General features: G+C 40.9%; 40 protein-coding genes, 6 long non-coding RNA genes, 1 other non-coding gene and 1 pseudogene across 95 annotated transcripts; 22 read left to right on the forward strand and 26 right to left on the reverse strand.

The window, feature by feature from the left end:
• Window positions 1–632: 632 nt before the first annotated feature.
• LOC110976727 (uncharacterized) lies at window positions 633–71,029 on the reverse strand. Its single transcript, XM_022230264.2, has 19 exons — window positions 70,973–71,029; window positions 70,742–70,826; window positions 67,264–69,114; window positions 66,519–66,581; window positions 65,907–65,967; window positions 64,250–64,412; window positions 61,769–61,882; window positions 60,945–61,026; window positions 60,109–60,263; window positions 59,810–59,866; window positions 59,302–59,370; window positions 55,795–55,935; window positions 51,087–51,174; window positions 39,405–39,553; window positions 18,298–18,463; window positions 11,138–11,212; window positions 10,421–10,593; window positions 9,474–9,602; window positions 633–2,305 (listed from the first exon to the last, which is right to left on the reverse strand). Exons 1-19 carry the CDS (start codon window positions 71,015–71,017, stop codon window positions 2,171–2,173), a joined length of 3,801 nt encoding a protein of 1,266 aa, XP_022085956.2. The 5' UTR covers window positions 71,018–71,029; the 3' UTR covers window positions 633–2,170.
• A 4,607-nt stretch (window positions 71,030–75,636) lies between these two features.
• On the reverse strand, window positions 75,637–106,301 carry ugp2 (UDP-glucose pyrophosphorylase 2). 4 transcript variants are annotated; one of them, XM_022230269.2, is made up of 16 exons: window positions 106,057–106,246; window positions 104,580–104,734; window positions 98,643–98,759; window positions 97,878–97,985; window positions 97,195–97,377; window positions 94,844–94,977; window positions 93,927–94,001; window positions 91,383–91,516; window positions 88,919–88,998; window positions 84,805–84,873; window positions 84,415–84,446; window positions 83,821–83,917; window positions 83,370–83,448; window positions 82,446–82,609; window positions 81,656–81,760; window positions 75,637–79,460 (listed from the first exon to the last, which is right to left on the reverse strand). In XM_022230269.2, the coding sequence occupies exons 3-16, from the start codon at window positions 98,751–98,753 to the stop codon at window positions 79,353–79,355; spliced, it is 1,479 nt and encodes a 492-aa protein (XP_022085961.1). In that variant the 5' UTR covers window positions 98,754–98,759; window positions 104,580–104,734; window positions 106,057–106,246; the 3' UTR covers window positions 75,637–79,352. The 4 variants fall into 4 exon arrangements, with proteins under 4 accessions (XP_022085961.1, XP_022085959.1, XP_022085960.1 ...); XM_022230267.2 differs by lacking the exon at window positions 104,580–104,734 and having other exon boundaries at window positions 106,057–106,301; XM_022230268.2 differs by lacking the exons at window positions 104,580–104,734; window positions 106,057–106,246 and adding an exon at window positions 100,689–101,534.
• A 1,980-nt stretch (window positions 106,302–108,281) lies between these two features.
• Window positions 108,282–121,639, reverse strand: mdh1 (malate dehydrogenase 1). Its single transcript, XM_022230290.2, has 8 exons — window positions 121,493–121,639; window positions 118,033–118,131; window positions 117,270–117,366; window positions 115,404–115,579; window positions 113,669–113,791; window positions 112,269–112,448; window positions 111,794–111,907; window positions 108,282–111,368 (listed from the first exon to the last, which is right to left on the reverse strand). Exons 1-8 carry the CDS (start codon window positions 121,493–121,495, stop codon window positions 111,159–111,161), a joined length of 1,002 nt encoding a protein of 333 aa, XP_022085982.1. The 5' UTR covers window positions 121,496–121,639; the 3' UTR covers window positions 108,282–111,158.
• Window positions 121,640–121,701: 62 nt separating this feature from the next.
• On the forward strand, window positions 121,702–125,269 carry LOC110976739 (cytochrome c oxidase assembly protein COX20, mitochondrial-like). The gene is made up of 4 exons (XM_022230291.2): window positions 121,702–121,926; window positions 123,048–123,162; window positions 123,465–123,528; window positions 124,482–125,269. The coding sequence occupies exons 1-4, from the start codon at window positions 121,900–121,902 to the stop codon at window positions 124,594–124,596; spliced, it is 321 nt and encodes a 106-aa protein (XP_022085983.2). The 5' UTR covers window positions 121,702–121,899; the 3' UTR covers window positions 124,597–125,269.
• A 328-nt stretch (window positions 125,270–125,597) lies between these two features.
• ap4m1 (adaptor related protein complex 4 subunit mu 1) lies at window positions 125,598–136,589 on the reverse strand. The gene is made up of 13 exons (XM_022230288.2): window positions 136,456–136,589; window positions 133,736–133,821; window positions 133,169–133,275; window positions 132,244–132,340; window positions 131,834–131,956; window positions 130,894–130,965; window positions 130,700–130,765; window positions 130,468–130,534; window positions 128,953–129,113; window positions 127,992–128,083; window positions 127,794–127,892; window positions 127,450–127,567; window positions 125,598–127,089 (listed from the first exon to the last, which is right to left on the reverse strand). The coding sequence occupies exons 1-13, from the start codon at window positions 136,511–136,513 to the stop codon at window positions 126,892–126,894; spliced, it is 1,344 nt and encodes a 447-aa protein (XP_022085980.2). The 5' UTR covers window positions 136,514–136,589; the 3' UTR covers window positions 125,598–126,891.
• Window positions 136,590–137,282: 693 nt separating this feature from the next.
• LOC110976746 (uncharacterized) lies at window positions 137,283–139,700 on the forward strand. The gene is made up of 3 exons (XM_022230309.2): window positions 137,283–137,613; window positions 138,320–138,562; window positions 139,189–139,700. The coding sequence occupies exons 1-3, from the start codon at window positions 137,574–137,576 to the stop codon at window positions 139,671–139,673; spliced, it is 768 nt and encodes a 255-aa protein (XP_022086001.2). The 5' UTR covers window positions 137,283–137,573; the 3' UTR covers window positions 139,674–139,700.
• Window positions 139,701–139,923: 223 nt separating this feature from the next.
• Window positions 139,924–158,717, reverse strand: selenon (selenoprotein N). The gene is made up of 10 exons (XM_022230307.2): window positions 158,257–158,717; window positions 156,916–157,313; window positions 155,145–155,267; window positions 154,424–154,758; window positions 147,170–147,321; window positions 145,989–146,239; window positions 144,649–144,754; window positions 143,968–144,154; window positions 142,716–142,820; window positions 139,924–142,049 (listed from the first exon to the last, which is right to left on the reverse strand). The coding sequence occupies exons 2-10, from the start codon at window positions 157,282–157,284 to the stop codon at window positions 141,971–141,973; spliced, it is 1,707 nt and encodes a 568-aa protein (XP_022085999.2). The 5' UTR covers window positions 157,285–157,313; window positions 158,257–158,717; the 3' UTR covers window positions 139,924–141,970.
• A 98-nt stretch (window positions 158,718–158,815) lies between these two features.
• ap5m1 (adaptor related protein complex 5 subunit mu 1) lies at window positions 158,816–169,247 on the forward strand. Its single transcript, XM_022230398.2, has 12 exons — window positions 158,816–159,144; window positions 160,185–160,314; window positions 160,466–160,567; window positions 161,197–161,267; window positions 161,757–161,835; window positions 162,297–162,437; window positions 162,693–162,830; window positions 163,704–163,830; window positions 164,204–164,462; window positions 164,910–165,126; window positions 167,068–167,164; window positions 167,559–169,247. The coding sequence occupies exons 1-12, from the start codon at window positions 159,077–159,079 to the stop codon at window positions 167,648–167,650; spliced, it is 1,521 nt and encodes a 506-aa protein (XP_022086090.2). The 5' UTR covers window positions 158,816–159,076; the 3' UTR covers window positions 167,651–169,247.
• Window positions 169,248–173,195: 3,948 nt separating this feature from the next.
• On the forward strand, window positions 173,196–181,214 carry LOC110976764 (monocarboxylate transporter 13-like). Its single transcript, XM_022230329.2, has 4 exons — window positions 173,196–173,505; window positions 177,051–177,194; window positions 178,422–179,252; window positions 179,767–181,214. Exons 1-4 carry the CDS (start codon window positions 173,301–173,303, stop codon window positions 179,886–179,888), a joined length of 1,302 nt encoding a protein of 433 aa, XP_022086021.1. The 5' UTR covers window positions 173,196–173,300; the 3' UTR covers window positions 179,889–181,214.
• Window positions 181,215–185,729: 4,515 nt separating this feature from the next.
• LOC110976718 (uncharacterized) lies at window positions 185,730–212,270 on the forward strand. 8 transcript variants are annotated; one of them, XM_087135318.1, is made up of 3 exons: window positions 185,730–185,912; window positions 207,151–207,249; window positions 208,178–212,270. In XM_087135318.1, the coding sequence occupies exon 3, from the start codon at window positions 208,197–208,199 to the stop codon at window positions 208,521–208,523; it is 327 nt and encodes a 108-aa protein (XP_086991444.1). In that variant the 5' UTR covers window positions 185,730–185,912; window positions 207,151–207,249; window positions 208,178–208,196; the 3' UTR covers window positions 208,524–212,270. The 8 variants fall into 8 exon arrangements, with proteins under 8 accessions (XP_086991444.1, XP_086991435.1, XP_086991446.1 ...); XM_087135320.1 differs by lacking the exons at window positions 185,730–185,912; window positions 207,151–207,249 and adding exons at window positions 197,962–198,134; window positions 198,379–198,467; XM_087135315.1 differs by lacking the exons at window positions 185,730–185,912; window positions 207,151–207,249 and adding exons at window positions 198,132–198,272; window positions 198,379–198,467.
• A 250-nt stretch (window positions 212,271–212,520) lies between these two features.
• On the reverse strand, window positions 212,521–220,338 carry LOC110976717 (nucleolar and spindle-associated protein 1-A-like). Of its 2 annotated transcripts, none has more exons than XM_087135300.1 (9): window positions 220,113–220,338; window positions 218,457–218,606; window positions 217,825–217,962; window positions 216,913–217,327; window positions 215,972–216,162; window positions 215,422–215,496; window positions 214,775–215,105; window positions 214,178–214,297; window positions 212,521–213,803 (listed from the first exon to the last, which is right to left on the reverse strand). In XM_087135300.1, exons 1-9 carry the CDS (start codon window positions 220,197–220,199, stop codon window positions 213,616–213,618), a joined length of 1,695 nt encoding a protein of 564 aa, XP_086991426.1. In that variant the 5' UTR covers window positions 220,200–220,338; the 3' UTR covers window positions 212,521–213,615. The 2 variants fall into 2 exon arrangements, with proteins under 2 accessions (XP_086991426.1, XP_022085918.2); XM_022230226.2 differs by having other exon boundaries at window positions 214,178–214,300; window positions 220,113–220,337.
• Window positions 220,339–221,911: 1,573 nt separating this feature from the next.
• LOC110976747 (uncharacterized) lies at window positions 221,912–224,017 on the forward strand. Its single transcript, XR_002597846.2, has 2 exons — window positions 221,912–222,155; window positions 223,238–224,017. It is a non-coding gene; the product is annotated as an uncharacterized LOC110976747 (long non-coding RNA).
• Window positions 223,474–225,545, reverse strand: LOC110976706 (uncharacterized). The gene is made up of 2 exons (XR_002597843.2): window positions 225,300–225,545; window positions 223,474–224,838 (listed from the first exon to the last, which is right to left on the reverse strand). It is a non-coding gene; the product is annotated as an uncharacterized LOC110976706 (long non-coding RNA).
• Window positions 225,546–226,848: 1,303 nt separating this feature from the next.
• Window positions 226,849–232,557, reverse strand: LOC110976813 (uncharacterized). Its single transcript, XR_002597859.2, has 2 exons — window positions 230,556–232,557; window positions 226,849–228,411 (listed from the first exon to the last, which is right to left on the reverse strand). It is a non-coding gene; the product is annotated as an uncharacterized LOC110976813 (long non-coding RNA).
• A 3,407-nt stretch (window positions 232,558–235,964) lies between these two features.
• LOC110976772 (aquaporin-8-like) lies at window positions 235,965–241,124 on the forward strand. Its single transcript, XM_022230337.2, has 5 exons — window positions 235,965–236,311; window positions 236,946–237,072; window positions 238,049–238,308; window positions 238,762–238,896; window positions 239,210–241,124. Exons 1-5 carry the CDS (start codon window positions 236,097–236,099, stop codon window positions 239,256–239,258), a joined length of 786 nt encoding a protein of 261 aa, XP_022086029.2. The 5' UTR covers window positions 235,965–236,096; the 3' UTR covers window positions 239,259–241,124.
• Window positions 241,048–256,964, reverse strand: pus10 (pseudouridine synthase 10). The gene is made up of 18 exons (XM_022230336.2): window positions 256,854–256,964; window positions 253,884–254,021; window positions 253,441–253,641; window positions 250,557–250,643; window positions 249,815–249,849; window positions 249,414–249,525; window positions 249,231–249,292; window positions 248,430–248,475; window positions 248,028–248,110; window positions 247,756–247,838; window positions 246,734–246,859; window positions 246,402–246,458; window positions 245,519–245,595; window positions 244,535–244,590; window positions 243,945–244,062; window positions 243,212–243,354; window positions 242,908–243,007; window positions 241,048–242,009 (listed from the first exon to the last, which is right to left on the reverse strand). The coding sequence occupies exons 1-18, from the start codon at window positions 256,902–256,904 to the stop codon at window positions 241,914–241,916; spliced, it is 1,671 nt and encodes a 556-aa protein (XP_022086028.2). The 5' UTR covers window positions 256,905–256,964; the 3' UTR covers window positions 241,048–241,913.
• Window positions 256,965–257,025: 61 nt separating this feature from the next.
• Window positions 257,026–267,816, forward strand: LOC110976752 (uncharacterized). Its single transcript, XM_022230313.2, has 4 exons — window positions 257,026–257,658; window positions 259,172–259,222; window positions 261,359–262,105; window positions 262,618–267,816. The coding sequence occupies exons 1-4, from the start codon at window positions 257,281–257,283 to the stop codon at window positions 262,675–262,677; spliced, it is 1,236 nt and encodes a 411-aa protein (XP_022086005.2). The 5' UTR covers window positions 257,026–257,280; the 3' UTR covers window positions 262,678–267,816.
• A 2,521-nt stretch (window positions 267,817–270,337) lies between these two features.
• Window positions 270,338–282,005, reverse strand: LOC110976758 (uncharacterized). Of its 2 annotated transcripts, none has more exons than XM_022230321.2 (3): window positions 281,833–282,005; window positions 278,007–278,892; window positions 270,338–274,361 (listed from the first exon to the last, which is right to left on the reverse strand). In XM_022230321.2, the coding sequence occupies exons 2-3, from the start codon at window positions 278,646–278,648 to the stop codon at window positions 274,248–274,250; spliced, it is 756 nt and encodes a 251-aa protein (XP_022086013.1). In that variant the 5' UTR covers window positions 278,649–278,892; window positions 281,833–282,005; the 3' UTR covers window positions 270,338–274,247. The 2 variants fall into 2 exon arrangements, with proteins under 2 accessions (XP_022086013.1, XP_022086014.1); XM_022230322.2 differs by having other exon boundaries at window positions 281,829–282,005.
• Window positions 282,006–285,479: 3,474 nt separating this feature from the next.
• zfyve1 (zinc finger FYVE-type containing 1) lies at window positions 285,480–300,602 on the reverse strand. Of its 2 annotated transcripts, XM_087141678.1 has the most exons (11): window positions 299,133–300,602; window positions 297,427–297,931; window positions 294,829–295,061; window positions 294,299–294,505; window positions 294,012–294,109; window positions 293,418–293,535; window positions 290,882–291,052; window positions 290,184–290,358; window positions 289,668–289,790; window positions 288,917–289,158; window positions 285,480–288,619 (listed from the first exon to the last, which is right to left on the reverse strand). In XM_087141678.1, exons 1-10 carry the CDS (start codon window positions 300,438–300,440, stop codon window positions 288,926–288,928), a joined length of 3,171 nt encoding a protein of 1,056 aa, XP_086997804.1. In that variant the 5' UTR covers window positions 300,441–300,602; the 3' UTR covers window positions 285,480–288,619; window positions 288,917–288,925. The 2 variants fall into 2 exon arrangements, with proteins under 2 accessions (XP_086997804.1, XP_022086002.2); XM_022230310.2 differs by having other exon boundaries at window positions 285,480–289,158.
• Window positions 291,986–293,411, reverse strand: LOC147800662 (uncharacterized). Its single transcript, XR_015426554.1, has 2 exons — window positions 292,831–293,411; window positions 291,986–292,681 (listed from the first exon to the last, which is right to left on the reverse strand). It is a non-coding gene; the product is annotated as an uncharacterized LOC147800662 (long non-coding RNA).
• A 1,791-nt stretch (window positions 300,603–302,393) lies between the features above and the next one.
• LOC110976819 (xanthine dehydrogenase/oxidase-like) lies at window positions 302,394–340,955 on the forward strand. The gene is made up of 32 exons (XM_022230429.2): window positions 302,394–302,729; window positions 303,337–303,394; window positions 303,915–304,011; window positions 304,490–304,598; window positions 304,990–305,178; window positions 306,461–306,538; window positions 309,287–309,367; window positions 309,581–309,725; window positions 310,473–310,640; window positions 312,360–312,436; window positions 312,828–312,924; window positions 313,320–313,426; window positions 313,779–313,963; window positions 317,424–317,589; window positions 317,978–318,070; window positions 319,635–319,752; window positions 319,940–319,991; window positions 320,350–320,479; window positions 321,568–321,687; window positions 322,709–322,927; window positions 323,761–323,894; window positions 325,139–325,313; window positions 327,754–327,945; window positions 329,371–329,516; window positions 329,842–329,923; window positions 330,505–330,729; window positions 333,393–333,467; window positions 335,024–335,076; window positions 335,443–335,623; window positions 336,076–336,264; window positions 336,514–336,681; window positions 338,298–340,955. Exons 1-32 carry the CDS (start codon window positions 302,655–302,657, stop codon window positions 338,346–338,348), a joined length of 4,035 nt encoding a protein of 1,344 aa, XP_022086121.2. The 5' UTR covers window positions 302,394–302,654; the 3' UTR covers window positions 338,349–340,955.
• Window positions 340,956–341,515: 560 nt separating this feature from the next.
• Window positions 341,516–363,888, forward strand: sympk (symplekin). Its single transcript, XM_087135852.1, has 27 exons — window positions 341,516–341,764; window positions 341,996–342,118; window positions 343,434–343,507; window positions 344,023–344,155; window positions 345,088–345,194; window positions 345,602–345,713; window positions 346,242–346,345; window positions 346,616–346,713; window positions 347,095–347,153; window positions 347,265–347,360; window positions 347,692–347,799; window positions 348,062–348,259; window positions 349,323–349,469; window positions 349,792–349,873; window positions 350,678–350,860; window positions 351,179–351,265; window positions 351,914–352,106; window positions 352,991–353,072; window positions 353,339–353,521; window positions 354,496–354,668; window positions 355,330–355,399; window positions 355,855–355,963; window positions 357,280–357,380; window positions 358,035–358,227; window positions 359,469–359,704; window positions 360,852–360,980; window positions 361,633–363,888. Exons 1-27 carry the CDS (start codon window positions 341,663–341,665, stop codon window positions 362,857–362,859), a joined length of 4,509 nt encoding a protein of 1,502 aa, XP_086991978.1. The 5' UTR covers window positions 341,516–341,662; the 3' UTR covers window positions 362,860–363,888.
• A 6,730-nt stretch (window positions 363,889–370,618) lies between these two features.
• Window positions 370,619–373,058, forward strand: LOC147800663 (uncharacterized). Its single transcript, XM_087135586.1, has 3 exons — window positions 370,619–370,855; window positions 370,994–371,605; window positions 372,471–373,058. The coding sequence occupies exons 1-3, from the start codon at window positions 370,619–370,621 to the stop codon at window positions 373,056–373,058; spliced, it is 1,437 nt and encodes a 478-aa protein (XP_086991712.1).
• A 7,399-nt stretch (window positions 373,059–380,457) lies between these two features.
• On the reverse strand, window positions 380,458–381,580 carry LOC147800664 (uncharacterized; annotated as a pseudogene).
• Window positions 381,581–406,631: 25,051 nt separating this feature from the next.
• Window positions 406,632–442,185, forward strand: LOC110976709 (xanthine dehydrogenase/oxidase-like). 2 transcript variants are annotated; one of them, XM_087139325.1, is made up of 28 exons: window positions 406,635–406,808; window positions 407,155–407,672; window positions 409,466–409,546; window positions 409,944–410,088; window positions 411,195–411,362; window positions 413,888–413,964; window positions 414,347–414,443; window positions 414,847–414,953; window positions 420,958–421,142; window positions 421,995–422,160; window positions 422,562–422,654; window positions 425,489–425,606; window positions 425,785–425,836; window positions 426,180–426,309; window positions 426,967–427,086; window positions 427,509–427,727; window positions 428,509–428,642; window positions 431,419–431,593; window positions 432,540–432,731; window positions 433,437–433,582; window positions 433,770–433,851; window positions 434,423–434,647; window positions 437,597–437,671; window positions 438,096–438,148; window positions 438,453–438,633; window positions 439,108–439,296; window positions 439,613–439,780; window positions 440,394–442,185. In XM_087139325.1, exons 2-28 carry the CDS (start codon window positions 407,613–407,615, stop codon window positions 440,442–440,444), a joined length of 3,489 nt encoding a protein of 1,162 aa, XP_086995451.1. In that variant the 5' UTR covers window positions 406,635–406,808; window positions 407,155–407,612; the 3' UTR covers window positions 440,445–442,185. The 2 variants fall into 2 exon arrangements, with proteins under 2 accessions (XP_086995457.1, XP_086995451.1); XM_087139331.1 differs by having other exon boundaries at window positions 406,632–407,672.
• A 4,189-nt stretch (window positions 442,186–446,374) lies between these two features.
• dpy30 (dpy-30 histone methyltransferase complex regulatory subunit) lies at window positions 446,375–451,625 on the reverse strand. The gene is made up of 4 exons (XM_022230367.2): window positions 451,478–451,625; window positions 448,091–448,146; window positions 447,533–447,720; window positions 446,375–447,127 (listed from the first exon to the last, which is right to left on the reverse strand). Exons 1-4 carry the CDS (start codon window positions 451,485–451,487, stop codon window positions 447,055–447,057), a joined length of 327 nt encoding a protein of 108 aa, XP_022086059.1. The 5' UTR covers window positions 451,488–451,625; the 3' UTR covers window positions 446,375–447,054.
• A 3,986-nt stretch (window positions 451,626–455,611) lies between these two features.
• LOC110976780 (uncharacterized) lies at window positions 455,612–503,415 on the reverse strand. Of its 5 annotated transcripts, XM_087145860.1 has the most exons (20): window positions 502,900–503,415; window positions 498,439–498,631; window positions 497,631–497,659; window positions 495,648–495,755; window positions 495,020–495,384; window positions 472,602–472,756; window positions 470,641–470,785; window positions 469,811–470,056; window positions 469,229–469,444; window positions 468,608–468,817; window positions 466,199–466,438; window positions 462,176–462,351; window positions 461,613–461,790; window positions 461,068–461,277; window positions 460,132–460,338; window positions 459,413–459,626; window positions 458,820–458,962; window positions 457,865–458,179; window positions 457,261–457,484; window positions 455,612–456,707 (listed from the first exon to the last, which is right to left on the reverse strand). In XM_087145860.1, exons 4-20 carry the CDS (start codon window positions 495,731–495,733, stop codon window positions 456,639–456,641), a joined length of 3,399 nt encoding a protein of 1,132 aa, XP_087001986.1. In that variant the 5' UTR covers window positions 495,734–495,755; window positions 497,631–497,659; window positions 498,439–498,631; window positions 502,900–503,415; the 3' UTR covers window positions 455,612–456,638. The 5 variants fall into 5 exon arrangements, with proteins under 5 accessions (XP_087001986.1, XP_087002020.1, XP_087001946.1 ...); XM_087145894.1 differs by lacking the exons at window positions 497,631–497,659; window positions 498,439–498,631; XM_087145820.1 differs by lacking the exons at window positions 497,631–497,659; window positions 498,439–498,631; window positions 502,900–503,415 and having other exon boundaries at window positions 495,648–495,910.
• On the reverse strand, window positions 474,420–475,169 carry LOC147800665 (uncharacterized). The gene is made up of 2 exons (XR_015426993.1): window positions 474,845–475,169; window positions 474,420–474,786 (listed from the first exon to the last, which is right to left on the reverse strand). It is a non-coding gene; the product is annotated as an uncharacterized LOC147800665 (long non-coding RNA).
• LOC110976782 (uncharacterized) lies at window positions 495,329–497,677 on the forward strand. 2 transcript variants are annotated; one of them, XR_002597853.2, is made up of 3 exons: window positions 495,329–495,470; window positions 495,859–496,008; window positions 497,542–497,677. It is a non-coding gene; the product is annotated as an uncharacterized LOC110976782 (long non-coding RNA). The 2 variants fall into 2 exon arrangements; XR_002597854.2 differs by having other exon boundaries at window positions 495,859–496,014; window positions 497,542–497,658.
• Window positions 503,416–503,815: 400 nt separating the features above from the next.
• Window positions 503,816–517,052, reverse strand: LOC110976775 (D-glutamate cyclase, mitochondrial-like). 5 transcript variants are annotated; one of them, XM_022230342.2, is made up of 11 exons: window positions 516,968–517,052; window positions 515,821–515,976; window positions 515,060–515,216; window positions 513,679–513,877; window positions 513,030–513,180; window positions 511,931–512,053; window positions 510,041–510,232; window positions 509,567–509,827; window positions 507,811–508,068; window positions 507,165–507,439; window positions 503,816–505,902 (listed from the first exon to the last, which is right to left on the reverse strand). In XM_022230342.2, the coding sequence occupies exons 2-11, from the start codon at window positions 515,927–515,929 to the stop codon at window positions 505,759–505,761; spliced, it is 1,869 nt and encodes a 622-aa protein (XP_022086034.2). In that variant the 5' UTR covers window positions 515,930–515,976; window positions 516,968–517,052; the 3' UTR covers window positions 503,816–505,758. The 5 variants fall into 5 exon arrangements, with proteins under 5 accessions (XP_022086034.2, XP_022086033.2, XP_087002279.1 ...); XM_022230341.2 differs by having other exon boundaries at window positions 516,881–517,038; XM_087146153.1 differs by having other exon boundaries at window positions 515,821–515,948; window positions 516,881–517,026.
• An 83-nt stretch (window positions 517,053–517,135) lies between these two features.
• On the forward strand, window positions 517,136–533,183 carry LOC110976777 (lysocardiolipin acyltransferase 1-like). Its single transcript, XM_022230348.2, has 7 exons — window positions 517,136–517,288; window positions 520,372–520,623; window positions 524,931–524,940; window positions 526,498–526,686; window positions 526,881–527,012; window positions 528,353–528,484; window positions 529,567–533,183. Exons 2-7 carry the CDS (start codon window positions 520,414–520,416, stop codon window positions 530,064–530,066), a joined length of 1,173 nt encoding a protein of 390 aa, XP_022086040.1. The 5' UTR covers window positions 517,136–517,288; window positions 520,372–520,413; the 3' UTR covers window positions 530,067–533,183.
• Window positions 533,184–539,488: 6,305 nt separating this feature from the next.
• Window positions 539,489–542,833, forward strand: LOC110976741 (uncharacterized). Its single transcript, XM_022230297.2, has 4 exons — window positions 539,489–540,339; window positions 541,329–541,497; window positions 542,031–542,100; window positions 542,382–542,833. Exons 1-4 carry the CDS (start codon window positions 539,929–539,931, stop codon window positions 542,434–542,436), a joined length of 705 nt encoding a protein of 234 aa, XP_022085989.2. The 5' UTR covers window positions 539,489–539,928; the 3' UTR covers window positions 542,437–542,833.
• Window positions 541,654–541,734, reverse strand: Trnas-uga (transfer RNA serine (anticodon UGA)). Its single transcript has one exon. It is a non-coding gene; the product is annotated as a tRNA-Ser (tRNA).
• Window positions 542,734–564,593, reverse strand: LOC110976740 (cubilin-like). 2 transcript variants are annotated; one of them, XM_022230296.2, is made up of 5 exons: window positions 563,455–564,593; window positions 561,821–561,881; window positions 559,492–559,607; window positions 556,165–556,336; window positions 542,734–546,065 (listed from the first exon to the last, which is right to left on the reverse strand). In XM_022230296.2, the coding sequence occupies exons 1-5, from the start codon at window positions 563,602–563,604 to the stop codon at window positions 545,770–545,772; spliced, it is 795 nt and encodes a 264-aa protein (XP_022085988.2). In that variant the 5' UTR covers window positions 563,605–564,593; the 3' UTR covers window positions 542,734–545,769. The 2 variants fall into 2 exon arrangements, with proteins under 2 accessions (XP_022085988.2, XP_086989688.1); XM_087133562.1 differs by having other exon boundaries at window positions 546,310–556,336.
• Window positions 564,594–564,735: 142 nt separating this feature from the next.
• LOC110976800 (tubulin epsilon and delta complex protein 1-like) lies at window positions 564,736–579,838 on the reverse strand. 2 transcript variants are annotated; one of them, XM_087133578.1, is made up of 7 exons: window positions 579,699–579,838; window positions 572,379–572,530; window positions 570,162–570,644; window positions 569,737–569,835; window positions 568,956–569,042; window positions 566,240–566,416; window positions 564,736–565,558 (listed from the first exon to the last, which is right to left on the reverse strand). In XM_087133578.1, exons 1-7 carry the CDS (start codon window positions 579,700–579,702, stop codon window positions 565,220–565,222), a joined length of 1,341 nt encoding a protein of 446 aa, XP_086989704.1. In that variant the 5' UTR covers window positions 579,703–579,838; the 3' UTR covers window positions 564,736–565,219. The 2 variants fall into 2 exon arrangements, with proteins under 2 accessions (XP_086989704.1, XP_022086091.2); XM_022230399.2 differs by lacking the exon at window positions 579,699–579,838 and adding an exon at window positions 577,907–578,051.
• kcnk1 (potassium two pore domain channel subfamily K member 1) lies at window positions 579,768–598,909 on the forward strand. 2 transcript variants are annotated; one of them, XM_022230303.2, is made up of 5 exons: window positions 579,768–580,535; window positions 585,182–585,340; window positions 586,208–586,246; window positions 586,883–587,134; window positions 594,328–598,909. In XM_022230303.2, exons 1-5 carry the CDS (start codon window positions 580,214–580,216, stop codon window positions 594,546–594,548), a joined length of 993 nt encoding a protein of 330 aa, XP_022085995.1. In that variant the 5' UTR covers window positions 579,768–580,213; the 3' UTR covers window positions 594,549–598,909. The 2 variants fall into 2 exon arrangements, with proteins under 2 accessions (XP_022085995.1, XP_022085996.1); XM_022230304.2 differs by lacking the exon at window positions 586,208–586,246.
• Window positions 598,910–604,666: 5,757 nt separating this feature from the next.
• Window positions 604,667–631,748, reverse strand: LOC110976753 (two pore channel protein 2-like). 3 transcript variants are annotated; one of them, XM_087139967.1, is made up of 21 exons: window positions 631,548–631,748; window positions 628,069–628,304; window positions 626,557–626,639; window positions 625,366–625,486; window positions 624,333–624,461; window positions 623,516–623,638; window positions 622,618–622,736; window positions 621,204–621,308; window positions 620,425–620,551; window positions 619,788–619,989; window positions 619,185–619,329; window positions 618,431–618,595; window positions 617,356–617,426; window positions 617,065–617,146; window positions 616,141–616,210; window positions 612,963–613,200; window positions 611,998–612,088; window positions 611,085–611,198; window positions 608,926–609,047; window positions 608,408–608,566; window positions 604,667–607,924 (listed from the first exon to the last, which is right to left on the reverse strand). In XM_087139967.1, exons 2-20 carry the CDS (start codon window positions 628,270–628,272, stop codon window positions 608,418–608,420), a joined length of 2,460 nt encoding a protein of 819 aa, XP_086996093.1. In that variant the 5' UTR covers window positions 628,273–628,304; window positions 631,548–631,748; the 3' UTR covers window positions 604,667–607,924; window positions 608,408–608,417. The 3 variants fall into 3 exon arrangements, with proteins under 3 accessions (XP_086996093.1, XP_086996089.1, XP_022086007.2); XM_087139963.1 differs by adding an exon at window positions 630,659–630,705 and having other exon boundaries at window positions 604,667–608,566; XM_022230315.2 differs by having other exon boundaries at window positions 604,667–608,566.
• Window positions 631,749–632,479: 731 nt separating this feature from the next.
• On the reverse strand, window positions 632,480–641,140 carry tcte1 (t-complex-associated-testis-expressed 1). Its single transcript, XM_022230257.2, has 5 exons — window positions 641,069–641,140; window positions 636,832–637,195; window positions 635,491–636,348; window positions 634,768–634,931; window positions 632,480–634,173 (listed from the first exon to the last, which is right to left on the reverse strand). Exons 2-5 carry the CDS (start codon window positions 637,121–637,123, stop codon window positions 633,991–633,993), a joined length of 1,497 nt encoding a protein of 498 aa, XP_022085949.2. The 5' UTR covers window positions 637,124–637,195; window positions 641,069–641,140; the 3' UTR covers window positions 632,480–633,990.
• Window positions 641,141–641,182: 42 nt separating this feature from the next.
• rpap1 (RNA polymerase II associated protein 1) lies at window positions 641,183–731,016 on the forward strand. 12 transcript variants are annotated; one of them, XR_015427925.1, is made up of 30 exons: window positions 641,184–641,604; window positions 644,066–644,299; window positions 644,531–644,616; window positions 645,154–645,223; window positions 645,479–645,519; window positions 646,505–646,600; window positions 646,966–647,275; window positions 648,593–648,859; window positions 649,641–649,849; window positions 652,160–652,261; window positions 652,633–652,800; window positions 653,252–653,413; window positions 654,322–654,529; window positions 654,754–654,851; window positions 656,171–656,328; window positions 656,547–656,747; window positions 657,396–657,615; window positions 658,154–658,263; window positions 658,496–658,691; window positions 659,330–659,479; window positions 659,931–660,073; window positions 660,307–660,513; window positions 660,809–660,934; window positions 661,459–661,622; window positions 662,292–662,424; window positions 662,846–663,011; window positions 663,639–663,875; window positions 664,581–664,740; window positions 667,077–668,793; window positions 729,723–731,016. XR_015427925.1 is itself a non-coding variant. In XM_087144820.1 (29 exons), exons 2-28 carry the CDS (start codon window positions 644,110–644,112, stop codon window positions 664,701–664,703), a joined length of 4,341 nt encoding a protein of 1,446 aa, XP_087000946.1. In that variant the 5' UTR covers window positions 641,184–641,604; window positions 644,066–644,109; the 3' UTR covers window positions 664,704–664,740; window positions 729,723–731,016. The 12 variants fall into 12 exon arrangements, 9 of the variants coding, with proteins under 9 accessions (XP_087004391.1, XP_087000946.1, XP_087003528.1 ...); XR_015427982.1 differs by having other exon boundaries at window positions 667,077–668,666; XR_015428179.1 differs by having other exon boundaries at window positions 667,077–668,666; window positions 729,789–731,016.
• A 3,764-nt stretch (window positions 731,017–734,780) lies between these two features.
• rhou (ras homolog family member U) lies at window positions 734,781–746,456 on the reverse strand. The gene is made up of 3 exons (XM_087129876.1): window positions 745,277–746,456; window positions 742,646–742,704; window positions 734,781–737,607 (listed from the first exon to the last, which is right to left on the reverse strand). The coding sequence occupies exons 1-3, from the start codon at window positions 745,632–745,634 to the stop codon at window positions 737,119–737,121; spliced, it is 906 nt and encodes a 301-aa protein (XP_086986002.1). The 5' UTR covers window positions 745,635–746,456; the 3' UTR covers window positions 734,781–737,118.
• Window positions 746,457–753,496: 7,040 nt separating this feature from the next.
• On the forward strand, window positions 753,497–766,809 carry LOC110976785 (metabotropic glutamate receptor-like). The gene is made up of 5 exons (XM_022230356.2): window positions 753,497–754,278; window positions 754,823–755,812; window positions 756,434–756,799; window positions 757,198–757,308; window positions 764,228–766,809. The coding sequence occupies exons 1-5, from the start codon at window positions 753,733–753,735 to the stop codon at window positions 764,726–764,728; spliced, it is 2,514 nt and encodes an 837-aa protein (XP_022086048.2). The 5' UTR covers window positions 753,497–753,732; the 3' UTR covers window positions 764,729–766,809.
• Window positions 766,810–766,815: 6 nt separating this feature from the next.
• On the reverse strand, window positions 766,816–780,951 carry LOC110976786 (uncharacterized). Its single transcript, XM_022230358.2, has 5 exons — window positions 780,594–780,951; window positions 777,749–778,031; window positions 775,814–776,026; window positions 774,973–775,193; window positions 766,816–770,067 (listed from the first exon to the last, which is right to left on the reverse strand). Exons 1-5 carry the CDS (start codon window positions 780,780–780,782, stop codon window positions 769,816–769,818), a joined length of 1,158 nt encoding a protein of 385 aa, XP_022086050.1. The 5' UTR covers window positions 780,783–780,951; the 3' UTR covers window positions 766,816–769,815.
• A 263-nt stretch (window positions 780,952–781,214) lies between these two features.
• On the forward strand, window positions 781,215–789,164 carry LOC110976787 (3-oxo-5-alpha-steroid 4-dehydrogenase 1-like). 2 transcript variants are annotated; one of them, XM_022230359.2, is made up of 7 exons: window positions 781,215–781,683; window positions 782,041–782,301; window positions 783,892–784,068; window positions 784,544–784,710; window positions 785,000–785,101; window positions 786,060–786,213; window positions 787,618–789,164. In XM_022230359.2, exons 2-7 carry the CDS (start codon window positions 782,147–782,149, stop codon window positions 787,682–787,684), a joined length of 822 nt encoding a protein of 273 aa, XP_022086051.1. In that variant the 5' UTR covers window positions 781,215–781,683; window positions 782,041–782,146; the 3' UTR covers window positions 787,685–789,164. The 2 variants fall into 2 exon arrangements, with proteins under 2 accessions (XP_022086051.1, XP_022086052.1); XM_022230360.2 differs by lacking the exon at window positions 781,215–781,683 and having other exon boundaries at window positions 781,825–782,301.
• A 6,262-nt stretch (window positions 789,165–795,426) lies between these two features.
• LOC110976760 (uncharacterized) lies at window positions 795,427–806,372 on the reverse strand. 5 transcript variants are annotated; one of them, XM_087141112.1, is made up of 4 exons: window positions 806,234–806,372; window positions 804,625–804,728; window positions 798,903–799,223; window positions 795,427–797,458 (listed from the first exon to the last, which is right to left on the reverse strand). In XM_087141112.1, the coding sequence occupies exons 3-4, from the start codon at window positions 799,209–799,211 to the stop codon at window positions 797,285–797,287; spliced, it is 483 nt and encodes a 160-aa protein (XP_086997238.1). In that variant the 5' UTR covers window positions 799,212–799,223; window positions 804,625–804,728; window positions 806,234–806,372; the 3' UTR covers window positions 795,427–797,284. The 5 variants fall into 5 exon arrangements, with proteins under 5 accessions (XP_086997238.1, XP_086997241.1, XP_086997237.1 ...); XM_087141115.1 differs by having other exon boundaries at window positions 804,625–804,733; XM_087141111.1 differs by lacking the exon at window positions 806,234–806,372 and adding an exon at window positions 804,908–805,959.
• LOC110976759 (uncharacterized) lies at window positions 806,241–809,355 on the forward strand. Its single transcript, XM_022230323.2, has 2 exons — window positions 806,241–807,492; window positions 808,029–809,355. The coding sequence occupies exons 1-2, from the start codon at window positions 806,887–806,889 to the stop codon at window positions 808,203–808,205; spliced, it is 783 nt and encodes a 260-aa protein (XP_022086015.2). The 5' UTR covers window positions 806,241–806,886; the 3' UTR covers window positions 808,206–809,355.
• Window positions 809,356–810,391: 1,036 nt separating this feature from the next.
• LOC110976766 (uncharacterized) lies at window positions 810,392–813,464 on the forward strand. The gene is made up of 3 exons (XM_022230331.2): window positions 810,392–811,012; window positions 812,039–812,141; window positions 812,814–813,464. The coding sequence occupies exons 1-3, from the start codon at window positions 810,836–810,838 to the stop codon at window positions 812,903–812,905; spliced, it is 372 nt and encodes a 123-aa protein (XP_022086023.1). The 5' UTR covers window positions 810,392–810,835; the 3' UTR covers window positions 812,906–813,464.
• Window positions 813,224–823,325, reverse strand: zfpl1 (zinc finger protein like 1). Its single transcript, XM_022230330.2, has 6 exons — window positions 822,815–823,325; window positions 821,157–821,268; window positions 820,536–820,729; window positions 819,332–819,563; window positions 818,545–818,677; window positions 813,224–816,000 (listed from the first exon to the last, which is right to left on the reverse strand). The coding sequence occupies exons 1-6, from the start codon at window positions 822,914–822,916 to the stop codon at window positions 815,778–815,780; spliced, it is 996 nt and encodes a 331-aa protein (XP_022086022.2). The 5' UTR covers window positions 822,917–823,325; the 3' UTR covers window positions 813,224–815,777.
• Window positions 823,326–824,892: 1,567 nt separating this feature from the next.
• heatr5b (HEAT repeat containing 5B) lies at window positions 824,893–882,741 on the forward strand. 5 transcript variants are annotated; one of them, XM_087137028.1, is made up of 37 exons: window positions 824,893–825,082; window positions 827,713–827,785; window positions 835,931–836,129; window positions 841,605–841,810; window positions 842,405–842,616; window positions 843,295–843,403; window positions 843,855–844,004; window positions 844,436–844,604; window positions 845,284–845,438; window positions 845,831–846,080; window positions 846,592–846,732; window positions 847,209–847,459; window positions 847,974–848,085; window positions 848,506–848,658; window positions 849,290–849,389; window positions 851,037–851,146; window positions 851,722–851,960; window positions 854,455–854,661; window positions 854,870–854,938; window positions 855,427–855,583; window positions 856,155–856,279; window positions 856,902–857,091; window positions 858,445–858,614; window positions 859,239–859,401; window positions 859,993–860,157; window positions 860,430–860,564; window positions 861,024–861,152; window positions 861,371–861,552; window positions 862,653–862,721; window positions 866,848–867,027; window positions 872,612–873,074; window positions 873,444–873,716; window positions 874,486–874,764; window positions 876,488–876,712; window positions 877,428–877,579; window positions 878,131–878,344; window positions 878,556–882,741. In XM_087137028.1, the coding sequence occupies exons 4-37, from the start codon at window positions 841,685–841,687 to the stop codon at window positions 878,879–878,881; spliced, it is 6,150 nt and encodes a 2,049-aa protein (XP_086993154.1). In that variant the 5' UTR covers window positions 824,893–825,082; window positions 827,713–827,785; window positions 835,931–836,129; window positions 841,605–841,684; the 3' UTR covers window positions 878,882–882,741. The 5 variants fall into 5 exon arrangements, with proteins under 5 accessions (XP_086993154.1, XP_086993147.1, XP_022085919.2 ...); XM_087137021.1 differs by lacking the exon at window positions 835,931–836,129; XM_022230227.2 differs by lacking the exon at window positions 835,931–836,129 and having other exon boundaries at window positions 845,287–845,438.
• Window positions 882,742–885,145: the final 2,404 nt, after the last annotated feature.

Consider the following 885,145-nt stretch of genomic DNA (forward strand, 5'->3'; position numbering starts at 1 on the left):
ACAGAAAGAGGTCCCCTTCTGACTGAAAACTGAATGATTTCTTGATGGATCCACCTTCATTTCTATGGAGAATGTCTGAAAGGAATCCATGGCAGTAACCACTGAAGGGAAGGGGATGAACAGAAGCAGCAGTGAACACACTGGACAAAGGTGCTTCTAGCCAGGGCTGTTCTTCAGGTTTTGTGTAAAGCTGTCTGTGCTCAACGTTTGCCTGTAAGGTTCGCGTGAAGGCCGCCGGTTCACATTACAGGCGAATGCGAAAGCGAAGCACATTTGACGTCCCGACAAATTTGCAGCAAAATTTCGCTCGAGTTGAAATGTGTTCAACTTTTACGAATTCGCAGCGCGAATTTGATCTGACCTCGCAAATTCGCGTCTGCGTTCGCTTTTCGCGTGAGGTATGAAACGGCCTTAACACCCCGACACTACGTGCACAACTACCCTTCCGCTGACTGGAGGTTCTCCACTCGAATACAATTAGAAGCAAACTTTCATTTCGTTCGCCTCATTCGACACCCAGTACCAGCTACAAGATAAAATAAAAATAATGATAACAAAAACCCAACGGACTAGACCCAGAATTACTTATTGGTGAGGTGTGTGAAAAACAGAAATCCTGACCATTGCAAACGTTTAATTTTCACACCTGTGAACTTTAATCAAACATACCCGTCAATTTCATGCTTGTTCGACAGGCAAAACTTTCCTTGAACAAAGCAAACATGATCTGAAAATTAATGCATTCAATTTAGTGAACAGGATGAAGCGACTCCCAGTATACCAAGCAAATTGGACGCCCAGGCAATTTGATTACACCTGTTTCTCTAAAGCTGTTTACACCTTTAAAAATGTACATGTTATATCTTATCAAAATTCTGTAAATAAATTAAATTCCACTGCTAAACGAATTAATAAAGTGATCAAAGCACTGGAAAATCCAATGGGGGAGTAAATGACACAGAATGTCACCTTAGTTTTAGGAAGTTAAGGTTTTCAGCAAACCCCCCCCACCACCCAATATTAAATTTCACCACTATGCCGATAAAAGGAAAAGTTTACGCAACAATGCCATTTGAATGTTGTCATTGAATCTCACCGTGCCAAACTGATCAAAATAAGGCATCTTCGAGCCAATTATAAATTAAACGGTTAACTGATAATGTTAACTACAATGTACTACAATGTGGCGCATAGAATAAAACGAAGTTTGCTTTCAAATAGTAAGACATCAATGGTTTAATTATCAATTTACGACGCTATGAAAAACAAAATTAACACAAGTACTAGGCCTATGTCCGCATTCACGCATGATGCCTTCTGTGATCTGTCAATCTTTGTATGTGATCAACTAACTCAATCAAGTCTAAGTTCCGTGGGCGACTGAAGCTTGTAGTAAGTATAATATGACAGCCGCTTTTGAACAAAGAAACAGATTCAGTCCATGTTGGAACAAATAGCTGTAGTTGTCTGTAATCAGGCAATTATGATAACATAAACTGATATTTACAACAGAAAAACAGAAGAAAGGATCCGGTTTTATTTTCGCACAATATGGCTTCAGGCTGAAAACTAAAACAAACAAGAGAAGAATGGTCTAGGCCTAAGTATTGGTGATTTGCACACGTGTAGTTTGATCTGACTGTACGGGTGATATTTTCTGATCACAACGGTATACTAGCCAAACATAATGTGGTGATATTGTCTGCAATGCCTTATGAAGTGAGACGAACATGCCCAGATGTGCAAGACTTAATTTCAATTTCAAAAGACGACAATAATAAAAACAGTGGCAAACACACTGTTCTTGAGAATAAAAGAGCTTGGAGCAAATGTCCTAAAGCTGGCAAACCTGCAAATATGCTTAACACAGGAATGCTCTGCTAAGCAAGTTAGATAACCTGCCAGTGTTAATTTATAACTCTTCTATCTGCTGTTATTTTTGGACTCAAAAAGCAAATAAATGGGGCAATCCTCCACTTTGCAGTGACCATAAAACTGGTTCCAAAACTCGTCAAAGAATAAAACCCATTTAAAAAAATAATAAAACAAAAACACCAGGTTAAGAATAAAATTCACTGAGAACAAAACACTAAACAGACAACACCACATAATTATCATCAGAATCCAGTGATGAGAAAAGAAACTGAGGGGCTGCTCTCTTTGGAAGGGTCTAGAGATAATTGCGTCTGGCGAGGACATAGAGACCCAGGATGACATTGAAGCCCAAGAGAATGGTAACCAGGTACATGTCCCAGTGAGGTCCAAACCTGGCCTCCATGTCCAGCTGACTCCACTGCTCCGCATACTGTGGAAGACACCAGGATGAAAGTCAGGTCAAGAAATGGATTTGGACATGGCCTTGGGTGCGTTCCAATGTCGCACGTGCTAAGAACGTTGGAAAGCTTTGTGCATATCCAATGGGAAATCATTTACAAGTGTTTAAAACATTTGCATGAGTTTAACACACAGCTGACTTTCAGTCCTGTTAAGAAAGCAAGCCGAGTAACAATCCAAGTTATTGAGACTTGAGCCTTGGGAACAAAATGGCTTCATAATGCCCCAAAACACACATGAAATATGATGTAGAAATAAAAGCTAATACAGGCCATTTTGTACCCAGACATGGATGCTAATGTTTACTACTCTCTCCTGCAGCTCTATATTGGGTAAAAGCCTCAAATCTCAAAACCGACATCTGGATTTTTCTTTAAATAAAGAGAACTGCAACCCTCCGAAACTGTTTCATTTTCCTTTCCTCCTCCAAAATACAACAAGACTCACACATAGAAGTGGAAAGATCACAGAATCCGATCCTCAATTCCCCATCCCAACAATTTTGTCCTCACCACCGACACTATTTACATTCTTGGCTCTTGCATTGGGGCATGAACCACCACTCCTTACAGTCACATTAGCACACATAAAATGAGTTGCTGATTGAACAAATGTTAAAAAGTACACTTTTTCACACATCTTTTCAAAAGAATACATTACTACAGTTATATCAGCTTTAATCTAAAATACACGGCCGTAAATAGTTTTTACTCTAAACTGGGTTTTATGCACTTTTGTTTACTCAATTGAAAACATTATTTCCATGAGGCATTAGTCATTTTCAAACAATTTGAACATTTAAATGAAATTCCACCATGCAAATGAAATTCCTCCCTTGCTTCTAGACACTATGACTTGATGGCATAACTCTGAATCAATCAAGGGCTCAGTGAAATTGATCATAGCTTGACAAATGACATCCTTGGGATCTAAATGAAAGAGCTCAACACTCTGAAAAGGATGAGGAAACCGTGAGGCGCAACAGGGAGGAATTCCTTAATGAGAGCCAGATTGATGGGAGCAAGGTCAGCCCCAGAAGACAAGGCTCACATGGTCGCATCACCACACTCTCATCAAAAGGACACTGGACCTTACTAGTCCAACTATAAGCAATACCGACAATAAAAGTGGCCATGTCCAGTTAGATTATCAATCAGATGTTTGAGAGTCTGGAGAATTAGTGTGTAAAGCAAATGTAGGTATTTAATTTGGCAGCAATGATGCTCCACTGTGAGTTGATGTTGTCAGTGGATGAGGCCACATTCATTGGTGAAGACACTTACATGACTGAGTGACCCACTGCCATACATCAATGTCGAGATACACTCCAGAGAGAAACGATATGAGGATCCAATTCGGTAGACCGGCATCAAGTATCCAAAACATGCCAGTACTTATAAACAAAACAAATACATTACAAACCTGCCCAAAATAGAACGCGGGCCCCAAGCACGGAAAACTTGACGCGTACATCTAACAGCCTCCAATCAGAAATAGGAGAATCCAGAAACAAAATTCAACCAGAGATATTCTCACATCACGACGTATTCAAAAGGAACAGTAACTGTAACAATTCCTAAGGATAGGTCTGCAGTGATCTGGTCACTACAAAAATTCTGGCAGTACACTGCTTCACTACTCGTGGATGGTATTGTTTTTGGCCAAATGCTGGACCTCAAGGAAAAGTAAGTTATAGCAGGTATTTCAATTGGTATTTCAAGCTCCTTTTATGGAAATTGGCTTATGCGCGGCACATACTACGTGAGGTGGCACAGAATGCAATAAGCTAGCCAGTGCTTCATCACTCATTTGAGACCGGCAACATGATGGGCTCAAGGCCAACAGAAATACTTAAACTGTCTAAGGCACTCATGAATGATGGTTTGTAATTTTGGGCTCTGATACATGTATGTGCAATGATAGGTCTCTGAATCAAATTAAAATGGGGGGTGCATGCATTATTTAAATCCATGCTCCATAACGCATCCTTCATCACATAGGCATTTATATAAGAATTTACCCTGTCACTCTGTACCAAGGAACCTCAAAGGCAACCCCTGGGGAAGGAGGGGGAGGGGGGTAGCTGCATTCATTCCTGACTGATGGCTTGATTACATCACAAGGCGGTGTTTCCTCTTACCTATCACCTCAGCTTATACGTGTCTCACCGGCAAGACGTGTCTGGTAGAATGTACAAACCTGATGGCTTTTATTGTTTGCTTTATATCCTATTAACTCCCTTTACTCCTACATACACATGCTGGCACTGGGCCTTGTGTCTGTCCCTGGTAGCTAACATATTATAACCCAGCTAGGGGACCCTCTGCATCACCGCCGCATTCCCTGCCCTGTTCGCATATCTATGGTTGGTTAATTACACTACAACGGCATTTTAATCATTCTATCTATCTGACTGCTGAACGAGTAATGGAAAATTAATATTTTGAATTAAATTTCAACCCACTCATTGTACTAAATATTGCAATTCTTTGGGTTTTTACAATCATGAAATACAATGGTAGAGAGTTGCAGATGTTTGCAACGAAATTCACAGCTGTTGTGAAACGTGCTACGTTTTGTAAACCAATGACCACATCAAATTGTTTGTGCGTCAAAAAAAAAATTGAAAAAGCACCCCATGGCAGGAGCTACACAGAATGGAATTGACTATCAAGTTACCAGACAGTAGGCATTGGGCTTGAGGATGAAACGGCCCATTACACATGATCTCGTAACCATGGCAATGGAGTGGGCTGAAGAAGGACCACACTGATTATATTCTGCTTCTAATTTCAGAACTGGTAGGGGAACTTCTTTCAAACAAGATTTCATTTGAAACCTTCCTTCAGTAACCTAACCTTTTATTGACCCAACCTCTTAGTATGAACACCAGTACAAACTACTGTCGTTGAGTAAAACTTTAATGATTACCAAGAGTAGTTGAATAAAGAAGAAAGAGAGACTACTAAACCTTCAAGGACTGCCTGCAAGCCAAAAAGAGCTGGTGAAGACAAAGCACGACTGAACCTGAACTTTAAAAATGATATGGAAATCACCAAAGTCACTTGGGAGGTATTTAAGAGCCCTCAAGGTAATCTTGAACAATTTAAGTCCAAATGAACTCTCAAGATTTTTTGCCTGCATTATGTCCCTTTTTTTCCAGGATGAGAGATGCAGGTACATCAAAACAAAGAGCTCTTTCAAATGGTATCAAAACCAAGATATGATCTGGAGACTCATTTGTGGGATTCCTCTTCGTGCATTTCTGCATGAATTTCCTCTGACAGACTTGAAAAAGAAAGCAGGGGTGAAGATTTAAACATTTTCATTTCCAAACAAGAAACCACTGTATGAAACTGAACACATTAATTATAAAATAGTTTTCTGGAAGGAAATTTTAAACTCTAGTGGTCATTTTCTTTACTCAACCTTAAATTGTTCAATTTAGATTTCCAGAAAATGTCTTTTTCCTACAAACTCCTCTGCAGTTAGGACCTTTTCCGTCTATCTCAGCAGCAATATTCTTTGGATGCAGTTCCACAGTGTCATTCTCATCTATCTCTCAAGCATCCATTACCATCATATTCTGAATTCAAGACTGCTACATTCACCTGCTTGGGCCATCCTGACTGTACAAGAGAACCCTTTTTTTAAAGAACTGCAAATCAGGAGAGGGCATTGACGCAGCAAACAGAAGTGCATACGGTAACGTCCAAATAAGCCTTATCAAGTCAAGTGTGAGCTTGTGAGGGTCATGTTTCTCAGTGTAAGGATACATTTCTGAGCATGGAAACCCAACACTGCTACACACTCAGGTTCAACATCCCCTCCACCAAAAAATTTAAAACATTCAAACTCGGTCACTTCACTAGAAATCTGAGATTGGAAAATGTCAATCAAGATCCAAACACGACGCAATGTTAAGCAAAATAAGAACAGATATTGGAGAGAGTGAAACACTAATCAGCTGGCAAGACACATGCCTTGCAACCATGGCTCCATGTTGCAACTAACAAAACCTGAGAGCAGAGATTTTAATCTGTTTTCGGATCTACATGGTTGAGCCCGAGAGGCAGGCACGTCCAGGGCCTATCAGTGACAACTGATAAGCCAATAATTTGTGAGGGTGATTTGTGGGATTCAATCAAACGATACACATCAAGCCCTTGCATGTTAATCACGTGGAAGTTCACACCAGGACTGGCATCTTCAAAGTGCCCGGAAAAATTAGTGAACTTGAGCGTGCTTTATGACGAAGTGCGTGGCTATGGTAAAGTATTGGCCAGGTTGATGGGAGGAGGTGGAAATTACAGAAGCATCTGATGGGAATGATAAAGGCATAGGAAGATGAAAACAAGGACATGTGTTGGTTGTTGTTTTAGAGGAAAAACAAGAAATGAGAAATTGGCAAGCATGTCGTTCCTTGATTGTGTTGGAGTTATCAGATTCTTGACCAGAAGGATGATACCAGAAAACAAATTGGATGGGGAAAGAATCTCAGCAGGTACTCGTATGAGATACAGTCCTTGTGTAGAGTTTAACAAAAGGTGGCAATGTAAATGTCTTAATTTGTTCAAGTCCAGTTGCAAATCATTTTTTTATTATTATCTCCAGTTAAAGATAAGGATTCAAGTCAAACTTGAGCCTGAGTCAGCAACTTGATTCAACAAGACTGGAATTAACCACTTGCTGCTGGGATTTCCGGAACTAGACTACTTGGGTTTATATGCATAGCTGGGCTGCCCGAAATGGGACAAAAGAGCTGGGCCTTGGGTACAAAAGACCGTACTCAGAACAAAAGACTGAGATGCTGGGAATTGCCAACATTTTTTCAGTTGTCAATAGCGGAGGAAATCTGTCATTGTTTTGAATGATTATAACACTGTTTGTAACATTCAGTGTCAGCAGATTACCACTCCAGTGCACTAGGGATGAGAGATACACAATACCACTGCATGCTAATCTGTTCCACATTTGAAAAGACGCCAGAAGTGCACTGGGCCAGTTTCAGGAACAGAAGAAAATTACGTAACACCACACAATCTGGGCTCTTTTTACAAGGCAGCAGGCCTGGCCAAAATACTTGGGCATCAATAGATGTTGTCTGTCAGATAGGAGTAGCCACCAGAGAGTCATTCATGTGGGTGTAAATGTCAGGTAAATGAAGTTATGAAGTTTTAAAGAATTTTGAAACCGAAAAAGCTTGAAAATCCCCTGGGTATACATCACGCAACTTCAAATTAAACCCGGCAGCATATGGTAAAAGCAAAAATGGAAACAAGTGGATGATAAACATTCAGCATGACGAGCGGTCAAACACACCTCCAAAAATCTACTCCAGTTCTCCATTCTAGGAGATGCCTGATGTCTGAGCACAATACAGCCACACGCAATATCAATGTTTTCTCACTAAGTAATCAGCCATTCATCAAATATGCTGTTCTTGCACAAACATCATGTCCATCGGGCACAATTCCAGACATATTTCATTTTTGTCACTGACAGCTACACACCAGAAGCTGATAGAGTCAATAAACACAGGGTGGGTAATGTTAACTCAGTCGGTTTTTCGGGCTCTCCCTTCCAAAAATGCGGGCAATAGCAACATTTTCTGGGTGCCAGATTCCCTGTGGGATGAAATCCATCACATCATCGCTGAGGCATGTTTTGCAGACCTACATAACACAACTGCCAGAAGCAACGTTGTTCTCGGAAACCAAGTGAGTTCAGGGTTCAGGCACGGACCTAGTTTCATGGAGGTGCTTGACAGCATACGTCACCACGCACAGTTATAAGCTGGGCTGAACTTAGTCCAGAACGAGTTACAAGCATCATGTACACATGCATGGTATCATGGGAGCATGTGGCCTAGTGGTTAGGGTTTCAGACTTCTGCTCAATGGGTCAAGGGTTTAAATCCAACTGATAACATGCTGTGACCTTGAGCAAGCCACTTCACCACAACTAGCCTTTCCTGGCTCAAGAGTATATATGAATACGAGAAGGCAGAGCTAACACTACTCTTGACTGCCTATTTTTTGCATAATTACCTTATTGCAAAGGGCTGTAAGGTCATCATTAAGACTGAAATCATCAGTTAAGCACCACAGTTGGTTACCGATGAGCTGTTTTTTTATGCTAAAAGAATGTCCCTTTATGCTAAGTTGCGCACTCAGATAGCTTTGTGCGATTTTGCCTAGCTGAAACAAGTCTTGAATGTCCACAGGTTATGTGCATATCCTGCCCTTTTAATGGCAAAAATGTGAGCACTAAATCTGACAAAGTGAGGGTCTTTGACAATCCAAGAATAACCCCGATATCCATTGCAAATAATGTGTCTGAGAATGACTAGCGCGCAATTGGGTTGAAGACCTGCCCTCATGGCGTACACACATGTGAACGAATTACCTGGCTATGGTTAGGAGTAATACAGATGTCTATGGAAAGTGGCTGTCCCAGCTAGCTGAAGGTTTCCATGGTTACATAGCCTCTGTGGCAGCATTAAGTGCCCTCACTTGGCATGCCTTCCTATGTCTTTGTGGGGCTCCTCCAGTGGTACCCACAAACTCTACAATTCTAGGCCAAACCCCTATCTTTGATGTACAACTTTGTAAAAAAAAAACACTTCCATGCCTGAATGCTACACCCCTTGGGAAATGGCACACCCACGATAAATTGACCAGGTATAACGAGTTATTCATGAATTGTATGACAAACCAACAAAAATCAATACTGGCATTTGTACAGCAGTGTTTATTGAGTACTTTCCAATTGCTGTAACATGAAAAATTCACAATCTGTTCCCTTAAGGATCCAATCCAACAACTTCCTGCTTTTACATGTAATTTTACAAGCAACTTCTTTTTTTTTGTGCTTGTATAAGGCAGAAGGATACAACGCCTCCAATTCTCACTAAACCCCACCCCCTCCTTCAGTAAAACATGCTCAGTGCACAAGATACGTCACGAATTTTGTTCCAAAAAAAAAGTAAGGTAACGTCAAAGTTTGTTGCAATACCTAGAAAAAGCAAATTGGCCAGACATCATCATGATTTTTTTTTTAATTTGTCATTCAACAGCAACACAATCTTGTTTGCCCAGAAAATAGTGAGGGATTGTGCCTCGATACGTAACACTTTACCTCAAAGTCCTGCAAGTACTGCCAAGCATACAGGATGCCCAACTTGGCCAGAGCAATCATGACGGGAATGTAGGCGTCAGCACTGGTCTCAGCAGCCATGTCGTAGAAACGTTTGGCAAGGTGAATATCCTGAATGTCAACCAATGGCAACAGAAACTCTGGGTCAACAAAGAAGTTCAGCTACCTTTAGTCAGTCCCTGCCACGTGCTCCATTTTTCCCCTTACCGAAGTCAGTCGTTCACTTGCTTCTACCCAAGCAAGCCAACTCTACTTGTCAAAAGCAAACTCTAATTTGACAAGTCAAGTATTTGTTCAAATACTGTTACAATGCAAGACTGCTGAGGGGGAAAAGTAGAATTTTATATAAACCACTAAAACGGCACTGCATAATAAAAGATGTTCAGAGTGATCTGGAGTAATCCATTTTTTGGATAGCATTAACCTTGGCTCATCCCCAAAAAGATCTTGAAATATCCTCTGTTTTATCAAGGGGGGGTCAACATTTAGCAATAAAGTTCAGGAAAGGCAGAAGAGACTTATTCAATCTTGGAATTCCCTTTGCCTGATAACATCTGATTCTGACATTTTTATTTGGCCAACTGCAGGTCTTGCTGTAAGTGTTTTTCTGCGAAGAGAGAAGGTCCAAAAAGTTTACACCTTTCTACATTCCTAGCACCTTTTCATGCATGAAGCTCAGACTAAACACAATCTGGGTGCTGTGCTGCGGTCGAAAGGCTGACTTCAATATGGCTCTGTACCTTCGTCATTCGTAGCCTATATATGCTCATACTAGGCACAGCTGGGATGTTGTGTAGCTGTTGAAAAGCTAAGAACAATTCAAGCTTTGTCCTCCCTTTCATTCTATGTCCCTGTTCAAGCTCTGACAAAACACAGTCTGGGCACTGTGTTTGATCTCTTAAAGCTAGCTTCACTGTGGAGTTTCTTACCCTTTTCATGCCTAGTCCCTGCTCATGCATGTAGCCCAGATTGAACATGGCCTGGGCATTGCGTTGCTGTTCAAAGGCTAGCCTGTAGTGAAGGGCTGCCGTTTCGTAGTCTACGTCGGTGCCGTATCCGTAGTAGTGATAGTCCCCAAGCTTCACTCTGGCATTGGTGTAGCCTGAAAACAAAGAAAGATGAACTTGGCTCAGAGATGGGCCTGTATAAAAAAACATTGTTTTCTTGGTGGTAATACTATATAAATGAAGCTAACCAATTACCAGTCAAGGTATAAATTTCAGACATTTTTGAAATATTTTGAATTCTCCAAATTTGAGAAATTTAATACTTCTCAAAAGGTTACATTGAACTCCATAACAACGTATTCAATGGCAATGCAATTTATGTTCAATACAAACACTGCAGATACCCACGCCCACAGCAAAAGAAATGTACTAAAAGATTTCATTCAACACCACCCATCTTCCAATTTGTACTATACCGGGACATACTAGCCCAGGGACCCGAATAAACATCTCTCTTCTTCACCATTCCCTTATTTGTAACAGCAACATCCCTATAACAGCTAAGAAGACTATTACCACTCTTGAATTTGAGAAACCGTCAAATTTTCTTAAAGGTGCATCACGACACGTACATCGCTTGTTTTTGTCTGCTTGTTCTGTTTGTTGTTGCTTCGCTTTTTGTTTGTTTTTTGAAATTACCTTGTGCTGCTGCCCTCTGCCAGTGAAGCAGAGCTCGTTGGTACGTCTCATTGACACCAAATAGTGAGGTATCACCTGTAACAGAAAAGAGGGGACAACATTCCAGATCCTGATCATCCTTCCGGCTTTATACTGGAGCACATTAATCCTTCTGCCACTATCCCTCCTCCCTCCACTGTGATTCAAACATCTTCCAGCTTATTAAGAGTGAAACATCCCTACCATGACTTCTTAGCCCTGAAGTTGTCCAACTTTCTGAGCTATTCCACTCTTTGAACTCTTTGAGAGCCCCCAACTCACTGAAGCTATGCTACTATTTCTGATGACGTGGCAATTACTTCTTTTGTATAGATCTCAATGGAACATAGAGTCTCACACTGTACAGGTATGTCTCCAGTATTTCCTCTAAATTATGTGCCTCTCTCCACCCAGGAGGAAACTGGTACCTGCGATGGCAGACACAGTGAAGTTTTGATGTTTGCACTGAAATGGCAGCGTTGGGCTGGTATACTCCCCAGGGAGCTGAGATGGTTTCAGGAATGTTCAGATGTTGTGAGCTCAATGTGCGGGGATAATAATAATACAGAGAATCGGAATAGTTTATTAGACAGATGGTGCTTAACAAGTGTTTATTATTATTTATTATTAATTACTTTTTTAATTGGAAATGAATTGTTAAGCTGATTCAAAATTAAGCCATTGCATGCTTAATCCTTAGAGGATTATGAACTACCAGTGTGGAGGAGGAATATATAAGGACATAGAGTCTGAGATGCAACTTTTAAAAAAGAAAAGCCACACTGGATGCTATCAGCCAAAAAATAGAGAAAATAATCGCAGGTGTTCCTTTAAACTCTAACTTCAAAACTGCTCGCTGGAATACCGTAAGTGATCAAGAAATGAAGTCAAATGCCTTGGGCAAAGTTTGCACACGAGCACACATGTCCATCTTTAAATCTTCCTGTTGGTGGTTTTGTGCAAGTGGCGAGATGGAATACAGAGAGATTGCCACTGGACATCGCAGGTGAACCTGACACAAGAGGCACGTTTCTGAGGTTTCATGAACTGCAATGAACATGCTTTCTAATTTCCACTCCAAATGTCAATTGATGGGCTTTAAATTTTGGGCACATGCATCCCCCAGAACTGACAAAAATGTATCCAAGCACTGTCAGGCTGCCAGATTCTGATTCTGTTGTTATTTCCGTTGGTAATCTAGCAGAAGATAGCTGTCATTCAGTGCACTTTTACCCAGTATATATGTTAAAGGTTACGACTGATTCCTCCTTCCAAGAACCATTGATCTGTATTGTACATGCTGTACCGGCGCTTCAGCACACAGCACGATGACCTTTGTGGTTGGATCACCAGCGCTGCGGTGTGGCTTATAACACCGACTCCAAATCTCAATTTGCCAATTTTTGCATGCTGTGGTTAAAACACCTCGAGGCTTATACTCTGAAAATTACAGTATGTAGATGGGATAAAAAGATGTGTAACTCTATAAAACTAAATTCAGCATAGAATCATTTAACACCAATATGCTTCATCTGAAATTTCAACTGGTATCCTGCTGTTACCAAGGTAATTGGGGTGTGCTTTTAGAAATGTGACAAGGCACCACACGTTCAAACAGTCTACACAAGTTCAGACAACAAGGCAATTCCAAGTAGAAATGGGTCACGTTGTTACTCATTTACTCACCTCATTTTCATTTGTTGTTAGTTGACAAAAAATTGAAAGTTGCAATAATAGCTACATGTAGTACCATCACCGTTTCTGTGTACACGTACCGGTACTGTACATGTATTTTCAGTCATTTTTGGAAAAGCTCACTTTTGAATGGAATTGCCCAGAGGCACTACCTGTAACTGCATGCAAATTTATCTGCCCGCTCGATCTTGACCACAAACAAAACCGCACTAGCCAAGTTCCCTCAGGCGGACATGAAGGTTCATCAAACTGAAACAATCGAACCTCATTTCTGGGCGGCGCTGGGCTAAAAAGCCGACCGCAGACCAAAGAAGAATAAACAGAGGGGCACATTTGCCCGGAAGGAGGTAACGTTCCGCAAGGGACCTCTGCTCAGCACCTGCTGGTAGAAACGAGCCGACCATTCAAGGAAAAAAAAAAAAAGCCCTTCGAAGAAAGGCCCACTTCTTGCTCATACTCGCAGGCAGCTAAGACTGGGACAGGAAATAATGAAAAGCGAGGACCGGGAAGCCACATACACCTGCTAGTCTCAGTGAATGTCGGTCGATGGGCGACATCATAAATAGGAGTAGAATTGCTTGAGGAGTGATATAAAATGGGCCATCCTCCTCAAAGAAGATGAAATTAGCTGGGGGTTACTTGATTTTACACCACAGCTTAGTGGTGGTCTGATGACAAGTTGGTGGCTTTTACAGGCATGTCACAAAGAATAAATTGGACCCAATATCGTGTATGTTACACTTTTGGCCCACTGCATACTGTTGGCATGCAACATGTATTTGCACCAAGACCACAATCACTGAGGTGCAAACCTTTAATCAGGTGATCACTTTAGGGGCACCAATTAAGAAGGCTTTGAAGAAAAAAGCTGAAAGATTAAATTGGCTGTGCTGTGTCGCTGATAGTGAGCAATTACTTGGACAAGTTAAGATCCTCAACAGACCTGTCTTCTGTGAACTCTCTTTATTCTGACATCTGAAATATGAGTAAAAACACAGGACCCTTCCCAATCTTCAGACTCCCCGTCCCTAGGAAAATCGTAAATACTACATACCAAAAAAATATACGAACAGCAGTGAAATATGCCCACTCCACTCACATGAACACATGTCACTCATTGCAGGTCAATGCTCATTCAAATTTCTATCTGACAGACGCTAAGTCAGTCAATGTGACCAATATTTTTCTCTTTAGCTTGTAGTATAATGTGATACATAAATCAAATCCATGTATGTCCTGACCACGCTGGGGAAACAGACTGCATGCAAGCCATTTGACAACTCAATCTTGTGAGTGCTGGATGGCAGATTGGCCACACCCAGTGACTGTGGATGGCGCAGCATTAACTGATTGCTTGACAAGACGACTGCCAAATGCAATCCATCTTCATATCTCAAACTCAGCTCAGAAAGCAAGAACAGATCGTCAGAAAGGCTCTCTTGCTAAAAAAAAAAAAACCCAAGACTCAGATCTCCAGTGGGAAACATGAAATAAAGCTGGTGGACGCCAGCTTGCACTTCTCATAGTTGGTGACAACTGTGTGTTAGAGATACAAGGTTGTGTTTGTGTACGAGTGTGTGGGGTGTTGATATAAGACTCCTGAAGGAATGACTTGGACAGTGCAGAGCAAGGGCCAGAGTGCAGTCTGCTGGGCAAGGAAAATATAAACATATCCTGTCTAAAGAACAGATTTCTTCCCTTAGCTAAAAATAACAAAAGTGAAAAGAGAAAAGGGAAGAAAAATCTTTAGGTATTTAACTGACATGGCTGAGAATTCACCATTTTCTGACAATGATTTTCAGCCATTATTTTGATATTATAGTTAGTTTCAAATCCTGGTACAATCTTCCTTTCGATCGACATGTATCGTAATGTTTCGCACAGCTCCATAGTAGAAACATTCATCCGCAGTACTTTTTGGCTTCAAATCTTGATCTCTCTCATCAAGGACATTCAAATTTTGATTTCCATCAAGATGTTTGTCCGGCACATGTACATACATATATTTTACTTTCTGCAAGTTGAAATTTTCACACACAAAAAAGCGTGCCACAATGCAGTTGGAGTTCCTCAAGGTTCTTTTCAGAACCATACAGACTCACAAAGAGATCGTACCCTTGCATGGTGCTACTGCAAGCTTTCCACCTTAATGCAGTTGGAGGTCAGGAGAAAGACTTCTTGCCGATCCCTCGGTAGATTATTCATACAAATGTAATATTGTGGTTCAAGTTTCAAATTTCAAATATATGTGGGTTTTTAGTTCAGTTGCTTTCCCTTAAAGCATCGTAACACAGTTTGTTTGATAAAACCTCTTATTTTCTGCAGTTAATAAATGTTGTTAGCCTAGCCATTTCTGAAAATATTGTGATCTACTTCGAGGGTAGTTTTCTCATAATAATATACATGTGCGTATGAGGTAAAATAAAGCAAACATATAGCTACGACAGCAGTCAGACAATGGGGAGTGTTTGAGTGTTAGCTCTTTGATTTTAACAAGTGTTTAATATGACTCAAGACTTGCAATTTGATGTGACTGATGGATTAAAATTTGTGAAGAACCCAACAACCACTAGCCTTCAGAAAGTAAATGTTAATGTGTGTGAAAAGAAAATAGCAAATTGAGTTCGGCCTGGCCAAGACCTCGTGCCTTTAACCAGATCGAAATTAAATCAAAACATTGAAAACGTTTGTCAACACAAAACGTCTGAGAAGCTTTCCTGTTGTGTTTTTTTCACAGCGGCAGCCTGTTTTCTCCCCTCTGCTCCAGAATAAATACCGGACAAACAGGTTATGCTACCAGGGTTTGCGCACTGAGGATCCCTTGATACCACAAACCCACATCAAAATCGCAGCTTGGCCAGTCTGCAGTAAACACATGCCTGCAGGTGTGTTAATATGAACAAGCTAAGTTATCATGAGTCGAGGAGGGAAGATTTCAGAGCAAGCCCAAATCGAGTTAGTCTTACAGAAAACAAAAGGGACAAATAAACCCCCCCCCACAAAAAAACAGACACAGCCAAACAGTAACAGAATGACTGTTTGCTCTCGGCTTGGTTGGGGCTCCACACACATCTTGTGTAACTTCTGGATGAGGCTTAAGTTATGAGGCTACAGCAAGCTCCTTCTTATCAGCTTTGACTTCACACTTACATTACCTGTGGTGTTTAGCTCTGGGTATCCTAATTCTTTCTACATGTACACAGCCTAAGACAAGCACAATGTAGAACCAGAACCTGATGCCAGTGAATAAAAAGTTTGCAAAAAACAATGTAGGCTTGGAACCTGAAGCATTTTAGAACAGGCAATAAGCCCACAGTGCATATCTTGCCCGAATAAGCCTTTTGTGAGTTAAATTTGAATATGGCAAAATGAGTTCCTTAAATTCATGTGAACGTAACAATTTGATTTCTCCATACTAAAGACAATGTTGCTATACCTCGTGATTCAGGGCAAGCTTTTTTGCTTAATTACATAAGAGACGCCTTGCACCAATACACTGTTTTCAATGGATAAGAAGGGCACACAGGAACACAGGAAGGTATGGCAACAGTGTCTTTAGTCTGGGGAATTCCAATTGTTATGTTTATGTGCAATCAGATAACTCAGTGTATCAGAATTTATTCCAATTTAACTTGTAAAAGGCTTATTCTTAGTCAACATCTGACTCGGGTATTAACTCAGCAAAGGACCAGTGGGTGGCTGTCGTTTTGACCTCTGACATGCAGGTCAAATTGAATTAAAAACTCAGTTTAAATAATCCGTTCAGGCACAAACACATGCACATGTTTACGTTACCTATTTAGTGTGGACATTCCTTTCTTCCGGTATACTTTGCCAAAACTGCTTCCTCTTCTTGTACCTTGAACGCTATTTTAAACTGGACTTTGAATGACCATTTCCCTAACTGTTCCCTTTCCTTTTGCTGCAGATAAACCCTACCTGGGAATTGCCTCTAAATCTGTTTTCCAGAATGGGAGTAAACTTGTGTGGACCTGGCTTAGTCCACACAGGGTTCGCACAACCTGCATTATATGGACCTCTTCTGTGACATGTATGTCAGGTTGGCAGAAATGTTCATGTTTTAAACAGATCCACATGTTAATGAGGCTAATTAGCCTGCTGGGCACCCAGATCCGCATGTTAATGAGGCTAATTAGCCTGCTGGCCACCCAGATCTGCATGTTAATGAGGCTCATTAGCCTGCTGGGCACCCAGATCCGCATGTTAATGAGGCTAATTAGCCTGCTGGGCACCCAGATCCGCATGTTAATGAGGCTAATTAGCTTGCTGGGCACCCAGATCCGCATGTTTATGAGGCTAATTAGCCTGCTGGGCACCCAGATCTGCATGTTTATGAGGCTAATTAGCCTGATGGGCACCCAGATCTGCATGTTAATGAGGCTCATTAGCCTGCTGGCCACCCAGATCTGCATGTTAATGAGGCTAATTAGCCTGCTGGGCACCCAGATCTGCATGTTTATGAGGCTAATTAGCCTGCTGGGCACCCAGATCCACATTCTCAATCACTGGAAACTCAGAGGCATGGAACGTGTTGTACGACATCACGCATATCAATACATGCATCCGACCAGGACTACAGTCAAGGAATCCTGAAAGACACTGAGGGTATTCTCTGTTCCATGTCTTTATGACTTAGTGGGGGGATGGAACATCAGGTGTCTCAATCAGGCTCAGTCTGATGGTGTCACAACTTGATATAGAGTTGCTAAGTAGGAACACTTCTCAAATGACAATCGTACTTAGCAGAATTCCAGTCAAGGACCAGCTAGAAGTACAGGTGCAAATAGGAGGATTACATCCTCACACCAATTCTAGCCAATTTTGCTTGACAGTAGCTCTTTTCTAGAAATGAAATAACACCCCTGGAGGCTGACAGACTTCTCACTTGTACAAGTTCTACTTTATCACAGAGGAAAGACGCATGAAGGATTTCTCCTGTCCTCAGTGGCCAGCCCTTTGTTTAATTCAGTTCTCTGGGGTTATGTGACTGTGCTTAGTCTATAGGAGAGTGTTATATTATCAGCCCCAAAAACTTGCCCCCATGACAGGCAAGGAGGAAACAGGTTGGTGGGAAGCATTTCATATAGGTGGCCCAGCACACAGGAGGAGGCCATATATGCCAGTGCAAATTAATTGCAAATGCTCAGTGCTCCCACACCAAATGTACATAAACCTGTGCATACACCACGCGAAGCAAGCCATCTCTTGCTCAAGCACAGGGCAGATTGAACAGTAGGAAACACAATGCCTTGTCCTGTGTTACACAGTGGAACAATACTGGGTGTTCATGCATACATGCCTGGGAAAATACATTAATAGTGGTCATCCAATATCCAATACAGCTTGCTTTATTGTGAAGTCCCAATTTCCTCAAGTCAGACCTGAAGTAAAAACCAAAACAAGACTCTGTGCCATTTTGTACTCACCTTGGTCCAGGATGAATGCCACGTTGCTCTGAGCGACCTCGTACCCTAGCTCGGCTGCAAACGAGTACTGCATGAGTGCTGAGTGGACGTCGTGATTCTTGTATGAGTCGTGGGCCTCCATCAACATCTCAGACCATTTGCCCCTCTCTGCCACATTCTTGAACAACTGCAAGATACAAATATGACACGTGGTTAACAGGAAACACCATGAGAGACACTGTGCATTGGCAAGTTTCTATGCATTGGTAAGTTGCTGGACGGATCTAAAAACAGTTTTGCTGTTCCTGCAAAAATTCAACTGCATTTGCCACAGTGCGATACTGAATGGCATCTGTAACTCTATAAGTAATGTGAACAATGCAAATATTCATTCTAAGTAGATGTAAAGAAATAACAGCATACATGTAATGACATATAGACATCAATTGAGAAAGAATTGGAACTTACTGGTCTGAGACCCCAACCCCCCGGACAAACATGTCATGCTTCCCAAGTAAAACAGACTCAACAAAGAATCAGCTTATCTTAACAATATAACAAGTGTTCTGTATGTTAACGTTCAGTTTGGTGTCTTGCACAACTTCAACCGACTAAATACACTGACTTTCATCTATTCGCCCAGAAGTATTTTTTCTCTAACAAAAAACCTGTACTTCTTTATCACTAACAGACAGTACAATTTTTGGCCCAAATCAATCCTTCACGGGAAAGCACAGATGTATCGGCCAACTTTTAAAATGCAGCCAAATGCATCTGCCACAAAGACAGGCTCTTGAGAGTCAGTTCGTACAAAATTTCAAGGCAAATTACAACCATAATATTGCAACTCTCTCAGGCTCTGCTGTGAAAGTAATAAGTGCTATGACAATGCGTACAGCTGGCCAAGTAATGTACATGTATTAAACACAGTCTGCATCTACGGACTTGCTGGATGCGGTGTGTGTATGTGCTAAATAAGTGGGAACTCTGGAAGCACAACATTTGTAGAAATAATAATAGATATTTAAGAACCTTTTCCATGTCACAGACATCTCAAAGCATTGTACAATTACAACAACAACAACATTTTATAAATGAATTAAAAGTATCAAAGTAAAAGAAAACAAGAGATCAAAAGGCTGCAACAAAATTAGAACCACTAATTAAGAGAAGTATTGTTTGAAAAGATGAGTTTTAAACAGTACTTATCGACAAGTCCACCGTTAGAGACACGGTGTAAGCTCAACAGTTTGAACCGGTCAGTCAACCCTCAAAACACTTTCACATTGTCAGACGTTGTTAACACATACTCCAGGGATCAAATGGCTAATAACATCACTTTTCTCAATAATTATCACTGTTTCAAATTAACACTGGCTCATGGGAAGAGTTGCATGTATATTACTTGCGGGAATTAAGACGGGTAAAAACACTCTCCAACACTCAAAATGCAATCATTAGACTTGATGCCGATAAAATTTCATCTGAATTTCAATATCTCTGTCAAAGACGTACTTGGAACTACAGAGTCATAAAAACTTAATAAGAATAATAAACTAATCACCAACAGCACCATACATATACTTATATTCCATTAGTGCATGCAAGCTATCGGCGGCTCAACAAGAATACGGAAAAGAAAAATCACAACAAGGCATGTGAAACTTGAGCTCACCACTTATTACCATTCTTTGCTTATGGATTCCGAGTGCAAGCGCCCCCTCACTAGTGGCAAACGGACAAGGAGGGGCGACCCTTGACCCCCTTCCCACTGTCACCCCGTGCCGCACCCACGCAAAGAGCCCGGAGGGTTTGCGCATCTTCAGGTGTGCACTAGACGTGTACACTTCTTGCTCGAATTACTCAAAACAAGTGCCTGTCTGAGAAGAGACTGCCCCGAGGGACGTCGCTGCTAAATGTAGGCAACAAAGTGCCCTCTGCAGTTAACAAAGCCCATATTGCAGACCATAGAATATTTCATTCATGCTTGAAACTTATGCACACATGCACATGTAAGCTAAGAAATGTTGAGTTATTGTTCATTCTTCATGATTCAAATGCTCAAGGAACGTGCTTGAATAAGTCTCCTTTTTGATGGCAGAATGGTAAAATTGATCAGTCTGACACAAGAATTATTTATGGGGCCAAACTTGAATGTCGTTTAACAACATAAGAAAGTAATATTATCAGAATAATGCACTCTTCATGTACATTCATGTATTCAAAATGCCACTTTCTAATAAAAGCAATGTTCCCCTAGCACTTTTTTTGGTTAACTTACTGCGACTTTCCTGTAGAATTACAAAATTAAATCCAATGGGAACACACAGTATACCAACGTCCCTGTTGACTTACAAGTACTGCGATTGTGATGTGAAACACTAACTGGCCAAAAAGGGTCCTGGAAGATTTCCACGCAGCCATGGTACATGTATATGTAAGTTAACAGGGGCGCAAAAAAAGTCCGACGGGAACAGTTCCTGTACAATGTAGATCGACCGCGACCATGCTAAACCTACAAACCAGACTGCTGCTACACAGAGATTGATAGTGGGCACACGAAAATGATTGTTCCCAGTCTCCGTGCAAACAGTACAGCAGCATACTACGCACACACAGTACGGCGTGCCAGGCTAAAGCTCAACACACTTTGTGTACAGGTACATCTTATTTGTGGCAGATTTGGCCAAATTCGTCTGATTTTGTCCTTTTTTTTGTCAGATTTTGCCGATTTCATCATGATTTGTACAGTGCAGGCAATGTAATCAACTGGTGTTAATAACACGATCCACGTGGGAATGTGCGGTAGATTGACGTGAAGGAATGTCGCGGAAAGTTTTCATGTGCCTGCAGAAGAGAAAATCCAATGCAAACATGGCTTTAAGGAAAATAGAAAATAGAAATAGTTTTTATAAATTTTACTAAAAACCCTTGAAATTGCATATTTGGGTTTCACTTAACCTTATTTTAAATTTTTGGTTTGCAATTTTAACCAACATTTTGATGCTTTTTTGGTTTTATGCTAATGCATATGTGCATATTCATGAGCAGAACTATGATGTCAACCAAGGCACTGAATCTCAATGTTGCACTGATTTGAGCACAGAAAGTTCTAGATTTCTTTAACCACTGCTATGGCAGATTTTATTTTCTTTGGCAATTTATTGCTGTTTAAGTATATGGCAATAATCCAGCAAAAGTCCCTTTTCACAGAAATGTTCCCAGATAGTACATTTGGGGTTCACAATTTGAACATGAAAACATGCAACCTAAACCATGTCTTCCTGAATTTACATCAAAGCAAAAGCACCCTCTCTTGTCCAGAAATGCTTGGTCAATTTTTAATGTTTCAAAAAGTGCACTGTTCAGTTCACGTAACTCAAAAAAGATGTCCAACAGTCTTCATACATGGAAGAAGAGTACAGAGATACACAAAAAGTGATTCTAAGAAAAATTCATTTCCTGGATCCTTTAAGATCATCACTACCGCAAAGCACGCATTCTCTCTCTCCACAGGAAGAAGCTAAATTCCAAGTGGAAAAGGAAAAAAAACACAAATAACTTCACTTTCTTTTCCTTTAAGGAAGGGAGAGCACTTCAGGTAAGGTTAATGCCCGCCACAGGGTACTGGCAGCCCTGGGCTCTGACTTCCGAATGGACAATTTGACTGCTGGCAGCCGAAGCTCTTCACACCGTGAAGATGTCCAGCACTGCACTCTAGGAAAAAAAATCTGGGGACCCAAAAAAAAGTTAAGGGCTGATTGACATAGGATTAACTTACATATAGTCATGGAAAATAACACTGGATTAGGACCCACAAACGGTTGTGAGCATGGATAGAGGGGATGGACGGTTGAAGATTGTAAAAAGCAGAAAATTCCTGTGGGCACGGAGTTAGAATCTAACATTACAGCGAGCACTCCCTACAATCTCAACTGAATCATCATTACTGCTCTGCACTTCTCAAACGTGCTTTCAAAGGAACCTTCAGATCGTACCCAAACAATTAATTTTATGACCTAATGTGCACTATAGGAATAATAAATGGGTACTCTGATCATAGTGAGCATATGGTACTTGTCAAGATGCAGGTTGTTTAGGCATCCGTAGAAATTATGAGGAAAAAAGCATGCAGAGAACAAAACAAAGCCAACAGCCATTGACACCTACAAAAATGCCATTTCATTACACATATGTGGAAACACGTATAAGAAATCAAATATGGCACATCGTGCTGGTTTTAGAATTAAAATCTATGCTTCACTGTACATGTATGTGAAGTCACCTGACATCACATACATGAACCTGCATGTAATCCCGGATCAGTGATTAAATTACAATTTAAAAAATTTAATTATTCTTGAGTTCTCATGTAAGAAGGTTGATGACCATAGACAGGTTTCTGTTTTGAACAAAAAAGAAAAAAATTTAGAGCGCCTTGTCACCTGTGAAAGTTTTAAATTGCCTTAGGAGAGCTGAAACTACCCGCCATACAGTGGATGAATTACACAAAATAAACCTTTGCGATGTTTTCCCAATCAGAAGCTACTTGTTCACTGAAATGGAAGCCTCTAACAGTTTATCACCTTGGCTAAAACCGTTGTGTCTAAAATCGCAGTTGTGCCTTTTCAACAAATTATGATCAAATCGACTTCACAGGAAACTGATGCAATTCATTTCGCCTTCTCAACATAAGGTTCAAATCTCTTATCAATTTCAGAGAAAGCCTTTAAAAACTGACAAGATTTATCACGCAACCTGCTTTTTCAACACAACACACATACACATTTTTTATTTCCAGGAATGATTCAGAACCTGTTCAAGTGACTCGGGCATGGGTGATGTCCAGCTTCCAGTGACATCAAGTACGGTGTTGAAAGACAGCATTGTACAGAAACTTCAAGTGTCATCATCCATCTCTAAATAATTGAAGAACCTAAAAACAGTTCTGCGTATATGGGAATCGTCAAGAAATTTTTTCCTGATAAAGTCAAGCCTGTGAAAGCTTTTTCCATAGAAAGTGTGCAAATTCATAACCCGATCTGTTGACAAAAACCAATGTTCACAGCATGTTTTTCTGGACACTGTCAAATTCTTTTATAGAAAGAGAGAGAGACATCCAGTCAGTGAGAGGAATTAGAGTAAAATTGGTTGAATTCAACTGACGGTCTTCTCATGAAATTCAATTTGATGCCATTGATGTGACATGCAAACATCTTCCGAGTAAACATGTACATGCAAATACGTTGTGCTAATAACACAGGGCTGAAAATAAAACAGACTTTCCATGGAAAACAGGCTGTTTGTCAGTAAAAGGAGAGGGCAGAAAAGATGGATACACAGCCAGCTCAAGGTTTCATTTCCTTCTATTTCCTCAATTCCTTCACATGATCAAATCATGATCAGATGAAGGAATCACCTGTGAACCAAACGCAAACTGCGAATGGCAGTATAAGTACTCTTTTCTCTTCAGTGACACTTTCACTCAGATTGATGGGTTTAAGGAATAAAAAAAACCTTTTTCATGGCTCTTTTCTGTATCTTTCTGCATCATACCAGTAATGATCAGAATGATTTTGAAGGAGTGGACTTTCTCAGCATTAATGATAGTGCTGTGACAGGCTGCTCAAGGGATTAATGCCTTGTGACAAGGAGGCCTTCCTGAATCAGAGTGCCTTCTCCACTCAAACATTCTAAATAATGTACATCTGTGTAACTCGCTGCACACGTTTAGAATGACATGAAGGGCTTGATTGCTTGTCAATTCTCAGTTTGATTGGGGAGGGGGAGCTTCTTGATGTTTTCAAGGAGATCTTCCTCTTAGTCTGGGTCCATTCCAGACAACAGGAGGTACCTGTCTGCTGCCAGAGTCAATAAATTTCAACTTCTGGCACCACTCCACAGCTTGTCATTGTATCTTTTCAAGGAGCTTCATGTCTGCTGAAGTTAAGGCCATCACAAGTTCTGTCGCAAAAGTCCTTCGAGAAGACTAGTCATGAGTATCAGGAGAGGATGTGTATTGACAAAGGAACAGGTTCCTTCAGCTCATTTGAGAAGCTTGTGAACAGACAAGTGCCTGGGACTTCCATGAGAAGGAAGGACTGACAGGATCAGAAGATCGCATCGCACAAGAAATAAAGCATGCTTTTCGTCAGAATGTGCACAAAAGTTGGGCCATGGAATCATGACAGAGGGAATGTACTTGCGTATTGATCAAGGCAAGAATGCCACTCAGGGTTGCATTCAAGCATGTTACTTGATTTAACTTGAATATATGCCCTCCTGGAGGCATCCTCTCACCAGCAAAGAAGAGACAGATTGGTGGAAATTGTTTCACCTGGGCACCTGGTGCACACATGCAAACTGTACATTCCAACAAGAATTGGTCATGTGAGCTCAGCACATCCCAGGCCAAATGCACCTCAACCTTTGCACTTTCACCTGAAGGTTCTCACCAAAGAACCATCACTGGTAAGTGAAAGCACACCATCTCGATGCTCCCACAAGGAGCAGATGATCCACTCTTAACAGCACAGACAGCTTGATGGCGAGAATACTACCGATGAGTAAACAAAAGAATACATTGTATTCTAATCATATGGGGAATACAATACATACTCTTGCATCACGGAATTATTTCAGCATGGAGAGAAGGTTAACATTTCCAGATTTTTTTTCACAGTGTTTATTCTGTGGCTTTTGACCTCTGGAGCACATTTTGCAAAATTACACTTTTTCATACTTAAAGATTGAAAATCTTTCATGTTTTAGCCCTTGCAGTACTCAAATCCTACCAATATCATTATGATCTTACATACATGTACATGTACACCCTTTGGGCTCAGGGGAAATGTTTTCACATATTAACGTATACATGTATGTATAAGCCTATACAACAAAGACGGATGAAACTAAAAAGTATTGTATGCTTCACTACATGTAACATTTTACAGAACACACAGACCACAGCTTGAATATGAAACAAAACTGGAGTGCTAAGTTTAATCAAAGAAAAACCTAAGGATCAGAAATGTTTTTATTTGAATATGACTTTTGGTTTAATTTTGTCAAAAATTGGAAGCAAGTTGGCAGAATAAATCAAATTTAGCTGCTTGTAACATGTTACGTTCCTTTTCTTTGGTTTTGTTACAAAATCAAACAGACATTGTGATTTAAAGATAAGAGATTTTATTCTTGAAAGTGTTTGATTAAAATCGCATATTGGCATTTAAAAAAACCACATTCAAACAGTGTCTAAAACCCCAGCGAAATGCATGCAGTATAGTAGGCCTTCCTACACATAAATGTACCTGTAGAGTAGACGGTTCCCACCTTCCTTTACAGGTTCCAAGGGTAACAGACTATTTTCATGTATTCAAGTGGCCTTCTTATCCAAACAAGGTTTCACTGGATTTTGTTAAACCAGGAACTTAAGAATCAGTGAAAATGTCATCAATCTGACATGTACATGTTAGAAACATAAACAGCTGGTATGCACTAATGCTAACCTTGTAAAAAAGCATTCTCCTTACAATATCCAAGATGACTTTTTAAAATGTGATTAACTCTGTTAAGTCTGTTTGTGATCCAGCTCCTTTGTAATTACTCAAGCCTTATTAAAACTCACTTTATTTAATATGCTGGAAAGAAGGTCAACTAGCACCCAAACCAACTGTGACTCATGCCAACTCAGATCCAACGGTGACCCAAAATATGTGAATCCTTGCATTTTTTCCCCAGAATATCAATGCCTGAATTACCAGAACTTTTAAATTGTTTAACATAATTTCTTTTTTCTTATGATTTCAGAAAATAAGGAAAAGACCTTATTTTGCATTATCATTACAGGCCGTTTTCAATGTATGTTGTGTATGTCTCTATGTGATTTTCATTTAGTTTTATCTATTTAATTTTTTGGGGGCTGATTTAAAGCCAGGTGATTCAAATCAGCGTATCCTGCCATCAATGTTTTGGATGGTTTGCTCAATAACCCTTAGATGTTCTTTCCTCAATTTTTTTCCCAGTACACCCCTGAGGCAAATTCTGTGTTACAACACCCTTGAGATCCTTTTTCTTGGCCTGTTGCAAGGAACATTTTATCACCACCGCCGCCATCGTCAAGGGCCTCCTGCTGCTTAACTTTCAGGATTTCATGTCATGTCAGTTCGTCATTCAATTAGTGAAAATTCAAGGCATTTTTTCACACACTGTGAAATATGAACATGAACACCCCAGGTTAAAATGTGTGCCAGTCTGTCATTCCCCATGGAATAAAATACAGTTTTACAACACTGGGAACCAGTGTAGATTGATTGATTAATTAATTTATTACATTTCTTGCGCACCCTCTCCATCGGGGATGTTCAAAGACACAATTACAAAGTTACATAAAATTACAATAAGAATTCATTAAAATTACAGTTAAATACAAAATCATAAGAAGTAAGTTCACACAATACACATGAAAGCTTAAAATCACACAGCAAACCAAATTATGAACAAAAGCTAATTCCAACAAAGAGAACCCTTCAATCGGACACCGGAGAAACTAAACAAGCTCAGAATAGACACCAGCAAAATAAAAAATTAACTGAGTATCTCAACTCAATGAACCGCCTCAAATCAAAATCCCTTCACCTAAAAAGATTTACAACAAACTACCCCAATTTGATTCCTTTTACTTGGATTGTAACACAAATCCAACAAACGCAATTAAACAGAAAAGTTCCATGATTATGATGGATGACCACACTAATGAACTTTTTCCTTTTTTGTATGATTTCTTGGCTATTTCATCTGTATCCGCGAGACAGTACACAGTACACTCTCAATGGTCCACTCTCAATATTCTCAATGGTCACTTCCAGACCAGTGAAAAGGGGTGCTTTTATTTTTTGAAACAGGCCTCATTCTTGCAGCCTGAAAGTCGGATTTCTAAGACCCACCTGGGGATAACCAACATCCCTGCCTTCCCTGTGACAACTCTGTCCACTTTCTTTATGTACTGTGTGGATACCACAGACCCCTCTCTGGCCACTGATGCCAACATCCACACAACGGCCCAAGGCAAGCAAAAAAAACCCGCATTGCCCCCAGCACTGTGAACTCGCCCCCAAGTGTGAGAGGGAAAAGAAAGATCGACTGAAGGCTGTCAAGCGCCACTCAGTATTCTTGTGAAACTGCCACTTGACAGTCGGCCACACTTCCTCCAGAAACTCGTTCAGCCTGTAACACTAGCGGCCAAGTGGTTTGCCGTTATTCACTTTCTAGATCTCTTCTCTTGAGATCTGCACCACACTTACATGTGCATGCACAACCACATACAAGTGTATGTGTACGGAGACACGGGCAGCTTGTTCAGTCTGCAGTGGTTAGTCCTGGAAAAAGATTCATCCATTTTAAAATGGCTCAGATGCACAGGTACATATCCTAATCAAAAGTTGTCTTAAAATGTGCACTGCCCATGTAACTTCAGTCACGCTGATGCAGTAATACCTGTGGTCATGTTGCACTCACTGCAACAACAATAATAGGTCAAGCTAAATCATCCTACGACTGAACAACTTTCCCCAAGACGAGACTACTGTCTGGCACAGTCTTGGAGTTTTCCTCTCACAATAACTCTTGTCTTCCACAGGACGTGCTCACCATGAGAGCGTCCTGCTGAAACTCATGAGTTCAGAGCCCTTTGGACGTTGCCAGAATAGACAGATGAACGAATGAAAGTCCATCTTTTTTTTCTCTCGTTCCACAAATTCATGACGTAAATAAAGTAAAAGACATGTTGACTTGAATACGGTATCACTTTTGTTTGCCTTCTTACATGTGCAAATTCATTTTTTACAAAGTCGTTTTTTTTTACATGTACTCACAGCTTTTATCCAGGCAATGTTTCTGTTAAACCAGAAAATTATAAAACAAGCAAAGTTTTTTCAATTAATGAGGTGAGAACTCCAATCATGATCTGGGCCATTTGTGCTACACAGACACACACAATGATTGCTAGCATTGCATCGTTCCCTTGGGGGGAGGGGTAGATTCAGGCCTCAAAGTGAGGGAGGAGGATCAAATTCAATTTTCTGAAAGCTGTCGGCTGTGGAAACTTTGACAATAAGGCGGCACTGTGAATTAACCAGAATGCATATGTACAGTCAAAATGCATTACAAACTGCATTTAACCCAACATTCTGCTCACAAGGAGGCAATTTTAAATCCCAATCCTTTGTTCTTTATTGTTTTCATTAATGGTAACACAAGGTTCCTCTAATAGAAAGGTAACTCCAAAGTCTGAAGGAGCTCTTATTAATGAGGTTCGACGGTACTTATGTTCATCTGTGTATACTTGCAGATGGCTGCATTTTTAGACAATTCTGCAAGGAAGTTTACATATATATTCATTTCCAGCCTCTTCTGCTCTAATTCTTTTCTTTGCTTTTTTGTTGGTACACAAAAATGGGAAGGCAGTAGGAAGGAAACGATCCTACGGCCCTGTGCAATGACTGAGCCATTGGGCAAGTACCACACCTGCAAACATGCTCACAGTAAGTCTTCCAATGTGTATTTCATATGTACACGTATATCCCTCGTCTTCTGCACATACATGTACATCTGCCCCTAGTCATGATCCCCTCCCCCTTCCAACTGATGGGCGTATGACCTTCCGTGTGATAGGACTAACAATGAAGCGGTGGGGCTGTCAGCACTGAAATTGCGCTGACTGAATTTCAGGATACTGCCAGAATTGCCAAGGAAGCTTTCACACTTACAGCCCACGCCCAAGGAAGTGGACGGAAGAGAGGCTGGATATATAAGCTGGATTTGCAGGGATTGATCATACAAATTATTCTCAATAACTTAATGTGCTCTCATATTTCCCCAAACCAAATAGCATGGGATTCTTGAGGTTTCCTGCCACGCAAACTAACCCTCTCAATTAATGACTGGGCCATTGTTTGTGATCCGTGTGTGAAAAGAATACCATTCTCCTAATGTCGAGCAAATCTTGTACCGGTGCCACACTTCACTGTTGCCATGTAAAATTTGCCTTTTGGGAAGTGCAAATATGCAGAAGTGACCAAAGTAAAGGGTCAGCGAAGCAACGTCAGCTGGTGCAAGAGTGATTATCTAAATAAAATGGTGTCTCTCCGGAGCATGGTTTCACACCTTCAACATACTGTGTTTATCCGTGCCTTTTTGACTCAGCGGGCTTCGTTTCAAACATGAAATCAATTAAATCTCATCATGCAGATATAAAGTGAACCAGGCAAAATGACCAGTTCCTGCCCACTAAACTGGGGGGGTGTTAGATTAATTTGTGAGTGGCAAGTCTATGTAGAGTGCCTGATCCCATGAAATGAGTCTTGACAATTTTTACTAATTGGTTTCTAATATGTCCTAGGATGGATTTGCACCAGGGAGTTTCAAACAGGTTTAATAAACCCACCAAAAAAAGAAATTATAGGAGTGACGTTGATGTCTTTATGCAAACACAATTTGAGCAAAATGATGACAATTTTTCTTGATGTCTGTAGTGCAAGGTTAATGAGGTACTGTTGGGTTGTGTCACATTAACTTCTACTAATGAAACAAAAAGTCATGTTTGTACATTTTGCTCTATACACCCAAGTCAAAGAAGAAGATTATTTCACAAGATCCTTTTGTCAACATGTGGCTTTACATACATGTACTTACAACAAGCTTTCCTCTTTCAAGAAACCTAGGAGTGGGGACCTTTTAATCATTCACTTCTCAAAGACAAGCAGATGGTCACTAATATTTGTGAAATGAATGTTATGATTCATTCGGTCAGGGATGAAAGGAATGAAATGAAAATGGAAGGGGGAGGACAGTAAGTCTGACGTCATGTCATTTCTTCACTAATGTGCATGCACCAATCAAAGGGCAATTTTCTGGAGGCAATGTCAGTTTTCAGAGAAAGGTGTTGCGTGACAGGTATACATGTATTTATCGACATTTTATGTTCAACATACTGACAGAATTGGGTTATTATCTAACCTTTCTTGAAAACTCTTTTAAAATACGGCCAGATGTAAAAAGTATGCGGTGTGTCTGCGGTCATCCAATTTGGTAGAATTGGCAAGCCAGCAGCCCGCAAGTGTTCAGAAAACAGGAACAATTTTTAATCAAACTTGCGGCTGATTTAAAGACGAATGCCTGACCCAACCGAAGCACAGATGTTCCTGGAATGCTTTGTGGTTCAGTGATGTCCAACTTGGCAGGCTGCGAGACGTTCAGCTCACAAAAGAAACAAATATTGGCAAACCTGAGATATCGGGAAGATGAAAGCCGGGGGAACTGCAAAGATGCACTCTGCAACATAAAAAGTGACCTCAGGAGAGTACTGAGAAAGGAGGCAGTAGGGAACTAGGTAGAAAACCGGTTTGGGTCAGTGTGCACTAATTCATCATGTGAAGAATGAGACCTACAAAACCTGTTGCCAAGAAAGGGTATTTTGAAACCTCCATCAGTTGAAGAACATAATTTTGAGTCGGGGAAAGATGAAAGCAGAGGGAAGTTCAAACATGCACTCTGAACATAAAAGGTGACCTCAGAGGAGTGCTGTGCACATTTCAATGGCCACAAGGACATTGTAGAATTAACCAGAAGACAGCCATTAGAGCTGCAATATGGGTTAGGGTCAACTGCCAAGCTTCATGCCAGGAGTTTATTAAAAACTGCACCTTTTCAGAGCTTTGTCACTCTCTCTTTCACACAGTGCATGTTAACACCAAACAGACTGGCTCTCCTATATCTACTTTCCAATTTTGATATTTTCAACATGTTTGTCAGCAGCTACTGTGCAGATTCCTAAGTTCCATTTGACAACGCACAAAAAAACCACCAGATTTGGCCAAGTACACATGTATGTGTATCTTTAACAAAGTATTGTCAAATTAGCACTAAATTCTAATTACATCAATTTGATTGTATGATGTGACTTCACATCTCCAAGATGAAAGAAGGAAGTGTAACATTCCACTGTCTTTACCGGTAGCTCAGTTGCAGGAGAACCAGGATATTACTGCTGCATGTTTGATTGTGTAAGTTAATAGTAATCTAGTCCTGTAAATGTACATAATTTACTATTTTGACTCTAAATTTTTTACTTAAAAGATGAGAAAGTGTCCATTTAGATATGCCTCATTTCAGATTTTGTTTCTTACATGTAAAATAGGTCTATACCCATTATCATGCCTAAGTGCAAAAGTGCAAATGAGTTAGCCCCAGTGAGACAATATTTTATGCATACTGACCGGCAGTGTGATCACTCCACACCTCTGATGGACTCAGGCCAAAAAGGTCAAGGGAAAAACGGGAACACTCTTGTGGTCACTCACAGGCCCCTGGGGCATTGGTGGATGGGAGGGGGGGACAACAGGAGCCAACAGAGGCCATTCCCCCTCCCCCACAAAAATGGTTTTTGTTTTTGAAATATGCTGGATACATGTATGTACTGACAAAAAGGTGAGTTTTCAGGACTATTTCTTTCCTTCCATGCAAAGGTCCCTAAAATTTGGCTTCATCCCCCAGAAAAGCCTTAGCAGGCTACCACCAACATTCAAATTTTTTGATCCCATTCTCCAAAAGGAAATTTGCCATGGATCCGCCTGTGCTTGGGGGTACTAATACACACACCAGTGAGTTCACAAATCCCACATGTCAGCCTCTATTACCAAATCCCACTCATATGATTGTATCTGAGGCGCGGTAATCAGGACACAAACTCAGCAAGAGGCATTTGACGTCTTGAGGAAACAATTTTTTTAATATTTGTGTACGCCACCATTAAGTGTTTGGAGCTGCAAAGGGGCAATTCCACACAAAAGTGGACATTCTGTGATCAACCTCATCTTCATAGGTAATTCCTAAAACAAAAGTTGTTTTGATAAAGAGTGGAAATACTGAGCACTACCATTACCTTTAATTTCACTTTCAGATTTTGGTCAAACATCTTTATGTTTGTGACTTACTGGTACCGGTACGATTATTAATTATGGTAGAGCCGTCTCAGCATGACAGAACTCATAAACAGAAAGTCATCAGTTGGAATACCCCTTCAACATGTAAATGTATTTTGCATGGAAGGGGAATTCCTCACTTTTCAACTGAGTACCGTAGTTCTCAAATTCCAAATCTACCATGACACCATCAACACAGAGACAAGATAAACATACTTGTCCTCACAGAACAAGAAAATATGCATGTATCTAATGTAACAATGAACTGTATCACGCTGTAACTTGACCTGTGAGCTCTTTCCTTGATAAATCTTTTGAGACGCTTCACCCTAATCCCTCGTCAAAATATGGCACTTCCTGTCATTGCAGGTGATGGTGCATGAAATTGCAAACTCCCCCAAACCCTGGGGCCTGTTGTCTTTATGTTACACACAAAGTGCTCATGCCTGTAACTGACCATGCGAGATGCATGAAGATGGCTAATTTTTCAAACAGCGACATCCCCTCCAACCCAGTGGTCCAGATCTGTATTTATGTAAGTGGTTCTGGAGTGTTTTGTTGCAGGATGGAGTTGTTCCCTTGCCTTCCTAAGTATTGACCAGCAAAGGGGACAGACTGCGCCAATACCACGCTATGCCCTTGCAGAGTTTATTTTCAATCTGAACCATCAGACTGATACAAAGGAAGTAGCCCTCACCACGGGGAAAAAGTAACCAGGGGCACATTCGGTTGAACAATACTTTGGATAGGGATGCCTACCATTAACAATAATAGGGTATGCTACTACCGCCACACAGTCCATATCATACTGTGTCTCTCACAGCACTGCAAACGGGGACAAATTTAGAAAGAAATCCGTGCAAGCACTACCACTGGAAACTTCAATTAGTAAAATCACTTCAAAGATGTCTAAAACATAATCCCCCTCCCCACGCACACCACCACCAACCTCCACCACCATGGCATGGCAGAGCCGACCCTACTCCCAAGGTTGGTAACATTTACTGATCAATGTACAAATAGAATTTTAAAAAGAAGTAGTAATTTCAGTCCAGTTTCATGTACGCATGGGTTCAAGGTTTCCTCCTTTACCTGAGTAGCATAAAATTGAATAATTACATGAACATTAAAAACGGGACTCAAAAGATAAGAACACTTCAAAATTAATCTCTACTTCAGCTCTTTTTCCTCATCAGCTGGCCACACAAGTGTAAGTGTGTGCATAAACGGGCTGTTTACACATCAACAGCGCATTATTGATTTTGACACAAAAGTGCCATATGTGAATGACACTATTCATATTTGATCGGCACCTGTACTAAGTTCTGCTACATTACTTGAACCAATAGCTGCATTTCTTCCCAAGGGGAGAGGGGAGGGAGGGACCAGCCCAAAGGTAGGCATTCCCATGTGCACGTGCATTCTCTTGGTCATATTCTTGGGGCTTTTTTTGGCGGGGGGAATTACTTGAAATTTACAAGGGCATGCATCATGTCAGCATTATTTCTCAGAAACATATGCAGCATGTGAAGGGCCAATCTATGAAGATCATGGTGGGGTATTGAGTGGCACGAACACAACCCATTTTCTCAGATGTCCAAACTGAAATAAAAACCTCTTTACAGCAAAATTCCATTTGCCTTAATCCTTTGTAAGAATCTTACCTTACAAACCAATGTTATTATAACCCAAAGCAGCAATCCTTCTCCTTTCAAATAAACCAACTGGTTTGAGAAGCAATTCCTGCGTGGATCTGCTCAGCGCAGGATATGAAACAAACAAGAGCTTTCCTCTCAAAAGTCAACGTACTCATCATCTATCATCTGAAGGCAATATGTATCTAGGAAATGGTGCGAATGACAAACAGGTATTAGCTTCAGTTTGAATGACATCAGTTGCCGCTGATCTTTGCACATTAAGATTCATTTCAATACTTTTGTGCCAGAATGGTGACAGACAAAACTATGTGTAAGTAGGTCTTGTTCATTTTGAAGCAACTGGTGTAAAATAACGGAGAAAACAATGTTTTTTGCGTTTTCTATCAGGAGAATACCTATGAATGGGCACACACTGGTTGTCTGACTTTCCTGGTCTACAATGCCACACAGGATGATAAGATGTAATCGGATTATGAATTCACACCAATAGGCCTACATGTACATACACGGATGGATGCAGAGGCCACTTGATTACCACAGGAATGCATACGTGTAAACCAAAGTGTATTTCTTATCTTACGTTTCATCAGGTGTCATCCATAAAGAAGAAGTTATTCCTGGTGAATGTTCCAAAATCTAGATTTCAGAACCAGCTGCAAGAAAGCTTTGCATTCATACAAGGTTACCTACTAACATACATGTATGTGAAAACCAAATTGCAATGTCTGATGGCGATATCTCCATGGCAGAGTACTTTGAATCCCTTATACAAATAATGTCATGTACGTGTACGTGTGTGTTCACATCCATGCTTCTTGCCAAATTTCAAAGGCGACTAAGTCTAAATAGACATCCTTCGATCGCCTCTGTACTTTTCCTCTTCTTGTGTGATACTCTGAACTCGCCACAGAGAAAGTCAAGAGTCTATACATGCGCACCTAGGGCAAGGAAGGTGACAGATAGAAGGGGGAAAGGAGTAAGGGAAGAGGGGACGGGGAAGAGGTGTCAGGGCAGAGGGTGAGGGGCTTGTCAATGAAGGTAAAGAAGGATGCAGATGGTGAAAGGGGGAGGAGTAAGGGAAAAGGGGACAGGGGAGAGGTGTCAGGGCAGAGGGTGAGGGGCTTGTCAATGAAGGTAAAGAAGGATGCAGATGGTGAATGGGGGGAGTAGTAAGGGAAGAGGGGACGGGGAAGAGGTGTCAGGGCAGAGGGTGAGGGGCTTGTCAATGAAGGTAAAGAAGGATGCAGATGGTGAAAGGGGGAGGAGTAAGGGAAAAGGGGACAGGGGAGAGGTGTCAGGGCAGAGGGTGAGGGGCTTGTCAATGAAGGTAAAGAAGGATGCAGATGGTGAAGGGGGGAGGAGTAAGGGAAAAGGGGACAGGGGAGAGGTGACAGGGCAGAGGGTGAGGGGCTTGTCAATGAAGGTAAAGAAGGATGCAAATGGTGAATGGGGGAGGAGTAAGGGAAAAGGGGACAGGGGAGAGGTGTCAGGGCAGAGGGTGAGGGGCTTGTCAATGAAGGTAAAGAAGGATGCAGATGGTGAAAGGGGGCAGGAGTAAGGGAAAAGGGGACAGGGGAGAGGTGTCAGGGCAGAGGGTGAGGGGCTTGTCAATGAAGGTAAAGAAGGATGCAAATGGTGAAAGGGGGGAGTAGTAAGGGAAAAGGGGACAGGGGAGAGGTGTCAGGGCAGAGGGTGAGGGGCTTGTCAATGAAGGTAAAGAAGGATGCAGATGGTGAAAGGGGGAGGAGTAAGGGAAAAGGGGACAGGGAAGAGGTGTCAGGGCAGAGGGTGAGGGGCTTGTCAATGAAGGTAAAGAAGGATGCAGATGGTGAAAGGGGGGAGGAGTAAGGGAAAAGGGGACAGGGAAGAGGTGTCAGGGCAGAGGGTGAGGGGCTTGTCAATGAAGGTAAAGAAGGATGCAAATGGTGAAAGGGGGGAGGAGTAAGGGAAAAGGGGACAGGGGAGAGGTGTCAGGGCAGAGGGTGAGGGGCTTGTCAATGAAGGTAAAGAAGGATGCAAATGGTGAAAGGGGGAGGAGTAAGGGAAAAGGGGACAGGGAAGAGGTGTCAGGGCAGAGGGTGAGGGGCTTGTCAATGAAGGTAAAGAAGGATGCAAATGGTGAAAGGGGGGAGGAGTAAGGGAAAAGGGGACAGGGGAGAGGTGTCAGGGCAGAGGGTGAGGGGCTTGTCAATGAAGGTAAAGAAGGATGCAAATGGTGAAAGGGGGAGGAGTAAGGGAAAAGGGGACAGGGAAGAGGTGTCAGGGCAGAGGGTGAGGGGCTTGTCAATGAAGGTAAAGAAGGATGCAAATGGTGAAAGGGGGGAGGAGTAAGGGAAAAGGGGACAGGGGAGAGGTGTCAGGGCAGAGGGTGAGGGGCTTGTCAATGAAGGTAATGAAGGATGCAGATGGTGAAAGGGGGGAGGAGTAAGGGAAAAGGGGACAGGGAAGAGGTGTCAGGGCAGAGGGTGAGGGGCTTGTCAATGAAGGTAAAGAAGGATGGAGATGGTGAAAGGGGGAGGAGAAAGAGAAAAGGGGACAGGGGAGAGGTGTCAGGGCAGAGGGTGAGGAGCTTGTCAATGAAGGTAAAGAAGGATGCAAATGGTGAATGGGGGAGGAGTAAGGGAAAAGGGGACAGGGAAGAGGTGTCAGGGCAGAGGGTGAGGGGCTTGTCAATGAAGGTAAAGAAGGATGCAGATGGTGAAAGGGGGGAGGAGTAAGGGAAAAGGGGACAGGGAAGAGGTGTCAGGGCAGAGGGTGAGGGGCTTGTCAATGAAGGTAAAGAAGGATGCAGATGGTGAAAGGGGGGAGGAGTAAGGGAAAAGGGGACAGGGGAGAGGTGTCAGGGCAGAGGGTGAGGGGCTTGTCAATGAAGGTAAAGAAGGATGCAGATGGTGAAAGGGGGAGGAGTAAGGGAAAAGGGGACAGGGGAGAGGTGTCAGGGCAGAGGGTGAGGGGCTTGTCAATGAAGGTAAAGAAGGATGCAGATGGTGAAAGGGCTAGGGATATTTTAAGCATGGCGACATTCCAAACCTCCTTGATATGAAGACAGACAACTATCACAGCTTGATGGACAACCTACCCTACCCACAACCCTGCTACTCATCCAACCAAATTGCCAAGGATTTGCTCATTTCGGAGACTAATGACAACCCTGTATCAACATTTGAAGTTTACAGAGCTGCTTGGTACAAAATCATTGAGTAGAAAGGCAGTTGCTGCACTGGCACATTACAGCTGAATTTTCGCGAAAAATACTTTCTGCTTTAATAGCAAATCCATGAAACCTGTCACAGACAAACATGTATTTATACAGAACACCCCTACCAATCCCTTCCTCCCTCCCACACCTTCTCACTCCCCACATATCGTTTCTTCCTGACACCAGGTGACAGACTGCATGCTCCCGTCATAGGTTTGAATCAATAGGAGGGGTACCTTGTAGCTATGCATCTTTAACATCCCCTGACATATCTGGGACAGCGTCCTGGGATTTCAGAGAGAGGGCTAGCGGGCACGGGCAGGAGAGAAACCCCCATCGGACCAAAACTGGTGATAGTCGGTGGGATGGTGTGCGCCAGTCAAGTGGGTGACTCCAATTTAGATAAAGTATTATTCTTCACCTACAGCTACATACACGTGCCGAGTATGAGGTATGCCTATTCTGTTGTGAAAGTAAACAGACAAGTTTTTTTTTTTATTTCAGACTGTGGCAATGAGCCGGGCACATCAGGGAATATAAGCTGGTGATGAATTCATAATTTATTGCAGCGGAAGTTTTTACATTGAGGCTTAGTTGAAAAAAAAAAGACCAGGAGAACACATAACGGAACAAGATAGCTTCAATGGCGTGGGCTTAAATATTTTGGAAATTTTCATCAGGTGATGAAGTTACCGTGTCTTGGTTTGCAGATTCTGAACATACGTGGAGTTTTCTTTTGGGCATGACATCTCTGGCTGTCTAAAATGCATGAAGAGTTTATGTATGGTGCGTTTGTGAAAGCACTGATGTTAAATTCAGTGATGGTCAGTTATTGTATGGATCACATTCTGTTTCCTGTCTAATGTGCCTTTAAGAAAAGCAGGCAATATTAAACATGACAAGGAATGATCAACCATGAAATGCGTAAACACTGTTGGTATCTGGCTATTTACCACTATGAATTTTAATTCTTTTGAATAACATGTAAATGTATGCGTTCATCTGTCCATTTATTTGCCAATTTATATATAAATTATATACAACTTTTTCAGGTGAAGTTATAGAGAAAGTTTGGACAATCACTTCTAAGAATGCACTCTGTGGGGTGTGAGTAAAATCTGGTGGAAAATCATCCCTTCTTCCTGCACTCGTTCCCAAATCAAACCGGACACAAATATCACATTAACACTACATTCCCACGTTACGTATTTACACTGACCTGCAAAGACAGCCCACATAAAGACGACACACACCATTTCATAATATTAAATCATTCAACATTTGTTGTATTTGTGATATACTCCATGGTCAGTTTATTTTGTGCTTGTTGTCATTCGTAATTTGCCAGTTTTAGCCTGCCAACTCAAACCATATCCCTTTCCGGGCTAAGGCATCAGACTTGCTAGGCTACTTGGACACACTTGTACCCCCGGGGCCATTACCAAGTTGAGGGGACAACATCTTTTGTCAGGATAGTCAAGACTAAGTTTGGGGGATAAACATTTGTCTCAATAGTAAGGACTCAGTAGTAACATAAGGGCACAAACTCAGCATTAAGGGCACAAACTCTGCAATAAGGGCAAAAACTCGGCATTAAGGGCACAACTCAGCATTAAGGGCGCAAACTCAGCTTTAAGGATGCAAACTCGGCATTAAGGGTGCAAACTCGGCATTAAGGATGCAAACTCGGCATTAAGGGTGCAAACTCAGCATTAAGGGCGCAAACTTGGCATTAAGGGTGCAAACTCACTATTAAGGATGCTAACTCAGTATTAAGGGCGCAAACTCAGCATTAAGGATGCAAACTCGGCATTAAGGATGCAAACTCAGCATTAAGGGTACTGTTGCCCTTCCTAAATCAAATATCAGGTCTCCAGTGTCTGAGGCTCAATTTAACACAGAAAATATGGACAAGGTCATTTGTATCCCAAGGAAAAATCGGCTGTGAATAACCTACTGGCACTACACAGGGTGTCCAGAACTTGCAACCCAAAGGAAATGAGTTGTGTTACATAACTGAAAATACATGTATCTTCACCAACATGAGCTTCAAATAAAATTTTCATTGTAAGTAAACATTAAGTAAGTAAGCAAGTAAGCTTTAATTCAATAGCAAATCAATGATTTCTCACTATCCCATTGGGAAAAAATAAATGTTACATTTGGGGTGCATTTTGGGGGGGACATACTGAACATTCCATCACTTTTTGGCGGGTAAACCTGTTTCTGCACTTCACAGCCCTGAGAAAGCACATGGCTCCAGGATGCGTAAAAAAAACTCTGGAATCTTACCTCCACTGCTGTGTGGCAAGACCGCATGACGCCAGTACCAGTCGCATGCATTTGAGCCAAGTTGTAGAAGCCCAGGATGTGTCCAGATTGAGAGGCAAGGTTGAAGTATTTGACAGCCATCTTGTAGTCTCGTCGCACACCAAGACCACCTTTGATTGAAACAAAAATTCAAGTGGTAAAAACTGTCAAAATGTCTTGGCTTTTTGAGACACCAAAAATGTAAATTTAATGACTGTACAAATGCATATTGAAATCACTATTGCGAGTTCTTTAAAATCTTTTCCAAACTGATATGCTGCCGTTTCTGAGACAACTGAGATGCACTGGTATCCAAACAGCAGCAACATATCGAGCACAAAGTCACCTAACAATTTACCATTTGAGCAGTGCCTTAAGCATGATCCAGCAACAAAAAATGATGAACATGTAAGCTAACACTTGAAAGAAAACATTCAACTATTCCAAATCAATATCTTGATTTTGACCAGCACAAGCATGCATTTTGGTCACAAATAAAGCTGACATTAAATGATAGATTCCTTGAAATGCAAAAAAACAGCAGTAGAGTACTCTCATTGATTTTTGCGTCAACAATGCATGTACCCATCCTGAAAAATGACACTGCCCAAGGCACAAATTGTAGTCAGTTCAAATTCAAACATAATTCTCCACTGCCAGTACTCAAGCTGTTCTGCTACAACATAAAAGAGATAAAAACACCCCCCATCCCTCCAATAGTACTGACCGAATAAACCCACAGTTCCATGATGCCTACTGAGGCATGTGCTTGTAAATACACATGTATCACACAATTTGTTCCCTCACAAAAAAACACATACTCCCCCAGGGGAGTTGGGTTGCTGGCCAGTAAATAGGTCCAAAATTGCCTGTGTGGACCATATCACGATTTGTAAGCTGTCAAATTCTCTGCTATGAGATCGTTTTCGTGGCACATGGACTGGGTGGTTTGTTAAAAAGGTGGATGAAATGCAGGGGCAGGACTGCCAGCTTGTATTTCTGAAAGTATCGGCCCTCCAAACTGCTCTATTTTGCGGTGGAGTGTAGGCATCCATTTTCAAAATGGCAATGGGCATCAAGACTGTTTGGAGGGGTGGTTTTCTCTGGAGAGAAATATCTTCAAAAGTCATTGGTTAAGACTTTATAAATTCAAAGGAAAATGAAAAATAAGGAAGTGAGCTTTGTTTTGACATGTGTCTTCAACACCTGGGAAACTTGTATTTCTCCTGATTTTTGAAGAAGGGATATTTATCGTTGTCGTCTATGGTAGCTTATTTACTGGTCTGTACCCAAAAGGGCCAGTTCACTACACCACAACCATCCAGGAGTTAGGTTCTTCTAAAAAACAAAGGCAAGCAATGCATGTATCTGGAGGGTGTTATCTTGGAAATCACTTTGCTTTGTTCTACAGTGCACTTTTTGAGGAGTCCCACAGTGAGATGCGACTTTCCAACTTAAGTGATTTTTCAGTAACTTTATATTTATCATTGTGATCACAGACCAATTTCAGCAATATCAAATTCTGCAAAGAAAGTTTTCAATTCTCACCATTTTAGTACAATATGGCTCTTCCCCAACAGGAGCTGAGCACATGATCAGTTGGTGAGAACTTCAATTTCTCCTATATGCCTAGATCTTTTGATTTTCTTGGAAGTAAATTTGTACTTAATTACACAAAGTTTTGTGTGGTCCTCCCTGGAGGTTCTTCTGTTTCCTAGTGCCCCTGTGAGGTCCAATCTGGAACTTTGATCAGTCAGGATTGTTTCCAGTACACTCCCATATGACAACAAGTAACATGTGTTCCAATATACACAATGAGCCCTGAGCTTGACCAAGCTTGAGCTGAACAGTTGCTCCGTTGGTCGAAACTGCACTTGGCTGGTTCATCAACAACTATGAAAGGCATGCATTACGGTTGCATTCGCTACCAGCAAAATAAACACTACCAACATGGCTCTCTTCAACTGATGAGGGGGTGCTTCTGCTTAAAACGGATTATAGTAACCTTCATAAACAGAAGTTACTAACTTAGGGAAATAGGATCCCTTGTAATCTCAAAACTGACATGTAATACAATTAGATCATATAGTTTATGGATAAATAAATCATCACAAGGCTATAGACAACTGGACAGTTCTGAATATTCCAGCGAGATTCCATAACTACATCAATTGGCAATAAACTTGCGTACGGGACAAGTTCATTCGTTAGGGTAATTTGAACCGAGTTTTAGAGACATTTCGGAGTCCCCACAGTGTTTTCAATCCCCACAAAATAGGTAAATATCCAGTGTATGTCCCCACAACTATGGTGCGGGAGTATGTCTTCTTGTGCTTGAGGCACACATGTATTCAGAAAATCACAGCACCCTTCTGATCAAAGAACCATGTACATATGCAATGCACATGTACCACCTGTACACTAGCGTTGTTCCACTGCAGTAAGGCTACTGATTCTTGGCGCCAAATCACACCCTAATTGGTTGCAACTGGTAAAAAGACTATCTTGGAGTACTCAAAAATTGATTCCTGACTCAAGCGCTTGCAGTAGAAGTCCCGGCTTCTTTTTACCTGAGCTTATCAGACACTCCTATCACTGCTACTATATGTATAGAGTTACATGTTGCCTATTTTTCATCACGGCATCTGATGCTACCACTGACAGAGATACTAATGTCAAATTAGGAATTCTACCCAAACATGTCTGGAAAAAAGTTACCTCCATTTACTCTGTGGTGGATGAACGACCCTCCCTCATGTCCAACAGTAGACACGGTAATGAAGTAAAAAACATTTAGGGGCACTCTCTGAGCGATTCAGTGTTCCGCTCGTAACATTCAAATAAGCTTTGCATGAATATAGCGTGCATCCTGCTGGCTACAACTCCTGACTTGTTCCTGCATTAAATTTGTCTAGGTTTCCTGGTAGTGGTACTGCTCACTTCGACTTTACAATAACAGAACAGTCAGAAGATTCGCCTGGATAGCCCTCTCTACGGGGCCCAGGAAGACAATTGTCTAGTGTCTTGTGTTCACAGAGTACATCCAAATGTAAGTTCAAAATCACAGGCAATACTGGCCAACTGAATGATGTTACAATGTCACATTCACAGTCGACTTCATTTTTACCCTATCATTTGAGAGAAAGGGGTATGACATACTTTTACATGTATGCTTGTTACATACATGTACTTACAGCAAGGGTTCCTCTCCTCTTTTTAGACGGCATCATTTTTAAACAGGAACCACACTTTGATTTCCCAACTTGAATAAAATGCTTGCAAATGTAAATGTACGAAAAAGTAGATTTTCTGTTGTCAAGCATCTTTATTAGAGAACAGAAAACATACATGTAAGAAAACACTGTTTGAATTTCTAAAGTTTACTGTGCTGTTACAACACTTCAGCAAACAGGACAGGAAATCACTCCTTACATCAAGTCAAAGCAATGGTATAACCACAGTCCAGCCCATCTTGGGCATTGTATGTACGACTCGTCAAGAAACTGAAGACTAAAATCACTAGCCCCATGCCATGTTAATCCTTGCACGCTGGGCCCATGGACATGTCTACGGCCATTCTAGCTTCTTGGGAAGCATTCCTGTACAGCTTGAATGCAGCCAAGTTAAGTGCAGACAGTGAAGTCGACACAATGGCCATCTCTGGCCCAAGAGGGGTCCGTGTGTACCCGCTGGGTGAAGAGGGGCAAGTAGAGACAAAGGGACTTGCTGGATTCGAACCCCCGACCTTATGAGTTACAAACCCAAACAATTAGATTACATGGCACACTAGGGCATACCGAAGTGGGGGGCTCCTTTCCTAATCTTCTGGAATCTCCAATTATTTCACCATCAAACAACCAAAAAACGTAGTTAGAGATCTTTTGGGGTATTTTAAATGTACCAAATTTCAGGATTTAATGTCATTTTTAAACAGACTTTCAAGGGAGAACACGCCCTGTACCCCTCTGTTCTAGACGATTACATTTTGAACCCTCCCCCATAGTCCTAGATACACTCCTGAGGCACATAGCAGGTAATCAGGAACTAACCAACATGTAAATGATTGTTTGTCCATATAAGCTTCTTTTAAATGGAGTACCCCGTCCATCTTGAACTGCACATCTCAACATCAAAATCAAACTCCATTTAAATTTCATTCAACCTACATGCAAAACAATCTACAAGATTACGGCCCCTGGTACATGTCAGAAAAATCCTGCACTATCCTCTGTTAGTGAAATCCTGCTTATGATCCTGTTCGCAGATATGAGGGGCATCCTTGCTAGGATATGGACACATATAATTTAAAAGACCAGAAAGGTGACCCAAACCCATGTGTCTAGGGGATGAGCATGCTTAATTTCTTCACAAAGAGTGGGAAGGTTATAAAGAGTACTTTAAAGCCTGGTTTCCATATCGATGTAAGAAATGCACAGAGCGACACAAATCGGGTCGCTGAGTAGGCCTATGCAAACACATACGCTGGCATGACGGGCAAACGACGATGTTTCTCTCGGTTAGTACCACTCATTTTGTCCATTTTCTCTTTATTACTAACAAATGCAGCCCCAATTGTCAACAAAATAGCTGACCATTGACAAATTAAATCAAGCTGGAGTATCAGTGTGACTGCAGGAGGCAACACTGCCACCTAAAAAAAGGCAATTTTTTGGTAAACATTTTCTGGGTTCTGGATGCCATTTTGTTTATTTTTTTGGTGGAATGACGTCCTACAGCGTCTCTTCCGCGACTGTCTGCATCTAGACGTCTCGCGGACCTTCTGCATTACAAACAACATATGGAAACCAGGCTTAACAAGTCATCCACAGATTCTGTGTCTTAAGTGGCCAAGAGCTCATCACATGGCATTCGCTATTCTTGCTGTCCTACTGTGCATTGCTAAAAGATCCGTACCACTCACAGTACTTGCACCATACCCGTAGCAACCAAAGAACAATCCGGTTCATTAGTATAACGTTACTTCAGTTTAAAGAACACCCATAGCATACAGAGATTCATCGAACTATGGAAGCAGAAGTTAACGCACAACTTAAGCATTCGTGCAATGGGGCTTGCAATCGGTGTAAAAATGCAGGTTAATTTTCAACAAATTTGTTATTCCAACAGATGTACATGTACATGTACCTTTTCCAAATATTTAGATCAAAGTAATAAGTGATAACTTAAATCAAGCAGAATTTGTGGGACAAGTATTATAACACAACTATTGACGGCTTTATCTCGTGGAGTAGTAAGACTAGTGGGGAGAGGTATTATAGAACAACTATTGACTGCTTTATCTCGAGGGGCAGTAGGACTAGTGGGGAGAGGTATTATAAAACAACTATTGATGCTTTATCTCGTGGGGCAGTAGGACTATTGGGAGAGGTATTATAAAACAACTATTGATGTTTTATCTCGTGGAGCAGTATGATTATTGGGAGAGGTATTATAAAACTACTATTGATGTTTTATCTCGTGGAGCAGTAGGATCATTGGGAGAGGTATTATAGAACAACTATTGATGCTTTATCTCGTTGAGCAGTAGGACTAGTGGGGAGAGGTATTATAAAACAGCTATTGATGCTTTATCTCGTGGGGCAGTAGGACTATTGGGAGAGGTATTATAAAACAACTATTGATGCTTTATCTCGTGGAGCAGTAGGACTATTGGGAGAGGTATTATAAAACAACTATTGACTGCTTTATCTCGTGGAGCAGTAGGACTAGTGGGAAGAGGTATTATAGAACAACTATTGACTGCTTTATCTCGTGGAGCAGTAGGACTAGTGGGGAGAGGTATTATAAAACAACTATTGATGCTTTATCTCGTGGGGCAGTAGGACTAGTGGGGAGAGGTATTATAGAACAATTATTGATGCTTTATATCGTGGAGCAGTAGGACTAGTGGGGAGAGGTATTATAAAACAACTATTGATGTTTTATCTCGTGGAGCAGTAGGATTATAAGGAGAGGTATTATAAAACAACTATTGATGCTTTATCTCGAGGGGCAGTAGGACTAGTGGGGAGAGGTATTATAGAACAACTATTGATGCTTTATCTTGTGGGGCAGTAGGACTATTGGGAGAGGTATTATAAAACAACTATTGATGCTTTATCCCGTGGGGCAGCAGGACTATTGGGGAGAGGTATTATAGAACAACTATTGATGCTTTATCTCGTGGAGCAGTAGGACTAGTGGGGAGAGGTATTATAAAACAACTATTGATGCTTTATCTCGTGGGGCAGTAGGACTATTGGGAGAGGTATTATAAAACAACTATTGATGTTTTATCTCGTGGAGCAGTATGATTATTGGGAGAGGTATTATAAAACAACTATTGATGTTTTATCTCGTGGAGCAGTAGGATTATTGGGAGAGGTATTATAAAACAACTATTGATGCTTTATCTCGAGGGGCAGTAGGACTAGTGGGGAGAGGTATTATAGAACAACTATTGATGCTTTATCTCGTGGGGCAGTAGGACTATTGGGAGAGGTATTATAAAACAACTATTGATGCTTTATCTCGTGGGGCAGTAGGACTATTGGGAGAGGTATTATAAAACAACTATTGATGTTTTATCTCGTGGAGCAGTAGGATTATTGGGAGAGGTATTATAAAACAACTATTGATGCTTTATCTCGTGGGGCAGTAGGACTAGTGGGGAGAGGTATTATAAAACAACTATTGATGCTTTATCTCGTGGGGCAGTAGGACTATTGGGAGAGGTATTATAAAACAACTATTGATGCTTTATCTCGTGGGGCAGTAGGACTATTGGGAGAGGTATTATAAAACAACTATTGATGTTTTATCTCGTGGAGCAGTAGGACTAGCCTCCCGCGGTGATCCATGGAGCTTGTTCAGTGCTTCATGGATCCCCCTCAGGAGGCTAGTTTTACTACACCACTTGAAGCAGTCAATATTTGACTGGCACAATGGTGCAGACTGTTCCACATCAGAAGTCTCCTCGTTGTCTTCGAGTCTACTGATCCCCGTGGATCTGAGACCAGGTGGTGTCAATGACAGTGATGGCTCTGGTTACCTGGCACCGCACAATGAGCAGACTGTGCATCTGAATGCCGCGTTTTGTGTGCAAGAGACATCTTGATAATGTCACATTTTAACTATTCATGCTGTGATGAATCATGTAGGATATTGCGTGCATTGTGGAGCGCTGAAGACCCACTGAACTTTTTCACAAACCATTTATTTCTAAAGTTTAAGGCTCTTCAGTGACAGGTATATACAGTCAACTTTTGTGGAATGTGAAATATGGGCTATGCTTCTCAAAATTTTACAAATTTCAGAAGAAGCCAACTACATACATGTCTGACTCCCTCTCCATCCTGATACCCAATTTTCATGATTTCCTGATCTTACACTTCTCCTCAAATCATGACTACTCCATTCGAAGGGGTTACCATTTAAGTGAACAATGTAAAAGTTGTTGAGAATGCACACAGATGTTTCTCAACAGTCAACTGGCTAAACTATTTGCCTTCTAAACAAAAGCAGATGAGCTCCACCAAATGTGCACATGAAAGTACACAGTTTATTAACACTGGCCTAAATTAAAAGAGGTAGATAGACATTGGTGCAATCGTGTCCTAATTGGACTCATAAATGTGAACAAATAGAATAATGTCTATGTAGTTGTACTTTTTATGTTTTGTGTCTGATGTCATATTCTGTTAGTCCCTACACACATTGCTAAATATCAGTTCCCAAAGAGGAATAAACAATCCTAACTATATCATCACAACTAACTTGGTACCACATCACAGCTGAGATGCTGGTTGGCTGGATTTTTCTTCTTGAAGCAATCCAGCACAGGTGGTCCCACCACAGGTACGTAATAGTCTAAAGGTTCATTCCCACCCCCTCAGCGGGGGGGCACCAAAAACCAACATACCACCTGCTGATGGATGGGGGGATCTAGTGACATCCTGGCCGGGGGTTGGAGACAAAAACCCAACCACCTGCCGCCAGGGCTCCCTAATCTCTCATCTTTTCATGACACATCCTGTATGAAATTGTTTAATTCTATCGGCTTTGATGAAAAGATGCTGATGAAAACTGTTTATGATGCCAGGCTGTTCCACAAAAGACCTGAACATCCATGATGCGTAACCATGGTATGTTCATTATCGGCATTGACAGAAGGCACAGCTTTACACCATGAAAGGTACCTTACCCTACTGGCTGACCCTAAATATCAAACAGAATCTGAAGTATGTCAGAAAACTCAAATAACATGTTATTCAGCGCACAACTACCGGTACATGTACATGTATGGTTTGGCAAACCAATCAAGTTACAACACCTTTGAAATTAAGAGTATTTTCAATTTCTGGAGCTGACATAAATGTGAATGTTGGTTTACCTACAGGGCATTCTTTCTCTAGAGAACTGGGACTCCTCACCGTTCACAATTTATAGAGGCAGACACTTGCAATATTTGTACACACAAATGATTCTTTTTACTGCCAAGGCTTCTCAATAAATGTATGTGAGTGACGCCAAAAGAATGAAATAAAGTTTGGGAAGTTGACAGCAACACTGTCTCAGATTTCCAAAGCGAAGTGCGTACGAAGAAAGAATGATGTGGTTTAGAAAAGCCGCACAAAATGACCACCCAGGCTCACCATTGTAAAGTCTAATACGGTAAACGACTGCGGTTGTAGTACCTTGTCATTTTAAAAAGTCAGCTTTTCAGTTGAAAATAAATCTATGCCTGAGACAAGTCTGTGGTGAAACAACAACCATCAGTGGGTAATTAAAATGTTTACATTTAACGAGACAGTGCATCACAGTGAAATTAACAGAAATGACTTTGCCTGAATGTGTACGGGGGAATGCCCACAGGCAGAATGTTACACGTCAAATGATTAGAATGACTCCAATGACATCTAAATATATCAATCTGACGGCTTAATTCCATTGAGCACCATCTTGTTACTGAGCAGCCAGCATGTTGTGGTCATCAGCAAAAAGGCATTTGTAGACAGTGGCCTTTCCTTACCCAGCCCATAATTTATAAGTATGATTATTTGTTGTCATGCCAAAATCAGCCAACTTAGCAGTTGTTTGGTGGCATGGATACATTCTGTCATACCTTGTCATCTGGCAATGTTCCATCATTTGCCAGTTTTGCATTAACGGCATGTACCCGTATTGAAGTCTGAATCGCCCGTATAGCTACCAAATCTTTCGCCCACGGGCACTAATGACTCCACGCACCATTCGTTGATGTGAGCTACGTGCACAAATTACCAAACCTTCAGCATGAACTACATGCACAAATTGCCAACCCAGATCATATGTCCACTTTGAACTCGTGCCACATCATCTTGAGAGAACAAGCCGCCAACCTCCCCCATCCCCTTCCCGCCAAAAAAAACAAAAAAAAAATGAGAGGTTGAGGAAAGCAAACAATCGCCAGTCTCCAGGGGAGAAAAAAAAGAAGACAAACCCACAAGCCTTCGGTCAGGGAGATCCTGGGCTCATAGTATAACATTCAGGGATCTCAATGATTTCACCAACACCATCTCACCATCTGACATCTCCCCCCCAGGCCAGTTCCCGATCACATTCTACCTTCTCTGCGGGCAGGTGGTTTTCCACAACATATCTCCTGATGAGCGACACTTGCCCCGGTTTTTCTCTCCTCTTTTTTTTTCCCACCTTGCATTAACACAAATTACAACACAGGCAAGAGCCCTCTTGATAGTAGTTTCTGAGGCTATTTTCATACTCCAATATTCTACGACGAAAGAGATCCGTGGACCATTCTGACACCTGGTGCAGAATTGAAACATTTGGTTTAAGTTCTAGATATATAGTGTATTGCAGGATAACTCTCTTACTCTTTTGGGTTTCATGAGCTCTATTACTGCCTCATTTTGAAGCAAGAATCCTGAAGCTTATAAAAAAAGGTAAATTTCCAATCTTCTCTGTACAAAAATTAATGTTTGCCACTGCTATTGTCAAATCTTGCCACTGCCACTTGGCATCATTTAACATAAAGGAATGAAACATCCTGTTTGTACTCCACTGTGATCGGATGGTTTTGTAAATGGCAGCCTCAGAAGGTATCATCATCATCATAAAACTTGAAAAAGCCTATTTTCATTTGCAGTTTGTTTACTTTGGATATATGCAGGCTGACAAATTGACGGCCTACGCCACATGTATCCGAACACTAATCCCTAGAGTTCAGTACGTGTGTGAATGATGATGACTTCTGAAGGAGCTATGAAGACAAACTAAACACAATCCTTCTTCAATCTTAACTGCATTTGCAGAGAGGTACATGTTGCAAGTCCTCTGTGGTTTCAAACTTACAAAAAAAAAAAAAACCAAAACCAAAACAAATCGCCATTCTTTTCACGGCACATCAACTGTCCATGATTACTTTGTCCACACTGTTCCAAGACCGTGGTAACCCTCAAAACTGATCCCACAAACTGGCGGCAGACATCACAGTGAAGCAGGGAACAAACCAAACACTAAACGCAAATTTATACAAACTCACAGCTGTCAAACTGGTTCCACATTAAACTGGATGTGACAAGAGCCACGCACACTCAGGGCGCCAGTTTGAGATGAGCAAAGTACACGTAACACGCTAAAAAAAAAAATTGCACACTGGCAAAAAAGTGGAATGTGAATTGGCGGTTAATGTTACAGGAGGAACGCACTATAAAAACCTATTGCACACCCCAATGTCACATTATGTCCTGAAATTTCACGCTGCACGTAACTCTGTGACAGTCTAAATAAACTGTCTGGTCATATCTTCCCAAAATTGGAATCCGGTGACTGTCTTGTACTCTTCAGGTTCACCCTACAACTACGTCTTTGAAAATAACAAACAGAAAATAAAAACCTAGGAAATGTTACAGGCCTTCAAGGAAAATGATCTACAATCTTATTTTTGAAACTAACTTTTTTGGGTTTAAATGCCAAAATGCACTCATGAATTTCTTTACAAAAATTTGACATGACTTCTTGAATCCTGGAGTGCAACACGACAGCAGTTTCAAAACGGCATACATTTTAAACACATGCATATCAGCTAAAGCCCAATTCTAGTAGATCTGCAGGAACTGTACCCGTACGTGGTATTGCATGGCCAATTCATCAAAGTTGTGGAAACACTCCCTCCATGGGCATAATTTGCACACATGAATTGCACAAGAGTTCACAAGACCATATTTTCCCACAGAATCATACATTTTGAACTTATCATTCCACAGTACATATACACATACATCTGTACAAATTTCAAGCTTTGTTATTTTCAACATGCCTCTCACTGAAGGTCAACCAGATGCATGAAACATGACTTAACAAGGACATAAAAAGGCCCCTCGGGGTATGATTCATTGCCTGGCAATTTGACAAATAGTGATCACTCTCTTTACAACCCCTTTTGCAAAGCAACCTGTCCACAATTCGATAAACAACATCCCCCCCTCATTTCGAAATTCAGTAGAGGCAAGAAACAGCTGTAGATCTCCCAAACACTGAATTATGCAAGCTCACGTGGAGGACTGATCCGTCATCTGGGGCATACTGATGGGTAGGGAGGAAATTATTCTATGATAGTGTGTAGGAGACAGGAGAAGACCTCCGAAAAAAGAAAGTTCTTACTGTAGTACATCGTGCCGAGTTGCAGCTGTCCATCCACCCAGCCCTGGTCGGCGGCTGCTTGGAAGTACTGGAAGGCCTTGTTATAGTCCTGGATAAAAGAAAGGCAGTTTGTGCATGGATTGATTGGTATCCTGCAGGAAATTGGCAAGTTTTCAAGCTCAGGCTAGCTCAGCCCTCATCCACATTTGGGTCTTTGAGTCTGGACACTATCAGTGTCAGAGGTTGAAACCAGAGATAAGATACAACCGTCAATAGCCTTTCATAGATTGACATTGATTGTGGTGTACTGAATTATACAGCTTGCATTAATTATGCATACATTTATATTAAGTATGCAAATACTTAATGGATGTAATTGCTACGGGTAAGTATTAAAATGGCAGTCAAGTACGCTCTTTTAAGACCATGGTCACTACAAATTTCACAGCACACTGTGCAGACATGGACATGACAAGAAAATGCTTATACCAAATTTTTTGTGAGCATTTTTTTTAAAAACCGCTTGTGCACAATAATTTCTAAGTAAAAAGTAAGCCTTTTATTTCTGAGCCGCTGAAAAAAATATTTTTAAAATACCAGTAGGAACATCCTGCAACTCTGTGTGCATACATATTCCTGGAAAAGTGCTCCATATTGGGAACAAGCAGAAGTCTGTGCAAATGATATTTGCACATCATACACAATTTCTTATAATTCAAACTTAAAACATCAAAGAATGTTACTTAAAGTAAGAGTACCAGGTTATGCTGAAAATACTTTCCAACAAGCGAATGTATTAAAATATAATTCATGGGCATCATTTAAATCCACTGAGGAATTCTGTTTAATTGAACTATTTGAAGATTAAGTAAGAACCAAAAAATGGACAATACCAAGAGCAAACGAGACAAAAATAGAGGGGACTTAGGTTGCTGGAAATTGGCACAGGCCACTTTCCTGTTTCTGCGCTTGACTCTATCAAAAGCCAGATGTGATAAAGTGGCGATTCGGCAAGAGTGCAGCGGCATGTTGCTGCCGGTGGCCCTGGGCACAAAGGCCACTCAGGAAGTGCCTACAGGTGACGGGCAGAAATTCAATTTCCAGAGTCACTAAGGTGTTAAGCAGGGCCTGCCGACGGGACCATACCTTCAAGGCATAAACAGGTTCACAGGGCTGGAAAGTTCCAGGGAGGAAGTCTGACCATCACTAATGCACTCGATCTGTTGTCTGTTTTCCTTTTTAACCTTCAGTTTATCCCGCATCAAAGGGCAATGCCAATATGGATCGTGTTCATCAATGCAACAACAACGTTTGCATTTAGTAGTTGTTTACGAAGCAGCAAAGTGCAGTTCCCGTCAAAGGAGTCTCCATTCCAAGGAAAATTGCACCCTCTCTTGGTCATGCTCATGGCCGATACTGCAGGGGCTACTCTCAGTGAGCTCTCACATTATGCATACATGCAGTTTTAATGACACTGTGGGTAGGCCAATTTCAGCTGTCTTAAAAAGTTGTGATGCAATCTTGGCAAGAATGACCACCTGCTGTGGGAAGGATTTCTGTCAGCTGACCATATGACTGCATTAAGCAAATGGCAGCCTCAGTGAAGCGTTTGCATTTTGAAAGTTCTGACAAGAAAGGGTCTTCTCCATCCTTTCTCAAAAGTGCCCACTTTTTTAAATGATATCAGGAATTTTTTCTGGGACATCAGAGATCTTTGTGCAAAATTGAGAATTTTATTTTGTGATTTCGTGTAAGAAATGTCCATTGTGAAATAAGTTTTCAGTATCACATTACTGTGCAATAAGAACAGGTGATGCCACTGAACAATGTCACTTTACGGTGAAAAGCATCATGACGTGGAAGTTATCTGTAATTTAAACAAGATGGAAAATTGAAAGACCAAATATTCTGAATGACTGTTGTGGCTTGCTGTAAAGCATTTGATGGTTGGTTGCATATTTTACCAGAGGGAACAGCTTGGGAAATGCATTAATATAGCCATTGTGTATTCAGAGAAAACTCTGATAGATCTCAAACATGGCATTCATTTGCGTTTAGACATATTTGTGGAGCACAAGCCAATCAGAATGCAAATGGACTGAGGCTCCTTAAAACCAAAAAACAAAAAACAATCATCCTCTTAGGATTCAAAGGAGAGACCCCCAGTACCTTAATTTCCCGAAAAGTGCACCCACTATTTCTACAGAACACACAAGGGAAACCTCTACCTGGTTGATAAACACAAACAAAAGTGGGGCAGCCATTATGACCTGGTCAATTTGCACATTTAGTGGTCTGGCATGGGGGGGGTGGTGTCAGAGAAAAATTCAGAATGCAAAGGTAATTGCCGATAAATAATACATCAGAGACTTTGTGATTCCTTGACTCAGAGCTGTTGGTTTTGAAGTGAATCTATAGGATGGCAGGGCACATATGATTTGCACACAACCTATCAATAAAATGACCGATGAAAAAAAGATCTCATGGTGATATTTTCTAGAAACATTGTTTTTCGTAATTCAATTTCAAACATCTGTAAATGAAGCAGCATAGGTTCAGACCACCGCCATCGGACAATAAACACGAATTAAATGTCAGACTGCAAATGGATAACCATGTACTTGCCTACTAGCACAATGAGTACGGACCAAATAGATTTGGTTTAAATGGCAGCGTGGTGGGTTTGAATGACAACGTGTTCTGTTCACAATGACAATAATTTTTTATTTAAATGATGCAAGAGTACATCTAATAAGTAAGGTGTGTGCAGATTGGCAAGGTAGTTCTTTCCTCGCCTTCCACTTCTGTGGTCCCGGGTTTGATTCCCGGCCCGGTCCACATGTGGATTCAGGGGTCGAAATTAACTTGGTTTCTATGGTAGCCCACAGGACTAGTAATGTCATTGTTTTACTAGTCCTTTGAGTTTTTCAGTAGTCCTACAAAAATACTAATACGTCTAAGAACAGTAAAACAACACAGGATTCTTTTCATTTACATGTATATAAGTATGGTTTAATATGCCTTATATTTGCCATTCCACATTTTATGTTACTCTCCGGCAGGCATGCAGGTCCCAGGAGGCAAACACTGCTACTTTCCACAATTCTAGTCCCCAGACTAGCAACGTTCACTTTAGATTTTGCAAGCCAATATAGGATTTTCACATTAAAACTTTAAGTTAAAGTAACCCAAAACAGCATACATTCACAATTTTTTGTCATACTTGCGTTAGCAGAGGAAGGATTAATGATCGATGTCATTGTCTGCATTTATATTGCTTGCACAATTTTTTAAATCAAACTAAAATAATTAAGTTTTGGATTTTTGGCACTCATATCGTTTCCTAAATTGCGCAATCCGAAAAGACGGTATCGATCCATGTGCGCTCGGAAAATTGTATTGTTTCTAACGCACAATGCGATTGGCCGAATCGTTTCATTCTTTTCAGTAACAGCCAGTAGAAATCAATCTTATGTGCTGGAAAGACTATCATTATCGCTTCAAACACGCAGGCTGATTGGACAAAACGCTGGATTATTTTCGCGATAGCCCAATAAAAAACGTTTTTTCTCGCTGCACAATATATCGTTAAAGTGTATGGGTTACCGTGAAATCCACACGTACACTTGTATGATGCGTACAATGTCGTGTGGCTGGCCTACGTGTGTAGAGTATAAGCTCAACGTCAATACATGTACGCATGGGCCGTGTTGTGTATGGAAAGAACCCGTCGTGTCTACAGTGTAACGGTAGGCTGTACAAATGTACATGTACATGCATCTGCAATCGAAATACCACTGCACGGCATGGTGTTACATTTACGGTGTGTATTTCTTTTCAAGCCCTGCTAAAAAAGGCACTAGCCCGTCGGACTACCGACAAGTAGGAACTACTAGTCCTCCCACTAAAACCACTAGCCTCGGGCTAGCGGACTACCGCTAATTTTGACCCCTGGGATTGGGTTTTCAGTCCCTACCTGACTCCGTGGGTTTTACCAAGAACATTTCTCTGGGGTTTTCCTCCCACCTCTAAAACTGTAACTGCTTCTTACTGTCTCCCCTTTACTGATGTTGGTGAATATGGGTCGTTTGGCGGCTGCCCGAACTATGTTTAAATGTATTCATTGTTCCATGCTTAATGTCTTCATTGTACAGCGCATTTGAACATATCTATATGAAATTTGTGCTTTATAAATGAATAAATTATTGCTTTATTTGAAAGTGTGGAAGATTGAGCACATGCTCGTGTAGAAAACCACTCAAATTACTTTGCATATATCCATCTAGGATATGTGCAGAAATGCAGATGTGATACACTTCGCAAGTAGTTCTTGGGTACACGGTCTGCAGTTGTGCATCAATGCATCTTTGTAAAAGTAACTATTTCAGCATTGAGAGTGGAGAAAGAAACAGTTTTTCTATAGTTTCATGTTTCCCATCTCTGTAATTTCTTCCTTAGATTCCTTTACCGGATGTTATGAATACCTAGTGATTTGAAATGGTTTAATTAAATGATTGGACATGTACTGAAGCATTGCGGAGACATTCTCGCTGTATATTCAGCAAAGCTCATTGGCAACTGTTCAGTAAGACAGTTGTCCAGTAAGACAGTCGTTTTTGGTTAGGAAAGAATACTTCCACATGTTTTTTTAGGTTTGAATTGGTGGGCTCATTTTTTTTTCGGGGGGGGGGGGAACTGCTGAAGATGTAACAGGCCTGTGTATTCATACCTGGGTAGTGCCACGTCCATACATGTACATCAAACCAAGACCGCTCTGTCCAATAGGGTTGTTCTGGTCTGCTGCCTTCTTGAAGTACTGGAAGGCAGTCAAGTTGTTCTGTTTAACCACCGGGCTTCCCTCGGAGTACATCTATAAAATGAACAGAAGCCATCAGGGAGTTAGCAGGTTGGTGCTTTCTTATCCTTTAGTCAAGACCGTTGGTAAAACTGTTGAGAGACCATGACACTTAGGGGAGAGACGGAATCTTTCACCCAATAAACCCTTTGAAACTGGTACTCAGTGACAGTTAATTTGACATGGCAAGGAACCATTGAAAACCATGAAGGGCAATCACTCAATTGCCAACAACCACCAACTTCCTTTTAATACCCAGTATGAAATTACATGTCCATATATTGAGACGAAAGCGGATTATCACTGCAGACAAAGCACGCTGTGCAGGCTCATTATGCAGGTGTGCCCATGAATGACCCAGTCTGGGCACTGCTGGTCCTTGCCACGTTGACTGACAGGGCTTGGCCCGACGCTGCTTGAGAACAAAATTGCCATGCAGTGGCTATTTGTGTGCATAGCGGGTCTCAAGTTTGCAGTGTAAGCACTGCATCAGAGTGCAGACAACATGGCTGAATTTATATCCGGAGAGTCCTGTTCCTCCAGTGATGAAAGCGAGTTTTATCTCAGTTCAGACGAGGGTTCCTCATCTTCTTTATCACCACCTTCACCTGCCCGAGTACAGTCAAGTACAGAGATAGACAGTGACGTACCCTTGGCGGTATACGCCAAGCGCAAGAGACGGTCCCCTACGCAGTCCGCCACGATGACCAGCAGCAGTGCCGCACCGTTCCGGTGGACAGATGAAGACAGTACACCACTGAAGTACGGCTTCACCGGTAATGGTGGTGCCGTCAATCCCTGCCTGCATCGCAGCTCAACATGCAGTGGGGCCTTTGAGCTGTTTTTCGACAATGTCCTGTACAACAAGATAGTGCAAGAGACCAACCGGTATGTCATGCAGAGACCCGCTGTGACATCGTCGCACGTGTGATCATGGACTGATCTGAACGTCAGAGAACTGAAGGCCTTTCTGGGCCTTTGCATAATGACGGGCATTGCGAAGCACCCCACCCTTCATAGCTTCTGGTCCACCGACCCACTACTGAGGTTGAGCCTGTTCCCGTCCATCAAGCCCGAGACCGCTTCCTTGCCATCCTGCAGTCCCTGCACTTCAACGACAACAGTGCCATGCCGGAGCACTGCCCTGACCGCCTCTTCAAAGTGCGCCGACTCATCCACCATCTTGTTGAGAAGTTTGCCACTGTCTACATTCCTCAACAGGACATTTGGTCAATGATTCCCTACTGAAATTCTACGGACATCTCGGCTTCGCCACCTACAACCCAAGAAAGAGGGCCCACTTCGGCATCAAGATGTATAAGTTGTGTCAGAGCACTGCTACAACTTCAAGATTTACACCGGCCAAAGCAAGGGAAACCTCCCTGCAACTACACAGGTGGGGATGGACCTGGTGAGCAACCTGAATGGCAAGGGCTACAACCTTGCCCTTGACTGGGCCTTCAGCAGTCCCGATTTGTATCGACGACTTCACAACCAGAAGTTCAACCTCGTCGTCATGGCTGACAGAAAAGGCATACCAAAAGCCCTGCAGTCCGTCAAGCTGAAGTAGGGCGAAACAGCATTCCAGTCAGCTGACCTGGGCGTCAGCGGTTCTCTCCTGGCCATAGTGTGGCGAGGCAAGCACAACATCCGTATGCTCTCCACCATGCATACGAAAGACATCAGTGGCTCCAGCAAGCAAGACAGGAGGGGGGAGGAAAAGCAGAAACTGACCTGCATCATCGAGTACAACGCCCTGATGGGGGGCGTTGACAAGAGCGACCAACTAGCGGCAAATCATCGAGCTACCCGTAAGTCCCTCAAATGGTACAAGAAGCTCTTCTACCTGCTCGACTTGACCCTGGTGAACAGCTACTCCGTGTACCTGGCCGTTGGTCACTGCCTCTCCTTCCTCGACTACCGCTTGAGTCTTGTCCGTGAGCTTCTGTTCGAGGAGCCCTTGGCCGAGTACTGCCCCCAGCACGTTACTCCACCAGCCACCAACTCCCGCTTCATCGACAGCCACTTCCTCGTCGCCTTGGAGAGGACCAGCTATGGCGACTTCCGATACCGGTGGTATGTCCTCTGTGCTTCCCAAGGTCAGCAAAAGAAGACACACATCAAGTGCGACTCATGCCACCAGCCCCTCTGCATCGCCCCCTGCTTCAAGGAGTACCACACCGTCCACTGAGGGGCAGTTGAACATTTGGTTTCCATTTTCACGGACATTCTTTTGTGTTTTTAACGACTTGTTGCCCTATTTTATCTGGTGTAAAAGAATACTTCATTTACCTGTGAGTAAAAACAATGGTACTAGTTTTAGGAGTTGTCATAGTTTCATCCCTTGAAACAATAACCAAAATAACAAACTTTATTGAATGTACAAGTTTCAGGACACGTTATATATTTTCATCCCTTGAAAAAGCAGCAAAATTCCTTGTACAGGTGTAAGGAGATTGGTCATATTCAGGAAATATGTTACCATTTCTTATTTTGAAAAGTAACAGTGACGCAAAGTTCTTGCCTTTTTTATGAGTTTTGCCTTTTATTTGATCGCAAAGAGTGGAAATTTATTTTACTCATTTTATGCGTTGAACTGTTTCAATGAAAAAAAGAGAAATGAAAAGAAACCACAAGAAGAGAAATGACAAGAAAAATAAGAGGAAAAGAAGTTCTCTGCAAATATTTGTCGGTGTATTTCTTTGTGTACTCGTTTTGTTTGTAAGGTTTTACTTGAAATACTTGGCGCAATAAAGTTTTGGGGTGGAAAATATCCATTTTGAACTCAAACTTAGACTTTTGGGAGAAAATGGACAACTTGCTACCAAGTCGAAAGGTTTAAAGAAGCTGCAAAGTTAGAGCGGCAAAAGTTCTCAGGAAAATGTGAGAAACATAAAAACTGAGAGTCTGACTTAACGATTTTGTCTGACTTAGCGATTCTGTCATTGCTAAAACCATTGCCAACTTTCTCCACTTTTGAATGTGGCCGTCTAGCTCCATACATCTGTTACCAATCCACTGCTCACTTTCATTGAAGCTTCTAAAGTTCAACAATCTCATGGTGTTTCAGGATTTAATGGCTTCTGGCTAGCACTCCCCCCCACAAAGATATTGACAAATGGGAAGAGCCACCAAAATAGGGCTGGATAGCTCAGCTGGTAGAGCATAGGTACGGTGTTCTGGAGGTGGCAGGTTCAAATCCTGCTCCAGTCAATTTTTTTTGTTCATCTTTACAGTGTTCCAAAAATCTCTGATAGTTGGATGGGATCACGGGAGGTTTTTAAGCAGTCTCTATACTTTCTGTACTAAACTATGGACCAGAAGACTGCACGCTGTGCTGGCTATCTGAAGACTCTTTTTTCAGATCAGTTTTTTTCCTACCTTTCCTAGGAAAGCTTGTGCTGTTGGATCCCCAGCCTCTGCCGCTTGTGTGAAGTACTCAAATGCCCTCTGTAGGAGGAAAACAGTGAACGTTACAATCAGCATTAAAATAAGAAACCGAACTAGGCCAGGACTCTCTGGGTAAGGCAATTTCATTGATGGCTGTGAGTACAGTGGCTGATGGTCAAATCCTCAAAAGTGAGCAGTTAACAATGTTCACTTGGCCTACAGCTAAGAAAGAAGCTAGTTAGTGATTCTAGTACGTATTGCCTTTGGGCTAGAGAAGACAGAACGTGTAATTGAAGTATTTCACAATGAATATGGACAATTCGATGCAATATAAACAAATGACCAATATCATTAAAACATTCCAAAATCTAAAATATAAACAAACTATATCTTACTTATGGAAATGTTTTCCCGAGGTCAAAAGGAAAATGTAAGCAACATTTAAGATAAATGTCAGAAAGTTGTTAGGTTTTACATGACTAAAACACAAGAAACCTACCATGTGGTTCTGATGAACACCACGCCCACCTTGATAGTGCAACTGGCCAAGCCCGACCTGAGTGATGGTGAAAAACCAAGCAAAAGTAGGATCAGAGTAAGTAAGTAAGTACCAATCTGTCTAATGTAAAGCCAAAAGTTGAATGTATCTTCAGTTGGTTCAATTAATAATTTTTCAAAAGTTACTCTGGAACTCCAGATGTCAAAGCTTCAGACAATGAGCCGATTTGACAAAAATGGCCCTAACCCAGTATTTTGACAATTCTTCTGGGAGAAGCCCTCCTTCAAGAGGTGCGTTACCTGGGCCTGGGTGTCCCCCTTGTCAGCAAGGAATTGGTAATACTGAATCAGGTCCTCATCTAAGACACCTCCATGGGATCCTGTATTCTCATCTTCATCATACAGTCGGATCCGCTGCACCACTGATCCGCCGCTGTGTGAGACTTGATCGGCAACTGCATGTTCAAAACAATTTTTCAAAAGCAATTTTTAAGAGTTGAGGCTCAAACAGAAGATGTTTTAAAAGGCAACACAGTCAGGTAAAACATATCTGATCGAGGAAGTTAATTATTCAACTTGAACAAGATTAATCATCAGCTTAAAGTTATAAATGGGAAGGGTTGAAACAGAGCCAAGTGCGTTGACTTATTTATCGGCTACTTCTAATCAACATAAATATAAACATCCCACTCAAGTTCAACCATGAAAATTCTTCCAGCATTCATGGTAGCTATGCACAAAATGATTCTCAAGCAGTCAAAATCTTAATTTCCTTGTTGAGTGGCTGGACTTCAAAGTCATATTCCAATATGCTCATGGTGTATCCGCCACAAATGCTGACCAGTGCTACAAGACAATCACCAAGGCTGCAGACTATTTTGGTTGCCATTTCAGCTTGTTTGTAACATGTGCATTAATCTACCAGCAGCTTCTATTGAATCCCAGACGGTACCTTCAACTAATCTTGCATGCAGTCAACCGTGATCACAGTAGACATTATTCCAACACAGAACCCTTGGACAGACAATATCATATGCTTTAGTTTTGCTGAGTGTTTTTGCTCGTAAGTTGTAGTAGACAAATGCATTGTCAATGAATAAGAAAGACAAGGCATCTTGCAAGGCCTCTCCACCCACCTGTATTAGCCACTTTCCTGTAGTATGTCAGTGCAGTCTCGCAGTGTTGAGTCACCCCGATACCAGACCAGTAGTGATACCCCTATCAATGGAATGGGCTTGTTTCAATTATGTAGGAAGAATTTTCAAACTAGTTGAAAACCGGCAAGGGTTGGATTATAAATGATGAATCAAGCAAAGCTGAGATCCGTTCCAACCCTCCATCTTCAGGATTTTCATTCTTTTACAACTATTTGTAAGATAAAGGCCTCATTTGAGGTACAGTGTACACAAAAGGAGGGCACTATTATAGTTTTTGTTGACTCCAAATTTACCCACTTCAAATAACCGCCTCCTTTTGTGTCTGGCATGCTTCAAACAGGCTAAGTTACCTGCTAGAGTTTCTCCGTTCCTTAACTCTTGCTGGATTTGGAACGTTTTGGACAAAAAACCTCTTCAAACAGCCCTTGATACTTGCCATCTTGTTTACCAGAGGTTTTTATCTTGCAGTCACTGAGAATTCAAAAGCACAGAGCTGACACTGCCAGCACTTTTGTTTGACCAGTGCAACACAGAATTCTGTCTCATTTAGGTTAACTTATAAAACTAAGCTATTATTGTCACACAATATTCAATGTTTACATCACCAATTTTCACCGTCCTTGTTTTACGCTAACGTGTATGATTTCTGGTTTCATTGTCCCAAGTGTGCATTTATAATCTGTTAGCTGTCCCATTTCCGCTGCAATCAGCGTCCCAATTTCGCTGGTGATACTCCTAGCCAGTTGCACTCTGACACTGTGCATCCCCTTTGCTACGCTACTGGTACACACAGCTCAACTTACCAGAATCATTTGGGCATGGGGATCACCTCCTAAAGCGGCAAATGTGAAGAACACCAGTGCTTTAGCTTGGCTGGAGTTGAAGCTTATGCCGTTGGCATACAAAAAGCCCAAACCCTGTCAAGAAAAATAAAGAAATGCAAAATTCAAGTTTTGTTTCTTGTGCTCCATGCTGTAAAGGCCACTTGGAGCAGAGTCACCAAAAGCCACCGACTCTGGGATCACCAACAGAGGCCAGGCATACACCGTCGCATAATCCAATCTTAGCAGATCCTGGCAAGACCAAGTCTCAGGTACTGTCTTCATTGAGCTCACTGGAGTCAAAGACATCAATGTTATTTACACTGCTGTCAGCTTGTCGTTCACGGTGTAATGATGTCTGCAGACAGGATAAGGAGACCAAACGACAACCTTCACAGAGAATATGCTTATGCTTCAAGCCCAGTAGTCTTGGGCATTACGGAGGAAGGGGGAGGAGAACAGATGCTTGCCACTCCCCCCCTTCCCCTAAAAAGGATGAAAAATAGAAAAAGAGAAAAAAGCTAGAATCTATGTCCAGTCAAGACCAGAACAGGGCTTTTCTGAGGAAAACAAGAATTTGGTCCGCAAATATGTTTAATTGTCAAAAAAAAAGATATGTGTTTGCTGACAAATACAAGGTGCTTCGATAGTGGTGATCATCACATGATGTCAATTTTCATCTCCAACACTTCCTTTCGTTGCTACAGACAAAGTTAACCCAATCGGACATGTACTTTGTGAGATATAGCGATTTAAACGGTACACCTTTAACATGACGTCATCATCACATGATATCAATTTACATGTACCTGTATATGTTAAACACTGCCCTTTCAAGTTATCTGCAAAGTTACAATACAATGTAGCATTTACTTCAGGAGATACAGGTCTCTAAAAGAGGCACTTTTATGTCACATGACGTGTCACCTGATGACATCATCATCACATGATGTTAATTTTGTCAGCAACACTTCTCATTCTAGCTATCTGCAAGGTTTCATCCCAATCAGATGTGCAGATACTCTTCTTTCAAGGGTGCACTTTTAATGTAGTGTGACTTGTCACCTGATGACGTCATCACCAAATCGGGTCAATTTTTCATCTATAATAATTCCTTTTTAGCTGTCTGCATGATTTCAATCAAATAGGACGTGTACTTCAGGAGATGTAGGGCTTTGTGAAGTTTGCGCCTTAAATGCCATGTCACGTAACATCTGGTGACCTCATGACGAAGATTTTGTTCTTGGACCCTCTACTAGCTGATTCACTAAGAGCGTGTAGTCAGTCAGATTGGTAAAAGTGTTGAAGTCTTGCTGTTGAAAAATGTGTACAAATATAACAGATAAATTAAATAAATTAAAAATTCTATAACAAATCAGGTGATGACATCATCATGATGACGTCATGCTTCACAAAACACCTTTGCTATAGGTTCTTTATATATGTTCAGTTTCAATGCCATAGGATTTTGCTTTATACCCAAAGTGTTGACGAGAAAATATGCGCACAAAAGTCCATAGGACCAAGGACAAAAAAAAAAGTAGAAAAACAAAGGCTTTTCCCCACTATGCGGAAACACCAAAAAGCACGACAAACAAAAAGGGAACAGAAAGCACAAAAATCACATTTGCTTTAAAAAGCTAAGAATTGATCCCTTCCACCATTTATGGTTTATCAGTTTGCTGTTGATGAGTGCTTCCCCGCCAAGAACCCCTCGAACAAAATTCTGGCCACACCATGCTAGTGGTCATCCAAGGACATCCTCAGTTGGGAGCTGCCGGCCCACCGAGTCCCATCCAAAGAAAACGTTTTTCTCACAATGACAGCTTTAAGCCAAATCAGATCTGTTCAGCGTGTCACTTCATCAAGCGAAGCTCACTTTGTTGATCCAACAGTGGCTCATTCTACCTCCACAAAGGCCAACACTCCTCCAGAAGAACTCACAGGAGAAAGGAAAAGAGTTTGGGGAGAATAAAACCTTGTAAGCATGAAGCAAACTGAAATAGACCGTATTCGCGGCGTCCCCTATTTCAGTCGTATTTCAGTCGTATTCCTGAATGTACAGTATAAATTTGAAACCCGTAATGGGATGGTACCAGGTGATTTGGGGGGGTTGGAATAAAATCGTAGAATATAGTCGGGTTCTTGGAATTTAACGTTTTCAAATAAATACACTCCGTTGGGGAATACCACTGAAATTGGGGACGCCGCGAATACGGTCTATTGTTAAAATGCAGTATTTAGTTTGCTACTCACTATGCAAGAAACAATGAGCATCCATTGTTAGTGCACTAACAATGAGCATCCATTGTTAGTGCACTGTACTTCTTTTGTTAGATGTTCATAGTGTAGGGTCTTCACGGAACAGAGTGTCATTAAAAATACTCTGCACATCCAGGAATGAAAAAAGCCTGGCATCAACACTGATGTTTGCAGGCAGAAGAGGGAGCTCCTTTGTCTTACCGTTTGGCCTTTTGGTATCCCTTTCTCAGCAAGTCGCAGGAACATCTCTTCTGCACCGCTGTGGTTCATGGGTAGATGGTTACCGACCATGTAGGAATAGCCAACCAACTCCTGGGCTTTGGCATTGTTCAGGTACGCTGCATCCCTTAGTAATCCATACCCACTGTTAAAATGAAAGTAGATGGGCCTTGAAAAACTCTGTAACACTTTTCAAAATGACTGTTGGATGAACCCTAGCCCTCCATGGTATTTTGACTACACCTTGCCCGACACATATTATTTGTCACAGTGGCTGCCAGCCAGTCCGCAACGGTGGAATTGTTCAACCACACCAGCTTTTTGGGCTGATGTTAATTGTGGCAGCCAGTGTGCAATGGTGGAATTGTTCAACCACACCAGCTTTTTGGGCTGATGTTGATTGTGTCAGCCAGTCTGCAATGATGGAATTGTTCAACCAAACCAGCTTTTTGGGCTGATGTTAATTGTGTCAGTCAGTCTGCAATGGTGGAATTGTTCAACCACACCAGCTTTTTGGGCTGATGTTAATTGTGCCAGCCAGTGTGCAATGGTGGAATTGTTCAACCACACCAGCTTTTTGGGCTGATGTTAATTGTGCCAGCCAGTGTGCAATGGTGGAATTGTTCAACCACACCAGCTTTTTGGGCTGATGTTAATTGTGCTAGCCAGTGTACAATGGTGGAATTGTTCAACCAAACCAGCTTTTTGGGCTGATGTTAATTGTGTCAGTCAGTGTGCAACGGTGGAATTGTTCAACCAAACCAGCTTTTTGGGCTGATGTTAATTGTGTCAGTCAGTCTGCAATGGTGGAATTGTTCAACCACACCAGCTTTTTGGGCTGATGTTAATTGTTCAGTGCATCAAGCTGCAGCAGACTTACACCTGCTGCACAAGGCTGCGTCTGGCTGGGTTAGGGTTAAAACAAGCAGAAAATCAGCTTTTTGTTTAGTTTGGACCTCAACTAGACTTTTTAGGATGATAAGATTGTTGATTTTTAGAATCTGACTCAAAGTACAGGAAATATAAGCAATCTCACTTCGGACAAATTGCAAGTTTTCAAGAGGTGAATTGTGACACTTTTGTCAATCAACTTGAGAGTGTTTCTGAAATTTACACGATTTCACATTTGGATGGGCATTCTTATTTCCAAGCATTTTGGAAATCCTCAAACTTTGGAAAGTTTGCAGCGAACTAGCCTGAAGTGGATTTTATTAGCACATCATTATTAAAGAACCCACTAAACCCACTGTCACAGGAAGCAGGGTAGGGAGCACTTTTTCAACTTGAGGGTAATGCCCCCCCCCAACTTGTGGCAGGTCCTTTAATGGCTGATAAATGATGGTCTCACAAATGCCCCCTTCCCCTCACTTTGAAAACATTCTGTCACCGTAGCATCAACCACTCTGCCAGGACGTTTGGAGAAATGTTTAGAGATTTTAGAAACGTAGAACCTGGTCATCAATAATGGCAAACTGCCCAAAGAAACTTTTCAGTACAGAGATGTGAGAGCGGTCCCCTTCAGAGAGGAGGACTTGGAAGATACATGTACCAAAAGGCTCTGAGCAACAGACCTGGAGGCAAAGGATTAATTGATCATCTTCCTGAATGAAGAAGCCAACAGACTACCATGACTGCTTACCGTTTAATCATCTCTTTGCTCCCATTGATCAACGGCAAAGCGTCCTTGTACATCTGATTAGCTGCAACCATCAAAAAGAAAAAACAAAATTACTTCCTTCTCCAGAATTTTCTTTTGAACACTGTAATGCACAGTAATAGAAATGTACACTTCTGTGGCTTCAATTTTATAATGAATTGGAGTGTGTGTTCCATATGCATATGGCACACTGAATGGGGTATTCAAAGAGCCAATAAAAAATTCTGCAGGTTGGCTGGTCTCCTGCTGTTTACATAATTTCAGTTTGGTAATTATATTTGTTCAGTTTGTTTATTGCAGTGTTAATTAAAAATGCAGCTACTCTGCTACTCTCTGATTGTTTTGATGATGATATGATCTTGGAAGTAAAGGCAAATGACATGACCTTTCACCCCAGAAAAAATTGTATGCCATATTTTTCGATATCCTTCAAAGCAAAAAATGTTACGTCCGCATGAGAATGACACAAGGGCCATACCGCTGCTGACATTGTTATTACAATAGAAAGTGGTAGCATTTGTATTAACCCTAACACTCCTCAGTCCTCCAACAGGTGAAGGATTGAGGAGGGTTAGGGTTAAATGTTCACATCACCTTTTTCCCAAATTTCAGCTTCCTTGGGATCTTCTGGTCTTTTTCCAAACAATGTTTCATCATCTGGGGGAAAAATAGTGACAGTAGAAGTGTTAAAAAACTTCAGAACCATGCACCAATAATATCACCAATGCCATGTTTGTTGTGTGGGCAATAAGGGTACTATACTCAGACTAAAAGCAACATTAAGGTCTGGCCATCTCATACAACTGTACACTCCTGCTTGTTATTTGAAGTGATAACGTGAATTGTTTTGTACATTCTCTGTTGGCATATCGAAGTGGGGGTTTTTGTTGACTGCAATGAAATACACAGCATTTTTAATACATGCCCTGAGGTAAAACCTTCATCTTGATGCAACTAGGCCATTTGGGAATCATAAAATTAAAATATGAAAAAAACAGTATATCATGTAAAAACTGTGAAGACAACATATTTTTCATAGTTTACAAAACCAGAGGTTGCATGGCAACATCAAAACAAGCTGAAAATAGTCGGGGAAAAAAAGCTGAAATTTAAAAAGTTAACCTTTTTTGTACACAGTGGGTGTACAAAAAAGCTGAAATTCAGAAACAAGCTAAAGTCTGAACAAAAAATACTGAAATCAGCAAAGAAGATGAATTCTGACATCCTTGCAAAAGTCTTAGAATAACATGAATAATGGTAAAGGATTGTTTATATCAGCTAAATGTACATGTGTCCATTGCACATGGCATTAAAGAACACCCATGCATATTATGCATACCTTCAATCTTTGGCTGCTGTAGTGGTGGTGCTGCTAGGGGCATTGGGGTAAACTCATCTTTACTGCCATCCTCCACTGTGCCGGCTATCTTGGATGCTGACGACTTTGGACTTGAGCCTGTTGCTGCATTACCTTGTTGTTGAGAGGCTGGTTGTTGCTGCTGCTGCTGCTGCTGCACTGGAGGCTGTTGTTGATGGTGTGTAGGTGGTGAGACTGGCTGCTGCGCTTGCTGTGCCTGTGTGGATTTAGGAGGTTCCTGTACCTTGGGTGGTTCCTTCTGCTGTTGTTGTTGTTGCTGTTGAGAAGGAAGCTGTTGTACTTGCTGTGGAGGCTGCTGCACATGCTGACTGGGAGGTTGCTGGTTGACTGAAGGTTGTTGCTGTTGCTGTGACTGTGGCGTCTGTTGCTGTTGCGATGAGGACTGCGGCTGATTCACAGCATGTTGCTGAGGAGGTTGCTGTTGCCGTTGTTGCTGATGCTGGGCAGGGTTGGGCTGTTGCTGCTGTTGCTGTACAGGTTGACCCTGTTGCAGTGGTGGTTGCTGTGGGGGATGCTGTTGTTGAACATGCTGTCGTTGATTAACAGCCTGTTGCTGCACATTTGCCTGTTGCTGCTGTGGGGATACATGTTGAGGCGGTGTAGACTGGTGCTGAGGAGACTGTTGAGGAGTATGTTGCTGCTGTTTCTGCTGTGCTTGTTGCTGCACATTTGCCTGTTGCTGCTGTGGAGATACATGCTGAGGCGGAGTAGACTGGTGCTGAGGAGACTGTTGAGGAGTGTGTTGCTGCTGTTGCTGCTGTGCTTGTAGCTGCACATTTGCCTGTTGCTGCTGTGGAGATACATGCTGAGGCGGTGTAGACTGGTGCTGAGGAGACTGTTGAGGAGTATGTTGCTGCTGTTTCTGCTGTGCTTGTTGCTGCACATTTGCCTGTTGCTGCTGTGGAGATACATGCTGAGGCGGTGTAGACTGGTGCTGAGGAGACTGTTGAGGAGTATGTTGCTGCTGTTGCTGCTGTGCTTGTTGCTGCTGCAGTTTTTGCCTATTTAATATTTCCTGTTGCTGCTTATGCTTCTGTTGCAGCATCTGCAACCTCCGTTCCGTTTCTTCGTGTAACTGCTCTAATTTTTCAGGGTTGAGCATTTGTTCCTTGGATGGGATACCTCCACTTGTCTCGGTTTTGGAAGGCACACTTTGTGGGCCAGCTGCTTGCTGTTGGGCATTGGTATTGCTTTGTTGATTTGGGGTGTTAGATCTCTGATCTGTCTGAACCTTCTGATTTGTGTTTACTGATTGGCCAGTGCCTTGATCACTGGATGAGCTTGGCGGTAAGTTTCCATTAACCTGGGTGGGCTGAGAAGTCTGCTGTGGTGCAGTCCTTGTGTCCACATTAGGTTGTTGGTTAACAGCCTGCGTCTGTGACTGCCACTGCTGCTGTTGGTTCTGTGGTGTTCGCTGTTGAATAACCGGCTGCTGTTGTGGAATGTTTGAACCAGTGGGTTGGGATTGGTGTTCTGCTTGAGATTTTCGGTTTGCTTTTTCTGACTGCACAATAGGTTGGTGCTGCTGTTGATGATGTTGTTGTTGCTGTTGTTGTTGCTGCTGCTGTTGGCTCTGACCACCAGGAGCACCAGTCCTCTCATTTGAGGTTTCCTGATTTATTATTTCTTGGTTCAGCTGTCCATCTTGTGCGGGACTAGCTGCCCTGACATCTCCATGTTTATTCTGGCTAGACTTTGGGCTGCTCTCCCCAGTTCTGTAAATTTGTTGTTGCTGTCGCTGCTGTTGTTGCTGCTGATCTTGCTGTTGTGTAGTCTGCTGGACTTGGTCTGCACCAGCAAAATGATCAACTCCTGTGCGTGCAATGTTCCAAACAAAGTTTATTTTTAACAGTTTTACATGCAAAAACCGGACAATTTTCCCACCCTATTATTGGAGCTGATCATTTTTTTTCTAATTGGACTAAATTGTTTGAAATTATTTTCCACAAGGAAGCTCAAACAAAATACAAATTATGCACTATGGGCATTTTCTGCCATAACTAAAGTCCCGGCTGAAAATAAATCGTTTGAAAAATCAACAATATTTGAGAGGGAGGAAATACCATCTCTCTGGAATGAAAAGAAACCCACAGAATGAAATCCACGTTGTTACGCATATGATACCTTTATCTTTCCATTTTGCTACTCATTTAGACACAGCAGCTACAGTACAGTATTTATACCCTACAGATTAGATTAGACGAGATTAGATGTTTTTACATTACATTACACATCATCATGACCATAATGACACTTGCAACCATGACAATTATTTTTTTATTATGCAGTGGCTACAGTTATGGAAGTTTAGACAGGTTGCAGTCTACTTTTGTTGTGCCAGTCTGGTGCACTGCAAACGGGTACCAGACCAGTCTACAACAAATTAATCTCGGACTTTATTTCCCTTAAAAAATCCTCCAGGGAGACGGAATCTACCAAAGAAAAGGCAAACCTGTAGGAAAAGTAAAGATAGGATCTAATTGAGACAATAAAGAAACTAAAGGAAGACACCAAATGGAAGAAAGTCATACAGAGCATAACCTTATTGGACAGCATGCAGATTGATTGAGCTGCACACTACGGCAGTTTATGACAGGGAAGACTGGTTCCTGTCCCTTCCCAGTCCACTGAACGTATATAATAGGGACGGCGACCAGTCCAATGACTTGCGATGCATGCATCGTATCATTGGTAACCTCGACTCCATAAGCTTTATTGCTGATACCGCATGGGTGATTTGGCACAATGGTAGAAAGGCATTGTGGGAAGGAAAAGGGGACAATGTCACTCATGTGGTATCAACAATAAGGCTTATGGGCTGCATGCCACAGATGGTACGTATATAATCTTATTATAAACGTCCATGCTGCGTGCGAGTTCCTTCACTGGGGAACCAACATGGTACATCAAGATTGTAACCATGGGAATGAAGTTGTGTCATTGGATTGGTCGCTGTCTCTACTAATGGAAGTATATACCGTACATGGGGGAGATTTGATTGAGAAAGTGCAATTTCAAGAGTCATAAATGGGCTGTAATCAAAATCCCATTATGAACCCATTGAAAGTGAGGAAATGTGAGGCACTCTGAGTTCTAGGACTCGGCCAATCACTCTTTGAATTTCAAAAATGATTTCCAACTCTAGCCAGGTGCTTATGAAATTCACAAGGTAGGCTATGGGGCAGCAGGAACATCTGGGAGTTTCACACAATTCCGGGTAGCAACCACACCACACCGGTGAAAACAACTGCAACGAGCGCGCGCAATGATCAAAGAAAAGATTGTGTAACCTGATCCATGGACTGGCTGGTGCTCCATAGGCCTAGCCTAATCATGAAATGTTAACCATCAGGAACAGGAAAACAAAATTCATACTATAGAATGGTAAATGTCCCCAGGTCCTAGCATTAATAATTCAATTGTTCAAATTTTTACTTACCGATACAGAGAAGGCAGCACAGGCAGGCAACGGTTACTCTTTGGATTAAATCTTCAGTTTTCATTGTGTCAATGAATGAGGGCACCTAGTAACAGACACGACAGACATGACAGAGCTGACAATAACCATCAATACGGGACCACATTGGTTAATGAGCTTAACCTGTTTAATTTAGAGTGAAAAATCATTTACAATGCAACAATCACCCCTAACTAATCGAAGTAAACATACAGGTACAGAGGTACATGCCATCCCGGTATACGTGTGTACATACATAACATAGGGCTCATGCAACATTGTACATGATAAAATACACGGTACGTACGTGACTTCGTAATGCCAGAGTACTGCACGATTTTGTACTGGCAAAATGATACGTAACAATATGAATGAAAGATTTACGCCCATTGGTTCAAAGTGCCCTACCTGCACAGTAGGCGCTAATATTTTATCCAATAAAACACTGCCACATAGAACGAAATGAAGTCTAGGTCAATTGAAACAGGGTATCTGACTAAAATGCTTTGACATGTTCGAGCTTCAGAGGGCAGTATTTAACACAAGAGAATTCCAAAGACAATGAAACCGGCTTTCGCTCTATTTTTTAACTGAAAGAGAAAAAAGGTCTACTTTCTTCGAATTGAATTATTCCTAAACCTGAGCGCTCAATAATAACAAATTCAATCCGATGAGAACATAATACACGGACTTTTTAAAAGCTGCAATAGACCCGCAGGCATAATTTCATAAATGACCTCGGCCCGGGCTTCTTGTCATGGTCGTCAGTACTTGTGATCACGCTGCAAGCCAAGAAAGGATAGTGGGAGTAATACGGATTGTGCAGTTATCCAGACCGCCACAACAGGGATATATCATGTTGTCAGCCTGATTGAGTGCTAGTTCGTATTTGAATCAATTCGCAGAAATGTTGCGACTATTTACTGACGGATTAAAAGAGGGCAAAAAGGGCCAGCCATGTTCCTCCCCCGAGGGCAATTTGACAAATATTTCAGCTCCATTCCTTTCCCAACATGTGAAAAAAGGCCATAAAAGGTTACAAAAAGAAACTCCTAAGTTTAGCCCCAACTGATCTCCTCCCCAAAAATCTTGTACTGAACCTGCCCTTCTAAATTAAGGTAATTCGACCAGGCGTCCATTGGCGTAACCAGGGTGGATAGGCACACACCCCCGTAAGAAATTCCCCCCCCCAAACTAGGAACTTGAAAAACCCAAGAAAATAGTGGAATTAAGATAAAAAGACATTTGACCCGCCCCTTGCCATCATCTTTTAGACTCGCCTCCATGGTGGAGTAAGAATGGCTTCGAATTCTGGGTATGCTGCCTATCAAGACGGGAGATGAGGGAAGGAATCGCCAGGGTTGGTTTATAGAGTATACCACTTTACAGCAAAGTCTTTGCTAGACTACCTATTCATGTACAACTTTTCTCGTTTAGATTTGTGCATAGTCGGAGGGGGCTGCTCGAGGCGGATACTCACAAAATTATTCCATTTTACTGATTTCAAACGAACATGGAAATCAGTCCCTAGAACAGGGCATAGTAATTGTAGTCATAATGGTGATTTCTAATTTTTTTGTTTAAATATTTTTTTCATTTATTCTTTTGTTTTAATTACGAGGGCTACCTCAAACCATGGAAAATTAACCCGCCTGGCAATATAATACAAGCTATAGGGCAGACAGGTGCTCCATGGCTAATGAAGGCTGTAGCACAAAAGTATTTACATTGCTAGAACCAATATACTTCGTGCAATCATATTCAGGCGCGGATCCAGGGGGTGGGGGTCGGAACACACCCCTCCGCTCTGAGACAAAACAAAAAGTTAAAGAAATGAAGAATATAATAAAAAATTACGAATGAGTTCAAAGGTGCACCAACACCAACAAATCTCCGGCTTGATCCCCTCCCCAAAAAAATTCCTGGATCCGCCCGTGTGCTTATGTGCCAAACCTTGAAGTTTGACTTCGTGACGCCTCTGTAACTTTTTACACATGGTGTAAATTTAGATGCATAAATTCTCACAGTTAATTTCGTTACAGACTGCAGAGCTCCCCCGAAAACCTCAAGGCCGAGATTTTTAGTTTGGACGCAGCCGAAGACTCGCGAATTGCAATTCAAAAGTTGAAGTATACGGGTTCAGGTTTATGATAATTGACGTTTTAATTTGATTTAATGGCGAACTTATACTAGAAGCCAATTGACTAGTTGACAATTTCGTAAACACAGAAGAGACTTGTTGCATGCAGAATGTAATCCCGTAAGAGATGCATCATCTTTTCTTTATTGCAGGCACTGCCATAGAAGAGGTCTTCCTCCAATCTGATGATGGTGTCGGTGATGAAGAACTTGCAGCAGACATCTCCGAGAAGTACACGCTGAATCCTGGCTCCGCTCGGGGCAGTTCCGGCAGGCGCAACGGTTGACATCGGCAGGAGCAACAACCCCGGGCGCTGATGTGCTGCTCTGAGCCGTGTCGACGGACTGACGGCTGGCAAGCACAGTTGGGCGATGTAATGCCCGTTTCTCGAGGCCTCGCGTTCCTAATGAAGACGTGACGGTATGGGTACCGGAGATGTCTGTTGGCCTGGGCAACGGGGGCACCGTACAAGAAGAAAGTCACCCTTGAGTGCTCCTGTGGATCGGGCTCTTGGGGGAACAGAGTCCCCGTGGTTTGTCGGATGGAGCGAAGCGCACTGCGGAGTGACTCCTGTCGGTTCTCGGTACGTAGTGTCATGAGTCTCCGCTGAGTTTCCAAGTGATGTAATCGCTCACGGAGCAAAACAGATTCAGCTTCGTTAATTCGCAAGGCTTTCTGTACACGACGGGAGTACACATTCGGTTTCTCGATCATATCTTCGATTTATTTTTCTCCCACGATCTCAGATCCGAATTCTTTCCCCAAAAGTGACCTTATTTATTCGCTGCAGCGGCTTAGGTTCTAGGGAAAAGTTCGCTTCCCAGACTGTCTCATGAAAACATCAGGACTGTCAGTGGTGGATTTTACTAACTCTGTCAAAAGGCTTGACATTATCTGGTCTTGGATATCAAGGACACTTGGCGAAGAGAACGGGCGAAGCGTTGATGTGTCCATCGTGGAAAATCGGAGTAGGGCCTGTTGGTTCAGACCCCCAGTCAAACTTGAGGTCTTTCGCAATGTATAACGCTACGGAACAGTAATCCTGAACAAAAGTTACCTTATCCTAGAGCCTTTACATGGACCGAGTTCTTGAGTTGATACGTCTATTCCATCATCATGTACCCAGACTGGCTCTAATGATGGTATCAGAGTAAAGAACTGTGTGGTCTTACAATTTGTAACATTTATTTTCAAGGAATGGCTTGTGAGAGTAACTTAGTCTCTGGAATATTTGTGCCGATTCGCTGAGTTGAAGCACAAGTGACTTTCACGGTTGACCTAAGTTGGCAATACAACGGTATCACAGAACCAGTTGATAGGCATCAAAGAACTACCTGAAACGGAACACTACGAAACAATACCGCTGCCTTGTTTAATAGATTTTAAGGCATGTTGCTGACACCAACTTGTCGAAAGCCAGAGCGACCCTATGATTTTTACCTCCCCGATTGTGCACGCATGGAAACTCAATCGAGAGAATCTACGAAAATGCTCGGAAGGCCAGACTGCAGAAGCCGATAGAATTTTCTGTATAAAAACTCCACAGAATGATGCAGAGACTGAAAACCTGATCCAAAAGTGGAATGAGCCGGGAATTGAACCTGGGCCGCAGAGGTGAAAAGCGGAGAAAGACGTACTAGTTTCACCGCGCTAACCTTACTCAACCTTTCTGAGACGATAGCCACTTTAAGATCAGTCGAATCCCACCAGAAGGCAATTCGGCGGAAAAAGTTGGGAGACCGTCCTTATTATCTTTTAATCAATCCGACCCTAGATCTAGCATATCAGTTGAACATTGCCGATCCAGTTGTGTTGTGATACAACTCAAACATTTTTTTGGAAACGACTTCCCTTACGTGACCAGAGATCGTGTGCCATTTTGTGACACTGGAAGGGGCTTGCTCTTTTAATTAAATAGGCCTACATTTAACACCAGGAGTCGGATTCCGGAGCCCTCGGCTGTTAAGGGTTTTTTGCATGCTATATCGGCTCCATTTACCCTGGAGGCTTGCCCTGAACTTTTCTGATCCCGGAACTAAAGGTCTGGAATTTGTCTGAGAAATCCTAGTCTATTTTGGGATATATATTACTCAGCAGAACGGAAAACAAAACGAAAATGGCAAACAATGGAATGAAGGGTATATTCTTTACAATAGCGGCGTTTGCGTGTTCGGTTTACAGTACTTATACCTTACATTCTTCATTACGAGCCTGTTCATTCTTTTCGCCATTCCAGTGTTTGTTCTGTTTAAGCTGCTGACAACATGTCTACTCTTAAATAGCAAACAATGCATTTCAAATCTCAAGCACAAGTACCCCACCTGCTGTTCAGAATGTTCATTTGACCACAAACAAGGACACACTGGAAACAAATAAAAATGCAGAGTATATTTCTCAGAAAATTTGCTTTGCTGTTGCCTACTGGACACTCCGACCTGGATTCACATACTTATTATATCAGAGGAGTTACATAATTGACGATCACATTGATTTCATCCTTGATAAAGGAGGTTAGGCAGTTATCGCTTCTTTAAGTGAAGTATGCTTATTTGATATGCGAATTAGGTTTCGGTGAAACCTGTCGGACATCTTCCCCTGCCTCGTCTCTTTCAATTACGGCATGGGGTTGTATTCACCTTATATTATAAATCAGACTTGACTCCAACCCAGTGGGCCAAACACAAACTGCATAGTGTTCAGACACAAAACGAACCACAGTCACAACACAAGTAACAAATTTTTAGATTTTAGGACTACATCGTTTTATTCAGAAGGGAAGATACGACATGCATTTAATACCCAAAACACTGACATATTATGCATTTTCTTTGGATATGTAAATTTATAGTTTCCAATATGCCGCTCAACACTTACAGTTAAATCTTGAACCGAACTAATTCTACGCTATACAAAAATAACTCTCCATGTGGGATGAATAAAAACGTATGGAGTGTTTAGAATCACATCTGAGGAAACCCTTTTAACATCTGCAATGGACACAATACCTGTTCCAATAAGCCTTTTGTGGGTTAAATTTGCAGTTCCTTAAATTCACATGGACATAAAAATTTGGTTCTCCATTCTAAAGACGCTGTTGCTATACCTTGAGATTCGGGCAAGCTTTTGCTTGGTTACATAACAGACGCCTTCCACCAAAACACTGTTTTCAATGGTAAGGACACAAAGGACCCCGTCCATTCCAGACATGGTGGTCACTATGCAAAAGCTTGCCCAAATCACGAGGTATCCAACATTGAACCCAAATTGTTATATCTACAATGTATGTGCAACCAGAGAACTATGTGTGCCAGATTTATTCAAAGTTAACTCACAAAAGGCTAACAAATGGGAAATCTGGTCACTTTCCTGCAGGCATACAAGCACACAATCTAGCTGTATTAAAGGGGCACACTCCCGGCACGTGCTCGTTAGGAAAATAAAACTTGCCAAATAGTATTCCAGGCAAAAAAAGGAACTTCCAATGCTTTCAGACACTCCCTAAAGTGGAAAGCAAGAAAAGCTGTCTTTGAAATGAACAATTAACTTTAGGGAATCAGCTTTATTCATCTCTCAAGGCAGGGTAGGGGACGAGCACAACCTCGTAACTCTCTACAAGGGCAAAAATGACCACTACACATGCACTCAGCAATGCTAATGCATCACACCCCCAGTGATGATTTTTTTGGTACATGCATGCCCTCCTGTCTCTTGACATAAGATGTATCTTCATTTAGCAATATCCTCAGCCCCAAAATGAAAGGCTAGGGAGAACAAAGAAATAAATAATGATGTAAAATGCAAACTGAAAATGTAGATGCCTCTCCAAATAATACTAAACCCCAGTGCACTGCACATCAAAAAAAAGTAAAACACGGGAGAAATATAACTATTCATAAATACCTCAAACAGTCTCCCTATTCAACTAGGTGCAACTTGACTGTGTCTTAACATTTGATAATGCCTGCTGTGAATTTCACGTGCTGTTAACTGGATACGAGACAGCATAATCGATTCTGATTGGTTGAGAGTCAAGTCCATAAAAGGAGATTCTTTTGGACAACTTAAACAAGGAAAATGAAAGTAAAATTTTAAAACAAAATCGTGGAAATCCACCATACACATTGTATTGCCTTCTTTTGACTCTCTGACTAAAAACGGTATGAATGAATGGGAATAAATGTGAGCTTGGCTGGTCTGGCGAGGGCATTATCAGCGTTTGGTCTCCTGAGCTAGTCTTAAACACATGTTTAAGACCGGTCAAGCACATATATTCCCTAATTTTATGACACTTCATGTCATGAATGGACAAGCCTTAAGGAGGATCCAACTTCACTTTTACTAATTCAGAGTATTTCAGGAAGGAACCCATCGGCAGTGAATTGGATTTTAAGGTTTACTGATTTGTCCACACACACTGTCCTGCACACACTTTCCTGGAAGTTTAAAAATATTACCTCTGCAGCATAATCCCAGCACCTTGGTCTTTTAGAGTCAGTACAAAATTCAGTGTTCCATTAGGAGGAAAAACCTTCTTTTAAAAAAAGACAATGAACGCTGCATTTTCATAACATGTTGTTGAGTCCTTTTTGTGATAAGCCTAATCATGTTACAGACACAGAGCAGACTGAAACACGGATGTGGAAAGACAGCTCAATGGGTATTTTCACAGGTATTCATTCAGTTCCTTGTTTACAGAAGGAAACAGGTACATCTGCACAAAGGAAGGATTTAAACAAATGCTATTTCGTTTGAAGAGCAAGCCCAACGGTGGAAAAAATAAGAAATCTGGCCGTAGTATGTTTACTTGGATCCCATTATAGACATTTATACCACATAAACCTGGATTCAGCAATATTTTTTGGTTTAAAAAAAATCACTTTTGAGACCCGTTTCTGCCAAGCGCCATGGCTAGCTTTCGTGAAAGGAGCATGTCGCCATCACTTCATTTACATCTCATGAATACGGCTTTTCCAGGATTTTATCGACTTAGCACCGTGAAAACAGTTCTCCAGCTGGTGCATGTACACACTGAGCAGGCACGGTCAGGTCAATGCACATAATTACATGTAGTATAGTAACATGTGTGTAGTTACAGTTCTACACTCTCCCAAGTACGAGGCGCAGAGCCTTACCCCTTCGAACCCATCGTGCCCCCGGAGCACTGACGGGATCCCGATCGGGCTGATGATGGGGCCACTGCTAGTGAACGAGGCGGTGAAGGAGACCAAGATCAATTGATAAATATGGCCTGGTAAGTTCAGAGTGAAGGACAGATGTTTTCAATGTTTTTTATTTTGTTATTTTATTCCCAAAAAAAGTGTCAGGCGAGGCTGGCAGCTCAGGCGTGCTGGCCTTTGTACGAAAACATATCCAAGAAACCAGGTCCTGCAAGGTCATGATGTTTTTCATTTCCACGGTAGTAGGTCACTGAAAAAAGTATTTCTCCACAGCGCCACCAACAGTATAAATGTGGAAATTTTTGAAAAACCAGCAGAATTGATCCATTTTTTTATCGCATTGTTTATATATTCAGAAGTCACAGTGCCCCTTTACAAATATAACTTATTCCTTAGATGCCACGTGATTATTCAACTGTGTTCCCCATTTTTTTCACGACCGTTGGAGTTGGGCTTTAAAGGTGTCAAAATTTAATGAACTATGTTAGTGGTTATTTATGCTTTGCACAGAAAATACTGAATTTGTGAATAGGATAAACAGATGTCATGCATGTGCAAGATGTACTTCAAACACAATTATTCCAAACAGGTGTTTTTATTTTTCATGAAAACCTTTTGACTTCTCTTTTAGTTGTAAATACCATATCACTGAGGCCAACATTTTAAAAGCCACCTGCTGATTATAAAGACGGATCAAAGGTTAAGTCTAAAATGTTCGTAGCAGACATAATCCTGTATGGTACCACTGAAGCTGGATTCCAGCGACAATCACTTTCGTTTAGAGAGCAGTACTCCCTTCCATCTTCATAACGCTGGAGATTTCATTCACTTTAATCAGCTGCAATCAAGCAATTTAGGCTATAGGTGCCAATTTTATGCTAAGAAAAAAAAAGACTAGCAGTTAATGCTACACATATACATTACTGCTTGAGTTAGTGTCCGGCTAAGTGAAGGCCAGTCCTCCTTTCTGCAGTGAAGATCAGTGAAACCAACTTGCTACAGGATGGTTCATACTTCAGGCAAATGTGAAACTGCAGCAAATTGAATGTGTTCAACTTCTGTGAATACACAGCAAAAGTATTTAATCATGCCTCGATTTCATGTTGGTATTCGTTTTGACACCAGATATGAGCCTGCCTTACTCCATATTATTCAGTGGCACAGCTGTTTCACTTTCATGTACTGAAAAAGAGAAACCCAAAGAATACCAAACTCTGAACAAGAAGTCTGGTACCCTCCTCTTGGGGTGTAAAGTAGGATACACAGGCACGAGGGGTTAATGGTCCAGGATCCTGAGGTTACCAGAGACAATCTTGTTTTCCAGGATGGCTCCAGGTGGGATGTCTATTCTGTCGCCATGGTTAGCAATAATGATGACTGTTCCCTGTTAAATAATTGAAGAGGACATCGAAAAACAATGAAGATCTATTGCAGCAAAAAGAAAACTATACACTTTTCTAGAGATGCTCTTTAACCGACAGACTTTTCTTGTACTACCATACTTAGGGCAATTCTACCAACTGCTGGTTGGTAAATCTACAGTCAGCAGAGGGTATAAAACCAATAAAATCATTCACAGTGTTAAACATCTCATGCAGTAAGCCTGTTCGATATTCAGTTCTTTTCATATTGCGATATCATGAAAAAATATCGTGATATCTGATATTATCCTGATGATGTCATTTTCCATTCATAAAATAAACACGACCGAAATCACCATGTCTCCAGTACCACGTTAAAAAAAAGAAAAAAAAAACCGACGTACAGGCCAGTGCATTATTTCTACATTTAGAACTCTTATATGCTGGTGGAAAGCAAATTTCAACATGGAAATTGTGGACATTAAATTATCATATATCATATCATGGCACCGTACGGAAAAAGCCATTTACCCGCACACATTAGTGGTAAAGTTCGCTCAATGAGGCAATCCCCAAAATGGACAGAGCACATGCGTGTTACTAGAGGAGCTACTGGTACAGTGGTATTGATGCCCTCACCTCATTTCTAAGTCATCATTTATTTCTCATTAGTCGGCATGTTTCACTCGGTCCCTTTTCTACAAGACCACAAAAAAAGTCGGCAATAAAAATATCACGCTTCAGTATCGGTTTCCTTCGCCATGGGTGCCTAGAAGCGTCAAGCGAAAAGCCCCACACTGCTTGACTGTGGCATGCACGTGGTTGAGTACATCAATACCAGGGACCCCTCTCGGGCTACATGCATGCGCTCTGTCTATTTTGGGGGTTGCCTTATTGAACGAACTTAACATGTAAGGCCGTTTTCCAATACTCGACTTCATCTCCGTTGAGGCTTCAACTGTTTTTTACTACCTAACTTTGAAGTTGTAAGCGCAATAGCAAGTTTGATAGTGGCACAAAACATCAAGTAAGATGCAAAAGAGCCAAACATTACAGTTCTTCAATTTAATTGAAACGCTTCAGGCCTACAATCGGGAATTTGTTTTGGAGACGGAGCCTGAGACGGAGACAAAGTTGAGTTTTGGTGGTGTACGTGTGCGGCACGCGGCGTGGTATGACCATCTCGAGTCCCAAGTGAGAGAGCCGACTTACATGTAGCTGGAGTTTACTGTGCAACATATTGCACACGCGTACAGCCTGTTGGTTTGATTCTGCCCCCTAATACTTGTAAAACCCTTGCAGCTGCTGGGGCCAACAGTGACTTTGTGGTTTATGGTTTTCAATTGAGTATTTGTGTGGCCTAAATGCAATAATGCAGGGCTCAACAGGGGTGCATTGACTTCCCTGTGTGCATGTACAGTACGTACATTGTTTGGGGCCTATCGCCATAATTTTCGGCATATCAATTTGCACGATATCCCGATATGTGTTTTTACAAATGATACAATATCCGATATCTACATCATATCGAAATATCGTGAAATATTGTCATATCGAACAGGCTTATCATGCAGGCATTTAAATTCTCCAAACAAATGAAGTCGACAAAATACTGCATGACAATGCTGCCCATTTTCACACTAATGAAGTACTACGTCCATTTTGAGGCAAGAGTTGTTGCTAACCAAGGTGAACATTCTGCATAGTCTGGCCACAAAATGGCAGCCACTGTCTGTAAGAAAAGTCTATATGTCACACCTCTCTCATAATCTATTGTCTGCCATCTTAGATGTAAGGACAATGTCTGAATTGGGTACGATGTTTCTAGGTTTTTACCTTCTAGTTGTCAGCTCACCGTGGTGGAAAGGCACAATACAGGCAACCAAGGCTGACTAGCATTCCATGGGCCCATTGTTCCATAAGTCCTATATATTCCACCCTTGCCATCATCAGTCTTGATTTAATAATAGTGGTTGGCACTGGGGCCTTGCATTTCGCATTGGTACTTTGCTGTACTAAGCTATGTTTTTAAGCCTCTCCAAAATCAAAAACTGAGAGGCTAAGTCTTAAAACAATATGTTTGTGTTCGCATGGGTCTGGATAATCCAGCCCTGCAGACAACAATTTCCCATTTCAACAACTCCCCAATTTTATTTACACGTATTCAAGCTTCAAGCATCAAACAAGCCATGCCCTGTGGGTCAAGGATGCTACCAACCTTGAGGGAGATTCCTTTGCCAAAGGTGACGTCTCCAGACACTGTCAGGTGGTCTAACTCCAGCATGTCAGGGATGCCATCAAATCGCTTCAGGAAATCTCGAACCTGCATTCAACATGTTCAAGAATGATTGTTCCATCAAATCTACGTGCTCTTGTTCTCTCATCCATCTACTGCACACCAGGGCGGGACAGTACATGCACATGACCAAGAAGGTTACAATTAGTCATCTGACTTTTAAGAGGCGGAATTGTCCAAAGGGAGGGGCAGAGCCAATCCTTTTGTTCACTTAAGACACTGGCCTTCACATCCTCCCTCCCATCTAAGACTGCCCTACCCCCAAGCTATCATCCTCCCTAAAATGATAAAGCATTTAAATCCGTCCTCACTGTTCCCAGACTTATATTTGAATTAGCTAAAGAAATGACAACTTCTTCTGGAACACGAGTAAAACTCGGCCGATTCACAATTCATATTGTCTGATGAGACCTCCACGAACCCCATGACTTCAAGATTCCAAAATTTATCCTAAAACATGACCGGCAGGATTTATAGAAAAATACCAAGCCAGGATCCAATGCACTGTTCATTTCTTTAGTATTAATTTTAACGGGCTACACATACAAAAAAAAAACTTATCAGTTATAAACTGTTCTCTGCCAGGCGGGTGATCTTGGGAAGACGACAATTAAGAAATAGGTTCAGTTTTGGAGGTATGACTCAATCTGCACATTGTGGATTCAAACCACAACACAGTGCCATGGAATGGGCCATGAACACTCCAACATACCTTGTCGAAGTGGGTTCCCAGCTTGACGATGGGCGTGGTCCGGAACTGTCGCAGGGGACTCATAATTAGACTACCCGCCTTCAGGGAGTAGAGGTTGGACATGGCCAGCAGGAGATCGGATGACCTCTTGACTGGTAGGAAACGACTTCGGGGCACATTGACACCTGCAGATCGGAGCAAGGAACGTGAACAATTTCACCTTGGCGATTCATTAGCCTTCATACAAATGCTACAGATTAACAAAGCATAGTCACTTCTCAGAATTGCTGTGATAAGCTGATAGACATTAGATTTCTTACACTGATACATGTACCTACACCTCAGGTTAAAGGCAAGGATATCATCCTCTGCGCTTCCAGAATGCTATCAGAATCACCTATCGTGTGTATCTGCTTTGTAAACTTGAGTAGAATCTTACTGCTATGGCTAGACACTGTCCAGATCATGCTTTTTTTGTTTGAAAATTCACACGGTATTGGTTGCTTCACATCCAACAGACAGGGTTTTCCTTTTCATTTAACAGTATTCTGTTTAACTTTATTATATGTGACAATTTGAGAAGAAAAACGTTTCGTTTTTGTCATTATAGTAAATTTAGTCAATCAGCAAAAAAAAAACTTCTGTCCAAAGTACCACAAAGGTTGTAGCTTTACCGAGGACAAAGATTGGTGAGGTGACATCCTACAGGTGGTAAAACAGAACTAGAACTATTACTGGCATCAAACTCGTGTACAGGTGACAAGCGCACACTGAATACTTGTTATGACCAGCCCAAATGCATGCGCACAGGCCTCAAGTTTAAGAATGCATGTGTGAGTGTGGTGCCATCACTGTAATGACGTCTCCTAAGATAAGTAAAGAGGGAGTAGCATCCTTCTGGGGTGAAAAAATGAAATAAAAGTACAATGACGCATTAGAACTTACCAAGGGCCCCATCAAAGCACTTCATGGCTGCCCCCACAGCTGTCTCAAGCTGGATAACATTAGTTCCATTTTCCAGAGACTGAAACAAAGTAAAATGACAACGTACAAGTCTGAACTTGGTTTTTCACTGACAAAAAATGTAGCATTTTCTGTGATGAAAAGATCCAACAGGTGGAATTTACTGCACGAGCCAAATTTGTCATTCTCCTGACAATAGTCTTGGAAAATGTTCAATTCAGAGAGAGGGCTTGTATCAGCTGGTAAATAATACACCTGGCACTAACCACATTGAATGACAGTGCCATGATATCATTATTCATACACACTTTACTGTGTGGTCAGTGGGTAAAAAATTTGATGAGTAGCATTTTCTCTGGTCACTACGTACAAAATGTGCGTCTGCATAGAAACCCCTTTGCACATCTCATTACGTACGTAACCATAAACATACCTTATTGTTGACGATGACTTCCATGTCCAACATTTTCTCCTCAATCAGTCTCTTTATGGAGGACAGCTTGACCCATAGATTGTTGGTGTTGAAAATCCTGTCAAGCAGAAGTTTACAGACATTATAAATTAGTATGATAAACTGTACATCATATTTTCATGGATGTGTGAAAAATCGCATATCATGTGCCATCACATAAAACTGAATGATGCAGATATGGAACCCACAAATGAAGGAATAGCTCCATCAGGAGCTAGATGTGCATGGTGTTAGTAGAGTTTGTGAAAGAAGAACGTAAGAAGTCCGCTTCAGAAATCTCAGTTAACCAAAGCAACAAGAGCAAGAGGGTCATACGGAGTCCAAAATGCTTAGCAAACAGGCCGTGAACTTGGATTGGGTGATACTTGAGGCTACTAAAAGAACAAATGCCAAAACATATTGTGACTTCTAATCTGTGAAAAGCTCATATCTTGACACTACCTTGATTGGCAAGTGGTTTGCTTGAAGTAATTGCAAATTTGTGAATCTTAGAAAAGTTCTCAAACTATCTGATATCTTACAAATTTCAGATCTCACTTTTCTGTAAATACTTACTTGAACTTGGAAACGGACTTGAACTCGTCCACCTATATGTGAAGGGGAAAATGTACATGTATTTAATTTCTGTTCCTACATGTGTGATTCTGAGTTTATGATGCTTCAGATAAAACAGGAAAAAGGAGCCTGGACTAGACATACACAAATATCTGTATCAACTTCTATTTAAAAAAAATTAAAGAACCCCATCTGCAGAAACTATGTGATTAAGTTTATGAATATGGACCACCTTAAAGGAAAAAGAAAAGAAAGAAAAACAAGGGTGAACAAAGGAAAAAGAAAAGAAAGAAAAACAAGGGTGAACAAAGGAAATGAATAAAACCAAACCCCTGCACTTCTTCAATATTGTCCAGTATTTCAAATTCAGTTTTGAAAGGAAAAACTTACATGTTCTTTTGGCACTTGGGCAATTTCCAGTAGCCTCAATTTGTTTTCATACTGGATCAGCGTCCCACCCTGACAAAGCAAAAGACAGACCAACAGGTGAAAGAGCCCCCAATTAAGAATAGCAGGGCCGTTTTCCAATACTCAACTTGGGCTCCGTCTCAGGCTTCAACTGTTTTTTTTTTACTTCCTGACTTTGAGGTTGTAAGCGCAATAGTAAGTCTGATAGTGCCACAAAACATCAAGTAAGATGCAAAGGAGCCAAACATTAGAGTACTTCAATTTAAGTTAAATGCTTCAGGCCCACAATTGGGGATTGGTTTCCTGCACGAAGCCGGAGACGAAGTTGAGTATTGGAAAACGGCCAAGGTACGATCTGCTACGCCTAGACCGACCTTGAACATTGTGGACTGAAAGAAAATCCATGCAGAATCAGGACAGAGTTGCAATACTTAAACTGACTGTCCTCAAACCAATGAACTTGGGGGAACTTATTTTTCCTTTCTCCCCAGATCGATTCAGGTTTTTGACAATATGGCTTTGTGAGTCTGATCTTGTTCAAATATGAAACTGAAAGTAATCCTTTCCACCTGGAATGAGGCCAGACTTCATCCTGACATGCTCATTTTCAGCCGGCAACCCTAATATATACCAAGAGCAAATACCTCATTTGAATGTATTTGAATTTACTGACCCCAACATGTACCCACCCTCGACATTTTCTCTGACTTTTTTCATGAAATGCCTATTTTTTCTGTGACAGATCAGCTCCAAAAATTTGCTTTTCACACAGGTTTAATGCTAAACACACGTCAGACCATAAATTACATTTATGACCATAATATCAAAACCTATGTTGGTTTGAATTTAAACTTCACAGTCTAAGCCACAATGTACTCATAATGTACGTCAGATGCATGACAAACTTCAAAAAGATTGGGCATGAGATAGCTAATGGTTCAAAACAACTGCACACAATGTGGTCACCTTTAACTTTTAAGGCTTGATCCCTAAACTGTGTACAAGAGCAACTAATAACATCTTTGTTCCATGAAGCTCACACACTGGGAGCAAACTTTTCAAGTCTAAAAAAATTAATGTCATAAATTGTGCCTTGAAAGTACAGGTACATCTGCATTTTCAGATTTCACAGTGTCAAAATGACTCATAGTACATATAGTTTATGGCATGTTGCCATGTAAGTTGAGCTCAGCCCTAAGGATGTTCTCTGGAATCATTTACTGCCACTTTATCAACCCTAGCATCATACGAATAATTGTGAGAAATTGCATTCCACAGAACCTAAGACAGCTATGCACACTTCCCACAGAATTCAGGTCAAACAAGCAGCAAACCTATCAATTTAGGCAAAAAAAATTCACCTGAAAAGCATTTTTGATTTCTGATCCTCTGAAAAAATTAATAATCAAATAACAGATGTTCAAACGTTGCTATTATTCTTACGGTTAGAATCTTTGATGCCACCTACATGTATCAGACAGTTGGATTAAAGTTAACATGTATTTTAACAAAGTTATAAACAAGTACATCTCCCCAAAGTTTAAAGTTCACCGATAATATGGAAAGATATTTTAAGTGGACAAAGCAAAATGGTGTTTGAGTATCAAAGGTCAATATTAACAGATGAGAGATAGCAATGATATAGAGGTCATTACATGAAAATACCACCATGATCTTATCTGTGCTACATCAGTAAAACCTTTTTTTAGGACAGAAGGGCACTTGAAAGAAACAAGCATATGAAAATATTCATATCTACAAGTAATAAACAGCTAAACCCAAAGTGCACACAGTACACAGTGGAGCAGATCAGGGGAAACAAATTTTGGAAAAAGATCTTTCTAAAGTTGCCAGTTTAATATCTCTAGTTTTATTACTCAAAAGTTTTCAAGCAAAAATTTTGAGCAGGGCTGAATATGTTTTGTTACAGTACATGACAATAACTCTGAAGAGGCAAAAAGGTCAGAACTCCCCGCTGACCACATTCACACCAAATTAATTTTCACGGAGCTGACATGAGCTGACAGCTAACCTGAAGTAACATAAATGTAATTTACAGTATTCTGATAGCTAACCTTTTATTGTTGGTCAAATATATTCTCCAGTCAGCAGTTCACTGGTGGTTTGATATTTTCATTTTATTTATTGTAGTGTGGAATGTTCGTGTGAGTTTTCAGATCAAATTGCTTTTCAATGTTACTGCACGCTAGACATTACAAAGCAGTACAAATTCAGGGACTAAGAAAATTACTGTCATCCATAGACTTTTATTTACAAGGAAACCAATTTGATCTAAATCCCCGATTCATTTCGATAAATTTTCAGCTGTTGGTTAGGATGGCTGGCAACAGACTATTTTATGACAGGTGTGTGTTCCAAGCATTTCAATTTTTTCTTCAAATCGAGTTGAAACCATTAACGTATGTTTAATAAATTTGTAATTATTCACAAGAAAAGGTACATGTACTCATTTGTCAGGAAATTTAATTGTACTGCTTTCAATTCTTCCCTCACCTTTAAAAGGGTAGAGTTCACCTCACTTGCAATTTCCATATGGCCAGCACATGAATAAACTCATTTGTGCTTTGACAGGACAATCTCATGTTTCACAGTGCCTGATGAACCATCGTTATTTCTGACAAATTGCCAGGCATATTGCATTCAGTCCATTGCAAATTTCTTGGAACCATTTTGCAGCCACTTTATAGCTAGTTTATCAACCCCAATACTTGAGGTATGGGGCCCCCGAAAAATTACGGTCTTCAATTTTGCTGTGCAAGAATGCTTTCATATTTTACAGTTTCCCAATGAAAAAAAAATACAACAGTTCAGGCCACTGGAATCTTTTGCAAGCATGCTCTGAGTATTACGTCAAATCATCCACACAACTCTTCCTGCCATCTATCATCTTTGCTGTCAAGCATTATCCAAATCAGGACATTTGTAAGACTGAATTAAGTGTTCCACAGGTCTTAGACACTACTCTGCCCAAGGTACAGGAAAGAAATATTGTGGTGTTTGTTAAACAGCCCGATCAAATGTTTGGTTAATGCAGAGCTGGAGTAACCTGTTAACTCTCTCTGACTCAGAGAGGCACAACAAGTTATCTTGTACATGTACGCACCAAAATGTTAGTGTTTTGTGTTTTAGAGCACACCATCTAGAAACATTAAAACGAACGACAGCATCACCATTTTGCATATCACATAACACTAATTATCTTGACTATTTGCGTACCAACACCCCAAAAAGTTTATAGCATGGAACCTTGTTCTTCAACAGAACCATACCTCCTGCAACAGGTGTATTGCATCCTCAGCAACCACCACTGAATGGTACCCAGATGTGTGTTTTGGGGCACAGCATACAATGTAAACCTTGGTCTGTCACTCTTGTATCTCTTGATTTAGCCTACTTACCACAAATTGAATGGGATAAATGCAAACAGTTCCTTTCTCAATAGTCAAGTGTCCTTTTTTAAATTCAACACATGTTAATGAGACATTTTTATATATGGTTAACAAAATGGAGGGAACAGCTCATCACTTTACTCTCCCCAATTGTAAACTGGGCAGACTCTGTGGGTGACTTGTTATAGAACCAAAACTGCTGTTTCATACTGTGGAATGGTAAACCAATCCTCAGTCTGAGATCCATGGAGCATTACAGATGGGCTATCCAGTCGACCATCTAACCAGGTGGTGGGGGCATGGTTACATCATTGGATTTCAGCGACCTGTCTTGTGGAACCACTGGCATGGGACAATTGTGCAAAATGGCGGAGGCCTTGATGTAACCAAGTGCAAAAAGTGAGCGATGAGAGGATTTTGCTAAACAACTGGGGTCTTTCAAGTTCGACTGTATCCCATGCATGTATTTAGTAAAAGATAACTGGCCAGTGGTTGAACTGCGGTTCACGGCCGAAGTCCCTTGGATTACATAAAAAGAGGCGGCCCTGCTTACAGAGACCCTTTCAAACACTACAAACAAGACAACCCAGCTGGCACACTAAACAGGACAGCAATTTGACTCTAGACTACGCACACCGTCATCCTGTAGCCTGCTGTTTACTTATGGACGAGTGTGTGAGACAAACCTTTATGTCTGCCCTCGTCTTGTCTGTCACTTCCATTACAAATTCTCGCTGCTTCTGCTTCACCAGCAAATTCAGAATTTCTGTGAAAGCGGCATTAAGGAAATAACATCGGAAGCGTGTTGCCTTCCTGTCATAAGATCAGAGTATTCCATTTTTATCCCCATAAACATTTGCATAGTGTAGAACCTGAAATACACTGTTGTTTTCACAACCGCCCCCCCAAAAAAACCGCATGTACATATCCATGTTGAAATGAGTAATACAAACACTCGGCAAAACTGATGGTTTTTAAACCTTTCCTTACCACTGTAGTCCGACCCTGTCAGAACATATATAATATCAAGCACTCAAACTAATTAATAACTTTTCTAAACAAAATGGCATGCACAGCTGTGGCTACTATTTGCCATTGTGCAAAACAATACTGGGCGTACTTGATCCAAATTGACAGCTGGCACCGTCATCCCTTATGCGGCTACAAATTAAACACGCTTCCACATGAAAGGAGTTGTGCAGCTGTTGTTATATGCAACCACAGAAAATCCCATTATGCCAGCAAATATTGCTATTGACTTGGTGCTAGAACATGTTCAGGATGCCTACTTTCACAACCCATTTCTAACCCATTTATTTATCCAGAAAGGAAAAAGGTGCAATTTTCATGGCAACAATTAATTGAAAAAGTCAATGTGAACCGGAGCAATCAATCATATAGCAGAAACTGATAAAACAATGCCAGCTGACACTATAAATTCCTGAAGAGGTTTGGGGGTGGATAGGCATAATCCAGTTCAGTAAGGAGCGATGATGATGAATCATGACTTGTGTAGGGATGACGGGGGGGTTGGAAAATTCAACACTACAGTCATTTGCAAAAGTTTAAGACCACCTTGAATTTTATTGGTATTTCTGTCACTGGGCCTGCATTACACCAAAGATTATATAGCGTCGCATAGCCGCGCAAGATGGGTAATTCGGCCATAAAGGTGTTCTCACCATGGGCGCCATTCGAGTGTGATCGTTAATATGTGTGCATGTGCCTGTCACGGCGCCTACGCCTGTGCAGTGCCGTTTAATGCACAGGCAACCAGAATGGCGCCCATGTGACGACGTTTTACGAGTATTCATGGTGAAGTTCCTCATCTTGCGCCGCTACGCGGCGCTATACGATCTTTGATTACACTGTCTCCCTTAATGATTACTTAACATGATTTTACAGTGGTGCATAACATCAGTGTAGTGCTATATACCCGTTTGAATGAAATTTTTTGCAAAGGCAGGTCTTGTATGACATTTTGTCTGCTAGGCAGCATGGGTAAAAAAAGCCAATCTAAGCAATCAGAAATAAGGGAGGGCACACTGAATATTAGACTGTTAACATGTCAAATCATCGAAAGGTAGTCAAAAAGGTTTAACCAAGGTACCAAGGTTACACATTGAAAATAAACATAATTTGCCATGATTGATCGGTTTAAGTTTGGTTTTCCTTCAGGTTAATGCATTTTCTATGGGTGGTCCTAAACTTTTGCAAATGACTGTATATCCAGCAGAGGGGCTGTGACAATGACAACCATGACAACTGACAAAAATACTGTGACATTTCAGGGTTTCGCATGGCTAAGAAGGCAATGTATTCTCCCAAAGGGCTGTCATTATGTAACTCTTCCACTCAAGTTTTTGTCTTAAAGTGCAAAAAAATAGCAAATTCGTCTGTGGGTATATCTCTTAATATGCCGCTTTGGGATCAAAAATCTTAAAATCCAGATACATATAACTTTAGAAGTCAAATCCCTGCTTGAGACAAACGTTCTGTAAACGAAGCAACACACACAGTAGGATATTGTGGAAAAGGGATGGAAGGTCTGTAGCTCAGTAGGCAGAGGGCAGTTGGATATTTTTTGAGTGGCATTTTCAAACCCCACTCAGGTCAATTTCTGTGATTATGAACACTGAATATAAATCAACCCAGTCAGTTTTCAATTGTGATTTGTGAGGTGGGACCTAGGTGCCAGGATCCTCTAACAACTACATGTAAGCCTCAGCACTATACGCTCCCAAACTTCCTCTGATTTGGCAGTGAAAAAACATTGGTTCTACTGTGAATTTAACGTTTGCCTCCAAGTTAGTGTTTCATGTTTTCTATCGTTACAGAACTGTGCGATGTTCCTGACACCTACAATACCATAATTTGTCAAGTGTCAAGCCAGTTGTTTTGCAACCCTAGCTCGCAATGCACTGTGCAAATACGCAATGACAGGGTCATAATGATATCGATCCACGATCTCCCGGAATTCACCCCACGCCTCGTACGCTTTGAGTTGGCACACATGTGGCAAGTAATTAATGCTTTCTTCATCAACTAATTAATGCAGCTTCCCAAACTTTGAAGGACATGTGCAATAACATCAAGTCACAGAAAGATAGAAAGTGGTCTGTGCTAGTTTGTGTCAAACAAAAAGGATACTGAGGTCGACTGTAGCACCAAGATTGTCAATGTTGGAGATGAACATGTACTCTTTGCCTTGCCTGAGGAAGGATTCTAGCAGCTCCGAGTCATAGAATGACTGGTAAATGTCACCATGGCCTGGGGGATACCAGCTGAGGAGAATCAATTGAGGAACAATGTTAAGAACAGTGCTGTGGGAGCCATTACCAACAGACGAATGGAATCGCTTGATGGCATTGACTGCACTATCAATGCACTTCAAGGCTGTATTCTAAGGCAACTCTCAATTGGTCCACATGGGTTACTTTAATCTCGGATGATTAATTTCCCATCACACTTCACTGAGTACAATTAGTAGCAAGGGGAGAATGGTTGCAAACTATTCTTCCCATTTCCGCACCAAAATCACCATGTTGACTTTTTAAAGCTTCCTGGGGTTTTTTTGGCATGAATAATACTGACATCATTTTGGAGTTTAAATCCTTCAACAGCTTGTTTTTCTCATGTGTCAAAATTGTCCACTTGAAACAGATAACATCATTTCACAACCTTCATTTTGAGAAAACTGATATAGATCTACACATGATGGTTCCAGATTGAGCACACTGATTCAAATCAAAGACTTTTTTCACCATGGGAGAGGAATCTCAGATTTTACAGTTGATGCTTCTACTCGTCAAACACATCACACTTAAGGGCCCCACACAAAATCTTACCCTATACGGCTAACATTCAGTATGAATGAACAGATTTTTTATGAGGCAGTGTTGTACGAGAGTCCATTTCGAAGAATAAGTGTATAAGTACCAATAAAAAGTACCCAAGTGCAAGTAGTACACTGCCTATATTAAAAGGTTTAACAAATTTTTAACCAACACTTGACCATTTTGATAAGTGCGTGATGAATAAACGGAAAAAGTATTTGAGACGGTTTCAAAACTAACTGACCCATCAGCTACAGCAGTCACATTCAAAATTTAGGTTTATTCATAAGTCCCCCCCTCAAGCCATATAATTTTTATTCATGTGGATAATCCACATCATCCATTTATACATGCCATCCATATTCATCACAGCTCCATTCCAGCAAGGCTGCAGGTGGATTGTGGAATTTTCAAAGTATAATTTTCTAATTACCATACACTGAAATGGATTACCTTTCAGTTTGAATCATATAAAGAGCAACGTCTGAAATGGAAGTGTTCCACAGTTATTCTGACCAACTGCAACAAGTGATCTTTTGATATCTTACATAATTTGCTTCAGTTTGAATCATATAAAGAGCAACGTCTGAAATGAAAGTGTTCCACAGTTATTCTGACCAACTGCAACAAGTGATCTTTTGATATCTTACATAATTTGCTTCAGTTTGAATCATATAAAGAGCAACGTATGAAATGGAAGTGTTCCACAGTTATTCTGACCAACTGCAACAAGTGATCTTTTGATATCTTACATAATTTGCTTCAGTTTGAATCATATAAAGAGCAACGTCTGAAATGGAAGTGTTCCACAGTTATTCTGACCAACTGCAACAAGTGATCTTTTGATATCTTACATAATTTGCTCCTAAACCATTTCATTCATCAAACTTCTTAGGGACCCAACTCAACTTAACAGAATGATGCAGTTTGCAGCCATTCCAAAAAAAGGAATATTCTTTGGTAGTGAGCTATATTCAGTGAACTCCAACACAATAAATGTATACAAGAAACTGATAACTCTTATTGTTCCAGTCCTGTGTGGTATAAATTATTCCAAAATGGTCAAATAAGAGATTATGCACTCAAGTCAAATTCAACAGCCTCTATTGCTTGTTCATCAACTTCGTCATTACCGGTTTGGAAATTAGCATGAAATGTTTTCCTTTGATTTACTCAGCTTCTTTGAATGAAAGGCTCAAATTTATTACATTAAAAACAAAAGTGAAAACAGTACATTCAAAATAGGCTCAGCTCTGAAAATTGTACTCCTTGATCTTTTAGGATGTAAAAAACAATAAAACCAAGGTAACATAATTCAAAGCTGGATGTTCAAAGGAGCAGCAGACCATTCTCAGTCAACAACAGGTGTATGACTGCCAAGGCCAGCTCCCACATCAATAGCACAATTTCTATAGGGAGGAAATGTGGGCCTGCGTTGTGTGGACAAAAAATTGTCCTTGCAAAATATCTCCCCATAATAACTATCATTCATTGTGAGCGTTATAGCCAACAGCAACCGTGTCAGTAGGTGTATGTGCTTGCTTGAATATACAGGAACTAGGTTTAGTATCCGGAAATTTAATGAAGCAAACGAAAATATTGGACACACGCTACGATCACATTTCATCCCCTTTAATAGATGTACAAGTTAAATGAATTATCTGGTGATGAAACTCAATTACCAACTTCAACACACTGTCATATAATGATGACCCATGCATGTGTAACACATGCCATCCCTGCACTTTCAGGTGGCAGAAAATAATAAGCTGCCGCTGCTGCTTGGCGTTGCCATGGCTACCTTAGGCAATCTAATTATATGCAGACTGGACTTTGGACCTGCCCCCAGTCCACTTACTGTTCAATGTTGGCTGCATCCATGGAGCATGTCTTGGCGGTCGGCAGCAGCGTTTCCTTATTTATCCTCGGATACCTGTGTGGAGCACACGACAAGGAATTGTGAACGGGGTAGAAAGCACTCAGGCAGAACTGAGTAAATTAAAGCGATAATTGCATCTGGCTATCAATTGCAACAGGTCCATTACAAGCACTACAAAATGTACATGAAAGTGCAGCCTATGCAGAATCTTGTGTATGGACAAACTACATTGGTCATGGCTCTGAAGTTATTCAAAGCAAATGAAACCCCCAAAATTCAGACTGAAACCACGAGTGATGTTTGAATCTGTAGAAATAATGTGCGACCTTATGTTGTCTTATTTCACGAGATGCAGACTCGATGATTCTAATGAGGATTCCTACCGGTATGGTTCCCACAAATCATAGTCTGGTACTGCAGAATTCCATGTAAGATTTTGAGAGGTTAAGCCAGTTCACTCAGGCTCTTTGTTAATCAGTTGGATGTACTGCTAGCATACTCTCCATGTACTGCTAGCATACTCTCCATAACAAGGAGCACTTTCTTGTGCCATCCTTTAATACAACTGTGAATCTTCAGATGCTGGAGCCTCTTCCAACTTTATTTTATCTTGCATAATTCACTGGATGCTATCAGTTAAAAACTGAATGGGTTTGCTTTAACACTCTGTTGGTTGAGCATACAGTACTGCATTCCCCAGGCTCATAGGTTTTATTTTCCACTTATATCAATTTCTAGTTGAAATTAACTCTTCATAATTTCCAATAACCTTTTTTTTTTGGTAGGCACTATTGTTCTTATCTGATTTTAACCATGGGTTGCATTCCTTTGATTGCAAACCAAAATGAAAGACAACACATGGCATGCTTTGCCCCATTTCAGGATGAGCAACTCACCTCCTCTGCATGAAGGTGAAGATGTCCACCTTACAGGAGCTGTAGCAGTTCAGCACGGCTTTGGTGTCTTCGTGAGTGTTGAAGGAATTCATCAACACCAAGGGAACACTGCTGCCATAGGTCTTGTTCAGATACTTGTTCAGATGAGAAGCAAAATCGAGTTCAATGGAGGAGTACAACGAAGGAAGAAATATGCCGCTCAAATATCTTGAGCGGTAAATTAACAGAACAGATACGTGTACATATAATCCCAGGATTTTTCTTTGAACAGAGAAAAGTCTCACAACTTTAACTTCACTTTTTTTGTGACAATCTTGGACAGAATCACTCACTACTCTGGCTATGATCTAAAACACAGAGTCGCAACTTGAAATCAGAAGTTGAGGCACTCAACATTTTGTTGCATGTAACTAGCTTAAATTCACAACATTTTGTTGCATATTTATAACTGGTTTAAATTCTTAACTGTTTTGCCTAAGAATATTTATTACTAGTTCAATTAAACTCTTGATCTTACACTAAGTGGATTCCGATGCATCTTATTTTCACAAAACCTATTTATGGTATTTTACCAGTTACGCCTGCCCACTGAACAAAACATTTAAAAAAATAAACAAAATACTGAAGTTACATTTCCTAGACAAACTATTTTCATTCCAGGTCCTTGGATCCTCGCAAATGGACTACCGTTACTGTCTACAAGTGTATTTGTTTAATAGTGTACTTGAACAGAAATTCTAGTGATAATTAGAAAAGAAATTCTAGTGATAATGCAGGGTTTGCCCTTAACTTTTTTCTCACTTGCCAGCCGGACCAGCAGTGATGGCTTTTTACGAATCCGCCAGCATTTTCACTAGTCCGCGTCTTCCCCTAAATTTCAACATTCTTTTTTGGCATTAGTGTTTTCTGCTCCAACATCATGCATAAGTGTGCACTCGGTGCTGACTGTTATTTGATAATTGATGAGTAATCATAAATGGTCATGGGAATCAGAGTTTCAAGAATATTCATGAGTATAACTCTACTCCAGCAAATTAAACACACAAAATGGTTACCTGCTGAAAATGGTTTGTTTTATTCACAATCCAAGAGACAGAAAAAAAATGTCATTATGAACAGTTTACATGTATGTACATGTACGTTTTATGCAGTATGCACATGTACACGCACATACATGTATGTACATGTACACCCGGCGAAATGTACAAACAGTACATGTTCATTCTCGACTGTGTCCAGTACCCGTGGGATGCATTCCACCAAATGGTTGTATTTCTGCATGTGAGCTCATTAATATTTGGTGATCCCACGGGGATTTTACAATATGACAAGCCATAATTAGGAAGGTTCATAGAAATATTTCTATAAATTCCAAATTTGGGACTGATAATTTCCAATTCGGGGTATTTCTTTCAAAAGTGGCGGGTGGCTAAATTCAGAGCTGAGCGCATACATGTAGTTTTATTACTATTTTTTGGAGGTATCTTTGGGGAAAGGCGAATACAAATAATTTTCATGGCTACCTCCCCCTTAAAATTGAAACAAAAAGTGATCTTCTGGCCACAATCCTGAATTTCCAGTGAAAAAACGGAGGTCAACCTCTTTCCAAGAGTCAACAGGCAGCACTATTTTGGTCTGATTTTGCAATGTTTTCGACGGGTGCGTATTTGGTGTAGTGCAACCCGTAGCATGCGAACCAAACACGAAATCACAACCGTGACATTGCTGGTGTCACAACTACCAATGACCAATCAGAAAAATCAGTACTGCATATTCATAGTAACGTAATGCGTATACACACACCAACACACTCGGCACGTCATACGCGTGGGATGCATATTCAGGACTTACATGTACCTCTACGATGCAATGCATGAAAGCATGCGCTGATTTAGATCTTGTACGCAGAACCAATGTCAAGTCATGGGGTTGTCCAGATGTATTGGCCACACGCAGCACGTCATACGTGCGATCGCGGCGCAAAGGCGTTGCAGAACAGAAGTTTCAGACGATTTACTGCCGCTGCATTCATAGACTTCAGCATTACTTCTGCTGGACTGGTGCCAGGACCAAACTATTCCTGGTTGCAAAAGGTTCTATTTTATTTGGTTCAAAAACCAGCAGTAGCAAGAGGGCACGCATCACAATCAACTATATACTCAGAATATTGTTTACTAGACCGCCGGACTACCCAGACAAGGGCTTTCGCTAGATGACTGCAGTTTTTACTCGGATTTGGCGAGCGAACCAGCGTTAAGGTCGAACCCTGCATATGTAAAAATAACCAAGTACTTTGGACAGCCAAACTGTCTACACAAATCTTCAGCTCACTCCGAGAAAGTGAACCTCACCTCAATTTGCTGGACGGCGAGGTCTAGGAAAGTGAGGTCATTGCGGACACTGATGACGCTCTTGGGACCCTTGCAACCCATGCTGGTGCCAAGCCCCCCGTTTAGCTTGATTACCACCAGTTTGTCCAACAGTTGGCGGACCTCCTCCGGATCGTAATCCTGCAGCTTGTCATAGGACGTAACCTACAGGTAGTGGGGAAAAATAGAGTTGGGGAGCCCAGTGCACCAGGGAACTACAACCATTGATCACTGCACCAACAATCGTTTCATGAAAGCAAGTACTGTAAATAAACAACTCAGCAAAGAAGTTGAAATTTCTTAACTGGTAAAATCTAAGGCAAGACAAAAACAGAATGCCACAACAAATACATTACTAAAGAAATTGTAAGGATATCAATGATAATAAGAAACTAAATGTAACTTCAGATCAATGAAAGTTTAGTTGTGGTCAATGCTAGCAAACATGACCCAATGTACATTGTGACTGAGACAGTGCAGGTGAAGAACTTTTGAAAGAGGATTCTGGTTTATGTGCATTGTTTAACACGATATCTTTACTTGGGGAGAAAGCAATAAAAAGATTTATTCAGAAAAGTATTTTGTTTTCACACATAAATACATGTACACTTGGCACTAAGCTACCGGTAATTTTGGACACAAATGGGCTGCAGCCAAAATCTTACAGCATCATCAGACAGTGGCTGGATATCTTCCCAGTGAACTGACGGTCCAGTTTCTGCCAAGAAACGACTGAACAGTTCCTTGAAGCCTTCAAACTCCTTTTCAACAATCTGGAAATCATACAAAAGACATTAGGCTTTTCACAGAACAAGCTTTTTTCGTATTCGTGGGCATTTTTGGGAGGTTGGGAATTGTGAGGAATACTCCATAATTTACCCCGTTCAGGCAACATTGGATATCAAGCACCACCACTGGGACCAACCTCCCTCAAACATGCAAGCCAAACCCTCTTGCCTTTCTGAAGGATCTGTGCGAACACAGTTTAACACAAACACACATTTGCTCATATAAAACGCCCAAAGTTATGAATTCTATACGTGTACCATTAGAGGTCTAATAAGTAACAATAGACCCTTAGATAAAATGATCTGATACAAAGTCCAAAAAACAGGCACGAATGTACATGTACATTGTACACGTACAATGTACATGTGGCATGTTCTTCATAAAATGGACCAAACTGCGACTCCGCATGTCACTTTTCAAAACTTCTAACAGACTGACTTTGATGATGTAAAATACAAATTAGCACCTTCAGATTTATAAACATGGTTATTTGGGGATAATTTGGCATACTGTACATGTACTGTGTACATTTGGTGGACATTTGGTTGGCTACATTGGTTTTTTAAAGCACCTAAGAAATACCTTTGAAAAAATATTTTCAGCAGTGTATCACCTGACAGGGAGTAAAAAAACCCACTGACCTCCTTCTGGGTGGAAATTTCCTTGAGTCGGTCCAGTTCCTTCCAGAGAGCTCGCTGGGCATCCTTCCGCCCCTGGGTGTGGAACTCCATCTGGCTATTGCTCCGCCTCATGCCACCCTGGGCAAAGCGAGAGGGGAAAAAGGAGAATTCACTTATCTACAATGTCGGGTTCGAGAACTGAATTTATCACACTTTTCCCCCCAAACACTATAAACACCATCAGGAATAATATAACGTCAATGTCTAACATTGCATTAGTTGGAGCCGGTGGGTTTGTAATCCAACTAATAAAAAACGTAGGCTGAACCACAGAGTGTTCCAACATGTACAGTAGCTCTATGACCTAACTTTTTGTATTCGACTTCATGTACAACTGTAGTGTACATGTATTTTACAGCGTCCCTGCTTTTGTACAGAAAGTATTGGTACATGTACATACACTACATGTAACCTGTACTATGCATGCCCTTGTACTGTGTTTTTCACAAAGGTACATAGACAATGTTTTCCTAAACTGACTGATTACCGCTTTTTCTTGGAACATGTACATGTTGTAGCAAACATCTTTTACATTATTAACGTAACCCTCTGGAAATGGAGTTATGGAAAAGGCCTTCCACTGTTGAGACTTGATTTGAAGATCAGTGACTACCATCAATTCTCCTCCTTAGGAGAAGTCTTTATCACTTTTGTAGAAACTATTTTCAGGAAAGGTAAGGTACACAGAGCAGGGACGTACATGGACATGGACATGTATGTGTACTAATTTCCTTGCTCTTTCAACATGTTCAAACAGAACAATGTTAGAGCACTGTAATAATGTGCAAAAAGACTTATCTGACAAAAACAAGCCCTACAAATGGAGATATCCGTAAAAATAATTACATGGTTCATATGAGTGCAGGTGTGCAAACAACGGGGAACTTAATTCATGAATACTTAATACATGCATTCGTACTGTACATGCATACATGTGCATGTATGTACATGTACTGTACATGCATGGTGTACATCCAACCTGCAACTGGGATGTACAGTCTGGAATGCAAGTAAACAAATCAGCAATAATGGTGGATGGAAAGTTCAGGGAGCATATGGATTGTATGGGGTATATCTTAAAATAAAAAGCCAAAGATGTACTGTGTACAATGTACATGTGCTGGTACAGTAGACTAAACAAGATTGATTAACTACATGTATGTGCCCTCACTGTACATACAGGAATGTCTATCATTCAGTACCTTAGACAGTTTCCCTATTCAACAACGTGCAATGTCGACGAGTATTAACACTTGATAATGCCCGCTACGATTTGATAATGCCCAATACACTGCTAATACAGTGTTTATTAATATATATACGTTGGGTAAGGGCAAAACCCGTTATATAAATTAACATCTCCCCAATGCAAAAATACATCTTGAAAAGTGATAATGCCCACTGCGTAAAGACGCGCTGGCAGCTGGATACACAACAGTTTAATCCATTCCTATTGGTCAAGAGTCTGTGTGCATTGGGAATGCAAAACTTCCTACGCGTGCCCCAAGTCCATATATCAGGAGATTCTACTTTTTTATACATGTATACCATAAGAAGGATGGGGCCAATCGGGAAAATAAAAGTAACATCTTGAACAAAATCCTTGGAAATTTATCCGACATTGACTTCTTTTTACTCTCCAACTAAAACGGTATTCATGAATGGTAATAAATACTGTACATGCTAGGCCGGAGACTGGCTCATAATGCCCTCACCTGCAGCTGGGACATCAGTCGCATCCATCCTCCTGAGCCAGTCTTAAACACACGTATGAGACCGGCCAAGCACATACAGTGTATTTATTCACTTATAACACAATTGGGACAATTACTGTTAGTCGATCATTATCAATTTCTATGGGGGACTATTTTACTTTACAGTTCATCTTCAATGAAATTTTCATTTTGAGAGAAGCAGAGAAGTAGCCCTTAGAATGGATCACATTATGTACATCCTCCCCCAAAAACCAAAAACATGAAACAAAAAAATGCATTCAGGCTCGCTTACCAAGTATATTCCTGACATTCCATTCATCACTGGCATAATGTAATATTTGTTCACCAAGTTGACGAAACACCCAATGACGAACTGTGTATGTACACCTCACTCCAACACAGTGTGTATCCCAAAGTTCAACTGCAGACAATCTGTTCCACCCTTTCAGGAGGCATCCACTTGACCCCTGATCACAGATGTACATGTACACTGGCCGACTATCATCACCTGCATCTCCGACCAGTGATTTTTTTTTCCCTTCCCACTCAGCCAGCAGTACCCATCAAGGTGGAGCCATCCTTTACTGTTCTCAATCATACCAGCAAGAGAAACAACGCAGGAAGTGCTGATTTTGCAGGGTAGAGAATCTTTCCATCAGTAAAACCAGAGTTGATGGTACCGGTACAGCACGGAGAACAATGCACAGCAAACCTTGGTATCAAAATGGCGAACCCCCCCAAAAACTGAAATAAAAAAAACACCACCTGATCTCTCTTAAAATTCAGCCACCTGTAAAGACGGAATGAGCACTGTCCATATACATGTCGTAGACTACCTGCCAGTCGTTATCAGCTTGCAAACAACAAAGAAACCGCTTCAGAAATGTTGACTCACATGTAAATGTAAATCAAAAAAGAAACATCCTGGTCCGGGATCCAGAGATAAAACAAATTACCAGATGACACGTGTGAACCATGGGGGAGTGTCCAGATGCACGCACAGTACACAGACACAGGTCCCCACACCCACGTGTGTGTGCGCATAATAAAAAAGCCACAGAATGCTTACAACAATCCTACAGAGCTCTGATCACCATGTTCACAAGAGCACGCTATTTCCTGCTAGTACATGTATCATGGAATGAACTGTGAACAATTAACAGGCTTCTTGTTGCTGGGTATAAGAAATGGCCATTTGTTAAAGGTGCTAACTGTACATGTACATATGTGCTTCACGTACAACTGAATCCATCCACATGTACATGTAAGGCTATGCAACACTGCCATCTAGAGGAGGAAACCACAATACAGCAAACAATCTCAGGCACTGTAAAATCCAAACAATTTTCATGCCTTGCATGGTTCATGATTTTCTTTCCCTTATAACCTTTGGATGAAAATAAAATGTTGCAGTCACAATGGCTGGAGTTTCCTGGAAATTGTTGATTTCAACAAAGTGTATTGAGCTGTAAAAATGACGTATAATAATGCCATAAAAATGGCACAGACATCAATATGGGTTCTGTGTGTGTACACTGTTGTGAAGATGAAGCCAAGTGTTCTAGACATCTTGTCTGATCTAGGACTAGGAGGCAATACAACAGTAAACTCATGAATATTTTGCGAAACGGAGCTTTATTCTCACTAACATGCGTGGAATGGACTCTGAAAGACAATTGTGCACTAGCTGAAAACTTCAGAAGTGTCAAACCTTGCACTGATTGTTATATTTATGAGAAAAAAATGTACAATGTATTACCATAGCAAATTCACACTTTTGGGGGTGTGGCAGCCATTTAAACAATTGAAATGCTGCATTTAAAAAAAAATTCCCACTGTCGGGGGGGTTTAATGTTTCAGTGAAAAAAAAATGGTCACAATATACATGTAGTATGGTAGGTGTGCAAGAGGGCCCAATAGCAACAAAATTTCAGTTTTTGTTTTTATTTTCAATTGTTGTTTCTTCTTTTAAGGTTTGCGTCACATTTTCATTGATCGTTGTATGAAGCAATTTAAAGTTATTTAATCAAAAGGATATTTCACCAGTCATCTCTAAGGGCGCCCTCTGTTGATACACAAACTTTTAGGTCAAGGGTGAAGATTCCTCCTGATTCTGATGATTCACAAGTAATTCTCATGTACCATAATTTGCCCTTTAAACAATGTAAAAATTAACAAGGTTTTAAGGGCCTAATTTTTGTTACATGTGGTTCAGCACGATTGGTAAGTTTTATTTAAGGTAGAAACTTATAAATTTAAGGGATTTTGGGTGAATTCAACAGTTTTTTTTGGGTGAAGGGTTTCATGCATTTTCTGATTGCATAACTCAAGACAAGTTGCATATGAAAACATTTATATGCAAGGTGCATGCCTGTATTTATTTTCCATTAGTTAATGATTTATTGGATTTCTTATAATTGTTACTACATGTATGTGAAATGTACACGTATTAATGTTTGTTGTTGCAGTGAACCACCAATTATATCATCACCAATCATCGTCAACAAATGTAACACCAACACCTAATCTTCACGAGGGCCTGCCTGCCTACCACCAACATTATCAGCTGTATACGTGTATATAACTAAACAGTAACTCCTGTCCCATGCCATATCACGTGACACTTAATTAAATGTATCAAACCATGTGGGTCGTTCATAATGGGACCAATTAAGCTTTTGCGGCAATGGTTTCTGAGGCTACAGTCCTTACTTTTAATATGCCTGCCACGCCCCTAAAAGAGCAAGTTTATGTTGGCTTCACATCCAAAACTCATAAAATAACATCGTAAACAATACTGCCAAATTTCATGCTGTCATAAAAATAGCGCACAATTCCTCACGATAACAGCCCACATATCTGCTGAATTGATCCTTGAATTCTAGACAACACAGATGCCCAATCAATAAGTGCCCTAACAGAAGAATTTCATTGCGGTGTGGACCCCAAAATGAACAATGCACGTGTTTTGAATAAAACAGTCTTGTCTATTTGTGCCAATAAAACAACACAATATTAAACACTGGTAGCGTGTGCCTTCTTATTCACATTGATGAACCACTTCCCACCGGGGTGCCCAGTTTCGGATAAAAGAGCTGGTCTGTGTAACAAAAGACTGTCCTCGGCACAAAGGACCTGCTGAGGGGAATTTGCCACCATTTTTCGACTTGCATTTTTAAAGGTAATCCGTTGCTTTTTTTGAAACAATACACCACTGTTTCGGGCATAGTGCACCTGCAGATTAGCACCACGGACAAAAGTGCTCCAGGGCCCTATTGGTGAGCAAAACAGCACCACTCCTCACTAATCCAGCTGAGTATGAAAAGATGCTACTGGTATTCACCGGAAGAAAGGAAATTATGTAACACCTCACAATTCTGGGCTCTCTTTAACAGGGCTGCAGGCCTGGGCTGAATACTCAGGCGTCAATGAAGATGCCTGTCAGATTAGAGTAGCCACCAGACAGTCGTTCATGTGGGTGTAAATGCCCAGTAAATGAAGATATGAAGTTTTGAAGAATCTTGAAAAGGTCCCGTCATCTCATACCGCTTTAAAAAAATCCATGCAGCAGGAAGTGGTCAATTACAAATAGGGTGCAACCTGTTGTAACAATGACAATGTGTCAATATTTTCAACAAATCTGATTATTTCAAAATATCTTTTGTGCATTACATGTATGATCTGGATATTGTTATCTTCATACCCATACATGCACATGCATTTAAGCCATCTCTCAGGCTTTCAATAATAACTTCCCTTTTTCTTAAATACCGCAGCATTTCGCATGATCAAAATGTCTAAACTACTGCACTGGTGTGAAAACTTTAGAGGATATGAACTGTGGTAAGGCTGTGGTATGGCTTCTGCTACAGACTTCGGCCCCACCTACATCAACAGTACGTACAAGAGAACATATACAATGTATCATGTCCATGTACTGTACATACAATATCTGGTTTGTGTGAGCTCGTACCTGTAGTACATGTACATGTAGCTGAGTGTTTGTTTGCCAGTATTAACCTAAAGAGGGCAGCATTCATTCTAAATACATGCACATACAGTACAACACAATTGGAGAGAGATGTATTCGGAGCATTCAAGTTCTTTTCATACTTGGAGCTCCCCATTTTTATTAAAGCTGAATTACATGTAATAATGCTGGAGGAAACAAACTTATGGTCACCTATGGTGGATATTGTGGCGTGGGTGTGGCTAGCTTAACCTTTAAGAGCTCCACACAAGCTCAGCCTCCACTAGTTTGAGCCTCTGTGTGTGTACAAACTCACTGGGAATCACTCAAGCATGGGGATGAGTATAGACGTCATCTGGCACGTTCCCCTGAATGTGTTCAAACACAAGACAGTCGTTACTTGCTTCGTGCCCTCTTGTGTCCACTTGTTACTATGAGTTCAGTTCAGAAATCCTGACTTGACAAATCTGCCAACCGTTTGTACACAGCGATTGGGCTCCTCTACCAAAGGGTAGCAGCCAATCACATTGCCGGATTTTTTTTATGTCGTTCATACCTGCATAATAATGCACGTTGATCGGTGGGAATTCTGTATACATTACGCAAGATCATGTCGGTCATGTACAATTATGAATAACTTCATATCACCGACGGGGGATTGGCTTATCTGTCAAGTTGGACTTACCGATGTTGACGAGTGCATACCAACCGAGGGGATGGCTGACTAGGGAAGAGCAATGTAAGTCCAACTTGATTAAAATCTACAGCCAACAGCTGATCAGGAAATTTTCGTGCAATACAGGGGAAAAAGTTCCGGTTTTCTGTGTTAGATGCACTGTAATATGACTCAAAGGGTTCACCGGTACATGTACCTACATCATGATGTAGGTCTACTTAATTCTGCCTAATTTTTCACCAGTTTACTAAAACAAATTTGGAAATGACAGATTGTGACAAGCATTTATCATGTTTATATAATTCTGAACACAACAGGATAGGCCTTGGCCTAGTTGTTTTGCCGTTCCCCACCCATTCTGGTGGGGCTTTTAAGATCTTTCCACCAGCCCGTCATGCTCCTGCTCACTGGCATCATATGTTCTTCCTCATACTCTACTATAGTACACGTGGTCTTCCTCATGCTCGCATTTAGCCCCACAAATAAGGCTGTAGACTGTAGTGGCTCTCTTTTACAATCTGTCTCTTTTCTGTCACGAAGAGACGTAAAAGAGAGCCAAGCACTACAGCCCTATTTGTGGGGCTAGCTCGCATTAGGCTTAGTTCTACTTCGAGAACTCGAAGTCACAAACTCTGTGGTACTCCGCACACACGTAGTTAGCTTAGCTCAGGGCCATCCCGTCCACACCGCCGTCATGGCCGTGCCCATCAGTACAAGCAGGTTCAACTGCACTAGCCAACGTTAACGTGGACGTCACTCATCGACATTGTTGTTTCAATTTCAAACTTTCATGTTCAAATCGCTCTGACCATGGAGGTAGAATCACATGACAATGATTCTACCTCCATGCTCTGACAGTGTCTGAAGTCTCAAATGTCAGATGTGCGGATATCGGATGCTGTGAGCCCAGGCCCAGCCAGGTTGTCATGACTGTGGCCCAAAGACAATTTTAAAGCGTTTGCCAATCAAGTATTTTTAAGACTGTGAAAATAAAAAAGATCCAACAGTTCTTACCTTTTTATTTGCCACAAGTGTTGGTGAATTTTCCGTAGACATTGTTTGTCTGGCTAGACCATATCCATGAACGAGACACAGGCGCGGGCATCAGGACTGCAGCTTGCTAGCAAGCGCATGTCAACAGTCTAGTCATCATCAATATGCGAAGGTAGGGTACCCAAATGTTTTTAGCTTGTTTTGCGCTGCTGCCCGTAGCTACAGAGATAGGATACTCAACATCGATGGCGTTCGTTTGTACCAGTATGCGCCATTCTGGGTGCAGACCACTAATTCAAGTGAGAATTTTTGACCAGCTCATTAGAATTAAAAGTGCCCCCCCCACAGTATCTTTTGAAAAAGCAGATTGTTTGGCCCCCAAAATGGTGAGATTGTGTAAATCGTTGCCAGGATCAACCCACTGGGTCTTTGAGCTTTCATATGAGAGCAAAAGGGCTAAAAACTACGGTTGAAAAATGGTCCTAAGTGCCTGAGAAAGTTGAGGGTTGCCACTTGAAAAATGGCTGGCAGTGCAATCAGACTTCGGAAAAATCACTTTTTTTTCAAAAAAAATGAAAAGAAATTGAAAGATAAGCGACCAGACAAGAATTTCATTTGTATTTCAGAAATCTCAGGGATGTTGGAGTGCATGCTATTGGGCCCTGAACGGTGCTGATTTTACACTGTTTTCAATGGGGCTTGAATTAGTGGACTGGACTCAAGTTCATTGCTCCATTATCATGGAGATCATGGTGTATGGGCGCAAGCTCGAGCTCAGCCGGGTACGGTCACGAATAATATAGCACATGACGTAACATGATTAAAACAACATACGACGTTGCATGAGCCGATACTGCATTATTTTGTCGTGCACGGCGTTACTAGAGCATGCTTTTTCTCAGATTTAGATGTTCATGTACAGGTACATATAAAAATAGTAAGTATGAAATTGTGGGCTCATGGGGAGTACAAAACGGGCTCAAGTCAGTACAGTCATGGAGCTATAAAAAAGATAGTAGCCCACCTGTACTGTATTTACATGTACATGTATGCAATGTACATGTACACGTACATGACATAATGAGAAAAAGCACGCACGACGGTAGTCGCTCATGCACCGCCATATGTTGTTTAATTCATGTTACGTCATATGTTGTATTATTCATAACCATTCCCGGCTTCGCCTGCGCCCAGATGCAGCACGTGTGCAGTGGGCGTGGTTTCAACTGACGGACGTCACACTTACGAACCGGATTTTTGCCTTCAGGTTCTGCAGCGATTGATTTATCACTATTGGGACTACACGTTCGTTCCTCCATGACGTGACTGAGCTGCACGGAGGGAGATCTGGCAGTCTGATCATAGTCTTGGCCCAAGACGTCAGTGATCGATAGTGGTTTATTTTTGTTGAAGAGCACCCCTTGCACAACTAGTTTTTACTGGCGCACAGTCTAATTATGAGTCGTTAGCACTATGCACGGTGTCCGCTCTCAAGCCTAACGCCTTGAAACCAAGACTAACAGTCTGACTGTCGTCATGATGGGTTGACGATCATGTTGAAACTTAAGATCAAGTAATCCTCTCCACTCTGTGTAAAATACCCGAATTAAGATTTTACTGGATCATAAAAATTCCCTTTTTTCCATTTAAATTCACCTCTTTGATATTTCCATTACGCTTTTGGGCTGAATAGTCCCTTGCAAACGAAAGATGTCTGTCCTGTAAAATCAGATCTGAGATTCTAATGATGATCTGGAGGTCGATGATTTTCCTTGACGATGGACCTCATCACTAATAATATTATGCATGCATACACACAAAATGGCTTCGGCGGCAAGGACGTGGGCGGGGCTAAATATTTAATCTGGGTGGTGTAATGGTCTGACCAGCAGTCTATGCGATCTGGTGATACTTTACTAACAAGTGGGCCAAAATAAAAGATGCTTTGAATTTAACTAGTCTCACCAGACACCCCCATCCCCATGGGAACCTTTCTATTGTCTACTTATTGGTTATCTACGTTGGTTGGGCTATCCCAACTGTCTATAGAGCAAGGGTTTGGGGCTGTTTTTTCGATAATCATATCACTTTCCCCCATAAAAATTCCAACACTGGAGGTGAGGTTTCAGACAATGAGGGCTGAACAAATTCTTATGAATTAGAGATTCCCAAATATTAGGGAACTAAGCCACACAAGACATACAGACATTTATTTACAGGTAGTGAAAACTGAGAGAGGGCACTGCTTCAGTTACTTGAAGAATACTTCCCATTTCATTCAGCAGTAGGAAGGTCAAATCCGCCAATTGTAATTTTATTACCTTTCCTTCAGTGTATGTAGTCTTCACTGCACACAAATTCCATGATTACTTAAAAAGAAAACTTCGCCCAAAAAAATTTCAAACACTCAGTTACAACTACATTATGGACGAGTTGTTGTGGAGTGACATTTGTTAACGTTAAAACTTTAGCATTTCCTTTTCAAAGTGATAAGAATCAGTACATTTTATTATTAACTTTGGAGATCGTTATTCCAAAACTAGAAAAAGAATATAACTTTTTAGACATGTCTTCATACAATGTGTTTGTTCCTAAGGAGTTAGTAACTCATTCACACATGTTTATTTATCCTCCAAACACAGGGGGCCCAATTAAAGATCAATGTAACTGCAATATACACAGTATTGTATTTTTCATTAGCCAAACCTACACTGCAAGACTTTAATAAGGCTTTAGACACAAAAGCTGTACTTTCAAATCAGACAGTAGTAAATTTCTACATTCATTCACCCCCCTCATTTGATAACAGCATTCAAACAAAAAAATTTAGTAAATATGGGTAATTCTCAATGATTTATATCCCCGACTTCGGTCATAAATCCTTTTTGAAACCTGACTGGCAAATCATTGATGGAATTGATGAGAAGATTCTTGTTTTTGAAGAAAATGCGAAGTCCGAGAAACCACTTCCTCTCCTTCAGTTTTTTTTTAAACATTCAAGTGGGTATCGCTCCTGGCGGAAGCATCCTTCCAAGGTTTAGATATCCACTGTCATTGAGTTTCCAAAGGAAAAGAAGGTGTTTTTCTACAATAAGAGAAGAAAAAATTGAGAAACTGCAAGAAAACCCTCCTACCAAACACAGACTTGCTAGAAGAAGGAATTGGCAATATTTCAGCCATCTGTGGTTTCTGTTGTACCTTTCATTATGCAAACCTTGATGTGCTTTTTTGTGAAACTCCCGCACTGCATTGATTTCAAACACCATCTACATGTAGTAACCAAGTGACAAACATTTTTCACCATGGATTTTGTGAAGCATTGAAGGCTGTGTTATCATTACCAGCAACTGCTATCACCAGCACAAAACTCACACTTCCTACTTGTTAATTTCTTTGCTCGAATACACTTTTAAGGTGCTTTTCTACGGATCTGTTATCAACGTCCCTTGTGTTCATATGCGTAAGTTGTGGAGATTAACTTTTGGAATTGCACAGGAGAGAAACGCAGCAAATGGCTGCGGATACAGAACGGACACAAAACATATACATCAGGAAAGGTGGCCTCTATGTGACATGGCAAAAATACAGTACCGACAGTTACCATCAGTAATCTACAGAGGACAGAGTAGTCATGTTTCTATGAATTAAAGTTAATGGAGAAACTATCATTGTTAAGGGTTGATCAAAGGGAAGAAAGTCACCAAACTCTTTCAACTTGCTGAGATAGAGACCTTTTCTGAAATCTCCAAATAAAATTCAGGGGAAGACCAAAACAAACGTGAAACAATGTTACCAATATCATTGATGAATTCCTCGAGTGGCAATGGTAGAACAATAAAATGTGCTTAGTACGGGAGAGACATACCGTTACACATTCACTGCCAATGGTGGTCAACATGCAAATAATGTTTCATTCCATGGAAAACAATTTGTGAAGGTTAGGCATACCAATATTTCTCCAAAACAAATCCAGCATCAATCTTTCCTTTCTGCTGGAACCCAGTCTTTATTCAAGCACATTCTACTCTCATTGGTGGATTTTGTTCTTCCCTTTTCTTGATTCAGACCTGCAGAATTTTTTCCAATCAACTAAAGTTAAATTGATTCTATTTAAATACACCGATGGTGATGAAAAGAAACAACTACACAGAAATGGCAAATCGAAGTTTGAACAATAAAGGGTAAAATTTTGTATTTTTTTTTAGTGGAAAAAAAGGATGTCAGACCTGTGGCCAAATTCACAGATACAATTAATAAATGAATTGCTTGACACATCTTTCACCAGACTACTCTCTGTTGTGATGACAAGAAAAGTATATGGAAGTGATAATGAGTTTGAAAAAAAAAACAATTTTTTGAATATATGCAGATGTACAAGTAAAAAAAAGCACTTGGGCAACAACACAAAAACGTCCCCATTAATGGCTACAATTAAAATACACCATGTACGAGCTCACTTTTCTTGATTGTTTATTTAAATATCCAAGGGCCAATTTCATAGAGCTGCTTAAGCACAAAATTTACTTAAGTGCAAAAAACCTTGCTTAAAAAAACAAAGGTTACCAGCTCAAAATCTAAGTGATTGTCATGTTAACCAAACGACAGGTGAATACCATTCCAAAACAATATACATCAAATGGAGTTTGGGCCGTAACCTGATTTGTCAAGCCAAGTTTTTTCATGCTTATACAAATTTTGTGCTTAAGCCCTTCATATCAGGAGCCATCCACAAGGGTGGCTTTGTGTGAGGATTAGTGCATACCACACATACAGTCTATTCACCATGCAGCTGCTAGTTTCAATGTGGGCCTGCTGCTGGACTTAGCTTTGCATACTGGGCATACCACAGCCCAGCAGTCACAGTCAAAAAAATCAGCACGTGAGGGGATTGAGCAGCCCTATGAAATTGGCCCCTGATATTACATTCGATCAACCAGCGGAAGTAGTTTGGGGGATTCACACGTTGAGCAGCCTACAGAAAGTCACACACACAAAAATACAACCAAATTAAAAGAGCATATAAGGAGGGTTGAGTGATGCTAGTGGGTGGGTTTATGGATAGTGGCTGTGTTTTGGGGTCATGGCTGTGTTTGGTTTCTTTCTCACAGTTTGGGCTGGGCCAGTCACTGTTCCAAGAAGGACAGAGCGGTCTCTTTCTCCCCCTGCAGCTCCTTGGCAGTTAGGTCCATTTTCTCCCGGGCAAAGTTGCTGATCTCCAAACCCTGGACGATGGACCATTCCTTGCCACTGATCTTGACCGGGAAGCTGTAGACAAGACCCTCAGGCACACCGTAGGAACCATCACTGACCACACCCATGGACACCCACTCATCCTGTATTAATGAAACAATAAAAACAAACAAACAAACAAACCTCCAATAAAGCAAAAGTTTGAAAGAAATTTTAATTGGGCACTCTTAAGAACCAGGAAGACAGCGAGGATAAAGTAATGGATGCATTGGGGAGGGGCTAAAATCCCTCTTCATTTTCTTCAGAGACATAGTGACAGAGTTCTGAAATCAATTGGCCTTTAATTAAAGACACCAAAAACCAAGATTGAAGTTGATATGTCCAGTCTTTCTCAGCTGTAGTGTAAAACCAATTTTTTGCTGTTTTAACCATAAGTACCTCAAGACAAGGCAGACATGGTATGCCCCTTGGCTTTGCCAGTGTGGCACAAAAAAGTCACACAGGTTTGTTTTTTGGGGAGTTGTCAACCTAGAGCCCCATTCAGTAAGTGTGAAATGTGTTGACTTACCGGGTTGGTGCCAAACCACCAGTCACGCATGTGGTCCCCAATAGCCTTAGCTGCAGACATGGCACTGGACAGCTTCCTAGCTGCAATAACGGCAGCGCCACGTTTCTGGATGGTCTGTGACAGTGATGAAAAGCTTCAGTAAGGCTCAGAGTCAATCTCACAAAACAACAGCTGTCCACCAAAACAATTTTGAGAGCTACTGAAGTCTTTAACCCTAACCCTCCTCAATCCTTCACCTGTTGGAGGATTGAGGAGGGTTAGGGTTAATGACCTCTATGTCAACCATGTTGAGCCGACTGCTCTTTCTGCATGTATTTTTCCTATAGAATTTGTTTCTTTAACGCTCCTAGATGTAGATCCTTCAAAATCTTCCAGACAAATCCAACAAAAACTCATTTATTTCTCACAAATCTGCATACTGAAATCACATCTCGAGACATTAAAACAACAAAACAGATACAAAGGAAGAGCTTACAGTAATGAAGTCTCCTTGAAGCCAAGCATCGTCCTTGACAGCCCCATAGACTGGTCCTGCCTGACCGCTATTGTCGAGGACTGTCGCGTGCTTAACGTCTGGAAACTGCGTTGCAGAGTGGTTGCCCCAGATGATGACGTTGCGTACCTTGTCGCAGGCAACGCCTAACCTGTTGGCAACCTGCAGGGACACACGTGACAAAATCTCTGAGATTAGCGGAGACAGCAGAAAGTCATTAAGGGGATAACAAACTGAAAGTTGCTCCCTTAGCTGGAAAAGTATAAGTCTATCCCTGGTCTAGATTAACTTAACCGAGACGTCTACCCGATTAAGTGGTTTTCAATAGAAAATTTCCAGAAGTTTACCCAGCTTCCCTTTCAAAGTACTCCTTCAGGTAAAGAAACTCAAACTTAAAATCCCTTTGAAAAAATCTTTATCCTCAAATTGTCACTACACACTATCTCAAACTGTCAGGGCAGCTCTAGTGTTATGTTAGAAACTACCTGTAGAAAGCAGCAATATAGGGATCATTAGGAGAAAATATCGTCATCGTGTTCAGAAAGGGACGAGCTTGTGGATTTTGAAGAGCAAACATCTTATGTATGATGGCAAGAAAAGTTTCTCCCATTTTAAAACTGGAAAAACTACCACTTTATGTTTTTCCAAAGTGAAAGGGCGCACGTTTACACAAGCTCAGCAGTGCATTTAACAAAGTTTCGTGTCTCTTCGTGAAAACACAAAATTGTACTTTTGGAGGTGCCTGTCTCTGCCAACATTGGCCCTCCTTTGGTTTTACAGCACAAATATGCACAAGTGCCCACAGTCACTCTCTTGCATGTATTTTCTACATGGAACACAAACATGCACAGGTTCAGTGTGTACACAGTAGGTTGCCAGCACAAACTGACACAGGGTCTTTTGTGCAGTCCTCTTCACAGCATTTGGTTTACTGCACAATTATGCACATCAAACAGTGAGGCACAGTTGTTGGGCAGCAGAAAAGTGCAATCTGATATTCCTGTGAGGGACTGTTGGTGCAGTGCACAACACAACACAGCTGTGCTTCTTTGAGGTGTTTACCAAGTGACCCAAAGAGTGACTTCAGCCTAGGAGGGTTAATGTAATTGAGACACTGACGATGTTTTAAGGAAGCATATCAAAATGGTCGAGGTAAAGTACGATGTTACAGAGCAAAAGAGTGAAAGAAATGGAACCCTTCATGAAAATGCTGACAGAAAATGACTAGCTCTGTTGGTGCAGCGACCGAAAATTATACAGCAGATCACAGGTTTGACTTTACCAAGGCCAAAATCTGCACAGTTTCCCTAGTGGGTTACAGCAGACTAAAAATATGTACAACAGGATCCCATCTTAAACCGCTAAAGGAGAGAGGTCCAGACCTGGAACTGGGCCCTGTTTTGGTCCAGACGGGTCAAGCAGGAGAAATTGGCAGGAGGGATGGACGGCGCACAGGTCTTGGTGATCAGGCAGTTGGTGTTAGCTGGGTTGCCAACCACGAGGATCTGAAAGGAAAACCCCCGCACAGAGTGATTTGCCAATATGCATGGAGGGAATTTTCTTAATGTTACATAACTGAATTGCCTCGATTTAAGTGTAAGCAAGGTATATAGCAACTATAATAATGACTATAAATTATAATTATATATAACGGGTTTGCCCTTACCCAACGTATATTTATAAGCACTGTATGCTCAGTGCTTGTCCGAGAACTTGCGAAAAAACCTCACAAGCTTACTCGGGTGGGACTCGAACCCACGACCTCCTGCTTACTAGTGCAGATGTCTTAACCACTCGACCACCGAGCTTGCCGGGGTCGGCTGGCCGGTCCGAGTCAAATGAAGCAGCGGGTACCGCGAACTATTATCAAGATGTATTTTTTTTTTTTGCGTTGGGGAGATGTTAATTATATATAACGGGTTTGCCCTTACCCAACGTATATTTATAAGCACTGTATGCTCAGTGCTTGTCCGAGAACTTGCGAAAAAACCTCACAAGCTTACTCGGGTGGGACTCGAACCCACGACCTCCTGCTTACTAGTGCAGATGTCTTAACCACTCGACCACCGAGCTTGCCGGGGTCGGCTGGCCGGTCCGAGTCAAATGAAGCAGCGGGTACCGCGAACTATTATCAAGATGTATTTTTTGCGTTGGGGAGATGTTAATTATATATAACGGGTTTGCCCTTACCCAACGTAAATTTATTTATAAATTATAAAAGCAGTTTTGCATCTAGCCACCTGTCCTGCAGATAGGTAAAATTATCCAGCACAGGTAGTTTTTGCTTTAACAGAAACCATAAACTCCATTTACTTCACAAATCTTTAATCACTAGTGAACACATGTAAATATAACATTTCCATCCAAAGCCCTCCCTACAATGGAAATCTGGGCTCAGATAGCACCAAGGGATATCAGGTTCAAAACTTTTGCTTGGAGTGGACGGGCAGTTTTTAACACTGCATAGGACAGGCAGGTCTTTAACCCTGGATGAAACCCTGTACACAAGGAGCACAGGATGTGCATGACACCAGTCAAATTCTTACGTCAAGAAATTTCAACTCTTTAGTTAGTCTGGTAGATTTCAACCCTGCCTGGTTTCAACTAGCAAAAACCCAAACAGAATGTATAGAGCTACATATTTGCCGAAATAAAGAAGGCTTTTCCATGATGTACATATGTGCAAATCAGAATTTGACATATAATGATGTCATTGGCAGTTTTCAAGATGTGAGAAGTGACACACCATAATAAAGGTGACACCACAGGTTCCTTGATTTTACAGGAAATTCTGTAGACATGCACAACATGTGTCGAGCATGCAACACTGTAATAACAGCTTGAAAGTTTGCGGCCACTGTTACTGCAGCATGTCCAAGGTTAAAAGTATTTATTTGGAGCACTGTACACAAAGGAAATCTGTAACTGTAAGAAGGCAATACCAATTCATGTTGAATGCTCTACCAGTGAGGATGGATCAAGGTTCATCACATTACACGAGTACGATGGCATATGCAGGGCTAGGGTCCCCTCTGGTCTTTTGTATTGCTATGTTTTCATGAACCCAAATCCACCGCTGTACCGTCAAGCGGTCAAGGATCATCAACTGGTGCGCACCTTCACAGTCTTCTTGGCGACCTGGTCAATGACCTTGCCCTGGCCCTCAAAGATCCTGGCGTTAGCCTTGAGGAGGTCTTTGCGCTCCATTCCTTCCTTGCGCGGCATGGCTCCAACCAAGATGGCCGCATCCACATCCTTGAAAGCCACGGAATAATCGTCAGTGGCCACAACATCTGTGATGGAAGAAGGAACACATGGATATAAAAACAAGATGAAAATGCCGGAGGTGTCTCATGAAATCATCTCAGGATCTGGTGGATAAAAATTTTATTTGATTCCGTTTTATTCCAACCAGAAATGCATTTGTCCATAAAAGTTATGCATTAACGTGTCCTCAGAGAGGACACGAGGGCAGGCTTGAGTAAACCTTTTGAGCATTCGTTGTAACTACATTAACCCTCCTATGGTTTTACAGCACAAATGTGCACAAATGCCCACAGTCACTGGTGAGCATGTAGTTTCTATATGGAACTCAACTCAGTCCTCTTCACTGCATTTGGTTTACTGCACAGTTATGCACATGAAACAGTGAAGCACAGTTGTTGGGCAGCACAAAAGTGCAATCTGATATTCCTGTGAGGGTCTGTTGGTGCAGTGCACAACACAACACAGCTGTGCTTCTTTGAGGTGTTTACCAAGTGACCCAAAGAGTGACTTCAGCATAGGAGGATTAAAATAACAAAAACAGCCTCTGAGACACCATGGAGATGCCAGCAACGCATAACCTCTGTTACCACCAATTTTAGGTATCTCCTTCACTCCTTCAAGTTAAAGTCAACAGATGGAGCCTCTCCAGGCATGTACAAATCACAGGCTAATAACAAAAGGTACTTAAATTGTTTTGTTTTTGCACGGTAGACTGCGCAATACTTCCTCATTGAGAAAAAGTGAGAGCCACGGGCCGACAGCCACCACACATCGACTTTGAATACAGGTTTGATCAGCTTCCAGTGAACATGAGTTGCAGATATTCAGACGTCATATGCACACAAATTTGTGAACACACGCAGTGTATCGATGCATGTTAGTAGAACCTATATTCAAGCAAATCAATGCCATCCCAAGTCAAGTGGTTGTGCTGCTGTTACATGACAGATATCACTGCATTTTAGCCCAGGTGGAACAATTATTGCTCTCAATCTGCCAACAAACAGATTAACTGATCACTAGTGATTAAAATGCTGAGAGTTTTCACTGGGCATCCTAAGAAAAGCACATTAACCATGTGCTCATATTTCTGTAAGCACTCTTCTCTTTGTCACGAGACTAAACAAATATACTTGTCACTTTCCAGTAATATCTTAAATCTTAACACCTCAACCAGAGATTCTATGTTTTGATTGGCAGAGGGTAAATCACATGACAATTGCTTTTTACTACCTTACTGTGCGAGCTGAAAGTACAAAACCCATAGCAACTAAAGTCAAATATGCATAACAACCAGCACAGTGTACAAATGCACAAGAGCGTGTAAGCTGCTCACATTCTGAAGTACTTGCATCACAGAGCCGAATTAAAACATTTCATGAAGAGGTAGTTTGGGAAAGTGCTAAAACTTGGAAAAGAACTTGCAACAAATTTTCAATCAAAACAGAATTTTTAATTGTATTTAGATTAAATTAATCAATTATTGCTAAAATCAACCTGAACCTCTTAGACAGCTATTACAAAATGAATACTGACTCTATTATCAGACCCGTGGTGTAGTGAAACTGGCCTTCCTTGGGGCATTACGGATTGCCTTGAGAAGCCAGATTTAATACTCAAGAGTCAATATTTGTATACTATTCCAATGAAAGAATTTAAAGGCAGTTGTCCCACTTCCAACATGGAAGGAATGGAGCGTCAACTTGAAGTACGTACTCTTGAGGAGTGGCAGAGAGCAGTCGCTGAGTTCCATGACCACACCTTCCACGATGCCCATCATCGGTGGGATGTCCAATAGCAACAGTTCCAGAGACTGCCAAACCAAACAATCGCTCAACATTAAGTGAGCACAGCAATCAAAACAAACGCAATAAGATGTTACATTAAATAGCCCACTAACATGGTGTAATTTAATCACTCCCTTTCTAAGAGAGTTGGACCCAAGGTGCTTCCACAAGTATGTCTAATGACGTCAAGTGCAATAAATGTATGTACATGTCTACGTATGAATGTCCAGGTATGAAATAAATTTAAGTTCCAATCCTCAAACCACATTACATTGTACTGAATTGGTACACTGTATTGTTAAAAACTATAGCCTCATGTAAATCACTTTGAAAATTGAAGTGTGATATTTCGTCAGATTTCTTTTTCTCCTGAACAGAATTCTCCTCAAGTGCAGAAAGTATTCATAATTGGATAGGATTTTTAGCTGCTCATGTGAAGGACACCAGGGCCATTGTCACAGAACAGATCACATGAAAATACACATTTATCCAAGAACCACTCCTCCTACTTAGAAACTACTGGCGAATAGGGTCCTACCTCAGCATGAATGTGCAAAACAGACCAAGGAATGTTCCAACTTAAGAGGCAGTTTTTAAGCCGCACTTGCTTGTCTTCAACCCATCATCTGAGGTCTCTTCAAAAACAATGCTTGGACATTTCTTATCAGGTTGAACTGACGACAAATATCTACCTGGTCGGGTCCGAACACATCTCCCTTGGCAATGGAGTACAGGAGAGAGTAGGCAATTTGTCCTGCAGCACCAGTGACACAAACACGAAGAGGTTGAGCCTAAGGATGATAGAGAGGAAAGGTGGCCATTCTGTAAATTTGAAGTCTGAAGTATGGTGATTTATAAGCAATTTATTTTTCAACTTTTAAATAAGGGGGGTGGAATAAATCCCCCTATTTTTTTTTACCAATGTCTCGCAGTTATTTCAAAACTGATTTATAAAAAACACACACACAGTTTTTGAGACATCCCTTTTTGACAGGTAGGCAAAAGGTTAACTTTTCCCACTGGCATGTCAAATGCAGTACCAACTCCCCTCCCTCCTTCGTTTGTACGTTATGGACGGCCCCTCGGATGCCACTTGACACTCTGTGTACAAACCTAGTCCAAGTAACTAACACCCTAAGAACTTCCTCTTTTGACAATTGGACATGGTTGGGCAAAGCAAAAAATATTGATTTGAAGTAGGGATATTTTGAGATGTTTTGAGATTTTTTTGTACATGAGTAATGCAGAGCAAACTGTGATTTTTTTTTACACAAAAATAACTTCAAGAACAAGAGCTAAGTACAAACTTGCATAAACACCTGATTGTGCCAACTCACTCTGCCATCACAGCTATTTGTGAAACAAATTTCATAAAAGCCATGCTATCACTGATCATTGGAATAGAAGTCAATTGGGCCAATCACACCGTGACTTTTACCTGTGGGTGACAGGAAAGCAAAGAGGAAAAGACAGGAGCTGTGTTTCGATTGGTCAAAAGCTGTCATACAGCTGACAGTGATTGAGAGTACATGCACATGTACCTGATTTTCTGTATTGTGGATGGGCAAAATGCTCAAAAATCTCACCATTTTAATGAGGATATAATTTGAATAAATCTCCCCATCAGACATCTAACTTCACCAAGAAGGCATATATGAAATTTTATTCCACAAATAGCTGTGATGACAGGGTAAGTTGGCACTATCTGTAAGATTTGTGTAAACCTTACAGTTTAGGAAGTAAACAAAAATGATTTTGATTGTAAAGGAGTTCCATATGAACGCCAGTAAATATTCCCTACAGTGACCTATCAGCCATCAGAAAGCAATTTAGGAGGGAAAATACCAAGTTGTTAACACCAGTGACGTACACACGAAAAATTTACACAGTACAGATACAGCTACATGTACATGTAGCTCTGTGGAGATATCACGTACGTGCTGCAAGCACAATACTGGTTCCCCACCGTGCCGCTGACAAATTAATAACAAGACTAGACGGGTTAGGAGCCAGACTACACCTCCGGATTGTGCACAGCCGCGATAGCATGGCTGGCAGCACGGTACATGTAGTTGCCCGAACCTTTCAAATAGTGTCGCCTCGAAAACTACAAGTTACAACTAACTTGAAACAAAACTTGGTCTTCCTCTCTCTGTAGTTTCTTCTCAAATGCATTTATATCGATGGTTATTTGATATGCTTTGTCATGGTTTACGAGGACGATTTTTGGTAAGACCGTGGCGGTGGTACGTGCATGGTACTGTACCACATAGCTGCCCATCCGCGCACAATCTTGTCGTGTTTTCGTATCCGTACTAGGTTCTTTCTCATTGTAGTGTGGAACAGGGCATTTTTCTTTAAATTTTCAGTATTGTTGATCGTTATCATTTTTTTTTGGTAGTGTACGTTCGTTATTTTAAGACCAAACTTTTCGTTATTTTTGGCACAAATATCTAACCAACCTTGCGATATCGATACCGAGAATAAGTTTGGAATGATGGTAACTTATATTCTTTTCGACAAAGGTTTTAAGACTCAGCATGAAAGTACAAACGATAGTAGGGGCCTACATGTACATGTACACGTAGGTGCATTAATTGAATTTTTAAGTAGGCATGGCTGTTTTTGTATACGTAGAATAATCACACATGTTGAGTTAAAACCCCAAGAAACTATTCAGATTGAAGTTTTTCAAAATGAAATGAAAACTGATGTGTACCTTGTAGGCCTGTAAAGCTTGTTTTGCAGTTATTTTTCATTGATGCATATTAAAAGAATTTTGTACCATGTAGCTTTTCAAACAAGAAGAAGCACATGTAAAATACAATTGTGCAGTAATGAAATGTGGATCAGATATCCCATAGTTTATTAGACATTTGCCCCTCTTCTTAGCAACAGCACAACAAAAACACAAAGCGAAGCCCCCTCCCCAAAAAGTAGAGAAAAAGGGTAGAAGTCAGTCTCAAACCGATAATTGCTTTTTACAATGACTGAATGGGAGTAACGGGAACTTAAAACAAAGCTGTAATATTTAATGTCATAAATGTTAAACAGGGCCCTCGGGTGTCAAATAATATCCAGTCTCCCCCCCTCCTGCATCCGGCAATTCTGGCAGATGCCCCTATCCTTTTATTTCATCCTGGCTAGAACGCTGGTTAACACTTAGAAAACATAATTTCTCAGACCTGTCTCATAGGGTTTGTGCACAGGGTGTCAAGTGGCTTCCGTGTATGGAAGTCTTTCCTTCGACTGAAAAGTTTAAAATTTACATTTCCATAGAATGTTTGTTCTTGTTTGTGCCTTATTTCAAAGAATTAAATGCTGGCTTTGCTTGAAATTTCAAAAATTTCGGAAATTAATTACAAGAGCGAGAGCCTGCGGAAAAAGACAAATTTTAATCATCCGGTATTCTTGCAAAATGGCAGGTACAGCGCTGGTGAAAACAGCAACCATGCATGGCAACATACGCACACATCAGCCAGTCCGAAGATCGGGTTACACAATCTTTTTTTTTATCAGTACGTACACACGCACTCTTTCTTTGCAGTTGCTTTCATCAGCGCGTTGTGGTTGCTACCAGCAACTTTGTGACACTCCCGGATGTCCACGCTGCCCCATTTAAGAAAATGAACTCCCAAATAAACAGCGCCATCGCTCATGCACGTCCCTTCCTGTAGCATTTGATCATGTGTATTTTCAAGAGGCGGGGTAGGCCTATTCATAATCATTCATATTCTGTGATTAGGTAGGCCTACTCCAAACTAGCCAGGTAGCACACAGCACCCCCCAAAAAGGGGGAAAAAGACAACACCACAAATATAACACAACGATAAAACGCACAACCACTGAACTTGAGGTTTTGACTGATTATCCAAAAATTGGAAGCCCACGACGCATGCACTACATCATGTACATGTACATGTACAGTACACTGTACATGTACGTGCACACCACTAGCATGTCGCTTGCCTAAGTCGGCCAAGGGTTAACCTGTTTTCATGCCTGCACTAGGGTGCTTGTGCTACTGCCAGCAGCAGCAGTGTAGGGCAACTGGCCTTATTGGTGCACTACAGTAACAAATTCGTCTGAATTGTTTCTCCAAAATACCTGAGTTTCCCATCTACAAAACAGAATTACATGCACAACACATACCATTTTTAATTAATTTCTTCAGCCGTCAGATTTGACCAAATCGCACAGGACCAGTCCACTTCACCAGAAGACTTATCGCGCGTGATGATGACCTTTTGCATTCATGAGTCGATACCTCGACGTCTAGATAAGACATACCGTTATATTCATATTGTGGTACCCGATCACACATTAATCCAGACCATTCGTGCACCACGTGCACAACGTATGGGGTCACATAAAGTCAGCCGGCTGGTGGGTGGAACAAAGTACAGTTTGTACAAAGGTTGTGAACTCAATTCAAACTTAACTTTTGTTATTTTGCATGCCAAACGCGCTGAGTGATAACTTTATTGCCCTGAAGTCTCGTATGCCAGAAGCTAGCTTTGTCTTTAGCTTTCCTGTAAGGAGAAAGGCCAAGTCGGAAAATGGCAGTGAATAATGAGGATGAAAAGGTAATGTGAGCCTAGATCAGCATGAATCAATTATAAGGCTTGTTTACAAAAAAGCATTTGTACTGTTGTTTTGTTGACCAGCTACACCAGGGCACTGAGTCATGAATGGGATGTTATTTCACAACCCTCACGCACCCCCAGAACTGTGGGGTCCGACATCCACCCCTCTCGCGTGGGAGCAGGACAGATGTCAGACCCCACATTTCTAGGGGTACGTGAGTCCGTGACCAAGTACTACCAGGTCCCTTATTTCGCCACTTACTGTGAAAACCAATGAGACCTGTGAGTGGGTGGTGAAAGGGATCTGGCAACAATACGGTCACAGATAGTCCGAGTAACTTGGACATATGGGGCCCTACAGGTCACCTTATTTAAATATTTGGACATGGTCGGTCGATAGTAGGGTCCAAGTACCTTCCATAGGCTTCTGCTTCCATTAACCCTAACCCCCAAGGGTGTATGTAAAATCGTATTGAAATTGGAGGATTTGACTGACCCGACCATTTCCAAATATTAAAAAAAGGTGATTTGTAGGGTCCAAGTTACTCGGACTAGGTCACAGAGCTCAGAGACATTTAGACTAATTGCCCCAATTTCATGGCACTGCAAGGGCTAAGCACACAATTTTACATTCACGGAGGCTCCTAGTATTTCATGAAGACTGTAAGCAGTAACCATAGCAATTCTAGTGGTATTGGAAAATTCATTACATGCACTTTTCCCAGGCTGACTGAATGCTAAGCTAAGCTGCTTCAATTTTAAAGTTCAAGATCAACATTCGATAATCATGTTAGGCTATTTGTGACATGAAATGTATGTCTCAAAATACCCATTGGCTATTTTACAGGAAGTCTTGCGTCCCCTGTGAACATGATTTGTGTTACAGTCGTGCTGGTTTTTAATTTTACAATGAAAAAAGATATGTTTATATAGTATGAATAGGTGAGGTTGCAATTTGACAAATGAAGTAACAGTATAAGTTACAACACCCAAGTTTACCAAGATGTTGAATCTTTGCCCTGCCAAAAATGTAACAAAAACCAATATGATCCCCTTTGTAAGATTTCACATTTGTGTTTGTACTACATGTAAATTCTGGTTATTCCTTCTTCTGTCCCTAGACATTCTTTTCAAGAATCTCCCATCCATTTCAGACAGTGCCCTGTGCAAGGACAGCCTTCATGTATGGAATACTAGGCGGATTTGGAGTTGGTCTTGTAAACTTTCTAATGACTAGTAAGGACCATCATGATAGACTTGTAAGATTGAAGTTGAATTTTTTAAAGTTTGGAGAGATCTGATCCACAATTTAGTCTGTGTCAGTGATTCAGTATCAGTTCCTCTTGAGGTGGGTACTTTAAGGTACATGTATTTTATTGGTGGAGCTGGATTCTTTTGGAACTAAGAAATATGTTGATTCCAACGTGCTTTCTAGAGACTCACAGAACAAGTTTTACCTTGTCAGTTCACTCATACAGTGTTATACACAAAAGAGTAAAAGCAGTCCTTGAAAATGTCTGCTTGTTTTCATTCAACAGGTCGTGTGAAAAGATCTACAGATATTGGAGTGGTGGTATTCACCACGACAACGCTGCTGACTTTGTAAGTCACTTGAGTTAAAGCATTTGCACATTGTCCTGAGAACCATCAAACTGTACATGTAGCTTAGCATGCGGCTGGAGGGTGTGGGGAAAATAGGAAGCTCAAAGCTGCACAAAACTTGCACTCTTTTTTCAATTTGTGATTCCATGCATGGGAATTGGGAAGTTACAGGAAAACAAGAGGCAGTCAGCTGATCTGAGGAAATGTTGCTTGCCTCCAGTTGTATATGTCTCCAATACACTCCTTGCAATCTGCCTCGTCTTGAAGCACGTTCTGTCCAGTAAAGGAGAGACAGACTGGTGGGGAAACCCATGAGCTCACTGAGTGATTTCCTACCAAAGGACCATTGTTGCAGTGTTCTAGCTAGGACCATTTTAGTGCCGGGTCAATTTTTGGATTGCGAAACGCAGTGAGCGCAGTTCTCAACGCTTTCTGATGCTTGAAATACGAACAAATTGGTACATTTAAATTGTTTTCGGTAATATTTCAGTTCATTTTTTTGGAAAATCCGTGCTGGGCGGCACAGCCAATTTTGACCCTGAGTGCCGGGCAGAACTTTGCAGTACCGGGTGGTGCCGCCCGGCACCGCCCACCGTGGGTAGAACCCCGCGTTGTTGCTATGTAAAAACATGCCATCTGTTCCAGCTTCGTGCAGACATCGCGTGGTTACAAGAGCCAATTTAATTGGCACCCTTCATTGAAAATTAATCGTGTGATGACCTTACACATTTGTCTCCTTCTATTTGCTGATAATACACAAAAAATAAAGATTCAAATTAAACAAACAAGTTCAGTCTATTTTGCCAAAGTTACCCAAGTTATCTAAAAAATAAATAAAATTGATAGCACTTTGCATACAACCACCAAATACAAGAGGGTACAGTTTCTTGTTTTTGCAAGTTGTCCCTTACAGGCAACAATGTGAAGAAGGAATTTTTATTTACATTTTTCAGCGGATACTGTCGATACAGCAGAGCCAAACTACGCATGTTGCAGAGACGATATGAAGAACTCCAAGGCATAGAACCCACGGAAGTGTCCTGTGGACAACCAGGTGGCCTGAAGTGACTAGCACGTCAATCTTGTGGTAACGTGTGCTAAGCTGGGTTTGACCATTCACCCCGATGAACTTGTTGGAAGACTCACTGTACAGGCAGCTGAGGAAATTTTCAAGAAATGCTACTTGTGACAGAGACATCTTCTTAAGGTGGTGTGGATGACCCTAAGCAAATGTGATGAAGTTGTGGTTGCCGTGACATCTGTGTTGAAGGCCTTCTTCTGTGGCTAGCTCCACAAATTTTCTGAGAAGTGCTTTAATTGTGAATAGAGCAAATAGTGAACTAGTCATGTATAAATTGTGTGACATTTTGCCCGGTATGCCGTTACCTTCTGGTGACGAGTCGGTGTCTGGCTGGTGTGTCAATGCAGTTTCTTATGAGATGGCCTTGAGACGAGTGACAAGTCAAAATGACAATAATTCTATGGTATAGAATTTTGTGACAGCACCCGAAAAGGTAAAATCTTCATGTGGGAGCTTAAGAAGGTAATAATAAAAAATAAGACAAACTTATGGATGTTTTTTGAAAGATGACATGTTCATGTATTTTGTAAGTTGGCTTGGCACTGAGAAAAAGGATATTACTGAATCTCTGATGCGGAGATGTCATAAGCATCTGACTTTGAATTCCTAATGTACCTGTATGTCATTTTTTGCTCATAAAAAAACAGTATTTTTGGAAAATCTGCAAGCAGAGTGTAATCATGTTCTGCTCCTCTCCATATAGAAATTCCTCTCACCCCACAGTTCATTAGAAAATCCACTAAATACATGTAGTTTTTTGTCAGCAGAGCATAGATGTACGAGGGCTTTGATGCATTTTGCAGTAGACAACCTCATCATCAGTAACACCTCCAACTGCAGTTGTTTGTCCACATTGAGTTTGGGAATCCAGCAACTTGCACTTTAAGGCAACAAATGCTTTTTAACATAACTTCTAGAACAGGTATTGATTCGCTACATTGCCAAAGGAAAATGAACGATGCGCAAATCACACAGCAACAGCATGGCATATTGGTAAACTCATCAACGTTTATTTATGATGTGCATTTTTTGCTAGCTAACACCTGTTGTTCAGCGTGGCATGCATATACGTGTACACTCTCTGTATTTCCATAGCTATTCGGTTATTTGTTTTGTCTCCAACAGCTGCTAGGTAAATTTGATGTTTATCAAGTGCCCAAATACTACATTATGGCCATCATACAAAGGGACTCGGCATGTGTGCATCACAGGTGGATTTCGAATGCCATTATATTTGCCACAGCGGTTAGAACAATACTGTGCCACTACCATTCAGAACGGTAATACCTGTCTATGTAGTGTGGCAAACCCCATGGGGCCAAAGGGTACTGCTGTGACAAGTTAACGGTCAAGACGTTGCTGCTAATGCCTTGCTCAATTTTGTGTTTAATTCAAATTATTTAGGTTTGGCACGGCAGTTCACTGCATCTGGACCACACCTTAGCATCCACATGCGGAAATTGCTCACTGTGAACGGACTACTCAGCAAACTCAGAAATTGTCCGTGCCCTCAGGCAATATTCTGTTCCACCTGAATTATACTGCACCAACGCGCAGTGTTGTCAATGGCAATGTTAAATCCAAAGCTCAACTATGTTGACATCTAAGCATGATTACATCAATAATAAGCCCAGAAAATGCAAGCACTGTACATAATTTATCAATAACAGTTTCTGGAGGCTGTTATACAATGGCAAAAACCAGGTCTTGGGCTGGGGGGGGGATTTTGTCCAACTGTGACTGTCCAGCTTTTTCATCCGTAATAGATCACTCACCACCCTTCAGAGTCCCCCATGGAAGGTAGTATTGTTTCTAAAAATTACAGCGCTTTCAGTTCCGATGAAACAAACCTGCCAGAGCTTGCCACCTTCTCTCAGCTGGGTACACCACTACTGGGAGGGCACATCCCCCATCAAAAATTCACTCAGTCCCCACCCCCAAAAGAACCCAAATAACCAAGGAAAGATGTGGTCTCCAGCTAAATGGTAAAAAAATGCCTCATGCGTCCTCATGAGATCGCTGTGCCCAACGTGTAAAATTTCAATCCACATGTGGCCATCATCACAGTGTTCCTTGGCATTTGCTCATAACTGCACTAACTTGATCCATCTTTGCTATCTTGAAACTTTCTGTGAGCTCTGGACGACTACATTTGATTTGAGGAATGGAATCCTGAAGACAATATTGGCTCAGTATCACAACGATCGGTAGCTATACATATATGTACTATTGCATACAGTATACATCCTGGCAATGTTGTTTTTCTCAATTATTGTCCACTGTCACCTCAGCCGTACTGTGTAGGAATCACTGAGCGTGACGTAGCGGACCCACCGGAAAGGAACGTAGGAATGCTGACGGTCAAACAGCTTCATGTATTTGACCTCCAGATGGGAACTGACAAAGTTCTTGATTTCAAACTGAAGACTGACCGGACCAAGCTCCATAACTGTGGCTCGGTGGAGTTGGGAGAGTTGAATCTAAAGGTGGAACAGAACACAATTATCCACACATTTATTATGACCAATGAATCGTTTGACAGGGAGAAATGTACCACTGTATACAGAACCCCAGTAGGGCACAACAAAAGGCTATGGGCTCTACTGTTACTTGAATAAATTCAGATTGTCTTTCCAAATCAAGAGCAAGTTCAAAGACACTAGCATATGATTTAAGTTTAACTAAAGCTCTTAAACTGGTGTTAAACCATGGTGACTGTCTGCTTAATATCCTCAAATGTTGCAGACATTTGGAAACATCAAAGACTTTCATGAGAGAACTATATCTTCCAATGATTTGCAACTCAATATTTTTTTTTTGGGGGGGGGGAATTCACTCACTCGGATTCGTGATTTGAGTTTGGATGCTCCATAAAACTTCTTAATGGTCCATGTGAAGATCTTCTCTTGAGGTTTGTACTCGGCTGCTTGGCCAGCTGCAGAGACACTCGCAGTCACACTGAATGAAGACATCAGAGCGACAGGTAAATAACACAACATTGGCAAAATGGACATACAAGCAAAAACCAGCTCACGGCATTCTTGACATGCCACAGTTTATGGACGGTAATACCTTCAAGCTCCGTGATCACAGCATAGATGTGTGGAGGGCTAGACAAACTCTAAAAGGGTCGGCAAACCGCCTTTTTCAAGGACAAGCCCCCCCCAATTTTGCTTTGACTTACTCTGTGGTTGCCTTGGGAACAGGGAGATGCACGTCCACATCAACAGCATGGCTAGATGATGGGAGGTCACAGTTAACCTCAAGCTGGACTTCAAGACATCTGGGCAAAAAAAGCAAGCAAATATTTCTCCTTAATTTTTTCTGAGATTGTGCATAATATATCAGTGGTTTCTTAGACTAAAGTACAGCGCATGCTTACTGTTTATCTTCCACCTCTATTGTGACAGCTGATACATGAAATGGAAGCTGGCTAGGCAGTTCCCCTGTTATGCTGTATCTCATGATGGTACACTAGAATATTCAAAAGAAATCGAAAATCAGACTCATTTTAAGCATTTATATATCATTAGATGTACACTGAACATCCTCTGAGAATTGATAAGTCAATGACTTTTCTACAATTCTGTTGAGATTCTCTGAATCAGAATTAGAGTGTCATAAGCAATTTTGCTCCAAAAAAGACTTATGTAATAAGAATTAAGCAGAGTAGAAAAAAAAACACTATCAGGTTTTGAAACAAATTTTTAAAAAACACATTTTGGGAAAAATCCTAAGCTGAACAGGTCTGATAGTGAAAAAAAATATCCTCAGACAAGGGACCCTGAGATGACTACCTGCTACTATACATGACTGGTACAGACTTATCCAGTGACCAGAAATCAAAGCCATTTCTTGAGTGGTCCAACGTTTGCAAGCAGGTGGTACCTGTTCAGCAATACCAGCCTCTTCTACTGATAAGAGTTCTTTGTAATACATGTATACTTTTCAATATACAAGGGTACTTTTCAATACACAACTCCGGACACAAGTTGACTGTGCTCTCACTTTTGGTCCTCACAGAGGTGGAAGTTTTATGGTCACTCTAAGTAAAAGGTAGCACAATATATGCTTCTGTCCTTACTAGAGACCACTGAGGGTGTATGGTCCAACCCTGCCACGTTTGATCTGCAGACTAATGATTTTTTTTCGGGAGGGGGGGCACAAAGTTGAAACCATCACTGAAGGGGAGCTACAATCAGGAACAGGTGGTATGGCTCTTGGCAAGATGCTACTTAGCCAGACGAGTGAAAATAGGGTTTTATGACTTGCTAAAATTCATGCACACACGAGTATGTTGCCGATTCGGTAATAGATCTCCTTGGATTAGTACAGACCCTCACCTCCCCTTCTGATGGGTGAATGGTTAGTGCCCTCTTATGTTCAAAGTCTGCCAAGTCAACGCTGGGATGGAACTGGGCTTGGTCGAGTCGTACTGCTGTTCCATATCCTATCTCGCTCGTCTTGCCCAGTACCAGGTCTTCGCTGAGGCCAAGCTTTAGCTCTGAAATAAAAAAGTCATGTTTTTATTCACCAACCAATAAGCAAGCATTCCCACAAGGGCCTGTTACAACCCTTTATTGCTTATGTCAATTATCATCTAAAATCTTGTCCAGTTTGATTCTTGTTTTCTAACTTCTGAATTACGCTAACTTATTGTGAGTCTATATTTGGGCCGTTTGGAAAGTTAGAAATAATACTGATTGCTAAGATTGAATCTGTGCTAATATTTTGAAGTGCCGGTAAATCAGAATTGTCCAGATCCATAGGCCTACTTGCAACTCGGTACATAAAAATCAGCAGCTACACTGACCCCAAGCCCAAAAACTGTGGGCTTAGTAAACAAACTTCATTGAGCAAGACACCATCCACTGTCAAACAACTATCCACAAGACCCTCTGCTCCTTGGACTTGCATGAGAAAGGAAAGCAATAAGGCGAGTATGATGAGAAGAGATGGATCTCATTAACCATATGCTGTCCGGTTTAATTTGAAGTTGCATGACCTATTCCCAGTGGATTTTCAAGATTTTCCGTTTTCAAAATTCTTCAAAAATTCTTAACTTTCTTTACTGGATGTTAACGCCCGCATGAATGACTGTCTGGTGGCTGCTCTTATCTGACAGACAACATCTATTGACGACCGAATATTTCAGCCAAGCGTGCCACCTTGTAAAGAGAGCCCAGATTGGATGATGTTATGTAATTTTCATTTGTTCCTGAAACTGGCCCAGTGCGCTGCTGGCGTCTTTTCAAATGCGGACCAGATTAGTGTGCAGCGATATTGTATGGCTCATTGCTGGAGCGATGAAGCACTTTTGTCCCTAGTGGTAATCCCCTTGCGCTGAATGCCACAAACAGTGGTATAATCATTCAAAACAATGACGGATTTCCTCCGTTATTGACTACTGAAAAATGTTGGCAATTCCCAGCAGCCCTATCTTTTGTTCCGAGTACAGTCTTTTGCTACAAGGCCAAACTCCTTTGTCTGATTTCGGGCACCTCGGCTTTGCATATATGGCCAATGTCTCCGGGCACCCCGGCATGAACTGGTTAAGACCAGCACTGTAGGTTTCCATGACACAGGTTACCCATACAGTACCTTCGCGGCTCTGCTGGCCCACTGAACTCAGCAAGGACCTTGAATAAAACTACAGCCTCTGTTTATGGGAGTAAGAAAAAAAAGGAGGGGCAGCAGGTGGAATTCCTGTGTCATTCTACACGTGCCTACACTTGTTTTTATTTCCATTTAACAGCAGCTGAATTATGCAGGAGAATGCCATTTAAAAAATCAGTGAAATTTGCCCTCGTAAATACATGTACTTTGTAATGAATGACTGAAGATCTGCTACAACATGCCTGGGTTTCCGACGATGAAAGTCTTCATTTGGAGGCTTCCATTCACTTCACTCCTGATCACCGACCCCTGGTTAGAGGAAATAAAAACCTCCATAGTAGCCATCAACACTGCTTATACAAGCAAACTTCTATAAATGCAGTGGTTAGGTGTGTTACTAGGCTTACGTGAACCAAAGCACCCTGTGAAACAACCTAGACATATCCAGAACAAGGAAAACTCCTATCGACTTACATTTGCAGTCATGAGAACTGTCATTCTTTCAATTACATCCACATACACTTCGTTCCTGGAGCTACCCTGAAAAAAAGACAGAAAGTCATTCAATAGTTAACTGAGTTATGTTACCGAACAGAACCAACTCATACACTAAAAGGAATTCCACAGCTAAGTCACTGTCTTTCCAATGTAACTTTGAACCAACTCACTTGAGATGATGGTGATACAGGTATGGGCTTCTCCGCTGCATGGCTTGGCGCAAACCGGAATTCTGCCCCAAACTGTAGGAAGTAAAAAATAAAATGGATAAAACATAATAAACAAACTTAGATTTTCCACCTGATGGCAAAGTCAGACTCACTGCTTCACAATCCTAAGGCTTTGAATGGAAAGAACCAAGATATTGAAAATGATGCCTTCAGAATGAGTGGTACCCTGACAAGGCTGTTTGCCAATGCTGAACACCATCCTACAGCATTGCCTTGGTGTCCTACTCCTTCCTGGTTGTGGAAAGTGGTTCTACAGTATCTTGGAAGGATTTTTTGCCCAAACTTATACACCAATGGTGCCAGAACATGAGCACAAGCTCACTTTCACCACCAAAAAGTACTGTACACGTATCAGTACACGTATCAGTGAAGTAGTGGAAACTTTTCCACATTACACCTTCACCACTTCAGTTTGTGATTGGAGTACCCAGCTTAACATGATGTGAGTACTTTCACAGAATAGTTTGGCTGACAATGCACACGGCGGTAAAAGAATTTAGACTCCAAGTCTGAGCAGTGGTTTTTCACATGTAGATTTCTCACACATTTATTTAGGCTGTTTTTACCATATTTCTAAAAACTCATTCAAAGTACTCAATCAATGTAGCCTCAGCACTTGCCCTTGATTCCTACCAAGAACCAAGCATACTAAGTGTTTCATTATGAGGCCATATTTGAAAATTGTGGCTACAGCTAGAAATCTGAAATATGCCCATGGGAGCCAATGGTTAGTGGTTGGATCCACTTCCAATATAGTTGTGCATTACTGCCAGCCGCAGCAAGCTGATTTGGCCAAGGCTTTTCTTGTTGGTCCTAGAAAAGGTCTCAGCTCTAGCACTGGTACATATTCACATAAGACACATAGGAAAGTTGGTTTTACCAGGCCAGGACCCAATGTGAGGAACCCTACGTCAGCTAGTGAATCGGCTTTCACCACCTCAGCATCACTCCGAATGTAGGGCTTGAGGGACTTGGTGGATGTCGTTTGGACATAACCATAATCCTGTCAGTGAGAAAGGAAATAAAGTTGGATTTTTTAGTCACAAAACCGTTCTTTGTTGTAACAGTGTACAATTCAGTTCACGTCTTGGATCACTGCTCTGCATGTGACAAGAAATCCATTATCACCTTTATAAAGGCCGCGTCAGAATCACTTGGCTGTGGCTAGAAATCACACCATTCTATAAGAACTGGCAGCAGCCACTACCATAGACCTGTACATAATTTCTAGCTGGAGCCAAAACAGTTGGACACTGCGCAGACTCAGAGCAAATAGTCTAGAACACTTACTATGACTTCCTCAAGCAGCTCATAGACCAGGGCAAAGTTACGCCTGATGCCTTCATCAGTTAGCACTCCACAGTAGTCCTTTACCAGGCTACTCACCCTATGAACAAGGACAAAATTCAAAATGGAAGGGCTTTCTTTCCCTCATTTTAAGGCCTTTCCTTGTACAGTAGTATTGCATCTTTTTCCACTGTGGTTGATAGGGTACAATATGTGACCCACTCTAAGAAAATGAGTCATGACGTACCAGAGCAACTTATGAGTCAAAGGCCTTTAACAGATTTTTGCACAGTGTAAATCAATGTGAAACCTCATTAACCCTAACCCCCAAGGGTTGCTGGCCCTAACCTTCCCCATTCACACAAAGTTAAACACCCATATGGGACTTTGTGCACAGAGGCTGTTGGACTTTGTTTCTCTGAGGTATGCCAAACTCAATGCAAAAGCCAGCTGTTATGGGCCTACCAGACCTATCCCCACAGAATTGAACACTTTACTACTGTTTAATTCTGTGTGGTTGGGGAAGGTTAGGGTTAAGTTTCTAAAGTTTTTACTTTTTGAAAGCAACTACCACCATTTCTTTTCTAGGCAGTAAATGTATTTCAGTGGAAGGCCACTTCAAAGAAAGATGCATGTGAAAAATTTTCAGCTGCAAGTTGGCCTTGCAGTGATTTAACAATACGGCCGTTTCACAATAGTGTGCCACCAAGAGTTTGCAATGCGTTGGCCAATCACAATGCGCAAAATATGTCGACCCAATGTGCGTTTGAAAAGGGTCGACAAATTTCTTGCGTTATGATTGGCTAACGTGTTGCAAACTCTTGGTGGCGCACTATTGTGAATCGCACATATTATCACTCCACAAGGATTCAAGGCTTGTGATGTTTCAAAAGTGACTTATAAGACAGCCCGTGGATGCCAAGTTTACCTTGAAAGCAACTCGATTGTTGCAAATGGTGCAAGGTCACTCCTGCTTGTGCAGACAAAGTAGAGACCATTGCGTTTCACGTGCACAAAACACCTCCCTTCCAATTCCTAAGTAAAATGAATGAGAAATAGAAAATGTAGCCAAACAGCTGATCAACTTAAGAAAATGGCCTCGAGTTTTACTCATTTGGGAGACACAAAGATCACAGTGGAGGAATTGGAAGTAACTCCCTTGACAATTCCAAAACTGATTACCTATATGTAGTATATATAGTTTTCTTCACTTGAGCATTGATCCATTAAGTAAACAGACTCCCCAATTCCACAAGTGAGTGTAGGAATCATTTCATTGAGAAATTTGTTTCAGACAAGAAACCCTTCATTTTTGTCACATCTTATATGGCAGTATATATTTAATACAGGTTTTATAATAAGTTTTTTGGTGTGTTTGAAGTAAACTCTAGTACATGTTCCTATTGAGAATGTAGACAGTTCTCTGATTTCTGTTATCAACTGCTTTTACTTATTGCAAAAAAGAGGTCAGTCTACAGCCTTTTAGTGCACGGACCTCAGCTGGGGCTAGATCTGCCCCTTTACACTGCTTCAATCGCTCCAGGAATACCTCCGCTGCATTGGGAAGTCCATCTCCTCGGTCTGATAGGAGAACTGTAAGGAGCATTTTCTATACATGAACAGGGTATATGACATTTGGTGAACTGTGCCCTCTTTGAACCTGGCACTTAATGTACATACAATTATAATGTAACTGCAACTATAACTGTGATGCTGCCCCAAACCTCCCCACTGGACAGTGGATATGAAGTGATTATTTTGGCATCATTTTTCGAGTTTATGATTACAAAACTTTTTTTCTTTATTCCTTCAGATAACAATTTCAGTTTTTGTCCAGGATGTGATATTTTGAGTTGAAAGTGTTAGAGCCAAAGTTAAATGCACACAGTCAATAGGAAAACAGCTGGGGATGTAAAAATGGAGCTTTTGTATCTTGAAGCACATTATATCAGGGAACGCTGTGACAGGATTTTATGTGTATGGTCACAGCACGGCATTCAACATGGCCCCCACCATGCATAGTGTAATACCCAGTGAAAAAAAAATCAGTTTTCTTAATCGAAAATGAGGGTGGGTAGGCGGGTCACAACAATTTGGAAACAAATCATAATTGAAACACATTGAAAATTTTGAATGGCCCTTAACACGGGGCAGTTGAACAAATCTCAAAAAATCCCTCCAAGCTTGGAAGCTTGGAGGTAACGCCAAGTGGCACATTCCTCGAGGAAGGAGCTGTATAGTCCCCTTCGGGGGGGGCATGTGCCCTCCGGTAAGAGGACTCCCACAAATAATTGAAAGACGAAACAGCCCTTTTGATCCTGTTTTATTTATTGTTGATCATGTGCCCTATTAAAATATTCCTCAAAACAATTCATGACATTGACATTAAATAAATATACAGAATCTACAAAGTATAAAATCATACGTGTGATTAATGTGTGTTGGAGTACATTAGCATGTACACAACATTTACATGCTTATTAGTTCAACTCACCCAACACTTGTGGGATTGCAGTTACAAATAAAAATACTCTAAATGTGGCGTGACCCGCTGCACTGGGCTGAAATGGTACCCTGAACTGTTTTGGCCAACCTGCATTCACTCCCGGTGGACAGGAGAAGAGGCATGTTTGAAAGAGTGCCCTCTCAGGCTCAACACTGAGAATAATTAATACACAAAATGAGGATCCCTACATTAACATATAAGAATTTCTTTAAAGTTAATAAATTCCGATAAATCATTACTACACGTACCATGCACATAGGACGGGTTACTCTATTATCGCGGTAGTTATCACATTTCCAGATCGAAATAAAGATTGCTCACTCACCTCCCTAAATTATCCTGTCCTTGCTGTAGTTTAACTCTTTTTTTTACCTTGATTTAGAACATTTGTTTGTGGTTCAATTTATTTTCCTCTACAATAGCTCAGAAAATCTGCGTGCGCGCTGTACACAAGCGAAGGTGGATTCTCTATAATCGCAGTATCAAGAAATGGTTTCTTTAAAGGCCTGAATAAATAAAGATAGAAAGAATGGCTACTGCTTTCAAAGGTAACAAACTAGCCTCATTTTATGATACTGCTCCATTTTACCTGTAACTGACTCCGTTTTTCCAGTCTCCTTAACCCTAACCCTCCTCAATCCTCCAACAGGTGAAGGATTGAGGAGGGTAAGGGTTAAAGATGCCAAATGCCGAGAGAATGAGATGGGACCAATTGCACTGCGTCACCTTACACTTTTTAATCCAGAAAGGACTTCATTTATTTCACCAGAACTTGCTTACACCAATCTTAAATGTAGCAACAACTATGACATTCATCTTATTACTTAAATTGGTGTTTTGCTGAAGGAATAATAAATATGGGGGTATTGCAAGTTTCATTTCTTGGGTGGACTCGTTCTTTTATCAATGTCTGAAACAATTGTTAAAAATGTCTTCTTTCTGAGTTTTAATTCTCAGAGACATAAACTATTTCATTCAAAATTCACATGTATGTTACAAATTCCAAATATCCATTGCAAATTCTTCAAATTGTTTTAGAAAAGCAAAAAAATCTGACAATAATGCCAACGTAATTATTCGCTACTTGCCCCGATGGCAGAGGGTAAAAATACTGGTACGATTGATACAAGTCTACTGGCACGCTTTATGCACGCAAAAAGTTTTTCAGGGCAATTTGACTCCGAAAAAATGGGCACTTTTGCAATTAAAATGCACCTTTGGCCATTTCGAAATAGACATATGGGAACCCAGCAATGGATATCCAAGGGCAAGGTAGCATTAGAAATAGACTTAGAACTCACTGGGAATGCAAAATTCAAAGTTTCCGATACCACGATAACAGAGTTTTACCGCGATAATACTAAAAGTTAGTAGAACCGATTAGGCCTATATGTGATTCACCGGTACATGTAGGCTTACTCAGGAAACACTTTTTCAGACAGGTTTTTCAGACAAGTCTCACAGGCAGATAGGTTTGTGCACTGAGGCATGAAGTCTACGGTAAAGGTACCGGGTATATAGTTAGCCCAGGTTGGATTGGACGACGTCTACATTACATTAGTCGCGATGTACATGTAATGTAGACGTCGTCCAACCTGGGCTTAAGTAAAGTGTAATGTGATTTGGGATTTTAAAGCAGAAAGTATATTGCCATGGTTTTTTCAACAGCTCCTGAAAAGAAACTCGACTATTTTCTTATTCAAGGATACAGTCTTTATTGATAAGCACATCTCCTCGTGACGAAATAATGAAGAACTGGGACAGCATCTCATCAACAGTCGCACACTACGTACAGCTGTGACCTTAGGCTGTGACTCGACTCTGTACTCGTCGCGCGCGTACTATCTTTGCTCAGCGCCCTCAGGTCTCGTGCGCGACTTGTTTGAGCTACCGCCCTCTACTGTTAGTTATCGACTTTTGTTTTCCATTTAAGAAATGGTACACTTTCCTTTTGGGGAGAGAGTTCTTTTTACAGTTTAAAATCAGTTCAGAAAAAAACTGTCATAACCCCACCCAGACGCAAAAACTGAATGCGTTTCGATTATGACCATCAAAATAACTCATTACTGCCATCGTTACCATGGGAACACCACTTTCTATCATATTTACAGAGGAATCTTTCAAAAAAGGCTAAATTAATCCAACTTCACTCGACATGATTTGACAGACTTAGGAATACCATTAGTACACTCTCAAGTTTTTGCCCCGCGCGCTTGTTTAATTTAATTTGTTAGATCATGTGTGCACCTTCCGCAGAGGCTCACGGCCCGGGTACCGGGTACGTACTGGGTTCTCACTCCCGGCTCCCCGCAGTACCCAGTGTCCTGCGGGTTTTGAACTGTGGTTTGGTTGTCCGGTTAAATTTAACATTTTTTTGGAGGGGGGGGCTTTCCCAGTGACACTTTCCTTCAGTTTTTGAGAGCCTTCTGAAGTTGGGACGGTAAAATTTTATTCTATCGTCCTGTTTTTTTGTTTTGTTTTCCAGATAATTTCAAAAGGCACGGGGGTAGGATATCCTTGATATCTTCATGATACTGCGTTCCGTTATGTATAATTCATCATTTAAAATGGAGGGAAAATCCTCTCTTTGCATCACAATGGTGCTGGTAAGGATCGCTTGTTGCCAGCTTTGACCGGCGACATAAAGGTTATTAATATTCAACAACTACGCAGACGATGGCGTGTGTCCAGTCAGGCGGGCCTTGCTGAGAGCGCGGAAAAGATAACACATGTACATGTATATACCGCCAAGGTAACGGCGGTGAATGTCATTCGTAAAAGCGACGTACATACGCGGCACTGAACTAAACGAGACAATAATCAAGGCATGGGAGAACCTAAGCATCCATTGTCTCTCATCTTGCTCGGTAAGTGGACTAATTAAGGTTGGACACTATTTTTTTAACACATGATAGCAAAAAGGGTTGTATCTAGGTTTTGAGTTTGGCGGCAAAATGGGAATATATTTCCTAGTCTAAATTTCCATGATCCATAAAAGACCCTCCCAGTAGAAAGGCGGTGAACGTACTGCCGTTTCTGTCAGCACTTTCAAATCCTAAAATAAACAAAAATAAAATGGCAAAATATCTTTATGGGGCAACTTAACTTAGAAAAATGTAATCTCAAAAACACTGTATGAATATCAACTTTTGAAAATTCAAAAACTGAGCAAGTTTGAGGCATACTGATTAGAGAAATCATTTTGCGCACTGTCGCTCGAATAACAGAACTCAACCACACGTGACCAAGACTTTACCAATTTAATACTGTTTTATAAAAGTTTGTATTTTCTTCGATTAATTTCTATATAACCCCCCATAACGAATTTGTGCGTGCATTCTTAATTCTGTGGAAGCAGTGAACGCAATTTGGTATTTACGGGAAAATCAGAGAATAAAGTTGGCCGAACAGGTTGACAAACCGATGATCAAACATATAGACGGAGCAAACATAATAACTATTAAGTTTGTTACAAAAAGTGAACCATCTGACAAAAGCACATTTTGTGCTCAATACTACTATGCAACTGCTTCATAAGAAAATATCAAACTAAGAGATTCGTGACTCTGACAGGTATCCTGGCTACAATATCGTCGGTTGACGGGAAAGTATGCTACTTGGGACAGGAGCCGGATTTCAGCAGCGCCTTGAAATGGGTGTTGCCATACCGGGACCCGTGCAAGTGCCAAGACGTGCGACTTGGCAGCATCAACACCGACGCACTGGACCGACCCTTCGAGCCTGCTTACTTCAACTTGTCGACGGTGGTATTCGAAGACTTGAAGGCGGTTGTTCAACTGCTGGACTGCAAACCAGGTAAATTAATGATGTGCCGTTGCTTTACATACTTGAAAAAAATTAATGGCTTGATACCCTTCCAGAAAATAGCTCTTTAGTTTTATAAACCAGTTGTCCTTCATGGAACTCGTTGAGCGACAGACGTGAGGTTTACAAATTGGTCATGTAAGACAGAAAAAAACTGAGTGAGTAGGTATAACACAAGCACATCAGTCGCCTACATTAATTTCTGAAATACAAGTAAATGAGCAAAACATTCAACTCAAATCCTGCATTTAATGTATTAAAAAAATGAAAACAAAAAGGGGTTGCAGAATCGGCCATCATGACGTTTTCTCTGGAAATGCCGCCAAAAATAATGACACAACTTTTTGAAGAGGTGCAGATAATAAGACACGTTTAGCTGACTTTCACCCGAGACAATGCATATATTTTAAAGTCAAGAGCTGCATTACTTTAGGTGCTGCATGGGTTTGGTTCACAAATACCGGTATTTGGTTTCTCAACCGTCCACATTTGATGAGGTTTCTGTTCGTGGGGTATATTTTCTCAAAGTTCGTGATGAAGAGGTACCGAGGGAAGATTTGTGGTACTAATTGCCTTGGTTTCAATTTTCCTTCGAATTTGTTTCATTTTGTATTCAGGATGTAGCACATTCGAGGCAAGTGGCTATGGTTACAAGTTTATGTTCGCGGCACTTCCTCGGTCGTCGGATGAAACCATTAGCGTTGAGTTTGCAGTGCGTGCCAACGACCAGGTCCACATAGCACTGTCGAGCCACAACGATGATTCATCACAAATGTACGAAGTGGTGATCGGTGGATGGTTTGACACGAAGTCGGTGATCCGTCGTCGGAGACAAGGACAAAATGTGGTAGCAAAGGCGGATCCCAGTGGATGGCTTGACGGGGATACCTACAAACCCTTCTGGATCAGAGCTACCCCCGGTGTCGGCGGTGACGGCCGAGCTACCTTGACCATCAGGGTAGGCCGAGGCTCAGATACAGAGCCTTTCATGGGCTACCTCGATACCTCTCCACTATCTGTGAGCTACTTGGGGTTTAGCATGTGGGGCGACTCAGTTGGTGAATATCGATTTTGTGGTCTTGAGTTAGCTGCCGATAATTAACGTTCCAAAGGGGAAACGTCGTCCAAGGGGACCTCACAAGGGTCACAGTTCATAGCCTGATAAACAAAAAGTCCCACTTATCAGCGTATTTAAGTGCCAAAAAACAGGGTATGAAAATGTGTTCAAATCCATCACTCAATAACATTCCAAACATACACTAAGTGGTTTTCGGACTGTGAAAATTGAAATTTTGTCCGCCGTCAATATTATTACCAACAAGCACCTTAGAGCATCAGCATAAAATGTTCACTTTGTTAACGTTCAGTTGACTGTGTCCTTTATTAACATTAGCTACAAAACGAAGTAAGGAAATATGACAGATGTAACTACATTTGCAAAAAACCCATAATTTATACAAAATGCGATTTGTAATACCGCATTAGTTTAATATTAAGGTTGCCTGTTGTTTTATTCTCTTTTCCTAGTCATGTTGAAATAGCAGATAAACTATAGTCCTAGTATTGATCATTAGGGGATATTGTGCAATGCAGGAATACTTCATCTACTTCATGATAATGACTCAACTGTGGTGCTATGTGAAACCATCTGACTTGGTCAGCCAACAGTGTGAGTGGTTTATGACCAAGTCTTCATAAATACACAGACGCCACGACCAGGGCCAATTTGATAGAGCTCATTTAACACACATCTGCTAACCCAAGAAAAAACGTGGAAAGCAAAAGTATGATCTTTCCAAATGCCACGTGCCATAATGGCAAGACAGGCTGAATTCTGTGGTCATTTCATCCTGCCCTGAAGCTCTATAAAATTGAACCCAACAATGAAATATTCTTACACTAAATTGTATTCAGATATTGTCACTGATGGGGTAGTTGTAAGGTGTAATTCTGGAACTAAATATGGATGGACGTTTAAATTAAATCTTCAAAGCCTAAGTTTTTCTAAGGAACTGTTTTTTAAAAACTGTGTACACAAAACTGAAAAAAAATGCTCTCAATAAAAAAGATTTGCTGAGTCTTGTGAACCTTAAAAAGACAGTAATACACATACATGTAGCTTTTAGTTCTTGAGATGATGTCAGATATCAACTTGGTGTACTGAAATTTCTTAATTTATGACCTAAATGTGACAGAAAAGTTGTATGAATGTAGTTACTGTACAGAATTTAAACATGAACAATTTTTTGGGCCAGAACTACTTAATTTTGTTTCACAAGAATTTTGATAATTTACATGTAGGTTAGTTTCATCCCTTAACTTCACAGAGACAACATACACTCCACACATCTCTGCATTGTAAAAAAAAAGGCCCTTAGTTTGGAGGAAAAGCACTTATTAAGTCACTCTGTATAAATGTCTTAAAACTGTTGTGCAATATACATGTACATAATCAATGTAAGACTTAACTTTTAAGACTGAGTGCTTGTTAACAACTGCTACTATCGTTCTGATAAACTGTACTAAACGTGTTTATGTTCTGTGACAAAATATAAATAAACTATGTTGTGGGCGGTAATAAAGCAATTATAAATAGTAATAAAAAGTTTGAAAATAAAATGTACTGCACTTATACGCATTTCAAAAGTATGTGATTGAATTGGGGGAAAAGGCAGCATTCACTACATTTGTTATTCCATTTTAAGTCCATTTTACCATAAGATTTACGTTACCACAAATTTATCAGTTGAGACTCAACTCGTTCCTAACTTTCAAAAACTTATTCAAACTTCATCAGGACATGGCATTTGATGTGATTGATGTCCAATGTGCGACACAGAGACGAGTCAAGCATTAGTCAAATCTATGCATGCATTTTTTAATACCTGCAGTTAGTTACAACCAGGAAGTATGCTACAGAAGGTACCGTCAGAGTGTTCAGACTTCTTGCCAGAGTTTGCATTCTTACATGTCAAATATCTTCAAATCCAACAATTCTTTTCCTTCTGTGGTATGAATTGCCTGACTCTGATTGGCTAAGTGAAACCTGTGGGAAGTACAGCTTTTCCACATCTTTCATTATTAGTTTTTCTCTCTCTTTGAATTCAGGATCAAGTTTCAAAATTAAAAGAAATTAGCTTCTTGAAGTTTCGATCTTCTGATTCGATGCATTCATAGGAGCGTCAAATAAAAGGGTTAATGTCCAGCAAGAGTTTGTATTTGTAGTAATTCCCCTCAGTTTCTACAGGGAATGTCTGAAACGAACAGTGGAGCCTGTGATGCAGACACAGCAGAAATGAAGCCAAAGTTTGGACAAAGGCCCTAGCATAAATCATGAGAGTAAATCACTTTTGTCTTTGCCAATGATTTGAACTGCACCTTTTTTACAGGAGTTGCCGCTTACTGGAATTCTTTTGCTTTATTTAGCCCTGTCTCTAGGAAACTGACGTAGGCCACTACCAGAGGATCTGAAAAAACCCTGCAGATGTAAACAAATAAAGCAAAACAAAACAAAATAAAAGTAAACTGGAAGCTCATGTTTCATTGGATACAAATTCTTGGCACGAATGCAGAAAAATAGCTTCCAGATGAGTATGGTTAGTTGCAAGCATCCCAACGAGCCAAGACCACAACCAAACACTGTACAAATGATACTTCTCCCAAAAGAAAATGAGAATGTATAATTTTACATGAAAAATATCTCAACATTACATAAGGAAAATGAAGAAGACTTTGATAAACAGAATAAATTAATTCTGAGCAGGAAAGACCTTGTGTCCATGTACATCACAGAATTCACTGAAAGCTGTCCAGAAGGAGTTTCCAACATTTGCTCAGTTAAGTGAAGTAAGACAAGTCCGAAAACAATCTCTACACGGCTGATTTCTTTGTTTCCAGGCTCATTTCAATGCCTTTGCATGCTTCCAATGAACACTTAATTCACTAAAAGGGCATCTTGAAAGCACATTAAACACGAAACAGAAGCTTTAAAACTGAAGCGCAGTGAAGGTCACAAACTCATGTGGATAACCTCAAGTCGCACTGCCCATGAACCCTGAGATGAGTTAAAATATAAAATGGGTATTAGAAAGGATGACGTCTAGGCAGGGAGAAAATACCCATGGAATTGACAGCAGTGACTTACTGTGAGATGCTGGGGGGTTCTTGGCCCATGTCCAGAAGATCATTAGCGTTGATGCTGTGCACTACTGTGCCATTAGGAAGTAAGACTAGTATTTGTACAGGGAAACTGTAAACAGACGAAACCATAACTGGGCTCGTTAATTATTAGAGTCCCATTAAGATGAAAGTCCTCTATGAGTTACTTTGTCAATTTTTTATCAAGGACTTTTGGAAGATAATGTGCGAGGCTGGAAATATTGGATAAGGCAATACAGACAACCAACGGACCAAGGAGTAAACTTTGCAAATCCTAAAAAACGATAAGAATGTGTCACATGAAAGGTTATGGTACACAGGTTTGTGCCAATATTTAATTTGACTGAATATATGTAAAGTTTCCATCAGATATAACATTACATGCAGGCAGTGTTAAAAATACAAAAAAAATACCTTCATAAGACCCTTAGGTTTGTTACATCATCTTACCAAATGCAAATAAGGATTCAAAAAGCAATTCATATTTAAGGGTCATTTAAACAGTAAGTAACATTTCAGAGGTGCGTGTTTTTGTACATTTTCCCGAAAGAAAGTTGCTTGTATAGCTGCCCTGTCTGTAACAACTTATAGGTGATGTTTGTACAAAGAAACCAACCATTGACCTGGTGATTTTAAAAAAGTATAATTCATACTTTCATAGTTTTCATGCATGAGACTGCCAGTGTAATGCCAGCAAATTTGATGGAGACAAAAAATTCAAAATTGGTCAAACAGTGGAATGTAATTCTTTCTTTTTCAATTTACCCACGAAAGTGTCCCCGATAATAAAAAGGATGGGAAATTTTACTGTGTAATCCATTCAAAATGTGTAACGAATCACTTCACACTACAACAATTGATAGGAAATCTAAAAACTGCTGCATGCAGGTCAGTGTAGAATATTTTCCCCAACCCACTACAGGTGACTACAAGTAGTGCAAATAGCAGATACACAGTGAAAACCGTCCTGCAATGGAAAGGCTGTTATTGCATGGATTGTAACTTCTATTAGCATCACTTATTTTTATATTAATTGACCAACAAAGGCTGTTCCTCCTTCCTGTGATAAATAAATACATTCATGAGCCATCAGAACAAAAGGTCTTACAATGCCTTCAGCCAAATCATCACCTCCTCCTTGAAAATTTCCCCCTGTTCCTCTTGCTGAATTCGGGATCTGTAATCCTGTCTGCTAGCCTAATGTTTATCATTGAGTATCTACAAACGAGTGGACTCACGAGTAGGAATTCAGACAATGTGAAGCCAGCCGGGCCACTTCAGTCATCCCCGTCTGGTCCCCTGTCTTCTCCTCCTTCATCTTCTCCAGATCAGCGACCAGTGACCAGGTGCTGATGAAGTGCTCCTCCAAGAGAGCGAGGACGGGCGAACTCTCGAGAGCTGTCTCTCGAAGAGTCCGCCCCGAACCTGGTGAGCAAATGATGGTAGACGAAAAGATTTCCATACTTGTGAGGCAGCACGACTGTTAAATTAACCAACTTACAGTGAATGAAATCATTAAAAATAATCTAACACAAAACAAAGCAACAACGTGAACTGAAACTTGCTTACTATAAACTAAGACTATAATTTTTTCAACAGGTCAGCTAAAAGACCATGATATCACAATAATGAATATAACTAGTGCTTATTTACAGGGAAGGGTATGCTTAGAGAAAGGGGAAATGTAGACATTATGAGGTTAAATTTTTGTGGAAAACATGCCAACTCTTGAGATTAACATAAATACACAACGCCATGGCACCCTTTGATAGTGTTACAACAAATCCACGCCTTCCTTTTTCTATAAAAAAAAAAAATGAAGGAATACTGTAGTGAAAAAACTAAAGACCAGATTTATTTCAGTTGGAGGAAAAAACCTGTCAAGAGCTACAATCCTTTCTTTCCCATCACAATCTCACCTCAGCAGGACTGGTCATCGAGGGACCCCCAAAGAAGAATGGTGTGAACCAGTTTACTCTCTACAGCTGCACGCTTGAAAGCTTCAGAAAATGGCAAATAAGGCACCTGGCATTTTATTGATAGGGAAAGAACAAAGAAAGTTTTGAAAAATTTCACCTGCAGAACCCATTTATATTACACAGCCCAAAATGTAATATTTAAAACTAAAGCAAGAAATACTAAGTATCTTAATTTTTCTCAGTTCATGCACAAGGAGTCAGGTGGGTGTCTGTAGCATCCATGTTAGAGAGGTCAACAAACTATCCGTTTCTAGGTTTCTCTTGCTTTAAAGGAGTTAAACACAACCGCATCAACACATTAGCAAAAAAGTCTTATTTTCCGCGTAAGCACTGTGATATCCTTGAGGAAAACTTGTAATAGAAGTCCGTAATGATAAATACTGCTATACGCTAGAAATCAAGCAAGAAGATCTGGTGAAATTGAAGTATGTTGGGCCAAGTTGTACCCATAAAACGGTCAGTCAGAGTATTAAGGCCAAGGGAGTAAACGCCAAAAGTAATGTGACTGTCTTCAAGACCTTTTAGTACTGACTCAGCAAATTATAAATAGTGCAGACTGGACGACCACTTTGCTCTGTAATATGCAAACAATACCTGCTTAACAGTGTAAAGGTAAGAATAAGTTCATGAGGAGTTAATTAGCCGGAACAGTATATTCTGTCAATCACCTCATAAAATTATTACTGAAAACTATTACAGACATGACAGAGCGTGGAGATCAGGTGTGATTTATAAACAAAACCACACTGTTTATTTCCACTCAAGCGACAGCCACCATAGTGAGAGCAGCAATTCTGAAAATGCAGATATAGATTTCAGAGAATTTGAGGCCTTGTAATTCCTCATATATTAACCCTAACTCCCCAGGGTGTATGCAAAATTATACTGAAATTGAAGGATTTGGGACTGTTAGGGTTAATGCTGTTTTATTTTGAACACGCATCTCAAGTATCCCTGGTATAAGAGCAGTTCCTGAAAATTTATTGTAATACCATTTTCATGAAACGTGATAGGCCCTTGGGCATTATCAGCCTCCATTGTCCTGAACTGGTTTTAACCGGCCAAGCACAAACAGTACTTATTCCCTTGAGAAACAACTGAATTAAAATGTACATGGGCAGTTGTAAGTACTGTTTGTTACTTTAATTTTAAAAAAACACATTTTAGGTAATAATTCTGAACTGCCCTTTTGTGTTTCGGAGATTTGAATTATAAATTACAATGCAGTCCAGTCAACAACATCCTCTTTTCAGTAGAAAATAAGGCAATAAATGACTCACTTTTTTAAATGGATAGAAATGGCGTTCTAGTATTAAGAATGCACTTTCCATGGAGATTTCGGTATTCCAGATTATGTTGCCGTTCAGCAGGTCATTTGCTGGTGGCTTGGCCTCCTGTAGAACCTCCCCGTCCTCCCCAAGAACTGAGATTTGGCTGGAGGGACTGGAGATAGTCAGCTCCAATTGTGGCATGAAGCCGATGTCTACCTCCATATTCTCATTTTCCATGGGGCCGTTCATCCACTCCATGTCTGCGGCACAAAAGGAAGGAAATACACATCTGTGACCTTTGAACTTAAAGTTGGCCCTTCATCAACACGCGGTGTGACAGGAGGTGCTTCTGTGTGGTGAAATTATCTTGACCATTTTACCACTCATCTTGTAAGGGTCAACTCTGCGGATCAAATCCAGTCAATTTAAACTTACAGTGCCAAATAAAAGTTACATGTCTGTGGCCAGCTCAAACAAAGTGTGACTACAGTGTTGAGAACCTCTGATAACTGAATGCTTGATCAAAGGTTACCTCCCTGAACTAAACTTAAAAACATTTTCTCAAATTTTGGCAGCACTCACAGGTGCGACACCATGAAACTACACCGATAGTGTGACTCTGTTGGATAACATTAGAATTTACATTTTTTCAAAAAGAAACTCACTATTGAAGCAAGTACGCACAGGCACACCAAACGTCAGCACTATAAAGGTGTTTTTAATGCAAATGACAAAAATTATCTGCTTCAGCAGTACCTACTAATCTGTTTCAAAACCAAAAGGTGACCTGTCACCACAAAAATTAGCTGAAAGTCAGAATTTTCAAAAATTGCCCAGCCCGCCCATTGTTTGTCATTCCTGGCAGGGCTGAGGGCGAACAAAGAAGCTGTTATGTAACACCATAATAAACAAAACAATGGCATATTTTTTAAAGCGCCCCACCACGCTTCATTGCCTTCTGACTCTCATTACATGACACGCATTTCTTGGATGATTTTTTTCCTATAAAAGTATGGTGAATATGAATGTCAAAATCAAAATTATTTTTAAAAAACGCCTGGCAATGTGTAATTCAAGGGAATTTTTCACCCAGCGTTAAGTGGTTAACCTGGATTCCAAACACATCCCTAGGTTTGAGGATTCTTTTACCCCTTCTGTCTCAAAGATACTTGTTGGTCCCTGCTTCTTACCAACATTGAGGCTCTTGTTGCTGGGAACATAGAGGTGGAAATGCTCAATGTGAGAAGAGTCTCGTCTGATGATGAGGTTACCGGTGAATTGAGCTGGGGTGAACCAGAAAGGATTCAAGGGAGGCTCATTCAGCTGAAACTCTGCATGGATCCTGACAAAAAAAAGAAGAGAAAACCAAATTAGGGCCGAGTCTATCAGATAGTGGATTATTTGAATATTCAATCTTCCATTTAATTGAGTATTTTGAAAATATTCAAATGCGTGATAATTGATCAAATAGCAGGATAGAGGAGTATACACTACAGCCCAGAACCTTAATCTTCCTTGACAAAGAACGCACATGTTTCACTGCTCTCCTGCATGGTGGATTCAGAAACTTTGCCAGGCAAATGGCAAAACAATTTGGTTGACCAAAATGTTGCAATTGATGAAGTAAATGTTTTTCTCCATGCCTCTAGATATCCAAACTGTATTCCCTTTCAATGAAAGCCTGTTAGAGTAGTCATCCTGTCCTGACAGAAATGTACTCCGAATGCCATCTTGTTCAGGTCATTACATCACTTACTGCATATGAATACAGATGGTACATGAAAATATGTGACATACATGTACATGTATGAACTTACATCCAATTGAAAATTTGGTTCTTCTCTCCACGCCACTAGTGCACTGCATAACCCCTTAAATGTTCTCTGAGACCTACACGTACAGTCAGACTAACTGTAAAAAGTTGACTGTTTAGCTGTTTTGCCATGAGCAATAAGTCTGGAAGCCAGGACTGATAATCACAAAACTTTACAAAGTGGTATAAGTCCACTCATGCCATATTGTATAGCCAACATGTAAATGTAAGTTGCCCATGAAATTGACACATTTCATGAAAGTTAAACACTTGGGGACAGTGTTATTTTAGGCCATATCATTTGACTTTCAAAAAAGACAAGCTCCGTGGGCCAAATTTTGATGCACAGCTAAACACCACAAATTCTAATTCTAATTCACCACAGTGATTTGAACAGTATGTACAAGAATTTTTAACATCTGGGGCGTACATGTACATGTACCTACATGTACATGTACATGTACCTACATGTACATGTACATGTACCTACATGTACATGTACATGTACCTACATGTACATGTACCTACATGTACATGTACATGTACCTACATGTACATGTACATGTACCTACATGTACATGTACATGTACCTACATGTACATGTACATGTACCTACATGTATGGAACAACCAAGTTCAAGCCCAGTACAGGTCTGCCACTCTGCCTCACTCTTTAGACTTTGTGCAGACGTGGAAACAAATGGGAGATTAATGCAAGTAGGAGGTGAGTCCAGGCACACTTGGCATTTTAACCTCTCAGTTGTATCTCAATCACAGATACACAGCCAGATATTAAGTACACATCCTATGGTGCTGAGTGGTTAAGTCTGTGACTTACACAACAAATTATGGTGTAACTTCTGCTGTCATTTTAGGTGGAATAAGTCGCGCCAAACAGATCAGAAATGAAATATTTTATGGGCCTGTGTATTATGATGATGAACTTGTTAATGCTTGTATGAGATGCTCGGAACTTCTTACGAGAGTGAGAAAATTGTGAAATTTATTGCCCGGCTCCAATAAAGAAAGACAAAGCAAATCTTTCCAATTCAATGGCTGTTCAATTACCACTGCAAAATGGCAAAAGAACAACCCTCGCATGATCATCCTTGTCCAAGACGTTGAAAATAATTAAAACACGCAGCTACAAATTTTTAAAAAACAATCATAAGTGCATACATGTGCACTGCACAGCTCCACTACAAATTTGTGGCAGGTGGCTTTCGCATGATGCAAAATAACACTCAGGTTTTGTGAAATCAGCTGCAGGTAACTTTCCGTTAAAAATTAAGCTTCTCATTAATTAAGCAGCAGCACTACCACTCAGAAGAGCTGCTTTGTGCTTAAATGGAGCAGGGTGTTTTCTCATATCAATTAATGATCTCCAACAATGAAAGCTGCAGAGTGTGGAATATTTCATGGTTGTCCCTGTTATCTTGCAACAAGTCCAATTAATCACAAGGATCTTTCAATTCTTTCTAGGACTGTCCAAATTGCTGGGTTCAAGCAGAAGTACATGTACATGTATTCAGTTACATGTATGGAGAAGCAAAATTTACTATGAAGATCTCACCCTCACTGCACAAACATTTTCCTTGGTCCCGTTTTGAATAATAAATGGTGGCTGAGAAAGTTGGCCTAATTACGAGGGCTGAGATGAAGGTAGGGTAATTTGTGCCCAAGGTGCATGCACAGAAGATAGATCTATCAGGTCAAGGAAACCAATAATAACTATGCACTTTCACAAGGACCATCATTACCACAAGAAGTGTTGTAACATAATTGGTTGTTCATCCCAATGAGCTATCTGATCAAGTGGTTGAGATGTCTGTGCTGGTGAGTAGGTTAGTTTTGGATTAAGAATGCCAAAAGTTCGATGTCTAAAACAATCAGGAGTCAGCAGGTGCGCTAGCAGGCAAAAGATCGACACTTGAAGGTACTTGAAACGACACCAACATGACTTGGTTTTTCGATATTGCTCTTTTCATGGGCGGAACCAGATGCAAATTAATGTATTCAGTTCATGTGTCTGTAAGCAATATTTAATTGGGTTGACCCAAGTTGCTCTTAATTCTATTTGGCTCAATGTGACTCTAGAACACCTGTCTGATACGGGAGTTGATGTTTATACCCCTGCCTATGAACTAAAAGCTGTCAATGGGACTGAGATTTTAGTTTTGCAAGACAGGTCTGACATATCGTACTTCATGTTTTCCATCAAAAGATGCTGATATTTCTAATGATAAAACATTGGTGCCGGTATGATAAGGAAAGTAGAAATCTGGGATTTTGTAAACTGACAGCACATTTGAGGAAGATATTTCCCTTGCTATTTCTATTTTAACAAAATAATGTTGGTGTCATCCTCAAAGACTAATTCATTTAAGTCATGAGTCATTTTTCCAAGTCAAATCCATTCACAGGTCATTTTGCTCAACCATAAAAGTGACTCAACTCTAACTCAAGTCCTTGCAACTTTATACTCTTCTTTAACCACATGCTGCCCGGTGCTTTTAAAAATACAGTGCACACATACGGGCGATTGTCAGTTTTCAAAATTCTTCCAAAATTCATCACTTCATTTAATTGACGTTCACACCAAAGATCATATAGCGCTGCAAAGCAGCGCAAGATGGCAAACTTCACCGTGAGCACACGTTAAACGTTGTAATCGCATGGGCGCCATTTGAGCAAGCGATACACCTGCGCAATGCACATTAATGCGCAGGCGCCGCGACAGGCATGTGCACCGGGTGAGCCTATGCCCGAGCATTACCGTAAACTGCGCAGGCGTATCGCTTGCTCAAATGGCGCCCATGGTAATTACACCTTTTGGACAGAGTAATCCATCTTGAGCCTTCGGCGCTATACGATCTTTGGTTTACACCCACACGAATGACTGTTTGGTGGCTGATCTAAGCAGGTAACTTTCATTGACTCCTGTATATTTCAGCCAGGCCTGACGCCCTATAAAGAGAGCCCAGAATTGTGAGTTGTTGCATAACTTCCTTTGTCCCCAGTGAATGCGAGTGGCATCTTTTCGAATGCGGCTGGATTAGCATGCAGCGGTGCTGTGTCGCTCATCAGTGGGGCCCTGGAGCATTTTGTCAGCAGTGCTAATCCGCAGGCGCGCTATGCCCAAAATGGTGGTATACTGTTAAAAAACAGTGACGGATTACCTTTAAAAAATGCAAGCCAAAAAATGATGGCAATTCCCAGCAGCAGGTCTTTTGTTCCGAGTATAGTCTTTTGTTACATGGACCAGCTCTTTTATCCCACCTTGGGCACCCTGGCTCTGCGTATAAACCCTCAGTGCTCGAAACGGGGCTCCCCGGCAGCAAGTGATTAATGTACATGTATGAAACTTATTTTACCTGTACATGTACATTCCTATTGGTTTAAATGCTTTGGCAATGTGTACTTTTTATCAAATATTCAAAGTTGTCCACACTTTCCTGGACAACTGAGGGCGCTGTTGCTATTATGCCATCAAGGGAAGACATGGGATCAGTGCATAGGTTTTTCTGTTCAAATTGTGAACCCAGAATTAATGCACTGAAAACATTTCTGAGTAAGGTTACTTGCTTACTTAATGCTACAAACTTACATGCACATAGCAATGAATCACCAAATGAGAGAAAATTTAGTATAAATAGCAAAAAGCAGGAAATACTCAATAAAATAGTGAAACAAAAATTGAAAATGAGACTTTCTGGTACAGAAAGGTCCATATTGGAGGTTTTCATCGAAAAAATTCCACTGTAGAAACCTTCAAATTGCAAATGTGTGACATGATAGTGCTAAAAAGCCAGAGAGATATTCAGATTTCATCCATGCATCACAACAGTCTGACGGTTTCCAAGTCTTTATTTCTAAAACCAACAATTGGCTTTTGATCGCCAAGGCTTAAAAAATTCCTTCATGAGATGACAAAGCCTAATCCTATAACAGATTCAGGAGGATTAATTACACTGTAGTTCCCCCGCGCCACAACAATGATCAACATCGCCATTGCCGTCATCATCGTTATCAGTTTTAACACAAGGACATTTGAAAAATTTAGATGAATTAACTTAAAAGCTATTATCAAAAGCCACTGAAGCAGACATCCAGCCAGCATCAAAACCTTCCACTGGGTTGTCTTTATGGACTTCAATATTTTACTAAAACTCAAAAATATTTTGGAGCAACCTGTCAATGCAGATCTGTGGAGTGAAACAATGTTTTCATTCCTATCATGTTTGGTAAATTACGATCCAAATTTCCAACTAGAGGAATGTGCTTGTAACATATACAAGCACCATGTGTACATGTATGTGTACTTATGTATGTAGGTACTTGGGCTGGGGTAATATATCCCACTGAGGCAAGAATGTAAATGTCATTGAAAGAAGGTTTAACAGCACTTACTGAGAAGAGGAAAATAACTCAGTGGATGTCTGAATGGCATGAGTTTACTTGTTACATGTACCAGTAGAAAATGACACAACTTTAGCTTTGATAAAATCTGGTTAAATACCACCGTTTGCACAGTTACATGTCCATCTCTCCTGTTTACATGTACATGTATTTACCTGTAGTGAAGAGGTTTGTGAATGTGGAAAACAGATTTTCCGAAAATAAAGTTTTCTTAATATAAGTATTCCTGGTCAACATTAGTGAAAGTATCATCCTAAATTCCAAGTTTGAAAAAACAAAGTTTGCTTTGCATCTCTAGAGGGAGCCCTTTTTACAAGTCGATGTCATCTTTTGTTTTGTGTACCACTTCTAGTATTTGAGTAGTCTGATTGGTTGTAGGCAAATGCTTTCTTTTTTATATTCATAAGGGCTGCACTTCTGGCAATCTCAGATGTGTAGGTCACATGACTTACATATATATGGAAACCAGAATATTGCCTGAAGTTACACATAACGGTACATCTGCCAGATCGCAAAAGCAAAATGTGAACAGGTGATTTTGTTTTCTTCCAAAGGTACTGGTATTGTTTAGTACCATTGACTTGAGCTCAATCACTTAATAGAGAGCATCCCATAGGGTTATAAAAGATCTACTCACAGTCTCAATGGGATAATTGGTTTGCCCTTGGTCAAAGACATTGATCACACACCTACACATAATGATAATCATTCCTGGGAGTGAAAAGCAAGGTAGTGTACGGTACATGCGGGCTGATCAAGCCCATAATCAGCGACCTTGGAGAGACTGCAGAAGCTTCAACCTGGATTCTTTTCAAATGTTCACGTTGCATGAACTGAGGATATGTCATAAATAATAAACCCTTTCAACAGTATTGCCTGGCATTATTGGATTGGATGACAAACCAGCAATGCATATTGCGTACAATCTATGGAATACAAGAAGCAGTAACATTTCTGGAAAATAGTTTCTGCCTTTTTAAATATCCCAAGTCAAGTTATCATGTTTCCGATAATACTGCACTGATGATTTGGAATAAAGTTATTGCAAAAGATCAAATTTTAATGCTTATTAGAAAAAAATCATGACATTTCCAAGATCTAGAGCTAAAACTGCTGTTGCTTCTGAAGCACCTTATGCATCAGCATGCAAAAGTGGTTGCGTGTTCAGGACAGAAAAGTTAAACAAATAAGTGCTAAAAGACTTGCCATAAAGTTGCTTTAAAGTAAATATGCTTTGTCATATATTTGCACATCATGCGTGTACTGTACATGTACAGTGTTCTGTACAAAACACGAGCCCTTCAAATAAAAGAGGACCATTTATCCAGACTGGGATATATGATTGTATGGGAATACTGCATACAATGCACATGTACATGTACTTAGTATGTACACTTCCAAAAGTACAGTGAATGCCCACTGCCCAGCACAATGCAGCGGTGTTCCTTGGGTAAAAATTCAGGAGAAGGAGGGACATCTGATGAGCGCACAATTTTTTACAAGGGGGTACCGAATCCAAATGAACAGGCAGCTTGCAAGTACATGCATGTTGTATTCATGTTGAGATTTCAAATATAGTTGACGACAGGGGCACAGCCACCATTCTGCTGGGGGGGGCGGAGGAGGCACGTGCTCACTGCTCTAGTAGTTATGCCTTTTTCTTAGACAACTTCTCATTTGCAGATGAGGATTTGCTTCAATGTACGTGTACATGTACTTGCTGGCCTGCTCCAACATCAGTCCCAACTATTATTTTTTCATTTACATGTAGTCATGAAGTTCACATGGCAATTACTTGTTCTGGGAATGAAAGGACAAGCACGTTCTCTTTCAAAATTCCAGAAAAACATTTGACCTGGCCACTCGAACGCTGATAAATCTGAATGGGGCCAGTGGGTTTTGTTTGGCCAGATTATTTGCCTAAGTTACACAGACGCATGCTTTTTAGGGGAGCTGAGAATATGCGAGTAATGTTTCCTTACGGACTACAGGTTAGGGTCAAGGCAAGTGTTGGAACTTTCTAGAAAACAGAGGAAAACTTGGGGGGAGAATACTTGAAAATGCACGGGTAGGAAAATTGAGGACAAATAATGAATAATATTGTTCAAAAGTTGTACAGTTTTTGTGGGAAACCTCAAAAGATATTCAGATATACACATGTAAAACCTCTAGGATCCAAAGTACCACATCTTCCAGTCAAGGCTTTCACATACCTGAAGACTACATCCACATATATCTCATTCTCAGCGCGGACGACAGCCGCGGCCCCTTGCGGACCGAAGCGCGTATGGAGGAACGGACGGGGGTGCAACATACTCAGCAGCTTGTGCATGAGCAACTCTCGGTCCACTGCACGAGGGGGGTAGTAGCGGTTGCTGGACAGAGTGTTGCTGAACACATTCAAATTAGACTTGACCAGCTCGTAGACCTGGCCCACAGGCAGGGCGCCCTCGGGCAGGAATGCAGCAAACTCCGGCACGCCGAAGCCCGCCATGGAACGGAAGGGGCTGTTCCATGCATCAAGTCCTGCGAGGCTACCGCCTCCGCCCTAAAAAACCATGAACCAAATAATAGGAGGACTACATTCATTCACTGACAGAAAATGTATCAAGAAAAGTAAATGTCTTTGTGCACATACAAATAACAAGCGGACAAGATACTTTTTCAAAATGTGAAGAGATCATAATCATTGCAAACAAAAACTACTACAACAAGACAATGGACAACACCTGGATCCAATAAATCTTTCTTACTTCTTGATGCATTAAACACAAATATTGACACATACATGTAATTCATGTGTTAATTTGACTGAGTTAGTGAAATCCAATCAAGTACTCTGTAAATCTGTCATTTTAATAACACTGATAGGTAAAAATTGGAAACCAAATGGCCCAATAAACACACCGAAGACTGATGGAAAAAACAACTTACACTAAATAAACCCTCCCTTTCCTTGCTCATTGATTCTCGCAGGAGTGGCTGGAAATGAGACTCAATAGAGAGGACCTCCTGCGAGGGGTCAACATCCTGCATGAAGCTATCAAAGTCAACAGGCTGAGGAACACAAATGCAAAGATATCAATCACCAGGAAATATCTGTACTCTGTTGAAGCTCAGAATGTGATGAGACAAAGAAATACAGGGTAAAAATAACAGAAATCTTATCAGGAAGAGAACGCCAGTGATACTAAGTGAGAAATTGAAAAGAACAGATCTTCAGTTTTACTTTTGGATTTGAAAATGCATAACTTACTTCTTTCTGCATATTCTTGGGATCATTTGCTAAATTTTTACCCATATTTGGATTCCCAGGACTGAATAATTTAAATGGTACATGTACATGCTTATACATTCAACAATAGCCCACTGGAATGTAATTTGGGTGGGACAGCAAGCATTCACGTGCAGACACATGTTTACTTTAAGGAGGGGTGATTTTGCATATCCACCTACATGTACATTCTAGACTTCAATTAAATTGACACCAAAATACAAAAGACCTGGGTCCAGACTAAGTTGTTTTGGTACAAGGATCTCGAGATTGTGCACATAATACAATTACATGTAACAGAATATATGTGAAGAAATTGTTCTACATGTGTAGGTTTCTGGTGAGATAAAATGCGCTTGTGCTTTGTGATTTTAACTACAGTAGCAGTACACCAGTCTGAAGAAAAGGAGGAAGAGGGGATAACTATACATTTCTCATGAAGTTCAGGTCATGTCTGAATTGAGCATGATGGGGTTATGGTTCCAGTTTTTGCCACTTGTCATGGAGAAGAGCATGTATACCCAAAGACACCGATGCTTAAATCAATGCTTTAGACAGAGGCTCCATTACAAACTTTCGAGTATGGATTCACAGCTACTAAGGGTGGAACGCAATTAAGCATTTAAAAGAAAAATTCCAACTCTGTTAACAGATTTTTCTGTTGTTTTTCTGTCAAAGAGGTTTGATGTTTTGATTGATGTAATCTGGCATTCAATGTTATTATAAACGGTGCCTGTTAAATGTAATCTGATATTGGAACATTTTACTTTCGGGATCTATGCACTTTTTGAAGGAAAAAGTGAATTCTAAAACAATAAACATTGCTTTCATTAAATGCCCAAACTGACATCAATCTACATTTTTAAATTAGTTGGACCATGTGCATTGATGAACTACATAATTATGCTCAACACTATGATCTTGACTAAATCTCACCACATTGTCAGGGATGCTCAACTTGTTCAGCACTATGATCTTGACTAAATCTCACCACATTGTCAGGGGTGCTCAACTTGTTCAGTACTATGATCTTGACTGAATCTCACCACATTGTCAGGGGTGCTCAACTTGTTCAGCACTATGATCTTGACTAAATCTCACCACATTGTCAGGGATGCTCAACTTGTTCAGCACTATGATCTTGACTAAATCTTACCACATTGTCAGGGGTGCTCAACTTGTTCAGCACTATGATCTTGACTAAATCTTACCACATTGTCAGGGGTGCTCAACTTGTTCAGTACTATGATCTTGACTAAATCTCACCACATTGTCAGGGGTGCTCAACTTGTTCAGCACTATGATCTTGACTAAATCTCACCACATTGTCAGGGGTGCTCAACTTGTTCAGTACTATGATCTTGACTAAATCTCACCACATTGTCAGGGATGCTCAACTTGCTCAGCACTATGATCTTGACTGAATCTTACCACATTGTCAGGGGCGCTCAACTTGTTCAGCAGGGGTTCAAATTCGGCCAGGCTCAGGTAACCGTCCGCATCCCGGTCGTAGCTCTGGAACATAGCATAGCCCTCCTCACCAATCTTGTCACGCAGCATCATCTCCCCAATTCTCCTCATCTCATAGCCCTTGAGGATGACAGCCGTTACCACGGCCAGCACCGCAATCACCACCGAAAGTAGGAACACTCGTAGGCAACTGCATCGCCGGGTGTGACTGCCACTGGTGGGGCCATGCTCAGGAGATGTTTGTACAGCAGCATCAGTGAAGTCTTTCGGCTTTCTCGCGCTGTCACTGGCTGTAGAGGCTGGCGGTGACTTTTTCTTGTCTCCGCCCATCGTGCCAAGGTGTTCGTTTCTGACAACTTCTGTAAGAAGGGAAACAAAATTTCATTACTGGCTCTGTTATGCCCCAACAGTAACTATAACATCAGTCCAAACTAAAAAGCTGGGACGGTTTCAAATACATGTAGGGTGCTACCGTACATGTACATGTACAACTGGGATAGCCCAAGTATGGCGCTACAATCAGGCCATCCAAGCTATGGCATAGTGAATCTATGTGTGCCAAAGCATGTGTTAGCCAGATTACGAATAATTCAACAGTCAGAATATTACAACTTTTTAAGTCATACTACATCATTGACATTAGCAACCTTAACCCTAACACTCCTCAGTCCTCCAACAGGTGAAGGATTGAGGAGGGTTAGGGTTAAACATGTTTAAAAAGGTTGTCTGCTAACTTTAGGGAAATAATTCCACACACACTGTTCGGATGCCACTGAATTTTTCCCTACACTTTGCTTATTTGCCACCTGAAAGCAACAACATGAAATTAGCAGGGAAACATGAAGATATTCACTTAGCAAACATTTTTTTCAGACCAGATGAGTGATATTGCACAATGGTAGAAAGGCATTGTGGGAAGGAAAAAGGAGCAAAAAGTGCCCCTTTTCCTTCCCACAATGCCTTTCTACCATTGTGAAAAATCACCCATGGCCATGCAGTGAGTAGGCCCCTATTGTGATCTGACGATAAGGCTTACATCACATGACATGGCTAAAGTAACAGAACGGGCTGACAGTACAAACTGTTTGTACTTGCTTGGGTTGTGGGGATTCGACTAAATGAGAGATACCTGTAGCCTAACTAGGACTAGGCACTGGCATGACTAACGTTCGTATATGCTCAAAGTTTGACTTGACTCAAATTAACTATGATGTAGGCCTATGCCTACATGATTGTGTGTAATTTAAAAATCTTCAAGTTGGAACTCAGTTTCTCCAAATTTGTAGGACAGATGAGAATTACCTTTCTATAGCATTGTTAAGTTCGTCAATATCATGGTCCAAGGAAATCATCGGCGTTCAGCTGTTAGCTTGCAACAAAACACAAAGCTGGACAGCTTACAACACTTGTCTGTGAACACATGCAACCAAATTAATCTCCCAACTTCCTGTTTGGAATGCACGTTGCACGCACGTAGTCCACTATGAGCGGCCAACAGTGCAAAAAAGGACAATCAATGCCAAAATAAAATACAAAAGTTTGTGTAAGTACATGTACCTCGACAAATCTGAAAAGTCTATGGGGAGTCAAGAAATGTTATAATTTCCTGACAAAACTGAAAATTTCTCTCAATCCATATTCTGTCATCCATTGATCTTTTGAGCTAAAAAAGTGCAACATTCTTTCCGAAAGTATTTCTTTGAAACAAAATTTTTAATTTTGTGCTACATTGACACCATCCCAAAAATCTGAAAATGTACGTCCTCGCAGGGCCGCCCATAGCCGGAGCGCCCTCAATTGTCCACTTGAAGCAGAAATTTAGTCTCCTGCATTCAGAAAACATTAATTTCGCGTGCAAGTCATGCTGCGCTAAACAAAATAGGAACCTGGTAAACAGGAACGGCGTTGGAACGGAAAACCAGGGGGTACGGGATTAGGCCTACATCAGTACATGGGAATCGTAATGCTTGACATTTTTCATTGTCATAATCAATACAGAACACGCGTTGGCGCAATTTCTCCATATTCAGGCGCAGGCCACAACTACAGCGGATTTCCATGGTTTAGTGTTCAGGTGATGATGTGAGTTGGCAGTCAGGCCTGTAGAGAACTTCCACTCACGATGACTTTCCGAGCTGTGTGGTTGCTGCCGTTGCCAGGAAGCGGCCCCGAAGAGATCGTCTTCCTCAAGTAAGTTGAGATGGAGCTGAAAGGTGATGGCACTTCTGACAAACCTTGAAAGCTATTACAGGGCATTTTTTAAACTTAAAGTACAACCATTGTACCTATGCTATGGAGTATGGTTACAGGGTCTGCAATTTTCAATTAGCAAATTTTAGTCTCACAATGTTAATAGAAAACCCATAAAACAAAGTGTTTTCAGTCAAAAAATACTTCTAGACTAACAGCAGTAGCTGAAAGACCATAATTTCAGGGGAGGCACCCTTTTTAAACACCGTGGGCAAACACTGCCTCATGCCCAGGGGTTACTGTATTTTTGGAGGTCTGTTTTGGTACCATAGAAATGAGGTTGTGACAAATCATTGCAAAGTTATCTGTCAAACATTGTTTTACACAGTTCATTGCACTTTTTCTGTCAAAAGTAACATTGCACATTTAAATTTTTTCCCTTCTAGTACTGATAGAGTCTCGCAGAAGGTGAAAATTCCAAACATTCCTGTTGTTTGAAAACCATTTTAGAAGCTACAAAAATTTGATCGAATACATTTTCTCGAGTTTCCACAAGTGTCCCTTGTGAAGGACTGATCATATCAGAAAACTGTTTGATCCAAATTATGGTGGGTGCACAAGTCTTTTATTGAAATGGGAGAGCACTCCTTAGAAATTATGCCTTGGAAATTATTACTTGAGAGATACAGTTTAAATCTGTAAGTGGATTGAAGGGATTGTATGTTGCATTTGTCAGTACCTCTTTTTTTGTGTGTGTATGTATGTCTGAAAGCAATCATCTTTTAACTACCAATAGAGGTTTTGCGCAGTAGCCATCTTGGGGTTCAGTGCTGTTGCACAGAGATGTGCATGAGTAGACCTTTTGTATGTGCTCTTGTGGATTAAAAGCACGTAAATGCGAAGTGGCTGCCATGCAGAACCTCTGTTGTGTGCAGACTGTGAACTGCTTGTCAATTCTGGGAGAAGAAAGTGTAATATACATGTTGTTTCTACCACACTTCAGAAGGAAACAATTTCCGCATGTGGTGTTTTACTTTCAGGACTTATCCAACCGTTGAAAAGAGAGCCCTCGTCTTCAGTGGATCAGAGAACCATGTCCCTCTTCCATCAGAGAGCGCCTTGTATGATGCAACTTTGGAGGAACTCGGATTGAAACAGCCTGGTACAAAGGTAAACATTGCGTTACCTCATGCCGACAGCACACATCACTTAAAGTACATGGACTGCATGCACTTTAGTGGCACCCACTCAGAGTTTAAAGAGCTTATGTGGAAAATCCAACCTGTCAAACTAACCTCCTGTCTCTTGTTTTTGTGTCAAGTTTGTAGAGTCCAGAGATACGTGTGACAAGGAGTTCCAGAAGCCAATCTTTGAGATCAGAGTACCTGGAGGCAAGCTATGGCCAGTGGTCATCATCCAGAAGGTGAAAGAAAGAAAATGTGATATCTATACCCAGTAGCCCAACTAGGCTGAAATTTCTTCAAGAGAACCTGGGTGAACACACATTTCTTTTCAAGAGGGCTTTGGGGAGGCGGTGTACCTGAGAGGTACAGGCTTCTGCAAGGGAGGTTCACGGTCACCATGCCCCCCCCCCCGATAGTTAAGCTTGCACCTCTATTCATACTATAAAAATGTTTTGTCAGACAAATAAAGAGGGAATACACAAGCAGTTACATAACCTGGAACTTGGCCAACATTTACTTCAGATGGCCTCTTCACTAAAAGTACATTGACAGGAAGTGCTGCGCATCAGAAATGCTGGGGGACTGTTTGTTTTTATAGCACTGGCACAGAACTTCTCTTCAAGTGCCCATTAGGGACCAGTTTTAAGGCGTGAATTGTGTACATAAATTTACATTTAAAGTGTAGTATTTGAGAACTGAAATGAGAAACATTTAACACAGTTTGTTTTCAAATCTTAGCTGTGAATACACCTTGGGGCTTGCCCACAAGAACCAGGTGAATAAATTTTGGTTTGAAACTGCTGTAGCTGTAACTACAAAATTTGAAAAACTAGCATTTATTGATGATTCTTCTTTTAATTTGTTATAGTTTGGTCTTCTGTTGTGCTGTCTACCTCTGGTAGAGCAAGGGTGTGAACCTAGGCCACCGCTGACAGAGATGTAAGTCCACCTCACTTATCCTTGTTTATGTTCCTGCATTCCCCATTCTCTTCTTTTTGTATTTCCTTTATCTGCCCTCCTCTTCTGTCAAAACATCCTCCATTCTCCTGTCTACGCTCCTGTCTCACTCACGGCACCTTCTGTGGGATAAATTGCTTTATGCATGTCAAGTTATGTAGTCAAGTACTTTTCAAGAACCAGGTTTACTGCCACATCATTCATCCCAGTTAATTAAAAGCACTCAGTTGAGTCCTTTTTTTCCATCTCAAATCTATTTTTGAGCTTACCATGCAATGTCCATGTTCTTCAGCTTTGCTCACACATTACCGGTTCAGTATTTGGTGGTAAGCTTGACACTCAGAAAGCACTTGACTGAGACACTGATGCATGCTGAAGTCCAGAAGCCTTTTTTCATTTCAATTTGATGAGGGTTGAATGAAATCTGTGCTTACGTATTTGAAACTCTCTCTTTTTTGTCATGCTGTCCAGTCTTGGCGTGTCATTAGGGCTGTCTCTACTTTCTGCTATAGCTGACTTTATGGGACATTTACCAAAAGACTTCAATGCAGTAAGTATTGTTCATAACTTAGTCCTCCTTCAGTACTCCACCTAATAATCCCATTTAGACAGAAACGGTATTTACATTTAATAATTTTACCATAATGTAAGTTATTTGAGTCGCAAAAGAAATTTAAGTCTAACTCTATTTTTAATCACTTTTTTATCCAGTCCATTAAATCTCTCCCTTTTCCTTCAATGTAGTGTGAACTCTCTCATCATGTGTCCAACAATTTGCATACAAATTCAGGTTATTTTAATGTCATGTAACTTTTGTTTGAGCTGCTCGGAAGATAAGCAGTCCGGGTTTTTCTAATAAATAAATTTAGAATTGCTTTGTTTTGGTGTAAAACAAGAACCCTTATGGATCCTGACTTCATTACCATCAGAAGGATTTGCAGGAGTGGATCAAAAGCGATGAATGTTTTATAATGCCAATATTTCAACATAAGGTTTATGTTTTCCTGGTAGTCTCATCCCAAGGTATTGGAGCTGTACTCTTACATGTGCCAGGCAGCACCATTTGGTACACTGGTCGACAGCAACCCGACTACCATCAGAGAAGCAATACAAAACAAACATTCCACGCAGCTAATAGCAACCAATGCTAAGGTAAAAGTCATGGGCAGCCTGGTTCAAAGCTATGCTGAGTAGAATCTGCATAATAGTCTCAAAGATAAACGGCATTATCGAGTTAAAGCTGTCTAATAGTTGATAAAATGTTGCTCCCCTCAAAAAAATGAGGCTCTCCAGAGTTTGCATGCAGTGGAAAGACACAAACAAAAAATTTAAATTGTCAACTATAGTCCAAAGTTGGTTGTAACTCAAAGTGGACATGGTTTGTAAGAAATGTTTGTTGGTTACCAGCAACCAGCATGGAGGCCGATCATGACCAAGGGTAAAGGTCAGGTGCACTTCGCCATCACGGAACAAGTGAGAGCGGTTTTGTATAACAGCAGCAACATGGAGGACGCTTGCAGTGTGTATGGCACAATCACATGCAAGGTGAGCATTGGGTGCTGGCTGGATTATTCAATTACACACAGTCCAGATAACGGTAGGTTTACAGAGTAAGGAAGTGTGAAGTCAGTCAGAACCACGAAGTGTCGTACAAACGAATGGAGTTCGCTTAGGTTGGTTTACGTGCTGGTTCTTGCACTAATGCCTGTTACACACATAATTGTGCGTGTGATGTATTCAATTTGGTACTCTATATCAAACTTCGGGAACTATTCACTGTTCACATGAAAGAAATGTTACCAGAAAGGAAAACAGAACACTTTTTTGGTGTGCAAGGAAAGGTGATAATTTATCACTGTCGTGCAGTCCTAAAATAATGATACTTTCAATGAGGAAAAAGCCATGCAAAATCATGGTGGTAAAAGGGTCATTCTATATTTTGGGGTCCAATTTTCTTCATATCCCTGCCACATCTGACAAATGATTTTGCAAGTTTAGAACATGGTTTTTAATTTCTAAGAGTGGTTAAGAATTGCAAAACACCTGCCAAACAAATAAATGTAGGTTGAAGTCAAATTCAGTGATATTTCCATGGCAACTTCCATGAGTCAGGGGTAGTGGGGATACCAAAAACGTTACACTTTTGGACCCCAGATTTATAGAATAAGCCAAAAGTGTGTACTCTGTTCAAAGCCGACTGTAGTAATTTATGAGCAATTTTTTATGTATATTTAGTGGTTCATTCTCCAAGTGGCTCTGTTGAAACTATTTTGAAGCAAGCAAAATTCCAGAGTGTCAGTTCCCATGGCCATTATCCAAATTTTTTTTTTAAGTTATATTTGCCATTAATTTGGAACTCTTGATATGAAGCATAGTTTCAACATCTCCTCCCCTTGTTTCTTTGGGGTGGTCAAACAGGCTGACTTGGAAGGGGTTACGCCAGAGGTCAGCATGGCTCTGATTGTACCACAAGACTCCCCACCCCTGGATAATCTCATTGTACACCCTTGTGTTCAGGGTGGTGACACACAAATCATCAGCTCAGGTGACATTCCAATAGTCCTCCTGGATCAGTATAAATATAGAAGTACATAGACCAATTGTGTTTTGCTGCAGTAAAATATTTACTTCTGAGGACAGTGTTGTGCCTGCGGTAGTAAACGACGAACTGTGTTCAAGTTTGCATCATAAACAGCCAGTACAAAAAAGTGCCTCTCAAATCTCTCTCTGCTTTTCAAATTTTCCTGTGCCTAAGAAATCCAAGAGTGTTTGGTAAACTCCTTTGCCAAAGAAACATTTCTTTTTTATGCTAACCAACTCCGAGTCTGAGAGACAATGCATTTCATAATGGGGAGACAGGGGTTGCGCAAAAGGTGTCCCACTAAATTACTGTGCCTAAATTTGGCCCCTTCCTGCAGGCATGCCAGGGATGACCAGCCGCTCCACACCGGCCAAACTGACCAGGAGGAGGCTTCGTTTCATCCCCCCTCGAGAGACATTCACCCTGGGTTATTACACCTCCTCCCCTTCCGCCACTGTCACCAGTCCCCCCCTCACCGCCTCCTACCAGATGAAAGGGACAGAGAGGGAGGTCACGCTCACAGTCACCATCAAGCTTAATACCAGGGTCAAGAATGCCTTGGAGTACTGTGAGGTCCAACTTCCATTCTACAACAGGTGATGACACAAGAGCTGGGCTGGGAATTGGTGCTGGAGTGTGATACCTGACCTTTGTTGAGGAAACCAAAACATCATGCAGTTATTGGACTAAACTGTTAAACAAGGTGTCAGCAAGTGATTTGCCAAAACTGTCATGCTTTTACAAATTTGTGTAATGCTTATCTAATGGGGCCCATCCTGGTGCCAAGCCTCCTCACACCTTACCCTCTGGTTCACAGAGTTGTCAGGACCTGACTTGATGAGGCAGTCAAGACTGTATGAAAACCAACCGCAACACTTCACTCACCATTTCACTTACCATTTAGTTGGATAGCCTCTTAAAACCAAACCAACATTTTGTTGTGGAATGCAGCTCCTAATAATTTCCCCTTGGTGTTTGCATCAAGTTCCTGTAGTTTCTCAACACTTCTCACGATCACCTCCATTTCCGCATTTCCCCTGCAGAGGAATCATTACTGAGATTGACCCCGCCCCCAGCATAGGCAGCGTGGTGTTACCCAATGACAGGCGGCGTCTAGGTTGGAACGTTGGCACCCGGCTCCCGTCTCGGACCCTGGAGGCAACGCTCCAGGCCAAAGTGCAGTTTGCAGAGTTTGACAAGAAGAGATTGTCGGACTCCTACGAAGATCCGTTTTGCGTCGGGCTGAATGCTTATGCAATGGTAAATAATGGTGATGGCATCTGTTCACTTCTTCTCCAACAGAGTGGCACGAGAATTTGTCATCAAATCTCAATGAACTTTTACAGTGGTTTGCAGTTGGAGGTCTCATTCAAGCCACCAGCCAGCCTTTTGTTTGCATATATTTAATTAATGTATGTTCATTTAGCAGACTAGTCAAGTCCTCACACATCACAAATCACTCAGTCCCAAGTCAAGTTCCAGGCTATTCAAGTAAAATGTGGTAAAAGATTTCCCTTATCGTCTTCCCAGTGGTTTGTAACTATAACTGTGATTGGTTCTTTTTAATTTACTTGTGATGGACTCATGATTTATCCATCCAGAACAATTATGACTGCTTGCCAGAAGTCATTACCAGACCTACCAACTAGTACGATTTAGACGTATTTCCTACGGGAAATTCTTGAAAATACGATCGTACGTTTTCTTCCCCATGAAATAAGGGTTTTGATGATATTGATACACCTGAAAAAAAAATCGCAGTTCAACGGTTGCGAGTGCACGTTATTAGAAATATACAGCCTCAAACGTTTCTACATGTACGTGTACAAACCTCTTGTGTAAACAGCATCCAGCAACCCCCCGACATTGTGTTGTGATTGGTTGCCCATTAAATATCAATATTCATGTTGCTTTAGTGGGACTCTTTAAAGCCGCTTGTACGTCAGTGGAAGTAGTGACAAACAGTCTCCAGAAGTTTATGTACATGTAACGCATGTTTCACGGCCACCGTAAATACGTGTATGTGGCTTGAAATAAGGTTATTAATTTTTTCGCTTTCACCGCGATAGAGGGCCTCGTGGCAACTGGTGCAGGGCAAAGGAAATTGTGTCGTACATTATGGCATGGCTATTACAGGTTCTGTGTGCGTCGCTTTTTACGAGATTTCAAACAATTATCAGACATAGACACATCAAAATGCCACCTGTAACAGGGTTCAATTTGGGTGCAGCCTTTGACAAGACCGATCCTCAAGTAAAAATCTGCAGAAATAAAAAAGGGTGGAGACATTTTATGGCTGGCCAGCGAGCAGGTGAAAAAATCTGTGCCAGGAAATTCCAAAAGCCTGGACTTGCGATGTGCATTTCAAGATTTCGAATTTTGGAAACACGATCAATTCAGGTGGGAATAGGGCCATTTCACTCTTCAACCTCGATGATGCATTTCTCGTGTGATTATTTTTATGCATGAAGAAGTGTTTATGCAATTTAGTCCGAATTACTCGGACTAAACCCACTCCAGACAAGTGGTCAAAACGATCGCATAGAGGAATAGGCTTATGCTCATTTTTTTCAAAATATGATTTTTTAATGAAAAATACGACTCCTAAATTTTCAGAATACAGTTTGCGATTCAAAGGGTTGGCAGGTCTGCATTACCCATCAACCACCTCACACCAAAGGCCATCTTAACATGCAGTGATTTCCTGTGTCAAAATGCGGAAGATATTGAAACACGTTCCGGCGAGTTCTCTTAGTAGTGTCTTGTGACATCTGTACTCATGTACATGCTCAAGTGATTCCCCTGAGTTTGTGCACAAACAGAAGCTCAAATTGTATCTTGTTGTTTGAAAAAGTTGCTAATTTTGGCTGAAATGTTACCACACCTGTGGCGAGCGCAACTTGATATAACACTGTCGGCAAACAGTTAAGCATTGGCAGGGATTACACCCGATGGTGGTATAAATTATCAGTTGACTTCACCGATACTAACAAGAATTACAGCTAACACTCTCAATTTTAAAAGGGGGTAGAGCTTATATTCCCTTTCTATTCACCTCGTTTAAAGTCAAACAACAGTCAGCATTGACCAGTCAACGGCAAGAATATAAAGGTAACTCCGGGATGAGACAAAAAGGGCAGATTTGAGAACTCAAAGCAAATGAAGGAAAATGGTAATTTTGTTTGTGTTTTTTATCCATAGATTTACTTCAAAGTGCCAGAATATACTTATACAGGCTGCCAGATTGACCCCAGATCTCTTCAGATACACCCAAGTGCCAAACCAAAGTTGAATACAGGTGAGTTTCTAATTCTGGTATTACTGGCAGCCGAAGCTTAAAAGGGGGGCATTCCCCACACACACACTTTTTGCAGGTCCTGAAATGGGGTCAAAGCTGTGATTGATTATCCTGTTCTGGCCTGAATTCCCATCAGGTCCCTTCTGATAGTTTGTCTGCTCGCTCCTAGCTTGTTAGTGGTCAGTGCCAGGCTACACTATCTCATTGAGTTGCTCACCTGATTCACATCGGCTCATTGTCACTGAATTTACTTCAGTTCACAGACAAGCAAACAAGGTTTCAGCCAACATGTGGTATTCCGTACATTCGAGATATTGTTAGATTCATTGCATATTCCGCTGGGCTAAAGTTGCAACCAATCTTATTTGATGAATGAAATTAATTCTTTCTACAGTGCGGGAGTTTTCATCTGCCGAATACAAAGTGTGGAATTCCCATGGCGATGCCCAAGCTGTGTTTCCGGTCCCCAAGTACCTTCTGCACTAACTGCCAACACATTTGCCTTGACTGAGCGAAAGACGATTGCTTTGCCACAAGAATTGTCTCAAAGAATTGCTGATGGTTGGTTGAAAAGGCATCTTGCAAAACTTGATAGTTCAAAGGTGAACACACTTCACTGCAATTATTGGTCATGCCTACAGGTATGGATGGACTCTCACTTGTGAGAGAATTCATGAGATAGTCATCATCTTTGCCGCACTCTGAGGCAGTGCCACAGAGAAACATTTGTCAAGACAACTGGCCTTATCACTCTTGCGTGGACCAATTGAGTGTGTGTGCGTGTATAAAAACCAGTGGAAACTGCTGGAGAATAAGAGCATGTGTCTGAGTCAATATCTTAGGCGAATTGAAATAGACAGAATAAACGGTGTGAATAAGTTCTCCTTGACACCGTCCGAGAAAATTATTGCAGGTTTTTCACTGGTGTGATGAGTTAACAGTGCATTGAACAGCATTTTCTCCTTGCTCTCAATGGTTTACTTTTAAGAGGAATAAATTTAGGACTGTTAACTTCCTTTGTAAAGCGAAAACAAAATCAAAATGCTGACTGTCATGAAGTGGAATGTTATTAAAGGTATGATGAACTACCATTACAACTTCTTGTTTCATCAGTGCATAAAGATAATGATTATTAAGTATTTGTACTTTAGAATTTATTTGCAAAGCGTATGAAATGTAAATATAAGATGGAATTTCAGGTTATTCATGGTGAAAGACAGCAATAGGTGGAAAGGCTTGCGGGAGCACCATGCGGAGGAATATATCTCTCTTATGAGTATGTGTGGTTCTGAATCCACCACTAGCATCCTCGTCACACTCCACTGCATCCAGTCACCTTATATAAACAGCTCTCTTCAGCATCTCTTCAGTCTCCCGACGATGGACTGAGCACGCAGTCTGAAATGTTGAATGTGCTCCCGGTTCTTTCCAGAACCACACATATTCATAAGAAATATATTCCTTCGCATGGTGCTACTGCAAGCGTTTCCACCTAATGATGTAAATATAAGTTGCAATAAAATTTTAGTAAAATAATCGCCTATATAATTAATGTCACTCGGGGTCAAAATCCAGTGTTGAGAATTGTCGATGGGTTGGCTGGTAACTGTTTTACCCAAACTGTGGTACCCAAAAGTCCTTCTATTGGTTTGGGTGATACGAAGGATTCATTCCCTACAGACGCTCTGGACATATCTGGGATATTACTCCCACAGCAGATACAAGACATTTTGTACATGCAAAGCTTAACCTTATACCTACTGAATGCTAGCTGGTCTGCAAGAACTCTTAATGACCATACCACACACAGGCTATGTGGAAAAACTCGGCATTTCCCAGCAGGAGCTTCGCTCCGCTGCACCAGTACGTGTCCAGAATTTGCTCAACCTCTAGTCAATCTTTGCAGTATAGCTCCAATCGTTTGAGCTTTGTTGGGTTCCTGAGAGGGCAGCCGCAATAACAAGGGTTTTTTTGACCTGGGTTTGAGAACCCGAAACAGCATGGGTCAGGAATGAGAAAGCGAAAAGGATAACCATTATTGACTTGAGTCATTGCTCCCAAATAAAACAGATGTTTTACTGAATAGCCTGTGAAGTGATGGGCATTTTTTTTTATACCTGTAAAATAACGGGGAGACTTCCCTTATTCCTCGTGAAAGTTAAAGAAGTACAGAACCACAGAAGTGCCAGGACCAAGATGCTTTTCAAAGTGGTCTTGCTTCTGTGAGATAATATCCGTTGAGTATAACACGCCGCCGTGAAATACAACTTTGAAAAAACAATCGGTCGTGGCCCGTCTATGCTTCCGTAAAGAAATAAAGTCTTTCCCCTTGAATGGAAGTGCATGGACGAGTTCCGCTAATTTTTTTCCCCGTAAAAACACGGACACTTCAGAATGTTTACCATCTGATATTTTGGTGCATGGATGTTGTCTGAGGAGGGTGAAAAAGCATGCCTGGACGTGGAGCGATGTTCCTCATATAAATGTTAAAGGGAAAAGTCCTAACGTTAATGTTATCAATAGTAGCTCAAAAAAGATCAGGCCAAGAAGAAAATCTTAAATTAGCTTCTTTTTTCCCCTGGCCTATAATTATTTCTTACAAAATATGTACAATGAATACATGCCCCAAGGGGTGTGCTAGGAGTGATGGGGTATTTTCCCATTACTCAGAGCCATGGTCCTTGAAACATATCAGCAACAGAGTCAATGATCCATCTTAGAAATAAAAGCAAAAAATAAATAAATAAAATACAAAATACAGGACAAGGAAACAGTTTTTGTTTTACATGCACCACCGTCAAGATAATGCTCCAATAGCTCTCAGAAATGACGTCACTGAGAAGAAGCGAAAAACAGGAACTAACATTCATGTTTTGGACGTGCAGTGAGTGCGCACCTAAGGCTTTGAAACAAGATTTCCGAAAAAATGCAATGCAGTTGAAAATTACAGAGCAATTTTACTTTGACCGACGCACAGTCTTTCATCAGAGCAATTCACAAAGTCAGATCTACCAGGAGCAGGCAGCTAAAGAGAATGAGACGCCGGCTGTGTGTAACTCCTTGCCTATTAAATCTACACAGTCCGTCAATAATCATTTCCTTAAAATTTGGCATAATGAAAAACAAATAAAGCCCCTTACAACCTCCACAAACTGGGTTTCCACTGTATAAATTATGGCCATTCGTAAACGCACACGGAACGCATGACGTCATACCACCCAAAGTTGAAACAAAATGGCGCCCAAAACTCCCCGATTTCTTGCCGAAAACAACCTTTAGATTGATTGTGCAGCCAGGTGTCATGATGCTAAACCTGTTTCAGTGAAACATCCAGTTTCATATTGAAACAATTTCCTGGGAACTGGCAACTCAGTCCCATCATTTACTTTCATGTTCCCTGCAACCACCTCATTAGTGCCAAGTCCACCCGGTACCCCTCTCTTCCCCATGACCCGCTGGCGGGAACAAGCCCCATCCTGCCACTAATAGTATTATGTTCTTGGCCGCTCTCGAACGTGTTTAAAGGCGCCTTCCCATAATATTTATGTGCATTTTCTGTGCGTTGCCCACACGATGCGTTTCACGTTCATGCGTTTCTCACAAAAGTTGACTTCATTATCATAACACACGTGTGCGTCAGGCCTTCAAGCGACTTGGATCGTTATACGCAACACTTGGCGCCACTGTTGACGCGCAAATGGAAAGCGCCTTGGGTGACAGCAATCTATTTGTTTTAATACCTACCTTCAAAATTTACCTTTGTTTCACTACATTTCAAAGGGTAATTTGATACCTTTTGGGGTTCCATGCTAATGAATATTTCCATATATTGGTATTTACACAAAGTCATGCGTTTTTATAGATTTTGCTGGACTATTTTTTTCTTCTTTGCTGATTCATTGTTTTTTATATGTACAGCAATAAATGAGCACCAGTGCCTTTCTCAGAAATGTTTTCAGTAAGTAAATTGTGGGTTCACAATGTTAATAGAAACACCTATGCAATGAACTATGTCTTCCTGCCTGTGGTCTTCCCTTAGATTACATCACAGCAACAGCGCCCTCGGTTGCCCAGGAAAGCATGGATATTTTTTACGTTTAAAAAAAGTGCCCTTTCCTTGCATTTAACCCAATGGGAAAATGAAAGAATTTTCGTACTTTGGGGAAGAGTACCAAGTTGCAGGAAAAATTGTCTTTAATAGGAGGATTCACTGCAGCTACTCTATTTAAGAAATTGAACATCTCTGTGTGTGTGTGATTGTGTTTACCAAAGAGCTACCGTATTTACAATCTCCAGCTAGAGTATTATCCTTTCCACACCCTTCTTTGTTCCAGCTTTCTATGCTTGTCTACATTCCCTTTGTTTGGTGACCTATTCAAGGCCGGCTGACCTCGATTTTGGTTTTACTTCAAAGCAACTCTAAGAAAACATGTTTTCTCTGATTTTATCTGTTCAAATTCGTCTTCAGAGGTCAACAGTTCTAACAAGCTTGAAAAAGGGCCTTTTCTGCCCATGCCAAGATGTGAATTCTGAATGTAGATTGCATCATTCGGAGAAAACAGAGAAAACGAATTTGAACAGATAAAGTCAGAGAAAACATGTTTCCTTGAGAGATGCTCTTTCATTTTTGTCTGGGAGAGGAATGCAGACCTTCGACATGCGTTGTGGACTCAGTCTTAGACATTGACCTTCCTGGGTGGATGTATAGTTGGACCTTCCAGGCATTGTCTGTTTTCAAGTTCCCTTTATTTTGGGGCCTATTCAAGGCCCCCTAACCTCGATTTTGTTTTTGCTTCCTTTATGTCTACAGGGGGAGGGGTGTGGACCTTCGATATTTGTGGTCTCGGTCATCGATACTGACTTCCCACGGTGGGTGTATCGTTGGACCTTCCATGCATTGTTTATTTTCCCTTTCTTTGTTGGCCTATTCAAGGCCTACTGACCTCCGTTTTGTTTTGCTTCCTTTTTTGTCTGGGGTGGGAAGTGGAACTTGATTCTTGTGGTCTCATTCACCGTCATTGAAATTCCATGGTACATGTCATCACACGGGTGTATGTTTGGACTGTGCATGGTGATGGTGGTTTAGGAGATTTGGACAAATTAAGCCAAGTTACCCCTAATAAAAACTTAACTAAATATCTCTTACCTCTGAACTCAGAGGAAAATTTCCATCTCGGCAGAATTGAAGCGGGAAAATAAATAATAAGGTGAAAGGTGCTGTCTTTCCACCGGGATAGTTACCGTATAGGAGTATACACTGCCAATTCAGCTCCTATCCCGGTGGAAAGACAACAGCCAAAAAATTTTAAAAAGGGATAAGGAAGACGAAGAAGACTATTTTGTCGAGCTAAACTTCTTGTCGAGGCTTTGCAGTCAGTCTTGACAACCGAACTCGTTGAATGGGCGATGGCGACTGCATTTTGCTCCGCACACAGATCAAACCAGGGAAAGCATGCTCTTCTCCCAAAAGGGACACTGCCGCTGATGGGCAGTTTTCTTTTGTTACTGGCCTAATCCAGGCAAGAACTATTTACAGGAGAAAAGCCAACCAATATCTGCTTGTGGCCTTTCTTACTTTCACTACAATGCAATGGTATCTAACATCACATTACCAAGTTGGCTGAACGGTTAGACATTAACGAAGAGAGTGGTGTATTCTGCAGACTGTAATAATTAATTGTTGCATTCCCTCTCATTTCACGATTTTGTTCCAGAAGAAGCTTCACGTCCAACTATTGTTGGTTTCCTAAAATCTTGACAAATGAAAAAATTGTATCATGAACAAAATCAGCGACGAAGGAGAACACCGCCAATCGCAAAGTTGATCCCCGGTGCGGTGGTGAAAGACCATCACCAATGAAAAATGTGATCACTGAGTCATGAATATGCATCAATGATCGACTCTGAATACACCAGCGCAAGGTTGGTCACCTATCTGGTCGTGATGCCACCGGTTGCGAAAAGTCTATCACCGATCACTGACTGTTCTGAAATGCACCAACAATTAGGTGACCATAATAGTACGCCTGACTGTGCACATGCAGGGCATACACAACGCTAGAGCTAGCCACTGGCCTTCGGGTTAGAAGTTGCACGGCTCAAAGGCGAATGCCTGTAGCTGTAAAAAGGTGGGGAAATGGCTCCCACTGACAACCAGCTTTACTCAGAAGGAGGATGGGGTTGGATAATTGTACTTGCTACTTTCTTCTCCAAGTTCATCGTTTTTGGCAGTTTGAAAGCTTTCGGAGTACTTCTAAAGACCGTGGCGGAGGACCTCGAAACGCAGTTATGGGTTGTTGGTTCTATATGCGCTCTACATTTTGGTGTGCAGTTTACTTTATGTACGTACGGTATAAGTCAGAGGCGAGTTGGCCGTTTTTGCTTTAGAATATAACAATAACCCTTTTGATATCAGTAGACAGAATGTTTCTGTGGATTTTCGAAAGATATTTTGAAGCCATTTTATTACAAGTCTTGCTTCAACCACCGCCTTGCTGGTTCAATGGATTCAACAGTCCGAGTAACAAGGACTCTACAAATTGCCTCTTTTAACAATTGGACAGGGTTACTCTTTTATACTCGTATTTTTCTTCACACCATGTTAGCCTTTACTTCTTCCTTTTAACTATTCTTTAGCGTTATATTTTAATGAAACTTGTGATTTACATTTATTCCATAATTCAGGATACATGTATTTCCTATGACTTTTTCAACGAGGACGTTAAAACAGCTGGGAGGGATAGTTTTACGTTCCTGCAACTGTTCCCCTATGCATTATTTCTTCTAAGCACCACGAAATGTGTTCGAAATGTGTTCTACGTGTAAATCCCTGAAGAGATTTCTTGCGTAAAGACATTCTGCATGAGTTAGTTATTCATAACCCCAATCCAGTGCTGTCATAAAGCGCGACCCTGAACGTTTATTATAAAGGGAGCAGCTAAGCTGTAAACATGATCATTCCTAAGCAGACAACTCCGACGTGAAGTAGGCCTACTCCCATGATGGCCATTCCTGAGGAAACAGCTGAGATTTGGGAATTTGTTTTATTTTAAAAATTGCATATTCATTAGCAAAACTGTTATGTTATCCTAGGCATTGAACCTTGTTGCATTGATTTGTGCACAGAAAACTACTGGAGTTTTTTTACACTTTGCGGTAGTAAATCCCTATTTCTTTGGCAATTTATTGTTGTATACATAAATGGCAATAAGCCATTGAGCAATCTTTCCTTAAAAATGATTTCAAAAATTAAATGTAGGGGTCAAAAATTGAACATGAAGACATGTAAATTAAGCAGTGTCTTCCCTGATATACATCACAGCAACGTCGCCTGACATGTCTGGCTGAAGTTTTTCTTATAATTTTTATAAAGGTTAAAAGGTGCACTAATTCTAAAAGTGTTTCAAACAGTTTTCACGCATTGTAGAAGAATATTAAGATCCACAGAAGGTGACTTTAAGAAAAATTCAGTGCACGCTCCTTTAAATTAATTAAAATGAGTGCTCAAAGGGTTTACTGCCCTCCAAATCTGCCTTATGTCATAGATAGATAGATACATTATTGAAGGTATTCAGAAGCAACCGAGAAGAAATGGATCTGGGCAGTTCGCACATTCAACGAGAGGATAATACTGAATCCTGACTTGAACTATACGGTGTGAAATCTTATACATATGACAACCGATGAGCCGTGTTACTCTCTCACCCGTTTCATCCTGTGCGTAAAGCCAACGGCGAGGAGTATCCAAGTGAAACGCTCTACGAGATGGTGATATGTATCCAGCTTTATAATGGCAATACATGGCAAGGAATATCAGTTTATTCAAGATGAGGAATTTTCTTCTTTGAGAAATATGTTTGACAACAAGATGAAGGTACTCTCTCTGCTGCAGGACACAGAGTGAAACGCCGGAAAAGGCAGAAATAATCCACCCGATCCGACTGCCCACCGCTACTTATGAGTAGGGCTCGTCGGCATGGAAGATGAGAATGTCATGTAGGAGAAGAAGATTCTTGGGAGTTATAAACTACAACAACTGTGGATACCATTTTGTACCTATTCCAAATCCACTTTGCTTTGAGGGCTGGTGAAGAACATCGAAACCTGCGCTAACTCACAGATTAGGCTAGCCTTCAGACAACTTCCCAAACGAGGCGGCAGGCTCAGACACACTGAAGATGTGACAAAGCGCTACCAAGGTGGACTGAAACATCGGAGCATAGTCATTCCCAAGACAGTGGACGAAAACCCCATGAATCCGGACAGAATGTATAGTAGGCCTACGTCTCTACGAGAAGTACATAAGCCACATACCAAAATCAAGGAAATGCAGTCCGGCTCTCTATCTTCGTCCTCTTGCAAAGCCAAACCGTGATACATGTATATGGTAGGCCTATAGCTGTCAGCCACATGGAATTCACCAGCTTAACCTAACCAACTGCGACGTCTATGTGAGCAAGCAGGGTTGGTTGGTTATTTTCTAACAACTCCCTTCGTGCTACGGCTGCTTCGCGTTTGTACTTCCTGAACTTCGACAAGCAGCTACTACTGGTCACCGCGCTCTCTGCCGTCCAGTTTTACGAACAAATCAGCAATGCTCTCTGGTCTCGGAGAAGCGTCCCACAGAGAGTTCTGCTAAAGGCACCGATGTTCCTGCTAATGCATCGGGCAGCATTGGCTTTTGGAGGCCTGTGACCAATCATGCAGACGGCAGTGGAGAAAAACTTAATGTCAATAATGCCTAAATAGATTGCATTTGCACAGTCTCTTTCAAGGTTTCAAAGAGAAATCTTAAATATACCTTGCACACACTGTTTTGGATATTCTGGAATTGTAATGTGACAGTTTTGTAATTTTCAGAGTTTTTGTAAATGTACTGGTAAAAAACTCGCTGAAGTTTATAATTGCAATGTTTTCCTAAAATTAGTTTAAAGAACATTTTCTGAACTCTGCTGACAAAAGTGGCGTTTATCTAGCTGAAAATTCTTGTGAAACGCTTCCTGGATCGGAAGAGGTGTAGTTTTGCATTTTGTATAGCTATTGTAAAACTAAGAAATAATCTACAGTAAACTGTACATTCGCAAAAAATAATCTACAGTTTCTACAACAGACTGACGTCACAAAAATAGTTTTAAGGGTGAAGAAACCGATTAGCCTATTGTCCAGTTTACAAGGGAACAAACAGTTACGTTTTTCAATACTATATTCTGTTATTGTTCAGTGGCCAGCTATGCATGATAGAGTAAACAGAAATTACTATCAAATACATGTACACCATACCATTTAACTAATAAATTCACAATAGTGCACCGCCAAGAGTTGGCTCCGCGTTGGCCAATCACAACACGCAAAATCTATATAGACCCTTTCCAGCCGCGCACTGGGTGTGTACATTTGTATAAGTAGCAAGTGGAGGCAATTATTCTGCTTGATGAAACTGAAAATACACAGGAGCACAAATTTCAGGGGAAGCTGCAATGCATTTGTCTTTAACACAGTTTTTCTGCAACTACATGATGTACTCTCTTTATGCTCAACGCCTACGAAGTCGAAAGGGCATTGTTCTTCCCTTGAATAGCGGCATGTGTATGATTCGTAGGGCTGGCGGAATATCCCCTCTTCTTGCTTAGGGGGATGGGCCAAATTTTGATCATCCCCCAACGTGTTGATCGTGAAACATAATAGATCAACGTGTATTTTTCAGCTATTGCGAATTTTCCGACTGATAAATGGGCAATAGAACAAAAACTGTAAACCGCCATGAAAGGTTTGAAGATAAGTTAGCGCGTATAAGCCGCGGCAATATGAGATACACGGTACATCATGAGAGACCCGTATCCGGTGAGCGCGTCTAAACTTACTTTGCACCTTTTTCTTTTCATCTCAGCACCCGTGACTGCGATGATAGCCTATAAAGTTGGTAGTCGGTGCGTAGTTGTCTGTGGAGGCGTAGTCTATGGACTTGGTTTGGTTCTGGCTTCCCTATCTTCGCACGTAACTGTCTTTGCTGCATCTGTAGTCCTACTTGCAGGTAAGATTTGGATAACGCTAGGAATGGATGCATTGAGCAACCGTCACATTTGACTGAAGCATTTTAGACTTAGCCAACTGGGTTTGTAGTCAGTAAGGTATATGAAGCCCTGAATGATTTTACGGCCATGCTTAAATCATTTCCACGATTCATCAATTCATTATTGTGCCCAAGATTGACACAAATTCGTGCATGGCCACGGCAAAAATTAGTGTCGTGTCCACTATTCTATAAACCGTAGACTCAGCTTATAAATTTGCACATCCTGCCTTCGGGCTTTACAAGGAGGTCCTTAAAGGGACTTCTTTTTCTTAATCTGGACCTGTGAGGTGGATCTGCCTATCTCATTCGTAAATTGATTACAAGACAATGTGTGGAAAAGCATAAGACTCCAATTTATACTCTCTTGCTTCCTACTTAAATCAGACAATCATTGTAAGGAATGTATGCACGGCCAATTACAACCAATTGCAGTAACGAACACTCCCAGTTATCGTATGCTTCGAGTTCCCTTATAAACGTAAATTTTGGAGGTTTACTTTGTCAGCATCTTGGAAGTGATGAACAAAACAATTTCTGCTTAAAAAGCCGTGTAAATATGAAACATAGTTATCCCGTCTGGATTTTGAAGAAAATTGGCGAAAGAGGTTCTGTCTTCCTTTCTTTTTCCCGTCTCTTTTCACGTATTTAATGGATGTGTCTTTCGCTTTTTATGGCCCATTGAATTTGGGATATCCAAATTAAGAAAGAAGACAGTTTTTTATATTATTATATTTTTTCGCTGCGTCTCAGGAACCCCGCCTACAAACAGCATCAATGATCCTTTTAATTAAACCTCTGGCCTTTTGCCACGAAGGGAAGGTGTTCATGGAAAATACATGCATCATATTGAAAGATGAGAGGACACCAAAGTGTTAGCACGGTGCGATTTGAGTAAGTTATTATTGCGCTGCAAAAGAAATTTTTTGGTCAGTAAAACCAAATAATGACAACTCAACATTTTCTCATTAACTTAATTATATTCAACAAAGCAATCGACTGCTAAAGAAGGATATAGACACATGGAACTATATTATTCAGGCACACATGTTCGTAGTCCTAGACTAACGGATAACACACGGTGTTACACCGCAATGTTGCAGCGGAGTTGAGACCGGCACGTTTGACTTGAGATTGTTCAAAACAAAAGGGCCTTTGAAAGTAAATTTTCTTTCATTGATCCATTAGGCACAGGAGCTGCATGTGTTATCAATCCTGTGCACGCAGAAGTCAACTTTTTCTTCAGTGAGAAGTACGCACTAGTGAGCATCATCGCTTTGGGCGGAAATCCACTGGGAATGATGTTATACGGCCCGGTGGCACAACTTCTTCTGGACACATACGGTTGGAGAGGAGCAATGCTCCTCCTAGGAGGTGCTGGGTTTTTCCTCATAACCTGTGGTATGGTAATAAGGAGGCCTTCCTCGTCCTACTCAAGAATCGTGAACGAAGATGAAGACGACCGGATGGACGACGTCGCTGGCAGCGTCAACAATTCAACAATCCCATTCAAGATGGGAGCCAAAACTTGTTCTTCCTTTTTGTTGATAACTGGATTTGATATATTCTTCAATCTTGACTTTCTTCTGCTGAGCCTCTCGAGAATGCTCTATGCTGCGGGTTATGGAGGACTCATCGTGTACATGGTTTCTAACGGGCTTTCGCTGGGTCTGAGCCCCAACGAGGCCTCATACCTGACTGTGGCCTGGGGGATAGGGAACCTAGCTGGTCTTACGACAGCTGCGATCGTGCTCCATACAAAGCTACTGCCGTATTACTCCACTGCTGTAATAGGTGGAGCGATAGCTGCCTTGTGTATGACTGTTGATTCTGTCATTCCCACATTCAGCGGTCAGATGATAATCATGCTCTTGACGGGGTTTGGATTTGATGTCATCGTCGAGGTTAATTCTGTAAGAACGAGATGTCTACCTTTTGGTGATGACAGATTCATCAGTGTACTTGGCTGGCAAAACTTCATGGCAGGTTTCTCTTCTACGGTAGGCGGAGTATTTGCAGGTGAGTATTTGGAAAGATTCACAGAACATCATTAAATCCAATGTTTTATTCCAATTTATTCTCTCAAAGCGACAAGATCTCGTTCGAGACTGTAATTCCTGGAAGCAGAACAGGGTTCTGTGTTAATGAGGCCATCTGAGTTTCCTCATTTGCTTAATGAATTATCATGGGAAAAATTGATTTTTCTTCTTCGAATTCCTGAGGTCTCATCTTTGAAGGATGGATGATGCATTTCGCCAAAAAGTTTTTTAATGATGTCGTTAATCCAAAGAAAGTTATCGTTTCTTGATGACGTGTCTCGGGCAGATGCTTTTATTTGTAAAGAGGGAGTGAACTTTACTGTGCCACAGTTTACCAGATAACTTATCAGCGAAATGCTGAAACATTGATGGTACAAACTGGATAGCCTGCAGCATTTTGCCAGATATTTCTTAACCACTATATAAATCTATACGATTTCCCTGGACGTTGCTCCGGTTTATTCTGTCACTGATGTTTTACTCCTTTACTTCAGGTTGGCTTTACGATGCGACGGCTAGCTTCCAGTTAACATTCACCATGTTGAGTGCAACAGTAATGTCATCAGCACTGTGTTTCCTTGTGGAGGTTGTTCTGAAGAGGCAAACGCAAAATTAATTTACATTCCAATGGGCTCTGTTGTGCTGTCGCGAAGGAAGGGAACGACAGACTAAGGACTGACCTTCGTCCGTACCCGGTCGCGTGTTTGTGGAAAGGTGTTAAAATTGAAATCGATATTGAAATTGATATCAACGCAAAATTACGATACTCTTTCAACTTATAACGTATCAAATATTAGGCGATTGTGGATTGTCAACTGATTATTGTATCACCTGTAGACGGATTATGCAATGAAAGTTTAAAAAAAATGAAAACGGCTCTATACTTATTACTTTACGGATTAACCGAAAAATTATTTATTTGTAAATATATAGGTGTTTTTATGACACTGTGCACAAGAAAACAAATCATGTTTTTAACGTCACGTTTGTAATGAATTGAATTCAAGAGCAGTAAATTTCAGTGGTCTCTCGCCTCGTGGAGTCAAAATTTATATCCCAGGGCGATATAATGATCAATTAAGAACAATGCAAATGCCCTTACAATTCAGTCCCGCCCTGCGGTTCTTTGGTACAGTTGAAGAATGTAGATGAAAGAAACGGTCGCCTAGCATGTCCTCTGGACTTCGGATACAGAGGGTGTGTTTTCAGATGAGCGTGGCTCTAGGAATTTTAAACAGTGGGTAAAATGTTGTTGACTTATGGAATTTCGAGAGTCGCTCATTTTAGGATAGGCTAGACTTATTTAAGAAGGCTGGACCAATGAAAAGTGTCATGATTAATTTTTAGAGGTACACATTTGTATACTCTCGCTGACATAAACACGACAAAAACGAACTGGAATTAAAGACAGTACACTTCCCCATTCGGCAGAATTATTTATTAAGTCACGATGAGCACGGTGCATATAGACAAGTCTGGTACACTGTTTATTACCAAGATATCAGTCTATATCAGAAACTATACAGATATAACATTTAAATCTGTAGCAAATACTTTATATAACAGTAAACAGACAAAAACCACGGCAACCCAAGGGGGAAAAAGGAAACGTGTGCCTGACCTGAGCGAACCAAATGAAGTCAGGCTAGCAAACAACGACCCCGGCAAGCTCGGTGGTCGAGTGGTTAAGACATCTGCACTAGTAAGCAGGAGGTCTTGGGTTCGAGTCCCACCCGAGTAGGCTTGTGAGGTTTTTTCGCAAGCTCTCGGACAAGCACTGAGCGTACAGTGCTTATTAATAATACACAAAGAAAGGACTCTGGCATTGTTCTTATGTCTGTTGAGTAATGAATACAGAGTAAATCTTGTACCTCACCAAGCCACGTGCTTTAGTATGATTCCCATTGCAAGAAGTATCAGAGCGCACTTTACAAGTAACCCTATGCAGCCTTCAATCTCTTTGTCACGTGCCTGTCAATCAGCGTAAATATTGTTATCCTTCCGTAAAACAGAATCAAATTTGCACAATTTTGTTGCTAAAACAACTCTTTGGGCTAAATAAACCTAGATGTCTAGTGTTTTAATTGGTCATACACCATTATAACGTTTCTTTTGATTGAATGAATGGTGAATGAATGGACGCATCCTTGGAATTTGGGGAGGCTCCTGCACTGCAGTCAGATGTCTACGGACCTTTTTCACCCGCGTGACTGGATTGCGCTAAATGTAAATAATACCACCACGTGTATCCTTGACTCCATGGGCTGCGTACGCGTTCGTTCACATGGCCGGGAACCAACATTGCGCGGCAAGATTGTTCCCCTGGGAACGAAGTTGCACAACGTGTGGACCGCCGTGGCCACGGTGATTACGGGCAGCTTCAAAAACGTGCGAACGCTGCATGCTTGACTAGTTTCTCTGCAGTAAGTATTAGGCCTACCATCACAACACAATGCATATTACCATCACATTGCAACACATACAGGTCCAGCACGATTCTGACATCACAGGAAAAAGGTCTATTGCCTTCCCCATAAGGCGCTTAATTTAAGTGGTTTACAGCAAGCAAGTTGGTGTTGCCACGTTGTAAACCCCCACCCCATGCTGTACAATCATACCCTTGTCTTCTGTGTTGTCCATTCAGCGTTCATGCGATACGAGTAAAGCGAAGGAGCATGAAATTGCGGCCAGGCTTATTTCAGCAATTCCCACATCAGAGGAAAGCAACCTGAATAGACAATCCTGCCAGAAATGGTTGATGATGGTTTTTAGTGATTTTTATTAGACGCATTATGCACCAAATGCATATATGTAAATTAGTGAGATAGGAACGAGAAACAAACAAAACTTTACAGCTCATTCAAACTGCTCTTACCGAAATTGCATCAAATTGATTCGAGTATTTAACAAATGCAAGCTATTGACGACTTCTTTCAGCTTTGCATCAACTGCTGATATCTTCCACTTATCTTGCAAATCTTGTGTATTAAAAGTTACGTACATTATAACAGTAACATATTTTGGCTGTTGAAATAATCTCAGAGTCGACGTTTTGGTTTCACCACCCAAAGCTGGACACGATCAAGTGGTCCATCCTAGTGAAAATGTGGATGGGTGGGGGTAGGAGGATGAAGGGTGTATCCTATTCACCCGAATTGGAAATTTACGCTCCTGTGTCAGAAGATTATCATGATAATTCTACCAAGACCAACTAAGGAACAGATTTTTATTTTCATAAGTCTAGTTTCGTGCACATTTTTATATAATGTCTATATATGTCAAATAAAAACTGATGAAACTTGATGTCTTACCAAAACAAAAGTTGCGAATAACTATTAAATATCTATTGAATCACCCCCCCACGCACATACACGCACACCAGTGAAATGTGAGGAATTATTCGGACTTGCCAATGACTAAAATGCATTCAATGTCACTCAAAAAGGGAAAATGATTTTTAAAAGCCCAAAATATGCCATTCTGCGGATGTTAGATTCTGCTTGAATGTACATCAATATCACGAACATCGACTTCCACACAGACTCAAAATGGTGTCATCCCCTATGCTTTTCAAATTTTCAAGGCTGGGCAAGTCATCAACTCCCCCCCCCCATGACTCGGCACCAATGTACGAGTGACTAAACAACCTGAGAACACCTTGGTGCGAGTTATTACATGGAGGAATCGGCGCTGCACATGCTCTTACTTCCCTTGGTTTGTTATAACACAATGACTTCTGCAAAACCTTCTGTGAATGATCACCATGGGCACAAAAAAACCCTCGCAAAGAGCATGCAAAGAATTTCCTTTCATAAGGGGTATACTGTGGTGTACTATTTACGACAAACATCTCTCTCTCTCTCTCTCTCTCTCTCTCTCTCTCTCTCTCTCTCTCTCTCTCTCTCTCTCTCTCTCTCTCTCTCTCTCTCTCTCTCTCTCTCTCTCTCTCTCTCTCTCTCTCTCTCTCTCTTGCTTCCCTCCAGGCGACGCAACCAGACGACGCGACGGCACGACAGCTCCCTTCAGTCCCTTGGTCGTGCCGTCAGGTCGAACCGTCGCCTTCTTGCCATTTCGTTTGTACACACACGACGCGTCTCGTCGTGCGTCGCGTTGTGCTGTCTTAGGTCCTTTCCTTGTTGCTTTTTTTTCTGCCTAAACGTCGCCCGTTCCATCGCCCGTCGCGTCGTGCTGTCGTGCGTCGCGTCGTGCATTGCGTCGTCTGAAGCACGACGCGATGCACGACACGACGCCACGCGTCGTGTGCTGTCGCCCTTTACTTCATGGTGTTAATAGAGGGCACCTTTACTGTTTTCTTTCATTTCCTTCCCCCCGGCCCGTGCTTACACAGTACATGCCACAGGTACCAGGCCTTCATTCTGTTGTTCTTTTTCGTGGATTCTCTCTAACTTTGTGTTTTCATTAAGAGTGATTTTTTTTTTAATCAAATGTAATCAGAAAGAGCTTTGCGACTAAACAGCATTGTCTTCAGGAAATATATAACATTAACGTCAGCCACAACATTGTTTTAACTTTTCCTGATCTAATTCTAGTTTTTCTAATAATTATTGTAAACCCATTCTAAGATACAATACATCAAACATTATTACGTGCTTGCAAAAATGTAACATCCGGATCTGATGAGAAATTAAGCGCAAGGCCAAACAGAGAGGAAGAAAAGACACCGTCACAATGGTAGCAGGATCAACAGTGTTTAATCAAGAAACAAGGACTAATATCATTGAAAGTGTGGTGCTGATGAAGTTAACGAGGAAGACTAAACTGAAGGAAGACTGAATATTCTGAGGGTAATAATATAGTGCAAGCTGGATGGTAACTACCTGAACCCGTGGTCAAACTTGCAGTCGTACAATTGTAGACAAATTGTCTGGAGGAGTGGGAAAACTACTTGGAAACTGCTGGCATTGACCACAGAGAAATATTTATACGGTTACAAATCTACCACAAATGGGAACTTCATCAACGGTCTTAAAAAGAAATTGGATGGACATTCGAACAAGGATCAGCCGGGTAAATAAAAAAAAAGTGACGAATTCTGGGCTTACACTTATTATGCGAGAGCACCTACACACGCGGATTTTCTTTTTGCTCGTGTTCATTTTTCTTGGATAAAATATGACAAAAATTAATTCAATTTGACGAATGAATGAAACAACCCCCCCCCCAAAAAAAGAATCAACGCCTGCGGCTCAGGGCATGTATTTTGCAAGCGCAATGGACGGAAATGAGAGAAAACAAAAGAAATCATTGGCTGGGAAATTAAGGAGTGACGAATTCTGAGCTTGCGGTTCAAGTTCCACTTATTTTGAGAGAGCAGTTCCGACATATTCGGATTTTTTTTTGCTCTTTTATCATTTTTTAAATAAAATATGACAGAAATCAATCCCAATTAATGAATCGATGAGATAAAAACAATGAAAAATCAACACCAAAGAGCGAATAGCATGTATTTTGCAAAAAACAGTAAAGGCGCCCTCTATAAACACCATGAAGTACAGGGCGACAGCACACGACGCGTCGCGTCGTGCTTCAGGCGACGTAATAGATGACGCGATGCACGACACGACGTATGACGCGACGCACGACAGTACGACGCGACGGGCGACGGAAGGGGCGATGTTTAGGCGGGAAAAATTAAACTTGGAAAATACCTGAGACAGCACGACGCGACGGGCGACGGCACGACGCGACCCGTCGGTCGAGTTTGGGCGGCCTGTTCTTGATACGGGTTTCTTGTTCTCGCGCTCGAACGGCGGGAACACGTCTCAAGAACACTGTTCTCGGAACAGGGTCACACACCACCTCCTCGTCAGGGTTTTACAGGAACACACGGAAAAACTCTTGAGATTTTGATTTTTGAACACCTGCAAAAAATAGAGAGATGGTTTACAAAGTTGGAGACAAGATGAAGTTTTGCAAAATTAACATTAATTATTTTTCACGAAAGCGAAGTGAATGTTCCTGTTTAAAAAGAACAGAATTTAGCCCAGTTGTCCAAGCATTAACTCTCGAATAGTTTACTACGATATGGACGCCGCCATGTTGCTTGTCACTAACAACTGTACGTTCCCGGCGTTCGAGCGGCCGACCCAAGAACGACAAATCAAGCTGTTCGTGAACGTGTTGTGTTTTTACAAACGTAACGGGCAAGAAGGCGACGGTGCGACCCGACGGCACGACGCAAGGGAGCCGTCGTGCCGTGGCGTCGTGTAGTTGCGTCGCCTGGAGGGAAGCTGAAGAGAGAAATTTTTGTCGTAAAAAGTACACCATACCATAAAAAACTTTTCCTTTTTTTAAAAAAATTCTGACGATTTGCCGAATATCGCGATCGTCAACACTTTTGCCCGAATGCTCGCTCGAATCCTAACCGGTCATATCCCTCGTTTCTTCTATCGGTGGAATAGCGCCCTCTTAGCTAGCTTCTACTGGATCCTCCAAGTCAAACTTCTGTTTAGTGTGGGCTTGACCGGCCGTTCTCGTCATTCATGACTGTTGTACAGTGATAAGATGTGCTTTTGAGATTACCCAGAGGACAAGTCCAACCATCGTGACCGTAGCCCTGGCCTGGGACTCTGTGCGAGCTACAGGTAGAAAGCATCTTTGACGTTTATCCATCAGCCAGGTGAGACCAATGAAAATCATTGACATTGTTTCAAAAAGCCTGCCAATAAATGCCTGTCATTAGTCGTTGAGGTAAATTGTTTCTTACATGGGAGGTTACTGGGACCACAGTCAGTGCTTACTTGACTTTGACATGTTTGACAACACCTGGACAACATGATGCATGGCCAACATGATATTGGATTCTGAAATTCATAACTTCAACCATGGAACTATTGCTATAGCTATTCACTTGTCTTTCGTCACGCCGCATTGCCCAACTTCTTTCCTGAAAAAAACTTGAAACACATGTACATTTTGCATGTTTGGTGGTGATAACTGGTACTAGGCTACAATATGTATGATATGCATTATAACTTGGCTAAAATGTAGCATCCTGACTCCACTTTTCTCATCATACATGTATATCATCTCAATAAAAGTCAGTCATTACAGAAATGCTGGAAAGACACAAATTCTGGACGGAGAAATTTACTGATGTTGGGAAATACATGTACTTTCACAATTCTCTTCACTCCCCATAGACTTTGTACACAACTGCTGAAGTGGAGTCAGGATGCAACATTTTTTCCTATAACTTTTGTGATACATGATGTTGAACCTTTGTGAACATTTTGAGTGTTTTGAAATTTCGTTTGAAATCCAAACCTGTCAACATCCGGAAATTGGGCCCGAATTCAGCTGAGTGTTCCCTAACGTGGCACACTTAAAAAAAATCTTAGAAAATCCCACATTAATCATTCATAAAATCATTTGAAGTCGTTAAATTTTTGTAAAGCATCATTACTGCCACTCAAATACCTATCCACAAATTTGTCAGAAAATTCTTTTTCTATTTTTTGGCACATTAAAAAGTTCATTTTACAAGTTGGAAAAGAATGGGAAAATCAGGCAAAAATAAAATTTCATCTAAACTTTGTAGCAGGTACATGTACATAAAAATCGAGATTTATGAATCAGAATATTAGAAGTTTGATGAAGTTTCACTGAAATTTGAGCGTAAAATATTGCTCCATTCAGACGCAAGCAAAATATGAAAGTGGGGCACGTTAGGGGCCACGGCACATAAAAGATATGTACATCAACACTATTGAGGATAATGCTTGAAGGTTTGCATGGTGAATTATTATCTCTCGAAACGTAGAGGACTGGATCATTTCAGAACCCCACATACTCGCAAAAATCCACATGGTGTCTCCGCAAACCTCCTACCTAACAATATTGAAATTGGAGGATGCAGGACTGTTTGCTCTGAAAGTGCACCCTCACTGGCAAAGAGGAGAGACAGGCTGGTGGGAAGTTTGAGGTCGTGCCGCACCCATACATGTACACTCGAAGATCATACATTCCAACACAAATTGGTTGTGCGTGCTCAGTGTGCTCTGCAACAAACGTGCGTATTCCTTCGGCAGCATCCTCATCCAAGGACCATCGTTTCCGTGTAAAAGCACATGTCACCTCTTGCTCCCAGTCAGAGCTCTGAATGGTGGTCAAAGGTACTGCTAGAACTACGGAATTTGTCGTCATGTCATGCTCCTAAAGGGTAACATGGCATGACAACAAACTTTGTCATGTTAGTTCTAGGTGTACATGTAGGTTAGAGGTATGTACATGTACCATCCAAGACTTGTTATTTGTGCTGTACATATTCATTTAGGGCAAGAAAAGTGCTCAAAAGCTTAAGAAAGGTACATTACAATTAACCTTATGAAGTTGGAGCTCGTCAGTGATGATCTTAAATGAGTGAATGTACTGTACCTAAGGTTTACTTGAGCCTATTGTATCATACAAACCCTTTCCCTCCAACTCCGCCTTAATGCATCGACCTGCATATACATATAATCTATAGGATCTTCACTTCAAATCAAAAGATGCAGTCGTTTTTTGACATGTTTTGATTTGCGCCCAAAGTCAGCATCAGGGACACAATTTCATTTAGCCGATAGTAGCTACACAATACCTGTGCACCGAAATGATGAGCTATAGCAACTATTTGCATTGTGTCAACACTTTTGTGCACTTCAGTTCATGAACTACAGATGACAAGTTCCACAAATGCATCTTTAGACACCTTGTTAGAAATGGCCCTCTTTCATTGCTTTCTTCAAAATTACAGCTTGCCTGAAAGAATTACAATAATTTGTCTGTTACTTTCTGGACAGCTACATATTGGGTGCAATCAGTCAAACTCTACAATCGCTTGATCTCTGTACAGTCACTCAATCTTATTGCAGGATATGTTGATAATTCTACCATCAGCCAATTGCCTTTCCTTTCCATTTCACAATGGAAGATTATTCCAAAAAAGTGAAGCACAGTGTGTAAGCGATTTCATGCAGGATTCACCAATTGTGCAAAGCCATCAGGTGATTGTGCAGGTAGCGGTAGGCTTATGGTGCCCAACTAGTCTCTGAGAATTGGGAGTGAATACCCAATGACCATTCAGAAGTAAATTTTAACAACCAAGAAATCCATGATGAGATGAATTTTAGCGAGATGGAGTGAAAGATGTTAACTTGTGGCCAGATAGGTACATATAGTTATTGCAGGGTTGTTGAATGGGTACAGATATGAAGTGGTGTGGGGTCAGAGGTCTTAAAAATACAAAAGAGTTACTATACTTCAGCTGAAAATTTGGTGTGACTGGAAGACGTACTGTACTAATACTAAATCCCTCAGTAGGCTTCACACCAGGTTTAGTTTATGCAAGACCAACATGAGCACATTGGGTTACTTGTACATGTATGTATATACATGCAGAATACAAATACATGTATGTGGAATATCTGTGCAGTCCACGTCACACTTGCTAAGATGCCCACTTGCGTTGAACAAGGCTGCCTGGAAGATCTGATGGTGGCAAGATCTACATGTACTTCTACGATCTTCAGAAGTGAACAAAGAATAAATCCCAGCACAGAGCAAGAAGACACGGTCCAGGATACCAAGCAATGTAAATGCACTGGTACCTTCTGCCCAAATCACTTTCCTCGTTTCAAAAGTCAATTTCCCCCCGTCCTCAATACAAAATGCATTTTATAGAGCATGCCTTGATCTGTGGAACTACTGCATTCCCTCTACCGGCTATTTTTCAATGAATGAGAACTTTGAACTTCCCCCTATTTTTCCCAACGGTAACGGCGGTTTGTTAAAAACATCCAGGCAGGATGTAAGTTACAACACAGGAAATGTCAAAGCTTTACCTTACAGCGTACCCATGTAGCCTGTTTGCAGGACTCACGTCGTGATACTCATTTAAGCTGACAAAGACATCGAAGTTTGTCAGTGCCAAACGGACAGATTCTGAAGAAACAACTCCCATGAAGTCGCACAGAAACTTACGTGTGTCAGAAGCTTCTTTGTTGGTAAGTAACCTTTAAAATATCTCAGATTTTTCCGTGCTACTAGCTTGTAGGCCCTTACATGTAGCTGTATTTCTTGTACATGTATGTAGCTGTATTTCTTGTTTCATGTAGCTGTAGTTCTTGTCTTAGTCTAGCTAAGTGTATGTTATTAATCATTGCTCTCATAGAAATGTTTAAAGTAAATGGCCATTTTAGGTGTACATGTAAATAATATGTATGCATGTAAAACTATCCATCTGTTTCTAAGATACTGAAATGTAAAGTGACTCAAAGCTACTGTACTGGTATAATACGTGTGCTAGTTAAAATGCATAATTGTAAGTTATTGTGGAAAACCAATGTTGTAAAATGTTTTCAGTGATTGTGCTCAACTGTTGGGTATTCCTTTGAAGGCACATACATGTACAGTGTAACTACATGTAAGATTAATCTCCAAGATGCTGATTTTGCTGACAGACTGAACAAAGTACAGTCATTAGTATGTTTTGATTGGAAATCTTTTTGGTTTGAATTCGTGCATTATTTACATGTACCCCATAGGATGTACATGTATGTATGTCACAAGACTTGCAGTGTACTCAGCTATAGTTCAAGAGCTTTACATGTATTTAATGAAAATCTTGGTAATCTTTGAGTGTCAACGGCGAAGTCCGTACATGTACACATATGTACACTGTATGTACATGTACCACAAAAATTATCAACAGTTTGTTTTCACTAAATTTGCATAAGTTATGGTTAGATTGGAATGCACACCCCTGTAGTTCATCTGGGGTTCATGTACATGTACCGGTGCATCTAACTGTTGTAAATTTATAAGGCTGCATTCAAGCCACCAAACCAAACAAGAGCACCATTTTAAGTTCTTTTCGTTGTATAACTTTTGCTCGGTCAACTAACAAACCTTGTGATATCAAATTGTACAGCTAATTGTATGGAAAAATTAGAGAACATGTACCACAAAAATTATCAACAGTTTGTTTTCCCTAAATTTGCATAAATTATGGTTAGATTGGAATGAACACCCCTGTACATGTGCAGTAGAGGGTTGATGTGTACACACCATGCATGGAGGTAGAATTCTACCTCCATGCACCATGTAAGGGAATTGGACATGAGAGCCTGATTTGTTTCTTTCAATGTTTTTTGTGACTAATTCATCAAGTTTAAAGAGATTGGCAGAAATTTATTCATGGTTAATTCTTAAAGGACTTTTTGTCCTTTCTTTTTTATAGAATAAAACCCCCTGTTAGGTGTGTACATGTGTAAATTGGAAGACGAGATGTTTGTGTAGTGACTGTAGTTTTAAAGGGAACTTCCTAACATTGCTTTAAAGGAAGACTGTCTTTATTGGGCCCAAGCTGCAAAATGTACTTTGATTGTCACTACAGGATTAGTTAAGCATGAATAATGATCAAAAAGGAAAACACAAAGCACAGTATTTTTTACTGGACAGTTTTTATGAGGCGGAACTGATTTTGTGGATGCGGCCATTAATAGTGGTCACGTGATCAGAATCTCGATAGTGACATCACAAGTGCTTTTGGGCTGGCTTAAAGACTGGGTACCAGCAAGTGCAGAATAAGGCTCACAAGCATGGGGAGGGGAATCCTCAGCATCATTCCGGAACACACTCAGCAGCGTATCAGGCTTCGACTTTAGCCTTTTTGCTAGTCCCATTTCGTATTGCTGGATATGCTCATCTTGAGTAAAATGTTCACTGCACACCCTTGCTTGACAGTCTTTTCCCGGAGGACGGCAGCACTTTGCCCACCATTGCCGCCATAAATGCGGTTTTTCTGGCAATGCACATGTATGCCAATGTACGTGCGGGGGACTGTTGTCCGACACAAAACAATACTTTGCTATACAATACGGCATTGCAGATGAGAAGGCAAAAGTGATAGAAATCATGGATAATCATCGCAGAAATCTGTCAGCTGGCGCGGTGCGAGCACGCTTGGAGCACTTGTGACATCACCTGATTCTGATCATATGACCACTCATTAATGCTTGCGTCCACAAAATCAGGTTTTTTTTCTTCTTTGTTCTTTCTTCATGCTTAACTAATCCTGTAGCGACGATCAAAGTACATTTTGCAATTTGGGCCCGATAAAGACAGTTAAATTAGTATTTTTATTTCTCTCCACTGCTTCCAAATGTTACTAAACCCTGAACCATGTCTGAACTACATACAGTGTTTGCTGAGGGTACAATGCCAATTAAGGTCAAGCCCAAAAGTCATTTTGTTTCAATGAAACAACATATTGGTTTTTGCCAAACAGCTTAGCTAATCATGAGACAGGGGAAAGCTCCTTTAGTTTAAAGGAAACTGTTATTCCAGAGTCCAGACAAAGTGTGACATTGCAGATATAATCATTGATATTACACGTACATGTACCAGTATGTTATTATGGATGGCAGATCACATTACTTCATCTTGTGGATTGTGTGGTGTGGTTTCTGTTGCCGTAACCTTGGATGTAACATGTTTCATTGTGATACACCCAGCACAGCCTGGTTATAAAATGGAAAACCGCAGGTCTAGATCTATTGTTTCAAGTCTTTGACCATGCATGATTTGCATTTATAAGCACAAGAAAGGTTCCTCCATTCCTAACAATAATAACATGTTGTCTGCTATTGTGCATTATATAGCAATTGTACATGTACATGGTACATACATGTACAGTGTACATGTAAATGTACATGTATGTGCACACAGATTTACATGTACATGTAAATGTATGTGCACACTGATCTACATGTACATGTATCCATAATGGAAAAGCCACTATTCAGTGTCTGCACAATGTGTACTACAAACGTGAGCTACATGTACATGCATGTGTAAAAGATAATCGCTACATTAAGTTAAAAAATGGCAACAGTGCGCACACATTCTTGGTGAACTGTCATGATGTGCACCATACCAGTTGATCTTGTGGAACCAGAAATGTGCTGGCACCATTGAACTGCAACATTGGAGCAGCTAAAGCCACATTTGTAAGGTGAATTACTGGTACATAGGACTGAATTCAATTCAAATAATTCACTATCCGAAGAGTCGACTTTCAATTCAGTTGAATATCCGAATATTTGGTTGTACCAACCAGCAGAATGTTGATGAACAAAATCATTTGCAATAACGTTCACAATTGTAAATTAGAATCACTATAATACCAGTAGCTTCTCATGTCTAGGAGTATCCCCAGCCACAATTTACAAGATTTATAGACAAACAACATTTCTTGTCCTTTGAAACTTTTTAATGAATAATTTACTATTTGAATCGTTGTAAGAGTTCTGTTGCTTTTTATTTGAATCTGCTTGAAACAAGCGTCCACAGTGCAATCTTTCTCACTTAAAACAAAAACAATTCTCCCTTCGTTTTCATGAATTTTGCATTCAGTTTGGAAAATAATGTTTGAATATTTGAGATTCGGTACTGCCCTAGAATTACAGAGTAATGTAGGAGGTGAATCTGCAGTTTGTGGTTAACTTTCCCTTGTCAAAGGCCATCATCACATGGCTGGCACAGGAAACCAGGAACAGCTAGGCCAATATGGGAAGTTAAAACCAAAAATACAAAGTCAGCAAACAAGTCTCAGTTTTAGTGTTAAATCCATTTTGAAGGTACACACGGTAATTGTACTCATGGGCGTTGTGAAGGGGAGATGAGGAACAAGGATTCTTGTCCCTCTCCTAACCTCCCTGGTAAAAATTTGCAAATGAAAAGGGGAGGGGGGGAATTACATGTAAAGAGAGACAAAAGAGGATAAAAATTGCCATTGAATTACAAAAAAACCTCAATAATAGACATCCCCCCCTCCAGCTGTTAATGTTTTATCACTTTTTAGAGCCTCCCCCTCAAAAAAAGTGGTTTTCACCCCATTCCCCCCTTTCCCAACAATGCCCATGTGCATGTATGATAGGTATTGTTTGGGGATGATTTTTACCGCCATTAAGTTCCCCAAAATTTTGCAAATGACATTTGTTGCAACCCATCCATCACTGTTATTTTTGTAAATTGTCCTTGCCCAGAAAGACAAACAGGTTTTCGTGTCCAGTTTATGTCATCTTTCAAACTGTTAATGATATTATCTATTCCAAAGACATCAATATCAACAAATTTGGCCCATGTGTTAAGGAGATACATGTACATGTATGATCAATAATAAAATTTGATGGCCACACCCATTTTTTCCAAAAATACAAGAAACTGGCGATCCATAATGCAAAAAACTGATGATGATGTCGGCTGTTTGGGTCTCGCAAATTTTGCCCACATACCAAATATGAACAAAATTGGATGGGATGGGGTTTAAACTTCCAACATTGTGGGTGATTGGACCATTTGACACAGAGTGGCTCTGAAATTATGATTTATGCTGAAAGAATTTGTTTTTACCCAATTCATGTTCACAAACATATATGTACATGTATGGTTAGCAAATTCACTGTGACTTGATGGGAATTTTCCCTGGCCTTCTTGCAAGCCCTCATTCTGACTAATGTGAGTCAGCCCTATGACATCTTGATGATTGATACTCAGATACCTGATACCAGCACAGCTTGGCTGTTGTATTTCCAGCAGGAAAGTTTGAACAGTGAGGAAAAAAATATTGCATATTCATCCCACTACAGCCTACATGTAGGTGATGACTGCAAACAGCAGCTTGTCTTGTACACCGTGGAAAACTGATTGGTTGTCGTGATGATAAAAAAAATATTTTACAACAAACACAAGGACCAAGCTGAAGAAAAGTGAAAGCTTCAATTCTTTGCTTTCATGGATTCATCTTAGTCAAGAGAGACCCTGGTTTATATACATGTACATGTACTACCTCCAAGCAATTGTACAGAAGCAGCCCTCGTCAGAAAAGAAGAAAACCCTTGTCTTACATTAGCAACCCGTGAATATGTACATGTACCGTTTGACCTGTGGATACTAGTATCACATATTAACTGTCAGTGCATGTGACCGGTACATGTACATGTAAATATCGCTTATTTGGCCCCACCTAACTTCTGTCCAAAGAAAATGTGCTAGTTATACATGTACATGTACCATCCTTTTCCTTTTTCATTGTAGCTTTTTGCTTATACAACAGCAAATTGGGTAGCACGTTCACATGCATTTGAGGCACTACCAATGAACAGTCCATTTATGCCATCACTGACACCTAGGCTGCGTCACTTAAAGGCCTGGGTCAGGTTTGGAGCCAGAAAGTACATGTAAATGTACATATGTACAGACAAAACAGAAGTGCTGGCTTTATAGCTCTTTGTTAGTACACAAACTTGATGAACTTACATGTAGCTTCCTACCCTTGTGGGAAAATGATCGGCCACACCTGTCTATGGCTAGAGTTGATTTTAGTCTGTTTTGTTGGCACAAACCTAATACGGACTTAAACGTAAGACTCCTGTAGAAATTGTAATTGGAGATTTCACTTGTCTACAGTTTGTTATGTTTTTAATTTAAAAAACCCATCCCAATTCCGTTTCAGTTACGGTGCTTTTGATTTCAATTAAATACTATAAAATACCCGGTATGTAGATGTGTCCTTATTAGAACAGGCATCTAGGGTTATTTTGTTCGAGCGCAAAACCAAAAATTATTATCTGCATGTGTGATACACCAGAAGTTCCCAAGAATATTTAAAATGATGAATTCTTGTTTTTCTTCCTAGTCTGGCCAAAACGCTTGCCAGTACCACTCCTTTCTAACCCTAGCCTGCAGTGCATTTTACCGAGATGTACGTGTCATTTTCTGGGCTGGGCACAAAGGACTGGTGTCCAGTCTAAACATCGGCTGACTTTCTTTGCAGACAGCCAATTAGGTCATGGGTGGCCTTGTCGGTTGAATGGGGATGATTCAGTAGGCCCAGTGTGTCGTGCTGCTGCTGGGTTGTATGCTGGCATGGGATCATCAGTAATGGTCAATGATGAACTTGGATGTGCATCCATGGCATTGGTATTTGCACAACTCATGCTTAACTCGAGCTCATCTCATGCATTATTTCATAAACAGTTTGATTTTAAAACCTCGAAGCAACATGTATGTTTGTTGTAGAATTTGCAATTCACTGCATAATTTGGAAAATGAGTTCGTGTGAAAAAATGGTGCAATTTGCACTTCATCACTTGCATGCAAGGTACAAATTTTAGTGAGTGAATTGAGTCGAAGCTAATGTGAAAAGGATGATTATGAACTTGTCCCTCCTGTGGTGAAATAAAAAACAAAAACAAATGCAACTTAAACACATATCTGCCTGTAAGTACATGTACATGTATGTAATTTACACTGGGAACCAGTCTTGTTCCTAGCACCGTCTTCATGCCGGTATGCTCTTAACGAGTGTCAAACCAAAGGTCGGACTTTCGAGGTGTCAGATTTTTTGAGGCATTGGATCTATGCCATGGGCCGAAAAACCGTTGGAACTTTTAAACACATTTGTCGGACTTATGAGGCGTCAGACCTATGAGGTATCGGACTTAGAGACTTTTGTAAACGTTTTTTTTTTTTTCGACTTATGCGGCCTCGGAAATTTGAGGCGTCAGACTTACGAGCTGACCCCGCAGCCCCTACCTGTTAATTTGTACAACATTGTAATTTTTGTGCATGTATGACTGTGTTCTGTTCACTTGTGTTCACTTGACAATGTCTGCTTGAATGATTCAAAAGAGAGGAAGGGAAAGGCTAGAAATGAGATCCTTAAGATTTGAATAGTTGTAAAAATGTACTGGTAATATTTGTACATATTGGGATGGACTGTGCATGTAGGTTTAACAAGAAAAATTGATGTCAAACTAGAAGAGAAGCCAACAGAATTCAAGGTCACAGTAAGAGTGAATGTTTTCCCAGTTGTATTCTGCAGTGTCATATACATGTATCTCTACAGTCTGGTTTTCATTACTAGAGTTCTCATCATTAATAGCAAGGTTGATTTCAGCCAAATGTGGAGACTTTCGTCTTGACAACTTTCCCATTAACAAAATAACAGTAATTTGTATTTTTTTTTACATGTTTATGTAAGGTGACTCTGTCTTTGAACAGTTGTCATCAAGTAACAGAGTTGATATATCAGCGTTTTCCCAGAAACATGCACACGCCGTATTTGTGTCTACTTGAGGCAAGAACTTTGTACAGGTATACATGTATATGTCCCCCCTACACTATGAGAACCTCACTGCTACTGGTACAACTTGGACAAACACTGGCCCCTCCCTTCTAGACAGGTTTTAATAATAAAAGGACCTTCACTGCACCAGACTGTCTGAAACATTGTGAACAATGACAGACCAGCCCTAGCTTCCTGCCACATTTCTCCCCAGTAGGTCAAAGATAAAGGTTCAGCCATGTACTTGGGATTGAGTGTGCTTCTTGATCTTGTTGAACATGGCTTTCTGTACAGTTCATGTGTCTGTCTTCTTCCTGATGTGATTTGCACACACACACACTCACATGTTCACCATCATTTATCATTGTAGATTTACATGTACAGTACATGCACTTGGTAGTTCCCAGGTACCAGTACAGAGTGTGTATTGTTCATTTCCTAGCTTTCCTTGGGGTAGAGACAATTTGCTCGAACAAATTGGGTAAAACCCATCTGTTAAAAGAAGATTTGTCTTCTAATTAGAGCAGGAGTTATGCTAATTTGAGAGGATGTGTAGAGATCACTGACTCAGCTCATTGGACTGTGATAAACCTTAGTGCAAAGGAACAGGATGATGTACATGTACTGTACTACAGATAAGAGACTAATGAGGAGAAAATGATAAGAGAAGGATGAGCCCCGAGAAGACAAGTCCATGAATCCAGATGTGGATCATGAAGCATGACAGAGTGATAACACATTGGAATTTATATTAAACTACTCATTCTCTCAAGGTTTTACCCTTTCTCTCTAATAAATGACCTTTTTTGAGTTCTTTTGTGTTCTTATACATGTAAGTTTGCATCCACCAGCGTGTGAGCAGACATTTGTACGTGCACACTACACTGGGTTCTGTACAACAGTGCCAAGAAAAATGTCTGTGTTTTAGTGTTTGAGCTTGGTTTTGCACTCCTCTTACATGTACATGTATGTAATTCTGTCACACATGTAAAAGAATTGGATGCAGATGTCCAGATGTGCACTTGCATATACCGGTATGATGACCACATCGGAACCAAATTTTGATAAACCAATCCATAGTATACAGGTACATGACCATTATTGTGTGTGGAACAGACCTTCCCAGCTCTTATGACCACATTGAGAACTCATACTGCTGCATGTACCGTATAATCCACACTATCAGTTGCGCTGATGACAGTAATATTCACGCTTATTTTGCTGCTTTAAATTTGACTTTTCACTTTTATAACTTTGGCCAGGTTTGACTGACTTAAATCAGATACAATGCAATACAGGGCTAGCAGAACTGCATTATGTTCTGTACTCCGAAGATTTTATTAGCACAGCTTGTTGCTGCTTTGTTCTGCATTTGTGCAAATAAAGGTGCAGTTTGTGGGGAAGCAGTTCGGGCCCCATGGTCCCAAGCTCTTTTCCCAATCAGCCATATACATATGTACATGTGCATCAGTCATTTGCATAGCAAATATTTCCCTGGATCTCTCATCATCACTGTGGTGTCAAGAGATAAAGGCCTGTGTGCAGCATCTATGCATATTGTGGTTTCTATGGCTTAGTATAAGTACCAACGCTTAGTACATTAATTTGAGCGGGACTGGAGTTGTTTGCCGTTGGTTTTCTCTGCATGTAGCTCTGGGTATCCTTTGATGCTGAATGTGATCATTGGCCACACAACTGTTTTCTTCGCTGTTCGTCACTTGTTTATACATTGTAAGCCACACCCTTCCGCTGATATACAGGCACATGTACCCATCATAGATTAGAGGTGTACTGTATGCTCACTGATACGTTCAGCACCTGTACATACACGTACATATATTACATGTACACGCGACACTGCTGTAGTTGGTACGTAAGTGCCCATTTGAAAATTTTTATCAATGTTTTGTGTACTGTAGATTTGCTAATTTTTTTGTGTGGAAACCTAGGATGCTTGATTTTCTGTTCAATGCAGAAAGGAGATACATCCGCTACTCAGCAAGTAAATCAAAGAGGACCTAATGTTGAAATCGTTGCACTTTAACAATAACAAGGAGCGTCCAGGTAAGGCTGAGAAATTTAGCTAGTTTACTGTAGGTGCTGGCTGTGAATGTGATTACAGGCCCTTTGTATATTAGGCGTTATGTACTCCAGCCATCTGTTTTACCATACATCATGTCCCCCAAAGCCTGCTGCCTGTTAGGAAGAGACAACCATACAGCTCATGCACTAAGGGACAGTAGATGGCACATGTTAAATGACCACTCTGAGAGAGCGTCCATGACAGCAACACACTTTGTATATGCACTGGAAGTGTGGCATTTCAGGTCGCACAAACCTAAGTGATTCCTCCCTTTTTTTACTTCATCATGGGTGCACAGTCTGGCTTACGATTTTATAAGTACCGTAGCACATGATAGTGTAGGCTGTCACATCAGTAGTTTGTTCAAATACCGTACCTGTACAAGTCTTAAATTATCCAGCGGTGCTGTACCCGGTAGTCGGGTCCTTGCAGTCCGAATCCTTACAATTTGAGTCCGAGTCCTTGCTTTCCAAATCAGAGTCCAAGTCCGAGTCTTTGTGTCCAAGTCCTTTATGATTCTCAAGCAGTACTCTCATTGACACCAATATTTCACAAATGTGACACATCATTAAGATTGAAAAGGGCATTTTATAAAAATTACAATGAATGCTTTTTATTGAACCTTTAACTTCGATTGGCATACTGACACCCTTACTGTATTTATCAGAAAATAACTTTAACATGTTGATGAGTGTAGAGGAGATGAGATATTTTGAAGAAAGGGATAAATTTAACAGCAGTGGACCTTAGACCCCTTTTGGTAACAGAAAAAAACACAAAAATAGCTGTGTAGTGTGCACTTTGACTGAATTAGTAAACATGGTAAAAGGGTTTACTCGCGGTTATTTTTAAGAGGATTTGAGGCTTCCTAAGTGTAAAAATGTTAAAATCTCAAATTCAAATTCTTTGTGAAAAAAAGTTGTTTGATGAAAAGGTGATCAGAGGGTGGTCAGACTGCATCCAAATTGTCTGCCTCTAGCTAGGTCTGGGCCTTTAAAGGAAGTGCACAAATACACACTCACAATAGCCATAGCCATAAATCTGAAAGCCCATTTCGGACAAGGCCTCAGCATACTGTACTGTACTTGCCAAAGTGGTAGATTCTTCAGTAGATTTGAAGGGAAAGATGCTAGGGACAGGGTGCAGAACGACCAGCGGGGGGGGGTAGGCATTGGAAGGCTTCCAGACCAGGAAATACTTGTAAGTTTCAGACAAAATTTAGCTCATTTTGTGGAGCGCAATGTAAGAATAGTTTCAGGTTAGGTAATAATATGAAAATGTTTTCTATAATGTGAAACTTGAGAGACACAGGTGTGAATTGAATACAGAAATTATCAAAAGTGGCAACTTTTAGCAAAAGTCGGTAAATGGCTGAAATCAATGAAAAGCATTTGTCTACTGCCCAAAGCGGTATAGTTGGCAAGCACTGTACACATGTATGTACTTGCAAGTACATGTACATGTACATTCTTGTGAATGCATTCCAGCTTCGTCATGTAGCTCCATGCATCATTTTGCAAGAGATTTTCATTTAAGTTCTAGAACCCCGATATTAGAAAATATTATAGACTTATGACAATGTTTCCAGGGTCTTTCAAAATTTAAATTTAAGTTTTGTAAAGTTTTGAAATTTCAGATTCATGCGTCATGCTTATAACCATGCCAGTTTGGTATGGTACAAGTAGTTTTGTCTGTTTCCATTGTTTTGACTCTTCTACTTTATAATCAAGCTTTATTTGTGAGTTTTCATCAGGAAACTGTTCCACAGCGTCCACGCACTCGTGCAAAATCTACCCTGCACAATACTCACGGACATAGGTTTACACAGAGACAGTACATGTAGAGTGTACACGTCCCTACTGTGCACTAAGTTTCCGTCTAAAACTGGTCTGAACCCAGAGCCCTCAAATTGGGCTACACAAGAAGTGCTAGCATTGCTGTGCAACCGAAGTGACTCTCAAGAAAGCATGATGAGAACTGTGTCTTCCTTCATGAAATTGCAGTAAAATGAAAGTTTCGTCTGTCCGAGTCCATGTCCGATTCCTTGAAAATAGGGAATTGAGTCCTCCAGCATTGTACTCAAGTTGTTTATTTGATAGGAACCTCATCTCTGACAGGATCATGCGCAGACTGCATGTACACATGTACATGTATGTAGGGTTACATGTATATTCATGTGCACTTGTTCATGAAAAGTTTGGAGATGAAGAGTTCAGCTGTAGAATGAAGGTATGCCGAACTTGCCTTAAGCTTTAACACTTCATTCTTTACTCGCTAATCATGGATAGCACCCAATTAATTAACCCATTCTCAGCAGTCCTGACTGAACTGATTGGGATTTAATTACTGCTCAGTGTGATTAATCACTAGTCCAATTGACCTTGGGAATTATTTATTCAGGCGAGATTGTTGATACTTCATCAACTGACAAGAGAATCGCCCTTGGCCATCAAATCAGTTGTCAGTCACTTTGTTTGCATGGAGTTGCTCAGATGACTAGGGCTAAGAGAGACATTCCGAATATAACAGATTGCATTGCACATTGAGATGCATCTGAGCATTCCATTGTCTGTGCAGACATCATAAACAAAGTCAAAGAAACCTCTTTCCTTTTGAATTGAATGTAGTACACTGTACATGATATACCGGTGTGTATAGAATTGGAGTGGGCTATCAGACCGACTATCTGCAATTGACATCTGTAATGAAATGAACGTAAAACCTAGGAGAGCAACCCGAAAGCATATGTCAAGCCGCAGCAGTATTCTTATAAATGACTTGTGTTATTTTAACAACTTTATCAGCTCCCAGTCAGCCGATTTAGGTGCATCAGAAAAGTTGGCTGGACCTCTGGCAGGCTCTTTACAGCAAATTCCCCCAAGGCGTTTCAAATTACGGTGTACACATGTAAGTTTCTCAGCAAGCATTAACCATGCAGTTACATGTACTTATTGGTAGAACAAAAGAAATAAGAAAATCTATTAACTGCATAGTATTATCTGTGTCTTTTTTAGTTGAAGATTAAATTCTAAAGTTGGATTGTTAAGTTTCTATCGTGACTGTAGAGTTTCTGACCAGACTTCCAACAAACAAAATCTTCCAGTGAGTAGCTTTTTTTAGCATCATTTGCTTATGGTTTAGAGGCGCTCCTCCGACATGTTGTTCCTGATTACTTGAGGTGTGTCATAATGTACATGTATACAATGTACATGTAGTTTTTTTCATTACAGTATACATGTAAGTACATGTACATGTACGTGCACCGTATGCACCCTAAAGCAGACTTCAAGCTGTCTACACTTGAACACTGGCAAGCTACATGTTAACGTCAAATAGAAATTTGCATAAACTTTGTTTTTCTGTTTGACCATTTCCTGGCCAGTGAGTAGGTATTAAATGGCAATACGTGTGCATGTACATTGTAAATGAAGCTGTTTTGGAACACCAGAATGTAGTTTAGGCGTTTTCATGCAAAACTGTAACATTTGTACAGACTTTGCTTTATATACAGGTATTTCTAGTGATTCCTGAATATGTATTAATGCTGCGAGCTATGCGCATGCATACCGGTATGTGCATGTACATTGTGCATGCTGCAATAGCAATAGTGCCATTAACATTGACCTGTTTATTTATACATGTACATGTAATTCAAAGCTTCGACCGTTGATTGATTGGTTCATCATGTACATGTACATGTAGCCTTGATTGGGTCACGCAGCACAAACACTCTAACACCCATTTATCCTTATCCTTCAAAAGTAGTCTATTCATAAAATCGGGCAGACTTTACATGTAACTCAGTCAGTTGTGAAGGCTTGCCTGCAGACCTACGTGTACATTGTACAACTATATGTACATGTATATGTATACCTGCACAGGTGGAGCATCAGCATCAAGGTTAACTCAACAATGGCCCCCTTTGGTGTATGGTCATGATGATTGTGTGGGAGTGTTGATGGTAACCATAGGGATGCATTTCACCAGGTCTGTCTGGGATAACCAGGGTCAACTGTGAGTTGCCTGTGGCAACCTGTCAGCAAGCAAATCCAAACCAGTGCTCAGATCTTACCACTTGCACCTTTCATCAGGATACATGTTGCTGTGTTTTTTAAATTAAAAAAATCTCACTTTCACTGCCGTTGCACAAAGTAATGGGAACGTGTAGCTGCCTCATCTCCACAACTGTAACTGCCGGTAATGCATGAACTCTACCACACTGTATGTACATGTACAGTGTATGTATTTCAAGATGTACAGTACCTGGTACGTACATGTAGTTCTTTGTATCTTTCAGTACCTTAACTTACCGTACACCTACATATCACATTTATACATACTGCTGAGGTGTGAAGATTCAGCTTTTTAGCTGATTTCAGCTTTTTTTATTTAGATGTTGACCCTGAATTTCAGCTTTTTTGTGCACCTGCTGTGTAGAAATGTAGGGGGACTTCTTACATGTACATTTTAGCTATTTGCTAGCTGTTTTCAGCTTTGATTTTTAACTGACTACTTACATCCCTGGTACTGGTTCATGTACATGTATGCATGTGCTGTGTACCCGGGGACTCTGGGATACATTACTGTGCAACAATAACATACATACATGTACACGTACTTGACTTATTTATGTGTTGATGTACCGGTATATATGTACATGTACCTGTCTTGCCTAGATATTGCTCCAAGTACATGTAGTAGTATTATGGTCACAAGCCTTTCGTTTATTGCATTCTTGACACCTGCCAGACTATAGTCTATTAGTACCAGTACATGTATGTATTAGTATGTACATGTATACAATGTACAGTACAGTAGCTTTATTTAGTATGGATTTTGAGCTTTTTATGTACATGTAGGTTTGTATGGAAAATTGTAATTCTTGTTTGATACTTGAGCACATTTTGATATACATTACTTGTGTCTCTCCATAAGTTATTCATTTGTCCCTGCAGGCTCTTTCCAGTCCCTTTCCTCCCCCTGCCCCAAATTACCGGGTAGCTGTAATTTTTTACCCATCTCAATCTTCTTTAGAAACTTTCTGAATAGCATAAAAAGTGTTATTAATCTGCTGTTCGCAATATGATAACTGAATTCTGTGGTTTTTCTTCCCAGATCTTAGCTGGATTCCCTTTACCTTGTCAGTGTGAGTTCGCTCATCCATTGTCTATCCACCAAGCGTAATCCGATCTGCCCCTTCAGTGTACCTTTTTTTGGCGTCACCACCCAATAACAAGCAAGAGCTGTTCAGGACAACCACAAGATGGCAGGCGGTGGTGCAGGTCTTCTCTGGGCCATCATCTGGGTCATCGTCCTCATCTTTCTGGGCTGGCCCATTGCCTTCCTCCTGGCCTGGGTCTGGGTGTGTCTCATGCCCTTCTCCGTCTGCATGAGCTTCCTCAAAGACATCATGGAGGCCCTGCAGAAGATTGTACTCCTGCCTCAGACCTGTGGGGAGAATATCGTCGGGATGAAGCCCCTCTGTGACTGAAAGGAGAATCAAGAAGAGAAAGAAAAATGAAGTAGAGGAGGAGAGATGAGAATACATTGAGCTGTGACTTTTGATAGGGTGTGCTTTTGATGTTGCCGTGGAGTACAGTGTCATTGTTAGGCTATAATTTTGAAACCAAGATGCATAGTTACATAAATTTAATCCCATGGTAAAAACCATGCTTATTCTTAAGTCAGCAAAAAGGAATTCTGATGTCTCCAGAAAACTGTGAAAACTCTGTCAGTATGTCAGAATGTCAGATGTTTCTCTTAACTTTCTAGATGATTGATTTTTTTTAATCAAATTAAACCAAATCTCAAACTTTAAAATCGGTGGTTGAAGTAAAAAGCCTACATTTTGAAAGCTGGGATGTGAAGTGTCTGGTGTGGGAGCTAACATGGGATATCCTATTTTTAAAAACCTATCAAGACATTTACATGTAGGTAGCAGATATACCGTACTCACTGTTGTCTCTCATCAGGACTGAATAATTTCAAATTCAAGTAACACTCATCTTTAACAATAAATTTCTCTATTTGCAGATGGTGACAAGCAAGTTGAACATAGCTTACGGTATATTGGCCACGTGTTAGTAGTGTATACTACATTAATATAAACTTGCATGCCAAAAATATTTTCACAGGAAGTTCACACTAGATTTGGACTTTGTATTCAGTAAACACTAATTGCAGAAAAGTTTATTTTCAGAAATAGGTAAATAGTATTTTTGTGTCAGAAATCACAATACATGTATCGTGCAGGAAGATTTTTCTTTTGGGGGACAAACATGTACATGTACGTCTTTGTGCTCGCGCATCTGCAGGTGTGCATATAAGCGTTTGAGGTACCGGTATATCAGTTTATGAATGCTGGGTTGGAAAAAGTGATTAAAAGAGAGGAAGGGTAGGCTTTGCAGATTCCTGTAGATCTGAATTTTGGAAACGAAAGGAGCCATGGAAATGGAAAGCAAGTGAAGCATGTCAGAAGGTCCAATAAGTGCCTTAGTAAATGTATATTTTGTAGTAGTAATGTCACAGTTACCAAAGGAGCGTTAACAAGGGGATAGTTCATTATTGTTGAGAGTTTGATGTTATTGGATGGGTAAAGGCAGGTCAGGGATGGGACTTCAGTCTCTGCTTCCCTGTGTTCTGCGTTTGTAACCGAGTCATGGGGACGACACACGTGGTGAAATACAGGCATTGTGTGGACAGAAACCTCACAGGGACAAAAGTTTTGTCCGGTTAACTTGGCCCTTACTTTCCTAGCAAACAGGAATGTCTCCTTAACATGAATAAGGCCTACCACACATCCTTGGCCTTTTTTTTTATCAAGGAATCCGAAAAGGATTAGTGATACCTCATTACAAGTTTGGGTCTGTATTTTGCTTCTGCGTCAAGAGACTTTACTTTGTGAGAGTCAAGGATCTCTCTTCTCCCATGCAGCTTATGGTACATGCACGAGTTGATCTTGTGCTGAAATAATCCCTGAATGTGCATTGTAATGGACACAAATACATGCACATGTATGCCAGTTTAGCCCTCCACAGTGAACATGCAGTCAAGTAAACAAAATCATAGTGACACATGCACTGGAATACCAAATCACAGAGCGGTTTGAGTTCTGTGTGATTTAAAGTTGCATGGTATCAATTTTGTAATGTATAAAGTGATTTGTAAAATGCATAAATTTTGAATGGTTTTCTGTTCGTTGATTTTGTGATGTATTTACAAACAAATCAGGTAAAATATATAGAGGCAGTATACCAGAACATCAGAAACCTCAAATCAGAAATGATATCCCTTTTTTACCCCAAGTATTGTCCAGTTAGCTCAGGTGTCCATCTATAGTTGGACAGATCTATTATTGTGAATCTGGTCATCAAGACTTACGTGAAATTCAGAGAGAGAAAACAGTATCACACTCGTCTGAGTCTCACCTTCAGCTCTGATGAGTGACGGTGGCAATCACCATTGTTTGGTTGAGACTTGAGAGACAGTGTCAGTGCCTCTCTATTGTTGTTCAGGGATCAAGGAATTTCTGAATTTTATGTCAGTTCTTTGACCAGATTCATACTATAATCAGTCTAACTGGATGAATCAAATCTACACCAGTTGGTCTCATGAGGCTAATTTCATGAAGATACAGACAGGGCACAGACATTTTCCAAGCAATTTATACAAAACAGGTACTTCCAGGCCAAATAGCCAGGTAGTGCTTGTATGGCTTGTGGCTGGTTATAGAAATCTGTACGAATTTTGACGAAATTTGCTTGGAATGGAGCAACCATTGTCCTTGATTGATAGCTCAGTGAAATTAAGAGTTGTAAGACCCCCCCCAGTTGAAAATGAACCTTAGAAATTTGCAAGCATTAAAGATGTGATTAAATTACAGTGATTGACAGGAAGCAAATCTGATCTGATCAAAGAAGACCAAATAAACATTTAGTTAGTACCAACAGAGGAAATGTCGAGGTGTCCTTGTTTTGTTGGAATATGTTTTAAGCTTTCAAAATTTAGAGTTTTCAAGGAAACTGAAATCAAATGTGAGTGTTCCTGAGTCGCCTTCTTGTGCACCTTGTTTGGGGGAGGGCTTAGTCATGGTTTTTCATCAATTAATTTTCTTGTATAGTGACAGGTACTGCAGTCTGCGTACCTTTTCTAGCTAGGTAAATTTATGTGAACGGAGTGTTGCAAATAAAATAAAGGTTCCTTTAATTGTTTTCCTTTGGCTGTCTGTATGCATTCCAAGCTACATGTACGGAGTGGCAAATGGATGTAGAATTTACTCGTTTCCAGTAAGACAGTGAATGTAGGTATAGATAGATTTACAGTCAATCCAGGCTTGGTGAAGAGAACATTCTTCTACGTGTATGTAACTCATCTCAAGTTCTTGACTTTCCTAATGCAGTGTGTTTTTCCTGGATACTCAAAGCCCTGGTTGTGCTCCACACCTGTGGCTCTTGGCAGCCTCTCAGTCACGCTCGTTTCCTGTAAACTTCATCAGCGATTGATCAGCTTATACTGTAGAGGAAGTTTAGATGCATTACAGAAAGTTATCGGTGATTACCAGATTTCCTGACTCGTCAACTTTTTAAGAACATCCGAAGACTAGCATTGTTGCCATCCAATAAAGTGCAGTCTTTCATAAACACTAGACTCTAATTACTCATACAGACCACAGAGACACATTCACATTGCATAAAAGGGAGGGGAACAACTGAAGCAAATCAGTTCACAGGCCAGGGCAGACACTGCAGGGAAAATCTGCTCTTCGTAAGTCGTTTTTTTTTCTGTCTCTTCCATGCACGTACTGGTAGCTCAGTCTGTCCTACCTTTACATGTACGTTTCAATTTGACGATACGGGTTTCAGTTTTTAGTCTATTAGTGCTTCAAACAGCATGTCTAGAAATGTAAAATGAGTTTCTTTGGTCATTCCATTAGTCCTATTAGTGCATCAGTTTGTGATCAGGCATGGATGATTCTGTCAGTCTGTATTTGGATGGCTTTGCCACCCAGAACAGGTTTTCATTACCAACCTACAGAATACCGACAACACTTGTACATGTATGTATTCATACAGTGTGTGAAATTTGATCAGGAATTTGTTACCTGTAGCGGAAGCATGAAGCTCCATGGCTGGAGTAGCCTTTCTCAAATCATAAAGCTAGGAAAGAGATCACGGAGCCATAGAATTTAGGCCAGTTGATGTTGTTGAAGTGTAGTTGACTGCGTGAACTGCTGCATGTAAATACATGTAGTCCCGAGGAGGGACTAACCTACTGGTGCCATGTTTGGTTGCATTCCGGACTATTCAATAACCTCTCGGTGTGCTCCCTTCAGTCCCCATATTACACAGGAACATACATGCACATGTACATGTACTCATACTTGTAGTTAAGACTTGGTCTTCTAACTTTAATACCAGCTGCATGCATGCAACCTATCATCATGTTGTATCAGCCGTTCACAGAGTCACTTGATGTAAACTTAACTGAAGGAAATTCAAAAAGCGACGATGTTGGTTGGACAGTTTGTCAAGTTTGAAGTCATTCTAATCTGCCAGCTTTTGAAAACCTGTTACCATTACAGCTAGCGTAGCCTGCCTGCCTGCCAGCATTCCAGTCTGTCTACACACCTTTTCCACTATACATGAGAGCTCTGGGCATTTATTTTTTTTCCTTTTCCTTGGTCGTTATGCAGATATTAGTCAGTAGACTGCATGAGTTCAACAACGTACAAGCAGACTACGCGTGTCGAGACCCGCACTACCTCTCAACCTCAAGTCCGAAGTCGAACGACCGTTGTCCGCAGCTCTCACTCCTCCTCAATGGCTAACTGCGGCTGGCTGTGGAGCATCGTCTGGGCCCTGATCCTGCTGGTCTTGGGCTGGCCCATCGGGATCCTCTGCGGCATCCTCTATGCCATCTTCTGCGCCTTTGTGCCCTGCTGCAGTGGCTGCAGTGACCTCGCCAACTTCCTGCACCGGGGCCTAGAGCTGCCCAAGACGTGCGCTACCAACATGGTGACACAGCGATCGGGCTGTTAGAGTAGAGGTTGTGCCCCCGGAGGAGCATCATGGCAGCATGCAGATTCATCAGAGGCCTGACATCAGGAGGTAGTTCTCAAATGCTCCAAATTTGCCAGCATTTCTAGGAGAAGCTTTGAGTAAACTGAGCCTTTGCTTTGCATAATCATTGGTCAAAGTTTCTGAAAGAATAATACCGTCTCCTTCAGTATTCACACAGTTTTTATTTAACCCCAACTATTCTTTTATGCTCTTTGCAGGAATTAGGTGGAATTCTTATTGGTATCAAAGTTGCCAAGAAAATTGCCATATGGCACAGACAGAGATCCGTGTGTAATGTGACCCATTTTCTCCAGAAGTTCAAAGTAGGAAGATTTTCAAAGAACTGTGCACAGAAATGATTCTGTAGGGTATTTGTAAACTTTGGTTGTACATCGGTGGCTGTAAACTGTGTGCATGATTTCCACACTGCCCAGCTGCCAAGTTTTACAAATCTACATGTAAGCCTTCCTGGTATTGGAGCCTCTCACTGGAATCGGCCTCTGGTATTCCTAATTACACAGTACGTACACGTAGCTCTTTCTAAAACTAGCTTTGATATCTGTTCATGTTTTGGAACAAAATTGTAAGTAGAAAAGTGTTGTACCTTTATAAGAATTTTCCTTTTCCAGAGCAAAGCATGAAGTAGTGATTGTGTATTTAGAAAGGTTTTTTTTACATCTTCAAATAGAATTTGTCATTTCTTTAAACTCTACACTTGAGTTGTCCTTTTGCTTACTTTTGGGCCATGTGTGACTTTTTTGTGTATGGAGCAGGTTGTTTCGAATTTGTTTACCTCTCTGAAGTGTTTTTCGAAGGCCATTGAAGTACATGTAACTTGTAACTGGCCTAGCTACCCCTGTACCCCTCATGTACGGTAGCTTTCAAATATTGATGACCGTGTGATATTTTTTCTTTGACTCGCCACTTTTCTTGTGTAAAGGGGTTTATCAATTCACCTCACACACAGGTTGAAACACAAATGCGCTTTCAGGCGCAGCTTTCAATGGAAAACCAAACACAGGCACGGAAAACCACCAAGAAAGAGATTAGACTGATGCCAAAATTTGTAGAATTTTACAGATGTTGTAAGAGGTTTCTTTAGAAGGCAGATTTCAATCCTGTTGTCTGTTTCTATCTGATAATGTTCAAATAACCACAAACGACAATTTGGCTACATTGAATGGTCGTATTTCAGTAGCTTGTAACTTTCACGGAAAGTCTAATGTTCTTACAGAGTACAGTTTGCAGAAGAATTGAAGGGAAACTTAAAATAACCACAATGTTTATTCCATGGCAAAGCAGTTTTTAAGTTTTGAGAATTGTTCTCAAACAACTCACAGGGCCATTCAAATTCGCAGATATTGCCAGAAAGCTTTTGAGAAAAAATTACCTTGCCAAAATAACACCTTGTCCTTTTCGTGCCATCTTTAATGTTCTTTCTGCTGCTGTATTGTGATGCATGATTTTTTCTTTAGGTTTATATTTCACTGTTGTGGTGAACATGTTGTGAACATTGTGGTTTTTGCATGAGAAGTGTAGACAGCCTACATGGAGGTGTAAAACTGTGGATGAAAAATACATGTACACGTATGTGCTTGCAATTTTTGTATGAGCTTGAAGGAATTTGCTTTAGCCTGGTTAAGATAAATTTGTTTAGTGAGTGATATTTCAGTTTTCGTTGAAATGCACTTTACTTCCTTTACGTTTACTTTAACACCAACCTGGCAATTTAATGACAGAGATTTGTATCATGTAACTAAAGCTTGGGGAAAATCAGTCTTTATATCTAAGGACCCAAAAGTAAATTGCAAACCCTCAGTTTCGAGTGCTTCTATAGTTTTTGCATTTTATTTTTCATACATTGTAGTACGTTTTTAATGGTTGATCATGATCATGAAAGCCTGTCAGAGGTCTAATTTATTAGTTGAACAAACTTGTTTTAAAGTCAGTCATTTGAAATAGGCCTGATGACTGAGAGCAGTTGAAATACTGACTTGTACTTGCCTTGCTTTCTATCACATTCTTGTCTTCCAGTTTGATTTTCTACATACATGTACCAAAAAGTGACTGGTAGCATGAATATTTTGGTGGTAAAGTTTGAAGTGAAAAATACCGAAAACTTAGTTTTTCTACAGAAAGTCATTGAAAATGCCTTTGACATATCCAGAATCTGACATTCCAATGGACAGTTCAGTTCTTGGAATGTATTGTACTGTAACAATTAGTTATTGCACGCAGGCCAGACTAGAAATTAAAGTTGCCCAAGATGTGCAATTGCTTCAGGCTTGCTTAATTAAAAATAACCATTTTTCCCGTTGTATTACATCTCAAATATTGGACAGCACATTTGCCAAGGACAAGCCTTAATTTCAGTAGGTATTCAGAATGTTTTTACTTTTAATGAGAACAAGTACATGTATGTGTCAAAATGCCATTAATTAGTTATTTTGGTTATTTTTACTTTTTTAATATTCATTTCAAGAGATCATGTTGTAGATTCAAAGCTAAAATCCTGTCATACCTCTGTTGGTTTATGTAAGAAACTTACATTGTAAATGCACTTTGCAAAGGCTTTGGGGCTTGCATTGTAATGATACAAGGTTGCACGTTTCTCAGACTAAACACACTGTTGTGGAATCACATGATTTTGAACAAGTTCTTAAACAGGTGCATTATACCCAGCATTATACCACTACTGGTGGGAAACACCAGAGATCATGCAATCTAGAATTGGTAAGTTCCTGGGGTAGGGCTTATGAATCTAATCAAATTAGGCATGGACAAACAAGTCTAGGCAAAGTGGATAGCTGCACTGTGCAGCTAACACACAAGAGCTGATGTGTACTAGGGAACAATGCATGTGCCCACTGGTTCACATGCATATGGCATGGAGAGTGCATGATCAGTTTTCATCAAAATATGCACAAACCTGTGGCATCTTCATCAGGTGCACATCCACAGTGATGAACCAAGATTCTGCCTTATTTCCCTTTGTGTTGCTGTTTTGGGGTACTTGTTCTAGCAACAGACAGTGTGTTCTTTCATTGTTCACACAGTACTGGTAAATAAGGTCAAATATTGCCCGAATTTATAGCAGCCTTTAATAGTATTTAGCAATTATCAAGCAAACAGTAAGTTACTATAAATGACCGTGTCCAAATCATTTGGCTGTGGCTAGCAATTACACACGAGTCTATGGTAGTGGCTGTTGCCGGTTCCCTTTGAGTCGTGTGTAATTTCAAGCCGCAGCCAAGGGATTCAGACGCAGCCTTAGCCCATGTGATTTACTAACCAGTTGATGCAATTTGTGTCAAATACCAGAGTCTCACCATCCTGCAGTGGTCACAGTTTTGGTAAACGTGGCAATGCATTTGCCAGTGCTCAGTTACAAAACAAGGCCAGTAGTCAGGCGTGACGAGTATTGCATTGGAGCCAGCAGACAACTGTACAGAAAGATTCTGGTTAAGCATTTTTATAACCCAAATGGTCAACAGCATCGACCATGCACATTTTACCACTTGCAAGTACTTACATGTATTTTCTTTGGGTTTTTGTTGGGTTCTTTTAATAAGGTGCATTTTTAATAATATCCTGAGCAGCTTTCTTGTTTTGACTTGTCTTTTTTAGTTTCAATTTAAACAAGTTGTAGAGATGTACTGTAGATTTCTGTGTATGTAGTGTACAGGCTAATGTGCATGCAATAAAAAAGAAAGAAAAGCTACTTGATTTCAGACTGTTTCCCTTTCTTTCCTTGCTGGCATCAAAATCTTTGTTGAGACTGACCAAACCTCATCAATAAGAGTCCATACTTTGCAAATTACCTGGTTATGATAGGAACCTTGTTTTACCAGGAATGAAAGCAATGAAGAACAAAATATTGAGACCTAAAACTTTTCTTCTTGTATGGAGAATCTTGTATCTGCTTTTGTTGAAAGGTCACTTCTCATTCAACTCCACAGGAAAGAAACGTTGGCAATTTTTTCTTCCGTCACAAATGTTTTACTTTCTCGGTTAGTTTGAATATCAAATATTTGTAGCTGGATACTGTCACTCTACTAACAGCCTGCAGGCAACTCACTTCCAATGTCTGTATGCAAGTTTTGTTGTTTGTCAAAAAGCAAAGGCTAACGAAGAAGCTACTTTACGAAAAATAATACTTTCTAGCGTCTGATACAAGAGGGGGCTGGTGGAGTTTCATGTCATAAAGCCAACAGAGCAAACATCAATTGTTTCAAAGCAGCATCATCTCTATTGTTGCTTTTTACTATTGTGCACATTTTCACCTACCATTCTTGGCATGTCAGTTATATTTTATACACTGCTACATGCAACTAATGTAAACTTAATTTTCAAAAAAAGTTGTCTAAAATGCTACAAATGAACCAAAACAAAAACATCTACAACCTGTACAACTGTAAAAAAACACAAAGCAGTCAGCCACTGTGGTCTCAATGGGCAGTGTGTCCCATGTAATAGTGATAATGTAAAGCCCTGAAAGTGAGACCACCTGTTCACGGTCAGCAACTCTTTTGGGTCCCTTAGGTGGTGGCTATTTGTAGTTGATTTTGTGGTATTAAAATGATCCTAATAAAATATTTGGAGTTCAGAAAGCTGAAATGATGTAAAAAACACTACCTATCTGTTGTATTTTGAAATGTACACATTATATACAAAATGAAAAAAAAGGAACATTTTTCTTTGTATATACAAAAATTTACAAAGATGAAGGTTTCCATCCATAAAAAGGGCTTAGGCTATCTCGACCCAATAAAAAAAACTGGAACATGACTAAAACCTGCTCTTCCCAACCCCCCCCAAAAAAAATTCAATAAAAATGGAACTGCCGCATTTGAAATTTTATAATTGCAGCAGAAGAATTCTACTCCATGCAACAATGTGTTATGTGACATCCAAAAGCTTTAACAAACAGCTTTAACAATATCCATCTCCACACTCTGAGAAGGTATATCCATGATGTTAAATGTCTTGAACATTTGCAGCAATCTTAGAAGACAATGCTCAAATAATGAAGAATGCTTTAACCCTAAATATAGGCGAGAATGTAAGCACTTCAGAATGCACTGATGCCGCGGCGAGCCATGAGATTGTTGGCTCTTTTGTTTGCTCGGTTGTGCTTGGCCTCTGCTCGTCTGTTTTCACGAGTCTTAAGCGTTGGCTTCTTGGTGATGTTGGCCTTGGCCTTCTGGATGTTGGAGGTGGCCTGAACGCGGGTCGACACCTCCAGAGGCTTCAGTTTCCCTGTGGGAAGGCAGAGTAACAGAACACAGTGGGATAGAGCGTGGTAGTCTGCAAGGGTAACTTTTAGCATGGATGACAGTTTAGCCATTCTTCAAGCCCTTAGGTGGCCAGACTAAAATACCTGCAGTCGTCACAGGGGCCACAATTTGAAAGCTTCCATTTCAAAAAAAATGACAAGATGAAGGTTTTATGACTGGATCAAACTGTTCAGGTACAAAGCTTTCAAGAAAAAGACAATTTAGAAATATTGATGTGCACATTATTCTGCCACTTATAATTCTTAGAATTTACCTCAATAAGGAAAAGGGGCTCTGGATCCTGAACATACAGCTTGAGTCACAGAAGGATTCAAAATGACTGGAGAGTTCTCTTACCAGTATATGGCTTGTATGTCAGTGGCTTGCTAAGTGAGGCTTTGAGATCAAAGGCTGGCTTGCTGATGGTATCCACTGCAGGGGTTAGAGCAGATTGGCCAAACTTGAAGGGGGTGATGACTGCTGTCAGCAAAACACAAACACCAACCAGTCAAAGTTAACCAGTGAGCAGTAGGAAAATATCACCTTGCTCTACCAAATAACAAATTGTACCATTCCATATTTAGGCAGCAAGCTTCCTTGACTTCAACACTGTCAATAAAAAGATTCAGAGTATGGCACTGTATTTCAAGAAAATACACTCTTAAGGAGTGCAGAGACTGCTTAAAGAACCAGAAATTTGGTACTCGTCAGATTACCATGGTAGCATACACATGTGCATTATTCTTTTGAAGATAACAGTGGATGCATCACTGAGTTTAACCTCATGAAATCAGCTGTTTCATTGAAGAGAATTAGTTTTACAGTGGCACAAACCACACTTACCAATTTTACTTTTGCGTGTTTTGTAATTCTTAACACTTTTCACATGTGTCACCCAGAAAAAGGAGGAATCTATTTTTTGAGACCTGCTAGACAAGGTTGCTTTGAACTTACCACCGACAGACTTGCGGTTGTCCCTGCCAGATTCTCCAATAGACTTGCGTGAGGACAGGTCAAATTGCGGCTTCTTGGCTGACGTGTCAATGACCGAGATGGACTTGCGTGGTCCAGGGGTGGACTTCCGTTTCTGTCGGGGCTCTCCTCCCCCAACCAGGAGCACTGAGGCCCTGGTCGGGGTCTTCAAGCGGGACACCTTGAAGGTCACGCTCTTGGTGGGAGGGGCTTTGCTGACAGGAGCCTTGGTCCCTCGGTTCTTGACACCCGTTGGCCTAGGGGAGCCGAAGGGCAGATTGGTGATGTGCACCCTGGAGACTGGCTTACCAACCTTATTAGAATTTAAAAAACAGTGTTGAAACTTTTGTGGATGAAATTCTGCTGCAGCATACAACCAGCTAGTACCCGAGAACTTAAAATATGATACGATATGACACCTACAAACCACAGTTTGACGTATTGCATTTGCTCACACTAGGATTTTGCAGGATAATTTCCACTAGATTTACCTTGCATAACTGAATCTGTAATACTTTGGAAAGAGAGAGTGAACCACCCAAGCTTTGGACTGCATGTTCCTCCGCGGGCAGATGGCACACGCTGTGGACAAAGAAAGCAAGCACATGCTGACATGCATTCCTGCTTACCTTGGCTGAGCTGCCCTGTGGAGTCCGATGGGATGTCAGATTCTGAACCGCTGCCCTGGCCTCATCGGCAATCAGCTACAAAAGATGTCAACGGCAAGCAAATGTTATTTTCGAAGTGGAGCAACTCCAGCCCCTTTTCCTTTTTAAAAATGAGGATGCTGTTTTACTTGCATACAGAAAAATATGAAGTTTCAATGCAGAGGCTGAAAAAGCACTGGGCTTCGTACATCCATCATACAACAGCTACATGTACATGTACACTGACTGACGTAAATACGCACTGCTCACTGCTTTATCTCCATTATCATGCGGTAGCATGAGGTATATAACCAGTCTAACAGAAAACACATCCAGGCATCAGTTTCAAACGCTGTGGCCACATTGCATCCACTGTCACACATTTGCACTTCATATTCACAGGTGACAATAAGCTCAGTCTCCTAGCATACTGTATGTTACCTGGTCATGAATTCCTAACAACATAGGATTGTGCATTTAAGTTCAACCACTACAAGATTATGAATGACCAGTCAGGATTGGCTCCACTCACCTTGGCCCTTTTGACCGACGCAGATAGCGCCTCCGTTCTCTTGCGCTTGCGGGCCACGTAGTCATCGATGGACTCCATCTTGTCAAACTGGGCCTGGTGAATGCGGCTCCAGTCCTTGTTGCCTGGGGTGATGGGCTTGTTGGGCTTGGCAACCACGGCCTTCCGCTTGGGAATTTTGCTCTGCAGGGACACTGTGTTTTGACATTTAAACAAGCAAAATATAAAGGTCAAAAACAGGGACAAAAATTTTCGAGGCAGGACTGTCCGGGGATGCTTTTTAGGCAAGTTTGATGTAAGCTACGACGACAAATCCTTTTCTACTTCATCCTCAGATTCTCAGGTATCAATATGGGGTTTGGCTACATGTCTAGGACTTGTGATAAACAGCACGTATCCTATCAACAGGGGTTACAATGCTGACATAATGTAGGCCAACAGCTAAATAGCTGAAACGCACCTGATGGGGATCCGTCAACCGTCCATTTACACATTAGTTTTTATCAGCAACTATGTGTGACTGATACCATAAAGCAACATTAATAAACATGGCTCAAGTTTGAAATAGATACAAGCTGGATAACACTGTTATTTTTTTTTTACTGTTTGGGTCCATGTATAAGTCAGTCAGTGCTCTTGTATTTGGAAGATACTACTTAAAACATCATTGCAGTCAATATTCTTTGTGATTGGTGTTAAAATCAGTTCAACTACTCGCAAGGATTGCCCAAGCAGGACAACTAGCCAAATACTTTCAGATCAAGTCTTTCTAATACATGTATATGTATGTACTTGCAAGTGTTTACAAATTCTCCATGTCCGTGTTAATTAAAGGCAGTATTCTTAGAGATTCATTTGGACATTAGCGTATCAACAATTTATTTTAAAACTCAGCTTTCCAATTTCTTTCAAAAAGCAGATATCTTTTCTTTTTTAACTCTCACATTTTTCTGCTGCTTTCTGCTCAAGTTCTGCCAGGATTTCTCTCTTCATATCCGGATCACTCTGGGCTGTAGTTTCCTTCTTGGCAACCTCTTGAGGAGCTGCCTGCTCCTGCTCAATCTCATACGTCCTCCGGCGTACGGGGACGTCCGTAGGTGCTGATGCAGTGGGCAGGTCCTTGTCCATTTTTGGGGTGACACTCCGGGTCTTCCTCCGCACTGAGGTTTCAACAGGTGCCAGGGTGATCTTGGTTGCAGGAGCAGTGCTTCCCGTCTTTGGGGTGACGCTTCGTGTCTGCCGACGGAGGGGTACCCCACCTGCAGCAAGTGTGGTGGAAGAGGCAGTGGAGCACCGGGTCCTGGGGGTGTTGCTCCTCACAGTCAAGTTCGGCAGCTTGACAGCAGAGGTTGATGATTTCTGTTACAACCAAACCAAGAAGGCAGTGTGTTACTGTCCAACTGGCACAAAGCAATGCTTTACATGTACGTTGTATGTCTGTAAATGATAGGCACAGGACATAGCAGGAATATGTGCGTTTTGCACCAACAGCTTTGGCAAACTACTTGTACAAAACTAGCATTGTATACAGATTTAAAAAAAGCTAAATCAACAACCACAAAACAAACAGCCTTGCTTTATAAGAATTTCAATACTCATCTTCATGTAAAATGAGTGCACAACCAGAAAAGCCCCAGCAGCCAGCTTGTCAACTGACAACCCACTGGCCCAAAATGCAAGACCTGTAGCAGAGTGCTCCATACCTAGATTGACATCAACCATTTCCACAAAGGCTCAAGCAGCAATTGTGAGGCTATGGTCATCATTGACACCAATGGACAAATATCACGTCATCCAATTATCCTCAAGAACAGATTTACAACTGGACGGAGCTCTGCATGAGATGCATCACGTACTTGCTCTGGTGTCTTGTCCGTTGTCATAGCTGCGGTGTTTTTGGTTGGTGCCACGGTGCGTTTCCGCCCCTTCCTTCCCTTACGTGCCACCCTCTTTGGGGGAGTACCCTTACAAGTTTTGTCCTGTTCCACTTGCCCCTGTCAAAACAAGTCAATGTTTTTCAGAATTCAGCCACAAGATAGTCATGAATGCAATCTGCATGCTTTAGAGATGGAGTGTAATTTGACCCAGGGGAAAAGATGTATATTCTTCAGCATAGCTTTGTCCAGCAGGATAATACACCCCCACTTACATGAACGCATTTGGACTACGTATCTTCCAACCTTGATTAAAAGTTCCAAGGAACAGGCACCTCCCCCCCACCAACAAAAAGAACAAAAAAGATTTATCTTGACTGATTTCTAGAGGAAACGTAGGGAAATACATGCAGAGGCTTACTGGATATCGGATGTTTTCATACGCACACTTCTGCAATTTAAGAAGTGACACTTCATTTTTAACACTGTACATTTCAATTTTTTGCTTGTTTTCTTGTATTGGTCTTGCTTTTAAATACTGAAGTTTAGGAACCCCATATCACTGAAAACGAACTGGCAGTATCAAGCAAACTATAAAAAACACAATCATTTACTTCATTGACGGAGGAGCCAGCAGACTCGGAGGATGTTGAAACGGCCGACTCATTACCAGTTGTATCATCTTCACTGGAAGATGTCCCTCCTGTCTTGGGCATGGACTCCACCTGGTAGTGTTTTCGTAGGGCTTCAATGATGGCATCAGTCTGAAAAGGGGAAAAAGTACTGTACATGTATTTTAACCACAAAACCCAAAGGCTGGAGGATTCAGGCCTTTTGAGGATGAGTCAATCCATTTGAAGTAAGATATGGGATGGAGAGATGTAAGGACTCGCTGCGCTCAATTCCATTAAGCCAAGCATGGGAGCTGTGCACACAGTAGTACAACCTGGTCTAGAAAAAAATTGATCACCAAGGTTGAACATGGGCAATGGTGGAGGTACTGAAAAACTCATCTAAGGATCCACCGAACAACTCAATTCCAAAAAAATCAACATGTCATTAAAATAACTTGACTGCCAGATAACTCAATAGTTAGTTCCATACACTGGCCCAGCACCAAATGTGGACAGATTTGGTCAAACATCATCAATTTACCTCCAAGAAATGTTTGCAAGTACCACTGACATCCCATAAGCCCCCCCCCAAAAAAGTCTCTAGTTTCTGGTCAGTGTGTGCGTTGCCATAGATCTATTCTGTATAATAAGATGCCCAAAAGCTGCCACATGCTTGATTGAATGGAATCCTGCCACTGCGTAATTTTAACGTGTTTTATAAGGGGTACAACTGAGTAATATGTACAGTGAAGGAGTCCCTCTAGGCCCCATACATGTACATTTGGTCAGGCACTTGTTTTCAGATGACTTCATTTCTGTATGATACATTTACATCTGGGAACCAGACAAATGAGATGATCTTATGTCAATGCTACAAGCTGAAAAAGAAAATTAAACAGTAAACACTAACAGTGACTTCCTGTACCAGTCCTTATTAGTTTGGGGGATGAAGTTCAAACAAAGTGTACTGGGGTACTGGCATGACTAGCCCCACTAGTGTGGCACGGATTCTCACTCCCAGTCCATCCTTAGCCGCACATCCGTATAAGCAACAACCTTATTTTAAAGATGGCGACTGTGAGAGCGAGCCCATCCGATTGAATGGGAGAAGGCAAAAAGACTGGAATAGCGCCATTCAATAAATGGCTCTAAGAAAGTGGAGAGGCTAAGCCTGCTAAGGATCATCTTTGTGTGCAAAAGAAATTGCGCCCACAATGATAAGTGGGTGCGCCGAAAATTTTCAGTACGCCGAAATTGCATACACGGATGTATGGCTAAGGATGGAGTGGGAGTGAGAGTCTGTGCCACACTAGCCAGCTGGTGGGGCTGAGGCATGACAGGCAATCTCCCAAAAACTCCATCAGCCCATATCATATGCATCATGACGAAAATAAACCCAACAAAAACAGACAAAAGTAGAGCCAGAAACTAGTAAAGGGCAGCTGTCGTTGACATGGACGTCTAGTCTGCACTGCTGTGCTGGACGTCGAGGGACATGCACGCCATTATGCAGAGGGACTAACGTTAGCCCGAGCAGGCTTACGTGCATGGAAAAGGATCATAGGCCTCGGCCTATGTTTAGGCCTGCTGCTAGTGCTAGGCCTACTGCTAATTAACATGATTTAAATAAAGACAAGACTATTTGACAAGGTTTACCTTCATGTTTGCTTTAATGCCAGCTTTTTTGGCAAGACGCTGGAGTTCAGCACGCTTCATTCCCTCAAGTGCGCTGGAATTTTCCATTTTGTTATACGACAAACAGGCCAAAATGGACAGATAACTGTTAATGAACTAGAAAATCGCACAACACCGCAGCAGTGTTCTTTTCCAACGTACCGGTACTTGTCGCCTTTCTTGATTGCTCAGCTCCAACGCATTGGATGGAGGTGAATTAGCCGTTGTGCATGTTCAAAATCCCCGCTAACGCATCAGCGATTGGTTCACTTCATTAATGATGAAATGTGATTGGAGGATTTTGTGAAATTTCTTTACCGACGACTGATGTCTGACGGAAAGACGCCCGCAAGCGTCAGCAAAGAAAAAAGGGACCAAATTATGAGGGCGTCCCATACTTCACGTACGGGTATTCGCGCCATACGAATAGGGGTACGCGTTCAATGTCCGTGAGGCGACGGTCGTAACAAAAAGTACGTTCGGTTTTTAAGTTTTTAGGCAATTTCACAGTGGCCAAGGATTATTCTTTATGACATAACACAAAAATGACCGCCGTGCAAGTACAGCCTGGGTTTGGGTATACAGGCATGCTGGTCCCCTCCAAAAAAGGTCAAAAAGTGGGGGATGGAAAAGAACAAAAACAAAAGAGGAAAAAGTAATGGAAATGTTCGTTTCCATTAAAATGCCTCGGAATGGCCCTGTCTTGATGGTTTGACTGTGAAGTCTGGTTCTGTCGATCCAGTGCTTTCTCACGCCCTCCAGCCAAAGGTACGTGCCCCTTTCTGGCAACGCCCAAGTTCCAGTGGAAATGATAAACGCGTTTAGTGTCCGAGTACTGGTGGTGGTGGTTGCATAAATTTAATCTCGGTTCATTCCAATGGAGACACATAGATTGTCACACATAATTTAGGGTAAGGGAAACCTAGCCCAAGTCTGGGGCTAGGAAGAACCCAGCATTTGCAAACAAAATGATGAATATGATGAGTCGAAGGGTCCACACTTCATCTCATGTCTTGCAAAATGTTTCCTCCGATATCTGCTAGTATGGTTGGGGTATGCGCAAATACGAATTCCTATTTTATAGACTATACATGACACCTTTTGAATATGGTAAGAAGACGTGTGCATTATAGAAATGTGATTCGTGAGCCCCGTCGACAGCTTTGGGCACCGAGATACATTGCCGTAGGCCTACTAATTAAGGTGCACAAAATCTTGTAGATAATTTTGATGCTTGTGGTTTTTGCCGGGGAGGGGCTGCTTGCCGGGGGGAGGGCGTCCCTTCCATCCACCCCCAACCACGGCTAAGAAATGGATTTCATCCAAGTGGCATGGAAATACCTTCGGTCACTCAGCGTTTCAGCCAAGGAAATCGGGCACAAACACTGGTCTGATGAATCACATTCACTCGGGAAACACTTCATATGGCAATAGTTCAAAAACAGCTATAGCACTGAGTGCAGTGACGAAGAGTGCCATCGAGCATGAGTCCACAAGTATGATAAATCTGTATGCAAGTACTGGGACTCTGACGTTTGTGAACGAGGGGACTGGACTACACGAATTATTTGTACTACATGCATCAGTCTGATACTGGAAGAATGGAGGAGGTTCCCTGGTTCTCGGTCATAGCAATTTAGTGGCAGCATATGAGACTTATTAAAAGTGATGCAAATGGATGTTTCGGTGTCCCCCACCCTCATAGTAGCCACCACAAAGGCCAACGTCAAGCACGGCGCTCATGCGCCCCAAAGGCGCGCGTTATGGGCGCGTTTTGTGGAATTATCATAATATACATCTCGCGAATGTGGTCAGACACTGACTTTATAAGTCAAGCTTAGTTTCAACTTACATCAAAATTCCTTCACGAGCAGTTTTTCTGCCTTCAATTAAACCATGTCTGGCATTCGGATTTTGTGTCGAGCTATGGTCCGGCCACCGTCCTCTCTGAAGATAGCCACCAAACCCTCTCAACTGATAACTACATCAGTGCCCAGACGCACAAACACGCTCATGCAGTATCAAGTATGTACAACGTCATGTCAATTTTTAGTTTGCGGATTATGGATTCTTTTCAAGGGGGCATAGTATGAGAGGATGGAATTTAAAATAACAATAATAGAATTAACTTTTGATTCGAAATTGGCCATTGCTATCCGGCTGGATCGGTAAACAAGGGAAAACGGATTCAAACCAGAGAAAATGTAGAAAAACTGACAGGTGTGTGGTGAACTATGAACGATAAATTTCATGTTTTTCCCCCTACAACGTACTGTAATGACCACGAATTCGGGGGGGGGGGATAAAATGAAAAAGAGCTAACATGGAAGCTTGTTTGCTGATATTGTTTTGTTTTTATTTGGACAAAACGTCGGCACTCTTATATCCAGGTGAGATTGGAGATAATAAAACTATCCATGACCGCAAGGTTTTAAGCGTATAACCCTAAAGGAGCTGCGGGTTATTTTGGAGAATCTCTCGGCCGGAGGTGCATACCCCAAGAACTCGGCTGTGCCACCCCGATTTTTTTTAAACTTCGGATGCCTGTCAAAAACCCCGTATCACAAAGTTTGTAGGCCCTACTTAATCAAACGTATGGTTTAGTTGTTACAGTCATTTGAAGTTCAAGGCTACATCCCGGTACGCGTGCATTGAGCACCGCAGTGGAAATGTATACATTGATATTTTTGCAGATCTGTCTCGGGGAAAATGCGCGCTGTGCGAGAACAGTATGTTCGATGTTTGCAAAAAAATGGTGTCAAATTGACCGCAAAAGTTCAACTCCTGAAAACAAATGCACTACAGCAATATCGTAAAAATGTCGGGAGGTGGGGTGGATTCTGCTCCCAGCTTTTTTATAAGGGCCCCACGGTAGTGTAGGGCCAATGGTACACGGACATGTTTGCCTAAAGGTACTCCCTAAAACACCTGTATACACACTTTATAGCAACTTTATGGTTAACCCGTGATTTATCAGATTAAAAAAAACTTGTTCAACAAGATGGCTAAAACCTTGGAATTGGGAAAATTCCTGACCTTACCCCTCCAATGAAAGGCAATGCAGACTTTATCGTAAATTAACGTGTTCAACATTTATTACGTTGTAGGCCCCCAAGAATGTTCTGAAGCCATGGGAGATGGCCACAGCGCAGCTGTGTTTGGCGACGGCCCTGCTCGGACCGACCTGGTGGTTTTTCCTTCATATCAATGACTACAGGAAGAAAGATGACGATCAAACAGACGACTAACACCATGGCATCCTCAACCCAACAAAGTCCTGAATATCAGACTACCCGCAGACATCACTTGAGCTTGATAAAAAACAGGAATAATTAAATCGCTGTAGTGATCATGGCACTGACATAAATTTTATTAGCAAGCAGTTACTAACATGTAATACAAATTTATAAAGGCAAATTGTTAAGACTTTGAAAACACTGCCGGGTTGAATTTTAATTTTTGAGTTCTTTAAATTTGTCGTTGTACTTTGGAAACCTTAAACCCTAAAGAAAACAAAGACGGTTCAAGTAAAGTTCGTAACTTCACGCAGTGTTAAATCGAATTCCTAGACTCACTCAAGGTCAACTTATTACATATTAGGGTCATTTAGAGACGAAATGTGTCCTAATTATCATGAGAATTAATTTGTTTTCAACTGGAATTCAATAAATCATCACTTCTTACTTGGGAAGAACATTTGACAAATTAAGATGTGCACACATATTTTATTCCAGAGAAGACGAAAACAGGGAATCGCCAGAAACAGTGGAGAAAATTCCAACTTGACCAGTCATTTTAGACACGAGTTACATTTCATAAGAGGGATACTCTACAATAATGTATGGAGAAATTGAATTCAATAAAGTCCACACTATGTATAAATTCAACATTGGAAATTAATGTAAATTTCTGCTCCTTTTATCTACTGCATTTGCAAAATACCTGTGCAGTACGCCAGATATGAATTTGGGTTAGCTGGAAGCCTGGAACACTCAGAACAAACAGTATTCACACAATTTGTGTTGCAGTTTTTGGCCAATAAAACAAGCCATTTTATCCCAACTGACAGTGTAGTAGCTTGGGTGGGGCAAGTGGGGCCAACTAGGAACGCTTCCTGGCCACTGTCCTCTCTAGAAAATTGGGATTTTTTTGGGGGGGGGCTTTTGCCAAGCCATCTGTATACTATAGTGTTGATATGTTACTTTAATGTGGACATAGACCGATTTTAGGCCCTGAATCAAAATGAAATGTTCCCCTTAAAAGCAGCCATGCTGTCATTTGTCTTCCCTTCCCTGAGCAGAGCCTCACAACACCACTGCCTACGGAAAAATAAAATTGCCAATAACTTGAGATTATTTGGCTCCATCAAAATTTGCACAGAAAACCAATAAGAGGCCACGAGGATACAGGAATATCTGTGATATTTGCATTGGACCAGTGAATATTACCGAATAACGAGATTCAAATGACAAAGTTCGGGTTCAAAGAACAGAAGAACAGAAAATCAGCTGCTCTGTCTCAGCATCCTCTTGTCGGCTTCTTCTACACGAGGTCTCTCTCTCCTGCCGTTTCATGACCCTCATCAGTGGGTGAAGTGGAGGAACGATGTTGTCTACTTAGATTCTCCATGGCCCATCCAAGTGACAGAGATCCAGCTGGGAACTGCCAGGATACCAACACTGAACATCAGTGCAGCCAAGGTAAGTTCCTACAACGAAACCAAAGAGTTGTAAGTTATAGTTAAAATGGAAAGCAATTCTACTTGGGTCACTTATGCCTTGAGGTGTTGACAACTTGGATGACTCGCAACGCATCGTTCATAAGGTCACTGGATGGAATGTACGTGTATATGGGCCAAAATTTACCCAATGACAATTTCTTGTCATATTTATTGGTGCTGATGGGGCCTAAATACTGTAGGCTTAGGCCTTCTAATACTAATATCACTTTCTCCGACTTCGCATGATGTGTTTGTATGCACCATATCCAGAACATATTCAAGGCCCCGATTACGCGGCTGTGGCTGGTCCAGGCTGAGGCAGTCCCGGTAAGACCCGTAGGCTAAACAGCAGAACATGGCGGAAGCAAACATATCACCACCATTAATGCAATGTTTACTGACAAGCCACTTAATTCAGGCAGGGGAGGTAGCGTGTGTAGGCTACTTACCTTTTTCGAACTGGGTGCCTTTGCTGCACTTCTCCGACTCTGTCGAAAATTCCTTCGTGGCACTTTCATCAGTCGCCGAAGAACCTGGTGGCGACCAGCGACGACACAAGAAGCAGACATCACTTTGAAGAACATTGTCCGAGCAAAACAACCTTGAAAATATTGAAACCTAATCACACAAAGCATGCAGCAGATGAACAATGGCTACCGCGCCGGTATAGCTACGGCGTACGTACGTTTGCATGCACATCACGCGCCCAATTGTGCGTGTACACGTACGGCCGGCTGGAACTTTTGACCAATCAGAGCCTCAGCCATTCATCCTCGCACGCCCGTTTCGTACAATTCAGGGAATTCGAACACTGTAGTAATTCAGTTTTCATGGAAACTGTTTACTCCAAAAGCTTTGACTTCACGAATATATTCAAAAGGGGGTTAGATTGGAGGAAAATGAAACGTCCACGGAATAATAGCTAGAGGTTTTGCTGGCACTATAGCAGACACAGTTAAGCCCCAAAATATTGATACTCTTTGAAAAATATGGCAGATTGCCATTTGTTAAAACATCTGAACTGGACTGATGGTTAACCCTGGGACACAAAAACTAACATTTCCTTTGCAAAAGCTCATCTAGGCAAAGATCTAAGCTTCTGATACCCGAAGTTGGAATGGGTATGAATAATTTAGGGCTTCACTGTATATATTTTGTCTGTATGAATGTACTCCTTAAAATATCCATTTCTTGTGTTCTGTATCAACTTTTATTCGAGTACAAACACCTTTGTGGTAAATACAGGATTCACCAGAATTTAAGAGAGATTGTTTGAAAAGTCCTGCGATCTGAAAAATCTTGATGAAAAAAAATCCTGAAATCAGGAAAAATCCTAACAAATCTCACCACTCATTCCAACGGACTTGCGAGCCTATGCATGTATAAGAATGAAATAAATACTTCGGTAGAAAATTAAAATGTAATACAAGGGGCAGATCCGATTTTGTTGCTTGGGAAAGGGGGTTCGGAAATTTGTGTGGGGGGAGGCTGCATGTAGTTGTCGCCGTTGGTGAAGCCATTAATCTCCTTGTAACCTTAACCGCATACACAAAGTAAGATCCCCACACGGTTTACGCTTTGTAGGTGTCTATCCAACCTGTAGAGTTTAGACCTGGGCCGTTGAAAAGGGCAAAAAGCACAGGGTGGGGTTCGACTCTCTGCCCCTCGTCCCCGGAATAAGAGGAACTTGGAGGTGACCTCCAAAGTCCAGCACAAATCGTCCAGTCGCAGGTCACTCAACAAGGCATGCACGGTAATTTTTGCAAAGGGGTAATTGTAACAAAGTCATCCTTGGCCTTTTTTTGTTTACCTTCTTTCGTTGTTGACAGACATGTGTTTTGTCATATGTCTTATGATGGGAAATGTGATGTAGTCGACTACATGTACATCAGCTTTCTTCACTATTTCCTTTGCTCCTTGGCCAAGAAGCAGTGTTGAAATTTTTCAATAAAATTTTTCATACATACAAAAAGAAAGAATTTACCACACCATCGCATACCAATTTTACACACACATTCTTTAATACTTTAATAATTCAGGCATTCTATCAAATATGTCTACTTTGCATGGCAAGTCTCAAGTTCCATGAGACCTACATGAGGAATAAAAATTCTAACTGTACCATTAACAAACCAGCAAAATATTGAAAAATACATATTTTAAAGACAGTTTTCTTTGCTATTTGAAATTTCCCTCCAAAAAGCCTTAAACATTTTATTTTTGTCAAATTTGTGAGCCATGATTTTTTTTTCATTTTATAGTCAATCAGTGCCAGGAGTGATTTTGCATTTTCCTTACATCTATGTATATTCACAGGCTACGCAATCTGAAAACATTCGTGATGATGAAAGTGAATGGGTTCGGTTATATCTATTACATGTCAGTTACAGCTACACAATAAAATAATGTTGAGCACAATTAAAAAAACCACAATGATTCCGTCTCTTCTGAACCCCCATCCAGATGGTGTGCCTATTGGCCATGACCATGAACACTTTTCTATGACACTTCCTGAATCTTTCAATATCTGACAGACCTGTTAAGGATAGCAATGATGTGTTCTTTGTACTTGACCAAAACCAGGACTCGGAGACTGAAGCCCGGTATTTGCAGATTTACAGTCCTGAGTTAATCTACACGCTACAAAAATGAGACCGCTGAGACAGTATCTCAGACTTCTGAATGTACCTATTTCTTTCCTTTGACTAAGATTTCACCATACGATAACACCTAAACATCCTGACCATGTTATTTGGTTATTCACTCTGAGTGGTGACAAGAGAGGGCCACTGCTCTAAATGGAACAGTGCATGTAGATATTTCTGACAATGAGATATCTTCTAACCAGTTTCCACTGTGGACATACTGAGTTTTTACAAAAATAATCAATGAAAACCACTGAAATATTTCTGACACGGTGGTCTACAGGATTTTGATGAAATAATACACATGACTTCCCTAAGTCTTAAGACAGAGTTTTGACATTACTGTTAGACTCGAAAAAGTTTGTTTCCAGGAGTTCCTTGATTCTTCATGTTGAGAGGATAGATGACAGAAAAGCTGTGACAAGATTCTCAGCTACATGTAACTTTCGGCAATTTGCAATGAACTTTTTTGGATTTGACACAATGTTGAAGGCACCCTGAAACTAAGACTTATCAGTAGTGAGTGCTGTAATGCCCTTTTAGATCTTTCAGTCCAGTAATGTGATGGTGTCGACCTCAATCTGAAGTGTGATAGCAATACTCATTTCCTCCAAGGTACAAGCCAACAAATGAGGTTCACCCCGGCACATAACCACTTGCAGACTCGATCTCGGCATGTTCACGCTCAAGGCCAATTTGGAGTTCTTGAAGAGGGTGAGGGTTATCCTTTGTCACGATTCTCGCTAGGTTCTGTACATTCCTTGGTTGATTCAATGGTGAAGACTAGAGACTTGCCGAGATTTAAGTAAATCCATCCTTACTCATCACGGGCCTTGTAGTCTTCCAGATGTGTCAGTATCCAGCAGGGAATGGCCAAACAGCCCACTGAAAGGACCCCCAGTCCCACCGCACTCTCCTGGACAAAATGAAGCAGGCAAAAGGGAAACGCTTACAAGAGGGAATGGGATACTCTTGGACAATGATGCACCACAAACATTTTTCAGGTGTCAAAGTAATAAACATGGACCAGTAAATGCTGAATTCACCCGGTGACAGCCCAACAGAAAATCGAGCTCTAATGGACTGCTGAAAATCCTTCACTAAAACCTTCAAAATACTGTACATAAAAATGGAAAACACTTATGCACAGAGGGGAATCTGGTTTTGTGAACTAGCTCATTTGCTAAAGTGTTTCAGAAGTTTTGATTGCTTCATGTTTTCGGAGTGTCGAAGTTTGGAATGTACTTTGAGCTGTCGCGGGCGTCACTGGCTCCCAGCCATTCCATGGTATCCTTACTACTTTTTGCAATAGGAACCTGTGTGCCATACATGCTTTATTGTGTGCTTCCACCACACTGTGCTCGCAATGCAACTTGTCTCATGCTTGGGCCATGGGAAAGTAGAAATTATCAATTTTGGTTCCACATATAGGCCTCGTACCCTCATATTATATACATGTACACATATTTTTAGCAGGAAAAATCTGTATAATTTTACAATGCCATGTACATGTGATATCCTCTAAAAGTGCATGTGCTGGCAGAGAAACATCCCGGATCAGACTTGAGCAATTTGCCAAGTTGTACGATGTCGACTTAGCAGGATGTTACTGTAACTAATACCCAAAATCAAAATCCTCCAAATTCACCTGTATTATTGTGAGTATTAACCTGTCTAATGCGTCTGGCTTAGGATTAATTGAGATTTGGAGATTCCAATATTGACTGACGGTTAGATTTACTCACATTTGACAGTTTGGAAGGCAAAGTAGAGAAATTTTCCCTTCAAATGGGAAATGTTCATCGTCGAGCTCGAATTTGCCATCTTGTTCAAATAGTGATTTAACCTATGTTAATGCCCTGGAGACGACGTCACAGCACATCCAAAATGTGAGTAAAACTTAAATAATAATTATTGGACATGTTGGAATCTCCGATTCTCACTTAATCATTATTCCTAGACCTGTAAACAGGGCCTGACGAATACTCCTCTGTCGTATACCGGGCCCTGTCCCGATTCATAGGGATTTCTTGAAAAAGTTATCCGAGATATCCAGGGAATAACTGAACATCCCTTGATTTTATGAGCTGAAATTGTACCGGTATGTTCACTACTTACAGTGTAAACATCTGCTAGGTTGTTAATTATAAAAAACTCGCCTTTTCCTAATCTTAGGAAAAAAATGCTGCCTTTTTTTGCCATTTTCCCACTCCAGAAGAAGTTTGCCCCACTTGCATAAAAGCAACGGCTGTTTCGTCACTTTCGTGTCACGTTACAGACAGCGAGCCGCGCTACCATTTACCAATGATTTGCCGCAAACAGTGTGTGACTGGACCGGAAACTAGCCAAGGGCATTGCGTATCAGCTGAGACACAAAACAGCCGTAATTTTCTACGAGTAGGCCTACTTAGATTGACAGATCCTCAAGCAGATCTGAACGAGATCCGTAGGTGCTGAAGTCTGGGTGCAAACTAGACAGGCTCTCGTACAGGGTACCATTACTTAACCATACAAAGGAGTCTGTGTAATGTACAAGTCAGGTGAAAATTCGTACGGGGTGGGAAAACAGCAAAAAAGGCAAGATTTTTATCTTCAAATGAGGAAAAGGCGGATTTTCTACAATTGGCAACCTAGTGTATTTTTTACAGCGTAGGCCTAAGTAGTGAACATACTGGTGCAATTTCAGCTGATAAAATGAAGCGGATGTTTAGTTATGTCCTGGATAAAGTTTTCGAAAGAAATTCCTATTAATCGGGACAGGGCCCAGTATACGACAGAGGAGTATACTATTTGTTGGGCCCTGTTTACGGGTCTAACTTAATCATGTTAATCCTACTTCCTAGCTGGATCCGGATGCACATACACTGATATAGAATACAGTTTAACTGGGACACTTTGGACATGTTGGAGGTGAATTCGGAGGATTTTGATTCGGGATAGGAGATATTTTGAGTGAAATTAATTAATGGGGTGGAAAGCCCATCATGGAATGTACTTGGACTCTAGTACTAAGTACTAGTAAATGTATCGCCCGACCATGTCCAAATGAGATTCGCCTACCCATGGTTGAAGAGGGTTTGCAGGTTTTGCACATCTAACTCCTCTTTTCTGGAAGATCATAGACCTCATTGTTGGCGTCCATCGGACAATTGCTCCTCGTAGTATTCCCGACATTTTCAGGGACAAAGTTGTCGCTCTAGCCTTTGTAGAAAGAGTGAAATTGTTTCGGCAAAAATTGATCTTTCTGCCGCTGATATTGGTAAGGTATGGCCAGCGTCCAGAATTAGTAAGTCAAGCAACAGTCTCGGAATATGACATTTGCATACAGTCATCAGTAACGTACCCCAGACTACTGAAGTCTGGTTCCCTACCGTAGGATTCCAACAAAACGAAAGTCATGGCTGCGGCTAGCATGGCACGTGAACCCATAGGGGTGCACTGAACTAATTGAAGCCCCATTGAAGACAATGTAAAATCGACCACGTTTGCAGCCCCGGTGCGGGCGACCGAAGTCCCTCAGGCCTCTCAAACAAAAAACAAAGTGTTCTGGGGTCATTCAGCTCTCAATTGATTTTCAATTTTTAGTAGGTTAACCAATGAAATTTTTAATTATCCACCCAAAACAAACTCACCTTCCAAAAAGTGAACGTTCCCAAGTCTGTCAGCGGCCATTTTTCAAATGACATCCCTCCACCTTTTCAGGCTAGTGGGACAATTTTTCAGTGGCATTTTTCTATGCTTCGCCCTGGGATGGGAGCCCTTGAATCTAGGGAGTTCATTCTGGGCCATTCTTTTACAATCCCACAAATTCTTGAGCCACACAATCTCCTCTTTTCCAAATAAACTGTAGGGGTACTTTTTGAGCGCCTCGGCCTGCCCAAGAATTTCCCTTGAATTGGGCAGTGCACCCATAGAAGCCACGACTAATGACGCTTTTTAACAATGCGCGCGCGCTATTAAGTTAAGCTCGAACAACCCCAGTCGGCCTTTTTTAAATCTTATTGTTACTCAAAGTTCAGCTTAGGCTGCGATTCTTGTCGCTTCCAAGGTTACTGAAATCTTGTGGGTCCAGTCCACTAATTCAAGCCCCATTGAAATCAGTGTAAAATCAGCACCGTTCAGGGCCCAATAGCATGCACGCCAACATCCCTGAGATTTCTGAAACACAAATGAAATTCTTGTCTGGTCACTTATCTTTCAATTTCTTTTCAATTTTTTGTGGGTTAACCAATTACATTTTTAATTATTCCCACAAAACAAAATCATCCCCCCAAAAGAGATTTTTCCGAAGTCTGATTGCAGCCATTTTTCAAGTGGCAACCCTCAACTTTCTCGGGCACTTACTAGGACCATTTTTCAACCGTAGTTTTTAGCCCTTCTGCCCTCAAATGAAAGCTCAAAGACCCAGTGAGTTGATCCTGGCAACGATTTACACAATCTCACCATTTTGGGGGCCAAACAATCTCCTTTTTCAAAAGATACTGTGGGGGGCACTTTTAATGCTTATGAGCTGGTCAAAAATTCTCACTTGAATTAGTGGTCTGCACCCTTGTGCAATTATTTTCATGTGAATGGTTCCCTCAGTAATGATAAATGGAGTATGTTATTGGTAACCAGCGGTGTGACCATACCCGAGCCTGGTCCCCGGCCAAATGGTCGATTAAACATGTCTTACCATTCAAAATCAGTGCTCTGGAATATGAAATTGCCAACTTCAAGTTGAAGCTTTCGGTAACTGTTTACCTTCAGTTCTTCTAGGGCAAGCAGATTCAGTTCACATACCTTCTTCAGGGCAGGCAGATTACACTGAATTGAATCTGCTTGCACACTAAGAACTAAATCTGCTTACCCCGAAGAAGGTATTCAGTTACCGAAAGCTCGACAATCACATCCAGAGCACTGATTTTATACTCTTGTCAATATTCTGATCACTATGCTACGCAGCCCTTCCATATGTCTTACCATACACCGTACGCGTTCGAGCGCTGTTGGTCAGTCTAAAGTCAACTCGACCTTGCCATTATAATGGCTGCACTGGGAACTGGCTCGTTCACTGGCTCATTCTCAAATGAAGCCGGATAAGGGAACCAGACTAGTGGATAAGTTGGGGGCGCCCTTCACATAAACTGTAATTATTTTTGTTTCAACGACCATTAGCGATTGGACCGCTTGCGTAGTGCTAGTGGTGATGACGACATGTGATTAATTTTAAACTTGCAGAGAACTCACAAGTCCCTTAATATTTCGCACGTGATGAAAAAACCGTAGATGGCATCAGAGCTTTTTAGAAATTTCATTCTAGTTTTAATCTGTTGATTGGCCAAACTTTCCCTACCCACCCCAACGCTGCTTGTCAGAATCTGGCAGAGCCATGTTCTTAAAAGAAACAAACCAATTGTCCCATAGGTACAGCCCCTTAGGGGGAGCCGTTGAATGTTGGCGTTTGTCTCTCTCCGGAAGAGAAAATAAAAAGGTCGGAAGGGAATCGCCGAAGAAAAGGGGCGGCAATACCATAATGTAAACATATTTTTTTCCAAAACAGTTGAAAATATATAAAGAACAGGTTAAAGGCCCTTGATATTCTACAGTCCAGTCCTAAACTTTGTTGCAGTTAATGGACGCCCCTTGCTGACGTTCACATGAGTTTAAAGTCGAGTCTTCTCCAATTCAGAATTTAAAGAATGATCAATCGAGATATGACACAAGCACTCCAATCAACAGCGACCCCGGCCTATGCCCATGGTGTTTAACGCAAAAAAGTTTGACCATGACTCAGTGTTCTCGATCATGAGTACGGCCCGTCTGTATTAAAAGTCATGAGACTGCGGTTGATTGTAAAGGCTGATGGATTTTATAGAACACGTAACAGCGTGAAGCGGAAAGAGGATCAAAACTCGCCAGGTAGCCTACATACATTTGCAAACAGTGTTTGAGACGTAACACGGGCGATTCACAATAGTGCGCTTCCAAGAGTTTGCAACGTGTTGGCCAATTACAATGTGCGAAATCTGTCGACCCTTTCCAAACGCACATGGGTCGACAGATTCGCGCATTGTGACGAATACTACTTCTTGACAACAGTCCTTTTTATGTCCATGTAGACGAATATGGTGATGCATGGTAACGCCTCCACTAGTTTTTTTTGCAGAGTTGTAGACTCGATCGACTCATTTGCAACTGACTTGGACTCGAGTCGGACTCGGGTCACTATTTTTGTGACTCGTGATTTGCAACTTTCAGTTTTTGACTTGTGACTCGACTTGTGACTTTTAACTTGGACTTGCACATTGTTACATGTACTTGTTATCAACACAAGTGAGAAAACTATCCAATCGAACCCACTAAAGTTATAAATTAGGCCTGTCAACTTACGCCTTGCGTTCATAAAATTAATCACAGTAGGACTTCGTCCGTAGCCGCAACGTCTACATCAGTCTTGTCTGCTCAAGGCTACGTCTGAATCACCTGGCTGTGGCTTGAAATATAAATCACACATTGCGCAGGTACAAATTGATTTGTGATTTGACTTGACCTGTGATCAAATGGCTCGACTTTACATATATTGATATGCTAGCGAAACTTTTACAAAAGGCCTTTTTTACAAGTTGGGTTTTAAGAAGTAACTGAACAAAAAATATCGCAAATTTTAAAACTTTTGAACGTTATTTTTCCATCCAAGGGTTCCGGAAGCGCGCCGTTTGAGGTCAACTTTCAGACTCTTTGCTATAAGTTACAGCGATGAGAAGAATATGCCCCCTTATTCTAAGCAGTACGACGAAAAATTTACTTTTAAAACTAGAAACATTTCTAACTGTATCACACAATCGTCTCCATGATTTTTCGTTATTTTCGGATTACCTAAAAACTGAAGAAATCCACAGGAAATACACTTTTGGCTATCATCGGAATTGTAAGAGGTATGTTCCAAGTAAAGGATTTCATAAGATGAGTTTTAGACGCACTTTATACTTTTCTTCAATGAATGAAAATAATTTGACAAGCGGGTTGAAGCGTATTGAAAGGTGCATTCTCACCATTTGAACTTATCCAGCTGTTGATTTCATTCTGGGAAGACACTGTTTAAAAGGTTTTCTGTTCAAATTACCCAAAATTAATTTGCTCATTCAAAACACTTCAGAGAAAGGGTCGCTCGCTGGACTACTGCCACAAATTCTTACATAACAAAAAGAAATTCAGGACAGAAATATGTCTTTTGTTCACAGCTAAATGCAACATTGTGATGTTGACATTCAAAGTTTGCTAATGAATATGGAAATTTGCATATAGCACAAAAGCGAATTCAAATTAAAAAATAAGGTAATATTCTAAGGTTTTGGTAAACGATGTTTTGCTAAATTTCTCTTTTACATTTGTTACTTCAGTTAAACGTGATTTGGACCACTGATTTTGTCATACATTTATTGGTAACTTTTTGCATTGCTTATCAATAGACCTCTCGTGTCTTCATTTACATTTAAGCATATTAGACCATTTCTATTTTACTGACCTATTTTCATTACACATGTAACGTTATATGGAACACATATATCTTCATTAGTACTATGTATATGATGCCACGGTTTATATCTTTTTGTTGTAAGAATGTTACATGAACAAAAAGTTTCATAATTATCGTCGAGTGAAAATGCATTTTCACCAGAGAAATAAATTGTAAGAAGTATCTTCGGTTTATTGAATACATCTAATATTTTTCCAACCATTGCACTGCCCACGTCATTATCTTTGGGTTAAATCACCGTTTCCAGTCCTACCGAGTGGAGATTATTCCCACTCATTTTGGCGCGTCAGCTTTTCTGCCATTATTATTTTCACAAGCCTTTGGGGGCACACACTGAGTATACAGTGTTAAAATCTACGTTGGCCAGGGCCAAAAAAAACCCAAAATTGATTAGCAGTATTTTCCTTCTGCCCTTTCGAGGGACACAGCTCGGAATCACAAACTTCATCCTATGAGTTAGGACGCCATATCAATGAATGCAAGAGATTGTCACTTAAATCTTGCCCGACGCTGGGTAAACATAAAAAATTTTTAAACACAAAAATGCATCCTCGCCTGTCTTTATAATTATTCTTATAGTGCTAAGCATTCGAGGCGCGCGAAGGCAAGCACGCATGTGTTGCAAAGCATCGCAACTCATTAATCATTAACTTTTATCAATGACTAACCAGTACCTACCGGAGCAAGGTACACACTACTAACGCTTACCAGACGTCCAAGGAACCAAATCTATTGGTCCTACTTTTATTTACCCAATATTTTTGATATGACGCTTAAGCGTTGAATCAACACAATCCGACCTTATCTTGGTTAACTTAGTCGTCGAATGCAGTCGCACCGCATAGTCAACTCAAGCCCAGAAACGGTCTGTTTATCCATCCACTCTAAAGTAACGGCTGGCAGCAACGTCTACAATTTTATGTCATCCTTTATGATTCTATTCACTCCACCTAAAATACTTCTCTCTGCACTGTAACATCAGAGCACACAACGGCGACGCCATTTTTACAAAATTAGGACACAAAATTTGGTCAGGTCTTCCCGCGCTGTTGAAGAACATCGACACATAGCATTTGAAAAAAATGAAATCAAACAGGACATTACCGAGACGGGATGATGACGACGATGATCTCAACGTATGGGAGCGCTACGTGCAGCCCATCTTTGCCGAGTTCACAGGGAGTGTTTTGTACACCTTCATCGCTTGTTTGTCCGTCACTGTGAACAATGTGTTTGGTATCGGGATTGTCCACGGTTTTGCCATTGCAGTGCTCTGCAATGCCTTCGTCAAAATAAGGTAGGCTATAGACGTACGGAGTTATTGACTGGCCCCCTTTTTCGTGCTAAAATAAAAATAACCACCTTTTAATCAACGAAATATTCCAATGAACAAGGAAAATATGGAAACTAATGTTCGCGCGGCCTCAGCCGATGAAAACCTCATGAGCATTATATGGGTGAAGCTACTTTATAGGTATAAAGCAGTGAGACCTAGCCCGCTCTTTATTTTAAGAACTGAAAATGTCACTGTTCTTTATACGGCTGAAAAAAAAGACATTTGTTAAAAAAAATCCATCCCACCGACCTAGATACGCAACTGATTATCCAAATACAATAAGGCATTCCATAAAAATATCAAAAACAAAAATCAACAAAAAAAGCTGTACGAATTAATTTCAAAGAATATTCAAAAGAATTCTCAAAATTTGACGTTCCTTTCAAAGCCTGATGCCTGAATTGTAAGCTTTAATTCTCTATATCCATCCATCATTTAGTTTAATGAAGATAATTATATAATTCATCGCTGAGATTCAATGAATATTTCCTATCCAAGGTGAAATGTCATCAAGCACTCCGTTTTTATTCTACTTATGATTCCAAGTATATTTTTATCTTTCACTACTCAAATATCAACTCGGTTTTTGACGCAGTGGTGGCCAATTCAATCCAGCTGTAACCTTGGCCTCTGTGCTGTCCGGCGGTACGAAATTGGTTGTTGGACTCGTCTATCTCCCCTTCCAGTTCATTGGGGCCTTACTGGGTGCAGCTTTTGTCAAGGTGACGATTTCTCATTCTTGTCATTCATGATGCAGCTGAAGTGTCTTGGTTCAAATCGAACATCTGACGTAAATGCTATATACATGTACAATTATTGTCACCGGACGCGCCGAATCCCAACATCAAACAATTCAGCGACCTCTCAAAGATGCTACAAAACCCCGCTATAGTGCCCTCTTGTACACATGTACACATTTTGAAAAAGAAAAGAATATTTTTTTCAAGCTCGAAATCTCTTATTGCAAAATATTCTTTCTACTTTTATGATTATTTTGTTATGTTTGCCTAGTAAATTGAACCTTAAATTTCTCTTAAGAGACGACTCTTCCCAAAACGTTTCCAAAATGGATCTCGTCAAGAACTAAATTAGACAAACAGATCTCGTAATAGACCTACTTGGCTTTTTGGCACAAGTGGGCTTTCATAAGATAGTCCCTACTAACAATTTATTGACTAAATGGAAGAGCCCGTGTACAATGTGTTGAATGTTTCAAGGTTTTGGGAAAAGTCACTGCGGTGCCGTGCAGAAAAGCACGGCTATGTTCGTCAAACAGTTCCCGCATTAATGTAGCTTTAAGTTAATAATTTTAATTAGTGTGGGATTGTATTTAGGACAAGACTAACAATATTTTTTGTCGTACTATTTCGTCGGGGCGGATGACTATTCCACCCGGGTGGATTATACCTATGTTTTTCACAATTTCGCTATGAATCCGTCTGGGTGAAATAGTAATCCGCCCGTGCGAAATAGTCGCCTGGGCGAAATTGTGGGTCAAACTTTTTTCAGTCATGTCCTAAATACGCCTCCGTAGATTAGCTACCTTTTGATATTTCCTTTGAATCAGCCAGAGTGTAAAAGGTTTCTTTTTAAAAACAGATACAGCAAATTATATAAAGTAGGGCATAAAAGAAAACATCGCTAGGTTACAAACTCGGTGACTGTACTTTTACGCAGCTTTAAAACAAACTTTTTCAGGCCGTGATTTACCAGTACGACTCCTTCGATGAAATCCACGGGGGAGCCAATATGATGCGTGGAAACCGCCGTATTGATCCCTTCAATCAGTATCAGCGTACTTCCACCTGGGATTTTGGTATTCATTCCATTATCATCATTGAGATTATAGCATCCTGTGCCGTCTACCTGTGCTACTTGCTCGATAATGTCGATGACCGCCAGCCGCATAGGGCGCCCCTCTATTACGGAATGGGAGTCTCTGCTGTCGTAATCGCCACGTGAGTTTCATCCACAACCGGAACTTTCTTTCTGTCCGCAAGCAAAATTTTTATTTTATAACAAAATGCAAGGATGCCATCTAATACGGAGGACGTCAACAGTTTTATCTGCGTGTAACATTTTATTTTGAGCCTCACTCCAAACACTTCCACCAAAAGCCTAGAGACAGTAGAGGGTACAATACGCCACCGCGACATTTCAAAGGTTTTTTCGCGTTTTCTGTGACAAAATCCTTGAAATCATCGATGACTAATCTCTTTCAGCTGTCAAAGAGACATATTTCGAACTCTTTCCTTAAAGCCTAATATGTAGTCGGCCAAAAGTGAACAGGCAACATGGCAAATTGAAACTTAAAGCTATTTGTTAAAAAATCCCAAGGAATCCTTCCTCGAGGTGAGAGAAAATTTCCATCCCCAACTCATATTTTTTTCTGTGAAATTCTTGCTTTTCAGCTACTTCACAGCTGGTGGGGGCTTCAATCCAGCCGTGTCCTTTGCGGCGGCTATCTCCTCTGGTTATTGGAATGAGCACTATGTGTACTGGGCGGGCCCTATCGTGGGTGCTCTGATTGCGGCCCTGCTATATCGGTAAATTGCATCAACTTGAATATTGGTGGAAAAACAGAACCAAAACAACAAGAACAAAACGAAAAAACAACAAAACGAAAAAACCAAACCAAACAAAAAACCTCGAAACATCGTAACAAACACAAAACGAAAACACGAAACAAAACAAGCCAACCTTAGTTGTTGCATAGTTTTTGGTTTGATGTCACTTTCGGTGCATTTAACTGTCCAGTTGTAAGTTTCTGTTGCATGAGGATCTGTGATCCAGGTCTGCCAGTACTGCAGTTAAATCACTCAAAGAAGTTCACATTTTTTGTTTCCATTCATCTCACAGGGTAATTTTGGGCGACCGCAGAAAGCGACTCCTTGGCAAGGTGCGATAAACACGGACAGCAATGACCGCCGAGACTTCGATAACATCTAATCGTTCTCTCAGAACCAAACGAAATTTTTGTAGATTCAAGCCTTTCAAGGGAACAAGTAACCGACCCACAGCAATTTGTAACAAACCCATGTTTTAAAATTTTAAGGCCTGGTGCCCATGGCCCGATTTCATGAAGCTACAAAGACTGCAGATGGGCAAAACAGAGCATTTTTTGCACGGTCAAAATACAGGGCATAATTGTAATCGTTTGGAGACTAGTTCACAGTTACACTTACAGCATGTTTACATGCGGAGTTGTGAACACAAAAATAAATAAGGAACCAGACAATAACACTATAATAAACCGTGTGATATTAGACTGGGAACCCATTCCAGCGAAGAAAACCCTTTCTGTAGGAAGTGAACTATTTGTGTTGAGCAATTTGATGACATCACTAGCAGCGGAAACGGGGGGGGGGGAAGTGACCCCCCACTTTTTCAATTGGGGGGCCTGCCCCACACACTTTTTGCAGGTGCTATAATTGGGTGGGGTTCAATGGATCGAGCTATTTATGGCTGATGCCTGATGGTCTAACAACAAACCCTCCACTTCGAAAATCGTTCCACCGCCGGGGGATGACATTAGCTCTGGACGATTAATCCAAAAGATTTTCAGTGCATATTTGCTCCTTAAATCTCGAATCAGGAAACAAAATATCTGCTAATTTACCCATAAACAGTTATATGTATTTTGTAGTGACAAATTGCAAGCATGTAAACAAGGAATAGTACCTGGTATTTTGAATGTTTAAAATGTTTCGAAGAGTAGACAGAGTGGAAGAGCGTGTTGTAAACTAAATGCCTTTTCATCTGCCAGACATAAGTTTTTTTAGTGTAATTTGTAGATGCCTTATCTTCAAATATTCCAGGACAGAAATATTCCATCTTTTTCTTAGTTACATGTATAGAAGCTTTATAAAAAAACCAAAAGACATCCTATGGAGAAATGAAAAACAAATGACTTCAATATCATATGTACATTTTTTGAAAATTCATCAAAATTAAATCAAAATAAATTTGTACTTTCAAGTTAGTTTTTACAATTTTGTTTGGCAGTTCCATGTTCCACTTCCAACATTAAAATATTTTCGTTTATATAGTTTGTACTTACGCAATACATACATACTTTCCATAGGAAAAAAAAACCACCTGTGCAGTGTTTATTTTACCCAAAATAATTTGTCCATTGAGCATACATTAAACTGGAGATCATCTGCCCACATTGGCCACATTGTGACAACCCATATGTATGAAAAAAAGACAAAAACATGTCCTTTTGTGACCTGTTTTCCTAATTATCCAGCTTGAGGTCTTTATAAACAGACAGACAGTCTTACGTACGTTTGCTGGGTTCTCCTGGTCAAACGTGCTTTTCATATAGCTTCATGTATTCCCATCATTTTCATTTGATTTTATCCTTCTACTGAAGCATCCATTAGAAACCAGATTTTAATGTTTTAGGGGAGAACTAATGCTTTGTGTTAATGCTTTGAACATGAAGGTGCCTTGTTGTAAGATATGTAGTCTTGTGGTATCTAAATACTTTGTTTCAACAAGTACTCACACTCAAGGGAAAGTACTCTTTCAACAGTAAAAAAAAATTTTGGGGGGTGGGGGTTATGTTTGTTTTGCTGTGAAAATCAACATGTACACTGGCAAAATATAAATTTGAACATGAATAAAATATAAATTAAACTTGCTTCATAGACCAATGAAAGTAATATGTGCTCTCCTTTGAAATGAGTTAATACATATTAAAAAAATGTTAAATAACAAATTTATTGTTCACAAGTGCTGTGTAAATAAAGCTGTGTTTACATTGAAATTTGTTTTACATCGATTTGTTATTCAGTGGTTCAGCAGGAATCCTTAAGACTGAATTAATGTTTCCAAACAAAACAAATTGTCACTGGCTTCCAAGATTTGCCACAACTTAAGAGGAACAGATTTCGTAAGAAGCTAAAGCCCACATTTTTAAGTTTGGAAGTAAAAACTTAAATAAATGGTATTCTGGTGCTGGAAAAAATGGTCTTTGCAAGGTAACTCCTAAACAATTTTGTAGGCATTAGGTTTTGAACATTTTTAGGTTTTAAGGAGAAAGAGTGATTTCACGAACGATGCTTAGAAGATAAGAGCATTCTTATACACCTGATCTCCCAAGTTGTGAATATTCAAACTAGTTCTTCTGAAGGAATCAGAGGAAAAAACTTGCAAAATTAGAAAGGAAATAAAACCATCTTGCCCCAAACCAGAGGGATTCCGACCAATCCTAACCTCAGAAAAGTCGAACATGTATATGCATAAAACGGTTGCAATATCAGAGTGTGTCAGTACAAGAACCATTTCCAACATATGGAAGGTAATGCACATATGAGTGACAGTGACTGTACTGGTAGATTGAAGGGTGGAGGACTGGGGTCATGTCTCCCACCCCTGGAACATTTTATCAAAATGCAATTAGCCTTACCCCCCAGGAAAGGCCATAAAAAGATCCCCCTCCCAAAAAAAAATTCCTGTCCCCCCAAAATTCTCCTCCCCCAAGAAAAAATATGGTTGTGGATTTGTCCTTGACAGCCAAACATTCACAATCACCTTCACCTGTCTGTGTGACTCTTCAGGTTTTTCTGTCCACTTCTTTGGCCTGCTCACTGTTGTCCTCATCACTATCCTCAGGCTCGGAGAGGGATGGAGGCCAGTCCAAGTCAACTGACTATATAAATGTACAAGGATGAACAGTCATTTGCAAAAGTTTAAGACCACCTGGAATTTTATTGGTATTTCTGCCACTGGGCCTGCATTACATTGTCTCATTGAATGATCACATAACATGTTTTGCAGTGGTCCATAACATCCAAACAGTACTATGAGCTCATTTGAATGAATTTTTCTGCAAAGGCAGGTCTTGTACGACATGTTGTCTGTAATGGAAGGTGGGTAAAACAGCCAGTTTAAGTCATCAGAAACTGTGGAGGGCACATTATTAGACTGTTAACATTCCAAATCATGGAAATGACGTCAAATAGCTGTTCAACCAAGACATTAAGGTTACACATTGAAAGTAAACATCAGTTGCTATAATGCAATGGTTTATGTTTGGTTTTTCTTAAGGTAAATGCATTTTGCACATGACTGTAATACAGGCACAAAGTGACAGTGGGTGCATTATAATGGAGGATGGTTAGCATGTTGTCTTGATCTGGGTTTCAGAAACCCTGGTTTAAAATTATTTTACACCATTCCATTTATAAAATTTAGGAACTATACAAAAAGTGGAAACCATTGAAATAGCTAACAAGCTGTTTTCCTGGGTTTTAAGTTTTGGGAGGAGGCAGCTCCAAAACTAGGAGATGGGAAACATGTTTTTGATCAGATGACAAGAAATTTTTTAAACCATGGGGGGGTGTAACATTTTGAAAATTAAAAAAAAAAAAGCTAAAATGGGAACGGAGAAAAAACAAAACACACACACCCAAACCCAAACCAATCTGGCCATAGACCCTCACTACTCTCCATCATGTCTGATTCTGCTGATCATTTAATGACTTTCCCTTGTTTTCTTGGCACCAAAGCAAATTGTTGGGTTGTAAAAATGAATGCTGTGCACTGACCTCAACATCCAATTCTAAGATGTCCACTTCGCATTTCAGCAGACTACCAAGGGAAGGTTTGGTCCGACCAAAGTCACCGTGAATGAACTCCTTGATGTAGCTGAGTTAGGACACCAGTCAAGGAATTTGCACACTCATGCAGTAAGCTGTGAAGTCAGTCCAGACTGTCAGGTAACATACATGAGAATGACACTGTCAATCTTAGATTAAAGGGTCTACACAATGAATTCTTCTTAGACACAGTTTGGGGGTAAAATTTATCCTCTTGGACCTATCATCCGCTTCATGGTTTCTCGAAGGATACGTGCCGGCTTGCGTTTTGAGGAATAATCTGAAATGGTGTGCATCCTTGACTGTAGCTGACATGCTGTGCACAATACGTTCCCGTGTTGCTAGAGCACGCCTATGCAAGACGCGTATCGGAGTCTTCTGATGAAGGACCAGATCCTGAAGCCAACGAGAACAGTGTCAAGAAACTCAGCAATAAATCAGTCATCTCTTTTGGGGGGGAAGTTTCTGGGAGTTTCATAGAAACGGAAGAAAATTCTTTAACGCCCATCTGAATTACGTTTGGATCATTTCTGATAACAGATGAAGGGTCCAAAAACAAATTCACTGTGCTGATATATTTAACAAGGAAGAAATTGATGCTGTTTGGATGCACACATGGCATATATGCAAATGATTGTCAACTCTGCCTACATGAGTCTATGGTATGTTAACATGAGAGAAACATAACTAAACAAAACAATGGCAATGGCATTCATACTTCCTAATCTAAACTTCTCACTTTCAGCTCTTTCTGTACAGTTGGCACAGAGTGGTAACGTACCTTGGCAGCAGACCACAAAATCAGAGATAACATTGCCAACTATGAGGTCTGGGACCTGTGGAAAAGTTGGCAATCTGCTGTAAAAATAAACATGTTACTGGCATAATTTTTAAGCTTGATTTGGCCGACCAAATATCAAGCTTGGTGAGTTGAAGTGAATAGAAATGACAATGTATTGAAATTTTCTCAAACTGCACCTTTTTACCTTTTGGTCAGATAGGAAGGCTAAACTCTCTGCTGTTTGCTCAGGTGATGACCACACGAGGGCGCTGTAAGACTTGGTCTTGATTTCTTCCCCATCTTTCAATTTATTTGTGTCCTCCCTCAAAACACAAGGAAAAACAGTACCTATAAATCATATAAGATATTCCGGCATGTTGCAGATGTTAATATTTGACCTATTTTCAAATGGAATGAATAGAATTAAAAAGAAAAATAATTAATCATATTAACACTGCCCCTTACATTATGTTGTTAGCATCAGATATTCAAATATAATATGGGCTCCCCCCCAAAAAAGATGGTGAATATAAGAGCTGGGTTGAATGGGTAAAACTGCAGCGAGCAGTAAGCACTAAATGGCAGTTTTAGGGGGGTGGGGACAGTGATGGGCCAGAGTAGGGTGGCGACTTTGGGGTAGAGGAGTTATTCTCTTACCAGTAAACACAATTTAGGTTCTTTGTATGACCATCTGGCGTACTCTGCTGGGGCTACAGAGAGGGGTGGAGGGATTAAGGGCTGGGGGGGGGTGTTCAGCTGCAGTTGTGTGGTGAGTTGGGGTGGGCCATTACCTACCTGCCAATACACTGTAGGTCCCTAATGCGAACGTCTGGCGTACTCTTGTTGATTCTCTGACAACAAACGATTCAGGGAAAATTCAGAGTGGACAGGACTCAAAACGATAAATCACAAATACACGTGGGTCAGAAAATAACATAGCAAAACAACAATTGTGTCAGAAGAAGGACAGAATGCAAATTGCCTCCGCTCCATCTTCTACACATCTGAAGTCTTAATCTGGCTACTGGGGAATTCTACTCAATGTCTGTCTTTCAGACATCTCATGCATCCTTGTCTCTATCCCTACTGAGAGGTATTAGGTCGCGTTTTCTCCAGCTAGCTCTTTACAAGTGACATACTGTACTGCAAGGCAGTTGTGAATGATATGGGTGTATGGACTTGGTGACATGTGTAACATTTTCCAGCATTCTCGGGTCTGCCATCTGGAAACTGCAGAGCACTTCTGAAAGGGTGTAGTGGTGTCATGCCGACCGAAAGCTTGCCACTGGCCAAGTGGCCATGCTATACACGGGAGATGCAAAGCCCCAATACACTGCTCACAATGGATGAGAATGGAGTGAAACTGCTCGTCCAGACCGGGGCTGCATATCTGATTAGAGGGCTTGTCCTAAAACACTTGATGCAGAAACTATGCACTGGTGACCAAGCAAAGTATGAAGCCCAAAGTTGCCAGAAACACTTTTGGGTTAAACGCCTTTGAAAGAATCTTGCACGTTGTGATCAATGTGAATGAATAGCAAGCCTCAACTTGCTTTCATCCACATTATCACATATTCCGACCTGATTGATAGATAGAAACAGAGAGCTTAATTTGCTCATTCCAAAGTGATCCGAAGCAAATTTATTGGGGGGGGGGAGAATGGCCTCGTGACGCTTTTGTAAGATCTGATTGATCGAATGCAAATTTGAGTGTAAAAATAAATTGAAGTTATTATGCAAAGTTGCCTCCCACCTGAATTGTCATTATTAAAGACTAACCTTCTGCAATGCAGTGAGTTCAGCTTGGGAAGGTATTGGACGCCTTGAGTTCAGTATCTCTACTACAAATGGCCTTCCTAGAAATAATTAGAGCAAACAATGCAAGTGATCAATTTTCAAAAGATTTCACATCAATTGCATGTTTGCGATCAATGTTACTCAAAAAGCACTTAACCACTTCGCGCCGGTGGCAGTTATCAATATTGACGATGCTGGGATGGGATATTGACCATTTTTTATCTGTTTTCAAAATTCTTTAAAAATTCCTATCTTCATTAACTGGACACTTACACCCACATGAAGGACTGTCTGGTTCTACTCTTATATGACAGACAAAATCTGTTGACACTGGAGTATTTCAGCCAGGCCTGCCACCTTGTAAAAAGAGCCCAGATTTTGCGGTATTATGTAATTTTCTTGTTGTTTACGAAACTGGCACAGTACGCTGCTGACATCTTTTCACTAGGGGCCAGATTAGCATGCAGCAGTACTGTGTTGCTCATCGTTGCGGTGGTTGAGCGCTTTTGTTCCCGGTGGTAATCTGCTTGTGCTAAATCCCCAAAACCGTGGTCGACTGTTTCTAAACAAGGCTGGATTATCTCCACTATTGAGAGTGAAAAAATGTTGGCAATGCCCAGCAGCCTGGTCTTTTGTTATGAGTACAGTCTTTTGTTACCGGTACAAGGCCCAGTTCCCTTTGTCTGATTTCGGAGACCCCGGCCACGCGTATAAAGAATATGTGTCTGGTGCTGGAAACCCTGGCGGCAAGTGATTAAATCTGTAGCACATAATGCCTAAAGTTACAGATAAAATCAGAAGAGGTCTGCCCGTGACCTGTATTTGTGAAAAAAATCTTTTTAAAAAAGGGGAGTTTGATGCTTACCATTCCCAAGTGTTCTTACATCAACATCTTCTCTACCCGAGGCTGAGAATCTAAACTCTGGGTGGAACAGAAGCAAATGAAATTCAGGGATTATGATGCATGTATTTAATCTTTGAGGAAGACATTATTGAATAAACAACTTCTAGAACAACTTCTAGAACTTACATTTTGCAACTTGCTTTAACAATGCATTTGACACAATCAGACAGCATCTTGCTTGATAAAGTCTGATGAATTTAGAGGCAACATCTCATGCTGCTGATGTAAGTTTCGGTAAATGAATTAATCTTTGACTGCAAATTCACGGATTGTGCCCTTAAGACGGTTCTCACCTGATGCCTTGAAGAGTTCTTTGAGAGGATCACACACTATCTCTTGTATGGAGGACTCTGTCTTGCGCTCCCCGTCAATCAGCCAGGGTGTCTGACTCAACTTGCGGGAGTACTTGTTGTATCGTCCTAGATATGGAAGCAAGTACCACTCAAAGACTCGACAAAGTGTTCACTTTGGATCTAAATATCTGGCCAATTTCAACCCCTGGAGAGCATTTGAGGAGAGATTATACATGTATTTGCCAGGATGATGTGAAACTTAGTGTAGCAGCTTATTAAAAGGCAAGCTGGTCGGATCTATAATCAATGACACTGTTTGGAAAGTTTGTCTCCAGTCTGCAGACAGTGTGATCAGCTACATCTGATTTCAAGCAGCTGTTAGGCCTGAAATTTGCTTAGCACATTTGCTTAGGAGAAACAAGAAACTGGCCAAAAATTCAATGCTATGCATGTTGTTTCTGACTGGTCTTCTGCTGGTTTTGCTTAGCATCTAAATTTGCTGAGCAATCATTTCTGCTTGAATAGTTCCAAGAAATTGGGCCTGAGTAAGCACCATTTCTAGTTCTGGTAGCTCCTATATTTATCCACACCAATGTGCTCTTTGGATCACGATGGTCAGTCCCTGACTCAAATTCCTCTTTTGATTCAACTTTGCACAGATTTTATCAGCCACACTGGAGTATCATGAAATTTATTGTTAAGGTCTCTTGGCTCTTCTCCCCAGTGTTAGTCCATCACAAGTCCTTGCAAGTCCCATCAAAAGTCCAGCCCGAGTCATTTCAGTCTGAAACCAAGTCATATGTGGCTGGTCTTGTTTAAGGTCTGTGACGGGATCAGCTTTGCAACACCACTCTCCACCACAAAGAAATGGCTCAAGCTGAAGTTGGTGTACCTAAAGAGAGATTCTCAACCATGTTGTCATTAAAAACCATGGATGAAAAAATTCTGAGCTCTGCAAACCAATCACGTCTTGAGGAAAACCTTAACCAAGAGACGATACAAATGCAAAACACATACCATACCTGCAACAAACACAGCAGAGTACCAGCAGGCCACCTCAGTTGTGCATGGGGACCGGGGAATCGATGGAGGGCAAGAAAATAATCTGAAACATTGCAAACAAGCAACTGACAAGGTTTCATTCCGATTCTGCCTAATTTTGCTATTCTGTTAATGTAATAAACAAAATTTGAATATTTACATTAATTTTGTTAAAACCTGCAAGAAGCAAATTTTGCAAGAGATAGGAATCATTAGTTTGAGCTTATTTCAATAGCAGTGGCAGCAAACTTACTCCTTGAAAAGGCTGTTGGGTAAATCCTTGATGGTTGAAATTACAACAGGTCTGCCTGGGGCATTGGCAGCAGCGTTGTAAAACTGGAATTGAACGCAAAGATCACTTCTTAAACACAATTACAACACAAGAATTACAGTAAAGACACCAACAAGAAAATGTCTGCTTTTTATATTGAGAAAACTGAATACCAGCTGGAGTAGAAATACAGATGTTTTGATGTTTTGAGGCTTAATCCAGCTAATTCTGACTAATGGTGAGACGAGAAACAAACTACTTGCAATGTATCTGACGGGCCAACAACAGCTGTTACATTTTCTAATCAGACCTGCAAGAATTTAGCAATGGAGAGAAAGAAATTGGCAGGATATAACTTCACTCAAGGCAGGTGAAATGCCTCACCTTTGCTCTCTTCCTTTGAGGCTGATTGTCTTTACTCCGCCGTAATCTGCAAGATACAAACCATTAACAATGAGCCTTTCAGAAAGCACATCTTAAGAGGCAGGTATTATTCATACCTGCCTAGGCCTTTTTAACTGGGAACGCACCCTCAATCCTTCAAAGTCTTCCATTTCCCTCTTGATAAAATTGGATGTTTTTTCAGTCCTCTGAAGTTTCTAAGCTAGAGTGAGAGGCAGGGCTATATTTCATGCATGGAGAAATGTAAATATTGCCAGACATGTCTTACGACGTCTTCACAATAAGGACCTCAGACATGCACAGTAGAAAGTGGAAGTACACAGGTGACTGGTTCCACTGCACGTCTCTGTCCTTGTGTTCATGGGGAAGATCAGTGCTGATGTCAATCTTCTAAAATCACTTCCGATCTGTTCAGATTTGTGCATCAATTTCCTGAAAATCCTCCTTTTTTCTTACCACCTTTCTACCTCTGTTCAAAAAATAGCAGGACAGAAACATTGTGTGCCCTCAATCCTACATAATCCTAGAAATTATCATACTTTGATACACTCCAACACTGCCTGGGTGATTTTGGAAGAGTAAGGAGGTTTAGGGTAAATTTCTTATGGATCTGGATTGGCTACTCTGTTAAAGCAGGTATCCACACCTCAACAGCAAATGATCTTTAGAAGCAATGACGATGGTGTGTGGTGGAGCAAAAATGTGGTCTTCACTGAATGAGCAATCCTCTCACAAAGGAAATAGACCAAATATCATGGTATACTCAGATCGGGCCCAACTCACAGTTTGTTGAGTTCTTCTTCTGTTTCTTGATGTGTGAAGGTCACCATAATTTCCATTGGACTCTGCAACATAAAAAAGATCGAACCAAACCTCACTTAGACCTTGATGGAATCAGTCACAACAGGGCCTGCCCACACACCTCCTGCCAACCGCTAATCTTATCTGAGGGTATTGCACCATTACCTTAAAGTAGAAGCTAACATCCAGTGCATCTCCCATGACTGGTCCACATACCCACTTGTACACTTCCTTGATGGTGGCAATCATACCATGGGAAGATTTCTGGTACAGTTCACTGTGTGAGAATATCCACATAGGGTCATTCTGTGCAAAATCATACACAATCGGGGCACCTCCCATCTCCCATCATCGTCAAGTCATATGGGATGGTATTTGAACTGACAAGCAATGACCCTTCAGACACTACGTCGAACTTAAAGAAATTGGATTAACAATGACATTTCATACAAGCCACAGCTTGGGCAATAATGCAATTTTTGAAAATACGTTTTTAATAAACTGTGGGAGCCTGTGACAATATGAACAAAGTGAGCTCTGACTTCAATTTGCAAATCATTCCTTACCTGAACATTGACTTTAAGTGAAGAAAGATACAATGCTGAAGAAACAAAGAGAACAAAACCATCGTGTGGATTTCTTTGACAGAAAAGGTGTTAAATTTTGTCAGTTGTTTATGCTTGTTATGAACACATGTGGTCATTACAAATAGAGTTTTAGTGAAAAATACTAACATTCCGGATGAATCTGGGGAACTCAAGAAGAACCATATGGCACATCCAACACAAGATCAACCTATGTTTTGAGGGGACTTGTGGAAGCACCTTGTGTCCTCTGATACCTATTCTGAACAACAGCACGCACAGTGTCTCCAACTACTGGATAACCCCGATTACTGGACAGAGGCACCAGCAGTGAAGGAATGGCATGAGGAAGACAGGCTAGTGGGCAATGCATTCATGCAGAGCTAAAAAAAAAAAACCAGTGGGAGTCCTGGTCCTTAAACTGCATTGTGCACGGTCCTTGAACCTTGCAGGGCACCTGTGAAACTGTACGTCTGTACGAATGCTTCTCCTACTCCGGCCTCCATGCATTTACTGACTAATCACTGCTAGTTAGACCCAACCAATCAGATAATAGTAATGTTATTGGCACAAACGGCACTTTCAAACTGTCATTCAATGCCACTGTTCCACTTCAACAACAACAGCAGTTAACGGGGTTGTTTTTGAGATTCTTTCAAAAGAGAAGTAACGTCTTTTCCAGGAATTTTAGCTGGATGGGAGCTTGATATATTCTTTCACTCACCTCTCTAATTAAAAGCTGCAGAGGTAGCACCATTGACATTGTGAAGTTTTCAAAGCCAAAGTCAGCTTCCCGCACCTGCTCTGCCAACTGTGGGAAAACAGAGATCAGCAACTCTTACCCTGCCACTACCGGACTAAAGAAAAATAATGTAAATGAAATATAAACATTGCATGTAGTCCCAATGGGTACATGAGTTGTGTGATGCTACCAAATGCTCCTCCAAGTTTTGCTCAGCATTTTTGCAACTCGGAGTCTTTAGGTAAAAAATTTTACCGGAGGATGTGCAAAGTAAGCACAATCTGGGCTGTCCATAAATGAGCATTGGCGCGGCTGATGAATTAAAGCATCAAGCTTGCCTCGACACACCTCCCGATGATGTGTAAACATGCTACATGTAATCCACACAAAGTCCAGGAAGTCCCGCAGGCAGTTACATGTACATGTATGTTCAGTTTGAATTTGCATGCTGTGTATGAGATGTTGTGACAGCGTAGGGTTGTCTGATTTAAATCACTGATTTGAATCGCGATTCAAATCAAATGTTTTTTTGAAAAAAAAAATCACTGTTTTTAAATCAACATATTTAATTTTTTGGTTGAAAGGCAAAAATGTTTCAATTTTTGATTTTTTTTTTTTACTAATTGGAAACATTTGCAGGTTTTGCACAGTTTAAACAGCAAATCTCCCTTCTGTGAACCTTCCAGTTCCTAGTATTACTGAAGTATGAATGCACATGTGTTACACACAATCTGGGTTGGTAAGATTTTTATGTTCAATTCTGTCCACTTGTTTTGATTTAAATCAGCTTTTTGGATTCAGTAAGTGCATTTGATGTGAAGGATTTATAATCATAATTTAATTTTACTTCATTTAAATTGCCCACTGCAGAGTTTAACCATAGAGGAAGGACACAAAATGAGTTGGATGAAAAGTGCTCGATGATCATCGCCGGCCGGTCAGACACACAATAGTAAACATTCCAAAAATGCCTGATTACTGCCTGCAGCTTTAGCCGGACAGGTGGGCCCAGTAATATCCTAGCAATATTTTATGTGTTTTGTTTGCAATTAAGTGACCAGGAAGTAGAGAGTGAAAAGTCTCTAACATTAGATCTACTTTTGCCATCGTGAATAAACTTTTAATATGCTGTTCCATTATCCATGCAATGTTTGTAATTTTATTTTGTCTTTCCAAAACATCAACTTTCAAAGTCTTTGTATGAATTTGGCAAAGACTGGCCAACAACATGTTGACCAACACTGGACAACTAAGTTCATAACAAACAAAATTCGCCACACGTATTTCATCACAAGGAGTGCTCAAGAGGTCTCATGAAATACCTTTTTGTATCAATGCTATAATAAAAATGATTCAAATAAAACACAATATCTTACAAACAACTTGGCTATTCATTCCTAAAAGAACTCCAGAAGAAAGCGTTCGATAAGGGCAATGACTGCGCATGAACACTAAGGGCACAAAGCCTAATACAAGCAACTGCGTAAGCATTAAATTTGATGTTGTTTTCAGGTCATACCAAGCAAAGAATATTCAACTTCCTATACTGCAGTACACAATGTTTTGAGGATGCAGATTACCAGCGAAAATTGTGGTGATGATCATTGGGTACAAAGGGGGCTTATGGTTGTGAAACAGGTGGTATGGAGTAAGTATTCACGGCACTCTGGCTATGGTTATACCAGGCATGCCAGAAAGTGGTAATTGGCCAGATGTTATAGCCCGGGCAGTTCAAACTCCTTCTGTGTCCATCCTCTATGGTTCAACATGGCAAAATATCAGTGTACATCAACCTTTTACATCTCTACAAGTATACATGCATTTTATTGAGATTAGAAACGTTAGTTATTATAGTGTAACTAAAAAACCACTAAATTCTTGCCTTTAATAAAGTGATTTTTAGTCAAGTCTAAGTCATGGCTCTGTGAAGCTGGATAACAAACAAAATGAGACTGCTTTTTGCGCACAGAGCAGGGTAAAATACCAGCATTTTGTACAGGTACACATGTACATGTAGCATGCAAAATTAATGCATGTACCTGTTGGTCACTGCATGTTTCTCACACATTAGTCATTTGATGCATGTACAGGTAAGTACCCTATTAAATTCTTGTGAACTCTACTCTTGTCAAAACCTAAGAGTTTGGTTAAAAACCTGGAATGCACTGTACCCTTAGTATATGTGCATGTACTTGTCTCTGAAGGAAGTGTTTTTTCTGCAGGTACATGTACTAGTAGGTGTTATACTGCATGCATTTCACCAAGGTTAAGACATAGTGGTTCGTGAATTTTATCAAATTAGATGATTTAAATTTCTTAATTTGAATCCAAATTTGTTTTATTTGGTCACAAAACAAATAAATAAAAGAAAACTATTACGCATACAGCTAATTTGCTTGCTATTGAATAGACATTTGAGCCAACTTGTTTCAAATTTTTATATAAATAAAAAAAATGTGATTTAAATTTAAAAAATCAAATTTTTTCAATTGAAAAACAAAAATAAAAAAATCATCAACCCTGTGACAGTGTAAATCATTCTGGTGACAAAAACATATAATACGACTCAAATGACTCTTGCAAATCAGTTTGTGGTTTGGCTCTGTATCAAAAGTCGGCAGCTGCATCATACCTTTTAGAAAATCAAAAATAGTACTGTCTGCAAGACTTGCAAGTTGTTAAAATGAAAAAGAAAAACAAACAACACCAAAAAACAAAATCTAAAAACAAAAAACTGTGTACCATTTCAGAATTGATACAACGCACACAGTTGAACAAGGGTACACGGCACATGTACATGTAAGTCTGTTAGTCCCTGACATACTCAGAAGTGCACAACCTAGTCTAAAAATTTCTCAACACTCACATCTAGCACATGGCTTTTCTCACATGGACCTTGCAGGATACCAAGACAAACACTGCAAACTCCTGATGTTACACTGAGCAAACCTCCAGCTGGCTGATGGGATGAAGCGTTTGGCTCCCCGTCAGGCTCTGCAGACCCGTCCTCAGCCTCCTGGCTTGGGGAAGAGCCATTCTCCTTGCTCTTAAGCAGTTGGGATAAAACCTTGGGGAGGGGAAGGGTAAGACAAGCACTAATTTCACTCTGAAAGTTGAACAAAATAAACAACTTAACCAACAACCTAACCGACAGATAAACAAATGTGAACACACAAGCAGCCTAAAAGGGAATCAAAGGCACTTGTGGGGTCACTGTTAAAGAATACTGAATGTTAAAATGTAATGCCTTTCCAGCCCATTTAAGACAAAGCTAACCTGAAATACATTTGTCAACAACAATGCATTTACCTCCAGTGGGTCAATGAATGAAGACTGTCTCTTGACACCTATGAGCCTTAAAATGCACCTACTGCAGCATCCGCAACACTTGAGTTCCCTTATTACTGCTTGACGCTCTTCCAGCTCAAAAAACGTCTCCACATTTGGCTGCAGGAAGGCAAAATATAACATAAAGGTATGTAAATGTATGCTGTAAGCTAACTACCTTTCAGGGTTGTTGTTTTTTTATTAAATAATAATAATAAAAAATTGGATTTTTGAATTAAAATCAGATTTTTTTTTAATTAGAGAAAAGTTGGCTCAAAGGTCCATCCAAAAGCAAACAAATTAGCTGCACAAGTAATAGTTTTTCTTTTATTTAAATGTTTTATTACAAAATTAAACAAATTTGGATTTAACTTAAGAAATTTGAATCAAATAATTTGATTCAATTCACAAACCACCATGTCTTTGCCTTGGTGAAATGCATGCAGTATAACACCTACTAGTACATGTACCTGCAGAGAAAACATTTCCTTCAGAGACAAGTACATGTACACGGATAAAGTGGAAACCGGGTTTTAAACTGAACTCTAAGTTTTGACAAAACTAGAGTTCACAAGAATTTGTTAACAGGGTACTTACCTGTACATGTATACATGTGTTAACTGACTGATTAGTTAGAAACATGCCATAAAAAACATGTACATGTATTTATTTTACATGCTACATGTAAGTACAAAATGCTGGTATTTTACCCTGCTCTGTGTGCAAAAAGCAGTCTCATTTTGTTTGTGATCCAGCTCCACAGACTTAGACTTGATTAAAAATCACTTTATTAAAACCCTAACCAACTAGGGCCTTTTTACTCTGCCACATTCCCATTCCTCCCAAATCCTCCAGCTGTTAAATCAGCATTCATCCTCAATCCTCTGAAATCCTCCATGCTTTAATCAACATTCATCCCCAATCCTCCAAAATCCTATAATGTTCAAATCCTCATTCATCTTTAATCTTCCAAAACCATCCAGAGGATTTTGGAGGATTGAGGTGGGTTGGGTTGATAAATCCTTTGCATCAAATTCACTTACTGAATCCAAAAAGCTGATTTAAATCAAAACAAGTGGATTGAATTGAACAAAAAATCTTGCCAACCCAGATTGTGTAACACATGTGCATTCATACTTCTTCAATACAAGTAGGAACTGGAAAGTTCACGGAGGGGTGATTTGTTGCAGGGGTGTGAAAACAGCTAGCAAACAGCCAAAATGTACAAGGTTCCCATACTTTTATACAGGTCAAGTGTGCAAAATAGCTGAAATTCAGGATCAACATCTAAACAAAAAGTTGAAATTAGCTAAAAAGCTGAATTCTCACACCTCTGTTGCAAAACCTGTAAACATTTCCAATCAGCAAAAAAATTGAAATAGTTTTGCCTTTTTTCCCCTTAATATGTTGATTTAAATCAATGATTTTTTCAAAAAAGAAATCATTTCATTTAAATCGCGATTTAAAAAAGCCAACCCTGCTACCTTTTCTGCCAAATTTGTGACTCTGTGTAGCGAGGGTCCAAAAACTTGAAAAACCAAGTGGAAAGTATTACTGTGGGCCAGTTTGGCATCCCAACATGCACGCTCAAAAAAGAGGCATGTCCAAGGTCCTTTAGGAACGACAGTACAAGTGTGCAATGTCTGCCCTATCAATGTCATCATATGCTAATATGCTAAATAGGGTCAGTACAAAAAGGAGAGTGTTTTCTTTTGGGAGGGGGGCTGACCAGTTTTACAATCTTGATGAAACTGGCTAGAACAGGGGGGTCCCCAAATATACAATCCCATTATGGTGACATAAGTTTTACTACATGTACAATCAATCCGAATTTGACTCAACTGCAGACAACGGCATCCCTGGTGACGTCAAATGCTCTTCAAAAATATCATTCCATGTAGCCTTGTACTTTGTAGGATTTTAGTCAAATTTTCAACTTGTAAAGCAAAGCCATAGACATGATAGAAAGTTTAGATCATTAAGGAAAACAATTTGATAAAGTGTGAAGTGCATCAATATACATGTAACTTGTTGACTCCATGGCTGCACTGGTGTCTAACTTGGACTACCGCATGGGAAAAAGTTCCATACCATGCATACAGGAATGCTACTTGACTTCCTGCATGAGACTGGTCTGAAAAATTCTTAGTGTTTTCCATGTGAATATATGCTTAGGCCTACCTAAATATTTGCCCTGGCCCTGCTGCTAAATTTGACATTTAAATTTAACATGTGAAAGGTATGTTATTGCTTTTACATGTACATGTATATGGCTACGCTAGCCTAACTGTCGGGAAACTTAGTGGCATCTACATATGGAATTCTTTCCACCTTATAGTCCTACTAATTTATGCATGCTATGGGGCAAGTATCTGGCAGGCCTGCCAAGTGCTAGGCCTGGCTGTTAATAAAACGCAACTTTGAAAGTCATTTTGATTAAACAGACATTAGATGCAAGAGTTTATATGACTGTTGGGTATGAAAAACAAGGATTTGGGATCACTCATAGTGAGTGATATATATCTAATTCTAAACATGAAATTCCATCCTTCAACATGAAATTCTATCCTTAAGGCATAGGCCTACTATACTGACAACTAGGCTGAGAGGCCAGTGTCCTGCAACGAACGACTTGTCTCAACAGTCGTCTTGTCTCTCCCTTTTACGTACGGACGGTCGAGTAGTCTCAACGGTCGAGTTGTCCAAAGTCGAGTTGGCAAACGGTCCAGTTGTCCGGACCCCCCAGGCCTACCGTCATGGCTGCGGCCTGTGTGCTGCAATGCTAACGTTAGTACATGTATATGTGCGGCACGTAGGCCAACACGTAGGCTAGGTGTAGAGCATTTGGCAAGATATTTCTCATCTTTTGTTGTAATATTATATCAGATAAAAATGTCTCAACCTCAGTACATAATTATTTTGGGTGACTGCATACAATGCGTAAGAAATTACCTGATTTGTTTCCATATTTGCATTATCCCCATCGCCTCCTACAGTCGCCATTTTCAATCCCAGTAATGCAAAGCGGCGTAGGCTCGATCAAATATTACCAGAGACGACTGTGCTCTCCGAAATTACAGTTAATTTGAGGGAATCTGTAATCGTCTCTTATTGATCACTGTTGTATTAATAAATCATTCAGACCATTTTTATGTTAAAATATTAAAAGTCCGTTCAATGATATTTTTCACGAATGAGGTATTTACTTCACTGAAGAGAGAATAGTGCACTGTGTGCAGCATGAGATGCAGCACGGCCGGGATGACAGCTACAGTATGAGTCATCCGTGGTCGAGTCATACGCATCGTCCTGCAGTGCAGGTCTTTCTCTGCCCTACCGAACCAACTCCCATGAACCGAGAACACTGCAAGGTGAAACCATGTCGTTTGCTGTAATAGACACTCAACCCAAGCGAAATACCGCTCCACTGGACCATGGTGGGAGACCCATGGAAGAAATCGCCGACGAATATTTCTCGGCCATCAACCCTATCGGAAGAAAAATCATCACCGAGAAACGGAAATGTATGGACTCGCATCGAAGGGATTGGGAGCGCTTGACTCAAAAAGAAAAAGACTCAATCTTAGATGAATGGTTCATCGACCCCAAAATTCAGCTAAGATACGAGTTGAAATTAGGGAAAAAGTCAAGAGAAGGTGTTCCAGAATGTTTTCCTCGTCTTAAAGTGGATGGTGGGGGAAAGATCGTTCATTATTCAGAACAAGAAGATGGTTCTCAAAGTACACAAAGCAAGGAGGTAATGCCATTGGGTATGTTGGGATTGATTGACCAGAGATGGTACTTATGGTGCTGTAGTACCATACGAATTCCCCATTGTCACACAAGTTTTGATGGCACGGTCTCGGCTTCAATTGGTTAGAATATTTTTAATTTTTAGGGCATAATAATGGATCGGGATGGTACAAGCTCATTGCAATGTGATTAAGTGTAATAATGTGCTCATTGCAGTGTGTCCATTGTGTACTGTACTATTGGTAGTACCTGTCATGGTGTCATCGCATGCCTCACCTCTTGGTGAACCCCATAGTTCCGGGGTATTCCGAGTAGTGACTCGGAGTTCTCAGAGTAGTTCTGTCTAGGGCCGCTCATTATGGAGATTCACTGTTACATGATAGTACCTGCAGTGTATTAACAAGATGAAGTTATACACGTACATGTACCTACATGTGTTTGATGCGTCAGTGATACAAATTTTGTGCAAATATGCTTTTTGAATTTTGGGTACGTATACATGTAAGAAGGAATGCAACATTTTCTGTTATGCTATATGGACTTGGTTTAAAACCTACATGTGATGTAGAGAGATATTCAAAATTATTTTCTGACAAAACGTGAGCTATCTCTCAATAGCCAATAATATAGGTTTTAACAAATTTTCATTGGCTGACCTTGTATACAAGGTACTTCTAAGAATCTTGAATGAACAGTAGCATCATCAAGCTGCTGCATTCTTCCCTTCGTTAACTCCCCATTTAACTTTCATTTCGGAACAAAGCAGGAATAGTAGAGTGGTTTTGCTCCAACTCTGAAAGAATGCCATGTAGTGGCACTGCTTGACACCCTGTGCACTAAGCCGATGATGAGACTGGTCTAAAAATTTGAAGTGTTTTCTAAGTGAACAAAAGCATCGATCCGATTCAAACTTGAGAAGATCCCAACTTCACTTGTCTGATCCTAAAAGTTTTGATCCTCAGTGTTGGGTGTATAGTTTGGACAGTAGTTCCCAAGTAGGCTATGTCAAAACGCACAGTCAAGAAGGAAGTGGAAAGCCCTTTGATGCTGGTTCAAACAGCAATCATACTCGGATCATAAAACAGTTATTTCAACAATGTAGAACATTTCATTGCTAGTCAACACTAGAAAGATAGAGAATTTTAGAAATACTACAAGCCAACGTTAGCAAGTTTGAGATTATTTTCATTTTGTATTTAAGTTTTTCTACTCATTAACAAGCTTCTTTGCTGTTGGCTATAGTGCATTGTCCAAACTAAAATGTAGGGATTAGGTAGTTTTATATTTCGACTAACACTTTTGCAAGAGTACGTACATGTGTACATGTACATGTACACACAACAGCACTACAGACATGCCAGCTTTGGGCTGAAATCGTTCATGAGCAAAAATACATACACCGGACCAACCAAGAAGGGTACAATAGTCTTAATATAAACAGTGTTTGATACAGGATTTCAGAGAAAGACAAAATGTGCATATTTAAGAACTTCTCACATTTATATTTTTCCATCCAGACGGTTACATGGAAGGATGAGTTTTCTGGGCCTTTTTGCTGGGAGACAAAGGTAAGATTTAACGATGTGGCTGGGAATGTACACTGGCTTTAGACTAAGTTTCCTCCCACACCAGCACTTGTTCATTGCTAGGCATATAGAGGAGGTGATATTCCTATCCTATTGGGGCATGTGGCGAAAACATTAACTGCGGCATTGGCCAGGTGCTAAATGTTGATGTCAAATTCGAGCTGTATGTATAACAACTTTTTTGGGGCAGATGGTTTTATCACCCTTTTTAAATGGGAGAGTGGATGGGTGGAGTCACGATTTGGGGGCGTCTTGCTTGTGCCTGTGCAATCCCTGCAGGGTTTTGCTGAAGGTCAAGGTCAGAATACCTGAAATTATTACTGAACCTTGTAGCATAATGCATTATAGTGTGATCTTTATTTTGATATTGGTCACTGAGGAATATTCTGGCCTGCTTATTTGGCCCTTGGCATCCGTTCCAAGGAAGGAATTTTTCATTGAAACCATACTTAGTGTAAAGATGCATGTCACTGAATGCTATGACAAAAAGGGAACACATTGACCTCTGCAAAGGTGTGTTTAGTCACTTTAAACCTCGTTCATGATGCCTGAAACCAGTTTTGTTTTGTGATGTTATTTTCAGCAGTGTGCGGTTGAGTGATTCTCTGTAATAATTGTTAACCTAAACTTACCGTATGACGCACTGTAGCAATTTGTGGCTGTTTGATTTGATTGAGTTCATACCCTAACTTTTTCAAACCCTCAAACAAGTTAATCGTGATGGCTTCAACATGGCAACTTGTTTTCAAGCACCCAGTCGCAATGAGCCTTATGTTCAGTGGCATTCTTCAATTGCGTTTGTTGAAGGATGATACGTGACTGTACATAGCCCCTGCAAAATGCATATATAGTCAGGATATTAATCAAGTGATGTACATGTAAGCTCTACTCTGTGCCAATCAGGCTAAGCACGTACATCACCTCAGTGACCTTATCAAATGGAGATTCCTGAAAAGACCGTGAAATATGTGAACTGGCTTTGCAACCTCCACCTCCTTAGCTGTTGTACTAGAAGCAGTACTTACTACTGAACCTAAAAAAATTCACGGATACAAGGGGGCTATTTACTGAAACTAAAAAACTTCACAGATACATGTACAAGCGGGCCACTTACTGAACCTAAAAAACTTCACTGATACAAGCGGGCCACTTTAATAACTGTGTAACTTGAACAGGTCAACATTGCTGAAGTTTGAGTCATTTGGTATGGATGATCCGTGTGCATGTGTGACTTGGGCAATACAGGTAGTACCAAACCTGACAAACTCAAGCACAGTCCAACACATGGTGCCACTAGCCAGACACTCTAGGGAGTGACTGCCATGTGTCCCCACTCAGACAAAATGCATCACCGTCATCCTAGGTCAGCCTTCACTAATTCCTCACTCCAGCAAAATTCAATAGCAAGTTCTTCATGTAGGGTTCTGAAGCACCTTAAACTCAACAAAACCCTCTGTTGGACTTTGACAGTTTTGAGGTTCATGTAGTTAGGGTCAACGTAAAAAAGTGATAATAAATTTGTCACAAACCCTATTGTAAGATAAAAAAAAGTCCATACTGACTCTCTCAGGGGTTGAATCTAGGATTGCAGGTCAGTTTGAAAGTAGTGTGTGGAGGAAGGAAAAAGTAGAGGAAACTTGTTCTGGTTTGTGAAAGGGAAGTCACCCCATTCAGCAGTTCAACATGTGATCAAAGGTGCCATCATCCCAGGTCAACATTGGAACTTGTGTTCCAGAAAGCTTAAGTTGGAAAATGCTTGAAGTGCAAGTGCAGCCTTCTGATCTTTTTTTAATCTAGTGTTGGCCCAAGATTAGAAGAAGCACAAAATAAGTTTACCATACAGTGCATGAACAATGGGAATATGAAATCCTCTTGGAGATGGTATGAGTTATGTGAACTTGATTTGATATTCCTTTTGGTAAACAGAGCAACCCCCAGGTGTTGAATGCTGAAGATACCCAGTGATTTTCAGAATTTCCTTGTCACTTAATAAAAAGTTGCAAGGTACTTGAGACTTTAACCAAGTTATAATGAAAGGCCAAGCATATGGCAAGATGAAGAAAGGGCTGACCTTTTAGATGGCCTTCAACTTGCAGTTGATGTTTTTTTCCTATTTAGTGCCAACAAGAACTGACCATCTTGACTCCAGAGACCATCTCCGCCGCCTCGGTACCTTCACCGTCCATCTCCCATGACCTCATCAAAGTCAGTGATCCGGAGGTTGAGACTGATGCTGAGTGGTTCGCCAAGAGCAACAAGGACAAAAGCAAGCTGTCCGTCATGCTGATGCGTGACGTCAGCAACCGCAGCAGCCTGGGCAACAACCTGCTGGCATCCAGTTCAGAAAGACTCGCTTTCGATCAGGCTGTCAATGCGGCCTTGGCGAGTAAGCCCAAGCCCAAGGAGAAGCCTGCCACCAATGGCCACAGCAATGGTGAGAGGAAATCCAGCCAGGGGTCTCTGGATGGCAGGAAAAGGAATGCCACGCCGGAGCCCTCTGAGAAGAACAAAGCTGCACCGCCGATATCCTTGAGGCAAAAGAGCGGTTCCAAGAGCTCATTGAACAAGGAGCTCGACAGAAAGATGGGAAGCGGAGGCAAGGGGAAGGACAAGACTAGCTACCCTTCATCTCCGAGGAGGGACAGTGGCTCAAAGGGCAGTGAGCCAACCTCTCCAAGGAGAGACTCAGGATCCAAGGGCATTGGGATGGGCTCTCCCAGGAGGGACAGCGGCTCCAAGAAGACTGAGAAGAAGCAACTGCTTCCTCCCGGCTTCCTGACGGAGTTGGAGCAGGAACTGAAGGTGCAGGATAATGTGAACTTTAACCTTGGTGTACAGCAGGAGAAGGGACAGGGCGATGCAGTGGTAAGGAGACTTTGTATTTTTGAGAAGTTCGGCTCGAATTATAGACGCGTTAAATTGTTGAAATTTCACAACCTTGATTTGATTGACTGTGCTGGTAAAAATTCGTTGAATTTCATTTGAACAGCCTTTACCCTATGCCCCGAGCAGGCTTCATACCACCTTGTCAGGTAATTTCTGCCAGTTGAAGTGGTAGAGAACTCACTCCAGCTGCAATGGAGTCTGCAGTCCAAAGCCCCATTTTCCAATTCCACAGTTTAAATCTTTGAAACTGGCAGAAAATTGCCAACTACACTGTAATGCACATTTTCAAAGTAGGCTCTTTTTCTCATGGGCATTACCTGAACCAATTTTTCTGGCTAAGTACAAAAATCACAGCCAAGTGCACCGCTCAAGAACACAAACATAAACCCATGGCAGATTAGACACCCACATTTCTAAATCACTGAAGCCAAAGGTATCAATCCATAGGAGGATGTAATGATGTAAATTCTTTTTTTCCCTTTCTTTTACAGGCTGGAGAATCTCCAAAAATCAAGGAGGGCTCTAGCTACGAGTTTCTCTTTGATTGGTAAAATACCTACATACACGTAGGTAGCACTCTGTGTATGTAACTAGGCATGCCCCTTGTTTGCCAGGTGTATACATGTATGTTGAAAATCAAGTTCTGTGAATGCATGTTAAGGTTCAAAGGAGGACAGAATTGGTGCATTTTGATCCATAAAAGGTGGGACATCTTTGTTTTTCAAACTCAGCAGACAGTCATATTTGGCAGTCCTTCCATTGCACACATCCAGAATATTTTCACATTTGCATGCAAATGGTGTGCTGAAATGAGAAAGGTATACTACTTGAATTATGTGCCATATCCAAATTTCCATTTTCCAACCTTTCATGTTTTCCTATTTATATTTTTGTCAGTTTTGTTTTTCAGTTGTCTGATGGTTTTACCTAGGTTTTAAGGCTGTCAAAAATAACTGCCCCCTGTGCAAACTTATTTGTAGTATACCAAACGTTTAGAATATCACCTAAAGAGGGCGCTGCATCCCAAACAAGCATCACAGAAAGATTTTAAATTTGATTTTAATGTTTCATTGACAAAGTTAGAATTCTTATGGAAGGGAAAGAAAATAATATTTTATGGTTTTAAATTCTGCCACCTCTCAATGTTGCAGTTTTAACAATCCCAGAACTGGAGAGATTTTTATGTGGGGGTTCTCCCTATGGATGCTGACCGTCAAAACTTGCTTTAGCATGTTTTGGGGGGGGATGGCTGTACTTGGCTGTGGCTTAGAATTACATGTGAGTCTGTGATAGTGGGTGCAGTTACTTCCAGTTGAGTTATTATTTTTTATATTGTTCGTTGGTTTATTATTTATTTGAAAAAAAAAGACACATGGTAGCCTGAAGGCTGAATTATGGCCATTTCAAAATTGAAACATAAACAAAACTAAATGCAAATACCTAAAGTAATTCTAAAACCTAAAATAGATAGTCCTATTTGAAAATGAAATCAGTCAAAGTGAACAAGCACAGAGTTGAGGGGTAAGTATAAACGTACAGGGGAAAAAGGAATCCCTAAGGAAGAATGTTTGCCCGTGAGGGCACTGTAGATTTGTTAGATCTTTCAGTTCTACACTTGGGGATGACCAAAGGGGACACATTACTAGACCGCAAATTTCTTCCATTGGTTTTTCGGGGGGGAGATGTCGGAATCTATTTGACAACATAAGGTTTTCCTAAATTTGTACAAAAGGTTCTGGCATATAGATTCAAGTGACTTAAGCTCAATTTATCAGTGGCGTCATGATAATTTACATATTCAATCCCAGAGTAATACGACAAGCTCTCTTCTGTACCTGTTCTATTTCATTACTTTGCTGAGTAGTTCTTGAAGAATGCCACACTTGGCGTGCATATTCTAAAATGGGTCGTATGTAACATTTAAGAACAGCCACCATATTGGATGGAGAGATCTGTGTCCTTTAAAGAATACAAGGAGTATATAACCTGCAGGATACTCTAGAAATTATATCGTTAACATGCACAGACCATTTCAGATCACTCTGTACTGTACCTCCGAGTATTTCATGTGGGAAACAAAGTCTAGACCTATAGATTCCAGCAAAAATAATGGCATGCGAACTTCTCTTTTTAAAAAACTAATTGTCATTTTTTGGCATTTAGAGGTTTGGGTAACACATACATGTACATGTAGTTCTGCCGACACCAAACCGAAAGATTATCAAGATGTACTTGAAAGGTACATGTAGATGTTTTTCCAAATTTGAGTTGTGTGTAATGTCAAGCCACAGTCAGTCATTTGAACATACATACCCCACACAAACATGTACTGACAAATCCAAGCATGTACGTGAACATAGTGGGGGGGGAGGGAATTGTCTCATAATGTACAGCACCATTGTGCCAACTGTTATATAAACTGATTGGACCATGACAGGTTTCTTTTTATACAGAAACTGCAAAAGTTCCCCTACAGTGATCAAGCGTCTAGACCAACCTAAATTTGGCAACCAGACTTGAATGTTAAACGCAGGTGGGGTCATGGCCCAGAAAATTCACTTCATGTAGATGTGGTTTAATGTCCATACAGGTACCCTAATTATTGCTTAAAAACACTGATAAACCAAATTCCACTTGTGACCAGCTGGACTGTACAGTATTTCCAAAATTGGACACTACTACAATGAGACAAAATGCAGACCTTTAGCAGTGGTATAAATCAGAAACATACATGTAATGTACATGTGCTATTGGATATGAATGGAAGGAAGTTTCAGTAGCACTACATTCAGTTTAGTCAGGACGGTGATATTTTAAGTCTCGTGAGTTTGTGTAATATCATTTCTTCAAACTCCATTGCAAGTTTTTAGTTGTAGTTCTTCTTTAGGCATTCAGAATTTCAAACCTGCAGCCTATTTTTTCCTTTTTTAAAAGGATATCATGATACTCACTCAAAATATAAAACTAATATGTAATGCTGCACCAAAATATTAAACTCACCTGCACCTGAAATATCAACACGAGGTGGGATTTGATTACAGAAAGATTAAATGTGTAAAAATTGCACTGTGTAAGATCTTCACATGATAAGCTGCTGAGTTAGTTTCAAATTGTTTGGAATTTTGAGCTGGGCATTAAAATGTTTGATTGCCACATGGTTTTCATATGCTGATGTCGGTTTATGTATGAAGGTCTTAAACTTTTGTTTAGGTCTCTAAAGTTAGGAGAATTCATTAAACAAGGACTTTTTAAATTCAGATTTCTGTCTAACATTTTCTAACAATGCTTTATTTTACAGTTTATCCATGAATTTACATTTTGTTGATGCATACATCCGTCTCGACTTGAGAAAGTTAATTTTACCTGTAAAGCTCTGTTAAACTGTATACATCTTGGAAGACCTATATATTTATTTTAGACTTGGCAGTATTCTCCGTGATAGTTACACATGTTAATAATTAAGGATTCTTGATCGTAGTACACCGATAATTTTGTTGTATTTTCACTGAAAGTCCATTAATATTTTTTATCACTTTCAATTAAAAATATTTTCATTTGATGAAACAGCTGCCATGTTTTGTACTCTCAACATTTCAATCTAAGATTAAATTTTTATCTCTCTGTTATATTTGGTTTGGTATCAAAATACATGTACATGTAGTTGTATGGACAAGTTTTCAGTTGTAATGTTTTATAAGTTGAAACTGGAAATGATCCTTAAGCATATCATTAAACTTCAATTTTGGCATTAATATGTAATCGGAGTGAAATTGGCAAAATGGTACAAAAAATATTGCACCATTGCCTGTGGTAATGTGGAGAGTTATGTATCCTGAATATTAGTGAGATGTGAATGCATTAATGGAACCCCTTTCAAGTGTTTTGTGCTAGCATCTTCCGGAGAATAGGAGGACAAAGGCCTTTTATGTTAACTGCAAGCTCAGTTTAATGCCATAACCTTGTGGAAAACTGTTATGCAGATCTATACATGGGGCTGTGAGTTTGCTTTTCTATGGAGTGATTGAGTGAGAGCAAAATATTGAGTTTTCATGAATGGACTCAGATAGTGTTTTGGGCAAAGTCTGAGCTACAGTGGTGTCTTTTATTTAGAAGTATTAGACCCAGCTTATTTTTGAAATGGGGCACTATGCTGTCAAGCTGTTCAACAGTGAAATATAAGGTTTGGGTTCATCAGGTGCATGTTTTGTGCATAGACAATTATGTGTACTCACACAGTCTAAACATGTCTACACTAGACCCTAGCCTGCACTCCATTAGTTTACTGACTAAGCAAACACTGTCTACTGGTCTGGGTGTGTTGGTGTACTCATTGCAGTCAACACTAGTCGCCTGATACAATAAAGTTGAACCAACCCTTGAAATCCCGGTGGCCTTTGTGACCCTTAGGAATAGTATGAACACTGTGAAATACCTGGTTTGTTGGTTGGTTCTTGCAAAGGTTGGTTCAAAAGGAAATAAACAGTAAGGGCGGATGAATGTTGCATTCAATGTTGAACTAATGATTTGCAACAGAAAGAGGATTACACCTTTAGGGCTGATTTGGGGAGAAAGGCATGCCGTTTTGGCAAGCACTGTCAAAATTGCCCCATATAGCATGACATTGGCAGATGGTAGCACTGATCTGATGGCTCCCTGGGCTTCAGTCATCCTTCTGTGAACATTTTTAAAATGTTTCCCCTGGGGCTGTCCTGGGTCTGAGTGACGTAGGCCAAGTGTGACACAGGCATGTGTAACACATTTTATTTTTAAGTTGAGGTTTATGGCATTACTGTGTTCACATCTGGATTTCCATTTTTTATCTCTTTTTCTATTTTTTATGTGCTAACCGAGCATGTCATGGGATTTCTTTCACTAATCTTCATTCGAGTGCCCTAGATTTTCCCACTTACAATTTTTTTCTTTCTTACTTTGCGTGAAGAGTAGATAAAAATTCAGGAAATAAGAACATTTTTTGAAAAAAAAAAAAAGGATTCGGAAATTTAAGTGGGGGGGAGGGTTGTTGGAAATGTGTTTATTGCTTATCTCTTAGTCACCTCTGAAAATTCACTGGATTAGAGATAATTTCTTAGGATCATTCATGCATTGGACAGGTAGTGGCACTGAGCTGGAAGCAGTAGGTATGTTGTGTATGGATGTTGTAAGCAATTTGTACAGTGCGTGGCTCCAAGCCAGTGAATGGTAGAGGTTTTAATAAGAAAGTGCATGGTGCATTTTCTAGCACATACAAATAGTTAATGTAAAAAGTCTGCGTAAACTTGTTGAATGAGCCACTCACTATACGGTCTGTCTTTTATGCCTGCATGTGGTTGGTAAACCTGTGGCTGGCAATCAGTTCAAATCAAAATATGGGGAAAGGTACATTTTGAGGTAAGATCTGGCACCAACCAAAGGGTGATATTTCTGCAAACTTTGGGCACCCGTAGGAAGAGTGGGCAAAAATGAAAATTTCAGAAAATGACCCAATCACCAACTTGTCTTACAATCTCTGTGGTGTTTTGTTCAGCTTACCAGTGGAAAAGTAGATCTCAAAGTAATTATTGCAAAGCAGTGTGACGTCCGTAAGGTTTGTTACTTCTGTTGCACAGGAACCTGAAATTTAATTGCATGTACATGTATCATAAACACAGACGGCAGTGTAATAAAATTGGAAGAATGAATATGGAAAATGAGCCGGACCCTGTTGCATATGCTTCTAATATTTCTTTCACATGTATAACTGAATTTTCATGATTTGTTTTGGGGGTTTTGTGGCAAAATGCAGTCCTGCAACTTACATAGAAGTGGTTTAGAAAGTGAAGGAGTAATGTGACCCATTATGTCCAAATATCTTCTACAATTTGGAATATTTGAGTATGTCCAAATATCTTCTACAATTTGGAATATTTGAGTATGTCCAAATATCTTCTACAATATTGAATATTTGAGTATGTCCAAATATCTTCTACAATATTGAATATTTGAGTATGTCCAAATATCTTCTACAATTTGGAATATTTGAGTATGTCCAAATATCTTCTACAATTTGGAATATTTGAGTATGTCCAAATATCTTCTACAATTTGGAATATTTGAGTATGTCCAAATATCTTCTACAATTTGGAATATTTGAGTATGTCCAAATATCTTCTACAATTTGGAATATTTGAGTATGTCCAAATATCTTCTACAATTTGGAATATTTGAGTATGTCCAAATATCTTCTACAATTTGGAATATTTGAGTATGTCCAAATATCTTCTACAATTTGGAATATTTGAGTATGTCCAAATATCTTCTACAATTTGGAATATTTGAGTATTCCCTTTTTTGGAATTAGTGACTAGGCCTTGACAGACCATACTGTCAAGGCAGCTCAACAGATTTCCTATTCAGTACCCAATCCTGTATGTGCCATAGTAAATATTTGAATCCCAGCCGGTGCGTGTAGCTTTTGGGGCAATGAGAACAAAAGGATCCATGGGATACGTGTAGCAAAAGAGGAAGGGATTACAAAGGAAAGACGCCTTCAAAATGCTTAACAATGAAAACAGACTACCAAAAGGAAGATTCTTAAGTTAGCGCAAAGTGACAAAAGTGCAGTGACTTTTGGGATCCCCCTTTATGAGGTACAGCCATTCCAAATGAGTAGTATAGTCACTTTTACAGAGTCATGGAAAATAAAAAAGTATTCAAGCTTCTAGACAGTGTGCCAGCAGACCTTCACATTTTGTGCTATAAATAATTCACCATTGCTGATGAGTGAACGGATGTCACTTTGGTTTGGATTGAACAGTCCTGCATTGATTGCAGATACAGGTCCTTCCCCTCTTTCATATAGCCATGAATTCACCTGTGGATCAAATCAAAGATTGACCTTTATGGGGTGCACACTAACAAGTATGGTACCCCTTCCCACTCAAATAATTTGAAATTGACCTGTTTGAATTTGTGTTGTTGCCTGTCACTCTCTCAAGGAAGGATGGGCCTACTTCATCGATGAGCAAGCATGTGCAAACTTTGCAGACTCGGATTAACCTGCTCATTGGATAGGTCCTATTGTTTGGAATTTCAGGCTGTCTTAGCAGTGAGCATCAGGTGTGCAATGAGTACATATACATGTATAGAGTTTTCATTATTGGATGTGGAATGTGGTAGTACACCACTGATCATTCTCATGTAACATGCCACCTGGCCTTGTTTGGTCACCATGGTTCCTGTCAATTGCATGCAACAGCATATAGCTGGTTCCAATCTCAAGATGCAAGTCATAACATATACATAGCTGGTTCACATCTAAATATGCAACATGAAACTTTGTTCTATCAGAACAACTGCATCACAATCCATTTACATTCCAAAACTATGTACAACACCGTATTTCTAGCCTAGGCTCACCAGATGCATTACTTGTGCAGACAATATAGTCATCTTGATAAAGAACTTATTTCTGGTTGGCTGCTCTATCTTTTGGTAAAAATCTGCCCCCCCCCTCTTTTTTGTACAAAGGGAGTGCTCTTCGGTCAGCATTGATAAATTTTTTTCAGACGCCTTGCAATACCTGCAGTTGAACTTCAAAGGTCATCAAGATATGCTTCTATTCTATTGTCCTGTTGCTTCAAGCTGTGTTTAGTTTGCTTTAAAACTCAATCTATGCGTTGTTTGAGCAAGATTGCTGAATGGCCAAAGTCACAATTTATAAAACCCGGGTTCAGAATTTTCAGAGCAAAACTGATAAAAATATGTGTGGCCCCCAAACAGAAGTTACTCTTTTATTTCTCACCAAATTTAGATACCAATGTTGGACAAACGGGCAATTTTAGAAGTATCAGTTTTCAGAATATGATTACTTGTGGAAGTTTTTATTGTGAGAAAATAAACTTCTTCTCAAGTGAAACAGTAGGGACATTTTTTTCATCAGTTAAGATGTGATCCTGAGGCTCATTAAATGCTAAGCACAAATTCACCAAGATTATTAGGTTTTTTACACTCTTTTGGACATGCTTTTAAAAACGATAACATTCAGCAATTTTGTGGGTGTGCTTAGTTACAATTATGAGAACTTCCTTTGTCACGCGACACATTCTTCAAAATTATGATCACTAAATGGGGCTTCTTGTAAAACTGGATTTTTTCACGAAAAATCATATCAACTCCGAACACCTGCCCTGGTGAGAAACAGCCTAAAACATTAAATGGCAATTAAAATGACAGTTTATGATAGGTGTAATCTTGTTTAATTTATTGAACAAAATAAGGCAGTGACATGTGACAAACATATTCATTCCAATTTTTTCTCAACCATGTCTACATTGGAACAACATCAAAACAGTTCCATACAGACAAAAAATAAATTGTGCTCCTCTCTTGTGGGCATATTGTTTGATGAACAGCATTAAAAATCCCCCCACCCCGAGAATGATAATGATAAACACTGTCCCTTCTTGCCCTGCCTCCATATTCCTGACCCAGTTGACTACTAGACCAATCCAATAAGCCCCGAACCCTGCTAGTGGGCACTTTAGACACACGCTTCTCTCCAATTCCACAATGCAAACTTGAGGCAGTTTTATAGGTGGAACCTCCTCTCCAAATTTCCCCAAGTACCAAATTTCTCCCAGCTAGGAAAGGATCAGGATCAAAAAGAAATGGACTGTGAGTGTTGGGGAGAGTTTTACACTGCAAAAACTGTGTTTCTGATTATTGTTTTAAACAACTTCTGCTCAGGGTTAACGGAAAGTGTTGCACCTCCCTTTATTTGAAACATAAAATTACATCTACTTTCACCAGTTTGGAGGCTTTGAAAGGGATAAATATAAATGCACCATGGTTGTTTTTATAACTGTCAGGCTTCCCAAAATCACAATTACAAACTTTTACTGATACTCTGAATTATCAATTCGCAAGAATATTTATCAATCCGAAATGTTGGTAACTTTTCTTTTCATAATTCCAGACATCAAAGAATTTACAATACAGACTAAAGACGTGGATTTTTAGGTAGAACTTGATGCGATAAAATTTGGCTGATTATTGACAAAGCATTTTGTCACATCAGTTCAAACATGTCATATCTCGCTTTTGGAGTACATGTAGTTTTGAAAAAATGCATAAAGAGGTCTGTGGCCTCACAGTAAAATTTTTGTGCCAAATTAAATTACAAGAAAATGCAACTTTAGGCAGATAATGTATTTAAAAACGTATTTTGTTTGCTCTTGACTTTGGTATTGTGATCAATATAACATAAATGAAAATTGAATGACATGGGATCAACATGCGATTTAGCTTCATTGATGCGCTATGCATATTCCGGTCAAAATGTTGTAACTCCCCGAGATATGGTTTAACATAACCATACTGTGATATTCCATTACTAATGCATGTACAAGATGTAATCTCATAAAGCCACAAGTTCATCTCAGATTTAAAGAGAATTTTCCTCTTCCAAATAAATCCTGTTGTAAAAAAAAAATAGATAAAAAATTTCATTTTTGCTTGAATTAATTACGTAACTTGCACTATTTTTCCAAGGAAATTTGCCAAAAATAATCTTGAAGTCTTCTAAAAAAACAGAAAAATGCCAATTTTCACACAATTTGGAGTTACAACATTTTTGCACTGACATGAGGATTTCATCTCTCAATGGATTGATTAACAATGTCCACCATTTGTATGGGTGTCTTAATACATCTGCCAAATTGCAATTAACGATTATTAGACGTATATAACATAACCATAACACTTGATGAAACAGCATTTCAACCAATCATTATTTATACAAACATAAATATTTACAAATGGCTGAAGAAGCAACAAAATGATGGAAAGACATTTTACTTACATCTACAGATTCTAAAATAGGCATTTATGTTCAATTGGAATTTTATTGCAAAGAGAAGTGTTTGAAGAAGTATCGGTATTGAAATTCAGGTAATGTACAGTAATAAATCTCATCAGTTACAACAAAGCAAGGTAATGCGATGATATTTACATTGCCTTGTAAGTAAGAAATAAATTCTGTTGGCTGTATACATGTGTGTACACCGAACCCAACAATTACGTAACATTGACCATTGTTATGACCCACAGACATGGAACAAGTACAGTGTGAGAAACAAGAAACTGCTGATAGTAAATTAATTAAAATAACACCAACTACATGCGCCTATTTCAGATGATGCTCATACATGTATGAAAGACCAGTATATGGATACGTAAAAAATGATTCTGCTATAAAAATTGGAGAAGCGATATCTTAATGACAAACAGTACGTACATGCACAGTAGGCCTCTAAAAGTGATTGTGTTTTTCTACAAAACAGTTCAAGACTGCGAGACAGATTGGTGGACACTTAGCGCATAAGTGACCTCTGCATATTCAGCTCTCATGGTGAAATACAGAAATCAATGATAAATGAAAGCCAATCAAAGCTATTTTGTCACCTATAAATGCAATGATACAATACAGGTACATGTTCCTCTCATGCCCTGTGCAGAAAGAACCTGGGCCTCAGCAACCACAAACAATGACTGGCTCTTGCTAGTCAGCCAACTATTTTGGTCAGCGTTGTTTATCCAAAGCTTATAAAATTTTCTATATCATGGGAACGTATGAGTGGGTTTAAAAAATTATCAGACACTTAAATGAGCAAAGTAACAATAGCTTTTCACATGCAAATGTAAATGAGCAAAGTAACAATAGCTTTTCACATGCAAATAAAATCCAATTTGGTGCGATGTACAGAAGAAAAAGCAAAGCTCAAAAACTTGATGACATGGGCTCTTTGGAAATTAAAATTGGAAATTAAAAAGAAACTAAAAAGAGTCAGAAATGGTTCTATTTCTATTCTCATTTTTTTTTTTACTTACATTTCTTCTTTTATGTTACAAATCAGGAATAATTCAATGATTAAATTTGGGAGTGATGGAAAGACGAATGTCCCCTTTAGAGTGGACACAGTGTTAGACTCATAGGTCACTGTGTAGGTTTAGCCAAAATCACCTCAAGGGTAATTTTCAAGTTGGATATCCATTAATGGATATCTGTAAATAAACAACTGAAACTGTTTGGTAGAAAGAAGAAATTACTGCTTGACCTGTGATTCAACAGCCCAATATGACATACTGTATGTAACCAAAAAGGCAAAGTTTTAAATATGTACAATTAGACCAACATTACTATTGGGAACTAAAGCAGTAACACTCATTAAATTTTTTTAATGTACATTGAACGTTTGAATGTTTAATTTTTGGAGGACTTGCAGCTTTGAAAAACGATTCACATCAACAAATATTGCATAAAACTTGTGTCTACAAAATATTCTTACAAAAATACTGAACTCTGATCTCAAATTAAAGTTATGGTAAAGTTAAAATTACAATTTCCAAAATTACACTTCTTTCTCAAGGGATTAAATTCCCTGAATTGCATTATATAACTTGAGAATATTTATTTCTCATCAGCTGCTCCACAAATTTGGAAAATAAGTTTCTTAAGATCTAGTGCAATCCAAATAAGGTTCACACATGGAACTTGCCCATGGAGGAAAGACCACACCCCCTTTGATCATGTTGATTAAACTTCAGTGAAGCATACAAACTTTGATTGTAACAAGTAGCATCCTGTTCAGGCCGGTCTAGGGCATTAGTTGGAGGAAGAGCTAGGGTGACTCACATGAACCATCCAACAAACGAACCAGTTACTTACTATCCAAGCCGTATGCAACCATGCATCGTTGAATTACATGTTTATGTGTATGTATGTGTTCAGTCACTATCTGCTTTAGGGTATGCTGTGTGTTCCAAAATGGTTAACATTAAGATTTTTCAATGGAAGACTGAACAGATGTACATGTAGATCTGATAAATGACTCATAGAGTGACGAAAATTGGCTTAGGTATTGTCTTTTGTGGGTTAAGAATTAGGATGAAATCAATTTAAAAACACTTGAGTAAATATAGATCAAATAGTGTACATGTATCAATTCTCTCAATTACGTCCAACCTTGTTAAGTGGTGTCATACAGGTCAAACACTGCAGTGCATCACCTGCACATAAATCTACATACATCTACACCTCCATGGATATACCTCACATGGAAAATCATACAGGCAGGGTTAGTCTCTACATCATCATGCCACCACCAAATGCTGCAGAACTAGAACCCATTATGCCTGAGCCTGATGTTGGTTTGCGAGAGGACAGGTAGTCGGCCATGTTCACTTTCTTCAACTGATTCTGCAAAGTGAGAAGAAGACATCCCCTAATGTAAAAGAAATTCAAACACACAATTCAACAGAAACCCATCCATGTTGAGAAGCATCTGCCTGACAGCAGTGGTGGAACGATGTTTAAAGTGGGAAGGTGGAAGGACAGCTGAGAGACTATCAGGCATCAGCCAATAATAGACTGAGGCATTTGAGCCCCATTCCATTACAGGATCTGCCAAACGTAGGGGGTGGGAAGCCTCCCAGTCAAAAACTGGGGCTCCCCCTGCCAACCCCCCTCCCCTTCTGCCACCAGTGCTGCCTGCAATGACATCACAGCAACAGTCACCTCATTACAGAAAAGCGTGGAATTCACTTTTCAATAAGAATAATAGAAAAGGAGTATCAGAAACTGGTACATAACAGGCAGAAAGTATGTACATTGTACATACCACCGGTACGTTCCGAAGTAAAACTTTATGCTATCTGTAAGTAGCCTGTTACCAAGTTTCCCCGTACAGAGTTCAGCCAGGCATTGAACATGTACATGTACGTCCAGTTAATGAGACTCAAAGAAGCACATGCATGAGCGTAGTGTTGCTTTTCGCGTTGTGATGTGTGATATACAATTTTGAACCATTGTCGTCAGCTGTTGCAGAACGTTTGACCCATGCGCCCTGACTTCCTATACCCTGAGTTCACGATGCCTGCAAAATATTATTTGCCTCATGTGTATGCAGGTAGAGTGTGTACAGTACATGAAGGACCCAACCTGTGCACAAGTTTCTGAGAGGGTCTCAGCTGCCAAGCTCATATGAGTGATGACCAGTCTGAACACAAACTAGTACATCATGAGCACATTGTTCAACCTGCAAGCCTATTGGACCAGTTTGTAAGGTCCTGCACAAAAGTTAGTTTTAACCAAAACCTGACAAAAGCCAGAAGTTCTGTACATGAGGATTAACGGTGTTTTGTTGGTGGTTTACCTGAAGTGCTAGGCTACAGATCTGTAGCCAAGCACTTCAGGTAAGCCACCAACCATGCATGCAGGTACCCCAGAATGCGTAGAAGCTACCTCCAAACTGAACATGCAAGAATGCTTTTGCTGGCTATAAACTATCAGATGACTGTTCTACCAGTACATTTTCACGTGAACCACAATAAATGTGAAGCAAGCAGCTGATGACGGGCCTAGGGTGACTATTTCAGAATGTTGATGGTATTATCCATGTACATGTACACTGCACACGTACATGTATATCCTGTCTGTGCCATACAGAGGTGCTGTTAGGAAGTAACATTTGTCCCTATTAACTATATATTAAAATTGAATGAGTAAGATTTGAAACTTTAATTTGCATGATCCATGGAGGCTAGACTAAGAGAAAGTTTGCAGACCTGTACACTGTGTGGAATTGATCTCTTCTAGCTCTACATGAAGCTTGACTTTTGACCAGGATGCTCTGGTCAAACTCATCTATCCTGAGGACAACCACAGCATCCTGGTCGAAACGTCACACTGACACTCACCAGTCCTTCTTAGAACCACCACTCTTATAAAAAAGATTGAGTCCACATGGTGTACCCGCAAACTTTCTTTTAGTAAAGTTTAATGACACTTCTGTGTACAGGGAAAATTGCATCCACTTGCAAGGAGAAAGCATACATCCAAATGTATGTAGATACCAGTACCCGCGGACTTATCTGATTATGTTTGAGAATTCTTCACTGAAGTTCACTGACTAATGTAGGGAGGTGGCCTCATGTGTGCGGCACTTGAGTACTTTTGTTTTACATTCAAGGCAAGTGGAATTATACATGTACATGTAACTTTGGGGTTCTTCAAAATTGTCAGTGAACAACCTGGAGACAAGTAAATCATAAATTATGAAGACTGAGGTTGTGTTGACTTCCAGTTTCTGACCTGGTGGCCATTATCTTTTCCTGTGGTTAATCATTAGTACTCATAAGATTGATAAGTCTTATTTTTCTTAACAGATAAGTTCAATTCGGCCACTTTGCATCACTTTTTTGTCCAATTTACCGGTACATGCGCATATTGCCAATGAATGTCATCGTCTAGGAAGTACAAAAGTATGACATTTTTGGGGTCTAAATTTAACCAAAACAAAAGATCTCTGGACGAGGCATTGGAACAGATGTGATTGCTGGGGTGAGTGAACAGTCACAGGTCTGCAACTCTTTACCCAATATTATCCTGCCCCTTCCTCCCATGAGGTCACTTTCAATGAGCTTGGGGCCAGTGTTAGGGATTCACTTGAATCACAGGTTCACATCCACAGGAAATCCACAAAGCACACACATTTGTACCAATTGCCTGTCTATTACAGCTGAAATACATGTATACTGTAGTGTTTTAAAGTTCCAGCTTTGAAACTGTTGTGATAGTTTGAAGGCATCATCAAACTATCACAATCAGCCCAACAACAAATCACCACCTAGCATTATTGGTAAGAAATTTCATGAATGCTCCACAGTGCAGGACACCAATGGTACAATGTGCATTGTGCAAATCCTTTGTACATAAACTTGAAGTACACTTGAAGTACTTGCAGAATAGTGGCTGGGTTTTAACTTCTTTATTTTTGGTAAAGTCTCCAGAAACTCACAGTTTCTTTTCGATGTACATATTTGAGGGGAATATGGTTGATGATCCTTCCTTTGTGACAAGGCACCGCAAAAATTTATTTCATAAATATTGGAGGCCTAAATTTCTAGAATAAGCTGGAAGGAGTTGACAATCACGGTTATACCACCTTGCAAAAATTGGGTTGTAAATTACAGAAGTAAGAATCACAACTTCACATTTTCCTGAATAAACCTGTTTTGAGGTTCACAATGCATTATGGGGCTTGGAGGACAAACAAGCCATGAATTTTATGCATAAACATGATAAACCTGTTGTGGGGGAAGTGAAAAGTCAGAAATGACTTACATGTAAGACTTTTCTTCAGAAAATTTTTTAAGTACATGTATCTGCTCATAACCTCACAGATACACGTAAATGTACATATACCGGTACATACATGTACATAGTACATGTACACAAGGAACATTTTCAAAATAACAAACTGATTTTCAAATGTCTGTAAGAAGAAAAAAATCACAATTAACCGGTCACTCTAGGCTAAAAATGAATGTGATTGGTCAATGCAGAATGACTGGGTTGCAAGTCGTGATTCTGATTGGCCAATACCAGCTCATTAATATTCACAATCACAGTTCAGGTGTGGTCATGATTAAAAGTGGTGCTTATGGAAGGGCTTAACATTTTGCAGGTATACTTCTCCCATAGGGTCGTGCACAAAATGCACTGCATGAAACAAAACAGGATGCCTCTAAAACCTCATATAAATCTAAATACCAAAATCTCAAAACCTAAAAAAAAAAAACCCAAACTGAAACCAAGAACAAACCCATGAAACCAAAACAAGACACGATCATAAAAAACCCTACCCAAAAGCAAGGAAAGAGAAAACTATAACAACCTCCCCCCCCAAAACCAAAAATAAATCCAGCAAACCAATAATTGGAAAACCCAAATGAAAACTACAATACCAAAACCATTTCCTTTAAGGAACTCTCTGTGAACAGAAATAGCACATAAATTCCTGTTTCCACCCCCCACCCCTTCCGAAAAGAGGATCATGCTTACCATCTTTTGTTTGTGCTTCTCATGCTTCACATTGACTGGTGGTGGCTTGGATCTAGCCTCAATCCAGGCGCGGTATTTTTGGGTACGAGGAGGTGGGTCAACTGTTTCTGGCGAGAAGCTGACAGTGCGTGGCCGTGATGCGGTCACGATGATTTCTCCTGCATAGCCAAACGTGGCTGACCTTGTGCGTAAACAGGATTTGGTGGGGGAGAGGGGTAGTGGGCTCAGCTGATCATCTTGCTCTTCCTCTTCCTCAATTTTTTCCTCCCTGTTATCTTCTTCGTCTTTGCCTTTTATCTTGATGAGGGTGTCCTGGACGTCCGCACAGGCAGACAGTGACCGCCTTCGTCCAGGCCTGAAGGCTGGGGGAGGGGCAGAAACTGGTATCGTCTCTTCACTGGTGTCAGAGTCGGTCTCCTCTGTAGCGACAACTTCTACATCCTTGACCTCCTTTGCAGGTGTCTCCACCTGTTTGTCTTCTAGATGAGGTTTGTAGGATCCATCAGGGCTGTGCAACTCCTCTCTAATCTTCTTCAGGCTGTCCTTCTTCTTGCTGTTGCTGCTGAAGATCTTGATGCTCAGCCGCGGTTTGGATTTCTTCTTCTTATCATTCTGCACATTCTCCTTGTTGTTTGAAGACATTTTGGTACCGGTACTTGTGTGGAATCTCCAACAGTCTGTACTTCAAAATGAGTTCCAGCCTCACATCAGTGCCTCAGTGAGACAGTCTGCACTGCATGATCGCTCCGATTCTATGACAAGGACCCTGCAGTCGTCATTTGAACTGTAAAATACTGGCAATGACGCTTTATGTGTTTAGACGTTCTCTCATCACGCTGTTACAGGCTCAGCAATGCTTCTGCAGCAACCTGGTATCAGAATATAGCTGGCATGCAAAATACAAAAATGGAACAACTTATCAGTTTGCGCAGTCTAGCAGATTTTGTAGGTTTCTGTGTGCAACGTCCAGGGTACAAGTATTTAAACAATACGTTCACCATAACAAGTTGTTTGACCTCCCACCTTTTATCATTTAATTTTATGGTGTTTCTGTGACACAATGAGAAAATGACTAGGGGTGAAGAAGACTCCTCATTGAAATGGAAATGGGGAAAAAATCAATACCCAACCTTGGTATTGTTACAAAGCAGTAAAAGCACATCAATAGTTGTTAATCTTCACAGAAGAAGTCTTCTTGTGAAATCATACTGTACATGTACATGTAAGAAGTAACTAATGTATGATATACAACTGAGGAAATGCTCCTGTTCCAAAAACTTTAAAAAGAACTACATTTTCTAGAACAGGTACGAGTATTTCTATAACTGGTACATGTACACATGTATGTATGTCTATGTTTCGGCAAACTGTACATGTACATGTTGAAGCCCTCTCCCCCTAAAGCAGAACACTGGGTTTTTTGTGCAGCTACACCACAGGCTCCCCTGCCTATTCAAGAGAGAGGTGGCCCATCTCACAGATTTTAGTGGCCACCTCGGGCTTTTCTGTTGAATTTCACCACCTCAAACTTACAACAGATAAAGATGAATGGAAAAGGCAACATTTGTGTAGCTTAGATCTTTTGAAATAGATCAGATTAAATTACATGTACTCAGAATGGTAAGGAGGAACACAGAATATAAGATTATTTATTTTACTGGGGAACTTCACAGTAAAAGTACTGTTAGACTATATGGAATTATTCTGGACCTTTTTTGAAAACACTCACTTTTGTTTAGGCACTAGAATTTTGGTAAAATTTGTCTAACCACCTCACACATATCACTACTTCAGGGGAAACCCTGCAGTACACTAGCCAGCACTCCAAATCATTGACCAGCTCTTGAGGTGAAGATGAAGCTTGCCAACCACCACAAAATTTAATGTACCCTATGTAAATCTCAATATTGAAGTTGGACAGAAGGCTTAGAAAAGAACTAAAATGTACATGTAGTATTAAGTATCTCACCTTCCTCTTTTTATAATATTACATGTATTCACTCAACTGGACCACACTGATAATACATCTGCCCAGCCATACATGTAGGAAAAAACCCAGCTGGCACTAAAATGTTTCTACCAATAACCCTAAGATTGTAAATGACTGTGTGGTTTAGCACTGCCCCTGCAGAAATGTGTACACATAATGTGTACTGGTTTGTAAATCATCAAATTGTTAACTGCACATGAGTACTGTACGTGTATTAGTTCTAGTGCACACACAGTTGGAATACCAAAGATTTCGCATTCAAATTCACATTTCTTTTTAGAAAACCCAACAAATAAATTCAAAACAGAAAACAATAGACCTTCATACCCTAAGATCACAACAAAACACATTGTGACCACAACTGAACTGTTGGTAAAAAGAACTGCATATGTCTACCGGGTAGAGGTAATGTACAGTAGCCTCATGAGTTTGTGTCACAGTTGCAAATCACTTTTGACTGTTCTCAATCACTTAAAAATAAATACATTTATAGCATTACCAAATTTTGCTTTCAAGATTTACATGTACACTTACATGTATTTCAGTGTGCCATTTTCCAAAATTTGTCTCACAGGAAATCATGAAAAACTCTGGATTTGCTAAAGGAAATGTTCAGAGTGTGATGATACTTTAATTCAGTTTACGGTACGAGGGCATGTATGGAACTCTTTCCCCCTTCCAATTTTGGCATTTCACAATATCATTATTCACAAGAACAAAACAATACAAAATTGAACAAAATGTACAATAAACAAACCACCCCCCCCAAAAAAGTAAGCAGTAGCGGGGACCAGGGACGAAAATTTGAATACCGGTACATGACAAGACCAATGACATTTATGTGGGTCAGGAACCACAAAAGTAACTACTGTAACCCATGGGTATGCAGCCCCCAAGAGTGCAAAATCTGTCGACCCAATGCGCATTTGGAAATGGTCAACAGATTTTGCACATTGTAATTGGCCAATGTGCTGTAAACTGTTGAAGGCACACTACTGTGGATCACTTGTATTTCCACATTATTCCAAGATGAAAACATGGGTGTCACTAGATTGTTTCGAATGGGGGGGGATGCCACATGAAATTTGCCGACAGACCGTCAAGTGAAACGAGAGTACTGTAGTCTGATTCCCTAGCCCAACACCTACATGTACCTGATTTTTTACTTATTTTGCCAACAGACCATGATTTTGCCAACAAAACTAACTGTGATGGGGCATGATGGGGAGTGTGACACCCCCTGACACCCATCCTCTAGCTACGCCCATTGCAGATTGCTGAAAATGTCATTTTACCATGACGATGTGTTCTTATTTCATAGGCCTATGTATGTATGATGTACATGTACCTACTACCTATATGTACATGTACATGTAGATAGGCCTTACCTTGCTCAGATTGGAAGCCAGTCTTCACTTCATTAAGACTGAGTCTGGGAGTCGACCTGGGCCAGGCCTTACATACCTTATCCCCAGAACTGTGGAGTCCGACAGTTCTGGGGGGTATGATGTAGATCCCAGCACTGTGGCTGTTTTGATTATTTTGATGTACAATTTCAAATTTGATGGGTTTTTTTTGGCGAGAGGACATATCACCAGATCATGTCTGAATGTTAAAAAGGTGGTAGCCTGACACTGACAAGGTACATGTACCAGATACTCGGAACACAAACCACTAACCCTGAAGTTCTAGCAGAACCCCCCTGCCACAACGACAGTGCCAGCACATTTGCTATGAGTGCTAAGCCTGAGTGCTTCATGTTGGGGAGACTTGTGTTTGAGTTGTGCGCCAAAAGCTCTCTTAAAAGTCAACCAAAAATATCCATTCAGTACCTACTCTGTTCATACAGAAACTGTAGCAATCCAGTCAGCTCTGTCTACACATGCATCTTCGAAGTTTTATGTGTGGGGTGCCGATGGTAGGTCTACTGTACTGCACCACGGATGGAGGGTCCGGGACTCCACGTACTACGCGTTTGTTTACACTGAGTGATTCCGGATATAATTCAAGGAGCTCGGAGGCGTGTTTTCATTTGTAGACAGACCTATATCGATACTGTGCGGAAAAAATCGATTCCAGTGGTCGATAATTGTTGGATCGTCAACTGAGAGACGTTTATTCCTTTGTGCTTGTGTCCGTGCTGTGCGCGCGACGGAGCCGGCTTTTATTTGTTTTGTTTTTTGCCGAAACGATTTTTCTGATTTTGTGCAGAAATGTACAATTACAGAAAAGGGCTTTATGTATAATTAATAATGTTAACTTTGTGAGTATAGTAATGCTCTAAAAATCACTGAAATATATTCTTTCCAGTGGGTATTTTCATGTATCAACTCACTGAGTAACTCTCAGCTATACCGCAATTTGCTCAATGTTTTCAAGAAATGAAGAAAAAGTTGTCATCACACGTTCGCACGCCCGCACGGCTCGCTACATCTACTGTGAAACATGTAGGCCCCACGTTATGGAGTCCTGTGGATTTTTCCTTGAAATGTGCATCTAGTTTCTGATTAATGTCTTTCTCACGGGGTTGCAGCAGTCAAAGGCTACACGGTCATGTACATGTACATGTGCTATATTTAATATTTGTGTTGTTTGTAAAGTGTTAGCTTTGTGTTCTTGTTTTTGTGGAACTTAGTTTATTTGTAATTGGGAACCCCCACTCGAGGCACTGCTTTTCGGGGGCCCCATCCACCTAACTTTGTGAAAGTGTTTCTGTAAATTAATATTATGTGGAAAATAAAGTGCACTGAACTGAACATTTAGTTTTTCAGTATGTATAAAAGCCTAATGCGAGATTGCAGATCTTGTCCGTTTAATATATCAACGTCACAACTTGGTATTATATTTTAGGCTAATTGGAAAAAAAAACTTGTAAAAGTGAAAAAAGTTAATTAAAAAAAACATGTCTAGCATGTTTAACATATCTGCCTGCGGGAGTGGTTCCTTTTTGGAGACGGCCTGGATTAACATTTTAAAAAGGAAGAATGAGGTTCAAAAGTAAACAAAATATTGAGCAATCCCTCCGAACATAAAAACGAAACACTAGCGAGCCCGTAGACCCTGTCAGTCACTTTCAGTCCACATCAAGTAGTCGATATATAGCCCCTGGCTAGTCTACTGGACTCCTTCCGGAGTGTCCTCAAGGATCGTCAAGAATATGGAGGCAGTCCAGTATATCTGGCCTTTAGTATGGGCTTATACAGTTGATCGTACTATCTCCAATTTTGTTTGGTCCTGTGGCCTCGTCCCAGTGCTTCAAATCATTGGACTCAAGCCTATGAAAAGTTTTTTTTTTTAATTCTGAACGATAAACTTACTTTCAAAGCCACTTTAAATATCTATTATTCTCTCTTCAACTTAGTCCGGCATGTCTCTATTCATTTTTGTGTCTCTGAACAGTGGAAACACCGAATTGGTCTTGTTCACAATTTTTAAAATCAATGGCGGTCATCTTTAAAATAATAAGGGAACAACATGTCTGAAAAAACCTAGACGCTTGACTTGTTTATGTTTTACTTCGCCTCATATCGATTTGTACACTTCCGAATACCATTTGGTTTGTGCGTTTATGTGCCTTGTTCGATTACAAGAATGTATTATACCTCATAATTGTATTCATAATATATAGAATTCCATATTGGACCGAAAAACTTGGGAGTGTAAAACAGAAGGAAAGGTTCCTGTTAATTCCACGGTAGGACTTTAGCAAGCAATTCCTCACTACTTGGGGGTTTTACAGCGAACTTGAAGTGCAAAATGTAGTAGGCCTACATTAAGTGTCCATGTACAGCACACGCGATGTCCAACAACAGTTCGGAACAGAATGTGCGATACTGAAACTATCGGTCCGGAAGTCGTAACTGAGAATCGATACTGCCCATCCACTGTGTGCGTGCCCGGGGTGAGGTGTGACGTACATATATTGTCCTTCTAACGCAGAGCCTGAAGGTTGGCTGTCACTGTTAAGGGTTCAGTCTTGGGTCAAGAAATTTTGTAAGAGTTTATAAGCTCTGCGTTTCAGGCTCCGAGTCTATGGCCTGAGCCTAAGAGAGTTCATAAACAATGAGGGTTTGATAGCACATGCTTTTGCCAAAGGAAGCAACCTCCAACTGCGAGGACTAAAAAAATGACGGCGTCAAATTAACAAGCGATCAATTGCAGTCATCTGGTCATAAGAGAATACAAAGTGAAAAGTAGAAATACCACGGAAATACAGCCCATATACCACAAAGATTTCGAATAAAATACATGTGTACATGCAGTTCAAACGTTGCAGCAGCTATCGTGACTGCACTGAGATTAAGGATAATAGCTGCGAACTTCTGAAGAATTTTGAGTACGCGAAGTTCCGGGACCGTGAGGTTGCGACCTTGAATCAATTCACTCTTCGTTAACACTACTATTTGCATACCAGCAGGGTCTGATATAGAATTCCCAAACACAGAAATACTGGCAGAATAAACATTTTAGCAAAATGGCACACACCTAACGGTTCTTCGCCGATCTCAATTAACCTTGTACTGACTCATTTTGGGAAATGTTTCGACAACTATATAAACTCAAGTTCTGCAAACATTAACCCTAACAGCCCTGAATCCTCCAATTTTAATATGATTTTATGCACACCCTAGGGAGTTAGGGTTAATTAATATCAGAGGGGCTTTTTAAAGTAATCTTCGACTTGTGGCAGACGTGTCTTCTGGCTGCAGCTAACTGTGGATTCGAACACATCGCCAAACTGCACGATCATCAGGTACTGAAACCAAATCCTCGGCAAAAAAAATAATTGGCCTGCCGTGCTGAATGCAACCGATGGTCAGCTCATCACCAAACTCACATACAGCCGTGCTTCGTAGCTACTGTGATGTAGAGTCATGTGAAGCAAACGTTTGCACCAGATTGCCCTTTTCAAGCCGACAATCTTTAATGCGGGGTAGCGGGGCCGGGGGGGTTCAAGGTTTCACTTTAAGCTGACTTGCATGACGACAGATCGGCAATTGCCAGCAATACAGGGACCAGGGACAGGCCAAGGACCGTGGATTGGGTGTGGGGCAACGCCGGGGGCATGCCCCCCCAAAAAAATGAAGAGAATTTCTTTTCGATCAATAAGAGTTAAGATATAAAGTGTCTTACTATGGAGGTTGTTTTGCATGGAAGAGCCATTTTGTTCAGGAAATTGCATCTGAGCAACTGCTTACTTGTGACTGGTGACAAAAAATTATGTCTCCATCCACCCTTAAGACGGGCATTAAATTCTTTCCTGTAAAAAAAAAATGTGAGTAGTTTTCTGCTTATCAATTCAACCACTCAGGAAAAAAGTAAAAAAGTTAAGTCCCAAGCCTTTCTGTTGAACAGTGTTGAATTATATCAGTGGGAAGACACAAGGGCGAAATCACTGAAGAAAATTGAATTCCCGACAAAATGAATATTGTTTAAGGGTGACAGGCCACTTTGCTTAGGGAAAAGCACAAATGCTGTTGAAGTGTAGGTCAATTCATCTTTATTTAGTTACAGCAACATATTATCTTGCATTTCCTTATACAATATTTTTAAACACCTCCTTTATGATAATTTTAGATCTAACCATCACATGCAAACGAGGTAAGCATTAAAAATCATAAAACTTACAGAAAAAGCAAAATCTAAAATCAGGACAGGCTTAGGCAAGAAATTCGATGGTTAATTTGGGCCCTCCATCAATGATGACCTCCATCTACTAGAACAATCTATGTCCGTTGCCACTACTGACTTTTACAAAGACACTGGGACGGTGTAAATTTAATGTCCCAAAATGGATCCGATTGAAGGTTCTTTTGATATTTTTAAACCTCAAAATCCAGCTCTGACAACTTGCAATACATTCTGTTGGTTCATGCAGAACAGTAAAAAATAAACACCGTTTGTAAAACACAATGTACTGGATACATGTATATGGCACTTTCAGCACACCGTCAGTGGGAATAAGCAACATAGGAGCAGTTTCAAGTTCATCACACATCAAAGCGCCAGTAAAAGTACACCTACATGTACAAGTCTTTCTCACGAGACAGCCTTCTGACTTGGGACCAGATGACTTGTGTTGGATTTACTTTGATTACAGCGCTGTGTAAAAGTGACAAAGTTTAGGTAAAAGAGACGGATTTCATGAAAATTTTCAACTTCATTTAAGACTGGTCTAAAAATACATTACGGAAAGTCATTTTCCCCTTTTAACATTTACAATGAGTGTTTTTTTTTTTTGCGAATGACTCAAACCAACAAGAAAGCTGTCCACGTATCCCTTGAAATATACACTTTTTAGAAGAAAAAATAAATTCCTAAAAACAAGAGAAGGAAAGAATGTCTAAATTTGAAAGTATCTGTACTTCCTAAAGGCCAGATATTACATGATTCAGGATTAAAAGTAATGTATACCAGACGTGACGCAATGCACAATAGAGGGCGCTAGTTGCCAGTATGGAAACTTCAAGACTTAAGTTTTATATCATAAATCAGCAACCAGGCTACAACTATAGTAAAACCATCCAGTTGTATCAAATCAAACTTTTTACCCGGGTTTTAACTGGAGATGGGAAATTAAATTCACCCCAGAATAATTTCCCATGCTAATTCACACGCAGATCAGTCTTGGCAGAGTTGAGTATCTGAAACAAAATTATAACCTTTGGGAAACACTGCAGACATGGAAGAAACTTTCAGGCTCCTACTGTGTTAGAGTCAAGTCCAATGTATACGAAAATGCAACATTGACTACAAACACTTAAAAAGAATAAAATGTACAGGAAGTCCTCCTTTGATCCATTTTTTCACATTAATACTGGTATCTGTAGGGAACTGCTCAAATGAATTAATCACATACACAATAGATTCAACATTGAAATATTTCAGGCACATTTTTCAGTATGATTTATGAATGTGACAAACGACATTTGCAAAGTTGATTTGGAGATTGGATTCCAACTTATACACAGATGAAAGATAAGCAGTATACACAGTAACTCTATGTTTATTTACATTAATCCGAGATATAGTCTTACACCCTCATTCAACATTACATTAACAAAGTCTCATCACTTCTTACAAATCAAACCTTTAGGCAGAATACAGCAAAGTTTAATGGCAGCCAAGTGCAGGCTGATGCTGTAGACAAGAACTGAATCTTAAAGATCAATCACATGGGTAGTTCACAGTTTCGCTCTTCATAAAATTTAGCTATATCTCAAACAATCTATTATGTAAAAACTAAATAAATATTGCTACTGACGTCAAAAGCATGAGTAAAAGTCCTCCTTCATATCAGACAAACTGAAAACAAAAGTCATCAGGAGCATCCACTAGAAGCCTGGTTTGATGATGTCACACTATGGCTCTGCAATTATATGACTGTTTTATTATTTCAGGGTGAACGTGCCACCCACGTGCGTGAGTGCTGTGCTTGCTTGCACTTAACTGTGAATTAAAAGCGGTCAGACAGTGAGAGTGACTTAAAATTATTTTTTATTGACAATGTTGATAGTGAGAGTGACTTAAAATTATTTTTTATTGACAATGTTGATAGTGAGAGTGACTTAAAATTATTTGTTATTGACAATGTTGATCAACACTACGTCTTATGATAAAGTTGAACCGTCCCTATTTGAACCAGAGCAAGGTCCTTATGAATTTTAAGCAGACTGCCGTGGTCATTTGCCATGAATAACATCTAACTTACTACCTGTTTTTTCTCTGTTCTTGTGCTATGAAGCCCCCTATAATGGCCGCAAAGTCAAGAAACTCTAGGGGACGAGAGCCATATTATGACATCATCAAATCGCTAGATTTGATTGCTGTCCTCATCAACGTATTATTTTTATTACTCTGAGCATTCTAGCGGTGGAACTGAACACCCAAAATGATGATTTTTTATAAATGTGAAGAGAAACTGCTCTGTTAGTCATAATATGGGTTGCAATGACCAATTCCCTGTTAAATAACCATTTTACGTCAAAGCAAACAAAGCAATCATCTTACAGAAGGCTAGCAAATTTGGACTGTCACTTATCAAGAAGACGAAAATTAAACTACAGCAATATGCATGCATAGCTTCAAACTGTTTTTCAAATTCATCAAATTATATTATGAAGTTAATTTACATAAACACCCTTCAGCTTTAAAATTGTGAGACAAGTGGCATCACAGAATAAAAGCAGTGGCATTCTAAACTAAGCACACTAACTGCACCGAGTCTTTCTGAGGGTGAAAATGTAAATTAGTGATTTAGATACAGAGAGGAACTTTCAGCTCATACGAGTGAGGGATTCCCTACTCAGGAAAGAAAAGGAGGGTGCAGGATTCAACAAGCTCCTGAGAAATTACAAAAATTGAAGGAATCCCCTGGCTGACAAAGACTTCAATGGTGTTTTCCAAAAGTTGAGACAGCAATGTGACTAGATGAGATCTGTGGATGACAGCCGACAGGACCATACCTCCCCCGCCCAAAAAAGGGAAGCTGCTGAACAAAAGATTATCTAGAAGCTGACTGGATAGAGACAGTGGCTTTCTACTCATTGCATCTGATGAAGCAGTTGTTGCTACGAAAGCTCGTGCAGTTTTATATTTTCCGGTTAGTCTATGGTGTTACTTCCTATTTGCCATTGTAAAAAAAAGAGCAAAAACAACAATTTTTGTTTTGAACGATGAAAGGCCTTTCTGTTGACTTCATTGTTCTTCCTTCTGAAGTGAGTAAAGAAGCCCCAAAATGGGGCCTCACCCAACAGCAAAACCATAAAAAGCTAAAGAAAATTCCCCCCCCCCAAAAAAAGTTTGGCACCCCCTCCAAAAATAGAAGTTCTGGATCTACCCTTGTACCTGCCCTTGACAGATGGACACAAATTGATGAGTTGGAACTACATTTCTGATTGTATTCTCGGGTTCCACAAACCTGTTGTGGTTACAGCGGACCTTGTTTCTTGTCACACTTGTTGCACACCCTAACGGCCTCGTCCCAACCCCGTGAGGGCACCGGGCGACGTTTCTCCGAGCAATCTCCGCAGACCCCCTTCCCACAGGCACGGCAGTGGTGCTTGCGCATCTTGCTTGTAAACTCCAGCTGGCAGCAGGAGCACACAATGATCTCACTATCTGGTACCCAGTAGGCAGGGCGTGCTGCATCTACCATGAAACCTGCGGGCAGTAGGGAGGAGGCATGAGAAAACTAAGAGAGCAGATACTGTCAATTTTTTGAGCCACGGTGTCAGCCATTATTTAGACATACTATCAAGAGCCAGTTATTAGGTATATCAACTGGCATACGATGTTTCAATCATTACATGAGGCTCCCTGATAGACAGTAATCTTGGGTTCAGATTCGTACAGTCTAATCGAAAGAACATGGGTGTCACCAGGATTCTTCCAAAGGGGAACAAACAACTTTTTTGGGGGGCGGGATCTATTTTAAGTTTTTTTTTTACAAATTGGTGCACGACACCCAAACTGAAGAGACGAATGGTGGTCACAGTCATACGTGCACGGTTAAATTGGATGTGTGCACGCAGTAGGCCAGTCATAACACTGCATTTAGGACTTCCAATTAGTACAATCAGGCTATACAGGTGTTTTATCAGGTCTTTTTTTCAGAAAGATGGGTGTTTCCCATTTACTCATGAAGTTGATGAGGTTTACACATCCCTTACCGAGCGGGTACTGCATGGCATTCCCCAGCACACTGAACGTGGATTGTACCACCTCACCAACCCTCCGGACCGTTACTGGCTGCTCGGCTGCATCCTCTGGGGTTACCTCAGCTAGGCCAGGATCTGAAGAGCAATGATCACATCAGAATGACCAATCATGCAGTCAAAAAAAACAGGCAGACTATTGCAAAGTCATGGGACATTATTCAAGTGAAATCAATGCAAAGGGTGACACTCTGCCATAGGAAAAGCTACAGACTTTCCATATTAAGTGCAGCATAAGTAGCGAACCTAAAAATAAAAGACAGAGGTGGTAGCAAGTCAATTTTGGCAAGTCTAAGTCAAGTCACAAGTCAATTTTGGCAAGTCCAGTCACAAGTGATTTGTGATAACTGGCATCACCTACAGCAAATCCAATTAATGAAGTCCAATTTATAGAAGTGGAACACATTTCAAATTGACTGTGTCATGCCCTTCGGACGTAAGGTGATGGCAAGTTGCAAGGCATGTGCTTACCTTGGCATTTCTTCATATAACACTGCTCACACACCCTGACTGGCTTATCCCCCCAGCCTCGCTCCGGGACGGGCATCTGATGGCAGGAGCAGTCATCACAGAAACCCTCTCCGCAGGAACGGCAGTGATGGATCTTCTCCCCTTCACCGAAGGGATGCTCACACATGTGGCAGACCTATATGCATCAGGTGAGAAGGAAGTGATGCTTTAAGAGCATGTGAAACATTTACAAGCTGAAGGTGGGAGGTAATCTCGTAAGATAAATTTCCAAGTGCTTGAAAACTACCACCCCTCTTCATCAGGCCAGGATATCAGTTTAATGCAGCAGCTCACAAAATCTGTGAGGTTTGCTCACCAACTACTTGGGTACCAGTTAAGACCAGAAAGCGGTGAACACAAGCACCACACTGTAAGCCATGATCTATTCCAGAAATTCCATAAACATACTGCACTAACATCCAAAAGATTACACAGCATTAAAGTTGGGTTTATACTTGCAAGGAAGTGAACAATAAGACAGAATTGTGATATTGGATCAAAACTTCATGTCGCAAATTTACAGAAGTTGAACACATTTCAACTTGACTCAAGCAAATTTCAATTCATCTCACTTTTGTGTTTGCCTGAAGTAGGAAACGGCCTCAGCATGGGTGTACCCAACATGCAATGCATATGTCCTCTTTTGTCTGTTTACGTACTGTGATCTCGGCATTAGGTCGCCAGTAGGCTGGTGCTATTTGATCTGTCATCCACTGTGTTACCATCTGGGTGGGGCGAGCACTGACTGAGCTCACTGTCTCAATGACTGAGGACAGTCCATCCACCACACGCCTCGCTGCATTGTGGGTACCTTGAAGCACAGTGCAACCCTTAAAAGAAAAAGACAACAAAGCTAATTCAGGCCTGTTCCCTTGGAATTCTAACAAATATTGCAGTTACACTGAGCACTTGGCCTTTTAAACAGCCGTTTAAAATTTTCACATAATGTTTGGACCATTCATTGAGTACATGTAGTTGCAAGAATGTAATGGGCCTAACTTTGAACACAGGTCCACAGACTTGCCTTACTGTACAGTACTGGCTTTGTGTACATGTTTACCATTGAGGACTGACACACCCAGGCAGCCACAGATTTTTTATTCAGTCCTTTGTACAATCCTGTCCTCTGTGGTAAGTGCCTTTGTTTCATGGCAGTGTGTAAAGCGTAGCTGAAATGAATCTTTCTGAGACACAATTTTTCTGCAATTCTGTACTCTTCGTCAATGTATGAAAACTCTTCATATTCCCATTTGATTAAATGTACTGAAAGTGCACTTTTTTAAACACTTAAATTATCAATGCTTTCTGGACAACTGAGGGCACTGTTGCTGTGATGTCATCCAGGGTAGCCATGGCTTATTTCATACCTTTTTCTTTTAATATTGTGAACCCAGAATTTACTTACTGAAAACATTTTTGAGAAAAGCATTGGTGTTCACCTATTACTAAGCACATAAACAACAATGAATCAGCAAAAAAACCAAAATTGGTCCAGCAAAATCAGCTAACATGTACGACTTTTTTGTGTAAAAACCAATGTAACACATCATAGTTTTGCTCATGAATATGGACATACTCCTTAGCATGAAACCAAAAGCGTGACAAAATAAGCTTTAAAAAGTTGAAAATAAAGTTAACCAAGACACAATGGTGCATTTTGAAGATTTGTATTAAAAACAAAATTGATTGCATCTACCCTTTAATGTATTCTAGTGTCACCAGTTTTCCTGGACTCTTACAAAAACAACACGGTATCACACCGATTGGAAATATGTACAAAATATACACCTAATTTTATTCAAAGTAACTATACACACTTTGGATCTGCAGGGAAATCTCTACTTTGGGAATATTCCGAGTCATCTAAAAATGCCTCAAATAGTTAAATGCACGGTACCTGACCTATGAGTATTTAAATATTAGTGAATCACTTCCGGTAATTACAAATCTGAAAAGTTAAAACGGACCAGTTTCTATTTTATACTGTTCAACTCCTCCAATCAATGGAAGACGCTCAATTCAATCAATATCAGCAATTCAAATCCATTAATTCACATCATATATAGTTGTCAGCAATATGTTCAACTTTTCCTTAATTCAAAAATCACTCTACAATTCTGATCAACGGCTTAATCCTCTAATTCAGCATTCTATCAATTAAACTTAATACTTAAACTTAATACAATAATAAATGAAGGGTTTATGGGAGATTAGGATGCTTTGTCATAGCTGTGGCAGATTCCACCAACATCCGTCGTCTAAGTCACAGAAGCAAAGACTGTCACAGGACAGGATGACGCTGCAGAGAACCATCAGGCTCCAGGAAGGACTGCAGGCTGTGGAACAGGCTACACTCAGAATGTGGAACAGTAAATGCGGAACTACTCTCAGGCCTCACAAGCAGGGTCCCAAGGACATCAGTGCTTAGCAGACCATATACATCAACATACAAAGACCATCTAGAATGGAAAATAATCAAACTACTCCATAACAGAAAACAGATACAGCTTCCAAAATCAAAATCTTCTAGTGTTGGAAAAAATTAATCAAGTTCCACGTAATTTCAACCAAGCAATTTAATGTAAAGAAATCACAGAGTGTAACTTACGACTCCTGTTGTCACGCTGACTTATGCTTGTCCGAGCCATGCCCAAGACTTCACAGAGCCGAAATCATCCGTGCTGATAGCCAAGGGATGGCTCAAGCTAACCAAAATGGCTTCGTCACCAGGAACTCAAAACACCGTGTTCCTTCTACCGCAACATGTGGCAAATCTCATCCCCGCCCACTTCCATCCAACCTTACACACATCTACATTCAATAAATACTAAGGATGCATTCATGCATGCCCATGCCATCCTCTACTAGACCAGAGAGCTAAACAAAAGACAAAACTTGGGTTAAACTAGGATTACTGTGACCAACAGCAACCATCGCCCTAAAAGAGAAGAAACTCAACAAAAAGAAAAATATTTAGTCCATCTAATTCAGCTGTGACATCTAGGAACAACATGTGACGGAATCACAATGCTTTGTCCTATGTCATACACTGAAACACAGCGCCGTATGTCTGTCTTTGTCATCAGGGGTTACCACAAATGTTTGCACTCCATTAACTGCCAAAAGGCAAGGTTCAAAAACAATACAAGTCAGCGAACATTCAGTTGGAATAGCGGCACAGGGACTTCTACTTACTCCTGGCCACACATGTCTGATCTCTGTTCTCACTGCAGTCTGCTCGGGATCAAGGTTCCCATACCAGTGCTGTCGACTGCGGTAAATGATCCCACAGTTGGGACACTCCAAAACGTATCTAAAACGAAAGAAAGGAAGACAATATACAATATGTTCCTCCATATGTTCACCGATTTCTAAAACTGACAAACACAAATTCAGCTGCAGCATGTATAACTAAAAGAAAAATCCCACGGCACTTAGGTGTTTTCCGATTCAAATATCCTTAATGAAATAACATTCAAATAACCTGTTTCAACCAAGTTTACTTGATATCACCGTCAGAATCACTTGAAGTTGGAAACATTTGCCCAATGGAAGAATTTATATGCCAAGCAAAAGAGAAGAGGAGAAATGGCCTCTAGAAGTATACCTCTCACACAATACAGGAAGTAGTCTATGCTTGCTGCTAAAAAATAAAAGAGTTTCTATGATCAGTTTATATGAGCTTAGGTGCTTTATCAGATTAACTTACGATCTGGCATTGATGGTTTACAAAAATTCATATTTCTGTCCTTAAATGAATAGTTCCTTTACCCTATGTCCAAGACTCACCCAGACCAGGCATATTTGACCAGACCTAACCATGATGTATCTCCTGAGGAGGAGGTCTTGGGGACCACTAACACTTCCTCGCCACGCTCATAGCAATTCTGTCATCAAAATGAGGGAAAAGAATGAGACATAAGATATAACGCTACCCAACGTTGCCATGGAAAAGCTCATCGCATCTCACTCCCACATGGAGTGGATTCAGTGAGTTTTTCTGATGTCACCAAATTTCAAATAGTGTGACATTCAGCAACATCAAGATACTGAGCCCAGTCCTTAAGTTGACCCACCTTACAAATGAACACCTGGTTGTCAAATTGGTGTTGGTATCGACAGCGTGACTCTGACTGATGTGGCAGGTTGTCCTTGCTGTGGTTCATGGTGCGACCGCAGCGCGCATCGCAGGAAAGACAGCGATCTGAACAGGTGAAATACTCATCAGGGAAGGTGGAAGGCACAGTGGCGTCGATTTCACCGCTGAATTTATCATTCAAGACCTACATGTATGCCAGAATGAAAAACGTGCATATAGTTGTATCGTAGAAAAAGTAGTTTTTGAACCACATGTATCTTGAAGCAAGTATTAGTTTTCAACAGTATGTCATTTCAACAGTGAAAGTAATGATACAGAGAGCAAGAGATGTTGTTAAAATTGTGCAATCACTTGAGACTAGGTAAAACCTGGCTGCATGTAAGCCCATCACAAGTGTTCACAGGTCCCCATTGAGTGCCCTTACTTATGAACAGACATACTACATGCATTTACCAATAGAACACAAATCCAAAAACTTTAACAGGTGGACCCCCAGACTGATTATACCTTGAGTGCATTGTAGATCACTGTTGGAGGTCTGGGGGACCTGACACTATCATTTCGCACATGAGCCAGTATGGCCCTACGCAGACTTCTGAAATCGGTTGGGGGTGTGATGGTCTGAGTTCCGATGTACTGAACGCAGCTGAAGGCATCGATGCTGTGGCCATATTCCTTGAAGCGTTCTCTCAGGATGGCGTCAGCTGAGACACCAAGGCTGTCGCCTGGTGCAGGTTGGTCTTGAAGAACAGGAGAAAAGTAGTTGTTATTGTAAATATTTTGATGTAGACCAATGACGTGGTCTGCCAAATCAATCAACAAGACAATTTAATTTCATCTAAACCAGATTCAGAGAAAAACTCTCTTGGGTTTCTAGATCTAAGCCAACTCAGTAAGCTATGCACCTCTGCAATGAAAAAAAAGGAACAACCACAAAGGTGTTCACACATGTCCTCAAGCAAGGTACACGTACTTAGCCCTTACTAAACTTACCCACAATAACTTGTGAGCAAATAAAACGCTTCTCTTTTTCAATCATAAAACTACATGTAGAACGGCAAAGCCGCCATGGCTCGCCGCTTGTTATGAATTTGAATTTCTTCACTGTAATAACAGGAAAGAAAGAGCCATCCAAGTTATACAAATATGGTTACTAAATTAAACAAGAAAATACTAACCAAGCTTCATCAAAAATTGTTATAAGATTGGTTGACATATGACTGCAGTACAGCTGTAAAAGATATTTTATAGACCTCGGTATAAAATCCATTGTACTCTAGGAGAAAAAACCTAGCAGTTAGTGCTGTATGCAGACTGGGTGTTGAAGGGCGCCTGTCGCTTAAAAGTAAATCAACAAAGACCACAAACAAGGGAGATGCAGGTAAAAAGGCTTCACAGTTCTTTACAGGAGAGAGGAATGTTTATAGAATGTGGGTCCAGTACAGTTAGACCAGACCTGGATGATTATACAAGCAGTGCATTTGTGAGTTTGATGATGGTGCATAATTAAAATTCCTCAAAAGTACAGTTCTGCACTTTGTATCCAACCCCATCATGCTATCCTCTACAATTCTACCATCATCCATATCCCATCATCACATATCTACCCTGTCTACTTTGATTCTACCCCTAATCCCATCTATCTCCAATCCCACATCCACCTTATCTTTCCATCCATTTCCTACTCCACCCCCTCGCCATCATCCTCTCCATCTCCTACTCCGCCCCCTCCCCATCATCCTATCCATATCCTACTCCACCCCCTCCCCATCATCCTCTCCATCTCCTACTCCACCCCCTCCCCATCATCCTATCCATCTCCTACTCCGCCCCCTCCCCATCATCCTATCCATCTCCTACTCCACCCCCTCCCCATCATCCTATCCATCTCCTACTCCGCCCCCTCCCCATCATCCTTTCCATCTCCTACTCCGCCCCCTCCCCATCATCCTATCCATCTCCTACTCTGCCCCCTCCCCATCATCCTTTCCATCTCCTACTCCGCCCCCTCCCCATCATCCTATCCATCTCCTACTCTGCCCCCTCCCCATCATCCTTTCCATCTCCTACTCCTCCCCCTCCCCATCATCCTCTCCACCTCCTACTCTGCCCCCTCCCCATCATCCTACCCTTTTCCTACGGTACTCCACCCCCTCGCCATCATCCCATCCATTTCCAACTCTACCCCTCCATCATCCTATCCATCTCTTACTCTGCCCCCTATTATTTTGTTTAGTCTTATCAGGAATGAAAATAACGAAGAACAAAGGATTGGGACCTCAACATGTCCTAATTACAAGCAGTATATTGTATTGTTCTTATGAACTAGGTTTGACGTTATGATTTACTTCTACATCTAAACTCTATTTTGGCAGGACCTTTCGTTAATGCCTTCCAGTATGTGTTGACTACTCATGAGTTTGGCTACCTCTGACTGCTTATTCTGCCAATGGGCTGCAAACGTCAGATTTAATGTGATCCAACCTAACAGAATAAATCACAAATTGCAAGAGCCAGTTTTGAATTTAAGGCCTGCGACTGAACACGGCACAATTAAAATCAACGAGAACCCTCAATGTTGTTCACCTGTGTTTTGAATGACGTCCATTTTTATGTGGATGTTAAAGTGTGTGACAAATTGAAACAAACAGCAACATGTACATGTACTGAAAGGCCTGGGCTACATGCCATGCTATTGCCATGCCGAACTTAATTAAAATGAGTCCGGCAATAGCACAGCAATTGTCCTACATGTAATCGCTGAACTTAATAGAGCAGTGTCATGCCACTGGCATTTGGAACAACAATAGCAAATTGAGATATAAAAGGCCATACCGTGCCAAATTGCAATTTGCCAAGCCGAATTAGTGCTTAACACCATGTTGTTGCTGTAATGAACTTGTAAAAACTGTTTAAGTTTGGCATGGCGGTACATGTAGCACGGCATACACGAGTAGCCTAGGCACAAGTTTGCTATTCAAAAATAGAACTCGATAGCTGATAGCGAGGGAGCACGCTGACTTTTGACTCATACATTGGCATATATCAAGGGACCAAGTTTTGAAAAGCCAAGCAGTTCCTCATGTACAATACAGCCCATCTTACCAGATCCTAATGGTAGAGTATGAGTTGTCTCCTGGAAGACAATAACAGCTGGCCCAAGACTGGTGAGTGATCCGCTCAGGTGACCCCTCTCTGACGCAGCCTTCAACTCCCGGTTGAAGTGACGACTGTACGCTTTGGAGGCATCCCCGAGAAACTGGAACAGATCCCTGTGGAGGCGGTCGGCCCGCGTGCGATACACAACCACGTCCGAGATGGCCAGCACTTTCAGGAGCAGCCGGGTGCGCTGGTTCTCGTTGGTGGAGACACCCTGCAGACCCTCCGTGTCAATGACAATGACACTGGTTGCCTCGTCGTAGGCCACCCAGATGCCAATGGTGCAGGAGTTCTGGGCGGGGGACGTGCGAAAGACGTCTTGGCCACAGAAGAAGGTGTGATTGAGGGAGTGGGACTTGCCATCCCCAGTATTGCCGAAGATGGATACAACCTTGACTGGCGTGTCAGGGGGACAACTCAGATGCTCAGCAAACCTGGTTGCTGTTTCAACCTGGAACAATGAAATAATACTCAGAATTTTTCAATGCTCAATGTGAATTACACTACAATTTGCGAAGGCCCAGCACACTCATCACGTCCTTGATAAACCTTTCCAACATTTGCAATGCATTATGGGTTTGGATGACAAATAAGCCATGCATTTTATGCACAACCCTAGGGGAGAAGTGTGTCTGCAAAATGTTAATCTGTTTGCATTTTGTTATATATACTGTATGTACTCTAATTCAAGCCACCGACTTCCCAGACAGTGTTGCAATGTAACTTTAGGACAAAGATTTTCACAAACTCTGAATTTTAAAGCTTGCCAGAAAAAGAAAATTTAGGGAATCCCTTCCAAGAACATTACTTTTTGTCTTGTGCTAAGATCATGAATATTAATGGCTAGTACTGACCAATCAGAATCACAACTTGTAGGTCATTCATCCCACACTGACCAAATTGTAAATTGAGTATGGACTGGTTGCTTCCTCGCACCTTAGGTTTTATGCATAAAATGCACTGCTTGTCATCCAAACCCCACAATGTACTGTGAATGTCTAAAAGATTTATTACATGGACATACATGTACATGAGGGCACAGAACACGATTCTGCTCTCAAATATTTGTTCACTGGACCCTTAACTTTCATTACAGCATGAACACCTTCCAAAAATGTAAGTTTTTTCATGATGATGCAATTTCTCCATTCCATGGTTAAATGATGGCTAAAACAGCTTTCCTCAGTGACATAAACTCATTAAATTTTCATTTGAGAACATATGTATCTGTTTTGAAAATGGCATTTGTTATGTTATCACTTATGAATGCACTGTTCTAAGAAATGAAAATGCATATTCAAAACATAACCACACATTTGCAACAACCTTAGTGACTGGTGTCTGATGTGAGCCTGCAGAAAATCCATCTAAAAATCTATACCAACGGATCCCAAATATCATCCGATACCAGTGGGAGAAATATGTGTTATTAAGAGTATAAATATGTGCTTGGCAGGTCTTAACCATGCGTTTAAGACCGGCTCAGGAGAATGGACGTGACTAATTCCCGAGCCTGTGGCTCGGGTATTATTGGCCATAAAAAAAAAGACATAAAATCTTTAAAAATGTTATCCCATGATTACAATGTGTCAATAAAAATGGCATGCATCAGATATCCCTGAGAGACAGCCAAACACGTATGATATAAGCACCTGAAGATTTTCATTTTCATCAACCAGTAGGAACCCTGGCTTATATCTGAAGACGGGCTCCTTGGTCTTTAGCTGTATTGAAGAGAATGCATCGTCCTTCCCTGTTCCTTGAGTGCCGATCTGCCTCCGACTCACACTGCCTCTGGGAGACTCTGTCTCTCCGTCTCCCTCACTGGAGCTGATGGAGTTCTGCGAAGTACCCATCACTGATGCAACTGGCCTAACCAAGTTTGGCTCGCGACTTGGATTGGACAAGATGGGAGCCTTCTGTTGGGTACTTGGCTTGGAACGGGACATGCTGGAGTCACTCTTCCTTTGGTCACACTCGTCACCTACAGAGTGAAGTGGCTGTTGAGTAGTGGAGCTTGAGTATGACTTAGATTCTTGCTTTGCATTGACAGTATCTTTTCCAGGCTGGGAAGCTATTGCATGCTGTTTAGTTGATCTAGACTTGGGGGCTGGTTTAATCGATTCATGAGAATGCAGAACACTTGTTTCAGCACTGGGGGTGAAATGTCCTGAATTAAAAGAAAGAGCACTTGGTTCTTCAGACATCCCAAAGCGGGCAACGTCTAGCTCAACTGCTTTGGGTTTCTCTTTCATTACTCTCTCTAGACCTTCCTCCAGACTACGGAACTCATTGCTAGACAACTCATCCATGGCAAGAGTTTTGAATTCCTTGGACTGTCCTTCTGCCAGTCTAATATTCAACTCTGGGGGGCTTTCTAGTTTCTGCAACACTGGAAAAATGTCATCCAAGCAAACTTCAATTGCACTTTGAAACTCCTCAGTAAATGAGTTTACCGGTGTTTCATGCTCTGGCAAAGTTCCAGAGAATATCCGACTTTGTTCTGAATGGCTGTCACTCAGGGAAAATATGTTTGAGGTGGCTGTATCTCTCACTCTTTCAACCTCAACAGAAACATCCGAGTTTGTTTTGATCGCGACGACAATGGGACGGCGGTGATGTTTAGAGTGTTTACCCCTGTGGAAATCCCGATTGCACTCCCCGCATAAAACTCCTTTGCATTCAATACACGAGTACTCGGCAGGATTGATGGGGTTACACCACATTCCACATTTCTGAACAGATGCTGGCAATACCGGCTGCTGAATCCTAGCGCGAGAATGGTCAACAAACCGAGGATTGCTTGCGTGCAGCCGTTTCTCGCATTCGGAGCACTGCCTTGTTCCGCAGTCAGAACAATCAAACTCCGCTTTAGACCCGTTGCAAGAAAACCGCTCTTGACAGATTCGTTTGGAACCGGGATTTTTGTGCTGATCGGTCGTTCTGAAGTGAGCTGCCATACTACATAAGACCTGGATCAATACTGATTAACCTCAGTCATGTCACTTATGTTCATCGTTTCAGGATATCCACCTGAAAACGACATTTCGGTATCTGAACAAACAGCCCAAGCATCTATTTTAAGAAATGATGACACACCATCTTACGCTTAAGCAACCGGCTGATCGATTGCTGCCCGTTTGTTTTGGCGTTAAAAACCTATCCGTTTGCTTACACGTAGTCTAGGTACTAGGCCGTTTTTCAAACGCAACTTCTCATCCACTGCGGATTAGTCTCCCAAACAAACCCCAATCGTTGGTCTGAAATGTTCAAATTAACTTAAAAGTACTGTAATATTTTGCCATTCCACGTCTCATTTGATATTATGTGGCACTACTGGATTAGTTTTACATGTAAAACTTCAAAGTCAGCTGGTTAAAAAAGATGAAGCCTCTGTGAAGCGAATTGAGATTAAAATCGACCCCCAGACTGGAAAAGAGAAACAACTGCATAATGTTTACATAAACACTAGACTCGACTCAAGTCGGGATTCTCTGTGAGGTTCAATTGTAGTTTTGATGGCGCTTTCAGCTACTCGGGCTATTTGCGACAATAAATAACACTCATCGGTTCTTCTAAGAACTACACATCTTCCAAAAGAGATTGATTCCACGGTGTACCCGCAAGTCTATATCTCACGCCAATAACTAGAACTATATGTTTATTCATAAACTAGCATCACATTACAGAGTTAGGAAGAAAGTCGGGATTTAATGGTTATGTTTTGTCCCTTGTAAGTTATGCTATATTTACATTTAGATGTTTGTAAAAGTGTGTATATATGTGTGTGCTTGTAGTGTTATTTAATTTAATTTCTGGGGGCTACTACTACTAGCCAGGTTCTGCTTTTTAGAGGCCCTATCCACATTTATTGCTGTAAATCTGTGATAGTTATGATGTGGAAAAATAAACAAGATTGATTGATTGAACAGGATGGATGATAATTATTATCACTATGGAGGCTGCTGCACGGTGTTACTTCTCTCGTCGCCCAGCGTCCGAACGGGGGGGGGGTGCTGATGGCCTTGCACAGATTTTAGTGAATAGAAAATACAAGAAAATAAGTAGCACAGGGTCACAGCTGACGACGCGCAGAGCCGTTGAGTAAATTCCCTGCGGGCGAGCTCGCGAGCACGCTCAATGCATTCCACAAGCAGCTGTTTTCAAATTGATATTTTCTCTAGGCTTTTTCTTCCTCATTGCTGAAATATTCTCACTACATTTTATTTTTTTCCAAAATTGATCAAGATATGATTTTAAATATATCGCCAAAAGACACTGAAAGAAGATAAATTACCGCACTGTGATTGTACAAAGGCCATGTTTGTGTCAAACAGATGACACTTTCGCGGGTCTAAGCATCCAGGCATGAAATGGGACAGAAGGGTACCCTCCCAACAAGTCCTATCCCTATGCGCACCTCAGCCTATTGTTACTTAACACATCCACCCAGATGTCTGAAAAGAATTCCTGAAATACCAGTATGCAGTATGACAATGACCAACACAAAGCCCCCCCCCCCGTGGTTTCTCTCTGCCCCATAGTTTGCTTCCATAGAAAGTAAACTCCTCGGAGTGGAGGGCTGGATTCACAAGCAAAAATGCACCAATTAGATGAGGTGCGGGGCTGGTTCTTGATTCAAAGCACCTGACGGTGGTCAAGGTATCCTCTTTTGGCAGTGCGTGTCATCATGTAAACAGCTGGGGTACTGAAAAACACTGGTAGAAGAAATTTGTAAATATTTACTATCCTCTTGTGTCGCACAGGAGACATCAACATGAACAATAAAATGCGAAACCTTGCAGGCTAAGGCATAAACTAAGCATTTATACTGAGCAAAAGGTAGGGATTTATTTTGTACACGTACAAATTTACATCAGCCACCCCATTCACACTCAGGCGATCCCCAGATGACCTTGTGCGTGTGTACAGTCCAATTGTCCAATAGAGCCTGGGCTACAATCGAAGATTGGGTAGCGGCGCTATACAATCTTAGCTGACCATGCGCCACGGAACAACACTACGTGCCGTCGCGTTCGGCCAAGCCATTATATGATAGGCCAGACAATCATATATCATATAGTATATGTGGCTTGACAGAACTGTATACGAACTACATGTACATGTTGATTCTTCACGAAATTGAATAGAGCTGTCGGAATAAAATCTCCATAATGTTGTCAACAGTGAATCATGCTCCTGCCGACAAAAACTGCGATCCATTGGTGTTTTTCTGCAATGGTAAAAAGGTAGGTTCGCCGTCTATCTTGTTAGTTGTTGTGATAGGTCTAATTCTCTACCTTGGGTTGCAGCTTTTCCTACCTCCATTTCCATGGTTGAAGTGGGCCAATTGACCGTTCTGTGCTGACGCATGATGTAGGCGCCTATGCCGTGAATGTAATAAACTAGTATCAAGACTTTGCCCACTATTAGTTAAGTACCTTTGCATCAGGGACTGCAACTTTTTAAGTTTTTACCCCCTTCAATGAATTCCTCTGAGACTCAAGTTTTCTGCATCTATCACGTCTATATTCATTCTACATTGTTTACTACTTCCGTGCTTTCCTGAACAAAACGAGTGCAGTGTTGCTGTTGATACAAGGGAAGATAACACAAAGACCTAGATCTTTCTGTTTAAATTGTGTTAAGCCCAAATTTACTCACTCAAAACATTTCAGAGGAAACGTATTTAGGAGGTTTGCGTTGTAAATTTCCTTCCATGCCGCTTCCCTTTGAGCTGGTAATGTTGTCTTTTTGAAATAACAATCCTTTTTTTGTTAAAATCAATTTTGATAAATTCTGTTGACATTTTGAAATAAAATTTTCATTTGTTGCTCTCCATTACGGTGTCACCAGGTTGTGGATCGCCATGTGGGGCCAGAACTTACTTTACTCACCTACTTGCGCACCAAGTGTATCCTTTAAAAATGATGTAAATGTACACTGTACATGTAACATGTTAAGGCGCCTTTCCATATGTACCTTTTTTGGATGCGTTGCATACACGATGCGTTCATGCGCTTCGTTTTCATGGACACAAAAATCAACTCCATTAACATAACACACTTGTGCAATGCGTTTGGCTGTTAAAATCGCCCCGAGAGCTATTTTAATAGATATGCATGCTTGGCGCAAGTGTTGAGGCGCATATATGCAAAGGCGCCTTTAGGATTGTCATTTTGGGACTTTCGTACATGTACATGGTAATAACAGGATGTTTGTCATTAGCTCCAGTATATGCTTAGTATCTGATGAAATCCATGGCAAAACTTTCCATGAGAAAAAAATAAACTGGAAAAGGTAGTCCAGCAATAACAGTGTATGGTGGGTTTAGAAGCCCTGCCACTTTTTTTACTATGCACTACGTGTATATACGTGTCGGTAATTACATGTACATGTGCAAGAAGAAAATCCTTAACCTTTTAAACCCACAGTAAGGCTCACTGGTAGTAAACTTGGCTGTGGGGAAGGAGGTTGTGGGGCCTGTACTATCATGGTGTCGAAGTATTCCCCCAAGGACAAAACCATCAGGTACATCATTTCTGTATTTTGGTACTTGCTGGACTACAGGAACCGTCCTGACTCTTGAACTAGCTCCTGCTCCCTCTGTACAGCACATTCACTATGCTTGAGTTTGAAAAACATCAAGCCCCATGTAAAAATTGCTTGGCTCTATATTCCTCAATTCTGCAAAACTTCCCCAAACCTGATGGATTTTGAAGGATTTAGGAGGGTATCAGGGTTTATTATTTATTGGAAAAGGAAAATATTTTTTTAGCAGGAAACAAAGATTAGTGTAAGATGACTTTTGGTGGGTGGAGTAAGATATTAAGAAGTATAGATATTAAGCTCATTTTCTTCAAAAGATGCTGCTTTCCTATTTTGTGACTTCACAAATTTTGTCAGAGTCGGACTAAAGTGCACCAAAGTGCCTTAGCCATTGCTTGGCTGCATTTGCCTGACAAGCTGATTGATTTTCTGTAACTAACTGATGTGATTATTTTTTTAGTCATCTCGCTGTGAATGCCTGCCTGACACCCATCTGTTCTGTGCATGGCATGGCAGTGACAACTGTTGAAGGGATTGGCAGCACCAAGACTAGACTCCATCCAGTACAGGTATTTAAAGATCTACTTCAATTCTGAGCGATATTTTAATGAAATATCTTTCTAATGCTTTTCATTATACCGAATACAGTTTAGTCATTCCTATTTTTCAAGAGCCTGTCACGTGGCTGGTCTTAAAGGTTCATAGATCACTGGCTGCCCATGTCAGATTTCCTTTGGATCTGTTACTGAGGTTCTTTTTAATTTCCCTTGCTCTTTGAGGGTTGCGGTTAACAAAAAAGCTGGTCGTGAAAGAAGCCACATCACATGTTCATGCATGTTTGAGAGTCAGAGCTAGTGAGCCTTCAGCATCAATGCTCCCATATTGGAATCCTGCACTTGGCAGTGCAGAGTTTGGGTTTTTGGATTAATTTAAACTGTTGTAAACTTTTTGTGTTGGTAGGAACGTTTGGCCAAGGCTCATGGCTCTCAGTGTGGTTTCTGCACTCCCGGCATTGTTATGTCAATGTATACCCTGCTGAGGAACAATCCCCACCCGACTATGGAGGAAATAGAGAGTGCATTTGAGGGCAACCTGTGTCGCTGCACAGGATACCGGCCGATCCTTCAAGGCTACAAGACATTCACCAAGGTTAGCTACAATTTGTTTAAAATTATCGTCATGGTTGTTAATTCAATCGTGGTATGGAGACCCTTCCCCCACTTTCTCCCCCTTGCAGTCTTATGCACACGCCATTGAGCCTTTTGGTACCATCAAATCTAGTATCAGGCACAATTTGAGAACAGAAAATAGTGCCAGAATTATTGATTTGTAGCCGTCTCATATTGGGCCGAATTGCATTGTGCAATATAACTACATGTATACCATCAAAAGGTTTGATAAAGGAAAACCAATTGTTTTTGCATCAAAGTTTCAATGTAATGTCATAATTTGCACCTCATTTCTTACCCGCTCTGCAAAAAGGTGTATTAAGTCACGTAATGCAAAAATGCGTAATGGCCCATTCCATGTGCTGAGGGTGAAAAAATTCGGAAACTTTTGTGGCCAATTGCTTGACCAGAAAGCCTCTGTTGCTAAGGAAAACCAGAGGAGTGTCTAATTTAAGTTTAGTGTTTCTGTTCGTTATGTTTAAAGGGCATTTTCTCAAAAACCATGTTTGATAAAATGAAATTATATGTAATATGCGAATGGCAAATAACTCCAAAATTCAAAATGCCACTTGGGTGAATTATATATCAAATGAAAGCTTAGGATGTGAGCAATTTGATTATATTCAATCAAAAAAATGTGACTTAATACACCTTTTTGCAGAGCTGGTCACATATATGTGGAGTCCCCTCATGAATTATGCAGATGAGTAAATCTCAAAAGCTCCAGAAACACAGATGTGAAAATGGCCTACCTTTTCAGAGTATTGGTTGATTTTCCTGCGGGGCTAAAGTCACACACCTGTTATTTTATACACTTGGCTTGTTATGGATCAGTACTGAAATTAAACTACCGTTGTGGGATTACAGGTTGCTGATGAACTCATTCTTCCTTGTACATTACCCCGATACATGTATATGCCACTGCTGGCAAAACAGCTTGCAAAACTACATGTATGTTCTGATATAATGATTTGCATGTAATATAAACTTGAAATGAAAAAAAACAGAAAAAACAAGGAAGTATGGCTCATGGTGTCTGAACTGGCAACATTCTTGAAATTTGAATTCTGTGGAATCATGGTGTCTGAGTGGACTCTGACTGCCTGCTGGCAACATTCTTGAAATTTGAATTCTGTGGAATCATATCTCTTTATTTTCTCATTGTTCTGGTTTTAGAGATATACATGTTGAAAACTTGCATTCGTCCAGAATTAGTTTACATAAATGCATTTCATTCCAGCATTTGTCTTATCAAATTTCAGGAAGGATGCTGTGGTGGTAATAATACAAACTGCTGTATGAACAATGAACAGAATGACGCTAGCCAACGGGAAGAAGGGGTATGTGCATGTCGATGTAGAGATCTCAAGAGAATTACCACCAAAAAAGTCATTAAATCTGTTGAATGTAGTTAATATCAAGGGTGTGAAATGTAGCCATTATAATGCGGCATTAGTACTTTAGAACTTGGATAATCAGACAGCAGGGCTGCTGAGTTGGTTAAGATTGCTGTATTCCTGATTTATTTCCAAAATCCAAGTAAGAAACCTGTAACAAAAAGCATAATTCATTCTGATCTATATTATCCCAAATAAAAGGTGATCAGTTGCTTTGCAGACATGTAGTCAATTATTATACATTTACTTGTCCATGAACAATACATGCTGTTCAAAAAGCTTGTAATCGTTCCTCTAAAATGGATCAATCATATCCAGACGTTGCAGACCTGACAAGGTGGTCTTTTAACTCGAGCCATACATGATGTGCACATGAACATGCATGCATAGCCGTGCATAAGTTGAATCTGTGAGCATAGCTTGGTTCGCTTTAGTACCATATGGGAATTACTTGTAGTATGCTGTGACGGTACGCAGTGTCTCGTTTACCGTGGTTTGCATGCATGGGGCAAAATTCTTTCCGCTAGCCAAAAAACCACTGAGACTGCCTATGGCAAACTTGGAAGAGAGCTCAGAAATGTACATGTAGGCCAGACCATCATGCAACCCAGGCACTCTTTAACCACTTCATGCCGGGGCATTTTTCAATGTTGATGATGCTGGGCCGGCATGACTGTCATTTTTTCTGTTTTCAAAATCCTTCAAAAATTCATCATTTCATTTAACGGTCGTTTATAGCCGCACCAAGTAATCTTTAGGCACAACTCTAAGTTGACAGGTGACCTTCATTGACGCCCGTGTATCTCAGCCAGGCCAGCAGCCTTGTAAACAGAGCCCAGATTGTGCGGTGTAGTATAACTGTCTTTTGTTCACGAACCTGGCTCAGTGCACTGCTGACCTCTTTTCAATAGGGGCCAAATTAGCATGCAGTGGTGCTGTGTGGCTCATAGCTGCAGTGGTGGAGTGCTTTTGTCCCCGGTGGTAATTCACTCGCTCTCAATGCCCCAAACCCTGGTATACGGTTTCAAAACAAGGCTGGATTATTACCACTTTTGAGAATGAAAAATGTCGCCAATGCCCAGTGGCCTGGTCTTTTGTTCGGAGTACGGTCTTTTGTTACAGGGCCCTGTTTCCTTTGTCCAAGTTCGGAGACCCCGGCCATGCATATAACCCATATGTCTCCGATTCCGGAGTCCCTGGCAGGAAGTGGTTAATTCACCTTTCACCAAAATTGAATGATTTCACCCAAAACTAAGGCTTGTCATGAAAAACTGATTAATTAAGGCACTGCAATTAACCACTACCAGCCGGGGACTCCGACATCGGAGCCGTATGGTTTATATGTGTGGCCGGGGTCTCCGAACTCGGACAAAGGAAACAGGGCCCTGTAACAAAAGACCGTACTCCGAACAAAAGACCAGGCTGCTGGGCATTACCGGCATTTTTCACTCTCAAAAGTGGTGATAATCCAGCGTTATTTTGAAACCGTATACCAGGGCTTGGGGTATTTAGAGCAAGCGGATTACCACCGGGGACAAAAGCTCTCCACAACCGCAGTGATGAGCCACACAGCACCGCTGCATGCTAATCTGGCCCCTATTGAAAAGAGGTCAGCAGTGCACTGAGCCAGGTTCGTGAATAAAAGACAGTTGTATAACACCGCATTATCTGGGCTCTGTTTACAAGGCTGCAGGTCTGGCTGAAATATTTGGGCGTCAATGAAGGTCACCTGTCAACTTAGAGTAGTGCCTGAAGATTACTCTGTGTAGCTATAAACGACTTTTAAATGGAATGATGAATTGTTGAAGGATTTTGAAAACGGAAAAAATGATAGTCATGCCGGCCCAGCATCATCAACATTGCAAAATGCCCCGGCACAAAGTGGTTAATGATTCCTTGATACGCCATCATGGGCTATGAAATAGAAGATGAACTATTCGACAAATAATGTGAAAAATTTATATCCCATCACAACCTAAAGTTTAACCCTAACACAGCGGGGGGGGGGATCTGCCATCCCTATTTTTCAGATATCACTGTAATGCATTTTTTCTCAGGAGCTAAGCCTTGAGGAGTTTTAGAGTAACTCTTTATGGTCACTTTGAATCCAATTTTGTGAAAATTGAACCTACCGTTCTTGCATAGCACTAGGTTTTCCGAGACAGGTCTGCCAAAAATGTATACTTTTCCACAGTGGTGCTCAATACATGTTGGCTGGCATGCATGTAACTTTGAACTTCAAATGACTGTAACAACAAATCCATTTGTTTGATTGACTTCAAACTTCACATTTGTATTGATAAGGAGTGTCTTCATGTGTCTGCCAAGTTTCAAAAAATTGAGTGTATTACAGCCGAGAAATTGGAAAGGGGGGGGGAGAAATCCACCTGCACCCGACTGTGAGAGGGGCCAAATAACTGGGCTCTTGTAGGGTCAAACGTGCAAATGTGCCATCGTTACAGTGTAAGGAGGACCTCTGTTGCTCAGCAGAATCATTCAAACAACATGCCATTAAATAAATGAGGTTAAAACTAAATTCACCACAATGACATCAGAATCAGACATCAGATTTGTGTCATCCTGGAAAGAAATGAAATTTGTGAAATGAACATAATCCGTGCATTGGATAAGTATCAAATTTTCCAATTTTTCCAATACAATTTAGCTTTATTCTTATTTCATGTGCTACAGATTTCAACAAAGCTGTTTGACCCAAGTGAGTTTACTCCGTATGACCCCACTCAAGAACCAATATTCCCTCCGGAGCTGATGGTAAGTTACACTGCACCAACTGCTCACTTGCACCCCAGAATTAACTGTTGCCATGATTCAGTGTCAATCTTCTTTGTATCATGCAAACATTCATTCTACAAATTATGACCCTTCAGATTATAGGCGGAACTGGCGTACAACTGTGCTTGTTACCTTTGCATGATGCACCTAATGGAAGTTATTCCTTTTGTTTTTCTCTTTGTATGTCTACAGCTTATGCTAGATGAGGAAAATCCGGCAATTCAGACATTTTCAAGTGACAATTTGACCTGGTTACGACCAACCACTCTCCAGCAACTGCTGGATCTAAAGGTCGAGCATCCTGAAGCCAAGATGGTTGTTGGAAACACAGAAGTTGGTGAGTCTCTTACTCATTTTCAGGTGAGAAGTACTCGCCCTTTGTTCCTAATGTGCCGAAAGAAGAAAGCGTGTGTAGTGTGTTGTCTAGTGCTGCAGCTGAACCGCCGAACCTAACAAAAAGTCAATGAACATGGCACTTTTGAACCGAACCAAATTGGTCGGTTCAGATGTTCGGCTTCAATGTAACATGGCGTTGATACTGCACAGAATCCATGCAAGAAAACTAGATAGAAAAGCAAACACAATGAAAAATGGATAACCAGTTACACCGCACCGATGCTCGGCACATGTACGTGTACACACGCACTGTGTACATGTGCAGTAAGCTCTTGATGGTCCTGTATCACACGATGGCTGTAAAAGCATGTGGTGAGTATTCACTGATAATCAACCGAGAATATGCAACGTATGGCATTTCCGCTGCACAACAGTTCTAAATTCTCACTACATCCAATTGTGCTTACATGTATGTATACAGTCGAACCTCGTTAAGAAGAACACTGTGAATACAAGATTCTGCTTATAACAAGAACATTTTTAGGTCCCAACCGTTTGTTTTCTTCTTATATTAATTCCTGATATTACAAGGTTCCTGTTATAACAAGGTAGTTTGCCAAGTCCAAAGGACATCTTATTAATGAGATTCAACTGTATTCAGATTAAGCATTATGTTTGCCATTGAAGACACTTCAACAACTATTTAAAGTATTGGTTTCTTTTTTAAAATTTTGTCCACTCGTGCCAGGCGTTGAAGTCAAGTTCAAGGATCAGGTCTATCCCCTCATTATTGACGTCAACCACATCCCAGAATTGATCCGCATTGACACCACGCCCGCCGGGGTGAGAGTAGGGGCCTCTGTGTCACTGACCTCTCTGGATCTTTACCTGAAGCAGATTATACAAACTCAGCCAGGTAAGTGCACTGGGTTGATGTAAGTGAACTGTTCTTTTTATGTAAATGACCCAATCCACCAGTATAACATGACAAATAGTGCTAGGGAGCAGTCAAATCTCGTGAAGAAAAGTACAGCCTTAGTGAAGTATGAACACGAGCCTCCCTATAGCGTCACAAGGGTTAAATGTCTGATGTGGGAACCAGGTGTACACATTTTTTCAAGGGGCAGTGTAAGGCAACAGTCCTTGCGATTTTGAAATTGCAGCCGTGTGAAGAAAAATGCACTCCTGAACATTTCTAGGTGTGCAGTTTTTCTTAGAGTATGATTTTGAACAATGAATCAAAACCTTGGATCAATCAAGACATAGTAAAATACAAAGATAAAATTGGGTCAACATTTCAAATAAACCATCAACAAAAACCAACAAGAAATAATGCAACAGTTTCAGATCACGCCCGCTTACGTCAAGCAAACTGGAAGGGATACCGGTATGTCCAATACATGTCAAAAGAATCAAAGTTTTATGATGGTCATAAAATCATGCCCTTTCCATAATAGCAGCCTCGACGGACCATGCAGAGCTCCTCTGACTGAGCCACAAGATCGCTCTAATATTTTCCATTAACTTTTTCCAATAAATCTCCCCATTTTCTTGAGGTTTCTTTTTGCCAAATCTCTTTTAATGGGAAACATCTGGACGTTTACGTGTCTGCACACAACTTGTCAACTTCTGGAGATCGTTTTGTGTAGATGCGAGTAAAAGCCAAGATTTTTTTTGGAAAAATGCTAATGTTGTGATTGGAACAACTTACAGGACAGACATCTCAATGAAATACTTGGGATAATCAGGGAATTCATTGGAAAAATTTGAGTTGAGAAGTGCTGTGATGTCGTGGCACTGCATGTGGCGCGTACAAGCTCGTAAAGCCATGTACAGTCTGGTGTATGTAGCATTACACATGCAGCAACGATTGCTGCAGCGTTGTGCGACATGGGTGTGCTGAATGATTGTACACTGACAGAGCTGTCACGCAAAACTGATTCGCAGGGAGAATCAAAATTGATTCTGTCATCACTAACTGTTAGGTAGGCCTAATGTTTGATATTTTTCGTTTCAGTTTTCTCAAAAATTGTGAATTATAATTACAAAGTAAATTCATGCCAAGGAGTGCGGTACGAATGGTTTCAGGCGTGCAATTATTTGCACTTCTCGGGAAGCTTTTAGGCATGTGATGGCGTGGGAATGCAATCGCACGCCTTACAACGTAAGGACTGAGGCAAGTGATTTGTGGCTTGTACATACATGTAGGTTGTAGACATTTCAAAATTTCAAGGGGTGGGGGAAAAATCAGAAAGAGGGGTACATTCCCCTCCCCCATAATTAAATCACTGGACCCTACTCATAGGACAGGCAATTCTGCAGAAGTATCTTGTGTCCTTTTGTTCAGTCACATTAATTATTTTAAGTCCTATCCAAAGTGTCAATAACTGAAAGGTTTTTTCAAATCTCAGTATCGCTCATTTCAATCTCGTATGAGCCCTAAAGCTAATTAGATCCTAATTTCTGATGGTTTATTTTAATTTACGTTTAGTTTTTTGTTTACGTAAATTAAATTATGAAGCAGTAAGCGGAAACCTCAACCCACATTGCCCTGGGGATATTTCACCATAAGGCTTGTAACTAGTGTGGAATTGCTTCCCTTGAGTACATCCTCCTTACTTCCCTGTTTGAACAGAGCATAAGACGCGGGTGTTTGCCGCCATTGTAGAGATGCTTCGCTGGTTTGCTGGACATCAGATCAGGAACGTTGCTGTGAGTTAGTTTCATACATGCATCCAACTCTTGAAGTTAGCAGAGTCATGCCTAGAAAGTAAAGTTTGTACTTAATAGAGCACTTGAACAGTACACAAGTGGTTCAGAGTTCGCATTCTTATCATGAAGTCTAGTCGTCTTGGCTGAGTCCATTTCAGCTCTCAGTTCAGTTATCTGAACTGTTAATCTTTTGAAATGAGGCCAATGCTGTATCCATTTCGCATGATTTCCAAGTTGCGCTTAAATCACTGTTTTCGATCCAAATAATCCATTCAGCTGGTGTTACTGAAAGATGGCCTTATAATAATAAGTTGTAAAATGAAGTGAGACATTCCATTCTTAATTATATTCGACTTTTTATTTTGTGACTTTGCTTTTCAATGTCTATCAGTGTTTGGGTGGTAACATAGCAACTGGCAGCCCCATATCGGACCTGAATCCTCTGTTGATGGCTGCAAGGTGTAAACTAGAGCTTACTTCAAAACAAGGTACATGTAGGAAATGAAAATTTGAGCAGCCAGCCATCTTTAGAATTCAACCTGAGATTCATGGGTCTTTCCTTATTAAAAATGGCTGGTCCAAAATTCACAAACTAATTTTCAGTATCCAGTGTGTGAACTGGAAAAGGATTTTTGTAGAAAAGTCAACTTCCTTAGGTACAGTTAAGACGGAATCTAAGAATCACTTCTGTTGTCACTGAATTCCGAAATCAACCCTGTAAAAGGAACATGTAAACATGCACAGTTATAGAGTATGTGTCATAGATTTAAGTCTGGACACATTGAATGAAAGAGCAAGTACAAAATGGAGTGCCTTGGGACTCCATTTAAAATCTGTGAAAAGATAGCAAGTTTTCCTAATGCCTTTTGGTTATCTTTATTAGGTTCTCGCACAGTAACCATGGATGGAAACTTCTTCACCGGTTACAGGAGAAATATCATTGCTCCAAGTGAAGTTATCTTAGCTGTGAATATTCCATTCACATCAGAGGTGAGTGTTACCCTAGCCAAAATACAACTTGCTTGACAACCGTAAACTTTTAACCTGATGGAGTGAACCTCAGGTGGTTATTTTGTAGCTTAAAGACATTTCAATTTTGTAAATATTGGTTAACTGGTCTTACATCATAAGCATGTGACAAAGAATTGGACATAGTCATTCTGTTCACCTCACACAAATCAGATAATTTTGCCATGGACAAAAATCACAAATTGTATTTGACCTGTCATTGTAAAATCCTAGGAAAGGATATCTTGTGAGATCCTTTCTGATTAATAAATAATGAACAATTTTGCAACAAACACTGATTATGTTAATGCTTTTATTTGTATTTCCTACACAGGACGAATATTTCTATGGCTACAAGCAGGCTCCACGTCGTGAGGATGATATAGCCATAGTTAACGCTGGTATGAGGGTCCTCATGAAGCCAGGTACCAATGTAGTACAGGATTGTACACTGGCATTTGGTGGCATGGCTCCTACATCAGTACTGGCTGCCAAGGCTATGACTGGCCTCAAAGGAAGGTAATTTTCACGTTTCAAGAAAACAGAACATTAACATCTTGACTGTGAAGTTAGAATCTTTGCAATCGAAGGATCACTTCTGTTGTCACTGAATTTCAAAATCAACCCTGTAATAGGAATGATATAAACATGCACAATTATAGATACATGACATTTTTACCACTCCTGCTGTACTATGTGGCAAAACTGCACCATTCCTTGCTATTTCCAACAGGCCTGTGCCTCTTATAAGGCCAACGGTGAGAGTTAGTTTTGGCCTACCTCTCACCTGTACACGGTGGTTTAAGACCCAGACATTTGGTCTGATTTCAACAAAAACCTCTTCATTGGAGTCTGAAAATCAAGTTTTAAGTGTTAAAAAAATTTATTTTAAAATTTCGTATTCTGTTTCTGAGATATAACAGTTTTTATGTGTAAGCTAACATAAGTAGCAAATAAAAAAGATCCACATTTTGTTTCAGTGTAAAATATCTGCCAAGGCAAATAAAACTTCATTTAAATTGTTTTTTTTATGTTGCCTAGGCGTACCCCTAAGAGTATGATATGGGTCGATCCTTGGATGATACGGTAACATAACACTGAAAAACTCCACTAAAATAGCACAAAATACATCTGTTTAAAAATATTTATAAGACATTTTGAGCAGTACCTTCTAGTACCCATGGTAGAATGCCATAAATTCGTAACATACCAAGAGAGTAAATATCCCATGTCAAGGTAAAATCACGGTAAATTCATGGACATGCCCCTTACACCCGTAAAAGACGAAATTTCGATCAATGTTTTCACTAGAAATATTGCTGATTGCGAGCAAACGAGCGCCCTCTGTTGACGCGAATAGTCCGCGAAATTCAGCAACAAGTGCCCGTACATTTTTCTCTCCGATCCCACTCGATTTGTACGATGTCATCGCATTGAATATCAAAGTGCTGAAGCCAGTTACATTTTCCACCAGTGAAATCTCTTTAGTTGTGCTTTATTGGCCCATCTATGATGAAATAATGTCATCTTGCTACTGGTTGCATGGAATGTGAGATGCATGTGTTGATGCATTGAAAAGTCTTGCCCAGAAAATTACAAACGAATAAAGTTTTATTTTTTTGTAAACTTGACCGGGATAGAGCACAGTATGCGAGCAGAGAGAAAAGGGTAAACACTGTTTTAGCCAACCAGACGTGTTTTTTCAGAGGAAGCCAGATACACAGGTACTTTCTTGGACTGAATTTTGTCCAGTCAGAAAAAACCCTAAAAACAAACGGACAAAAGATAATTGAGCTGTCATTGTGATGTAGAGCAGACATTAATGGCTTTATCTCAACTCAGTAGAGCTTTATTTCCCGGAACTTTTCAAACCTGACACAAATCCAAAAGTAGCCATCAGACTCCTTATACGAACCTCTCAATTTGCAAAGCTACACATTTCACATTTGTCTGTCTTCAATGGCCAGGAAGATGGAACTCTCTAACGATGAGATTTTGAATAAATACACAAAGACAGGGTGGAATCGGGCACTACAAGAGGCCAGACTTTAAACGTAGCTGGAGAAATTATAGCAGACTACAGCCTGAAGGGAAAGTTTACGGAACTGTACATTTCCAAGCAACTAGAAGCACACAGAGGGAGAAATGTATGAAATTGAACGAATCACTGCCCCCTTTTATTCAAGATATTTTCTTTGATGAATCCTTTTTTATTTTTGAGAAAGAGCCATCTCCAAAAAAAATGACACATCATCAATTACTTTTACGGAAGCTTGTCCAAAAAGGCTGGAGCTGATGTTCGCACTCAACCATGAGTTAATCCCTTAAATGAAGTGGGACCTCGCAAATGGACGCGATAAGCTGTGGAAAATGGAGTATCCTGAACTCAGTTACTTTGTTTTATATGACAAAAAGAGAAAAAACTGTTGATGTTGGCATGAGGCTATTTACAGATGATTTCCCAAATGAAAATAAGTTAATTTAACTTTTTTTTGCATTATCCCTACTATTTCCACTTTTGGGAATCTTTGAGTTAGCTTTACTTTAATTTAGTTTTTGTAATAATATTTTGTGGAATAGAGAATAAATCAAATCAAATCAAGCCGTTTAATTACTTCCCTCGATAAGGCAAAATGAACTCCAGCAGGTATTCCATTTATTTCATGAAGACATAATTGGCAAACTGTAAACTCAACAATTTATTTTAGAATTTGACTGGCTTTTAAGTTGGGAATTGAAATCAACATACATAAAATAGTAAAGCACCCATAAAAAATACTTTACAAGAGTTGTACAAACTTTAAACTCAACAATTTATTTCAGAATTTGACTGGCTTTTAAATTGGGGTATGAAATCAACATACATAAAATATAAAAGCACCCATAAAAATACTTGTACAAATCACTTAACCCTTCGTTTGTTCTTTTTTTAACCCAAATCAATAACAAAGATTGTTTTGATACCACACCAGTACAGCAGAGCAAACATTGCAAACCTTTATGCAAACACAGCTGAAGAGGGCGCTATGCATAAGTAGCGCCCTCTTTCAGATTTTGCTCCTGTTTTTGACCATTTCAGTGAATTCTCCGGTTTAAATCTTTTCAACCTAGTTTTCTGTATTTAGAGATGATGCTCAAACATGTTTGATATAGTTTTTAGGAATTTGGACCCTTCATTGTCGCGATATCTACTGATGTCTGGGTCAAATATGGTTTTAAACCACTGTGCTGTACCTGTACTGTCTAATTCAAGAATGTATGGTCAAATTATTTTTTAAGTTAAGACGTCATAGATGTCAGGTTTCTGTTTGTTCATTGTCTCGTGGTTACACAGTTAATGATGAAGCCTCCAATGAATGAGTGTAGAACTAGCAGCCAAGTTGCGAAACTTTATGCAATGGTGTAAATCCACTTGCGGCACATTTTATTGTGTAAGTTGCACCACAAATTATAAATGACTTCACAAAACTTGCACTGCGAAAGTTGCAGCAAATTATGGCATAACTTACGCAGTCATATTAGGTGGTGTAACTTCTGCCAAACAAAGCAATAATGAACGATTTGACTACTTCAGCATGTTTGCATAAGCCTCATTGCAGAACTTAAGAAGGCATATGAGAAACGTGCAACTTTGTTGTTGGAGATAATGAAAAACCTGTTTGCCTGTGAGAGAACTGCGAGATTTTCTGTCTGGTTCCAATGAAGTAAAGACGAAAACTTTTTCAACAACTGTTTGATGACTGTTTTCATTTTGGAAAGGAACGGCTGTCGTAAAAGTAGTTTTTATCCTTGTCCAAAAAATTCAAGATTTTAAAATGTGATGCAAAATGAAACTTTTTGTGAATCGAACTTAAGTATATTGCGCAGCTATGGCAAAAATTTGTGGCACAAAGCTTACACATGGTTCAAAGTTACGCCACATTTTGTGAAATCGGCTGCAAGCCTTTCCATTTCAGACCTTTGATATGTTCTTCACCAGGACCTGGAGTGATGGACTAGTGGAGGCGGTGTGCCCGTTACTGGCTGAGGATCTCCCTTTGCCTCCTGGGGCACCAGGTGGCATGGAACCCTACCGTCAGTCTCTCACCCTCAGCTTCTTCTTTAAGTTCTACCTGGCCGTCTTGGAACAGTTGAAGCTGAAACTGGTCAGTGTCTTCGGGCGTTTCTTTTTTTTGGGGGGGGGGAGAATTACATCTCCCCTGTGAGTCTATCACTGCAGCGGCCTGACATGGGGGTTTGATACCTTTCTGGAATAAGCTCAAAGTTGTAAATTGGTGATGTGTAACAAAGAATTCATTGAGAAAGCTGCCATCAACTTCATTGGTTTTCTTGTAACCTTTAAGCTAATGCTCATGCTGTGAAGAAAGCAATGAAGAATTGTAGTAATGTTCTTTTGGCCTTGTGGTTCTGTGAAAGCTTGTGTGGCTTTCATGCATGTTCACCACTTGCTGTGTTATAAATCTTTAAGGGGGATAGGTATGAATTTTTTGTGATGACATAATTTGTTTTATGGATTGATTTCTCCATATCAAGCCTGGACTGAGTGATACCTTCATCCCTAATTCCTACAAAACAGCCAATCAGCAGTACCATAAGAACTCAGCTAGGGGTGTGCAGATGTATCAGGTAATGCTATTGGGCAGCTCTGCAGTACGATCATACTCATCAAAATGTGGAACTACAAATATGTAGAGATGTTGCATTGAACGTTGCCACATAAATAAATACTTGTTTAGATACAAGTTCCTTCCAATGCAACTCACTGGTACAGTATACTTGCTTTAAGTTCCTTCCAGTGCAACTCACTGGTACAGTTTGCTTGTTTTAAGTTCCTTCCAGTGCAATTCACTGGGACAGTATACTTGTTTAGATACAAATTCCTTCCAATGCAACTCACTGGTACAGTATACTTGTTTAGATACAAGTTCCTTCCAATGCAACTCACTGGTACAGTATGCTTGTTTAGATACAAGTTCCTTCCAATGCAACTCACTGGTACAGTATACTTGTTTAGATACAAGTTCCTTCCAATGCAACTCTCTGGTACAGTATGGTTGCTTAGATACAAGTTCCTTCCAATGCAACTCTCTGGTACAGTATACTTGTTTTAAGTTCCTTCCAATGCAACTCTCTGGTACAGTATGGTTGCTTAGATACAAGTTCCTTCCAATGCAACTCTCTGGTACAGTATACTTGTTTTAAGTTCCTTCCAATGCAACTCACTGGTACAGTATGGTTGCTTAGATACAAGTTCCTTCCAATGCAACTCTCTGGTACAGTATACTTGTTTAGATACAAGTTCCTTCCAATGCAACTCTCTGGTACAGTATGGTTGCTTAGATACAAGTTCCTTCCAATGCAACTCTCTGGTACAGTATACTTGTTTAGATACAAGTTCCTTCCAATGCAACTCTCTGGTACAGTATGGTTGCTTAGATACAAGTTCCTTCCAATGCAACTCACTGGTACAGTATACTTGTTTAGATACAAGTTCCTTCCAATGCAACTCTCTGGTACAGTATGGTTGCTTAGATACAAGTTCCTTCCAATGCAACTCTCTGGTACAGTATACTTGTTTTAAGTTCCTTCCAATGCAACTCTCTGGTACAGTATGGTTGCTTAGATACAAGTTCCTTCCAATGCAACTCTCTGGTACAGTATACTTGTTTTAAGTTCCTTCCAATGCAACTCACTGGTACAGTATGGTTGCTTAGATACAAGTTCCTTCCAATGCAACTCTCTGGTACAGTATACTTGTTTTAAGTTCCTTCCAATGCAACTCACTGGTACAGTATGCTTGTTTAGAAATAAGTTCCTTCATGTGGATTTGGTCCAGCATCTCAAAAACCTGCCACTGTCTTTGTGTGATGAATGTAAAGAAATGGATGGGAAAAGATGGTGGAAATCACATGTCCACAAAAGTGTGAGACTCTTTTCCACATGTACGGTCACATTCTTCTTCTGCCGAAGACCAGGATGCTGCCTTTTGTTTCCCACTCTGTACAATTTCAGTCTGTGAGTAGAAAACACTCTGTTGTAAAGTCAAACGTGAAAAAGCCCTTTCATACTTTGATAAGATGTATCACTGATATTAGATCACTTTGATCACGACAGTAATCTCCTAGTTTTCCTTATGTGCTCTGAGATTTGTTTTCTGTGACCCCTGATCTTTGACCTGTGTGCGTATCAGGAGGTTCCAGCAAGTCAGCCAGATTCCGATGCGGTAGGGCGACCTTTGACCCATATGGCTGCTCTCAAACAGGTCACAGGAGAGGCTTTGTATGTTGATGACATCACACCCGCAAAAGGTGATGAATTTTGTGATCTGTCCTCTCATCTGGTTTTTGAAGTTTTTCTAACCTGATTCTCTGCAAAGTCTACTTTCAAAGTCAAATTGAACAGTTTTAATGATCAAGTGGCCATTTTCAGACCGTGCAGGTTTCACATTAGTGGTCAAATGTTGTTTGTGACCTTTTTTCCCCTTTCTATGAACAGATGAGCTTTACTTGGGTTTGGTGTGCAGCAAGAAAGCTCATGCAAAGCTACTGTAAGTACAAAGAACAGCAACTACATATGCATGGTCATTGAGATTGTTAAGTTGCTGTAATTTGGTAGAATTAGGGTGAACACTGTATCTGGTAACCAATGTTATAAACCTGTTTTTTCTGTTTTTGACTGGTCATCTTTATTTTCTCAAGCAAAGTCACATACTTACAGTGCAGACAAGGCTGTTTGCTCATTGAATCATTACAATTTCCACAAGTCATGCGCTCTTAGCTCACCATTCCAGCAAATGACATCATTGCGTTAAAGACTGAAGTATGTGCCAAGGAAATTGTAACAATAGAACTCCCTAATGCAAGCTGAACGTACAACTGGTATTATTTCATGTTGGTCATTGGCAGGTCTGTTGATGCGTCAGCAGCCTTAGCAGTTGAAGGCGTCCATGCCTTTGTGGATGTTAACGATGTGCCAGGAAGTAATATGGTTGGCGTGGGCCTGGAACAAGATGACCCACTGTTTGCTGATGGAGAGGTTAGCATTTCTACTTGTAGGCCGTGTCTGAAAAAAACTGGCTGAATAAACTGAATATTTCTTCATTGTTTTATTCGTTATCATTTATTATCACCATTAAATTGGCATTTCCACTGTTGGCAATTTTGGTAATGTTGTTGGTGCCAACTAAGGGAATGAAAATGCATTACATGCTATGTCGCATCTCAGATTTTGCGAGGGGATGCACTGCAGTGGTGAAGTTGAGTCCACAGAAGTCCGTTTCAAGTCATCCAGTAGCTAGTCACAAGCCAACCGTAATAAAAGCATGCTTATGTCTTGCCCATCCCCTGTGACAGTATGCCTAGTTTGATTTAAGATGGATTTCAGCTAGACTCGACATCAACTTTTGTGGCATGGGTTACCAGTGTATTAAATCACTTGCCTCTCGGCACATTGTTCCCAGGCTTGATACCCAGTCCAGGACGCATATTAATAAAGTTGTTCCTTGGTTCCTCTCCTGTGACACAGGGGTTTCACACTGGTTATTTAGGTTTGCTTCCCTCTGTGGAAATCAACACTTTCGATTTCTGGCTGTGCTTAAGGGGTAGGTGTGAGTCATTTGGGTGGCTGCTTGAGGCACCGTTGCATACCTTCAGCTCAACCAGGTCAAAGTTTAGTGTCTTATTTTACAAGGCATTTGAACATAATTGTATGGAATTAACTTTTTACAGCTGAATCAATTATTTTGAATTTGGTTCCGTTGACATGAACTTTAAATATCACTATGAATATTAACAAAAATGTATTCCTCTATTTAAAGCAATTTCCTTACAGTATGCATTTTAATTTCAAATGCCCTGTACAAGTAAGACACTGCATGGCTATTGAGCTGCAGGCATGTGAAGTCACCTCAGGCAATGACCAAATGACCCACATCAGCCCACAGAGCACAGGCAGATTGAGTGTTGAGTTTTCGTGAAGTAGGAAACCTACAGGAAAAATCCTACCATTGGAGAGAACCAACGAAAAGCTCTACTCACATACAGTACTAATACATATATGGTTATCCCTTCAGTTGTAGTAATTTTTGAACTCTATTTAACAGCAAAGTACCTTGTCTCTTTCAGGTGCTGCATGTGGGTCAGTTGATAGGTTTTGTTGTTGCTGACAACCAGAGCATTGCTCAGAGGGCTGCCAAGTTGGTCAATGTCAAATACCAGGATCTACCAGCCATTATTACCATAGAGGTTAGTACTTGGAAATCTGACCTACACAAGTTTGAATTTTGTTATGCCTCTTTTATCCTTCCATAGGGATTAAAGAAATAAATTAAAATGGACCAATTTGTATTTTGTTTGTGCTATTTTTTGAACTGTTGGAATCTTTCTAAACATTTCTGGCTTTAAACAAATTTTGATACAAAAGTTGTAAAGTTTCATTCTAAGACATCTTTTCAGGAGATGGAGATTTCAGTTCAAAGACAGCTTTAGTTTCCTTGATTGTAGCCATGCCTGTCACAGGCTGGTTATGGTCATGCATACTTTTTTCAGGACTTTTCTGTTAGACTGTGGATTTTCTGAAATATTTGCCGGTCTCCGTTTTCACATATTGAGTTTGTTTGTAGCCAAGAAGGCTTACGCTATGAATTTTCGCTCAGTTAAAATGCAGTTTCTCAGTTAAAACAGGTGTATGCCGTCTGATCACTCAATTTAACCGTGGTCATTTTGGGTTAAACTAGGGTTACCAACAACACAGGGTTAAAACGGGGTTGCTTTTGGAAACAGGTAAGGAGCTCTGATCATTAACTCTGCAGTCAGTTTTGTGGTTTTTAAGCTTGGATGGCAAGGCGGCTATTCGGAGTGATCTTTCTGCGGTCAGTTTGTGGAGTATAAGCCCCAAGGCCAGATGAGTTCCTTTGTACGTGGCGATCACACCGCACGGCAATCCCTTACAGTATACTAAATAACTTTTCATCACCACTGGTTGATACATGCAAGTTCTTTGCGCTGGTACTCAGCACTTCGTCGGCCTATCCTGTACCTGAATGTATTGGTCTTCAGGTGTCATCCCATGTGTTTCAGGATGCAGGTCTCCATCGGACCCTAATGCCAAATTGTCAAGTACATGTAGCTTGTCCTATTGTCCCCTCCAAGTCAGAGGCATGTTTTGGATTTTCTCTAAACCAGTCTTGTTACAATATGTGCCTTTTATGAGAAAAATGCAAACTGTCTGTTCTCATTTGAACCATCCTTTGTCCACTGCCAACAGGAAGCCATCCAGCATGGCTCTTATCTGCTTTCCAACCTGAGTCTCAAGAGGGGTAATGTCCAGGAGGGCTTTGAGAGCTCCGATCACATCTTTGAGGGAGAGATGAGGTTGGGTGCCCAGGAACACTTCTACTTGGAGACTTTTACCACACTGGTCATCCCTGGAGAAGGAGGAGAAGTGGAAGTGATATCATCAACACAGGCGCTCACGACAACACAGGTAGGTGTGTCAGGGCTGACACAGTGCTCAAAAGAAATTTGGAAAAGATTCTGCTCCTGTTGTGAAGGAGTTTCTTGTGCTGTAGTGTTAGACCCTTAGAGCCACTGTTTAAGGCTGAGTCGGTTTGAATAATCGATTCTTGAGATATTCAACCTTCCATTCAATCCAGTATTCCAATATGCAATCATACCAAATTCCCACAAAAGCAGAAACAAAAGATGCATGTTTGCATGTTGGTCTGCCACATCGAGATTCAAGACAGGAGTGTGTCTACCAGTTAGAGGAGGAGGCTGTGATGCCCAAGTGATGTTTGGCCCTAATCAGTGGTTCATTTCCTTAGTTCTGGTTAGATTGCACACCAGGTAGAATAAAAAACGAACAGTTGGAGGACAAGTAATTATTTGGCCTTAGTGTTGGGCACCTGAACCCATTGCATTTCACTTTACTCATTACACCTTACAGTACACTTTGAGAATGCAATTTTGTAACCAAATAATTAAAATTTTTCCCCTTTTTCATTAATTTTCATCTCTGAATGTTCAATTTCAGAAACAAAGATTCATATATTTAGCAATTAATCAAATATTTGAATGTTTAAATTTTGACGCATTCCTAATGCCGTGAGACAACGTTGTCTCAGCTGGGCTTTTAAACACCTGCTTTATTGTGTGGTCCCATTTGAACTACTGGTACATACAAAGTGTATGGAGGACAGGTTTTTAGTCTTTCTAAATTATTTGTTACTTTTTGTTGTTTTTTTTCCATTTTCTACTTAGAAAAATGGCCCTTCTGTGCAAACAAAACAAACACTCTTGTTTTTTTGATAATGACAGCTTATGGTAGCCAAAGCCTTAGGAGTTCCCAATAACAAAGTCGTAACCAGAGTCAAGAGGCTTGGTGGTGGATTTGGTGGGAAGGAAACCAGATGCTGTGTGCAGGCTGCTGCCTGCGCAGTGGCTGCTAATAAGTAAGTCTGTCAGAGAGATTCAGCAATAGCTGGCACACGTCAGTTTTAAATCAAGTTTTGTTTTTCAAGGGTCTGTACGGTCCAGGGGAAAAATGTTCTGAATACTTGTTTGATCCCGAGAGTTTAAATAATCGGGGGAATTTCGCCGTTGGAAAAAGGGGGCATGTTTAGAAACAAGCTCCCCACATACCCAGATTTCCACCCCTTTCTTGGCTTTCCAATATACATTGGACTTCTCCTGTCTGAAATTGTGATTTCCCACTCATTATTTTTACCTGCCTTCTGTAGTGAGTGGATTTCTTTGGTATTGACCAATGCCAATTGAGCACACAGACATGTCACTTAGGGCCGGCGACCATTTAGACCCGGTTTGAAAAGGGCCCCCCGGTAGCCCACCCTGTATAATGCCTGCCTGGTATTCAGGCAACTCCAGGCCGGTATCAGGCCTGTCTGCACATCGGCATTTCAAAGTCCCTGATGAAGGGCTTCCCCACCATGCTTCCACAGATGAATAGGAGTCTAAGCAGATTAGGGTAAACATTGTATAGAGCTGAAGGATTAAAAACCACAAGCAGGTTCCTTCTGGGATAGATTACATGTACCAGTACTTGCAAACAGTGGACCCCAGGATGGAGAAGTTCGAGATCAACAACCAGTCCAGCATCCCAGGCCGGTAGCCAGGCCGGTACGAAAGGGGTTTTTGCAACAGGGCGGGGCTGACCTGGGGGCCCTTTTCAAACCGGGTCTAAATGGTCGCCGGCCCTTAAGTAATAGGCAAGTTAATGAAGATGTGGTACATTATTCATAGGCTGTAAGTTTAATTCTATAGAGTCAAGTTATTTGCCTTAACCACTTCCTGCCAGGGGCAGTTATCAATGTTGATGATGCTGGGCCGGGATATGTTTTCTGTTTTCAAAATTCTTTAAAATCTTCATTTACCGGACACTTACAAACACGTGAAGGACTATCTGGTGTCCACTCTAGCCTGACGGACAAAATCTATTGACGTCTGAGTATTTCAGCCAGGCCTGCAGGTAAGTCAACTTTCGTACAGTGACCAACAGCAGCTGATTCTGGGAAAACGTGAGTCCTGTGAACTGTGCCACCGTAGGGTGTTGTGGTGGCCAGCAAGCTGGGATACTAAGACTGTCTGGCCTTGGGGATATACATGTAGTTGGATAGCCAACAATGGCCTTGGAAATTAGGGTTAACCAATCATGTTTTGTCTTTGATCCCAAATCAAGAGTAAGTCGTCCAGTGCGCTTGATGCTGGACCGTGACAAAGACATGAGCATGTCGGGGACACGCCATCCATTCTTGGGTCGCTACAAGGTGGGACTTGCCAGTGACGGTCAAGTGAGGGCACTGCAGATCGACCTGTACTCCAACTGCGGATACTCTTATGACCTGTCCATTGCAGTGAGTTTCTTTTTAACATCAACCAGTTTATAGTTTCAAGAATACACAAAACAAGGCTTTTTCACTTGTTTTCACGATGGTGATTATATACGTAATCATTGTGATGAAGTCAGTTCTTTAAAAAATGCTGGCAGACTCGACACACTTGGCCTGGCAGGCTCTGAGTACCCCAGGCTTTCTTTTGAAAAGTTATTTTTCTTTTCATTATTGCATGACAGGTGTTAGCGCTCTTATAGAGTGCGAAGGTTACTATTACATAACATATGCCTCTATAGCTTATTTAGGTGAAGCGTTATCCGTTTGTAATTCATTCTCAGTTGAATAGCTTAACCTCACAACACCACATTGGTAGGCAGAGCATGAAATTACTGTCAATATCGGACATTTTCGGAGCACTTATTGTGTTTGTTTGAACAAATCAAAGATGCTCGGACAAATTGTCTGACCAACATATCAATAACAGTCCTTAAAATATCAACACAATATTTGGGATTATGGCGTCCGATTTATTATTAGTTTTGTGTTAGAATTACGTTAATTACGCCCACGGCATTCACAGGGCTGATCCCTCATCACCGGCCCATGTCACTTACTTGCACAGACATGAAATCGCCCCATAATTCTTTGCGCATCGTCAACATTCACATTTTGCTGTCACAGTGGTGTAAACATGTGCGCAAAGCTCTATGCATTAAACGAAACTGCTCTGGTTCCCGCTGCACCACACCCATGCAAAAGAATGCGTGATGTAAATGTAGAAACCAGTACCAGTCTGTACTGTACGTGTACTGAATGTACTGTAAATACATGTAAACACTCTTCATTGGCCGTACACGTTGTGAATGCAAAAGACTGCAGGCCAGAAAGACATCGATGTTGTGTTGCATGAGGGTTTCTGTAAGTTAATTCACAGAACTTGGTCTCTTATTTATGAATGTATTCTCTGTGTTCATGAGCGTAGTTTGAGATTGTTCTGCTCATGGCATAAGGTTTAGCGCCCGCTGGTCTGGACGCATCACGCACGCTTACCATGTGTGCATGGACATTGTTGACCAGTTGTTGTCGTGATTGCCGCCGTTTTGTATTTGTGGCGTTTTGTATACTTTGTGAACAAATGTGAGACAATCTTTATGGATTTGTTCCCCAAGGTAAATGTTCTTGTAGTGGCATGTGTGCAGTCATGCCAGATCAACACAGCTACTTAACGGGCACTTAGCCAGAGTTTGCTTGTTTGTTTCAGTGTAGAATATTGTCCCATTTATTGACACATTCTTGTGACAGTGTAATGCCTCATAGGCACTGATCTCATGGAGGGCTGACGTGTTCGTGTGACAGATCCCCCCCACCACCTTTCAGCAGTCGGGGATAAGATAAAGCAATTACCACATTGTGGAACTTGGAAAGTAGCAGAGTTTCACGTTAACAGTGCAGCGTCGCTGGATGGCACTCTGAAAAATTTCAAAAGGCACCTCAGTTGAACCCAAGATAGCATCTTTGACCCACTTTCGTTATCACTGATACTGCTTCATCAGGGTCTCAATGTTCCACCGTCATCGTCCCAATTTTGCTTGCTGCATTTTTAAATTGTCCCCATTACAATTGGCAATGCTGCATCCCTTGGGCTACGCTACACGTGTCATTTTAATGTGTAATCAAGTCCTATCCAGACACTAGAATTACAATAATAAGTGAAACCATAATGACAAATTGTCCCAAAGTTCAAGATAAAGACAAGGAGAAATTGTCCCAAAGTTCAAGATAAAGACAAGGAGAAATTGTCCCAAAGTTCAAGATAAAGACAAGGAGAAATTGTCCCAAAGTTCAAGATAAAGACAAGGAGAAATTGTCCCAAAGTTCAAGATAAAGACAAGGAGAAATTGTCCCAAAGTTCAAGATAAAGACAAGGAGAAATTGTCCCAAAGTTCAAGATAAAGACAAGGAGAAATTGTCCCAAAGTTCAAGATAAAAACAAGGAGAACAGGTACGAAGGAATGTAATAACAATAATATCAACTAATAAATGTGCAGTTATCCAGGAACCTGGTCAAAGCACCATACATTATTATTCCTGCCCATCAGATTCATGAACATGTAAAAAAGAGACCATCTCTGCTCCCTGGGGAGTAGACAGCTCAATGCTGCCATTTCTGGCTCAATCAATCACAAAAATCGTCATCATTTATGTCACTTGACTGGTGATTGGAATTTTCCAAATGTTGTTTGATATAAGTCGTTATGAATATTTACAACTTGATTAGGTTGGTTGGTGGGTGGAAAAAACCCTTTTCTGCCTGTCACCAGGGGTGGTTAGTGTCCTTTTCTGCATTTACCCTGCCCCCATCAAAATGGCCTTGCTATGCCGGTGGTGTAGGCAGAAAGTTAGATAATTCTATCGTAAGGAAATGTGATTACTCTAGGATTTTGGTTTTTCATTTCTGAAGGTTATGGAGAGGGCAGTTTATCATGCTGACAATTGCTACAACTTTCCCAATTTCCAAGTGGAGGGTCACCTATGCAAGACCAACCTGCCATCCAATACAGCCTTCCGTGGCTTTGGTGGCCCACAGGGCCTGCTGATCATGGAATGTATCATGTCTGAGATTGCCGGCAGATACGGACTGTCAGAGATAAATGTAAGTATAATATTTGGGAGGACTTTCAATCCTGCTCCACACCCATCCCATTTCTGATCTGAGCCAATCATTCTGTCTATATCCAGTTTTGCTTTGCACAGGTGCTTAGCAATAGCTGTGGCTTATATTGTGGCTTTATTGCAACACGACCCTTACATTGGACATGAGACTTCATTTCATTCTTTTAGAGTTTGCAGTTTATTTTAAAGGGTCCATAAAAATGGTTTTTATTAGTTGTAATTAAAAAGTATACATTTTTAAACGATATCCTTACTGTAAAAGATCTTGTTTTGTTCAATGAATGGGAGAAAATAAATTCAAAAGTTTTGAAGGAAATCGCCCCACACCTAAGAGGGATATCTCATTAACATAGAAAATTTGCATATCTGCGACATACGTTGGAGAAAACATCGTTGTGCTACTAGCACGTGTTTCTTGGGTCGGGTTCAGAAAATTCAATCCAATTTGAGGATTGTTGAGAGATCATGCTGACCAGAAGTGTTGCCACAGACTGCAGCAACACCTAACTTTCTAGATTGAGATGAATTTGGACATCGAAAGTCAGGTTGACTAGAGCCAATTGATCGGCATTGAAAGCTAGCTCCAAACTATGTAGTGTGCATTTCTAACAACAGTGTTTTCTTTAGAACAGGTACATGTACATCTCATTTGAGGTTAAATTTAAATGATTGCTGAAATCAGATGTTGAGTCGAGTGCTCAAATGTACGTCACAAATAATGCCATCATTTATCAGGATGAAAACATTCATTTGAGGAGTCAGTAAAATTAACCACAATTAAGGAATTTTACGTCATTTTTGCATCCCCCATCGTGTTACTGGCATAGTAGTGAATATTTTGAATAATTAACAGTTTTTTCACAGAGGTCTTCATGGACCCTTTAAAGTATATGTAAAAATTATTGGGGTACAGGTATTCTGTCCATTATAAAATACACAATAACATTTTTGTACTTGGGGTCTGTGTTATTAGGAAAACGTTTCCTTTGCGTCAAAGAGAAATCTTGAATTTGTTGCAGCATTCGTTAGTAGTATTAATTTATTTTCATGATTGAATTTGTTTTAATGTAGTTTTGCATTCTATTCAGTGTTGTCATTGAGTCTATTACAATTTCCTTGTCAAGCCCAGTCACAAATCTTTTCACCAAATCAGTCATAAGTAACAGGGTAAACAATGCAAAGGACTGTTTTTTTTTCCCACAGTTCATTTGAATAGCTCTTGACTTGGCTGAATACCGAATAACTTGTGACTGACTTGTAGTTGAGGGACTCGTAGGGAGCTGTGTTGAACTCAGTAATTATGCTGCTATTTGTGTTATTCCTTCTTTGCGGGAGTAAAAATACTTCAACTATGCCTGAGTGTTTTTATTGTGTTATGTCCTTGTCTGCTTGTTATATGTTGTAGTTCCGCGAACGTTACTTTTACTCGGAAGGCGACAATACCCACTTTGGCCAGGAGCTTAAGAATTGGAATCTGGGGAAGTGTTGGAAGGAATGTCTCACCAAGAGTGATTATGTCAACCGCCGACGAGTTGTGGACCAGTTTAACAGGTAATGGAGATGTAACAAATCATTGTGCCTAATTGGCGGTATGCCAGCTTAGCTTGAGTATGTTAGCTTGATTCCAAGAATTTGAAATTTCAGCTTTGTACTAACCCAATATTTTTAGCTCAGCTGTAAGCATTGGGTACCGTGGAAAGTGAAGAACTCAAATCTAACTTCCATCCATTTCCCTATTTAAGCCCATTACAAAGACATTGTAATAATTGAAGAAAGAAAGAAATTGAACCAAATCATTTGCCAAGGTGGGGTGTTTATGAGATGTTTTGTTGCCTTTCAGAGTTCTATTCATTGATTTACCTGTTCATTTTACCAGTGAGAACCGCTGGCGGAAGCGAGGTATAGCCGCCACTCCAACAAAGTTTGGCATCGCATTCACCTACCTGCCACTAAATCAGGTGGGCTGTGTTTAACTGCAGTATTATTTTCATGATTCAGCCTGATGTCTCCCTCCCTTACGCACAACCAAGAAGTGCAAGAGTTATTCTGTAATCAATAATCCAGCCATAAACGGTTGTACACTGTGAACTTTTGACTGTGTCTTCCCTGTTGCTCATGGATGCTGAAAAATGTTAGTCAGATCAAACCTGGTTATGCATATGACATTAGCGTCCAGGCAGTAATGGAAGATAGCATTGACGTTCTCTCACTGAACTGTCATTGCATTTTTCAATAGTTGTGGGGGTAGATATTCATAAGCGCCAGTGTTGTAGTCAAAACTATCACAAGACCATTTCACAGAGCTGAAATAGGAACTTTATAAATGGTTTTCATCCTCTTTGGTGCCAGTAGAGGTGGTAATTTTGAGTGTTGGATGAGTTAGGCCATGTTACAAGAGTAATGAATCATGAGAAACATGAGCAGTTGGAGAATTGAATCTTTGAACATTTGAACTAGAGAATGCTATTGGGCACTTTACTGTCATCTTTTGGAGAAAGTTCAAAGTTTGAATAATTAATGCTTTTTAAAATCTTGTTAGGCTGGTGCTTTGGTACACATCTACACTGACGGCACAGTTCTGATCAGCCACAGTGGAGTTGAGATGGGCCAAGGTTTGCACACCAAGATGATCCAGGTGGCAAGTCGGGCCCTGAGGATCCCCCAGGAGAAAATCCACATCCTGGAGACCGACTCGTCCAAGGTGCCAAACACCTCACCCACGGCAGCCAGCGCTAGCTCCGACCTCAATGGCATGGCCATCAAGGTGAAGAAGATGCTACAACCAGTTCTACAGTCTGGTTCCTGATTTCATGAAATTCATTAACCACTTCCTGCCGGGGATTCCGGCTCCGGACATGTATGCTTTATATGCATGGCCGGGGTCTCTGAACTCAGACAAAGGGAACAGGACCTTGTAACAAAAGACCGTACTCAGAACAAAGACCAGGCTGCTGGGCATTACTGACATTTTTTCACTCTCAAAAGTGGAGATAATCCAGCCTTGTTTTGAAACAGTATACCACGGTTTGGGGCATTTAGAGAGAGTGGATTACCAATGGTGAAAAAAGTGCTCCACCACTGCAGTGATGAGCCACACAACACCGCTGCATTCTAATCTGGCCCCTATTGAAAAGAGGTCAGTAGCGCACTGAGCCAGGTTTGTGAACAAAAGAAACTTATATAACACCGCACAATCTGGGCTCTTTTTACAAGGCTGCAGGTCTGGCTGAAATACTCAGGCGTCAATAGATTTTGTCTGTCAGGCTAGAGTGGACACCAGACAGTCCTTCACGTGTTTGTAAATGTCCAGCAAATGAAAAGGGAATTTTTAAAGAATTTTGAAAACAGAAAAAAATGATAATTATCCCGGACCAGCATCACCAACATTGATAACTGCCCCTGGCCGCAAGTGGTTAATGCATTTGAAGTGGAGTTCTGGCGTGTAATGTGTAATCCTTACAACGTCTCATATGAATTGTGCCTCTTGATAATAATAATGCTGTGCTCTTGGTAATGCTTGATTTGTCTGCTGCATTTGACACTCTAGATCATGGCATTATGCTGCATCACCTCCAAAACCGGTTTGGTATAATGAATGTTGCATTCACGTGGTTTGCCTCCTACTTTCAAAATAGAAGGAGTTATGTTACCATTGCAGGGGCCAACTCAGACGAAAGCCATATCCAATTTGGTGTCCCTCAAGGATCCGTTCTTGGCTAGCTCGCATTTACCATGAACTGAGTCCTCCTGGTGATATCCTTCACCGACACAATGTGAAATACCACATGTACGCAGATGACATCTAGATTTATCTGGATTTCAATCCATCTAGGCCCAACAACGCAGCTTGTGCCCTTTTCAGACGGTCAGACTGCATCGAAGATGTTCAGAACTGGATAATCATAAACTCAGGCTGAACGAAGATAAAACTGAATTTTTCATTGCTGCATCTCCTCATCATCAGAAACACTTAACCGATATCACTTTGCAGATAGGTAACATAACAATCAAAGCATCTCAGACAGTCTGAAATCTAGGTGTTGTCTTCGACAGCTCCATGACAATGAGCAGTCAGGTAGCAAACATTTGCAAATCTGTCAGTTACCACAACAGGAACATATCCAAGATTCGTAAATACTTTGACAACAACACTTGCCACGCCGCTGTCCGAGCACTCGTGCTATCCAGACTCGACTATTGCAACTCACTCCTCAATGGAATTAAACTGTGTAATGTTGATGGACTCCAACGGCTTCTAAACAATGCTCGCTTGTATTACATTGGCCCAACCAAAATACACAAATGCCTCTCCACTCCTTCAACAATTACACTGGTTACCAGTCAGACAACGCATCAACTTCAAAACAGCAGGATTCATGCACAAAGCACTTCATAGTACTATGCCTCAGTAGATAATGAGATCACTCAACCTCAATGCACCTAGCCGTAGTGGCCTTCACTCCTGTAACAATCTGAGAGTTTCACCCACATTCATAAAGGCATGGGACAGGGCCTTTTCAGTGTCTGGTCCCCGATGCTGGAACTCCTTACCATGTAACATCTGCAACATCAGTTCCTTTGACAAATTTAGGGGTAGACTGAAAACTCAAATCTGTTCTCCTCACGTTAGCTTATGGTAACTTGTTTTCTGGAGTTGTCCTTGCTGTGCATTGTAACTTGCGAAATTGCGCGCTATAAGTCTTATTATTATTATCAGATGAGGAATTCTATTGAAACTAGATGGTACGATAACCGGAAGCCAAACCACATGTGCCAGTTCTGCTTGGTACTTGGTAGTTATCCTCCTGAAACATCCTCTTGGGAGTTTAACTAGGAGCTTGTGAAGAGCTATGGTCATCTAAGTAATTAATAGAATGGACACTAATTTCATTGTCTTCCAATATCCATCTTCTTTTGACCCTGCTTGTGCATTATTTCCATTAAGCTGCTAGCTGTGTAAGAAATTTGGCTTGGACAAAAAGATTAATGTGTCTCACTTGCAGTGTGTTTGGTGAAATTAGTGACACCTGTTGTTGTGATGCGTAGTAAATTACAACCGGCCATGTGAAATCCACTTGGGATTCATTTCATTAAAAGCTCTCATTATAGGCATACACATTTGCCTAGGGAGAATTAACCCATCTGAGCGGTGCTGTAATTCTGCTAAGTAGCTCCACGAACTTTGACCTTTTTGCATAAACATAAACTTTTCACTCCCCCACCCCAACATCGACATTAAGTGCTTTGATGGCACTGTTAGCATGCTCTTTTCAGACATATATTTTGAGTCTGAAGCAATCTTTGCAGCCCCAAGTAATTGATGTAGCGTGTATGACCACATAGTGATGCAGTGGAAAACTATTGCATCGACGTTAGCAATCAACAATCCAGCATTCAGTTAATTATGCTCTGTTTTCAACTTTCCAGACTGCTTGTGAAACGCTGTTGCATAACTTGGAGCCATTCATGCGTGACAACCCCAAAGGAACATGGGAAGAGTGGGTGAGCATTCCTGACCCAAATTGCTTTTAAATGATGCAAGTGATGGGCTCTGCAGCTTACATAGTTTTCTACCCAGTTTTCACAGGCTTTTTGTAATGCTCTCAATTCTACATTCTTTGTTTTGTGTGACAGCAGTGTATCATGTTGAGTCTCTCTATGCATAGCCCTTCCACTGTTGGAAATGTTAAATCTTGTATCGTTTCACTGCCCTGTAGTGGACATACATCTAATATCATTGTCGTGCATGCCTTCCTTTGCTGCTTGTACTCTGTCCTGCGTAAAACCCCCCACAATTGAAATGTTTAGATATCCCCCAGCACTGGCATGCAACCACAAACAGTGAAAGGGATTACCTGTTTCAGTACCATCTCCTTAACCCTAACCGCCAAGCATATTGTTTGGCTTACAGTACTCAGTACTACAAAATACTAAGTAGTAGTCTGAGCCTGAAGGACCTAGCGTTACAAATGACTACTTCTGGCTAGGTTACTTCCATTGTTACTTGTACAGAGAACAATAAAACCATGCATTCATAGTGCACTGTATGGTACATTGTCTTTCTATTTTATTTCATGGCTTCAGAGAAAATAAGGTCACGTCCTCTTACAAGGGACAGCACTGAATACTGCATTTTACTACAACTAGTAATTTGTAGTACTATGCAGGGTTAGGGTAAATAACACAGTACTGATCTTGAGAACTCACGCAATTCAAGTATACCACCGCACTTGTGATGGAAGGTACAAGACCTGAAGTTGTAACCTGGGGTAAATATTTTAAATGAAGACAAGAATGAGGACAACATTAGTTGTGGGTCTCACCATGAAGTGACATAATATTTTGTGATAATATTGGAAGTTACGCATGGTGCATAGACTTTGTGCACAAGATACCTCAGTTCATAGAGCAGCAACTATCCATGAGATGTCAGTTCTGGGTGTGGACCTCTTAAGACCATCACAAGAACAACACAAGACCATCACAACACCATCACAACACCATCACAAGACCATCGCAAGATCATCACAAGATCATCACAACACCATCACAACACCATCACAACACCATCACAACACCATCACAACACCATCACAACACCATCACAAGGCCATCGCAAGATCATCACAAGATCATCACAAAGCCTCCAAAGTGAAATCAAGTTGCAAACTATTCATATGAACATAAGTATTCCTGTGCCATTGTTCACGCGGTTACTGGTCTTGTGCATGACCTTTTGTCTGGTGTTGCAAACAGTCTTTTGATAGTCTTGACTACATTACTGTAGTGCAGCTGACAAGTTTTAAACAAGTATTTGGTTGAAGAAAGCAGTTTGTAGGAAAGCAATTTGAACGTGATTGAATGCCGTCCCAGTACAGAGGGTTCCTAAGTCATAAGATCAAAACCTGCTCCGGTGACGTCAAGTATATATGTGGCACCGATATACATTTATTTTATTTCTCATGGATTCTGTTATGGCAAACTGCCTGGTTTTAACCACTCTAACTTTTGTCTCTAAGTGTTGTTAAGAATCTTGGGTGATCTGTGACCTGTTTCAGGTGAAAGCAGCTTACTTAAGTCGGGTTAGTCTCTCTACCACCGGATTCCATGCGTAAGTCAAGAGCTAGTTTTTACACTTTGACAAACCTACTGTGTTTTGGCAAACTGCGTGACAATTCAAGCAAATAGTCATACTTTTTTCTCTGTAATGAAAGAAGATCTCTAGGACAAAGAAGAAAAACATTTTATGAAATAACAGTGTCATGTACATGTAGAAAAGAAACAAGAAACATTATCATTTCCATAGCAGCATTTGTTTGTTAACCCCTTCTCACCTTGAAGCGGTAAGAGCCGCCGTAAAAATTGAGATACCTCAGTGCACTCATGGCCTTTTTCTCATGCACATCTCTCTATATTTGTTTCTTCAAGTTCTTGCATTCCATTGTCAAGGAAGACAACTTTCAATTTTCTGTGGCAGGAGTCCAGATTTGTACTTTGATTGGCAAACGGGCCGTGGGAAGCCATTCCGCTATTTCTCCTACGGCGTGGCTGTGTCGGAGGTAGAGATTGACTGTCTGACCGGGGACCATCAGGTGCTGAGGACAGACATTGTCATGGATGTGGGAGACAGCATCAACCCTGCCATCGATATTGGACAGGTAATCACAACATTGACGTGTTGACCATTGTCAGTAAAGTAAATTCCAGTCATGACAACAGATGCAAACAAAGTAGTCAATTCACTTGGACTCGATTTGTTCATAGCATTACCCTAAGTGAAGAAAATGTTAATCAACATCGAACGCATACCAGTGCATCAGTGTGATCCTTTCACAGTAGTCGGTATCCTCTTTGGTTCTTGTGAATGGGCCACATGACAAAGAATAGTTGCTTCAATCTATTGTATTGTCCTTTGTACCTCTTGTAGTGAAAAGGGAGTGAAAGAGATCAAGGAAGAGAACCAAGCCTCTGTTACTACATCATCAATCTCCAAGTTGTCAAACAGATCTGTACTCTTCACCAAAAAAAGAGGAAGAATGAGTGGTTAATAAATACAAAAACCACACTAGCAGACCTACTTAATCTTTCCCTGCTTGTTTTTCGTTGGTAGATTGAGGGAGCGTTCATTCAGGGTTATGGGCTGTTTGTCCTGGAGGATTACCGAGTGACCCCGACAGGTCACTTGCTGACCAAAGGACCTGGTTTCTATAAGATCCCAGCATTTGGTGACATCCCGGCAGAATTCAATGTTAGTCTGCTCACCAGGGCACCAAATCCTTTCGCTGTCTGTTCCTCCAAGGTTAGCTCCCCAAGTGATTCTGTTTTTTTCTGGGTTTGGTGTGTCAGTATGGTTCCAAATGAAATTCCTTTCATGACGGAATTGTAAACAAAGAATGAATATTTAGGAGTGTAATAATATGAATATTTAGTGAGGTGACATGCCCTCTCTTGCCCAGTAGAATTGTTCTTTCCATTGCACAAATGATTTACCAAAGTTATCATGCAGGATTAGGATTTAGATTGTAAGGTTTCTTCCATCATTGTGCAGGCCATTGGAGAACCACCTTTGTTCCTGGCAGCATCAGTTTTCTTTGCCATCAAGGATGCGATTCAGTCCGCCAGGAATGATGCAGGCATTCCTGAGCCATTCAAACTTGACAGTCCCGCCACCGCGGAGAGAATCCGCATGGCATGCCAAGACCAATTCACTAAACAGGTAAGGAGCAGCCTCTAGAATCATCATTCTGTCATAAGCTAGTGTCAGTTAAGCCATGGCTTTTGGAGATGCGAGGAACATCCGGAGAATATAAACAAATAGTTTTGAAGAAAGAGGGTTATCTTGCCTTTCTGCTCTCTCCAGTTCAGGTTTATTAACCACTTGCTGGCAGGTGGATTTTGCTTAAGCAAGACAAGATGCCGGCTCATTTTCAAGATTTTCCATATTCAAAATTCTTCAAAAATTCATCATTTCATTTAATGGCCGTTTATGCCAAAATGAAGGACTCTTTGGGCACTACTCTGAAGTAAAATTCATTGACTCCTGAATATTTCTATACCAGGCAAGATATGGGACGGAGGGGTACCCCCCTTACCTGTCCAATCCCTATACACACTCTAGACTATTGTTACCTAACACATCCCCCCTAGAAGTCTGTAAAGAATTCCTGAGATTCCGATCAAACAATGACCAACACAAAGGCGGGGGGGGTTCTCTCCATCCCATATCTTGCTTCAAATGAATATATCAGCCAGGCCTGCAGCCTTGGAAAAAGAGCCCAGATTGTGCGGTGTTACGTAAGATTCTTTTGTTCCCGAAACCGGCTCAGTGCGCTGCTGACCTCTTTTCAATAGGGGCCAGATTAGCGTGCAGCGGTGCTGTGTGACTCATCTGCTAATCAGCTCACTCTAAATGCCTCAGACCGTGGTCTACTGTTTCAAAACAAGGCTGGATTATCTCCACTATTGAGAGCAAAAAAATGTCAGTAATGCCCAGCAGCTCAGTCTTGTGCTGAGCACGATCTTTTGTTATAAGGCCCAACTCTTTTGTCCCAGTTCTGGGCTTCCCGGCTCTGCATATAAAGCCTATGTTCTCGAAAACGGGTCGCCTGGCAGGGAGTGGTCAATGAAGCGGTTCTTGTAAATATTTAAATACTTCAGGTTTCTCAGACTCTCTCAAAACTTATTATACAGTTGTATATGGGGAAATTCTGACGAGTTGTGGAAAAACCAAACCAACAATTTTAAATCTAGATCAAATAAATTAAATGTTGAAATAAATATTGTAAGTTTAATGTAAGTTTAAATGACCAACAAATTTAAAATACAAGTTTTAAAATGGTGAAAACTGAAGGTGAATTAGGAAGGAATATAACTTAGAATGTCTTTTCATATGGTTTGGCATTTAGAGATCTCAGATATGGCTCAGTCAATGAGGTTGGGGCACAATTTGTGATGGTGTCCTCGTTACATCCAAAACTTTCATCACCTGTCATGACCTGTAGAGTAAGTCATTTACTCTGTAAAAGTAATGCCCACCTCTGTGTCCAGTCTTGCAAGATGTATAACAATGTCAATTTGGAATCCACATGCAGGGAAATAACTGTTCATTTTTAGGGAACCCATGTAACAATTCACGCCATCACAAATTGTGCCCCAACCTCACGGAATGACCTGTATACCAAAGAAAAATTTGATTGCATACGTTTTAAAGAATTTATCAGGTAAAAAAGTTGTTCTTCTGTGTGTACTGTTCTAATGGCTGTTAACGTATCTTAAGTATGATTTTATTTTTTGATAAAAGAATGATTGTACTTTCTGTTTCACTCCTTATAGTTCCCCGCACCTGAGCCTGGGACATACACGCCGTTCTTTGTTCGTCCGTAGTCTTGAAGTTTCTGCAAATTCAAGAAAGTTCCAGAAATTTTCCTCATATCAGCTACAAGCATAACACATCAGGATTTCAATCCTGTAATGCACAACGCATCATGGTTTCTTTTTTCGACACCATAGATGTAATTGCAAACAATCAAACAGTATGTTCTCTGTCTTAATTCCTTCTCTTGTCATGAAGTGACTTGACCGAGTGCCTTAAGCAGTTAAGCAGTCATTTAGCACAACCAAACCATCATTGTGTAGGTTTGCGTGTAATGTTCTTGACTTCCAACCAGGTCGGCATTTGTATATTTCCATACAATGTTTGCTTGAAGTTGTTGGAAATTCATTTTGCTGCTGACAGTGTTAACCACTTCATGCCGGGGCATTTTTCAATGTTGATAATGCTGGGCCGGCATGACTATCATTTTTTCCATTTTCAAAATCCTTTAAAAATTCATCATTCCATTTAACGGTCGTTTATAGCCGCACCAAATAATTTTCAGGCACAAGTCTAAGTTGACAGGTGACCTTCATTGACGCTGGAGTATTTCAGCCAGGCCAGCAGCCTTGTAAACAGAGCCCAGATTTTGTGGTGTTGTACAAGTGTCTTTTGTTCACGAACCTGGCTTAGTGCACTGCTGATCTCTTTTCAATAGGGGCCAAATTAGCATGCAGCGGTGCTGTGTGGCTCATTGCTGCAGTGGTGGAGCACTTTTGTCCGCGGTGGTAATCTGCTTGCTCTCAATGCCCCAAACCCTGGTATACCGTTTCAAAACAAGGCTGGATTATCACCACTCTTGAGACTGAAAAATGTGGGTAATGCCCAGCAGCCTGGTCTTTTGTTCGGAGTACAGTCTTTTGTTACAGGGCCCTGTTTCCTTTGTCCGAGTTCGGAGACCCAGGCCACCCATTTAAACCATACGTCTCCGATCCTGGAGTCCCCAGCAGGAAGTGGTTAATTATTGTAAATGCACAGAAACAAATGGCCATCTCTTGGTGGAATGTAAATGAAATTTGTAATTGTCCATTCAACAAAATTCCTGTAGGTTAACTCGTTCCTAGCTTTTGCGGTCAATCTGTGGACTCACCCTTTTGACTACTTGACTAAATTTCAAGGAGTAGAATTTTTCCACAATATGCAAAGCAAGTTCTATATAAGTATTAGTAAGAGATTAAGTTGAAAGGGTTCATCCAGATAGAAATTTTGCAACCTTAGGAAGGTTTGATGAAATTCAGGGAAATAGTGGAAAATACATATAATCCTTGGTATTTACTTCGATCGTTATGTTGAAAAGTATTACAATCTTATTAAGGTTGCCATCCATATTTGCAGGTAGATCCTTCATAGTTTTTAAATTCTAAAAAATGCGACATATTAATAAAAAAATGTAAATTTATATTTGTAAATTTCTTACAAATGACCTCTGTGGTCATAATATTTGTAGTGAAATCTCAATTTTCTTTTTTTAATTTCAAAGGCATTTAACTGTTTTAGTGCCTTTTAGTATTAATTTTGAAAGAAAAGTGGAATACGATAATTATTTAATGGACAGTTTCACGCCAGTGTTGCTTTGGTAAATTTTTGATATATTTTAATGAACAGAAAAATTCAGATAATACAATCATTATGAAATAATTGTAAAACTGGTTGAATCAGTAAAGCGTGACAAAGAAAAAATAGCTTTGAAAATTTTTGTCATTGCAGGAAACCAAAGTTCTCTCACATATGTAAGCACTCCGTTTAGACTGAGATGTTTCTGTTACCACATTGGTTTTTTAAATGAAATTATTTTTAACACCATTATATTAAAGATTTGACATTCCAGTGTGCTTCTTTTTGTGAAAATGAATTGTCCACATTTTTCATAATTATCAACTGGATATATAAACAAATATAAATGATACATTCATTGAAAGAGTTTCCTTTGTTTTGAATTTAAAGAAACAAAACATCTGTATTTCGTTATAACTTTCAGTTACAACCGTGAAAAAAAGGGCTTTTGTCATTTTCCAAATTTTTCAAGAGATTGTGCACAAGGATAAATTCTGTGATTGGATTTTTCCCCTGTTTGCTCTTTTTCATCTAGAAGTGAGAGAGGAAAGCCGGCAAATCTATTTTCAAATGTGTGGGGGTCGGAGCAAATAGCCAGGGGATGTGTCCTTCCACCCCCAGTACATGTATATAATTCCAGTTGGCAAATAGGGCTTTGGTCGGGAAATGAATCTCTATTGGTCCGTAAGTGTTTTTATGTTGGCCGTTGGCATTTCCCTTCAAGCATTACATGTAGTGTACCCCAGATTTCCATTTTACATGACACAAGGTTGGAGAACAAGTTCCAAGCAAACTGACTCTGATACACCCCTCCCTCCAAAGAAAATACCTTCGCTATACACCTGCAAATAGCATGTATGTTCTTAGTGTGTTATCACATAGTTTTTGTTGTGTTTCTTAATTGTTTTGCTGTGTGTGTGTACACTTTTGTTCCTTGTTTTGGTCTCTTCCTCATTTTGGGTTTAGTTTGCAACCTTCTGCCCACTTTGTTGACATGTAGTGTCATTTCTGTCCTTCAAAGGAGACGTACATTAATAAAGTAGGTTTGTGTGAGATTAACATGAGACACACTTGGAACTTGCTTTATTTCGTGCAAGGAATAATTCAATGAAAATGCATCACAGAATATCAGTGGGTATGTTAAAATTAACTTCAGTAATCTCTCGTGCTGTTTTGGTATAGAGGCCTAATAAGTATTGACCATTTAAAAAGAGTGCATATCCATCCCTTGGATGGTTCTGAACACTCCCACAAACTTAGAATGCACACATCATGTGTACAAGCTTCAGTTCATTTCATTTGAGTGCCCCTTGAAAAAAATTCCACCTCAAGTGACGCCCAGAAAGTTACCCCAGCATTAAAAACAAATGGCATTTATCTTTTAAACAATGCACAAAGTGGATTGTTTTCCAAAAGTAGCACCATAATTTGTGGATTCCTTTTTATTTTCAAATCTGTAGGACTGCTGGTGTTTGTACCTGTAAAGACAGAGATGATGTTTGCAGAATATTTGTTCGAGTTCAGATTTCTGATTGGTTTGGTTCGCGTGTGCATTCTGAGCCACCGTAAACACAACAACCATGATGTTCTTATTTGGGCATAGTTGTTAACTGGTTTCATGCATTATCCCCGACGCAAGGCAAGGTCGAGTCAGTCGTTGCTGGTCCATGCATTACAAGTAGCGCGACAACGGATCCATCCAACGGGGAATTGTATTGTCGATGTCAAGACCCTTTGCTTTTGCGAAGCTGGAATTTTCAGGTGATCAGCCATGGATTCGGAGAGGAGTCGACGGTCGATTGCCTCGCAGTATTTTATGGACGAGGATTCCACGACGGCTGATATGGCAGAAGGAATCAACACCTCAGACAGGGTAGGTGTTGGTTTGCCAACAACAGAGGCTCCATTTCTACCTCCATGGTATTAGCTTAGTAGGCCCTAGGTCATGTTCCCATTCCTCCATCATGGTTGGATTAATGGTTGCTTTTACATATATTTCTATTCCTGATCGTTTGTTAGTTTTGGAGATGGGGTACAAACAGCTTTCTTTCAAAGTCTAGTTTCAGTTTAATGTCAAGATTGCACTTATCTGTCACTTTTTTAGGTGATTGACTTAATCAACCAAACACACCTGTTGACGAAGGATTCCCAGAAAATTGCTAATCTCAAACATGTACAAGAACTGATTGTGCACAAGGATCCAACACTACTGGACAATTTCCTTGATGTGAGTATGACTCTGACTAATGTCAAGTTATCAGTTTACTTTTCAACTTCCAAATCTTGATGGTTGTCTTGAATCACACTTGGAAGACTTGTTTTAGACAGTTGGTACCCTTGGTGTGTGCTCCATTCTCACCTGGTGCAAGAGTTAATCTGATGTGATGACCTTGTGGGGTCAAGTTGGGTTGCTCAGATATTCTTGCGTTGTTTGTTTGTCAGGTTCACGGTGTCACACTGAATGGAAAGACCAAATCATCCCGCAAAAGCTGCATACTGTACCTACTGTCTTAATAGTCATGAGGCCTCGTCACCAGTCATTGTCATACTTTTACTGAAGGGGTCATGACATTGAATTTCACTTGCGAGCACGTTTTTTTCAACTTTCTGTCCCCATGAATGTTTAAGAACTTCTTAATTGTAAATTTCTATTAAATGTGCCATTGTTTAAACATCTGAATATTTCCACACCTTCCTTGGCAGTGATGTAGGGTACTTTCCATTTTAGGAGTGACTGCTCACAAGTTCTGTCGAACCCCACATTTGTTCATTGAAGGTATCTGTGAATTGCGAGCAAATGTGGCTCACTGCCCCGGCTTCAAGTACTGAAGCAGCAATGAATCATCAAAGGAAAGTGTAACCAGGTCGAGTTTTTGCCCTACTCTCACCTGACGCTGGTTCCTTTTCTTTAAGTCACATTGATTCCATTCCTTTTATTCCGTTTCGACTGCATCATGCACTGTGCTTCCGCGGAACATGTGCTCTGTATGCAGTCATGCATAGATAATTTTGACTAGCGCCCTCATGCGGCCAAACACTCTTTTTGGTTCTCACAGTCTCACTCCGGGTGTTACATGCAGAATTAGAATACGGTAGCATCCTTGTTTTTGTTTTCAATGAATACTAGACATTCTTTTGCGCATTTTCTGAGTTTTTTCTTTTTAAGTAAAAATGCGCGGGTTGCTGATTTTAATCCAACTTTCGCCAGAGAGAACGTCTCCCTTTTGTCTCTGCGATAATAATTACATTTCTGAGCCTGCAGTTTATGGCATGTAAGGAAGGCATGAGCAGTCATCGTCCCTGTTGACTGTCATTTTTTTTTCATACCCTTGACATACCATAATAAAAATTTGTACATGAGAACCAGCTTCATCCCCCAATCCTTATTTTTGAGTGGATCTGCTCGGTAACAAAAGGAAGCTTTAAAATTTAAAAACAGAAAATGTCCTACATTTTGGCAAATGTCGGTGCTGAAATGCTACTATATCATTACATGTATATCCCTAACATTGAATTGCTTTAATTGTTGTGAATTGGGACAGGAAGTTCTTCAGTTTCAGCATGACAAGTCAGCAGACGTCAGAAAGTTTGTGGTTGGATTTATTGAAGAGGCGTGGTAAGATACTTGTATCCGTAGGCAAGGGATTTGTGTGGTTGGAATGTGATGCAATGGCGGTGGGGCACACACATACAGTTCATTTGACTTGAGGGCTCAAGAAATTGAACCATTATGAGCCTGAGGTACATGTATTTAAGTGTGTACAAGAACATTTTCTTTTTATAGGAAAGTTGTTACTAACACTAGCATTGTAGCCTATTAAGGGGCAAAATTACAGAAGAAAGGCAGAAAAGCATAAGTAACCAAAAAATTAACAAAAATTGTAGATAGGGGTATCATCACACCTGATCATGGTGAAAAGACATTTAACGAAGAGCACAAACATTTCAATTAATCTCAAGAATAGGAAGGTATGTATGTCCTAAAACGTTTATGTTCCTGTGTAAAGTCAAAGGGAATGAGGCAGCAGGATTTCAGTTACTGGAACTGTGAAATGATTGTGCAGTTTTAGAGTGTGAGGAGATTTAAAAGGAAGTGAAAATGTGAAATTCCACATTTTCTGTCTTCTACAGCAAGAAGGACAATGACATGTTATGCAGTGTGATTCCACATCTTAACATGATGCTGAGTGATTCGGCCCAACACGTTGCAGTCATCAAGAAGGTTATCCTGTGCAGCATGCAGCTCTACAAAATTGCCCTGAAGGTCTGTCAAATTGGCAAATAGTACTTTTTGAAATCTTGTGTATTCGTAGTGCTTTCTACGATCAGGCATGCAACTTTTCCTGGGATCAGCTGATTTCCTCATTTTTCACTTCACACTCATGCCGCTGAAATGTGAAAAACACTCCAAATCTTGTAAAGATTGGAATTTCCTCTTTTTTGTCACAGTCCAAGTTGCATGCCTGTACAATGAAACTTTATTTTTGGAAATAGGGAACTTCTGATGACCTAGAAAACGAGAAAGGCAAGATCAGTTGGATGTCACATTATGTCCATCCCCTAGTGCTCATGTCAGTGAGGGATTACATTTCTTGACCTTACGTTATTGATACAGGTTTGGTAGTGATTCTTAGTGAGGTTTTTCTCATGTTTTATTTTCTGGGGTCACATTAACCCTAACCCTCCTGAATCCTTCACCTGTTGGAGGATTGAGGAGGGTTAGGGTTAAAGGCCTTTTTATAATCGGACTAGAATTCAAACATGAGTTCCTGAAGCCTGTTAATAGGCAGTTGATGCACCAAATCTCCCAGAAACTTGCGTATACATGCAGTAATACAGTATTTTAGTAACTTCTGAATGGTATAAATAGAGCTTAATACCATGAATGTGCTGTGGGCTTTCTGCATACTCATGACTCAGGAAGGTCCTTTGTGAAATTTTCAGCATCAAAGTTAAGAATGGCATCTGTTTTTAATGTTTATTTCATCAGTCAGTTATGCCGACCATGTTTTTTCAACACTAAAGGTAGTCACATAGTTTTATAAAGCGGGGTCATTACTTGTTCCCTTCACTTAAAGGTCTTGCATGAGTTTGTTTTCAGTAAAATCATGCAATCATGTGTATCTTACATTCAAAGCATTTCAAGAAATGTATCTGACACCTCTTCTTGTTTGTTTGCCACTCTGTTTGATAAAGTGGTTGGTCAATGCCAGGACGTTTGGCGAAGAGATGGAAGCAGTGTGGGACCAGATACAGGAAATCAAACGCAAGGTGTTCATCATGCTGGACTCTGAAAATGACGGGTAAGTTTCGGGCTTTACTGCGATGCTACCCATTCTTGTAACTTGCATTCAAATTGTTCTAAAGACAGGATGGGGAAGAAGATTGCATAGCCGTCCAACACCATTCTAGGGTAATGCAAAATTTGGAGGATACTGATTTGTTAATCTATAAACTAGTGTTACTATTGAGTGTGCTTGGTTGTCATTTTAGCATTTTGGTGAACACATTGTTGCGAACAAATTGCTATATTTGCTGATGTGTTTTAATCCAAATTGACATCTTCTGTAGAATGGAAACTTGGACAAAGGTACTCTGAAGCTTTGTTCTGATGTCTTCAAATTTCCATAGTATACGAGTGTACATGTAGCTTCAGCATTTTCCGTATGTGATAGAGGTAATAAATGAACTTGTTGGTTTTACCTTTCAGCATTCGTACTCACTCCACAAAGTACATGGAGTCTCTCATTCTTGTGGAGTCGGCCAGAGTCGCGGGATCTGAGATCCCCAAGAAACCAGAAGCAGACATCTCCCTGGATCAGGTACTTGTAGTTTTTTTTTCTTTGAATGTCAAGTGTCTCCTTATGTTGTAAATGTACCTCAGTCCAAATTACTTGACTTCAGCAAGTGGCTGCCATACATGTAGGTGTACATGTGAGTCCCAGCCATAGCCACATTCTATTGACACTTCTGCGGTTACATTTTGGACAGTTATGGCCCATTAGTCTCAATAAATGGAATGAGTCTAATCTTGAATTCTGAGTGGTAATTGTAAAAAAACGTCTGATTTGTTCACCCAAATGTCACCTGCATTATTCTAAAAACTGAACATCTTTATCAAAGGGAAACAACTCTACAGTGATTTTATTTTTTAAAAATGGTATTACAACATTTACATATCATTTCTGAGTTAATACAAAACCAAAAACTTGAGAGATACATGTAGAATAAATCAGACAAAAATCATGGAGTATCTTCACCCATCATACCTTTGTCTGTAGCTCTTCCGGGGGGGGGATCTTTATTCCCTGTACCCAATATTCAGTGAATGTTGCCGTTCCTGTGTACAGATTCCAGAGGAGCATGGACTTTTGAAACGTGAGGAGTTGGAGAAAGATGGCCTTCATGCATTTGAGCTATTACTGGACCTTCTAGCCTCCCCAAGCATTACAAGGTAAATCGAATTCAACATGTCCGACTCAGCTTCTTTGCTGGTTTCATGTTTTGTTGAATGTTTGTTGTGTGTTATGGACATTTGCTCTTTCATTCAACCAATGCATGCGATATTGATTTCAACAGGATTATTGTACTGGTAAAGTAATGTTTTGTTTTTTGTTTTACTTTGGAAGTCCGCAGATCCATGAAAAATTCGAGAATTAGACCATAAACAAGAAGCAATGATATAGAGATTTGTATCGCTGACTTTTCTCTGTGTCAATTGCAGCGTCAACTTAATGGCATGTATGGGCTCCCTTACTACTATTGCCAAGCAGCGACCACAGTTCATGGCCAGGGTCATCCAAGCTTTTGAAACTCTTCATGGTGAGTAGCACTTTATTGATTTTTTTCGTAGAGGTGGTTTGATGTTAGCATGTTTAAAATGAATGTCCAAAGGGACGCTTCAAGTGTTTTAAAGCAATGTCCGAATTGGTCCTGGCAAAAAGTTAGTAACCAGAGAATGGTATACTAGTTGGAGATGTACTGGGGACCTGTCGTCAAATAGCAGTAAATGAGTTTGCAAAAGATAGGTCGCTGGTGAGTAAGGCCCTTGGTAGTATGTGGAGATCACTTGACAACTAGCAAATAAGAAGAAGGTAAAAAAATATGGCAGGCGACTTGTGCGTATAACAGTAGTTTCAGGGATTGAGCCAGGTGAAAGAAGGTTGGATAACAGTTTAAAAATTTCAATTTCTTTCCTTTTAGTAAATCTACCGCCAACATTGGCCAAGTCACAAGTGAGCAGTGTACGGAAGCACCTGAAGGTAAATCTTGCTCCCTTCTTTCACCCTGGCTGTGGGTTTGCTTGCAAACCTGTCATCTTCAGAGTTGACACACTACATTGTTAAAGTCAGTTGAATTCTTTTTATCCACAGATGCAGTTGTTGAACTTGTTGAAACATCCCTCGTCTGTCAGTCTTCATTCCAACATCACTACACTGCTGACAGACTTGGGAGCATCTGAAGCAGAGGTTGGTTTCTGAAATCACGTCGGACTATTAAAATTTTAATTTGCCTGAATTGTACGACACCTGTGAACATTATTGCAGCATTTGTGCCCAAGAGCCACCCACTGTTCCTCAAAATTCACTTTGAGTTTTTTGGAATTTATCCGAAATTGAGGAAGCCTCTGTTAGTTTACATGGGACTTGGTGCAAGTCTAATGACAGAGTACGTCACATTGTCCTAACCAGCAAAGAGTATTCAGGAAGTCAGGAGGTTTTGCAAGCAAAAGTGGAGTATGGTTAAATTCTGTCCTTGACATAAAGATCAAGATGTCATCGTGGACATATTTGTGTTCAGATATCCAAGCATATGCCCAAGGTGCGTGAGAGCTTCAAGCGACCTCGACCAGCGGATGATGAAGGATCATCAAACAGCAAGAAGCCGAAGACAGCCACAGTGAAGACGGTATGTAGTGACAGAAACGTCACATCAGGAATCCGTGTATGACTAAACTCGTAAGATTGCCCAACCATGCCAATTGGAAAGTTGTCTGGGAAGAGGGGAGTTGAGGAGCAGATGAACATTGTGTGTATCATATTGTACACCCATTCCATCACCAGTTAACAACCAATCCGTGTAAAGAAGTCGGCCTCTGCAGAACGCATTAGATTTGAAGCTGGATTTAAGCCACTTCCCTAATTTTGTTTTTTTTTTCTCCTGCCTGCAGATCCAGCAGGTGATGGATGAGGATGAGATGGGACGGGAAACTCCCCTCCATCCCACCCTCCTCCCCTCCATGCCGAGCACCAGCAAAGCCACCATCCAGGCCCCAGCTAAGATCTCAGTGGTGGATCTCTTGGCTGAGGAGCTCACGCCGCTGCTTCAGAACGTGGAGAATGTGGCCAACCTTGTACTCATCAGCATGGTTAGTAGCCAGCCATCATGTAGTTTGCTGGTTAAGTTGTGGCACGAAACAAATTTAGATGCCTTCTTGATAATAATATTGATAAAACGTTATACAAAAACCTGTTTTTAACTTACATATCAGGGTGATTTCCTATTATTACTACCCCTGCTTATTGGCCCAGGGAACATCTGAAATGCTGTCTCAGTTCCCTAGGGAGTATACAGCTCGATGCAGCCATTTCAGTGAAAAGCAGCTAAATCAACCACAGTAACCATCTCTGCCCTCACACATGCCAAATTACTCCTGGGTGGGGAGAAGCATTGAGTGACAAAGAGCCTTGCCCAAGGGCACATGCACCATGAACGCAGGCAGGATTCGAACCTGTAACCTGCTGCTTTACTTGTAGACTACAAATCTAATGGTCGTTACTGTGAGGCCACTGCACTCCTTTACAATCAGTTTTATTGTAAATGTGACTTGCCACTTTTCTGGAGTAGACGTCATCCAGACCAGTACAAGTTTTTATTCTCATTGACATGTAATGTGTGCACATTTTGAATATTAGCAATGTCGTAATTGACAGGAATCTTTCTGTGATTAGTGAATGTCATCAGAAGGTTTTTTAATTAACCTTTTTTAAAGTTTTTAAGTGCATATAGAGGATGTGCCTCCTCTGGACTGTCTGGCTGTTATGATTAACCCCTTCACTTCGGAGGACTGTTACTACGGCACCATTGTGTGAGGATTAGTGCATACCACACATACAGTCTATTCACTATGCAGCTGCTGGTTCAACGGGGCCTGCTGCTGGACAAAGCCTTCCATTCAGGGCATACCACAGCCCATCAGTCGCGGTCAGAATAATCCTGCCTTGAAGGGGTTAATGGGCTGATTTACGCATGCATTTTTTCCCCAAACCATTGTTAGAGACTGAGTGATATCACAAGCATGTCTTTTGTACATTTATTCGTAGACTAGCGATATCTGAACCTTTTTCGGTTCAAATAGGCCGAGGTCCCACTAGAATGGTCTACATCCTGGCTAGATAACTTTTACTTTGAAATGATGATATCTGTGACAGGTGACATTACCGGAGACTATGCCCCCACAGTTCCAGGCCAGCTACACCCCCATTGCCGCGGCAGGGACAGACAGCCAGATCAGTCACTTGGCTCGTATGATGAGTAGTCAGTTTGCTACAGCAGGCATCAAACCACAGAACATGGAGGTTAGAAATTGTGGCCTTTTTCTCTTCAACTGTTAGATGGTAATAAAGCATTTTGCATGATATCATGTTACCTAACTGCAATGGTTATGAGCCCCATTTGATACATTTATTGAGGTTGGGCAACACCCTTGAAGCTTCTGATACTGTTGAGTGCTGTGTGTTGAACAACTCACCTCTCCTGTAGGCCAGGTTCTCAAATACACATGCACGAAGAATGCTGTGCCCCAGTTGGGTGTGGGTATGTGCATGTAAATATTCAAATGAAGTTGACCCTGTATCGGATGTCACAAGAACAATCTTGTTCCGTCCAATCTCTGATTAGATGCTTGAGCAAGAGGAAGAAGCTGCTGACAAGGAGAACAAGTCTGCCGTGACTCAGAAACCAACCGGCATTCCTGTCCTAGGTAAGAACGCTTGTTGATTACTTCTTTATCCACTCAGAAACCAACCGGCATTCCTGTCCTAGGTAAGAACGCTTGTTGATTACTTCTTTATCCACTCAGAAACCAACCGGCATTCCTGTCCTAGGTAAGAACGCTTGTTGATTACTTCTTTATCCACGTGGAAGCAACGACATAGCACACTTGTGGTATTTTGTCTGGAGGATTGTCCGTTACTTGAACCTTTGCCTTGCCACCTTTGCCCAGTCTATACGGACTAGGTGCACAAGGTTTTACGTCATCAGATGAAAATACTTCTACACATTTAAAAGTGCCCTGTATGCTCTAGCAAGTGCATGTAGATGATATACCAGTCCAAAGGCATGTTATTGCAGATAACAGATTGTTCTCGTTAGTTCAAATACTGAACCCACAAAGTAAATGGAGTCTGTCGTAAGCCAATGTGACTGCTGAGGCTTTTATTTAACTCTGGTTTCTGTAGAATAAAATGACTAAGAATAGTTTTGTTCCCTCCCCTAGATGGGATGTCAGTCCATTGCAGGCTTCTCTCAAGCTGATGCCACTGCTCAATTTTATTTTCAGAGAGAAGCAAATCGAGGTGAAGTGGCTTGCCCAAGGATGCAATATTCTGCAGCGGGTGGATTCAAACCCAGGACCCGCTGATGACAAGTCATAAACCTTACCCACTCAGGCCAAATCCCCCCTCCTTTACTGAGGCCAGAAATCCTGCAATAACCAAAATGTCCACCACAGTTGCATGGAGTTCAGATGCAAACATTGACCAAGTTTTTTTGTTTTCAATTTCAGGAGAAGCAGAGGAGGACACCGGCCGAAAGAAATCAGGGCTGTCGTTCCAAGCCCCAGTAGGTGTCCCCAAGCCCCGGGCTAGAATGAAGCAGTTCAAACTGAGTGATGTAACCGTGCCATTGGAGCAGATGGTGGCTAACAAGCTCGTCAGTGGGGCTGTCTCCAGAATTATCACCTCCGAAAGTGAGTTGTCGTGTTAAAAAAATGTTTCACTGTCGTGTTTGGACTTGCGGCTTCTCAACTGAATGATACCTCCTTCTGGTTCGTTGGCGACAAAATGACTTTGGTAGCAACAAGTTAAAAAATTTATGTACTGTGCCAGATAGTGCTTATGAAAAGTGAAAAAAAGTGCTTGAGATTGCTAAACAATCATTTACATGGAGGAATGAAGAGTGATGTTCTTTCTGTATTGTTTATTGAGATCCCTGGTTGTATAAGGCAGTAGATTTCCAGGCCAACTAGAGATCTTCATGATTGTTGCTTTTAATTTTTTCTTCTCAGAAATGTCTCAGCAGGGAGGGGCATCCCAGGCACGAATCAAGATTCTTGTGGGCCTTGTCAGCCAGTTCAGCGGTGATCTTTTTCCAAGTGAGTCTTGGTTTTTGATGTTTTGTTTTCTCAAACCTGGGGTAACAAAGGGGTGTTTTTTTACTTAAAGGCTGAGGAATGTCTGATTGATTGCCTCCCATGAATTTGATGAATTTGCATCTCTTCATGAAAGGTTAACTTTTGGAAGTGAGACTCTTTATCAGTTAGTTTTTCTTACTTGTAGGTTTGGACACTCTAAAACAGTGGTTAAGGGGTAATGATGTAAACTTAAATTTTGTCCAGTATTTTGGAAATTTAATGTTTTTGTTACATCGAAGGTATATTCTTATAAATAAAATTACTATATTTATTTTGTCATATGTTATCAAAGGAAACATTACCGTTCAAGTTCAAGATGATTGAGAGGCATTATTGGGAGACAAGGGATACTGTTTTTTTAATTGACGCTGCTGGTAGCTTCCGCCCAGATCACAGTTCATCTCCCTGCTGAGGCTAGCCCAGTTTCATTTTTGACACCAACTATACGGCCAGCACAGGAATTCCATATTTGGGCAGTGAAGGGTAAAAATGATCCTTGATGGCTGACCTCTTTGTACCAATTTAGCTTGTATTGTTGATGTCAGGTAAAGTTTGGGGTAAATCTAGTAATTCATTGCTAGGATTTTGCCATTTTCTTAACTGATCCAGTGCTGAAGGACCACGTCCTTGAAGATTTGCGCTCACGCTCGGAGCTGGCCTTTGCTTGGCTGTACCAGGAATACAGCAGTTACCAGGGTTACATGCCTCGATATTTGGACCAGGAAGTCAGCATGAATCGTTATGATAAACTGCTGTGCGCTATGCTGATGGCACTGTTGGACAGACCAGACCAGAGAGATGGGTAAGAGTTCCCTTGTCTTCAACAAGTTCCTCCCTTCTCCATGTAAGCATATAAAATTACATTGTATTGATAAACCACTGATGACTGCCAAGATCAAAGCCTTGATTAAGCAGAGACAAACTCTTCTTCCAGAAGGGAATTTAAGATGAAAGTCTAATAAAGGTGGATAGCCAAACCTTTTGTATGACGATGCTTGTTAAGGTGACTCTCATCTGTACTTTGAATTCCTTGCTAGGCAACATTATTGGGAAATCCAGGCAGCTTATAGGGTAGGATTTATGCCTCGAGGAGAGTGGCACAAAAATGTAAGAGGACAAAAGTGTAAATGTTGTTGACAAATGCGGATGAGAGGGTCAAAAGGAATGCTAATGGTAAGAGAGCATTAACCCCTTGACGACGGGAATTTCTTCCCGAAAGCTGGCTCCAAGAATTCCAGCCACGCTTGGCCACGAAGGCCGCCTGCCAAACCGCAGATTCTCAGTTTGTGGCCCTGCGTGCTCTGCACGCTTTGAATTACACGGTGAAAAGGCTGATTGTTCGGTGGCATGCGCCTCTACTCAAGCTTCCACATTCCCGTTGCCTCTTTTCAAAGTGGGGACCATTGTGAAGCTGGTGATTATGATGCAAATTCGGTCTTTTCCTTTCTGGGCTACGCACAAAGACCAATTACCATACATACAAGAGCCAGGGTCTACCTTCTTTCACCGTGTTCGCTCGAGCGTGGGCCGAGAATAATAGCTGAAAAGTGGGCTGAGGATCTCAATTTTTATGGCGGCTCTATCCGCGTCCCGGCTCGAAGGGGTTAAGAAAATGAGAATAATTGTTATGAAATGGCTTCATCAGATCTTGGATTTTATTAAAATATGTGTCTTTTGCTGTTGCAGACTGTTCACACGCCTTGTAATGGAAGCACCTGTAATCACCGAGAGAGCGGTCAAAGTCATCCGAAAGTTCTGTGAAGATGAGGTACAAGATTTTTTTTTCTTGGAAAATATCGATCAGAAGTAGTTATTGATCATCATGTATATTTTCTGACAATGATTGGAGATCTCAAATCTTGACATCTTGAAATTGAAAGCAGCAAGAGCAAAAATACAGTCTCCAAAGTTAACTTGAATATCAAGCCAAAACAGTAAAATGCAAAGTTACAATTGCATTAAAACTATGGGTTAGAAAAATTTGATGTAGCCTTTGTCGGTTTGGAGTAGTTGGTATCCTTTCTTGTTTTTCAGACCCATTTCTTCACTGGCATGCATGCCTTGCGTGAGCTAATCCTCAAGCGGCCAGCAGACATCCAACGCTACCTGCAGGAGCTTCTGGAGTTGACATTCCATGAAAGGACAGAAGTCAGATCACAGGCCACTCAGTATGTCAAACGGCTGTACGAGAGACAAGACTTGAAGGAAACAATTGAGGTAAAATGACTAATGATTTGGGTTTTTTCTTAAACCCTTTGCGATGGATGACGGTAAAAGCCGCCGCAAAATTTGAGATCCTCAGCCGGCTTTTCAGCTATTATTCTCGGCCCACACTCTAGCGAACACAGTGAAAGAAGGCAGACCCTGGCTCTTGTATATATGGTGATTGGCTTTTGTGTTTAGCCCAGAAATGAAAAGACCAAATTTGCATCATAATCACCAGCTTCACAATAGTCCCCACTTTGAAAAGAGGCAATGGGAATGTGGAAGCATGAGTAGAGCCGCATGCCACCGAAAAATGAGCCTTTTCACTGTGGAATTCAAAGCGTGCAGAGCACGCAGGTCCACAAACCGAGAATTCGTGGTTTGGCAGGTGGCCTTCGTGGCCAACTGAGGCTGGAATTCTTGGAGTCGGCGTCCGGAAAAAAATTCCCATCGTCAAGGGGTTAAAATAGATAAATTTGTACCTTTTGCAAAGAAAAGTAGTACTTACTTTTAGTGTGATATCTTACTTGCAGTGTCGGTGCAATCTTTCATTGTATTGCTTATTTATTTCACCCATTCCTTTCTTCTCCAAAGCTCTTGTTATAATAACTTGATGTCCATTGTGTGAGAACGTAAGCTGAAGTTCAAATCACTAAAAAGAAAACTTTGCTGATGTTGTCATTGCTAAATCTAAAGCCTAAATGTAAAACCCAAAACCTAAAGCCAAAAACTTCAGAACCGAAGTCCCAAACCAAACAACAATAGCCAAACAAACAGAAACCCTAATATGAATGTATTAATAATATGAATATTGCCATTGGTTTTATAGACATTAGATCATGGAGGATTTTTGATTATCTCAAAAGATTTATAGCAGTGATACCATCTGGTGCATTGCTTAAAGTAGGAAAATTCTCAGGCCGTCCAGCTACAGCATTAGTTTTGCAATTGTATTCCAAGACTTTTGTTGGGTTTTAACCTCTCAGGAGTTTGCGAGCAAGTGTCTCCATTACTTATTGAGTGACGTGCCAAACCCCTCCCTCGTCAGTCGGACCTCAGAGGGCGGTGAAGGTGGCAGTGATTGGACGGAAGCCTCCATTAAACTGTGCCTGCATCTTTACCTGGCCTTGCTGCCTAGCAACCACAAACTCATTCATGAGTAAGCTTTATTATATTGGTCTTTTTTTGCTGTAAATTTACAAGAAGTAGATATTCCTGATACAAACTTGATATTTTTTGACTGAGCCCAATGGTGGATCCTTTCTTGTGTCACTTGTATGCACAATATGTTAATTACTAACTTTATTAATGTGGACTTGTTGTTAGGCTTAAATCATTTGAGGACAGTACACGGAATCTTAGTGGGCAACATAGTTTTGTAAAACTTAGGCGTGTACTACAAGTGTGTGTATTTTCCTTCCCAATTAAATTACACTTAACCAGAGGTTAGGTCAGTTTGTAAGTCAAACATTTTAATTGAAGAATTTAATTTATTTGTGCAAAGATAGTCAGAGTTTTGATCAAATATTCTATAAAGAATTTTAATGTTTCAGTCATGAAATTATTGTCTAAACATTCTAGGATATTTGTCTGTACATAGTAGGCTATCTTGCTTTTACTCCAAAACTGCCGTATTGTGAAATACCAAAATGTGACAATAGTGTGGTATGTCATGGTTCCTTGTCTTACATTGATAATTACTTCAAAGCATTAATTTTCTGTTGATTTCCCCTATTTTGTGATTTTATATATTTCTTCATCCTCCCCATGACTTCCAGATTGTTTTGTAATGAATATCTATTTGTTGGTTGTCTTTGCAGACTTGCAACGGTTTACGTTGCCACCTCTGCTCTCATCAAAAGAACTGTCCTACGAGTCCTTGAAGCACCGGTATGGAGAAACTGGTTGTATTTGTCGTAGCAACAATTTGTTGTGTGCCTTGCGGAAGGGCACTAGGGTGTTATGTTTTTCCTCACAAATTACACTGTAGAGAGATTGCTTAATTACGCTTATTTGCAAGGCAGAAGACGGATTCGTTTTTGAAGGTTTCAAAAATGGGCACTTCCTTCTTAGGGAATCGATGTCACAGATATAAATCCCCTTTTGGGTCTGTACACAAGTACCCACCCAGTGGTGACAAATAAGAAGGCTATCACAGGACCTGCCTGGAGACCTGATTATGCGTTTCCTAACAATCAAGGATGGTTTCTCAAGGAGTGTGGTTTGAAATGCTTCGTCTTTGAGCAGCGCAACATGAAAAAAGAAGGTAGTGTTTCATTCATAAGAGAGTCTGAGTACTTCTGTCGGTGTGACTGGAATTTTCTGTCTGGATTTTTTGATTGAAGGTGCGAGGGATGGGCATGTCTTCCCCCGAACTACTGTTGCTGGTCGAGAACTGTCCTAAAGGAGCAGAGACACTGGTCACTAGAATGCTCCACATACTCACTGACAAAGGTACTTTAGTGGCAAAGTCCAAATAACCTTCCGTGTACCTACGGATGAAATGGATAGCTGATAAAAATGAACTAAGCAGGTTGGAAGGGAGATTGTGTTACCTTAACAAGTTTGTGGCAGAGTCTAGAATTTCTTCACTTCTTGGCATGTTATCTGTCACTCTTATCAGAACATTCAAGCACCCCGAAAGTTTTTGCTTTTCGTGGACAAGTCTTTGAACATGTGTTATATGGTTACTGTTCAAGCTTTGGTCAACACTTTTCCATTTTGATGATTGTTATAAGAACTTTTTTATAAATGATGACTCAAAGTGTCACTGAATATTAGAAAATTGAAGTTTCAGATTTTCCATAAAGTAGTCCGACTTTGTTTACCTGAGCTTCACTGCCCAACTTCTCAGTCATGGAAAAATCCTTCGAAGTAGTTGTGCCGGAAAGCCGTGGAAAATTGGATTGACTTCTATTGTCTGAGGGAAAAGCAAGGGGCATTTTTAACGGCTGCTTTTGATGTGAAAACAGAATCATTATGAATTTACAGGTTATATCCTTGTCAGTCTATAAGTAGTTGCTATGGCAGTCTTAACCATTTCCTGCTTTTAAAAATGCAGTGCCTACATATGGGCAATTTTTTTTCCTGAATGCCTACCCCATGGAGTGACTCTAATCTTACAGACATCTATTGATGCCAGAGTAATTCAGCCAGGCCTGCCGCTTTGTGAACAAAGCCCAGATTGTGTGGTGTTACATAAGTTTCTTTTGTTCCTGAAATTGGCACAGTGTGCTGCTGGCGTCTTCTCAATACGGGCCAGATTAGCGTGCAGCGGTATTGTATTGCTCATCGCTGGAGTGCTTTTGTCCCATGTGGTTATCCACTCGCACTGAACAATGATGGATTTCCTCTGCTATTGACAACTGAAAAAATGGTGTCAATTCCCAGCAGCTCTGTCTTTTGTTCCGAGTACTGTCTTTTGTTACATACAAGGCCCACAGCTCTTTTGTCTGATTTCGGGCACCCTGGCTATGTGTACAAACCCAAGGTACGCGAAACCAGGCTCCTCGGCTGGATATGGTTAAAGTTCATATTACCAAACAACATTTCCTTTGCAAAATGGTGTAAATTCCATGGAAATCATTGTATTTTAGTCCTTTAAAGTCCTGGAAAAGTCATGTTATTTGGTTGTCAGATTTTATTAGAACCTGCTTTTACCCATCATCATTTCTTCACTAATTTGAATTTTCTCTTCACATGATGCATAGATTTATGTCATGATGTAAATTGTAAACTAAAATTTTCAACCTTTGTGTCAACAAATGTAGCCCCACCATCTCAGGATCTTGTGAAGCGAGTGCGTGACCTGTACTTGAAGCGTGTCTCCGATGTACGCTTCTTGATTCCAGTACTGATTGGATTAGAAAAGGTAAGAAACCTGGAAAATGGTCAACCCCAGTCGAGTTAAAATGAGTCTTCAATCATTGCATGTCATCAGATTTGGTTTGTCATCAGATTGTATGTTGTACCTGAAATCTTGTTGTCGGAGTCATACGTCCTCCTTCATGAGGCTGAAAACCGCAGTTCCCCAATATTGTAAGGGATCAAGTCCCAAACCTTCTCGTGCCAGGTTTGCAGTCTCATTCTTTTGGGGGGCAACTGTAAATATTTTGGATCGTAGTCTTTATTTTATTTAGTAAACTCCCATGTTATGTGGTGTGAAGCCCAACGGTTGAAGGGCAGAGATGTAAGTTCTTGTGTTGTACTGTCTCATGCCCCTAGAACTTGTATCGTGAAGACCCCATACTCGCTCTACCATATCTCAAGCTTGATAGTAGAATTCACAGAGCCAGTAGATAGGGCCGTTTAGGGGATTAAATAGAAGTTGGATGTCACATGCTGGGTAATTTTTGTTGATGCTTAATCTGCTAATTGTCAGATTGTTCCTACTTCAATCAGCTCATTGTCAAAAGAGCACTTGACAAACAAACATGCAAATAACAAATGGAGAGCAAGTTAAGGAACATGCCTAATTACAAATGAGGTCGCTCACCACAGGTTTGCATCTGTTCCAAAACTCCAGAAAGAGGTGATAGCAGCGCTACCCAAACTGATCAAGTTGAACCCCATTGTCGTGAAGGAGGTGTTCCATCGTCTACTCATGAGTCACCAGGGGGATAATAGTGCTGGTCAGAGCCCACTGACACCAGCCGAGCTGCTGATTGCGCTGCACAACATTGATACTTCCAAGTGCGATATCAAATCCATCATAAAGGGTGAGCAGGGTTACCATTGGTTTGTCTTGCAGCTGTCTGCAGCATAAGGTTACATTTGCCATCCTCTGGCAGCCTCAATTTGTCTACACTCCTGTCCATTAGTGTGATTTTGCTCAAGTGGATTTTGTGCATAACTATGCTCTCAGCAGTAAGAATACATCCTTGTTTTCTGTGAGGAAAGGCTTGATGTATTGGGTGAGTTGATGTGAAAATGAATTGCAAGAAAATGAGGTGTCCAGGAATAAACCTCATAATGCTTAGGCCAAAAAAATAGTTCTGCTTCCAATTACATGCCTCTCAAAAATAGGGTCGGTAGGTCTGAAAAATTTTTGGGGGTAAATTTTTTTGTACTGATGTAATAGCATGAATTGGGCCGAAAGCTACAAAAACATGTTTTAATCTATGTAAAAATTTCAACAGTTGACAATCCACAAGAATTATGGAGAATTTACACATTGCTAGTCGGGTAATCACGACAGCAAACTGGCCAACAATGTCCTTGTATCGCGTGGTAAGCGCCCATGATGTATCCTACATCAATCCTACATATCCTACCTAAATCTAATAATTTCAACAGTTGACAATCCACAAGAATTATGGAGAATTCACACAATGCTAGTTAGGGTTGCGCCGAAAAATTAGGGTCGGTTGGGAAACGGGAAGCAGCAGTATTTTTTTGGACCTTATAATAGCACATTCCATCTCAAAGCCTTTTTACGTCATTCATCATGTAAGACAAGTATGCAACATGTGTATGCTCACATGTTGTCTGAGCATGTGTATGCTCACATGTTGTCTGAGCATGTGTATGCTCACATGTTGTCTGAACATGTGTATGCTCACATGTTGTCTGAGCATGTGTATGCTCACATGTTGTCTGAGCATGTGTATGCTCACATGTTGTCTGAGCCCTTACAGTATGCAGCATGTGTATGCTCAAATGTTGTCTGAGCCCTTACAGTATGCAGCATGTGTATGCTCACATGTTGTCTGAGCCCTTACAGGTACCCATTTATGAAACATCTGGGTGGAGAGGGGCAAGTAGGGGTAGAGTGACTTGTCTAAGGTCACAACATGAAACTCATATGCTGGATTCGATCACCTAACCCTCTGATGGAGAGTAACTCTAACCAACAGGCAATACTTCACCCTGAAGTGCTGAACTCTCCCCCGCCCATACTTACAGTTATAGAATCAGTCACCAACAGTCATATCATCATTTGTTCATGCTATCTGTTCAGCCACCAGTCTATGCTTCAATGAGAAGGCCATTTACACCCAGGAAGTCCTTGCTGTGGTCATGCAGCAGCTGATGGAGCAAGGCACTGTACCCACGCTGCTCATGCGTACCGTCATCCAGTCCCTGGGCATGTATCCCAGACTCAGTGGCTTTGTCATGAACATCCTGCAGCGGCTGATTGTCAAACAGGTCTGGAATCTGCCCAAGGTCTGGGAGGGGTTCGTCAAGTGCTGTGAGGTGAGCGACTGAGACTGTGATTGTGCAGCATCAGGAATTTTAGTCCTAAATTTTGGAATATTTGTACGTGTATTGTGTCTGTACGTGTCTTGCGAAGTATGTTTGCCGAAAGTACATTCAGTGTCACAGCCATCAGAAATGCATTACCAGGTGTTAGGAGAAATAAGATTTCATCAGGGGTTGGGCATCATATTGTGCATGGAGAGAAGAGAACTTTTTCTGTTTTCAGCTTTAAGTGTTTATGGCATACATGTAGTTGGATTACTCACAAGAGGTCCAGTGTTTGAGACATGCCATGGGTACCTATGCAAACCTTAAATACCTAGTGTGGACCCATGACCAAGAGAGGTCCGCACAATGCAGATTGTGTGAACCTTTTGTGGACTAAGCCAGGTCCACACAAGGCTACTCCCTTTCTGGAAAACAGATTTAGAGGCAAGTTGGGATTGGGGTTATTGATGGTGAAGTCAAGAAAAACCATCAGTGAAACTCCAACTTAAGAAAGTGTTCACTGCACAAGAAAAGGAGTATTTTAACTGAGTTTTCGTAAGTACATGAAAACACAGGATTGTCTGTATATACGGAACTTGGTATGTAATCAGGTATGTGTGAACAGTACAGAGCAAACATTACTTAATTCCATTTGAATAAGTACAACTGTGTGTCATCTTGGCATAGATGCTGATTGCATGACATTCAAATGTTATGATATTAGTAGCCATTTCCGGTAATGAAACCAAAGGATTCCTCACAAGTGCCCCAGGTACCATAGCTGACAAACATCAAGAAACCTGTAAATAAGACAGAGTGAGAAGCAGTTATATTTTTAGAAGTGGGAGGGAAACCTCAGAATATTCTGGGTAAAACCCACAGAGTGTGGTGGGGACTGAAAACCTCAACCCACATGTGGACCGGGCCAGGAGTTGATCCCAGGCTGCAGAGGTAGAAAGTCAGGAAAGAACTGCCTGACTAATAGTCTTACCTTTCTCTTGCCGTTGTTGAAGGGTGCACACACACAGAGTTTGTGGGGTACCATCTTTGTGCAAGTGTTCGACACTAACCATTTCAGTCTTCAAAATATGTTACTTCCAATTTTGCAACCTTTTCTTCTGATCAAATTACACACTTTTGTAATTTGTCCTAACAGCGCACCAAGCCACAGTCTTTCCAAGTTCTTCTTCAGCTCCCAGCTGAACAGCTTAAGAACGTCTTTGAGATGAGCCCTGACATGCGAGCTCCAATGCTGGCACATGTCCAGACCTTTACACCACATCAGGTGAGATATCTTCTGTGGGTTCATAAACACCAGTCGTCCCATATCTAAGAGATATCCATCTTGTTCTTGCAGTCACTCAAACCTTCAAACGGTGTCTTTTATGTCTTATTGCAAACATTCAAGGGCAGTGAAGAGCACAATGTCACATAGCTCTGTGAACTTGACAAAAGTATCCTTTCTTGGTGGATGGTTAGAGAGAGTATTTCTAATAAAATCTTACCCAACGTACCCTAATCGAAACAACCTCCATGCCGACTTTTAACCTAGCTAAGGAAACCTTAATTCAACTCACCCCAATCACATAGACTAAAACTCTCCAACAGAGAGAGAATGATCAAAATTTGAACCAGATACATGTGATTTTACTTCAAATCACCTTAAATTATTCCAACCATAATCTGAACTCTGCAGAACCCAGCCCAACCTTACACTCCATTCCAATATGTTAAACATCATTTATACATGTTAATGTAAAAATTAACTCACTTGCTCAGATGGATAACACTCTTTTCAACCCCACCTAACTTTGAACCTTACTCAACCAAACACAACCTGAATGCGGAGGTAAAACTAACGGTAACAGTCATCCTTTTCTGTGCATTTACATACACTTCGCTCTAATTTGAAGAATCCTGATATTTTCAAATCACAGCAAGCACACATCCCTCCGCCAATCATGACAGTCCTGGAAACAGATCCTCTGGCTGAGAAAAAGAAGATGGAAGAAGAGGAACGCAAAAAACGAGAGGAGGAGCTTAGGATCAAAATGGAGGCAGAAGAAAAGCAAAAGGAAGAAGAGCGGCTTCTTCAGGAAAAGCTGGCCGAGGAACGGAGGAAGCAAGAGCAACTGAAAAAGGAGGCTGCTGAAAAGGCAGCCAAGGAGAAAGCTGAGAAGTTGAAAGCGCAAAGGGAGGCAGAGGAAAAGAAGAGGAAGGAAGCGGAAGAAAAATTGGCAAGGGAGAGGCAAGAGAAGATGAGGGCTGAGCAAGAGGCCAGCCTGAAGGCAGCGAGGGAGGCAGGAGAGCGAGTGGCCAGGGAGGCCCGGGAGAGGAGGGAGAAGAGGGAAGCTGCCAGGGAAGCTGGGATCAAAGCCGCTATGGAGGCCAAGGAGAAGAAAGAAAAGATGGAGGCTGAGGAAAGAGCCAGAAGGCAGGAGGAGCAACAAAAGGCAGCACTTGCCCGGCAGGAGGAAATGGAAAAGAAGAAACAAGAAGAGGAGCAGAAGAAGCAGGAAGAAATCAAGAGGAAGGAAGAAGAGGCTCTTAAGAGGGAGGAAGAAGAGAGGAGACAGCAGGAAGAGCAGAAGAGTCGGCAAGAAGAGGAGAACAAGAAACGTGAGGAGGAGACACTAAAACAGGAAGAGGAGAAAATTAGACAAGAAGTGGAAGCAGAGAAGAAACGACAAGAAGAATTGGAAGCGGAGAGGAGGATAAAAGAACAAATTCAAGAAGATCAGGAAATGCAGGAGATGGTGACTGTTAAGCAAGAGCCTGATGAGCTAAAGGAATTTGAGGCAGCTGCACATCAAGAGATGCCCCTGAAAATTAAGCAAGAGAAACCAGACCAGGAAGCACAGGAAGCCACAGTTGACACAGAGTTCAAAATTAAGAAAGAGGTCGAGGACTACCCAGAGCAAGAAGCAGTTGAGAATCCATTTCAGGAAACGGTGGAAGATGAAAGCCAGTCCTCTAACCCAGTCGCTTCTGCTGAATTGGAGAGTGAAGACACTGGAGATGGATCTGTACAGTCAGAGATGCCGTCACCAGCAGGAAGGGGGAGAGGCCGGGGAAGAGGAGGGCGGGGTCGTGGCAGGGGAGCCAAAAAGACAGCAACACCTTCCCCCTCGGGTACACGGAAGAGCACAAGGAAAAAGAACTAGTTGTACCCCAATGAGAAGTTTTTTGTGATTTTTTTATTCAGTGAACTTTGCAGTTTTTGTAATTTGACAGGATTCACTGTCATGTCTTCAAAGCATATTGATGAATTGTCTCAGAGGTGTCCCTTGGGTGTTGCAAGAGGCGATGGGCAGATGTTATCCCCAACCCCTGTCGTAGTCTACCCCAAAAGATCAAGACAATACCTGACAATATCTGAGGACATGTCACAAGCTGTTCAAATTGCACCAAAAGCATTTCTCAGTTACTCTTCACCCTGTTGTATGTGAGTGGTCGTGTCTGGCCTTGTGTCCAGTCTTGAGGTGGTTGTGACTCCAAGGCCACACCTGCTTTTTTTGTGGGCAGGTAGTTGTTCTTTATGGTAAAATCACGAAACCCCCCCTCTCCACTATTATTTATATGGTCTAGTGATGCCCATTTGTTCTCATGTCACCAACTGGACAGAATTTAATTGAAACCAGGGCTGATTTGATCAAGGTCATTCAAAAATTGGCAGCAAATGTGGTCGTTTGAATAAACTTACTCAAGGTGTAAGCTAAATGTCTTGTTTAGCGAGTTGTTTTGTCTAACACTTTTATACTCTTTTGGGCTCCATAGAGAAAAGAATTTTCATCTAGCCTTTTTTCCTAAGGCACAGTTTTGCAACTTAAGGTTGCACCCAATGAGGAAGTTATTTGTTTTCAAACAAGTATTTGAAATCACACTTTGTTTCTGTTAATCGAGGTGTAAGCAGTAAGCTGCCATATTAACATTATGGTACTTGAAGGCATCGATGTCTGATGTTTGTATTCAAATATCCTTTCCCTTTTTTAATTCATGTAGTCTACCTTCCTTCTCAATGTACAGGACACAAAGTTTTGTTAAATCAAGGAGTGAACCAAAACTCAGTCGTAGAGTTTACAAAAAGAACATTGACATGCTTTGGCAGTGTGGAAGTTGCTAAAGCATTTGAATAAAGATATTTCTAAAAATGTACGCTTGGAAATTAAAAACAGGTTTATACACATATAGAATCTCGTTAATGTGGAGTTGCCCCCTGTATATTTTCCAAGTATGGCCCAGTTTATTTAGTACAGAAATCACCCCACCACATAAGGGGCTGTTCATTTCACACAAGGAAAGTCCAACTTATCATTGGAACTGATTCTTGATTGATGCAAAAGATGAAAAAAGTCTTATTTCAAGAGATGTTATTGATAGCGGTGGAGTGCTGAAAGCTGTGGCTACATCCACAATAAAAAATGTTCAATTTACAATATTTCATGGGTACATTCCTGATGTATGTACCCGTGTCGAAAATGAGTTAACTTCCCAAAACTGCCATTAACCTCATGAAAGTTTGCATATTAAAAAAAAATCTAGAAGCTTTAGTTAGCGACTGCTCTCAAAGTGGTCTTTATTCTAGAGGATAACCCGCAAGCGTCTCGATGGGGTTGGATGGCCTGTTAAAAAGAAGGGGTAAAATTGCGTAAGAGCTCCAACTTTGTAGTACGTGTATCTGGAGCGAATGGATTTTTATTCGAAACCATGCTGACGGATTTTTCAGATACAAGGCAAGATTGTATGCTTTAAAATGCTCCAAGATGTCAAAATGAAAGCCTTCAAACCACGCAGGTAATCGGTTCCAGTCTTGAAAGGTTTCAAGAGCATAGTCTTGCGGAACATAAAACGTTCAGGTTATATAATGCCATGTCCAACTTACTTGGCTTGAAGTTTTTCATGACTATATTTATTGGTACTGGCCGAGGCCACCACCATAGACTTGTGGGGAAATTCAAGCCACAGCCAAATAGTTTCGAAATGGCCCTGATGAATTTCCTGTGCATAGCTGAACAAAGATCTACTTCGGACCAGTCAATGCCCGTGTAAATTACTTTGCACTTGGTTGATGACTCCCGTTACTGGCTTATAAAGTATGCGTGGCAAAATTCTGTGTTTCGTATAGGTCAACGAAAATACACTTATTGTCTGGGGAAACATTTACTTAACCCCCCCCCCCATGTTGAAGGTGGTTCCGAAAGATAATAGTCAAATATACCTTTTCAAATTATGACGGCAATATTCGCGACCAGAGAGCGGGTCGTAAATTAGGTTGCAAATACTGACGTCAATATTGACAATTGGCGATGTCTCTCCATGGCCACCATACATACCGGTCGGAGGTGACAGATCTGTCAGGATTAGTACTCCTTAACTCTGCGTTCCATTACTCACTTTTTTGAAACAGCTTTGAAACATACTTGTATAAATCTTGCTTAAAGAGTCAGCCTGTAAATTTTCTTGCGCTGTTAATTTTGTAGCGCTATACTGGCAATTTTTTGTGGATATGTGCGCTTTATTTACACAAATTATTTATTGCTATTGAACTCCAAAATCTGCATCGTAATTAGAATCCAAGGTTGCTCATTCTCCAAAACGAAATAGCAATGTGTAGTAAGTGGGCATTTCAGAATTATTTATACATAAGAATATGTAAAGATCAGTGAACCTCATTTTGAGTGGTTTGTGAAGGGGTTCGAAAAGTGCTAACCATAATTTCTTGACGTTGATATAGCATTCCTCATTTTCATATAGTCCCGTGATATGGTTTAGTCCAGGTTTCGCTGCAGTGGCACACATAAGAATGAACCCAAGGCGCAAGAGGAAGAGAAAAGAATACTTGTATATACAGCACTCAGTATTGACTGCACAAACACTCTCATGAAGTTTATCTGGCATTCCTAAATTTCATAGAGTCCTGTTAAGTCCGATTGGTTTTACTGCATGACGCACATATAATAATGTAGCGTGTCCCGCTGCCGGGTTCGACACTGTAAGAACGACACGCTGGTGCAACTCACTGTTCTGGTCCCAAAAATCTCTGCTTTATTCTGTCGCAATCTGACAGCACCACAATGTCCTCTTCCGACAATCCTTTTTACAATATGGCGCCTGACGGCAGGGACTGCGCAGGCGCGAGGCGGGAAAACCGCGGGCCGTTCGCAACCAGCGCGGGCAGCCAGCCAACTCCATGCGGGTCCGAGCTGGCGCCCCCACCGGCCGGACCCGCCGGCGCTATACAGTAATGACTCCAAGGCGCAAGAGGAAGAAGAGAGACTATGTATCCAGTACTGACGGTGTTGACTCTAGTGTTTCGCGTAGCCAAATCCGGTGCACAAATGAAACGGGTATGCACTCAGGCGAAGGGTTAACAGAGAGAGCGTCACAGTCTGGAGACTTCATGTTCGTGCAACAAAGGGAAATAGTTTAAGTCAGAGAATAGAGCTCGGAACTGTAGATTCGTGCAAAGAATGGGCGAGGCGAATTCGCACGAATCTACAGTCCTAGTCCATCCTTCATGACAGATCGGAAAGCGGGCCCATAACCTGTCACCTTTTTTGGTCTTCCGCGCCAAAAAAGAAGTAGCCATCACCTGCTGCATCACCTTGCCAGCAAGTATGGTTTCACTGTAGTGCAGCAGTATCGATGTGATAGCGAGCTACCTCCTCAACTCCCCATGAGTGCAGTTCTCTCGGGTCAATTATCCCAGTCCAACAATGTTCAGACGCTCCACGTTCCTAGAATGACGCGGGAACTTGAGGACAGCTGGCGGACAGGATTGGGTGCACAAAAAGAACCTGTGGGGGAGAGCTTTAGAAAGGGAGAGATCACTGAACAGACGCAGTCCTTTTCTCTCGGCATTGGGGTCCACGATCCAACGGTACGAGATCGTTACAGCTGGATACTTCGTATGCAGCATGCAGTCCCTTATGCAACTTAGACCTGTCGGGAGACTCAGGAGGCAATCCCTCCACCCGTCTAGTCTGCGGGGGGCTAACAACCCCTCCAGATGAACCCTTCCTGTTACGGCACTATACTCCATTACCTCTGTTTCTACCCCTGCGTTCTTGTCTGCCCCAGGACCCAATGACGTGGCCTCCCTAAAGGGCCCATTGACACCGGTGCAATCGGACCACTAACATCTTCTGCCACTGTCATCGATTTGCTTCCTGGAACATTCTGACCTTGAATGGTAATGGACGCCTCTCCCTTCTGAGCAGTGAGCTTCAGCACCTGAACATCGTGGCAGCTGGCCTGCAGGAGGCCTGACGCGGGGGAGTACAGGCTGCTCTGGAGCGGTCACAGTTTACTGCATTTTCAGGGTGTCGCAATCGCACTCCACCGCCAGGTGGCTCCTCTCTGGTCACGTAGAAATCATTGGACCCTCGGCTCATCTGCGCCAGACTGCATCACACTTGCGGCTTTGTTTCCATCTTCTGCTGTTATGCCCCAATGGAGATGGCTGATGACACTGACAAGGATGTTTTGTACGACTGTTTACAACATAAGCTGTAGCAATCTCCAAGCATGATGTTACCATTGTGCTGGGCGATTTCAACGCGACTGTTGGCGCAGACCGCATTGGCTCCAGGGGTATCCTAGGACTGCACTCTGCTGGAGTGGCGAATGAAAACGGCTTTAGACTCCTGGGTTATCTGCAGCCGCAAACCTCCGTATTGCTTTGTCCTGGTTCCCACATAAACTCACCTATCAGCTCACCTTGTACTCCAATGACGGTAGCATCAGACCATTGACCGTATCCTGACGATGGACGATGGAATGTTCTCACGGATTGCTGGGTTTATCGCAGTGCCGAGTTTGGCCGTACTGACCATCGCCCTGTGGTGGCCACTGTCCGGGTGAAGCTTCTTCGTCACATTCCAGCTGCACCAAAGCGCTATTACAAAGATGGTTTAAGTAGAAATGCAATCCTGTTTGGTGAGATTGTCACGCAAAAACTGGCTGGGGGTCTCCCACACACTGACATAGAGGCCTCCTGGAATTTTTTTCAGTCTGCCCATACGTCTAGCGCCACTGAGGTTGCTGGACAGCCTGCTCGCCGCAAGTCATGGATCTCAGGCAGGTCTCTTACCTAGTGGAAGAATGTCGTAAAGCAAGGCTTGACGGACAGCTGGATGCCTACCGATGCCTGGTGGATGCCTTGTGTTGGGACAGACGACGCAGCATACCACTGGATAAAGAAGCTTGGCAGGATAATCTGGCTCAAAGCGCAGGGGATTCTTTTACGCACCAGTACAACAGAGCTGCCTTTAGATGCATCTGCTCCCTGTGCAGCGATGACAAACAGTTCTGTTTCCCTCTGCTTGCAACAGATGGTTCGCTCCTGACCCACACCCAGTCCAGACTGCAACGCTGGAATGAACACTGCAGCTACTGACAAATCCTCACACCCTGCCGATGCCCGTCCGCAGGCCTTCGCAGAACGTGGTATGCCTGATCCTACAATCCACACTGATCCAACAACCGCGGAGGAGATTGCATCTGTGATCTAGAAGCTTCCCAAAGGAAAGACTGCCGGACCCGACGATATCACATATGAAATGCTCAAGGCTGCCATCACTCCGACCTCAGGGTACCTCGCTGGCCTGTGCGAGCAGATCTGGGAGTCTGAGGCTGTTCCTGAGTCATGGCGCGATGGAATCATGGTTTCCCTGTACAAAAACAAAGGTGACCGCCGTGAGCTCTCAAGCTGCATACCAATTACACTGCTGTCAGACTCAGGAAAAGTTGTCCCGAGGGTCATCCTCCTCTGGATTCTTCCTCTCTTTTTGGAGAAGCGCCGGCCTCAACATGCTGGTTTTACCCCACGCCAAGAGATCCACTGTCCTCTTACAGCAGCTTATGTGGACTTAAAAAGCGCTTTTGACTCTCTGGACCGACTTGCATAATGGTTACTTTTCCAGGAAACTGGCATTCCTCCAAAACTGCTAAGCCTCTGTACACAAACACCAGATGTTGCGCTAGGGAAGGTTCATCTATATCTGAGCGCTCCACGAGAGCTAGGGGTGCGTCAGGAATGTGTGGCAGCACGGAACCTCTTCAACGTGGCAATTGACTATTGGTTGAATGGGACATTTGAAGTTTCGGTGCGAGTGGGTGTGGACTACCATGGCACTATCACGGACCTCTGTTATGCCTATGATGATGTGCTACTTGCTGAACTGGCTCAGACCGCAGTCCAAGTTCTTAAGACCATGGCCGTCGAGGTTTCCCCCCTTGGCCTTACAATAAACTCCAACACCAGCAGTGAACCCTTGCATTAATCCGTTTGTTAACTATAAGGATGATGGCGGAAGAGAACGAGAGCAACATTGCGTCTTGGTTAGTTTTGCCACCACTCCAAAGTGGTGAAGACAAACAAGGTTGTTGGTGAGGTTGATTCGCCTGGAGAGGGACCTTGGTCACTCAAAAAGGAGTCACGGTCAGTCGGTGGTGAGTTTCCTCGTAAACCTCAGAGTAAGCCTCACAGAATAACAATTAACTCCGACCGATACCACGGTAAAGTTCTGTGGAACGATTATTACCGACATTTTGAGGCATGCAGGAAGGTGAATCTGTGGAGTGAGGAACGGGCAGCAGAATTTCTGGCTGCTAGTCTCCAGGGTGATGCCCTGCGAAGTCTTGGCGATGGCTCGAAAAAGTTCACTTACAGTGAACTTGTCAAGGTGTTGGAGCGAAGATTTGGGCCTGGTCAACAAACTATTTGGTGGAGTTAAGACATAGGCGACAGGGGCCTAAAGAAACTCTACAGGAGCGGGGCCAAGCAGTCCGTGATCTCATGGTGAAGGCTTACCCTGAAATCCCTGAAGAGGTATGAGAACGCCTTGGGAAGAATCACTTCGTTGACGCAGTTAGTAGTCAGGTCGTGAAGGAAGGCATTCATCGTGTTCGTCCAAAAACATTGGATGAAGCGATACGGGCCGCCCTTGAGACCGAGAACTTTGAAAAGATTGAGGTCGAAGGAGAGCAGAGGGAAAGCCAGCAAAATTAGCGAGGGCTATCGACTCTGACACTGAGCAGCGTCTTAAGAAACTTAAGGAAAATGCTGGCCTTCAAAGTCGAAGAGATTAGACCAGATGGTTGAGTTACTGACGGGACTTACCAAACAAGGTCTGAATCCGGGTGAACAGGCTAAGTCTCCTCAGAGGCTGTCTTCACAGCCTGAGAGAAAGAAGCCTAGTGAGTAAAAGTGTTTCAAATGTGGTGAGAATGCTCATTTCTCTCAGGAGTGCCCTAAACGTGGCAAGCAGAGAAAAAAGCTGGGAAACGCCAACCAGCCGACCGAAGGGCCCGCAGGAAGGCTGAATGTTCCAGAGGGCCCAAACAAGAAACAAACGACGACAGGAAGAGGCGGAAATCAGAAGGCAGAGAGCCTACAGGCACTCAGCTTAATTTCGGTGTTCGGCCTAGGTATGGGTTGTTTATTAATGGTGTTGTGCGAGGGGCAGACTGGAGGTTTTTGGTGGACTCAGGGTCTACAGACACATTGGTCAGTAGTCGGGTCTACTATAAAATGGCCAAAGAACAGAGGCCTGTGTTGGAAACTCCCGAGTCACCTGCATGATTTATTTGACCGTAGTAAGGTCAACCTCAGTGAGGATTATCATGCTGAGGTGACGTCTTGCCTGGTTGAATTTCAAGATGTCTTTTCTTTGGGCGAACATGATATAGGGCGAACTGAGGTGGTGAGACACCAGATTAATACTGGTGATGCGCAGCCAATCAAAGAGAGGCCAAGGCGCCACCCACTGTGCAATCAGCAGGAGATTATGAAACAAGTTGAAGACTTGCAGAAAAGGGGCATTATTGAGCCGTCCTACAGTCCCTGGGCTGCAAATGTGGTTTTTAGTCCGAAAAAAAAGAACGGGTCACGACGACCTTGTATTGATTATCGAGGCCTAAATGATGGACAAGGTATTGGCAGGCCTTCAGTGGGACATCCTGTTGATACGCCTGGATAATGTCATCGTATTTGGCAAAACGGTCAAGGAGGAGATTGAGCGACTGAGAGTCGTTGTCTCCAGGATGAGAGAAGCTGGATTGAAATTGAAGCTAAGTAAGTGCCTCTTGTTCCAGAAGCAGGCTAATTACCTGGGACACATTGTGTCGTCAAAGGGTGTAACTACGGACCCCAAAAAGGTGCGAGCCGTGGCTGAGTGACTGACACCTAAGAGTGTGAAGGAAGTGCGAAGCTTTGTCGGCCTCTCTTCGTAGTATAGGCGGTTAATCAGTGGGTTTGCTGAGGCGGCCTCACTGTTGCATGCCTTGACTGAAAAGGCAAGAGAATTTGTCTGGACGGAGGCTTGCCAAGAAGCATTTGAGGAGCTTCAAGAGAAGTTGCAGACAGCACCTGTTTTGGCTTATCCTGTACCAAACAGTGACTACATCCTAGATACAGACGTTAGTGGGGTTGGAATAGGGGCAGCTTTGTCCCAGGTCCACGGAGGGGAAGAGAAAGTTATCGCCTATGCCAGCCGCAAGCTGGATAGGGCTGAAAAGAACTACTGTGTTACGCGGTGGGAGCTGTTGGCGGTGGTGGTCTACTTGAAACAGTTCAGGCAGTACCTGTATGGTAGGAAGGTTGTCCTTCGCACTGATCATGCTGCCCTCCGGTGGTTGCTTAATTTCAAGAGCCCCGAGGGCCAGCTTGCTAGATGGCTTGAAGTCACCGGTGAGTATGATTTGACTATTCAACACCGACCTGGACGAAAGCGTGGGAATGCCGATGGGTTGTCCAGGAAGGTCTGTAAGCAGTGTGGTCGGAATGATGGTGATGAAGAGGCAGTGGAGGCACCTCAGGTACCTGAGGGTGTTGGGAGCGCTAAGCCTCCTGGTGTTGCTGTGGGTCAGGGAGAGGTTGTTGCTGATCCTGGGATCCCAAAGGTTGAGGTAAGGGGTATTTTTACCCAATCTTGTATGCCTAGGGATTCTGTCAGGCAAGCACAGCTGGAGGATCCCAGCATGAGTTGGATTGTATCTAAGGAGGAGCTGTGCAGTAGACCTCTTTGGGAAACTGTTTCAAGCACCTCGGCTGCCCACAAGACGCCATGGTCCCTCTGGGACCAGTTGCAAATGCGCGATGGGGTGCTTTACTGAAGCTGGGAGACCGACGATAGGAAGTCAGTCAGGTGGCGCTTTGTACTTCCGAGGAAGCTTCGAGAAGAGGTCCATCGTGAGCTTCATGTGGTTGTTACAAAGACACTGGCCAAAGTAAAACTGCAGTATTACTGGCCGGGAATGACCGCTGGCGTGAGGTCTTTCATAAGACAGTGTGAACTGTGTGGGAGGAGGAAGTCTCCTGTGAAGAGGAGAGATTCCCCCTTACAACAGTACATGGTTGGCGAGTGTATGGAAAGAGTGGCTGCGAACTTGCTGGGGCCACTGCCACAGAGTGACAGTGGCAATTCTTAGATATTGGTTGTTGGGAATTACTACTCCAAATGGACGATGCCAGGGCTGAGACCGGCGCAAATAAGTATGTCGCTGAGTTTGTCTGTAGGTTTGGGATTCCTTTGGAATTGCACTCAGACCAAGGGACAAACTTTGAGTCAGCTGTGTTTGCTGAGATGTGTCGGGTTTTGGGCATATCCAAAACTCGAACTACAGCGTACAACCCTAAGTCCGATGGACTGGTTGAACGGTTCAATAAGACTTTGATCAACATGGTCGCGGTGATGATTGAACCGAAGAGGAGACAGCATGACCGGGACGAGTGTTTGCCGTATGCATACTTTGCATATCGGTGCACTCCCAGGAGTCAACTGGTGAGTCCCCGAATATGATGATGCTGGGGAGGGAGACAAGGTTGCCAGTGGACTTGGTAATTGAAGGTCCTACAGTGGAGGACCCAGTTAAAACAGATTTTGCCCAAGGGTTGAGGCAGAATCTGCAGGAGGCTCATGACAGAGCTAGAGAGTGTCTCATGCAGAGTGCCAGGGGCCAAAAGCGGAACTATGACCGCAATGTGCATGAAGGAGGACTGACTGAAGGTCAGTTCGTCTGGCTTTTCAATGAGTCCAAGAAGAAGGGGAGGTCCCCGAAGTTAGAACGTCGCTGGGATGGACTATTTCTAGTGGTCAAGAAACTCTCTGATGTAACTTACAGGATTCAACGGAAGTCTAGAAGTAAGGCTTTTGTGGTCCATGGAGATAGGCTCAAGCCGTACACTGGGGAGACCCTAAAACCGTGGAGATATGAGCCAAAGGTGGTTGAGGAACCCTTGATGCAGGAAATAGTAGAGGGTCCCAAATCTACTGACGTAGAATTTGTGGATGATGGAGTGATTAAGGTTCAGGGAAGAAGTGAGGAGCCCCCTGAGGTTGTAACAGTTGGTCCTGCATGAAATAAGGACAAGGGGAAAGGTGAAAATGGTCCAAAAGAGGCTCCTAGAAGGTACCCTCAGAGGGAACACCAGCTCCCTGCACGATATAGATAGGATTTGGGGAAATTGTAAATAGCATTAAAAGTTCTCCAGAGAAGAGTTCTGACCAAGAGACGAGCCAAGAGCCGACGACGACAGATGCCTTCGGAGAGAAGAGGAAGTCCCACGAGAGAAGCTGTTATTTCACTATCCTATAACTATAATGAGGTTTATTAGGTAAACCTCAACTTTGTTTTGTATAAAGTGAGTGATTTTCACATTCTGTAAGTAATGTTTATCTGTATTTATAACTGGTGTGAGGTTTTGTAGACCTCATCGCAAGGATTATTATTGTATAAGGTTTATTGATATTGGGATTTAGGTAGACCCTTTGGTCAAAACTGCACTTCGCTGGTTCACGAACGACAACAAAATGACCTTTTGTCACAATTTTTTTTCAACTGAAGAGGGGGTCCTTCTGCTCAATGTGGACTTGGATGGCCTGCACTGTGTATTTTTGTGTCATGAATAGATACTGTACATGTACATGTAGGTGGTTGATTTCCATCAGGAGTCATTACTCCCAAACATTGACCAGAAATTGGAGAATGGTTTTCGTCTGAGTATCATCTTTCCTCTTTCATGTACACTACAGTGTACATGTACATCTGCAACTGAGCATTTATTTCGTTGACCACAAAGGGTAGGACTTTGCCAGATCAAAATTTCCTCCAAATATACTGCCAAATATCCTTCATCATATGTTTCTTTCAGATTTTTGCATCCTCCTCTGAAAAAAAAATAACTCTTCAATATTCCAGAGTTGTTTTTACTAATGATCAACTTCAATGATACATGTACCCTTTAAACAGGTTGCTGCTCTAGAAATAGACAACATGTAGCTTAGAGCTCAGAGCTCTGCAAAATCTGCAGGATTTAAGATAATCATGTTTTGCCTCTGAGAAGGGAAACTTCCTAAATTTGTTCACTTGTACATTTACAGTATGTATGTTTGAGACAACATAAGTCATGTTACATATATTTTAACTGCACATGGCCACAAAGCCAGGAAGATTATTCTTAACTTGCATACAATTTTATACAGCATGTCCTCCAATATGCAACCTGAATGTAGCATTCATCGTCTCCCAAAGTATTAATCAGAATTGGTATCAAATTAAAGCTGACAGCGTTTTCTATTTATAATGACAATTTAGTTTGAAGCTCATGCTGTGATGCTGAGATTCTTTTAACAACACATTCTCATTCTGAAGGCCATTTTCAATGATCTTAGTGTTAAATGGAGTAAACACAACTGTGTGACTGCTGCTTGTTTTATAAAAGTACATATAGTTTCATATAATCATCGCATAACCTTACATTAAGATATAATTTCTAAACATGGACAACCTGTTCTTTTAAATACAGGGTGGCATAACCAAACGTGTTACAAGTACACCCACTTTTCTCATTCTGGTGAGGTCCTTTAGAATTGAGAGGTATGAAGTTTCTCTCTCCTTTTTTTCATCAAAAGAGTATCCCGGTGCCAGGCGTTTGAGCCATGGTGAATCTCCTGAAATTCTGCAAATTGTGAATCAGAGAAATGGGAAACACTGCTTGTCAACATCAATTTTCAAACAAAAATAAAAATTGGCATCAAGTTATATATACATGTACTATCAGTTTATCTCTGCTCAAGCAAAATTACTGGAATACTACCATTTACAATACATACATAAATACGAATATAAAATGCTACAAATGGAGGTGAATTCATAATATTCTACAGCTGAATTAAATGTTCACTTTCAGAATTTTCAGACCTTATTGCGCCACTAGACTATTTCTAGTCCTACTTCAGGATAATAAAGCCCCCTAGTCATTACAACACTTAAGTACAAACATTCTCTGGCATTTTAGGAAGTGGGTGAAGAATCACTGTAAACTGAGGTAGCATGATTGGCCTGCGCTCGTGCCACATGCTTGCTGGCTGCCCTGAGATAATTTCAAAAATGCCGAATAAAATTACTCAAAATTAATTGACAGCTCACAAATCTAGTCCATCGTACTTTCAGTTTGGTCTTACCAGTTGGAATACATAAAAAAATACTGCAAACTACCTTTACCTGTAGTTGTTCTTCTTTGACAATTTTACCGGACGGTCTCGTTCAGTACACAAATCATGATAGTCTGTGGCAGTCAAGATTGCCCATGGTTTTTGAAAATGGCGCCGTCCGTGAAATTACACTCTGGCGCCCGCTGTCGGTCTATCCGGTTCGTAAGTGATTTCGTCACAAAGGCGGACGCGCCACGATCTGCAGGCTCTCATTGGACAATTGCTGAAGATGCTCATTAACTTCCGGTTCCATGGTTCCATATAAACGGCGGTTGATGCATGTAACCCTGTGCAGTGGGCGTGGTTTAAACTGAAGTGACATCACACTTACGAACCGGATAGGTTATTTTTGTCTATGCCTGCAACCTTGGACGTAAGGCTTGTGGGTCAAAGTCTTTGCCTTGAGAATCAAAACCTTTGCTCCAACACTGACTTGTACTCAGACTGACATGATTTGAAATGGCATGAACGATGACGAGATCATGCGATTTAAAAAATTACAGTTAAAATGCTGACACTGAAGCTTCAATGAGTGTAGGTGTGCAGAGTTGTGTTTAGTCTCGGTCATTAATAATTTATGTTGGTGTAAATCATGCATGAAGCAACCAATCAGAAGCGCGCATTACTTTACGTGGCGCTGACTGCGTAGGTTTCCAGGACTTCTTAAGATGGCAGCGTGCTAACAAGAGCTCTGTGGAGTCGTGGCGTCTATATACTGAGTTTTAAGTGTTAAATTTGACGTACGACCGCTGGGGGTTGGGGATCTACCTCAAGTGTGCCTGGTGCGATCGGTTAGTGTGGTGCTTGTTCTCAGTTGCGGGAGCTGCCGATTATATAAGATCTCATTGAAGATTGGAGGATTGTTAGACAGTCCCGTTTGTTGGATTGCAGGGTTAGGGAACCCGTGTGAATCAGTTAGTTGGGGAATTAGCGAAGCTTAGACTGGAGGGATCGCGTGCCGTTGTTCCATGCTTGTTGGCATAGCGACGGTTGATTGCACTCCTGGTCTGAGAGCTTGCTTTCCTCGTTGAGTTTTACTGGGTGCAAGTTTCCGTTTAAGTCTGTGAGGACTATTATAATCGCCTTCTTAATCAACTTACCCGTGAGGGTTATTTAAGTCAAGTCACCTTGAACCTTGTTGCAGTTTGGCAACTGTGTTGCTTCGTAAGGAAATAGAGGTTATTGTTGTATAAGTTTACCCTGTTGTGCTGTATAATAACGAAGATTGTCTTTGCTTGTGTGGTCAAGACTTACCAGTTATAAGCCATCAGTAGATTTTTTAGACTTAAGGGTTACCTGTTGACTTGAGGGTTACTGGTCATCAAGGGTTACTTGGTTATTGTGAGGGTTACCTGGTCATTAAAGGTTACCTAGTTATTGAGGGTTATCTGGTTATTGTGAGGGTTACCCTGATCACCGTGAGGGTTACCCTAGTGTAGGTTGAGGATAAATTTCTTAACTAGGACTACCTACCCGTGAGGATCATTTTGTACATAATTAATTGCTTTTGTGTATACGAAGGATAACTGAAGCACCGGCAATGAATAAACATCATATAAGTGCCTTTGGAATCACTGGTCACCGTGAGATTTAGTCCACTGTATCACGTGTATTGACATTCATTGTAACCTTTATTGACATTGGACTCAATTACTTAATCACAGATTGGTGGTAGATTCCACCAAACGAACAGCACCGTTCGTTAACTGATATCCCCCTTGCGTTTGGATAGCCGCTCTTTCTTGCGTAAGGTTAAATAAATATGTAGCGACGGCGGGAGAGCGCCTGTTGGAGGGTGCTGGGCGTAAGCCCTGGGGGGGGGGGAAGGTTGCCCTCCCGGTAAGGGATTGGAAAGCCAGACGGCGTATGGTAGTCTAAGTTTCACACCAGCTTTATTGCGAACTGTGGCACATTGATGTAGTTCAAAATAAACACCCCGCTCACCAGGAGTGGGAAGAGATTATCGGTAGTTCCCGCCCGTATCTGAAGGGAGTTTTCCTGGCTGTTTTTGTCAGTTGCTGGCCCTCAGTCCAGAACGTAGAGAGAGAGCGCGCGAGAACTTTCCCGAACAGGGACCGAATCACACATGTAGTAAACCATGCGCATGGTTAATAATCCCGTCCATGCAATATGGGAGGTAATTTCTTCAATAAAATATTGTTGATGACCAACACCTATGACCAATTAATACGAAAAAAGTTCAAAGCTATATCATATAGTTATAATAAACTATTTAACAATTGGGCACCATTTGGAGCTAGTGGAGAGAGACACGGCTGGATCCAGATGACCAGGTTTCCCTACCGCCCGCTGATGATTAATAATGACAGCCCAATCACCAAAAGCTATTTCTCAAGTTAGATCGACCCGCACTCGACCAAAGTCTCTACTTTATTTTCTCCTTTCACCAGCCTCGGCGCAGGATTTTTGCGACCACACCACAGCCTTATCATCCACCATCGACTTCATTACCTTATCTCATTTGACAACTATCTCAATCATCCTTGCCCCTCTCCACAGTAGGCCTACCCACAATTTTATCATCCTAATTCCTTCGTCTTATTTAGTTTTGTCAAATCAGAACAGCGTGAGTTGAGAGCCCTCAGATAGCCCTACAGACTTATCCAGGTTCCTGCAATGGCACTAGTGAGGCTCTCTATACTCCGGACGAAGTCTGTGGTCACACGGTCATCCAGCCGACAGCGCCCTCTACTTGTGTATTGATTGTATTGAAGGCAGGTACTAGGTTCAGGAGCGTTGAATAAACCAGCTCTGCAACATCCTTTGAAGTACAATACACGCGGGTGTGGGTACAAGTACACGTGGCTAAATCATAGGCTGCACCTGCCTGCACGAAACCGACTGCTTTCGAAGTGTATAGTCTCAGTGGGTTATTATTATGACACAGTGTCGCTAACAATGGACCATGCTCCTGCTGACAAACCAACCGACCCACTGGTGTTTTTCTGCAATGGTAAAAAAGTAAGTTAGCTTTCTATTTGTCCAAGGCTTGGGTTGTAGGTCAAGTTTAGTTGAAGGCCTAGTGGTGCAGTCCTGTTTTTGCTGACGTTCGTTTAGTACAGCACAAGACGCACTTATGCTAGTGTTACACCCATTATATTTGGTAACAAAATAAAGCAGGCCTAGTAGAGCAAAGTATAACAGTGATTCATGAGCGCAAATTTGACAAGCTGTGGCATTTAACCTTGCGCGAAAATTACACTGGCCAAATTATTAGCGCGTGCTAGTCGCGATTTGCGCAAAGTTATACGAGTTTACACTGACAACCTTGCCAAAGTTTTGACTTTTGGAACGTCCACATATATACGCTACCTGCCACATTTGAGCACTGTGCAAGTTTAAATTTGCATGTGCCATTTTTTTCTCCCTCGAAAAGTGAGCACGTGCAAGTCTACAACCTGGGCAAGTTTGTTCTTAAGTACTATGTCGTTGCAACCTCTGTGCAGCAACTGAGTACAACATTCGTCCAGAAACCCCATCGTTCCAAGAGAACCGAATCAGGCGTTTTTGCCAGAAAAAAAAATTACAACAGGTCGACTCAAAGAATAAAACCTTGATATCACTTTAACTCAAACACGTAGTTTGGGAACAGTTATCTTGTTTTATAGCTAATCGGTGAAGAGAAGGGCAGACAGGTATTTTTTGGTTTCCTTCTTCCTCCATACGCAGCCTATTTGGGACCAAAGATATTGTCGTTTTAAAATCAATATCAATAATTACATTTGTTTTCATTTATGGTTTAACCAGGTTGTGGTTCATCATGTGAAGCCAGAACTTACTTTACTCGCTTACCTGCGCACAAAGTGTATCCTTTGAATCGCCATATTCTTAGGCTTGTCGTTTTTGTACTTTCATACGTATAAAGGGGAACCATTAAAACAAGAACTGGTTATATAGTTGTGGCACTGACCTCAAATAGATAATTTCTCAGTGTAATTTCTTGATCTATTAAAATAATGACTTCATAGTTTCCAAAACTATCCAGATACTGATGTGACGCCATTTATAACATCAATCACTACGGATGAATGTTAACTTTGAAGTGCATGTGGTTATTGTTACATACATGTAAATGGAAAAACGTCCTGTTTGAAAAATTTCTTGTCCTGAATTTTTTTTTGGGGGGGGTTGAAGTTTAAAGTATCACTGAAATACATGTCATGGAACTAGTCCGGCATGGCCTTAGTTTCTTTACGGTTTCAATTAAAAGCACAATACTCTTGTTTACTTCAGTATAGACGTAAATTTAGATGTTGAAAGCTTCATCAAAACATCGAATACTAACTACATGAACCGCTAACTAATATTTATAAAGCTGGAATTATAATCATTCACGGCGGGTTCACAACGTAATTTCAAAATTGGGATTGGGTTGAAATCTGGTTGCCATGTTGTTTCGACGTCGATACATGTAACTAGTATAATACCTCGTTATGTCAATGTCGCTTTTGTGAAACTGTCTTAAGTCTCAATAGAATTCTTTCGTTTTGTACTGCTCGATCCACGCGTAGATATGTATACGACGAGTACTATCCAATCGAAAGCAAACGAAAACAATAGGACCAGCTTGTCGTATACCAGTTCAATCGAATGTTAGTGCTTGACTCGATTAGACAGTATATACATAATTCAGTTTACGTGAGACTCAAATCCTTCAATAATGCATTATAATGTAAGCAAGCTGCATGTTATGCATGTTGGTCAATCTATTCTTTCTTCTTCATCGACTGAATGCCACATATAAAGCAAGATATAAGACGGAGAGAACCTTCCTGTTTTGTGTTGGTCATAGTTTCACTGGAATCTGAGGAATTCTTTTGAGACATCTAGGGGGATGTGTTTAGTAACAATAGTCCAGAATGTGTATAGCGATGAACGAGTGTGTACCCTTCAGTCTCATTTCTTGCTAAATGTAGAATGCCAGGCCTTGAGCACGTGTTCACGATACCGAAAAGGGTCATTCTTTGAAGCAGGGCAAAATGTATGACCGAAAATCTGTGCTGCATCTGTAAGTGCCACAAGCTTGCAGCTAAGACATAGTGGTACTTTTTGGAAGAATTAGCACCTTGGATGTTTTCATACATTTTCTTCAATAAATCTCAATGTGCATTATTCTTCCGTGTTCTACTAAAAGGAAGAATGCCTTTTCGAGTCCAGATAGTATGATGATTCAGTTTGTAAAGCTGACAATTTGGAAATAAAGACTCCAAAACAAATTGATTTTTTGTTTAGTAGCTTATTTCATCATCTTGCCAAAAGCGAAAAACGATATCGAGAAATTTTTAAACATAGAAAGGATGTGCGGAACCCTAGTGATTCCATGCCCTGTAAGATCATGTCAGACAGAGAATGGTTAGGAAGGTTGAAGTGGTGGCCCACAGGGGATCTAGTCTTTTGGTGTTGACCCTGGATCTGTGGCCATAGAAACGCTTCGTGAGAGTGTTCTTAGTCTCTCCAACATACACCCTGCAAGAAATAAGATATATGACATTAGAAGAGCTACCAGTGATAGTGCCTTTAGTTCTGTGGGTGGTACCGGAAGAGTGTCCAGAGAATGTATCTGATTCCAGGACGTGGTTCTGGCAAACAACACATCTGCTGAAATCACACTTGAACGTGCCTTGCTGGGAGGGGGAAAGGTATCCAAAGGGAGCACCTCTGCCCGAACGATAAGGTCCCGTAGGTTGCAGGGACGCCTGTAGACTACAAGCGGGGTGTCTAGGATGGCACTTTCTAGGCGGTCGGAATGTGGAGGATGATTGTCTTTGATTATTTTGCGGAGGGGAGGAAGACGAGGATAGAAAGTGGTGACCAAGGGAGCCCTGGGGATTGTTTCTTTCCTTGAAAGCAAGATTTCTAGGGACGGAGCGGGCCCTATTGAAAGAGCGTTGAACCTGGTGACAGGTGTGCCCCCTTGCAATCAAATGCCTCTTCAGTTCCTGTGTACGACGGGAGAAATCTGAATCATTAGAACAAATGCGTCTCAGTCTGAGTGTTTGGATGTATGCAATACCAGTCTTGCAGTGTCTAGGGTGACAGCTGGATGAGTGAAGATACTGATGGGTATGGTATGTGTCGGCTTGGAATACAGGTCAGTAGTCACGAAGTTGTTCTCCTTCCGGACGCTGACATCGAGAAAGTTGGCCTGATGGAGGGAATTTTCCGAAGTGAGCTTAATTGTCCTGTGGAAAGAATTGATATGGTTAATGAAGATGTCTAGACTGCCACTGTGACTGGTCCAGATGAAAAATACATCATCAATGTATCTCCGCCAAATCCAAGGGCGGCACGGTGCTGAAGTGAGCATGCGCTCTTCAAGGTTACCCATGAAGATGCAAGCAAAGGAGGGAACCATGCAGGTGCCCATAGTTGTGCCATGTACCTGTAGATAGTGTTTGCCCATGAAAGAGAAATTGTTCTCGGTTAGTACATGTCTCATAAGCGTCGCGACATCACTGATGGGGGGAGTTGTGTGTCCGCTCTTCATGAGAGCAGAGCAGCAGGCACGAATACCTTCTTCATGGGGAATGTTAGTATAGAGAGAAGAAACATCAAAGGTCCCAATGATGGCTGTGCTGGGAATCTGGTTTTTGACTTTTTCAGCTTACGTAGGAAGTCTGGCGTGTCGTGGATATATGACGGGATCTGTGGAACGAGGGGTTTGAGAAAAGTGTCAATGAGCAATGGTATGTTTTCAGTGGGCGATCCATTTCCGGAAACGATGCCCCCCTAGATTACCTGCTTTGTAGATCTTGGGGAGTAGGTAAATCCTAGCAGTTTTAGAGTTCCTGGCATTGTTTAACAAGATGAATATCAGCCTGATCGTTCACACGTTTATAACTCGACACACACAAATCTTTGTCATTTCTTGCTGGATATAGAATACCAGGCCTTGAGCACTTGTTCACGATACCGAATAGGGTCATTCTTGGAAGCAGGGCAAAATGTATGACCGAAAATCTGTGTTCCATATTTAAGTGCCACAAGCTCGCAGCTAAGGCATAGTGGTACTTTTTAGAAGAATTAAAACCTCGGATGTTTTCATACATTTTGTTAATGTTATTATTCTTCCGTGTTATACTAAAAGGAAGAATGCCTTTTCGGATCTGGATAGTATGATGATTCAGTTTGTAAAGTTGACAATTTGTAAATCTTGCCGAAAAGCGAAAAACGTCATTGAGAAATTTTTAAACACTGAAAGTATGGTTAAAATCGGTCGCAATATTCCTGAACTCAATTCAATATATTTTTCCTAACTCAATGTCGACGTGCAGACTTCGACATTCACCTATATAACTGAATTATTGTTTAAATTGTGTCGCAATAATAACGACCTAAATTTGATGTTCATAGCCAACGTCGTGTTGTAAACGTTGTTACAATGTCTATATTTCCACAACTGCCTAATGTTAATTATTTTCGAAATAACGTCGCGAGTTTAACAGCCTAAATTTAATGCTTATAATCAACGTTAATTAACGTTTTGTATCGCAGCAAAATTCAATTTTACCGTTGGCGGCACTGATGAGTCTACTCGCATGTCTAAATCCTCTTGAATATTAGTATTAATATTAACTTTGTATCGCAGCAAAATTCAATTTTACCGTTGGCTGCACTGATGAGTCTACTCGCATGTCTAAATCCTCTTGAATATTAGCAGCGTGCCGTGTCCGATTTATTTGGTAACAGCTTGAAATTACACTCTATGTTATGAAGAGCGGTTGCAGCCAATGTACTAATCTCTACGGTAATAAACCACAGCAAGAAATTCGGACACGGTCTGCATAACATACCATCATATATCACAGCCAGATGTGACATTTTATTCGTGACGCACAGCGTGTGCTTGGCGCATTCGCTCATCTATAGAAGTTATTGAAGTCCCAAACACATGGGGGCTTCGCACTGCCCTCCAGTGGTGGCTGAGTCTTCCAACTCTGGTACTGAAGTTGCCCATGATCAGTAACATGTTGATGAAAGGTGCACGTTGGTGGGCTGTCAAGGTCCTCGTAGAAACGCTCTTTGCTTTGAAAGAGCTTATCAGAGTATTGTGACATGTCGTTTCTTATTCAGTGGAATGCACAGCTTCGTGAGCCACTTATTTCGCTTGATAAATCCGTCTTTGGTCCTTTGTATTGACTGCCTTTCCATATTGACATAAAAACTATTAAATCTTGATGACAATCAAAACTAATTCCATTATTCACACGGTAATCTAGCCTTGGTCAAAGCGCTCGTCATGCAACGCAGCGCGCACCAGCTGCTCGCTGACCCAACGTACCTGCGTACCGTACCTCCATACGTTGCAAAATCAAAGCGAAGAGTGACCTCACGCGGCCTAAGAAATATGCAAATCAGCTGAACCAGCAGGAGCCAGTTCGTGAACTGCGCTGAATGAATAACACCTTGACCAAGGCTAACAGTAATCCAGGTTACATGGATCCTCTTTGTTTTCCGCTTCCCCTACAACAATTGCCGTAGAACGGGTACAGCAGTATGACCAAACATCGACTATATAATTCTACAGCCACACTTAGAAGCCATTACTGCGGTGGCACTTTGCTCATACGCGGGCGTTTTATGCCTTTTGTCCATTTGGGTGTCGCGATTTGCCCGGATGCATACACGCCAAAAGCTGAGTGATATGTCGTGTGAGTATTACTTTCTTGGGGAGGGAAGTTGCCCCCCCCCGATACGCTACTGTATAGTATATAAATGTACATAGATTTATCGAAAAGCTAGTCTTTGTCATACAAGTTTAATGTCAAACACACGTAAACTGCTTTTCAATCTGCCGGAATTATAAATGAAGAGAGCCATTTAATCGCCAAGCTAAAACAATGATTAATACCCACTCACTTGTCTGAGCGTAACGACCTTTATCCTGGACCTGTCGACTTCGATATTTGACTGATCTCGAGCACAACCCCGCCCCTGTCTTAAAATTATTCATTTCAGAGTTAATTAAGTAGGGTTTAAGACAAATGAAGAAATCGATGGATTGATGAAAAAAGTTCCAGCATAGTTGGTGAGATAGCAATAACGGACCCAAGGACTTTGTATACAGTTTCATAATGGCGACTTTCGTTTTCGTGATCCCACTTTTTCTGTCGGACTTCTGACATAAATATATTCATAATTTAAATTTCATTGTTTAACAAAATAAATATCAGCCCGATCGCTCATACGTTTGTAACTCGACACACGCCAGTCTCTGTCACTTAAAATAATAATGTATGTACTCGATATATTCAATTATCCGTGGGTGTAGGCCCTACGTGTAGCAGCCCGATTTCAAGGTCTGTCCTGGATTTTCAGATCAGTGCATTAGCACTATTTACTCTGTTGTCATGAAACTTTGTACGACCTGAAATAAGCAACATTCCTGATAATCTTTTCACTTGCACATGTCAGAGGGTCAAGTGACCCTATGCCTACAAATGACAAGTGGTCCTTAAGGTAAAATGCATTTAATCACAAGATATTTCGTTTGTTAGTCACTTATAAGATTACTTTACAAATTGTCAACCATTATATTACATGTACCAATATTTTGACAGTGTCGTCTTTGTGAAAGGGACGTCGATTTGGATTGAATGTGTCCATCATCAGATCCAACTTAGGTTTGTTGTTGGAGAAAATCCACGGCAAAAAATGGTGTGAGAGAAAAAAAAGTCTGGAAAAGTCGTCCGGCGGTAACAATGTCTGATAGGTTCAGGATATTACTTATGCACTGCAAAGAAAACGATGTTGTCAGGGGACTCTTCCAACACGTTTCACCGTTGTTACAATTTTTCGTTACATGTATTACACCCTCCTGTGCATTGTTAAAGTAACGTATTTTAGTGTGGTCATCTGATAATACCAAAAAATGTTTACACCAGAGTTCTTGCAGTGCGTACATTGCAGTTTACAGGTGCATGTATGTGTTGGAGGGAAGAAATCCCTTAACATTTTTAAAACTACAGTGAGGCTCACTGGTACTAAACTTGGCTGTGGGGAAGGAGGTTGTGGGGCCTGCACTGTCATGATATCAAAGTATTCTCCGAAGGACAAAACCATCAGGTAGGTGGCTGGTCATGACTTTTTTGTTACAAACGCCAGTTACACATGTGCGTGGTAGCCTGCCGGGTGCCTCGGTACTTGGTGGCCCCCTCATGGTAAAATGGTATAGGCTCATTTGTTTAACTTTTTAGATAGGCCTAGACAATTCGTGGGAAATAAAGGACGCTTGTTTCACTCGGAAAAAATGTGAGCTTATACAAGTGTATCGTTCTGAACATATTAAGTAATGTCTTCAACGCTGTTTGATTTTCTTCGTGGATTTTTTGGAAGAAAATGTTCTACACAGATACACAGCACAAATTAGTATGGGACGGTTTATCATATCATACATTGTGTGCCATAAAATGTATTACTTTCTAAAAGTAGTTATGCATATTTATAACTTTCTAACTTTCTATCCCCTATAAAAGGGAAACTTAAGACACTGTTTCACCAATAGTACTACTATTTTCTTTGATTTTCCGAATCACCCCCATTAATTAATATTAATTTCACTCCCACTACGTCATTATCTCAGGTGTTGTGACGTTATCAGTCGCTTTTGTACATGTTTTGAAAACGCAACAAAATAAAATTTTGACTTATGCGGTGTTTGTGACCGGAGTGTAGTTGTTTATTTTCCCAGTCCTAAAGAAACTGGTACCCGGTTGCAAACAGCCCGTAAACGCATATGCTTACTTACTGGACCATGGAGTATCCGAACTTTCCTAAATTCTCTAACAAACCGCCTCCCTGAGTTCTGCTGTACAGAAATCAATGGCACATTATTTACTCTTGAAGTAATGGAAACATCAAGCCCCGTGTAAAAGTCCATGGGCTCTACGTTTTTGAATCCTGCAAAAATCGTTTACACTCCTGGTAGAGTTTTAAAAAATCTGCAAAGCTTAAGGTTTATATTATTCATTAGAACCAGAATATTCTTATGAAAAAAAGACTAGCGAGAATACAACTTCTAGGTGGTAGTGGTGGCGGGACGGGAACGGACAATATTTAGCTCATTTTTTTATTTAAAGGGGGGAAGTTGCATCTTTAAAAGGGAACTTCACTTATTTTGGCCCAGTTGGACTGAAGTTTACTACAAAGTGGTTTGCCTAATGCTTGTCTCCATAAGTGCATGTATGTGACAAGCTGATTGACTTTCTGATCTAAATGATGTAATGTTTTCTCTAGTCACCTCGCTGTAAATGCCTGCTTGACACCCATCTGTTCTGTGCATGGCATGGCAGTGACAACTGTTGAAGGGATTGGCAGCACCAAGACTAGACTCCATCCAGTACAGGTATTTATTTAGGCAGGAACAAATGAACAGGTCAACGGGATCCAGTGCCTCTAGATAAGCTTTGTTGAAAAGAAATCAAATTATCATTGAGTTTCTTTCAGTTTTTTCTACATAAGTATATTGCATTTAAATCCAATATTCTAATGTTTTGACGATAGGCATTCAATTAAAGAATTCAACTATACCGAATGATTCAAATGCCCAGTATGCAAGGTGCATGTACTGGGGTAATGGAGATTTGGTGACATGGTATTGTTAGTAATACGTCTCGACAAATTGAAGCTTGCTCAGTTGAGTAAGTACATGTACATCAATTCTAGCTAGCAAGGGCTGGCACTCAACTGGTGTTACTGTGGAAATTGGCAAAATGGGTAGCCCGCAATCACTGGACCAATGGAGGCAAGGCATCAGCTGACTAATGGGCTATCAGTGATCATTCAGTTCCAACCGTCGGTACAACCCGCTGTAGAATTTTTCAAAAGGTTGTTCGGACTCATCACATCGGGTTGGGATACAAACCAACGTGTTTGACCGCGTACAGCAATGTCGTATGTTCAGAGTAGATAGTTGGCATTGATCTTAATACTGGGGACACTCCACGAAATAGGGGCACAAACTGTAACTGAATTAAAAAATCAACATTTGATCGGAGTTTCTCTCATCCATGAAAATCGGAAATCGCGAAGCGACAAAATCGGCCAAGAATTTCAGAACTTCTTATTATAGATACTACACTAGCCATCTGAATGCGGGTAAGTGTAGGTAATATGGGACCATGAAGCTCATCTACATAATTTGCATAAAGACTGATAGAACAATTAGAAAGAAACATTGGTTGTTGGGAAGAGTAACAATTACTCTTCCTTTGAATTCTACAACTTACACCATGTTGTATCCATAACAACAGTTAAGATGCAAAGTATGGCGTCATCACCAAAGGCAGTATGGGACAGCGTGTGCAGGTAATTTGGAACGGTGAGAGCAGGTAATATGGGACACTGATTCTAAGACAATGTAATGTCATTATAATTATTTTGCACAACCGGAAAATATTTACACATGCAATTTCACTTATTTAACACGTTTATGTAAATAAAAGCATCCTTTGACGTCTCCATACATAAAACTCAAACAAGACGTGTAATTATCTCACTTTAAAAATGCAATTTCACAAATTAATTCAAATTGCCTCGTCAAACTTGGAATTAAGATAAAAGTGTATTAACACATGCATCATATCGTGACATGTATGCCAAAACCTTTATTTCACACCTGAAATATTGTTAAATGCTGTTTTTGTTACATTATAATTGCCTATGCAAGCCTATAATTTGTTGTCAGGACCATGTCTTCGGCCCTGCATGCATTGATGGCCATCTGCATGTCTTCAGGCAACCACAAAGCCCGGCGTGATTTCCAAACATATTTGACTGACATCTGAACAAAAAGGATAGCAAAATAAAAGTTACCCACAAAACCTCTTAAACTGCTTTACCTAAACGTCACTGAACATTGCCAATATAACAGTCAATTAGATCCAGGTAAAATAATGTCGCAGTTTACTCCTTTCTCTCAGTCGGAGGTTGAAAAACTTATAAGGCAACTTCCAAGCGAAATCTGCTCACATGACACAGTTCCATCATGGCTTATCAAAGAAAATCTGCCTAGCCTGTTGCCTATCATTTCGAAAATTGTCAATGCTTCGTCGGTATCTGGGATTTTCCCCGACACCCTCAAAGAGTCTGTAATCACCCCTGTACGTAAAAACCTACTCTTGATCCCAATATCTTCAGAGTTATCGCCCCGTCTCTAATATTAAATGTATCGCGAAGATAGTTGAGAAGTCTGTAGCAGGTCAGGTGATAACACACGTCAAAAATATCGTTCTTGGGGAGAAATTCCAATCTGCTTACAAAACACATCACAGTACAGAGACGGCCTTGCTCAAGAAAAAAAGTGACATTCTTCAGTCTCTTGACCGTAACAACGCTGTCCTTTTGGTCTTACTCGACATGTCTGCAGCCTTTGATACAGTTGACCATCAAATCCTTGTTGACAGGCTTGAAAGATTGTGTGGAATTTCAGGAACAGTCAAGGCATGGTTTACATCATACTTCGATAATCAGCGTACGAGAGTGTTTGTTAGGCATGCTCAGTCAGTTGAACATGTCTTAACATTTTCAGTGCCACGAGGCTCTATCATCGGACCACAATGTTTCATTATGTACACTTACCCAGTTGGTGATATAGCTGTGTTCTTAGTAGAGCACTCACTAAATGCTTATTATTATATTATTATTATTAAACATAATTCTAATTCTGAATTAATATCACTAATCATATGCTTAAACAAAGAGAAAGTTAACATCAAACTTTAAGTATTTACCCAAATCACCACGACGCTTATTTGACAGGCAAACAAATCCTGTCCGCCATATTGGATTTCCCATATTACCTGCACCTCGTTGTGATAGCGGAGCTCGCATTCAATGTTTTATTATTCCTTGAAGATTTATACACAGCACCCCACACGTTGACCTAGCTCAAAAGATTTTATAAAATCGCTAAATATGACAGGAATTCAGAATATCCCCGGACAGTTTTACAGTTTCAGCATTGGTAAAATACGCATTTTTGGATCAGCAACAAAAATACCACTGACGTCACATACCTTGTCAAGTTTTAATCAACTTTTTCCGTGAGATTCACTAAAAACTACAACTCCTCCATGTTGGAAGTGATGGCTAGTGTCTATAACAACTGTGACGCCACGCCCCTCGAGGGCGCCCTCCTCCTCGAGGCGCGGTGCGTCGGACGGCACGCCGGAGAGTCCCTGAGCGGCTAGGGACGAGTCCGTTGGGACCGAAGTATACCGTCCCCCAAGGTAGTTGGTCTTCGTCGAGATGATGGCTAATCTGATTGGTCGAAACTTAGTGACGTAACCCTGACAGACCTGACTTGAAATAAACTTCGCCTGGACACCTGACTTATATACAACAATTAACAAGCGGCTGGTTTATTCATCAACACACTCAACCAATACACCAGTAGAGGGCGCTATTGACGGGGAGACTGTGTGTTTATACGTGACCGGACTTCGAATTAGGACTTCGAATCAGTGCCGAATCAGGGACTTTAGCAAGTCTACGGGGCTTATTGTCAGGGCTGCGCTACTCGCAACTCACGTCACGAGATAGCAATCCGCCCTTGCATCGACCGCAAGCTCCTATTAGGAACTATACCGCACCACCAATCAGCCCCTCAACCTACCAAGCCCCTCAACAACACACGCACCACTCGGACTTAGGCACAGTCACACTAGGCTAGGTGACTTTAATCCTTGCACAGGATTCTCGACCCTCACCTCAGGATCAGCCCTTGATCAGGACGACTAAGTCTTGCTTGCGCGCGCCTTTTATAGCTTTCGCGCTGCTCTGACCACGCCCGCGCAAGCGCTCACGTGACCAAGCAGTGACTTCCGTTGCCCTATCGCACAACGCACAAGGCGGAGCCTATGCGCTGCACTTGCTTAACACACAGCTAGCCTCTGTACGTTACTGGGCAGAGCGCCATCTATATCTTTGCACCACGCCTAGTGACTTGCGCCCTCTGTCACGTCACACAACTATTGAGGGCGTTGTTTCGTGCCAGTGAATTTTTACAGAGAAGGAAGCGCCGATTTTAATTCATGCGTCCCAAATTACCTGCAGTCCCATATTACCTGCACGTACGCTAAGTAGACGCCATTGTTTGCACCTAATGTTTTTTATTCGTTGTTACCTAACCTCTACACGCCGATGTCTGCAGATGACTTGCGACCTTATCAACTACTTCACACATTTTACTCTAGGGATGCGGTAGTGAAACATGGCTGCATTTATCTGGATGCTTTTGTTTACTATGAATTCCATGGGTAATTTCTCCCTGCAAGAACATAGAATTGTATAAGACAATTTTTATCGTCACGTATTACATGTATTATTAGAATTCTTTTGATGACTTCCGAATATAATAACTACGTACACTTTATCAAAGTGCTGGTGTTTGATGCTGCAAAGCGGCATCTCACGGACCCAACGCGTAGCGTCCTTAGGTCTACATGCATTTTTTTGCAGTACAGGATCACGAAGCTACCTACGACAAACTGCAAAAATTTAGAGATATGGGATGGACTTCACTAGTGTCACATTTTTCAATAAAAATGGTAATGGATACAAAAGATTATTTTAATTGTTTTTTCCCTCTTGGAAACTTCAGGACTTATATTTCTGTTTCATTTTAAGCTTCCACGTCGTTCATTGAAGCCAATTATTAATCGTACGGTCCTTTTTAAGAACTAAATGACAACTCTGATTGTCTGACTGACCTTCGGTGATCTTTTGTTTAACATCTGACAAATCAGTCGGTATTAATTTTGGAAGATGAGTCACGCGCATTCTTATCTTTTGGGTCAAAGTATAATGCATCAAGTGGGCCCTAGATATGCCACTATTAGCTGCTGGTGCCAACGGGGCCACCAGCTGTCGTGAGCACCACCGCTTGTTTTTGCTTCTTTGGGTCAGAAAGTTATTTGCACACGTAGGATTTTGCACATTTTATGTATACAGTGCATTTATATTTATGTAAAATTGTTGGGATCGTCAAAAAAGCCAAAAGTGAAGTTCAGGATTAGGGTAACTGGGTGGGGTTAATCTCATACGTAATCTTGTTTTCACTGCTACTTCCGGCCAATAACAGTGGATTTTATTACATTGTGCTGAATCAATAATAAAAAACTAATACTTCTACTTGAACATGTAATAGTCCCGACCATTATTTTTGAAAACCTACTATGAAACGTTTTTGTGACAAATGCAGCTGGGAATACATGTCTTATAAAATTAAAACGCACGAGAACAAAGAGAACAAAGTAATAATTATGATAATAATGACAGAAATATTGAAAAATGCCAATGTGTTCTCCAAATGAAATATACAATTACGATATCTCATATGACAGCTTGTGACGTAATGGCAGAAGAAAAGCAGATGATATCAATATAATTGCTTTATTTTCACATTGTGCATCAATCAGTCAACGGTGTTCTCATTAAGTGACCAAACCCCTATAACTTGCAACACAGACTCCCCATTTCACGTCACATTTCGACCACTTTGTTGTAACGGATTCAGGAATGTTATGCACAGTCATGGAATGTACCGGTTCTTTTCAGAACCGCACATAACCAGAAAGAGATAATTCACACGGTGTATCCGCAAATCTCTTACCTTTCATGAAAAGTATATAGTTTTGAAATGTTAATCCTCACCTTGTTGCAGTATTGTTTAAAGTAATCGGTAATTCATAAATAAAATTGTCTCACTTCGTGAAAACAGCAAAACCTGGAAGTCTTGATTGCACACACTTTTTGCCACTCTGTGCACATGAATGAAAAAGTACCTTTTGTTACATTTCAGCATGCACGCACACAACATACAGAACATAGTATTTTCACTATTTTTTTACCTGCAAGCGAGCAAAAGGTGACTGTTTCACTTCGTAAAAACAGAGGAACAAAAAGTAGTGACCGTTTTGTTAAACATTTACTCTTAATTCGGTTGAATTAAGAAGTAAAGAAGAAGTAAGAAGAAGTGTACTAAAGAAGCCAGGCCAGTTCTTTTATGTTGTAACCTCAGTGATTAGTATAGGTCTGTACATTAACCGTTTGGTTTTCAGATTTTTTTTAACACTTATACCAACTTCGGTGTTTTTGATAGGAACGTTTGGCCAAGGCCCATGGCTCTCAGTGTGGTTTCTGCACTCCCGGCATTGTTATGTCAATGTATACCCTGCTGAGGAACAATCCCCACCCGACTATGGAGGAAATAGAGAGCGCATTAGAGGGCAACCTGTGCCGCTGCACAGGATATCGGTCGATCCTTCAAGGCTACAAGACATTCACCAAGGTTAGTAGATATAAATTGAAAAATTCAACATGATGTGCGGTCCTCCCACTTTCGCTTGTTACGCATCATCATGCACACACCATTTGGCCTTTGGTACTATGAAATCTATTTCCAGACAGATTGTGAGAACAGAGAAAATTATGGTGTCCAGTATTATTGAATGGAATCATCTCATATGGTCACCCTCGGGGCTGAACTGCATTGTACATTACGATAAATAACATAAAAAGTTCCATAAAGGAAAACAATTGTTTTTGTGTTAACGTCAAAAGTAATGTAGTCCCATTTCCCATTGATTTCTCTCCATTTATGTGGAATTGAAGAAAGAACCCTAATGCTGAACAGCTTTAGAAATGCATTAGGTGTGTGCTACAATATGCTCAATATCGGTTGGTTTTGCTGACAAAAATCACACACCCTGTTATTTAATATTTCGCTGGTTCTTTTGGTTATTCTGCACTTCTGGATCTGGATTAAAACTGTTATCAACTCCCACTGTGGAATGTACATGATACGCAATGTGAGAAAAAAGTTGATTGCACATCTCCCCGGTATATGTCACTGATGGCACATTTATTTACAGAATTATTTGCATGTAACAAAAAAATGAAAAAAAAGGCAAGTGTGCATCTAATTTTCTAATAGGGCTCGTTAATCATTCGTCAAGTTTTAATTCTGTGGAAATCTGTGTATGTAGTCATTTTTCTGGTTTTTAGAAATGACATAACTCAGCACTCTTAACTTTCAGAATAAAATTACATAAATGCATTTCATTCCAGCATTTGACTTATCAAATTTTCAGGAAGGATGCTGTGGTGGTGATACAAACTGCTGTATGAACAATGAACAGAATTATGCTAATGAACAGGAGGAAGGGGTACGTATTCGTAGAGATGTCAGCAAAATCATCACAAAACTTATTTAGTCTGTTGAATGCAGTAAATCAAGGTTGTAAACTTCAGTCATTGTAGTGTAGTGTTAGTAGCTTTGGAGTCTGACGATCCAGACAGTAGGCCTAATGCCAGGGTTAAGTTGCTCAATTTCTACCTGATTTATGTACCAATTAAGTAAGGAACTTTTTAAGGCACCTTCCCATATGTTCCTTTTTTTCGGTAGACCCTATGTTGCGTACACGATGCGTTCATGCATTACACTTTTACAGATATACCGAAAAAATCGACTTATTTAACATCGCACTCGTGTGCGTTGCATTTGGCCGTCAAAATCGCATCGGGAGCGATTTTATACAATAAGGGGTCGATTAGATCAACCGAGCTTCGAATAATTATCGATTCTGGCGCTACCGACACGTTGATTAACATGACAGTATATTACCAGCTACCGAAAGAACAGAGGCCGACTCTGCAAAAGTGTGATACCAGGGTCCGGCAGGTCTATGGTAGCCCGTTGAAAATATATGGGAGTGCATGGTTAGATTTGCGAATCGGGAAGACTGTACACCGGGTACGTTAAAGCCGCATTTGTAGATATCGGAATACCACCTATGTTGGGAATGGACTGGTTGTTGTCTATATGGCAGAGCTAGAGATTTGTTATACTTTTAGTAAGCGTCTTTTCAAAGGAGTAGTTGCCCTTATTAAATCAGTTTCCTGCGACTTTTCCCTCAAAGATCATTGGTGTATGTGGAGTTTTTGTTGCTTTGCAAGTTCCCCGAAGTGTGCCATTTTCCCTCGTTACTTGGTTTTCTATTTTTGTTGGAAGATCCGGTTGGGGAATATTTTCTTTTTAGTAAAACTTAGCTTAAAATTTTATTAATAAGGACAACATACGTTAGGTCAAGGTTTTTGGTCTTTCATATTCTTGGTCTAAGATTAGGTCACAACCAACAGAGTGACGTTTAGTGGATCTGTGAGTGTACAGTGGCTGACGTCCTGACTCCACTCCAGCTTTTGGTCTGACCCCATACCAGACGACTCCAGTCTTGTCACAGATGATGTCATGACAGCCGAGCCACAGATGATGTCATGACAGTCGAGCCGAGTTCAAGTGTGTTGGAGGTGTTAAGGCATTAGGCCTGCATGCAAGGCATCATTCTACAGCAGTTTCAGCAGATCCAGATGTTGAAGAAAGCTTTAACCCAAGTAATGGAGAGCAACAGAGGCAGCGGCACTACATCCTGAGCTTAGAGCGCACCTTACATGTACATCAGTCACAAACTGGAAGAAGCGTATCGAAGATACGCTACCACCCATTTCCGCACCAGAAAGCCAGCAGTCCCACATCCTGCAGAAACACCCTACACGCCTTTGTCTAGTCCCGATGATGAAGTCCCTACCATTGCCCCGCCGAGTAGCAAGTCGAGCGAAGACGACGGAGGCACAATATGTAGCCAAAGTTTACGAGAAGCCCAGAGGAGTGATCCAGCCATAAAAAGAGTGGTGGAGCTCAAGTTGGCCAAAGCCAAGAGTATAAGTTGAAGGAAAATGGCACATCAACCAAAATTTGTACGGAAGCTACTTCATGCGTGGGAATACCTGGAAGTGAGTGGAGGTGTACTTCCATACAAGACAGGCGGAGCCAAGGCAAGGTACTTGCCTGTACTACCCCGTGGAACGAGGGAGGAGGTTTTCAAGGGGCTTGACCACAGCATGGGGAATGACCTATGGACAGGTATGGAAGCTTGTGCGGCAGAAATTCTTCTGGCCAAGTCTTCACAATGAGACGATGAGCTATATGAGGCGACATCAGCAACAATTCCAGTTACACCTGGGTCACAGAATAGCCACCGTCTCATTCCACCACCAGATAAATTCCAAGATTAAGTTTAATAAACAGAGTTCCCACTTTTCCATGTTTCTTTAATTGTACTCTGCTGCTGAACGCATTTATTTATAATTGTATAAACATTCTTTATTTGTATCATTGCTAGGGACAGCAATTATTTCAGATGGGGCGAGTGTGGCAGAGTTAGAAATTTGTTATACTTTTAGTAAGCGTCTTTTCATAGGAGTAGTTCCCCTTATTAATCCAGTTTCCTGCGACTTTTCCCTCAAAGATCCTTGGTTTAAATAGAGTTTTTGTTGTTTTGCAAGTTCCCCATAGTGTGCCATTTTCCCCGTTATATCTACAGGGGGAAGTCTGCATTTCACAAGACTTGAGTTATATGTCAATGGTGAATGAGTTAAGTGTACATGTACAAGTGCTGCCGCTGCGCCATTTGTCGGCAGAGTGGTAGTGACAAGGACTACGGAGATACCGACTAGGCATGAGACCATTGTGTCCGGAAGGGTTGCTTGTCAGTATGAGGAGTTGACAGGAAGAATGATCATGGAACCAGTTGATTCAGGTGGCTGAATTGCGGAAAAGGGCCTGGTAATGGCCAAGTCTGTGGTTGATGTACCAGCTGAAGTGGTGCCCATTCGAGTATTGAACCTAAATAAGGAGAAACGTGTCGTGCGTGCAGGGACTAAAGCTGCAACGATAACACCCGTGGAGGTGGAGGTGAAAACTCCGCCAGCGGCAGACACGATTATGGGACACGAGGGGGCGCTACCCAATCATTTGACCGAGTTATACGGCCGAAGTCAGAGGAATTTGGCCCCACATGATCATGCAAAATTGAGAGGGTGTTTGATGGAGTTTCAGGATGTGTTTTCAAAGGGTGACGACGATATAGGCAGAACTGATATAGTTAAGCACAGCATCGACACTGGTGGCGCCAGACCAGAGAACAAAGAAGCCGAGGAGGCACCCTGTGGTTGACCAACAAGAGATCAGTCTCAAAGTGGAAGACTTGAAGAGGCGTGGCTAACGTTGTGTTAGTACAGAAGAAAGACGGGACGAAACGGTTGTGTATCAACTATAGAGGACCGAATGCGGTAACAATAAAGGATGCCTATCCTCTGCCAAGAATTGATGACACGTTGGATGTGCTAGGGGTACTTGCAGGCAGCCTTGGACGAGGATGCACAGCAGAAGTCAAGTTTTTGGTACGGAATGGCTGATGGAGACAGTGTTGTCAGGACTGCAGTGGGAGATCTTATTGGTGTATCTTGATAATGTCATTGTCATTTGCAAAACGGTAGAAGAGGAGTTGGGACGACTCTTAACAGTCTTTCAACGGTTGAGAAGTGCTGGGCTTAAATTCAAGCCGAGCAAGTGTATAAACCTGTTTCAGAGGTCAGTGACCTACCTTGGCCACATTTTGTCGGCTGAGGGTGTAGCAACGGACCTCGCTAAGGTTAAGGCAGTCGCTGATTGGCCGGTCCCAAATAACGTGAAGGGGGTGAGGAGTTTTCTGGGCCTTGTCTCGTACTACTGCAGGTTCATCAAAGACTTTGCTAGCATCGCCAGCTTACTGCATACCTTGACGTCAAAGTCAAAAGAATTCATTTGGGACTTGGCCTACCCGTTACCAAGTAGCGAGTACATTCTGGATACAGATGCGTGTTTAGAGGGCATTGGAGCTGTACTGTCTCAGGTGCATGACGGTGTCGAGAAAGTTGTGGCTTTTGCAAGCCGGAAGTTGAGCAAAGCTGAGAGAAACTACTGCGTCACATCGAAGAGAGCTGCTCGCTGCGGTTACATATTTGAAGTACTTCCACCAGTACCTTTACGGTCAAAAGGTCAAATTGCAGCCGGATCATTCTTCTCTGGTAATACTCAAAGAACCCGGAAGGACAACTTACACGATGGTTGGAGGTTGTTTTAGGGTATGACGTCACAACCCAGCACCGTCCGGGTGCCAAGCATCAGAATGCTGATACTCTCTCTAGACGACCTTGTAAACAGTGCGATCTTTGTAATGCACAAAATAATTGTGATGGTGACATACCACCGAAGAAGGTATGTCACCACAGCACCTGCACTTTTAAGTGCAGGAAGAGGAGCGCCCTCCTTGGGATGAAGTAGCCCACAGGTCCTCGGCAGGGAAGACCTATTGGTCTTACAGGGCCCAGTTGTCAGTAGAGACAGTGTGTTATACCAACGATGGGAGTCGAATGATGGTAGTTCAGTTCAATGGAGGTTGCTGGTTCCTGAGATGTTCAGACGCGAATTTGTTGTAGAATTGCATGGTGGGAAGTTGGGAGGCCATCTTGTCCTGAAGAAAACACTGGCCCATGTGAAGCAGCGGTACTTCTGGTCAGGTATGAGTGCTGATGTAAGAGCATACATCCGGAAATGTGATCAATGTGCAAGGAAGAAGCCGCCCCAAAGAAACGGAGGGCGCCCTTGCATGAGTATAATGTTCAAGGAACTATGGATAGAGTGGCATTATAATTGGTCGCTCCTCTCCCAAAGGCCGAAGAGAGGAACCATTGGATCCTGGTAGTTGGAGACTACACCACAAGATGGACGGGGGCATATGCGCTCCCAGATGCGTAGGCTAAAACAGTAGCCTCGAAGTTTGTCAGAGAATTGGTTTGTCGATTTGGGGTGCCGAGGGAGGTCCATTCGGATCAAGGGACCAACTTCAAATCGGACGTATTCCAGGAAATGTGTCGGCTGCTGGGAATAAGTAAGTCAAGAACAACAGCATACAATCCTAAGTCAAACGGGCTCATAGAAAGCTTCAATAAGACTCTCGTCACCATGGTTTCTATGATGATTGATCCGCACAAAGGTTAACGCGATAGGGACCAGTACCTCCCATTCCCAACCAGCGCATGCAAATGTACTACACAGAGAAACCCCAAACATGATGATGTTAGGTCGAGAAGTCACTCTCCCGGTTGACACAACAATCTAGCAGCCGGCCCCAAGTGATGAAAAGGCAAAAAGTGACTATGCGAAGAGTTGCAGGGTCCAGATTAGGAGTGCTCACGAGAGGGCACAGAAATGCCTGGGGAAAGCTATGAGGCGCCAGAAGAAGAACTATGATCGCCGGGCGTGCGATCCTGGTATCCAAGAGAAGGACTTTGTTTGGATGTGCAACCCCGCGAAGAAGAAAGGGGTTAGCCCCAAGCTCCAGTTAAAGTGGGACGGGCCGTATTTAGTACTGAAGAAGCTCTCGGATGTTGTGTTCCGCATCTAGAGGACAAAGGGCGCAAAGCCCCGAGTTGCACATGCCGATAGGCTGAAACCTTGCCACAATAGTCCAATGGATCCATGGAGCAACCCTAGTAGAGCTCCCTCTAGTGAGGCCATCGACAGAACAGGCGCTGAGAGTGCGCAAGAACATCCTGAGGAGGTTGAACCTTGGGGTGGTAGGGATGAAGGAAACAGTCATCCTGAGATCTTGGTTACCTCAGAAAGAGGAAACAATTGTCTTGAAGTTTCAGGCAAAGATAACACAGCGCTTGAACCGAGTACTATCAGTAGAGTTGGGTCATGATAAGACGGGTGACAACGTTGAAAAGAAAAGGCGATACCCAAAGCGAGAACATAAGCTACCAATAAGATACCGATAACATCTACACCATTATGAAACATGAATATTTAAAATTTGATTAAGGAATAAATAACTTATTAATTGTTTCCTTTGGTATATTACAGACGTTGAATCAAGGACCAATAAGTTAGCATAGCCAAGGTAAAAAATGGAGGTCGGCGCAAAGATCCAATTCTCATGCACCAAGTGCCCAAAGAAGTTTACCCACCTAAAGGGGTTACTCCGGCACAAGGAAATCCATCCCCCCTCCTATCGGTATATGCAATTACAAGGACTTGCGGCGGGACAACTTTCGACGCCACCACAAGACCGCCCACAAAGACCGTCTTCCCCATCTACATGACGTAAATCCAGGGCAGAGCCAGGAAGAAAGTCAAGAGGCCGACTGGGCTGAGCCGGCAAAAGAAGTAAGGAGGCTGGAAACAGAGAAGGCTGCCAGTCCCACAGGAAGAAGCAGCCCTGAGCCGAAGATCAACATACCTCGGGAGAAGTCCAGGAAGATTTCAAACCGTTGTCACCACTGAAGGCATCCCCATCCCGGGAGGAACAGCAGACAGAAGAAGTCCATCCGAGCACGCCCCCTCTGGAAATTTATACCCCTCCAGAGGGCGCCTCGAGCAACAAAGAGGCAGCAACAACTCCACCCCCCCCCTTGCCGAAGAAGATGCCACCCCAGCAAAGGAGCCGAGCAACCAAGGACGCTAAGAGGTTTGAACTACGGAGGCCAAGCATCCCCTGGACGGCGACCACCGTGAAGAAATCAACACCAGGACAATTGGGGACACCATTGAGATTCATCGTGAAGTCAGACAGCGAAAATATTACTAGGATATCTTGATGGATTGTTCTCTCTTCTCCAAAAACCTTCCAAAACAGACGTTCAGACTAAGTAGTCCTTGCGAACCTTTTAAATATATAAGGAGTTAGAAGAACCCAGACAAATATCTTTAAAATGATTGTCCGCGGACTACCCCAGGAGGGATACTTTATTTCCAATCAGAACATTTATTTTTGTACAATAAATCGAAATTGTGTTAAAAGAGTTATACTACCGAATTTGATGATAACCCTCGTTATCTAAATGAAGGATCAAAGGTTGTTGACCCTGCACTTTTGGTAAGCATCTCATTAAAAGTATTACACACTGTTGTTTATGTAAACAATTGTTTCTTGTTTAACAGGATCATCCTGTCACGTCTAATGGAAATTTTGTTCGGCTTAATCTAAATGAGGGCATTTAGGCCTGTCAGGAGGTTGTGTGACGTGACAGATGGTGCTAGTCAGTAGGCGCGGTGCAAAGTTATAGATGGCGCTCTACCCAGTAACAGGGTCAGATGTTAGGCGCGCATAGCTGCCGTGCGGTACTACCGTAGTTTTTTTTTCTGATAGCGCTGTGGAACCCGCCGCGTAAAAATGCAGTCTGTGTCATGTAATCTTTACAGAACCAGTCTGGAGTTGTATCCTAATAATTGTTACAGTAAAGACCCAAAACGTATGTCAGCACCAGACTATTGAAGCCCCGTTTCTATGCACATCTGCACTCCACTATCATTACATGGAAATTCAGCAGCTGAGAAACAACAATGGCGTCTCTGAGTACAAGTAACGTGAGATTTCTGTTTGAATATTTACAACTATTATTAAAAAAAACGAGTGATGGGTTCCATTCAAATTTTGTCCATTGCTTTTGGGTACGCGTATAGTCAAAAATTTCTTCACGTTTGATCAAAATTTACAGCGCGTGGAGATGCAGCACGCACAACCGACCGTCGCACACAAACACGTATGCGGGCAACGCGTTGGCAAGTTGGCACGGCACGGTCAAAAAACGAATTGCAGGTAAACAAAATATCTCCCCCTGAGACAATTTTCATCTCAAAAATTAACTTTTCTGATACAAGTGAAAGTCTCATATAAAAAATATATATCATACGGATTTAAACACTCCGAGTCACAGTTAAAATTTATAAATTATCAATAAAAACTATTGCCGAGTGTTCTTTGATCGTGGTCCATGTTCACGCAGCTTCACAAAGGATGTGCACGCCATCGCTGCACAATACCGAAGAGTTTGAACGTAGAGGGCGCTTGTCGCACAACACCCTTCCGTCGCCCCCCCTCCGTCTTGTACATACAAGTATACTGTACACGTCACGCCGTTACATTGTGATGATTCCCTGTGCACTCTCTCACCTAAATGCACCAAAAATTAAACTACATTAACTAAAACCCTACCTGTAGAATATTTAGGGAACAGTATTCAAACTGCTGTTTATTGTTGTGCAAACTTTTACTTCCACTGACCCCTTAATTGCAAACATACATCGTTTGGGATGGTGGACAAACCGGGGCTAATGGTGTGAGCAGGCAAAAATATTAGGTACGTTTCCTGTGTTTCTGGTCTAAAGTTACAAGAAAAAGGAACAAAGGTACAGAGTTACATAACTAAACCCATTTGTATTTTTAATGGACGCAAATATCGTCACACACGAAAAAAAAAAGGAACTGCATCAATTTCTAACGGCCCGGCAATCTGGTCCCATTTGAATTGGAAATATGTGTCGAGTCATGGTCATCATTAAATTGTCAATATAAAAAAGGAATGATGATTATGTTCCTCTTATATGGTAATATTAAATATTTATGAAACAAACCATTAACTTATGATCCGATCCGGGCCTGCCCGACGTGTGGAAAGCGTAGCTTGTGCGCCGTACACAGCTGTCGCACGAAGGCATTGTATACCAAAGTGGTTTGAGAAAAAGCTGCCCTTAAACTGTGGGCAACAGTTGTCTTTCAGCCGTCAAAATGTAACGTTTACAAACGTTTGTATTTCAAGAACAATAACGTCACCAACAGTATAGTAACAGTTAGCTATAACGTTAAAAGTACACATAAGGGAAACTCGCAGATGTAAACTCAATTACCAGTCTCTACATTCACAGCGCATACTTATACCCGTATCTCCAGCTGGTGCTTCAATAACGCGGGCTAAAGAATAAGAAGCACGGATTTGCTGTGGATCAGTCATAAAGACAAGATACCCCAATGCCAGATCCTCCGCTTGCCTTCGTCGTTTCTGGCGGACTGGCATTAAAGGAAGATTATGTGTTGACAAACTCTTTCCTAAACTACTGCATTAATGGCTGGCATTGACACCAACAGCAACGATTGTGGACATACTGCTCGGTGTAAACTATCTTTGGTGGAGCGCAGTTCAGCCACCCTAGAGCAATGTGGAAGGCGTAATCGGATCAGTATCGGATATATCCGATGACACTTATCCTAAAGGTTTCGAGTTTGAGAAGAGCTTCCATCTCAAACTGGTGCACAGGATGGCATACCAAGGATGGCATACAGGGCACAAACGCCTGAAAAACCTTCAATGGTTATAACGTCCGCCTCTTGGTGTCACACGATGGTCAAAAACAGATTCCCGCAGCAATAATTGATGAGTGTGCAATCCAGTGCATTTCAACTAAATGTACCAATATGTGTGGTGTATGTAGCCTACATATTAGTTCTAGAACAAACATCATGCCCGTCAATATGAATGGCATCAGATATCCAAGTGGATCCCCGGCCCACCGCATGATGTACAATGTCCTTCGTGCAAAGATGGACTTTTCTGAGAGCAAAAGATGGTTTGTCAGGATATTCTCCTCAAAATTCCGGCGAGGACCTAAGACACCTTCCTCTGGAGAAACATTGCTCAAATTGGCGCAGTGTTTCTTTTCTTACCTTCCACCTCCGGGAGTCTGGGCTCGAATCTGGCTCGGTCCACATGTAGACTGGGTTTTCAGACCCTACCTGAATTTCCCCGAAACATTTATCCGGGGTTTTCCCCCTCCTCCAAAACTGAACATTTCTTCATTGTCTTCTTTTATCATCCTGTACTTGCGCTAAATGCGTTGTTGGGTGATCAGATATAAATACATGGGGTGGTTGATCGGCGACCACTGTGAGTTTGTTACTTGCACATTTCACGTTTGGGAATCTTCAGGTACCAAAGGCCGTATGCAATTTTCCCACAAGCTGCTCTGTCTTGCCAACCCGTTGGGCTTACCATTCAGGCAACTGCCTACGTACAAAGACTACAGGACACTATGAAGGATGTCTTTTATGCTGTCTTTAACTTACTCATGAAGAGCAAATGAAGCACAATGTGGATGTGATGTTGTCCAAAAAGGACATTCCATTCAAGTTCTTTGGGTTCCTTATCGTAGTTAGGTTCCTTTCACAGAAATATTGACATGAATTGGCCGCTCTTGAAGGTTAAAACACAAGCAGGGCCTCAAGGTCCCCACAAATGACCACTTGGTACCTCCGAAGTCGAAGAAAAACACCAATCACTACCGTAGTGAAAGGCACAATGACGGAACTTTCCATTCGAACTCATGTAACAGTTAGACTCTGGTTCTTCGTCCCCCCCCTTGACGGGCAACGGTAAAGACAAGGCCTGCCTCTTTGAGTTCCCTTATTTTCCTTCAGAGGATCTTTGCCAAATCAGGGTCTTTCAAAAGATCCTGTTCCTTTCTCTTTAATGAAGGAGGCACTGTCTGGACGAGAGAAAGTGGGTTTATCGAGCATCATAGCAGCATAGTTGCCACTCAGTAAACACCATTTACATTGAAATAGGCGTAGTTAGCTTAAAGTAGGTCATACTTTGATTTGATAAGTTTCTTCTCAGTATACATCTTGAAATCCATTGTCCACTGTCCACAAACACTGTCGTGAAGTACAGCGTCCTGATTGGTGGACAGGCAGTTAAACCTTACTCAAGCCCGTCATCCTTGAAGGATGGTGGGCCCTTGTATAGCCATTCCAGTTTTGCTCTGACCGCAACAGGGAAGCTCTGTGAACCAACGAGACTCTCTGTGGAGCACAAGGGCTGGGTGGTCACTTCAAAGAGAATAGGAGAGGAAAAAAATTGTTCACCGCAATTTGCTGGTCTGGATCATCAAGAGGAGCAATACCAACATTTAAAACCTGTCCTATACAGGGAAAGCAGATATCTTGAGCTGTCAAGATCGCAATCTCGTTCGCAGTCCCTTTAATAGGTGAAGACCTTTGGCAATATCAATTGGCATCACAGACAAATTTGACCCATCCTCCAACAGTAGGTAAGTCCTCAGTTATGTACCAACACCGTACAAATGATTGGTGCAATTTTCAGGCTCCATCCTTCTGGGTTTGAAGGACTGCTATCGCCATAGGAAAAAATTGGCGCTAAAACAGGAGTGGTATGACACCTATCCTGGCTGTTTGAAAAGATATGGAGGACCGTCCGGTGGATCTCGTTGCATTTACGACATGACTTGTGGGTTGCATTTCTGACCATCTGGGTGCTGATGACGGGCACACCTCCAACCTCCAATCTGTGGCTTTCTGTTGTCCACTCAAATCCCTGACTGACAGAAGCTGGTCAACCTTTCACAACGTGTCAGCCATTGTTCCCTTTCATAATACGGACAGTGCTTTAATACGAAATGGTTTCTTCTCTTTTAAAGGTTTCCAAACCTGTTACATTTATTATTTGTTGCCAACACTGGTCGCCCGAATTCCTTCTTTTTATAGGAGGCAGCGGCGCCACCTTTTATTGAGGTAACTTGGTGTGAGGTATTAGACTGTAGACTTTCATTGAACCTTTGACCACCCACTGATGTCAGCTATAGAAGTTATGCACCTTTGGTACTAATGGCCTTCAAAGAGGCAGTCCGATGAATGTGAGGGAGCCTGCCACAGGTGACGAAGGCTGTGGAGTATGCTTTAAACTCGGCCTTCCTTTCTAGAGCACTCTTTTTTGAACGACCAATGCCGATTCCACAAGTCCCTTTGGAATCATAGGTGGTTAATTTAGTTTAGGGAGGGATCTCTTCGATCTTCATATCATGATGTCACCATACAACTTATATGGAAGGTGGACGAGGTATCGGCAAGCGGGTGAACATCGTGCTCAAAACTGAGGTCATCTTTGTTCGGTTGTCTCCGCAACTTATACTTTAAAATAAAATACGTTTGTAAATCACTAATATGAACAATTGTTTTTGGCACAGCCATCAACCATGGTGTCAAAGCAGTGGAACTCAGAGTGATCTTCATCGCTATTGACTGAAACTTCCCTGCTGATTCCACCTGCAGTAGCTGCCACCGTTGAGCTCAAAATAAATTTGGTTCATAATTCCTGGATTAGCACTTGGTTTGGGGCTGACTGAGTGAGGTGTCTATTGGGGTAGTTGGTAAAAGCAGCCCATAGGTTTAAGTTCACGTGATGCGAGAATGGTAAGAGACACCCGCGCTGAAGAATGGGTACCGGTATCACAAAAAAGGGGACACCAAATAGTGGCGTTGGGAATAGAATAGGAAATGCATAGGAGCTACGCAAGGTAGTCCCAAAAGGAAATGGTGAAATGCTGTAGCAGGTTAGCAGTACTTCAGTTTCTGCAATTTTCGTGCCGTACACGGGCACCAGTATTTGGGATCATCACTACGTTGCAACTGGACACGGCACGGCAGCATTACCACTGTGAGCAACCGACATGGGCAAAGTAAAAGCCCTTGGCAAATCGGAACGCATGGTGGCAAGTACAGCCTTAACCGAAGGGCAAGCAGTGGCTATTATACAGAATTGGTGTAGCCTGTGCGGGCGGACACTGTTGGCAGACTGGTAGAGGATCAAGACCTATAAACTGATAATTGCTGCATGTTTTCAAAGCTGGTTTAAATGCGAGATTCCATTTAAGTTCTGACTGTTTCTCTGTCCAAAGTGTCTTAGCTGCCATTATTTAACTTTCAGGATACGTTTCTCCTAGTTTTCGGCTTGATGCCGTTTCCTCGCCGGATGGAGCTCCTTATCTTCGTCTCACCTCTGTTGGAGTCGAGTCCACGACCAGCGAGGCTAAAGCCTAGTCCAAGTCCTGGGTCTCCAAGGCCACAGTGGCCAAGGCTAAGACCAAGAACACTGCCAGTTATTACAAATGTATACACGTATAACTTAATACAGGATCAAAGGTGATTTTAGCACCGTTGCCTTGAAGCAAAATTTATCTAGATTTACAAAAATATTGTGGTGTATGACGACAATGTCCTACTTATTTTGTTTAAGAAAACCAACCAAATGCTGTATTTCATTAATTAGTTACTTTCTTTGCAATATTGTAAAAAATGTGGTGAACAAATTCGATTGGAAATAATTATATCATTTGGCAGGTATTGCAAAGCTCAATTTTTATATTTCTTGCAACTTAGTACATTTTAGTAAAGAGGATAGCCCTCTTCCACCGTCCACAAAAAAAGAGACAAACATAAAAGCTTTAATTACACATACCGGTACAATAAAAGCTATCCTTTTTGAAATATCCTTTGGAAATAAATATGTTCCCTGGGCATAAAAATCTATTTAGCTGCATCGCATCACTAGGGAATCAAGGTACAGTACCATGCTTTTGTTCACAAAAGTGATCCATGCCCACAGCACATGCGCAGAATACGTCGCAAGTACGGTGTCGCAAAAAATGTTTGGGAAACACTAAAAGCTGGGAAAACTGAATCCAAGCGGGCGGCCTCGAATCAGCCTTGTCTGATTCTTCGATTCCAAAGAGTGGTAAGGCCAAGACCATTACATAGCAAGGCCTCGAGACCTCCAACACTGCTCAGGGCTTTCTCTCCTCATACACGATGTGTGGAGAGTAAAACTTCTTCCAGATACTCAAGCAGATAAAGTGTTTCCATTATGGTTGACAAGGAACCATAGCAAGCTTCCTGTTGCGGACAAAACATCTCTAAACAAGTCCTTTCATGGGCACAGTAGTTGTGTGTTATCAATAGAGGTCGCTCTGCCCGCACCGGGCAGTGCCGAACAATCCATTTTACTTTATACATGGTTCACGAGCATTTTGACAAGTTATACGTCACCAAATTCCCATTTTGCTTCCATTCCGTCAGCTCAGCAAAGTGAGTCGTTTTCTTTATTTATCCTTTAGTTATTGCCTTAGGATAAAGGCAATAAGATAAGCTATTATTAAGCCATTATTAAGTTATTTTTCCAGGGCAAACAAATTGCAAGATTTTTCCGAATACATGTATGATGTCCGAGTTTTGGGGCAACCACGTTTCACATGTATGTAAGACATGTTATGTTACACATGTATATGTATAATACAATGTCGCACATGTGTTACGTTTAGACAATGGATGTAAGGGTGTATTTAACTAGAGGTCTAAAGTTTGCGACCAGGATTTATGACGGTGGCATATAGGTTTATCTATATAATTTATTCCTTTTGTGTATTATTTTCAGTCGAACCATCATAACCGTCATCATCATCGACACCATTGTCATTGTCAGCGTCGTTATACATTATCTATCGACAACTGTATGTTAGACATCAGCCATATCAACTGTCATCAGATATTGTCATCACTGGGATCCATCACACCTTTGATAACTGTCACATGAGCCGAATTGCATCATCCCAGTATTTTTTGCCATCATTTGGAGACACCCTTGTCCACTAGCCAAACAGTTGAGACACATGAGACATTGTTCATGATACAGCAACACCATTGGTTTATTTCTTGCCAGTCAAGACATTAAAGGAGAGTTGAGGACAAGTAGACACTATAATTGAATTTTAGATGTGTGTTGATTGCTGAGTTTACAGCGACAGATTAACGTCAAGTAGCGTGGGCGCTACACTTCCTGTCTTTCTCGTTGGAGAGGACGAAGCTGTTAGTGACACTGACATGGGAACTTGAATGGGTACTGGCATGGCTAGTAGTGTTGCTGCCAATGTGGTTACTGAATCGGTTGTTGAGGTGGGTTGTAGCTTCCAGCTTGGCTTCATGGCCACTGGAAATTAAGTGTGGCCTAGGCACTTATGTGGCCATCGATTTTGTCATTAGCATGGAGATTCGGTTATGCAGGTTCCTCGGTCTTGACACAAGAGAGAGAGGAAAGGAGAGAGAGAGAGAGAGAGAGAGAGAGAGAGAGAGAGCGCTCATGTATATGATTCAAACAAGGCTGTAGGTCTTGTCCCTGCAGTCTCCACTGATGAATTGGTGCTTGCCGTTTTTATCTCAGAGCTTGTCTGGTGGCCTTGTGTTTAGCCACAAATCGCACAATCTAAGAAAATTGTCGCTAGTATACTTTGCACAACGGGAGATTACGTCTTGCTATCGCCATAAACACTGTTGAAGAAATGATATTCTGGTTGCTGTTTTGTGTTGTGAAACGTTATTTCCTCAGACTCCACACCTGTACAAATATAAATAAATGGGTTGGCGGAAAGACCAAGGCTCAATAATGTGAATAGGCAGATATAATTCAGGTACTCGTTCCCGTGTATATGGTCTGAAATTACCAGAGAAGGGAAACACAAAGCACTAAGTTACATAATATCTAGACCCATTGGTAAATTAAAGGGACACGAAAAACTTTCCTGAAGAGCACGGGAAATTGCATCTATTTCTGACAGTCTGGCAATTGCAACCTATTTAAGTGAAAAACAATGGTTATATTCTTAATCATCGATAAATTTTGAATAAGGACACAAATTTTTGTTATATTTTAATGTATTAGAATGACAATGATAAACAAGCAATTAATTTACCAACCGATTCAATCCTACGACATGCAAAAAACTTCGCGTGTTCAACGCACGCAGCTATTGCAGGAGGGCGCACTTTACTAAAGTGCTTTTCAACATTAATAATCAATTGATCAATCCAGTACTCATTAAATCATTGATTGGATGGCCTACAGAAAGCCCCCATATTATGTTGGCCCTGGAGGAACATCGCCAATTGTCAATACTGACGTCAATATTCGCGACCGAAATTTACGAATCACTCTCAGGTCGTGAGTATTCACTGCAATATTCGCGACCATAGAGTGAGTTGTGAATTTGGTCGTAAATATTGGCATCAATATTTGCGACTGAGGAGTGGGTCGTAAGTTTGGTCACAAATAATTATTGACGTCAATATTGATGATTGACTATGTCCATCCAGGTCCACCATATCCAAAGCTTCTTTTCTTCAGCAAAACATCTTACTTTGACGGCAAACCAAGACCAAAAGAGCCTAAAATTTTGGTGCCACCGTGCAACAAGTCTCTCTTAATAGGCCTACATCTTTCAACAAAATTGTACGATCTCAGACATACATGAAGCACTACCATATAAGAAACACACTCTTCATTGTGATGATTACCTATGCACCCTCTTACCCACATTTAGCAAACATTCAAATTAAATATAAAGCTCACTTTCTAGTCGATCCTTCAAGTAACCTATTAAATGTAGCCTTCAAACAATGTCCCCTCCAACTTACAGGGATACGCTGTCATTTTTCCTTTTATAAACGCATCTTTCTTTTGCAGCAAACCTATAAAAGAGCCCAAAAATGTAGATCCGACCATGCAACTCAATTTCTTAATGCACCCCTTGGTGATTAATGATTAAAAATCTCTCCCTTCTTTAAATTTACAAGACTAAAACTCTGTTTACAACAATAATATCAGAATATCGTCGACTTTTGGTGGAATGAGAAAACTCCGAGTCCACGTAGGCCTATTATATATGGTATTCCGATGTTTCCATGTGGTGTAGGTCTCAACAGAGCTGTTTGACCCAAGTGAGTTTACTCCGTATGACCCCACACAAGAACCAATATTCCCTCCGGAGCTGATGGTAAGTTACACAGTGCATTCTACAATTCAACACCTTCTCTAGTAAGATTTGTTAGGTGCTAGTTCTTTCGAAGCTGTCTAAATAGAAGGGTGTATGAAGACAATTGAAAATAACAAAAATTGTGCATACACTGCACATCATTGACTCTGAAATGTTTTAGATAAAGCACTCCTTTTTTAGGTTTGTCGACTTTCTCTATGCCCATGCCATATTTATAGGGAACCGTTACTGTTCAAAGTCTACTTTTTTCTGTGAAGTGGAAACATTCTCTCAGCAAATTCAATGACCTTTCAGATCACAAAAATAATTGGCAGGTACGTACATGTTTGTTGGTTTACTTTTTTGTTATGTGTCTAATGCAATTCGTATTCTCTGTTTTCTCTTTGTTCATCGACAGCTTATGTTGGATGAGGGACACCCAGCAATTCAAACATTTTCAAGTGACAATTTGACCTGGTTACGACCAGCCACACTTCGGCAACTGCTCAATCTAAAGGTTAAGCATCCTGAAGCCAAGATGGTTGTTGGAAACACAGAAATTGGTGAGTAAAGGGTTTGAATGTTCTGTACATTTATAGTAACCTCATCACTAAAGGCTTAAAACCTCAGCACCTGCACAAACATACCTCGAGTGTGGAGGTTGTAATACAGAGAGGCATATCTTGGGATGATGATCTGGACAGGCAGTCATCATAAGTAAGCTTGGAAATATTAAGATCAGAATGAAATGTGAATAATACAAATATAATGAATGCACCCATATGCCAATACCAGTTGTAACAACCTGAGACCTTTAGGAGGTCTGGGCTACATTATCGAATACCGGATTTTGATGAGTGCAGTGGAATGTTTGATTTTGATGAGAAATGAATTAAGGGATCATTGCAATGAATTTTTCTGAGAATCACTTTTTTGTATGTTTAAACTCTTCTTGAATGTGTGAACACTGTTTAAAATCTTTCCTGAGTTAAGTGAATTGTAAAGTGCGCAGTTTAAGTATTACAGATTTACCTAGCTTTTCAAGACAAGTGAGGGTATTGTTCGTGTGATGTTAAACCAGAAAGACACTGTTCAATTTGCATATTCCCAAATTTGCTTTTTGAAAACATTTCTGGGAAAAGGTTGCTCGCTGGGTTATTACCATATACTTCAACAACCATAAATTGCGAAAGGAAATGGAAAGCTTCGACAGCAAAATATTAAAAAATTGGCATTCATTGGGCACGATCACTGCAACATTGAGGTTCAGCGCCTTGGATTACACCACAGTTTTGCTCATGGTTATGCAAATTCACATTAGCATAACACCAAAAACGCCCCTAAAACAGATTTTAAAAAGAGCGAAACAAAATCTTAAACTAATATTAATTAAAACATAAAGGTGCTGTTTCAAGGATTTTAGGTAAACATTGCTATTAATACTTTCTTTAGAATAGATGAAAACTTTCGAGTGCAACCATAGACTGTATCTCTTCTTTGAGAAAAGCATTAGTAAGAGATTGCTTTCAACTCGTTTCATGAGATCTGGTCAGATTGCTGAAGAAAAATGCAATTATGGCTACAGTGGTTGATCAGAAGTAATAAATCCATCTTCCTAACGATGAATACTTCATCCATTAAATTGTCTCCTTTTGTTTACTTATGGCAGGTGTTGAAGTCAAATTCAAGAATTGGGTCTATCCCCTCATTATTGACGTCAACCACATCCCAGAATTGATCCGCATTGACACCACGCCCGCCGGGGTGAGAGTAGGGGCCTCTGTGTCACTGACCTCTCTAGATCTTTACCTGAAGCAGATTATACATGCTCAGCCAGGTAAAGTGTACCGGGTTGAAGTGATTTAAGGGGATGGGTATGTAAGATTTTAACTGTTCTTTTTACTTATGTATAAGTTGTCTCCAGCGCGAGAAGGGCACAATAATAACAAACCTTTGACGTAGGCCAGAACTTTCTTGAGGCCGCCGTGACAGAATTTGAACAGCGTCCTCTGTAGGTGTAGAGAAGCAAGGTTCGGGCAGGTGTATTACACACGCTGCTCCAAGTTCTCCCTTTTCGGTAATGTGGAAAATGTGCAAGTACATGAATTTTGTGTTTTCAAATATCGCATTTAGAACATTTAGTTTCAAAAATCCATTAACGTTGAGCTTAAAATCGAAGAGTCATGCCCGTGCTGGTTGTACATTATCAGTTACTCAACAAAATTTTCTGAGAAGGCTTTCAACATGCAGACTTCCATGTACGAATTCTTACTTCAAACTTTTAGATGTGTTAATGAGTGATGCGATTAGGCAACAACAGCTGATGAAAATTTACAATTAACGTGAGAACAGCTGAAAATACCAAATAAATTGTTCACTCCCTTTGCCAAAACTAACTTAATTCACTCACCCTTTTTTGTTCCAGACAGATCAGATTAAAACGATTCTTTTGATTGAAATGATTCCTTTGTTTTACAAGTGAATACAATCGAAGATATTATTAGAATGTAAGTACTTTAGGTCTACAGCGACTGGATCGTCGCAGTTTGGGCCGTTTGGTGGAAATGGTTTACCGGATCCTGGTTATCGTGCATTGTTGTTTTTTTGTAGTTAAAACAGGCGGTATCCGGCTGAACCAAGTTTGGGTGGCACTGGAGTCACGCCTAGATGGCTGAGTCAGTGAAAACGTGCAGTGTGTTTTGAGTACTTGCATATGTTTTCCCACAGATGTTTATTTTTTAATTTTTGCCACCTTGTATCAGTCATGGCAGGTCTTTTGTGGGCCGGTTTATAGCACTTTGCCTGTCTATCTGGTAAAGCTCCAGCTATTTCATAGTTGGTGTCGTAATTTTGGCATCAGTGCCTTTTTTTATATTCGCCTAAGAAACCGTTAAACAGACCTGAAATCAGCCTTGAGTTGGTGTGTTCCAAATGCTCAACAGGGCAAAGTCTTGGTCTTTACTAGTTGCAAAAAATTTCTTCGGCATTTTTTGCGGATCGACTGTGATCAAGTTGAAAAGTCATCACAGGATGTCATCCGTTTGATGTCATGTAATCGCTCCTCATCATGTAGCATCAGGAATTGTAGTGCATTAACCGTTCGGAACTTCTGTTTGCCAGACTCGCAGGGTAGGAATATCTGAGAGAATCAGCCATTGGCATTAGCTTCATAGGCCAATGCTCGCAGGATTCTTCCCTGTACATGTAGGCGATAAGCGAACACCACTGAAAGCATTTCCTTCTCAACCTGGTTTCGATATCGCTCAGGAGCTTTTCAATATGTTGAAATAAAGCACACCCAATGTATCTATCACAAGCATTACTGTGAATGACGAGATTATTCTCAGAGTTGAAGTAGACCAGGACTTACGCTTCGGTCGGCAACTTTTGCAGCTTTATACCAAAGGCCACGTCATGGCAAGCATTCCACCATTCGACACTTTGCAAGTGAGTGTGTTAACAGGCTCGATAACTTGTGAAATAGTGGAGAATAATTTTCTATAGTACTGGACAAGTAATTTGGACAGATAATTCACCATTCATGTTGAGTAGAACTTCCATCTTAGAAGGACCATCTGTTAGGCCATTTTGTAAGATTATATGGCTCAGGAAGTGTACCTCACGCACACTGAAGAGGAAGTTATCTCTGTTGAGGATAAATCCAATCTCCTTGCATCTTTAGATCAGTTTTTCACTACAATTGACCATCCAGGGCCTGATGCAGTATCTTGTGAAAGATCTCCCTGTTTCAAACGGTATGTGCCCCAGGGTGTGGCGAAAGTAGTCAGTTTACTGGACTCTTCATCAGGCTCGCAGTGTAGAAAGCCATCTTTGAGGCCAGAGTATGCCTCATTCAGCTCCAGCAGGCTGACATTCAGTACCAGAAGAGTGTAGTACTCCCTCACGAGACACTCATTCAAGGGATTTGGATCAGTGTAGATTCTGAACGGCGAATAGAAATATTGCTTTACTAACATCAATGAAACTGCACTATGGCGTTCCAATTAAACCTTATTTTGAACCATTGTTTTACCATATTTCTGTCTTTTGGGGCTTTTGCGGTTCTTATGTTAATAGGAGCTTTCTTATTCATGTAAAAACAGTGATGTAATCAGAGACACTGAACTGCAATGTTCCATTGCTTTATGTACAAAAATGCCGGATTATTTAGACTCTGCTATCAGAGATGTCCATTTCCTTTGGTAGTTTATTTTTGTGTAAATATATATGCCAATAAGCCATGTAAATTCCCGTGGGGTGTTGCTCCACAAGGAAATACAACCAGCTTGAAGTATGCTCTCTCTATGTTGTTTTGGTTCGTGCATCACAAGTAACCTCTTCCTTTTTTCCTTGTTTGATCAGAGTGTAAAACGCGGGTCTTTGCCGCCATTGTAGAGATGCTTCGCTGGTTTGCTGGACATCAAATCAGGAACGTTGCTGTGAGTTTATTTCATACACTCAATTTCAGAGTGACTCCAGCCCGATGATGCCCAGAAATAGAATTTGGATCATGCGATTGGCACTTTGTGGAGTACTAAAGAACACACAAGAGGTCAACTGTTCACATGCTCAGTTATACTAGTCAAAGATCAATCCTTGGGGCTATTTATTTAAGATACAGTAAAAGCTATATCCATTTTGCATGATTTTAGGATTTATTTAATTCTATATACATCGTTTTAATCCAAATATGTTACTTAGTCGGGATTGAAGTTAAAAACGGACTAATCTAATAAGAAGTTGGGATAGTAAAACGCAGAAACTCCATGCTAGTTGTATTCAACTTTTTATTTTGTGACTTTGCTTTTCAATGTCTGTCAGTGTTTGGGTGGTAACATAGCAACTGGCAGCCCCATATCCGACCTGAATCCTTTGTTGATGGCTGCGAGGTGTAAACTAGAGCTTACTTCAAAACAAGGTAGGAAATTAAAATCGATCAGCGGCCGCCAACTTGTTCATTCATTAACATTCACTGTTCCAGATTTCCCAAATATATCCAGTCTGTCAACAGAAGAAACATTTTTATTGAAAAATTGAACTTCATAAGACAACTCAAACGTGTCAGGATCATTTTTGTCACTGTTGAATGTTAGTTTTGAAATGGAACATTTGGAAACTATTTTATTTTGAGACGAGTGGTTGAAAATCAATCCCGAAACAGGAACTATATAAAAATGCACAATTTTACAATGTGTGCCGCGGATTTACCTATGGATTACTGAATGAGCGAGAAAGTTCACCATGAAGTACCCTTGGACTCTACTTCAAAGCTGTGAGCAGATAGCAAGTCCTAATTGGGTTTTTGTCCTGTTTTTAATTAGGTTCCCACACAGTAACCATGGATGGAAACTTCTTCACCGGTTACAGGAGAAATGTCATTGCTACAAGTGAAGTCATCGTAGCTGTAAACATTCCATTCACGTCAGAGGTGAGTTAACTCCGGGAAAACTAAACAGCTTTTTGGGTAATTGTGAAAAGCACTTACTGCTTTATCAAGATGTACTTATGCGTCAAGGAGATGTTAATTTTTAATCACGGGTTTTGCCCTTACCCGACGTATATATCGATAAATACTGTATACTCAGTGCTTGTCCGAGAGTTTGCAAAAAATTCACGGACAAAAGCCGTAATTAAAAATTAACATATCTCCGATGCAAAAGTACATCTTGAAATACTTTGCGGTACCCACCGCTACATCTGACTCGGACCTGCAAGCTCGGTGGCCGAGTAGTTAATCTATCTGCACTAGCAAGCTAGAGGTTGTGGGTTCGAGTCCCACCCGATTAAGCTTGTGAGTTTTTTGGCAAGCTATCGGAGAAGCACTGAGTGTTAATATGTACGTCGGGTAAGGGCAAAACCCATGATTAAAAACTTACTGCTAATTTGATAGATCTTGAGGTAAATTGTTACTTGGGGAAGGCAAAGACAGCATAAAAAAGCCCCTCATCAATTGTGATAGGCGTTAAAACTTTCGAAAGCTTTCCTGGTGGTCTGTAGGTACATGAACATGGTCTTTTTTAAACTTTCCTGCAGAATCGTAGACTCGAACCACTTGACTTGGACTCGAGTCGGACTCTATTCGCTGTTTTTGTGACTCATGACTTGACTTGAAACTATCAGTTTTTGACTTGTGACTTGACATGGACTAGCATGAACTGACTTGTGACTTGACTTGGACTTGCACATTATGTCTTGTTACCAACATAAGTCAGAAAAATATTCAATTGAATCCGTTACAATTTTAAACTAGGCCTATCAGCTTACGCCTTGCATCCTTAATAATCATCGTAAGACTTTGTCCGCCTCGCTACGTCTTGTCTACCCTGACTTACTGTTGTCTATAGTCTTGCACATTTGTTCGGCAGTAATCACGAATTTCATTGTTTTTCCCCACTTTCTGGGGAGCCAATCAACAGTTTTGTTTGAGACTTATATTGAATCATTTATACCAGTTCATGACATCACACAACCTAGAACTGAAAACAAAAATGGCATCTCAATCTCGAAGGCCGAAAACCTCCGGCGTTAAATGCAACGTTTAGGTGGTTGTAACATGCCTTCAAGATACGCTAATAAATTATATTTTTTAGAAAAACGGTTCCATATACTGAAACACAGTAATTTTTCCTTAAAATGATGTAACAGAAAGTGATACCATGTCCTAAAAGTGAACTTTAGCTAAGAAATCTAGCTCCCAAACATTTTACTTAGAAAACACCTTTTTCAGACAAGTCTCACTGGTTTGTGCATAGGGGCATCAAGTGTTGTCCGTATGGAACTCTTTCCATAACAACTACCCATATTCAGATATTTGTCGAGCCTTCAGCCTGTAAATTTCTAGTTTGGGGGAGAAATGGGCCAAACTGACAGTACTAAAGCGAGCGGAGACATCATTCATCGTGACCGTTTACCGTGTGCCAGCGACAATGCCAGACACGACAAAAATGAACTGGCTAGGCTCAAGTAGTTCGATTTTCTGCGCTCATCGCATCGCTCATCATCATCTCTTAGCTATTGCCACAGACTATAGAAGGGTTGTAAGTGCGCAGAGGATCTTAAAAATTGGCTGATATTTCAGTTTGAAAACGTCGTTCGTGAATGTGAAGCATATTGACAGGTTGAAGGTTATTTGCATAACTTCCGCCGATATCACTCCAGTGATATGAATAATGCATATCGTACCATAATTACCATAGCGGAATGCTGGACGGACCATCGTCTGCTGGTATCGAAGTTGAACCTCCGAATCACACCATCCAGGAGGCCTCAAAACACCAAAGTTCCCAAGCGACTGAATGTGTTCAAGCTCAAGAGTGACACTGTCAAGCAAGAACTGATAGAGGAACTTGAGCGCAAACTACCGCCTGTCGATATAGACCAAGACAATGACGTGGAAGTAGAGTGGGCTCGTCTCCGTGATGCTGTCTATGCTGTTGTCTCAGACGTGCTGGGGCCCACGACCCGGAAACATCAGGACTGGTTTGACTACAATAACACTCACATCCAGGCTCTACTGGAGGAGAAACACCGACTCCATAGAGCTCACCTCAATGATCCAGCCGATATATATGCCTCTGGTGGATCAAAACTCTTGGAGAGCCTCACCAGCCTGTTCTGCTCCGTATGAGATTCAGTGTAGATTTCGTGCGGGTCGTGGAACCGTGGACATGATTTTCACAGCTCGCCAACTACAGGAAAAGTGTCGTTGATCTCTATACTACCTTCGTGGACCTGACAAAAGCCTTCGACACCGTCTGCCGTGAGGGTGGAAGATCAAGGCCAGGTTCGGCTGCCCCGCCAAATTCATGTCAATGGTCCAGCAGTTTCACGATGGCATGAGCACAAGAGTTCAGAAAGACGGAGTGCATTCCCAGCCGTTACCAGTCACCAATGGGGTGAAGCAGGGCTGCGTGCTGCCCACCCTGTTCAGCATAATGTTCACTGCCGTGCTGACTGACGCCTTCCACAGCAGCGACATTGGTGTCGATTTTCGATACAGCACCGACGGGAAGCTGTTCAACCCCGGAAGACTTCAAGCTAAGACTAAAGTGCACACTGACACTGCCCGTGATTTCCTGTTTGCGGACGATTGTGCACTGAATGCCAGTTCGCAATCAGAGATGCAAGGCAGCATTGATCTGTTCTTCAAAGCTTGCGAGGAATTTGGTTTTTACCATCTCTACTAAGGAAACAGAAGTCCTGCATCAGCCAGCCCCCTCAGCCCCTTACACTGAGCCTTATATCACCGTTAACGGCAAGAAATTGCCTGCAGTAGACAAGTTTGTCTACCTTGGAAGCACCTTGTCCTGCTCAGTTAACATCGACGAAGAGGTGTCCTACCGATTCGCGAGAGCCAGTGCTGCCTTTGGCAGACTTAAAGACAAGGTTTGGGAGCGGAGAGGGCTGAGCCAGGACACCAAGTTCAAAGTCTACAGAGCAGTCATCTTACTAACACTGCTCTATGCCTGTGAAACGTGGACCGTCTACAGCCGGCATCCTAAGAAGATCAATGCCTTCCACATGAGATGCCTCAGAACTCTGATACGAGTCAAATGGCAGGATAAAGTTCCTGACACTGAAGTGCTCCAGCGTGCTGAGAGGGAGAGCGTTCGCGCCATCTTGAAGCGGTCTCAGCTCCCGTGGGCCAGCCATTTACACCGCACGGATGACAGTCGCCTGCCCAAGTGACTACTCTACGGGAACTGATTTCTGGCAAGCGCGCACTTGGCAGACCAAAGCTGCACTTCAAAGACACTGTAAAGGCCTTTCTCAAAGCATGCAACATTTCCCAAGCCACCTTGGCAGTATCTGCTGAGGACCGTCCTGCTTTTCGATCCCTTGTGAAAGCTGGTGTTGATGAGTTTAAGGATAACCGCATCAGAGTCAAGGAACACTGACGTCAGATAAGGAAGGAGCGCATCAGTTCCACCCTCCATCCTGGTTCGATTCCAAACATTCCCTGCCCCCACTGTAGTAAGCAGTTCCGTGCAATCGGCCTAATCGGCCACCTCCGTACTCATCCAACCTCCGAGGGATGACATTCCTGAGGTCAGTGGTCATCTTCGCCTCTGAAGGACGAACATCGTTGTACCATAATTACCATAGTCTGTTGCCGCCCCGGTCAAACAGAAATATCCAAACCCTTCCTGCGTGGTTAGTGTCGCTGATCGCGGAATAAGTATTGTGGCGCCGCACCCCTCCGACGAAGGCGAGGGCGCCCTCCTCCTCGAGGCGCGGTGCGTCGGACGGCACGCCGGAGAGTCCCTGAGCGGCTAGGGACGAGTCTGTTGGGACCGAAGTATACTGTCCCCCAAGAAAGTTGGTCTTCGTCGAGATGATGGCTAATCTGATTGGTCGAGACTTAATGACGTAACCTGGACAGACCTGACTTGATATAAACTTCGCCTGGACTCCTGACTTATATAGAACAATTAACAAGCGGCTGGTTTATTCATCAACACACTCAACCAATACACCAGTAGAGGGCGCTATTGACGGGGAAACTGCGTGATTATACGTGACTGGACTTCGCCCAGAGCAGCGAACACCACAATTAATTGTGGGCATCCAGTGCCGAATCAGGGACTTTAGCAAGTCTACGGGGCTTATTGTCAGGGCTGCGCTACACGCAACTCACGTCACGAGATAGCAATCCACCCTTGCATCGACCGCAAGCTCCTATCAGGAACTATACCGCACCACCAATCAGCCCCTCAACCTACCGAGCCCCTCAACAGCACACGCACCACTCGGACCTAGGCACAGTCACACTAGGCTAGGTGACTTTAACCCTTGCACAGGATTCTCGACCCTTACCTCAGGATCAGCCCTTTATCAGGACGAGTAGTCCTAGCCTACGCGCGCCTTTTATAGCTTTCGCGCTGCTCTGATCACGCCCGCGCTCACGTGACTAAGCAGTGACTTCCGCTGCCCTATCGCACAATGCACAAGGCGGAGCCTATGCGCTGCGCTTGCTTAACACACAGCTATGCGCGCCTAACATCTGCCTCTGTTACTGGGCAGAGCGCCATCTATATCTCTGCACCGCGCCTAGTGACTAGCGCCCTCTGTCACGTCACAGTATGGAAGGTCTCGGAACCAAGACTAGGCTTTGGCTTGAAATCACACATAGCGCAACTTGACTTGTGCTCGGACAAAAAGACTTGTGACTTGCTTATGCTTCGACTAAACTGACTTGGGACTAGACTTGACTTGACCTGTGATCAAATGACTTGTGACTGGACCAAATGACTGGGTACTTGGCTCAGATTTGCATACTTACTTGTGACATGACTTGGACTTGCAAAAGTTGACTTAATAACACTCTGCATTTTTGTGATGTCACTGGTTTGAGAATTAATTGAAGTATCACCCAATTTTGTTTGGTGCTCGCATAGAACTTGAAATATAGATGTTAATGGAATTTTTTCGGACACAACACTCTTGAGTAATCATTTGGGTTGAACAGGTCATACTTAATCAAATGGTGGTGTAGGAGAATTGGATGTTATCCTGCTCAACGCATAATTTTCACTTCGGTATGAGACATTTCTTCGACAACCACCAATGTGGCGCCCAGGACATGCTTTGGTCACACATATTTTGCAGTAAAAGGGGACTCGTAAATTACATTCTCCCAATTTTTTCTGAATGAATCCGATGGAAACCCTCTCAGGCAGGCTGTAGTTGCATTTGGGGGGTCCTTTTTGGGGGGGGGTGGCTCGTATTGAGGTGAGGAGGGGCACTTTGCACCTTTTTTGGACCCATAAATGACATTTTCACGCTTCTCTCTGAAGGCAACGCAAGCCAACCGTAACGGATGGCAAAAGGCACCACAGGATGTGTGTTTCATTCTCATTTTTTTCCCGCCCAACCGCTCTCACATGTCTCAACAGGTGAAAAGGTGGTCTCAGCTTAGCGCTGCCAGGCCCGGCCGGCCTAATAATAACAAGGTCAGACAGAGGGCAATAAAGTACCTGTTGTGGCATCAGCAATACAGTTCCAGACACGCTGCTGATCCCAAACAGTATCTCGTTGGTCTAAATTCACTGGCCTGATTCACTAGTACAATAGGGGAGAGGGTATTTCTTTACAACCATGTGCAGTGGTGATTGTGTATGCAAACAAATGCTAAGATATTGGACAGGGGATGCTTCAGGCTGGCTTCAGTGACTGCCTGGGTGCTCGGTTGGGTCATGTGCAGCATTTGAAAAAGCAATCAGATCACGTGATTTGTGACCAAAGGCTAGTCCCACCTCTCACAGGGAAGTGCATAAGATGGAAAAAAATTGCCATGTGCTTGAATCCAGAATAGTTTTGACCCTTCACTGTGAAATTATGTTAAAGTGTATCGGACACAAAGATTTCATTTTTGAAGGATAAATAGCTTCCTATTATTGATAGTGTTAATGCCTGTTACGTCTCCTACACAGGATGAATATTTCTACGGCTACAAGCAGGCTTCACGTCGTGAGGATGATATAGCCATAGTTAACGCTGGTATGAGGGTCCTCATGAAGCCAGGTACCAATGTAGTACAGGATTGTACACTGGCATTTGGTGGCATGGCTCCTACATCAGTACTGGCTTCCAAGGCTATGACTGGCATCAGTGGCAGGTAATTTTCATGTTTTCAACAAAATATAAAATTGAAAGCCTTGTCCACATTAATCACAGAAGTTAGGCCCCACAAAAGCTTCAAAACAATAAAGTTGCCCTGTTGCTTCACGAGAGGGGAGTCAGGTTGGCGTAGTGATTCTTCCCTCGTCTTCCACTTCTGCCGTCTGGGTTTGATTCCCAGCTCGATCCACATATGAATTGGGTTTTTAGCCCCTTCCTGGCTCTGTGGGTTTTACCCAGAATATTCCTCAAGGGTTTTCCTCCCAACTCTAAAACTGTAACTGCTTCACAATGTTTCCTTACGATGGGTTTCTTCAGGCTCGTGCCTAGAGTACTTTTGAGGAACCATTGGTGTCATTACCAGAAATACTTCATAACACAAAATTAAAATTATCTCCATTAGACAATATACAACCATTCAAATTAGTAATAGTTGTCTTTACACGGTTGCTCTTTTGTTTCATTTTTGCTGTATAGTTTCCAAAATATCAAAATTACCGAAAAAACAATACCTTTTAAAGCTTTCCAAAGGGTCTGTCTCCCTGAAAAGCAAAACATTTTCAAATACGAGTGAAAAAGTAATATAAATATTCAGTTAGTCTATGCCTGTTTTGCTTGTGCACTGTAACCATAGTGTGTCAAACAGTTCCACGATAGACGAATTCAGCAACGTTTCAACGTTTTGTTCAGAGCAGATGGCCAGTGATAGCATTACCACAGTCACCAGGTTTGTCTATGAGGTTTTCATCTGCTCGTAACCTCTTGTTTGCATGCTTTATTCTGGATCTCTTCATTCCCTGTACAACCTGAGGCCTTTGCAATCTAGACCCTTTGATATTTTCTTGATCAGGACCTGGAGTAATGGACTGGTGGAGGCGATGTGCCCTTTACTGGCTGAGGATCTCCCTTTGCCTCCTGGGGCACCAGGTGGCATGGAACCCTACCGTCAGTCTCTCGCCCTCAGCTTCTTCTTTAAGTTCTACCTGGCCGTCTTGGAACAGTTGAAGCTGAAATTGGTCAGTGTCATATTGGGGTTTGGGGATGGGGTTCCCCTTCTATCTCTCTTGTGGGCCACATTTTGCAACGACCTGATATAGGTCGTGTACTGTTCTGGAATAAGCTTAAAGCTGTAAATTGAGGGTATTGTGTGACAAAGTTTTGGTTGATAAGCTTGTACAAATCTCATGGGTTGTCTTGTAACCAGCAAGCAAACTCAGCAAGTTTTATCCGAATATGCTCGTTATGAATGCTACGAAGAAAGCAATGAAGAATCATTCTTTTGGCCTTGTGGGTCTGTGAAAGTGTAAGTGGCTTTCATGCATGTTCATCACTTGCTGTTTCAATTTTTTGAGGGGGATACGTATGAAATTTTTGTGATGACATAATTTGTTTTATGGATTGATTTCTCCATATCAAGCCTGGACTGAGTGGTACCTTCATCCCTGATTCCTACAAAACAGCCAATCAGCAGTACCGTAAGAACTCAGCTAGGGGTGTGCAGATGTATCAGGTAATAGTATTACCGTAATACTTTGGGTAGTTGCGCACAATTGGCATACTTGTCTAGATGTGCAACCAATATTTGGAGATGTTGCAGTCATCACTGGTGCAAAGAGGGAGGGCAACTTCAAAACAGATGGCTCAAGTCCAAAAGCTTCTAATAGTATGCCACTGTATTCTGGAATTTATTTGCCAGCATAAGTAAACATGAACACACACAAAATCTGAAAACACAGAAACAGAAGAATATCCAATTAGAAATCAAAATAAGAACTTATTCGTTCAATCAGCAAGACTTTTGGCATTTCTTTTGTCTCTGAAATGATTGAGGATAAATATCCCCCAAAGAAATGCTTCAGGCACGTTTCACAAAAAATATCAAAATGTTACCCAAACTGATACTGACTGGTTCAAATTTTTTGGGTAAATAGAATGAGGGCATATTTCGAAGTGTTGGGTCGGCAAACTGAAACAAACGGGAGCTCAAGAGAAAATTTAAAGGTACGAAGGAGAGGAAACAATAGGCCTAGGTTACATGGAATTATACATGTGCAATCTGAAAACACATATACATTCCTTTGATAAGTAGAACAAGGCATTATCTATACAAGATTTCTAGACAAGATTTATGAGAGGAATCATAATACAGATGTATGCACTGAGCTTAAACCGAATTACTGATCTATTTTGTTTGAAGTTTCTAAAGGGTTTTCTTTTCCCACCCTTGATAATAAATGAACGCTTTACTCGAAGAGGATAAAGAAATGATTTCAAAGTATTGTGACGGAAAGTGTATAGGACTAGAGCTAGTCTAATTTTATTAATGAGTTGCAGTGCACGTACCTGATTGGCTAGTGACTTGGTAACGTGTGCTGGCTAGGCATAGCGTAGCGCGCTGTGTGTCGTGCTACCGCAGCGAGCGCTGCGATTGCATTATAGTTGGTTGCGTGTTGGACTTCGCAGAGTGAAGTTGGTGAGTTGGTACGGAGCTAAGGCATTGTCAGCGCTGTGCGAAGCGTTGCGTGGTGCTGATACGTTGCAAGTACGTGATTGTATAGACTGTACGTGGCTGACTAGTGTGTGTAGCTGACGCGTTGCAAGTACAAAGCTGTGAGAGCTGTACGTTGCTGACACTGGCTCGCATGCCGCGGCACGTTAGGTGAAGCTCGTACCAAGTTGTACGTTGCTGACGCGGTGTGCATTGTTGATGCAGTGCATGTAGTGTGCATGGTTTACACAGCGGTGTGCATTGTTTACACAGAGGTGCGTTGCTTATGCAGTAGTGCATTGCTGACGCAGTGTGACTTTGTCGATGCGCTGTGTGTGGTTGATACACATTGAATGGCTGATGCGCATGGTGCATAGTTGATGCATTGGCGTATTGCTGCTGCGGCCCTACGCTAAATTAGTGCTCAATCCAATTAAGTAAATACACAGGCAACCAAACCAATCTCCCAATCACTTCGCTGTACATTTCATTTGTTGATTTGTGTTGATTATTGTTGAATAAATTGAACGTCCTGTACCGACAGTTCTTCTGTCAAGGATTACTTTCTTTACAGGTTCATTGTGTAATTTAACAGAGACTAATTAACACTCGGTCACAATCGGCGGTATATTTCCTCCAAAACGGTCCCGCACCCTTTGCCTTGAGGTCGCTCTGTGTGGTCTCTCGTCTGGGGAAAAGCCTTAGGTTGGGAAGATCGACTCTGCCACTAATAGTGCTTGGTTTGATCCCATCAACTCAGGGTAGGCCCGTGGATCCCCACCACAGTATTAACAAAGAAATTGAAATTGTTTACTTTGTAGTACTCACGCCAGCTATATTCCGGCGTGAATTTGGCTTCGGTTAAGTAACCCCAAACGTATCCATATTGCTCGCTCTCCCGGTCCAAACCAAAAGACACCAAGGCAATTCAAAAGCAAACTGGGAAGTGTGGGAAACGTCTATAGCAATGGTCCCAGTGGTGCAGAAAGTAACAAGTCGCACCAAAAATCAATAGCCTCTTCTGGCCAAATACAAGCATAGGCCTGCGCCAATCAGAGTTCAAACTTTAATTATTGTGACGAAACAGGGGTAGGCATGAATGCCAGTCTAAGTCATGAATTATTAAGCATTGTGTTGACCAATCAGCGTTGCGTATAGCACTAGGTCTAGGCGCTTGCGGCGTGCTTAGAGCGCGCACAATCAGTTAGTGAGTTTCGCTGCTGGGTCGCAGAGTTGCAGGATCATGGAGGACGCTGTCTACCGTTCTGTGCGGTGACTGTTCGAGGTATAGCGTGGACGCTGCACCAGGGGCGCTGCGTATAGTGACTATAAGTGGTAGGCTGCGTCAAGGCCATCTCGAACGAATTTTGCGCCATGTATTGACTTACCCCCTCACTCGTTCCCAAGTCACCAGCTTGCATTTGTTCCTCAGCTTCCCCCCTTTAAGAGCCCCTTTAATAAAAACCTTTTATCAATGCAGCTTGTTGCAAGCATGATCCATTTCTGCTGTAATTGGTGTAGATTTCTTGCATTCGCCGCCGCGGTCTCTTTGCTTTGTCTGCCATTTAAAAACTTTTCATGAAGCCAGATTTTGCTGGAACAGACGGTTTTTAAATATTTTTCCTGCTTAGCTTAGCAAACGCTTGAGAAATATGTTTATGTTTCAGTTCAATTTCTGTTCAAGCAAAACATTTCGCACGGTTAAGCGACGCTATGAAATCATTGTCTTATGTTTCCGACTGAGTGCAGTTTGAATTCCTGGCAATTTACCATACTAATAGGACTACGATGTCGCTTACTCTTTGTCTTTCATCTTTTCCCTGTAATTTGTGATCTTTGACCTGCTTGCATATCAGGAGGTTCCCTCCGGTCAACCAGATTCTGATGCCGTAGGGCGACCTTTAACCCATATGGCTGCCCTCAAGCAAGTCACAGGAGAGGCTTTGTATGCCGATGACATCACACCTGCAAAAGGTGATGTGCAATGTGGCCTCTCCACCTGTCATTAATATTTTGGTAACAAGATCCTCTGTAAAATCTGCTTTCTTAATTAAATTCCTATTTTAATCAACAAATGGCTATTGTCAGACCTTACAGATTTCACACTGATGGTCAGAGGTTAACTGGATAATTTTTCCCTTTATATGAACAGATGAGCTTTACTTGGGTTTGGTGTGCAGCAAGGTAGCTCATGCAAAGCTACTGTAAGTACTAAGAACCGCAAGTGTAAGTTTTCAAACACAATATTATTGGCTTTTTGGCATGAATAAAAAATGAAAGTGTCTGAAAACCTTTTCTTAAATTTTTTTTGACCGGTTATCTGTATTTTCTCAAGCAAAGTTACATACAGAAACTGCAAACAAGGCTTTGCGCCCACTGATTCATCACAATCTCAACAGTATGTTTTCAGTTTGCTGCTTCGTGAACTTGCTGTGTGTAAAAATGGAGTGCCTACTAAGGAGACATTTGATAATAAACGTCCTCAATGAAAGCTGTGAAGCACGACATTAATAAGATATTTTGCGGCAATCTGTTGGTTTTTGGCAGATCTGTTGATGCGTCAGCAGCCCTAGCAGTAAAAGGCGTCCATGCCTTTGTGGATATTAACGATGTGCCAGGAAGTAATATTGTTGGCGTAAGGCTGGAACAAGATGACCCACTGTTTGCTGATGGAGAGGTCAGCATTTAGACATGGTTGCCGTGTCCTAATGAAAAATGGCTGTAATCAGGAGTAACACACAAGTCTATGGTGTGGTCTGGCTTTAGAGACGAAAAGAGGAGTAAATTAGCTTCTGGTATTTGGAGAGCGCATAATGTCCAAAATATCGAGTCCACTGGTTCTCTTCAGTGCCTCACTCGCTTACAAAAGAGATTTACATAGTAGTAACACAAACCTTAATTTTCATCTCACTGTATGTAAGGACAAACTCAAATGATGGGAAGAATTGGTTGCAGTTACACTGCGTGTTAAACTTTTAATTTTTCCAATATTTCAACCCTATTGTACAGACTCAAAAGTAAATTTCAACTCTTTATTATTGATTTTTGAGGGGACATTATGTAGAATGAGGGTATGTTCTGATGAGTTCACCCAGTCTACAATCAAGTCCCAAGCCATCCAACTGGACTGTAGGAATAGCATTCCTTGTTCATTGTCCATCTTGTGCAACATTTTGACCAGATATGCGAATTAATTGAGAGGTGTCAGGTTGGCATACTACGGTCCCAAGCGGCATTTATAGTTATAAAATGCATGTGTTGTTAAAATGTCTGCATTAATTTTATCGTAATTGTTTTAATCCTATTGAAGAGCTTTGTAATTTATCTGTTGCAGGTGCTGCATGTGGGTCAGTTGATAGGTTTTGTCGTGGCTGACAACCAGACCATTGCAAAGAAGGCTGCTCAGCTTGTCAAAGTCGAATACCAGGAACTACTGACCATTCTTACCATAGAGGTTAGTTCTTAGAACCCTTACCTGTAGACACAGGTTTGCGTTGTGTTATGCCATTTTCGTTTTATGGGAAGCAAAAAAGCAACAAATTAAGATGGACCAATTTTTATTCTTTTTATGTATATTTTTTAATTGAAAAAAATCCCTGTAAAAAGCTTGGCTTGTTTTTTATAAATAAAGATTGACGATATAAGATTTCATATAAGATTTTATTAAAATAAATCTTTGAGAAGGTGCTAGAGATTTCCCTTTAGAAAGAGACAATTTTAGGTTTTAAAACCTGGAATGGAAGCATGTCTGTAACAAGCAGGCTACGATCGTACCTCTTTTTGTCTTAGGTTTTTTTCTATTATATTCTGCATTCTGTGATACGGTGCCACAAGGGCAAACTGCTCATTATTTTTTAACTTTCCCACTACCAACAGGAAGCCATCCAGCACGGCTCTTATCTACCCTTCAACCTAAGCTTTAAGAAGGGTAATGTCCAGGAGGGCTTTGAGAGCTCTGATCACATGTTTGAGGGAGAGATGAGGTTGGGTGCTCAGGAACACTTCTACTTGGAGACTTTTACCACACTGGTCATCCCTGGAGAAGGAGGAGAAGTGGAAGTGATATCATCAACACAGGCGCTCACGACAACACAGGTAGGTGTGTCAGGGCCTTCATAATACACAACAGACATCTTGAAAAGATTCTATTCAAAGAGACATATGGTGACGTCATGCTTTGCTTACAAGTGCATTTTTTATAGCAGTGAAGTGGGACACTGTCGATCGAGCCGAGCCACCAATGAAAACACATATGTAAACGAGAGCGAGGCGTCATAATGATTCAGGTGCATTGCCAAGAGGTTTGTTGGAGCATAGTGTTTTACAGTTTGATTACTGTTTTGCTGTTTAAGGCTGAGTCAATTCAAATACTGGAATATTTGCATATTTGACCTTCAGTTCTATCCAAATATTCCAAATTCCCACAAAAGCAGAAACAAACGATTTATGCTTGCATGTTGAGTTGCAGAACAGAGGCTTCTCCCCTAGTTAATGGAGGAGACCGCAACTCCAACTGACGTTCAGCCCTAATTGATGACTTAATCTGTTACTCCCAGTGAGATCACACCACAGAAGTACACAAAATCGCTTTGAGTCATTTACTCATAACTCCTTGTAACACGTTTCGAATGCAATGGTGTAATCAAAGAATTAAATTTACCCCCTTTTCCTGTGATTGATTTTCATCTCTAAATATTTGATTAAAAAATATAGATACAAATATATAATCTGATCAAATCCAAATATCAATATTCCACACATTGTTTATACTGCGACTCAAGGTTGTCCCACCTGGGATATAAGTTGCTTGCCCAAAGTCTGGTTCAATTTAAACCACATAGGCCTACAAATCTTTTTTTTTTTTTTTGATCCTCAGATGATGGTAGCCAAAGCCTTAGGAGTTCCCAATAACAAAGTCGTAACCAGAGTGAAGAGGCTTGGTGGTGGATTTGGTGGTAAGGAAAGTAGATGCTGTGTGCAGGCTGCTGCCTGCGCAGTGGCTGCGAATAAGTAAGTCTGACAGAGTGGTTAGCACGCTTCAGTAATCAGTTTAAATCAAGTTTCTTGTTGTCATGGTTACGTGGGGGTGTTGCCACCTTGACGTAGTGGGTCCGCCCAACTTTTAAATTGAGGACAGGAAACTGCTAAGTGACCACAGATTAATCAAAGAATAATATATGTATTCAGTACAACATGATGTTCCGTGATTGCATTTCAGATTAGATTTAATTATTCAATCCAACAATTATGAGACAGCATAGGCTACACTATAATATAAACATAGAGGAAGATCTAAAGTATGAGTATGACAATAACCAGAAGTGTATTTGTTTATGAAGATGAGACTCCTCAAGAGTTGAGAATATAAAGTTAGGTTTCTAGGTGATTGTAAATTAAAATTTACTAAATTCCCAAGGGCATTATACGTTAATTTTTAATAAATTCCCAAGGGCATTATATGGTAACTTTTAATAACTTCCCAAGGGCATTATACGCTAACTTTTAATAAATTCCCAAGGGCATTGTGCGGACCCGCCTCTCTCCTCTGAGTAAATCTATTGCACAAAATACACACAACAGTCGTCAGGTCGCTGACGTGCAACAGTCGTCGGTCACACGACACATGCACAAAACTTTCTCTACAATGTGCGAAACTGAAAGGAAGCCAAATGTCCTATTTTGGATCTCATCAACCAACGACGAAAAGCTAGCGTAGTCACAAGGTTGATGAAAACAAGGCTGCAATGTCAACACGACCCAAATGCAAAATTAAAGTGAACAAAATTTGAAAGCTTGATGAAGAACGACAACTCACGTTATGTGCCAACACAATTCGATCAGAGAGAGGGAGAATCGCACGTACGCCAGGGCAAAGTACGTTGCGCAAGAATAATGCGTCAAAGTTTTGTAGAAATATAACCATTGAGCTAATCCAGCCTCATACATGTATAACTCAAGCAATATGACTAGTTACAAACAACTGACCATTTCATATCCCATCGAGCTCTTTAAATACTGGTTACAAGCACGATGGGGTGGGAACTATTATGACTATTCGGATGCCTACCAAACTCATAACATATTCCAAGATAAGACTTGATTCAAGTCGGTCCGTCACATTGTGAAGAGGCTGGGTTACTCCATCTGTTTGGTCCCGAGGGAAAGAGTTCTGGAAACTGGTTTGATCATGAGAATTCTTGTGGTTTAGCGACCAATTGGGAAAATTTCACTTTTTGAAAAAATGTCCATGTCTGAAACAAGCCCCCAACGTGAAAAGACATTGAAGATCCTTTGTTGTGAGTTGCAAATTGTAATTTGCTACAAATTGTCACTTACACACCTTTAGTGTTTGGATTTGTTTGTAAGTTTGTTTTAATCTTTTAGCTTTATTTGTTTTGGAGGGGGCAGGCGGTGGCGTATCCCGCGGGGGGGGAACTTGCTCCTGACAGATTATTATTATTATTATTATTTTACAAAGAATACTTCATAGGAAAGAAAGGGGGCATAATCAGTGTATTTATTTATCAAATATTAGCACCAGAACCCTGGGAAAATAACACCATGAAACAAAAGCCAAGATGTTGGGACCACGGGTAAGGCTTTTGATATTTGTTCTCCCCCAACATCATGTTTAAAGAGCCAAAATCCGCATTCGCTTTTGAATCTGCACCCCTCCGACACCAAACGCTAGATACACCGCTGGGGATAGGCCCCCATCGACCCCTCAGGAGCCAGCTTTGCGTTTCAGCCACAGAACAACACACCGATATTGTTAATTAAAATAAAATTACCACTTTGTTCTGTAATGTTTGTGTCGCAACAGTCCTTTTAATGTAATGAGCCGAAATGGTTAACTCCGATTTTACTGTGAGTGTGGAACGCAACTAACGTGCATAACGTGCACAATTAGATGGAAGTACACGTGGTGATGTTTGCAGAGTGTACTTATTCCTGTCTAGAAAAATGGCGCGAACGACAAGAAGGTGTTGGGAGCTAGTGACCCCCGTGATGACATGATAAAGTACGTGAAGTACTTCAACCACCTGATCCCCTTGAAACGACCTAAACTATTGTAAATATTTTTCTTTCCCTATATCTCTGTGAGTTAATCCACAGAACTAGATTTCCTCTATGTGTGCTAATACATGTTGACTTTTTTCTGCTCTCGTGTAATTATTTCGATATCTCACTACTTGCATTTTCAAGTTAGTGGCTACGTTAAGTCTGATTTTTCCAATGAACTGTTGCTAAGCTTACACAGCATTAGTCCATTCGTGTCGATGCTCCGCTGCGCTTTACAGAAATCCCACCGCGAACATCGGGGTTTTTTAAGAGTTGCTGGAACTAAATGTTTGAGCGTTGTATCCCAAATGCGCTGTAAAAATTTAAGTAAAGGGTCACTTGATAAACCTTTTGTGTACATTAGGATAACTGAATATGAATATCGTTTCCAAGTGTCTTGTGGTAGTGAAACTACAATTTGATGTACATGGTTATAACATAATTATTTTTTTGTAACGCTGTCAAATTTGGTGTTCTTGTAGCTCTTTATAGTTGAACCATCCCCTTGGGGAAGTGGGGCTCATCTATAGTTTACTCCGCCAACATGTCGTGGATCGCTTTGTAAAAGTTCTCCTTTTTCCCTGGAACCAAATAACATAACTGATAGCCCTGTACTTGTGAACAGAAGTCTACTTGTTAAAAAAAGTTGTCATTGTCATTGTCACATTTCTTTCCAACTTTTTTATCATTGGAGCAAATCATTATTTTTTTATTCCAAATTAAGAGTAAGTCGTCCAGTGCGCTTGATGCTGGACCGTGACGAAGACATGAACATGACGGGGACCCGCCATCCATTCTTGGGTCGCTACAAGGTGGGACTTGCCAGTGACGGTCAAGTGAGGGCACTGCAGATCGATCTGTACTCCAATTGTGGATTCTCGTATGATTTGTCCTCTGCAGTAAGATTTTTTTTCAACGTCAACTACTTTGCATTTCCAAAAAAATACACGAAACGTGTTTTTCACGTTTTTATAATAAGATGATAAATGTATCACTTTACTAAATTCTTTTCTTTATTGTGTGAACTGTGGCACAAATAGTATTTTGTACACTGAGAGAGCAAGTTATGATAATAGTAAACTGTTCTTGTATTAGGTGCATTGCATATTGAAGTCTCTATGTGCTGAAAATCATAATCCCTGCATAGTGGGCGCACAACATCTACACATTCCTGAAACCATCACCTCCCATCACATCTCAACTATCTCATAATATTATCGTAATACGATACAACATTAATGGCTTGTACAAGGACAGGAACAGTTTTGCATGGCCTTGTCATCAAAGTGAAGGCATTTTAGATGGTGGCATGCATCCCCTGTCAAATCAGACCAAGCCCGGGGATATTTGCTTGTTGCAGTGAGGAATATTGTCCTATTAACCCATTTTCGTCATCACTCATCACTGATTTTGCTTGATCAGAGTCCCAATCTTCCACCAATGTTGTCCGAATTTTCCCATTAAACTCTTTATCCCATCACAATCAGTCACTCCACATTCACCATGCCATTGAGCCATATCAACCACAACTTACAGTCACAACCGAAATCATTATTGCAAAATGTCACAAAGTTCAAGATGAAACATTGTAAGAAACCTGTGACAAGGGAACATCATAGTTCATTTTTAACTACATGACTCGAGACTGGCCTTCTCCAAATGTCTTATGAATAAGATAATGATTACTTTTAAGGACTTGCTGAAGTTGATGTGCGACCCGGCTTTTTCCTAATCCCCCCCCAGTTTGAATGACCTTGCTTACTGGTGTAGGCTTATGAAGAAAAATGTACACACGTTTCTGCATTCGGGAAGTGTGATGACTTCATTTTTTTGTTCATTGTGAAGGTTATGGAGAATGCAGCTTATCATGCTGACAACTGCTACAACATTCCCAATTTCCAAGTGGAGGGTCACCTATGCAAGACCAACCTGCCATCCAATACAGCCTTCCGTGGCTTTGGTTGCCCACAGGTCATGTTGATCATGGAATCCATCATGTCCGAGATCGCCGGAAGATACGGACTGTCAGAATTAAAAGTGAGAGTGTTATATTGGTGGACATCACCCCTGCTCCCCATCTGTCCCTTTTTTTCCCCCAGCTTCATTTCTGATCTGAGCAAATTATTACAGTCGGTTATCTATTGTTTCTAGCACTGGACACATGAAAAACAATGGTTGTGGCTTTTGTGTACACAGTTATTAGATTGGGCAGTTTACATTGAAATAATTGCATGCAATGTGTAGTGCAAAAATAATTGTCTCCACTAAATGCAGTACTACGCTGTCTTTTCAAACTCATAATCTGTTATTTGGGGAAAAAATTGTCATTGTTTCAAAAGAGAAATCAAAAGAGAAAGAGAAATGTCCCCTTAAATTATTGTATGTGTATTTATTTTCACGATAGGATTGCCTTGCTGAGTTAATTTGCATTCTATTCAGTGTTGTGGCTGAGTCCATTACAGTTAAGTTACTTTACAACTCCACTCACAATCCTATAAACAAGACCAATCATTAGTAACAGTGTAAAGGAATGCCTACGTCACAGTCCATGTGAATAACTTGTGACTTGGTTGAAGACAGGGTGGCTTAAAATTGACTTGTAGGTGATTGCCTACCCGGGACTTTAATTTGGCTTGACCACAACTCTAGTCAAGTTTCTTTTCATTCTGTGCAGCAGCACAACCAGATCAACATTGTGTAAGTGTTTTTATGCCGTAATGCCCTTGTCTGCTTACGTTCTAGTTGCGTGAACGTCACTTCTACACTGAAGGGGACGAAAACTTCTTGGGCCAGGAGCTTAAGAATTGGAACCTGGGGAGATGTTGGAAGAAATGTCTCACTAAGAGTGATTATGAAAAACGTCGACGAGATGTGGACCAGTTTAATAAGTAAAAGAAGAAGTAACACATGTTTGTGAGGAATTGGTTGCATGCTAGCTTAGCTTTAGTATTTTGGCTTAATATTACGAATTTCAAATTTCAGCTGTGTATTAAATAAAACATCTTTTGCATTTAATGAGTTGTACGCACTGCAATCATTGGAAGTGAAAGACTCAAATCAAATTCATCTTTTCAGTGAGAATCGCTGGCGCAAGCGAGGTATTGCTGCCACTCCAACAAAGTTTGGAATCTCATTTGCCTTCACCACACTAAACCAGGTGGGCCAAATTAAATTGCCTTATTATTTTCCTGATATTAGCCTGGTTTCTTCTTTTAACTCAGACAAGAAGTGTAAGGGCTACCCTCTAAATAGTGATTCACTTTAAACGCTTGATATGGGGAGTTTTTAGCTCACCTGTCATCCTACCTGGATGAATAGAAATGTTGCTCATGTAGTTCTTGCACGTAGTTCTTGTTCTTAATCCTTCGCGAGATGAAGGATGGATCTTGGCCAAAAGTAGAATGTGACACTGAAGTTCTCTCATTGCACCGCCGATTTTTATGCATCATTTTTTGGGGTATACATTCATTAACACAAGACCTTCCACAAGACGCCAGCCTAAAATTGCTAACAATTAACAGACTTCGCAATTGAACACAAGAGCTAATGCATCGTCTGTGTTGCGGATGGAGTGGGTTATTTCACATATTGGAAGAATTGGGCCATTTGTACAGACACATGAGTTATGAAGAGTTCGGGAATTGAATCTCTTAATATTATGACTTCGAAATAATATAGGGGACTATATACTCACCTTTGAGACGGCATTTTTTTTTAAATTGTCATAGGCTGGTGCCTTGGTACACATCTACACTGACGGCACAGTTCTGATCAGCCACAGTGGTGTTGAGATGGGCCAAGGTTTGCACACCAAGATGATCCAGGTGGCAAGTCGGGCCCTGAGGATCCCCCAGGAGAAGATCCACATCATGGACACCGACTCGTCCAAGGTGCCAAACACCTCACCCACTGCTGCCAGTGTTGGTTCTGACCTCAACGGAATGGCCATTAAGGTAAAGATGAGGCTATACCCATTAGCACCTGATTTCATGACATGCTTCACTGCATCATGACTTGAGTTGGGACATACAGTGTATATGGTACGCTCCGCCAACCAGGATTCTTGAATTGTGCCCAAGATAGGGAATGTTCTGGGTTTGTTTAAAAACAACACATTAACCCGAAGCCATAACGAATTTCAATTCCTCTGAGTACTTAAATAGAATGACAATAATTTTGTTCTCATTGATATCCATATTATTTCGATTCTCCTATGGGTCCTAGCTGTATAACTTTGGTTTGTAACAAAAATTAATTGATCTCCCTTGCAACATGTTTGAAATTAAGGACATGTTGTAATGCCAGAATGCATCTTACCCCGATAAGTCACAATGAGTTTTATGAAATTGGGTGCATGGTGCATGGTCAGAGAAAAAAATGACCAGCCAAAATGTTATACATAATTCATTTGACGTGTACTCTGCTATAAAGCAATGTTTGATTCTGTTCATATGATCAGTGGCTCCAAAACTGTAACTTTAAACCTGGAAAATTTTCAGTCACTTGAAATAATATCCCATGGCGAAACGTAGATGATTGTCGAGTCGTTTATTCATCCATGTTTCTGATCTGTCTGAGCTAGTGTTCAATAATACTCGAGCTGTATTAATTCGCTAACATAGTGCCCTAAATTACACATTGTAACATCTGCCCCTTTGAGAGCACAATTTTGGAAAAGAAATGCTGAGTAGATATCTGTGTGATAATGACATTGTTGAATAAAGGAGATTCAAATATCAACATGCTTGCATCTTATTCAGTGTTTAATAAATGACATTTTGCAAAACCTTTTAGCGTTGACGATTGCACTCTTATAAATACATGTATGTAATTTAGATTCCACAACTTGCTCTACTCTTTAGATTCTAAATCTGAGGTTTGACTCAAACTGAAACGATTACGTTTGGATTAGAAATCATGTGACTGTTAACAATCAAGCCTTTAAAATCTTTTTAGAGCGGATTCTACTTAGGTTAAAGATTGTAAACACTACTCAAGAACAACTCAAACATTAAACTTCTAGGTAGTTTCAGATTGCTGAGTGTACCTCGCCAGTTTGGCATTTCTCTCGTTCTTGCTCCTTGTTGCTGCAAATCTGCCTGGTTTAGTTGATTGAAAAGGTTCGTCTTTTCTCTGAGGAGGGTCCTATTTCGCCTTATTATGAAGCTGTTGGGTGTGTAAAGTTTGTACGACCTCGGCTCTTTGTATGCTCATGAGTCTTGATCGGGACTTTGTTTGTTGTTGTTTTTTTTTTTGGAGAACATAGAGAGATGGAATCTCCATGGCAGAATATTTCTGGTCATATTAGACTGTCTTTGTTCCGTAGCGTCTCTCTTCGTGTCTATCCTGAACATCCTCAACTCGGCCTTGCACGTGTTTACGGCTTGCGGCTAAGTTGGCTTGTGTGAACTGGTTGGCCAAATAGGATCTCAGGTTGAGATGGCAGTTTGGAGTCGATGGGGTTGCATGTAGGTATACATGTAGCAGCTAATGCCTTCTCTGCGTTTTGTTTTGACTTTAGGGGGCACTTCTCAAATGAGTGACATACATGTATAACTATCCGCATGGCGCGTTCCATGAAACCGTGAAATTTTGGGTGTTGTGGGGAAGATTTGACTTGGTTTACACCCCATGAATCACACATCTCCTTATCTCCTGGTATGGTGTTCCAGCAAATTGTGGGCCATTATCTCAGTGAGGTGATTATTCTTGTTGAACCAAATGGGCTTATAGTATGGGATGTCACTCTAGCGACTGTTTCACTCGTGGTATCTCTCAACCTGTGGATAACTGGGAATTATTAATCTACAGTAGTTACCAATAATCCCAGGTCACTGCCTTTTTACACCAGGGGGTGGTTGGAATCTCACGACGCTGGAGGGGTTCTCCCCTCTATTTAGTTGGGCCTCCTGTACTGCGTCACGGGTTATGTTGAGCCGTAGAAAAGTTTCCTGGCGTCTCATTTTTTCTCCTATAGCCAGAGTGGATTTGGCGGAGGATATCTTTTTGCAGCAGTTCTTTCATCATGACCCTCTTGCCTTTCAGATTACTATCCACGAGAATCTCAGGTAATGCCTATATGGGCACAAGTCCATTGATATTTTGATATCGTTTTGCCACCGGGCGTAGATCAACTGATTTAATGCATGGAGTTGGGTCGCGGGCAGCCTGCACCTGTAGCGTCTGGCCGAAGCGAGCAAGATCAATTCTTTGGATTTTCTAATCCTTCAACAATATTAGGACCAAAGATCAGTGGTTAGTTTGGCCATCACTCATGATCACTTTGCTCATTGTGGTCGACTAGTCTAGCTAATTTCCTTGGCAGCGAATTATATTGACGCAATGTTTCGGGGTAATCGAGTTGGAAACCTGGACATTTTTTTCGTTTTTGTATGTGTGTGTTGGGTTTTATCGTTGTTAACGGGAACATCCGTGGTTACGGCATGGGGGCGGGGTTACGGTGGGCCGATTTGTTGTTTTATATCCTGGTTTGGGTCTCTATAGGGGTCCTGTTGAAGCTGCACAGGAAGTACAAACCTGTTTGTCTACTACACAGTCCAGGTTTGCATTTTGCAGTCCTGATCGGTCTAAGCTAAGCTGTATGCTTACTCAAGCCATGTTCAAGTGCTTACACAGTGGCCTAATTTACACATTAAAACATCCCTCACCCCCAGGTTCAGTATCAAATACTTTGGTGGCATTGTTATCATTTTATCATTTTTTGCCGTCAAGAACAAGTTTTGTATCTTTGGAAAATTTGTGTTTCCAATTGCAGCCCCAGAATGTATACGATCGCATACGTGAGCGCTTCTTCAAGTGAAAACTTGCTACTGAACGAGCCTTGATGCTGAATCATGCAGTGAAACATTAAATCATGTTATGCTGTGTTTTCAATTTTTCAGACTGCATGTGAAACACTGTTGCATATCTTGGAGCCATTCATGCGTGACAACCCCAAAGGAACATGGGAAGACTGGGTGAGCATTCCTGAACAGTACTGGGTTGAAATTATTCTCATAAACTTTAGCTATATAACTTGCACCATTGTGTGCCCAGTCTTCATGGGGTTTTAACGTGTTTTTAATTTTGCAACATTCTTTACTTTTGTGATTTTGTATCACAGTAGAGTTCTGTAGGCGTATAAATAGCCCTCCTTTTGTATGCGATTGACATATTTTATATTCGTGTTTGGTTAAAGAAAGCATTTGTCAGGATAACAGGAGAGAACAATTTGTCAGGAGAGGTCACATCACCGGATCAAGTCCCGCTCCAGTGGTATCAAGTGTACTGGTTCATTTCATTATTCATGCTTTCTGTCAGGGCAAAATGCTCGGTTTCAACCTCTACAATTGTTTTCTTCAATTGTTGTTAAACATTTTCTCAATCTTTGATGTGTTTCAGGTGAAAGCAGCTTATTTAAATCGGGTTAGTCTGTCTACCACCGGATTCTACTCGTGAGTCAAACTTTTGGTTTGGTAACTTCTGAACAATTGAAGCAAACAATCACCTTTTTCTGTTTATTGGTATAAGATCTCCTACTGGGTGGACCGAAAAGCTTGCAAAAGTTCGTTTAAAATTAAAGTACCTTACCAAAATTGATTATAGGAAAGTATGAGACACATCATTTCCATGACTGAATTTGCTCGTAATATATTCTCATGGCGCCTTCTTTCAAGCATTTATTTTCGTATTTGTTCCTAAAAGTTCCTACATATACATCATCAAGAGGGAAATCAACTTGTGATTTGTCTGTTTTAGGGGCCCAGATTTGAAGTTTGATCGGCAAACTGGCCGGGGGAAGCGGTTCAGTTATTTCTGTTGTGGCACGGCTGTGTCGGAGGTGGAGATTGACTGTCTGACTGGCGACCATCAGGTGCTGAGGACAGACATTGTCATGGATGTGGGAGACAGCATCAACCCTGCCATCGATATTGGACAGGTATATAATTACAGTGTTTAACTTACTGTCAGCAATCATTGTCAGTAAAGTAGATTCCAGTCATTGCAATATCTGACCAATGGAGTTGGACTAAGTTTGTGCAATTAGCAAAACTCGGTGATTAGGCCTAATTATGCAAATAAACATCGAACACTTACCAGTGCATATTGTGCTTCTGACACAGCTTGCTTTGTACTCGTGAATTTATTGCCATTTTCCTCTTTGTTACATGTGAATGACCACATTCCTTCTGTTGTTTACACGCCCTTTTTCTTGAAAAGTGGATTATATTAATCAATTAGAACAAAGCCTCTGTTATTTCATTATCACTTGTCCCAGTTGTCGAACTGATCTACATTACCATGGAGCAAATGCACTATACAGTTACAGTAAATAAATACCAAATACAGAATAAAAAAAAACATTGCCAGACTCCTGTAATTTTGTTCCTGTTTGCTTCTCACATTTTGGTAGATTGAGGGAGCTTTCGTTCAAGGTTACGGGATGTTTGTCCTGGAGGATTACCGAGTGACCCCAACAGGTCACTTGCTGACCAAAGGACCTGGTTTTTATAAGATCCCAGCATGTGGTGATATCCCAGCAGAATTCAATGTTAGTCTGCTCACCAGGGCACCCAATCCATTCAATGTGTGTTCCTCCAAGGTTGGTTTTTAAGATATTTTGTCTGTGTCATGGTTTGGTATATCGGTCTGTTTTAAGTGATATTCTTTGGAGGATGGAATGTTGAACAGATTAATAAACAAATGTTTATGACTGAAGTGGTAATTGAATTAATTCAGAGGTGACAGACAGGATGTTCTCTGATGTTAAATGACTTTATTCTTTGCATTGCGGAATTTTTTTACCCAAATTGTGACGGAAGTTGGGGTTAAGATTGTAATATTTAACTTAGTTTGTCAAATAGATAATGGAATTTTATTTCTCCTTTCAGTTCAGTTGTTCTTATATCATTATGCAGGCCATTGGCGAACCGCCTTTTTTCCTAGCAGCATCGGTTTTCTTTGCCATCAAGGATGCGATTCAGTCGGCCAGGAATGATGCAGGCATTCGTGGGCCATTCAAACTTGACAGTCCCGCCACCGCTGAAAGAATCCGAATGGCTTGCCAAGACCAATTCACTAAACAGGTAAGGATGAGCAGCTTCTAGACTCACTTATTTGTCACAACTTATCTTCGCCATGCCAGTTCAGTCATGTCAGCTATGGAGGGGGTTCTTGGAGACGGCAAAATATGTAGCAATAAAATATTTTTGTAATAGTTTGGAAGAAAGATCCAGATTGTCTTTTCTTATCTCTTCATGATATATTTATTCCCTACTTAGGTTTCTATACTTTCTGACAATTTCTAAAGTTAATTTTTGATAAGGGAGTGGAAAAGACCACTACCGCTAAAAAGACACACGTAAAACAGTATGAATAACTTAAAATAAGTAATCTTAGTGTGAATGAAAAACAACATGAAAATGAGTGGCAGCGCAGAAGCAGAAGCAGAACCAGACAGATTTTGGTGAAAAAGGAAAGGTGAATTACGTGAAAATAAAACGTAGAAAGTTGTTACAAATTGGTATAGGCCTAGCATTGAGAGGTCTAATACCTACCTAAGAAATGTTTATTGCATACATTTCAAACAATGTAGACAGGTTGTTCTGATGTCTGGTGTCCTTCTTCAGCTGGTGCATATTTAATTATAATTGTGTTCTAGGATACAAGAGTATTATTTCTTTTGTTTCACTCCTATAGTTTCCCACACCTGAGCCTGGGACATACATACCGTTCTTTGTTCGTCCGTAGTGTTGAAGGTTCTACTGATCCACGGAAGTTAGAGATAATTCGTCATATCAGCTACAAACATAACCCATCATGATTTCCACCCTGTATAAGGAAGACGTTGCAGTCACACAGCGATTTACATTTTAATCGTTACAGTTCCTGTGCCTTCAAGTTCACACCTCATGATGATAATTCACCAAGTGCGTTAAGCACTTATTTAAGATTTAGCACAACTAAGCCGTCAATACGTTAGGTTTGCTAGTAATGTTCTTGATTTTATGACCAGTTATACATTTCGGTGGAATACCGTGATTTCAATTGTTTGAAAGTTGTTTGCTTATGAAAACAGTTTCAATTTTTTAGGTAGAAATTTGAAATGGCTACCACTTGGTGGAGTATAAATGAAGGCATCAGTGATTCGTTCAACAATTTGAAAATACTTGCACCTAGATAAGAAAGCATCTGATCGGTAGAAACCACCTTTTGACCTCTGGAAAAAAATCATTTTCCACGTGAGTTGCAAAGCATGTTTTATTAAAGTAGTAGAACAGATATTCAACTGAATGAGTTTGACGTTTACTAGCAAAGTAATTTGGTAACCGTATAGCGTTTCCTTGGAATTTAAGGGGAAAGTGGAATAATAGGACACTTCTTGATTTCTTTCTTTGATCCGTAATATTGAGTATTATAATCTTGTGAACTATGTTTACGTTAAACATTTACTTGAACGTAGATCAGAATTACATGTAATTCAAACTCTGCCAATGGTATAGAAAATTAGAATTAACTAGAATCTGCGTCTGCTTTGCAGAAAATGGAAGGCTTTTCCACATTTTAAAAGCTTTCAAAGCCTTCTTGTGGTAAGGAAAAAGATGTAAAATGTCAGTAAACAGTCAGATGCAATAATATATTAAACTACAAAGCGACTTGGAATAGTGTCGAAAATTCCTATTGAAAGGAAGTAAGATGGAGAAAAACATTTCTGGAAAAAAACCTCAATGACGTCATTATGACGTCATTTCATATTTGTAATGCAGACCTACATCTTCCTACCAAGTTCCGAGACGATTTGATATTCTGTTACCTGAGAAATAAAAATTCCTTCAAGCTGATGAAAAAAATCATGACATCACAAGTAATCTATCGCAAATACCCTATTTTGTTCAAGAAGAATAAAATAATTTATAAACATCAAAGTGATGATGGCAACCTGACCTTTTCAATTTTTGCGTACAACACATCGAACCTGGCATGAATACAAAAACACAATTTAATAGGACTCGTAGCTTCAGTATTCATCATAAAATGTAAAGTCAAAATACAATAAATTTGTTGGCATATAACAGGGACTAGAAAAATGAAAGGTATTTGCTTTCTGAAACAACTTTCAGGCCAAAAATTCAAACACACGAGGTCAAATTTTGTATGTATGATTGAGATTGACAATTTGCAAAGTGCCACAGAGAATGGTCATTTTCAAAGTCCATATAAGTTTTGAGAGAAAAGTTATAAAAAGCAAGAAAAAGCAAACTCGACAAAAGTCACAGCTTGCAGTAAAGCCAATTTCTAACATGTAGAGTGTTAACGTACACGTCTTACAAGTTTATATGCAGCTGTGGTCGTATAAGTTGTTAAGTGAAAACGGAATCTTCCTTTATTAATTGGAGGAATGATTTATTTCAATATGTCACTACATAATGCAGTGGAATGCAACAGTTAAGTACAAATGGTGACAGATGGGGTCACACCAAGTTTTGCAAGTGGACTTAAGACAACGATGAGAAAGAAAAATTATAGTTAAATTGAAATCATTTTGAATCACTGAAATAACTAAAGTTAAATAAAACCTAAAAACTTTAGGAAAAAGTGAGTAATGAAATACGATTGGGAATACAAGACTTGATAAAAGGATAATTTTTTATCATGTGTTGCATTAATACCGACTTATTTAATATATAATATATTATACCAGAAATAGTACTTTTTAATTTGTCTGTTGAATCTGTGCACCGTTAGAAGGGCAAAGAGGTAATTAAGCTGATTTTCGGAGAAGAGGACTTGATGTCTGTTTTAATGAAAGTCTTTCCCAAGCGTTAATTGGCAGTGTGAAGTTTATTTCTAATCTTGTGTCGTGTAAATGGACGGCTAGATCCCTGATAAACAAGGGTCTTAAATTATTAGGTAGCAGGTTCCTTTCAAATTTAAATAATTTAAACAATTCTTAAAAGGGGTGCAGTGTGTTTCTCTGAAACAAGAAGTTGTCATGACTCATCCATTTATCTTACTGTTAATCTAGTCATGTAAAATGATAGAATGATAGAATTCATGTTTTATAAATCGGGAAAAGCACGTTTCTAGGCAGCAAATTTCGAATACGCAGAACACACCAAACCTGGATGTGTGAACCTGTTAACAGTGAGACTTCCACGTTGGGTTACAGTCAATTGTAACAATTAAACATTTGATAAATTTTACTCTACTTGTCTTAGAATTAATAATGTTAATCAAAATCCGACTTTTTTGTCTTCATATGAAAATAAAACCTCAATGTTTTCTCTTCATATATCGACAGTTTGTTACTTTAAACCACATGAAGGTATCCGTAAGATCTTCGTTTGGAATTAAAACTAGCTGATTTTAATGACAGTGACTAAAAAATAGGTACAACTCGCAAACAAAAGTTTAAAAAGGATAATCTCGAAGTTACGAATATCGTTTGCATGTACAATGAACCTAACATTTAGCTTTATGGTATTCATTTGGTAATCACTTCCAGGTTTGATTTGTTATTTTTCTATTCAACAAATTGTTTCCTGTCGCAAAGATAGTTAATGACTCAGTCGTAGCCAAGTTCAATGAGGGAGGTTCTATTGGACAACTTAAGAAAGGAATATACCATAAAATAGACAGGGGTGTTCGGGGAAATAAAAATAAAGGTTAGAACAAAATTGTTGGAAATCCATAATAACGTTGACTTCTTTTGACTCTCTGAACAAAAAGGTATAATTATGAATGGGAATGAGACATTGCTCAGGAGAACGAACGTTGCGGCTCGCGTCGTGTTCATTCTCCTGAGCCGGTCTTTAAACGCACGTTTAAGACCGGCCAAGCACATTATTTATTCCCTTATTAATAAAATAGTGTAGCGAGCGCAGATGGACCATGCCTTCAGTGTGTAATCAGCTATTTTAATCAGTAGTTGCTAAGAATTGGCGCGCATGTTTGAAATGGAAGTGCATCGTGGTCACACTGTCTAGGCGTAGCAAAAAACAAAAAAAGACGGAAGACTGTGCTTTGAGGTACACCATCACCGCAGTCCTAAATTAATGCAAGGAACTCAACGGATCAAAATAAAGGAGTGAAGCAAATCAAGGACAGAAGGATCTCAGAAGTGTGTCCTTGGTGTGATTATTTCTTGCTCGTATTTTTCTCTGTCAGTGTCTAAGTTGTGTCACCAAGACCAGTGCCGCTACATAAGTCTTTAGGCCGTGATTAGGAGCTTTACAATACTTTTTTTAAAAGCCTAGCAATAAGAATGCTATTTTTCTAATTTTTTTCTTATTCGGACTTTTCTGGGAGTGGAACCCGTCAATACATTTCAAAAGTTTGTCTTTTATCACTGAATATAAAGAATGAGGGAAATCAAATCTGTATAGGGTTGCATTGGGGTTCGATAATCAAGGTTAATAATCTTCCAGGTGTTAGTTTGGTACTTTTTTATTTTTCGAATCAAGAAGTGACTTCTTTTGGCTTTTACGCAACTTTGCTCAAAAGTCATTGTTTTTATCAAGATTTTTGGCTTTTTTGTCAAGACTTCGTTTTCTTCCTCTAAAATTCCATTTCTTTTGAACAGTTATATTCTTACTCGGGACTTTAGTCCTTTTGGAAGTTTGCACATTCATCAAATTTTCCTCAACCAAGTAAAGATGCCGATCGAGGTATGATGTCACGATGACGTCACCACATAAGGTATTATTACATTTGGAATATTTTATTCAACCCATCGACTTTGTTTTTACCAAAGGCCGTTTTGGCCGCTTATCAACCTTGCATATTCTTCATCAAAGTTCAACCAAAACAGAGACCTTAGTGCATAGATGGTCCAAGTAGAATAGAATCATGATAACGTCATAAGGTGTCAAATTATCAGTAGTTAAAGTTTGAAAATCTAAAATCTTTATGTGAAATCAATCGTGAGTTCCCGCAACTTGCAGTTTTCAGCAAGTGGTAGAGTAACGTTAGATCTACATTTTTGTCGTGCACGAAATTTCCAAGCGATTTTGGCAGAATTCGTTTGCCCCAAAAAACCGGGAGTGCCTTATCGTCATCAACACCACGAACTGACACTCAGTAGTGCGCAAGGTGATCTCATTTGTGCGAATTTTAAAAAAACGAGTTCTTATTTTAACTGGCACCCGGTACAGTTAGGCAGTGTAAGTGCGCAATCCGTGCTTTTTCGTTTTCACGAACTGATGCCGATATTTTATTTCACCAAAAACGACTTTTCAATGAATTTTTGTGTGCAGTGCAGTTGCGTATATAAAGATTCATTATATCAAAGATTTGGAATCTAAAAAAAAGAACTGAGATCCTTAAGATTTTGTTGGGTTTCTGAAAAATATACACTAAACTTCTAAAATACGAGCTTTTTTAAAATGGCACTCGCTTAAAACACACTGAATTTAAAACTAACATGCAATAAATTTAACAAAAACATGTTCCAATTTTTTTACCCTAAATCTATTTTGTAGTGGATTGCGTACTTCGACCAGTATACCACGGACAGTTCACACAATTCTTGGTACAGACGAGGCCAGAAATGCCCAAATATGAACGATACCACCCGAATGGTCTTTTCCCATTCCCTTCCATTTGGCTACCAATTTTAATCTTTGTAGCAATTTTTACAGTTTTGAGGAGCATTAAAGAAAAAGTGTTGACGTAAAACTTAATTTAATATGGACAGGATAACTTCGGAATTGTTCTTCTATTCCCGGAAATCTGGGGGAACGGTGGTCACGTGAACGTTGGGTGATATAGGACGAGATAGTAAGTCGCTTCGGCGAGACAGTAAGTCGCCACGGCGAGATAGTAACTCGCCGCGACGAGATAGTATCTCAATTTTTTTTTGCTAGTGGCCCTTATACGCCTCCGTACCATTGCAAGTTCGAATCTTGAAACCTCTTAAGACCACATGCGCAAACAAGAGCATCACAAGACCAACGCAACACAATGTACCTCCTGTCTGAATTCAAGTTGTCGGCTATTCAAATGAACTTCAACCAAAACAGTCCATTGTTACTGTTTACCCTTTTATTTGTGATTGGCCGAGTGACCTTTCATGTGAATGGTCATGTGGTCGCGACGACAAGGCTACCCCTGTTCATTTTTCGTGGGCAAGTGGTTGTTTTCAATTGGCAAAGTCATGGTTAGCACCTGTATTTATACTGTCTAGTGATGCCCTTTTGTTCTCAGGTTACCAACTGGACGAGAGTTAATTACAAAACATGGCTGGTTTGAACAAGGTCATTGAAAAATTGGCAACAGTTTTGACACGAGCTCACCCAAAGTATTCATGAAGCTACAAAAATGTCCAGTACAGCAAGCCTCTCTGTCTGCAAGACACTTTTACGCACTTTTGGTTCCATACAAGAGAATTTTTATCTAGTATTTTTGCAAGGCAGTTTTTCAACTTAACATTGCATCAGGCCAGGGGGGCTCTTGCTTTTAAACCCGTGTTTGATTACTTAAATTACACGCACTGTGACTCACTTTCTGATGAAAACAAGTTGTAAACAATTGACTTCTATATTACAATTATGGTACTTGGGGGTGTTGATGTCTGAATGACTTTTTCGTTTTTTCGTGTCCTTTCCCTTCCTTTTGAATTTATTCTACTTTCCTCCTCAGTGTAAACGATTAAATATCAAACAATGTACCAAATTCAGTCATGGAGTTATTTACAAAAGACCATTTATTGACATCACAAAAGTTGCCAATGGCATTTAAATAAAAACAACTACCCAAAATTTAGCCTTGAAAATGAGGAAAAAGGGTTCATACACATCTAGAAGTTCACTTATGAGGAGTTTTCCCATATTTTTGTAAGTATGAACTACAGTCCAACCTCGTTGATAAGAGCACTGTTAGTACAAGATTCTGGTTATAACAAGGAATTTTTGGGGTCTCAATCTTTTGTTTTTCATTGTTTTCATCCCTAATAATACAAAGTTCCTGTAAGGTAATTGTACCAAGTCTGAACACCCTCTTATTAGTGAGGTTCGACTGTATTTCATTCAGTACACAAATTACCCCCACCACATAATGTGCCATTCATTTTACACAACAACAAAAGTCCATCTTATCACAGGAACAGGACCTTATGCAGAAGACAAAAACAAAAAAGGTATTTCAAGAGGTGCTAAATAATTAGACCAAAGCAAACAGTTGTGTTTGACTCAAAACTATGAAATAGTACAAACTCATCATGGCCCATAATTTACAATATTTTCATGAAATACATTAAGAATGCATGTACGCATATCAATGTCAAGGGATGATCAACTGCCTCAAAAATGTTATTAATCTAATGAACGTTTGCACATTAAAAAAAATTCTTGAACAGATTTATTTAGCTGGTGCTCTCAAACTGGTCTTTATTCTTCAAAAGATAGCCAGCAAGATACTCGATGGGGTTGGGTGGCCTGTTGAAAAGAAATGGTAAAATCGCACAAGCGTTCATACGCAAATGTATTTGCATTCCAAGCCATGCGGACGGAGTGTCTTTATGAAAAATTGATCTGGCATTCTGTTACCTTCCACTGTATATCACATCAGTTCTTAGTAAGCATTTTCAAGGATTATAAGATACAATATAGGAAAGTAGATCTGATCCTCAAAACGTCCATATTAAAGACTTGCAACCACAAGGGTGAGCTACAGTCCTGAAAGGTTTCAAGGGCACAGTGTTACAGGGCATAAAACATTCAGGTAGTAAGGCCATGCCCGAATTACTTGGCTTTGGCTTAAATAACACATGACAGTACGGGTATTGGATGAAACCATTATCATGGACTTGTGAGGAATTTCAAGTGATAGCCAAGACCCACCTCTCCTTAGCTAATGCAGACATCCCTTGCAGTAGTATGGGCACCACTGTATGGTCCAGGTATGCCCGTGTTGTCAGAGATTCCAAGTCCACTTTGGTCTTTTCCACTTCCACTTTCTCATGACTGATGATCTTCTGCATGTTGTCTGTCAGCCCGTGCTCTGCATGAGGCGACTCTGGTTTGGGGGGCTGCTTGAGAATGGATGGAGGTTTGACAAACTGAGCAATGCATTATACCATACAGCAAGAAAACTGCCGTTTGGAAGACATGCACTGTGCCTTAGGGTGTTTTTAGTTCAGGTGTATGCCACCAGTGTTGTACATATTCAAATCGTACTTAAAAAAGGGGTGATTGGTCAGGATACCCCATGATACAATCATACCATGGGGATCCATGCTCTATCAAATTATACAATCAATGTGCATTTGAAAAAAATGAATTTTTTCACAAGCCTAGTGGCTCCCTAGATTCAGTTTCTAGATCAGTTCAGTACACAGCTTGCAAATTTTCCCATTTTTTCTGATACAAAAGCGGCATTACGTGACAATGTGTACTTACAGCAGTCTCTACATTTCCACCCACACTGCTTTCCACCACCTGTGGTGTCTGCTCAACTGCGATTCAAAAGGACATTCACAGTCATCATTAAACCAGTTTGCATGCATGACTATCAACAATTTAGTCCACAAGAACTGAAATTAGCTGCATTCGCTACGGTAGTATACATGAACTTCCACTGAGCATGCACAGTTATTGTGTAGGTACATGTACCTTTCTGAGGAATTGGAAAAATTCTAAACTCAATTTTATACCTTACACATTTTACAAGTGTAAACGTTTAAGAGAACATGAAAAAACAAACACTGGCTCAGTGAAGTAATGTTTTGATAAGATGGAGAGTTGCAAAACTTAGGTTCAGTGATGTACACGTAATGTTTTGACAAGATGGAGAGTTGCAAAACTTAGGCTCAGTGCGTGAAGTAATGTTTTGACAAGATGGAGGGTTGCAAAACTTAGGTTCAGTGAAGTAATGTTTTGACAAGATGGAGAGTTGCAAAACTTAGGCTCAGTGCGTGAAGTAATGTTTTGACAAGATGGAGAGTTGCAAAACTTAGGTTCAGTGACATAATGTTTTGACAAGATGGAGAGTTGCAAAACTTAGGTTCAGTGACGTAATGTTTTGACAAGATGGAGAGTTGCAAAACTTAGGCTCAGTGCGTGAAGTAATGTTTTGACATGGTGGAGAGTTGCAAAACTTAGGTTCAGTGACGTAATGTTTTGACAAGGTGGAGAGTTGCAAAACTTAGGCTCAGTGAAGTAATGTTTTGACAAGATGGAGAGTTGCAAAACTTACGCTCAGTGAAGTAATGTTTTGACAAGATGGAGAGTTGCAAAACTTAGGTTCAGTGATGTAATGTTTTGACAAGATGGAGTTGCAAAACTTAGGTTCAGTGACGTAATGTTTTGACAAGGTGGAGAGTTGCAAAACTTAGGCTCAGTGAAGTAATGTTTTGACAAGGTGGAGAGTTGCAAAACTTAGGCTCAGTGAAGTAATGTTTTGACAAGATGGAGAGTTGCAAAACTTAGGCTCAGTGAAGTAATGTTTTGACAAGATGGAGAGTTGCAAAACTTAGGCTCAGTGAAGTAATGTTTTGACAAGATGGAGAGTTGCAAAACTTAGGCTCAGTGAAGTAATGTTTTAACAAGATGGAGAGTTGCAAAACTTAGGTGTGACATACGTGAGAGTGCGGAAATGGTGTAAGGACCGAGAGTTGTGCATGTACATGTCCAGACAGTAACAGAGTTTTGCAATCATAGTGATGCTGACCTTTCCAACAATGCAGTAACTGCTTGAATTATTATGATCCCTCCTTGGAAGATTTACCAGTATTTTGAATTGGGAAACATGTTAGCGATCCATGCTCGTAGAACACCACTATATTTTCTGTTCAATTTTTCAAAACTTCCTTCAAGGAGTTGCATTGGTCTGAAATTACCTATGGAATCATGATACTACTAGACCTAGGCTAGCCCCAGACGTAGATACCAACTGCTGTTTCATCAGTAACTTCGCATCAGGCAACTGGACATTGGACACCCGTGACAATGCCTCATGTGCGGGTAAAGAATATATTGAAAACGCAGCAGTTGGGTGTTTGTATGAGTCATGTGTCGTTGGTTGTGCATGCAGCGTGGGGATTGGATGAGTGAATGTGTGCGCCTGGGAACCTGACTGTGTTTATCGCCCATTCAATGATCAGTAATGAATTGGTTTATTAAATGAATGGCTGTGTTGAGACAACTGAATAGAGACCAAACTTTCATAATAATAATAGAATTTTAAGAAATGCTTTCCATGTCATACACATCTCAAAGCGTTATAATTACAGTTACAACATTTTACAATTTAAAAGTATAAAAGAGAAAAGACAGATTAAAAAGCTACAAAAATTAAAACCACCCATGAAGTATGTGTTGAGAGAACACTGTTTAAGAAAAGGAGTTTTCAAGTGAGTTTTAAGGACAGGAACAGGTTGAAAATCACAGGAAATGACCAACCGTGTGAAGCTTTATAAGAAAAGTATAGGAAGCGCATTCACAAAGTCCTCAAGTTTGGGGGGATTTGGTCGTAGGGCAAAGGATACATAGGAAGTAGACTGGCCCTAGTCTGGGGGTACACTGGTAGTCAGAAAAGATCACTTAGCATGACGTGCATCATATGCATATCGAAGTGTTTAAGAGTTCAGAATGTTTACAGGCCTACGCCCTACGTAAAACTTTTCTCACCAATATCAATTTATTCAACTCGTGTATTGTGGGTTCATTACTCAAGTTTAAACAACTTCCAAAATGTATAAATGTTTATGATATGCATATGACGCATGTCGTTCCATGTGACCTCCTTTTCCAACTACCTAGGCCTAGTCAGCTAGGTGGTATAATGTAGCCTAAGCAGTAGTGCTTATAAGCCTCTTTCACGTTTCACGTGCATATGCTCAGAAGATTCAACAGAACGCAACTAATTCATGACAACAATGTTACATAACATTTGAAAAATGGATGCTTGTGGATATTATTGTTGTAGACAATTTGTTCCCCTGTAGCTTTGTTTACTAACTTTAGCGGGGGCGCTAAAATCAACATGGTGACAGAATGGGAAATTGGCTTATAGCTGTCACTGCTGACACTTTGCCAACCTGCAGCCTCGAGGCTGTAGTCACATACGAGTGTAAAAGCAAATTGAAAATGTGTAACCTTGGGTTAGTGTCTATAAAATAGATGGGCTATATACATTGGGTGCATTCAACCAAATTGTTGGATTTCTCTGCGCGAGCTCATTAATATTTTGTGATCCAACTGGGTTTTACAATAACATATGCCATAATCAGGATGGATTCATAGAGATATTTCTATAAATCAGAAATTTGACACTGGTAGTTTCCAGGGAGTAATTGTAGAATACCCCGCCACTCTAGAAATGAACTTGGCTACAAGGTGAAAATTCCTTGAGAAGAGTGTGACACTTTGACCTGTACCTGGTTATGAGGTTGATCATGTGGGATGGTGGGGCATTCTGCAATTGAGCTGTTTCCAGTTCAGGGTATTTCTTTCACAAAAAGCCCCAACCTGCCGGCCTATTTTGGATAGAGGCGGGCAGCTATATTCAGAGTTGAGCGCATAGTTTTACTACTACTTTGGGGGTATCTTTAGGGAAAGGCGAATAAAAAAATCGCGTGGCTAACCCCTATAAAATTGAAACAAAAATGAACTTCTGGTCATAATCTTGAATTTAATTAAATTCCAGTGAAAAAAAAGACATGACGGAGGTCAACTGCGCACTGATATGACTGCCAACCTTTTCCCGAGAACAGGCGGCGCTATTTCGGTCTGATTTTGCACTGTTTTCTACGGGCGCGTATTTGGTGTAGTGCAATCCTAACTTACCTTCAGCCATGTCTCAATTTCAAATTCTCCTGGAAAGAATGGACAATTTACGCTTAGAATTTGTGGCGTTTATTGTTACCAACCGGGAGCCAAGGCTACATCAACATGGATTCTGATACAATAAGTCGGGTACTCTCTAATCTAGTTTCAGTATCGCAGGACTGGACGTCTGGGTACTATTACAACATGCCGCATGGTAAATATACCCAATTAAGTAAAGTAACCGAACTAAGGAACAGTTACTATGGTGGCCGCTAAGTACCCATAACTTTGAAACTATGTTTCCAACTGAGTTTTCTTCTTTGCGTTTTGTTAAAAGATGGTAAGTCTACAAAAACGGAACATATGATTGCCAACATTTACCGTCTTTTGTATTGTATTAAAAAACAGTCATTCACTAATGAATTTATGTCCTTCGACTCCCCGAATATTATCAGCACATAGTGGTTAGCCTTTCCCTTGAAATTGTAGAACATCGCCCTTAAGTTACTTTGGAGTCGTAATTTCACATCTGGAGGGGAAACATCACACATCTAAAGACCACCTTTAAGGTAGCAGGTATGTTGGGACGTTTGCGAAGATGTCTGTGTGATTTCAGCGAATAGGTGAAAGAAACAGCACCAGAGACATAAGTTCGACCCCTTCTTGTAATGTGCTGATATTTTGGATCCCAAGTGTGCAAAACCGACCCCAAAACATCAGGTCGGGTCCGGTTTTTCCAACATTTCAGGTTTGCGTTTGTGATTTTCGGGTCGGGTCGGGCTGGTTACGCTATATTGTGAAAAAAAATAAATAAACCGAAAATAACCACAAACCCGAAACCGGATATAAACGTGCTAAAATTTAATTTTTAGAGCTTCATATGTGACGCAGCACATCATCATAAAAAACGCGAATACGGAACAGTATTACTATTCTGCAAAAACGCAGCCGCTCACAGCCGCTCACAATTTTATTTCATTTTTTTTTTAAATGTGACGACGCTACATGGGCCCTACAGGGTTAGGGAATCGTGGCTTGACCGATCGATACGGTAATCTAAAGCAGCAAAAAAAGGGTTTCGTCTTTCTCTACCAATCACTCAGGCTTGTGGGACAGTCTGAACTCCGAGTAGCGTTACTAGTTCTGTGGTGCGTATCATAGATATAATTTGTACAAAAGACATTCGGATTTTTTCAGGTTCGGTTACTGACGTTTTTGTCGGTTCCGGTCGGTTTTTCCCAGAATTCTTGTCGGGTCGAGTCGGTTTCGAGAGTTCAGATCGGTTTCGGTCGGGATTCGGTTTATGTGTTTAGTATTTTGGGTCGGTTTGGCCTAGTACAACCCAATCCGATGCACATTATTAATCTAAGGCCTACTACACACTCACGAAATCCGACAAAACTGCACTGAGTCTTGTAAAAATCCAAAGTAATGCAGCTCGTTTCGTATTAACTGGAAGGGCACCATGCATGTCATGTCGACAGACACGTCATTAAAAAATGAACTTTTTGATACTAGAGGAGTGCCGGGCAGTTGCTAGGTTACCTTAAACATCCAACAGTTCCAAAAGGGGCTCGATATAGGGCCTACCTCTACGTTCATTCCATTTTTACATGGACTTCTGCAGATCATACTTTCCTCATATCACGTGTGGAACTAGGCCTATATTCCAAGCTTCATGCAGGAAGTTACGGACTGTTAGCTCGTTAACCCTGGATATGAAGGACCTCTTAACTCTAAAGGACCTGGGGGCGGAATCCGCACCCGCCCCGACATTTTTTCTGACATTGCCACAGTAATTTTTAGCAGGAACTGAGCCCTAACTAGTTTTTAAAGTAATTCTTTGCAATCATTTGACACCACGAAAAATCTAAAATATTGTTCTTGCGCAGCGCCCATTTTCCAAACAGGTCAGCCAAAGATGTATAGGCCTACAATGTACTTTTCCACTGAGGTGTTCAATGCACGCAGGCTGACACGTGTGTAGCCCCAAACTTCAACTGACCGTAAACAAAACTCTATGTCTGATTGAACTCCAAACTTTACCTTTGTAATGATAATAAGTATCTTAACATGTAGGCCTATACAAGTTTCAAAAATTAAGCGTGGCACAGTCGAGTTCTAGGGTGGAAAATTGCTCTGAGATGCGCCAAAATAACCCGGCTCTTTAAAGGTAAAACCGCGCTTACCCTCACAACTCGATTTTCCTGCTGCCAGCACTGTCTCCTGATAACAGAAAACATTATGAAGCAGCCAGGTTGAAGCAGGTCAAGACTAGCGGCTGAAAAAAGAACGTTTCCGCACACGTAATAGCAGATCCAGAACCAAAGTTTTGAGAGGTGGTAAAAATGTTTTCAAGTAGAGAACCACAAGATTTAGAAAGTTTCCATGTAGACTTTTATGGCCTGTTTGATTGTCGAGGTTATTATGGGTTTTTTTACAGGCTTTTTGGAAAAAATAAAACAGACCAAAACATCACCTTTCTCTCATTATTAAAAAATTGCCCGGAAGGGTCCCTATTGCCCTCCCCCCACTGCGGATCCACCCCTGTGCACGCAGTGAAGTTTTCGTGTATTTTTGTACCTGAATGATAACCCCCAGCAACCGGCTGACAAAATACGTGGTACTTTAAGTGATGGATGTGGAAAGCCGACTTGACTTTTTTTCAGGCCTGTTGTTCACTTTTCACCTGTTTTTCGTTCAAACAAAAGCTTTTCACGTCTTCGGCAGTTTTTGCTACTTTTAGCAGTCTGTGATAATTTCTGGGTTGGGAAGGTTACTGATGGAGCCGTGTATATTTTCAGAATCAACTACGCTTGCAGCATATTATGTAATAAAGAGGACTAAAGCTTTTAATATTTCCAATGAAACTGTGGCTTATATTTCCGTGGCTCTTTTCTTTTACATACGGAACATATCCCTCGAACTAGCAACGTAATATCCAAACATGCTGTTTCTGTGATAAATTTAAAAACTGTGTGCTAATTTAAAAACTCGCAGTTCATGATCTGACATGATTCGTCAATCTGTCAGTTCGTTTATGCAAAGGCCATTTACACGTATAAGCTTCATAAAACCCGAGTTGGCCCCCTTTTCGAGGGTCTATAACCAGCAGCTGCGTGTATGCTTACGTGACGAAAGAAAATTGTCATATTCTTCCAGACGTCTGTTAGATTTAATAAAACCCCCCAGCGGGGGGGGGGGGCAGGGGGCAACTTCCCCCACGGATTTTTTTACTTTTGTTTTCATTTTAATAGTGTTTATCAAATTTTTATTTTAATATGTATGTCCCAAATATAAGCACCAAACCCCTTAGAAAACAACACCATGACATAAAAGCTAGGATTTCAGGACCGTAAGGCTTTTTGATGTTTGTTCTCCTGCAACATATGTCAAATAAGCCCAAAACCGCATTCGCTTTTGAACCCCCCCCCCACACCAAAAGCTGGATACGCTACTGCGTGACACACTATATTATCAACAAACTGGGGGCATAAATCCAAGCGGATGGGGAGGATATGTATCCACCCAAAGAAAAATGTCGATTCTTCTTTTTTTTTCAAATTTCCTGTTTTACTCCAAATAAAATGTTAAAATAGCAATGGAAAGCGGACCACACAGCAGCACTAAAATGCACCACTTACGCCAGGTTACTTGGTGCACAAGTATATGATATGGGGGGCATTATGTAAACCATTCTGAATCATGAACAGCGCCCATTAGTGTAATGGGGCGTTCTCGCCTCGTTTTCGAATTTCTACGGTGGCCGGGGATTTTGCCATTCGCTGGATCTGAGCGGCCCTGTAGCCCTGACACATACACGCCTACGCGCGCAATGATTGCAAGGGTGGATTGCTTCCGTCTCATTCACGTTTTGGATTTCCTTGTTTGGACCGCTCCCTTTTAGAAACCAAACCAGAGGTTTTGTGCAGTAGTCGTGGTTCCTTTATCGCTTCTAGTGGAGTCATGGATGGGTAAAATGGATATACACGCATGTATTAACAGGGAAAAAGCACTTTCCCGAGATATTCCATAAAGTGACGTCATAAACAAACATTAACAACACCCAAAGCACGAGCGAAAAAAATACATGCACAATACATCTAGTCAGAGACATACTGATGTATAAACAACAGGTGCGACGCATAGTACTCACTTACAAATAAATTTAATCGTCCATCTTCTAAATGATAAAGGCCAACAAGAGATTACGTAAACAAATGTAAACAGCACTTGACGTCCCACTGGCAAAGCCTCCTTCAAGTACCCGTTAATTATCCTTAAAGGGTTGGCGTCATTGTACAGACAAATCTAGTGACGTTTTCCTGGACACTCCCAATGACATGATGACCCCCGTTGATGGGGCAAGCATGATTGTGCTTGGTACTGTACGTAGCGGCTGTTAAGAAAGAGTACCGGCAAGGCGGGGTCTCTGCTAATAACCAGTGATATAATTGCTGTGGCACTGCCACGTAATTCGTCGAAACATCTTGACAGAGCTGATAAGTGTTTAGCCGGCTTGAGCGGGACAGTTGGGCACGAGGTCATCCAACTCCTGCAGACAACTGAGGTAAGAATCTAACTACATAGGTCCTGGGAATAAGGCTGCTTTTTGGGATGCCACATCTAACATTCATAATGTTAGATGTCATAAGATAATTTAAGGCAGTATCCGAATAACTTGGCTTCGGCTTGAAATTCCATGCATGCCAAGTCTAGGGTAATGGCCGCAGCCAGCTCCCATTGAGTGGCGTGTAATTTGAAGAGGCAGCCAATTAATTTCAACAAGCCCTAAAACCTCCATGAACAGAGGACATTGTCATTTTAAAACAGTTCATCCTTTCATGCGACTTTTGAAAGGGACGATGGGGAGTCCGGACACAGTTTTTAAAGAAATTAAAACACACTGAACAGAACACATTTTTCTATAAACCTTAATTTAAACGTTTCACATTTTAACTTTTTTTTAATCCTTTTAAGATCGTTTATGCAACTTTTCACTTTAACAAAGCTCGATCTTCGAAACACTGAATTACACAAAGAGCTTATTAAGTACTGTGCTTTCACAACTAGAACAACCCGGTCTATAAAACTAATATATATCCAACTCATACATTTAAGAAATAATTTTTCATCTTGGTGTTCCACACTAAGCGCGTTGTAGCAGTTTCCTCTCCAACTAGTCTGCCGCATCCAATAGTCCAGCTTCGCTATCTCTGCGGATAGTCAGCCCATTTCCTCTTACTTCCTGTTAGAAAGAATTGAAAGAGAATTGTATCAATTTGTCAAAACTTCAGTCCTTTTGACCAAAGAGACGCGGAAAACTATCAGCATGATAAGCTAACGCAAGATCTTTACTTCCTTCATGCTGTTTACATCTTAAGAAGCCTTTTGAAATTGTGTCACTTGTTGAGATTTTGCGTTCCTATATAGAGGTTATGCATGGCAGCCATCTTTCCGGTCAGTGCTTTTGTTATGGGGGATATGCACAAAAGGTTTACTCATGTGTATTCCTATGGAACAAAAAAACACTGACCGGGAAGATGCGTGTCATTCATAATCTCTGTACGCCAACATTACAACGTTCTAAATCTGTTTGTGCAAGGCCAATATTAAATAGCTCGTTCACAAACTGCTGTTAATCTATCTTTCGAAATAAGTGATACGTTCTGAAAAATGGTACATGACTATATTAGAAGTTCATTGTTTTATGTTAGACTTTGATCAGAGAGACGGTTTTTAAAACCACACTCGAGCGGTTTTTAGCTTAGCCCTTCGAGCACAATGGCTTTCCTACGAACCTCATCTAACCCCGATGCGGTACTGGAGTAGACTTGTTCGTAGCCTGCGCCTGTATCGTAGTTGACGGTGGTGTTGTGCATGTACACGTCATACCTCTTGGAATATCTGGACTTGCGCACCCGTACGTACACAACAATTACAACCAAGGCTACCAGTATGAAGAGGGCTACGATAGCGCCCCCTATAGCACGACCCGATGAGAAAGATGCAGGTTTGCTTGCATCTGAAAGTGAAGACAGCAGCAGGTTAATCGGTTATTCAGGTTGATCCTCCTTAGACATAAACCCATGTTCTCTTTTTCAGCCGCTCTATGGTTTTAAGAGAGTCTTACAGCTCAAACCCACGGGCCAATTTCGACCAACAAAATAACCACAAACCGGAAAAAGGCTACGGCACGGTAGCGCATTGCGTGGTTTAGTCACTGATGGATTATGTCAGTTTTGACAGAGAAATATAATATCCCACTGCTGAAGCATCAGTTTCTGACTGCATTACAGGCAATTTAATCTCAAATGCTGTAAGGACCAACCCTTGCTTAAAACTTCTATGTCAGGATCCAATGTCGTCATGTCAATATACGCAAATCAATGCAAAGAAACCAACCTTTTTCTTGACTTGTTTTAACAACCAAGGTCTGGGACCTGACCTCTCGGGTGAGTGTCCCATTATCCCAAAGCCCCAGCAGCTGTATGTGATATATGGTCCCCTGCGTCAGGTTGCCGACGACGGCAGACAGAGCCGTGGGCTCCACGATGTTGGATGAGATTACACGGCTTTCTTGGGAGTCAGTGACCAATAGGCGCCAGCCTATGATATGCTCGGCTATTTCTACGGGTAGCATGGTCCAGCGCACCGTGATTGATTCTGAGCTGATGTCTATGGCTTTGATCTCAAACGGCCGGCCTGGGTACGGCTTAGCTGATGTTAAGCAAAAAAAAGCAAAGTCGTCTTCAATAGAAATTATGAATATTTCGTTTTTCCTTTCGATTACCACTGACCTGATATTCTAAACTTACTATGCTCAGTTCTGCTTAACAGTGCATGAATACAAAAGCTTACCATCCGAAGCTTCGCCAGTTGATTGCAGGAGGGTAAAATAAAATAAGAGTAACTTGCAACAAGCACTAAAATGATACTATTCGTAAAACACAGATGTGCAGACTTAAGAAAATTGGTCCCATATTTAAATTATTAAAAATACAATTCATCTACCATACCGACTTTTCATGCATAAGATCATTTTATTCACCATGCTGTGATTACCAAGGATAAGATCGCTTTCTTTTGCGAAAGTTTTTACGAAATGTTGACGTACAAGTCATTTTAGTTCCAAAGTTGTAACCACGAGTCCTTGGCTCAACTCGAGTCTCACTTGAATCACAACTTTTGGCGACTCAAGTCCCGACGGGTAAATGACGCGTCTTGAGTCACTTCATTAAAGTGACTCGACTTGACTCAAGTCACAACAATCAGTGACTCGTCACAACTCTGTGTATTTCCTCTGTAAGATTTATTAATGATGTTTTGAGACCATTACGGAAAGAGCACGTGAACGCACATGGCAACCACAGTGTGTCGATCTCCACTTTGTTTGTGGGTAGATGAATGGCAACAGTCGGATCCCCGACCAGCACCACCAGTTGCACGACATAGCTCCGGGCTGGTCTCAGATCCAGAATTGTGTAGCTGACCATTGACGCTCTACGAATGAAAAGTTATCAAAACATGGTAGATAAATTAAGGAAAATTACTGGAAACCTCTTTCAAAACCCATCTTATTCTATAATAATGACAAGCAGTTTTTAAATCGCAAAGAATGTAATCACTTGTCAACATACAAGGCAATATTAAGTAACTGCCCCCTCCACTGGTACGCAACTACGTTGTTAATCAATAACAATCATCATGATGGATTGCCGGTATACTCTTGTTTTTTTTTCTTTGGATCGTTCCTAAAATGTCACAAGAACTTCCACAAGTTCACGCGCAAGACAGTAAGACTAATGTTACTGAAGCAAACAGAGCGTGATAGTTCACTCGCATACCTATCGTATCCTCTCATATGTCAAGCGCCACTCCTCCTTTACTCTGCAGACCCTTTTCCTCCGTGAGGGGGACAGGCTAAAAAGAGTAAAGCCAGGGGCACATTACCTGAATTCCACCGTAGTCGTCCAATTCTTCACACCATATGACAGCTCCTTGTACTTCAGACGGAACCGGGCTATGTACCGGCGCTGGACGTCCGTCAGAGGGGGCCAGTAGATCGTAACCTGGTGGGCTGAGATGTCTTTGGCGGTGATGTTTATTTGGAAGGAGGACAGGGGGACGGCGAGAGAGGGGAGTGGTTCATGAGCTGGCTGCCGGGCTGTATGAACGAGAAATAAAACATATCTTATCTTCAAATTGATTTTACAATAAAAGTGCATACAACCAATTCTTCTGTTGGTACTTTCCTCCGATTTAAATTTACGCAAGTATACCACGGACGTGTATAATAAAATCTGGACTCGTAATGCCCTTAATCAGCTTACAGAGTCATTGAATCCACTCGCGGCCATTTTACCGAGCTGAATACAAAGCTTTCCTGGCAATGCCCGCCTTTCTTCTTCCTGACGTCAAGAGAAGGGAGCGAACCCACGTTTTTGTATTCGGCTCGGTAAAATGGCCACTAGTTGGCTTCTTTTTCATACAAAGGCGTTGCAATTCCAGGTTTTTTGTATACGTCTGTGAAGTATACTTTGTTTCAATGCAATAGTGTGCTGATTGATTTATTTCTTATTAAATATGACCCGGAACACTAAAAAAAACGATGAATATTCATATGGATCTCTTGCATCGACCGTACAAAGATTAACAATTCGCTGACTTACCATCATAACACAGCCATTCTTTGCAACAGGTATCTGGTACGCTTACTTGTACCGGGTATGGACAGTCAGATGTAGGTACTGGTGGCGTGGTGCTACACAGATTATGACACATGACCTCCCCAGAGTCACATGAGCATCGCAGATCGCATCCCTGACGCCACTCCATACCGTCTAGGTAAATACTGCCGCCATACGAACAGTCACCCTCTGACGGAAAAGGGACAACAAAGCTGAACTTTCTGCTTTAAGCTGATTCTGTGCGAACTCAACTTTCACAATGGGTAAATGATACGGTTCAATGGATGAATGAATGTGTTGTCATGTTTTCTCCCTGTGGCTTTTGTCAATTCGTGTTGGTGTCTCCATAAAACTTTTACAATAAGAAAGCAATTACATGTCCAATTCTCCTCAACGCCTTTGTAGGCCTTATCTAGTTTATACTCTCTAGCGACGTTTATAAATACAATGTCATGTACAACACACAAAGCGAACGTATAGCGTCGTAAACACGTGAGTCTTATGACAAATCTCCAGCGTTAAATTGGAGAAGCAAACCATAAACAATATAGCTAGTGATGCTCAGCGTCTTAACTCACGAGGCTCTTGGGTTAAACATGTAATGACGAAGTAATATCAGTGGTTTACAGTCTGTCCTTAAGTAAGTCCCGTGTAATTCTTACCAAGATAAATTAATCTTCTATTTGCACAGGTTGATACACGCGTTTAACCTTGCCCGCATTTGAGAAGAAAGAGTCATTTTAGCTGTACTTATTCAAAACCTTGCATTTGTACCGTAATCAATTTATATATATTAAAATATATGCACTAGCCCCCTCCTCTCTTGGATAACCGTTCGGAGCACTAGCGCTAGAGATCCTTCGAACACTTTGCGAGTTCAAGGCACTTTGAGGTGTCATGAGGTCTTAAATACTTTACCCTTTGGTAGGCATCTCCACTCTGGGCAGCACTGGCCCTCCACGACCACCCGTTGTGGGTTTGGGCAGAAGTGGGACGGCAGTAGCTCGGTCAGTGGACACCGCTCGCGGCAGATAGTCCGGCCGGCCTTACACTCGCACGAGGACTCGCACCCGTCGTAGAAGCGCTCGTTGTGTTGGTAGACTTGGCTCTTGTATGTGCAAGGCTGTGCTATGTGAAAGATTGGGACGCCGCCAAAATGATGTTTTGAATCGTATGAATCTTCCCAATAGGTGACTGTCGTAGTATCCACATTATGCTCAACCAACAAATTCCAATTTCAAGCAAGTTAACTGACTAGATTTAAATTTTCCCGAAAATCGAAAAACGGACAATTCCGAATACGGTACATAGTTTTATACATTTCTGTAATTTAAAAAAAATAAATAAATCATTGGTGCTTTCCGTTGTGCACATGTGAGGTCGAAAACTGAAATTTTGAAATAATGTTACAAGTGAATAAAAGCGAACCAATGGAGTTTAATAGGGTTTTAATCATAGCTTACGAGCGTTTTCCACAGTGGTTATGACGATAGTTTCTGTAGATGGCAGTGTATTTGGCCACCTGGGCTCCGTAAGGTCGGGTACGCTAACTTTGATCTGTAGATAGTAGGTGGTTCTCCGGGACAGCCCTGTTATCTCAATGATAATATGACCATGAACTCGAATACCCGCTGGAAAATCCTGCAAATATAGTGTAAAATATCTTTAAAACAATTGTACGGGTAGGTATTATTTCAGTGCCAAACACTTTTCATGCAAAAGCATCAAATCAAATTAAATGAACATAAGGTTTACTTTTCACTGTCAAAAATGTTTCAGTACATCAGTCACATTCGCTTCCTACCTCAGGTAGTTCATGGTTTTTATGCTCTGCTTTTATGCTTGAGCAGGTTTCTGGGATTTTTTCCTCACACGTGTAAAGACTGACGTATCTTCCAGTGTCGCGAGTGTCTTCAAAGAGGTGTGAGGGCTTCACCCCTACACAATGATTATACATATCTTCAAGACTTTCGACTCATCGTGAGAAATTAACTGAACGAAAAAAAAATTCAAGACTTCAGCTTACTTTTCGGAATGTGTTCCATGTTTCCGGGTTGACGTTCTGATCGCTGTCCGTGTACCGGATGATGTACCCGTCTAGACGTGACAGAAGTTCATCATTTGCTGGCGGGACAAACGCGACGGTGATGGACGTATCGTTGAAAGAATACACAGAAACGTCTCGAACAACGTTAGGGCTCTCTGAAATGATAATGGAAATAAATTTCAACCTGCACGGTTACCGCATGCCCACAAGTTTAAACAACCTGTTTTAGTCTTGTGCCTTAGTATTAGGAGAGGTACTAGACACCTGCTCCATGTTGCCACTCAATTGCTTACTCCTTTCATACTAATTGGGACTGGTTTTTGTGTCTTATCTTGTATGTTGTAATCTGAAGTGTTTTTATAATTTTTTACGCCGTTTAATTTATGCTCTATCTCTATCGGTCGGTGGAAAGTGTCGCTATAAAAAAAGAAAACAAAATTAACTTTAGCATGCACAGGATGCGTAAATCGAAAACGATATACCAATACGCTGACAGGTGAAACAATTTAAACGGAACTACATGTTGGAATGTCCTTGATGATGTTGTAATAACTGATTTTTTCAGCTTTCTCTACAAAAAGAAAAGTAACGTTTAGTTACGATATGCAATGAGCTGAGGCCTGTGTCTTTCACGTTCATTTTCAAAATTTGTGAGCAAGGTATTTTTGGACAGGGCAAACAATTACTATCATCACGTTGAGCATATTCTGCTAGTACTCCTGCTCAAAAGTTGTCCTTTCTCTAAGAAATTGAGACTTAGAATTACCCCCGCCGGCCTGCGATGAGCAACGATGCTCAAACCACCACGTGCCTGGAATAAAAGCGGCACTGTCCACATCGCTGTAGCTGTACATAGTGCCTAAATTCTACTGGACACTTCACTTTAGGGCTGGAGTAAAAGGTGTATAAACAGACCTTTCTCAAAAGACAGCTAAGCTTTCTCATCAGACGAAAAAGCAATCAGCAACGCGATCCCGGGTTTCTTACCCAAACGGAAATCCAAGGTCCACCGCAAACTATGAATTACCAGTCCCTGCGTTGGACGCGCGGATACGGGATCAGACGGGTTTAACCACGACTGTTACAAGACACCAATGTCACAGGATTTTTTTTTAATAAAATGGGAAACGTGACCAGGAACGTGGTGCCGCTGTCTTCTCAAAGAACGGAGCCCACATCAATAAGTGAGATTTGAAGCTTTGCGTGGTGGCAGAGAGATGGTTTGCGGTTACACCATGTCAGTTATGGAACGCCAAATTTACCAAAATATGATGTTACTCTGTGAACATATAATAGGATTGAGGACACAACCAAACTACTTTTACAGAGTAACATCATATTTTGGTACATTTGGCGTTCCATATTCAGTCAGTCCGCAGCACCCGCTATGAGGTCAAATTGAAAAATTTCTTAGCAGACCCACCCACACGTGTGGTTCGAACGGCGACACTTGGACGGGAAAAAAGGTTCGACCAAAGTTGTTGATGAACTACACGTTTAAAAAGTATTCAGCTGTCTGTTAAAATGACTTGCAATGGTGAGTAGATAAAGCATGATTTCTAAATCGAATGATATGAATTTTGTTCATACGTGTATTATGAGAGGTACTGGCAAATAGATTGTGTTTTGTTTGGCAAAGCTAAAAAACAATTACCGAAACCTGTACTACAGATCGAGGAAGTGTGAAACGATCTGTCATAATTATGATTGGCCTATAAGGGATGACATTGTGGTGACGAAGCGTATGATTTTTATGCCGCGCTTTTTGTTCGCGAGATTTCTTTTTAGTTGGGCCAAAGAGATTGATTAGTGATTTAAAGAAAATATCACTAGATAAGACATATAAACAAACAACACTTACGAAAAAACATTAACAATAATTGTCGAGTCGACTGTTCAGCACCCCAAATTTAGTGAGAAATCTTGATCGACTAAAACCAGTCCTTTACGACTAAAATTCGTAAGAACAGAGCCCCTAGAGTAAAATAAAAATTATCTCAGCAATTAAATACAATTGGAAACCTGAATCTACGGACTCATTACATGCAAGCAGCATCGTGTGCTCCGTTTGTTTACAAGCGCAAGCACATCCGGGTTCTGTATGCCGATTTGTGACGAAATTCATCAACACTGAAATCTGCGGCCTGTTGTGGCGGCAGAACGTTCTGATAAAATGTGTGAATACTTCAAAAAGGTTGCGCCTTGAGTCAGCTAGAGAAATGTGTAGATAAAAAATACATTTTTTAGTAGTTCGTAAACTGAACCTTCTGTAGAGTGTAGATTGAAACTTTGCCACATTGAAAATAGGAAGACTTGATGCGTTTTCAGATCCAAATTTGTTTTTGGACAATTATCGTGTCATTTTACCACATTTCCGACAATGTATGTGCTTAAAACCAGCATTTAATGGAAGATACACTCTTCAGCTTTAACAGAAGTCAACGATTTTGACAGGACTGTTCTTAGCTGCAGCGAAATCCGTCGAAATCCTAACGCCCTCTTTCCTCATTAAATATGCAAGACTTGGTCAAGCACGCCTGCGTACATAGTAAAGAAACCAAGCGGCTTTTGTGAGTGCTGAGGACTGACAGATATGGAATCAATGTCTACTACAAGAATGGTGGTTCTGAGAATGGTTCTGAGAAGGACGGGTGAGTGTGAACTCGACGTGTCGACCAGGATGCTGTGGTCGTCCTCATGCTCAGGAGAGATGCCGGACTGGGCTGAAGCGCCATCTTATAAGGTGGTGTGGAATCGGTGGCGCGTGGAAGAAGAGCACCCATTGTAAAAATAAATGAGTACATAAAATAAAAGAAATAGTTTCCTTATCGTATAGATTTGGATCCTGATTGCATCAAGTAATGAAAACATGTCAATTTTCTCCAAATGAGGAGACTTTTTAAAATGAATTTTGTCTTAGCAAAAAAAATTTTGGCAAATACTACATTTAAAAGATTGTTGTTTAAAAGACTAATGACACCTTTTCTTCTCAGAGGTCTTGTTTTACTTTTCATTAGGCACAGTAAGGTCAAGAGGGGCTACGAAAATACATATTAAATAAAGGTTTCAAAATACTATACCCACTTAAGAACAGTAACCTCTTTAATGTTCATGGTCTATATCTGAAGTTTTGTTTCGGGGAAAGCTTCAAAAAGTAATTAAATGCGACGCCTCAGCCTTAATACCAGGTCTATGATATTGGTGATGATACCTAGTTCAGAGTAGGCCCTATGGAACACTAATCTGGCACTGGGGAGGATTGGGTTTTTCGCGTTTAAAAAAAGAGAAAATAATTTCATTATTGCCCTCTGGACCCAACATCTGCACACCAACAGCGAAAATGCATTACTGATGTTCGATTAATAAGCTTCGAGATTCTGTTTGAAACAGCGCACGACCGTCGTGCCCCGATATATGGGGAAAACACCTTTCATTTTCTGGAAGCTTTGGTACGACTGGAATGCAACCACATTGAAATAAATATACATGCACCTGCAAGCACTGTTGCGCCATTGGTGTGAAGCTTGTCGAGAAATTGACGCAGTGTCTTTCAGAGTTTTATCAGAGTAAAACGTGAAATCCTGGGGGCGTCCATATTTGGATCCAGGGCCCTCATCATCTTCAATCACCTGTTTCAAGTTGCCTATCAATTTCAAGACGTATTTAGGTCATTTTCTAGCCCTCTTAGGATTTCAGTTGACGGCCTAAGGTGTGACAGTGATTTTTAAGGAGCAAATAGTTCGCAGACTTGCAAAAATTGACTTCAAGGAAGACACTATATTTAATACACATATCAAACAGTAAGATGATTGTAAGCTTAGAAACACCAATGCTGACATACTTTATGTGTCTGAAAATTCTTTTCAGTTGTTTTTCTGTCTATTACGCAAGTGGGCCCCATGCAAGATTAGGTCTCTCCAGGTAGAGCCTTTAACTTGCCCACTTTTTCGATCATTCACAGCATCTCAGGTGTGACTTGTCTCATAAATCCGACCAACTCACGCTGCTTGGGGTCGTGGCAGGCTATCACCTTGCAGCAGTCCTCACTCCGCAGCTTGGTGATGACCGGCGTTGGGCAGAGCAGCGTGGGGGACGGGCGAGAGGGTGCGACACAGACGGGCATACACACCAGGCTGCCGTGATCGCAAAGACACCGCTGGTCACAACCCTCATCGATCCACTCGCCATTGGCCATGGTGATGTTTCCCAGCGAGCCGAAATACACACAGTCCGTCGTTGCGGCTGTTGGTGCAATATTTATCAACTTCTTTTAACAGCATCATATAATGTCATATTAAAAATCAATCCTTTTTTAAAGTGCTTTAATGGTTAGTTCAAGTCGACAGAAATAAAACAAAATTTACGACTCTTATGACAAAAACCATAACGCCAAAAGTAAAACTCGAGATATTAAAATTACACCTATGCATCTGATTCACTAATAAAACACTGAAAAGCAATCATCGCCCAAATGTCATTTTGAAAGTTGTTTTGGGTAATCAAAACAACGCATTTCTTGAATAAAAGTCGTTGGAAACCCAACATAACATCAATCAATCCTTATATAAAGCAACGTAGGGCCTTTGAATGCCTTTTATTCTGCATAAATAAACTACGAAGGACCACTTGTCAGATTCGCAAGCCCTAGGGGACTCTAAAATTTCCTGTTCCAGTTTTGCAACATTAAACAGCGTCCCGGTACGTTTTTTCATCCGATACTTGGTCAAAAGAAACCCGGGCGTGGAATAGAAAGGAAACCACGGAGCGGATAAAATATCGTGGGTTGTTCCCGGGAGAGATGGCAAGATTAATCGGCGGATGTGGGCTCTGCCTTGAACCGCTAGATCGGTATGTCCCGTGGAGACCAACGCCAAGAATGTTTTCCCGATCTGTCAAAATCGGTTTCTGTATTTTCCTGTCTTTGATATTATTTTCTAAATAAGTCGGGACAGGTGAGTTGCCCTTTCAAGTTTACAGCTGGGCATCTGCGGTTAAGGGCCACAGTGAATAAGAAAGACGAAAGCTATAATAATTTTTTCTTCGTCGAATAATAAAAACACGATGACAACACATGGGCGTTACATCCTGAAGTTTTCCTCACAACTGTTTCGATTTGACATACAAGAATACTTCATAAAAATTTAAATAAGACAAATATTACAAAAAGAGAACAGGCATTTGATAATTCGAAATATGCAAAACATTCTGGATAGGAAAAATGAAATATTTACCGACCAGTAACCCCCCCTCCAAAAAAAGCACAATCCTGTACGCGATCCAGACGGAGTGACAATCCCTCGCGGGAACCAAATGGGATTGGAACCGCCGTAACCTAGGGTGAAGGACGGGGAAATTCCAACCTGACCACACAGTCTTCATAGACCCCGAAAGTAAAAGGTCACGCGCAGCAAGCTTCCGGAACCATCGCGCTGTCTGCCTGGAATTTCACATGGGACTTCGTATCAAGTTGGATAATTTTGGGAAGAATGATTTCTAACTGAAACTACCCCCAGAAAGACTCAAGTTGGAACTTTCCCTTTGCCCTCCTCAAGTAATATTTACGAAAATCACCTGGAGATGGATAAAAACTAATATCATTAACGACCTCTCACTTCCGGCAGTATCGTTCCTAGGTCTCCTTGTTTATGCACGTTTGTTTTCATTTCCGGTGCTTACGTGGAAAACAGACTATACAACGTTGCAAAGTTTTACCTACCTGCAGTCGATGGACTCTAGATTTAGTCGAGTTGACCTGACGCAGTTCTTGTCATCAAAGGTTGATTACACATTAGAATATTTCGTAAAAGCACGTTATTGCTTTAAGTATATTTTCTTATAAATTGCACAATTTAAGATATTTTGGTATGTGTTTTTTTTGCTTTTACCGAAAGACTACCATAAAGTATAATTCTGTAACCGTTCATCTACCAACGAGACCACCGAATTACAACTGCTCTACAGGCATTTTAGAGTTTCAGAAACGATAAGTCAACTTTTGGCAGGGTATTCCTCTCTTAGGTACTGCAATTTTTCAGTTTCCATAAATTGATATGCTGGCAAACATTTTACAAAAGGCCATTTTATGAGTAGAGTTTTTAAGAAGTAACTGAACGAAAAAATATTACAAATTCTAACATTTTTGCACGTTATATTTCCTATCCAAGGGTTCTGGAAGTGCGCCATCAGGGGGTCAACTTTCAGGCTCTATTGCAGACGAAAGGGCGACAGGACAGGGCTCGTCGACTCCTATTAAAAGTGCAATCACAATTTTGGAATGCTTTCAGGTGAGCAATTTTTAGCCCAAAGGCCCACATTACCACTTATTTGAATGGTCTTTGACGAAGGTTACGTACACATTAATCACTAATCTCTTGCTTGTTTTATTCCCTGAAAAGTTATTTTTTTACTCACACGTGGTTGGGCACTCCCACTGCATGCAACACTCGCCAGGTATTTGGACCCGTTTGGGCTCCAGACAGTCTTCCGTGGGTGCTCGGAAGTTGTATGGACATCTTGGCAGACAGGTCACGTAGTTGGCCTTACACTGGCAACGCATGCTGCAGCCGATGTCGAAATATTCACCCTCTTCGTACGTGTTGCCGTTCATCTCACAAGAACCAGCTACGATATAAAGAGAAAAGACGAGTCAGGGTTTTAAAGGACAAAAAATTATGTATTACAAAGTTGAACTTTGCGTCTTCTTGGTGTTACACTGGGAAGGACGAAAAAACGAAATCAGCACACAACAGTTGAAGTAATTTTACTTTTGTACCATAATTTTTTCAAACGAAGTGCTGGACAACAAACTAGGCATGTCTTCTATCTTAACGAATCAATACTGCGTGGAGCAACCAAAACTTCCAAGAACTTCTTGTATGTTACACAGACAATATATAGTCCTGACGAAGTTTCAGAAGCGTTCCGCACGGGCGTTTTTACTTTTTAGCCTCCATATAGGAGGAATAAGGATACGAAATTCAAACTAGTCAGCTTTCTCCAAAACCCATCCATTCCACTGATATGTTTACTCACGAGGTGGGGGACATGTCCAGTAGGGGCAACATTCTCCGTCTGGTGGGGTGTTCAGCTGCGGCTGCGGGCAAGACGAACTGTCGGGCAGCATGGAGCCCGAATCCGGACAGCGCTGCGCGCAGGACTCGATTCCGTTATCACAGTGACATACCTCCTCACAGCCGTAATAATACGTCTCACCATGGCGATGAACCTCTTCATCGTGAATACAGTCAGCTGGGTGATTTAATTTGAGTGTTTAGAATTTCAAAACGACACTACCACTCTTTTTAGAAAAAAAATCCAACATGCCCTCCCTTAAAAAACCAAACCCGGATTCACCTCTGCTGGACTCCTCTTCACCCACAGCTTGATGCGTGAATGATACCCATAGACTGAATATCGTATATACGCACTGCGTATTGGTTTACGTACACTCGTACGGGACCGAACACTAGTTTGGCGTTGGCGCTATGCACACAAGGACAATGGCGTTCGAGCGTCAGTCCAGGTGGTGTTTGTGCACAGACTCTATTTACGACCAGTCTGTGAGTGAACATAACCCGCATGCAAACATGCATGACTCTCGTGGACTTAGGGTACCTGGATTTAAGGGTTCAGTTGGTCCCTCGTCGCACTCGATCATCTGACAACAGTGAGGATCGTCGGGGTGCGAGACCTCTCGACAATTGACCGGGTTGTAGAGTACCATGTCAGGCGAGGGCGGGCAACTTCTGGGCCTGCATATCCAACGGCCCAGCAGGCAGTCGCAAACGGTGTCGCAGCTTTGTTGGACAGTTTGACCCTCGTCATAATGTGTTGCCTCGTGCTCACAACCCCCAGTTGGTGCTAGAAACCAAACACGTGAAATAATGTTTCATACAGAGATACCCTCGTTAGACAAGCCCTCAAATAGTACACGTGTCCGAATGAAATTCGACAGCGACCTACAGTCACGCATTTGGCATAAGTAAAGCATCAGCTGATTGTGGGTCCGCCCACTGAGTGGCGTAACTAAGGGGGCACAACTACCCCCCCCACGGATGCCCGTACCCCGTGCCTCCCCCCATTAGATATCTGTGAATAATCCCTTCAAAATGCTGCTGCAGCTTATTTTTCTTGTGGTGCCCCCTTAAAAGATGTACTCTGGCTACAGCCGGATATTTAGCCCTAGTAACGCCACTGTGTCTGATCGAATTTCTCAGTGGTGGACATTTTGCCTTATTATTCAAACTGACAGTGTGCCTGTACGTGTATTGGATTTCAGTTCAAAACCAATGCGCCATTAATTGCTAACATTGCGAGAACCCTCTTACAGACGCACCGAGTTCAAATCTTTGAATGTTTATTTACTGATAACGTTAAACTTTTTTCAAACTCTAATGATGTGTAACTTTCACGACGGTTGTTTGAAATAAAATGTGTATGTCTACCTGGGTTTCCAGTCTGGTGTAATGCTACTTCCGACAAAGGTCCCTCCATAAATATGCCCCGTCTAGGGAGCCTGTAGCTGACCCGGAAGTAATAGGCCACCCCTTTTTGCAGGTCACGTATGGAGGCAAACGTAGAATTGCCTACCTGGAAGATTGAGACACGAACAGGTGGTGAAGATGGATATTTTCCAATGAGGTTAACAATATTTTGAAAGGGTTTTAGCGTGATCCTTCCACAGAATTGTGATATGTTCTGGTATTGAACCTAATACTCTGCTAATGTCGACCTTTATTGAATTTTATCCTTAAAACAAGCAATTCTTAGTACACCAGTTGATAAAACATAATGTTTTGGGAACTGCACTTGTGAAAATGTTTCATTCATGGATGCAAATGGGCGAGCGTTTTAAAAGTGTAAACGAATCATTAAAAAACAAGCAAAAAACCAAACTGCAAAACCAAAGAAAAGAAAACAATAGCAAACCAACGAAAACACATATAACATTAAGGGAAAAGAAATTGCAGAGAAGATCCTTCAGAACTAGACACCGGCACACAATATGGAATGTCTTTCACCTGTTCAGGTGCATCTGTGATATCGCTTAGGCAATTTATCAACTCCCCGGAATCACTTGAGAAGCATGCACTCAAATATGCCAAATATTAATCCTTGAACATTAGACAACAAAACAAATGGTCTCCCCGGTGATTGAAACTCAATATGCCCTGCTTTAATATTTTTGATGGTATGATTATTCCGGAGTACAACGCAGAGGGAAATCAGCATTCCAGATGGGTGAATGACGGATGAGTGAAGCCCGAATCCAGCCAAAATTTTAAATTATTGAAGGCCCTGACTCACCACAGTGTGCATGTGCCCAGGTTGTTTGGTACAAAATCTTCGGTTGAAGTCTGTTTCAAAGTTAGACGCTGAAGCGATTTTTTGCATATAGTGTTCGGATGTTTAAAGATGTTGTCCTTATGTTAATGCACGAGGTACTGTGGTCATGCAGAAGGGGTGCCAGACTATTTTACACATGCTTAGTTTAAGATCCAGATGGAGACCGACACCTATTATTGCCAGCCTGGTTTGAATGAATGACAAGATTAGGTACGGTTAATTGGCGTGTAGAGGTGGATACTTGTATTGTCAAGAGATCACAGGAGTTATCAGGGTAATTCCAGAAATTAGGGGTGCAAAACTGTGATATTTTTGTGTCCCTATTACATCTGAGCTTTGGTATTTGACATGGAAATATCGAACGAAAAAAAATGGACCCCTCATTTGTGGAATTATCCATTAGCAAAAACTTCATCTCCTATGAAGGTCCCACAATATTCCTCGAAGTGGATCTGCAATGAAGTTTTCTAGAACACAAATTTTTCTCCATCTTTGTACTCTCTTTCAGTGTATGAAAACGCTTTTACAATCATATTACGTTAAATGCATTGATAAATGCATTTTTAATGCTTAAATTATCCATGCTTTCCAGGTCGACTGAGGGCGCTGTTGCTGTGATGTCATCCAGGGAAGACATCGTTCAATGCATAGGTTTTCTGCTCAACTTGTGAACCCAGAATCTACTTACTGAAAACATTTCTGAGAAAGAGTTTGAGCTTTCTTATTGCTATGCACATAAACAACATTGAATCAGCAAAGAAGAGAAAAATTAGTCCAGGAAAATCTTTTAAAAAATGCAGGACTTTTTCGTGTACAAACCAATGTAACATTGAGGCTTTCTTCCTGGGGTGACGTCACAGTTTTGCCCAATAATATGAAAATACTTATTCGCATAAAACCAAAAGGGTAGTATTTTACCCTTTGAAACAGTGAAACAAAACAGGAAAATAACGTTAACTGAGATTCAAAGGTGCCTTTCGACGGTTTGTATTAAAACAAATTGAAGCTACTATTCAAAAAATAAGTTATCATATTACATCATAGTCTGAAGCATTCTGACCTCTAAAAGACCAGGCCATCCCGATATGGTCTCGGTATACTGGCTTGTATAGAACACCACGTAATGTCCCAACTCACTGCCGGGTGGAAGGAAAGGATCCCAGCTTAGGTTGATGGAGGTCATGGAGGCACTTCGTATCTGCACATTCCTTGGACCTAAGATGTAAACAAAAGATGAATATTCATCAAACTGCTGAAACGATTATTCATCAAAATCTGGTACAACAGTACCATGGATCTCATGTTCACTATACATGTACCTAGGGTGCAGACAAAGCATAATTGTGAGTACACAAGAAAATGGCTGTGACTGCTACAAAACTAATGCTTAATGTCAAATTATGCTGAATAGCAAAATTCATAGTCTCCACATACAAATGCAGCTGCAGTATAATTAGGGGCATAAATACGCCCACCCCCACCCCGTGCACCGAACGAGGCCTGGGGCCCCTTTTGAGAGTTTTACGTCCCACCATTTGGAGAAGGCCTAGAGACTGCTTTGTTTGTTTGAAACCTGACCAAACCAATTAAAATCCCATCAGAAAACAAAAGGTCCCCCCGGCGTCCCTTGTAAGTTGGACCTTGGTTTACGTCAATGATTCCAGCGTGAGACCTACCAAATGATGGGTCTATCGAATTAATTGAAAGAACTGCGCTTTTAAATGTAAATCAAGACGAATGTATTAAGAACTACATTTTTCTTTTTACGTGGGTTAGGTGGGCAAATTTATAAAAACCATGAGACACAAATACACCCAGAAAACAGCAAAGCTCACACTCGAATTGCCAGGCTTCCCGAAGTATGCGATGAAATAACCATTACATCATGGGACCTACACTAACCCTTGATTACATGAATGATTATGTGTACTTATGTAAGGCACCATGATGTATGACTTCAAATGCACGCTCTTTTGACAGATGTGGAGAGTTAAGGCGAACATCATGCCACCACTCTGCAGGGCCATGATAGATTAATCCAATTAGACGCCTTAACTGCTATGGCACTAAACCCACATGCACATTTTTCGGCTTGAAGTGCGCATTCATTCAGCAAATCACGACACCCTATTGGTGGAAGAAGCATGTAACGCGCGCGTACCACCCGTCCACGATCGTTGCACCACCCTAGTAATGGCTTCATAATTCTGGTTGTCGAATTGAGCGAGTTGCGACATGAGTTTCACCAACGTTCGAAACAAAATGACAGTTGTATGCATCAGTGCATACGGACAGTTGTTATACAATAGCTGCTGGCTCGAATAAACATCCATTTTGTTTCCAAAATCTGAAGTGGACTGGTTCTCGTCCCGCACGCAGTGTACATATTTCTTACAGACGTCCTACGAACGTAGGAACCGGGTAGTGGGTATTGATTCCCGGAGGAATCTTGTCAGGTTTATGTTAATGAGGAAATTAGCATATATCAATCCCACACTGCAAGTTATGCAACACTTTCCTGTGACAAACATTGAAGACTTTCAAGATTGGATTAGCACTCTCTCTTCTGAGTCATTGCCATAACAACACTTTCAGACGTTTTTACCTGCTTTTCAGGGATAACCGCTTCCATAGTTACAGGGGAAAACTTTTTCCGAAGTTTTCCCGAGAGCCATGTGTTCTGCTGTCTAACGAACGTAAGGATGAATGTAAATGTAGCCTGGAAAAATGACACACCTAAGAAAACTTTAGACACTGGGGGAAACTCGCTTGCAAAATACAAAAAAAATCTTTCGCTGGGGATTAGCACAAAAAGACAATCCAGGATCGGGTAAAGACAGGCGCGAGATCTTTGTAAAAAAAAATAACACAGAGAAAATTTCTTCAATTCCAGAACAACCAATCAAAAGAAGATTTATTCAAAAAAAAGGCAAGAGATTAACAAGAAATAAAAAATAACTCCAAAGAGAAAGCGTCAGATACAGTGATTAATCTTCCTAAAAAGAATCCTCGACGGTTAGACCAACGGACCAAAATAATGACCAACCTTCACATGACCATAAACCAACTCAAAAGACCTATAGACCCAGACCAAAAATCAAAAGAAAAGGACCAAACCAAGGAAAATTTAAACCATGACCAGAAACCAAAACCAACGGAACTAACCAAAAGCAAACCAACTTTCAAACTATAACTCAAAGCCAAGTCAAACCACAACTATAAGCCAACAATATTCAAACTGTAACCTTAAAGCCAACAATATTCAAACTGTAACCTTAAAGCCAACAATATTCAAACTGTAACCTTAAAGCCAACACAGTATCAAGAAAAGTACAAATCGATTACACAAACAGCTTTAACAACCTGCAAAGAAAGAAAAAAATGGATACTTATAAATGAAATGTTACGCAACAACAAAAAACATCTTCATATAATAACCTAGCAATGCACAGCCATGCTACATGTACTTAAGGTAAAACTTAATCCGTCATAAACTTCTAGCATGGGAGGAAGGAGGGTAGGTAATGCTACTGACACTCAGCTCATGAATAATTAAGAAGTAATAAACAAAAGACTCTGGCCTCTTCTTGGAAGGCAGGACACTCTAATCCTATGTGTAATCCCTACTTCCCTAATCATAAACTAAGAGCTGCTGCCTCAACCATGTGGCAAGGAATAGAGAACAAAGAAACTGGCCTTACACAAGATAAAAATCACATGGTTGAAATATGAACAAGTGTATTCCATGCCTAAAATTTCAAACTAAAATACAAAAAAATAGGAAAAGATAAAGAAAAAATGTGTCCAAGCATCTCAAGTATTAAACAGCACAAAGTTTCCAACTTCTCGATCCTACATACTCCAATCATCTGACTTCCGAAGCTAAAAAAAACTTAGTCTACTAAACAAAACAACCTTATATAAAGAACAACTTCATGGCACTTCCAGCAAAAAGATAAAAAGAAAAAAAAAAGGAAAAGCCACAAGCAATACATGTAATAGGAACACTTCCAATAACCATGAACTCCAAAAGTTACAAGTGCCTGGGATAATCAACAACTGAAAAAGGAGTGGAAACTTTTCACGATACTAAAAAAACAATACACTCTGTTTCAAAAGATAAGCTTCAGCAAAAACATGAAAAGTTACATGACGCCCTCAGATTAAAGTAAAAAAAAAACACTTGCAAAACTACAGATTATTTCGGCATCTCTAGGGAAAAATCAGCAAGTATCTTCAGACCTCCAAAAATGGATCAAAAGGAGAGCCTAAAAAAAATATATCTCTGTCAAGGGAAAACTGCTGACTTGACTATAGAGCTAAACCTTAATATGTCAAAACAAAGTAAAGCGGCACATGATCATGTTCACAAAAAAAGGAAAAGGGGAGAAACTTACCAAGTCCACTGCAGGTCGATTCTTAAATACAGCAAGGGCAGATTTGGATGCCAGGTTACATGAGTGTTTACTCTCTGCCAGCTGACCTGCTACTGAAGCTTTAGCTATGCTACATGGACTTAAGTATGAAATAAACACCAGGGGGGCACACACTACAACTCCAACTGGGTAAACTAAGGGGTGCCACCCCTATCTTAATACAGGCTGCAAGTACTAATAAAAAAAATCACCCAAGTTAAAGTTGTCTCCACTACACTCTCCCCCTATTAAATACATTGCTGTCCTCAGCAATGGTGTAAAGAAAAAAAATCATATCATGCAAACCGGCAAGACTGTTTATCGTGTTGGAGACATCTGTTCCACTACTAGGGGAAGTTATTAGTCCCTATATCTTGCTGGTAGCCTGATGGTTCGTCTCGGCCGTTGGGGCTGTTCTTGTGTCTTGACCCTCTCGTCTGCACTGCTGTCGTCACCGTCACTAGAGGAAAGGGAAGAATTAGGCTCGGTGTTGACTGCCGACTGGTCATTTACCCTTGGTCGCCGCACGCCTGGTGGGGAAGGGACAAGATATCTTGCTGGCATCCTGATGATTCGACGCGGCCATGGAGGCAGCTCTTGCATCTCGTCTCTCCCATCTGCACTGCAGTCGTCATCCTCACTAGTGGAAGAGGGAGAGTTAGGCACAGTGTCTACTGCGGACTGGTCACTGCTACTCGATTGCCGCACACCTGGCGGAGAAGGGATGAGGCCCTGCACCTCGTCATCAGAAGGGTCGACGCTGTCCTCAGTTTCCGACAGATCAAATGGGCAGACTGACAACATGTTTCTGTGGGCTGTCCTGGTTCGCGTACCGACCAAGTCTCGCACCATGTACACTGGCAGGTTAGGCAGTTTCCTGACGACTATGTGTGGTTCAGCTTCCCATTTGTCCTTCAGCTTAGACTTTCCTCTCGGGGTTCTGTTAGCGACGAGTACTCTATCACCAGCCTTCAATGGCTGCTCACGCACCTTTTGGTCATAAGTGGCCTTCTGCTTTGCGCGAGCTCTCTCTGTCATCTGATTCACAGTGTTGTACGCCTCACGCAGGTTTTCTTCCAGCTGCTTGACGTAAGAGTGGTGGTCGGCACCATTTGGAGTGGACTCATCTGGGGGAGGTATTAAGACATCTATGGGTAGCTTGGGGTGACGTAGAAACATGAGGTAGTACGGCGAAAAGCCCGTGGACTCGTGCCGGGTGTTGTTGTAGGCATGTGTGAGGGTTTGTACATGCATTGCCCAGTCCAACTTCTGTGACGACTCCAGGGTTCCAAGCATGGACAACAAGGTACGGTTAAAACGCTCGGTCATCCCATTCCCCTGGGGGTGGTATGGAGTGGTCCTGCTCTTGGATGTCCCCAAGAGGCGACAGAGCTCCCGCACCACTGCCGACTCAACGCACCGTCCTTGGTCTGAATGAAGTCGTTCGGGTATGCCGTAGTGGACGATGTATTTCTGCCACAGGACTTTGGCCACAGTCGTTGCACGCTGGTCCCTGGTGGGAAAGGCTTGGGCATAGCGAGTGAAATGATCGGTGATGACGAGGATATTCTCTATCCCTCCCTTCGATGGCTCAAGACTCAAGAAGTCGATACAAACTAGCTGCATGGGACGGGTTGTCTGGATCGGATGAAGTTCGGCCCGTCTTGTCTCCGGCATCTTCCGTAATGCGCATCTTTTGCATTTCTTGATGTACCACTTCACCTTCGAATACAACCCTGGCCAGTAGTATCGATCGCTTACAAGGGGTAGAACCTTTTCCAGCCCGAGGTGACCCATATCGTCGTGCAGATGACGCAGTACCACCCGTCGCATTTTACTGGGGAGAACCTGCCGGTGGCACACCTGACCATCCTCACGAACCTTCCGGCACCACAGCATGCCGTCTGCAACAGTCAACCTGTCCCAGGCCCTCACTAATTGCCGAACTTCCTTGGACTCCTTGGACAGTTGTCGCTTGCTGGGCTTCGCCACACTTCGTTGCTTGAGGACAACAACCCGACTGATAACCTCATCATCTTGTTGAGCCTCGAGAAGACTGACGCCTTGTAGACAACTGGTTCCACATCCACAATCCACGCTCTGGTCCTTTCCTTTACAGGACTCTGTCTGGGAGGCTGTCGACACAGTCATCACTGGGGTTTGGACGGAGACCACATTACTACTGACCTTGATAGCGCCTGTCCCTTTGGTGCTCCCCTCATCTTTCTTCCGGTCGGTACCATCCAGTATCTGTGTAACTTCAGCGCTGGGAATGCGAGACAAGGAATCTGCATTGGCATTCTTTTTGCCTGGGCGATAGATGATGTCCAAATCAAATACCGCCAAGTCACTCACCCACCTCTGGCTAGATGCGTCCAACTTCGCCTTGTCAAGAACATATGTCAAAGGGTTGTTGTCCGTAACTGCGGTCACACGGTTCCCGTACAGGTAGTCTCTGAACTTGGAAGTTACGGCCCAGTGCAAAGCTTTAAATTCGAGCTTGTGAATTGGGTATTTCTGCTCGGCTGGGGAGAGCGTTCTACTGGCATACCCGATTACCCGCTCGTGGTCTCCCTGCTTCTGCGCCAGCACTGCACCTAGTCCTTCTCGGGAGGCGTCCGTTTGTATTACGAAGGGCTGCTTGTAGTCAGCGTAGGCCAGTATCGGTGCTGATGTTAGCTTCTCGACGAGGGCCTCAAAAGACGCTTGGCATTCTGGTGACCATTCAAAAGGGGGGTCCTTACTTCCTCGCTTTCCTCCAGTTAGTGCAAACAAGGGAGCGGCTACCTTAGAGTAATTTCGGACGAACCTCCGGTAGTAACCGGTGAGCCCCAGAAAACCCCGAACATCACGCTTGGACTTGGGTACCGGCCAATTCTTCACCGCTGAAATCTTCTCGGGATCAGTAGAGATGCCGTCTGCTGACACAACATGGCCGAGATATTTCACGCTGCTACGGAGCAGGTGGCACTTAGACGGCTTCAATTTTAGACCGTGTTCTCTCAACCGTGAAAATACCTTGGAGAGTCGGGCTACGTGTTCCTCTACGGTGGCACTAAAGACAATGATGTCATCCAGGTAAAGGAGAACACTGTCAAAATTCATGTCGCCGAAAACAGTAGCCATCAACCTCTGGAAAGTAGCAGGGGCGTTGGTCAGGCCAAATGGCATTCGGTTGAACTCGTACAGTCCCATCGGTGAAATGAACGCTGTCTTCGGTTGGTCCTTACTGGCGACTTTGACTTGGTGGTACCCTGAAGTGAGGTCTAGACAGGAGAAATATTTTGCATGGCACAGGGCGTCTAGCGCTTCATCGATCCTGGGAAGTGGGTAGGCATCCCTCACTGTTCTGGCATTAAGTGCCCGGTAGTCTACGCACAGTCGAATGCTCCCGTCCTTCTTCCTGACGATTACAATGGGGGATGCAAATGGGCTGGTGCTTGGTTGTATCACTCCGGCTGTCTTGAGGTCTTCGATGTGGTTTCGTACTTCTTGGAACTGGGAGGGTGGGATACGCCGGTAGGGAAGTCTGAAAGGAGTTGGATCAATTAAGGGAATTTCATGTTCGATGGTCTGTGTGAACCCGAGGTCTTGGGAGTTCTTTGAGAAGATGTCAGCATTTTCTTCGAGTAGCCGAGTCATCCTGTGCCTATCCTCAGCTGAAAGAGAGCTCAGGTCAACATCAACACCGGAGGCTTCTGGGGAGTTTTCACTGGTTGACGACTCAAAACAGCTAGCCATCGGTCCACTCTGTGTACCTGGATTTGGCGACTCTGTGTCGGACCCATATTCTGCCGACATGATTTGGCCCATCACCAAGTCAGCTAACCTGGTATTTCGTCTAACTACAACATCCTTGGCGGTCAGATTACACACCCGTACCGGAACTCTTCCATTGCGGACTTCAACGTAGGTTTTGCCGACTGCCAAGGATTGTCTGAATGGTGCATTATCAGTGTCCTCTACAAGCGCCTCAAATGACCTTAATCGTGTGTGCCTTGGTGCCTCGGTGGGGATGTCGACTTCTGTTCCAGCCTTCACCACAAACGGTTTCCGACCCCTGTACTTGAGACTGCCGAACTTGCCATTCTTCTTCGCCAGGTCAACCCCGTCTGAGTTAACACACTGTATGGCTGAATACCACGTTTCTGACATCTGTTGCACCTTAGCAAGAAAACCTCTCCCATACCTTGTGTGGAGAGCGTCACGGCTTGCCCTTATAACATTGGTTCCTATCAGCCCAGGAATCTTCTCGCGAAACTCTGTAACTGGGACGATGAACATTGGTACACGTGGTACAGCGCGTCCCAAGACTTCAACATTCACCAAGATGACTCCACTATGGGGCACGGGCTGCCCTCCTGCTCCCTGGATAGTGACGCTAGTTTGCTGGGGCACTTGTGTTCGTAGTTGTGGATGGTTGGCCACGTAGGCATTGGTTATGGTGCTCACCTGAGACCCAGTGTCCAGCAGAACGGAACACTTCTTCCCCGACATTAGGATCTCCACGTCACTCACTGGCCCAATTAGGTCACCATTCTCTTGGTCATCTCTTGGTGGTGTTGGTTCCTTTGAGGGTATCTCTGGGATAGAAAGAGGCGGGCTTGTAGACAATGTAGAAAAACCCACTGATCGCCCTACATCAGGGGGTTTCCCTAGTTTAACGGTGCTGAGGTAGGCATCTGTCGCTTTGGCTGTGGGCATCTACGGGCAAAGTGGCCTAGGTTACCGCAGTTGAAACAGACCCTTGGTTTGTCATCATATCTCTGGGCAGGATGGACGGTCACGCCTGACTGATCGGGTCTCCCTGGCGACATCACATGGGCGTTTCTTTCCAACCGCTCGACACGTTGGCCTAAGTGCATCTGATTTTCCAGGACCTGGTTCAGTGTGATGGCCTGCTTCTCCATGAGCTTGGTGATATCGGCAAGTTGTACGCTGGCATCTCGGTTCTCCTGTGTGTTGTCTGGCCTTTCAGCCATGGACGGTGTGGAGCTCCTTGGGGTGTCTGGCTTAGTAGGTACGTGTGCCATCAGCTGATAGTGCTGTCTCATCCGTTCTTCCTGTTGGTGTTTCTCCTCGGCCACCACTCTCAACTCAGCACGGAGTTCTTTAAAGCTCATGTCACGAGGACGCATTGGTGCAAGTCGCTGTCTGCATCGGTCATCCAGTAAACCCGTCATGAACTGTGTAGTTAGGATGCTGTCCCGGTTGTCGCCAAATAGATTGTGGTACCCTTGCTGTTTTCCCCTCTCCTCAATACGCCTCAACAGTGCCTCCAGTGCGATAGCGTACTCGCTTGCCGATTCGCCTGATTTCTGGACTCTGGCATAGAATCTCGTCATCGGTGAAGAAGCTGGGTTGTCCTCACCGAACTCCTCCAACAGTTCGGTAAATGCTGCCTCTGCTGTCACTCCTGAGGGGTTGCGACTCTCGAGATTCAACACCACATCTCGCGCCCTCCCTCCTGTGTTTCGCACCACTTCATGGAATTGGACCCGTTCTGAAGTACTGCCCTTCGCCTCTAGTAGGTAGCGCATGTCTCGTATCCAGTCTTCTACCCGCATGCTTTTCTCCCGGCCGGTGAATGTCGGTACTCCTTTCATTTGGTGGGTTGTGATCGTCCTTGGGGAGTTACTCTTCACTGGGTTGGTGTCTCTGGAGATGGGATCGAACCCGATGAGTTGTTGTGGCGTAAGCTGGTGATGTGGGGGTTGCACTGCTGGGCATGGTGTAGATGACACCGCTGAGTAAGGTGTCTCCATGGGTGGTGTGGGTGGCATCATGAAAGTTAGATTCGGTGGACTCGGCGTCTCTGCCATTGTGCAATTTCAAAGTACCCTCTAAATACTGTGTTGGCTTGACCAGACTTAACCATGGACCAAAAAAAAAAAAAAACAAGACAAGATCTAGCTAAGTTCCTAAAGAAACAGTGTCCCTACCCGGATTCTCCACCAAAAGAGAGAAAAAAATGTAGCCTGGAAAAATGACACACCTAAGGAAACTTTAGACACTGGGGGAAACTCGCTTGCAAAATACAAAAAAAATCTTTCGCTGGGGATTAGCACAAAAAGACAATCCAGGATCGGGTAAAGACAGGCGCGAGATCTTTGTAAAAAAAAATAACACAGAGAAAATTTCTTCAATTCCAGAACAACCAATCAAAAGAAGATTTATTCAAAAAAAAGGCAAGAGATTAACAAGAAATAAAAAATAACTCCAAAGAGAAAGCGTCAGATACAGTGATTAATCTTCCTAAAAAGAATCCTCGACGGTTAGACCAACGGACCAAAATAATGACCAACCTTCACATGACCATAAACCAACTCAAAAGACCTATAGACCCAGACCAAAAATCAAAAGAAAAGGACCAAACCAAGGAAAATTTAAACCATGACCAGAAACCAAAACCAACGGAACTAACCAAAAGCAAACCAACTTTCAAACTATAACTCAAAGCCAAGTCAAACCACAACTATAAGCCAACAATATTCAAACTGTAACCTTAAAGCCAACAATATTCAAACTGTAACCTTAAAGCCAACAATATTCAAACTGTAACCTTAAAGCCAACACAGTATCAAGAAAAGTACAAATCGATTACACAAACAGCTTTAACAACCTGCAAAGAAAGAAAAAAATGGATACTTATAAATGAAATGTTACGCAACAACAAAAAACATCTTCATATAATAACCTAGCAATGCACAGCCATGCTACATGTACTTAAGGTAAAACTTAATCCGTCATAAACTTCTAGCATGGGAGGAAGGAGGGTAGGTAATGCTACTGACACTCAGCTCATGAATAATTAAGAAGTAATAAACAAAAGACTCTGGCCTCTTCTTGGAAGGCAGGACACTCTAATCCTATGTGTAATCCCTACTTCCCTAATCATAAACTAAGAGCTGCTGCCTCAACCATGTGGCAAGGAATAGAGAACAAAGAAACTGGCCTTACACAAGATAAAAATCACATGGTTGAAATATGAACAAGTGTATTCCATGCCTAAAATTTCAAACTAAAATACAAAAAAATAGGAAAAGATAAAGAAAAAATGTGTCCAAGCATCTCAAGTATTAAACAGCACAAAGTTTCCAACTTCTCGATCCTACATACTCCAATCATCTGACTTCCGAAGCTAAAAAAAACTTAGTCTACTAAACAAAACAACCTTATATAAAGAACAACTTCATGGCACTTCCAGCAAAAAGATAAAAAGAAAAAAAAAAGGAAAAGCCACAAGCAATACATGTAATAGGAACACTTCCAATAACCATGAACTCCAAAAGTTACAAGTGCCTGGGATAATCAACAACTGAAAAAGGAGTGGAAACTTTTCACGATACTAAAAAAACAATACACTCTGTTTCAAAAGATAAGCTTCAGCAAAAACATGAAAAGTTACATGACGCCCTCAGATTAAAGTAAAAAAAAAACACTTGCAAAACTACAGATTATTTCGGCATCTCTAGGGAAAAATCAGCAAGTATCTTCAGACCTCCAAAAATGGATCAAAAGGAGAGCCTAAAAAAAATATATCTCTGTCAAGGGAAAACTGCTGACTTGACTATAGAGCTAAACCTTAATATGTCAAAACAAAGTAAAGCGGCACATGATCATGTTCACAAAAAAAGGAAAAGGGGAGAAACTTACCAAGTCCACTGCAGGTCGATTCTTAAATACAGCGAGGGCAGATTTGGATGCCAGGTTACATGAGTGTTTACTCTCTGCCAGCTGACCTGCTACTGAAGCTTTAGCTATGCTACATGGACTTAAGTATGAAATAAACACCAGGGGGGCACACACTACAACTCCAACTGGGTAAACTAAGGGGTGCCACCCCTATCTTAATACAGGCTGCAAGTACTAATAAAAAAAATCACCCAAGTTAAAGTTGTCTCCACTACATAAACATCACATCTATAAACAGAAAACGAAAAAGCGCATGTGCATATAAAAACTAACCACGGATCCCGGAAGCAAGCTTTGCTCATCGCCCAGCGCCCGAACAGGGCGCTGGGAAGGGTTGGTGGCCTTGCACAGATTATAGTGAAGGAAATACGTTACACGGGGTCACACCTAAAAACGCGCAGAGCATTGTGGGTGAATTTCAGCAAGACGCGGGAGCTCGCTCAATGCGTTACTAAAGCGGCGGTTAACAATTCGATATTTTTTCTTTTTCTTCCTCATTGCTGAAAATATTCTCACTACATACACTTTATTCGTTCATCCAAAATTGATCAAGATAACTGATTTGATTTGAAATATATCACCAACTTCCGTGATCAGTGACGCTTAGTGAGAAGATAAATTACCACACTGTGACTGTACCAAAGCCATGCTTTTATCATATAGCTGACACTTTGCCCGTGTCAAAGCATTACCATTTGCGAACCCCCCAAAAAATTAAATAACGCCTTGCTAACAGGAAGTGGTAACCTCGCGGTCACAGGTCTAGCTTTGACCCGGCGTAGGGCGAATCTAGCCTACATGTACTGCGTACGTGATGGTGGTTGCACCCGTTCACGAAGGTCCAGCCTGCGAGCTGGTATGTTATGTGCATGCACGCCAATATTCACTACGCATACGTACTCACGTTTACATGCCCTGAGACACTCGACAGGTTTGCATGACACGTACGCGCACACGCATACGTAAAATGCAGTGCGCTACGTAAATGTACATCTGTACACTGTTTGTCTGTCCGGCGTCCGCATAGCGTGATCTGTTGGTTAGCCGTGGTGCTTGTACATAGTACGGGGGTGGTGGGCCGTGATAGTACACGGTGGCTCGTTTGCCGTGGGTCCCATGCGTGAGCCCCGATAATCTCCCCTCAAGAAAAAAGCGCTGGGACCGCCTTGAACAATGCTTTCTGGTTTTGATAGCCGTCACATTCGGTACCCTGTAGGTAGCTCTGTCTACCCCCCTCTTGGAGAGGAGTCGAGGAACTGCTTTCTCTCTCGCCACTTTATCATGTATGATTTGTTTACTTGAGGATCATGACAGATCAAGTGCGAGCTCAATTATCGAAGACGGGAACCTATCGCGAAGCGTTGTCAAAAAAGTACCACACACATCAAATTAACATCATACAAAAGAGACTAAAAAATTAAGATAAATTATTATATATTTAACTAATATTATATGCAAGCGGTTTCAGGAATTCACAATTTAAAAGAACGAAAATTTCATATTTGAATTTGTGTTTTCCTGTTCAAAATTTTATTTGACCATTTGTGTATTAAATAAATAACTTCTTTGTCACACCCTATACCATTCTTGACCTTGGGTGTCTGAAAAAAAACCATTTTCTTCTGACCCAAGGCGCCTAAAGTTGTTCAAGGTGGCTTTGACTAATTCGCCATGCCATAAGTCACAGGGCTATCGCAATACATCTATCATAATATTCAGTTTCCCGGCGATTTACCGGGAGCAACTGCTCTGAGCGATCCGGTTGCATATCCAGGGGTTGATTTGCGATCACAACCGACCGACTTCTCGGAGATTGCGAAATGAAAGGAACGAAAATCGCTTTTCCATGTTTTGCAGCCTTCTGCTCTCTTTTTCTCCAAAGATCAAGCACGAAGCATTTGAAATGCTTCCATTCAAACTTGCAATGGATTGCATGTCGTTAAGAGTGCGTAGTGTGAAGAGGGGAGGACTGAGGGAAGGTAGTACATAGCTACTGTAAAAGAGTGATTAATAAGGGAAATACTTGAGGCTGTCTGCAAAGCCTTTGATTAAAATTTTCTGACGCGACCTCCGACTGAGGCTCATAAACTCGGAGACGTTCTCAGTGATGAGACGACACGAAGGCGTATTACATCGTTAATAATGTCTACAGGTGGAGGCGGGTCTAGGGCTTGCGTGTGGCATGCATTGGGGGAGGGGAGTCACAATTCCAGACATACATGTATTTGCTTGTAGGTAATGTTTTGTCACCGTTTCACGAAAAGACTAATTGGCCCAAAATCATGATATTTTCAAATGTGTATTTGGCAAAATCACGAGCTTTTAGCTTTTTCACGAACAGACAAAGTAAATAAAAAATTATTTTCATTGACTTCTATAAATACCATTTTGTAGTTTTGTGCCATTTAAGATCCCCTTTTCATGAAGTAGAATTGGTTAAGTCAAAGGAGTGCTAAATACTAGGAAAGTGGGCGTTTTAAGAAGAGACCAACTTCAAATGTCGAAGCTCCTTCGAAACGTTCGTCTCTTCGTGGAGGCGAAGAAAGAGGTGGTGCTATACCTTCGTTCGTTAAAAGCGCACATTTTAAACCGCCCCCCTCACACTTTTGGATCCCCATATCCCCCACAACAGAGAAAACAAAATGCTCCATCCCCACTTTTAGGGACAAAAGATCCATCACCGCTGGGTTTTTGTCAAAGTGAAAAAAAACTTATGTCGACCAAACATATCGTGCCCTTGATCCCCCACGTAGGGTTGCCCTGTTGTCGGATTCAATGGCGTATCCTGGAGAGGGAACTGCCCTTCCTGTGCCCCTCTTCTTTCCCCGAGGCTGTGAGAAGAGCCTGGTAACGCCACTGGTCAAAAGTCTACGCTATTCAGAGGATTTATAGCCCGTAGACTGGAGAGTTTGTAAAAAAGGTTAGAAGCCCTTGTAAGCTGCCAGTAAGTAATTCTGAGATGTCTGGACGAATCGGAGCCCTTAATGATCCTATTTTGCAATGGAGTGCAGGCATCAGTTTTTAAAATGGTGATGGGCTTCACTGTTATTTTTAAGGATAATTATCGATATTGGATAGATGGACATAATATCTTCAGAAATCATTCGTTAACCCACCACGAACTGAAAAGAAAATAAAAGATGAGAAAATAAGTTTTCATTTGTTGTCTAGGCTAAATTACTGCTCAGCAGTCCTAAAGATTTTAAACCGAGCTACCACGTACATGGCATACAACATATCCTTCAGTGACAGCCGCCGGTATGGATCAAACTTGGATGGAGCATTGCTTTTGTTACGTTTGCCACGCGCGTTGAGGTGGAGGGTCAGCGACTCATTCTTGCGGCAGGAGAGCGCCACAAACAATAACTGCACACCTGACCAATGGATGCCGGCCTGTAAAAGATGGAGGAGTCTGGGACCTCGACCACGGCGCGTGGCAAGGGAATTCCGTCAGCACTCCCCGACTGGCTGCGGAGCGAAGCGACGTCTGACCTTTGCTGAGGTCAAGTTGGTCAGACTGCATAACAAAAACACCCCGGTAACACATGCTAGTAGTTTATTCCGAACACGGCAGCTTAAAGAAGCCACCACTATGTGATTTTTCACTAATCTTGTCATTCATTCGTGTAATCGTCCTATTAATATGTATTTCCTCTTACATCAAAGTGCGGTTTGGCAGCGCGCACAGAAATTGTTACGGTGTGTTTTTGAAATCTCCCTTTACTTTGAGTTTCGTAAATTTGATCAGAATTAAGCGGAGTCATCTTGTTTGCGTTTTGCAAGTTCAAGAGGCCCAGGAAGTCAATTGCCCTCAAAAATACTGTACTGTTCTAGAGTGACAATGCAAAGTATCGAATATTTAAGGCACTGCGGGAGTGCATCTCATATTTTACCCTTAAACCTTTAACCCTCTTCACTTCCCAAAAAAGGAAAAGAAATCCCTTGAAATCCCTATCGTACCCACCGCCCTCTCTAGTATAAGAGCATATTCGGCTCCGTCTTCGCCTATTTTTGTCTTTGTCCTTTGTCTCTAACACAGAAACCGTCTAGATATTGGCCATCAAGTCGGAACTATGGCAGAGAAAATCTTAAAGGCAAGCGGGTTACAACCACAGGAGACGAAGCCTATAGATTGGAAAAAGTCTTTCCACACAATAACAATTTTTCACCACTGTCTTTGGTTCGAGTGGAAAACCCATTTTGCTTTTGTTTTTTGTAGCTTGTCGTCTCGAACTGCCCCCCGCATACTGAATTCGTGTTTCTGCGTATTCAACCCTATCTGCCGTAAGGTGAAACCGCGGTAGTGTAGAAGGGTGTTGCAGGGTCACCTACTGTCATTTGTGGAATTTAGCACTGTTGTTACATCTGCTTCCAAATAAAGGCACAGTTCCACACCTTGGAGCTCAAATAAATTCTGGATGTGTTTCCAAACCCCAAACACGGCGGGTGAATTAAAGGCGCAGACTTCCAGCTCCTCAGACTATAACTATAATAACTATAATAAACTATACTAAACTATAACTATAATAAACGTTTCTGGCAGCGTATGGTGTTGGATCGAAGTGCTTCTGAATGGAATGTATAAATGGTATTCAAACATTTTGCAAGCTTAAAAAGCACTCGACCAATTTCGGGTAATGCATTTTGTAAAATATAACAGAAAAAGGTCGATGATACCGCGACGTCGGGATTCTAAGATCAACACAAGTGTAATTAGTACCGCTGATTGGCATATATCCCAGTGCAACACTGCCCGGATGCAGGTTCTATACTATTGGGATACTACCGTATTCATTTCACCATCTGTAAAAATAAAACCGAAATGTATTTCTGGATTGCAGCTCTCCGTCTAATCAAACGTGTCCTATTTCGATTTCCGCCTCGCCAAGCAACACGAACCCCTGGCCCGCCGTGGCATTTTTTCTGGCTCCCTTCGACGTTTGAGTAAAGAGAGCTGTTCCTTCTCGAGTTAGCAAACGTGACAGCATGTTGGGAATGCAAGCGTGGACTAGTCTAGGGAAGGCAGGATTTTTAGAGGCCGAGGCTAAGATCAGTTGCTGGTAGGCCGAGAACCGGTGTTGGATTCGATGGCACCCCATTCATATCAATGCCTTAATTCAACTCCCAACTTCCCCCTGCTCGAGCATTATTCATACCCTTTAAAAATGTGGCAGTATGCTATTTTGTTAAAACATCTGAACTAAACTGAACTGTTGGCCAACCCAGGCACATAAAAACTAGTAGGCCTATTTCCTTTGCAAAAAGCTCATGTGGGCAAAGATCTAAGCTTTTCGTTGTCGATTCTATGGTCTTTTGGTTGTAAGTTTGTAACCCGAATTTGGAATACGTGAATAATCTGGGCTTAACCGCATATGCACTCCACAGCTAGTTCCGAATTCCGCATTACAAGGGTAGGGGCCTACTACATAGTGTGGTAGAATTTGAATACTGAAATACTGACCTGGAATTGTTACAATTAAAGTTGAGACAACTGAAACAAAAGGAAAGCTCAAATGTTTAGAATGAAAGACAAACGCAAATGAACCTATTTCAACCATAGGCGAAGAAAATTCTGCTCAGCACCACCACCCCCGGCAGCACCAGCAGTGACATCGCCACCACCGATAGCATGCAGAACGATCACCTCCACCACCACCAGCAGTGACATCGCCACCACGAAACACATGCAGGACCATCACCACCACCACCACCACCAACACCACCACCACCAGCTGTGACACTGCCGACACCACCAGCAATGACACTGCCGACACCAACAGCATGCAGCAGCAGCGCCACCACCAACAGCAGCACAAGCAGTGACATCGCCACCACCAACAGCATGCAGCACCATCACCACCAACACCACCACCACCAGTGACATTGCCGACACCACAAGCAATGAGACTGCCGACACCAACAGCATGCAGCAGCAGCACCACCACCAACAGCAGCACCAGCAGTGACATCGCCACCACGAACAGCATGCAGCACCATCACCACCATCACCACCACCACCACCAGCAGTGACACTGCCGACACCACAAGCAATGACACTGCCGACACCAACAGCATGCAGCAGCAGCACCGCCACCACCAACAGCAGCAGCACCAGCAGTGACATCGCCACCACCAACAGCATTGCCAGCAGTAACACCGCCGACACCAACAGCATGCAGCAGCACCCACCAGCAGCAGAGCGCAGCAACATCACCATGAGCGAAATGATTCTGCACGAACCTCTGTCACTTTTAATAACGGAGAATCTACCCCGAGAAACAACGTCCCCGCGGGGCAAAACGTTTCCAAGAAATTATTCAAAAGTAGTTTAAATAACTTTCATACATTTCCAACTATGCACCTTCATCCAAAACCGTGTGTGGCACATACGGGCAACCGGCCCCCAAAGGGCCCAAAGCAAGTGGGGTGAGTTGGGAGATGATATGGATATTTTGTTTAATAATTTAGATGCGTACATTTACGATTAACATTTTATCACTGATGGTTTCCTGTATTCTGCTCATAAGCCCGCTGTGATGCAATTTACTAGAGTGAGGAATTTAATGGCACATTACCAGTGTCAATCACCTTAATGACTCTTGTGCCATCCCTAAATATAGATGCAATGCGCGGTCCCTAACAGTATCCAATCACTCCAGTCAAATATCCAGATCATTAAGAGTGAATACGAGCAGGTAATCAGGAATGCTCGTGAAAAAAAACACGATTGCGGTTTTCTGCACGGAACGCAGAAGAATTAAGAAACCAAGGCTATATACATACATGATTTATACGTTGACGTCAGACACTGCTCGTTCTTGGAGTATGTTGACACTGACATGACACAGAACATTGTCGAAAAGTTTCAGCGTGATCATTCATAAACACTAGGATATTTACGCCGTGTTTAATTTGAAAGATTTGAATTAGACCCTGTTTGAATTAGTATATTCTCGATGCATTCCAGGGGTTACTACAATAGATGAGCGCTGTTCAACCTACTGACACATTTCCCCTCTAAATATCTAATGAGGAAACTGGAACATTTGCTAGGAAGGAGAAGATTAAACGCTGGTATTTGATATACATATACAATTTCAGTGGAAATGTTTGGGTCTTCGTACATCATCCAGTGCCTTTATTTTTGTACAAAACCAATTCCACCCTATTAGTATCATTTTTTATGAATACGTTTTATGAGATTCTGATTCAGTACCGGGTAGAAAGATTCTGTGAAAACGGCCAAAGCTGTTCCATAAATCTTTTAAAGAAGTGTCTAGGAACAAAACATGACACAAGAACTATCCTTGGGAGCCTAAGGCGAACGCAGCCGTGCGTACACATGTTCTTGACCGAAAGATTGGCATTTGGCAGGATGTGATCTCTGTTGCCGCATGATGAACTGTTGATCGCTGGCAAATAGCGCAGCAACGGGTTACCGAATTCCAAAGTCAAGTGCGATGGGCTTGAAGACTGACTGATGCCCAGGCACCTGACGTCAACTCAAAAGTTCGCTTATAGATTTATACAGGTCGCACTGACAGTATAGTGTTATGGTCCCTTAGGGACAGCGGTAAAGGTAGAATCACTCGCTAATACTTCGAAAGAAAGTTTGGACGTTTGAAAAGGTGGCCAGGATGTTTGAAAAGGTAGCCAGGAGAACAGGTCGAGCTAAGGTGGTAGGCGCGGTACACCTGATACAAACACCTGTTGCGACCTTTCACAGGCGACATCTGTGCAAATGTACATGTACATTTTCAGGCAAAGTCTGTTACCAACCACGGGGTGAATTTTAGCCACCCACATTACAAAATGTGTACCACTGTGTCTATCCTTCATGAGACAAAGGTTGGTAAACCTTGAGCAAAGTGTTTACAAATTCGTGTCTCTGTCACCTGATACCAGTTTGCCATGTACAATAGCAGCCCAGCTGTTTCTGGAAAGTGGAGGCATCGACACAATACAATATAAAAAATTTAAGTCATAATATTTGGTACAACGTCATATGGGACAGACGCATAGAGCTAACTGAATAGCTAACCAGTAAGCGCGCGTAGCCGAGCAAAAATTTTAACGGCACGTGGTCTATTTCCAGCTGCAGTTGTAGTTTTTTTTTGGGGGGGGGAAGAGGGAAAGGACTTGGAGTATGAGTCACTGAAGTCTCATGAAGATTCTGTCTTGAACAAAAACATGCACAGTATATCGCCCCAGGAGGGAAACTCCCTCGCACTCGGCAAATGTCATTAAAAGTTCAGTTGCCCAAGGCCCATTGGAATAATTTTTGAACAGCTTCCTTAAGTTTCAGTCGTTTGTGACAAACACCTACTCAATCACGAGGCTACATCCACTTGGAAGAAATTCCAGTCTGACTTTAACGACTGAAATTCTGCAGTCGACATGGAGTTCACACTTGAATCTGCCACAATTTATTTTGAAATGCCGGTAAGGTGCTTGTGCAAGTCTCCTCGGAATTCTGTAAATGGCTGGAGGCTTACGTGTATGTAAAAGTCCAGTGCCTTCAGTCAACCCTTTGAAATTTCTTTTTTTTTTCAATCTGATTGCAAGCATATATTTACCTCTGTTATGACAAGGTATCGACACCCTTGACTTTGTTATCTTAATTTCCTGCTGTTTTCAGAAAACGCGGTAACTTGCAACTCGCGAGGGAGAAAGAAACTGTACCTCGGCGGCGTCTGGGCACGGGGCGTTCAAGGCTAAAAACGGGCCTTGTATCGTGCACCTGGCCTCCGCAGAAGTCCCAGAGAGAAGTGCTTTAAAGGCATGGTATGTAAGATTGATGAATAAAATATAATAAATTAACTTTTTTCACGATGTTTGAAGAATATTACATGCAAATTTAAAAACAAATATATAATACGAGGACGGTAAATGACAGAATTGAGCCGCTTACCAGTCGCTGCGAGTGTTGATTTATCTGCTTAGTATTGCTTTTTTTTGCTATTTCCTTGTTTTACGTATTCTGTTTCTAACATACACTTTCTTTGTTTTCTTTTTGGTCTGTATTGTTAGATTTCCGTTTTCAGGACTTGAGCATTGATGAACAAAAAAATACATCGACGGTTGTGAAAACGATGGAAAATGATGGTAAAATGTCTGCGCACACCATACAGTAGACCATTCAGGATATGATACCAGTCTATGTTATGATCTTCAGCCTTGAGTAGAACTCAAGGCTCAAGGCGGTATGTTACCTTGATTTCATGACAGTAATAATAAATACATGCTGCTGACCGCAGTTGGTATGGTTCTTTCGACGTTTAGGTCCATGCAATCTGGCGATTGATGAACCATTTTACAAAGCTGTTGATCAACAGCTGCAGTAAATCAATTTAGAATTCTATTTTATGACACCATCTCAAAATCTCTTGTCAATCTTTAAAATTTTTATTTCCTCAAAGGTTTAAAGTTACAGAGCCTGACGTGTTAATCCCAATGCAGTCTTTGTTTTAAAGTTAAATTCCTTAAATTTTCACATGTCAATGTAGGTTTTATTTCCGACGCAGTGTCTGAGTATAGCAAATACTGCCCCGGGAATTATGAGGGTATGCAGATCACCTGAGACATTCCCTGGCATCAATATACCCAAAACAGTGCTCAAACTTTTGAGCCCTTTTTGGGCCATTATTCTGTTTTTGCTGAGAAACATAATGCTCGGCAAAATTAAATGCACACTTTTAGTAGTTCAAAGGAATCAGCCCCAATCCCACACAATTCTTTTTTTTTATGGATGTTTGTATCTCATGTACATAATGACAAAGCAATTTCCTTTAATTAGAAACAGCTAGAGTAAGAAAACTGTCCTCCACAGGACCAAGCAGACATCTTGTTTAGCTTTCATGGCGTGTGGTACAACACGAGCTTCCAAAAGGGGTCAGCGACGTGACCCCTGCACGTGCGGGCACAGCAACCTCGTAAGAAAAAGCCCGTGATTGTCTCCTCATAAATTCACGGTTATTTTCAATTCATACCGCATTGGGTATTGTGCTGGAGGAAACAAAAGTTACCCACAAAAGAAGAAATACATCAGTGGTCCTTGGACATAACGAGGGATGACGTGGTAGGGAGTTTACGCATTAACGTCAATTGTATAGTGGCTTGTTCATAATTTCATGGGTGTAACCATTATTCATACATTTTATTCGGAAGCGGATTCTCTCCGGACAGGTTTCAAATGTCTAGGTCTCAAATTGCTAATTGTAGCAACATAATACTCCACCCATAAACAGTGAATCAAATGAATTATTTCAATCTATTAGAAAAACTCCTAATTCAATGAAATGGAATAAGAAAACGACCATCTTAGAAAACTTGCATATCCCCCCATTGGCGGAAGGCCGGTCCCCGGATGCCCCTCCTCCATTCATTTGAAAATGTACACGACCTATGAACAAGTCATGTCATGCTTGTAGTCAGTGCCCCCTGCAAAGATGTATGCATCCCAGGGTGCCCTCCTCATTTCACCCTCATTACTCCGACTGCGTCGTGCATGGTGCCTAAAGACTGTCCTCAACTATTTTGCGAGTCGGGTTCAAATAAATGCAGATTTCACGAGACAAGCAGTTACTAGCCTGATTCATATACCCAATAAACCGACACAATATCAACAATACAATCTGGAACTCGTGCTTAAGTGCTTCCGCACGGGGAGGAAATAAATATAAGGCCCTTCTCATGATAAAAAGTCTAATCACTGGCCAGTCTTCTGGGACATTATAAATTGGACCTTTTCGTATCAAAAGAGTTGAAACACAGGAACGTAATTATTGCTGTTTTCTGTTCAGCCGATCTGCACGGTCTTCATACGCGACTTTTCTATACTCTCTGTTGATTATTTCACCTTCACGTGATTGCATTTCCAACCTAATTTATGGTTGTGGAAATTTGTTTCGAAAATGGGAAGACCGCGCGATCGCGATCGTGCTCATCGACCGATCGCGTTCATTTCCTGTGCTTAATTGAGCCCAGGATATCGAGACAAGGCCCTATCGCCGCTCTCCGTGCGGAACATCAGAAAGGCCTACTCTCTTTATAAATTAAGTCGTTGACAGAACCCCACATTGGAAATTTCGAATTTTTGTTCACCACCGGTTTTCCCTCGGGCGTAACGCATTGTAAAATACTAGAATACAGTTCGTAAAATTGTATAAAAGTTATTTTTGTTCAACAAGAGATCCCTATTCCAGAAGGTACGTTTTGGAGGGATCTTCCACATATTCTTTTTGATATGAATTTGAAAGCGTTCTACCACTGACGTTTTATTACTAACCACATTCTCCTTGTCATGGCAAAAGACGCGGGGGAAATCCAATCCTCTTACAACAGAAAGGAGGTCAAAGTTAAATCTTACCTTTGCATCTGCCATTCACGCAGGTGAGCTGAAAAGCAGCATCGCATGCCTCGCGTGGCAAGGAGCACCTCTCTCCTGTCTGTCTCATGCACAATGTGCAGCACCGGCACGGGTCCGGCAGCAGCCTGTCTCCAGTACACTTCTCCGGGAGACTTGGGCAGTACCAGTTGCAGCTGCGAAACTCCCACGGGCAGGACGCATCCGGCGTCCCGGTCCCTTCCCGAGAGGCCAAGGGGCCGGGGCCGGGACCTATTGGTGTCGAGGCCCGCACGGGCTGGTTGTGTTGGTGCAGAATCAGTAATGCAACGGTACATCCAAGTCCAATTAGGGCGTTGACGGGCCTGCCAGATTCACTGTCCCTCCAACTGTCGAGAAACATCTTGTTTCAACTGTCTTCACTCCGATAGAAACTCCAGGGAAATGAAAATGATAAAATGAAGCCCAGCAATCCGTAAGTGCAAATGGTTTTTTTTTTCGTTTTATTTTACTTACAGGCAAAGAAAACATTGACAGTGGAATAACAGTAAAATACTACTGAATATCGACTGGCGCGTGTGAAGTCGGCGAAATTAACTGTTGAATGGATGAATGAATGTAACATGTGTTGGGATGATATAACGTGCGTCACCTCTGCTTGGCGTACTTCAGCAAGTCCAGACAGCCGGCCGACTTATGTGAGGTCTTCCGCGGCAGGTCCTGCAGACACGTACGCATGCCGTGCGCCTGCCATCTGGAACTAAACATAGATCGACCATCATCACTGAACCTCTCTGTCCCGTTGTGCCCACTCGTGCTCTGCATGGTATGACGGCGATGTCTTTTATCATATTTCTCATTAGGCTTAGGAATGTGATCCGCAACGGAGCCGCGGGCAACACGTGACCCCAAGAACTTGACCAATGGAAGACCAGCATTGTTGGGCTTACTTTTCGTGCATCAACGCGTCGTTGTGAGGGTGGCTACGAATAGGTCTACTGCACACCACGCAGGTACAGGTAGGCACATAATTTTAATAGGAGGGATTTTGACGGCCAAAAGTTATCTAATGGATGAAATCAACAAAGCTGACATTTGTAGCAACATGCATAGCACAACTTCTATGCTTTGAAGATAGTGTAATCGAAAATTTCGACGTAGGCCTAATGGCAATACGGAAAAAACATAGCTGCCACAATATCTTATACCTCTTGGTTGTTTTTCCTTCAAACGCAGCAAGCGATTGAAACAATGTTTTTTGGAAAAATCCTTCCCCGAATTTCCGTAAAGTTTTAGCAATAAAAAATGGAATCAATTTGTAAAGTCACGCACCACTTGTGGCAAATTGAAACCTTCTTGAGCCTAGAGGTAGAAGGGTATTGACACGAACACTCTTCCGAGTTAAAAATACTTGACAGTGTATGGTAAGTCTACGCCTTCAATTTGTGGGGGCGGGAAAACGTGCCGTTTCAAGGACGCAGAGGTAAACAAGACTCCTAGCGTGCATTTGTGGCTTTTATTTGAGACATTTACAAGTGCTTTACGTTTTGGCTCGCTTTGCTTTCAGAACTAGCCGTGTCAGTGTTACGCACAATTTCTTGAGCAAAACTGGTACAGGATTATACTGTAGGACATGACGAGCACTGTATTGATGAAAGCGCTTTAGATAAAAGGTCTGTCGGCACCAGTGTTTGTTCCCGCCAAAATGCACAGTTGGAAGTGCAGTTTCCGTGCTGTACACAATATTATAGATGAAAATTCAAATACGTTAAAAACGCAATGAAAATGAACTTTTTCTGTCAGTGTGTGACTTTCAATACTAATTTCGGCTAACACAAAAAATGATACTGATAACTGTAACCAGCTAGCTTCTCGAAATAATTGCATAGACTGGGCCTTTGTAATTATTTGAATACCGGTAGTGAATATAAACTTTCAGCTTGGTTTTCTAACTTCTCTTCAGAAATAATACTCTTATTGGGGGGTTTGTAATGACGCACTGATACTGCAGCATTCATGAAGTTGAAATCGCAGCTTAAGCTTTCCTGTGAAATAATAATTATAAAAAGTTGAGCAAGGTTTTTCGCGTCAACTCCACGGGGTTCTCCAATCGACCAGGTTATTGTGCTCCGACTCTCCCAGCAGGCTAACCGGCAAACAAACCCGCTGATTTAATTATTACCTGGTGTTCGACAGGGCCCTTCACTAAATTATTTCTTTCCCAATGAATGTTTCTCATAAATACTTGTTTTCGATGACTTCATTTTCCAGGCCCCGATTTATTCATATTGGCACAGTTCACTTTTCTGTCCTTTTTTTCTTCAAGCAAAGACGAATTTGAAAAGGACATGTACTCATCTGTCACGTTTGTTCAAGACGTTGATGGCAGCGGTGATATGTCTGGTCATGTGTTATTGGTATGCTCCCGCAAAAAAATGGCTAAAAATCTGTGCGGTGCACGTTTCTTAGAATACTAATCCAGATTACAAGCTCGTCCTCTCTTTTTGCAGAAAAGGCTAATATGAAGGGTTTTTTTTATTTCATAGGTGAACCCTTCATGAACATGCGGCAAGCAACCTAATGGTACAAGCAATTTAACCGTCGATTTCTGTGTGCATAGAAGGAAGGTTCCTACCTTTCGCATCCAGTCCTGGACGTATAATTCTGAAAATCAATTTTAAAAAAAAAACCTTTATCGATAACATTAAAAAATTAAACAGTTTGGAGAAAAATCTTTTTAATTTTTCATTCATTGGTTTCTTTTTCTGTCCGACGTACTTTAACTTAATATTGTGATACTGTGATATACTATACTGTCATGAAAAGATACATCCCGATTTGTATTTTCCTGCAGATATCAAAATCTGACTTGTAATGCCTAGAAGTTGCCTTGGAAATTAAATGCCTTCATGTCACCATGACGTTAGAGGCCTCGCTAACCTCAAGTCCAATAGGCCATGGGCCGCATCGACGTACCATTGGACCAGGGTGACTTTTATAGGATGGCAATGCGGCAGAGTCGTCGCAAATATCTGATAAGAAGCTCATTATAAACGGCACTAGTCCCTGACTGTCTAAAACAAACGCACAAGTGCATGGTCATGAACTATGAACCATATCACGAAGACAAGTTGCCAGGGTGTTTTGCAATCCCAACGCAGTACTTCCGTTTACGCGGGAAACGGTCTTTGAGGTTTACTGACCCTCAAATACACATAACGTGCATCTTAAAATTTCTGACGGATTTTTCTATAATAAAAAAGTCTTCAAATTCTAGCTAATAAACATTCCAACACTTTCTATAAAACGTCCCTTGCCATGGTTTCCACCATGGGCGTCTTGGGGGAGGGGCGCTTGAGCCCTCTCCCCCCGGGGAAAACATTGAAAAATAAAAACAAAACCGACCTGAAAGGGGGATGAAATTAGCTAATTCGCTTGAATACCTCTGAAATGACCCCATTCCTCCGTTGGTAGTTTGTCAGTTTGCTTCGGATGAGTGCTTCGCTCCCCTCAAGAAAAGTCTAGCTACGCCCATGGTTTCCATTGAATTTAAAGCGCATAAATTCCTTTTTTTCAAATGGAGAATGATCACCTACAATCATGTAGTAGCCATGGGGTCTCGGGAGGCAAGGGGCGCTTAAAAAATTAAAACAAACAACAGGAAGAAAACGAAAAGGAAATATGAAAGAAACATTTGCGTTTGTGGGGCGGGGAATAAAACTTTTACAGGTTTTGTGCTTTTTAGGGGTCTTTCAATCTTCGGAATTGGACGTAGGCCACTAGAAATGCTCCCCCGAAAGTGGCCATTTATCTTAGTATCCTAAGTGTGTGTTTTTTAGTGCATGTTGCATACAACAGGTTGAAACCCTGGCCATGTTCATAGTGAGCTTCCAGAGCTACGCAAAAAAAGAAAAGAATTAAAACAAGAACAAGAGACGACCATTTTTGTAGAAGTTGTCGATTCTATGCATGAAGACTTTTATTCTTATCCCCCTTATAAAATAAATTAAGCTGGTAAATGACAAAATTCGGTATTAAATTTATCATCTCCCTACGCTAAATTCTACCAACATGTCATTAAAATTGGGCATACAATTCTCCTCCCGTGAACTTCCGCCAGTTACGCCACTACTTTTAACCTTCAAAACCAATTCACCTAGGGTTTCATACGTTTTTGCCTGCTTTTGATTTAAATTCTAAGCACCGTAACAACAACGGCTACATCAGCGAAGTTACAAATCTGTTGAGGTATTCTCAAGTGAAAAACTGTTTCATCGAATTTCTCCCTCGTCGACCTCCCCCTCTGGATTTTTCTAGAGGGAGCCAAACACTGACTCATCGTACAAAAATTGAGAAGTCGAAGAACGTCATTTGACGCTTCAGACGCGGGTTATTGGGATGAACGAATTGAAAGAATTTTTTCAGAACATGAACATTTAGTTTGTTTTTGAGCCTGTTTAAGACTTCTACCACAATTAACCGAAAATAATCTAACTCGGGTTGATTGAAAATATGTTTTGATGCAGGCCTTACTTGGTTTACTCTTGCATGAAAAAGTGCAAGAATTGTTCGTTTATTTCCACAGTTTTACTAACATACAACTTCAATTTTCAAACGCCATATAAATACGAAGGAAAAGCCGTGGAGTACCCACTAAAAAGCAAAGCTTATGATTGTGGGCCCTTAAAGTAATTTATAGTTACTATTACTTAAGACTTACTTAAGACTATTACTTACAAAAGACAAACACTTACTCTGTAAGTTAACAATTACCAAAGTTTGAAATAAAAAACCAAGAATAGGAAAAATGAAAGAGAATAAGAACTCTGGAAGAGTATCGATATGAGACATTAATTACATGAGCAATGGGCCTACTAATTGAAGTGAGAGTTTTTTTAATAATAGAGGAATTAATTAAATCACGGCCAGTGCTATACTTTTAGTGTTTAGATTCTTGGTGATATCAATCACCTCTTTCCCATCTTTTGGCTTCAAAAATCTTGGGTTAGGATTATTCAAAAGTTGGTAAATGACTCGGGCAAACAAGGAATGCGTTTCGCAAGATTAGGACCTAGGTTGACAAAGTAGTCATTGAAACAATTGGCGATATCTTCAGGATCACCAATTGGTTTGCCAAGGATAGTGTTGTTGATAGACTCGGAGGGCAATTTATTATTTAAAATCGAGTTGATGGTTTTTCAGGTATTATGAATACTGTTTTTTTTTTCCTGTTTGAACTGATTAGCATAAAATGTTTTGAGAATTCCGTAAAAGACTGGTTAAGATGTTTTTGTAATCAGTACATTTAAGTTTTCGTTCCATTGTCGGATTAGCAATTTAATGATGATCGAGTTTATTCTTCTTTTTAATGGATTTAAGAAGAAGTTTAGTTATCCTGGGAACAGTAGAATTACACTTAGTCCTAGATGTAGGTTTATCTAATTTCAGAGGAATACTATTGACTAACTTCTCGTTGAATTTGTCAATAAAATATTGAACGCTTGGTCGGGATCGTCACATTTTTTTATAGGAGACCAATCAGTGGTATGGAGATCTTCTTTGAAGTTTTGTATATTAGAAGTAAAATGACGAGTGGCAAAATGATTATTTATGTTAGAAGAGTGGAAGGTTTTTTGAGTGGCATTCAGTTATTCTAGTAGGCTTATTAATAAGAGGTAAAAAAGAATAAGCAGGAGAGAAAAACCACAGGCCTCTGTGTATTGTTCAGTTGAGTAATAATTTAAATTGCTGTCAAAATGCAATAGGTTGTTCGAACCAGCATCATACTCTAGACTATAGCTAGTGGATGATGATATAATCTTACCCTCAAAACATGAACAACAACCTGAAAATCATGGTTATCGTACCTTTTGTCCCAAGTTCAATAAAAGCTATATTGAAATTATTAAACACGCCCGCAGAAGACTTTTTTGGAGGAAATTTAGCGCAACTCCACCCTTACCGTCGCGATTCGTGAACGATCTACGTTTGTCCAGTATTACGCATTTGCGCATGCGCGAAATGGCCTCCAAGCTCGGCCCCCATTCTAAAAAAAATATAGAAGGGCTGCGTAGCACCTTGATCAGAATAACGACGAGAATATAAGATTAAATCAGTGCTCTGAAATATGTGATTGCCGAGCTTTCGGTAACTGAGTACCTTCTTCAGGGCAAGTAGATTCAGTTCTGAATTAACGCGGAAAAATCCACGTTCGGGTTCCAAGTTCGAAAACGACGCGCTGCTCCAGTTCCTTACGCTGTACATCAGATGACGCTTTCCGCAGGATGCAGACGCTTACGTCACTGAGGGTATGTGTCGGCGCGCAAAAGTGCTGCGCCACAGTGAGACCAGGTGTTTGTTGGCGCACACTGCGCAAGTGTTCCGCGAAGCGGTCACCAAGGCGACGCTTGGTCTCTCCGATGTACAGTTTACCACAGCGACGACACGTAATGCAATAAACCTCATCACTAGTACATGTAATGCATGTATGATCCCCATGTATACTGTAGCTACCGCGGGGGCCGACGACCGACGGGCTGTTAACTATGTAGGGACAGGTGTTACATTTGGGGTGCTGACAACTTGAAGGGGAATTGCTGCCTGCTTTTGACGGCGGGACGGAATCCAACCGGCAACGTACAACCATGTCCCCGACAGAACGATCGCGCCTAAACGAGCAAATCGGGGGTTCGGCGAAATGGAAGCTGTGGCCGCATCATTTCCGAGTGTACGAAAATGTTTAAGAAGAATATTACGTACTGGGATGTTTCGAGGCTGGTATGTGAGACGATTGGTACTGCAGGTAGCGTGGGAATCTGTGGGCTTGTAATGCACGGTTGTGCCAAGTTTCCGCGCACAGATCTGGACTCGCACGTCGAGGAAGGTAACAGAGTGCTGTGACACATCAGATGTGCAGCGCAGTGCTAGGTGAAAAGCATCCGCAAACGCTAAGAAATTCTCAACGTCATCACACGTACCGGTGATAGCACCAACTATATCATCGATGTATCGCCGGCTGCACGCCCTGATACTTGGTCAGCATCCGTCTGCTCATCGATGTGGCCAACAAACAGACAGGCATAACTTGGTCCCACCCGTGTGCCCATAGCCACACTACTGGTCTGAATGTAGTGCTCACCGTTGAAGCCAGACGGAGCAGAGTGCTGGTAGGAGGATCCTGAGTCTGGCGGAGATCTAGGTAATGGTTTGTAGCTCTATGGTTTGAGCGCAGCAAAACCACCCGCGTGGGCAATGGATGTGTAAAGCGATTTCACATCCATGGTGAAAAGAAAGTTTGATGAACCTGGGAACTCGAATTCATCGAACAGACGTAGAGCGTGATTAGTACCCTTGACATAGCTTGGGAGCGTTTTGACAATGGGTGTTAGAATGGTGTCAAGGAAGTTGGATATCAATTCAGTGGGACAACTGCAAGCAGACACGATGGGGCGGCCTGGATTTCCGGATTTGTGAATTTTGGGTAGCAAGTAGAAGACTGCCGAGCGTGGGTTGGGAACGACTAGTTTGGTTGCGTTAGGGGGGAGGTCACCAGAGTCAATGAAACTTCGGACAGTGCTAGCAACAAGCGTAGGACGCAACGTCAGACAGTTGACGTTCCGCCTCAGCGACATACAAGTCCTTACACCAGACCACCGTAGCGCCACACTTGTCCGCCCTCTTAATGATGATGGAGTCATCGTTCTTAATTAAGAGACCTGAGTGCTTCACGTTCAGCCAATGAGATGTTGATGCGCTTGAGGCTGGGTTTGAATTTAAGGCGTTTGATTTCCGCGCGGCAGTTTTCAACGACGCGGTCGAGGGTTTTTGTTAAGACCGGATGCTGGACACCACGTGGACTTGGTGGGTGCAAGCTTTAGACAAATCTTCACTCTGAGTAGACGTACCCGAATCGGAACGAACTGACCTAGAATCCTTGTCGTGGAAGAATGCTCGCAAACGCATACGGCAAACGCATGCGAAGAACTTCTCGACGTCCTGACAGGTGGTGAACTCGTCCAATCGGGTCGTCAGCGGGATGAAATTCGGTCCACGCTCCAGGACAGTACGTTGGCCATCAGTTAGGGGAAGATGTGGTTGGATGGTTACTACCTTTCTGTTTCGTGCTCGGCCTAGTTTGCAACATAAATGATGAATTGTTGGAATTCCTTTAGAGAATGCACTTTTAAACTTCTTGTAAAATACAAATATCCTTGCCAGATTAGGAGGTAAGAACTTATGAGCGATCTCGTCTCCAAGGCGTCTGCCAAGTTTGGTTATACTCGAGCAAGACTTTGAATATTGCGCCCTGCAGCGAGACTTGGTGCGTCCCGCGTCAAGAACTCTGGCAATCTATTGAACGCAAAGTGGTCACATGGGACCACGTCACAAACCACGCACACGCTCATTGCATATGGACAGGCCTGGCATGAGACTCCCCGGCCAATGAGCGTGAGCCACCGCCTCGGGTTGCTTGCATAATTAGGGATCGTCGCAAGTTTTGTCTATCATCAAGCGTTGCCATGTAAAACACTGCTGTAAGGGACGATAGCCTAACACTTCGGGGACCGCGTTCCATAAAGCAGATTAAACTGCGCTTAATCTTTAAGTAAATAAAATGGACTATTACACAAATAACCCACGAGTACGTTATGATTAATGAAATAATTATTTCCACGGTAAGCACTACAACGTGTTGTTCGTTTCAATTTTAGAAATAAATGAAAGTGTGCTCAGTTTAAAACATTGGCCAATTTATTAATGTCACGTTTAATGAAAAAAAACCATAGGACAGTTGGGGAAAAAACACAGGGAAACTTGGAGTTGAAAGCAAAGAAACACCTGCAATGGATTTATCTTTATTTCTAATTTGAAATTTAAACTCATTTCAATATTTTGTGAGGTAAAAAAGAGATTGATTTTGGAAAAGACGACTTCTGACAATAAAGGATAATATAAAGTCGCACAACACGCCGCACGGCAGCAAACATTTTTTCATGCATGGCTTCACTTGGGCACCGTACCCCCCGTACAACCCTCGAAAATAGGGCACAGTCAGCGACGGGTGCCGCGGTGGCGCGTTCGCGACAGAGATCACTCCGTTGGGCTGAACTTGAGCTGCTGCGGTCATCCAGTTTTGATTGTTGTTTTCAAATTTCGTGTAACTTAAGGAAGGTGATTCGGACATTAGTTGATATCTTGCATTTATTTGTTTGTTTGTTTGTTTCAAATTAAAGAAAAAGCCTTATTCCCACGAAAACTGGCCTCGGGTGGATATAATAACCGATTCTACTGCCAAAATACAGAGAGAACTGATCGGTCGTCATTAATATATGTATGTATGTAATTAATAACAAATGGATGCTCTTTACATAAAAGAATCAATCATATAGTATTTATATCATGGAAGACTGGAATACTTTGGAATGGTAAAAATATTACCTTTAAAAAGTTATTCAACCATTAGTTTACACTCTTTGGTGGGGCTGCAATCGTTTAAGCCGGAGACATTGCAGATGTACACATTATATGAAAATGTAGATACCAAAATTAGTTCATATTTATCTCTCTGTACGCAAAACATGAATCAAATACACCATTATTTGTTTAAAAACTCTCAATAACCACCCATGCAAGATTACACAACTCTTTCTCAAGAATATTTCAGATGACTTTTAGTGTGACTAAAAAAGCATCAGTGAAATGAAAAAACTTCAGTGTAAGCAGTAAGCTAAACCTCTCTCACTCCATTTGTCAGGTACAAAGAAAGTGAGAGAAAAGAAATCATGGAATGGTTTCTTGAAGGTACAGTCCATCATTTGTGATTTATTTCTTTTGAAACAACAAAAGTACTTAAAATCTAAAGGGTGCCTAGGAACAAACCTGATGATGTTTCAGCTCAGTGAATGTGTGTACATGTACATATATTACGAGAAAATTATTCTAGGATTTCCGTTTCAGATAAAACCTTGCTGAGTCTTGTTTTGAATTGTGCCTGAATTCAACATCAGAGATATGCTCTCTTGTTCAGTCAAATGCAGCTATGCAATGTCATGCAGTAGACTGACAAATTAGAGGAACCTAATTTAGGGTATTCTAGTCTATTTTTTATTGTATTTTCTATATTTTTAATTCAGTGGTCTAACCATGACTTCTGGCTATGGATTTTTGATATTCTGTGTTTCTTATTGACTGGGATAACAGTTTTCTTTTTTAATGCGAATTTTAATAAATGAAATGAAACCACACTCGCATTGTGTCAACGCTTGTGAATGCTCCTAATGGCAATTTCCAAAAATGTATCTTTAGACACATCATTGGAAATGGCCTTCTTTCATGGCTTTCTTCAAACTGCCACGATCGGCCTGCCCGGGAAAAAATAATTCAACAGGCAGTTTCATCCAATAATTACCTTTCACCAAGGTTGCTTTTCAACAATAATTTCATTGGTTAGATTTAGATACATGTAATGGCAAATGATGGACTGTACCTTTAATATCCAAACAGTTAAATCAGTTTTTCCATTTCATGCTCAACATTGTTGCCGTTCGCATATTGGTGACTGATACAGAACATTACCTTGGCAAAGTCTTCAACTTGATAATTGAGGTGTAGTTATAATTTCAAGCATCAGTTCCAGGGTTGTTGATTTTTTTTTCACCGAGTTTCCAAAGTCACCTTTTGAAATCCATTTGTGCACTACAAGTGAACCTCAACTGCCTTGGCACTCATGCATGCCTACATGTACGCGATTCATAGCATTTCTTCTACTCTTCCCCAATGACGTTGAGGAGTTGCTCTATCTTCTTGGCATGGACATCTTCAAAGGACAGGCCATCAACGTGCAACACGTCCGTTCCAGTCATGTCAAAGAACTCGTGGCTGATCAGGATGCCAAGCATCTCTCTCTCCTACAGTGTGTAAAAAGTCACACAAGAGATATGGAGATAAGATGTAAAGCACGCAATGCGAGGACCCCTCCTTGATGATGTTTCCAACATTCTGTAGGTTGGTGCAATGGTAACATTCCTTGCCCTTCCAGGACCCAGTTCCAATCCCACCCATGTCAACATGTATACTGTGCTTATCAGTCCCTCTGAGGGTTCCCAACCAATTTCAGAAACTTTAACGTCGGCGGTCCATCCGATCCTGAGTGAACCTAGGGTGGAGATACTAATCACACCATTCTCTACAAACTGAGCCTCTGTTTATTTCACGGAGACCATAAGCAGAGATCACAGCAAATTTAAGGGAACACAAACTCCAGAAGCAGCTAGAGGATGCTCAAAATATGAATGCCCCCAATAGAGATCGTTATGTGTTTGTAAGCATTAATTACGATGCCTACATTGTCAAATGTAATCATTTCATACCTTCCAACATTGAAAAGTTAGAAAATGGAGTACCCATTTTACAAGCCCATGGCAGAACAAGCAGTAATGCAAGAGAAGCTGTGTACATGTACACATGTACAGGCGACGCATACATAGTGTGGACCTCTGCAAAAAAGAAGTCCACATAATGAAGGGTATGATGGCACTGTGTGGACTCGCACACGTCCACACAATGTTTTCCCCTCTCTGAACAGTTTCAGAGGCATTTTGGGGTCAAGATTATCTGTGGAAAATGAAGAGGAACAGGCCAGGAAATCATCATCAAAAATCCAGCTCGAAGGAGTTATCCTAGTTGGAGAAAGAGGAGCATTTTCCTCAAGTTTCCTTAACCACAGGAGAGCAAAGGAATGTCCACACTTTGTATGTAAAATAGATATTCTTGTGTATGTATGTGTAACTAACGACTGCAATTTTGACAAAGCTAAAAGTGTCCTCTTTTTTCTCCAAATAGCACCCTTTTTTGCTGGGACTTTTAAATATATTTTTATTTTTAGAAATTGGAAGTTTCCATTATTGCGGTCTGAAAAGTTAAAAATCAGGACACTTCTGATCACATCAGAACAGTTGGCAGGATTGCCATTTTGGATTGTTTAAAGTGTGTTTAAAGTTAACAATTTTCTGGAATATAGTAACTTCAACCATGAAGTATTACTAACATATTTGTCTGAAGTTCCTCAAGTTTGCACCCAAATGGTGATGTGGGGCTTTTGAGGAATCCTTGGTTTCATGATTTCATTGCACACATAAATGCTAACATTTTTTGATGATCAGACACTTACCCTTTCAACATTAGGTAGTGCACTTCTGAACCGTTGACGATCTTCATCACTTGGTGGGAACCCAACTGCCCTTCTCTTGTACCTCTCATGGATGGGGCAGACGCTGACCAGGTACAAGCCCACTGCGACTGCATAGCCTCCCCAGTTAGATACCCCAGCAGTTAGCAGGAAGTCAGAGGCAACAGAGCACGCAATGGTTGGACCTCGAGGGATGTCACGGTGGACGATATCTCTAACTTTGCCCATTCCGAGCTCATTGCCGCCGTCTCCAATACCTGAGGATGAGAGATGAAGGTTTTATCAGGTAAATGTTTGAGGAAGTAACTTTGCATGCTCAGGGGTGAAAATAGGTTACTTAGCCTTCATGTGGATTGGGTCTACACAGCCTTCACACACCAAATCAAAGTTTAAATCCCTAACATTTGAGCACCAATTTTGCAGTGACAGCAATTACGTCCGCACTATTAAAATGGAAGAATTTCTGCAGACAGGTAAACAGGTGAGAATATCCTTCAAAATTTATTTTTATTAAGAGGATGTGTCACTAATGTTTGCAAGAATTGAATTCACAGAATTAGCTAACTAGTTACATTCTCCAAAGATTACTACCTGCAGAAGGTCAAAATTCATCCAGTGAAGTACATACCTGATGTGTGAACCGTTGGTAGATCAGCAGCTGCCAGGAAGAGCCAATCAATGCCACCAACGAGGCGACCTACATCAATGGCCTTCATGGTATAGTACCCTCCATCCTCAGCCCTCCCTGCCCTCTCAATGGCAAGCAGGTGGTCATAGCGTGGGGTGTTGCTACCATCATTCAGCAGGAACTTCTTGGCTGTCTCTAGGCTGTCTTCCTCCCCTTCTGGTGGGAACTGAACCACGGATATGGACCTCACCAAAACCTCTGCGAAAATCAAAATCCAGACAGATAAGCACTCCACAAGAATCAGTTGTCAGAGAGATATGAAGTATCCAATTTGGAAACAAATCATTGGTTAATACTGTAACATTTAGCAATCTCTCTACCTAATACCTTCCGCTACCACTGCTTCTGGTACATGTGCTATCGGTCGTCCATCTTCACTTCTTTCATGCATAAACTATCACATAATATCTGTGCCCCCCCAGTAAACCTGGTCTGTTCAGTCTATGCTCCCAGTACCCACCTTGAGCAGATAGAAGCACCCCTTCATAGGTTGGAATGAGCCGTGTTGGTGGGGAGTGTAGCCACACGATGTTGAGAGTGATTGACTTTAATCCTTAATCAATTACTAGTCTCTTTACCCTTCTGCAGCAAGTCCACTCGTACACACACTCACACAAATCAGGTGAAACCTTTTTCTATGTGGATATTTTCGCACCAATGCTTCAAGTAAGGTGTATTTACCAATCTTTCTGATATAACCAATCTTTCAAATTTCACTGTTATTCTACACAATCTTCACCAAGCCCGATATGTGCACCTCGCTTGCTCCACACCATGCCTAACATTTTGCACCCATTTTGCTCACCACCATGGTCAACATTGTGTACTTACACGGATCCACACCATGCCCAACTGTGCACCTACTTTGTTCCACACCATGCCATATAATGTGCACTTTGCTCCACATCATTATGCCCAATGTTGTGCACCTACTTTGTTCCACAGCATGTCACACATTGTGCACCTACAGTACATGAACTCCAGAGTACCATGCCCTACACTGTGCACCTACATGAACTCCAGAGTACCATGCCCTACATTGTGCACCTACATGAACTCCAGCGTACCATGCCGTACACTGTGCACCTACATGAACTCCAGAGTACCATGCCCTACATTGTGCACCTACATGAACTCCACTGTACCATGCCCTACACTGTGCACCTACATGAACTCCAGAGTACCATGCCCTACACTGTGCACCTACATGAACTCCAGAGTACCATGCCCTACACTGTGCACCTACATGAACTCCAGAGTACCATGCCCTACATTGTGCACCTACATGAACTCCACAGTACCATGCCCTACATTGTGCACCTATCGTAATTTATCTGAAAATAGGCCATGGCTTATACTTTGACCCCTCATGCTGAAAAATGCCCCTGTGGTTTATATGCTGGGGAGCTTATACGGCAACATTTGAAGAATGAAATCAGTCAAACAAGCCATGCCTCAGCCCGGACTGCCTGCCTAGCGGCCACGCATGCAAGTCAAGTGAACTTTGAAGTCTGAACGTACTAACACTTCAGCATGCAGCATGTGCAATGATTTACTTGGTTGGACACTGCCAGCACCGCAGTGTGGCTTATACACCGGTGTGGATCATACACCAACTTTAAATACACTCCACAAGGCCTTTATTCCAAAAATCACAGTACTTTGTTTCACACCATGCCCTACATTGTGCTCTTACTTTGCTCCACCAGTGCTTCCAAGACCGTAGTCAGGGGATCATATAGCACCTTGTCCACCACCAAGTCGACCTTCTTGCCCAATGCCTGCAGCATCATTGCTATGGCAATGGCACCCGGAGGTCCATCATCCTCATAGGGGTTCTTGTTATTCAGGAAGCAAGGGAAGCCTGTTGTCACGGCAACAGATGAGGCGTGGGAAAGTGCCAGGACTGACTTCAAGAGATCATCAGGGACAACAAGGTTGCCAATCTGCCTATTGCCTACAGAGGAATGCCAAGATTATGAAGTGCTAGTTGTTGTTTTTCATGACATACTTTGGTTGAGTTGAGTTAGGTTGGCTTGGATTACAGTGGGTTGGTTGAGTTTGACTTTTTTTTTATTTTAAAAAAAGTCTTATTTAAGACAAAAGAGAGAAAGATCTCACATTTGAAAATGGCAAGATGTCAAGGTAAGTTACATTTTAATTCACTCACCCAAGTCCTCGGCAATGAAACCCTCGAGCTGCTTGATTTTGTCCACCACAGCCTGAGATGTAACACTGGCCCAGTAGGGCTTCTCACTGAGTGTGACCACTTTGATGTCAGCTGGGGAGTCATCTTGGCTCTGAATTGGTGTGTCTGAGATGTACATGCTCCCCGGGTAATGGCTGAATGCAAGAGAAGGTTCTGCATGAAAGAAAATGAAAGGCAAATGTGGAATGCTTGACAGATTCCCATGGAAAAAAGACTCATTCAAACTGATCAAGACATGCTATTTTCAAAGTTAACAGGCCTAGAAAGTCAGATGCTGCTATGGGCTCCGAGCTGTTCCAAGAAAGGGCGCAATTTGCCTAGCAATTAAAGGGGGCTACTTTGGTGGTAACTGTGCATCGCTGGTTCGTAAATGACTATGAAATGCAATCATTGCAGTCCCATGGCTACCAACCAAATGAACACTTCCGACCATCATGGTTCTTTTCAACCGATGACGGGGTGCTTCTGCTCAGGACGGAAACTCAACCAGTGTTCAATTTCCCCTGGATCGCATTGCATTTTGCAACGCAATACCAACCAAATGCTACGCACTTTCGAAAATAAATCGCACATTCTGCGATGCAAAATCACAGGGCTTGATGCTGTAATATGCTTGAAACAAGGATTTGATTTACACATACAGTGGCAGCGGGGCACATTAATCTTTGAAACACATTTGGAAATTGAGTCCGTAAGGAGCTCACTTCATTGGTTACCACACAGCTCGTGTTCACTTGGGATAGACTGGCTACAATAAAGTGAATAAGTGATGGAGGTTTTTGTTTTGGACTAACGTTACGTACGCTTCAGGCTATAGGGGAGATCGATGTTCAAGCACAGCGTACCATGTGCCTCAATCTCACATTTTGGGATATGTTATCACTTTCTGAAAGCTGTTACAACATTTTAAGGGAAAACTAGTGTTGTCCGATATGGAACTCTTTGCAAAGATTTTCATCAGAACTTGATAGTGGGTCAAGACTTTTGTAAATCCAAATTTTTGAATCAGAATGTTAGCAGTTTCCAATTTCTTTGAAATACAAGGTAATAAATGGGTCTGGCAAGGCACTAGATGCAAAAAATCAGAGTGTGCCACATTAACATATCTTTTGCTAGTAAGCCATCGCCAGCAACACAAGAAAGCCAATACAAGTCTTTACACTTTTGCAAGCAAAATAAAGGCCAAATAATTTAATAAATAACAGCTCAAGTTAGTTCAAGAGAAAAAAGTGGCAGGAAACTCAGGTGTATTCAGCTGTTGATATTCATCACGTGCAGCCATTTTTGGCAGACCTCATGCGCAGGTATCTTACCCGTCTTTTAAGGTACTTTACGCCTACTTCACCCACTTTAAAAATGTCCGGCTCAACACTGAGACCCTACCGCTATCCTAGATTATTATCGGACGTATGTTTTTCCTCTGAAAATGACTTGAAAGACCACTGTTGAAGACTTTATTTATTTATTGTTTTGTTTTCCTTTATATAGATATATTCAGTGATTTCATGCAATTTTTTGGGAAAAAAAGTGCCCCACAAAATTGGGCAATTGCTGTGCAAACAAAATATTGCATAGCAGTTTGCAGTACTCATCTACAACTATGAGCCCAAGCAGGACCAACAAAAAGGGTAATGTTTCCTTTCAATGGATGCTCCTTTGGTGTTAACTGCTTTTCACTGGTTCACAAACGACTATGAAATGCAAATGTTGTGGCTGCATCGCTACCAACAAGATGAACACTCACCAACATGACTCCCATCGACGAGGGCTGCTTCTGCTCAAGAATGAATTGTTCCCATGTTGAACCACACACCGTCACAATCATTCAAATGAGACAAAAACAGCACTTACTGGCAGATTTGACAGATTCCACTACAGTTACGCCACACGCCCAAAAGACAGGGATGTCTCCCTCCTGAAATTTCATAGGATCAAGGTAGTCTGGCTTGTTGATGTCCGCTATCCCGATCAATGCTGAAGTGAGTGAAAAAAGGCCATGGTAGAGACAGGAAAGAAAAGGAAAAAAGTATTTTTGTAATAATGACAAGGCAGCTGAAAGGTTAGATTATGATTAAGCAGTGTTGGGTGATCGTCAGGCCAAACCAATCACGATGAAGTTATTTGCCATTTTCAAGTGAAAGATCCTCACCTGACTCCAATATCCAATCTAGTTTAATTCTTATCATAGCTACAAGGGGTACAATCTAGAACTGTACTTAATGCAATAACTTAACAGTCAATAACCCTAACACTCCTCAATCCTTCACCTGTTGGAGGACTGAGGACTGTTAGGGTTAAACTGAAAAGTCTGTTCAGTGTAATAAGACCCAGTAGTAACTTATCCGCATGCCAAACAGCCTGAGAGTCTGAGAAGACAACACTGATGATGTTCAAAGGTACTAGTTGCTGACTATGGTGGTAGTTTCAATGGTATTTCTATTTACTGCTCCGTTTAGCAAGATTTCATTGATCAATACATCTGCTGTGTAGCCTTGAGGCTGAAACATGAGTCCCCTATTGAAGTTCACAGGTTTCACTGATTTTATTCCACTGTTGGGCATCTGCATGGAGAACACCCACAAGACTTTTTACACACTTTTTCTCTCATGGTGTCATAAAAGAAAATATAAGTTGATCCTGGGATAAAAAAGGGGACGTTTCTGTGGACTTTACCCTTCAAAGGATATCTTTTAAGGATAAATAGAAACTGCAATTCAATAAACCTCAGAGTTAAAGTAAACACGAAAAATGTCCAAAGGTCTGTTGTGATGTGGGTTGATCACAGTCTTTTCATTGTATATTGAGAGCTAATGTAGTTATTGGCCCTTTATTTTGTACCTTTGACAAGCAGAACGTTTGTTTTTTTCAACAAAGTACCTTGACTAGTTGGTCATATCTTGGATTAACGATGTCCCCAAGAGAAAACTTAAACAACATTTATCCTACCAACCTGGATCCCCTATGTGGACAGGAGCGCCATGGTAATTGGTCAAAGGGTGGGTCACTTTAACTGCAGTCTCCACTAGATCACGTGGGATGGGTCTCAAAGACACCACCATGTGGCATTTGAACGGCCCAACAGGGTGGCACTTCACACTGGTCTGACACACATAAGAAAAAATAATGCCCATTCTACCTCACCAAAATAGTTTGGGTGTGTGAAAACAAGGCCACTATTATCATCGATTCTGCACTGTTACTGTACATTACAACAAAAATCAACAATTCATTTGGAGGCCTTAGAAATAAGCACTGGATAAGGTGGAAATTAAGTACGCACATAAAATGTACAAACTGTCTAGTCTATGTCGCAAAGTTACCACTAGGCACCATATACAAACAATTTTTACTTTTGTCTACACTACCCAGCGTACAATGTCGGTAAAGCAAGATTTGCACCACCAGTGGTACATGCAGCTTGTTTTACAATAACACTCTTTACAAACACTCTCATATTATGTGGCGATCCTTTTGTCAAAAAAGCGATAAAATTCTGTTTATTGCAATTGGCCTCTGAGCTTTTGAGTAGGCTACCCAGCATCTCCCCGAATGTCATTAGTCCTACATACTCAACATCAACCCCTTACTCAACCCCTTACCCTAAATACACTGATGCGGGAATTCTGTTCCAGGTATCGCAGGGGCACACTTGCAGCCAGCAGAGCTTGGTCGAAGGAGAAGCTGCACCCTTGGTAGAAGAAGACATAGTCTTTGAGGAAATCCTTGAATCCCATGATGTTTTTGACGCTGTGCGTTACCTCCCCATTTTCAATGATGTTGTAGGTTGCCAGATCTGTCCTGCATTGGGTCGGAAGAAAGGTTTCAGCACAGAACTGCAATGGGAAACAAGACTCACCAATCTAAATTCAACCTTTACGTATAAAACACAAGGATACATAAATTAATGAATTTGTTGCAGAGGACAAATGTAGGAGTATCGTGGCAAAGATATACCACATTTGGAATAAGATTTACTACCTCACTGGAATATCTACTACCTCACTGGAAGATCTACTGTCTCCCTGGAATATCTACTACCTCACTGGAAGATCTACTGTCTCCCTGGAATATCTACTACCTCACTGGAAGATCTACTATCTCACTGGAAGATCTACTACCTCACTGGAAGATCTACTACCTCACTGGAAGATCTACTGTCTCACTTGAAGATCTACTATCTCACTGGAAGATCTACTGTCTCACTGGAAGATCTACTGTCTCACTGGAAGATCTACTACCTCACTGGAAGATCTACTGTCTCACTTGAAGATCTACTATCTCACTAAAAGGTCTACTACCTCACTGGAAGATCTACTACCTCACTGGAAGATCTACTACCTCACTGGAAGATCTACTACCTCACTGAAAGATCTAGTACCTCACTGGAAGATATACTACCCACTGTAAAAACTACAACTGTAAAATCTGTGTGCTCAGTTAAACTGGAAATTAGTTTCTGTTAGTTTTAAGGAGAGTAATTTGGTCCAGCAAATTATGTCCCATGCATAGCACGGACATTTCAGACTTTTAAATATTGCGTGAACACTTGTTCAAGTGCGTAGGGTGATCAGATAAACCTGTGAAAGCTACAAAATGTATACTTAATATCCTGATCCGGTGCTGGTCCACATTTTAAATAGAAGTCACGAAAAGATGCGAGAAGTCAACTAAAAACTTAGGTAAGGTCTTCTTTGATGAAAATACGCAAGACAAATTCATGAACTGGCTTGGCATTGCAGTGATCCTTATCAACAAACCTACAAAATCTGACATGGGTGCAGATGATCACAAGACATTCAAAATCACCATGGGAAACAAACCCTAGCATACCCTGCCTAACCTGGTAGGGCCCTTAATCGGTCCCATTTCCAAGCTCAGTGTGAAAAATCACTTGAGGTAAGTCACCTTGAAAAGCTTGCTATCCCTTGAATCCTTGGGAAAGCACAGTTTCAAGAAACTTGGAGGTTGTTTGTTAATCACCTGATATCAGAATCAGTTTGACTGAGGCCTGGAGCAGTGAACTGGCCAACCTCGGACTGAAAGAGAACAGGAAGAGGCCCTGCGTTGGCAGCACAGAACTTGCCATAGTCCTCAGCCAGTGACTTTTCCAGTGCCAACATATTGGTTTGTATTCGACCTGTAAACAACAGGGTCACAGCGGAGTCAGTGTCCACACAGTACGACTGCAAAAGGCTAGCTTCACTCACTCAACTCTCAGACTTACTGTGCTTCTTCTGGCTTAGGTTATGTCTTCTATTTTACAGTGACTCCATATCCAGGACCAGTCCCTGATGGGTCAGTATCCACCAGCAATGACACACGTCAATCTTGATGTCATTGGATAAATCAGTGAAGATTTTCACTGGCTCCAACAATGAGCCAGTTTGGTATTCCAAAAGTGCACGAAATGAAGCATGTCATAGGTCATTTGAGAACACTTAAAGCCACACGCTTTGTTTTCAAATGATTTGGCATTTTGAAATGCTGAACTAGATCAATGAAGCGCCTCCATGGTATGCTGGCTGTGGGCTGCAGGAATGCGGGTTTGATTGTACATGGGCAGTACGTACATTGTAAAAAGTACACTTTAATAACCTACGGAAAGGCTTATAGAAAACCACCTTATTTGGCTCCTCCTATTTTAGGTCCTCTTCTTATAAACTCTGGACACAAGGATGAGTTCCATATGGCATTATACAGCTAATAGCTTGGCCACTGGGGAAAAAAAAGCCAGGTCTGACCTTGGCACATTCCGGAGGTACTTTCCTTGAAGTATGCTCCTGATCGGAAAGCCCTCCTAGCCATTTCAGGCTCAGCTTGGGCTAGATCCTCTCTGCTAGGGACCGGCATGTTGAACCATTCAATGTATCTAGAAGGAAATTTGTGTTGTTCGAAAGCTGAAACAAACAAAAAACTCAAATCTAGTGGGCTGCTAAATGCTGGATTTGCACAATCCCATCACCAGGTCAGAATGGAATATCACCTTATTTTGTGAGCCACATTTTTTAAAGGTAGTTTTATGGGGGCTTCACTTCATGTCCAGCTAAAGCACAAGAATGGAAATAAGATTAGGCCTAGGACTAACAGAATACAAACTGTCAACTTTATACTTTTACAGATACGGTCTTTAAGTAACTGCAAATTATAGTCCAATATCATAACCACCTAGCTAGGATTCAGTAAAATGTTTTTGGTCAAAACTTGAATGCACTCTTTGGCCCTACTGCTTGCCTTCATGGCCTTGGTGAAGGTAATCCAGATAACTGGAAATGAGAACTGTATGGAGATATTCAAACTTCTCAATACATAAAGGGACTGACCGGTTAGCACAAGTTTGGGAAAGAGTTGCATATAATACAGACACTACTTGACACCCTGTGCACAAACCCTGAGATTGGTCTGAAAAATTTGACTTATTTTCTACGTGAATACGTCAATATTTTCCCTGCTAAATTTGACTTTTAAAATCGGTGGCATCCACATAATATAGAATTCTTTCCAGCACTTGTCCTATGGTACAGTAGGCCCACTTACTATTGTAACTGGCATGAAAGAAGCACTTCAAGTTTCTTATTTAATTAATACATGTACATCCCCCAAATTACAAGTTTTAATTCTATTTCTAAGGCAGAGAAAACTGTCAGTTAGAAACGATGCCACAATGACGTCGTATGAGGGCTCGTCTCCAGTGAACTCAGTGATCACGCCCCCATTTATGTTTTAGTTCACGCAGCCATGCCTATTCATAATTATTGCTAATAATTTGAATAATCATACGTGCGAGATAATGTGTACACGTACTCTAGACGAGAGCTTCCTTATTATAATCTTGTCTTTGGTTTGTAACCCCCCCAAAAGACAAAAGACTTTTTAAAAGGGCAATGCTACCGCTAGCGCCACAGAGTTTGGGTATCCATCCCGCGATGAGCTGTCATCGATCAGTACAGTCCAGCTATACGCGGCTGGATGTTAATTTCTACAGCGCCCTCAACTGCATATTTAGCACCCATAGCGCGCTACAATATAGAGGGCGCCGTCACAAAAAAATAGTCAGCACCGTACCGAGTCACTCACGCGCAAAGCTCACGCGTGCACGAGTCTCAGTGTTTTGCACAAGTTTACATGAAAATAGAGAGTTCCATTGCTGCGCTCATGTACCGGTATTTTCTCTCGTCGTAACAACACTGTTTACTCAGAACTCCTAATAAGGTGAGTGGCATTCCTACCATCCTTCAAGCATGCCGATTTACAGTGTAGGCGGGGTGAAGTTCAACTTGAGCTTAGGGCCGTCACAGACATGACAGAGTAAGGCCTCCATCTGTCCGTGCATGGTTACTTATTCCGTAGCTTATTTATCGTTTAACGTTCGACATTCAATGTTGAACAGTGGAACTTGAAGTAGTAAAGTAGCCTGGGGGCCTAGGCCTTACTCACTTCTGGATCCGATGCACACCCGTAAAAGCGATGGAGTGCAAAAGGGACAAAAAACTGCCGCCTACATTTCAGAGCTTGTTTAGGCACAATTGCACTTTTGCAGAATACCCCGCCACTCACTTTGCCAACCTCGTAGCCGCGGATAAGAAGTCACGCTTGGGGAAATTCTTCCGCCTTCCCCATTAATTCACTTTGGCCCACTTCGTATCCGCGTAACCGCTCCGCAGGACCCACATTGGACTTACATATTTCTTCCGCCATCCCCATTTACGTTGCAGGATGCACAAGGCCCACTTCATATCCCTGTATCCGCGTAGCCACTCCCCGGGATCCACATGGGACTTAGGAAAATTCTTCCGCCTTCCCCATTCACTTTGCAACGAAGGCGGAAGAATTCGTTCTTCATTCTCAAGAATGACTTCAATGCTGTAAACAACGCATACCATGACGCTGCAAGGATAACCCAAAGTTGAACAACCTCCACATAACTACGTAGCCATGGATTTTTAGGGGGTGTTTTTGTGTGGCGGGGTATGGGGCAGCGCCGACATCCAGGATTCTCACAAAATGACAGGCACTGCTCCTGTGAAAACAGCGATCTTGGCAACGCACGCACCAGCCAGTCCGAGAATCGGGTTATACAATCTTCTCTTTGATCTATACATGTACGTATGCCGCAGTTTGGTTGCTGCCCGTATTTTTGTGAAACTCCCGGATGTCCGCACTGCCCCATTTTGCAATTATTCCACCGTTTAACCCCGAAGAACCCCATGCAGCGCCCCGGAATCCCAGGGTTGCCAGTAGTCGTCACTGATTGAGGAGAACAATGACATGAGATTCAATGTAATCTGCAGGCGGGGCATGGGGTTTGACTATTTTATTTCTGTTTGAGGAACACGTGGTGTGATAGTGGGAAAGTGAAACCTGTTTCAACCGTGGAAAACTGTGCCCTGGTTGAAATGGAGGCAACAGGTTCACTAGAGTGTACAGAAGCAATTTGAAAAAAAAAAGTTTAGAGCCGGCCTTGGGATTGATGTACATGTACCGGTATATTATAAATAGTTTCGATGAAACAGCAAGTATTTACAACTAGCCTTTATTTTTTCTCTACTAATTACACTGCCGTAAAAAACTACCGGCAACATTTCAGGGCTTGTTTGACCCTGAAAAACCTGTTGCCCTTGGTTCCCTCCCTGGGAGAGAGTTGCTTATGTATAAATGTGCATCATTGTGAAATGGCACATACAATGTATATTGGGTACATGTGAATGGATGTGCATGGCGGTGTTTTTTTTTTTGTCCCTTTTGCCTTCCATTGCTTCCTTCGAATATCAAATGGTTACTTGTTCAATGTCGAATGTCAAACAAGGAACTCACTTCACCTCGGTTACAAGGTATGGGTAGTCAGAGTAACTTTGACCCTACAAATCGCCTTCTTTAGCATTTGGACATGGTCAAGCGATCGTAGAGTCCAAGTCCTTTCCATAGGGTTTCTATCCCATCAATTCATTTCACTCAAAATAGCTCCTACCTCAAATCAAAATCCTCCAAATTTACCTCCAAACAGTCCTTAAACTGTCTTATGCTCCCAGCTTAGGAGTACTTGTACATGTAAGTGAGAATCAGACATTCCATTAATTAATGATGGTACCGGTAAGGTTTACTCACATTTGGGAAGAAAAGAGAAATTTCCCCTTGAAATGGGAAACGCTCTTGTTGTCGAGCTCGAAGTTGCCATCTTGTTCAGTTAGCAATTTGAACTGTATGTTAATGTCCTGGAGATGATGTCATGGTGTGCTGGCCTAGTGCACCATTCACAAAAAAGTATGCCGTGTCGGTACATGCACTCCAACAGTTTCAATGTGATCAAAGCTACTATCTCACCCATGGTCAAAGCTTTGGGGGAGGGGGGTCCAGACAACAGGACACCCCCCCCGTGGCTACGCCCCTTTACACCTTGCCAGACCAGCAATAGAAAATGTTAGGTCCCTTAGACTATACATACAACTTCATTTCAGGTCGCTCATTTTTTATACAAATGGTAGGGAAATCACTAGGTCATGTAAATACATAGCCTCGGCCTACCTGTCATGCTTATGGTAAATGCAATTCTTGCGGTTCGCAACCCCCAGAATGTGGGCTACACTCCCTCATGGGAGCAGGATGGATGACAAACCCCACAGTTTTTATTATTTTTATTGTCATTGCATGACTGTACATTGATATCGGTCGGGTGCTACATGTACATGGCATACTGTACATGTTCATGCTGCCCTGTGTAGCTGTGAATGTGTGCAAAGTTGGTGCATTGCATCACTTTTTACTGCCTGCTTCCTCTGCTCTTTGAGAGCTGACAGCGATTGGGAGTACATGCTGCTGATTTTCTGTAGTCTGGATGGGCAAAATGCTCAAGAATTTCACCATGTTAATGAGGACATCAGGTGAATAAACCTCCCCATCAGACATCTAACTTCACCAAGAAGCATGTAAGAAATTTTTATAGCTGTGATGGCAGGGTAAGTTGGCACAATCAAAACAGCCAAAATGTGTTTATAAATGCGAGTTTGTATCTGTAAGGTTTGAACAAACCTTACAGATCTGGAAGTACAGTCTTGTTCCGTTTTATTGAATATTCATGCATACTAGATATTCAGTTTTTCCCCCAATGTCTTGGAGATGATTAATCTGCTTACCAGGAAATGTTCACATACATACATTTAGCTTATTGTGTGAGTCCGGAACATACACCTATAATTTCTGAACTCAATGTCCAGGATATCAATCACTGCAGAATCGCACTGTACATGTAAATGAGAGTTGTGACCATTATCGATCCATGTGCAATTTCTGACCGGCAGTTCTTGTTTACCAAGTGCCCCCAGTGAGAGGTAACCCCGACCATGACAGCTCCAAGCCACCTGCCCCTGTTTCCCCCACTCAGCCTCTTGGGTGTCTTCAAGGGTACGGTCTGCACACTAGCCATGGGCCTGACGGCAACCCTAGGCTCAGTCTTCATGCTGGGACCTATAATGCCTCTCATGGTCATCCAGCCTCGTCTTTTCCGCTGGATCAATGACTGGATGATGAACCTATGGTTGCTGCTACCAGTGGTAAGGCTAACAACCAACAATTAAGGTGTTTGTTCATAGTCGCCATTCCTGTAAACAATAATTTGGAGCAAGAGCACTGTACAGATGCCACTTGGGGTAAAGATACCGTACATGTACAAATGCAAGGTTAATGACTTACATGAATATGTACACGTATACGGTACGTTGTCCATAAGGGGTATGTACTCAGACGTTTTTGTTGCTGTATGCTGTTATTTCAGTAAATTCAGGTATTCTTATTTTTGCAGTCTGTAATTTTCCAGATAATCTTTACAGTAGCCAAAGTAGCAAAATCTTAACAGATTATCACCGTGTACCATACCCCCAACATGGCATTGCTTCATTCCCTCACTACCGGCGTGTTTGTTTCACATGGATCCAGATCCCGATCATTTATCAACACTGGTTCTCTGCATCCGTTGGGCGGGGTCTAGTTTAAGTGACCCCACCACTGATTACTAATCGAGATACGGTTCTGTGAGAAACAAACAGGCCCTACATGTACATTTAGCTCAAAATTAAACCACAGTGTAGGTATAACGTAATGGCTTACTGACAACACACAGAACTGTCCTTAGTTTCTTTTGTGAGTTAAAGTGTTATCGCCAAAATATCATCGTTAGTTAACACAACAAATGATTAATGGTTTATCTGCCTATCCGTTCCTCACATGCTCATGTGAAAACATTGTAAAGGAGCTACAAATCACACAAAATTTGTTCTTTAGGCATAGAATATGAACCTGGCTAAATGCATACAAATATGAAACCAACATGTAGAGTAACACTCGTGTTGCAAGATGCTAAAGTGACCAAGATGCAGACCCTAGTATAAATGTATACTTGTACACTGCACTCTTAACTTCTGTCAGTCTCATGGGTACACCACATCCATCAAAGGTCTTCTTGTGTCTGTTAATAAGGTTGTGTGTTTTTTTTTCTGGTGATGTGTGTAGTTTTGAAGATATGATAAATTTCTATTGTTCAGCTTTATCCACAGTCCTTGTTCATGTGCAGATAGTTTCTTTCACGCAAACATTAAAATGTCAATTCAAGCAAATTCTACTATCAAATATGCAATGCTTGACTCAATTTCATTTTCAGAATGATCCTATGAATGCATTACCCGTCAACAGCAGTTGCCATTTCGTTGTGCAATAAATGGTGTTGTCAAGACAACCTGATCTTCCACTTAAATATTTGAGGCACGTACTTGTACATTTATGCACTATGTACAGTGCACATGTATCCTGCAGTTTTTGCTACATCTTATCATCCTAGAATTAGTTGGATATTATGTTCAAAACACTTTTTGTCCAATGGGGTTTTGATTATGTATTCCACATACACAAATGTTCTATCTAATAAACCCATTTTTTGTGTGGCCACTTTGAGACTTCAAGATTAAACATACATGTATACATGTAGGTACACTTGCACTCATGCAGGTTGGAAAGGGTGTACTACACGTCACATGTACATGTACCTTGGCTTATTCATGCATTGAATCATTTTGACTTTATGAGCACGCAGGATATGTGCCAGGTTCTATTTTTCATGACTGAATCTACATACGTGCTTCAACTGCATCACTGGCCTTACAATCATGTATCTCCACTTGTTCTGTACACATACTGGTACAGTAGATTTTGCAGTTTGGGGAAAATTTGTAGACCCTCAAATTTTGAGTAGGCACATACAGTTGGGGCAACAAGTTTACATCTACACCTTGTAGAACAAAAACATTTTCCTTGAATTTCATAACTGTACTCATTCCCACCAACTTTTCTTTTCATGAGTGCAAACAAAATGGGTCTCTACTTAATGTACTGGGTGTGTGCGTCAAATAAAAGCACCCAGATTTATATTTACAAAACAAATCAAAATTTTACATGCATGTCCTCCAACCCTAATATTTAGTGCCACTTTGTGTATTTTCTGTCTCATCTCATAGTCACAGTGGACCACTTTATGAAGTATTTTTAAACAATGTAGATGAACATTTTCACAAAATGATTTTCAGAAATATTAATATTTAGAACCCTAATAAATGTCTCTTGAGTATTTTCAATTGAAGAAAACATTATGAACATTAAGTTGGGATACAGTTTGTCTGACCTGATAAAGAAAAATATTTCAAACAGCGAAAAATTGAGGAAAACTGTTTTTTACTCCAACTGTACATGTACATTTGCATGTAGCGGTATATACACAGTACATGTAGCAGTTACTAGTACAATGTGCATGCCCACTTGCATCACTTAGCAAGTGTACATGGTACTCATAGTACTGCAGTATATCCGAATGTGGTTTTGAGGTCAGGTTCTTCATGAATTCAGCTGATGACATGACTTTGTAGTAATGTACATGGGTACTTCCAGAAATTAGGGGGCCAAACGTGTGCCATTTCCGTGTCCCTGATGCATCTGAGCTTTGTTATTTGACCTAGAAATATCAGCGGAATTGATATAAAACTATTACTATTTGTTTGGCAGGTACATGTAATTTGCATTAATTCATCACTCTTGGAAAGTAGAAAATGTGTTCTGAACTTACAAAATCATATGTCAGATGTAACAGGGACGCAAACAAAAATGGACCCCTAACTTCTGGAAATACCCACATGCATTTCATTTTACCTTGACCTTTCTGTTTCTTGGAGCAATGAACTAATGATAACAATAAGAGGAAGTGCTTCTCACAGTCAATCAGATACATGTATGTTTATATACATGTACATGTATGTAAGTTGGCGTAGCTGAGACCCCTGCAGTCATTGGTTCCCCTTGTGGCTGGCTGGAAAAAATTCCCTGAAAGCATGGGTTTTTAAAAGTGTGTACATGTACTGCCCATACTACATGTAAAATCTAAAACTGTACCCTGGTCATACTCTGCTGAGATTTGGCACACATTTTCACACAAAAAAGCGCCTGGCATGGCTTCTGTTTGCATATGGTGCTTTAAACAGTCAAATTTTAGTCTTTTTTGGACAAGTGATGAGATGCATTCTGGTACATCGCACCGAACAATTGCACTTATGCACTACCATAGCCACATGTGTACATGTACTCATTTGGCTGCCCATATAAAAACTGACACATCTTGCCAGTCTATGCTCCATGGAGTCCTTGTGGATTTTAACATGGGTACTTTATGTGTACTGTATGTGGAAGACGATATGTTTGAGTTTTGTGTATTGATCTCTGCACTCTGAGATGCATGAAAGCAGGAATGAGTCACAAAGGTTCGGATCCTTGTTGCTGTAAACCTCTTTTAGTTCACATTCTGTACCAGTGTATTGCTAAAGTTACAAGTTGAACCCATTTGTGAAATTCAAATTAATGCAGAACGCATTGCACATTTACATGTAGTTGGAAATTTTCATTATTTTTATGCGTGCAAACAGGGAACACATTTCTACCGATATACATGTATTAAGAAAGCAACCAAGTGTCTTACATGTACATGTACGGTACCTTGTGATACCCCTGCACAATCAACAAACAAACATACAAGTACGTACTGTACATTGTAGGGAACATGTATGCAACATGCTGGTACTAGTCACTACTATATACATGTACTTGTACAGTAGTTGTGCCAGGGGCACCTGTTTATGTGTGGTGCAAATTATGTATGAGACAGATACTGTACTTGTGGAGGGACAGTTAAGACCTTTTCATTATTGCATAGTTAAATGCTGATGATGTAAGTTTTGCTTTATTACAAAGAAGTAGGTCCTAAATGTGTACAGTGTAGATTGTAAATTATTCCTGAGCTTACCAACACTTATCTTCAAACAAAACGTCTCAAGCAACGTTTATATTCTTCAGAAGTAAACTCTCAGTTTTGTAAGCAGTTTCAGTCAAGTTACAGTTAATTTGATTTTCAGGAAAAAGTGGACTGTCTCACTAATTCATGTGGTAACACGTGTCTTTGTTATTCAGTGAGTACACCAAATGTTGAAACATCTCCATGTTGGTGGACACGTACAATTTGTACTCAGAACTGGACACATCTTGGGTCAGGAAAGTTTAGAGAAACCTTGGTATATATATAAAGCATACATCATGTACATCTACAGTACCTTACACTGAACGTCAAACTTACATGTACTGTACATGTACATGCATATTTTTTCCATGACCAAAGCAATATTGGCCTTAGACATTAAAACGATTCATGCATAATACAGTGTACATGTACATGTAAGTACACAAAGCAGTAAAAATGTTAATCAATCCAGCATAATGTTGATATTCATGTTTCTTTGTCTTTTTTTATGCCTCATCACCGAATGCTGTCCAGGCACTTATGGGTAAGTTTCCTGTCATCTTTTGTTGACATTCCTGATGTGAGATGTGTATAGTACCCGTACTTGTACAGTACCTGTATGGGCACTGATAGCTGATAGTTTCCTTGTTTCAGTTTACAAGCACCAAGCTTCCTCATTCCTAAACACATTTAATGTACATGTACCACCTTTGTATACAAGAAAGTAATGAGCAATCTATTTTCCTTTCGAGGCTTAAAGATTCAGCTTTGCTACCGACCAACCAAAGTGCATGCGGGTGTACGTACTTGTGCATACGTATATGTGTAATTGAATTCAGTGAAGGTTTTAAATTCATATAGCCTAGCTCATAGCAGTACTGGACATGGTAGAGAGCACACTTGCTCGGTGGATAACAGCAACTTTAATTAAGGTGAAATCATTGATTGAGCATAGCCACTAAATTGAAATCCAAATTGTTACATACAGGTAATTGCATAGTGGCATCGTAACTGGTAGAGGATTACTTTTATGGTGCCATTTTGCTTCAAGTTCCCTCGTAGCTGTGTGTACATGTAATGTTCCTGAGTTTACCGGTACATGCATGTATATGCACACAATCCATGATCAGTGAGTTTATTAAAAGCTTAATTTGCTAAAAGGGAAAGAAATTCATACAACTGATGATGGAAGATATCCAGCCTTTAGCAACAACCTGGATCACATATGCAAGATAGATTCATTTTGTAATTGATACTGCTGGCCGAAACTCAGCAAAGAAGAACCATTCTCGACCAAAGTCCCTTCCATTAACTCCACCAATATACCGTACATTAATGCACAACTTGCTGTAACAAATTGATTGTCAATTATCATAATAAAGCTGTTCTCAGTCAATATGCCAGCCAGCTGTGATCAGATCACTGTATAATGTAGCATTGCTTTAATAAAGGCTTCTTTTGCTTTACCAGCTATATTGTACACTGTATGTGTAAATGAAATAGTAAAATGGCATGTAACAGTCTGTTTTGTCAGATCAGAAGAGGGAATGATACTGGAGACACTCTTAAGAAATTGGTCATTAGACTCAAATTGACTTTTCAATTCCATGAGAATCTTACTCGTAGGCAGCATAACATAGGAACAGTAACAAACAAGCATGACAGGTGTATTTTACATACATGCACATGTACATGTCTGATATTAGACTCAAAACATTGGCGTGTATATGTACACTTACAGTTTTTGTGAGAAAAATTTTATTCAGTAATTTATTTCCAAAGCCACAAAATGGAAGGTTAGGGTTATATTTGCTATTAATTTTTGCAGACCACTTGGGCACTTTGATAGTACAAAATGCATTGCTGGCGTCTCCATGGTGTCTTAGAGGCTGTTTTCGTTACCATTGTTACTTTGATTTAGTTACAAGGAATGCACACAAGATTTACTCAAGCCTATCCCAGTGATACAAAGCTCTGAGGATGTGCTAATTCATAACCTTTATATTTTGGGGTTTGTGTGAGCCTAAATGTAGGTCAAATGGTCACATTTACAGTGCTGAAGATGTAAGTCGCTAATGCTTGGTTTTCTTTGTAACTGAAGAAATAGTCATGGGGGTCACGATCATGACCTCTGGTGACACGCTACAGTCAGACGAGGGCAGCATCATCCTGATGAACCACCGCACCCGGCTGGACTGGATGTTCTTCTGGGTGGTGCTCCATCGGCAGAGCACTCTGCGCACAGAGAAAATCATTCTGAAGAATGACCCCAAGATGGCCCCTGGCTTTGGTAAGTCAGAAGTTGTTGTTCCAAAAAGATTGAATCTGCTATAAATGGACAGGCTGTAATACAGTTTGTCTTTTATGACAAGCCAATTTTTAATTAGTCACAAATCACAATGTTGATAACAGAATTGATTTTGTCAGGAAAACTCTAGGTGTTTGTCAAACTTCTTTAAGTTTCCTCCAAGTCTTTGCTTACAGGCTGGGCAATGCAAGTGGCGTGTTATATCTTCCTAAGACGGCAATGGGAAGTGGACAAGCCGTGGTTGCTGTCCATGCTCGAATACTTTGGACTGCTACAATATAAGGGGCAATTCTTGATTTTTCCTGAAGGTATGTACACAAGGTCCACATGCTTTTCCTTTGGCTGTTTTGTCTTGGTATACATTTAATGCAAGGTATAACTTGCTGTTTACTGCAATGACTGAACTGTTTATTTTAACCTCGTCGATGTCAGGATGATCACTTCACGTAATTCAGAAAATGTAAAAAGTAGACTTTGAGGATGTTTTCAGTGTTTTGGATGTAATCATCTCATCGTGTAATAGTGTATTCCGAAAAATGGACAGTGCCATCCAGCAATGATTTCAAAGTTTGCTCCTTGTAGCCCCAACTTGTTTGAGTTGTTACATTTTACCAAGTAACATTTCAGAAAGGTTGATTTATCCTCCAGTCAAGCTTTAAGATGAAACCATGGGAGAAGTTAAGCAAAGAATGCACAGGGGCTGACCTGTGTAGTGGATACATCATCGAAAGTGAAAAACACACGATGAGATTTCAACTTTGAATCAAAAGCAATGCCACACAGTGGGACCGGACTTCATTACTTTGAATCGTAAGACCTGGGGTTTTCCTGAAAGACAATGGTTGAGAATCCTGTGTTGGATATGATTCAGCTGCTGAGACAAAGTGAAAGCTTCTACAAGTAAAATAAACTAGTTGAGAAAACTGACTACTGATTACTGAGGAAACTGATTATGTGAAAGGTTCTGTGTTTTGAGTCCAATCAATTAAGCCAGTGATGGTGTCAGTATGACTGCTTATGAAACCGGTAGCTAGCTTACACTGTGCTGTACATGTTACATGTATCATCCTCAATGGACAGTCTGTGGTCTTTTTGGAGGGAGGGGGTATTTTTTTTTTATTTAACTGAGTTTAATACACTTTTACACTGAATCAGGGCAGTTTTATATTCTGTAGCTTTAGGTACTTCTATGTAGTTGAGTAAGGTTTCTTGGATTTGCCCAGTGGGTGTGATAAAGTCACACTATTCGTAGGCATGACAAATCAGACTTCTTGGTAGAGCATTGAAATAGGACACCGTCTCCCAACAAGGAAGGGGGATTAAAGAGGAGCAATGGGACATCTGGTATGATGCTGTTCCTTGAATTAATGCATCGACTCATAAAGTACGTCTTTACCGGTCAAAAGCAAACGTTTCCCAGGTTCAGCTCTCCTGTGCAAAGATACAAACTTGACACAGTTGTCAGTCAAAATCAGTCAAATTTCCCATATGTGTCTGTGTACTTTGGGGAAATCAGGTGGAAGGATTTTTTGACTGTTTCTGACGATAACAGCAGAAGGAGGGTTAATCAGATATTGAACGAAGTGGTGCAATAAAATTGTCTTGATTTTCATTGTGACAACCTCAGTTTTATGACTTTGATTTGAAGGTACCAACTTGGATGCCAAGACCAAACTCAGAAGTGACAGATTCGCCCAGAAAAACAATCTGCCCCTGTACCAGTACTGCCTGCATCCCCGCACCACGGGGCTCATATTTCTTACACAGGAGCTGAGACAGAGTAAGTCTGACCTTTGAACTTTGTGTCGAAGAAGTGGGCTGTGGTTGTGTAGCCGGTCCACAGTAACTCCTGGGTCTTGGACGCACTGCATGCAGGCACTGGTTTGCGAACGTGCGGTGTGAAGCGCAGCTGACAAGTTTTCATCTGAATGAGCACACAAACATCTAGTTTCTTCCTGTGGGTACCTGGAGTGGCATTCAAGTGCCAATTATATGTCTCTCTTGATCACTGTCAAGGGATTACTTGTGCGCAGAGCCCGTGAAGCTGACTGGGTTCACAATAATGGCCATTGCCAAGTCTAGGTGCGTTTTTTTTCTTTGCTTTTTTTAAACCAGCATAATAAGACTTGTGTTTTGCCTGAAAAATCCTGGTTTTACCAAGGAAAACACTCTTATGCCATTAATAGTCGCTAAGTTGTTATGTCCCTTTGCTGCTGTAAGTGCACAAACATGATGAATTGTGAAAACATTTCAGCACTGTGATGTATCATCTTAGTACTCTGTTTCTTGGAAGCCAGGTTCAGTCCAAGATGCCTTAGTTCTTCTAGATGTTATTTCTGGAACAGGAGAGGATAGTGGTTGTAATTATGTACATGTACAGACTATAAATATTACATTTGAACTTGGGGCATTTCCTTACCATATTGTTCAGAAGTAAAGCAGCTGTGCACATGAGCGTCAGTCGGTGGGTGAGGGGGGGTGACATGTCCCCTCCCCTCACTCGGAAAAGTAGGGGGGATACTATATATACACTCTAGATTTATACTCCAAAATTTTCCTCGCATTTGTTCGCATTTGTTCTGATTAGGGCTATGTCCCCCTCCCTTTTCAAAACGGACCGACGACCTTGGCTGTGCGTAGTCACTCTGCACATGACAGCTCATCATGTGACCCTGGTAGTATGCAGATTCAGAAGCTGATAATACTTAACACTGTTGTGTCTAATTTCATTTCTGAAGTCCAACATGTTCTTTAAATGGCTTTTGCAACAGTTCCGTGTAGGCATCCATGTTTTTGGATATTATATGCATTCTTTAGGCTTTACTCTCCAATACGCAATGCAATGGCCATCTCACTGTGCAGAAAACCTCCTGGATACCATGTATGACGTGACCGTCACCTACCCAGACCTCATCCCTGAGCACGGTGAGCTGAACATGGTCGTGGGCAACCTACCCACCAGGGTCAACTTCCATATCCGGCGGCACCCGCAGTCCAGTCTTCCCGCCAGCAAGGAGGGTCTGGAGTCCTGGTGCCTAGAACGGTGGCGGGCCAAAGAGGCCGCCCTGGGGGCTTTCTACTCGGGCGGCAAGGACTGCCTCGTATTTCCAGGCGGAGAGGGGGACGGTGGCGAGACCCACACCCTGGAGTCTGACCGGAGGACGCTGTACCTAGCTGTACTGTACTGGCTGGTGTTTCTACTCGCTGTGTTTATCCTGCTGTGGTACTCCGTACTAGCGAGGTGGTACTTGTTGGTGGGCACCATCTACTTCATTTATCAGTTGGTGGTTCGGGGAGGGGTTGAGACAAGTATCATGGAATCGTGTCGATGGTTTTACAAACAGAAGGAGAGAAGATCATAGTGACTTTGAAAGGTGTTGGCAAAATTGTATATGTTTGGGTTATTTACTGCTAGCTAAGACAATCATTATATGGAGCAACAGGTTGTCACTCTACATGTCTAAAGGTGAAAATCATCCATTTGGATAGACTTTAAGGATAGTGCACATACTTAGACGAAAGTTTGGACTAGGTTAGAAGTCAAGCTATTGATGATGAAAACAAACATGAATTCCCTGGTTCGTTCCACTTGCACATTGATTTCACTCATTGATAATGTAAATTCCCTGACGTTTCAAGGTTTGTTCTCCAAGAAAAGTCTAAGGCAAGGCAACATTTTGGTGTCCAAATTAAATCCTGCACTGTTACAGCTTTTTGATCCTGGCTTCCAGTAGGATTTGAAATTTGGGAGTCCAGTCTTGTTCCAGTCTTGTTCCAAGACTTAGTGTCTACATTCTTTCCAAATCAGTATTAATTTATTAAATGATCAGAAATTTCCTGTAGTTTTTGCAAATTTTTTTTTTATATATGTGTTGCAATTTTGGAAACCTGTTTGCATGATGTGAGAAACTTTATGAATTCTTCATACCAATTTACAGCTGAGGCCAAGGTCCCTTCTAGAAGTATTTATATGATCTCTTTGTTCACCGTGATCAAATGGACATTCTAGGTTTGAGCCAGATCACCTGAAAAGAAAAGCTGTTTGATCAAAACTAGTTTGGGGACAAGATTTTCCCTTTCTAGAATGTACATGTAATCTGTTCATCTTTATGCACTATGGTCGAGTTTGAGTGGCCAATTCTTGACACGGGTATCTTGTTTTTGTGCTCGAACAGCGGGAACATCATGACCCAAGAACACTGTTCTCGGAACAGCATCACACACCAACTCCTCGTCAGGGTTTTATAGGAACTCACAGAAAAACTCATGAGATCTTGATTTTTAAACAGCTGCAAAAAATAGCAAGATGGCTTACAAAGCCGGAGAATTTTTCACAAATTAACAGAAGTGAATGTTCCTGTTTAAATAGAAAAGAATTCAGCCCAGTTATCCAAACATTGACCCTCGAAGAACGTACATGGATGTTGCCACGTTGCATATTGCTTGCCACCAACTACCAGTTGATTTTACGTTCCCGGCATTTGAGTGGCCCCAACCCACAAGCAACAAATCAAGCTGTTCATGAACATACAAGCACAGACTGCCTGAACTCAAACACAGATTTTCCCTGATTACCTTACTTGTGTATTGCGAACTGTACATTACATGCATGTGTCTATTTAATTTTCACACTTAACAGCATACATATACATGTACCTATGTATGCTGGCCACTGCTAGATTTGAGTTGCTTTATGCCGTCCAAGCTCCAGATGTAACTCAATTTATCTTGCCTTTTGTATTGCGTAAAGAAAAAATTGCAAGAAAATTTACACCCACTGATGATCATAAAAGGAAAGAGTACATGTAAACTCTCCAGTGATTCACATTTTTTTTATTAATGTGTTGTGTAACATGCATGCATTTCTCAAATTCTCCGAAGTGATAATGGAAGACATGTTGGCCATCTCTGTAGTTCTTGTATATGCCAGAAACCATCAGCCAGTAGTAGTCTTCTTTTGCTATGACAAGAAAACTGAGTAAAGTGTTTAGTTGTTTACACCGAATTAATGCAATACTTAGAATACATGTAGGATGGCCTGCATGTAGAGCAACAAAGTTAGTTTATAAGCAGGACAAGCTGATCATTTACCCTGTGGCATTGTGTTTAGACATTCCAGGAAAAATATTCACATGTACTTAAAAGTAATGTTTCCCCATGGTGTAAGTAGTACATGCAGTGCAAGTAGTGGTAATAGGATTGAACGCCCAGTGATGTTTAGAGGGGATGTTTATGGATATTGCTCTTGAAAGTGGGAAGAAAACATTAGTTTGGGAATTACAGGGGCATGTAAGTTTGGTTTAACGAAAAATGGAAACTTAACCTATTTTGCTCAATTTACATTTCCAATTTGAAGTAACCAATTTGTAAAGGCGCAAGAGCAAACAGGAGTGTGAACTCTGATGTCAGATTAAATGATTGTGCCATGAATTTGCAAAAGTTGAACACATTTTAGCCCTAAATTTAGTCTTCTAAATTTTGCTGTAAATGTTTTGTGACATCCAGTTTGCTTAGTTTTTGCATTCACTTGAAGTATGAAGCAGCCTTTAAATGGTTGTTTTTTCTCCTTCTAATGTAAATCAGCTCTTCATATAGACAGAGCTGTTTCAGTTTGGACTAGTCCATGCCTTCACCTTATTTGTTGAACTGACGCAGAATGTATTGTATATCAGTGATGCATTTTTGGAGATGTTTTTCCTTTTTATAATGCTGCCAAGATCCCTCGTGGAATAGGTCTGCATGTACTGATGATGTCACACGTTGTTTACATCTGCACTTAGGTATAGAGCCAGTGGGAGCTTATGGTCCACTGAGCACCATACAGTGTATAAAGGAAAGTGTACACGTAAACATGTGGCGTCATCAGTACAGAGGTCTGTAGATTTAGTGTGTAATATGGTGGCCTGTTTTTCCCACTCGTAAGTCATCTGGTCCTCGTGCAACATTAAAGTGACCTCTGTTGTGTGTTTTTGAATGCAAACTTAAAAGACTTGTTAAACTTTATGAAGACATTAAAAATTTAGCAGCTAATCAAAACAGTGGAGGAATTTGTCGTGATGTCTGTGGAAATAATTCAAGCATAGCAAGAGTGCAAGTATTTGGACAGTATTCGTTGTGAGTTGGTATCTGAGAAGTTTTTAAAAAACATAGGATTTCTTTTTGTTTCACTTTTATGATGAATTGGCTATCAGTGCATGTGCTCCACACTGTGACATTAGCCGTATATATGTACATGAATATATACCTTTGAAGCTCTTTATCTTAAGGGCCATTGTTTTTGAACATTGTAATATTTCTTAACAGTTTCCAGAAGTCAACAACCACCGAAAGCAAAACACACTGACTGGTTTCTCTTGCTGGTAACGTACTTTAACTTGCCAAAATGTTTTCACAGTCAAAGAATTTTTCTCATAATATAATCTCAAGAAGCATTGCTCAATAAAATTAAAGGCAATAAACTATTTGGACAAGTCATGAAACTGTATGGTCTGGCATCTTGCTTGCTCAGTGGGATGTACCTCGCTCAGTATTTTACTAAATAAAAATGGAAATTCTTCCCCCGTGTCGGCTTCTGTTCTTGAGTTACGAACATAGCATGAAATTTGCAAGGTCAGAGGGCCGAAAGAAAGTCTTTTTTCACTGAAACTCTTAAAGTTCCATTGTCCCCCAGGATTTAAATTATCAGGGTCAGAGGAGAAAAACATATTTATTTGACCCGTTATTTTTGTTTTCAAACCATTACGAAAATCTACTGTCGGGAAAAGTCATTTTTACCATTTAATTTTGTTCTAAAATTGCATTTTTTGGAATGGGCGGGTCCGTAATCCGACTAATAAAAATGTTGGCCTTACTACGGTCTAAGACGTACAAAACAGCAAAGAGTATGATAATTCTGTCCATGAGGATTTGTGCCACTAAATGAAATTGTAAATTTGTAGATACATATCGGATGTAACTGCTGTATTTCTGAGTGAATTTGAGAGTTGCTAAGCTCAGTGATATGGTGTGCCTAGGAGGTTTAAATTGTCCATGCGATGGAAAATATTATTCTGATTAACAAAAATTTGAAAAAGTTAATCTACAACAAAGCACTAATAATTTTGATGTAATTCTGATTTTTATTGAATGCTATTGGAGTTCGTTTTGTGGTTGTTTGTTACTGTTTAATTAAAAGTCAAGTATTAAGTATTTGGGGGATTTTTATTAAGAAGACTGCACTCTAGTCAGCTGCCGTGGCTCAAGTTACCTGCATACACGGGCATTGCACGTCAAAAGGAAAAGGAAAAGTCTCTAATTCTGCCACAGGCAAGTGGGAATTTCATCGACACCACGAACTATAACTAACACTCAGTTGCAAGTGGGTTTCAATTGTGGAAAACTGCGATGTCAGAACAATTTCGGAAAGGGAAAATGCACGGAGTGCGCGCAAGAAGTGCCACGTTGTACCGGGTTCCAGTTCGTGTGAACGAGAATGCCTCGGTTCTCTAAAATGCGCACAAATGAGATTACCTCAGTGTCAGTTCATGGTGAAGGAGACGTTATATCAGCCAGTGGTAACTTACGGAAATGAGCTGGATGCTGATGTGTACGACTAAAGTAGTGTGTACTATTTGTGCATAACACATAGCTCGTTTGTACTTAGTTTATCCGTGTAGAAAGAAGATTATTAGTTAACATTTTAGTAAAACATTCTGAACGTTTGTTTCAACTTCATTCCTCAACTCAGTATGACTCGTTTTGTCAAAGTCGATGTTTGTAGTGCATCAGGGGTCCAGAACCAAATTATACGAGGGTAGGGAGACGAAAATTTATATTTCTTTATGTACTCTGCACTAGTTAAAAAGCCTAGGGGAAGGTCAGGCCCCCGTTTGTACCGCCCTCTCCCGTCCGAAAAATGCTGTTATAGTATCAAAAGATCATGATTCTGAACTGTAAATAAAACAGGCAGTTTTAAGTTTTTTGACCCACGAAATCGTCAGCTTTACTACAATCACTTTTTCTTACCCCTTTCTTTTTTTGTACTTTTGTCTTTTTCATTTTTTGTATTTGCGTTGTTTGTATCGTTTGTAATTTAACATTATCAAGGATACAATTTCCGTGATTTCCCTAAATTTCTCACAAAATCAGTCTCTCCAGATTTCCAAGAGAATATTTGATCCTCAAACTTACAACGGTATTATTGACCGGCTTGTCGAAGGGGTTAAAACCGAACCGTTTGAACGCCCTCCGCCTTAATTAAGGCAGATTTCTACATGTACGTTTTTTGGGTGTGTTGCGTACACGATGCGTGAATGCTTTTTGCTTTCAGTATACGGACACAAAAACGACCCATACGTGTGCGTTGCGTTCGGCCGTCAAAATCGCTCCGGGAGCGATTTTGACGGATACGCAACGCCTGGCGCAAGCATTATGGAAAGGCGCCTTTATGCCCTGGGCTGGTTTCTCACTCACCTACTCATTTTGTGGGAGAAAGGGTGAACTATTGCCAGTCTTATCTTTACTCCACTTACGCGCGCAAAAGACACTGAACTAATACTCTTATTGGTGAGAGCCAAGCGCTAGGCGATCCACAGTCGCCCGGGCTTTATCAAAGAGCACCTCAAAGGAAAACACGTTTTCTTAGATTTTATCTGTTCAAATAAATATGGAAGCATTCAACTCGTATGCAGTGTCATTTGTCTTCATAGCTCAACTATAACAAGCTCAAAAGGGGTTTTTTTCTGTTCATGCCAAACAATGGCTACATGCATTATTTGGCATGCACAGGGTTTATTCACAACGAACACAGGGCGAGGGTTCCCCTCGTTTTCTCCATATGAAGCAGACTATGGAACAGAGAACACCCCCGCTTTTGTATTGGTCATTATACTGGTATCTCAGGAATTCTTTTCAGACATCTAGGGGGATGTGTTAAGTAACACTAGGCTGAGGTGCGCATAGGGATTGGACTGGGGGGGGGTACCCCTCCGTCCCATATCTTGCCTGGTATAGTTTTCTCAGCTCAGAATGATGCAATCTTCATTCAGAATTCGCATCTTGGCATGAACAGAGGAAAAAGCCCTTTTAAGCTTGTTATAGTTGAGTTCTGAAGAAAAACGACACTGCACTCGATTTGGATGCTTCCATATTTATTTGAACAGATAAAATCAGAGAAAACGTATTTTCCTTAGAAGTGTTCTTTAAATATTTACAGGCACGATCAGTGAATAAACCATTTGAGGATAGGTTAAATGTACATTCATTGTGTAGAAAATTAAACAGTATGAAGTAAATGTCGACTGCTACCTCTCCTTTAACACCGTTTGTTACGGGATATCCACGGCATTAAAGCTTCTCAATCTTAAATTAAGCTGTAAGAAGTGTTAGCCACCTCTCCTCCCTTAATCCCTGTAACTTCTGGTTAACCATTTTATGCACTAACACAACCAATTCTCTTACAGCTACGTAGTAGCTAAAATTGGGGCAAGCTGATTATATAACCTTCCCAAATCCATTTCCAATATGATTTGACGCACATACCAGAAAATTAGGGTCAATTAAGGGAATGTCTATGTGTACATTTATTTCCCGCTGTACTGCGAAACGCGGGAAACGAATGTTATTGAGGCCTCCGTTGTCCGGTCCAGAAACTGAGAACTGCAAAGTACATGTACACACTGCAAAGAAGCAGAGTGAGGTGCCGTGGCAGACCGAAAATTTGTCGGGGGGGGAGGCGGACTTACCGCCATCCACACACACACCCACACACACAAGTAGCTCGTGATGCTCGACCCCCTCCCCCACCTGGTTGCGATTTGCTTTTTCTTCTCTTTTTTATACAACACACTGGGGAAATCAAACTTGAATAAAGGGTATAATCGTGGCTCTGGGGATATTTTGTTTTAAACGAAGCCCCACATTACAACAGGTTAAGCATGGAGACTAGTCTCCTCTCAAAAACCATTTCCCATGCAAAAGAAAAGACATGGCGCAGCCCTTTCCTGGACAGTTGTATAATAAAAAATAAAACACCGTCTCCTGTTGTGTCGTGCACAGGAGCCGGTATATCAGACAAGATATGGGACGGAGGGGTACCCCCTTACCTGTCCAATCCCTATACACACTCTAGACTGTTGTTACCTAACACACCCCGCCTAGAAGTCTGTAAAGAATTCCTGAGATTCCGATCAAACAATGACCAACACAAAGGCGGGGGGGGGGTTCTCTCCGTCCCATATCTTGCTTCAAATGGGAGCCGAGATGTATGGCCATCACAGCTGGCAGTTTAAGATGTAGATGTATAATACGAGCGATGCACAATAGTGCGCCTCGAAGAGTTTGCAACGCGGTGGCCAATCACAACATGCGAAACCTGTCGACCCTTTGTAAACGGGCACTGGATCGACAGGTTTCTCTCATTGTGATTGGCCAATGCGTTGCAAACTCTTGAGGTCGCACTGTTGTGAAACGCCTGTTTTGTATCCACAGACGTATGAACGCATGTCTTTGATTTTATCTTCATTTTAATAACACTAAACACAGTTGGGTGTATGTAAAACCATAAAGCGTTTTCGAAACGAGTGGATTCGGCTTAGACTTTGGTTTCGCTGGTTCCGGCAATTTTTAAGCAGCGTTCGAAACCACATGTCCAAGCTCTGACTGGAACCAGCGAAACCGAAGTCGATTCCACTCTCGCTTCGAAAATGCTCAGATTGTGAAATTTAAAGAAAGTTTTGAACAATAAAAACGTTCGGGGTGGAGCTCAAGTGGTCGAGGATGCTGCTGCTAACGGTTGCTCCATACCTCTGGAACAGTAAACCACATCCACAGAGGATACGTGATGATTCAGCACAATCATCTGCAACCATATAGACTTATCCGATCAGACGCCATAACAGCGGTGGCAGCGTATACCACGGACGTGTATAATAAAATCTGGACTCGCAATGCCCTTAATCAGCTTATAGAGTCATTGAATCCACTCGCAGCCATTTTACCGAGCCGAATACAAAGCTTTCCTGGTAATGCCCGCCTTTGTTCTTCCTGACGTCAATAGTAGGGAGCCAACCCACGCCTTTGTATTCGGCTCGGTAAAATGGCCGCTGGTTGGCTTCTTTTTCATACAAAGGCGTTGCAAGTCCAGGTTTTTTTTATATACGTCCGTGGCGTATACGTACATTCTTCAGCTTGACAAGCACGTGTATTTGGCGAATCCCGACACCCTTTTGGTCGAAGAAGTATGTAACGCGAGCGTATCACCTGTCCACGAGGGTTGTACCACTGCAGTATTGGCTTCTAATCCTGGTTGTCCCAATTAGACTATCTGGTGCGTAAGTGACTTCGTCACAAAGGTGGACGTGCCACTATTTGCAGGCTCTCGTGTTTCGAGGCTGGTATGTGAGTACGAGGGGGACGTAATCACGTTGCTTGGCCCGGTGGGTTTCAGAGCCGTTTCGCGCGGGATTGAAGATACGGCGTTGAAGGCAGCGTCTGTGATAACCGCAGGGTAACCGCGGTAACCGCGCTGATGAAAGAAACCTAGCAGTTCCTTCCCACGCGCAGAGAACTCCGCATCGCTACTACAAATCCTACGCAGTCGAAGAAACTGAGAGTAAGGGATGGAGTTCTTACACTTGAGGAGGTGAGACGATTGGTACTGCAGGTAGCTGTGGGAATCTGTAGGTTTGTAATGCACGGTTGTGCCAAGTTTCCGCGCACAGATCTAGACGCGCACGTCGAGGAAGGTAACAGGGTACTGTGGCACATCAGATGTATAGCGCAGTAGTGTGTGAAAAGCATGCGCAAACGCTAGGAAATTCTCAACGTCATCACACCTACCGGTGATAGCACCAACAATATCATCGATGTATCGCCGGTACATTAACGCCTGCACGCCCTGATACTGGGTCAGCATCTGCTCCTCGATGTGGCCAACAAACAGACAAGCATAACTTGGTCCCACCCGTGTGCCCATAGCCACACCACTGGTCTGAATGTAGTGCTCACCGTTGAACGCGAAGGACGCAACGTCAGACAGTTGACGTTCCGCTTCAGCGACATACAAGTCCTTACGCCAGACCAGATGCTGACCCAATATCAGGGAGTGCAGGCGTTAATGTACCGGCGATACATCGATGATATAGTTGGTGCTATCACCGGTAGGTGTGATGACGTTGAGAATTTCCTAGCGTTTGTGCATGCTTTTCACCCAGCACTGCGCTATACATCTGATGTATCACAGTACCCTGTTACCTTCCTCGACGTGCGCGTCCAGATCTGTGCGCGGAAACTTGGCACAACCGTGCATTACAAAGTCACCGATTCCCACAGCTACCTGCAGTACCAATCGTCTCACCCCCCTCAAGTGTAAGAACTCCATCCCTTACTCTCCGTTTCTTCGACTGCGTAGGATTTGTAGTAGCGATGCGGAGTTCCTTGCGCGTGGGAAGTAAACTGTACATCGGAGAGAAATATGGAAGGGCTGCGTAGCACCGTGATCAGATGTACATCGCAGAGACCAAGCGTCGCCTTAGTGACTGCTTCGCGGAACACTTGCGCAGTGTGCGCCAACAAACCCCTGGTCTCACTGTTGCGCAGCACTTCTGCGCGCCGACACATACCCTCGGTGATTTAAGCGTCTGCATCCTGCGGAAAGCGTCATCTGATGTACAGCGTAAGGAATTGGAGCAGCGCGTCATTTTTGAACTTGGAACGCTGCATCCAGGGGGAATGAACGTATATTTTTCCTTGTTCATTCAGAACGGAATCTGGTTGCCCTGAAGAAGGTACTCAGTTACCGAAAGCTCGGCAATTGCATACTTCAGAGCATTGATTTTATGTTGTATTCTTGTCAATATTCTGATCACGGTGCTGCGCAGCCCTTCCATATTTCTCTAGACAACCATGAACAACTTCAGGGCGCGTCGTGACACGAGCGCGGCGCGCCCTGATATTATTTGGCACAGCTCATACGTGAATGTGCACACAGTACGGGGACGGACGCGCGTGTGACTTCTGCCGAACCTCTCTAATAATAACTGCGTGTACATCTTTAAGCCGCATAGAACGCGCAAAAAGCTCTAAAGTTCAAATTTCCGCGTTCCATCTTTCACAAGTCCGATAATCGATGGTTTAGTTCTCCGCCAAAAAAAATTTTGTTTCAAGTACTACCCACATTTCTTAAGCATTACTGAAAGAAGGATTTTCTGCCGATAATATTCCGGTTATACATGTAAATTGCTAAAAATGGGTATCGGCTCCAGTTCCTGCATGGGCCGCCAGAGGAAAGCAAGAAGGTACCGCTTGAACGACCCTCGTCTTGCAAGGAGGGATGAGTTTCTCGCAACCATGTCCGACTTCGGAATGACGAACGGAGAGCTGTGCTTCCGATACGGGAATATTGACCAGCGTCAGCCTCCCAACCCAGCAAGGGAGGTCTCCGAAGATGACTCAGCAGCGGTGGATGATGTTGATGCCGTATCCAAGGAGGAAAATGAGAAGAATGAGGCAGCTGAGAAAGCGATGACTTGTCACAACCACTGCCCTCTGCCTGCAGGCGAGGATATCTCAGGCACACCTCATCCTGACCTTCCTAAGGGAGTGACTTGCATCACGTGCGCCGCTACCATCATGGAAAAGGGACAAGAAGGAGGAATGGTTAGTAGAAAGCAAAATGAGGCCTGTTTATAAATGAGAAAAGTTCTAATGATTGCAGTAACACACAGCTAATGTTTTCAATTTTGGCATATGTACGCAGGTGCGTAACTCGGGAATTCTTTGCCACTGGTGTGTGTACATGAGTTTGTTTCTGCATTCAATTGGGGAGCCTGAACAATAGAGGACAATAAGGTCCCCGATTGACAGAGGGTCCCCGATTGACAACTGTGTACAAAACATATGGATGGTCTTCTCAAAAGGTTAAAGTACAAACAAAAGAGGAACAATAGGGGGTCCCCAGTTGCAGGCAAATACACACTTGTGTGTGTGGGTCCGTGTTTCTTGGGGTTCTGTTTGCCTGTGTTTTTGTGCCCGTCTTCCTTATGTTGGGTGTGCGGCCATTTGCAGACTGGGAAAGGGAACGATGGAAGGAAAAGGGGACATTTGTAATTGTAATTTAAAGATGCATTTGCCAATTTTTAAACACAATAAGACTTGGGACAATTTGTTTGAGTAGGTCTAAGTCATTTTTCCCTCCTACCCACAGCCTCATCCCAAGACAGACCATAACTTTTTATTTAAAATCTTCAATTTTTGTCCCCCCCCAACACTTTTTCCTCCCTGCGAAAAATGTTTTTTGAATCCACCCTTGCGCATGACTAGCTTTCCATCGTTTTATTAAAACCATTGTAGAGTAGTTCATGTGCGGAAATCTCTCCTCGATCGTGGGGGGGGGGCATCAATTTACACTTTTTGGTGCACGCCGTGTTTATTATCTTAGGCCTATTCCATTTATAAAACTCAAAAGGGGAAATCCTCGACCCATCAAGTCCTTTAGTATTTTGCTTTCCTTAAAACATGGGGGGACATTCGACATTATGTTCCTCCCCCCATACCAAATTCATGAGGGGAGTGGAGTATTTGAAACCAAACGCCGGTCTCCCAGTCGGCGTAGCAACAAAAACGATCCACCAAATGCTTTGTTACAGGGCGAGAGTATGAAATTAGACACAAACATCAGCAAAACGTCCCAGGACACCAGAACAGCCGAAGAGAAGAAAGATGTCGCCGAAGAGCTTGGATCAGTCTCAGCAGGTGCCATCTCAGCAGGTGCCGAGGAAAACGAAAACTTGACCAAACAGGAAAAAGGTGTTCAAGGTATATAGCAACCTACATGTACTAGAGGAGGCGATCGATTTATTGATGTGGACAACTGCCTCATTTCGCACCTCTTTCAAACGGTCACGTCGGTTAACTTTGTCTTGCCGTTTCCTCGTCAATTAGAAAGTCCACTAAGACGGCAAATAAAAAAGCCGTCGTGGACAGGACTCGAACCTGCGCGGGTAACCCCATTGGATTTCAAGTCCAACGCCTTAACCACTCGGCCACCACGACACACGTTACAAAATGTTTCACATTTATAAAGATTCGTAATTCCGTTTACTTGCCATCTTTTTCAAAATATCTTTCTCAATGGATTTCGCAGGTTACCCATTTTTACTCGTCTCTCGAATTTGCAGTCACCCTGGTTTGACTATAATCACACATTACAGTTTCGGCCGTCTTTACCTTGGATGATTTTGGCTGGATTTTGAGTTTTTAAATGTGTCCCCCATAAGTCAAAAAAGGCCTATTCTATGCTGCTCTTTAAATCGCCTTAATCTTTTCGTTTTATATTTCGCTTTTATAAGGGCAAGCTGTAAATACAGAAAACAAAGCTGACCCCTTTTCTGGTGACAAGATGTCCCGAGGTTCTCGATGGTAAGTCTACCGGTGGTCATTCTGATGCATTGTGGGAGGATACACAGAAGTTGGTACCCCATCTCCTTGCAAGTGTTATTTTGGAGCATGGGGCGCCGGCAAAAATTATATCGGGAAAGTCCAGGGAATCCAGAAACACTTTGCTCCTTTTATCATGTAAAATTATTCTTGTGTCAACCGAGATGCTTTATCTCCTGCGCTTTTTTCATGCAGAGAAAAATGACATGGCAGCGGTAAAAGAAATCATGAGGCAATTAATCTTCAATTTTGTTCTTTGGCAGGAGGCGTCGCTACAACGCACATGACAAGGCCCCATCGACTCTGAAAGTTGAATAAATCCTGACACACTCGACCCGATAGCCTCGTCTTATCTCAACACGAGCCAGCTAACGATAGTTGTCATTAAATTTTCAAATGAACTGGCAAAAGATTAACTTATATATGTGAATCTAAATTTTCATTTGCACAACTCGGTAAATACCCAAGGTCTGAAACTGTTTCCTTAAACATTTTCACATTGATAAATGTTATTGAATAAAAGGTTTTCCCAGTACATAAGTCGTCCTTTGTCCAAATTCATATTAAAAACTGTTAAAATGTACAAAGAAAACAAAACACACTGAGATTCATAAGTCACAGAACAGTATCAATTTAATCAATATCGCAGGATGTCATACATGTACCCAAGTAGAAGTACGAGATTGCAAATAAACAAGTAGATTCGACGATGAAACGTTGATTTCTACATCGTTCATTCGTATTTAAATGCAGTTTTCCACCCCCTTACCACTTTTAATGAACTTGCTGATAATTCTTGAAACAAATCAATCTTGATACACCAAACTATCACAACTCAAAAATTGAAAGCTGTTTTCATGCGACACCTACGAAGCCCCTTGTTCCCTGCCCAAACCTGGTCAAAATGTAATGTGAACATTTTATCCCCTAAAAAGCTTTCATTTCTGAACAGAAACGGACGTCACCTTTCAGCTTTCTTTTGGCTTGGTGCATCTGTCTCAGTAAATTTTTACGATGGGTGAAAGATAGCTAGCAACTGTTTCTGTCAGTACATCTATACTTACCGTCACAGGTGTACCAAGACAGCAAACAAACAAAAACTAAAAAAAAAAGTAACCAGCCTCATAAAAAGGAGGACAGACCGAGATCAAATCAACTCCACCTCTTGTGTGTCTAATTCAAAATATCTAAACCGTCTTTTCTATGAATTGTCTAATTTGTTAACTGCAATTGGGGCTGAGATTTAAACAATATTTAGTACAGCCGATTCAAAGCACACTTCACTGATTAAAATTAGAGCAAAGCGAAGTGGTCGGCCACCTTTCTTCCGATGAACTTCCAAAACGTACTTTAATACAAGCACCAAATTTTTCAGAGATCGGCTTGGCAGCCATGTTTTCATGGTATGGGATGGCAATTCAGGAAATGGCACATTCTAATTGGTCTCAAATCTTACAATTTCCAGCTGGCATAAAGTTTTAAACAGAAAAAAAGACAAAAACCAAAAAGATTGACTTACTTTATTAAAGATGATTGCAACTGTAACTAAAACGAACATTACATACTTAATTTGTCATCATAAAACAAAATAGCAGAGGTTTTAAGTGTACTACGCACACATATTTATGAAAATTTGGACATCTATTACATGCATTCATTTGGTTTAGAGCACACAAATTTTAAGTTCTAGGTAATTCTATATCATCGTTAATAACAGAAAGGCATAAAAATTTAACCAGACAGTAGTTTACAACTGTTTTTCTTTTAATGTCCTTTTATCACAAAATGCATAAGAAACTAAACTCTGTGTGATTAATTCTTCATTTTTGACAATTATTAAACTAAAGGAGTCAAAGCTAATTTAGGTGGAGTGAGGCTTTTGCTAGGAAGTATGATGCATCAAAATACCTACAAGTTCATCCAAACGAAAAGAAGACATTTTACAAAAGGGTATCACTTACCCCAATGAACCTATACCATACCCAACTAAGCTATTTTTTGTTTAACCGTCTACAGTCTTTTTTTTTTTCGAACTTATTTAACCTCATTTACTTTCTCAGTTTGATTGACACTAATATTAATCGTTTCGGGAAAGGCTTCCTATATGAATAAGGACGCTTTAAATCCACAGTCTCCCTCTTCTACATCAAACAAAATACAGTACAGGCATTCTAAATATTTTCATGGGATGTCCCTTAAAGCAAGTCAGATTCGCTGAAGAAAAAAAAACCATATTTCTTCCCATGGAGAAGCTGGCACTAGCAGATATCAGATTTAAATATCGCTATCAGATTCCTCCATTTATTTATAAACATTACAATTTCTTGCAAATAAACACATGAACAAAAGTACCGCATCCTCATCAAAATTATTCCAGATTTTTTCTGCCAAAGAAAAGTAGACAGTAAACTAATCATATAGATTATGAGTCATTGCAATCAATCTGAAAAGTTCCAACATTTCCGAGGACTATTTCCCATCACTGACAGGCAGTTCTTTTAACTCACAGCTTAATAATACCAATCATTTTCATTTCTTCCATCTTCCTTTGAAAACTTCCTAAATTCAGGAAAATTTCAATCTAATTACGAGGAAATTCTCTCAAAAATATTTATTTATTAACAACTACTTTGGTAGTTTTCATTAAGAAATTATCAGTCTTAAACATCTTATAAATATAAATTGTAAACAATGTTTAATAAATACTTCCCAAAATAATCTGTGTGTACAAGACTTGTACCTGATTCAGGTTCGTGACAGAAGTAAAGTACATTCAGTTCTCATAACTAATATAAGTTATTTAAACAGCCAAACTTCTGAATACATAGCTAATAAGACACAGAAAGTGGTTAGTTTTTAATGCAGAATCTTGCCATATCAAAACTGAATAGTGGTGGTAGAGACAATTTTTATCCATTATTTCTTAAGTTGAGACAGAGGGAATCCAGATAATGCACGTTTTGTATTCTTATTACACACTAAAATGAACTCGCTGGCTGTAGGGGTACAGAATCGATGCATTATACATGTAATAATACCTTGAATATGTTCAAGACTGTCAAAACTCAATAATACACTGAAAGGGTTTTATCAGGATTTATATGGGAATCTAGGGGAATCACTTGGTTTCCTTGTGCAAGGTGGAGGCTTTTTCTAAACAGTGACAGGGCCTCTGAAGTAGCTTGCAAACTTCAAATTAAATTCAAGTCTGGCATGTGAATGGCACTATTTTGAGGCTATGCAAGCGCATTCCTGGACATCATACTCACTTGGCTAAATGACAATGCTAAAAGAGACATCTACTATAATAGACAAGTCATACACATCACTAATGACAATGCTGAAATAAAGACTGCACACATGCAGCGGCATAACTAGGAGGGGGCCTAAGGGCGGACATGTGCAACCCCACCCCCCCATTTGAAATGTACACCATCCATGCATAAACTAGAGTCCATGTGCTTCCACACCCACCCTTTAAAAACTGTGAAAACACTACAGGTGCCTCCCAGAAAGTTCACCCTAGTTACACTACTGCAAACATATACAGGCCATATGGTAACATTTAATGCCATATGAACCATTAGACAGTAACCTCTGATCTTAACAAAGGCTTCACCCAGTCACAGAATGAAATCATACAGGAGCTCCTCAAACCAGACGCTCTTGCTTCAGCATGTCCTCAGCCTCCTCACCTTCTTCATCAATGTCCCCTGCGGTCGCTGCCCTGGATGACCTTCCAGGCCCTCCTGAATAATCTGCAGCCCAGGACTTGTAGTTCTGCCAGTAGCTCTTCTCCGTGTGTCCCAAGACAATAGACTTGGAGGCGTGGCGCTGCTTCCTCTTATAGATGCAGATGCTGGTGAGGATGACGAGGATGATAAAGAGGACAACAGCTACACCAACACAGACGTAGGTGGTGACGCGAAGTTGATGATTTGTGATGTCTATGAGACAAGCAGAATGAAAATCCATCCATGAGAATGCTAGTTTGTTATGCTCTTGTGCAATGTTTGAAAATAGCCACAAATACATACTTTTAACAAATACAGTGATGAACATATTACGCACAGATACCGTTATATTATGCAACATAATAATGACTCTCATGTCACAGGTATGGTGTGCAAGGTGAAACTGTTAAATTGATGAAGCTTGAAAGCAATGAATTAACTGCAAAGTGAAATTTACCGGCTGCTCCTGGATCAGTGCTTCCCATGCCTGTCACTTTTGGTTGGTCTGTGTGTCTTGGCAACAAGACACTCATTTCTTCACTGACTGTCTGGTCCAATCCTGTCGTTGCCACTGCACCAAATTCAAAATCTTGCTGGGGAGTTGGTGATGCCGGTATAGTGGCAGGCTCCGGTGGAGGCGAAACTGGTACATTGACACGTTCCCTGCCAGGCCTTGTGAAGTTATCTTTTCCAACATCATCAGGTGTGTCAGTAATAGCATCATTCCCCAAGAATCGCACCTCAACATCACTATGGTCACTTTCAGGGGCTGACACATTAAGGGAAGTAATTGAAAGAGGTGTTACTCCATTGCTTCTTGATTTAGTTTCACCTTCTGTAGCTTGAGTAGGTGATGAAGCAGTTGGTAAATTTGTAGGCACTGAAGCTCTCCTCCCTGGAATACTTAATGTGGTGGCAGCATCTGTGCCTCCTCGAGGCTGGTCACTGGCAGTCGATCTAAGACTGGCATCTACATAATGCATTCTAAAGCCGGCACCTTTACCAGATTTTGACTTGAAAACAATGCCGACAGTATTACCTGAGGAGGTCATGGGAGAAGGGACAGTATTGCCACAGAACTTGTATAAATTGCCATCCATAACTACGCTGACCGATGCCGAGTCTTGTCTACAAGTGGCTGAATCAAGCTCACTCTGGTCATCCAAAGCAAAGTCAAGAAACTCCAGCTGGATGCCCTGATTTCCGGGAAGGAGTATGGTCCAAGAACACTCAGTGTCTTGGGGCATGCTCAGAGGGAAGTTCGGGGAACCAATGATTCCTTCAGTATTGCTAAGTAGCTCATCACAAGAGCTTTCTCCAGGGTGGGTTCCTACAGTTGTGATAGTGCTTTTTATTGCAGAAGACCATTCCACAGTCTTGATGTCAACTCTTCCATCTGTAACACCTAGACCTGGCACTGTTGTTAGTTTTGATTCTACGTCCTCTCCTTCGTCACCATTAAGCATTCCAGATGCGTACCTTGCTTTAAATCCCCGACCTACACCAAAGAAGCTACGGAACTCCAACTTTAGCCCACCATATGAAATTACCCCTTCAGACAGAACATTTTGACAAATAATTATATCTGATCTTTCATCTTCTAAACTGTAGATGGTAAGCACCACATGAGTGTCTAGTGTACTGCAATAGCTGTCATCTGTTTGGACATCAAAGTCAACATCTTCAAATGCTAGAGTAACATATGTTCCCTCACTAGGTCTAATGATCCAGGTTTTGTAAAAGCCCTGAGGAAACTGTTCTGGATAATTAGGAGAAGTGACAATTCCTCTGGGAGCTGACATTTCTGAGTATCCCCCATCAATTGCAGTAGATGACAGAGACAGGACAGGTGTTGTCACACCATCACGTGGCCCTTCGATGAAACGTGACCAATCTAGCTGTAAGCCATCTTCAGATTGATTGTACATTTGATAGGCAGCTTGAAACCCATGACCTATTCCCAAATTGCTGTAAAACTCCACTATGAGCTGATGAGCTCTTGGTGTAATGATTTCGGGCTGGTGGCTGCCACAGAAAAGGTGGGATTCTTCTCTGCCACTCAAGTTTTGGTGATGGACTACAACATACGAGTAGTGGGTAGAGCAATCCTGTTCCAGCATAGGATTGTCAACGTCAAAGTCCAGAAACTTCAGAGCAATAAAGCGAGAGTTGTCAGCTGTTGTGATGATCCATGAACAAAAAGTGTCAGCAGGGTACATATTTGGATAATCTGGGGACGAAAACACCCCACTAGCTTCTTTGAGAATACTATTACAAGAAGTTTGAGATGCATCCGTTTGTGTCATTGGTGTCAACAACTGACGATTAAGTGATGGTGAAATAGGAACAGTTGCAGTCACAGAGCTGTACTGAGCACGAAAACCTTCACTATAGCCTTGCAAATCATTAAAAATAATGACAAGGGTATTCATAGAAGAGACAAAACTTGGTGGTAGATCTTGGCCGCAGAACACTTTGAATGAAGACCTGGCATCTTCACCATCGATGACCTTGACATTGGCATACATCTCATCACACAGGTTATTAACCGGCACAGAATCAAGATTAAAGAAGGTAAAATCCAGAGCAATCACCTTGCCACTTTGTACTCTTATTGTCCAATGACAGTTTATCGCCTGACCCTGGAATCCAGCAAAAATGTTCGGAAATTGAATTACACCATGCGGGGAATTGAGAGTTCCACCACAAAGTTTGGTTGGTTTCTCAGTTACCATCAACTGACTAGGTTCTTGGGTGCTGAATGGATGGGAGGATACTGGTAACAATCTGGGATCCAACAACTGACTGCCTGCTTTGGAAGACATGTAACTTAAGTAGAACTCTCCACCATGCCCATAATTACTTACAAATTCCACTGTCATTGTATTGGAGGACGAAAAGAAGATTCCGGGTAGGTCTTGGCCACAGTATACATGTTTTGCATGGACAGCTTCCCTCTTACCATCAAATATGTTCATATGGGCATACCTCAGGTCACACTGATTATTAATGGGAACAGAATCTAGCATGAATGTCACAAAACTTAGTTCGATGATTGAACCAAGCTGGACAGTGATGTTCCATGTGCATGTTACACTGGACACATATTCCTCAGGAATATTCGGTGATTGGATTGCTCCATTCGGTCCAATGAGATTTCCACCACATTCATATGGAGGTACGGGCTGCAGGGATGTTGACGGCACATCTGCTGATGCACTGACTACTCTTGGAGGATGCACTGTAGCAATGATTGGACTCTCTGGCCTCACACGGCTGTAAGAAGCACTGAACCCTCTGCCATAGCCAAAATAGGTCAGGAATGTAATAATCAGTTTGTTGGTGGAGGACACAAAGACACCTGGGTTATTTTGGCCACAGAACAGTTGAGTAGAAGCCCTGCCTTCACCTTCACCATCAGCAATGCTGACATGGTCGTACCTTTCATCACACATGTTGTCAATCATGGGCACCGAATCTAGATCAAAGTAAGTGAAATTAAGGACAATGATCCACTGTTCAGACACTGTGATGTTCCACTGGCAACTGACCCTCTTTTCTAAAGGTTGCTCTTTAAATCTTGGTGAGTATATTTCTCCTGAAGGTCTACTCAGGAAACCACCACAAGGAAAGAACTGTCTGTGTGTTACTGACTCTTTTGGCAAGCCTTCACTGACTGATGGTGCTGTTGATTTCAAAGGAGCTGCCGATATAAACCTGGGAGAAAGCATTTCATCATCTGATTTCACAGCAGCATAAGTTGCAAAGAAACGGTTGATTTCCAAGTTGCTGAAGAACTCGATGATCAAGGTTCTTCCAATTGAAATTACTGTACGGGGCTTATTCTGACCACAAAAGATGGACACGGATGTATCCCCATCCACTACTTTGATGTGAGCATACCTTTCATCACACTGACCATCCACTGGGGTGGAGTCAAGATTAAAGGTCGTGAAGTTTAAGACAATGATCCAACCAGGATTCACAGTTACATTCCACCTACAGTGTACCTCAAGCCAGTATCCTTCATGATATTCAGGAGCCCCAATGATACCACTAGGTCCACCTAAATTTCCTCCACAAGAGTAGGAACGTTCAGCTGCTACTGGAGGCACCTGGGGTTGATGAGGCATGCTTGTTGATCTTGTTTCATATATTCCTCTGCTGTCGACTGTCTGGACAGACTCATAATATGCACGAAACCCCCTGCTGTACCCGTAACCACTCTTGAAGTACACTAAAACTGTATTTGAGGAGGAGACTAAAATGGGTGGAGCTTCTCGACCACAATAAATGGAACTACCACTCTGGTCAACTATTTTAACATAAGCATAGCTCTCATCACACCAGTTGTCGACTGGAACAGAATCCAGATTGAAATCTGTGAAGTTAAGTACAATGACTTTACCGGTGGCTACTGTGATGTTCCAGAGACAGCTAATACTGGTCTCCAAGTTATCGGGCAACCGAGGAGAAAAAACAACACCCTCTGGTTGATTTAAAACTCCTCCACATTGATCTGGCTGTCCTGATCCTGTAGGAGGAGGTATGAAGACTTTTGGAGGAGCAGATGCTGTATACAGTGCAAGGAAATTTCCCCCGTAGCCAAAATCACTTATGTACGTGATGCTTATTGTATTACTGGAGGAAATAAAAACTGGTGGAAGCTCCTGACCGCAATAAGTTGAACTAGTTCCACCAATCCCATCCACTATTTTCATATGAGCATATCTCTCACTGCACCAATCATCTACGGACACAGAATCCAGGTCAAAAACAGTAAAGTTTAAAACAATGACTTGTCCAACTTGCACTGTTATATTCCAATGGCAATTAATTTCAGTCTGAAAATCAAGAAAATTGGGTGATTGAATCCTTCCGCTGGATCGGTAAAAGCTACCTCCACACATTTGTCCAGATGTTGAAGTATCAGGAATTACAACACGGTCTTCTACTTCTTGCATAAAGTACTCAGCGCGGAATCCAATTCCATATCCATATCCGTAGCCGCTGCTAAATGTGACAGTAAGTATATTTGAAGAGGAAACTACTGCTGGAGGCCTTTTCTGATCGCAAAATACTCCTTCCATACCTGTACCATCAGTTTGCCCCTCAGAAACTTGGACGTGAGAATATCTTTCATCACATTGACCATCTTCAATAGGAGCCGAGTCCATGACGAAATTGGTAAAATTCAGCACAACGATTTGCCCAACTGGGGCTGTGATAATCCACTGGCAGTTGATACCCAACTCAAGTTCTTCAGGCAGTTGAGGTGACTGAATGACACCTCTTGATGCAGTTAAGGTTCCCCCACAATCATACAGGGATCTTCTTGTTGGTGCAGGTGGTTTTGGGACCTTAGGGGAAGCAGATGTTGAAACTCTGTCCTTCTCAGAGGCCCTGTATACAGCGCTGAAACCTCCACTGTAGCCAAACTCACTTATATATGTGATGCTTACTGTATTGCTGGAAGAAACAAAAACTGGTGGAAGCTCCTGTCCGCAGTAGGTTGAACTATTCTCTCCAATCTTATCAACAATTTTCACATGAGCATATCTCTCGCTGCACCAATCATCTACTGGCACAGAATCCAAGTCAAAAGCAGTAAAATTTATGACGATGACTTGTCCAACATCTACTGTTATATTCCAGCGGCAACTAATACTAGCATGAAAGTCATCAGGAAAGTAGGGTGATTGAATTCTTCCGCTGGGTTGGTAAAGGCTACCTCCACACATCTGTTCAGATGTTGAAATATCAGGAATTACAACACGGTCTTCTACTTCTTGCATAAAGTACTCAGCGCGGAATCCAATTCCATATCCATATCCGTAGCCGCTGCTAAATGTGACAGTAAGTATATTTGAAGAGGAAACTACTGCTGGAGGCCTTTTCTGATCGCAAAATACTCCTTCCATACCTGTACCATCAGTTTGCCCCTCAGAAACTTTGACGTGAGAATATCTTTCATCACATTGACCATCTTCCATAGGAGCCGAGTCCATGACAAAATTGGTAAAATTCAGCACAACGATTTGCCCAACGGGGGCTGTGATAATCCACTTGCAGTTGATACCCAACTCAAGTTCTTCAGGCAGTTGAGGTGACTGAAGGACACCTCTTGATGCAGTTAAGGTTCCCCCACAATCATACAGGGATCTTCTTGTTGGTGCAGGTGGTTTTGGGACCTTAGGGGAAGCAGATGTTGAAACTCTGTCCTTCTCAGAGGCCCTGTATACAGCACTGAAACCTCCACTGTAGCCAAACTCACTTATATATGTGATGCTTACTGTATTGCTGGAAGAAACAAAAACTGGTGGAAGCTCCTGTCCGCAGTAGGTTGAACTATTCTCTCCAATCTTATCAACAATTTTCACATGAGCATATCTCTCACTGCACCAATCATCTACTGGCACAGAATCCAAGTCAAAAGCAGTAAAATTTATGACGATGACTTGTCCAACATCTACTGTTACATTCCAATGGCAACTAATACTAGCCTGAAAGTCATCAGGAAAGTAGGGTGATTGAATTCTTCCGCTGGGTTGGTAAAAGCTACCTCCACACATCTGTTCAGATGTTGAAATATCAGGAATTACAACACGGTCTTCTACTTCTTGCATAAAGTACTCAGCGCGGAATCCAATTCCATATCCATATCCGTAGCCGCTGCTAAATGTGACAGTAAGTATATTTGAAGAGGAAACTACTGATGGAGGCCTTTTCTGATCGCAAAATACTCCTCCCATACCTGTACCATCAGTTTGCCCCTCAGAAACTTTGACATGAGAATATCTTTCATCACATTGACCATCTTCCATAGGAGCCGAGTCCATGACAAAATTGGTAAAATTCAGCACAATGATTTGCCCAAAGGGGGCTGTGATAATCCACTTGCAGTTGATACCCAACTCAAATTCTTCAGGCAGTTGAGGTGATTGAAGGACACCTCTTGATGCAGTTAAGGTTCTCCCACAATCATACAGGGATCTTCTTGTTGGTGCAGGTGGTTTTGGGACCTTAGGGGAAGCAGATGTTGAAACTCTGTCCTTCTCAGAGGCCCTGTATACAGCGCTGAAACCTCCACTGTAGCCAAACTCACTTATATATGTGATGCTTACAGTATTGCTGGAAGAAACAAAAACTGGTGGAAGCTCCTGTCCGCAGTAGGTTGAACTATTCTCCCCAATCTTATCAACAATTTTCACATGAGCATATCTCTCACTGCACCAATCATCTACTGGCACAGAATCCAAGTCAAAAGCAGTAAAATTTATGACGATGACTTGTCCAACATCTACTGTTACATTCCAATGGCAACTAATACTAGCCTGAAAGTCATCAGGAAAGTAGGGGGATTGAATTCTTCCGCTGGGTTGGTAAAAGCTACCTCCACACATCTGTTCAGATGTTGAAATATCAGGAATTACAACACGGTCTTCTACTTCTTGCATAAAGTACTCAGCGCGGAATCTAATTCCATATCCATATCCGTAGCCGCTGCTAAATGTGACAGTAAGTATATTTGAAGAGGAAACTACTGATGGAGGCCTTTTTTGATCGCAAAATACTCCTTTCATACCTGTACCATCAGTTTGCCCCTCAGAAACTTTGACATGAGAATATCTTTCATCACATTGACCATCTTCCATAGGAGCCGAGTCCATGACAAAATTGGTAAAATTCAGCACAATGATTTGCCCAAAGGGGGCTGTGATAATCCACTGGCAGTTGACACCCAACTCAAGTTCTTCAGGGAGGTTAGGTGACTGAATGACACCTCTTGATGCAGTCCTATATCCTCCACAATCATACAATGGTCTGGTTGTTAGCAAGGGTGGTATTTGGGCTTTGGGGGGAGTAGATGCTGATGCTCTGTCCATCTCAGAGACATTGTATACAGCGCTGAAACCTCCACTGTAGCCAAACTCACTCTCATAGGTGATGCTTATTGTATTACTCGAAGAAACAAAGACGGGTGGAAGTTCCTGACCGCAGTAAGTCCAACTATTCCCTCCAATTCCATCTACTATTTTCACATGTGCATATCTCTCACTGCACCACTTGTCCACTGGTACAGAATCCAAGTCAAAAGCAGTAAAATTTATAATAATGACTTGTCCGACATCAACTGTTATATTCCAGTGGCACCTAATACCAGTTTGAAAGTCATCAGGAAAGTTGGGTGATTGAATCCTACCACTGGGTTGATGAAAGCCACCTCCACAGACATGCTCTGATGTTGAGACATCAGGAGGGGCAACACGGTCCTTCGTTTTTTGCATTAAGTAAAGTGCATGGAACCCTTTGCCATATCCATAACTACTAACAAATGTAATAATCAGCTTATTTAAAGTTGATACTACCAATGGAGGAATTTTGTGACCACAAAAAACATGTTCAATGCCACCTTCATCCTCAACTTTAATATAAGCGTATCTTTCGTCACATGAGCTATCGTTATTTGGAGCCGAGTCAAGGTCAAAATCAGTAAAATTGAGAACAATGACACCACGTGGGCTGACAGTAATGTTCCAGCGGTAGTGCACACCCATTGGGTAAGCATCTGGATAATTTGGTGATTGTAATTCGCCAGAGGGCCTATCTAACTTGGTGTCAAAGTCCCAGGGCTTAATGGTTTGTGCTTCTCCCCCACCTCTAGTATGTGTCATGGTGTTTGAGGCTCTCAAAGGAAGCTGGGTAAGAAGTGTTTTGTGTTCTCTAAGAGTGACAGACTGGTATTCAGGTTCAGTACCAACTTGCTGGTGAGTGCTCATGCTCTGTTCTGTTGGTCGGGGGGTTTGTGTTAAAAGCTGAGGTTTGAAATCAGCTTCAGTTTGCTGATGAGTAAGTTGTCTCATTGGCTTTTGTGTTCGAGTAAAAAGCTGTAGTTTGGTCAAAAGAACGCCTTCCTGGTCAGCACTAGCGATTTGAGTAGATGGCTGCAGTTCTTGCTGAAGAATAGCTCCCTGATTAGTAATTATTTTTGGAGTTTGACCAAAAGGGAAGAGTTCAAGGGGACTTGAGACTTGCTGAGTAGTGTGGTCTTCAGTAGAAGGCTGGGTATCGCGTTGGGTAACAGATTCTGAGGTGCTCTCTTGCTCAATGTGACTTTGTCCCTGAGTAATGGACCGGGGCTGGGTGAGCACAGGTGTCACACCAGTATTCTGCTGACCAGTAGTATGTTTACCAAAAGTTTGCAGTGGCTGCTGGTAGTGGGTTGGAGAAACTGACGGTTGGCTGTTCGTCGATTTCAGTTGCTCTGTTGCAGTGAAGGCTTCAATGGGCTTTGCCGTGAAAATGGGAGACAAAGTTGTAAAATGTGTTTGGAATTCCCCTGCACTGAGTTGATCCGTCAGGGGCTTTGCTCTGATTTGTGTTTGGTCCTGCCGTTTTGTAAATGGAAGAGTTTCAGCTCCAGTCAGGGTGTGATGATCTATCTTATTCCAGTAGCTGGTAGTCGGTGAACCTTTAATCAAGGTAAACTGTTGTCCAGTGGTTGGTACAGACCTTGCATCACCATAAAAGCTCAATGCTAATTGTTCTTTAGTTGTGACAAGAAGCTGCTTGGTGGTCATTCTCGAAGTCTGCTCAGAGGCAGTCACTGGTACCTCAGTGCTAACATATGATTCCTTTAGAGTAACACGGGGCAATTCAGTACTCAGTTCTGCTGTGTGAGGTTCCATCATGAAAGATCTTGTCAGCTGACTTGCTGTAACTGAAGGTGACAGGTCAGGAGATTTGGTTTGCTCCCCGGTTTTAGGTTGCGAAGCATCACCAGTAGGTGTCTGTAGTGGTTGCTCTGTAATGGACTTCATTTGGGTGTCAGAGAATGGTTGGGACTGTGACTGCTCCTTGTGTGGTTCAAGAATGGGCTTTGAGGGAAATGATGGACTAAAGCCATTTCTTTGCTGAGTCGTGAAGAGGCTCACTCGAGAAGTATCTGCAACAGTCTGCTGTCTCAATTCAGTGACAACTGGAGGAGAAAAAGTTTTAGTGACCACTGTTGAGCCATCTTGGGTGACATACTGCACAAGGCCCCTGTTGGGATTTCCAAATGCAATGGATTCAAATGGCAGATCTATTGTTGTTAAATCTACATTTCTTTGCATGGGTACAAACTCTGTGGACAGTGACTTTTCTGGCTTGTTTACAGTGGGAGTTGGCTCAGTGGATCCGGAACGTGGTTCAAATGTCAGCTGGTTGGCAACATAATCCAAGTGACTTAACGACTCAACCGAAATGAAGCTAATCAGAAAGCCCTTTCCTGACTGTTTCTCATTGCTGTGGAAGATGATCCAAACCTTACTGGTGATTGACACGATAGGTGAAGGTTGTCCGGAGTTTGGGGATGGACTGCAGAAAATTCCAAGATGTCGCCCAGATTTGGTACCATCTCGGATCATCAGGTAGTCCTCTTGTTCAGTGCATTTCCCACTGGCACCGCCTCTAACATCCAAGAGAATAAAGCGTATCAGAATCTGGAAAAAGAAAATACGGTCAAGAATTTTAAGTGGTGGATATGTTAAATTAAATCTGAACCTTTTCATAAAGCAAGTGAATAAACTGACATCATGTCAACAACCAGGAATGTGGTAACTGGAAAGTTTAGTTCAACTTCAATGACACTGGCAAGCACAGGTCATTGCACAGAAACAAGAGGCAGATATTTGGATTTCTAGGGCCACTTGCAGTCCATTTTGTAATGTAAATTAAAAAGCAAAAAGTTACATCACGAAAAACTCTTCGTGGGGATTAAGTTTGCTCCGATAGGAACTGAACCTATACGTACGACCTCCAACCTACTTGTCCAGCACAGATACTTCAGAGAATGGCTGGCCAATTGAAATCGTAAACAGTAACAGTCAGAGCTGTTGGACAGCAAGGAGTACACAATGGTAAATAGCGAAATCAAACAGCAAACTTTACCTCTCTACTAGAAGACCCAGTTGGGTGTAACCTGAGCCCCCCCTTTTTTCAAATTTTAAAGAGAAGAACCTTTTTAATCCCCTTTCTTTTGTTCTGGAGTGCTGCTTAATAACTTCTAAGACAGACATTATCACGAAAAATATGTCTGTCTCATATCTCCGGCTGTTCTCCACGTAGGGTGCCCCGTTCTGTAAATGCCCAGCACCTCTTCATTCAAAACACGGAGGCCACTACTGCTGTCTGCTATATATACAAGAGTAGGATAGACTATTGTCGTCCCACTTTGCAGGACAGATGCCAACAAGAGGTGGTACAGAAATGTACAGGCTTCCCAGCTCTGCAAGATAGAGGCCTGCAGGGGGGCATTTACATTCTAAGCTACATCAAAAACATGCTTCCTAGAAGCACCGCGGACTCTCAAGTACATACATGTAGCAATAAGCTGATTTCAGCAAAGGCTCCAGTGAGGAAAATAAATAGGGTTATTTACACAGCAGCTTTTAGGCCTTCCGCTGTCTTTCCTTCCTTTTATTGCATCCACCTCCACCACCAATGTCCCGCTCGTCTCTCCCAACCAGCCAAAAAAGTATAACAATGTTTTACAATGTACACTTCACAAGTCACTTCATGCAATGACCTTGTGACCCCATGGCAGCCTGCCCAAATACATGTACACAGTTATTTTTAGAGCTTGGCAGGACATGTGAGTGCCACCATAATGCACATACATACACAAAAAGCAATCCCCCTACATACATACTGCTAATGTTCTCATCCCACAGCACGTTAACTCCACAACGTTTACAATTCAAACCCCATGAAGTCTTGACCAAACCCTCTCCACATTGTTTGATATCCAGTTTTTGTTTTAGATCAAGTCATCAGGCGAAACTTACTGCAATATTTGATCTTATTGTGATGACTTCTTTTTAAGTTTATCACTGTTGCATCACAAGGTCTGCCTGCACATACATGTATAGTCCAATCACAGTCTGAAAACGGAGCTGATCCCCGGCCAAGAGTACTGTTGGCCTTAATGTTATTTCACTAGTTGTGTGAACCCCACTTGACTTCCATTTCTAATCTGCACTCCTGCCCCTGTAACCCGGTAGGAAACAAAGCGGCATACTCTAAATTTGTAAAATGTTAATTCAGAAGGGTTAATCATAATGTGAACTCTGAAAACAAACTTCCTTCTGGAGGTAAAAACACAGTAGCGTGTGTGCAATGCAACTGGTTGCCATCTACAGCACAGCTTCAATGTCAAGCCAGCGTGGAATGGAACCAACGATGTGGAGTTTAGATACCAAGTAAACTACCAGCACTTATGTGCACACCCCACCACAGTGCTGCACATGTGCATGAGAAGAGCTCAAATATAATTGGATACCTGAGATGTTTGAATATGACAAGCTTTAAGAGAGGAGTGGCAACAGGCGGCAGCAATAATGCAGCAACTTTTTTGTTACAAAAGGCTGTTTATAAGATGATCCAAAAGACATGAAAATTATCCCGAACTCCCTGGTGTCTGTCAAGACCAGCATTCTTGACCAACTGTCCAATAGTAATGTGTGGGCCTACGTACATAAACACTTTATTTGGTTAATTCATACCAAGTTAGGACTAGGAGAGCTGGGTTGCAAACAATTCACAGATATCTTTTTCTGCCAATCCTATTAATTTCTCAGTATGCTATATGGGCAGGAGTGGAATGTAATTTTTTTCACAAATTACTCTCTGACAGGCTGGCCATGGAGAGGATACAATGAAATTAAACTATTGTTATTCTTATCGATTTCAGGGAATTAAGGGAATTCAGTAATTCTCTGTGCATCCTTGGGACTTTGTGTCACCACTCACAATACAATGGGTGCTGGAGTTACATGAACAGGCCAATATGAGCCTTCCATGACACATGCTGTAGCACTGGACTGAAGGGCCAACTGTTTTACCAGATATACTCGTGGCCATAGCCACTATATTTGGTTCTGACCATTTGTTCCAAAATGTCACTTTTTTCCCAAAATTCCTTGAATTGATTAATACTTTACACTTTTTCCTAGCACAACCGAACCCTGTCTTGCGTATATAAAGTTGTGAGTAAACCCAAATTTGATACCACTTCCTGACTGCCTGCCTGGCATTTGATCCAATAGCTCCTGGTCAATGATGGAAATTGTGGTCACAGCCCGAGAAGCTATGTTCATTTGGCAGCTAATGTTGGGCATAAAGGAGAACTGCACATGTACTGTGACTGCCCAGTTGTGCCTAACAGAGGCAGGTAAAATTGGTTTAACATGGCTGAATGGTGAAAGAATATTATGACATAATATTCGTAATGCATTTATGATTTTGAAAACAGCCAAATTCAGTTTAATATGAAAAAAATTACAGCACCAATAAACACTGTCCTATCAACTGATCATACCAACAAGAGAAACCCATTAAATGCTTTATTTACAGAAAGTAATTTCTGGAGCACATGCTACTTTTACTAAAGGTAGCTGAACAAGATACATACTGTCTGTTACCCAAGTACATGTAATTTGAGTTTCAATCTCGATTCTTTGAGATTTGAGTCAGAGTTTCTAAATTTCAAGTCAAAGCATTAGAATACAAGTAAAGAACAGTAAACAAATTACTCCATGTAGGTGATGAAACACTCCGTCCATGCACTGAATTAAATTTTCCAGTGCAACATACGTACCTGTTTACGAGCTGGTACTTGTATTGTCCATTCACACAGGAGATTGGGCCTGTAAGAGGAGGGGAATCCTGGTGAGCGGATGTAACCTGAGTCAGCTTGAATAGTTTGTCTGCAACCTGAAGGGACACAAAAGCATAATTTTCAGCATGTTAGGAATCACTGAACAACACTTAGTCACCATTTCCACAAGGAGGCGAATTTCTCACCAGAGAGTAAAACCTACATTGAAGGTTCTGAGAAAATTGCATTTGAAGTTGGTCGCTTTTTCAAATGCTTCTTTCCCCAGTATTTAGCATGCCTTTGATTTAACCACAGCTACTGCATGAAAGAGGGTGTGACACAAAACTGTGAAATGATATTCATGGAAGTTAATTAACATTGTTTTTCTTGTGAACAAACAAATCCGCCTCTTCGTGAAAATGCTAAAATTGATGGGACTTTTGTTTACTCGTGAAAACAAGTGCTATTTGCTATAGCGTGTTACATTTGTATACATTTCCGGCATTAAATCTGCCTCTTCGTAAAAATGACAAAACGAGTATACCCATGGTTTTACCTTTCATTGCTAACGCTATGTCCATGGAAGACAAATTCGCCTCTTTGTGAAAGCGGAAAGTGCGGAATGAAATTTGCCCCAGGTAGATCGTGATTTGGCTGTTTTCCATAGATTTGGTAAAAAAATTATTACACCAAGTTTATCCTGCACTGAAAAGATGACACCATGACCAATTGAGTGTGGCATTGGTTGAGTCTGTTATACTTCGTCAACTTCTTGGATTCATGCATGATTGTAGAGCAATCTAATCTATTTTTGTTTTGCCATTATGGTTTGGTAGGCTGTCACCTGTATCCAGTGCAAGACAAAGAACTTCTCATGCCAGAAAGAGAGCCAAAACGATAATAAAAACATAATTTTCTCAACGTTCTATGTTCTTTCTTCGTGAAGCCATTGAATAAAAACTTATCCTGGTCTGTCCATTCAATTTTGGTAACCGAATCACTCAATTGGCAGTTATGGCAGCAGCAATGTGCATGCAGAACATAATAGCCATGTCAGAAATAGGCTTTGAGTGCTTAAGCTACATGTACATGTATGCCTGTTCTTAAGGTTACTCTTACCAAGGAGGAAAGACACAGGAGTTTGAACTGCCCGGGCTATAACATCAGCTCTTCTGGCCAATTACCGCTTTCTGGCATGCCTGGTACATGTATATCCATGGCCAGAGCGCAGCGCATGCCTGCTACTCACCACTTGTTTTGCAACCATAAGCCCCCTTTGTTGCCCGTGATCATCGCTGCAATTTTTCGTTGGTAATCTGCATTCCTAAAACGTTGTGAAGTGCGGTATATTAAGTTGAATATTCATGCCATCGATGGTGCTTGATATGATCCGACAACAAAATCAAATTTAGCACTTGCGTAGTTACTTTTACTAGGCTGTGTACCCAAAGTGTTCATGTGCAGTCATAGCCCTTATCGAATGCTTCCTTCTAGATTTCTTTTGGGAATAAAGAGCCACGCTGTCTGTAAGAGTTTGAGTTTTATTTTTATTACGGAATTTACACAAAAAGGTATTCTATGAGATCTCATGATCACTCCCTGTGATGAAACGGCGCATTTTGTTTTTCGTGAACTTAACTGCCCTGTGGTGTTTAACATGTTGTTGGCCAGTCTTAGCCAAACTCATACAAAGACTTTGAAAACTGATGTTTTGGAGTGACAAAATAAACTTACAAACATATGCATGGATAATGGAAAAGGGCATCAAAATCTTTGAAAAATTATTCAAAACGGCAAAAGTAAATCTCTAGTAATGTTAGATATTTTTTCTTTCTGTTTCCTGGTGACTGCAATAAATTGTACTTATTTCCAAAGAAAACACCTCAAATATTGTTACAATATTACTGGCCCCACTTGTCCGGCTAAGCTGCAGGCAGTAATCAGGTATTTTTGGAATGTTTACTATTGTTTGTCTGACCGGGCAGCGATGATCGAGCACTTTGATGTGCCAGAGTTGAAACTCCTTCTGTGTCCTTCCTCCATGCTCTTAATAATGGTAACTACACGTAGCTCAAGCAGGGTTGACAATACAGGGCATACCCACTGTCAGCATATGATGTATACACATGTTGATTAACATCAAGTCCACCAGCTAATCAGTACACTTACTTAAACCTTACAACACAGTAACAGAGGAAACCTCATATCACTGATCACAGAACCAGAGATGAAAATCAATTTTGTAGGGTAATCTATAGATTCAAAACATGACAATGACAGTTCAAACTTAACAATGTATGGTGGATCATTACCAGCATGCTGAGCTTACCTTTGGAAGTACCTCTACGCAATCGACCATGACCAGCAGATGATTGGAACTGGTGTTCAGCCTGTAAGAGGTGGCCCGGGGGCACAAATTTGATATAAATTTTGACTAAATTGCACAATGTCATGCAACATACATTTTTAGAAACAGATATCCATAAACGCATACTGTAGTAACTGCTTTTAAGTGCACATAGTTGAATACATGAACCAATTAGTTGGAATATGTAAACTTGACACCACATCCTCTAAACATGAGCATTTTAAGTCTCCTAGTGAGATGACCCTGCCTAGTCTGAAGTCACCATTCCTCCACTGGTCCTTTCCAAAAGCTTAGTGCATCTTGACAAGATTCTAGAACTTCAATAGCTAAATACATGTAGCTTCAATAGCTAGATTCACGGACCCTAGACATTGGTAACGCTATTCCTGATATGTTATTTTGGAATCTTTGTGTGACCGTCGCTTTTGACCTTGATTAATACCAAAGGGGTGCTTGTACGAAGAATGAAAATGCGATTGGCGGTCTCTACAGACCTCAATTGACTTTAAAAACTTTGCATCCGCCGTAAAAATTTTTTCCAAAATATTTAGTCAACCCACAAAATGACACAGCGACGTTCACGGAAATCCCAATTACATGTACAGTACTTGATTCTATTTTTTTTTAACTTACCCGAGGTACATGTCAGACTCGAGTTGCATTCAAGAAGAAAACTGAAACATGGTTATTATTGATTTTCTTGGCCATTATTACCGATTCGAATCCCCCGTTACGAGGAGGGGAGGGGCACTGAGAACCCCCGATGGTTGGGAGAAATTCTGGTTCACTCCCCTTCACAAAAAATTCCAGTTCCGCACTGTATACCAGGTACAGATATTTGAAATTGTAATATCTCAATATCTTCTAAAGGTCACAAGTATTTAACCTGTTACGCATATCAAAATGTATATATATTTCGGTGCACAACTACTTCATCATGACATCTGTTCTAATAGCCTTAAGGAGGCGGGAGACCTATCATTTGAATGCAAATTTAAAGCCTTCTAAGAAGGCATTACCATAAAAATAATTGGAACATTGTGAAAATTCGACGAATGTACATGTAGCTAACTTCAACTAAGTTGCTTCGCTCGGTGTTCACATTTGAACCAGAAATGAACCTGGGACCGAGACAACAGCAACGGAACGGTTTTAAAAGTGTGTGTGTGGGGGGGGTTGAATCCCCAGCCAGCAGACTGAAAAGAATACCTCCCCAATAGCCTATAGGCCTAAAGGTAGGCCTATAAAGTGTTGAGGGGGCTAAAATAACTTACTTTTCTAGGGGGGGGGCCGCCCGCACCCCCCCCCCCCCCCCCCCCGCACCGGAGGACTGATACAAACTTCTAAATTTGTATACTTTTAAAAGGGTGACTGCCGACAAATCTTTGCGTCTCTTTTACTTAATACAGCAGTTATCATGTAAGCTGGTAAGTACAGAGTCGGTTTAGTTACCGACAGGCCTACGTGTACATGTTCATGTACTTAGAGAAAATATCGACTGCATCAGCTGATAAACAAGGAAACTGGTAGGCCTCTTTCGGCAAGTTGAGCATTGCGTGCTTAGGCCTACTTGGCGAACGTCAACTTGAACCTACCTGCGAGCCGAAGATTGCCCGAAGAAACCACCCTACACCACCATCGCCTGTTCCCCCGTCTAGGTTTTCACAACGACATGGCAACACGTGCCCCACTACGGCCACAATCAGCAGAATCAACCAAAATCCTGTCCTTGTCCTTTTGAACATGGCTGACTTAAACGACGAGGAATTTCCAAGTCCAAAATCCGCAGCAATACATCCACGACACGGAACCTTCGTCTAGTCACAACGCATTAACAGAGGGAAACTTCCCAGCGCCAGAAAAGCAGTCTCTACCACAGACCTGGAGGAGAATGTCTATGGTCTCCACATCTATGGCCAGGTTTTCAAGCCCGCATGGCTCTCGTCTATGTAAACGTAGTAATCAGCCCAAGAATGACCACATCAGTAAAAAACGTAACAGCCACAGGTCTAAATTCCGCAGGAACAATAGCCAGAATCCTTCACAAAGTCAAAAATTTTCAACTGTAGTCTTTCAATGGTGGCCATTGTATTCATGACCATTAACACGTGTCGATCCCCCTGCGTGGCATCCGGGATTTCTTCTTTCCCGCGCGGGCGCTGAATGAAATGATTTTTTGACCGTAAAAACTGGTCGCGTGAGGGCACTGTTTGTCGTCACTCAATCACAAATACACATCCATTTTTCCAGTTTAGAGGCTGATAATGCTTTGTCAAGGAAAAACAATTGAGCGAAATGTGATAGGAGAGGAGGGAAACCAAAGCAGTGGTAGAAAGTTGTACAATAGTCCTCTAGACCGATCTTTTTGGCCATGAACCGCTTTGGAAAATTCTGAATGAAAAGGGGCACATGCCGCCGTCTTCAAGTTCAACCCCATTTTTACAAATAAAATGCATGTAATGTATTGTATACAGCGGCGGATCTGGGGGTGGAATCCCCCTGCTCTGAAGCCCCCCAAAAGGGTAAAAAATGAAGAAATTAATAAGAAACATAAGTCAAGTAAGTGCAACAGCGCTACTGTAAACAATATAGACTTTTTGGCAAAAATGAGACATAAAAATAAAAATCTAAACCTAACCTCCCCATTGGAAAAATTCCTGGATCTGCCAGTGGTATATTTTGTACTAAATTACTTTCTAAGTGAGGCAAAGAAGCATTTTTAAATTGTAGTGCAACAAAGGCACCGAATCCATTTTGTTGCAAAAAGCCAACGAAACATTTTTCAAGTATCGGCTTATAATCTAAAAAAAAACATAAATTTTTCAAAATTCATGGGACATGTCCACCTCAATAAGTGCTGCATTTCAAAGGACAAATTTACACACTAGGCCATGTTTTAATCTTTGTTCTCCACATTCAACAGGCAAGCATGAAACCTTGTTTACAAGAAGAATTAAACCATTACCATTGCCAGTATTACTCACTAAGCACTGTATGCTCCATGCTTTATGAGAGTTTGAGGAAAAATAAATCACGCACTTGATCGGGCAGGACTGGAACGCACCACCTCAATAACCTAGTTTGAATACAGTACAGCAGTGGGCACTGCAGGAATTGTACTGTCTGGGTCATGTAAATTCGAGTGTCAAAAATGATAAATTTGTCTTGCTGTGTGTGGCTGCAGGCATGCACTACAAAGAAAGACTTTGTAAATTTCCCTGAATTGATTATGTGACTGGTGGGAGAGCAGTTAATGCTCCGTGGGTAGATAAACAGAGGTAGTTAGGAACTACACATGGGCACAAAAGGTTAATCATAACATGAAACTTCTTCTCCAAGTCTGTCTATCCTCCATTTGCATCATTGCCTTGCAGGGCCCATTGGGGGTATGCAGATAGAATCCGGGAGCACTGATGCTAACTCATCTAATCTGGCATGGTGGCTGCTCCTTAGTGATGCCAACTCCTCTTTGAGTCCGTCAACAACCTCTGACAGTCTCGCAATCTCATCCTGAATGTGAACTGCACTGGAGGGTTTAACGCGGGCAGTCTGTGCTCCCGACGTCTTGGACTGTTTTTTGATGAGATGAAACCTTGGCATCTGGTAATCGAGTATCGATAGATGACAAGTAGGAGATGCGGAGATGGGAACAAGTTTGGCCCTGATTTCCTCAACTGCTCTCAGCCACATTTCATCTTCCTGGATATTGAAAGAAACAGATAAAATAATTGACTGTGATGATGTGACAAAACGTTTACATCACCCTCAACAACCGTGATCAGCATCTGAATGTTGGGTCCACTGGAAAGCACTTTTGGTTAAAAGTGTTGACTTTGCATTTTTTAGGATTGAAACCACTTTAACAAAAAGTGACAATTTCAAAAGCAAATTCTTTGATAAAAAAAACAAAACAGAACAAAAGAATTTGTACCAGATTAAAATAAGCCTGATCTAAAATTAAGTATGTGAATGTCCTAAAGTGGATTTATGTAAATCTGCATATCCAATGCTACACTTTGCTCATTTAGCCCAATGAATATTATGCAAATCACCAGGCTAAAATTTGACTATTGTTACAGGTTGTCGAATTAAATTGGCCACATATGGACCAACTTCAGTCATCTAAGAAAATGTCCCCATTAAATTTAACCAATTTTTCTTTGCCAATGCTACTTTCAATTCAAACCCTTTTCAATGATCAGGGACGCCAGGTAAGCTCTTGTACAGAGCCTGAAAAGAAGGCTGGAGAAGCCTCAATATTCCTTATTAAAACCTGGAAATTAGCCCAACATTTTAAATGGAAGCCTGAAATGAGGCTTTTGCCAGGAGACTGGCATTCCTGAAGGATGTCAACATCCCGAATACCTTACAAAATTTCACCTCTTCATTGTAGTCAGAGTCTCCTGCAAGCCGTTCAAGATGCTGGGTGTATCCATCTAACTTCATGACAAGATCTGCTAGATCACTGACACTGTGTGCTGAACAAGGAGTGTGGCATTCACTAGGCATTTCTGCCTCATCCAGGGAATCTTGCATCCTTGCATCTAAGACGCTCTCCTGTGTCAAAACATGTAAATCGTGTATTTGGGGATTGTGTAGCTATATAAAAAATATTCCTTTTCAAATCTCCCTGCTGCCATTCACAATAAAGTTGTGCACAAATTCTCCACACTTTGAAAACTGAAATATAAAAATTTATTTCGGGTCTTCAAGGACTGTAGATTTGAAGTTACTACACACTGTATTTCCAAAGGCGATTTGCCTGTAAGAAAGTTTGGTCTCGGCAGTTGTTTCAAATAAAACACAGTACAAAGTCACTACAATGAAGATGACGGAGTCCACACAATTCTTCACTACAGAGTACCAAAGTGTGATATTTTGAACTAGGAAGGGTGGTGCAAATGACTGGAGTATGCACGCGTATCGGTCCCATGCTAATGCCTTTTACATACATATTTATGCAAATGACATATTCACTTTGGTGCTCTACAGCGGTTGTTAGGTATGGCCACAGGTGGTGAGGGAGGGGGCAGCCACTTTCTCGACTGGGGGGCCTGACCCCTCACTCTTTGCAGGTCCTATCATGGGGTGTGGCTTAATGGATCGATGTATTAGCCCTCCAGTGGTTTAACAGCATAAATATGCACGAGTGCCCGCAGTCACTCTTTTGTATGTGTTTTCTATATGGAACCCAAACATGCACAGGTTTAGTGTGTACACAGTAGGTTGCCAGCACAAACTGACACAGGGTCTGCGTTTTGTTTACTGCACAATTATGCACATGAAACAGTGAGGCACAGTTGTTGGACAGCACAAAAGTGCAATTTGATTTTCCTGTGAGGGACAGTTGGTGCACTGCATGACATGACACAGCTGTGCTTCTTTGTGCTGTTTACCAACTGACCCAAAGAGTGACTTCAGCATAGGAGGGTTTTAATGGCTGATACCTGATGGTCTCTCAACTGCCCCTCACCCCTTTGAAAATCGTTCCGCCGCCATTGGGTACAACAATTTCCAATTCCTACTGGCCCAATCAAATGAGTGGCAGTCTGCCTCATGAATGTGTCTGCTTCAAACGGAACACTTCAAATGGAAAAAAATCAAGTTAACAATAAATAACACCAAGATTCATGCATTTTCTTCAGCGTATACATTCATTTCCCTCTATGTTTCACCTTTTGAGGTAATTCTCAATGGAAGCCGAATAAAATGAAGTTTACCCTGAGTCCTCTCTTGAAAATTGCATGTGACATGTACTTCAATTACACTGGTTCTCACTGCTAAATTTGAATTGTGATAGTTAGGATGACAACAGTTCTATAGCACTGGAGCCACAATGGTACATGATTGCAGTTAGCATTAGACATCAGCAAACATAACGTTGTTGAAAATGACTGCAACTAGCAAAATAGTTAACAAAGCTTTTACAAAAGTCCCAAAAGCTAATCTGTTTATCTGCGTATGCATTTTCTATTTTGGGTAATTTTCTATGGTAAAAATCCTTGTCTCTGTTATTAGCAGAATCTGCCCATCAGAGTTGCCCGTGATGCAAGTGCATACTCAGTGGCCAGTCTTCATGGCTGCCCATGCAAGCAAGCATGAACATGCATGCATGACTGATACATGTACGTACCACACCGCTGACCGTTGTTTCTTCGAGATTCAGCTTTTTCTTAATTTCAAAGTAATTATCATCAATCCTGATTACATATACTTTTCTTTTATTTAAAGTAAATATTCAACATGTTCAATGCTTGGTGCACAGAAAAATTCAGGAGCTGGGACATATTTGGCATAACTAATATGGGCAATTCACAATAGTGCGCCTCCAAGAGTTTGCAACACATTGGCCAATCACAAAGCGCGAAATCTGTCGACCCTTTCCCAACACCCGTGAATTGGGCCGACAGATTTCCCGCACTGAGATTGGCGAATGCGTTGCAAACTCTTGGAGGCGCACTACAGTGAAACGCCCTTATTGCTCGGTACAGCAGAGCATGGTATAGGGGTGCTTTACAATAATTACCTGAACACCCACCTAACAGCCAATGGCAACAGGTATACATTTTAAAAACAAAATATTTGCTTTTTGAGTCAAGAACATCTCACTACATTTACTTTTGTCACAACTAAATGAGACACACTCTGTTACAGCTTTGACATCTCACTACGAGTAAATTTTGACTTCAAATTTTATTCTTTCAGATCAACTCAAGTCACTCCTAGTCCTAAGCCACTGCAGAAGGGTCTTGGTTACAGTACTTGTACATGTATGTACCTTTATGACTAGAAACTTTCATGTTGCGGAATTAGATCCATATTCACAGTGCAGCATGAATGCAGTAAACTTATATTGTGCAATCTGATCTGCATACTGGGGAATCTCTCCCAAATAATCTTGGATGTATTTTAAGTTAAATTTCACAAAAACAGTTGCTCAGTAGAGCATCATTTTCAAAGACCATACACAGAGAGAAACAGAAAAAGATTTAACTGGATTTCAGGTCTTAAGAAAATTAACAGACTCAATATGAAATTACCAAATCTTATGAAACCAATTTACAGACTCGCTAATTGGAGGAAATGAACAACTCACCATCCACTGCCAGAATGTAGCTTCCTGTTCTTGCCACTTCAAGCTGATGCGAAGTCTGGCCTGCTGGGTTTCTAGGATCTCTTGGTACTGTAAAAGAACAGCACAAAACTACAAGATCAACATACTTTACTGAATTATGACATGGAAAGGAATTTGGACATGAGCTCACTTTACATTCAAGAAGACCATTACTAAAGGGCAGAGATGCTATACCCGATCTTGTACAAAAAACAATCAAGGGCCAGTTACTTCATACATGAGCTTGTGTAATGCCTTTCCCATTACTGGGGCCATTCTTGATGTGGGATGATTATGAAATTAGACTCGTGTGTGCACCATTCAGGATGTCAAATTAGAAGCCATTACTGCTGTCATATCTCCCTCACTCACAGATGGGACACACAAGCTAAATGCCACTTCGGCCAATATGGTATTATGACTATAAATGCACATGCATCAGTCACGTTCAAGAATATATGCACGAGTGGTGTGCGAACATTAAAGAGGCTTCTGCTTAGAGATTTGAAAAGGGTAAATGTAGGTCAACCACATCCAATGATTCGTCGACATCAGAGCAACTAAATGCTTCATAACAGTAGCCTACAATTCTTCAATTCATTACAGACAGGTATACGTATTATTTTGAAGTTCAACTTATCAAAACTGACCAATGCTCCACCAAGTTGTGAAAAAGTAATGCATTGAGAAATTGCTTTCTTTTCTGCTCTGCATCCTTTGCCAGACACATGACGAGCTGCCCAGAGATGCTATCAGAACTGACCTTCTTGGAATACTCAGCATGCCTGAGAATGAAGACTTCTAATGGAGACAGATGTGGGGTGTCTGTGGTTGCGCTTATTCCTTGTGTTGCAGCATGAATCTATGAAGCAAATGTATTCATTTAACAACAAAGGTCTTTGGATCATGAGGAGTCTTCTTTTAGAGCCAACAACTGATGACGATTGGGGTTGAAGTACTTCTGAAACCTTCTTTTTTGCGCAGCATTAAATACATGTTAAGTGGCTACCACTTCTTTTGCTGGAAAGCCACACAGTATTCTCAACCAGGTGTTTATAACTGCAGCACGACTTTTACAAAGCGAGCTTTCCAAATGCTGCAAATAAGGAATTCTGATCTACAGTCTCAGAGTGAAAGCAAAAAAAGTTTTTTTTGGGGGGGGGGGATTTAAGAGATAGAACCTCCAACCTGGTGAGTTAGATTGCAAAGCTCCTGTTGCTGCAGATAGAGTCTCCGGATTTTCATTCTGTACTGGCCAACTAACCAGGCCAAGTAGTTCCCACTGCAACTTGTGCCTCTTGCATCATCTACAGAACCCCTGATTTTCTTCATTTCCTCCTCCCTCTGTTTCCTCAACTGCAAGACCTCTTCTGTGTGCAAATGCCCGGTGTCCACCATTTGCGTGCTGTCTTCTTTCGCCAGGTCCCTCAGTACATCTGTCTTGGCCAAGAGCCAGCCCAAGGCCAGGAGCAGTTCCCGGCTGCCGTGGCTCATGTCATTGGGGAGGCGGTGAAATCGGTGGCAGCGATAGCCCTCAGACCACATGGCATGCTTTGTTGAGGAGACGACATCGCTCGAAGTGGCCTGATGCGATGTGCATGCACCGGACCCTATGCATTTGCAGTTTGAATAACTTATCAAGGAGGAAAGAAGGGACCACAAGGGAGCCACCTGAGATTGAGAACAATATCAATGTCAAATATTGGTAAATCCTTACACAGTTCTGATCAGATTTTCTTGTGTGGTTTCACATACTGAAACCAAATTTCCAAATTTTATGCTGACCTTGTTTTTAATTTTAAGGTTTTTATGAAATGGAGAAAATAAATGAAAACATTTTCCAAAATGGTTCAAACACGTCAGTCAGTTGCAATTGTTTACAAATGGTAAATACATGTAGTTGTAAATTTAGCAACTCGCAACTTGTGAAAACAAATTACCACATCCGCATGAAAGTGTTTAGCTAAAAATGAGGCAGCTACGTGTATTCAAATTTTGCAAGCTGGAACCCAATACAGGATTATGAAGACCTGGGTATGATTTCTGTGAACAGAAAGTATAACCAGGCAAGTTAGCAGTCCCAGATTGATTTATGAAGATGTTTTCTTCAACACTTTGCATGTGAAATTGAATCCAAGTGATTTCATATAGAATAGAGTGGTACACATCAAACGTTTTGTAAAGAGTGACCATGCAGTGTTCTGGTGGCATGACTATTAGCCTCCTTGAAGTATCGCAGATATAATAAGAGGATGCTGTAAGAAGTGGGTAAATTTAGGAGTCAACATCTCCCCACAAAAAAAGTTCCCTCGTTGTCCCTGCCATATTCGAATAGGCTGATGCCTTTTGACACAGTTGACTGATACAGCACTGAACAGATCCTGGGCTGGTTGTCTTGTACAGTCCCGTACGTTTCCACAATCTTAAGCTCCGAGACTGACAGTAGCAATGAAGGAACTCAACTTTCAAACAATCTAGCTCCCAAGAAGACAGCTTACAGAGACACACGGGCTACTTGAGACATCACAAGGGGGGAAAAAAGAACAAGTTTCTGGACACACACGTTACCCACTTCAAGCTGGACAACGTCCAGAACATACATGGATTCCGCGAGCTGAAATGCACAGGATGTTTTAACACCTTTCCATGAATTCTGTACGTAGTTCTACATGATGTCTACATTCGTTACACACCCTGTCAGAACATGTTTCCATGTCTGAACTTCACTGCATGCACAAAGATCAGAGTCTGCTAGGCCCCAGCTTTTCACATTTGCTGCGAAGCAGCCAACCCCTGATCACAACCAGTTCAGCTGCACCCGAGGCTTTCTAGGAAGGTTGCTTCCTGTAGGGTGAGAGGACCAAGCTTGGAAGTAGGGTTTTAGCTTTTGTGGTACTACTGGGGCAGCAGTATCCTCTGCTTGAAGGTTCTCTATGTACAGACTTCTACATCTGTCCTCATGCTTGAGTGACTGAGTGAGTTTTCAGATACAGGAGCCAGTATACGAAGATGGACATGTGTGTGACCCTCAAGCCGCTGTGGGTCATGGCTGGGTGTTGTAGCAAATATTGCTCCACCAGTCTCAAAAGTTTTGAAAAAAAAAGACGATGCAGTAACTGTAAGAAACTTCAAACAAATCTTGAACAAATGACAACCAATGGTCAGCCTCTGTTAGGCCCAACTTGGCAAAGGCATTTAGTTGCATCTTGTTTTAAAAGTTCATTATATTCAGCTGCCATACCAGGGATAAGGGCAAAGTGGAATAATACTGTTAGCAAGTGGTTAATTAGCAATGTAGACTTTACTGCTGACCCCAGTGAATCAAAATTGCTCTCAAAGTGGTGCAGAGTAAGGGCTGGGTACAGCAGTCAAGAATATCATTATACATACTACAGAAGCTCTTACCGCCTCAGGCTTATTGAACTTAGCTTGCCTGAAGATTTCTGGGTTGAGCCCAGTGATGCCACTGAGGTTCATGAGTTGGCATAGTGACCCGATGGCATCCTTTGGCCGGCCAAATACAGACCTCGATGACGATGTCATGGCTTGCACCCAATCTACAGGAGAATGAAAAGTTGAAAATTGTTTCCTAACAGAAAAACCCTCCAGTTTATGTTATTTTGAAATTTTGAAAATCAGCCTTTTCTGAGTGTTAAACATGATAAATACCCAAAGATGTGCACACTTGTGGCAGCCAACCTGTAATGACCATTGCCTGACCTTGACACATTGATCAAAGACTACGTAAAGTGTATGGTTACAGCACTGCAACTGTGGAAGGGTATTGACTTGTTCAATATACAAATGCACTGCAAGCTGACAAAACACTCATTCACAGGGCAACCACATGTTCTACAAGTGGTCATGCATGAGGTGAACTGTGCATTTACATAAAACCAACCACGTTTTAATAAAAAAAAGCAAGAAGCAATATATACATGTGGAAAGTTCAATGTGGAAAGTTCAGCAGGACTACAGAATTGGAATCTCCAATTCTGACTGAATCCTACAGTAGGCATATTAGACAGTTTCAGGACTGAGGGTAAAATCTGAGGATTTCGATTTCAGGTATGAGCTCTTTCGAGTGAAATCAATGAATGGTGCACAAGGATTATGGACGGTTCTAGGACCCTATTACCGCCGACCATATCCACATGTTAAAAGAGGCAATCCATGATGTCCTAGTTACATGTACTTACATGTACATGTAGAATAACGTTAGATAGACTAGCCCTAACTAAGAATCAGAAGGTGGCTACTATGCATGGTGGCCTGTTCCCATGATAAGGAAATAAAGCCCACTTTTACAAATTCCTGACATGTTGACCTTGAGCGTTCATTCCTCCTTAATCCTAACAGCTCTAGTTTTGGTAAATTTCAACAATATTTTTAAATGTTGTAGAAATTCACTTGTTCTTAAACTAGAGATATTAAAAAACTACAATTTCTTACCCACATTTGGAGAACAACAACCATTTAGTCGAGTCATACTATTTTGTTTCAAATCACCTGAAGATGGAGGCACTTCACCGCCAGTCTGATTACCAGACCCGAACATTGTGAATATTGCTGATGGACCTTATCAAGGCATAGCCCTCAACATGGCACATTCTGCTTATTTGCCTCTAGTGCGTTGCTGCAGCAATATTTTTGCCGCAAATTTTATCTGAAGTTAAATTTCATTGAACTCCTTATATTCTGATCCAAGAATCTTGATATTACCCACCTGCTATAACAAAGATAAGGTTTTCAGATCTTCTTCTTCTTCAGAAATAGTTATTTGGGATATTCTGAGATTATTTAAGCGTACCACAGTAAAAAACACTGCCGTTTTGGAATTTCGGATGAAATTTCATCATGTTCATGACACTGACTTGTTCAACAGCATGTGTTATGAAGGTTATAGTACTGTAGTTGTACCAAAATTCAAACAAAAGAATTTGAAGTATTTCAACAACAGGTACCGTATGTTTAAACACTGTACATATGTATGAGGAAAGCCAAGTGAAAGCCAAAATGTACCAGGTTTACTTGGGGACTTTACAGCTACAAGTACTATACAATTCATGAAGATTCGTCAAAAATCTTCATCCAGGTTAAGGAACCAGATTACATTCGCAAATTCGTCTCTGTCCATGTTGCCGTTTTACCCTTTAGTTCCCCTCAAAACTCAAATCCCTGCCTTCTTTTCACAGTGAACAAAACTTGCTGAATTTTTGACAAGTGGTGTCAGGTCAACTTGCCCCCGGCCGATTTGCCCTTAACAACTTCCCCACCAACTCGCCCCCTTGTCAACTTGCCGACTCACCCCTTACAAACTTGCCTCCTAGCCTAAATCTCTCCCTGGCAGACTCACCCCCAGCCAACTCATCCCCTAACCCACCTGCCCATGGCTAATTGTTTAATATCAAACCTAGCAAAATTCATCAGTCCTTTAATATCATGTTTGTGTTTAGTTTGAGTTATGTGTGTTTTTAAAATCCATAATTTAATCTCAAACTGCAGCCTGTTTTTCTTATTTCTCCATCAAAACGTACATGAAGTGTTGTAAATTTTTGTTTGAGACATCAAACAAGACAACTTCCAGAATTCAGCCCATAATATACATGTACACTATTCAAAGTTATGAGTAATAATTTCATGATGTCATTTCAATACCACCTTTTCACAGAGTTAAAATTTTCCAGAATTGGGTTTTGACTTAAAGATATTGTATGACACTGTCCAAGTGTGTTTGATTTATTGTCAATTGAAAATTGCTCACTGTCCAGAATTGCCCATTACACATGTACATGTAAGTTGACAGGCAAAACTGACTTGTCCACAGTTTGACTTCGCACACACAGCAGTTCACCGCGGTGCGAACACATATTATAGTGTACCAAACAATAACGTCTGATGCCATCCGCAGTTAATATGTTGGTGTTACTAATACTATAAATCTGGTTTTGACAACACGATATCTCAGACATTGATCAAAATTTCCCCTTTTCGCCTTTTACCCGATCTTTACAAATGTGACAAGGTGTGCACAGCCTGTTATCACAACTTTGTGGGTACATTTTGTATAAACCCAGAGGCCTCCCCTTTTTTTATTAACTTTAAATTAGAGTTTCATCTCGAATCAGGAAGCTTAAAAACAGCTTTTATTTACACTTTATGTCGGCTTGTTGTTTTACCCAACCCCCTGGGGTGTATGTAAAAATCACGCTGAAATCGGAGGATTGGGGAATTTTAGGGTTAACTCATTCTCTTAATTGCATTGTTTACTTTGAAGTATTTTGGTACATCACAAATAAAAATCAGTCAATGATTGAAATAAATCTTGCAAAAGCACTAGCCTAAACCCTCCAGCACACTTTGGCTAGACACCCTGCCAGACACATCAGTCTGCATCATTTGTCAAAGTGGCTTGCCTGCCCAGTGTAACAAGATCCAACTGGTCAATTCTCCATAAGGTGGGAATCTGTGGTTGCCAGTCACCACAAGATCTAACAGTGGCATTGTTAAATGGGGCTTCCATTGTCTCAACATGGCCAGTTTGTTTGGCCAAGTGCATCAGACTTTTTCCCCTGACGCACTGTACTGCATCTGATGTCAGTTGCTCCACCCACTTACCACTTCGCCCACAACCACTTTGCCATTAGCCACTTCACCAGTTGTCACTTTGCCCACATGTCACTTCACCCACGCACCACTTTGCCAACACAGTATTTTTTATAATAATAATGCATTCCAAATTAAAACAGGCCACTGATCAGGGCTGAGTAAATTTGAATAATTCACTGTTTGAATATTCGACCTTCAATTCGATTGAATATCTGAATATTTGGTGGTACTGATGGGCAGATTATTGATGAACAATCCATATACAAAATCAGATGCAATAATGCAGACAATTGTACATTATAATCACTACAACAGCTTCTCACATCTGGGAGTATCTCCTGCCACAATTTAGCAAGATTTAACAGATGAACAATGGTTCTTGCCCACTTGAAGATCTCTATTCTTTTTCAAATTTGTAATGAATAATTTACTTTTTGAATCGTTGTTAGATTTCTGTCACTTTTCGTTTGAATCTGCTAGAAACAAGCCTCCATAGTGCAATTTTTCTCATTTAAATCAAAAGAAAAGTCTCCCTTCGTTTTCATGAAGTCTGCATTTGAATATTCAAATTTGGGAAATAATATTCAAATATTCAAGAATTGATCAAATATACGAATATTTGGCACAGCGCTGCCACTAATTGACTGAGACACAACTCCGCATCTATTTAACAAGTTAACTGTGTGCAATTTTTCCAATACAATCATAAAAAGATCAAGACTCAACACACAACAAAACCATTTATCAAAAGAATAGTTTCTGTGACAATGGTCCAAAGATTCGCAACTGAGTGTACTGAGACCTCATGGAAAGGGAAAACACCTGTATGTAGGTGCATGAAGATGACTCTTATTCTGTCAACTAAGAGGTCATTCATTTTCACAAGCGTACACTTTTTCTTCCCTCCTCCCCTCTAAGAGAGTACAAAATGAAAGAACAAAAAATGATGATTTCTCTGTGGTGCCTAAGGATCCATTCTAATTCACAATGTACAGCTGTTAAAGTGCAGTAAATGACCAGAGAATAATGGCAGGAGGGAAAACATTGTCCATGACAGGCCTCAACATTCGCTGTTTTCTGATTGTCCGAGACAAATTTCCTCTTTCAGTTCGGGCAAGTTAAAATTGTAAGGACAAATTGCCCAATGGATAGGTAATTTTTTCTTAAAATTTTTTGTGTCCAAGAATAGCAGATGGTGCGCCGTGCCACAGTGTATGCTGTGTGTGCACGTCTTTGAGTCCCTGCGCATGTTAAGCCTGGCAGGTTGAGTTGCGATGTAACGCGTCTCACACAAATCTGCAAAAAGACATCGATTTAGGATTTGTGTTACATGTAACTGCCATGCACACTATCATGTTCTTGCCTTGCACAGTCGAGTTGCCTTAACAAACTACCTTGTTAACAGCTGAGTTATGCCAACAGTTACTCTCAGGACTGTGGGGTCGGACATCTGCCCGCTCCCCAAAAAAGCATGTTGGGTACCTGTAATCACATTGAAACTGTACACCGGAAATTGCTGCCCTCAGGAATCAGTTGTCAGCATGTGTGTGCCAACACAATATGCTTGTGAATAGTCCGCTAAATTAAAGGCTGGAACACCGTGATGTTATCTTAAGGACATTCACATACCGTTCAAATCGCTATTTGAACAAGATGGTGACATCACGCTCAACCACAAGACCGTTTCCCATTTGAAGGGGAAATTTCTCTTTTCTTCCCAAATGTGAGTAAACCTCAGCATTATTGGAATCTCCAGTTCTCACTTGATCCTAAGCCGGGTGCATTGGACAGTTTAAGGACCAGTTTGGATATGAATTTGGAGGATTAGATTTGGGGTAGGAGCTATTTTGAGTAAAATGAATTAATGGAAGCAAAAGCCTATGGAAGGTACTTGGACCCTATACTCACTGATACTACTAAGTACCATCACCCAACAATGTTAAAAAAAAATGTTTAAAAAGGCAAATTGTGGGGTCCAAGTTACTCGGAGTTGGACTACCTGCCAACTATGTCCATAACTTCATAAGCCTTATTGCAAATACTGCATGGGTGATTTTGCACAGTAGTAGGCCTAGAAAGGCAATTGTGGGCAGGGAAAAAGGACCACAGTAAGGCTTATGCCAACTTAAGTCTCACTCTTACTATGGAGGAATGCTCTTACTAAGTTACTCTTTAGCCCTGGTGATTGTTTTATAAAAGTAGGCCTAAATTTTGTTCCCCTATTTATAAGAACTGAGTGCTAAAGACATGAAAGATGAGGAACACTGATTATCCCGGTTTTAAACCGAAACCGAGAATGCAGATCTTAAACGTGCCAAACTTACCAAGTTTTCGACACCTGTTATCGCATCTAGGCCTACATCGCATCTCTGTACTGTGTATGTAGGCCTACAGCTGTCCATGCGATTCATGTACGGGTACTCTTGAATCGTAACTACATGCACGTAACGCCCTCTGTTGTTTGATCTTGAAGCTACCTCGCCTAAGTACACCACCACCTACAACCAGGTGTTGTACATGTACTTACGCGCAGTGTCCCGTTACTGCAGTGGCACTGACCTGCTGGCTCTCAGCCAAAGCTCCCTCCCCCAGCACAGCGTTTAACAATTATGCGAACTCGAGAAGTTTGTTTAAAATAATCTCAAAGGGTGTCAAATATGTGACCTGTATGCTAAATTTGTTTCAAAACCGAGAATAATCCTGTTGTGATAACATTCTTTCAAGGTATTTTGCATGAGCGGCAGCCTGAGCTGGCTAGGGGAGTTGAGAATTGCATCGATAGGCTACATGAAATTCATTCACTTGATGAGAATCACTGAGTAAGTGTATATCTCTATCATAAATGTGCGCCAGGCCCCTCCCCTCATTTCAAGTGAAGGCGATGTTCTCAATGGACGTCTGTGTGGGTACCGGGCCCCGGCAAACAGAGGAATGAGGAAGATATTGGTCATTCTCAACACTGACAATCCTTTTTGCAGTCTCTGTTACATCTGGCGTATGATTTTTTTTATAAGTTTAGAACACATTCTTTTATTTCCACGAGTGATTGAGAGATGCAACTTACCTGCCAAACGAATGAAAATACTTTGAAGTCAGTTTCAATGATATATCCCATGCATGGGCGTAAATCCATGGGAGATGGGGGTTATCCCCCCAACACACACCCACACCCACATTCTGAGGTGAGGGGTGGGTCTATCGAACCCCCCCCCCTTTTTGTGGTGAGCAAAAATTAGAGTGGATTGTGAAGAATTTTTCAGACTTCCAAAGACTAAAAATGCGTTCATTATCACTCCAAAAAAAAGTAAAGCAATTTTTAAAAGGCCATAAATGTGCCATTATGAATACATATTACAGATGTACATCAATATCATGAGCATCAGCCCCTTACAATTAAGTCGTATGGTGTCATTCTGTATGTTTATTCTTATACCAGTCAGCTGTGCGACATTGTCAAACTTCACCACCCACAGATCCACTGTTACGCTGACAATACTTCGTATTTATCATCATTTATCCTGATGAGGCTGGTAGTTCTAAATTATTGATATTGGTTCGTGTTTTGTCATATTCATTTTAGGTAGTTGTGCAATACTTCTTTGCTTATTTTACTACAATTTCTAGGAGATTTTCATATTTTTCTTAATCATGTAACATTCATTGTAATGCGCGCGTGAACATTGTATTGAATGAGGGCAATATAAAACACATTTAATGATAAATCCCCCCCGACTTTTCAACTTTTCATGGCTGGGCAAGCCCCCCCCCACCGTTCCCCATCCCCCAATTTCAGGCACAAATTTATGCCAATCGGATCCCATGACACAGGTCAGGGTAACAGGGACAGAAAAAACTCACACGTCGGACCCAAAATTTATGGAATTACCCAAATGGATAACACTATATTTTCGTCGCAAAAAGTCCGAATAGGCTACTGATCTCTTCCACTGTTCCTGTCAGTCTGCTACGCCGCTAAATACTCCCTCGGGCCTGAGTGTGCACCACTGAAATCACTGCACTCACCTGCTACAACCAGAAACGGCTACTTTTTATAGGCTACTGGTACCACTAATCAGACCAGTTCCACTGAAACAAAGAATGGGAGGAGCCACTCACGCATGAGTTGATCGCATGAAGGTTGTCAGACTACGTTTTTATTACCATATTGAAGCGTTCATTTGTGACGGTGCCGTTGTAACATGGAGGATAAGGTTTTATTGAGTACGAGAGGCCGCTACATGTTTGCAAGAACGCATTCACACCTAAACTAGCCAGAAGTTTCACTGTCGTCAGATCATGTGAAGTTGTACATTCTATCGATCAACAAAAAAAACGGTTGTATTCAGGGGCTATATTACCTGATAGTCATTAACGGGTAGGTTAGGGCCTAGGGCCACATGTAGTCCTCAATGCAGCGACCTGACCGATAACAATAACTACTCCACGGATGCCAGGAAACTACGTGCAGGAGCGGCAATCGTGATATGCGGGCGTTCACGACACACAACGTTAGTGCGAGCTTTGCAGTATGGTCACTGCATTTGAAGCTGACAACTTATATGTACATGATTGATTGACTGTCCGTGGATATCTCCAGCTTCGTGAGAATTTCCCCAGCTTTGACAAAAATAATGTCAGCGCTGACAGAGAACAGTTACTTCAGGTTTCTTGTGCTGACCATTGCATACATATTGTACCTGTGCCTTGGCGCCGGGGTATTTTTAGCCTTCGAGCAGTCGGTGGAGAGTAACTATGTAGCCAAACTACAGGGTTTGTCTGATGCCTTCGTGAGGGAGAACCCCTGCGTGAACTTCTCCGACCTGTATGCTTTCATGGAGGAGGTTCTGGCTGTGGGTAGTAAGGGGATTCGCTTGGAGGAGGATGGCTCATCCTACAGAGTCTGGGACTTTGCATCAGCAGTCTTCTACAGTGTTACTTTAATAACAACTATCGGTTAGTAGTAAATGTAGTTGTGCTCTAACAGTACACTATGCATTTTGGCAACAAGCAGTGGCATGCCGGCTGCACGATGGGAGCAGCATGTGCGTTTTGTGCCCCTTCCCAGAGACATGCTGCGCATTTTTATAGGAATTGAAAGTGCCTGCTTACTGGGACTTGAACCCACGACAAAATAGAGCATTATTAATTTTTCGTACAAGGCTCAATGTAACGTGTTTCCTCTCTGGTAGTGATCATGGTTCTCCGACTAATCTTACCCTCTAAATGTAACGAGTGAAAAACTCACTCTCACAAGGGATGACTCATCATAACACCATTCCAATTCTAATAAATACTCTCAACAGAGTGAAAACCACTTTAAGACTAAACGAGGGAAGATGACTCTAAAAGGACAACTCTTTTCGTTGTCCTTTGTACAGCTCCTTGGAGAAGCGGAAAGTTCTCTCTTTTGGAGTAGACCTAGTTTTCACTCTTTTTTGGAGTGGTTTTTCACTCTGTTGGATTGATTTTATAAGGGACACACTCTTTTTGAGAGTGAGTTTTTCACTCTTTTTCATTTAGAGAGTAACCCTACAAGAGCAGGGGTTTGAGGGCTGATGTGAGGTTCCAGGGGAGGATTGAGCCTCCTGGGAAAAACTCCACTGTTACGTGCCTGATTGTTTTGAAACTTTGCATGCTTGTAAAGGCACTCACACTGTTCAGTAAAAACGTGAAGTTTAAATTCAATATGGCATTATAGTTTTGATGTTACCTTCATTTGAAGTTAAATTTCGCGCATGTTGGCCTGTGTGCATTGAGCATGTCAATGGAGATTGGATTTTTGGCTGACCCGTCTCGGAAAATGCGCTTTGTGTGACTGTGAGATCAGCAAGCCCGATTTTCACAAAATTGGTTTCAAAACGATTAGAAGATGTTTACTCCTAATTAGGCATACTATATTTCTTTACTCCAATTGTTTTCGGGTTTTTTTTGGGGGGGGGCAATTCTTTTCTTTTGACAAATTGAATGGCTTCAAAAAACACTTTATCCGTGAAAGCAATGACGCCATCACATAAACGTAAAACACTAGAAAAATGTTGAAACCAGCTTCACAGAAGCTAGTTTTGTGCACTTGGGTCGATATGTAAATTAATGTTAATTCATGTACTTACAAAACTTGATTGCGGTTTCCGTTGTAATACACAACGCAACACCATGGAGTCACAAGCTTTTCTGTCGAGGGCGGATCCAGGGGGCGGGGCCATGCTCCCCACAAAGCAATTAAGAAAGGAACTGTTTGTTAATAACTTTTGAAATAATATGGTGGAGGCGAATTTTTTTAATTATCTTATTTCTTTTCGTTCAAAACGTGTGAAGAAATCCCCAAAATGTAGCTGGTGCCTTCAGAAAGGCTATAACCGGTTAGGCCTACATAAAAAAAAGAAAAAATTCCCAAAATGTTTGCTCCCCCCCAAAAAAACACATCTGGCTCCCCTGAAAATTTGGTTCTTGATCTATCATTGATATTTATTGCACAGATTTGCTGTTATCCAATGATACATTTTACAGAAACGCTCGTGTAGGACACTGTAATTTTTCAACAATGTACCAGTCATGCTGGTACCAGTACAAACCTGCAACATCAGCTCTTTTTAAAAGATATCATTGAACTTGAAAATGTTCTGAAACTTTGAGAAGAACCAGTGGAATGCCAGTCAACGTTACAAATAAATAATAAAAATTAAAGTATAAATAAATAAATAGTTTGAGTGACCCCTCACACCCCACAAATCTGCACCACACGAAATATTATAAAACGTAATCCAACCTCGTGAAAAACTTTGTATATAGGTCTATGTACATGGCGGCACCGACGTGTATCCATAAAATTTTTATTCCTTTTTTCCCCCATTTCGTTATGCATATTACTAGAGGGGTTGTACATAACGTTTTATTAATGGTTCCGTGCCATGTTAAAGGAACTCTCACCGAGTACCAGCTGCATACATGCCATCTCCTATTATACTTGTGTAACATGTAGGCCTACATCTGTAATGTTTGTCTGAAACTTGTTATTTTAAGTATTGGCCTACTACATAGCCTAAAGTGCATCAACATTGAATATTTCTCCATTTGTATCGACAATTTCTGAATAACCTGATTTCGTAAGCATATGAGAAAGAAGTCTTCAGACTGTACAATTGTTTGTCAGCTGTTACGTTTAAGTCTCACTTTTTTCCACAAAGCGCTACTCGACGAGCCAGCGTGATACAATTAACACAGTGTCAGATCGAAATCGATGCAAGGTTTTGTAAATCCAGGAAGACCAAATCACCAATATCCAAGCACAACACCGTAAATATTATTATTATATCGTGGTGTACGCGTGCAGGCCAGTAGGTTTTTACCGCCGTAGACAGACGTGGGCATTTGGATAGACAAAAGAAATCAATTTTCATAGGCCAGGTAATAGTATAATAAGTTGATCGTCCTTAACGGCCTCCTGATTGATGCTGGATCTTTTTTCCTTTTTTTCTTAAGATACCTATTAACTTTTGTCAACTGCAGTTGACCACAACATTCACATGACGGATTTTATGCGCAAAAGAACCTGTGTACGTCATGGGAGAATGTTATTTGTAGTCATTCTGAACCGGAAAGGCGTCGGCCATTTTGAATGTTATGAATGTGAAAGCTCCAGCAACTATTTTTGATCAGTCATGAAAAGGGCCACCTCTTTTTGGAATACTTCGGATCCCGCGGACGATCCACTCACCAGTGCTCACATATAAAGCAAGATATGAGACAGAGAGAACCCTCCCCCTGCTTTGTGTTGGTCATTGTTTCACTGGAATCTGAGGAATTCTTTTTAGACATCTCGGGGATGTGTTATATAACAATAGTCTGTAGAGTGTGTATAGCGATTTGACATGTTGGGGGGGTTACCTTTCGGTCTTATTTCTTGCTGGATACATGTACTGAAGTCGGGTCCATTCTTCAGCTGAGTTACCGTAAGGAATAGACTTTTGGGGGATGACATTGGTATGTAGGAATATGCACATGGACATTATGGGGGGGGGCTAGGGGCTCTTGCCTCTGGAAAATGGGGAAAACGGAAAAGAGAAAAGAAAATTTGCTTGAAAGTATGTCAGAACTGACCCTCTTCCATTGTTGATGGATGAGTGCCAAGCCGCTCCCCCGAAAATGTTTTGCTTTCTAGCAACGTCAGTCGTGAATGTGCATTTTTGTGTAAAAACTGTAAGATCTGGCGTTTTCATAATAAAAACCTCAAGTATCCTCACAACACAACTTAAAGTTTTTCAAGTTTGAATCCATACGTTGTATATTTGATATCCTTGCTGAACTCGAGAAAGGGGCCCATCTGGAACACTGGAACTGCTACAATTTCAAGCGGCCTTACCGTCGAATTTGATATCAACAGATGCATTTATTATTCTTATGTCAGGAATTACCGTGAAAATTTATCGTGGGTTCATGCACCCGTTCGATAATTACTTTGGGGTCATAGAGGCATAGTCGGTATCTTTCTAAGACTACAAACGCATGACTTTTAAATTCAAATGTCTTTGTGAAGGTCGAATGAAGGCCTTAATTAAACAGTTTAGACAATTTTAATTATACTTTCCTAATATGAATGTCTGTGCGGTGTTTTGTTTTCTTGATGATGTACAAAGCTTGTTTATTTCCTAACTTGACGCATAGCTTTGCACAGACAGTCCAATAAAGCTGGCAATTTGGCATGACCGCTGCTAAATATCCTGAAATGAAAATTGATAAATTATAAAGTAATAATGGCAGAAGTTTCAAGTTTTTCAATTTCCTTTCGTGGAAAATGTAATATTGCTGATTTTGAGGCTAATGTATCGTTTCTCCTAGATTCTGGACTCCCAAAATACTAATTTCGATCAAGAGTTAAGACTGTCTGGTTTAGTTTAAATATTTCATTAGTATACGTGTATAATCATCGGTTACAGATTCACAAACCAGTCAAGTCCCAGTTGTGCTTTAAGTTTATCAGTTCGTGCTTGATGTCGTAAATGTGTTACGCAAGGCAACCCTATCAAACTCTGCCAGTGCGAAATACCATGCATGCTCAAGTTTTAATCAAATGTAGATAGATAAGAAAGGCAATTTAATATGTGAGGGACGTGCCTGCACTTTGCATCGACTCTTTCGGTGCCTCGTTAAAATGGTGTCAGCATTTTCTTCGTAATAATTATGCTTTGTATTTAAACTTTACAGCCTATAAAATCATCTTCCTAATATGTTTCTAAAACTTATTTTATTGTATTGAATTGGCATCTCAAATCTCGATTATTCTTTGCCAGAAAAAAATTATGGTGTAGCTATAAGGAATTATGTTCTTAAAAACATAAAGACCTGCACGTTAAATATCATGTCGTTTCGCTTATCACATACATAAAGCAACGATAACTTTTCACGTTGACATTGATTTCCAGATAGCCAAGAATAAAGAGGGGAAGGAGATATCTGAGTCAAAAAGGCTCAATTCCTAAAACCCCTTATCTCAAAATCCTGTAATAAGCGTGAAATTTAATCAACACTTGCATTCATGCCCCCTCTTGTTTACAGCTCCTTGGTACCGTTTATTTTTCTACTCTCTCTATTCGTTGTCCCAGGTTATGGTCACATGACTCCCCTCTCAGAAGGCGCCAAAGCTTTCAGTATTGTGTACTCACTGGTGGGCATACCCTTCACGTTTCTATTTCTGGGCATGATGGTGTCTCTATGCAACAGACCCTCACAGCGGCTTCTGGAATGCTTAATCAGAAAACAACGTGAGTAAATGGACTGTCTAGTTTGACACAGCGATTTTATACAGGCTTTTCTGTCCGGGATAAGTTTCTTTGTTACAAACCCATTTCATTCCTCTCTTTGCGAGTTAAAACGATAAGCTGTGCGAGTGGCTGGAAGCTGCCTCTTAGCATCCGAGTATTCTTTCCCCATCGAAGTATACTATAGGCCTACAGTTACAGTACGACAGAATAAGAGGCAATGTTTACGCACTTGGAGCTATAAATCTTAAACAGTTTCATTGCATACTTCATGAGCATGACGTTGGTGGTCTCCTTTATAGTAACTGTGTGAAAAGTGCGACAAAGAAACAATACCTTATACAGCCTGATGAATCTAAAGCTCAAATCTCGTAAGTGCATATGGCTTATCAGATATTGCTCAAGCTCTACACAGGCAAGGAGGTGTTAAACGGATGAATGACATTCAGGCATTTTGCATTATGTTTTCTGTGGAAGTGAAAACTGAAACGGTTCTGAAAAGAGAAACGGAAAGGTTTTGCAGATTATTAAAAGAAGCACTCCCAAAGTCTGTTACATGATACCAGGAAACCTCTCAGAATGACTTTTCAACAAAGATACAGTGCATGAAGCTGTAGAAGACAATGCAAGAAGACAAGCTTGAGTGAACTCAACGAAAACCAGATTGTGGTTTCACCAACTCACAGTTCTATGAAAACATTTGCCTAAAATACTTTGGATCTGCATCAAAACTGCGCAAAAATACGCACGCCCCTTTCATGCTACATCTTGACATTTCCGGTGTGTCCACATACACCAATGGTTCTCACTGACAAGATGACGAGATTTAAAATGGTTGAAATGCTTTTATTTGTCCTACAATTGGTCCAGGAAAGAAAGAAAGCAAACGTAGTGTTTCATCGCCAACAGGTAAGGTCACGTGGCCGGCCGCGCCCGCAAAGTACATGCTACGGCATTTCTGTTCTGATGGCTTAAACTTGGCTAGTCTCTCGGTGTTTAGACCCTTTGTACGGTTGGGCTGAAAGAAAGGCTTTACAGGCAAGCGTGTTTTAACTTGAGTGAGCTATTGTGTACATGTAACAACTGAACAACCCACATTGTATCAACACAAAAGTCGTTGTTTTGCCAGTTCAGCCTCACTTTTGTTCCAAGATGGCCACTCCTTGTAAAGAGCGAATAGCTCTTTCACCTCGCTTCATGGTCTGCACTTGTTCGCTCATATTTCTTAAACGGTTCATATAATAGTTTTAGATATCTGCCACGTCAGGAATTGCGCTATGTGTTTGTGTGTTATAGTTCGGTCTAATCCATGCTGTGTGTTGGGGCCAGCTTTGGTAGAGGTATCATACCTGTCGTTGTCTAGCTTGTGAGGTGGAAGCCAGAGTATCATTAATCAGTCAGTCCTAACTTCCTTCCAAGCATGTCAGTCACCTACATGTACGTTGCTGATCCCTAAATAATACCCTACAAAAAGTACAAGCCATACAAGCCCGTGTCTGTCTTCCTCTAAAGTTAAGTTTCTCCCCTGCCATATATGTCTCACAGAGGACAAATTCAGCAACCTTGGCATCCACATACTCCATCTGACGATAATTGCGGCCATCGTCTTCACTTTTTTCTTCCTGATCCCGGCTGCCATATTTGATGCTCTGGAGAACACCTGGAACTATCTGGAGAGCCTGTATTTCGTCTTCATCTCCATCTCCACAATTGGTCTGGGAGACTACGTGCCTGGAAGCGACCCGCACAACAGCGTGTATGAAGACCACCGGAGCCTGTACCATCTCTGCGTGACAGGTTAGTCCATTGTGAAAGAGTTGAACAGGAACACCTTTGATACGCTTGTAATTAAACCCGATCCCTTGATTATGAAAGAGTAATACTACTCGCCTGCGAGAACTACAGCTGCATAAATATGCACTCGTACTCAGAGTCATAAAAATATGTTAATTAATATTTCTCTTCTGCAACAGTGTTTGGAGGGATCAGTTTCTATTACGTAATTACGACAAAATCAAATCAAGATTAGCCTTTCACACAAAACGATGGCACCATTTGACAGTAAACGCAATTTAAAGAGGGATATGTTTTGGGGTGTAATGCATGCGCAATGTTTAAGAGTTGAACGGCTCTTTTTAAAGCCATTTTCATACCTGAGATTCATCTTAGAATGGAAAATGTGTGGAAATGACAACTACTTCACAACAAGTTCTGTTTTCCCCTCAACAAAAGTTAATTGCCTGACAATATCTTTCCCCACCATGGCCCTTTAAAACTACGTTCAACAACGTAGACGCGTACAATAGTGAAAGTCGATCTGACTTTTTGGTTCAGGACTACATCAATGCTATCACCCTAGGCCGCTCCAGACCATAAGCTACTGATGACGCCACACTGTGCTATACAGCTATCACATCCTTCACGTCATCAACACGATCCACTATGTTCACACCTCAGTGACGTCACGAAAAGTTGCTCTTCGTCGATACGTTACGTTTATTTTAGCCCTTCGATGACACGCTGCAGTGTCACAATTAACGTCCAATGAAATTGACCTGTTACGAATTAGGTCTTGCAAGATACAGCGTTGCAACCCCGTCGTATTGCCCAACCTAATCAAACCATACTTTTATGTGCTTGAAAATCGTTGTTTGATTCACGGAAGACATGCAACTTATTTCCCTTGCAATTCACGTATTAAAAAATAACGACTCCCATTAAATCCAACTCGTTCGGATGCGTCTTCATCATTTAGCATTTACTTTTTATTTTTGCCAACTAATGAGTTTTTTAACTGAATAACAATTTGCACAAAATTTACTATTACAAGGGGCGTCTTAAGTATACTTGACTGCGTTGGCCATTCGTGTGTTGTACCTGTGGCATAATGCAATTTTGAGCAAATGTAGGCGCAGACTTAGCCTGCGTCCTATCTTGTAATGAAAATTTATAATGCTTTTTATTGTTGCGGGTAAGTTCAGGCTAATAATAAGCTTGGAGTTCTGACAAATCCCTCATCCTTATAATTACCCCATCGACTAAATCAACGGGACTCCAAACAAGGCGTTAACAGACAAGCAGAAAACGCAAGCTGCATTGAAGTGTGTGCAGAGGGGTCATGGTTTTGGTTAAACCGAATCACAGTGCACCCGTTTCACTTTTTTTTCACAAAGTTGTTCACATCACACCTTGTAACTTCAAATCGAAATATTAATCGGAAATGGTAATGTTGAGTTGATTGCTATAAATGTTTGAAATGTTTGTCGGTAATTACGAGAGGGGTTTTGAAAGAGATATGAGACTGATACCCAAAGGTTGTAAAATTTCAGTTGTAATGGGGGAAAATGGTGAAAGATCACCATTTACAATGATTATTAGAGGAATACCTGTCCAAAAAGGTCATAGGCCATTGCTCATATGTTATCATTTAAAGGAAGAGCGCATTCTTTCTTATTAGAATCGCTCCTTGTACATGTTAAGGTCTTTTTTAATGTATAAAACTGTCAGAAATCTTTTTGGAGTTAAGTCAAATGTAAGTGGATTTTTTTAACATTCAAAATTGACCAAGGTTTTCCAGAGGGCACTGTTATTGTGATATAAATCCAGCAAGACAGTGTCCAGTCTTCATCTTTTCATGTTGAAATTTTGAACCGAAAATTGGTTCTTTGGAAACATTTCTGAGAAAAGGTTGCGCGCGGGCTTATTGCCATTCAATTATAAAGCAAAATATAACCAAAGGAAATGAACATCTTCGATAGTGAAGTATGAGATATCGAGCAATTTTTGTTCGCAGATCAATGCAACATTGATTCAGTGCCTCGGGTTATCACAGTTTTTCTCACGAATTTTCAAATTCATATTAGCATGAAACCCAAAAGATACAGATAAAAAAACCAAATCAAAAATTGATAACAAAGTTAACTGAAACACAACGGTGCAGTTTCACGGACTTTAGTAATATATTTCTGTTATGTGATCCCTTTAAGGATGTGTTCAAACACCAGTTCTTCGTAAATGGCACCAGCAGCTTCCTTGCCTTTAGAAAAACCTGTTTAAACGAATAACAAAAAGTAGAAAAGTAGTAGAACGCCGGAACTGACATGCCGTCGTCACAAAGAACAAGGAGTGGTGATATCCAGACAAGTTTGTTCATCGAAATGCTGCATTTCGGTGAACGTAGTTGTGCTATAGCAAAAGTTGCATTTTCAACGATTATGAATTCCGCCGTCACATTGCAAGGCAGCACCAAAAAACAGCAGCAAACCTTAATTTGTTGTTGTGATGGCTTAAATCATATATTTAAAGGGGGAATATGAAAATATTTCAATAATAGAGACGTAAAAGGTAAATATTTTAAAATGTGAACTCTTTCCCAATTTTGATCTCATATATGCTTTTGTTCCAGAAAATGAAATTAAAGGAGAAATTATTGCACGTAGCATTTTTGCGGCAGGCCGTATTCCCTTCTTTATTTATAAGCTGACATCTTACGATTTTATGATTAAAACGCCGAAAATGATTTCCGTTGGAATATCTGCTGGTAGGTTATTATGATAATTATGCCCTGTCGGTAACATCAAAATCGAAAAATTTACTTTCATATTGAGTGCAACGCGATGCAGATAATCGTAAAACCATTGCATACATAATTTGCCGAGAATAAAAACACACACAGTTTAAGATTTTGACGTTACTTATCCTTCCGTAATTCGTTTTCTTCTAAGATAAAAAAATACTGAAGAGATCTTTTTGTAATAAAATCTATTAGTGGGAATGTTAATCCGTCTTCTTATAAAAAATAATCATAAACAGCTACTGAATTCATTGAATTCACCTTTCTAAAGTAAATAGTGAGCCAAAATGTGATATGAAAGAATGTCAATTTTCTGTCGGTAAATAAATAAGTATTCACGCAGTGACAGAGTAAGTTTCGAATTTCATTTTTCGAGGCAAAGCAAGAGCATGTGTTATTTTATTATCGCCAAGAGTCTAACCATTATTTTCCAACAACCGTGAACCGTGTCGAGACGGTAGAGCACACACATCATGACACGCACACGACTCAACATCTGCGACAGCCATTAGGCCTACTTCAGAAGATGTATGCAGTAATTAGTCCTGTGCAGATATTGCAGTCAGTATTTGTTACATCTTACACCAACGGCTATTTCAACGTACGACCACACATTTCTGACCCACTGTTGTTTATAAACATGTAGGCCCTACACAAATATTGCATCTGTTTCTTATATGCGCTATGTCAACTTTGGGTGATTTTCCCCATTCTTTTCCCTGTCAGTGCTCCATACCAAGACTGACAGCCAAGTCCGTTACAAACTGAGTTTCAAGGCAGACAACACCGAGACAATGGGATGGATGGTACAGAGTCGGACCGACCCGGCAACCATCAGCATTAGCCATTATTTGTGGCATCACGTTTGCTCGCACGATACGCGCGTTTCAATTTCCTCTTCGGCCAATGGGATGTGACGACTCGCCAATATTTACGCGCCTCCTGCAGTAAAGAACGTACCAGTGAGTGTGGTACAATCACTGTAATGGAGATCAGTAGATATGTACAACCCATTGATCTCCATAACGGACGTCAATGGTACAGCCCAACCTCGTTCCCATAATTGCCGCGCCATGTTGGTTCACACCGCTTCTTGTGCGATTAACTCTTGGTATTGTGAGATTAATATACAAAATTACAAATACAGCATGGTTTGAGGGGACGTAGTGAAAATTACTTGTCCCGAGTTGCAGGTTAGCTTAAGTACCTTCCGAGGCGAAGCGGTTGAATAAATCGTGCTGTATCGTTTTACTACACCTCATAAATATTCAACCCATAAAATGATGGAAATCTAGTGTCGGGCTCGTCGTAGACGCAATTGTTGTTTCACAGCTGCATGTAGAGCAACTAGTTCCGTGTGTCATGTATGGCAACTGGACTTGTCTCCGTCCCTATTATACGGACTGGTAGCTAGTTGCAGTTTAACGTAGGCCACTAGGATTAGCCGTGTCAATTTAGATGCTCAATATTTACATTTTGTCAGGCCAACAGCAATGCGGTAACATGAATCTTCATTTCAGCAGTAAAGTGATTAATACAAAACTACTATCCTTGTTAATCCTCAAAAAGGCTCCTGCTTGATTTGTACATTGGGCGAGCTTCGTTTCCTCATTAACATTAAACCGACAGGATTCCTTCGGTTTCATTACCCGCTACCGGTCCCTACGTTCGGAAGACGTCTGTGAGACGTCTGGAGACTACGAAGGGGATGGGAACCAGTCTAGCGTGGGAACAAGGGGCCAGTTCGAGGGACGATTATAGTTTACAATTAATGTAATGGAAACGTAAGAAAAGACAGTGCTCACCAGCCGGTTTGCTCAGTTAAACAAAAACAGTGCTCACCGGTTTGCTCAGTTAAACAAAAACAATGCCCAGCGGTTTGCTCAGTTAAACAAAAACAGTGCTCACCGGTTTGCTCAATAAGAAAAAAACATTGCTCGCCGGTAATGCTCACCGGTTGGTTTGAGCAAACCGGTGAGTACTGTTTTTTCTTACTTTGCCTTGCATTACCGATCATCAGTGCTCCGCAGTTTTCCTATACAGAGTTTGCTATTGTTGGACTAAAACCAATTATTTCCTTACCCAGCGCACGAACAGGGCGCTAGGAAGGAAGGATCGGTTTTGCACTGTGATTTGCTACATTGTGCACGACCTGGGACTGGAGGTTATCAAATTCCGGTTAGCGAAGCGTTGTTATTTAAATGTTTGGTTCAACAAGGGTAATACTTTGTTAAGTGTCGGCTATATGATAAAAACATGGCCATGGTACAGTCACAGTGTGCTAATTTATCTTCTCACTAAGTGATCACGTGTCTTTGGGCTATAGGCCTATGTATCAAATCATTGGTTGTCTTGATCAATTTGGATGAACCAATTCAGTGAGAAAATGTGCAGCAGTGAGGAAGAAAAAGAAAAATCGAATTGATAACCGCCGCTGGTATAACGTATTGAGCGTTAAGTCTACCCACAATGCTCTTTGCGTCTTTAGAGGTGACTCCGTGTGACGTATTTCCTTCGATAAAAATCTGTTCAAGGCAATCAGCCCTTCCCAGCGCTCTGTTCGGGCGCTGGGCGACTAGCGAGTAACACCGACCGAACGATGGATGGTTTGAACTATCGAATCGACCATCTGGGATCAGGCCCAGGGGTTTGCACCGCTGGTTATCAATAGCCGATTTACTTTATCATTACAGAGGGAACCATTCATATGGAAATAACCGTGCGAGATATCAGTTACCATGCGCGCTGCGAGAATCGCAGTTAGCCTTTATTCATTGGTTTACGAACACCAAAACTTGCCTTATGGATAGTGCGGACCAGCGTTAGGGTCACTGACCGAGATCCAGATCCGCGTGAACAAACAAGTTCGTGCCCGAACTTGCCCATGGTTGCGTCACCCTTTAATGTGTCGTTACTCTTTGGCTGCAAGGGCTTCAACAATAGACTGGTTCCGTAAAGACTGCTTGCCGCACTGTACGTGTCTACGAGGTGGGTTCCAAAGGGAATGTTTTTTACTACCAGAAAAAAATTACCGTAACTTATACGTATTAATGACGGATCGCCGATCTCTTATTGGTGCATTCAAGGTCACGCGCCAGCCGCTATTTTTGCTGTTTGCCGAGCAAAGTAAATAAGCATGCGTTTTTAACTGTTTGTTTTTAACTACATTATTCTTTGCGAGCGTACCCAAGCACTGAATAGTCAAAGGGTTAAGGAGTGATTTTCAATATGTAGATTCGATATTTGCCCCGTCCCTATGTTGAAGTTCAACCAAACCTTTAAAAATGCCAAATGGGAGTTAGCCATTAGTGTTTGAGGGAAAACGTATTTATTTGGGGAAAATTGGCGTAAAAATCAGAGTACGACGAAGTTCAAGGCTTTTAATTTTTCATGTCCGGTTCAGGCACATAATTATAATGTTGCTTTTCTGTCAAAACCCTATAAAATATAGTTGTGTTTTGTATTTTAGAATTCTTATTAACGATTGATATGGTGGAAATGTGAAATTGTTTTTGCACCTGGAATTTCGAAAGGGCCTGAAAAAAGTGTCTGCAACTTAACAGTGTGTGCATGCGCGAGCTGGAGTGGTTAAACGGCTATTCGACGTACTGGACATAAACGCTGTGTATTTCAAAGAAAACAAGCAATGTGCAGTATAAGTATTCCTTTTTCTAATTTTATTCGCCCTTTTTTTCTAAAACTTTCAGACATTGACGAGGTGACACCTTATGGAATGATGAAGGTGGTGGAGGTTTTTAACCGGCAATAAACTTTACCAACCCTTCGTGGTTTTGAAATTTTCATTAATGCTGGCACATTCTCCAAGTAGATTTAGGGGGTTCACCCGGCTCGCAAACCCTATTTTCTTTTAGATTTTTCTTCATGAGTTTTATTTATTTGTAAAATGGGCACGTTTTCTTTTTTGTCCAGTTCTTCGTTTGCCCTCGACTGTTTATTAAATCATTCTAGAAGCAAAAATTTGAAGAAAAAAAACAATGCCCCACTTATCTTGGCGCTCACCTCAAGTGTTGGTTTCCCGTTTCGCTAAGTCCAGTTGACACCCCCCCCCGTGGATCTGCAACCGATAGCCTATGCCTTATCAAGTAAGAAAAGGCTTGATTACGAGGCTGACGGTTTTATTGTCTTCGTGTGTCATCGTCTGAAGAAGGCACGTGGCAGCGACGCATGTTTTTATAATTTAGACTTCGATTTTGTTGGGCAGCGAATCCATGGTTCCATCCCACCATTAGGGATTTTCCTGTTGTGTGATCACATGCTCAGTGTCGTCTATTACGGAGATGTGGTGCGAAACGTACATTTTCAACCTGAGAAATTCCATGGGCTATAGATGGGAACATTTCGCAGTTGGAAGTCCCCACTGTAACTGTTGACTCTCCCTTTGTTTCTCACCTCACAGGCTACCTTTTGGTCGGAGTGGGTTCCTTGTTACTACTGTGCGAGACAGTGGTCAAGATCCCGCAGATCATGGGCGGAATCTTCGCCAGTTTGGTCCCCCAGTCTTCGCCAGAGGAAACGGATGTCGAGATGGATGACGCTGGCTCAGAGAAGACGGACATAACGAACGTTCCCAATACGTACTCAACGTTCAACAGTGTCAACAGTGACCATCCAAATTGATGCTGTTCATTGTGGATATAATGTTGTGTATACAATTGAAATGCATATTTTAATGCAATAATTTTATCAGAAACGCAGTCGTTGCATAAAATGCCTTCCATATTTTCGTCACAAAAAAGGGGAATTCCGGATATGTTATTTAAATATGCATTTTTAATATATGTTTCCATTAAAAGGAATTTGGGCCAGAGGCTATGCATTCGTTATCAGAATAAGTGGGGTGTAGTAACCCCTTCGATTACCCCCTCCCACCGGGAAGCTCCGTTGGATTATTCCGAGTTTCCGTGGGGGAGATGTTTGACATGTCCGATAGAAAAACAGTGGGAGCATTTTCAAACTTAAAACAGGTGACATTGTGAGAGCGCTCCTGGATTGAAACATTCTGGGGCACTAGATGTGATAGCTTTGATTGCGTTTGCGTAAGGGAAAGATGATTTGATATAAAGTACTCTCGACTAAAAGTAAGTGGGACAGTAGGAGGGGATATGTACTGTATTAGGCCAAGCACATTTTTGCAGGATGCAGTTGAACGCTTCAACTGCACACTTGTTAGTCCTTCCCCTAATCAGACTGAAATCTTCGTAAAATCTCATCTTATGCAACATTTATTAACTTGAAGATGTATTGGAAACATAAAATGTGTTAGCTTATATCAAGTGCTACCTCTGAAGTCACGTTCGAATACCTTCGTTCTGTCCACCTTCATACAAGCGCCTGTGGGTGCCGCAACGATTCGGCATAGAATGGAAAAGCTCGATATTGACGGCCGCTGGTAGCCAAGTGAAGTGGTGGAACACAATTACTCGGACTTCAGAGACTCTATCGCCGCGGTTCTCCACTGTCTGGGGTTTGCAGACCAGCGATCTGCCTGCATGCTTGACCGAGTGACGAGTCGAGCAATGTGATTGACAAACCATGACGATTGACCGTCAAAAATTAATGAAGAGTTGCCAATTAAGACGACGCTTGGCTTCATTAAATGTAGTTGATCATGCGAACCATTTACAGCGGATAGTTCCTTTTGAATAATTGCATGATCCCTGAGGGGCGGATCCAGAGATTTTTTTCCAGGAGGGGTCAGGCCCGTCAGATGTTGTTTATATCCGATTGTTGGGGACAGACGGATACATAATAGGTATGGCATAGCATTGTTACCGATGTACAAATAATAATCCTTAAAGAATGTCGTCTTTATAGTCAGGTGGGGTGGGGGGAGTTGACACCCACCCCTTGGATTCGCAACTGCCCTCTGTAGTTACTATCTTACAATAAACGCGTCATTTTGATTTATTACGAAAACCCTAGGTATCCGATTTCATCCGCAACGTTGACGGAGCAGTGAAAATTTTGTAACTCTGAGGTTTGAGACTGAAGTGCCTTCTTTTTTATAAGAAGGGAAAGGAAACGAGGCTTGCTGACAGTTAGTGTCATCCACTTTGTATAATGCACTCTGCAACTGCGTTTTTTTGTTCATCTCGTTCCGTCTGCAACCATACTCATGAAAGTGGTAATTCAATTGAAGAGGGGAGTCGCGTATCAGAGCTTGCATGCGAGGCTTGTAATTAGTTTGTCTTTTGAAAAAAAATTGGAACGATATTTTACGTTGCGTGGGGAGCATTTCTTAGAGAGTGGACCGAAATCGACGCAGGTGTTTCTGCTTTCACGGTAATTGTTGAAAGGGCTGGGATTTTTTTTATCTGGAAAGATTTTGGCGGTATTGTGTATGCCAGGTTTATAAAGGATTTCGAACGGAGACTGTTATCAGCAACAGTGCTTCCAACTCAAGCTTCCAATGTCTCTACAATGTTTTTTAAAGCTCTGCAGCTGCCAAAGCAATATATTGACGCCAGTGCTCACTTTAGAATTGCGTTAGTAATAACATTAGTCGTTTTGAATCGTTATATTATTTTGTTACACAGCTATAGTGTGTAATTTGTACAATTCAAATAAAATATTCAATAGATTTTTTCCGTTTTAATTTTAATTCTAATTGAATTATAGTGGGTATGTAATACTCTCTGTTTTATATGCCAGGGCGCCACTTTGTCTTTCAGCCACAACCCATTAGACTAAGTTTTGAGTCTGATTAATGAAGATGCCAGAAATTTGATAAAATGACTTAACAATAGTACAACACATCATTTATCATTAATTGTAGATGTAGCACTTTTTCTGTTCTTAGAATAATACAATTTAATAGTTTATGATGCACGAGGAATATCAAAGAAGGGTTAGAATGAAAAAGATGACAAAGAAGGATGGAGCACTTTATTCCCAGAATGTATGTAAAATGCCCTCAAAAGTGCATACTTCTGTGGCCTATTAATGTTGGGCGCGATCAGCTGATCTGCACTACCGCTCTCTGCGATAGGTCGATCAGGTATGAAATCTCAAATTTACGTCCCTTTTGTACACAGTCTTGTTTTGTCACGAATTAGAATGGAGGGCTACCGGTATTGGCTGATGGCGATACTGTCGACAAACCGTGCAATAATACCGACTGATAGTGTAAAATCGAGTGATCGTGTCGATTGACATATCGCGCCCAATATTATACCTTTGTGTACTCATGTTCGTCCATCGACCTTGGAAATATTAATCTGATTTTGTAAATGCACTTGAATGCGGTGGAAGTATTACTATGCAAACTGCATTACTTTCCGAAATACATTAGCACTGAAGAGGCAAAAACAACCAAAAACTGATTTACTTAAAAGATGGTCATAATTGACTTTGCAACATTATTGAGCCTGAAAAAACTTCGCAGTCCCCGATGTACATGCCTTGATCGAAGCAACGTTGCCGTGGTTACAATCAGGTGATGATCTGCGAGGCTCCTGTGGGCGCCGAAATTATGACAAGATTTTGTTTGCATGGCATAGTTTACCATGTGCATATTTTGCCCACACAATGGATATTTGGAGTAATTAATTCAAGTATGATCAAATTGCGCACGAAGTGTATTGGGGAACATTAGACAATCAGCGGAAGTCAACTCCACCAGACGTGTTTCAAGTTACCAGTCCGGGGTCACGGGAAAAGCAAGCTTAAATTTCAATACATCATGGGGTAAACACACAGCCAAAATGTCAATTTCAAATTTGAAGGGAATCCATACAGCAAACGATTTCCATTGACCCTTGACTTCAAAGAAATTTTCACACGCATCCGTGTCCATAGGCATATAGTGCACTACTTATTAGTATACATTCTTTGGACCTAGGGGGAAATATATTTAAGTTTGACTTGAACACGTGACTGAGATGACTCTATATACCCATCGAATGAAAAGCACAATATACACCAAACCTTTGTCATCACACAGCTTGGAATGATATTTGTTGTGAAACTTTAGCAGGTTCAGAACATATATTGTTGATGAGTTAATCAAAACCCAAACTTACAATTGAAATCTGCTGAAAAAATCTCGTCGTAAAACCTTTAAACCCTTCTATTGTAATGCTTTTGGCATTTTCAAACGGATATAGAGCTTTTGCATTATTGTTAGCAATGATAGTCTCAAGTGTGCTGAAATTATTTTTTAGAAATAGGCTGAAATACTCTAGTCTTATTTATTCGTTTCATGCTGTGAATATTTCATGGTAGGTTACTAAAGTAATATATGTTTCAGTATCTAAATAATTTTATAGCCTAAAAGGTGACACAATTCAATTTGCCTGGGCCGCTCATTAAATATTTTTGTAAGTCCTCGATGAAAACAGGAAACTCTTTTTCAATTTTGTTATAGAGAATGATTTGCAAAACATATCACATCTGCCACGGTGCATCGTAATTTGGCACCCCATTGTAAAGTTGTCTTCTGGGACTAAACAACAATTGTCTATTTCTAACTTCTTATTTCTTGGGGTAGGCCCTAATCACCAATTGCCAAATAGCACGAATAGGCAAAAATCTCCAGGTCCCCGGAACCACTATTCAGTTTCATGCGTATTAGTCGTAAGTGACTTAGAGATAAACAATACGGTACGTTTTCTCAGCCTTTTTTATTAAATATTGTTCACAGAATGCGAGGCCCACTCGAAATAAGCTGTTAGTTGAATGCTCTATTCGCATTCGAATATCAAGACAAAGTGCGTCTGTCTTTCAAGTAGTTATTCTTTTCGTGCATTAAATTCGCCGAAAGCCTTCGGAAGAGGTTGATCAAGAACTCAATTTAATTAGCCAGTAATTTCAACATGCTCCCATTTAAATTCAGCTCTTTGGAATAGCATGAATCCTGAGTCGTATTTGCATTTATTAAAGTTGATTTTCCAGGAAAGAGAATCGTTACAGGCGTACAAGGAAACGAGCAAACTTTTCCATGTCGAAGCGATTAAAGCTGTTGGTTAGCTTTGGCGTAATGCTTCCTGGTTTGCATTGCATATGTGTCAAAAGTGGATTTTCTTGGTAATCTTGGTAATGAATATGTGAACTTAAAAAGTAAAAAGAAACCTCGGTATGAACAGAATGAGGAAGTGCTCGAAGTTCAACTCCTGTTGATGACAATGAACACTTTCCTGCTGAACTTGGTCAGGAAAACGTGTACTGGCCAAGGATTTTCAGCAATGAGCCTAGATCTGGTTTGAATGCTCCTGAAATGTCCAACAAGGCGGTTAGTTATACAAGTAGGAGGTGGCTTGAGAACTCTCCTGAAGTGTATTTCCGTAGTTCGAATCCAGCTACCGGACGTAATGCCGCTGCTCCAGAACCCAGACCTCAGTCCCCTTATCTGCAGTGCGCGTGGTACTTGAATTAATTTGCGCAACATAATGGCATGACTGCAGTGGCATTACACTCACGCGTGCGTTTTTACCAGAGACGTAGACATGTGCATTTTGACGAGTGGCAACCATAGATATTATATCTATGGTGGCAACACGGATCAGTGAGGAACGTGAAGCGCGGGTATATACTCTCTAAATCGGAAAGAGTGAAATTAGGGACAAGACGTTTAAGAGTGAAAATCACTCTGAATTTAGACTGAAAAAGGCTGAAAATAGCCCCTTCCAGTGGAAGCTCGAGTAAAATTTCTGTCTTTTAGAGTGAAAAAATTTCACTCCAATTCGTCTGGTCCTTAATTTCAATCTGAGGGGTTGAATTTTCAGTCAAATGGAGTGAATTTTCGTTCTTTGGAATTTGACCTGCTTACGAACGTGGTGTCGCCGCAGATTAAGATGGCTTAAACTTCAGGCTGTTTAAGTGATGGGACGTGCATAGCATTGGCGTTAGTTTCATGCTGAGGAAATCGACACTGATACGATGCGCCGCAGGTCAAAGATTAACTGTCACACTTTGCTGAGCATTATTACCTCTACTTTGCCAACAACCAACCTCGGTTGACTGAACCCTGCAAAGTGCAACTTTCTACTAATGTTTTATTTCGGATTATGCAGAAAGTGCAGCGTCTTTGGCACTGATCGAATCTCGGTGTATTAATCATACTTCGCCCGCCGGTTTTGGCACAGGTGAGAGAAAAAACCCCAATTCATGACTAAAATCTCTAGGCATTATACAAAATGCTTCACGCCCAATGAAACCCGGAAATAGCGTATATGAAATAACCTCCAATAAAGCGACAAATGTAAGCGGTATTGTGTGTAGAACACACATAGTCTCAGTGCCTGGGCTGTTGGTTTTAAATGACTGCACCATACCAGCTTCGTCAATCAAGCAACACAACTTTTATTGCTTTCACGAAGGCCATCTTTTCTACATTTATTAAACATATGTGATCAGTACAATTAAAAGCAACCTTCGCTGAGAGAGAATTGGAACATCTTACGTATGAATCATTCATTTTCGTATACTATCTAGCTATATATTTTTCTTTATATACAAATGCGTAAACTATAGGGGCTGGTGTTTACATGTAGATGTAATAAATATGTGAACGTCTGGACGGCTCTGCTCAGGTTGCGGTTAATCAGCGAACCATTAACAGTGCGCAAAATGCCATGTTTTTGTTTGGGATGGAACGAGCCAACATTCAAATGAAAGGAAGCAGCTGAACTCATGATGCCCAATCTTACTTCAACTCAAATAATATTCCCAGCAATAATTATCTAGATTGAATCAAACTTTAGTCTTTTTTCGTTACAATGAACACATTTATTTATTCCTTTTTTTATCCAGGGTAGCCCAAACATCCTGCGCTGGTTTTCATTGGGGCCCTGCATTTTAAACATACAAAAGCTTATTCAAAAATTAAAATAGAATACAGCTTAAAATAGAGCTTAAAACAAAAAATAAATTAAAAACCAATTAGGAGCTGGGTTAAAAACAGGAGCAAAGTCATGCTATTTCAAAATAAATTAACGATCAATAGATAAACCACAGTGCAGAGGTAGCTTAGAGAAACACAATTTAGAAACTTAAAATGGACAAGATCGAAACGTAAGAACATATAATAAGGACTATAGCAAACGACAAAAATAGAAACAATACAGTGTAAGAACTTACAGACAATAAAAGTCAGGTGCTAACATCTTAACATATTACCGAAAGATTAAGCACGTTCATAAAAATATATTAAAAGATCTTGTATCTTGTAAGAATGTACATGTATCACTCTCAATAGGGCAGGAAGAGAATTCAAAATCTTTGAACCAGTAACTGCAAACCTGTGAATGTAGTAATCTGTTTTGGCACATTGAGGGAAACGAATAACATGAGATAAAAAAAAGAGGGGCAGCTTTTCCCAAATAGTTATAAACTTCTACTGTACCAGTTTTTCTCCACCAAAAACGTTTTACATATGTGATGATGAACGAGCATGTAGGCTGTAGTTTGAACAAGTGGAGCATTTCTTGTTTCCAGAAAAAAATGTTATTCCATTTTATAGTCATGATTGGACGGGGCAAATGTATCTGTCAGTTTTGACTCCTAATATTATTTAAAAATAGAAAGCACTCTTTGATTTTATTCCGTCTGTAGTCTGCCTAGTGATTCACACTGTAGAATAGGCTGCCAAATACCCAAGTCATGGAAAAAAAGGTAAAACAATCAGGGAAAGAATGTAAACATGACACTAACCTGCTGTTACCCTGTTTGGGTTTGGTTTCATACACCATGAGGCCATGAGGCATTACTGCTTAAAAAAACTGAAAAATGTCCCGGGCCTACGGGGCACAATACTTTGCAGATGTTTAACTTGATCGACTTGAGTGCAACAATGGACGTTCATTGTTAATGCACTTTGTATATTTTGTTTGGTGTTCGTGGGCCTGCGCGTTTGTTTTTATAACGACTGGCTCTGCTGAACTTTTACATACCACAGTTTCTTTTTCTTGAGGACTGGTTCTACTACGAAAATACTTCAAAATTTCATTTTGAGAAAGTGTGCTCTATCTTTGAACTATATGTAAAAAAATAATCCTGACGGCTTCACATAGTTCAGTGCTGGTGGATCTTAACTTTACAATGGGAACACGACAAGCACACGGGATGGGGGGAGGGCGGAAGCCCTGTTCCCCCCCGAAAAAAAGAGAGGCGATATTTTAGTTTGTTTCATGTCCTGTTCCTTCCAAAGGTGTCGTAACAGGTTACGTAAAAAAATATTATCATTTTAATTTATTAACTTTTTACCCCCCCTCCCCCGAAACAAACCCCCCAAGGCTCTCGAGCCGCACTTGAATAAACGAAATACTATCTGCCAAATCGCACAGCCGGGGCAATACCAAACCGGAAATCAACCAGCAGTGAAATTGTTACAAGTTTTGGCAATCGAACAAGGCCAGTGATAACAACTGCTACAGTCGAGTTCATTTGAAGAGCGGAACCCACGTGCCCACGCAGATAACAGTCTTCCCACCCAAGGCCGTACAGATGACGCCACGTATTTATATTTCTCACTCGATACCCGCAGGATATTGTACACATGAATTTCATCGACTATTGTTGACGGCCTCATACTTCGGTTTGCACTTGTTTTCGGGACACGCTGGTGTTAAATGCGACACTGGCCAATGTCCTTTGAACAATATCAGTGGCATGAGTGTCGGAGAGGTTGCCTCACCTTTGCGTCATTGTTCTCTGTCACACATGTGACACTTCGATAAGCAAAAAATAGTGTGGGAATAATTGTAATAGCAGAACAAGTGCATATTGATTGATTTAGTGCTTGAAAATGAGAGGCCTGAACATGGGCTTAAATCCGGGGGGGTTATATGCCCCTCACACTTTTTGAAGTGGGGGAGATGAGCTATTGAACAATCCTACAAACTTTATGTGGCGAGCAAAATATGAAGCGGACTGTAAAGAATTTTTATGACTTCCCAACGACTAAAATGCATTCAATACAGCTCGAAAAAGGGAAAACGAAAACCCATAAATATGCCATTCTGATGTAAGATTCTGTATGAATGTAATACATATTACAGGTCTACGTCAATATCATGAACACCGACCTCTTATAGAGTCATATGGTGTCCGCCCGCTTTTCAAATTTTCATAGCCGGGCAAGTCATCACACACCCCCACCTTTCCCCACCCCACTAATTTCCTGCACAAATTTACGCCACTGGGCCTGAAGACAGACGCGGAGATGAAAGAATCAGTTTGATCATGGAGCTATAAAAAAGGATTGTTGGCAACCAATGCAAAATGTAGCACTCCGGCGGGGGGGGTGATTATTCCTTTCTGATCAATTTCCATCATTATTAAATAAAATTTTCCTTCTTCTTTTTAAACAGTGAAGCAGTTGACACTAGAAGGAAAAGTAGGGCAAGTTTTATTTTACATGAATTAATTATCTTGGCGAGACATCGACACAGCTGAACGCCGATTCTCGGTACAACGCCCATCAGCACATGTCGGCACCCACTCGGATCGGCCCGCGCCTTTAAGTTGCCGATCCAATAACTGTTGGGTTCGCACGACATCTGGGATAAATTGCAAACAAAACAGACCTTGAACTGATGCCACTCAGCGTCCGTTCACTGTCCGTTTTCTTAGTAGAGGCATTTCACATTAGCGCCGTGTGCGCATATCTACATCGAAATCGAGGCTCTCTGTGTTGAACTTCCCCGCGCGCGCCACGGACGTATATAAAAAAAACCTGGACTTGCAACGCCTTTGTATGAAAAAGAAGCCAACCAGCGGCCATTTTACCGAGCCGAATACAAAAGCGTGGGCGGTTCCCTTCTATTGACGCCAGGAAGAACAACGGTGGGCATTGCCGGAAAAGCTTTGTATTCGGCTCGGAAAAATGGCTGCGAGTTGATTCAATGACTCTATAAGCTGATTAAGGGCATTGCGAGTCCAGATTTTATTATACACGTCCGTGGCGCGCGCCCGCAGAGTCCACACAGTACATGCAGTATCCGGTTGCAAGTGTGACGCTACTTCAGTTTAAACCACGCCCACTGCACAAGATACACGACCATCGCAGGTACGTTAGTTTGCGGTCAATTGTCGTTATTTGTTTCTTTTGATTTCACGTGTCGAGTCATCCTGAAAGACCTTTCCACAAAAATTTGCAGCCTGAAAAGTCTGAATTTAACATACCTTTATGTATTTTGTGTCTTGACTCCTTACTTTCAATCGTCTGATCTTATTGAGAATTGAAGCTGACACATACAGCCTCGTTTTCAAACGCGGAAGTGCGCAGATCGACGCTAAAAGCGTCGTATTGGGATCCCTCTATTGCTCATGGAGACTCCTGTTTCTGACGCAGTGGTGCACCTTATGGGGTTGGAGCATAGAGCTAGGACACTGACGCTCTATTTTAGGGGGTTGCCTTTTTTCTTCACTTTCTGAAAAACGAAGATACCGTATCACACCTCCCAGCTAGCTGCGGGGGAGGGGCTTGAGAATCCGATGAGCTCCGGGGGCGCAAATGTCGGTCTGAGCCCCTCTCCTAGGGACGAATCCTGGGTGCGCAACTGTTGTGACGCAGTGCGTCCAACCGTTCAAAAGCAGTGGCGTAGCTAATACTCCGGCAGCCTAAGGCCAAATTTCGAACCCCAAAATATCTCGTTTCACGACTGGGCAATTTTTATCAGTCACCCCCCCCCCCATCCACTAGCACAGATTTACGCGACTGGCATTTTCCCACCTTAAACGTTTCCAACTGTTAAAAACACACATCTCACACAACAGAACTTTCCAAGTGATGCTGCTTCACGTAAATCTTGTCAAGATAAATCATTCAGTTTACTCGTCTTCATTGTACATTTTAATATGATAACAAGGTGTAGATCTAAATTAGGAATTGCCACCTTATGCATACATACTGAGTAACTATAGTACCATGCAAAACCTGTTTTTTTCTTTACAAATGTCTGAATCAGTAAGAATGTAAGCTTTCACAACAACGACTGTATTGCTTTCCTAATAGCAACTTTTTTTTTAGAACAAAAAAATTCTGAAGAACCCCCTGGCCCTCAGCTCTTTGAATTAGGAGAGAACATTTTTTCAGTCTAAATTATGAAGTTGTTACAATCTGACCACCAGACAAAAGTCAATCTCCCCTGCTTTTTTCTTTAAATGCACACCCTCCAAAGTTTTGGCAAAACGTCCAACGTATTACTCCTTGCACGTTTAAACCTCCACAATCCCCACTTGCCTCTCACAGTATTTTGCCAATTATATAGGCTCAGACAAAAGCCTATTTTACTATGACATGAGTATAATCACTGAACGTTCAAAAACTTTGTTCACGCCTAGCATAAAACACACGATGAATATTGATATTCTTCAAATGGATAAACTTACATGAGGAATCAAAAGCACAGGTACAGAAAATTGCAAATGCCACTAACTCAAAGCAATATCAAATATATATTCGAAATGTACCCAGGGTCATTCCAACTAAGCGGATAGCGGTTCTATCTATTCATCTCTTGCACCAAAAGTATTACAGGTTTTTCATATTTCATTTATTCATTCTCATGCAGGCTCAGGCCTGTTGTGCTTCGAAACTCGCACTGAATACACATCTCGTCATCGATAAGACAGTACGTACTGACCAGTTCTACTTGACAATTTGGAAACATACTCCCTGTCTGCTTTAACCCTAACCCTCCTCAATCCTTCACCTGTTGGAGGACTGAGGAGTGTTAGGGTTAAAGATTCAATAATTTCTTTCTTACACAGGAAAAAATAAACAGCACTTTTCTTACATTTATAATAATGTATCAAAATTAGCCATTTCTCCTTTACATTGTATAATAAATACTTTAATAGTGAAAAAGACCACAAATTTGGTGGATTCTTCGAATGTAATGAAGTCCTGCAAGGGTGTGGCCAACCACGAGATGAACAAAAAATCCACCTTGATCTAACCTCATGACTGCACATTACTAATTGTGTATGAGCCCTGAAGAATGTTCCTCTAACACCCTTTATACCGTCTAACTACATCAACTTTCATTTCTAATACGAGACCAATTTTCACATAGAAGCGGAAATTAAAGTTTGAATTTTTATATATGTAATGCATCAAATCGGTTCAATATTTTCTGCAATCAAGGACTTTTTGCTTTAAAATTATCATCAGTGTTCCTGGTGCTGGTGGTACCAACAGATGTAACCACAAAATTGATCACATTGATGGCTTATAATTGCAATACGACTTTAGAGCAATGAACGGCAATTTACCGTGCCACTGGTTGTTCTTCCTCCATCTAATGAATTTACATCTCGCAGGAAAACAAAGAACAGCCAGTCACACTGTGTAAATGTTCGTAAACTCAACATATGTTTGCATAATTATATTTGCATTCTGTATTATTTATTGTGTCAGAGGCAATACCTTCCAGGCAGTTGCAAAGGGCCATGTATTTAGGTATCTTTGTGTACAGATAGATCTGCTGGCAACAATGGAGGTATGAATTGTAACAGGTTTCCAAGCGAGTAATTCAAACAATATATGTATAATCTTATTCATCGTGCACACTGATGGAAATGCTATATAGGAACTGGGTTTTTTTTAAGTTGAATATAAATGCAGAACTGAATTAATGCTCATTTAAGAACAGGGCAGATAAAAATGGTTAATGTATGGGGGAAAAATACATCAAAATTGTTAACTGTAAGGTAATGAAAATCTTTACTACAACAGGTGAATTATGGCACAAATAATGAATTTTTTGAGTGCAGTGGTCAGAATAATTTCACGAGGTGACATACTGAATGTTCTCTTTCATGAGGCAAAGCCAATTGGAGAATAAAATTCAATCTGCTACCAAATGAAATGATTATTTCCAATGCATGAATGTGAAACATTCGTTATTTATTTTGTACAGTTCCTGAATACATCGTTTGGTAAACTTTGTGTACAAGTCGCCCTTGTACCTTGTCAGTCCAAAGTGAAAATGCACAGATGAATTATTCATGTTCTGCCTTAGTTCATACTCAAAAAGTCTGTTCAAGGTGTCTTACACTTTGATCTAACCATTTGAGAACCTATTCAGTTTCTTTCTATTATAGAAGCAAAACTGTTACTTATGAGTTCAGAAATGTCCTCATCTGACTGAAGACACAATGTGACCAGTGTTTTGCATTTATCGGTATGGCCCTAAACTTTGTGTGTTTGTGTGAAAAGCCATCAATGCACCTTCCAAGTGCACATTCATGTATACACTATGCACTGTATGCAATGCTCTCTCTGTGAAGAGCCGCAACCACGCGTACTGCACGTAAGTATCACCCATATAAATAAATTGCAGACAAAAACTATACGTTTAAGGCACTGGCCATTAGGGAATACTGGTTGTTATGGATATGAGTGCTATAAAGTCAGGGTCCCAAAGCGTGACATTTTTTGTCCCCCAAATACATCGGACCAGTGTAATTTGAAATGGAAATGTAACTGAAATTAATTTAAAACTGTTTCTATTTGTCTGGCAGGTAATTTGCATTAATTCATTAAACTTGGAAATTGCAGAATGTGTTCTGAACACACAAAATCATGTCAGATGTGACAGGGTCACGAAAACAATTGGACCCCCAATTTATAGAATGATCCATTATGCCACTGAATACTAAGTGCTCAAATTCAAACCAATACAGCTGTGATTTGAAAAAATATTGCTTTCATTACACTATTGGAAAAACAAGAATAAACAATGCATATTTACACAGATGCAATATATAGGACAAAGCCTCTTGTCTAATAATAATATCTATTATTTACTTTAGAGTGTACTGAATACTGAATTGATCATTCATTGCAACCGATTTCATGAAACAAAGTGAAAATGAAACTTAAGTAATTTATTAACCATAACTAATCTGCAAGGCAAATGAAACACCTGTTAGTTTAAAATAGCAATCCACATGTAAATTGAGTGCACATTGAACAGTAGAATCTGCACTGAAAAGACTCTTTTTGAAGACTTTTTCCCCATCTCCTCTCCTCTTTCCATGCATCATTCCTGTACATTTTGAACAGTAGTTCAAAATTAATATGTTTAAAAGATGAGTACCATCATGACACACCATTAATTACAAGTAAGATTATACGCAATGTAACTCTTGTTGAAATGACGGAAAGATTTTCTGGTACAAACACCAAGGTGTTACAAAAGAGGCATTTCTCCTTTCCGAAACGGTAAATCAAAGCCTGGCAGCAGCGGTAAAAGTGAAACCCGCTTTATCTCCTACACACAAGGCACAGACAGAATTGCTTACCTCTAAGAGCACTTACTAGCAAGAGTGCCCTCTCAGTGACTTCTAATGAAACAATCTGACGACAGTGGTAATGAGTGGAATTGAACCTGCTTCACGAAAACGGAAGCTGCAGCAGCACCAGTCTGTTACCCACCTGGTGAGTTCTTAAGACATGCTGCCCAACAACTCAATTCCTCTGGCAGGTCTCACCATTCCCCACTGCCACCATTCAAAGAAGTCAGACATACCCCCTTATTATTAGATGGCATTGTTGAGGGTGTAGGCTACCGCCTCATTCTCGTCGGGATTGAGTTCATCCATGTCGTCCAGTGTCTCGGGCCCCATGTTCTCTTCGTCCAGTTCCCCTTCAAACATGGCCTGCAGTGACACCTGTACATTTCTCGACTCTGCGGTGTACCAAAACACAATGAAAGGGATAAAATGTTGATGGACCATGGATTCAGTGGTGCTATTCTGAGAAAAAGAGATAACCGAGGCACTTATTGAGAATATATTCCCGCTAACGTTTTAGGTGGGCATATTAGGTCTCGCAGGAATTTTCCCAAACATTCTTTGAGCTTTTTTTTGTGATCAGACAGGCATATAAGATATAACATTAACAACAGGCATTTTCCTTTTGACATTTGTGACATTTGAATCTTGATAACCTCATTTTTCAACATTCCAAGTCAGAGACACTATCTCCATTATTTCAAAAATAAAGAACTGAGAAGAAAGTACAACAGCAAACTCTTTTCCTGCTTACTTTTCCCAATGCGGAAGCGTATTCCAGGATCAGCGTTGGAGTTCTGTCCTTCCATGTCACTTGTGAGGTTGAGCTTGTCTATCTTGACCGGCTTGCTTGCCCTATTTTGGTTTTCCTCCGTCCTTCATGCACACAGTAAGCATATAACATTTCATCCAAACCCAACGATATGCAAAGTGAGGGGCTGTTTTCAAAGTACACACGTATGCATGCATAAAATGATTGCATCAGACCTCCACCTCTGTAGGCATGGCATACACACAGTGCCCCTACCCACATTCCATATTGCCCTTTAAGTTATCAGACCAATGACATTGGTCGTGGTATGATCCACATGAAAAGTGTGGAAGGTGCTGTACCAATTCTGATTGAATAAAAGCTTGCTCTGGTAGGTACAAATAGGAGAATGTGCAATCGATTTCATGCCAATTTACTGTGAGCAGTTTTACTGCCCTGAGTATGTCCACACTGCCCTGGAACCCCAACCCCCCTTGCAAGGCATGCAATGTAATTGTGCCAACATACTGTACATGTACTTTATGCAGGGCTCCTGAGGAGTTTGCAACATGGATGATATGAACCACTGGTAGCAAAACAAGCAATGTGCAATTTTTCTACGCTTGAAAGCAACTGCAAAAGCCACTTCACCTAATCCCTTAGATGAATACATGCACTCTAATAATAGATACGCCAACAAGAACAAGATTACACTGCCCGTGGCCTAGTACATCAGAAAAGTCACACATACATTCTTGAGTGTGACAAGATACTAACCTGGGACTTATCTTTCAAGAATTTCAAGCGACATTTCGGTTGAATTGTTTTAGCTGATTTACCTCAAGCTGTTTCTTTTTTGGGTGTCAACTTTCTGATTGCTGATTAGCGAAATCCAAGCAAAGAGGCTGATTTCCCCCAAAATGAGAGATAGTGAAAATTTAGGTTTCCGTCTTCAACCCATTATTACTGACCTAGAAAGCAAGCGAGCGAAACAACCATGCCAAGCGTGGATGGGCATAATTGGTCCAGCTATGATTACTAACAATCATGATTGAGTGGCTAGTTCCCATAATGACTGCGAGAGTTGCCCGGGGAATAATGTGCATTTACTGCAAACTACCTACTGATACGACCTCACTGATGAGGAAAACCTTACATGAAAATAAAGACACGATGCCCTCAGGACTCATGCCACATTGGTCAATGCAGATAATTACATCATACCTTTTTTTAAAAACATACTCAACCTGACATCAAAACCATCACTTTTTTACATGTAGGCGTTAAGCCATAAAATTGTAATGTGAATCAATGCTTCGGTACACAGTGCCCAATCCATGGCAAAGTCTGCTTGCTTTCAAAAATTTCATTTGTTTAATTTCTGTTTTTGCTATCTCTTCTTTATTTCTTTATTTACAAGAAAAAGGGATGCTTAAGTGTTCACTCTTTCCTCCAAAAGTGGATTATTGGGCCAAAAATGTGGGGAGATTAGCTTTTGACATTCTGAGTAGATCTCCAACAACTAACTCATCTCAAGGCATTGCTTTGTGAACAACCATAGGAATTTGTTTGCACTATTTCCGTCAACCTATGTCAACATGTCATAAATCCTGCTGACAGTAAAGCCTCAGTGACCCAAACATCAGGTTATGATCCTCTTCTTCCTCAGAAATAATTCCTCACATCGAGTCTCTTTACATGGTGTATGAACACCACTTTAACCCAAGCTTTACTCACTCTAGTGTCAAAAGTAGCATGTTTTAATTGGTAGGCCCATTAACCCAAACCATTCTGAATCCAACAAGCATAGGCATGATTTCAATGGTCCCTTGGGGGTTAGGGTTGATCTAAAACTGAAAGGAGGCAATCCATGAAGTGTACACAAATCCTGAAGAAACCGTCATCCGTGTCAATGATGGGCTTCCAAAGCTACAGCTGCATCCATTTGTCCACACATTTGTGGCTTTGGGGCAAAGCCAACACTTTACAGCATTGAGTCTACAGGGTCCATTCATCTTTCACGCAAAACAAAAGCAAACTGTGTCAGGTCAATACCTGCTTCATTGTCATATCTGTGAATCCCTGCAAATGAACAAAGCTTCCCTCATTTAATGTGGAGTGCAACCTAGCTTGAGGTCAGAATATGACTATGGTCTACTCACAGGTCAACTCCAAGTCCCAACTCATCGATCTTCTTTTCAATGGCGCCCTCAGTTTTATTCTTGGACAGGGAGTACTCTACCATGAAGACTTCCAAAATGAAAGCTATGAAGATGCTGATGGAATAAAACAAAAAGTCAGAGTGAAAAAAAAGCAAACTCAAAACAGCCAAGTCTCTCTTTGTTAACTGGCCTGGGGGATGCGACAGCAGCACGGCACCTACAGACTCACAAAGCAACCAGAATGAGCTAACGTGGTATTTCAGAAAGCAAGGTCCATTCGGGAAGAAAGCATGTCTGCAAGTCTGCATAGGGTCACATTGATGAGGTAAATGTCATATGCGCGTCGGAAGGACCTCAGATGCGCTTCATTTAGGGCATTCCCTGTTGGACCACCGAATTGACTCATTAGAAACCACCGTGGTGGTGATACCACCATATAATGTGAGCATTCTTAAACTCGAAACACCCATTTATCAATCCTCCGACCAGGATTGGAAGCCATTATGTGGTAATACCACATTTGTTGGTTCCACACATTAAATTTCCCTCAACCAACATGGTATTCTGACGAGTCAAAGTGCACATGCCCCTCATTGCTGAAGGTGTGAGCTGTGGGCATGATGAAGTCATTTTAATAATGGCATCTCCTTGGATCAAAGTAGAATGGACACAGCATTTAGAATGGTGTGTTGCCTTCAGTCTCCTTGTAAAGGTAAGCTGGCAAAAGTATTGCATGCTGAGCAGGTCCGTGTAATTAGGCCTGAACAAGGACTGCATTATGCATTTGCAAATGTTGGTAACACTGGAAATCTTTTCATAAATATCAAAGGGAAATCATTTATAAATGTTTGCAAAGTTTTGATCAAAGGACCACACTCCATGTATTGGTTTATAAATGACTAGGCAAACATACTTGACAACGATGACCACCATGAGAATATGGAAAAAGATGAAGAACACTCTGGCACCCTTGTTTGTGACGAGGACGAAACCACTGGCTATCAGTGTGACCAGTTAAGGATCGAGGCAGGCAACAAGACACCAAATCAATTAGGATCACATCTTGCAAATACCCTAATCAAAATCACAGAAGTGTTTGTTTAGACCTTGTAGTTTCAATGATCACATAAAAAGTTTGACACATAATGGTGTTCATGTCCAATCAACTGTATTCTGTTACCATAGTTACCAATTTGTAATAGTTGAGTCATTTTGGTGGTTCTTCAGAAGTCAACATTATACAGAAGGAATTCAACTTAGGAACCAAGGTGGTGAGTACTTTTAAGGAGTAGAAATATGACACCTTAGCATAAATATGCAAGAAATATTCAGTTATTTGCAAAGGATGTTAGGCCCTGACTTCTCTTGAATTCAGTTTTTCAGCTTGAGTTCAAGTTTTTTTCCAGATCCTGAACTAAGCACTTGGTCATTTTCGGCAAATAGTGCAATAAAAATGGAAGCTAAGCTTGGAATGCAAGGTTCTTTTAATGCTTTTTCTCTTGCCAGGGAATTTGTTTTCATTTCACAAATGTGAAAACAATTTTCCACTGTGGGAAAACAATTCCGCACCTTTTCACTCGAGTGGAGAAAAGTCAGTGCCTTTTCACATGAGTGGAAAACATTTTCCATTCTTTTCACACAATGGGAAATATTTTCACACCTTGTAAATTGCAAATGTGAAAGTGGTAAGTTTCCAATTGCAATGTTTTTCGCCTTTCTTCCCATAACTGAAAGCCCATGCACCACATACACTTTCTCAGTCTTAATTTCAACTGTACCATCTCATATTTTACTATGCTTCTAAAACTCTGAAAAAAAGCTGTTACTCCAACGCTAGTAGTCAGGAATTCAAACATGGCCCCTGCTACAAAAGGATATCATGCCACTGGTTGACAATCATCAACTCAAACAGGACAATAAATGCCTTGATGATGTTGTTGAAGTTGTTGTTACAGTAGTGGTGGTTGTAGAACTCTGATTTTGTGAAGTTTGTCAGGTTGGTTCCACAGTACAGGCGATTTGCATCAATATTGCTGCCCTCGTTTGGGTAGCCATGGTATTGAATCAAGTCATGAAATGCACCCATCCCAACGATGGCAAACACATAGAATATAACCTTCAAGGAAAGATATGTAGATTTCTGATTAGGGTAGTTGGCTTTGGTAGAAGTACAAAGTATTATACAAATACAGCATGGTTTGAGGGGAAGAAGTGGGAATTACCGGTCCCAAGGTGTAGGTTTTGGTACTTCCACAAAAAACTACTGCCCAGAGCAAGCTGGATACTCATCAGGATGACGTCATTTAGGTATCGGTTTTACTTATTGGATGCACAATGAAATTGGCCAATGTCGTGTTCCAATTTGCTCATGAATATTAATGAGGTGGTGTAATATTTACCATTTACCAGTATGACTTTCATTGTCAAATGAGTATGATCAGTTGATCAAACATTGACATGCGTACATGCATGAATTTTTCAGTAACATAAGTAAGCTGTCATTTTACATAAATCTGAAGTTTAATGGTAGATTAAAATGAATTACACTTCAATGATTAATAGATGTAGGTGTATATGGCATGCAAAGCAATAAGCAATACTAAATTACATCTTATATTTTATTATCACATGCTAAATCATCACATGCTAATCTTCACTTGAACATCCCCAAATTTATAACTCCCACTTCAACAGATTTGCCTGACAAAAAGGGGAGTCTCACTCTTAGCCAAAGAAATCACTGCACGTTTTGTCCCACTGTCAAAGATGATTAAACATACACACACTGTGCCAATGCATATTATCAGCGAGTGCAGGATATGTAAAAAAAAAGCAAGGAAAGTGCAAAAAATCTGTGCTCATCAAGATTTCCATTATGTTCCTGACGTGTCCTTGCCCGGCATCAAATACCAACACAGCACTGTCATTTTGACCCAGTGCTTTTTTGTTATCTCAACTTAACGGCATCCAGACCCGAGTACAGAGACAGTTCACAAGTCCCGGATGGTTGAAATAAATCTGTATGCAGTGTGTTAAAAGAGCACCATGAACAGGCCCTGTGCCATTATGTAATTAGAAACGCAGAGTGCTTGTTTCAACAGAACCACACCAGAGGGTGGTGTTCAATGATTATATATTCATGTACAAGTTGCTTCATCAAAAACTTGCACGATATGAAAACTAACAGGCACAAATCTTCCCTCTGCATGTGATAGGTGCAATCACAATTTAGTTTTTGAACCTGTAGAGAGAGAATGTAACCCTTCTTGGGAACTCGATGGAGTTGGTTTCTCCACATCTGACAGTCTTTCAAGGGTCATCATCATTCACTAACTGCAATTCTCACTTCAAAAATGAATCACATCTGATTCTTTGCATCCAGGTACTACAGTGTATATCAAAGTTCAAATCTAGCTGTTACTGGGCAATATCAAATCAAAACATACTTTGACATGTCAAAGGTCAGGTCAGCAGTGTTAAAATAATATAAAATGTTCAATCATGAAAGAGTAGTCCTCCACCACACATCGCACATCATGCATCAGCAGTTTATAACTTGGCATGCGACTGACGACGTGTGTTCACGTGACTACCATGTTGGTGTGAAGTGAAATGGTGGCTCGATCATGATGAATGCGGTTGGCTGTAAAAAAATCTGGTTGTCCCAGGTGAGCACATTACACTACATGACAACTCTGATTGAGTACTTGAAAAAAAAAAACGAGGTCAATAAATGGCCAAGAACCTTGATTCTTGAAAAGTATTTTGAGTACAAGGCAGCGCTTTCTTTAATACAGTGAGCTGAGTGAGGCTGACATTCCGATGGGCTTTATTTATGAGCATCATATCCTCTGCTACACTCAAAGGACTAATTGCTACCAAAACAGTGCTGTGTCTACACTACAGGCATAAATGCACACAGAGAAATGCAAAATATCCTCCAAAAATTCTTCATGTATGCGTTCCAAAACTCAATGAAGCCTGTGCAAACGTTTACATGATGGCAGAGGGCCTACTTAGAGGTTTGCAGTGAACCTTGGAGATGGTGAGTGCAGGATGGGATGCTAGCTTTGTTTGTCCACTGCATGTGTGATTATCCTACTCCAAATGGAAGAATGGTCATGATCATGTCGATCCTGCGGACACAACTACAAAAAATAAATGAAATGTTATTCCACATTAACAGACATCAATGTCCTGTCCACAAGATATTGCTGCATATGACTGCGGCATTTCTCTCTAGCATGACAACGGCAAATATAGAAGCCAGAGCAAAAGGTACTTGATTCGAATGTAGTCAACTGTAAATACTGAAGGCACACTCATCTCTTCATCATGGATATCCCTTGGTAATTTTTTCTTCTAAAGGTAATGTTTGGAGAAATTTGGAAATTTATAAGGAAATTCTCAAGAAGAGTAACCATTTTGGAAAAAACATACACTTGTTAGTGGACTATGTGCAGGTGTACCAGCAGAACTGGTGGTTAAACAGAATGAGTTCTTTGAAGCCATTTATTAATAAGTGTCTTTACAAAAGCTTACTTTCCAATACATGCGGTGGAAATGCAAATTACTCATTACATTTTTTAAGGGAATATGGCATTCAAAGGTTTGTAATAAATAAGCTACAATATTATAGATGGATCATTTATTAATCGAGGTGAAAAGATGGCGTTATTGCATTTATATTTCTTAAACATTACAGTGGTATGAACATCAATTGTTTCCAACTGGGCACAGAACAAACCAGTCCAAAGTGTGTACATGCAATTTATCCATTAAGTGGTTCTCCAGAGTTGGAACTAAATCTACAGGTTTTGTGTCACCCACAGAATTCTTATTCTAAAATGAAAGAAGACCACTAGGCAGACAGTTCAATGAATAAAACATTTTGGTTTCTGCTCTTGGCATTTTAGCCTGGTGTCCTCTGAGCAAGATGTCTTGCTTTCTATTTACATCTTTGTAACAACATAAATGTGAATGAAATGTACGGTTAATGACTATTTTAAATGAAAATAAATTCTAGAAAAAGAGTGAGGAGATCTATTATACTCACGAACAACACTCCACCAAATGTCAGAATTGATGGGCCAATGTTTGTGATGGTAGATATGATAACCTGGTACCTGCAGAGAGTAAAAACGAAAACAGCAAAGTTCAGAAGCAAATTTAAACTTGCTTAGCAAAATATATGGCCTTTGCCAGAAATTTAAGTGCAATGACTCCAAATATAAAAAAAAAACCAAATAAGCAACCCAACCCAACCCAACCCAACCCAACCAAACCAAACCAAACCAAACCAAACCAAACCAAACCAAACAAAACAAAACAAAACAAAACAAAAATAGTGACTGCTCAGAGTGTCTGTTATCAACTATAGTACTGTTGTTCAACATGGAAATGCATTTTAATGGAACAGAATATACCACTCAAAAAGAACCTGGTGTGAGATATGACTTCACTAAATGAATGGAAATGCATGAAACAAGCCTTCACTACTTGGTGTACCATGGGCTTTTCAAGGATATTTTATGGTACCATTACACATTTCATTCCGTGCTTTTTTTGCTGATTAAGAAAAATTTCAGCGGAGAGAACAAGTTCTAAAAAAGTACTACAATACAAGCAAAGAAAAGCACAATGAATTTTATTTTTGCTCTAGACTTTTTCAAGCAACAATGCGATTAAGTATTAAGTACACTGAAACTATCAACTGAAATATTGGACAAAATCAACAATTCAACAAGACCAAATTCAGAGATTCCCATCACATCTGTTGGTAAAGTTTGACAAATATAATACTTCAAACGTTTACCTGAACATGCGTTTGTCAAAAAAGACTCACATTGGTAGTCTCTTCTTCAAGGGTACATGTTTCATTAGGCTGTCCGTATATCCTGTATTTTCCTTTGGGGACTGTCCCAGCATCATTTACTGACACAATGCTCTTAATTGTCTCCTGTGAGTGATGACTGTTTACCTTTCAATACTTTGTATAACTCTGAGCATTCGCATTACTCGTAGGGAGAGGATGAAGTCCAGGGCTTTTCCTGAGTAATCGACTGCAATACAACGGTACAAATTGAATGAAAAAAGGCAATAAAAACTAAGGAAACTTAGCTGCATTCTGGCTGGGCTTTCAAGCAGTGGCATTTAAACTTATCTAGAACATGGTTTAAAAAACAGCGATCACAAAACAAGACACAGGTATCAGAACAAGAGCTTGTTTGGCGTAAGGTTAATACCGCAGAAAGTATGATGTTCCACTTACTGGGCGTTACTTTTGAAATTTCTTCAATGATGGTTATAATCAGCGCTGATGAAACAATTACAAAATCGAATCTGTGTACAAGGAATAACAAAATAAGAGATATTTAACAACGAGGGCAGTACAGTGAAGTCTGTGCATGAGTGATGACAGGCTACTCCGTCACCAAGCAACAGTAATCTGTGAGGACACTCATGCACTGTTAATTGTTTCATTTGAGCTAGATGTACATGTAACCAAGGCTGTCTATGGTAGATTTGTTTCACCTGTTGGGATTCTACTTGTGCACAACATCCACTGAGTTCATCACAAATGCCAACAACTCGGTGAATGAGCAGTACAGACAAGAAATGTGACCCCCACAAGATAAAAACCATTATAAAAATGCCTGTGGAATCAATCTGTGGGAAAACCGGTTCGTTTCATTCTTTACTACTGCAAGCAAGAGAAATCCTTTGTCGGTGATGAAACAGGAGGCTTGGTCAAAACATGAATGTTGTTGCTGCGATGTGTTCAACATCCATGCTTGGACCTTTTGAGTTAATGCATTTCCTGCTGACAAGTATTCTTGCTTTTATACTGTGCTTTACCAAACATGAACAGTTCTACTGTAAAGCGGTGGAGGAAACTATTCAACATTGTTCCAACAACTTCTGCTGCTTAACTAGCTTAACTAGAACATGTAGAACAGACTCAGAACTGATAGGAAGAAGGTTGATTGTATATCCTGGAGGAAAACAAAACCAACATGACAGTTCTTAACTGGTTAATGTTCAATTCAATGCTGAAGTTATGATTAATTGAATAGCTTCATGTGGTAGTTAAGTTTCCCTTGGGCCATGTTAAACACAAGTCAAAACATTGTCATGACTTTTATGTGGACAAAGACATCAAGAACTGCACATGGTGAAGAACTCCTTTAATGTGTCTTGGTTTGCAACAATGTTTCAAGGATAATTTAGACTTTTTCTGAAGAATTGAATGATCTTGCCTGGGAGCAATCTTATGATTTTCCACTGAATTTCCACAGTGTTTCCCCAATTTTGACCTCTTTTCCGATGGGGCAGGCTGTACTCACATGTTCCAGAAATTGTGGAAGTACTTGTAAAAGCCGAAGACGTACATCTTGAGAAGGATCTCGACGATGAAGAGTGCCAGGAAGAACCACTCAGCTTGGTCTAGCTCGGCGATGATTAGCATGGCATTTGCCACTATGACCACATCAAAAAAATACCGGAAAGATCTGGTACAGGAAAATAGGAGTGGCAGAACATTTGATGAGCATATGAAATAGGAAGAGAAATAAGGTTGCCTGTGAAGTGCCATGTTTTGGCGGACACGTTTCCTTATTTTTAGTCCATATTTCATTTGTTTAACCACTTGCCTCCGGGGTTTCCAGAACCGGGCACCTGGGATTTGTATGCATAGCCGGGGTAACCGAAATGAGACAAAAGAGCTGGGCCTTGCAACAAAAGACCATACTCGGAACAAAAGACCAAGCTGCTGGAATTTGCCATCATTTTCAGTTGGCATTAGCGGAGGTAATCCATCATTGTTTTGAAACAATATACCACTGTTTGAGGCATTCAGTGCCAGTGGATTATCAGCAGGGCAAAAGCGCTCCAGCGATGAGCGATATTCCACCCAACAGGAAATGGTTAAACTCAAATTTCTACATTTACTTATAATTCAATCCACATGCTGATGAGGAACTGTTTTCAAAATGTTAAAAAGTAGGCAACATTTTGGTGGACCAAATTTCCCCATGCTAAAAATTTCTGTTGCAGAACGACTGTTTTCCCTTTAAAAATGGGCTTTACGGGCACACTTACTTATGTTTGACGCATTTGCAGATGAATTCACTGACTTTTGAACTGTAACACGAAGGAACATACTTCTGGAAGAACGGTGTACTCGCATTGACCGTGGACAGTTTGACGTTAAGCAAGTCAACAATACGTAGAAACTCTCGCTTTTCTGTGAAGACAAGCGGACAAGACTAAAATATCATGTCACCCATTTACAAATGGACCAAGTACAAATGCAAATATGGAAAGTCCAGGAATTAGGGGTCCAAAAGTGTCACATTTACGTGTCCCTGTTACATCTGACCTTTGTCATTTGACATGAAAATGTCACTGGAATTGTTTTGTTTGGCAGGTACATGTAATTTGCATTAATTCACCACTCTTGGAAAATTAGAAAACGTGCTCTGAACTTGAGAAATCACTTGTCAGATGTAATAGGGACACGAACAAAATGGACCCCTAATTTCTGGAATTATCCAAATCATGACTGCAAACCTAAACAAACTGCAACTTTGACATAAAACTATTACTTCTTTTACTCAAGTTGAACTATGTTAAACTTCTGTGGAATGGCAAATGTTTGTTGTTCATGAACCCGCCCTCTAGTATCTGTAGGGCACAACTCACCAATGTAGCCATCGTCGTCTTCATCCAGTACTTTCCACAGCAGTTTGACCTTCATCGGGCTGTATTTGGGAATGACGTAACTCATGACAGCCTGCCATCGTTCCCATGTCAGCACAAACTTGCCATCATGGGTAACGCGGAGGATGTCCCAAGCCTTGGCCAGCTTCCGTCGCTTCAAGAAGACAGAGGTCTGCACCTCATTCTGAATATGGGATGATGGGAGCAATTCTAAAATGAAACTTCTCAAAGAATTCTCAATGTACTTGTTATTTGTTACTTAATGCCAACGTTATTTGACATGTTTTACACAAGAATACATGAGGGTGGCTACAACTTGGAAAATGATACAGTTTCATTGGTGGGGGGGGCAAATTGAGAATGTTTCATAGGTAGGCACAAAAGGTTGTCAACGCTTGCTTCCCCGTACATGGAGGTACCCATTACTACTCCTAGGACAGAGGGGAGGGGTGAAGTGGATTGCCTATAAACAAAACAGCTGGCCAGCAGCTGGATTTGAATGGTTTACCATCTGATCACCAGACCTGAACTCACTAACTCGTTCACTCTTACATCACAAACCCTAAACACCAGGCATCCCCCCCCGATTAAACTGCTCTTCAAATGGCAAGTCTGATACCTTTAAATGCTTGCGATAGTTCTTGTAGATGACTGCAAGAAAGATGCTCATGAAGATGTAGTTACACAGCAAGACAAACACAACAAAGAAGATCATGTAGAAGCCACTGGCATCATAAGCAGGCATCCTGAGAGAAACAAAAAGGGAGAGGTTTAAATGTGGAGGTACATACATATTTAGCATTTCACCAAAGAGTAATTACAAATTGTGATATTACTGGATGTTTCTCACAACCTCTTGCCACATTATACACTGACAAATTACAAAGTGATTTCACATTTAAAGGCAAAAATAAATGTGCGTCATGAATAAATGCATGCATTACAGTGGTTACTTACTTTAAACCAACCAGTAAATTCAACTCATTGCATATTGTGAACCCAACTGTAGATATCACAGCTGATCACCTCAATGTGCACCCATAGACCAGCTACATGTTGCTTTGCCCTTTCTGCATGGCAGATTTCAAAGTCTTTACTCCAAGATTAGTGCACCTACTGGCGAGAATTCTTCATTAGGGATTCTTTTGTTCCCCTCTACATTTTGACTTGCCTCCCAGCTGCTCTGCACCTGTTGTTATTCTCTTTAACTGGTTTCATTTTTAAATATAACTATCTATTTCAGGTTGTATGATTACTGTATAAATTTGTATTCAATATTGCTTATATTTCAGTTTTTATCAAATAAATAAACCAATGAATAAATAATAAGATTAATTTGAACCTAAATCTTGAAGGCCACAACCAAAGAGCGATCTGTGACTTGGATTGTTCACTCACATGACATCAGGGCTGTTGGCAGTGGTGACAAGAATGTAGAGCTCCCAGATGTTTTCAAAATAATTTACAAAGTACTTCTCTGATGATAAGACTTTCTCCAGTTGACTACAAAAAAGCAGAAAAACCCCAAAAGAAAGGAAGAAACATATAACAGAAAAGATGCAGAGGATTAGTTTTCTGAATGTTATCCATTTGCTGGAGGACATGCATCCAGAATGGCTTTCGTTTCTGTGTTTGTATTTCTGTGCTAGCCAGCCAATCAGAACCAACAATAAAACAATATCTCACATAAAAATCAAGTCTGTCAATTCAATGGCTCAGAAATAAAATGTCATCGTAACAAAACTGTAATGTTTGAAAATACTCTTAGGGCCTTACTCTGAGCATGAAAGAAATGTTTTATTGAAACAGACAACTTTTTTCAATCTTCTATTTATAAAACCTAGTTTTTGGAGCCAATGTATATAAATTTCAACCAGTTTTATTGCCCAAATTCATGTTTAAACAATGTTTTCTATACGGTCCTTTTAGCGCAATTTATCAATAAGGACCTTGTAGCATTGACACAACGAATTGGTCCAAGACCGTCAGTTGACCTCACTGCATTAAAACCATGGCAGTGTCCAAAAGTAATTTCTTTGGAGGGTGTAAAATGTATTTTCCTTCAGTTCTTAGCTCCCAAAACACATTATTTCCACACTGCATATCATACATATACACATTCATGTAATTTTTTCAAGACAAGTGGAAAGATCCACAGTTACAAAAACATGCTTCTTGCCTACTTCCTGGCACTACGTTTTTACAATGATTTGATTATACTATCAACAACCCACTGAGGGCAACGATAGTAAATGTTAACTGATTCTTTGCAAGCAGCGTTCTCCTGGATCTCTGTAACAAAGTATGTTCACATTTGCTTCAAAACTGAGTTCCGTATTTAAGAAACCCTCAGTGTTGGCAGTGAATTACCTGTGGCTGGCTAGAATCTCACATGGATGAATTGTTGAATATGACTGAATCCAACGAAATGAAACTTAATGCCATTTTGATTCCATTTTAGTTTGCATCAGAAATAGTAAACCAAGCCTTTTGTTTTGATGAAACAATATTATGGGTACCTTCTTATTCCAGAGTGCAGGATTCTTTTAAAGGTTTAAAACTCAAATGTGCCACGGTTGTGGTAATTTGGGACTCATCACATTAGGTTGGGTCACAATTAATTATGTCAAAACCTCTATAATTGTGAAAGTAATAAGCCCATTCCAAATGGTCCAGCAGAGTGACCAACATGACCAAAGAGTTCTCCTTAAATTCCTTGCAAAAAGGAACATTTGAAAACAAACTCTCTTAAGCCTCCTCAGTCCCGTAATCGTTTGCTATCCCCCAACTTGCTTTAGAGGTGATCACTTACTCGTCAGCAAAGAGTTCACGGCCCAGCAGAGCAAACAAGAAAAGAAATAGAAACAAGAGGACAAGCACAGCCAAGATCTCTGGCAATGAACGACGGATGTTACGGAATGAGCGCCTGATCTGCCAGACAAACAAGTAACACATAAAAATGTATGAGTTTTTGGAGACCAAAAGTGGAAGAAAGGGTTCTAGTTTCTTTGTGATTTAAATATCTATACATGTGCAAGTCTGTGAGATGATTTTTGTCACTTTTACAGAAATCGCTGTCAAAATCAAGGAGTCCACTTTATATTCAAAGATGAGAACAAAGCTACTGTGTTGACAGAAAATTGTTCCTTCGATGTGGCATGTAAACATGACTTAGAGAATTAATTGCAGCTCAGAAATAGTCTTATAAACTGGGATCAAAATTTATCTTCAGTTAGTAACTGTGACAAAGCACATGGATCTCACTGAGCACTCTAACCTATGCTGGAATGGTTTAAGCTAGTCCTGTGCTCTCTAAGTGGAAAAAAAGTGAGCAATTCCATCTACTGTGAATTATGGACAAACCAGTCCCATGTGAAGTACATGTAGGTGAATATAGTTCTTGAATATAAGATGTGTCACTTCCAAAGAGGATGATGCCACACAGTGTAAACGGACAACCCACAAACATTCACAAGTTCTTTAACTACATACACCATAACACATCTTCAAATCTCAGGACATTCCCATCTCATCTGAAATGTTTGTAGCTACTGGTAAGATTTTTAAAGAATGTGACATACTTCTGCTTCTCCTTGAGCACACATTGCAATTGCCTGTAGTTGCTAAACTGCCCAACAAGAAAAACACCAGTCACTGATTAACTGCAAGATAATTATTCCCCCCCCCAAAAAAAAATAGGACAAACTCACCTCTCTCATTTCAGGAAAGTTGACAAGGAAGAGAGGTCGTAACAATCTGGACCAGCGGAAAACCTTCTCTGTTACCCTTGCCTCCACCAGGATGGTGGCGATTATCATATCCACGCACATAATCTAAAAAACAAGAATGTTAACTTTGAGCAAAATAAGCAATTCCACAGTTAGAAGCGACCTGCCCTAAAAAATCTGCAAAAGCGATCCTTTGTCACTATCTGCTCTGTGTACAAGCAACCTCTCACAAAGCAGAGAGATGCTGGTGGGGGACTTTTTTTTAACTGGGTGCCAGACAGACAGGCAAAGACTGTACTTTTCAACAAAAATTGGTCATGTGTGCACAGCCCCGCCTGTGCTAGCAGGCAAGAGCTTGTGCACCCACAATACATGCACATCCCAACTGAGGGGTTGTCACAGCTACGTAAAAATATGCCATCTCTTGTTCTCCCATGGAGTGGACAGCACTCCAGAGGCGTGACACAAAGCAGATAACACTGTGCTCTTTATACATAAATCTACCTCTATAATAAGTTGGCCATATTGAATAAGATGCGAAGTTTAAGTTTTCTCTTTGGGAACCAAAATAAATATATTCAATGATTTAAGCAACATTTAAAGAAAAATGAACGTGAAGCACCGAACCCAAACTAGTCTAGAACCATCCCACTTGACAGATTCCATTCAATAAAACAAATTCAGAGAACATGAACAAAAATGGCTTTGTTGTGAATACGGCCAACGGGACAATCGTTATCAATTTTGAAAACCTGACCCTTGAATGATTTCAGCCGGTACATGCCTGCCTTCAACTTACCGTAATGGCAATGACCAGGATGATATTCTTGGCATCTGTCCACCATATTTTACGTGGAGTGAAAGATCGATGGTGCACCATGCGAAAGATGAAGTAAGCAATACAGGCCAACTCAAGCAGCTGGGTACTCTGCATACAGAGTATATCAAGGGCAAAAATATAATTACAGGTCAGGAAAACAGGGGCATGATTCTGCAACCTCTAACCAAAAACATAGTACAATGAACTTGTTTGTGACATCAAAGCAATAACCAAGAACATGTTTAACCAGAAATAGTCATCTGAGACTGATAAATTATGAAGTAACAGATAACTTGCCATTTTCATTTAATAGCAAGTTTCTTATCACTTCAGTACTCGCTTTTCATATTCTAATAGAAAGTGCCTAGATTATCTGCTTATTTTCTGCCATTTTGAGAACCTGCACTGAACCAACCCTAACCTTCTGTGATAAGGAACATGGACATCACACAAGCACAACCAATGTCACAAGAACATCCAACCAGCATCAAAAGTGAAACATGTTTCTGGGCACAGTTGCCAAAATACGCCACTGTGAAGAGGGTCTATTCAGTCTTTTGATCGTTTCAGGAAAACCTGACTAATCCAGATGTTGGAATAAGACGATGACAGTCCAGCTGTTAACCTCCATCCTGCTGAACTTACACCACACTAAAAAGCCTTTCTGTTGAACCATTTTGAACTCTGTTATTAATAAAAATGTGTGGCAAGTTCATGGCTCACGTCTCAAGTGAGGTGCAAGGCTCAACAAGAAACTTGACATCTGCAAACAAGCACTGTACACACTGCAAAGTCTAGTGGGATAACAATGGCTGGACATGTACATGTATGTATTTTGATCTAGTAACAATCATCTTGAAAAACTCAAAGAATGCCAAACAGCCACAAAGAACATAGCACAAAATATGCGTACTGTGGAATGCTCTGGTGAGACGGACAAGTGCAACAGTTTTCAATGCCTCTCTTGATTGTACTTGACCAAGAATGAGTAAAATGGAAGACAAATGCTCACCCAGTATGGCATGCCTAAAGTCTCCACCGCTGGCTCCTCAAACAAAGCCAGCGCGAGGTCCAAGAAAATAAACAGGTAGAGAACGAGCTGCATGAAAGTGTTGTTGTACAGGTGATAGTTCCTTAAAAGTAAAACACCAAAATGGAAACTTGTGAGTAGTCAAATAAGAAGGCAAAGAAATCGTATGTACGACACATTGTAACTGCACTCTTGATATCTTTTAATGTCAAATAAGTCCTTGGTCCCACATGTAAAAGCCATTCTCCTCTCTAGTGTGGAGTCAATTTTAATAATTCGCTATTCAAATAATTGACCTTCAAGTTGATCAAATATCCGAATATTCGGTCATACTGACGAGCAGATTGTTGATGAACAAACCATATACAAAATCAGTTGGAATAATGCACACAATTGTGCATTATAATCACTATAATAGCTTCTCACATCTAGGAGTATCTCCAGCCACGATTTAGCAAGATTTAAGAGATGAACAATACATGTACTTCTGGCCCTGTTGAAACTTTCTGTTCCTTTTAAATTGTTTAATAAAATAATTTACTTTTGAATTGTAAGATATCTGTTGCTTTTCATTTGAATCTGCTTGAAACAAGCCTCCATGGTAAAATTTTTTTCATTTAAAACAAAAGAAAATTTTTCCTTCCTTTTCCATGAATTTTGCATTCGAATATTCAAATTTGGAAAGTAATATGCAAATGTCTGATAATGGATCGAATATTCGGCTCATCGGCACAGCCCTACTCCTCTCATGTTTTTATAAAACTTGACAAGTGTTCTCAGTTCAACTATTTTTTGCCTTTCCTTCTTTTCCTGTCTGTTGTCTGTTATCTCATCAAGATGAGATTGCACTGGTATAGTTACTATAAAACTTTTGCCTAGTGTCCACCAAGATGTCCTTAATGTTGAGTAATAAAGCCTTCAAGCTGTTCTCAGCTTCATCAGGGAATAGCTTAAATTTCGTTTCTCCAGTGATCTACATCCCTATGGAAATGGCCATTTTGTAAATTTTATTCTATACCTTTTTATTACTTTTTTATCTTTCAAGCAGACTTCTGTTGCTTGTGTTCTCTTTGCAGACATCCCACGTCAAATTCAGCAAGAAATTCAACAAGATTTCATGAATTGCATTGATGAAGCTTTTAAATGAAACTCTGTAGGATTAACAAACCTTACTTTAAACTTTTGGGATCTGTCATGAACTTGTAGTTACGGGAATGCTTGGCATCAATGATGTAGGTTGCGGCAAGATATAAGTCCTGATGATAATGCAAATAAATAGCACTTAAAGAAATTTTTAAAATTTAAAAAAGTTGTGATTAAGTTTCCTGTTAAATAATAATAAAAAAAACAGACTTGAACTGCTTTTCTCTTCTGACATTCCTAACATGATAATATGGCAGGGTTCCAGCAGGCAAATCTTGAAGAGTAGACAAAAGTTAGCTATTAAATGCAATGTCTTTGCTGTCACTTACACATTCTTCTTTACGCAATTTCATAATTTCTTGGCAATTGATCTGAACTACAGGCAAAGGTGGTAAATAATTATGATTTGGAGACACAAATGACTGGAAATATGATGCCATGTACATACATGTACAAGTATGGAACCTTACACACAATTCGCTTTGCACGTTACTGCCATAGGCATGCAGAGCCCTGACCTGGCAACTTGTACAATCACGTCAGAATCCCGTCAATGCAGCTTTTTGAAATATTGTCCAATCGCATGGTATAAGAACTAACGCAGCATGCACAAAATTATTAAGCAACATACATGTACATGCAAATCACTAAACCAGCCATATTTATTGTGTAAAGCTGCCAGATAGAGGCTCTGCCTGCCTACGGCGGCAGCGTGCAAAGAGTGAATATACTGTACTTTTGTGATCAAGTACAGAATGTAATTGCTAAAAATCACTCTTTGAAAATACTCCAAAGTAAATTGTACAGGTCATTACAACAATGTGGGTACAAATCCAAACACTGTATTCCAAAGGGGACTTGTCAGTTACCTTAAACATCAATGTGTGACCTTTGAACGTTTGATGAGTACAGTGCACACATGTACCAGCTTCTGAATCACCCTGCCACTTCATAAATCTTATCTGCTATTCATAGAGTGCTAAACTTATTTAACCTGGTGTTAAACCTGGTCCTACACTAATGCCTCATTCAACTACATGAACACCTCCTTCTTTTTATCAAGATCCACATGCACACTCAGTGGAAATATCACTGCCATTTAACAACGATTAAGACTCAACAGAGAATCCAATAAAAAATGCAAATTTTGTCTGGTGACCTGTTAATTTTATTTAAAGAATGGAAAACTTCACCAATGTTTGAATTTACCATCCTAATGGATGGCGGGGGGCGGATTGATATTGGAGAGCAGGCTTCATTCACTTCAAATCCAATGCAGATAACCTGTCAAACTTCTTTCATAGTTTTAAACAGGGAATAAGCTTTAAACAGGGAATAAGCTAATAAATGGACAAGCTCAACTTCAGTGTCTAGATAAAATAACCCACACAAGCAGTTGTGGAAACACAAAACCAAAGAAATCTTTTCTGAAAGGGGATGGAATTTCTGAGCATATTTATCATAACCCCTTCCCAGATTATGATATGGATTTACATGTACATGCAAGCTCTCCCTCATTAAAAACCAACAAAAAGCACTCACACTTTCATTCACAAGTGTTTCTTCTGTCCTCTCTTCTGCAGTGGGTTGATTGAAGAGGTCAATTGTTACCATTTCACCCTCTTCAGTCTTTATGAAACTGACTGAGCGAGGGCGCACTATGGATTCTGTCCGTTCTCTCATGAGCTCTGCATCCTTCGCCTTTATCTTGAGGGATGGCTTGTAGGAATGCACGTGGTTGTCCATTTTTTTTCCCTTTGTTATCTTCTTGAGATCCGCTATGAAAATATGAAATTATTAGTTTCAGTTTCGATCCAGAGGGGTCATTCCATGAGGTTGGGGCACAATTTGTGAGGGAGTCAATTGTTACATGGGTTCTGTAAAAATGAACAGCTCTTTCCCTGCATGTGGATTCCAAATTGACATTGTTATACATCTTGCAAGACTGAACACAGAGGTGTGTGTTACTTTTACAGAGTAAATGACCTACTCTACAGGTCATGACAGGTGGTAAAAGTTACCAATGTAACAAGGGCACCGTCACATATTTTGCCCCAACCTGGTGGAATGACCCAGAGATGAAGAAATTGATCATTTTTGCCCTCTCAGTATGTCAATTCTGCTAAACAAGTGTCATCATATTTGTGAGAAAAGTGCCCTGATTATGAGCACGAATTAGTGGTTGGCATTTTCATATTCTGTCCTGCTCAAAATATAATAATGATTTCAGTTAATGAATGTAAAGACTCAAATGACTTAAAACTTGTAAAATATGAGTACACTTGCCTAAACGTTTACTTACAATAAACTTCCCGAGTATTTTGTGCATGTACATGTATCATCTCACTACAAGCATACATGTACATGCAAGTGACAGAATGCAGGCTCAAGTGGTAAAAAAGAAAAATTCCTACAGGGATATAAACCTATCCCCCCCTCAGAGAAAAAATATGGAAAATAAACAAAGATTTCATGTTTGAAAAAATAAAGAAATGAGAGAACAACAAAAATTGTGTTTGTTATGCAGTGCACGGATTGAATGAACTGAAATGGCATGTTGTGGGTTATTGTACATACAGGTACAAAAATACAGAATTTGGAACTTGCATTATGGCTTCACTAAATATACCCACTACATAAAAAATTGCATTCTGATGCCAAATTCGTCATAATATCATCACAATGTCAGTCAGTCATTGCACATACCAGTAGCCTACTTACAGAACTGCAAGTCACTTTGCAAGTGACTTCCAGTTCTGTATACCGGTAGCCTATGTTTACATGGTCCTCATGAGCCATGCTAGGCATTTGTACAGAAACATAGATGCAGAAACAGAATTCCAGTTTTGTAAGGAGGGTACTTTCCAATAGAATTGTCTTACCGGTATCTCTCACGTTTCTTTCCATGCTTATAAACTTAGTTATGCCGATTAAAATTAATTCCTTGTTTATCATCACTCAAAATTATATTTTTGGGCTAGGAGGACTTTTGATATTTCAAGTTAGTATTTTTAAAACTTTTCAGATTCCTTGATAAACAAGGAATAGATTTTCATTGGCTAAAACAAAGTAGCATTAACATTGATTTTAAAAAAGCATTCCTTAGCTTAGGCCTACTTTGTCAATGTTGATTGTTCACCCAGTTACATTTATATATCATCAGACTCCCTAAATATACAGTCCTTTTTTCTGCACACTCACCTTTTAGTGATCGTTATGCAGACGTGCCTGCTATTGAACAACCAGTGGCCACTTGTATTGTTTGTCCATGTTCAAAAGTTTTGTAAAAGACCCCAAAATGCTTGAAATTAATCCTGTAATCTAAGTTTTTGTGTAAAAGGAATAAACAACCCTTTTTTTGGCCTAGATACAAATACTAGAGTTTGTGTCGTGAGTCCCCTAAAAAATTCAGGAGTCTTCATGTCATCTAAACGTTCGCCCTCTATTCTCTAGTATGTACTTTTAACGTGTCACATGATGTCATTAAAAATTTGTTGATTCAGTGAAGCACTTCGGGGTGGAAATACATGTACATGTAGGACCCTTCGCTTAATTGAAGTTCCAAAATGTAATTTTTTTGTTAATTTTGTCAAGTGAGTGAAATTGAATAAAAATTAGTGGTGGATCCATTGTAGTGTTTTTCTTTTTTCCGCAGAAGAGAGCTAGATTAATGGTTGACACTGGGTCACCCATGTTCGTGTATGAAGGTAATCAATGGTAGGATGGGATATGCACCAACATGGAAAGGGCACATACATAAACCCAAGGGTGTGGAAGGGGTGTGGATGGGGATGGGGGATGTTCACCAATGTGTGATGGTGCTTGAGGGTGTGCGAATAACAAAGAACATGGCAGTAAATGTTGGGATGGAATTAGGAAGGTGTTCTCCGAGTACATTAAGACTATTTGCCTTCTCCTTAAAACTATTTGTTCATCAGGATCACAGATTTAGTTTTGGAGGGGGATTTAGGGACAAGGTGGATGTGGATGGTTAATATGGAGTCGTGGGATGTACATGTACAGATGAGGAGACAGACCACTGGAGGGTATGGGGTGCCATATTTAGTGTTGGCTAGTGAAGAAGATCAAAAGTGACAACAAAATAAGCAAAGGACACATTAAGGGACTTTACCTGTAATTTATTGTGCAAGGATGTTAAATAGTGACAGACTAAGGAACCTCAAGTTATAAAAAGTAAAAATACAGTTAATTATTAAAACTCATTTCCCCATTACTGATTTAAGAAAGTTATTCAAATGAACTGGAAATGACTACTGGAAGATTTGAAGTTTGAAACTCTTGAAATTGCTGTAAAAACGCCAAGAATAAGTACTATTTACAATGCCAAACACCAGGACTTGCCCTTTCAATAAATATATCTTGTGCAGCATGTCTTGGCCACCATAGATTTCAAATGCGCCAGCTGCATAGATTTAGGCAGGAATTTTTACACACATGTGGTCGAACCTGCTATAAGCTGCATACTCCTGGGCACGAAAAGAAGTAACTTTTTTTGCTTGAATTGCTTCAATGACAGGCTGTGAGTTGTACAAATAAAATCATGTCTAAAATGTTTCAACTGAAAATCTTGTTTCAAAGCCTTAGGTGCGCAGAAACAGGAGGATCGAGGATACTTATAAGATGGCTGGTCAGGAAAATTTTACTTTAATACTCCCCAAGTAAAAATGTTATAAAGTCTACAATAGACCTACAGTAGCCTAGGCTAGTATTGGTTCTTAAATAGCAGAAACACCTCCTGTCTCCTGACAACGCCCGCCCCACCACCGGCATGTACCCAATTCTTAATCCACTTGATGCAGGAAAAAGGCCAAAATTTGGGGGGTATTAAAGTGATATCTTTCCAGCTGGTCTTCTAAAAGGAGTAGGCTAGTAAAGAGAGTTTGTTACCCATGTTAACCAACAGACCAAGTTTGGAAAACGATATCATCGTGATTATTGGTCTCCACTTGCCATGCTCGCCCTGGTCTAGATGGACAGACTGTACTGTTCGAGCTACTAACCTCAAAGTCACCTGCGTTTGTAAGCTTATCATCCAGTCATCGCGTACTCAGTGATAGTCTTTCTTACTTTTATGGCATGCAAATGGAACTCTATCAAGATCAAAGTCGAGAACATACATGTACATGTACGTAGGATTGTGTCATTAAATGGCAGGAGGCCAAGGAGGAGTTGCCCGAGTCCGCACACAGATGATTGGTGGTACACCTGGCCCTCGGCGGACTTTGTTAAAAGTAAACACTTTGAGACGTCAGGACTTCAGATTTAAAAAAGTTTTTCCTCCTGTTCAGAATGCTCAATAGAGGGCGTACTTCTCGCACAGAAAGGCTTTTCTGGTGACGGCCTGAATTAGCGCGCAGGCTGGGCCACTTTTTCAAGTTGCAGCCCTGTAAAATATCCATGGTGACATTGTTGGGTACGGTGACATTGTTGGGTACATTGTTGGGTACCTGCGCCTTCAAAATACTTGAAAATCTCCAAGGTCTTCGAAACAAACGTCAAATTAATTTCAGCATCTTTCAGCTTCTGCTCAGTTGGTCGGCAAACTAATCAAATGACTTGTAGGTAAAATGTTTTATCAGAGGGTGATCACCCAAAAAGTATTTTATAAATAACAATGTAACATTTGGGTCACTATCTGCGATATTGACCTTCTTTTTGTAAACTCCTGGTTTCTTGAAATGTAGTAAACTGAGCCGCAAAACCTGGCAGTGAAGTATATGAAGGCGTGCCATTGCAAATCGTGACCGGTGCAGCTTCTGACAAGGAACCGTTAAACTCGTTCATCAACTTGAAAATGTTTCCAACTGGAAACGTGATACATACCATTTACGTCCGGCTTACAAGACAATGAAGAGATTATAAGAAGTGTTTTCAACCAAATTACTTTTTCAAATAAAGCCCTAATAATAAACAACTATAAATGATAACGATGTGCTTTTCTGTTTATGAACGTCACAGGTTCTTTTATTATTTCTCAAAACAAGGAATGCAAACAATTTAATGGAAAATATGCATACATACTATACATTATTTTTATGGACGGACCAGAGATTATCAACCTGAACAGATACTGAACTGAAAACTGAACCATTATTAAGGTCATTTTATATTTATTTACACGTAAGATAAATATTATTACTTGTTTATAATTCATGCTTCCTTCTATCATGTCTATAATTTTCTGATGGAAGTGCCCAATAGACTCACCATAGTCTGGAAGGAAAATAACGTTTGTTACATCAAGTTAAATTAATTGGAGAGAGGCACTATCGGCCAGAATGACCATTGATAAAGTTTGGTCGGAATTTTCCTTTCATTCAGCAATGTGAAAAATTGCAAGGTGTGCTTCAACCTTGCTCTAAACAATTTTGTTCAAACCAAATTTCTTCACTTAGGATTTCATTCCATCCTTAACCCATCAGTATCATCTGTAAAAATATCAATCACTAAATAAAAATAAAATGAAAATTTTCTTAACTTTTACTATTTTGGAAGAAAAAAACAGAGACCATCAGCTTCTCAAAACAGAAATGGCCCTTACGGAGATGGAAGAACAAGTTATTGAAACGTTCAAACGATATTAGTGGCCATAGTAAAGAAATATATGCAGGTGTAATTTCTGAATAATTATCTTTCAACTGGTTTTCAATTTATGCTGTGCTGTGGCGTTCTCAACTATATTTCACTTAGTATTAACATCTTAGTTAATTACATATTTGTAAATGACATATTCTTGAAAAACTGTTTACTTATAAAGGCATTATTCATTAATTATGTCACACATCCTTGGCTTCATTTGACTATCACATGTTTTGGGTGCCCCCATCCACTTAAAAAAAATTGTATTACTTTGTATAATTTTTGTCTATTTAACTCTGAGTGGAACAAAAGAAGGTGTGTTTTTTGGTACTCACTGCATAGGCACGCCATGAGGTGCGCAAGTATATGCTCGTTTGATGCGGAGCACGCTGAGTACGCGTAACTAATTTACTCCAGCATGTATGGTCTTGCACGCAGACTGCGTGCATGAACCCACTAGTAACCACTTGTCTTTCTTTTGCCGATTGATGGTGCACTTCAGTTCGGGGCGGATAGTACTCAAGTCACATTGTTTAAATTATAATTTTATTGAAGACTGCAGAGAAAACCAAAATTATGGACTAAACTTATATCAAGGGTGATGTTTTGGGCCAGTTTTACTCAAAATAGACCTGATAATATTCTACTCCTCAAATAGAGTTCGGTGACAAGTACACAAGTACATTCCACACAATGTAGGCCATAACAGGAATGCTCTAACACAGCAGAGTTTGCGTACATGTACACAAGAGATGGCCATATACCAATGTATTTTGTTTCTGTATAATATTACACAATAAAATTCAAACCAATCACTTGAACTCCAGCACAGACCTAATCCCACGTTCTATCCACCTGTCCCATCTATCTGTCCAGCGAGTTCTTTTCCTTCTCCATCAGCTGGAGTTCCCGCTCCCGTTCCTGGTTCTTCTTCAAGATCTGATTGATGCAGTACTCTGACTCCTGCCCAACCTCTGTCAGTCTCAAGTCCAGCTCCAAGATGGTCTTGTTCTCTTCCATGCCCTCCTGGAGTTGCTTGCCTCCATCCTAATGAACAAAAAAAAAAGAAAAGTAATCAGGTTTTTTTGAGGATTTTTGCCTTCAGTGAATAAAATTTAATCTTCAAATCCTGTTTTCTTCAGAAATTAGGCAAAATCACAATGCAGAATAAACAGCCTTTACGATTCAACAAAACACTTTCTTTTTGCAGATATATTTCTAGCAATATGAAATTATGACATTATTAATGTTTAAGTCCCACCCGACCCTGCCTTTCAAACAAATTTTTGCAGGAACACTGCACTGACTGTACATTAATCTGAGGAGATGTCAATTTTGCGCTGGCACTACTTTCAAATGCGTGTTTTTTTATTTGAGGCAACCACGTACAATGTATTTTTGTAAATCACAACACCCTTTAGGTTGAAGAGATATTTCATGTTTGCAATGTGCAACCTGCATTGAATCGTGGCATCACTACAGAAATGGCTTCTATATATGGTCCATGGGTTGATCTATACAAGGATATCATTGATTACACAAAGCAGCAGGCCGCCCATGTTTCTGCCTAAAACACTGATGATTGTGACAGCAGAAACACACATTACACAGATGCAGGTTGACATTGCTCAAGCCACTTACTGGGCCCAGTCTGTTACAGGACAAGTTGACCCTCCTGAGCGTGATGTTGTTAATGACGACCTGAGCCATGATGGCTGCTGTGGGTTCTGTTAGGTCGTTGCTTCCAACATTCAGTTCTTCTAGGGTGCTGTTCTTGATGAGGGCGCGACATAGTGCCTGGCCACCTATCACAGTTCAAAAAATAAAAAAGCCAAAAAGACAGGATTTCTGAAACTGATAAGCAGAAAGAAAGATTGGTTCATAAGAATGAAGAAAGTTATATACACTATTTAGTTTTGGATTGAACAGTGAACCGGTTGATATCATTTGACCATTCTTGTCACCACAATCACGATTTCGTGACGACATTCTTCTTGAAGACAAAATGTACATCTTCATGTAATCCTATCCCATCAAGTCTTAAATCCCAGACAAATTGTACTGGCCACATTTCCAGGAAGTCTTGGACAAGTTTAAAAGTAAGGACTTAAAAAAAAATTACCAACTTTCCAAATTCATTTTAAGTAGAACTGGAAATACCAAAAAAAGAAGGAGTATTTTTATATACAGGGAAACATTTTATTCTGCTGTCTTTGATAATTTTACTACTTTGAATCTGTATCCAGTGAGAAATTTATCAAATGGCCATTAACATTCAACAGTGTTTACATTCCGAGTTCCTATTTTGTTTTCAAAGTTTAAGAAATAAAACAAATTTAAGACAAAGAGGAACACTATACCCACCTTCATCACCCATTCTGTTCAGTCTGATGTTGAGGTATTTGAGCGATGTGTTTTTTGCTAGTGCATGACCAATTGCACCAGCTCCATTGGCCCTGATACGATTGTTGGACAAGTCAATCTTCTTCAGTACACAGTGTCCGTTGAGCAATTTGCCCACGGCACGAGCTCCACTGTCCCCTATCACGTTGTGAGACAGGTCCAGCTCCTGCAAGGACGGATGGTCCAGGATGTGGGCGATCAACACTCGGACCTTATCGTCGTCCACTTTGCTGCGGTGGAGCTGGAAGATCTTGAGTGAGCGGCAGGCCTTCAGGCACTTGGAGAGGAGCTGGCAGTCGCGGGAAGTGAACTGAAACAGGTTCCACTCAAAGTTCATGCCACAGTCCTGGACTGCATAGGTGATGCGCAGCTCCTGGAGGTGGGGCAGCTTCTGGGTGACAAGGCTGAACTCAAAGTGGTCCATGCTGGGCCCATCCAGTCCCGCGTCGCTGCCCGCGTCTGACACATCCTCCACCTGTTTGGCGAGCTCCTCCTTAACTGGTGGGAGGAGCTGCTTGATGTTCAGCCGTTTGATGTAGGGGCTCGCAAGTGGCAGGGTGGCATTCAGCTCCGTCAGGTCTGTGGTTTCGGGGACGAAGTGCTCGACGATGTGTTCTAGGTGACGCTCAAAGAACATTCTCTTCCAGCTGCCGTCAAACTTGGAGACATCACAGACCTGCCAGCGGGATTTGCAGCGACGTTCCCAGTAGCCTTCATCTGACACAAGGTGAGCGACCACATTCAGAGGAAGGTCCGTGGAAATCTTCTCCAAGACCTTGGCTTTATATTTAGGCAGTAACTCATCTAGTTTGGGATGCTCTGTAGGAAAAAAAGCGTCATCGATCAAAAAGTGAAGAAAGGTACCCAGCCATAGCACTAGAAGTGTTGAATCTCAAATGAAGTAGCTACAGTATAAGGGTTATATGTCTTGTGGAAAGTAAACACTTTTATAAATTTACCTGAATTTTGACTCTTAATTTTACTGCAGTTTAAAGCAAATTAGGATGCCCTGTTTCCAACATGATATGCTGAATGGAATGGTCATATTTTTTTTTGGGGGGGGAGGAAATTTCTAAAGTTAATTCTGCTCTGCCCCAATGTCCACACACTTCAGCACCTATGCAATGTTTGAGTTACAAGACAAAATCATTTCTTACTGAATAGACAACTGTTCAACGTTTTGACTAAAATTCCTAGAAACTAATGTTTGTGATGCTAGTCACGATTGCAACACAGATTTTATACCCTCTCAGAGGCGATGTTAATGCACCATAACATAACAAAGACATCAATCAACAGTACCTGCAAACTTGTTGACAACATGGCTCACACACAGCTCAGTCAGCAAGGGCACAGTAGCCAGTGACCAGTCAGGATCTTCAGCAATGATGCGTCTCATATTGCGATTATCAGCGGCGGGGTTACTCCGGGCACTTGTTATCGGTGACGGCAGAGACTTGCGACCTCCGCTTCGCACTCCTGCCCTTCCGGGCTGTTTGTCCCCTCCCGGCTTGGCATTGTTGTTCATGTTGATGTCCTCCTTGCCTCCGCTGTGGACACTCCCCTGGTCAGTGATTGGAGGCTCCGTTGTCATGATTGCTGTTGTAGCGGATGGTGTAGTTCACAATGAAAGTAGAATTCTCCTAACTCAAGCACTGAATAGAACCTGTCAGTTAAAGATAGCATTTTGACATTAAAAACAAAAACTGTGGCTTCACGTCCAAAGCAAAATCCACAAACATTATTTTTAAGTGATACCTGTCTTTGAAAGGATTTCATAATTACATAAGAATACTCTGAAATGAATATAGCCTAAATATGCATGTTATACAGCCAACCCTATCAACCCTATCAATGGTAGCCATTGACTCCTAATGAGGAAAAATCTAGGGGCCAGCACTTTCATGAAAGTTGAGTAATCAACTGGCCCCTACGGGGAAAAATACTGGCACCAACAAATTTTAAAAAGGCAGCAATAACTTTTGATCTTAGCGTACAGTAAAACTTATGTACGATTAGTATGTGTGATAATGAACATGGTGAGTTCCAGTTGGTAGCTACTGTGCTTAATTGTGCACAGCGGAACAGGTCAACTTGTACCTTGGACAACTCGTACCTTGAACAACTCGTACCTTGGACAACTCGTACCATGGACAACTTGTACCTTGGACAACTCGTACCATGGATACCTCGTACCATGGACAACTCGTACCATGAACAACTCGTACCTTGGACAACTCGTACCATGGACAACTCGTACCATGGACAACTCGTACCATGGACAACTCGTACCATGAACAACTCGTACCTTGGACAACTCGTACCATGGACAACTCGTACCTTGGACAACTCGTACCATGGACAACTCGTACCATGGACAACTCGTACCTTGGACAACTCGTACCATGGACAACTCATACCTTGGATAACTTGTACCATGGACAACTCGTACCATGGACAACTCGTACCTTGGACAACTCGTACCATGGACAACTCATACCTTGGATAACTTGTACCATGGACAACTCGTAACCGTCAACTCAACATAACTGTACCAGCTTGTACCTTTGCCAAATCGCACCTTGGACAACTCATACCTATAGTAAAGACAACTCGTACCTTCGCGTACGAGACAACTCCTACCTTTGCAGAAATCAGAGCTTTCTCAGAGCTTATTATTATTGTAATTAACTTGAACAATAATTTGATTTCTTAGTCATGTGTTCATCACCCAATTTGCCATTTTGGCTACACTGCCTTCTCTACACACCGGTGGGGTGACATTAATGTGAGACGCATCGACATCGTGCATGTGCACGCGCAGTCAGGCAACTGACGTTGGTCAACGTGGCCAGCCGTCATTGCGTTCTTGGAATCTTCACCGTGCAGTCCACCGTGATGATGGAGTGATGTCTTGCTTTCATTTATTTCAGTTGTAGCTTGTCAAAAAAAAAAGAACTTTAGGAAGGAAGGCAACCACCCCCCCAAGAAAATTAAACAATGAGACCAGAAAGATGTCCAAAAGAAATCAAGACATAATAAGTTTTAATAAGCACATCCCAAAAAAGTTATTAAACAAAGCCATCATTCCCCCACAAAATGAAAAAGTCCAATAACGTTTTCCCACAGCCATAAGAATAAATTGAAGTCCCAAAAAAACTGAATTTAAAGTTTTGTAAAGCCCCCCCCAAAATGTTAATGAATTAGTCAAGTTGGTAAACGGTCGGGTTGTTCGACAAAGCCCCGTCACGTAAACTGACGGCACAAATGCCCGCGGCAGGCACCACGCAGAAAATCATTATGGTGCTGGAGATCTCCGGGAGATTTATGAAGATTTTTCCATGATATGTTTGTCAGATCTGATCTTAAACATACTGAAAAGGAAGAGCAAGAAAGTTACAACCAAATTGATAACATGAAGGTACGAGTGGTCTTAACTCAAGGTATGAGTTATACGAGCCGTCCAAGGTGCAAGTCATTCAAGGTACGATTCACCCAAGGTACGAGTTGATTCGAAAGCACAGATTTGACAGAACTGTGCCAGTATGCACTGAATATTCATGAATGTACGTACACACGTGTAGTATTAATGTATGTACCTGTCTTTATATCGTCCATCCATAACCGTAGAATCATGACCAGGTCCGACACACATACGTGCATTATATGTACGTACATGAGCGCCAATAAAGTCTACAAAATCAGGGTTCTTGTCAAGGGGGTTCAGCCACGGATGTCATGTCATCCATAGTGTCAGCGTGTCGCAGGACACCCTGCTGCATGAATCACGCTATTTCTGACATTCTAAATCACAGTGACACCCTTTAATTTCGGTATGAGTTCGTTTCAAGCTTCATTTATATTGCAGCAAAAAAGCAGCAAAAAATAAAGCCCAAGTCATGGTTTATAAAATGGCCCTGGCATGCCTGGTGTCCGTATACAGTACATCAACAACGTATGTTTAGACTGAAACCAACACTGACTTGTACCGCTACCCCATGCAGATTGTGCGTGTGACCGCAATATACGTAGACAGTACATGTTGAGCGCACACAGTAAGCTTTAAATTCATGATGCGATTTGCACTGCCATTTATACCTTTCCGGAACTAATTTTGAGTAAATAATCATTGCTTTTTTGATGTTTAAGCACACTCAAAATTGTTAAAGTACACTTTTTATGTAGTTTTTGAGCTATCTTAAGTCGCAAATGGTGACTGTATGGTGAAAATATGATTGCACTGGCAAAAATTTGGTCGCATCTGCGACAGATTTAGGCACTATTTTATGGCATTGTATACAGCAATATACACCAACTTGAAAATTGAAATGCAAGATTTCAGCTAAAAATGCATTGATAAACCATTTAAAAAGGTGCAGCACTGCCACTGCCAAAGAAACAGTGTTTGACTGTGCATGTGCAAGGTGCAGAAAGATGACATCATTTGACACCCTGTGCACAAACCCTATTATAACTCAACCTGTTTTGAAACAATCTTCCACAACCCCAAATTAGAAAGAGAAAGCAATTGGATGAACGGCAAAATATTGGCATATTGTGCATAACTTAAGATTGACATGTCCTGCAAAGATCGAGTGATTGTACAGTATGGATTGACTTCTTGCACCCAACCACTCAGATTATAGGAAGAAATCTACATATGCATATGCCTGACTCTGCTTGACACCTTGTGCACAAATCTGCAAACCCTATGGAGACTGGTCCGAAATGTTCTGAATGTTTTCTAAGTGACCAACTCAGTACCTTTGTGCAATAACTCAAACTCATTGTGCAAAATGTGGTAGCGATGTTACATCCCAACTATAGCATAAGTCCCAACTGTAGTTGGGACAGTCCCAACTGTAGTGCTGCAGTTGGGCTGGCCCAACTATTGTTGGCCAAAGTCTGTGGGAAATGTCTCAACATTATCCAAGTCAATGTGTCATCGTCTCGATGGCTGTTTCATGTCAAGACATCTAAACTGCTGCCAAAGTTTTGGAAGAGCCCATTGGTACATGTACATGTAGTATCTTATTGCTCAGTCCGTGTATTACATATGGCTTGACATGGAGCAGCCGTCAAGACGATGAGGGGTCAAGTGACGTAATGTTCAACGACCTTATTCTAAAGATGGCGACTGAGAGAGCGAGCCTGTTAGATTGAATAGATAAAGGCAAAAAGACTGGAAAATATCTGAATAACGTGAGTGAAATCATTAAATAAATGGTTTTAAGAAAGCAGAAAGGTCAAGGGTCATGTCCGTGTGCAAAAGAAATTGCGCCCAAGATGATAAGTGAGTGCGCCGAAAATGTTCAGTACGCCGACCCGAAATTGCGTATACTGATGTGCGGCTAAGGATGGATTGGGAGTGAGAGTCCGTGCCACACTAGGGCTAGGAGTTGGACAGTCTGAGTGAATTCAGTCATTTGCACAGTTCCAGAGGAGCCTTGCATTTCCTTTTTCTGTGCCCAACAATTTAAATAATAAGTCTGACTTCAGAGTGAATACGTAAACCATGTAAAACTGAAAGAAAATCTACCTCAAACTCCCAACTCGAACTCGACGTACTTGTTTGGGTTGCCAGACAACAAGAGTAAATAGCGCCCTCTAAAGTTAACTGATCAGAATCGACAGCGCCCTCACCTGGTTTATTTTTGGCAATGTGCATGATGTGCGTGCGCGTGCTAGACTGATGACACAAGTGACTTTGACAAGCCATGCAAGTGACAACGACAGGGATCGGTGTCATCAGCTATACTCTCTAGAACAGGTTGCACTGTCGCCCATGCAAATTACTGTGAATGCCTTCTCTTCGAGAATATGCTGACTGAATCCCTGGTGTTTCGATAAAGTTCTGACTGACTCATACTCGCCAGGTAGGCTTATAAAGTTATGTTCGACTGATCGGGATCAGGTCAACTCGGACCCATGCCAACTCGAACCCCGGACCAACTCGGACCCACGCCAACTCGGACCCACCTCGAGTCAGCTCGGACCCACTCAGTCTTATGGTTGCACTACACCAAATACGCGCCCGTAGACTGAATAGTGCCAATTCTTGAATCTTGCGAAAAGGTTGGCCTTCATTTTTTTTGCTGGAAATTCAAGATTATTTTTTTTTTCACCGGAAATTACAGATTATGGCCAGATCGATCACTTTTCATTTCAATTTTATGAACTTTTTTATTCGCCTTTTCCCGAAGATACCCCTAAAAATAGTAGTGAAACTATGCGCTCAGCTCTGAATTTAGCCGCCTGAATGTAGGTGTGTAAAGACACATTTTAACCGTGAAAGTGTCCATTTTTGGGGGAATCAAAATAAGGGCTTCTGTGCTGAAAAACTTTCTGCTTGTGTAATCCGCGCCCAAAATGTCCATCACAGTAGACTTGTAATCAATCGTACTTTCACCCGCCGGGGCAATTAATAGCTAACAATTACATCTGCATTAATGTCTCATTTTTTGTGCTTTTTTTTATACAACATAAAGAATTTTGCAAGGGATATTTAGAATTTGTAACATTAATTTTGGATGACATAGTTCAGGTCTAATGAGATGGTTATAACTTTACGGAATTAAAACTCAGAAAGGGGACATTTTACCGATTGTTCCAGACATCTGTAGAAGAATAAGTCAACCAAGAAAATGAAACTTGCAATACCCGCATATTTATCATTCCTTACTGCAAACACCAATTTAAATATACGTGTACCAATAAGTAAAAAGATGAATGTCAAAGTTGTTGCTGCATTTAAAATTGGGGTAGAAAAAGTTCTGGCGAAACAAAAGAAGTCATTCCCTGTGTCTTGTGGGATCATAATGAATGTAAGGTTCCCATCTCCATCTTCTTCCTCTTTGCAATTGGCTTTTTCCAAGGATGGATTTGCCCCGGGGAGATGTTAATTAATTTAGGATTTTTCTGCCCAGCCCGACGTGTATTTTTACACTGTACACTCAGTTATGCCCCCCAAAGGCTTGTGAAAAAACCCACAAGCGTACTCGGGTGGGACTCGAACCCCCGACTTTCTGCTTACTACTACTAGTGCAAGCTCAGTGGTCGAGTTGTTAAGACATCTGAACTAGCAAGCAGGAAGTCGTGGGTTCAAGTCCCATCCGAGTACACTTGTGGAATTTTTTCACAAGCCTTTTGGGGCAAATACTGAGTATACACTGTTATAATACACGTCCGGCTAGGCAAAAAATCCAAAATAAGTTGCCTATTTCTTTGTATATAACAAGTATAGATTGGGCATAGTAACACCTCAAATGTTACTTAAAATGTAGGTTTGGATATGATTTGCAACAGATGTTGCCTATATTAAAAGCACACCATGTGACAAAATTCCATTAAAAATTGCTTCATGATGCGTGGTATGCAATTTGTGTTGTGCAATGGTGGCTTTTTCACTTTTCAGCTGAGCAGTTAAAAGCAGTTTGAAATCGATTTCAGTGATACATGTACATGTACATGTATTTCCCTTGTCAAAGTATACATTTTAGGTGTAACAGGGACAGGAAAATGTTACACGTCGGACCAAAAATTTATAGAATGACCTAGTTGGGACAGATGCTGCAGTTGGGGCTTAACAAAATCATTGCTAGAAACGTTAGCATTTTGACAAAATGGAACAAATCACCCCAAGACAGCATTTTCGCGGTTGGGATGATGTCACTGAGTGAGTCTTGATTCTTGTCTCTGATTGGTTGCTATTCCATATTTCACACTCAAAACTCAAAGGGGCAAAGATACATGTAGTGTTGCGGTCTCTGGGGAAGATTTGAATTATTGACTAAACTTTTAACCTTTACATCAAATGTGCCTGAAATTTCACTACATATGCACTATGAATATCTCCCACTCTGTGCTGAAAAGGTGTCATTCTTTTATCGTGTTGTAGCAAAAAGGAAGGAAAACATGCAAATCCCTGTACAAAGTGAAGGGAGAGTTACCTCTTTGCCCAGACGTGAGTGCAATAAATGGAACAACCTCTGACTGTGAGAATTAAGCTACCTCTCACCTTCCTTGATCCTCCCAAAAACCTCAGAGTGGTTTTGGAGGACAAAGTCTGAATGTCAAAACTAGTGCTTCATTGTGGAGGATGCATTGTGTCAGGGATTTGCATTAGACCATGTGTTGTGTTTTGGCCCTAACATGCCTGAAGCAAGGCGTAGATTGTAGGTGAAAACATCCACACTGCTCCATGATGCTACATATATTTCTACTGCCTCAATATACTGACAGGAATTTCTTTACGGAATTTCGTCGAGCTGTGTCCAATTTTTCCTCAGAAGCTGTTTGAAAAGTTTGGGTTAGGGTGAATGCCCCTTATGATATCTGGTTTTCCCCTCCAGTAATAAAAGGCTATTAAACTTTTAAAAAGTGGGTCTGGTGTCAACTTGTCAACTGAATCAAATCCATCCATCTATCCATCAAAGTTTAGTACGTTGCTTGAATTGTGATGAACCATAGTTGTCACATAAACTTAAACTGCCCTGAAAAGTGCTGGCAAAGGGGACATTTTCTGATGTATCCACAGTGATGTTAATGTCGCTAACACCCAGCTACTGAGCCGCGCTAGCCATGATCAGACGTCCCAAGCCAGGCGAGACGGAGGAAGACTTGCTGAGGCAGCAAGAGGAATTCCTGGCTCAACAGCAGTCATCTGCTGCCAGGGTGGTGAAACGGCCTGACAAACGGAAACCATCAGCTGAAGGGAGAGCCCCAGAAGATAAGACGATTGAGGTCAAGAAAGATGTCGTGCAACTTGCAGGTGAGACTGCTCCTAGTCTTTTTCTGTGTTCTGTATTCGCAAGGTCAACAACATCAATTAGGAAACCTTTAAAAGTGTTCATCTATTAAGAAATGACAGATAATGGTGTGCAGTTGGAGCCCGTAGGAAAAGGGAAAAGGCTGCTGATTTTTCAAGCTGACAATTTGTTTGCTTCAAGTTTGTTTGAGAAATTTTGATTGTCATGCTGACGACTATTATTCTATTTTCCAGGGTTACCTATGGCATCCACAACATTTGAATCTGCAGGTTTTCCTCAGAAGAAAAAATCCAGATTCAAAGAGCAACAGACAACAGCGGTAAGATAGATGTAGTTACAGGCAGTTTGCACTGTTGAGAAAACTGTTTATAATCTCTTTGGCATCTATATAAAAAGCTTTTCCAAACTAATGTGTAAGTATTTTACCAGGAATGGTTCATAACAATGCACCACGATTTTTGTGTCTTTGTAGAAAGAGATGACTTTGCAAAGTCATGGTAGGCATCCGGCCTGCTGGTAATGATCCCACTGTTTATTTGTTTTTCATTTTTGTGTTTCTGTGGCTACATTTTCAAATCGTCTTTCACTTTCAGGAATTCTCAAAAACTCCCGAGAAATATACATGTATCTTGGGAGTTTGCCATCACTGTCCAAGCCAAAAATGCCTCATTGTTCAAATCACTTTTGCAGCAAACTTGTGATCAGTGAATCAATGATCCAAAAGTGAAAGTGATTACACAAAAGCTTAGATCTCATCCTTTAATGTTGTGCCATAATGGAATTTACACTGTAACTATGGAAACTTTAGTAGATTCTAACAGTTTCGGAGAAGTAAACGACAGTGATTTTATTTCAGACTGGCAGTGAACAGAGAGTGACCTTTGACCTAGACGAGGATGAAGATGACCCAGAAGAGGCCATGGAAAGTATGTGAAGATTTTGGAGCATAACAGACAAATAAAAAAGAGAATTTGGCAACGTGGAGTGGCATTGTCATGGAAGAATCAATGGGCTTGAATCATCATAATCTCAGAGGGGCCTTTGGAAGGAAATGGCACCACAACATCAGCTGCCTAAGACAAGACAATACACTATACAACAGATGTTTTTCAGGGATGAAAAACTTTAAGACAAAAACCAGCTGGTATGCATTACCCTGACTGTGTTGTCTTTTGTTACAGAACGAGACACGCACATAACATCTGTCCTAGCTAAAATTATGGTAAGTAGCCCACGATATGTCCAATTTTTGACCTGCATGTATGTAAGCTTTTTGTCATTAACTCTACTCCAACTTTGCTGCAACTGATACAGGTGTGCCAGTATTCTTGGCAGATATGGGCCTTTCAAATTCTCTTTCTACTACGAAACACAGAATTTAAGTGTACAAGGAATGTGCAGTTGGGTTACCGCAAGCAAGAAAAGCAAATCTGTTCGGAGCCATGTGGCCTCCAGGCCGGTGTTTATCTCTGGTCTCTGAGAATATTTGTATTTGTCCCCCCCCACCCCGGATGGGATGTCAACCCGTCACAGGTTGCTTCCCCATTAATGCTGGTACCCATTTACACTCCTGATTGACAAAGGCCACAACATAAAGCCACCAGCTGGATTCAAACCACTGCCTCTCTGTCTGAAGTCACAAAAACATCAACCGCTTAGCCACCAGTATTTACATGTTGGTGGGTCAATGCACAATGTATGATGTGAGTAAATTCAGAAAAGTTTCCACCACTGAGCTTGGAGGCATTGTCATAATGTATGATATACAGATGTCGACTGATGCAATCAATAGCTGGTACAGTACTTTTGCTAAATACAGTCAAACCTTGTAAATGAACCTCTGTTAATGCAGAATTCTGCTTATAACAAGGACATTGTTAGGTCTCAATCCTTTGTTCTTCATTATGTTCATTGCTGATAATACCAAGTTCCTTTTATAACAACGTAATTTTCCAGGTCCAGAGGACCTTATTAATGAGGTTTGGCTGTCCAGGGGTTTTCTTGAGTATACTGTATACAAGCAAAACTCCTGTGCAACATTATACATTAACCCTAACAGTCCTCAGTCCTCCAACAGGTGAAGGATTGAGGACTGTTGGGGTCAAGATTGAATGCTCCAGTTTGGCATTGGGTATTGAATGCTAGACTTTTCGTTTTCTCCTTCTGTTTATTAATAACAAATTTGGTCGGCTTTTTTCTATTATTAGGAACGTGATGCAGCTCCAACTACTAGATTTCTGCCCAAGACATCAAATCAGGGGTTTCCCTCGGTGCTGCACAGGGGCATTGGCCTTGACCAGCAGGTTGGTTTTGTAATATCACAACTTTCCCACTGTGTCAGATAATGCAATTTAATTGAGAGGGATTTTTTATGAACCAAGAATTACTATTTAATATTCATTTTAATTTACATATATCCCTTACTTTTAGGCCTACCTTGAGCTCTTTCGAAAATCATCTGTTCAATTATTGGGTCATAGCTGAATCATAAATTTGAAATTTTGTGAGGTGCATGAGGCTTACAGGACCTTGTAAAATTATCTATTGCCAAGTGGCCACTAAGAAGCCTCTGACTGGGGACAAGTTCACAGTGACCTTGTCCGATGTTACATTTTACGTGTTTTATGTTGCATCGCTCATAACTTTGGTCATTGTCTTCCACTTGTAGCCAGCATCAATTCCCTCCAAGACCAAAAAGAAGCAGAGTTTGTTTGCCCGGCAGTTTGATAGGTCCTCCCCCTCCAGTTTTGGTGTGACCGCCCACCATCCAACCACCCGATCACCAGCCACAAGGACAGCAAACAGCCCCAAAGATATGCAGGAAGCCAAGGGGAGCGACATGATCAATGCATCGGCGGAGATAAGCGGATCTTTAGGTCAGGACCGGGAGGAGATCAATCGTGACAATCTGGATCTGTTATCAAAGATGTCAGAGGAAGAAATACTGGCGGAACAGAGAAAGCTAAAAGCAATACTTGGTAAGCAGATGATAAAGCAATACTTGGTAAGCAGATGATAAAGCAATACTTGGTAAGCAGATGATGCAACTTGTGTATATAATTCCACACTTGTTCTGAGAAACAATAAAAATTAGACAAAAACACACTTCTACAGTAAACCCTAAGATGTCAAGGTATGAAAGCTTTATGAATCCAAGACAAGTAGATGGGTCATTCCATGAGGTTGGGGCACAATTTGTGACGATGTCCTTGTTACATCGGTAAACGTTACCATCTTTCATGACCTTCAGAGTTGGTCATTTACTCTGTAAAACTAACACACACCTCTGTGTTCAGCCTTGCAAGGTGTATAACAATGTCACTTTGGAATCCACATGCAGGGAAAGAGCTGTTCATTTGTACGGAACCCATGTAACAGTTGACATCTTCACAAGTTGCGCCCCAACCTCGTGCAATGACCCAGATAAGATTTGACACCAACAGCATTCAAGTGGTACTACATCAAACCCCCAAGTGAAAAAAGATGATTATCCCGGTAGTTCTTCTATTAACCACTACCAGCCGGGGACTCCGAAATCGGAGCCGTATGGTTTATATGTGTGGCCGGGGTCTCTGAACTCGGACAAAGGAAACAGGGCCCTGTAACAAAAGACCGTACTCCGAACAAAAAACCAGGATGCTGGGCATTACCGGCATTTTTCACTCTCAAAAGTGGTGATAATCCAGTGTTATTTTGAAACCGTATACCAGGGTTTGGGGTATTTAGAGCAAGCGGATTACCACCGGGGACAAAAGCTCTCCACCACCGCAGCGATGAGCCACACAGCACCGCTGCATGCTAAGCTGGCCCCTATTGAAAAGAGGTCAGCAGCGCACTGAGCCAGGTTCGTGAACAAAAGACAGTTGTATAACACCGCACAATCTGGGCTCTGTTTACAAGGCTGCAGGCCTGGCTGAAATATTCGGGTGTCAATGAAGGTCACCTGTCAACTTAGAGCAGTGCCTGAAGATTACTCCGTGTGACTATAAACGACTGTTAAATGGAATGATGAATTGTTGAAGGATTTTAAAAACGGAAAAAATGATAGTCATGCCGGCCCAGCATCCTCAACGTTGAAAAATGCCCCGGCACGAAGTGGTTAAACATGGAATGAAATGGATAATGGAATCAGTTCATTTTATTGTTTATTTCCCATCAGTATCCAGTCACTGTTTGCCTCTGTGCAAAGATTTTCTTTCTGTTTGCTTGGTTTTTTTCCATGCGCAATAGTTACTATGTATTGTTTTTACTAAGTATTGAAATGAACTGTTATGTGTTATTTCTGTCTGCCCCAGATCCCAGTCTCGTATCATTCATCCAGTCGAGGCACAAACAAAAATCAGCCACAACGGTCACTGCATCTGACTCACTGACAACCGTTGGCAACTCTGCTGAAACAAGTGAACCTATGGAGACAGACCGGTCAGCCTATGATGAGTCACAACCTGAACGTCATAAGGATCACAAACCTACTGCTGACGCTGTAGGTTTGTCCAGTAATGATGCAGTCACTGATGCAGTCAAGGAGCCAGAAAGGATGGATGATGGATCTGTCGAGAATGGTAACACTTAAAAATCTACCAATAATTTCTATTGAAAATTTTGAATGTGCATCAAATGAGTAATCGCTCAGTTGATGTTTGTGATCAAATTCTGTCTTCTGTACAAATTACTGAATGAAGTGTACTAATGTTGTTAAACTAATGCGATTATTTTAAAATCACTAGTTAGTGATGAGATTCTGAAATAGCAAGTCAGATGGATTTCAGCTTTTTGATCTGACTTTGTGCTGGGAATCAGTCAGGCTTAATCTGATCTTGTCCACATGTACATGTAGTTATTAAAAACTTAATTAAGTTTGTTTATTGCAAGCTCGGTGGTCGAGTGGTTAAGACATCTGCACTAGTAAGCAGGAGGTCGTGGGTTTGAGTCCCACCCGAGTAAGCTTGTGAGGTTTTTTCGCAAGCTCTCGGACAAGCACTGAGCATACAGTGCTTATTAATATACGTTGGGTAAGGGCAAAACCGTTATAAATAATTAAGTATGATGCAGTAATGAAAGGTTTCACTTCATGAAATATGGATTGATGAGAATTAAGTTGACCAGCTAAAGGTGTATATAAAAATATACTGCTAAAAATGTAGACATTTTGGCAATAAAACTTGAAATTCAAAGAACTCAACTTGACAAAGTGACAATACAAAGTCAGCAACAACATATTCTTCCGTAATTTGATTCAGAAACCACTTTTATTACAATATTTTGAAAATTCTGATAAGTCTAAGCAGGGCTGATACTGTCATGGAACTGCCCCGTGGCCTTTTTTGGTATTTCTGTCTTCAGTTGAACCTCTTATGCAAGTCCAAGACGCCTGGGTCCACATGGACCAGGTGGAGTCGGAGAAGCTGGAGTGGATGAAGGACCTGCCCAAGCCCTCAGCCAAGTCCAAGGAAGGCGCCCAAGCCAGGTTTGACTTCAACGGTCAGCTGGTGGCCAGGGATGCCAAGATACCGGTCAGGGAGGGATTACACCACCATGGAGAAGAGCAGGAGGTATGATAGTGTCCTCAGGCTGGCAGATCACAGTAAAGATCGGGCCAGATTAGATGTTACAAGATTGCCAAGGATGGATTTGTGCCGGGGAGATGTTAATTAATTTTGGATTTTTGCCTGCTTGTGGTGTGTTATAACACTTTATGCTCAGTGTTTGCCCCAAGTGTACTGTGGAACGCCGCTATAACGAACACGACGGTGTCCACGCTAAATTTCAGTACAGCGGTCCTTTGTTATAGCAAAATTAAATTCCGAACGTTTTGAATAGCGCCCTCTCTTGTCTAACTGAAGTGCACCCTCTTGTGATACTATGATTTGCTGTTTTCATGATGTTTTGCCTTGCATTCACATTTGAGGTTTCTAGAAATGTATCTGTTAATTATTGTTGTTTTTTTTGTTAAATCTTAAGTTACAAAATTGATATTTAGTTTATCCTAAAACTCATGAAGCTACCGCTCAGGATCGATTTCTGATGTATGCTGTGGCGAATCTCGGTTGATTTGCAACTGCATAATGTTCGGTAGGTTTTGTGCACAGCATATTGGGAGCCAAGGACGGTGTTTGGTACAGCTGAATGTTCGGTATAGCGGTGTTCGGTACAGCAACGTTTCACTGTACTTGGGTGGGACGGGAACCCATGACCTCCCACCCGAGTACGCTTGTAGTTTTATCTCAAGCCTTGGTGGGCAAACACTGAGTATACAGTGTTATGATACACATTGGGCAGGGCAAAAATCCAAAATTAATGTTACAAGATCTTGTTGATAGAACAAACTGAACTCAGTGTTTTGGACGTGACGAACTTAACAACCAATAATGCTATACTGCTTGAACTTTGCCCATCCAAACTGTCCAGTAAGGATGCTCTTAAATTAGACAAGGGATCAACTGATAATTGGATGGGACATTGGATCGGGGTGATGTTCAGCAACATTGGCAAAACACTGGATCAGCAAAATTTCACTGTCCTTACCGATGTGATCGTCGATGTTAAATTGAAGAAAGGAACAAACCCTGCACTCAAGCACAAATCTCATATTTTTATATGAGCGTGAATAAAAACTGCGGTTTACTCATTTAGTTCAACAAATGAACAGTTACACGGATACCCACGTAAAGTATCCACGAAAATTACATCTGCCTGCAATCCATACCGCAACTACTCAATTCACAGACTGTGGCCCACAGCCTGTCGTTGTACATGTGTACCGTTTCTGTTGTACGTTATGAACGGAGCCAGGGCACTAGACTGTGGCACCAGGCATAGTCACTGCTTATCTAATACTCTGTATACTGTACATGTACATGAGCAAGTTATGTGTGCACTGCGTGTGTTGGGTGTGAATACAACGGAGTGCTACCGATATCGTGTGATTTGATGCATACAACTTATTCTCTCAACTCAATGACAATAAAGGCAAACGAAACTTCGAGGAATTTATTATTATTAAAACTGACACTTTACGGGAGTGCATTATTTTTGAGTTATTTGAAGTAGACCTACATGTACATCATGCTACAGTTTGTCGGTAAAACATCGGGTCGGATCAGACATCAGCTGGTGTTTGCTTGAAACCTTGAACATTGAATCAGCAGTTAAAAACCAACCTCTGTTGATAACAGTGGTCTGGTTGGCAAATGTTGAGTCTGGGCAAGTGAATGAAAGTACTGGTAGATGGCATGAAATATGATCTGACAGTGTGGCCCTGGTTTGCCACAAATTCTGATTCAAATCCTGTGATTCAGATTCATGCCAACAGAAACATTACAAACAACTACAGATCTCACTGTTGATTGAACATATTGTCATACAAAATAAATGTCTTCTGCTTTGGATTTTGTTGATAGAAGGGCCATTTTTTATGAGGTACAATGTATAATTTCCTGGAAAAGCTAATTAATTGGTTTTTTTTAATCATGAAAATACATTCTTAAAGAATTGTGAGGAATACTGCTCCAAAGGTCAATTGTTCTTCAAATCTACTAAACAAACATCGCCGTCTTTCATCTGGCGTGCCCAGAGTAGCATTTGATCTGTTGGATCACTGATAGCGATCCGAATCTATGCAAAAACAGGTCCAGCTTGCATTCATCTTTAATCCATACAAAATTCCAGTTGACTTTTTGCGTGGGATGTTCAACCTTCTCTCTCACTTATCTCTCTGCACTGCACTGAGCAGTGCAGTCATGTCTTTCCAAATAAAAAATGTGGCCGCCAAAGAATTAGGAAGTTGAGTTTCACCTGTAGAGCTTAGCCTTTAGGCTTACTCACTGAGATTGTTTGTGCCCTGTGTGTGTGTTTTGTCACAGGTTCCAGGATACTCACTTGAGGAGTTGTTCACCTTGTCTCGTAGTGCTGTCACTCAGCAGCGAGTATTGGCACTGCAGACACTCGCAAGGGTCATCTATAATGTAAGCTGACAACTTTTGTCTAAGCCTGTGTACCTGTATAGGGGAAATCTATGGTTGAAATTGTCAGCTATAGCAGCTTGTCATCTGCTTTTCAGGAGTGCACATTGTGTCAGTCACAGTTTTGAGGACGAAATTCCTGCTTCTGCTCAAGGCAAATGGGACAATTAATGTCATGACAGAAATACCAGTCCCAGTGAATGAGATCGAGTTGATCAACCAAACGGTCAGTGAAATCTACAAGGTGATCTTGAGTCTAATGGACTGGACTGCACTACTTAAATAAATCTACTGACTATTTTCAAAGGAACTTGAGTGAGAACAGAAAAATGAAAAAGGCACAAGGGTAACATATGTTGCGTCTTGTTTAACAGTGTCGACTGAATCAGCTTGGGGGGGAGCTCCTAGAGCCCCTGATACCCAAACTCCTTGAGGCAGGGGTGCTGTTTCTGCTGAGATGGTCTCTAGATAACAGCAACGAAGGGGTGATTGCAGCAACTATGGAAGGATTAGCAGCTCTGCTTGTACAACCAGGGGATGAGGTGGGGAGGTTTTATGGTTTAGTTCAAAGGCAGTCATTTAGCCTTGAGAATTAGTTTTGTGTAATGATTTCGTCCATGATGTGAAATCATACTTTGATCTCAGGTCTCCTGTACCCAAGTCATCCTGCACTGCATTCCGAGTCATGGCTATGAGTACAAATAGTGCTTTACTTTATTGTTTAATATAACTCTGTTATTGTACCATATGACTTCAGATTCTGTACCTAATGCTGTTCTGTGTTCATGAGCTCTGGATCCAAATCTGGAGTGCTGAAAGATCCCCAACCATTCCTGTTATCTTGAATGTAATTTGATGCTTAGCAGGACACCTGTATAAAATTGGGCCAGACGGGTTAATCTGTGTATTATTTGTACTGAGCTTCTTTTGCTTATCTTGAAAATTTTTGTACAGTGATAATGGATGTGAGATGTGTTACTTGTTACTTTGTAGATCGTTCTGGACAGGGTTTTTAATTGGCATCGGGGTATGGAGGCCACACCCCTGCATCCTGGCTCCTCCCTGAATGATGCGGAGGATGTGACAGAAGAAGGGGAGGAGATACAGGAGAAGGATAAGTCCGATCCTCAGGTTGCTAAGCAGGATGCCATCAAGGTAACCATAGCAACCAAGTACTTATCCCGCCAGTACAGAATGGGGACTCATGGTGGCCCTCTTTGATCCACCAGAGAAAACTAATCCCTTGTTAAACTATTTAAAAGAGGTTTGTGTGTATGGTGGCCAGTCTGGTCAGTGTAAATTTTCTTCAAAAGTTGCCATTGACTAACTTACTGTGGACAGGTAGCTGTTTACCTTTCTGTCATGTTTCCACCAGGACATGGCAGAACTATTGCCCATATGGTTATCATTACATTTGACAATGAAGCTGTTTCTAAATAGACAAATTCGACGTGTCTATTAATTAGTCTGATTTTAAGAGGGATCAAAGTGCAGCTCCTGCAAATGCAACCTGTCAAGTAAATGAAGAGGGAGCTTTCAGAACGTCTGGTTCAGATACTGAGTGAGGATTGCCTTAAACACCAGTCCCATTGACTACTCGATGCGTTATCATTATTGAGCTAGTACTCACAGTCTCCCCCAAAGATGCCACTGAACATTTCAACTTGTTGCTTCCACTCAGCTGACATATCTGTTATTTGTGACCCACCATCCCAAAATCAGGCTGAAGTAGGTAACTTCATAAACCTAAAATAGTGGAACTTCTGCTGTTCAGATTTTCATGGGAGTTTCACAGCCATCACTACCCGCAAGAAGCTTACTGCAGACAGTTTGATTTAACATTGATCACTTTAAATTGTAAAAAAAAAGCTGAAAGAGAGGAATTGTCCTACATCACAAGTACTGACTTCCGCCTGGGATGGGATGGTGGGTCGCATATATATAAACCTAGGAAACCAATTCAATTAGAAATCTTTCAGTCCCATTAACGGGAACATCTAATTATTGAAATAAATGCGCTTGCCCAATTCACGTCTCTTGTATTTGCGATTCTATCCTCAAAGGGTCTTCTGCGTATGAAGATCCTACAGAGGCTCCGCTACATCCTGGAGGTAGTCCGGCCTCCGGCCCCCGTCGTCCTCAATGCCTTGGCCATCCTGGTGAGAATCTCTCACCACTCCAAGAAAGCTGCTTACGAGGTCATGAAAAGCCCCCGTCTCATGCCGACCATTCTGAGAGAGTTTCTGCCGACAGCAGCTTGGAAACATCAGGGTGAGTGGTCTTCGGCATCCTCTATAGCTAAAGATTTACTTGTCTTAGAATGCATCCAGTTATTATTTCCAGTTGGTTTATTCAATCATTTTGCACAGTTGCATGTGCATTACTTCCCAAGAAATGTGAAAAAAAAAGTTTCCACTTGAAGAGGGACTTCAAGACACTTGGTGGCGGCAAATATACTGATCTTTTTATCAACCATTGAACCTTGTCTTTTTCAGAGGGTGTCGTGAGTGATGTGTACGGGTACCCTGTGGTCTTGGCAATGAAGCTGGTCAAAGTTCTTTGCGTGGCAGGCAGAAACATTGCTGCGTCTCTTGTAAGTTTGGCATTGCCTACCCTCGGCACTTGTCAAGACACAACGTAATCAGACAAACCAGTGTATGAACTAGTTACCCTAGACCTACAACACATACATCACCGTTACTCCACAAACCAGTGTATGAACTCGTTGTCCTAGACCTATAACACGTACATCACCGTTACTCCACAAACCAGTGTATGAACTCGTTATCCTAGACCTATGACACATACATCACCGTTACTCCACAAACCAGTGTATGAACTCGTTATCCTAGACCTATGACACATACATCACCGTTACCTCAGCATCGGAAGAGTGAAGGATCACACGTCTGGTGGGATATCATTGGTCCTTAGATTTGATATGTCATAGGTCAAGTTTTTTCCCAAAAAATCAGGAAAAAGTTATGAACACTGAGCCATCCCTCCAGTCACTGACACCTGCAGTTGATCAAAGTGACCCTATGTCCAGCCCACACTCACTGGCATTCTCATACTTTACTACATTATTAGAGCTGCTGAGACTTTTTGTGAATGTGGTGAGCAAAGATCCTATAGCGCCGAAGGCGCAAGATGGATAACTCTGCCTCAAAGGGTGTAATTACCATGGGCGCCATTTGAGCAAGCGATACGCCTGTGCAGTTTACGGTAGAGCTCAGGCGCAGGCTCACCAGGTGAACGTGCCACTGAGTAAATTAGAGATCAGTGGAACGTGCCTGCCGTGGCGCCTGCGCCTATGCAGTAATGTGCATTGCGCAGGCGTATCGCTTTCTCAAATGGCGCCTATGCGATTACAACGTTTTATGTGTATTTGCAGTGAAGTTCTCCATCTTGCACCACTATGAGGCGCTATACGATCTTTGGTGGTGAGATGAGCATTATGAGCCACATGTGTTCCCTGAGCCTTTCAGGGAAAAAGCCACAGATGTATGCAGCTTACAGCTTCAACCTGGCTTCTGTGTACTGAGACACATATCTTAGACATGCAATGACTGAACTTACCAAGATGATGTTACACTAGATAGAGGATTCCATAGCCTTGTTTTTACAAAGGCATTTAGGTAATACACTTACAAGCTTAATGTTAACAGATGTTTCATTGTCTAACCCAATAGAATTCTTGTGTGTTCACTCATAGTTGTTACATAGTTGTGAGGACAATACCCATGTTGGAACATAGATGTTGTTTGGATCACAAAGGTTAGGGGGAAACATTTTGTTCCCACAACTTTGTCTTAACCCTCCTAACAGAAGAGATTGTCCCCTTAACACAGTAACGACCTGGCAAGGTGCTCTTAGTCTTAGACCAGCAGGTGGAATTTGTTTCCCATGCAGCTGTCTGGTAATAGGCTGATGGCAGCTGTTGTGCGATACATCTCCGTCCAGCCGCCAGATATGCAGCTGAACATTGCTGAGGCATATGAGCTGAGCACAGCTAGCCTGCAGGTGTGGCAGGTGTGTGTGGGTTATGGACTGGCCTGTGATGACTACAGGTTGGTGACAAAGCTTGTTAGACTTTGTAGTGTCAGCATTGTTGAAGCTTTTGCACGAATTGGCGTTGTTTTAGTTTTATTTTGTACCTAATGGTTGGACGTCGACTTCAAAGTTAAAGGTATGATTTCAAGGTGTTGTTGATCACATTTTTTTTTTTGCTTGAAATGATTTAAAACAGAGATCTCTTTTACAAATCATTTTGTTTGTTTACTTACAGAGAGCTCTATCCTCTGCTCATGCAGCAACTTATGCTGTTCCAGAGATTGTCAGTCCACCCTCTGCCATCTTCAGAGGAAGAGTCCGATATTGCAGTGCATAGGTTACAGATAAACCGAGCTGCAGCATTCCTTGGTTTACTAGAGGGGGTAGTGAATGTTGCTGGAACGGCTGCTGAGCTGCAGGCCAAGTTGTCAATGAGGTATGTGCTCGTGTGATGTAACGAGGCTCATGTTTCTACATGTTACTGTCTTGAAGTGTGATATTCAAATCCAGCCTTGACAGTCCTAATTTGGTGTGAATTTTCTTCACTGATCAGATACATTTAAATGTATTTAAATTCCCAAATGTGTTTTAGTTATGTTCTACTTAAACCGATGTTATGCAATACCTTCCACTGGTGTTTCAACATGAAAAAAATACTTTTGTACGTTTTTCTGGCGAGTGCGTTGTGTAAAATTTAGCCAGTGTCTTTCATCAACCTCAAAGCAAAGCAATGCTGTCTCCATATTTGCATCTATTCCTTAGTGGGTTCCAGTGCCTCACACATAGCACCTGCACTGATACTTCATCTGTTACCTAAGAAGCATAATTATTATCAACAAATTATCTAGCTACAAGTACCCTTACTGTGAGCTGACTGTAGCCTGCGACACGTATCTCTTAAGCTTGGTTTTTCTTTGAGTTACATAAATATACCTCATTGGAAATATCCCCTGCTTGTTATGTACTGGTGAACCACATGACCTCTAAAGCACCTAACGTCAAAAATTCAACTGATTGATCAAAATGTTACCACCTACATAAGCACCTGTCATTGCGCACCTGTACATTCTTCCCTTCAAAAAAGTAATGACAAGACACAGACTACCTCCTCAGAGCCCCAACCAGCACCCCCCAGCATCAACTGGAGCCACGTCTGTGGCCTGCAAGCACCTCTGGAATTCTGCGGTCAGAGGTGGCTGGGTGAGATGACAGGCACCACGCAGACCCTCGACGCGGAGGTGATGGACCTGGTCTCCTGCCTCCTCAACCTGCTGGCATCATTCTATGCCAAGTACACGCAGCAGGTGAGTTGTTAGACATTGGTCATCAGGCCAGGGTCTTTTATTTGCTTTGGGCCCAATCACTGCCAAGTGTTTAGAAGATCTGTGCAAGAAGTGTAATGAACTACATGCACTCCTTATATGCTGAACAAAAGTTGCTGCCGAACTAATCCAAGATAATAACAAAAACACTGTAAAGGGTGTAGGATAGTTTCAAAATGTTCCATTGATGGTTTTGATCATGTAAAAAAAATTCACTGGGTTGGGGTGGGATGAACTAGCTGTCATTGTGTGCTTTGTTGCACATTTCACAGAATTGTATATTTACTGATTTATTTACATTTTGAAATTTCAGCTGTAAATTTTGTGTGAAATTATACCGTGTTGGCTTTGACCTTCTTCTTTTCTTTGTCCTTGAGTTTTGTCTTACCGCTTCTTTGCAAAATTCATCGTTTCCCACACGTTCTTGTCAAGTTGTTCTCTTGTTCAGAGTGTTATTTTAAGGAAGGCAAGCCACTGATGTTATATCATTCCCATGCCCGACTTTCTGTCTCCTTGTCAGACTTGTTACCGGCCAGTAGAATGCTTGCAGAATGTTGAGAAGTTGGTTTACTATTCACTGGTACCCTTCATGACCTCAGCTACCTTCTACAATGTCATGGTCAATCTCAAGTAAGTTTGGCTGATGCCATGTAGGAGTTGATGTTCCACCAAGTTTCTCCACCCCTCCGTTTTGTGTGCTCCAGTGCCTTACCGTTTCTTGGCATTTTGAAATCCTTAAACATTTCAACAATTTCACATAACCCACAATCTCTCAAAGGGGTTATTGCATGGTCTAGCCCTTTTGTTGGTTGATATCCCTTAATTTTGAAAATTTAGTACATCTGTTATGAAATTTCTGCAGACTTCAATCCACGCTACGGTTCAGAGAAGAGGAGGTATCAACATGTGCACCATCATTACCTGATCTTGGTTGTGACCCTCATAACCATGAGAGAAACTACCCATCGGTGAGGAAAGACTCGTCGTGCGGTCTAGCCATTGGCCTGCTCAGATTGGTACACACGTTACTTCAGATCCACAAGGGAATTGCTGCTAAGGTAACGAAGATAACAAGAACTAGAGTCTGGTTCCGTTTGTTTTAACCGTTGAAGCCAACAGGTTAACATAAAATTTTCATATCATGTTTTCCCCTCTCCGATATGAGTTGACCTTTCCCATGAAATATGCACATAAGGCCGGCGCATGCACATTAAATACCACTGGTTGGCAAAATTGCTTAAATTTATGACGTAACAATACAAATCTCCATGCGTGCGGAACTATGAGCACATACGCGCTGTTTCTGTACTAGTGCCAAACTTAAAAACAAGGAATTGTTACTTTCCAAAACTCAGGACACTACAAGCTTCTCTCAGCTTCAAGAAAAGCGTACTGAAGTATTGGACAAAGGCTGTAATACGGTTTTGATTGACCTCCAACGGGCCAGGTTATGGTTACAGCAGCTTTCCTACACTGCCGACAGCGTTGACTGCCACACTTGCCAACCAGTGGTAGTAGCCTGCATGCATCTGTCAAATTTGCATATTTCATGGGAAAGGTCCATTACTAAGCACCGTATAATGAGTACATTTCAGAGTGTGTTCGTATCTTGATGGTCATGACTTATCCACTTTTAGGTTATTTTATGGTGAAGTTACCGTTCACCATCCTATTTTGCAATGGACTCTATCTGCAGTTCTGTCCAATTGTTGAGAACACCTATGTGACAGCCTATTTAAAGAGGATTTGTAAGAATACCCAGAAGCCTTCCTCACACCTCGGGTGCTGCTTTGCTAGATTTGAACACCAAGCTCTGTACTACCTCCTAAGGCTCTATCATTGTGTGGTAAGAAAAACAGTCAGGGGGGGGTTGGTTGGGTTGCCGATAAGGTGCAGAGAATAAGTTGTTCAAGATGAATAAATTATGCTTGAGTTGGAGTAGGGTTTATACAATTAATGATTGATTGGTATGATTACATACTCCAGAACCCAAAATATGCAAACTACGTAAAAGTTTGTTGAGTAAGACAATTGCCGAACTGATCTGAATTTCAACCAAAGTTTGTTTACACTTGATGTCAACTCCACCATTACTAGATATGCAATTTTTCACTGTAGTTTATTTGCTCTTGTATATTCTACAGTCTTTTGGATCAGGTGCCTTTATTTCCAGGAAAGTGATTCCTCTTATCAAGTATATCTTACCGCATTCTACTGACTGATTTTTGACTTGAACTAAAATTCCAAGCTTCTCAAGTCTTATCCTTTTTTTTGTCATATACTGTTCATCCCTGAAGGCTCAACAAGCAGAGAGTTGTCATCAGTACAGCAACCTGTACCACAGCGCTGCTCTGTCCCTCTTTGTCCGCCTACAACCTGGAGATGAGTATTATGTCCATGATCTCATGTCTAGTGTCCTCTTCAACACCGATTTCATAGCGTAAGTCCAATTGGTCTTAAATGTCGGAATGAATTGAAAGACCAATTCACACTCAAAAGTGATCACTAATTTGACATCACTGAGCCTTCACAACCGAAGTTGATATGTGTTCAATTTTGTTTTCGAATTTGGATGCTAGCCCTGACGCCACGATTTGCATTTTCATTGGTGTCAAGTATGAGTCGCCCTCTACTTTTGAATTGCACAAACAAAAATGGACTTCTGTCTTGCAGTGAGGGTAGAATCGGTGATCCCATTGCAGCTGACTTGGCTGATCTTCTCAGTATGACAGCCCCTCAAACATCAGTAGCTCCTAGCCTAAGCAAAACTGAACCAAGTCGAGGCGAACTACTGCAAAGAGCCTATGAGCACCTAGTCAGTATACGCAATATTTACATGGTGTTTTTTGGAACGGACCTGGAGTCATTGGCAAGGTCAAGGTGAGTTTCTGATTTCTCAGTGCCCCGTGTGGTACAAGTTTAGCTAAGTTAAACTGTTTTGAAGTGGATAGTGGATTGGGTTTGTGCACTTCTGAATGGTACAACATGTACAAGTTTTATTGGAAGGAAAACTCAAGTTGCAATTTTACGCTTGACTTTTGATTCGTGTTCCCTGACAGTGGTGACAACCACAAAGAATAAAGTGTCAAGAGGTTCTTGAGAAGAACACCTCTAGTGGGGTACTACCTTTAATGAGTGAGCTGCATTACCTTTATTTTTTTCTGCTGGTTCTCAGATGCAAGTCATTGCATCAACCGCATGCGATAGATTCATTTATGTTGCCAGCCTTCACTGGTGCCCTGCTGCCTGTCGATTGGATGTTTCTCCCACTCCTTCACTTGTACACAGAAGCGCAGAAGGCGTGAGTATAAAACTTAGATATCCAATTCCATACGTCAAACTGACATCATCACTTCAAAAGTTACGCATTGCTGGCATCTCCATGGTTTGTCAAAGGTTGTTTTTGTTATTTTAATTTAGCGACAGCAGTGCAAAAAAGGTTCACTCAAGCCTATCCCAGTGATACAAAGCTCTTGGTCTCTGAGGACGTGTTAACGCATAACCTCTATGGGGAACTCTCTTTTCACTCTTAACATAAGACTTGCTGAAGTGTACTTGTAACATTTCCTAGCTGTAATGTTGGACGAATTTCATTCTCTGACTATTTAACAAATGACATTTGCAAAAATGGTCAAATTTATAACATTGCAAAGAACAGACCAAGCGGATTGCATTAAGTACCAATGAAAAAAATATTTAGCAACAAAAAGTTAAATTTAAGGTGGTAGAAAATTCTAAATTGGCCATCTTGGGGGCACAAAAACGTATATTCAGCCTCTTCAGGCTGTTGACTACAAAGTCTGCCCTTCACTCTTTCCCACCCAGTGAGATGCATGGGAAGTCACTCAAGGCCCTGCCTCCTCACATCCTGAGCGCGTTAGTGGACACGTTACGCTGGATCTACATGCTGGAGACATGGAGGCCCCAGAGTCTGAAGATGGTGCCCCAGACAGCCAAGATAGCTCGCCTCTTTTGTGTCTTCCTCATAGGTATGCTGTTGTTCACAATCTTGTCCAATGATGTCAAGTTTTATTTTCTCTTTCCCCATCCTCCTTGTAGTGAGATGTCCTAGCTTATATCCAGACTTGCCCAGTTCAAACTGCTGTCCTCCCTGCATTGGCTCGCGTGCGAGGTTTGGGGGAGTTTGCATCCACATGCAGTCATGCATGTTGAACATTAGAGGACTGTGGGGTCCATGGTTGGCTGAGGGTCCACGGTTTGGTGAGGGTCCATGGTTGAAGATCGTGTACGAATTCTTATGGGAGCCCTTAAAAAGCTTGAAGAACAGCAGGAGGTCCCCGATCATAGGGGTTTACTAACACTCAGCAGATAACTTCCCCCACTCAATCTCACGTTGGCAGGATGACTCATTTTAGTCGAAGGTCACACTGTGATGAGTTATTCGTCCAGAGGAAAATTGCAAACTGTATCTCTTGCGTGTATTGTCGCAAAGCTCTTGTAACAAGGCAGCTGATGACTAGTCTAATGCTAGGCACATTTTCTCTACCCTGTGGGTATGCAGGGAACCTTTGGCATGGGTTTAAAATATTGCCGTATTCCACTTTCTCAGCAGTCATCAACTTGACAACATGCTTAATGACTTGCGCACCTCTTGGCATCAAGCTTACTCAAGGGACAGGGAATCTTTCTTATTACAGGGAGTGACCTGTTCTTAGAAGACTCAGTCCGTCATTACCTCAGCCCACTACTGAGGCTGTACACCCAACCAGACTATCTGAAGCTCCTAGACTTTGATGTAGCAGTGCCTGGGGTCTCTTCTTTCTACGACCTGTAAGTCTTAGATCCAGTCGATGACCGATCCCACAAATGTTGCACCTACCAAATCAATTTAGCCTGGTTTTCAAGCCCATCTTTTGTTCTCAAAATGATGTTGCAGAAGAATTTAACCTTAAGAGGAAATAGGGGGATCTTCCACTTTTCGATTTTTTTCCGTTTTTGTTGCAGGGCATTTTTTTATCATGCTGGGCCTTCAAGAGATTTCCGTGTATGTCTAGTCATCTTGTCTCTAATTTTATGAAAATTGTTCACTGTTACTTAAAAACCAGGTTTCACATTTTAATTCAGGACAAGAAGTTATCAATGTTGAATCAATACACAGCTTGTTAGTGTCCCCACTATGCTACAGATTTGCATCAATAACCAATCATTGGGACCCAGATACTATCTCTCATTCATCCTTTTTGACATCTAGTTTCATGGAGCTGTTGACGCAGTATGAGGCTGTCTCCTTCGGTGATCCTCTCTTTGCTCACTTTGTGTTGCTGCCAATGCAGCAGAGATTCAGTGTCGGGATACGCAAAGCTCTGTGGTGTGAACACGCAGATGCGCTCAGAGCTCTCAATCTTCCTGTCGCTCAGGTAATTCACTGGATGCATTGGATGTGCATAAGGTCATTTGGTACTGATGAGTAACATTGAGTTGTCTTAATAAATGAGACGATTTCATAGTTGTGTAATAGAATGTAACTTAAATCTCTTGATGTGATCAGTCAAGGCAAAAGAGGATTGTACATTTGGAACCCCCTCCAAGTAATGGAGGGAGCCGTGTTAGGAAAACCACCAAGCATCAGATATCTCATAGTATAGCTGGCCCAAAGCTTCTTCCATTACTGGGGGCCTCCTTGAGTGTCCAGTCATCTGAAGTTTGAGTTGGTCTTTACCATAATTTGGCTTGAAGTTCTGGATGTTGCAAAGAGTAGGTTCATAGATGTTTATTTTAAGTACAGGATATAAAACACGATTTTGGGTGAATCGGTTTTTTTGGTCATATCTTTACTTCCATTTATTTCTTTTCTCGACTTTTGGAGGGGTTCTTGAGTAGAGGAGCTGAGTTTGATCTTCACATTATTGCATGTAGAGGTTTACCTTGAAGGTGTACCGGCAGTTTTAACACACCTTGTGAATACACCAAATTAGAATTTGTTTTAAAAATCTGTATATTTGTGAAAGATTTCTTAATCATTCTTACATCAAACTTTATTGCAGCTGATCTTGCCGATTGAGAACTTCCTGCATCCCCAGGAAACCAACCTAGAGCTCTTAAAAATCTACTTGAGCTCAATTATCAAAGGTGCTGTCAAGTCCACGTGGTCTCCAATCATGTATGTCGTGGCCCTCCATCACCTGAACGGATTTCTCTTCGGCCAAACCGGTTCAGACCAGCTGGATGTGGTACAAGCCAGACTCAGGCTACTCAGGCAGGTGCTGGCCATCAAGGACGAGGTATTAAACTGGAAGTGGGACTTTCTGATCATGTTAACCTCTCAAGCATTGCTTGTCCTGTAGCTGTGAGGAAAGTAATCGCAGGGTTCACTTTGTGTTCTGATCAGCACATCAAAAAGGGAAACATGGTAGATTTTTCTTGTACCAAAGTACTACTGCTTTTGTCCCTGAATGAGACACTTTGCAACAGTTTTTCTCCATAATGACGTAGTTGGCATATTGGGGAGGGAGGTGACAGCAAAAAAGGGTTTTTGAAAAATAATGAGAAAAACGTTATTTTTTTGAACTAATTCAATTCCTTTCCTTCCAAAAGCTTGTAAAAAGCCCCACACTTCAATCTCATCCCTCACAAAGGCCATAAAAGCTTACTTACTGAAATTTCAAATGTTTGAGGGCCCTACAGAAAACAATTTTGTATCTCCCCCATTGTGCGTGGGCTGACTGAGTGATTGTTTTCTTCACTGGGCCATTTGGTGCCAGGCTAAGTTTTTTGAACAAGCTGGAAATTTGTAACCGTTTAAAAGCTTGATCAAAATTTACATTGGAGGTCAACGAGGAGATTTGAAAATCTGTTGTCCTACAAGCCGTAACAATGAAAACAAAATAAAATTGGTAATAACAATAATCTAAAGTTGAAAAGTGTTCTACTGTCTGGCTACATTCCAGATATTTGTGTTTAATTATCATAACTTGTTCCTGTTTCAGATGATACAGCATCATCTGACCTGCTACCAAGGCCTTGACCTCTCCTCACCACTTGGATTCAATCTGTATCCTTCAATCCCTCCGGAGAGAGCCATCATCTTACAAGCTGCGCAGAAGAGGTAGCGCACAGCTAGCTCCACGGGGTGCCAATCTTTTGAGGGTAAGTTCTGTTATCTTTGACAGAACTTTCACAGATTCCATATGGACTCTGTGCTCTAACTGGCTCTCTCTTGTTGCATATTTGAGGAGGCTAATGATTTCCATTTTACTGTCAGAATTTGCAAAACAATTTGAACAAATAACAGTTAAGTGATACTTCCAGTTTTCATTTGAATGTGCATAAAGGAGGATTCGCCTTGTTCTCGAGTGGTTGTGTAAGAGAAGCGTGTTCCATTTTTGATGCGTGATATGTGACACTGATGTGTTGTCAATGACAAGTATTTTTGACTGGAGAGAGTTGTGTGCACCCCATGGTTTTGCTGTAGTTGTGGAAACTACACACATTTTTACACAGATGTTGGGGGGGCCAAAAATGTTATGGAGACAAATTTTGTGACCTCAATTCAGTCGCGAATTTCCTGTTAGATGTCACTACAATCATTCCAGAATATAATGCCTCATGTCAGTGTTTGCCATATGCCTTCATAGGAAGTCCCGCAAAATTATTGTTTCTTGTTAACTTTCAAACTATTCTGCTTTCCTGAAGAAAAGAAATTCATAACATGGAATCTTAATAAATCATCGCAGTACTAAGTGAGTCTTTTGTCTGTAGCTGGCTGTTAATAGATTATCTTCTGAATAGATCTTTGGTCTGAGACTCACAGTAGTGGTTCATACTCATTCGTATTTCATAAGACAATATAACCTGCAATTTCCTCTGCCTTTAGAAGGATTTGAAAGATGCATTCTGAACTACATGCACATGTACAATGTAGCTGTGAGGTGTTTCATTTGTATGCTGACAAGTTGGTCAACGTTGCACATGTATTCACCCAAGGTGTGGGATGAATTATACATCGTGTTCACCTCAGTGTTATATAGTGGAAACATGTTGGTCGGAAGAAGCCGTCTGACGCCGACTTAGATGAGCCTGTTCTGTCGAGTGACGTCAGCGACTTCATTATGAGTTTCAATCATTAACTTGCCATGCATTAAGTCTCAGCTGAAAAGAATTCCTCTCTTAAACTTGTGCTTGTGGGCAACAGAATTGCTACTGATTTGATTAACGAATGCTTTCCATTAAAAATCTTGTGCAGGTTTTTTTGGTGTTACATCAAATTAAGTTGATTTTCATTGCTTAATTATTTTAGAGACTGGTACGCTGTTACCTCAATACTTCCATGTACAAACCACAAGAATTCTTAGTGGTGGACTTGTTAAACTCTTGCAATTTTAACATTTGTTTTCCTGACAGAATCGCGAAAGTTGAAGTGTTGTTGAGGATGTAGTGAAGCGAATCATTGATCGTTTGGGAAAAATGAAATTAAAACTGCAGGCAGCAAAGAAACTGATTTCAGTATTCATTAAATTGTCCTGCCACTCTAGACAACAAATCAGTCCCTGTGTGGATAATGTAAAAGATGTCACGCCCAGTCTTAATCTAGTTTGCTATCTCATTGTCACAGAGGCAAAGATTGTATCACACATGCAGTAAATTGCTCAGAATTGTTTGGAAAGATCTGTACATCATCTACATTTATTGAATTATAGATAAGTTCCGCAGGCATCATGTACGTGTTTCCATCAGCAAGTTGTCCCCACAGCCCTCAAGCTTGTTTAAAAAAACAGAACAGCGGTCCACTTCACCACAGAAACTAGATCATCAATATAACCGGGGCAGTCTGGCTCATGGACCTGCTGGCATGTTTGTCTGTCTGTCGGTCCGGGCGGCTTCAACCGTTCTGCCCTGTCTTGCCCTCAAGCTCAGCATGAGTCATGTTTGCACCTACGCATACTTCACACTTCAATCAATCGAGGGGGGGGGGGAACGGGGAGCAGATTTCATCAATAAATTCTGTCAGGCCTTCCGGGCTCTCATTAGAAGAAATATTGAAATGGTGGAGGTAATGAGTTATCTGGGGGGGGGGCTGAATGTTCATCAGGAATTAGACCAAACTAGCACGCGTGAAGGATTTGGTGTTGCAGCCTGAAACATGTACGTGCATTTGATATATCAAGCCAAATGCAAATGACATCAAGTTACACTTGGGTATTAAAAGTCGACATGCTGAGGAGTTGGATCTTATTGCATTTACATATTGCTTTCTGTATATAGTATTTTATGTAATCAATTATTATTGATTGATTTGGACATGTAATTCCAATATTAAACCTTGTTTTAAAACTTTGTTTTACTTTTGGACTGAGACCAGTTGATACATTTTGTTTGAATAAGGCATTTTTGTGTTAATTTTTTGTGTCTTTTTGAATGAAAATTGTCAGGCCCTGAGGGATGTGTCTTTCCCTTTAACAGTAATGTTTTGTCTGTCTGGAAAGGTCAAAACAAGAATGGTTAGATCCAACATAGCAGTTGTGCACCTGTCCCATCTTCAGCCTGGATGCCATGCTGAAACTGCAGCATACAGTACCTGAAGGGATATTGATCTTATGCAATGTTTGGTCTTGTTTTTTAATCTTCTTCATTCTGAAAGAATGAAGGTTTAAGGACTTCATGCTTGGAACATTTCGTGTAAATGTACGTCACTTGTGGCATTGAAAGAGTATTCACAGAAGCAGTCATGGGCAAACAGTAATCAGATGGGAATCTAATAAGAACATCTAATTAAAACCCAGTGACTGGTTGCAGCCATGAGTTGAACATCTGTTCAAATCACTGCAGCATGTGCTGCTCTTATCTTGTTGGGTTGTTGTACTTTTTGAAGAAACAAGGGTACATCATTATAAAATGAGACACCAAGCATATGCCAAGTGACGTAGTCACAGCTCCGAGTGATACAACTAGCAGAAATGAGGAATACTATGAGAAAATGTTTAACAGTGACTGAACTGTACGAGATGTGGTGGAGCCCTGGTTGATTTTTCCTGTAAAAGGATGTAGGCTCTGAGGGACAGAATTTACGTTTATTTTTAGACCGAAGTTGCCCATATGCATTTAGTCACAAAGCAAATGATATCATTACCTCAAATTGGAATCAAATCACAACAAAACCTGGGACTTTTTAACCAAGAGGCAGTGTTGACCAAAGTTCTGTGGCTTTTTCCCAAACAATTTACGAATGCAAGGTTTGAATTTTGAAGTACATGTAGAAATTCTTGTGGTGACTTTTTTTTCTGGTGACATTGCTCTTTGGCACCTTGATTTTGCTGTAGTTGGTTGAATCATGGTATCTTGGAGTGTGGTTAGCCACATGGAAGTAAATTTACAACTTTAAAGAAATTCAGGAAGTACTAAAAGCTAAATAAAAAGATCCTTAGAAATGTGTGAGAGTGTTTCAAACTATCTGGAACGTGTACATGTATAAGTTGTTTCAATGTTAATAGGTCGTCTGCCATGTTTTTCTAAGTGAAAAAGTTCTTCATAGTTTCTAGTTAAGTCTTATGAATGGACTTTCATGTGTTTAATTACTGAAAACTGACTGATAACGAATTCTGAACCAGCTCTTGAATGTAAGGCAAGAAAAAAATAGTTTTTCTCTGTTCAGACTGATGTTCCGGAATTGATGTGATGACACATTTTTTTTTTCTCCAGGGTTGGATTGTACAGAAAATTGTAGATACATGCTTTAGAGTTATGGAACTAAACCAACTTTATTATGATTATAAGCTAACAACAACTTCATGTCCATAGTCTGCTATCATTGTACAAACATCCAGCCTCTCGTGATTTATCGCCCTGAGTAAAAGATCGAGCTGCCCACAAAAATGTTGAGGCAGTGCGGCAATAGAGGGTGCTGTTGCAGCTCTTTAAAAAAAAAAAAAAAAAAAAAAGATTGACGCACATGTTTGAAATCAATGCACAAGCTGACCAGAGACGAAAGACTTTTTTTTTGCCGAAACAAGAACTGACTGTTGAAACTTGTCTGCACCAGCAGTGAAGCATGGGCCAGCGGCTGTACTTCGGAAAAGGTCAGGGTATTTTCAGGCCCTATCTAATGAGAAAGAGAGTGTGAAATTATTCCTTCACAAGAACATCCTCTGTTCCTGCATTCACCCAAGCATGAAGCATGACTGATCAAGCAAAGAACAAACCCAGGTCAATTATGTTTTTTTTCTGATGACTTCTTGAACACACGACCATCGATGATTTTGCCACAACTCAATGTTCTGGTTGTTAGTATACACTGAAGAAATTTGGATATGAAACGTTTGTGGACTTTTAAAAAAAAATTTCTCATATGTTTGGTGATATGAAGGGGATTTGTTTTTAATTTAAAAAAGAAACATGTTTATGAAACATGTTTATTTCCTTTTACAGTGGAATTTCACTGCATTTTTTAGCCTGTAGTAATTGTATGTAATAAAAAGGTAACACTTTTATGTGAAAGGTTTCACTTTCTTTCTGTGCTGTAAGAAAGTAAATTGCTCGGCCAGCAACTTCATATGTGTAGAATAAATTGATGTTATTCCATGTTTTCCAGTAGAGGGAGTAATGCCCAAAATGTGGATCTGTCGTTTGCCAATCAGAGTGGGAATATTGCTCTGGATTCTTGAGTTGACATACAGACTGGGCTCAGCAGCTTGTATTTCAATATCTCCAGATGTTGGCCCTGCCATGGTAGTCTCATTACTGCCACTGCTGTGGCATTTACATCCGCTGGTTTTTACCTTCTTGCATTGCCCGATGCTGAATTTCTGCTCAGTGCATCAAAGAGAGGGGTAGTAGGATGAAGGGAAATTGTTGCGATGCCTCCGTCATTTTTACTGTCACCACTTTGACATTGTTTTCATACCTTCACATATGTGTACATTGTAATGTAGTTGGCTATTTTGGAGATATGCAGGCATTAATGTATATGTGTACATTGTAATGTAGTTGGCTATTTTGGAGATATGCAGGCATTAATGTATATGTGTACATTGTAATGTAGTTGGCTATTTTGGAGATATGCAGGCATTAATGTATATGTGTACATTGTAATGTAGTTGGCTATTTTGGAGATATGCAGGCATTAATGTATATGTGTACATTGTAATGTAGTTGGCTATTTTGGAGATATGCAGGCATTAATGTATATGTGTACATTGTAATGTAGTTGGCTATTTTGGAGATATGCAGGCATTAATCTATTAATTCAGTTGGTGAATCGCTTGAACGGTTGTCCAGTGGTCCGAGGTTCTTGGCCTGGTTCAGTATGCATGTAGTTGTCTGTAATCTTCGCATGTCCTCTTTTAAGGAACCTTTTAAAAAATGTAAATAACTTTGGGAAATTATCACCATCTGCCTTTCTACTCTTATCTTTGTGATAAGTCTGTAAGTTTCATTATGGGATGCCAGTATGTCTCCATACAGCCCGTCTATTTTTGTCTCTTCTCTCTGATCAAACAAGATTAACAACCATGCGACCTCATTCTTCTCCTCCTATATTTCTGTCTGTTCCATCTTTATCCCTCATCTCGATCTTTGCTATCAACCACCACATCTCCCATGCCACGATGTTGCATCCAAAACCAAAATTGCATAAAGCAAGATTGAGTTACTGCAGACGACTGATAAATAAAAACTGGCGGGAGCCCTTCGCAATGATGTTTAATCAGGCTTCAAACTTGAGCTACCTGGCCAGAAAGCGGTTGAGAGAATTTGGCTCGTCGCGGCATCAGGAGCGGCAGGGCAGTTAAGCAGAGCTGATAGGATTGAGATGCAGAAGACACATTGGTGAATGTTAATGAGAGAAAGGCCTGTAGAGTTAGTGGGCATTGGGGGAGGGAGGGGGGATGAAAAGATGATAGCGAAGTACCTGGCCAGCTCTACTCGCGGAGGGATTAACTTGAAGACTTGATGATAGATTGTAGTTTGGGAAAGCTCTGCCCAGACATGTTTGATGCTGATATGGTAGGATTGGGAGGCTATCCAAATATTTTAGAATCATAGCCTTGTACTCATACAAGCAGGTTCTTGTCATAGCATGCCTGTGAGCACACAGTATTATATGTTACCAAAGGGCCAGATATAACTTGTGTAATTTTCTGCCAGATCCAATTAATTTGGCTCAAATGATGTGATTATAAATTCTGCCAATTAAAAGGATCGTTAACATGATTTCCTGGATTACTTTTTGATGCAATTAGATTTTCATCTTTAATAATATCAGAGCGTTGATTCATCTTAATTTTCAGCCTGAACATAAACTTGGTTGCACTAAATCAATGTTCGGAATTTTAAACTGTTGAAAACATATGAAGGGTTTCTTTCCAAAATGGGATATACACCAGTGAAATATTGAACCATGTTTCCACAATCATTCAATATTTAAGAACAAAAAGAGTGTACCAGGTTTGTTATTTTTCACTGTTCTGACTCATTGAGCTGTTTTTTACTAAGTAAAACCCTAGAAACTGGCAGGAGGCAACCATGAGAAGGGGAAATATTCAGAGGACCAAAATGGCACTTACCTCATTTTGAAAATAAATTCTTCAAATGCATTTAAAGTCGAAACTAGTTTTTAGGCTGTCTTTGCTGTTGTGTGTGATAAGTTTCAAATTGGGGAAGGATTTCATAGATCAAAAAATGGAATGTTAAATATTACCCGTGTAAACGGAAGACACATTCTGTGCTGCCATCCTGACCTGAAGTGGCATAACTTAAATGTGGAAATGGGACATATTTACTTCCCACATGCTCTCAGAATAAGGGAAAAATAGGTGCTGTGTGCTGTTGAATACTAAGTAACAAACCCACAGGGTGCCTCTCAGTCTCTGGTTCCCTTATTCATAAAACGATCAGTCCGAGGAGCCAGCGAGAAGAAATTGTGGGGAGGCAAAACAAGGAGGTAGCTCCTGCCTCGCAGACCACTCCACGAGGGAGTATGTGGTTGCTTCAAGCGATTGTTCTTTATACATATACAACTGCTTGGTTTGAACATGTTACTTTATGTGTTACATGTTACTTTATTAGCCATTATGATATTTTCTTGGGCTCATTTGAATTTGCATTTCTCTATCGATCAGTTTCCAATTTTCCCTAGAGATTTTAACAGGTACATCTCTTTTCAAGAATTAATTTCTGGCTTATTGTGGCTTATCTGTGGAACCCTTCTTTTGACCTCTGTTTTCTCATAGATGTAGAATAAGGTCAAAATCTAAATAGCACTGGTGGTGATCAGTATTAGTGGGAAGCCCAGAGATTTACTTGGTAATGTAACCTCCTACACATGAAACCAGGGTCTGTGTATTGCCTATGAAGAAAATGGCACATGGCCTTATTGAAACACTCACTTTTATACTTTCAGTTGCTTACTTTGTTGAGGTTGCAACTTTGATATGTTGTGCTATTAGTGTTCCTTTATGAAAGCATGGGCAGAGATTTCTGGTCACATGTGGGGGGGGTGATTTAAGCATGGTGCATAGTCAATGACTTAAAAAGTGAGGGATTGACTATAGTGGTAATCCCTCCAGGTCAGAAAGTTGGGGGGGGGTATATTCCCCCTTCCCCGGGAACTCCACCCATGCATGAAAGACACAAATCACACTGTCACTCAGAGTCACTGACCACAATTTATTAAATCAAACTTACACGGCCTGTTGAAATTGTAAAGTGGAACAGAATTTCAGTGAAGGTCGTAATTTGAAAACAGTGAACCAGATTTTCATAGTAAACATGATTTGTCTTGCCGAATGCATGCTTCACTTTCATCATGGGTTTTCAGCTGAAAATGTGTTGTTCAAGAATGTACCTTCCCTTTCCCTCCATTGGCCATATCACATTGCTGTAACCAATCCTTACCAATACATGGACATGTATGTAATTAATGCTAGGTGTTGCCCCTTCAAGCACAAGTCCAGATGCAATTACATGTATGTGGGCCAACCCCCCTACAGTTGTATGTGACAAATACAAGGCTTGCTATTCCATAAACAATGCTTGCGACATGAATAGGGGCCGACTTGTAAGAACTGCCTGCCCCCATGTTTTCCCAACTAGAAAAGAGCTGCCAGCTTCCATCAACGAAAACTCCAGGATTTTGAGTTTTCTAGGAGGCGGGGTGGCAGTGTAACGCAAGGTTTTACACCCCTTAGCGGTTTTCAGATCTGTGGAGTTTTAAGGTATGGATTTCTGTTCGAGATATTTGTTGGAAAAACACGGTCTGGGATTTCACCCACTGGAGGAGAGTGTAGGCTGAGGGTCATTTTCAGAGGTCTTGTTTGATGTAATCTGGATTTGTGCCTGGGGGACTGGTAGACATGATTCGTTGGTCCCCTGCATCCCCAGGGAAAGGGTGCATGTTAGGTTGATGTTGAACTGTGGCAGGTGGAAGCTGCCAGAAAATGTTAGAAATCAAATGCGATCAGATCGCTGTCAGCTCTAATGTTCCAATTTTTTTCTGTTGGGGAATGGTGTTGCTGGTAAGATGTTGCCTGTAATGTCAGAAATAATTTAATTCTACATTTCACTTTGACTCTAGAACAGTATTTTATTTGTGATGAGCCTTAAATAGTGATCATAATTGCTGTATATGCTTACATAGTGGTAGGTCATTTTCACTGTCTATGCTCTTTTTTTAAATACTTTTAGAGGGTTTTTTCTTTGTCGATTTTTATGGTTATCCCAGTATGAAGAGGGCATGAAATGTGAATTGGTGCCAATAAATAGCACTTTAGGCAAATGATCCTGCCAAAACCACTCTCATTAAATTAAAGGCACAATCAGTATGTAACATACATCTATAGTTAACCTGCATTGTCTGGACTCAACAACAGAAAAAAACAGAACCACTTCTGGTGAAAATTGACCGGGCAAATGCATGGGTGAATCCATTCACTTGCAGCTAATGAATTGCAACAAGCATTTCCCCGTTTACAATACCTCTGCACTTTTGGGAGGGTCTGCTGATTACCCCTTGGGGGGATGCCGGAACAAAATGGATGCCTCCTTGACTCTGGGCAAAGAAACGCAGTGGGACAATTGAACTGTCGAACAGGTTTGTAACATGTGGACAGATATTCAAGACTACGGACAGCCTTGTGCGACTTGAGTATAATATTTTGAGTCAATTTCCTTGCCAACGCAAGAAATACTGATGCCATGTGAAGGGTTGTTAACTCAGTTTTCAGTGATACAAATTTTAAAATTAAGTTGACTGTTTCATTTTTCAAAGCTTGGAAATCAAAGACCTGAGGTGAATGAAGTCATTGACGTTACTGAGGTTAATCTCAATGTTCTTCTCATAGAGTTAACCTCCAGCAGCCTGCGTTTGCCTTCCAAGAAAATGTCCTGTAGTTCCTTCTTTGGTGGTTTTTTGTTTTTGTCCTGTTGCTTGGTTCTACTTGAAGTGCAGTGACATGAGGGCTGTTACTGGAATTATTGCCAGTCTCTACTCCGTCACACCTGTTGACAGAATTTTGATGCGTGGATGTGGGACTTGTTTTATGGATCCGGCTTGGGCAAGAACACCGTGAACAATCTGGTCTTTATGGGTAGTGAACTTTTCAATATTTTTCCCAGTGCATGCAGATTTGGGTGTTCTCCCCTTTCCCTGCTTTGGTGTTTTGACCACTTTGGTGTTCTGACCACGGGTTCACAGCCATGCTTGTGCAGTCAAATGTCCTGCAACAGTCTGACAAGAATTTGCCCATGGTGAACTCACTTCACTTACTAGGCCTAAGTATATTTTTTTACTTGGAGAGGTGTTGCTATATGTGCTCAGTGCCCGACAGGAGACATTTGCATGAAACACATGAATGAATGCTTTTCACAGCTTCACCTGCATGACATAATTTTCCCAAAATAAATATGTTACAGCAGTCGTCATATTTGGGGATGATGTCATATTAGATGTGGATACTCATTGTCCTGTATGCCGCCATGCACGTCAGAGTGATGAGTGTCACAGTTGACTAGCATCATCAGGATTGAAATTGCAAAGTTTGGATTGCTAAAGAAATTGTGTTTTGTGTGGTTTGCTCTTGCCTTGCCAGCATTGCGGGAAGTTAGTTAAATCATCCCTTCTCTACCTGGAAAAACCCATGAGAGGTTTAAAAATGGTAGACTTATTCAAAAGCAGTTCAATTAAGAGACTTCTTTACCCATGTTCCAACGAAATGCGTCATAAATTAAAGAGAAAGAAACTGTGATTTTTTTAAATAAAATGTTTTGAATTGAAAAGATGGTATCATGATCTTGTAATTCAAATTGAGTTGCTGGATAGAAGATGTTGTACTTAATCTTGATCAAACAATTTTGTGTTTGTAGAGGAAATTTCAGGGAACATTTAGAGAAATATTCTAATAAGTCTGAATTTATTTAGCAAATCAAATTTGGATTTATGAGATTCATAAATTGTTTTCATTTGACATGGGATTATGAGGAGAAGGCCTTTGTTTTCACTTAAAAGGGATGGATTTTAAAATTCTGAAATTTTTTTAATATTCAAGAAAAACAAACTTTCTTTAAAAAGTGTGCAATGAAATGATGCTGAAATAATGAATGAGAGCAGAATTTCAAAAAAGGTTTTCATTTCAAGTAGTGACGAAATTTGACTGGGACTCTGAAAAACTGGTTCAAAGGAAACGAAATTGATAAGCCAGAGTGACTTTAAACTTGAGAAAGCTTAGTACTGCAAAGTTACTTTACAAACAGAGCACCATGTGTGAAAAAGCTGTGCCCTGTACAATTATGACAGTTACCAGATGTAAAGTCACTTTTTGAACATTTTGCAACTTAACCATGCTTTCTTTGTGGTCTTTTTTCCTCTCAGTGAAAAACCATTTAAACATTATATTTATGAACCTTCAACAACTTATACCAATAGAGAGAAAGGATCTGTAGAGAATTTCACGGGAAGAGGGTTTGGAGAAAAAGCAAAAACTGATCCTGTGCCATGATACGGCAGATCATTAAGATGGAACAGTTTGCTTTCCCACGATTGGGTCTGATTGGGCCTAGACTCTTGGAAAAAGCTGTGCTTTGGATGGGAGATAAAGAAGAGCTTATGACTGGATGACCCTCATAGAGGTCGTTGAAATGTCACATTGGCCTGTGGTTAGCTTTGTGTAAAACGAAAACCCTGCCTACCATGGCTGAGTTGTGTCATCAAACACGTTGCGTCAGAAGTTAGACAAAAATTGTGTGAAATATACACTTAACATTACTCTTTGACCAAATTTTTGAAGACTCCACTCACTTATGCTGAATGCTTAAGAAAGATGATTGTCCTGTTCCAACTTTCACCTTAAGAGTATTCCATTTCTCTTATCCCCCCTTTTAAAACTCTCTTTAAACCTTAACTCACCTCAAATAATTTCCATAAACCTGTTCAAACAACTCAGTGCCTTGAATTTGGTCATAAGAACTTTAGACTTACTTTGGTATTGTTGTGTTTGAGGGAATTGAAGCCGTCAATTTTGATAGGTGCTCACACATTAGATTTGAAGTAGCCAGCCAGCTCTGAGAAGTTCAGTTGTTGAGTTGTCCTGTCAGAGGAGGCTAAGCAAGCAAGCTTGGGAATTTTCTCCCCCCAGACGAGATGGAGTGTATAGAAAGCTTACGAAATTCTGTTTGTCTGGGGCAAAAAGCAAATGTTAAACTTCATTTTTGGTCATAGTCTTGCTTCAAGGAACTGATACACTTGCTAATGCCAGTCCATGGCAACTCATAATCTGTGTTTTCAAAGGTGGTCACCAAACTCCTTGAACAATAAAGGTTTTGAGTTCATACATATCCAGAGAGGTTCAAGGTACCACTGTTCAATCATTCACAGTCATGGCTGTCTGTGTCTCATTTGAAGGATTTACCATTGGTCCCTGGAAAATTTACGGGTTGGTTGGGGACCTATGAAATGAAATTCTTGCACCCAAGGCAAATCTGCAGCCTGAAAGGTTTGACGGTTGGACCAACAGCACAGCACAAGAAGTCCTTATTTAAGAAATTTCTGACTGGGCTGGCTTTTTTCCCAAGGCTTTTTTCCTTTTGAGAACTTTTAAGTACCCCAGCAGTTACAGTAAGCTCTTGAAACCTTTGAGCTGCCCAACTTAAAATTGGTGGTGGTTACAGAAATGCCTAGCAGTAGGTCAGTCATTGAGATGGTATTAATGATTTGATTGGTTATTGGGCAGCCAGCTAGTCCCTCTTTTTGTCATGTGACAACTTGTCACATTAGTGGTCCGCCTTTGGCACAGTGACAGTCCAGTCATTGGTCACCTCAGAGTAAACCACTTGAATAAAAAAGTTGTATACATCTCCCTCCCACTTCGATCTCTGTCAAACTATCAAGCCAACCATAAGCAGGAAAATCTGGCCCACAAACCGCCAAGTTAAACTCAGCACAGGACTGGCACCAGGATTCTGTTGGTGTTGTGTGCTGCCTAGCCCTTTGATTGCATTACACAAACACTGTTTGTTTTCCTGGTCCCCCCAAGGCCCTCACGGTAGGCTTAGCTTGTCGAAGGCGGCTTCTTTTCATGTCCTGCGCTCACAATTGCAAGCGATTCGCATCGCTGGCCACAAACTTGTTCAGTGCTCGCAATATCCTTGACTGGCTTCACAACTATAGCTGTCTAGCTGATGTCTTTCTGGTGGTGTGAGTTTTTTTTTGTTCAGACTATGGTCCTGGCAAGTATAGCCCGCTCAGCTGGGTGAATTGCTCAGAACTGATCCAGTTGTCCTGGATCAAGGCCGAAGAGTTCTTTCTTTGAATAAGAAATAGTCTTTCACTTGCATATCACTCATGATGGAGAACCTGTCAGCAGTACATTCATCAATCACTTTTGGATTACCTTGTGGATTCTGTCTGATTTTAAAAAGCCTTTACCAAAGGTACAAACTTCCCCCTAAAAGAGTCAGCTCCCTTCACTGTTAAACTGTCTCTTTGGTTTCTATCAGATTTTTTCATAACTGTATCATGAAGGCTTGTAAATTTGAGAATTCAGAGATTGCATCCCCTTTTCCAAATTTAAGGCTGAGAATTGCTGTTAAGATATATTTCATTGTGAACAAGTGTTCTGGTTACATCTTGATGGTTCTTTTTTATGTGACCTACATGACATTTTGAAGCCAGTTGTGTAGTTAGTTGCTGCATAAAGCTGATAGAAGATTTCAGTACAGCTAAAGAGAGCATTTCTAGTCTTCATTGATGAATTGCCAGTTCAGTTAGCCCTCCCTGCCCTAAGCAAGGAAATGTGCCAATATTGCTTTTTGTGAAGCTGCCTTGACAAAACTGCTAAAATTTAGAGAGAGCTTGCTGTGCAAATACTGGTTCCCAATCAAGATGTCATTTGCTGTGCATGAACTTTATGGCTGGTGCTCAGCAGAATACATGACTTCACTGGTCACTATTTCCGTCACACCTAACACAGCAAAGTAAAATTTTCATTTTTTTTCTGGACATCAGTGATCATTCTACAATATATCTACATGTAGTACTGCAAGACCAGTTTCTGAAGTGCTTTGTGCACTAAAATTTCACTTTCAGTAGTATCACTGGACACATGAAGACATCCTATTCTTGTGCCATTTGAAAGGAACACTGTCGACCCAATCAGCCCTTCTGCATTTTTTCCATCAGTGGGTAAACTATCTAAGAATAGTCGCATTTGCACTGTACAAATGTTTCCCCCAAAACAGAACCACAGAGCGTGGAATTAGTACTCCCATTATGGCTTGTGAAAAGTGCGTGTACTGTGGTCCCCTCTCTCGCTTTCCCAATTGTGTTCAACAAACTAATTCCCCCCCCCAACCTTTTGTGAACTGAGTTTTATTGTCATTCCATTACAATAATCCTGTACAAGTTGCCAAAGAATCCCGGAAAGTTGCCGGCTTTTTCCCCCCTTGCTTTGGAAAGAACAACAGACCTTAGGGTTTATTCAAAGGACAACTGGAGTCTACCGAGTTACTGTTCCCCTCCCTTATATATGACACTTAAGCAGAGTATGAAGTGCGCATTGTCTATTGGCATTTTGCCCACATCACTTTTTCACAGTTCTTATCTTAGCCTGAAAACCTGTTTCATTCATAAACTGTGAAGGTTTGAAAACCCCTTTCTTGTTTATACGGTTTTGGAAGTGCACTGTAAGACTGTAAACTCTGAACTAACAAAAACTCTCAGGCTTTGTTGGCCTCAGCTTTTTTAACTTAACTTCCCCTGTAGGCGTTTCTGTAATCAAAGTCACCTCTTCTGGCCACATTTTTCCCATCATCAGGAGGGTCACATTCTAGGAATGTGAAAAAAATCTTCTTGTGAGAAAAAAACGAGCACATGACATTAGGGAGATAGATACACTGTTCTTATGTTTAATTTTGCCTTTGACTGCACAAGACAATGGATTACATTTGATTTCTAAAAAGCAAAGAAACAAAAGGGTGTGCGTTGTGTGTTTTGGGGGCATCGATGTGTGTCCGTATTAAAATTGTGAAGAATTCAGGAAGAGGCAAAAAACAAAGTTGGCCAACTTCAAATCCCCTGTTATTCTCACAACTGACATGATGACTGGTGCTCATCACTCTGCCATTGCAGCTTAGTTATTAAATTGAAAAAGCATCCATGTTATTGGGAACTTACTTCTCTCCTGCCACTTTTCCCTGTATTAAAGGAGGGAACTCTCTACATTGCTAACGTGTAGACTAATCTGGCAATCACAGTCAGGACACATTACTAAGGTGACATCACACATGTTTGCAAACATTCTTTCCACCAGATTTGGGTAGAGCAACACCTGAACATCGCAAGGTATTTCATCTGGCATGTTTCAAGGGCAGGAGAATACTTTGCATAATTTTCTGTTGCCATAAAACTCTCTCCTCAGAAGAGGGAGGATGTAGCTGTGATTGAGCGTAGGTGTGTGAACGCACGCAAGCCCAGCAGTGGCAGGTGACGGCTGACAGGTGCACTGATTTACCAGGGAGCGGGGGCCCAAATTCCTCCTCAAGTGCACCCCAAACTTGCCTTGTTTGCTTTGAATTTGTCAAGCTGTTTGGGTTTAATTTGCCCGTTGCTGGAAAACAGTCGGGATTTGTCTGTGAATCTCCCGGAAACTGGCAGATACTCACACTGATGACAGTTGACATCCACCTTGTAGTCCTTGTTGCTCAAGTTGTTGTCATTGTTAAGTGTGTGGCTGTTGTCACATTGCAGGGTGGTTGATCAAGCACTTTGGTTGGAAAGGTTGGCTGTGTACTCCTGCATCTGCCAGTGCTTCCTTTTTACCACCTGGATCATTGGCAGATCTAAGGGGAGGCCAACAGGGGTCTTGCCCCCCCCCCAAAAAAAACCTTGGTGCCAAAACCTTTTGGTTTTGGAATTATGATGAGAGAAAGGCAGTGTTGGGGGAATTTTTATTTCCCTTCCCAAAAAAATTAAAAGCCCCAGACTTCAGCCTCAACTTACAGACATGTCGTAAAAGTTTACATACAGAAACTAACTAACCAATGTAGCAATCCCCTCCCCTATTGGATCTGCCCTTGCAGAATACATGTGATAGCAAAAAAATGAGTATTTGGCTTTTTCTGAATGCTCATTGATTATGCTAAAACTGGGAACAAATATTCAAGTTTATGAATATTTTTAAACATTAAAAGAATGTCCTCCATATTAAAGAATGTACATGTATCTTTGAGGCAGAAATGATGATCTAGCCTCATTAACATTGGTTATTACATGTACGTGTAGCCTTGTGTATTCATACAATTAACAGTTTGGCTGCTGGATCATGGCTGCATTCGAAGATTTAACACTAGAAATCTAATGCAAGTTTCTGTCTTGAGATGCTCAGTTGAGCAGAAAATATAATATCATTAATAATCATCACAGTCTTTTTCTGTGTTTTTCAGTTTAAAAATTTAACAACTGGTTTTCAAATTTTGAAAGGAAAATAGACCTTCACCTGAGGCATTTTGAATTCAAGCTACCTTGAAAATTGTTGAGAAGTAATTTTATTTCACGTTGTGATATTAAGCCACGTTGTATATAAATGTAAACAAAAAATGATTGGCTTAGATAGGATGCGTCATTGCACCACCATCAGTCTCACTGTGGCTGATTCTATTTGCCTCATGACACAGTCACTGTAGTTGTATGCTAAATATGGATACTTTGATTTGTAGGGAATTTTCAGGTGTTTAACAATTGAACAAACCCGGACACATATTCCCAGCTGGAGACTGAGCAATTCTATCAGGCATCTCGTCAATCTCAAGGTTATCACAAATTCAGCCACATGGGAAAGTTCTATGTCAGGGCCTTTGGCTGAAAAGGTGGAATTGAACCCCAATTTCTTTCCCTCCCCTCTCCTGAAGCTGAAAACAAGAATTAAGTATTTAACCCATTAACCCCTCTTGGTACAAAATGGCGTCATTGCACAGCAAGTAACTCGGTCCCTGGACAGCTGGAGTGGGTATGTGTTGCTTTGACAACAGGACAAAGGAACATCAAGTTGTTTCTTCTATTTTTGTGGGGAAAAGGGTTAAATCAAAAGTGGGTTCTGTGCGTATGTTACTTCCTCAGAACGGGGCCAGTGGGAACTGGGTCCTTCCCCCCCTCCCAAGCTGATATTGTGGACCACGATTGAAGTAACTTTCTCAGTTTGGAGAAAAATTGAAACTGTAGTGCTATGTAGATTCATCTGTTCCTTGCCAAGAGTGCATTTGTATCTCAAGGATGAACATGTACATGTATAAGCACTGTCATGCAGTAGGCTTACACCTATACAGTCAGCTTGTTTTGGGACCCTAAGTACACTGTTTCAAACTAAAATCCTTTTTTTTTCTAAGAAGAGGACTTTGGGACAAACATGTATTCTTTTCTTTTAATTTTCTGAATTCTTTGTACCTTCTCCTACTTGGCATGATTAGAAGAGATGCACTTTCCGTATTAGGCCTGCAGATGAAATTTCATGGAATATGTCTGTAGCCTGTCTTACTGAGACAAAAATCACCTCACCGTGGTGTGGTTTCCATTGGAAAATTAGTACAGTAGACCTAGAATTTTGAACACATATATTATGACAAAATTTATTGGTGACGTTCAAGGTACCCTCAGTATGATCGCTTTCATGGCACAAGAACATATCCTGTTTTAAAATAAAGAAAACTCAGGAAATTAGAATGTCATAAAGTGCCTCTCATGCTCGTCAGCTGGCCAAATGCCAAGATCCTGCACCAGTGACATCAGTGCATAGTGAACCAACCAAGAAATCCACAGGTGTTATTAAACAATGGCGTAATGTTCAGTTGGCAAACACATTTACCAGTTACAAGTTTCCTGGCTTTGTGCTGTGTTCACAGGTGCAAGCAGTTCAAAGTCTAGTTCCTGGTTGTCCGTGTTATTCTGAATAACGTTTTGATCGCCTGAAGCGAGCAAACTGTAATGGCTCTTTCAATGTTTGATGTGTAGGTTACCGGTACACACAGGGCTCTCAAGTTGATACCTCTTCTTTGTCATCGGTATTTTTATTCGGTTGTTGAGTTTTTTTAATTTCAGGAAGTGTGAACTGTAATTTTTCTTTTCTTTTTCATTCACTGCCTGCATGTTTGTTTTGTCCGGGTGCAACTGTGAGCGATTTGCAATGTTGCATAGAGCACTCTTCTCCTTCTGCTCTCAGCTTTGAACATGAGAAGAATTGAGGGCAGTTTTATTAGGGGCTGTAAAACTATCTCCCCTCCTCCCCCCCCCCAGAAAAAGGGCCAGAGTTACCCACAGAAATACATGTATGCCATGGGTCCATGCTGCATGATTAGGCATGCTGGGAGCGGCTCAAAGAAACACCTGTAAATTCACACAAGATGCGGACATTATCAATGCTGGTTTGCCCATGGTTTTTGAGACCCAATCTGAAGCATATTTTTGGGTTTTACAGCCATCTTGCTTTTTTGTGGAATCCTGCTATAGTGAGTATAAAAAAGTGCATGGCGTTTTCAAAGACTAACTTGCCCATAAGTGTTATATTTAATGAAGAGTGAACAATACTTCTCAACTTGTCTGCATTAATAACAGCAAAATATACTATCCGGTTTCACTTTGGCACACTCCAGTTGGTGTAAAATATTAATTAAAAAATTCCTTTCAAGAGGTGAAGAAACAGATACCTGTAATTTGTCTGATATCCAGTTTGCAAATCATGTTTCATAGACTGTTTACACTCAGAACCACAGACAATGGAATCTTTGGTCCAAACCATTGACAGAGGTGTGTGAAGGGGATGGTAGGGAACATATATGCATGGCCAATTATCATCAGTGTGCAGAACTGTGATTACTCCAGGGCTGTAGGTTGCAGTTCAGTGGCTCCACAGATATTATGATTTCAACTTCCTTCTACATGTACATGGGGGAAAAAATCCACATATATGCACAAAGGAAGGCACTTCTATCACAAAGTCAATGATGCTCCACATTGGCACCCACTCATACATATGTAGCAGCTAACACAAGGAGGCTCATCCAAAACCAGGTACTATTTGACAATGCATTTGAGCTTGATATTTTGGGATGCAAGTGGTAATTACTACATATACATAACTTGGGCTCATGGCATCTAATCTTGTACTGCTTACATGGAAACATTTGACTTTATTGTGCTATAAAAGGTTAGTTTTAGCCTTCAAAACAAGTAGGTCTATCCAAACAGGGAGTGGCCATAATTCATCAGGAGTGGGCAGTATATCAAGTTCGATAACACCTTTCAGGAAAGATTTATTGCCCAGAGTGCCACCTCTGACCCTCTTGTCCTGTCAGCCCTCACAGTGGTCACCCTTCTGTCCAGATAAGGCCCCTGGGTTTGTAGGGCTCCAACTCCAATAGGTGTGAACTTTTTGGAGAGGTTCAACCCAATCCATCACTTTGCTGAACTCCAGTGGCTGTGGTTTCTCTTTTGTTGTGGCATAACTGTGACCTTGAAGCTTTGAGTTTTTTGTTTCTGTCAAACCCCTGAAGACAGATGAACAATAAAACCCCAGGAAATTCCCCTCCCCCAAAAAAGAGAGGTAGATCCTATGGCCTAATCTGGAGACAGGCATGAAGAAATCTGAAGACCCAAAAACCCTGCTGGCATGATGACACTGAACAGTACAGCACTGTTCAGCAGACTACCTGAATATCTTAATCTACATTTACGTTTTGTTTAGTCATAAAGCAGTTACCTGTACAGCTTTCCACCAAAGATAAGAATTCTTGAAGGATAAATTTCACTGGCTCAAATTTCCCATACAGTTTTTTCAAGTTGATGAAGTCATGTTAACTGACAGACAGTGATGCCTGTTGCCAAAACAGAAATGGTTCTTGTAGTTGTCAATTTTCTCTGCTCAAAAAACAAAACAAAATACTAAAAAAACAATACACAATACAAAAGAGCCTCAGGCATCTGCATTTTGTATCTAAAGACAAGTTTTTTGGACCCCTTTAATTCTACATACATGCATGTACATGTCCAAGACTAGTTTGTGACTTTCCTTGCTGGAAAAATTCTTGCGATGCATTATGATACTTTTGTAAATTCTCCTCAAAGGGCTCTGTGTGATGTTCTTAAAATATTGAGTCATGGATTTAATTCCCTCCTCGGGTTGCCTCTTCCATTTTTCCAGAGTTTCTAAGCAGCTAAACAGTTTGAAGAATACTCGCCAACAATTCCCAGAAGCTGTCCCTTCCTGTCATGCATAGGTCAAATCATGAAATGATGCCACGATGATAACATCTGTGTTTTAAAGCAAGGGTCATTGTGTCACGATCTCACCCGGCCAAAAAAGGCCCACAAATCATGAAAATAACAGCCCATTAAAATCAGATCTGCGGGCCACCTGTCTTTCCCTCCGCCCTCATCTGGTTGTATTGGAATTTCATCATTTGCGTTGAAATATGGTCACTGGAGGTGCTCTTCCCAACTTGACTTTGGCCCTTGTTATTGTGAGGTTCTACCCCCAGCTTGGCTCAACAACTGATAAGTAATCGTGATTCAGCAGTGAAGCAGCTTCCTTGATTGTGCTGTTTCTTGTTCACTCTATTTAAAAATCAGGCAATTCATACCACCTTGGCCTGTTTGCGGAACTCTCGATAAAAGATCAATCATGCCGCAGAGATAGGAGCCAGATGATTGAGCAATATTTAATATTTTGCCCACAGAATTGGATCCTAGTTGTTGGAGTCCTTGTTGCACCACAGAGCCACTCCAGGGCAATAGTATCTGTCATTCAGACTTCTCTATTTTGGGTTTTGCATTACTCAGTTCAAGTTGCTGAGTGGGTTTCTTTAGGCTTTATTCGAAATCTCTTCTTGATGAAATTGTCAAAGGTTGATTCATCTGTCTTTGAATGGTGAAATTTTCCATTAGTGTGAAGAGCCGGACTAGTTTTACAAGATAGAAGAAAATTCTGTAATGAAGATGAACCAAATTGCTAGAGATGCTTGTAAATGATGTTTTCCATTACTAAACAGCCCTTTGGTTTCATTGTCCATGATAAATCTGTGGCTTAATATAATAGAACAACTTAGCAGACAATGTTTTAGCTTACGCAAGGGCAAAGGCACATTTCATGGAGTCACTAACAATAACAAAAACAATCCTTTTTTGGCCAAAATAGTGTACAGCTAAACCAGTCTGAAAAGTAACAAACCTGTGACCAGCCCTCAGCAAATTCTTGCTGTTTTGGTGCCTTGAAATGCATGCACATGTAAAAAGTGAAAAAAACATTAATTTAGAAGCTAATGTTTTTGGATGTTGGGATTGTAAAATTGGGATTGTACCTTTAGTGATCTAATTTTCATAAGTTCTGAAACAGTATCCAAAATGGGGTGAAACCTGTTACGTTTATGGACAGAGATGGACATTCTTTTGGCAGTCCATGCCCTCTGTAATATAACCTTTACCCTTGACTAGATTTTGATCAAATCAAAGCCCGAAATGGACACACCTCATCACATTGCCAGTAATCCCTGCCCAACAAACCCATGCCTATTATCCAGAGTGCACCTGTAGCCCTCCTGTGTAGATCCACCTCCACAACCCGACAATCCAAATTCCGGATTCTCTGTGCCCCTGTCCAAACCAGGGTGTGCCCTTGGGCCATGTGGTTTTTAAGCCCACACTTGACACTCTGGGGACAACTCCTGAATCCCCCGAAATCACAAAAAACCTTACCTAATCCCCTCCCCTTCTATTCACCCCCACCATCTTTTTTCCTGGGATACTGATGTTACAGATGACAGCATAAATGTGGTACAACCGCCCATTGCAGAAATAAAAAGGCATAAATTTACTTCATTTTGTTGGCACTTTCCCCTTTTTGTCCCACCTATCAATGGATTCTGTACACTGCCGAAGTGATTGATGAGGGATTAGTTACCTCCAAAGAGCTGTATATAACTCGAATTCTCCATTTTACAAAGTCATAGGGTTAAATGTTAAAAATACAAAAAAGCTCTGGACCATTTATCTAATTTAAAAGCTTGTGGTGTGCAGGATCTCTAGAATAGTACAAAACTTTCAATTTTCATTTAACTTCTAAGTTCCATGAAAACCAGTTTATTTTCCTAGGGAGTGAAATGTAACAGCAACAAAGAAGATTTTTAAGTCAGCTTGTTAAGAAATGGAAGGAGGGGGCTGGTTGCCCATAATGCCATGGACAAAAAGAAATTAAAACTGTACTGCACAGTTTGATTATGCACATACCGGTTCGTGTATATTTATGCCACCTGTTCCAAAGAGTAGACTGCACTACAAAACTTATATTATGGCTCTCTGTCTCATGATTCACAAGTGAGCCATCTATTTTGGTAGTCAGGCTCCTTCATTGTTATTACCCCTGCTCACCAGGCCTATAAGTTGTTCTAGGACTCATTGTAATACAGTTGGAAGTATACCCCTAAATAACTGAGGTAATGCACACAAGCAGTGCTGCCATAATGTGTAGCTATTCACCTCTGGTTTATCGGGAAAAGTGATCAGCGACATAGCATTTATCTTTTGGAATCAACTCCACGATTCCACTGTCCCCGTCAGGAACCCCAGATCCCACAGATACATGTATGATGCTAAAATTACTTTTTAAAATGTCGTGTTTGATGCATCAAAGCTCTGTTTAACAAAAAAAAGCTACTGACGCCAACAATCTGTTCCATGCCTTGGCATCAGTTTCACTGCATGGCAGTTTACTAAGAGCAGGTGATATTTTGCCAATAAAAACAGGCCAACAGACAAAATGCCACACAGCTCTCAGCTGTGTGCTAAATTTGAAGTGCTTCCATAAAAATATTGTTAAAGCAAAGTACTATTTCTCCTTACATGATGAGTGTTTCACCACTTAAATTTCAACAGTCCAAAGCATTACTAAAATGCAGGGCATGGTAACTTTTCTAATATGCTGTAATTTCATAACAATGATAACAGGCGTACTGGATATTTTATGTACTATAGACCCAAGGTATGACCATCTCTATCTAGAGCATACTCAAGGACTGCATAGGTGCTTCATCCAATGACATTGCGCTCTGACTCATGATGGCATTCATTCAGGCCTTTATCAAAAAAATGGCAACTGTCTGCTTGAACTAGGCCAGCCATGTGCAACAGGTATTTCAATTGGGGCTTTTTTTGTGAGAGTGGCCGGCTTCCTTTGAAGTTCCATCACAGCAATCTAGATTGGGACTTTGTTATTTTTACCACACAGTATATTTCACTTACTGGCACGTTGTTTGATGTGCTGGCAAATTATTAAGTTGAAAAAGGGACTAATTTGAAATGAAGCCAAGGGAAATATTGCAATGCCCTGGGATCTGTCACTGTATATTCCATATGAAAGAGACCACTGAACGATTAAAAACTTGCTTTGTCACTGTCAACATACAGAGTAGTTGGGTAAATTCAGAAGTAGTTGTCATTCATTTTTAGACTTTGGATGGGTATGGCCATTGCTGCATCAATTTTAAGCAGTGACTAGCAGAAGTATTGCGAGAAAAACCTGCTTGTACTGCTACAAAGTGAAAACATGGTTCCAGATTCTTTTGAGATCAACATGGTATTGTGCATTTGTGTAATCTAAGCCCTAAACCTGATGCTGCATAGTTAGCATGTTGTCATTTATTATCAGTTCTGCTCAACAAGCCTGTCAGTTTTTTCCTGTAGACTAACCCACCAATTTGTAATTACAGAAAACCAAAGAACGAGTAAATGACAGTATCTGTTGTATCCAGGTTGTCTCGTTCTCTGCATTTAAATTTTGTTTTGTTGATTTCTGGCCCAATAAACTTAGCAACTCAACCAAAAGCAAGACCCTTTTTCTCCTGAACCGGATAGCCAAGCCTTGCCTGCAGTCTCTCTAGGAAGCAGCCACTGACCCTATTCTCTATTACCAGACACATCATTTCATTCTTTCCAGGATACCACCTGGAATGCAGTGTTGTATTTGAGTCCATCAAAAGTCCCTGTGAGTCCATCATATATCATTTAGTCTTATAGCCAATTCTCAAGCTATTCAAATGAGCTGTGAGAAGAGCATTCTTTTGTCATTGTTCACCCTGTTACTTATGGCTGGCCTCTTGAAGGGACATGCGATTGGACTTGTGACTTGGACTTATGAAAGGACTTGTGATGGACTTGAATACATCACTGCTTTCCAGGTGTTGCCTTGTATAGTGGCACTGATTCCATTACGGGGCAAACCTGCACTACCACCTATAAGTGGAGATTGCGAAGATTGCTCTTCTAATTTCTTTGATAAACACTGCTTGAGTGAGCTGTGGTAACACTTGGTTTCCCAACTTCAATGGATTTGCTGGGCCTGTGTTAGCTTAAAGGTTCAGCTTCTTGATTGATCAATTAGCACATTAAACAGCTTCCAACAATTATATATCTATTTGCTTTTACAATGTATCCACTAAGAATTATCACGCCAGTTATATGCTAAGTCATGTAGGCTGTGCACTGAGTGGGTTTAGGAGGTTTGGGGGAGGTATGATGGTTGACTGTGGGATAACCTCAACCTAACCCCCAGTTTTGTCAGATCGGTGCTACTTTTCGCAGTTACCAGAGGGAAATCCTGAATATTACCCACACACAGTATCTCCAATCTTTGTTCTATCTGTACAAGTATGTGTGGAGTCAAACATAGCAGTCACCTGTTGTGATCTACCAGTCTCATCGTATGTGCACAGCGTATTCCTTGGCATTCCTTTCTGAGATTCGTTCTGATGTTCGAGGTTAAATCTCCCAAGTTAACAATGAGTTCATAAACATCTAACTCAACATTTGACAAGACCTGACATAGACAGTGTAACAATCTCATCGGACTTCTAAATTGTGCAGCACAGTCTCACACAGTCTGTACTGTCTGTCTTTACCAAGCTATGTATTCAATAGCCACTAGTGCCAAGCACACTAGTTGTCAATGACGCGATTAAAAAACAAAACCAAACAAACCAAAAAACAAAATCACAAGCTACACCCGAAATTCCTCGTGCAACCACTGACAACACACGTTCGTGGCATAATACTTAATACAATCTAGATCCAAATGCTAACGAATGTGAATGATGTGGCTATGAATGATCAAAATTGGCAAGAAAGTATTAGGAAACTACAACTAAAGCACGTGTGTACACGCATTAGAAAATGCACGTGACAGAGGGACAGCTCAGCAGTCCGGCCAGGCAACTGCATGACATAGTCCACACAATTGCGTCACGGGGTCATGTGCAGATTTTGGCATACCTAATGCGTTTTTGCGAAGTGTGGCAAAATGCTCATGCGATACAGCGTTTCGGGTAGATTTTTTTTCAGCATTAAAAACAGTTATCGCAATTTAGTGCCTTTTATTTGGTTAAAAGCCTAAAAAATCTAGCAGAAAAACTTTAAAAATGGAAAACTGCAGCCTCATTGGAGTCCCTCTTTAATTGCACTGTCTTTCTGTATGCGCATCCTTTGGCATTGTACATGTACTCCATCATACCGGTACTGTATTTCACCACAATGATATCCCATTGCACTGCTGGTAGACATAATATGCTTGAACTACAGGTATACCTTGAAATACATGTACGGTACTTCAGACTGGAGCATAAGATAGAGGCCTTACACAGGGAACTAAACTCTAGCAGAACTAAGTTAATATCTTCAAATATAGAATGCACTAATTGATCCTGTACATGTAGTTGCATGACATGTACTTTGGCCCATGTGCAAACTATTTGGAGTACGTGTAATTAGATTCACGCTTTAACTTCCTCCTTGTGTTGCTGTCTGTTAGATTTTTTTCTCAATACCAATGAGTTAATTCTTATTTGAGGGTGGTGATAGACATGATAGTTAATTCAGAGAAGCTGACAAATATAAGAAATATTTGAGATGTTATTGACAAGAAGTTACCTTTATAAAAAATTGAAGCCATATTTGAGTGTGCATTTGGCTGTTTCATACAAGCAATTTTTCATTTGCTTTCCCATTTTCTGCATTATGACAATTGCTGATTCATTTGGAAAATCACTTGAAACTTTTTGTTTGTTTTGAAGTTGTTTGAATTATTTAAAACAGTAATTTTATGACATTACTTTTCAAAATACATAGCAGATATCTGCTAACTTCATTTTTGTACAAATAAATGGAAGTAACGGTCTTTGGTGTATGAAGACAAATTCTATTCCATGCAGGATCTTTGGATCTCTAAAGGAACCATGAAATGAATTTTTTTAGAATCACTTTTTGTGTATCTCTGTACTCTTTTTCCGTGTATGAAGACTGTTTGACATCTTTTTAGAGTTATGTGAACTGAATTGTGCACTTTTTCAAACATTAAGAATTGACCAAGCATTTCTGGACGAGTGAGGGCGCTTTTGCGTTGATGTAAATCCAGGAAGACATGGTTCAGGTTGCATGCTTTCAAGTTCAAATTGTGAATCCCAAATTTGCTATCTGGGAACATTTCTGTGAAAAGGATTTTTGCTGGATTATTGCCAAATACTTACACAGCAATAAATTGCCAAAGAAAATAAAATCTGCCATAGCAGTGGTTAACAAAATCTAGAAATTTTCTGTGCATAAATCAGTGCAACATTGAGATTCTGTGTCTTGAATGACATCATAGTTCTGCTCATGAACATGCAAATTTCATTAGCATAAAAACCAAAAAAGCATCAAAATATGGGTTAAAATTGCCAAACAAAAATTTAAGATCAGGTTAATTGAAACCCAAAAATGCAATTTCAAGGGTTTTAGTAAAATTGATAAAACCATTTCCTGGTCCCTACTCTGTGAAATTCTGCTAGAATTGAAGCCTCAGTGTGGGGATTTGGAACATTGTTGCAATTGTACAAAATACAAATGATATCTGTGACAAACAGCTAAACACCTGTTGGTCACTGCCCTGCTTAAATTTTATTCAGCTTGGGAAACACAATGCATAATGAACGATTGAGAAACAGCAAACTAGGTCAACCAACACCACTGCCAATCAAATGAAGTCCCCCTTCAGGAGCTAGATCGTTGAACCCAGGGTAGCAGGTTGTAATTCATACATGCCATTTTAAGCAATAAATCATGCATGATGATGTACATCAACTGCCTGTGGGTACATCACATGGATCAGGGTCAGAGGTCGACGGCATGGCTCCAGCTAGAAATTTCCCGTCAAATAAACAAACATTGGACCATTCATGTTCAGGGACAGGGGACTAGTCTGGATCAGGACCTTGTTCACACTGAAAGGAAACAATTCCAGTCATGTGCCCCTCCCCCTTCCGGGGGGGGAGGGGAGTCTGCATTGATGGCCATAAATGTCAGTAAGAAAAGAAAAATGTTTTTAAAATATTGTGTTTTTTCGTTAGTTTTAGTCTAAAAATCCACTTATTTCTTGTTTTCTTGATTGCTTGATATAATTGATTCATATGAGTCACTTATGTTTACTCCATCTTCAAAATAAGTGGTAGCTCTTCCAGTTTGTAAAACTTCATCATGTGTTCAGCAGGTGCAGCATGAAGTGATGCCAAGCGGTACAGGAAATAAATACAGGGTACAATATTCCCTCATCCCATGCACCTCTTCTCCTACAGAATTGATCCTTGTGCAGGAGCACAAACCTTCTGTTGAATCGCATGACAGACAGCTGCACCTTGCAACAAGACCACTTCAGAATGGGCACCTAGGCTACAAGAGTACCCATACTAATTCATTACCTGATCAACCCCTGAATATCTCGTGATGAACATGGGCTCCTCAAAATCATCCCAGTTCACTCTATGGTGTTTCATACTCTCATAAAGTGTGAAAAACATTTAATGCATTCTAATTGGTCTTTTGTCAACTTTGTATAAGCTTGTACATGCATTGTTGAAGTTTCTTTCTTTGTACAGGAACTGTATATGGGTGATTGCTACCCATGTCCCCGCTTTGTCAATCAGTTTTGGATGCAGAAATATGTGGCCATGAATTGAAAGCCTTTTGAATTAAACTCACATAGTTTTAAAGTTATGTGTGCATGTCTAGAAATGTTGTGTATATTATTTTAGCTTTTCATCTTTTTTGGCCAACCCCAAATTCCTCAGGATTGGTGGAGTCAGGGACTTGAGATATGTTACAGCTTGTATGGTAAAAAGACCTGTTCATCAAGGACCACACGTTGGGGGGGTGCTACTGTACTAGTAATATTTACATTTCACTCCTGCTCTCAATGGCTTGTGTTGAGTATCCCTTAGGTAGGCTAAACCTCTTTCCAGTGATTGGTTGAAACTTTACCCGCCAAGGCTGCTACCTGAATTCCTAGAAAAGCCATTGTTCAGTGGATACCAGTTACAGACTTATCGCTGCCATAGCCGACTCTTGTCTAGCATGGCTAAAGCCAAATGAGGAATCTTTGTACAGTGTTCTGTTCCAAACACTCTATGCTTTTCCCATTGGATTTCCCGAACTGTTGAACCAACACCAGGCTGAAACTTGAGTGAATTTATCTTCATAAAAGTTTCCCTACTTTGAAATGACTGCAGTTCGTGTTAAAGTCAGCATGCACTTGAAAATACAAATCTTGTAGAAAAAGGCAAAGGTCGCAAATGGCCTCTCCATGAAGCATTTAATCCAACTTACATGTACACTTGAAACATGACCTCATTAGCATTCAGTCATACCATTTGGCATTCAGTAATATGTGCAATTGGTTCAGATGAATCCATTTGCTACACTTTTACAGGTGTCTACATCCATGGGTACACCGGGTTTTAGTTTTCTGAATTGTGCCTTTGTAGAAGCATGAACTGAACATAAAAGGGGCCACACCTCATTGACTTTGTAGAGTGAGGAACAGACCACATGAAGTGCTCTTCAAGGACTGGACCAAATCATTTTGTGATTCATTAGCTGCGGCATCACCCTTTTCGTCTTGGTTGGGTGGTCGCATCTACTTGGTTTAACCAACCAAACAATGAGCCACACGCCCCACTGAAAGAGACCGCATAAAAGTGGGCATTCAGTTACTCTAGTTTCTCTCGCCAGTCCCTATCTTTTCCCTCTCAGAAATTAGGACCATTGTTGAGCATGTGTCATCGATGCTGGCCGGAGGTTATGATTCATCTTAGCTCGGCCTGGTACCAACCACAAAGCCTCCCTCTAGCACAATGCACTGTGGTTGGCTAATCTTGCAGCATTTGACAGGTTTCGAGCCTTGATCTATGTCATCTTTAAAGAAAGAACTGACCGTTAACAATCAGTTTCCTATAACAGTTCATATTTTAAGTCTGTCTTGTAATATCAGAGGTTCGGGCAACAGCAATATTTCCTAATCTGAACCGACATACTTTCCACCGTTTCTTTATAGTTACGTATTTCTATACCAATTAGTGTTTTGCCTTGGTGTATTGAAACAGGTGACACAAAAGTGTCCTTTCTACATGTGTGATATTGTGCAGTTCTTGTGAACTTGCCAATAGCTGACAAAAAACTTCTTCCGTTCTGTATAATAGTTGTGAGTTCACTTAGTGTGCATGAATGGAGGCTATACCAAACAAAAGTAGATGCTGTTTATTTTTGTTTTCATTCAGTGGTCTTACCTGTACAAGAAAGTATGATCATAAACATTTAATCCAGTGTAAGAGGAAGGAGCCCCATGGTCATCCGTTTGATAAAACTGTTTGAACAATAATATTGTAATAAATCCTGGCAGCAGGCTGATATGCCCGATATGAACTCATGAATGATGGCCCGGGCTCAGCTTTGCTTGATGGGCCTGCCCGGCTCCGTCGTTCTGTCTGCCAGTATTCAAGCCACGTTTTCCACGTCGCTGCGTCCAGTGTTGCAGTCTGCTGCTCACTGCAGGGGAACACACAAATTACGTGCAGTGTCTGAGCGGCACATGTATACCTTTTCCGAGTGACTTCTCCCACAAAAGAAAGCCTGTCATGTCAACATCTGTGGAGTAAAGTTCAGGGTTTTGGGTTGCTTAACGGAAGTGTTCATATCCTTCTCCCACTTTTATTTACCAAACCTCTGTTTCTTTCACATCATGGTGATTTTTTTCAGGATCAAGCTAGTCTATCTATCAACTGCTCAAAATGGGCCTTCTAATTTGAATTTGTAATTTTCTGTTTTGTGCAAATCCACTCAAAAAACTTTAAATGAAGTTGCTAAAGTAATCTATCCCAAAGTTTTTTAAATAAGCATTTTTAAGAGGAAGCCACTGTGCCAATTTAAAGCGTTTATAAATTAATCTTGCTTGGAATTTCTGAAAAGCAAACCTTTCCTTGTAAAATAAAATTCCGTGGTGATCCTACTCAGTACAAGTTCATGTTAAAGGAAAGCTCGCCACCATCCATCATCAAACAAGTTTCAACTTAAACCAAGTTATTTTGAAAGATCCACGAAAATTCATCAGGGACATATCTGACAACGTAAATCTTTACCTTAACGTCTCCACAAGAGATTGCAAATCATTAGAAATAATGCCTTGTTCATTCCATATCGTTTTGCATAGAGACAGTTATGTAAGGCCCACTTTACAGGCTCTAGTCCCAAAGAACGCACAAGATTATTGGCTTTTTTCTGTAGGTCACTCACAACAAGAAATCATATGAATGCAGTTCCTATAAATTAAACTTGTTGATCTGACATTTGTCATGTTTGTTATCAGTAATACATTTTTCAAACACTTCCAATGACTTCGGCACTCATCCTGGCATAGCATGTTAAAGAAATTGGTCCTCGCTGATATCTGTCCCCAGCCAATCACTGCTTGTAACCCTGACCTATTGACCTCAGGATGACATGTGACAGCCTTAATGGTCTGGAGCATTCCAATCTACCCCACTCGCTCCCCTCCAAATTGTGGCAGAGGTACATGTAATTGGTTTCAAATTGCCACCAGTCATAAAAATCATATTCTCAAAATTTTTGCCCAGCTTTCATTGTACATGTTGGATTCTGCCTTGCGTTCATCAGGGGCATTCATCCATGGTTGTGGGGTTAACAAGTTGCATGCTGTGACTCATTGTACCGCTCCTAGTTCTGTGGAATTTCTGACCAAATGACTGTGCAATACAGCCAGTTTTATGCATGCCATTCTTTCAACAGTTTTATCCTGTTGGTTACCTGAACTCCCCCAGTGCCAAAAAGTCTGTTCCTGGGAGTATGTCTACTCTCTCTTTGAGCAGTGGGTACTAAGATTATTAAACATTTATTCTGTAAAACATTTGCAGTTTGTGATATTTTTGTCCACTTTGGTTTCCTCACTCTGTCATTATTTATTTTTGACTATAGTTGAAAAAAGTTTAAAATTGCTCAAAAATTATTATTATTATTATGAATGGTTTATTTAACTGTATTCCTCGCCGCCAGGGGCAGAATTGTGAATACAATTTACATGTACATTAAAACAAATAAATTTACAAAAGAAAAGGGTATTAAAAAGCTAAAAGCCTTAAATTTCTACAAAGCCTTGGAGTAAACAGGGACATTGTGATCAATAATACATTCTAAAGGGGTTAAAATTAAAATGACTAAAAATTGAATCAACGGAAATCAAAATTTGTTTACAAACATTAACAATGTACTTGGACAAAAGGGCGAAAATACAGAAAGGGAAGAGGAAACAAAACATATAGGGCTAAGGAGGGTCAAAAAGGGGGAGGGGGTAAGGGGTGGGGGTCAGGAAGAGGATCAAAACACAAAATATTACAAAGGGAACATTAGATAGGGAGGACAACGACGCAGGAACCACATTATCATTTGTATTAAAAGCATTAAAAAATGAACCAGAGCAAGTAAACGATAAGGTCTGATTCTATTATTGGCAGGGCAAATAAACTCAACATGGAGCTAATAGGTTTAGTCAGACACACTGTTAAGCAGCTTTATCAATCCTACAAGAGGGCTGTTCTGATACCTCCTTGTACGACAGAAAGGCACTGTTATAGTTGTAGAATTTCTTAACTGACGACCATGTGACTGATGACGAGTCAGAGGAATCCAAGTACTAAAATGCTTTTAGGTGAGCAGAGACTGACCAAACTTAATACACAATTGGTTTCGCCTTTGACTGAGAGTGAGCGTGCCACAAGAAACAAGTGCATCATCATAACCATTGTATTCAATGTCAAGGATAATTTTGCAAACCCTCTTCTGGCAATTTTCCAGAGCTGTAACATGTTTCAACGTGAGGCTAAAATTCCATACTGGAGTGGCATATTCTAACAATGGCCTAATATAGCCAAGATAAATGGAGACCAAATCATTTACAGGTAGGCGAAAACGCTTCAGTGTCTTTAACATATACAGTCTTTTGTTGGCACGAGATATTATATTCTGGATGTGGGCATCCCATTTAAGGTCTGCCTGCACTATAACACCCAGGATATTTTCTGCAGACTTAATGGAACAGAATAAATGAGCAGGTTTTCCTGTCTTTTTTTTTAATGAAATGGATTGGATTGCATTCAAGTCTATAATATTTGCAAACTATGATCACGGCATCTCAGCTTTCCCTGGGAAGAGGCAAATTACTGATTTCAACGTTGGATATGGGTCAGTGTAAACAGCAGTTTGCATCTTCTGCAGGAAAATCACAACATGTACACGTAGGTATAGTATATGTACCCATTGCAGGAAACGAAGTACGGCCACAATATGTAGTACAGTACATGTATACAGTACATGTATGCCCGATAGTTTGGCAGGGTGAGTTTTTATGGCCAGTATCTTTGTGTGTGTAGAATTTGGGTGGTAGGAATGATGGATTTATGATTAGTTTACAAGTCTAAAAATAACCCAATCAGATGGTAAATCAAGTTTGATTTTTGTGTTTTAGTCCCAGTCAGTGTGTTTTGGCATTGTTTGGCATAAATGTCTCAGCATTAGCACTTTCTTTTTATGGGCGACTTCTACGGGGACTGGATACATGTATGTTTGTATGCTTCTGTCAGAATGTAATGGCATAAGGACATTAAGCACAAGGTAATTTCCATCCTCATAAAGGCAAATGGAGTAGTGATATGGCAAATTTCTGACAAGTTTAATTTTGCATTTTGTAAAAATTAGTTAAACCTCTTGGAATGATTGCGCATTTGAGGCTAAAAAGGCTTGGTATGGGGTAAGGGGTAGGGTTTAATATTCTCTGTAATTCACATAATGCCTAGAAATCTTTCAGTTGGAATGCCATTAAACTACTGAGCGGAAATGAAAATGTCAGGTTTCTGCCTCCAGGGGATTTGAAGGCAACTTTACTCTCCATTCAGGTTATCAAAAAAAAAAAAAGAAATTTGTTAATCCTGTAATTCACTGTATACATGTACACACCCTCACTGTTTGGTAGTGGTCACATTCTTGATGCTGGTTAAGGGAGGTATTAAAGTTTACCTTTATTCGTTTGTTGGAAAAGCCCTGTGGCTTGATTTTTGCCCACAAAAGAGTGTGCATTTTGCAACAGTAAACTGCAGTGTGAAAATTGAATGGAACTGAAAGGAGACATGGAATACAATTTTTATGACTTCAGTACATGCCAGAAAGCAGTCTTGTAAAATTTAGTATTGTTTGTCACTTCCTCTGAAGCAGTAGGAGAAACTTTTAACAACATTTTGGTTTTATGCTAATGAAAATTTCCATATTCATGAGCCAAAGAATTGTGTCATTCAAGGCAGAACGGTTATGCCTGCATTGCTCTGTGTACAAAATTATTTGATCACACTCCTTTACCTTTGGTGGGAGTAAGTTCCTCCTTATTCTTGTTTATTGTGTTAAGCAGCTTGTTTGGACAACAGAAAGGGCTACTGCTTCTTCAGTCTTTGTTGGTAGTTAAATTTGAAGGACAGTTTTTGTGTTTTTCTCATGGGTTTTTGGCAAGGAGTGCCTTGTTTGACAGAAGTAAAATAGTGCCCTCTAAAAAGTAGTGATGAAAGAATTTTCTAAGAATGGAAATACTACCATCGTTTTTGGTCACTTTCAATGAAAAGAAGTGTTTTTATCCTGTTTGTATTGTAACACAAAGTACTGTGTTATGAAAACAAGTTGGGTTGAATTTAATCTCTCTGCATGTTTCCATAAACGGTGTTTGGAATCCACGTGTACACATGCTGTTAGCATGATACATTAATGTAATGTCTCATTAAAACAAACTCTGGCCACATGATTCCATGCAGAAAAAAAACCATGATTAAAAGCGTGCTTGTTTCAATTAGCAGTTTACGCTGCATACCTGCCGCTGGATAGAGTGATGAAAAATGTGTGTTACAATGTACATGTACATACATGTACAATGTATATTACTGCATCAATCAACTGGTTTGGACCTGGCTAGGGTGTTGTCATAAACAAGTCCAGGTTATTAAAACTCACTAACATAATATCCCCTGGTTTTCCGCCCTTGTGTAAATGCTTAGTGTTGTAGAGTATTTTGGGTACTGTTACTGAGCCCCTGTGTGATTTGACTTTCTGCAGAAAATGTGGATCTTCAAGGAAGTTGAGGGAGACCAAAGGAAATATGCTCAGAATCTGGATAGTGACAGTTGTTGCTTTCGAAATTGATAATTGTTCATTTTATTCCAACCCATGGCCTTCCCCTTCCCATTTGCCAGATTTGTCGTTACAATTGCAGTTCTTGTCAAGTAAAAAACCATGCATCAGTGAAAGAGGACATGATGGTACAGTAGCCCCAACCCCAGGGTTTGCAGAGGTGTGAAAATTGAACTTTTTTAGCAGATTTCAGCTTTTTCTGTTTAGATGTTGTATGCTTTTTTGTGCACCTGCTGTGTACAAATGTATGGGGACTTCTTACATTTCAGCTTCTTGCTAGCTGTTTTCCCGCTCTAATTTTAAGTGTCCACTCACACCCCTGGTTTGGTATCCAATGCCCCTCTTCATTTCCATTCTTTGGCAGTCAGCAAATGTCAGTAAAGGTTCTTCTGGGAATAGGTTTCCTTGAGTTGTCTGTCAGCAATGTTGCACTTTCCTCCACCTCCCATCCTAGTTGACATAGATCTATTGACACCCTACCTCCTCTTTGTACATTACATGATCGAAAGCCTGTAGAAAGTAATTTATTATCTAACTTCTAACAAGCAAAAATCTAACACTTCAGGCAACAGACTTCCAAAAGTCTTTGTACCTCTTTGTTAAAAAAAAAGATGTAAATGTTGTTCGGAATCTAACTGTGTAATTTGTTTGACTTTTTGGCTTGAGGAGTGTCAGTGATCAGCTCCTTATTCCATTAATGGCATCTCTGACATCTTCACATCTCTTCACACCTCTAATCTCTTCCCTGCATCCAGGCAATAAATGATGCCCTCATCCCCAAAGAATGCCCCCAATTAGGCAATTTTGTCGCCTCTGTCCAGCCCCTCCATGTGTGGCCCTGGAGCCATTGTGACCCAGATGCTTGGTTTTGTATATATTGGGATAATAATGTCTGTTTTTCAAAACAAATAGAGGTTTTTTTTCCCCCTAAAAGTGGGGGGGGGTTTCCTAAAGTGTTGTGTTGTCCGTGGGCTACCAACCAGTTTTTTTTTTAATGATAACCCATTCTGTTTGTAGCCTGTTTATTTTATATCCAGAAGAATGCATCTTCTCATTTGTTTTTTTTTCACTCATAATGCAAAACTGCATTGCCATATTTAGGTTCAAAACTTCACAAAAAATGTCAGATCTTTTCTTGTTCACTGTCCACGAGGTTATGTACATGTAGTTGGTTGTAGTACCCAGTCCATAATTTGGAACCAGTTACATGAAAAGCCAGGTACTTGAGTACCCGGGTCCAATGCTCACGCCTGTAATAAACCCATTACCATGCTGATTTCCTTGGAGAGAAAGCTTGCACAATCCTTCAGTGACAATAACATTTGATTTGTAACTTTGGACATGTTTGAATATGTGAAAGTGTATATCTTCCAGATGCTAATTTGCATAAAAGAATGGCCTCAAGTGGGATGTGCTGGACCGAATGGACTGTTTGCAATTGGGGGTCAAAATTGTCCAACATTTGGTTTGGAGGAAGTCGCATGATGAAACTTACAATTTTGTGGGACTTTTTCAGCATAAATAGTTGTGATTGATGTTGTTTTATGCCTGCATGTTTTTCCGGTTGTGTTATTTCCATTTTATCCAGTTTGTTTATCCATTGTCCTACCTCCTCTCCATCCATCAAAGATAATCTGTTTGGCATTTGTTTCCGAACCCTTTTTTTCAGTCTTTTGATTTCACATCTATGCCATATTCCTTCTAGGTTGTAATCATGGAGACCTTCTACATATTATAACCGTAGCATTTCTTTCCTCTTTGCGTCTCCTTTTTTGGTCAGTGGACTCATCACATTGTTCAGCTTTTTACAACCTATGGGAAGATGAAAAAGTGCTGATGGCCAACACCTGAAAAAGTCCAGTAAACTGGACCACACATGTGAACATGGAGTGGTTATGCTCTCTTCTAACCTGCAGTAATGTAATGACAGACGGTTTAATAGGTTTGGCCTCTATAATGGTAGCTCTCCAGACACTTTTGTTTACTGCACCTTTAGTGATTGGCTCATTTTTTTCCCAGCTGTTTTTGGACTGTGTCCTTAACTGTTGTAAATAAGATACACTGTAGCACTGATTAATCAAAACGATAATAAAACTCTCTGGTAGCTGAAAGCTTGATCCCAAGAAATAGAACTTCCCTCCCCCATCTTCCTCCCACACTCAAATGTAAAATCCTTGTAAAATTTAGACAACCCTAAATGTGATCCATAGATGGTGAGATGCAGACAATCTGTGTTTGGGTAGTCCTTAATATCCATGAAGAAACACACCCCCTCCCCTCAAAAAAAATCACAGTATGACGGAAGTAATCCACAGTAGTCGCCGAGTGTTTATCCAATTCTGTCAAGATATTTATTTATTGGACAAACTTTTGCGCACTAATTGGCCAGAAGCATTTTTGTTTCAAAATTTGACAGGCTTGTGTGAATTGTAACTATTTGTCATCCTTTGTTTGTTTCATATTGTCAAGTGCTTCAACATTTGACTCGTGAAAACTTGTCAAATGCATCATGTACTTACATGTACTTAGTTCTCCTTCTGTTTTACCCTTTCCGACGCCTCCCAAATTTATTCTTGATTTTTGCTGGTTTGTTTTTTGCCTGTGTACATGTACTTACTGGCTTTCTTCATTCTCCAGCCATAAGATTCTATTCCATCTGTGGAGAGGATCATGACGAATCAGTTGGTTTCATATTGAAAGAAAAGGCCCCTTCCATGGACTTGCAGTGAGCTTGAAGAACTCATGGTATTAGGCAGACACCAATAGATCCAAGTTTTTTCATTAGATACCAACATCGAATTCTTTACCTGACCAGAGTTGCACAAGCATTTTCAGATATTGCTGTGAACGAAAAAATGTAATGCTCATTTCTTTTGGGGTATATCCCTTGGGTATTGGGAGTATAGTAACTTGAACTTGCCTGCAGACATGGAGTCCTGGTAGTCTGCAGTTGTCCATAGAGTCAAGCTAAACACACCCCAGGGACCTAGGTGGCAAGGAGCCCTGTCTAGACTCAGTCAGGATGACAGTGGAACACATCTGGAACCTCTCACAGTATACACAACTGATGTGCGGGCATGAATGGCCCCAAAAGAAGAATGGGGTAGTAAAAACTTGGGAACATTGAAGGAAAACGAAAATAATGAAATGGAGCCTGGGAATGAGAGACCAATGGGTGAACTTGAAGGATTTATACCCTGGGGACTGGGCCTGAGAATGATGGAAATAGCTCAGTTGAGTTTTAGGCGGAGAATGGATCACCACAGGAGATGAAGTTCAGAAAATTTTAAGTCTGGTGGTCGTCTAGTTTGATAGTTCCCAGACTCTGTATAGTTTTGGTTTCTGTACTAGACTTTATTGTTATGACTCATAGTGAGTGCATGGGTAGGACAGACATGATGCAGGTATTTTCCTTTTATCTTTTTTTCTGATCTGTTTGGGTGTGGATTATCAAAAAACAAGGTTGTGCTGCAGATTTTGTGGTAAGAATATTTGTGGGATTGCGTGTTTCCCATTCCTAGAGTGTGTCTCATTTACTTGAGATGCTTTTGTTTATTTATTTAGCTTTAAATTAAATCTAAATGTTCTGAAAATCATTCACTTACATTTCCTTTGAATTTTCTTGAAATTGAAATTTGGAATTTCATAGTGTCATTTGTTATTTTCAGCTGTCCTTGGCTGGTAGCCTTATGCACTATTGTATTTCTGTCTTTATTTCTGGTCCATCTTGTAATTTTTCGTATTTAAATCTGGAGACTAGGACAGTCATGGAAGGATCCAAAACTATAAGGAGTGATAGGTTACATTTAATAATGTATTTCTTAAAGTTCACCCTCAACTTGCTTACTTCTCATTTATTTCTTTGACATGTCAGGGTATTTTTTAATTTTCCATATAGAAATATGTAGAGCATGAAAATAATGACAATGGAAATTGATTTGGGATCTTTGAACTGAACCCTTCAACTTGTTTGACCTTTAATTCATTGACCTTTGAAAACATGACCTCATCGTGAGCAGAGATCTCTGAAAACAATTTGGTTCCTTGCTTATTGGACGCACTTGAAGTGGGTAATGACTTGTATCTAAGCAATTAGGGACAATTGGTGAATGACAAATTGATAATTTTGCTAAAACTTGAACTCCTCAGTGGTCCAGTTCCATTATTTCATTTCTTTCCCCTGAACCCACATCATTTCCAGAACATCTGACCCACCTGATATCATTTCTGAAACAGGTGCTTTGTATTTACAGTGCCAATTTCCAAGAATACATGGCTCAGTTAGTTTAATACTTTGTCAGACGTGTATCAGAGCCATATGGCATGTCTACCCAGAGGCCCTTCAGAAGTTTACATTTCCTTCATTGCTGGCAGACAATAATGATAAAATATTTCTCCGGGTACATAAGAGTAAGATTCCTATTGTGTGTTTTATTAAGAAGACGAACAGCTGTTACTGTAGAAACAAACCAGGCAGGCGACCTTTCTCCCTGTGTTGGATTAAGTTCTTGTATTGATGTGAAGGCATTGTGTAATATTGTGCATGTTTTTCTTTTTGTTCAGTTTTATTTGTTTGGCTGGTTCTTTGTTGTTAGTAATTATTTGCCCCCTACGCTAGAAAATGTTTGTGAGTGCTGCAAGCAACATCTCAAATTTAAAACTTTTTTTATTTATTTTGATAGCTGCTTCCACTTCCATCCTTTTTTTCTTCTTCATAGTTTGGGAAAGAAAAACATGGTGAGGGGATGGCTCCTAATGCCCCTCCCCTTCTTTCTGCACTCTCCTCCGTCCAGTCTCGGGTGCCACATGGTATCTTTACCCCAGCACACAACTTTCACCCTCCTGTGTGCCAGTGTTAGCATCATCAGTTTGGAGAATTCATTCTTGTAGAATAATGTCCATGAGCAGTTTCAATTCCTCGGGGAAAAAATGTCCAAGACACATGTTTCCAAAAGCCAGTCAACTACATGTACATTTTGCTGTGTGATTGATGTGAGAGCGTGAATACAGAGAACACACCATATGGTATTTGTCTCTGAACTGTGTAATCATAGTGCAGAAAAAACACACACAAGGGGAAGGGGTCAGTGACCTCAAACTGAGGTCAGCAGATACATGTACATGCTGCCTGTACTGTGTCTCTATCCGCATATCTGTTTAATTTACATATGTCAATGTTCGTTTCCTGGAATTAAGCTTAATTAAATATTACTTGTCCTCTTTTCGCAACTCCCATAATGCCACGTTGTCCTGTGTAAAATATTGAGTTTTGAGATCTGAAAAATTCCAATGAAACTTCCTTGTCGATGAATTAATTAAGTTGGTTCATCAGCTGCCATAATTATTTTACTTTGATAGTGACAATCGTGTTAAAGTGCTTTTGCACTCATCCCATCAGAAGTGAGGGGTTTCATTACATAAATGCAGTTGGTTCATGTCATTTGAAATTGTTCTACATCCCCATCAAGTTTGTGCTGTTTTGTACCATCGGTTTTCCAACCATTTTTTTTTTTTAAACATAGCAAGCCTTCCCAGTGTAGGAATTAATTGCGAGGCAATCATTAAAATCATTAAAAGAGTATAAACTTGATGTTTATTGGTTAATCTTAATTGACATCTCTGTTACATTAATTTTACTATTTTAACTTCCATTTCCATTTTTTTTCAATTATAAATTTTCAGATATCTATTTCCATCTTTATTATAGAGGTCTTTTTTGGTTTCCATCATCATCACCACTCTATTGCTGCCGTCATCAATACCAATTTCCCCATCATCAGTGTCATCGTCATACCACTACACCCATCAATCAGCACCTTACCAGTCTCACCAACACTCCACACTCTGTGCCCTCTGCTTTCATATTTTTCCTTCCAATCCCATTTCTCTTCAGCCATGCCGCCACCATCATCAGGATCATCTCCGTTTTCGTTTTTCATATCCTGCGGGTTTCTCTACAGTATCATCTTCTGACATCTGTTGTCTGTTGTTCTGCCATCACAATCCCTCTAATCTTTCTTCCATTCTTACCCCTCTATGTTCTCTTTCCTTTACATGTAGGCCCCCTACAGGCTCGTCTTCATCCCTAACGTTGCTCTCTGTTTGTGGAAGGGTCTACATGTACCTCTTACTTATTCTTGTTTGGTGTCTTTAATTTCAAGGTCAATCTAATCCTTTCTCCAGACTGAAACAAGTGCTTGTTCTGCAACAGTTCTGAATTTAGTGAAATCATAGTTGACTTCAGTGACTTCCGAATCATTTGTAAATTTGGGTCACAGTTTGCTTTTCAAATTGATTTGACTCATGAATCTGAGTCTAACTACAAGTATACAACACTCCGCTCATAGTAGAAACTAAAGAATGAAGGTTTTCATTGCTCAATAGCAAAACCAATTCACAGCAATGTATCTGACCTAAAAGTGCTTCATCACTTCGCCACATGTTGTCAAATCCGTTCTTTTTTACGTTCCACAGATTGCCAAAATTTTTGCCATAAGGGGAAAAAAATTATAAAAGTGCTTCCTCAACTCATGACGTCAGAGGGTATTGTACCCAAAAGGAAAGAAAAGAAAAAACCCCGTACCCCTGCTGGGCTCAGTCTGGGTGCTCCCTCAATCACAAAAGAGGTACAAATTGCCGCTAGTTGTTTCTTTTCTGATCCCGTACATGGACACTCTCGTGTAGTTCATGTCGTTCTAAAATCTGGGTTCAACGACCGGTAGGATTCTAGTGGTTCCTCTAATACCTAGCCCTTCAGACTGGCTCATTTAGCGACTGTATTATCTGTAAAATCCCAGACAATTTCCGCAAAAGATTTCCATCAGCAAGGTTTGACAATTGTACAATACCTTCTTTTTTCTTTCTTTCTTTCCATTTCTTTTCTTTTTTTTTTAATTTCACGTTGATCCAGGGACTAACGATCTGATGAGAGTCCTCATTGTAAATTGCTAAAGGTTATGACGTTGGCATCAAGAAAAAGTGATGAATGTTGCGACGCGGCCTTGGGCCGCAGCTGTTGTTCCTGCACAAATGAAAATCATCTCAATTACCGGGTTCAGATTTAAGAAACCCCTATTGATACCAAGGTAAAACTAGTGATTAGAAACACTGGACTGAGGTGTTGGAATGAAGACTGTTACCCATTGGCATTGGATCACTAACAAGGGTAACGATAATCATTTGTAAAGCTTGTTATTGCCACTCACAATAACTGATTCTCTTGTGATTGTGACAACTGGCCTTCTGGTTGTCAGCTAGAAAATAATACATTCAGGTTAGGTACAAGCTATACTTGTTATAACCAGTTAAAGTAAGTTTTTTCCATTCCTGGTTAAATGGTCCTTGAGTCTTAATATTTTAGTCCTTTAAGCAAAATCTGTAGTTTGATTTTATTGCTTCTTTTTACTAACCTGCTTTTTTTCCACAAAATGTGTTGTTTATGGTCAGGGTCATTTTCATCAAATTATATTAGTCCCCTTTTATTTTCCCTATATTAGTTCATCATTTGCAGTTATCCAAAAATATGACTGACAAAATTACTGTTGAGGACTTTGACTTTGTTTAAAAGATGGTCATGGGATTGAACTCCGTCTGAAATTATTCTTTAGGGCAAGCAATGATTTTGAAGAAACCAATGAAAGAAGGCTATTTCCGACAGTGGCTCAAAAGGCACATTTGGGAAATTGCGGCCATGAGTTTGTTTTTAATTCGGCAAAGCACACTCAAGCATTGACACGACATACATGCATGCACGGTTACTATAATTCATTGGTTCAGTGCACAATATCGCATAACTGCATTCAACTGAATGGGAATGTGTCCCAAATGTTGAATTTGGATGCAGTTCCAAACATGACTTGGCAATTTTTGATTTGAAATCAAAATCCTATATGTAGGCCTACTGTTTTTCTCAGAATTTCACCAAGCACATTTGTTGCCTCAAAGGAAAATAATGCACAGATGACCAACGATAGCCTATAACGGTGATTACCGTAAGTTTGTGAAATGCATGGTCATTCTATCTCATCAGGACTTATTGGTTTAATTATCCAAATTGAAAAAAGATTATATCACCGATGTGTCTCAAAGTTTCTTCTCTTTTTTTTTCTGTTTGGAATGCCAGCTCCAAGTAAACCGTGTTTTTATATACATGTACTATAGGGCTTCGTTACAAGGCCAATGGCAAGACACCATGCTGTGTCAATGATACCAGCCTCCTGCGCACAATGGGGTAGGATATAGGGACGAAGGACTTTTCGTGGCCGCTCATGGGAAAAGATCTTGTCTCCTCCTGGTGGAATTTTACAAAGTTGCACCGTGATGCGTTTTGTGAGGTTCTGCCTGGTTAGTACTCTAGAGCCAGGGACTGAAGTAGAAATATCACCAATTGTAAACTCTGTGAACACGGGGAGATGCTTCAGGAATTAGTCACCAGAATTGGCCTTTGAATTTTAATTGGTACACCTAACTTAACTGTCAGACTTCAGAAAGTGAGTCATGTTGGCCATCCAACCCCGCTTGCACCCTCCAGTGGACCCTTTGATATGAGTTACAATAACGGCATTATTAATGAGGCAATACAAGGCAATCCTCATGTAACCATTGTGCTTCTTGATGTAATAAGGTAGCATATATTGCATATAACCTTGGTATCTGGGATATTTAATAAGACACCTTTCATCACATATGCATGTTCTCCTCCTTCAATGGATGATATACACTGTCTTGTACAGGCACTTCAAAATTTGTTGATTGCTGGCTTAGGCCTACATATGTAGAGGTATACTCTGGGGCCTTAATGAAACGTGACCCCAGATGTCTCTGAGTAGGACATTTAAGCAGTCACTGCTGTCATGAGAGCTTCTGGGTTGATTCACCGTTTTTTGTGATCACTAATTAAAATTCATTCATACAAGACCTTGTCCGATATGTTGAAGGCCAGCAGTGCTCATCCTGAGCTGAACAGCAACTGTAGCCCATGCTGGGTTTGCATTAGGTCATCTGTCCGGATTCATTTTGCATGGGGGTCTGTCTTTGGTTTTCAAGACCTTTGGTACTTGAACCCTTTTGGCTTGAGTGAGGCCACAAAAGCAAGGCTTTTGATATTGCATAGGAGGTTTTCTGCTGAGACATTTTGTGCAAGAAAGCTGTTTGACATGGCTTACCAAATATTGTAAATATTTCAAAGATGGCACACTACAGTGGCAGTTACATACCAACTGGTAGTTTGTGAAGGTACACATTTTTGATGAAATAAAAGTTCGTAACTTTTTTGTACTGCAAGACGAATTATATTTTAAGCATTTTAAATGCAACATCTGTCAAACAATCAAACAATCATCACTTTATGGGTGACAACCTAAGGCCGGCAGCCAGTTTACATACAAGTGATAAAAGATACAACAATTTCATTGAAATTGAGATCCAGACAATTCAGAGATATTACTGCAAAAATTTGAAGTTGGCAATTTACCAGTCAAGGTGTTTTCCCTTTAAGACCTCTCAGAGCGAGGCTTCCAAGAAGTACCTGCAGTATGTAAATGACCTACCAGCCATATTATTAATTTTGATGAGGGTGATCTGTGCCCACACAAAATGCATTAAGGCTTTCAGAGATAAAGGTCAAACACTCTACATGTACACGTACATGATCCTGTGTTCGAATGGAGCAGGATCTTGGAACTGTTCAGATTTCCAAGGAGAGAATCAACGTCTTTTGTACCATTTTTTGGAATGAGGAGAGCTTTGAGAAATGTCAGCCAGACTGCTAGGTTTTTAAATGTATTTCAGTGCATGTCTAAAACTAATCTGGGCCCAATTTCGTGGTGCTGCTTACCGCAGAATTATGTGCTTATGATCTCCATTCGGCACTAACCGCGCAAGCAGAAAATTTTGCGCTAACCCTTTAAGCACAGAATCCTTAGTTCTTGGATGTGCGCATGTGCACAAGCCAAAATTCCTCGCTAACCCGTGAAATATGTATATGAAATATGCGCCGTAAGCGTAGAATTTTCTGCTATGGTAAGCACCGATTTTTCGCTTGCAGTAAGCAGCGCCGTGAAATTGGGCCCTGTTCTGCAGTTGAAATCATTTGATGTTTATGGACACTGCTATACATTGCTAAGGTGTTTACATCAGGAGCCGTGAGCCAACTAATGCCACTCCTGTTTTCATTAACTGTCCGCCTATCTCTGTAAAGATGTTACACACTGTTGAAACTCTTCTTGTTGGACTGTGGCAAACAGCTTCAAACAAAAGTATACCTGTTTAAATTGACCAGAAATACATCCAACTCACGTACATGTAGAAACCAATGATAGTGTGAACAGCATACTCTTGCCAACCAGTATTTAATGTGACTTGGGTCTGTTTGAAATTGACCCATGTTGCCTTCAACCCAGGTAGTCCTGCCTATGCTTACATACTGAAGCTGTAACTTTCCAAAAATTAAACAAAGGATATTAATTGGATGTCACAATTGTTAACATGTGGCTCTTCTTTGAATGATCTTGGTATCAATTCGGAGATTTGTCAAGCCCAAAAATTCTTTTCATGGAAATTGTGGTTAAATATTCCATGGAGCAGTGCTTTGCAGTATGTGGTCATTTGTAGGGGGTGTGGTTGAATTTCAACCTGCCAAAAGGTCATGGTAAAGCATGTAGCTGGAAGTTAGGTTTGTTCTCTTTTCTTTGAAACAACAAGTATGAAATAGGATTAATTTTTTGTTATTTCTGATTATTTCATACACCCTTGGTGATCACAGCATTTGCTGCTACCAGGTTGCCAACTTGCCCTGAGGTTTTTTTTTTCCATTTGTAGCTTTGTCTTCTGGTTAATCCAGTTTTATTTATCACTCCCCTGAACCTGAGAAACTCTAAATATTTTTTTCATGTATCCAGTGGAGATTAATAGTATAGGAAACACATCCACTCATTCGTCTCAAGTCAAATGATGGCATCTTGTGTGACAAGAATCATCATTAGTCTTTCCTTCTCCATGGTGATTTGAAAACATTTGTGGAAATGGCTGTGCCAATTCTTCAACATTGGTCAGGCTTAGCAATGGGGCCAATTTCATAGAGCTGCTTAAGCACAAAATTTGCTTAAGCAAAAGAAAAACTTGCTTAAAAAACAAAGGTTATCAGCTCAAATTCTAAGTGATTGTCATGCTAACCAAAAGACAGGTGAATGCCATTCCAAAACAATATACATCACATGGAGTTTTGGCTGGTAACCTGATTTATCAAGCAAGGTTTTTTCATGGTTAAGCAAATTGTATGCTTAGGCAGCTTTATGAAATTGGCCCCACATGAGAGGCTGGTTGCTGTGGTTGGAGCAGAATTTGATAGTTAAGGATGTTCATCAAAAACTTGTATGTTAGCCTCTGTTACCTAGATGTAGCTACCCGTAATGTACATTTTAGAGAGCCAATTTGGCAAAACTGGGGGAGGGGCTTTTTCCTCCCTCCTCCAGTCTTCAGTCTTCAGGTTACTCTTCCAGTTTCATAAACATGGCAGTGTTGTTAGCATGAAAACTTACGCTCAAGCTCCTTACTATAGATGTATGACTCCAAGTGATGTGTACGTGTTGTGCCTGAAAAAAAGTCACTCTTGCTGTCAAATTCTTTTTAGTCGGTTGACTTTGGCATTTTAGGACTAACTGCATTTTTTGCTAATGTGGCATGATTGTGAGCAGTTTTGAGGACAAATGTTTCGCTTCCTCTCATAAAGATTTTCCTCAGGTTATGAAACTGAGATAGAGTTTCTATTCTTCTTATCCCCACTCCCTATGATTGGGCCATCTGTCAACTCCCCAATAAAAAATGAGTCAGACAGCACTAGCTCACAGCTAATCATTCCCCTTTTCCAGCTCAATTTCGCATTGTTCATTCTAATTGTCTTGCTACATGCCCATCATCATCAGTGGGCTTTCATTACATCATTGTATGCTTAACAATATTCCCTGTTGCCTCTATGCCTTTATTCGGTGAACTTCACAGTGCTTTTGTGTCTCCTCACGCTCTGAAAAGCCTCAGCACCCCTCTGAAAATGTCCTTCTTTTTGAAAGGGAGTTTTTATGACTCATAACCTTCATGCTGGAAAATGATTTTCAGCCTATAAACTTAACCATACGCATTCAAAAGAGCAGATATGTGGGGTAATATCATCTTTCAACAAACAGATTGCATGCTGTAAGACTTGAGGTCATTGTACAATGTACAAGGTGGAATTTTTTTGCAATAAGCCTTGACGCGTGAACTCCTGGTGATTCAAGGAATCAACTTGTGCACTTTTCGTCAAATGTCTTTCTAATGTTCTTAATGTGCTTTCAAACACAGCTTTCAAAACATGAAAAAAAGCAACTTGTTGAAAGGCAACCATTTTAGGGTGGCAAGGATATTGAGGAATTGGGTGGGGCTGGACAAATTGTTTTGGGTTATGGCCCACCTGCCTGTTTCATCCCTCAACATAAGAAAACAATGCTAGCGTAGCCCTCATAATTCCATGTCTTTTTCCCACTGCCTGGCTTGTTCTTTTTGCAAATTAAAAGGCATTGTAATTACTCCATTGAGTTGGAGTAAAAGGTTTTTGGTATGCATTTACAATACAATATGTCTGCAACACAGCCTCAAACTGCCAGTGAGCTCTCATTGAAACAAGGCTGTGAAATTGAAGGACACATGTACACTGTTCTCTCAGTAACCTCCCTGCCAGTGAAATGAAACAGCCTGGCATTATCCTCCTGGTCTTTCCAGGTGTTACCCATAATCCTTTGTGCCATCCAATTCATCAGGTTCAACAAGTGTGAACAGACCACAAATACATCTGTGCTTTTGTCTTCATTTGTCATGGGGTGGCGAGATGGGATTGAAAAGCAAACGCCTGGCAATGTGTTAAAATCCAATTATCGATTACCATGACTAATAGAGAGGGAATGTTCTTAACACCACTGGCACAATCGTCCATTTTTACATTGTTCATGTTACGTCTGGAACGAAACGTCTCTGATATTTTCAAACATGCAGTGCGCATCACTGTGGTTCATCAGGTGTGGTCATGACTAAGTTTCAGCGCAGTTATTGTGTATTTTTGAGTGTGTCTTATGTCCGGATCATTTCCCTGGAACAGGCTGATTCATTTAATTAGTCAGTACCACAGCTGTGATACATGGACTGTTCTGATACATTTGGCGAAGTTGTTTGCTTTTGTTCCTTTGGTGTGGGTGTGTAGAATTAGCTAGAAACAGCAAAAGGTTTACATGCACATAATACCCGCACATCATGTACCCACTTTTCTCACATCAGTTGGATCCTATTTCAGTATATATGCATATTTTATTGTTATTAATTTTTTGGGGGTATTCTTTCAAGTAGCTAGGTGTTAATGCAGCAGTATTTTACATTGGTAGTCATCTTATCTGTCTTCCATAAGAAGTGATGTAGGGTACTTAAAGGCTCTCCCAACAAAGTCTGTGAAATGGAAAAACAAATTATTAGTTGAAAAAAAAACACGAGACCTAATTATTGTGTATGGCAATATTGATCAAAATTGGATTTTTTGTTTGTGCAGAGTGGTGTGGAGTGGTCTGCACTGTGCTGCAATAATACCTCTTTTGTCCCGCACTGTGCAATGCCGAACAAAGCAAACTTAAATTTGCAATTTTGGAGAACAGCTGAAATATTTTTGCTGTAAATGGCTCTGAAAACTTACCCCTTTGTTTGTGCTGACAATTTTCTGATAGTGGTTATCGAAATTTACAGCTGCTTTAGAAGAATTTGAAAAATGCCATTTTTGGGGTCTTGAAAATTTGTTTTCGATAAATAGATATTTAAATGGTATCACTGACCTGTTCTATGTCTGGACCCTGCTTGAAAAGTTGGAATCTGAACCTGTCAGTTTTTGTCAGATTAATTTTGCAAAGGGTAAAGGGCCCTGGGGAAGTTGGTGAACGCTGATCAATGGTCACATTCCACACACTTAATGGCACAATGAAGGAGGTGGAGGGTGTCAATTTGGTTCTTAATGGTTGTGAATTAAAATGCTTTTATGAATCGTTTAAGGGGATATATATTTCAACAAAGGGTTATTGTTCATGCAAATAGGCATTGGGCATAAGTTGAGGCTGTCTCCCATCTCAAAAGGTTTGCAATTCCTTCAGAAAAAAATATATTTTTGTGAACTTCCACTGCAGGGACTCATTCTCTGTTCCTCTGTATCCGGTTTCCAAATTGGCCTTGGCTTGAACATTTACTTTTAGTTGTGCACCAAAACAAAGATAAACACAGCAAGCTATGTGAAAATTGAAATGTTGCAGTACCCAAGTTGTTCTACTGGCTCTGTTGATGTTCTCATCAGGTGCCCTTTGCCATCAAATTTGTAAAGGAAATGAGTTTGAAAAGCCACATTTCACTCAGAAAACAAGCAGTGGAACAGTCTTGACACCTTGCCCAGGCTGGGTGTGTAGAGGGGCAGACCCCAGGGGAGACTGAGGGACGCAAACTTCAGCCTGTCCCCCTCGGGAGCATACTGCCTAGGGGGATTGTTCCCAGGGCCAATATTTAGATTGTTCTGTTGCCTAAACTGTAACAGTAATGGGTTATTGGCTGGGACTACAATGTCCCCAGTCCATGGGGAAGCAAGCCCAAGGTGTGAGGTGTGCATCAACAAAAGTGGTGTTGATGGATGCTGTTTTCATAGGAAGCAAACTATAAATTCAAGGTTTCACTAGCAAGTGTTTTTTTTCCAACAGATCTGTGCAATAAGAAGTGATTTGGAGCATTAAATGCAATTAGCACACTGTCCCTTCAAATGTAACTTACCTTTGAAAATGTGTCTCTTGGCTGAATAAAATGTTGATACCACTTTCTGTTATGTCCTGTACTTGGGGGGGGGATCTTTCGGGATATTTGATTCATGTTTATTTTTATCTTCAGCTTTTGTTCAGAAGGGCTGTAATTGGCTTTGGACTGCAGACTGGCAAAGCGAAAAGCTTGAAATTATATCTCACAACTTTTAAACCAATATTATCATTCTCTGCCCCCCCTCACCTCCACAAAAGAGTTCTGTTCCAAGACCTAAGAAAAATTTGCATTTTGCATTACAAACAATAAGGTCCACTGAAACCCTACATTAACTTCCTATTAATGGTAATTGTTAGATTTCATTACGAAGTAGTCAACAGAATATTGTTTCAGCATAGGGAAGAAAATATTTAATTTCTGAGTGCCAACACACCCCAACCATTCCTAGTCAGGAATAGATCCTCATGGTGTTGCAGTCCACCAATTCAAGCCCCATTGAAGACAGTGTAAAATCAGCATTGTTCAGGGCTCAATAACATGCATGCCAACATCCCTGGGGATTCTGAAACAAACGTTAAATTGTCGTTTTGTTCTTAATCTTTAAATTCTTTCAATTTTTGGTGGGTTCAACAAATTACATGTTTAAATATTCACATAAAACAAACCCCCCCCCAAAAAAAATGGCGTCCCTCTACGTTTGTGGGCACTTGAGACCATTTTCTATCATATTTTTTTATCCATTATGCACTGAGATGGAACCCCAAAGAGCCAGGGAGTTGATCCCAGCAAAGATGTACACAATCACTCCATTTTGGAGGGCAAACAATCTCCTGTTTCAAAAGAAACCGTGGAGAACTTTTCTGCTAATGAGCTGGGCTGAAATAGTCTCTTGAATGAGTGGACTGCCGCCCTAGGTGTTCATACACGTAGTGATGCATACATACATTGTCCAAGGAATCTATAACACTTCAGTATATTTTCTTTGACACATTGTTGACCCACCACCACACCTTAAAAAACCGCACCCACTCAAACTATGGATCAAGCACTGTTCAGATATGTCTATTAGCAAAGTTTCCCCCTAAATGTTGCAGTGTAAGTCCTAATAAAAGATAGAAACCATTATCTCAGATTGACATCAAAGGCTTCTGCCAAAGACTGTCAAGTTTGCTGTTCAAGTTTGCCCAAGGACTTAAGCTATTATATGAAATTTTCACCAGTTGTTATCAGTTGACATTTGAGTAAGGATTAAAGTTTTGCATTGCTGGCAAAGATGGGTGTTGCTCTGCTCACTGTATTAAGTGTTAGTTCTTGAGATTTCTTTCCCTTTATTGTGGGTATCTGGGCTTTTATCTCTTCCGCTTGTGGTTGAAGAGGCATTCTTAGGTGGGTGTGCCATGTCAACATCTTGGGCATTTGAGGACCCTCTGGATCTATTTTTGTATCAATTTTACATATTTCACAGAAATTGCCATGGCAAGAAGCCATACCGTTGAATGCGCCATATTGCCCATCTTTTCATATTTTTTCTAACCAACCAGTTTGTACAGTTAGCGTGACCTGTCTGAGTATTGAATTTGGGTTGGAAAGAAACAATCGCAATAAAATGTCCTCATCAGAGACACAAATGCAATATACTCCTAGCTGGCATCCAGTTCTCAAGGTACTAAGTCTGCCTGATATGCAGAGTCCTCACTGCTGATTTGATAATCCAAAGCTTTATTGTACCAGCTTTGAGATGAACCGCTGGCTTCTGCTGTTATATAGGAGATGTCATTGCCTTTCGGATTTGGGACCCTAGATCTTGTTAAGAATTCATGCCCACCCATGAGCAAAGTTTAATCTCCTGTGGAAAAACACTTTTGTGAAATGAGCAGAAATCAATCCAAGGACAGAACTGAACAGAAGTCTTTGATCTTGTGAAATGCTTCGTGGCTTGAGGCTAGGGTTAGTACAGTACTGTAATTATTCTTGTGCTATACCTTGTTGTCATGGTGTAGGAATTATATAGCATTGTATTGATGAATCACTAATGAATTTAGTGATGGTCCTTTACAAGTGTGTTCAAAATTTTGTTGTCAAGTATCAGTTGATCATTCGTATATATGTATCTGCTCTTTTTTTACTTGTGCAACCTATTCCAAATTTCATGTCCCCTGAAGGCTGGGCCCATCTGTACTTTCCTGACAACCTGTGAAATCCATTACTTTTTTCAGAGAGGCCAGTCCAGAAATGGCAAGTATGTCAACCTATTTGTTAGGGCTCACCATAAAACTAATTGAAACTGTGTCTCTGGGTCTGGAACCTTAAGGCTAGATTTGGAACTGTGTGTCAGTGTAGGACTCTTGGGAAATCTCTCATGGTTTGCCATGTCAGCATGAATGCATTTCACATGTAATTTTATTTGTGATCCAACAAGGGTGACTTACTTCTTTCTAGCTTGGGGAATTTTCTTGGACCATTGGAACAGAGTGAATAGTGTAACCTTTGGGATAAAAAATTCATGTTATTTGTAATGTAGGCTAATCATTTGAATTTCAGTTCACGGTCAGTAGCTGGCTGTGATTGTTCTGACACTTTTTCAAAAATGTGTGTACTTATCAAAGAAAACATGCTATCTGTGTTTGAAATTCACTATAGTGGAAAGCAAAAATGAACCTGCTTCAAACTGCTTGCTGATTACAGTGAACTATACAAATCTAGGACCTGATGGTTTGATACAGTAGAACCTTCAAAAATGATTTCATGAGTAGAATCCAAACATCAGGCCCTCAAAATTTTCGGGTTAATTTGAGAAACACTCTGCCTATTGATGTCTGGACTCCAACCAATCTATACTTTACCATTATAGCCTGTGTAGGTTCTAAGTGTGTACGTTGTGTATCCAGTGAAAATTGGAGAGTTAGGAAACCCAACTTGATGATGACCCCATTACCTGACCCCTAGTGACCCGATCAGGATGCAGAGTTTGACATCATTCCTCTCTTTATGACTGTCTCTATTCCCCCCAGCCTCTCACCCTCCATCTGGGCTGAGGCCTTTTCATTGTTGTGCACGGTTTGTCATCCTTCTTAGGGTCCATTCAGAGACCAGGAGATCACTCCCGAGTTCTCTTTCTTTTTTCCTTTCTAATTCCTGGCTATGGTCCATCCACTCCTTCACAGGTCCCTGTGGGGCCTTTGCTTTGTACCATCTTCTGTTCTCCTTGGCTGGCGGATTAACCCAATAGGGGTAATCGTCCGCTGTCAACTGATCAGAGTTGTTTCATCAGGGCACGATCTGCTTCCATCACCATGCTGTTTGTTCTCAGCGCATTCAAGAGACAAGAAGGAAGCAGCCCCATACAGCTTGATACAGCTCCATGGGTGGTTTTTAAAGTGGGGTGGGAGGCATTTATGTTTGTGGGGAGCCGAGGTGGACATAGTGTGGAGCATGTTGACATTAAGGATGATAGCACAAGGCCCTCCACACCACCAATGGATTCTGGACACAATGGGCAGGCAGTATACCTAGCGGATCATCGTTCATATTCATGGGGCGTCTTTGGGTGGAAACCATTTCTGCCCAGATCTAAACTAGATCATGCTCCTACACATTTGCTGGGATGAGTTCCACGGTAATTTGTCAAGAAGACAGGCCGTATTGATTAAGAGAATGATTGACAGTTCATAGGTTTGAACGTACACATTGCCCTGCCAAAAATGGGAATCTGCCTTGGAGACGTTGATGACAATGACACCTTATTTGACTTCCCATTCATTGTCAGCAAAAGTTAACTATTTAAATTATTTAATGAAGTAACAGTGGGCTAAATAACTACTGAAGATTTTACCCTTCTCACTCCCGACGTGTCTTACACACCTCCCCTTTCAGTGCAACAAAAGGTAGTTGGAATACTTCATTGGGGTCGGAGCAAGGAATCAACCCTATAGCCACATCCTGTAGAAATTTCTCTGAAAATTCCCACAGGAAAAGTAACCATTCCCATACATGTTGGGAACACTGGTTCAGATAGTCCCTCTTGTGTTTAAACAAAAGGTGAATAGATGTGACTTTGACCAGTTGTGGCCCCGTCCCTCTGTGTATTTGATATGAATGACCCATAAACCACACATGGGACTCAAATCCTATCTCCGTTCAGATCTCCATTCAGAAACCACAAATACTTGGAGTGGTTGGTGTGCACCCATTGCCTTGTGTATTTTAATAAAACATATGCAATATTAATAGTCCAGAGCTGGTTGCAAAGTTGACTCTTCAATAGGCCTATTTGGATTTTACCAAAAAAGGGGGAGGGGGACAAATCGGGCACCCCTCCCCTTCCCCCCCCGAAGCATTTTTTTTTTCTTTTTTAAGAACAAGAATCAGGTGACTTGTCAATACTCTTTTATTTCCTCTCCTATAGGGTTTGTAAAATCCCTCTTATTAAACCTTACACCTTAGGATGATAGTAATGATCTTGAGAGGAAATCATCTAATTTGGTCCCTCCCCCCTAAAAAATGGTTCTTGATCTGCTCAACTGCCTATCATGCCATGATTTGTCCATTGGCTGCTTCTGTATTAGACTTTTTAGTGTTTTTAAATATTAATTCACAGTTCCCTTATGCTGTGAATGTAAATTACTTTACAATTGTCCACCAGTCCTGTGCAATGTCAGATGAAATTCCAGTTTGGACTGGTCTATTCCATTAATAGTCATCGGAACAACTTCAAGTGTTATTACAATGGACATGTATATATCGCACCTTCCGTCAAAGGATCCTTATAAAAAGTAAATATAACTCATTAAAATTCCAACCTTTGAGCTCGGGTAATCATCAGTTTTCTCAAGCGGAGAGTAGTCAATGCGTTTGATGCACCTTTTAATTTCTCGGCTACGTTAGTGTTAGAGAGCATGGTTCAAGTGGGTGTTACAAGCAATTATAGCTGGTGCCACAGGGAAGATGGACACCAACGGCATAACCATAACCGGCACGCAGCATCCACGTCACTGTGCTTTGCTATCTTGATTTCACACAGATAACAGAATGGTTTGAATGCATCAGTTGAAGATTTGATTTGGGTCAGGGTTACAAAAGCAACTTACCTGTTTCTGTGTGATTTATCACTGAGTGGAATTGTGTTTAACAGGGCGCCTTGACAGAAGTTTGGATAGTAGGAGTTCTAATTCTTGGAAGGGTGTTTGAGATTTGTAAGAATTTATCTACTGTATCATAGATGCATTGATATTTTTAATCCCTTGTTCATCTGCATGACTTCATCAAAGTCCAGTCGACCAGAGTGTAAAGCCAAAGGCAATGTCACAGAAAATTTGAGTCGAGATTTTTGATTCTGGTGAATCAGCATGCAAACTTTCCTTTGATGATCGTTTACATGCCATGTAACTTGTAAGTCTTGTTTAGCTTGGAATTTTTGAACTTTTGACATACCCATGCGTTGCCTGGGTGGGTGAAATGCATTTCATCATCATCTGATCAGTGACTACCAGAACAAGAGCTGCACACTAGCCAGATGAATTGCTGCAACCTTTTTCTCACCGAGTAGCAGACTTCACACAGGACTTATTCTTGCACAATGACCAGGGTCTTGCAGAAGTGCAGCTCTGTTTGTAACTCGGTGTCAACTAGGAGACAAATTGTCTTTGACCCAGACCCCTTTGTCTGTTTATTTGTCTCTGCACTGCCTTTGGAAAGCGACGGTTGTTTGTTCCAAGTCTGAGTTTTTTCTCATTCTTTCTTTTTAAACATGTACTCTTGTACATTTTTGATCTTTTCCCACACCGCCCATCCCCCTGATTTTCATCTGTTCTGTCAAAATGACTGCCCCCCCCTCGATAATATTATTCCACAGTCTTAACAAAAGGGGTATTAACGAAACCATTAATCTTGTACTAGCACAAGGCTAACTTTATCTTGTCCTACACCCAGACCATAAGCTCTTGGATCCTGGTTCAACAATATTTTTTTCCACCCACAGTTGCTGGACTTCTTAAAAATTCCTGTCTCTATCAGTTCTTATCTCATAGTATCTCCACATTAATTCTAAAAAGGGCTTGTAATATGTTTCCATATAGTCTGTTTGCCCAAGCATATAGAACTTAAATATAGGTTAGGTAAATGAAGGAATGAGTACTTCTGATATTCAACCAACAGAACAAACCTGCTGGCAGAAACCACCAAAACCACAAGTACACAGAACCATTCAAACCTTTTATTTGTCATTAACCTGGAAGCTTGGATTCTTATCTGGGAAGGGGACTCTCTGTGCTATGTTCGTATCACTTGGACCAGTTCTGAAATTTTCATTAGAGTTGTTGAAACTTTAGAGTTCTTTAGAAGTTCCTTTTAAAAAAACTTGAAGGTGTGCACTACTTCCCCAGACTGATATTGACCTGTTTTGAACTTAGACTAAGTAACGAGTGATTTTCTTTTTTAATTTTACTTTTATTTTCTCCGTTTGCTCACAGAAATCCCTTTCATTGTCTATAGACTGGAGGGAAAAATTCCAAAGGTCACATTAGACTCATAATGGACTCTGTGAGGATAGGGCAGAACCGGATTTAATTTAATCCTTTCAACTAGACTCAATTGGTTGGCCTTCAGAGGACCTTGAACTCTGCTTTTCAACTTTTGTGTCATCCAGCCAGAACAACTTTTCCATGAAATCTGTTGACTGCTACATGTAGTTCCATAAGAAAAAACTGATACAATCAAAATTATTCTTTACCAAGTAAACTTTAATTCTGGCTGATTTGTGACTGAGGTTTAGTTCTAGTAATTTTTTTCAGTGAACAATCAAAGCTCATCTGAGACCGTACGTAGGAAAAATGCCGAGCTTGGCTTTTGCATGTGATTTCACCCATAATGGCTCCTGCTCCTGACGGGCCAGTGGGAAGGATTTGGTCGAAATTGATCCGGAAAGAAATGAATGATAAACCCCAGTTCAGGCTCACTTTGTTAGAAGTAGAACCCACCTGCTAAACCCCCAACAACAAACAGCTCAACAACCCCACTGACCCCTTGGCCTTTTCACCTCATCAAGAAACTCTGCCTAGAAAAATGCCCCCAAATCAACTCTGAAAAGTTCCCCAAACAGGCGGTCATGCGCTGCAATCTTCCACAAAGGGACGGCAGGAAGAGGAGGGTACTTTTGGTTTGTTGGGTTGGAACCTTTGCTTTCCTCCTGCCTTTGATGTACCGCAATTCCACCTCCGATTGACAGCTGAATACTTAAATACGCGGTTATTCTGAGTGGCCACCCTTTACTTTGACCCACTGTGTCCGGCCACTGGCCAGGGCTTGAGCGTGCTTCCTAATCTCCACAAAGTCCTAACTGTGTCCAAGTGGAACTGCCTGTGTGCATTCCTGCATGAAACTGATAGGAAAAAGACCTATTGTTGGAGAAATTACCAAAAGGTTTTGAGTCCAAAGACATTTCAAGTTTGAACTAAGACTTTACGAGGTCAATATTTTGAGGCCGTGGAGGCCGAACTTATTCATTCACCTCTCATCTTCACTCCTGTGAATACAGCCCCTAGCCTTTCTGTACAGAGCGTGCGCTTGCATATTTGTAGGTCATTTGATTGGGCGCCGGCTGCATTTTGTGTGGGTTCCGTTTATTGAGTTTGGACAGAAAAGTCCATATGGATAATAGATTTGGGAATTCAATTTACTCTTCTTCGCCAGAAAGGGTGTTGGTAAAAGAGAAACCCTACCGAAAAGTGTGGTCAACACTTCTGGAAATTTGGCGTGTGAGGCCTCTAGAGATGTTTTTCATAGTCTGGAAATATGGATTCCCAACCTTGTATTGAAACGTCCATAATTGGCTTCAATTCCTAATTTGTATTGCTGGACTGCCAGTACTTTTCTTTCTGAAAAAGAAAAAGTTATACATACTTTCTTGAAGGATTCCTAGTCTAGTCATTGTCTACAGCCTGCACATTGTGGCATTCGGTGTTCAGCTAGTTTTGACTGGAAAAAGGGTTTTCTCTGATTTGGGGAAGTATTGAGGTTTTTGGACATGGAAAAGACTCAGGAATGTTCTCAGATTTAAGGAATTTAAGTCTCCAGCAAGGTTTTGACTCAAAATTAATTTGTACATGAGTTTATGTACGTGTAAGTGCATGCGTTTCATGTCTTTTTCCAAGTGGCTTTGCAACAGGATCAAATGAACTAAATCCCTCTCTATGTCGGGAAAAATGAAAACAAATTGCTGTGTTGGGAAAATGAGAGTTTCCCCCTGCAGGAATGATTCAAACCCATCCATTGTGTGTTCAGTGTAGTCCCAGGCAAGTTCCAATTACATGAGCCGCATTCAGACAGTTCCATTATTATCCTACACAGTAACACTTTCAGCATTGCTGTATAGCGCAGATGCTGGGAATGCTAGTGTGGCATTAGGGTGCTTATTGTGGACAGGAATTTATTATTAGAAATTGGGATTTATATATAGCCGCCATAACTTCAAGTAAAGACCCTGGATCACGTCATACAGTGAGAAGATTATCAATAGAGCCTTCTCTCAGTGTGCCGCTACAAAAATTCTTTACAACCCCGAAATATTTGGCATTGTTATTTCATTAGCCTTTATGGTGATTGTGTCACCTTGTGGCATTTTGGTTGCCTGGCTGTGATCACTTATTGACACGATAAACTGTTGTCGGCTTTGATCTCTTATTAGCTCTCAGCCTAACAATTGAAGTATTCCATATTTGACAGTCTTGGATTATCAGACCCCACAACGATAGTGTTCCCAGACTCATTCTGTTGATCTTCTGAACAAATATGTGGGTGGGTCATCTGGACAGCCAGTAATCTGCAAGTTTTATGGTCGGACTGACATTTCAAATTTTATTCCAGTCTGCCATTCGAACTCCTGGCCTGGTTCTCATGATAAAGTTAGTCAGTTGTTTCAAACAATTGTTTGAAGCAACCTTTTTTATATTTCAGTCAAGTTAATATTGTCAAAGTTGTCTTTGCTAAAATCATCATATTTTTTGTAATGAGGATCCAGTTATTAAACGTTAAATATTGGGTGCTTTTATTGAAAATTATATGAAATACTATTTGAGAGCATTAAATAAGGGAATAAATATATGCTTGGCTAGTCTTAAATGTGCATGCCGGATCAGAAAAATGGAAACGACTAATGCCCAAGCCACAGTGTTCAGTCTTCTGAGCCGGTCTCAAATGTTAGTTTAAGACAGCCAAGCACATATTTGTTCCCATTCATAAGTAACTTTTTTAGTCAGAGAGTCAAAAGAAGTCAACATATGATGGATTTCCAACAATTTGGTTCTGGAATTTTACTTTCATTTTCCTGAACACCTCCATCCATTTTATGGTATATTCCATGTGCAAGTTGTCCAATAGAATCTTCTGAAATGCTCTTGGCACAAGCATGGCGAGTCACATGCACACGACTCTTGACCAATCAGAATTGAATAAACTGTCTCATATCCAGGTGCCAGCGCATGATTTACACAGCAGGCATTATCACTTCTCAGTAAGCATTATCAAATATTAATACACGGTCAAGTTGCATGTTGTTGAATAGGGAGACTGTCTGGGGTATTTATGAATTATATATTAATTTTCAGTGATGAGGTGACCTCGCGCAGAATCTAGCAAAATGCCAGAATCTTTGTTTCCTTAACCAGTCAGTGCAATCACCCGTGCTGATGTGGCTCCCATACCGCAGACGCTTCCATCCCTCCAGGCAGCAAGACTTTCCCCCCTAATGTTTTTCTTGGCCCTAGGTGTTAGGAATTTGTTTAAGGATGCCTTTTTTTCTCCCATTTTCCCGTGCTCCATTGTGCTCAGTGACCCAACAGGGGATTAAGGCTCAGGTTGGCTTTTTGTTGGCAGTTTCCGCCGTTTCATTATGAAGAACCAATTAATATTTACTCATGTAGCCAGGGTGTGTCCCCCACAGGAACTTAATTAAAGGCAAATAGAGGGGCTACTGCAGTTTTGTCAGGACATGGCATATAGTTCAAGGAATCAGAACTGTAGTTGAAGATAAACTTTACTAGATGTGAAAGTCAGTAAAGGGCAAAACTCCCATTATAAAATGGAAAAGTTTGGTTTCTTAAAAGTGAGATTACCTATAAAGTACCGAAGTGAATACGTCACGCGCACAATTAGTGTGTAAAAGGCATTAGCACAAGAACTAGCCCGTGAACAACACGCGCACGTACTCCATTCGTTTGCACTGCACTTTCTGGTTCACAGTGACGTCACACTTCGGTACTCTAATAGCATCTTTGGGTGTCAGCAATAATGCGGATAACTTGCAGAGGTGGTTATTGTAATAGTTATTTGCAGTGTCGCATTTTGTCTGTTTCATCTTTTGTTCTAACATTGTACTCATGGTACATGTACATGCCGCAGTTTTTTGTCAAGACTCAAGTATAAAAACAAATCATCTTGGTCAAATGAAATTGAAGTCATTTACTGAAGGTTTTTATGGCCTTTTCATTCTTTCAGCCATTGTGTTGAGCTGGTTTTGAAATTCTAAATGATGTAATACTAGCTTTTGTTTGGCACTAGAGGATATTGTTTGGATGCAACCGTAGAAACAATCTCTATATCTGTTATCTTTATGAGTCTGTCCTCTGTCAAAGGGACAACAGGACTCATTTTTATCTCTGTGTCGAGCAGAATTTGGTAGATAAAAATCAGACAGACGGTAATACTAATACTCACAGACCCTGTTTGAGATATTTTGTTGAGAGCAGTATTTGAAAATTGCAGTTTTTCACTGTTCTTGGAAAACATTGATGCCGAAAGAAGATGACAGAAGAATACATGCTGTCATATTGTTGGTTTCCCATTCCAAGTAGCTGCACAGTAAATGAATTCCAGAATTCTAGTTTCACTTTCCTTGAAGGCTTATGCTGTCCAGTTCCCTTGAGACGGTTTGTGTGGTTGGCTGGGTTTTTTATTTGCCATGCAGATGTATATCATATCAAGGCACTGTTGATTTGACTGGCAAAGTAGATTTCATGTTTAAGTAATAGGTAGTATAAATTGAAATTCGTTGCTGGCATAGCTGTCTGTGAAGAGGCCACTGTGAACAATTGTGTTTGTAATTGTGACTTTGAAATTCTAGGAGATGAGAAGCCCACATCATGTAATCAGCAATCTGTCTTTTCTTCTTTAATTTAGAATAACCAATATTTATATAACCAAACATCATATCAGTCATGAGTAAAGCACACTTTCACAGCATACGATTCAGCATATTTCAGTGAAATGAAATTGTGAAACACATATAGAAACTAAGACAATATAATATATGCAGCTCAGAGAAGTTCTGTTTGGAGGTAGACTGTCTTCAGATCTTTCAAAGAAACTAACTTCCCAATTGGAATCCTCTGCCCATTTCTTTAGTTGCAGTTACCAAACTGTCAACAACTGCAGCCCTTTGGCCAGGATTGTTAACACATCCAGCTCTTTAAATATTCAGGATGTTATTGACTTACAGCTAGTAGTACAGGTACCAGATCTAAAGCTTGTTGCAAGAAGTTGGACCTTGGGCTCCAGGCTGAACCCATTATTATCTCTAGCCAAGCCACAGACATATTGATTTCAATGTTGCCCCGTCTTTCATCAATTCATTCTCTGTTCAGGTTCTTTTTTCAACTGTCAGACACACACGAAGAATAAAACTGAACCTCTATTATATCACAGAGTACGAAGTGGGAGAGAGAATTTTAAAAAGAGCTTTTGTAGTCTTGCACTTACATGTGGCCAGGGCAAATCTCTGATGAATGGCCCAGCTGATAAAGTACAAGACCTCTTTCATTTTATCTGAGTCCTGGGAACATATTCCATCATATTTAGTGGGAGAAATGAAGCTGCACTTATTTGGCACAAGTTAAGCAACTCTTTTTTCAAGTTTGTACCCCATATATTTACACCATAGTGCATTATTATCGTCTGTGTACCGGTATTTTTGTATTGAGAAAACGAGTGGTGAAGAAAAGGTCGAACAATGAAGGGAGATTTTGAACTGGCTGACACATAGATGTATTGCAATCAGCCAGTCTATTTTGTGCAGTCATGAACACCTTCTGCCCACAGTCTCCAAATGCGGCACACTCAGCACTCAGGTACTCATATCATGTTTTTCTTAGTGGAAGGGGGGAAAAAGGGTCACAATTTTTCCGTCTTCAACATCATCTTGCGATTTCAGTGATGGTTCTACCCCATCCCCAAACTGTCAAATAACACTGACCCTGACTGTGACCTCGGAAACCGTTTGTTTATATTGTGGTTGTCCAGAGTTCATTTGATATCAACAAGTCTCAACTTCCTCACTGGGAGCCATAACGATACAGGCTGCCTGCTGGCATTAAATGTGAACCCAGTGCATTTCGCTGGTTTTATGGTTTGATCATAGACTGTAGCCGTTCTGTACATGTAGACCACCAAAAGTGCAGATAGAGGACCTTGATTTTAAATTTTGGTATCTTTGGGGTTGGGTAATGATGTTTCAGTAGATTTTTACACACGTACAGTTGTAACACACAGAGTTGAGCAATTTAGACATTTCTGTACATCAATGACTATACACGTATATAGGTATTTTGGGGATAAGCATATGGGTAAAATCTCCATCTGTTCTATTGGGCATCAATGTAACACTGTAAATCCAATTCAGTTTTTATATTCCAAGGGCTCATTGTTTGAGATATTGAATTGAGACGAGACTAGCAGAGAAAGGGAGCATTGCAAAGTCGAGACAATCTATGCATTTTGTTGCCTTTTCTGTCTGCCACAGGGATTTTTGCAAACTTTTGAACCACTAGGCTGTGCCAATTGCCAGTCTGTAATAGAATCACTGAGGAGAATTCAGATCTTTCCATTTTGTACAGCAGTCTTCCCAGAGTTGATGAATGCCTTCACACTGAAGACCACACATTAGTCCTTGGCAAGTATTGTATTCCTATCTCACATCGACATATACAGCACTCGTCACAGCTTAATTACAACTCAAAATGCCTCAAATGGGCACAAGTCTCACTGTAATGAGCCAGGTTATTTTTCCTTTGAGTCGAGAGGAGGGTCTCCCCTCAATACAGACAATGGGCGCCCATTTGGGAACCAGGGAGCTCATTCAGTACCCCACAATTAACTCCCAATAGCCTCCCTTCAGTGGAAACCAACCATCAAGCGTTGTTGCTTTTTTTCCTTTCCTGTTCACCTCCCCTATCAATGCCAGAAAGTCAAAATGTGTGTTGGCTGGCAGAGAATTTGCTCTGGACTGAAACAGTCTAAGCTGTTTGACTGGACAGTGTTGGAATGACCTCACACCCTGGCACTCTTCCCGACAGATGGTGACAGTATTTTCCCAGAACTGTAATAAACGTCATTTGGGACAGCTGGTTTGATGTGAAGGAGAGGTTGAGGAAGATCAAAGAAATGGAGAAAGATGCCGGTGCTCCGCTTTTGAAATTGAGATTTTCATTTGTGAGAGGGTGTCAGAATGCACACATTGTGACGCCGCATCTGAATTGCATTGTCCATAAATAATAACCTGTTTCAAACTTAAAGGCAAAGTTCCAGAGGACAATTTTTCAACTGAAAAATTGATCTGTTGAGATCTTTCTAAGGGATTGGGGGTGTGGGAAAACGTTCAGTCCTTGCCTGTTTGGGATGGAAGATGGATTGAGTTAGACCAATAGTGTGGTAGAACCTTGATCTCCCTCCCCCCCAAAAAGTGAGTGTCTGCTCGCAACCCTTTACTTCAAGATAAAAATAAAAAGCAGCAGGGCAGTATCAATCACAAAATGTCAAGGCTTTGAAGCCTTGAAATTATGAGGTAGTAATCAGTCTTCTTATTATGATGGAAACATGTACATATAGTGGAAGAAAGGCTATACTGTATAATTTAGTTGAATGGGGAGGTTCCAGTTTTCATGCATCCCTCAGCAGCTGGTTGACATAATAGGTTAAATATACCTGAATATTGATTAGAATATATCCATGTCTTTCCAGCAATGAACTCCTTTTTTTCTCCCAGTCATTGCTGCATTGGCCTGTCTGAACTGTCCTGAGCTATTTATCCAACCACAAGGGTATATAAAGTAGACCATGTCACAGCATGCCATATCTTCTGCTGTTTGAGCTAACCACAGGAGGGCATGATTGTGGGCTGCAGAGAAGTTTTTCTACAAATTGGCCGCCCTGTCTTTGGTTACAGCACATGTGCTTTGACCTTTTTTAAATGTGCTGGTAGCTTTTATTTCCAGTTGAAAAGAATAACTTAACAACTGAGCATCGCCACCAAAACTGACCTGGTTTTTTTTTTCAATTAGCCAGTGAAGCCTTAGGGATGGGGATTTAAGAACTGATACAAAACCCCCACTAGCTAAGAACTCCTGATTTATTGTGGTTTATTGGTGTAAGACTTTTAAACCGTGTTCGTCCCAACCATGAAAAGTTTCAGAAAATACGGAAACTTTCTCATTAGGTTAATTTTATATTGCTGACTTCCTAGGAAAGGGGCATAAGGCCACTGTTCACATATTCTTACTTTTTCAGAAAAGCAGGTGTTACAGTTTCCTATTTTCTCACTCGATTTATGTATCATCAGACCTTGACACTTGGTACAAATATCAAATTAATATGCAGATCAGATGAAATCTCTCACAAATTACAAACAGCAAAGCCTGTTTGGCCCAATATCCTTTGGTCAGGCTCTGGGTGAAAATTAATTAATCCCCATTGAACACTGATAAAAGATTTGTGAGTGTCACCTAATTTGCTTCGTGTACTTTTATCTGGAAGGAAATTAATTTCTCAGTGATGCTACGTCAGTGATGGAACTTGCCAGGGAATCGCACAATGATGATGTCATCAGATTGATGACATCATCATCCCTTACCTCCTCCTCTGTCCCTATTACCCCAACCACTACCCCCTTGCAGTGCAATCAACAGCCTACAACATATCTATTTTTGAACCAGTTCACGTAATAAGCACATCACTTTCCAAATGTCAAATGGAAAATATCAAACCTACCATACTCCTAACTTGTGCACTGGGTATCCTGTAGTAATCGAAGCTGACATCTGACGAGCTGTATATAGAGACACCCAGGCATTGGCCGTTTGTTATGACAAACGGCAACAACTGTCTGGCATACCAAACTGCCTAATTCAGGATTGGATCTGGGAGAGACATTCATACACAGGGTCAGAGCATGCACATGCACTAAACCGTGACACACAAAAATGTTGCTCTGATGGAAAACCAGGGCAGGTACTAGGTAGACACACAAGAACCATGCCACCCATGACCTGTATCAAGATGAGGGCAGGATTGATTCCTGCTTTGGATATAAGCTTTTTTGTAGTGACAGGAACAGGTACAAAGTGTTCAACCTGGGCAAATCCAGCCATTGAGCATGTAACACTTGTGTCCCTGAGCTGGACAATTGCAGCAAATAAAGGCTATAAAGCAACAAAAGATGGACAGAAGTTTAGGACCAATTTTAGTGACTCGATTGCGAACAACAGGCTCAACTGCGTGTACCATACCATATATTATTTTGATTTGGAGTTCAGAATGCTTTTGAACCTTTACATTGTGGGTAATTAAAGAGTTGAATCTGGACACTCGGCCAATTGTAATTCCGTGTCTAAATCCGAAATGACTTCATGAAGTAATACCATCCTGCCTTTTGCCCCTACCGTTTCTCCTATCCTCTTTTTTTTCAGTTGACACAATGCGTACAAAAAGGAAATCAAATATATAAACATACACCTGGAAATCATTTGTCCTGAGGGGATTAATACGAGGGGGTGAATTTTTGTTAAAGGAGAAATTTCCTGATATCGGATCTAATGTCATCGTTAGTCCATGGGGAGTGGTGCCATGGTTTGTTATAGGATGTCAGAACGTGCTTTGCTTTGGGGTAGGCCGCACGGGTGCAAACTCTGCAAGCCCAATTATCGCCAGTCTAGGCGTGTGTGTTTTGATGCTTAATATCGCCTGCCACGTTGTAATTGTTATAGTATAGTGCCCTCCAGTTTGCTTTTGCAAAAGGCGGGCTGAGAGCATGGACAGCAGTACGGCCAGAGAACTGGCCTTTGTGTGCTCTTTGGAAAAATGCCGTGCACTTAGTTTAAAAAAATTCCTGACAAATTGCTAACAGTTGCACTTGGGTGGACATGTTGAAACTAAGATGATTTGAGCTAAAGGGTGATGGCACTAAGGTACCCTTGCAAGTGGATCTTAATGATGTTTTTATTTTGTGTACTCTTAGGCAGGTTTCGGTATTTTCAATGAAAAATTGACTCCAAGATGACCACTGGCTGTTGTCTCACGGCAGGGAGGGGGCCGGCCACACCAGTGAAGGTTGGAACTCACCCCCAGGAAGGTCACCGGCGGGAGTAGTTCACAGACTTTGGGAGGACCAGGAGATGAGGTGCTCCCCAGGTAGTCTGCGGCTGGACACTAAGGTGTTGGACCGGATGCTGAGCTGGCAAGGTTCTCCCTGAAACCAAGTTTCCTAAAGCTTTATGCAGGACATTGAGCAAGTTTGATGTTAAGTAGAGAGGCTTTCACAGCATGAGGACAGGACCCCCAAGTCTCAAGGAGACTATAGTAGAACCCAGAGTAGCAGGTCTATCCAGGAATGGTCAGTGCACTCCCAGTCAAAGATGGGGTTGACTTGGAGATGCCCATCAGATGTCATCAACCCCTTCAATTACACCATTATTCGAGATGCTACACTGCATCATTTGTGTGATTACCCAACTTTTGGATGTCTGCAGGTGTAGAAAATGTCAGGTTTAATAGCAAGTACATGTACGTGTATCAGCAACCATGAAATTGAATCATCACTTTTTCCTGAACTCAAAACTGAAATATATCATTTTTGTATTTGAAATCAGGAGAGATCAAATTGAATTCCATTCTTGTGCTCTTTATCAAGTGATGATTTATCATTAAATATGTTTTGTGGCACCAACTAAACCACCACCAAATTTCTCCAGTTTTGATCACTGTCCAATCAAGTATACAGTTCATATTACGCATTTGTCTTTTACAAAAAAGAGTACACCTAACCAATCATAAACATCTCTGGGTATGACAACTGATGTTTTTCTGGTGGCAAGAGTTATTGCATCTGGAAGGTCAAATAACTGGACTGGAGCGACTCCTCCTGGTGTCCTTCATCAATCTGATCTTGTTTCTCAGATGGCAGGAGGAAGACTGTGGCATCCCCCAGATGTCAGTCACTGCATGGACATGTTGTTGGCAGTAGTCAGGGTTTATGTGTAAGAGGTGATATGGGGTGTAGGGAATTTAAGATATATTCACATCTCTGTCAAAAAAAAATGAAAGGGAGCTTTAATTACTGGCTTTCCAAGGAATTACATTGGATTGACAGTAGCCATATTATATGAACTATCCAGGATGTGAACTGAGGACATGCTAAGCAATCTTTTTGATCAAATCTCACTTGTTTCATGGGAAGTAATTGGATCGGTCACTGTTTTGCTGTGATGTTGGAAACTGTTGTGTTTCGAATAAAAGATTGTTTCAGCATTGTATATCCTTTGTTAAAGTGTCATTTTTTATGTGTGAATTTTGTTCTTCTTCTGTTTTGGTGGAGATTTATATTTGGTCATGTTTAAGCTTGATGACTAGGGTTAATTACTCTGAATGTGGTGATGACTTTCATGCATTGTCGGTACTTTATATCATCTGTTGTTTGGTAAGAGGACACAGGTCTGACGTGTTGCACACCTGAAGTCAGTTAGTTCATGTAAGCAAAAGTTGCTACTATTAACAGGACAAAGTCTACAACTTCCAAAGTTAACCTAACCGCGTTTTTTTAGAGTATCATACAATGTTGTTTTGTTTTCTTTTGTGTGTGGCTTTTTTGAGGTTTAAATGCAGAAATACTTTCAAAGATTCAAAGGAAAGGGGACCTACCTGCATACCCTGCGCCAACTCATTGTAATCCCAGAGGACTTCCTGGTTGGAAGAAAAAAACAATTCTCTTGTTTAACAAGAAATAAATCCTTCACCCTACTATTCATAACCCCAACTACACACATCCAAAGCCCTACATATCTCTTTGAGTTCACCCAGTACCAAGCACCTTTCGGCTACTCATGTGCGACAACGACGGGCCCATTTCCACCCGCTAAATGCTCCATATTCTTCTCTCTTTTCCTGGGAGCTGCTTATCGCTTTCCCCTTTCTATAGGGGTATTTCTTGTCACAGGAGAGTAGTCATGTGTGGTGAGTGCTCTCTTATTGAGGTCAGTTTTCTCGGCCTGAGAATTTCAGGTCAGGGCCCTGAAAACTACACAGCAGTAAGAATCAGGTTAGGATGTCAAAGATAGACTCTTACACTGATTTCAATTCATGTCTGGAACTACTGTCAATACAATGAGTGAAATAGTCCACCATTCACACCCTTTGACAGTCATGACGTGCTTAAAGGGTAATTAAATAAATATTTTTCAAGTACCATCATCTCAAGGTGGAATACCATAAGACACTAGTAAGCTGTGCAAAATTGTGAGAATCTTGGATTTAGTGGTACATTGAATCAAGCAATGTCAAGTGCACAGCACAGGATATATGTACATGTATTTGTTCTTATCAACTCCTTGATATGGTTTGCGAGCAGTAAACGATTTTTTTCTGTTTATTTTCAACTGAAGCACGAGTCATCGCTTGGACAGATAAAAACCTGTTTTGTTCTATTTATCACTATTTGGTTTCATGTAGTGCTCCGTTGAGCATGACATTTCACTTGTAAGTCAATTTCCTCAAACTTATTTCAAACTTTATTATCAGTGTTAATAAACCCTAAAAAATCACTTCAGTTGGTATTTTCAGTTATTTGTTTTCACCAGTGATGATTTGTAAAATCTGTACAGGCGCCACGATGTCTGAGTCGATGCACTGTGCTACCCTCGCAAGTAAATACTAAACTTGGTGATAGCGGTGCACCACACAAGCTTGTGTCTTGTTCCCTAGCTATTCACACCTCTCTGCTATTTGCCATGCAAGTCTGCAAGCATCATTAAGATACCAGCACCAGACCTCTGTTGCTAAGGGCTCCATTTCCTGGTGTTGACCCTTCAATTAAAATGTGTTGTATGATAAACCACTTCTATTTGTGCAGTTAACACCATGTGTGAGTGCCCAGTGTGTGGTTTTGGCAAAAGGGTGCACACTTGAGTGTCTTTATTGTGGGTGGTGCCCCTCCAGCATTCTTGAAGGGTGCCCGTCTTACCTACAGACAAATGTTTGCCAATATCACCCAGTGCTATGGCAAACACTACACCCTACAGGAAGAGTGTCACCTGTGAATATAGCGGCCCTGTTTTACAAGCGGTTTGCTTTATGTCTTTTATGTTACATCCGGAGTTGATAGAGCTCTGCTTAATCCAGGTAATGTGGAACATATTGAAATGTTGATGGTGTAAGAGTTACACTGAAGGAAGATAAAAAAACCTCAAAAATCCCCATCCTAACGATTATTCTGTTGAACAGTGTTATTCTTTCAAGATGGTCATTTTTCATACACCAACAAGATTAAATATAAATCCCCCATGATGTAATTATTAAAACTGGTAAATTGAAAAACATGTTTCGTGGCTGAAAAGCCAAATTACACATGGTTAACAATAGCATAAAACGGGAAACAGTGAAAATGTCTGTTACAATTACCTTAAAACAATATAAACTTCAACACATGTATATACACAAAAAGAACTTCGACATTCAATATCAAAGAAGAGTCATGTAATCATAGAAATACACCGATAGATCCAGTGCAACAACACCAGTTGTGAACGTTTGGCCTATTGATTCTTCACAAATGACATGGACCAGGTAAGTTGAGTGCTTCCTAGTTCGGCCCTAATTTGTTCATCTAGTTGCATTTAAGGGTTTTGTTTCACCTCAGTCCTAATGTACAAAGTTTAGAAAAAAATGTTCATTGGAAATGCCTGAGAAACATTTACATACTCTGAATGCAGCAAGTAATGGAAAGGTTGTACAGAATTGAATGTTTCTAAGCACTGTTTCAAACATTTCATTGGGCAGCCTGCAAGTTATTCAACTTCAAGTAAATTCTACACACTTGTAAAAATCTTCCCCCTCCCCAGGAAAGTATTAATTAGATTTGCTGGATGCGATACGGATACCAATAGGCAGTATCTGTGTAGGACGCTGCTGAAATTTTACTTCGAAATTTACAATTATCCAAGACTAGCATAATGGTTCCCAGATATCATTTTTGCTTAGATCATGGTTTGACCAAAACAGCGGAAAACACATGCCACTAAGATGTTATATTATCTCTCTCTTTCTGATATCCAACCCAAATGACCGTGTTATATCTGTGGCACAGTTCATGATTCTTGCCCCACAGTTCAGTAGGAGAAGGGATCTACCACCACCAGCCAGGCTGTCAATTGTTCCAGTCAGTAATCCTCGAAGTAAAAGAAAAAACAACAATAGCCAGTAGTTGCTGCAAAAATCCTGCCAAAAAACCTCTGAATGCATTGAATTAGAAGATTATCCCTTTTGTCGATCCTGTCTTTTTTTTTATCGGGGGATCACACCTTTACTTGAGAAGTAGGGACTTCCTGCACAATCCTTTGCCCCTCATTGTCACACCCAAGTAATATTCACTAATCCCCCACCATGAAGAGGCTTAGAAGACCAGTCCACAAAAGGGAGATTGGGGATTTTCGGAGGGTCCTTTCCTGTTGCATTTATCGCACGTTTTAAGCTGCTCCTAAAATACACTAGTGTATTTATGACACCTTCAACCTGTACTGTGGACGAACTCCATCGACAAGGCCTGTGTTCAGACCTTTTGTTCACATTGCACTGGGTTACATGTAGGTTATGTCAGACAAGGTGGTCCACATCTTTGGATTTCTAGAATCTTCCATCCATGGAAGCAATTGAAATGTTTCACAAACCTTTGAGCACTTAACCATAATAAGCTCACAAGTCGAGATCAACAGAAGACATTTTAGACAGGTCTTTAAGAAAACGATCCAATTTATATTTTTCCTTGCATAATGATGAAATCCTGTGTAACCTAAATGAATGTTCAGTTTCCTAACAAGGGCCAAGGATAGCACTATCCTATAAAATCCCATTGTTGAAATTTTTGTAAGCAGGAGAGGGTGCATTAGTTCATCAGATCTTACGGTCAAAAACTGTGGGCATGACTCCAGGTATATAGGTAATGCCACTCAATGCATAAAAATGTGCAGATTGGTGGCAATATCAACACTATATATTAATCAACAGGTGCAAAGAAGACTTCTCAAAATGTGGTCTTACTCAATAGTGGCTCTCTTTATTTCACAATATTACAAAATGTATTTACACAGAAAAGCAAAAACCAATTATCATATATTCATTACATCTTCAACAATGGCAAAAGATAAAACAACACCAAAAGCAGCTGTCCCATTATACACAAAAACATTCTGCATCTTAAATTTCAAGTTTTATTTTTTTTTTTCAATTCCAGCCAAGAATATCTTTAATGGAATTCAACTGCGAACTCGCTATCATGATTGTAATCGTATAACCCAAATCAAAGAACAAGTTGCAACAGAAGGTAGGCCAGGCTTGAAAAACCAAGCGCAAAGAGCAGATCTTGGTTGCTGTCAAGTGTGTGCACGCATGTTTGTGTTTCTTTATTGACAGATTTTTTTCCTACACTTAAAGTTGATCAGATTTGAGATTTGCCACAGAGCAAACACTCCTTGGCCAAATGTTCCATGAGAATCTTTGCCACTCGCTTTTCAAAGTATTAAAGGTTCATTTGTTGCTTCTCTACTATTTGTCAAGAGACTGACATTGAAATATTTGGTGCAGACATTACGTGTACTGGCATGCACTGTGCATACTGCAACATTCCATCTTTTGAACTCAAGAACTGACCCTTAAAATTATCCAAAGATGAACAGATTTTTTTTTCCTCAATTCATGCGGCTTGTAAAAATAACTCCCGTCAGCAAAAGGGCCTCAGGCAATTACGTTATACATGTAACTTCAACATACATGTACATAAAAAATGGGGTGTGCTGTTTCATGTAGAAACCAGAACTAAGCTGCTTACCAAAGTGATTTTGAATTCCTCTGTAAGGTGAAGATAGCCAAGGATTCCTCACAGAGAATGCGCATGCATCTGCCGCTCCAGCTATTTTTAGCTGGTCAAAGTTAATTTTGCTGAGCAAAGTGTTTCCATTAGCAAATCTGCCATCTCAATATATTCAAGGAATGAACACTGACAAGATTTTTGTGTGTGTCACATGCATAACACAGGCAGGATTACCATACGTACATTGGTGGGTAGTTTTCAGGCACAAAGATAAAAAAAAAATTTGTCCGAAGCAAATGCCCCAAAACCTTTGAAGTTTAACACTCAGTCATATTCTTATGTATGCTGGAAGAAACTTCATGAATGAAATCGTAACATAGCTTGTGTAGTAAGTAATAAGTGCACAACCTCTCAACACAGTATGCAGATGCTCAAACTCTATACTACTTGTATTATGTCCTGGTAACTCTCAACTTGGCCCGACCTCTTCTAAAATATATTTTAAAATCCTTCTGACTTCAAATTCACAATTATTCTGGAGGGATATACTTGCGAGACACTGGAAAATTAACATGCTAGAGTGTCCCATCTTGGCTCGATTAATTCATTACATCCTTTTCAAGGGCAAATAATGCTCGAATGAACACTGTCAATGGCACGGACAGCACTGCAGTAGCTCATGGAAGCATGAATTGGGAACGCTAGTAAAATGTTTGCAAAATCATTTTAAAATGGCATGAACTATAACAAAGATTAACCGGGGTTTTGCATCGCTGGCACTCAAAATGCCTACAACATATAAATACATGAATGGAAGTAAAAATTTTGAAAACAAATACATGTACTTATTAAAATCTTACATTCAAGAACAACACACAGTTGTCAAAGTGAAGTACACCACTGATAAAGTTTCAACTTTTCTTTCTAGGACTTTTGGATCCACATGGCCCTAAGATTTGAAGTAAAAATTCTAATGAGGATTCCAAACTGGAAGAACTCCGGTATGTCATGAGCTTTACATGGATAAGCTGCTTCTTTGAATAACCTTTTTGCATGAAAAAGTACTTTATATGCTTGTTACAATAAATTAATTTTGGAATACAATATACAGTCTTGGTTTTTTAATATGATACACACTCAGTGAACTACGTTATTTAGGCAATGTGGCACATATATGGAAAACGCAACCTGTTGGTGCCATTGCTTAGTGACTGTTCAGGGCTCATCGCAGTTGTCCTGTTTATTCCAATCCCTACTTGCTTTCTCATGAAGTGTGCTAGCCATTTGCATCAATTCAGTGCAGAGTTACATGAAACAATGCGGCATACCAACTGCATTTTATAAGACGTGGATGTTACAAAATATTGCATTAATATTGACTTCTTTCAGAGTCCTGATGTATGTATTACGTGAACTGCACAGTCTGACTGCAGTTCATATTCAGCAGGCTTTTTATCTCGACTGGAACTTCACTATTTAGACACGGCACAAGTCCAACATCATGGGGGGAAAGACATGAGGCCGAGGGGAGTGGGGGTAGGTTTCTCGAGTCACAACCTCAAACAATGCAGCACAGCTTCTTCCAAATAGAGGACTTGGGCTGGGATGGCACTGGCTTCTCCTTCTTGGCTTTACTGGACTTTGCCTTCGAGCCCTTGGACTTGGAGCTACCTTTACCCTTGGGGGGTCCAGTGAACTGCAGGGCAGTTAAGATAACAGTGTCAAAGACATCCTTCAGATTGTGCTGCGTCAGTGCCGAGCATTCCACATACGAGACAGCGTTGATACGCTGGGCCCTGTATATAGCTTCCTCCTCAGTGATGGGCCTCTCCTGGTATTTGGCCAGATCGATTAGGACATTGACGTCAGTCCGCAAGTCACACTGCGTGCCCACCAGGATGATGGGGGTCTTTGGGTTGTGCCTCCGTACTTCCGGCAGCCACTTCTCTAAAATGTTGTGGAAGGACGTGGGCGACACCACGCTGAAACACAGGAGAAATACGTCTGTCTGCGGGTAGCACAGTGGGCGTAGTGAATCAAAATCATCCTAAATACAGTAAACAAAAGGGAAAAGGAAAACCTCTTTTTAGAACGAAATACTGGTAAATCACGTGTAAGGATGGTACAAAGAAACTGAATGCTGACGTGGGAGTAATCAGACTTGTGGAGCATAACACAGACCCTCCAAATGCTGTTTACAACTTGTCCAGGGCTGGCAGGGTTCAAAAGAATGTATTACAGCTGACAGCCCTGCAGCGATGAAAGTGATATTGAGCTGGTCTGAATCCAGACTTGGCATAACTCCAATGAATGGAAGCATGCCTCTCTACCCATGCTCCTCTTTTGACAGGGAAAAAAATGTTGGGGGAGTTCTTGGGACAGCCCACAGAACTAGTGGGGCATCTGATGATTGTCATTTCTCAATGTTGTTCATATTTCAGGGGATTTGTCCTTTCTGAGTGTGTCCTTCAGTTAAAGTGTACAAATATCACACCCATTTTGCAACTTTGCAACTTGAGGAGCTGAATTTATGGCAGGTCATGCAGGCCCATCAAGAAGAAAACAACTCTTGAAATTGTTCTGACAAAAAAAAAATTCTACTCAGAAATGCACTAATTATTTCTTCAATAAGTTTTCATGCAGCTGAAACTTTCCCAGAAACAAACTCATGTAATGAGATGAGAAACCCTCACACAGAAAACTGCAAAAGTTGTAAAAAAATTAAGTGTACTACAGAACCAAGAAACTCTCTGAAAGACTTTAGTTCAGAGGACCGGGGTTCGACCTTGCTGAGGTCAACCTGTCTGGTTAACTCATTATACAGCTAACCTCAACTGTGTACACACCACAGGACCCACCACTTTTTTTTCTGGTGATCAGATTTGCAGTTGAACCCCCCTGGGAGATCCAGCTGAGGTGAGAATATGGGGTGGGGTATTCAGAGAACTGGAGTAAGAGATTCTGAGTAGTGGTAGAACTATCTGATTGGCAATGAAACAGTGGATTTGGGGGGAAATCTTCAAATTATTCAAAATTATGAATAGACTACAGACTTTAACACAATACCAGTGCATTAAAAAAAGTTATATTGGGTCATTACATAAATTAGGGGTCCAATTTTTTCTGTGTCCCTGCCACATCAGACATGTGATTTTGTAAGTTCAGAACACATTGTTTAATTTCCAAGACAGATGAACTTTTGGACCCCGAATTTATAGAATAACCCAACAACGCACGTCCTCAAATTTGCTACTGTAATTTGCTGGTATTTATTTTTGATCATCTGAAAAGCTGAAATATGTTGAATGCTTTTCACACTATAATGTGTTTTGGCGCAGCATAAAATGGAACTGGCTTAACCCTAACCCCTTGGGGTGTATGTAAAATAATATTGACATCTGAGGAGTTGGGACTGTTAGGGCTATGGCTGTACCACTGAAGGATCTACACTGACTGCAGTGGGCTATGGCTGTACCACTGAAGGATCTACACTGACTGCAGTGGGCTATGGCTGTACCACTGAAGGATCTACACTGACTGCAGTGGGCTATGGCTGTACCACTGAAGGATCTACATTGACTGCAGTGGGCTATGGCTGTACCACTGAAGGATCTACATTGACTGCAGTGGGCTATGGCTGTACCACTGAAGGATCTACATTGACTGCAGTGGGCTATGGCTGTACCACTGAAGGATCTACACTGACTGCAGTGGGCTATGGCTGTACCACTGAAGGATCTACACTGACTGCAGTGGGCTATGGCTGTACCACTGAAGGATCTACACTGACTGCAGTGGGCTATGGCTGTACCACTGAAGGATCTACACTGACTGCAGTGGGCTATGGCTGTACCACTGAAGGATCTACACTGACTGCCCCGTGCTGGGAGAGAATTTGGCTGCATCAGCTAATATTTTGAGACTGATCAATCACATTAAGGCAATACCACAAGGTCCTGAGAGAGATGTTGCACATCTATCAACATAACTGCACATGTACATATGTACATGTACACGCTTGTCTGTGGGTGGACAGTGTGTGTACTTATCTCTTCCTGCAGCATTCTCCAATATGCCATTTTCCAAATTTGGAAATTTCTTGTTCATGGCTAGTTTAGACAGGGTGCTAAGTTTTGAAACATGTAAGCCCTGAACATATATGTACGTATTCACATGTACATGTACATTGCACACAGTGTAAAGGGTACATGTACATGTAGGCCCTATAGCACAACATGTCAAAAAAACCACACACACACACAAACTGATGACTGCCAGTTACACTAACCATACATGTGAACATATGCTTGCTTTCCAAGTCTTTGTTGGGGTATTATTCTGCTACAAATGAGTACTAATGCTACAGGTCAACGTCAACATCAAGACATGGTACGTGTACATCGATTAGCTTTTCATTAGTCTGCAATTAATGTATTCACCATGTGTAACTTTTTCCCCCAGCTGGTAAACTTTTATGCTCCCCACAGTAAAAAGGCATTCCCTGCAGTATGGGCCCAATTGCATGGAGCTGCCTAACAGCAGGAAAGTCTGGCTTACCATACCGTTGCAGAAAAATTTTTTTAACCTAAAGCACTATTTCAAGGCAGTGCTCGGTGTAGTTGTGATTTTGGTTGCCTGCGCATAGAGATTTCTGTTGTTACATCACTAAGTTAACCCTAACAGTCCCAAATCCACAAATTTCAATACGATTTTACATACACCCTAGGGGGTTTGGGTTAAGCAAATCTTTCCTCCAAGGTACCGGTACATGTACATGTAAGTATGCCTTTTGCTGGGCTTACTACTTATGGTCTCCACGAAATACACTGAGCCTTCGTTAGTGTGAAATCATGTGCTTAGCAGCACCATGAAATAGGGCTCTGCTAAGAATAAGAGAGGCCCATAAAAGCTTCCTGAATCCAGGTAAAGTAAGCAAGTAAGCATTAATCTGGCAGTGACAATACAGCAGGAAAGGGCCTATCAACCTCACACAAGAGTGGTTACATCAGCCTGAGTATTCCCTGAAGGATTACCGGAACATGCAAGCCTTAATTCTACATTTTCCTTCTGGAGCTGAAAGGGTCAGAAGTAAACAAAAAGAGAGAAACTCAAGGTGATCTGCCTGGAAGCAATAAGGCAAAGAGTTCTGTGCATGTCTTCACGAGAGATGGCACACTGCTATTGACAAGGTGTCGGTACATCAAAACGCCTATTCTTGTCAAATAAACTCTACCAAATCTGTTTAGCTGTGACAAATTTTTGAAACTGTTTTATGCTGTCGCCAAAATACTATCTGTGTGACTGTGTGACATAGTATCTTTCAGTAGTAGCTGACTCAACACTTCGATGATAAAACACCTTGTCCAAGTAAATTAATTTCGACACTGATTGAAACAATATGTTGCAGACTTTGTCGTCGATCCTGAGGTTATTGTTTGTAGGCCTGATTCTCATTTTTGCTGTCATTTTTGGAAACCTCAAGATCGATCTCTGCTCCAGGTCCCTGCCCTCTGTCCTCTTGTTAAGACTCTTGATTAGATCCGGGCAAAGCTTAGCACCGTACTTATCGATTTACAATGGGATACAACAATGTTTGGATCCTGGGGACCCAAGCAACTTCCTACAAAGGAGTCGGTGAGAATCCCCCACAGACTGGCAATGAATGAAAAGCTTCCCTTTTCACCACTGTGCTTCTTGCAAGCATTATGTCTGACCATTTTGCCCTGGGCTACACTTTCACTGTCTTCTCTCTGGCTTTCATTTCAAGCGCCATTCAGTAAAAAACAAAAACGAAAAGTGGGATGCACAGTTAGGCAGATAGCCAAAGCATGTATAAGGCAAGCACTGGAAATCATGATTGTCTATCAATGGACCTTAAGTACAAAATTAGCTTCATGGAGACTACTGATCTTAGTTTTTCTTTTCCTAAGGTGAACAGGAGACAAGAATACCCAGATTATACACTTCTACATGTACTGTATGAGTAACTACCCTGGCCAAGCATACATGTGCATGTACATATGCATGTGCATGCATGTACACTACAGGAGTGACCACCAGCCAAACAGTATACAATGCTCTCTTCATAAGGTCAGCAGTCAGGCACGTCTACCAAAACCTGGAACATTTCACCATGGGTTCCGCTGAGCAAGACAGACAAGTCAACTGCCTAAGTAGATGATTTATGGCCAGTGGGTTATTCCATTCCAGAAGTCTATTATGATCAATAACTTCTGAAGCCTGTTAGGGACAGATGTTGCCTCAAAGGCCAACATCATACATTACAATATGCCACATGTACATGTACATTTTGGGTTTGAAATTTTCCCTGTTATGCCGGTACACGTACATATATGTGTACAGTGTATACAGTGTTCACTGAGTACACGATTCTTTGGATCGGCCAAAGTTCATCCCACACCCAATTTATACCGATTACTATCCAATCACCCCATAAGTGGAATTTAGCATGCGATAATCTATTGAATTTATCTATGATTTCTATGGTGCCAACTGCATCCATATACATCATGTAAAATGCTTGTGAACAAATTACCATGATCATAACCAGCAGAGGCCAACATTAGGCCTGACTACACACTGATTTGCAATTTCAGTTAATTAAGACAGATTGCTGCATTTTAAATATACGTTTGATCAGTCAAAATGCCATTACATTTGGGTAACCTCATACATGTTCATGTACAATAGCTAAACGCTGTATTTCATAAGATATCTTTCATGTTTGTACTCTGTGCAAAGATTGTCGGGGACAGCTTCCAAATTTTGGAACTTATCGCTGTAATCACTGGATTAAGGATTGTGGAACAGATCACAGGCGTTATTGATTGGTAATATCCATGTTTTATCAATCTAGGGGAAAGGGTTAACACCAGCAAAGCAAATTTGAGATATTTATTGGATATCTATTAACGTGATTACAGACCCTTTGAAACTAAACCACATTCGCAAGATTACAGACGTTTGCAGACAGGGAGAAAGCTTACCTACTTAAAAAAAATACGGCCTTGACTTTTAGGCAACATACCCCTACACTAAGACTGCACAGAGATACATGTACTCACTTGACCAGCTGTGTCACAAATCTGTATCTTGATAGGCTTTCGATCCACTCTGACCACAACTGTAAAAGTGCACAGAAAAGAAAGTAACAAAATGTTTATTTTTTTTTACTGTTAACAAACTCGATTGCATATATAACTTTCAACACTGCACATTCCATGTAGTGGACGCTGTGGCCAATTATTATTAACCTGGAGTGCTAACTTGCAAAGCCTTTCTGATTTCTTGATATCAAACACAGTCAGCAAAACATGTATAAGGATATTTTTGTCAGACTTCTTTCTTCTCTTCAGCTAGCACATTAGTAATCAGAAGGCAAACCCACAATAACGACCCATGGGCCCAGACTCTATAGAATTTCAAATGTCAACAACACACATGGAGGGGCCCACAACTGGGCTGGGCTGAATAACAAACATTGGCCTTGCAGCTAGTGCAGATACGTGAACTGGTAATGTGAACCATGAACCAAACCACTACAGCATGTACATGTATAGTTTACTTTGCCCATTCTCTTCCTACCTCCACGATACAACTTAGTTTAGAAACCCAGCTGTTACACAATTCCACTAGGCAGGACAACTTGTCAAATAAAATAGCCACCCAAAAAAAAAGCCGCAGGTACAATGCTAAATGGTTGAATTTTCCCTTTGATTTCAAAATAAACTTCATACTACATGTATGTTTTATTCTGCAGTCAGAATGACAAGTGCATTTTGTACTTGTATGGGGACATGTATCCACAAGTTTTACAAATCTAGAAAAGGCTTTAAGAGCAACACGTGTACATGTGCACAAGAATCATGGGGAGGTTAATGCATAATGCATGCTGTAACTATTTAAGTGTAAATCTAAGCAGGACTTTAAAATTAAGAGTGAGACATGGTAGCAATCTATCAACCAACCCTTGTTGACCGTTCTTTAGAAATTGTTCTGTTAGCGAATAGTAGACAATTCAATGTAAACACCTTTCAAAACAAAAACCCACATTCTACAGGGATTACAAGTATGATTCACTGCCACCTACATGGAAGAGAATTCAAGGGAAACCTACTTGAAGGGCAAACAATGTGAGTCATCCACATGGTTCAAAATTCCTTTAAGCCACCAAAACCACATCAAATGGTTACCCTCTTTTTTCTACTCTCTTTCTTACTTACAAGGAACATGGTGGTAATGAGCCCCCATGATGTAAAGGGAAAAACCAATTGTGGGTTGGGAGACAGGACATCCTTGAATAGTTGGTGTAACAATGACGCTGAGGCAGTGAGAGGTCATTCACTCCAAAATGAGTTCAAATTATGCCATGGGTCCTTGCTCTATGATTACACTGTACTAGTCTTGACTGTAACTCTGGATCTTCAGGTACTGATAGGTCTGACATAAATGTATCCATAAAGCTTGTAGTTTACAATTAAATATTGGGGAATAGATGTTTAGCCGTTGCCCGTAAATTTAACAGAACAATATTTTACCAGGCACAAAGCACAGTAACTGTTTTTCGGGGCTTAAAAATTCTTACCACGACAAATTTTAGTCTGGTTCTGCCCCAACAAAGACGTTGTGACTTCGTATTTACAAGGTGGGAATCAGACCATTTTACAATTTTGGCCATTTAAAAAAATCCTCCGGAGCAATGAATCAAAAAAAGAAAATGCAGTACTCTGTGATAAAATGGAGTCAATTTAGAAATAACAAAAGAGAGAGATGCTTCACTTTTTAGACAAAAAAAAAGATGATAGCTGGGAATCAAACCCAGCTGGGAGCGTATTGTGTAATTCCAAGATGTGTGCGCTATCCACTACTACACCACAGACCCCACAGTACTTGATTTTAGAATTTAATAACCTTTAATTACAGCCTTACTCATGTTTCCCCTCAAGGAGGGTGCTGTCTACTTGTACCTGGCTGAATACTGTTAAATTTGCCGGCAATGGTCATATCCACTGTCTAAATATAACTAAGGCCATTTCTTTGTATAACATTATTTGGCAAGATTTAAGCAGCTGTTGCTGTGAATGAGTAGGCCTATGCCTTTCATGCACATGAAACCCTAAATTTCTTCATGGGGTAGAAACAGTTTCCACCTCCATGGTTTCTTATACCATGGAGGATACCAAATTGTATCTGAAGATATTTCCCATTCACTTTTGCCAAGTGTGGCCAGGGAATTGTGTAGTTGTTGACGCCTCCATTTTTGTCATTCTTAAAAAAAAATGGGAAAAAAAGTTCCATACACAGACATCACCTGACACCATTGTGTTTTCTACTAAAAACACTCCAATATTTTCCCTGCTAAATTTGACATGTTAGGACGTACGTATTATCACTTAAAAGATGGCCAGTACATCACTTTAGGGAAAAATTAGTGGTGTCTGTAAATGGGACTCTTACCAACAAAAGTGTTGATTTGGAATCATTTTGAATGAAGTGCCTACATTTGATAATGTGAGAAAATTCTTTCTGTTCAAAATGAAAAATGTCACTTCAAAACTACAACCTACTCAATGCCATGGCACACAAACCTAACCCCTTCATTTATTTAGGGCAACAGACATTTTCAGAAATGGCTGTGTCCAAAAAAATTTCAACGAGTGGGAACCACACACACCAGAACAAAACAATCGCCTTACCTGAATAATTATCAAATGCTGTAGGAACATATTGCAACGGATAGCCATTGGTTGTGTAGCTGACCACCAAACTAGTTTTGCCTACCGCTCCGTCACCTATTAAAACACACTTCACTTTGGTATCAATGTCTTCCTCGTTCGCCGAATCTGTTCTGAAAATGTTGGAAGTTGTCGTCGGGCCACGAGCCTTTGGGGACCCCATGCCAACCGGCACAGTGGTCGAATGATGGTCCCGGTGATGGTGGTGGGCGGTAGAGGACTGGGCCTGAGGGGGCATGATTGCACTGGAAGCGGTCGGATTGTACGGTTGGAAGGTCTCCAGATCGCGGTACTCCTTGGTGAAACCGGTGAGTACCATTGGCGAGTCTCGAGTATTCACCTCAAGAGATTTCCAAGACAAAGACGGCGTTTGTTCGCGTTCTGAAGAGAGGATTGTCCAAGAACTTTCCCGTTTAACTGGAAACTTTCTGGTGGTGACACTGACGCGAAAATGTCGCTAGCTCCGCTCCTTCTGTGTGATGAAACTTAGCCGTAAAACATAGTTTAAGAGCTTCACGTACATCACATATCCTTCCAATCTTCAGACTATGTCACTGAAATATTTCCACAGCAGTAACAACATACATGTACATCAGGTAAAATAACGATGGAACAAGCACAATTAAGCTATCTGTACAGTTCAACTCGACTTAACCGTTACGTACAGTCAGATATGATATACCTGCGTCGCGTGTGCGTGACCGGCCGGCTGAGACGCGTGCTTTTAATGGTACGTAAGCACTGTACTGCAGCGTTTTCAAATGGCAATTTACGGGCGGGCTACATGCATTGTGTACATAGCAAATCGGTGACACACAAACTACGTCATCGATCAGCCGTCGTATATCCGCATGCGCAATATAATATACCCAGCCAGCCTAGCCATATGCGCTGCTAGTACTAGCGCTGACGTGCGAATCATTTTGCAGGCTCTGAGATCGGTGCAAAAATAATACGGAAACATTACACGATTCACGATACTGTACATGGTTACATTAACTGTGACAGACGAAGCACATAATGTTCAGACGCGGTTGAACCCAAGTTTTGGACAGGGAGGTGCATAAAAATTGCGTGTTGACCTCTACCTCCCCCGACCCCTTTTCAGGCGCTGGGCCATGGGCCGGGAGCGGAGCACAGGCCTGGAGCTCGTTCTCTTCTTATACCCAGCAAGAAATGAGACCGAGGGGTACCCCCCCAACATGTCCAATCCCTATACACATTCCAGACTATTGTTACTTAACACATCCCCCCAAGATGTCTGAAAGGAATTCCCCAGATTCCAGCGAGACAATGACCAACACACAGCAGGGGGGTTCTCTCCGTCTCATACCTTGCTGCATATGTCTCTTCTTGTGCTTCGAATCTAAAGGGCGCCATCTATTGACTACTGACAGCAAAAGAAGTTTAGGTTATAACTCAACCTGTTGGAAATTACATGTATTGTTCAAGATAGGCTTGAACTGAGTGCCTTCAGGAGGTTAGTAACATCGAAACCCACTTATTTTGAAGTAACCGGATGAAGAGATTTCACAGTTATGAATAAGAAAATATGTATAAATATCAATAAAAAGGAACTCGATCCTATCCGCATCTCAGCAAATGCGAGGGTTTGTGTTAATTTGAATTTAGTGGTATCCACTGTGCATGCTATTCATTGATTATTCTAAAGTGGGATTAAGATTAACCAGTGACGTATTTCTGACGACCAAGTGGAAAACAGCTTTTCTTGTTGAATTTAAAATCAATAACGGTGCACTACAACCCAGAGTTCATTGGTGTGCCTCCCCAAATAGTTATCAACATGTGTGATTCTTACTTTGGTATGACCCTCCATTTAAGTTCTTTCGCACAGAGACTGTTTACTGAGAAGCACGCCTGAAAAAGCAGGTGGAATGGGGGTACACGTTCAGGAATGCCAAATAGCATGACTTACTCAGTATACCAGCGACCACAACTGGGTTGTGCTTCCAGTTTTTAGCATTATCTGAAGTATTGTCAACTTATTGACGGGATTGCGTTGTCATGTCCCGCTGGGCAAACAGAGACTTGAATGAGGTCTGACCTAAGCATATTAGCGTGTGAATGAGACAATTATAAAGGCAGCTTATTAGAGATCCGAATAGGAAACTTTCCATAAGATTACCACCAGATTAGACCCACAAGTCGATAAAGGCTTAATCGGCACATACAAACGAAATGCAAAAACCAGGATGGCTCGTCACAAAGCCCGATTACGCAGCCTTTGTTCAAATCACTTTAAGTCCGTTTGTCTCGCAGACGTTCTCTGGTAGGTGTCTCTGGGGTTACTCCGTGATGAACCCAGGGTGGTCTCTTCGAAAATCTAACGAGCGTGTCTTCGTGCTCGGGCCAGCAACATATCCAGCTTTTGGTGTCGACGGGGGCAAATTGAAAAGCTTCAGGCTCTTTCGACATGATATTGGAGGAGAAAAAATAAAACGGTGTTGTTTTCTTAGGTTTTTGGTGCTAATATTTGATAAATAAATGATTACTTTCTTTCCTATTCACCTGTGAAGTATTATTTGTAAAAAAAAAAAAAAACTAAAAAAATCAAAAAATCCGTCAGGGGGTTAAGTTGTCCCCCTCCCCCCCCGAAACGCCACTGGCTCTGGCCCAGTTTATACGTTACAAGGTACCCCGTAATAATGTGATCCACTGAATTGTAAAGCGAGCTTTCGCTGGTCCTTTCAGTACTTTGCATTCAGCTCAGTGGCGTAGCTACTTGCTCTGCTTTCCCAAGGTACCCCTGCTGTGCTCCCTTGAAAAAAGGATTTTTATTCCCGTATCTATGACATCGCTCTTAACACTACAATTTACACTTGCAAAATAAAAGAAGAGAAAAACAGATGTTTGAGAAGAGATCTTTGACGGTCTGGTTGGAGTGGCAAGCATAAGTTAAACACTTCCCTGGAGTCCACTACTGGCTATTCTGCTCCGGTTATGGCCCATTGACCAAGTGAACATTACTGTTCCTTGCCATGCGAGGTCCAACCAACTTTATCTTTCGTTTGTTAAATTCTCTGTACATTTTGTTCTGTAATAATTACATTATAATGGGCTCGGCTGTAGGCCTTCGACGCCTGTGTCTTCATCGTGACGCTGGGTCACAACGGCCGATTAGATTTATATTGAATTTGATTCTGAAATTCTACTTCAATCGGCTTGATTTCGGTTGTCGATCCCGTCTTGCTCGGCGTGGCGGTTGGTTCTCCTTATGCCACCATGATGCAGTCAACAACATTTTTTTAATTTCGCATTCTGTGGACAGGGGCGTATATCCCGGTGCTGTGATTTTACCTTTGATGCGAAATGAAATTCTCTCTGGATTAACTAATCTTATTTACTGTTGATGCCCAGGGAGGGGGAATATCTAAACGGTGCTTAACCAGAAATACGCATGATTATTATAAATACACTAAATTAAGCCGTTGTCGCTGATATGATCTGAGCCTATTAGTCTAAGGAACCTGTCCACTCATGGCAATTCCCACCAAAGAAAAAACAGTCTTGTGACCTCGTGTACATTTTGGTCTACAGAGGGCAGCAGCAATCTTTATAGTACACACGTTACAACATACCGTGAAGCTCGACGGGGTGGTCTCATGCCGTGTTACTTATGTGTGTCATACACCAGTAATGGTCAACTTTTCAAGAGTTTCGAAGAATGCATGGTCATCACAAACCCGTTTCCATGGACCCAGCAAAGTCAGTGACAATTCTTATGTTTTGTGTGATCATATCCATGATTAAAATCATGTCCCTTTAATATTTTGCCGAATTTTACAATCATCAATCCCTTTAATTAAGTTAATATTGCAGCTGTTCAATGACGAATTTCTCAATGAAATTCATATGCAAAGTTTTAATTCAAACGACTAAGCAGTTCCTTTACAAAAACATACAGTTTGGTCAATGAATGAACAAAGATTCCTTGTGCATCGTCGAAGTGATGTTTTTGCTACTCTGTGCTCAAAATTTGCTGATGGAAATTTGTGTCAAAAATAATGTCTGCGCGCTAAGCGCGAGTGGAAAAGTTTATGAAGGCCGAGTCCCTCGCGATTTGAAGACTGACTGAAGTGCAAAAGTGGATGTCCTCGACCAAAGACACCTCTCATCGCTAGTGTTTGGATTTGTATGGTCATTACTCACTGAATGAGGAATATCCTTCGTTAATACTACAACTGTAGTTACAATTCGGTCAGTTCAAAGCTTCTTCATGAAGCAATAGAGGAAACGAGTGTGAACGATATTATAGTCACAGAATGCTTATTTGTCTCTTGAGAAAGATTGTTATGCATTATATTACAACTTCCCGTAACGTTGGTACCCGAAGTCCTGCATGACTTTCATTGTACGATTATCGAAACTTGAAGTTTTTATGCCGGTGTGGCAACTTTTATTTTGACTGCACTATTTCTGTGTTGATCATTCTCTTTCAACATTCATCCGTTTATCAAATCATTACGGACGCTGAAGGGTTTGGTGTACTTGGTAGTTGGTACGTTTTTCCTTTCCCTTACAATGTACCATGCATGGCGGAAGTCCCACTCATTCTAGACGCTAGTATTGCAGAATTGGGATTCCACCTTTTTAGTAGCGCGCCCTCAAACGGGCATGCATGGTGAAGCAGCTCGCTTTTATATTTTGCTTTGATCTATCAGAGCGATGGGCGCTGGTAAAGCTGGTCTAAATTGGTGAGTGTGACAGAACGGTATTCGCTGCTGGTCCCCGTCACCACTACCTTTCAGACAGTACAATAATTTCATAATGATTAATTAAATTAGCACTTTGCGCATGTACGCACGGACCTATGGTGTACTATTTACGACAAACATTTCTCTCCCTCTTTAGCTTCCCTCCAGGCGACGCAACTACACGACGCGACGGCACGACGGCTCCCTTGCGTCGTGCCGCCGGGTCGCACCGTCGTCTTCTTGCCATTACTTTTGTACACACACGACGCGTCGCGTCGTGCGTCGCGTCGTGCCGTCGCCCGTGGCGTCGTGCTGTCTGAACAGTGCCGATTTTGCACTGTTTTCAATGGAGCTTGAATTAGAGGACTGTACCGTGCTATGCTAGTACGGGGGCGGAAATAAAAGAAAACAAAAAAGGCGCCCTCTATAAACACCGTGAAGCAAAGGGCGACAGCACACGACGCGTCGCGTCGTGCGTCGTGTCGTGCGTCCGGGCGTCGCGCTTCAGGCGACGTAAAAGGCGACGCGATGCACGACACGACGTACGACGCGACGCACGACGGTACCACGCGACGGACGACGGAAGGGGCGACGTTTAGGCGGCAATAAATGCAACATGGAAAGGACCTAAGACAGCACGACGCCACGGGCGACGGCACGACGCGACGCACGACGCGACGCGTCGTGTGTGTACAAAAGTAATGGCAAGAAGACGACGGTGCGACCCGACGGCACGACGTAAGGGAGTCGTCGTGCCGTCGCGTCGTGTAGTTGCGTCGCCTGGAGGGAAGCTAAAGAGGGAGAGAAATGTTTGTCGTAAATAGTACACCATACGGACCTCCCTACAAAAGGCGTACGCAATGTCAACACCCTCCGTCCGTGCGGAAGTTATTCGTAGGGGCGGCCCCTCACTTGTGAGAAACAAATGGGCCATGTTCAATATACCAGTAGTTGCTGCTGGACATCAGATACGAACCTACTGAACAGAAGCAGCTTGCCCAAGGATTCGTGATGGATGAGGGTAACCTTCACTTGGGCTGTTTACAATTTTCCTGAGCCTATGAGCTACCAGCCATCGTGCGTATACAATGTTACCAACAACCAACCAGCGGAAGTCCTGTTGTGTACACACGTGGGCTTCGTTCGAGCGCGGAACTATCTCCTCGGGAAACCCCTTCATCAGTATCTGGATCTGAATAAATCTAAAAAGCCCAACTTGAACTGACCATCACTCAGAACGCAGCTGGCGGTGGGGAGGGGTTGCTCATTCCAACTGCAGATGACTATGCAGCGCGGTTTTGAAAGCTTTAATGCTGCCTATCAAATTTATCTGCTCTGGCAGGTCGTTCCACTCTCTTGCGCTCTTGGGAAAACAAAACAGTGCCTCGTGCACTGCATAGGGATACCTCGTTTAGCTCTAGCTGCGTGCCTGCTCGATCTCACCCTATAAGTACGTTCCACAACAGGGCTGGAGGGGGGTGGTCAGGCCAGAGATTTTATTTCAATGTCTCATTTTTGCAGACAAGCGGAAACAATGATGAAACATGACATGACATACATTGTTTGCAGTGGTATTGGTGCACTTACCTTGATTTGTACACTTCAGTTCATTTTAAAACATTATTCTCCCATTAATTTTTTAACTTTTTGTCTCAGAGTGGGGGGGGTGTCGACATGGTGTCGTACATACGGTGGTCGGACATGGTCGTAGCAGGTGAGCTTCACGCAGTAAGTGTACCGGTAATTCTGTCCCCCATGGTAAACGTGCCCCAGGACATTTACTGGGTCGCAACGCGCTACATGACTGCCCGGGAGCACACATTTACCAGTAAACTTGACCTTCTCTAAAGTAAATCTGTCCTCCTGCTTAACGGAGTAGCACAGTGATTGGGTTGAGGAGGGCTAGCTGTTGTGAACACTATCCGTAGTGACTGAGTCGTGCGCGCTTGAAAATTCTTGTCTGAAAAACATTGTTTTAGGGCGCTCTACAATTCACTACAGATCACCTGCGGCTCTCGTGCCAAGAGATTTGTACCTGTAATTGAATTAGACTCAAGTGTGTGTTGCAGCCTTGCAGAAAGGTGATGGCCGACGGTCATCAGCCCGTCTCTTTTTCATACCGCGCTATAATCCTTGTTATTCCCGACGCGTGCGCAGAGCAACTTGGGGCGTTCCATTTGTATGTACGAGGACGTAGGAAATGGCAAGGGGAGTAGAACGGACAGCATACCACCCGAATAGAGCCTGAAAGTTGATTCCTGATGGTACGCTTCCGAAACCCTTGGATTGGAAGAATAATTTGTACGATTTTTTCGTTCAGTTTCTTCTTAAAAAATCCAACTTGGAAAAGGAGCTTTGGAAAATATTTGCTAGTATACCAATTTATAGAAACTGAAAACTTAATTGACCTAAAAGAGAAATATCCAGCCAAAATTTGACCGATCATTGCCTAAAATCTAAAATACATGAAGAACAGTCCAATCTCGTACTTAGATGAACATTTACGGTTTGAAATTTATGGCAGTCGGTCGGTAAAGGCCAAAATAAAAACAGGTCCCAATATTTCACAAATTGTTTTGATTTATAAGTTAATAAACTGAAAGCAATAATCTACTTAATTTAAACTTTGCCGACAACAACTGCGTTATGTCAAATCAACGGCACGTGGAACCCATCGACTACAGGTAGGTAAATTGTTGCAACGTTTTACAATTTCGTTTTCACGTATGCACAGGGAGTGAAAACAAGCGCGCATGAACAAGGAGACCTACGTACGATATCGCCGGACGTGAAAGGTCGTTGATGAAATTCGTTTTTTACCCATCTCCAGGTGACTTTTCCTAAAATTCCAACATGAGTGTCTCATGGGATGGTTTCGGTTAGGAATTATTCTTCCAAAATTATCGAAAACGATAGGACGGCCCAATGTAAAATCCCCATAGGAGGACCGCGCGAGGGTTCCAGAAGCTCGCTGCGTGACCTTTTACTGTCAAGCTCTTTTGACAATGGAAACAGCATTAAACAATTATGCAAGGATGTACGATGTAACCTCATATAGGCAAATATATCGAACACCTCGAGCTCAGGATAAGGACTGAGTTGAATGTCAGACTTAATTCATCCGATTGATTTTCTCTTTTCTTCATTGAGATTTCCCAAATAGTTTTCATTGTTTAATTTAAACATCCACTGGCAAAATTCAACTTCAATGGATAATAATCTTCGCAAATTTCAGAAGCTGCTGAATAACTATTGGTCTTGGCAACACTTGATGTTTCCCTTTCCCGTTCTACCGTTCTTTGGTCGCCCTGTACCTTAATAAATGGTATTGTTTTCCCCTTTTCCGATTCTTCGTTGTTTGATCCCCCCCATGCCTTAATGGAAATTTCTGTTGGATGTCGGTGACAGTTAATTCAAATTATCTTGACAGTTTCTCAAACAAAATGCATTTCGTTTGACAGAAGGACCTAAAACAACCAGAAAAACGTATCTGTGCCCCCATTAAGGACACTTGCTGATAGGAAACATATTCAACGAATGGAAAAATAGAAATCACATCGCGGATCGCTCTCATGTTGCATTGACCACTGATGTAAATTCGTGTGAAGTTTGCTTCAAGAGAATTCACTCCGTTATTTGGATGCTTTGCATTCAGTGAGATCTATCAGGAGTATTGACGGTTTTGTTTAAACTTTCTAGAAGATGAACTTGATACAAGCAGGCTTTGTTTTCACTTTATTGCTTCCAAGCTGCCATGGCTTGGCCAGAAGATGTGTATCTTACTCTAAACCTGGAGATGTCATCATAGGAGGGTTGTTTCCCATCCATTATGTTGCGGGGCCCGGACTGTGTACGGACCGCCAATCGCGATGGGGGACTATGCTATCAGAGGCTATGATCTATGCTGTGGAGTGCATCAATGAAAGGGACGACGTCCTCCCGAATGTCACGCTAGGCTATGACATCCGCGACGACTGTCGCTCTGACGACGTGGCCCTGTGGCACGCCCTGGCACTGGTGAACGCCTTAAATCCCAACGAGTCGTCGGGGCTGTGTCCACTGGAGGAGCACGCTGTCAAAGTGCTGGGTATTGTGGGCACGTCAGAGGCTGCGACCAGCATCGTGGCAACCAAGGCGGCCGCCATGTACAAGGTGCCCATGGTCTCCTTCAGCGCTGCCGGTGGCGAGTTAGGAGACAAATTTCGATTTCCATATTTTTTTCGCACTGCGCCTGAAAACACCTTAGAGGTAGGTTCATACTCAGTTTTTGCTGATCTTACAGCTGCTTTCATATGGTCGGTGAATTAGCATATTAAACATGCTGTTTCAATGTTCTAAGATTCAATGTCCTAACCAAATCGTGGAGAAGATCTCAGCCTGCCATAACAGCGATACAAAACCGTAACATCTGGTTGAAAGCCCTAACGACGAAAGGAATAAAGGTGCACTTCTCCAGATAGTATCAACACAATTAACCCAAGCTCGTTGGGGGAAAACAAACACTAAAAATTATGCAACTGTCTGGCTTTGCCTGATGGGTTCTGTCCTTTTTGTTATGTGTTGGTTTATTTTATTACGGTATTCCATTTTGTACACTTTATAAAATGCTACCACTTTTTTATGCATTTATGTACTCATTTATGGGAGAGCTCTTTTTCAGTTAAATAAATTTGCAGTTCGACAAAATCTATATTGGCAAGAAGTCTAACATAGGCCTATATTGTCTTAGAATGATAAATTAATAAACTGACAGAAATCCTTAATTTTACAAACAAATTTCCTGTTCTGGCAGGTTCGGGCAATAGCGGATATCATTCACACCTTTGGCTGGGTGTACGTGTCGCTGCTACACTCAACCGATTCAGATTACCTCCACAGTGCGCTTCGATTCCAAGAGATAGTGACCGATTATGGAATTTGCGTGGCCTACTCTGCAGCTATCAGGACAACGGCGGATGACGAGGAGGTGGCCCAGGTGGTGGGAGAGTTGGACCGGTACCCTAAGGCCAAGGTGGTGGTCGTCATTGGTGACAAATTCACAGGCCAGAAGGTCATGCGAGCTGGTCAGGCGGCTGGGATGGTGGGCCGCTACCAGTGGATCGGAGGGCCCCGATGGGGATACTTGATGAAGGAGGAAGGCTTAGCTGACATCTCAGACGGAACCATTTTTGTGAGAAGCTACTCGGTGCCCGTAGAAGGCTTTGTGGAATTCGCCCAAGCAAAAGCACCAACGGAGCCCCACGTCTCTCCCTGGTACAAAGACCTGGCCCTGAGTTGGATGCAGGGTGAGAATTGTGCAAATATATCAGACTGTCCCCTGCAGGTTGGTGATTCAGGAGGAGCAGTGGTTGATAGCGTCCACGCCATTGCATTTGCCTTCAATGACTTCATGAGAGAAAAGTGCGCCAATGTCAGTGATTGCCCGATCGGCGAGATTGCAAAGGAGGGTGAACTTTTTCGACAGAAGCTCTCAGCTGTCTCTTTCACGGGCGTGGACGGAGAGGCGATTCGCTTTGATAGCTCAGGAAACTCCGGCGGCAAGTTCACCATCACGAACCTGAGGGAAGACACTGGGGAGCATGAAGTGGGGCTGTGGGTGTCGGCCTACGATACGGTCGATCAGCGGCTCAGGATCAGGCCGGAAGAGATTCGGTACGTCGACAAGAGCTGGATTCAGCCTACGTCGATCTGCACAGAGGAGTGTGAGGCAGGATTCATTGTTGTGCCGCTGGAAGAGAAATGCTGCTGGGGATGTAAGAAGTGTTCGTCAAACGAAATTGTGGTAAGTTTCAACAAAATTTTTGATTACCACAACATGGCGCGAAGTTGTAGGCAACGAAAAAGATCCGTAGAGATTATGCAGCAATCTCGGTTTCATAGATTTGATGGAAACAACGTCAACATATTTTAATATTTTCTGCGAGAGGATCTATTTGTACTGATAAACTGGTGATCGCTTTGCCTATGTGTCTTACTGTAGTGTTGTAAAATTCGCCTTTTGCATTATATGGCTGGGTGGTTGGCCAGATTTACATAAGGAATCAACATACTGGAAAACCGAGCTGCATTTGTAAAACAACGACTCGTTTACCTTAATACTGCGACATTATACTATTCAGGTCGTTGTAAGCTTTCACACAAGAATCAGTTTGAGTGGTTCATAACTGCAATAATCTTGGTGCAAGATGTTTTTAGCGCTGTTGTCACACTGCACGACCAACCGGTACACCTGCAACTGTCACATCACTCACCGCACGTTAAATGCACCACCGCGCTAAGGATGTCTTGCACCGAGACTATACGCTCGCGAGGAGCACTTCTTTCAACCTGAAGATTCCATGGGCCCCTGTAACTAACCGCCTGGCCCATGAAAACTCATTTTTATTTATTCTCTGTCAAACAGATAAATAAGACGTTGTGTTACCAATGCCCCCGTAAAGAATGGCCGGACAAAAGCAGGACCAATTGCCTTCTCATCATCCCGTCCACATTTGGCTGGACCGAGACGCCAGTCGTGGTCATCCTGGTCTTGTCGAGCCTGGGTATTATGCTCTGTGCACTGACCATCACCGGCTTATTCGTGTACGGCAAGCACCCTCTGATAAAAGCCAGCAGCAAAGAACTGTCCAGCTTCAACGTGGTGGGGTTGACGTTGACTTTCGTGACGTGTGTTGTGTTGCTCATGAAGCCTACCTATGCCTCCTGCATCACCGCTGAACTTGGACTTGCCTTGAACAGCACACTGATCTATGCTCCCACGTTGTTGAAGGTGGGTCTCTGGTGTTTTGGAGTTGCAAAATTGAAAACAAACGTGTGGGTATCCCCCTCCCCCCAATTTACCTCAGGCACGCCATGCATTCTTCCTTTGCGCAGGATGCAAAGGGTTTGAGACGCAGGCATTTTTAGGAGAAAAATCATGACATTGGGAATAAGATTTGAATAAGCTTGTAGGAAGCATAGTCAAAACCTGCCAAAGCAGCAAAGTTTCCCTGTCCTACGATTAGTTCACCCTTTTGGTGTCCAATGTACACGACGTCTGCGTCTACACAGCGGGAACATGTCAATGCTTTCTGCGTGATTGTACGGTGAGGAAATTAGGAAAAGGCGGTAAAAGTGAGAAAGGTGCTTCACTGTGTTTTACTGTTATTGTTTTTGCCATAACTGCAGGTGAATCGCATCTTCCGTATCTTTCGAAAAGCCCGGAAGTCGACCCAGAGACCAAAGTTCATCAGCCCAAAGCATCAGGTCGTTGCCTGTCTGATTTTCCTTACCATTCAGGTAGGCTCCGTTTCCTTTTCATCTGTCTGAAGGAAAAGTAATTTGATACCAAGTAGTTTATGGATATGTGAAGGATGCATTTGGTTTCAAATTAAATGTATTCAAGGGGAATAAAGAGTTTCTTGTTACGTGTTTATTCAGTGTATAATGTGATTACTTTTTATGTAGTACACCAATAATCCTATGTGACTGCCTGAACAGCATTATTTCAGTCGGTTGCATCCCTTCTTTGATTCTAAATTATAATTTAACATTTTGGTGTGGTGTGTGCATGATCTTTGCGTGCTCCAATAGGTGAATTTGGATCAAATGAGACACCACTTTCAGTTTTATGTGAATGCTGGTAAAGCGTGTGAAATTGTCCTCACACAAAGAAATACACTCCAACATTCTGTTTACAATTATACGACGTTAGGGATTCGGTTTAAAAAATAAAATTCTCTCCTCCTTGAGCTAACTCGTACATACGATCATATCTTATCTCGTACATACGAGGTGTATCTCGTACGTGCAACTTACTAATCACAACTTGTACGCATAAGTCGTACAAGATATCGTACGACTTATCGTCACTATGAATTACCTCAAGAAGAAGAGGAGTTTTCTCACCATGTCCTTTATACAGCTTCGTACAATTACACCACTAATTATCCACTCTGTAAATATTCCAAGTCCATGAGACAAAGCCGAAGTTACCGGATATGGCACTACATCAATGTAGGACTTGATGCCGCCTTATGTCATATTTGCACATTACTGGGCGTTTGTTTGCCACTATGCCTGTTATAATTATAGGTCAACAGTCACATCCACACACAGCACACTGAGCAAATAAAGGGGGCTTTCACTTCAGTCTAGCTATAGACGACGTGTGCAGAGTGGAACAAACTGCAGAACCATGGTTGTCTAAATAATGTTGTGAAGTGCAACTTGTGCAGACGTTTTTCCAGGGAAGGTTGAAGGGTTTTACATGTAGCTGTCATCGTGAAAAGATGCATCACCTGGCTGGTCTTAAGAGCCACGATTCGCCATGCCTGATACGGAAACCATTTGGAGTATTACATACATTTCCGCTGACGTACAGCACGCGTTGTATTGAGCAGATGACATTTTGACAGCAACTGTCTAATCTCTGTCATAAAGACATTTTAAACACTTTTCAACGAGGCCTTTACATGAAACATATTTCAAAAAGGGATCTAAATTAAATTATGTCACAACATTTTGCAACTGCCAAAAGCTTTAAATACTACTTACTCTTAAAGGGGATCAAACAGTTACGAATGCAGTCTTATGGATGTTTATGAATGATCATTTAAATTAACAAATGTAGCGAGTGAAAAGCCGTTGTGCAAACCTACATAACGAGCCTCAGTTGATGTGACTTCTAACAACTTTTCAGTCATCAGTATATACGCAGGACACAATGTATCCCTTTCACAGACCTTGGGAGGAGAAATATAACGATGTATAGTAGCGTTGGTTACCTTGTCTTCACTGGCACCGTCAGAGATCCGTTGACTATACCATGTCCCAAGTCATCCATGTGCATATCCGCATCTCTAATATTTTTTTCCGGACGTTTGACGTGGGCTCCTGCCAGTGAAATCTATGAACAGCTGCTCAAGAAGTCGCCTCGAGGTATGAGAAAAGTACATAAAATCAAATTAGTCCCGGTAGTTCATTTTAGTTAGTTTGTTTCTTGGCAAAACATCGCCTAATGTGCATTAGCGATCCCGTCAGCCAGCCCGTGGCTGAAGACAGTTTGTGAAAAATACATATAGAAAAACGTGCGGATGACAAACATTTAGATAAATTAAAAAAGAAAAAACTATATTGGATCGTTTCCCCTCAATCTTATTGTTAGGATAAGAATGATTGTCGCCCTGCATGATGTGAACAGAATGAGTGTTTGTCACGGGAAGAGCGAATACAAGTGATAGGCCTCTATTATTAAAGACAAGACAAAAGAAAAAAGAACAGGCTGTAATCAAAACAAATCAATCTTCAACATGTAATAGTTTAGATGTTCAGAGATTATAGTGACAAGTGAACAAGTGAAAATAAGCATAGATTATGGCCAGAGATAGGCTGGTCTCGTAAGAGGATGTTGTAAGAGGATTTTAAAATAATCATTCAAATATGGTAAGGAGAAACCAAAAGTGAAGGTTCTTTTTATATCAAAGAATCTCCACCTTTTGAGTAGTTTCTCCGACCTAAACCACGTCCCTCCCTCTATGATATCCATATTGTTCAAGAGAACAAAAAGTCTGTGCTATGCTTAGAGCCATGAGATGAATTCCATCATTGTCCAGCGTTGGCCAGCTATCTGCATGCACATAAAAGTTTTACTCCTGGCCAGAGCCGTTAATTGGGTAACTTTTTGGCTGGGAGCCCAACTACTTTTCATCACAGGCACGATGCATGCTCATGAAGACGCACGAAAAGACATGCAGTCGGCAGCAACAGTAGGGCGCACACTCTCTCTTCGTTTCCTAACAAGTCCAAATGGATTTATATGTACAAGTAAGCTGCGGAAATGTGCTAAATTCACATGCTATCGATATGACTTGTTACAAACAAGTCCAAATGGATTTATATGTACAAGTTAGCTGCGGAAATGTGCTAAATTCACATGCTGTCGATATGACTATTCGGAGTTTGGGACTTTTCACTACCAACAAGCAAGTTTGACGAGTGGCTAATTTGGAAACCACAGTTCACTGTCTCTTCAGATGACGACCTCTTTTACAGCTTTGAAATTACATGCTTGCTCATCAAACTCCCTCGGTCACTGTGGGAGGCTTTCCCGTTTGGAAAATATATGTATTTAGAATATCATCTGGGAAGTATCATACGTAAGTTTCTACAAGACTAATCTGTTCTGTAAAATTATACAATAACTATCTTCAAAGTTCTTTCAAAAAAATTTTAATAACAGAGGAAGAGTTAAAATTGCGGTTTAACCGAAAGTAAATGCGAATTTAAAAGGAAAAACAACAGCACCAATAACAAATACTATATGTGGCAATTAACATGTAAATATAAATAAGTAACATGATGGAAAATTATACGTTACAAATAACACAAACATTCACATCAGTAAAATAATGAAAAAGGATGAATTAAAATTAAAATGGGAGTATTTAAAAAAAAAATGACCGAGATACAGTAAACATATAAGTGCAATGAAAAGAGTGCTTCAAATGAAATGAAAATCTGTTGACACAACAGAAAATCCAAAAAAATCAAAGAGACCATCATTCTTTAGAGCGTAACTATTACGAGCGTTTCTCGATGTGTTGGACGTTGTAATAATTCAATGTCACAACTGCTTTTTCTGCGTCTTTCAAGTCAAGTTTAATCTGTCAGTTTTTTAAAGAATATGTGGTTAACTGTGCATTATTTAAAGAATGTACAGTTAACTTTACAATCTAAAGAATAGCAGATACTTTTCCGAATAAGCCGACGTCACAAGAATTGTTTAGTTTAAATGTAACTAGAGGTGAAATAACAGATCTCTAAAAGATTTGTGTGAAAGATAAATTTCAAGGTTTTCTCAGCCCTCGTTGAGTTCAAGTCTTCAGACTTTTCTTTCGATGCATCAAGCATACACCCAAATGCCCAAACCGATTTTTTATGTGTACCACCACAACGGAAATTGCAAAGAAAAAAGTGATTGATGGGTTTGGCGGAAAAAAGTTACATAATAAAGAACAGTCATGATTAAGCGACCATATGGAAAAATGTATTACACCAATTGCCCATGAATGCAAGTCATACATACAAATTCGGCTGAATACTCTAAATTGCAAACCCAAAGCATGTATTAGTGTAAGTGGAGAGTTTGAATACAAAATAGATGTCGAGGATGGGTAGAACAAACATTGTAAGTCACTCGGCGCCAAACAGCTATTATCTTGCAAACCTGCTTGAAACAATCTGCTAGAAAGGGAAGACGGTTGAAAAAAAATGCCGAGCACAGTAGGCCGGGGGGGGGTTAGCGTGCGTTTACGGGATAAAAAGAGGTAATGTACCTTGCCTTCAGAAGGTCAAATAATCACAGAATCCCTGCCCTCCGAATACTGTGGCTGAATGGTAAATGAGTCTAGGAAGACGATCAATTTTGACGCAAGGGGGAGTGGAAGTCTCTCATTAATTTTCAGAGGAGATCTTCAGACCGATCTAGGAGGGTGTGGCTAAATGGAACAATCATTGGGAAGAATTTTATTTAGATTAATTAAGTTGGTCTCATTAGCTTAGGGGTAATGTTTTAAAAATGCAACGTGTACTCTGAAGGATTTTAGTTTGCGATTTGTTAATGAGTAACATCGAGTATCGCATTTTCATTACATCTTACAGCTAATCAAAATTTCGGGTGCAGGGCATCACTTGCGAAGGTAGTACTGGCAACATCGGGCGACTGTACTATCGACGTATTTATATACACATAGATACGATCCAAAAGATAAAAAGTACAAGCGAGCAAAGTGGTAGTTGCTGGAAAAGGAATCGCATCAATCTATGATGTATGAAAAGGGGTTTCAAGGAAAATCGGGAAGGGCATCCCACCTATAGCAAACATAAGGGACAGACTGCTTCATGCCTTATTGAGGACATCAGTAGTCTTGGGGTATTGGTAAGTTTAAAGATCAAGCTCTTTTTGAGTGTAAGCCGGATTATACCAGGCAAGATGTGGGACGGAGGGGTACCCCCTTACTTGTCCAATCTCTAAACACACTCTAGACTATTGTTACCTAACACCCCCCCTAGAAGTCTGTAAAGAATTCGTGAGATTTCGATCAAACAGTGACCAACACAAAGGCGCGGGGGGAGGTTCTCTCCATCCCATATCTTGCTTCAAATGAGCTGGATCTTGACCACCATTCTGTAGGGGAAGCGGGTTAGCAAAGTGGTTCTTTCCTCGCTTTGCACCAATGAGGCCCAGGTTCGAATCCCGGCTGGTCCATACTCGCTCTCGCAGGTTTTCTCCGGGTATTCTGGTTTCCTCCTGCCTCTAAAACTGGACCTTCTTCCTAACTCCGTAATGTGATGCTGATTAATAAATGTTATGAATAAACGTACAGTTATTGGCGCAAATAGCCTGAGATGCTGAAAGCGCCATTGAAACAAAACAACAACACCATTCTGTAGTTCTGATGGGGGGGGGGTCTTTTGAACTTTGAATAGATGCCTTTTCTACGTGGATAGTGAGCGACAGAGACGTCACCTGCGGCAAGGGATCGGGCTTTGATTCAGACCCAAACACTTTTGGGTTCCACTTCTATTTTGTCGACGTATTTGGACTTATTGGCACATTGCACAACTAGTGCCAATCGATGTGGGGGGATGCAACAGTATTTCGGTCAGATTATCCCATGGTCCACCCGAGATACTATATCAATATAATATAGCACATGGAGACGCTCTACCTAGCTTGCATTATTTTTACAGTGATGCAAAGCTGCATGTACCAAGCTGAATTTAATATTAGCTAATTTAAAGCTTTTCCAAAATCTAATATTCAGATAGAGATATCAAAACTGTGAAAGCGTTGGCGTGTTACACAGTAATTTGATAGTTTATCTCAAGGTTAGTCTAATAATGCGCTGGTAGAAACAGGTCCACATCACAGCACTGATAGTGATCTCGTGGGTATGTTATATTTCTTGAGTAAATGAGATAAGATGGTTGGTTCGAGCCCCCTTTAGAGAAGGTTATTTTGATTGCCTCGTCCGTGGATGAATAGGGAATCACCTTATTTTTTTACTGAATAAATTCTCGTAACAGCAAACTGAGGATGAGATCAAACGGCCGTCGTGATAAGGAAATTCACCGTGCTTCACAATGCATGATAGGAAAAGTAGATCCTGCAGCTTGACAATGAAGGCTGTTGACAACAATAGCGGACATCACGGGATTTCTTCAACTGTTGAGTTTTTATTGTAAATTGGACAGCTGCTTCATTTGACCATCGTTGAATATTATCATTGCCGGCCTCTTGACGTGGTTAATCCCAGAGGATCCTTTTGCTCTCTCTCACCTGATCGTTATTTTTTGGGTTCTTGTCAAACGTAGGGAGAGCGTAGGCGTTATACGTATTTTTGCCGAACCACGAAAAACAGTTCTGACAAAATTTCTTTATGAACACCCAAATAAGATCACTGTGTCTTTCGCCTTCTGAAAATTGAAAGCCTTGGCCCGAAATCGTAAAAATTGAAGGGCAAAGCAATTACCATTCCTCTCAAAAGATGCTCTTTTAAACGTTTAAGAAAAATAAATCCCGAATGAAATTCCTTATTAAATCACTTGTAAAAGGTTTGCTGTAAAAACTGTTCCAGAAAGGTTATTTTTCTGTGATCATAGGCCTATGCGGGTACAGTTCCTTTCACAAAGTTCGATTTAAGTGGAGCCCTCAAACCCTGTCAAAACACACAATGACATTTGGCTGGGGCTCTACAATTAAATCAAATGAAAGACAAATTTCCCCCACGGAAGGAGCTGTTTCCTCATCACTGCCATGGTAACCACTGAACAAATCAAGGTTTACGTCAACCTGGCACTAAAGCGTAATGCAAATTACTGATGTAATTTTGATGAAACATCCGATGAGCTGACGTAGAATTCATCCCGAGGCAGAGCAACTACTTCACGATCATTTGACGTTGAAAACGCCAAACTGCTATCCTGTCACTCAACATAGTGTTTTGAAGATCCAAAAAATATCAAGTTACTGATTTATTTCAAATCAAATACCATACACAATACAAAATATTGATGTCATTTCGTTGAGGATGGTGCATATTAATAGAATAGTTTGTTACCTAAGTCTCTGAAATGACTATCATGACGAACTTTTGATATTTAACCAAAGAGAAAATTTTTGATCTGAAATTCTATCACTTTTAAATGCACGCAGGTGACGTTGTCCATTCTGTCGGCTATTTTGGCGCCCTCTGCACCAGCCGAGTTGATCAGCCACGTTGGGGAGCCGTATATCGAGCTCTTCTGCTCCTTCGGCCCCGGTTTTCTCGTCTCGTGTGCCTACAACCTCCTACTGATCCTCGCCTGTTGCTTTTACGCCTTCAAGGCCCGCAAAGTGCCCAGCAACTATAACGAGTCCAAGTTCATCGCGGTCAGTGTCTACTCCACTCTGGTCTTGTGCTTGGCCGTGGTTCCGGTCTATATTACGGCTGTGAAGGCGCTACAGAAGGTGGCTACTGTCTGCTACGCAGTAATCTTGAATGCCTACCTGACAATCGTCTGTCTGTATCTGCCCAAGTTCTACGCCTTGAAGTTCGTTGGTGGCGACGACATGAGTACCAGCGACTGCAAGGGAATAGGCACTTCGGCAAGGTCGGCCATGTCAACGAATAAGGTTGCGCCGTCCACATCGGGAACCATCGAATCAAAGGCATAATGAGAAAAAAAATGAGAAGATCAGGTGCAGGCTGTGAAAGAAAGCACTGATGAATTATTTTAATTGAAATCACGACATAAGTGCTTTCAACGTCCCCTGCCATATGGTGCACCCATAGATACTTATTTTTTACGTAACTTTTTGACTTTCAGTGGTTGTACGTGTTCGTCCACATCGTTTGCTCTGTTCCCATGTGATTGCAAATTTTATTTCCATCGCATACAAAATATTGTAGAACTGTTTTGTGATATTTGTCTATTTCAAAGCATTTACAAGCTACAGCCGCTTCCCTAATTTAAGACATGCATTTTTCTCAATGTAGGCCTATCTACTCCTCATGCTCCTGTTCTGGTAGGTGAAACAGCTCCCTTTATACAGAACCACCACACAGTCTTGGGTACAACTAAAAGCCCGTTTTCAAATCTAGATAACTCGACGTTTTGTGTTTAAAAATCTATCATCCTGAAGGGTTTTGAATCCGTGTCTCAGTACTTGTACTCCCGTTGTTGTTTACATTAGGAAACTTTACACAACCCTCTGTCTCAGTGAAACTTTGTGCGTTACGTTAATTTAAAATGACCTTTCCGTTGGCCCAATGTGCGGGACCAGAAACATAATAGAGATATCTCTGTTAAAGTAGGATGTAGGATAAAGATATCTCTAGGCCCTATTATTAGTAGAGATATCTCTATAAGGAATAGAGATATCTATATTAGGAATATAGAATATATTACGCGGATTAAATACGCGGATTAAATGTTAACTTTGCACGCCATATTGAACCGTATATATACACGGATATTCTTATTGCATTGGTACCGGTAGCTTTTCGATGCACAACAGCTTAACTTGGCATTATATTAAAGCGCTCTTTTTTCATTTCTTTTGGTAGTATGAAGAAAGTATTTAGTTTTAATTGTGCTCTGCTTTGAAAGCATTAGGAGTACATGTAATGGCAGAAGATTGTATTTTTGAGATGGGTCTAATCAATCAACGAATTTGGAGAAAAATAAACATTGAGTTCTTTTCGAGCTGCTTGAACTTTTCTCGGGATTTGCCGTCTGAGAATTGCGCGGAAAGAGTAAAGCGAATGAAAGAGTGGTCTGTAAATTCTGTTTGTATAATTCCACAGTAGTCTAGTAGGTCCTATAATCTTAGTCTAAAGTTACAGTATCATGCATGATAACAGAAATATTTGTATTATCTGTACTTTCTGTAATGTAATGAAAAGCACTGAAAGATGAAAAATGTGACAATTTTACACGAGCAAATAGAGAAATGCAAGATCGGAGAGCTATTTTTCTTCCCATGTCATGTCAAAATCGAGCACCAACATGCTTTTAATAAGATACTGCTTGCATGGATACATAAAAAATGGTTCAGTATTTGTACATCAAAGGATAAATGCTTGTGTACGACCTTTTTAAAACTTTATTCTATCGTGTGCGTGAACGTTTAGTCGGCATTGCTTTTGTCCACGTACACCGTAGTTGGGATGTTGCTGTCGTATACCTAGACGCCTTTTGCTTTGATGTAGGTAAATACCTTTTGAGGATTCTACTTTCGTTTAAGTACACGCCTTATCGACATTGTAAAAACACACCGCAGCTTTGATTTATGTACCAAAGGCGTGAATGCATCTTTAGAGGGGAAAAAAGACGTTTTCTGGTGGACGTCGGGTAATACGATCCTCTGCTCAGTTTATTCAGTGACAAAGTTCAAAGATATCGTCTACTAATACTATCCTGGACAAGATTGTTAAATAATATCAAGGAACTAAAGTCTTTGTAAAGTTTGCGTTTATCACAGATCATGCGGACATCGAAAGCCAACACTGCGGCAAAAACCCGTCATCTCCGATTCGTCTGCACGCGCCAAGTTTACGGTGCACTAGATCTAGTGACAGATAAAACCACAAGAGTTGTGTACTCAGTTGGAGTGAACAAGCTGTGATGTGACATACACGTGAAGCTAAAGCAGCGTTCTTAATGTGTAACGTATACTTTTCATAAATGATCCGAATAAAGCTGGAAATCGAAGATTTTGCACGTAGTCAATAAATGGACAAGTGTTTGTGACGTGACATGTTTCCATCTGAGGCGCTGTTTATTTTTGAAGAAATATCCAGTAAATACACAACATTTATAAGAGTTTTAACCATTCAGAGAAGACTTCAGAAAGGGAAAATAAAAAAGGCTCGACAATGTACCTTGCGTTTATTAAAAGTTTATACTACAATAGCAAAACAAAATGTACAAGAATGTTAGAAACAAACGTGTCAATGGTATACATACACAACGAAAAATGAAGAACAAAATTTTTGACCGGACAATGCTGAAAGGTTAACAAAAAAAATGGAATCCAAAAAATTATACAAAAATTATCAAAGGATGAGGGAACTATAACATTTGAAAGCTGAAAAAGAAATAAAGAAAAAAAAGAGCAAAGTCCATTACAATGTACTTGCAGAAAGCTGGACCTCATTTACTTCCAGGCAATCTTAAAAGACCTCGCAGAGTCTGAAAGTTGATTTACTGATGCATGCTTCCGGAACCTTAGACGGTAAAAAACATGAACTAATTTTTGAATTTGCAGTTTTGTTTCGTAGTTTACCTCTTCAAAAGTCACCTCCGAAAAAGGCTTTTGTAAAACATTTACCAGCAGGTTAATAGATACTAAAAAATTGTCCAACCTGAAAGAGAAATACATGTATCGAGTTTCCAGAGCTACGGTTACGTCTACATACTGTCAGCGTGTTCCCACGTAATTCCGATTGGCAAGGATGGATCTAGACCTATGGATAACATATTCCATGCTTCAAATGCATGACGACTTGTGAAACTCGCTGTTCTTGTACGCAGATTAAAATTTACACTTCAATCTATAGGTAGAAGCTGAAATTAAAACAGAACAAATTACATTTTCAAGGAAATAAACTTTAATGGATAAATAATCTGCATTTTGGAAAAATTTTAAAGTCTAATACTACCTTTGCTGACTGGAACTGCGTCAGGTCAAGTTCTTCATCCTCGTTCTCACATAAGCATATAAAGTGAAAGCAAGTGTGCATAAACAAGAACTAAAAGAACGATAATGCCAGAAGTGACTTTTCCACAATATTATTTGAGGAAAACAAAGGCGCAGTTCTGACATGACTGGTTCTTGGGGTGGTTTCAGTTAGCAATCATTCTTTCCAAATATTATAAAACGTAATAGAAGGTGGCTGCATGTAAAGGTTCCAAAAACTCACAGTGTGACCTTTCACTTTCAGGTTCTTTTACCTACGACCGCGATATGACATGACCACGATATTTTGCTGTCATAGGCAATTAACTCACTGGAGGAACAACCTTCTAGGTGACACCATTGGTGAATGATAACTTGTCCTTTATATACAGAGGAATCATCATTATGCTGCACTCGAAAACACTTAAATTTGGTCCATTCGAGGGAAATTCGAAACCCTCCGATTGAGACTAAGGTCCAAACGAATTCGAGTGAAATTTGTTCTCTCCATGAGATCAAGATTTCACTCGAGTTTCCATTGGAAGAGGTACTTTTTAAAATTGTTTTGATCAAGATTTAAAGCGATATTCACTCTAAAACGATTCGTCATTCTTGGGTACTCTTTTATTCTTGAAGCATATCCTCAAATTGTTTCGTATTCTCCATGGTTCTGTGATTAACTTAAATCTCTGCAATGGCGAATTAAAAAATAAAAAGGTGAAACGGCAAATGAAAACATGTTCTATATGACAAATTGAAATAGAAGTTTCTAGCAGCACGTCTTTGTCCAAATAAATCGTGGTAGATGTACCAACTTGAACCTAAATAACTAATATTTTTCCCAGTATCTTTGGAAATGTTTTGTACATGTATATTAAGTTTTAAATTTGGAAAGGCTTAAAAGATTCACCTTAATTTATGTGACAAAAAATTAAATATGAAACTTAAGTCCTCCTTGGTCTGCACATGGTCTGCAATTACAGATACGCAATAGTTTGAAATGTACCATATGTACGCTTCATGATTCCAAAGAGTACAAAATTCACTCCATTCGAGTGAAAACTCACTCCCTCTGATTGAAGCAAGGGACCAGATGAATGGAGTGAAATTTATTTTTTCCTCCATTTGGTCAGGATTTCATTTGAATTTCCACTCAAAGGGGTTCTTTTTCCCAGATTGTAGTGATTGTCACTCAAACTTAATTTCACGCTTTCGGATTTAAACAGTACGTCCCACAATCCTTTGCGTAATTTTTTATATCAACTGTGACCATTTTGAAACTGAGCCCTTCAGTGGATCAAAGAGGCTACTGTACAGTCTTACGCAAACAAAGATCCACACAACGAAAAAAAATCTATACAAGTGGTGTCCCCAGAATTCAATATACTGTACATTGAATAACTCGATTTGGTGCACGTATTATTTGCACGTGCCTGAGGCGCCTTTCCATAATGTACGTTTTTTTGATACGTTGCGTGCACGAGGCATCGTAGTGTCACTTTCGTGGACACAGAAGTCGACCCCATTAACATATCAGACCTGTGCGTTGAGTTCGGCCCTCCAACTCGCCCCAGCAGCGATTTTGACGGATACGCAATGCCATTGGCGCAGTTGTTGACACGCATGTGGAAAGGTGCCTTTACTTTGCTGCATTTTTTTACCTACACTCTTGCTAGCTGTACCTCTTTTTTCTGCTATTCTTCACCAGTAGCTGGTAAACTATGGGTAGCCGTCAGTACAGCAGCGCGGGACTAATCCATAAAACGAAAAAGAAAAAATCCCACGCAGCAATTAAAACACTAAATAATAAAACGCCACTATGCCAAATTTTAAACGCAAAGGAGCAAATGCAATTTTGAAGCAAAATTTGTTACTAACCATGATTGTGAGCTTTCTTCAAATTTGGCATCCTAAACCGTTTAATGCATATTTGAAAATGAAACTATGGTCTATAGAATGAAAAACTGCCCAGTCACGATCACCTTTTAAAAGATTAAGTGAATGAACCATTAAATTAGCAAAGATTGTTGACATCTATGACAAAATGTGCCACCATCTCTTGTCAAATCAGTCTGTCACAGTCAAGTATGATAGCCCGACTCCTGCGGCTTTTGTGCAGTCGTTCTCATTCCCGGTGAGTACCGCTGAAGCTCCACCATATATCCTCGCATCAACGACAGGGGTACATCAGAGGGCACGTGCACCTCAATGAGGCTGCGATTTCCCCACGGTGGCATGACCACACCCATGGATAACATCCGGGTATTGGTGCCGAAGGTCAACTGGTCACGCGGGTACCAGTATTTGGAACACATGTCATCTTCGTAACACACCTAGAATAAACAATGCAATAGGAAACGAGCTGACTTTAGGTTAATTTCATATCAGATGGAATGACATAAACATCTTATGTGCTCTTTTAACTCGATGATTTTTTTTAACAAGAGAGACACTTGACAATGGTAAAAATGAAAATGAACCTAGGTTCTCTTGTTCACATAGAATTTCATTTGCAATCTGTTCAGAATAAGTTAACATTACAAAACCGTGATGTAAATTAAGTTCTTGTTAATTTAAGCCCAGACCGGTCCCAGATCGTGTTGCTTAATATACAGATTCCAAGTGTGTGCGTTTAACACGGCAGGTTTTTCTTGCCGGTCGACTGACTCAGAAGTGTCACAAAAGATTTTCTTTAAAGAAAATTTCTTTATAGAATGTCTTTTTTGTCACACTTTATAGTTACATACACATAACTAAGTAGCGTGGGTTTACAGTTATCTTGGATTGTTTAACTACAGTATCCAACGAAATTTGGGCATGCTGATTCTATACATTTCAAAAATGTGGTACTGTTGTGACACAAAGGTACCCCTGGTGAAAGAGACATGAAAAATGCAACAAGCCAGATTTTCGAAGGTATATTTTAATCAAACGTGATCACATTTTTGATTGTACATCGAAGTAGTGAATCCAGGGATCAAGTCTGAGTATACTGGTTTAAATTTCGTATTAAAAGAAATGTTTGACTTTTGTGCGGTAACAATTTCCGAAGTTGCTTAATGAGGGAGCCTCCGAGTCAGTTTTTGTGTAGTACGTTATATTGGAACCAATCTTTTTATTAAAATTGCCAGTATTTCAAACGCTTAGATTCAACCTCGAAGCGTGTGCATGATGTGAAATAAAATCTGCGGATTTGCCGAGATTGGCAGCTCTTCGTCACTATGAACATGCAGAAAAATCACAGTACGGGAGAAAAAGGCAAAGGAAAGGTTGTAACAAATCCAGTGCTTCTCACTGATGTTGCTTTCTACCGCTCCTTGGCGTGCATGGTCACACACTTCGGATGAAATTTGATCCAATTTTAATCAAACTTGACTCATTTCACACTTGGCATTTGATTGCACCTTCCTTTCAACGTAATTTGGAAGCGGTGTTTGCCAGTATAGTATCCACCTTTCCACTAAGGTGGTTGGCCAGTCACAATACAAGTTGCGCCCACCCAAACTTAAAGTTTCTTGTCTCCCAAAAAGTGTGAAATTGTTGTTTCGTATAATCAAACTGCAGCTTAGAATGTAATCTTTTCACAACTGAAGACTTAATTTAAATCACGATTACAACGTTTGGCCCTGTTCAATCAAATTGCTATGTTTATGCCACTGGATGCAGTTTAATAGATCATGATAATTAATTATAATTAGTTATAATTAATAATTGTGGAAAGGCCAACAGAATGAGGATACTAAACCGAACGTGGTTTTGTTCTGTTATTGTAAAACCTATTCTTATTTTCCAACAACAAACAGCATCCTGAGATGGTTCAAAGAAGTAAATAAGATTAGCACCTTGTTACAAACTGACGGAGGTAAATTGAAAAAGTTACCAAAGTACTGGTACTTTCCCTAAACCAAACGCATTAAACTATGAAACGGCATAATTAATTAAACAACCACCGACGTCTGGAACAGTTTCAAGTTTGCGAAGAACCAAAAGCCTAAAAAGCAAAGAACCAATACAGTCGTGTAACAATTAGGGATGGAGTTCAGTGGTTAATACACTTGCGAAATAAATTGTTTAAACTTCATTTGGCAAGAACAAAACAATGAGTTGCCTTACATAATAGAAAATATCAGTCAAAACATCGAAAATAAGCTTCAATTTGGTACCACATCAATGGTTTTTTGCAATTACTTTGAGAGACAGTGTATGTGACGTTTGGGTGGTGTTTTATTTGGGGGAGAGGGACACGCTACATTGGAAGTTTGAAATTTTGCTTTCCCTTCATAACGTGACCCCTGAATTTTTCTGACGAACGGCACCGCCGACTTACAATAACCATACTATCACCGTATCTCTATCAACCAATGTTGTACTTAGTGATATCCCCAAGTCCCGAACTCAACGATTATTTGAGGAAATTAATAGATATAATGTACTTTAGGAACAGAAGGCCTAAAAGAGACGTTTTCTACGAACTGTGGCTCCAATGGTCTGCAGAGAAATGCCGGTGCTGAGTTCGATTTTTGCAATCACGCCCAAATGAATTAAAATTCCAGAAAATTGTTCGCTCTATCCTAAGTTTCAAGCATCGTGTGGCCTGTAGTGTTAACGATTTGTTCCTCCTAGTCATATGGTCAGTGGTTCGAATCTAACAGGTAGCACGTTAAATAAATATCTGTGAAGGCAAGAGCTGGTTATGTTGACATAGCCATTTGTGGGTTAAATGGCAGTCTCTAGCTGCAAACTCGAAGGCAGGTGAGATATGGGTTTAGAGATGTTTATTGGCCTGGTGGGTAGGGATAGTAATGATGAACACAAAACAGTAGCGTGGATATGGGCGCTTGGTAAATACACAAATAGAGGATTTTCAGTTACGTGATTTTTGACGGTCAACGTTCAATTTACACAGATGTGCTCGCACCTTCAAGTCTCTCACCATTCATGGAATTACCAATAGAAAAATCCAGATTCGAAAATGCATTCGTCTCAGCGGACATGGTACGTCTCCTGAAATGTCATGTTACTTCGCGTGATATATGACATCCTAAGAAAAATTATGTAGAGAGCAGACACTGGACAAAAATAACTCGATAGGTTGCAGTTATTAAATGTCGAAGGCGGAATGGCACGACCGAAACTCAATATCACAGGGTCAGTATAGCAAGGTATACTCCAAAAAATGCACGTGCCAGACAATAATTTTATCCACGTTTCATATTCAGTTGGACAGTGTGCAAAGCAATTCAGTTTCATTGACAAAACTACACTACATAAACATTTCAAAGATTGTGGTACGTTTTCGACATAAAGTCCAATCTCTCTGACTTAAGGCCAGATATCAAGAAATACAATATTTTTGAAATTTATGGTGTGTTTGGGTATAGAGGTTGGTCTGATGTGGTGGGGGAACTTCTTGATAGAAATTTTCACCAAGCTTTATAAAACCTTTCTTATGAAAGTGCGTCAACTCTGTCTGATGCACATAGTAATTACTTATACTTTTTTGGGATTTTATAATTTTTCTAAATGTAGACTTTAATTTTATTTAATTTTTGGTTTACGGGTTTAAATGCAATTAAGTTTTTCTGCATTTAAAGGATCCAGGAAATGAATTTTTCTTAGAATCACTTTTTGTGTATCTCTGTACTCTTTTTCCATGTATGAAGACTGTTTGACATCTTTGTTGAGTTACGTGAACTGAACGGTGTACTTTTTCAAACATTAAAAATTTACCAAGAATTTTTGGACAAGTGAGGGCGCTTTTGCTTTGATGTAAATCAAGGAAGAAATGGTTCAGGTTGCATGCTTTCAAGTTCAAATTGTGAACCCCAAATTTTCTATCTGGGAAACATTTCTTTGAAAAGGATTTTTGTTGGATTATTGCCATATACTTCAACAGCAATAAATTTCCAAAGAAAATGAAATCTGCCATAGCAGTGTATAAAAAAATTTCTGGGCACAAATCAGTGCAACATTTAGATTCAGTGCCTTGGATGACATCGTAATTCTGCTCCTGAATATGGAAATTGCATTAGCATAAAACCAAAAAAGCATAAAAATATGGGTTAAAATTGCAAAACTACAATTTCAAATAAGGTTAATTGAAACCCAAATGCGATTTCAAGGATTTTTAAAAAAAATTATAAAAATATTTTTATTTCTTGGTTCCTTTAATATTTTGATATGATATATTCCTTTTAATGGAATTTTTTGCAGAGAGAAAAGTTACACAATTAAGAAAATTAGTATCCCCATCGAATTAATTTTGATTTTTTCCCATTTTAAAAGCATTTGAAAAAGTGCCATTTTCACATTAGTATGTCACTTGTATTTGACAGCATTTTCAATGGGAAAGCCATGCCCAATTTATCTACATTTAAAGCAAGATGCAGGACGAAAAGCGCCCCAGGCCTTTGTTTGATCGGAATCTCAGGAATTCTTTTCGGATGTCTTGGGGGATTTGCATATAGTGTAGCGTGTGTAAAGGGATTAGACACGCAGGTGGGTAGCTTTGTCCTAGGCCTATTCCTTGCTGGCTGTATAAATGTAGACAAGCTTGCGATCAAGGATGTTTGCAACTTATTAATTGATCTCCTTCACATTCTAATAAAATTGGGCACTCCTTCGTCGGTACTATCAAGGTTGCTTGTTAAAGTGAGTAATGTCTGACTTCCCTCGAAGGATTCTTCATTTGACAAAATTCCAGAATAGTTAATATGTCTGTGTGATACGAAACATTTCAGCAGTATTCGTAGACTGCAAAACTGCATTAAAATTTCAATCCATTGGTAGCTACACGGCCCGAAATGAGACGTGTAGATTTAAAGCATACAAAAGGAGTTCACTAGGCATGATGTTGCTGTGCATATTTTATCGATGAAAATAAAAAAACCTTCAGTTAACAACCATCTTCGGTGAGTTTCGATGCGTTTCATCAGACGGTATAATCGAACAAGCGCATTTAACTTGATTTGCATGTTTTTTCGTTCCGTGAACCTTACGCAGTTTGGGAATGATTGATTTTCCTTTTCACTTCATTAACCTCTTTTTATTTTGTTCTTCACGTTTCTTTTCCTGGGTGACTTTTCAACTATGTATGAAGAAACAAATTCAAGTACCACATGGAATTTATGCAGTGTTTAATGGGTGTTTTTTTAATGGAAGTCGGACTTACATGCCTTGTTGTAATTGCAATAGGGACCTAACCCTAAATTAGATAAAAAGTCCTTCCATGTTCTTACCGTGCAGCATGTCAACGGCACGCAGCAGAAAAGCCTCCGACCCACGATGTTGGTGACGGAGCTCGTTCCCATGGCAACCAGGAGCTCCACGTTCCTGAAATGCGTCAGTGGTACGCTTTGGAAGTGCACTGTCTCCTGGTTTGTCGTTGTCAGCTGGTACCCATCGGGCTTCGACGAACCGGAGCCTGTTGACCGGGGTGTTAGCTTTCTAAAAGATGTTGCTAGAAATATTCAATATGGAAAGAAAAAATGAAATATTCTTGACCCAACATTTGCTCAGAACAGTCGTTAATGGTGATAACTAAGTAATATTTGATGCATATTTACCTTATGTACAAAACAAAGGGTGCTTAGTAACAAAAATTAATGTGTGTTTTGGTCAATTTTCAAGTACGCAAAGCATGTTAACCCGAACTGTATATATTACGCCCATATATCCTCCTCATATTAAAAATGACTTGAGGATTAATTTACAGAGATTCGAGACGCTCGTTCAAATTCCCGCAAAAAATGTTACAAAAAACTCAAAGATAAGTTGGCACTGTAAAGACGTGTTTAAGTTTTTATTTTTAACTGGCAGTAGACGTTTTTCATGCTATAGACAAATTAGAATCATGTTCTCGAGAACGATCGCTTTTACAAATCCAAAGAAAGCAAAAAATTATGGTGAAACTACTTAAAGCCAAATAAATAAACCATTCAAGATGAAAACGAAAAATGGAAAAACAGAGAACCAGTTCACCCTCAGCACAATAAAGGGCCCTGCTCCATTTCAACCATTGTTGAACTTAAAAAGTACATGTATGTGTGGCCCATTTGCTTTTCAAGGCTACGTACACACCCTTTTGCTTTTCAGCCGAAAAGAGAATCAGCCTGTGATTGGTCAAAAACGCTCGGCCGGTAAGCATCGGTCCCTTCACTGGGGGTCTAAGGGCTTTATGGGTGCCCCAGCGGTGCGGCTCCGGCACCCACTCCTCGCAAACGTGGAAGTTAACATTGGTGAAGGGTAAGGACTGGCCGTGCAGGAGGAAACATTCGTCGGGGTACAGCATATCTGCATATGGGGAACAAGATGGCTCTATCAAAGTAGTGAAAGAAACGGCAGTAACAATAGTCATGGATATTTAAATTCGTTGTAGTAAGTATTGGAGTGTTTTTACAAAATAAAGTTGTTTACAATTTCACCCAATCATATGACATTGGAAAGTTTAACCTGCACATAAAACAAGGTCATTTGGGAACAAAGAACGCGCGCGAGTCCGTGTAGGGCGGCGCTGATAATGGAGATCAATGGCACTGATGCGGCAGACATTTTGGGCATGCGCTGTTGGAATACCGATGTGGATCATCATGACTGAACTTCTTTTTATTGTTTTAACTTGTGCCCTGGTTTGGTTTGCATGACCTTGCACATTCTTGTTTCAACTGCTCCCCGAAAATGGCGTAGGCATTAGCTTTTCTCTAAAGGCAAAAGAGTGAAAACTCACTCTCAAAGGGATGAGTCCCTCATGAAATCAGTCCAAAGGAGTGAAAAACCACTCCAAACGAGTGAAAGAGTGAACCACTCGCAAAGAGTGAAACACACTTTACAAGAGGAACCATATAAAGGAAAATCTTTTTCGAGTTGTCCTTTTTATGGCTTTTTGGCAAAGTGGAAATCTCACTCTTTTGGAGTGGTTTTCACCCGTTAAGAGTGCTTTTCACTATTTTGGAGTGGTTTTATAAAGGAATCACTATTTTTTAGGGCGAGATTTTCACCTTTTGCATTTAAAGAGATATACATCCGGATTCAATGAGCAAGTAGTCTCGTTCCTGAACCTAATAATCATTGGCAAATTTAATCAAAGACCACAGTTAACCATACCATAGTTCGACTAATTCTGACCTAATGCACTCTTGTCGACGATAATTGGACTAGTCTCGTCGACTATTCGCAACCAATAGCACAACGCAGATAGGACCAGTTGTTAGAAAAAAACAATGTAATTATGTCATTATTTGTAATCATTTCACTTATCTGTTGTTATTTTTGCCCTCCTACGGCTACTGTTCTCCTCACAGGCCAAAATGACCTGACAAAGGCTGATCAGAGTCGTTCGCACTTGAACGTCACACCACATGCGCTTGGTTGTCAATAACCAATCACAAGTTAACTACTGGTCCTGGATCGAACTAGCTCCACCCTGACATATGTAACTTGTAGATCCAGTATCCATCACAAACCAACAGAACATGACGTAAGGCAAGTTGTGTGACGTAATGCCTGGGATGTATCCACGGACGTGTATAATAAAATCTGGACTCGCAGTGCCCTTAATCAGCTTGTAGAGACTGTTGGATCCACTCGCGGCCATTTTACCGAGCCGAATACAAAGCTTTCCTGGCAATGCCCGCCTTTCTTCTTCCTGACGTCAATAGAAGGGAGCGAACCCACGCATTTGTATTCGGCTCGGTAAAATGGCTGCTGCTTGGCTTCTTTTTCATACAAAGGCGTTGCAAGTTCAGGATTTTTATTTACGTCCGTGGATGTATCTTGCACGTGTCGAACGGTTTTTAAAAACCACCGTTATGCAAGAGTAAAAGGCCTGAATCGTATACCATGTGGAAAAATTTGAGGCAACACAGAGTAGACTTAAATACAGTAAGGATTTTCGGAAACGTTTTGGTCACGTGACCATGTCTAACGGAGCGCATTGCTCTCTCAATAAATCCGATCTTTTGGTGTGTGGACTACATAACCTAACTGGGAGGGGTTAATTGTACACCCATTTTATACCTGCAAGGAACTCTCCGTAAGACACTGTCTCCGGCAACCAGCTCCGGCCTTCTCCTAATTCCTTGGAGCCCCTCTCGATCTCACTGCTGACAGCGAACTTGAGTTTTCCGCTGCTCGTGTGCGTCCTGACGACCTCCGCGAACTCGTCCCTGGAGACGGGGTCCAGCTGATGCGGTATCCAGGAGGGTGGGACCGGCTGGCTGTTGATCACCGTCCCTGGCGTCGTGGATACGTGCCATCGGTCAACTTTGGGGGTGCGAGTCATTTGTTGGGCGATTATGACCTTGGATTCAAGTTGGGGAAAGCGAATGGGGTATGGATAGATTACTGCATGGGACCATGTTTTTTTCAACCTCGGCTTCGTGTGTCGATCACTACACTACTACATGCATAGCTACCCTCTCGCCGTGTCATTTTAGTGACGTATTCAGCGCACAATGCCCTTTTTTGAAGGAAATGAAAACGGCAGCACTACAGAAAGGGTACATGCACATCCCTGATTATAATGGTAAACCAAACGGTATCACGCGAACATAAAAACGTAGACAGCGTTGGGTATTTCACTCGATGATTTCTGTGGTTCTAGACACTTTCAACTCGGAAAGCGCATGTCTAAAGCTTACTCCTACTTCTAATGCTCTTTTTGTCAAACCGGACAGCAGTTCCGGAAGAAAAATATAGCGGTCCTTAAACATGAGGTTAAATGAAACTTCCGCTGCAATGGATGAAAAATATCAGACACCAGAAAATCCTGTTTCCTACAAGGAACCTTGGCTGGTGGATATTTCTCCAAGCACTTGTCTACGTACGGTTATCACCCATTCCATTTTGATTCGCGAAAATGAAAGTTCGGATCTTTGGCCTGCTGCGCTAGTCTTCCTATAGAAGCGAGGGTGGACCTTTCAAAATGTAAAATGTGTCCGTGCAGTTATTCTGATCAAGCGGCCATCCCATTATTGCTTGAATTAAGGTTTTTCAAGGGAAGCTCATGCTTTCCTATATTGTAATCCAAATGCTTTCCGATATTGTAATCCAATAAAACGTCAACACCAAGCGTCAGGGTTACATGCGCAGAGTTGTCGCATAACCTCATAACTTCATCAAGGCAGGCCATTACTTTAAATAGATCTTTCTTTTTCACAAATACGCACTTGTATGGGTACATTTTTGGAAGACCTTGTCAGCGCCAAAGCAAGCCGTGTTTACCTCACGCTTTGCTACAGAAGGTAGAGAAGTATGGATATTTTTAAGTTGTTGAAATTGGAGATTGCTGTCGACGATAATCTGGATGGGAGGTGTTTCGGTTATCCTCTACCGATTCTTTTTTAGAAACCAGAATGATAATGGACGGAGAGACTGGAAAACTGTCTCTTAATGAATGCTTCTCGTATGGATCATGCCTTGAAGAACAAACCAAATTCAATAGGGTTGTGGTACAATCAAAATAAAAAAATCTGATATCTGTACGGAGATCTAGAAAAGCCATATCAAGCTTGATGATATAACATCATTGCAGGCAAGATGTCGAAAACTAATATGCTGAGATAATTTACAATAGAATGACGACATCCTCGGAGTTGGATGCCGACATAATTTGATAGTTTATCGCTTACTTTTAAGATAACATTATTTTGTGTAGTGTGGATGATGGGATGAAGTATTTAAAAATGACTTGCTTGCAAAATGTCACCCTGATATGAAATATATCAGAACCTCAACACAATCGATGGAACTTGCAGAGCTCCTTACATCAGTCAGTACCACGAACCAGGGTTTGAAAAAATTGTACCACGGAGGGTTTATAAGAATGCCAATTGTGCACTATAAGAGCGCATTGTTGTGGGAACAATATGGATTTTCAAACTGAATGGTTTCAGGCTACGTAAAGTTCGTATAGGATGTAAGCGACCCAAAATAATTAAGAAGCACGTTGCATGTGTGGAAGCTACCTTTTGCAAACTTCTCTTTGTCGTATACAAAGGACTGCGAAGAAAGAAATGACAATGAAACAGCACAGGACTAAAAAATCTCATTCCCTGTCCATTGTTAGGCTTTACGTCGAGAAGCTGACAAGATCCAACGGGATGCGGTGAGTCCATATTCATTTTCCTTCTTTTTGGTTTTCCCTACAAGGTTGCAACCCAGAATTTTACTTTGAAGAATCAAAGTAGTATCAATGGTATACAACGCCAACATGTATTTTCAACAACTACCCGGACAAAGATCTTACAAGCCGAGGTGCTGGCATACACGAATTCAAACGGTACCATTTATGCGTGTAATTGGTAGGTTTAAAGTTGACTTGGAGTAGATAAAGCGAAAAACGTCTCACATGTTGCGGTTTATAGTCTATTTGCTATACTTCGTTTTCTGTTTTCTAATTGATTAAACTAAATAATTAGTTACTCTCATTACAAACCATTATTAGCTTTGAGCGTATTTTCCCTTTAATGTAATACACAACAAGGCAGTCTAGCTAAATCTTGGAGATGTCTAATGGGGTAATTTGTGAGGTTATTGCATTTTGGAAATAAGGCAAAAAAAAAAGCAAAACCCTTTTATACTGTAACCTGTGAATTCCATTTGAAAATGTTACATTGGAAATCTCCACCTGCCCAGTTACCTTTCAGTATGCTGGGAAGTAAATTTGATTTGCTAAATCGTATGAAAGCGATGTGTTTTTCACAGCGAATCTGTTTACACTTTGACCTCAAACTCAAGACTATTAATTAAAGTAGTTAACTTTTCTCTATAACCTTCCAACCAAGGACCAGCTTCAGGAGAAGAACTGGGTTTCACAAATCTTTCAGATGTTGACAGGAAGAAGAGGGGGTTTTCTACTCACTTCGTTGGGGTCAGGGCGAAAGCCTTCCTGCCTCCTTCCTCCGTCTGTAGCCATGGACACAGAGTCTCCTGAGTAGTTGTTACCTTCAGCGAGCCTTGCCAGAGGAACCGGCCGGTCACTAGCTGAGGATCCCCGGCTCTCTGCGATGGACGCGTGGCGGTTGGATCGGGATCCTGACACCACAGACATTGCGTCCGTCGGACAGAAATCTGGAGCTGCTTCGACGACTAGAGAGTCAAAAAGAGTGGTGTAAATGGAACAATCAATTACAAAAAAAATGTTGCATGTTCAGTTCTTAGTATTGCGTTGTTTTATGTCCACGTAAAACTGTCGACGATGTGTTACCAATACGAGTGATTTCTTTTATAAAGACCCATATTTCATGGTATACTAACTATGGAACATCTGTCATTATCGCGGAGGTCACTCAACGAGTACATGTATATTAAACAATACATATTTTCTAAACACAAACGAAGCAATCCCACAATTATTGATTTTTCCCCTTATTGATTATTGTTTATTCAGTTATGTCTGGCTAAGTCTATCAGCCCAACATGTGCATGGCGTAATTTATTTGAGGCATAATTTCTGCATAGGCCTCCACCTCTTCACACCTCATAACCAACTAATGCCAATGACGTCATTGTCGACATGTTCTGTTAAAACTAATGACAATTATGATAATAACTTCGGTTAAAGATCGCAGGGCTATTTCTTCACGTCATTGCAAGAAAAACAAGTTACGCATCATACTAATAAAAATGTGATAAAGAAACGTGCACGAGTGTTAATAAGACTGTTGCACACAGAGTTGAGACCACATTAAAGAAGGATTTTTTTGTGGACAAGCAGAAACGACGATGAATCATGATATACATTCTTTTGTTATGGGCCTCGAGCTGGACCAAGAGGGAGCGTTCTTTCCTTAGCAATGGATGATCCTTCGGTACAACTGTGCATCGCTGTTTCACGAACGGCTATAGGAAACGCAAGCGTTGCAGTCATATCGCTACCAACAAAATGACTACTCCCAACCAGTGCGGCTCTGTTCAACTGCTGAGAGGGTGTTGCTTCTCGAAGCGGATCGGTGCACTTATTTTAGCGTTTTCCTTCATTTTTCAACCTTTTTTTTGTCTCAGAGGCGGGGGTCGACCCCCCGGATCCGCGCCTGATCCTGCCAGTATACAAAAATATAACTTGCCTCAACTATCCAACAGGACCATAATGGTGTGGGCTATTTTTAAAAGAAGGCCTGTGTTGGGTAAAAATTTCACGTTCAGTGTTAAAAATAGCACTGGTAAAGTGTTTGTTTTATGTCCTGGGTCAGTCAACTTTAATTGTCAGCTCAAAGTTTGAAGAGATAACTGAGTGTGGAAGGAATGCAGGGTAAAGATCGAACACACGACAAACCCACCGTTCTCCTTCTAACCTTTCGTATACTCAGGTGAATACGGCGCGAAATCGACACATTCGACGATACGGTGAACGCCAGTGATTGTGAAGGTAATATCCGTGACTCATTTTGCTATAGTCGACAAGCACTTGCCACCATGATGGAGGTACTGTCGCACCTAGGAGCTGCTGTTGGCGATATGCTAGGCTGGATTGGAGAATACGAGAGAGGAATCCTGGGATCGATTGCCGTTCTGATGGTGCTCCTCGGGACATACACCACTCTTGAAAATAAAACACCCGAGTCCCCTAGGTAAAGAAAATGTGGTTGTCCACTGAAGTACACAGTTGGGGCACTCTATAAAAGTCTGACACTTTTCTGTCCTTGTTACACCTGACCTATGTAATTTGACAAGGAAATGTATCAATAAAATTGACTTCAAATTATCATTTGTTTGGCAGATAATTTGCAATATTTTATTCACTCTTGGAAAACAAGGAATGTGTTTTAAACTTAAATCATGCGCTAAATGTAACAAGGACGGGAAACATGGACACCCAATGTGTAGATGACCCGGTCAGATATCTAGCATGCAATAGTTAGGCTGAGATTTTGAACGTGTCAGGCCAGTATGCATAGGCCTACATGTATGTGGAAAGATACAATATGTGTAAAGTAATGCAAGCAGTTCATGTAAGTACTGGTCAGACAACGCGCTGTTAATTAACAGTATTATAGACGTGTGTGGGCATCAACCATCTGCCATTAGCTTCTCTAGGCGCACACGTGTCGCGTACTTAGATCTTTGTGCACAAAGAAGAGTTTTTTACGCAACAACAATTCTTTGGGGAGCTGCACCTGTACACGTGCGTGTAGAAGTTTGTGGAAGTTATCACGAGCCGAAGGGGTTGTGCATCAGGCACTTACAACGGCTTGTGTAGCCTATCCGTAGTTTTTCCATTCGAAAGGGAGGGGTGTAACATGATGATAAAAGAAACGGCTTGAATGTATCCTCAAAGGCCCAATCTTTATACAAACGATTTCAAGAAACGTATTCTACAGATAAAACAGCATTCAGTCTACTGCTGCACTGCAGGCGTCCTTAGAAGTACGGAAAAAAGTGACATTAATATTTTGTCAATGATGGATTATATCGTCAAAATACAATTTGCAAAAGGATGAATCTTTAGCCGATCAAATTATTTTTGGTGTACTATCACAAAGATTATAGGTTATCATCGCCCCAATGAAAGTGGAAACTGTTGCTGTAGCTTGAACAATTCAACGTACATTTAGCTGTATTATGTATGGGTGCAGACCGAGATTTAAGCAAGCACAAACAGAGAACATGGAGTGTCTAATTTTAATCAAGAAACTGTTTTCAGAAAGAGTCGTTAGTTTAATTGCTCTTCTGTGAAATGAAACTCCGCATATTTTTTTGTTTGCCTAAGTTTCCACGAAATGCTTACCGATTTTTCCTGATATAGGCTAGGACCTACTTGTAGCTAAACAGAAAACAAAACAGGCAATAAAACACAAAATGACAAAACAAAACAAAACAATCAAACAAACAAACATCCCCCACCCCAAAAAGAGATAAATCATGATAAGACAGTTCACGCAGAATGGCATTGTATGTTTTATTGTCATGTCTTGCCATTGTATCTTTCAGGGTGACGATATAAGTCCCGCCCTTTGAGACATCTAATAAATCGTGTTATCAGCATATTTGAAGATTTTGCTGTCTATGTATGGAATTGGTCTCCTGGTCTTCCTAATGGAAATGAAATGATTTTTCCAGAAAGGTGAAAGAAGGAATGCAGTAAATGCTTAATGACGTGTCAGGACCTGAGGTGAATCCTGTAATTTTTTGCTGGCCCAATTTTTATTTTATTTAAACAGGTACCTATCCTCCGGAGTTCGGTCCACAAATTCACCTCTGATGAGCAACAAGCTAGCCTCCCTGCTCACCTATCCCAGTGCGTTTATCATTCCATGTTTCTGCATGTATGTTAGCAGGAACGCCACACACATAAACATGATCCTTGCGACACTCATGGTTATCCATTATTTACAGAGGTAAGCAGTAACGGGTATTTAGAAGGGTAGGGGCAGCTTTAGACTCTTCAAATTAAATTTAAAGCTAACAGACCAAACTGTCGCTTAGAGTGACAAGTTGGGGGAAAAAGTGTCTTGCCACATTCGTAAACGTCCTGCAATGTCGCAGCGGGAGTCCGACGAACAGTGATGCTCAGTTTTGGAAATAAAAATACATTTTATAACCTTTTGTACGAATTCAGTCGAAGCATGGGTGTTGATTTCACGTTACATATTGAAGCCACTCTCCGTAGAAATTAGCACAAAGTAACGTTCATGGTGCTTGAATGTTTAATTTGTGATATCGTGACCAACAGCACAATCTTAAACCCTTTTTGAAAATCACTCGATCTATAAAAATGTACATCAGTATAACTACTCCCTTGGTAAAACTATACCATTCATAAAAAAATGGAAAGGTCACCTTTTTAAGCCGCAGGTTTTTTCTGTGTTTTAGGACGTTTATCTTTGGATTACTGTTAAATGGGACCAGCAAAATCCCGGTGCATGTATTTCGAATGTCGGCTACCTTTTGTGCACTGAATGGCTATATGATTGGCCGTTACCAGACCGAGTACGCAGTGTATGACGCTGACTGGTTAACAGACCCACGATTTGTTATCGGTAAGAAACAGTTTATGAATTACCTGTTATGTGACGGAGGGCGTAGGGGGATTGTACCGTTCATTGCACGTCACTTGAAGAGGTTTTACATGGTGTTTATAATGGCCTGACCTAAACGGAACGGACTCTAGAAATTTGCTTGAATTTGCCTCTTTTGTTGGCTGCCTGTAGCTGTGCCCATAAATCTTAGACAAATCCTGGAAATATTCCCAAATTTTTAAGTTTAACAACGTGCTGTTTAAGATTACGAGGGGGGTAGTTATAATAATTAATAAACTAACTTTAATAGGTGTGGCTCTCTTCTTCATTGGAATGGCCATCAACATCCACTCCGATCATATCTTGAGGAATCTTAGGAAACCTGGAGAGACCGGCTACAAAATACCCAGAGGTATGAGTTTTAATTAAACCAAAATGCAGTATTCTCAATACATCATGGGCCTGGACAACAGAAAAGTGCAATGCATTTTATGCACAGACATAACATGGAAGTGAACTTGTCGAACATTTATCAGTTACCACTTCAATAAACACCGAAATCAAGTTATAATCTTTGCACAAAGTGTCGCATTGGAAACTTTGATTGCATTTTTTTTTAAATCAAACTGTCGAGCTTATTGGGAAAGGAATGTTTGGGGAATCCCTTTTATGAACGTCAGTTTTATAACCGTCGTCAGAATCGGATATGAGGCTCAATCGTTCAAGATTGACCAATCACCTAAATTTTTCAGCCGCGTGACTGCATGCCCTTTGAAATGATATTTGAACGAGTCTTTCTTATTTGCTTTAAAACGTGTCTTTGTTCTTATAGACTGCGTAGGCGTATCCGTCTGTGAGTTGATCGGCACTAATCTCTGACAAAGACTTGATATGGTTGCACATAAAACACATAACTTGTTTTTCATCAAATCTAACAAAGTAATGAGAATGTCATTGAAATCTGGTGGGTTGGCTTTTTCATTTTCTTATTCATACACACCGTCAGCGTGTAGCAGCAAAAGAAACTTGTTGCTAATATGAATCGAAGCATCTAATTTCTCTTATGCCTAATTGCTTTCGCTATCTAAGTATACTTCATGGAATCTTCTGGATATTCTGACCTGGTCTGTTGTTTATGTCTTTCCAAAAAAATCCCTGTAATTGGAGGTTCGCCGGTGTTGGGTATTTTTTATAAATACATGTGTATATGGGTTTAAATGCTGATTCTGGGAAGGGAAATACTATCAAGTGAAACACACTGTTCTATAGCGTGGAGCACTATTATCAGACAAAATATTATACCTAAGTGCTCAATGAACATGATATAGTTCGATAACGAAAAGAACTATTACGTATTGTGCTCACTGCAGGGGGGCTGTTTGAATATGTGTCTGGAGCGAATTACTTTGGTGAGATCGTAGAGTGGACGGGCTTCGCCCTTGCATGCTGGACTCTGCATACCGCGGCATTTGCCTTTTTTACTGCCGGTTACATTGGTGTGATCAAGGCGTTTGCACATCATCGGTAAGGGTGGTATTGTTTATATTTCCCCTTTAGTGTTAAAGGAAGACACACGGTCCTTTGGGGCTAAATGTAGTTGGATACCTTAGAAAACCCCAAATTGGAATGGACCGGAGTGGAACAGAACAGAAGGCGGCGAGGTGGAGACACTCCATGGAAACGACTTTCAACGAGTACAGATAAAACGGCTGATGGTAGCCCATATCGGCCAGCTCAGCTGGACATAGTCAGGAGTCATGTAGAACATGTACATATGTACCCCTATTAAATTCACATGAACACAAATTGCATTGATGATGTTCTGTTTCGGTTCAAAGCCACATGTTGTTAATACACCAAACTGTGCAAATAAATAACGTCCATTTTAAACATCAAATATCTGGCTTTCAGGTGCTGTGTATTTAATCTTTTTTTTTTACTCCCGGAAATCCATAGGCTAGATAGGCCTATTCCTAAACAGTATAGGTATTCGAGTGGTTTTTGTCACTTTTTACCCGATAGAAAATAACATAATAACATAACATAACGTGAATTTCACCAGAACAATTTGATTTCAAAATGAATATAGATAGGTTTGGATATTTGTTGTTTGATTGGTACTTACTTCTATTGCTGTCGAATTCTCATTAATGGAAATGTAATCTTTGAGTCATTTTAACAAAACTGCACAGCCCTTTGTACATGTTAAACAAATGTGCAATATTTTATGCAGATTACATTTAAAATCTTGCAAAAGACGAAAACCAATTTTTGAATCATTCTATGAAATTTGAAAAATAATATTTTCATGAGAATATTTCTGTCCTCTTCCTGTTGACAGGACTGTCTTGTCTATGTTAGCCTTTACCTCGAATGTAGTTAATCATTGTGTATAACTGCTGACAGTGTTGTGCACCAAGACAAACTGCGTGCGACGCATACACTATAAAAACGCTGGGCACTTTTTTGCCCAAAGTCATGGGTACCAGGTGAATTGCCTAACTAATGGACAAAGAGATAACCCAACTGCATTGATTTTCTCCTAATTATCGGCAAATCATTTATCCAACGGTTGTAAAAAAAACTGTTTTTGTACTACAGTTTGTTAAACCTAGTGTTCTGCTCTTTTAAGTGATTCACCTGGTACCAAATGTATGGCAAAAACATTGCCCAGCGTTATTGAAAAGTGCCACGAACTCAATTTTCAGTACTTGTGTTAACTGGGGATTTTGGTCAAGAACCATGCTTTGGGTACACGCTGTACATAGAGCTACTTAACATCAAAATCTAATAAACCGTCTGAACGTCACGGACACAAAACCACGATATCTTGGACCTAAGCACGTTTCGCTTTCTCGGTTTAATGGACGAGATAAGTTCACTGAAATATAAAAGTAATTTGAAATGCTTTTTTCTCTCTTATTTCAGATGGTACCTGGCAAAATTCGAGGATTACCCTAAAAGCAGAAAGGCAGTAATTCCTTTTCTCATTTGATGGTAGTGGCATGACTTTTTTTACTGTGTGCTGAAGGACAAAGGAGCAGACAACTTGGAACATCATCACCTTTAAACACACATCAATCATTGTGTTAATTCCGTCTAATGTTCTATGCAGTGTCTTAAAAAGAATCCCATGAATTTCGTTTAAAGAGATAGTTTTGGGGGAAAAATTCCTCTGTGTTTTAAAATAAATTTTAGGTGTTCGCCTTAATTAAAAGAACCAAAAATAAAGATGTGCGGCTTTCCAAGCCCTTCTGATTTTATTTAAAGATCACTCATGCAAATTAGTAAGTTGAAAATATCTTTATGTAAATACATTGGTGACTGTAATAAAAAAACCCAGGTTTTAAGAGTAGACTGTGGCCCCACACATTTTTTTATTTCCCTTTGATATAACTATAATTTTTAATTGTATCCATATGAATCGCAGAGTTTTATCACACACCGTAAGGTAGGATTAAAAACCTGATTCAAGATTTTTGGGGTTATCTAAAGATAGTAAATCAGCATCCTGAAGCCATAGTTTGGCAGGGGCACTGCAGGAGGCTTCCAGAGAAAGTCAGCAAGGCTGAGCTTACTGAGTTCACTCAAGATCCCACCACCGGATCACTGTCTAACGTTGGTAATGCTGTTCGTCTACAGTTACGTCTACATATTTAACTTGTACTCAACATTATTAATGTTCACCACAAAACAATGCTTTCATTACAAATCAAGTAATACTTCAATTAATTACAAATCAGCATAACACCATCATTTAACCCGATTAAATTATTCTCAGGATTGTCAGTATTAAGATTTGTGTTATTTACAACTGTAACATCCAGCATCATCACTGGATCAACATCTCCGCCATAATGTAACGACCATGAATAAATAAATAATAAATCAAGGTTTTGTTTTAATCAGCAGAGACTAGTGATCAGAAAGCCTTTTCTATTTGAGGCCGTAAGATACAAAGACGTAAATGAAACTTCGTCCTTCAACTTTGAGGACGAGTCGATCAAATTTCATGATGATCAATGCTATGGTGCGATTTCTCTCCAACTTGTTCAGTACGATACACAATTATGAATGTGACAAACAATATGTTAGTGACAAGTTTTAATTTCTCCTGCGACATGAAAGCTGTGCGGTCGTTTGGTTAAGATCAAGCCTGTCTGAGATTCCTCAAAACAGACGCAAGGTTTTGAATTCGACAGCTGTGCCAATACATGTGCCCTTGTTGAAACGGCAATCACTCTGGAACGCTCTCACCCGCCACTTAGCTAGAAGAATGTGTCGCAGTCAACCCGTAGTACTACCATTACATTGTACGTGTACTTCCAAGGGATACATGCAAACTGACTCTTTGATGGATAGTGAAGACACGATTTTGAGTAATGTTGAGGATTTTTGTGCTCGTCTTATGACTTCGTACCGTTTGTTTTCTCATAATTAGGCTCAAAGTCCTAATAAAGGCTCGTTTAAACAAACATTTTTTCTTGTGTAAGCCCGATACATCAATTTAAAGTATACATTTCGCCAAAGATCCCCTGGAAAATAGGAGACCCCGGCAATACGTGTCTCAAGGCAAGTCAGAGCCAACGTCACCCTTACCACTGGCTTATTTTTTAGAAGTTACCAAGCATTCAACCACACGAAGAAGATAGGGTTTGTATTGCGCATTTATAATGTCATATCAATTTTCAACCTGCATTACCTGTTGTGAATGTCATATTGAAAACACCCCATGCTCCTCAGAAACGATTTTCTCTTTCCAGTTAAATAATGATTAGGTTAATCGGGTTATGGTGACGGATGTGACGGTAATATTGCAAATGGAAAAGGGAACATGTTGTGTTAAGACGTTCGGCGGTTTTAATATCCGCCTCGAGCAGATGCATCCCCTCATCGATTGAAAAGAGCCGTGCAGGTTGGGAGTGTTTATTTTGTTGGTAGCGATACGACCGCATTTCCTGGTATCTCGCTCGTGAACCAGCGAAGTTCAGTTCTGATCAGAGGGTGAACCACAAAAAATAAACCCCATAGACAGCAGTGATAAATCCCCATACTTCGAAAATATTTTTTAAATACTCACAACTCTCACAGGTGTTCAGGCTGCACAGAAAAATGATGTTCCACATGTCCTCTTTCTTTTTCCTTTCAATTTTCGGGGGGTTGACCATTGAATTTTTGAGAAATTTTCACCAGTCCTTGTCCAGAACAATAGCCATTTTGAAAAATCATCCCTTGGCAAAATGGCTCAAATAGTGCCACTTTCAAACCCGATTGCCTCCAAATTGCTCAGAATTGGAAGCCTTGAGTCCGGCCCGAGGTTCAGTCTCATATTTCTTCAATTCCTCAGTTCCATGGCTCTCAAGACCCTCTAATATAGAATATTTTAGTCTATAACTTTTGTTATGAGCCCGGCGGAAATATTTCTGGCCTAAATACGAGGGTGCACCCCAAAGGAGCTTCCCTTGATAAGAAAATTGCGCCCTCTCTTAGTCCAGCTCGAGGCCCATACATGCACCAAACTATTCCGCACGATGTAGTATTCAAGATATTTTAATGCGACATTCAAAATGCACCAGCACCATGGCGAGAAAACAACAATTTTGCTGCTCCAGAACAATAAATGATGTGATTGGTCTCCCGTTCAAACTGAAATTAAATGGCTAAAATATGAATCACTGTTCAAGGTCAGTCCTTTGAGATCAGATATTTAAAAAGTGCCAGGCTGCGTGCGTAAATTTAATGTTTCTTTTCAGATTCTGTTCAGATTCAGATTAGGCCTATTCAGTTAATTCAGATGCATGGCTTTATTTTCATCTTGTAACCAGAATAAAAACAAAATGAAAATGTCAACCAGTCTGAATGATTCTCTGGGTTTCAATCAAAATAGCCCTCGATTGTTTACGGCAAGTACGCTCGATAATTGCTAAATGTAGTGTAAAAAACGGTGAAACAGGCTGTAATGACAGATGTAGGGGCACTAAGCCATTCCTCTCTTCGCGTCGAAAAGAAATGGCTAAAGCCATTTTGAAATTAAATTTGTTTTGAGAGTTCCGATAAAACCAGGTATTGTTGCCCCAAGTTGGATTTAAAATAACAAATTGCTGGGACAAATCGTTCGCTTTTTTGCCACAGGCAATTTGCGTTGCGTATTTACGCTCCGGTCCGAGGCCAAGTCAACTTGTTTTTGAGTCACGTATTTAACACAACCGAGTCACGAGGACACGGTGTTCCCAAGAAACGTTTCAGGATACCTTTATTTTTCCACGGTAACCTTACCAGCAGGTTAGGTTTTCATTAGGGTCCTACATTAAAAATAAACTAATTAATTAATATTAATTAAAAGGAATTGCAAACATACTTCATATAACAGAAAAGCTTAAGAAAGAACATGTAAAACAAAATGCATAAAATCTCAACAAACATGAACTTAAACACACAAAATGCGAACAGTGCTAGTTGAAAACGAACAAAAAACTGACAGATGTAATACAATTAATTTTAAAATGATAATATTAAAATTAAATGAAGTAATTATGAAGTTCATTCTGAAAAGCAGGAAGCAAGAGCTTTAAACCAACAAGCTTGGCGCTGCGAACTGCCTTTGGGATTGCAAGGCATTAAGTTACAACAATTTCTTCGCGTCAGATGTTAATTTCTGACCAGGATAGGCTATTCAATCAAAAGAGCGTTATAACCCTCCCCATCGCGGCTTGACAAATTCTCAAGAATCATGGATACTCGTCACTACGGCCATATTGCTGAGGATGCATTCACAGGATGCAATCTGAAGCGTTTTCTCCTGCCCAACCATATTCTCAATCAGGCAAATGTAATAAAGCACACCTTATCCAAACAAGGTGAAGGTCGACCAGGAGAATTCCTGTTTATTCCTGCTTTGTTTACTGACGAGCACCGTTGATGCATTCATAATAAAATAAAAAAAAGAAAAAACTTTAAATTCAAAATATGCATCCGTAAATTGGGTTATAATCTACAGTAAAACCTTTTGGGGAGAGTCCATCGTTACTCAGGGTTACAGAAAAGAATATCTTTACACATATCAAAATGACCCTCAAAGTTGGTGTTAGGGTATTTCATACATTACTTAACTAACAAAATATACTGGAATATATTTATCGAAATGTCTTGTGTTATAAATTAAGGCAGCGAACGAGCTGCCAAGTGAAGCCTGTAGTAGGAAGAGACAAAATCACTAGACACATTTCCATGTGCATCCCATCCGAAACAGGTTTTGGAGCAATCTTGAAAAATAGGCACAATGGGTTCAGCAGCCAATGAAATCTCCTTTCCCTTGTGGGGAGTTGTTTTGAAATATAGCCCCGAGTAAGTTGAAGTTAGCTTGCCATTACGATTTCCTTCATTTGTTTTACCATGGCAACAGCTAGCGCACTCTGGAATTCAAATAAGCCGAGACACAATCTTATACACTCTTTTCGCACGCCCCGGTGAACTTACTAGCAAGTATTTTTTATTCAGTATTCAACCACAATACGTACAAAACAATAAAGATGCGACCTAGGACCGCGGTCCCCAGTGGACATTAAATAAATTCAAAAAAATTACTCATGGCAGGGCAAAGAGAAATGAAGCATGTTTTAAAAACTAGAGGAGCACAAACAGTTAAAACATTCAAAAATACATTCATTAGTTACAGCAGCATGATTTATAAACATTTTCTGGAATGGGTGGTGCCCAAATTAAACTGAAGTGAAGGGAAGAGCAAAATATATTTATATAGACATGTTCTCACATTCACCTGTTTTCCAAATCGGTTCATTCCGACTCTTAAAAACCATTGGGATCCAAACAGAGCTTTTCTAACAATCTGATTGCGAAAACCTTTATATCTGATATCCAAATGGCAAAATTGATTTCATAATTTCTTTGATTCTCTTTCTGTTGTCTGGAGTAATCAGTCCTGGAGAGCCAATTTTCATGCAGATTGATTTAACATTCCTTTGCGAGCTGTGTAAGTCGCGAAGAGTAAGCGCAAACCGAAGAGCTGGAAGCGCGTAAACGGTCGTCATGTACATGTACAACTTAATATTCACCACGAATATTAGTCCCTTCAATATTTTTGAGCATTAGCTCCAGCTTATCGTGGATGAAATCATGACTTTCACTAGTTTGGGGTGAAAAGGTGAGATGCGAACCAAGAAACGTCATGTTTTCAATCCAGAGAAGTTTCCAATCACCTATCCTAAATTCAAGATTCACGGGCTTTCCCCTCGAGAGGGATAGGGATCGGCACTTTTGTGCCTTTATTTTCAAACCAATTTCCTGAAGTCGGAGGTCAATTTCATTTATCGACTTCTGGTGTTGCCTTTCGCTATTTGTAATAAGGTTGAAATCATCAGCATAATGGGCTGAAACCACTCTGACACCATTAAAAATCATAACACCGTTAATTCTCAAGTTTCCTTGATTGAATTAATTCCAAAATTGGGTTAACACTGATCAAAAAGATAGTGGGCGACAATGAATCCCCCTAAAACACCCCTCGTCTAAAATTAGAAGATTGAGATTTCCATCCAGGGCCGCATGTTTCACCATTCAGCCGCGAATAAAGGGCAAGGACGTTGTGAGGAATGGACACCGCTCCTGTGCTTTTGCGACAAGGTGACTCAGGCTCCCGAACGCATCAGCAAGATCAAAGAAAGTTAACTGAATTGTTTTCTTATTTGCCTCTGCGCGCTGTATTATTTCATGTAGGACCGTATTGTGTTTGATGTACCCATTAATCCCTTTGATAAATGCTTTTTGGCTTGTCAAGTCGATGAATCTGTTTTCTACGAAGCACTGCGTCAACCTCTCAGCTATGATTTGATGCCAAACTTTGCCGATATTTGAAGTGAGCAAGATCATCCGAAAATTTCTAGCTTGTCCGTATCACCCGCTTTATAGAATGAGGGAGACCCCTGACTCCGACCAGCAATCCGGGGGTCACTGGGTGCAGCATCATCTTATTGTACAAGGTAGCAAGGAAATGATGCGTACATTGTAGATGTTTCAGCATTCCATATACATCAGTCCATCATTGCCTAGGGACGATTTCCCCTTCTTGACGATCAGAACCTGTTTCACATCCGTGGGTTTGATGGCAGTTAAGTTGCAGAAGATGTAAGAATCATTGGCCTTGGTATTAATGTACGGAACTAGTTGAAGGCAGACGGCATTTTCAAAGTGTCCATGGTCGAGTTCGGGCGGCTTGTTCTTGACACGGGTTTCTTGTTCTCGCGCTCGAACGGCAGGAACACTACTCAAGAACACTCTTCCAGGAAAAGGCTCACACATCACCTCCTCGTCTGTTTTTTTAGGAACACACAGAAAACCTCATGAGATTTTGATTTTTAAACAGCCACAAACTTAGCGAGATGGCTTACAAAGCCAGACACAATGGCAAGTTTTGCCAAATTAACGTTAATAATTTTCCAAAACACAGAAATGAACATTTCTATTTAAATACAAAAGAATTCAGCCCAGTTATCTAAAAATTAACTCTCGCAACGTACATGGACGCCCCACGTAGCTTTTCACTTGCCACTAACTACCAGCGATAACCACTGAGTTGTACGTTCCTGGCGTTCGAGCGGCCGACCTAAGAACAACAAATCAAGCTGCTCGTGAACATCAGACAGCAAATGTTAATTATATATATAACGGTTTTGCCCGTACCCAACGATTGTTAATAAGCACTGTATGCTCAGTGCTGTCCGAGAGCTTGCGAAAAAAAACCTCACAAGCTTACTCGGGTGAGACTCGAACCCACGACCTCCTGCTTACTAGTGCAGATGTCTTAACCACTCGACCACCGAGCTTGCCGGGGTCAGCTGGCCGGTCCGAGTCTAATGAAGCAGCGGGTACCGCGAACTATTTTCAAGATGTATTTTTTTTGCGTTGGGGAGATGTTAATTATATATATAACGGTTTTGTCCGTACCCAACGTATGTTAATAAGCACTGTATGCTCAGTGCTGTCCGAGAGCTTGCGAAAAAAAACCTCACAAGCTTACACAGCACTGAGCATACAGTGCTTATTAACATACGTTGGGTACGGGCAAAACCGTTATATATATAATTAACATCTCCCCAACGCAAAAATACGTCTTGAAAATGAGACAGCAAGCCACCCAAACTCGGCCAATGTTTTCCTGGATAACTGTTACTATGACGTCATACACTGGCGATTCAGAGAACAAGTTTATGTTCAAACTGTTAACCAGAATTTAAATATTTCCGAGATAGGGTTGCTTTCTTGCTCATTCTCGTGTACTTATACAATACACCATCAAATAAAAAAATCTCAGGCCGGCACAATCTTTAAAAATTCAGCATTTCTGTGCAAAACTACTGTAAAATTAAGGTTTTCTTTCCGAGATGATATCAGGTGCAGTTTTACTCTCGAACATGGAAACTCTCCTTAGCATGAAAACCAAAAAGGCAGCAACATGCCCCCTTCAAAATTGAAACAGAAATTGCAAAAATAATTAGGTTAACTGAGAAAACAACATGCTTTTGGGAGTTTTGTATTTCTAAAAATGCATGGCAGATACCCTTTAAATGGCAACAGCGGAGCAAGTCTGCCACTGCAGATTTAGCAATAGAGCAAAGACAGCCTTGGGACTTCGTAATTTGTCTGACAAGCGATCAAGAAGAATAAAAGCAAGAGAAACCATTACCATTATGAATACGGGTCATACAAGAAGATGCGTGAAAATCTCTATTGGAACATCCGTTCTGAAGCTTACTGGAGTGTTTATTTCAGATGATCATTCAATTTACCAAAAATAGCATTCAATTTAGTTTATTGACATGTGATTGGGGAATACAGCGATTATAATTAAACGAATTCTATTAAAAATACCTTTGTACAGTAAAATTTGGCCGCCGCTGAAGTGTAGAAGCCCAACTTAGTGTCATGTTTCCCCCTTCATTTAATGCGCAAAGTGTTACAGTGATTGCAAATCATCGGCAAAAAATAAGAATTGAAGGCAGAAACCCTTGAATATAACAATTTTTTGTTTTTGTTTTGTAAAGCATTAAACCAGACGGAACATTCCAAACTCTAGCCACAAATCAGGGCAATCTGCGTCAGAAAATGGAGCTGCATTGAGTGGATGGGGGTATTAACTCGGAGTAAATTCGTCAAATGCGGATAGGAAGTTTTAGGGATTCTAATGGGCTAATTGCGCAAACAAGTTGCCGTCTATGCCATCAGTACAGTGTATGATACGAAAAACTGTTTCTCACACTACTTTGGAATAGCGCCCTCACAACTGCATGACTTGTCACGTAGGAAGGGGTCAGTGAGAAATTCATTGTATAGTTTCATGCAAGTCTGTAAACAATCAATTTAAAAAGGTAAGGTCCTTAAGGTTTGGCTACACCTGACAACTTCAGTAGATTTATGTTAATGATACATGCTACCAGAAACGAATTCGGCAGCAAATTTCGGGGAATTTTGGAGGGACAGGGAGGGCACATGTGTGACAATTAAATTTCTTCAATTCATTGAAACTTGTTTGCGCTTCAGAAGTGCGAGGCTTATACGAAATCCTTAAGGCGTTTTACATATTTTTAAAGGGGAGGGGGGAAATACCCCTCCCCTGGGAACTCTTCCCCCTTGCCCCCATTTGGGAAGAGCCTGGCTACGCCACTAAAAAGGAATGATCCCAAAGTCGCCTTTTTCTGTTAGTGTTCATTTCGGAGTGGATGTCCCTTTCCGCCAGTACATTCTCCAACATTAATCGAACAAGGATATTCAACTAGCAGAGATGAACATCCCGCAACTAATGTCAATTATTATTGCTTAACATTAAACGAGCCATAATGGTATAGCATTCTGCTCAAAGGAGACAAACTTGTGACAGCATCACCGGGCAGGTTCAAGTGACAACTTCAGTAATCATAGTTCAACCAACGACGGATGGTTTGGAACCGGGCCCTTGGTCATATTTTCATCAGTAGTTCCCAGTAGCTGATTTGGTTTGTTATAATACGGAGGGAACCAATCACATAAAAATAGTGTACGAGATGCAATTGATTATGAACGCCGGGAGAGTTGCAACCAGCGGCATAAATTAATATGAGTGTTGAAGATAAGTCATTGTTAAGAAAGCAACAGATTCATAACCTGATGACGTTACGCTTTGTTTACATGTACACCTTTCCGAACAGTTTCAAAGGATCGCGTCCTGTCCTCAGTTTATGTGAGTAAACTATTCTAGCCCATTAATGTAGCATTGACATGAACGCAAGAGGGCTCCAGGCTTGCCCAACTTACAGTGGTCTCGATGAGATATTGAAATCTTGAATTACTTTAACAACACTTTTTTTAACAACCTCCGATATTTCTTTTCTATCGAATTAATTGTATTATGCAAAGCGGTAATGCAGTGTTGACGTTTTGGACATGCCTAATCTCGAATCATCCCGAGATGAAGACTTATTTGTGAAGTGACTACTTGCATTTGTATCTTGAGTTAGGGAAAATAGTTGAAATCTGACGAGTATCGCCAACTCTGGTAGCATTTTGGCTTACGAATTCCCCGTGAAAAAGGTGCAAAAGTCAGTCTTTACAGAAACACTCCATAGGAAGGTACGTAGACATCTTGCATCTCAACATATTTGTGATTCAAGCTGATTCGCTGCTGAATGTCACGTGCTAATAACGTAGAACCAAACGGTGAGCCGCACAACATGGCACCGTTGCCATAATGCTGCACGCTCTTTCGTAACGTCTTCTTCATCTATGACAAAGGAAAAGTAAATGCATGAGTAATTATATTGATGTACTTGAATTATAGGATCGAACTATGCCGCTCACAAAGCCTAATCAAGGTTCTTTACGACATGTATACTTCCAGGACTTTAAGGTTTACAGATGTACAAACCTTCCGTATAGCAATGTACAAACTCCCATTTTGGCTGTTTTGATAGCGCCAACTTACTCTTCCATCACAGCTATTTGTGCAACCAAATTTCATACATGCTTCTTGTTGAAGTTGGATGTCAGATGCAGAGGTTTATTCACCTTATATCCTTATTGGAATTGTGCTTCCTTGATCATTTTGCCCATCCACACTACTCAGCAGAATGTACTCTCAACTGTCAGCTATGTGATAGCTTGACCAATCGCAAGACAGCTCCTATCTTTTCCTTTTGTTTTCTTGTCACCCACAGATGAAAGCTGCACTGTGATTGGTCCAATTTGCTCCCATTCCAATGACCAATCATAGCTCAGCTTTCATTTGGATAGGGTCAGAAAAACAAAAGGAAGAGACAGGAGTTCTGTTAAGATTGGTCAAGCTATCACGCAGCTGACAGTAATTGAGAGTATATGTACATGCTGCTGATTTTCTGTAGCGTAGATGGGCAAAATGCTCATGAATTTCGCCCTTTTAATGAGGACATCAGGTGAAAAAACCTCCCCATCAGACATCAAACTTCACCAAGAAGGCATGTATGAAATTTAGTAGCACTAATAGCTGTGATCAAAACAGCCAAAATGTGTTCATGGGAGTTTGTACATTGCTATCTATGAGGTCTGTATAAATATTACAATTCTGGAAGTACGATGCATGGATATATCAAGAGGAAGTGCAGTAAAACATGCAAACGTGGGGTTGCGCAGTGGAGGGGAATGCATATGACTTTTTGGATTAATTATTTATAACGGTTTGCCCTTACCCAACGTATATTAATAAGCACTGTATGCTCAGTGCTTGTCCGAGAGCTTGGGAAAAAACCTCACAAGCTTACTCGGGTGGGACTCGAACCCACGACCTCCTGCTTACTAGTGCACGTTACAGTTATCTTGGAAATAGTTCGCGGTACCCGCTGCTTCATTTGACTCGGACCGGCCAACCGACCCCGGCAAGCTCGGTGGTCGAGTGGTTAAGACATCTGCACTAGTAAACAGGAGGTCGAGGGTTCGAGTCCCACCCGAGTAAGCTTGTGAGTTTTTTTTTCCCCAAGCTCTCGAACAAGCACTGAGCAAACAGTGCTTATTAATATATGTTGGGTAAGGGCAAACCCGTTATAAATAATTAACATCTCCCCAACGCAAAATACATCTTGAAAATTTTTGGATTAAGTTACATTGTTTTCGCCCAAGGTTTGCATGCTCAGTGCTCAGCCCTTTAGCCCGGATATGGAATTACGTTGGGGGGGGGGGGTAAGGAGAATTGTTACCCGCTTAGACACCCTTCGCTTCTGTCTGTCATCGGTTGCAACCGTGGAGTCTGCGGTACAGTTGTTGTTCTGTTCGTCTGCCTCGACTGTGGATATCAAAGTTTCATCATCTGGAAGGTCCTCTGCGGCCGAACTCTCGCTGACCTCGCTGTATGGTGGATGTCGGCACGACCGCCGGCAGTGCGTGAGCGTTCGAATGGGGTGACGAAGTGCTCGCAGTACCACGAGGAACGTCTGCCGTAATACGTGGATTGCTTCACGACCACACCCACAAGACGATTGGTCGGAAGGCATTTTCCCGTAATCCATGTCCTCAATGATCTAAAAGAAACAAGAGGGGCCTTTTCATTTCACACAGATCTTGATCACGATCAGTGATCCCAGAGCTGGTTCTCGCTAACTAATGTCCGATCACTGATCGCGACCCGAATCTGCGCAAAATAAACAGGTTAACACGCTTGACTGCCTGACTCTACAATCTTACACAAAGGCACTGGAAAGGATGAATAACGGGGAAAGTCACAAGCTCGTCTGACAGAAGGACAAAGGCAGGTGAACCGAAGATGCAGCTGGACTGACAATGCAAGCGGTGAACAAAAAAGAAGGGAATGATGGCTGACGGTGGAGGAGAGTGGAGAGAAAGAACAGTGGATTGTGGAAGTATGAGCTTTCCACACTCTTACAATCATCAACAGGTAACAATGGAAAGAAAAGCTTGGTCATTTCTTCGTGGATACTGATTGCATACCGTTGAACTCTGGCTACCACGTGAAGCGAGATATGAGAGAACCCCTCCCCCCGCTTTGTGTTGGTCATTGTTTCACTGGAATCTGAGGAATATTTTCAGACATCTAGGGGTGTGTGTTAGATAACAATAGTCTAGCGTGTGTATAGCGATTGGACATGTTGGGGGGGAGGTACCCCTCGGTCTCATTCCTTGCTGGATATACTGGCTACAGTAGAGGGACTGATCCATTGTGGGGGGGGGGGCATTTGGTAATACATGTAATGTATTTTATAAATTTTAACTGCTTTTGCATGGTGGGATGTTTAACATTTGGTGTTTATTTTCACTGGCTGATAATCCGTTTAAAGTCTCAGTGATATTTCCCCACAAGATATACTAGATAAATCAAGGAAATGGAAAATCAAATTGGACAGACTTGAAAAATGTAACTTTAATTAGTCTGCATTTTATGTATAAATGTAAATCATAACCAGTGGTATTAAAAACACATGTCGTTTTCCCTTGCGCCATAATGCATCGACATTACAGGATTATTTGGTTGGATGATTTGAAGAGACTATTAATCGCGTTACACGAGTCACATTTTCAGTTTATCCATAGCATGACATGACGTTCACGTTATTCTGGACATGTGTGGTGCAGTTTTTTAGCTCATTTATATTTTCATCTCATTAATTAAGTCCGTCGTGAATTGTTTGGCGGTTTCATTGAAATTTCTAACTGCGTGCGACTTTTTTTAATTTTCAAAAGTTCGAGATACTGGTGGTATACATGGTTGTACACATGGGATAGTCTCTAGGCCCATGAACAGGGATATAATGATTCGCCCCGAGAGTCCAAACCTAAATGCATTATGTAAATACGCAATATTAATACGATTACCATGAAGAAATAAAATGTTTACTAGATTCCCAAGGCAGGAATTCACAAAAAAACATGGTGGTGAATTTTCAGAGCATCAGAAACAAAACCTCTGAAGTAAAGGCACTTTTGGAACAGTATAATCCTGATATTGTACAAGGGACAGCAACCTGGCTTTCGCAGAATATTAAAAGTACTTAAGTTTTTTCTGGATACTTAACGATGTGTGTTGTAGAGACAGACGGGATGGAGTCCATGGTGGTGTATTGATCGCACGTAAAAAGGATATTTTATAACATGTAAAGAAGTTTGAAGGGGTGGTGAACTAATGTGGAACCAAATTGAACTGACAGGATGGCACTCACTCTTAGTAGGTGCCAGTACTGCCTACAAGCCCAGATATGATCATAAACAGTCTGTATTAGAGCTTGAGAGTTCATTTGAGAAAATATGCAGTAAAGGCAAGGGATATAACATCATTCTTTGTGGTGATTTCAACCAGCCTAACAATGTAAAACGAGGCTTTTTGCAGACGATTGTCTAACCTGTGTATACATACTGGTTTCCAATGCAGAGGATATGATCTCTTTACAAGAAGATCGTAAATCCCCGAATCATGGCAAGACATATGGCAAATGAGCTTCAACCCAACTAAATGTTCTATTTTCGTTGTCATCTCAAATAAAAAGAAACCACTCATGAGGACTATGTTTTGTGTGGACAACCACTTTGTCATAATAGTTCACAATCATACCCTGGAGTCCAACTTGATAGTAAACTTTCGTAGGGGAACTTGTGGATAACAGCGCCACCAAGGCCAACAGGACAGTAGGATTTCTGAGAAGAAACCTTTGGTTCTACTCCAAGGAAGTGAAGACCATTGCATATACAACGTTAGTCAGACCTATTTTGGAATACGCCACATTTGCCTGGGACCCGTATAAAACCTGTCACATCAGCACACTTGCATGAAAGGATACCGAGAAAAGCAGAACGTTTTTGCATCAGGAATTACAACAGAGGCAGCAGCGCTCCTCAGATGTTGTCTGAGCTGGGATGGGAATCGTTGGAAACAAGAAGAGCGAGGGATAGATTAATTATGTTGTACATGTATAAGGTTCAGCAGGGAATGGTGGGAATAAGTGCAGATGAATGTATTACATACATGTACTTACCGGAGAGGAAAGGAGAGCAGGGAGGCATTGGCAATATGCAAATTGAAATCCCGTTTGCCAAGACTGAGACTTATAGAAATTCATTTTTTGTCAGATCTTCGAGGGAATGGAATAAACTTGATAATGACATTGTCAAGTCAACATCATTAGAGAGTCTCAAAGGGGCACTTACAGCACAATAGTACGCACAACTCGCCCAAGTGAGCGATTTGCAGAGTACTGCTCTTCTGACTACAACTTCAGAAGGTTCAGAAGGTTGGCTTTCATGAACACTTATCTTTGCGTGTGGAATCTGCAGGTTTCCTCTTCGTCTAACTAACGCATATTTTCATTTAGTGCAGAGACACGACGACGTCAACATGTATAATTCAGACATTGATCTCTTTTGCCTCAAACTAGTTTGTAGTGGTACTGCAGAATCGGAAACTGAAGACATTTTTTGATACAACTGTATACTTTTCTGAAGGAAAATTTATCCGTATAGGCAATCCCAGTAATTCTCCCTATGGAGTGAAGTTCTTTGATGTTTCAGATCCAGATGAATTCTCATCCTGTCAGGCAGCAGAAAGTCAGTACTCAAAAGAGCGATTTGGTATGCCAGTGCCCGAATGAGATGTTGCGTTACAATCACGAAAGAGGTATTCTTTTTTGTAAATTGTTTCTATGTTCCGTTCTTGATAATTTTAATCTGAGAAGCTGTGAGCCTACAGCTCAGTATCAGCAAAGATCATTGAAAATACAGAAATGAGCTTACAGGTTTTCTTCAAGACCACTATTCCTACTTCTATCTGGTTCCTGTTTAAGAGTGACTGGGTGTTAAACAGTTTTCCAAATTCCCCTTGTCATTACAGCTTCTCCAAGTCAACTGAAAAGAAATGTAACTGGGCAGTGAAAATCATCAATGACTAGAGCGCTTGTCGCAACGAGAGTGCGGTCAGGGGTTCAACCTCCGAAATGGATCAGCCCTATTCGGTGGAATTGCTGGAGATGACAAGGACGAGCTTTGCTTTTCGCTCATAAGATTTTTCCTGAAGGTGAAGCAGAATGGGGAGCCATATCACTTTGCGAAGCACTTCACGAAATCGTAATATCTATTCCAATGTATCTTTCAATGCTCGGACGGGACATGAAATTTCTGAACGATGGGGAATTTACTGTTCTCAAATACACCCTGGATCTGGACACTCGAACGAAAGAACTGACTTCATAAGGACACCGCGTCCGTCTAAGACAAGCTAAAGTAATAACAGGAAACGAGGAAGAAACGTTGTGGGAGACTGGGTTACAAGGTGATTTTGTATCTATTCGGGATCCACTTTGCTCTTCGGGCAAGCAACGAACATCACCAGCTGAGATTTGAAAACTTGCAGGTGTCCCTTCAGACAATGATAAATCCCACTATTTGCTCTACACGGAAGATGTTTCAAAGAACCGACAAGGTGGGCTCAAACATCGAAAGATGACACTCAAGTGTGTGCGTGCATATGAAAACCCTACAAAGCTTGATAGATGCATCTTTGAGTTGTACCTAAAATACTTGTCGCGCAGACCATCTGACCCAAACGGTAGTTCGGCATTTTATTTACGTCCTTATGCAAAGCCTCAGATACATGGTATTCTTGTCAACCTCTGGGCGTAAGCCAAATCTCTGGCACAGTCGTACGCTTGTGTAGAAATGGTCAGCAGACTGGCTTTCGAACAGCGGGCAACAGCGGCATCCAGGCTTTTTTCTACAAACATTGATGAACAATTGACCTGTGAAACAACAGGGCACAGATCCACAGCAACAAGGGAACGAGTGATGGGCAGAAAAAGAACATCAGCAAAGCACTGTATGGCCAAGAAAAAACACAATGTTCCCCTACACCATCAGCAATCACTGCAAAGAAAGGAGATGGCGGTGCCATGAACATATACTCAACGTTGAAGTTGTGAAAACTGTACATGTAATAAATGATTCAACTTCCAGTCATTCACAAGAGTTACAAATATAATGTGGCGGGAAATTTGGTTTATTTATGGGCAGTTTGAAATTTTAGAAAGATTGACTTACGAACGCTGGGAAACGTATTGTGGAGATTTAACATGCTGTGTTACAGTTAGGCCTAATGGAGCCTAAAGCAGATTTAAAGTGGTCAAACATGTCTAAAAAGTCATTCCATGTATTGAAAAAAGTTAGGCCTAGAGACCTTGAATGCTAAAAGGCTTTTGAAGCGTGAGGGTGAATATGCTTTCGTAAGTTTACAATTTTTGCAAACTTTGAGTACTACACAGTAAAAATATGGAGAATTTTCAAAATTATTTCAAATGTGTAACAAAAATGAAATTGAACACATGGTATAAAGAAATTTCTGTGGTATATCAAATGCATAAATCATGCTGTTTACAGTGCATTTGGAAAGTATAGATTCGTAGTTCCAAATCCATGCTTTTCTAAAGATGCGTAGTTCCAAATCCATGCTTTTCTAAAGATGCGTAGTTCCAAATCCATGCTTTTCTAAAGATTCGTAGTTCCAAATCCATGCTTTTCTAAAGATTCGCAGTTCCGAATCTATGCTTTTGCTTACGAATAAAATGCTCGGTTTTCCGAATCGACAGTTATAACAATAGTGTGACGTCACAGCAATGGTTTAAGTGAATCCAAACTCATTTTATTTCCAAGTGCGTCTTTCCCTAAATACATATTTTCTAGGCAATTTTCTCACCATATCAATAAACAGGTGCAGTTGCGTTGACTTCATACAATTATTATTAAGTAGATTCTCCTCCCTACCGATTTAGTTTCCGTCTGATTGATGTTAACGTAAAAACTTGATTTTTAAATGGCTAAAGGTCATCGACCCGAGACCCTCAAAGCATTGGTCCAAAATTATTGTTACCCAAACACTGAGTCTGGTGAGGCCAAAGTTATGGCGAGAATATTGCATGCATAACTTACGTATAATGCTCAAAGTGTACGCCGCCCTTCATCCGTCCATTGTCGGCCTTGATACCTTGGCTTGCATGTCATCTACTGCTTCTCCACCATAATACACTCAGTAGCTGGTCTCATATGCGGTAAAAGGAACGCATAAATTATCTTTCAAAACTCCTATTCACCACATTAAAAGTTGATTAGTTGTTTTTAAAACTCAGTCAACATATTCCTGACTATTTACAGCTACTGGTGTGGTTTGGAGAATTAAAATGTTGAATTGCTACGAGGTATTGACTGACCGTACCACAGAGCTATAAGCTATACAAAGGTACAGAATATCCGAAAACTGAACAGAATAGTGAAACCGTTCAAACAAAACTTCAGTGGAAGCCCTCAACTACTCGATGTACAATGTACACGTACATGTACATGTACAACTGTCTCGGTTTCAGCACCGTCATGACGTACGGAGTTTTTATTGTGTTGGACTCCTAATCTGCCCAGTGCTTGTTTGGATATTGGATGTGTTTGTCTGAGGTCAGATCACTTGTGTCTCAGTGGGACCCAGCAACCTGCGGTAACCGGTTACGCACTCCAAACATCATTGCGCCACGTTGTTTCTTAGCACCGGTACATATACACGCATGGAGAAGCGCGTTTTTTGTTTTTTGTTTTTGTTTTTTTGCAGGAGGCCTAGTGGGGGAGGGGCTAATTGTTTTTTATGGAGGTCATTTGTGGATCCAGGGGGATCGATAGAGCTAATGGAGGCCACTCAGCTCCCCCCATAGTAAAAATTTCTGTTTTTGAAAAGTAATTAGAGAAAGACAATGAGACACTACTCGATTTCCTTTCCTTTCAAAAAGCATGTATAAAGCCCCCAAATGTCGTGTCGCCCGCCCCGAAAGGCCATAGTTTATACAAAAAGAAATTTTCGAATAATTCGGCGCTCGATACAATTTCGCCCCCCCCCCCCCGAAAATTTGGGTCTAGTGGATACGCCTTTGATGGGGGTTCTTATAAAGTTACGAGTTATGGGTTTGGGTTATGGGTTTATTAATGGGCAATGACTCCAATTTGCACATATCAACATGCACTGCTTTTCCCACCCTCTTTTTTGGAGGGGGGGGGACTTTGCCTGTTTTGTTTTATTCTTACCAACAGTTACGCTCGTATCTTTTTAGTTACATAATTTTTTTATGTATTTGGTCAGGGGCCTTGTATCTGTGAACTTAATGCAGTGTTAAATTAACGTATCTTCTTTAACTACCAGGATATTTCCGCAGTCTCACTAAGGGTCCATTAATGACAACATCATTATATTGTTCTTGAGGTGGTGCGCTTTTGAAATGCCTGCAGATAAATTTATAATGGACATGACGTCGTGCAGTTTCATATATGGTCTAGGCCTATGTACTGTAGAGTATGCTTTGTACTACCATTTGCCATCGATTGAGGGTTCAGAGTTCAGATGTACATGCAGTTCGATACACAAACTCAAAAGCTGTGACCCCGCCTGATCCCTCCGCACGAGCTACATGTATTACTAGATTTGTTTTCAGAGTCTCCCTGCTTATTCCATTATAGTACACGTACAATACACTGCAGAACCAGCACAGTATAGTACATGTACCTTCATTTGCTGATGTCGGTTATCAACTGTACTTCGTCCTCTCCGCCCAGCAAAACAGCACAGTGAATGCCTATGGTGTTCAAACAATGACGAACGTAAAGTACTGCCTGTAGGGGCCTGCGGTATGGTTAGATTTCGGTTTAGTCCGGTTATGATTTGGGCAAACAATCGGTCGTGACGCAGACAAGCAAACAATTTGCTGTGACGCTGACAACCTGTCCGGATAAGCTGGATGCTAAACCCCTCATACCCCCGTCTGTGTTTTATTCCTCCATGGTCTGTGCATCAAGTGTTCCAACGTCGGCCTCAAAGTACGGTAGCAGTCTGGTGGTGGTCTGACGACTTCGTCTAATTTCTCTCGTGCCTGTTATATATGCTCTTTGCACTTCTTTCAATGAATTTTCTCTCGTGCGATGCAAAAGCTGTGGGGTCTCACGATAAAGTTGTACGGGACCAGGAAAGGCTGTTACAGAATAACCCGATGAATTTACCGATGTCGCAGTTGCCTTTGCCACTAGTGCATGGAGGAGAGTAAGACTCTAGCTCCACGTCGTTCTCCAGAGCTGCACTGTACAGCCTGTTGAGTATTTGCAGTATTTCACGCTCGCACGGGAAGTTTTAGGCATGTGAAAACTTTAGGAGTTTCGTTCAAAATGGGTGCCATCAAAGAATTTATCAAGGAGCACTCCCCAACCCCGGAAGTTCCCAAAAAGAGGAGGCGAGTGAGATTAAAGAACTTCAACCCGTTCCGCAAGAGAAAATACAAAGTGCTGAACGAGGACACTCCGGAATCGGCTGAGCAGCATCCCCGCAACGCGTCTCCCTTGGCTGAGGATCAACGCAAGTCTTCATTAGACCACGCCAGTACTAACTACTCGAAGGCCAAAAAGCAGAAACGACGGACGCCCAGGGAACTTTTCCAAGCTGCATGTGGGAGCTTGGGGTTCGCGAAGGGCGACCCAGATGACCCCAACCACAATAAGAGAAACAAGGCACGCAAACACGGTTATGAGTGTTTGGCTGAGGAGGAAAACCTAGAGGGTACAGCTGCCGAAGGTCACGTCAAAGCAGACGTAGAATCTCTCGATTCTCTGTCAGAAAGTGACGGCGAAGGACGCTGTGAGGAGAAAAAGGGATCGGCAGCGTCAGCAGTCAAACGAGTTGCCATTGCCGACGAGATAGAAGTCATAGATACTGTTGAAGAGGCACCTCCACAAAAGAAAAAGAAGAAAAAGTCTGTGAAGAAGAAAATTAAAAAGGTGATATATAGGCTTAGTCGTTTTAGGAATATGTATGTTTGCAATCAACAATTCGACATTATATATTATTTGTATGAAAATAAAACCATTTTAGACCCAGTAACAACTAACACACTATATGTTAACAAATTGCTCAAGGAGTTTTCAGAAAGGGCATTCTTGTGGCCTCATACATTCGAGTAATATTTTTATACGAAAGTTAGAAATGAAGCTGTGCAGATTGACTCCTACGTCTTCATTGTACGCTCTGTAATCAAAGTCCCTATGGGTACCGGTATTAGTGTGATCCTGTGCACAGGGAACCCTTCCCTAGCTCCATTCTGGAACATTTTGGTAAAGGATAAGGATGTGAGATCCAAACTAGATTGAATATCGATGGTTCCAGCAACTTGGGGTGCTTAGGGGTGTCACCAGCCTTGACGGGGGGACCACGCAAGAATATGGAATATGTTTTCACAGGAGATTAAGAAGCTTGGAATGGGAGTTCAGTCGTATATGGATGGAAAACGATGGAAATTTTTTTTTCTCACCCTCAGGCGGGAATCAAAACCGCGAAATTTATAGGCCAAGGTGTGACCAACATGGCAGTAACCTACCAGTACATGAGCCCGGAGGCTGCCATGGCACCCGTTACTAAGGAGATCGCCAGGCTACGCGAGGAACGCTACAGGGAGATGTGTTCCCTGGCGTATGTCATCACTGCGAGCGTGTGATTTAGAAACCCCATCATATTGGGAAGAGGATTTACAAGGAAAATGACGTGGTCCAAGCGTATTTTGACCATCGATCCCGTATGATTTTCGTTGGTTCCATTTCTAGATTGTAAAGCTTCCATTTTTCAGTACTAGGTTTGTGAGGAAAGAGGTTTTAATTAATACAAAATAGAGTACACAGCACAAACTCTTAATAGAAAACAATGCATTGTTAACAATACTTTCGTTGTGAGTTTCTTATAGTGTGTCAAAAAAATGTGCAACATCACAGCTAGTGGTGCGACATTTTGCCAAATCAGACTCCCAGAACAAAACCAATGATTACATTCTATTTCTCTGTTTTATATCCTTTTTGTTTCTTTCTTGAAAGACAGCCTTGAAGACATTTTTGTCAATTCCACCTCCGAAAAACAAACCAATACTGACGTTCGCTTTTATGTTATCTTTTTTTTGCCCCTTTTAAAAGGGCATAATGTAGTTGTCAGTCGTGTCCTTCAAGAAAGTCAGCTCAACCATCAAGCAGTTTAAAAGTGACCGCGGGTGTTATAGTTACAGAGCTTTGATGTCAAACATTTTAGTATGATCACACCTCTTTTCAACTATGATGTTTTTATTTCCGTGAGTTTCCCAGTGACATGAGCGCATTATCACATTATCTTGGTTTACAAGCACAACAGTCCATTCGTTTTGATGCATAACCTCCATTTTTAGTATCTGTTGTGTGCAGTGCCAAATAATAAAAAAAATACGATGCTCAGTTTGTAAACGTACGACGACTGACAGATTTCATCGCCAAAAGTTAACATTTACTGACATGATACTCATTCAAGCTATGCAACCTTAGTTAATATAACTTAAAATAAATTTCTACATTTAACATATTTCGAGGACTTTTCAACACGTGAATCAGGAATTTAGAGGGTGCTGATGTAAAAACTACAATTGAGAACCGTTTTATGTAAAAGAAAAGTCACTTGTTAATAAAAAACAATCAGAACCGATAACTGATTTATACTGAAAACGGGTACAATAAGCTTGTAGCTGTTCTTTCCCTTCTTCACATTTTTCAGAATCATATTTTGTGAGTATGGATTGAGTGTCATTATTATGTGTATACATGGGGTTCATTAAAAGGAATCTTGATGTGGGAGTCTTGATGTAGGAGTCTTGATTCTTCCAGCCTGGATTGGTATAATAGAATTACCCTAACCTCTTCCTTCTGTTAAGCATTGTGCCGATTTTTCTATGCTGAAAATAAGACATCGTCAAAATAGACCACGTGAATTGACTTGGTCGGAGGTTGTTCCATTTATCGCACTCATGTCAGGGCAAAGGGGCAACCCTCCATTCACTTTCTGAAGGAATTGGCATGTTTTCCTCTTTTGAAAAACAACTAATACCTTTTCGGTATAGTATGGAAGATATTCATAGCGCACAAACCGTGAAATTTCAGGCATGTGAAGGTTAAGAGTTTAGTCAATAATAATGCAGATTTTCCCCATAGACTACAACACTACTTTTGCCCCTTTGAGGCTCGAGTGTGAAATACAGAACAGCCACCAACCGACCAAGCAGAGAGAATAACCAAGACAATGATGTCATCCCGACCGTGAGAATGGTAAGGAAACTCGGAGTTTACCTTACTTTAATGATACACATACATCTGAAATTTCATGGCCAAAATGTGAGCATTGCTTTTCTTCCGCATGACTTTGTACTGGGACCTGTAGTCAATTTCTGTACTCATTTTTACTCATCGTGTGTCAACCTATAAACCCGTTAACCTATAAACCTGGTTGCTGTTATGGCTCAATTTAGCGAAGTAGCGAAGGGGAGGTGTGAGCTAAGACCAGTGACCGTTTGGGGAGAGCTTGTACACGCTTATTCCTTTACCTCATTGGATAGCTGAGTTTTTGTCAAGTATAGTACGAGGTTTTGTTCACATTGTACAGTGTATGTACAATACAATCTATCTTCCAGCATCAGTTTTGTTTTTGCTACTGAAGGTCCACCATGTTTTTATATATATAGCTCTACGAGTTTTACTAATCAACGGGCCACCAGGTCAGCGTATGACGCAACAAAGGCACCATAGCTAACTTCTTTTGCGCACTTCTTTTGCGCATAAGAACAAAAAGTTTTCGCCACGTGGCGTTGAAACCACGTGATCAAAACATTCTTCCGATCAGACGCGCCTAATTTCTAGTAGTCAACTTAAACTGGGAAACAAAGTCTTACACATACACGAGAGAAATATGGAAGGGCTGCGTAGTACCGTGATTAGAATATGGACAAGAATATAATATATAATCAGTGCTGTAGAATATTTAATTGCCGAGCTTTCGGTAACTGAATATCTTCTTCAGGGCAAGCAGATGACTACTTGATGATGGTTACAGTTGACTACTCGAAATTATGCGCGTCTGACTGGAAGAATGTTTTGATCACGTGGTTTCAACGCGACGTGGCGAAAACTTACACACACACACGCTTATTTTCCTATTATTTGGCAGTGCTTGGTTGTTCAGAAAGAAAAATACTTTAGAGACTTTACCGTAAAACTTACCGTAGTAGAATGTAAATAGTCCTTCAGCGGGAGATTAGCTGAGTTCCAAAATGACAGACGACTCATGATGGGATGTGCACGGTGGTCGGCCCTCAAGAAAACGTCCAAGAAGGAACTGTTCGTTTACGTGTCGATATTTTTGGCGTTGTTTCTCGTGGCCACGATCATCAACGACATAGTTGCCTACACCGTGACAGAGAAAACGCATCTCTCAACTCAAACACTAAGCGAGTCGGTCTTGGTAAGACTTTGGATCCTCTCAAATGATAATTTGTTCAGTGGCGGCGTTACGTGGTGTCATGTGGGTGCAAATGCACCCACTGAAAAGCCGCTTGTACCCACAAAAGGTTTGTCAGAAATTACAACAGGACAATCAACCTTTTCGTTTTACAAACTCCGCATGACAACCCTGCAAAAATGAAGGACCATTTGCAACCGCGCGATTCTGCCTTGCCCCACAATTGCACCCACAGCCACCGCGGTCTGGCGCCGCCACTGGTTGGGTAGAGGCAAACCTGGTAAGGGAGAGATCAAACACGTAGAAGACAGGAACTTGGCTATGCAGTCAGTGATCAGAAAGTCGGGGCTGAGCCATAGTTTGGGTTGCCGACGCATATTAAAAAGCAAAGAAACGCGCTAAACCATACTTAGATTCAGTCGACCCACTGAAAACAAAAATCCCAAAAGATAATTTTTGTTTCGTATTTATATTATAACGAGGAACCGCTCGGCACACCATGCCAGTGCCCATGCATCTAGGCCAGTATTAAACCTTAAGGACATTTCTGGAGGAATCGATTCCCATTTCAGACGAACAGGCAAACAGACTTGGGCCTACAGAAAGCTCGTTTTCAACTGCTTGCAGACGTTCTTTTATTTGCACGCAAAGTGTGATCTACACATGCATTATATAATTATTACTGGTAAATATTACAACACCTACACTCCACTTACATAATTCTCTTGTTACGAAATGCTCTTATTCCAGACCTCATACATGTACATCTCAGTTTGCTCGTACGTTTTCCTTTTTTTGTCTCTATCGTCTCGCATTTGTCTTTTCTCTGAAAGACTTTTTAGTCTTCTGAATATGCTTCCATATTGCCCTTTTTTTCACTTTTCTCTTTCGTTATTTTATTTGATTTGTATAATTCAGCAAATACACATACTTGGCAATACGGAAATCAATGTTCAACGCAAAATCAGAAATCAAAATCAAAATACATGTATCAATAGAGTAATTTTGTTATTGTGTGTTTCCGTGTAGGTTATGCACATCATCTCGTTTTATTTGGCTCTGCTTGGCTTCGTTTACATCACACAGGCGGGAAAAAACTGGAAGATTGCCCGATGCGAGTGGTTCTCTCTAGGTAGGGACTCTCGATTGCAAATTTATTCCCCTAAAAATCCACACGAGGCTTCTTTGTAGATACGAATTTGTTCAGGCACAATCACAAATGAACCAAAGTCAGTCAGATAATGACCAGTCTAGTGTCAGTAGCCAACTGTATACTAATAGTACGGTGCGGTGGGGTGTAAATCTATATACTGCCCTCAAGGACTTTAATTAGTAAATCAGTGGCAGCCCTTCTGACTTTTTCTCGAGTCCGTGATTTTCAGCAGGGGAACTGACGTAGGGCATGAGGAAAACACCAAAATAACTTGATCCCAGGGCTGTAGGTAGAGCGACTCGAAAAAAAATTGCTTTGCGGCCTCGACGGGAAATGAACGCGGGGCATCAGATGTGGGAGCAAGGATCTACGGCCGTGTCCGACTAAGCTTGGCAACGACGAGCAATCACTCACGCTCCCATGGGCAACAGAGCCAGTGACTATCTTGTAGCCTCCATAGTCACATACATTATTTCCAACCGTACAGCCAGCTAATTTGGATCTACGGCCCAACCTCAATTACAGCTTAGCTTGCAGTCTCAAGCTTGGGTCTTAAGAGGTCCACTTCGCAAAGCACGCCCACCACATCCCTTATGCTTCTAAATTCGAACTGGGTGTAATCTCTCCGGTATTTTTTCATTTCATCTCCAGTGTTGAATTTCTTGGCGTGCTTTGTACGGATCGCCATCGAGGCATCTTTCATCCGGTTCAGAGAGGAGGGATACCGGAACTTTACGGAATAACCTGATGGGATTCATTATCGTTCCCAAGCCAAGGATAATACTTGGGGGGGGGAGGGGTTTTACACACGGAACGGTGACAAACTCTTGGCTATAAAGATCTTCAAACCCACTCTAAAGTTTGAACGATTCTTTCAAGAGTGAGAAAGGTAGAGATAAGACTTCCTGAATAGTGGATTTGGGTAAATTCAACAAGGTTAATACCCACAAAACAGCCCGTCGAGTTGGGGTTCCACGATGCAGTATACGATTACTAAATTTAAGTAAATTGTACTGATCAAGGAGAGAGAAAAAATGAAAAGCATTTAATGACACACAAAGTTTGGTGTACATGTATACGACTTTCCTTTATTTACAATGACCTTTTTTCTATGTACAATTTATTATACCCTTATATGGTCCAACATGCCTGCATTCGACATGGAACAAAAACAGAGAACAAAAACGATGAGAATTTTACTGTTCTGTGCAATCGGGCAATTTGCGGAAATTATCATAGTTACCAGAAATATGCATGAGGCCCTTTCAATAAACCAAGTAGTTTCACCGATTAAAAATTTAATATCGCCATCTGAGCAATCTCATTAATTTTCCTGGTGTAGCTGGGGATTGCCAAAAACTCTTTGAGAAAAGCACTCATATCCCAATCTTGACACAACCACAGCCATGACGTTTCCCCCCAAAGTATCAGCTGATTAGAATAAGACTTTTCAAGGAAAGTTAATCTTGGCAAAATTTAATTTCTAAGAGAGGGTCACTTGATTTTTCAAGTGACTTCCAACCACTTTCTGCCACTAACGTGATATCATCAGGCACTCACTAAAAGCCTGTGAAAATCTCCGTAAGTAGGCTGAAAGTTGTGGTTTTTAAGTCCAACCTGTTGAGGGGTTTCTTTCAGAAGATTTCTGTGAAGTAATAGGTATCTACAGTACGAATGAACTCTGTGCAGGCCCCCGACAGATCATTGACTGTCACTGCAACTATACATGCCCTGCATCCATCCAAGAATGCAGAAACTTTGTGCACATTCAGATAAAAAAAATGATTGGGGGCACTTCACCAGATGTGACTTGCACTGTGAAAATGAGTCAGAAGTCGCCAGAGCCACTTTTTGAGTTTCATTTTGAAATAGAAAGAGCAAACTAAGCTCTTGGCTTTGATGAATCTTTGATGTATCACTCAGTCTGGTATCCTCATAAAAACGGATATTGTGCTGATGTCAGACATTGAGAGTTACTAAAGTGACCTTTCTAGGGGCATCTGACTTATTTTTACAGAGAACAGGGGTTAAACTACTAGGCACACATACTGTAGGTACCCTCACAACTGTGGTAGCATAGTGCCGTTTCCTACTTGTGTGGAATCCTACAAGAGTTCCATAACTAGCCACCACTTGCTCAACACCAAACACAACAAATTCCAATTAACCTATTATTTTTTGTTTAAGAAAATTATGCCAACTCTGCAGGGTATAAATGTTCTATAAATTTGTTGGTGTTTATTAAACTTGAAAATCTTGCTGGCCGGATACAATACTCCTTCCCACAATTCCATGATTAAGGTGAAAATGCTTCATATTTCTTCTGATACTGAAAACCAACTACTATGGAACAATGTGCTGTAGCCTGCCCCCCCCCTTGCTAACTTGGAGACACCCCCTCCAATCCTGAACTGTCTGCATATGAGTGATTCCATCCCAAAAGACTGTACAGTCCTTCAATATGAAAGATAAGGAGCTAGATCTTTAATTTATAACAATTTATGGAAACTTTAAAACTAACCTCGGGCTCAACCTTTGTAAGATGTACGGATTAAAAAAAAGGGGAAAAAACAAGTTGTTGTAAGTTGGACAAATGCAATGAGACAATAAAAAACTGGAAATCAATTAATGCCAAGAATGCATTCAAAATAAGAAATGATGGAAATGAAAAACGTTGCAACCAGTTCCACTGTGATGGACAGCAATGAGCCTCGTTAAGAAACCTGTGAAATAACTAAACAATTTAGAGACTGGGTACTGGCAGGTATTTGGCTGTTCACTTTCCTTCACGTCAAGTAAACCAGCTTTCCCATTTATGATATGGCAGACTTTATTAAGGTATGCTAACCTTGATGGCTGACAAAAGTTGAGTGTTAATGGGCAGATCCAGAGCAAAAGTTGTGGGTCCCCAAAACATTTTTTAGGGACCCCCTCCCCCAAATTTGAAATTTCTGTACGTAAACTTTCATGGACTTTCTTAGGGGCGGGGCTTCATGGACTTTCTTAGGGGCGGGGCTCACTTTGAGAGCTGTTTACAAGCTTTAGCAAGGAAAGGAAGTGAAAAAGTCCCCTAAATTACTTTTTACTCTGTACATGTATTTCAAAAGCAGAAGAAAAATGTCCGGGGGAGGGGAGGGGAACCTCCATTAATGCCCCCCCCTCTATCCCCCCTCTATCAGTGTCCGTGTCACTTTGGCAATGTGATCAATTTGCGGATTCACCGACTTTAAGGGCTCTGGAGTATTTTATCACAGATGAGAGAAATACAGATAAGAGACCAAACATAAGACATACGAAAGACTAATGAGAAAAGCAAATTGGCAACAGAATGAATTCGTTTAACAATGGCTTGAGGACCTTTATCCCTTACCGTAGTCATGCAAAGGAAAGAAACTGAAATTGCAGAGGTTTTCAGGTTGCTTCAATACTCGAAGTTTGAGTGAACATTCCACAATTCAAGCATACAACATTTCAATGGGGTTATCTTTTGACCTTGTGATCAGCCATTCATGCACCCAGCACCGAGTTGCAAAGATTTACACAGACTAGTAAAAAAAAAAGTTGATCTTAATCACTAACAATGCCCCTCTAACTCACCACCCCTCATAGAATTTACTACAAACCAAGTCTAAAGTGACTCAACTCCAGTATCTTCCGCCCCACCCTGATGTTGGGATTAGCCATGGGGTCTAGGAAGGGATCTGCATTGGCAGAAGCTCGGCCCGCCTGCGTCATGATGACAACAATGGTGAAGAAGGCAATCACGCCCAGGATCAGGAGAATGGCGTAGCGTCGCATGGGCGTGCTGGCATCCGCACTTCTCTTCCCTGTACGTGTCCTGAAATGATTGCCAAACAAAGCAGCGATTTGGACTAAGAAGTCGCAAATTTTCTGCTGATTATCAACAACTGACAAGCTTACTTCAATCAAAATTTGACCTTCCATGTACCGACTTCCACGAAAGAATGAAGTAAAACTTTCGTTAAAAAAAATGCACTGCCACTCATAAAAAGTCCAGCCACCTTTCATAGTTGAGCTGTATTGGGTTGAAATCTGCTGCAGTAGATATCTCTCATAAGATGCCATCTTTGTAGGAACATTACAAATGCGCAGTCAACGCGATCAGGTGCATGTGCGTGCAGTGTACAAAATGCTCCATACATATAGCATGTTGATCCAATAGTCTTCAAAATATGGCGCAGTCGATGCATTTCATGACAAATTGGCATCCAAAATGCCATGAACATGGCAACCTGTAGGAAGTGACATCATTTGAGAGAGACCTATATGATTTGAACAAGCAACTTCTGGAACATTTTTACTGGTGTTTCACCAACCAAGTTATCAATCCCCAATGCTGGTGGTCTGAATGTTCTGTCATTTTTCTTTTCATAAAGGTCTGGTCTTAGGCAATTCACCATTACATGCCATGTGACGTAGGATCATTTCCAATGTTGGCAAAACACACAATGCTTCAAACCAAAAACGGAACTCTGACTCACTCTGAAAAGATGTGCCTTTTTTACAGTAAAACATCAAATAAGCTACAACATGAAACTGGCTGATCCAACTCCCAATCAGAGTATCTCCAGCTATCCTCCAACATATCATGAAGTCACTAATCTAACTCCCAATCAGAGTATCTCCAGCTATCCTCCAACATATCATGAAGTCACTAATCTAACTCCCCATCAGAGTATCTCCAGCTATCCTCCAACATATCATGAAGTCACTAATCTAACTCCCAATCAGAGTATCTCCAGCTATCCTCCAACATATCATGAAGTCACTAATCTAACTCCCCATCAGAGTATCTCCAGCTATCCTCCAACATATCATGAAGTCACTAATCTAACTCCCAATCAGAGTATCTCCAGCTACGCTTCAACATATCATGAAGTCACTAATCTAACTCCCCATCAGAGTATCTCCAGCTATCCTCCAACATATCATTAAGTCACTAATCTAACTCCCAATCAGAGTATCTCCAGCTATCCTCCAATATATCATGAAGTCACTATTCTAACTCCCAATCAGAGTATCTCCAGCTACCCTCCAACATATCATGAAGTCACTATTCTAACTCCCCATCAGAGTATCTCCAGCTATCTTCCAACATATCATGAAGTCACTAATCTAACTCCCCATCAGAGTATCTCCAGCTATCCTCCAACATATCATGAAGTCACTAATCTAACTCCCAATCAGAGTATCTCCAGCTATCCTCCAACATATCATGAAGTCACTAATCTAACACCCCATCAGAGTATCTCCAGCTACCCTCCAAGATATCATGAAGTCCAGGAGAGCTGAAACAAGGAGCCTCCTGAATGCAACAAAATGTGTCCTGTGGCATTCTGGATAAATGCAGCTGCACGATGTATTGTGCTAGTTGTGATGTAAGCTATATCCAACACGTTTTGGAAACTGCTGCTTTCTTGTGCATCTGGAGAAGTTAGGGTTGACCTCTTTGTGGTCAGAGACAGGAAGCGACAGGGGCAGGGTTTGAACCCACCAATCCTGAATCGCAGTAATCCCTAACACCCTAAAACAGAAAGAGCATTCATTCTGGAAAACTTGGTCTGATCTATCTGAACCACCTTGCAAACTACAAGGTATACCCTGATGAGGGGGTTCTTTTAGGACTGTGCCGAATATTCAAATATCGAATCAAATTCGATCGATTATCAAATACTCGATTATTATTTTTCGAATTTGAATATCTGAATGCAAAATTCATTACAATAAGGGAGAATTTTCTTTTTTAAATCATTAAAATCGCATGATGGTGGCTTGTTCCAAGCAGATTCCCGACATTGGAAGGCAGCTGATATACCCAACAGTCCAGTATAGAATTCATCCTAGAATATGGAAATAGCTTTTTAAAAACAAAAATGAATGTGCCAAGATAGTATTCTTTGTAATAATGATGTGTTGATGCAAACACTGTTGAAATAAAATATAACGAAACCTTCATAACAATATTTCAACTTGAAATCGAATGACTGGAGGTCCGAAGAGGAAGAGGGCTGCATCAGGCGAAATAGTAAGTTGTGTCTCAGCAACCACAAATTGTGGTGCCGGGCACATTTTAAAACTCTTTAACATTATTAAATCTTTGCTACATCGTGGCTTGAGAGAGAACCTATGACAGTGATTATGATGTACAATTGCATGTACTATTGCGACTGATTTTGTATATTGTTCATCAATAATATTCAAATACTTGATCAAACTGAAGGTCGAATATTCGAATAGTCAATGATTCGAATTGACTCAGCCCTAAGTTCTTTCTGGAAATGACAGTCTGGCTGAAACCAACTTGCAAAGGTGTTCATCTTAACAACACTTTATTCTGGAAATCTGAATTGGTTGAACTTACTTGAACCACATGGAAAACCAATGTAAAGCACTTCTCCTCTTGTATTTGTCCACATCATGGTCTTGGATAATGTCCACAATCTCGTCGTCTCGATTTCCACCCTGTCGCTTGTGAGCAGTTTGAAGCTGACCAGCTGAAAAAACGAGTGGACAACCATCTTATGGGGGAAAAATGGAACCTCTTTTGCATCAGCCATTTTGTAAAAGTTATTTACTCACGTTTTCATTTCACACAAATGAAAACATGAATAATTGGCCAAGATAGTTCCATAAGAGTGGACTGCGAAAGAAGTGTTATTAAACTTAACATGCTTGGAACACTAAACCCAGCCAGGATCCCAGGAAGTGCCCTGGAGATATCTATGACTGTAATGCCACTTTCTTTAAAAAATGTTTTCATTGGCCAAGAATGATCACGCGACAGGGTGACATAATCGCATGTCACACTCACTGCTAGACATCACATGAGCCGGCACGGTAAATTACGCACATGCATCCACACAATGTACAGGATAATGCAAGGGTTGCAAACCACTAATGTTCAAAGATTCCTTTGTAGCTCTAAATTGCCCTGAGAAACAGAAGTGAAAAACATCAATACAGAGATATGACAAAACACTTTGTTAACTGTTGTGATGTCTGATGTGATGTTTTGAACACCCTCGGGTACCTATAGCAACTGAGACATTTCAACATGTTCCATCCCGCATCACAGCAGTTGACAACTGTTAACTGTGGTCACCATCTACATTCCAAGCATGACAATCCTGACTCTAGGCAAAACTTACTACTAGGTAACGCCTCAGGCTTTAGAAGTGGAGTTGTGCTATCTATGTTGATGACGCTGGTACTCGTGGTCCTGGCCTGTACCCCGGTGGTGGTTGTGGGCCTGTAGGCAGCACTGTCAATCTCTGTAATGCTGGAGGAAGGAGTCGGGTCAGAGACACTGCTCTCAGTTGACTTGTACAACTCTTCAGTAGGCTCTTCCAAATGCTGTGCTGGCCTTTGAGGTTCATCAATCTGTGGAGTTAAGTTGAGGAAGACTATGTCTGGATTGGGGAGAGAACATATGTGCGCCCTACAGTTACAACCATTTTCTTGAATGTAGGAGAACGTGGCAGAACTTGGACTGAGGCCACTCCATGTAAGATAAGCGTGAGGAAACACATTCCTATTCTAGACCCTGTAGTCAGGTAGTAGGATATTTTGGAGGGAGCATGCCCCTGGATAAAGGCCTGTGTATCAAGGGAAACTAACACGTAAAGGTCAAGAGTTGTTGTTACTGGGGAAAAATGTGCTTTTTTTCAAGCCGAGCACAGGATACTTGTAATAAGCAGTTACAAGCATTTGCAGTTGTGAGACACGCCATCAACTGTCAAGGCAACAGTCACTTGTAACAGGCTGCAGACAAGAGCAAGTGTTGTTGATGTTGTTTGTTGACACGATTACTCAAAGTTATACAGGTTGCCAACACACTGACAGAGGGAGGAAATCACATAATTCTAATGTCATTTGGTTGTCAACACACTGACAGAGGGAGGAAACCACATAATTCTAATGTCATTTGGTTGTCAACACACTGACAGAGGGAGGAAACCACATAATTCTAATGTCATTTGGTGATCAGCATTTTTGCCCTAACTCTCACAATACTTTTACTGGACAGAGTCACAACTGCTTGAAAATCTATCACTGTGCAGTAACTTCGATGGCACCGTCTCTGTGCTTCATCAATACTGGGGCCAAAACCAATTTAATGGTGACCAAATTGTACAACCTCAATTTTACAACACTATAAAACTGCAATTTTGGGAATTTTTGGTAAAAGCTAATGGTGACGAATGTCACTCTTCCTTGTAAAGCTGTATTCTTGGTTGCCATTTTCCCACTAAAAAATTATCTCGACAGACAGCTACTACTGGGACGTGAACACTTATCCTTATGGATCTTTCTTCAATAACCCCTGAATCTGGTCAATCGGTTACAACTTACAAGTGAAAGCCCCAAGCCCGCCCTCGCCCAATTGACCCTGGACAGGTTCTCTCGGAGATTCTCGGCGACGGGAGATACCATGTTGCTCGGGGGAAAGACACCATTGTTACAAGAGGGGCAGGTATAGCCGGCGGGGGCTGTGTGGGAGGGAAGCTGTCGAGCGTATTCGTCTAAACATGCCCAGTGGAACACATCTGTGGCAGACAGAATCAAGAAACAACCGTCAAAATCTTTTCCTTTTCTTATCTTTCAGACTGCGCCTGGCAACTACAACTTTTACATGGCATGGTTTGCTGGCTTTAAGATGTACCGGTACAAAAGAATGAATCCTTGGCTTTCAGCAAAGCATAGGATATGGGGGGGATTTCACACAAAAAAGTCTTGAGCAAAGTGCTGCAGAGTGTGTTGCATGCACATTGTTATCGTGAGTATACCAACCAGACGTCAGGGTTTTGAGGAACTGCATACATGACATACATGTACAGAAAAACAATTGAAGCAAAACATCCCTTCAACTGAACCATCCTTGAATTTGTTCCACTTCAAACTGACACGGGGGGGTTAGCTCTGTTACAAGACCCCCTAACTCCTTCATCTACTTTTCTTGACCAAAGACCTTACCATAGCATATTAACCTGACCACATCTCCTTCAGCAAGTTCCTTCTCGCAGAGGCTACATCTAACGTCATAGTCACTGTCTTGTAGCCACTGTAAGTAAGACTTGACAATACACTGCAATGACAAACAGCAGATCGGAAGAGTTTGATATTATAAAAAATGAAGGAAATAGGTCAGATGACTGGATCTGGATGCGTTTATCCTCCAATAAAGCAGACAGACTGCATCACATTAGAGATACGTGTATAGACCCTATTCATGTGGAGGCCATTTTTGATCTTATTCCCCGAATCTGTTTTACATATTGCAAACTGTCGATTAGGATGGCACCAGCCTGTTTTATACTTCCATGCGTTCCAAACCACCAAAATTTAACCACGTGCACTCGTAGACAGCTTTACGAATGCCCTTCCTCGTCTTGTCATACAAATTGCATGTGTTGTTCGGCGTTTTATTTTTAGTAACACTGACGCACTATTAAGCACTGGCCACGTGCACTTATAGGGAGTCTTGCGAACGCCCTTCTGCATTTTGTCACCAAAATTTTGTGCGTTTTTTAGCTTTTATCTTAGCGACACTGATTCACTTTTATGCATTGGCTGGACAGTAGTTTTCTTGGCTCGAGAATGCACATTTTTCAAGAGAGAGCACCTCCGAACTCCGAGGTGAACACGTCTCTTCTGACTTCTCCTGTTTTGTCTGCATCACACACTATTGGTATTGCCACGCCTTCACACTCCTGAATACTGTTCTAAAACATTTTCAGTTTTTAGTCATCATGGGTCATCTGTGGGAAGGGTGGGTGCATATTTATCACACAGCCCTAACCTTATTGGAAAGAGCCCCCTATCTGGCCACCACCTTACCTTAAAACTCATGCACAAAGTCTACTTCCAGAACTGTAAGATTTTTATAAACCTTACAGATAGCCTACAGATGAAACCCACACTACGACTGGCCCAATTTGCTTCCACTCAAGTGACCAATCATAACTCAGCTTTCATTTGGATGGGATCAGGAAAACCAAAAGAAAAGATAGGAGCTGTGTTGCGATTGGTCAAGCTGGTCACATGGCTGACAGTTATTGAGAGTACATGCTGCTGATTTTCTGTAGTGTGGATGGGCAAAATACTCATGAATTTCATCAATTTTATGAGGATATAAGGTGAATAAACCTCCCCATCTGACATCCATGACATCTAACTTTACAAAGAAGACATGTACACATGTATGTAATTGGTTGCATCCTATTCCTAGCTGTGATTGAAGGGTAAGTTGGCACAATCAAAACAGAAAAAACATGCAAAATGTGTTTATGGAAGTCTGTAGCTCACAGGTCTAAAAGGTTCGTACATGTAAATGTATTTAACCTTACAGTTCTGGAAGTTGGGCCTATGGCAGGGGCCTACACAAAGTCTATGTGCTTGACGCAAAAATCTATTTGAGCAAGAAATCTTGAGATTTTTTACTCCTAATTGTTATAAGACTGATGAGAACTCTTTCAATTTTTATAACGCATGATTAGGCTACTTTCATTTTAATTTAACGACATGAAAATGAATGTGGAACTGGAAAAAATTACATGCAGGCCTACGTCATTGTACAGTACGTGTACACTGTATGTACATGTAGTGATGTACATGTACTAGACACACTGTACCTTTGGATGATTCGCAACTAAACAGTGCTCGCAGACGTTCACACGGTGCTCAAAACAAAATAAGTTGGTGACTTTTCTTTTTGGGCATTTACAAAGACCCATTCTTGTCGTTGGAAGACAGTCGTTTGCTTCTGATCTTAGCGCTGAAAGTCCGAAGTTACACTATCATGGCTAGGCCTCTCAGTTCGGCTGAGATTTAACACCATACTGTTCACCAATGCCACGTTTGAGGAAGATCCACACAGAGGGTGGATGACTCAGAGGTCAGTTGGTGCCACAGCCAGGTTTACAGGTTCCACGTCTACACTGCACATTCGGAATTACATTTACGTGGACACCGGCGGAGACAGACTAGACCCGCTGTTGTATTTCCGGAGGACACAAACACATACAAACACCAGAAATCAATTATCATTGGGTGACCCAAAAAAGTTCTTTTGGTATAAACCAAAAATCACAATAAATGTTACTATTTTGATCGTCATTGAGCTGACTGACTAAAATTAATGATTCAGCAGTGCCGGTCGACGTCAATGGGTAGTAGCCAAATTAAGAATGATTTCCATTTACGAATGGTCCCATCACTTGATCAGGCAATCACTAAAAGTTAGAACTGCAGAGGGGGCGCTTTAAGACAGCGTTGCAAGGCCCCACGTCGAAAGCAAACATCTTATTGGGCTTCGGCTACAGATGTTAGTTTCAGCGTGTTCCCGGTAAAAACTGAGCCGTAGCCGTAAGCTTTTGGAAGCATCTTAGGGGACGGGTTCTGACAAAGGGCTAACTATACAATGATCCTGCAATCTTGTTTAATTTTAAGATGTTCGACGGGGTCGTTGCATTTAATAATTTCCTTTTTACAATTGTGAGAAATGATCCTCTAAACGGTCCCTTTTACAGAAAATACCCTGAAACTTCACTTGATGAGATTTGTGTCTGTGATGTCATCTGTAGGACTTCATTTGTTTTAAAATCAAAACCTAAAAGATTTTGTACATACTGGGAAACCTGACACCTTATTCGGCGTTTCCAACACAATTTCTTAATTTTTGTTTTCTTTAAACTAAGTTTATCTTTGGAGATGTAAATTCTAAATTCAAAGTCCCGACTCTAACAAATCAAAATAACACTGACTAAAGGATTGCAATGAAAACTCAACCCTTTTTCTTCACTGTAAGAAATGGAAGTTTATCATTTTGATTTCAATATTATTTTTGTGTAATCATAATATTTGATGGACTCTTATCTATTCTTGTGGTATCAGCATACTTAGTCATTTCCTCACTGATCTTATCAAAATTGTCTTTTTGTACACAAATATCTTCCAGAGTGGCTGCTTAATTTTCTGAGAGAAAATTGACTGACAAGATATAGTGGTTCGATATCCCTGAGATAATATCTACATTTTGTACAAGTACGGGGGCATTTGTGAACACTAAGTCCAAAATACTGTCTTCTATGGTTGGTTTATGTGGTGGAGGTTGTGGTCTTGAACTAGTTCAACCACCTGTTTGTTAAGTGCATGGTATCATGGAGGAAGGCTATTCTTTCCTCCAAGATAGCATCTACCGCTTAAAATAAGTAGACGAAAGTAGACTTTTTCCCAGTTCACATCCGGGACATTAAAATCACCAGCAATCGGATGATTTTGTGAGTTCTCTGGGATTTTGAAAGTGGCTGAATCAAGCTCTTTGATGCATTCAAGGTCAATGGAGTTGATGTTGGCATGCTGCCTGTAAAAAGCAGCAAGATACAGGGCTGGTTTTCCCATAATATGTATACTAGCTCATACTGTCTCACAATTCATTTGCAAGTTTAAAAAAATGCTAGTTAACAGGTCTCTAGTGTTAACCAGTAGGCTTTACACTCCATATACAGGTACACTCTATCCACGAACTGCGTATCCACCAATGTGCCGGAGCACGGTTTTCAAGTGATGAAGCTGGCGCATCAGAAGAAGACAAAAAAAGGGTTCCGAGACTTTTTGGGCCGATTTTTTTCTCCAAACTTAATTGGGTACATTCTAAATCGGGTAAGGCTACTATTCTGGTTCGCGAATGGGCTCTTTTCACAACTGCACGTATGCCGCACGCATGTCTTTTCTCCACTCCCACTGTGTCATGATGCCCGTCTCATCGCAAAATTTTAACGTCGCCCGCTTATGGCAGAATTGATGTAATTAGATTAGATTTCATCGAAATTGGATTCATACCAACACAGGGGTTTCAACTACATGTAGACTGATATTCTTCAAGATCGTCACCAGAACAGGTAATTTATTTGACGTCCTACTGTCATGACTGTAGTATGATGTAGGCCTAGGCCTACTAAAGTTTAGGGGTAGGCCTACGAACTGGATGCTTTACTTGTTTGTATACGGCGTTACACGTCAACCAACCCGTAACCATCCATTTGTAATGTACGTGTACATCATGCACGTCATGTGCGGCCTACCAGCCTGGAGTACATGTAGGCCTAGAGTCTTCAAACCATGCTAACGTGGCGCACTTCGACTTTTTGATTTGATTTATTCGCCTTTCCACATTACAAAGACATGCAGATACAAACAAAGGTGGAACACTAGCTCTACCAAGTGGAGCGTTAGTACATGTATTCCTCTTCTACGATTCTGGACGGGATCGATATTCGCTTCACTTAGAGCTGACATAAAGAAAACCCAGTCAATTTGCATTGGGAGAAGCAATTAGAATAAGATTTATTTCCGTGGCGGTCCCACTTGACTTTTTTTTCCACACAGTGTTGCCAATTTGCCAAACTTCTCTGGAAAAAACTTATGATACTGTAACCTTCATAATACATGCAGTTGAACCTTTGTGAACAATTTCAATGCCAGGGAGTTTGTCTGAAATTGAAAAATGGCGGCATCCACCAGCTGAGTGTTCCCTAATGATGTGGCAGACTTGAGAAAATCTGAGAGAATCCAGCAATACATTTATGAAGTTCTTCAAAGTTTATAAATTCAAAGAAATTAGTATTACCCCCACTTACAGCATATGTGTACGTACCTAACCATAAGTTTGTTAAAAAAGTATTTTCATAATTTGAGCATATTTTAAAAGAGTTCATTTGGCACCTCAAAACAAAAAAATTCAGAACATCGAGCCATAATAAAATTTCGTCAAAACTTTGTAGCAGGTGAGTTACATTGAGATTTTTAAATCAAAATATTGGGAGATTGGTAAAATTTCATATATGGGTATGATGAAATTTGATTTAAATATCGCTCTTGAAAGGCACTAGAGCCAGGTCGGGATAGAGGGGAAAAATCAGAAAAAGTCAGACCAGCATACCATCCTCAAACAACTCAGAAATATCAGGGAGAGAGTTCCATACACAGACATCACCTGACAACCCATGCACAAACTATACATGTACATGTACCGGTATGAGACTGGTCTGAACAATTCTGAGTGTTTTGTAAGTAAATGCTTCAACATTTTCCCTACTGTTTGACTTTTTAGGATATATGTTATGGCTTTTGTTATTACTAATGTATACAACACTTGTAGGGAAAAATTAATGATGTCCCTGTGTGGAACTCTTAACTTTATAGTACATGTAGCTCACTTGTGGATTTATGATGTCATGTCAAGAAGAAACCTCAGTATAATTATTTCAGTATTACTGCCAGAGTTTTGGATGTTTTGCAGTTTTTTATAACTTTCCTTTGGTGATTCCTTGTTTCAGTTCATAACAAATGTAAATTTGTACATGTATAAGTGCGTGTACATGAAGTGAGCAACATTTTCCCAAAAGTTAATCATAAGGAAAAAATTAGGGGTTTACACTTAGAAAAACCTTATCCGCCCTGAGTTGAAGTGCACCTTCTCTGGCGAAAGGACTTCAGGTAGGTGAGAAGTTTTCTGGTAGTGGTGCCCACAACGTGGGCATTCATCTGTGAGCCAGTGCAGCTCTTACCAAAGGAGCCTTCGTTGCTAGGAAAATTGCACCCTCTCTTGGTCCAGCTCAGGGCTCATAAGATTAACCCCAAATGGCTGTCTAATACTAAGAGTTTTCAATTTTAATAAATAGTAGCAAATAATTGAACCAAAATGTCCAATGTATTTGTACATGTATGTTCCCAAGTAAACTTCAAGACAATTTAATCAGTCCTTTACATGTACATCAAAGGTACATTGCACCTCCATCGAGATTGACATACATGTAAACCCACCCCAGGTAATTACCAGTACATTCAAATGCCTGCTTGGAGCTTGTGCATTCTGCTAGTGCTTAGAAAGAAAAATTTTGCCCTTTGTATATTTTTCTTCCCAGACTAACGAGCTTTCGCTCAGTGATTGCAACATGGAAGACAAACAACTTGAAGTAATGAGGCTGACAAGTGCATGCATGCGTAGTACATAACTTCATTACTGTCTGAATGCGTGCACTCTTACATGTACATGTACATGTATAACAGTGAGAACTACATTTTGATTGTGGAGAAGTAGTATGTGCATGTACATATCCTTGTGTTCAGTCATATAGGGGAGAAATCGAAAAGGGTCCAATCATGAGCATAACTGTACCTTGAGAAGGTGGAATTTGTTCCTTCATTCCACTTAAATTGGTTTTCTTTGTTCAATTGAATAATTATAACTGAGTTGTTTAGTTACCCCTCGTGGTGGAGGGTTTCCCTTGTTTTACAAACACAGTTTTTTTTGTGCATGTACATGCAGGCCCTTGTACATGTATTTGAATTTCTTTTATTATGTTAAGACAGCACATTCATACAGAACTATAACCCATCTTGTCTTTAATTGCACAGGGCATGCCTTGCTCCTGCTGCTTTCTTTATCCTGAGTCTTCCATTTTGATCACCTTTCTGTCTCGTTCTTCCCCCCTCTTTTGATGCATGTGCATGCTTTGCTTGTCATCAGTTGCTTGCAAGATGCAATCTTTCACTGCTTGAGACTGCTCTGCGCTGCAGAAAAAGCTCATCAAACCTCTGAGGTATGGTACCAGTTTTTGTTATATTGTTGCATGAAAAGGCGTAACTGCTTTCAGTCAAGTAATTTGGCAGATGTCGTCACATTTACTTACGGTGCGTTTATTGTACTGGGTAGCTGTCACAAATTTGTCACTTTTTTGGCAAATGTAGGTATGTGCATTAATATTATGTGAACAATGTACAGGTATGGAAGTAGCCAATCAAATTCTCGGAAGCCTGAAATTGGGACTGTTTGTCCTCCAAGTTTCTTTGTCAGAATCACAACTGAAACTATTGGTTCAGGAAGCTGATTTAGTCAACGTACATGTAGTATTTGGACAGTGGCTAAGTTGGGTTTACTCCATTGCATGGAGTGTTATTTGGATTTTCCTTCAGTGTGTGTTGTGGCTGCACGGTTAAAAATAATTGTGATGAAGTGATTGAATGTGGGGAAAAAGTTTGTACCGGTATGTGTTTTAGCGTTTGAGTATCATTTGCTAAAATTGAATGCACTCTAGGACCCTAATCTGGTCTATTAGCATCTTTAAAAAGTGCACTCTTTGGCCTGTCAATCTATACATTATATCCCAGTAGTAGTACATATTTATGTAATTGATTAAAATTAGATATTGAGTGGGTCATGGTTTTAATGTAACATGTTCAAGATAAAAATAAAATACACACCCACAAACATGTGCCGCGTGTTTTAAGAATTGAACGTGATTTTAAAGTTGCAAGCATCTGATTGGCATTTTGATTTACGGTACATGTATGCCTCACAGAACCTTTCCTAAGGGCAAATGTTTGTTTCCAAGAAAGTACAAGTACAGCAAACAGACACATGTACATGGACATGTGTTGTGAGTTTGAAAATGTCCCTGGCAGCCCAAATTGATTTCTACTTACATTTTGTACTTACACATGACTTAAATGCACAAGAAGTTGCCATGCATCATTGTACCGGTATGCTGTACATGTACCGGTATGTTCAATGATGAGATGCGTCCAGATTCAGAATGAACCTGCTGCTAATTGAACAACCTGTCAGCTGTAGGAAAATAAGAATAGCTTTCCCTTCATTGCATTGATTGCGTTGCCGTACATGTAGATTCTACACATACATGTACCAGTACCATTTACATACATGTACATATGTATGTACATACATGTACATGTATGCATGGATTGAACTTGGCACATGTGCTGTACAGGTACAGTACATGTGTATGTGCATGTACATTACCATTACTCACAGTTACTGTGCTCACTAGATGTGCGCGTACATGTACATGCACATACAGTACATGTAGGCCACTCACAAGGGAGTTGCACTTGATTAGATTTTGAGTTTGCCATAAGAACTGAATTTGCAATAGTCAGAATGCCAGATGGGAATATTAAAAGCTGTCTTCAGAAAGAGCTGAGCGTTCAGATACAGTATCAACAATCATCTTCCTACAAGATCAGAATAGGGTAGGCAAAGTCATTTATCAGAACATGTGTAATTTGATGTACATGTACGTGTATGCTGAATCAAAGAGTATGCAAATCTGAATCTGTCAAACTCGTATTCAATGATGTACAGAACTTAGGTCACTTCATTCAAGCACAGACACGCACATACATGTACATATAGTACAGTGTACCAGCAGCTATTTTTGTACCCCGGTAGTACGTAAGCACACGCAGTTGAATTTGCGGGATTTGAGGGACACTGTAGTAAGTACTGCTAGTCTGCCAAACTAGCAGACATGTACATACGTGTAACGGTAGATTCATACTCATGAACATGTGTACATGTACGTACATGTATGTTATTAAATGGTTCCTTCTTGCATTCAATGGTACATGTATTTGTACCGGTTCATGTACCGTACATGTACAGGTACACTAGTACATGTACATACCAGTACATACATGCAGGCCTACAGTACTTGTACATGTATTATACAAAACTACATGTACATGTACTGTAGTAGTGACAGAAGTACACGTACATGTACATGTACATTTTTACAAGCAGTGGTACGTGCACACGTACAGATATCATGGCCTATGTAGTGTACCAGGATAAATGTTCACAGCATCATGCACATGTTCATGTACATGTACCTGTGTCCTGGCCTGCCCTGGGTTGAGGGAACAATATTTTTGGGGGTTAGGAAGTTTTGGACTGAGTTGTTTGGACGACCAGTTGCCCCAGTATCAAATTGGGTACTCACACCTATCGTCTATCTTGTGTGTACTAGTCCCCACAACTGCTTGTACCGTACCAGTATGGTACATGTACATACATTTGTGCCATTGCTGGTCTACATATAAATTGCTTCTTGAGTAGGTGTATGCCAACTTGCATGTATACGTGTACATGTACATGTAGTTAATTATTGTATGGAAATTGAATTTTAAAAACTGTGCCTCTGTGTGTCATGTGGTACGAGTAGTCTGTGATTCAGCTGTGTTGATGAGCAAGGAAAAACTGACCAAAAATGCGTTTAACGTGTACACACGTGTACATGTGTTTACAAATACATTAATGAGTTATTAAATGAAAGTTATTCAGTATCCTTACATAATTTGTATATGTACATGTACATGTATGTACATGTGCATTGTAAGTTTTTATAGAGGTCTAACATAAAATGCCAAATTTGCTTGTTTGGTATGAATGTGTAGTATCTAAAAATCAAGCCAGAGTGAAGTCAATAAGAGTTGAACACACATGTAATCAAGGATTAATTGACTTTTAAAGAATTCACCTCCCCTGGGACTTAACAACTGCTACTGTACATCTGAGAGTCTGCTTTAGCATCAATATTGCGTAGTCCACTGGGTCTGGTTGCCAGAATGCTAATGAGCTTTCTAATCCATGAGTCAGCCAGAATGCTGTCTATGCGTGATGCGTGTCATCGGTGAGGGGTGGATGTTCCATTGGGTGCATTTTCTCTACTCACGAGCCTACACGTCTGCCTCCGGGAGTTGGTGTCACGATATTATTGGTGATGAATAAGGTCAGCTTACTGTGGGCATGTGTCTCTTGCAAAGGGAGAAAAAAAATAATAAATCCAGTGTTTGAATCCAATTCGTAGAATATTTGCAGAGAGACTGAGGTGACGTACGTACTGCTAATGAGCATGATGTGTCGCACTGTATACATGTATTTATCTGCATTTATTTAATCTCATTTCATAAGGGGGTATGACCTACAGGTACATGTACAGTATTCATTCATACCCCCTGATGAACAATGAAAGGAAACTCTTGCATATTTAAATTTGTGTCCCTTTTCATCCGATAGGTACATGCATTGATACATATAAAGGAAAAGATGTTTGGTGTTTCTGTGCATTGAGATTGAAGATTGCGATTTCTCATTTTCTGTTGGTATGGTGTTGATGGTCTGTTTCTGATGAAAAAGAGAAATGATGAGGATGGTGGTGATGTTGACCAGAAGTGGTGATGAAGGGAGTGGTAAAGGTGGTTATACATGTAGCACTCTGGTGAATTTGATGGTCAGTGATTGTGATAGTATACATGAAGATACATGTACATGTATGCATACTGTTTACGTGTACATGTGGGTGATTTCTACTGGCATTAATTACCGGTAAATATTTATGAGAGTACAGGAGTAGTGCTTAAGGAAAAAACTTTTGATGATGACAGTGCTGTTGACTGTAGATGAGAGTGACTTGAGAAGACGTGCACTGACACTGACTGATATTGGAAAACTGTTGTACATGAGCACATGTTTACATGTTTAATTTATATGTACAGTGTACATGTGTACACATGTACAGTACGGTATGTACATGTATACCTGTACATGTACATGTAGTAATGTTATGATAGGGCTGAAAATTAAACTGCATGTTGCAGCCTTGTCAACGGACAGTGAAATTGTGGAAAATTCTTGGTTTTAGGGACAAAAAAGTTATGTTGAAACAAGCAGAGGCTGGTTCCTCCAGTGCTAATCACTAATACCCACACAAACCTAATGTCTCATGGGATTGTCTTAGATTTTGTAACATGTACTGGTACATGTACCTGTATAATGGCCTATTGGAACCTGTCCACTTTTCTTCTTAGGTTTGAGACACACATAATGTACATACTTTACAGAGGGTGAAATTACGCTCGGACATTGTACATTTTCTGAGCACTTATTGTGTTTGTCCGAACAAAATCAAGGATGCTCGGGCAAATTGTCCAACCAACATACATGTATCAATACAGCTCTCAAAATATCAACAGCACCTGTCAGGCCTCCAGGTTCATGTACATGTACATGTGCGCAATCTCAGTGTGAGGGCAACTAACTCAATACTAGTAATACCAGCAGTTAGAGAAGTACGTGTACATGTACTGTATTGTATACAAATGTTACACAATGATTCACGTATAAAATGCCAATACATATATTTTTTTAAAAGATCAGTGTCTTGAGTGTTTATGGTACTATTACATGTACATGTAAGTCAGAAGGGTGTACAGTACCGATACTTGTAAGGCACGGAACACGTACATGTACCGTAATGCCGAACATGTACAGGTAGTCTGGCAGGTTCCCTGCCAAAGTACTGTAAGAACTGTCAAAGGAGCAGTAAAGTGACCCAGTCACATGATTAAGGAACTTGCATGCTGTGTACCGGTGCATCGTTGCTCCCATCTTCAGTCCAATGGCATGCAGAACTTTGGGTGATGGTGTTTCTGCTCCCGGTATGTGATATATTACCACCTCATTTGGACTCATGCACTCAAGCAGGACAGACACCTTGATTAAAAAATACCAGTACAGTAAATTGTACTCAAACATGTACAGGGTACATGTACATGGACGTGTACACTGCACATGTACAGTACATGTACTGGTATGTTCAAGTACATGTACATGAACATGCACCTGAGAGAATAGTGAACACACATTTTATGCATAAACCAGTTTGTTCATATTGGCTGAAAGCAAAAATAACAGCATGTAAAAATAATGTAACCTCACCTCTTCAACTTTGCCTGTCTTTTTTATTAAATGAAATTGTTGCACTTTGCCCTAATTGCAGTACAGTTTTAAATTTTACATATACATGTACTGTACATGAGAGGGTTTTGAGTGTCTTGTACAGTTGTACCGTCCATACCAAATTTCCAAATCTCAGCAAACTTAAGAAACAAAAACAAACGTTGCTCTTTGGGAATCAAGATAGCATTTACATGTAGAAATGGGCCACCATACACAAATGCAGATTCACATGGCCACTGAACAGACCGATGTATATTTGATTAGGATAGAATGACTTTGAAATGGGTCGAGAGAAGCTGTGGGGCATAGATGGTATAATGATGTTAGCTACACATAGTGTGCGAACAGCCTACCGGTACTATCAGCGTTGTGGACTGTAGTGCCTTTTTACAGTGTAAGTAAATTGAAAATGTACGTCACTGTATTACTAGTAATTTATTGGTATTTTTATTGTCTTGTTTCCACTGAGCAGTGTGATTTTGGGATCTTGTACATACATGGGTATAGTGTTCATATTTTATACATGTGTAATATTGAAAGTTTTCCATTGATGTGTACTGTACATGTACATGTATGTACTGGTAGTATGCTTAATATACATGTACTGGTACGTATACATGTACATGTATGACATGTTTGGTTTAATCAGTTAAATACTGTACATACAGTGTACATCTATATGTGTACACCTATTGTTCAAAGTGATTATTTTTCAAATTTCTATGGAACTACATGTACATGTACATACTGTACATGTATTTTTCATGTGGCATGTTCTTCATAAAATGGACCAAAATGCAACTCCGCATGTCATTTTTCAAAATTTCTAAAAGAGTGACTCTGATTTTGTAAAATACAAATTAGCACCTTCAGATTTATAAAAGTGAATATTTGGGGATAATTAGGCATACTGTTTACTGTTGGTGGACATTTGTCTGGCTTCCAGTGAAAATCAAATGGAGTTAAATTCATTTCAAGTTTTACGTCTACATGGTCAACATCATTCAGTATGACAGATTTTCTTTCAGAAACCTTGGTATGAAGAGAAAAATCTTGGAGCGTCACCATTCCATGGAGGGGCTCAAGAATATCGAATGAAAAGGAGGGCGCCCTATCTGGGTTGACGTCAAAGGTCAAACAGCCCATGATGCAGTAAAACGTTTCTCTAACGTCTCTGTGAGATAATGTCAGAAGCCGCAAAATCACCATGATCGGTATTTTGGACTGCGGTTTTCAGAAATGTTTGAAGAAAATGTGATCGGTCCAGTCATAAAAGGATAATGGTTTGGGGTTGCTATTTGGCATGTTTGGGGGTGCTTTTTTAAAGCTTGTGTTGTACATCGATTTTGATTTTACTCATTGTTTTTTGCAGTCGATGTTTTTGACAAAATCGAATGAGGTTCGCAACTGCCAACCTTGGGACCCGATTATTTGTGAGAGGTACATGTATTTTTAAATTTGTGCTTATGGTTTTAATATGTGTGAAAATTATCACCTCTCACCACATATTAATCTGTTTGAAATAACCGCGGGATTATCACTCCCTGGCAACTTTTGGCTAGGATTTCAACAGGTTGTTCACGTCCTTCAAAAATGCTGACGTTCGAGATTTTAATCAATCAACTCTGATTAAGATGAAAGATGATGGACACAGTAATCATTGTTCCAGATATCAGCCATGATTTCCCTCATTTCATGAGACATTGGGAATTACATGTAATTCACTGCTGTTCACTTCAGGAAATATGAACCCCCAAAGTTGAACATTATCTAATGGTCCATATTTGGAGGAACCTGCCAATACAGGTCTACATGTACCGGTACATGTACTTGTACATGTACAATGTATGTATGTGAATACACCATGAATGTGTATCACATGTACTAGTATGCATTCTCTTTAGAACACAGATGTTTATGATTGTTCTCATTTTTTGGGGTTTAATGTATTTTGATCCATAGCACAGGTGTTGATGTGATTACAAAGATAAAGAGCAATCTCTATCAGTCCCTGTACATGTGCATGTAAGTGGACAATGATGTACGTACATGTACATGTATGTACTGTACATGTACCGTACACTGTAATCATCTTACAAGATGCAGGTACCAGTACCAGTAAATTCTCAACCATAGGCACCTGCAGGTGTACTGTACATGTATGGTACATGTACATGTACATTTACATGTATGTCCGCCTACATGTAACAGTACATGTACATGCATGTACATGTACTTTCCGGTCATCTTTGTTGTAATTCTTTTTGCAGTTCACATGTAATTTGGTTTAATACAAGCACTTTAACAGCAACGGTGTTCATTACCCGATGTTTATGTTTAGTTCACACTGAAATTAAAGAAGTTCAGCTGCGCCACTGACTGCATGTGTGGTGATATCAATCTCAAGAAAATTGTGCAGCTGTGCATCAGATCCATCGCATACATGTACATAATAAATCCTGGCCTTATATAATACAGGGATTTATCATAAAATTACATCCTGGCTTGTCGTTCATATCGGCCAGGATTTGGTACACATGGACTTGTATATGTACATGTACGTGTGCACGTACATGTAACAGTATGTTACACCGGCATACTGAGGATTGAAAAGTGAACAGTTCAAGCTGTCAGCTCTTCATTTTTGTGCCGGTATTTTTTATGTGTATTTCCAAATTTAGGAGCAGTGCCCCCAAATTACTTACACATTACAGGACTCATGCAGACGGCACATTTTTAAGATTCCAGATTTCAAAATGCCAGAGGCACATGTGTACGTGTACATGTACATGAACAATGTGTGTACTGTGTATGGATATGTTGCATCCACATGCTTGATGTTTTAATTACAGTTTTGCTACAATGCATTTCTGGCATTCAGCAAGATGAAATGTATACATTCCACGTTGTTGCAAAAATTCCATAAATTTTCTTCCTTGCCGTACATGTACATGTATAAAGTAAAATGCTTGTGAGTGCCCATCATACCGGTAAGTTCATAATATAAGATGCTGTATAAGAGACAAGCATTTGCAAAGTGTACCTGGCAATATAAACGTAAATCCGGGCTGGTTCGCATGTCTAGTTTTCTCTCGCTCTTGCTGCCTGCGTGCTTACAGTTACAATTGTTTATGATTTTGTACAGCAGAATAGAAGTTTGTTTATTTCACCGATGGAAAGTGAGCAAAATTTCCTGAGAAGATGAAAAGTTTGCTTCATGAACCTTCAAGTCATTATGTGTAGGTGTGTGAATAAAATCGATACGTGCCGCCGTGGGACAAACATCACAGCAGATGGGCAGATAGGCAGATGATTCAGTGCTGGAAATCCACATTGCTTGAATTCAGGTAATGTAATTTTTTTTAGAAGATGTGGGTTCAAGGTGAAGGTCAAAAAAAGACTCAAAAGTTTCAACCTTGGGCACATTTTGTCAGATTACATATTGTCAGATTTTGTATTGTACCGGTACATGTATTTGTGTAGTATACACGTACATGTACTGTACTCGGGTACTAGTACCGGTACCTGTGCCTTTTATTGCTACATGTTTAAAAGACACAGGTACTACATTTACGGTACATGTAGTATGACCACAGTATTCTCTATGTACATGTACTGCACTCAGGTACTAGTACCGTTACCTGTGCATTTTATTACCACATATATAAAAGAGACAGGTACATGTACTACATACGGGTACTACATGTAGTACATGTAGTTTGACCGCAGTATTCTCTATGTACACGCACTGCACTCAGGTACTAGTACCGTTACCTGTGCCCCATGTTACATGTATACAAGACACAGGTATGTACATGTAGTACATGTACATGTAGTATCAACCCCCTAGGGACCATTGAAATCCTTCATAACCTTATTGGGGTCAGCATGGTTAGGGTTAATCAAATTAAATTGTGAAACCAGAACTTACTCGCAGAAAGCACTTCTGAGATTGAGTTTTTTGTTTGTTGATTGCTTTGTACTCACACAACAATGAACTGTCAAAGAAGAAATTTAGGCTATCAAAATTTAATGAGTCAGCAGTTTTTTGTGCACAAACTAATGTACATGTAACATTGAGATTTCTTCCTGGGATGACATCTCAGTTTTGCTTATGAATGTGGAAATACTGAAGTGAAAAGTTTGAAAACCAAAAAGGCAGCAAACTCCCTTTTAAATAGTGAAACAAAAATTGAAAATGAAGTTGAGGCATGAAGGTTCGTGTTGGAGGTTTGTATTTTTATAAACCTGAAATGTAGACACCCTTCGAGCAAATTTGTCTTGAAAGTTACCATTTCAAGAGTTTCTATGTGTATGTTAAATGTTGTACATGTCCTGTATTGTAGTGCTTGCAGGCTGCGTAAGAGTTACTGAGCTCAACATATGTACATGTACACGAACCGCAGGGGCATGATTTTTTGAAACTACTTTTCACGTGTACATCTACATGTACATGTATCAATTTTTCATGTACCGGTATTTTCCACTACATAATGCATGAAAATTTGTTTCTATGGATGGTACTGGTACCTTGCATCAAATTTGAAGTCTACAAATAGAGAAGCTAAACAACCCTGTATACTGTACATGCTTATGCATATGGATGGTTATAAAAATTTATGGTCATGTACATTTACTGTAAAGTGTGAATTACACAAAAGTCAGTTGTACCTGTACTTTGTGTGTGTAAAAATTTGTGCAATACCGGTATACTGGTACACCGGTACACATTCACGTACATGCACATGGTGTACATGGTGTACACATACGCATACATGTACATGGTGTACGGTGTATTTATTCACATTTGTTACCTGTAACGAGCATTTATAATTATATTTTCATGTGTCTGTCTTGAGCAACCCATAGACCTTTATCAAGATGCTGCAATCTTTGTCTTCCCTGTAGACCCATTGGCAATGTGATACAACTTTACATATCGATAAAAGGGAACAAATACTGTTTGTCCTTCCAGCCTCAGTTTGGTTACATTGCTTTGAATTATAGAAAAGCAAGGTGGCTGCTCCATGAAAGAGGTCTTGAAGTACAGGGTAATGCCTCCCAAAAGAACTAAACCATACATGTAGGAATGAGTTCAGAGTACAGAAATTTCGAATGTACATGTACATGTACATATAGGCCTATCTGTGTTGACTGCTATTTCATGTTATTAATAATCATCAGGAAAGTTGTACATGTACTGGGTAGCATCCTTCTAAAATAATACTCAAAAGTACATGTAAAGAGAGTATCCGTACTTGTACCTTATTGTTAAATAAATCTTCAAAGTTGATCATTTTACAGTTGTACCAGTACATGTACATGTCTATACATGTACATGTACATGTATATGCACATGTCTATACATGTACATGCACATGTATATGCACATGTCTATACATGTACATGTACATGCACATGTATAGACATGTACATGTACATGTCTATACATGTACATGCACATGTCTATACATGCACATGTCTATACATGTATATGCACATGTCTATACATGCACATGTCTAGACATGTACAGGTGTACATGCACATGTCTATACATGATCTGTGTACCTGTACTTATTATGTACATGCACATGTACAGAACCGGTATGTATGTGTATTATGCCATGTACAACTTGTCCAACTACCGGTAGTATCAATCTTCAGTGTACCTGTACATGTACAGTACATGTACATGCACATGTATATGTACCGGTACAGTAGCATTAGTGTGCCTCTGGGTTCAAACCAAATATTTTAAGACTTTATGGTACCAGGCTACGTTTTGAAGAGGTGAGGAATGAATTCAATCCATGTATGTACATGTATGAACTTGACATCCATACTGGATGCTTGCACTTGAGATAAGCTCTTCAGCTATGCGCTCTTACCAGGCACAGTCACGGTGCCTTATTGATCTCCAGTGAATCCTGAAGAGGTTTTCACAGTCTAAACATGCCAGTGGGCATGTGCCTGTACTGTACTGCTCAGCAAACGGACGTCACCGACATCTCGTGGGTGGGAGGGGGAGGTGGGAAGCACTCCAGACAGATTGTGGTTGCTTCAGAGCTGGACTCTAGTGGCATTCCTGAAGCTTTCATTATTTGAACAGTTGCCACTCCCTGAAAAGAACCAATTTGTTTTTTTGCATACCCGGTACCATCCTTGTACATGTACTTTAACAGGTGCTGCAGTGTGATGTCAAAATAAGACACAATTGTCAGAGCTACATTGTACATGTACATGAACAAGCACCGGTACATACATGTACATGTACATGAACAAGCACCGGTACATACATGTACATGTATACCATTACATGTACATAGTACAAAGGGAGGGACTGCAAATAAATAACAAGGGCATGTTTGTTTTTAATTTTGATTTTAAGATAAACCTTCAGTTTATCTTGTAAGTTGCTCAGAGTTCTTGATATTACTGCATCAAGTTATCATGTTCATACCTGTACCGGGTCATGTACATGTACATGCATATTGTTTAATATGTGAGTGTACTTGTACATGTGCGTACATGTACATGAACATGTACAAGTTCTGTACATCTGTATGTACACATCCTATGACCCAAAGCCTTATGTGCCAAATGTACCAGTCCTACTACCGTACGTGTAAATAATCATTCTTTGAGCTCATGTGTATGGGTGGCCAAAAGGGCTAGGCTATTATATATATTTTATATACATATTATATATTTATATATAATATATTATACCATATAATACTTTATTTTTTGTAAAATTAATTTTGACCATTTTGGCCAATTTTGACCCTTTTGGCCGCCCGTTTTTTTTTTTTACAAAAAAACTCAATTCAAATCAATAGACAAATTCTCAAACAAACTGACTTGGCTCCATCGTGTTGTACGGTGGAACCAAATTTGTTTAAGAATTTTTTAATGATTTGTGTTTAGCTTCGTTGCTGAAAATTGAAGTAAACTGTTGGTGACCTTTGGTTTCGACAATTTGTTTCCTTTTTTTTCTTTTTATCAATTGTTTTCTTATTTGATTTACTGTTGTCATTTTAGGAACTTTGGAGGTATATTGTTTTTAATGTTGGTAATTTATTTGTAAATAATTTCTTTTATAAATGTTTTGTGTTTGTGTTTTACTATTAACTACATTTTGATGAGAAAATGTTGTTCGCCCGTAATTGTTTAATTTTGGTGAACTAGAATGCACCGATTATTGCAGGAGATGTGCTCTGTGTGGGGGACATTGAAGCACTGTGTCTGTTTGCATGTGCCACTCTCTTCACTCTGACCACCCCGGGTTATTAGACTTTTGTTGGTGTTCCCAGCTAAATTGTATTTGCTCATGGAACACGAGTTTGCTCTCGTCACTGTCTCTGCAATCCGAACCGCCATGGCTGTTTATGTAAAATGCTCATGCCATTGTCTCTTTTCGTCTGCGCGTCAATCTTGTCAATTCTTTTCAGCATTAGTTGGAATAAATGATTTCTTGAAATTCAACCAGTCGACAAAACCCCCAGTGCTTTATGAATCCCAGTTTTCTCTGTTAAATGAGTTTGTTATAAATCCTACATGTAGATCCCCCCCAAAAGGAGGTTTACAAAGGACATCACAATCAATAATTTTCCCTGAAATTTAATATCTACGTGTAATTTACTGTTCACATGTTTCAATTTGTCAAAGGGTTTTAATTTATCTTGCATAAGATTGTTCCAGTGAAATCTATGACCATGGTACAGGGTATACCAAAGCAATTGTTGCCTGTGGTGACAGGGTCCATGGTTTTTTGTACACCCGAGGGGGCAAATGGCACTTGGGGTGAAGTCGAGGGTGCCATTTGCCCCCTCGGGTGTCAAAACACCATGGACTCCTACATTGTAGGCAACAATTGTTAAGTGGACTGGTCATGTCCATGTAGGACCAGTGCAGTCAACCGTATGTATCACTAAACTTCTCCAAAATCCACCATTGTGCATTATTATAATAATTATAATATCAAAGTACATGTATATGTCTACATGTTGGCACATTATGTAATAGTTCGAAGTTTTTAAAGTTTACTAAAGACATGGGACGATCATACAACAGGTCTGCAGTTTGCAACTCTGTCTGTTCCATGCATGGTTGTGTAGATGGGTGCAGTGTACATGTATGTATGTATTGAGTACATGTACATGCCTTGATAATGGAAAGGGTGTAACTTATATGTACATGTGCCTCTATACATGCAGTTAGGGTAGTGGTTCTTGAAAAATTGTTGAGAGAAACTGAGAATTACCGGTATACATGTTTGTATCCATAATTGGATGTCATGGAAGGAAGTCCAAGATGTGCTGTGGAATCTTGGAACATAAGGCAAGCATGTTTGCCTTACATACAGTATTTAGACCATTAGAAATTGAGCATATTGGAGATTTTATGCATACATGTAGATTATACTGTATGTACCGGTACCCCCGGTACATACATGTATACATGTACGCACAGTGTACTGTACTTGTACAAGTACACCTGTAGGGTAGAAATGAGTTGCCCGTTACATATACATGTACACTGTACCTGTATGTTGCATGCACATAAGTAATAGTAAGTTTGACTATTCGCTTTGACCCCTCAGAAAGGGAGCCTGAAGTTTCACAAATTAATTTTCAATTTAATGATCAAAAAGAAAATGTAGCTAAATAATTGATACATTGATTGATCAATTAATTTATTAACCAAATACAACTTTCCAGATCAGTGAAATCAGCAAATTTTCTGAGCATGGTTTCCAGCAGTCCCTATCCAAAGACGACTGTGAAGTAATGTCAACCCTGGTTCTCTTCTCATATGGCAGAATTCACACTGGGTAGCACACACAGCACCGACGACGATAACAGAGACCAATCAGGTTACGGTTCTGACGAGGAGGCTGTGATGGAGCTATCCCACAGCTTGCTGCTCAACGAGCAGGCCTTGGCTCAGATAGCCGAGTCCAAGCGGCCCATCTTCATCTACGAGTGGCTGCGCTTCCTAGATAAAGTCCTGGTGGCGGCACAGAAGGTGAGACAGGTGGGATTATATAGGGTGAGGGTAATTGGATATTCCTTCTCTCCGGATAGATACCCCCCTCTCCGGTAAGGACAAGTGTCTTGTCTAGGGTTGCTGTACTTGTGCATGTACCAAGCCTACAGCATGCCTGTAGTCCTTCATGTTGGAATAGAATTTCAAAAGAATAATCCATATTCCATCCGTTCTATTACCTGAAATGCTAATGGAACGTGAGTTCCAGCGTTTGTCAGAAACGATCAACAAACAATGGACAGTGTAATCATTTATGATTTCTGAACTGTAATTTCATCCTGGGTTATGTCCTTCAGACTTGACATTCTGCTGAAGGTGGGTCCTTCTCTGAAAAGAAACCGCCAGCAGAAAGCTAAACCAGTATTTAGTAATGTGTAATATCTGCTGATAGTTACTTAACTTTATTTTCCTGAATTTTGAGAAAGTGGCCTCACATGCCAGCTTTGTAATTAGGTTCGGTTCAGTCCAATTAAATTCAGTAGGTCTCACACTGTGATGTTACGGAAGTCTGTGAAATAGAAAACTCTTTGGGGGTTGGGATTAATCGTTCTTTTTCTTCTCATTCTTCCAAAGTCTGACTTGAAAGGCTCCCAGAAGAAGCTTGTTGCACAGCTAACCAATCAGATCACAGAATCTCCCGGGCCACCAACGAGAGCGCTACTGGGCAAGTGCATCGGCACCGTCTTCAGCGTGGGTGATTCCTTTGACCTGTTGGAAACCTCTTACTTCTGTAATGACATCATCAAAAACAAGGATGATTCACCCAGCTTTCTGCCGTCAAGATTGTAAGCACTTTGTGTCTTAATCTCTCAGACAACACAAACAAGATAGAAGTGAAATATAGTTGGGTTGGAAGTTTGAAAGAAAGTGTTCATGTTGTACAAATTACATGTACGTGTATGTTTCATGCACGAACCATTTGTGACTGGACATGTTTGCCCACTTGTAACATGTAACGGCCACATGCCTTAAATAATGACTCTCCAGGGTCATTTGTCTAATATTTGTAGGATCTTTCCTTCTCTAGGCTCATGTTTACACCACTTTCAGGTGCTGTCATTGAGCAATATTTGCTACAGACCCAGAGAATGCTCGACATTTTAACCCATCATCCAGCCTCTGTAGACATAGATTGCCAGATAGTGTTTCCATGTCCTCTGGCATATTGACTGGCTATGAGAGTTTTTCTCCTGAGTACACGTAAACTGTTTTTGTGGCTGATCCAGCCTGAGATATCTTGAAATTCCTCAGACCGAGCAGTCATTTGATCAGGTTGCGAGGCTGCAAAAAATGCCTTTCAACCACAAAGCACTCATTGGGAGATTGTTCCAAGAAAGTAATACAGAAGCAACAGATAATAATTAGAAGTAGGTAAAGAGAGGAGCAATTCCTTTCAGGTTTTAATTAGTTGCTACAGTGGCGTCTGATATAACATGACATGTACTTTATCACTTTTGTTGCAGGGCTGCAGTGGCTGTGCTTGGAGCAATGTATGAGAAACTCGGTCGAATGATGGGAAGTAGCTTTCCAGAAACAATTCAGGGCCTTCTGAAAGCATTGAAAAATGCTGAGGTAAGATGGAAGATTATTTTTTATAACAGAATGATCGGATTTATGTGAAAAAGAAATTTTAAAAAAGGGTTAATTTTCTTGTGAACAGTAACTAGGCTTTTGGGCTTGGAATGTTCAGAACCCTCTCTGCACTTCACTCTTTATGCTACTCTGAACTACTAGGGGCATTTATATCCCTTTTAACTACTCAGGAGCCCTCCCTTTCCAAATTTTACAGAATCTTCCAAAATTTCCAAAGGCAGACTTGGAAAGAGCTTGGAGGGTTGCGAGTTAATGAAGCATAACTGGAGTTCCCTTTTGGTCAGGCAGGCCCACAAAGGTTTAATTTAGCTCAGGGTGTCAAGCCACCTGAAGTATCGGACCCATTGTTGCCTATAAGTGCCCATTGTCATCCACGCAGGAAACCCATAACCATATTCATTCCTTTTTCTTTTTTTTTTGCAAATGGCAGTCAACAGGACGTTGTGAGATCATGCTGTGCCTACAGAGGATTGTAAAGGGTTTGGGATCTGCCGCTCAGGGCTACCACCGGGACATCTATAAGGCTGTCCGTACTGCTCTACTGGACAGGAGTATGGCAGTCAGGTGTGCAGCTGCCAAGGTTGGTGGTGATGTCCAGATACCAAGCCTGTTTGTTATGTTAAGGATGGCTCTCGCAGATTGACAAATTCACAAAACTCACATGTGGTTCTGAAGATCATTATCTTACAAGCCATATTATTTGCTGTCTACGAAGTGTACCATAAAAATTGGAATACTTGACTGTCACATGAATAAATACTAATTACTCTGCCACTATTTTTGTGGTGTTGTCTTTTTTCATACAAATCGTGTTCTTGCATAGTTATGGTTTTTTGCCAGACCCCTCATAGTTCATAATTAATCAACCAAGACTAAGTTACTGCAAGGTGTGGTTATTCTTCAATATATCAGCACCATTAGTTTACCTTAAGTTAGCCTAGCCAGTGTCAAATTTCTGCAGCGACCAATGTTGAAAATGTTTAACCTCATCGTTGCTTTTTGTCTCTGCAGTGCATGCTGGAGTTGGTAAAAGAAGGAAACTTCCTGCACACGACAGAGCTGGAGAACATGGTGTCAACATGCTTCCGAGCCCTAGACGGCTCCAACTACGACGTCCGCAGTGCTGTGTCCAAGCTGCTGGGGGTTCTTCTTGCTACAACTCAGACCAACATTTCCAAAGGTGAGACTGGGCAACATATTGTTGTTTTATATCACAGTTTTCCCTTTGAATCCAGGGTTAAAAATAACAGCTTTACAGGTAACATTTTTATTGTGTCATTGTCAATTACTTACTTTTGAATTCTCAATTTGTGTTCTGTAACAAGTGGTTGACATGGTTGAGGAATAAAAGGATTGAGGTCAAACTGATTTATGCAAAAATTGGATAAGGACTTTGTTTCTCACAGTTTTTCTATAGAGCCTATTGAGTGCACTCTGCAAATTTGCCTTGAGACTACAGTGTTTATAATTTGTTTGGAGGGATACCTCTGTTTTAAACTTGATGTCATTGTAATATGAAAGGGGGCTCCTCCTACTGGTATTTCTCTCTCCATTCCCAAAACCTCCTTTTTGATACTGGTGACAAATACAGAAGCTGAGAAGACAATTTCATGAAACCGACAAAGTGCACCCCATGGGCCATGTGCACATGAAACAGATTCCAAAATTAATTGCCATGTATTTGACCAAATCCACGTTCGCAGTGTGTCTCCCTGAGGGAGATTGCCACATGGTAAAAAATTTGCCTTGTGCATGAAACCACATTGTAGCACCATGTCATGATAAGTTTTGATCAAGCTGCACGTAGTAAGACTGCCCATGGTGTTAATCTTGTTCTTTAATGATGGCTGACGTGTTAGCAGATCCTAGAGCTAAGCGTACCAGCATGGAAGATGTCTACAATCTTCTGTCAGTGGGCTTCGTGAAGGGCACCTCCGGCTTCCTCAAAGCGGGTGGGGGAGAGCAGAAAGGAGGTGGTATGATCAACAGGGAGGTCCGTGTTGGATTCACTCATGTGAGTTATGTCATTGAATTTCCTGATTTAATGAAAGAAAAGTTGTTGATAACTGAGAATTGAAGCATAAGTGTATGAAAGTGCAGTCTATGCTAATCCTCAAAGTGGTGTTAACATAGAATCTTGTTTGAACTGGATTACTAGGGTCAAATGAAATTTTGTTTTTTTCAGTGTGATCTGATCTGTATTGTGTTCCTATAAAGATTGATTTAAATAAAGTCACCCGTAGTTGGACCAGGAGGAAGGGCCACTTTACCAATTTGACTGCAAAACTTTACTGTTAAAAAGCCTTTGGAAATTAATGTAATAGCCTCTCACTTCTCGGTAAACACCTGACTACTGCTTTTGTTGAGTGAATCTTTACTTTTGTTTTCATCATTATTACCTTTTAGGCCTACGTGGTCTTCGTCAGGACTCTGGGTGGCCTGTGGCTGGAGCGTAACCTGCAACTCTTCCTTGAGAGGGTCCTGGACATTGTAGCCAACCCCCGCTGCACCCCTACCCACGTGGACGCTGTCTACCTCCGCCGCTGCATCACCTTCATCTTACGCTCCACCCTCGGGGACATGCTCGGGGAAAAAGCGCAGGTCTCCTGCTGTAAGCAGCTGTGCGGACTCATCACCAACTACATGAACACTGTTGGTGAGTACAGCCAGGAGTACCATTCCCTTTCTGGAGTATAAATGGGTACCAGGGAGGGTACAGAACAAAACTGTTCTGATCCTGAAACGATACTGATTTCATGATTTCATTATTAACAAGGGTAGTAGTCATGCAGTGCTTTTAGACATTTGTACTTAAAAAGCATTATTGGAAACTGTTTGATGTACATCCCAAATATTTCTGTGAACCAAGCAATTAAAGATGTGGTTTTGTTAATTTCATCTTAGTGCTCCGGTTTTAGACTGTATGTGAATTTCATATTACATGTTTGCTTTGAGGATTATGGATGGAATAACAAAAACCAGTCGGTATAAAAATCTCATTAATTTTCCTTGCATTATTTCACCAAAGAAGAATTTTAGCAAACAGCAATATCACATTATTTCAGCAAATATTTGTACATCTTTACTTCCAAGAGACTTCTTTGACACTGTGTTGCTTAATCTAGAAACGTTTGATCACTGGTGGTGTTTTTGAATTGTCTTGACAGCTGAGCCAAGTGAAGGTAGCGGTCACACCCAGGACAACTCCAACACACAGCATGTCTTGATATGTGCCATGCAGGAGCTGGGCAGCCTGGTCAAGTCTCTGTCCACCTGTGCCAGTACCCTGGTCACTGAGCCCAATGCTAGTAAGTTTCTCAAATTCCTTAGAGGCAATCTAGCAAAGGCAAAAGTGTGGCCTAATGGTTAGGGTTTGTGACTCTATATCAAAGTGCCAGGGGTTCGAATCCAGGTGCTGATTGTACACTGCTACTTCCTGACTACCTGTACTTTCTATCTACAGAATGGTGGAGTAGTGTGAGAGTCTTGCCACCCAGTGTAGAATTGATTACTTTTCCCCCTTACTAAACGAGAGCCCCATTGGGTGACATGTTTAAAAGGATGGCAGTTATGAAGTGCCTTTATCAAACCAGCCACCCAAACTCACCACAGTGACATTAATTTTTTCACCTAAACCTAGTAAGTATAGAAATTGTACTGTACCTTAAGCAGCAGTACTGTTGGATATGTGCAAAATACACATTACGAGTATTATGTTTTTATTATTGAACAAACACCAACAGCATTGGCTGTGCTGAACCATACAAACTTTGCCGTCTTCCAGATATGTGTGACACCGTGACCAGCGTGCTCCTCCATCCCAGCCCGGCAGCCCGGCTGGCCTCTGCCTGGTGCCTGCGATGCATAGCTGTGGCCCTGCCTTCCCAGCTTACGCCACTGCTAGACCGCTGCACCGACAGGCTCAACAACCTGAAGAGTTCCCCGGAGGCGGTGTCAGGGTACAGCTTTACCATAGCCGCCCTGCTGGGAGGGGTCAGGGACTGTCCGTTGGGCATCCCCCACGCCAAGGGAAAGGTGAGACTGTCCTTGGACATAAAGTTGTACAAATTGTTGGTCACAGGTACTGGTGCTTGTCCATCGTTGAGCAAGTTTGATAAAACCATTGGTTACGCTGTGGCAGATCTGTTGCAGGCAGTGCAGCTTTGCATGAACCTCATCAGATCGGGGTCATGTGTCATTGTGAGTCTCTGTTATTTGTGCTCACTGATGTGCTTTGCAATATCGAAAGCTAAAGATAGCCCATAATGCTACTATTTCTGATCAGCGACTCTTGAAAAATCAACTCAGTTAATTGTCAAGCTTTATTGCAATGTGTTAATGTTAGTCCAACTATTACTGGCCATAGGTCAGCTATGAACTTTACATTTCTGAATTGTTCAGACCCTTTGTACGGTGTGTGCTTATTTGTTAATATTTGGGTTGAAAATGCTTATCTTACAGTGAAATTTATGCGTTGAAAGGGAAAGACAGTAGCTTGTCCAAATGGAGTCTCTTGGTAAAACATGACTATCTGCTGTTTTCTAAACAGGCCATTTTCAGTATAGCTGAGGATTTGTTGAGAACAGCTTCTCAGAACAGCCGGATGTCCTTGCATAGAACCCAGGCCAGCTGGCTTATACTGGGTGCAGTCATGACGTTAGGTGAGAATGGAAATTAGTCTTTTTGGTGGACTAGGTGCGGTCGTGATATAGCTAGTTTTTATTTCTTAGAGACTACCACCTGGTCCATAGCGACCATGTTTAGTCATTTGTTTACTTTGTTTAGTATGATGAGAGATAGTCATTTGCTTGAGAAGTTCAGCATTCTATTTATGCCTTGCTGAAGCAGTATCTAGGAGTTTCTGATTTCTGTCATATTTTGCTTATCCTAGTTTTTTTTAAAAAACCTTACTGATTCTGTTGGATATAGCGGGATTCAAACTTGTGATGGTGAAGTTCCAATTACAAGTGCAAGTACAATTACAATTAAACTATAATTGTAGATACTTTTATTTGGGTGCACTGACCAATTCTGCATTTGCATTTAGAAAATGTATCCCTATCTTTTACTTCTTGTTGTAGGTTCCCCAGTAGTCCGGAACCATCTGCCTAGGCTTCTCTTGTTGTGGCGGAATGCATTTCCAAGATCATCCAAAGAGCTGGAGTCTGAGAAGGCCAGGGGAGATGCTTTTACTTGGCAGGTCACATTAGAAGGAAGGGCAGGAGCTTTGTGTGGTAAGGAAGATCCTTGTCTAAGTGACCTTCTGTACAAACCCATCTCTGAACAGAGTTTGCAGGAATGTTGGTCTCTGTCCACCTGCCTTGCCCCAGCATCACCCAAGTTGCAACAAGGAACGTTTTAGTAGAACTGAGTTGTTTTTCAAGTCATGCCTATAAAGAAAACCCAACTCAGCTTTGCTCTGATTGTGTTGTGGTGGTGGTGGTGTTGAAGTCTTGATAGTAATTCTCAGAATGGTCTTTGCTATGCCCCTTGTAAAATCCAAGCTACCGGTAACCTGTGGTTTGAAACATAAAGTTATACTTTCATTTTTGAGGTAGTTACTCTGAATAGTCACACACCTAGCCAAGGTTTCATCCAAGTCAGCTATGTTGTGGCTATGATTTTAATTTCAATTTTTGCAGTTGGTACTCTGTGGGAACAGTTTCAGCCATAGACACGACCTCATATACAATGTAAAAGTCTAAAGAATCTTGTTACCACATGAGTTGCTGGTTTGGACCAAAATGTAACCCTTTCTTTTTGTGACACGTTATTCCCAATTTGTTTGATAATGACTGTGGACAAAATGGTAATAGTATTTTTGTGGAATTTACCTGTAAATGTTCGATGTTCCTTGTATTCCAGCCATGCAAAGCTTCATCACTCACTGCCCTGACTTGGTGACCGAAGATGTCATCAGGAGGTGCATGACGCCTCTGGAGTGTGCAATGTCCATGTTGGCTGAGTAAGTAAAAACTTGGCTGGCCTCAATTGACGAGAGCCTTTGAAAATAGGACTGGAAAAGTGGGCTGACGTTGCCTTTTATAGTACCTGCATTGGGATTCCTGTTGTGTGTCGATGTTGAGCAGTCACTGCTGAAAGTGGACGTTCGAGTTATTGAACATACCACTTACGGTTTTCATGGCATTAATGATAATGCTTTGTGTTTCCCACCAACAAAATGCTTAGATGTACAATTCAGTTGAGCCTTGATCAAAACCAGAGTACTGGAAATAATAAAATGATAGATATATTGAGAGCAGGAACTGTTGTAACTTGTGTACATCTTTAAAGGCATGGTTTTTACTATCTGATCCTCGAGGATTAGATTGTGTTGTCAGTACAGCAACTTGAGACAAATGTGCATGCATTATTACAGCCTATTTAGAGGCATCAATGCACCAGACATGCATCTTATTTTCTTGACCCCCCCAACCTGGTTTCATGAGATCTAGATGGGAGATTTTTGTACGTGATGTAAAATTTTTCAGGTAGCAAAGGCATGAGTTTGACATACACTCAAGCAAGATGTTTGTGAGTCAGTACACGGTACTTAAAGGGTAGCTGCAGTGAATTTTTCTCAGACACAAATTTTTTTGGCAACGTTGTACTCTTCTTCAGTGTATGCACACTCTTTTACACTCCCATTTGGTTAAATGCACTGAAACACTCAAAATTATCCATGCTTTCCTGAACAACTGAGGGCGTTGTTGCTGTGATGTCATCTAGGGAAGACACAGGTTTTTCTTTTAGACTTGAACCCAGAATTTACTCACTGAAACATTTCTGAGAAAGGCATTTATTGCTGTGCACGTACACGTGAACAACAGTGAATTTGCAAAGAAGGGAAAATTTAGTCCAGCAAAATCTACAAAAATGCATGGCTTTTTTTACAAACCAGTGTGACATTTAGGCTTTCCTCCTGGGATGACATCACAGTTTTGCGCATGAATGTGGAATTACTCATCAGCATAAAAACCAAAAAGGCAGGAAAATACCCTTTGAAATAGTTAGCCAAAAGTTGAAAATAACGTGAGCTGAGGGACAAACGTGCATTTTTGTATCAAAACAAATTGATTGCAGCTACCCTTTAACCCCTTGACGTCGGGACTTTTTTCTGAAAGCCGACTCCAAGAATTCCAGCCTCGCTTGGCCACAAAGGCCACCTGCCAAACTGCAAATTCTCGGTTTGTGGCCCTGCGTGCTCTGCATGCTTTGAATTACACAGTGAAAAGGCTCATTGTTCGGTGGCATGCGGCTCTACTCACGCTTCCACATTCCCGTTGCCTCTTTTCAAAGTGGGGACTGTTGTGAAGCTGGTGATTATGATGCGAATTCGGCCTTTTCATTTCTTGGCGACACACAAAGGCCAATCACCATATATATGAGAGCCAGGGTATGCTTTCTTTCACCGTGTTCGCTCGAGCGTGGGCCAAGAATAAAAGCTGAAAAGCGGGCTGAGGGATCTCAATTTTTACGGTGGCTCTTACCGCTTCCCGGCGCGAAGGGGTTAACCTGGTTGCAAAGCTACCTGTGTAAAGCAGTGCCATGTGCTTTATTTAAATATTATTCCAGCTTCTAGCAAGAACTATTTTTATCTTGATGCTACCAGGATTCACACAGTGATTAAGTCTTGTGGTGCTCACCTCAAAGCCAGTGCAGCCATGGTTAGACTCAGACTGTATGAAGTACTGCGACTCCTGCCTCCCACAGCCTATGAAGGTAAACAAAACAGAAAGCCAGTCAAATAAACTAGGACAATCATCGCAGATTCATCTTGTAAAAAGCTTTAATGACCATTTGATATATAGCATATGCTAATCTTTCTGGCTGTCACCGATGAAGTTGTGAATACAAATTGTCTTGACTTCCACAAATGAAAGGTCATTTGGTATGAAGGAACACGGCCTGAGAGGTACGATGAGCAACCACTTGAAATTTCCTGACATATTATTTATTCATTACACAGAATGCACTTCGGGTTTCTTAAATGTACCGGGTCAGAAATTGCCTATGTATTTCTCATAGATTCTAGTAAAACTTTCAAGCTTTGTTTCCCATCCAGGAGAAAAACTATGAATTTGCACTGTTTGGATATTAAAAAAATCAGTAATTTCCCTAGCTGTGTGAGCTTTGTAATGTTTAGTAGCAACTAGTTTTATGTTGTATGAATAAATCTTCACCCAGTTATTAAAGACCATGGAGCTTTTTCGCAAATTGTGCTTAGATGTGTCCTCATTTGCTGCTTGAGTATGTAGTACAGTACTCCCATTTTTTTGTTCTTTTCCACGTGTCAGGTAGCTTCACAGCCCTGCTCCGAGAGCTGGTTGCTGAGTTCACGCTGACAGACAATGCCGCAAACACCACCACCTCCCTGCTGCGATCCCTGTGCCACGAGAACGATTCCATCATCCTGCAGAGCTGGATTACAGAGACTGATCACAAGTCCGTGGAGCTGCAGCTGCAGCCAAACAGTGCCTCTGGGTCGGGGGCGCTGGAGCATGACCCATCATCACTGTACTGGAAGGCGGTCAAGGTATGCCTGTCCCCACTCGGGAAACCAGACCAAGGTTGCACCCCCAAGAAAATCCTTATTTTTCTCTCTGTGGGTCATTCCATGAAGTTAGAGAACAGCTGGTTATTTGCCTACGGTCTGAAGACTTTGGAGTAAATCACATGGCTACTCAAATAATTAGCCAGTTAAATTTATAACATAAAAAGAACACATAGTGAGGTATGTTGTTGAACCATTTTGTTCAAATTTGTGGAAACATTTTTTGCAGCATAAAGCACGGAAAAGTATTTTTTTGGTGACAAAATAAATAGGCATTTAAGGAACAAAGAGAGTGGGTTGAAAGTAAATGTAAACATTGTCATATTTTCTTCATGTTCGTATTAATACCAACCCTCCACAGTTCACTGCATAGTTTGTGTTAACTCCCCCTCCTTCATAAGTGAGCCCCTGTTTTGTTTGAGGGTATGGACATAACATGTGGTTTCCATACACAAATAGTCGTGTTGCATCCGAAACAGGAATTCGTTTTTTGGACCTGGAAAATAATTGCTAACTACATCACCACGAATTGAAAACTACAACCCAGATGTACTTTTTCTCAACTCGGCGTTCGCTGCTGTATTTCAGTGCAAAAGAAATAATTTATTCTTGACAGAATGCCAAGCATGGTCTCTGCAGCCATTCTGTTACGTCCGCAACCCTTGGTGTTCCTTAAAGTGGAAGTGTGCGCCCCTCATTGGAAATGGTTTCTTCCATGCTTCAACAGCTCTTTCTAGAATTCGCCAAACAAAACATCATGTGCCAGATGTTGTCAGGCATGTACATGTACGATATTTACCCGTTTGCCAAACACGGAGCTTCCACACGTTATGTCCGAGATGCAGTCAGGCCCCCTTAGTTTGTCAAAAGTAAATTCGGCCATTAGAGACCGGTATCATTGGTTTTTGAAGTACAAGATTGTAAAAAGAATGAATCCTTAAAATTTACAACATGTGTAATATGTTCATTCTCTGTGAGTTCTGATTATTTACAACTCCAGTTATATTCAGATCTTATTATTGCAATGACCGTTAGTCCGTTACCATTATGTAATAATAAGGGTGGTACTGCGATCCCCTCGGAGGAGCCATACCTTAAACTCATACATAAATAGATTTTGAGCACATTTTTAAACTGAAAATGTTAACCAGCTATAGTTAAGCAATCACTCCAGTTTGCTTACTTCTGTGACGGTATTATTTACTACACATAAAATGGAAAATATGGTGCATGCCCTCACAAGTCAAAAATGATATAGTCTTGTCGCTAATATGTCTAGTTCCACATATCCCACAAGGATTACCGGTAGAGCGATTTCTCACTGAACGGAACCATGCTAGCAAACACAACATGGTGCGTGCAGGCTGGCAGGATTTTGGCAACATTCTGGCTGGGAAATTGTAAATAAAGGTGCCATTTTTTGCATTTTTTCTGTGAAATCTGACATGATGTTTTCAGCTTATTTTGAATATAATCAGGGATAAATGTGGTGAAGATCAACACAAATATTGCCATCCATGCGGCCGTATGTGGTCACAAAGATTACACTCCGTTCGAGCCCTACCATGCTGACCGAATACAGGAAAATGCTCAGCCCGACTGCACGGTACCTGGTCTGGAAAGTCTCCCAAAACGAGTTCATGTACCTACCCTGACATTTGTTTCTGTGGTATATTCCCTTCTTTATTGTATTATTTTTGGTAAACTCCTTGCCAATCTTTAGAACATAACAAATGAATCTTCATTACTGCAACTCGGAGAAATCTTCGCTGTGCGCTGAAACTCTGTGTGGTTCTGTGTTACATCCACAGCCCGCTACATGTTGCATAATACCCGAGTATTATTTCCTTGCCAGCCTAAGTTATTGCAAAAGTATTACTAGGTATGAGAAACACAGTTGATAATGTGTGAAAACTTGGGGGAAAAATGACATGTGAGTGAATTTGAAATTTCAGCTCCTTTGTCACACTTTGTTATCCAGCTTCATGGAATGACCCCTATAGCTGATTAGAGATCTTTGTAAAAAAGTGAAACCCCCAACATCCAGGTGTATTATCATATGCTTGCTTCAGGTGCTATTGTTGTGCACAAAAAAGGTATTCAACTCTTGAACCGTTGAGAGTGTGGAGTCTGCTTATCTGCCCATTGCAGCTGTCTAAAATGGAAGCTGATGAAGAATAGTCGGCTTTTATTACATTTGTAGGAGAAGACAGAAGCAAAAAAGATTCATTTCATCGGCCAAAGGCTTTTCGTTAAGGGTGTAGGAGAGTGTGCCTAGACTCTTGGAGAATGTTGTATTAACGGAACAGAGGGAATGCCAGTGGATTGTCCTTTAAGAGTAATGCACCACTGTGTGTTCAGGGAGATATATTGCTTTCAGTCTTTGCCTAAATGCTCTTGATGAACACAATCATTTTGAACTACCATCATTTGAGATGAGCCAAAAACAGGCAGCATTTTATTTTTTACCCTGCAGGGTGAAGATGTTCCTGGTCCCCTGCCCCTGGGCGTGGCTGTAATTGATGCCTCAGTTGCCCTCTTTGGTGTCGTCATACCCCATGTCGCTGACAAGCACCGCCTGAAAATACTGGAACACTTTGGGGAGTGCATCAGGCAGGCCAAGTCTGCCAGACAACAAGCGGTTCAGATCAACGTCTTCACAGGGGTTCTAAGTGCTCTGAAGGTTTGTCATCAGCTGCATGCCCACTATATTTTTGTCTTTTCTTGTGGCGTTTGATTGATGAGTGCATGGCGTGTGAACAGAATTTATTACAGTCGGATTTGCTTTTTTTTGAAATCTGTAATGATTTAAAAAGTCATGCTGAAGTTTTGTACACAAATGATTTCCACACAGACCTTTGAATAAGGTGTAACTATCTTGTTTTTAACAGGGTTTAGCCGAAAACAAGCGCAGACTCAAGAACAGCGGTGTCAGAGTAGCAGCCAATAACCTGATCATGGTAAGATTGCAAGACTGGGTAAAATGACTCTTATTTTGTTAGAAGTGTGTTGTTTTTGATATGTGAATGTTTGCAAAGACAAAACTCTTGGCTCTTCCAGAAGCAAATTTTACTGTTATAATGACGTAATGTTTAATTGTCCTCAGAGTAGTTGTTGCTGATAGTTTTGGTTTTGCGTACTTTTCCTGCCGACGTCGAGATAGTAAACTGACTTTCATTGTAGCGTTCGTTTTTCTCTTGAAGGACTTGCTTCACTCTCCGAATCGTTAATGAACCAGACATATTGTCAGTTGGTGAATTGATTTATCTAGTTTGTGTAAAGAAAGCCAGTCCTTTCTTTCCATTTTCCGTAATGATTTATTTCCATGCCTTGTATGATTGGCTCCAACATCACACTGTGCCATAATGCGTCGCTGTTGAGGCCTCCTGAAAGTTGGTCCAGACTGGTCTAGCATACTTGACACATCTATGAATATTCATGGTTTCAGAATGCCTTGACCAATTCCAACCCCATCCTGCGTTGCGCAGCCGGTGAAGCATTAGGGAGGATGGCTCAGATGGGCGGAGACAATTCCTTCATTGCACAGACAGCTCAGATGTGCTTTGACCGTCTCAAGACGGCCAGGGATGCTGTTTCAAGAACAGGTAGGTGCACTCCGTTGGCAGATATCAAGTCAGTGTCAAGCCAACGTATTACAGGTGTTGGCCTTGATTATCTTGAAGTTGAAGACGCATCACACGGCACATGTCCTGACATGTTTAAGTTATGTTATGTTCATCTGATCGCTTATGCAGATAATGTAGTTTTCTTAGATTGCAGAGAGAATTTAATTTTGCTGAGCTAGCCTATTCTTCAGACCTCCTCAATAATGCAGTTCAGAGATTCAGTTGCACTATTGACTCAACCAAGTTTTCCTGTGTGGATTCACATCTCATTGGAACATCTTTAATTGCATAATATGTCATCAGTAAGCCACATCAATATTTCAGGAAGGTGGCATCATTCAGGAACAGAGCACCTGATGTCACATAATCACCCCCTCAAATACGTTTGTGCAGTGGAATTGACGTACATCTGATAGGGCCAACCTTAGGCATGTGTTGGTGGTTCTCTATGACCTACCCCGGTACATCACACTGCATTTTGTGCCTAACTGGCTCATGGTTAGTGAAGCAGTTTGTTCATTATTTCCTCACTTGTTTCCTCTCATCACAGGCAACTCCTTGGCATTAGGCTGTCTGCACCGATATGTTGGTGGCATGGGGGCAGGTCAGCACCTCAACACCAGCGTCAGTATCCTGCTTGCCTTGGCACAGGACTCCACTTCTCCTACAGTACAGGCAAGCACAGAGTAACTTCTTACTCCCAGTTACTAAAGGGTTTAGCAAAGTCTGCTCCAAGCCATCATGGCTCATCAGGGCCGCGTTCATATTCTGTGCCCACAGTATGAAACGACTAAGGATAATTCTACTCTCCACTGGTTGGGAGGCCAACCCTTTGCAGGTGTTTTCACAGCCAATGTCATTACACGCTCATACTCCTCAGTAGATAGAGGCAAGTACATGTAAGGGTTAGGTGATTTGCTTAAAGCCATAACTGATTGCCAGCAGCTGAATTCCAACCCCTAACACCCCCCCTCTGATCATCAGTCATGGACTCTAACCACTAGGCCTACCAAGGGATTTAGCAGTTTGGTATCCCACTTTGGGTTGGTATAGATATTAGCAGAGATCATTAGAAGACAAGACAAGATGAAAGGAGACTTACGTAGCTCAGGAAAAGTTACTGATATCAACAATTCATGTAGGTTTTTTTCTGCCACGCTTTTAACAGTGTACATCTCTCATTAATATGGTTAGGAGAATAATGTACATTAACTCTATGTTTTTGTGCAAAGTTATGTTGTTGAGTCTTACCCTAATCCTAACCCGAAATCCTCTGAATCTTTTTTTTTTTCTCTAGATGTGGGCACTGCATGCTCTAGCCCTGATTGCTGACTCAGGCGGTCCCATGTTCCGCTCCTATGTTGAGCCAACCCTGTCTCTAGTCCTGACCTTGCTTCTCAGCGTACCTCCGTCCAACGTGGAGGTCCATCAGTGTCTGGGCCGGTGCCTGGCTGCTCTGATCACAACATTGGGTCCTGAACTGCAAGGTGAGTGGCGTTCAGGGGTTGAGGAAATAGTGATGGGGTTTGTAGAAGGAGGAAATGAAGTATGTTTATGCTTGGTCTGCCTTACTCCCAACATTAATACATTATTCAGAAGTTGGCATAGAACTACTGAGATGAGTTAACTGCTACATAGAGAGCCACAAAGCAATGTGTTGGCCAGAACTTCAACAGCTGAGATGTTTGCTAAGTCCATGAAGATCGGCTGCAAAATTTTGGTTCATGTGCGTAACAGTTATAATTTGATCTTAGCAGAGATTAACACTCTAAAAGTGTTAAGGTGTTGGGCAGCTTTTTGAATTGAAATACACATTTTGGCATGTTGAAAACAGGAACGTTCAAACGAATGCGTTTACCGTGACTAGCATTGAAATCAAGGCGCAAAACGAGTTCAAACTCACACGTGTGCTTATTGCACACGTGGGGAATTCAGTCTGTGAATCTGCATAGACACCTTGAAACAAGGCTAGTACCGCATGGCGAAAAGATGAAACCGCGGCAGCAAAACGGAAGACTAATTACATATTTCTTGAATTAAACTTAACCTAGTAAAGCTTAGTGTACTTTAGCTGACATGGCTGAATGGGGCCTTGGAAGTGTTCGATGTAGAGTGAAGTTTGCAGTCACAAACATACATTTTAAGGCTCAGATTTAATGTTCTCTTTTTGAATTTTGTCGCACTACTGCCAAATAAAATGGTGGGTCGATGTCCAACATTAACATATTGTGATCAATGACTGTTACATGCAAGACCTATTTTGTGAATTCACTGCACGTGTACTTCTGTGTTATCTGATTTTTATATACAAGGAGTGCCACATGAATTGTCTGTTAATTAATTTTAGCAAATTTTTGATGATCGCGCCTGAGCGCGATCGCTTGTCGGTGGGAAATATCAGGGGGTGGGGGATGCCGTATTTATTGTGTGTGTTTTTAAATTTTCACTACAGAAACTATAAAAAAAGTTGGAAACATTGCAGAGTATTTCCAAACAATATTTGTTTCTTTTCTTTCTTGCTTCTGGGGAAGGTATGCTTGAGTAAATGGTTTCCATGCATAGTTTAAAACTTGCTCTCCTATTTTATGCTTACAGAGGTAAAAGAGAATTTGAATTTCCAAAGCGGAATCTGGGATTTGGCTAAAGGGAAAATACGGAAAAAAAAAACGGAAAATCATTGGCTCTAGCAATGCCCCTGTCCTAATTTGGCCTACACATTTTTACTCTGGATCCACCCACCCATCCAATCAATTAATACATACCGGCTAGTAATTTCACTGTTGGTACTTTGTACCATAAAACGACATAACAAACCTCAAATGAACCACATCTTGCCTCAGGTAACAAAGGTAACCTAGCAACGGCGCGGACATCTTGCCTGGTAGCCTGTGCCATCATGCAGGACCATCCAGACTCCTTGGTTGGCTCCGAGGCCATTGCCTGCCTACAGCAGCTTCACATGTTTGCTCCAAGGCATGTCAACCTGACAAGCCTCGTCCCGCATCTCTGTGTAAGTTTCTGGATTATAGACACGGTGTCTACACACATCTAATTTCAATTTCAATGTTGTTTTTGATAACTCTCTACAATTCTTTGACTAGAAACTCTTTGCATTGGATAACTTGGAATAGTTTTCATGGTGCCAATTCTGCTCGATGTACCATGATATGTTACGTTGAAAATTTTTTAAAGTTTTCAAACAATTGTTTTCATTTAAGGGATGTTTCATACTGTATACAGGTCTGTTTTTCAGTGCACGCTTTGGAAATTATTTTCTGAAAATGTTAAGTAATGGGAAGAAGTTGAGGAAACTCTGTGCTAACCTAACAAACTTGACATTTACACAAACCTAGATCCATTGAAATCCAAAGGGACATTTGTAGGAGTGAGAAGGGCAGAATATAGCAAATCTTAATGTTTACATTTTGCTCAGTACTCATGGAAGTTTATAAGTACAAAGAGAGTACCGTTAATTTTGGTAGAGATTCTCTGAGGGAAAAATCAGAAAAGTTTCCTGCAAAACTTGCACAAACTAGTAAATAATTTGGGAAACTATACATGACACAGCCCACCTGGATCTATAATATGATCGGTTGGTAATGTGACGGTCAACCCGTTGCCGTTTCTCTGGCAGACATCGTTGGGTAGCCAGCACCTGTTACTGCGCCGTGCTGCCGTGGCCTGCCTGAGACAGCTGTCCCAACGAGAAGCCCAGGAGGTGTGCGAGTATGCCAAAAGCTTAGCCAAGGATTCCAGGGATACAAGTGTGTCAACCACAGATGGTGTGGTCATCACAGGTGGGCATAGTACATAGACATGGACATTATCACTGGGCAAGATCAGTGACATCAAACAGCATACCATTCTCTTCCTCCCAGATATGAATTCTTTAACCCTAACCCCCTAGGGTGTATGTAAAATCATATTGACATTGGAGGATTTGGGACTGTTAGGGTTAATAAACAAGAGTTGGGTATTGCTCCAAACAAGAATTGAGTAGGGAAAAGGCTAAAAATGTTTACTTGAAGGTTGCCCATTTTATTTACCTGTTAAAACTTTTTAGGAATACAGGAAACTATTTGTTAAGTTTCTAAAATTTGTTTTGATTGTGGGAAAGAAATTACGGATTCATTTGCGTATTTAGTTTAATTGTTTTCCACCACATGTTGGCACTGAAAACAGTGGTTTACCCGTGGGTGAGTGTCAAGTTTAACCTGACAGAGATGGCTATTGCATTTAAGGTGTCTGTATGTATGGGCATACTTCACATTGTAGTGAGTGTAGTGGATGCTTATTGTGTCAACGTGCCCAATTGTACACTGCTGCCCCTTTGGATGGCTGACGGTTGTTAGAACATAGCCTTCTACTCTGTTTCCTTGTGTGTGCAGACACTGGTCTTGAGGGAGTGCTATTCAGCATGCTTGACAAGGAGACAGACCAGCGACTCTTGTCCAACATCCATGACACCTTGATCAGTATGCTGCATGAGCTGTCAGGCAAAGACCTGGCGAGGTGGTTGACACTGTGCAAGACGGTGCTGTCTGCTTCTAAAGGTAGTTGACCTTGACAAACCGGAAAGAGTTTGCAATGTGTTAGAGAAATCTGAAAAGTTTGTTGAAGGATTTACAGCAGCAAGAATGGTGTTGACACTGTCACGGTATTTCTGTGAAAGCTCGGTGTTTTTGATATCAGAAAATTCTTTAAACTTCAGCTGTAGTTTGCTTAAAAATATAAAAACGGGTTTGTTGCTTTTTCTCTCTTTTGTCATGAATTTCCCTCAATGAAAATGTATCCATTAAAACGAATGGTGTTGTTGGGTTTGCAGATAGTGGAACAGGTCCTCCCAAACCTGACAATGCTCTCAAGGATGCCGAAGAAAAAGACGAGAAAGACGAAGATCAGGAGATTGACGACTCAGCCAAGTTTAAGACAGGAGAGAAAGTCATTACACATCCTCCAGGTAAAATCCAAACAGATGGTCCACACAGCCGTCCGTCCCCACTCCTCCCTGTCGGTGGAAAACATAAGTTCATTGCTTCAGATTTGCTTTTGAATAAAGCCAGGTTTTTTTTTAAATCCGATTGATTCGCATGATGCATAGCTTCCCGTGGAACTTGGGTTTGAGATTTCAGAACAGTGTGTACATGAGGATCACCCCATCAGCACAGCACCATACCAACTCGTACATATCGTACATGTCCGAGGAGGTGTTATGTCAGTGTGCTGAGTTCTTGAACGACCTTTGCCCTCTTGCAACACTGCACTGGCTCGTTGTGAAGAGAGTTGTAGTAAAATCCCTCCCTCTGTATACTACTTACAAGACCACTTAGACCATAACCAACTTTCCTGCAAAGCTATCCCGAAGCAAATACAAAAATATGCCCATCCACGGGTTTGGCATTTCCTGTTTTCTCTGCAGTGGCGCCACGGTGGCCCACACGAGTCTTTGCAGCTGACAGTGTCCGACGTGTCATCCAAGTGTGCGATGGGAACACGGTGCACTTTGACCTGGCTTTAGCAAGGGAGATGAAGGCTAAGACCTCTCAAGGTCAGTGAATTGAGCAGGTTTGAGCTTTGTACGTTGAAACCCAAGAATTGCTGATGAGTGTCTCAGTCAATCTCCATGTTTAACGCTCCTTGAATACCTGTGGCACAAATACTGGTCAATATAACTAGAAAAATAATTCACTGTTTACTGTACACAGTACCTAAGTCAACGAGGATAAGTTGGTAACATCAGCGTGGCATGTCTTGATCTCTGTACAGATAACTACCTAGTGCTGCATCTGTCAGACCTGGTCCGTACTGCATTCATCGCTGCTACCTCGGAGAGCACCCAGCTGAGGAATGCAGGTCTTCTACTCCTCCAGGACATCATCAATAAGTTTGCCCGAGTGCCCGAGCCGGAGTTTCCTGGCCACTTCATCATGGAGCAGTACCAGGCCCAGGTAATGAAGGAATGGTAGTCTTGGTAATGAATACGTTGATCAGGTGGTTTGAATGTAGAAGGTGCTGAAGATGTGCCATGTATTATCCTGTGTACATTCACCACATGAAAGTTATAAATTACATTTTGTCGTCGGTACCCTGATGTACTTGTAATTCCCAGCCACACCCCTGTGGCCACAATATGCGTTGATATTGTGCACTTCTGTTTGGGCTCGCGCTCACGTGAAACATGTAGCCCAGCATGCTGTTTAGCACCATATGCCACTCAAATTTGGTGAAAGTTGTGGGGCAAAAGAGGCTGCCTGTGGAAGCAGATGTACACAGGCATAACGATAAGCAACGGCTTCGCCAAAGAGGTCAACAATAAAGAATTTGAACCAAAGCCTTCAGTGCAGTATAAAAACCACATCTGGCTTTCTCTTCCTGAATGACAAAATGTAAACAATAATCTCAATGCCATATTTACATAAAAATACCCTCTTGATTAATTCCCCTTCTATAGCGGATCATTTTGCAACACCTGTTTGAATTGCCTCTTGTGGTTGCTCGTACATGTCCAATCGTTGCCATTAACATTAACATTTATCACACTAGGACCCTGTGATATCATTCTTCAATTGCTGTACAGGACTGTTTACCCAAGTTATCTATTCTCATCGTAAAGATTATCACCAAGCTGCTGTCGCATATTTGATACAAATGAACATTGGAATGGAAAAGATCAACATTTGATTACTATTATGAATCACCTGTAGAAATTGAATTTTTACATGGACACCTTCAAACAAGCTTGCCTGAAGTGCTTGAAAATCTGTAAGTTCTGTAGTTATTTAAAGTCAATATTTGGTACTAAATCAACTCAGTGTAGCATTTCACTTAAATAAGTTTTCATCTCTGTCTGTATGAGTCAACTACAGTATGTATGAGCCAACTTCAACTATTCTTAATTTTTTGTATAAAGTTGCTGTTTTCCAGTGGTTAAAATACCTTGGTAAATGTTGTTATTTGTAGTAAAGTTTGTTTTCAAAGAAAACAGATTTGTTGCTTGTGGCATTTTTGAGTTCGTAATGTTTTCCCTACATGTGACTTTGCTTCAAAGGTTGGGGCAGCTCTGCGACCAGCTTTTTCCCCCGACACTCCTTCCGATGTAACAGCCATGGCCTGCCAGGTGAGTGATTAGATTTGACAATTGCCTGTCACCCCCCCCCACGGTACATGTATATACTGGTAATTTGCATTACTGTATGTCCTAACCTGGCATACATGCTGCTGTTACCAAGCCCACTCTCTAGTATATCTGTGTCGTATCACTGTTTTGAAATGAACTCTTATCGTGATCGCTGTGAAATCAGTCCTGGCTGCTTAAATAGTGTTTCCCTTTAGGCACGGATTTTAAGTATCGTGTATTTCCTTAACCCTTTTGTCTTTGCAAAAATGACTTTTTCTTTTGTAGTTATTAGGAGCTTATGTGTCAGTGAAACCGTGTCATATCCATCTAGTCACAACAGTGTAAATATACTAACTGTTGATATTTAAACAAGTAGATGAAATTTGTTGTCAGGTCTTATGCACTTTATTTCATCTCACCTGCAGTGTCCAGTAGTCTTTTTTCAGGAACATGGAAAATGGAGCAGTTGCTGATTAATTAAACAGCATATAGCCAATATTTTTTCTTTGCCTTTTGGCCCTTGTGCTGAATATCCAACTGTTGGTTTTTTTTACCACAATTGCCCATTAGTTTTGTAACCCTTTATAGAGTACCGAAGTGTGATGTCACTGTGAACCAGAAAGTGCAGTGCAAACGAATGGAGTACGCGCGAGTGTTGGTTGACACGCTGGTTCTCGCGCTAATGCCTTTTACACACTAATTGTGCACGTGACGTATTCACTTCGGTACTCTATAAAGGTACAAAGTATAGCAGAGCATAAAGAGGTTATGCTGTTAGTGTTTCGAGTTATCATTTTGGCAAAGGTGATACAAAGACATAATGTTTGGTGCACTCTAAACTCATCAAGATCTTTGAAGTTTCTGTTCAGTATTGTAGTTGAAAAAGCACAGCAAGTGACAAATATGTTAATTACTTATGTGGGATCTAGTGTTGGAACAGGTGTTTCTTAACGGCATGGAAATGGCACCTTGCTAGTTTTGATACATGCCTGTGCTTTAAAACGTCCATATGTCAGATTGTGGACACTCCTGTAAAAACTGTGATTTAAACAATTCATTACTGTCATTAAAAATTGTAGAAGGAACTAGCCAAAACATCTCATATATCTATTGCACTTCTCACTTCTGTTCATCTTAGCCGTGTGAGATTACAATTGAATCATATGCAGTGTGTGCAATGTATATGCATTGAGAAGAGATTTGACGGATTACCCTCTGTGCCTTCTGTTTCAATAATGAAATTCTCAAGTTAGAGTGATATATACTATCTTTGTGACTGGAAAGAAGTGGAAAGAAAAAAGGATTAACACCATGATTGATTCTTACCCTACTTGACAGTATAATGTTTACATGTTCACAGAAATAAGCCTCTTGAATTGGTGGTCAAACTGTATCACAGGTGGAGGATGCATTTATGCAAACACTGTCACTCATTGCAGAAAGTTTCTGCACGTTCCCTTGCATTGCTGCCCTTCAAATGGACTTCAGTGAGAAAGACTCTGTGTGTCCTTTAATATCTTGCATTTTAACGCCTATTGATGTCAACTGGAGTGCATATGATTTGAATCTGAGCTGTGTTGTTGCCCTAAAAGGCAGATCAGTTTGTTTAGTTGGAATAGGAGTCCGTAGGTTTATTTATGTTTTTATTTTATTTATTGATATCTGTTCATCCAATAGCGCATTTAGCGCCAATTACAGGATGATAATGAGTGAAGAAGACAATGAAGAGATGTTCAGTTTTAAGGGTTGGTGGGAAACCCCAGATAAATGATTCAGGGAAAACCCATGGACTCACTTAGGGACTGAAAACCCAATCCATATGTGGAGCAAGTCCGACTTGAACTCAAGTCCCCAGGGGTGGAAGTCAAGGAAAGAAACACTGCGCCAACCTGACTCACGAGTCAGGTGGGTTAAAGCTGGTGCTGTGTTATTAAACAGTAGGACCATTTATTGAGCCTTCTTTCAGACAGATGGAATGAAAGCCCAAGTGCATCACAGGCTGATAGTGTCAAGTCCTCTGTGAGTTGGGGATTTAGCCGTAAAATTGAGATATTTTTTGTTTCCTCTTTTGATTCTTGTAATTAATATGGGAGATAATAATAAAAAAGATTGTAGCATTTTGGAGCTTTCAGTGACTGTCTTGACAATTAAAGGTTACAGATTCACTGCAAGGGGTTCTTTGTTTTTATAGGAAGGATAAATGATAAGCTTGTGAAAAATGACAGAAAGTGTGGCTTTTTTCTTTTAAAAGGAGTTGAAAAGGTAAGAATATAAAAGTGGCGGTTATGGGACAACATAAAACTGGAAAAACCAGACTTTTGCTCAGTTTAGTCACCGCCTTCATCTCGGTTGCCATTTGAGTTGTGGACTCGTTTCTGTAATTATCACATGCTTTTTACAATAACTTCTGTGTTCCTGGCAAACAGACACATAAATGTATGTGTAGATACCATGTGCTACATACGTTCTTGCTTGCGAGCTCGACCAATCCAAATACAGGGAAGAACAAACACGATAGCACATACAAGTAGCAACCATCGAAGTCTAGCGTGGCTTGGAGGGCCATTTGCTGTCCTCAAACATTTCCATGTTGGTCAACCATGCAGTTGCCGTTATCTCAATCTGACATTTCATTTGATTCATTGGTTGGTCTTCATACATGTACCTAATTGTCTTCCGCTTGACATGGGTGAGTGCATGTGCCTGAGTTGTTACCATCCACATCAATCTCAATCATTGTCAGAGCTTTGCACATAAAACATTGTTCTCTGCATTCTGGAGTGAAAGACTACATCACAGTTGAAGGATTGAATTTCAAGTTGTCATCAGGAAATTGAATTGTCATTAGTGGCATAGGCTTGTGCGGTTGATATTCACATGTGGCTGCTATACACGTGTATGGCACATGTACAATGTACATTGGAGTCCATCCTGTACAAAGTAATATTCAGTAACTGAAGCAAGATATTCATGAGTAAAGCATTTGGGGAATTGGTCAATGTGCATTGTGTGGCATATGGCTAAGAACGGGTCTGTTTACCCTAGTGTCAACGAAAAACTTGAATGTCTTGTATCACCCATTTTAAAATATGTAGCTGTTCTCAGGAAACAGTTTAGAAACTTAAATTTATTCATTTCTACCTATTATCAGGGAGCATGTGTGTACTGTTAAGGCTAAGTTTATGTTTAGAATTTGTTATGCTCTTATCAACTCACACTGAACTGTCTGTCATGGCTTGCTTGTTTGTAAGAAAATTGCCCTTGCTACCCAAATATTGCACTTTTGAAATACACGATTTATAATCCATCAAAATCATGTGGAAAGATTGTGTGGATGAAGTTGCCTCCTATATTTTAATAATTCACCTCGTTAAGTAACATGTACCAGTACTTACTTGACCTTTAGTCCTTAATTGGGAGCTCTAGTGTGTTTAATCTACCTAAACGAAATTTTTTAAAACTTTATATTGAATTTGAATCAACAGGTGCAGATGTATTTTGCAAATAGCCTTTGCTCTATTTATATTTGAAGGTTCGACGGCTCATTTGTTCAGTTGCTTGCTCTATGTTGCTCCTTCTTTGCAAGCTTCCAGAAGCCATGACATTTTGCTTGATTTAGTTTTGAATTGGGCCACATGACTCAACTTCTCCCTTATTTACTGTACATATAACTCCCTGCTGACTAAAGAAAAATTCCTCGGAGCCAGATTGTTTTCTTTTTGAAAAGACTTAGTATGCAGAAATCTAGGTTGAGTGATGGTTATTGATGGAGACTCTTGTGTCTTTCCTTCAGTCATTATTGCGGAAATTGCATCTTGCCTTGATGGGTCACTTTTACGAGTATCTTGTGGGCATTGTTGTCATGATAGTCCATCTTAATTTACATCCAGTTCAGCTTGTGGCTGAAAAGGTACTTGGTGGCTGTTTCCAGTTTGTCGGCCACCTGCCAAACATGAAGCAGTGCAAAAGTTTTCAGTGTGAAACATTAATGTGTGATATGAAATTCATATAGAGAGTGACCATTTTTTGTAGTGGAAAATCATTTGCTGTACCAAATGAACAGTCAATCAAGAGACAATTAAGAAACCCAGGGTAAAACAAAAGTAATTCCTCTTTCATTTCCCAGGTGTCTAGTGCATGGATCGGCAGTGGCGTGGCCCATGACCTGAATGACCTCAGACGAGTCCATCAGCTCCTCGTCTCTTCCTTAGCCAAGCTGCAGGTTGGCAAGGGTGCACCTGCTCAGATCTACAGCGAGAGTGCCTCCACCATGGAGAAATTAGCTGTCATCAAGGCATGGGCTGAGGTTAGTTCAAGTTTGTAGCCTGACACACCTGGACTTTTATTAAGTTGTTCATGTAGAAGATGGAAATGCACATGGATTAAGTATTTCAAGTGGAAATTGAAATAGTGTTAAGAGGTCGTAATGGTACATTGTACCAACTCCATTTTTTTGGAGGGGGGTGTTTTGTTTGTTTTTTGAAAAGCCAATTTGCAACAAGCCTTTTGTAAGTTAAATTCGAATGAATTCTGAAACGTTGAGTTATCTAAATGCACATAAAGAAAACAATTTGAATTTTGTAGACTTCTTATCCATTGAAAACAGTTGATTTGTGCAAGGCATCTCTCTTATGTAACTAAGAAAAAAGCTTGCCCCAAATCACGAGGTATAGCAATAGCAGCTTTAGTATGGAGAATTCAAATTTTATGTTCACATGAACTTAAAGAACTCTGTGTACCAGATTTCATTCAAATTTGATTCACAAAAGACAGATCATTTAAAGCAAGCTTTAAAAGCACAGTTGATTGCACAGAAAAATTGATGGCAATTTTGAGAGGTAGAAATATAACCACCTATGTGTGTAATGGGTAAAACGTATGGCTCGTGTAATGGTTGTCTTGCTTCCTAATGTGCTGATCTGCTGGTCTACCTCAGGAATATTGGGCGGTGGTCCGTCCCCAAATTAATGGATGACGTTGGGAGACATGTCTGATTCTAAATGGTGATTCATTTAGATCAGGTAGAAAATAAAGAAAAGTATGACCCTGGAATAGAAAAAGTAATACCCATGATGGTAACATATGATTTCATAAGCAACCAGGCCCCTGATCCATAGCAATAATTGTAGACAGAGTCTTAGCTAAAATAAACTCTCAGCCTACCCAATCATTGTACCGTGGAACTTCACTGATTAAAAAAAAGGTACAGATGCACAGGTAGACGCACCCATGTCTTCTTTGGTGTGTGTACTGTAAAAAAGACACCACATGAAAAGATAATGAATGGATATGTTGTTTGCACTCAGTCACTAAATGCAGGCAAATATAAACTTTCACCAACAATGCAATACATGAATACTTGTAAGCTCTGTTGATTACAGATAATTGCCGATATTGATATATCAGCAGCCCATTATCGAGAATTCCGACATATCAAATTTTTTCAAAGAAAGTTTTCAAGCTCAAAACCAGTGGCATAATGCTGAACACCTTTTGCGGTTAGGTGATTTTAAGCCCCTACCAATTGGTCCTAACCATGCGGCACGCAATAAGTTTGCTGGAATTTTCGAGTTTTTTAAATCATCCTCAAATAAAAAAGCATCTGACAACACCAACAACCTGGGGTCGAAAGGTATATTCAAATACAACAGCATGCATACTCCGGCCAGTCCGTGATCTGAGCGGTTGGCTTCATTGATGATGTGCCTTATTTAAATATCAATTTTACTTGCCCAAACCCAGAGCTGGGCTCAGCTCTGGTTTAGTTGCTCATTGCTTCCCGGTACAGTAAGTTCCTCCTTCAACCAATCACCATTGATGAAATTGCTACACCACAATACAACATGAATATGCATCACCCCTAACTATTGCGGTATGCAGAGAGTGCACAGGACTCTGATGCATCATTCATACAAGTTCAAGCAATGGCTACATGTTTTTCTTAATCACTCGACGATTTTGCCTGGTGCCATATATACAAAAAGTACACACACAAGTACCAGGCAAAATTTACTAATGTTGAATTCACAGCCACATGTGCATGTAAAACAGTCTTTGAGCTTCCGGTCGTCAAAGCTACCTCTGTTGCGTCACACGTATCATAACCAATGAGGTTTGTTACCCAGACTCAAGGATATTTTACAATTTATTTGTGTACGCATTGTCCCTTGTGTGGAAAGGTGTCCTGCTAAATGTACAGCGTGCTTAATACACGTGAGTTTGTACATGTACATGTATGTAATGATGCAAAAAATCATTGTACACCACATAGCTGTTTACTTTTTACCACTTTTTATAAGGTTTTGTGAAGAGAAAAAACAAATCGTTGGTAAATTTGCTGCCTGCTTTTTTTGGCCACTTTCTATAACAACTAATTTATCGCTTCATTTTTTTCATTATATTGGCACTTTCGATATATCAGTTTCAGTGTTAAAGTAATATCACTCATATCGATATCAAAGTGAAATTGATATATTGGATATTATTGATGTATTGATGGAACTTACCGTACTTGTGAGTACATGCAACATGACGACTTTACAAGATTGTAAATGAGGAGATTTATCCATTAGCTCAAGATACAGCAGCTTGCCATCAAGGCAATGCTTTTGAAATAAGAGATTCTTCTGCTGTCAAAGATTGTCACAGAAAGTTTGTCTCACAGAAGGGTTGTGCCGCAGCACAGAACATGTCACATTCACCGATGCCACAACACCAACACAGTACAAACAGAAGTTCAGAAATGTCTGTCCCCAGTAAACAAGGAGTTCTGTTGAGATACCGTATGATTACCAGAGATCACTTCTTTATAAACTCATTCATGCTGAATAAACAAATTACTACAATGTACACTCAAAACACTAGTTTGAATCTAAGTTATCAAGTTTATTCACATCGGCACTATACAGAGATGAGTGGAAGGGGATCACTGTGGTAAAGGTTTTCACACTGGAGAATTAATTGCTAAGCAACATATTCAGCACAGACACCAGTGTGGAGATACAGAGAACCTGAAACTCCAACACAGACATTGTCTTGGTGTTACAGAAAATAACTTAAACCACTCTTGTGGCGTCACCCTATACAGTAATGTACACTTTTTAAGAATGAAGAGTGTGGACATTCTTCAAAAGCGACTTGATATACAAAGAAAAAGCACTTGTGACATTAAATTACAACGTCAAACACCGTAAGAAATTCTCTGATCAATTAAGTACCGGTAGATTGTTTTAGACATTCAATGCGGTTAACACTCAAATTTTTAGATTTGACACAGTAATTTTTTCTATTGAGATTAAAGTGAATTTTCAATTAAAGCGATCCGCTCCATGTGTTGCTTGTCACTATGTGCTTTGGGCACTCTCACCTACCCAGCAATTTATCCGTATCTATCCGTGTCTATCCGCCTTTGCAAAAACCACTTGTACATGTATGTATATGTACATGTATTTGGGTAGCAGGCAAAGCCGTCAAGCTTTGATAAAGGGCATAAAGTATGAAAAAAGCAAAGCAGAACCAGCATCCATTGCTGTATTGGTAAAATAATGACTGTTATACTAACTGTACATGGTGTAGCTGTCAGGTGGTGACCATTATGCCGTTTGATAAAATCACCCTCACAGGCTAATTTGCGATGTGCAGTTTAGTGGGAAACCGTGTTGTCAAGTGGTACATTAGCACTTTTTTGGATCAGACCCAATACATGTGTGTGCTGAGGTGTCTCTGCGTTATTGTTCTGATTCTGTCGTACTATTTTAGTGTAAAGAAACAAGGTCTATCTCATTTGCAAGGATTGCTTTGTTACAACATGGGCAGATGGCCTGTTTCACTGCCTTGCGGAATCCTTTGTACTTGAATACGTAGATAATTGGGTTCACAGCAGAATTTGAAAATGTCATCATCAAAAAGGCTTTCTCAAGCTTTGAGGGGACGAAGATGTTGCAGTTGAAATTCCTGGCAATGTCTAAGATCATCTCGGGGAACCACAGCAAGATGAAAGCCACGACAATGGTCAGCAGGGTGTGGACAATTTTCCTGCGTACGAGGTGGAGTTCTTGGGCCGGGCCGTCTGCATTGTCTTTTTTCAGGCGTTTGGCGTCCTCACCAAGGCGCTGCAGAATCCTCCAATAGAACCAGAGCATGGCAATGGTGGGTAAGACGATAAGAAGAATGTTTGTCGTGACAAAAAACACTTGCAAGGCGGTCTGACTTCCACACGGTTGGCTAACGCAAATTTGCTGTGTTACATCATAACCATCACTGATCATGTATGGAACTTGCATTAGTATGGAAAGTACCCACATGAAAGCAATGGCAGTGTAGACTCGACTCAGCTTGAAACAGTCCTCATATTGGAAAGGTCGAACAATGGCAACGTACCTTTCGTAGGTCACAAGAACAAGGTGCGTGACGGACGTGGTTGACGGTATCCATACTAGAATGCGGTCACCGAACAGCTTGCAAGCCATGTAGCCGAGGAATGTGTTTTGCACCTGCTGAGAGTTCCCAACATCCAGCACAGCAGAGCTGAACACTACCATGTTCAGGCAGACCACAAGATCACTTACCGCCAGGCTGACGAGAATCCTGCTGGTGACATTGTGCATGAAATTGGCCCGAACGAGTCCGACAATCACCAGTAGGTTGCCGACAAGTCCAGCTGTACCAATGAGGATTTCTGGCAGAGGGTCATTCTGGGACAACCCACTGTTTTCTGATCCAGTGTCATTTTTGGTATCCAAAGCCATTGCTGATAAATGAATGACCAGAGAAAAAAACAGGCAATGAATGTAACTCAACAGTGTGTTACTCTCGTGTGTCAGAATAGCTGAGCACCTAAAAGCTGACTAATGCGTTACTGTGGCGCCACATCTTTTAAATATTTACCATGACAGCAGCCTTGCCGGTGCATCGAAACAGCATTCACTGGATTGTGATAAATATTTCCTGATGCTAATTAAAATGGATGTGACAAAATCTTAGCATGGCACATTAATACGACAGTTAGATTGTGTCTGCATAAATGCTGTGATCCATGTTTTGGGATTAGGTGAGTGGGAAGCCATCACTCTTGCTATCACAGAACTTGAGGAGATATCAGTCAGCGGTTGCTTTCACATTGAAAGAGTAAAAGTACTGCTGCAAATAACAAACAGAAAGAGTGACAAGTTGCAAACATTGTGAGATTTGTTAATGTATATTTGAACTGTTCACTGCTCACATTTGATGAATAAACGTGCCTGGTAAGTAAGTCACTGTGACAATTTAGCAAATTTGCTTTCTGTCTTTACACAGGTAGAGACTGATGAAACAGAGCACAGTAATGCCTTTTAAAGGAATGTCGAAAAGGTCCTCAAGAAGTGTTGGTGTGATAAAGTGGAACATTAAAACAGTCTAGTCATAGCGTGTATTCCTTGATTTTTTTAATTGTATTGACATTATCTACACGTTAGTTTTATTCAGTGAGGTTTACTGCAAGTGACAGTAATTAATGAGTAATATTATCAGCAAAGTGATGTTGTTATTGATATCAATTATTTATTGATAGTAGTTACGACAATAAATATTACCGAAAATGGGTCACTTGGGAGACATTCCAACAGGAATGTGCACAAAATTTTTCAAACTTTACCGTCCCATAATTCAATATTCCTTAATCCGATCTTAACCAAACTTTGCACGTCTTCCTTTCAGACCCTAATCTATCATCTCTCAAAATGTGGACCGTAAAAATTTTCCTCCTTTTGGTAGTTGGAGCATTAGGAAGAAATTGAAATATCTCCCTAATGACCGATGTCTCCCTAATGTTGAACAATTTACCACAAAATGTCTCCCATGTGACCTATTTGGAAATATATATTTTATAGTAATTTTAATAGTAATTTTGACAGGTATACATTGTGGCCATGAAGCAGCATCTCAGTCCCTCCGAGCCCATCAGTGACCAAGATGGTTACCATGGCAACAGCCCGTCCTCCGACAGCCTCCTCCACCTGGTCCAGCCAGAGTTGGTCTCCCTCAGCAAGTACTGGCTCTCTGGCCTGCGGGACCACGCCCTGCTAGCCCTCCCGCCCGACTTTTCCAGCCAGCTGCCCCAGGAGGGCGGGGCCTTCTACAGCTCAGACGCCATCGCCACCACCCGGCCACACTACCAGAAGGCTTGGTCGCCCATCGTCTATGCCGCTGCCCTCTGGCTTAACAGCGGTGGCTTCCAGACACTCGAGAGGAATAACGGCAACTTTGGGAATCTGGCGGGCAGTGGGCCGGTGTTGCCTGGCATGAAGGCAGCACAGAGCATGGTGCCAGGGAAGACCCCCAAGCGGCTGAAAGAGGACTATTTCCATCTCATATTAGGTATGGCGTTCTTTGTCCTATGTAGTAATGAGAATGTTTGGAAAACTCTTTTTCCTGTAAAATTTGATCAAATTTTTATCTAGATGCAATAATGATTGTACATATTTTTTAGTTTTCGTTTGTCCCTACATTCCAAAGTTTCTTTGTGTTCATTTACCTTAATCATGTTACATCCCGTAAGATTGTTTATGATTTAAACTTACATGTAGCTCATGTTGGGCTCGGTATTAGTCATTGCTGATTTCCCCCAGTGTACCGATACATACATGTAGTGTATGTTTTTGTGTCATGTTTAACAAAATGTGTGATACAAACTCAACTCTTCCCTCAAATTCTTTTTTGCTGTGTTATTTCTTCCCATTTTCCAAGGTGTCTGTGTTGAAGCTCTGTCCAGCCAGCGGTCAGCCGAGCCCATTCAGAGTGTTCACTACTGCCTGCAGGCCGTGGACACCCTGCTGGACTCGGCCTGGCCCCGCAGCCGGCTGAGCTCAGACCCCTCACTGGCCGTGGAGCTGCTCAACGTCATGCATCGGCTGCTGCTGACCAGGGAGACACTCAGCACCCATCTGCTGGTCACTGCTGTGGTCAAGCGGGTCATCCAGGCTATGGAGGAGCAAATGGTAGTGGACGGGAAGGACAAAGGTACATGTAGGGTGTGGGGATCACTGCAAAAGCACTCCCTAGAGAGGCTTGTCTGACACTTGAGCCTAGATTCCGTATGGTTATGACAGTCTCTGACAACATGCAAGACTGACAGTTGCAGACGCGACAATTCTGATGTTATTTGCCCAAAAAATTTAAAACTAAATGGCTTCTGAAATTCCTGGAATTTTCTTTTTGGGTGTTTGTAATGCTTCATCAAGCAAGACAAATACGTTAGTTCAGTGTATTTTGTTTATGGTGAGCTTTTTTATTGACTATCAGAGGGTCATTTCTCAGAAGGAGAAAAAAGGCCAAATATGCCTACTTGAACAAAAGAGATGTGTGCATGTCACGCCAATATGTGTGGGGCTGCTGATGGCTGAATCAACACAAAACGCTGGAAAAGTTCACCATAATCCAGCTTTGCCAATTATTAATATTCATGTTTGCATCAGTTGTAATGAAGCATTTCCATGTATTTACACACATGTATCTGCTGTCTGCATCTCTTTATTTCAATCTAGAAACTAGGCTTTAGTCACCTCATGCTTTCAAATTTGTCAAACCATATACCACCAAGGTCATATTAATGTTCATGTTAATGGAAATTCACATTTCACTGATGTAAATAATTTGTCATATAAATGTGGTGTCAGGATTCTTGAGACTAGTTTGTAAACATGACAGTGGATTGATTGTAAACTAAAGACCGAAGTATTGGTGGCTAAGCCATTTCATTGGGATGCTCTTGTTCACGCATATGAAACAGAGGACCGCTGTGAGCCCAAACCTAACGGTGGGGGTGGGGTTTTCCAGGAGGAGGGAGGAGAGAGCGGGGAGATCGTGCCTGGCAGCTCGGTGGTCTTCGCCACGCTAGAGGTGTGCCTATGCCTGCTGGTCAGGCAGCTGCCGGCCCTCAACCCTACGGTGTCCAGTGCCATCATCCAGAGCTACGCCAAGAATGCCGGGCTTTCCGAGGAGGCTAGCGTGCTCATATCAACCACTGTCTCCATCATGGCTGGATTGCCTGAGTTGTGCTCACCAGCAGGTATAGGATGTGAAACATTCCAGATAAATTCTAAATCCAGTGATAGTGAAGTTTCCCTATCACTTAAACAGAACCCAAAGTTGTAGATGTTGAACCTTGTATGTACACCACCTGCCCTTCAGTGTTTTTGATTTGGGTCGGCATAGAACATACCATGTCTCATTGGACATGTAGTCTAGTGGTTAGGGTTTGTAGCTCCCAATCATTGGGTCAGGTGTTTAAATCCTGGCAGGTGGTAACACATTAGCCCATTGTTCCTCTCTGCACCCAAGAGTAAATGGGTACCTGTAAGGCAGATACTGTTATTGTGTTAAGCTCTTAGCATCTGGAATAGTTGTATAAGGCTACATGCTGCTCAGGTAGCAGAAATGGTTTCAGGAATATTCCTCTGTTGTGGGCTGGATGAGTGGGAGTAATGGTAATATATTGGTACCTTTGAGTGACAGATGCTATAGAGTCCCGAAGTGAATACGTCACGCGCACAATTAGTGTGTAAAAGGCATTAGCGCGTGAACCAGCGTGTCAACCAACATCTGGTACTCCATTCGTTTGCACTATACTTTCTGGTTCACAGTGATGTCACACTTCGGTACTCTATTACGGTTCTCTACACCTTCAAAGGTGTGATATTATTGTGTCTTGAAACTGTTAGTTTACTTAGTAATTTGGTGTGGAAAGACCAACTAAAAGCCCAATCCGTCACACAAGGCAGCAAAATTTAAGAGGAAATAAACAGGACATTTCCAACAACCAGCAATTATCAAGGCAGTGAGGCATGACTTGAATTAGAAGAACTTGAAAGTACATTATTTTTAATAATGAATCAACGTCAATCAACATGGGGAGATGAACAAGTAAGTAAATATAATACAAATCTATACAATTGTAGTAAATGAAGTATCGGCCGATATACATACAAAAAAATCGCCCGGTAAACATAAGAAAATGAAGGCTGGGTTGTTCTGTTAACCGGTGAGGACTGCTGCGAGGTGTGGTCCACGTCCAACAAAGGGGTCTTGACTGACCGCTGGTCCTGAGGGTGACACGGTGCTACATGGCTTGCCATCGAAGCATACCCATGGAGAGATGTCATACCCGTGCAGGTACAGTTCAGGGCAATGGAGTTGTTGCCTTGAGCGCCAGAACGATGATTCGAAGCTTGGGAGAAACGGCCACGCCCAACAGGTCCAGTAGCTTGACTTGGACACCGGTCGTAGCTGGCTCATCGGTGCTGTCAGCGTCTCACCTATCTGTGGTGGTACGATCAACAGAGAGCCGGGCATGGGAGTGTCTACCCAATTTATAGTGTCTTAGCACATTCCCTGTTCACTCATTATATAAAAAGGGTCTTATAAAAGAAACATTTTACAGGGCTTGGCCTAAAAAAATGAGGATGGCAGCCCAGGAGGTTAAGGTCCAGGCTTCAGAAGGTTAAGCTAATAATCCCCACCAGCTGGCCTGACCTAGAAATTCTGGAATCCAAATCCTGACTGTAAGAACGTATATAAAGTACATCCATGTATAGAGTAAAACCTTGTATGAAAACTATTTGTTCCACTTTTTTCTTTGCTATATTAAAGCCATAGCATTAATGTTTAGCAGGGTATGGCAGGTCATAAAACAATGTATGATAGAGGTTACGTCAACAAACCTTTAATTCTTCATTTTAAAGTGCTTAATTAACGTAAGAATTCCCGTCTTTTTTTCTTTTTGTAACACTCAGGCAGCGTATCAGTACTTCCCACTATTCTCTTCCTGACCACTGGGGTGCTACGAGAAACAGCAGAGCCCTCCACCGACGGCAAGATCACGACTACCGTCTCCGCTTCCCTGCAGGCACTGCGCATGCTGATGCACTCCAGACACCTGGACAACCCAACATGCGTCAAAGAGTGGGTGAGGCTACTCCGCAGCGCACTGGCCACGGTCTTGGACTTTGCCAGACCAGGTAATTTGGGTTGTGTGACCCACGGCAGGGAGAGGGTTGGTTGTGGCCATGGGAGGTCATGTTAAGGCTGAGATTCCTTTCTCATTGCATCTGTGAGAGAGCCCTTTGTCAAATTCTGCCCAGATCATAATGTGGACAGGTTTTTGTTTTATGGTCCCTGTGTTTCATTCAGTTTTTCTGAGAATCTTTTCCAAAGTTCAACAAACTTAACTTGTGACCAGAATTAGAAGCACAGGTTGTATTTTGTCTTCAACCAATAAGGTGTTGTGATTAGCCAAAATCAGTATTGTAGTCGAGACCACTTAAGACTTTCACAAGAACATCACTAGTCTTCCAGTCTGAATTAAAGTCACAAGCCATTCAAATGAACTGCAACAAAAGCATTCCCTTGCCATTGTTCACCCAGTTACCCGTGACTTGTCTTGTGCATGGTCTTGCAACACTGGCCAAAATGCATGCGTGCTTCAGGGAAATAACATGTTAGTATGGTGCCACCCCAGTAATAGCATCTTCTCAGATTAGTCTGGGAACTTGTTGGGTGGTATAAACATCGTATTTTAAAGAAACTTTGAACTTCACATAGTTGGCATTAGGTTTAATGTTGGCACACATTTACTTGCACTTGCTTAATAAATTATTTTAAGTCATCTAATTTATTAATGCTCGTCAGTGTATTGCTCGCTTTTTTCTCACCAGGATCTGGTTTATTTTGCAGGTAAAGACAAAACCGGAGTGGATGAGAACAGTGTCCTCCTTGCAGTTGCCGTCTTCGTTTCTACTGCTCCTACATCAGTCACTGCTGTTCCTGGTCTCCAGTGCCAAGCTATCGAACTCTTCAAGAAGACCATGCACTCTGATGAACCACTGGTAAGACACAAAAAGGTCTCAAGTGGACAGTCATCTTGGCCAAGGAATTTGTCTAGTTTATAGATACAGGTCAGCCGAGCATATGCAGGAGTTTACTGTTTAAGGGTTTCATGGTATTCATTAAAGGGACCATTTTTAGGGCCTCCAAAGACCGTTTTAAATGGGGTTTGATATTTTGCGTATCTAAATTTAAAAAGGAAATGCTCTATTAAGTTACTGTGCTTTGTTGACTTTCAGGATTTGGGAAAGTTCCCAGCAAACTAAGGTGTTGGGATTGAAGAAAAAAGTATGGTGCATAACTGGATTGTGAAGTTGTGCAGAGAGATAGGTCTTTCATAAAGTCAAGATAAGATTCCATGTTTCACTTGTATGCAACTTTTGTAGTTAATTTTTAAAATCCATGTGCCCGTGAACTGCAGCAAGGCAAACCTACCAATTGTTAGGAAGTTATTCAGCCTAGCTTCATATCCATACTTGTAGCCACAACACTGTACCGTAACGGACGGTTACAAATTTCTTTGCACTCACCCTGTCTCTTGTCTCCCCATCAGGTGAAGCTGAAGAGCCTACAGACCATGTGCTCTGTCTTCCAGTGCAAGCATCGGGAGATAGCGACCCCCTTCATCCATGCCCTGGGCCCCAGGGTGGTGGAGTATCTCCATGGGATTGGCAGCAACAAGCCGGACAAAGACAGTGAAGTGCCCGTGGTCCTAGAGGCTGTCCGAGTCCTTGAGGTGTTGGTTAGCCTGACAGATGATGCACATAGTAAGTCCAGTACTAGCGACGGGATAGGGTTTAGACTGCGTTTCAAATAGCTTCATTTGCAGTTATGACCAAAACCCTCAAAATGAAATCATAGCCCTTTGTGAGCAAGCTCTTCCTTTGTCATTAAAAGCCCTAAAAACTCTCAGATTTCTCTTCATCTCCCAGTCTCACTTTTGACATTTTTCTTGTCTTTCCCTCCCACTTCTCTCAGGAGTTCAGCTGTTATCCCTGCTGGTTCCCATCCTGATCAGCCTGCTCGTGCCCAGCGCCATCCTGCCCTCCACCTCTCGGCAGAGCAGGGCACTCCACGAGCAGGCCCTGCAGCGGCTGGTGAAGATTGGTCCACTTTACCCAGCCGCTTTCAAGACAGTGGTGGGCGGGATGCCAGAACTCAAGGCCAAGCTGGAGGCTGCCATCCGTGCCAACCAGGCGGCTGTCAACAAGCAGAAGACGCAGCATGCCCAGGTGAAACCAGTTGCTCCTCCAGCGGCGCCCAGCATCAAACTAAAGATGGACTTCAGCAATTTCAGTGGGTGAATCCATTTCCCCTTGTGACATAAGTTAATATTGGGGCATAATATTTTCTGTTAATATATTACCTATTCGGTATAAATACTTCTGTCCATTTAAAGTGACGACCTCGTTAAAAGTGTGTTTTCATCTCGTGTATAAATTTAACAATTTTTATTGCGATTTTTTTTTTTAATGAATGAAACTTATCATCTTGATTTTTGTAATCTGTTCATTTACAATCATGTGAAACTTCTGTTTTAAGCTATAATAAATTTGTGACTACCAGAACACCTCCTACCCAAACCAGCAAGATTGCATGTGATCTACTCAGTGCCTAGAGGATTAGGTTTAAAGACAGCTTTTCCTTCTTACCCTCCTTAGCCTGTGTTAAAAATGCCATCAGACCATTGGGGGTCATCTGATCATGCTATGTGTGAAGTATTGTGTTCCCCCTCAGTTTTACGGAAACAGTGAAAATGAACCAGTAAATTCGGAAACTGCATACGTTGGAAAGTATTCACTCTCCTGCACCTCGCAGGGAGGAGTTGAAGGGAGAGGATGCACTGGCTGCTAGGGATTTTCATTCACTTCAAGTGTCAGTGATTACAGTATCTTGATGTTGGTCCAGTCAAGTGTCAATGGGTAAAACCAACAGATCAGAATGTGAAAAGTCATGCGTTTTCAGTGGCTGTCAGTATATACTTATAAGGTAGCATAAATGATGGGCCAAGTTTGATCAGTGATAGGTTGTTAACTACTGGTCGATTTCACTAGGTGTGCGGTATATATTCAGTGCATGGGTTACTGACCATTTCTTGACAATTTGTCGCTGATCGATCGCTACCCATGGAAAAATGACCTTTTCCTGCTGAGCTTGATTCTGGATGCAGTTGGGAGCCTACTGAAAAAAATCCAGGGTTCAAGTTTTGCTACTTCTTTCAGTGTGAAATTATTGTAGCTCGTGTTGAGATTGTTCGACTGTATTTATATACAGTAGTTCCTGCAAAAACAAACTTGAGATTTGGATAAACACCTTGACTCTGCTTAGCAATAATAGGGGAGTGCAGAAAATTGAATTGGCTGAGTGCATTACATGTACCTGCAGTGCAGGCCATACACTGGTGCTGCCTTTTTACTGTTTGGCCTATTTCCCCACCAGTTGAACCTTTCCTTAGGAAGCATGTCTTCTGTCAGCCTAAGATGCGCAAGAAAATGTGCTTCATAGAATTGATTGCAGAGGATGTGCTTTGTGAAATTGATTGCAAAAAAATGTGTAGGGACTGCAGTGCTGCCTGAAGTCATTGTGGGTAGCCTCAAATAGGCTAATTAGTAAGAAATGCCTTGATGACTTATATCTATGATTAACATAATGGTCTGTAAAGTGCATAATTGTGACCTGCTCTTTGAAACTGAGAAAGAGGTCACTCAGGCCAGTTTGGAGTTAACAGCCTTTCTAGCATCTTGCACCGTGTAGATTTATGAGAATCCTAAACATTTTTGGCATTTACTTAGTGTCCAGTTCCATCAAGATACCAAATTGAGTGATACATCAAAACCAAGGGCTCAGTTTGCTCTTTCCGATACAAACTGAAACTCAAAAGTGGCTCAGGAAACTTCTGACTCATTTTCACACCTATAGCAGGTCACAATAGTGCTTGCCAAAAACCAGTGGAGAACCAGTCAAGATCAATGCATGTTGCTTATTTTACATGGTAGCCTGTTCTTTCTCGACTAACGTTTCCTTTGCTTAGCAGCTGTGGTGTTTCTATATTTTATACCAGGTTTTGCCCTTAAACAGACCTCGATGTTCACATGTATTCTATAAGTGTGGTACAAGTTGTGGAAAATCTTATGCTTACTCAGGTGGGTTCAAACCCACAACATCTGCACTAGCGAACAGGAAGTAGTGAGTTCAAATCCCACGCCGGCAAGTTAAAATTTTCTCAATTTTTGGACCACACTGAAAATACAGTGTAAATATACCTGTGTGTGCTGGTGTAAGAGGAAAACCTGGCATAAAATTAACATCCCTACCTAATGCTCAATTATTATCACTGTTGATGGAGGTTGTCTCAAACGAGAATTTAAATTCTGTCACGGAAACATCTAGAAAGTACAGCGAGATTAATGTGCACTTTGCATTAATGCAAATTAGATCTAATTCCTTATTTTCCTTTTGAATATGGTTTGGTTTATGCCTTTCTTTTCTGCTTTGCTTGATAGAGCATTGTCCTACAACTACTTTTTTTCTGCTGTTTTATCATGCCGTGTAAGTTTTTATTTAACATGTGTTTATTCATATGCCACTGTACAGATAACTAAAGAGTTTATGATAACAATCAGTGTAAATGAATTTAAGAAGTGTATCTACTAAATTGTAATTAGAAGTGTTGAAAAGATGTCATTACATGTGTGTGATTATTCCGTGCCCTGAAAATTGAAATGATTTTACCAAACAGCATCCATTTTTTTAGTCACTGTAAACATAGAACAGGATACATGTAGCTTACAATGGGATATGAGAGTTGCTTATGATCTAATGGTGTAGCAAACGATTTCTTGTTCATAACAATGTGCAGTTGACATTTCGCATTTAACAGTTATTTTTGTGGGAAAAAAAAGGAAAACCAAAGGCCATTCATGAAGCAGCTTCACAAAAAAGTGTGTTGTTAAATTGTAAAGCATTTTACTAGTACATTCCTTGTTGAAGAGCATGGAGCAATAATTGTAGATTCCAATTCAAACCTTCAGTGCCGTTTCAGTCCATTTGCTTTTCCTGTAAGAATCCTCTTAAAGTACTGAAACCACTAGGTTGAAACTAAGTAGGATTACCCGAAGTACCCAGTGCAAGTATAGATGTACTGAAGGTAGTTAAACTCTACACAGCCTGGAGATCATATCCATGGGCGTCACTTGGGAGGGGGGGAGCAAGGTGTCACCTGCGACACCCATATGCAACCCCCCCTTGGAAAAAGTAAAAAAAAAAAAAAAAAGGAAAACAAAAAGACAACAGGAACAGGACGAAGATCAATTTGCTTTTAAAAATACCTAGGAGTTAACCTCTCTTCCACCATTAATAATTTTGTCAGTTTGCTGCAAATGAGTGCTTTATCACCTGTGGGAGTTTTTACCTCCTTCCTAGCGACTCTCGTGGTCACATCTTCTCTACTTAATTTCATATGAATACAAGTATTTATATTTCGTGATGCATGTATTTAGAATTGGCATCAACACTTTCTTTTTCTGTACGTTCCATTGTTCACACTTCCTGAGAGTCGATTCTGCTGATGGATTTGCACTTCGCACAGACTCGGCACAGGACGATGTTCGTATTTTGTCAAAGGGGCTGTTCCGTTGTAGTAAGTAGCAAAAGATCGAAGCAGTAGTGTAAGTTACTTATGGCCTTAATATATAACTTTAGAGTGGTGTTTTCCTCACAAATAATTAGCATAACGATTTTATCTTTAATAAAATGATTTTGCTCAACAGGAAGCACTGTTTCTTGGCTGTTTACTCCGAGCATGTAACCAATATTGTAAATCATTTGGTCATTAAAGGAGTGTGAAAATATTAACTGTAATTATACTATAAAGTGACAAAGCCATTATATTTAAAATATGGAATAAAGACAATAATTCAGTAAATAAATTGTTTATAATAAAGATTGTTAAAGATTTTTGCCATAAATTTGGATTTCTTCTTTATGCTTCTAAATTTTTTTCCCCATTTGCTGGCATTTTTTTAAGTAGAAGAATGTCGTGATTTTAATTGCATTGATTTTTTGATTTATATTTGTAAATAAGCTTGAATTTATTTGCCAAATCGTAAGTGCACATGCGTCGACGTTGTCAATAAATCGTGATTATACTGTCTCTCTGGTATAAGGTTTGTCTCAACTTGATTTCACAGCTTTTGGAGTTGCCTTAACTTTAAACACTATTTGTCACTATTTTTTCACTATTTTCCAATTTCACAAAGTTTAACGTCAAACCACACCCAGATAATGTTTTCGTATCGAGTGGGAAGATTTACAATCCCCAGCGTCAATATGATTAGTGGAAAAACAAAGAGTTCAAACAGCTCGGGAAAACTAGCTGGTGTTTCCTCGCGTATGACCTTCAATAGATCATCGAAAGCCAAGCATTTTTCACCCACACGTTTATTTTCGATGTGTGTTTGGTATGGTTTGTTGTCGTTTGGGGTTTTTGTTTCACTTTTCGTCGTTTCTTTTTCGGTTTTTTTTTATGGGAAACTTTTCTTCTTTTTTGAAGTAAATCTTAAAAAACCCAAAAAGAGTGGAGAAATACTATTTTTGTTACAAATATCCCAGAGTGTGATGCAGCATTAGGACTGGCTTATAGAACTTCACTGAAAATTTTTGCGGCACCTCAGGAGCAAAGCAATATAGTAAGGCAGTTTAACATCGAATTGTTATCTTGACAGTCGATTAATGCAACACATTTATTGAGTTCATAGGCGGAAGGGTGGGCAACTGAAAGCCATCCCCGCCCATTTGCCCCGTCCAATCATTATTATTAGGTCCCACGAAAATTCTGTTCTGGATCCGTCCTTGATTAGGTACTGATGTGTTTTTGTAGGTCTTTCCTCGGATGCGAGACGTCTGACCACGCGCACTTACACATAGTACCATGGGATTGGGACGAGAGTGATACGGCGTCTGGCGTAGAGCGGGCCGGAATTGTCGTTATTGGCATCTTTGACTTTTGAAACCTTGCCGGTTGTTCCGATGGGTAAGGTTGATTTTGGCCTATTAATTAAAATGGTCCTCAAATAGTAACCACGAAAACTGTCACTCTGTTGTATGGATTTGAATCTACATGTGCAGAATATGATAAAATCAGCCACGTCGATTGCCAGAAGTAATTTGCACAATCTATGATATATATTGTATTATGTATATTTTGTAAACCTAAAAAAACTATAGTCACTGCCACTTGACGCCGGATGACGTGTAAACACGCACAATTTTCCGTATTTTGTTCCACGCAGGACGTGCACACTCGTTTAAGATTTTTTTTCATGTCCGCGGTTGACGTGTTAATTAAGGTTTCGTGCTTGGTCGGATTAAAGCGCGGAAGACGATCCTTTACGTGGACCCTGCTACAAAATGGACCCACCCCCAACCAACAAGAAAACGGAAATGCCTTTCTCTAGTAATTAGAAATGAATTGGGAAGCCCCACCCATACACAAAAGAGCTAAGGGATAAAGCCTAGTTTCCATATGTTCGCTTGAAAGGCAGTCATGCCAGCATGCGTGTTTGTATAGGCCTACTCAGCGACTTGACGCCGACATGACCGTCGGCAAAGTCATATGCAGCAAGGTATGAGACGGAGAGAACCCCCCCCCCCCGCTTTGTGTTGGTCATTGTCTCGCAGGAATCTGGGGAATTCCTTTCAGACATCTTGGGGGGGATGTGTTAAGTAACAATAGTCTGGAATGTGTATAGGGATTGGACATGTTGGGGGGGGGGGTACCCCTCGGTCTCATTTCTTGCTGGGTATAGGCAAAGTCGAACCGGGCTCAGCTTTGCCGATCCGTCTGAGGCTGGTCTGCGTCTTTGGCGACACTTCCGTTTGACATGTTTCCAATTTGCGTCTCTGCGATTCTCAAGCGATATGGAAGCCAGGCTTTAATGAAGCTCAAGCTGTTTGCGTAAGCCGATTTGCTATAAGTGGGGAGCGGAACAACACTTACAAAAGATTCCAGCAAATCCTTTGTATTGAAACACTTGGCAAAAAACCACATAGTCACGGGCCACACACCTATAGAACTATACGCTATGGACCTTTTGTATATGAACACATGCCACAATTTTTACAGGGGCAGTTGAAAAAAGTGGGAAAAGAATGAACATATAACTGCTGCCTGAATTCAAGAGCTGTGCCTCCCTACATTTATGAATGTCATAAATAGATTGTAATGTTGAAGAATTTGTGTGGAAGAAACCCGCCCCCGCAGTTTTTTTCGGGTAAGAAAAATCCAACATTAACTAGCTATTATAACCCCGACACATTTAGATTGGTAGATAACCTTCTGGCAGGCAGGCTAAATTATTTGCGATGCGAATTCGCAAAAGTTGAACAAATTTCAACTCAGGCAGATTTTTCCTGACGTCAAAATTGCTTCGTTTTTGCATTCGCCTGAAGTATGAACCAGCCTTTAATTGACATTAAATTTTTGTTCAGAGAAAAGTGGGCAAGGAGGTCGATCATGTGGCCTATCCTCTCAGCTTTCAAATGCAAGGGTAGGCCTTTGTCCCCCACCG

Source organism: Acanthaster planci, linkage group LG01, assembly GCF_054643075.1.
Source record: "Acanthaster planci isolate LZ-2023a linkage group LG01, COTS_SCS, whole genome shotgun sequence".
NCBI lineage: Eukaryota > Metazoa > Echinodermata > Asteroidea > Valvatida > Acanthasteridae > Acanthaster > Acanthaster planci.

Coding starts and splice junctions, on each gene's coding strand:
- LOC110976727 (XM_022230264.2), bottom strand. CDS start 71,017: ATGTATGTACACACGTATACCGGGATGGCATGTACCTCTGTACCT. Junction 60,264..60,944: donor CAGGAAAGTGGCTAATACAG/GTGGGTGGAGAG, acceptor TTGAACATGCAG/TTGCCGATCAAGTCTCACAC. Junction 59,867..60,108: donor AGGGGGACACCCAGGCCCAG/GTAACGCACCTC, acceptor ACCATCACTCAG/GTCGGGCTTGGCCAGTTGCA.
- ugp2 (XM_087133821.1), bottom strand. CDS start 100,471: ATGTGCTTGGCCGGTCTCATACGTGTGTTTAAGACTGGCTCAGGAGGA. Junction 94,978..97,194: donor TCGCCGTCCAGCAAATTGAG/GTGAGGTTCACT, acceptor CATCTGAACAAG/TATCTGAACAAGACCTATGG. Junction 84,447..84,804: donor CCCAAGTGCCAAAAGAACAT/GTAAGTTTTTCC, acceptor CTTCACATATAG/GTGGACGAGTTCAAGTCCGT.
- mdh1 (XM_022230290.2), bottom strand. Junction 117,367..118,032: donor ATGTGTTCGGACCCGACCAG/GTAGATATTTGT, acceptor TTGGTTTGGCAG/TCTCTGGAACTGTTGCTATT. Junction 113,792..115,403: donor TCGCCAAGAAGACTGTGAAG/GTGCGCACCAGT, acceptor TTTTCCTTTCAG/ATCCTCGTGGTTGGCAACCC.
- LOC110976739 (XM_022230291.2), top strand. CDS start 121,900: ATGGCAGTGAATAATGAGGATGAAAAG. Junction 121,927..123,047: donor TGAATAATGAGGATGAAAAG/GTAATGTGAGCC, acceptor TTCTGTCCCTAG/ACATTCTTTTCAAGAATCTC. Junction 123,163..123,464: donor TGTAAACTTTCTAATGACTA/GTAAGGACCATC, acceptor TTCATTCAACAG/GTCGTGTGAAAAGATCTACA.
- ap4m1 (XM_022230288.2), bottom strand. CDS start 136,513: ATGCTGTCCCAGTTCTTCATTATTTCGTCACGAGGAGATGTGCTTATC. Junction 130,535..130,699: donor CAGTTCTCATGACTGCAAAT/GTAAGTCGATAG, acceptor TCCTCTAACCAG/GGGTCGGTGATCAGGAGTGA. Junction 127,090..127,449: donor AACTCAAATCACGAATCCGA/GTGAGTGAATTC, acceptor TTCCACCTTTAG/ATTCAACTCTCCCAACTCCA.
- LOC110976746 (XM_022230309.2), top strand. CDS start 137,574: ATGGGAGAACCTAAGCATCCATTGTCTCTCATCTTGCTCG. Junction 137,614..138,319: donor ATTGTCTCTCATCTTGCTCG/GTAAGTGGACTA, acceptor TGACTCTGACAG/GTATCCTGGCTACAATATCG. Junction 138,563..139,188: donor ACTGCTGGACTGCAAACCAG/GTAAATTAATGA, acceptor TTTTGTATTCAG/GATGTAGCACATTCGAGGCA.
- ap5m1 (XM_022230398.2), top strand. CDS start 159,077: ATGACTTTCCGAGCTGTGTGGTTGCTGCCGTTGCCAGGAAGCGGCCCC. Junction 162,438..162,692: donor TAATAGCAACCAATGCTAAG/GTAAAAGTCATG, acceptor GTTGGTTACCAG/CAACCAGCATGGAGGCCGAT. Junction 167,165..167,558: donor CAAACCAAAGTTGAATACAG/GTGAGTTTCTAA, acceptor TTCTTTCTACAG/TGCGGGAGTTTTCATCTGCC.
- LOC110976764 (XM_022230329.2), top strand. CDS start 173,301: ATGGCTCCCACTGACAACCAGCTTTACTCAGAAGGAGGATGGGGTTGG. Junction 173,506..177,050: donor TGGTGTGCAGTTTACTTTAT/GTACGTACGGTA, acceptor TTTTCATCTCAG/CACCCGTGACTGCGATGATA. Junction 179,253..179,766: donor GGTAGGCGGAGTATTTGCAG/GTGAGTATTTGG, acceptor CCTTTACTTCAG/GTTGGCTTTACGATGCGACG.
- LOC110976718 (XM_087135318.1), top strand. CDS start 208,197: ATGAGTTCAACAACGTACAAGCAGACTACGCGTGTCGAGACCCGCACT.
- LOC110976717 (XM_022230226.2), bottom strand. CDS start 220,199: ATGGAAAATTCCAGCGCACTTGAGGGAATGAAGCGTGCTGAACTCCAG. Junction 217,963..218,456: donor CTGGCTCCTCCGTCAATGAA/GTAAATGATTGT, acceptor TTGTTTTGACAG/GGGCAAGTGGAACAGGACAA. Junction 216,163..216,912: donor GCAGAAAGCAGCAGAAAAAT/GTGAGAGTTAAA, acceptor GTCAAAACACAG/TGTCCCTGCAGAGCAAAATT.
- LOC110976772 (XM_022230337.2), top strand. CDS start 236,097: ATGAAATCAAACAGGACATTACCGAGACGGGATGATGACGACGATGAT. Junction 236,312..236,945: donor AATGCCTTCGTCAAAATAAG/GTAGGCTATAGA, acceptor TTTTTGACGCAG/TGGTGGCCAATTCAATCCAG. Junction 238,309..238,761: donor TCTGCTGTCGTAATCGCCAC/GTGAGTTTCATC, acceptor CTTGCTTTTCAG/CTACTTCACAGCTGGTGGGG.
- pus10 (XM_022230336.2), bottom strand. CDS start 256,904: ATGGCGACTGTAGGAGGCGATGGGGATAATGCAAATATGGAAACAAAT. Junction 250,644..253,440: donor AGAAAAGCCATGTGCTAGAT/GTGAGTGTTGAG, acceptor GTTTTCCCACAG/TTGGCAGAGCAGGTGCGGGA. Junction 248,111..248,429: donor CTCAAAGGAAGAGAGCAAAG/GTGAGGCATTTC, acceptor GTTCAATTCCAG/TTTTACAACGCTGCTGCCAA.
- LOC110976752 (XM_022230313.2), top strand. CDS start 257,281: ATGTCGTTTGCTGTAATAGACACTCAACCCAAGCGAAATACCGCTCCA. Junction 257,659..259,171: donor AAAGTACACAAAGCAAGGAG/GTAATGCCATTG, acceptor TTTTCCATCCAG/ACGGTTACATGGAAGGATGA. Junction 262,106..262,617: donor AGGGACAGGGCGATGCAGTG/GTAAGGAGACTT, acceptor TTTCTTTTACAG/GCTGGAGAATCTCCAAAAAT.
- LOC110976758 (XM_022230321.2), bottom strand. CDS start 278,648: ATGTCTTCAAACAACAAGGAGAATGTGCAGAATGATAAGAAGAAGAAA. Junction 274,362..278,006: donor AGAAGCACAAACAAAAGATG/GTAAGCATGATC, acceptor CTCACTTTGCAG/AATCAGTTGAAGAAAGTGAA.
- zfyve1 (XM_087141678.1), bottom strand. CDS start 300,440: ATGGCAGCTCACTTCAGAACGACCGATCAGCACAAAAATCCCGGTTCC. Junction 294,506..294,828: donor TGATCTACAATGCACTCAAG/GTATAATCAGTC, acceptor GCATACATGTAG/GTCTTGAATGATAAATTCAG. Junction 291,053..293,417: donor TCAGACATGTGTGGCCAGGA/GTAAGTAGAAGT, acceptor TTTTCTTTTAAG/GGTTGCACTGTGCTTCAAGG.
- LOC110976819 (XM_022230429.2), top strand. CDS start 302,655: ATGTTGTCAACAGTGAATCATGCTCCTGCCGACAAAAACTGCGATCCA. Junction 330,730..333,392: donor TCAATGGCATGGCCATCAAG/GTGAAGAAGATG, acceptor TCAACTTTCCAG/ACTGCTTGTGAAACGCTGTT. Junction 335,077..335,442: donor TCTACCACCGGATTCCATGC/GTAAGTCAAGAG, acceptor TTTCTGTGGCAG/GAGTCCAGATTTGTACTTTG.
- sympk (XM_087135852.1), top strand. CDS start 341,663: ATGGATTCGGAGAGGAGTCGACGGTCGATTGCCTCGCAGTATTTTATG. Junction 342,119..343,433: donor TACTGGACAATTTCCTTGAT/GTGAGTATGACT, acceptor GAATTGGGACAG/GAAGTTCTTCAGTTTCAGCA. Junction 355,400..355,854: donor TACGAGTCCTTGAAGCACCG/GTATGGAGAAAC, acceptor TTTTGATTGAAG/GTGCGAGGGATGGGCATGTC.
- LOC147800663 (XM_087135586.1), top strand. CDS start 370,619: ATGATGGACAAGGTATTGGCAGGCCTTCAGTGGGACATCCTGTTGATA. Junction 370,856..370,993: donor TAACTACGGACCCCAAAAAG/GTGCGAGCCGTG, acceptor TTGACTGAAAAG/GCAAGAGAATTTGTCTGGAC. Junction 371,606..372,470: donor CTGGGATCCCAAAGGTTGAG/GTAAGGGGTATT, acceptor GTGCACTCCCAG/GAGTCAACTGGTGAGTCCCC.
- LOC110976709 (XM_087139331.1), top strand. CDS start 407,613: ATGGGTACTGGCATGGCTAGTAGTGTTGCTGCCAATGTGGTTACTGAA. Junction 409,547..409,943: donor TATTCCCTCCGGAGCTGATG/GTAAGTTACACA, acceptor GTTCATCGACAG/CTTATGTTGGATGAGGGACA. Junction 439,781..440,393: donor AAGACCAATTCACTAAACAG/GTAAGGATGAGC, acceptor TCACTCCTATAG/TTTCCCACACCTGAGCCTGG.
- dpy30 (XM_022230367.2), bottom strand. Junction 447,721..448,090: donor GTGGAAATGTAGAGACTGCT/GTAAGTACACAT, acceptor ATTCTCAAGCAG/CCCCCCAAACCAGAGTCGCC. Junction 447,128..447,532: donor TCTGCATTAGCTAAGGAGAG/GTGGGTCTTGGC, acceptor TCTTTTCAACAG/GCCACCCAACCCCATCGAGT.
- LOC110976780 (XM_087145820.1), bottom strand. CDS start 495,820: ATGCAGAGCACGAGTGGGCACAACGGGACAGAGAGGTTCAGTGATGAT. Junction 459,627..460,131: donor AGAATGGCTGTGTTATGATG/GTAAGTCAGCGA, acceptor TCGTTCATACAG/CCCGGCAGCCAGCTCATGAA. Junction 458,180..458,819: donor CGACACACTGTGGTTGCCAT/GTGCGTTCACGT, acceptor GCTTAACATCAG/CTAAGCCGTACCCAGGCCGG.
- LOC110976775 (XM_022230342.2), bottom strand. CDS start 515,929: ATGCCGGTCCCTAGCAGAGAGGATCTAGCCCAAGCTGAGCCTGAAATG. Junction 513,181..513,678: donor CCCGCATCAGTGTATTTAGG/GTAAGGGGTTGA, acceptor TATGTGTGTCAG/ACCAGTGTGAAGTGCCACCC. Junction 507,440..507,810: donor ACCAACGGTTCACACATCAG/GTATGTACTTCA, acceptor TCTCATCCTCAG/GTATTGGAGACGGCGGCAAT.
- LOC110976777 (XM_022230348.2), top strand. CDS start 520,414: ATGACAGCTCCAAGCCACCTGCCCCTGTTTCCCCCACTCAGCCTCTTG. Junction 527,013..528,352: donor ATTCTTGATTTTTCCTGAAG/GTATGTACACAA, acceptor TTTGATTTGAAG/GTACCAACTTGGATGCCAAG. Junction 528,485..529,566: donor TACACAGGAGCTGAGACAGA/GTAAGTCTGACC, acceptor CTCACTGTGCAG/AAAACCTCCTGGATACCATG.
- LOC110976741 (XM_022230297.2), top strand. CDS start 539,929: ATGGGTATCGGCTCCAGTTCCTGCATGGGCCGCCAGAGGAAAGCAAGA. Junction 540,340..541,328: donor AGGGACAAGAAGGAGGAATG/GTTAGTAGAAAG, acceptor GCTTTGTTACAG/GGCGAGAGTATGAAATTAGA. Junction 542,101..542,381: donor ATGTCCCGAGGTTCTCGATG/GTAAGTCTACCG, acceptor GTTCTTTGGCAG/GAGGCGTCGCTACAACGCAC.
- LOC110976740 (XM_087133562.1), bottom strand. CDS start 563,604: ATGTTCAAAAGGACAAGGACAGGATTTTGGTTGATTCTGCTGATTGTG. Junction 561,882..563,454: donor GGGCAATCTTCGGCTCGCAG/GTAGGTTCAAGT, acceptor CACCTCTTACAG/GCTGAACACCAGTTCCAATC. Junction 546,066..546,309: donor CACTGATCCAGGAGCAGCCG/GTAAATTTCACT, acceptor CTTGTCTCATAG/ACATCACAAATCATCAACTT.
- LOC110976800 (XM_022230399.2), bottom strand. CDS start 577,949: ATGCGATGTAGGCCTAGATGCGATAACAGGTGTCGAAAACTTG. Junction 570,645..572,378: donor AGTTCAATAAGCCTGAGGCG/GTAAGAGCTTCT, acceptor TCTCAATCTCAG/GTGGCTCCCTTGTGGTCCCT. Junction 569,043..569,736: donor ATGCTGAGTATTCCAAGAAG/GTCAGTTCTGAT, acceptor GTTCTTTTACAG/TACCAAGAGATCCTAGAAAC.
- kcnk1 (XM_022230303.2), top strand. CDS start 580,214: ATGTCAGCGCTGACAGAGAACAGTTACTTCAGGTTTCTTGTGCTGACC. Junction 580,536..585,181: donor TACTTTAATAACAACTATCG/GTTAGTAGTAAA, acceptor TCGTTGTCCCAG/GTTATGGTCACATGACTCCC. Junction 585,341..586,207: donor ATGCTTAATCAGAAAACAAC/GTGAGTAAATGG, acceptor CAATTGGTCCAG/GAAAGAAAGAAAGCAAACGT.
- LOC110976753 (XM_087139967.1), bottom strand. CDS start 628,272: ATGGACAACCACGTGCATTCCTACAAGCCATCCCTCAAGATAAAGGCG. Junction 620,552..621,203: donor GCCAACAGCCCTGATGTCAT/GTGAGTGAACAA, acceptor TGTTTCTCTCAG/GATGCCTGCTTATGATGCCA. Junction 611,199..611,997: donor ATGGTGGTCATCGTTGTCAA/GTATGTTTGCCT, acceptor TTATTCCATCAG/CATCTTCATAGCTTTCATTT.
- tcte1 (XM_022230257.2), bottom strand. CDS start 637,123: ATGACAACGGAGCCTCCAATCACTGACCAGGGGAGTGTCCACAGCGGA. Junction 634,932..635,490: donor GAACAGAATGGGTGATGAAG/GTGGGTATAGTG, acceptor GAACTGTGATAG/GTGGCCAGGCACTATGTCGC. Junction 634,174..634,767: donor CCTGTAACAGACTGGGCCCA/GTAAGTGGCTTG, acceptor TTTGTTCATTAG/GATGGAGGCAAGCAACTCCA.
- rpap1 (XM_087144820.1), top strand. CDS start 644,110: ATGATCAGACGTCCCAAGCCAGGCGAGACGGAGGAAGACTTGCTGAGG. Junction 646,601..646,965: donor GCATTGGCCTTGACCAGCAG/GTTGGTTTTGTA, acceptor TTCCACTTGTAG/CCAGCATCAATTCCCTCCAA. Junction 660,074..660,306: donor TTCAACACCGATTTCATAGC/GTAAGTCCAATT, acceptor TCTGTCTTGCAG/TGAGGGTAGAATCGGTGATC.
- rhou (XM_087129876.1), bottom strand. CDS start 745,634: ATGGTACTCACCGGTTTCACCAAGGAGTACCGCGATCTGGAGACCTTC. Junction 742,705..745,276: donor AGCATTTGATAATTATTCAG/GTAAGGCGATTG, acceptor GCACTTTTACAG/TTGTGGTCAGAGTGGATCGA. Junction 737,608..742,645: donor TTTGTGACACAGCTGGTCAA/GTGAGTACATGT, acceptor TACTGTATTTAG/GATGATTTTGATTCACTACG.
- LOC110976785 (XM_022230356.2), top strand. CDS start 753,733: ATGAACTTGATACAAGCAGGCTTTGTTTTCACTTTATTGCTTCCAAGC. Junction 756,800..757,197: donor ATGCTCCCACGTTGTTGAAG/GTGGGTCTCTGG, acceptor CCATAACTGCAG/GTGAATCGCATCTTCCGTAT. Junction 757,309..764,227: donor TGATTTTCCTTACCATTCAG/GTAGGCTCCGTT, acceptor AAATGCACGCAG/GTGACGTTGTCCATTCTGTC.
- LOC110976786 (XM_022230358.2), bottom strand. CDS start 780,782: ATGTCTGTGGTGTCAGGATCCCGATCCAACCGCCACGCGTCCATCGCA. Junction 778,032..780,593: donor TTCGCCCTGACCCCAACGAA/GTGAGTAGAAAA, acceptor CTTGAATCCAAG/GTCATAATCGCCCAACAAAT. Junction 770,068..774,972: donor TGCCGTTGACATGCTGCACG/GTAAGAACATGG, acceptor TGTTTATTCTAG/GTGTGTTACGAAGATGACAT.
- LOC110976787 (XM_022230359.2), top strand. CDS start 782,147: ATGATGGAGGTACTGTCGCACCTAGGAGCTGCTGTTGGCGATATGCTA. Junction 785,102..786,059: donor CGGCTACAAAATACCCAGAG/GTATGAGTTTTA, acceptor TGCTCACTGCAG/GGGGGCTGTTTGAATATGTG. Junction 786,214..787,617: donor AAGGCGTTTGCACATCATCG/GTAAGGGTGGTA, acceptor CTCTTATTTCAG/ATGGTACCTGGCAAAATTCG.
- LOC110976760 (XM_087141112.1), bottom strand. CDS start 799,211: ATGGATTACGGGAAAATGCCTTCCGACCAATCGTCTTGTGGGTGTGGT. Junction 797,459..798,902: donor AGCGAAGGGTGTCTAAGCGG/GTAACAATTCTC, acceptor CCTTTGTCATAG/ATGAAGAAGACGTTACGAAA.
- LOC110976759 (XM_022230323.2), top strand. CDS start 806,887: ATGGGTGCCATCAAAGAATTTATCAAGGAGCACTCCCCAACCCCGGAA. Junction 807,493..808,028: donor TGAAGAAGAAAATTAAAAAG/GTGATATATAGG, acceptor TCTCACCCTCAG/GCGGGAATCAAAACCGCGAA.
- LOC110976766 (XM_022230331.2), top strand. CDS start 810,836: ATGATGGGATGTGCACGGTGGTCGGCCCTCAAGAAAACGTCCAAGAAG. Junction 811,013..812,038: donor CACTAAGCGAGTCGGTCTTG/GTAAGACTTTGG, acceptor GTTTCCGTGTAG/GTTATGCACATCATCTCGTT. Junction 812,142..812,813: donor ATGCGAGTGGTTCTCTCTAG/GTAGGGACTCTC, acceptor TTTCATCTCCAG/TGTTGAATTTCTTGGCGTGC.
- zfpl1 (XM_022230330.2), bottom strand. CDS start 822,916: ATGGGTCTTTGTAAATGCCCAAAAAGAAAAGTCACCAACTTATTTTGT. Junction 819,564..820,535: donor CGGGCTTGGGGCTTTCACTT/GTAAGTTGTAAC, acceptor TTAACTCCACAG/ATTGATGAACCTCAAAGGCC. Junction 816,001..818,544: donor TGGTTTTCCATGTGGTTCAA/GTAAGTTCAACC, acceptor CAATCATTTCAG/GACACGTACAGGGAAGAGAA.
- heatr5b (XM_087137028.1), top strand. CDS start 841,685: ATGGAGCTATCCCACAGCTTGCTGCTCAACGAGCAGGCCTTGGCTCAG. Junction 844,605..845,283: donor TCAGACCAACATTTCCAAAG/GTGAGACTGGGC, acceptor CTGACGTGTTAG/CAGATCCTAGAGCTAAGCGT. Junction 859,402..859,992: donor AGATGGTGTGGTCATCACAG/GTGGGCATAGTA, acceptor TTGTGTGTGCAG/ACACTGGTCTTGAGGGAGTG.